General features: G+C 39.1%; 1 protein-coding gene, 1 non-coding gene and 2 pseudogenes across 8 annotated transcripts; 3 read left to right on the top strand and 1 right to left on the bottom strand.

Annotated features, from left to right (window-relative positions):
• Nucleotides 1–224,127: 224,127 nt before the first annotated feature.
• Nucleotides 224,128–224,670, top strand: LOC129402329 (high affinity copper uptake protein 1-like; annotated as a pseudogene).
• A 49,741-nt stretch (nt 224,671–274,411) lies between these two features.
• On the bottom strand, nt 274,412–290,687 carry LOC101548826 (60S ribosomal protein L23a-like; annotated as a pseudogene).
• On the top strand, nt 289,252–289,362 carry LOC129401411 (U6 spliceosomal RNA). Its single transcript, XR_008628327.1, has one exon. It is a non-coding gene; the product is annotated as a U6 spliceosomal RNA (small nuclear RNA).
• A 223,337-nt stretch (nt 290,688–514,024) lies between the features above and the next one.
• UNC5D (unc-5 netrin receptor D) lies at nt 514,025–1,109,873 on the top strand. Of its 7 annotated transcripts, none has more exons than XM_055141599.1 (17): nt 514,025–514,288; nt 839,461–839,679; nt 858,085–858,228; nt 892,244–892,347; nt 981,593–981,773; nt 982,676–982,843; nt 984,691–984,855; nt 1,005,049–1,005,081; nt 1,025,403–1,025,549; nt 1,029,143–1,029,520; nt 1,035,653–1,035,737; nt 1,058,439–1,058,607; nt 1,060,856–1,061,083; nt 1,070,937–1,071,086; nt 1,080,546–1,080,710; nt 1,088,854–1,089,032; nt 1,103,623–1,109,873. In XM_055141599.1, the coding sequence occupies exons 1-17, from the start codon at nt 514,201–514,203 to the stop codon at nt 1,103,825–1,103,827; spliced, it is 2,808 nt and encodes a 935-aa protein (XP_054997574.1). In that variant the 5' UTR covers nt 514,025–514,200; the 3' UTR covers nt 1,103,828–1,109,873. The 7 variants fall into 7 exon arrangements, with proteins under 7 accessions (XP_054997574.1, XP_054997556.1, XP_054997601.1 ...); XM_055141581.1 differs by having other exon boundaries at nt 1,025,403–1,025,588; XM_055141631.1 differs by lacking the exon at nt 514,025–514,288 and adding an exon at nt 554,585–554,689 and having other exon boundaries at nt 1,025,403–1,025,588.
• The last annotated feature ends 43,560 nt before the right edge of the window (nt 1,109,874–1,153,433 follow it).

Below are 1,153,433 nucleotides of genomic sequence, written 5' to 3'. Positions count from 1 at the left end.
ACCAGACAGAAACCATTTCCACATGAAGATGTCCAACCAATAAACCCATCTTTTCTGTCAATCTTCCATTTAAGACTAAACTTTTAACTTCTCAAATGGTATTGCACTGTTGGGCAGGAGCTACAGTACAGCAGGTAGGGTACTCGCCTTGCATGCAGCCACCCAGGGCTCCATCCCTGGCAGCACATATGGTCCCCCAGCTCAGCCAGTGATCCCTGAACTCTGCCAGGTAAGACTCCCAAACAAAAACAAAAAGGATCGAATTGTCAGTTACCTTTCCCCTTGGCACACTGAGCCTCTCAGTTCCTGTTGTTGTTGAGTATAGGACTATTGCTGATACCATTCTTTTCAATCAAGTCTTTTACCATTCTCATTTTAAAATTGAAGTGCTTTTTAAAAATCACGATTTCTATGACTCTTTCTAATCTTTTCCTTTCCTTTTTATCTCCAGTTTGAAGTTAGATTCTTCAAATTTGGAGCTGTGTATACCTAAAAGTTCATCTTACTTTCCTCCACATTTTCACGCACTAAATGAGTAAATCTCCTGTGCTACAATTGACATTTACCCTTAAAGTCTTTGGTCTTTGAGCATTATATTTTTATGGCCACTTTGTACTTCTTGAAAAAGCATTTTCTCCTTCTACTTTTAAACATACAGGATTTTATTCAAAATTGTGGTCTGGTTTATCACCTAAATTTAGAAAGTTCATAAATTTATATATCTAGCAAAGGTGTCTCCTTAAATCTCCATCATCCATTTGAGTTGGGAATGTTGCAATCCCTTAGAAAAATGTTTAACACATGTCAAATGCTTTATGAATATTGACTATTACCTTTTCTATATGCCCAATTGCACATTTAATATCTTATTACATGTGCATCATTAAACTCAGTGTGTTCAAAATGAAACATATTGACTTCCTCTGTCCATACATGGTCCTATTTCAATGTTCCTCCATAAGTAAAAGTCATCACTTATTATTTATCTAACAGGGTAACCCATCAGGTATCTGAGATTTTTTTATGATAGTTTCTAGTTGTTAGTTTAGCTGCTGAAAAATCACAAATAATAGCTATTTCTATCTCAATCATTATCCTTTCTATCCTGCCACTGCTTTCTTTGGTGTAAATCAATAAAAGTTTACTAATCACTTAACTTAAAATTATTTTCTTCTAGTTATCACTTTTCAGCTGAAATAGTATTTTGAAAATTAAAATCAATTTGTATTTCTCTCCTCCATTGCATGAATGTTTAAGATATTCTGTGGGGCCAGGGGGAGTACCCAGGCACCTAACCTGGATTAACCCCAACACCACGTGTTCGCTCAGGCTCACCATATGTATCTCTAAAGATCCCTTTGCATTGCCAACTGGAGCCCTGGAGGCCCAGAGCAGCACCAGCAGTGCCCTGATAGTCCTCAGTACCAAGGGCTCCAGGCAGCACTGAACCCTTTGGCAATCAGTCCAGTTGGTCAAGTATTTCCAAGAGGCTCTCTGACTACCTGGAGTATTATTTGGTAGCCCCACTCTCCCCCGCCCCTTTCACACACAGACAAAATCAAACAAATCAACCTCCCGAAAATATGAATTTCCTATTATGAAAATAAGAATGAGTTCCTAGTTGCCTGAAAGACCTTTGATAAGTAATTCTCCATAGGTCATTGCATGCCCTTTGCTCTTTCACGCAGTCATTCCCACCCAGTCATTTACTTTTATTTGTGGAGAGACGGTGGGGAGCATTCATCAGAGCTGTTTATGCAACATCTTGTCACAAGCCCTTGCACATACTATTTACTACACCCGTACTTTCCTGCTTAGACTTTATGCTCCTTACCAGGATTGACTTCTGCAGTTTGGACCCTGAGAGCACTAGGCACCTCTCATCATAGAGATTTTATCATTTGTTCAATTTCACATTTGTAACAAAACTTAGTGTGTATCTTTTCCCCAGACTCATAAGGTAAATTTATTTATTTTTCTACCTAGGGTTTTAGTAAAATAATTGACACCCATTTAGTTACCCATAAGTATGCACTGAAAGGGTGAAGGATGAACATATGCCTAATCTAATTTATCTCCTACAAAGTTCAGTTAGGAAATTTTTTTAAAATTATTTTTTATTGAATCACTGTGAAATACAGTTACAAAGTTTTCATATTTGATCCACCACCAAACCCCCGCATACCCCCCTCCCACTCCCCCTCTGCCTGTGTGGCAGACATTTTTCACTTTACTCTTTCCTTACTTTGATTACATTAAATTTTCAACAGGAATCTCACTATTATTATTTGGAGGTTTTCCTCCAACAGTCAGACATGCTGGATGGCATCAATAGATTGTATGTTTTCATTTTTCAGAAAAGGTCGACATGCGGCCGCCCAGTTTGGAGATGTCCCAGTCCCACATCCCGAAGCCGTGTTAGTAGCTGCTCAGTGTCGCCGGGGCTCCATCTGGAGAAGGTGTTCCGGCTGTACCTCCTCCGTCTGGCTCCCTGGTGTTGCTGGCCCAGTCTGGGGTCTGGAGCATTCTTAGGCCTGCGTGGCTTATGCCCGGATTCTTCCCAGTTAGAAAATTTTGAAATAGGAAACTGTTTTCCTTTCTTTCTATAAAACTTTCCTCTATATTCAAAATCATTTTGTTTATCTTAAAACAGAGTTTAACATTCTTCCTTTTAAAGGCATTATGTGAGAAAATATTTGATAACTCATCATTTGAATTATCTGTGTCCAGACAAACACATAATTGAAGAAATAGATTTATATTCCTTTTGCTTTCTCTTTTCCCTCTTATTTTTCTTCAATATTAATTTCAGGTCAGAGTTTCTCAAATTTATCTCACTTATTTTTGGAGTCTTTACTGTGACCTCTAATTGCTATAGTCCCTCAAGACTTTCTCCAAAACCCTATGTATGGATCTGGATGATGTCATCTATGTCTATAGATTTAAAAAACTTATCTGTATTGATTATTCTCTGATTTCTTGTTTTAGTATTGATTCCATTTTTAACATTAAGATTGAACATAGCTTTTTGCTTTTCTGCTTGGTTGGTTGGTTGGGTGGGTGGATGGTTGGTTTGTGTGTGTGTGTGTGTGAACATGGGAGGAGGTGGGGGGTGGGAGGTCCCCAAGACCAAAGCGAGGCTTCATGTGTTTAGTCAGGGTAAGTGCTCAACCATTAAGCTGAGACTAAGTTGTGATTTTGGCTTGACCAGAGTTGGAATCTTAAACCTCTCCATCAGAAAGCGCTAACCAACTTGAGTCAGATAATTGGCTTGATAATTCCTTGACACCTCTTTTAAAAAGATACGTTTTTTATTAAGACACTAGGGTTTGCAAGATTATTTATAGTTGATTTGTGGACACACAATGTTCAACACCAGTACCTTCACCAGTGCCAACCACCTAAAGGAGAATAATCTTTCAATATTCAATTCACTATTCAGCCAATTATAACTTCATTGTGCAAACTCCTTTCTGCCTATGAAAGGTCTTTTATTTTGTATATTTCGTCTTAGTGCCTTCTTAGGTGCTAAATAAGATAGCAACTGATTTTAAATTTTTATTCAAGAAAATTCTCAAAAAATGTATTAAGCCTTGGTTTATTTTTAGGTGCCACATCTAGGGCAGTGGGATGGCTATGTATGGAGAGGAGGAGACTCAGTATTTGCATGTGCTAGGCAAGTATTTACCCTTTAGCTCTCATTCCAGCCCCTCAGTTTATCTAACAATAGCCAATGGTTATCTGTACTTAATATCTTCATCAACACCTCCAATTTTATTAAAACATTTTATTACAAAATGTTTTATTCTGTCTTCTATCTGTTATGAGAAATAATCCCATTGCTAAATTTTCCATGCCAGAATTTAGAAACTAGGGAATCTCCCAAGGTTTTTGGTTTTCTATTTCCCTGTTGTATAAATTTTATGTATAGGTTATATTTTAGTGGCATCCACTTTTTTCTGTTTCCATTGTCATCTTCCTAGCCAGATACCTGCCATCATTTCTCTGAACTCTGCAATATCTGTCAATTGTTTTCTCAGTGTTTCTCATTCCTTCTCTATATCCTCCAGATATTAGCAAAAATGATACTCTTAAGAGATAAATTAAATAATGTTATTTTCCTGCATAATACCTTTCAGTGTATTTCCTTTCAACTTAGAATAAAACCCAATTTCTTTAACCATCCTAGTTCAGCACTATCTCAGAAATGATCAATAGCCCTTTTTTGTGGAGTAAAAGCCCCATATTTGTTTTTGAAGACCCTCTGCCAAAGTCTTTGTCACCTCCTAAACTTAAGAGTACTTTGTGCATGGGATGATTTTTCTCTGTTTTTCTTTCTGTAGGTATCAACATACCATGCTATTTCCTCAGAGATTTTCTTGATCATTTCAGCTAAAATTGGTCCCTTAAAGGATTTTTTTAAATATCAACTTTGCATGTGTTTTCTTATTTCACTTTCATCAAATTTAAGTGTTTTTGTTTGTTTAGATTTTTTGAAGTAGCATAACTTTAATAGTTGTCCATCACTATCAGGAACATTACTACCATGCCTAGGACATAACAGCCATTCATTATGGATACACTGACACAATGAATTGTCAAAAAGAGGTATTGTACAGGAAGAAAATTAATCAGGATACTATTACCAATAGACAAAAATATGTTTAAACAAGAAAGTTTTGATCGATGGTATTTTCTTCTGAGTAGAAAAGAATCAGACCTAAGGTCAAGATATAATCTGGAAAAGATCATTATGATGACCTTCAAGAGGTCATCCCAATCTTGTTTTCTCCATATAATTTGACATGGGCTGGGATAGCATCATCCTTTTGATCTATGTATGATTTGGTGAATAGATACCAAATAGTTACTTAGTGCCTTCTGGGTCAAAGTCTCCAGTAGTGATTGAATAAAACTGGCTATTTAAAAGATTTTCAGGGCACGGGGAAGGGGTTCAAGCAGTATAGGATATGCCCTGCAAGTAGAAGGGCACCCGCTCAACCCCCAGAACTGTATGGCCCCGAGCACCACTGAGTGTGTTCTTGTCCTCATTCCCGCATAATCAAAGTCCATGGGAGTATCAACAAAAACAAAATGTTTAGAGAATAAGATTCTTGTAGTTTTGTGACTTTGCTCAAGCTAGCTGATATGTGGACCCCTGATAATCTTTCTTTTAATCAGGTACAGATAAATAATACCACCTTTCTCATGGAGAATAAAGAATTTCATAAAGAATTTTTTTCAACGATAAAATACAGCAGAAAGTTATATTCAGGGGTAATACATAATGTGTGACAGCACAGCAGGGGGGCATTTGCCTTGAACATAGTTGACCCAGGTTTGATCCTCAGTACCCGATATGTTCCCCCAAGACTATCATGAGAGAATTCTGAGTACAAGGCCAGGAATAAGCCCCAAGTGCTTCCAACTGTGTGCCCCCATCCTCTCACCCGACAAAAAGCAGTTATGTAAATAAGAGATGGTACAGTAGATAGGCCTCTTATCTTATATCCACCAGCATCTTATCCCAGCACCCCAGACAGTCCTCTGAGCATCACTGGACTGGCCCTTGTGTAAAGAGCCAGGAGTAAACCCTTAACATCACTGAATGTGACCTAATCCCTCCCTGAGAGAGAGAGAGAGAGAGAGAGAGAGAGAGAGAGAGAAGAGAGAGAGAGAGAAGAGAGAGAGAGAGAGAAAGGGAGCCTGCTTTTTCTACCCCATAAAGTTAATATATATGCACATATAGCCATGTACACTAACATTACTTCAATACCTTTTTAAATCTATGCCTCCTGCTATGATTCAGTCTTCTACCCTTCAAGGTCACTGGCTGATATTTAGATAGATTTAATTGAGTCGCTGGGGGTGAATGTCATTTTTCTGTATCAACTTAAAAAATAATAAACTGGAGTTTATAAACATTTCCTCAATGTGTTTTGGTGCTAAAAAGTACACTCTTAATTTAAAACTAGAATAATATGATTTTACCAAGGACATGTACATGTTATACTTCTTTAGCAATGTCACATTATCTATTATCAGGAAGGTATCTGTGGGTGACACCAACGGCCCATCCCAGTCTAGCCTTGCACTTTCAATGTTAATTTCTGACATCTCTCTTGAGTTTGATAGAAATGAATGCTTTCATTTTCAGAGCAATAGAATATGCATCCTCAGAAAAGATCAGAATGTCTTTGTTCTATTTACATCAAATCTTCCCTCAATTGTTGCCATTTAGCTGCCAGTGTAATTGCAGATGATACCCTGTGTCTGGATGTCACAGTATCAAAAATGATTTATCAGAGGCAATTGCTAGCTCTCCTTACTTACCTTGCCAGAGAAAGTCAACAACAAATTGAGAAGAGGGCACTCAGGTGAAAGTACTTCAAAAAAGGTGTACTCGGAGGACTATAACCTATATTGCCCAGAGCAACTAATGTAGAATTCAAGTCCCTTAGCTATTTATTCTCAAATTATCTCCCTGGCTTTCTCACTGCCGACATTGCCTATATATCTTATAACTCAAAAATAAATAGGTGTAACCTGTTACAGAGGACTGAGTCACTGCAGCTGTTGCAATGCAATGAATCAAGGCTACAACCATATCATTGTTTATTTGATTATTTTTATTTGTTCCATTATGTTTCAAATAGTACACATATCACTATATCACGGAGAGACACAGAAGTACAAGGATGAGAAAGACATCCATGTTCACTATTGTGTAAAATTTTAGTCTAATTAAGACAAGAAACAGTTTTAAATTTAATTCTGATAGATAACATGTAGTAAATATAGAAAAAATTTAAAAAAATTAAAGTGCTGCCTACTTCAGTGGTTCAATCCAGGTATTCTGTGGACTGCTGTTGTATTATTTGGAATTTTATTTGAGGAAATAAAAAATGAAAGAATACAAATACCTCATATCTCCACTGCCAAAGTGCTCGAACCCTATCCATCATTGGCCCCCTGGCACTACAGTTCATCATTCACCCCTTGCCAACTTCCCTCACCTCTTACTCGATATTCTCAGTTCTATAACCCATAACCTCCATAGCATTGTATACTATTTATTCTGCTGCTTTTTTTATATGTCTCGGACATGTGAAATCATCTGGTATTCCTAGTGGATCAAATAGCAAATACTAACCAAGAGGAGAAACACTAGAAGACAGAACAGGTGATTGGGTGAGATTCCAAAGAAAATAACAATTTGAAAGAAGGTAGTCAAATAGAAATTTAGAAAAATAAATAAAACAAGATTGTACAAAACACATTTGTAATCTTAAAAATTACGTGATGAGGAGGATAAATGTCTGTCATAAGATTCTAAGAATTCAACAGCCTTCTAAAATAATCAGTTTATTTCCAACATATTTTTTAAGTGGAAAGATTGGGGACTCTAGGAAATAGTTCTAATTTCCAGTAAGTGACTTGTGAGATGGCTTGGGAACATTCATATAGGCCCATGTCACTTTGCATTTCTTCCTATACTTTTCACAACAATCCAGCTTTATACTCGTTGACTAAGACTGTTCCTGGTCAGATTTTGTTTATATGTTAAACTAAAATTTCAGAGACAATGAAAGAGAAAAATACATCCATTTGTAATTAGAGAACTATAATCAGGAAAAAAGAGAATCAAATAGAAAACCATGATGTCCTCATTAGGAGAAAATTCAGTTGTTTTTATAAGAGGAGAAGAGGAAGAGAAAGTGAATAAACACATAAGAGTTGACTACCTACCATTAGCAAACTTAGTCCTGCGAATAAATTAATTTGCTGCAATTTTCTCATTTCAAAAACTCAGTAAGAGAACTTACTAATTATATCTCTAATTAAAATTAAAATAAAACAGGTAGTGCAATTTCTCTGTATTGTCTTTCCTGATCTGTTTTCAAAATGCCTTCCAAAATGCCAACTTTTCACAAATGCTTGGATATTTCTTGCCAAAAAGGCAATGAATTTCATTTTTGATTTCAGTGAATCTCAGAAACTGCTCAATTGGGCTTATTTCTGTGTTCTCACTTGCTTTCTCTTGATATTCTTACATTGTTATAATCATACAAATCTTTTTTTTTTCTTTTATTTTGTTCTCGCTATCTAATTACTTATAAACTTTTAGCATTTTGAAGGTAGAAATTGAATTATTTATCTTTTTGTTTTCAATAATAACAAGTAAACATGCACAACTAATGCTTACAAGGTTACTTAATTGATGAAATAGTGACACCTGCCCTGAAAAAGCATCTTTTTTTCTCTTATGAAGGAGCAGCCCTCTTTTCAGCAAAAAAGCTTGCCTACCACATGGTTCACTTAACTACTGGCTAATATAAATTATTTTTACATTAAGTTTTCTTTAAGTATTAGATTTTAAAGAGAAAATTAGTATCTTTCAGTAGACTTTCTGCCAAGAATAGGGAGACACTAATTTATGTTCTTATGTCAACTCTGTTCAATTGGCCACCATTGCCTTCCTCTTTGAGAAGGATCTTGAACTCTACCCTGCATGACAGAAGATATTATCAACTGATTTAGGAAAAGTATCATTGGTTCAGAGTTTGGCTAAAATAGAAATTGTCCCTCAAATTTGAACAATTGCACACTCCTAATTTCAAGCTGCCTAGCATATGTAAAAGTAATAATTCCAGTGCCCTTAATAAAGACATTGGGTTACTTTAGAATTTAATGTTATATCTACAGTCTACCTGTCACTAATCTTTTCTTTATAAAACTTTTAAGAGATCGCATGATTTAAACTGAACAATCCAGGTTACTTGTCACTGTCAGAACTCTAGATTCATCTTCTTTTCCTAATTGGGTTTTAAATGTTGTGGGATCTTTTTGCCCTAGTGTCTAACCAGTCACCTCCTGAATTCAGTGGCAAGCAACAACATTTACAATTGTGCTATAGGCCATTAGAGGAGGGTCACTATAGCTATGAGCTATAGTTTTGCAGATTAGTTTAACATGTCCCCATTCACATGTGACAAGTGTTAACATTGTTTTCATAGAGTTTAAAAGAGCTGTCACAATGCATATATTGCAAGTTTTGCTTGGAGCATGCCTTAAAATGTCTTTTGATTATCAGTATCAATGACTTTGAAATAAAATCCCTGGTTAGATTCACCATCAATTAAGTATATATCAGCTGCAATAAGATAAATGGGAGTGATGAATTCCTAACTCCAAACCCCAATAAGGAATTTCTTTTTTAATTAAAGTTGTTAAACCTGCAATATTCTGGATTGACTTAAGACAACTGAGAAAGAAAATTCTGACAGATATTTGACATAGTATATATTTGTTGAGCTATTGAATTTCTTTTTCTACCCTCATGATAAATAAAATATGTGATACCCAGTTGGATTTTAGTGATTTACTAGAATTTGATCAAGTTGGAATTTTCAGATTCTATCTCTGTTTCCTTTATGACCTTGGGCAAGTTCAGAAAGCATCTCTTTATTTTATCTTGTTGCTAAGCTATAGATCTCAGACACACTATTTATTAGAGTTTGTTTGGAAATGATATGATATATATCATGAAAACTGCACAAATATTCAAAATTTTAACTTCTAAGTAGACCTTAGCAATAATTGAATAGAAAATGTCACATTTTAAATCACTAATTTATTCTTTAAATAAAACTGCCTTCTACTTAAAGTATAATTCATTTTGCAATCTTTCAGACATCAGTTGTTGTATGCAACATGTAAGAGCCTCCAACTCAAAATCTTTGGCTTTGAAGTTTCAGTTTTTTTGAAACTTTATAAATATAAATAAGTTTCCATGAAGAATTAATGCATCTTCTCTAAGTCCACAAGGAAAACAAAGTCATAACAAACAGAGATTCACAGTATTTTAAATTCCACAACAAAATAATATATTTTAAAAACAATAATCAGAAAACTAAGGTACTAATAATGCACCAATCACCCTTTCATTAGGATTTTTTTTAGGGGGGCACAGGGTTATATGATAAGTAGTCCACACACAGTAAAAGGCACAGTGTGTGACTGACGGGGGCCAGGGTCTGATTCGCATTCCCTCTGTGGGAGATTGTCTCATAGAGTTTGAATTCCTATGACCACTGAAACTTGAAGAGAAAGTTCCTGGAAGCAGAGATTTCACTATATGAAATGATGACTGTTTTAAATGGGAAAAGAAGTGTCAATAATTCTTTAAATTTTTTTTCAGCCATCTCAGAAACATTTCTGGCTCCTGTAGGCTAACTGAAGTTCACCAATTCTTCAAGGTCTAGGTTAAATCCTAACTCTAAATTATGATTTTTGCCTTCTCTGAACTCTGACATTGACGACTGATACTACAAAATGCAGCATTTGATGGCAGAAAAGCAAGACGAAGATTTCTAAATGTTTTATTGGTTTATTCTCTTGAATCTAAAAATGATTTCCTTTTCTTTCTAAAACAGAGACCTCTGCTTCTTCTTCATTGCCTATTACACATATTCAGATTAAGAACTTTTACACTTAAATTTAGTAATATCACCAGTTTTCTTAAAAATAACAGGTGGATGGTATGCGAATTCAATTTAACAGATAGGAAACAGCAGTCCTTTCTATCTGAATGTGTTTGTCCCTGCTGTTTCTTCTGGCTTTGCATATTTAAGTTATTCTTTTTTTTAACCTTTTTATTTTTATTTTATTTTATTTTATTTCTTTTATTAAGTCACCATGTGGAAAGTTACAAAGCGTTCAGGTTAAAGTCTCAGTTATACAATGCTCAAACACCCATCCCTTCACCAGTGCACATATTCCACCACGAAGAATCACGATATACCTCCCCCCTTCCCCCCACCTCCCCAGCCCCCCACCCCGCATGTGTAACTGGTAAATAATTCTTTAAATTTGTGCCTCGGGAACAGGAATATAAATCAGTGCATTGTAATGCCCTGGGTCTGATTTCTAATAGGAGCCTTACCCCAGATGAATGTATACACATATATACAAATATATACACGTGTGTATGTGTATATGTATTTGTAAATATATGTGTGTGTGTGTGTATGTGTGTGTATAGGGTATGGCGCCACCAGCAGGTCAACCTGTACCTGTGGAGTGAGTTTATCAACAGCCTGATGATTCCTTCAGACTTCCAGATACCTCAAAATTGCTGCTGTAACTTTGACCAGACCCCAGAACTTGGGGACAAGTTTACCAAGAAATTAAATGGTCAAAAGTTAGATATGGGAGAGACACACCCACAAGCCATCTCCGGCTCAGCTATATAAACTCACCTCTTGGAGAGCCTGGCAAGCTACCAAGGATGTCTCACCCATAAGGCAGAGTCTGGAAAGATACCCGTGACGTATTTGGTATGCCAAAAATGATAACAACAACTTGCTCTTCATGTTCCTGGAGTGAGAAGACGCCATTGAGCTACACTAGCATGCAACAGGGATGAATGGAGACTGTTAATGATGCCCACTCAAGCAAATCGATGAGCAACAGGCTGACAGTGATACAGTGATACATGTGTGTGTGTGTGTGTGTGTGTGTATATATATATATATATTTGTGTGTATACACATATATACATATATATATACACACACTTTATTACTTCACCAAATCAGTTGCATTTATCACATCTTTCTTGGTAAAACATGGTATATATTTATATCTTGTGCCAAAGAAAATATGTAATACTAATAGTGCACTAATTTGTATTGGTATTAAACATATTACACACTCTTTTCTATATGTATTACTAATATTTCCTAGTAATCTTCACTGTCACTGTATCACTGTCATCCCATTGTTCATCGATTTGCTAAAGTGGGCACTAGTAATGTCTCCATTGTGAGACTTATTGTTACCGTTTTTGGCATAGCAAATATGCCATGGGTAGCTTGCCAGGCTCTGCCATGAGGGTGGTATACTCTCAGTGGCTTGCCGGGCTCTACGAGGGGGGAGGAGAATAATCTTATAAATTAAATATTATTATCCGACATTTTACAGATTAAACTATTGAGATATATACCCAGGATATTGGTGGTGGGGAAAGTACACTGGTGGAGGGATGGGTGTTTGATCATTGTGAGATTGTATCCCAAACATGAAAGCTTGCAACTATTTCACGGTTATTCAATAAAATAAAAAAAATTAAAAATTCAATTATGAACAACTTTGTAAATCTCAGTTGATTTAATAAATGTTTTTAAATGCAAAAACAAAGAAAAAAACTATTGAGATATACAAAGGATGAGTAATTTACTAAGTCACAAAATAGCATCAATGAATAAGACAAAATTTCAGTTTTGCTATGTTCTAATCTATATTTCTAAAAGTTATGTAACCAAATTAATTTGTATGATTCCTAGATCTTTAGGAAGGCAACATATAACACAGCATATTAAGTTTTAGAATGAGTGGGTGTCACATAAAATATCATTTTCCTTTTCTTTCTTTCCTTCTTTCTTTTTTTTTTTTTTTTTTGCTTTTTGAGTCACACCTGGCGATGCACAGGGGTTGCTCCTGGCTCTACACTCAGGAATTACCCCTGGCGGTGCTCGGGGGACCATATGGGATGCTGGGAATCGAACCCGGGTCGGCCGCGTGCAAGGCAAACGCCCTACCCGCTGTGCTATTGCTCCAGCCCCTCCTTCTTTCTTTATCTTTCTTTCCTCCTTTCTTTATCTTTCTTTCCTCCTTTCTTTCCTTCCTTCCTTCCTTCCTTCCTTCCTTCCTTCTTCCTTCCTTCCTTCTTCCTTCCTTCCTTCCTTCCTTCCTTCCTTCCTTCCTTCCTTCCTTCCTTCCTTCCTTCCTTCCTTCCTTCCTTCTTTCTTTCTTTCTTCCTTCCTTCCTTCCTTCCTCCCACCCCACTCCCCACTCTATCTCTTTCCATTTCTTTTTCTTGGTTTTGGGGTCACACCCAGCAGTTCTCAGGAGCTATTTCTGGACCTGTGCTCACAGAGCATTTCTGGCTGTGTTCTGGGAAGCATGTGGGGTGGCAGTGATCAATCCCAGGTCAGCCATGATCAAGACAAGCCTCCCAATCCCTACTGCTCTAAAACTACAACCCTAATTCTAATCCTTAAAGCTAGAGTGCTTTTCTCAAAACCACAGGTTTCCTTTACTCTATATCAAAGAAAAATGTATGTATTTCAAAAATATTAATATGATAAAAATAGTATAGCATAACATTGGTACACAATGTAATTATTAATATTATTTACTCTAAGCACCCTGGGAAATTAATTGTTTGCCCAAGCTCGTACATATAGTTCTGAAAAAGTAGAGACTAAACTTTGGATTTCCTCGTTGATGTCCAATATAGTCTAGTAATGGCCATCTCTTAGGAATTTGATAATGTGAGTCAATGAAAAAGAAAATAAATTCCCTAACAAATTTAACACAATTTGCCTTTAAGGCACCCAGATTTCACAGGGGTGTTATAGTACCTCTATCAGCTTTTGTGCTGCTATCATGTTTTATCCAATAGATTAAAGAGAAATAACAAAATATTAGAAGCGAATTTAGATTTCCTTGATTTAAGGATTTGATTAAGTTTATGTCAATGACATGAGAATTTCCACAATAAATGCTTCTCCACTTCTCCCTATAAATCCTAAATTTTATCATCAATCACTTAAGAATGTCAACTTCTTTATATATAGATTTTTTATAATTTACCTAACTTTCAGGGTCAGAGCAATAGAATAGCAGATAGAGCGTTTGCCTAACGTGTGGCATCCTGTGTTCAACCCCTGGCACCCCCTGGAGTATGCTGAGGCTGTCAGGAGTGATCCTTGACTATAGAGGCAGAAGTAAGCTTTAAACACAACCATCTGTAGCCCAAAAACAAACAAAACAAAACAAAAAGACTCCAAAAACCAAACTTGCCTCATTTTCTGTTATATATATATATACATATATCTATATATATATATGTGTGTGTGTGAATAGTTATATAAATTTTTTGACCTTTTATAAATACAAGTAGTATTTTAAAAATATTATTTGTGAACTGGGGAAATAGTACCACAGGTTTGATCCTGGCAACACACTGGTCCTCTGAGACCCGTCAGGACTGATTCCTGAGTGCAGAGTCATGAGTACCACCGGTGGTTCAACCAAAATAAAAATAATTAATCATGTTACTTATTCTCAGACATGAAGATAGGTTTTACCATCCCAGGTTTAATTGGAGAATGAATACATAAAGCACAATCTCTTTTCCCCATAGATTGGAACTTTTTTTTTTTTTGCTCTTTTAGGTCACACCCGGCATCGCACAGGGATCATTCCTGGCTCAGCACTAGGAATTACCCCTGGCAGTGCTCAGCGGACCATATGGGATGCTGGGAATCAAACCCAGGTCGGCCACGTACAAGGCAAACGCCCTACCTGCTGTGCTATCAATCCAGCCCCACAGATTGGAACTTTTTCAAACCATACATAGACAATGCAGCATATAAACTAGCCTGTATCCTTATATATTACATTACTAAAATGTTTATTTCACATGTAATATCTAGACAATTAATGCAAGTATACTCAAAGAGTTTTATATACATTTGTGTGTTGCACAGCACTGTTGCAGAAAGACCCTAAGTGCTGTTCTTTTACGTCTTATTTTTGATGACCCTCTGACATTTTCTGCAAATATTTTCTCTACATTCTCTAGCTTTGATTTGATTTAGCCCCACAGCTTTATAAATGTCCCTGAAACACATGGGGTATAACTCTAATCGATGATTCAGCACATTTCCGTCACATAAAAATCAAATTTCCAGTGGCACCACTTATTCTTTATTGTGCTGAGATCAATAGTTGGAAGAACCCTTAACCCAGCCACGTGCCATCTGCCCAGCTTGTATTCATAATATTAGTCTATAAATTCAATAGAAATATTGGGTTACAGGGGCATTCATGCTCAGGATAGCACGATTTCCTGAGTTTGAGGAGTGAGTGTGCTTTTGACAAATGGCTCTCTAACTAACCCAAATCTTTCAGAATGAAAGTGCACCACAGAGCAAAATCCTCTGAGCCACTGCAACTGTGCATAGTACAGTGAATTCTGAGATATTTTTAGGACATGAAACTAATTCCTTTTCATTTAGTTGACCATAAGAAATAATATTCGTGGATACTCAATATAACCACCTTAATTATTTATTAAACTTTTCTAAATCAACAGTTTTCAATGATGGTTTGCAAACTCAGGAGTTTCTTGGGAAAAATCTGTAGCTGGTGTCCAAAGTGTTACCAGACCCATTTGGGCACTTGCTAATTAAAAGCCAATCAGTGGGGAAACCAAGTTGCAAAACTAATACAAAAATATTTAGGTACTAAAACACTGAGAAATTGCGGACTTGTTGATCCCCCTAAAACCCAACTTCATCTGAGGCTGTTCATAGGTTTAACCCAATGCTTTGGGAAATTAAGAATGAATAAGGAATGGGTAGCACATTATTAAAGCATGAACTTCTTCCTTTTGATCTATGTTTTGTTCTCAGCAGCAGTAGTTTTTATAAGTAAAGGTATTGACTAGGCTTGTTATGTGAATATCTCTAAGTAGATTTTCACATACTCACCTGCCATTTTTTAAATGTACATATACTTTTCAAAATTTTGTATTATTATATATAATTAAACATGTGTTTACTCATTAACCATTGTTTTTATTTGTTTACTATAATTTAGGAAATTATGATAGTGTTATATATTATGATATTGATACACAGAATTTCTCTACACCACAACAAAATGCCAACAACCTTCCACCACTGTCCCTAAGACACCTCAGTCTTTAGTCCCATCTTTACTACATTCTCTCTTTCCCCCACTTCTTGGAAATTGGTTTGTATTTCAAGATCAAAGGCTGGTCATTGTTTGGTACTATGTGTGGCTTTTTGTTTTGTCCCTGTATATTCTAGATATGAGTGAGACCATCCTATATTTTGTCCTTCTGCAATGAATTACTTTTTTTAGATAGTACCCTCTAGTTGAATCCAGTGTGTAGTGATCTATATTATTTTATCTTATCTTACGGATGCAGAGTATTCCATGTGTGTGTATGTGTGTGGTGTGTATACTAACATTTCATTATCATTCATTTTTTCTTGAACATTTGGTTTCTATCCATATTCTGACTATTGTCCTAAGTGCTTCCATAAACATAAAAATGCACAGAAATAAAGTTAATTTTAAGACATTTACAAGGTTTAATAACAAATAAAAGATGGAATGACATTGATATTTATGGTCTCAAAGTTCCATCCTTTAAATAGCAATGGTAGACAGGACAAGGTGGGGAGGGATGGCAAACCTAATCTTCCAGATTAAACAATTGAGCCAACTAGTCACGTCTCATATCTCCTTCAAATTTCAAGACAGCAGATTTCCTTTTGGGTCAGAATGTTAGTTCTCAGGCCTATTTCAAAGGGAGTTGCTACTCACTAAATTGATCACTACTGCTTGTTATTCATTTATCCCTACTTTCATTTTGCCTCTCTATTCTTTATGCATTTAGAGTAAATGCAGCTACAAATCATTTCAATGCCACATATAAGCTCTAAGAAAATATCATATTACATAAAAGACATCTAACATAATACATAAAATTTCAAAATATATAAAGTTTAGGAGCACTTTGGAACATGGTTTCTTTTTTTACTATTTATATATTTATTCCCAATGTTTTTGAAAAAAATATAATGGAAGTTGTCAAATATACATGATTTTATTTTGAGCTGTATGGCAAGAATTATTTTCTTTTTTTTCTTTTATTAATGAATCACTGCGGGGGTACAGATACAGGTTTACATATTCTTGTGCTTGTGTTTTAGTCATATACAGCTTGAGTATCTATCCCTCCACCAGTGCCTGGCTTCCGCTGATGACCCCTTCATCCCTCCCACTCACTCCCATATCATCCCCCTCCCCACTCCGCCTCTTTGGCAGAGCATTCCCCTCTGTTCCCTCTCTCCCTTTGGGCTTTGTGGTTAGTAATGGAGGTCTTGGGTGGCCAATGTGTTCGGTCTATAGTCTGCTCTGAGTAAGCCTCTCCCATCCCGAAAGGGTCCTCCCACCACATTTTTGCTTGGTATTCCCTTCTCTATCTGAGCTGCCTTTTCCCCCAGCATGTGAGGCCGGCCTCCAAGCCACAGAGCAAATCTGGTACTTATTTCTGCTATTCTTGGGTGTTAGTCCTCCATTCTGTTGTCTTATATTCCGCAGATGAGTGCAATTCTTCCATGTCTGTCTCTCTTTCTGACTCATGTCACTTAGCATGATACTTTCCATGTTGATCCACTTGTATGCAAAGTTCATGACTTCGCCTTTTCTGACAGCTGCGTAGTATTCCATTGTGTAGATGTACCAAAGTTTCTTTAGCAGTCATCTGTTCTCAGGCATTTGATTTTTTTCTAGATCTTGGCTATAATAAACAGTGCTGCGATGAACATACATGTGTAGATGTCATTTCGACTATATCTTTTTGCCTCTCCGGGATATATTCCCAGAAGTGGCATTGCTGGGTCAAATGGGAGCTCAATTTCTAATTTTTTGAGGAGCAACCATATGGTTTTTCAGAAGGGCTGAACGAGTCAGCATTCCCACCAGCAGTGTAGGAGGGTCCCTTTCTCCCCCCATCCACACCAACAGTGGTTGCTTCTATTCTTTTGGATATGTGCCAGTCTCTTTGGTGTGAGGTGGTATCTCATAGTTGTTTTGATCTGCATCTCTCTGGTGATTAGTGATGATAAGCATTGTTTCATGTGCCTTTTGGCCATTCGTATTTCTTCCTTGAGAAAGTTTCTGTTCATTTCTTTACCTCATTTTCTGATGGGGCTGGATGTTTTCTTCTTGTAGAGTTCAACCAGTGCTTTATATACCCTTTATATCAACTCTTTATCAGATGGGTATTGGGTGAATAACCTTTCCCATTCTGTAGATTGCCTTTGTTTTCTGGTCACTATGTCTTCTGCGGTGCAGAAGCTTCTTAGTTTAATATAGTCCCATTTGTTTATTTCTGTTTCTACTTGATTGTGTAGTTCCATGTCATCTTTGAAGATACCTTTGACTTCAATATGGTGGAGGGTTTTTCTGACCTTGTGCATGGTGTCAGGTCGAGGTTTAAGCCCATTTTTTGCATGTAGTTGACCAGTTATGCCAGCATCATTTGGTAAAGAGGCTTTTCTTGTTCCACTTCACATTTCTTGCTCCTTTAACAAAGATTAGGTGTTCATACAATTTGAGTAGTGTGTAGGGATATTCCACCCTGTTCCATTGGTCTGCGGCTCTGCCTTTGTTCCAGTACCATGCTGTTTTAGTTGTTACCGCTTTGTAGTAGAGTTTAAGGTTGTGGAGGGTGATGCCTCCCCTCGCCTTTTTCCCAAAAATTGCTTTAGCTATTTGTGGGCATTTGTTGTTCCATATGAATTTCAGGATTGTTTGGTCTATTTCTTTGAAGAATTATGGGGATCACATTGAATCTTTATAGTGCTTTAGGGAGTATTGCCATTTTGACAATGTTAAGTCTTCCTATCCATGAGCAGGGAATATGTTTCCATTTACTCATGTCTTCTTTTATTTCATAATCTCTCTCAATGTCAATGACCTAAATGCACCAATTAAAAGACACAGAGTGGCAAAATGTATTCAGAAACAGAACCCAACATTCTGCTACCTACAAGAAACATTTGAACAGTCAGAGCAAACACAGACTCAAAGTCAAAGGATGGAAAACAATCCTGCAAGCAAACAACTCCCTGAACAAAGCTGGGGTGGCCATATTAGTATCCAACAACATAGATTTCAGATTGAAAATAGAAGGGACAGTGAAGATCATTTTATACTCATCAAGGGATATATACAACAGGAAGAAATCACACTCTTAAACGTATACGCACTTAATTATCGACCAGCTAAATACTTAAAACAACTACTAGCAGAATTTAATGGGGACATCACTAGCACCATGATAATAGTTGGAGACTCCAACATTGCCTTATCACCACTGGATAGATCAACAAGAACAAAACTCAGCAAGGAAACAAAGGCTCTGAAGGAAGAAAAGGAGGAGACAGGGCTAATAGACCTAAACAGGGCTTTACACCCCAAAAAGAAAGAATACACTTTTTTTCCAGTGCACACGGAACATTCTCCAAAATAGACCACGTTCTGGGTCACAAATCATATCTCAATAGAATCGGGATGATAGACATTGTATCAACTATTTATTCAGACCATGATACGCTGAAGATAGAAGTTAATCATACACAGATGCAGAGAACCAAATCAAACACCTGGAAGTTAAACAACTGATTGAACAATGAGTGGGTCTCAAAGGAAATCAAGGAAGAAATCAAAAGAAACCTTGAAACAAATGAGAATGAAACACAAGCTACCAGAACCTATGGGATGCAGCTAAGGCTGTGTTAAGGGGAAAAATTATAGCCCTACAATCATTCCTCAGGAGGGAAGAAAGGGCCTACATAGATAGCTTGACTTCACAGCTCAAGATCTTGGAAAAGGATCAATAAAAGGAATCCAAACCAGAGCGAAGAAAAGAAATAATAAAACTTAGAGCAAAAATTAATGACATGGAAACCCAAAAACAATCCGAAAGATCAATGAAACAAAGAGCTGGTTCTTCAAGAAAATAAATAAGATTGATAAACCACTAGCAAGACTCACAAAGAAAGAGTGAGAACCTTAATAAACTCAATCAGAAATAAAAAGGGGGACGTCACAACAGAAACAATGAAATTCAAAAGATCATCAGAGACTACTTTGAAAGTCTGTATGCCAAAAAACAAGAGAACCTAATATAAATGGATAAATTTCTGGATTCCTACAATCTCCCCAGACTGAACCAAGAAGACTTGAAATACCTGAATAGGCCCATTAATATCAAGGAAATTGAAACTGTAATCAAAAGTCTCCCCCAAAACAAAAGCCAGGGCCCAGATGGTTTCACCAGCGAATTCTTCCAAACATTTAAAGAGGACCTGTTGCCAGTTCCCCTCAATCTTTTCCAGGAAATTGAAAAAACAGGAACTCTCCCAAACAGTTTCTATGAAGCACATATCTCCCTAATACCAAAAGCAAATAAAGACACTACTAACAAGGAAAACTTCAGGCCAATATCCCTGATGAACACAGATGTGAAGATCCTCAACAAAATACTAGCAAATAGAATCCAACAATTCATCAGAAAGATTATACATCATGACCAAGTCTGATTCATCCCTGTGATGCAAGGATGGTTTAACATACGGAAATCAATCAACATAATCCATCACATCAACAAAAGTAAAAATAAAAAACATATAATCATTTCAATAGACACAGAGAAAGCATTTGACAAGATCCAACATCCATTTATGATGAAAACTCTCACCAAAATAAGTTTTGGAGGAACTTTCCTCAAGATAGTCAAAGCCATCTATCACAAAGCCGTGGCAAGCATTATCCTCAATGGAGAAAAACTAAGGGCGTATCCTCTAAGATCAGGGACAAGACAAGGATGCCCACTCTTACCACTTCTGTTCAACATAGTACTGGAAGTACTTGCAATAGCAATTAGGCAGGAAAAAGACATTAAGGGCATCCAGATAGGAAAGGAAGAAATCAAGCTCTCACTATTCGCAGATGACATGATTCTATAACTAGAGAATCCTAAAACCTCCATTAAGAAACTCTTAGAAAGTTGTATAGTAAAGTTGCAGGCTATAAAATCAATACCCCAAAATCAATAGCCTTCCTATATGCAAACAGTGAGATAGAGGAAAATGACATTAAAAAAAAAAGTCATTCACAATTGTGCCACAGAAAATCAAGTACCTTGGAATCAGCCTAACTAAAGAGGTTAAGGATCTCTGCAAAGAAAACTACAAAACCCTACTCCATGAAACGTGGTTTCTTAAAGTAAGAACTAAATACTTTTATTTAAGTTTTCATGGTAGATTTCAGTGTTTTCTTATTTAATTGTTCTAAGTAGCAGGAAATATTTTTCTTATGCTCTACACAAGTGAACTCACTGCTAACTGAACTAAATTTAATGAATTACATACACCCCTGTCTCAGAAATTGATTGTGAATGGATATTTTACTGAATTTTATTCTTAAGATTCTATAAAAAAAGACAGCTATTTTTGAAGCCAGAGAGATAGTATGGCTCAAAGGGTGTTTGCTTCTCATGTTGCTGGCCAGCATTTAGTCTCTGGCATTCCTTATGTCCCCCAAGCTCTGTGTTTGGTATGGAAATTGGTATGAAAAGAAAACCATCTTTTTGTTTTTCAAATATCTTTGGTGAGTCATTTTGGTTTTAGATTTCAGAGACTTGACAGGTATTAGACAAAGAGAAGACTAAACTGCTATAACATTTATGTGCAATATAAAGAGCATAAGAAAATAATAAACATAATGGAGGGCTAGAGAGTTATCTCAAATGACTAGATCATGTGCTTTTATTCCCGTGCACCTCAGTGGATTTCTGCGAACATATGGTCGACCTCCCACCGACCAAAACAAAAAAAAAAGAAATTTAAATAAAATAGTCATGAACTTCTGGTTGGTGCTGGAAATGCCCAATGAAAGATCCAAACACAGAGAACAAAAGTCAAAAACCTCATATTAGAAGGTCAATTCTATAACAAGAAAACTGCAGTTTAAATGGGGAGGCAAGTGGGAGATGTGATGATGGGGATCCTTGAGAGTTGTATAAGAGCTAATATGGCATATGGATCTTCATTTTCAAGTTTACTCTACCATTATTCTATGTAGTCTCTTCATTATACCTCCCTTTCAGCAAAAAGTTGCATATGCATAGCTGTCTTATGTCAAGGGCATTGTTTTACTTTTTTTTCTACTTATTTCATTGCTGTTCTTGTTTTATTTGACCACAACCTTGGTGCTGAGGGCTTGCTCCTGGCTCTGAGCTCAGGAATCACTCCAGGTGGGTTTTAGGACCCAGGGTGCTGGGAATTGAACTACGCGCAAGGCAAGCACCCAACCCACTTCTCTATCTCTCTGGACAGATCAATGACATTGTTTTAAATTGTTTTATTTAGATGCTGTTGATTTACAATACTGTTAATGTTTTGTTTCAGGGTAAAACGTTACCGGATCACTTTTTTTTAAAAAAAAGAAAAGGAAATGGCCATAGAGTCAGGGGGAGGGGTGGGATGGGGTCGCAGAGGATACTGGGGACATTGATGGTGGAGAATGTGCACTGGTGGAAGGATGGGTGTTCAATCATTGTATGACTGAATCTCAAACATGAAAGCTTTGTAACTGTGTTTCATAGTGATTCAATAAAAAAGTAAATAAGATTTTAAAAAGATCATAGTATCTACACAAAGTATGTCTTAGAAAAGAGCTTAATGGGACAAAAGTGAGAAAATTCATTAAAATTGAAAAATAACTCATCAGAAATTGGGGAAGAAAAGGATGAGTAAAGGCTTAAATACCACAAAGATTATCTGCATTTTCGATAAAAAAGAGATTCAAGATTTCCTACTATACATGGCACCAGCATTCAAACCAACATGCTTGGCTATCAAAACAAAAATTGTGCAAATTTTACAGGACTTAGGAACATGCAAATTAATATGCTAATAGTTATTACACAAAGATGTCTATAGACCAGTCAAAATTTAAGACTGAAAATATGAAACATATAGAAATATCCCTGTTTCATTATTTATTCCATTTGTTCCCACCCCTACAAAGTCTGGCTTCTGTCTCCCTTTCAACTGCTCCTGGAAAAGAAAAGGGGATTAATCTAAAAAAGGAATATTTTAAGTGACTTTTACCAACTGGATTAAGCTTGAAATTCCATACAGTTCTCTCACTCACCTCTACACAGCCTGTCATTTCTTTAGGTATCATATTAATAAAACACACAAACAATTATTCTAGATATTCTGGCTGAGTACTTTTTTAATGTTAGAAGATTTTAAGTAGCATACTCTGGAGTAAGCCTTAACAATGGCATCAGAAAAATGAAAGCAAATTTAAAATCATTGTCTTGAACTGAAACAGAAAGCAACTCAGGAACAACAAGGTGTGATCCATGAAGATATGTGAAATTCTCTGGCCTCCCTAGATGCAGTAGGTATGAAACAAAAGAACTCGAGAGGACCTCATATATAGAGAACGCATGGGTTATTTTGGTTTCCTCAAATTTGAGAAAGGATTAGCATATAATGAGACTTTTTGGAGCAATGTAGCCTCCTTAAAATATTCTTTTATATGAAATTCCCTAACAGCAGGATCAGAATTAACCTATTCAATAAATAATGTAACCAGGAACATATTCTTTTATAAGAAATTCCTCTGCAGCGGGGTCAGAATTAGTCTATTGAATAAATAATGAAACCAGGAACGTGGAGTGATACATTTTATATATGTTAGTTTGCTTGTTTTTGTTTGAAAAACCTACTGTTAGTGTTTTTAACAATTAGCTACAACTCCGACCACCGCCACCAATAATACAACCTCAGACACACACTTTGCATGTGTGCAATGTGAGAGATGTGTGTGGGAGTAATAGAAGAAAAAAGAGGTTTCACTATTTACTCCTTCCTGTTAATATTTGGGCAAATAGCTTCATATATCTGAAATATCTTTTGCTCATATGGAAAATAACAGAATAATCATAGTCAGGAATATTTCTTCAAAGATTAAAACACTCTTTTCAGGCACATTTTTAGCAAACAAAGAGATGGTTTAGAATTCCAGTTAGGCCTTCCGGGCAAGCTCCCTCAGATTGTTCTAGTATCCCATGGCTTCTGCCATTTGTAATCAACTGCAAAGCCAAACAATCTCATAGGTTAAATACATTTTTAATGCTCAGAGTCAGGAGTCTTGCTACTGACTTCCACTGAAAGAGATTTTTGGCCTGTCTAATTGTAGCAATTGCATGCAACAAAAATGGAGAGACTGGAAGCTACTGTAGCTGCCAAACAAATGATAGAAATGCCTATCTCTTTCAGAAACTGCTAAACTGTTAAAAGCTAACTAGAATTCAGAGAGTGTGTTGTGTGTGTGTGTGTGTGTGTGTGTGTGTGCAGTTTCCTAACTAAAAGAAGCCAGAAAGTTTAGTTTCTTTCAACAAAATAGTGACAGTTTCCACTTCTATGTGATTATTCTAAATTCATGTGCATATACATGTATCACTGTATCACTGCCGCCCCATTGCTCGAACGGGCACTAGTAATGTCTCCATTGTAAGACTTGTTGTTACTGTTTTTGGCATATGGAATACGCCACAGGTAGCTTGCCAGGCTCTGCCATGCGGGTGAGATACTCTCAGTAGCTTGCCAACCTCTCCGAGAGGGATGGAGGAATTGAACCTGGCGCATGTAAGGTAAACACCCTACCCGCTGTATAAACATGTCTACAGACCATATATATACATATGTATATATATATGTGTATAGATATACACACACACACATATATATATATATAAAACACCACACCAGGAAGTTGGAGTTTTTATCATAACCAATTTATAAGTGGGGAAACTGAGGCAAGAATAGAGTAGTAAGTCACGACTCACCAATGGTCACCCTGGAATTACAAAGAGTTACAGGAACATATTAATATCCTCCAACTCGGTCTGCACAGTCTGCCCCCTACCTTGACCCCAGGGCATATAGACAGACAACCCCAGGCAGGCTGCCTGAGTGCTGAGGACTACTTCCTCCACTCTGGGAATGTGTCCACACTCTATGCTTTCCGTAAGTGTCAGTCCCTATGCCATAAATCCACCCCTTTCTCTGTGCCCCCTTGTCAAAACTCCATTTCACTGAGCTCTCAGGTCTGGTGTCCCCCTTGCCCTCCTCAGCCCATCGCCTTACCCTCGGCAGCACTTAATTATTTCCACAGTGCTATGATCAGGCTTCTGTTGTGCTAACTTGCAGTTCATGTCAGTGCTAATTGTTTACTCTTCTGCCTCTTCTTCTAGATTGTGAGTGCCTCAAAGCAAAGCTGGCATTTTATTCTTTTGTGTTCTCTAATTTCTGACAAAATGACTGGCATATGATAGATATGCATTTAATTATATGTTGAATTGAACTGGGCATAATTGCTTTATCTGTCCTTTTGATTCTGAAACTCAGTAGAGATTAGAACCAAATAAAAACAGAGATTTGCCTAGTTTTGCTCCATAGAAAGTTTTAGTAAATAAATTCACAGGTTTTGTTTTGTGAACTAATTTAAATAGTTCGATTCATGATTTTTGTTTCTAGGTGGTGATTTTCATTTAATAAAAGTACCGTTGTGTATTAGGTAATAATATCTTTGAATACTGTGAACCTGAGTTACTCTGGTTTAGTTTTACCTTCTGATATGACACTGGATCTCGTAGCCTTTCCATTAATAACTGGCCCACAGGCTTTTGATAAATTATTTGTGACTAATGGCATAATTTTCTGATTCTTCTTGAAAGTACCATGTGTTCAAACTAAGGAGCCAATTTTATTATTATTTTTTTATTTTTTAATTAGTTTATTTTTAATTAGAGAGTCATCGTGAGGGTACAGTTACAGATCCATACATCTTTGTGCTCATGCTTCCCCCATACAAAGTTCAATAACCCATCCCTTCACCAGTGCCCATTCTCCACCACCCGTAAACCCAACGTCCCTCCCCCCCTCCCCAGACACCTCTCCCCCCACCCCACCCTGCCACTATGGCAGGGAATTCCATTTTGTTCTCTCTCTCTGATTAGGTGTTGTGGTTTGCAATAGAGGTGTTGAGTGGCCATTGTGTTCAGTCTCTAGTCTGTATTCCGCCCACCTCACCCTTCCCCCACATGACCTCCAACCACATTTTACTTGGTGGTCCCTTCCCTGAGTTACCCAGAATGAGAGACCAGCCTCCAAGCCATGGAAACAATCTAAGGAGCCAATTTTAAAACCATCTTATATAAACTTTGTCTAATGCTTCTCTACGATGTTATTGTTCATTTGAGGATGTTCCCAGATTTATTCTCTGAATATTATGCTTCATTATAAGAAAGTAAAGAGACATCAAACCTGATGTTTGATGTGCAAAAATTTAACTTAACATAGCAGTCTTATAACAATCTTTCAGACTGATGTCAGAAGCTATCCCAGTTTCTTTAATGAACATGGGGTGAAAATGGAAAACCAGGTTTCTGTCCTGCTGTGGAATTTCTTTTTAAGGAAATCACTTGATGCTTTTGTTTTTTGAAGCCCTAGAATATGTGTCTGTCTGTTGTCCTGCTTCCACCTGTCTACTCTCTTTGGGAATCAGTATCTGATCACCCTTCTCAGTGTGCCTGTTACTATACTTGCTGCTTCAACATTCTTCCAAAATATTCCTCTATTTCTATTACTCAAAACTTTAGCTTTTTTTCTAATCTACCTCTTACCTCATTCTTCCACAGACTATTTAATTCTCAAGATTTATACCACTTAGATCTCTCAAAAATGATCTAGCTCAGTATGCGGGTCATTTTGTTCAGTGTCTCAAATTTAGTATATGAGAAATTACTAAAGAAATTACTTAGCACAGGAGAAATTACTATACTTGTTTCCTTAGGAATATTACTGAAATATTATAACTTGCTCTGTCCAGTTGTTTATTTGAAAGCTCTATAACCTTGAGTAAAAAAAAAAATCAATGAAAGATGCATTAGAATTATGTGTACAACTTTTTCAATATACAAATTTTTGTGCTCAATGCTGAAAGTATTGAATTGAAATCTCAAGAAACAGAATATCAGGAATGTGTGATTTTTAGATATTAAGTGATAGTAACATTCACCCTTGGGTTAAAATAACAATTCTGTTTTTGTATCTCATATTTTTCTTGGAGGAGTAGAATTTTTCCTATCAAGATATTTATCTTTTAAGAATTCTATAGAATCTGATAGCAGGCAGATTGGGTGATAGTTGCCGATGTCATGGATGTCTCTCTTCTTGTACAACAGAATGGTCCTACTGGTTTTCCACTGAGACAGAACCTTGTATTCGCATGTGAAGAGTCAGGCCAGTGTATTGATGAGTACTGGTGGCAGATTCTTCAGATGTTCGGGTCTGACCTTGTCTGGACAAGATGCTGTTCACGTCTTTACAAATAAAATGGCGTGTCGGATTTCAGAAGAGAGAACGTTGGGAAAGACATATCCATCCTGCGGAATTTGGTATGTGGGCAGGTGGACATGGCTGTCAAAGAGATTCGAGTAGAAGTCGTGAATAATCCTCTCCATTGCCTTTCTGGAAGATGTGATAGATCCATCGGGACGTCGGAGGGCAGTCATCTTGGTCTTGTAGTTGGCGAAGGACAGGCGAGCATTGCAAATACTTTTCCCAGCTTCTGCTGCACTGGCCAACACTGCTGCTCTTCTCTCTTTGAGGTTTTTATCGCATCTCTGCACAGCTTTGTGAGCTTGGACATTAGCTTGTGGTTTCCTGAGGCTCACGCCAAACCACGTTGATGAATGAGCTCAAGAGTTTCCCAAGACAGGCGTCTGTTTGTGGCTTTCTCACTCGGCATTCTTCGCACAGACATGGAGGTGCTGAACCAGTCGATCGTATTCCTTGTTGATGTTGTCAAGAATGGCATCTTCCCATGTTGCTGCAATAGTGCCAAAGAGCTCCCAGTTGGTGGTCATTCTGGGAGTTGCCTTCTTAGACTTAAATTTTGCAGACTTTTCTCCCCACTCTGTGAGGTAGAATTTTTGCACGAAGGAGACAGTGATCTGATCCCATTTGGAATTTTGGGACAACAGTGACATCAGTCAGGCAAAACCTTTGATTGAATATGATGTGGTCAATTTCACTCGTGTGGAACTGTCCACTGGGAGACTCCCATGTCCAGCATTTAGATTCGGCCTTCTGGAACTGTGAGTTATCATGGATGGTCTTGGTCTACAGTCTACATGATGAATTCAGACAGTCTCTCACCCTGATCGTTCCATTCTAGGCCATGTGTCCCAAAGTGGAGTTCTTCTGGCGACCTTCTCGGACCTATCTTGGCATTAAAATCACCAACAATGATCTTGTAGAAGGATGGTCTTCTTTATAGAACTTCTCCAGTTCCATGTAGAACCTCTCAATTTCTTCTTCATCATAATTGGAAGTTGGTGCGTAGACGATGAAGATAGAAACTGCAGGCAGTGAGCCACATCTATTCAAGTGTAATCGTCCAATTTGGGTTGTTAGGCATTCAAATAAATCGATGCTCATGGCCAGGTTTGTGTTGACAAGATAGCAATGACACCAACACCTCTGTTGTTGCATGTTCCGAGGAATAATTCTTCAGTGTCAAAAAGGGTGTGATGTCATTGATATCTCCTGGTTTTGGTCAGACTAATGATGTCATACTTGATCTTCCACGCTTGTACCATCAGGTCCTCAATGGATGTTTCTGATGCCAGTGTCCGTGCATTGAAAGTACAGACAATCATTTTAGTTTTTCTTCGTTTTGGCAGTCTAGTTCATCCAAAAGATTTTTTTTCAGCCTCTCTTTGCTCATCTTTCTTAACGCTGCTGCATAGGGGGCTCTTTTGGTGACAGGTGAATGAGGTCAATTGTTGTTACTGTTGTTGGCATATCGAATACACGACAGGTAGCTTGCTAGGCTCTGCCATGCAGGCGGGATACTCTCAGTAACTTGCCGGACTCTCTGAGAGGGACAGAGGCTTTTAGGATGGCCTCCAATCACCCTTAGAGGTGTTACCATGGTTCACCCCAAATTTGAACCCCATCAAATATGGTGCTGGAATAATGGGTATTAAGTGTTTTATGGTGTATCTGGAGCAGCCTGGAGCATGGTGGTGCCTGGGTAGTGGATGTCTGTCATCTGTTGTCTACAAGTTGTTCACTCGTGTCATCCTGAATAGAATAGGCAGAACACTAGAAGAAGGACAACCATGCAAACAAGCCAGGTTCTGAAGGGGATTCAGCATGATAGATCATATGTACACAGTGACCAAGCTCATTGAAGTTTTGCGAGAGTTCAAGATGCCACTCTGTCTATCATTCATTGACTTAAAGAAGGCCTTCGATTCTGTTGAGACTGAGGCAGTCATCGAAACCCTGGCCAAAGAGGGTGTTCAGACTCAGTATATCAAAATCCTCTACGAGCTGTATTGTGGATTCACCACCAGGATCTCACAATTCTACAAGGAAGTGATCATTGATGTAAAGAGAGTGGTGCAGCAGGGTGATACCATTTCACCGAAACTTTTCAGTGCCTCCCTTGAGAACATCATGCAACAACTGGAATGGGAAGGAATGGGAGTGAAGATAGACGGTCAGCAATTACACCACCTCCGCTGCGCTGATGACATCGTTCTTATAACACTAAACATTAGCCAAGCGGCACAAATGCTGGCTGTCGTCAACCACGAGTGTGGAAAGGTCGGATTGCAGCTGAATCTCAACAAGATGATGTTCATGAAAAAGGAACTGGTCCCTGAGGCTCCATTTGCTCTCAATGGAATGAACATATCCAAATGCAGCAGCTATGTGTACCTGGGTCAAGAAATCAACAGGAGGAACGACTTGGTGCCAGAACTGCACAGGAGGACGAGAGCAGTGTGGAATGCCTTCAAGAGCCTTGAAGAAGTGGTTAAGAGAATGAAGAACCTCCGACTCTTGGCACATCTTTTCAATTCCACCATTCTTCCTGCACTAACATATGCCTCAGAGACCTGGGCCCTACGTAAACAGGATGAGAATGCTATTAGGGTATCCTAAAGAGGAATCGAAAGAACTATGCTGGGAATATCACGTCTCACTCAAGTGAGAGAAGGAATCCAGAGTTCTGACTTCCGTAGACAGTCAAAAATCAGGGATGCTGTCTCATTTGCCAAAGCATCAAAAATCAGGTGAGCCGGTCATGTAATGTGATTCGGAGAGGACCGCTGGACTAGAGCTGTTACTGACTGGATTCCACAGGATGTCAGAAGACCTCGTGGCCGCCCACCAACTAGATGGTCAGATTTCTTTGTCAAATCCCTAAATGAACAATTTGAGGCTCTTCCTGTTCCTGGAGCAAGCAGATATCATTGGGCTGCTCTAGCACGCAACAGGGACAAATGGAGACATTACTGGCGCCCGCTCGAGCAAATCGAAGATTAATGGGACTAAAAGTGATAAAAGTGATAGAATCTGACAAAAATATTAAAAATCTGCCTTTTCTAAAGCATATTTTTCTGAAGGACATAGGAACATAGTTCTGTTTAGCATATTCTAAAATATTATGGTACAGACTGTATTTTTACTTTTTGATAAGAAATAGAATCTGAAAATTACTCTGCAAGTGTAAACAGAAAATACATATATTTTTTTCTTAGAAAAATTACATACATTTGTCAAAATATCTGCGTCTTATTATTATTTTTAAAAACTTTATTGAATCACTATGAGATAGTTACAAGATTTCATGTTTGGGTCACACAATGATCACACAATGATCAAACACCCATCCCTCCACCAGTGCATAAGGTACATAGAGGAAAATGTATGCAGAGCCCTCCATGACATTGAAGCTAAAAGCTTCTTTAAGGATGAGACAGCACTGTCCAAGCAAGTGGAAGCAAACATAAACAAATGGGTCTTATTATTAATTTCCATTAATGTCAATCTGAATAATTGACTTTCCACTTAAAGATCAGTGGGGTTGGGCATATCTTATCCATTAAGCAGCTATTGAACAGTCTATCTTGCTTACATGTTGGGGCAAAAACGTTTTGACAGAAAATATAATGACTGGTGCCAGTGGAGTTCTTTCATAGAAGTGGAGAGAAACATTACGAGTGGACAGCGAAGAATGATTTCCAACTTAGCAGAGGAAATTATAGCAAGTCTATGAGTTCTGTTTTAGGAGCATATTTTTCCTATGCTTGGTATTCAATTTGATGATTTTTTTTCTTCATACAAAAATATAGGAAAGTTTAAATAATTTCTCCAGCCACCACATGCTAAGGAAGGCAGAGTAGCAGAAGTTGTCATTCAAGGGCAACTAGTAACAGTCATTTTGTAGTGAAGAACATGAAAGAGATGGAGCTTTTTACATAAAATAGGATATCTGAAAGACAAATAAAGCTATGACAAATACCTATCTGGGAATTCTGAACTTTTGCAATTGTAAGAAAAGACTGAGGATTCTCTGTGCTTATTTTAAAAGCCACATTCACAGACATGTTGCCAATGAGCACAAGCAGCCAGAGAATGAATAACTTCCCTAGAACCAGAATAAGATCTTGATCATTCTAAAGCAAAGACAATTCATTATAGATGCCCCCAATGGTAGCAGTATTATTTGATTTGAAAGATGCAAGCTGTATAGTCTACCTTTCCTTTCTCTTTATATATCTGTGAGTTGTTTAGTAAACTTCATATTACTTGCATGTGACTTTTTAATTAAATTTTAAAATTTATATTAATTTCATTATTGTTGTACTTAAAGTAACATGTTTGTAATAGTTGATTTTTATGATTTTTTAAATTTTTTTTTGCTTTTTTGGTAACATCCAGTGATGCACAGGGGTTACTTCTGGCTCATGCACTCAGGAATTACTCCTGGCGGTGCTCGGGGGACCATATGGGATGCTGGGAATTGAACCCGGGTTGGCCACGTGCAAGGCAAACACCCTACCCGCTGTGCAATTGCTCCAGCCCTTTATGATTTCTTTTTAAAAGAACCATGATTTACAAAGTTACTGATAGTTGAGTTTTAAGCGCATAATGTTCTAGCACCAATCCAATCTGACCACAAGTGTCAACTACCTCCACCTGTCTTCCCATGTTCCTTCCTACCCTGACCGACTACCGCTGTGAGATACATTAGAAAGTTTGGTGGTGGTGGTTTGCAATTTGTATTTTCAGTGTTGTTGAGTCTATGATTATATGTTGGGTTTTATTGCAGGGAGTGACACCTGGCAGTGCTTGGGGCTTTTGCCCATGATGCTCGGTAATTCCTCCTGGTAATGCTCAGGGGACCAGATGGGGTGCTGGGGATTGAACCTGAGTTAGTGTGTGCAAGTATGAGGGCGAAACTGATGCCATGACAAGCTGCAGCCAACATTAAGTCTCAGCTAGGCCTCAGTTTCTGTTTCCCCGAATAGGACTTGCAGTTTCTGGTGAACTCCAGGTTGAGTAATTTGCAGAGATAAGAAATTGGGCAGTTGGGTCTGGCCGGTCATGAAGGGTCACTGGACCCTCCTTAGAAACTGCTACTAACCACTGTATAATACTGATCACTGTCCTAATAGGGCCAATGCTAAAAAATGACCAGTCTATAAATTGCTTCTTAACTCTGAACCCTATATAAACTGCTTGTGATTTGGAGTTAAGGTCCTTGTCAAGACACCACTGTGTTGGATGAGACTTGGACCCTAGTTTGAGCTAGTGCTGGTTTGGGCTAGTAATAAAGTCCCTTTGATTTTGCATTATCATGTGTGGAACCGGGTCTCTCCACGATTGGGGATCTGAAACTCGGGCACAACACAAGGAAACCACTCTACTGCACCACCTCTTTGGCCCTTAAATCATTTTTTTCTTATCAATGTTGTTTACCTACATACATATTGAATAATAGAAACATTTGAAGTATAGTATTATTGTACTGGGTAAGCCTAGTTAGCAATTAAGCAGAACATAAAACGTAAAAACTACAATCTTTACAAAATGCTAACTAAGCATTGTCAGATTTTATTTTGTTTCTTTCTGGAAGGATAAACATTCCAAGTCTTAAATGAGTAATAAAGTCAAGTTTCTTTCTGTAAATTTGTTCTGCCTTCTCTCATTTTCTACCATAATTCCCTCCTTTCTTTTCCTCTCTAGTTGCGTTCTTCTCATTCTTCTTTATTACTTTATGCCTCAATCCATTCCCATCACAAACCTATCAAATGCACTGCACAGGGTTTTTTTTTTTTTCCTCTGTACCTAATGAGAAATGCTAAAACAAGATCATTCTCAGTGGGTTTCTGCTACAGAGTCCAGTTTCAGCTCTGAAATGTTGTTCCATGGTGCAGAACTTTGCTGAGTTGGACACACACGGAAGCACTAAGATAACAGGATCCTCGGCTGAGATGCTGTCTGGTGAACTGAAGTGAGGCAGCTGCAAGTAAGGAGAGTGAAAAGGCACTTTAGAGAGGCACTGAAGCAGAGAGAGGAGCATCTGCATAGCAGGAACTCCTAGGTAAAAGCTAAAGCAGGCAGAAAAAAATGACTGATATTTACAAATTTAAACTAAATTTCAGTTGAACATCATTTATAGCCCGAGACTAAAGTTCTACAAGACATCTTTGCTCCTTCTTTCTTTCTTTCTTTCTTTCTTCTTTCTTTCTTTCTTTCTTTCTTTCTTTCTTCTTTCTTTCTTTCTTTCTTTCTTCTTTCTTCTTGCCTTTCTGTCTTTCTTTCTTCTCTTCTGTTCTTTCCTTCCTTCCTTCCTTCCTTCCTTCCTTCCTTCCTTCCTTCCTTCCTTCCTTCTTTCTTCCTTCCTTCCTTCTTCCTTCTTCCTTTCTTTTCTTTGTCTTTTCTTTTCTTTGCTTTCTTTCTTTCTTTCTTTCTCTTTCTTTCTTTCTTTCTTTCTTTCTTTCTTTCTTTCTTTTTCTTTCTTTCTTCTTTCTTTCTTCTTTCTTTCTCTCTTTCCTTTCTTTCGTCTTCTCTCTTTCTCTCTCTCTCCCTCCCTCCCTCCCTCCCTCCCTCCCTCCCTCCCTTCCTCCCTCCCTCCTCCCTCCTTCCCTCCCTCCCTCCCTCCTTCCCTCCCTCCTTTCCTTCCTTCCTTCCTTCCTTCCTTCCTTCCTTCCTTCCTTCCTTCCTTCCTTCCTTCCTTCCTTCCTTCCTTCCTTCCTTCCTTCCTTCTTTTTTGGGGTTGGATCACACCCACCAATGCTCAGGCTTACTCCTGGCTCTGCACTCAGGAATTACTCCTCACGGTGCTATGGGAATCAAATGGATGCTGGAGATGGAATCCATGTGGGCCGCACAAGGCAAATTCCCTCCCTGCTGAACTATTACTCTGCCAGAAACTTTTGTTTTTACTTATATGAAGTTCCTTTCTAATCACCAAACTTCTCTGTAATCATACAATGTCACCATAAGTACTGCCAGTCTTGAAAAAATTAGGCAATTTAAGATAATTGGGAAAAAAATGTCTATGCACCACAATAATTCAGAATCATTGAAAAACAAAAACTTATTTTATAAAATGTGATTTCTTCTTTGTGGGTGTGTGTTTTAAAATACTCAAGGTTGTGACTGATGCTCAAACTATTGATAATATAGAGATATGATGATGGATTAACATAGATGGAATAGAATGAGATAGACAAACATAGATAATGGGGTGAAACATACACAGAAGATAGGAAATTATGACCAAAGAGACTGGTAGAAAGATGGCATATTTATTGAGGATACAATAGTACAGAGCAGTAAGGACAACCGATGAACTTCTACTATAAAGACAGCAATTGAGAGAAACTTGGAAATAGTGCGTGGACTGAGCTGTCTTGCTTTTAAAGAAAATTTAGAGAATTTTGAGCAGGTTCATATGGCTCTCAATCAAAGAGGTGTGCAGTATTTTTCTGCTCATTAGAGTTCATGGGAAGAGTGCTCTACTATCTTTTTTGTGTACAAGTACATGACAGATGTTAGAATTGCATTTCTTAAAAACTTAAGCATAGATCTTTGGCAAATAAGAACATGTTTAATGTAGCCTCAATAATATGTTCACAGTGAAAATGATAATCCCTTAATATTGTCCATACCTGTATAAAACCTGAACCTGATTCTTTTCATTGTTTTTAAAATGTTTTTACAGTTGCAAAGTTGTTCATAATTGGGGTTCATTCATACAATGTTTAAACTGTGTATCTTACAGTGATTGGATTAAAAAAAACATTGAAATTAGTGAAAAAAGAAATGTTTTATAATATCTAGGCCAGAATCAAGATAAAACATCATATGTGGTTATAAAGTAAATGTTTTGTCTCTGGATTTAGAAGCATGGTGGACTTTTCTTGTTTTGTCTTACTACAACTTAAAGAAAATAATCCATGCCAAGCATAACCTATTCATATTCTGTATAACATCTAAATTTATATATCTGTCAATTTATTTCCTCATATGCCACTTTTCTTGATTCTTTTTCTTCTCTATTCCAGTATGATGGGAATTAGTTTTTTAAGTCTTTAAACAAAACTAAGATTTTTAAATAAAATAGTACATAGAGCATCTTCTCAAGTAAGTTTATTTTATTAATTGCCATTTTTTGTCATGATATTGATCAAACAAAAAAAATCATAGTTCTGGTCAGAGTCACCTCAGACAGGGTATATACATTCTTTTTTTTTAAATTTTTTTTATTGAGTCACCATGTGGAAAGTTACAAAGTTTTCAGGTTTAAATCTCAGTTATACAATGCTCAAATACCCATCCCTTCACCAGTGCACATATTCCACCACCAAGAATCCCAGTATAGCTCCACCCCGCACCCCCACACCCCTAACCCCCCACGCCCCTAGCCCCCCACCCTTAACCCCCCTGTGTAACTAATAATTTCAATTTACTTTCACTTTGATTGCATTCAGTATTTCAAACAAAACTCACTATTATTGTTTGGAGAGTCTCTCCCTAAAGTCAGACCTGCTGAAAAGGAAGCATTAGATAATTTGTTTTCCATTGCTGAGAATGAAGAGGTATGAGGTCGAGTGACCACACTTAGCGGCCTCTCGTTTGGGGTTTCTGTATTTTAGTATTTTAGTAACTAAGTCCAGAGAGATATCTGCCAGAAGTTGCATCATTGCCAACTTGTACTTCTCAGTTACATTATATTCCACATATGAGTGCAATCTTTCTATGTCTGTCTCTTTCTTTCTGACTCATTTCACTCAACATGATACTTTCCATGTTGATCCATTTATATGCAAATTTCATGACTTCATGTTTTCTGTTGGCTACATAGTATTCCATTGTGTAGGTGTACCAGAGTTTCTTTAACCAGTCATCTGTTGTGGGGCACTCTGGTTTTTTCCAGATTCTGGCTATTGTAAACAATGAGGGTATGTACATTCTAACCATGTCTAGTGAGTGTTCCTAGGGACCTTCCTATAATTTTCAAAAAAATAAACATGTTGAATTCCTTGGATCTCACTTGACTACCTAATGTGAGTAAGTGTAGGTATGTGAGAGTTTGCTTCTGACAAAAGGCATCTTGGAGGCTGGAGTCATAGTAACATTGGGGAGGGCATTTGCCTTGCACACAGCCAACCCGGTTCGATTCCTGGCATCAAAGATGGTCCCCTAAGCATCTCCAGGAGTAATTCCTGAGTGCATAAGTCTGGAGTAACCCCTGTGCATTGCTGGGTGTGATCCGGAAAAAAAAAGGTATCTTGTCCAGCTCTGGGGATGGGCCCTGGGATGTGTGGCAGGCTCCCACTGTCAATGACCCTCAACCTGAATTAGTGGCTTGAGAGATGAACATGTCATTTTTAATCATAGAACCATTGTTTAAAATTAGAAGTGTGTTTGGTCTTTCTATATGAGAATTTTGGTTATGTTTTTGTGTCCATAAATATGGTACAACAGTTTGACTCTTGTTTTAAATCAATTAAGCACTCATAGTCAATTAGTAATCGTCAAATTGATTTTGTCATACATCATTTCACTAAAAGTTACAGTTTCTGAGAAACTGTGTACTCTGTTTAGTCAGGACTTACACTGCACCGCATATTGCACCATATCAGAAGATATAAACTAACTCAAGGAACTTAACATCAATTCTAATTTTGATCACTGGATTAAAGTAATGACAGCTGAATTACTCATTTTTATACAAGGAATAATTAATTTAATTCAATTCTACTAATATATAATTGTATACTTTATTAAAATTCACCTGATGGATTTATTAATAAATTATAATGTTTGCTGAAATAAAAAAAATTGGATAGATATAAAAATAATAATTTCAAGGACCAGGGATGTTGTACAGATGTTGGAGGTGCATTTGCCTTGCATGTGGTCAGCTCCAATTTTATCCATGGTGCAGTACGTTTTCCCAAGCATGGCAAGGAGTGAACCCTGACCTGAGGGCAGCTGGGTATAGTCCATAAACTGAAAATTTTGTAAAAAGAAACTAATGATTTTCTATTTAACTATGCTTTTACATGACTAAACATCCATTTTAAAAATAGAAATTTTCCTCAACAGCAACAATTATTTAAGTTCCCTAAAATATAGTTAGCTATTGTAGAAACACAACATAAATTTTTAATGATTTCCCTTTACAATTTTTAAGAAAGTAGTTGGATTTAATAACTTTATATATTACTCCAAATATGACCCTACTGCAGAGCACAATGATCAAACTTGGGAGTACAAAATTATTAATTATTGCAATCCTGTAATGTCTTTGATGAGGATTTTTTCTGGCCATAAATCATAGTGAGGCTGAAATATAGAAACACAATGTACAATTTTCAGATCATCAATAAAAGGTAGCTAGTTAGGAGGACAAACCAGAATGTTTAATTACCACAGAAAACATACTTTAAAATATTTGGCTGGATAGTTACTATAGAGGTTAAAGCAATGTCTTGCATGCACCTGAACCTAGTTCCACCCCAGAACCACATGGGCCCATAAGCCTTGCCACTGGAGGTTTGGAAGTCTCTAGGTGGCCCCAGAGTGGCCCACCCTGGTGACCTTCGGCACCACAGGGGCTGACGAGAACTGAAATAATCTTGGGCCCTAATACAGAGCCTTCTAGTCTGGGTGGGTAAGAATCATTGCAAATGGCCCAGGGTCCTTGAAAACCACTATTGAGAGCCTCCACCCAACCAACAAACAAATATGCTCTGGCCACAGTCCCAGTTTATCTGACACATATATTTATAACATTTTCTTCTGTGTGCTTGTTAAGAACAACAACCTTTCTCAAGAGTATCTGCCAGAGAGACAAGCTAGAGTTAAGAGGGAAACTGGAGACATTGGTCGATGGATATGGACGCATGTGAAAGGACTGGTGTTGGAGCATTGCATACCTAAAACTAGATCATGAATAATTTTGTAACTTTGTAATTCATAATGATTCAATGAAAAAAATTAGAAGATCATTCATTGCATGATAAATTATATTGCCACTAAATATTTGCATATTTTTGCCAATTAAATCAATTATAGAATCCATACTCCATTAGATTTAGCTTAAGATAGATGTTTGTAAGTTACCAACAACATGCTTTCAAAGAAAGAAAATTTCAGGGGCTGGAGCAATAGCACAGCAGGTAGGGCGTTTGCCTTGCACACGCTGACCTGGTTTCGATTTCCAGCATCCCATATGGTCCCCTGAGCACTGCCAGGAGTGATTCCTGAGTGCAGAGCCAGGAGTAACCCCTGTGCATCGCCAGGTGTGACCCAAAAAGAAAAAAAAAACAATAAAGAAAATTTCAGCGTAAAATAAAAAATATCTTAGTTGCCACAATAATGAATAATGTATAGCAATTTTGGAAGAGGGACAGGTTAGGAAAAAATAGCAAAGATTAGCACTGTAGCACTGTCGTCCCATTGTTCATCAATTTGCTTGAGTGGGCACCAGTAATGTCTCCATTGTGAGACTTGTTGTTACTGTTTTTGGCATATCTAATATGTCATGGGTAGCTTGCCAGGTTCTGACGTGTGGGTTGGATACTCTCGGTAGCTTGATGGGCTCTCCGAGAGGGACGAAGGAATCGAAACTGGGTTGGTCACGTGCAAGGCAAACACCCTACCTGCTGTGCTATTGCTCCAGCCCATGAAGGAGATTATCATGAAAATAATTGGGAAGTTATAGAGTCCTTTTGCTTTGACTTGTCTGAATATTTCCCCAAATTTCATCAAATGTTATTGCATTATACATTTAAAAAAATATTATTTATTTATTCAGCGATTGATTAAGCTATTGAATTGGGCATGAACACCACATTACATTTTTAAAATTCTCTTCCGAATGCTAACTTAATTTTATTATTATTTCTTCCATTTTTTTTTATTCACTGTGAGATACAGCTACAAAGCTTTGAGCTTCGGTCATATACTCATAAACACCCATCCCTTCACCAGTGCACACTTTCCACCACCAAAATCCTGAGTACCCCCCCACCTCCCTTTACAACCCTCTCCCTGCTTCTGTGGCAGACAATTTCCCCTATAGTCTCTCTCTATTTTGGTTACATTCGATATTTCAACCCCATCTCAATACCACTCAAACCTGCCAAAAAGGCACTGCTAGACAATTTGTTTTGTATTGCTTGTTATGGAAAAAATATAATGTCCAGGAAATTCTGTGTCATTCTCTTCCAGAGGCTTTAGTTTATAGTCCCTGGGCCTTGGCCATTGATGAGATTACATCTCGCCAGGGCAGTTTGTGGGTGTGACTGCCAAGCTACTGGAAAAACTGGGGACCTGGATGGAGGAAGCCAAGTCCTGAACCAGGCGAGCCTGGGGCTCTCAGTCATGGGTTCCCACTACCTGTGCACTACAGACCCTAACTGCATCTTGTGATCTCTTTCGAGATTTATGGGTCTCTGAAATAAAGCCAATAAATGAGCTTATATTAGCTGAACCGGAGATGGTTTGTGGATGTGTCTCCCACATACCTAACTTTTGGCCATTTATTTCTTGATAAACTTGGCCCCAAGTTGTTGGGGTCTGGCCAAAGACACAACAGCAATTTTGGGGTTTCTGGAAGTCTGAAGGCATCATCAGGCTGCTGATGCACTTGCCTCACAGGTACAGGTTGACTGCTGGCGGCACCATACCCCGCATTATACATTCTTTCAACTAAACTCATATCAACAAAAGGATAGTCCTTCAGGGAAAAATCACTATTTGATCATTATTAACAAAAGAGAAAAATAAAATTTATATAATATCATATAATGACCAACATGTTACAAAATTATGCTTTGTATCTTTACAACACTTTGAGGCAAACATTACTTCTCCCTGTTTATATTTGAGAAAAGTATGACTTGAATAAAGTAATTTTTTACTTTATTCTCCCACAATTAATTATAGGAGTATCCCTTGATTATTAAAAAGTAGGGTTTTTTTTATAGTTTTCTTTGTACAGATTTGTTTTAATCTGTTCTGTCAAACTGACTTATAGGTACTTGATTTTCTGTGGCACAATTACGAACAGCACTTTTGAAAAATTCTCTCACCGATTTCATTATTTACATATAGAAAAACCATAGATATTTGTATATTGATTTTATAGCCTGTCACTTTAATGCTCAAGTCCTTTGTTTTTCAGAGATGTTCAGCAGTCTTTGGGAGTTTCTTAGTATCATGTCATCCACCACTCAACAGCAAGAAAAGGGAATAAAAAGTGAACAGAAATTTCTTTAAAGGAGACAGACAAAGGGCCAAAAGATAAAACAAAATTCTTGGCATCACTAATCACTAGGGAAATGCAGATAACAATGAGACATGATCTCACACTAGAGAGACTGGTGTGTACACAGACACACACACACAGACACACACAGTGTTAGTATGGATTTGAGGACAAAACAACCCTCATTCACTGCTAATGAGACTATCAAAAGATTCACTGCCTTTGAAAAACAATATGGGCACTTCTCATATATTTTTTATTGAGATTCCATGTGACCCCACAATTCTAAAATATATCCCAATGGTCTAAAACCACAATACAGAGAAAACATCTGCCCTCCTACCTTCATCATAGCACTTTGCACAATAGCCAAAATCTGGAAACAAACCAAGTGCCCAAAAAATTATGGTACATCTACACAGTGGAGTATTACCTTGACATAAGAAAAGATGAAAGTATTCCATTTGTTACATGGATGGATTGGAAAGTATCATGCTGAGTGAAGCTAGTCAGAGGGAGAGATACAGACACAGAATTATCCCTCTCATATGTGAGATATAAAGAAACACAGTAGAAGAATAACAAATGCCCAAAGGCAATAGAAATGAAGAACATGAAATCTGGTCTTCACCAGGAAGCTTACCATCTGGTTTGTTGACCGAACTTGGGAGAAAAGAATATAACTCTATGATCTTTTCATTAGCATCTTAGGAAAAATTCCAGGCTGTAATTCACCATACCTGTGTCTACTCCCAAGCATTTAACTTATTCATTAGTTCTTTATTCTTCAAAGGTACACTGCAGGAATGCGAAGGAGCAGGAGGTGGTGGAGGAGAATGGGGAAGGAGAAGGAAAGAGAGAGAAAGAAAGAAAGAAAGAAAGAAAGAAAGAAAGAAAGAAAGAAAGAAAGAAAGAAAGAAAGAAAGAAAGAAAGAAAGAAAGAAAGAAAGAAAGAAAGAAAGGAAGGAAGGAAGGAAGGAAGGAAGGAAGGAAGAAAGAAAGAAAGAAAGAAAGAAAGAAAGAAAGAAAGAAAGAAAGAAAGAAAGAAAGAAAGAAAGAAAGAAAGAAAGAAAGAAAGAAAGAAAGAAAGAAAGAAAGAAAGAAAGAAAGAAAGAAGAGAGAGAAAGAGAGAAAGAGAGAGAGAAAGAAAGAAAGAAAGAAAGAAAGAAAGAAAGAAAGAAAGAAAGAAAGAAAGAAAGAAAGAAAGAAAGAAAGAAAGAAAGAAAGAAAGAAAGAAAGAAAGAAAGAAAGAAAGAGATAGAGAGAAAGAGACAAAGGGAGAAAAGGAGGGAGGAAAGGAGGAAGGGAGGAAGGGAAAGAAAAGAGAGATAAGAGAGAGAAAGAAAGAGAGAAGGAAGAAAGGAAAGAAAAGAGAGAAAAGAGAGAAAGAAAAAGAGAAGAAAGGAAGTAAAGAAGGAAGTTTCTTCTAGTGAATTGTCTTCAGAATTTTTCAATCAAAAATGTTGAAAATGTCTGGGTATATTTATGGATTAGCTATTGTTCTTATGTTCCACACATCTATCTTTCTCCCTGAGCTGCATTATCTTGATTATTTATATGTTTTACTCTGTTTCCCAAATGCAGGTAGAATAAAGGAATTTTTTCTGTGTTTTTGTACATTCCTTTGATTACTCTAGGTCTTTAGCATCTTTATACAAATCCTATGTCAATTTTTACAAAAATATCTACTCAAATTTGTATTGAAAAATTCTGGCATTTTAACAGTCATATAAATTCCCCACAGGTAAACAAGTTTTTACTATATAAATTTTGCATGAACTCCAACTATGCTGACACACCTATTAGAGAGTATTTGACAAATGTTGGTCTTAACAGGGAGAGAGATCCGGGCTAGACTGTTAGCTTCAGCGGCAAAACCGTTGAGGCACATTTTCAACTCCTTTGAAAGCCAAGCATTCAAAGAAAGTTCTTTAAAGGAGAAAAGTGATGATACATTGGAAGTTAAGACTGTTATCGCTGCACATTAATTTTTTTTATAAATCCATTTTGGCAAGACTTTAAGAACTCAGTTTTCATAATTATTCAATAAATATAAACTGAAAGAAAAATCCCACTAGAATCCCAGAAGCAGAAATAACATTACAATGCTAATGCAGTCAGTAGGAGGCCACAGTAATCCAGATTATCATACATAACTGTCTCATGGAAACTAATTTGACTTTTATTGTGCTGCTAAATGAAATTATTACATGATCTATAGATTATTGAGCCCTGTGGCAATGCTTGAGAATAAGGCACTGAGCTGCATCTTTTACTTTGATGGTTGCAAGGTTTTAAAAGCACTTTACACATTAAAAGTGAGTAAAGAAGACTATTATATTCAGAAACAACACAGTGACTAAATAAATTACTTTCCAGAAACCATAAGTATAGCAAAAATAATGCATCAAACAAAACATTTTCTCATTAACCATGTGCATCCAATGAAGACAAGACATTGAAAAGAATTCAAAAGAATTCATATGTGAAGCTATACAATTATGAAAACAGTTATTTCTCTGACAGACATGTCTTGGATCATGCCCCCAGCTTATCTTTAAGCATTCATGGGATGCATTTCTGCTATTCAGGGGATTCAGTCATTCCCCTTGATGGTACAAGAAATAAAGCCATCGAATCATAAAAATTTGAAATTAGAAGACTATTAGAAGTAGTGTTCTCTGATTAAGGTTATTTATTAAGACAACGGGCAGAATAAAGAGAAGGCATGAGTTTGGAGACAATAAAATCTTCCTGTTATGGAATTTCATTGGCGCATATAGGAATTATATTTAAATATTTTAATGAGCATACTTCTTATTACTGAAATTGGCATTTGAATCATAATCAATAAACCAGCAATGGTCAAATGAGTAGCAGTTCAAAATTTATGCTTCTCTCTTTTTTTTTTTTTTGGCTTTTTGGGTCACACCAGGCAATGCATAGGGGTTACTCCTGGCTTTGAACTCAGGAGTTAGTCCTAGTTTTGTACTCAGGAATTACTCCTGGTGGTGTTCGGGGGACTTTATGGGATGCTGGGAATTGAACCTGGGTTGGCCGCATGCAAGGCAAACTGCCCTGCCCACTGTGCTATCGCTCCAGCCCTTCAAGCTTCTCTTTGGATCCATACAACACTATCTTATTCTCTTCTGTTAGTGATGTGACTATGCTTGAAGAAGTGAGAACTGGGAAAGTCTTGCACCAATTCTTACACAGCATGGACAACACTAAGTTTCTTCCAGTCAAATGAAGGCAACTGCCATAATACAGCTGCAGGTCACATTTGATCTTACCCATTTGATCTGCATGGCCTGGGAAAATTAATCACTGTCACATGATTTTCAGGGAGCTGTGTCTCTCGGGTGGGGAGTCTATGTCCTTCTAATAAAGGAGACATCAGCTTCAGCCTCCACCAATGACTCAGATCCCTGTGCTTTATTGCAGAAAATTATTTCAGGAGAAGATAAACAGTAAATTAGAAGGATTTTTTAAGGGGCTAGAGTGATAGTATACTTAGTATGGCATTCTCCTTGCATGCAGCTGTCCTGGATTTGATCCTTGGTACCCCATAACACCCCTGGAGCTCCAGGATTAAGCCCAGAGCACTGCCATATGTGGCCCCCAAACAAAAACAAATACCACAAACCAGTTTATTTTTATTATAAGATGAAACAAATGTCAAGACAGATAGACAGAGAGAGGGAGACAGAGAGAGAGAGAGAGAGAGAGAGAGAGAGAGAGAGAGAGAGAGAGAGAGAGAGAGAGAGGAGCCATAAAGTAAAAGTGCATACCCAAAGAGGTACTAACAACTCCAAAATGTCACACCTAAGTTGATTTGATTAGCTGAATATCATTATTATTATCATCCCCCGTTGATCTTCGAATTTCTCTAGCGGTCTCAATAACGTCTCCATTCATCCTATCCCTGAGGTTTTAGAAGCCTCTCTTTCCTGGTCCTTGCCAACTATACCACATTGGAGGCTCTTTCAGGGTCAGGGGAATGAGACCCATCATTGTTACTGGTTTTGGCATATGAATACACCATGGGGAGTTTGCCAGGCTCTCCCAGGTGGGCAGGAAGCCTGCTTGGATTGGGACTAGGCCTCTTCTGCCCAGATTCCCCATTTTCCAGTAGCTAGGTGTTCACACCCAGTGACTGCCCCGGCACCGTGTGATCCAACATCCAGAGACTATAAAACCAAGCTCCTGGAAGATATCTTATAGCCTAGCCTATATGTCAGTCTTTTTCAATCTGTCTCAGCTTGGTTTAGGTCCTGGGAAGTGTGTTAGGTAAGGAGGACATTTAGCTCAAATGCCTCTTCATTCATTCATTCTTATCAAGGACAATGTTATCATTTCAGTGGCATTGTGGCTTCTAAGCAGAAGTGTTCCTTTGCAAATAGTTTATCCTCTCCAAAGATTTGTGGGTTTTACATCTTCCTGGAATATACTCTCTATTAGACCAGAACAGATTTCCTACCTCAGTTCCATTTGATGAATGATTATATTTTATATCTTTATTGGAACACTTATTACATTTACCATATTTGAGAGTTTAATATGTGTAGGATAACATAGCCTCAGTAGTTTAGGTTTATTGGGTTACTCTAGTTACAGTGCTCCTATTCCTCTTTGTTTATTTGTAGCTTCTTTCTTAGTGTTTTGTTGACTTGTAAATAATGTTTTTCTCTTCTCCTTGAGTCCTTTGCATAGTTTATTCAGAGCAAGTCCTTTTTGTATGGACACAGGAAGACTTAACAAATGTTATGCTTTTGTAACCTGGGAGTCATTTGACTCTACATGATATTTTCCTCCAGGGCATCTGTTCTCTTGACCTAAGCCTCAGCTGCCCTTACTTCCTAGCACCCCCAAAGCACAGTCCCGACGTGGGACAAGAAGGACCCAGGGCAAGTGGTGAGTTGTGTGCTACCCTGGCATCGAGATGGGCCTGGCCAAAGTGCCTAATGCTTAACTATAAGTTAAGAGCGTGATCATGGACAAATGCTGTCATGATCCAAACAGTGATACTAGATTTGGACCCTGCTAGGGTGAGGAATGATTAATCTGGCCTGAGTGCTGTGGTCTGAGCCTGTGGCAAGATGTTGCCAGGAGAGCTGCCTTGCAAGCCTCAATGTATCCCTTGCTATGTCCATACAAAAATAACTAGTATTGAGATGTTAATAAGTTCCTGGACTAAGGAAAAGAAAAAAACCTTAAGAGTGAGGAAGGGCTTTGGAGTGTCCTGCCCTCAGGAAGGGCTTTCTTATGTTGATTTTGCTACCTGGCTGGTTGTAGCCTAGAGGGCAAGGTGGGAGAGACTAGGAGGAGGAGAGAGAGAAGCCAGAGAGAGGCAACAGTTGAGCAGTAGATCCAGAGAGAGGCCGGAGCTGGGAGTGCAGGATATGAGAAAGTTTGAAGATTGAATAAACGGTAACTAATCAGCAACCAGCTTGGTCCTTGTTCTTCCTTCGCCTGTCCTTGACCACCGGCCGTCCCGATCCAGTCCACACACTGCGGTTCCAGAGCACCGAACGCGGGTGGTGAGACAGAGCCGCCCGGAGAGCCCGCGAGTGCACTCGCCCCTCGGCGAGCTTTAGTTTTTTACAAATATGCATATCTTTCCTGCCTTCTTGAGGTAGTTCCTGGTCTGTGCTACTGTAAGATATGCCCCTTGGTCCTTCATCCAGATACACAAACTTATAAATCATTCATGCCCATTTATTAAATATTTTATTAACTACGGTACCCCAATATTGCCCCATGTTCTAATGCAGTCCTTAGTGAGTGACTTCAGTGTCATTGAATATCCATAATATCAGTTTTCTTCATTTCTAGTGGTTTAATCTTTTGCCCCATGTTGGTCACCTGGCACCATAGAAACAGCTTAGATCTGACTACCATAGCACTGCAATTCATTGTCATCCCATTGTTCATTGATTTGCTTGAGCGGGCACCAATAACTACTAGATAAAATTATTTCCTTTCTAAAAATATAGATAAAATATAACAATCTGTAGCCAAGACTGTTGCTTCTTCTAGCTTTAAAAAATTATTCTTGATACAAAACAAAAAACTAATTTCCATCATGTGAGATTACAGCACTTTACTTTTCCAAATCCCTGTCATTCAGCTAAGGTTCTGCAGTCTGTTCGGGAAATATCTTTTCCTCTTTTGTTTTGTATCAGTCTTTTCACACAAACACTAATCCTACAAGACTTGTTATCTTCCTTCTCCACAACTGCTTTCCAATAGCACAGAAGTATTTGCTAAATAGGAAATTGATTCCACGAACATTTACAATCATTTGGAGCAGATGGGCTCACAGGATATATCTAGTTAACTGACTCTACAGCAACTATTTCACACTCTTCTCTGTCCTTAAAATTCCAGTCCACTTGTAACTCTCCTCTCCATTTGAATTAATAATTATTTATAATTTACTATAGAAATAAAAAACCCAAACAAAAGTTATCACCAACAAAGTTATGACTTCCACACTGCCCATTTTGCAGTTTTATTCATCTTTGACACTATAGACATTCTATTCTTCTTACTTGAGATCAGACAATTCAGCTGCCTGTTTATTTGATGCCACCTGCCCAGTGCTTATTTAAAACTCTAAATATTGATAACCAAAGTGGTTGTACAGCAGGTAGGATGCTTGTCTTTCATGTAGCCGGCCCATTCTCAGTTCCCAACATCCTATGTGGTGTGCTGAGCACTGCCAGGAGTAATTCCTGAGTGCAGAGCTAGGAGTAATACCTGAGCATTACTGGGTATGACCAAAACAAAACAAAACAATGAACCACCAAGCTCTAAATATTTTTGTTTACTGTTACATTCATCGTATTCTCAGATTAAACCTTTCTTCTGATATTTAAACATGCTGAAATCTCTCTCTCTTTAATAAATTTCTCCCCTCCAGTCCAACATCTTTGAAAGTCAACTCCTCAGTTTCCTTTTTCACTGCAGAAGTTTTAACTTCAATTTTTCTTTTTAATCTGTTACTCCAACAGAAATCAAAACTTGAGTGTCTTTTATAATGACTGAACTGGAAAAGCTATTGCTATAGACTTCAATAAAAGCCAAATTGGTTGACTTTTCAACTTTGCCCTCCATCTAGAAGTGTTACTCTGTCAGGCATATATAAATCTCTTCCTTTAGTTTTCTCCCAACCCCCTTATTTATGCTTAAATTCTTCTTTCTTTATTATGTATTAAAGCTCTCTTCATTTATTAGATGTTGAATAGTTTGCAGTCTTAAATTGCACTCTCTTACCTTCCTTTCATTCTGCAATATTGCTTAGGAATTCTGTGTTCCTCCATACCTTTTAATTAGTATTAGCATGACAACCACCATTAGCCCTGGTTTTCAGTCTGAGCTCCAGGCCCAGATACTTTATGGCTCACCCAGTACCTCTCCTTGATAGTTCATATAGGCATTAAATATAACTGATTCCTATTTGTGATTCCTTGAGCTTATACCAGGGGAAAACGTTATTTTCAGTGGTTTTTATTTCAAGGAATCAGTGTCATCATCACTCCATTATCTAAATCAGAAATCCGTGCATGCCTGTCTATGACCCTTTATTGTGTGTCATCATCAATGGATTGGAAAAACATGAAGTTCTTATGGAACTCTGTGGTCATTTTATTAATGAATTCTAAAGTCTTCCACATAGCCTTTGCTTAGTTATTTGAGTTCTCTCCACTCTAGTGCCCTGAAATTTTTCAGATGGGTCATATTCCAGCATAGTCTTTTATATATGTGAAATAAAGAAATTTTACTCAAGCATTTTTCCTTTATCCTATGCTCTTTGTGTTGTAGGAGGCATTCATAATCAACCTGACCACTCAGCCATCACTTGTTGAGTAAAATCTTCCTGGTCTTCAGACTAGACCAGATTTCTTTGCTCCAAACACCTTCCTCATTTTCATACATGCAAAGAGACATTGATCACTTTAGTTTGTTCCAGCCTCATCTCTATAGCAACCCAAGGCTAATACTTCATGAGACTTGGACAAAGCCTGAATAGTTATGTAATAGTATATAAAAAAAATCTGAGAAAAATATAAAACATAACATAGTGTCTATTCTTTATTTTGCATTTCTTATATTCCAGGCAAAAAAAATCTGTTGGTGTGACCTTTTAATATTCTTCTAGTTAGGAAAGTCAGTCCTTTGTTGGACCTTAGTCCTTGAGCTTTTTGGTATTAATCCAATAATCTACAACAATCTTCTATTTCCCAAATCACCTACTTTTCAATTCAAAGCACAATGTAGCACAGCAGGCAAGAAACCTTATTCTTTAATCTAATAAAAATAGCTTCCTTTTATATCCAAGCGCTTAAGAATGGAATTGAGATAGAGCTGATAGCGAAAGGGCAGGCACACATGCTTTGCATGCAAGAAACCTGAGTTCCATCCCCCTTGCTGTATGATTCCCTGGGCATATCCGGGAGTAATTTCCAAGCACCATGTGTAGCCTCGGAGAACTGCCCACTCTCCCTCTCAAAAAGAGAAACTAATTGATACCATTTATTTTAATTAGCTTAAAAAAATATCATTTGCCTACCATGTGTCATAGAGATTGTGATAATAAAGAAATTAACAGGACAGATAAGTATTCTATTGAGTAGAACAAAGATAAATTACTTTATTTATAGGCATAATAATTATTTTATTGTAATGTTTAATTACTTTGTTGCATGGCTTTCCTGGACTATCCGAGGCAATTAACTCAATAAATAATATTGACCAGAATTGCCCCTTGATAGAATAATCTACAGCCATAATAATGATTTTAATAAATTAGGGAGTCCTGAACCAAAATGGACAATTTATTATACATGAACAGAGAAGAATAAACATGACTTTAATAAATATTTTTAATAATAATCTATGCTTCTTGATTAAACTTTAGCGTAAAGCCTATGTAACAGCTATACAACTAACAATAAAAAAAGACAATGATATCAAAACTCAGTAGGAGGCAAAAGAAATATAAATGATGTGCATAATATCCTAAGTGTAAAGCAGCATCTAGTTATTTCAGCAATTTTAATTTCGGCAAGAGTAACAAACTAAAGAGTGAATAGTTTAAAAATATAAAAATCAAAGGAAATATATTTGTTACCTAATGAATGAGTCTCTCTCCTACAATATGCTCCTTGAAGGAATAGCATGTCCTTTAAAGCCATAGTTTCATTTTTTCAGTCTTATTCTTATTACTATTAACTTTGGTTGAGATAACATATGCTAGAAAAATACTCAGATGAGAACTTTCTATAGGTAGTCTCAACTGACTATAAAGAAAATGCATGAGCTGGGCACACACAGTATCCCATTATAGTAGTCAAGAAAATTGAGGTGTAGATAAATTAACTTAATTAAGATAATAGTGCTAGTCTAAAGGTTTCAAATAATGCTCCATGAGACCATTTTTCTAAATACTTATCCAAAATATTTTTCTTAAAAATGAATAAAAATCCATAGGGTTTATAAGAAAGGAGGAATATACTTTACAGATCAAATAACAGCACATTGTCAAGATAAATCATCATCTTCCTCCTTCCCAATGAAATGAATATAACCATTTTGGTAAGATTAGAACAAGAGGCAACTCTGTTTTGAATGGAGGATTAAACTGTGTTTAAGTACTTTTGGTTTTCAAACATATTTCCTGTCCTCAAATTCAAAATTTGTGGAGAGATGATAACCTTTCAAGGCCTTCCCTGGTCATTTATATTAAAAAAAATTTATTTTAGATACAATGACTTACAAAGGGCTAGAGCGATAGCACAGCGGGTAGGGTATTTGCCTTGCACGCGGCCTGCCCGGGTTTGATTCCTTCACCCCTCTCAGAGAACCCAAAAAGCTACCAAGAGTATCTCGCCTGCACAGCAGAGCCTGGTAAGCTACCCATGGTGTATTCAATATGCCAAAAACAGTAACAACAAGTCTCACAATGGAGATGTTACTGATGCCCACTCAAGCAAATCCATGAGCAATGGGATGACAGTGCTACAGTGATAGGCTGACACAAAACTGTTATGGGAAGTTTCCTACAGAGTGCCTTCCAGCCCCACATTCTCCTGCAGAATGTTCCCTTCTTGCCATTGTCCCATTGGCTCCTTCACCCTGTCTTTGTGAAAAACAACTGAAGATCTGTTTTCAGTTTCTGTTGCATTTGGGTATTTGTTTTGTTTATCCCTGTACATGTTTCTTTATCTCTTGAACATAGAGAGATCAGTCTGTCTGCCCATCTCCTTCTAATTTCACTCCATATGGCATTCTCCAGATATAACCACATACTAAACAATTCATAGAGCCTAAGAGATAGCTCAAGTAGTAGAAACTTGTCAAGCATATTAAAGAACCTCCCATGGCAAGCCCAATCCAAACCCCAGTACAACCAAGTGTGGCCCTGCGCCAAACTATGAGACCTACACCACCAGCTGAGCATTTCCAGGGGTGACTCCAGACCTCCCGGCACTATGGGTGTGATCTCTATAGAAATACATAATTGATCAATTAATCAATTAAGACATAGATTCACTCTGTCATGCTGTTACTCTATTCATGTCTCCTCATCTGCTTTTCCTTCTTTCTTCATCTCTACTCTTTCAGGGACCCAGAAAAAAAAAGAAGGTGAGAAGGAAAGTAGGAAGGCAGGAAGGAAGGCGGGGTAGTCTGGCAGGCGGGAAGGTACAGGCAGGAAGGCAGGAAGGAAAGATGGAAGGAAGGAAGGGTGGAAGGTGAGAAGGAAGGCAGGGAGTTACAGGTAGAAAGGCACGAAGGAAGGGTGGAAAGCAGAAAGGAAGGCAGGCAGGAAGGAAGGGAGGCAGAGAGGGAGGAAGGAAGGCTGGAGGAAATGAGAGAAGAACTGGATGAGAATAGACAGATGAAAAATGATCAGACCTTAAATACAAATAAAAATTGACTCACAATCTATAACGAGCTATCCAGAAACAGGGATAAGAAAGAGGTAGTTAAAGACAGCATAAAGACACTGGTGGAGGATGATGTGCACTTTCGTTGTGTCAGTTGTTGGGGTGCAGTAACTTTGTACATCAATACCATAAATGTTAACACTCTGTAACCATGTTACCTGAGCAATATCATTTTCCGTAAAACCATTGACATCAATACTATTATAAATATATAAGCTGTATTAAAATAAAAGCACTAATGAGAATATAGAACATACTATTATGTAGCAATAAACCGAGCTTTATTTAAAAGCAAAGCAAAACAAACCTCAGAATATCAGCCTGATAAAAGTCAGACATCTCGAAAGTCAGATTATTATATTTGATACCAACTCAGGAAACTAAACAAAAACTTCTAGAATATGTCATCCCAACTGGGTAGGACTTAATTAATAGCTAACATAATCCCTTATCACCCCTCAATTCCTAACTCTGCTTTCAACTTAGAACCAACCATAGAAAGCCAAATAGGCGCCCATAACCAGTTACGTAGGCTCCCTCACTTCTCCCTGACGACCACCTCCAATTGCAGCCTATCAAAGACACTAGAGCTCGCCCACCCTCCTGTCTCCCTCCACAATGACTAGGGTCTAGGAAGCCCTGAAGATACAATGTTTGCTTATTCTCATTGGGTTCATATCTAATTCCTCAATTAGAAATAAAAATAAGAGGGTCTGAGAGATGGTACAGAAAATAAAACACTTACCCTTGATTATCATCATCATCATCATCATCATCATCATCATCATCATCATCATCCTGTTGATCATTCATTTTCTCCAGCAGTCTCAGTAACATCTCCATTCATCCTAGCCCTGAGATTTTAGCAGCCTCTCTTTACTCGTCCTTCCCAATGGTGCCACACTGGAGGCTCTTTCAGGGTCAGGGGAATGAAACCCACCATTGTTACTGGTTTTGGCATATGAATACCCCATAGGGAGCTTGCCAGGCTCTGCCTAGAGGGCAGGAAACTCTCAGTAGTTTGATAGACCCTTGATAAACCCTTGATAGACCATGTTTAATCTATAGCAGCACGACCCTGAGCACTGCAGAGTAGCCACTAAGCACAGAAACCCTGAGCATATCTGGTCCAAAATTACAAAGGGAAGAAAGCAAAGGGGGAAGGGGGAAAGGTGAAGGAAGAAAGATAAACTAACTAACTAACTAACTAACTAAATAAATAAATAAATAAAAGCAAAAAAGAAATGGAAGGAAACAAAAAAAATTTATAACTGGCATCTATTTAATTATTTATAGACATCTTATAGATGAACAAATAAGTTACAATTATTGAATATAGCATTTTGATTAAATGCATATATTTGGATCTATCCCTCACCAGACAGATCAGTCTCATTCCCCTGACCCTGAAAGAGCCTCCAATCATTGAGAAAGATGAGTAAGGAGAGGTGCTAAAATATCAGGGCTGGGACAAATGGGGACATTACTGGCGCCTGCTCGAGTAAATCAATGAACAATGGGATGATAGTGATACAGTTATCCCTCACCATTCCTACCAGAAGGCATGATGAATAATTTGTTTTAGTACTAAAATGTTAAAAATACCTTGGTAATGTAAAAAAGGAACTAAATACATAAATTCTGATTGAATATCTATTTTATGTTATTTATTAATTTTTTTGCTTTGTGTCCACACTTGGTGGTACTCAGGGTTAATCTTTAATCTGTGTTCAGAGATCACTACTGGCAGGGTTGGGTGACCATATGGGGAGCCAGGGATCAACACTGGATTAACTGCATACAAGAAAAGCAACCTACATGCTGTACTACCTATCCAGCTCTGAGACCCTTATTTAAATGGAGAATTGAAAAGAAAATACCTCAAGTCCATACCTCAAATAGTCAGTAACTGCAATACGCATTTACTTTGCCCCTCTGTAGCATGCGTTTCTTATACTGATAGGCCCTGACACACGTATAAATTATATTGAAGAATGTGTATATGTTTTTATATATCTTACATACATATTAAGAATTATTTTATATATTGTGGAAAATCATAGTTTACATATCAGACTTAAAAAGTAGTATTTTAGACAAGCCTCATTTAAAATGAACAAAGCATTTAGTGTTATGAGAATAAGCTCTTCCTTTACTCCAACACATACTAAACTAATAACAAAGATAACAATGGAATAATAATAATAATAATAATAATAAACTATTATGTAGTTAAGAACTATTAGAAATAAATTAAAATGTCAAAAATAGGAGGGAACTAGAATCTTGAACTGAACTTTTTTTCTTTAAAAAACTGTATTCTTGCATTGAACCACTATTATCAATCCAAGGTTTTATTTCAGGTGTCTTTTACTTATTTAAATTTTATTTTAGGCATGATGGACTACAAACTGTTACCGGTATTGTTTCACATATAAGCATTCCAGCATACACCCCTCCAGAATGTACACATCCCTCTACCATGTGGATTACAGATTTTGACCCATTTTGAAAAAACATAAAAACAAGGGATCCATGGAGGTAATTACAGAGGATACCAATGAGCCTTTTTTAAGGGAAGTTTTATTTATTTTAAGTGAAAACAATTTCATTCATTTAATAAAGATAAATTATATGAAAGACAATTTTGCTTCAAAAACTTAAAAATAGGTTTTAAGGTTTTTTTAAATTTATTTTTTATTTTTAATTAGTGAATCACCGTGAGGGTACAGTTACAGATTTATACTTTTTTGTGCTCATGTTTCCCCCATACAAAGTTCGAGAACCCATCCCTTCACCAGTGCCCATTCTCCACCACCAGTAAACCCAGCGTCCCTCCCACCCTCCCCAGTCAGTCTCCCCCCACCCCAAACTGCCACTATGGCAGGGTATTCCCTTTTGTTCTCTCTCTTTGATTAGGTGTTGTGGTTTGCAATAAAGGTGTTGAGTGGCCATTGTGTTCAGTCTCTAGTCTACATTCAGCACGCATCGCCCCTCCCCCGCATTATCTCCGACCACATTTTACTTGGTGTTCCCTTCTCTGAGTTGCCCAGAATGAGAGACCAGCCTCCAAGCCATGGAGTCAACCTCCTAGCACTTATTTCTACTATTCTTGGGTGTTAGACTCCTACTCTGTTATTCTATATTCCACAGATGAGTGCAATCTTTCTATGTCTGTCTCTCTCTTTCTGATTCGTTTCACTTAGCATGATACTTTCCATGCTGGTCCACTTATATGCAAACTTCATGACCTCATTTTTTTCTAACAGCTGCATAGTATTCCATTGTATAGATGTACCAAAGTTTCTTCAACCAGTCATCTGTTCTAGGGCACTCGGTTTTTTTCCAGATTCTGGCTATTGTAAACAGTGCTGCAATGAACATATGAGTGCAGATGTCATTTCAACTATACTTTTTTGTTCCTCTAGAATATATTCCCAGCAGTGGTATTGCTGGGTCAAATGGGAGCTCAATTTCTAATTTTTTGAGAATCGTCCATATTGTTTTCCAAAAGGGCTGAACTAGTCGGCAAGACCAATGGAACAGGGTGGAATATCCCTACACACAACCTCAAATGTACTATCATGTAATCTTTGATAAGGTTTTAAGATATTTTTACAAATTTATTTTATATTAGAATAAAGTCTTCTAATATAAATATTAGAAGTTAACTTTAATTTCCTTCTGCATTAATTTGGTTATATTTTTTAATTTAATTTATTTTTTTTTGTAATTATAACTCTCCCTTAGTTAGAAAAGCCTTCTAGAATTATCTGGAGGATATTAAGTTGTGACACAAACTTTCCAGAATCTTAATTTTCACAAAAATTTTGATTTATCATCGTCAAATAATGTTTTTTTTTTGTGACATGAGAGACTCACTTCACTTATTTTTGAAAAAAAATTCGGCCAAAACACCAAATCTGTATAAGCATTGCTTTATCATTATTGCAGAATGGTGATAAAAGGTATATTGACATTTAAAAGGAAAGAAAATAGAATACAAATGATCTGGTATAGAAGAGTGCTTGAGTTGGTATATTCAAAATGGTCCCCTAACATGATATTTACACATATGATCATCAGTTATGGCGCTGAAGAGAGAAATAGCAGAAATAATGTCTCCATAGTGACTGGAATGATAATTGGGTAAGAAGCAGAACATTTCAACTACTAATTTAATTTTTTTCTAAACTACTTGATACAAAATTTTAAAAGTATGCTCCCTGCTGGGCTTTTGAAAGATACAGTTATTTAAAACTGTAAATTAATGTAAAAGTATTAAAATGCAGGACTAGAGTTGTAACTCAGCAGTATATGGGACACCTTGTATGTGAGAGAAACTGGGTTGAAAATCTGGCAGTGCAAAACAAAGAAACAAATAGAAAGACTCCAGATACTAAAATATAATATGTAGGAAATGGAAAACTTCAAAAGTTGGAAAGAAGAAAACCAGGAGTACATAGGTCTACCTTTGGAAATACATATGTTCTCTACAAAGCTTTTTTGCAGTCAGAGTTGAAAATGAACACAAGCGATCAAATTTAAGGGCCCTGGAAGGAAACAGCTAACCCTAGTTAGCTCAGTTATGTCATCTTACTCTGACACTGCCAAGAGTCACCCCTAAGCACAGGGCCAGAAATAATTCCTGAGGGCCTCTGAACATGGCTCCAACAACAATTTCAAGAGCAAGCAAATTAATGACAGACAGGGACAGTGCTTAGTGACATAAAACACTTAGTTCTGAAACTTAGTATGAAACACAGTGACAAAAATGGGTAGATCTCTCTAACCTATCTTAGAGAGATAGGTTAATGGATAGACAGATATAAAATAAGTAAAGTGGAAAGACTAATGGTAAAACCTGGGTAGACAGTGCTGGCAGGGATGTGGTGAAAAAGGAACTCTCATTGACTATAGGTGGGAATATCTGGTTCAGCCTGTAAAAAAACATTTTGGAGATTCCTCAAGAAAGTAAGAACAGAACTCCTGTATTATTCAACTATCCGCAAAGCACAAAAACATTAATTCAAATCGACAGACCTACCTACTGTTGTTTTACCAATAAGTATAATTGCCAGAATATAGAAACAGCAAAACAAATGAACTAATAAAGAAGCTAAGCTATATATTTGCAATGGAATGTTACACAGCCACAATAAAAATAAAATCATGCAGTTTGCAGCAACTTGCATGGAATTTAAGGGTGTCGTGTTGAGCAAAATAAGAGGCAGAACTAATACTGGGTGATGTTACTTTCCTGTGGCATATAGAAAACAAATCAGTCAATTGGAAAATGTCAACTGGTAATACATTTGAACCCTAGATAACAAATATTACAACATCATGTTGTGGAGAGAGAGGGTGGGGAGTGATGAGCTATTTCATAAGCAACACTAAAGCACAGAAGAGGGTCTAGGACACATTGGTGATGGTCACTGTCACTGTCATCCCGTTTCTCATTGATTTGCTTGAGCGGGCACCAGTAATCTCTCCATTGTGAGACTTATTGTCACTGTTTTTGGCATATCAAATATGCCACAGGGAGCTTGCCAGGCTCTGCCGTGCAGGTGGGATACTCTCGTTAGCTTGCCGGGCTCTCGGAGAGGGGAGAGGGTCAGACCAATCAAACCCAGGTTGGCTGCATGCAAGGCAAACGCATGTTAAAGTGAAGTAATGGTATACATGAACCATAACTTTCAATCACCGAACAGTGAGGTTAGAGGTGGGGTGGGGAAAATCTCACAAGTGATATGAGGACAGAACCTGGCTACTTTGATGGTGATGTGCAGTAACTTTGTCTTTTAATAGTTTAAACTTAAACACTGTTACAACTACAGTACTTAAAATAAAATAACAGTAAAATAAATAAAATAAAATCTAGACAGAATACATGGCCCACCCTAATATATTTTCAATTTCCTAATGTATTTGATGTCATTTAAATTAATAAAATGTTGGAGAAATTTTTATGACACATAAATTAAAAAAATTTTAAAACAAGCTAAATTGTTGCCTCTCTCTCCTTGCTTTCAACATACCCTTTACCTGTATCAGCTGCGGACTCTTCTCTCAACAAAAGGTCCCCAAACTGGCCTTCTTGCTATTAGCAAGGAAACAGTTCCCTTTCTGAGCAAAGATCTGAAAAGCAAATAGTACTTCCAGCGGCTAATTCTCTTTTTCTGGAGTAATTTTGTTGCAGGGACTTTTTCAATATTTCCATTTTAGCAAGTTGCCTTCAAGGTTCTTACAATTTGTCTCCAAAATTGATTCTTGGTCTAAACACTACATAAAGTTCTTTAGCCTCAAGGAATAAATATTTAATTTTTCTATAAAATGTTAACATAGCTGCTTGACCTTTGTTGCTATTATTGTGGTTTTTGTCAAAAACTTTACAATTTGAGAACTGCTTATAAGAGGATTACTGAGAAGCCGCTCCGGGAGTGAGGACAGAGGCTAAAGAGAGGCAGGGGGTGGAGCTAGTAAGCAAGAGAACATGGTCTCATGAAGGAAAAAAAATCCAGATTATTCAGAAGTGCTGAAGGTCATCACATAGATTCTTCTAGTGATGTTTCCTCTGATTTTATTGCCAATTTTCACTATTAATGCTAAGGGATGTAGATCAAACTTTGCCTCCAAAAATTTATGATTTTTTCCAACTGTTATACCTAACTTTTCAAATACATAGGAAAAGAATAAATGTCACACGTTCTAAGAAACTTTCATACCTTAGGTTTAAACATTTAATAAGTCATCCTTAATACTATACTAGGGTAAGAACCGCCTGAATTTCTAAGTATCTTTCTACCCAGGAGAAATGTGGGTTTCAGATATGCCCGTTTCACTAAAGTCAGTGTTTTGTGAAACCACCATGCATGATCACAATAGAAAATCTTGTATCACTCAGTCATCTTTACTGTCCTCATGAGTAGAATAGTATGGCCAGAGTTAAGATGCTGACTTTGATTCTTATGGAATCACTGGATCTCTGTCATCCTTTGATCATCAATTTGCTCGAGCAGGAACCAGTAAAGTCTCCATTATTATGGAATATCACTCTATAATGGATCTATAGGTTTTCAAATGTGCCCTCAGTAGTCTTTGCTCAGAAATTGAAACCTAGAAGTTTTATTTATTAAAAAAAAATAAAAATAAACAAGGGAAATGCAAGAGCCGATAAAGTATTAAGAACTGGAAACTGACCAGGCCAGTTTTGCTTTAGCAATGCCAGGAGAGAGAACAGATTCTAAAAAACATAACAGGATTTTTACAGACCATTTATTTTTAATATTGTGGTTTTGGTGAAGAGTAACTGGCACTGAAATTTCTGGGAAGTAGTAAGGCCACTAGTCTAAGTTTGACCCACTTTGTGGATACAGAAGCAAGACCTGATAAGACCCATCCCAGCAGCAGACCCTAAGGAGACTGGACCCCTCCCTACAGAACAGGCCTGAAGGAAATTACTGAGAACCTTCAGTTCCTTCCTTTAATCTGATTAACCCTCAGCTGGCCCTGACCAGAGAAAGGTGGACCCACCCTCCCAGAGAAGATCCAGCAGGACCAAAGGTTAAGAAAAGGAGATCGAAAAGATGATCATAGACCGTTCCCAACTCTACCCCTTTGCACCAACCCTAGCAAAGGACTCCTACCTTACTAGAATGCCCGACTGGGGGTGACAGGAGAATCCCTACAAAAGCCACCTTGAGTTAAAGAAGGGACGCCTATGCTGCCTGAACCCATATGCTGTTTATGCCCCCATGGCCGAGCACATGTGGTGTCATGAGCATTTTCCCTGTTGCAATGTGTATTTTCATGCTTCCATATCTAATGCTAAGATACGTGTAGGGGACCTCTCCACTTTTGAAGAAGCCCGCGTTCTCTCTTGAGCACATTATACTCTCACACATTCTTTCCCTCTTTCCCTTCTTGAAAGCCTCCAAATAAAATCCGTTTTACTTCTCTGCTCATCTACTCCTAAAGTTCTTTTCTGCGAAACAAGACAAGAACCAGGCAACCCTGGGTAAGGCCTGTTATGAAGTAGGAAGGGCCTGCAGGTAGCTTATGTGAGGCTGCAAGGAGAGAGATGGATGAGGGTCACGTTCTCCTGATCCACCTTCTCCGCCCTCCCCACTCTGAACCCCCAGCCCCCACAAGGTAGCTGTCAAGCTACAAGTGAAGTCCACTTGGTCTTCTCAGCATGGGAGTTGATCCCCACCACCCAATTTCTCAGGGAGCCACAAATCAGGTCGGATTGAGGAATTGCTCTTTGCAGAAATGGAAGGGCCTTACCCAGGTTCTTGCTTTGCACAAAAAGAATTTCAGGAGTGGATAAGTAATTAGGTAAAAGAGATTTTATATGGAGGCTTTAGGAAGGGGGAGGAGGGAGAGAGAGCGCTCAGCCATGTGGGCACAAGCACCACATGGGCTCAGGCAGCACATGCGCCCTTTCTTTGCTCAAGGTTGTTTCTCCAATCACCCTCAAGTGGGGCTTTCTAGCCAGATAGGAATCCTTTGCTAGGGTTGTTGCCAAGGGGATAGAGTTGGGAGTGGTCAGTGATCATCTATGCAAACTCCTTCTCTTGACCTTTGGTCCTGTTGGATCTTCTCTGGGAAGGTGAGTTCAGCCTTCTCTGTTCTGGGCTAGCTTTAATCAGATTGATCACTTTTTGATCATTTGACATCCCGTTACTCAACTATTTGCACAAGCAGACTCCAGTAACATCTCCATTCATCCCTGTCTTGTGCTAGTGTAGCCCAATGCGTCTGCTCACTCCAAGAACAAGGAGAGCCTCAAACCGTTCGTTCAGGATCTTGATGAAGAAGTCTGATTAAAGGAAGGAATTGAAGGTTCTCCGTCTCTTCAAGGTCTGCTGCTGGAGAAGGTCTTATCAGGTATGGCTTTCTGTATCCACAGGTGGGTCAGACTTAAACTAGTGGCTTTGTTACTTCCCAAATATGTTATTTCTATCATGTGGGAGGAGAAAGGATGAGTAAAGAGAGGCTTCTAAAATCTCAGGGTTATGACAAATGGAGACGTTACTGAGACTGCTCAAGAAATTTGACAATCAATGGGATGATGATGATCATGATCAAAATCATGTGTGGAGAGGGGGAATGTGGAGGAGGGATGGAGCTGAGGTCTTCCCTAATCTACCTGCTGCTGATATCATTTACTTATTCATCTTCATTAAGAACAAAAAGTAGAGTGTAAATATATAGCACTGTAGCACTGTCATCCCTTTGTTCATTAATTTACTCTAGTGGGCACCAGTAACGTCTCCATTGTGAGACTTGTTGTTACTGTTTGGGGCATATCGAATACACTATGGGGAGCTTGCCAGGCTCTGCTATGCGAGTGAGATACTCTCAGTAGCTTGCTGGGCTCTCTGAGAGGAATCAAACCCAGGTCAGCCGCATGCAAGGCAAATGCCCTACAATTTGTGCTATTGTTACAGTTGGATTAAATAACTAGAAATTTTTTAAAAAATTATAGAGTTCATCTTACTTTCCAACTGGTACTATATCACTTTTCACAGCTTCTTGGTTTTTTGTGGCCAACAGTTGGAGACAGGCAAATGTTTTTCAGCTGAAGGTGAGCTTGCACACATTTCAAAATTCTTGGGCACAGGAGAACTAGACTTTATTTGTGATAAGCCACTCCCTTTCTTATTTGGCTTGGGTGAGTTTTAAACATTTCTGAAATCACATTTGCCAATTCTATGAATATAAAATAGTGAACTACAAAACACTGGAAAATTTGAAAAATTTTTTTCAATTTTTCAAAAATTCACACGAATCATTGAAAACTTGCTCAAGAAAAAATTGTCAAAGGGCTGAGGGAGGGTAATGTGGAGGTGATAAAGATGATAATGTTTGCTGATATCTGCTAAGCATTCACCTTATTTGATCATTATGTTCGATGTTTTTAATTTATTATTTTACCACATTTTATAGAATACTATAAACAAAAATTTTGTGTTGGAGGAAAATTGTATATTTCAGGAATTTCACAGAGTCTTTAAAGTTTTCTTTTGGCAGGGGTCACTCTGCTTGTACCTAGGGGTTTAGATCTTACTGCTGGCTCTGTGCTAATCATGTGAAGCCAGAAATCGAATTGTGGTTGTTCAAATGCAAGGAACCTTATACTACATTTTCAGCCTGAAATATTTTATTTTTATTTATCCATACTAGATTTTTTGAGATATCAAAATAAGGAGTGTATATTAACATGATTAAAATTTTGAAATTAAATGTAAGTATGAATTATTGATTATGTCAATTACAATGCACACAAAATTTGGAAGACAATACCATTGTTTCAGATAAATTTCCACCTTGATTTTATCTATTTTCTAGCTGAGTATTCCAGCAAAGGTAGGTTGATCACTCATCCCACATAAAGTCAGTCTATGACAATGAAGAGATTTTTACTAAGCAAAAGTTTATTTCCTGAAATTTTTACCCCAGAGATAAGCAGATTCTATAACAGAGAACATCAACGGACCTGGGGACAGAGTGAGGAGACTTTTTACGGGATGTGAAAGATTGTGTATTTAGGAGGACTGTGACTCTGGAGACCACGGTTTCCTCCTAAAACTTAGGTCATTTTAATTAACAATTTTTTAGAAAGATAAGATTCCCTCACTCTCCCATCGGTTCCGAGCTATGGGGGGCTCCCCTGGAACCCCTGAACTGCCTGCGCTGCAAGGATGCGCCTCTGCTCCTCTGTAATGCCAAATTCCCAATCAGGTACTGACAAACAGGATCGGGACTCCACCTACCTACCTGAGGGGCACTCTCCCACATGCCTACCCCACCCTGACCCCAAGAGTTGCAACGATGCAACTTCTGGCAGATATCTCTCTGGACTTAGTTACTAAAATACTAAATTACAGAAACCCAAAACTGAGAGGCCGCTAAGTGTGGTCACTCGACCTCATACCTCTTCATCCTCAGCAATGGAAAACAAATTATCTATCTAATGCTTCCTTTTCAGCAGGTCTGACTTTAGGGGAGAGACTTTCCAAATAATAATAGTGAGTTTTGTTGAAATATTGTATGCAATCAAAGTGAAAGTAAAGTGAAATTTATTAGTTACACAGGCGGGGGGGGGCTTAGGGTGGGGGGGCTAGGGGCGTGGGGGGGTTTGGGGTGTGAGGGGGCGGGGTGGAGCTATACTGGGATTCTTGGTGGTGGAATATGAGCACTGGTGAAGGGATGGGTATTCGAGCATTGTATAACTGAGATTTAAACCTGAAAACTTTGTAACTTTCCACAATAAAAAATTTAAAAATAAAAAAAAGAGATTACTGGGGGCGTGGTCTGTAGTGAAGGGGGCGTGGCCTCAAGAGGGGGCGTGGCCACTTGCCAGAGCAGGGACTGCTTATGCAGCCACAGTTTTAATTTTTCTTACATTACATACTCTATAACCTGTATCTTTGAAAATCACCCTGGCCATCTAAATCAATTTTCACAAAAATAGTCCTTTAGCTGAGTTGAACTTCACAAAAGTTATCAGTGGACAACAGAATCTCCACAAACTCCTCGTAAAGACAGCATAACCTTAAAACATCACTAAGGCCCTACATAAACCAAGAGGAGAGTCTGAGAATAAGGAAGTATTCTGGAACTGGAACAAAGCCTCCAACATCAACTTAGCACCAACAGAATCCCCCCCCCCAGGGAGAAAGAGCGAATAGGGATAGACAACTAAAAGGCTACAACTCTAGTCTTTCGCAACAATATGAAGAAACAGCGAAAATCCCCTCCACGAAGAGAAGATGAAGAAAAGATTCCAGAAATCTCCAAAGGGTCCACCCACACACTGGTCCTCTCAGAAAAAGAATTCAGAGAAGAAATCTTGAAGAGAGTCGATGTACTCAAAGCAACCATAGAACATACATCCAATAAATTAAGGGAGGAGATGAACGATGCTTTGGAACGGTCAACCAAGAAAATGCAAGAAGAAATAAGAACAGTAATTTCAAAGCTACAAACAGACGTCACAAAGCTACGATCAGAAGTCACACAAATAAAGGAGTCGGTAGATGAATTAAAAATCTCAGTAGGTGCCCTCAACAGTAGAATGACTACAGCCTAAGACAGAATCAGTGACCTTGAAGATGAGCTGCAGAAAGCTTACAGACAACAACAAATAATGGCAAAAGACCTCAAAATGGCTACAGAGAGAATCAGAGTCCTTGGGGATGACTTCAAGAGGAACAACATAAGAATCATTGGAGTACCAGAAGCACAGGGAAGTAACCCCAATGAAAAAAAACACAGTCAAAGACATCATTGCCAAGAACTTCCCAGAGCTGGAGAAGGCAGGCATCCAGATCCAAGGAGTCCGAAGAGTACCAGCAAAAAGAGACCCGAATAAAAAGACTCCAAGGCATATTATAGTCAAAATGATGGATGCGGTGGATAGAGACATAATTCTGCAAGCTTCAAGGTCAAAGAAGGAAACCACATACAAAGGAGCACCCCCCAGATTTACAGCAGACCTATCAGAGAAAAGCCTCTGAGCCCGAAGTCAATGGCAGGACATAGTGAAAAAACTCAACGAAATGAACGCCTCACCAAGAATACTTTATCTGGTTAACCTCTCACTTACACTCGAAGGAACCATACACTATTTCTCGGATAAACAACAGCTTAGGAACTTCATAGACTCAAAACCAAATTTAAAAAAAGGACTAAAGGGGCTATTGTAAGTCAAGAAAGAACCCCACAAGAACAACAAACCCCACAGAAAGATGACACAAAACCCCATGACAATAAACTCTCTCGATCTCAGTGGTCTAAATGCACCAATTAAGAGACATATAGTGGCAAAATGGATTCGGAAACTAAACCCAACTTTCTGCTGCCTACAAGAAACACATCTGAATAGTCAGAACAAACACAGACTCAAAATCAAAGGATGGAAAACAATCCTGCAAGCAAACAGCTCCCTCAAAAAAGTGGGGATGGCCATACTAGTATCTAACAACATAGATTTCAGGCTGAAAAAGATTTGAAGGGACAGCGAAGGTCATTTCCTATTCATCAAGGGATATGTACAACGGGAAGAAATCACACTATTAAACGTATACACACCTAATGAACGACCAGCTAAATACTTAAAAGAACTCCTAACAGAATTTAAGGAGGACATAACTAGCACCACAATAGTAGTAGGAGACTTCAACACTGCTTTATCACCTCTGGATAGATCGACAAGAACAACACTCAGCAAGGAAACAATGGCTCTGAATGGAAGAGACAGGGCTAATAGACCTATACAGTGCTATACACCCCAAAAAGAAAGAATACACATTCTTTTCCAGCGCACATGGATCATTTTCCAAAATAAACCATGTTCTGGGTCACAAATTATACCTTAATAGAATCGGGAAGATAGAAATTGTATCAACTATCTTCTCAGACCATGATGCACTGAAGATGGAAGTTAATCACGCACAGATGCAGAGAACCAAATCAAACACTTGGAAATTAAAGAACTCACTATTGAACAATGAATGGGTCAGGAAGGAAATCAAGGAAGAAATCAAGAGATACCTCTAAACAAATGAGAATGAAGACACAAGCTACCAAAACCTATGGGACGCAGCTAAAGCTGTGTTAAGGGGAAAATTTATAGCTCTGCAAGCACTCCTTAGGAAGGAAGAAAGGGCCTACATAGATAGCTTGACTTCACAGCTCAAGGCCTTAAAAAAGAACCAACAAAAGGAATCCAAACCAGACCGAAGGAAAGAAATAATAAAAATTAGAGCAGAAATTAATGACATGGAAACCCAGAAAACAATCCGAAAGGTCAATGAAACAAAGAGCTGGTTCTTTGAGAAAATAAACAAGATTGACAAACCACTAGTAAGCCTCACAAAGAAAGAGAGAGAGAGAAAACCCTAATAAATCGAATCAGGAATGAAAAGGGGGACATCATAGCAGAAACCAACGAAATTCAAAAGATTGTCAGAGACTACTTTGAAAGCCTGTATGCCACGAAACAAGAGAATCTAAAAGAAATGGATGAATTCCTTAAGTCCTACAATCTCCCAAGACTGAACAAAGAAGACTTGGAATACCTGAATAGACCCATTAATATTAAGGAAATTGAAACTGTAATCAAAAATCTCCCCCAAAAACAAAAGCCCAGGTCCAGATGGATTCACTGGCGAATTCTTCAAAACATTTAAAGAAGACCTGTTGCCAGTTCTCCTCAAGCTTTTCCAGGAAATTGAAAAAACAGGAACTTTCCCAAACAGTTTCTATGAAGCACACATCTCCCTAATACCAAAACAAACAAAGACACCACTAAGAAAGAAAATTATAGACCAATATCCCTGATGAACACTGATGCAAAGATCCTCAACAAAATATTAGCAAATCGGATCCAACAACTCATCAAGAAGATCATACACTATGACCAAGTGGGATTCATCCCAGGGATGGAAGGATAGTTTAACATTATGAAATCAATCAACATAATCCATCATATCAACAGAAGTAAAGATAAAAACCTATACGATCATATCAATAGATGCAGAGAAAGCATTTGGCAAGATCCATCAGCCGTTTATGATGAAAACCCTCACCAAAATGGGTTTTGGAGGAACTTTCCTCAAGATAGACTAAGCCATCTACCACAAGCCTACGGCAAGCATTATTCTCAATGGGGAAAAACTAAGTGCCTTTCCTCTAAGATCAGGCACAAGACAAGGATGCCCACTCTTGCCACTTCTCTTCAATGTAGTACTGGAAGTACTTGCAATAGCCATTAGACAAGAAAAAGAGATTAAGGGCATCCAGATCGGAAAGGAAGAAACCAAACTCTCACTATTTGCAGACAATATGATACTATACCTAGAGAAGCCTAAAGCCTCTACTAAGAAACTCTTAGAAACAATAGACTTATATAGTAAAGTTGCAGGCTACAAAATCAATACCCAAAAATCCATGGCCTTCCTATATACAAACAATGAGGCAAAGGAAAGTGTCATGGAAAAAGCAATCCCATTCACAATCGTGCCCCAGAAAATCAAGTACCTAGGAATCAGCTTAACCAAGGAAGTAAAAGACCTCTACAAAGAAAACTATAAAACACTACTCCATGAAATAAAAGAGGACACGAGGAAATGGAAACATATACCCTGTTTATGAATAGGGAGAATCAATATTGTCAAAATGGCAATACTCCCCAAAGCATTATACAGATTCAACACGATCCCTATAAGGATGCCCATAACATTCATGAAAGAAATGGATCAAGCAATCATAAAATTCATATGGAACTCAAACACCCACGAATAGCTAAAACAATTCTTGGGAAAAATATGATGGGAGGCATTACCCTCCCCAACCTCAAACTTTACTACAAAGCGGTAACAATTAAAACAGCATGGTACTGGAACAAAGGCAGAGCTGAAGACCAATGGAACAGGGTGGAGTATCCCTACACACAACCGCAAGTGTATGATCATCTAATCTTTGATAAGGGAGCAAGAGATGTGAAGTGGAGCAAGGAAAGCCTCTTTAACAAATGGTGCTGGCACAACTGGACAACCACATGCAAAAGAATGGGCTTAGACCTCAACCTGACACTATGCACAAAAGTCAGATCAAAATGGATTAAAGACCTCAACATCAGACCACAAACCATAAGGTACATTGAAGACAAGGTCGGCAAAACCCTCCACGATATTGAAGATAAAGGTATCTTCAATAATGACAGGGAACTAAGCAATCTAGTAAAAACAGAGATCAACAAATGGGTCTACATTAAACTAAAAAGCTTCTGCACCACAAAAGGTACAGTGACCAGAATACAAAGTCTATCTACAGAATGGGAAAGGATATTTACACAATACCCATCAGATAAGGGGTTGATATCAATGGTATATAAAGCACTGGTTGAACTCTACAAGAAGAAAACATCCAACCCCATCAGAAAATGGGGCTAAGAAATGAACAGAAACTTTCCCAAGGAAGAGATGTGAATGGCCAAAAGGCACATGATAAAGTGCTCTACATCACTAATCATCAGGGAGATGCAGATCAAAACAACCATGAGATACCACCTCATACCACAGAGACTAGCACACATCCAAAAGAACAAAAGCAACCACTGTTGGAGAGGATGTGGGCAGAAAGGGACCCTTCTATACTGCTGGTGGGAATGCCGACTGGTTCAGCCCTTTTGGAAAACAGTATGGACGATTCTCAAAAAATTAGAAATTGAACTCCTATTTGACCCAGCAATCCCACTGCTGGGAATATATCCCAGAAAAGAAAAAAAGTATAGTCAAAATGACATCTGCACTCATATGTTCATCGCAGCATTATTTACAATAGCCAGAATCTGGAAAAAACCTAGTGCCCTAGAACAGATGACTGGTTGAAGAAACGTTGGTACATCTATATAATGGAATAGAATACTATGCAGCAGTTAGAAAAGATGAGGTCATGAAGTTTGCATATAAGTCGATCGGCATGGAAAGTATCATGCTAAGTGAAATGAGTCAGAAATAGAGAGACAGACATAGAAAGATTGCACTCATCTGTGGAATATAGAATAACAGAATAGGAGACTAACACCCAGAATAGTAGAAATAAGTACCAGGAGGTTGACTCCATGGCTTGGAAGCTGGCCTCACATTATGGGAAAAAGGCAGCTCAGATAGAGAAGAGAACACCAAATAAAATGTGGTTGGAGGCCATGAGGGAGAATGGTGAAGAATGCTGAATGTAGACTAGAAACTGAATACAATGGCCACTCAACACCTTTATTGCAAATCACAACACCTTATTAGAGAGAAAGAACAAATGGGAAGACCCTGCCACAGTGTTGGGGTGGGGGAGATGGGATTGGGGGGTAGGAGGGATGCTGGGTTTATTGGTGGTGGAGAATGGGCACTGGTGAAGGGATGGGTTCTCGAACTTTGTATGAGGGAAACATGAGCATGAAAATGTATAAATATGTAACTGTACCCTTATTGTGACTCACTGATAAAAAAAAAGAAAGATAAGATTCCTGATCTTATCAGAATGAGAAGGAAGAGAGGAAGGGAGACAGGGAAGGAGGGAGTGAGGGAGGGCGAAAGGGAGGGAGTGAGGGAGGGAGAGAGGGAGGAAGGAAGGAAGGAAGGAAGGAAGGAAGGAAGGAAGGAAGGAAGGAAGGAAGGAAGGAAGGAAGGAAGGAAGGAAGGAAGGAAGGAAGGAAGGAAGGAAGGAAGGAAGGAAGGAAGGAGAATATGCTATGTGTCAGGAGATTGTGCTTAGTAAGAAATTTACCTAGTTTATGGGCAAAGGTTATGCTTTCTCTGAATTGAGTTATGTAGCAACAAAATGGTGTTGGTAATGCCAAGCCTTGTGGACACTTATTTCTGAATTCCCCCAATATTAGCATTATGGTTTTTTCTCTAATCTGGCTTCTAATTTCACGAATTCTCAAAAGATGATATGACATCATTTAAATAAAAATTTTCTCTTTTTAGTACTTTTTCCTTCCCTATGAATTAAACAAAAATGGACACACACAGATATATTTTCAGACCTGCATAAAAGTACACAATTATTTCTACTCCTGTATAATGCCTGAAGAATGACCATAAGTCCCCAGGAAAGAAGACACCAGGTTAGAGGAAGGGAGATTCTTGGGTGTGCACTTTCCCCACTCACAGAGACAGAAGCAGCCACACAAAACAGGGACGACCAATTGCTCACCTGTCTGGATTAGCATGAGGCAGCCAACTTCAGAGGGAGAAAGGAGATACCCTGGACACAAGGGTCAGGTAAAGAGTTTATGGTGAGTCTTGACCATCCAAGGTCAGCTCCCTGCAGCCAACTTCACAACTGGCTGACTTCCCGAATTCTCACCCTGAAGGTTCAGTTCCTCTGAGCTCAAGGGCCTGTCACATGAGACTATTGTCACAAGTGCAGTTTGGAGATGAGGTCTAATGTCATCAAAGCAACCATCTTTCCTGCACAGTTACAAGAAGGGATTTTTAAAGAGAAAGAAGGTGGAAGAAAGAGCATGCTGCACACAAGTGGGAGGCAAAATGGACATTATATAATCTCCTGAGCTGTTCCCTGGAGATATCTAGCATCTAATCTACAAAACTAAAGAAGTTAAGGGTTAGGCTTTGGGGGAAGAGAAATTAGACTGAGGACAAACTGGATAAACTGTCCTTATCTTCTATCTTTGGGGCAAGAACACTTGTCCTATGCTATATTAATTTTTGGTCTGGTTTACTATTTTTATCATTTTATCTACCCTTTTAATTTTTTTTTTCACAAAATTTGTAGACACTGCTTAATGATTGTTTGGTGGAAACTTGAATATTCTTACTTTCAAATTCAAAATAAACTGTAAGGAAATTATCACAAGTTATTTCTCATTGTGATGAGGTAAACCTTCCAACAACAGCAGTCAAATGGTTGACTCCTAGAATGTTCTATTGTATACAAGAGGTTTCATCGGGTGCTTCAGATTTACAGTTGTAGGAAGAAACAGTAGGAGAAAGAACTGGTAAGAAGGGGAAGTCTAACTTTAACAAAAGGATAGTAATAGTGGCAAGCCAACTCTAAAGAATCCAAAGACTGGAATTTCTGAATTTGTATGACAGGGCCACTGTTGTACCTCCACAGAGATGAGTCTTTAACGTGGTGGTGACCCCAGGAGTGGGTATGATATGGGATCCTGGCAGCAGATGCAAGGCCCAAAGTCTGATGACTTCTGAGGTCTGACTGTGTGGAGCCATCATGGCAGCTCTCGTGATAATTTTATGAAGGAAATCATCCTGTTCCGTGCTGGGTTCCTCGAGGCTATCAACTAGACAAAAGAGCAAAACAATGTCCTTTTAAAAAAAAATATATATATAAGTCAAAAGGAAGTTTAATGCCCCAATACCTCCCACAGACATAGACAGAACAAGCAAGAATAAAACCCTCACTGCATAGCTTCAGACTCTATCTGGCATAGCTTAAGCCTCAACGAAGACAAATATTGGGAAGAGACAGAGAGAAGATGAGTTTCTGGAGACTAACTGAGGGAAGGCACAGTAAGTAAAGATATAATTTATGGAGATTTAAACCATGCTTTCTCCATTGAGTAGATTAGATTAAATATTCCTGAAACAGGGAGACATCCTTATAAGGAGAGTAATTCCTTTGAACCTGTATTTTTCACAAAGGAATAATCTCCACCATCTTTTGGAGTTCATTCTTTGAAATAGAGAGAAAAACACGCCTGGGAACAGCAAAATGTTTGCTCCCTAATACAATTTCTGTTCCTAAGAAGACATCTAAACTGGTGATGCATTACAAGGTTCAATACTTAAATTTAGGAGAATATAAGAATTCCCCTTTGAGCAAAACCTTGCTTAGAGAGGATCTTTTGTGTTATGCAAATAATGTCTTCCCTTATGCAAATTGACACTTATCAGTCTTCCTCTGGCCTGGAAGTTGTCTCAGAACTCGGATGATCTGAGAAGTTTCCCTTCGCTGGTTGAGGGAAGAATGGGACACACTACACATACTCAGGGCTCACTCCCAGGTCTGAGGGGAGCCACAGGTGGTCTTTGGGATAGAACCCAGGTTGGCTCTGTGCGAGGTAAGTGCCTTGCTCATGGTACTATCTCTTCAATCCCTGGGAGGTATTTTATTAGATAAATTTTTGTGTAACAAGCTGGTCATTATATGCATCTGGTAAGATATTTCTTGAGCGAAAATGTGGAGAACCTCACCCTGTTCCTTTTTGAGATTTAATGCTGCAACAAGACCTTTTATCTCCACTGATACATTTCTTTTTCTTTTACTTTCTTTTTTTTTTTTTTTACTTTTTGGGTCACACCCAGCGATGCACAGGGGTTACTCCTGGCTCTGCACTCAGAAATTACTCCTGACGGTGCTCAGGGGACCATATGGGATGCTGGGATTCAGACCCGGGTCGGCTGCGTGCAAGGCAAATGCCCTACCACTATGCTATCACTCCAGCCCCACCACTGATACATTTCTGGTTGAAGCTGAGCTGGAAAGGGCCACCAAGAATATAAAGGGAGAAGATGCAACAGAAGTGGCAAATTGGTGTAATAGCATAAGCTTTAGTTTCTATCACACAAAAAGATTATACCAAGATTGATTTTTATTTGAGGGGCAGATAAAATGAATCATGTGGCAAAGCACTTGCCTAGAACAGAGAAAACAAACCCTGGCATTGCATGTCCCTTGGAGCGCCTTACGTGTAACCTTCATGACCCCAATCAACACTTTGACAGAGCATCAACAGTCAATAGTCATTTTTGAGCACAGACTGGCTAAGCATTTCATGTGTGTCCTTGCTCCCTCCCCAATAAAACTAGGCATGGCCTCCAAGATAAATAAATAAATAAATAAATAAATAAATAAATAAATGATGTTTTTACTCAAAATGAAACCTGCAAGTTCAGAAACTATTTTTTTTCTCTTGTTGATCTCTCATTTGTGGTAGGGGTCCAAGCTATGAACTTAGAAAAGGAAAATTACACTTTTGTCCCTACCAGAGCAGTACTTGAGAATGATTCTGGAAATAAATTGGTTGCTACTTCACACATATAAGTGTACAGTACCAATGTATACTCTAAAGGGACCTAGAATAATAAAGTCAAGCTAAAAGTAAGAAAGGGTGCTCAGAAATGGGTGAGGATTATATTTACTCATGACATTGTACGGCCTGTTCAATGCAATTCACGCATCCATTTAATAAATATTTATTAAGTAACTTCAGTGTAATGAGATCTCATCTTAGCACTGAGGATACACCAAAAAACAAAACTGTCATAATCTCTGCCTTTAAGAAGCTTAAATTCTAGTAGCAAAAGCATAAAATAAACAAACTAAGGAGTTTAAGTAGGTTATTTGCAAGAGAGTTTAAGTAGGTTATTTGCAATGAAGAGTGAGGCAGAATGGCAGTGGTAGCTAAAGTGGGCTTCACTTCTGAGGGTGATTTTCCTCTGCCCAAGTTACTAAATTCCTCAGAGTCCTCTTCCCAGGCAGGCATTGACCTTAGTCCCAGTCTGGACACACTTTCCAGTCTTAGCAAGAATGGTTGTCAATTCAAAAAGAATCTCTCAAAGTTAATAATAGAGCATAGGAGAGCATTTTTTTCTTATAGCAATGTTTATCTGGTTTTTGCTTGATTTTTTTTGTATAAGCACTTTTCTGTTTTAAAATCTAGTTACATGTATGATATTATATGTGAAAGAAATTTCCCCACAATTTCATGAGTTACAATTGACTTACAGCATCCTATTAACTTATGGTGCACAATACACTTTCTATTGATAGAAAATTTTTAGTGATCACCACAATAAGCATAATTAATATCCAACACATTACGGTAACATTTATTTTGTTGTACTAAGAAGTTTTAAATCTACTGCTCCTGTGCCAGGCTCTCTTCACTGGGGTCTCTTGAAGAGGGGTGTCTTGAGTCTCCCTCCCCACCCCAAGCAGAGCTCCGGCAGCTGAAAACCTCCAGAACCCAACCACAGCCATACTCAAGCCACTCTCCACACACTCTGATGATCCTCACCCATGAAAGAACCAGCAGAGGAACCCAGGTATGTGGGACGCATGGCTGAGATCTCCAAGCCTGCGCAAATTGGGACTGGGCCTCCTCCACCCAGATCCCCCATTTTCCAGTAGATTGGCAGTCACACCCACAAACTGCCCCTCGGTACCATGTAATTTCATCAATTGCCAAAGTCAACAGACTATAAAACAAAGTTCCCAAAAGAAAGCCATGCAGAATTTCGCACAGCAGAGCCTGGCAAGCTACCCGTGGCGTATTCAATATGCCAAAAAAGAAACAATAATGGGCCTCATTACCCTGACCCTGAATGCGACAGGGACAAATGGAGATGTTACTGGGGCCCACTTGAGCAAATCGATGATCAATAGGATGACAGTGATACAGTGAAGTTTTAAAATCGATTTTCTTAGAGATTTTCTGATAAATAATATTAATAACTATGCTATAGATAACCATTGCATCCCCAATGCTTAATTGTCTTATAAGTGTGATTTTGTATCCTCTTTACCCATTTTGCATACATGTCCAACCTTTTGCACTTCCTAGCCTATTCTATTCTTCTGAGTAGATTTTCATTTCAGTTTTTGATTCTTCACGTAAGTGTGATCACACCATGTTTGTTCCTATCTGACTCATCTATTTCATTTAGAACATCATATATGTATAACATAACTCTTTAACTTTAAATACATCCCAAAACTTTACATGATTTTACTTCCTCCTCTTAAATTTTTATATACTTTTGATGTCTCATTTTACATTTTTATACTTTATGTATCCCTTGCCTGATTGATCAAAGAATAGATTCATCCAATATATATTTTTTGCTTTTTGGGTCACATCTGGTAATGCTCAGGGGTTACTCCTGGCTTTGCATTCAGGAATCAATCCTGGCGGTGCTCAGGGGACCATATGGGATGCTGGAAATCGAACCCGGGTCAGCCATGTGCAATGCAAACTCCCTACCCACTGTGTTATCACTCCAGCCTTTCATCCAATATTTTTGATGTTTAATATTTTTACTTTTTTTATGGAGAGTTTTTCCTCTTATGTTTTCCTGTTGGTGCACTTTTTAAAATATATAAAATAAGAGAACAAAAGTTTTAGATGCTGAGGGCCTTCAAAGTATGTTGGTTCATATTCTTCTTTGTTTTTGCTTTGTTCAGAATCCTTTTGGGAAAAAAAACTTAAAAAGGATAATATTGGCTCTTATTTGCACCCCACATAGTGAGAACAATTATAGATCTTGTTCCAACAAAAAAAAGGGTGAGAGGATTTGGTTTCTTTGAAGACAATGTGATTCTCCGTTAAAAAAAATGGTTTCATCTTCCTTGCTTCTTTTCTCTTTCTAAACTTAGATTAATGTATCTTGGAGAAATAATACTGAAACCCTGAATATTTTATAGATCCGTGAAGGTTAGTCATTATATATGTTCCTGAATGTACATTTTTTCACAATCATTTGCAGATAATTATAGACAAGGCTAGGAGATATCTGTGGAGTATAAGAAGTAGGAAAATTGGAACAGCCTTTAATTGTGATAGAGATAAAATCTTAAAATATATATAAATATTTTAGAAGGTAAGATTAGTAGAAAAATTGCTATAGCTTAAACACAATCCCATAGAACATCTAGAACATTTACATCTAATAGGTGCTTCATGGCTCATATTAATGTCATGAAGACATAAAAGCAAGAACAAGCATTGGAGAACGTGGAATTTTCTACACTTTCTCTCCCCAAATTTTCCATCCAGGCAACGTATTTTCTTGACAGACATCACTTTCGGTTGTTTTCAAAATCTTTTCACATTTGGTCTTTTCATTGCTCATGGTTTAGTTCTTCCCCAGATGGCAAAAGAAAACTTGTTCCTCTTTTTCAAAGGTTGTTATAAGAAATTTAGATATAAAAAGATTGATACAATAAGATTATTTTCATCGTTGTTGTTGTCTTGTTTTAGTGATATAATATCAGGTAGTCCATCCAATCAATAGAATTTTGAGAAAATTACTTTCAAGCTGAATTAAATTTTATTCTTTTTCCAAGTAATTGCTATAAGGAAATAGATAATCTGTTATTTTAATATTACTGTGTCTTTATGTAAAAAAAAGAGATAATTTATCAAACTTTAGAAAATGAGAAGCATTTGGGTGGAAATCCTGCTTAAGGAGAACCCTCTTATAATCTGGGATTTCCCCTGCCTTTCTTTCCCTTTCCTGGCGGTGCTCGGGGGACCATATGGGATGCCGGGGATCAAACCCGGGTCGGCCGCGTGCAAGGCAAACGCCCTACCCGCTGTGCTATCGCTCCGGCCCCTCTTTTCCTTTCCTTAAATAAATATTTTTATTTTTAAAAAAGAAAGAAAGAAAAGTATCTGGGTAAGTTTTATCTTGCATTTAGAAAAAATTACTTCTTATAATGTTTCACAACTATTTTCAAACCACCTATTCCTTGTATGATATCTGACAAAAAGTTCTGGAGATTTTTTGCTGTATATTTTCTTTTCATCATTCAATTCTTCCTCCAACCTTGTTGCAATGTTCACATGATCTAGGGATTAGATATCCAACAGCAGCCTTTGGCATATTTATTGGAAAAAAGAGTTAGAAATTGTGTTTGTGATAGAGCTATGTATGTATACATATACACATATGTAGTGTATATAGATATATGCAAATATATTTTACAAAATAATATTTCAATTATTTTTATGCATGTTATTTTCTCTTAATTCTCATAGTTTATAAGATGTACATATAATATTGATGATAGTATAAAACAACAGGGGTTCCCAAGGATTCCCTCCTCCAAGATGGACAGAGCAGGCACTCCCAAGACACATCTCACTGTCCTACACATAGTTTTAAGCTAAAAATCAATCTAGACCCTGCAGACATATAAGAAACTTTTGCCATTCCATTCACTACATATTAGAAGAAAAATTGAGCTCATCAATCCCAAATTGAGATTTTAATACTAAATAATCCTACTATTGGAGAAACCTTCCTAGATGGCGCGACCAGTATGTAACTCTAGAGTATATGGTCTTTGTTGTATGGGCCACCTGCTCTTTATCTTTTGTTTATCCTGCTTGTCTTCTGAACGCTCCTGCACCAATCTGTATATCTGAGTTAGGTTTATACTATGAATATCACCAAGGCAAACAGGAAAACAATGTTTCACTTTGGGGCAGTCAAGTGCCACATTTCACTAAATGTTTTCAAAATGAAATGCTGAGGTACCTTTTCTTTCTTTTCTTTTTTCCTCTCTTTTCTTTTCTTTTCTTTTCTTTTCTTTTCTTTTCTTTTCTTTTCTTTTCTTTTCTTTTCTTTTCTTTTCTTTTCTTTCCTTTTCTTTTTGTTTCTATTCGTTTTTTTCTTTTTTTCTTGTTTTTTTTTTTTTTAAATTTTCTATTTTCTTTATTTCTCCTAGATTCTGGGCTCAAACTCAGGGTGTTACATAGACAAGGTAAGAGCTTCACCAGTAAGTTACACCCCTGGCCCTGATGCTAAAGGGATCTTTAAATCCCAAAGTATATTCTAATTTTTATTTTTATTTTTACTTAAAAATTAATTTCCTTTTATGATAAATTAAAATTAAAGAGACAGGATACAGATATAGAAATAGAGAATTTCAGTCACAGAACCAATGCATTCACTCTATAATATTTACTTTCTTTTCCAGTAAACACTACCCTACTTTTTTTTTAAGCAATGTTAATATCAATCTGCACCGCATACTACAATAAATAGGTAATCTTCTTTTGCAATAAAATTTGGTCAGTATCAAAGTTTTTAACTCTGTCCCAAGAGTTTAGTTTCCTGTTCACCCCAGGAATGAATTCAAGAATGTCAGAAAAAAATAATGTGGAGCTAGTAATTTATTAATGTGAAAGTATATTCCCAAGAATTAAAATGCAGGCATAATTTATTGAGAGAAAAATCTTCTAAGCATATTTCTAGGTCCTATAGTTATAGAAATAGGGTAATTTAATGAGAGGCAAATATGCTTGAATTTTCTGAGAAGATGAAGGTGTGCATAGATGTGATTTATCAGAGACAAAGCACCACCCATCCAGATTCCAATCATATCTGTTTTCAGAAATGTCCATGGAATTATGAACTGTTATGGCAAAAGTACATAAGTGCTTGGTCCTTTTATTTTTTCTGACTAATAACAGGCATTATTACTTCATTCTGGTGTCCAGCATCCATAATTTGTTAATTTCATTAGCTTTTGCTACCAAACTCTCATGCTTTTTGTGCAGGCTTGCAATGATGGGAACGACTTAGAAGTGGAAAGAGGAATTAGACATTAAAAGGATAGGATACAGTCACTATTGGTCCTCATATAAGTATTTAGTTATTGAGTTGGTTAAGTTTTGCAGTATCTGCACAAAGAGAGAAAGACAATGTCTTCTGAATACTTTCCTATCTAGGTACATGACATTTGCATGGGCTGTTCTCTTGTTTCACCCTGTGGGCCTCAGTTTCTACTACCTTTACATTATCTGTGAAGAGTGGCTGAGTAAAGTTTAAATGAAAAATTTCAGATGGCCAAAAAGCTTATGAGAAAATGCTCTGTATCACGTTGGCATCAGGGAAATGCAAATCAGCACAACCACATCACAGCAGAGAGATTGGTGTGAGAGACTGGTAGCAGCATAAAGAACAAAAGCAACCAATGTAGGCTTGGATGCAGTGGGGATGGGGGGTGCGATGGAACCCATTCACTGTTGCTAGAAAAGTCAACTGGACCGGCCATTCTGGAAAACAAAATGAACATTACTCATAAACCTGGGAATTGAACTTCAATATGACCCAACAAATCCACTTGAAATATGCCTGAAGGCTCCCCAAACACAGTGCAGAAAATACATTTCAACTCCATTGTTCATTGTGGCACATTCACAATAGTCAACATTTGGAAAAAAAGACAAGTACCCAATGAGGCATGAGTGGACGGAAAAACCATGGCATGTATATATATATACAATGGAATACTACTTGGCCATGAAAAAGATGAAGCCATGAAACTTGTTGTTACATGGACATGTCTCATGAGTGTAGAGCTTAGTGAAGTTAGTCAGAAGGAGAGGGGTAGACACTGAATGATCTTTCTCATGTGTGGGGTATAGAGAAGCATAGTTGGAGAACAACAAGCGCTGAAAGGCAATCTAACTGAGGAGCTTGAGAACTGGGTCTCAGCCAGCCTCTGGTGCTGGGCTGAAGGACAGGTTATAGGTCAAGGAGGGGAGCATCACAACAATGGTGCAGGGTAGGGTCACCCTGGAGGAGGACTCTTTCTGAAAAGAGCTGAAGTGATGTCCAAGATACCCTCTCAGCGCAGAAAGCCTCAGAGCTTGTAAGGAAGGGGGTGGGCAGGAAATGAAGGATAAAGTGCCCGCTGTAGATGTAAGATACGAGTGGGGCATGGGGCTGGGGGTGAGAAGAAAGTTGGGGACACTAGTGGGGGAAGTGAACACTGGTGAAGGAATTGTTGAGGGGCATTTTATGCTTGGAACTCTTGTAACTGTAATTCATGTAAATTTGATTTTTAAAAAAATTCACTATATCAAATGCTAATATGTTGGGGAACAGTTTTTCCCAATATGCCCTGACATATTGCACACTGGGTCCGGACAGAATGTGGGATGAAGGATGATGGGCACGTGGAGAAACACTCTCTGGGAGCAGCCAGTGACTGTTCACTTTATTTTTATTTTACTTTATTTTTATTTTTGCTTTTTGGGTCACACCCAGCAATGCACAGGGGTCACTCCTGGCTCTGCACTCAGGAAATACCCCTGGTGGTGCTCAGGGGACCAAATGGGATGCTGGGAATCGAACCCGGGTCGGCCGTGTGCAAGGCAAATGCCCTACCCACTGTGCTATCACTCCAGCCCCTCACTTTAGTGCCAAATAAACATATATTATATAGAGGATATCAGCTATACAGGAAAGTCTAATCACATAGAGCTTAGCATTATTGGCCTGTTACCTTTCCAACTCTACTTTGTTGAGGTCCAATCCCAACAAGGCTAGATACTGCAGATAGGATGACTTGCTAAGCATACTTGAAGTTTCTGTGTCAAGGGCTCATGTAACTAGGAGGTCAAGTGAAGCTCAAGGTCGGTCACCTGGTGCAGACACTCCATTCTTGCCAGTTTTGCCCTGATACTCGCTTCTGGACTGCTTGTCGAGGTTGGGTCTTATCTGCTCCAGTACCTCCACACTAATATGTTAAATTGACCTTATTTTTTTGCATCTTAAATAACATAAGGTTATCCCTTTAAAATCATATAGTAAGGTAAACTGAATGAAATAAGTTTATTGTAAAAACTTTACTCCCATCAATTCTAAAATCTCATGTTATAGAATGGAGAAATTATAGGTACTGAAGAGAAATCTGGTTTATCAAATGTTCGAGGTACAGAAGAAAATTTGAGGATGAACTAAGAAACGTTGCTCTGCAAAAGACAGTTTCAAAACTGTAAAAATCAAGCTGTAGCAGCTGTTTGCATTACAATATGATTGTATCTCAGAAGTCGAACTTTCTTGAGAGAAGTGTGACTGTGCAATGGGAAGCTGAGCACTCCCAGAAGATGCGCTCTCTCCTTCTAAGTGAATGCTTCCCAGGAACAGAAACAAGATCCCTTTCATGGCATCAGCCCTATTCAGACATGTCAGTAGGGAGTCATGCAAGAGGCTCTCAGCCAGAGGAGCTGTTTCTCTTCCTCAGGGATGCTACAGCTCTTTGCAGGTGATGAGAAGAAGGTGTGATTCTCACATTTAATGAAATCCCTGAAACTTGAGGCTTTCAGCTAACATCTGGCCCTGAATGAGAAATTCTGGGCAGTCTGATTTTCTGCTGCTGACAGGCTCATTGGGTCAAAGGAATTTCCTTTCCTTCTTTCAGTCAAGGTAGTAGGAGCTAAGGTTCAGTCCATTAAGCCCAGCAGGATGTTAGCATGCAGAGAAAACCCTTTCAAAGCCCAGGGGAGTCCTGAGTGCTGGCTTCTGCTCTTCTTCGTCTATACCCTCTAATCAGGTAGCTGTTCAGTGATGCCCAATGTGGCCGAGCTGGGCAATTAAAGCAGAAAACCCTTCCTGAACATAGAATGGCTAGAAAAAATAAGATAGCCTTTGCCTGTGAGCCAAGGCACAGTGTGAGCTGTCTAAATGTTACCAAGAAGCCGTGGCTTAGGGGAACTTTAAAGAGGGCTTACCTTCCCGAAAGAGAGGGGCTGAAATTGACTCAGGGAAGTGGGAAGTTCCAGAACAATCATTACTACTTTCATGCCCCACATTTTCCACTCCCAATAAAAGTGGTATATTTCTGGTAGTGATGCCAGGCATTATTGCAACTGTTCTCTAGTCACTTCTTGTGATCCATCCCCTACCAGAACACTGGTATTCTTTTGTTTCCCTTTAGAAGATGGAATTGCTTGGATTCTAGAAGTGATCAAATGAAAGGTTATTTTCTTGATCATTGCACTCACTTGAAACAATGATCAATGCTATATGGAGAAAAAAGAGCATTACTTTTCTAGAGTTTAAACTGAGGACATCCCAGAGGAAGAAAACAATAGACAGAGTTCTGATCAGCTATGCTCTCACCCTTTGTCTTGAACCCTACCACTGTCACTGTCACTGTCACTGTCACCCCATTGCTCATTGATTTGCTCAAGCGGGCACCAGTAACATCTCCACTGTGAGACTTGATGTTACTGTTTTTGGCATATCGAATACACCATGGGGAGCTTGCCAGGCTCTGCCGTGCAGGTGGGATACTCTCGGTAGCTTGCCGGGCTCTCCGAGAGGGATGGAGAAATTGAACCTGGGTGGCTGTGTACAAGGCAAATACTCTACCTGCTGTGCTATCGCTCCAGCCCTAAGGAATTCCAATTCACATGCAGTTGAAACAGGCTAATGTCATCATTTAAAATAATAAAATATTTGTATATGGAAGGCAAAAATTCATTCCTAATAGCCTGATTAAATAAGAAAAAATGTATCTTATATAGTCTGCTTTGGGGTCACATCTGTAGTGGTCACAAACACTCCTGGTGATACTCAGAGGACCAAACTATGCCAGGGACTTAACCAGCTAAAAAGCACAGGAGCAACCTAATAGAAAAGAAGGGTTTTACCAGCAAGGGAAACAATGAAGTTACAAAGTATGAACATGAGTATGGCTGGAGAATAGCATTAGAGACAAGGAAAAGTGGGTCTGGCTTAATGCCCCACAGAGATAGAATGACATAACAGTTCATATATAGTCTAGTATTTTTTTCAAAAAATTTGTATATCCTCATGAGAGATAACAGCATTAGTGCATAACTGAGAAACATGCAATAAACATACATTGGTTGCAGAAGGTGAAGAGACTTGTCTAGGGGATGTCTTTGTTTGGGTTATTTAGGGCTGGAACAATAGCACAGCAAGTAGGGCATTTGCCTTGCATGCGGGTAACCCAGGTTCAATTCCTCCATCCCTCTCAGAGAGCCCGGCAAGCTACCAAGAATATCCTGCCTGCATGGCAGAGCCTGGCAAGCTACATGTGGCATATTCAATATGCCTAAAACAGTAACAACAAGTCTCACAATGGAGACATTATGGGTACCCGCTCGAGCAAATTGATGAGCAACAGGATGACAGTGATAGTGACAGTGATGGTAATGAAGATCGAAGTGTATAGAGGTAAGGCAAGGTTCTCTGTGAAGTCTCCACCAGCTTTCACCCGGTCCCTGAGTCTCTATGAGAGCAAAAGTATTCAGAAAGTTTCATTTTAGTGCAAGTCAACAGTATGCACTGGGGCAGCTTCTCCCAGGGAAAGGTAGTGACAGCCTCCAAACTACAAGACCCCGAGTTGTGATTTTAGCTTCTCCTGACTGCACATAGTTTATTTAATTGTTTGCGTGGTGGGGTTGGAAAGGAGGGGCAAAATTCCCCAAAACTTTGCCAATATGTAACATGTTCTCTGCCCACTGAACTTTCTCTCATATATATGTGAAGTAATAGTCATCCTGTTAATCCAAGATGCAGCAATCTTTGAGACAGAAACCAATCTAGATACGATGAAATACAAACGAGGAGTCTAAGATTTTTGTTTAGTGGATGCTTGGCTCTGGTCATAGAGTTGCTCTCCTTGAATCACTTCCTGTGGTGGCAGCTGGGAAATGGACAGGCTCTTCAGAACCAAACCCAGAGAATCTATTTTATTTCATTTCCAATACGGACTGAGAAAGAAATTCATCTTTTCTGTGATGCCAAGTTGAGAACTTTCTTCTAGGATTGCCAGTTTCCTTTCACTCTTCTCTCTCCTTTTTGATATCTGGCCAACTCTCTGATTTTTCAGGATAGGAAGTTCAAAAGGAAAGAAAATGAGTCAAATAGGGAAAGACAGAAGGAGTCTTGAGCATGCCATCTTGTTACTGGCAATGGCTATGCACTGAGAAAGGAAATCATTGAAAACAACTTTTTCTACCAATATTTCTGGTAACATAATTTTTTAATTACTTTAAGTTTGTTTGGGGGGAGGAGGGGCAGAGGCACATACAGTGGCCAAGAGCTACTTCTTATGTGGTACTTTTTCTGCTCAGTGCATGGGGGTCATCCCCAGATGACCTCACTGGAACATGTAGTAGTAGGGATTGAACCGGGATACGCAAGTACAAAGCAAGCACTCAGGGCACTGAATTCCCTCTCTCCAACCATAGATAGGTAGTTTTAGAAAGAAGCGCTATTATATTGTATAGCCATGTTTAAAATAATAGTTCTGACTTAAGTGATGCATCATTCAAGACTCTATTCTTGAGAATAAAACTAATATTGTGTGCAGTGTTATTTAGCAATGGGGTACAACTTAAGTGTTAAATAAAGTGTTGGCTAAAAAAATAAAAGATATTGGTGCCATCAATTTCTAATGTAATTATAAAGAGTCATATAGACATGATACTAGTATTGAATATAATACATTACATTGAAACTGAACAGATATATTATAGAATTTTATATATTAAACATTGTAAATTATATACATATATATGTATCTAGACATGAATGTTACCCCTTGTCTATTTTATTTGAGGGTTAAACCTCTCAAGCAATGCTCAGGAGGCCTGGGGTCCCTCTGGTAATTCTCAAACCTACTGGCGCAGCAGTTCAATGTGACCCAAGGATACCAGGCTGCTCAAACTCTGTGTTGCCTGGGAACCACCATGCCCACCCCAGGTGATGCTCAAGAGGCCATGTGGAAATGGGGATCAAATCCTAGATGGGTACCCACTGCTGTGCTATATACTAGCTCCTATAGGTTTAGATGGTAAAACAATTGACAGAAGAATGAATGAAGTGGAGGGGTTTCCCCTTTTTGGGAGCCAATCCTTCTAGTTCTTTTATAGGGTCTTCATGTCCTTGGAAGGCTCTTCATTAATAATATCAATCAGAAATATCTATGTCCAAGATCCCTCCACTCTAATTTCTTACTGGAGTTATCATAGCAGGGTGGGGGAGCACGTAGAGGCAGAATACTCACTAACCATCGTACTTCTGAGCCTTCTGCTCTCATTTGTGCAGTGAAAGGGTTTAGCCAGATGATTTTTCAAAGTCTTTCTGGCTTGCAGAGTCTACAATTATCTTTGTCATAATTATTAATGAGTGACCTTGATGGAGTTTGGTTTTGTCTTTTGGTCACCAAGACAGGCATATGATTAATGTATTTTTGGTGAGTTGCTCTGTCAGCAGCCTCCAGATCACGGGAACTGGAATGAGTCTCCTCCTACCTTGTCAGCCCAGAGATGGAGCTGACCCTGACAGTGTGATGAAGTGAAGGCAGCTCAGGCAAACATGCATGAAACCCAGAGATAATTTCCCAGCAGGATGGAGATTGTCTCCTTGATAGTTCAATGACTATCATTCACCTTAAGAGATGCCCTGGGGTGCCCAAGGGGCACAGGATGTGGTGCACTGGTAGTGTATACTTGTATATTCAAGGCAATGGGTTCAATCCTCAGCACCAAGAAAAAAGTTAATAAAGGATTTCTCTCACTTGGTGATAACCCAAGAGTTTGTCTTTCTTCATATAAAACCAAATAAGGTATTAACCTATGTTCATAAAACATAAGGAATTTAGACATGTGTGTATGTGTGTATGTACGTATCTGTATATGTGTCTGTGTCTGTGTTTCTGAGAGAGAGGAAGTGATTATTATCTTATTTTTATCCAGATATACCTTTAGCCACCTCTGTTTCAAAAATTATTTGTTCTCTGGAAATCAGAGGTTGAATAAGTCCTCTCTCCCATTCTAGTAAATATGAAAATTTGTTGACTTCTTATTTGAGACATCATTGTAGACAGCATACAAAATTATCTTTTTGATCATGATGTAGTTAAAGAAAAAATGGTCATATTTAATAAAATTATTATGTGATTCTTGTTGGTTCCTGCATTAACTTCATAGTCTTACCATCACAATTTTATTTGGGGTAGAGTGAACGGATTTCTACTGAAGGCCATGTCTTAGAGATGCCATTCTTTTCTTGTCTCTGCTGTGATACTCCATCCCCTACTTATCCATATAATCATGGTGTGTTCCACAAGAAAGCAAAAACAGGATAGTGTTGGTACTACATTATAGTACTATACTCTTACTCTAAAGGTATGCCAAGAGCCCTTTAGATTGTATGGTTAGACAATAATTGTTTTAAAATGTGATGAGAATGTCTCAGATTAAACCCCAAGCTTACATGAAAGAATTCAATATTACTTGTATTCACTGAAATAAACTCCTGTGATAACGTGTGGTTTGTGATACCCACATCATGCTAGCATTTGGTCTATTGCCAAATGGCTAGAATATAATGCCTCTCCAAAAACTAGGCTTAGTCAGCGGCCTACCGTTTATCTCCCATAAGTTTCTGCATAGAAAATATCTGTTAGGCAATATCTTAGCAATAAGATTTGGTCACTCAAAAAATACGAAAGTGAGAGAAGCAAACGAGAAAAAGTACTACCCATACAGCTATGTTACATCTTAGTGACAAGAATTTGAATCATTCACATAAATTTCTCCAAATTTCTGTTTTTTAATCAAATGGAGAGTGCTATTATCTGCCTCAAAGGATGAGAGGAAGAAAAGAAATAAAGAAATACGTGTCATAAGTATCCAAGATTCATCTGGCCATGTATAATTGATGTGGCATCTGTATTTATGTAACCACTATGGTTGTGTTCCACTCACTGGAGTAATCAAGTGAGAGACCATGACAGGCCTTTATGGGAAACAAGCTGTCAGATGATGGACACATGTCCTTAAAACAACCATTTTGCCTGTACGGTCAGACATTACTTTATAGAAGAAAAATAGGGCATCTTTTAGATAGGGTGGGCTGTAGAGTCAGAGGTAGCAAAAAGAATAAGAAAATTACCCTTGATCTGGTACACCAAATCATGCTGCCTTATCTGCAAACTCTAACAAAGTAAGGGCTGCACTTTAAGGAAAAGAAAACATGAGAAAGACAGAGCTTTTCTTTGGAGGGAAAGGACAAGTCAGAAAATTGTTCCTACCTAGAGGAGTCACATCTATCTGCTGTGCCTAACTTCTCTGGACTAGTTCCATAGGTTTGTCTTCAGCAGCTAAGAGAAGAATCCTCCACACTGTGTTCCCAAACCAAGACCAGGTGCTTAGTTAACCTCCCCATGTACAAAATGCTCTTTTTGTTTCTTTCATACATCACCTGTTTCTTGCTCTCAGGCTACTAGGCCCTAAAGAAAGAGGTCAGCAAAATGATGCAAATCCAGCTATAAGTTGTAATGAATAAGTTAGTGACATGAAAGTTAGTGTACTCTCTGATATGGTTTTCTTTGAGAAAAATTTTAAGGACATAATGTTGTAAAATTAAAGGCAGCTGGGGCTCAATGAAAAAAGATATTCTTGGAGAACTCTTTCTCTGTACACTTTGAGTCTTAGTGTGTCTGTGACTCTCCACAAAGGAAGACTGAGGCACTCTCCTTGGATCTCTTGAGGAGACATTCTGACACATTTGGTTAAAGAATTAAAAACTCCCATTCTGCAGCTTGGCATACATATGTCAGAAATAAAGTAACAGGTTTTAGGAAACATAAGTTAAAAATGTTCCTCCTTATGGGGCTGGGGTGATAGTACAGTGGGTAGGGCGTTTGCCTTACATACAGCCGACCCGGATTCGATTCCCAGCATTCCATTTGGTCCCCTGAGCACCGCCAGGGGTAATTCCTGAGTGCAGAGCCAGGAGTAAGCCCTGTGCATCACCGGGTGTGACCCAAAAAGCAAAAAATTATTTTAAAAAGTTTTTCCTCCTTAAGTGTTGCAGATATATCTTTTCATTTTCTCTTACTGAATGAATCCTGGAGTGGAGTGACTTTCAAGTAGAAGTTTTCCTTTCCACTGTGGAGAAACATCTTTAACTTCCTCACAGTTTTGGACTGTCCGTTGTCAGCGTCTAAATGACAGTTTCCAACTTTCTCAACTGCTTTGTTTTTGCTAATAGAACTGGATGATAAATTAGCTTTTAGACACACAATTTGCTAAAGTTCTACCTATAAAAATGAATCATCTAAAAAAATGCTAAAAAAAATGCTAACTCTAGCTAAATATTCACTTCTCTAATTACTTCTGTATTTTATTTTAAGATCAGGGAAAGAGATTTTCCTTTTGTTTGTTTTTATTCCTTTTAAAATCACCAAATACACCCCTCTGGACTAGAGAAAATAGCAAGGAAAAAAAATAACCCTTCAAATGTTAATGACTGTATCACTGTATCACTGTCATCCCATTGATCACTGATTTGCTCGAGTGGGCACAAGTAACGTCTCCATTTGTGCTAGCCCTGAGATTTTTGGCAACCTCTTTTTACTTATTCTTCTCAGCAGTGCTGCATTGGCGGCTCTTTCAGAGTAAGGGGAATGAGACCCATCAAATATTAATACAATATTTAAATTGATATTCCTTCACATTTTACCTTATTTGAAAATAGTAATTCTAGAACATACTTCATTCATAGAAATTCTTCATAGCCTAGGAAAGTAATGAGTCTTTTTCAATATATTTCAATATTCTTGAAGTTCTCTAAGATTTGGAAGATTTATTTACTTGTTTGGAATACTTGAAATCAAAATATTTCTTCTCTAAATAAAACATATTTAATGAAGTTAAACTGTTTTATATCAAAATTATGCAGTGATTTTCTTTTTCCCATTCAGATATGTCATGCTCACAGTGGATAAATCATTCTATCATTCAGTATATTGTTTTGGATATCTGCTACCTGTCGTCTTGATCATACAGCTTAGTTAAGATATCAAAACTCAGAATAAAATATCTAAATGAGCTGATCAATGTGGTAATTCATATTACATATTACACTTAAGATAAACCATTTGTCCACATTTAAAGACTATAGCCAAAAACATAAATAAAGGATTTTTATAGCACTGCCCTTGAGAAGTTTATTAATTAAGTGAGAAAAAAGAGCAGTTTCCACTGAATATACACAAATATATAATTAATATAAAATTATTGTCTATTAATGTTATAATCAGTATTTTTAAGAATTAAAATGCATTAAATACTGTCACATTTCCCCAAAACTTCATTAACTTCTGAATAATAAATATAAAATCCATGTTCTTGATCACTAAGCCATTTTTACAGTATAATTAGGCATGACAACTAGAAGAAATGCCTATTAGATGAAGCAGGACATTGGTGAATCAGTCTTATAGCATTGAGACAAAAACTCTAAACCATGTTAAACTTTACATGAGTTTATTTGTTTTTCTCTACATGTTTATATCTATTTATATGTGTGTACCAATATATATGCAAATATGCTTATAAAATGACAACCGTATGGTATGTTTTATATACTTTTAGTATAAAAAAAATCCTACTTCCAAAGTGTGAAGCCTGTAATTTTATTAGGAATTATAGTTGCTTTCCACAAATTTTATATTATCTATGACAGCTTTTGCCATGTTTCTGACAACTTGATATCTTTAATGTATTTTTTAACAAGTTAGCATGTTATACTGTATTTCCTGAGTAGAAAAATAGTAGTAGCTTTGCTTCTGTGCTTCCCTTTATTTTGTTTGATTAGAGATGCCTGGCGACTCTCAGGGCTACTCTGTGTCTTGGCTCAGGAGTTGCTCCAACACTGCTCAGGGACCACGTTTAGCTTAAGGACCAGCCTTGGGCCACCGGCATGCAAAGCACATGTTCAGTCTGGTGAGTAATCTCTCCGACTCCTCCAGCTTACCTATTTATTTTTATGAAGATTTGGAGGACCACATCTAGTGATGCTCAGGACTTGCTCCTGGTTTTGTGATCAGAGATCTCTCCTGGTGGTATATCGGAGACTATATGCTGTACCAAGTATCAAACCTGAGATGTTTGTGTATAAGATAAGTGCCTCCACTGAATTCTCTAGTCCCCTGTTTTATGTTTTTATTCTCTAATTACTTGTATTATTCTTTACATCATTATGTTATGATAAAATCCTGAGTAATATAATCATTAATATTGTAGTATTATAATAAATGATTGTTTCTTCAACTTAGAAAGCTCTCTAAATTCTCTTAATAAGTTTACCTTATTGCTGTGGATAAAAATATGTGCTCAGCACTTCCAAGATGCTATCATTCACTGCTCTAAGGCACTCAGGAATTAGTTCTAGCGGTGCTTGGGGGACCATATAGGATGCTGGAAATCGAACCTGGGCCAGCTGCGTGCAAGGCAAATGTCTTACCCACTGTGTTATTGCTCCAGTCCCTGAAAATACTTTATGGGTAGTACAAACACCACTTTCTATCATATGAAACAGAGATCTGAAATTTTATTAGTAACTTTCCATGTGTTTTCATAACTTCTAAAGAGGAGTAAACTTTTTGAGGGTATTTAACTTTCCATTTGAAAAAGATCCAGAAAGTAATTGGTCAAAAATCAGAAGACTGACATTCCTTGGCACTCGCATATTATTATCTAGTTTCTGGGCACTGATGAACAGCATTCAAGGAGGCCAGATGCATCAATCTAGGAAAGAGGCCAGAGAGGACCATTGTTATCTGTGATCTTCATTGTTGCTGTTGATGTGATCATTATAAGAAAAAAGAAAATCTGCCGACTTGTGTTGAAATCACAAATTGTCATCTACTATAATAGAAAATGTCTTAACAAAGAAAAAGAAATTAGGACATATGCTCTGGAAAAGAACAGAAGCTCATCTAAAGACTGAACTAATCATAAAAAGTCACTGGTGGACAAAACAACATTGGTTGAAGGTTGGCAGACATACTTGGAGAAAATAATACTGACTAGGATTATAATAAATACTGACTAGGATTATAAAAGAATAGTGCTTACTTAAAATAGGCTTTTTTTCCTTTCTTAAGAAATAAAACACACATTGATAAAGCCTAAAAAATGTCTAAATCACAGATATGTTATAGTTATTCCTAGTGTCAAGAACACTTTCATTTGCTTTATCTTTCAATAATTTATGCAAATGGATAAAACACAATAATTCCTGAAGCATTATTCCTAAAAAAAAGTTAACATACAAGAAGAAGCAAATTCTGTTGACATGCCTCCCCTTTACTACCTGTATTACATGTGTTATCAAAGATTTGTATCTGGCATTGCTTTATCCTCACTGTTCTATGTTTACTTGGCAGTTTTATCATTTTCCCCATCCCCAAGGAAAATGTTTAGGTCCCCTGTTGAGCTCATTAGCATTGCCCAGTAAATTAAAATGTTGGAGACAACTTGAAAGGAACAAAAGAACGTTATTTGTTAATGAAGCATCTTACCTGAACAAGATTTTACTAATCAGACTAGGGAAAGGAAAGCTGTGTTCAGCAATGTGCCCACGCAGGATGGGAAGAAGAGGAGTTGTTGACTGTGTGAGAGAAGGGCTAGATTTAGCTCACCCACAGGGACTATTGCTCCTGGGCTACATCTGTGCAGGTATCCAGCTATCTGTGTTGGGCTCCGTCTGCCCAGAAGGATGGCTGATCTTCAATCCATTTGAATGGGGACTGCAAAAACGTAAAAGAAATTAAATTTTAAGAAAACAGTAGATTTTTAGAGCTGACAAGGGCAAAGTGAGGAATTGTGTACACTCCTCTGATCTTAGTTTAGTCTCCTCTCATTTCTTGGATGTAACCATAACTACCAGACCAATTTCTGACACATCTGACTCCAAGTGGCAGGCCCTCCAGCCTCCAGATTATCAATGTGATGATCTAAACTCAAAGTCTGAATGTGTCACTCACCTACTGGAAATCTTTCAGAGGTTCCCATAGCATAAAGGATAAAGATTAAAATCCTTAGTTAAGTGAAGGCATACCTGGCACTTGGTGACCCCTTTGTGGTGTGTCCTGATAGGCTCTGCCTTGTGCACTTGAGCATGAGCTATTTCAAACCTCCTTCAGCTCTCTGAACTTTCTACACCGTGTGATTTGCTGGGCTACTGCAACTGGTGTTTTATGAAGCATTCAGTCCTGCTCACCTCTTTTATTAATGATGAGTTCAAACTGAACCCCAATACCAAAGTTTCTCACAACATGATATATGTAGATATAGCAATATGCATAAGTAGATATAGCCAGAGGTACATGTGTATGGACAAGGACGAACACATATGCAAATATCTGTAACCATATATGTGCACATCTGTGTTTAAATTTTTGCCTGGGTGTTGATCCATGTATGTATATGTGTATATATCCATGTCTATATAATTATTAAGTTTACACTTTGGATGTGTGTAAATGCCCATATGTATACATCACATGTCTTATATGCATATATACTATATAGGTGTTTATGACTTGGTATCTATATTATATAAATAAATGTACAGACACATACATGTATATATACACATATATGCTTGTACACAGGACAAAGATGTTCTCGTTATGCATAACATTGAGTTATACTTTACTATACTATATACTATACTTATAGTATAATCATAAAATTATAGTATAAGCTAAAATCAAAGTGATTTTAGTAATCTATCACTGTATCACTGTCATCCCATTGTTCGTCAATTTACTCAAGCAGGCACCAGTAACGTCTCTATTACACTCAGCCCCAAGGTTTTAGCAGCCTCCCCTTACTTGTCTTTCCCAACAATTGGAGGCTCTTGCAGGGTCAGGGGAATGAGACCTATTGTTACTGTTTTTGGCATATGGAATACTCCACGGGTAGCTTGCCAGGCTCTGCCATGTGGTCAGGATACTCTTGGTAGCTTGCGGGGCTCTCTGAGAGGTATGTATATATCTGTTACTGTATTTGGGATATGAATATGCCATGGGGAGCTTGTAAGGCTCTCCCAAGTGGGCAATAGACTCTCAGTAGCTTGTCAGGTTCTCCAAGAGGTAGAACTAGGCTATTAGCTGTTGCTCAGCCACATTGCGGCTGCTCACTTCCAGGAGCTGGGTTTTATAGTCTCCGGATGTTGGCCCCTAATGGGATTACACAGTGCCAGGGGCAGTCTCTGGTTGTGACTGTCTAGCTACTGGAAAATGGAGGATATGGGTGGAAGAGGCCCACTCGCAATCCGAGCAGCCTCGGAGATATTGGTCTTGGGTCCCGCACACCTGGGTTCCTCCTCTGGCTCCCCTATGCGTGAGGCTCATCCAAACATGTGGAGCGTGGCCATGAGCACTTAGTAATCTATGGGAAGAATTATTTTTTTCTATAAACTTCAAGCACTTTTATAGCATTTTTCTATAAACTTCAAGTTAACTTGTGAAAATACTAAAATTTGTTAGTGTCTCAGGGTCCCTTTCCTCCACATTCACCCTAACGTGTCTTGGTTCTGTTTTTTTGTGTGTTTGCTAGTCTCATGGTTTTAATCTTAGTTTCTATTACATATTTAGCTATAAGTAATTGTGGAAAGAGCAAATTGCACTGCTAGGTCTTCCATTCACCAATTATAGAGCGACAAAGAAATAAACATGTGTATCAGAGACTAATGCTGTCTTTGAGAGTTAGCCTATGATTGCTCCTGTACACCTTTAGACACAGATCAAAGAGTATGCAATTAGGCTACGACCTTGTATTCCTACTTATAAATCCACATGCTAAGTATAAATAATTGAGAGAATTAGCTAACAAAGATGAAATCTCCACAAAAATTCACTTTCTGACTTCAAAAATTGGAAGTGAAATTAAAATGGAACTTAAATAGAATTCCAGAGTAATCTCTGACAGTGGGGATGTTGACCTTGGTGCCATTGTGAGACCCTGGTAATGCATCTAAAAGTACTGATTAAATAAAATCTTGCTAGACATAAATGAAGGAAGCAGTGGCAGTGAAAAGAATGACTGCAAGTGAATGTACCTAAGACTATTTAATGGAACAGTGCAAAGTTAAAACCCTGTGTGGGTGAATGAGCTATAAATTGTTCATAATTCTTTTTAGGGGGTTAATGCTGTCAAAACCAGGGTTATAACATACAGGGAAAATGCTTGACCATTGAGTCACATCCCAGAGCTTTACTTATCATTCTATCATTCATTTATTATTGTAAATTTTGGTTTTGGATACAGTTATGTAACACTCTTGATGCTTTTGACCATTTGATTTACTCTAACTGCTTACCAGCTAACCTCCCAAGAAAAAATCTTATACCTACCCTTATATGCTAAGATCCAGAGATTATAAAACAAAGCTCCCAGAAGAGAGTGATGCAGACTCTTGCATGGCAGAGCCTGACAAGCAACTTGTGGCATATTCAATATACCAAAAACAGTAACAATAATGGGCCTCATTCCCCTGATCCTGAACGCAACATGGATGAATGAGACGTTACTGGTGCCCACTCAAGCAAATCGATGAGCAAGTGGATGATAGTGATACAGTGATACCCTTACATGCAGATCAAGTACTTCATGCCTCCATCTCAAAATATTTTCTGTTCACATTTGTCACTTGTCACTTGTCATCCCGTTGATCTTCGATTTGCTTGAGCAGGCGCCAGTAACGTCTCCGTTTGTCCCTGTCGCGTGCTAGTGTAACCCAATGATATCTGCTTGCTCCAGGAACAGGAAGAGCCTCAAATCGTTCATTCAAGCTTTTGAGAAGAAGTCTGACCATCTCGTTGGTGGGCGGCCATGTGGGTTTTTTTGACGTCCCGTGGAATCCAGTCGGTAACAGCTCTAGTCCAGCGGTCATCTCTGAATCATACTATGTGTCTGATCCATCTGATTTTTGACGCCTTGACAAACAAAACAGTGTCCCTGATGTCCCTGATTTTGACTGTCAACGGAGGTTGGAACTCCATATTCCTTCTCTCACTTGAGTAAAACATGATACTCCAAGCATAGCTCTTTCCATTCTTTGGGATACCTGAATAGCATTCTCATCCTGTTTGCATAGGGCTCAGGTCTCTGAGGCGTTTGTTAGTGCAGGAAGAACGGTGGAGTTGAAAAGATGTGCCAGGAGCCAGAAGTTTTTTGTCCTCTTAACCACTTCTTGGATGTTCTTGAAGGCGTTCCACACTGCTCTCTTTCTCCTGCACAGTTCTGGCGCCAAGTCGTTCCTTATGTTGAGTTCTCAACCCAAGTACACATAGCTGCTGCATTCGGAGATGATTGTTCCATTGAGAGCAAATGGAACGTCAGGGACTAGTTAGTTTGTTCACACAAAGTATAAAATACCAGATAATGGAGTTAAAACCCCAGCATCATAGGTTCCAAGGAGAACACTGGCAGTGACTGAGTCAGAAGTAGCTCCTGAATACTACTGGGTGTGTCCCCAATCCCTGCTCAAAAAAAGTCTTTTGGTCCTCTTTACTCAGTTATTAAAACATATGTAGCTGGGAAACTTGAAAGGGAAAGTAAATATAACATTTCACTCTCACCTCAATAACGTCATTTCTAGAATTTTTGCTTACTAGTCTTACAAAATACCTTTTGCTCTGTTAGAGTTTCTCATTTTAAAAGTAGAAATAATTCCAAATCAGAAGGGTAAGTATTCCATTGATGTAGGATATGACACAATGTGGCTGCATTATGTTCTTGTATAAGCAGATCAATATGCAAAAGTAGTGATTAATATATTAAAGAAATAAGGAAAACAGGAAAAAATAATGTAGCACTGGAGGCAATAACCAATGTAAAAAATAAGGCATATACTTAAAACTTGGTATTTATTGAGGGATACTCCCTGATGTTTCCCTGTTTAGTTACTATAAACAATATTGGGAAGAAGATCAAATTGTAGAGTACATGACTTGCATGTACAAGACCCTGCATTCAATCCTCACCACCCACAGCCCCCAGAAAACTTCTAAGTACAAGCATGATGGCCCTAAGCATCCTAAGTCCACCAGTGGCCTCCAAAGACTGTTGGGCCAGATAACAGGTATGGCCCCAGTGGTCTCCACATACCGCCAGTCTGTGCAAGGGTAAGATATTTATCTAAGAGTATCACCAATAAATAAATAACAATAGAGGATTACTAGAGACAAGACTGAACAAAATAAAGGCAAGATGCTTAAAGGATGTGACCTTAGTCACCTACTAGCTCAGTTTATAGACCAGTCAAATCACAAAGCACTAGTAAGATGAGGTTTTTCTTTCTGAAGAACACTGAATGAAGATGATATGTTCTCAAGTCAGCTAGAAGAGTAAAGAGTATAGTATGTTTCAAACTAAATTCTAGTATTAACCTTTCAGCTATTATGCCTGGTGAGCTATTTAAACTTCTTTGAGATAGAGTTGAGAATTATACTTCTTCTTGTAAAAAATGACATCCACTGAAGCAGAGTGGTCGCCAGGTTGGTTGATTATTTTTGCTATCAGTTATGGTAACTCACTCGATGACATACCAGTTATATTGGTTGCTTCCTACCCTCTTCCATTCATTTCCCTGTATTTTTTTGGAGACTGTACTTAGGAAAAACTAGCTTTACATGAAATACTTTTCTTTCTAAAATTTATTTAATGTCGTGGTTCACAGAGTTGTACATAATACAGTTGATCCAGGTATATTCAACATTCCAACACCAGTACCAACACAGTGACCATCCCTCCACCATTTTCCCCATTTTCCCAGACCCCCTCATTATGTCCCCTTGGCAGGCAAAACAAATTAATTTATTGTATGTTGCTTCCCATGTCCCAGTAGTTAGGTGTTCACACCCAGGGACTGCCACCAGCGCTGTGTAATACCATCCATGGCCAGCATCCAGAGACTTAAAAGCAAGCTCCTAGAAGAGAGCGACACAGAGAGTCTCTTGCCAGCGTGCCTGGCTATCTTTCCTGGGGCCCTCTGGAGGGGATTGGCTCTAGCTTCCCTCCCCACCCCAAGCAGAGCTCCCGATGGCCGAAGACCTCCAGAGCCTAGCCACAGCCATGCTCAAGGCTCCTCTCCACACGTTTGGAGGATCCTCATGCATGAAGGTACTGGCAGAGGAACCCAGGTGTGTGGGACCCGGGGCTGAGACCTCCAAGCCTGCTCGGATCAGGACTGGGCCTCATTTGCCCAGATTTCCCATTTTCCAATAGCTAAGCAGTCACACCCAGGGACTACCCCTGGCACTGTGTAATCCTGTCAACGGCCAACATCCAGAGACTGAAAAGCCAGCTCTTGGAAGTAGGATATCTTATAACCTACTTTTCCCTCTGGGAGAACCTGGCAAAGTGCTGGGAGTTTCCTGCCCACATGGGAGAGCCTCACAAACTCTCCATGGTGTATTAATATGCCAAAACCAGTAACAAGCTGGGTCTTATTCCCCGGACCCTGAAAAGAGCCTCCAATGTGGCATCTTTGGAAGGATGAGGAGAGAGAGGCTTCTAAAATCTCAGGGCTTTGACGAAAGGAGATGTTACTGAGACCGCTCGAGAAATTTGACGATCAACGGGATGATGATGATGATGATGATGATGATGATGATGATGATGATGATGATGATGATGATGATGATTGCTTGCTACAACAAAATGTTAAATGAAATTACCAGAAATTAGTTCAGTTAAAAATCATGAAAATTGTTATATCTCACAATAGACTTACTAAAGTTATTGATTATTTACTGAGCTGTTTGGTTCTAGCTGAGTCTTCTGTAATATTGTTTTTACTTACTGGGATTAGTTATTTTTATGCTGCTTTTTCATCTAATTTGCTTTGTTCCTATTAGGCTGACAGTGTTGTGGAATTTGGAAGTGTCACATAGCCACAATTGTGGCCTTGAAACTCAGGAATGCCAGTATCTATAGAACTGAAAAAATTTTCAGCCTGCCTCTCTCCCAGAATCCCCAGAGTCCAAAGACAGGTGTACCTGTGATTTTCATCCGCCTCGCATCTCTTCCAAGTTTTGTTGTGATGCTGTGAAACTGGACCATTTACATGGCAGGGGGTGCAGGAGTTGCTTGTGGCTACGGAGGCTTTGGCAGTATGGAGCTTGCGGGGAGACTGCCTGCCCCACTCTGAAAATGCCCCAGAGTTTTCAATCCAAAGACTGTTGTACCTGAGAGCTTCATTGACTTGGAGTCTCTTCTGAGATTAGCCAAGAAACAGTGAAGCTGTTTACATGATTGTTTTTCACTGGGTTCTGCTTGTTAGTGAGATCTGCTTAGGAAGCCAGGAGGCCTTGGGAGGTGGGGGGTGCAGAAAATATGCTTGCTTAACTTTTCTTATTCTTTAGTATGGATTCATTAGCATGCTTATCAGGGAGCAACTGCCACATAAGATATTTAGACTATGCAAGCATAGAGAGAGAACTCCTGTCTTAAGCAACAATCCAGCATAGTTGAAAGGAGTGTGTGTGTGCTGGAAGTGGAACATAATGGCAAAAGAAGAAAAATTAGAAAGGAATATCAAAGTTTTCTTGGTATCCAATGAAAACTTAAAGAAAATTGAACTTAGTACAAATTGAAGATGACTAGAAAATTGCCAAGAAGACAGGATGCCAAAAAGTTGCCAAGAAAACCGGGTGCCAACTTTCTTTCAATTTCAACTTTCTTCTATTCCAGGCAGATAAACTAGACATACAATGCATAAAGTTATCCTAAAATTGTCATGTTTGTGGAAGGGTAATGGTCAATAATTCATAAAGACTGGATTGTGTACAGATAAAGCTGAATATTAAGAAAACACACTAGAGGGTCTTTGAGCTATGCAAAGCAGGTGAATTATCAGACAGGTTATCAGGAGCCATTTAGAAATTTTACGCAGGGAACTAACATTAAACTGATTTCTTCTGGTTGGGAAGAATGCTCAGAAAGTTGGAAGAAGTATGAATTGGAAGTAGGCACAATTAAAGACAAAAGATTTAGATAAGAGACTATATATAACATACATCTAGATAAGAGATTATATATAGCTAGTCAGTGCAATTAGGTAATTATTTGAATAGACTGTTAGCAGATAAAGAAAATACTGCTTGCTAATACTTTAGATGGTACAGGAGAGGAAAAAAAGAAGAAATAATTTACGGGCATTTTCACAGTTTCAGCTTCTGCATTACTCTGAGGTAGGTCACTGTCACTGTCACTGTCATCCCGTTACTCATTGATTTGCTCGAGCGGGCACCAGTAACATCTCCATTGTGAGACTTGTTGTTACTGTTTTTGGCATATTGAATACGCCACGGGTAGCTTGCCAGGTTCTGCCGTGCAGGCAGGATACTCTCTGTAGCTTGCCGGGCTCTCCGAGAGGGGTGGAGGAGGAGTGTATGTGTGTATGTACATATATATATATATATGTATATATATATACATGAAAACTGAGTTCTTAAAACTTGAAATTAACAGCAGTCTGAAACTGAGCTGATTTGGTATTTTAAAAGTTTATTTCCAGTGGGGACAGAGCAATAGTAGAGCAGGTGGAGCTCTTGCCTTGAGTGGTTTTATCCTCAGAATTACCACAGATCCCCCTAGCAGCACTGCAGAGTGATTGATAAGTGGAGAGCCAGAGGTAAGCCCTGAAAACTGTTGGGTGTGGCCCCCAAAACAAAGAGAAAAATTTTTTAATTAAAAACTTGCTTCCAGTTTATCGGAGTTTCTTTTTTACTACTCCCTATCTCACCAAGTCTGCAAACTGATTCCTGTTAGGAAAGTTGTCATAACTTAATATTGTTTCTTAAGAATTAATTTAAATATTTTTTTCTTAAGTATATATGTGTACATATTTTAAGTTTTGTAATAAGTAAGCAAAATGCCTTCAAATATCTAGTCCTTGGAGCTTGAGTTTCACTTTACGAGTTGAGTGCTTGGCCATCTGGATTTTCCACATGGATCCATTTGAAAAGGAAACTCCAGTGTTCTATATCGTTAAATTAACTTGTTTCTAGGGCCAAACAACAGATTTTCTTCTCCTTGTCTATGTTGACAGCTCACTTCTTTGTGCTTCATCTGTGTACACATTTGGGGATAAATGCACCTTTTTATACAATCCTGACAGCCATATTATTTAAGATTCAAAGTGTTTTTCCTCCTGAGAACTCGCCTCATTTGTTAATTTTGATTTATGGCTATTGTTTGGTTTTCTACTCCTGATTTTCCTGTAACGCACTTAATGAGTATCAGTTATCACAGTGCCTTTGATGTGGTCCAAAAATGTTACTTACAACTTCTTGATGAGGAAAATGTCACCATAAGAGCTTAAGTCTCAACACAATCAAAATAAGTAAGACTGAGATGCACTGGGATTCAGTATCTCCATGGATATGATATCAAAGGTATCCCTTATTCCGAGACAAACCTTACTATTGGCAGTGAGTGTATATTTAGCCAAATAGTTTTCTTGTGACCAAAGATTTTCAAAAAACATAAATTTTACAGCAATCCATATGCCATGCATAAGCTGTATGGATTAGAAATGAAAAAATGAAAATGTTTTTTGGCAATTGGCTATGAAAAATGAAAAAGAGAGAAATGAAAAAAATATGGTTTTTTGGCAAGTGGCTACACATTTGTCATCTCACCCTCTTTGAGCATTGAGCTTAGAGTTTTTAGCACACTCACACTATCAGTATGTTTTCAAAAGAAGTTTTGTGCTATTTGTGTTGATCACTGCAGTACTAAAGGTATTGTCATTCAACCTAATAAAGAGCATTAAGTTTAAAGAGATCCAGCAAGCAAGTGAAATACCATGAATACGTCATATGAATATGTCCACTAACATCTTCCCATACTAGCAAGCGTGACATATGACATATTCATACCATGAATATGTCACATGGTATTGTTCCACTAGCATCTTTCCATACTAGTAAGCATGTCTGCCAGCAATAGACTGACACAGCTCAACACATGGTGGAGAGTTTCCCAAGCCAAGTCGTGAATGAAGTAAAACAAGCACTTTGTGAAAATAAGGATAATTGGTGTTGCTGGTGGGTTATCTTGTAGACATGGAATTTCTGTGTAAATAGCACTTGAAGACCCCTTTGTGCCTTTTCTACAACGAGTGGATGATAGTCACCAATTAATTCCTCGGGAAATAATAAGTGCTTGTCCTCGGAACTCTAAGCATATGGACAATTAAGAATGAGAAACTTAAATCACAACAAATTGTAGTTTAAAAAACTCAAGAGGATGGGAATTTTAAATTACTTAGATGGATCTGACTAATGCACTAGTGATGCATTTGGGCTGAGTGATAAAGCAAACTCATCATGTATGAGTGGTACTAAGAATGACACATAGATAACAAGATCAATGATAGTGACACAAAATCTTCAGACAGAGATTATATTTTATAAGACCAAACTTCATGACAATGGAGTAAATATTCTCAAGGGTAATATTTTTGCATGGCAGAGCCTGGCAAGCTCCCCGTGGCATATTTGATATGCCAAATACAGTAACAATAACAGGTCTCATTCCCCTGAACCTGAAAGATCCTCCAGTATGGCACCGTTTGGAAGGATGGATGAGTAAGGAGAGGCTGCTAAAAGCTCAGAGCTGGGATGAATGGAGACATTACTGGCGCCCATTCGGGCAAATCAATGAACAACGGGATGACAGTGATACAGTGGTACAGTAATATTTTGACTATAGTGCAGTACATGAATCAAAAATACTTAGTGTGCTGTTTATTTTCCTTTTTTTTTGTTTTCATTCTGGAAAAACATTCAGCAAACTTTCACAAAGAAATGATGGGCATAATTCAGACTGTTCAGTTTTTACATATACTCAAGGCATCGTAATCTTGCACTAAAGAGAATTTAGTAATGGATTATTTGTAAGTAACACTGAAAAAAGTAAAAACTTCACATGATTGTCACATCCTGTGTTTTAGCATGTTTATTTGGGGTAAGTTCTGTGATATGTGGTGAAATATAGTGTGTAAATAAGGGTTGTCCAGATGTTTTCAAAGCAGAAAGATGGCATTCTTGATGGTTTTCTTTCAATCTTATGGTCTTTTATTCTTGCTGAAGTTACTTCTTTCCAAGGGAAGTCAGCCTTCTCCAGCTGGCATCTATCAGTATTGTAGCAGGTTCTAGATATCCCAAGGGAATCTGATCTAACTTCTACATTTCCTACCTCCAATCTGTTCAAGAAAGGTCCCACTTTCCTGCTTCAAACAGAAGAAGGTTGGCAACAGAAAAGCTCTTTTCATTAACCATATCTTGGCTCCATTCAAAACCCACTGCCAGTTATCCCCTACCCAACTGTAAGTCTGTCTCAAATTTATTTTTAATTTTAAATAAAAGATCCTGCGAGATAAAAATTTTAAAGAATAAACAAGGAGTGAGTGTGTGAAGAGTGTTGAAGAAATGGAAAAAAAATGAAAGCACTCAAAGGACAGATGACTGGTTCTGGAAATCTAAAATGTGAAGTAAGACTTAACTTACTGGGTTATATGTGACTAAGAAAACTAACTGCAAACAAAAGAGATTTGCTATGAAGGTATTGACTAAGAAAACTAACTGCAAACAAGAGATTTGCTATGAATGAAGGTAAGGCCGCATTCATCAGTCAACTCACAAAAAATAACTAGTTAATTAGCTAGCTTGATGTCCGGCTGGAGCAATAGCAAAGAGGGTAGGGTGTTTGCCTTGAATGAGGCCAACCCGGGTTCGACTCCTCCATTCCCTCTCAGAGAGTCCAACAAGCTACCGAGAGTATCCCGCCCACACAGCAGAGCCTGGCGAGCTACCCATGGAGTATTCAATATGCCAAAAACAGTAACAACAAGTCTCACAATGGAGATGTTACTGGTGCCTGCTCGAGCAAATAGATGAGCAACAGGATGACAGTGCTACGTGATAGTGATTTAATCATATATAATACCTATAAGTATCTATAGACACTTACATATCAAAATAGATATGTAAACTATTGACCATATTTCTCCCATTAATACATGTCCAGGGAATACTTACATCACCTATCTTTCCACTCATTACATATCAGATATTCAAGTCAGGATTTTTTTGTTTGTGTGATTTGAAGGTACTCATGTGACTAATACAAAACCACATATGTGGTTATGGTATAAAACATCTATGTGAGCTATATGAAACCAGAAGCAATTTTTTTTAAAGTTCTCTAAAATATACTGCCTATAAATGAAAAAGAAATCATCAAAAAAGTGCAGCAGTGGGGCTGGAGCAATAGCACAGTGGGTAGGGCGTTTGCCTTGCATGCGGCAGACCCGGGTTCGATTCCCAGCATCCCATATGGTCCCCTGAGCACCGCCAGGGGTAATTCCTGAGTGCAGAGCCAGGAGCAACCCCTGTGCATCTCCGGGTGTGACCCAAAAAGCAAAAAAAAAAAAAAAAAAAAAGGTGCAGCAGTTTTCAACAAACGAAAATTTTCTGAGTATATGAATGGATTGTAAAAATATGTACTTTAAAACTATCACTAATTAAAGCTTAGGAAATTTAATCAATCACAATAAGTTCAATGACCTATTTTTTATGAAAGTTACATTAAAAATTATTCTAAGAAAGGACATTCCAGCAGGTAGCTAAGACAATTTTTTTAAAGTTTAGAAAAACTACAGCATGATCCTTTACATTATGCTTGCTTTATAGTGATATTATAAATCAGTTCTCTTCCTGCTCTGTTAAGTAAAGGACGTACAAGATGAAATTATCTAAACAACTTTTTCTATAAAAAATACAATCGCACACGCGGAAGGGGTGGGATGTTTGTGTGTTGTTCTCTCTCTCTCTCTCTCTCTCTCTCTCTCTCTCTCTCTCTCTCTCTCTCTCTCTCTCTGCTCACATTCGGTGTTCTTGAGCCGCCGTGTATGGACTGGATTGGGATGGCTCCTCCTTTGCTCTGTTTCTGTGTGTGCTGCTATGCTCTCTTCCAATCTTTCTCTGTCTTCTCGTCTATCCTCTGGTCTCTTCCTATCTCTCTTCTTCTGATCACTCTCTCCAGACCCCTTCTGCTTCTCTCTCTGGAGCTATTCTTGCTCTCACTTCTGACTCTGACTCTTACTTCTAATTCTGACCTATTCTGACTCTGACCCTTACTTCTGACTCTGACCCTGACTTCTGACTCTGACTCTGATTCTCTTTGTGCTCTTTCTTTCCCCTGCTTCTGGCTCCAATGACTCCCTGATTCTTTTTTGCTTTATGCTCTGCTTCTGTGTCTTCTCTCTCACTTCTCCTACAGTAGTAGTTTATATAGCAATCACATAGGGTGGTGACACAAAGGTGGGTTGAACATTAACAAATCAACAAAGAGGGGTAAGACCACTCCTCCAGGAGATTAACAAAATGTCATCTAAAGACATTTATAATATAATATAATATAATCTCCAGATTATTAGGAGATTCGCTCAAGGGTGGGATCCCATCCAGGGTGTGTCGCTTTCTTCTTTCCTCAGCTAGTAATCCACTTAATTAGTTGTAATAAATCTACTTCTAGTATTTATAGCAATGCCATTCTGTATGAGCAAAGTAAGAGATATATCAAACTTAAAGTTTGGTTCTTCCTGAAGACATTCACTATATATTCCAGACCACAGTCCTCAGGCGAGGTTAGTCTTCCTAACCCCATCAGGGTCCTAGTCTCATCGTTACTTTTGGATCATGACAGCATTTGTCTATGACCATGCTCTCAACTTATAGTTGAGCATTGTGGCACTTTGGCCTGGCCCATTTAGATGCCAGGGTAGCTCACAGCTTGCCTGGGTCCATTCAGTCCCTCGTCAGGACACTGCTTTTGGGGTGCTTGGAACTAAGGGCAACTGAGTTGAGAAAGCAGATGCCCAGGAGCAAATATTATTGGAGTCAATCAGCTCTCAAGTTACAAAGCATAATATTAACTGTCTTCCTATGTCCATACAGAAAGGCCATTGCTCTAAGGTAAACTAAGGTCCCTGAGGCAAGGCTTAAAGGACAAACCCAATGTTATCCTCTTACTGCTCTGTTAAGTAAAGAACGTGCAAGATGAAATTATCTAAACAACTTTTTCAAGTCATAGAATTTGTGGCGAAGCTGAATTTGAAACCCTTCTGAATAGTTTCACCACCCATGGATTTTTCTGCCTAACCAAATCCTCAAGCATTAGAACTAGTTGTGCTGTGCATTGTAAAAAAACAAAACAAACAAAAAAAACCAACAAAAAAACCTCTGTAGCTATAGGGACACAGAAGTCCTGATGAATCATTTTATTGAAATTCAGAACCAGTAAGTTCTTGTCTTATCTGGTGGAAGTTCTCAGAGTACAGCTAGATGAGGAGGTCAGGAAAATAATCTTGAAACTGTTGAAATGGATGTGTAGGACACGCCCTTGAGAAAATCACAGAATGGCAAGTAGAGCAGTGTTAGATACACCATAGGAAAGCAAGTGTTGCATCTAGAGGGACCAGGAAGTTCAGGTCATAGTCCCAATAAGATTTTTTTGGGGGGGGCTGGAGGAAACACTCAGGATGGGGATGTGTGCCGAAAGTAGATAATGGACCAAATATGATGACCTCTCAGTGTCTGTGTTGCAAGCCACAATGCCCAAAAAGTAGAGAAAGAGTATGGGGAATATTGTTTGCCATGGAGGCAGGAGGAGGGTGGGAAAGGGGTATATACCAGGGATATTTGGGGTGGGGGGATGTGCACTGGTGGAGGGATGGGTGTTTGATCATTGTGTGATTATAATCCAAACATGAAATCTTGTAACTATCTCACAGTGATTCAATAAAATAAAATTTAAAAGTCCCAATAAGATTTAATTTCAGAAATGTTAAGTGACTTTTTATCTAGCTGTCAGAAAATTTAAGTTGTGGTAAATTAATCATTACTACTTTTTTATTTTCAAAATGTTTCCATTTGGGGGAAATGTGTTTGCTCATTTGTTTTGTTTTTTCCAAGTGAGAGAGGTCATTCCCATTATGCTAGTTATTCCAAAGTCAGCTGGTAAACTAGTAAATCTATGTAACATGACATAAAAAGCTAAAACTACTTCCTCCTCTAAACTTTCTTTGTTTTTTTTTATTTTTGAACATTTGACCCTCCACTTTATTTAAACACCATAGTTTACAAAGTTGTTCATGATTATTTGTTACAGGCATTTAATATTCCAACATCAGTCCACCACCGCTGTCACCTTATCTACACATTATCTCCATTTTCCCTACCATCCCTCAAGCCAGCCTCTGTAGCAGGTCAACAATAACCTTACAGGACTAATAGAATGATCAAAAAGTGTTTCCATAGGAGAAACTTTGTAAAAATTGTTGTTTATTTATAATTAATTTCACTATGGGGACACTAAGTCCTTGTCTGAGCTATAATAGCACTATGCTATTGTGCGAGTTTAGCCTTCCGTGTTAATGCTTTTGTTAGTGGAGATTCATTGGTTTCTATGTTACATCCCATCCATCCACTACTCTGATATCAGTGATTCAATACTCTTGAGGCATTCTGTGTGCCCTGCGCTAATCTAGGCCCCAAGAATACAAGGAAAAGAAGAGACAGAAAATATATATTTTTTTCTCAAAACTTCTTTACTCCTTTTTAGTATTTCTTTTGCAGATTCATTTTATCTTATTTTCCCAGGACCTAGCATATTATATGTACACACACGATTTGGGGGGAGGGAAATTAAAATTTTTTTTTTAATTAGTGAATCACCGTGAGGGTACAGTTACAGATTTATACATTTTTGTGCTCATGTTTCCCTCATACAAAGTTCAAGAACCTATCCCTTCACCAATGCCCATTATCCACCACCAGTAAAACAAGCATCCCTCCCACCCTCCCCAATCCCATCTCCCCCCACCCCACACTGCCACTATGGCAGGGTATTCCCTTTTGTTCTCTCTCTCTGATTAGGTGTTGTGGTTTGCAATAAAGGTGTTGAGTGGCCATTGTTTCAGTCTCTAGTCTACATTCAGCACTCTTCACCCTTCTCCCTCATGGCCTCCAACCACATTTTATTTGGTGTTCCCTACTCTGAGTTGCCCAAATGAGAAAACAGCCTCCAAGCCATGGAATCAACCTCCTGGTACTTATTTCTACTATTTTTGGGTGTTAGTCTCCTACTCTGTTATTCTATATTCCACAGATGACTGTAATCTTTCTATGTCTGTCTCTCTCTTTCTGACTCATTTCACTCAGCATGATACATTCCATGCTGATCCACTTATATGCAAACTTCATGACCTCATTTTTTTCTAACAGCTGCATAGTATTCCACTGTATAGATGTACCAAAGTTTCTTCAACCAGTCATCTGTTCTAGGGCACTCAGGTGTTTTCCAGATTCTGGCTATTGTAAACAGTGCTGCGATGAACATATGAGTGCAGATGTCATTTCAACTATACTTTTTTGCTCCTCTGGGATATATTCCCAGCAGTGGTATTGCTGGGTCAAATGGGAGCTCAGTTTCTAATTTTTTGAGAAGAATTCATATTGTTTTCCAAAAGGGCTGAACCAGTCGGCATTTCCACCAGCAGTGTAGAAGGGTCCCTTTCTCCCCACATCCTCTCCAACAGTGGTTGCTTTTTTTCTTTTGAATGTGTGCTAGTCTCTGTGGTGTGAGGTGGTATCTCATGGTTGTTTTGATCTGCATCTCCCTGATGATTAGTGATGTAGAGCACATTCTCATGTTCCATTGGTCTTCGGCTCTGCCTTTGTTCCAGTACCATGCTGTTTTAATTGTTACCGCTTCATAGTAGAGTTTAAGGTTGGGGAGGGTGATGCCTCCCACCATCTTTTTCCCAAGAATTGTTTTAGCTATCTGTGGGTGATTATTGTTTCATATAAATTTCAGGATTGCTTTATCCGTTTCTTTGAAAAATGACATGGGTATCCTTATAGGGATCGCGTTAAATCTGTATAATGCTTTGGGGAGTATTGCCATTTTGACAATGTTTATTCTCCCTATCCATGAGCAGGAGATATGTTTCCATTTCCTCATGTCCTCTTTTATTTCATGGAATAGCGTTTTATAGTTTTCTTTGTAGAGGTCCTTTACTTCTTTAGTTAAGCTGATTCCAAGGTATTTGATTTTCTGGGGCACAATTGTGAACGGGATTGCTTTTTTCATGTCCCTTTCCTCTGTCTCATTGTTTGCATATAGGAAGGCCATGGATTTTGGGGTATTGATTTTACAGCCTGTGACTTTACTGTACAGGTCAATTGTTTATAACAGTTTCTTACTAGAGCTTTTAGGTTTCTCTAGGTATAGTATCATATCGTCTGTGAATAGTGAGAGCCTGATTTCTTCCTTTCCGATCTGAATCCCCTTAATATCTTTTTCTTGCCTGATGACTATTGCTAATACTTCCAATACTATATTAAAGAGAAGTGGTGAGAGTGAGCATCCTTGTCTTGTCCCCGATCTTAGAGGGAAGGCCCTTAGTTTTTCTCCATTGATGTTAATGCTTGCCATAGATTTGTGGTAGATGGCTTTGACTATCTTGAGGAAAGTTCCTCCAAAACCCATTTTGGTGAGAGTTTTTATCATGAATGCATGTTGGATCTTGTCAAATGCTTTCTCTGCATCTATTGATATGATCATATGGCTTTTATCTTTACTTTTGTTGATATGATGGATTATGTTGATTGATTTCTGAATGTTAAACCATCCTTGCATCCCTGAGATGAATCCCACTTGGTCATGGTGTATGATCTTTTTGATGAGGTGTTGGATTCTATTTTCTAGTATTTTGTTGAGGATCTTCGCATAGGTGTTCATCAAGGATATTGGTCTATAGTTTTCTTTTTTAGTGGTGTCTTTGTTTGCTTTTGGTATTAGAGAGATAGGTGCCTCGTAGAAACTGTTCAGAAGGGTTCCTGTCTTTTCAATTTCCTGGAAAAGCTTGAGGAGAGCTGGCAACAAATCTTCTTGAAATGTTTGGAAGAATTTGCCAGTGAATCCATCTGGACCTGGGCTTTTGTTTTGGGGGAAATTTTTGATTACAGTTTCGATTTCCTTGATATTTATAGGCCTATTCAGGTATTTCAAGTCTTCTTGGTTCAGTCTTGGGAGATTGTAGGAATCAAGGAATTTGTCCATTTCTTTTAGGTTCTCTTGTTCGTGGCATATAGACTTTCAAAGTAGTCTCTGATGATCTTTTGAATCTCCTTGGTTTCTGTTGTGATGCCCCCTTTTCATTTCTGATTCAGTTTATTAGGGTTTTCTCTCTTTCTTTCTTTGTGAGTCTTGCTAGCAGTTTATCAATCTTATTTATTTTCTCGAAGAACCAGCTCTTTGTTTCATTGATCTTTTGGATTGTTTTTCGGGTTTCAATATCCTTAATTTCTGCTCTAAGTTTTATTCTTTCATTCCTTCGGACTGGTTTGGGTTCCTTTTGCTGGTCCTCTTCTAAGATCTTGAGCTGCGAAGTCAAGCTATCTATATAGGCCCTTTCTTCCTTTCTGAGGAAAGCTTGCAGAGCTATAAATTTTCCCCTTAACACAGCTTTAGCTGCATCCCATATGCTCTGGTAGCTTGTGTCTTCATTCTCATTTGTTTCGAGGTATCTCTTGATTACTTCCTTGATTTTCTTCCTGACCCACTTATTGTTCAGCATTGAGCTGTTTAATTTCCAAGTGTTTGATTTGGTTCTCCGCGTCTGTTCGTGATTAACTTCCATCTTCAGTGCATCATGGTCTGAGAAGATAGTTGTTACAATTTCTATCTTCCCGATTCTATTAAGGTATAATTTGTGACCCAGAATGTGGTCTATTTTGGAAAATGATCCATGTGCGCTGGAAAAGAATGTGTATTCTTTCTTTTTGGGGTGTATAGCACTGTATAGGTCTATTAGCCCTGTCTCTTCCATTTCTTCCTTCAGAGCCATTGTTTCCTTGCTGAGTGTTGTTCTTGTGGATCTATCCAGAGGTGATAAAGCAGTGTTGAAGTCTCCTACTACTATTGTGGTGCTAGTTATGTCCTCCTTAAATTCTGTTAGGAGTTCTTTTAAGTATTTAGCTGGTCATTCATTAGGTGTGTATACGTTTAATAGTGTGATTTCTTCCTGTTGTACATATCCCTTGATGAATAGGAAATGACCTTCGCTGTCCCTTCTAATCTTTTTCAGCCTGAAATCTATGTTGTTAGATACTAGTATGGCCACCCCCACTTTTTTGAGGGAGCTGTTTGCTTGCAGCACTGTTTTACATCCTTTGATTTTGATTCTGTGTTTGTTCTGACTATTCAGATGTGTTTCTTGTAGGCAGCAGAAAGTTGGGTTTAGTTTCCGAATCCATTTTGTCAGTCTGTGCCTCTTGATTGGTGCATTTAGACTGTTAACATTAAGAGAAATTATTGTCATGGAATTTTGTGCCATTTTTCTGTAGGGTTTTTTGTTCTTATAGGTTTTTCCTTGTCTTATAGTAGCCCTTTGAGTCTTTCTTTTAAATTTGGTCTTGAGTCTATGAAGTTCCTGAGCTGTTGTGAAATAGTGTATGGTTCCTTCAAGTTAAATTGACAGTTTACCCGGGTAAAGCATTCTTGGTGAGGCATTCATTTCATTGAGTTTTTTCACTATATCCCACCATTGTCTTCAGGCTTGGAAGGTTTCTTCTGATAGGTCTGCTGTAAATCTAAGGGGTGCACTCTTTTATATGATATCCTTCTTTGATCTTGCTGCTGGCAGTATTGTGTTTCTATCCATAGCATCCATCATTCTGACTATGATATGCCTTGGGGATTTTTTTATTTGGGTTCCTTTTTGCTGGTACCCTTCGGACTCCTTGGATCTGGATATCCATATTTTCTAGCTCTGGAAATTTCTTAGCAATGATGTCTTTAATTGTGTTTTTTTTCATTAGGATTGGTCCCCTGTGGTTCTGGTACTCCAATGATTTTTGTGTTGTTTTTCTTGAGGTCATCCCCTAGGACTCTAATTCACTCTACAGCCATTTTGGGGTCTTTTGCCATTATTTTTTGTTGCCTATATGCTTTCTGTAGCTCGTCTTCAAGATCACTGATTCTTTCTTCGGCAGTAGTCATTCTACTGTTAAGGGCTCCTATTGAGTTTTTTATTTCATCTACCGATTCTTTTAATTGTGTCATTTCTGTCCGTAGCTTTGAAATTTCTGCTCTCATTTCTTCCTGGATTATCTTGGTGGATGGTTCCAATGCTGCATCCATATCCTCCCTCAATTTATTGGATGTTCGCTCCATAGTTGCTTTGAGTTCTTCACCCATCTTCACGATTTCCTCTCTGAAATCTTTATCAGAGAGGAGACTGTATTTCTGGGGAGTCATTGCTGGGGTTGCTGAGATCCTCCCTTCCATCTCTGTTGGTGGTGGGGATATTCACTGTTTCTTCATGTTGTTATGGGTTTTACTGTTAGGCGCTCCCCTTAGATTGAGAGGAGTCTCAAGAGAAAGCGTGGGGCTATGATCTTTTTACAAAGGACTTTATGTGCAGTTTGATGTGTTCACTGACATTTTTTGTGAAATGAGGATAGGCTGGGTCAGTTGATTATTAACATATAGTGACTAAGATGACCAGGGTATTCTTCAGAGGGATAGATTCTATAGATTATGGCCAAAGCACAATGCATTGAGTGGGAAAAATATCTTCAGCTGCTCCAGGAGGCCACGCCCCTTTTGAGGCCACGCCTCCTGACATGTGGACACTAACAATCTCTTTCTGGCTTCTCATAATGAGTTTTCAATTAATAAAAATGCATTTGTTAATAGGCCATACTTTGTTATAGATTAAATTATAAATTACCTTAGAATTATTCTAGTTTTGGAAATAGACATGTAAAATTGTAAACAAGCACAATGGCAAAATAAAGGTAGTTAGGGAAGTGATACAGCTTAAAATTAGGCTACATTGAGTAGAAGTAGATAATGCTTCTGTTTTTGTTTTAAAGAAAGACAAAGAGAGGGGGCTGGAGTGATAACACAGTGGGTAGGGTTGCCTTGCACGCAGCCAACCCAGGTTCGAATCCCAGCATCCCATATGGTCCCCTGAGCACCGCCAGTAGTAATTCCTGAGTGCAGAGCCAGGAGTAACCCCTGTGCATCGCCAGGTGTGACCGAAAAAACAAACAAACAAAAAAGACAAAGAAAGACTCATAAAAGAAAGGGTAAAGTTTAAAAACAAGACATGAGGGACGACAGACAACAAACTAACTTTTTTAGCTCACTATAGACAAAGGTAAGTAGATCTAGTGTAGATTGTTTACATCAAGCTCAGAAGTCTGAATTTTGTTTAAAAAGAGAAGCACCCACAAAATTTGAAAATGATAAGTAGCTTGCTAACTTCCTGTTGTTTCAGGAAAACTGACTAGGTATTGATAAGCAGAGGTATTTGGGAAATAAAAGAGGACCAGGAGAGAAATTAAATGTAGAGAAACCCTATGTAGCACATCATAAAAGCTTCCCATTGCAATGTGGTAGGAGGTAGAAGTAAGATAGAAAGTACTAGCATTCACATTGTATAAAGATGGGAAATATGATGAGTTTCTAATCTTGTGTGTTGTGTGAAGAAAGGGAAGAACGTTTACTAAGTAGAAATTTTACTAGAACCTTCACTTGGTTCTAGGAACTACTGGAATCCTTGGATTTGAGTGGTCCCAATAAAAGGGTTGGTGGAAAGAGACAAAGAGGGAAGACAATGTAGTAATTTTCAGCATTGGCGAAAGACTATTCACTATTTCTGAAAGTAAACCAAACAATTACTAAATTTTGGAACCTGTGTGTGTGGGATATTTGAAAGGAAAACTTTAATTTCCTTTTTCTATTTCCTTTTTCTGGATCTGCACTTAGCAAATCATGTTTTGACTTCTTTATATTTAGTTACTCATTCCCATATATCAGGAAAGGACTAGGCAGAAACCACGATTACTAACTTAAGAAAGTATCATCCCTAGTAAAAACTAATCCTTGTCACTCTTGTTTATAGATAAATAACTTTTAAAATTGACTAATGTACTATGTTTTATTGAGTACAATAAGCTATAGGACATAGATAAGCAAGAGGTTCATATTTTTAAGTTCAATTAATTTTTTAATCAAAGCACTGTGCCATACACAGTTACAAAGCTTGTTCATAATTGGGTTTCAGACATACAATTTTCCAACACCTGTCCCATTCATCAGTGTTTTCCCACCACTAATGTCCCCAGTTTCTCTCCCATTCCCACCTGCCTCTATGGGAGGCATTTTTCCTCTCTGTTTCTCTCTCTCTCTCTCTCTCTCTCTCTCTCTCTCTGTCTGTCTCTCTCCCTTTCCTTTTGGGCACTATGGTTTGCAACACAGGTACTGAAAAGTCATCAGCTATATCCTTTTATCTATTTTCAATACTCAGCTTTTGCCTAAAATGGTAACTTCCAGCTATTATTGTAATACTGATCCCTTTTCTATATTAACTGCCCTTCACCCCCACCCACACACAGTCTTGTGGCATGCTTTTAAAAATCAGCCAGTCCTCCTAGCCCCTATTTTCCATGTCCTTGGATATTTGTCTCATACTATTTTTTCCCTACACATGAATGCAGTCATTCTATATCTGTCTATCCTCTTCTGACTCATTTCACTCAGGATGATACTCTCTATGTCCATCCATTTATAAAAAAATTTCATGACTTCATTCTTCCTAACTGCATCATATTTCATTGTGTAGATGTATGATAGTTTCTTTATCCATTTGTCTGTTGTTTGGCACTCTGGTTGTTTTCAGATTCTGGCTATGATGAATAGTGCTACATTGAACATAGAATGCAGATGATATTTCTGCTGTATTTTTGGGACCCCAGGGTATATTCCCAGAAGTCATATTGCTGAGTCAAATGTGAGTTTAATCTCACATTTAGAGGAATGTCCATATTGTTTTCCAAAAAAGGCTGGACCAGTTGGCATTCCCAACAATAAATGAGAGTGCTCATCTCTCAGCATCTGTGCGAGCACTGGCTGTAATTTCAAATGAGTACCGATCACTATATTGTGAGATGATATCTCATTGTTGTTTTGATTTGCATTTTCATAATTATTAGTAATAAAGGACACTTTTCATCTTCATTTTGGCCATTTGAATATCTTCTTTGAGAAAGTTTCTATTTATTGTGCCTCCCCATTATTTGATAGGGTTGTATGTGATCATATCAATAGATCACAGAGAAAGCATTGAAAAGAGACAGCACACATTCATGGTTAAAAAATGAAAGCTGAAAGAACTTTCCTCAACTATGATTAGGCACAAGCCCAGGTTGCTTACTCTCACTACTTCTATTCACTATAGTACTGAAAGTCCTTGCCATAGCAGTCAGGGGAGAAAAAGATATCAAGGACACCAAGATAGAATAGGAAGAATTAAAGTTCTCACTATTTGCAGATGACATGATACTAAGAGAATAAGAAAGACTCTATCAGAAAGCTCCTAGTAACAATAGATATGTAGTGTAGACTGACAGGTCACAGAATCAATACCCAAAAGTTCATGGCTTTTCTATGTACAAATAATAAAAGAGAAGAAAGTGATATTAATAAAACAATCCCATTCACAACTCTGGTTCAGAAAATCGAGTACCTTGGAATCAGTTTAACTAAGGAGGTAAAGGATGCATGTTAAAAAAAAACCTACGAAACACTACTTCAAGAAATAAAAGAGGGTATGAGGAAATGGAGATGTATCCCCTGCTCACGGATTGGGGAAATTAACATTGTCAAAATGTCAGTATTCCCCAAAGCATCATACAGATTCAATACAGTTTCTATAGGGATACCCATGACATTTCTCACATAAATAGACCAACATTGCTGAAATTTATACAGAACAATAAGCCCCCAGGAATAGTCAAATTGATCCTTGGGAAAAAGATGAAGGGAGACATCACCTTTCTTGACTTCAAACTGTACTACAAAACAGTAATAACTAAAACAGCACAGTATTGGAATAAAGACAGTCTCTCAGACCAATGAAATAGAGTTGAATATTTGTACACAAACCCTCAAATATATGATCATTTAATCTTTGATAAAGCAGCAAGAAGTATGAAGTGGAGCAAGGAAAAACTTTTCTAGTTAGGTTTTTATATTCAAACTTTCGTGCTTATCTGCAAGTTATACAGTCTCTTTGTGTAGCACAGATTTCATAGTGCTCTCTCTTTAAGGAATTGAAGTTCCACTTAAATTAATTTTATTATTTGATTATTTGGGAGAATATAAGTCAAACTCTTATTCAGATTATTCTTACACTTTCATTCTGCTTTAATCAGTTTTGTAAATGTTTGGGCTTTTCAAATAAAATGTCTAAGAAAGCAATTGAGTCTTATGACTTCAACTCACATGTTCTTATGTGACATCCACAGAACCACTACATTTTCTTTACCTTACAAATTGTATTGAAATTGTAAGAAGTAATCAAAAGTTTTCTATTGATTTAAGTTTTCCCTACATAAGTCACTTGTGTAAAGAACAGAACAGTTTAAGAAGAAATTTATGATAATACAATATTACTGAGTGTTCTAAATGCTTATAATTTTATGAAGTATAAATGAATTTTTTTAATATGAAAATTTTTCAAACATGCAACTGATTATAACCTGGCATGGTATTAAAAACAAATTTCTTTTCTTTCTTTTTCACTTCTTTTATATTAGAATCTGTGATCTACTGCTTCAACATTTCTATATCTTGATTACATATAAAAATAAGAAGCAGAATTCCCACATGATCCATGAATGTAGAGAAAACAAAATAGAACTGAAGTGGTGTGAATGTATGCACATATTGGTGAGATTAAAGAAAACAGAACAGTGTATCTTAGGAAAATAGGCAATATCTCAAAAACTGAAAGCCTGAAGTAATCAGGTTTCAATTCAATCTAGCATCTTCCCAATACTTTGCATCTAATAACAGCAAAAGTGGACTGTATTACATCAAAATGACATATAAAAGGGGCTCACCCAGCTGGCAGACAGAGGCTCTTCGTACTAGGGATGGTATTACATAATGTGTTTATGACTATTGCTTTAGCATGTTCAGAATTTCATAAAAGATATGAAGAGTACTTACTGTATCTCAATATAGTCACATCTGCATAAAAGGCATACGGAAAATGAATTCCCTCTGCATACGTTACCCCAAATTACCAATGTCAATAGATCCTCAGGGATTTTATTGAAAAAAAGTAAGTATTGGAAATGAAAACAAAGGTGTCGGTAGCAAAGATGCTTGCTTGGTACTCAGATTTATCAGTAAGGCATATTTAAGCCTTTATATTAATTGCAAGTTGATGACCTCATTATGAAATTTGCTTATAATCCTAGCTTATGCTACACAATATCTTTAGGGCATCAAAGTGTTATTACACCCCCTGCCAGAAAATATAGTCCTGTGGATTTCTTCAAAATAGATGTAGAGGGGGCTGGAGTGATAGCACAGCGGGTAGGGCGTTTGCCTTGCACGCGGCCAACCCGGGTTCGAATCCCAGCATCCCATATGGTCCCCTGAGCACCGCCAGGAGTCATTTCTGAGTGTAGAGCCAGGAGTAACCCCTGTGCATCGCCGGGTGTGACCCAAAAAGCAAAAAAAAAAAATAGATGTAGATCAGAGGAAATTTACAGTCTTCAGTTTAGCCAACAAAGCTAAGAAGGAACTCAAGTGCAGGCTGTATTCCAGGGGAAGTCAGAGGACCTTCTATTTCATGGAAATCTGCTGAGGGATTTGTTGAAGTGCATATAAATGCAAATAATTATCGCTTGTGTAAACGGCTGTGAGGGTGCTGTAGCCACAAGCCCCTTCAATATGTGAACATGTTTGGATATCTCAGTAGCTCTTAGCTTTTGAATTCAGGAAGTTCCCTGTTTTGCAATAACTCATACATTTATGGCAGCAATTTTCATGTTTTTATAGCACTTTTACAACCCATTGATAGGTCTCTTGGCACAAAGTTTGGCAATGTTTTACCTCAGATGCTGTCACAAAAGAATTCACAATGGTAGGGAGTTGAGCTTCATCAGGAATCCAACCTACATTTGCTTCCAGTGTAATGCATGTAAACTCCAGTTTTCCCAAATCACTAGACAACTAATGTAATTTTGCTTGGTCCCCAAACCAGTGACACTTAAGCCTCATCAGAAATCAGGAGAGCTTTTCTTATAAGTAGGTGAATTCATGACATTAAAACCCATATCTTAGGACAAATACATGAGAAACGAACTATTGTGCTCAATCCCAACTCACCTAAACTGTCCTTTTAGATAGGATCACTGGCAAATTCAGTTCTTGATTGAGACTATAAAGTTTACTATAGATCAGTCAGTTGAAAAATTGAACACCCCATTTTTTTCTCAGAAAGTTTCTAATATCCCATATTCTGGACATGAGGCTTATGGTCTTGGATGCTAAACAGAGCCCTCTATCACTGTCACTGTCATCCTGTTGCTCATCGATTTGTTCGAGCGGGCACCAGTAACATCTCTTATTGAGAGACTTGTTGTTACTGTTTTTGGCATATCCAATACACTCGGGTAGCTTGCCAGGCTCTGCCTCGCAGGCTCGATACTCTCGGTAGCTTGCCGGGCTCTCCAAGAGAAGTGAAGGAATCAAACTCGGGTCGCCTTCATAAAAGGCAAACACCCAACTGCTGTGCTAAGCAATTTTTCTATATGCTTATTAATTTGTAAATGTTTCATTGATCACACAGAGAAGTGACAATTGACTTTATTCCCTGAGAATCTTAGCATGAATTCAAATGAACATGAGAAGCCTCCTGAATGTAGCAAAAGTCAAGTCAGCACCCGTCCTGAGAATACTGAGGCAATTGTATTGTTTTACTTATCTAGATTCCTTCTTTATTTTTTTCTAAAATTAGTATTTTATCTATTTTTTTCAGATGACAGTGTGAAATATTCTTTTTATTTTAAAAGTATTCTGACAGTGCTCAGGTCTTACTCCTGGCTCTGCATGCAGGAGTACTCCTGGCAGGTTCAGGGACCATATAGGGTGACGAGGATAGAACCCAGGTCAGCTGCGTGCAAGACAAAAGTACACCCTACCTGCCGTATTATCACTGTGGCCTTGAGTTGAAATATTCTTACAACAAAAATGTTCTTATCTGAGCTCAGGTAAGATACTAATGACCTTTTTCTTATATTTGCACACAGGTTCATCCTAAATTTGACTATAAACAGGCTCATGATCCTGGCACAGATACCTTTTGCATGACTTTCTCCTATGATGGTACTGTCCTTGACTCTCGTGGAGGTAAGTTAAACACTTTCTTTTTGATGTGATTCTATTTATAAAATACAGATTCCTTCTCTTTTATGCCAATGCTTATGCCAATGCTGCACTTTAGATATTTGAAACAATTGTTTTGTTTTCCTTCATAAGAATTTATTTTTATTTGGGTCCTTTTCAAAGAAATTGTTATGTATTCCTGGAATTTACTTTGACTCTGCTTTGAAGCAAGGACTTGTCAAAGAAAATATTAAATGTCATGTCATGTCCTCTAAAAACTAGTTTCCATGACTATATTTTCATTGGCAAAGTACTTCATTTCCCCCTAGAATGTTGTACAAATTGGTGTTATTTCCCTGTGTGTAGCGGTTGTAGGCAAGTTATATCAGTGCATACGTAGATCACCCTATGATGACATAAAAACTTATAGTCTTAACTAAAGTTAAGTTTCATTGATGTTGTCTGAAACCATATCTTGTTTTAAATATTAAGTAAAACTTAGTAATCTTGCATGATCTAAATTGACATTTTGGAATGTAGTTTTAGAATATGAATGCAATGTCAGTCTTCGACTCATTTGTCATGGGGTTAAAGTCCGACAATCCTTCATGATCCCTGGGCCCGTTGTGATAAAATAAACTTCTATCCTGCTTCCAAAAAAAAACCCAAATTTATAGTCTGTAATTAAAATAAATTATGATTATGCAAATATGCAGTATAAATACAGATGAGGAATGATTGAAGGATCTTATTCAAAAGGTATTGTTAAACAAGAAATTTCCTATATGAGATTTTAATATAGTTTTACCAAAGATTTGGCTCACCTAACTTTTTTGTACTTGTCTTCTTGAATGAAGTGTGTAAGCAAAACTGCTAATGCAATGAAGAATATAAAAATAATATTTTAGGAAATGTGGACAAGATTTTTAACTTTCAGAATAGAGTCTCAGTACTCTAAAATTTCTGATGAGCTTGTAAATTGGCTGCTAGAATTCTTTTGAAAAATCTTGCTATCTATTAGATATCTATATAATATAAAATCTTTAACTCAAACAAATAAAACAAATTTATATTTTCTAATACATATTAGGAAATATAATGACAGTCTGTAGAGTCAGGAGCTTTTTCTAAGGCAGTTGTATCATTTTAGTACAAGGCCAGACAGATCCCAAGATTGAATAGGGAGATCCTATACACAGAACTTGTGCTCCAATCCAATGCATCATGGCCCTGGCCCTGATTATATCTCTATCTCTATCTCTATCTCTATATCTATCTCTGTCTCTATCTCTATCTCTATCTCTATGTGTGTGTATGTATGTATATGGGTACATATATGTATTTAAAGTTTTAATTTAAAATTATATAGTAGCACTGTTGTCTCATTGTTCATTGATTTGCTCGAGTGGGTACCAGTAATGCCTCCATTGTGAGACTTGTTACTGTTTTTGGCATATTGAATATGCCACGGGTAGCTTGCCAGGTTCTGCTGTGTGGGCCTGATAATCTGGGTAGCTTGCCGGGCTCTCCGAGAGGTATAGTGGAATCAAACCTGGGTAAACTGAGTACAAGGCAAATGCCCTACCGACTGTGCTATCACTCCAGTCTAATTTTTTAAATGGATTTTACTAGAGTTTAAAGCACATGGTTCATTTCAGCTCTTTGCAGTCAAATCTATGAAGAGTAACTGCTGCATTTTCTCTGCCTTCTTTTTGCCCAATATGACTAAGCTCTAGAGGAATCTGCCATGTCTGGCGTTACAGTTCACAGTGCCCGGATTTGCATGATATCTACAACCTTGGCATTCTTCCACCTGGCTGTAAGCAGGAGGTCCTTGATTACCTCATTTTCTTGAGGCCAGACTTCCAGGGATGAAGTTAGGAAAGGTAGTATAGTGAGCAGTAAGAAATAAGAACAGAAAACTAGGACACTTTTTAAATAAAAATCAAACATAGTGGTTCATTGTTTAATTTTATAGACATAAATGTTTGCTGCACTTTTTTTAAGTAGAAAAATTTTTATGACAGAGAGGAAACAAATGTCAATATACAATGCATATATGAAATGCCTCACCTTAAAATTCATGTAAACACTGTAATTATAAGAGAAACAATACTATGCAAATCTAAAAGATAAAACACAAATTTAAGATCATTTCAACATTCCTTTGAGTCATATTATAATTGTATATACGACATAGTTATTAATTAAAGGTACACTGGCTTTCAAAGTTAAATTTTGATGTTTCTATTTAATCACAACTTAGGGAAATACACAATTATATCCGAATTTCTGCTCCTTCCCAGCCATGAGCTCAAGATCTCTTGGTCCACAATCTAAATTTATGGAAGAATCTATTTTCATGTTTCATCACTCAAGATAAAATGTTATATCCCATTATAAATATCATTGAATACCCAAGTATTTTATGATTTTATGAACTATATTAAAGACAAATTGGGATGGGGTTATCTTTTAAATGTAGGAGTTTCATTACATGCACTTGAACGACTACAATTTCTCTTGGTATCTACGATTCCAATTACCTAATGCCACGTACTTTTATCACCTCTGCCTCATGCCTTGGTGCCAGCTACTGAGCACGTTATGCCTTAGGATCAACTTCTATACCGAAAAACAAGAACAAGTAGACACATGCAAACACACATGTGTGAGAGTATGTATTCACTTTTGTAGTTTTAATTTATTGTCAACTAATTATGTGTATTTGCAAAGATAAAAGACACAATGTAAATATATCAATATGTTAATAGAAGTTAATTCTTGGTGGCATTTTTAAAAATTTTATTGAATCACTGTGACATAGTTACAAGCTTTCATGTTAGGTTACAATCACGCAATTATCAAACACACATCCCTACACCAGTGCACATTCCCCACCAGCAGTATCCCCGGTATGCCCCTTCCTTTCCCACCCTCCCCCTGCCTCCATGGCAGACAATATTCTCCATACTCTTTCTTTACTTTGGGGCATTATGACTTGCAACAAAGACACTGAGAGGTCATCATGTTTGGTCTGTTATCTACTTTTGGCATGCATCTCCAATCCCGACTGATTTTACCAGCCATCATTTTCTCAGTGATCCCTTCTCTATTTCATCTGCCTTCTCCCCTTTACTCATAAAGCAGGCTTCCAGCTATGTGGCAATTTTCCTGGCCCTTGTATCTACTGTCATTGGGTGTCAGCCTCATGTGATGTTATTCTATACTCCACAAATGAATGCAGTCCTTCTATGTCTGTCCCTCTCTTTCTGACTCATTTCACTTAGCATGATACTCTCCATGTCTATTCATTTACAAGCAAATTTCATGACTTCATCTCTCCTAATTGCTGCATGGTATTCCATTGTGTAGATGTACCAAAGTTTCTTTAACCAGTTATCTGTTCTCGGGCATTTGGGTTGTTTCCAGATTTTGGCTATTGTGAACAGTGCTGCAAGGAACATATAGTACAGATGTCATTTCTATTGTGCTTTTTTGCATCCTTGGGTAATAGTCCCAGAAGTAGTACTGTGGGGTCATATGGAAGCTCAATTTCTAATTTTTGAAGGACTGTCCATATTGTTTTCCAGAAAGGCTGGACAAGTAGGCATTCAGGTGGCATACTTTAAAATGATTTGACTTTTAAAACTTCTTCTGTAGTTTCTAAGTTTTCAAAGATGAACAAGTGCTATTTTCTCATTGTTACAAAAAGAAAGTATTTTTAAGTAGAATTGTTTGTCTCATGATATGGTAATTCTACAAAATTAGATACTGCATCATAATTGGGGGGGCTAGTTCTAAAGTAGAGATAATGGTATAGGAGAGGCCTTCTAACTATAGAATACCATGATTTAAGGGTTGTTGTTAAGATAAATGATAAAATGAAAAGAGAGTACTTTGAAAAGTACGAATCTCCATAAAAACATGCTATTATTTTGGTGCTTTGTAGTGTAATGATAAGTACAATTGCTGATACTGAATAGAATGTAAGTTTCTAGAATTAGAATGAAACAAGTTTTAGGATAGACATATGATACAGTGGTTTACCTCCTCAAACTTATGTTTGAATAACCATCCTCTTTTCCATTTCTTTCATTCATTTATTCCTTGATTCTCTTCATATCTAACACCAGGGCAGTAGGAAGAAAAGAAAGGGCATAGAAAAGTCATCTCTTCATCATGGCAAGTCAATGAATTTCAAAGTGTAACAAACTCCATGTGCTGTTTTAGTTACACCTAGAACAATAGAGCTATGTAGCACTGCACTGTAGCACCGTCATCCCATTGCTCTGCTGTCAATTTGCTTGAGCAGAAACCAGTAACGTCTCCATTGTGAGACTTGTTACTGTTTTTGGCATATCAAATATTCCATGGGTAGCTTGCCAGGCTCTGCCATGTGGGCAGGGTACTCTTGGTAGTTTGCCAGTCTCTCTGAGAGGGACAGAGGAATGGAACCCGGGTCAGCCATGTGCAAGGCAAATGCACTACCCACTGTGCTATCGCTCTAGTCCAGAGCTATGTAGACCTCCTTTATATCTTGTGGAGTTTCCTGTTTGATCTATCAATTGTACACAGCCGTCAAAACGTGAGCTGATTCATGAATCAAATTGGAGAGTAGAGTTTATTGCTAAGAAGATTGGCAAGTATTAGGGGTTATAAAAGTAGAGGCTCTCCCCTGCACATATACTTTATCTAGAAAAAATTTGAAATCAAACAAATTCATATTCCCTACTTCTCTGCACCTGAAAATATTAGAAGTCTTTTAAATTATGATCATGTCTTATTAGACTTAGTTTATTTATTTGTTCGAAGTGTTGTCTAAGAAATTTTAAATAAGAGTTTGGATATATAAAATATAAAAGAAAAAAACTTTAATATGAGGTGCCTGTCATCATTTTTGCAGTGTCAATCCATGAATATAAAACATACTTTCAGCTCCATGAAACTTTAGCATTAAGATTATTGCACATTTTATTGGCCTTTCCTAAGCTCTGAGACTAGAAATTCATCTGCCTCTAACCTTTCCACCCAAGTCGACTTCATACATAAGTAAAGAGCAAGTTGGAATTACAGGGAGCTGTAAGGGAATGGAAGTTCTCTGCTTTCTTCTTTCAAAACCAATATTAAAATATATGAGGTGCAATTGTCAAACTAAAATATTGCAGTATGATTCATAAGGAATAAGTGGCCAGCAGGCTAGCCTGACTGCTCCCTTGCATTACCAATTTTTAATGGGTCTTTGGAAAGGAAGATGGTTATTTCCCATTCAAGTCAGACAGTCAGAACGGTGGGGTTTGTAATGCAAAGGGGCATGAGCAGGAGAAGGGCCAGATGCAGAACACAGGCAGATGCTAATACCATTCACCACAGCATGTTCTGTTGCTAAATATTTTAGTAAACAGCTTGCAAATGAATCTCCAAAGGACACCATCTTCTTGCCTCCGCTCCTCATAGTTCCTTATCTCTCCCACCTTCCCCATCTTCTTAGATCAGCTGTCAGGCATTCTTTTAACCTGTCAGAGATTTACCTGGTATTACAGGTAAGTGAATTTATATACTGGAGAGTGAATATCTGCTCTGTTCACTGAGTCATGGCATTGATGTCTAATTTGTTTCTTCCATGTCACAGCAGCATAGATTCATATAACTAGTCTCTGCAGGAGTCAGGGTTGCAGGGCGAGCATGTAATCCCATCCCACCTGATTTGGCCAGCAGGGACTGTATATCCTGGAAAAGAACTGGACTGGCATCTTCTTGATTTATGCATACAACTAGAGTAGAATACAGATGGAGATGCACCATTGTAATCATGGAACTTGAGCAAAGGGGATTTAAAATATTTTTTCTTGTTTTTAACCAAATATTAACATGGTATACAATCATGATATATTTATCATGTTTGAGAGTTTGGCTTATTGATGGTATATATTAGGAGCTACTTATTAATTTTTCTGTTTATTTACCATCTTATTGAGATTATTAAAAAATCTAACCAGGCTTTGATTCTTTTGTTCTTTGAGCATGAGAGCTAAGCTAAATATAGTCATAAGAATATATACATGTATGTATTCATACACATATATAATACACATATTCCAAGAGGACACAGAAATGGATTATTCTTCAGGAACTGATAATTGTCAAGTTGAGTTCTCATTGTCTTTGAGTATGAAGGTTCTCATTAGACAAACATCAAATAGTCCATGTGGAAGATATATAGGGTAATTTTTGGTACATAAAAAATTCCAGAATTTGAACAATAGAATAATGGATATAAATTATCCTTCAAACCCTTGGGAATTTGATTAGCTGAAAAATCATTTTAGGAAAAACCTAGTGCTTACATGGATGTTATACAGGGACAATTTACTGAATATCCTGTATAAGAAATGATTTGCGAAGAACACTGTGTTGTGTTAATTAAAGATTTTTTTGTGGCCTAGTCCTTCAGAGAAGACATACGCAATTGCTGTCTAAATAAGCTAAACAGGAAGTAGTAACAGAGAAATAATACCATGTGCAATTTAAAAAGAAATAGAAGCCCAAGCCCCCCTTGTTTGTGGTTTAAGAAGCAATTATAGCATGGAGGGAGGCAAAGCCCTTCTCCATTTCAGCAAGGGAGTTACTGAAGTGCAATCACACTTCAGTAGGTATAGACAACAGTCACTAGACAGCAATGGTGATGATCCATGGAACAGCACTAAAAAATTCCAAGTCATCCTCTGAATCAGCTAAGAGTAACATCTTACAGTAGGAAGGATATGGATTATAGAGTGTAAACCATTGGTGAGACAATTCAGGAAGGATCATCATTGATGTCAACAACATGTGCCAACCTTCTTTCTATAAAGAAATCATTCTCAATCTTGCATACATGGTAGTATCACATAGAGAATTTTCATAAAAACAAACTGATGCCTGAGGTTTACTTTCAAGGTTTCAGATTCCAGAGATCTAACATGAAATACTGAGATCAGTAATTTGCATTTTCAAGAGCTTGAATGTGAAGTCAGGATTAAGAAACTGTCATAATGAAAGTGAGGATTTTAGTGATTAGAGAAAATGAGGTAATGAATAAGCTGGTTCTAAGTACTTAGCCAATGAGTGCTAGAGGTTTTGACTTAGTGATGACCCACATCAACCTACCTGAAGGCATTTCCCTAGTTTTCAGTGGTTTGGCAAGTGTAATTTAGCACATAAGAAATCAAATAAATACATAGAGTGTATTTTCAGCCAGCATATCAACTAAAATAAACCATGTTTTGTCCTATAATCCAAATTAACTTATATGTGTATATTTCATATTCTATGAATAATAGACATGCAATATATAGTAGCACTGTAGCACTGTCATCCCATTGTTCATTGATTTGCTTGAGCGGGCACCAGTAACGTCTCCATTGTGAGACTTGTTACTATTTTTGACATATCGAATACACCACGGGTAACTTGCCAGGCTCTGCCCATGCAGGTGGAATACTCTTGGTAGCTTGCTGGGCTCTCTAAGAGGTACACACACACACACACACACACACACACACACACACATACACATACACACACAGAGCTTAATCAATGGCTGAACAAATAGCCGTACTCCTACATAATAAAACAAATTTTTAAAGAGATTTTGGGGTTCTCAAGGACAGTAGATTAAAGGCCAGAAAGATTTCTCCATGGTTGGAAGCCTGCTTCATAAGCCGGGGGAGAAGTCAGCAGGATAGAGAAGGGATCACTAAGTCAATGATGGTTGGAGGGATAGCTTGGTATGGGAGATGTGTGCTGAAAGTAGTTAAAATACAAAACATGATGGCCTCTCAGTATCTGTATTGCAAAACCACGATGCCCAAAAGAAGAGAGTAAGAAGGAAAGTGACTGCCACAGAGGCAGGGCGGGGTGGGGGAGGGGGGAGTGGCAGGAGACATGTTGGGAACATTGTTATTGTTGGTGGGAAATGTACTCTACTGGAGGAATCAGTGTCTGGTCATTGTATGACTGAAACTCAATCATGAAAGCTTTGTAACTGTATCTCACAGCCATTCATTAAAAAATAAAAAACAAAAATAAACTGATAAAACTAAAAAAAAGTTTTAGGGTTTTTTTGTTTTGTTTCTTCACATAAGAGTTAGTGAAAGAGACTAGTACATCAACATGCGATAATAAATATTCTTTCACTTTTGTCCTTTGGGACCACTCTCTGCATTACTCATGGTTTGCTCCAATCTATGTGCTGAGGGATCACTCCTGCCAGAGCTCTGGGGGCCATAGGCAGTGGCAGAGATGGAATATCACACCCGGGTCAGCTGCATGTTTTCCCTGCTGTACTATCTCTCCAGGCATGATAATGGAGATTTTAATGGTTAAAGAAAATCTTCAAAAATTTAACTGCAGCTTGGTGAAAGTAGCACATTTTCCATGGTTATTCTTTTCACTATTTACTTTAGAATCACATATGTGCTAAGAAGATGCCTTCTTTAGCATTAAAAGAGTATTTTCACTTTTAAAAAATTCCCATACTTTTCATTATTAAGAATTGAAATTTATCAAGCATTTCTTATCTAAGCACAATCAACATCAGTAAAATCAAATTCTTATGCCTCTCAAAAGATATAGTAGAAATGACATTTGCATTTCTATGTTCATTACAGCACTGTTTACAATAGCCACAATCTGGAAAAAACTGGAGTGCCCAAAAACAGATGACTGGTTAAAGAAACATTGGTACATCTACACAATGGAATACTATGCAGCTGTAGAAAACATGAAGTCATGAACTTTGCATATAAGTGGATCAACATGTAAAGTATCATGTTGAGTGAAATGAGTCAGAAAAAAGAGACAGACATAGAAAGATTGCACTCATATGTGGAATATAAAGTGGCAGAGAGGTACGAGCTTCCAATGATGCAACTACTGGCAGAAATTTCTCTGGACTTAGTTCCTAAAATACTAAAATACAGAAATCCCAAACCTCGTGGCTGCTATTGTAGCCACACGACCTCATATCTCTTCATTCTCAGCAATGGAAAACAAATTATCAAATGCTTCCTTTCCAGCAGGTCTGGGGTGGGGGGGGAACTCCAAACAATAATAGTGAGTTTTTTTTGAAATATTGAATGTAATCAAAGTAAAGAGAAAGTAAAGTGAAATTTATCAGCTACACAGGCGGGGTGGGGGGGCTGGGGAGGTGGGGGCTGGGGGAGGAGGTTTACTGTGGTTCTTGGTGGTGGAATATGTGCACTGGTGAAGGAATGGGTGTTTGAGCATTATATAACTGAGACTTAAGCCTGAAAGCTTTGTAACTTTCCACATGGTGATTCAATAAAAAATTAAAAAAAAAATTCTTATGCCTCTCTCCTGTCATTTAATCTCTAAATATGTCCCAAAGTTACACAAAAGATGATGGGTAAATCATTGAGAATTAAACTAAAGATGGGTAGTGTTAATTTTTTTTAAATTGTTATCATCTTTTATTAAAAGTCATTGTTTTGTTTTCACATATATGATTTTCTAAAATGCCCTTGATAAGCTTTACAGTTTCTTTATCAAAAAGAGATAAAGTAAAGAGAAGGAAATTATGGGTACTTCCTAAAAAGGCACAATAAAAACAAAACAGTAAATAATAATACATTAGCTCTTCTGAGTAAGTGCCTGTTGAATTTAGGTGATTATTAGCACATAGAAAAACCCATCAAGACAGTCCTCCAGATTATGACAGATCTCTAGTACTTAAAAATTACTTATTATGATTCAAGCACATCACTGAACTTCAGGTTCTTTTGTTACAGCATGGCAGTAGTACATGTTTCATAGAATTGTTATGAAGTTTTAGCGAGATGTGTTTGCAAAGTGCTGAATATAATAAGTACTTGATAAATGAGAGTCATTTTCCATCTGGATAGTTATACTTTATTATTAGCAGGACTTAGTATATTTATGGACCAGAAATAATACAACATTCTTAAAATGATACAATAGAAAAAGTTTTATTAAACTAAGGAAAGGAGAGTGTATGTGTGTATGTATGTATGTGTGTGTGTGTGTGTGTGTGTGTGTGTGTGTGGTACCGATATATGAGAAAGAGTAAATAGGTAAGATTACAAATTCACTGTCACAGGGAGAAATATTTCTGTTTCTGCGTGACCTTGGATAAAACTTGGAATGTGAGAGACAAAGAGGGAAGGTTTGACCACTGCCATCTTCAAAAATAGATGACACAGTGACTGTTGTGAATACTAGCAATCTGGGGAGAAGGGACAGAATCAGAGAGGTAATTAGTGCTAGAAATTTTCATGATGATCTCAGAGCATAGACTGTGCCTTAATTAATAGTTGAGAGCTTAAACTGAAATATTTTTCAGTGTGAAAGATGTAGCTACAACATCTGTGTTGGAGACAGGATTAGAACCCAGATTTCCAACTCTCTCATTATTCTAGCAATAAATCATCTTTTTTTATTTACAATTTTGTGCACTGTTCAATTACTTTCTATGTGTACCATTTTATCATTTTTGAGTAAGACTACTTGAATTCTTGAAGCTCTACCTTATATGCGTTACTGTTCAAAGTATTATATTACTTATCAATTCCATATAAATTAGGAATACTCCACAGGGATCACCATCATGGAGAAAGACCCCGAGATAACCAGGCCACACAAGGCTCATCATGAGAACTATGAAATGAAGAGATTATAAGGAACCTTGGTATAAAGCTTCTGGACCATTTTGATATAAAATTACAATAAAGTTACATTAATTTTTCACATAAATAAGACCTTTGATAATAACACAAATATATGTGCTTAAAAATTTCAGTATATTTATCCATGTTCCAACTTTAAGTGTTGGGGCTGGGCTGAGCGATCAGGGCGAGCCCATGTAGACTGTACCGTACAGCAGACAGGAACATAGGGACCCATGAAAATGGGCTAGAGATTTCTCATGTGTCCTGACTGGTTTGGATAAAGCTGAGTATTTTCCCCCTTCAAGTTGCCTTCAGAAAATAATTTAAGTATATTGAAAGGGGCAGTTTTCCTTTTGTGACAGAAGCCTGGCTGGTCTTTGACATGCAGATCTCAGGTGCTAGTCAGGCCTGGTCTTTGACATTGTAGATTCCAGGCTCTGGCCCAGCCTAGTCTTTGGGATGTAGATTTCAGGTGGCAGCCCAGCCTTGTCTTTGGGATCCAAGTGTTTGTAGCCCAAGAAAGATTTTGGTTTTGGTTTTGTATCTTCTTTCCAGAGGCCAAAATTACTGGCCTGCAGATGCAAGGAAACAATGCATGTTCTATTGCCTCAATGTTCTTCCTGTAACTTCTTTTGATGCCTTCGGTGATGTCACTTTATTGCACCCTTTAGAGGTACCATGATCAATAAAAGGAGATCACGGGGCTCTCTACCTTTGTCTCAGAGGCAGAGAGAACCTGGACCCTCCATGACATACATTTCTTCCACATTCCTTGTCTCAGTACTCCAACCACATGAATATTCACGCAACAATTAAGTATATAAAACATGGTAGCACTGGATCACTGTCATCCAATTGTTCATCGATTTGCTTGAGCAGGCACCAGTAACATCTCCATTCTGAGACATATTGTTACCGTTTTTGGCATATCAAATATGCCATGGGTAGCTTGCCAAGCTCAGCTGTGTGGGCGGGATACTCTCAGTAGCTTTCTGGGCTCTCTGAGAGGGACAAAGGAATCAAACCTAGCTTGGTTGCACGCAAGGCAAATGCCCTACCCACTGTGCTGTTGCTGCAACCTATGGTAATTTTGATTTAATGTGAAAATGAAAAATGGAAGAAATGGACCCATAGATCAAGTACATTAATTTAGAAGATTAAGAGCAAAGAGTTGCCATGGTATGGACATTTTAAACATTGGTATTTGAAATCTAAGATAAGTTCTTCTACCAGTTCTCTGAGGTAAGCAATGACTACCATCAACAGAGAGGCAAGTGATTCCGTAAAATATACAAAGCTCCAGCTGAGAATCCTGTGTCACAGCGTGGTTTGACCCTCAACAAGGTATTCCTTGTACCCAACGCTACCTTATTGCACCAAAGCTGTTTGGAGTGCTAAGAGTAGGTAGGGGCATTTGTCTTGCATGTGGCCCATCTGGGTTCAATCCCTGGCACCTTGTAATGATCCCCTGCACCTGCCAGGAATGAGCCTACAGCATTTAGCCCAGAGTAAGTTCTCAACACTGCTGGGTGTGGCTCAAAAAAATTGGGAGGAGGGAAATTAAACTAAATATCATGAAACAGATGTAAGACTTTGAGATTTTAAGTGTTTTTCAAGAAAAACTGTATAGATAGAGTAAAACGAGGAAATTATAACTGGAAAAAGACTTTAAAAATTTTTATTGAGTCACTGTGATATAGATACAAGCTTTCATGTTTGGGTTATAATCACACAATGATCAAACACCCATCCATCCACCAGTGCACATTCCCCACCACCAATATCCCGGGTGTACCCCCCTCCCTGCCCCAGCCCCACCGCACCTCTATGGCAGACAATATTCCCCATACTCTCTCTCTACTTTTGGGCATTATGACTTGCAACACAGACACTGAGAGGTCATCATGTTTGGTCCATTATCTACTTTTAACACACATCTCCCAATCCCAAATTATTCCTCCAGCCATCATTTTCTTAGTGATCCCTTCTCTGTTCCATCTGCCTTTTTCCCTCCACTCACAAAGAAGACTGGAAAAAGACTCTTAAAAGGTCAACTAGTTTGAGAACGTAGCCAAAGAAAGCCATCTCAGTTTTAGTATGTTCTTAATGTATGGATATAAACACAATATAGAAAGCCTGACCTAATAACTCTATGACCCAGTGTTGACCCAAATCCCATTTTAACTTGCAAAAGAAGAAAAGTTGAAGTTGAACATTTGAGACCATCTGTGTTCAACATATCTTAGATAAAAAGATCAGCACACTAACCAAAAAAACAAGTCCTGATCAACCACAAAAAAAGTCACATAGTGAATAAAAACATTTTAGGTGTGCTTTCAAAAAGATTATGAATGCAAATATAATAAAAACACATTAGTTATCATTCTTTCTATATGTCTGTAAACATATAGAGACATAAACACTAGTACAAAATTTTTGCAGCCAAGATGTACTGAAACATATCTAGAAGACCAGGTATAGGAAACATAATAAAATATTGATGAATAGCAAAAAATTTTTAGAAAAAAATCAAAAAATATAAAATTTAGTTGTGTAAGTATTAATACATTTGCCTTGCATGTATGAGACAATGGGTTTGTCCCCTGAAAATTCAAATAAATCAATGAAATAGTTTTTAAAAGGACAGAAATATAAAAATATGACTAATTGTATTAATTATTGGTCCCCAGAAAAATAGAAACAAGTATGAAAAACAGTAACAATAAGTCTCTCAATGAGAGACGTTACTGGTGCCCGCTCGAACAAATCAATGAGCAACGGGATGACAGTGACAGTGATGTATGTATATAACATCATATGTAAGTATATAATAATATAGTTTGATTTGATATATAGTATACAGCATATATTTATATATACTTCTATAGAAACATGTATATGGATATAAAACTATATACCCATAAACATATGTAAGTGGAGAGAGATTTATTAAAAGGAATTGACTTATTGGTTTCTTTCAATATGAAAAGTGGGAAAAAAAAAGTTCTGCAAGGTGAATTGACAAGCTGGAGATCTAGGATGAGCTGCAATTTAATTTAAGAGGTTGGAGAGGGGCAGGATCTTTATTCTAGTTAATCCTTCAACTGACTGGATTTTATCCTCATACATTCACTGTATTACTGTCATCCCATTGCTTATCGATTTGCTCAAGTGGGCACCAGTCACATCTCCATTGTGAGACTTGTTGTTACTGTTTTTGGCATATCAAATATGCCACAGGAAGCTTGCCAGTCTCTGCCGTGGGGGTGGGATATTCTCGGTAGTTTGCCGGGCTTCACATACATTATGAGGAGTAATCTGCTTTACTTAGCCCACACCTTAAGTGCTGATATCACTTAAAATCATCCTCAAGAAGTACACAAAGTAGTATTAGATGTATTATTTTGCTGCCCCCTGCTCTAACTAAGTTGATACATAACTTTAATTCAATCTAGTGCCAGAAAGAGACCAGTGTTATAAGAAATTCACAGAATGCATAAAGTCAAATAAATGTGGCTCTTCAATGTTATTTCCCTATGAACAAATATGCCCATTACAAGGATGTTGCAAAACATTTCTATAATGTCCTCTTAGGTCAAGAGTCCTTGTCAAAGAAAGGGAGAGAAATATAAAACTAAATTTAGATTACATGAAAGATTAGGAGAAATGTTATCCAGTAATCTTTAACTAAATGTGGGAAGGAAACAGGGTAAATTGTTCATGGATACATATAGAAGGTTTTGTATCCCCAAATAAATGTGTATGCTTGTGTATGTGTGTGTATCTATAAAAGTTGACTTGTAATTTTTTGTTATTCCTTTATGATAGAAGAGGCAAACATAAAAATAAAATTTCTCTACTTTTAGAATACTCTTGACAATTTCCATTTTCTTGAGAAAAACATTGAGTTCTAAAAGACAGGTAGAGAATGTGTCTGATTTTGTGAAAAGCATTGTATGTAATTAGCACTTTTTAAGAGAAGCTGAGCAGGTAAAAATCAAAACAAATATGTAAGACTTTGAAACTGGCTACCCAAGTGTGATTTTTCAAAAGCTTGTTTTCAAATTACTGACACACGGTACACAGGGATTTTCTGATATTTTCTTCATATTTTCTATTTCATGCAGATACTCAAGATCAAACACCAAACATAAATATTAAGATACATACTTAATTCTACAAACTTTGTTCTATTACTATATTTTATTCTTATAAAATATGCTATCTCTTATAGAATATGTATCAAATCTCCAATATACAGATTAAAAAAACTGAGGGATAGTTAAGGATATGATTTTTCTAATGTGACACAGAAATATAGAGAAAGGGCTATAAAGATAAGGTAAGGTTTCTATTTCTTATGTCATCATATTGTAAATACTTTCACGGTTTTCCCCTAATTTCAGTATAGATCATTGAAATTTTTTAAACTTTTTTTTATTATAGGAGGTCACTTTTTTCTTATTTTTTTCCATGGGCTAAATAACTCCTATATCTGAATCAGGACTGTAAGTTTGTCACAATTTGCTCTCCTGTTTCTTATACCTGCGATGAAAGCCAGAGGCATTTGCTTAGCTCTTCTTTTCTACTGTTTAAGCAATGAAGGAAACATTACTCTAATCACACAGTGTGTCCTATCTCCCAGCACAGCTGTTGTGTCGTCCTTCCAAGCTCAGCCATTAAGGAGTCTTCCCAATGACAGGGCCCAATGAGAGGTGAAATGCCAGACACTTGCCCTATAAAAACATCCATTTTTTGTTTCCACAGCTAATTCCAGGAAAAAGAGCCTGTCAGGCAAGATTTTACAGCCCATAACTTTCCCTTTATTGTCACTTCTCCTCTTCTTTCCCTGGAGGGGCAGTCTGTAACCAACCCCAAACATAGCACACGGAGCAAAAGATTAAGCATAGCTTGGAGTCAACCTTCTTATCCAGTAAGTGCACAGAGTCTGAGAAAAAGCAAACCTCAAAAAGACAGATCTGCTGTGGCACCCTGTCTACCAGAGAAGATGCCTGTAGGAAAAGCAACTGGTGACAAACACTAAAAATGGCCAACTCTTTTGGCAGCCTCCACTAATACAAAGCTTAAAGTTAGAAGAATGTGAGCGGTCCTAGGATATTGGGTTTTAAAGACCATATTATTGCCTACTAAGATAGGTTGTAATATTCTAAAAGTGAGAATGGATAAAAATAATTTCTGGTATTTATTTAAAATGTGGTTTAAAAGTAAAATAGCTTTTACTACTGTTTGGAAACATTAAGGCAAAAATATGGGTTTTTCAGTCAGAAATTTTAGTTCAAATACCTGCTCTGCTTTTTACTAGTTATGTTACAAAGAATAAATTATTTCGATACTTTTTAAACTCAGTCTTCTCTGTTTAAATTACTTTCATGTTAGTTGAATTAAAATCAATGCATAACTTAGTTATTATTTATCATTGATATGATTTTAGAATATCATTTATCTTTATAAACTGGGTCTACGACTACTTATCACAGAGCCAGGTGTTTTACTGATAGTCAATAGTTCAGCAATGAGAAATCTGAGACTCTGTTTCAGTAATTTGCACAAGACCACCTAACTTAAAGTAAAAAGTCAAAACAAAAATATATTACTCAAAATATTAACAATTATTCCAGAAACTAAAACATTAAACAAATACCGCCAAGTGTAAAGGGGTCACTACTTCGTAATCCTGATTATTTTTCTTTTTGGTTCACACCCGGCAATACACAGGGGTTACTCCTGGCTCTGCATGCAGGAATTACTCCTGGTGTTACTTGGGGGGACCATATGAAATGCTGGGAATCGAACCTGGGTTGGTCACGTGCAAAGCAAATGCCCTATCTGCTGTGCTATCACTCCAGCCCCAATCCTGACTTATTTTTCACTTATGAACTGCACGTGATTATTTTTTCTTTGTTGAGTGCACTTAGTATCTGGGAACTACTTTGGAGAATAATGATATAATTGGTCTTAGATACTTAGATTATTTCATAGAACAATTTTAATGTAAATGAACAGAAATGCGTCTCTTAGACCAGAGAAAAGAGTGTTAGGAAGTAATAAATACATCTGCCAATAGAAGGAAATATGGCATAAAAAGTTTCATCTATCTAAATTAGTAAAGGAAGGAGGTAAATTAAATAGAAAACGGTGAGTAATAGCTTTTTGCTTCAGCACCATAAAACTAACTAGCTATTTTATAGTCTTGTTACCACTGTTTGACAAGTTGATACAGGAAGGGCTGTAACAAAACATTTAGACTGTCTTAATATAATTTCTAAAAAAATTAACTGAATAGATCCTTATGGCTGGTTTTGGAGACAATCACTGAAGAATCTTAAGGTTAACAGAACCCGCTTCTTAGAATTCAACCTGAATATTTGCCTTTACTATCACGTAGCCTTGTTCCCTTGTGCCCAAGTACAAGAACCCTAACAATGTGCCAGACACCGTTTTAAGTACTTCACATCTTCACAACAATTAGAAATGGGAAATACTAATTTTATTCGCATAATGAAATGTGAAAATCAAGTGCATGAAAGTTAAACATTTTTTTCTAGTTTTATACAACTAGAAAATCGTGGATTGAATATTTAAAAACACATAGTCGAGGCTCGACTGAGAGTATGTGGGTAGTGTGCTTGCCTTGCACACTGCCAACCTTGAGTTTAATTAACCCCTGCCCACACATGGTAACAAGCACCACCAGGAGTGATCTCTGAGCACAAAGCCAAGAGTAAGCCCTGAACACAGCAGGGTGTCACCCCCAAACAAATCAAAATGAACAAACAGATGTAGTCAAACTCTAGTGCACATTCTTATATAAAAGATAGCATATCCCACACTAATTCTTTTCAATCAAATGTAAGTCAAGGGTTCATGGTTTGATTTTGTTCTATGTAATGTTGTGATCAAATATTATTCTACATAAATTACACTAAAATCAAAGAATGTAACTATCATTTACTCAATATAGAATGGGTAGTTATAATTTGAGAAATTAAGCAAGAAAAAGAAGAAAAAGGGGGTAAGGTAAGGACCCAAGTTAAAAAAGAAGTATGTGGGTAGTGTGAAGTAAAACTATCACGATTTTGTAGATGACATGTTAAAGTAGAGAAAATTCTGGTTACATTTAAAAAGCATCAAGACAATAAACCAATGAAAAGGCAGGCTACAAAACCTATATAATAATATCTTTAATTTTAGTACATTTCTTCTATATTTAGGTAATGAATCTCTAAAAGTATAAATAAAATAATCCTGTAATAATAATAATCATGTCAAAAAGAATTAATACCTAGGAATAAATTTAACAAAGTTGAAGGCAAAATATGTCTATATCAAAACCTCTAAATTAGTGCTAAATGAAATGGAAGACCAGGTGAGATGAAAAGATACTTTATGGTCATAGATTAGAAGAATTAACAATGTTAAAAATAATTGCATCCAAAGCAGTATATAGATTTAAATTCCTACCAAGATTCCAATGGCATTCTTCAGGTAAATAAAACAAAAATTGCTGAAAATTGTATGGAGTCACAAATCACCCTGAATAGACACATCAATTTCTAGAGAAATAACAGATGGGAGACACCATGTTCCTTACTTCAAACTATACTGCAAAGCAACAGTAATAAAAATAGTGTGGTATTAGAATGAAATTAGCTTTACAAATTAATGGAAAATAATGAAGAACCCAGAATTAAATTTACACACACACACACACACACACACACACACACCACATGCATACATATGTGCTCATGTATAGTATATTCAAAAGAAAAATGCTAGAGCATAAAATGGTGAAAGACATATCTCATTAGTAAGTGGTGCTGGGGAGACTGTATGGTCAGAAATTTAAGAATCACTAAGTCACATAATGAAGAAGTTAAAATGAATTAGAGATCAATTTGCTGTACATGTAAAAGAAATCATAGGCAGGTTGCTGCATGATATTTACTTTAGTGATATTTTGGGAGTATTTATATCTAATAACAAAGGAAACAAAAGCAAAATTAAATGGAATTTCTTCAAACTAAAAGTATCTTTAGATCAAAAGAAATAGTAACATTCCTATGTACATTTCAATGAACAGGAGAAAATTTCCATCGTAACACATATCTAATGAAGGGTAAATATCAAAGCTATGTACATAACTCAAAAAATCAAAAAGAGAACAAATTTACAAAATATTGGGGAAAAATTGAGCAGATACTTCTCCAAAGACAAAGATGACTTCCAGGCATATTTTAAAAAATGGCACATTACCAGGGGAATGCAATAACAATGAGATATCACCAGATATTTGTGAGATAGATCAGTATTTTAAAAAGCGTCATACACAATAAGCAGGGATGTGGAGAAAAAGACTCTTCACTCAGTTGCTGTGAACATAGACTTCAGCTTCAATGAAAAACATTACAAACATATCTCAAAGTATTAAAAATGGCTCTCCCTCAAGATAGAGCAAATTCACTCTTATGGATCTATTCCAAGAATATAAAAATGCTAATTTTAGAAAATACATGTATACTTGTATTTATCATAGCACTACCTAAAATAGGATCTAAAAGCACATGCCCCCAAACAGAGGAATGGATAAAGTTGTGATATATAAACACAATGGAATGCTACTCAGCTATACAAAAAGCTGAAATTGTGCCTTTAAAAACAATGTGGATGGAAATGGAGAGAATTATGCTATGCTAAATAAATGAGACAGAGAAAACAATTACCAAATTGTTCCAGTCCTATGTGGGATATAAAAGAAATAGAAAAGCAAATTTGATAGGAACCCTTATGCCCAGGATCAAACCCAGGCCTTCACAGGGGCAAAGCAAGAGATCAACCACCGAGCTACATGCTTGACATACCAAAAGTGTTTCAAAATCATATGGAAAATAGTGGAAATATTATAATGGAAAATACCTTAGAGATAGTACTGGGGTTAAAGCACATACCTAGCATGTGGCTTACCCCGGTTAGATACCCAGCACCAGTTCGTCCTCCAATCATCCTTAGATGCAGCTTTGGAGGTCCTTGAGCATCACTGGGGTAGCCTGGGTAATTGCAGCACCACCAGGCCTGAGTACTACCACTTCTTCAGGCCTAGCCTCCATCGAGCTTGGATAAGAATCTCCAGGAGGGGCTTTGGGCTCCAGAAGACTGTTGGGAGACCAAACAAAGTTACAATGCAATATGCTAAAATTGATCAATTGACTTATGACATTTTATAAACAGGTCAATTATGTGATACACAATTATGTGATACACAGATTATACCTCAGTTAAAAAAAAATGCGGTCTTTGATTTTTCTTTTAAACAAAACAGATGGGCACAGTCACCTCCATGTTGACTCATTCACTAGCCCTGGTCTACAGAGATGCGACTCATGCAGCTAAAATTCAAGGACACACCAATAGCCCCTGACTGAACACCCCGGGAATCCTCAGGATGGAGCATAGGCTGTTCCCTAGCCTGCCACGGCCCCAGCAGCCACCCCAACACATCACGGTTGGAGCCATACCAATGCTCAGCTCCACCACTTCACTAATGCTCTCTACAGAAAAAACAAACTATAGAAAATTTCAGGTACTTTGATGGCCAGGCTGAGAACTCTGAGGTCTTCTCAGAGTGGGGGCAGACGGCCTTCCTGTACCCCAACTCCCATACTTCTGGAAGTCTGGGCAACCATGCCTACCTCTCACAGGCACCAAGTGTCAACTCTTTGGCCCAGACCCTAGACCCTGATGTTTCTGAACTGTGTGGAGTATTCCACAACACTTAAATTTCACTAGAAGTACACCAGATTCGGTGGGAAAGTAGCATAGAGGCCAACTAAATTCAATGAAAAAAAAAAAAAAATCCAGTAACACAGAAGGCTCAACTCTCAATAAATAGCTTAGCAAATCATTAGACCAGAACAATTTTACAGAAAAAATGTTTTTAATTTCTCAACTTTAATATTAGTGCTTTGTTATCTAATCAATTTTAATGCTAGAATTTCATCAATCATTGTGGCTTTCATTTACATTAAAAATAAATAATTTTAAAATAAATAAATAAGAGACAATAGATTTTTTTTAAGTAATAAACATGATCCAAAATAAGTATAAGAAGAAAATAAACCCTTAGAATAGAAAGTGTCCTAAAGTAACAGAGATGATAATTGGTCTTCAGAACTGAACTTGTCATGGTGGGGGTTGTGCGGAAGTAAGAGGGGTACTAGGGTGGAGGGTGTGATATTGGAACATTGTATGCATGAAACCTTATCATTAATGGTATTGTAAATCACAGTGCCTAAAATAATACAGAAGAACTGAAAATATCAAAGAAATTTTTTTTTAGTTGGAAGACATAGTCAAGCTCAGGGTTTACTCCTAGCTTTGCACTCAGGAATCACTCCTGGTGGACTCAGGGTTCCATATAGTCCACTGGGAATAGAACCCTGGTGAGCTGCATGCAAGGCAAGCCCCCTGCACACTCTATGATTTCTCTTGGCCAATAAAAATAAATTTAGATAAAAAATAAAGAAGAAGTTGTAATAAAAGAAAAAATAAACCTTACACTCTGACATCATAATTGAGAGTATTGTAGGGGTAGACTGGAGAATTCAATGTCAGGGCATGATGGTAGAGGAATATTGATACTTGAATGGTGGTCATGGTATGGTAATGTATATTTTCAAGACTGTGAAATTATACCCTGAAAGCATCTGCAGATTCTTAAACTAAAAAAAATTAATTATATCCAAAATAGCACTCTTAAGATATCATTAGATTCAATATGCATAAAAATACTCTAAATTGTTTAAATATTTTAAATGCCTTCTCAATGCTTCTCTCACTTTCTTCACACACCAAGTTTCATCTGCTGTCTACCAAACATACACTGATTTATGCTTGCATAACTGACTAGGTCAGGTTACTCTATGTGTCAGAGTGAAGTTGGCTGCACTACAGCAAAATCAACACTGATACTGTGAACTCATAAGCCTGTGATGTCTGATCAACAATCAAATACTCATCTACCCTGATTGGAAAGAGAAAGAACTTCAAGCACTGAAATTAGGATTTATTCTATATCATACTAAAGAGAACTGAGTGCTCTAGTCCATTAACTTATAAAACAATTTTTGCAGAATTTATCTTTTAGAAGTGATATTCCTTCCTGAATAGCTACTTTATCTCAACATGAATTTTTTATTTCCTCCTGTCTTCTCATGACCAAAAACGTTTGGCACATTTCCTAAATAAATATGAAGTATTATGAAACTGTTTTTGATTAAAAATGTACATTTATGTCAAAAATATTGCTTGTATTAAATTTTGAAGATTGACTGACATCACAAGCCTATTTCATAAGTCTTAAATGATGAAATGATCTTTATCTGGATATTTACTGCTAAATAGAAAATATAAAAATATCTTTGTTAAAGGTTTATTTAAATGAAGTAAGGGAAAATTAAGAAGGAAAGTGTAAAATTTAAAATGTTTCCAGTCTCCCTTATTTAAAAATTCAAATATTTTATAACAGAGTGGGAGACTAACACCCAAGAACTGTAGAAATAAGTACCAGGAGGTTGACTCCATGGCTTCGAGGCTGGCCTCACGTTCCGGGGAAAGGTCAACTCAGAGAAGCGATCACCAACTACATTGTAGTCGAAGGCCATGTGGGGGAAGGGAGTTGCGGGCTGAATGAGGGCTAGAGACTGAGCACAGCGGCCACTCAACACCTTTATTGCAAACCACAACAGCTAATTAGAGAGAGAAAACAGAAGGGAATGCCTTGCCACAGTGGCAGGGTGGGGTGGGGGGGAGATGGGATTGGGGAGGGTGGGAGGGACACTGGGTTTACGGGTGGTGGAGAATGGGCACTGGTGAAGGGATGGGTTCCCAAACTTTGTATGAGGGAAGTATGAGCACAAAAGTGTATAAATCTGTAACTGTACCCTCACGGTGATTCTCTAATTAAAAATAAATAAATTTAAAAAAAATTATAAATAAAAATAAAAAAAAATTAAAAATAAACAAAAATAAAAACCTTCAAAAAAAAATTCAAATATTTTAATACTCATGCTATAAACTTAATGCTATTGTTAGTCTAACTTAGAAGCTTTAAATAGTGCATGATTGCTCACAGAATAAAAACTGTCTTCATAACAAAGTTTTGTATAAATGTTTTTAAGTCGAGTACCAAGTTTTATGTTAGTCTTCAAAACTGCAATTAGTCCTGTTTTTCCTAAGAATTCATAAATGAGTCACACATAATGAGAGCATTCAATTTGGCACATGTGTTAATCAATAAATCAACCTCAATGCCTATTAAATGCTGGAAACATGACTGGTACTACTGAATAGAAGTGGAAAGGGGATTTAAAGACTGAGATTATCTGGGGCAGAGGGATAGTACCCTGGGTAAGGTACTTGTCTTGCCTGAGCTCACCTGGGTTCAATCCTTGGTATCCCGTATGGTACCTGGAGCCAGTCAAGAGTGATGTCTGAGTGCAGAGCCAGGAATAACCTTGGGCACTTCCAGTTGTGGCCCCCAAACAAATCAAAAAATAGTAAAAAATAAAAACATTAAAATTAAGTTGTGCTCAAGAGCCATACTTTTTTAGTTGAGAATGAAATAAAAATGTATAGGCTTTCATTTAATCTCACATTACTCAATTAATTCACTTTACACAAGTTTGGGAGATCCAACATAGATCTATGTTGCATACTCTCTGTTTATCTTTCGTTTCTTATTATTAGAGTTTTAAACTTTTAAACTTGGCCTGGAGCGATAACACAGCTGGTAGAGTGTTTGCCTTGCATGCAGCTGACCCGTGTTCAATTCCTCTGTACCACTCAGAGAGCCCGGCAAGCTACCAAGATTATCCCGCCCGCACGGCAGAGCCTGGCAAGCTCCCCGTGGCATATCCAATATGCCAAAAACAGTTACAACAAGTCTCACAATGGAGACATTACTGGTGCCTGCTGGAGCAAATCGATGAACAGGATGACAGTGCTACAGCTACAGTGCTACAGAGTTTTAAACTGATCTGGAATTTTAGAGATCTCCTGTTTAACTTACATGCCAGCAAAGAAGTCTTTGAACCACTTTCTGGAAGGTAAGATACACTGGCTCTTCCTCTGTCTTTTCACTATGTTTTTTTTTTTTGCCAGAAAAATGTTATCCCTGAGGTATTGGATGTTTTAGGGTTTACAAAACATCATAGGTTAAATTACTTCTACCTGTCTCTGAGTGTGCGCATGTGTGCATGCCTGGGTTCAGTAGCATGTGCTTACACATATGCACATACACACAGGAACACTGTTTAAAATTGTAAAATTTGTTTCCTTTTGTAATTAAACTTTAATCTAGCCTCTATCAATCACAATCTTAACAATATCACCCTCATTTCTCATACGCATTGAAACAATGTTTAAAATCACATTTGATTACTTGGAACACATACGGATGTTTCTGAGCCTTTGTTTTTCCAAGTAATGTAAAGTAATATTCCTCTCTAGATTTTATTTCAGAGGGATTTATTTAGTCTTGTCTTTGCAAGAATATTCCACTACTTGGAATGGATGTCCTTGTATCGCTTCCTCTTATTTCAAGCCAAATGAAATCATCCTGTTTCTGATATTAGGATTTCTCTGGAGAAGAAGAGGGACAAAGCATGCTGTAGTGTGATGAATAAACAGAGTGAGAAAGTTACATAAACATCTGTCTTACAATACAAAGTCTTTAATGGAGCTATTCTCTGAAGAAGAGGAAAGGCACTGCTTCTGAGAAAGCACATTTGGAGGCAAATGATTCAGGGTATGCCAGCCTGTACTGTAGTGATGTGTAATAGATACTAAAATGATTTATCTCTTTGTCATGGTAAGTGTGAGAGACCTTGCAAATATTCCACCAAACAGTAACAGCATCTCTCCATTTCACCCAAGTCAGATTTTCTTAAAGTCCAGAAAGCATGTGATCTAATCATTTAAGATATCCACGAAAAGAATAGTGCAACTTCCCTCCGAGGAACCTAGACTATATCTATGAACTGTATCACATCTGAGGAGTGATTGAGGAAGTAGTCATATGAGGAATTTTACTGGGGCCTTAAATTGCTCATAAACATTCTCTATGAAAGAGTGTAATAGGGTTTGGGGGAGTCTCACACTTGATCCTTTGCACCCTAACTTCCAAGAGAAAATAATGTGGAGAAGTGTATATGGCATAGTATGATTTGATGAGAGAATAATATGAAATCTTTACCCAATTTCAATTTGCCAGTGGAAACCCTGCCATTTCTCTCGAAGTACAGGAAATGGAATCTTCCTGTGTGCCCGGAAGTAGAAGTGTTTTCTTGAGCATCAAGTCCTCCTCTGCCATAAGAGTGACTAGGTAGCATTGTCATGCCTTATGTTACTTATTTTTCCTGGTGATTCATATGATGCCAGCTATGATAGTGCATTTGAAACCATGCTACCAGTAATATCAGAAATGATAATCAGCAGTGCTACCAGTATTATCAGAAATGAAGGATAATGTCAAAACTTCTCTTCAGAAGGATGTATTCCTTGAGAGAAGTTCCTCAGGTACCATTTAGTACTTCTCTGTAGGATAGAGGTTTGTCCTCTCTGCCTTGCCACAGGGAGCTTAGATTTACTGGGTCACTCCCATCACAGTGCTCCCATTCCTCTGTGTTTATTTGTAACCTCTTTCTTTGTGTTCTGTTAACTTGTAAATATTGCTTTACTCTTCCCCTTAAGTCCTTTGCACAGTTAATTCAGATCAATGTCCTTTTTGTATGGGCACAAAAAGACAGTTTATGCTATGCTTTTGTAGTTGAGAGTTAATTGATTCTGAATGATATTTTCCTCCTGGACATCTGTTCTCTCAACTTAAGCCTCAGTTGCCCTTACTTCCTAGCACCCCAAAGCAGGGTCCCAACGAGGGACTGGATGGACCCAGGGCAAGCTGTGAGCTATGTGCTACCCTGGCATCAAAAAGTAATAACTAGATTCAGACCCTGCTAGGGTTAGAATGTTTAATCTGGCATGAGCACTGTAACCTGAATCTATAGCGAGATGTCCCTAGGAGAGCCACTCTATGAGCTCAATGTATCTCTCACTGTGTCCATACAAAAAAAAACTAATACTAAGAAGTAGAATTAAGATGTTAATTAAGATATTAATTAAGTTATTGGACTAAGGAGAGGAGAAAAGCAATATTTGAAAGTTAACGGAGCACAAAGAAAGAAGTTACAAATAAACACAGAGAGATGGGAGCACCGTGATGGGAATAACCCTAAGCTCACCATAGCAAAGCAGAAAGGACAAACCAGTGCTATCTCACACTTCTCAATAAGCAAATTCACTGGAATTTTTAGGCAGCTCAAGTAATTCTCAGTATAGAACATAGGATATGGAGGGCATGCCTCTAGGAAGGAATTATGTCACCAGGGAAAAATAATGGGAGAGCTCAAATTATTCAGTATCTGTGACAAGAAAGTTCTCAGCACAGAACTTGAAACAATGCCTTCAAGGACAGTCAGACTCCTGGGAATGTACTTGATAGGTTTAGACCAGAGAAAAAGGAAGAATGCCCCACAAGCAAATAGACTAAGTGGTGTATTCTAGAATTCCTTCTCAGGTTCTTCCTCTGCCCACTTTCCACTTTCCAGGACCTTCGGATGAAGTTTTCGTTTAGACCTTTCCAGGCAATGAAATTTCATTGACCCACTAAAATGCCTGATTCCCCAAGGGAACCTTCCCTACTAGCTTTACTGTGTTCTGCTTAACTCCCAACTCCTCAATCTCAAGTGCCAGCCATGTGCTACTAACAGGGGCCTCCCCGGGCAAGCCAGAATGGCTTTGTATTGTTTACTGCTCTTATCAACGCCAACCCTTTTCCAAAAGGGACCAAAATAAAGAAAAAAACCAACAAAAATAAAAAGGGACTCGAGCCTGGTTCAGTGGTGAAAAGCACAGGCCTTGCCCATGTGAGACTAGGGGGTCTTTGAATTCAATTCTGAGTACGGGCCCTCTGAAACCCTAGCAGCTCTAATGTTTGGGATGGCACGCAATGATGGAAGCTGGCAATCTCTGGCACACTTTAGCCAAGTGTGCATCCCCTGAAAGATAGTAACCAAAGTGTGTATACACTGCAGCCACAACTATATGTGACCCTTGTTATCTCAACAACAAAGGAAAGGGAAGAAAAATAATATCTATCTATATTTATTCTTCTCCCTCTATATGCAATATATGTATATATGTATACATATATATATATATATATATATATATATTCAATTTAAACTTAGTTTTCCAAGAGCTGGAAAAGTTTGAGACAAAAAGATCATTTTACCTTACTGTACTTATTTCACACTTTTGTTTTCCTCTGAGCATTCAAATTACTATGTGTAGTCTTGGATTCTGCAAACACTTGACAGGAGTGAATAAAGACTATGAAGGCATGCCTTATAATCCTTCTTCCTTAGAGAAAATGCACTAAATGCAACTATGAAGAGCAGACACTCTGGACACTCGTGGGTATGTTTCTGCATGGGAGACTATGGGTAGTTCGTTTCCTATGATAGCTGCAATTTCCTCAATAGACTGCTCTTCCCCTAGTCTTGAATGAAACTTCACTGATTCCCGAATCCCAAGGCAAATGCCTCTTCCACCATCTTCCCTCAGCCCTCCCAAATTTTCATCACATTAATCACCATTTTCAAGTAAATTTGAGCCCCTAACTACAGTAGGAAGCTGTCTGGAATAAGAATTGTGCCTGAGGGTCATGGAGATTGCTCAGAGGAATGAGCACATGACTTACGTCAGTAGAGTCCCAGTCTCAGGGTTCAGTCGCCAGCAGCACATGGCCCCAGTGGCCCTGGGTGGAGCATAGGCAGCCCCCAGAGCACCCCTGGGTGTGAGCCGGGCTTGGTCCCTGAACCATGAACTAAATTAAAAGGACTGAAACAAATACAAAAGTTAATTACAAAGAACTAAGGAATATAACATATTCCACATGAAGCAAATAAACAAAATGTTCAGAGGGGTCAGAGAAAGGAGAAATCACATAAATTTGGTTCAATCAGGTTAAACAAAAAAACCATTTATAGGTTTTGAGCGACATTGTATAAAGCAGAATTTAGCTGCAAAGATTAATGAATTGCTGTAGGGAACAGTTAAAAACAGGACCAGCAACAAAAATGTCAAGAAAATATGAGAAGATTTTTCATTTTGCCAAAGATGTTTTATGTCAAAGGAGCAAAGGAATCTTGTCATTTTGTTTAATATATTTAAATATGCAATCTCTCCTCAACTTTATTCAGATCTGTTTTTAATGAGCTCAGTATGAGATTGTATGAAAGGTATATGTGCAAATGTGAGTGTGTGTATCTGAGCATTCATGAGAGAGGGGAGAAAGGAGAGAGAGAGAGACAGAAAGAGAGACAAAGAGAGAGATTCACCGTGTCTTTTGCAATTTTGGTCTATGGTGTTGCCCCCAAATTACTTGGTTTTACTAAAGTTTTGGAATTTTGTTTTATTTGCCAGTTCTTATCTTTACTATCTTGCTATTGTTTGCTTTATATAATTATCTTTGCCTTTGGTTTCTCTATGATTTAAGGATTACTTTTTTTTAAATTTTGCTATCAAATTTAACTTCCTGATTTTCCGTTGAATTCGACTCTTCATTCTATTTTTTCTAATCCAGTACTATGCTAAACTGGAATTCAATAATCATAAAATCAGAAGATCAAGTACCAAATCATATGGTAAAATATAATCTTTGGAAGCTTTAAAATGTGAATTTAAAAACATTCTTAATTTAATGGAATTGGGGAGCCACACATAGGGTGTTCAAGAGTTGCTCCAAAGGGTGCTCAGGGGGTGCATATGCAGTGCCAGGGATCAAACTTGATCATATGCAAGGTAATAAAATAAATACTGTCATAATAAAAATAGATGTGTTGTACATAACCAAAACTATTCTTTACTGAATTATGTCCAAGGTGTAGAATGAAAATATGCTCATCATTAAATTTTGCCATGAAATATAAACAGTGATAGCTAATAATTATTTCCCAGTTTATTACGAGTGTCTCATCTCTGGCAGTATAAATATGAATGCATTATTCAGCCATTCCTAATAAACTGTGGTATCTTAAGTTCCTGCCAGTCCTGACTGCTATCACTGCTGTCCTGTGTAGCTTGCCCAAATAAAAGGAAATCAATATCTCTTTCATTCTTACTTTGCAACCTGAATTTAAATATTAATTAATGATGATAGAACATCGTATTCATTTTTAAGATATAGAAAACATATCAACCATTTACAGAATTCTGTTTTCTCCCCCAAAGCTCGCTCCCTTGGGCCAGATAGCCTACCACCATGCCATCTGCTATCGTCCTTTCTCTTCATTGCCTTATCCCCTTGTCCTTATTCCAGATTCCTCTGCCTTGATTCTTTGCCAGACATTTAACATGAGGCCCTCAGAAAGAAAACAAATTTAAGAGGAAAGAAACTAAATCCCACAATTTTATAAAAGTAGTGGTTGTTTTCTTCACTTAGTTAAAAAAAATTAGTTTTCTCCACACACCCACATCAATGTTGTGTGCTTTAGCAGGTAAGCGCCCTGGGAGCAGAGACTGTGTTTTTCTTAATTAGGTACAGGATTTTTAAAAGCTTTTCATCCTGGACCTAGGTCTCCAGGTCCCAATAGGTGCTCAATAAATATTAAACACAGGCAATCATTGTCTTATGGCATCTATTAAGCATCCCTGTGCACAGATCACTGTTCAGAGAAAAGTTCAAGGAAGTTCTGCCTGCTAGGAATTGATGAGGGAAAGTGCAGTACTGATGCAATGTTGCACTAAACTTATACAAGTTTGAAGATATTTTATGGCATGCTCATATCCAAAAAGTTAGCATAGTTTCCTTAAGTAGTCACAGACCCTGTTTTGTTGACTTTCCTTCACTGTAGTATGGAGTTTTCAGTCTTAGGACAAATTTAGGTAAGTATAAAGCATGCTCCTATGAGACCCCACCATTTATTTAGAATACTTATAATCTCATTTTATGGATAAGGTTACTACTTCCAGAAATTCTATGGCATGATCTGTTGCATGAAAGTTTGTGTGGTCGGAGGCGCTGAGATAAGGAACATGGAAGAAATGTATTTCATGGAGGGCCAAGATTCTCTTTGACTCTGAGACAAAGATAGAGAGCCCCTTGATCTCCTTTTATTGATTATGGTACCGCTAATGGGCGCAATACAGTGATGTCACCAAAGGCATCAAAAGAAGTTACAGGAAGAACATTGAGACAGTGAAACATACTGTTTTCCTTATACTTGCAGGCTTGTAGCTTTGGGGAGAAAGATACAAAGCCAAAACCAAAACCTTTCTTGGACTACAGGCACTTGCATTTACATCCCAAAGACAAGGCTGGGTGGCCACCTAAAATCTACACTTCAAATACAAACTGAGCCAGCACCTGAAATCCCAAAGACTAGGCTGGGGCAAAGCCTGCAATTTACAATATCAAAGATCAGGCCTGGCTAACACCTGAGATCTGCATGTCAAAGACCAACCAGGCTTCTGTGAGAAAAGAAACACTGCCCCTTACAAGATACTGGAATTATTTTCTGAAGACAGCTTGAAGAATGTACCTGTCTGTAGTTTAGTCTACTTGGGCTCGCCCTGATAGCTCAGTCCATCCCCAACAATGATCTGCCAAACAGCACACAAATAAGTGGCTTAAGTCGGTTTAAAGTCTGAGTGGTCCTATGTAAATGTTGAGCAGGTTTCTGCAACTTTTCTTTATTAGAATTAAATATGGTAGTAAAATATATAATAGTTCCTATAATCAACAGATCATCAATAAGTTAACTACCATGTCACCTATCAAATATTGCAATTAATTATGAATTTTTTCAAGGATAGAAAGTATGAATACTTTATTATTATTATTATTATTATTATTATTATTATATATTTTTTGGTCATACCCGGTGATGCACAGGGGTTACTCCTGGTTCTGCACTGAGGAATCACTCCTGGAGGTGCTCAAGGGACCATATGGGATGCTGGGAATCAAACACCGGTTGGCCGTGTGCAAGGCAAACACCCTACCTGCTGTGTTATCACTCCAGCCCCAGAAAGTATGAATTCGTAAGGCATTAGTTTCTCAGATGATTTTGGTACTTTATATAAACAGAAAAGTCATTTACTTTTTTTGTTTGTTTGTTTTATTGTTGGGCTGGAGTGATAGCACAGTGGGTGGGGCATTTGCCTTGCACTCAACCAATCCAGGTTCGATTTCTTCGCCCTTCTCAGAGAGCCTGGCAAGCTACAGAGAGTATCTCGCCCACATAGCAGAGCCTGGCAAGCTACTGTGGAGTATTTGATATGCCAAAAACAGTAATAACAAGTCTCACATGGAGTTGTTAGTGGTATCCGCTGGAGCAAATTGATGAGCAATGGGAAGACAGTGACAGTGACAGTTGTATTGTTATTGTTGGGCTTTTTCCTATATTCAGTGGTGGTCACAGCAACTCCTGGATCTGCACTCGGGGATTATTCCTGGCCATGCTCAGGGACTATATGGGGTGCCAGGGACTAGGCCCAGGTCAGAATTATACAAGACAAGCATTCTGCCTCCTGTATTATTTCTCCAGTGCCACCATATCTTTTAATCCCTTTAGTAACCAAACAGTAACCAAATAAACTAACATTGACTATCTCATTCAAAAAATATTTCCCATTGAGCTATGACTGTATGTACATATGTGTCTTAGATATTTTTCTGAAATTATTCAATATGCCCAGTGATTAGAAAAACCCTTCACTCATTTCTTTACTTTTTAAATTTATTGAACACTATCTGTATATCATGCAATATCCCTGTTCTATGTGCCCATTATTGAACAAAACACATGAACGCCTCAGTTTTACATAGTTTTTATCCTAACTGGAAAAGGGGATGGGGTATGCTGAACTCTAATTGTATTTTGATCTCTAATTGTATTGTAACTGTAAGAAGGGTGCTTAGAGAAGGCCTTAAGGAGAAACGGATATGTAAACACTGATTTGAAGAAAGTGGGAAGTCTAGCTGCAGATTATGAAAGATCAGTGCTCCAGGAAGAGGCAAATCATGAACTAAGGGACTTGGCTGGCGCAGCTGATCCCTTTGCACAGAATCATTAAGACTAGAGCTTACAAAATTAAGTGTGTACACAGTAGAAGTCAGTGGAAGAGAATAGTGAAGAGAGTGGTATAAAGGGAGAGGGGAGGGCTGGGAAAGGATAGGCAAAGGAAAGAGGTGGGATATAATCTTGGTTAACAAATGACACAATAAGGGTCTTCTCTCAAAAATAGCTTAGAAGCACAAGGTAGAAACAGAGAAGCATTAGAAGACTGCTGTAACATATGACAACTGATTTGGTCATAGACAAGCAGTAGAGGTAGCAAGAGGTAGTAACTATTATGAAAGTAGAGCTAACTGTGTGTGAGAGAAAGAGAAAGAGAGAGGGGGAAGAAAAGAGGAAAATAGAGGGAAGAAGAAGAGGGAAGAGAAAGGGGAGGAAGAGGGAAAGGGAGAGAAAAAGAACTTTAATCCACACATGAACTTTTGAGCCAAAAAGTACTAAAGAATCAAATACTATTCAATGCAACAGAAGAGAAAATGAGGGAGAATTAGCCTGTGGTGCAAAGATCAAGGTCTTCATATCTTCATTTTGTCATTTTGGAGGAGGAGGAAGAAGAAGGAGGAGGAGGAAGAAGATGGAGAGAGGAGGAAGAAGGAGGAGGTGGAGGAAGAAGAAGATGAGGAGGAGGTGGAGGATGAGGAGGAAGAGGAGGAGGAGGGAGGAGGAAGGAGGGAGGAGGGAGGTAGGGAGAGGGACGAGGGACGGGGAGGAGGAGAGGGGGGAGGGGGAGGTAGAGGAAGGGAGAGGGAGGGGGAAGTGGAGGGAGGGAAGGGGAGGAGGAGGTAGGGGGAAGGAGAGGGAGGGGGAAGTGGAGGGAGGGAGGGAGGGGGAGGAGGAGGGAAGGAGAGGGAGAGGGCGGAGGAGGGAGACAAGGAGACAGAGAATGAGGAAAATGGGGAGGAGGTGGAGAAGCAGGAGGAAGAGAAAAAGGAGGAAGAGCAAGAGGCATATATATGAATCTTGGACTCAAGGATGAGAAATATACAGTGCAGTTACATTAGCTTTTAAAGCCACAAAGCCTGACGGAGTCAGGTAACTGTGTTGAGAGAGAATAAATCAAATTAAACATTAACCTCTACACAAGATTTAGAAACACATAACACACTCTCTGAACTCAGTTTCCTCAATAGGATCTCAAGCAATCAACTTGATTTTTACAAATCCTAACATGCCACAATGTATTTTTATTGGTAATTCACTATTGAAACCATTCATATTATTATTTGGCTATATGATGAAACCATGCACTTTGCCACTGTGTGGATGGAACTGAAGGGAATCGTGCTGAGTGATGTCGCCCAACCAGAAGAATATAAAGAATGATCTCTCTCCTTGTGAGATATAAAGAAGCATAATGAGGGAATAACAGATGCCTAAAAGCACCAGAATATAAGAACTTGTCTGCAGAATACAGAGTATCATAGTCATAAAATATAGAGCTAAGGAAATGGAGTGCTTTGGGCGTGAGGGTTGAAGGAGGATATTCCGAGACTGTGATGGAGGAGCGGACACTGGTGGGTATGGTTTGGGATTGTTGCATGCACAAAACTCTACATTTAACAGCATGACAATCGTAACACATGTTGAATAAAATAAAATTTTAGAAAAAATAATAATTCACATATAAATGCCTTGGCCTTTATGACAGTTTGTTAAGAATCACTGTATCACTGTATCACTGTCATCCTGGTGTTCATCATTTGCATTTGCTTGAGTGGATGCCAGTAACATCTTCATTTGCCTTCATTTGTCCCTGTCGTGTGCTAATGTAGCCCGATGGTGTCTGCTCGCTCTAGGAACACAAAGAGCACATTGTTGTTATTGTTTTTGGCATATCAAATACGTCCCCAGGCTCTGCCATGGGGGGAAAAATAAATAAACAAACAAACAAACAAATAAATAAAAATAAAGAGGTTGCGTGGCGGCATTTGCTCCAAGAAAACCTGAGTCACTTTCTTCTGGGAGCTTTGTTTCATAATCTCTGTATCTTGGCCATTGATGAGATTACATGGAATGGTGGCAGGGGATGGAAGTTTGTGAGTGTGACTAACAAGCTACTGGAAAACTGGAAAACTGGGGATCTGAGTGGAGGAGGCCCAGTCCCGATTCGAGCAGGCTTGGAGATCTCAGCCATGGGTCCCACACACCTGAATTCCTCTGCTGGCTGCTTCATGGGTGAGGCTCGTCCAGTGTGGCTTGGAGAGTGGAGAATGGCCTTGAGCATGGCTGTGGCTGGGTTCCAGAGGTCTTTGGCTGCCAGGGCTCTGGTTGGGGCCGGAAGGGAAACAACCGGCCCCCCTCTGAGGGGGCCCCGGTGAAGACAACTTGTCACGGGGGCAGGAGATTCTGTCAGTTATACGATAAGAATGTTTAATAGAGGTACAAAGCAAAATTTCATTCTAAACCAAGGAGAGATGACCATCAATTTTCAAAGTGCACACCAAAATTTTAAATGATGCCATTCTATCCAGGAGGCAAATCATAACTTTAATCGATTGCTGTTTTTACTGTAAGTTTTCCATGTGCAATGAATACAATAATGAATAAGTAGGAGCTAGGGCTCAGGCTCAGCGGGTGAGCACCTGCCTCCATGATGAGGCCCCATCCTGGCACCACACGCCCTACTCCTCTCCACTGCCAGACGTGCTGCTCTGGGCTCGGCACGAGCATCAAGCCCTGAGCATGTCTACCAAACCATCAGCCCTGTATGCAGGAACAGCACCGCCAGGGAGTCTCCTATTTGAAAAAAGACATAGAAAGTAGGTGTATAATTAGATTCCGTAATAATAGTGAATTGAGCAAATAGTTAAATAAGGCAGCATTTAGCTAGTTGAAAGAAAAAAACTAAACTGAAAAGAACGATTCCATAAATATAGCCAGCATGTCACCCTAAATTGCTAAGGTGTCTCTGTGGAATTTTGTCTTTATTTGAATCATGCATTTCCTCTCTAGTCTTAATAGTCTTAATTAAAGACTATTGTGTTTAAGTAACTGGAGAGTGATCCCAGGAATGAAGGCAAGAAAATTAAAATTTCTTTTCCAGAAAGTGTGTTTGTGTGTGTGTGTGTATGTGTGTATGTGTGTGTGTGTGTGTGTGTTTGGGGGATGGGGCATGGGGTATATATATATATATATAGCATGTATATCTAGCACTCCCTTTTCCACACATCTAGGGTTTTTGATGATGTTGCTCTTTATTTCTTTCTTTAGAACAATAGTAGTTTAGTCATAAAAATCTCAAAGAAAATAATTGGCATCTTTAACATCCAGCTTGCTCATAACTTTTTGAGTAATTACAGTTAAATCAATTATTTTGTAGAAAATCTTACAATGCCCTGGTGATAATCACTTAGACTTATTCCCTCTCTTGCTTGGATTTCTGAAACCAAAGCTAAAACTGCTCTTCAATGAAAAAGTGTGAAGTTTTACCACAAAAGAGTTGTACACATGGTGTGAGCGCCCTTACAGTAATTATCAGGATAGTAAGCATGAGTAAGATCTTTTTCCATTTTTCCAAACTAAAAGCAAACAGATTTTTCTCTCACTGATATTGCTTTTGTGCAGAGCAACTAAAGACCACAGTAAAATCAATTACATTCTGCAAGTAGCAGTGTATGCTAGTATGAGCATAATATTTGGAAGGGGAAAGTGAAATTAAATTAAGACTTGGGGGGCTGGAGCACAGCGGGTAGAGCATTTACCTTACATGTGGCCCACCTGGGTTTGATCCCCAGCATCCCATATGGTCTCCCGAGCACTTCCAGAAGTAATTCCTGAGTGCAGAGCCAGGAGTGATCTTTGAGCATCACCGGGTGTGACCCCCCCCCTCAAAAAAATTTAAGACTTGGTCTCATACCCTGTGTGGACATTTGATGTCACCTTTATGTACAACTATGCCCTCATATGGTACCCTGACTTACTATTGTTAAGCTTAAGTAAAACAAGAAAATACTCTCTAGAGCATAGACAGTAATTGCAGTATTTTTAAATTAATACCATCCTTTATTTGAGTTTTACACTTAAAAGACATATATCATCAGAAAGTTATTTTTGTTTTTATAGACTTATCCAGGGGAACATTTCATCAATGTACCTAATTATCATCTTATCATAATAATTGAGCTAATATTACCAAAGGTTATACATTTTAGATTTAGATTTCTATGTTAAGATTCAAATGTTTGTTTAGTAAATTTGCACTAAAAGTGGTGTATTCAGAGAAGCAGGAGGATATAATCTTCTTGCTACACCATGATAAAAAAATGAACCCGACAGATAATAAAATAAAGAGTATACCCATAAGCGAACAAACCTGTATAACCTTGTCATTGAGGCATGTGAAAAACAATTTCCTTATTACATGTGAGGCAAAGCAATTAAAAACTGTAGAAAATATGAAATATTTGAAATGGGTCACAGAATTTTCAAAGTCCGGAGAGGTTAAATGAACAGATCAGGAGTCCTGAAAATTCTCACTCAGCTGCTGAACATGCTTTCCAACAGACTTTTCAAATGTTTTATTAAATTTAATAGATATTCAATTCAATATAGGCAAAAACAAAGTTGACACTGTCTTAAAATGTTTCATCAAGACACAAGGTTATATAAGAGTCAAGGAACTATGGTATTGATGTCTTTTCTTAGAGAAGGCAAAATATGATTAAAATTAACCTCAATATAGAGATAGGTAAGGGGGTGGAGAAGTTTGCAACGCTCTGTAGAAGAAAATCAACTATAATTAAATTAATAAATATGTACTATTTTTATAGCTTGACTTAAAAAATTTACAAAGCTTTTTGTCCATAAATAAAAGTTGTCAACATGCTATCAAACTTGATCATTTAAAAACAAAAAAATTTGTATAACAAAATCATTATTATTAATAATAATAAAATTTGAAATGTCAGTGTTTTTCTTATAAATAGTAAAATACTCTTAATTCAGATTGTTATTGCATTTCATTTAGAATTTTTTTGAAAGTATAGATAAGACTATATACTATATAAATCAGACATTTTATACTAGGAAGTAGACACAAAAATATTTCATGGCTTTTTCTAATATTATTATGATGTAATTATTTTAAAGGTTAATAATTTAAGACAGTAGCTTATTATCTCACTATTGTCCTGAGGGTCAAAAATTTAGGAGTGGCTTATTTACTTATTTGTTCAAATAAATTTAAGTTAAAGTATCCCTCTCAGCCATGACCAGTTCTGCAGATAAAATCTCCAGTTCCAATGACTTTGACTAGCTTTTGTTCCATTACTATGTTTCTTCCTTTTAAGAGTCCATGTCTGGCAGTGTTCAAGGTTTACTTCTCCTAGCTCTGCACTCAGACATCACACCTAGCGGGACTCAGGAAAACATACGAAGTTCTAGGGATCGACCTAGATCAGAAACATTCACAACAAAAGCCCTGCCCACTTACTATCTCTCCAGTCCCTGTGTTTGTTATTTTTTTTTAATCCCAAGTATGGGAGATCATATATTTTTTGTTTAATTTATTTTGGATAATTGAGATGAATTGTAATCAATTCATCTCATAAATAGCTATTCATCTCATAAATAGATGAATAGAGCTAAACTAAAATTTTAGAATTGTAAATAATTAATGGTTAAAATGATTTTTTCAAAAATTATATCTTTCTTTTTAACAGATAAAAATATTATGATTAATTCTGGACTAATACATTTTAAAATTTGCATAAAATAGACAAATCTTACTAATGTAAAATTAAGTAAAAGTTAAGTGAATTAATGGAATTTTAAGTGAAAAGTCTGAATTGTCCTGTAAAGGTATGAAAGTGTGCTTTATTCTAAGAAAGGGACTACTGGCTTTAAGTTAGAGAATATAGATTATGCTTCAATATCTGCATTAATAAGTAAAAGACTGCTATAAAGTCTCTCTAGGTGTAAAAATATAACACCCGATCAGACAGCACATTCAGTATAAGTACAACATTAATTAATTATTGAAAACATATTAAATCCCTTGTAAGTTAGGAGTAAACAAATCTTTCTTAATCTAGTAGAGAGCACCCATAAGTGCAATGAGCAAACGCCATACTCCATACCAAGTACAGAGACATTTATCTTGTCTTTTAAAGAAGCTCCTTTAAGGATTCTTGCAGATCCGGTTTCAAAACTATGAATTACCTACGATTCCCTGTGCTGTTACCTGACCCTGAAACTTTGTATGGTTCCTTCAAATATGAATGATAATCTAGCTGAGTAGAATATTCTTGGTGACATGTTTGTTGCACTTCATTGAGTTTTGTACTATGTTATTCTCACCTGGGTTCGATTCCTCCATCCCTCTTGGAGAGCCTAGCAAAGCTACCGAGAGTATCCAGTCTGCACAGCAGAGCCTGGCAAGCTACCTGTGGCGTATTCCTTATGCCAAAAACAGTAACAAGTGTCACAATGGAGCCAGCTCGAGCAAATTGATGAACAATGGGACAACAGTGCTACTATATTATGCCATTGTCTTTTGGCTATTGGAATTTTATTTGCTCTGAATCTCATGGGCATTTCCTTATACGGAAGTCCCTTTATGTTCAGATTTTGCTGCTTTCAATATTCTGTCTGTCTGGCTTTCATCATTCTGAATAGGACGTGTCTTAGAGTTTTCTAATTGACTCTACTTTTGCTACGACCTTCTGGACCTCTTAGATGTAGTTGCCTAGATTCTTAAACTCTGAATAACTATTATCTATGTTTGTGGGATTCACCTTTCTGTTCTTCAGGGGCTCTGATTCTTACATGGTTCTGCCTGAACTTTGAACTCTTCTTGTCCTTCTCTTGGGAAATTCTGATCAGAGTCTCTTGTGAAGTTGTAGTTTAGCAATTAACCAGGTTACAGAGTTCAGAGTTGCTCCCAAGCTCACGCATATGTGTCTACTTGCCACTTAATTTCATGTTTTCAGAAACTTCTACATAAGATCATTCTCAGTATGGAATTCCTTAAGCAAATTAAGGAGGGGAGGCAGGGAGGGGGAAGGAGATAAAGAGTAAGTAAGGGGAAAATTGGAGATGGAGAGAGAGAGAGAGGAGAGAGAGAGAGAGAGAGAGAGAGAGAGAGAGAGAGAGGACGTTGTTTACGGCACCTGCCTCACATTCAGGCAACCTAGATTCTATCCCCAGAATTTCATGTAGTCCCCATCACTGCCAGGAATGTCCTCTCAGCACTGTCTCAGCACTGACAGGAGTGATACCTGAGCACACATCTAGAATAAGCTCTGAACACCTTTGGGTGTGCTCCCCCTACCATCTCACACACACACACACACACACACACACACACACACACACACGAAAATCAACAACAAAATAATATAATTGGGAAATCTCAGAAGAGAGCCACAAGCTGCCTCCAGACCCTGTGCCAGGATGAGTCTCATCCAGGATGCCCACCCCAGAAGCTGAAACCTCCAGAACACAACTGCCCTCATGCTCACGGCTAATCCCCACATACTCAAAACAAGCCTCACACATGAGAATGAATCCGCTGAAAAATCCAGGTATGTGGGATTTGTGACCAAATGGCTCATCTGTGTGCAAGTTAAGTGCCCTACCTGTTGTACAAATAGTATTTTTGGTTCTAATAGTTAGATGATATTTTCCAGGACTTTTTCTGAAACATATTAGTGTTATTATCTATCCATGAAAAAGGAACATGAAGATGCACGTTGGAAAAAGATTATATAATGTTTTTCAATACCTGCTAAGATGAAAACATCCTTGCTAATTGCTCTAAGTCAAGTAGTGTGGAACAGACTTTTAAAAAGATAACTAGAGGTTATGGCATGGAGAATGCTAAACTGAAAAAAATCAATTTATGCCTTGTGATTTCATCAGCTCCAAACCACTTATTGCCAAGAGAAAGTTTTGGTGTAAAATTGTCTAGTTTTCAAAGAAACTATCAAAATAACATTAGTAACTGTAATTTAGACTAAAAGATCCAGTGGCTATAGTCATTGAAAATAACCATGGACTTAGTGAGATTTCTAGTGGTATGGGGTATTAAGTCACAATGCAGTTCTCATTATCCATGTCACTAGATTCTGTGACGTATCTCTGACTCCTATATTGTAGTATATTTTGCCTCAATTTTTTCATAATAAATTTCCGAAGAACCCTATGTTATACCGTAAATTGTTTTAATTAACAATCTTGCAAAGATTTCTATTCCTGAATGCTGAATGCTACTATAGTAGCATTCAGCAGTTTTATATTGGGCTAGACTACCTTATCAACCAATTCAAATTTCTTAGCTTTTAGAGCTTTGTGCAATGAGAAAACCAATGTTATATGGTTATCACAAGTAGAAGATACCCATGAATCCCTGAAATAAGTGTGTGTCTGTGTGTGTGTGTGTGTGTATTATCTCAGGTACTTTTAAGGTCCTTGTTCTCTCCCCTCATTTCAAAATACCATTGCATCAATGTTTGAAAACATTTACAGAGATATCCTTATCCAGGGCCCCTCGGAGGGGGTGGGTTGAGTCTCCCTCCTTGCCTCAAGCAGAGCCCCAGCAGCCGAAGACCTCCGGAACCCAGCACTGCCATGCTCAAGGCAACTCTCCACATGCTTGGATGAGACTCATGCATGAAGGAACCAGCAGAGCAACCCAGTTGTGCAGGACCCAGGACCGAGATCTCCAAGCCTGCTAGGATTGGTACTGGGCCTTTTCTGCCCAGATCCCCCATGTTCCAGTACCTAGGCAGTCACACCCACAAACTGCCCCAGCGCCGTGTAATCCCATCCACGGCCAACATCCAGAAACTATAAAACAAAGCTCCCGACATCTTATAGCCTAGTTCTCCCTCTAGGAGAACCTGGCAAGCTACTGAAAGCTTCCTTCCCAAATGGGAGAGTCTGGCAAACTCCCCATGGCATATTCATGTGCCAAATACAGTCACAATGATAGGTCTCATTCTCCTGACCCTGAAAGAGCCTCTAATGAGGCACCATTAGGAAGGATGAGTAAAGAGAGGCTGCTAAAATCTCAGGGCTAGGACGAATGGAGACGTTACTGAGACCACTCGAGAAAATCAATGGGATGATAGTGATAGTGTTAGTGATCTTATCTAAAATTATATCTCCTTGTGGCTACATATTTATATTATCAATTGGGTTAAAGAGAATCGAATAGGATAACACTAATAAGTTTACTATCAGTGAGGTAAGAGTGATTCTCTTTGGGATGATTAAATTCGCAAGTTATTTTCCTTCTTAAAATTCCATTGAAAGATAGAATAAATGAAAATAAAAGAGCAAATCCATGGAAATACTATGATGATTAAAGACTACCATCTTTAAAACAAAACTGTGATTTTTGAAATATATATATGTATGTATATATATATATATATATATATATATATATATATACTAATCCAGTAGAACAACAACAACAACAAAAAACACCAAAAAATGTCCCCCCCAAAAAAACCCAAACAAAATACTCAGTATTTGGACATTTTATTCAGTTGATCTATTTTAATATATTTTATTCAATCGTTTTTATGTCTCAGTTTTCTTTCATCTACAATCTGACTCTGTACTCATGAGTTTTAGGTGTCTTTGGGAACCCCTACTCTAATTCATTTGAACCAACAACGTAAGAATGATCTGGGGTCAGAGAAGTAACTCAAAGGGTGGTGCACATGCCTTGCATGATGTGAAAAGCACAGGGATATTTTGTTGTTTGTTCAGCTTTCTGGACTCTTTAATTGGTGCTTATGTTTTCCTCCTGGCCCTGTGCTCAGAGGTCCTCATGGTGTTTAGTGAATAATCTGAGTCCTGGGAATCAGACTAGGCATGGCTGTATGCAAATGCAAGGGCCGTAACCCCTGTATCCCTCCAGCCCAAAGAGGTTTTATTTGTTTATTTATTTGTTTTAAGGCCCACAGTTATACCCCAAGCAATGCATGGCCCCCTAAACAGCAGATGGGTATGACTCTGGTGGCCCCCAAACTAAAGACATGGACAGTGAATGTTCAAGTACCTAACCATAATGATATCTGAGATTTATATAGCACTCTAAAACTCAACAACAAAAAATTGAATGACCCCATTGACAAACAGGACAAGGAGATAAACAGACAGACATAAAGATATATGGGTAGTCAATTAGACATATTAAAAAGTGTTCATCAACACTCATGATTAGAGAAATTCAAATCAAAACAATTTTGAGGTATAATACCAGGCCTGCAAGAATGTCACATATCAAAAAGTCTGCAAAACAGTATTGGCAGGCTGTCGTGAGAAAGGAATGCTCATCCTCTTTTGGTTGGCAATGTTATCTGATTCAGCCTCTAAGAAAAGCAATATGGAGATCTATACAAAAATAGGAATAGAACTGGGGGCTGGAGCGATAGTACAGCGGGTAGGGCGTTTGCCTTGCATGCGGCCGACCCGGGTTCAAATCCCAGCATCCCATATGGTCCCTTGAGCACCGCCAGGGGTGATTCCTGAGTGCATGAGCCAGGAGTGACCCCTGTGCATTGCTCGGTGCGACTCAAAAAGCAAAAAAAAAAAAAAAATAGGAATAGAACTAACATATGGCCTAATACCACTTTTTCACTTCTATCCCCACAAGCATGAAAACGTTAATTTGAAATGATTCATGCACACCTATGTTCATTATGACACTTAGTACAATAGCCAAGATGTTGAAAGAACCCAAATGCACAACTGCAGATGAGTGTATCAAGACATTGTGATATATTATATATGCATATATATCTATATATGCCTATATATAGATATATATCTATATACCTATATATGCACATATAGAGATATATTTGTACAGACAATCGAATAATATGAAATACTAAGAAAGAACAAAATCATGCAATTTGCAGCAACATGGATGAAACTTAAGGATAACAAGCTGAAGAAAATCAGGAAGAAAGAAATGGATACAAAATGAGCTCTCTCATATGAGGGATGTAAACACTCACAGTAAGGTAGGAACAAAGGTCCAAAAGCAACGTAAAGGGAGAATTTATTCACACAATTGAATTGGGGAAGGGGATTGAAAAGGATGGGTATTAGGATCCTTGTGGAAGGGATGTGGGTATCCTGGTGATGGGTGTAGTGTTGGAATTATGTGCATGAGAAACCATTTTTAACATCATTGTAAACCACAAAATCTCAATCGATAAGTAAAGTTAAATGGAAATAAGATGCCAAGGGAAAACAAAAGACAAAAATGTACCTACCATAAGGCCCTACCCTGTTGAGCTAAGTTATACGGCAGAAGGTCCTGTCACACAAGCAAAGATCAGGTGGTATCAGTAGAGTTGATGATGCAATCCTCAAGTTTTGGTTAGTTCTTTTCTCTGAGGACCAAATATCTTGACTTGCATCTCACTGGCTATTTCTCACTCAAAGTTGTTCTCAGTTTTATCTTTGACTGAAACTGAGACAAACTGAATCATTCATCCCTGAATAGTAGTATTTCTGAATTTCCTCTTTCACTCCTAATTTCAAACAAGTTAATATTTTTGTTTTGCTATTAGTTAATGTCACTTTCTTGCAGAACCTTCTTAGACACTAGAAGTAACAATCAACTCAGTTATCAACCTTCTCTTCTTGCTTCATCAACCAAAGACATGAGTACTTAAAATATTTTGACAACTTGCAAGATCTCCAGTGACAGTTTAATCAATGATAATCTCTATAATAACAAAGTTTATCTTTTCCCCCCTTCCTTATATAATAATTTCCTTGCCATTATTGCCCTTCTTTGAAACATAGAGTTTAGCTTCTGCTTTTAATTTGCTCTGTTATATTTTTTAATAGTATCATTTCATTCCTGGTACCAATCCTGTATCATCTTATCATCTAACTTTGTCTCAGTAACAAACAGTTCCTAGATCTCAATGTGCTATAAATAATAAACATTTACTTCATGATCACAGATTTTTAAAAGAGGATCTACTCTAGGCTTTGAGAAGGGGTCAGACATTGGTTGTTTTCCAGGATATAGGCTAAGGAACAGAAATTACTCACGGGAGAGTCTTCTCATACTTGAAACCAGTAGTAGAAGGAAGACCCAAACAAAACCACTTAAAAGGCCTTTATGCAGGTGCTAGAGAGATAACAGGCTAAGCATATACTTTGCATACAGGAGACCCATACTCAATGCAGGCAGACATGGTTCCCCAGAACTGCAAGGAATGAATCTTAAGCAGTCAGGAATATCCCTTAAGCACAGCCCAATATGATCCCCAAATAAAGAAAATTAAATACTTCCTTGAAAATGGAGCCTACCTTCACATCAGCCAAAATAATAAATAATCACATGGTTTTGTGATGGCAATTCAATATAATACTCTCAAGGGCACTAGAAAGGTAGCCATAGATTAATATGTAATAAATAATAATATAGTATGCTATAGTTCTGTAATAATTAATTCCATTGAAAAATTGTGTTAATATATATTTCCATATAAGTAGGTGCTGATGAGCAGTTGTTTTCAGGATAAAGCGACAAGATAAGTTTTCTTCAAACATAATAATTAGAAATTCTGACATGAAAGACTCTCTAAGCAAATGCTGGTACAATGCAGTAGAAATAGGACAGTTTCCTGAATAATCTTTTGTGTCAAAAGGGACAAAAATTTTATAGCTAGCAGACAAGTTTCCTGCATACCACAAATTAATTAGGACTCATGAATGCAATAAGTGTTGTGGAAAATGTGTTCTTAATAAATACTCATTTCAGTGAAAAATAGGTGATATTTTATTTGATTAAAAAGTATATATATATATATACATATATAGAGACATGATACATTGCCTAGTTCTTTACACTAGCCAACAATACATATTATATTAAAATCCCATATGTTTTGGCTACTGCTTACCTGTTTAGCCTCTACAAGCATTGTGACCTGTGCAGAGTCTCCCTAGCATTGATCTACTGTTGTTTGAGCTCTAATATGAAAGGAGCAAGGCCCCCAAAATAGCTGTTTGTCAGGGGAATAGAGATTTTCTTCAAAGCCAAAGAAAATTTCTGGTGACCAAATGGAGAAAAAGGCGAAATTTAGAATCTTATTTCACCAAAGTGTTGAAAGACAAACATAACATGCATTTACACATGCTCATTTAAATTAATTTATACAAAGATTAAGTCAAGATATTCTTTCATATTTTCTACATAAGAGCAAAAAAGATTATTTCGGATTTTTATACTAAAAGAAATTTCAGAAGCATGAAGATTCTTTTGAACACCGAATACTACATTCAAGAGGAAAACATTTACCATGTTTGATGAACTATATAGCAAAATTATTTGAATAGCCCTAATAGTTACCATGTCAATCAGACTGTAAATCAGCCTATATACCATATTGATAATTAATGATAAATTTACCCAAAATTAATAGAAGGGCCTGAAATAGAAAATTGAGTGAAGGAAAAGGTAAATCTATGAAAAGTGCTTAGGAAATAAAATGGTGATTTATTTTTAGAAAGGAGTAAGTTGACTTCAGAAACTTACATTGCCCTAAGAGTGCTGAAGTACAGTAAATGAACACTAGTGAGAATGATACTGAGTTCTATCAACTGTAATTACTTTATACTAGGGTAGTATTACAATAATTTTTAACTAGAAATCGAATCTGGTAGCCATAAAGATTCTTCCTTATTAACTAACATCTTAACAAACTTCTACTTTACTTCCTCACATTTCTTTATATTTAAACACTGAAAATATTAAGAATTTGGGGGGCAATAAAAAAACCGTATAAGGATTAAAGAGCTTTCCTTGCCTGTGGCCAACTTCAATTCAGTCCACATGTAAGTTTTTCTGAGCACTGCCAGGAGAGACCCTTGAGTATAGAGCCAAGAGTAATCTCTGAGCACTGCCAGGTGTAATTCCTTAGCAATGCCAGGCTGAATTCAACCACCATTTCTTCGAAGGCATTTTTAAGAGGAAAAACTGTCTTTAATTATAGGTATCACTGTATCACTGTCGTCCCGTTGCTCATCGATTTGCTAGACCGGGTACCAGTAATGTCTCCATTTTGAGACTTCCTGTCTGGCACTGGATTCCGTTAGTTCATTTCATTGCTTCAGAACCTTTTACAATACTGCCCATGTCTCAGAACTTTACAATCGTTGAAGGATCCTAGGTTGAAACTTGTGAAAAAGAGAGTTTGCTTTTATTTGAGATCAGAAATCAAGGCACTTGGGCCTGAGAAACACCCCAGCACTTGCCTTGCATGTAGCAGGCGAGGGTTTGATCAGCAATACCTGATATGATCCCCAACCCCTGCCAAAATTAAGCCTCAAGCACAGACCCAGGAACAATTCCTGAACATAGTTGATGGTGCTCCAACAATCTCTAACCACCCCCCTGCAAAAATAAGAATGAAAAAAGACACTTTTTCCCTTCAAAACTTAATGTATGGCTGACAGAAGATGATCAATTAATCATATTCCAAAAAATCAGGCCATAATGTCAATTTTTCCCATTATTAAACTACTGTTCTTTCTTGGACTTCATATTGTTTATTTTGCTTTCATAATAGATGGTGTGGGAATCATTTTTTTCATAGATGAAGTTTCTCCTTTCAATCAATAAAAATGTAAATGTGAGCATGACTTTCTTCATTTATCCACTGTATAACTTGGAAATTGTATTTAATGCCTTTGAATTTTAATCTTTACATATATAAGATATGAATAACTCCCAACTTGCTGGCTTATTGAAAGAATGTATGAGAAATGCCTGGTAATTAGAAAATCACATTTGTGTCACTTTTTAAATTACTATTTTACTCTCAAACGCCTCTGGATTTTTTTCACACAATTACCATAGTTTAGAGGAAGATTTCAACAGAGAGGAATACCATTCCTATTTTGGCAGGCTGGTCAATAAAGAGATTTGTGAGCTGAGTGATGGGCCAATTTGTTGCCTGGATGAATTATATTCAAATAACTTCACTACATCTCTCCAGAGAACTGTTTATAAGGTTACAAGCTCATCAAAATACTGGCCTGTATAATAGAAACTGATTGGGTTTGAACTGTGGTAACTTAAAGCAAACACTAGATTGCCAAGGGTCTCACAAAGTTGATTGGAGTTTTGCCCTCTTTTTTGCCCTCTACCTCCTTCTATATTTGATAACTCAAGGTGGCAGGGGCCAATTCTGTGGCTGTCGAGGAAAGGGGAAAATTTTATGGCCAGCAAATTCCCTTCCTCCTTCCCGAGAAGCCTCACTTGCCTCCTGGAACCATCTCAAATATTTATAGAAATGTTAAAGACAGGCAGGAGACCACACCATCCCTTCTGTATAGTTCTGTTAACTGGTTCTAATATTAAAATTCAAAGAAGGTACTTGTCATTGCCAGTGTCTATCTTGTTGGTAAACACATGAATAAGTCAAATTTACCTACAATAAACTGCTGCATACATCATTTCATAAATATTTCCTCATTTCTTCATGAGTTAGTAAGAACCGATGACTATTGATTTTCTTTTCAGAAAAAAAGCAAACAATATACAGTGTTGCTTCTTTCTACCCCTAAAGGTGCCTTTATCTATATCACCTCCTTTGGAACCCACGTTTCTTTGTGACCTCCTGACGTAAACCGTGCGGAAAGAGGATAACAGGCAGAGACCGATCTGCACAGCAGGATTTGTCTCATTCAGTTTCAGGTTTCCAAAGGATTATTCTTCTAATCATATCTATTTCCAGTAAGCTCTTTAATCAGCCCTTAATCCTCCCTCCTTCCTTTGCTGAGACTAATTAAATCATATATGGGAGTGGGCACTCTCTCTGATCCCTGCATAAGGGACTCTTGGGAGGCGGGCTTTCTTGGTGGAGATATCAGAGTGTCCACTGCTAAAGAAGAAAAAAGTGGCTCATTGATTCCAACAGAAGAGCAGAAGTACCATGATTGTTTGAAGAAGGTGGTATTGCTCCAAAGAAAATTGCTCAGAGAGCATTCAATTCTGGGAATCACGCAAGAAGTCGGAAAGGACTCCTGGGAGATCTTTGACATCATTTCTAGTGATGAAATATGCTGATGATATTGTACCCAGGTCACAGTCACATACATCACAGCAGTAAGAAGGTGCTGAGGATGCTACTCATGGGCAGAACTATTTCATGTCTCGTCCTGAGTACTCCTCAGCCCTCTCTCATTCTCCACAATTATAATGTACCTGGAAATTATTCAACAGCATTCCTTATAGCTCTTCATAGATCAATGGTTCCAGGTGTTATATAATGGTGTGCACCTTCAATAGTTTCAGTCCATTTTCAGCGAAAGAAAAACAAGCAATACATCTTTTTCATCCTTATCTTGTTTTGCTAGCTACATGTACAATTCTCCAAGACCTCTATTGGTGGAAAGATTCCTAAGCAGAGAATCCTATTGAGTTGTAATTTGCCATTTCAGAGATATGAAGTTTTTTCTTCTGTACTGTTATGAAGGTTGGTGGCACTGTAGTACTGTCGTCCTGTTGTTCATCAATTTGTTTGAGCAGGCACCAGTAATGTCTCCATTGTGAGACTTATTGTTACTGTTTTTGGCACATCGAATATGCCACTGGAAGCTTGCCAGGCTCTGCCGTGCAGGCGGGATACTCTCGGTAGCTTGCTGGGCTCTCTGAGAGGGGAGGAGGACTCAAACTAGGATCGGCTGTGTGCAAGGCGAATGCCCTACTCGTTGTGTTATCACTCCAGTCTGAGGGTTGGTATATTTCTTTAAAATTTTCTTCCTATGTCCTAGGTAAAAGGATTCCTTTTTAAAAGAGATCTTGTGTGAAAAGATTTGACTCTTTGTTAGAATAATGCCATTTAATAGAAGTCATTTCTGTGATGGTAGAAATGTCCTATAATCTGCACTGTCCATTAGGTAACCATTGTACATATGGTGACTGAACACTTAAAATGAGGCCGTTCTGACCAAGTAACAACTTTTCTGATTTTATTTCATTAAATTTTCTTAAATCTTCTACAATCTGTTACTAGTGCCCCCTTCCAAATGAGTTACCAAATGCAGATTCATTTGCAAATAAAATAGGACCTTTTGCATTTCTCACTGGCGATTTACAATATGAAAAAGCAGGGAGCAAAGGGGCCCCAAAAGAACAGTGTTGTGGGGCTTAGAACCTGTGGGAATTCTGCTGGCAAACAACTTGCTGACAAAGGAACTGCATCTTCTGAGGGAAGCTAAGATGGAAGCACATAGATTGAGTTGTTTAATGTGTTCAGTGACATGGAGCACCTGTCCAGAAAATAACTTAACCTTTGATCATTTGCTCTGGGGAATAAGGAAGAATGAATCTTACTTTGCAAAATTGCTTTTGTATAATGGATCCCTGTGTTGAAATAGGTAAACTAGCTAGTGGCGTTTAACTAGATTGCAGATAAATGGGAATGATTATGGAAAGCCAGGCAAATTAGGCAGTAACTGTGACATCCTTGCTGACTCCCCACAGACACCTTGGAAATACATTACCATCTGAGACAGCTCTGCTCATTTAGTACCACCTTATTTGTATTCCTGTCTTTCCCGGATATGTCACACAGGATGGTTTTATCAAAAAAAGAAAGAAGGCAAAAAAAAAAAAAAAGGACAAGACAATCTGGAAGATTTTTCAACTCCTGCTGTTTGCACCATAGCACAGAACAGGCTCTGTCACTGGTGAATTTCTTGCTAACAGGTCCAGAGAAGTGAATCGTCAAGTGCCACATGAAGCAGAGAAGTTCATAGCATGAGGAGTTGTTGAAGAGAAGTGAAACGCTCTCTTGCTTGGCTTCATCATTGTTTCACTTCCGTGGTCCTGGAGTGGTCCTAGAGGAAACAAACCCGGGGCTGATGAATCAGAACCTTACATTGCACTACGAAGACTAAAGCATTAGTGGTCAAATGAACTTAAAGAATAATGCTCAGAAATTCAGGCTTAAAACTGGTGTAATAAAATTGTCCAGATTACAGAACGGGAAGTCCACATGTCTAACATAGCAATGAATTAAATGGTACAAAACTCTAACAGTTGTTCCCTGCATTAATGTGTAATGTTGAAGCTTCCCTGAGAACATCAAGAGGCACTCTTTGGGGAAATTCTACTCAGGTTTCAGTTCTCAAAAGGCAGGTAGACTATTTTGTGCTAAACCATCTAAACGTATTGTAACATAATTAGAGTTGTTCAGAGTTCTAGGGAACAGCCTGTCAATTCTTCCTGGATTTCATTTTTAATTTGCCTCGGGAGCATAGGAGTCACTTCAGATTCTATTTAAATAGAGACAATCTCGCACAGGTAGAAATGTAAATATTCCTTCCAGGCTAAGTGTCGTTGCTAAAATAAGCTGCTGTAGATATTTGCCAACTGGTTTCTGCTACACACTTGAGAAAATGTGTTCTCTAGGGAGGTCATTTTGAATTTTGTAATTGCCTAATTATTTCTCTTTCATAAATATGATCTATTTTAGTCATTTTAAAATTTGTATAATTTGGAATCTTATGACTAAGCTATTCCATTCCCAGGTATAAACTTAACAGATATATTTGCACACACTTACCAGCAGGAATATATAAGAATGTTCAAAGAAGCACCACATGAAAAAAAAAAACACAGCCAAATATCTATCAAAAGTAGAATGTAAGTATCGTGGTTTATTAATATAATGGGATGCTATAAAGCAACAGAAAGAATAATTATGACTGTGAAAGATGGATAAACATCACTACATTACTAAGATATAGTAAACAGAGTATATATATAAAGCATTTTGTATTTCTTAGTATATTATTATTAATACATAGTTTTGAAACTGGATTTTCTTTTACTAGAAGTCAAGATAGTAGAAGGAGAACAGGAACTGATTGATACTCCAATATTAGAGATGTTAGAAATATTTTCTTCCTTAATTCAGATTTAATGTGTTAATATTAGAAGATGCACGGAATTGTATAATTCAGCTGTTCACTATACTATTTGATATAACAACATAATGTAATTAAAATACAACATGCTAGTTTATAGTATAATATTTTATAAAGAGAAAATGAAATTGATTTTATCTTTTTACTGTTTTACTATATATCAGATAGTATAGAAATTTGCTTATATATTTTATAATGGTTTATGGGTATCACATACAAAAGCAAAAAAATCATAAACAGGATGCTTAATCTATTATTATTAAGTGGCTTGTCCCATGTTACCAGATCTATGCTAAAAATAAGGAGGGTCAAATCAATAGTATAGTGGTAGGACGTTTGCCTTGGACACAGCCAGGTTCCATACTGGGCACATTGGCACATCAACGGTTCCCCAAGCCTGCCAGGTGTGATCCCAGAGTGCAGAGCAAGGAGGAAGTCCAGAGCACTGCTGAGTGTGGCCCCAAAATTAAGTAAAACAAATTAATAAATTAAAATATTAAAATAAACAAATGAACAAAATGGAATGATTTTATCTTTAAAAAGAATGCCAGTAACTTCTAAAGAAATTTATTCTTGCTTAAATATTTCTCAATTGATAACTTAATAAATCAATCATTCAGGGTCATTTTTTTAACTTATTTATTGGATCAGAGACCGATTTTGGGCAATTTACTTTGTGTCTATATAAAAAGGAAATCAAATAAAAAAAGAAATGAAATGCAATTTATTTTTCTCTTTATTAATTATAAATAAATACATATGCCAACAACCAATAATGTTTTAAGAGGCTAAATTTTGTAACAGAAATATTTATTTATAGAAACTATTATGTTAACTATTGGACATTTCAATGATTCTACACATTTTACCTTATATGGTTAATTATCTTTACTAAACAAGTTTTATTTATAAGCGATTATGTCCTGTATCAAATCTGGTTGGCCATGGTATTCACTAGATCACTGTATCACTGTCTCACTGTCATCCCGTTGCTCACCTATTTGCTCGAGTGGGCACCAGTAACATCTCCATTATGAGACTTGTTGCTACTGTTTTTGGCATATCGAATACGCCACAGGGAGCTTGCCAGGCTCTGCTGTGTGGGCGGGATACTCTCGGTAGCTTGCCAGGATCTCCGAGAGGGACGGAGGAATCAAAGCCAGGTCAGCTGTGTGCAAGGCAAATGCCCTACCTGCTGTACTATCACTCCAGCCCATTCACTATATAGATGAGTTTATATATAACATAGATTTTTATATGCTTTGATTTTAAAGAAGCAAAATCACAGAATTTGAGTCATTTGAATAGGACATTATATGCCTCTATCTAACTTTTCTTCCAATAGCTAATTTACTCGACAGTTTTAATGCTTATTTTATTCTAAGTACTATGAAAATACAAAGACATATTTAACATAATAATTTCTCCCCAAGTGTTTACATGAGTTAAGAGAAAAGTAGACATACAATAAGTTATTCTAAATCAAGATTTTAAAAGCAATATATAAATGAGTTATTTAAAGAGGGGGAAATGCACAGCTTCAAAGATAGAATGTCAAACATTTTTATCTAAGGTTATTAGTTCCTTGGCAGACAAAACACTGTTAAAGCAAACATATCAAGGATTTTTCATGAATTAAATTACTCTTTAGGATTCTGTAAAGATATTTTTCTAAAATTTAATGGACCCAGTCAATACTCTTACACACGCTTATTTTATGATGATTTTATATGTTTATTTTACTTTTAATCAGCGTAAACTGGTTTAAAAGATTTTCTATATTTGGGGGTATAATTTCACACATCTTTAAAATGTATGTTAACATACTATAGCCTCCACCTAAAGGAACAATATCCCTTCACCATCGTTCATTGACCACCTTCTCGACTTCTATTTTTGCTTTCCTGGTTCCCCATAATAATCTCAGCTTCATAGTCAAGGTTTTGTTTTAGTCTGCATTTTTTTCTGTTTCCTTGCACTGCCCTGATCCGACAAATGAGTTAAACCATTTCTTGTCTTTTCCCCCAGACTCTTTTTGCTTAGAGTGACCCTGTTTAGTTTTATTCATATTGTCACATAGATTCTTGGTCTAAACAATATGCCAAAACTAAAGCAAAAATTCACTAAAAATGTTGTTTTATAAAAATGATAAATGAAGCCAATTTCAACTTGTTCTTTGACTGGCTCCAAATTGTGTTTGCCTCATGTTCTTGTACTTAATTTTTATTCAGTTATCATGATCTGGTTTGATATAACAGAAGCTATCTCAATATCTTATGAGCTAGAAAGTAATTTTCAAGGAGATTTCAATTGGTCAAATGGAATTTCCCAGGAGTAAAGAATGACCTGGAAAATAGAAAATAAAATGAGCATTGAGTCTCAGAAATTGTATATGAAATAATTACTATATAATATATAGCATTTATAAGCATAGCCTCTTGTCATGTATACTCTATCAGAACTTCTGGCTGTATAGTGCACTGCTGTTGTTGTTAAGTACTACTGGTGACACTCCTTACATCTGTGCCTCTACTGTGCAGACTAATACCACAGCTGTTAATGTTTGCATCGCCTGCTTAAGAGTCAAAGTCCTGCCACCAATGTCCTCAGTGGTGGTGGAAAATGTGTACTGGTGAGGGAATGTTAGGACATCTGATGAGTGTTAGCACATCTGACAGCTTCGATTATAATTTTTATCATGCAGCATTTTTGATTAATTTTTGCTTTAGTTTTGGCATATTGTTTAATTCAAGAATCTATGTGACAATATGAATAAAACTGAAGAGGGTCACACTAAGCAAAAAAGAGTCTGAATAGAAAAGACATTGTTCATACAAATGAACGATTCTGTATCTCCTGGTGATCCAATTAAAATGATAATTGTTTTAAAAGAGTCAGAGTCCTGGATAAGTGCATCTTCCCCCCACCCCCACCCCCATTTTTCTTCTGGTACCATGATTTACTGGAGTGATAGCACAGCAGGTAAGCCATTTGCCTTGCAGGCGGCCGACCCGAGTTCAATTCCTCCATCCCTCTCGAAGAGCTTGGCAAGCTACCAAGAGTATCCTGCCTGCACGGCAGAGCCTGGCAAGCTACCCATGGTGTATTCAATATGCCAAAAACAGTAACAACAAGTCTAACAATGGAGATGTTACTGGTGCCCGCTTGAGCAAATCAAGAGGACAAATCGAGCAAAAAAAGAGGACAACAGTGCTACCATGCGTTACAGTGCTACCAAAAAAAGAGGACAATTGTGCTACCATGCGTTACAATACTGTTCGTGAAAGTTGTGTACAGCATTGCAAAGACACACCTACCACCACTGTGCCTGCTTGTCTGCTCTGATGTCACAGGGCTCCGTCGTCCACCGCCATCTCCAGGTAAGATAAGTAGACCAGATCTCCAGTCTCTTGCCGTAGGCCTCTTGCTGCTGCATAGGTGCATCTTACCTGAATCAGATGGGTAAGTCTTAGCTGCTGACTTGGAGAGAAAAGACTGTTCTCTGCTTACTCTTGCCAAGACATCAGTGCTGTCTGCCACCGAACTAAACAAAACAAAAAATGGGAAAATCATTTCCAGGCGTGAAAGGTAAAATAGTGCTACATAGGAAAACACACTTCTATTTTGTATTAGAATTCTACATTGCACTTGTTTGTCACATTTTTCTCTGTTACTGCTCTGTGATCAATTTAACAGAGAGACGTCATCTTATTTTTGTGTTTTTGTAGCTACCAGAACATTTAAATTTAGCATATAATAGTAGTCAAATGATGTTGAAAGGTAGAGGATGAATGAAAACAATCAAGGAATAATTTCAAATCAAAGTCAGGGCTTGCATAATTTTGTTAAGCTCTCAAAATATTCCTATACCTGAATCTGAAATAAATGAGTTTTTGATTTGACCTTATAAGTCAATGAGTAAAAGATGAACATTTTAATAAAAATGGTCAGAAAACACAAAGTTCATAAATGAATAAACTTAAATATTAAATACCCTTCTTAAAAGAAAAAAATCTGTTGGCAGTTATTAAAATTCAAAATTAAGTAGCACAACCAGGAGTAATTTTGGAGTTCAGAGCCAGGAGTAAACCCTGAGCATCACTATACATGGCCCATCAACAACAACAAAAAGGAAAACAAGAAAGAAAAATTTCAAAACAAAGTGATTGTATGACTCTAATTGCTCTGAGTCTAGAGTAGATATAATAATATAATTTTGTGGTGCAATTTATTGAATAAATGAATAATGATATTAGTCTATATTACTCTATTCCCATTGATAAACTATGCAGAAAATTAATAACATCACACTTGTATTTCAAGTTTTAGGAGGGAAGACAAGAGTATACAATCTTTCTAGAAAAAAATTGAAAAATATACTGAAGATTTCTAATCAGCCTAACTCTGTACTCAACCATAAATCTATAAAATAAATACATATGAAAAATTTTTACATGTAAGAATATTATATTTGTGTTTAAATGTTTTTTAAAATAAAATTCATAGAATAATAAAATGATGAAACAATTAAGATTCATGTTCTTAAAAATATTGGTTAGATACTAATTAATAATATCATAATATTAGAATACAAAGCTTGGTATATGTATCATGATTATATAGAAACATATTAAAATTTATTAGGAACTGGGTATAGTTCAGTGGTATAGTCCATGCCTTATGTGTATGGGGGCGTAGGTTTGATCCCTGGCACCGCACCACACACACACACACACACACACACACACACACACAAAATATTTATTAGAAAAAATTGTTGAATAGTGACTATAAGGAAAAAAATTAGTTATGGTGTTATAATATTCTTTTTTTTGTTTCCATATATTTTTGTATCTTAATAATGTGTACTATTAAATTTAAGTTAATTTTTGTTTCACCTAATCCTTTCAGTTTTGAATATTCAGCTGAATTTATATTTTTCTTTTCTATCATGCCTATAACTGATATTCTACTTTTTTCCTTTTAAATCACTGTGACACAGACCCTTACAGAGCTGTTCCTGATTGGGTTTCAGTCATTAGGTTTCCAACACCCATCCTTAAACCAGTGTATCTTTCTCAGAACCAGTGACTCCAGTTTCCCTCTCATCATACCCCACTCCCCCAGCTGGCCTCTATAGCATGCACTTCTCTTTGTTCTCTCTCCATCTCTGTCTCTGTCTGTCTGTCTGTCTGTCTGTCTCTTTCCTTTTGTGCATTGTGGTTTGCAATGCAGATACTGAGAGGTTATTAACTGGTATTCTTATCTGAGTTTCTATTGTGTCATTTAAAGAGAATTGCTTAGAAAGGTGTACTGCAACATTCTAAGACAATAATACAGCCACCCATAACTCCATAGCAATTGTGCTTTTTCTATTATTCTTTACAATGGACCAATGCCCCAGATGACCTCTGACCTCTCCAGTGACCTCTCCAGTGACCGCTTCATGTCTCCAAGGGTCTTCCTCTTCACCACATTCTAATATGCGATTCCCAGAACCCTCCACTCATTACTGAAAACACCTCTGTAGTGTCAATGATAGTAAACAGTCACTCTTTCTCAGAGTTAACATATATACTCTCTAGAAATCATGTTTACCTGCTGAGATGGCTCATTCTACTGAGATTACCCTCAGCCTCTCACCCACCACGAAGGCTAGGTACAAACTCTAGAGCACAGCACCTCCTGAGGGCCTTTCTCTAACTGCTGTGGGCCCAGAACAGAGGGAACATGACTTCAGTTTTGAGAAAACTCTGAAAGAACACAATTCTTAAAATTTTGAACTTGCGTAAAGATCTGGGTAACTTGAACCTGGGTAAAAATTTGGATTTGGGTAAAGCTCAAATCATCTCTTCTCAGGTAATTACATTAGCTACAATGTAGAAACAACCGTTTTTCCCAAAGAAAGATGATAAAATAAAGAATATGCAATATATATGTGCACAATGGAATATTAGCCATTTGTTAAAAATTAAAGCTTATAATGTGATAATATAAATTAACATAAAGGTATCATATTAAGTGTGAAATAAATCAGAAGAACTAAGATCTATATTAGATAAATAAATAGAAGTAAATAAAGAAATATACAAAACAAATAAAAATAAACCCTTGGATTATGAATGTAGAACAGAAGTTATCAGGTTAGGAAGTGGTGATGAGGAACAATTTGTGGAAATATTAAGGTGTAGTACGCTTCAGACTTTGATAGTGGAGTGGTAACATTTATTGGAAGGGTAACATTAATTACACTCCTGAAATATGCATTATCGTAAATCAGCACAACTTCAATAAAATTATTTTTAAAAACAATTTTAGAATAAAAAGAGAATCTAATTCCCTTTCTCTAGGCATTTAATAATTTTCTGTGGCAATGCGTTCTATGAACCTTTAAGAAGTAACATAGCTTTAGAGGTAATAAGCTGAATCTAGCCAAAGTTCTAACACCAGCTCTGCCACCTGCTACTTAAATAGAGTCTCAAACAATTAACTTTACCATTTGGCATTCCCTTTACCTCACATTTAATAGTTATGTTATGAACAGTAACTACTTAACAGGGCAACAAATATAAAAGGATGATTATATAGAAGGCATAATAGATGTTACATATGGAATAACACAGTTCGTTATTCATCTACGGGTAAAACTTGAAAATAGAAACCCCCACTCCTATTACCAAATGCAAGGATCATTGTTTTTTAGATGAACAAATTATGAGACTATGTTTCTCCTGTTAATATTCTAACAATGCATCCTGAATCTTTAGTATAATTCTATGACTATAAATAATAAAATCTGAGCAAATAAGAAATACTCTGAATAATGTAGCATATTAAAAAAATACAACAGGAATATGCTATTTGAAGAAGTTAAGAATTCTTCATTACATGGATTTTAGGCACTTTCCAGAAAGATAAGATTAAAAAGAATTATGTGGCTGTCTAAAACAATAAACAAGGGTATTTTCTTGATCTATGTTCTCAGTCCAACCATGATAAAAACAAGTATATTCTCTCTACTACTATCTACTACCTCTCCAAGATGAAGGTCTAATTTGATTGAAAAATTAGAAACTGTATGATATACTGTAACTTTTAGGACTTTAAAATGAAAAGGCTTCCAATGCATACACCCAAGAAAGATCTATGCGCTACACCATGTTGACACCATGTGCTTTTTCCATGTGCTTATCACACAAAAAGGTGACTAAGGCTAGTGAAGTTAGTGTTCTGTAAAATAGTGATTCACATGGTTTTATTATCAGTGCAAGCACCACTTTTTAAAACACGGAATACTGAGATCATGTCACACTTTCCCTATTTTTTTATCATTCTGTATCACTGTATCACTGATCATCAATTTGCTCAAAAGTGCCCAGTAACGTCTCCATTCATCCTAGCCCTGAGATTTTAGCAGCCTGTCTTTACTCATCCTTTCCAATGGTGCCACATTAGAGGCTCTTCAGTGTCAGGAGGATGAGACCCATCATTGTTATTGTATTTGGCATATGAATACACCACGGGGAGCTTGCCAGGCTCTTCCCCGTGAGGGCACTAAACTCTCCGTAGCTTGTCAGGTTCTCCAAGAGGGAGAACTAGGCTATCAGATGTCGGAATAATATAATACAATAATATTATATAATAATAATGATATCATTATTCTGTAACATGTACATAAAGTATTTCTTCATTTCTGGCTTTCACCAAATCCACTATCCTTCCATTCAGTTTATTTTGTTCATCACCTTCCATAATGTGATTGATAATCAGTGGCAGCTTGGTTATAAAGTAATATCCCTGTGAAGATTTGACTTGGTAACATTAACTCAATTATGAACTTTTTTCTCTTAGCTTCATTTCAGTCTGTATAAAAATTGTTTTAACCCATCGAAAGGAAGAACTTAAATGAAGTCTTTGATCTCAAGAACTAAGATATCTAGTAATTCTAGCATTTTTATAAATTATAAGGACATTTTCTATTTTTAAGAAAGAAATGAAATACACTGAGAGAAATCTTTTGAATGCATAAGTCAGTGAGCACCAGGCAGAAATATGTCTAGGAACTGAAAAAAGCTAGCTATAATATGGTCAGGGAAAGCTATAAAAATACTGTTCTATACTTTCCTTCTTTTTAATTTTATTTAATAAGGAAATTAGAATAAATCGCCATATTTAGTCCCACTCCTCTACACTCACTGCTTCAAATAGACTTTTCAAAGAACATTTTATAGAAACAGCCATTCAATCACTTGACCTAAAGCCCAGACATTATGATGCAGAGATGGATCAGTATCATATATTCTCCACATACTCCAGACTTTTAGAAAACTAAATATGCATCATTACTTTAAGCCCAGCAGAGCCTGGCAAGCTACCCGTGGTATATTCGATATGCCAAGAACAGTAACAACGAGTCTCACAATGGAGACGTTACTGGTGCCTGCTCGAGCAAATCAATGAACCAACGGGACCGCAGTGCTACAGTACTACTTTAAGCCACTAGAATTTTAAGTCACTTGTTTATTATATATCAATAGACAACTGGAGCATATCAGTCTGGTTATAACCAAATTGTTCAGCCAAGAAGTATGGACCTACCTAGATCATCCTTTGCACTAGTGTCAATGACCTAAAGGGCATACACAACAATATTTTTGAAGCAATAAAGCAAAGGAATTAAAGATCTATATATGAGACATTAATGCATAAATTATCTTGAGTAAAATATAGGTAGAATACTTTTTGTTGCTGAATCTAGTGGTATTTTTAAAAATTCAATGCCATTGGCCAACTAACTGGAAGCAAAGATAAACAAATAAACAACGATAAACAAATGGGACTACATCAAACCAAGACATTTCTGAACCTCAGGGAAAAAAAATGATGACTGGAATATAAAGACACCTCACAGACTGCAGGGAAATATTTGACCATTCATTTGACAAAAGGTTAAGATCTGAAGTATATGAGAATCTGGTGGACCTTAAGAGAAAAATCCTCCAAAAATAAAGGAAAGAGGTGATCAGAATTTATCAAGAAAGGCATAAAGATAGTCAAAGGTATATTTAAAAAGTGTTCTGTATTATTATCATTTGGGAAATTAAAATCAAAACAAAAATTCAATACCATTATATACCAGTGACCAGCACATATAATAAAAAAACAAAAACAAGAGTTAGAGTGGATGCAGTGGGAAAGATTCCTTTGGTGACTTTTGTTGGAATGTCAACTGGTCCAATCTTTGTATAAACCTGCATGGATGCTTCTCAGAATACTAGGAATTGAGCTTCCATATGTCCCAGCAACTCCAATTCTTGATATATACCTCAAAGCTACACAAACTCTATTCAGAAAAGACATTTGCATTCCCGTTTTCACTGCAGCCTTATTCACAGCAGCTAAAATCTGGAAGCAAGCCAAATGTTCAAGAACAGATGATCAGTTACAGACACTCCAGTATAGATAGACAATGGTATGCTACCTGGCTATAAGAAAAGATGCAGTTATGCAATTTTATGATATCTGAATGAATTTGAGTGTCCTGCTTAGTGAAGTTAGACAGGAGAGAGACAGACACAGAATGACCTCCCTCATATCTGGAATGCAAAGAAACATAGCAAGGAAATAACAAATACCCCAAAGCAACAGAGACTGAGATCAGGTCTTCAGTAGAAATCCTACCACATTGGATTGGAGAGGACAGGATGTGAGGGTGAAACATTAAAAACATGATGGAAGAGAGTGGGTTGCTGGAATGTTCTATGCATGAAAACCTACCATTAGCAGTATACCAAACCAAAATACCTAAAATAAAGTTCACTTAGCTAAAAAAATTTCCGATGGATAGGAGCCTACGTTTGGTATGAAGCGTGGTGATAGAAAGAAAAGAGGAATGGTAGAATTCCAAATGAGTGGGTTCAAATACTCTTTATATTGAATGAAACTGTCCAAATGTATTAAAAATGACAACTTAACGTTTCCAAGATTGTGGTATATGTCAATGATGCAAATTTTAAAAATATTTTAAAGAATAAATCAAAGGGGAGCATTTGTTTGTAAAGGGAATACCCATTAATAGGGAAACTATTTATTTGGGTGAACTCCAAAAGAACAAGCGCTCCACACTTCTTGTGCCCTTTCTCCAATGTCAAACTAGATATATTTCCAGCAGGTAATCTAAAATCAGTTGTTTATTCACTAGTGTGGGATGAGGAGGTTCAGAGATGCTGTTCTCTAAACCGCAGTTAAACATTTGACGTCCACATTCTTCACATATTTATTGAGATTAAAAATAGCTTTTTCTATTTTAATAAGTTTTTCTATTTTACTTCATTTTTCACAATAAGCAGATATTCTATACCTCAAAGCCTGGCTATGCATTGTCAATTCTTAATTCTTTTCTCTCATCTTTTCCCTTCAGTAAAAAGTTTTGTTCTGCTTTTTTTTTTATTATTGTATTGACTTTTGCTTGGAATGTACTTTTCCAGCCTTTTATTCACAATCATTAACTGAAGCAAAAATCCCAGCTGCTCATAGTAAGTGCTTCGAAACAAATGACTTTTAAAATATTTTTCTTATGAAAGGTTTCACAGAATTATTTTATCAAGGTCAAAGCAATAATATCTCCTTTTCTCTTATTTAGAAATGAGATGTTCACAGATATTGGAAAATGTTGGTTAAAAAAAGCAGTTCTAACATTTTTTATTATGTACTATTCAATTCTAAACAAAATGCAATCACAGACACAGAACTATTTTTTCATATTATTATTTTTATACATTTCAAACACGAACTTAACTTTAGTATTTTCTTTTTCAAGAGATATTTTATTTTTGTTCTTGTATTGTGGTAATAGTGGTTATATATCTTCATATATAGATATGCATACATATGTACATATTTATATGGTTTTGGCTATGTAAACTAAGGGTGAGTTCAAACCTCTTCCAAATATATAATTCCACATAAATACACCACCAAAGTATAATTGTTTCTCCAATTCTTCAGACTTCTCCACATTATTATAGTTGACTTCTTTGATAATCAGAAAATATTTTTCTTCTCTTAATTTCATGTGACATGCATAAAATAATGAATAGTTGTATAAGGCTTTACAGCTTATCGAGTACTTTTATAAGGTTTTGCTAATTTAATTCTCACTACAATCCTGTAAGGTATTTGGATTTGGTTTTTCAGTTGCTTTCTTTAGCGTCATTGCATATATTTTAGATTGTCATTCACTATTTTTTTTAAACATATGACAGGAATCAGTACTTAGAAATACACTCTGAAGAACTTAGTACTTAGCAGATGTCAATTAGTATCATGTTCAAAAAGTCACTAGAATTTATAAAATTCCACTGTCAGTTTCCTGATTTTAGGCTTATTCCTGCATTCTTCAGCTCCTATTCCCTTTCAGGGCATTTCTCTCTGTCTCTCTCTGAAGTTATCAGCTTGTCCAAATCACCTTTGCTTGACTCTATATGCCTGGAGTGCCTGATTTTGACAGCATGACTGCGTCTCCATTAGTACTCAGCTCACACATTCCCCACAGCGAAGGCCAGCTCTCAGCCTGGCCCACATGTTCTCTGTACTCAGGCGACCTCCCTTGCTCGCTGAAGAACTTACTTCAACTTTGAAAGTTTTACTTTTATCACCTCCCTTGAAAATGCTGGACATAATCTCTATTATTTCCATGAAAGCTTTATGGGCACTTTACTAAAAAATTCTAAATAATTGAGGAACACCTTGTTAATTCTATATTTAGGGAGCTATAAAAAAAGTACTTTAAGTATATATTATCTGATATTTTATTTAAAACCAATAAGGCATTTAAGTCAACTAGGAAGAAGTAGCTACTTCAAATTCATGGTGTCTTGAATAAAACCATCAATTTAACAAGGTTTCATTGCGTAAGGAAATGCTATTATCACATTGCTACATACTTCGTGGAAAGGTGTATGAAATTATGATGGCAACGGGAAAATTCCCATCTGTTACATTTGCCAACCACATTTGTAGATTTTAGCGTCTCTTCACCAGCCTAGGCAGGAATCCCTTATCTGTGTGTCAGTTTTCCCTGCCTGGCTCTGCCCTGATTGTAACCCTTCAGCCTTCACAGCCCGCACACACCACAGATGACCAGGCAAATTGAAAAGACCAACTAGGAGTCACAACAGTAATCTGCTTTGAAGATAACGTTCCTGACGGGGGACTCTGCAGGTCTGAAATTGTCTAAATTCCTTTTCTTCATTAGCCCTTGTATCTTAAATTAGATGTCTTGGGTTGATTTTCCTAGAGCCTCGATATTTACTTCCTTCATACTCCAATTGATTTATACCACACTTCCTTCTTCTCCTATGTTGTCATTTGCAGTCGTGGCAATGGGAAGCTTATTTCTGTTCAATCTCCACTCTGGCACTAAGGTTTCTGATGTGTGCTGTTGGCTAATCTCCTTCCATACCCCACTCTCTGAAAGAGCACTGAGATATTTCACTTCATTTGGATGGATATGGTGGAATGCCTCCTAGTCACACATATTCTGCCCTGTGCATCTTTACTGAAAGTATTTTCATCACATCTTTACCCTATAACTGATCATAAGAAAAGTTCGAGCAAAAAAAGAGTGAAAAAGGAAAGGGCAAAGGATATCATAAAACATAGAAATATCAATAATCAAATTAAAAATTTTAAATATTCAAATACATTGCGAGCATTATAAAATATTTAAATATGTTTTAAAATTGTATAATAGATTCATGGTAATGCACAAAAGTCTTTTCTTCTGTGGATTGTGCACTTGCCTGGCAAATTTATTTATTTATTTATTTATTTATTTTTGCTTTGTGGGTCACACCTGGTGATGCATAGGGGGTAATCTTGGCTCATGCAGTCAGGATTTACTCCTGGCAGTGCTCAGGGGACCATGTGGGATGCTGGGAATCGAACCCTGGTCGGCCGTGTGCAAGGCAAATGCTCTACCCGCTATGCTATCACTCCAGCCCCGCCTGATGAATTTTTGTTTGTTCACAGTTTCACATAGTTCTAGACTTTTGTTTTGTATTTTTTTTTTAGCTAATAAAACTAAAAGTGTGCAACTAAAGAACAAAGCAAAATTACATACTTTTATACTAGAAAATACTTTCTTATAGACAAATTGCCTTACAGCAACCAATTTGTGAGGTCATAAAATGTTTGAAGCAAAAGTGCTTGCTGCAATGATACCAACAGTGAATCTATCAGACACTACATTTTGGTGCCTGGGTCCTAACATCAATAAAATTTTCCTGGGGATAATCAAATTAAAAGGGTGGTGACCAATTTTTCTCAATAAATTGGGTTTCTTTCATCATTGTATTTTATAAAAGCCTTCTATTTTTATATGAGTACATTATTCATATAAAACTCTTCTAAGTTTCATCAAAAATTTTCTGTATTTATATTGAATATATTTTTACAAATATTGGTATAATGTGGGTCTTGTTCATGATCTGTTTTATAGATTAAAAATGAATCTCTAGAGCTTGATGCCTTAAGGTAATATGGATATTTAAAGTTTAGAGTCAGACTAACTCGGCTTGAAAGCTTCTTTACAATTTCCAATGTTGCAAGCTTAGGACTGAAGTCTTAAGGTATAGGTTAGGTATGAAAGTCCTGAAACCAAGCTTCTCTGAGCAGATTTTCCTTTGAAAGGAGTTGAAAGTCAAAAATAAGGCAGAGCCACTATTTCTGCTAGCAAGTGCAAGTGCCTTTTCGGAAAAGCAAATCATGCACTGGATAAAGAACTGGTAGAGAGGCCAGTTCATCCATATGGCCACACAGGATAAGTTGAATAAATGGGAACTGAGGGTGGGAAACAGAGCCAGGCAAAATTATTAAAGCGCAGTACACTTGTATCAAAAAATGCTAAGACAGGTCTCTTAAATTTAGAATACTTTCTGTGGGTTTTCACTCTAGATACAATATCAGCAAAGTTCTTATACTGGATAACCATTGAGGCATGAAAACATTGTACATATCCCTCTTTCAAACCTCTCCATTTCTTTCTTTACTTACAATTCCATTGCTGCTTCACTCTTTGTCATTTATACATAAGTATTATGTTTTACCTTTTTACTCTGTTTTTACCACCTGAGAGTTTTGGGAGACAAACAATCAGTCAAGATTTGTAAGAACTTGACAAGTACAACAATGACAATTTTGAGTGTAAAGCATTGTTTATGGGTCCTGTTTAACTTTTCAGTGTACATGCTGCTAGAATACCACCTGACACTCCTTGAGAATGAATCTAAATCCAGGACAAAAAAGAGCCTACTAAAGTTTTGTGTGTCTGCATTTAGATATTTTATTTTGCATTTTCAAAGTTCTGTAAGTGAATAGTTATCATTCAATGTCAATTAAATTGAATGTTTAAATAGAATTCAAAGTTTCTATGGTGACTATTGGGTGCCATCATGTATTTCAGATATAATTCCATAAGTATTTGTTCTCCATTCAAATCACTAAATGGGAAACTGATATCTCTCTAGGAAAACTTTTACAAATTTTTCTGGTAAAGGCACCCCTGCATTGCAGTACAATTTTTCTGTTGAGTGAGACAAAGTGCATATAATTTTGTCAACAGAGGGCGGGAGGAGGAGGAGGGTGGTGTCAATTTCAACACAACCTCCTTACTCAAGGTTTGAATTCTTGCTTTTCCACAGAGAGTTTGTCTTTTTTTTTTCCTTTTTAAGTCACGCCCAGCGATGCAATGCACAGGGGTCACTCCTGGCTCATGCACTCAGAAATTTTCCCTGGAGGTGCTCAGGGATATGAGATATGGGATGCTGGGATTCAAACCTGGGTCGGCCGCGTGCAAGGCAAACGCCCTACCCACTGTGCTATCACTCCAGCCCCGAGAGTTTGAATTCTAAGTCATCACTTTTTACCCACTAGGTATCCGGGGTTGAGATCTCCAAGCTTGCTTGGATCGGAACTGGGCCTCTTCCACCCAGATCTCCATTTTCCAGGAGCTAGGTAGTCACACCCAGAAATTTCCCCTGGCACCATATAATTCCATCAACGGTCAACATCCAGAGACTATAAAACCAAGCTTCGGAAAGTGTGCGACATCTTATAGCCTGGTTCTCCCTCTTGGAGAAACTGGCAAGCTACCGAGAGTTTTCTGCCAACAGGGGAAAGCCTGGCAAATTCCCATGGCGTATTTATAAGCCAAAACCAGTAACAGTGATGGGTCTAATGTAGCACCATCGGAAAGGATGAGTAAGAGAAGCTGCTTAAATCTCAGGGCTAGGAAGATTGGAGATGTTACTAAGACTGCTGGAGAAAATTGACGATCAATGGGATGATGATGATGATCATGATGATCATGATCATGATCATGATGATGAGCTATACTTTTCTAGAAGCCAGTAACAAGGACAGGTACCAGTAGCTGTGATGACAAATCCCAAGTCTCACGAGACAGGGGAGGAGTGGACCCTTCTCCTTCCCCCTGGCCTAATGGGACGCTGGGATGACACCACATCCGCCGACCGCCTACTTCAGCTCCCACATGGCCACTGTCCAGAGACACACACATGAATCTCAGACCCAAGCAGCTTGCGGCAGAGATGTTCCGCGACTTTGCAATAGGCCTTTTCTGCTGGCCTGCTCCAGAGGGCGACAGGTGTTGTCCCTCCATTTGCCCTCTAAGTGCTCCAGTGGGCGCCATTTTCTAGAAGTCAGCAAGAAGTACCAGGTACGAGTTGTGATGATGGCAAATCCCAAATCCCAAGCGATTTCTTCAGACCCTAACCTTAATTATCAAAATATTAGAATTCCTAGAGCCCTCGGCCACTCTCACAGCCAGGCAACATTATATTATATCCCTAATAACTAATACAAAACACTTTGCTAATATTTCATTTTCGGCAGGTATGAGGGGTGGTAGGAGTGGTCTTGAAATATTGAAAGTAACTGAAGTAGAGAAAGAATATTTTGCAAAGTGTCTACCACACAAGCAGGGGGAGGTATGGAATGGGGGAGGGGGATACTGGGGATTTAGGTTGTAGAAAATGTGCACCAGTGAAGGTATGGGTGTTTGATGACCATATGATCGAAGTCCAAACATGAAATTTTTCTTCCTGTATCTCACGGTGAATTAATAAAAAAAATAATTAAAAAAAAACTTGTTCTTTTATACTTCCATGGCAGAAACTGGCAAGCTACCTGTGGTATACTTGATATTCCAAAAATAATAACAATGATGGTCCTCATTCCCCTGACCCTGAAAGAAACCCTGATACACCATCGGGCTACACTAGCACAAGACAGGGATAATGGAGATGTTACTGGCACCCACTCAAGAGAATCGATGAACAACGGAATGACAGTGATACAGCTATACTTTAAGGAGAGCCCTGACTCCTTTCTGAATATTTCATCAATGCGCATTGTATGATGTATAAAAATAATTTCTTTGAGGAGGCTAGAGACATAGTACAGAGGATACAGCATTTGCTTTACACCCAGTTGACACAAGTTTGATCTTCTGCACTGCATGTGGTCCAAGAAGAACTGCTTGGAATGATCCCTGAGCATAGCTTGATATGGCCCAGAAACAAATCCCAATTCATTTTAAAGTATTTTTTTAAAATTTTTATTAACGAATCCCAGGAGGTACAGCTACAGGCTTTGAACTTTCTTGTTTGCATTTCAGTCCTATAGTGATTGTTTACTCATCCCTCCACCAGTGCCCCTTCTCCTCCAACAATGTTCCCAGTATCCCTCCCACCTCATCCCCCATGGCCCCATCCTGCCTCTGTGGCAGGGCATTCCCCCTTAGTCTCTCTCCTTTTGGGTGTTGTAGTTTGCAATAGAGGTATTGAGTGTCCTTTAGGTTTGGTCTATAGTCTACTTTCAGCTCCCATCTTCCAACCTGAATGGGTCCTCCCAACATCCTCTACTTGGTGTTTACTTCTCCATCTCAGCTGCCTTTTCTCCCAGCAGGTGAGTGGCCTGGAGCAGACCTCCTGGTCTTTATCTCTACTACTCTTGGGTGTTAGTCTCCCATTCTGTTACTTTATATTCCACAGATAAATGCAATATTTCTATGTCTGTCTCTCTCTTTCTGACTCATTTCACTTAACATGATACTTTCTATGTTGATCCACTTATATGCAAATTTTATTACTTCATATTTTCTAACAGCTGCATAGTATTCCATTGTGTAGATGTACCAAAGTTTCTTTAACCAGTCATCTGTTTTTGGGCACTCTGTTTTTTTCCAGATTTTGGCTATAGTAAACAGTGCTGCAATGAACATAGAAATGCAGATGTCATTTCTACTATACCTTTTTGCCTCTCCAGGATATATTCCCAAAAGTGGTATTGCTGGGTCAAATGGAAGTTCAATTTCAAATTTTTTGAGAATCGTCCATATTATTTTCCTAAAGGACTGAACCAGTTGGCATTCCCACCAGCAGTGAAGGAGAGTCCCTTTCCACTTCCGCACTAACACCAGTTGCTTTTGTTCTTTTGAATGTGTTCTTCAGTCTTGTGGTGTGAGATGATATCTCTTTGTTGTTTTAATCTGCATCTCCCTGATGATTAGTGATGTGGAGCATTTTCTCATGTGTCTTTTTGACATTCAGATTTTTTTCTTTGAGAAAATTTCTGTTCATTTCCACCCCCCACTTTCTGATGTGGTTGGATATTTTCTTCTTGTAGAGTTCAGCCAGTGCCTTGTATATCCTTGATATCAAGCCCTTATCAGATGGGTATTGGGTGAATATCCTTTTCCATTCTGTAGACTGTCTTTGTATTCTGGTCACAGTATCTTTTGAGGTGCAGAAATTTAAAGTATTTTGTTGAGAAATTATTTCTATGTAATGTTATACTAGTTTTAAATGTACATTGTTATAAATTGATATTTGTATACATTATGAAATGTTAAATAAATCTAATCAGCAGTCATACTATACATAGATCACTTATTTGTAATAGGATGTATAATTAATAACTTCCAAAAATGCAATCAGATCAATTATTAAACATGACAATGGTGCTGCTTATATTGCCCCATGATTTATTCTTTTATAAGTGGAAAAATCTTCCTGGTGACCATATTTACCTATTTTGTTGAGATGTAAATTTTCCCCACTATAGTTTTCTCAAAAATTAAAAATAGAACTACCATAAACTTCATCAGTTTTACTTCTGTCTAATCATCCAAAGAATATGAAAAAACTCTCTCAAAAAGAGTGATCTACATCTTTGTGGCAATTTTTAACAACAGTCACAACATGGAAACAACCTGCCTCTATATCTAGACAAATGTATAAAGAAATGTGAGAATCTATGTCTTTCCTTATGTATGTACAGAAAAGCATTCAAATTGGAAAGAAAAATAAGTAAATCTTGTCATTTGTGACAAGATGGGTACATACTTTTGGCATTATGCTAAGGCAAATAAATCATAGAATGACAAATACCATATAATTTCACTAATATATGGAATCTAAAACAAGGAAAAGAAAATACTGAATTCATACATATGGATAATAAGAGATTCTTGCCAGGAATGCAGCACAGGTAAAATGAAATAAATTTTAAGCTCAGTTTCTCTCTCTTCTTTGAGGGTCAGTCATCAACTTCTTGAGGGTCTCTCATAAATCTCAGGGAATTAATCAATTTACTATTGTTATTTTGCAGCTAACTTTTTCATATGACTCAGAAGCAGTAAATGTCATGAAGTGATGCAATTTCTTGTTATTGGTTATTTTTTTTAATTCCTTCCTATCACTTTGGTGCTGCTGGCAGCAAGAAAACAAAAATCAGTTGATGATTCAGAGAAGTTAGAATGTTTTTGAAATCCTGAGTTCTCCAGTACTTCAGCCATGAATGAACAAATTTTGTTTCAATTCAAAGTATTGTAGTCAGTTTATAAATTTGTTTGGACATAGACACAACAGAATAGATAAGCTGGACTTATACATCATGCCTCAATAAGTTTTTAACCAAAAAGTTACCCAAACTCCTCTGAAAACAGTGCTCCATGATGGGATCGGTAGACTTACTCTACTCCCACAGCCTTTTTCACTTCCACGCTGTAATACAGTCACAACACTTCTAGAAAACATTTGTGTGGATTCTACTCTACTCTAGACCAAGCAAAACTATGTCTCTTACTATCTAACCAAATGTTGAGATATCTGCTGAAATTTGGTGACAGTTTCCACAGATTAGGTCATCATTGTCACAGGACTGCCATGTCCCACTCTCTTCAAAAGCCACTCAGATGTCCAAGCTATTAGTGTCTTTATTTTTCTTTAATTTTCCACTTTTTTATTTTGTCACCATAATTTACAATACTAGTAACAACAGAGGCTCAAACTAACAATGTTCTAAGACTGCACCCCCCACTGAGCATCAGCCTCACTCATCCAGGCCTCAAGGTTGCCTTGCAGCCACAGGCAATCCTGTGCTCTCGGTCAACTGTTCTGTGGGTTGACATTCAGGATCTTTGACTGTTGGCCATTTGTTATTACTTAACTTATGTCCTTTATAACCCGCATCTATCTCTCATTCTGTATTTGCCCCTCTTTCTTCTGATTGACTTCATTTACCAGGATGTCTCTTTCTGATCGGTGGGCTATGAATCAAAGGTTTCCACTACCCCTCCTCAGCAAGCTCTAGCAAAGAAGTTAGTTACTGGGTACACTTTCTTATAAAAGGATATTACAACAGATACAGATGGAGGCGTAGATGAAAGAATTGCATAGGGCAAGGTATGTGAGAAGAGAAACTAATCTCCATTACTGCACTGCACCACTCTCTTAGTATCTACACCTGTTTAGACTATTCATGTAAGAGGCACGCATTGCCTCACTTTCTGAAGAAAATGTAGTTCGTGATAAGTAGGGTGTAAATAGAATACATGGGAAATTGACAATCAATTACCCTTCAGTAAAGGAAAATAGTTGGAAGTCACATATAAAACTCCACATACTCAGCTTCACATCAGTTTATGCTATTTTTCTCCTTTTTTGCTCATTGATGCAACTGTGATCTTTGATTAGGTTAGTTTTGATTTCAATCATATATCCACAAGTATCTAATTTTCTTTCACTGATGTACTGCTGGCTTTTTTTAATTTTTGCAAACAAAATTTCTCAGATTGATTGCAGGGGTTGACTTTATTATTCTGCTCTTTGTTTCTTTATTTTTTCCATCTATACAGGCTGGTTAGAATTGGCAGCTGTTTTGCCCATTCCTGGGAGAAAATCATGCAAAGCTAATGATGTTGGTAGGGATTCCATTTATTACAGGCAAATGTCAAATAAGGTACTTAGTGGAATTGGCTAAAGAATGTGGCTGTACAATTATTATTTAGAGTAGGAGTGCAGAAAGGTAAGTCTGTCATGTTTTTTGCATTTAAAATGTCATTCTTGACTATTTCAGGGAGTTTTAAGTCAGATTGAATATAACAGTGATTCAGCTCGTATGAGTTAATGGAGCTATTTATGCTGGTAAATACCTTCCCCTCATTCCCCATCCTTGTTTTCCGAGAATATGTGAAAATATGGATAGTATGATTTTTAAAAAGTCAGATTGCTTTTAAAACACACACACATACAGACATACACACCATGTAGTCACTTAATGTCACTGTGATTTATATGGGGATCAAATCAAATAGTGGGTACTTTATAAGCACACCTGATGAATTTTCATCCATAAAATATACACTCTTTCACATCACCTTACACAGAATTAGACATTTTTTTCTGAACTCTCGTCTTCCCCTTTGTCCTCTCCCTGTTGCTTTCAAAAAATATCCCGTATCTCTGCTTGTTTTCACATCTGAAAATAATTGTTTTCTTATTTTAAATGTACTTGCAGAAGAAAGCCAGGTACAAATAGAGAGGGGGCTGCATAGTGAATAGATTAAGGTTCTTGCCTTATCTGAGGCCAATTCCTGGCACCACATATGGTCTCCTGAGCACAGCCAGGAGGGATTTCTGAGTATGGTGTTGGGAATAAGCCCAGAGCACCAAGTGGGTCCCAAATTACTACCACCTCCAAAATGAAGGAAGGCAGTCTTTTATACAAGTGAAGGAAAAATTTATTAAAAACATGTCCTGTAGTCACACTGATCTTGGACTTTAGCCTCCAGAATGCTGCAAAAATAAGTTTTATTGTTCAACGTACCCAGTATGAATGTTCTCTCTCTGCCTAAGCATGAGCATGCATCATACAAAGTATTTATGCTCCATCCTACCCTTTTATGATGATTTTCAGATGTCTTAAAATTTTCACATTTGATTTTTGAAATATGGGAGCTACATAAATTGCAAAAATAGGACACATTAGATATATCTGTATGCTCTTCACCCAGCTTACTGTAATGTTCACTTCCTATACAACCATAGTAAATTTACTGACAGCAAAAAAAATTAACCTTAAAGCAATTCTCTTTATAAAATATATAGGTGTTATTTTAGTTTTGCCAAATTTACAACCAGTATCTACTTTACAGTTCTGGATCTAATTCAAGATTTCATATTACATTTAATTTTTGTGTACTTTTGTTCCCCACGATTTGTCGATTTCAGTCTAACTCTTATTTTGATGATGTTAATTTTGAACAAACTTGAAATCCTGTTATTCTACATCTATTTTTATACCTATTTTCTCTTTACAATTAATAAGTTAGAAAATAATCTAAAATTATGCATGTGATTTTTTTCCTCACAATACATTTATATCTGATTTTTGCACCCATCAGTGACTCTTATTTGCAGCTAACACTATTGTTTTTAGTAACATTATTTCTAACATTCCTCTTGTGTTTTTCATCATTGGACTTCACCTTCTACATATTATTTATTTCTTTTCTAAATATTTTATTTATGAAGAAATATTTATTTACTTTATTCTCTCTTTATTGGTATCATATTTTGCTCTTGTTCAGATTGTGACACAGCTGGTAATTGAGAGACCCTATGAGTGGCCCTTATGTTTCAAGAATTTCCTTACTTACTGACACCACGAAATATTCTAGGATTATTTTGTATGACTTCTGCCTCAGTTCTTTAGTCATATTGAAGAATGGCATTGGAAAACCAAGATTCTGAGCAGGAGACATGTTCTCACTGCTACTGTAATTTTCTTGCTTGTGATCATTCTTTATTGTTCAGATAAATAAAAGGATAGTCACATTCATAGGGTCGTGTCCATTTTCTTATTCATATCTTATTTTCTAACAATAAACATCTGTCATTATAATATATAATAAGTAAATACTATATATTTACTTATTTACTCAATCCTAATGCATACATAAATTAGTTTTCAAATGCTAATGCTATCCCTGTGAAACCTAAATTTATTAATGACAATGTCAATGAACAGCAATTTATGCTTGTTTTTCTTGTAGCACATAATTAAAGTCTTCTTTGTAAATTATTTAATGCATTTCATATTCATTTTCTGTCTTACCCTTTCAAATATATTTAGGGGGGCACAACTTACAGCGTCAGGGTTAACTCCTGACTCTGTGCTCAGAGTTCACTCCTGATGAAAATCAGCAATCCACAAGGACTGGCTGGATTGAAGCAGAGTTAGAAAGGCACAGGCAAGGCAAATGCCTTGACCTCTGTACTACCACTAATGTATTTATTCAAGCTATGCAAACATGGTGCTGTCAGAGGCTATTCGCTATGGTTTGAATTCCAATTGGAATCCCTTAACATTTTGTGTAAATTTTAGTCCTTTTTAAAATTTTTTTGGACTGGAATGTGTAAACTTTACCAGAGATGAACAAAACACAATAAATTTCAAAATATTCACTCTTTTCATTCCCTCTAACATGTTTATCATTCTCCCATTATTTCCCACTTATTCCTGTTAAGTCAGATGTCTCTTTAGTTTCGGGTTCATTTTAACCCTTTTTATTTGTATAAATGAGCAGGCAGGTGCTTATTTTCTTATATCATTTTCTCTCTTATGCAAAAGGGTTCTCTGTACTGCAGACAATGTTTTGTAATGAAATCACATACATCTTCCATTCATATAACTTATTATAGCCTATCACACTGTAGGCTAATAATCAAGAGTTTCTGGGTTTGAATAGATGTATAGTCAAATTATAATTGTGTGATGTTGAGAAATATGACATTCTAAGAAATATGACATTTAGTTTCTTTCTCAATGCCATAGAGATATTAGTGTTTATATCACTTATTTTATCTGTAACTTATATAGTTAATAAAAAAGAAGTAAATAATTTTATATTAAAGTTCCTAGCGTAGTTGGTCAAGAATTGAATTAAAGAAATGTTAGGAATATTAGTAGTATCAAGTAGCACTGTAGCATTGTTGTTCTGTTCCTCATCAATTTTGCTTGGGTAGGTACCAGTAACATCTCCATTGTGAGACTTGTTACTGTTTTTGGCACATCGAATACACCACAGGTAGCTTGCCAGGCTCTGCCGTGCAGGCGGGATACTCTCGGTAGCTTTTCGGGCTCTCTGAGAAGGACAAAGGAATCAAACCCGGGTCGGCCATGTGCAAGGCAAACACCCAAACCACTGTGCTATTGCTCATATTCATTAATTACTACTTTGCGATTAATTGCTGTTATTAATTTTCTGTCATAGTTTCTCACTGACTAAATACATATTTTTATTATAAATAAATGTAATTGCCTCAGATAATTAGTTCTAAAAAACTGGATATTGCTATTAATTTGTCAAAAAAATTAATGTTGCCATTGACATTGCAGCTAAGTGCATATTTTCTAAAATTTCAAATTTTTGACACTAATCTTAATCTCATTCATTTAATACTACAAAAATTAAGTAAACATAAGTATGAAAAAATCTTTACATAGTTTTTGTGACAACATATTTTTCAAAAGACAAAAAATGATCTTGGTGATTAGTAAAGACTCTTTAAACTAGACAAAGTAATGATAAACATAGTTTATCCATAGATTACAGGTATGCAGTTGAACTATGAGATGCTACTTAAAAGTTTCTTATATTTAAATATGAATTTAGAGTGGATAGATCTTCAATAAACTAATTTGTATTGGTCTTATTTGCCCTATGATGCATATGCCAGATATTTTCATTAAAGCAGCAAAACTGAGATATTCCTTTTTACAAAGAACTCAATCTAGTCAAGTCCCAGAAGTTATTTGAACTGAGGGAAAGCTGTGTCCAAACTCATTTTCATATCTTGACTTTTCCACTATGTCTGAACCATTCAGAAGTAGCTGGCGCCATTCAAAAAGAGCTTATTAATTATGATCAATTGGAATAGTTTTTAATCTTAGTTTTTCCTACAAATGTGTACTGAGTCACTATTAGGTGGCAAGTGCTATTATAAACAGCCTCCACCACAGTAAATCCTTCACCTCAGGGAGATCACAAAGCAAAGGCATAAAATAATTTATCATCAAATCACTGAGGTATATGAAACTGGCAAAGCACTTGAAAAAATAAATGAATTTGATATTTTGTTTAAATTTGTGAGGAACATCTCTAGAATAGCAGCAATGTCTGAACAATGGCTTAAGAAATTGAAGAAACAAATACAAAATTTGGAGAAAGGAAATCCTCCACAATAAATACAAATTTTAAAACATGCTTGACATAGAATGAGTGAGAAAGTCAGTATAGGCAAAGAAATCTAACGAAAAAGTAAAAAAAAAAGCACAGTAAGATCAGTAGTGAAGAGCATCTTCACATGTATGGATTTTAAGAGATAAATAGCATCATGTCAGTCTTTTAAGAGATAAAAAAAAAGGGAGCAACAGATTAGAGAAGGAATCTAAAATCAAACACTGAGGTCCTGGTAGTTATTTGGAGACCATGAGGTGATGAGAAGCAAAATACATCAATTGGTAAATACTCATCGGGCATGTTTTTGTCTTAGGAACATGTGTAAGTTTATTCACATATGGGCTCTATTTAGTCATTAAAAGAAGCAAGTAAATAGGGTCCCCACAAGAACTTGATGTTGGATGTACATGGAACCTTGTCTGCACACCCACTCCAAGGCTTACCAGGCATTTAGTTTATTCAAGAAATTAAATTCCAGAGATGTTTTAGGTAAGAGAACTGAAAACATCTTGGAGTTAGACCATGGAAACATGGATTAAATGGCAAGAGTCAGAACACAGCTTTTTTTTAAAAAAATTAGTCTAGTTTTCTTTTCTTTCTTTCTTTCTTTCTTTCTTTCTTTCTTTCTTTCTTTCTTTCTTTCTTTCTTTCTTTCTTTCTTTCTTTCTTTCTTTCTTTCTTTCTTTCTCTCTTTCTTTCTTTCTTCTTTCTCTCTTTCTTTCTTCCTTTCTTTCTTTCTTTCTTTCTTTCTTTCTTTCTTTCTTTCTTTCTTTCTTTCTTTCTTCCTTTCTTTTGTGCTTTCTTTTCTTTCTCTTTCTTTCTTCCTCTTTCCCTCCCTTTCTGATTTACAAATTTTAATTACAGAGTTTGAGAATACAGTTTTTCCATCCCCAAACTTTCGCCAGCATCAGCATCCCTCCACCAATAACAAAGAGTACACTTCTTCCCACCAAGCCTCCTTGTAGTCTTTTTTTTTTTATTTTGTGTTACACGTGGCATGCTCAGGAGTTACTCCTGGCTCTGCACTCAGGAATTACTCCCCAAGGGCCTCAGAGTACCATATGGGACGCTGGTTATGGAACCCAGGTCAGCTGCGTACAAGCTATACTGTTGCTCAGGACCCTAGCAAAGTTATTTTCTAAAATAATTTTAATAAATTTTATTTTTACTTTTATTTTTAATAAAGTTTAATTTTATTAAATTTATTTTTAATAAACATATGAAGTTCAGATTACCAATTTATAACAACATTGACTTATGGTTTTAATGTGTATGTTGGATATTAGCCCTAAGTATTTTAGGTTTCATAAGTGAATTGCCCCCTTTCCTCCTCCCAGAGAAGTTACAGTGCTCTTGTGAGCATCCCTAATCCCCTGAGTTTATTTCTAACCTTTCCTTTGTTTTTTACATCTCATTGTCACAGTTCCCTAAATCAATTTTCATTACTTATAAGCCAAAACTTTCTGGTAATTCTGGATTTCATATTTGTAGTAAATTAGTTGCTTTTCTAATTCCCCTATAGCCTTTTCAGATTTTACTGTACAGCAATATTCCTTGCTTAACCACAGATAGATCTTAATGCTGTGCTCCTAATATCTGGGAGCTGGTTGATTCTGAAATATATCTACTCCTGGGAATCCATCCTAATTACTTGACTCAGGGTTAGGTTGCTGTAGTTCCTAACACCCCAAAAGGGAGGTCCCACCATGGGACTGGGATAGACCCAGGGCGAGTGGTAAAGCTACCCTGGCACTGAAATGGGACAGTCTATAAAGCATAAGAGCATGGTTTTTATGCAAGCTGTTATGACTTCAGTGACAGGACCCCCATAGGGAGGGACAAGGTGAACTGGCCTGACAACTTCCTATGGGATTTGCAGTAAAAGTCTTGCTTGCTCTCAGAGAACTAAGAACCCAGAAAAATAAGTTTGGGTTCTTTGTCTCTTAGTATGTTTATCCAAAGGAGTGCAAGTTTGGTAAGAAGTAGAGTTAAGTGTTTGACTAATTGACTTAATTGTTTGATATATATATGGATAGATAGATAGATAGATAGATAGATAGATAGATAGATAGATAGATAGATAGATAGATAGATAGATAGATAGATAGATAGATATAGATATATGACTAGAGGGGAAGAGAAAAGCAGTATAGATTTCCCTGGGAGACAGAGCATGTCCCTGAGTTTATCTCCCCCAGAGAATTGCCTCTGCTGAAAGTTTTGCCTCTGTTTTTGCTCGGTAAATCACACAGACATGCAGTCCTACACCTCTGACCCCTTCAGATGCTCTATAAATATGCTAGCAGCTCTGCATTAACTGGGCCATTTTCACCATCAGGCTGTAGTCCCCCATCTCTCTGTCTCTCTGCTGGGGAGGCTGGGGAGGCTGGGAGGTGGTTCTCGGCCATCAAATGCTCAGTCAAGCAGTACCCACATATTATTTTTTGAACTCACAGTACGCAGTTCCTTCAGCTCTGTAGCACTGTAGCACTGTAGCACTGTCTTCCCATTGTTCATCGATTTGCTGAAGTGGGCACCAGTAAGGTCTCCATTGTGAGACTTGTTACTGTTTTACGCATATCGACTATGCCACAGGTAGCTTGCCAGGCTCTGCCATGCGGGTGGGATACTCTTGGTAGCTTGCTGGGCTCTCCAAGAGGGATGGAGGAATCGAACCCAGGTCGCCCAAATGCCCTGCCCACTGTGCTGTTGCTCCACCCACTCAGCTCTAAACCACTGAAATTCCCAAGGTCCTTGATTGATGTCCTTACGTTATTGCAAATCTACTTTCTCATTGCTTCCTTTCCACTTCTGCTTCCTTGGCATTTTCATTCCTATCATCTAGAACCAAGACATAGGAGTCATTTGATACTTTTCATTCACTTGACAAATTAGCCTTTATATCACAGATAAATGAAAACATCCAATATTTGTCCTACCTTTAACTAAGATATAAAGCAGGTAAATTTTTTTAAAAACTTCCACATTTGAAATGGACATCATTATCTTTCAGAAGGCTGCCACCATTTTCTCTCTTTTTTTCTTAGTTGAATCTCCATGAGACACACAGGTACAAAGTTGTGTGTCTTTGTACATATACCTCACACAGGTATAAAACATAGAATGTTCTATACCTGTACCTTCACCAGTGCACGTTTCCTACCATCAATGTCCCAAGTTTCACCCAACCCCCAGCCTGAGTCATCGCAGACACTTTTCCTCTCTCTCTCTATCTCTATCTCTCTTCCCCTTCTATTTCTCCCCCTTTGTCTCTCTCTCCCTTTTTCTTCCTCTCTCTCTTTACCTGTCTGTCTCTTTCTGTCTCTCTTTCTTTCCATCTCTCTCTCATTTTCCTTGTAGGCACTGTGGTTCGCAATACTCTCACTGAAAGTGTATCATCTATATCTTTCAGCACTCAGGTTTTGTCCAGAATAATTATTTACAGCTATAATTGTCACAGTTTTATCACACTTTTGATGATGGGGAAACATGATTATTCACAGTCAATAATGCTCCACATACCAATGAGCACTTTTTTTTTCAATGTGAAGTAGAGATGGTTATAATGTGCCCATGGTATGTTTTAGCTCTATAAAAACAGTACCAATAAGTCTCACAATGAGAGATGTTACTGGTGCCTGCTCCAAGAAATCAATAAGCAATGGGACGATAGTGACAGTGACAGTGACAGCTTCCTACTACCTCTGCCCTATAACATGACTGAAGGCCTCTAGGAGCCCACTCCATAGCATTAACCCTGGGAGATACATTCTCTAAGGTTGTTTTTTTTTTGTTTTTATTTTTGTTTGTTTTGTTTTTTTAACCTTTTGGACCCAGAGCACAACCCTTTTTATTCTAGTCCCTAATAATTTAAAACAAGCTGTGCATCCAAATGCATTGAGTACATGTCTAAAATATTTCTGTAAACAGTGAATCTCCCAAGGGAAAAATATGAAGGGGGGAAGCTTATGTCAAATCACATAATTTAGAAATACAAAATTTCATACATAGAACCCTTATGATCCCAAGAGATTTCTTTTGCAATTTTAATCCTAAGGTTTATAGGGGTTGGGGGTGATTTCATAATTACTTAATAAATTCTTCTCAAATCCTACCTATAACTGGTGTTCATCTATTGTTAGGAAAAGCAAAAATGAAGGGTAATTGACTATTATTGTTTAACACCTAACTACATGGTAATTATTGTTCTGAGTCTTCTGCATAATTATTCATGAAACAACTATTATTATAGGCACCACAATAATAATAGGAAACACATACTGGAGCTTTCAATATGTCACATATTAAGTGGTTTAATTAATTAATTAATTAATTTTTTAGTTTTAGTTACACCTGATGGTGCTCAGGGTTAAATCCTGACTCTACACGCAGGGATCACCCCTGGCAGTGCTCAGGACACCATATGGGGTGCCAGGGAAGAACAGAGTCCCTGGGTCAGTCAGTGCAAGGCAAGAACCCTAATTGCTATACTATCACTTAGGCCCCAAGTAATTCATATATAAGAATTAGTTTAGCCTTCAACAACACCCAATAAATGCAGCATTATTGTACTGTTCACTGATGAGAACACAGGCATAAAGTTTCAAGGCCACACACAACCAGTGGTTAACCTAAGTTTGAAACTAGCTTTGTAGCTCTGTAATCTCTGACATTTACTATGCAAATAACACATGCCTATTAATTTCTTTCATCCTTATAGTATCTTAATTCAGTAGGAACGATTGTTTTTTACTTTGAAGAGACAGAGTAACACACAGTTGGTAGCTTGAATAAGGTTACATATACATTTAGTTCCTTAGCCAGATTTATATGTGTTTGATAATTTTTACCACTACTTAAATATATATATATATATTTAATTTTTTTAGTATTTTGTTTGTTTGGGTTCCTAAAATTTGATGGCTTTGGTTTCTAAATATGCATTTCTAAACAGAATTTAAAAGAGGGAGATAATGAAATCATAAAATTTTGAGAACAGAAGAGATAACAAAGGGACTAAAAACCTAGCAAGTAGAGCAAATGTCTTGTGTGTGTGAGATTTCCAGTTTGATCTCTTGTTTTTATTGCCCTATGCTACTACCATGAAGTGTTGCCCTGAGCACCAACTAATGTTGTCCTAAAATTTTTAAATAGCTAAAAAGCAAAAATAGAAAAGTTCAAGGTCATCATGGCCATGTGACTAAAAGTTTATATTCTGAAACAAGATCTCCAATGTGAATTCAATTCTATCCTGAATAAAGATGGAATCTTCTGTAACTTACATTATTTACACAACTAAATTCTAAAGATCCTTGAGTACCAGCCAAGTAAGCAATACAGAATCGCTAAAAATGGGATCCTACTATAAGAATTAGATTTTTAAAATTTATTCTCAAATCTATATTATATACTTCACACTTAACCATAAGTATGGAAAGAAAAGAAGAGATCAGAACTTATATTGTCTTGGGATTGACTGAGTCATCTTCATTTTTTAGTGGAGTTTTCTAAAATCTTCCCTAACTAAGCACATCTGAATCAAGAGTTTATAGTCAGAGATAGTTGATATCAGCATTGGTGGCCCCAACACTGAGAAGAGGGTAGAGAATAATTACAATATCTACTGTTACCCTGACATAGAGGGAAATGTGAAGTTGTCTCTCTAGCTGTGATTAGCAACGCTTCTCTTTAGGGAGTCTTGTCATTTTTTGCACGAACTTTATTCTTCTAACTAGAGAATATCTTAGGTGAATAATCAAATGTCCTTCCCCACCTTGTAAATAATCACCAAAAATGATTATTGTCTTACAAGTTCTTTCTCATAGACACCTGTTGGCAAATGGTTGAAAATGAATATCCATTAGATTTTGTGCCATACAAAGTGGAGCTCAGGGTCTACTCCTGGCTCTGTTCTCAGGGATCACTCCTGATGGTTCTCCTAGGACCACGTGGGATGCCAGGGTTAACTTTGTACTATCACTCTGGTCCTAGAAATTCATAGCTTGCTTTAACATAACTGTTAGAGATTATAGAAGATTGGGGCCCTATTAATGGTAATAACATGAATGTCAACCATTTGTTCATTTTGTGATCTTTAACTTGCTAAGAATCCTTGGAAACATTAGTGAAAATTAGATCACCAACAGCAGAAAAAAAATTAAGCTACATTCTCTTATTATCATAAAATTTTTAAATAAAAATAGTCAAGCGAGTAATAACTGCAGTTTAGTGAGTCCAACTACATTCACACATGTGATTGTGAAAGAAAAATGCAGCCAGAGAGTAGGCTTGCCTGCCACTCAAAGCAACTAACCTGCTCTCCAACCACAGGGAAGATTGGTTTTTTTTCCCTTTTCCTAACATTTTGTTTAACTTTGATAGGTTATGATTATTAAATGTGCAATGTTCAAGACAGGCCTCACTGTATCACTGTGTCACTGTCATCCCATTGTTCATCGATTTGCTCGAGTAGACACCAGTACCATATCCATTGTGAGATTTGTTACTGTTTGGAGCATATCAAATATGCCACAGGTAGCTTGCCAGGCTCTGCCATGCAGGCAGGACAGTCTCAGTAGCTTGCCAAGCTCTCTGAGAGGGGCGGAGGAATAGAACTCAGGTCTGCTGCGTGCAAGGCAAATGCCCTACCCGCTGTGCTATAGCTCCAGCCTCAGCAAGAAAAAATAAGGCCCCTATTTCCATTTCTCTGTTACAATGGTGTTCCAGAATGTTCAGGCTACCCATTAGCATTTAGCTGACCACATGCTGCTACTGAGACAGATCAGGCAGACACACACATTGGTGACCATCATGGGAACCATCTCTCAACTTAAGTAACATGACAATCAAAATGCTTGGAAGTAATGTGACTCTGACTGTTCCATCATGTTTATTGGGAGCTGAGCCCAACTCGATGTGAGAGCAACTTGGATTACCATAATAGGAGTTACAGAGTAATTAACTTCTTCCACATCACATGTTAGTATAATGTGTTAATAAAAAAGTAATCGCACCTCCATTGTTTCTGCAGGTTCAGCTTAATTACATGGCAGTTAGAACTCTCTTGCTCTCCTTATTCATACTCAGCAAGGACTCCCTTTACCATCTGCTGATATTTAATTAATATACATTAAACACACTGCTCTGTTATTAAATGTAATTTAACAACTTCCTCTGTATTCTAAATTCAGAGCAACATGAATGGAAGACATAATGAAGGAAAATAGAGCCTCCTCCCCTTATTAAAATATTATACACACATTTATCCAACATTACTTTAGTTAATCTAATTTAGAAAAAGATATTTTTTACCTCCTAAACAAGGAATCATGCTTAGAAACTTTAGGAGTTCATAGTTTAGTGAGACCTTCTTTGGGTGCGGGAGGTGGTGGTTGGTAGCAGAATGAACTCATCTGACAATAGCCCCTTATTTCAACAACCTGAGGACAGGAAGAATTGACAGATGATAGATAATTAGAAGCAAAACAGCGTGTGCTCCATTCTAACGTCTACAAGAAATATTTAACATTGAAATATTACCATGTATAGACTCCTGGGGTACAAGTGAATGAAAATACTGCTTAGCATACATAGTTGCCCTTGTTACAGAAATTTAGATGTCAAGATTTGCAACTTAACTTTCTTGAGCTTAGCATGTAAGACCTAGGCATTCTGAGACAGATTGATACATTCCTGTTGCTCAGATGTTCTAGTTCCCAGCATAGCAAAATCAGAAACCAGGCCAGGAAAGGCAGGCTGTCTTCTGGTGCTGGTACAGGTAACAAGGGCACAGATTGCTGTCCAAAGAGAAAGTCAAAACAGTTATGAAACCAGTTCAAGTAAGTGTGATGTTTATTGTTTCCCTACAGTTAAGACATAACAAAATCTTAATGATGAAATATTACTTCCCAAGGAACTACTGTACCTCTGAGCTCCTGTTCAATGATCCAATCACATTTAACAATACCATGACATCTAATCTCAACTCAATTTCTAGCAAAGGCATTATACTAACAATGCTTCAGTGGAAGTGCTTTTATAGAGACAAAATTCCATCAAAGCTAATCCACGGAATTCAGAAACCAGATTTAGCTCTATGGACTGCTGATTGGTACCTGTTTCTCTGAAAATAATAATCCTCAAAGGACTCAGTAATCACTGAGTTACTGAGATGGTGGGGTGTGGAAGGAAGTGGAGAGAGGAGTGTCACTGAAGCCTTGTTGGAGTTCCGAATTCTACAACTTTTAGAATGGATAAAGACCTTCCAAAGTTTCTGGGGCCAAGCAGGCCATTTCTCTAATAGATTTCAGTGTTCTCACAAAGGGAAATTATTGTACAGCATAACAAAGAAAGTCAGGAAACAATTTCTAAGAATGAAATTTCAGAGTGGGCTCTTACTGCCTGTGTTCTCCATTGAACACAAATCTCATTTGCTGTCTCTATTTCTTTGCTTTTTTTTTTTTTTTTCTACTCTGGACCGGACTCTTTTCCCTCTTGGATATATCCTTGTACAATCTCCGGTGGCTAGGGAAGGCCCCTGCGGCTTCCCCGTCACTGCCCCCAGCCAGGCAGCCTGTGCCACACGGATTGAGGAGGAAATGAGGGCATGATTGCTAGTCAGTTGCCTTTTATTCCATTCTCCCCATGCGCCTGTTCTAGTCTCTCTAAGTCTCACACTGCTCCTCATTCCCGTCTCCTCCTGTCTCTCTCGCTCATTTCTCCACGCTCCATCTTGCTGCTCTGTTCTTTCTCTCATCTCTCTCAAACTCTCTCCAGTCTCTCCCCAACTCCCCAGCATTGGGGGTCAATGCTACACCCTGTCCTGGTAGCAAAATCAACATAAGAAAGTCCTTCCTGACTGCCCATCAGGCTCAAGGGAGAAAAAAACACCTAGGGGTGTTCCTCTTCTCCTTAGTCCAATAACTCAATTAACATCTTAATTAACATTTTAATTCCACTTCTTGATATTAGTTGTTTTATATGAACACAGTAAGAGATAGGTTGAGCTTGTAGGGTGGCTCTCCTGGGACCATCTCGCCACAGACTCAGACTACACTGTTCAGGCCAGATTACTCTTTCCTAACCTTATCAGAATCTGAATCTAGTTATTACTTTTTAGATCACGACAGAATTTGTCCATGACCACGCTCTTAACTTATAGTCAAGTATTATGGGGCCAGGCCCATTTCAATGCCAGGGCAGCACATAGCTTGCCGATTCCATCCAGTCCCTCATTGGGACCCTGCTTTTGGGGTGCTAGGAAGTAAAGGCAACTGAGGCTTAAGTTGAGAGAACAGATGTGCAGGAGGAAAATATCATTCAGAGTCAATTAACTCCCAAGTTATGAAAGCATGTCTTTTTAACAGTCTTCCTGTTTCCATACAAATAGGACATTTTTCTGAATTTTTTTTAATTGTTTTATTTTATTGAATCACCATGAGAAAGTTACAAGCTTTCATGTTTGGATTACAATCTTACAATGATCAAACACCCATCCCTCCACCAGTGCATATTCCCCACCACCAATATCCCGGGTATACCCCCCCTTTCCCACCCTCCCCCTGCCTCCATGCAGACAATATTCCCCATACTCTCTTTCTAGTTTGGGGACATTGATCTGAATGAACTATGCAAAAGACTTAAGAAGAGAAAAACAATAATTACAAGTCAATAGAGCACAAAGAAGGAGGTTACAAGTAAACACAGAGGAATGGGAGCACTGTGATGGGAGCAGCCCAATAAACCTAAGCTCCCTGCAGCAAGGCAGAAATATTATCCTACATATCCTCTCTTTCTTTCCCCTTACATCTTTCTAAGTAAGTTAAATAAAAACCATTAAGCAAAGGAAGAAAGAAAGAAAGAAAGAAAGAAAGAAAGAAAGAAAGAAAGAAAGAAAGAAAGAAAGAAAGAAAGAAAGAAAGAAAGAAAGAAAGGAAGGAAGGAAGGAAGGAAGGAAGGAAGGAAGGAAGGAAGAAGAGGAAGAAAAAAGAAAATAAGGAACAAAAAAAGGAAGTGGGAAGGAGGAATTACAGAATGGCATTGTTTAATGAACCTTGAGGTATCGCTTCATGCATTTTTGTTTGGAGGGGCAGGAAAGGGCAGTGGGCAAATCCAGCTGTACTCAACGTTTGCTCCTGGCTATGTCCTAAGAGATCACTCCTGGTGGGGCTTAGCGACCATGAACAAAGCCAGGGGTCAAAGTACCAAATGTTGATCTAGGGTCAGCCATGTGCAAGTTAAGAGCACTCCAGGCAAGCACCTTACCCACTGTACCCTCATCCTTGACTTCATTCTCTTAAAATGAGGTAAGGAAATCACAAGACATAAGTGCTTTTCTTGAAGTTTCTTTCATTTTCAAGGAAAAGAAAGAGAATGTGACATTAAGCGTAATAATGTGTGTTGCAGAGGCAATGGAAGAGCTGTTTGTATTCTAGTCTCTGATTATTCTGGCTGAGAGATAAATAACTGATCATTTGTGAATCTGAGACAGGAGTCAAGTGTCACAGCTCCGAACCCTCTCTCCGACAGTGTCCTAAATTACCCCACCCTCAGTTACGCGCTCTCATGCTCTCCCCTCTGTCCAAAGCAGCCTAATGAACTCAACTCTGTCCACCTCCACTGACTGAAACTGCTCCAAATACAGCTTAAATTGATATTGGAAATGTCTATAGATCTTACTATTTATGTGATCGTACGTATTCCATATAACCCCCTGCTTCATTCATAGCAGAAGGGAAATTCCTTTAGGATGAATAGCTTCCAAGAAATAAGAGCCTGAAAATCTCAGTTGCCTTTGCAGATACAGTAAGGGAAATATATTCTCATCATTGTCTCTGAAGCGATATTTCCATTCTTTTTCTTTCTGGACCACAGCCATCTGTGCTCAGGGATTGCTCCTGACTGTGCCCTCTGGAATTCCTACTGGTAGTGCACAGGGGACCATATAGGATGCAAGGAATGAATCCTCATCATCCATGTGCAAGGCAGGCACGCTACCCCTGTATATGTTTCCAGACCCCATTTTAATCATCATTAAAAGATAAAAAAAAAAAGGTGGAGCAGAGCAATAATACAGTGTGTAGGGCACTTGCACTGACTGCATCAAGCCAACCCAAATATGATCACCAGAATCCCATATGGTCCCCAGAGCACTGCTAGGACTAAATCCTGAGGGCAGAACCAGGAATAATCCCTGAGCATTATCACCAGTGTGACCTCTCCCAAAAAAGCAAGCAAAAAATATAATAAAAGAAATAAAAGTCAGTCCAAGCTCTGCTCAGGAGCTGCCCACTCTTTCTGCTATTGCTCCCTGCCCTGTTGGAGATGCTCAATAAACTTCCTGCCGATCCGGTCCCAGAAGTCATACCAATGCAACCGTCAAGTACTATTTCTGTGCCTTCAACTATTTCTGGGTTGTTTTTATTATTTTATTCAGTTATTTTCTTTTTTAAAAAAATGTATAGAGGGGAGATATAAAGGGAGAGAAAACCCCAGTGGAAGCATTTGGCTGTAATTTCTGATAGTAGATAACATCTCTGGGCTGGCCCTCTTCTGTGTTTGATTTCATAAGTGTGAAATTGAATGCATTCACTTGCCCGTCCTCAGAGGGCCATCAGCAGCTCCAGCTTACTGGCTGTGCAGTGACTGTCTAAAACAGAGATGACCAGGCTCTAGCATGGCACAGCCACGTGACCTTCCACTGGGATGAGGAGAGATATTGGTTTATGTTGAAATAGCTATTAACTGCCTTATGCTTTTCTACCCCAAACATCTGACAGCTAAAGATCATGTTCTGTTATCTTCTTGACTTACCATTTTATCCTCCTTTAGCATTTTTTAATCCCTTATATACAGTAGCATTCTAAAATGTTTTGCTTTGCTTGTGAAAGATTTTTGTTTTTTTTTTGTGTGTGTGTGTGTATCTGTCTGTGCGTATATGTGTGCACGCATGTATAACTGTATGGTGCCAGGCATGGAATCCATCTACCATGCATGTGCTTTGGTACTTGGCCATAGCACTATAGCACTGTCATGCCATTGTTCATCGATTTGTCCAAGCGGGCACCAGTAATGTCTCCATTGTGAGACTTGTTGTTACTATATTTGGCATATCGAATATGCCATGGGTAGTTTGCCAGGCTCTGCCGTGCGGGCGGGATACTCTCGATAGCTTGCTGGGCTCTCCGAGAGAGATGAAGGAATAGAGCCAAGGATGGCCGTATGCAAGGCAAATGCCCTACCTGCTGTGCTATCATGCTGCCCTTCTGAGCCATATTCCTGGTCAAAATTCAATATTGTAATATGATTAAAATCAGGAAAATTTTACACTATAAGTATTTTTTTTCTTCTTTCCTTTCTTCCTCGAGAACTTATTTGGAGGTAGTAGCAGGGGGGAGTACAGCTACTCATATACCCTCGACTGAAGACCGGTTCATCCCTATTCAGGGAAGGCCGTCCTCTTCGACAGAGTGCACAGCTTCGGGAGAGACACACATGGAGAGGTGCGGGAGGAAGGGGACACACGCCTAGCCAGCCAGATCAGCAGAGTCAACCCTGGCAATCAATGGGGTGACAGATATCGCAGCTAGATTGTCCTCATACCTCCCAATCTCCAGTGACCCACGGATCACACCCATAAGCCACACCCTGCCACACCCTGCCTACTCATTTGCCATCCTCCAGATCTCAACGGCTACTCTTCCCAGACAGGAGCATAAAATGAGGCCCCCATAGCTATGCCACTATATTCCATGCTAGGCTGTTCTCACTCGGGGCACCCCAGTGGGGGGCGGGTGAGAACCCTCACCGCCCCAAGGGACCCAGCCTGGGCAGCCAACCTCCACTACCCAACCACTGCCATGCTACAGGCTGCTTTCTGGACACTTCCTACCCATTTTCCATAATTACCACACCATATTTAATGGAGTTCAGACAGTAGGCAACAAACTCTCTCTCTCTCTCTCTCTCTCTCTCTATATATATATATATAGATATAGATATATATATGTATACATATATATCAGAGAGACTGGCAAGCTACCGAGAGTATCTCACCTACATGGACAGAGCCTGGCAAGCTCCCCATGGCATATTCGATTTGCTAAAATTAGTAACAATAGATCTCATTCTTCTTACCCTGAAAGAGCCTCCAATCATTGGGAAAGATGAGTAAAGAGAGTCTGCTAAAATCTCAGGGACGGGAGGAATAGAGACATTACTGGTGCCTGCTGGAGTAAATAGATGAACAATGGGATGACAGTGATACAGTGATTCCTTTCTTCCTCTTTTTCTTTCAATATGGAATGATCAACTAATGAATATTTTTTGTTGTTTTAGAAATGTTACCTTAATTAATATTATAACACATTATAAAAATATATTTCAAAACTGCAGCTGATCATCATGTTAATAAAAATTAAACTAGATTTCATTTTAGAACATGCACTGATGACTCTTGTTGCATCTACTTGTGTGACCAAAGGAGCAATATAACTTTTAGGCCAACCAAAGATACAAAACATAAAAAATAGAAGGAAAAGTGAGTTTACAAAAAGTACTCATTAGATCACACTTGGACAAGTGTATAATTCTTGTCAAACTATCTCAAGAAAGGTAATGAAACTGAAAAGATTCCAGAAAAGGGCAAAGGGCAGGATCATGGTCTCCAGGAAACAGCAGCAGAGAGGTGAGGAATGAGGCATCTCCACAACAGAACTAGGACTTTAGGGACATCTGTCCATGACATCACTACTGTGTATTCAAAAAATAAATATGAAAGCCACAGCGCTCTCTCTCACCACCTGCATTTGGTGGTCTGGTGCCGCTTCCCCCACCTGGGGTGGCCAGTGGCGATGGGAAATGAAGGAGGAAATGAAGGCAGACTGGTTGGTCTCAATTGCAGTTTATTCCAAACTCCTCTCCATTCTCTCCTGATTCTCCTTCTGGGTTCTCCTGACTCTCCCCCGATCTTCCCCTCCCCCACCCCCCTATCCTCCTCTTGGGTCCTGCTCCTTCATACTCTCCTTCCTGCTTCTGCCTCGCCCAGCCCACTCTTACAGCCTTAATTAAATCCCAAAGCATGACGGTTGTGGTAACAACTGCATATAGATGTCGTCATATAATCAACAGATGTAAGGTCCTTCCCTCAGGGAAGTTTCTTCTAGGACAGATTCTCATCCAGCAATATGGGTGTGTTTCTCCTGTTCTTAGTCCAACAAATATATAAACATTCATGATGTTAGTCATTTTGTATGGACATAGTAAGAGATCACTTGTATCACTTGCCATCCTGTTGATCTTCAATTTGTTTGAGTGGGCGCCAGTAACATCTCCATTCGTCCCTGTCGCATGCTAGTGTAGCCCAATGATATCTGCTTGCTCCAGGAACATGAAGAGCCTCAAATCATTCATTCAGGGTCTTGATGAAGAAGTGTGACCATCTCATAGGTGGGCGGCCACAAGGTCTTTTGACGTCCTGTGGAATCCAGTTGGTAACAGTTCTAGTCCAGCAGTCATCTCTGAATTGCATTACGTGTCCGGCCCATCTGATATTTGATGCCTTGGCAAACAAGGCAGCAACCCTGATTCTTGACTGTTGATGGAGGTCAGAACTCTGGATTCCTTCTCTCTTTTGAGTGAAATGTGATACTCCAAGCATAGCTCTTTCAATTCCTCTTTGGGATACCCAAATAGCGTTCTCATCTTGTTTTTGTATGGCCCAGGTCTCTGAGGTGTATGTTAGTGCAGGAAGAATGAGGGAGTTGAAAAGATGTGCCCAGCGTGGAGGTTCTTCATCTTCTTAACCACTTCTTTGAAGCTCTTGAACCAGTTCCACACTGCTCTCTTCCTCCTGTGCAGTTCTGGCACCAAGTCATCCCTCATGTTGAGTTCTTGACCCAGGTATACATAGCTGCTACATTCGGAGATGTTCGTTCCATTGAGAGCAAATGGAGCATCAGGGACTAGTTTTTTGTTATGAACATTGTTTTGCTGAGATGCAGCTGCATTCCAACCTTTCCACACTCTCAGTCGAAGTCAGCCAGCATTTCTGCCGCTTTGCTAATGTTTGGTGTTTTAGAAGTGGTGGTGTAGTTGCCGACCATCAATCTTCACTCCCATTCCTTCCCATTCCAGTTGTTGCATGATGTTCTCGAGGATGGCACTGAAGAGTTTCGGTGAAATGGTGTCACCCTGCTGAACCCCTCTCTTTGAGTCAATGATCAATTCCTTGTAGAATGGTGAGATCCTGGTGGTGAATTTTAATACAGCTTGTGGGAGATCTTGATATACTGAGTTTGAATGCTCTGTTTGGCTAGGGCTTTGATGACCCCTTCAGTCTCAACAGAATCAAAGGCCTTCTTTAAATCGGTGAATGTTAGAAGGACAACCATGCAAGCAAGCCAGGTTCCAAAAAGGACTCAGCACGATCAACCATATACAGACAGTGACCAAACTCATTGAAGTTTCGTGAGAATTCAAGATGCTGCTCTGTCTAATATTCATAGTAAGAGATACATTAAGCTTTTAGGATGGCTCTTCTGGGGCCATCTCACTATAGATCTCAGACTACAGTGCTCAGGCCAGATTAGTCTTTCCTAACTTTAACAGGGTCCTAATTCAGTTGTTATTTTTGGATCATGACAAAATTTGTTCATCATTGTGCTCTTAACTTATAGTTAAGTATTATGGTGCTTGGCCGGCCTATTTTGATGCTAGGGTAGCTCACAGCTTGCCCTGGGTCCAATCAGTCCCTCATCGGGATCCTGCTTGGTGCTAGGAACTAAGAGCAACTGAGGCTTAAGTCGAGAAAACAGATGCCCAGGAGTGAATATTATTTAGAGTCAGTTAACTCCGAAGTAACAAAAGCATAGTATTAACTGTCTTCCTGTGTCTATACAAAAAGGACATTGCTTTAAAGTAAACTATGCAAAAGGACATAAGAGAAGGAAAAAAGCAACATTTCGTTCACAAATATAAAATCATTGATTTCTGAAGAATCTGAACTTACCAGTTAACAGAGTCTGATTCGGGCTAAAGGTGATTGACAGGTTGGGGAAGAGAGCACAGATAAACGCAGTGGAATGGGAATGCCTCAGGAGCACTGTAATAAACCTAAGGTCCCTGTAGCAAGGGAAACAGGACATACCAATGTTATCCTAAAATGTTTAGAGCTACATTCCAATAAACACAGAAGAATGGAGGTGCTTCAGGAGCACTGTGATGGGTGTTACTCAGTAAACCTAAACTCCTTGTGGTGGAGGAGAAAGCACAGAGCAACATTATCCTACACACTACCTTCCTTGTCCCTACATCCAGCAAGAATCTTGGAAGTGTGTGTGTGTGTGTTTGGTCAGGGGTGGGGAAGAGGACTGAGGGATGCACCAGAGATTGAATCCATAGCTTCCACAGGGAAAACAAGCACAGTATCACAGAACCACATCCCCAGCCCATGAGTCTGAGATTTTATTTCAAGTTGTATTTTATTGAGGTGCCTGTAAGGTTTGCTCAGGAATAAATGACAACCTTCTGATGACAGAGCGGCATTGCTAGAACAAAAGGTCATCATGCCCCCTGCATGGAAGACAGGACTTCTGGTTCATATGGCCACAGGGCACTAGCAGGCCACATTCCACGCTTTCTTACATCCCTTGCTTCAGATACCAGAAGACCAGAACAAGCACACTGGGCCCATCCATCTCTGTTCCCTTTTCCTGCCCAAGACAACTTAAAATCTGTTTAGGTTCTACCAGGGTGCAGCTCTACCTAAGCCTAGCCAGCAGCTGGCAGGGCCCACCAGAACGCACCCAAAAAAACTCCTACTTCTTCATTTTACTGTCTCTGTCCCTCTGTCTGAACTGGATAAGGTCAGTGGTCCATCAGTGCCATGATTCTGAATACCATTAATGACAGTTTTATGCTTACATCTTTCTAACACCACACTGCCACCTGCATTGCTGTCACAAGAGTAACTCTGTCCCTACTCCCTCCGTCCTCCAGAGACTCAGTTTGGCGGACCAGTTCCCGGGTTTTTTTGCCTTTGGCTTTTGGTTGCTTTCTTACTATGTATGCTCATATGCCACAAATGAGAGAGATCATTTAGTTTGTCCCTTTCCTCCAGATTCTCCACTGAGCCTGACATCTAACCTATAGCTCTATACAGTGTCAAACTGTGTGATATCATCCTTTTATAATCATTGTGTGGTATTCTATAGTGTAAATATACCACTAGGTCTTTATTCATTCATTCATTGTTGAACATTTGGATTGGTTCCACGTCTTGGCTACCTTAATAAGCACTGGACTGACATGGTCCCAACGCTTAGTAAACACAGTTCTAAGGTTCTGTTGACCAGTTCTCAGGTTCTGTTACCTTTGACCATTTGTTTTTCCCTTCCTATATTTTTCTATATCTGCCCCTATAAGAGAGCATTCTCTTTTCTCTTCTTCTAGCTTCACTCAGTGTGATACTAGCACCAGCCTTTGTAGCAATACATTGCAAGATTATGGGTGCTATCTGAGCCCTGGCAGGGGATAGTGATCTGCACTGGTTGAGATGTAGGTGCACCTTCTACCTGCAAGAGAAGAAGTTGCAGCCAGTGGGCACATTTATAAGCAGGATCCCCCCAAACCTGGACTCTAAAGGCACAGGAAAGACAGGATATTAACTGGGAAGAGCCAGTAGTGATCCTAAATAAGTTTTGCTTTCCATAACAAAATTAAACCACTGGACTCGATATTCCAACTAATAATTATCTAAGGGCACATGCCCTCCCTAAATGTTGAAATTAGTGTCTAATACAATATTATTTGTGCATAGGAAGTTACTAGGCTTATACAGGGTGAAAAGGCTGAATTAGTCTGATTTGGTTCCCATGGAGAAAAATAAGTCTGCTTATGCCTGGTTTGTCCTCAATGAAATGAACATCTCCAAATGCAGCAGTTATGTGTACCTAGGTCGAGAACTCAACATCACATATGACCTGGCACCTGAACTGGGCAGGAGGAAGAGAGCAGCATTGAATGCCTTCAAGAGCATCGAAGAAGTTGTTAAGAGGATGAAGAACCTCCAACTCCGGGCAAATAGAACATCAGGAACTAGTCTGTTTCTCATGAAGATTGTCTTCATGAGATGTGCTCTGGGCACAACTTTTGGACTCCACTGTTCTTCCTGCACTAACATATGCCTCACAGACCTGGGCCCTATGAAAACAGGATGAGAACTCTATTTGGGTCTCCCAAAGAGGAATCGAAAGCCAATAGGATCACTATTGGCTCTTCCCAGGTAATATCCTGTCTTTACTGTGCCTTTAGAGTATTACATTTCACTCAAGTGAGAGAAGAATCCGGAGTTCTGACCTCCGTCGAGTATCAAGAATCAGCAAATTACAGCACCCAAAAGGAGAGAGAACAAAAGAAAATGCCCTGCCACAGAGGCAGGGTGGGGCCATAGGGGATAGGGTGGGGGTGGTAAGAGGGATACTGGGATCATTGGTGGAAGTGAATGGGCACTGCTGGAGGGATGGGTAAAGGATCACTGAATGAGTGAAATGCAAACACAAAAGTTCATAAGTTTGTAACTGTACATCACAGTGATTCTCTAATAAAAAATTTAAAAAAAGAATCAGGGACGCTGTCTCATTTGCCAAGGCGATTTAGAGACGACTGCTGAACTAGAGCTGTTACTGACTAGATTCCAAGGGATGTCGAAAGACCACATGGCTGCCCACCTACGAGATGGTCAGACTTCTTCATCAAAACCCTGAATGAACAGTTTGAGGCTCTTTGTGTTCCTGGAGCAAGCAGATACTATTGGGCTACACTAGCATGTGACAGGGACGAATGGAGACATTACTGGTGCCCGTTTGAGCAAATCAATGAACAACAGAACGACAAGTGCAAGTGAAGTGATACAAGCCCAAAATGATTGAGACACTTGCTGTTTTAAATCATACCTGCATCTGGAGAAGAGGGACAAATCACTTCACACTCAGGAGATTGCCTTCACCCTTCTATCTCTCTCTACTCTCTGAGTCCAGACTCCAACCAACTACGTAAGCCAATCCAAACCCCTGGCTAGGAGCAGCAGTAAGGTAAGGGTGCTAGGTAAGGGTGCGAAGGGTGAAGCAGGACGAGAATCCACCCAGGTCTCTGTTGTCTCCCAGCAACTTAATCATTTTGAACCTCAGCAAACATTGAAGTGAAGGTAATTATCTTAGAATTTATTAATTGCAGAGTTAGCACGTAATTATGAGATCACACCCAGATATTCTCTGCTTCCTTTTTCCCCACTGGTACAGGTAATACAGCAACAATTTTTCATTTATATACTAATAGATTTGCCTTATCTTGTATTTCACTGGGAATTTGTTTAACCAGGACTTCACTGATATGTGCAGTTGTTTAAATTGAAAAATAGCAATGCCTTCCCCCATAACCTTGATACAAGTCTTATCTGTGGTGAAAGTGACAAAAACATATCTTTTTGTTGAGACAGGCCTGGCATAAGCTTAGCTACACAGAGATGTCATTTTTATCTAGGGTGAGAAATAAAGAGTGTCTTGGTCCTTCCTTAGAGTTCACTGATTGTGACATAAATTTGATGTGATTTGTTGACTGTCCCTTCCCTCTGAAACTGCCAGGAGTCTGCTGGGGGTAGATACTGTTATTATTAGAAGAGGTTTTAGGAATTGATATTTGGATCTAAGGAAGAAGGTAAGTAGAGAGATAGTAAAGTGTGTCAGGCATTTGCCTTCCAAATAGCCAGCCAGGGCTTGATCCCCAGTGTAGAATAACATTGCCACAGGTAACTTAGGTTTACTTGGTTTTCTCCCATCACAGTGCTCCCATTCCTGTGTTTATTTGTAACTTCTTTCTTTGTGCTCTGTTGACTGGTAAATATTGTTTTCCTTTTCTCCTTAAGTCCTTCACATAGGTTGTTCAGAGAAATGTCCTTTTGTATGGACACAGTAATAGATACATTGAGGCTTGTAGGGCAGCTCCCCTGGGAACATCTTGCCACAGACTCAGACTACAGCGCTCAGGAAAGATTAATCATTCCTAAACCTAGCAGGGTCTGAATCTAGCTATTACTTTTTGGATCATGACAGCATCTGTCCACGACCAAGGTTGTAACTTACAGTTAAGCATTAGGTACTTTGGCCAGGCCCATCTTGATACCAGGGTAGCACATAGCTCACTGCTTGCCCTTGGTCTATCCAGTCCCTTGTCAGGACCCTGCCTTTGGGGGATGCTAGGAAGTAAGGGCAGCTGAGGTTTAGGTCAAGAGGACAGATGCCCAGGACGTAAATATCACTGAGAGTCAATTAACTCCCACGTTACAAAAGCATAACATTGTCTTCCTTTGCCCATACAAAAGGACATTGCTCTGAATAAACTATGCAAAAAACTTAAGAAGAGAAAAACAATATTTTCAAGTCAGCAGAGCACAAAGAAAGAAGTTACAAATAAACACAGAATAATGGGAGCACTGTGATGGGAGTAACCCAAATAAACTTAAGCTACCTGTGGCAATGTTACCCTACATCCCAGCTCCTTCTTAAAGTCCCCTGAGCACCATCAGAAGAGATCCTGAATACGGAACCAGGAGTAAGCCATTAAGTATTGCTGGTATGGCCCTAAAACAAAACATTAGTTCATTCATTAGTTAATTAATTAGAAATAAAGTATAGTAAATTCATAAGAATTTTATGTAGATTTTATAAGAATGACTTAGTTCTAGGATTAATTAAATATTTTTATAGTGGTACTGCTAATGTATTTTTAGTAATAGATTTTATCTTCTGACAGCAATAGTGAAACAGCAAAATAATGGAAGATATATCCAGTAGATATGTTTCTGCACAAATAAATTTTATGTCAAAATCTTGTTATTCTTGCATTGTTTATTGGATATTTTGCTCTTTTTTCACTGATATACAGTTACAGATTTGTCATATGAGGCTCATATAAAGGATTGGGTTTGGTTCAAGTTTCTCTATTTTATTCCATTGGTTATTTTTCTAATTATAAGTTTTTAAATCCTACCAATTTTTTTTTTAAATTCTCATGTGTTTGTATGTGTGTGTGAAAGGTATTGGAGGTTTGGTGGAGAAAAACTCCATGTTCATATTCATTAACAGCACCCTAAACCCAGTACCTTATTAGATGTGAAAATACTAGACTATTCTTGTTGAATGCCCTCCCCTCCCCTACCATTTAATCATGTCACAAATGATTTTACAAATCCTACAAATAATCATTTGAGGGTTTGGATAGGCATGTATTGATTCTGAAAGACCTATTTGGGGACAGCTAGACCTGTACAATAATAAATTGTTGACTCAAGAATGTTTCTGTGTTCTGGGGCTGGAGCGATCGTATAGCAGGTAGAGCATTTGCTTCACATATGACCGACCTGGGTTCAATCCTTGGCATCCCATATGGTCCCCCAAGCACTACCAGAAGTAATTCCTGAGTGTCGAGCCAGGAGTAACCCCTGAACATGGCTGGGTGTCACCCCCCCAAAAAAGAAGCAAAAAAAAATAATATAATGCTTCTATGTTCTTTGTAGGATAACATAGCTTCAGGAAGTTTAGGTTTATTGGGTTACTCCCACCACAGTGCTCCCATTCCTCTGTGTTTATTTGTAACTTCTTTCTTTGTGTTCTGTTGACTTGTAAATATTGTTTTTCTCTTCTCCTTGAGTCCTTTGCATAGTTTATTCAGAGCCATGTCCTTTTGTACGGACACAGGAAGACTTAGCTAATGCCATGCTTTTGTAACCTGGGAGTCATCGTAATATTTTCCTCCTGGGCATCTGTTCTCTTGACCTAAGCCTCAGCTGCTTTTACTTCCTAGCACCCCCAAAGACAGGGTCCCGACGAGATGGACCCAGGGCAAGCAGTGAGTTGTGTGCTACCCAGGCATTGAGATGGGCCTGGCCAAAGTGCCTAATGCTTAACTATAAGTTAAGAGCTTGGTCATGGACAAATGCTGTCATGATCCAAACAGTGATAACTAGATTCGGACCATGCTAGGGTTAGGAATGATTAATCTTTCCTGAGTGCTGTAGTCTGAGTCTGTGGCAAGATGTTGCCAGGAGAGCTGCCTTGCATGCCTCAATGTATCTCTTTCTATGTCCATACGAAAATAACTAGTATTAAGATATTAATGAGCGTTTGGAGGAAGGAAAGGATAAAAACCCCTTAAGAGGTATTTTGCCTGCTAATAGTCAGGAAGGGTTTTGGAATGCCTGGCCCTCAGAAAGGGCTTTCTTACGTTGATTTTGCTAGCTGACTGTGTGTAACCTAGAGGGCAAGGTGAAGAGAGACAACTAGGGGAAGAGACTAGTGAAGAGGGTGATTCCAGAGTGAAGGTAGATCCAGAGAGATGACAGAGCTGGGAGTGCAGGAGAAGAGAAAGATGGAATACTGAATAAACGGTAACTAATCAGCAACCAGCTTGGTCCTCGTTCTTCCTTCATCTGTCCTTGGCCAACAGCTGTCCCGATCCAGTCCACACACAGAGGTTTCAGAGCACTGAACGCGGTGAGACAGAGCCTCCTGGAGAGCCCGCGAATGCACACACTCTTCAGCGTGCATTAGTTTTTTACAGTTATTTAATAATTTGTTTTATTATGACACGGGCCCCATAACCAGGCCACTGGACCCCATGCCAGGCTGTTTTCACTAGGGGCCCACCAGAGAGGGGGCGGGTGAGAGCCCTCCCTGTCCCAAGGGACCCAGCCCCGACAGCGGACCTCCACGACTCAACTGATGCCACACTCCAGGCTGCTTTCCACATGCTCGGCCGAGCTTCACATGTGAGTGAACATATTCCTAAAGCTAGAGGCCAGACACTCCCTACTCATTTTCCATAATTACCACACCATATTTGATTGGAGGCAAGATGGTACCAATGCCACCCGAACCCCACATATTCTCCTGATTCCAGTTTATCATCTCGCCTTAGACAACACGTGGCTCAACACGCCAGGCATGGAACTCTACACGTGATTCCTGATAGACATCACCAGCTGTTTTTGCAAGATTCAGACAGAATGACATCAGTGGGGCACAGAGAAACTGCAGCGGCAGCCACAGCGTTACTGCCTGCCCCACCCAGCCGAGTCACAGCGCAGTCGGACATAGAGCCGTGTCAGCAGTGTGTGCAGTGGCTCATCCACTGTGGGGTGCTGTCATCCGACAACTGGGTGACCTGGCACTTGGCACAAGTGTTCAACCTGGCACAGACCCTCTGCAATAAGGTCCTGCTCTGCCAGCTGCTCAATAACCTTCGGAAGCACTCCATCAACCTCAAGGAGGTCAACATGAGGCCACAGATGCCCCAGGTGCAGCCCGGAGACGCAGGCAGGTGCGTGTTTGTCAGTGTCCTGATCATTACAACATGCCAGTAGACCAAAAGCTTACATTTGGTAGACTGGGAACACCTGTAAAGACAATTAGAGGCTACCCCAAAAGCCTTCATCCCTCTCGGAGAGCCCGTCAAGCTGTCGCATGGCAGAGCAGACCACCCATGGCATACTTGATACCATGGCCAAAAACAGTAACAACGATGGTCCTCATTCTCCTGATTCTGAAAGAGCCCCCCAGTATGCCATCGGGATACATTAGCACATGACAGGGATAAATGGAGACGTTACCGGCGCCAGCTCCAGCAAAGCAATGAACAACCAGGATGACAGTGACAGATGGTGATTTTCTGACAGCAGTAGCAAAACAGCAAATTAATGAAAGTATATATTCAGTAGAGATGTTTCTGCACAAATAAATGGATATTTTAAGTATGGGTGAGGGGGGAAGAGTTCTTTATCCCCCCCTGTTCTTTTTTTTAGTTGCTCAGGGAGCACTCAAGGTGATGCTCCTGAGACCAGGCTGAGAGTAAACACAGGCCTTAAGTCCAGGCCTTCTGCATTCAAATATTCTCTAGCCTTCTGACTTACCTCCTTGGCCCTTAAATATTAAATATCTATTGAAAACAAATAAAACACTCTAGGCCAAAAGACATCACACTATGAATTTCATTCCTAAGTATAAGACATTACCTTGAGTTCAAAGAAATATCTAGGCTTGTCATAACATGCTAAACTTTTCTCCAATTTTCCATTACTTTTTCTTTGTTGTATATCATGTTAGAAATGGCAAGCTTTAAATGTGTGAAGGGGAGGGAAAATGTGTATGCCTATGTGCAAGAGAGAAAAAGAGGACAGAGACAGAAATAAGAAACAAATGCAGAGAAAGATTGGGGAAGGGGGAGTATTGGTCTGGTTAGATATTAAAAGTATAAATGGCTAAATCACAAGGCCATAGTAGGTTCAGAATGAGATGAGATAGATTAAAATACTCAAGTGAGAATGATAGCTGGTTCACAGGAATGACAATTGCTGATATATGTACCAGAAGTCCACATTTCTAAGTCATTTTAAAGAATCCTCTTCCCTAGGAGCACTCTTAAGAGTACATTATAGGGACTTTTTTTAAGAAAAAAATTTTAAGGGGAAAGATTATATATTGTATTTTAGCATCTTATAGTCTTTCAGCCTCATAGAGGTAAGAAAAATAAATAAAAATGATTTTATCTCCCTAAGGAAGCAATAGGGCCAAGCTTGGATACTGTACTGCATTCTTCTGAGGAGTCTCAGGACTGGAGTTAGCAAATTCACAAATTCATTATTATGAGATACTCTGAGATACTGCAATTTATTAAAAGGAAAAAATATATATAACACACACCCACACACACACGTCTACTATTGTTTTGATGCTATTCTTTTCAGCTGTTAAGGAAGCCACAAGAAAGTTGACTCACTTGTTTATTTCCATGTAGTTGAAGGAAATTTATCTCTTTATAGAAGAATATAGTTGCTGACCTTTAGATGATATAAGGAAACACTATGAATCTTACTTCCGAATCACTCACTCCTCATGGCCTTGGTAAAATTCCAGATGTAAGAAAGTGCAATTTTTTAAAAGTCAAGTAAAAAAAGAATAGTAGCTAATAATATCTGATGCCTATATGCAAAATGAAGGAATTCCATAGGTGGCTCCTGATTGTGGCAGATTAAAACTCTTTTAGAATTTCAGGATTCTGCCTAAATTTCCTTTAATAGCTTGCCCACTAGGATTCAGTGTATAACTGTCAGTCTGACATTGCTTTCAGTTATCATGAGAAATGTTTAAGCTCCTTTGAGGGGCTCAATATTAAAGAGGATTGTCTTGGTTCAGAGATAGAGATGAGGGCAAATAAATCCCACATGTCTCCCCAAGGCTTGGAACTGAAGTAGATACAGATATGAGGCCCTCCACTCAGAAGGCAATCACAATTCTCACAGTAAGTGCAAGAAATCACGGAATTAAACAACTCCTAGATGAAACACATACAAATTGATTTACTTGCATTTTCTGAAATTTATTACTAATCACTGCAGGTAAAAACTTCACAAATTTTACAATTAATTAAAGTTTAGAAATGTTCTTTTTGTTTTTAAGCATCACTTATCTTGTGGATAATGCCAGGATCAGTATTTGGACCAGATCTCATTGATTAAACATGTTACCATTACTTCATATAGCCTTTCAAACACAGTGGTAGAGGGGAGTTGTTTTCTTACAAACACTCTCAGCAACAACTCTCATCCTAGTATATGTGAATTATTTGGTCCCACCTTTGCAAACTCATTGTCATAAAAGGGAAAGAAGCAGATAAGAAGAAAATTGGGATGCACACACACACACACACATTAGGAGGAAAAAGGAAAAAAGGAAGAGAGAAAGAAGCAAATCAACAAGAAAGTGAGAAAAGAAGGAAGGAAGAAAGAAAGAAAAGAAGGATGAACAATTCAAGGGATGTATAGGGAAAAAGATTTCTGGTTTGGATGAGTAGGACAATTTATGGAAAAGGTTGAAATTTAGTTTTCTTTTAAAGAATAAAGAGAAAGAGGCCACCAAACTCTAAATTAGAGGTTTAAATAAGTTCTGATGACACGAATAAGGCAAATATGGTGCCAAGAAATGCTAAGACTTGTAAAGTTTTCATGAGTTCCTGCCTAGTCTGAACACTAAGGTCCTTCTGGCTGCAATAAAGATGTCTGTGCTTTAAGATACATGGCCTGTGTATTAATTTTACTGAAAAGCTGGAATAGAGAAGGGATCACTAAGAAAATGATGGCTGGAGGAATCAGTCGGGATGGGAGATGCGTGCTGAAAGTAGATAATGGACCAAACATGATGACCTCTCAGTGTCTGGTGCTGAAAGCCATAATGCCCAAAAGTAGAGAGAGAGTATGGGGAATATTTTCTGCCATGGCGGATATTGGTGGTGGGGAATGTGCATTGGTGGAGGGATGGGTGTTTGATCATTGTGTCATTGTAACCAAAACATGAAAGCTTGTAACTATCTCACAGTGATTCAATAAAGTTTAAATAAATAAATAAATATCTAAAAAAGAAATTAGTATGTGTTCTGAAGAGTGTGGGTCAAACCAAAGAAGACCTATTTCAAGGAGATAGGATTTAGATATTTTAAAGGGCTTCTCTAACTGCAGGATATTCACGAGGAGGTAGGACTTTTCTAACAAGTTGACCTCTTCGGTGGAGATTTCTTAATTTTGAAGATAACCCCCCCCTTCCCTTTTAATACTTTGCACTGTATCTTTGGAAGTGTCATGGCATCAGATGCATGATGAAAAGGAGGATGCTTTATGATTATTTAATGAACTGGAGCAATAGCACAGCGTGACTGAAGTGATAGCACAGTGGGTAGAGCGTTTGTCTTGCACGTGGCTGACCCGGGTTCAATTCCTCTGGGAGCCTCGAAAGCTACTGAGAGTATTCGCCCACACAGCAGAGCCTGGCAAGTTACCCATGGCGAATTCGATATGCCAAAAACAGTAACAACAAGTCTCACAATGGAGCCGTTACTGGTGCCTGCTCGAGCAACTCGATGAACAATGGGATGACAGTGCTATAGTGCATATTATAATGAAATTAAAGATCAGGATGCAGGCAAGTTCACTGCCACCTTTAGTCTTTTAAAGGTCGAAACAATTCTGCCACATGAAATGTATGGTTCTTATGGCTGAAAATGGCCAGAGGGTGGTGTCAGAGGAGTGAAAATAGATTTCAAAACTAGGTAAAGAGATTTGATTTTATTGGTTTTTATGCAGCATTAAAAGGGGGTGTTTGATATTTCCTAAAGATTAAAGTGGTATAATTGGTTTACCCATTTAAAGATAATCTCATCCCAGAGTGCAGAAAGTAGAACCTTCAAGAGAAATCTTTAGAATGGGGGTAAGGGGTAGAAGTTCGCATATATAAAGTCTGTCAGAAATTAGGATAAAAATATCCTGTCTGAAGGCACTGACTGAGATTTAAAAAGAATGGTTGAATCACCTGCAAATGTACTGGACCCTAAGTATTAAAATTTATCTCAAAGCATTATTTCAATATTGTATTTTTGTCTATGAAGTAAAAATCCTGGAATTCAAAAGATGATAGCAAATCTTCAAAGAATGAGTTGAATGTATATCCTTCAGAAAGTGACCAATAAATATTGCTCTCACCAAACAAGACTTAGGTAGACATTAAGATCAGTGAATTTCCAGGCCAGAGCAATAGAACCACAGGGTTTTGGAAACTTGCCTTGCAATCAGCCAACCTGGGTTCAATCCTTGGCACCCATATTGTTCCTTAAACTTGAGAAGAATGATCCCTGTTCAAAGAGCCAATATTAGGCTCTGAGTATATTTCTGAACAAGTATCTGGTGAGCATTAAAATGTGGAGTTTTATCACTTAATTGCTAAGATAAGCTTTGGATTGGTATCCTTTAATAAAAATTGAGAATATGGGAAAAACGCATCTAATCTGAAAAGCTTAGTCACATTCTGTCTCAATACCAAGGTCTCCTAAATATACTTGCCAAAAAAGTATGTATTATCCATAATCAGTAACTTTCAGTAATGAAAGTCAAGCCCCATACTGTATACTTGCCTCCAAAATTTGCGATTATAATAATTTAGGTCTAAATATGCCTAGATATGAGAGGCCTAAGCACTACATATAATCATCATTTAAAAAAATAATGCTCCAAAGAATCAGAGGTGTACTTACATCAAGTAAGTGAGGTTTTCTATCATAATAACCACATTTTGCAAGAATCTTCTAAGGTTCTAGAAAAGATATAGAAAATGTGAAAATCGTGGTATTTGTTGGCTTCTTGTTTTGACTTCTATTTTATTATGACTTATTCTTGTCTAAATAAGCATTCACACTTGCATATGATGTTAAGTCTATTTTCTAAGAAGTCTTTCACATGTATACAAGCCATTTATGTGTGACTTCATTACTTTGTGTAATATAAAGTTTTTGTGCACTCTTCAAGGTGATTTGGCCAAAAATGTAAGTCCACCTAACTAAATGAATGAACTCATTACGTATTGTTATTGATTTCAGGTCAGTTAAATAAGGGATCACATAAAACATTAAATAGGTTTTGTAATATTTATTTTGTGACCATTCACATTGACAATTGACAAAAGAGCCATTTGTCTATGAAGGTCAATCCTTCTTTCTGGCCAAAAAATTATATAATAGGAATATAAGAAGAGGCATTATCTTTTTGTTCTTTATGGTAAGGAGAAAACATCCATTTGATCCATGAATAATTTCAAATTATTAAGAGTAAGTTAAAGAATGGAAGTACAGAACACCTCCATTTTGAATTGCTGAAAAGTGAATTATTACCTGATATAGCTCCTCTAGTATTATGATAAAGTTTTTATGTGAGCAATAATCACTCAGTAACTGGAGCTTAAAATGAGCTTCAGATGTGTACCTGGCAAACAATTCATGTCCATAAAGACAAAGAAAGTGGAAAGGTCAGTTATAGCCACAACCTTGTGTTTTTTATTGGATGTATAAATAATGGTCCCATTAATTGGTGTAACAGCAATATACATCAAGTTTGCTTTCTCTCTGTTTGGAGTATTGGCCTTAGAATAAATAATACAATAATCAATAAGATAATTGGAAAATGTTTTATAGAGAATTTCTGATGAATAATTTGAATAAATCAACATTGACGTTCTTAAAAACTGATACTGAGCACTGAAATGCCTTGACAATTGGCCATGCATCTCAGAGAGTGGCCACTGGACCCCATGAGCAATGCTTGGAGGCGCCTATCCCCCCACCAAAAACAAAACAAACCTTATAAAGCCTATATAAGTTCTCAAAAGCCACACTATATACACGGAGTTAGTAAAGGTGAATACATTGACAAATGTGTGTCCATCGACCACTAAGAGATAAAAAGTGATATTTGGACTGATGCAAGAGCAGAAATCTACCATTTTAAAAGTTTGCTTTCTTCTTAAGGAGGTTCCCAACTAATGTTCAGGGGGCTCAGAGTGATACTCAGTCAACTTGGTGAGACCACAGTGGCACATCAAAAAAGAAAAGGGAGCATGAGGGCATGCACTAGGATTATAAACAATCAAAGCATATAGCCCCGATCCTTCTGATCTCTCCCTATTCACTCTTGCTTGTTTTCTTCAAATTAATATAAACAAATAAATGCTATCACACTTAGAAAGTGATAGGACTGGGTAAAAAAAGATAGAAAGATATCATCATCATCATCATCATCATCATCATCATCCCGTTGATCTTCGATTTTCTCCAGCGGTCTTAGTATCTTCTCCATTCGTCCTATCCCTGAGATTTTACTTTTTTTTTTGGGTCTCACCCAGCGATGCACAGGGGTTACTCCTGGCTTTGCACTCAGGAGTTACTCCTGGCGGTGCTCAGGGCACCATATGGGATGCTGGGGATCGAACTCGGGTTGGCCGCGTGCAAGGCAAACGCCCTACCCGCTGTGCTATTGCTCCAGCCCCCCTATCCCTGAGATTTTAGAAGCCTCTCTTTACTCGTCCTTCCCAATGGTGCCTCATTGGAGGCTCTTTCAGGGTCAAGGGAATGAGATCCATCATTGTTATTGGTTTTGGTATATGAATACACCATGAAGAGTTTATCAGGCTCTCCTATGTGGGCAGGAAACTCTCGGTAGCTTGCCAGGTTTTCCAAAAGGAGAACTAAGCTATAAGATGTCCTCCGGGAGCTTGGTTTTATAGTCTCTGGATGTTGGCCATTGGTGGGATTACATGACGTGGGGGGAGGGGCAATTTCTGTGTGTGACCGCCTAGTTACTGGAAAATAGGGGATCTGGGTGGAAGAGGCCCAGTCCAGATCTGAACAGGCTTGGAGATCTCAGCCCTGGGTCCCACACACCTGGATTCCTCTGCTGGTTCCTTCATGCGTGAGTCTCGTCCAAACGTGTGGAGAGTGACCTTGAACATGGCTGTGGCTGGGTTCTGGAGGTCTTCAGCTGCAGAGGCTCTGCTCAGGGCAAGGAGGGAAACTCAACCCACCCCCTCCGAGGGGGCTCCAGTGAAGACAGCGAGACATGGGGGCAAAAGACTTGATAAAATTCAGGATAATAGTCCTGTTTTGTGAAGCCCGGGAAACAGTTCATCTAAACATTAGGATCTACTGTTTTCCATCAGTCCAATGCAAGACGTCTAATTCTAACTGCTCAGAGTTTTTATAATGAGTGAAAATGATTTGCCTGTAAACAATGACAAGTTGGAAAGTTAAAGTTATTCTCCAATCCACAATATTGGTTCTTGAGTAAAAAATGACAGAGGAATCAGCTCCCGTTGACATTATCCTTTCTTTCATCTCTAGGAGAGAAGTCAGAACCTCAGAGTTGTGTGTGCTGGTGACCTATGTGTTTCTCAGGAGGTTCATACTCTGCTAGTTTCCTCCCTTGGTTATGGTAGCCTCCAGTCATGCCAAGCTTTTTTATTCTTGGTTCCCAGTTATTGTGGCTCATGGCAAATTTCTGCCAAACATGTGATAAATTATGGTGATTTTGATAGTTCAGTCGTGAACTTTCAAACTCTTTACCTCTAATATCTTTGACCTCCTCTGTCTTGATGACCTTTCTTTCCAGTCCACCTCGACTACTTACCTAAAAATTGTAGCACAGACTTTTACTTTACCAGTAAATTCCTCCATATCCTCAATTTAAAGCATCTCACTTTCTGATTTTTACCTCTTTCAGCATCTCTCCATCTATGTATCCCAACTCCTAAACTTCTTTAGTCCTACTATTTAATAAATTCATCAAAATTTTACCACAACTCACAAGCTCAGTGTCTATGCCAATATATCTCACTTTAAATTTCTAAACTCATTGTTGTGTCCAGAAATCGTATTTCTAATTCATGAAGTAAACCTTCTCCTGGAACCACTTATATCTTCTCTCTTTCTATAAGCACTTAAAAACATAATGTAAGATAAATTCTGAGTGTAATTTTTTTCTGAGGAGTTAGGAGAAAATCACATCTACCTTTATTCACCAGTCTTAATCTGTCCCTATCTTCACTGCCTTTTTTCTTGTTACTACATGTGGAAAAATTGCATTAAGGGGTTTTTCATCCCTCCCACGGTTTCTCAAGTTTAACTTGGCCTAATATCCTATTTTCAGTGGGAAAAAAATCAATTTCTACCTGGAAATCTACATGAAATTTAATAAGTAGAAAGCAGCCCCAAGTTACTGCTAGTGTTTGTTAGATCTTCCAGCGCCCTGTGTGTGTGTCGAGAGGGGGCCGTGTCTCCCACACTGAGGACCACAGCCATCTTATTTGACAGTTTCTTTCTTTGTAAGTGGTGAATTTTACAAAGTAGTGAGTATTTCCTCCCTTTTTAACTTGCAGCTTACCCTTGTGACTTGCATTGGTCAATGAGTCAAGTTGTCCATGCCAGGGTGAAGTTTAGGTCTCATGTGTCCTTATATTTTCCCACTGATCTTCAAGTGTTTTCATCAGTGCCAGGAACCCCTGGATTCCAGAACGAAGGAGGCATGTGGCATAGACAAGAGCTCACCACGGAGAGAAGCTGATTCGGAAACTTCGACAAGAGTTTCTCATTGTCCCAGATAGGTCTGGCTGTGCAGACTGCCACCAGTACAGCTGCAGGCCAGCACAACGCTCCTTGGCAAGTCACAGGTAGAGGCAGAAGGCGAGGTGGCTCTGCGGGCCTTGTGTCGCCAGCTCAGGGTTCTGAGCGAGAGGTTCTCCCAGGGCGCCCACCTTCCTTTCCAGAAACTTCTGCTGACTCGGCTGGAAAAATGGAGCATCATTTGCACCATCTGGGGATGAGCGCCCTGTACCACACCGGCACCATGCCCTCCCTCCATCCCCCCACCACCTCGTGCTCACACCAGGCGGGGCAGATATGATGATGCATATGACCTTCTGCTTCAGCTACAAGGATGTGGAAAGAGAGTTTGCTGGCTTGAAAATAAGGACACCTGGAGAAGTGGCTGGCGCTGTCATCGCAATGTTATTACCCACAATGTACTCTGAAGGACTCAAGATAGGCCGAGAGCGGTTGCTGCACAAGGCTTAGGTCAGCATCCCCGGCAATTCAGGCCTGTGCCCTGACCAAACAGCACCATCCTGATGGAGACACACAAAGCAGTTGGGCAACAGATGCTGAGCTTCCCTCACTTGCAGACAGTGCTGCACTGCAGTCATCACAGTGCACACAACCCAGGGGGTCCTCAGCTACCCCTGCTCCTCTTTGTGACCTGCAATGGGTACCTTGGCATCGCCGTGGTTTGGGGGCTGTCACCGGCTCCTTCCTCTTCAGCTGGAGGAAGACAGTGTAGTGGTCTTGGATATTAGGGAATATTGCCTTTAACAGCAAACGCCATGGTGTGGACCACTTTATTGCAGTGGGAAACAGTTCAAGGCAGGTAAACATAGCTCCTGATATCTCCCCTTCTGCTCCTTATCCTAAACGCACGCGCGCGCGCGCACTTCTCTCTCTCTCTCTCTCTCTCTCTCTCTCTCTCTCTCTCTCTCTCTCTCTCTCTCTCTCTCTCTCTCTCTCTCTCTCTCTCTCTCTCTCTCTCTCTCTCTCTCTCTCTCTCTCTCTCTCTCTCTCTCTCTCTCTCTCTCACACACACACACACACACACACACACAGCTGTTCAGTAGAGGTTTAGCTTACAGTCACTTACCTAAAGTGATCATCTCCCTTACTGTTTTCTAGTGAGCTGGCATTCCCCACTTCTCTCCATGAATCCACCTGTGAGATATTCTCTCCCTCCCTTTTAGATCCAAGTTAAACGTTCTTGACTAATCCAGGTAGCTTTCTATTAAATGACTTGATCACCTACTTCCTTATTTATTGGTTTTATTTTTATTTTTTAATAAATGGTGACTCTGTTGGGGTTGAAACAAAAGAGTCACAGAAACAAAGTTAGTGTTTGCTGCATTGTATTATTATGACCATAGAATCTAATCTTACTGCCCATGCTGTATTGTTTATGGCCACCCCTCCATTAGATTCCTTTCTCTAAACCACCACCGTCTCTCTTTATGTTACAATCAAGATTTCATTATTGTTTGAATCATTTTCATCAGAGTAAAATTATAGCTGACAATTTTAGAAAATATTCCTTTCTGACTTTCTAATTTTATCTTTCTTTCTCTCTCATGTGTGCATGCACACAAATTTTCCACAATTTTTTTACTTCTCTAACTTTCTAAAACCAACTCCAATCATACTTTAATTTTTACCACTTCACCAGAGCAACATTGCCAATGCTAACAAACCTCTCTAAAATGTGAACTGTTGAGTTCCATTTTCAATTATCTTTTAAAAACCTTATTTGCAGATTTAAAGCTATTGACAAAGAAGTTTTGTTCTTCAAAACCACTTCTTTACCAGGCCTTCAGAACATTAACTCACCTGTTTTTTCTCTCATCTTCAGTCTCTACCCTTCTATGTCTCCTGTGCTGACTTTTCCTGATTACCCAAACGCATAGAGTTTGGAGCCAAATGTTCTTAAACTTCTGGCCAATCCTCTTTTTTTATTCAAATTTTATATAAGTGATCTTATTTGGTTTTATAATTTTGATACCACATATGTCATTGGATCTCCAAATTATTTATCTAACTTAAGTATCTTCCTTAATCAATCCTAAGGAAATCTTCATCACTGAATTCCTAATGTCAAAGGCCCTTCTGAATTTTAAATTTGAACAAAACCAAATCCTTATTCTCCCATAAACCAGCTCCCCTCAAAACCTTCACCATCCATGGAGCCATTAACTAAAACACAAGTTTTGGTGGCATTCTAGGCAATTTTTCTTTACTTACATCCACCTCCAATCTATCAGCAAATTCACTTTTCTCTGCTTCAAAATATTCTCTTAGTTCTATAAATTATACATGAAATCTTTGTGTAGGTCATATTCACTCTTGTTTCAGTTTGGAAATAGCCTCCTTTCAGACTTTGATTTGTGCTCTTGCCTTCCATCCAAAAACTAATATTTAGTGAAGTGGTTAGTCCTTTAGTAATTAAGTTAGATCTTCACTGACTGTTTTTTAGTAGCTTCACATTCAGTAAATAGGTCCAAGTTACTTCAATTTCCTCCCCTTTCCCTACTGGCCCTCAGACCTCATAGACTGGTACTCTGCCCCATACACATTCCATTCCAAATACACTATCATCTTTTCGATTATCTAACATTTCAGACACAAATCGCTCAATATGAGCTCTTGTTTCTGCCAGATAATTTCCTCTAGATAGACATTTGGCTAATTTTGTCACTCTATTCACACTGTTATTCCATTACCTACTTTTTAGTGAGAGGTCATCTCATACAAATGCAACTTCCACCTAGCTATCTGTATCATTGTATCACTATATCACTGTCATCCTGTTGTTCATCAATTTGCTTGAGCTGGTGCCAGTAATGTTTCCTTTTGTCCCTGTCACTTGGTAGTGTTGCCTGATGGTATATTGGAGGCTCTTTCAGGATAAGGGGAATAAGGACCATTGTTGTTACTGTCTTCGGCATATTGAGTATGCTACTGGTAGCTTACCTGGCTCTGTCATGCCTAGTTACCGTGACTGTCACTGTCATCCTGTTGTTTGTTGATTTTGCTCGAGTGGGTACCAGTAACGTCACCATTGTGAGACTTTTTGTTACTGTTTTTGGCATATCTAATTCACCACGGGTAACTTACCAGGCTTTGCTGTGCGGGCATGATACTTTTGGTAGTTTGTCCAGCTGTCCAAGAGGGATGGAAGAATTGAACCCAGGTCGGCCATGTGCAAGGCAAATGTGCTATCCCTCCAGTCCCCTTACTAATTGGCTCACACTAGCTGTCCTCCTCCTGGAGTTTATGTGTGTGTGTGTGTGTGTGTGTGTGTGTGTGTGTGTATGTGTGTGTTCTTACCACTTTATAAAATATTTTCTTAACTTTCATACTTGTCATCTTCCTCCACTAAGCTGTAAGTGTCATAGGACAGAGATGTTTTTGTTAATTTACTGGTATTTCCTCATGTCACTGTATTCCTAAAGCTGTGTCTGGAATTTATAGTACACTCAGTGAATATTATATGAATGACTATGATAAAAGACTATCACACTAACCTCCAGCATAGAAATATTTTTAAAATTTTTTTCATATTTAACTTCTTATACCCAACACAAGTTTATCTTATTCATCATTAAAATTATAAGATATAATAAATGCAGAAAGTTCCTTGTGTTCTTTCTTCAGTTTTCCTTCCCTCATTTAAATTACACTTGTAAAACTAAAGTGTAATTCTTAAACTGAGATATTGACACAGTAAGACACAGAGCATTTCCATCACCACAGGAATCTGTCATACTCCTCTCACTAGTGTGTCCTTTATATAGCTGAGTAGTATTCCATGGCACAACTATACTGCATTTTGTTAAGTATTCACACACAAAAGGATATCTGGAGGTTTTCCAATTTGCTGCTGGTTAATACAGATCTGCTAAGGGGCTTGTATGCAGAATTTGGTACGTATCCAAGTTTTTATTTATCTCACATAAATACACCAGGGATAAATGCTAGTGGTATGGTAATTACATGTTTAGATTTTAAAAGAGACTATGAAGCTCTGATCCCCTGTGGCTGTGATCCTTTACACCACCAGCAAAGTTTAAGTGATCCAGTTTCTCCACATCCTTCAAAACATTGTGTGCTGTCACTATTTTTTTGTTTTTAACTTCAGCCATTCTGATAGCTTCAAACATATCTTGTCAAATCATAGCTTTTAGGAGATTCACCACTTCTCCACACCAATACTGAATGACTTCTAAATGAAAATTATTAGATGACTGGTGAATTATATTGATCAAACAGTAAAGGGTTATCAATGATCACACGTTTAGCAAACACCAAGATCCCTAAATGAAGAATATAACAGAAATGTAAATCTGACTTCTACATTTCTAGGAAACAATTTTAGATAATATGACATCAGAATGCCTTAGGAAGACTGCTAGGCTCACAGGCATGCTTTGATATCCAATGGGAAAGTGCATTCTAAAACTGGGAGATTTAAAATCTCATGGACACAAATTAAATTAGATTCATCGAGCGACCAATATGTCTAGATCTCATCTTTTATATCTCAATCAGTTATCAATCTAATGAGAAAAGATGGTGCAAGCTCTTGGAAGTTTCTGTGTTTTTTTTTTTTTTTTTGCTTTTTGGGTCACACCCGATGATGCACAGGGGTCACTCCTGGCTGTGCACTCAGAAATTACCCCTGGCAGTGCTCAGGGTACCATATGGGACGTTACAATCAGTATCCGTGTGCAAGGCAAACACCCTACCTGCTGTGCTATTGCTCTAGCCCCCTCTTGGAAGTTTCTTAAATTTAAAAAAAAAGAACCCTTTGGCTTTCTATGCATCTCAGCTGCAAGAAACCAGACATTTAAATAGACCTATAGCTCCATCTCAGAATACTTTTGTGCATCTGGCAAAAATCTGAAATTTTATCCTTATTTTCAGTTTTGATACTGAAAAATAATGATTATAAATTTATAGACTGGGGATAGATTTTATTTATAAGTTTGCCAAATAAAGTTTTATTCTCAATGTCCATAACTACACAAAAGCTTGTGCAAAACATTGATAGGTAAATTATACAAAATAATATTAGTCCAGTAAATTAAATATACCGACATGAAAGTAATTTCAGGTTTCATATCTTTGGATTGTTGTCTTTTGGGCATAACCGTGGGTAACAAACCCTCCAAGAAACTATTCAGACGAAAGACTCAGAGCTTTAGATCTCAGATTGTCATTTCTACCTTCTCATTCATGGCCATCATTTTCACCGTTCATTTAAACACACACACACACACACACACACACACAGAGTTAGGGGCTGGAGAGATAGTACAGTGAGTAAGGATCTTGCCTTGAGTTCGGCTGACTTGGGTTAGGTTCCAAGAACCCTATCTGCTTCCCAGGCTCAGCAGTTGTGGTGCCTGAGCACAGAGCCCGGAGTAAGTGCTCAGTATCAAATAAAGAAAAACTAAAATTGAAAAAGAAACATTAAAAAATTGATAATTACTTAAACACAGATACTTATTTATTTATTTTTTAAGGATGACTACATAGTAGGTTCTTAAATATAAATTAAAAGTAATACACCAAGACTAAAGAAAAAAGTTAAAAACAAACAAAAGATAAAATTAAACAGTTAAAATTCCATATAGTTAAAAGTGCAAAAGTGGGTCCAGAGTTATAGTAAAGCAGGCAGGGTTTTTCCTTGCACGCAGCTGACACAGGTTTGATCCCCAGTACTCCATATTCCATGTAGTAGGCCAAGCATTGCCGGGAGTAAGGACGGAGGGCAGAGCTGGAGTGACCCCTGACCATCACTCAGTTTGGCCCCCTTCGAAAAAAGTGCTAAAGTTAAAAATTACAAGCTCACAGAGCAGCGCAAGGCTGATCAGAAGACAGTGGGCTCACAAATTCTGCCCAAGGTCAAAGCTGTTCCTCAACTCCAGGGCTACCTGCACTCTGTGTTTGCACTCTCCATCGGAGTCTCTCCTCACAAATTGGTGTTCTAGCTTTCTTATAAGCACCTCATTGAATCACGGATCCATTTTCAAATAAATAAATAAAAGTTAAAAAAAATTATAAGATGAAATGAGATTTAAAATGAAAATGACAAACTGGAGCCACTGAGATAAAAAAAAATAATAACCATCCTAAAATAGAGAAAAAATTAAATTTATTTACAAGAATTTTTTGTAGTATAATTCTCAGGAGTCCTTCGGACACCCTCATCTTCCAGGGCAATTTGTGCTTTAAGCAGCAATTCTTCTCAAAAGCCCTACATGTAGAGCTTTCCAATAAAATAGACTTGGTGGTCAGCCCTGGGATTCCATTGTACAGAGTCAGGTAGAGCCCCAGGTTGTTACAATCAGTATCCAGGTTGGACTCTGGAAAATTCTAAGAAAAGCAAAAGAAGCATTTAGAATGACTTCTTATTGCATATATCCATCTATGTGTCAGTGTGGGTTGCACTATCCCATTTATTTCCTCCCAGGGTCACGGTATTGCTCTGGCTCTGAGGTGCCAGGGGTCACCAGGAAAACAATGCAGACCTCAGGGGGGATGATACGGTGCCAGAATCTAACCCCTGTAGGCCCCTGACCTCCATATAACTCCCTGCTTCCTATTTTCTTTGTTGTTCAGCCATTACAGCAATGTTATGAGATACACAGGGATGATTCGCACCTTTAAGAAGAAAAACCTTTCTTCAAGATTGAAGCTGAGAGTTGAGGAGTGTAGATTCATATGGCTTTCTCCAAAGAAGAAAGAGCCGGTTTTTGTTGGTGTTTTTTTGTTTGCTTTTTGTTGTTTTTGGCTGGGGGCTGACATTTTTTGAAAGTGCTAGCACACTCATTAAATATTAGTAGAACTTGTGGTGAATAAGAAAAAGCCTTGTGGAAAGTTTGAACCAAGACGGGTCTGTGCCACCTAGGCAGGAAAACCCCTGGGGATTGTCTCAGCAGGAAAGAAGTCTGCCTCATCGCCTCAGTGCTCATGCACTGCAATAACTTTGCTGGTTTCCGCTTGCCCTACCATATGCAATCTAGCCCACAGCCGTTTGTGCAGTCACCTAGTGACCTGGCCCCGGCGGGTAAGAAATGGGAAGTTGTGAGGATGGCTGCATTACCTGGATTTTCATGGTCTTGGCATAAAAATATTTTGTACCGGTACTTTCTGAGCAATGAACTGGCAAAGGGTTGTAGAGTGCTGTGAGCCTCGAAATCACCTTTCTGCCTGTCAGGCACTGCCCCAGCTGTAGGCCCACATTAGTCTATAAATACCGCAGCGGGAAAAGGAGAGGACTGTGTCCCGAACCATGATCAGAGAATTTCCACAGCTTTGGGACTTTTAGGCTATGCTGTTTAAAAAGCAAACAAACAAGAACAGTGTGGGCTTTGGGAGATATACTGCATTCCGAAAGGGAACACTTTGGAGATTAGAATTAACACAATTTGGGAAACAGCTTGGTTTGAAAGAAACATCACTGCTTGTTTGCTTTGTGATAAACTGGGATGTTTGGTTCGGGGAAGGTTCTGGAAGAAGCATCCAAGCATTTACTGTCTCTGCTGCCAGCGATTCTGAATTTTCTTAACACGTTCGCTTGAATTTTCTTGCTCCCAAGCTGTTAAGGATAGAAGCAACCAGGTATGAAAGGGAAAAGTTAACAAGGGCAACACAATAAAGACAGAGAGACATTAGTAACAGAGAATGACTCAGTCGACATTTTTATGGAGGAAAGTAAAAACTTTCTAAGAATATTAAGTAAGTCATGAATGTCACAAAAATATGAAAAGATTCTCCTTTTATTAGCTATGAGGCAGATTCTTGCTTCCTCTCTGTCTTGAATATACCCCCTTTCCTTCTTTTCCTTCTTTTTTATTTCCCTGTCTTTTAAAAATTTAAATTGCATCTTCCTAGCTTCTTGCCTCCAGATAGCAGTAGCATAGTATGACTTTGCATTTATCCATTTGTCTTTTATTCAAAACTATAAAATTCATGCCTCATGTACCAGGCACTGTACTGGCCACTGAGAATACTAATTAAGATAACTGGTTCTGTTAAACATATGCTCTTTGCTTCAATATAGGATATCATGCAGCAAGGAAGTTTGAGTCTTCTGAGATAAATGGTGACATAAACTCACTTCACTGACTTAACTTCTACAGCAGTGGGTAGGTTGCAAAGCCACTTCAAAGACCAAAATACTTTCTTTAATGGAAATTTTGCTTGCTTGCAGGAGGAAGTAGCTAGATTGTCCTTATACACTTCATTGTTGTTTGTTTATTTCAGTCTGGGATAGAACCCAAGATTTCACATATGCCAGCCCTCTGAGCTCTACCAGTTGAGTCACAAAACCAGCCAATTATATATTCACTGTATCACTGTCATCCCATTGTTCATCGATTTGCTCGAGCGGGCACCAGTAACATCTCCATTGTGAGACTTGTTGTTACTGTTTTTGGTATATTGAATACGCCACGGGTAGCTTGCCAGGCTTTGCCATGTGAGTAAGATACTCTCAGTAGTTTGCTGGGCTCTTTGAGAGGGACAGAGGAATCGAACCCCGGTTGACCGTGTACAAGGCAAACACCTTACCCGCTGTGCTATCAATGACTAAAATAATTTCTATCGATTTATTTATTACAGTCACGTGTATTTTTCTTCAACATAAATCTTTTTTGTATTGTTTTCCATTTTGGTATAAAATGAATCAACATTTTTCTCCACCAACTATTTCTAGAATGATAAAAACAGAATCTGTGGATGCTTGTAAGATGTGTAAGAATGCCTGAAGAGAGCACAAGACATAGAGCACTTATCTTGCAGTCACCAACCCATTGTTGATTCCCAGCACTCTGTGTGATTCTCCAAGCCAAGCTGAGATACACCCCAGAGCACAGAACCAGGACTAAGCTCTGAGCACTGCAGGGCATTGCCCCCAAACCAAACCAGACACAAAAATATTTTCCACTAGAATGTATCCATTTTCTTTGCCCCCCAAAATAAATATATATTTTTGAGAGTCAAGAAGTCTTATAATCTGACTTAATATGAAGTCATTAATTATATTTTATAAAAATTGACATTTTTCATGCATAATAACCTAAATACAGTCTAACATTGCATAACTTTGCTTCAAATTTATGAAAACATGTACATGCAAATTGTAGTCAGAGACTCCTTTGTGGTATTAGTAAGGTATTATTTGAAGAAGTCACTGACCTCCAAAAAATGTATAAGGCTTGTTATTATAAGTATCTAATTAGATAATCCAAAATCATAGAGTATCTGCCTGATTTTGAAAAGGTAATGTTTGTTCTCATCAGTCTTTATAGGTTTATGTGAACAAGATTATGGGGATCCTCCTAAGGCAAATGTAAGCTAAGAGTAGATGAGAAAGAGTCTCTAGGAAATGGAAATTTAAATATTACAAATGTGAGGAAGGGGTAAGCAAAAAAAAAAAAGAAAAGAGTAATGAAAGCAATTCTAACCTTCTTCACTTTTCCCAGTTAACAGATAGTATTATGTGTAAACATATCAAGAACAGGAGGTAAGATAGAAGGGAAAAGATTGAATTTCTTACAGGGATATAATAGTGTAGCTAGTGTTTTCCTATCTTTTTATTTATTACATTAAAATATAGTTTTCATGATCCCCAACAAATTGATTTACACTCAGAAGAAAACAATGCATTTTTGTCCTATAATTGCTTCAGTATCATAATGGAAAATAGTAGCCTCCATTTACAAAAAAGAAGGGGACTTTTCATACCTACTTTGCTAAAATTAAGCACCTTTAGTTTGTAGGGGATTATTCAATGGGGTAGCCCCATAAGGATTTATGCTCCAATTATATATGACTATGTATTAGTTTTCTATTCCCCCAAATATTGCATCCAGTGATAGAAAATCTATAGTTGGCATCCAGTCTTATCTAATGTAAAATTGTGAATTATTGCTACATTTCCAGCAGAAAACATTATTAAAAGGGGATGTCATCTGAAGCAGGTCAGAATTTACGTATAGGTCAACTATGAACCCAAAATTATGTTCTAGAATTCTTCCATTTCCGTAAGGAAACCCCACTATTGCACTCTATAACAAAGACTTGAGATTGTGTGACATTATCACACTATTAAATTATACAATTTTGACACCCCAAAATATTTCAGGGATGTTTGAGTCTAGGCTACAGAGCAGGTGGTGAAAGAAAATGAAAGACACTGGGTATGACTGCCACCCTTATGAAGACATCAGCTAGGAAACACCCGAGACACGCAGCAAGATGAGAGAGCTTCAGAAATGCCAAGGATAGTGATTGACTTGGCACTAACTGGAACACTGTTTCAGGAAGGAGACACAAAATAACAGCTTTGGTGCTTGTTGTTCTGTTAACAGAATGTTAGGAAAGAAAACAGTACAATGGAGAATGTCAACTTGGGAAGAACCAAACCTTATACCTCAAAAAGTGTTATAGCCAACGCCTTGTTGCTGCCTAGCACATGAGAGACAGGGAGAAAGGAAAAACAATCCTAGAGAGAAGAGCAATGTTCCCAGAGTAATTGAGATAAAATATTGTTGAGTCAAATACTCTCTTGTCTCAAAAAGTCTTTTCTTATCTCAGCAAATTATATATGAAAGTGATGCTCAACAAATAACTCCACTTCTATCAAAAACAAAAAAAAAGTAAAGAGTTAATCAAATGAATCAATGTGCTCTAATAAGTACAACTTTATTTCTGGTTTGAAGCAAAAGTAACCTAAGAAATGAAAGAGAAGAAAGGTTTGTAATGTTGTTTTCTTGCTGTTTTAAAAATGTAGCAGTACTTAAAATACAGTCTGGACTAATCAGGAAATTTTTGTCCTTTCATGTCCTTTCAAGTGTTCATTACAAGGAAGGGACATAATTAGGGGACAAACTCAGCATGGGAAATTTTTGTCTTTGTTGGATACAAAATCTCACCAGACTCCCAACACTGTCCCATAATAAATATTTAACAGGAAGCCACGCAGAGATAGAAGATAGTCAACTCAAAGGAAGATGCAGCACACCAGGCAATGGTTAAAGCAAATTACTGCATTTTGCAACTGAAGGCAGCGGATTTATAAACTAAATGACAGGGAAAATTGAATGGCCTCCTAAAGAGCATGGAGTCTGGAAGATGCTAATCCATCTGTAGGCATCAATGGCTTTCATTAAACCATGAATGGCATATTTTCATTTAAATATGGATCTCTTCATTTAAACACATGTAGCATTTTCATTTAAACATATTTTCATTAATATTTATATTTTATTTTAGCATGTGCACATTTCTATTTGCAAACATATTTTACTTCATATATTTACTTGGGGTATTTGGGCCACACCTGGTGGTGATCAGCTTCTGTGCGAAGGGTTCAGTCCTGCTGGTGCTCAGAGAACCATATGTAGTGTAGGAATAGAACCAGAATCAATCAGTTTCATGTAAGGCAAGGGCCTTACCTTTTATACTATCTCTCCAGGCCCCCAAATGTATACACATATTTAATTTACACTTGCATGACCATATATAATTGTACAGGAGGAAATCTAAAATTACAGATGAGAATTAGTGAAAGATGATTATAAGAATCCACTACCACAGGTAAATGGTCTTAAAATAGTTATCTACTCTGATCTATACTGTAAATTTATAAAGTAAACTCTAAGATAATAATTTTTCTCTTATTCTTTTTAAAATAATCAAGTGTTTTTACCATTTCCTTCAATATTTTTATTATTGTTCATTCAGAAGTTTAAAGCTATTGCAGTCAAACTTTAAAAGGTTTTCCAAAAGGCCTGGTTTTAATTACTAAGTAGTTAAAGAGGGTTCTGGAAATATCTGTTTGCAATATTTTCTGAGAGTTTGAGTGTTCTGAAAATACTTAAGGAAACTTCTGTATTTAAAACAGATCTGTTTTAGAGATAAATAGAAGCAGAATTTTTGTTTGTTTTGCATGCTAGTATTCTACCTGTTTAACTCCCCAAAGCACAAAAATTATAAATAAATACCAATTATAAAGCTCACTGTGAGGTTTTTAAATGATTCAAGTTCTTTTTGTTCTTCTTAGCTTTTTCTTTCTTCCTTTCATCCATTTGCCTTTTCTTTCCATACATTCTCCTTACAAAGAGATAAAGTCTAATCTCTTGGGGCTATTATTTTTTTTTCTGAAGTCAAAAGAAAAGACAGAACTATCCAACCTCCTTCCAACATATGTTCCTCACCTTCCTTTAAGTTCTTACCCCATGAGAGATCTAATTGTCTAATATGGGTCAAATACAATTATAGTAAAGGAAGATTTATGGTAGGTTGCTATTTCCACTTAAAATTCCTGAGCTATACGCATATCCTGACAGCCTTGTGAGATAGAAGAGCTTCCACTCATTTAGATTAGGATCTTTCTCTCTTTCTCCTATTTCTTAAAAAGTCACTCAATTCAATTGACATTTACCTAATAGCAGTCACATTCAGTGATTTTTTTAAACTTTGTAAGTTACTGAAATTATTTTTAGTTTCGGACACTAATCCAATGAAGGATATATATTCATTTTATATACATTGAAGGATCCAATGCTTCTTAAAGAAGTGAAATCATTTAAAGGAAAAATATTAGTAATGTTAATAATGGCGATGTTCATGGAATGTCAAAAGAAAGCCTGGCCGCGGCCTATGAGATGGTTGGACTTCTATATCAAGACCCTGAATGAACAGTTTGAGGCTCTTTGTGTTTCTGGACCGAGCAGACGCCATTGGTATACACTAGCTCACAACAGGGATGAGTGAAGATGTTACTGGCACCCACTGGAGCAAATCGATGAGCAATGGGAGGAAAAGTGATACAAGTGAAGAATAACATCACAGTGTCGGACATAGAGCCATGGCGGCAGTGTGAACAGTGGCTCATCCATTGTGGGGTGCTGTCAGCCAACCACCGGGTGACCTGGGACTCGGCAGTTGTTCGACCTGGCACAGACCCTCCGATAGGGTCCTGCTCTGCCAGCTGCTCAACAACCTCCGGGTGCACTCCATCAATCTCAAGGAGATCAACCTGAGGCCGCAGATGTCCCAGGTGCTGCCCAGAGATGCAGGTAGTGCATGTTTGTCAGTGTGCAGATCGTTATAACATGCCAAAAGCTCACATTAGGTAGACTGGGAACACCTGTAAAGGCCACTCCCAAAAGCTTCTGTCTCTCTCAGAGAGCCCAGGATACTCTTAAACTACTGAGAGTATCGTGCCCGCACGACAGAGCCTTGGAAGCTACCCATGGCATACTCAATATTCCAAAATCAGTAACAATGATGGCCCTCATTCCCCTGACCCTGAAATAGACCCTAATATGCTATCAGGCTACACTAGCATGTGACAGGGACCAATGGAGACATTACTGGTGCCCACTCAAGCAAATCGATGAACAACAGGATGACAGTGATGCAGTGATAATGTCAATAACATCTAGCATTTATTAAAATAATACTAACTGGGGCTGAACAGATAGCTCAAGTAGTAGAGCAGATGCCTAGCATGTAAAGATCCTAAATTCAATCCTTGACTTCTCTTGACTTCTCATGGTTCCCAGACACTGCTGGATTAGACTCCCGTAAGAAGATTAATACTATATACAAGGCACTATTTTAACTACCTTCATCATCATCATCATCCCATTGATCATCGAATTTCTGGAGCGGTCTCAGTAATGTCTCAATTATTCCTAGCCCTGAGATTTTAGAAGCCTCTCCTTACTCGTCCTTACCTAGGATGCCACATTGGAGGCACTTTCAGGGTCAGACGAATGAGACCCAGCATTGTTACTGGTTTTGGCATATGAATACACCATGGAGACTTTGCAAGGCTCTCCGATGTGGACAGGAAACTCTCGGTAGCTTGCCAGGTTCTCCCAGAGGGGGATAAGTAGGCTATAAGATGTCATGAGGCCGCTTTGAGGCCCCGCAGTTCTGGGAGCTTGCCTTTAAGTCTCTGGATGTTGGCCTTGGATGGGATTACACGGTGCGGGGCAGGGGGAGGGGGGAACAGTCCCTGGGTGTGACCGCCTAGGCTACTGGAAAATGGGAAATCTGGGCAGAAGAGGCCCAGTCCAGATCCGAGCAGGATTGGAGGTCTCAGCCACAGGTCCCACACACCTGGGTTCCTCTGCCGGTACCTTCATGCATGAGGCTCGTCCAAATGTGTGGAGAGGTGCCTTGAGCATGGCTGTGGCTAAGGCTCCGGAGGTCTTCGGCTGCAGGAGCTCTGCTTGGGACAGGGAGGGAAGCTGGTGCCCATCCTCTCCAAGGGGCCCTGGGGAAGACAACCACGCACACCGGCCAGAGACTTTCTGTCTTAACTACCTTATATGATTAATTCATTTAAAATTCAAAAAAATAATCATGAAATACAAGTTCCATGGAACACGAAAAGAAGCAACAGAGGCTGAGTTACTTGCCTATGGCTCTATAAGCTGGAATAATAAAATCACTATTTGAACCTTGCTGGACCTGTGACTCTCAGAATGAAGCAAGAGAATGAATAATACAAAATCTTCTTTTAAAGGAAACCAGGAAATCTATCCAGAGGTTGCAAAATAATGGAAAGATTCACAATCATCTACTTTACTAGGGAACAGATGATATAAATAAATCTCACCCAAGATACATGTTATGTCTTCAGTCCTTCCAAACCAAATTAAGGCAGCTGTAAAGAGATTCCAAAAATTTAAGGGTAAGAAAATAAATGGACAGCTAAGGAAAGCAAAATACCTTTCTGTAGTGAAAATGAGCATAGAAAGTGAGGCATCCGTTTCAACTGAGAATTAAATCTATAAGAATCCTAGCAGATTGTAGATTAAGTCTAATGTTATGGGACCTGAGATAGTCTAGAGAGAAAAATATAACACAGTTACTTTGTTTGAAAATGTGAAGAGAGTTGATTTCCGTAGGGAAAATATACCTTTTTGGATGGGGTAGAGGGGCTGGAGGAAAGCAGAATTAAGATTGAAGGATTCTTTCAGTCTGCTGAAACTAAATTGACTACTAAAGATTCAGTATCATAGACTGAATATTAGACCAGTCTCATGAGTTCCTGCCATGTTTCAGAGTAGACATCAGAGCAATCCTACTCAAATATAGTCAAATATAAATAAAAATATGTGATATCTCTGCTCAACTTCTCCAGTGGCTTCCCATCTGTTAGAATAAAACTCAAACTTTTCATGTAGCCTTTCCATACTGGTCCTCACTTACTTTTCTGTTCATCTAAGTGATCTGTCTACTCCAGGGATTTTGCACCTACATTATCATTGTCTGGAATTCTAGTTTCTGAAACACCAACAGTGTTCACTTTCTACCATCTACTCTTGGTTGAGACTCTCCTTATTTTAAAGTAAATCCCATAAGCTTTTCTATCTCTCCTGCTTACTATATTTGGTCATATAGTATACATCACTTTATATACTTGTTTGCTATGCTTTATTTATACCCTATACCATTGCCAGCCATATATTTATTTCTCATCTGTATTCGATATGCCAAAAAACAGTAACAAGTCTCACAGTGGAGACGTTACTGGTGCCCACTAGAGCAAATCGATGAGCAACGGGATGACAGTGACAGTGACAGTGTGTCTTCCTATAAGAACATCAGCTTTATGACATACATTCTATTTTACATTGCTATACTCCCAGCATTTAAATAGCACCAGACTCATAGTAAACATTAATAATAATTGCTGAAAAAATAATCATAATTGCTGAATGGGCAAATGGTGCTGCTGAGACTAGATAATGAGTAATGTGACTTTAAAAAAGGCAAAAATATTAAGATTATTTGTTCAGTGTCTCTGAAATTACTGCCTTTAGGCTAAATTCAACCTTTGGTCATGCATTATTTTACTCCCAATATTTTAACTCCATAAACTAATCCTTAAATATTAAGAGGGCTTACAGAATTCTTGATTCTTTTCAAGAAAAGCAAACATATCCTGTGTTAACTGGTATCATATTCCTATATTGCAACCATTATCAGAACTTGAGCAGCAATTGCTCTTTTAAGGACAGACGTGCATTTTGCAATAAACACTACCCCCCACAACTCTCTCCCCAGATCCAAGGCCCAGTGAGAGTTGATATGTATCATTGTTGCCTGTTATCCCTATGAAGGTAGAAATATCGATGGTGGTAGAGATGTATCTGCCAACAACAAGAAAACAAAGGACGGAGAGTGCCGTGGGATTCAAGAAAAATGGGAGAGAATGCATGTTTTTGTAGAAGTAAAGACATTCCCATATGTTTTAAATGTCAACTTTGGGCCACTTGTGCCATATGTATTATATTGTCGGGGCCCTGTAATCACTTAAGTTTGCAATACCTGGGTTCTACATTGTCAAGGAAAGACATGAATAAAATGGATGCTGGGGTTTATCCGAGTTCTTGTTTGAGCTTTGATGGTCTTAAAAGAATCTTGGCATTGTCAGACACATGTATATTTATGTGATTTACAATTACTTATTGTCTGCTCTATTTTTAGTTTACTAAAAGAGAGAAAAGTCTTATGGAAAGAGTTCTGTATGCTAAATGAAAAATTTTATGTATCTTTATTACCCAATATCCCTTTCTTCCATCAATATTGACTGTTCTTTCCATAATATCAGAAATAGTAATATAATATGGCCAGAATTTGCTTCATTGTCTTCACTCCACTATGGTGGAGTGTCACTCTCTCAATGCTGTTGACATTGAATAAGAGTAATAGGCTGTCCTATGCATTATATATTACCTAACAGCATTTTTGACTTCTACTCGTTAGATGTTAGTAACACTCTCACCCTACCTAAAACAAACATTTCTCCAGACATTGACAATGGTTTATTGGGAGCACAAAGTAGTTTTTGATTGAGAACCATGATATGAAATGAAAAGAATGTTTGTTTTGCCCTTCTTCCCTAAGCTAGGTGAAGACTCAGAGAAATCAAAATAAATGGCAGCAACGTTTAAATTAATTCAAGGAGGCTTAAAGGACTATTAGAACAGAATCTATGAAATACGTTGAGTACATAGACAGAATCTCCAGAATATTGACTTAAGAGATGTCTTCAGTGATTGAACTCCACTGGCAAAGAAAAAAATCCATAAATAACTTAGATATTTATTCACTGAGAAAGAATAAATAACTAAGGTTAAAAGGCACCATACTATATGGGAGAAAATATTCATATACCATGTATATAGTATCAAAATCTATAAAGCATTAACAAAACTCTGCAACAGTAAAAAGCCATAAAAATGGTGTAAGAAACCAAAACAACAATTGCTCAAAGAAGGCATACAGGTGGTCAATAGGTAATAAGAGGGTGTTCATAGCAACTTAATATTAAGTAAGTGTAGATCAGAATTATAGTGAGATATCACCTCACACCAGTGAAAATGACTTACATCAAATCATCAGAAATAGCCAATATTGGTAAGCTGTGAAGATAAAGGACCTTCTAATTCACTATTGATCAAATATTACCTATTTCCACTTCCTTGGAATAACATGGGGACTTCTCAAAAAATTGATAGCAAAATTACCATATGACTCAGAGATTATTTCACTTCTTGGAATATAATCCCTAGCACACAGAAACAGTAATTTAAAAAAGAGATATATTCATACCTATGTTCAGTGTTCATGAGAGTGAAATTTACAATAGCCAAGATCTAGGAACAACCCAAGTAGTACCTAATGGCAGAGGAGTGATAAATCAATATATATGCATATATGTATATATATGTGTATATATATATATATATATATATCACTGTATTGCTGTCATCCCATTGATCATTGGTTTTCTTGAGTGGGCCCAGTAATGTTCCCTTCATCCTAGCCCTGGGATTTTAGAAACCTCTCTTTACTTGTCCTTCCCAACATTGCCACATTGGAGTCTCTTTCAGGGTCAGGGGAATGAGACCCATCATTGTTACTGTATTTGACATATGAATACGCTACTCTCAGTAGCTTGCCAGGTTCTCCAAGAGGGAGAACACACACACACACACACACACACACACACACACACATATATATATATAACATACATATATATACACATATACATGTGTATGGACTATAATAAGTGTACATTGTATATATTTATATTGATATATAGATAGGTATATATATCTATATATATAGAATAGAATATAAGAAAAGACATAATCTTCCCTTTTGCTACAACTTGGATAGAAATACAGGGTATTCTGTTAAAATGTCACATGGAGGACAAATGCTGGATGACATCACTCATAACTGGTACATAAACTAACAAAGAAAGAGAATGGAAATTGGTCAATGAAAATAAACTTTTGTACTCTGACAACAGAATTGAAGTTACTGGTTGGATATAAGTTGTAATGCTAGGTAGTGATGGGTGGACTAAAGGTCAAAAAGGACAGTGGGTGAGGGTTTTTTGACACTGTGACTGTCATGGAGATACAGCAACTTGGTACACCAAATGTATAAATATTAATGCTATTATAAATCAGGTTTACACAATAGCAATAAACTTAATATATACATACATACTTTAAAAGAGCATTAAGTGAAAACTAAAAAATGAAATGGTGGTGGCAATGTTTCAGAATTAAGATTTTAGAAATTAAAAGGAATGTGTAAAAGAAAAAATTTACACACTATCCCCAAATATGGTGCATTGCAATGAATAACTCAAGAGAGGAACAAACCTCTGAACACAAATGACTGCCAACCTATTCTAATCCTGAATCTATTCTTCTTCAGCCAAAAAACTTTACTTTTTTCGGAAATAAAAGCACCCATGCTACTGATCTTGGTTGATTTCAGTGTGAGACATGGGAAAAAATGAAATTTTAAAGTTCATAGAATCCAAAGATCAGGAATACTCAAATAGTTTAAATATACACTAATCATTTCATGGCTTTACAAACCTGTATATTAATTGTAAACCTTGTTTTGATTCTTAAAGAGAATTAAAATACGTGCTATAAAACTCTGCTTTGTAGAATATTAAGTTCTTTTCTTCTATCGAAACACAAAATAGTACAACACTTAAAATTATAATATTCCTTTTCCAATTGTCCTGTGATACTACTGCTGTTCTCACTAAGTTTATCTGCTCAAAACTGTCACTATACAACACTTTTAGCTATAGAGTGAGGACACGATATTTTGGAAGTATTTATTCAGTAATCTACCGGGCAATGAGTATTATTTTAGTTTGGTAGACCAATGGTGGTTCTTCTATTTAGCATTAAGCAAAAGATTTAGATTCAATCATGCATTTATATTTCATAAAAATAAATATTCATAGAAATACCCAAAGGAAATTTCTAGCTCTAAAATAAAAATAAAGTATCTAATAGGAAATAAGTGAAATAGAGTACTTTCTATGTATATGTGCTTAGGGATTTCACTGGGCAAAGAATATTGATATGTCTATGTTTTAACAAAATAACATTTATTACTGGAAAACTGACAAGTAGCTTGTTTGCAAAGTAATGCTGATGGGAGATAAAGGTGTTTTTTAAAGAAGACCCTTGCCCTTGCTTATGTGGTCAGAAAGATAATACAACAGATTAGGCACTTACTTTCCTTGCACACACCCACCTGCTATACCCGGGTTCAATGCCTACAACCCAATATGGTCCCTGAACTCCACAAGAAGTGATCCTTGATCATTGCAGGGTGTGGCCCAAAAGTAAAAATTAAAATTAAAATTTTCGCTGGGGCCAAAGCAATAGAACAGTGGATAGGGCATTTTTCTTGCATGCAGCCAACACTGGTTTGATCCTGGCACCCCATATGGTCCTCTGTGCCCTTCAGGAATGATCGCCGAATACAGATCCAGAATAAGCACCACTGGGTGTGGTTCAAAATCAATGAACAAACAAAAAATTTAAAAATAAAAAGACCCTTGCTTACAAGTCAGAGAAACCAAGTCAACTGGCTTAATCCTAAGGGAAATTTCTTGGAAAGATTTTCAGGTGTGCACAAAGACCTAGGATATCATTAATAAAAATTAATGTAATATTGAAATAACAAACTAAAGAAAAATGGGGATGAAACATAGTGATAACGAGATGTTCTCTGCACTCCCACAAAGAAGATGCACAGATGGCCAATAAAGAATGAAAAGTGTTTGTTAGTGGCTTGAGAGATAGTTATAGCAGGTAGGGTGTTCTATCTGTATATAGCAGACCTAAACTCGATATACAGCACCCCACATGTTACTGCAAGCCTACCAGATCTGTGACCCATGAACAAAGAGCCAGGAGTAAGCCCTGAGCACCACCGGTGTGGCCCAAACACCAAAAGGAAAAGAATAAAAGATAAAGTATTCATCATCACTTATTATCAAGGAAGCATAAGTCAAAATGAAAATAAGGCAGCACCTCACACCAGTGAGAATGACAAATATCCCCAAACTGTAAGTGTTGACAGGGGTGTGGTGAAAACGGAACTATCATTCATTGCTGGTGTGACTGTTCCCCCATCCAGCCTGTATGGAAAACAATCAATATGGAAATTTCTCAAGAAAGAGTGGAATTTTCATTTTACCCAGTGATCTCACTTCTAGATGTCTACAAAATTATTTACTAAAAAATATTTGCACACCTATGCTCATTGCAGTTTTTATTACAATAGTCAGCATATGGAAGAAATGCATGTCTAACAATTGATGAAAACAGGGGTATGGTATTGCCAGCAGGTCAACCTGTACCTGCGGGGCGAGTGCATCAGCAGCCTGATGGTGCCTTCAGACTTCCTGATACCACAAAACTGCCGCTGTGTCTTTGGTGGGACCCCAACAACCTGGGGCCAAGTTTACCAAGAAATTAAATGGCCAAAAGGTATATGGGAGCCACACCCACAAACCACCTCCAGCTCAGCTATACAAGCTCATATAATGTCCCTATTTCAGAGACCCACAAATTTTGAAAGAGATCAACAGCCTGAGTGAGGGCCAGCAGGCATGCTGCAGGTGAGCAGGCTCACCATACAGGGCGTATGCCAATAATTTATTTCTCTGGGAAAGATGGAAAACAAGGGCCATGATCCTGAGACACACAAAAGAATCTCCGAACCCAGCAGCTTGCTTCAGAGATGACTCTGGGCTTTAAGCCAGGCTGACTTCACTGGGGTGCCTCAAACAGGGGCAGGCGGCAGGCATCATCCTCCACCTGACCTTGAAAAACCCCAACAGCCACCAACTTCCAGAACCCAGTGAGGTACACAGGTTCAGTGACAACAAACTCCAGACCTCAGGGGATGGGCTTGTCCCTCTCATCCCTCCTCCCCCAGGGGACCCTGAAGGTCATGCCCCAAAACTGCCTCCAGCTGCTATTAAGCTCCTAAACAGCCATGATCCAGGACCACACAAAAGAATCCCCAAACTGAGCTGCTTGCTGCAGAGATTTCTCCAGATCCTAATTATCTAAAATTTTAGAACTCCAAGAGCATGCAGCCGTGCTTGTGGCTATGCAACATTTTATACTATTCATAACAAGCAATACAAAAGAAAATATGGGGGAGATTGTCTGCCATAGAGGTAGGGGGAGGGTGGGACGGGGCAGGGGGATACTGGGTATCTTGGTGGTGGAAGATGTGCACCGGTGGAAGGTTGGGTGATCGATCATTGTATGACTGAAACTCAAACAGAAAATCTTTGTAACTATATTTTATGGTGATTAAAATAATAATTAATAATTAATAATTTATAATAATAATGATAAATAAAATAAAATTAGCATTCTGAATTTTAAAGAAGCATGTGGAGTTCATGCCCAAAATAAATCAGCTTAATCAATGGCTGAAAAATAGCAGTAATCCTACACTTAAAAAAATTGATGAATGGATAAAGAAGTTGTGGTGCATATACACAATGAAATACTGTGCAACCACAAGAGAATATAAGCCATGCAGTGTGCTGCAATTTGCATGGAAAGGAGAGTATTATACAGAGAGAAATAATCCAGAGACAGTATTGTAAAAACATGTGCCAGGGGGTGGCCAGGGGAGAGCCTGGGTTTCAGGGGGTCGGTCCTGGGCCACTCGACCAGCCGGGATGGCTCAGACCATGGGGCAGATGAAAGAGGAAACGAGGGCCACGCTGGTTGATTGATCAGATGCCGTTTATTCCATTCTCTCCACGTGCCTGTTCCAGTCTCTCTGAGCTCCTCATTTCTCCTCTCTCCTGTCTCTCCTCCAGCACTCTTCCTCCCTAGACCCTCATTCCTGCATCCCGATCTCTTGATTCTGCTCCTTTCCTTCACTAGTCTCTCCACTTACTTGAAACTCTGGGCCCTAGTCATACCCAGCATAATCAACATAAGAAAGCCCTTCCTGAGGGCCCACCAGGTTCACAAGAAACACCACCTAGAGGCAATCCAAAGCCCTTCTTAACCGCAGGCAAAATACCTTTTAAGGTGTTTTTCTCCTTTCCTCAGCCCAAAAACTCCACCAACATCTTAGTACTAGTGATTTTTATATGGACACAGTAAGAAGTACATTGAGGCTTGTAGGGCAGCTCTCATGGCTACATCTTGCCACAGACTCTGACTACAGTGCTCAGGCCAGATTAATCATTCCTAACCCTAGCAGGGTCCAAATCTAGTTATTACTTTTTGGATTATGACAGCATTTGTCCATGACCAAACTCTTAACTTATAGTTAAGCATTAGGCACTTTGGCCAGGCCCATCTCAATGCCAGGGCAGCACATAACTCACCGCTTGCCCTGAGTCGATCCAGTCCCTTGTCGGGCCCCTGCCTTTGGGGGTGCTAGGAAGTAAGGGCAGCTGAGGCTTAGGTTGAGAGAACCTATGCCCAGGAGGAAAATATCACTTAGAGTCAAATGACTCCCAGGTTACAAAAGCGTAGCATGTGCTGTAGTCTTCCTGTGCCCATACAAAAGGACACGGCTCTGAATAAACTATGCAAAGGACTCAAGGAGAAGAGAAAAACAATATTTACAAGTCAACAGAACACAAAGAAAGAAGTTACAAATAAACACAGAGGAAGGGAGCACTGTGGTAGGAGTAACCCAAATAAACCTAAACTACCTGAGACTATGTTATCCTACAAGTATAAATGCAGGATGAACTCAGTTATCTGTGATATATAGACAAAAAAAATAAGACTATTGATGACAAAATGATAATGAACCTGGGATACTGAGAAACAGCCTGCAAAGTGGCAGGTTTGTGGGGAGGGCTGGGGAGGGCACTTAATTGGTTAACTGGAAGTGACCTATAAACACAGAGGGAGGATTTATTTGGCTCCCACAGGCAGCTTTATAGGAGTGGGAGCGGGCAGGGAACATGGACACTGTGGTGGCAGTGATGGGCAGTAACTTTGGAGATCAATACCAGAAATTTGAACACTATTAAAACCTTATTACCTAAATTACAATAAAAAATAAAAATATGATCTCTGAAATTAGCCAGACTGGGTTCAAATTGTAGCTCTGCTATAGCCTACAGTGTGGATCTTAAGCAGTTACCTAAATTTCTTATGCCTCCATTTTCCATCTGTAAATGAAGGCACCGATATCTTACGGAATTTTTTTGTAAAGAATAAATAATTTGTTTGATTCATTGAAAATCATTGATAAGTGTTAGTTCATATTAAGGGAAAGATGCTTCCCAGATGTTACTGCTCTCTGCCGTGTGTATGCAGCCTTGATTCTTGTCATTGTCCAACTTTAAATCAAATCAACCGAAACACTGGGTATTCTCGCAAGAACAGTTCTTAGCGCTATCTTTATTGATAACTAGAAATTTGAATAATGGAGGGATTGAGAGAGAGAGCAAGTTCTGAAGAGAAAGCAAAAGAAATGCTTCACATCTATATCAACATTCAGTAAAATCCCAAATAGACATCTATAATCTTTTCTCAACTTCCATTTCTGCTCTGAGTTTCTTCTTTTGTCCCCTATTAAAGTTTTGAAGAGCACTTAGCATCTCCAGCACATCAGTCTGATTCCAAATATGTCAAGTTGAGGTCTTTAAAGTAACAGGCCAGTGCTGTAGAGATGGTGCACTTGCCTTACTCATAACTGACCAGGTTTGATCCTTGGTTTCCCAGATGGTTCCTGGAGCCCTGCCTTGATTGGTCCCTAAGCACTGATGAGTGTGACAAAATCCTATCCCCTCCCCCCAAAAAAGATATCCCAAACTAACAAAACTCACACTCTCCACTGAGGGATGTATTAGTGTATCCATTCACACACCTAAGCTATGTGTGCAGAGAGGTAAAAGGAAAGAAATTTAAGAGAAAGTATTTTGTTTGCTTGCTGTTGTTTTTAGGGCCATACCCCAAGTGGTGCTAGCAGTGCTCCTGGTCCTATGCTCTGTGCTTGATCCCTCAACACTCCTGATGGTGTTCAGGGACCCTGAAGTGCTGGGACCCAATCTGGTCCCCATAATGCAAATCATGAGCTCAGCCTCTAACCTATTTTAATACTAAGATAATCTACACTTTATTCATTTTTTTTTTAAATTTCCAAACTGAAGACTTAGAAATATTATTTGATGCAGGGTAGAGGAACAATAAAGAACATTTCAGTTCATCAAAGTCTAACTAAGTGCATCAGGCCTGAACAAAGGAAAGTTCCTATCAACACACCTCATTGATGGAGATATAAGCTCTAGAATTGTGAAGCTTAGAATGGATGTCGGGGACCACTGGGAAAAGGGCAAGCGGTGTCACTGCAATCAGATGTCCTGCAGTGGGTGAAAGGGATCCAGCGTTGTGTGATTGACACTCCAACTTTGAGACTCACTGAAGCTGCCATTCAGCAGCTGGAAGTCTTTGACAAATTACTTGATCCTCTTCTATTCCAGTTGTTTTTTTTTTCTTTTTTCTTTCTGCATCTGTAAAATTGGGCTAAAAATATCAACTTCTTCCCGGAGTTGTTTTGAACATTAAATGATGTAATACATGCACAGTGCCCAAATGCTGTCTGCATACCACAACAATTTTTGTTATAATTATTATGATTCATTTTTATTCAGGTGTCTTTCCATGAGACAGAAGATGTGGGCTGGGGCGTGAGTGTTGAGAATGAGAAAGCTGGTAGTTAAAATGTCTGCTAAAATTACAAAATGGTTTGCATCATTTTTATTTGAGATTTAAAGTGGTAAAATTATGTATTTTTATATAGTTATTTCTTGTGGGGTAGGGAACCAACTATGCTAAAATACTTTTTCCTCTGAAGAAAAGAAGATAAGAGGAAAGTAAAAAGGCAGAGCTCGTGTAAATGTGGCTTGAAGAACAGTCCAATCAGTTCACCTCCTTGTCAAAGAATGGCCCCAGATGTTGAGAACTTACCTCCAACTCAGACTCCCAAAGCTCATGTGAGACCTGGAGAAGATGAGTCACAGATAGTAACAGGAAATGATGTCTCCTCAGTGCAGTTATCCATCTTCATCATCATTATTCAAGTTCAGCACATGGTTCACTAAGGAATTTTTGTTTGCTAGAAGACTTGACACTGCAGTGCCATTATAGCCTTTGAGCTCAATAAAGGATTGAAGCTCAGAGCAACAGTGTCCCAGATCAGACCACTGAACTTCAAGATCTTTCATTAAACATTAACTGTGTTTCTAACCTCACTTGCATTATAATATTTTTCGACAACACTTTCCCTGTAAAAATTTAAAAAGTCAACAGAAAGGAAAACCCATTCAGTTTCATTGCATGGATGTTATTAGACTGATAGATTAACTCTTCAAAAGATCTCACACCCATCCTTCATCTTACCCATCTTACACACCCATCTCTGAGTAGCTTTTTCTGTAGCCAAAACAGATCATCCTTGCTGAGTTCCAGAAATAGCTACAGGCTTTGCCTAAGCTCTTGTTTTCACTGTCTTAGATCGATTTCTCCATGCTCCCATCTTATTCATTATTCTTTTCTGACTTTTAAACTGGAAGTAATTTCCCCCTTTATAATCAGTAGAACATGTTCTTTGTTCTTCTGTCACAATATTTTAATGTCTAAATAAAAATTACTATAGATATTAATTTTACCCCTGTAAATTTTCTAAGAGAACCTTATCTTATAAATCTCTATAATACTTTGTGCAATCTTTCAGAATCTTGAACATAACACATTCTCTATTACTTTTAACTGAGATAACAAACCTATGAGATAATCCACAGAGATGTTTTGGTAGAATGAAATGCATTTTTTGAATACCCAGTTTTAATACCATCTAAGTCACAATATTTTATAGGCCAGAATACCTCTGGGGAATGATGCAGAGCCAGCATAGAGCTAGAATGCGCATATAGAGAACTCAAGTAGAAAGTTAAAAATCGATGCTCCCCTAAGATACCAAATGAACCACTAGATTCTCTTGCTTCACTTCCTCAAAACCCTTGATCTTATTTATCTTAGTTTCTAAAACTTACAATAATATAACAGCCCCAAGACCCAGTGACAGATGAATGGATAAAGTTGTGGTATACATACGCAATGGAATACTATGCTGCTGTAAGAAAACAGGAAATCATGCAGTGTACTGGAACTTGTAATGGAACTGGAGGTTATCATATCAAGTGAAGTAACTCAAGGGAGACGAAAAAATATACTAGACAATCTCATGTATCAGTGATATATAAAATCACTAAGCAAGGAAATAGGAGATATCAAATGATGGAAAACTGTTGATCCTAAATTATAGTACTGATAATGCCATAAAGGGAAGAAATGTTTGTGGGAATTATGTGGATTAGGGTATCATAAGATCAGAATTGTGGATACTAAAATAGCTAGTGAGTTAGGGAAGGAGATGGAAAGAGGTTAAGAGGACACCTTGGGACATTGGTGGAAGGATGCTGACACTGGCAATGACTGCAGTTGGAACTGTATAAGCCTGAATTTCTACCTTTAGCAGAATGCAAATCAAAGTACCTAAATTTAAAAATTAATAAATATTTTTAAAACCAAGGTTTAGAAAAGTGAAAAATTAAGAAACAGTATTAAAATAGTAATATTTTATAAAATTTACTACATATAAAACATAAATGCATACATATATGTAAGTAAGAGGGAAGATTCTAGGTGACACATTTTGTTTTTTTGATTGACTTAAAAGTTTAGGCTGATACCTACTCACTTTGAGTTTCTCTAGCAGATACGTAAATTTGTTTTCTTTATGACTAAGTCTGTTTATCACAGGGAAGTAGTTAATATTATACAGTGGAAATAAAGGATCATGCTTAGAACCCAAGAATTTGTAGGGGAAAAACCATAGTATCCTTGTATTCCCTAGTAAAATTCAGTGGAAACTGTGAGAGTAAAATATAATCTAAGTTACTAAAAACATGAACATGCAAGAATAAGAACTGTTGGAATATTTCCCCTTTTCCAGCTGCCTTCTGGAGTTTTGTCACAGAAACCTTTTGTCATAAAAACCTAGATGATCTTTGACCCACAGATCTTAGGTGCTAATGTAGATTCCAGGCTCAGGCCCAGCCTGGTCTTTGGGATGTAAATTTCAGGTGCTGTCTAGTTTGTAATTGACATGTAGATTTCTTGCTGCAGCCCAGCCCAGTCTTTGGGATGTAAATCCGAGTGCTTTCAGCCCAATGGAGGCTTCGGTTTTGGTTTTGTATCTTCTTTGGGGGGGGGGGGGGGACTAGATTAACGGCCTGGAGATACAAGAGAATTATGTTGCCTCAATGTTCTTCCTGTAAGATCTTTTGGTGCTTTTGGTGACGTCACTGTATTGCGCCCTTTGGAAGGGCCATGATCAATAAAAGGGGTTCGGAGAGAAGGTGAGGAGTGGAAAAGTGTAGAGAGGACGGAGAGTGTATAGAGGGAAGACTGGAATAAACTGCAAGTGAGACCAACCATCATGGCTCCGTTCCTTCCTTCGCCTGCCACATCTTTGCCATCCACCTCCCCAGGGTGGGGGAGAGACAGCTGCTGCCCTAGTCCCTGTGCCTGGCTCGGTGCGGTGAGGCGTCCCTTCCCTCGCCCGCGCCTTTTCTTTTTATTTTTATACAAAGAACCATGTGGGTTTCTGGCTAACTACAAAAAATAAATAAATACAAAAAATGGAGACAGAAAGTTAAAAATTGCTTTTGTAGCCTAATGACAAATTGAAAAAATGAGAGTTGGATTTTTTTTTGCTCCTAGATGGACCATTTCTACTCACGTAAATATCTAGCAAAATATTTTGTTTACTTTTCTAGTTTATTTTCTGTTTGATGTAAAACGCGTTAGTAGTAATTAACTTGCATATCTTGAATAACATTTAGAAAACAAACTAGAGGAGAGGTCATTATTCTTTGGGAATCATTACTAGTAAATGCAATGGCTTTCATAGACTTCTCTATGAATGATTTATTTACAAAGGAAACTGAGTAAATCATGAAGATGTTTCCAAAGACTTGTATAGTTTATCACATTCCTTTTTGTTTATTTATTTATTTTTTTGTAGTAGAAGGAGACACACCCAGCTGAGCCCAGAGTTTACTCCTTGGTTCCGTAATTAGGGATCACTCATAACAACCTCAGGGCATAATACTGGGTTCTGGGTATTGAACCCAGGTCAACTACATGCAATGCAAGATATTGCCCCAGAAACATCTTTCAGGCCCTATCACAGATCACTTGAAAAGTTCCCATTTCAGTGTTCCAGTATGACTCCACAGACTTCCAAATTCCATCCTCAAGAACAGCATTGCATAAAATGTGCAAATCATAATTCCTATATTGAGCTTTACTTAAAGAATATTTGAAATATCTCCATCTTTCTAACCATACATAAATCAACAAGGTAAAAAACATGTAGAAGTTTATGTCTCTTTATGTTGTGTAAGATATATGTGTCCTCAGACTATCGCAAAATTCTGGAATGTGCTACATTATCAATAACTAGTAATTTTAAGAGTGAAGTGTGATTCCTTTCTTCAAGAAAAAAGGCATAATTATTACTTTCTAAAATTAGATATAATTCCTAACAAGTGGACATTTTAAATTTATTTACTCTTCTCGACTATCTCTACAGACCCTTTTATTTATACGCACAAGTGATCTACATCTTAAACCACCTCTGCTCCTAAAACTCCACTCTTCTCCTCTCCGCTCACCCACTTTTGAGTTACTGGCATTCTTAAGAACCCCAAGGCTGGACTGGGCCACTCCCTTCTGTTAGTTTAAGTCAGCTCTCCTCTTAGTATTTTGATTTCCATTCCATAGAAAATATAAAATATTCTCATAGGGGAGAGCATACTCTTTCCAAGCCACATGTCTGATTCTATCACGTTCCTATTTAACATGCTTTACTGTTCTTTCTGCTTTCTGAATCCAATCTGAACCCAAACATCTTCAATTTCCTTTCAACACCCTGTATGATGTTAGTTCCATTCTCATTTAAAACACTCCCACGAAGAAGGCGGAGATGTCAACGTGATTGTCAAGACCAACAAAAGATAAACAAATTTGCTCGGAATACAAGCAGGATCAGAGTTTAAGGAAGAAAGAGATGTGAAGAAGCAGCAGCTCCAGAATCTCTAAGTAAAGACACGGCGGAGGAAATCATGCTTGCCGACGAGACTGCTTCATGATTCCGTATCAAGTCGGGGACGTTTTCGTTAGCCACTCCCAGGAGGAAACACAGGACATGTTAGAAGAAGCAAAGAAAAATTTGCAAGAAGAAACCGATGCTCATGAATCCCGAGTAGAATCAATTCAGCGGGTGTGGCTGATATGAAAATAGTTAGATGCCAAATTTGGGAGCAGTGTAACTCTTGAAACTGATGCAAGTTTAACATTTTATAATAATTTTTAAATTTGTTAATAAACTTGGCTATCGTTTAAAATGGCAAATTCCCTTCTTAAATGATTTGGAGAGTAAATTTGCTTTAAAGATAGATAAACAAGTAAGTAATAAAATAAAACAGTTTCCCTCCTGCTCCTTGTTTTTATAACACCAGACTTTTTAAAAAACTGTAATGTATATCATACTTTTTATTTCAAAATATTTTACATAATTTCTCTTTCCCGGAAGTACTTCCCTTGCTATACACCATTATTCTGTGCATACACACACATTTACACATTTAAGCTCACTAATCTCACACATACTTCTGGTGAGTTAAAAACTCTCTTCACCAGAGGGAATGCCGACTGGTTCAGCCCTTCTGGAAAACAATTTGGACGACTCTCAAAAAATTAGATATTGAATTCCCATTTGACCCAGCAATACCACTGCTGGGAATATATCCCAGAGAGACAAAAAAGTACAATCGAAACAACATCTGCACATGTATGTTCATCGCAGCACTGTTTACAATAGCCAGAATCTGGAAAAAACCCGAATGCCCCAGAACGGATGACTGGTTGAGGAAACTTTGGTACATCTATACAATGGAATACTATGCAGCTGTTAGAAAAAAGGAGGTCAAGAATTTTGTAGTCAAGTGGATGGGCATGAAAAGTTTCATGCTGAGTGAAATGAGTCAGAAAGAGAGAGACAGACATAGAAAGATTGCACTCATCTATGGTATATAGAATAACAGAGTGGGAGACTAACACTCAAGAACTGTAGAAATAAGTACCAGGAGGTTGACTCCATGGCTTCGAGGCTGGCCTCACGTTCCGGGGAAAGGTCAACTCAGAGAAGCGATCACCAACTACATTGTAGTCGAAGGCCATGTGGGGGAAGGGAGTTGCGAGCTGAATGAGGGCTAGAGACTGAGCACAGCGGCCACTCAACACCTTTATTGCAAACCACAACAGCTAATTAGAGAGAGAAAACAGAAGGGAATGCCTTGCCACAGTGGCAGGGTGGGGTGGGGGGGAGATGGGATTGGGGAGGGTGGGAGGGACACTGGGTTTACGGGTGGTGGAGAATGGGCACTGGTGAAGGGATGGGTTCCAAACTTTGTATGAGGGAAGTATAAGCACAAAAGTGTATAAATCTGTAACTGTACCCTCACGGTGATTCTCTAATTAAAAATAAATAAATTAAAAAAAAAAAACTCTCTTCACCAGAAAACCCTTCCCATATGCTTTAAATAGGCTATATTTTTTTGTTTTAATTTCTCAAAAACTTTTCTCCTATAAATTATAGTTCTTTTTTCTTTGAGAGTTTATAACATTTCCACTTTTCATTAAAAATTATTGAGCAAGATGACAAGTTCTCTTGTTTTTTAGTGTATTTAGATGTTATATACTTAGTACTACTGAGAAAATACATATTCTTAATAGCAACAAGCAAATTCATAATTTGTGTTTTGTCAGTCGAGTCAGTAGAATATTCGAATTGGAGATAATGTTAATGGTATGCCATCTGTGAGTCTTATGAAACATAATAACGTATTGGCTTGTCCAGAGCCAAAATAATACAAGGCAAAATGAAAAGCATGTTTATATCCTTTGATGACTTAATCAATGTTATTTCAAAGAAAAATATAAGTCATGAAAACCAAGTTTAAAGTAAGATAAAAATAGCAATCTAATTATAAGAAAAAATTATAGATCAGGAAGGACCATGTATGGACGAGTTAGGCTAAAACAATAGTGGAAGCACTGTCCAGACTTCTATTGGAGTAGCAACCTGGTATGATCAGATGAATAAGTGTGGCCTCTCCTTGCAATCCCCAGACACACTTGCCTCCTTAATGTTTTATAAAATAAGGCAGTATGTCTGTACTTTTAGACAAGACTCTCCCAGTTCCTACTGACTTTGAAATGAACCATTTTATTCTGAGCAAAGAAAAAAAATACATCTCATTATTTATTCAAAAAAGAGATAGTGTGAGGGGAAAAAATACCAAAATACTTCTGGTCATAATGAAAATCTGAACAAGAAGACACTCACCCTTAAAACTAGTAAGTTGTTTGTATTTGTTTCATGTTTCTATCCCTTCCTGCACCCTATTAAGAAATTTTCCCAAATTATCTGGCACATTTGTCTAATCACACTCCAGTTGTTCTATGTTGTTCTTTGGGACCTTGACCTCAGAAACAAATTTTCCTTTAATCTTTTGTTTTCATTTTTTGTTTCAAAATAGGTTAATGTCAATGGAAAGTCTGTTCAGACATAAGACAGACAAAGGTCATACAGTTTTGGAAATGTACATTAAAAAGGTTCTGTACATCAACTACTTTGAATGAATAAAATCATAATTCAGAAGCCCAAGAACCTAGGAGCTACTGCATACTATCCTGTGGAAATGTTCCAAATGCCTTGTCTGTTGAGAATCCTTATTGTACTTGAAATACTGCATTCATTAATGATGTCATGCCGGGCTTTAAGGTCCCAGGATTAGGTGACTTCTGCTACATTTAACCTGCCTGTTTGTCAGGTACAAAAAGTACACACAGAGACACACACCTAGATGCATCTTAAAAGGGTGAATATAGATTGTCACCCAGGGATGCATACAATAGCCACTCAACCAAATTCCTGGCAGTTGATATGCAGATGTTGACTGAACAAAACACTTTTTTCTCAGGTGACATTCAAGGAAGATAATGAAAAACAACTTCCTTTCAGGAGGGAACTATTAAAATTCAACTTCACTATGTAGACTTAGAGATAAGTGAACTCAATCAATGTTCTGAAGAATTCTAAGACTGTGCATATCCTATTTAAATCCTATAGCAGACTACTGATTCATTACATTAAGTCTAATTTTCCTAATTATTTATTGCCATGATCATATATACCTAAATAGAAATATTAATATCAGAAGATGAAAGCTAAGGGCTGCGGAGATAATACAGCGGCTAGTATATGTGCCTGACATGTGGCTAACCCGGTTTGATCCCCAGCACCCCATGTGGTTACCCAAGCCCTGCCAGGAGTGATTCCTTAGCACAGAGTGATTCTTAAGCTTTGAACACTGCTGGGTGAAGAGGAGGGCAGGTTAAGAGTCAAGAACTGAAGGGCAGGTTAAGGGTTAACCGCTGAAGTTGCCCTTTGTAACTATGACTGCTTTGAAAGATGTCTTCAGGACCTTCCGCTGGGCAGGACTCTGTCACCAAATGGGCCAACAAACTGCCCCTAGGAACTGTAAACAAACATCTGCTCAGAACGGAAAACAAATGTTGAAATTAGCATATTAAGTGAAATAGGTGTGGTTTTCCCTTTTGTATGGTTTTCCTATTGATCCAATACCTGTGATTTTCTTTGATATGTATGATTCTCCTTTGATTCAATACATATAATTTTCCCCCAATATGTGAGATTTTCATTTGTCAACAAATGTTTAGATATGCAAATTAAGTGACCTATGTGATTCCCTTTGATATGTGAGATTTTCATTTCTCCCCCAAAAGGGTATAAAAACAGCTAGCTTTTTTTTTTTTGAGTTCGGGGCCTTCAGTTATGCCACGCTATTGAGGCACAATTGAAGGTCCCAATATAGCTATATTGGCTTAAATAAACCCCATGCATTTGCAGAAAGAGTTGTCTTGGTTTTGTTCTTTTGTCTCTCTGAGCCTCCCCCGGGCAGAGATCTGCCGCCCCTAACATGGGTATGATGCCTTCCTCCCACTGAAAAGAAAAAAAGTAAACCATAGAAAGCACAGGGTCTGCCACATTGTGGTATTTCTAATAGCACCCAAATAGTAGCACTGTATCACTGTCGTGCCATTGTTCATCTATTTGCTTGAGCGGGCACCAGTAATGTCTCCATTGTGAGACTTGTTGTTACTATTTTTGGCATATCGAATATGCCATCGGTAGCTTGCCAGGCTCTGCTGTGCAGGAGGGATACTCTTGGTAGCTTGCCGGGCTCTCCGAGAGGGGCAGAGGAATCAAACCTGGGTTGGCCGTGTGCAAAGCAAATGCCCTACCCGCCGTGCTATTGCTCCAGCCCACCCAAATAGTATTATGTCAAAATTACTCTTTCAGAGGGTGACTCAAATCTGATCCTGTAATACCAACCCAAATCAAAGAAGGACAAAATTTGGATGATGTCTTTAGATTCTAGAGACAATATATGTCATTTTGCTTGTGCTGTGCTGTCCAATATCCTGGGTGGTCTAAAATTCTCTTCGTCATAAGATCTGGGAAAAGTCACTTAGTTTGGCTTTAGATAAGCTCTCTGGGATTTTCATTTAGTAAAACAATGATTATTTCTATAGATATATCTTCTCTTGAAAAGCAGATAACTACTAGACTATGGCAGTTACCCAACCATGAAACACCTAGATACTTTGCAACCTCAACTGCTCATTAAGAAATGGTGATGTCTGATACACTGAATCCTAAAATCAGATGATTTGGTGATTTTAAACTGGAAAGGAAAATAGTGTCTATATCAGGCCAAATGGAAGATGGCCCACAAATTACAAATGAAGTTCATGAAGTAGATTGGATTCCCCATGTACGACTTCTCTTCTGTTGCCACCTCTCCCTAAACTGATAAATACCTGATCAATTCCAAAGGAGACTTCCTCGACCCACATATACTAACAAAGAACAGAGGAGGGAAAAAGCAAGGGACCATTTTATGGACAAGTATGAATAGAATGCTATTTGTATCAGAAAGAAGTAGATCTTGGTATGTTATAATTCTATGAATTTACCTCTGAAAAACAGTTCCAAAAGAAACCCTGCAGTAAGATTACATCAAAAAGAACTGACTTATCTATTTTCTTGATAAAAGTATGAACTGTGATACTGATAAGCTTTAGTTTCAGTGTTTAGGAACACTGAATAATATTTAAAAAGATATGGAAGATTTCAGGAAGTATGTATTCAAGTTTGATAAATGAAAAGCGTGTGGAGAACTTTGTAAGTACCCCATCAAAGGTATCAATTATGGGTGAAATAAACAGAAACTCATTTACTAAATGTCGGTCAGTTTCTTTTCTGAAGCATTCACAATTTTGCTCAATGCACCTATTTTTAAGTTAATATAATTACAGAGATAAAGACTTAGCTTGAGCTCAACGTAAACTCTGCTTTACTATGCTTGATTATGAGACCTCCACTAGGTAACCAAACTGTCAACTGAGGTCAATACTGAACTCTCAGTCTAAATTATTATCTTATTTTTTAAAAAAGCAACAATATGCCTATAACTAGGCAAATTACATTGGTTCTACCTCCATTACAAATAGAAGATAATTTATTCCTGATGGATTAGAATGTTGTTCTATGAGATGTAGTGTATAACTAAATTAAGTGAGCATTCTATAGTTATGTCTACTTCAATCACATAATTATTTATGGAATCAAGGCATATCAATGAAAGATGCAACTCATTAAAATATCTAGCACTTAAGAGATTTCTGCTTTTTTCCCATAAGACAGGAGGAAGTGAGGGGTCCTAATGCCAAACAAAGTTTTCCACTGAGGAAACATTATTTGTTGTTCAATTGAAAGCTGGGATAGCTACCTAGTCACTAAAACTCAGTTTCATTGTATCTAAAACAACAGGCATAAATGATAGCTACTTAGGAGAGAATTAAGTCAGGTACTTCATAAAAATTCAGAAACACCCAGTTGCTATTTGAGGTGGGGGAACGGGTTGATCAGGAATGCTCAATTGACCCAAAGATCATTGTCAGTGTAACTTAGCCAATAGGGTCTGAAGATTTTATAATAGAATATGAAAATACCTAGCAGTGTTGGGAAGTGGCATGCAATGCCAGAGATTGACCTCAGGTCTCTGCCCACTGGGCTATTTCCCAAGGGGGGTGTGAGGAAATTCCTTAAACACTCACACTAGTCAATAGGAAACTGAGATAATCCAGTGAAACCAAGACCTTCAATGACCTAACTGCTGTGAAAATTCTGAGTGGGTTCATTCTATCTGGTTAAAAGCATTATCCAAACGAATGATTAATAGAGATAAGAGGAATCATAAAATTCGTAACTTTTTACTTTGAATTCAAATTACATTTATTTTCTTATACGTTTACTTTTATTTACATTTACTTACATTTACTTTGACTCACAACTTTGTTTTATGACCTAGGCCTCATAAGTAACTATAGAAGTAGCACTGTAGCACTGTCATCCCATTGTTCATCGATTTGATAGAGTGGGCACCAGTAACATCTCCATTGTGAGACTTGTTGTTACTATTTTTGGTATATCGAATACACCACAGGGAGTTTACCAGGCTCTGCTGTGAGGGTGAGATACTCTCGGTAGTTTGCTGGGGTCTCTGAGAGGGACAGAGGAATCAAACCTGGGTTGGCCATGTGCAAGGCAAATGCCCTACCTGCTGTGCTATCGCTCCAGTCCATTACTATAGAAGTAAACATTGTTATATCCATATCTTAATGATTTGCTTTTTCAATAACTCATCTATATCCCATGATTACATAATGCAGCAGACTGCAGCGGGAGCAATGGCACAGCAGGTAGGGCATTTGCCTTGCACGTGGCCAACCCGGATTCGATTTGCTTGAGCAAATCGATGAGCAACGGGATGACAGTGACAGTGACATTGAATTTGAACTGTCCTTGTTCCATCCATTTCAGATACTTTGTTTCTTTTCAGTTTTTGTTCTCTTTTATTGTCAGTGTTCACAGAGACGTTTTTCTTGCTTGGAAGATTATCCTGTAATAAAGCTTTAAAATATGCTATAATTGTGTATCATTTACAAAACTGTAAACCCAACAAGGACAATACTTCTATTTTACCCAACTGGAAACCAACTACACCTCTCAGGGAGCTTGGCATGTAATAGGTATGACTCTAAGATCTAAAACAAATGATCCCATTCTTGCTGTTGTCCATTCAAAACCAAATTACTCTTGAAATTTTGTCTAACGAGTATTTTGCATCCTGAAAACTAAAAATTAACTCACATTACATGCTATGTTTTTATTCAGAATAATGTCAAATAACCAGAAATTGTCACATTAGTTCCAGGTATATGGCTCCTCGGCTTCTTTGACAACCGAAAATTTTCAAAAAAAAAAATGGAAAACATGATAATACATGGAATAATGATTAAATTCTAAACTTTCTGCTCTCCAAAACATACATTGAAAATGGCACTAAGTTGATTTCTTTAATTTACACACACACATATGTACATATATGTATACATATGTATAAAGATCCTGGATTCCATTTTTATAAGAATAAAATGGACAAACTATAATGATAATGATAATGATGATGATGATAATAATAATAATAATAATAATAATAATAATAATAGTTTTCTACCAACTTTGCAGGACAAATCCCCAGGGTGAAATCTCAGATACAGGCAAGGCCAGAGTCCCTTCTTACATCAGATAGAGCTCGAGAACTAGTAGTAACAAAGAAATCAGTGGGAACTGTCATCTTAGGGAACCTGCAGATATTTGTAGTGTTTATTCCTATAACTCACTCATGGCGAATAACCAAGAAAATTATCTTTTATAATTCCACTGGGGAAGTATAACTCTAAAATGTACCCAAGAATGTTCTCCATAGTAAAGAGTGAGAACATTTTACCAAACTCTTGCATAAAATGAGGGAAGACATTATTGCTAGGTAGGTCTTCATTCTTTCCTGCCTCATTTGAAGGAGGAACAAAACCAGAAGGTGGTGAAATAGTGTGTGAACATCATAATCAGAGATTCAGGTCTTTGAAAGGCTGAGATTTAACCTTAAAATTATAAAAGCATTTGCTTTCCCCTTCTTAGCATTACACTAATTTGTGAATATAAAAACAACAACAAAATTTAGCAACCTAGAAACTGAAAGGAACATCTTCAACTAATAAAAAATATTTAAATAGATAACAACATACCTAATGGTGAGATACTGCAAGCTTTCCCACTAATAATAGTAACCAGATAATTGTGCTCTCTCTAATAACTATTCAGCATAGTACTGGAAGACCATGTTACTTCAATCAGACAATTTAAAGAAATAAAATATACAGACACTGAAAAGGATAAAATAAAACTGACATTGGTCCCAGCTGATTGATCTATGTAGAAAATAAATAGAGAAATCAAAGAACACTGGTAAAACTAATAATCAAGTTGAGTGAGTATGCAGGAGTCAATGTTAATTAATTGATTAATTATACTTTATGCAAAAAATTAGACTAACTGAAATTTGAAATTTCATGCATCCACAAAGCAAAAGCAAATTAAAATTTGAAGTATAAATCTGACAACATTTGTAAAGGATTAAAAGGATTAAAAATTATAGTAATGTAATAGAGAGATATTAGAAACTGTGAATAACAAGAGATTTTATTGCTTATATATTGGAAGAGTCAATTTTATGTTTGCTTTTCTCAATTTGATATAGAGACATAATACAATTCCAATCAAAATCTCTGTAAGGGGTTTTGTGAATATTAATATAAACTTCATTTTAAATGTTCATATGAGAAGGCAAGAGTAGAATAAGGAGGAAGAGGAAGAGGAAAATAAAGTATAGGAGGAGGAGGAAAAGGAAGTAGAGAAAGGGGAGGAGGAAAATGAGAGATGTGTAAGAACAAAAACAAGAATGAAAGTACTCTTAGAGTCAAGACGAATTAAGAAGAAATGTCTAAATAAAACGTGATTATTGGGATGGAGTCCTGGAACATGAAGAGGATATTTAAAAAGACTAAATAAATATAAAGATTAGGTGTCAGAGAGATTATGCAGCAGGTAGGGCACTTGCTTTGCATTCACTGACCTGAATTTGATCCCCAGCATCCTTTGTGGTCCCCCATGCCTTCCAGAGGTGATCCCTAAGCACAAAGAGAGCCAAGATAGAGATCTGAGCACTGCCAGGTGTGGCCCATCCTAAAACAACAAAAATGAAAAGAAATATGGAGGAAACATGAACTTGGTTGATTACTACCTACAGAGCCATGATTACCAATGTCACCTGAAAACTCTCTAGTAGACTTGCTCTTCAAGCCTTGTCCTCCCTTGAACAGGAAACTCACTTGCTTGTCCATTTCTTTGCTCTCCGATTTCTCCTCTGGAGAAGCCTGTATTCTCTTCAAACATGTATCTCTCCCTTCTCTCCTTTCACTTCTTACTAAGTAGTTCTTAATATAAACTTTCCTACTTCATAAGAAATGCTATAGTAAACTCCCCTGTCAAGTCTCTATCCATGATAGTCTTCCAAGATGAAATGCAGTAGGTGCCTTATTTGATGTTAACTTATTATTTCAAGTTAAGCTGGAAACCTATCTTTTACACCAATGCTGTATTTAACTACTATGCTATTTAAAAGTGAGAGTTAATGCAGATGTAGCACCACTTAGCCTTTATATATTTTGTGACTTTTCTCTCTTTTCTTTCTATCTATGCCTTGGTTTCCTTGAATCATTTTAAGTCAAGGATTATGCCTTTGTAAATACTTTTTCATACACTATTCATACATTGCTAGACTTGGGATATGTTGTGATTAAGATGCATTAATTAATTTTCTAAAGTCAAATGCAGTCTGTCCCAAAATGCTTTTAAAGTTCAAGAGTATGTCTATCTCTGTGTATCATTTTTCTGATGTATAACACATCACTTTTGAGATTTACATGTAAAAATTAACTGAGCTTTGAAAAGATTCCTGATAATTAAAATATACAATCACACCCTTTCATCCTTTCAAAAACTAAATTTTTGAATATTTGAGATTTTATTCCCTGATATTGTTCTTTGTATACTTTGTGCTTCAAATAGAAGAAGTTAAGGGTGGCTTCACTTAGGGGTGACTATTTGTGGGCAAATGGATATGGATTCTCCTCCCCACCTCAATATATGCAAGCATATACTTCACTCTGCTTCAGTAAATCTACTCCTAAGGCTTTGGTTAGTAAGGCTTTAGGAAGCTCTTCCCTTGTTTTACATATTTTTCAAAGTACTACATTTCATTGGTTTAAAGTAACTAATACCTAAAATATTTATATAATTATGTTTACCTACCCATATTTCCGAAAGTAGTGTGAGACTCAGTAATAAAACTATATTTTCTTCACTTTTATAGTTGTTGTAATTTATAGTTGGCACTTAATGCATCTTCAAATGAGAACTTATTGAGCAAATCAATGAATGAATGACTATGAATATTGCATGGAAAGAAAGAGCAATATTCTAGCAGATAAGATTCCCCATGGCCTAAAAATCCATAAAAAGTTGGCATCATTCAAATAGTTCCGACACTATTCTAGAGAATGCAATCTCTCATACATGCCTTATGGAAACACTCTCTAACCTTCCCAATGAGATTTTAAAGCACACATTCTGTGGATGTCATGCTGTTTTATAAATTAAAATTCACCTATGCTGCTTCTATGGATCTTCTCTGACCCTTGGACCAACTATTGATCTGAAACACAGATCATCTCTTTAGGTGAGGAAGTTTTCTTTGAAAATTTTCCAAATTTTATAAGTATTTGAACTGATATAGAATATGGCCCCATCATCCACAAGCATCCAACCAAGCAAACAGGATTTGAAAAGCATATTAGTCACCTGCCTAACAGAAGTCCTAGAAGATTGTTAAGTAGGTCGTTTGACCTTTGTTTTCAAGATGTGATTGCATGATAGGATGGTAAAAGAGGAGTTAGTTTATGCTCATTCATTCATTCTGCACACATTGGGGTGTGTGTGTGTGTGTGTGTGTGTGTGTGTGTGTGTGTGTGTGTGTGTGTGTGTGTACACATTTCAAGCTCTGACTGTACGCCTCTCTTGGTCTGTCTTGAGGTAATCAGGCTGCAATACGGTCACATGGGGTAGGCGGAGCAGTTCACTAGCTCCAGGTCCGGGAACTGTTTCTGAGGTGTTGACAGAATCATCCCCATGTCGTAGCACAGACTGAACTTGAAGGGCCTGTGATCAAACCTGGGAATAGGGCAGGAACCTGCTCTTGTCTGCATGTAGGCCAAATCGTGTAGGATTCATTGAGTGACAGCTCCTGCATCACACCTGTTTCCTGACCATCTCTTCCATGGCACATGGGTGCCCAGTGCTAGAAGTCTCCAGCACATGCATGAAGTTGCCAAAAGTCCTTCTTTGGCCTCAGTGACTTGGTCTTGCAGTGGTGCCTTTGGGTTGGAGGATGAGGCTGTAGGTCAGGAACCCACCGTTGTTCAAGACCTCAGTGTGACCCTGGATGGAGCCGAGATTAATAGTGGTGCTCAGGGGCAGGACCCCTCCATGGCTGAGGCACACTGGAAGTGAACCAGGGTTGATTGGCTGGGGAGCTAAGCTCATTTCCTTGCAGGCTGTTGCACGAGTGGAGCATGCTAGGAGGGAGTCATCCAATGCCCAGGGCATTTCTCAGCCACAGGAGAAGGGCACCTGTGCTTCTACCACCTGCCCTCCTCCAGGCTGGTGAAGGCCCCCAGCTACTCTCAGCCAGCCTGGACTCGGACACAGGGCTGTCGGCTGGTGCAGTAAGGACCGGGACTTGCCAGAGTTCGTCCACCTGGATCCACCATCTCCAGTCTGTCAGTCTAGGCTGACTGCACTCATTTGGGGGCAAAGGCCCAAAGTATGCAGGGACCCGTGGCCCTGAGCGGGTGCGGATAACCAGGTAGATCTTAGCCAGGGGTCCAGAGTTGATGGTGGGGGTAGCCGATGGGTGGGCCTTGGGCAACTCTCCAGCCTGGCCAGCAAGGAGCTCCCTACAGAGCGCAAAGGGGCACCACCAACGGCCTAGGTGGATGCCTGCTGGGGCCTTGATGGCCCACCAAGTGTGGGCAAGTTGGGATGCAGACTCAGGTCCCCACAGGGCTGTAGCACTGGAGGAGTCCCCAGGGAGAGTGCCTCCCTCCCTGATCCTCTGGGCGCACATGGCCCAGGCCGTGGGCATCTCCATGGTCCACTCCCGCACCCACACCCACGGGGTGCCAGAGCTCCTAGTGAGGGAACCTGGGTGGCTTCAGGGAGGAGGCAACAGATAGGTGCAGTCTCCACAGATCTGTGCTTCCTCAGCCTTGCTTTTCCCTGTCCCCAGTAGAGCCATCATGAGACAGGCAGGAAATAAAGGGCGGCAGGGGTGGGGGGAGTGGCACAGACCAAGAGGTAGCACATATTTAAGGGGTATCAGGGACACTTACTGGGATTGCTAGCCTCCACTATACTTGGGTTTTTGTAAGTGAAGACAGCAATCCAGATGAAAAGGCACTTCTCAGGCCCCGAGGGTCAGGACTCCACGGGGGGACTCCAACAAGAGGGGAACCTTTACTGCACTTATGTATAGGCACAAAGGTTCTGGTGAAGTTCCCCCAAAGGAAAAGATACTTTCAAAGTATCCCAGTCTTGAGCTTATTCCCTCCCTTCTGACTCATCCTGTAAGAAGCTAAGACATCAGTATTAAATCGGAACCCAGCGGCTTTGGGCAGAAACGCATCTGGACTTCTCATTAGGTTACCAGTGCTGGGCCACCCCATATGGGAGAAGGTGTAGTCACTCCGTCTATTCCCTCTGGTGGCTCTGTGACTGCCATATTCCAGACGCCATTTAACAGTCAGGTATGGGCCAGCAGTGACAAGACACGTGAGGCCTCACAGGATCTGGGTGGAGCTGGCCTTTATCCTCCCCCACCCCAACAAGACCCTAAGTCTCTGCCCACGAACGCCCCTCTGGCTACTGATTAAGCTGTTTAATAGCCATGATCCCAGAGACAGATGAACAAATCTTGGAACCCAGCAGTTTTTGGCAGAAATCCCTCCAGATTTAATTGTTAAAATTTCAAAATTCCAAAACCGCAACATCATATGCTATTCATACTCAGCAATAGAAAACAAATTGCCTAATGTTTTTTTGGCAGGTCTGAATGTTGGGGGAAAGTTCCAAATAATAATGGTGGGTCTGGTGTAGAAATATTGAATATAAACAAAGTAGAGAGAGAGAGAGTAATGTGGAAATCACCTGCCACACAGGAAGAGGGAGGGTGTAGGATGGGGAGTATATTGGGGTTTTTAGATGGTGGAGAACGTGCACTGGTGAGGGGGACGTTGTTTCATCATTGTATGACTCTGACTTAAACCTGAAAGCTTTGTAACTTTCTCAAGGTGATTCAGTAAATAAATTTATATATAAAATAAAATATTAGAACCTGGCAGGAAGTAGATAATAAAAAGTGAGAGTAAAAAACCAGGAAGGAAAGAAACTCTAGGTGATGCTCTGAGGCAGACTTGCCAACTACCTCACAGCTTTGCCTCAGGCCTACAGAGCCTGTTTTCCAATGGGGTAATTAGCTTGCTGAGGTCTGAGCCCTTGGTTGGCTGTCAGGTTTCCCTGTGGTTTATAAACTTTATTCTGTATCTCTGAGTGGGTAGACAAAGTGAAAAATCTCCTCGGACACAGTTTGCTGCTGATTAACAGGGTTACTTCAGGAGTAGCCTCCTTGGAGTCAAAAGGACCGAGTTTTTAGTGTTGATTGCAGTGTTCTCCCTTATTTTGGGTCAGAGACATCAGCAGGAATAAAAGATACAGAAAAAAAGGGGGATTTTTTTTTTTTTATACTGTCAAGGCCAGAAGAAATTCTAGCAAGAACATCAGCTTTCTGAGAGCAGACAGTAAAAAATTGGCTTAGCTTAGCTGCTTGAAAATTTTACCCATAAATTGATGAGGAACACTAGATGGAGAGTGAGTGAAAGTGGAAAAGGGTCTTTCTGAACAACCCACAGGTCAAGCTTAATAGATCCATGCTGAGCTGGTGGTCAGGTGAGTGATCGACAGCATGTTCCTTAGAAAGGAATATAGAAAGGAAGGACAAGGTGGCTACATTGCATCCCCAAAATTCATTTTTTTCTCTTTCTTATAAACAGTAGCCACTGAAAGTTAGGGTCGGTCATAATGAAGACAGTTTGTGAAAGGTCCTCGGACTGTGACACCATACAGCTGCCACCGCCAGTATCTTCTACTTGAAACAGTCAGTGTCACAATGCAGTGGCACAGAAATGTCCCATGTGAGGACTCTAACGAATTGATCTCGTGTGGGCCTGGTCATCTACTCTCATCAGAGTCCCAGATTCAGCAGCAGAAGACCTCCCAAGAAAGTCTGGAAACATTAGAAGTTTCATTTTGAAGACAAAAGAAGAAAGATAGATTGGATGCCTTCTGGTGTCATTCTTCTCAGAAATGGGAACTCATCTCCCAAGGAAAGGTTGCTAGTCAAAGGGAGAGAAGCTTCCATCTTGAATTGGAGTCCTTGTTTAATGGGACTTCTCATGAGAACTATAGAACTATAAGGCCAGGCTGGAGACAGCACAGTGGGTAATGTGCATGCCTGACACGTGACTGACTCAGGTTTGATCTCCAGCTCCTCAAATGGCCCCTTAGCCAGCCAAGAGAGATCTCTGAGCACTGAGCCAGAAGGAAGACCTGAGCATGAAGCTGGGTGGGCCAAAACCAAAACCAAAATGAAACAAAAAACAAAAGAAATATAATTCTAGACAACCCTGAATTACAAACTATAAGGTGTTTGGTATTATACTAATGAGAAATCTCTACTTGATTTCTTTTGTTTGTTTCATTTCTTTCAGACCTTTAATTGTGGTAAAACTCAAACCAAATTATTTAGAAAATCATGCATATGGGTACACTGAGGTTCTTATTACTGAAATGCGAACTAGCAAATGTTTGCCAGTTTCAATTCCTCTTGTTCTTCCCTCCTTCCCTGCCCCTTCCAATATACACTTCTCTCCCTGCTTCCACTTATTTCTAAATCTCCTAACTTTTTGTTGCGGTACCTTGAGCTCTATTAAAAGTGATCCCTGAGCACAGAGCCAGCTGTAAACTCTGAGCATCTCCAGGCATGGCCAAAATTATCCCCTCCCCACAAAAAAGTGAAACTTCTGTGTCATATGGATGTTCAATTTGTAGTTTTTTGAGTAGTGTATGCATTGTTTTCTCAAAGAGCTAGACCAGTTGACATTACTACCAGAAAATGAATGGGGGTCCCATTTTTCCAACATCCATTCCAACATTGATTGTTTTAGTTCTTTGAATGTATGCTAGTCTCATTGGTGTGAGATATCTCATTCTTGTTTTGATTTGAATTTCCCTGATAGGCCGTTCAGAGTATTTTTTTCAGATATCTTTTGGCCATCTATATGACTTATCTGATGATGTTTCTGTTCATCTTTCTCTCATTTTTCAATGGGTTTGTTTGGTTTGCTTTGCTTGCTTGTTTTTGTAAAGTTCTAACAGTACTTTATATACCTTGTTCAGCAGCCCTTTATCGGATGAGTGGTGGGTTAATATTCTCTTCTAGCCCGAAGTATGTCTTACTTCACAGTGCAGAAGCATCACAGTGCAGAAGCTAAGATCAATTAGTTTATCTTAGCTTTTGTTTATTTGGCCAATGCATTGAATCATCAAAGATAACTCTACATTCAATGTCCTAAAGTGTTCGTCCTACATCTTCTTCAATAGCACTGTACTGTGATAGCACTGTAGTCTCATTGTTCATAGATTTGCTCGAGTAGGCCCAGTAACGTCTCCATTGTGAGACTTGTTGTTACTGTTTTTGGCATATCGAATATGTCACAGGTAGCTTGTCAGGCTCTGTCATGAGGGCAGGATACTCTCGGTAGCTTGCCAGGCTCTCTGAGAGGGACTGAGGAATCGAACCCAGGTTGGCCGTGTACAAGGCAATCGTCCTACTCACTGTGCTGTCGCTCCAGCCCAGTCTTCTTCAATAGAATCTATGAATTCAGGTCTGCTATTGAGCTATTGATTGCATTTTGCTTTGCCATTTTTGCATGGTGTGAACAAAGGATCTGAATTTGTGTGTGAGTGTGTGTGTGCGTGTGTGCGTATAACCAACCAATTACCAAACACACCATTTGTTGAAGAGATGTGTTGAAGAACAAGATAATTTTCCTTGTTATAATTCATGCTACTTTTCTTCTTTGTCAGAGATTAACCATCTGTATACCGGACCATTTGTTTCTGAACTCACAATTCTATACCATTGGCCCAAGAGACTCCTTATTCCAATACCACACACTTTTGATTACTAAAGATTTATAGCATAGTTCAAAGTTGGGAAAAAATAAATATCCTACTTTTTCCCCCTAGAATTTCTTTAGTTATTGAGGGTGGGAGAGTATTACTCCATATAAATTTCAACAACATTGATTTATGTCTTTTTTTAAAATGTCATGATTATTTTTATAAGGACTGTGTTGAATCTATATATCACTTTGGGTAGAATTGCAATTTTGACAATCTTAATCCTTCCAATCCATGAACAGGGGTTGTGTTTATGTTTCCTTGTACTCACTTTTGTTCCTCTTAGTAGTGCTTTATAGTTTTCTCTTTATGGTTCTTTCACATTTTTTATTAGGGTGACTCTAGGTACTTTAATGTCCAAGGCACAATTGTGATTGGAACTGTTTTTTAATTTCTCTCTCTTCATTTCATTATGTGCATATAGAAGAGACATGGATTTCTGTTTCTGTCTTATCTGAGCTTTTTTTTTTTGGAGTCTAGGATTTTCTAAGTATAGTGTCATCACATCTGCAAAAAGTCAGGGTCTCAGTTCCTCCTTTTCTGATCTAGATGTCCTGAATATCTCTCTTCTGCCAAAATTGCAATGGCAAGGACTTACAGTATGATGTTAAATTAGCAGTAGTGGTAGTGGGTACTTGTCTGGTGCCTGATTTTAGAGGAAATATTTTCATATTTTCACCATTGATTTTGATGTTTGCTTGCACTGTGGCAAATGGATTTTTGTTGAGGAAATTCCTTCAACCCTCCGTTTTATTGAGCTTTTAAAAATCATGAATGGGTGCTGGATCTTGTTAAATGCTTTTGCTGCAGTTATTGATATTATTTAATTTTTTCCTTATGTATGGTGTATATATTGATTGACTTGTATGTTAAACCATTCTTGCCTCTATGGGATGAATCCTACTTAGTCATGGGATGTGATCTTTTTGATGCACAGTTGGATTCAGTTTTCTAATATTTTGTTGAAGATCTTTACATCTGTATGAATCAGAGATATAGGCACATGGTTTTCCTTTTTTATGATGTCTCTATCTTTGGTATCAGGGTAATGTTTACATCATAGAAAATGTTTGGGATGATTTCTGTTTCTTCAACTTCCTAAAAGAAACTGAAAAAAAAAATGGGAATAGTTTTATTTAAACTCACTAGTAAACCCACCTAGGCCTGAGCTTTTGTTGGAGTAGAGAGGTGATTTTTTGATTACCACTTGTTTGTATAATATTATACAAACCATTTGTTTGTATAATGATTGGCCTTTTCAGGTGTTCTTTTTCTTCTTGATTCAACTTGGAAGATTATAGGAGTTTAAAATGTATCCATTTATATTAGGTTCTGCAGTTTTAAGATTTTCAGAGTAATTTCTGAAGAAAAAAAGTGATCAGTGTGGCAATAGAACAGTGCTCAAGAGGAAGAATAAGAGACAAGACCACAATGCAGTTTGGATCAGTCTTGAAAAGCTCTAGAGAGCTAACTAATCTATGCATTTATTTGTGTTCTCTGCCTTCACTTTGCATAATGAGGCACGCTTTCCCTCCTACTGCAAACAATTAGGAAGTACATAACACTCTGCCTGACTATGAGTTATGGACATGATGTTAGAGTTTTAATCAAGGGAATGACAAGATCTTTGCCAGCTCTTTCAAAAGGTGAAGTCATACCATTTGTGACAACATGGATGGAACTTGAGGTGATTATGCTAAGTGAAATAATTCAGGAAGCAAAATTATTTTTTCTCTTATAAAAAGAAATCAAATTAAGTAGCAAAAGTAACTCTTAGATTATGAAAAAAATAGTGGTCCCCAGAGGTAAAGGAGAATTGTGGAAAGGATTGGGCAGCAAGGTTCAATTTAATATTGGAAAATAATACTAGAAATTTGGTTTGGGTTCAGTGCATTATAAACACTTAATGTTGGGGTGTGAAGTTATCACTAATAAAATTTACACTTTTACAAGCCAATGCTAATCAATAAATGATCAATGAATAACTTCAATTTATTAATATATAAATTAAGGAATTCAAAGCCTGTGTAGTCTACATAGGTAAGTAACTACAGGGAAAGATGGTGAAAACAAAGTTCTTATTGGACTAATCTGAAAAAAAATATGATGAGTCTAATAAGATAGTGAATGTGATGGAAAACTACATTATTAGAAAAATCAAGTAAGACTCACTGATGAATCACATGGATTTTGATGTGAGGAAAGAGATTTTTGTGTTCGGGACCTGGGGCCATGAGAAGATCTCATTTGTGTTAAGGAAGTTTGAGAAAGATGTTCACTCTCAGTTTCTAGCTGACTGGCTTTCCTGCAGGTTTTTTTCTCTGTGTCAGCAGTTGATCCTCACTACTGACTCGTAGAAGTAAACAAATGTACTTAACCTTTCCCATATATCTGCTCCCTAGCCTGTCCTGGCTCTGCAAGAGCTGGTGCCTACAGGATGCATTTTCCATGCTCATGCATCAGTTGGCTTCTCGTTGACTTAGTCATGCCATAAAATGATGCTGGGAGCAAAGGAAAGAGATGATTGGGTAGCAAGAGGAATGGTAACAAGATATTTGTCTGTGTGCCTCTGCCCCAGGTAACATCTCTAGTAGAATCTAGATTAATCCCTTTGGCACTCTATGTCTAGAGTTCAGAAATATAAAAGGGTTACTAAAAATAGAGTCAAGTAACAGTGGGAAATAATATCAGCATAAACCATGTGACATAAGCCATTCTGAAGGAGAAAATAATCAACTGTGCTGAACGCTCTTGAGAAGACAATGACCAATAGTGCCTATTACTTTTTATAATTGGGTCTATAAGAAGAACAGTTTGGTAGGATTTATGTATGTGAAAGCTTGATAAGGAATGATTATGAGAATTAGAAAAAAAAGTATTGGTAAATTTTAAGGGAACCGAAACTGTGTCCTTAATTTGAGAGCAGTGTAGTGTTTGAATCAGGCATGTTCTGAATGTGGAAGATTCATTATTAAAAGTCTATCCAGTAAAACAGAAATCGCTTCAGGCATTTAGATGAGAGTAATTTAGAGCTCAGGTGAGATCTAAATCATGAGTAGGAACACTTGATGGTGCCAGGAGAATGGAGGCCCAAGGCGGAGCCCAGAGCCTATGCTCACATCCATCGAGGGCTGCCCAACTAGAAAATAGCTTGAGCCTTTGTCACTAGCACTAGACAAACAAACTATTCCAGAGGACAAATAAACATTCTTTTGTTCCAATTTCTACAAGATTAATACAGAATGCCTCTTGAGGTCATTTTCTATCATTCTTAGGCACCTCTGGCCACCATTTCCTTCAGATAATAGGGCAAAAAAAGGTGTTAAAATTTGAATTTTAGTGTTAAAATTTTTATTTTGCCTGCAAAATGCAGACAAAAAATGGCAGTCTTTCTGATTTGCAGCTGGAATCAAGAAAACATAGATTTTTTTCAGCAATATTCTACCAGTGAGACTTATCTTGCTAAACTTTGACATGGAGAATCTTACTGGGGCAATACTACTAGATAATGCCTGTACATATGAAATATCAAGCATAACATTTAAGCAAATACCAGTCACATAGCATAACCTAAACCTATAAAATCAAAGTTTTCATTTATTTCAAACCTATCCAAGTGATTCTAATGTCTATACATGATGAAGAAACACAGCTCAAAATTCTGCATTGTGAATCAGTGCTGAATCCTTGCTCCAAGGAGTTTGCAGTGCATGAATTCAGACCTAAGGTACACATCATTTCAACAAATGCTGAAAGCCCAACACCGCTCTGTACCATCAAATTAATTTCTTTAATGAAAAAGGCATCTTGAAAATTCTGTCTCTTTTATGTTGTTTTGAGGTTACGAGAGCAAAGATGAAAAGCACAGAAATATTATTCTCTGTGTTTCTTTTCACTGAAACAGAATAATTAAGTGGTGTGGTTACCCACAGAGTGCTGAGAGATACATTTCCTGGATGTTGGAGGTCACAGCTGATAATTGTAGAGGGCCAGATCCTAGCCTTGGTAGAGTAAGGAATTAACACAGAGCCTCTTTGGAGACCACTGAAATACTTTGCACAGAGTATCATAGATTTTCGAGATATGGGTAAGTTTTGTGTGAGTGCATGCCAGGATTGAAAAGTAGGATGCTCTACCACCAAGATCCATCCCAAATCCAGAGTGGCTCATTTTAATGTTTCTCTAACTTAGAATATAGTTATGCACACTATAATTAAGAGTTCTCTCTTCCCAGAGCCTAAAAAGTTGTCACTTTTAAGAAATACAGATCTTGAGTCTGTGGATCAGAAATAAGCTCCTGGTCTTTTATTGAGAATCCTACAATTCAGGTAAGTCATTTCCCCAAGCATCTGGGATTTAGTCAGTGTTCTTTGTTATAATTAAATGGCAAATCTTTGTATGGAAGGTATCAAACAGAAAATAGAACATCTTGTCATAGTGGAAGAGAGCATTGGCTATGTCTGAAAATAAGTTTACTCTGGAAAACTCTATTTTCTGGTCCGAAGCCAGATGACAAGCAGTTACTGACAAGTCTGTGGAGAGTCAATAATAGAAGATTTTTTAGTGGCTCATAATAAACTGTCCACACCCTGCATCCATGCCATTTTCTGCAAGTGATGAGTGGTTACTATGTCTGACATTTCTTTATCAGCATCAGCACCCTCATATCCAGATAAACTTAATGTTCCGCATTTATTTAGGGGCACGTTATGCGCAGCTGGTCTAGAGACACCGTCTGCTGCTCTGTATACTCTCCTGGGTACGTAGAACATTTTACTCCCAGCGGCCAGCTCCTGCTGCTCCTTCCACAGCTTTCCACTAACCAAATATTTGTTAAATTGTTTTAAAGATCTGTACTGAGCAATGTGCATACTATAACCCTGATTAGCTTGTCCTGTAGGGCAGCAGCAAGAGGTCCATTACAAAGTTTCAAGTGCGAAACTTGATGACTGAGATTGTCTTCCCACCTGAGAACGGTACAGCTCTGTTTGCACATGCACATGTATGCATGTGTTTACAAATAGAACTGTTTCGCTTTTGTAGTTCATATTGTCTTATCAAGCTGGAGCAATAGCACAGCAGATAAGGCATTTGCCTTGCATGCAGCCAACCTGAGTTCAATTCCTTCATCCTTCTCAGAGAGCCCCGAAAGCTACTGAGAGTATCCCGCCCACACGGCAGAGCCTGGCAAGCTACCCATGTCATATTCGATATGCCAAAAACAGTAACAACGATTCTCTCAATGGAGACATTACTGTGCCCGTTTGAGCAAATCGATGAGCAACGGGATGACAGTGACAGTGATTGTCTTAGCACTGTAAGTACGAACTTAAAACTTTTTGAAAGTTTTAAAGTTTTCTTTTCTTTTGGTTTTGGGCCACAGTGACTGTTGCTCAGGGTTTATTCTCGACTCTGCTTTTTAGGATCAGTTCTTGTGAGACACAAGTGACCTTATGGGGTGCCGATGACCCGACCCAGGAAGATCTCATGCAAGGCAAATGCCCTACCCACTATACTATCTAGTCAGCCACAGAATGTTTTGTTCACGGGGCATTATAGGAGTGTAATAATGGCTTATGATCATTGGAAATGCAAAATATAAAAAGTTTAGTGATAACTAATATGGATGATTGTACATAGAGCAGTGTGATAATTAATTCTCATAGAAACCCCTGGAATTATTATTATTGTTTTTAACTTTCAGATAAGAAATTGGAGATGCATTGCAATCAAGGAATCAATCCTAGTGCAGTGCACACAACTGGTAAGGAGTAGCAACAGGGCATAGACTTTGGGTTTGTGGTGTCATTGTTTCAACAAAACTACAGTGAGACAGCGTGGGAAGCCAGAGTTTAACTGATGTTAAAGTTGTTTACAGAGAAGAGCAACACAGGGTTCTGGAGATTGTTTTGTCTTGGGGTGCCTAGCTCCATGTTATCACTGTGGGTAAGTTCATGAGCATTTTTGAACTTTAATTTCTTGGTACAAATAATAAGCATTTGTAAAGAGACTCTAAAGTCAGACTAACTACCTGGTCCGTAGAAGGACTTAATCCATTTGGTCTCTCAGTTTCCCATTTGTGCAAGAGGCATTGAAGTAACCTCTTGGGGATGATGTAAAAGTAAAATGTCAATATATGTGAAATGTTTGAGATAATGCCTGAAATGATAAGTGCTATCTCAATGTCAGTATTATACTCTTAGACTTATTATTCAGTTTAACTATAGCTAAATATTATAAATATATTTATTACTTCTTAAGGTCAACGCTTGTTCTTAATAATAAAGCATATGTTCTTTCATATACCCAAGAATTCATTCTAGGAATTTCTCCCTCTTTTTCCTGTATCACCCTCTGTCTAAATCATTTCAGTCAATATTCACACATGCTGTAATTTCTCACAAGTTAACAAGGCAAACTTTCCTGATTTATTTCCATCCCAGTCATCATCCCTTGATTCTGCTCCTTGTTACAGCAACATTCTTTTAGAAAGTTGCCTAAATTTGTTGTTGCCTGCAGGAATCAACCCCAAGCACAGAGCAAAAGAGGCCCCTGAAAAACTCTAGGTATGATCGTGCCAGTCACCTTCATATTTTATTGGTTAATTATATATACACATATATTATAGATCATTTTAATCGTGAAGTTTAGTGACATTAAGTACATTTATATTGATCATTTATATCACATGCATATTATATTATTTATATAAGTACATTTATATAACAATCATATATACACATATATATATATATACTCATACATAGATATAGAACTCTTTTCATCTTGTGAAACTGAAATCTTTAACAAATTAGGAAATCCCTCCTGTTTACTACTCCTGCTATTTCCCTAGAGTCTCTATTTTACTCATTGTATTATTTAACTCTTCTAAGAGCTTTGTGTAAGTTGAATCTGATATTTGTCTCTTTCAGACTGGCTTAGAAAATAGCTTCGTTAATGTTTCTCTTAACATGTTTCCTCCAAGGTTCATTTATTAAGACTATAGATATTTGCATTTATAAATATCAGAACAGTAACAAGACTCACAATGGAGACATTACTGGCACCCGCTTAAGCAAATTGATGAAATTTTTGAACAACAGAAGGACAGTGACAGTGACAGATCTTCCTGTCATCTGGACATCTAAGTAATGAATACATAATACATTCTACCCCTTCGCAGGTCTCTGGGTTTAATTTTGGTTTCAGTTGTAAATTTTTCTAACTTATTGTTATTATAATAACATGGTTTACAGTAGTGTTAATACATTTGCTTAGTCCTGCAGTGTCCCTATACCACACCAGCCATCTCTATGCTTTCCACATACTGAAGAACAGTCTGAAATCTTAGTTCAATTTAAGGTTTTCAGGGCTTTTCTAATTTCCTCTAAATATAAAAACCTTTGCAATTGCTTATTAATCTTCCGTTTGTTTAGAATTCTATATAAGTTTAGGAGCATAGCTTCACACTTTGATGAGTATATATACATAATACAAATATATATACAAGTATATATTTATGTATACATATACATATATGTATATATATACACACATATACACATATACTGCCCCACAACCCACAAACAAGTTCTAGTGCCCTTTTCCACTATACAACTATCAAATTGATTCTCTCCTGTTACCTCCACCACTCCACCCCTCCCTCATCCCACCCTCTCTGCTTCCCCTCTGGTCACCACCATTTCATCGTTAAAGACTTGAGTTGTGTAATTTTTGTGCTTTGTTGTAGTATGGTTCCTTTCCATTCTACGTGTAAGTGAAACCATTGGTATATGGATATGTTGAACATATTTTACATAGTCTAACTATGTCAATTTCAATCATGTTACCACAAAACTTAAGATTTAACTTGTTTAATGGCCAGTGATAATGAATTGTGTATGTACATATTGCCTTTATCTCTCCCCATATATATAATATACATATACATATAATAACTTATGCTAGGTTATATATCTCTGTGTATTATCAATCCATTGTACCTTGTTTCTATGTCTTAATTACTATATTTTAGAAATAAATATTTGTAAATCATATGTCCTAGTTGATGAGTCATTGAGAACTATATATGAATAATAGATAATTTCTGCATGTGGGTTAGTTACGTGGTTTAACTAGAGTTTCCATAACTGCTTTCCCTGCCATTCCAGTCACTCTGTAATTTTTATTTCCCTAAGTTTTAATACCTTGTTAATGGCAATGGGAAAAGTGGGTGTTGGTCTTTTAAATCTCCTGGAAGTCACGTTGCCAGAAGAATAAGGGTTTGCAACCAAGACGGGAGAAAGGCAGCACTGGCTCTGGTCACCTCTTTGTCTGTACCACTGTGATCAGGAGCAGCAATCAGCAATCAGACACAGACCCCAGTACGTGGAGAACAAGGTCCTGATTGCACACTTGGCTCCCTCAAATTGTGTGGAATCTCCAGAAATATATCCAGTGCTGTCTTCACAAGGCTGAGGGCGGAGATGGGTAGCCACTAATGAACTGAGGGCTTAAGTTCGTTTAACTAAGCTGCAATTTACTGCTCATGCCTTACCTTAGAATTATAAGGCTCCAACAGAGTTCTAAAGTGGTTGCTTCAGACAGATTCTGCCAGCACAATTGTTGACTCCATTTTTATTTTGAAAAGTCAAGGTCACTGATGTACACTTTATTTATATAAAATAATAATTCTTTTAGCTGTACAGTTCTGAAAATTTGAACAGATGCATAGTTAAGTAATAAATGCCATATTAAATAGATAAAATATTTATATTACTTCAGCTTTTTCCCTGCCTGTTTTCAGTTCGTTACTTCTTACACACTTAGTCTGACATATCTCTTCTTTAATATTTCTTGACTGTTTGATTTTTCTTCTTTTAGAATCTCACATAAGTAAAAATTTATACATGCAAAGCATAGCCTTTTGAGTCTGAATCATTATTTTACTTAATGTACATTCTGATGAGTATTTATTATAATACTGCTTATAATAAATATTCTACACATGTATGTATTTACATGTAAACATGTACCATAAATTGTTTATCACTCACAAAGTCCATACACAGTTGGATTATTTCTAGTTTAGGAGTGTTATGAATAAAGCTGATATAAACTTTCACATACAGGATTTTCCACGGACAGTTTTTTTCATTTTTCTTGGAAATTAGCTGTGGGTATATTGAATAACTTTATAAGCAATGCCAAATGGATTTTTCCCAGAAGAATTCTGTTGCATTCTGCATAGCCAATGACAGCATATTTAGACCCAACAGTACTTGAAACTGTTTTTTATTTTTGTTGAACTATTCTAGGAATAAATATTGTGTATGAAATGTTTGGGAAACTGTTAATCATGTGGTTATATTATATTCTGTATTAGGAGGTGGTTCCTTTGAGAACAGTATGGACCATAGAAATAAATAACAAAATAGTAATAAGCTAAAATGTAAATTGTATCTCTATGATAAGGTCAAGGGAATAGAGAACAATGTACATTTTTACCATATGGGGTTTTTTAAGGTGTAATTTTTCACCTAAAGACAAATTATGCTAAAAGCATTGTCTTTGAAGGGTTCCCTAGAATCCTAGTGAGGTTCAAGACAGTATGGAGACATTTTTTGTAAATACCCCTTTGCCTCTCAATTGTTGTAAATTCCACGTGTGAATAACCTGTTAAAAGGAAATTAAATCAAGTATTTCTATTTATGTATCTGGATTTTCCAAAAAAACAAAAACAAAAGGACATGTGCACACACACACACACACACACACACACACATACACACATCACAGATTATGATTACGTAGGTAAATCCAAATTTGCAGCAAGTTTGCTGGGAAATAGATAAAGTCCATAGGCCATCTGCTAAAGAATTTCCTGCTACTCGTCAATCTAGTTTTCTTTTATTTACATCCTTAATCTTTTGGTCGAGTGAGGCATTCCACTGACTGGATGAGGCCCACCCATATTGTTGAGGGCAGTCTTTTTACTTAAGCTCACTAATGAAAATATTGACCTCATCTAAATACATGCTCCAGGTTGACACACTAAAGTAACTTTACAACAGGCAGTTATTAAAGGCAAATTAAATATTTAAAAATACATACAAAAGTGTCTACAGAAGTTAAATTCAGATTAGGCAAATATGGAAACTTTCTATTGTTTCATCAGTAGGGGAATGGATAATAAGCAAGTGATAAATGTATAAGATGTATACCTATAATACTCATAGTACGTATTCACAAAAGGAAGAGATTTTTTTCCTGAGAGAGGAAAGGGTGAGGCACTTGGCTTGCGTGCTGTTTCTGTCCCCTGCACTGCATCTGGTCTTCTGAGCTCCACCAGTGATGCACGGAGTACAGTCAGGTGCAAGCCCTGTGCACAGACTTGTGTAGCTCCAAACCAAAAAAAGAGAAAAGAAACAGAATATATTTATTGTATATACCAATGTAGATTAATTGTAAAAGCATCGAGCTTTCAGGACAGTTTATATAAATGGATACATAAGGTTAATTACAATTATATAGTTCTGAAACATGCAAAACTACAGTGGAAAAAAATCAGAATAATGAAGGGCAAGTGAGTAGATATTAATGAGGAAAAAACAAATGGGGTTTCCAGAGTAATGAAAATAGTATGCATCAAAAAGGTATTTTGTTTTCCCAGACATATGTAGTTGCCAAATGTACTGTATTATTCACGGAGAATTTATGCATTTAGTTATATAAATATTTTACCCTGTAATACTAAACAATGTTTTGGCCATTAAGATACTTCATCAGGAAAGGTGGTTTGCCTTTCATGTAGCTAACATGGGTTTGATCTTTGACACCCCAGAGTATCCCCATGTCCCAACAGGATTTTTGTTAAACACAGACCCTCAATAATGCATGTGTTCCCCTTATCTTTAAGTGTAAACAAATTTTTAATGCTAGTTGCTACTATGTATGATCAATAATTAAAGGTACCTAAAACTGCAGCATATTAAACAATAATGCCCAAAAGTGGGGGGGGGAGAGAGAGAGAGAGAGAGAGAGAGAGAGAGAGAGAGAGAGAGAGAGAAACGAGAGAGGGAGATAGAGAGAGGGAGAGAGAGGAAAAACCATGCCATTAAGGGTAGCATGGGGTGGGTGGGGGTTATAGTGACCTGGGGACACTGGTGCTGGGAAGTGTACACTGGTGAGGGGATGGGTGTTGGAACACTCTATGACAGAAATACAATCATGAACAGCTTTGTAAGGGTCTATCTCACAGTGATTCAATAAAATATTTCTTAAAACTTATCATGTTTATCGTTAGAATGTAGTATGTGCTTGCAGACTACAACCTACATTAAAATGTATTAGAAAAATCAGTCGGACAATTGTCAATAAACAGTGGGATATAAGATAGATACTTGAGAAAGCAAATCAGTAAATTTGAACATCAACACTACATGGTGGATATATGAGGATTTATTTTGTATGTCTGTGTTTTTCTGTGTATGAAACCTCTTATAATAAGTTGTTGGTAAAAAATAAAACATAAACAAAATTATTTTTAAAAGTATCTCCCTAACCAGTCATCTGTTCTCAGGCACTTGGGTTTTTTCCAGATTCTGGCTATTGTAAACAGTGCTACAATGAACATACAAGTGCAGATGTCATTTCGACTATACATTTTTGCCTCTCTGGGATATATTTCAAGGAGTGGTATTGCTGGGTCAAATGGGAACTCGATTTCTAAATTTTTGAGAAGCGTCCATACTGTTTTCCAAAAGGGCTGAAACAGTTGGCATTCCCACCAGCCATGTAGGAGAGTCCCTTTCTCTCCACATCCATGCCAACAGCACTTGCTTTTGTTCTTTTGAATGTGTGCCAGTCTCTGTGGTGTGAGATGATCTCATAGTTGTTTTGATCTGCATCTCTCTGATGATTAGTGATGAAGAGCATTTTTTCATGTGCCTTTTTGCCATTCATATTTCTTCCTTGAGAAAGTTTCTGTTCATTCATCCCCCATTTTTTGATGGGGTTGGATGTTTTCTTCTTGCAGATTCCAACCAGTGCCTTGTATATCCTTTATATCAACCCCTTACCAGATGGGTATTGGGTGAATATTCTTTCCCATTCTGTAGATTATCTTTGTGTTTTGGTCACTGTATCTTTTGCGGTGCAGAAGCTTCTTAGTTTAATATAGTCCCATTTGTTTATCTCTGTTTCCACTTGGTTGGTCAGTGACGTGTTATCTTTGAAGATACCATTAGCTTCAATATCACAGAGGGTTTTGCCGACCTTGTCTTCAATGTACCTTATGGATTCTTGCCTGATGTTGAGGTCTTTGATCCATTTTGATATGATTTTTGTGATGGTGTTAGGTACATCTACACAATGGAATACTATGCAGCTGTTAGAAAAGACAGTCATGACCATTGCATATAAGGGGATCAACATAGAAAGTATCATGCCAAGTGAAATGAATCAAAAAGAGAGAGACAGACATAGAAAGATTGCACTCATCTGTGGAATATAAAGTAGCAGAATAGGAGTCTAGCACCCAAGAATAGTAGAGATTGTACCAGGAGGTTGGCTCCATGGCTTGGAAGCCGGCCTCACATACTGGAGAAAAAGGCAGCTCAGATAGAGAAGGAAACAACAGGTCAAGTGTGGTTCGAGGACTCGATGGGGATGGGAGATGCGTGCTGAAAGTGGACTATAAATCAAACACGATGGCCACTCAATACCTTTATTGCAAACCACAACACCCAAAAGGAGTGAAAGAACAAAAGGGAATGCCCTGCCACAGAGGTGGGGTGGAATGGTGGGTGGGAGGGATAGTGTGGGATCATCGGTGGTGGAGAATGGGCAATGGTGGAGGGATGGGTATGGAGCACTGTATGACTGAAACACAAGCACGAAAAGTTTTAAGTGTAACTGTACCTCACGGTGAATCACTAATAAAAAAATTAACTAAAAAAAGTATCTCCCTATGCATTCAGAATTCTTGACCCCATTTTGGTAAAGAGGGAAAATCTATTTTTATAATTAATCTTCACTTAAATAGAAAACATCTGTAAGAAAAACTGCAACACAATTTTCATGTGCCTTTTTAAAGTTCATCTCACTATGAAATAGAAACAAACTATAATAGAAACTAAAGAAGTGCTTATGAGGATATACACATTATTTCTTCAGCTGGCATGTAATAAAGAATCTTTAGGGAGGGTTTCAGAGGTCTTATCTCCTAGCCTCAGGTGCATTTCTGTTGATGTCACTTACTATTAGAATTCTTGGCTTAGAAGCCAGGACACTTTATACTGACATGTTGAAAACAAAGCATCGTTTGTATCAATGCAATACTCCAATTGAAGAAGTCTGAGTACTTCAGAGAGCAGTGAAATCATCAACTCTTTAACATGATAACTGATCGCTAAACAAATGCCATAAGCTTGATTATAATCTATACGAGCTGGTCAGTGATTTTGCAAACCACGATTTGAAAAAAAAAGTGGTAAAATTTCTAAGTTCCCAGTGGCAATTTCAGATAAGAAATAAAAGTATTGCCTCTGTCAGAATAATTTGCGTCGATTACTGTGCACTAGCAGTGGTGAATGTGACCATAGACATCCCTGTTATGATCAAAGAACTCAATTATCTTCACTGAGTTGTGTGTCTTCTGCATTCCCTTACCACTGCTGCTTCTATTATCCCACTTCTGTGGTGTCCTCAGTGAAATACACACACATACACACACACCATTGCACAAAGACATAGTTCAGTAATTTTTCCAATAAAAATGCAGGGATACTCTTTTATTCATATAGTATCATGGATTTTAATGTTCTTGAAATATGTTGCCAACTAAGATTTAATAAGATGACACTGGCTACAGCTCTAGTTCCTAAGTAATTGTTCAAATGCAATTATGTAAGAATAGCCTAGGTTGCTTATTTTAAGGCCAGGTTTATAGGATTTGCTGTACAGCTAGTCAAATTGAACTCTATGAGCTGGTACTGAGAATTGCAATCATGCATTGCTTAATCACAGGGATGTGTTCTGAAAAATGAATGTGCCATTAAATGATTTCATTATTCAGTGACCATGATATAGTATAATTATACAAACCTATATGGATAGTCTGTAAGACTAAGCTATATGGTATACGCAGTTGCAAGCACCTTCATATATATGCTATACATCTTTGAGTGAAATGTCCTGAAGCAGTGTACTGTGCTAGGAAACTTGCATTGTAGAAAAAGTGAAGATTGTTAGAGACGGTAAATAATTTGAGTAATTTTTGACATGGAACTGTTTATAATATTATCTAATCCCTTCCTGCATGTTACTATTCATCTTCACCAAAATTTCCTAGGAATCTATATTTAATTGGCACCCTACTTATAGCAGTGTTGGGTCTAATATTTAGGTATATACAAATACTTTGCCTATATAACACAGAAGGCCCAAAGCTACTGACCCTTGGGCTTTGTTATATCCAGTCCTCCACTTCTTTCTTACATTTGTCTTCCTGTGTTGCTCTCTTTTTCTCTGTGACTCTCAGTGGAATAGTCACTATCAGCTAAGAATAGTGAAGTGAATGTCCTCAGGTTTCTCATGTTTTCCTGTACTATAATAAGAAACACTGTCTCTTGTCTTGAGTTTTACTTTCATGAATGTTTGAAGAGTCAGGGAGATAGTACAGCAGGTAGGGCACTTCTCTTAAATGCAGCCAACCTGGGTTCAATCCCCGACACCCCATTTATGGTCAACCCCATATCACTCTTTCCAAGAGTGATACCTTGGAAAGGTTACCCTGCATAGAGTTAAGTCCTGAAAACTCTCAGATATGACATAAAATTTTGTAAAAAATAGCAAACAACTTAGAAGTAAGACTGCCTCTTTCTCCAAGTTTGAATAATCTGACTTCATGTTTTCTCTTCTGCTATGAAGTATGTTGCATGTACAGTCATCACCTGGCTTTCTTCATACCCCTTTGTGGGAATTGGAACATTTCAAAAGAAGACGAATTTTTTGACTACTGTAATTGTCAATTTTCTCTTGCCCAGAGGTTATGTGTCTTGTGTCAGTTTCCATTATCTATGGCAAGGTAATTTATTAGTTTGAAAATAAGATAAAATCTCAAATACTTCTAGTTTTTCATGCCAAATGCAAAAAAATTTCAATTGACCTCTACTTACTAAAAGTTTGGATTAAAATCTAAGTCCTGGTTAGAGGAGTGGTATGTCTGTATATCCAAATGCAGAGTCAATAACATTGGAAGATGGAGATTCAAACCACAATAGTCAAACTTAACAATGGGCCTGGCACAGTAGAAACAAGGCCCAAGGAGACTGGCCCACAGTTGGAAGTCTGCCTCAAGTGCAGGGAAGAAGGCAGGGGAATAGAGAAGGTACCATTATGACAATAACTGGAAATGATCACTCTGGATAAGGACTACATGCTGAAAGTACATCACTGTCACTGTCACTGTCATCCTGTTGTCCATCGATTTGCTCGAGTGGGTACCAGTAATGTCTCAATGTTTGTTTGTTTGTTTGAGACTCGTTGTTACTGTTCTTGGCATATCAAATATGCCACGGGTAGCTTGCCAGGCTCTGTCATGCGGGCAAGATACTCTCAGTAGCTTGCCGGGCTCTCCAAGAGGGGCGGAGGAATCAAACCCAGGTCAGCCGCGTGCAAGGCAAATGCCCTACTGCTGTGCTATCGCTCCAGTCTGCTGAAGGTACCATAAAGGAACAAAGATGATAAACTTTCAGTGCCTGTGCTACAAACCATAATGCCAAAAAGGAGAGAGAGAGAGAGAGAGAGAGAGAGAGAGAGAGAGAGAGAGAGAGAGAGGAGGAAGGGAGAGGGAAAGAGAGAGAGAGAGGTAGAGGGAGAGGGAGAGAGGGAGAGAGGGAGAGAGAGAAGAAAAGTAGATGCCATAGAGGAAGTCTGCTGGGCATGGTAAGGGGAGGGAAATTGAGGACACTGGTTGGTGGGAAATGTACTGCAGTTTAGGAAAAGGTATTGAAATATTGTATTACTGAAACCCACCCACAAAGTGTTTAGCTGTGTATCATATTAGAATGATTCAATTAAAAAAATGTGTTTTTCAAAGAGGGAACCTGGGAACACTGGTGAACAGAAGTTGCATACTCCTTTCAGAACTGCCAGGAAGAATCCTCAAGCACTAAGCAGAGTGTAACTCCTGAGCAATGCTCAGTGTGGTCTGAACACCCCTATGCACCCTTCAAACAATGCTAGACAATTAGTTTTTTACTATTCCATCACTGTATCACTGCCATCCCATTGTTCATGGATTTGCATGAGCGGGCGCCAGTAATGTCTCTATCTGTCCCTGTCACCTCCTAGTGTAGCCAATGGTGTACTGGGGGCTGTTTCAGGGTCAGGGAAATGAGGAACTGTTGTTGTTACTTTTTGGGGCATATGAAGTAGCTTGCCAGGCTCTGAAGTGCAGGGTTTTTTACTATCGCTAACAAAAGATTAAATTAACTTATAAAGTTTTATGAGTTACAAAATTTTAACTCTGAAAATCCCACATACAGGCCATTTGTAGATCTGGGCACTAAGGCTCTATTTATCAACTCTATATTCTTACACATAAATCATGTATTTTTCTTTTTTATTTTAATTTTATTTTATTGAATTACCATGAAATACAGTTACAAACTTTCATGTTTGAGTTACAATCATAATCATGTATTTTTCTTGAGGCTCCTGATATTTACTATTCTGAAGGAAATGGTTACAATATTATTCCACTGTCATTTCTGCATCTGCATCAACTTGCAGGTTGAATACAAGCTAAATCAAGCCTTCCTGTTTGTTTCAGTTAAGAGTAATTTTCTCAATGTCTTTAATAAATCTGACCATAGCTACTTATGAAAATGAAGAGGAAGAGGGCACTCATGATACAAATTTCATCTCTGTAGCCATGGACATGAAAATATTTTTAGTCTGTTTTATGTCAACACAGACTGGAGTGATAGCACAGCGGGTAGGGCCTTTGCCTTGCACACGGTTTACCCGGTTGATTCCTCTGTCCCTCTCAGTGAGCCTGAAAAGCTACTGAGAGTATCCCACCCACATGGCAGAGCCTGGCAATCTACCCGTGGTGTATTCAATATGCCAAAAACAGTAACAAGTCTCACAATGGAGACATTACTGGTGCCCGCTCGAGAAAATCAATGAACAATGGAAGACAGTGTCACCGTGCATATGTAAAAATAGTTTCATAAACTTAAAGAATGGTATGGCTGAAAAAGTTTTAGAACTCATCTCTGCAAGGTCGCACACAAATCACATGTATGGGCTCTAAGGAGACTTTATGTGATAATCTACAATTATGAGAACTTTTGAAACTCATCGTAAAGTGTTTATATCTTTGAGTTTGATACTAATTCTCTTTTAAAGCATTTATCTAAGGACTGGAGATATCCTACATGGGGTTTATATACTTGCCTTGAATGCTGCTACCCCAGTTTGACCCACTGCGGTATTTGATTCCCCAGGCACAGGGCCTTGGCATCACCATATTACTGGTCTGCTTAACCAAGAATTGTTTGGACGGACTCCCCCCAAAAGAAATTAAATAAGTAAAAATTAAAATTAAATAAATAAAATGTGTGTTAGTTACGCTAGTCATATCCCAAGTTTAGTACTAAAACACCCTTTGGAGTCACCATCGAATTAATATAACTTTTCTCAAATATCAGAAAAAATCTTCTCCTCACACTAACCTTCATGTGGCATATTATCATTTTAGCTTTTAGTGTTATTGCTTTAAAACCTTTAATATTATGTTGCTTAATTTTCGTAATGAACAAACTTCAGATGTACTCAGCCAATAACAGATAATCACAAAACAATACTGTATTCACCTTTTGTGTGTGTTGAAAACGTGATTGTTGATTTAGTGTATTCATACGTAACTGAATAAATGAAGTGAATCCCTGACTAACTAGGTTTAGCACATGTATATTTGTGCAATTGATTTTTTTTCTTTTTTGCAATCTGAATGCACAGTGTTAAATTAGTTTGGTGAATTTTAATCCATTTTCCATCCTCCTAGATTTTTTTTTTGAGTATTATTTCTGTAATCAAAAATCTTGGTACGTTTTTAAAGTTTTGTCGTCAAAAACTCTGAAACAAATGCTTTTAAACCTTTACTTGCTATTGATTAAAACATCAGATACAATAGACTCAATAACAGAAGTCTTTGATATTGAGTGCTAGCTTTCCTTCCTGACATGATTTTAAAGACATATTTTTTGAAATTACTTAAAAGGCTTTATTTCACATTTGCCTTACTCCACGGTCAGTAGAGTTTGTTTATATATTTTATTTCCACACTTACCATGACGGGGTAATACAAGAGGTTGGATGAATGGTATTGAGTAAATATTGACTCAAGAGAAAGTCCTTGAATTATTACAACTTTTCTGTATACTGATTGTGGGTGGTGGTGGTGGTGGTGGTCTTATGGATTATGTAAGAATAAGCCTTTAGCAAGAGTTATTAAATTACATTAAAATAGTTGAATTTTACATAATCTTTGTAAATTTCCTATACCAAAAAAAATTATATCAATTAAAAACCATAAATTAAGAAAACTCTCTTGAAATTAAAGAAAACATGTATCTGCCTATTAAAAGTGCCTACTAGGTCCCAGAAAAAAATTGACTTGAAATTCTGAGCTCCATGAAATGTGCTAGAAAAGGTATGGCAATTAAAAAAATTGCCATATAAAAAAATTCATATTGGGTCCAGGCCTCTCAAAATCAAGATATAAAACAAAGCGAAAGTGGAACAACAATCTTAAGAAATGCAAGGAAACAAAGGGTGATCCAAGAATGTCACAGCCAACTCTACCAACATTTATCTAGCCAGTCAAAGAGATGAAGTAGTCATCGGAAATGGCTCCACATGCCCTATCTCACTACCATTCTAAAATGGACTACCAAGGGAGAATCTTTATCAAATCAAGATATAATGTCTTGGTGAAAGAGTGGATGGTGAGTTTTCAGTATATTTAATTTTAACATGAGACAAAAAATGAATAAGGAAAATGGTATAAGTATATGCAAAGTATTCAGCACTTAAAATGTGGAAAAAAGAGGAAATGAAAATGAGTAAAGTAAAATAAGCTCCTATTTTAATTTCTACTATTGTCACAGGAATTAAAAATAAGCAGCAAAACCTTGAAAAACAAATAACAAGAAGGAAGGTAAGAAAAAAAAAGACCTTAGGTGATGCATAGCATATAAATTAAAAGAAAGCTTTTAGAACAAATAGAAAATAAACTCATCTCAAATACTAAAAGAAACTTTAAATAAAAGATTATGTGGGAAAAAGAAAACACCAGAACACATCCATTTATTCAGACATTGAATACGAATCTAGCGTTCACTTCGGCAGCACATGTACTAAAATTGGAACTGGAATGATACAGAGAAGATTCGCATGGCCCCTGAGCAAAGGTAACACAAAAATTTGTGAAGCGTTACATGTTAAAAAAAATAAAATAAAATAATATGTATCTATAGGAGCTTTCTTGCCAAGATTGGTGGTGATAGGTCCAAAGGCTGACACATATACTTTCCCCTTCCAAGGTCCTGAGTTCTGTCCCCGTTCTGGCATGTGCTCCAGTACCATGGGATATGGCCCGAATGGCCCCAAGGGATCTCTGTGTGTGGCTCCCATGTACCCAACTTGTCTGGACTCAGCGGTGAACTACTGAGCCCAAGCACTGAAACGTCAAACCCCCAGGACAGGGTTGCATGTGACCAAGGAATGGCTCTGGAGCCCCTGAGCACTTGTGAGCACGTCCCCCAGGCCCATATCCCACATCAGCAAAGGTTAAGGCATACACTACATGTTCCAGCAGGTGGATGTGCATTCTGACCCCCTAGCAGGCAGCTATAGTGATTGTGGGTGTGATTCGTGTTAACAGCATAGAAATTGAGAGCGATGCAGTGGCACAGGTAAGGGATTTATCTCAATCTGAGACCAAGTTTAGGTCAAGTTTTGGTGTCTCAATCTGAGACGAAGCATTGGTCTAGTTTTATTCATAAGTAAATAATACGAAATGGATCCAGGAAATCATTTGATCGTATGTTTAGTTTTTCTGTCACTTCCAAAACCAGCGTCGTTTCCACCTTTACAGGAAAGCACTGACTTACAGTTATTCGTTGCTGAGTTTTTGACTTGCAGTACTGTAGCACCCATCCCACCACCAGCGTCAACCTCCTCCCACCGACTTGTCCAGGTTCGCTCCCACCTGCTCTGCCCTCAATTGCCCTCTTAGGTGTCTTTCTATTTTTTATGGTGGAAAAAAACCCTGTATTTAGGATTAGCCAGCTGGACTGTTAAGATGATCCCAATTTTGTTGGCAACATCCAGGGCGTGATAATCAGGAGCCAGACGAACATATGCCTTTTTCTCTCCATCAGGCCTAATCAGGGTGTTGACCTCGGCTACATCAATGCCATAGAGCTTCTTCACTGCCTGTTTAATCTGATGCTTGCTGGCCTTGACCTCCACAATGAACACAAGTGTGTTGTTATCTTCTATCTTCTTCATGGCTGACTCAGAAGTGAGAGGAAACTTGATGATGGCATAATGGTCAAGCTTGTTTCTCCTGGGGTCTCTCTTCCGAGGGTATGTGGATTGCCTTCTCAGCCGCAGGGTCTTGAGTCTTCAGAGGGTGGGTGACGTGCGTATCTTTTTCTTTTTCTGGCTGTGAACGCCTTTCAGCACTGCTTTCTTGGCCTTCAAAGCTTTGGCTTTGGCTTCAACTTTGGGAGGGGCAGGGGCTTCCTTCTTGGCTTCCAGCGCCATCTTCGTAAAAAGGGTTTCTTATGGCCATTCCCACGGGTTTACGTGTCCTTCTAAGTCTGGCCACTAACACGTGGTCTCTGAATTTCAGCATGGTTGACTCTGGTTTTGATGTTTGACTCCGTTATTCCTGAACTGTACCTTTCTACCTAACTTCCTTGACTTTGCCCATTTTACTAAGCATTTAAAAAATAATATTGTTTTATTTCTTTAAACAAAACAATATATTTACTTTATAATTCCAGGAGCCTTTCAGTTTTTCTAAGCCAAATAGAATCTATGTTTTTTTCTCTTAATTATGGTCCAAACCTTCCTAGTATAAAGGTGAGAGATCATCTAATTTTCCTTGTCCTCTTTGCTGGCTCTATCAGTTTTGTTATGCGCTAGAATTTTAGATTAAACTTTTATCAATAATAATGTGGGGTTGGAGTGATAGCACAGGGGGTAGGGCGTTTGCCTTGCACGCGGCCGACCCAGGTTCAATTCCCAGCAACCTATATGGTCCTCTGAGCACCACCAGGAGTAATTCCTGAGCGAAAAGCCAGGAGTAACCCCTGTGCATTGCCAGGTGTAACCCCCCCGAAAAAGCAAAAACTAATAATAATAATAATGTGCTTCTTATCATACATATATATTTTTTTGCTTTTTGGGTCACACCCAGCAATGCTCAGGGGTTACTCCTGGCTTTGCACTCAGGAATTACTCCTGGCAGTGCTTGGGGGACCATATGGGATGCCGGGGATCGAACCCGGGTCGGCCGCGTGCAAGGCAAATGCCCTACCCGCTGTGCTATCGCTCCGGCCCCCATATATTTTATTTTTAATTTGATATATTTTATAAACATTTTAATGACTTTGTGTGCAACTAGTTATATTGTCACTTTATGCTCCAACTTTCCCATCTTTTAGTTTCTTATTTGACTAATTTTTTGGTTGATTGAAAGATTTCAAATGCCCCCCCCCAAAGAAAGTGATAACCTTCTTACTACTTATATACATCTTGTTAATTGCAATTCTAAGGAAGGTAATATTTATCAATTAAAAAGTCAATTTATTAGGGGAAATTTGTTTCTGTTTTTATTTTTGTTTTTTTTTTTTTTTTGCTTTTTGGGTCACACCTGGTGATGCTCAGGGGTTATTCCTGACTCTGCACTCAGGAATTAGTACTGGCAGTGCTCAGGGGACCCTATGGGATGCTGGAAATCGAACCCAGGTCGGCCACATGCAAGGCAAACACCCTACCCGCTGTGCGATCGCTCCAGCCCCCAAAAATTGTTTTTTTAAAATGAAACAGATCATTATGAATCACTTTAAATTCCATTCATAAGGAATGAGCAGAATAGCAAACCTGTAACAAGATGGAATTAAAGATTGGTTGCTTAGGATGTGTATCAGGGACATGAGGCATAAAGTCAGAGATAGAGTGGTGGGGTTTAATTTTATGAAACTAAAATATAAAAAATGAATTATTGTGCTGGCTGTATAATGCTGCAAATGTAAATATGCCAACAGCCATTGAAATTTACCTTTAAATGGTTTAAATGGGTGAATTGTGTGGTTTTCAAATTACATCCAAATAAAGCTATAAAAAATGAATCTGATGGCCACCATGTGTGCTCCTCCTCCAAATCAAGTTATTATTTTCAATGTTGAATAGTCTACTGTTGAATAAAAGCATTTATTTTTCTGATACCAGAAGTCTAATTTGCTCCTCTCTATTTTTGACATCTCTCTTCATCATCGTGGTATAAACTCTGAATATGAACTCATTAAAAAATCACCCCAATGATAAGCATTTTATTCAGATCCAGCTGGTTCTCACATGAATTCAAATATCATCCCTAGTGTTGACTCTGAATTTTACTTTGTTTTTACCTGTGTCTGTGTTGTCCAGTCTGCCCACCCACAATTTTACCCTTTAGTCAAATACACCATTTCCTGATCAGCATGTCCCCTTAGCAGCTGCAGGCTTACAGCACTGTTCCACGGAAACTTCATCACCATAGCCAGAACCTTTCACACGAACAGGAGGCATTCGAATGATGGTGTTTAAGAGAGAGAAGAGATTGAAGAAGCATTTGGAGATATGGAAGAAAGAACCCAGAAATCAGGACCTGTGAGTCTGCCCTCCATGACTCCTGCTAAGTGTCGCTCTTAAGAGTGCTCTCGACTCGGAATTCCATCCTCTGTGTTTTAATTCTAACTCTTGGGTCTGCTGTTTCTCATGCAGTTCCCCTTTCCTCTCTCAGGAACCTAAGCATACTTTTACATATATTGTGGTATTTATATTTGCCCTCCAGGTGCCCTTTATTTCAAATTAAAAGTGGTTAATTAAGACTAATACTGTAAAGGACATAATCAATTCAACTAATTTTTATATTACTTTGTTAAAGTCCTTTATGAACTTTGGCATCTTCCCCATCTCTTTACCTAAAGTCATGCTAAAATATTTTAATTTTCAAATATTTATGAAGCGAAGAAAGAAAAAGAAAAATACACACAGAGAAAATATGGTTTTTAAAGTTTATATGTATTTGGATGGGAAATTTTCTTGGTGATCAGAGAGGGAGACCGATGAGCCATATAAAGATACATTTCAATGAACTCGGCACCACTCAACCAGCATCTGCTGATCTACATGGAACTGAAACATCCTTGGATGACGCTCCACAGTGAGCATCAGCCAAAAGGAGAGCTTTGCCTCCCTGGGAGTTGAAATGATAGAAGATGCAGTTAAGGCTTTAAAAGACTTTTCCTAGGCCCTGCCCTTCACTGACCTCCCACCTCCAGACTATAGTAACTTAATACAAGTTCTCATTGTTAAGAAACAATTCCTGGTTGGGGGGGGGGGGGAACAATTCTATACCCCAGGTAATCTGCTGCTTTTAACTCTAACACTTGAATCTTCAGCTATTGTTGGTCTCTCTTAATATACATGTGCTTCAATCTAGCTTCCTTCTCTTGTGTCCGGTGGAAATGGGATTTAGTCACCCTTCTTTGGGTTTCAGTATTCATGTGGTTCTTTCAGATGAAAGTGTATATTTTCCCATTGTCTTTGTTGAGCCTTTGTTATTTTCCACATCTTTGAAGCAGATCATCAAAAATTCTCTTTTGCTTTTTGGGTCACACCCAGCGATGCACAGGGGTTACTCCTGGCTCATGCACTCAGGAATTACTTCTGGCAGTGCTAGGCGTACCATATGGGATGCTGGGAATTGAACCCAGGTCAGCTGCATGCAAGGTAAATGCCCTACCCACTGTGCTATTGCTCCCGCCCCATGTCTGTCTCAGGTCTCGCCTTAGGGATGAATTTGTCTATTTTCCAGGGCCATGGTTTGGGGATGGGTCATCTTTGAGCACTTCTGCTATTGCTCACTATCCCTCACCCTGGGGCTGGTGCTTCTTGGGATCTCGGCATTGCTGATTCACTTTAAGCTAATGCCATCATGCTGCCAGTCTTGCTCTTCCCTATTTGAGTGTAATGCCTACAGTTTTGACAAAGTTCGCTTTGGCTTCATGAGAAGGACTTTCTCTTTGTTTCCACTGCCCTTTCGCAGCTTTTCAGGGAGGAACCGGTGTCAGCTGTTGAGGCCGTTTTTAATTATTGACTCATCAGCCTTAACTCTCCCTGGGGAAAGAGAGTCTGCTCTTTCGTATCTGTACTATAGAGGGCAATGTCTGAGATGCGATAAATAAATAACAGCATCTGATGAATGTCTGATTCTCTGTAGGCCACGAGAGAGGACTTCTGTCAGAGCAGCCACACCTCTCTCTCCCTTTAAGGAGGCCTCACCATTGACGCAGCCACGGCTTCTGGAACAATATGCAAGTGCTTAAAGCATCGTTTTTTTATGCTTTAAGCAAAAAGGTGGCAGGCTTAATAAATCCGAAGTTGTGGGACTTGTCTATTTGCATCCATTCTTCAGCAATTTTAAAGGAATTACAAATGTGAGATTTCCTCTCTGGAGACCCAGATGTGTATCCTTGCTTCATTGTTGTGGAACTTTCAGCAAACAACTGTCTCTCTCATCTTCAGACTCCTTTCCTACAGCATAGAACTATGTGACTTTGCTTTTTCTATACCCCATCACTGTCCTTATGAAAAGATATGCATAGATATTTACCATGATAAATGTTTATTGGCATCAGTTAGGAGACATTTTAACAAATGTTTAATATCTGGAAAGCTGGGCTTGGTCTTGTTCACTGCTGTGTTGGCAATATCTTAAAATAGCACATTACACATGGTGTGCCTGCATTATATGTTTGAGGAAAAAGTGGATGAAGGGAAAAAGAAATAAGTTCAGCTTCTTCCATGCAGTTACTGTGTCTTATACAAGCTACTAAAGAGATGGATGAAACTGCCATGACCTCTGCTTCTGTGGGATTTAAAGCTCCATAGAAAATATAGAGTGCGTAGAACAAAGATATGAGTTAGACAGGGGTGGGGGGGGGAAGAGAGAGATAGACAATATAACAAGTTCTTGGTCTAAAATTAGTGAACTTTTGAAGATGTCAGAGTCATCTTGAGGGTCCAACTTTCCTGTTCCATTTTCTACATGTTTTTCCTTAGTGACCATCTGTGACCTGACTCTTCTCTTTCAGATGGACACTCTAATTCTATTTTGCCCTGTTTCAAAATCATCTTATGATTTCATAATATTTATTCACTTCTCAAAGAATTTAGCAATAATTATTTCATTGTCAATGTTTGAAAAGCAGTTGATTTTTGTGTTTAATCAACCTTGGAAATATTTGGTGAAATAATTGTAAGCAGGCCAGAGCAATAATACAGCAGGTAGTGCACATGCCTTACACACAGCCAACGAGGTTTAATCTCCCATAATCCAAATGGTTCCCCAAGGCTGCCAGGGGTGAGTCCTGAGCCCAGCAAGCTACCAAGAGTATTGCGCCTGCACGGCAGAGCCTGGCAAGCTACCCGTGGAGTATTGGATATGCCAAAAACAGTAACAATAAGTCTCACAATGAGAGACATTACTGGTGCCCACTCGAACCAATCAATGAGCAACAGGATGACAGTGAATTCAGACCCAGAATACTTGTGGTTTTTTTTTTTTTTTTGCTTTTTGGGTCACACCCAGCTAGGTTACTCCTGGCTCATGCACTCAGGAATTACTCCTGGTGGTGCTCAGGGGACCATACAGGATGCTGAGAATCAAACTCAAGTTGGCCACGTGCAGGGCAAACGCCCTACCCGCTGTGCTATCACTCCAGCAACCAGAGGAATTTTTGAGCACTACTAGGTGTGATAAAGAAAAAAAAAAGCAGCAAATAGTTAAATAGGATGTAATTGAATCTACAGATGTGTTTAGTGAGAATTGACATTGTTAAATCATTGCAGTTTCTATCTAACTGTGCAGAATAAGTTGGTAGAAAGGGTATTACATATAAAATATGTTAAACATTTTCCTTTAAGATGATATTAGTTCAAGACTTTTCTTTTTTTCACTTTAAAAAAATATTAGTAAATCACCGTGAGGTACAGTTACAAACTTACAAACTTTGTGTTTGCATTTCAGTCATACAATGATCACTTACCCATCCCTCCACCAGTGCCCATTCACCTCCACCAATGGTCCCAGTATCCCTCTCCTCACCCCCACCCCATCCCCCGCCACTCCACTAGTTCAAAACTTTTCAGAGATTCCTTTCATCAAAGTGAGGAAACTTTCTTCTAATTCCAGATAGGATTCTTTGGTTTTTATTTTAAATTTTGTTTTGTCTTGGGCCAGTTACACTGTGGCATTGTACTTGGTGTAGGGGAAAGAGACAGGCAGTGATTCTTGGTAACTATGAGGGCTGGGTTGGCCATATGCAAGGCAAACATCTAAAATCCTGCACTATCTTCTGGACCTAATTTTGATTTTTGTAATTGAAAAATGTTATAGTATTCCCTATACGAGTTACTATCCAATGAGAGTGTGATGTGATTTTCTATTCTGTATATTAAATTATAATTTTTAAAAATATGTATATGTATATATATTTACACTGCTGTTGATGATAGGGCTTCATGCATGCAAATTCCAATACTGTACCCTCCACCAGAGTGACTGCTTCCTTGCACCACTACCCCATTCTGGATCTCTAGGGCTGTGTTGCCATTGTTCAACATCATTCCCTCAGTATGTTTCTTTGTTGTCATATGTGGGAGTTCACTGTCTATTTGTTCCAATTTGACTAACTTCATTCAGATGGTATTTCTTAGTTCTAGTCACATAGGATGAAATTGCTTGATTTCATCCTTTATAAAAAAATATATACTGAGTAATATTTTATTGTTTCAGCATTTCTTTATCCAGTCATCTCTTGTTGGACACTGAGATTGTCTATGATGAATAGTGCTGCAATGAACATGAGAGTACAGATGTGTTTTGGGAATAGTGGTTTGGGACCCTAGGAAACCTACGCCACAAAATAAAATGGGTTTTGTGTAAGTGTGTGTGTGTTTGTGTGTTTATGTTAAACCAATTTATTTTTCTGGAAAATATCCCATTTTATCATAATATATTTTATATATTATGACTTCAATTAAAAATATCTTTATTTTATTTATTTTTTTATTAATGAGTCACCTTGAGAGTGCAGTTACTGAGTTTCATGCCTATGTTACAGTCATACAATACTCGAGTACCCATCCCTCCACCAGTGCCCATTCTCCTCCATCGAGGATCCACTCAGGATGGGAGAGGCGGGTTGAAAGCAGACTATAGATTGAGCATGATATCTACCCAGTATCTCCATTCAAACCATAACACCCAGAAGGAGAGAAAGAACAAAAATATCTGTTTTTAAGTCATGTCTATGTTCATGAGGATTGTTTATATAAATGTGTTTATTTGGGCATTATCTCTGTTAGACTTTGATTTTACTCATTTGTTGGCCTTTAAAATAGCTTAGTATGTTTTTATGCTTTTTTTAAAATATTTTTACTTGATCGGTCATATTGTACTTTCAAATTTTTGATAAAATTTACCAGTGTGGCAGTATGGATCTGAAATTTTCTTTCTAGGAGAGTGTTTGATGAACAGTTGAATAATTTAATGGACGTAGATGTTCATATTTTGTTTTATATCACTTTTGGTAGATTTTGTTTGTTTGGGGGTCACACCCAGTGATGCTCAGGAACCACTGCTAGTGGTGTTTGGGGGACCATATGGGATGCAGGGCTCAAACATGGGACGGTCTTGTGGAAGGCAAGAGTCTTACCCACTGTAGTTTCCCTCCATCCACGAATTTTAAAGATTTTATCCATTTGTCTGAGTTGTCAAATATAGTGGCAAAGATTGTATTTGTTATTCCCTTAGTCACATTTAATATCTATATGTACTGTGATGGACTGGAGCAATAGCACAGTGGGTAGGGCATTGCACGTGGCCGACCCGGGTTCAATTCCCTCTCGAAAAGCCTAGCAAGCTACTGAGAGTATCCTTCCCTTCCCGCACAGCAGAGCCTAGGAAGCTACCTGTAGTGTATTCAATATGCCAAAAACAGTAACAACAAGTCTCACAATGGAGATGTTACTGGTGCCCACTCGAACAAATGTATGAACAAGGGGATAACCGGGATGACAGTGCTACAGTGCTATATATTGTGATGTACCATGATACTTTTCTTAATAACTCTATGTTCAATTTATGCTCTCAAAAATAAACACAGAGAGATATCAGCTTGTTAATCCTTTCAAAGGCATACTTTTTATTAGACACCATCATTTATAGTACTAAGATTAGTACTTCTGGTATACAATGTTACTGACCCATACCCTCCACAATTTTCCAATAACTTTTGGCTTCATAATATAATTTTCTCTCATTTTGAAAATATATCTGCTCCAATTTTTATTAGCCCCTCTTTTGTTTCTAATATACTTGCTTTGCTTCTCTGGCTTTCTAAGGTGATATTAGACTGTTTGATATTAGACTGTTTATGATTTCAAATATTAATGTACAACATAAAATATCCTCTGAGAGTCATCCCATTCATTTTGACCTCTTAACTTTTTATTCATATTAAGTAGAACTAATTGCGAGGATTGTGGTTTATTCTTTGGACCACTGGTCACCACTGGATGTGGCCCAACTCAGTATGACCCGATAACACCAGTCCCTTCCAACAAAAAGATATTTATTTGGGTTTTGTTCATACTGTTGGTTTTTTCTGAGGAAATTTTCTATCTGTTCATTAATTATAAACCTATAATTGTTTAACTCTTTAAGATAGCTCCACTAGTTTCCTTTAAGCTTGCATACTAATTTTAATATCTAGATTTGTTCAAAGTCCTTTCTCATTTATTGCTTTTACTTTAGAATGCTTCAAACACTCGAGTTTCTCAATATGTATGAATAATTTATTAAATATTTGGATTAAATATTTGGCTTTGATGATGATACATTTCACAAAATCTAAAATCTGAATAGTGATTATTTTCCTACCAGGCATGAAATTGCTGGTTGATCACCACTTGGTCTGTTACCTGGCTTTACACTTTGTATGTGGGTCTTTTTACGCCTTTCATATTAGGTATATTATTACCTAATGTGAAATTAGATTACTTATTACTGCATAAGGCATTACCCTCCTGGGCTTTTGTAAACCTGTTAAGAGTTTTGTTAGTCTTTATGACTTGGCAGGATAAAAACTGCTGTTTTTTTCATGTAGATGATGTCATCTAGAATTTGTGCCTGAACTTTCAGTTTATTTGTGGGCTATTTGGAATATTACATACAAATATGTAGTTTATGGGACTATAATTGAGGTGAGCTTAAATCCAAACTTGGAAACTAACTTATTATTATTATATTTTTTATATTGAATCATCATGTCGAAAGTTGCAAAGCTCTCAGGCTTCAGTCTCAGTTATACAATGCTCGAACACCAATCCCTTCACCAGTGCACATAGTCCACCACCAAGAATCACAGTATACCTCCCCCACAACCCCCAAGCCCCCAACCCTGCCTGTGTAACTGATAAAATTAACTTTTCTTTGATTACATTTAATATTTCAACAAAAAACTCACTATTATTGTTTGAAGTTCCCCCCCCTCAAAGTCGGACCTGCTGAAAAGGAAGCATTTGATAATTTGTTTTCCATTGTTGAGAATGAAGAGATATGAGGTTGCCTTTCTGGAAGAGGTGATAGATCCATCAGGACAGGATTTGGATTTCTGTAACTTAGTAACTAAGTCCAGAGAAATTTCTACCAGAAGTTGCATCATTGCAAGCTTGTACCTCTCAGCTACTTTATATTCCACATATGAGTGCAATCTTTCTATGTTTGTCTCTTTCTTTCTGACTCATTTCACTCAACATGATACTTTCCATGTTAATCCACTTATATGCAAATTTCATGACTTCATCTTTTCTGTGTGAATACGATCTATCGTGCTGAGTTCCCTTCGGAACCTGGCTTGCTCACATGGTTGTCCTTCATCTAGTGTTCTGCCTATTCTATTCAGGAAGACATGAGTGAACAACTTGTAGATGACAGACAGCAGGCAGATTGGGTGATAGTTGCCAATGTCGTGGATATCTCCCTTCTTATACAACAGAACGGTCCTTCTAGTTTTCCACTGAGACAGAACCTTGCATTCAGACAGGTAGCATGTAAAGAGCCGAGCCAGCGTATTGAAGAATACTGGCGGCAGATTCTTCAGGTGTTCGAGTCTAACCTTGTCCGGACCAGGTGCTGTACTCATCTTTACCAACGAAATGGTGTGTTGGATTCTGGAAGGGAGGACGTTGGGAATGGCATACCCATCCTGCAGAATTTGGTATGTGGGCAGGTGGACATGGCTGTTAAAGAGATCCGAGTAGAAGTTGTGAATAGCTCTCTGTGCTCTACGGCCCTGTGAGAAACTGCCGCCAAGTCGGCATCTTGCCAGCTTGGGCTCTTCTGGACCCTCCCCCCACTTTGCCGCCACTGCCAGTCAACCCCAGCGCTGCCCCAACTCACACGTCCTGCCCAGGTAACCATCGTGGAACGCCCCCCAGCGCTCCGCGGCCCGGCGAGAAACTGCGACCCCGCCAGGAAGATACTGGGGGCCTGGCCTGTATCTCATTGGGTGTGGTCTCAAAGTGGGCGTGGCCTCCCGTCGGAGTGGCCACAGTTATTATTTTTTACCTTAGTACAATAGGTATTATCTATTTTTTTGAAAATCACTTTAGTCATCTCAACCACTTATGCAAAATACCCATTAGCTTAGTCTAACTTTATAAAACCTATCAGTGAATAAAGGAAGCTTAGCACAACCAGAGGCCCTCCTTCCCACAACAAGAGGGAACAGGAATAAATAACTACAAAGTTCCAACTCTACACTTCTGTAACAATATGAAGAAGCAGCGAAAATCCCCTCCACGAAGAGAGGGAGAAGAAAAGATTCCAGAAACATCAACAGGGGCTACTCACATTTGTGACCTCTCAGATAAACAATTCAGAGAGGAAATCTGGAAGAGAGTCGACCTACTCCAAGCAACCATGGAACAGACATCCAATAAAATTAAGGGAGGATATGAATGAAGCACTGCAACGGTCTAACAAGAAAATGCAGGAAGAAATGAGAGCAGAAATTTCAAAGCTATGAACGGAAGTCACACAAATAAAGAAATCGGTAGATGAATTAAAAATCTCAGTAGATGCCCTCAACAGTAGGATGACTACAGCCAAAGACAGAATCAGCGACCTGGAAGATGAGCTGAAGAAAGCTTATAGACAACAAAAAATAATGGCGAAAGACCTCAAAATGGCTATAGAGAAAATCAGAGTCCTGGGGGATGACTTCAAGAGGAACAACATAAGAATCATTGGAGTACCAGAACCACAGGGAAGTAACCCCAATGAAAGAAACACAGTCAAAGACATCATTGCTAAGAAATTCCCAGAGCTGAAGAAGGCAGGCATCCAGATCCAAGGAGTCCGAAGAGTATCAGCAAAAAGAGACCCAAATAAAGACTCAAAGGTATATCATAGTCAGAATGATGGATGCTATGGATAGAGACACAATTGTGCAGGCAGCAAGGTCAAAGAAGGAAACCACATACAAAGGAGCACCCCTCAGATTTACAGCACACCTGTCAGAGGAAACCCTCCGAGCTTGAAGACAATGGTGGGACATAGTGAAAAAACTCAACGAAATAAATGCCTCAACAAGAATACTTTATCTGGCTAAACTCTCACTCAAACTCGAAGGAACCATACACTATTTCTCGGATAAACAACAGCTCAGGAACTTCATTGACTCAAAACCAAACTTGAAAGAAGGTCTAAAGGAACTACTGTAAGACAAGGAGGAGCCCCATAAGAACAACAAACCCCACAGAAAGATGACACAAAACCCCATCACAAAAATATCTCTCAACGTCAATGGTCTAAATGCACCTATCAAGAGACACAGAGTAGCAAAATGGATTCGGAAATTAAACCCAACATTCCGCTACCTGCAAGAAACATACCTGAACAAACAGAGTAAACATAGACTCAAAGTCAAAGGATGGAAAACAATCCTGCAAGCAAACAACTCCTTTAAAAAAGCTGGAGTGGCCATCTTAGTATCCGACAACATAGATTTCAGGCTGAAAAAGATTAAAAGGGACAGCGAAGGTCATTTTCCATTTATCAAGGGATATGTACAACAGGAAGAAATCACATTCTTAAACGTATACGTTCCTAATGAACATGAACGACCGGCTAAATATTTAAAACAACTCCTAACAGACTTCAAAGAGGACATCACTAACAGCACAATAGTAGTCGGAGACTTAAATACTGCCTTATCACCTCTAGATAGATCCACAAGAACAAAATTCAGCAAGGAAACACTGACTCTGAAAGAAGAAATTGAAGAGAGAGGCCTAATAGACCTATACAGGGCTTTACCCCCCTCAAAAAAAGAATACACATTCTTTTCCAGGGCACACAGAACATTTTCTAAAATAGACGATGTACTGGACCCCAGAACGTACCTCAATAGAATCGGAAAAATAGAAATTGTATCAACCATCTTTTCAGACCACAGTGCACTGAAGATAGAAGCTAACCACTCGCCGACACAGAAAACCAAAGCAAACACCTAGAAATTAAACAACTCAGTGATGAACAATGAGTGGGTCAGGAAGTAAATGAAGGAAGAAATCAAAAGATACTTAGAAACAAATGAGAATGAAGACACGAGCTACCAAAACCTATCGGACGCAGCTAAAGCCGTGTTAAGGGGAAAATTTATAGCTCTCCAAGCATTCCTCAGGAAGGAAGAAAGGGCCCACATAGATAGCTTGACTTCATGGCTCAAGACCTTAGAAAAGGACCGAAAAAGGAACCCAAACCAGACCGAAGGAAAGAAATAATAAAAGTTAGAGCAGAAATTAATGACATGGAAACCAAAAAAACAATCCTAAAGATCAATGAAACAAAGAGCTGGTTCTACAAGAAAATAAATAAGATTGATAAATGGCTAGCAAGACTCACAAAGAAAGAAAGAGAGAGAACACTAATAAATTGAACCAGAAATGAAAAGGGGGACATCATAACAGAAACCAGTGAGATCAAAAGATCATTAGAGACTACTTTGAAGGTCTATACGCCACAAAAAAGGAGAACCTAAAAGAAATGGATGAATTCCTTGATTCCTACAATCTCCCAAGACTGAACCAAGAAGACCTGGAATACTTGAATAGACCCATCAATGTTAAGGAAATTGAAACTCTAATCAAAAATCTCCCCAAAAACAAAAGGCCAGGCCCAGATGGTTTCACTGGTGAATTCTTCCAATCATTTAAAGAAGACCTGTTGCCAGTTCTCCTCAAGCTTTTCCAGGAAATTGCAAAAATAGAAACTCTCCCAAACAGTTTCTATGAAGCACACATCTCCCTAATACCAAAAGCAAACAAACACACCACTAAGAAAGAAAATAATAGACCAATATCCCTGATGAACACCGATGTGAAGATCCTCAACAAAATTTTAGCAAATAGGATCCAACAACTCATCCAAAAGATCATACATCATGACTAAGTGGGATTCATCCCAGGGATGCAAGGATGTTTAACATTCGGAAATCAATCAACATAATCCATCATATCAACAAAATTAAAGAAAAAAACCATATGATCATATCAATAGATGCAGAGAAAGCATTTGACAAGATCCAACATCCATTCATGGGGTTTGGGGGAACTTTCCTCAAGATAGTTGAAGCCATCCACCACAAGCCTATGGCAAGCATTATCCTCAATGGGGAAAAACTAAGGTCCTTTCCTCTAAGATCAGGCACAAGACAAGAATGCCCACTCTCACCACTCCTCTTCAATATAGTACTGGAAGTACTTGCGATAGCCATTAGACAAGAAAAAAGGATTAAGGGCATCCAGATAGGAAAGGAAGAAATCAAACTCTCACTATTTGCAGATGATATGATACTATACCTAGAGAAGCCTAAAGCCTCTACTAAGAAACTTTTATAAACAATAGACTAATACAGTAAAGTTGCAGGCTACAAAATTAATACCCAAAAATCCATGGCCTTCCTATACACAAAAAATGAGGCAGAGGAAAGGGACATGAAAAAGGCAATCCCATTCACAATCGTGCCCCAGAAAATCAAGTACCTCGGAATCAGCTTAACCAAGGAAGTAAAAGACTTCTACAAAGAAAACTATAAAACGCTACTCCATGAAATAAAAGAGTACATGAGGAAATGGAAACATACACCCTGCTCATGGATGGGGAGAATAATCATTGTCAAAATGGCAATACTCCCCAAAGCATTATACAGATTCAACGCGATCCCTATAAGGATACCCATGACATTCTTCAAAGAAACGGATCAAGCAATGCTAAATTTCATATGGAATAAAAAACGCCCACCAATAGCTAAAACAATTCTTGGGAAAAAGACGATTGGAGGCATCACCTTCCCCAATCTCAAACTTTATTACAAAGCAGTAACAATTAAAACAGTATGGTACTGGAACAAAGGCAGAGCTGAAGACCAATGGAACAGGGTGGAATATCCCTATACACAACCCCAAATGTATGATCATCTAATCTTTGATAAGGGAGCAAGAGATGTGTAGTGGAGCAAAGAAAGCCTCTTTAACAAATGGTGCTGGCACAACTGGACAACCACATGCAAAAGAATGGGCTTAGACCTCGACCTAACACCATGCACAAAAGTCAGATCAAAATGGATTAAATACCTCAACATCAGACCACAAACCATAAGGTACATTGAAGACAAGGTCAGAAAAACCCTCCATGATATTGAATATAAAGGTATCTTCAAAGATGACATGCAACTGGCCAACCAAGTGTAAACAGAGATAAACAAATGGGACTACATTAAACTAAAAAGCTTCTACACAGCAAAACATACAGTGACCAGAATACAAAGACTATCTACCGAATGGGAAAGGATATTTACACAACACCCATCAGATAAGGGGTTGATATCAATGGTATATAAAGCACTGGTTGAAATCTACAAGAAGAAAACATCCAACCCCATCAAAAATGGGGCAAAGAAATGAACAGAAACTTTCCCAAGGAAGAGATACGAATGGCCAAAAGGCACATGAAAAAGTGCTCTACATCACTGATCCTCAGGGAGATGAAGTTCAAAACAACCATGAGATACCACCTTTTGTTCTTTTGGATGTGGATTAGCACACATCCAAAAGAACAAAAACAACCGCTGTTGGAGAGGATGTGGGGAGAAAGGGACCCTTCTACACTGCTGGTGGGAATGCCGACTGGTTCAGTCCTTTTGGAAAACAATATGTACGATTCTCAAAAAATTAGAAATTGAGCTCCCATTTGACCCAGCAATACCACTGCTGGGAATATATTCCAGAGAAGCAAAAAAGTATTGTCGAAATGACATCCGCACTTATATATTTATCGCAGCACTGTTTACAATAGCCAGAATCTGGAAAAAACCCGAGTGCCCTAGAATAGATGACTGGTTGAAGAAACTTTGGTACATCTATACAATAGAATACTATGCAGCTGTTAGAAAAAAGGAGATCATGAATTTTGCATATAAGTGGATCAGCATGGAAAGTATCATGCTGAGTGAAATGAGTCAGAAAGAGAGAAACAGACATAGAAAGATTGCACTCACCTGTGGAATATAGAATAACAGAGTAGGAGACTAACACCCAAGAATAGTAGAAATAATTACCAGGAGGTTGACTCCATGGCTTGGAGGCTGGCCTCCCATTCTGGGGAAAGGGCAACTCAGAAAAGGGATCCCCAAGTATTATGCGGTCCAGTCCATGCGGGGGAAGGGTGATGCGGGCTGAATGTGGGCTAGAGACTGAACACAGTAGCCACAAAAAACGTTTATTGCAAACCACAACAGCTAATTAGAGAGAGAGAACAGAAGGGAATACCCTGCCACAATGGCAGGGTGTGTGTGGGGGAGATGGGATTGGGGAGGGTAGGAGGGATGCTGGGTTTACTGGTGGTGGAGAATGGGCACTGGTAAAGGGATGGGTTCTCGAACTTTGTATGAGGGAAACAGGAGCACAAAAATGTATAAATCTGTAATTGTACCCTCACGGTGATTCACTAATTAAAATTAAATATATTAAGATAAAATAAAATAAAAAGACATGTAATCTTAAAAAAAAGAAGTTGTGAATAATCCTCTCCACTGCCTTTCTGGAAGAGGTGATAGATCCATCAGGACATTGGAGGGCAATCATCTTAGTCCTGTAGTTGGCGAAGGATAGGCAAGCATTGCGAATACCTTTTCCGGCTTCTGCCGCATCAGCCAACACTGCTGCTGGTTCAAAATGGGATTCAGCACGATAGACCACATCCACACATTGACCAAAATCATTGAAGTTTCACGAGAGTTCAAGATACTGCTCTGTCTAACATTCATCGACTTAAAGAAGGCCTTCCAGGACATTGTAGCCAACGGTATCTTTAAAAAGGACATGCCACTGGCCAAGCAGGTGAAAACAGAGATAAATAAATGGGACTACCTTAAACTAAGAAGCTTCTGCACCTCAAAAGATACAGTGACCAAAGTACAAAGACAGCCTACAGAATGGGAAAGGATATTTACCCAATACCCATCTGATAAGGGGTTGATATCAAGAATATACAAAGCACTGGTTGAACTCCACAGGAAGAAAACTGCCGACCCGATCAAAAAATGGGGTGATAAAATGAACAGAAACTTCCCCAAAGAAGAAGTCCTAATGGCTGAGAGGCACATGAGAAAATGCTCTACGTCACTAATCATCAGGGAGATGCATATCAAAACAACAATGAGATATCATCTCACACCACAGAGACTGGCCCACATCCAGAAAAACAAAAGGAAACTAACTTCTTTATGAATCTCTGTTCGTCCAGAATCTAACCACTACTTTTTTAGTATTCTGACAGCTCTAAATTTCAGTCCTCTTGAACCTCAAGTCAAAAGTACTGCAGTTTTCAGCTTGCCAGTTTTCTTGCTTGACACTGCTGGAGAAAAAGCAACAGTCTTCATACAGACTACAAAATAAGTATTGCCACCTATGATCCCTGTCTTTCAATGACAACATATTTTGGTTATTCTCAGTGTGTTTTAATAACCTCATGTTGAATGCATGAACACATGTGTATATTTGTGTGCATGTGTGTATGTTGTACTCAGATAAATGTGTGTCTGTATATATATGTATATGGTTATGTATATATTATCTTTGTAACTCTTAAAGCTTAACTCTTTTTGAAACTGGGATTGTGAAAGTATTGAATTTTTCCTCTACATTAGATATCTACTACCAGAAATTACTTTCATCTTTTCAGAAAACACTAAAACTTCTCATCATAATACCTACAGCCACATTTCACATATTTTCAAAACTAAATCCTTTTTAATATCAATGAAAAATTAGTAGGATAGTAATTTAAGTAAATATAAACATAAGTGTGATGAATATGAGTTTGTATCTCATTGCTCTTCAAAACTGAGCATACAATAAATTTATGTAGAATAAATAATTGTTTCTTCACTAATTTCTAAAAATACATGGTATCCTTAAATCAATCAAATATTATTGAAACAATTTTTAAAACAATCTCCTCCTTTTTTATTTTAATGTTGGAGAACTGCTATTTATTCAGCCATTGATTAAACTTATTGCATTGAGCATAAACTCCACATCACTTTTTAAATTTTTTAATTTTAATTGAATATCCATGAGATAGACCATTACAAAACTGTTCATAATTGGGTTTCACTCATACAATGATCCAGCACCCATCCCTGCACCAGTGTACATTTCCCACCACCAATGTTTTCTGTTTCCCTCCCACCATCCCCCAACACCACATCCTACAGCCCACTCCCAGCCTCCTTTTAGGGGAGACACTTTCCTTCTTGCTCTCTCTCTCTCTCCTTTTCCTTTTGTGCATTATGGTTTGCAATACAGCTGCCAAGAGATCATGGTGTTTGTTTAGGGCATTCAGTATTTTTATCAGGATGGTAAGGCTGGAGTAGCTTTTCAATTGGGTGGCCGCTTTGGTGTGTGGATGTGACTGCCGACTCTTCTGGAAGTATGTGGAGGTGTGGGGAGGTAGCCCATCCCGACCCTGAGAAAGCCTTGAGATTTCAGTCACAAAACCCACATACCTGAATTTTCAGCAGATTATATCTTGGTAAGGTCTTCCCTGACACAGAGTAGTAAGGTCAGGGGTATGGTGGCGATTTTGGATTGTGGAAGCAAGTGGATGCTGGGGGCTCTGCTTGGGCAGGCACAGGCCAACCTGCATCCATCTGTTCAGCCATGTGCGGGTCTGAGAATAACTGCAGTTTTTGATCACTTTCGAGATTTATTTATAGATCTCTGAAGCAAGGCCAGGAGTAGAGCTTACAGGGTGGCACTGGAGTTGGTTCGTGGGGGTTACTGCCAGTGCTTCCAGGAATACTGAGAGGTGGCCCATTCCAAATCCGAGATAGCCTTAAGATTTCAGTCTTCTAGGAGTTCAAAAACCCGCATACCCAAATATTTAGCACAGTATATCTTGATCAGGTCCATCCTGAGACGGTGGAGTCAGGCTTGGGATATGTGGCGATTTTGGATTGTGGAAGCAAATGGTTGGCAGGGACTCTGCTTGGTTGGGAACCAAACCATACTGCCCTCTTCTGATTTACCCTGGTCTGTTCAGCAAGTACATGTTGACCTGCTGGTGGCACCATACCCCCTACCATCTCTTCTCTTGTAGATATCTAAATGTTTTTCTTTCTTTGAAGTTAGTCAGAAAAGTACTATGGAACAGACATATATGTAATTACTTGAATTTTAATGTTTTTCTTTGTTTTTTTTAAATTTACATTATTATTTTAAACCATTTTTATTTTAGAAAACATTTACTCAACTCAGACCATTTAAGTACACTTAAAACCAGTTAAAATAAATTAAAGGAAAGGAAAACCTACCTTGTTGGTGCATTATAATAAATGAACAATAAAACATAGTGTTAATAATTCCCTAATGTCCCCCCTTGATATCAAAGGTAGAATAAGCTCATGGTATTCATGGTATTTTTCTTTCTGAAGTGTTATGTTACAACAGATGTGATGATTGTAAAAAGCATCTTCTGACTCTCACAATGTTGGTGGAGCCCAGAGTTGGGTCTAGAGGGCTGTTTATAAACAAGAAAGAAGCAATGATAATCAAGCAAGTTCTCTTGTTTGACTATGGTTTGGCAGCTGCTCAAGTCCCTTCATAGTCACACATACACACTTAAGCCTCTCTAAAAATAAGGTCAGGTCTTCTTCCGCTCTAAGACATTTCAGAAACAGAAGTTTATCTTCTTATTGGCTCATGAGCTCAGAAGTAGAGGCCTAATTTCACTGGAGATTAAGTAAGCTTAACAAGTCTAATCATTTTTTGTGTATTAGTCTAGTTAGTCAGTAGAAATTTAATCTCAGAGGAATCCACATGCCATTTAGACTACTTCTCCATATCAATAGGAAAAAAATACATTAGATATTAGGAAAAAAATTATTGTAAGTTGCCTCTGCTTTATGTTTTACATCTCAAACTTCAAGATAAAATATATCAAACAGTACTTTGATCTTTTAATTTCCTAAATTAAAATGAACTTTTTTGAGATCACTAACTACTTAAGAGAATTACCACGGATCACTTGTATCACTTGTATCACTTGTTGACCTGTTCATCTTCGATTTGCTCGAGCAGGAGCCAGTAACGTCTCCATCTGTCCCTGTCACGTTTCAGTGCAGCCCAGTGATATCTGCTCACTCCAGGACCAGGAAGAGCCTCAAATTGTTCATTCAGGAATTTGACAAAGAAATCTGACCATCTAGTTGGCGGGTGGCCAAGAGGTTTTCTGACGTCCTGTGGAATCCAGTCCGTAATAGCTCTAGTCCAGCGGTCGTCTCTGAATCGCAGTACATGACCAGCCTATCTGATTTTTGATGCCTTGGAAAACAAGACAGCGTCCCTGATTCTTGACAGTCAATGGAGGTCAGAATTCCGGATTCCTTTTCTCACTTGAGTGAGACGTGATACTCCTAGCATAGCTCTTTCGATTCCTCTTAGGGATACCCGAATAGCGTTCTCATCCTGTTTGCGTAGGGCCCAGGTCTCTGAGGTGTATGTTAGTGCAGGAAGAACGGTGGAATCGAAAAGATGTGCCTGGAGTCGGAGGTCCTTCGTTCTCTTAACCACTTTTCAATGCTCTTGAAGGCATTCCACGCTGCTCTCTTCCTCCTGCTCAGTTCTGGCACCAAGTCATTCCTCATGATGATTTCTCGACCCAGATACACATAGCTGCTGCATTCGGAGATGTTCATTCCATTAAGAGCTAATGAAGCTTCAGGGACTAGTTCGTTTTTCATGAACATCGTCTTGTTGAGATTCAGCTGCAATCCAACCTTTCCACACTCGAGGTCAAAGTCGGCCAGCGTTTGTGCCACTTGGCTAATGTTTGGTGTTATGAGAACGATGCCATCAGCGAAGCAGAGGTGGTATAATTGCCGACCATCTATCTTCACTCCCATTCCTTCCCATTCCAGTCGTCGCATGATGTTCTCGAGGGTGGCACTGAAGAGTTTCAGTGAAATGGTGCCGCCCTGCCGCACCCCTCTCTTTTACATCAATGATCACTTCCTTGTAGAATGGTGAGATCCTGGTGATGAATCCACAATTCAGCTTGCGGAGGATTTTAATATACTGTTTGAACGCACTAGGCTAGGGCTTTGATGACCGCTTCAGTCTCAACAGAATCAAAGGCCTTCTTTAAGTCGATGAACGTCAGACAGAGTGGTATCTTCAGTGATTTTGGTCACTGTGAGGATATGGTCTATCGTACTGAATCCCCTTCTGAACCCGGCTTGCTCACATGGTTGTCCTTTGTCTAGTGTTCTGCCTATTCTATTCAGGATGACATGAGTGAACAACGTAGACGACAGAGAGCAGGCAGACTGGGCAATACTGCCGATGTCGTGGGTGTCTCTCTTCTTGTACAACAGAACAGTTCTACTGGTTTTCCATTGAGAAGGAACCTTGCATTCAGACAGGTAGTGTGTAAAGAGCCGAGCCAGTGTATTGATGAGTACTGGATACCACGGATACTTCTCATAAATGAGGCCTTTGGTCCAATCCTTAGCAGAGAGAGAGAGGGGACAGGAGGTTGGGAAGGAGGGCGGCATTATTTTGAACTTTGGAATTTCAAAATAAAAAGGAATCAAATTTTATCAAATTTTACATTTAACAGTTTCTTGAGTCCCAGCAAAATGATTCCCCAGAATTCATTGCTTACACAAGTATAAATATTAATTAATTTTCTCTTAAGAAGAGCACCTTGGCTGGAGTGTATAAAATCATGGTTTGATGAAGGAGCTAACTTCAGCATGAAGAATATCCTTCCAGGAAAATCCTCTCCTTTGTAAAAGCAAAACCTGGGCAAAAAACTGAATTCAGGTCTGTGACAAGAATCAGCCAACCAAACTGAGGCAAAAGGGAACTATTGATTTTAACTCAATAAGAGTTCCATAAAGTAAATATTGAGGAGGTTAGAAAGCATTTAAGTAGAAGCAAGATTGCTTTACCTTGAAAGGGGCCCGACTCCAAGATTTGATTGGATCTTTGAAAATTGACTCCATTTATTTAGTAAGTTCCAGTTTAGGAGTGAAAGCAAAACTTGCAACATCCTTTTTGCATTCCAGTTTCTCAAGCAAGCCCCGGCCTTCCTTAAACTCTGTTTTAAGACAGGCGTTTCACTGGTCCTCTTTTCCAAAAGAAGTCAACACTCCCAATCAACATTTTATTTAATCTAGTTCATTAGGCATTCAAGGCAATCAGAAGGTTAAATTGCACAGAACAAACAGCAGTGACTGGTGTTCATGTAATAGGAAGAGGAAGTGTCCCTGGAGGGCAGAGAATGGCATGCCTGGTAATTTTGTGAATTGTATCATTAATAAAATATATTTTATTCTATTTGATGCTGACTTTAGGAAGGTTCCTGTGTGATGATTACATTTTTAAGCAGGCAATTTTTTTTATGGCTTTACCCAAGGCTAAAGGGAAATCTAATACAAAATTCAACAAGACTTAGCTGAAATGCCCATTAAAATTTTAGTTGTGTCCTTTTAGGAGTTTTTAAGAGCTATAAATTCAAAGTTGCCCAAGATGGGAAAAATGTAAGTTTAACAATTGTGTGACTCATAGTGGAGACCTTCCAAAGAAAGGTATGGTGGTCCATAATTTTTAATTCAAGGACACTTTCAGAGGCTTTTATTTTTATGCTTAATAATGCATGAAGGAAATCTGTGTTTAGAGACAAGCTCTTGACAATTACATTTTAATTTAATTAACATTTATTTATTAATTTATCTTATAAATATACTATCTTATTAATATATCTAAAAACCGAAAGAGTGCTTCAGAATTAATGAATTAAGTCTGTAATCTGCATAATTATATATTTATTGACATCAATCACTTGTTGTTTTGTTAGAGTTGAAGAAAATCATACTAAGCAACATCTAGAACAAAATATACTTAGCATCATTTTGAGAAAGTATTGTCTTTAACTCCTAGCATTCAATCAATTCTAAGGATGAATGGAATTTGAAGTGTCTCTATTTTTAGTTAAAACATCATAATGCAAATGTGTTATCTTAATTTCAATCAAGGATCAAACTGCCATACATTAGCCTTAGTATATCTTAATTCAACTTTTAATATGTTCATTCCATTTGCAGATGTTTCCCCAGATAGGGATATTTAAAGATCCCTAAAATAGGGTATGTTTTTCTTAAGAGTTTGCAGTCAATTGGAGAAATAAGGAATATTTTTTAACAAATACACAAAACATCAAATGAAAAAAAACAAAGACAATGCTCAAATGTTAGTGTGGTGGTAGACAGTATAAAACAACAGAGCCTGGAGTCAAATATTAACCTTTCCAGTGTATTGTTTAGCCTAGCAGAAATTGTTAGTCTTCTCTTGCTTTCGTTTTGTCTCTTAAAAATTGAGAAGGAAAAATTATATTGTATGTCAACAGTCTGTTGTGAAGATTAAGTAGAATAGATGGTACATGTGAAATGCTTAAACTGGTATATTTTAAATCCTCAATATTGACCTTTTATTACATTATTCATATTGTAGCTAAATATTTCATTGGTTGTAAAAATGATAGGTGGTGCTTTTTAAATGTAAATAAACCAAGCAGGAAATTAGCAACAAATAGAAAAAATAGAACTCAGTGCTTGGAAGAAAAAAAATATATAATGGATAAACAAATAGAGAGGTGGAAAGTGGCATTTAAAAAATAATAATTTGGAGAAATTCAGTTATAATTAAGGTGATCATGGGAGCCCTCACTATAAATAAAATTAATTTGCAAGACCTCACTGTAAATAGTTGATCTTGGTAGACCTCACTATAAATTAGATGATAGTGGGAGCCCTTACCTATAAATAAGATGACCATGGGAGTCATCATTGATATTACATTTTAGAAACAATCTGAAGGGAAAAAGTGAACGAGCTATACAATATCTGAGAAAGGAATTCCAGGAAATGAGATTATTGTGTTAAAAAGCTCTTAGTAAGTACCTAATCTGGGGAAGAAGCAGAAGGAAGAAAAAGTAAGAAGGAGAGGAGGTGGAAGAAGTGGGGGACGAAGTGTGGAAGGAAGTGGGGGAGAAAGAAGAAAGAAGAAGAAGAAGAAGAAGAAGAAGAAGAAGAAGAAGAAGAAGAAGAAGAAGAAGAAGAAGAAGAAGAAGAAGAAGAAGAAGAAGAAGAAGAAGAAGAAGAAGAAGAAGAAGAAGAAGAAGAAGAGGAGGAGGAGGAGGAGGAGGAGGAGGAGGAGGAGGAGGAGGAGGAGGAGGAAAAGAAGTTTGAGATGTGATGGCTGAAATGACTTGGACAAAATCTTTTAAGCCTTTTTTCACATGTACTGTATGTTATGGAAGAAGCTATCTGACAGTTTGGAGTCAAATAAGTAGTGAGGTATGATCTATTTAGTTGCTTGTTGAGAGTAGATTCAAGTTTTACAAAGATAGAAAAATAGAAACAATTTAGGCCAATCTAACAATAATTCAGGGAAAAGCAAATGACTGCTTAAGCAGAGAGTTTATAATAGGGATTCTGGTAATGGAGAATTCTGAATATATATTGTAGTAAAGAAAACAAGTGTTGCTAAACAACTTTCTGACCAATTTCCCCAAGCAAGTGATCTGTGCAATTGCTATTGCAATAGGTTGACTATGTTTAGAAGGGAATATTTTATTAGTGGTTGGAGGCAGGTTAAGATTCAATTGCTCATCTTTCAGTGAATGTGCTGAGTATAAAAAATTAGGGAGTTAGATATTCAAGCCTGGAATTTGCCTATTTCTACTACAAGAACTACAACTCTGAGAGACTGTAGCATAAAGATTCTGATCAAAGATAGATTACTATCATTAAATAATAGGAGTTGGTACTGTAGATTAGTCATATGACGTCTGAGTTCTATATCAATTTAGAGGCAAGGAGATGAGAACAAAACATATGAGAAATCTGGGAAACAGAAGCAGGGACCAAGGAAGGGGAAGGAAGTGCTTTGAAGTGCAATTTACTTACTTTTCCTTTAGTCCTTTATCCTGACACTATGCTAAGAAGTCTTCATTTCTTTCGTTTTATTTCTTTTAAATATCTATTAGGTGAACGAATGAGCATGTATTCTTTTTTTTTTTGAATCATCATGTGGAAAGTTACAAAGCTTTCAGGCTTAAGTCTCAGTTACATAATGCTCGAACACCCATCCCTTCAACAGTGCATATATTCCACCACCAAGAAACATGGTAAACCTCCCCCCCACGCCGCCTGTGTAGCTGATAAATTTCACTTTACTTTCACTTTAATTTGATTACAGACAAACAAAAAACTCACTATTATTGTTTGGAGTTGCCCCGGCCCCAGAGTCCGACCTACTGAAAAGGAAGCATTTGATAATTTGTTTTCCATTGCTGAGAATGAAGAGATATGAGGTCGTGTGGCCACAATAGTGGCCTCGAGGTTCTAGATTTCTATATTTTAGCATTTTAGTGACTAAGTCCAGAGGGTTTTCTGCCAGAGGTTGCATTATTGCTAGCTCCTACCTCTCTGCTACTTTATATTCCACATATGAATGCAATCTTTCTGTGTCTGTCTCTTTCTTTCTACTCATTTCACTCAACATGATACTTCCCATGTTGATCCACTTATATGCAAATTTCATGACTTTATGCTTTCTAACAGCTGCATAGTATTCCACTGTGTAGATGTACCAAAGTTTCTTTAATCAGTCATCTGTTCTTGGGCATTCATTTTTTTTCAGATTCTGGCTATTGTAAACTGTGCTGCAATGAATATACAGGTGCAGATGTCATTTTGACTACACTTTTTTGCCTTTCCGGGGTATATTCCCAGGAGTGGTATTGCTGGGTCAAATGGGAGATTGATTTCTAATTTTTTGAGAAGCGACCATATTGTTTTCCAAAAGGGCTGAACCAGTTGGCATTTCCACCAGCAATGTAGGAGGGTTCCTTTCTCCCCACAGTCACACCAACAGCGGTTGTTTTTGTTCTTTTGGATGTGAGCCAATCTCTATTGTGTGAGGTAGTATCTCATAGTTGTTTTGATCTGCATCTCCCTGATGATTAGTGATGAAGAGCATTTTTTCATGTGCCTTTTAGCCATTAGTATTTCTTCCTTGAGAAAGTTTCTGTTCATTTCTTTGCCCCATTTTTGATGGGGTTGGATATTTTCTTTTTGTAGAGGTCAACCAGTGCCTTGTATACCCTTGATATCAACCCCTTATCGGATGGGTATTGGGTGAATATCCTTTCCCATTCTGTAGATTATCTTTGTATTCTAGTCACTGTATCTTTTGCAGTGCAGAAGCGTCTTAGTTTAATATAGTCCCATTTGTTTATCTCTGTTTCTACTTGGTTGCCGAGTTGCATGTCATCTTTGAAGATACCGTTAACTTCAATATTGTGGAGGGTTTTTCCGATCTTGTCTTCTATGTATCTTATGAATTTGTGGTCTGATATTGAGGTCTTTAATCCATTTTGATCTGACTTTTGTGCATGGTGTTAGGTCGAGGTCTAAGCCCATTTTTTTGCAGCACCATTTGTTGAAAAGGCTTTTCTTGTTCCACTTCACATTTCTTGCTCCCTTATCAAAGATCAGATGATCATATATTTGGGGTTGCATGTAGGGATATTCCACCCTGTTCCATTGATCAGCAGCTCTGCCTTTTTTCCAGTACCATAATGTTTTTATTGTTACTACTTTATAATAAAGTTTGAGATTGGGAAAGGTGATGCCTCCAATCGTCTTTTCTTCTACCTTCCCTTCCCCGTGTTGCTGCTGGGCCAGTCACCGAGTTCATATACACTTAGTTGTAATGCTTACTAGAGGTTACACCTCTCCTTGGGGGCCTCTCATTCTTAACCTCAGTGCTCCCTGGGGTTCAGGCACTTTTGTTTTGGTTATTGTGCACATAATATTGGCCCATGATTGCTGTGATGCTCACATACATTCTTGCCAGAGGTCATGTATTTAGGTGTGATGCTTTCACACATCTGGCTGTGAATTAGATTTTGCACACCCTGTTCAAAACACCAGTGGTCCAAGACATAGAATTTCTCAAGCCATGCATGCTGCATGTGTGTGGGAACAGGCATGATTTAAATGTCTCATGGTTGTCAAATAGGTGTTTTTTTTAAGTCACTGAATCAGCTTTTATATTTTCTCAGAAGAGTTGTGCTGAGTTTTCTCAGGAAAGTGGCAAAATACAAAATAAAATACACATAATCTTTGGCATTTCTATGAAAAGAATGAGCTGGGAGAAAGGGAAATTAAGAAAACAATCCCATTTACAATTACATTTAAAAAGATAAAATATCTGGGAGTTAAAGGTAACAAGGAGATAAGGCCCAAAAGACATCGCTGAAATTAATAGAAGACACATAGAAATGGAAAGACATTTCATGTTAATGATTTTTATAATAAGCATTAAAATGGCTATTTTACTTAAAGCAATATGTGAATTTAATGTAACCAACCTGAAAATATCAACAGCAGTTTTCATGGAAATTGAACAAACAATTCTAAAATGTGTAAAATACCTATAAGAACCAAAAAGATTTTGAGACTAAGAATGGAGACATCATCCTCCCTGACTTTAAACTATATTACAAAACAATAGGAATCAAAACAATACTTCATTGAGCTAAAAAGAGAGACTCACAATGATTTTCAATAAAATACATACATGAATATTAAAATACATACATGAAGACATAAGTTATGCACTGCTAGATGTTGACAACGTCCTTGTATTTGGACAGTCAACTCCATTGACAAGAGACAAAAACAAGACAAATACGTGGGTCTAAATGAAATTCAAAAAGCTTTATATAGTAAAGAAAATTATTTCAAGCAGAAAATAATAGTATTCGAGGAAGATATTTACAGAACATACATCTGACAAGAAGTTAATATCCAAAATATATAAAAACACAAATAACTCAGCAGTAAAGTAGCAAACAAAGCATTTGGGGGAAAATGACAGAAGACAAAATGGCACTCTTATGAAGAGACATTCAAAAAGGAGCTGGAGAGATAATACAGTGGGTAAGGCATTTGCCTTGCATATGCCCAAGCTGAGTTTGATGCCTAGCACTCGTATGTTCTCCTGATCTTGCCAGGAGTAATCCCTAAAAACAGTGCCAGTATTAAACCCTGAGCACCACCAGGTGTGACCCCAAAACAAAACAAAAAAGACATACAGATGAATCTCAGACACATGATAAAATGTACAATATCACTTTTAGTTTGAGGAATGAAAATCAAAATCTCAATGAGGAGAGGGACATATATAGAATGACTGCATTCATTTGTGGTCACTGTCACTGTCACTCTCATCCTGTTGTTCATCAATTTTCTCGAGCAGGTGCCAGTAACATCTCTATTAGTCTCTGTCGAGTGCTAGTGTAGCCCAATGGGCATATTGGGAGCTCTTTCAGAATCAGGGGAATGAGGACCTTCGTTGTTACTGTTTTTGGCATGTGACATATTCTCTCATTTGTTGTATATATATGTGTGTGTAAATACATATACATATAATATATAATATATAAATACATATAATATATATATATATATATATATCCAAGTCCAGGAGAAGGAGGGGCCAGGGGTTTTGTCTATTGAATCTACCACAACAGTGTGGGTGGTGGAGGGTAGGTAAGACAGAGAAGAGACCAGTATGACAATAGTTGAAAATGATCACACTGACAAGAACTGAGTATTGAAAGGTAAAAGGATATATATATATATATATATATATATATATATATATATATAGTTAACCTTTCAGTATTTGTATTGCAAACCACAAAGTCGAAAAGGGGTCGGGGAGAGAGGTAGAGAGGTAGAGAGGTAGAGAGGAGAGCATGCATGAGAGAGAGAAAGAGAGTGAAGGAGAGAAGGAGAAGTGCTAGTCTTGGGAGGTGGTAGGGTTGGGGTGGGAAAACTTGGGGACATTGGTGCTGGGGAACGTACACTTGCGAAGGGATGGGTGTTGGAACACTGTATGAAACCTAATCTTTAACAACTTTGTAAGGAATTATCTCACAATATTTTCAAAAAAAATTTTAAATATGAATTCAAGAAAAAAACTCCAACCTCAATGAGATATCATCTCACAGCTGTAAGAGCGGTCATGTGGGAACAAGTGTGGTCAAGGAGTGTGTATTCGGGGGTGGGTTGGGAAAAAACCCTCCTACTCTCTTGGTGAAAATATAAATTTGTAAGCCCCTGTGGAAAATAGTATGGAAATTCTTTTAAAATATGAAGGAGGAAGTGTCACTAATTCAACCATCCAACCCCTTTGTTTTCCAGAGATGTGTTTATAACTGTCATCTTTGCGTGCTGGCCTTTTCTGCTTGGGGAATTAGATGCTGTTTATGTTCACAGAGTGTTCTTTTTGATTTGGGGAAAGAGTTTTAGCAGAATGGGTTTTCTTTTCTCTGAAAATTTTGTAGAATTCACTTGTAAACACTTCAGCTCCTGTTTTTTTGATTTTTGTTACTGACATTGCTTTTTTTCCAAAGTGTGTATATGTATATACATATATACATTTTTTTACAGGTTCATTTTTAGAAGGTTGTATAATTCTAAAAATTTGTCTTTTACTTCTTGGATTTCCATTTTAAGATGTATCTTAGATGATCTTAAATTACCTAGATGATCAAAGAGTATCTTGTTCTTTTGTTTAATTCTATATAATTGTAATGTTTCCTCCTTAATTTATGATTATTTTTATCAGGATTTTACTTACTGGAAAGCCTAGTTAATGATATATTAGTTTATTAATTCTTTTATGCAACGAGTTCTTGGGTTTTACTCACTTTTATTATATTGTTTATTTCTGTTATATTAATTTCCACTCTATTATCTCTCCATTTTACTGATTTTGGTTCTACTACTGTTCCTCTTCTACTTCCTTCAGATAAAAGATTAGATTATTTATCTAAGACTTTATTGATTATTGATGTATTGCAATAAGACTCTTTTTAAATGGGTTTAGACCTTGACCTGACACCATGCACAAAAGTCAGATCAAAATGGATTAAAGACCTCAACATTAGACCACAAACCATAAGGTACATTGAAGACAAGGTCGGCAAAACCCTCCACGATATTGAAGATAAAGGTATCCTCAAACGTGACACGGAACTAAGCAATCTAGTAAAAACAGAGATCAACAAATGGGACTACATTAAACTAAAAAGCTTCTGCACCGCAAGATATACAGTGACCAGAATACAAAGACTATCCACAGAATGGGAAAGGATATTTACACAATACCCATCAGATAAGGGGTTGATATCAATGGTATATAAAGCACTGGTTGAACTCTACAAAAAGAAAACATCCAACCCCATCAAAAAATGGGGCGAAGAACTGAACAGAAACTTTACCAAGGAAGAAATACGAATGGCCAAAAGGCACATGAAAAAGTGCTCTGCATCACTAATCATCAGAGAGATGCAGATCAAAACAACCATGAGATACCACCTCACACCACAGAGACTGGCACACATCCAAAAGAACAAAAGCAACCGCTGTTGGAGAGGATGTGGGGAGAAAGGGACCCTTCTACACTGCTGGTGGGAATGCCGGCTAGTTCAGCCCTTTTGGAAAACAGTATGGACGATTCTCAGAAAACTAGAGGTTGAGCCCCCATTTGACCCAGCAATACCACTGCTGGGAATATATCCCAGAGAGGCAAAAAAGTACAATCGAAACAACATCTGCACATGTATGTTCATCGCAGCACTGTTTACAATAGCCAGAATCTGGAAAAAACCCGAATGCCCCAAAACGGATGACTGGCTGAGGAAACTTTGGTACATCTATACAATGGAATACTATGCAGCTGTTAGAAAAAAGGAAGTCAAGAATTTTGTAGTTAAGTGGATGGGCATGAAAAGTTTCATGCTGAGTGAAATGAGTCAGAAAGAGAGAGACAGACATAGAAAGACTGCACTCATCTATGGTATATAGAATATCAGAGTGGGAGACTAATACCCAAGAACTGTAGAAATAAGTACCAGGAGGTTGACCCCATGGCTTCGCGGCTGGCCTCACGTTCCGGGGAAAGGGCAACTCAGAGAAGCGATCACCAACTACATTGTAGTTGAAGGCCATGTGGGGGAAGGGAGTTGCGGGCTGAATGAGGGCTAGAGACTGAGCACAGAGGCCACTCAACACCTTTATTGCAAACCACAACAGCTAATTAGAGAGAGAGAACAGAAGGGAATGCCCTGCCACAGTGGCAGGGTGGGGTGGGGGGGAGATGGGATTGGGGAGGGTGGGAGGGACGCCGGGTTTACGGGTGGTGGAGAATGGGCACTGGTGAAGGGATGGGTTCCCGAACTTTGTATGAGGGAAGTATAAGCACAAAAGTGTATAAATCTGTAACTGTACCCTCACGGTGATTTTCTAATTAAAAATAAATAAATTATAAAAAAAAGACTCTTTTTAATATAGCTTTCTCTGCAATCCAAAATAGCCAAAACAAGAATTTTTTTATAGTACTCCAAGTAACTTTTATTTTTTATTTGACTTCTTCATTAGCCCAAGTATTATTCAGAAGTATATTGTTTAGTCATCACATGTATGATCTTTTAATATATCTTATTGTTATTTGATTTCTACTCTCATGTCATAGTGTTCTGAAAAGATATTTGATGTGATTTTTATCTTTCCATATTTAATATGCTTTTGCAACATGACACATGGTTAATCTTTAAATTGTTATATGTGCACTTAAAAAGAATGTTTACTATATCTTGTGTGAAGGAATTTTTAGCATATGTGTGTATGTATATATATATCAGTTGATCTAATAAATTTCTTAATTTAATGCCATTATTTTCTTGCTAACTTTTTAAGGTATGTTTAAAATGATTAAAGTCTTGCAGTCTATTTCTGAAAGAGGTGGTAGAGATTCCTTATTACTGTGCTGCTATCAGTATATCCTTTGCATTTTGTTAATAATTGTTTTGTATATTTGAGTGCCCTAGTGTTGAGTATATAACTGATTATGACTATTGTATCTTCGTACTAGATTGACCCTTCAAACATTAGATAAAAACCATTTCTGTCTATTTGCATTTTACTGTTATAATATATTTTTCCAGCTAGGAAAAGAGCAATTGTTTGCCCTGTTCTCTGAATTACTAATATAGAATACCTTGCCACATCCTGTCACTTAGAGCTTCTGTTTGTACTTCATTCTAATTTAAGACTCTTTTATGCATAATGAGTTATTTTCTCTTTTACCCATTTAGCTTTTGTATGTATTTTGGTGTGTTCATTCATGCTTTTTTCTTTTTTTTCTGGTGTTTTTTTCCCACCATTTTATGAGTCTTTCATGCAAATGAATTTTCTGTTTCTCATAATTTATTCTTAATGGTTAATTAATATTTTTAATTGATTCAATTGAATAAGTGCAATACTCAATTAAAAAGTTGTTCATGATTGGGTTTCAGTCATATAATATTCCAATATCTGTCCCCTCACCAGACTACCCCTCACCAATGTCCTCAGTTTCCCTCCTCCCCCCGCCTCTATGTCAGGCATTTTGCTTCTGTTATCTTCCCTTCCCTTCTCTTATATTCCTTCCCCTCCCTTTTTCTCCTTTCCCTTCCCTTCTCTTCTCTTCCGCTCTATCTTGACTGTCCTTCACCTACCACACACTCTTGTGGAAAGCTTCCAATCAGTCCTCCTGGCCCCAGTTTTCCCTGGCCTTGGATATTAATCTCATCACTTTTATCACTTGTTATTCTGTTGGTCATAGATTTGCTTGAGTGGGTGCCAGTAACATCTCCATTTGACCTGTTGCATTGGTTGTTCTTGTTCCTGTTAATGTGTGCCAACCTCTGTGCTGTAAGATGATACCTCATTGTTGTTTTGAATCATATCTCCCTGATAATTAGTGATGTAGAGTATTTTTTCATTGCAATACTCACCAAACCATTATACAAATTCAACACAGTCCCTATAAGGACACCTATGAAAATTTTCAAAAGAAATAGACCAAACACTCATGAAATTCATATAGAAAAATAACCTCCCATGGATAGACACAGCAATACTTGGGAAAAATAAGATGTGTGGCATCACCTTCTTGAACTTCAAACTGTACAACAAAGTGGTAGTAATTAAAACAGCATGGAATATGAATAGAGACATACCGGCAGAACAATAGAATAGAATTGAATATCCTGACACAGACCCTCGAATATGTGACCATTTGATCTTTGATAAAGGAGCAAGAAATAAGAAGTGGAGTAAGGAAATACTCTTTAACAAGTGGTGCAGGAAAAACTGGACAGATACATGTAAAAAAAAAATAATGAACTCAGAAATCTTTCTAATGCCATGCATAAAAGTCAGATGAAAATAAATTAAAGATCTCAACATCAGACCTCAATCAATAAGGCACATGGAATAAATGTAGACAAAACCCTCCATGACACCGAAGCTAAAAGAATCTTCAAAGATGAAACACTACAGATCAAGCAAGTGGAAGCAAAGCTAAACATATAGGACTATATCGAACTTAGAAACTTCTGCAGCTCAAAAGAAATGGTAACTAAGACATTCCACAGAATGTGAAAAATTATTTACCCAATATCCATCTAATCATCATCATCATCATCATCATCATCATCATCATCATCATCATCATCATCCCATTGATCGTTGAATTTCTCGAGTGGTCTCAGCACTGTCTCCATTTGTCCTAGCCCTGAGATTTTAGAAACCTCTCCTTACTCATCCTTCCCAATGGTGCCACATTGGAGGTTCTTTCAGGGTCAGGGGAATGAGAACCACCATTGTTACTGGTTTTGGCATAAGAATACACCACAGGGAGTTTGCAAAGCTCTCCCATGTTGACAGGAAATTCTCAGTAGCCTACTGGGAGCTTGCTTTTAAGTCTCTGGATGTTGGCCATTGATGGGATTACAGAGCGCCAGGCACAGTCTCTGAGTGTGACTGCCTAGCTACTGGAAAATGGGAAATCTGGGCGGAAGAGGCCCAGTCCCGATCTGAACAGGCTTGGAGGTCTCAGCCCCGGGTCCCAACACCTGGGTTCCTCTGCTGGCACCTTCATGTGTGAGGCTTGTCCAAATGTGTGGAGAGGTGCCTTGAGCATGGCTGTGTCTTGGCTCTGAAGGTCTCTGGCCTGAGCACCTGGCCCACGCTCCTGGCTGTCTTCCTCGGGGGCCCCTTGGAGGGGATAGGCTCCAGCTTCCCTCCCCACCCCAAGCAGATCTCCCTTGGCCCAAGACCTTCAGAGCCTAGCCACACCCATCTAATAGGGAGTTAATATCCAAGATATATTAGGCACTGGTAGAACTTTATAAGAAAAAAATCCAACCCCATCAAAATAAAATTGAGAAGAGATAAACAGAAATGTTCTCAAAGAAGAAATTCAAATGGCCAAGAAAGCACTGCACTGCACTGTAGCACTGTCATCCTGGTCCTGTGGTTCATCAATTTGCTGGAGCAAGCACCAGTAACATCTCCATTGTGAGACTTGTTACTATTCTTGATATATCGAATACACCACAGGTAAGCTTGCCAGGCTTTGCCGTGTGGGTGAGATACTCTTGGTAGGTTGTCAGGCTTTCTGAGAGGGACAGAGGAATTGAACCCGGGTCAGTTGTATGCAAGGCAAACGCCCTACCCACTGTGCTATCACTCCACCCAGTCAAAACATATAAAAATATTTCTTTATATTTTTATCTTCAGTGTCTCAGCTTAAAATTTTTGTGTGTTTATGTGGTTATCTTGAAATAATGTGATGACCTTATCAGTCTTTCTGTATCTATGATAGTTTGTGAGTATATGAATGTGCTGTCATTGACTAGGACACAGATTTATTTTTATTCTACATTCTCTTTGATGTTTTGTTCTTGATTCTTTTCATTCTTATTTATTTTTCTAACACTGCTTCACTTTTTAATCTCCATTCTTAATATTTACTCTTCTCTTGATTTTGCTATCCAAGAGCATTAACATGTCTTTGTAATGCAGGTTTGGCAATCGAAAACTGAATTAGCTTTTATTTATCTGAGGAATCCTTTATTTTTCCATGGCATTTGAGTGATAATTTGGTAACATAGAGTATTCTTTGTGGGAAAATTTTATCTTTTAGAATTAGTTTCTGTGTCATTCCACACTCTCTTAACTTGTAAGACTTTGGAGAATTTTTATATCCTGATGGAGTGCCTTTCTATTTTACTTTTACACTGGAAATGTTTAATATTTTTTAATGTATTGTTGATATGCATAATTTAACAATAATATGTATTGGTGTATTATTTAAGTTTAGGTACATGACTGCTCTTCCAGCTTCTTTCTGTGTGTTTAAGGAGATCTCGACTCCCATTTCTTGAATTAGATACTCAGACCCAGACACCTGCATGTACCCAGTGCCCAAATACATTCCATGCATGGCTTGCTTCCTACAGAGCAGTGGTAGGCCAATCACTGAGCCAACAATCTACCTTATAGACATATCACTGATGGCATGCAGGAAGCAGCCCCACCTGTGACACTCATAGCCAGTGCTCAGCAACCAATTACAGCACCTAGACTCAGATGGCTTACTGAGTTTCCCTTCCTCGGGGTAACACTGAATTCTTCAAGCCTTAAGTGCCCCCACATCCCAGTCCCTCACCTATGCCATGGGAAATGCTAAATATGCATTTCCCATGGCAAAGTCTCTGACCTATGTCTAGACACCAATAGGTGCGTTGGCCTCCCTATTCTTATTTTTCCGAGCACATTGGGTATTAGCAACATACCTCTAAATATATATGGTTATGGATTGATCAGAAGTCCTCTGATAATAAAGAAATGAGTAGTATTAGACTTTTAGTCCACTTCTGGTTTTCCTAGTGTGGTTTTTCCATAACATTTATTCCCCAAATCCCCAAAGTTCAGCATGTCCTCAAACTTTGTTCATAAGGAAAGAAAGGGAAATAATAGTTAAAAGGAATGTTGAATTAAGAGAGTGACAGGATATGTATGGGAAATTTTAATTCAAAAGAAAATTATGACTTCCTGTTTCTGGTTCCACATGTAAGAATTTGAATGTTCCCAGTCTATCTTAACAGCAAGTAAAATGCTGAAAGAGTAAAAATCACTTCTACTTTATTTGTAAGAGGCAAGGACAATATTAGGCTTGCCTCTAGTATTGTACACACCAATGACTACAAAGAATGATAATTTATTAAAACAAAAACTTCTGTGGAACCAAGTGCCAGAGCAGAGAAACCCAAACAATATTTGAAGAATTAGTGACCCAGCACATACACGTCTGAGAATTAATTAATCCAGAGGAATCCTGTCATGGAGGAAGAGTAGGAGGGGGACACTGTAAAACTTACTTCCAGAAGTGTAACCGGATTCCAACAGTAAAAATTAAAAATCTGCTCAGGTACTTAGCAAGAGGAAGAGAAAAGGAACTATTTTGCAATAACCACAACACTGCTCATCTTAACAAGGCCTGCCTTCCACGTAAACTAATCAGAACTTAATCTTCTGTGTCATTGTTAGACACAGACCTGGGAGAGGGAAAATGCTCAATTTTAGTAATTTCTATCCTTCCATGTGTGGAAAGAAAACAGCTTCAGTCCACTCCTGTCATCTTGATCCATCTCATATGAGAAAAAAAAAAAATCTGAGAAGTACCTTTGAAGCTCATAGTGTATGGACATAGGTTCACTAAGGGAAAACCATAGTACCAGAGCTTGCTTCTTCCCCTCCTACTACACCTTACCACCATTTTTTTGGCTTTTTTTGGGGAGTAACACGTGGTGATGCTCAGAGGTACTCTTGACCCTGTGCTCAGGTCTGAGTCATGGTGGTGCTCGGGGAACAATTTAAACTCTTCCTTTTACGCTTCATGTTTGGTTATCAAGAAATAATTACAAGACACATCAAAAAAGAAATATATGAAGGGACAGGGCAAGCACCCAGATATGGTAAGGATGGTGAATTTGAAACATCTATGACTAATATGCCAATATTTCTAATGCAAAATATGTGAAGCAGGAAGAAGAGATAGATTGCATATACAGAGAAACGAAACTCTTAAAGTAACTATTTAGAAAAATTTTAGAAGCCATAATATAAATTTAAAAAATTAGAATTATTTTATAGGTTTGTTAATACTGAACACAGAGTAAAAGTTCAGTAAAGTACAGAACCTTTGAGTTAAAGTATACAGTAGAAACCCAAAAATGAAAAGCTAAGAGAACAAAGACATAAAAAAAAAACTAGAACAATATCCAAGGAGTGAGATGACTACAAATGTTGCATATCCTCACATGAACTGGGAGGAAGAAAAAGAAAAAATGGGAAAAGAGAAAGAGGAAACAAAAAATATTTTGATGTCATAATGACTGAGAATTTCTCCCAAGGTAATTTTAAATACCAAACTATTCTCAGGAAGCTCATAAAACATCAAGCAAAATAATTTTTTTAAATCCTATACCAAGAATAATATTTTTAAATGACATGAAAAACAAAGCTAAGAAAAAAATCCTGTAAGGTGCCAGAGGATCTTTGCAGTTTCCCGAACATAATGTGGCCTACTACCTTCTTTCCAAAAAACAAAAGATTTACCCAGAGACCCCTGTGAAATCTAATTTCTTTATGCTGTCAACAGAATCCTATTACCACCAGCAGTTCCAGCTAAACCTATTCTTATCCCTCTGAGAACTTTAACTGTGTCTTTTATATAGCAAGTCTGGAATAATTGAACAAAGATACCCCTCCCAAAACAAAAATTGTAGTTAGAGGTTCAGATGAACTTATGTAAAAGTCTGTTGTTTATCACTCAGCAATGAATAACTGGATATTGAAGTGAAAAAACATTATCGTGTTTATATTTTATAAATATATATATATATTACTAAATATAAATATTATCTACATACCCCAAATTAAATGGCACCTGTAAATGTAACTAAATACATAAAAATAAGTATAAGGGAAACTTCAAATGTTTATGCTGAACGCTTTTTTCAAAAGAACCTGTAATGATACAGGGAAGGTCATACCAGTGGTGGGACTAGTATTAGAACATTATATGCTTGAAATAATTATTATGAACAACGTTGTAAATCACAGTGTTATAATAAAAAAGCAGTCAATAAATGGAGACATTCCATATTCATGGATAAGAAGACTTGATATTATGTAAATGGCATTTCTTCCCAAATGGACTAGAAATTCAATGTACTCACTGTCAAAATTCCAGCAAGACTTTCTAAGTATTGACAAGTTAAATCTAAAATTCATAGGGAGAAGCAAAAGATTAATAATATAGGAGAACAAAGTTGAAGAACTGATACACTGATACAATTCAACTACAATAATTACTGTAAAGTGACAGTAATCATGGCAGTGTGGTATTAGTGAAACAGTTGACAAATTGATCAATAGGAAACCCAGAAATACATCTATATAAATATAGCAGTTGATCATTGACAAAAGAACAAAAGTAATACACGCAGAACTAATATTTTCAACAAGTACAATGGGTTAGGACTAGAGTGATAGCACAGCGGGTAGGGCATTTGCCTTGCATGAGGCCGACCCGGGTTCGATTTCTCCATCCCTCTCAGAGAGCCTGGCAAGCTATAAGAGTATCCTGCCCGCATGGCAGAGCCTGGCAAGCTACCCATGGCATATTGGATATGCCAAAATCAGTAATAGTAAGTCTCACAATAGAGACGTTACTGGTGCTTACTCAAGCAAATTGATGAACAACGGATGACAGTGCTACAGTGGCAAAATGGGTTGAAATGGATGTGAAAATATAAAATTGTCTAGAAAGACTATACACTCTTCAAAATATGAATTGAAAATAGACTTATATGTCAAAATTATAAAATTCATAGACAATTACAAGAGAAGCCTTCATAAACTTAGGCAAAGAAATCACTTTTTAGACTTAACAAAGGAACACTCTATGAGAAAAAATTAATATGTTCACCTTTGTTAAAATTCTGCTCTATGAGATACAATGTCAAAAGAATGAGATAAATCATAGACTTGGAGAAAAGCTTCTGCAAAAGATACATTTGATAAGGCAGTGTTATTCAAAATATTCAATTAACTAAAGAGTTTAGGTTTGGGGAATGAACAGGTAGACTAGATGTAACGTAGGGACAGTGGTGCCGATTCAGTGACACTGTAAAATATTATCATAAAACTCAACACTATTATAACCATGTCACCTAAACTATAATAAAAAGAAAACTCAAGGGTAATAAAATTTGCCTCTGTTGAAAAATGTTTCAAAAAAATTAATACAGACATCTCCAGAAAAGATATTTTACTGATAGCAAATGGTATGTAAAAACATGCTCTAAGCTTTTATCATCAATAAAACGCATTTCAAAATAATATGATATACTATGAAAGTAGTTATTAGAATAGCCCAAATCTATATCACTTACTACACTAAATGTCAAGTATGTGGATCAGTAGGAACACTCATATATTGGAAAGTGAGAACTTTGTTACAGCCACTTTGGAAGAAAGTTTGGCATTTTCTTGCAAAGCTAATTATATTGTTACAATAAGAGCAGATCCCAGAGGCCGAAGATTACCAGAACATAGCTACAGTCATGCTGAAGGCCCCTCTCCACACATTGGGACCTCATGCATGAAAGTACCAGCAGAGGAACCCAGGTGTGTGTAATCCCATCAATGGCCAACATCCAGAGTGACTTAAAAGCAAGCTCTCAGAAGCTCATGCCACTCTGTGGCCGGCCGCGCTATATCGTTAGCCTACTTCTCCCTCTGGGAGAAACTGGCAAGCTTCTGAGAGTTTCCTGCCCACATGGGACAGCCTTGCAAGCTTCCCATGATGTATTCATATGCAAAATCCAGTAACAAGCTGGATATCATTCCCCTGACCCTGAAGAGCCCCCAGTGCAACATCTTTAGGAGGGCCGAGTCGAGATAGACTTCTAAGATCTCAGGGAGAGGACTAAATGAGATGTTACTGAGCCCTCCTGAGAAATCAGTGATTAACGGGATTTCATGATTTTTGTGATTAGTAGGAGATAGCAAGTAAGTTTTGGGGCCTTTACCCCAGATTTGAAACTTATGTTGAAGTTATTTCTATTCAAAACCTTGCACATTGAAGCTTAAAAACTTTGTTTATAATTTGCAAAACTTGGAAGTGACTAAATGTTCTTTAGCAGTTGAATAATAAATTAACTATGGTCCATCCACAAAACGGAATGGTAGTTAGCACTAAAAGGCAATGAGTTCTGAAGAGGCACCGGAGAATATTATATGAACATAACAAGTGAAACAAACTGTCTTAAAAATCGGTACATACTCCCTATTCTTATATGACTTTTTTTTTTTATTGAATCACTGTGATAGTTACCATGAGATACAGTTGCAAGGATGTTCACGATTGGGTTTCAGTCGAACAGTGTTCCAACACCCTTCCCTTCACTGTTTATGCCTCCCACCACCAATGTACCCAGTTTCACTCCTGCCATGCTCCCATCTCAATCTGCCTCTATAGCAAGCACTTTTCTCCTCTCTCTCTCTCTCTCTCTCTCTCTCTTTCTCAACCTCTCTCTTTATCTCTCTCGTTCTCTTTCTATCTCTTTCTTTGGGGTATTATGATTTATAATACAAGAACAGAAAGGTTATTGTGTTTATCCCTTTACCTACTTTCAACACTCAGATCTTGTCCACAGTGATTATTTCATGCTGTCACTGTCATGGAGAACTTCTCTCTCCTAGCTATCTTCTCCCCCTCCACCACGTGTAGCAAGTTTCCAAACACTGGCCATTCCTCCTTGTTTCTACTGTCTTTAGGTTTTATTCTCACACTATGTTTTGGTTTTTTGTTTTTAATATCCCACCAATGAGTGCAATCATTTTATGCCTGTCTCTTTCCTTCTGACTCTTTTCACTCAACATGGTACTCTCTAGGTCCGTCCATTAATTTCATGACCTCATTTTTCCTGGTACCTGTGTAGTATTCCATTGTATAGATGTGCCATAGTTTCTTTACCCAATCATCTGTTCTAGGGCACTTGGGTTGTTTCCAGATCTGGCTATTGTGGATAGTGGTGCTGCAGTGAACATACAAGTGCAGAAGACTTTCCTGTAGTGTGTTTCTGGGTATGTATCTCAGGGCATATTTCTAGAAATGGCACTCATGAGTCATATGGAAGCTGAATTTCTAGTTTTTTGAGGACTGTCCATATTGTTTTCTAAAAGGGCTAGTGGAGTTGGCATTCACACCAACAATATATGAGTCCCTTTCTCCCCGCATCCGCACCATCACTGGTTGTTCTTGTTCTTGGGATGTGTACCAGTCTCTGTGGTGTGAGATGATATCTCATTGTTGTTTGATTTGAATCTTCCTGATGATTAGTGATGGAGAGCATTTTTTCATGTGTGTTTTAGCCATTTATATTTCTTCTTTGAGAAAGTTTCTGTTCATTTCTTCTCCCCATTTTTTGATGAGGTTGGATTTTTTTCTTATAATGTTCTACTAGTGCCTTTTATATCTTTGATATTAAACCTTTTTCAGAGATTTCTGAAGTAAAATTGTGGAGACAGTGAAAAGATCAATGATTGTTTTCATGTATCTTTTAGTCATTTGTATTTCTTCTTTGAGAAAGTTTCTGTTCATTTCTCCTCCCCATTTTTTGATGAAGTTGGATTTTTTTCTTGTAATGTTATATCAGTGCCTTTTATATCTTTGATGTTCACCCTTTATCAGAGATTTCTGCAGTAAAACTATGGAGACACTGAAAAGATCAATGATTGCCAAATACTGAAGAGAATTGGGGATAGGAGGTGAAAAGAGAGGAATGAATAGATGTAGCACAGGTGATTTGTTTTCAAGGGAAAATACTCTGTAACTTATTATAATACAGATATTATAACTTTTGTTCACACTGGTAGAGTATTGCTCTCTCTCATTGTTTTAGTGGGTACCAAATATTTGATACATTTTTAAAAACTTTATGTAGCTAAAAACAAACCAGAAACAAGTTTCTGAACCCAAGCTTCTACCCCTCTTCAGCTAACTTCTACCCTGCTTTAGTCTGGCAAGATGTTTTGTAGATAGCCAACTAAAAAAATGAAAGGCACATATCTGGATATTTTTGCTCCCTCTCTTAAGAAAATACCAACATGCCCTGCCTTCCTTGATAGACCATAAGTTCTTAGTAGGCATGGTCCATCTTAGGCTTGATTTATGTTCACTGCGACAAACAGCACAGTGAGTACGTTGATGATTGATGGATTGGGTAGTTGCAAAAACACATTTTATAGCAGCCAGTGAACCCAGGAAGGAAGAAAGCTCTCTGTCACAGCTGGAATTTCCAATATCCCTGTGGTGGTAATCATGACTTTTTTGTTGCTTTACTTATTTGACACATCTATTCCTTATGCACCTTCACCAAGCATTACTGTTGATGTTTCGGTGTCCTTTACATTGATTTCGATTTTCTACACACACACACACACACACACACACACACACACACACATATGCACGCACATACACACACGTGCATATCTCAGAAAAGGAATCATTATGGAGACATTTTATATTCTTTTTAAAATAAAATGCCAAGTCTGTGAAATTTTTTGAATTTACATGTAGGAATGCAAAAGTTGGCATACAAATTTTGGTTCACCTGTTTTCCCCCCAACCATGTCTTTTGATCTTTGGCTTTTGTTATCATGTCCTAGTATAGAAATTTCATTTAATACCTTGGACTATCACCATTCTTCAATGTGAAGAAAATGTTAATTGCGTCAAAGGCTAAGTGTCACTTAATTACACTTTTTAAAAAAAATAGTTAAAGGCATTGAAAATATTTAACTGCCAGGTGAACTTCAGTAAAGTAGCAAGATTAGGCAGTACAGTGTTCCAACTCAATGAACAGCAGGATGGATTTAAAGAATGTAAGTGAATGGAAGAGAAAATGTGATTAAAATGTCAATCCTGCCAATGGTCAATTACTTCCCTTAAAAATATACTAATAGAGTTCTTCCAGCAGTTTATTGTGTTTCCTATCTCTGCCATCTCATTTCCTTTGGGATAGCAAAGCTTCCAATACGGTTTCCCAAATAGTCTATTCTATTGAAGCAGAGGTAAGCTTTCAAAAATTATGTACCTATTATTTGACAACCGGCACCTGTATTTAGCTTATCTTTCTAATAGGAATTTTATTCCTGGGACTTCCTTCTATATAATTCTCTGCCTCTGACTCCTAATGGACTGAAAAATTGGTGTGAGTGATTGGGTAAATAGGGTAGAAATGATTCCGACATGTTGGTGTTTTAATAGGGGGAAGGCTTGTGTGTCTGGAAAAAGTCCAAGATTCCAAGTGGAGATGCTTACCACTTATCTCTTCCTCTGAAGAAACTCCTCTGATCTCATATTTCCCAGTATCACACACACCCATCACTCCTACTCATTCTGTGCTAATTCACTAACTCTGAGTTTGTTTAGTTAAGCCTTTAGTTTTATATACTTGCTTCAACTATTCAAAAAATATAAATACCCTATTGTCTATTTATGTAAGGGAAAGGGGGTGGAATAATGAAAGTGTATATGGCTCTATTCTACACAAGTCTTCTTGCGGCACATTTTTACAATCAAACTACAGTTTGTAAGTGCAGTCCTCAATTTTCTGTTGGGAAGTCACCACAGAATCAAAGATGCACACACAAAAAGAGGGAGTAGGAAAGACACTGGATTAGAGAAAACAGCAGAAACAAATGCATAATGGCCTAAAAGGAAATGCAATTCCAATAAATTACTTCTATCTGTACATCAGCAGTTCAGAATCACAGGATAAAGACAAATATTACCACAAATGAAACTAATAAATCATATACAGAAGCATCCATTCTTGGTATAGAAGAAAATGTTCCTGATGGGGAGCTACTGAAGAAGAATTTTGTGAAGAAAATCATGTAATCATTTATTCATATGAGACAGTGAGATTTCAGTCAAGAAAACTATTTAGAAAGCCATTTCCAAAGCCAGAAGGAGTCGCTCCAAACCTTTGTGAAGGCAACTGTAATAATAGTTATGGAGAGGAGAACTGTGAGACATGTTTAGAAGTTACTTCACATAATGAGATATACTGGGAGACAAAGAAGCCTTAGAGAGATTCCCTGGTTTCTGACTTGGTCTGTAGGGTTTCTTAGTCTTCAATGAGCCCTTTAATAAAATTGGGAATATAGGAATAAAAGCAAACTTAAGTGAAGTAGATAGCACAGCAGGTAGGGTGTTTGCCTTGCATACGGCCAGCCTGAGTTCCATTCCTCCGTCCCTCTCAGAGAGCCTGGCAAGCTACCGAGAGTATCCTGCCTGCATGGCAGAGCCTGGCAAGCTCCCCGTGGATATTCTATATGCCAAAAACAGTAACAAGTCTCACAATGAAGACATTACTGGTGCTCGCTCGAGCAAATCAATGAACAACGGGACAACAGTGCTACAGTGCTGTACAATAACTGTAATAAAAAATACTTATAAATCCTCCCAACTGCCGCCACACTCCAGGCCACTTTCTGGATGCTCAAGCTGAGCCTCACTCACGTAGACTGAAGTCCCAAAACCCAGGTAACACAGAACTTTGTGACCTTAGACTCTAGGCTCAACGGGACCCAGACACAGAGACACTCTGCCTACTTTCACCAATCTTCAACGACCCAGGGGTCACACCCATAAGACCCACCCTGCTGTCACCAGATAAATTTCTCATCGGCTAATCTCCACTACCCAACTGCCTCCATGCTCTAGGCTGCTCTCCGGACACATCATAAACACTTCCTACCCATTTTCCATCATTACCGCACCATATTTGATGAGGTTCAAATATGGTGTGAATCATCAAAACACCTATAATGATGATTGGAGGCTGCCCTAAAAGCCTCCATACCTCTCGGATACCCTGGCGAGCTACCAAAAGTATCGCGCCCGCACAGCAGACACTGGCATGCTACCTGTGGTGTATTCGTTATGCCAAAAATGTAACAACAAAGGGCCTCATTCCACTGACCCTGGAAGAACCCCCAATACAGCAGCTTTAAGAAGGATGAAATAGGAGAGGCTGATAAAATCTCAATGCTAAACTAGGCTGCCAAAACGAAGGACTACAATTAATGTTTGCACTTTTAAAATAAAAAATTATTGAATCAACCTGAGATAGTTTGCCAGCTTTTACATTTGGGTTACAATCTCACAATGATCAAACATCCATCCCTCCACCAGTGCACATTCCCCACCACCACCCGGGTAATGACATATGATGGAACCATCAAGGACCGGATGGTGCAAGCATGGAAAATCAAGTACGACGTCATTTGATTGACCAAGACGAAATGGTCAATCAAATCATGCCATTTTCAACACGAAAGAAGAACTGTTCCTTGGAACATGCGACAGTACAGGTGTCAGTGGTTTCCGTGTCCTTGACAAAACAAACTTAGCCATGAGCATTTATTGGTTCGAATGCCTAACAACCTGAATCAGACACTTATATTTGAATAGATGTGGCTCATTGCTGGCAGGTTCTGTCTTCATTGTCTACACACCTACATCTAACTACGATGAAGAAGAAACTGAGAAGTACTACATGGAGCTGGAGAAGTTCTATAAAGAAGACCACACCATCTACAAGGTCATTGTTGGTGACTTTAATGCCAACATAGGACCGAGAAGTTTCCTGGAAGAACTCCATATTGGGACCCACGGCCTAGAATGGAACGAACAGGGTGAGGGACTGTCTGAGTTCATCATGTTGACCAAGACCACCCATTGTAACTTGCAGTTCCAGAAGGTCAAATCTAAATGCTGGACATGGGAGTCTCCCGGTGGACAATTCCACAACGAAATTGACCACATCATATTCAATTAACAGTTTTGCATGACCAATGTCACTGTTGTTCCAAAGTTCCAAATGGGATCAGACCACCCTTTCTTTTGTGCGAAATTCTACTTCATGGAGTGGGGAGAAAGGGCTGCAAAGTTTAAGAAGAGAACTCCCAAAACGACCAAAAACTGTGAGTTCTTTGTCACTACTACAGCAATATGGGAAGATGCCGTCATTGACAAGATTGATGAGGAATACGATCGACAAGTTCAGCACCTCCATGATTGTGCAAGGAATACACAGAGAGACAAAGACACAAAAAGTCACCTGTCTTCGGAAACTCTCAAGCACATTTGCCAATGTGGTCTGGTTTGAGCCTCGGGCAATCACAATCTAACTTCCAAGCTCGCAAAGCTGTGCAGAGAAAAGATAAAGGAACCCCTCAAAGAGAGAAGAGCAGCAGTGTTGACTGATGCAGCAGAAGCTGGGAAATGTATTCGAAACACCTGCCTGTCCTTCGCCAACTATAAGACCAAGATGACTGCCCCCCGACATCCTAAGAGATCTATCATATATTTCAGAAGAGCAATGGAAAGTGTTATCCACAACATCTACTCAGATATCCTTGATAGCCATATCCACCTGCTCACATACCAAATTCTGCAGGTTGGATATGTAGTTGCCAGTATTCTACCTTCCAAAATCCTACATGCCATTTCGTTGGTAAAGAAGTGTACAACACCCGGTCCAGACAAGGTCAAATCTGAACACCTGAAGAATCTGCCGCCAGTACTGACAATACACTGGCTTGGCTCTTCACATGCTAACTGTCTGAATGCAAGGTTATATTTCGATGGAAAACCACTAGGACCATCCTGTTGTACAAGAATGGAGACATCTACGACATTGGCAACTATTGCCCAATCTGCCTGTTAACTGTCATCTACAAGTTATTCACTCCAGTCATCCTGAATAGGATTTACAGAAGACTAGATGAAGGACAACCATGCGAGCAAGCCTGGTTCAAAAAAGGATTCAGCCTGATTGACCATATCCACACAGTGACCAAGCTCATTGAGGTTCAAGATGCCACACTGTCTAACATTCATTGATTTAAAGAAGGCCTTTGATTCTGTTGAGACTGAAGTGATTATCGAAGCACTAGCCAAACAGGGCATTCAAACTCAGTACAACAGAATCCTCCATGAGCTGAGTTAAAGATTTACCACCAGAATCTCACTCTTCTACAAGGAAGTGATCATCGATGTAAAGTGATGGGTTCATCAGGGCGACACCATTTCACTGAAACTCTTCAGTGCCACCCTTGAGAATGTCATGCATGACTGGAATGGGAAGGAATGGGAGTGAAGATTAACGATCAGCAACTACACCACCTCCACTTCACTGATGACATCGTTCTCATAACACCAAATATCAGCCAAGTGGCATGAATGCTGGCCGACTAAGACCATGAGTGTAGAAAGGTCAGACTGCAGCTGAATCTCACAAAGACAATGTTCATGAGAAACAAGCTAGTTCCTGATGTTCCACTTGCCCTCAATAGAGCGAACATCTCTGAATGGAGCAGCTATGTGTACCTAGGTTGAGAGCTCAATATAACAAATGACCTGGCACCTGAAATGCGCAGGAGGAAGAGAGCGGCGTGGAACACCTTCAAGAGCATTGAAAAAGTGGTTAAGAGGATAAAGAACCTCCACCTCTGGGCACAACTTTTCTACTCCACTGTTCTTTCTGCACTAACATATGCCTCAGAGAACTGGGCCCTACAAAAACTGGATGAGAATGCTATTCGGGTCTCCCAAAGAGGAATTGAAAGAGCTTTGCTCGCATTTTCACGTTTTACTCAAGTGAGAGAAGGAATCTGGAGTTCCAACCTCCATGGATGATCAAGAATCAGAGACACTGTTTTGTTTTGCCAAGGCATCGAAAATCAGATGGGCCAGATACATAATGCAATTTACAGAGGACCACTGGACTAGGGCTGTTACTGACTGGATTCCACGAGACGTCAAAAGACGATGTGGCCACTCACCTATGAGATGGTCAGACTTCTTCATCAAGACCCTGAATGAACGGTTTGAGGCTCTTTGTGTTCCTGGAGCAAGGAGGTGCCATTGGGCTACACTAGCATGTGACAGGGACGAATGGAGACGTTGCTGCCACCTGCTCAAACAAATTGACGAACAACAGGATGACATGTGATACAAGTGATAAGTCCTCCTTAAAAACTGTTGTGAGGGTTCAAATAACACAACACAAAAGTATACTTTGTTATTTAAGAATTTTATATATTCAGAAGAGTAATTACAACACAATAATATATAGATCATAATACCCTCTTTACACAATAAATAATTTGCATCAATTGATGATGAATTACATGCCAGTCCTTTGAAGCACTGTATGATAGCTCAGACTATTAACTTTTAGCAGTCAAACCCCTATTTTAGGATGAGGAAATATTTTCTAAGTACTAAATCAGGAGAATAAATTGAGTTTCAGGATCATATTTTTCTGGAAAATATTTAGATTATTTTTTCCTTAATTTCCCTGAATTTATTAAGTCAATTTATTAAGTATAATATATGTACACTCTTATTATATATAATAACATATATAATATAAATAAATGGTGAGCGTAAATAAATAGGTTTAAATAAGAAAAAAGTTAGGGGCTGGAGTGATAGCACAGCGGGTAGGGCGTTTGCCTTGCACGCGGCCGACCCGGCTTCGATCCCTGGCATCCCATATGGTCCCCCAGCACCGCCAGGAGTAATTCCTGAGTGCAAAGCCAGGAGTAACCCCTGAGCATCGCTGGGTGTGACCCAAAAAGCAAAAAAAAAAAAAGTTAGAAGTTTGCATTATATGATTTCTAGACTTACTATAAAATATTACTGATAAAAACATTATGTCATTGTTAAACACTGAAAAATAAGTTGTTGGGAGTGAATACACCATTCATGTGAACTTCTAGTCATATTTTCAATAATGTTTTACTAAAGTACCAAGAAAATTTACATGGACTGGAGATATAGTACAGCAGTAATAACACATGCCTTTAATGTAGTGACCCCCAATTCAATCCCTAGTGCCGTGTGATCCCCCAAACATTCTTTCACGTGGTCCTTAGAATCCTCTGAGCTTCCCTGGCACCTCAGTGCCCAAGAAGTTTCAAGTCTTTGAGTATTCACATTGAACAGTTCACCCATTTACACCAGAGTCTCTGGAAATAGCCCCATTTGAACCAGAATCTCTGTAAGATTAATGTAGCAAAAAAGACCAAAATTACATATTCAATGCAATCCCTATCAACATATTATTCCACAAGAAAATAGAATAAACATTATTAACATTTGTGTGGAACAGCATAAGAATTCAAATAACCAAAGCAATATTGCAACAAAAGAATCAAGACATCTTGCTTCCTGGCTTCAAACTGTCCTACAAAATTATAGTCATCAAAACATCATGTTATTGCAATTAAAAAGGACAAAGATCAATGGAATTGAATAGCCTAATATATAGTATAATATCCACTTTACACGATAAATAATTGTATGAAAATTTACATTAATTGATGATAAATTGTATATCATATATGTATGGACTGGAGCGATAACATAGCAGGTAGGGCATTTACCTAGGCTGCGGCTGACACAGGTTTGATTCTTCTGCCTCTCTCGGAGAGCCTGGCAAGCTACAGAGAGTATCTTGCCTGCACAGCAGAGCCTGGCAAGCTCGCCATGGCATATTAGATATGCCAAAAACAGTAACAAGTCTCACAATAGAGATGTTCCTGGTGCCCACTCGAGCAAATCTATGAACAATGGGATGACAGTGCAGTGCAGTGCATATATATATATATATATACATATATATATGTGTGTATGTATGCATACATATATACACATATAGTCCATTTTTCATTTATGATAAAGAAGCCAAAAGTAAAAAATGAAGAATGGAAAATCCCTTTAATAATTTATGTTAGATGAACTGGAGAGCCACATGCAAGAAAAGAAAACTGGGTTTGCTATTTAGAACTATGTATATGTCATTTGAGTCCCTAGTAACTCAAAATAGACTTAAAAGATTAACGGTAAACCAGATCCATGAAATATAGTAAAGAAAATTTAGGCATAACTCTCACCATATTAGTTTCAGGATGTGTTTGGAAATTTGACTTTAGTCAAGGGAAACAAAAGTAAATGGGATTACATCAAACTAAACGGTATTTGCAAAGTAAAAGAAGCAATCACTATCCAATGACATCCTACTGATGGGAGAAAATTATCAAACACAGCACATTTGACAAAGGGTTTATAAACAAAATATATAAGGATCATACAAAATAAATAAGAAAATAATGCTATTACCATATATTTTTAAATGGGGGAATAGCTAAACTTCAGTGAAGAAAACGTACAAATATGCCTTTAGGTGCACGGAGTTGGGAGGATGCTCTTTACACTTATTATCAGGGAAATGCAAATCAAAATGGCAATTATATAGCTACCAACTCATACCTATGAGAACGGCTTACATCAGAAAATCCAGGACAAATAACTATTGGTAGAGATATGGGGAAATATGAACTCTTATTCAGTTTTGGTGGGAACATAAAGTTGTCCAGACTCTTACAAAAACAAAATGAAGATTATTCAAAATAATGAAAATGGATTTAATTCATGGCCCAGTTTTATCAATTTCTAGGTGTCTATCAGAGTTTAATTTGAAGAAGTTTATATGCATACCGATGTGCACTGGAGCACTATTTACTATAAGCAATAGTAGTCATTGTTTCTATAAAACAATACAAGGTCATAACACAAAAGTGGATAATGACAATGTGTATATTCAGAATGAAACAATGCTTATCTATAAGAAAAAGTGAAGCTTTTTTCCTGTAATTACTTGAGTGGGCCTGGAGAACTTTGTGTTACATGAAATTAATTTTAATATAGGAAGATCTCATGAAGCAAAGTATTGAAACAGACAGACAACAGATACACAGATCCCTGGACTCAGACCTCAGAGTTAGCTGTGAAGGGATAGAGGGAAGGAGGAATTAAAAAAGGGAGTTCAATATATTATAAAGATGGTGATGCTGTGGAAACATATATCTTAAAAAGGCATGAAATTGTACCCCCAAAACACATTTAGTCATGGAAATTATTACAGCAAGTTTACTAGTTACTTTTTACTATTTGTTTACTGTAACCTACTATAGTAAGTTTAAGCAGGGAGAAATATTTGCAACATTTGGTTTGGCAACAATTTTTGAAATTTAAACTACAAGTATAAAACTCAATAATTTGGAGTTCATTAAAATTGGAACACATTTTTCTCTTCAAGATACTGCCATAAAAAGTGAAATGACATTCCACAAACTTTTACAAAGTATTTAAAGGATATCTGAGAAAGGCTTTGCATCTAATGAACACATGCATAAATGATTCCCTTTTTCTCTCATGTGTTCTATTTTCATACTTCATGTTGTGGTGGGTAGATGGAAGATAAAAATCAGTAACATTCTAGAAATCAGGAAGACATGACTCGAGATATTGACAAATCTGTCATGAGGACCCACAAATGGCATGATGGCTGGGTAAAATTGTGTCAATAGAACAGAGCATTTCAACAGCAATCATGTAATTTCAACAACAGTCTATTGTTTGGGACCAGATCTTTATTGCTTCACTAGAAGTCACCATCACAATAAGACACTCTTGCCCTTTTTATATAAATTCCAAATATTTTCCTGAACTTGGTAACTCCATTTTCTGGTATGTGTGTGTTCTTGCTACATCAATAGATTATAGAGATGTACATACTATAATAAGAAGGACAATTATAAATTAAAAATTATCTCAATAAGTAATCTGAGTTCAGGTTCAGTAAGATAGAATGTATTATAAATCCAAGAATGAAGTAATTCAGCTTTTTAGAGGGAAAAAATGCTTAACAAAAAGTAAACTGTGATTATTTTTCTATACCACATTATTTCTGCTGCATGTACTAGGAAGGTCACTTTACTGAACTATGAATCAATCCTGAATAAGTATAGCAGTGTATCAGGCAATATTCTTCTACCAACACAGAAAAATGGGTTTAAAAATTGCCTTTATGCAATAAATTTGGCATTAACTTTGAGTACTTGTTTAGTTTCTATATAAGTACTTGTATAGCTTCCCCCACCCACCTAAAAATCTTATCAATACCTAAGGTTTGGTTTTTTGGCTTTTATTATGATACTTCAGTTCACTTTAGTGATTATTTGCTAAATCTTACCCTATATTCAACTAGAACCCATCAACTGACTACAAAAAATTCAATACTAACATTTTTTGCTTATAAAAATACTAATTTAATAAATCTATGATTCTTGTCCTTGATGAATTAGTCTACAAACTGGTAGACTTCTTACTCTTAGTAACCTATGAGATACAGCCTCCAAGATTAATTTTCTGTTTTTGACCCCAAATTCTTGCTACCAGAGTCCTTTACATACTCCTTATTGACTGATCCACAGCACATAGCTTCTGAAAGTCTTGAGACTGTGGTCAAGATAATTGGCAATCCATCATTGTGTCATCCCTGTGGGTAATTGTTGCCATTGCCAATTTTACCTTCTTAATCTTCTTTACCAACTTGCCACTAGTTTTCTGTAAATATTTTCATCCAGTCCTCATAACCTATAAAATTCTCATCCGGTCTTTCTCAACATTCTTTTTTGTCTATAATCCACCACTATATTTTTGTTTCTGTTTCTGAAAAAAATCCCTTTCTCACTCATTGGTCACTTATTCTTGTGCCATAGTGCCTTGCTTGTGCAATTTCATCTGGGGGCCATTGGAAAATCTTGTTCCAAAAAAAGGGCCATTTGCCCTGGCTGAGAAATTCTACTATAATCATATTAGCAACTGAAATTGTGGATCACAAATAGTCAAACATTGTCCTTTTCTTACCATAAACTCAAAGAGGACATCCAGATTAAGAAAAATGTCAATGATCAACTTGACCATCAGGTAGCAGCAAAGGAGACCATAATTATATTGAAATAGAAATATATAAAAGCAAAATTTAGTCATTCTTTAGACAGAATGACCAAGGGAAAATACCATCATTTTAAACTAGTAGAGGACGACCTTGTTCTTTGACATATTAAAAGAAAGGAAATTATAGGTAAGGAAATGTTAAAAGAAAGAGTTATTTATGGAAGCTTCACCCTAACAAGAGAGATGGGGTTATGGTTGTGAACATAGGAGAAATCATATGCAAAGATTAAGTGATGTTATTCTATAGCAGAAAGTTTTATATGTATATACATATATATGTGAATATTTATATATGTATATACACATAAAACCACAGAATTAGGATAAAATACTGAAAAAACACATAATAAAATATATGAAGCATGTAACAATATATAAAATATATTAAAATTATATTAAAATACACACAGTTATCACACACAAAACCAAATAGTGATGAAGTAATGATTTATATTTCAGATATTGAGTACAATAGAGAAACTCAAGTCAGAATAATTTTATCTTTGTCTTTGTAAAAGGTATGATTAGACCTTCACATGATGTGTATAAGGATGATTACCCAAGAAACAAAGAATGTAGCATAATTCAGGAGGTATTTTCAGAAGGGGATTCAAACTTACCATAAGTAGATAAAGGATTTTTGAGTATTATGTAATATTTGACTGTGTTTAGGGTGAATCCACAGTGAATGAAACTATTTGTTTTGTTATTTTTGCCAACAGTTGACAGATTAATAGGAAAAGACAAACACTGCTTGATTGGATTATCCAGGGTAAGTGATCTGTTACGTAGACTAGAAAGAAAATTGGGAGTGGTAGTGAAGCGCTCTCTGAAGTTCATGAGGTATCACTAAACTGTCTGATTATTGGTTCCAGACTGTGTAGAGAGGCAGGTCAATTCAAGTTAAGTAGCTCAGCTATGAGATTGGGAAAGTTTCTAGATTATAGTGTAAATGAAAGCATATCAGAAAAGTAAAGAATTAAGATAAAAATTAAGAAAAAAATATATTGGTTACAGACACATATACCCCATCACCTACACACAGAGGTGTCACACACAAAACCAAATGGCAATGAAGTCTATCAGGCATTTTTCCAACTATGAATTATAAATGCAATGTAAAGATTAAAAGAATGGAAAATTAAAGTTCAGAAGAAATGGTTCAGTGTGACGCTATACTCATTAAGGAAGATTAAATTCCTGTGATGAACACTGGTGGCCACATAAAGTTAGCTTGAGTGAATGGCATGAGCTTCAAAATAAAACAAGTAAATGAATAAAATCATGTTTCAAAAATAATTATATCATTAAGGAGTTTTTAAAAATTATGATTTATCTTTCATCAAAAGTTGTCTACAGGGCCAGAAATATGTCTCAAGAGCTTAAGTGCACGGTGTGTGTGTGTGTGAGAGAGAGAGAGAGGAGAGAGAGAGAGAGAGAGAGAGAGAGAGAGAGAGAGAGAGAGAGAGAGAGACAGAGACAGAGAGAGAGACAGAGTCAGAGACAGAGAAACTGAGATTCAGTCCCCAGCCCCCATTATCTCCAGAACGCTGCTGGGAGTAGCCTCTGAGCACTGCACCAAGAATTAGAGCTCAAGCAATGCCAGGTGTGGATCCTGAACTACCAAACAGAAATCATGAAATTAAGAGAACTGAGAATATTGCAGAAAAGTAAAGCACTAGTAAAAGCCAATTTTTAGTTTAAGCTACGAGATATCCAAAACACTAACAGAAAACTTTCAAATCATAGAAAATATATTTCAATAATGCACCAGTTTCCATATAGGATAATTAATAGGAGATCAGAATGTAGGAAAGAAAAATGAGGTAGGGAGAATGTAGAAATTTTGTAAGAAGAAAGTCTAGCCTAATAACAGAAGCTAAGGAAAAGATAAAACAATACACCTTGGATGGAATCCCACCCTTGAGCGGATCTTCTGGTAATCTGGAGTGTTGAACCCTCAGATTAGATTTTGTCCAAAAGTGATCTCCCCACCCTCACTTGTCGCTTGTCACTTGTCATCCAGTTGATATTCGATTTGCTTGGGTGGGCACCAATAACGTCTCCATTCGTCCCTGTCGCATGCTAGTGTAGTCCAGTGGTATCTGTTCACTCCAGGAACAGAAAGTCTCAAACCATTTGTTCAGGGTTTTGATGAAGAAGTCTGATCATCTCATGGGTGGGTGGCCACGCGGGGTTTGTCATTCTGTGGAATCCACCCTGACTTAGAGAAATAAAATGACATCTAAAACCTTCTAAACTTTAAATAGACTTGGAGGTATAAGAGATTTTTAGAAAGTGGACTGGGGATGGAAGTCAAGGCATAAGCCCTACCTTGCATGCATAAGGTCCCGGGTTCAATGCTGAGCACCAATGAGGAATAGAACTTCACCACATATTCTATGTCATTAGCTCCAAGTTTTCTTGTTCTTCCAGAATGTGAAACTGAGTTTCTCAGGTTATAGTCCTTGCTGGAGCCTCAGCGAGAAGAGGTCACGTGACAGCAGACAAGCCGGAAACCTCCCACTCCTCTGCTGTTTCTGCGCTCACCAAGCCACACATGCTGGGTCACTGTGCTCTCCTGGCCAGCTCACACAGCTGGTGTGTGTGTTGGTGGGGGGGGGGTGTCAAACTCACTGGCTTTATACCTACAGAGGAGGCACTCCACCACTCGGCTATTCCCCTCGTCCTCAAACAAAATGAATTTTCAATCATCTAGAATCACAAAGTCACTGGAACCAGAAAAGATATCTGTAACAAGGCTTCCTGTCCTCAACACAAAAAATTAACTTAGAAAGGGCACGTCAGATGGAATGCGAGTAAGCAAAAGACACTTGCCTTCAATGTGGCTGACCCCAAAATAAAAAATTATAAAAAAAATAACTGCTTGAATTTTCCTATGTTTTTAATGTTAGGACAAATTCTATCTGGGGCCATATTTCAGCAACACTGCATGTTTTTTTTCCCTGTTTTCTCGTGTAGAATAGCTGAGTGAACCTTTGATATTTGAATTCACAACTCCTAGAATTCACTGATGGTTTGGGCATTTTGAGGGATTCTCCTCAGCGGTTCTCAGGGGGTCCAGGGCCACTCCTGGCAATATCTGTTCCTTCAGATTGAACCGAATGGTTTGGTGCTTGAATAAGCCCAGCCATGCTATTTGAGGTTACATTTGGCAATGTTTGTGGACCACAGTGTTCACAAGATCCTAGTCAGGGCCTCGGCCATCCAGGGCCTGTGCTACAACTCTGTGCACTATCTCTCTTGGCCCTCCACTGGCAATTTGGATCAAAATCTCATCTTATTAAAATTGTGAACAGATACAACGTTTTCTTTCTCGTCTGATCTTCTTTTATTTCTCATGTACTTTCCCTGTGGAATAATATGTAAAATACTAACTGACTTTGCCACTGACAAATATTTGAACTTGATCAAGTCAGTTCGCCTTTCTGAGTCTCTAAGTCATTTGTATATGAAATGAGCAAGTTGTATTACAGTTGTTCCTCAAATGATAAAAGATGTTAGAATTTGCTACAAAATTCTTCATCTTTCTTATTCTCTGTTCTATTTTCCCCACAAAAAAAAGAACACAGTGTCAGAATTTACTTCATAGTCCATGCACTCAGATGTTTGTTTAGTTCTGTAGTTTGCACTGGACAGAATCTGCCCTAAAGTCATGCTACAGCAACAAAGAGCCCCAAAATGCAATTTATACTGGTGCAAAGTGCCAGTTATGCAAGATGAATACGTTCTGGGGCTCTGTGTTCAGCTATGAAACTGTAATTCACAGTACTTTGTTGTATTTAGGCAGCCGTTCCTATCAGCGGGCCCTAGAGTGACTCAACTAACCTTGGATGAGACATATGTACATGCTACACAGTTATGCCTACAATAGATGTAATAGCTGTGTTTCTGCTGGACATGTGCAGATGTGTTTCTTTCTGTTGTTTCTTCAAAATGCAACTTAACAACTATTTGCATAATAATTATATCAGGTATTAAAACTAGAGATGTCTTGCACATACAGAAGGATGTGCAAATACTGTATCACTTTATAAAACAATAATAGCATCCTAGATTTTGTTACCCATATGGCCCTGATCCCAGTCTCCTATGAATACAAAGACACATCACTTTTGAGGTTTAGTCAGGGATTATATCTTAGTTCTTTAAAAAATGAAAGAAAAGGTAAAAGGAACATAAAAGCTAACTATGTGAGATGTTGAGTGAGTTACCTTTTGATAATGAATTTATAGTCTATTTGTAATTAAAACTTCATGTTCATTTTTAATGCATATAATTTTTATTTATTTATTAAAGGTATACCTCATTTTATTGTGCTATCCTTTATTATCCTTCCCAGATGCTGCATTTTAAAAAATTTTTATTAGTGACTCACCAAGAGGTACAGTTACAGACTTACAAATTATTGTGCTTGCATTTCAGTCATACAATGATCAAGTACCCATCTCTCCACCAGTGCCCATTTTCCACCACCAATGGACCCTTCATCTTTCCCACCACCCCAACCCCATCCCTTCCACCCCACTCCGCCTCTGTGGCAGGGCATTCCCTTTTGCTTTCTCTCCTTTTGGGTGTTGTGCATCTTTTAAAGTAAAAGTTTATGACATCCCTGTGTCAAGAAGGTCTGTGGTGCCATTTTTCAATAACAGGAGCCTCATATCTCTGTGCCTTATTTTGTGAATATTCCCTGATGATAGTGATGATGATGTTATGTTATGTTGATATGTGATTAGTAATATTTAGTTATACTTCTGTAATTGGGAAGGCCGGGAAAGCACACATATAAGATGGCAATCTCAACAAATTTTTACATCTGACTATTCCATAGATCAGCCATCCTTCCATCTTTTTTCCATTTCCTCAGACTTCCTGATTCTCTGAGATACAATATGAAAGTTGGGCCATTTATTAACCCTACCATAGTTTCTAAGTTTAATATACTTTACATTAAATCAAAAGCTTGAAATTATTAAGCTTTCTGAAGAAGGCATGTCAAAAGCCAAGGTAAGCTCAGAACCAACCAGCCAAGTTATGAGTGCCAAAGAGAAGTTCTTGGAAACAGTGAAACTGCTATTTCAGTGAACACAAGAATGAAAGTAAAACAAAGGAAACCGTCCATCTTTATCACATAAAAGTACAAGGTGAAGTAGCAAGTACTGATGCAGAAACTTCACCTAATTTTACAGATTTAATGAAGGCAGTTTATGAAGGTGGCTGCACTAGACAGCATATTTCAGGGGAACAGATGAAACAGGCCTTAGATTGCAAGATCATGTCTTGAAGGACTTTCATAACTAGAGAGAAGAAATCAACGCCTGGTTTCAAAACTTCAAAGGACAGACTGAGTCTCTTGCTAGGGGCATATGCAACAGATGATTTTAAGTTGAAGTCAATTCAATGCTCATTCTGAAAAGTCTATGACCCTTGGAAATGCTAGTAAATCTACTCTGCCTATGCTTTAAAAATGAAACACTATTGTTATCTATTTGCAACATGGTTTATTAAATATTTGAATCCCATTACTGAGACCCATTGCTTAGGAGAAAAAAATAAACCCCTTCAAATTTACTTGATGACAAATTACTTTTTCAACTAAGAATCTGATTGGGGGTCTATAATGAAATCCCTCTTTTCATGCCTGATAACAACATAAGTGCTATAGCCCGAGGATCAACAAGTAACTTTGATTTTTCAATCTCCAAGCCTGCTCGGATTGGGACTCGACCCCTTTCCGCCCAGAGCCCCCATTTTCAAGTAGCTAGGCAGTCACACCCAGAAACTGCCCCTGGCTTCATGTAATCCCATCAATGGCCAGCATCCAGAGACTATAAAACCAAGCTCCCGGAAGCGCGCAACACCTTATAGCCTAGTTCTCTCTCTTGGAGAACCTGGCAAGCTACGGAGAGTTTCCTGCCCACATGGGAGAGCCTCGTAAACTCCCCATGGCATATTCATATGCCAAAACCAGTAACAATGATGTGTCTCATTCCCCTGACCCTGAGAGAGTCTCCAATGTGGCATCACTGGGAAGGACGAGTAAAGAGAGGCTGCTAAAATCTCAGGGCTAGGACGAATGGAGATATTACTGAGACTGCTAGAGAAAATTGACAATCAATGGGATGCTGCTGCTGATGATAATGATAATTTAATGAATATATTTTTGTAAGATCATACTTACCAAAGATATTATTTTCTCTGATGGGTTTGAGAAAAGCAAAATCTTCTGCAAAGTATTCACCATTATAGATGCCACTAAGAGCTTTTTTTCTTTGCAGGAGGTCAGAAGATCTGCATTCACATTAGTTTGGAAGAAGTTTGATTACAACCCTCATTAAAGACTTGGAAGGACTTAAGGTTTTAAATACATGTGTGGTAAAGTATCTAAAGAACTAAAATTAGAATTGTAGCCTGAATATGTGAATGAATTTATTCTATAATAAACTTTGACAGACAATGAGATTTTTATGCCTGACCAACAAAGGGGATTTATTGCAGTGTAATCTTCCCCTGTTGAAGATGCTATTGACACCAATGACATCACAACAAAGAGCTTTTTGTTGGTGAGTTTCAAATTTTGGTTTTGGTTTGGGGGGCACACCGGAAGTACTCCAGGCTTACTCCTGGCTCTCAGGAATCACACCAAGGTTCTAGGAAGCACTTCTAGGTTCTATCCTTGGAGGGCCAAGGATGGAACCAAGAACCTTATCCCCTGCATTATTTCTTCAGTCCCTGAAACAAAGGTTTTGATATATGATATTGCCTAATTAAAAAATACAGCCACATTATGTGAGAAAATTGACTATAATTTTACAAGGAGTCAACAAATATTTTACCAGCATAAGGTTTGCTCCACCAGCTCAGGGAAGGCATTACTGTGAGTATCATTGATGTGTCAGATCCTACACTTCCACTGTCCTGCAGGCCCCAAGGGCAGATGGGCAAACTAAGGCTCAGGAATTGAGCCAATATCAGTCCAAGCTGTGCAAGGGCAGCCAAGCCCCATCCAGACCCTGCTCCATCTAACATTACCCTTTACATTGAGCACTCTCTGCTTGGGAAACCAGTGTGGGATTCAGGGCAGGCAGGGAAAAGGTATCAATCTCTGGAGGCAGTGAGGAAACAATAACAGCACCCACGGCCTGTGGACTTGAAAGAGATTGGGAAATGTCAAATGAAAGATCCTCATGAGAGGTCCCAAGGGGAGGGAGACCGCATGACTCATAGGCAGTAGGTGGCATCCTCACACAGATGGTGTCCCTGGGAAGGCCCACCCAGGAAGGGCCTCTCAGATGCAGAGTGAAGTGGGTCACAGAGATACAGTTAACTCTGAAAACTGCGAAAAGAGTGAAGCAAATAATAACGCACAGCATCACACACGGCGGAGAAATGTTTTGTAAAAGTAAAAATCCATTGACATGGCACATTATATTGTCTTAAGAAATCCCCAGCCACACCAGATGAAGAGCCACCACTTGGTTCGGTTAGCAGTCACCAGCATGAGGCGAGATCTTCCATGAGAACGAGTTGGGGGCCAAAAGGTTTGCCTTACATGCAGCTGGTCCAGGTTTCAACACCAGTACTCCATCTGGTCCTCTGAGCCCTGCAAGTCCCTGAGTTCAGAGCTAGGAGTAAGCGCTGAGCACCACCATGTTTGCTGCCTCCCCACCACCACCACAAACACACTGTATCACAGTATCACTATCACTCCGTTGCTCACCAATTTGCTGGAGTCAGCACCACTACAGTCTCCATTGTGAGACTTGTTACTGTTTTTGGCATATCGAATATACCATGGGTAGCTTGCCAGGCTCTGCCTTGCAGGTGGGATACTCTCGAGAGCTTGCTGGACTCTCTGAGAAGGGCGGAGGAATTGAACCCAGGTCGGCAATGTGCAAAGCAAATGCCCTACCCTAGACTGCAGCTGACTCTCACAAAGACAATGTTCATGAGAATCGAGATAGTTCCTGATGTTCCACTTTCCCTCAACGGAACAAACGTCTCTGAATGCAGCAGCTATGTGTACCTAGGTCAACAGCTCAACATGACAAACGACCTGGCACCTGAACAGCGCAGGAGGAAGAGAGTAGTGTCGAATGCCTTCAAGAGCGTCAAAAAAGTGGTTAAGAAGATAAAGAACCTCCAGCTCCGGGCACATCTTTTTGACTCCACCATTCTTCCTGTACTAACATATGCCTCAGAGACCTGGGCCCTACAAAAACAAGATGAGAATGATATTAGAGTCTCCCAAAGAGGAATGGATAGAGCTATGCTTTTAGTTTTATGTTTCAGCAAGTGAGAGAAGGAATCCGGAGTTCTGACCTCCATCAACTATCAAGAATCAGGGACATTGTTTTGTTTGCCAAGGCATAGAAAATCAGATGGGCTGGACATGTAATGCAATTTAGAGAGGACCACTGGACTAGGGCTGTTACTGACTGGATTCCACAGGACGTCAAAAGACCACGTGGCCGCCCACCTATGAGATGGTCACACTTCTTCATCAAGACCCTGAATGAATGATTTGAGGCTCTTCATGTTCCTGGAGCAAGCAGATGCCATTCGGCTACACTAGCATGTGACAGGAACAAATGGAGATGTTACTGGTGCCCGCTCATGCAAATCAACGAACAAGGGAATGACAAGTGATACAATACCAACATACATGTAAAGAAACCAAGGCACGCCTCTCCAAGTGACAGATCCAGTAAATGGCAGAGCTGGGATTCAAACAGACTCTGACAGTAGAGCATGCATATTAGGCATGACTATAAACGTCCTATTATACAATAGTTCTTGATGTCTATCAACTAAAATTTGTATTTATTAATTCTGAAAGCAGAAAATGATAGGTCTGGGAAGTTCTGAAGTTAATGACCTACAGAAAAGAAAAAAACAGGGCAATATGTGGAGTAATTCCATGGATCAAAATGCCCCATTTATCACCTGAAATGTTTACTGAAATCCTTGCTTGGAGCAATGGTGTGGAGTAGAGTAAGGACGGTATGCTTGGTGGAGGTTGAAGGAATACTTCTGATTTTGTCTTTTAGTCCTTATAGAAGGGCTGGAGCAATAGCACAGCAGTAGGGCATTTGCCTTGCATGCGGGCAACCCGGGTTTGACTCCTCTGTCCCCCTCGAAGAGCCTGGCAAGCTACTGAAAGTATCCTGCCCACATGGCAGAGCCTGGCAAGCTACCCATGGCACATCTGATATGCCAAAAACAGCAACAAGTCTCACAATGGAGACATTACTGGTGCCCACTGGAGCAAATCAATGAGCAACAGCATAACAGTGACAGTGACAGTCCTTAAAGTAACAGCTTGTATATAAAACTCAGCTAATATATGTGTATATAGGTATATGAGTGTGTGTGTGAGTACATATGAAACCAAGTGACTAGCTTCAGTGACTAGCTTATACTTTCACAAAAGACTGATTCAGATTATTTGAATACTATTCTTTTTATTGCTAATAAACTCTACAATAGTGACAGGCAGAAACTAAATAAATCATAATAATTTTATAATTAGGTAACTCCAACAATTGCATTAGTCTCCAACACTTTATTACCCAAACTAGCACAGTCTGAGGAACTTGCTACCTGAACAGATTTCCACAAAGATAATGCCACAAGTCGCACTTCAAATTTCCTCCCCCTTGACAAGAGACAGCACTTATATTGTGAAGTCTGGCTGATTTTTATCCACTGTCATAAAAAAAAATAAAAGCACCTTTGTTAGCTCAATCATATTCAATTCCTTCATGGGAAACACTCAGCATGACTCATGGTACCTGCTGGTGCTTATTACCTTGGGCTGTGTAAGAGATAAAATTAAAGAGATCAGATTTAAAGGGCCAGAAGTAATAAGGATGCAGAAATAAAATCATCCGGAATAAGTGGTTATATAAGACTATGGCAAATATCCAGTAGCTAAATATTGAACTTTTGTAGTTCTTCTATATCTAGTTTTGTTTTACTTCATGGGGCAGTAAAAATTCTTCATCCATTTAAGCAATAAAAACAAATTGGTAACCCTGCAGGGCTTGTGATCACTCTGGTATTTATGTTCAATAGTGGTAAATAGATGAGTCATAATTATTTCAGGGTATTAAAAAATCTTATCACCTGTGGACATAACTTTGGAAAAAGAAGACACTGGCAACAAATATGCCTATATACAAGTACATGAAATATTACTAAAAATATATTGCAAAATGGAAAAATGTGACTCATTTTTTATACTATAAATTATTTCTAGGGTGGAATTTTGGACAAGTTACCTGTAAAAGAATAGTTCACCCATTTGTACCTTATGGCTTTGCTCCAAGAAAATACCTGAATCTCTAATTTGAGGCTTTACTTATGCTGTGGCCCTTGTCACAAGCCTTTAGCTACTGCAATCATGAACACTTTTTAAAAATCAGCTTAGCTTTTTTTCCTGGCAGTGGTAAAGCACTATCCATAAATTTCACATATATTGTAATGTACGTGTGTGTAGTTGGTATTTTTATGCTCAATAATTTCCTTTTCTACTAGATTCTTTAATTTTAGATAATAGATAAAAGACAATAGATAGATATTCTCAAACACTAGTGAATATAACAATCATTTGGTAAGAAAAACTTTTATACAAATTACTATGATTGTACCCAATGGATCTAGTTAGGGCGTAGGAACCTGTACTTACAATGACTTGACTGTTTCCTGTGTAGGTGGCCCCAGGATCTCTCTTTAGCAGATGTTCTTGTAGATTCACCAATTTTACAGGGCCATTGTTTAGGAATAACTCTGGCATGGACTCTACTTGACACGTGTTTAAAGATGACATGAACAAGAAAAGATGTCTCAGCGGGAGAATCCAATGGATGTCCACAATGTATAATCTTGTCCTTACAATGAGAAGCAAGTTTCACTTATGAAACTTGAAACTTTAATCATAAATATTACCACGAATTCAAACCATGTGACTTCAAAAACTGAAATAGAAAAAGTTATTTGGTAGAATAATGAGATCTTTAGGGGAAAGATAGTATAGAAAGTCAACAAATAATTTGCATATATAGTTTTAAGTAAAAGTGGAAAAAAAATTGGGAAAATCCTAAAAATTATAGTTGCCTAATCCATGAAAATATGTATATTCATGGGTTAGGCAACTGTGTGTACATATAAATATGTGTGTATATATATACGTATATATATATATGCATGCTGTGCCTATATTATACTGGTTAGATAATCAAGCTTATTCTGAGAACTAAAATGACCAATATATAAACTCAAATCTGGAGGTCAAAGAATAGGCCTGCTCCTCTCTGTATGTTTATGGTTTGGAAATTCCAAAGATGACTCCATCAACACATTGTCAAGCTTTGGGGGGTTTGGGTCACTATGGAGTTCCCCAAAATCCAAAACCCCACTTTAGATGAACTCACACTCTGAATCCCAGGTGGAAACCTGTGATAGGCCAATTAAGTGTCAAAAACATTATGTCACATAAGGGGATTTGATTGAATCTGATCATACTATTTGAACTGTCATCTGAATCAATTCATACTATGCAAACAAAATTTGCATGCTTTTTAATGGAAAAAATGTGTATTTTAAAACTCAAATATAAAATTTGTGTCTATAAGTTTTTTATGACAAATTCATGAGACCTTTATTTCATATGTATTACTCTTTAAAAACAACTTTTTCCAAATCATTTAATAAATTCCTGAGTTTATATTGTCTACTAACCAAAGCCCTCAAGAATTTGAATGTGAAGCAATCAAGCCATGTATAAAACTCAGAACTATTCCAATTAAGGATTCATCTCTTTTAAGATTTCAACCTGTAATTATTTAAGTTTTTCATCTCTAACTCACTCTGAGAATTAACAAGATGCTGCTCATCTTATCAACCACCACCTCCTGTATGTTTCTTTCCTTTGGAATCTAAAATAAGGCAAAAGAGAAAATGTTTGGGGACTCCTTAATTTATTAACAATTTTGCCAACAAACATTTACACAATGTATCTGTTAGAACTCCTAGGAACAATTTCTTAAAATAAGTACTGACAAGTTGCCTCTATTTGCTTTAAAGTGTGGTGGGGTGAATGAATGTCAGAGCTATTTCTTTGATGGTCAACAATGAGCCTTACTTGAAGGACAGTCATCTCATCTATTTTAGATGACATTCCCTGGTAATACATCATGTCTGACACAACCCTTTTGCAACTCAGTGGAAATACAGGCCCCTGTTGTTTTAATGCCTTTAGGAGAATCAAATGTGCTCAGGGGGGTAATCACTCCTTGTTAAGAAGAAGTCTTAAGCTTTCAATAACTTGCGTTTTAATGTTTTTCAAAAGCTCACAGATGAGAATAGATAAACCTGTTGGTAAATTGTTAGTATTAAAGATTAACAGTATTATTTTTGCAGTATAGCAGACGGCTTCTTGCAATTGACTTTAACTTACCCAAGTTGTGAATATGAGAAGCAGAAATTAAAGAGATAAAAACCAAATATTACAATAGTAAATTATAAAAGGCATAGAGATATGATGGTATCTAATTTGTTTGTTTGTTTAATTAAAGAGCTATACTTTATGAAGTTACTGATAGTTGAGTTTAAGACCTATGATAATTCAACACTAATCCTTCCATGAGGCAACTTCTCTCCACCAATGTTCCCATTTTCCCTCTCCATCCCAACCCTCTCTCACTTCCACCTATCAACGTAACAAGCTCATCACAAAGTTTCAGTAGTCGCCACTTAGATGCCGTGTTTTCAGTTCTGTTTAATCTGTTTGGACACGTGGCTGTACCCCTCACTCATATCACTGGTATAACTGATTTGCTGATGCCTGTTAAACCACTATTAAATAAGGAATTTTAGATCTAGAGAGGAGTGTCTCTGCTCTCCAAATATATCCCAGTGACCAATCATTCTTATTTTTATACCTCAGTGTGGCAATCTCAGTTTTTCTCTTCCATCTGTCTAGCTTCCACATTCTTCAATGCCTAGTTTCACAAATTATGAGCTACATAATTGAATTTGGAGGCTCACAAAAAATTGACAGTCATAAAAAGTTTCTTGCCATGCAGTGACCCAAACTTTATTCAGAAATCAATCATATAATGGATCTGAAGAGCTCCTGGCAGTGCTTTCTCTGTTGCGTTTCTCTGTGCAAAAGAGATCACAGGTAGAAACTGTTTAAGATCTGTTTTAGAGTATGAAAGATGCAGGGTCACAACCCTTTGTTCTTATATTAAGTCTCTATATACTGTAGACTGCCAAAATTTTAATAATTAGCTGCATGTTCATTTCTTTAGGGTCAGTGTCTTAATTTTGTTTTTATTCTTAGTACCAACTAAAATACATTGTAGAGAGGAGCTGCCCAATTTGAGTGACTGTCTCAAAGTCACCTAAGTAGCTTTGAGATGAGCCACTGATTTGTTGCACTGCTTCAACTTTGTTCTGTTGACTCAGAGATAATGGGAAAATTACCTCTGTCTGTTATGCTTCTATTTTGTCAAGATATATCTGGTAAGAGGGTCAACTCTTTGACTTCTTTGGGGGGGCACTGGCAAAAAGAAATATAGCTTAATAGAATCTCACTTCACTATTAAGATAAATCATGGATTTCATCACAGCCCCTGGTTAAATTCTCTTCTTAGCTTCAACTTTCTGTAGATAATATTCTGTGGTTCCCCTCTCCAAGCTCTAGAATATAATGTAATTGGCATTGGGGAATATTCTTAGAAATATCTAGTAACATTTAAAGGAATGTAGGGAATCAAAAACTGTTCTCAATGTGATGTTTCCGAGACATCTTTTCTCTCCTTTTTTTCCCCTTTCTTTTGTCTTTGTTACAGTAAGTGAGGGTAGCAGACACACAGGTTCCCAATGCTCACCAAGGACTGGGGTCTACCCACTCTCACTGTGGCTCCACAGTTCCAAATGCCAGATCTGTTGGGACATGCTTGATATGTAGGAAGTGTAGCGGTTTGAAGTTGCAGTCTGCAAGGCAGGTGCTTTATCACTGAGCTCTCACCATATCCAGGAGCCAAATCTTTATTGTTTTTTTTTTCTCCTTTCTTATCTCTTACACACATTCACATTAGAGTAAAGGAGGGGGAAAGGCAGATATGAGAATAGTGGATTACAGGAGTTCCTTTTAGGGGGGTAAGTTCCTTATATTGGGGGAAATTTCATAAAAAGTAAGCAATGTAGAGGCATAAGTTCCCCACATAGTTTGAGTACATTACTTATTTTCCGAAAGATTTACAGAAAAATTGTGAAAATAGCACACTACTTAAAACACTCATACTCTATACCCAGTTTTTCATATTGATACTTTCATTGATATTTATCACAATTAATGAGCCAAAGGTGATATATTGCTAATAAATATTATAAGAATCATATTAACTCAGTACAAATTATTATTAAATAAAAATAATGACTAAAGTCTATATTTTATTCTGATTTATTTTTCTCCTATTGTGTTTTTGTTGTTGTTGTTTGTTTGTTTTTGAGACTTTGGGCCACACCCAGTGGTGCTCTGGGCTCACTCCTGACTTTGTCCTTAGGAATCATTCCTGGCAAGGCTTGACAGGCCACATATGGTGCCTGGGACCAAACATGGGTTAGCCAAGTACAAGACAAGTACCTTACCCATGTCCTATCTGTCTGGCCCTAGATATCTTCTTTTTATTACAGTGTCCTGTACAGGATACAGTGTCATAGTTGATAGACTTTATCTAAAATTTGTTAGATGACAAATTTTCTCAAACTTTCTTGTTTGCAACGACCTTGATCATTTGAAGGAGTGTTCGTCACTTGATTTGTATAATGTCCCTTAGAATTTTTTTAAAAATATTTTTCTCATGGAGTTATCAGTCTGGAGCATCAGGATGGACTTATGGATCTTTACACAATATATATGGGACTTCTATGATACTTACTTACTATGATACTTATCATGTAAGTACTTACTTACTTAATATGATGCTTACTATGCATCAGGATGGACTTATGGATATTTGTATCACTTGTTCCGTTGATCTTCAATTTGCTTGAGTGGGGGCCAGTAACGTCTCCATTGTGAGACTTGTTGTTACTATTCTTGGCATACTGAATACGCCATGGGTAGCTTGCCAGGCTCTGCCGTATGAGCAGGATACTCTCGGTAGCTTGTCAGGCTCTTTGAGAGGGACGGAGGAATCAAACCCGGGTCGGCCGCATGCCCTACTTGTTGTGCTATCACTCCAGCCAAAGTCGTGCCTACAGGGGTATAGAGAGAGCTCAATGGTGGGGTGGCTGGCTAGCAGACAGGAGCCAAGAGCTGATCCTCTGTATCACCTCGCCTACTAACGGCTTACCTGCTGTGCTATTGCTCCAGTTCATTTTAAATTACAAATAGAAGAAACATAATTCAACATAATAAAGTGCACAGAAGCCAAACATACAACAATATCATACTCAATTAACTGAATGTTAAGAAATTTTTCTTTAAAATAAGGAACAAGAAAGTGTATTGACTTTCACAAGTCCTTTTCAACATAGTACTAGAAGTTCTAGCTAGAGCAATTAGCAAGAAAAACAAATAAAAGACAGTCAGTTCTATAAGGAAAATTAAAATTGCTTGAGGTGCTATCTTCATTATAATATTATACATAGAAATACTGAGAAAGCTGCCAGAAGGATCTCTTATAACTAAGAAAAACATTCAGTAAAGCAGTAGAATAAAGAATCAATATACAGAAATCAGTTGAGTTTCTGTACACTAACACTCAAATAGCTAAAAGAAAGAAATGAAGCAATTTTATTATTAGCAACATCTCAAACAGAAAAATATTTAGGAGTATATTTAAGCAAGAAGTGAAATCTGATTTTTAAAATGAAGACACTAATGAAAAAAATAATTGTGCTCATGCACCTCAAGGATTTGTATTATTAATATGTCCTTATACCCTAACCTATAAATTGGTTTAATAAAATTTCTATCAATATCTCACTGTCATTTTCATAAATGACCCTAAATGTCTAAAGCAATTATAAGGACAGAAATAAAGATATCACTTTTTTTAAAAATTTAAATTTTGCTACAAATATGTAGTAATCAAAAGAGTATCAAAACAATACTGGTGTTATAATGGACATATACATCAGTGGAACATAATGATTGTCCTGAATATCTCATATACCAAAAAAATCTATGACAGAAGAAAAATATAGTCTTTTGATAAATTGTGTTGGGAAAAGTTGATAGCCATGTACAGAACAATAAATTGACTCAAAATTAATGAACAGATTAAAAATGATTCCTGAACCCATAACACCTAAGGAAAGAGTATAAAGGGAGAAAAGGAAAATAACACCTTGAAACTGATATCAAATACAATTTTCTGGGTACAGCATTTAAAATTCACTCAAAAGAAAATAAACTTCTCTAGAGGTACCACTATAAAGTAAATATCTAATAAATACTCACAAAAACTATAAATAAAATTTAAGGAATGTCATCAAGTGCTTGACATTCATTATTTTAAAATTAGAAATGCAATGTGGAATAGACAAAAAACAAAACGGTTCAGAAATATCATTTCTGTTTCCCTAAATCCAAGCATCATTGTAGGATAACATAGCCTCAGTAGTTTAGGTTTATTGGGTTACTCCCGTTACAGTGCTCCTATTCCTCTTTGTTTATTTGTAGCTTCTTTCTTAGTGTTCTGTTGACTTGTAAATAATGTTTTTCTCTTCTCCTTGAGTCCTTTGCATAGTTTATTCAGAGCAAGTCCTTTTTGTATGGACACAGGAAGACTTAACAAATGTTATGCTTTTGTAACCTGGGAGTCATTTGACTCTACATGATATTTTCCTCCAGGGCATCTGTTCTCTTGAGCACCCCCAAAGCACAGTCCCGACGTGGGACAAGAAGGACCCAGGGCAAGCGGTGAGTTGTGTGCTACCCTGGCATAGAGATGGGCCTGGCCAAAGTGCCTAATGCTTAACTATAAGTTAAGAGCTTGATCATGGACAAATGTTGTCATGATCCAAACAATGATAACTAGATTCAGACCCTGCTAGGGCTAGGAAAGACTAATCTGGCCTGAGCGCTGTAGTCTGAGATGAGGTGACCCCCGGAGAGCAATTCTAAAAGTTTTATGCATCTCTTCCTATGCCCATACAAAATGATTAATATTGTGAATGCTTATATGTTTGTTGGACAGAGAGGAGAAACAGAACCATGGGATTTCATCCTTGGATGGGTCCTGCTGAAAGAGTATCTGTCCTAGAGAATAGGTGTTCTGCTAGTGTTATTGAACTTTTTGTGCCTAGCATTTTATTTTATGGTTAAAATCTGTTCTAAACAAAAAGGGGGGAGATGTTGGAATATTTCCCCTTTTCCAGCTGCCTTCTGGAGTTTTGTCACAGAAACCTAGCTGATCTTTGACCTGCAGAACTAAGGTGCTAGCCTAGTCTTTGGGATGTAAATTTCAGGTGCTGTCTAGTTTGTAATTGACATGTAGATTTCTTGCTGCAGCCCAGCCTGGTCTTTGGGATGTAAATCCGAGTGCTTTCAGCCCAAAGAAGGCTTCGGTTTTGGTTTTGTATCTTGTTTCCGAGGGCCAGACCCACTGAGAGAGAGAGATCGGGAGACAAGGAGGAGGAGAGAGAGAAGCCAGAGAGAAGCAGAGTTGAGCAGTAGATCCAGAGAGAGGCCGGAGCTGGGAGTGCGGGAGATGAGAAAGTTTGAAGATTAAATAAACGGTAACTAATCAGCAACCAGCTTGGTCCTCGTTCTTCCTTCGCCTGTCCTTGACCACCGGCCGTCCCGATCCAGTCCACACACTGCGGTTCCAGAGCACCGAACGCGGGTGGTGAGACAGAGCCACCCGGAGAGCCCGCGAGTGCACTCGCCCCTCGGCGTTCTTTAGTTTTTTACACATCATCACCTTCTTGTCTTGCAATAGTTAGAGGCATTTATCCTTATTAAATATCAGTCCTGTTGGAGACCCTGAATGAAACCAGAATGATGCCACTGAAAGGAATTTAAGGGCCTTGGGATTAATCAGGCACTCTTCCTCTTGAACTGGAGACCTAAATTTAACATTAGAACTTCTATGAAGTTCTTAAGGCACAAAGAACAGATTTTTTTCTGCATTTTTTCTTATTTTCAATGCTGGCCCCATTTTGTTGGCTATATCTTATCTAGCAACAAAGTTTCCCCAGAAATGGATCTGTGTCAACACTCAATCTTCCGTTGAGGGATGGGTGTGGGTCTCATACCCTTTAGCTGCCCTGGCTACTCCCTTCCCAGTTACTTGTGTCTGCCCTTAGCAAGGTGATCAGACTATGTGGTGAGTTGTAGTGTTGGCCACTGGGGAAGGTGGGTATAGAGGCAGGGGGCAGGGGGCAGGGCAGTGAGGGATGTGTATGACAAGTGCCTTAACACCTGTACCATCTCTCTGGTCCCAAACAAGGTCAATCTTTAGATTTTGATATATCACTCCTGAAAAGTAGACCTGAGTCTGAGTCTTACATTACACACCTCTATGAGAGTCAGAACGAACTTATCTCTAGGATGCAAAGAAGGTTTAATATATACCAATCAATAAATGTGATAGAGCACATTAATAGAAGAAAACATAAAAATTTCTATAAAAAATTTCTAAGAGAGTCATCTGTCAGTCAGGCTAGATCCACCTATAGGAATTATTGCACAGTTCCTAGATTCCAATTTTGGATCTCAATCATCAGCTTCTACATGTTCACTGTCTCTGAAATTTTAGCTTCTGTTGACATCTTGGCTTCAGGGACCCCTAATGTACCAGCTTTTTCATAAAGCTATAAGTATTCTTCGATCTTCTATCTTCTGATCTGCACTACCCTCTTAGTCCCCTATTCTGTTTAAAACTGTGGCCTAGACCTCAAGAAATCAAGATCCTGGCTCAAACAGTTTTGCAAAATTGTGTAGAGTATTTCTGGGCCTTCAATTTACTCATCTTATCAAAATGATGCTTATAGGCTGGTTTATCTTGATGGTTTTAAATTTCTTAGCACAGTGGTTGGGCATTAGCCTTTCACGCAGCCGACCTGAGTTCGATTCCTCTGCCCTTCTCGGAGAGCCCGACAAGCTACTGAGAGTATTGAGCCTGCTCGGCAGAGCTTGGCAAGCTACCCATGCGTATTGGATATGCCAAAAACAGTAACAAGAGTAACAACAGTAAAGAGAGACGTTACTGGTGCCCGCTTGAACAAATCGATGAGCAACGAGATGACAGTGACAGTGCCCTATTGAAAAATAAGTGATAATCCTAATATATGCATCTCAAAACATAAAATATTATTTATTCATAATTAATGTGGACTTTAATCTTTCTTTGTGCTGCCTGTTTCCAGTGAAGATCTGAGAATCCACCAGGATACTAATTAGTAAAAGCAAAAATTTCCATATTTAAAAAAAGTATCATTTTATGTGAATATTGATAGTAAACAGAAGTCTTGTTCAAAATAAGTATTTTGTTGTCAAATATAGTTTATTTTCTTTGTTGTTTTCATTTAATTTCATTTCATTTTCATTTCATTTCATTTCATCCATTTAGTCTCCTACCCCCACACCTGCTGTCTTCACCGGGGCCCCTCGGAGGGGATGGGTTGCATTTCCCTCCCCATCCCGAGCAGAGCCTCGACAGTTGAAGACCTCCAGAACTCAGCCACAGCCATGCTCAAGGCCACTCTCCACACATTCGGACAAGCCTCACACATGAAGGAATGGGCAGAGGACCCAGGTATGCAGGACCCGGGGTGAGATCTCCAAGGCTGCTCAGATCGGGACTGCGCCTCTTCCACCCAGATCCCCCTTTTTCCAAGTAGCTCGCAGTCACACCCAGAAGCTGCCCCTGGCGCCATGTAATCCCATCCATGGCCAACATCCAGAGACCATAAAATTAAGCTGCCAGAAGTGTGTGGCTACATCAAGGCCACACAACATCTAATAGCCTGGTTCTCACCCTTAGAGAACCTGACAAGCTATCAAGAGTCTATTGCCCACTCGGGAGAGCCTGGCAAGCTCCCTGTGATGTATTCAGATCCCAAATACAGTCACAGATATGTACATACTTCTCGGAGAGCCCGACAAGCTACCGAGAGTATCCCGCCTGCAGAGCAGAGCCTGGCAAGCTACCAGTGGCGTATTCGATATGCCAAAAACAGTAACGATTGGTCTCATTCCCCTGACCCTGAAAGAGCCTCCAATTATTGGGAAAGACAAGTAAGGAAAGGCTGCTAAAATCTCAGGGCTGAGAGGAATAAAGACATTACTGATGCCTGCTCGAGTAAATCGACAAACAACAAAATGACAATGATATAGTGACACAGTTTTCATTTAAAGGTAAATCTTTCTCCACTTAAAGAGTAATTTGGGGTGCCTAGAAAATATCTCAGCTGGCTGAAATGCATGGTTTGCATCAAAGCTCTGGGGCCCTCCAGGAATTACAGGGGAGAAACCTTGAGCACCGTGCTGGGAATAACAACAGGTGAAGTTCCAAAACCAAAATAACAGCAGTATAATTTTAATTCTCTCACAAAATTTAAATGCAAAGTCTTTGTATCTACTAGCCAAGTATAGAGACTTTTCCAGAGAGATTGTTATATTTCCAGAACACTGATGCTCTCTTTGCCAAAAAAAAAAAAGGTGGTATTATTTTTCATCTGAAGCAATTCAAAGCCTTCATAGGACGCTGAAGTATCAATAGACCCATCCACATAGAAGAGTTTTAAAGGTCAGTCTTGATCAATAGGGAAAAAATAAGATAAAAAGCTTTAGAATGCTAAAAAAATACTCTTCATATCTATTTATTATTAGGATAATAATAAAAGGGGCTCTTTATATTGTGAATACACTTTAAATTTTGAATACTATTAGCATGTCTTTTAGATATCTAAAAACTGCGGAAATTTTGCTTTCCATCCACACAGTCATATTAGTTATTAGCAACTAGAGACAGATGATATAGCAAAAGAACATAACTTAGTAACTTCATTTTAGGCTTTCATTTTGGAGATGTCGAATGTATATGGTGGTTGTGGCATTGGAAACAGCATGGCCAGGATTTTTCCTTTCTATTTTTCTTTTACTTCCTTTCCTCTCATACTTCTACTTTCTTTTTCTGTGAAAATAAATGAAAAATTTAAAAGGCAATGCTTTTCAAGCTTGCTATAGTAGTCATTTATTATCACTTGCATTTTTGCAGACTCAAGCTGGCAAAGAAGTGGTATAGTATGTGGTGAGGGAGGGCAGTGAGGGGACACAGGTCCAGACAATGGGGGAGGGGAATTGTAACTGAGGCTGACTAGGGGCTACTTCACAGGGCAGCTTCTGCGAATGATTTGGGGTGTGCGCACTTGGCTTTCTCTAGTTGATCCTGAGTTAGAAGCAGACAAGTATCGAAAGTCAAGAAGGGGAGAGTTCTCTATCAAACCCTGGAATTGAGAGCCAATTGTTAGGAAAGATACTATTCTCCCTTCTGTGTTCTTATTCATCACCATCATCCTGTTGATTGTCGAATTTCTGGAGCGGTCTCAGTAGCATCTCCATTTGTCCTAGACCTGAGATTTTAGAAGCCACTTTTTACTCATCCTTCCCAATGATGCCACATTGGATGCTCTTTCAGGATCAGGGGAATGAGACCCAGTTATTATTAGAGATTAGAAATTTGGTTCCCTACAAATCAGTTTTCCAACAGGCTGGAGTTCAGGACTTCCTCTGTTACTAAGGCAGCTGCTTTTCTGAGCAGTTTGCTCAGGGTATGAGTCAGTTTTAACTTTTATTTTGTTTCTTTGTGTGTTTGATTTTTGCTTTTTGGGTCACACCCGGCGATGCACAGGGGTCACTCCTGGCTCATGCACTCAGGAATTACATCCAGCAGTGCTTGGGTGACCATATGGGATGCTGGGAATCGAACCCGGGTCAGCCGCAAGCAAGGCAAACACCCTCCCCACTGTGCTATTGCTCCAGCCCCAGGTTTAACTTTTAGGATAAGGCCTGGTTCTTGTCCGTGTGTATAGTCCATCATAACTTCTCTTAATTTTTTTAATCTCCTTTTTCAATGTTTTCTTTATTTTCATATTTCTTCATATTTTTGTGTCTTCTGAGTTCAGTGAGAAAGAGAAAGGGAGGAGTGAATGCTGAGATTTATTTTGTATAAACAAAATAAGAGCAAAATTAACACCAAGCTCTGTTGTATTTGTTTGTTTGTTTTGGGTCCACACCCAAGTGCAATGGAGCAAACCAGAGCCTTACACACAGCTTTAACTGCTACCACTAAGTCTCCTTCCTGGCCCCTAAAATCAAGTACGGTATGACTTCGATCTTAAATAAAGGATGGGAAATTGAGGAAAATTTTTGATCCAGAATGTGTCATAAACTTGCTTTTACAAATACTATAGGTCATGATATTATTTGTCTTATTCAAACAATATTAAAACACATGTTTGTATGTTTCCTGGAAAATATAGATTTAAAATCTAAAAAAAATATTATTCCAGTATCTTCTGGATGCTAGATTGAACTGAGCACTGAAAATGAACTGAGCATACTTCATTTCTCTACTTTAGATTTACCAACAATATAACTGTTTTGAAAGGAGGGAGCTGGAAAAAACACATCCTCCAGTATGTACCAGGATAATATTTAATCTTTTCTTTTTTATTTTAGAGACCATAAATGGATCTTAAGTGCAGCAATTCGACCTAACAGCGCTTTCTCTTTCAAGATGCATTCAAAAATTTTTTAAAAATTTAAAAAGGCTTTATAGAAAATGGATGTTTGTCTTTTTCAAATATCACCAAATGGAGCAGTAAGCCTAAGTGAGTCAGTGAGTATCAAGAGAGAGAATCTCATTTAAATTAAGAGTTAGAACTGATATTTTTATAGGACACCTGTTCTTGTGTGCTACAGATCAAAGTGTTAGGAATATAGAAATATTTCATATTCATTGCAGATTTGCTAAGATGTGGATCGCACTGCTTATGTAAAATTTATTTGTAATGGAATTCTTTCTTCTGGAATTTAAAAGTCAATTAGGCATTGATACCTTTAACTATGAACACCTGCAGCATCTTCTCGGATCCACTCCACCCAAAATGGGTCTGTCCAAGGGAAATGAATATTACTGGATGTCTCCAACACCAAGGCAGAGAGCCCCAGATCACAACAGCCTCCTACTGAACAAATGCACTCAAGAACAGCATTTTTGAAGGTGATCCAGCTGTGTGGAGTGAATCATTGCTCGCAGTAATTTTACTAATGCATCCCATCCTGAATTTTAAAAGCCAGATGAGTCACCCCGTATGGCCAACTGCTTACGTTTTTTAAACGGAACATAAAAGCATCTACATACATTGGCATAATCTATTGCTGGATCAACCAAATTAACTCAATCTTTGATAACTCTTCAAGCTATATGTGAATTAAATAAATGGTCTTTTAATCAACAAAATGTGCGGGCAAATACGAAATAAAATGTCAGTTCTTCTATTTTATCTCGTATATTAGGTCTGTGAAGGTGAACAGAAGCCCAGTTTAAGGTATATAATAACTAAGAGGCTACTTCTTGGAATGATTTACCAAACAAGTATCCTTCCATTAATTTAACAGTGGCAAGAAGTGGACTAAATTCTCTATGGATAGTGCATTATGTCTGGAAAATTTTGAGGTCATAAGAACCAGATTTATACGAGGTGTCTTAAAGTGCTCCATAAAGGGATAACACTACCATGTTTAAAAAAAGGAAGCAACTTGCGGGCAGTAACAACTATTATCTCCATTCCAATGGCCATTCTCTGCCATATGATCATCACTCATCATTTATGGTACATGGCATTTTTACTTTTCAGAACATTTGCGGCATTTTATCAAATTTTCTAAACATCACTAGGCAATACAGCCACATAGAACATCCTGGATATCACATTTTACTCTTGAAAAGTGTCTTGGGATTTTATTTACTGAGTCTTTAATGATAGGAACAGAACATCTATATTTGTCTTCATCTCTAAAGAACACAGTCAATCATTTTTTCCAATACTGAAAAGAATTTGCTTATAAAATCTCCAAAGAAATGATGTTCTTTTTTCCTTCTTTGTACTTCTTTGGTCATGCAGTGCTTTCTCATTGTGACTTTCATGTTTTCTCTCTGCCTATATCATGTTATTAAAGTATGTCATCAAACACCATCATAGTTCCTAATTATTTGACACTCACTGTGCATGAACTAATTGTCTCACAGAAACAAAAGTGACACAAAGTTATAAGATTCTTATACAATGTCCTATCAATTAAATTCACAAGATCCTGAATAAATCACTATACCCATTTCACAGATGTTTAAATATCAGATGTTTAAATATCAGGGTATCTTCTTCCTCCAGTAGCCTATGAAATGCCAGTTTCAGAAGCAGTATAGAAATGAAAAGATTAGCATGCATAAAAGGGCAAGGCAAACCTTGGTTCTTTCAAGGTCTAGAGGTAAAACTGAGGCTGTCCTTTAAAATCTGAACTTCTGTAGAGCTATACACTTTCTATATGCAAAAGTATGTAAACAAATATGTATGCACAAAGGAAAAATATCTAGACACTAAAATTGAAAGATTCACAGAAATAATTCACCATCAAACATGTCATGTTCAAGAAAAGGAAAGTTTAACATGTAGGTTCACTGATAACTCCCTGGTAGTTAGTAGAAGATTTTAACTCTTTCCATCATTCTCTCTTTTTGGATGCTGTTTTCTTTTTTTGTCATTATCTTTTTTTGATTAAATAATTCCTCTAGAATGAAATAGACAGGACTAGAGAGACATCACAGCTGGTAGAGCGCTTACCTTGCAGCCAACCTGGGATTGATCCCAGGACCCCTTGTGGCTCCCCACACCCTCCAGGAATGATTCCTCAGTGCAGAGTCAGGAGTATCTCCTGAGTTCTGCCACATATACCCTTAAAACAAGAAATTTAAAAAAATAAAAATAGGAGTTCTCTAGTTTCCTTATAGAGTTCCTAGAATAAAATATAATATAGGCAGGAAAACATGCTTTGACATAATAGTTTGATGTCGCTTCATAGCATGTCTTCTTAATTTGCACTATGCTCTTATGTGTTTCTATTATTTGATTTTTAGAGAGCAATATAAAGAGCATAGGCCAACTAAAAGCATTAAAGGTTAAACTGTACAATATCACATTCCAGTTACATTACTGAAAAGTCATCTCTCTGGGCAACCGGGTGCATCGCTAGTTTGGCCTCCTGTTTTTATCATAATTTTAAATATATATACTGTTCTTAGTACCTTTCAGGTTTGCAGGGTATTAATACCATCTGATATCTGATTGTATTAAATGTAATTTCTAATTTCATACTCTAATTTAGTGAATATTTTATGTGCGTTTTACCAAGTGGCATGTTTTATGGTTGGTTTTTAAATTATGAGAAGATACTGTTAGTTTTTAAGTTATGAGAAGATACTATTGTTAGTTTTCAAATTATGAAAATATTGGCTTTAGAGTTATTTAGTCATTAAATGTACTAAGAGGAAAAATAAAAATGGTTTTCATCTTCATTGGTTTTGCAGCAAAGTGGGTGAGAAATAACAAACAAGCAATTGAAAATTATCATGTATACTATAAATTAATCGGACTCAAGATAAGGCATAAGATCAGTGGGCAGGTGGGTAATCTTTGAATGTAGGATCATGAGTTTGATTCCCAGCACCACATGGTCCCCTGAACATTTCCAGGAGTAATCCACAGACATTTAAGTAGGAGTAGCCCCCCAAAACTGCTGGGTATGAACCTAAACCAAATGCATAAATAATAAAATATTTAAATGAACAATTGGTAGAGCATAGTAGAGAATATTAGAGAGAAAGTACATGATTTATCAAGAAGTGCAATAAGTGACCCTTCCACACCCTGACCCCCTTTCAGAATCATTTTTACTTGTTTTCTTCAACTTTCCAAGATGTTGCTTCTGCTTCCCATCTGCTTAGGCAGAAGGTAGCCCAACTTCACAGACATTGGCAGTTGTCAGTTTCCCTGGTGACACAGAAGCCTCTGGTCACTAGCTGACTACCTATTCCATCTGAATTCAAAAACCTAAAAATAATGCAACGTTCTAATTCATCCAATCACCAGACCACGAGCTGCAGGAAAGAAGCTCATTGAAAAAGTGTTTGATGGAACAATTGCATATTGGGGACAAAATGCCAGAGTTCCAGTCCTAATTCTGTCACCCTCACTCCATTATATACACAGATTATGTGCTTCCCTTGATAAATTATTCTTTTCTCCCTGGGAGGATAAAAGATCTTAGAGATGTAGTTAGATAGGTTCAGTACTACAGATAACTTAGACAAAACACATGTATACACACCAATTTCTAACCTATATATCTGTATATCGCACAGCACTGATATATAAAACTTATTTGTTCTTAGCTTTAATAATGTAAGCTAGAATTCTGAGTAATCCACATGTGTGTGTAATTTGTAAAAATATATACCCTTTTATTTTTCAGTCAAGATTAGAGTGTAAAAATGGTAACATAAGTGCTTTGATATCCCTAGAAGATCAGCTCTGTATATGCAAGAAAATGGTAATGTGTAAGTTGAAGACAAGTACCGACATTTTTTATACATCTGTGAATATCCTGCTTATGATGCAGCCAGAGAGTAACTAGGAAAATGAGATGCATAGACTATTTTCTTTTTCAAATAATGCTGAGCATCTTTCTAGTGAAGAATTAGATTTGAGTGCTAGGTAGATAGTTCAAGGGTTAAGACACTTGTCTTTTTATTTTATTTTTTTTTTAATTGAGTCGCTGTGAGAACAGTTACAAGGCTTTCAGGATCAAGTCTCAGTCATGCAATGATCAAACACCATCCCTTCACCAGTGCACATGTTACACCACCAAGAACCCCAGCATACCCCCTCCTTCTACTCCCCCTCTGCCTGTGTGGCAGATGATTTTCACTTTACTCTCTCCTTCCTTTGATTACATTCAATTTTCGACAGAAAACTCACTATCATTATTTGGAGTTTCCCCCCCAAAAGTCAGACCTGCCAGAATGGCATCATTAAATCGTATGTTTTCTGTTGTTCGTAACAAAGAGCATATGATGTTGTATGGTCTCGAAAGCGGCCGCCCAGTTTTGAGATTCTGGTATTAAGTCCAGAGGTCTTTCTGCCAGCAACCGCTGCATTCCGAGATTGGTTTGTGTGCCTCTGGGATCATGGCTGTTCAGGTGCAGAGATGCTGTTCACGGGCAGCTCCGGGTCTCATTTGGGCAGGAAGCAGGGCTGGTTCTGCTCCCCTCATCGCGAGATTCCTCATGTGACCCATCACTGCAAGCTCCTACCTCTCTGTCCAATTGGCTCTGAACAGGTCGCCATGCTGCCGCAAAGGGGAAAAGGCAGAGGGACAGAAACCTTTCCCTCCCGGGGCCTCATGGGGCTGTAGCTTAGTTCAGTCCAGGAGTTTATCTGCCAGCAACCGCTGCATTCCAAGATTGGTTTCTGTGCCTCTGGGATAATGGCTGCTCAGGGGTGGCGGAGCCGTTCCTGAGCATTTTTTTTATATCAGGAATGACCACTTGGTTTGGAGAGATATTCCAGTCCCAAATACTGGACTCATGTTAGTAGAAGCTCAGTGTCGCCAAGGCTCTATCTGGAGAAGGGGTGCTGGCTGTACCTTCTTCGTCTGGCACCCCGGTGTTGTTGGTTGTTGGTCTGGTCTGGGGTCTGGAGCATTCTCTGGCTTGCAGTGCCCGCCAGCCCCAATTCTTCACTGATAGGTGAGGCAAAATGGCGCCAAGGGTGGGTTGAGGGTGTGACTTCCGACAGCAGGGGCGGGCTGGAAGCTGGGCTGGCTTCCAATGCCCCCATGCATTTTGGAGCGATTGTCCCAGTCCCACATACCAGAGCCATGATAGTAGAAGGTCAGTGTCACCAGGACTCCATCTGGAGAAGGCGAATTTTTAAAATATTTTCAATTGAATCTCCATGCCACTGTGAGATACAGTTACAAAGCTTTCATAATTTTCAGTCATACAATGTTTCAATATCCCTCCCTCCTCTGGTGTACATTTTCCACCACCAATATCCCCCATATCCCTCCTGGCACCCCTGCAGCTGCCTCATGCTCATGGCAGGGACACTTTTATCCTCTCTCCCTTTTTCTCCCTCTCTCTCTCTCCTTCTCTCTCCTTACTTCTCTCCCTCCCTCTCTCTCCTTCTCTCTCTCCCTCTCTCTCTCCCTTTCTCACTCCCTTTCTCTCTCTCTCCCCCTCTCTCTCACTGCTTTCCCTCTCTCTCTCCTTCTCTGCCCCCCTCCTTTAGAACGTTATTGTTCGCAATATCTGTAGTGAAAGGCCATCATGTTTGGTCATTTGCCACTTTCAGCACACATCTCCAAGCCAGAGCAATCCCTTCCAACTGTTATTGTCATAATGGTCCCTTCTCTCTCCCCCAGTCTTTGAGGCAGGCTTCCAATCATGGACCATTCATCTGACCCTTGTTTCTACTGTCCTTGGGTGTTAGTCTCTTAATATGTTTTCTTAATACACACACACACACACACACACACTCACACACACACACACACATATATATATATATATATATATATATCCCACAAATGAGTCCAATCATTCAATATCTATCCTCCACCTTCTCACTTATGTACTTAGCATATTACTCTCCATTTCCATCCATTCATAAGCAAATTTCATGACTTCATTTTTCTAACAGCTGCATAACATTCCATTGTGTAGATATATCATAGTCCTTCAATCAGTTGTCTGTTCCCAGGCTCTCATGTTGTTTCCAGATTCTACTGTGAACAGTGCGACAATGAACATACAAGTGAAATGCCGACTGCTTCATCCTTTTTGAAAAACAATATGGGCATTCCTCAAAAAATTAGAAATTAAGCTTCCATATGACCCAGCAATATCACTTCTGGTAACATATCCCCGGGATGCAAAAATACACAGCAGAAATGACATCTGTACTTGTAAGACACTTATTTTGCACTTGGCTGATGCGTTTTTAATCACCAAGACAAGCAGCTCCCCAGGTATCATCAGAGCACAGACCCAGGAGTAAGTCCTGAGCAATACACCACCCCCACCTCCAAATAAAAAGAATGCCTTGACAAGAGGAAAAGCATGAGAAAGATTGCTTTGATCCAAACACGGTTAGCTTCACAGGAAGTAATAAGCATGACACACAGATAGGAATAATGACATCATCAGGACAGTATTAGGAAGGGCACTGAGAATTTAACTCAGCCACTTACTGATTTTTTGGGGTTTTTTAAATTTTTTTCATAATTAAGGTAGCTTAATATTGGTCTCAACCACCACCATCTCTGGTTGCTAGGTCACTTCATTTGACCTGCAAGCACTCCCTTATCTTTGCCAGGAGCAATATTTTCCTATGTACTCTGAAAGTTCTATTAAAATTTCAAGATGTATCTCAGGGGGATAAAAAGTTCTGTTTTAACTAAATGTGAGAAGTGTTGAATGAGACAAAGCTAAATGTACTGTGTACCTTCTTCAGAATGGAGATGTTACTAGTGCCCGCTCGAGCAAATTGATGAGCAGCAGGATGACAGTGATACAGTGATATCTTCTTCAGAACGTTTAACAAAATGAACTACCTTTCATGCATCCATCTGTACTGAAAGCACCTTTATGCATCAAGAAAGTTTGCATGATTACTTGAGACAGAACTTGGAAACGAGAACCCTAGGCACTCTAGTCAAATTGAAATATTAAACCATCAATTCCTGGAATCCCTGTGTGAAACAAAAATTATTACATTTATTTCTCTGTTCATGTTGTAAAAAGTGTTCTATGGGGTTGGAGTTAGATATCATTTGCCAATTAGAGTACAAAGCTTTGTGTTCATATAACTTTCAGAAGCAAAGAACACTTCCCCTGTTGTTCTTTTTATCTGGCTCAAAGCTTGTATTTACACCATGATTATCCAATCTAGCTTTTGGAAGGCCCAGATTTGACACTGGGGAACTAATTCTCAATATTCTTGTCTTTGTAATTCTTTTTTTTCCTCATAAGATGTATCTTTTGTGAGTAACAAATAACAAATGTAAGCTTCTTATAGAAATTCACAAAAATATTTTTTAAATAATCTGGTTTAATATTGTATTAAATTACCTTAAAATTTCTATAAAGTGATACATGCATGAAAGTATCCAAGAAAATCGTGATACAAACTCAGTTGAAATTTGTGATGTATTTGGTGAATCCTCAGAGTCCTTGAGCACTTCTAGTTGTGGCCTAGTCATCAAAAAAAATTTTGGGCACCGCCCTAGCTCCACCCTTCCCGAATAGGTGCGTGGGACCCTCTCAGCCTCGGCTAGCGACAGAGCTGTGCCAGTAGGCACAGCAACCCTGTAGCCTCTCAGGACCCCGGTTTCTAGCCCCTCAGGAACTACTTCCCCGATTGGTTACTGGGGGAGTGGCCTCTATGTCAGGGGGCGTGACCTCAACAAATGGGCATGGACTCCTGTTATTTTTCCCCTTCCCTGCTCTTCGGACTTAGGTCACAATCTGTATAAGCTATTTCTTTGAAGAACACCCTGGCCATCTCAGTCACTAAATGCCAATAGTCCATTAGCCTATTCTAATTTCACAAAAACTGTCTGTGAACACAAGAAGCTGCACAAGCCCTTTATAAAGAGAGCATAGCCTCAAGTCTTCAAGAGAGGCCCCACATAAACCAGGAGGAGCACCTGAGAGTAAGGAAGTATTGTAGAAGGAAAGGGGCTACTGTCATCTACTTAGCTCATCCAGAATCCCCTCTTGCAGAAAGAGGGAATGCGGATAGAAAACTGGAAGGTTCTACCTCTACAGTTCCATAACAATATGAAGAAACCTCGAAAATCCCCACCACGAGGAGAGGATGAAGAAAAGATTCCAGAAGCCCCAACAGAGGTTACCCACAAGTACAATCTCTTAGATAAAGAATTCAGAGAGGAAATGTTGAAGATGTTCAACGAACTCAAAGTAACCATGAAACAGACATCCAATTAATTAAAGGAGGATATAAAGGAAACAATGGAATGGTCCACCAAGAAAATACAGGAAGAAATGAGAGCAGAAATTTCAAAGCTACAAACTGAAGTCACACAAATAAAGGAATCGTGTTTAAACTTTATATGTAAAAATATAAAATAAAAATCAACATGTAAATCATTGGCTTTGGACAAAATAATGCTGTTGATAAACCAAGTGTTCATGTTTGCAATGCATAGAGTGATTCGTTTCCAAATACAACTATCTACACGATTTTCAGAACAGAAAATTCTAGCAATAAAATAATGCTAATTAGGTAAATTCACCTAAAGGATACCACAAATGACAATTTATATTATTAAGATTATAAATATATTTAAGGAACATTTATTGTTGACAGAAATAGGAAATTAAAATGTAAATTGTTACCCTGCTTATCGAATATGAAAAGAAATCTGGTAAAATAAATTAAAAGTACACAAACTCATACTATTTAAGACTGAATTCCTGCTATTGGCTGTATTTCCCAATCAAAAAAAAAATCCACAGTGCATACGAATGTATGTATAATAATGTTTATGGCAGAACTATCTGTGGTGACAAAAATATAGATGAATTTCTCTTCCACTACAAAACAGAAAGACCAAAAAGCATGGATCCAAAACTCAAAATGAGAAGAGCATGGAACATCTATAAAAAAAAAAAATGAGAAGTTTCCTTAAATACATCAGAGTAGCCAAAGTAAACAGAGGTAAATGGGTCCATGCTGTAAGAGATATGAGTGTGACACGAGCATAATGAAAGATGCTCAAAAAATTGAGCAATTTGATAGTCCACAGATAAATCCTCAGACTTATAGACAGTTCATGTACGAAATCACCATCTTGAGAAGAGATATGCAACCCCATTTCATCAGTGCTTTATTCACGACAAACAACATGAAAACAAACTGAACAATTCTGAGAAAGTCCTACCAGGATGCCCAGGCACTGAGTCTACCTAAGACCAGACTGGGCCAACATACTGAATAATAGAAACATAGTCTAGAAGTAAACAGGGACACAACTTGGAGATTGCTTCCCTCTGCACATGTCTAGACAGTCAGGAAAAGTTAGACCAAAACTCTGGTACCAAAGAAATCCCCTCCCTAACAAAGGTATGAATAAATTAACACTTGAGGCTGGGGGAATTTTTGTAGCAATTTCCTTGATTTATAGCTTATAAAAATACAGTTCAGTATAAAGTGTTTAGTTCAATGAGTTTGAGGTACATTCAGAATAGAGCAGTCATCACAATTTCAGAGCATTTTCATCATCCCAAATAGAAATTGTGCCATTTAAATACTATTCTCAATCCTTCTATCCCCACCACCTAGACATCCCTAATTTACTAATAGGCACTAATCTACTTTCTCTCACACAATATATAGATTTGCTTATCACAGGCACTTAATATAAATGGAATCATATAATCAGTGTTTGGTTGTGACTGAATTCTTTGACTTAGCCGACTTTTTTTCATTTCATCTATATTATATCACAGTGGTTTTCAACTTCCAGTACTGTAAGATAACATAGCCTCACGTAGTTTAGGTTTATTTGGTTACTCCCATTACAGTGCTCCTATTCCTCTTTGTTTATTTGTAGCTTCTTTCTTAGTGTTCTGTTGACTTGTAAATAATGTTTTTCTCTTCTCCTTGAGTCCTTTGCATAGTTTATTCAGAGCAAGTCCTTTTTGTATGGACACAGGAAGACTTAACAAATGTTATGCTTTTGTAACCTGGGAGTCATTTGACTCTACATGATATTTTCCTCCAGGGCATCTGTTCTCTTGACCTAAGCCTCAGCTGCCCTTACTTCCTAGCACCCCCAAAGCACGGTCCCAACGTGGGACAAGAAGGACCCAGGGCAAGCGGTGAGTTGTGTGCTACCCTGGCATCGAGATGGGCCTGGCCAAAGTGCCTAATGCTTAACTATAAGTTAAGAGCTTGATCATGGACAAATGCTGTCATGATCCAAACAGTGATAACTAGATTCGGACCCTGCTAGGGTGAGGAATGATTAATCTGGCCTGAGTGCTGTGGTCTGAGCCTGTGGCAAGATGTTGCCAGGAGAGCTGCCTTGCAAGCCTCAATGTATCCCTTGCTATGTCCATACAAAAACAACCGGTATTAAGATGTTAATAAGTTCCTGGACTAAGGAAAAGAAAAAAACCTTAAGAGTGAGGAAGGGCTTTGGAGTGCCCTGCCCTCAGGAAGGGCTTTCTTATGTTGATTTGGCTACCTGGCTGGGTGTAGCCTAGAGGGCAAGGTGGGAGAGACAAGAGGGAGGAGAGAGAGAAGCCAGAGAGAGGCAGGAGTTGAGAGTAGATCCAGAGAGAGGCCAGAGCTGGGAGTGCGGGAGATGAGAAAGATGGAAGATTGAATAAACAGTAACTAATCAGCAACCAGCTTGGTCCTCGTTCTTCCTTCGCCTGTCCTTGACCACTGGCCGTCCCGATCCAGCCCACACACGGCGGTTCCAGAGCACCGAACGCGGGTGGTGAGACAGAGCCGCCCGGAGAGCCCGCGAGTGCACGCGCCCCCTCGGCGAGCTTTAGTTTTTTACACAGTACCAGTAAGTCAATATAAAAAAAAGGTTGAAAACTACTGTTGTAGTAATTTTCAGTATTTCATTATTATTTATGGTTGAATAATGTATTCATTTTGTTTATTATTTCATCAGTAGATGAATAAGATTTTTCCATTTTGTACCATTACAAGTAATGCTCTTATGAATTTTGTCTGGAAATATATTCTTTCTGAAGGAAATATAAGCTTAAGTGTAGGATTTCTGGATCAAATTATATTTTTCTAACTTTTTTAAATCTACCAACCAGTTTTCTAAAGTTTCTATAATTCAATTACTTAAATGTTCTAATTTATCCATAACCTTGCAAAAATTTATGTCTTTTATTTTTTTTTTTTTTTAATTTTTATTAAATCACCATGTGGAAAGTTACAAAGTTCTCAGGTTTATATGTCAATTATACAATATTCAAACACCCATCCCTTCACCAGTGCCCAAATTCCACCACCAGAAACCCCAGTTTACCCCCCGCCCCCACCCCCTACCCCCTACTGTATAACTAATGAATTTCACTTCATTTTTTCTTTACCTTGATTACATTCCATAATTCAGCACAAAACTCACTATAGTTGACATACCTCTCTCTCTCTCTTTTTTTTCTATTTTTCCTTTTCCATTTTTTTTTTTTTTAATTTTTCCCCCTCATCCCCCTTCCTGCGCCTCATAGTATGGTGTACTCCACGCCACGTTGGCCAGCGTGGGGCTTTTGCTTAGCTCATAGTCCAGGGGTGGCTGTTACATTAAGAACCTTCAATATTTCAACAAAAACTTACTGTTATTATTTGGAGTTTCCCCCCCAAGTCTGACCTGTTCAAATGGAACCCTTTCACATTGATGACAATTATAAATGTTAAGTCGCGCGGACGCAGCAGCGTCCGCGCGGTTTTGGATTTCTGTATAAAGTCCTGGGAAAATTCTGCCAGAAATTACATATTTCCTCCGTTAGCCGGCGTGGGGCAAAGGCTTAATTCACAGTCTCCATACATGGGTGCAGGCACTTGCACCCAATTCCTAAAGCTGTCTCTGGTTCCCGCTTGTTCCACATCCACCGGCTCTGCAGGGGCATGGGCGCCTGGGCCGAAAACCCGGCCGGCCGGAGCCGAGCACGGGCCCGACTAGGGCTGGCTCTGTATCCTGCGGCTGTTTCAAGTTCAAAGCACACAAAAAAAAAATTTATGTCTTTTAGATGACAGTTATCTTACTTAATGAGAAGTGTTTTGTTATTTCCTTAATTAGCATTTTCTTAAAGACAAATGATAGTGGCTGTGTTTACAAATGATTATTATCCACTTATATCTTCAGTAAGAAAATGTCTGTATAAATCCTTTGCCCACTTGCAATTGGAATCTTTACATTTTTATTTTAAGGCAGAGTATATTTTGTAAATTTTTTAAATTATTGTCTTATCAGATATAGGATTTACAAATATTCTACTGCTATTCTATGAGTTTTATTACTTCCTTTTTCAAGTTTTATAAATAAAATGGACAAATAAGAAGAGTTTAAAAGCTTAATTATAAGATATAATCATTTTATGCAAGCATTAAAACACATATATTTATGTGTATGGTGGGTCATCTCCCAGTCAGTGGTCAAGAGGCTTGGGGCTAGTCTCATGATTCTTAGCCTATTGGCACTTAACTCAATGCCAGATCACAGGAGAGGTTGCCCAGGCCCCTCGGTGCTGGAAACTGCCTGGGCCACCCCAGTGATGCTCAGGGCCCTCGGGACCACAACCAAGAGTGCGTAAAGACGTCCAGAGATCCTACTGATAATTCTGAGGGACCCTGTGGTGCCAGAATGGGGGTGAGATTTGGCTAATACAAGGTGTATGCCTCAACTTCAATACTGTGTACCTTCCTCTGCGACAAGTATTTATTGTAATTCAGTAATGTAATACAATTACTTGATGAATCCTTTATCTTAATTGATTGCTATTTTAGTTAGTGATACTATGGTAGGAATTTTAAAGTTCAATAGACAAAATTTTCAATGTATGCAATACAGTTTATTAACATTGGTCACCAAACTGTAATTCACCTTGCTAGAACTTAACTCATTCTATAATGTAAATTTTCTGCCCCTTGACCAGTATTTCCCCACTTTTCCTACTGCATTGCTGAAAAATAACATAGAAACTCTCTTTCTATGAATTTGAGGGGTTTTGATGCTTTTGTAGATTCTACTTTTATACCTGAGATCAGTTCTTGGCATCTGTTTTATTTTAGTTACCATAGTGCCTCAAAGTCATAAAGGGCACAACTTCCTTTATATGACAGTGGTACTCATATATTATTCATATGCATTTAATATTTTCCACCCATACATTGATAGCTACTCAGTTTGTTTTCGTGTTATCTACTGAAAATAAAGCAGCAGTGAAAATGGAGTTGCATGTATCTCCTCAAGAGAGTGATTTTGTACATGACCAGTCTATAAATCTGAGGATTTATCTACAACTATCAATTTTGCTCCATTGGTCTCAGAGTCTATCTTTATTTTGGTATCACATTGTTTTTATTACTTTATCTTTACAATATTATTTAAAGTTAGGAAATGAAATACCACCATCTTCTTTTTCCAAATGACTATTCGGGGTGGGGGGTGGTTAAGATTTCATTCAGATTTTTGTAGAGTTTCCTCTAAATCCTTGAAGACTGTCATCAGAATTCAATGGGGGTTGCATTGAATTACAGTAATGTTTTAAGTTGAATGTTCATTTTGACAATGTTACTTATTCCAATCCCTGAGCATGGGGTACATTTTTATTTCCTGGTAGCCTATCATATTTCTTTCAACAGTGACATAGTTTTCAGAATACACATCTTTTATTATATAGTTTAAAATCATAGAGTAATATTTCCACTTCTAATTTATTGAAAAATATTTTTTTATTATAAGAAGATAAATCAGATTTTTTTCTTGATGACTTTTGCAACTCAGGCTATTTTATGATTCCATAGATATCTTAGCATTTATTTTTTCACTGCAGTGAAATGGTCATCAGAATATTGATAGGTATTGTCTTAAACCTATGGGTAGCCTTTGATGGTTTTAAAAACATTAACTCCTCAAGATACATAATGAAAAATTATGTTTTCATATATTTTTGCTTCTTCAGTAACTTTCACCAATGTCTCATAGTTTTCAATGTGCTGGTTCATTTCCTCAGATTCATTACTAATAATTTCTGGGTTTTCTGCTAGTTTAAAAGGAATTGTTTTCTTTATTTGTTTTTCCTCCAGTTCACTGTCACTGTACATAAATACAGATGATCCTGTATGTTTGATTTATGTCTAGAAATTTTACTAAATTAGTTTAGTAGATTTTACATTTTTTGGTGTAGTCTAGAATTTTCTTTATGCAAAATCATGTTAACAACAGATTAGATAAACTTTCTAATTAGATTAGATAATCTTAGATAATCTAATTAGATAATCTAATTAGATTAGATAATTAGATAATATTTCCTTCACAGTGCCAATACCTTTCTCTCTCTTGTTTTCTTGCCAGATATCTCTGGTTAAATATTCAACTACATGTTAAAGAAGAGTAACGAGATGATCATCATTTTCTTATTACTGATATTATAGAGAAATAATTAAATTTGCACCACTAATTATGATATTAACTGTGATTTGTCATATACCAACTTTATTAGGTTTAGTAATGCTTTGTTTATGCCTAATTTGTTTATAAATTTTCATGAAAAAATGCTTTACTTCATCAATGATTTTCTGCATCTATTGAGATGACCATAAGGTTTTTTACTTTTATGTAGTGTACCCGTGGCATATTCAAAATGCCGGAAACAGTTAACAAGTCTCACAATGGAGATGTTACTGGTGCCCACTCCGGCAAATCAATGAACAACGGGGACGACAGTGCTATAGTGCTACATTGCATTTATTTATTTACACATGTTAAGACCTCCTTGAATCCTTGTTAATAGTATATGATTCTTTTAATGTGCTGAAATTTGGCATGCTGGTACTTAAATTTGTTTTCAGTGATCATTAGTTTTATTAATAGGAGTTGTTTAGCTGTAATTTTTTTCCTATATCATCCTCATCTAACTTTGGTAATAGGATAATGCTGTCCTTTTAAAGCACTTTAAGGGTGTTCCTTTCTCTTTCCTCTTTATATATAAGAGTTTGGGAATTTCTAATTTCTCTGTAAATATGTACTTGGTAGAATTCACTGATGAAACCATATTTCCCCTTTGATGTAAACTTTTGACTACTAATTCAATATCCTTACTGGTAATTAACTTCATATTTTTTAATTTCTTCAAAATTGTAACATCACATTTGTATTTTTTAGAATTTACCCATTTCTTATAGATCATCAAATTATTGACATTTAATTATTCATTATTTCCATTTACTATATTTTATAGTAGAATATGTGTTGCTTTCTCTTTTATTTATGATCTCATTTGTTTTTAGCTATCTTTCTTTTATCTTTGTAATTATAACCAAGACATGTTATTTTTAATATTCAAAACATCCAAACTTTAAATTTTTCTCAAACTTTCTATTGTTCTTCAATATTTCTGCTTTGACCTTTATTTTCTTTTGTATTTATTTTTTTTTTTATTTTTATTATTTTTTACAATTTTTTATTGAATCACCATGTAAAAAGTTACAAAGCTTTCAGGTTCAAGTCTCAGTTACACAATGCTCAAACACCCATCCCTTCAACAGTGCACATATTCCACCACCAAGAACCACAGTAAACCTCCCCCCAGCCCCCACCTCCGCAGCCCTCCACCTTGCCTGTGCAGCTGATAAATTTCACTTTACTTTCACTTTACTTTGATTACATTCAATATTTCAACAAAAAACTCATGATTATTGTTTGGAGTTCAACCCCCAAAGTCAGACCTGCTGGAAAGGAAGCATTTGATAATTTGTTTTCCATTGCTGAGAATGAAGAGATTTGAGGTCGTGTGGCCACTATAGCGGCCACAAGGTTTTGGATTTATGCATCTTAGTATTTTAGTAACTAAGTCCAGAGAAATTTCTGCCAGAAGTTGCATCATTGCAAGCTCGTACCTCTCTGCTACTTTATATTCCACATATGAGTGCAGTCTTTCTATGTCTGTCTCTTTCTTTCTGACTCATTTCACTCTACATGATACTTTCTATGTTGATCCACATATACACAAATTTCATGACTTCATGCTTTCTAACAGCTGTATAGTATTCCATTGTGTAGATGTACCAGAGTTTCCCTAACCAGTCATCTGTTTTTGGGCACTCCGGTTCCCTCTAGATTGTGGCTACTGTAAACAGTGCTGCAATGAACATAAAAATGCAAATGTCATATCTACCATACCTTTTTGCCTCTCCAGGATATATTCCCAGGAGTGGTATTGCTGGGTCAAATGGGAGTTCAATTTCTAATTTTTTGAGAATCGTCCATATTGTTTTGCAAAAGGGCCGAACAAGTCGGCATTCCCACCAGCAGTGAAGAAGAGTCCCTTTCCCCCACAACCACACCAACAGCGGTTGCTTTTGTTTTTCTGGATGTGGGCCAGTCTCTGTGATGTAAGATGGTATCTCATTGTTCTTTTGATATGCATCTCCCCTGATGTCGAGCATTTTCTCATATGCCTCTCATCCATTCGGATTTCTTCTTTGGGGAAGTTTCTGTTCATTTCCTCACCCCACTTTTTGATGAGGTCGGCAGTTTTCTTCTTGTGGCGTTCAACCAGTGCCATGTATATCCTTGATATCAACCCCTTGTTGGATGGGTGTTGGGTAAATATCCTTTCCCATTCTGTAGACTTTCGTCGTACTTTGGTCACTGTATCTTTTGAGGTGCAGAAGCTTCTTAGTTTAAGGTAGTCCCATTTATTTATCTCTGTTTTCACTTGCTTGGCCAGTGGCATGTCAGATTTGAAGATACCGTTGGCTACAATGTTGTGGAGGGTTTTGCCAACCATGTCTTCAATGTACCTTATGGATTCTGGTCTGATGTTAAGATCTTTAATCCATTTTTATCTGACTTTTGTACAAGGTGATAGGTGGAGGTCTAAGCCCATTTTTTTTTTTTTGTAGCTGTCCAGTTTTGCCAGCACAATTTGTTAAATATGCTTACCTTGCTCCACTTCACATTTCTTGCTCCCTTATCAAAGATTAGATGAACATATATTTGGGGTAGTGTGTCAGAATATTCAACCCTATTCCATTGGTCTGCAGCTCTGCCTTTGTTCCAGTACCATGCTATTTTAATGACTACCGCATTGTAGTAGAGTTGGAAGTTGGGGAGGTTGATTCCTCCCATTTTCTTTTTCCCAGGAATTGATGTAGCTATTTGTGGGTGCTTATTGTTCCATATGAATTTCAGGACTGCTTGCTCCATTTCTCTGAAGAATGTCAAGAGTATCTTTATAGGGATAGCATTGAATTTGTACAATGCTTTGGGGAGTATTGCCATTTTGACAATATTAATTCTTCCAATCCATGAGCAGGGGATGTCTTTCCATTTCTTCGTGTCCTCTTTTATTTCCTGAAGTAGCGTTTTGTAGTTTTCATTATACAAGTCCTTTACCTCCTTAGTTAAGCTGATTCCAAGGTACTTAATTTTTTGAGGCACAATTGTAAACAGGATTGCTTTTATCATGCTGCTTTCTTCTCTCTCATTATTTGCATATAGGAAAGCCATGGACTTTTGGGTATTGATTTTATAGCCTGCAACTTTACTATACGAGTATATTGTTTCTAGGAGTTTCTTGGTAGAGGTTTTAGGGTTCTCTAAGTATAGTATCATATCATCTGCGAATAGTGAGAGCTTGATTTCTTCCTTTCCTACCTGAATGTCCTTAATATCTTTTTCTTGCCTAACCACTATTGCAAGTACTTCCAGTACTATATTGAACAGAAGTGAAGAGAGGGCATCCTGTCTCGTCTCTGATCTCAGAGAGAAGGCTTTTAGTTTTTCCCCATTGAGGATGATGCTTGCTGTAGGCTTGTGGTAGATGGCTTTAACTATATTTAGGAAAGCCCCTTCTATACCCATTTTGGCAAGAGTTTTCATCATAAATGGGTGCTGGATCTTGTCAAATGCTTTCTCTGCATCTATTGATATGATCATATGGTTCTTATCTTTTCTTTTGTTGATATGATGAATTAGGTTGATTGATTTCTGAATGTTAAACCATCCTTGCATCACCGGGATGAATCCCACTTGTTCGTGGTGCATGATCTTTTTGATGAGTTGTTGAATTCTGTTTGCTAATATTTTTTTGAGAATCTTTGCATCCATGTTCATCAGAGATATCGGCCTGTTGTTTTCTTTTTTGTGGTGTCTTTGTTTGCTTTTGGTATTTGGGAGATAAGAGCCTCGTAGAAACTGTTCGGGAGGGTTTCTGTTTCTTCAATTTCCTGGAATAGCTTGAGAAGAACTGGCAACAGGTCCTCTTTAAATGTTTGGAAGAATTCACTAGTGAATCCATCTGGAACTGGGCTTTTGTTTTGGGGAAGATTTTTTATTTCACTTTCAATTTCCTTGATATAAATAGGACTGTTCAAGTATTCTTGGTCTTCTTGGTTCAGTCTTGGGAGATTGTAGGATTCCAGGAATTTACCCATTTCTTCTAGGTTCTCTTGTTTCATGGCATACAGCTTTTCAAAGCAGTCTTTGATAATCTTTTGAATTTCCTTGGTTTCTGTTGTGATGTCCCCTTTCCATTTCTGATTCGGTTTATAAGGGTTCTCTCTCTCTTTCTTTGTGAATCTTGCTAATGGTTTATCAATCTTGTTCACTTTCTTGAAAAACCAGCTCTTAGTTTCATTGATCTTTCTGGTTGTCTTTTGGTTTTACATGTCGTTAATTTCTGCCCTAAGTTTTATTATCTCTTTTCTTCTGCCTGCTTTGGGCTCCTTTTGTTTGTCCTTTTCTAAGATCTTAAGCTGTGAAGTCAAGTTATTTATGTGGGCACTTTCTTCCTTCCTGAGGAATGTTTGCAGAGCTATAAATTTTCTCCTTAACATGGATTTAGCTGCATCCCACAGGTTTTGGTAGCTCGTGTCTTTATTGTCATTTGTTTCCAGGTACCTTTTGATTTCTTCCTTGATTTCCTTCCTGACCCACTCATTGTTCAACATCAAGTAGTTTAATTTCCAGGTGTTTGATTTGGTTTTCTGCCTCTGTGTGTGGTTAACTTCTATCTTCAGTGCATCATGGTCTGAAAAGATAGCTGATAGAGTGTCTATCTTCCTGATTCTGTTGAGGTATGTTGTGTGGCCCAGCACATGGTCTATTCTGGAAAATGTTCCATGTACACTGGAAAAGAATGTGTATTCCTTTTTAGGGGATATAAAGCCCTGTATAGATCTATCAGCCCTATCTCTTCTAATTCTTCCTTCAAAGCCAGTATTTCCTTGGTGGGTTTTAGTCTTCTTGATATATCCAGGGGTGATAGGGCAGTGTTGAACTCTCAAACTACTATTGTGTTGCTCACAATATCCTTCTTAAGGTCTCTTAGCAGTTGTTGTATGAATTTGGCTGGTCCCTCTTTGGGTGCATACACATTTAAGAGTGTGATTTCTTCCTGCTGTACATATCCCTTGATTAATAAAAAATTGCCTTCCCTATCCCTTCTAATCTTTTTCAACATGAAATGTATGTTGTCCAATACTAGTAAAGCCACCCAAGCTTTTTTGAGAGAGTTGTTTGCTTGCAGGATTGTTTTTTATCCCTTGACTTTGAGTCTGTGTTTCTTCTGGTTATTCAGATGCATTTCTTGCAGGCAGTAAAATGTTGGATTCAGTTTCTGAATCCATTTTGCCACTCTGTGTCTCTTACTTGGTAAATTTAGACCATTGACATTTAGAGAGATTATTGTTATGGGATTTTGCGCCATCTTTCTGTAAGGGTTTGTTGTGCTTGTTGGGGTTTTTCTTGTCTTACAATAGCCCCTTTAGTGCTCCTTTTAGGTTTGGTTTTGAGTCTATGAAGTTCTTGAGCTGTTGTTTATCCCCCAAATAGTGTATCATTCCTTCGAGTTTCAATGAGAGTTTAGCCAGAAAAAGTATTCTTGGTGAAGCATTCATTTCATTGAGATTTTTCACTATATCCCACCATTGCCTTTGGGCTTGGAGGGTTTCCTCTGATAGTTCTGCTGTGAATCTAAGGGGTGCTCCTTTGTATGCAATTTCCTTCTTCGATTGCTTGCAGTATTGTGTCTCTATCTATGACATCTCTATCTATGATGTCCATCATTGTAACTATGATATGTCTTGGGGTTTTTCTGTTAGGGTCTCTTTTAGCTCGCACCATTCGGGGGCCTCGAATCTGGATGTCTGCAATCTCCAGCTCTCGGAAATTTTCAGCAATGATTTGTTTGACTGTGGCTTTTTCGTTGGTGTTTGTTCCCTGTCCTTCTGGTACTCCATTGATTCTAATGTTGTTCCTCTTGAAATCATCCTCTAGAACTCTGATTCTCCCGAGAGCTATTTTGAGTTCTCTTCCCATTGTTTATTGTTGCCTGTATGTAGGCTTCTTGCAGCTGATCTTCAAGCTCACTGATTCTGTCTTCCGCTGCAGTCATTCTATTGTTGAGGGCAGCCACAGAGTTTTTGATTTCATCTACCGAATCCTTCATTTCTTTTTGTAGGTTTTTTTAATTTCTGCTCTCATTTCTTCCCGTATTTTCTCGGCTGTCTGTTGTACTGTTTCTGTCAGGTCCTCCTTTAAGTTGTCAATCTTTCCATTGAGTTCATTGAACATCTTGAGGATTTCAACGCTGAATTCTTGATCAGAGTGGTCAAGTTTGCAGGAAGTGCCTATTGAGGTTTCTGGACTCCTTTCATCATCCTCTCCTTGGGGTAGGGATTTGCGCTGTTTCTTCATTTTGTTGTGGTGGTATGGAAGAGGGACCTTCAAGATCCGTATCCCTGTTCCCTCTTGTTGTGAAAAAAGATTGTGGATGGGCTCGGTCAATGGTGCTTGCCTTTTTATTTTCCCCCTTCTAGAACATGGCCTCCTACTCAGATGTTCCTCTAATCCTTATGTGAAGTGTTGTGTTTTATTGTCCTACTTTTTACGGATATCTAGGATGGTACTCTAGGACATGACATAGGAAATGAAGGCTGAGATGAAACAATATATTGATGGGTTTTAGGAGAATATCTGTGGACGTGTTAGCGGGAGCCGGCCTGAAAAGAGGCCATGCCCATTTTTTCTTAGGCCACGCCCCTAAAGATTAGGCCACGCCCCTTTCCCAACAACAGCACACACCTGTGCCAGAAGAGAAAACTGCTGCAGCACTTGGGGCCAGCGCTGGCCACTAGGGCGGCAGTCCAGGGTGGGGGAAGGATGGCTGGGGTGCTCGAGGTCCAAGGCACAGGCTAGGACGCTTTGACCTTTATTTTCATCTCCCTGTTAACTGTAGGCTTAGTTCTTACTTTTATAATTCGTTGAGTGTAAAATTAGACTTTTTAATCTCTGATTTTTAAATATAGCATTCATAATTGTAAGAGTCCCTCTGTCTTGCTTTTGTTGTACTTCACAGTTTTTTGTATATTTTGTTACCACTTTAATTAATTTCAAGAAACTTTTATCTACCCTTCTGTGTCTTTTTTGACCAATTGGTTGTTCAGGAGTACATTGCTTAATTCAACATATTATGTGAATTTTCCAAGCTTCTACTTATTTATTCACTTCTTGTTTCAAACTGCTTGTCATATTATGCCTAATTACTTAATTTCGGGAGCTAATGGGGACGCTAGTATTTTTTATTTCAAATCACACTTGTTCAAAACTGGCTTTTATAAATTACCCTTGCATCACACAACCTTGCTGTAATAATTTGTTACTTGCTTTTTTTTTTTAGATTCTACATGCTGATGATTATATTGTCTTTGAGAAAAAAGAGACAGTTTCATTTCTTTTTTTCCCTAGTCTCTACTCTTATTGTGTCCTTCTTTGCCTAATTGCATTAGACAAGATTCCTGTGATTTGTTGAGGAATGGGGAGAGGGGGACATTATCCCTGTTCCTGATCTTAATGGTAAAATTGCACCATTCTCAGCATTAAGTGTGATTTTAGCTACAGATATTCATAAATATTTTTATGACATTATAAGTCAATAGAAACTACTTTGTCTTATGTTTTTCTTTTCATACAATATGTTTTACTGAAACATATTGTACACAGAGGAAAGATCACACTTTGTTAAACAATTAAATTGATTTCATGGAATAAGCAGTAACTTGATCAACAGAGTGTTCTCATCACCCAATAACCCCTGTTATGCACATGGCAGTTATTAATCATGCAAGAGAAAGTACTAACCTGACTTCTAACTCCAAAGATTAATGTATCCTGAGTTTTATTTATATCAATGGAAAGTAATTTATTTTCTAATATGAATGAAGCTGAGATTCTTCAAATTTTAAAAAAGGCAAGTACAAAAATATTCAATGCCAAGAATGAGAAAAGTAACATCAGTATAGATCCCGTAAAGTAAGATAATATAAGAATATTATTAAAACTTTGAATGCAATGGTATGACATATCCAACAAAAGGATAATCTTAAATTACAGTAAGGTAATGTTTTAAGGTGAATAAAATGACAGCATTCAAAAGTCGGTAAACTTTCTAGAGCTGACTCAAGAGGGAGGCAGCAAGGTCTCTGCGTAGACTTTGGAAATTACATGGAGGACTTCCTGTCTCTACAGATGTGGCTTACTTGCTAGCTCAAATGTGAGCTATATTGAGCAAGACTCTTGATAGGTCAAGAGAAAGCACTGCTGAAAATTGTCTCTCTCTCTCTCTCTGCTAGCTCAGCTCTCGGGAAGCAGTGGCCTATTCTCTCCCTTCAGGAACCTGCCCTATGGGCCTGTTGCTATAGAAACTAAGGTTGAATGTGGAATCCACCAACAAAGCTGTGAGATGTTGTCAGTATGGTATCTGCTAGGGACTCTCACCCTGTTTATATCTTATCGTTTCTTCCCTCCAGTTCCAGTATTTCAGTGTGTGATGAGTGTTTGACAAAACAGCCCCTGCCTTGAAATCTCTTCCTGTTTGCAGCTTGATGCTCCACCATGAGGTGTCTTTCTTGGCAAGGCCATCTTTCTTACCGGGTTCTCTTTCTGTCCCTCACTGTGAAATCTTTGTTCATTGGCGTTTCAGATCAATTTCTTTGTAGTTAAATACATATTTTGGTGTATATGTGTTGTGATCACTAGAGGTGATAAATACAAGTTCTCCCTATTCAACCATCTTGGCTGTAATAGCTGTTAGAGGGTGGGGAAGTCCCCGTGTATTCCTATATTTATGGAAATTTATCATGAATAAATTTTCTTTTCAAATATTATCTTGCTTCTATTTCTACTAACAAGTGATTTTTCCCTATAGACTGTTGATATTATGGGTTATATCAATGAATTATAAATGTGAACAGCTTTACATACACAGGATAAATCCTGCAAATACTACATCTTATCGTGTATCATTTTTTATATACCGTTGAATTTAATTTGCTAATGTATGTTCAGATTTCCATCTGTATTCATGGGCAGAGAGTCTCTTGCCCGCATGCCTGGCGTCTTCCGCGGGGCCCCTCGGAAGGGATGGGCTTCAGCTTCCCTCCCGACCCGGAGCAGAGCTCCTGGCAGCCAAAGACCACCGGAACCTAGCTACAGCCATGTTTGTGGCTCCTCTCCACTTGTTCAGACAGGCCTCGTGCATGAAGGTACCGACAGAGGAACCCAGGTGTGTGTAATCCCATCACCAACCAACATCCCAACAGAGGCTTAAAAGCAAGCTCTCAGAAGAGAGTGATGCAGAGAGTCTATTGCCCGCATGCCTGGCTGTCTTCCCCGAGGCCCCTCGGAGTGCATGGGCTCCAACTTCCCTCCCCACCCCAAGCAGAGCTTCCAGCAGCCGAAGACCACCAGAACCTAGCTACAGCCATGCTCAAGGCCCCTCTCCACATGTCTGGACAGGCCTCATGCATGAAGGTACCGGCAGAGGCACACAGGTGTGTGTAATTCCGTCAATGGCCAACATCCAAAGAGAGACTTAAAAGCAAGCTCTCAGAAGATATCATTATATCTTTAGCCTACTTCTCCTCTGGGAGAAACTAGCAAACTTCTGAGAGTTTCCTGCCCACATGGGACAGCCTTGCAAGCTTCCCATGGTGTATTCATATGCAAAACCAGTAACAAGCTGGATCGCATTCCCCAGACCCTGAAGAGCTCCCAGTGCAACATCTTTAGGAGGGCCAAGTCGAGATAGACTTCTAAGATCTCAGGGAAAAGATGAAATGAGATGTTACTGAGCCCGCCCAAGAAATCCATGATTAATGGGATTTCGTGATCGTGATTCATGGGTGAATTTTGCCATAGCTTATCTTACTTGTCGCATCTTTGTTTGATTTTAGTATTATGCTAATTCAACCTGCATAAAATGAGTTATAAGGATTCCCTCTGCTTCTGTCTTTAAAATGAGATTATAAAAAAATGGTACAATTTATAAAAAAAACACCTTTTATTTCAGTATAAATTACTTGTCAATCTATTTGGGCCTGATCACTTCTGTTTTGGAAGTTGATTATAGATGCAAAGAGCTTACAAGATATAGGCCTACTCTAAGTGCTATTTCTCCTTGTGAAACATTTGGTAGTGTGTCTTTCAAGAAATGGGCCCATTTCATTTAGGTTAACAGATTTATCAGTTCAGGTTTTTTATGCTTACTTTGGATTTAAGTTGCTCACTTTTTTGTTGTATCCTAAAATGAAAGTTCACATTGTGGTCTTGCTTACTCCATTTGTTGCCGGTGACTTGTGTGAGATGGGAGAGAGAAGAAGCCATCTTGAGAAGGGCGTCTGCCTCTCCTCCCTCCCCACCTCAGTCCCGAGGGAGTTGCATGGGGAGGTTGAGTACTGGAAAAGCCTGCAGTGAGTCCCCACCCTGCAGGGACGCTGGCAGCCCAGCTCCCAGAGGGAGCGGTCAAACTGCTCTGGAGCCCACTTGGCAGTCACTGGTCGTGGCCAACGAAGTTCTGGCAGAACCAAGAATTGCTTTTTTTGCAGGAAAAGGAAAGTCAGCCCAAAGCTTTGCTCAGGTTTTCTAGGAAAACCACATTCCCTCACAGAAAAAAATAATCAAAAGAGTGAAGCAAAATAGTTTTGATTTAGCACTGCCATTGTACTGTCAACGCGTTGCTCATCAATTTGCTGGAGCGGGCCCCAGTAATGTCTTTGTGAGACTTGTTTGTTACTGTTTTTGGCATATCAAATATGCCACGGGGAGCTTGCCAGGCTCGCAGGATACTCTCTGTAGCTTGCCGGGCTCTCTGAGAGGGACATTAGAATTGAACCCAGGTCAGCGGCAAGCAAGGCAAACGCCCTACCTGCTGTGCTATCGCTCCAGTCCTGTTTTTATTTAAAGTTTAGAAATCTGTGAGGGAAGAGAAAGAGAGCACAGGTAGCTGGTCAGAAGGAAACACAAATCTCTAGAAGAGCAAATGTCTCGATTGGCTTCTGGGAGGCTGTACGTGATTTCTGGACATTGCCTTGGCTTGGAGTTTTCTGCACACATGAAACTTAATCTGGGTTGATGCCAGGGAGAAAAAGCCTTGACTCTAGATGTTTCTTTCATATTATAATTATGACCTTTAGATTCCCCTGAAGCTTCTTTTCAGAAGGGCTCCATTCTTCTCTGGATGGTACCTGAGTTTTCTTATCTTTCTCCACATCCAAAGTACTCAGGATTTGCATCACAAAGGGCCATGATCTTCATGCCATTGGGCTACTTTAGGGTTAGGTAATTTCTTACTAGTTTTAATACTTTCTCAAAAACTCTATAAAGGCCCTCCTATCTCTCTGCCTGCAATGTATTTTATGATCACTTCATTAATATATATATATATATATATATACACATATATATTTCATATATTGGCAGAACCTCCTGTCCCTGCACCAGGCTGTCTTCACCGGGGGCCCCCTCGGAGGGGGTGGGTTGAGTTTCCTTCCCTACCCCAAGCAGATCCCTAGCTGAAAACTTCCAGAACCCAGCCACAGCCATGCTTAAGGCCACTCTCCACACACTTGGAGGAGCCTCACACATGAAGGAATCGACAGAGGAACCCAGGTATTTGGGACCCATGCCTGAGATCTCCAAGCCTGCTCAGATCAGGACTGGGCCTTCTCCACCCAGATTCCCCGTTTTCCAGTAGGTTGGCAGTCACATGCACAAACTGCCCCCAGCGCCATGTAATCTCATTAACCACCAAGATCCAGAGATTATAAAACAAAGCTCCCAGAAGAGAGCAATGCAGAATCTCACAGGTCAGAGCCTGGCTAGCTACCTGTGGTGTATTCCATATGCCAAAAACAGTAACAATAATGGGCCTCATTCCCTGACCCTAAATGCAACAGGGACAAATGAGACCAAATGAGACATTACTGGTGCCTGCTGGAGCAAATGGATGAGCAATAGTATGACAGTGATACAGTGATTTTTTTTTTTTGTCAGTGGGGGTGGCCATACCCTGCAGGATTCCAGGTTTACTCCTGGCTGCATTCAGGGATTCCTTAGCTAAGGGCGCCAGGGACCAAATGGGGTGACAGGGATCCAACCCAAGTAGATGAGGGAACCACCCCACCCCCACCACTACCACCACCATCACCAAACACACACACACACACACACACACACACACACACACACAGAGCCCTAAGTCTGACCATCTTATGGATACATAAAACAAGACCTGATAAGACCTTCTCCAGCAGCCAACCCTGAGGAGACTGGACCTCTCCCTACGGAATGGGCCTGACAGAAATTACTGGAGAACCCCCAATTCCTTCCTTTAACCTGATTAACCTCAGCTAGCCCTAACCAGAGAAGGCTGGACCGACCCTCTGAGAGAAGACCCAGCAGGAGTGATGGTCAAGAAAAGGAGTTTCATAGAAGACCACTCCCGAATTTACACACTTAGTAACAACCCTAGCAACGGACTCTGATCTAGCTGGAAAGCCCCATGAGGGGGTGGTTGGAATAACTGTATATAAGACACTTTGAGCAAAGGCAGGGCCCTTTGCTGTGAGAGTCCATGTGCTGTTTGTGCCCACGTGGCTGAGCACATGTGACGCCAAGCACATGTGTCACACAACTCCCCTCTTGAGATGAGTACTTTAATACTTTCATATCTAATGCTGGGGTAATTGTAGGGGCTCTCTCAACCCTTGGAGGAACCTGCATTCTCTCTTGAGCACGCTACTCTCTCTCTCTCTCTCTCACTTTCCCTCCCTCCTCTTCTGAAACCCTCCAAATAAAAACGTTTTACTTCACTGCATGTCTACTAGTGAAATTCTTTTCTGCGAGGCAGAATACCTTCCCCAGTATCCCTGGGTGGAGTCTAGGACTGACTTTCCTTTCCTGCAAAGAGCAATTCTTCATCTCACCCTGAGTCCATGGCTCCGCAAGAAATGTGTGGCAGAGGTCAACTCACATGCCGAGAAGACATCAGGTGTGGTTTGACGGCTTCTGGTGGGGCTGGCGGGGCCCTGGCCTGTGTCAAGCAGGACCTCAGCTCAGACTTTTGGGTCTCAGGTGGGCCTCAGGGGGCAGAGGCAGATCAGAAGAAAGTGACTGTCTCTTTCCTCCCCACCTCCCATAAACTACCTGTGGGGGCCACCGACATCACCATCACATCACATCACTTTCAGCTCAATGTAACCACCATCTGCACATCATCCCTAGAAACTTCCAGTTGCAACTCATTTCCCAGCTGTAGGCTTCTTTGGTCTCAAGAGAATTAGAGGAATCCCCCTGCCCCCTGCTCACCTGACCCCAGCTCCTAACCCCACACTTTAGAAACACTTTAGGGCAGCTGGTCAGGGCCACTGGGAGAAGCCACAGGAAGGTGTTGTGAGCCAGTGCTGCCGTCCAGGCTCTATTGGAGGCCTTCCTAGAAGACACAAGCAATAGCTGAAAGTCAGGCCTGCTTGAGGCTATGACTGTCAACCAGTCCAGAAAGCTCAGTGATTGTTTTTTGTTTGTTTTTTTTTATTTTTTAAAATTGAATTACTGGAGACTGGAGGGATAGCACAGTGGGTAGGGTGTTTGCCCTGCACGCAGCAGACCCGGGTTCAATTCCCAGCATCCCATATGATCCCCTGAGCAACCACCAGGAATAATTCCTGAGTGCAGAGCCAAGAGTAATGCCTGAGCATCTCCGGGTGTGACCCGAAAAGCAAAAATAAAATAAAATAAAATTGAATTACTGTGAAATACACAATTACAAAGTTGTTCATGATTGGGTTTCAGCCATACAATGTTCCAACACTAGTCATACAGTGTCCCTCCACCAGTGCACATTTCCCACCAGCAATGTCCCCAGTTTCCCTCCTGCCTTTCCATCCCTTACTCCCTAGCTCCGATGGCGGGCACTTTTTCTTAGCTTTAACATGGACACTCAGGGTCTCCTGGCTGCTGCGGGCAAGTGAGTGCCTGGCCTTGGGAGGGGCTGCTGCTGTGTCCTGGTGGCTAACCCCCCGGCTGTCGGTGATGTGCTGATACCAGCAGCTTCACAGTTTTCCCTGAGAGCCCAACACCAGCAGTGACCGTGTGTTGGGAGTGACCCGGTAGATGTGACAACTGCCTAAAAGCCACAAAAGTCCCTGATAGCAGAGTGGAGGAGGGGAGTAGAGAGAGGGGCGGGGACGGAAAGGATTTGCCTCTAATCATGGCTTTTCACTTTGTGTCTCCCAGTACCACTGCTAGCAGATAATAGAAAAACTTGAGGAGTGTCTGACATTTCTGTTCAGTGGGAGACTGTGGCTCTTTCTAGCTTCTCACAGAGGTTTTAGTTTCAACCAATTTCAATTCTTCAGTTAGATTTGTGCTGCCCTCGTCAACCTCAGTTTCCAGAACCAGAGCATTCTCCAGAGGAAACAGCCTGCTCTAGCCTGTCTGTGCTCTGCCCTTTTCCAGTGCAGTTCCCAGGAGCTGTGTACCCAGTGCCGGAGTAAGCCCTTCAGGCCTCTAGCAAGGACTGGGGAAGGACTCTCTGACCTCACACTTCTCTGAATGTTGGGGGGCCCAGTACCCAGAGATCATCCCTAGTGTGATGGTATCTCAGGATGCCCTATCTTTTCTCACGGTTTTAGCCACTTTTCCTTCGGGAGATGCTGATTCTGAATCTCTCAGTTCTTTTTGCAAAGTAATCGCTCCAACATAAGAGGTAATTTTGTTGTATTTGTAAGGGAAGAAGCAGTTTCAGGAATCTAGCTGATCTGCCATCTTGTCCCAAAAAAACAAATTCTGTTTCTTGTCCTTTAATCTCTCATAAATTTTTTCCTTGATAGCAGGCACCCTGCAATCAGTGGGAAGAATTGTTTTAGTATAAAAACCTTAGTAATGAGGAGTAAGCCTTAGAACTGGAGAACAGTTCCCAGGTATAGGCCTCAAGTTTGTAGTGGACATCTGCCTCTGGATCATGAACTTCACAAATGCTTTCCATTTTCCACTAATGAGGTGGAAGAAGATGGATAAAATGATTTGGCATTGAAACCCAACTTTTTGTTCCTTAATGGTTGGAATTTAGACAAATATTTCACCAGATAGCACATGCAGTGTGCAAAAATGAAAATGAAAAGAAATTCAGCCCTGTTAGGGAAGTATGAGTTAGAATTATGAGTCGTCACTACACATATAGGATAGTTGAAATTTTTATTTTTTTAAAATGAGGGATTGCAATGCCAAGTGCTGGTGAAGATAAACAGAGACAAAACATATTCTGCTGGTAGGACTGTAAAATAGTACACACATCCTGCATAGCATTTCGATTGTAACTGATATCATTAAGTTAAGCATTTAAACTGGATAATTGATATTTATGCAAATATTTAAATTTTATGTAAATATCAATGTAATATACATAAAACACTCAATTTTTTAAAATGTGAGGTCAAAAATTATTGTGCTGTTTATTTTCAACAGGTGAATTATATGTTGTATAAATGTATACCTAAAGATGTTTTAAAATACAAACGTGGCAAAATTATAGAGATGAGAGCAGATTGATAACTTTTAAGGGTTATTGAATAGAGGAGGGTGACTGAAGGGTGAACACGAGTGTTCTTCCTGTGGTAATGTGACAGCTCTGCACCTTGAGATAGTTGGTACATGAATCTACACATGATATATAATTGTTTCAAACTACATATGGGAACAGGTGCTCATACATACAAGTGCATGCTTATCAAACTGGTAACATATGGATTAAAGTCTCTCATTTAATTGAAAGTATCAAATCACTGTCAGGCACCCACTTCTGTTATTTTACTGCAGTTACAAACAAAATGTTACCAGTAAGGGGAGCTGAGGAAGGATGTAAAAAAGGATACAAAGAGTGCCCTTTTTATAATTTCTTGTGGGTCTATAATTATTTCTGAGGTGAAAGAGTTAAGTCATGACCTAGTGTACAAGCAAAGAAACTAAAATATCAAAAATAAGCAATAATAGAACAGAGATGAGCAAATAACCAAATGACCACAGATTCAGGGAATCATCAAATTTTGCGAATGGTTTTCTCCATCTTAAGAAAGTGATTTTTTGATGAGAATGATAATTGGAACTAGGAATACAATTAGCTGATTCACATCTCAAAGTTAAGCACTTTTCCTCCATCAGAAGCTGCTGTATTCATGGACGGCACCATCATTTCTCAACTGTGCATGGCGGCAGCCTTCCAGCTCATCTCTCCGACTCCATCTTATGCTTCACAATCATTCTTCTCACAATAGCCAGAGTAACCTTTTAAAAATGTCAATCCTAACAGGTCACTGAAGAAGTTCCTTTCCTATATTGAAATACAAAAACAAATCCCCTAGGTTATCATCCACGTTTTACAGTTTATTTTTTCTGCATAATTATTAATTTTATTTTTATGTGAGTTATAGAGTCCATTTTCTTCTAAATAGTTCACAAACAATCTACATTCAGTTATTACATAAGACTTTCTCAACATATTTATTCGTGATTCCAGTTTTATCACATAATAAATTCAACACACTCATCTAAATTATCTACCATTAAATTGGTCTCTGTTAATTCACAACCATTACCATGTTATTTTATCTTCATATTTTTATTTTAGTTCATAGTATACCATAACATCTGTAAATATAAATGATCTCTTATAACTTTCCGTATCCAAAAGTTTGAATATTGAATTTAAAAATCTGTAGTGTTCTTGACCCTTTTATTTTTACAAAATGGCTTATTCATTTCGCATATTCCCAAGGGAGACCTTTTGGGATTTTCTATTAATTTGCATTTAGACATATCTTAAACATCCTTAAATTATTCAGCTGTCTTCTGTGAGAGTAAAATGAGCTAATAGACTAATCTAAGATTATTTCAATATGAGTTGATAAAACTTCCAGTTCAAATGCTCTCACTTGCTTAACTTTCTTTATTCCAATGGGTTTGTCCTCCTCCCTACCTCTTTGCTCATTCCTACTCACATCTTACCATTCACATTGATAGTTATATTGCTTTTACATCTTCAGTTTTAAGGACCAATCTTCAGTTCTCTGCCTTTATAAGACTAGCACCAGAGGTCTTTACCTTTAGATTCTTTACAGTCTTTGGCTTTTCCTCATGCTTTTTACTTCCCAACTGTTTTCCATACACAGCTAAAATACTATATTCTCACTGTATTGATGATTATCTCATATATTCTCAACCCAGTTGCACTTTGTTTCATTGTTCTTATTGATCTGTAGAATGCTATCCCCAGTTCATGTCAGTTCTCTTCTTACTCATACCAGCACGCATGCACCAGAATGCGGTTTAGGAACAACTTATATTTCTCTTATTATCTTTATTTTGAAATTACGACCACTTTCTTTAAAGTGCTCTTACAAGTACCTCCAAATCATTTCCCTATTCCTGGTTTCTGAATGGCGACTATTGTGTGCATTTTTAGCCTCCATTCACCTTCCCCTTTCTCATTACCAACATTTTTTCTAACTTTTTCATTAAGAAAATAAACACAATTTGAATGTGTACAATGCTTTGGGGAGTATTGCCATTTTGACAATGTTAATTCTCCCAATCCATGAGCAGGGGATATCTTTCCATTTCCTCATGTCCTCTATTATTTCTTAAAGTAGCGTTTTATAGTTTTCTTTGTACAAGTCTTTTACGTCCTTGATTCCAAGGTACTTGATTTTCTGAGGCACAATTGTGAATGGGATTGTGAACAGGAAAGCCACTCAATACCTCTATTGCAAACCACAACACCCAAAAGGAGAGAGAACAAAAGAGAATGCCCTGCCAGGAGGCAGGGTAGGGTGGTGGGGGATGGGGTGGGGGTGGTGAGAGGGATACTGGGATCATTGGTGGAGGTGAATGGGCACTGGTGGAGGGATGGGTAAACAATCACTGTATGAGTAAAATGCAAACACAAAAGTTCATAAATTTGTAACTGTACATCACAGTAATTCTGTAATAATTTTTTTTTTAAAAAATAAATAAATAAACAAAAGAGTAAAAAAAGAAAAAAATAAAAGAAAGAAAAGAAACACAATTTGAAATAGGTTCTCACATGCCTCTACTGGATTGACTTCCAAATTATCTCTATTTGTACACAGATGGTCTGCTTTCCATTCTGCTTCTCAAATGTGTGTCTTTCTAATATTACACAGTGATATATAATTCAATCCTAACTCTAACTAAATTCTAACTCTAACCTTAATTCCACTCCCCCTTGTCTACACAGAGGTTGCTCGTTGCTTAAGTAATTATACCCTATCCCTCTGCAATCACAAATATTTCTCCTCTATAGAATCATTCTAATAAGTTTATAAACATGTCTCCCATATTTAAAAAAAAGTTAAGTTTATTGAGGGCAGAGTTATGATTCTTCTTCACTGCACACATTTATCAGCGACTCTTAAAATTTCTTTAAAAAGTCATGTCATGTCTTTTTCCACTCTGGCAAATCCTTTGTGTTTTCTCGAGCACCACATAGCTCTCCTTGTGGCAGCTTCACATTTCTCTAAGTAAATTTCTTTAAATAAAAAGTCCGTTGTTTAAAAATAAAAAAGTCTCTATGGGCAGTGTCTAACTGTCCAGTTTGTTTGGAACTTCTTTATTCCCGCCTTGACTAACACATTCTACCAAGAAAATATCTTACAAGTATGCAGACTTCCATATTGTTAAATTCTCAATTTACTCAAGCTATCACCAACATTTAACTCAATGATTAGATGACTACAACTTTCTTCTTCCTTTCTTCCTGTCTCTCTCTTTTCTTCCCCCTCTCTCGTTCGCTCTCCTTCTCGCTCTCTTTATTCTACTCTCTCTCTCTCTCTCCTGAATTGAACCAAGGACTTGCATAAAAAGGCCTACACTCTGACTCTGAACTACATCCAAGTACATCTGATTCATTTTTCAAACTTCACCAACAAGTTTCTTTCTTTCCACTGTAGTTTTAGCCTCCTTTGATAGTATTTCTTTTCTCTCTTCCCAAGTCCTCCTAATATAAGTCAGTATTTATCCATCCTTGATGTTATTCTTTATCTGCACTTTCAACCCTGGTGAACAATTTCGTTCCAGAGATTTTTTAATTGAATTTTATAATGAATTTAATATTACTTTTTAGTCAAAAGTTGTGAATATTGTCAATTGTGTACAGTTTTAGACTTTATCCCAGTCAGATGTGGTAATATTCAGCTCATACGTATCTCTGAAAGCCTGATAAATGTAGATCAATGCCTACTCAGGGAATCCCTTTGCTATCTCATAGGTGTCTCGATCCCTGCTGTTATGACTGAATATTTGCACAGTTCAACCAATCCTCTCCTCCTTGTAACTAGTCTATAAATATTGATGACCATTCGATCCATTCAATTGTCCAAATTAAAAATATCGAGGCATCTCTGACTGTTCTATTTTTCTTCTGCATATTCAGATTGTCCAAAAGTCCTACTCTTTCTAGCCTTCAAAATATATCCAGAATTGAACTAACTTTTCACAACACCCACTGCTGTCATTGATTTTAATCACCATCATGATTAATATCCAATATTATTTCAGTTACCTACTGAGTCTTCTTATTTCTACATCTATCCTCTATAGGAAATTCTCATCAGAAGAACCACAGTCAACTTTTTAACAGAATTCAGAGGATTTCACTTTCTTTCTCAAAACCTCTAGCAGTTCACATATCAATCTGATTATAGACTCATTCAGTGCATTCATTTCTATGACCCTACTAACCTAGATTTCATAATCCCTCCTTCACTGGACTTCAACCTTCATATTCCTTCTACCTAGAATGTTCCTCCTTCACATGGCCAAGTGATGACCTCCTATACATATTCTGAGTCCTGTTACATTCTCAATGACATACACCCAATCTCTGCAATTCTGGTAAAAACTGCCATTCTCCCAAGGCACTAATCACCCTCTAGACATTTTATTTGCCACATCATGCAATTTATTTGTTTATTATACTATTGGTTGCTTTTTTATCTGCTTGTGAAAAATACAAGCTCTGCACTGTAGACCATATGTATTAATTTTATTGATTGTAGTCTATGTACCTAGAATAGTTTCTGCTATATAATAGTAATAAATAGACATGGTCCACGCCATTAATGTATTTATTCTTAAAAACTATTACCTTAAGATTAGATGAAAGCATAAATCTTACTTTTATTATGGACTGAGATGAATGATTGCCAATACAGAATTGTTGAGGCTTTCCTTCTCTACTCAATATTACCCTAATACTCTTAGCTTAAACTCCATACAATATTCACTTTCCCCCTTATATCTATCACTTTCCATTCATGATTCCTTGCTTTTTCTTTGAACTCCAAAATCACTATTGAAAATACCATCTGTTGCCTGTGTTGACATTCAAATTTAAACAGAAATATCACCATATTTACATCATTTAAAACCTCTGTGACAATTCAAAATATAAAGTTTCCTTAATAACCACAAGTTTCTTAAACCCAGTTTTACCAGAGATGAAATTTCTTTAACTGATTTTTATCCCTCGCCTTAAACTTTTTAGCTGACACACTAAATTGATGCTGGTCATGTGATATACTGGAATATGAATCTGCCATCCATCTTGATACATCCCAATTCAATGTGTCAGCTGAATTCATTTTCAAAAGCCCTGCAGCTCCACAGAAATTCAGCTTTTGAAAGTCACATAAAAATAATAAAAGATTGTAGGTTGGATGTTAACTTTCTAAAACACCACAAGCAATAAAAAGGACTCTCAACATGAAATGCTTCATTCCCCATCCCTCACAAGGCACATACTAACAATCAGCAATGTCTAAAATGAGGTTCAGCCATCTTGATCTCTTCAAGGTTAATATTAAGCAATAAACCTAAAATCTTTATTATAAATATATCAGATTGTATGAGGGCTCTACACCTATCTTGGAGCTGGCTTGGAACATGTTATTTAAATGTAATCAGAATCTCTCATTTTCTACTTCTAATATTTTTTCTTGCATTCTTCTAACAAAACAAAATAATTGATTGGTAAGTGTACATATAAATGTAACTCTAAATGTCAGTATTTCTTTCCCACTCAAAAAAAAAAATCAGAATAGTTTTCATTGTGTGTGGATTACATTTATATGTCAACTTAACTAGGTCAAGGTACCTAGATATTTGATCAAACATGAGTATATGCTGCAGTAAAATTTTATAGTTAAATGATATTAATATTAGAATGAATAGACTTTGAATAAAATGATTACCTTCAATAATATATGTCAAACTCCACAATCATATGCCTATGTAAATATATGATATGTCTATACCGTATAAATATATTAACTCATATGATACATGATTTTATATGTACAAATATGTAAGTTCTGTTTCTCTGGAAAACCCTGATAAACAGTTAACAGCACTAGTAAAATTTTCCTAACTTGAACTTACCGAAAGAATAAATTACACTTTCAGCAATATTATATTTCATGAATTTTTACATTTATTTTTATAATAATGTTAATAAATACCTTTTTTAAGAAAGATTGTAGAGACCATAATCTTTGCTTTGACATTTGGAAACCATTTCATCATCAAAATGATCAAAATATGATATTTAAGATTTACTCTCTAACGATGTTAATTTTTAAATTTTATAGAGAAAATTTTAACTTATAATGAAATATTCTTCTTTGGGACTGACAGAAGGAAATTGCTTATTTGAATGAAATAACTTGTTTCTTAACTGTCGGATAACATTGGGTTTGTTCTTTTAGCCTTGCCGCAGGGAACTTAGTTTACCTTAAAGCAATATCCTCTCTGTATGGACACAGGAAGACAGTTAATATTATGCTTTGTAACTTAGGAGCTGATTGACTCCAATATTATTTACTCCTAGGCAGCTGCTTTCTCAACTCAGTTGCCCTTAGTTCCTAGCACCCCCAAAGCAAGGTCACAACGAGGGACGGAATGGACCCAGGGCAAGCTGTGAGCTTCACTGGCATTGAAATGGACCAGGCCAAAGCACCACAATACTCAACTATGAATTGAGAGCATGGTCATAGACAAATGCTGTCATGATCCAAAAGTAACAATGAGACTAGGACCCTGCTGGGGTTAGGAAGACTAACCTGGCCTGAGGACTGTGGTCTGGAATACATAGTGAATGTCCTCAGGAAGAACCAAACTTTAAGTCTGATATATTTTACTGTGCTCATACAGAATGACATTGCTAGAAATATTAGAAGTAAATTTACTATAACTATTTAAGTGGATTACTAGCTGAGGAAGGAAGAAAGGGACACACCCTTGTTTGGATCCTACCCTTGAGCAGTTCTCCTAGTAATCTGGAGTAATCTCCTTAGATGAGATTTTGTTAATCTCCTGGAGAAATGGTCTTACCCCTCTTTGTTGATTTGTTAATGTTCAACCCATTGTTGTGTCACTGCCCTATGTGATTGCTATATAAACTAAGACTGTAAGTGGGAGTGGAGGCAGAGGCAAGATAGATGGGGAGAGGTAAGACAGAACAAGGAGAAGAGACAGAAGCAAGAGAGAAGACACAGAGGGAAGACAGAGAGAGGTTGGAAGAGTTCAAAGGAGAAACTGCAGAGACAGAGACAGAGATAGAGAGGCAGACAGAAGAGAGCACAGAGACACACACAGAAGCAGACAACAAGGAGGTGTCATCCCAATCTGATCCATACACAGCAGCTGGAGAGCATCGACCGCGGAGAGAGAGAGAGAGAGAGACAGAGACAGAGACAGAGACAGAGAGAGACAGAGAGAGAGACAGAGAGAGAGAGAGAGGTTGTGTGCCGCCCGAGAGCCCTCAAACAACACACACATCACATCGTACCCTCCCATGCATGCGCCTTTGTATTTTTCACACTTAACACCACATCAAATTTATCTATCTCCCACATTGCCTTTGACAGAGCTATAAGACAAAAAAATGTATAAAATGTTTTTAATTTCTTTTTGAGTTCTAGATTAATATAAATTATAAGCCACAAGTTAGTGATAGGTAAGTCTGGATTTGAATTCTAACCTGAGTACTTCATAAGTATGTTATTTAGAATAAGTTTTCGTGTGCCACAAACTCTTTAGCCCTTTTGTTTTTATTATTCATAAAAGAGTATTTCCATCCTTATGTTTTTGTTTAAATGAGATAATGCATGTCAGATCCTTAGAGTTAGGCTGCAGATACAGATCAGATGGAGTGCATTAAGTCTAGTATATATGAGACCTCAAGTGTAGTGGTCAGCACTGCCCAAGTGTCAAGCAATTTGAGAACCATACCACTGGACCAGGCACTGCCCAGTGATCCTATTAAAAATCAACTCAAGAATCTGTAAAATAAATTGCAGGAAGCATAGGTAGAACTCTCCAGTATATAGACCTCAAAGATGTCTTCAATGTTTGAATACTTTGGCAGAGATAACCAAAACAAAATTAAACAAATAAAACGACATCCAATTTTAAGTTTTTCATGAAAAAACAAACTCAGGCTTAAACAAAAAGACACTCTGTTGAATATGAAGAAATATTTGCACAAAATATATTAGGTAATATCTAAGATATATAAAGCCCTCACAAGGCCCAACAATAGCAAGAAATAATAGCCTCATAAAAAAATTGGGGAGGAGATGAACAATTTCCTGAAGAAAATATACAGTCAAGTTGTAGGCCTATGAAGATGTGTTTTTACTACCACTTATTACCAAGGATATGTAAATCAAAGCAACAATGAAATGTTATCTTGCTCCAGTGAAAATGGTATCTATCAGAGAACTTTGAACAGCCAGTATTGGTGGGGATGTAGTTATAAAAAAAGAACCTTCATTCACTAGTGGTGGGAATGTCATCTGATCCAATCTCTATGAGAACCGAATAGAGATTTCTCAAAAAAAAAATAAGAGTTTATATACTGACATATGATCCAGGGGTTCTACTTCTTAGAACTTACCTCCAAAATATTCAAACATTTGTTGGAAAAGATAGGTTCACACCTATGACCATTGTATGCCTTTAGCAGTACAATAGCCAAATATCTAGCAACAAAAGACTGACAAATTTTCCAGTCATGTGTTCTAGACCAATCTAATACCACACAGTCTTAGTAAAGTATGAAATCTTGAAGTTCACTACAATTTGGAGAGCATTGTGTTAAATTCAATATGTCATAGGGAGGGCAAGCACTAGAGGATCTCATGAACACTTAGCCTTGAATTAAAAATTCAAACTGCCAGGCAGAGGGAGGAGAGCTAGGGGATAATGAAGATGTGACACTCCAGGACAGTGCAGAAGGTCGGGAAACATTCATGGTGGTGACGTGCAGTAACTTCATGCACCAAAATTATGAATGTTATATTTCTGTGGGCCTGGAGCAATAGCACAATGGGTAGAGCGTTTGCCTTGCATGCAGTCGACCCAGGTTCAATTCCTCCATCCCTCTTGGAGAGCCCGGCAGTTACCGAGAGTATCCCACCTGCAAGGCAGAGCCTGGCAAACTACCCATGGCATAATTGATATGCCAAAAACAGTAACAACAAGTCTCACAATGGAGACGTTACTGGTGCCCACTCAAGCAAATCGATGAGCAACAGAACGACAATACTATTAAAAAATATTTCATTTAGTTTCCATATATTAGAGAAGTTCTGGTTCACACATAAAACTAATTGAAATACAATTAGGGTAGGCTCTTGCCTTGCTTATGGCAGACCTAAGTTTAATCCCTGGTATCTCATAGGGTTCCCTGAGATCCCCAGGAGTGAGCTGAGAGCACAGAGCCAGGAGTGACCCCTGAGCATTGCCACCAGCTTTGCCCCCTAGCCCCCAAAAATAGTTGAGATGAAAGACTAAATTTAATTAGGAAGTAGTCATTGTTTCAAAATATCATTGATTATACATATGTGGGCATTTTGTCTAATTGAAAATGACCTTGATGCATCCCGCAAGTGGAACTCTGTATTTTATTCCTTATCTGTGGAGCAATCTCTAACAAGAGGCCTCAAATTGATAGTGACAGAAAGTAACCAGTGCTCCTGGACTTGTAAGAACCCGAGTAACTGCTTTTTCAAATTCATTTAATAATAAAATTTTCATGAGAGGCTGGAAAAATAGTACAGTGGGTAAGATGCTTACCTTGCACATGATCGACACAAGTTCATGCCCCAGCACCCTGAGTGCAGAGCCAGGAGTAACTCCTGAGCACCACAGGTTATGGCAAAGTAAACAAACATCTCCAAGAACTTGAAAAAGAAACAGTTTCTTTATTCCTCACCCTGCAATACACTTTGTGTACTGAATTACTTCTTTATTTTTAGATTACACTTTTCTTCCTGTTTTGTATTGAAATCATGATGTTCTGCAGAAGAATGCATTTTACTTTTGATTTCGCTTTACTTTTTAATATTTAATATTTTATTTTGTTTGTTTATTTAAGCAGTGCTCTGGGCTTACTACTGGAACTGCGCTCAGAGATCACTCCTGATGGTTTCAGGGATTAAACTCTGTCAGCTGTGAGCAAAGAAAATGCTTACCCGCTGTGGTATGACTCTGGCCAATTCTTTAATATTCTATAATTGTTTGTTACTCCTTTTGTCTCATGTCAAAAGGTAAAACCAAAAACCACCTGAAAATGATTTATTATGATAAAAAAGCATAAAATATCCATTAAACAATTGCCTCCTATATAAATTAATTACATTTGAGTTGTTGTTTTTAATTCACATTTTAAATTCATGAAACCAAATTAAGTTTATATCCTTCTTGAACTGCAAGGGAAAAATAAATCTTCACCTTCTTCCCCACATAATTTTATGAAATAGAGTTGATTTATCACTGTATCACTGTCATCCTGTTGTTTATCAATTTGCTCGAGCAGGCACCAGTAACACCTCCATTGTGAGACTTGTTGCTACAGTTTTTGGCATATCGAATACTCCACAGTTTCCTTGGCAGGCTCTGCCGTGCAGGCGAGATACTCCCTATAGCTTGCCGGGCTCTCCAAGAGGGGCAGAGGAATCGAACCCAGGTCAGCCACATTGAAGGCAAACACCCTACCCGCTAGGCTATCACTCCAGCCCAGAGTTGCATTATGGACATGTTAAAAATCACATCTAAAATTATACACATACAGATGTTTTACACACACAAAAATAGTTTTAGCAATATTTTTTCTAAAAATCTGAAATATCAGATATGTTCCATCTTTATTTAATGGAACAATCTAAATATAACTAAAATTATAACTTTCCCAATTGATTACGTCACTGATCAAACCAAAGCTTTTCTGGTATCTGCTAACCTACCAGCTGTTACTGGTGGTCTCGCTGACTGGGAGTCATTATGAATGGGAAAGTAGGTTTTTTGCAAGGAAACTTTTAAATGAAGAACCACTTAAAGTCTAAAGAGGAAAAACTGTTTAATAACTCTCTAGATTTGTACTCCATTACACTAGAATTTAAGCACAGAATCTGCAGTCTTCCTAGGGTTAAAAACATAGGTTGCTTTCTGACATCAATTTCAGTCTTATTTTAAGGGATGATATTTTGACTTTCTTTTAATAAAACATGTAACCCCCCAAAATAAAGCAATTATAAACCAAAGATCATGACCTAACTTTTTAACTAAAGTTTTTACCCTTATCTTGTCCAAATAAGATGTTTATATTACAATTTACACTATAGCTCTAATACCAATTCTTACTAATTCACAATGAGATTCTCTTTACTCGTATCCATATAGAATTTAAATTTTTTTCCATATACTTATCCCCATGTTGTATAAAAGAGCAAGCAAGTGAAAACAAAAGAGAGCAAGACAGTTGAAATACACACACACACACACACACGGTACGAAGAAGGGAAGAAGGTTGGATCCAAAATTATCCTTATGAAGTATGAGGTCAGAAGAAAATTGAAAGTTTTGGTGGAGAGAGCCACCTCCCACAGTGTTCAGGAGCCAAACCAAACTCTGTCCTCAGGAGCCACTCCTGGCAGTGCTGGGTGACCATGTAGAGTGCCAGGAGTCCAACTGAAAATTTGTACAATCTCTCTAGCCCAGAAAATTTAATTTCTTTTTAATGTTTGGGCCACATCCAAGAGTGCTCAGGGGTAACTCCGGACTCTGTATTCATGAATTACTCTTGGTGGTGCTCGGGGGAGTGAAGGACCTATACAGAATGTCAGAGATCAAACCCATATCAGCCATGTCCAGGCAAAGACCCTACCCACTGGTAAAATTCTTTCTAACTTCCCTAAATTCTCTTTTCATTCCTGATATTTAACATAAGCTCTACTTTTAAATAACTCTCCTCTAAAACTTTCAAAGTGATAGCAAGTTGTAAAACATTTTAGCTTTTCAATCCCATTCACATTCAAGCCCCAGAAAATCAAGTACCTTGGAATCAGCTTAACTATGGAGGGAAAGGACTTCTACAAAGAAAACTACAAAAGAAAACTACAAAACACTACTCCAAGAAATAAAAGAGGACATGAGGAAATGGAAACATATCCCCTGCTCATAGATTAGGAGAATTAACATTGTCAAAACGGCCATACTCCCCAAAGCATTATACAGATTCAATGTGATCCTTATAAGGATACCCATGAAATTCTTCAAAGAAATGAATCAAACACTCCTGAAATTCATATGGAACAACAAACTCCCACCAATAGCTAAAGCAATTCTTGGGAAAAGGAAGATGGTAGGCATCACCTTCCCCAACTTCAGACTCTACTACAAAGTGGTAATAATTAAAACAACATGGAACTGGAACAAAGGCAGAGCTGCAGACCAATGGAACAGGGTAGAATATCCTTACAAACACCCTCAAATATATAATCACCTAATATTTGATAAGGGAGCAAGAAATGTGAAGTGGAGCAAGGAAAGCGTCTTTAACAAATAGTGCTGGCACAACTGGACAACCACATGCAAAAGAATGGACTCAGGCCTCTACCTAATACCATGCACAAACATCAGATCAAAATGGATTAAGGATCTCAACATCAGACCAGAATCCATAAGGTACATTGAAGACAAGTTCAGCAAAACCCTCCACGATATTGGAGCTAAAGATATCTTCAAAGATGACACTCCACTGACCAACCAAATGGAAACAAAGATAAACAAATGGGACTATATTAAACTAAGAAGCTTCTGCACCTCAAAAGATACAGTGACCAGAATACAAAGACAATCTATGGAATGGAAAAGGATATTCACCCAATACCCATCTGGTAAGTGGTTGATATCAAGGATATACAGGGCACTGGTTGAACTCTACAGGAAGAAAACATCCAATCCCATCAGAAAATGGGGCAATGAAATGAACAGAAACTTTCTCAAGGAAGATATCGAATGGCCAAAAGGCACATGAAAAATTGTTCTTCATCACAAATCATCAGAGAGATGCAGATCAAAACAACATCGTATTGGCATGGATGTGGGGAGAAAGGGACCCTCCTTCATTGCTGGTGGGAATGCCAACTGGTTCAGCCCTTTTGGAAACGATATAGACGCTTCTCAAAAAATTAGAAATTGAGCTCCCATTGGACCCAGCAATACTACTTCTGGGAATATATCCGGAGATGCAAAAAAGTACAGTCGAAATGACACCTGCACTTGTATGTTCATCGCAGCACTGTTTACAATAGCCAGAATCTGGAAAAAACCCAAATGCCTGAGAAGAGATGACTGGTTAAAGAAACTTGGGTACATCTACACAATGGAATACTATGCAGCTGTTAGAAAATATGGAGTCATGAAATTTGAATATAAGTGGATCAACATGGAAAGTATTGTGTTAAGTGAAATGAGTCAGAAAGAGAAAGACAGACATAGAAAGACTGCACTCATCTGTGGAATATAAAACAACAGAATGGGAGACTAACACCCAAGATAGTAGAAATAAGTACCAGGAGGTTGGTTCTACAGCTTGGAAGCCGGCCTCACATGCTGGGGGGAAAGGCAGCACAGATAGAGAAGAGAACATCAAGTAAAGTGTGGTTGGAGAACCCGCTCGGTATCGGAGATGCATGATGAAAATAAACTATAGACCGAACATGATGGCCACATAATACCTTTACTGAAACCACAATACTCAAAAGTAGAGAAAGAGAGCAAAAGAGAATGCCCTACCACAGAGGCAGGGTGGTGTGGGGTAATGGGGTGGGATGGCGCGAGTCACACTGGGATCATTGGTGGTGGAGAATGGTCACTGGCGGAGGGATGGGTACTCAATCAGCATATGATTGAAATGCAACCACAAAAGTTTGTAAGTCTATAACTGTACCTCACAGGAATCCATTAAAAATTTAATTAATTAAAAAAATTGGGGGCTGGAGCAATAGCACAGAGGGTAGGGGGTTTGCCTTGCATGCAGCCGACCCGGGTTCAATTCCCATATGGTCCCCTGAGCACTGCCAGGGTTGATTCCTGAGTGCAGAACCAGGAGTAACCCCTGTGCATCACCAGGTGTGACCCAAAAAAAAGCAAAAAACAAATTTAACTTTTAAGGTCAAAGAAGAAAGGTCAATTCTTAACACAAACCAGAGTCAACTTTCTATCGGTCTATCCCAGTTATGGAGTCGCTGATGGAATTCTTGAAATTTTGACCCCTGGCTTGTTTTAGATCAGCAGGGGTTGCTTCTCTCTTTGCTTACCTGACAACTACATGGAATCCCTGTCGGGGTGAAGTCCCAGCCATGGGGAAGCAGCACTGAGCAGAGAGGAAGGCGGCGCCCTAACACCACAGCAGAGCTGCTGTATGTGCATCCTTTCAGATATTCCTACTGGACATCTCCTTTTCATCTTCGCATCCAATCCGTGATGTGAGCATTATTACATTGATTTCGTGATCGAGGGAACCAAGGCTGAGAAAGGTGACATGACCACAAGGCATGCATAATATAATGGGGAGCTGGATTTCTATCCAGGTTTTCAAGTCTCTAGGTAAAGGAGTCAGTACTTTATTCTCCAGTGTGGGGAAGCGACTCACTGAAGTGACGGTGAAAGGTCAGATAGGATCAAGCTTACAGTAGCTGCCATTTCTCCTTCCTGTAGACCACAAATTCTCAGCACAGTGTTCACAGACACAGAATGCACACTAGAATATCCTCACACACCCAGGAGCCTAAAGCAAGTAAGACGCCCCAGAGACAGTGACCTGGTTTGGGGATGATTATTTGTTTCATGTGCCCAAGGGAAATGGAGTAGTCATGATGAACCATGCCCACAAACCACCACTGGAGAAAAATGCAAAAAGCTAAAACAATTTGTGCTTGTGAGTAATCCAGATGCCAGATGGGACAATTACTGACCTTTTCCGGAGCCAGAGTGTGGAGCTGTATGCATCTGTGTTTCACCTTAGAAAATCACAATGAGAATTAATAACAGCTTTCTTGACAGTAGGAGGGGTGAAGGGACTTTGATTTTTCAGCAGGGAGTTGGCAGCCCACATTGCCATTTCCAAGTCTTTCATGCATTATGCAAGTGACACAATATTTCAGAGTTAGGAAAGCTGGTTTTGCAGGTGAAGTAATGCAGAGAAAGCTCTTCCTTTCCCAGCTAGTATGCTTCTAGGTGCACTCAAATCCCGTGGGTATGTTGTTTTCTCCTTTTCACGAGTGACCACAGACTTGAGAGCATAATAAAGGAGACCGCTTCATATCTGGTTCATCTCACCGGTGAGAACCAATAAGATTCATTTCTAGTTCAAACTTGAGCCTTGATTTACCTTCTAAATTCTATCACGTAGTTTTTTTTTTAAGAATTCTTCCAGGGGGCTGGAGCAATAGCACAGCGGGTAGGGCGTTTGCTTTGCATGCGGCTGACCCAGGTTCGATTCCCAACATCCCATATGGTCCCCTGAGCACCGCCAGGAGTAATTCCTGAGTGCACAGCCATGAGTAGCCCCTGTGCATCGCCAGATGTGACTCAAAAAGAAAAAAAAAAAGAATTCTGCCAGGTTTCCTAGAGAGTGCAGATCTAGATAGGTTCTGGAAATTCCCAGGGACTGTCTCAAGTAATTACAGACACAAAATTCAGTGCAACCCTATTATCAGCCCTCTCAAATTATTATTATTATTTTTTTTTTGCTTTTTGGGTCACACCTGGCAATGCACAGGGGTTACTCCTGGCTCTGCACTCAGGAATTACCCCTGGCTGTGCTCAGGGGACCATATGGGATGCTGGGATTTGAACCCGGGTCGGCCACGTGCAAGGCAAATGCCCTACCCGCTGTGCTATCTCTCCAGCCCCTCAAATTATTTTTTTAGCTTAATCTTAAAAAATAGACTCTAATGTGGGGTCACTAGTACACCTTGCTGCCTCTTTTTTTTCTTTTTGGGTCACACCTGACAATGCACTAGGTGTTATTCCTGGCTCTGCACTCAGGAATTACTCCTGGCGGTGCTTGGGGGACCATATGGGATGCTGGGAGGGTCAGCCGCATGCAAGGCAAACGCCCTACCCGCTGTGTTATCACTCCAGTCCCACACCTTCCTGTCTTGTGATTATAAGCTGTGGTGTCTTAATTTATCTTCAAATATCAGTATAATTAATATCAAAAAATTTATCTTCAAGCAACAGCCTTGATCTTCTTTAATTTGTTTATTGGGTATAATGCTAATTTTATACCATCCCATTGTCTACTCTGATTGGATACATTTTTGGTGGGTGAGATTTAAGCTGACCACCTAAATTCACCGAGTGCTCTACCCTTTCTTTCCCACTGTATCAGTTATATGTGTTTCCCTTAGTATACTTTAGAAAATTATTACCAGGTATCATTATGTTTTGGCCAGTGTAGCAGAAACTAACAGTGAGGATGATGCTGATATGATTAATCAGATTAATTGTTGGTTTTTAGTTCTAATTTAGTACGCTAAATTGGGCTATTTATAAATTATAAATTATTTATAAAACTGTGTGTATGTGTACTAAACTCATTGTTAAGCATGAATTTTAGCCAATAAATTCCAAAAATGTAGTACTGTAATACTGAAATACTGTATGCATTCTTCTGCAGCCATGACCATAAGGGACAGGATGTTGGCATGCGTTGCTCTTTTATAAAATGTGATAGCAATTAAACATATCCTATGAGGTCATGTGTGTATCTAGTTTGAATTTAGGTATTTGCTATTTGTAGCTTTTCAGTTTTCAAATGGGAGAGATTATTCTAGCATGTGTTAAAGTGATGGTTTTGACTGACAATTGGGTCAAGTAAATGATATATTTATTTGATTTTTGTTGAACTTTTATGCAATTTTTCTTCAAAAGAAACTAATGGAAGGATGTTTTGTATTTTCCACATTAACTAGATATCATTTATTTTGGATTGAAATACCTTTAACTAGAGAAATGTGGGGAAAGAAAATTGGCAGCAAGGGCCATCTGTGGCAGAGCCTTATCTTGCAGGCATGAGGCCACAAGTTTTGTCCTTGGCACCTATCAAGTGTTATTCAGTTGTACTGACATCTGTGACTCTTGGTCCCATAGTCCATCTCTGGCACAACACCACAAATAATGTACTTCCTTCCTGCACAATAACAACAAAAGAAAGGAAAGAGGGGGCAGATTTTGGCAATATGGATTATACTTTTTAAATCAAAGATCATTGCAATCATTTATTGTAGGGCATTTGCCTTGCACGCGGCCAACCCAGGTTCGATTCCTCCACCCCTCTCAGACAGCCTGGCAAGCTACTAAGAGTATCCCGCCCACACGGCAGAGCCTGGCAAGCTCCCCATGACATGTTTGATATGCCAATAACAGTAACAACAAGTCTCACAGTGGAGATGTTACTGGTGCCCGCTAGAGCAAATCAATGAGCAACGGGATGACAGTGCTACAGTGACAGTGCTACAATGCTAATTTTGAAATTATTGTGATTATTATAAAATTAATATATATGTGATTATTACAAAAGCAATATATATACATATAAATATAAAGTGTTTTGTTCATTACCTAGCGCATGATAGGTGTTTAACAGTAAATATACAGGCCAAATAGAAATATGTGTCTATCACCAAAAAAAAAAGAAAGATAAATCTATCTTATATGTGAAGAAAACAAGTAGAGGAATAGCAAATGCCCAAGTGCGCAGAAACTGAGAACTTTTCTCGGTAACAAGCTAATTATGTGCAAGGGGCTGTAGAGGGGTGGGGAGGACCGAAGACTATGATCGTGGGAGGGAGGAGAATGTGGTGTTGGCGTAGTCCATGTAGGAAACCCTACTAATAAAAGTTTGTAAACCATGCTGCCCTCAACTTTTTTTAAGTAACACTGGACCACTGTTGTAACACTGTCTTCCTGTTGTTCATCGATTTGCTTGAACAGGCACCAGTAATGTCTCCATTGTGAGATTTGTTACTGTTTTTAGCATGTCGAATATGCCACGGGTAGCATGCCAGGCTCTGCTGTGCGGGAGAGATACTCTTGTTCGCTTGCCAGGCTCTCCGAGAGGGAAGGAGGAATCGAATCTGGGTCGGTCTTGGGCAAGGCAAACGCTCTACTCACTGTGCTATTACTCCAATCCTTATTTTAAAATAACATTTAATAATTGAGAAAATATTTTAATTTCTAAAAATAAATAAGGGCCTAGTCAGCGAGCTAGCTCCAAGGACTCAAGAGTCTGACTTGTAGAAGCAGATCATGTTGCTCTGTCCAAGCACCTCCTGCCTCCTCTGGGGTGTGGTTCTAGTTCTCCATCCACCTCTTCCTTCCTCATGGGTCTAAACAGCACTGTCTAGCTGGGCCCTCCCATGGAACTCTCAAGTCTAGAGTGGACAGAGTTTAAAAAATTAAGACACGGGATGCCCCCTCCCCCACCTGGCACCTTCGGCCACTGCACCGACCGGCCCTGACCCCTTCCTATTCTCCAGGTAGTTAGGATTTCCCTCGGAGACCCTGCCCATTGTGGAGAAGCCCTTCCCCCGCCCCCTGCCTGACACCTTTCGGCCACCATACCTACCGACCCTGACCCCTCCCTAATCTCCAGGTTAGGGGCGTGTCCTCACCTTAGAAGGCATGGTCTCAAAGTGGGCGTGGCCTTTTTCATGGAGCGCAGTTCTTTTTTCCCATTCCATGCATTGTTCTTTGGCCACACAATCGATAGAATCCACTCCTCTGAAGAATACCCTGGTCACTATGTGTTAATAGTCAACTAACCTAGCCTATCTTAATTTCACAAAAACTGTCAATGAACACATCAAGCTGCACATAAAAGTACTTAGTAAAAAGAGCATAGCCCCACGTCTTCAGTTGAGACCCCTCCCAAGCTAAGGAGAGAGCCTAGTAGTAAAGCCCATGGCAGCATGAAGAAACAGCGAAAATCCCTACCACGAGGAGAGATCGAAGAAAGGATCTCAGTAACCTCAGCAGCGACTTCCCAGAAATACAACCTCCTCTTGGATAAAGAATTCAGAGACGAAATCGTGAAGATGGTTCATGAACTCAAAGTAACTATGGAACAAACATCCAATAAATTAAGGGAGGATATGGATGCAGCATTGGAATGGTCCACCAAGATAATCCAGGAAGAAATGAGAGCAGAAATTTCAAAGCTACGAGCAGAAGTGACACAATTAAAAGAATCTGTAGATGAAATAAAAAACTCGGTATGAGCCCTCAATAGTAGAATGACTACAGCCAAAGACAGAATCAGTGAGCTTGAAGATGAGCTGCACAAAGCATATAGGCAACAACAAATAATGGAAAAAGATCTCAAAATGGCTCTAGAGCGAATTAGAGTCCTAGGGTATGACCTCAAGAGAAATAACATAAGAATCATTTGAGTACCAGAACCACAGGGAACCAATTCCAATGAAAAAAAAACACAATTAAAGACATCATTTCTAAGAAATTCCCAGAGCTAGAGAATGCAGACATCCAGATCCAAGGAGTCCGAAGGGTACCAGCTAAAAGGGACCCAAATAAAAAATCCCCAAGGAATACTATAGTCAGAATGATGGATGCCATGGATAGAGACACAATACTGCAAGCAGCAAGATCAAAGAAGGAGATCATATACAAAGGAGAACCCCTTAGATTCACAGCAGACCTATCAGAAGAAACCCTCCAAGCTCCAATGGTGGGATATAGTGAAAAAACTAAATGAAATGAATGCCTCACCAAGAATACTTTACCCGGCTAAACTCTCAGTTAAACTTGAAGGAACCATACACTATTTCATGGAGAAGCAACACCTCAGGAACTTCATAGACTCAAGATCAAATTTTAAAGAAGGACTCAAAGGGCTACTATAAGACAAGGAAAAAACTTACAAGAACAAACCCTACAGAAAAACAGCACAAAATCCCATGACAATAATTTCTCTTAATGTTAACGGTCTAAATGCACCAATCAAGAGGCACAGAGTTGCAAGATGGATTCGGAAACTAAACGCAACTTTCTGCTGCCTACAAGAAACACATCTGAATAGTCAGAACAAACACAGACTCAAAATCAAAGCATGGAAAACAATCCTGCAAGCAAACAGCTCCCTCAAAAAAGCGGGGGTGGCCATACTATAATCCAACAACATAGATTTCAGGCTGAAAAAGATCAGAAGGGACAGTGAAGGTCATTTTCTATTCTTCAAGGGATATGTACAACAGGAAGAAATCACACTCTTAAACGAATACGCACCTAATAAACGATCAGCTAAATACTTAAAAGAACTCCTAACAGAATTTAAGGAGGACATAAATGCACCACGATAGTAGTTGGAGACTTCAACACTGCCTTATCCCCTCCGGATAGATTGACAAGAACAACACTCAGCAAGGAAACAATGGCTCTGAAGGAAGAAATGGAGGAGACAGGTCTAATAGACCTATACAGGGCTATACACCCCAAAAAGAAAGAATACACTTTCTTTTCCAGCGCACATGGAACGTTTTCCAAAATAGACCACGTTCTGGGTCACAAATTATACCTTAGTAGAAATGGGAAGATAGAAATTGTAGCAACTATCCCTTCAGACCATGATGCACGAAGATGGAAGTTAATCACACACAGATGTGGAGAACCAAATCAAACACTTGGAAATTAAACAACTCACTATTAAACATTGAGTGGGTCACGAAGGAAATCAAGGAAGAAATAAAAAAAATACCATGAAACAAATGAGAATGAAGACACAAGCTACCAGAACATATGGGACACAGCTAAAGCTGTGTTAAGGGGAAAATTTATAGCTCTGCATGCTTTCCTCAGAAAGGAAGAAAGGGCCTATATAGATAGCCTGACTTCGCAAGCTCAAGATCTTAGAAGAGGACCAGCAAAAGGAACCCAAACCAGATCGAAGGAAAGAAATAATAAAACTTAGAGCAGAAATTAATGATATGGAAACTCGAAAAACAATCCGAAAGATCAATGAAACAAAGAGCTGGTTCTTCGAGAAAATAAATAAGATTGATAAACCGCTAGCAAGACTCACAAAGAAAGAGAGAAAACCCTAATAAACCGAATCAGGAATGAAAAAGGAGACATCACAACAGAAACCAAGGAGATTCAAAAGATCATCAGAGATTACTTTGAAAGTCTGTATGCCACAAAACAAGAGAACCTAAAAGAAATGGACGAATTCCTTGATTCCTACAATCTCCCAAGACTGAACCAAGAAGATTTGAAATACATTAATAGGCCCATAAATATCAAGGAAATCAAAACTGTAATCAAAAGTCTCCCCAAAAACAACAGCCCAGGTCGAGACGGATTCACTGGTGAATTCTTCCAAACATTTAAAGAAGACTTGTTGCCAGTTCTACTCAAGCTTTTCCAGGAAATTGAAAAGACAAGAACCCTTCTGAACAGTTTCTATGAGGCGCACATATCTCCCCAATACCAAAAGCAAACAAAGACACCACTAACAAACAAAACTATAGACCAATATCCCTGATGATGCGAAGATCCTCAACAAAATACTAGCAAATAGAATCCAACAACTCATCAAAAAGATCATACACCATGGCCAAGTGGGATTCATCCTGGGGATGCAAGGATGGTTTAACATTCGGAAATCATTCAACATAATCCATCATATCAACAAAATTAAGGATAAAAACCATATGATCATATGAATAGATGCAGAGAAAGCATTTGACAAGATCCAACATTCTTCATGATAAAAACTCTCACCAAAATGGGTTTTGGAGGAACTTTCCTCAAGATAGTCAAAGCCATCTACCACGAACCTATGGCAAGCATTATCATCAATGGGGAAAAACTAAAGGCCTTTCCTCTAAGATCAGGCACAAGACAAGGATGCCCACTCTCACCACTTCTCTTTAATATAGTACTGGAAGTACTAGCAATAGCCATTAGAAAAGAAAAAGATATTAAGGGCATCCAGATAAGAAAGGAAGAAATCAAGCTCTCACTATTCACAGACGATATGATACTATATCTAGAGAAGCCTCAAAGCTCTAGTAAAAAACACTTAGAAACAATTGACCTGTACAGTAAAGTCGCAGGCTATAAAATCAATACCCAAAAATCCATGGCCTTCCTATATGCAAACAATGAGACAGAGAAAAGGTACATGAAAAAGCAATCCCATTCACAATCGTGTCCCCGAAAATCAAATACATTGGAATCAGCTTAACTAAAGAAGTAAAGGACCTCTACAAAGAAAACTATAAAACGCTACTCCATGAAATTAAAGAGGACATGAGGAAATGGAAACATATCCCCTGTCCATGGATAGGGAGAATCAACATTGTCAAAATGGCACTACTCCCCAAGGCATTATACAGATTCAACGTGATCCCTATAAGGATACCCATGACATTCTTCAAAGAAATGGATCAAGCAATCCTGAAATTCATGTGGAACAAAAAACGTTCACAGATAGCTAAAACAATTCTTGGGAAAAAGATGATGGGAGGCATCACCCTCCCTAACCTTAAGTTTTAGTACAAAGCGGTAACAATTAAAACAGCATGGTACTGGAACAAAGGCAGAGCGGCAGACCAATGGAATAGAGCGAAATATCCCTACACACAACTCCAAATGTATGATCACCTAATCTTTGATAAGGGGGCAAGAAATGTGAAGTGGTGCAAGGAAAGTCTCTTCAACAAATGGTGCTGGCATAACTAGACAACCGCATGCAAAAGAATGGAATTAGACCTTGACCTGACACCATGCAAAAAATCAGATCAAAATGGATTAAAGATCTCAACATCAGACCACAGTCCATAAGGTTCCTCGAAGACAAGGTCAGCAAAACCCTTCACGATATTGAAGCTAAAGGTATCTTCAAAGATGACACAGAACTAAGCAATCATGTAGAAACAGAGATAAACAAATGGGACTATATTAAACTAAAAAGCTTCTGAACAGCAAAAGACACAATGACTAGAATACAAAGACTATCCACAGAATTGGAAAGGATATTTACGCAATACCCATCAGATAGGGGCTTGATATCAATGGTATATAAAGCACTGGCTGAACTCTACAAGAAGAAAACATCCAATCCTATCCAAAAATGGGGCGAAGAAATGAACAGAAACTTTTCCAAGGAAGAGATACGAATGGCCAAAAGGCACATGAAAAAATGCTCTGCATCACTAATAATCAGGGAGATGCAAATCAAAACCACCATGAGATACCACCTCACACCACAGAGAACGGCACACATCCAAAAGAACAAAAGCAATGGCTGTTGGAGAGGATGTGGAGAGAAGGGAACCCTTCTCCACTGCTGGTGGGAATGCCGACTGGTCCAGCCCCTTTCGAAAACAATATGGACGCTTCTCAAAAAATTAGAAATTGAGTTTCCATCTGATCCAACAATACCACTTCTAGGGATATATCCTGGAGAAACAAAAAAGTGTAGTCGAAATGACATCTGCACTTATATGTTTATCGCAGCACTGTTTACAATAGCCAGAATCTGGAAAAAACCCGAGTGCCCGAGAACAGATGACTGGTTAAAGAAACGTTGGTACATCTATACAATGGAATACTATGCAGCAGTTAGAAAGGATGAAGTCATGAACTTTGTATATAAATGGATCAACATGGAAAGTATCGTGCTAAGTGAAATGAGCCAGAAAGAGAGGGACAGACATAGAAAGATTGCACTCATCTGTGGAATATAGAACAACAGAGTAGGAGACTAATACCCAAGAATAGTAGTATATAATACAAGGAGGTTGGCTCCATAGCTTGGAAGCTGGCCTCACACACTGGGGGAAAGTCATCCCAGATAGAGAGGGGAACACCAAGTAATATGTGATTGGAGATCCTGCGGGGAAAGGGAGATGCGTGCTGAAAGTAGACTAGAAACTGAACAGGATTACCACTCAATACGCTTATTTGGAACCACAACACCCAAAAGGAAAGATAGATATCAAATTGGAATGCCCCGCTACAGAGACAGGGTGGGGTGGGGGGATGGGACTGGGGGGGTGGGAGGGATACTGGGTTCATGGGTGGTGGAGAATGGACACTGGTGGAGGGATGGGCTCTTAAACATTGCATGAGGGAAAAACAAGCACAAAAATGTGTGAATCTGTAACTGTACCCTCACTGTGACTCACTAATTAAAAAGTAAATAAATAAGTGGGAAAAAATTAAGACACAATTGAATCCTTTAATTTTTACAGTTTTTCTGATAAAAACCTCCATCAACTATAGAAATATTGAATTTAACTATCTGTGGTAGCTATATAATACTATATTACTAGTCCAGTTTATATGTCTTTAAGTGGTTCTGTCCCCCGCCCTGACTCCAGATTAGCTCTTTTAATTGAACTTGTTAATGCTATTGACGGAGGAACAAAATAGAAACCAATCAGGAAGGGAAGGCACGCTCTCATCACATTCTTCTTTATAATTTAAAGTATTCAAATACCTTGTATGGGCCATTCAGAGCAATGTCAGATTGATTTCCCAAAGGGTGGAATTCAATATTATAACACATCACACATGTGGAATACCACTTCATATACTAGAAAAAGAGATGAAATCTGGAATGTATTCCTTGTTTAAAGTTAATTAAAGTGGCACTGAAATCGCCCATAAAACACTGTCATTGACCAACTAATTCTACCGTGGCAAGATGTTGATTTCTCTTCCTTTTGGTTCATATATTTTTCAAAGAGATTTCTCTCCTTGACTTAAGAGACAAAACAGTAGAAGTACTCAAACAAGAGTGTCCTTATGTGTGCGAAAAATTGTCAGGGTTACTTAAAAGTAGAGATTTCAAGTGCTTTCTCCTGGTCTTTTTCATAGAGCCTGCTTCAGGATATAGTAAAAGAGAACAAAACTCTCATTTTCCAGCATTGTCCCTTTACATTTCAGTAGGTCTTGACTTCTAGATGCTCATATATCATAAAAAAAGCTCATTCTCAATAATTTTAAGGCTGTCTAGGAGAAAACTAGATGCAAATTAACATTTATGGAAAACAAATGTAAGATCTAGATTTTTTATTCTTAATTTCAATGCTTCAATGATGATATTTAATAGATTGCACATTTCTGCAGGTGTTTTTTTAACAGCTACATAAATGCCCATTCTTGTTTTCTGACCTATTTATGTAATCACATATTCATCTTTGTTTAATAAATATCAACCAGTGTCCATGGTACTACAGTCTGATTCTTCTGTTTCAAATTTTTTCACACTAGGAGCATTCTCTGAATTCAACCAACACATCTATCCCTATGAACTAACACTTCTGTTTTCTCACTATAGCTCACATTTAGAATGTATATGTTATATATCTGAAATTATGCAATGTGTTTTGTTTGCATACAAATGTGATGTCAAATATATTGCACTGATGATACATATTCCTAGACATTGATGGCTAATAATATACCCAATTTTCCGAAAGTTTCTGCTTTCAAATGCCCAGTGATTTCTTTCTTTATTCTAGCTCACCATGGTTTTGTTGTTATATTTTATAGTTGTTCATTCATTTCAATGCTTTTAAGAGATTGAAATTCACAACTGTATTTTAACTTTTCTTTTATATTTTATGATATACTTCAGGCTTTTATTGGACTAAGAAGCATAAACCACTTACTCACAAAAGTACATGAGATCAAAGTAATATAACACAGAAGTATATACTTAAGAATTTAGAAAGAGTATAATATCACCAAAACATCATTTCAATTTATATATGCTTCAAAGCCAAAAGAACCTACCTTTGCTTCTTCAAACCATTAGCGACCACTCCTTTCAAAGTCATGGAACATAGTGCATCATTTATTTGCTAATTATTACTCTCTTGTCCGAACGTGTGGAGAGGGGCCTTGAGCATGACTGTGGCTAGGTTCAGGTGGTCTTTGGCCGCCGGGAGCTCTGCTCGGGGCGGGGAGAAAAGCTGGAGCCCATCCCCTCCAAAGGGCCCCGGGGAAGACAGCCAGGGGTGTGGGCAAGAGACTCTCCCATGAAGGTACCGGCAGAGGAACCCAGGTGTGTGTAATCCCATCAATGGCCAACATCCAGAGACTTAAAAGCAAGTTCCCAGAATAGAGCGATGCAGAGAGTCTCTTGCCCGCATGCCTGGCTGTCTTCCCCGAGGCCCCTCAGAGGGGTGGGCTCCAGCTACCCTCCCTGCCCTGAGCAGAGCTCCCGGCGGCCAAAGAGCACTGGAATCTAGCTACAGCCATGCTCAATGCCCCTCTCCACATGTTCGGACAGGCCTCACGCATGAAGGTACTGGCAGAGGAACCCATCAATGGCCAACATCCAGAGACTTAAAAGCAAGCTCCCAGAATCAATATCTTATAACCTACTTCTCCCTCTGGGAGAAACTAGCAAGCTTCTGAGAGTCTCCTGCCCACATGGGACAGCCTTGCAAGCTTCCCATGGTGTATTCATATGCTAAAGCCAGTAACAAGCTGGATCTCATTCCCCTGACCCTGAAAGTGCCTCCAATCTCCAATGCGGCATTGGCATCCTTGGGAAGGCTGAGTGAAGAGAGGCTTCTGAAATCTCAGGGATAGGATGAATGGAGAGGTTACTGAGCCCGCTCGAGAAATCTACGATCAATGGGATTTTGTGATTTGTGTGTATTACTCTCTTGCTTTTTGTACAAGATATTATTATCTTTATTCTATTATTTGTCTGTCATTTAATTTTAATATGCCTATGTCCTTGCTAATTAAAAAATCTCTAAGCAGTAGGGACAGAGTGATAGTACAGCATTTGCCGTGATTTGAAAGGTGATCACTTTGAAGAAACAAGTGTATGTTATTTTGGTTTTGAAGCATACATAAATTGAAATGATGCTATGGTGATATTATACTGTTTCTTAGTTCTTAAGTATATACTCATGTGGTATCTGAGTTCAATCTGCAGCATCCCATGTGTCCCCACCCCTTAAAAGACAAACAAAACTATCTTTAAGGAGGGAGAAATGGAGACATAGTATAGTAAGTAGGGTGCTCACCATGCACGCTGCTGACCCTGGTTTGATCCCCAGCATCCCAAGTGGTCCCCTGAGAACAGGAGTAATTACTGATCAGTGAGCCAGCAGTAATCCCTGAGCATCACCAGGTGTGGCCTCCCAAACAAAACAAAATAATAGAATTTTTATTCAATTCTTGTTTGTGTATCTGTGTCTCCTTTTGGTATGAGGGTGATATTTGCCTCACAGAAACTGTTTGGAAGTGTTTCTGTTTCTTCAGTTTCCTGGAAAAGCTCAAAAAGGATTGGGAGTAGGTCCTCTTTAAAGGTTTGGAAGAATTCACAGTGAATTCATCTAGGCCAGGGCTTTTGTTTTGAGGAGATCTTTAATTATCATTTCAATTTCCTTGATATGATAGGTTTGTTGAGGTATTCCAAATCTCAGTTCAGCCTTGAGAGGTGATGGAATCCAAGAATGTATCCATTTCTTTGAGGTTCTCTTGACTTGTACCATAAAAAAAAAATTACTTGTCCTCCAAGTAATCTCTGATGATCCTTTGAATTTCTGTGGTCTCTGTTATGAAGGCCCCCTTCTATTTCTGATTCTATTTATAAGGGTGTTCTCGCATCCCCTCTCTCTTTCTCTCTCTCTCTCTCTCTCTCCCTTTTTGAGTCTTGCTAGTGGTTTATCAATCATGATTTTCATGATGAACACAGATGCAAAGATCTTCAACAAAATACCAGCAAATAGAATCCAATAACTCATCAAAAATATCATACATCATCATCCTTGCTGCGCCCAGCCCTCCGCCTCAACCCCGGTCCACCACCCAAATGGAGGCACCTGCCTGAATCATCTTCCCAGGAACCACCCTCCCCGGCCTGCCATTGTCCCTAGAGTGCCGAACCCATCCACTCCTCCAACAGGTGTGTAGACCACTAGCAACACCTTCCTGCATCTACCCATCACGGCATACCTTAAAAAGCTTTAACCATAAAACCATGCAAAGAGTCCGCATGAACAAGTTGCTGTGCCTACATCCCACATATTAGGCACTAGTTAACCCAGGCCTCACATTTCTTTACCTATAAAGCCTCGGTAACACATGAAAGGTAGACCCACTACAGAGGCAAAACTATACAACAGCATGGGAAAACACTTCAAAACGCAAAGGTCACAATGGTAAAGCAACATAGAAACCCGCCAGGCTTCATGATTGAAATTGCTAGTCCAGATGAATCGAACAGTAAAAATAAACTCTATAACCTCTCAGATAATAAATTTTAAATTTATTTAAAATTTAAAATTTAAAATGGAGTTTTTAATGATGTATAAGGAGCTCAAAGAAGCAATGGAACCCACTGCTAATAAAATATAATATGAGAGTAGAAGTGAGGAAAATGCAGACAAAAATACAAGCAGAAATGACAAACCTAAAAATCTTGGTAAATAAAATGAAAAACTCAGTGGTAGGCCTCAGCAACAGAGTAACAGCTATTGAGGACAGAATCAGTGAGCTCCAAAACGAGGTGCAGAGAATATCCAGACAACAGCAGAAAATGGAAAAGAGCCTCAAAATAAACCAACAGATGTCAAGAGAGAATTGGGATGAAGCCACTAGGAATAACATAATAATTGTTGGAGTGTCAGAAGAGCAGGGAGAAAACCCTGAAAAAGAAGAAACTGTCAAAGGCATCATTGCTATGATGTTCCCTGAGCTGAAGAGCACATGCATCCTGATTCAGAAGTCCCAAGGGGTACCAGCTACAAGAAATCCAAATAAAAATATTCCAAGATACATCCTGATCAGAATAACAAAAACCATAGACAGAGAGAAAATTGTGAAAGCAGCAAGATCAAAGAATAAATTGTCTATAAAGGAGCATCCTTAAGATTTACAGCTGACTTATCTGATGAAACCCTCAGGGCTTGAAGACAGTGGTGGGATATAGTGAAGAAACACAATGAAATAAATGCCTCACCAAAAATACTTTACCCAGCTAGACTCTCAGTCTTATCAGAAGGAACAACACACAGTTTCACAAACAACAACTCAGGAACTTCATAGACTCAAAACCATGGTGGCAAGAACAACTAAACAGGATACTTCAAGATGAGACAAGCCTTTCAAATATGCCAAACTTTGGCAGAAATATGGGACAAACCCCCATAATAATAATCTCTCTCAATAAATGAGCTAAAATCACCAATTAAAAGAAACAGAGTGGCAGGATTGATCAGAAAGTTGAACCCAACATTCTGCTGCCTGCAAGAAACATTTGAACAGACAGAGTTAACACAGATTCAAAATCAAAGGCTGGAAAACAATTCTACAGGCAAAAACCTCCCTCATAAAAGCTGGGGTGTGGACTGGAGCAATAGCACAGGGGGTACAGCATTTGCCTTGCACATGGCCGACCCAGGTTCAATTCCCAGCATCCCATATGGTTCCCTGGGCACTACCAGGGGAAATTCCAAAGTGAAGAGCCGGGAATGACCCCTGTGCATCACCAGGTGTGACCCAAGAGGAACAAGAAAAAAATCTCTGGGGTGGCCATTCTGGTATAAGACCACATTGGTTTCAGACTGAAGAAGGTCACAAGGAATAGTGAAGGTCATTTCTTGTTGATGAAGTGATCTGTACAACAAAAAGAACTTACACTCTTAAATGTATATGCACCTAATGAGGGACCAACAAAATACTAAAAACACCTACTCATAGATTTGAAGAAAAACATTGATAACAACAAAATACTAGTGGGAGATTTCAACACTGCTTTATCACCTCTCCATGGATCAAGCAGACTCAGCTTAGCTTAGCAAGGACATAGTTTATCTGAGGGAAGCAATGGAAGGAATTGGTCTTGGTATGTGTAAAAAATAACTAAAGCACGTGCACACGGGTGATGTGATGTGTGTTGTGTTGTTTGATGACTCTCAGGGCGGGGCTGTCTTGCTGCTCTCATTCGGTACTCTCCAGCCGCTGTATATGGACCAGATTGGGTTGGCTCCTCCTTGTGCTCTGCTTCTGTGTGTGCCACTGTGCTTTCTTCTGTCTGTCTCTCTATCTCTGCCTCTGTCTCTGTAGTCTCTCCTCTGGTCTTTTCCGACCTCTCTCTCTCTCTCTCTCTCCCTCTCTTTGCTTCTGTGTCTTTTCTCTTGCTTCTGTGTCTTCTCTCTTCGCTTCTGTGTCTTCTCCTGTGTCTTCTGTCTTGCCTCTGTGTCTTCTCTCTGCTTCTGTCTCTTCTCCTTGATTCTGTCTTACTCTGCCTCTTCTCCCTCACTTCTGTGTCTTCTCTTCTGGTACAGTCTTAGTTCATATAGCAATCACATAGGGCGGTGACACAAAAGTGGTTTGAACATTAACAAATCAACAAAGAGGGGTAAGACCATTTCTCCAGGAGATTAACAAAATCTCATCTAAGGAGATTACTCCAGGTTACTAGGAGAACTGCTCAAGGGCGGGATCCAAACAATGGTGTGTCCCTTTCTTCCTTCCTCAGCTAGTAATCCACTTAAATAGTTATAGTAAATTTACTTCTAATATTTCTAGCAATGTCATTCTGTATGAGCACAGTAAGAGATATATCAGACTTAAAGTTTGGTTCTTCCTGAGGACATTCACTACATATTCCAGACCACAGTCCTCAGGCCAGGTTAGTCTTCCTAACCCCAGCAGGGTCCTAGTCTCATTGTTACTTTTGGATCATGACAGCATTTGTCTATGACCATGCTCTCAACTTATAGTTGAGTATTGTGGTGCTTTGCTCATTTCAATGCCAGTGAAGCTCACAGCTTGCCCTGGGTCCATTCCGTCCCTCATTGAGACCTTGCTTTTGGGGTGCTAGGAACTAAGGGCAACTGAGTTGAGAAAGCAGCTACTTAGGAGTAAATAATATTGGAGTCAATCAGCTCCTAAGTTACAAAGCATATTAACTGTCTTCCTGTGTCCATACAGAGAGGATATTGCTTTAAGGTAAATTAAGTTCCCTGCAGCAAGACTAAAAGGACAAACCCAATGTTATCCTACAGGTAGATATATATGAATATTTCATCCTGAAAAAGCTGAATACACATTCTTCTCAAGTGTGCATGGGACATTCCCCAAGAGAGACCACATGCTGTGTCACAAAACATACCTCCATAAAATTAAGAAGTGATTGTATCAATGATTTCTTCAGACCATGATGTGCTGAAAATGGAAGTGAATCACACACTTAAATAGAAAATCAAATCACTCACCTAGAAATTAAACAGCTCACTACTGAGCAATGAGTGGCTTAGAAAAGAAATCAAAGAGAAAATCAAAAGATTCCTGGAAACAAACAAAAATGAAGACACGAGTTACCAGAACTTATGGAACACAGCAAAAGCTGTGTTAATAGGAAAGTTTATGCCTCTGCAAGAATTCCTCAGGAAGAAAGAGCGAACTCAAATTAGTAACCTAACCTCAGAGTGTAAGATCTTGGAGAAAGACCAACAAAAGTAACCCAACCCAGGCAGGAGAAAGAAAATAAAAAGAGTTAGAGCTTAAATTAATGAGATGGAAGCCCCCAAAACAATCTGAAATATCAATGAAACCAAGAGCTGGTTTTTCAAGAAAATAAACAAGATAAATAAATGTCTAGCATGAAGAAACGGAGAGACAAAACACTAATAAACCGAATCAGAAATGAAAGGGGAGGCATCACAACAGAAGCTACAGAAATTCAAAAGATCCTCAGAGATTACTTTGAAAATCTTTTTGCTATGAAACAAGAAAATCTTAAGGAAGTGGATAAGCTCCTGGATTCTTATAGCCTCCCAAGGCTGAACCAAAAGACCCAGAGTACCTGAACAGATCTATCACTGTCAAGGAAATTGAAACAGTAATAAAAATTTCCCCCTCAAAAAAAAGTCCTGGCCCAGTTGGATTCACTAGTGAATTCTTCCAAATCTTTAAAGAGGACTTACTCCCAGTTCCTTTTAAGTTTTTTCAGAAAATTGAAGAATCAGAATCACTTCCAAAGAGTTTCTATGAAGCACATATCACCCTGATACTGAAAGCAGACAGAGATACCACAAAGAAATACAATTGCAGGCTGATATCTGATGAACACAGGTGCAAATATTCTCAACAAAATCCTAGCAAAATGAATCCAGCGACTCATCAAAAAGATCGTACAACATGACCAAGTAGGATTCATCCTGAGGATGCAAGGATGGTTTAACATTCACAAGCGAATCAACATAGTCCATCATATCAATAAAAGAAAAGATAAAAGCCATATTATCCTATCAATAGATGCAGAGAAAGCATTTGACAAGATCCAGCACCCATTTATGATAAGAATTCTCAGCAAAATATGCATCAAAGGAACTTTCCTCAATATAGTCAAAGCCATCTGCCACAAGCCCAAGGCAAGCATCATTCTCAATGGGCAGAAACTAAGTGTGTTCCCTCTAAGATGGGGGATAAGACTAGGTTGCCCATTCTTGCCATTTCTAATTAATATAGCACTGGAAGTTCTGGCCATGGCAGTTAGGCAAGATAAAGATACCAAGGGCATCCATATAGTAAATGAAGAAATCAAATTCTCACTATTTGCAGATGACATGGTACTAAGAGAACCCTAAAGCCTCTACCAAGAAGCTCCTAGAAACAAGAGGTGTGTATAGTAAAGTGATAAGTTACAAAATCAATACCCAAAAGTTCATGGCTTTTCTATATATAAAAAATGAAAGAGAAGAAAGAGATATTTAAAAAACAATCCATTCACTATAATGCCTCAGAAAGTCAAGTAGCTTGGAATCAGATTAACTAAAGAAGTGAAAGACCTACACAAAGAAAACTATAAAACACTACTTCAAGAAATAAAAAGAAGACGCTAGAAAAAATGGAGACACATCCCCTTCTCCTAGATCGGGATGATTAACACTGTCAAAACACTCCCTAAAGCTTTATACAGATTCAATGTGATCCCTGTCAGGATACCCATGACATTTTTCAAAGGAATATACAAAACACTCCAAAAATTCATATGGAGCAATGAAGAGTTAATGCAATCCTCAGGAAAAAGAAGATGGGTGGCCTCACCTTCCCCAACTTCAAACTCTATAAGAGTTTAATTACTACAAGAGCAGTAGTAATTAAAACAGCATGATATTGGAATAGAAACAGACATGCAGACCAATGAAACAGAATTGAGTATTCTGACACAGCCTCTCAAACATATGATCACTTAATCTTTGATAAAGGAGCAATAAATGTGAAGTGGAGCAAGGAAAATCTCTTCAACAAGTGGTGCTGGGAAAACTGGACATCTACATGCAAAAATATGAACTCAGACCTCTGTCTAATGCCACGCACAAATGTGAGATCAGATGGATCAAAGACCTCAATATCAGATATGAATCTGAAAGTTACATGGAGGTAAATGTAGGCAGAGTCCTCCATGATATTGAAACCTAAAGCATCTTCAAGAATGAAACACCATTGATCAAGCAAATGGAAACAAATACAAACGAATGGGATGACATTAAACTAAGAAGCTTCTATACCTCAAAAGAAACAATGACCAAGATGCAGAAAGTGCCCATGGAATGGAAAAAGTTATTTACCCAATATCCATCATAAAGGTGCTTAATATCCAGGATATACAAAACAGGGGCTGGAGCAATAGCACAGCGGGGAGAGCATTTGCCTTGCATAAGCCGACCCAGGTTCAATTTCCAACATCCCATATGGTCCCCCAAGCATACCATATGGTCCCCCGAGACAGGAGTAATTCCTGAGTGCAGAGCCAGGAGTGACCCCTGAGCATCGCTGGGTGTGACCCAAAAATTTAAAAAAAGGATATACAAAACACTGGTAGAACTTTACAAGGAAATAACCTCCAATCCCATCAAAAAATGGGGAAAAGAAATGAACAGAAACTTCCTCGAAAAAGAAATTCAAATGGCCAAAAGGCACATAAAATATGCTCTACATCACTAATCATCATAGAGATGCCGATGAAAACAACAATATTATCTTACACCACAGAAACTGCAACACATAAATAAGAACAAGAACAACCTATGCTAGTGCAGATGTGGAGAGACACGGACTGTCATTCATTGTTTGTGGGAATGCTGACTGGTCCACCTTTTTGGGAAACAATATGGTCATTCCTCCAAAAACTAGAAATTGAGCTCCCATATGACCCAGCAACACCACTTCTGGGAACATATCCCTAAGATGCAAAAAAATACAGTATAAATGACATCTTCACTTGTATGTTTATTGCAGCACTGTTCACAATAGCCAGAATCTGGGGGAAAAAATGAGAACAGATAACTGGTTAAAGAAACTTTGATACATCTACACAATGTAATACAATGCAGCTGTTAGAAAAGAAATTATGAAAATTTCATATAAGTTAATGAACATGGACAGTATCGTGCTAAGTGAAATTTGTCAGAAAGGGACAGGCATAGGATGACTGCTCTCATTTGTGGAATATAAATTAACATAATTTATAGGAGATTAATCTAGGAGATTAACACCTAGAACAGTAGAAATAAGTGCCAGGAGATCACACCACAGCTTGGAAAAAGGCAAATGGGATAGAAAAGGGACAACTAAATAAATGATGGTTGGAGGGATTGCTCAGGATGGCAGATGTGTGCTGAAAGTAGACTATGAACCAAACATGCTGGCCTTTTAGTGCCCATATTGCTAGCCATAACACTCAAAAAGAGAGAGAAAGAGGGAATGTGCCTGCCACAGAGGCAGGGGTGGGAAGGAGTGGGGGCTGGGAGGAATACTAGGAAGATTGGTGGTGGGGAATTGGCACTGGTGGAAGGATGGGTGCTTGATCATTGTATGACTGAAATGTAACCATGAAAGTTTGTAAGTCTGTAACTGTATCTCACGTTGATTCAATTTTTTTAAAAAAGATCATACATGGTGACCAAGTAGGATTCATGCTAGGGATGCAAGGATTTGACATTTGCAAGTCAATCAACATGATACACCATATCAATTAAAAAAGATAAAAAACCATATTATCATATCAATAGATTCAATAAAAGCACCTGACATTATCCAGCACTCGTTTATGATAAAAAATTCTCAACAAAATGGGACTTGAACTTTCCTCAGTATAATCAAAATTATCTACCACAAGCCCTACAGCAAGTATTTTTACCAATGGGGAAAAACTAAGAGACTTTCCTCTAAGATCGGGACAAGACAAGGTGGCCCACTGCTGCCACTTCTGTTCAGGATAGTACTGAAAGTACTTGTAACAGCAGTTAGGCAAGAAAAAGGTATCCAGGGCATCCAGAGAAGAAAGGAAGATTTCAAGCCGCCACTGCTTGCCAAGGACATGATACTATACTTAGAACATCCTAAACACTCTACAGAAAAGCTCCTAGAAACAATTGATTTTTATAGTAATATGGTAGGTTAAAAAATCAACACCCAAAATTCCATGACTTTCCATATATAAATAATGGAAGAGATACTTAAAATAACATTCGCAACTGTGCCTCAGGAAACCAAGTACCCTGGAATCAGCTTAATTAAAGAGGTGAAGGGCCTGTACAAAGAAAGCTAGAAAACATTACTTCAAAAAATGAAAGAGGACATAAGGAAGTGAAGACACATCCCCTGCTCATGGCTCAGAAGAAACAATACCCCCTAAAGCATTATGCAGATTCAATGCAGTCCCTATAAGGATACTCATGACATTTTTCAAAGAAATAGACCAAACAGTCTTGAAAATCATCACAGAATCACAGTATTACAGTATCCCGTTAATCACCGATTTCTCAGGCGGGCCCAGTAACATCTCATTTCGTCCTTTCCCTGAGATCTTAGAAGTCTATCTCTACTTGGCCCTCCTAAGGATGTTGCACTGGGGGCTCTTCAGGATCAGGGAAATGAGATCCCGCTTGTTACTGGATTTTGCATATGAATACACCATGGGAAGCTTGCAAGGCTGTCCCATGTGGGCAGGAAACTCTCAGAAGATTGCCAGTTTCTTCCAGAGGGAGAAGTAGGCTACAAGCTTACTTTTAACTCTCTGGATGTTGGCCGTTGATGGGATTACACACATCTGGGTTCCTCTGCCGGTACCTTCATGCATGAGGCCTGTCTGAACGTGTGGAGAGGGGCCACGAGCATGGCTGTAGCTAGGTTCCAGTGGTCTTCGGCCGCTGGGAGCTCTGCTCTGGGTGGGGAGGGAAGCTGGAGCCCATCCCTTCCGAGGGGCCCCGAGGAAGATAGCCAGGCATGCGGACAAGAGACTCTCTGCCCTGAGTTCTGAAAATCATATGGAACAATAAACCCCCACGAATACTTAAAGCTATCATTGGGGAAAAGAAGATAGGAATCATCACCTTCCCATCTTCAAACTGTAATACAAAGCAGTAGTAATTAAAATAGAGTGGTATTGGAATAGAGACAGACCCACAGACCAATGTAATAGAGTGAATATCCTGACACAGATCCTCAAATATATGGTCGCTTAACTGCTGATAAAGGAGCAAAAAAATATGAAGTGGGACAAGGAAAGCCAGATGGTGAGGGAAAAACTAGACAGATACATGCAAAAAAATGTACTCAGACCTTTCTCTAAGTCAGGCACAAAAGTCAGATCAAAATGGATTAAAGCTCAATGTCAGACCTGAATCCATAAAGTGTATCAAGGAAAACATGGGCAGAACCCTCCATAACATTGAAGCTAAAATCACCTTTAAAGATTAACACCCAAGGACAGCAGAAACAAGGAACAGGAAGATTGGTCCATGGTTGGAAGCCTGCCTCAAGTGCTGGGGGAGAGGGCAGTTGGGATAGAAAATGGACCACTATGACAATGATGGTAAGAAGGGATTGTTCTGAATGGGATATGTGTGCTGAAAGTGGGGAGAAGAACAAACATGATGGCCTCTCAGTAGAGGCCATCTGTAATGCAAATCATAATATTCAAAGGGGGAGAGAGGGAGAGAGAGAAAAACTACACAGAGGCAAGCTTTGGGAGTGGGTGAGGGAGGGATTGGGGACATTGGTGGTGGGAAATGTATGCTGGTGGAGAGATGGGTGGTGGGACATTGTATGGCTGAAACCCGACCATGAAAGATTTGTAACTGTGTATCTCAAGTGATAAAAGAATATAGAGGAAGGAAGGAAGGAAGCAAGGAAGGAAGAAGGAAGGAAGGAAGGAAGGAAGGAAGGAAGGAAGGAAGGAAGGAAGGAAGGAAGGAAGGAAGGAAGGAAGGAAGGAAGGAAGGAAGGAAGGAAGGAAGGAAGGAAGGAAGGAAGGAAGGGAGGGAGAAAGGAAGGGAGGAAGGAAGGGAGGGACGAAGGAAGGGAGAAAGGAAGGGAGGAAGGAAGGGAGGAAGGAAGGAAGGAAGGAAGGAAGGAAGGAAGGAAGGAAGGAAGGAAGGAAGGAAGGGAGGGAGGGAGGGAGGGAGGAAGAAAAGAAAGAAAGAAGAAAAGAAAGAAAGAAAGAAAGAAAGAAAGAAAGAAAGAAAGAAAGAAAGAAAGAAAGAAAGAAAGAAAGAAAGAAAGAAAGAAAGAAAGAAAGAAGGAAAGGAAGGAAGAAAGAAAGAAAGAAGGAAAAGAAAGATATTTATTTAAATAAATAACTATAAATAAATAAATAAATAAATAAATAAATAAATAAATAAAAAGAAAGAAAGAAATAGTTTGGTTACTTTAGCTCCATGTTCCATGCTCGGCTTTTGCTCTCACACTTTTGATAATGATCAAAGCATTTAATTCCTGGAAGTCTCACTTGGCTTATGTTTATTGAACAGGACTAATGTGGTGGGACAATATTAAAAAGAATCACTTTTTGATTCATATTATTTTTTCAGGAATTTAATATTTAAACAAGCGCTCATGAGTCTAGTATTGGTTCTGAGAAATGACAAAAAAAAAAGTGAACAAGATTTACCCTCTCTCTTTTTTTTTTAATTTTTATTAAATCACCATGTGGAAAGTTATAAAGTTCTCAGGTTTATAAGTCAGTTATACAATATTCAAACACCCATCCCTTCACTAGTGCCCATATTCCCCCACCAGAAACCCCAGTATACCCCCCGCCCCCACCCCCTACCCCCTACTGTATAACTAATGAATTTCACTTCATTTTTTCTTTACCTTGATTACATTCCATAATTCAACACAAAACTCACTATAGTTGACATAACTCTCTCTCTCTCTCTCTTTTTTTCTCTTTTTCCTTTTCCCTTTTTTTTTTCTTTTTCCCCCTCATCCCCCTTCCTGCGCCTCATAGTGTGGTGTACGCCACGCCACGTCGGCCAGCGTGGGGCTTTTGCTTAGTTCACAGTCCAGAGGTGGCTGCTACATTAAAAACCTTCAATATTTTCAACAAAAACTTACTGTTATTATTTGGAGTTTCCCCCCCAAGTCAGACCTGTTCAAATGGAACCGATTCACATTGCTGACAATTATAAATGTTAAGTCGGTTTTGGATTTCTGTATAAAGTCCAGGGAGAATTCTGCCAGAAATTACATAGCCCAGCTCACAGTCCCAGTGCATTGCTGTAAGAAGTCTCTGAATTCAAAGTCTTTAGGCGCAGAGGGTCCGATTCGCGCTCAGCGGCTCCGGGTTTATCTGGGCCGAGGGCGTGCCGGTTACGCCCCCTTCCCATGAGTTCCTGGGAGCCCCCAAAGTAAAATCCGAATACCTGTGGGTCTGGAATCAGAAGATGGCGCCTGCCACATGGTGCCGCCAGCCCGCCGCTTTCCATGCAGGAAGACAGGGTGGGGAGGAAAAAAAAATCCACCCCCAGCAGCACCGAGTTGTAGCCCAGTTTGGTGTCCCAATGCATTGCTCTCGGGTGCTGCGCTGGATGCCCGAATGTGTTACATCTTTGGAGTCAAAGCCTTTAGGCGCCGCAGAGGGTCAGCTATTATTTCACCTATTTAATTGTTTGCATTTCCTCTGTATACTACAAGGAAGAAATTCACTTCTTTTTTTTAATGTATAGTGTTGCTATTTATTTAGCTATTGATTAAGCTGATTGAATTGGGCATAAACTCCACATTACTTTTTTGAAAAAATTTTAAATTTTATAAGTTAGTTCACAATGTTTGATTTCCTTCAGTATTCAAACACCAATCCCACCACTATTACACCTTCCTACCACCAAATTCAGGAAGTTTCTGTCCCAGCCCTAATCCCTGTCCCGAAACACAACCTAAATAGTATATTTCATAAAAGTTCACTTCTTTCCTGGCTACGGATTCACCTTAATTTAGAGAGCATTTCAATGAGAAAGTATTGAAATCACATAAGGATATGCAGCTGGATACTTGAGGCTATTTAGCAGATAAAATACCCAATTATGGGGATTATGTTTATATGGTATTAATAAGATTTTCACAAAGTATTAAAGGAGAGCACCTAAAAGCTAAGAAATGGTCTCTGCCCTTAAAAATCAATCCTGATTAATTTCTTGTGAAATTTTAGAAGGTCCAATCTCTGATACTTTACCCCTCATTTTTAATTTGGATGAAAAGGGAGGAACTGGTTGCCCAGTAGCAGAGATGATAGTCATAGCAACCTATGAAAAAATATGAATTCCAGTTTCTCCAGATAAGCTTTTCTTTCTTTCTATTATAAACAAAAAGAGTGCAAGAGGTTTCAAGATTTCAATTACATTTGAAATATAAAGTTAATATTAGCATTTAGTGTTTTCCAGAATTTTATGCAAGTCAGCTTCCCAGCATCAACACTGTCATAAGCTACCAAGCACCCAGGCTTGAGGGTTTCTGACTGAGACTGGAAGGAGAGATGGTTCAATAGTTTGTATTTTCAACATGTAACCTGCTCACCAATGCCTCTGAATCCTGGGAATTCTTAACTGAATTTTCCAAGTTTTTTTTTTCTTTTTGGGTCACACTTGGTTATGCACATGGGCTTATTCTTGTCTCATGCACTCAGAAATTACTCCTGGCAGTGCTCAGGGGACCATATGTGATGCTGGGAATCGAACCTGGGTCAGGTCTGCCCTGTGCAAGGCAAACACCCTACCCACTGTGCTATTGCTCTAGCTCCGTGAATGTTCCAAGTTTTAAGGAGGTCCTAAATTTCTTTCCTACAAACATGACAGTTAGAAACAGGAAGAAGGCTTTATGCTACCATGCCTGAGATGAAAATCTTTGCTATTATTTGTTGGCAGCACAAAGCTTGAACTCCCCAGACAGCATTTCTCTTCATTTAATCTGCAGATCCCCCACTATTCTTTTATGTTTAATAGAGTGCATTCCCAGAGTCCATGCTAAATTAACATCTGATGGAAAGTTCCACTTTCTGATAAAAATTTCGAATTGAGCTCAGTTTAGACACCATCAATGTTCACTTCAACATCATGGTCCTGTATTCCATCATCTCTCATCCTAGCAGTGAGGTACAATCCTCTCAGATTTCACAAAATCTGTCTTAACATCAATTTACATAGTTCAGTCCCCTGTCCTTTGTTACCGATAGGTGGAGCTGCTGGAAAGCAGATTAATATATAAATGATGCCTACAGGGTTATGTTAGAAGCTGCTGAGTGAACTCAAGCAAACCTTGACGAATACCAGAAAGCCCAGCCTACAATTCTGTCAACAAAAGTTGTATACTTATTAATTTATCAGGAAACTCATCCCTAAATTAAAACAGCATAGTTTTTTGTTCATTTGTTTTTAATTTTATTGAATCACCGTGAGATAGGTTACAAGCTTTTATGTTTGGGTTACAATCTCACAATGATCAAACACCCATCCCTCCACCAGTGCACTTTCCCCACCACAAATACCTCCAGTATACCCCCATTTCCGACCCTCCCCTTGCCTCCACGGCAGACAATATTCCCCATACTCTCTCTGTACTTTTGGGCATTATGGCTTGCAACACAGACACTGAGAGGTCATCATGTTTGGTCCATTATCTACTTTTGGCACGCATCTCCCATCCCGACTGATTCCTCCAGCCATCATTTTCTTAGTGACCCCTTCTCTATTCCATCTGCCTTCTCTCCTCCGCTCATGAAGCAGGCTTCCAGATATGGGGCAATCCTCCTGGCCCTTGCATCTACAGTCCTTGGGTGTCAGTCTCGAAAACAGCATAGTGTGACCTGAATTTAAATAAATCTAGTATCCAATAATGATTAAATTTGTTTAATTATTACTCAATGATTTTTCTTAAATGACCTTAATTATAACTAACCTCATTAAAATATTTTAAGATGCTTATTTTATTACAATTTCCTCTATTGTTGCTTCTGTTAGGAACATTTTTGTCAGTTTTTTTGGTTAGGAAGAAAATTGAAGCCACACACTCTCCTTAACCCCTTATTTGACCCTGTCTTTCCTGGCTTTGAGAGAAAATGCTGTGGGAACTTTAACCTGACAGGAACAGAAGCTCAGAGTTCAGGAATCTGTAAATTAAAGACAAAGAGAAACATTAAAATGGAATCTCTCTCAACATACATACAGATGTATATATGTATATGAATCAATATTTATAGATTTGTTACATATTTATCTACCTCACCTTCAGAATACACCTGTTTTATGCATCGTGTCTTCTTGCATCTTGAAATAATATGTAGTTGTTTTACTGAGATAATGTACATAAAAATAAGGTGAGGTTAAAATAATAACAAGTTGAAAATTACTTCTAACCATCTGAAATCACTTGCTGGTTTATTAAAGTGGACTTTTGATGAATTATTTAATTCTGAATAAGGCCAATAGTTTTGTCCACTGTATGTTTCTCTGTCTTTTTGTCCACAGTTGTGAAATTATATAGCCATAGGTGATATTGGAGCTCAGTTTCTGGAATTGTCATTCCACTGAAAATGTGAAATTGAACTATTCAAACTCTTTCCAACTTACAAGACATATCTGTATTTTTAAGTGTAGTTGACCTATCTATGGGTGATAAAGTGATGTTGAAGTATCTAACTACTATTGTGATACTATCAATATCTATCTTAAAAGCTCTTTTTTATTTATTTTATTTAATCACCATGTGGAAAGTTACAAAGTTCTCAGGCTTATGTCTCAGTTATACAATACTCAAACAACCATCCCTTCACCAGTCCCCATATTCCACCACCAAAAACCCCAATATACCTCCCACCCCCGCCCCCCACCCCCACCTTCGTAACTGATAAATTTCACTTCATTTTCTCTTTACCTTGATTACATTCCATATTTCAACACAAAACTTACTATTATTGTTGGAGTTCCCCCCCAGAAAAGACAGCCCTACTGCCAAGGAAGCATTTGATAATTAGTTTTCCATTGCTGAGAATGAAGAGATATGAAGTCCTGCTGTTCCAATTACATAACTCTTTTTTTCTCCTTCCCGCCCACCAAATTTGTGCCTGCTTAGTAGACCTCATAATATGGCTGATGCCACGCCGCCCAACAAGGGAAAAAAGAAAAAATGAGAAAGAAGGATATTTCCCTTCTTCGGCTGGTGTGGGGCTATGGCTTAGTTCACAGTCTAGAGACTTGGCTGCAAGCATTTTCTGGAACCAAAAGTAGTCTAGTTGGATTCCAGATCCTGGTCGATCAACAGCAAAGGGCCGCATAAAAGTGTGGCCACCTCAATCAAATCTCAGAGCAGTGTGCGCTGGTATTGGCCCCGGCCCGAGACTGCCCAAGCGTCCCACATAATTTTTTTTCTCCTTCCCTCAACACCAAGTTCGTTCCTTCTTAATAGACCTCATAATATGGCAGACGTCACACTGCATTTCTCCCCGAAAAGGGAAAAGAACTGAGAAAGAAGGAAATTTCTTCTCCTCATCCGGTATGGGGCTATGGCTTAGTTCACAGTCTAGAGAAATGGCTGCTACTTTGATTACCTTCAATATTTCAACAAAAAATTCACTATTATTGTTTGGAGTTTCCCCCCAAAGTCAGACCTGCTAAAAAGGAACTGTTTCACATTGCTGACAATTAAGAGATATTATGTCTCTTAGGTTTTGGATTTCTGTATAAAGTCCAGGGAAAATTCTTCCAGAAATTGCATCATTGCAAGCTTTTACTTCCCTTTTGTGGTGCTCATAAAGATGGAAAAGCCTGGAGAGAGAAACCCTATCCCCCTGGCGCCGCATGGGGCAGTGGCTCAGTTCACAGTCCAGAGGCATTTCTTCGAGCTGCTCGTGTCCAGAGTAGTTCAGTTGGCCTCCGGGACCATACTCGTGCAGTAGCAGCAAGGATATATCTTGAAATCTTGATGAAGTCCGTGAGCAGTTGTTTTAAATATTTTGCTGATCACTCATTAGGTTAATAAATGTCTAGGAATGTGAGTTCCTCCTGATGTAGATTTCCCTGGATTATTAAGAAATGACCGTTGTATCCCTTAAAACCTTTTTTTACTTGAAATCTAGGCAGTCTGATATGTTTAGGCACCCTGGAGAGTTTAAAGGAGTTACTGCTCAAAATATTTTTCTAGTCTTTGACTTTGAACTTGTTTGCCCTACTGTTCAAATATGTCTTTCATAGGCATCAAAAAGTTGGTTTCTGTTTTCTGATCCATGTTGCTCATCTGTGTCTCTTAATTGGTTCCTTTATGACATTGACTTTGAGTGAGATTATTAAAATGAAGTTGTTGCCATATACTTTTACAATTTTGGTATTTTTGTGAAATTTATCTTGTCTTTAAAATTTTTCTATGGTGCTTCTTGAAATGTTGCATCTAAGGCTATGAAGTTCCTGGACAGTTGCTTGTGCATAAAATTTTATATTATTCCTTCAAATCTGAATCATGGTGTAGGATATTCTTGGTCAGCTGTTCATTCATTTTTGTTTCTGTTTTTATTTTTTACTATATCTCATCATTGTCTTCTGGGTCTCACTTGATAAATGTGCTGGGAATCTTAAGGAAATTCTTTGACATAAAATTTTCTTCTTTAATCTTTCTACTTTCAATATTTTATCTCCAGATTTGGATTTTATCATTTTGATTATGATGTATCTTGAAGCATTTTCCATTTGCTCTCTTTGGGCTAGTACTCTTTAGGTATCTTGAATCTAGGGACTTCCCAGCTAGGATTTTTGAAAATGATTCTTCATCAGAATGATCTTCCTATTTGTTAGGGTTTCTGATGAGTCTTGTGTTGTTTCTCTTGAACTCATCTCATAATTTTCTCATGTGATGTTTGGTTAATTTGAGACCTTTTTTCATCTTATGTTGTTTCCCAGTATCCAGCACCACATCATGGAACTCACTGATTTTTATCCTTAACTGCTGTTCCTCTGTTGCCAATACCTTCCACTGAGTTTTTCTATTCACCTATCAAACTCTTTAGTTTTGTCACTTCTGATTGTATTTTCCTCATTTCTGATCTCTTGCTTCTTCATACTTGTACCACTGTTTCTTTTAATTCATTAAGTCATACTCAATATGTTACTTATAAAGGTGTCTTGTAAGAGGTTATGGAGTTGGCTAGTACTGGTTGAGTCTGACTTGGCTCAATAAGCATGGTGCTCTGTATTGCTTCCCTATCGTTTCTGATACAGTCTGAGATTAAGTCAAATATACAACTTGCACCCTATCCCTAACCCTCGACAATAAATATGGTAAGGTAGCAGAAATATTTATTGTCATATGCTAAGTACACACAGTTTTAGCTGTGTCTCTTTTGGAAACCAATAAAAATGTACCCCCAAAACATTTAACATTATTATATTAAAATTAAACATGTACATAAGCAAGTAATGTTGGGGAATTCCAAATGGAATGCATACTCTGACAGAAGAATCTAATATATTAAAACATATAAGTAAATTCTAAAAACAGTGGAAATCACAAGGCTAAGGACAAAAAAGTACTCATGTCACATTTATACTGTTATATTGATGAGGTTTTTTTTGGGGGGTACAGATTAGCAATTCTGAAACTAATTTACATTTATACTTGAGTTTAACAAAGCAGTAAATGAATAAGTAATGGTCGCCAATTTTCTCTCTGCCAAAGAAGTCAAAAAACAAACAAAATGTAGATTCAAGTAAGAGATGTGTTTTGTATAAATACGTGTAGAGAGGAAGGGATGCCATGCAGACATGTCCCCTATTTGAACACAGTGAGGGCCAAAAAGATGTGGCAGACCAGTATGAACAAGCACAACTTATTATCCAAATCTTGTTTCTAAAAGCTTTTCACCAATAATAAAATCTAGAGCTCCTAGGAGAATTAATTGATACTCCATAGGGTAGTTCAGAAAAGCACAAGATATTTCTGGAGCAGCTGGTAATTATCAGAAATCACAGAAGTGCTCAAAATGACTGGAGGCATGCCAAAGACATGAGTTTCCAGTGGCCAGGGTATGACAAATAAATAAGAATGTTGGATGATAACACAAAAATAATAAAAATGTTCAGGCACGTTAAATATCAAATAAGTGGGCAAGCAGAGGAATATTCCTTCAAGAAATCCCAAATAACATAGAGAGGAGATGAATGAAATAGTAAAGCAGCATAAGACATTTGTTAAGAAATGATTCTTGCAAAATCTACAGATAAATGTTAAAATTAGTGAGTAATTGATAAGCATAGATAAGATATATGAATGCAGTCTCACAAATATCTTTTCTAACACTTATTAATTGCCATTGTTGTTTTCAATCTATTCCTAGAAATTCTTTGATATTCTTTTCCATAAATGGTGAACCTTTATTTCCTAACCCTGAAAGGTAGGCTGAACTTACTGACTCACTTTGAATGAATAACATGATTAACAGTGATGAAATCTGGCAGACACTAGTTAATAAAATACTTGAAGCTAATATCATCAGAAATAATTTTCATTTAGTATAAAATAATTAGAGCTCTTTAGAATTTCCTCCTATAATCCGAAACAATCATTTTATCATTAAAAAAAACTCAGAACAAACCTTAACTGGAGTACATTTCTCAAAATATTTTTCTAGTACCCTTCCAAAGTATCAAAGTCTCACACATACACATATATTCATAAAGGATAGAGAAATTTGCAGATTGGTAAAGATTAAGGTGAAATGAAGACAATATAGTTTGAAATCCTGGATTTGATTCTAAAAAAGAAAATGTCTGTATTTGAAAACCTGGACAAATCTAAATAGCTCTATAATTTAGGTAATGATATTACACCAATATTAATTTGTACAGTTTAGTTAAAGATACCATGACTAGGCCAGAGAGAAAGTCCAGTAACTAAGGCATTACTCTACACCACAGTTGACCTGGATTTGTTCCTCTGGTACTGCATATGATTTTCAGAGTGCTGCCAGGAGTGATTCCTGAGCACCGTCGAGTATGACACCACCCCCCAAAAATAATCAATAAAGTAAATAATAAAAATAATAAAGTATCATAAATACATATCACTGTATCACTGTCATCCTGTTGCTCATTGAATTGCTCGAGCGGGCACCAGCAACGTCTCCATTGTGAGACTTGTTGTTATTGTTTTTGTCATATCAAATATGTCACGGGTAGCTTGCTAGGCTCTGCCGTGTGGGCAGGATACTCTTGGTAACTTGACGGGCTCTCCAAGAGGAACAGAGAAATGGAACCCAGGTCAGCTGCGTGCAAGGCAAACACCCTACTCACTGGGCTATTGCTCCAGTCCCATAAATACATATAAGGATTATTTAAAATGATGACATGAGGTCAAACTAGATGTAGTTTACTTTTTTCCTCCTTTCCTTCTTTCTTTCTCTTTCTTCCTTTCTTCCTTTCTTCCTTTCTTCCTTTCTTTCTTTCTTTCTTTCTTTCTTTCTTTCTTTCTTTCTTTCTTTCTTTCTTTCTTTCTTTCTTTCTTTCTTTCTCAGCTTCCCAAGAAGTGTGTAGGATCAGCAATATTTGACCAGATGGCCTCAGGGCCTCTGGCTCAATGCTAGGGCAGAATGATTCAGGGAAAAGGCCCAGAGATCCAGTCTGCCCAGGTTCAGTGATGTCAGGAGGCCCCAGGTCCCCCTGGAAGTGCTTTCACGATCCCCAGGACCATGGTTAGAGGTACCTGGAGAGGCCATAGTATGGTCGGGAGTGGCTGAGATCTTTGGACACGCGACATACATGCTACTCAGGACTGCTAAGCTCTTTTCCTGACACCAGTTGTCTTTACAACTCTCTATAAATCTAAAATCATTTCAAAATAAAAAGTTTCATTAAACAAAACCTCATTTTCCATAATGCATGTCAAAACTAGAATAAAAGATAACAGTGTAAACATCATCAGTGTAAAGAAAGGTGAAAATGACAAATTGGATATTGGAGAGTGACCAGAATTTGGGTCTAGAAAGTAAGTGAAAGGCGCTAGATGAAATTGGAGCAGTGTAAGGCCACAGCTGGGTTAAGAAACCCATGAATGAACCTATCTGAATATCTGAATAAATCTTTGACTAGACAGCACAAGGTATTTGAATCAATTATTTGCAACATTTGTTATTCAAAATGAACGTATCTTTACCTTTTTTCTTAGGCATAAGAAAAGTGAGTTCTTTGGCCTGAGTGATAGTGTAGCAGGTAAGGAGCTTGCCTTGTATGCAGCTGATTGGGTTCGATCCCCAGCACCCCATATGGTACTCCGAACCTGGATCTGTCAGAAGAGGTTCCTGAGCACAGAGCCAGAGGATGCCCTAAGCATGCCTGATACAACCCAAAGAAAAAGGACTAAAGGGGGTAGAAAAGTGAGTTCTTGCTATAACCCAGACACATTACCTAAGCAACTTTTGTAAAGACATAGTTCTCTTTTGGTTTGGATATCATTCCGGCTGCCAACAAATCTACTACTGCCCCAAGTGGTTGATAAAATAATCTGTTCAAGTTAACATCTCAGAAGGAGATTACATGGAAAGAAATGAAGTTCTTTGACTCTTGTTTAATTCTTATTAATGGACTTGAACACCGAGGAATGATAGAGACCTTCCTGATCATTGTTTTCCAATAAACGTCAAATGTTCTTTTGAGTATTCCAGAGTCTCTGTTCTTATAGTTATATTATTCCTCCTCACAACACAGTTTTGACCCAAAGATCCTACTTCTGCCTTGTCATCCTTAGTCATGAAGTATTTAAACCCCCTTTACATGAAATCTTAATTCTGTTCCTGTATGAATTTGTAGTTATCTAAATTCAGGAGTCTATGGGAAGTAACTGTAGCAGTGTAATTCTCACCATCTAATTCCAACTACAAGGCTCTGTCTGCTCTCAAGATCCCTCTGTGGTCCTCTTTAGTGAGCATTTCTTTGACCTTTTGTGGGAGAGATAGCTAGCTAGGAAGGCGGAATGCTACTTACATGAAGTTGGAAGAAAGATAGCAAGTCCAGATGAAGCATGGAAGATACTTTCCTTGACTAACATAATCTCATTGACAACAACTAAATACCATTTAAATGCAAATAAAACCTAACCCTACTCAATGAGGAAGGTTACACACACACACAGACACACACACACACACACACACACCCTCCTTAATGGGAAATGAAGCCTGGAAATAACTAGATGCTTTTGAAAAGAAAAAATTCTGTTTTTCCTGCCTCAATAAAAGGCGTGAAAATATACCCACGAAACCTCACTCTCCTGAGAATTCATTGAACTCAAACCAAGACATAACTAGTAATAAATTACCAAGTTGGAAAGATATTTTCTAGAGCTTGAGTTGTCTTCATCACATTCAGTCTAAATCAGACAATAGGTGACAGAGTTACTGGAGAAAGAGAGTCCATTATTTTTCAACCCCCCTAAGTGATCATCTGTGGATAACTTTTCATAATTCTACTTTTGTTCTTAAAATTAATTATGGGCTAGAGCAAAGAGCACTGGAGATTAGCTCCTGCCTGACAAGAGTGTCTTATTGTAAAGGTTGGCAAGAAAGCATTTCTTAGAATTTGGACTTAATTAAACTGAAAATGTGGAATGTTAAGGTTAAAACCTTAGACTCACAGTATGGTTTTATCCAGCGGAGGCTGCAAACAAAAAGTCTTTCAATTCATACAAAAAAAAATTGGTGCATAAGAATGTGAATTTAATGCCAATGGGGGAATCCCAGTTCAAGCCTCAAAAGTCCAGAGAAAGCCCAGGTAATTGTCAGCAGGAGCTCTCACATGTCTGCCTTCCTGGCACCTTGGCCCTGGTCCCAAGGTACACCATGCTCTCTGCAGGGAAGCATAATGCCCGGTGCAGAGCTTGGCATTTCCATGGAGATTCAAACAAAGGCTTATTTTTAGAAATCACTTTCTCCTGTGGACTCATCAAATTCTAAACTGGGGGAGGGGAGGTCTGCTTATATTCTCTTGCTATGCAGACAAATTCGCCTGTGTGACTTCTCTTAGATTTCCCCATGTCCCAAATCTTTTCTCCCTGGCATATACACACAGACTCAGAATTCTTTGGAATAGAGTCTAAGACAACTGAGACACAAACTTTTTTTTTTTGTTAAACAGGAGTAGGAACTGTCTGTTCTTACTCATAAATTCTGTTTCATTTCCACAAGAAAGCATGCTCTTTCTCCTCCTTTGCCTCTATGGCGTGCACACGCACACACCCTCAGAAATGTTCTTACTTTGGGCACAGGATCAGTAGGACAGAATCCCCGGGAAAGTTTGAGCACAACTTGTGCATCTGTGAGCAATGGAAATGCGGGCCAAGCTCTTGCTGAAAGAACCATCTGAGTGATCAGTGTGAAGCCCATTTCCATCAAGCAGAAAGCAAGTGGCCAGTGGCTGACATCAGGACCCACGCAGTTACATCCCCTCGGACCTGTGACAGGGTGTTCTGACATGATCGCTGGACATTAGATCAATACATACACAAGAGAAAAACACTGATTTCTGCCAGAAAGGGACAGAGTGACATTTCTGGAACTCCAACCTTTTTTTTTTCCTTAAGAAATCACTCAGAACAAAACAGAACAAAAAAGTCTTGTATCTAGTCTTATATGGTTAAGGAATTGGATTCTCTCTAAGGAAAAGAACAATAGCCAAACAGAAATATTTAGTAGGAAAACATACTGTAGATTCTTTAACACCACAGATGAGAACATCAAAAACCAATTTACAAAGAGACATTTGCTTTTCTTGTGAAAAAGGAACTCTGCAGATGAAAAATTCCCCTCTTTCTCTTCAATTTTTGCCCCAACCTTAGAAGTATCTCAGCTGATGATCTGGAAAGTTCTTTTATTAAGTGGAGGGCATACATCTTGTAAAAAATAAAATTATCTTCTTCTACTTTATTATAACCCTTTTTATTTTACTCTCATTCATTTTAGTAAATATAAGCAAGACCAGTTTCAAGATAACCTTGTTATTTAGCTCTCTCGAGGCATCAAAGTCTAATCTAAACAAGTCAATTCATGACATAAAACAGTTTCTTTTCTCTTTTCTTTAAAACAAATCAAGCTTTGGAGTATGATAATTCTGTCATCTCAGCTCATCATAATTGCTTTAAATAATCAGCAAATACACTCTTTCAACCTTTATTTTCATCTCGAACTAAACCAAAGTCAAGGAAAGAATCTTGTAACTCTCCATGAAGCACTTTCTTCTGAAATATATCTTCCTTAGATACTTTCTCATCTTTTCTACTGACTGGCTTTCTCTTCTTTAATACTTTCATTTTTAATGAAAGATGCTTTTTTAAATGAAAAATGACTTTATGAATCAGTCACTGCCTCTTGAAAGGAACAGAAATACTCTGCATTTTATACTTCATCAGATATTACTTTGCTCTCTCTTCATAATAAGCATCTGATAGGCATCACTGACCCAAGTTACAAGTTAGCAAATTGGGGTGCACAGGGGTTATGGAATTCACGCACAACTTAGCTATGGGGGAAGACCCCATTCCATGTGGCTCATGCTCTCCTAAGGTCACCGAGCAGGTGGTGAGACTGAGCAATAAAGATCTAGGAGTTCTGAAAATGGACATTTTAAAGTTTTACTCACTTTTCAAGAGGATTTTAAATCCTTGAACACTGTGTTTGCATCTTTGAGCATTTATTTGATATGGGCTGGAGCGATAGCACAGCATGTAGGGTCTTTGCCTCTCACGCAGCCAACCTGGGTTCAATTCCTTCATCCCTCTCGGAGAGCCCGGCAAGCTACCGAGAGTACTCCACCTGCATGGCAGAGACTGGCAAGCTACCTGTGGTGTATTTGATATGCCAAATACAGTAACAACAAGTCTCACAATGGAGACGTTACTGGTGCCTGCTTGAGCAAATCGATGAACAATGGAACGGCAGTGCTACAGTGCGACAGTGCTTATTTGATATCAATGGTGTAAAGGCTTTGGTGTAAAGTATATGTACACTAGTGGAAAGCATCACTGTATCACTGTACCACTATCATCCCGTTGTTCATTGATTTACTCGAGTGGGCACCAGCCCTGAGATTTTAGCAGCCCCTCCTTACTCATCTTTCCCAACGATTGGAGGCTCTTTCAGGGTCAGGGGAATGAGACCTATCATTACTGTTTTTGGCATATCGAATACACCATGGGTAGCTTGCCAGGCTCTGCCATGTGGGCAGGATACTCTTGGTAGCTTCCCGGGCTCTCCAAGAGGGATGTATATATCTTTAACTGTATTTGGGATATGAATAGGCCATGGGGAGCTTGCAAGGCCCTCCCTTGCGGAAAATAGAATCTTAACACTTTTAAGGTTCTCCAAAAGGGAGAACAAGGCAGCTGCATGCCTCCAGGAGCTTAGTCTTATAGTCTCTGAATGTTGGTCATTGGTAGGATTACACGGAGCCGGGAGCAGTTTGTGGGTGTGGCTGCCAAGCTACTGGAAAATGGGGAATCTGGGTGGAGAAGGCCCAGTCCCAATCTGAGCAGGTTTGGAGATCTCAGCCTGGAATCCCACATGCCTGAGTTCCGCTACAGGTCCATTGATGCGTGAGGCTCGTCCGAATGTGTGGAGAGCATAGTGTAAAATAATCTTTAGAAACAAATACATGAATATATTAATACATAGAAAATGAGGATTGACTCCTCTTTAAACATCTTCTTGTTTTTTAAACAAAAAAAATTTTTAAGCAAAAAAAATGGGCTTAGACCTCGACCTGACACCATGCACAAAAGTCAGATCAAAATGGATTAAAGACCTTAATATCAGACCACAAACCATAAGGTACATTGAAGACAAGGTCGGCAAAACCCTCCACGATACTGACAATAAAGCTATCTTCAAAGATGACATGCAACTGGCTAACCAAGTGGAAACAGAGATCAACAAATGGGACTACATTAAACTAAAAAGCTTCTGCACTGCAGAAGATACAGTGACCAGAATACAAAGACTATCTATAGAATTGGAAAGGATATTTACACAATACCCATCAGATAGGGGCTTGATATCAATGGTATATAAAGCACTGGCTGAACTCTACAAGAAGAAAACATCCAGCCCCATCCAAAAATGGGGCGAAGAAATGAACAGAAACTTTTCCAAGGAAGAGATACGAATGGCCAAAAGGCACATGAAAAAGTGCTATACATCACTAATCATCAGAGAGATGCTGATCAAAACAACCATGAGATACCACCTCACACCACAGAGACTAGCACACATCCAAAAGAACAAAAGCAACCACTGTTGGAGAGGATGTGGGGAGAAAGGGACCCTTCTACACTGCTGGTGAGAATGTCGACTAGTTCAGCCCTTTTGGAAAACAATATGGACGATTCTCAAAAAACTAGAGGTTGAGCTCCCATTTGACCCAGCAATACCACTGCTGGGAATATATCCCAAAGGAGCAAAAAAGTATAGTCGAAATGACATCTGCACTTATATGTTCATCGCAGCGTTATTTACAATAGCCAGAATCTAGAAAATACCTGAGTGCCCTAGAACAGATGACTGGTTGAAGAAACTTTGGTACATCTATACAATGGAATACTATGCAGCTGTTAGAAAAAATGAGGTCATGAAGTTTGCATATAAGTGGATCGGCATGGAAAGTATAATGCTAAGTGAAATGAGTCAGAAAGAGAGAGACAGATATAGAAAGATTGCACTCATCTGTGGAATATAGAATAACAGAGTAGGAGACTAACATACAAGAATAGTATAAATAAGTACAAGGAGGTTGACTCCATGGCTTGGAGGCTGGTCTCTCATTCTGGGCAACTCAGAGAAGGGAACACCAAATAAAATGTGGTTGGAGGTCATGCGGGGGAAGGGTGATGCGTGCCAAATGTAGACTAGAGACTGAACACAATGGCCACTCAACACCTTTATTGCAAACCACAACACCTAATCAGAGAGAGAGAACAAAAGGGAATACCCTGCCATAGTGGCAGTGTGGGGTGGGGGGAGACAGGACTGGGGAGGGTGGGAGGGATGCTAGGTTTACTGGTGGTAGAGAATGGGCACTGGTGAAGGGATGGGTTCTCGAACTTTGTATGGGGGAAACATGAGCACAAAAATGTATAAATCTGTAACTGTACCCTCATGGTGATTCACTAATTAAAAATAAATAAATTATAAAATATATATGTCATAAAATTAATTAATTAATTAATTGATTGATTAAAAATATGTCAAGACATAAAAAATGGTAGCACTAAAAGCCAGAAAGCTAATAAAAAGTAATATGGACCTTTAGTTATCCAAACTAAAGAGAATTCTAAAAGCTCACCGTAAGTGATGAAAGAAACTTCCTCTTCATCTTGCAAAAAGAAATATATTTTATATTAGTAACAAGCAAAAGAAATAGTTCAAATCTTAGCTTCATATTTCTCTAAGACATCTGTAAATATACATAGATCAAAGGAAAAGAAATATCAACCACCTACAAACATAAATATAATCTCAGTATCTTAACTTTAAAAATCTAACTTCTCACAGCACTTTGCCCTCAAAACATAAATTGATCTTTATTCCCTTAAAAATTCTACTCATCTAACTAGAGGGAACATGTTGAATGAATTCAGTCAGAAATATAGGAACAAATACAGAGTGATATCTCTCAGATTGCAGCAAAAGAGGCCTATTAAGGAATAACAAATGAACAACAGCAACAGATCCTGAGAGCCAACTTACAGACCAGGTTTGCCAAGGGGTTGGATAGAGGGTGGGTAACAGGATAACAACTTTCATACATTGGTGGAAGGATCTTTGCAGTCTGCTGGTAGATGTGGCATTTTTCAGTTGCATGCTTGAAACATTTTTGTGAAAATAAGAATCCTACTAGTTCAGGTTGGGGGTATAGCTTTAAGGGGTGGAGCAGATGCCTTGTATGTTGAAGGCTCTAGCATGCAAAGCATAACCTCTGCCCCACCCCCAATACAGTCCTGCACATCATTGGTTCGGAATGACAGTCAGACCTGTATTATCAAGTGTCACCAAGAATAGCCCCCAGAATCTTCGAGCACTGCCTGTGAAATTGCTCAAAACTCCACTCAGCCAGGCCTAGCGGCGTGGCATGGTGCTAAAGCACTCACAGGGGCATGCCCCTGGGCTTGATTCCTGGTACCACAAAGAGGAAAGAAAAGTATCCTCCTCTATCCATTCAGTTTATGTATCACTGGATCACTGTCATCCCATTGTTCATCGATTTACTAAAGTGGGCACTAGTAACGTCTCTATTCCTCCCAGACCTGAGGTTTTAGCAGCCTCTCCTTACTCATCTTTGCCAACAATTGGAGGCTCTTTCAGGGTCAGGGGAATGAGACCTATCATTATTGGTTTTGGCATATTGATTACGCTATAGGTAGCATGCCAGGCTCTGCCCGTGTGGGCAGGATACTCTCGGTAGCTTGCCGGGCTCTCCGAGATATATATACATATATATAGCATGAATTAAAATGTCTATGTAGGATAAAATTGAGAATTGTATATAATAAAATTTGTATAGCAATGAATATGTATAATCTAGCTGAATATTTGATTATCATTTTTCTGATCACTATAGTCTTCATTGGAAGTTAATATCAAAGTATTATTACAAAAAAACAGAATCTTATCAATTTTGATCAATCTTATATATTCTAATAATTGAAGTTTACATATAAAAGTGGAAAATAAATAGTTATAAATCTATTTGTATTGTTGATGTGGACATGTGCTTCTGTGTGTGCTGCTTCTATGATCAGGTCTTAGCAAACAACACTGAGGGGCCAGGTCCTCCCCAACTGCCTGTTTTTGTAAATAAAGTTCTACTGGAACTCAGCCATATTCATGTGTTTCTATATCGTGCATGACTGCTTCATGTATAAGCAATGGCAGAACTGACTGCTTGCCACAGAGAAAATCTGGACTGCAAAGCCTAAAATGTTTACTGTTTGGCTCTTTAAAGAAAATTTTTCTGATTCTTGATCTACATATGACATATCTGCACACCCGCTTTTGTGAGACTTGAGTTCTGTGAAGGATCTTTCCTGAATTTATTACAGAGGCAAATTCTGGAATGAATTCTTTAAGTTTGCAAACAGACAGCTTCATATACTTGAGTAAATTGTGATGATGTGTATGTTAAACATGTTAAGACTGAGAAATGTGTACATATATAGACTTAAATGAATATGTATTTGCTACATACATAATGGAGTGTTATGTCAGCAAATATTCAAATATATAGGCAAATATTCATATGAACACTCTAGGAAGATTTAATGTTAGTGTTCACCAGCTGTGAGGAACTTTTTTTGAGACTTCAGTACCCCCATTGGTAAAGTGATGATAATAAAAGGCATACTACTGCACACTAACATAATAATATTACCACAGAGATTAAGGAAAATGAGTGCTTAGCAAAGTCTCTGACATAGATTACGTACCTAATAACTATAAGTTAATAATGCTTTTATTACTGATGTAGCTATCATTGAGTATCCATGCTCACAAGCAGGTATTTCTGTCTTTCTCAGAGTGAGGTGTTTGAACTTTCCTATAGGAGAGTTTCAAGTCATCATCATAATGTTCACTTCACCATCAGATATCCAGTATGTAGAATGAATGGATGGGCTTGATCAATGTGTGGACAATCTGGACTCCTGATTCTTGTCAGAGCTTAAATCAGACAGACTCTTCTATGACTCAAGTTAAATGAAGACAGAGTGACTGGTAGAGGTTAGGTTACATCACACATGATGTTAATCATTCACTCTTACAGGCTTTCCCAACTTTTATTTTGCATTATTTGCTAATAAAGAGAACAATCTAGAATGTATCTCATTTGACTCCCATCAATTGTCAGATTCCAGGACAAACCATTGGATACCACAAACGTCAGCTGTACCTTATAGCCTGACTCTAGATCAGTGATTGGAATGTGGAGGGTTTCAGCTGTGAGGGCTCTGTTTGGGTGGATAGTAGACTCCACCCCATTCAAGGGTGCCCCAGATATGAGTGAGACCCAGCCTGACTCATGGTACAGAAGCATCTCTGCTTTATTTGTTTTGTTTTTTCAATCCTTTCCCTAATACATGAAGGTTTAGACTCAAAAGATGTTTAGGTTCAATTCCTGTCTAAACTAATTTTAATAAGAATTTTCATTCTATTTTCTACAATCACAGATCTTTGTAAGACTTAAAAGGACTATAATATTCATAGTGAAATTTGTATAACTGTTTGTCCTTCTGCTTTATAATTCAATTGAACATAGTATTGACATTATATCTCTTAACAGACAATTACTGTTTCATGCATGTAATTAGATATATTGTTATGTATGTAATTATATGTCTAGGAAGAGAAAGCTCCCTTTGTGAAAATGCATAGAAAGAAAATCAAATGTTATGAAATTTATGTATTATTACAGAGATCCACTGATATGGCATGTTGGTGTTCTAGTTGAATTAAGATATAAAAATAACTGAGTCCAGCTGGAAATAATGGATACTGCATTAAGTAAAGTGTTAATTAAGAAAAGTCTTAATTGCAGGAGAGATGGAACAGGGTCGTGGCGCTTGTGTTTCATCCAGCTGACTCTGGTTAAAATCGTCTGCACCACATATGGTCATCCAAGCACTGCCAGAGATCACACCCCATCGCAGAGCCAGAAGTGACCCCTGAGCACTGTCAAGTGTGACCCCAAAACCAAAAATTGGTGGTAGTATATGGAAAAAATCCTAAGTGCACTCACCTAAAGGAAAGCACATCCTTTTCATGGGACCTACAACAAGATTTATTCTTTTTCTTCATGGCTGTGGAATTGAGCAAGTCCACATGGATGGTTTCACTTAGGGCCTTTCTCACCTCACCCTGGCAGCTGTATTTCAATGGAGTTGGAGACATCTGAAAGATGTGGAGTCTCGCTGGGATGTCTGGCTAGCTGGGATGGCTGGACATAGGGTTATACTTCCTCTCTGTCTCTGTCTCTTTCTCTGTCTCTGGTCTCTGTCTCTGTCTCTTTGTCTGTTTGTCTCTGTCTCTGTCTCTCTCTTTCTCTCTGTCTCTGTCTCTGTCTCTGTCTCTGTCTCTCTCTCTCTCTCTCTCTCTCTCTCTCTCTTCTCTCTCCATGCAGCCTTTCCCCTTGACTTCTGAATGGCATGGCAATCTCTGCATACTTGAATATCTCACATGGCAAGTACTTTCCTCCAAGTAGGAGTACCATGAACTTAAAATCATTCTGAGATAACATCATACCATAAAGAGCACCAATTCCCATGACGAATATTATGCATCTATTTTATTTCATTCTTATAGTAACCATGCTAAATGAGAGCCATATTTAAGATTAAGTGCCGTACTTTAATAATCAGATGAGTGCCATATTAAAGATGAAGGGGCAGGAGCAATAGCACAGTGGGTAGGGTGTTTACCTTGCACGTGGCTGACCCGGGTTCGATTCCTCTGTCCCTCTCAGAGAGCCCAGCAAGTACTGAGAATATCTAGCCCACACAGCAGAGCTTGGCAAGCTACCTGTGGCGTATTTGATATGCCAAAAACAGTAACAACAAGTCTCACAATGGCACCTTACTGGTGCCTGCTCGAGCAAATGGGGGTGACAGTGATACAGTGATTAAAGATGAAGAGCCTGAGGCCCATAACTGAATTGCATCAGTCCTCATAGCTGCAAAATGGGGACTGCAACATTCTCTCCAAGTTGTATCAATTGAAATGTAGCATATTTCCTTCCTATATTAGCATATCTTTCCCCTCTGCTGACCTTCAGTCATAAAGCATAAAAGTTGAATGACAAAACATGACATAAAAAACAGTTCATCGTATAATACCCAGGACAACATTTACCATCTGTGATTAATAACCAAATTAATGTGCAGGCAACACGTTCTCTCGGGGTACGGCAAAGACAAAGTGATTTAAGTACTACAAAATTTGTTCACAAACTGAAGATAATTCAGCTGGATAGGATTTTTATTCTATATTTTACCAAAATGCTGCTCACCTTAAAATTCTATGGGTAATATAAAGGACATGGCTCAGGAGGCAGAGAACAGATCTTTCACAAGGTCCTGATTTTGATCCCAGACACCACAATTTCCTCCAGTACCACTAGGTTGGGCCTATTGTCCTACTCCACACACAGAGCAACACCCCACAGGAGGCTGGCACCACCCGCTGGGCATCACCAGCAGTGTCCCTGAGTCCCCCAAGCAATGCTCTGGGTGGCCTCTATGAAAAAATTCCGTTGCTGTCTTTTTTCTTTACAGAAACATTAAAATTCCAGATCTGAAAAAGGCAGAGCAGATAAAGTTTTCTTTAAGTGTCTTGGCTAATATTCTTGGTCTTCTCGATATTTTTTGCTGATTTCCTTTTCACTGTATTAGATTATATGACCATTATTATTTAAGCCTAAGAGAGAGATGCAATCCACTGATTAAAGCAGGAAGGACTATTTCAATTAGAAGAGGCGGTTATACTTCCCTTTACGGGGAGAATGATGTTCATCACACTAAATTGACTGGGTCTTTTCTCTGCAGCTCCCAGACAGTGAGAAGGGCTTTGTGAAACCCTGAAATGCACTTCTAATTTTGCATTATGCCTTGCCTAATTTTTTCCACAAAGTTTAAAGCTGCATGTTTGCAGCAGCTCTTCATTCTTATGGCACCAGTTCCCCATGTACCCCTAGGAAAGCACTGGTAATGGAATTTTCAGCAAATACAGATTCCAAAGCAAGGGAGAGAAATGATGCATGCTCTTACGGGACATGCAGCAGATTCATCTTCATGCTGGTTAAATTGCCCAAATCAAGTAAAGCAGATCCATGAGAAATTGGACAGCAAAGCACAGTGATGGGTTGGAGCCCAGTCATGAGATGCTAGTTGGAGTTTCGTGGAACGCTTTCTAAAGTGGTGTCATTTGCTAGCTCTTAGGGCAGTAAAACTCTCTGGAGAAAGATTACATGGAAGTGGTGTCCATCTCTCTTTTTTTTTCTTACAGAGGTTCTTATTCCTCACTTTCCTGACAGTAAGATTTTTGTGGTAGCATCCAAAGTGTTTTGACTTGATAAAAAGATGAAGCCACTGGTACTGGAAGGCACCTACGCTGGAAAGTGCTGGAGCCAGGATGCAGGCGAGGCAGCCAGATTGGTTTGGGTATCTAAGGGAGTATCTGGCCCCATTGCAATGAATACCTTATAAATGTCCTACTGCTCTGCATTTCATACTCCAGCAGTATCTAACTCTTGCAGATGGCTTCATAACCAAGTCATGCTTTGTAACTTGTTTTTGTTCTTCTCTCTGTCATCCTTCACTTAGCTTATTCCTGCATAGCTCCCAGTTTCGGTTCAGGTATTTTCTCCTCCAGGTAACTTTCAGGTCCACCCTCTGCACTGTCTATCATATTGAAATAGTCTTTTGTTAGCATATGTACATACTGCCTGGCTCCAGAAACTCATTGAGAAGAAAGGTCATTTGTCGATTTCTCCTTGCATCTCCATCCCCACCTCTATGCCTGACTTGCAGTTCAAGTTCAGTACTAGTTGTCAAACTGAATCGAATGGGATGTGACAGGAACTCAATGAGGCAAACGAGAGAGCTGGACAACCTAGGAGCCAGCAGTGTCTCAGAGATAGGTGGCTGGTAGATTAACTGCAGGATGTGTCATAAAAACACAAGATTGTGTTTTTCAACTTCCTAAAGTTCAAGCTGCTATGGAAAACACAGTTGGAAGGTTCTAACAAGTGACTGGATCTGTCCAGCTTCTCAAGGCGTCTTGTGAAGAGCCAAGAGGAGAGAAGGAAAAGTTGCGGCTCTGAGAAGTTTCTCCGGGTCTCAGAGCTGGAGTCGGAATTTCTGATTTTCTTCAGAGGAGCATTTAGTCCAATTTGGACAGAATGGAATGATACCACACCAAAGGGTTATGTTATCCTGGCACAAAAGAAAAGGAAGCAAGCCAGAGAGGTTAAGCATAAGTGGAAAGGAATTCAAGTTAATTTCCTAGAAGACTGACATTATGTGAGACTTCCTGGGATGTGCCAGACTTCAAGCAGCCTCGGGCAGGATGGATTGTGCAGCTGGCTCTATGCCGTGCTTCCTGGAGATGGCAACCTATTCTCCTGCTCCATGGCAGACCAGAAGCCAGGAAGCCTGGGATGCTGGCTGCTCCTGTGAATGATCCCAGCACCAATCAGCAGATCACAATTGTGTTTAAGGCCAGCAGGAGACAAAGTGGGTATCAGGCCCCCTAAGGTTTTCTGATCAGTGTGGAAAGTAGGAAGGCAAATTGATACAGCAGCTAGCTCTCCCAAACCAGTGAGCCGTTATTTGCATCTCCCTGGGGAATATGAGATGGTGCCAACATGTAAGGACAGGAGGGCATTTCTGTCATTGTCATGCCTTGAAGCTGATAGGCAGAAGCCTAGTTGCAGCCTAACTTAGCCCAGCGTTATTCAAATAAGACCTTTTGTTCTGCAGGGAGGCATCCAAGTTCCCCACTGTCTTTAAAGGAAAGGAGTCAAGGAATTGCTTCATCTTCTTCAGCCTTATCATCTGTGATTGGGATTCATGACCTTGAACTCAGTGAGGTTTTGGTTTCTTCGGGTCAAATACAGTCTATCAGAGCAAGGCATGTGGCTTGCCCTGAGCTCTTGAGTGATGCTCCTGGGTGGAGGAGGACAATGAATTGCGGTTCCCAACTGCATACTGAATGTTTCCTATTAGCTCACTAGCCTTTGCAGTAAATCAACTAACTCTCCATTACAATAGATGGCAATAGTGCATTACTTGTCAGCAACATGCTGCAATAATAAGGCTCTTTCAGACAGCTTCTCAAATACAGATTGTGATGTCTGTGGAGAAATAGAACTGCTTTTCATAAAGAACCTGATCCAGAGCTCCGTAATAAGGCCAGGCCCAGTATTTTAACAAATGGGTCCCTGCATTTTCTCGCATTGTGACAAGAAATCTATTGCGAAGAGCGTGATAAAAACTCATTTTAATTGAAAGGTATATACGCCACTGAGATCATATTAATTTAGCAACATAAACAAAGACATACGCCCAAAGCCTACCAAAACTAGAACTGATCTGCTAGAGGTGGAGCCAACCGGAAAGCTTTGCTCTGAAGGCTGTCTCTGCAGCTGTGGGTGTGACCATGTGTGGGTTACTCAGATCCTATTTTTGTCTCCGATATGCAGTTAGGAGCATGATAATACCTTTGTACAGGTTCATGGGTCAAATGAGATAACATTTTTAAATGTTTCTGCAACATGTGTAACAGCTCTCTAATCAATGTTATTTATTATCTTCTATGTTTTAACATTTGCAGAATTGTAAAGGCAGGTGCTCAGCTTAATTCAGGGTTTCCAGGGGATGTCTCCTCAATATCTCTTGTTCTTCTCTCACACCAACATTATTTGAATTGTCAGAAAATATGCCAAAGGGTGGGTGGGTTGTTATGAATTTTGAGTTCCTTTCTGGATGGAATAAAGAGAACAAAGTCCACCTTTACCCCACTCCATCAGTCTTACACAAAGATTTGGCATGGCTGTGGGGCATCATGGAGAAGAACCAAGAATCCCATTGTTGGCCTGAAAGACATCAAGCTGTTTGGTGGCTTGAACTAGCCATAAGGGAGAATCCCCCACCCAGCTCAGTTCACTCAGACCCATGCTTGGCCCTGGCAGAACGGACGTGAACCACCCCATATGGCACCTCGTTTGTGGCAAGCACTTGATGGAGAAGGAATAATGATGGTGATAACTTCTCTTCAGCCACAAACAGTACTCACTTAGGCAAATCTGTCACCATTATTACCACTGACACAAATTCTGGCACTACTTTGTGCTGCAGAAAATTTGATGAAGCTTCTCACTTTATAGCTAAGATGGAAAGTATTGGACGTAGGTCAGAAACTATGAGGATCCACCCCTTAATTCCTCCATGCCCTAGTGAAAGCACCAAGTACTTGGACCCCTGCTCTTTGGGTGTGCCAGACAGGTCCACTTCAACAAAACAGGGGACAGAGAGAGAGATAGTACAGGGATTAAGTAACTTGCTTCATACAGGTTCAATATTCAGACCCCTAAACTCTCTTAGGGGTGATCCCTAAGCACTGGGTGTACTAAACAAAGAAACAAATTCCTTTTATTGGTATTTAAGTCCACTTCATGAATCAGAATCCTGTGTCAGGGGCCCAGATTCAACACCCTTCTTTTTCCTCTTGCTTGTGTGATAAATGTATTCCCGTTGCCATCTTTCTGAGGAAATTCTAATTAGGAGAGTCAGGAATGAGCTGTCCTTACTGTGCAGCTGCAAAACAAAGCAAAACAAAACTACTGCTGTAACTGTCACAGAATCCTGGAATAATTTGACATCTTAGTGACCAAGGCTGTGCAGTATTCCTGGGGTGGTGGTTTACTTTAAAAAGTGTGAAATTGCTTACACCTTGTTCATAGACTTATACTACATTGCAGATTGTTTCTCCACAGAAGGAAGGAGGTTGCTAACAGGAGGAGGTAAGGTGCTAAATCCATCAGAATTTGACAAAGGTCAGCCCAAATGGAGTGCTTTGTTTCCTCATGATTTCTGAACTGGTCTTGATATTCTGGTTAGCAAGGAGGAAATAAAATTTCCATGCCTGATTAGTCTAAAGCAATGAGCAAGTCAGAGCGTCAGAGTGCAGTGAAGTGTCTTCCATCAGGGCAAACACAAGGTGTGATGTTAAATGATAAGTGCTAAATCCTGCTTCTTGCTGCTAACATCTGGTAATACTTGGTTAGTAGACCTCTAGCTTGATACTCACATGTCTTTTCCTGCATCCTTTCCATTCCCTATAAAATACTATGTTAATAGAAAAATGTTATGAATCACATAATTAGCTGAAAAATCTTCAAATTAGATAGTTTTTACTTGTCACTAAAGATTGTTACTGTTCTTGAACCCAGTTCCATAAAAAATTTGTCTAATGCATAGGAAATAGACATCACATATATTCTAAAAGAGTCTAAGGATAATTTCCCTAAAGCCTTAAATTATAGCTGAGACCCTGATGAGTAGGTAGTCGTCACTGGCTAGTAAGTAATTGAATCTGTCCTTTGTACCGTTGTGGTTGTTGAGGCCAGACCTTCTACCCACCTCCTCAAATTACCTATTCTCTCTAAGCCTCCATTCACATCTCTAAAATGAGAAAAGTAATATCCCAATCTCATACCGTTGTCATAATGAGTAAATGAACTAATCCACAAATGACACTTAACTTTGCACCTACGGCACGTTAAGCCCTTAGTGAGCATTACCCACGATGATTCCTATTTCACTTTGCATTTCACTAAATAGTTCCATGTATCTGAGCATTTGGGATTTTTCCCCCCATTTCCCTTATTTGTTCCTCATTCTTGAAGGAAAAGGAGTCTTTGAGAAATGGGAAAACACCAGCAAGAGCAAGTTTTTATTGACTTGTAAACGTTCCACTCTAGAGGAGGTGCATGTCCAGGGCAAGAGAGTGGAGGTCTCCAGAGAAGATTTGGTAAAAATGTTGAAAAAAGTGAGGACCCTGTGCAAAAGAGTGGATCGGGAAAAGAGTAGACTCTACCACACCTGGGGGTGCACTGGGAGCCTTTCTGGAAACCCTTGAAAGCAAGCTTACGGCTGATTGAATAGAGCCCAAAGAGAAATGATAAACATGACACTGACTTATTGCCTGGGCACCCTCTCTTCCTAGCTGGCCTCCAGTAGAATAAGTTGGGTTCTAAAGGAGTTTAAATATTTCATATATTGAAGAAACAGAGCATAGACCATTTCAAAACAGAGCATAGACCATCATCATTCTCTGAGGTAGGCAGCTTTTTGTTTGTTTGCTTGGGGACCACACCCAGCAATGCTCTGGGCTTCTTCCTGGCTCTGTGTTCAGGGATCACTCCTGATGGGCTCAGGGCACCATATGGGATGCGAGGGATCGAGTCAGCCACATGCAAGCAAGTGACCTACCTACTGTACCATCAATCTGACTCTGTAGCTTTATTATATAGCAAAGACTTAAGCAGTGGTTTCATTAGAACTTTGGGGAGAGAGAAGGGACACATTCAGTGTTGCATTGTGACATAAAAAACATAATGAATACATCCAGTCCCTTCACAAAGCAGTAAGTATACAGCACACTATATGCAAAAACATATGCAAAATTCTGTTCAGTGGATCTCTAGAACTTTTTCATCTTACATAACTGGAATGTTTTATACGTGAAAAGCAACTATGTCCCTCCTGTTCTTGACAACCATCATTTGTTCTTTCTTTCTAGGAGCCTCATAATCTCTATAATTTGGGGGGGATCTTTTATAAACTCATCATCTCTTTTATCATTTCTTTACAGGACCTGTTTTTAAATACATTCTCACTGAGGCTAGGGCAGACACATTTAGTCACAACCCTCTCTATTCCACACCTAAAGGTAAATTGTGAGGGAGAAATATAGAAACATATGGGTTTCTCATTGTGCCAGTATATCAAAGACTACATTTTTATGTTACTCAACAGCTAAAAGATGTGATTGTCTGGTCAATGTTTACATGCTTAAGTAATTGATTTCCCATCCAAAGGAATTCTGTGTCAGGTTAGTGGTGTGTTCTAAATCAGTTTTTCTCAACCAGTGCCATATGGCCCCCACGGGCCCTCAGAATGCATCAAGGCTGCCACAGCAGAAGACAGTGGGCTGACTGGTAAGACGAGGGGTTATCAGGGAAGAAACAAGGTCGAAAGGATGCTAGCGTTAGAAAAAGGTTAAGAAACACAGCTGTAAATTTTCCAGTCTGTAATTTTTTTTATATCCAGTCAGCATGATGTTTCCATTTTAAGAGGTTCCTGACATACCACTAATCTATCAACATCAATATGCCATAAAGATTTCAATATTTAGGACTGTTACAGCAAGTGAAATCTTTTATATTTTGCAAGCCAGTCTTGCATATCTCTTCTGCACGAACTAGCATTCAAAGGCGGGTGCAGGACAGTCTATTCCAGTTGGACTTGAATGTAACTTTTTTTATTGCAGTAATACCCAGCTGATTCAGAGCAGTGGATGCAAGCAACCTGACCCAAAGGATTCATTGTATACCCGCCCTTCCACCATCATCTACCCAGTTATGCTTCAGTTGACAAAGAACGACATTTTCTCTTCTCTTTTCACTTAACATCTCCTGACATGCAATCTTCGTGATCATTAACACTTCAAGAGATTCTCTTCGTAAGTTCAGTGAGTCACTGTCTTGAAATTGTTATGTCTCCTTCCATGCCTCCCAGAGATGCTCTTCAGGCTGACTCCTTCCCAGGATTACTTTACTAAGAATCAGAGGGTCTCGGATTGCCTTTGCTTTTCCTAACTTTTAAAACATAAACCATAAAAATGTACTTAGTAATCCTTAAAAATATTTATTTTATTCAGTTAATACGTGTTGCCTACAATACAAAGATATTCTGAGGCTTAAGCAATTTTTAAAATAAGAAGACTTGTGAGGTGATCCTTTCATGTAAAACAGCTTAAACATCATGGTTTTGTTTGTTTGTTTTTTCAGTTGTATTAGGTATAATGGACATTTAACATTATATACTTTTAAGAGGCACAACTTGCTGTTTTGAAATATGCATATGTAGCAAAATAACTACCATACTAAATTTAATTAGCATCAATCACACGTGTAGTTACAGATTTTTCAGGGACCTACTACTCTCTTAGCAAATATACAATATCACATTATTAGCTACAAACTCTTGCATAGTTGATAAGCTAAAATATTTGAAAAATAGTCAAGAAGATTCAGTGAAGAAAAGACTATCGCTTCAATAAATGGGGCTGGGAAATTGTATATTTCTATGCAACTGAGTACAATTTGATGCCTTTCTTCTATTGCTCATATCAATGAACTCTAAGTAGACTAAAGATATAAATGGAAGACCTGAAATCATAAAACGCCTAGAGAAAACTGTTGCACTGTACCACTGTCGACTGTTCATCGATTTGCTCAAGCGGGCACCAGTAATGTCTCCATTGAGAAAACAAAAGGCAACCACCTCTGTCATATGGTAATGATATTTTGAATATGGTACCTAAAGCACAGTAATAAAAGCAAAATTTAGAAGCTGGGGAGAAAGTGCAGAAGTTAGAACACACATCTGACTGAGCTGTCATTTTTGGCACCACATAGCCCCCGGGAGCATTTCCTGGTTGATCCCCGGAAGACCCTGAGTACTACCAGGGCGACCCTGGTCGTCCCTTGAACCATAGTGCTCAAGAAGTACTGCGGGGGCCGGAGCGATAGCACAGCGGGTAGGGCGTTTGCCTTGCACGCGGCCGACCCGGGTTCGATCCCCGGCATCCCATATGGTCCTCCAAGCACTGCCAGGAGTAATTCCTGAGTGCAGAACCAGGAGTAACCCCTGAGCATCGCTGAGTGTGACCCAAAAAGCAAAAAAAAAAAGAAGTACTGCGTTGTTGGGCCTTGAATCGTTCTTTTATCCCAGTGGCCAAGAACTGCCGGGAGCGAACTTGAGGCCCGAGAGCACTGATTGAGAGACCCCCTTCGAAATAAAAAAGATAGTTAAAAAACCTAGATAATATTGTGAATAAAACATTAATATTCAATCAATTAAAACCAACTATACAAGTATGTTAGTTTGTAACATCAATGTAATCATAGCTAATATTCATTGTGCCATCACTGTATCTTAATAAATATATAATGCATTTAATATGGTTTATGATAAACAATTTTCCTAAAAACTTGACAACGAAGACACTATTGTTACCCCCATTATGTAGATGAGGAAATTGAAACTCATAGATTTTAATGGCTTGTCAAGTGAAATTCAAAGATGCTAATAAGAGAATTTGGACCAAGAGGAATCCACACTCCCCTTCCATTTATAATCACTATAGTCAGATGATACCTTATCAGATATCTTCCTTATCACATTTTCTCTCTTCCATTTACCTTTCATTTCCTATTTTTTACTGGGGGGTGGGGTTGGAGGAGGTGTTGGGCACACCTGGTTGTGTTGTTCAGGACTATTTCTGGCACTGTGCTCAGGAATGAACCTCAGTGGTGTTTGGGGTTTGAGTCAGGGTCAGTAGGATTACAAGGTAAAGGTAAGTTATGTGGTTATGATGAGGTTCCTGGGGTTTGAGACAGGGTCAGAAGGATATAAGGTAAGCATCTTAACCTTGTGTTATCTCTCTGGCTCCATTTATCTTCTTGACATTGTAACAGTGCTGGTGGCTATGAATGATTATGCCACAAGGTACTCATTTACTGAACAAATATTTATTATGGCCTTGTAAATCTGTAAAAGCAATTTTGGTTGGCAGAGAGAAAATTAAGCAAATAAATGAAGAATTATTTTCTAAATTCCCTAAGATTATTTCTTTCTCAACATATTATGTGTTAAGTAGAAATTCCTTATCCTGATTTCTACTGTAAAGGTAATGTAGCTTTTCATACTTAACAACCCCTATTTTAAACTATGCAGTACTGTGCAAAACAGCATATAAGATATTTTAAAGATCACCATGGGTAACTTTTGGTAATGTTTGAATTGAAATATTTTCCCCCAAACCCACAATTTTCCATATAGTCAAGCTGCTAAATTGCCTCTCTGAGAGGTAGAAATTACTCAGTTGATTTGATTTCCTTTGTTTTCTTAAGCAAGTATAAGATATTACCAATTTCTCTATAATCCTACCACGATTGCCACATCTCCCCCCAGTTCTAAAAGTCTGGAAATATTTCAACAGGAGGGATTTGCAGAAACACTAATTTTTAAGAAAGGGGAAAAGTTATTTTCATCAGCGGCCCTAAGTCCCTTTAAGGTTATTGTAGCCCAAGTTTACACCAAGCAGCTGAAAACAAGCACCACATGACTTACAGTCAGTGTTTCTGTCTTCTTCCTATGACTCTGCCTCGTCTATGCCGCTATCGATGCCTCTATCAGTCTACTGATTGTCAAGCAACTCTTACAAAGCAGGCTCAAAGGTCTCCTTTCAAAATCAAACACAGATTTTAAAAATTTCCATATGCTTATAAGTCAATAATGGAAAGATACAGAAAATTGTGTTGGAAAATTTGTCAAAGAAGTGGCACTCCTTTTGGAAAAGATGGATTTGGAAACTTTTTATATGTCAGAGTTGCTTAAAATTAGAATTAAACAAGTCATTTATGACTAGTTTTTCCTCTTGAACCTGGATCATGACACAATTAAGTCAAAGGAATATCAAGAAAAGGTAATTTTTCTAGTTACTGAAGAAGTGAAGTGTTGTAAGGACTTATTTCACTTTTTTAAATAACTGAATTCATTGATTCAAGAGTAGGACTTAATTTGGTTATGCAGTGTACGCACAGACTAAGGCTTTGCAACTACTGAAAACATAGCACTTCCTAAGATGTGTTATTTGGTTACAAGTTTGTTATGGAATTAAGTCAGTTTTGAGTACCTATGATTCTGTCTTTATTTTAGAATATGCTGCTTGGGGCCAGAGAAATAGTACAGTATGAAAGGTCCTTGCCCTTGACATTGTCAGGAGTGAATCCTGCGTGTAGAGCCAGGAGTGAACCCTTATCATTGCCAAGGGTCCCACCCCCCCCCAAATAAACAATATATATGTATACATGGACTGGAGTGATAGGACAGCAGGTAAGGCATTTGTTTTGCACATGGCCGACCCGGGTTCAATTCCTCCATCTCTCTCAGAGAGCCCGGAAAGCTACTGAGAGTATCCCACCCGCATGGCAAAGCCTGGCAAGCTACCCGCAGCATATTCCATATGCCAAAAACAGTAACAACAAGTCTTACGATGGAGACGTTACTGGTGCCCACTTGAGCAAATCAATGAACAGCAGGACGACAGTGCTACAGTGCTATATGTATGAATATGTTCCACTACCTCCACTTCCTCCACTACCTAGCCACTGCCAAGCTCCAAGCTGCTTTCCAGACACTCGGGCTGAACCTCACACATGAGTGAAGCCCCATAGAACCAGGTAAAGCAGAACATTGTTGCCTTGGTCTCCAGGCTCAAAGGGACCCAGAAACAGAGATCCTCTGCCTGGTTCCCCTAATCTCCGGTGACCCAGGGATCACACCCAGACAACCCCACCCTACGGGATCAGATAAATACTTCATCGGCCAATCTCCACTACCCAGCCACCGCCACACTCCAGGCCACGCTCCATAAGACACTTAATACCTATTTTCCATAATTACTGCACCATATTTGAAGAGGTTCGAATATGGTATGAACCATTGGGACACCTGTAAGCGCGATTAGAGACTGCCCTAAAAGCCTCCATTCCTCTCAGAGAGCCTGGCAAGCTACCGCGAGTATCCCACCTGCATGGCAGAACCTGGCAAGCTACCCGAGGTGTATTCAATATGCCAAAAACAGTAACAACAATAGGCCTCTTTTGCCTGACACCAAGAGAACCCCCAGTACAGCAGCGTTAAGAAGGATGAGCAAGAAGAGGCTGATAAAATCTGAGGGACGAACTAGACTGCCAAAACGAAGGACTAAAATGCTTGTCTGTACTTTCAACGCATGTATGCTGGCATCCGAAGCATCCATCAAGGACCAGATGGCACAAGCACAGAAGATCAACTACAACATCATTGGTCTGACCAAGTTGAGAAGGCATCATCACATCACGCCATTTTCGACACTGGAGAAGAACTGTTCCTCGGTGATGTCATTGTCCTTGTTAACACCAATTTGGACATGAACATTGATTCATTCGAATGCCTACTAACCTGAATCAGACGATTACGCTTGAATACTTTGTGGCTCACTGCCGGTAGTTTCTATCTTCGTCATCTACACTGCCAACATCCAACTATGATGTAGAAGAAATTGAGAAATTCTACATGGAGCTGGAGAAATTCTATAAAGACCACATCTTCTCCAAGATCATTGTTGAGGATTTCAGTGCCAAGATAGAACCGAAAAGATTGCCCGAAGAACTCTACATCAGGACCCATGGCCTAGAATGGAATGAACAGGGTGAGAGACTGTCTGAGTTCATCATGTTGACCAAGACCAGCCACGGTAACTCAGTTCCAGAAGGCCGAATCTAAACGTTGGACATGGGAGTTTCCTGGTGGACAGTTCCACAATGAAATTGACACATCATATTCAATCGACAGTTTTGCCTGATCGATGTTGCTGTTATCCAAAAATTCCAAACGAGATTGAACCACAGTGCAAAATTCTCCTTCGTGCAAAATTCTACTTCACAGAGCAGGAAGAAAGGACCCAAAGTTAGTTTAAGAAGAGAATTCCCAGAATGATCACCAAATGGGAGCTCTTTGGCACTATTGTGGCAATGTGGGAAGATGCCATCGTTGACAACATCAACGAGGAATATGATGGACTGGTTCAGCATCTACTTAGCTGCGCGAGGAATGCCCAGAGTGGGAAAGCCACAAACAGACTCCTGTCTTTGGAAACTCTCAATCATTCGCCAACGAGGTTTGGCATGAGCTTCAGGCAATCACAAGCAAACATGCGAGCTTGCAAAGCTATGCAGAAAAGCGATAAAGGAAGACCTCAAAGATAGAAGAGCAGCAGTGTTGGCCGATGTGGCAGAAGCTAGGAAAGGTATTTGCAATGCTCGCCTATTCTTCACCAACTACAAGACCAAGATGACTGCCCTCCAACGTCCTGACAGATCTATCACATCTTTCAGAAAGGCAGTGGGGAGGATTGTTCATGACTTCTACTCGGATCTCAACAGCCATGTCCACCTGCCCACATACCAAATTCTGCAGGATGGATATGTCGTTCCCAATGTCCTCATTTCCAATATCTGACACGCCATTTCATTGGTAAAGATGCGTACAGTGCCCGGTCCAGACAAGGTCTGAACACATGAAGAATCTGCTGCCAGTACCCATCAATACACTGGCTCGGCTCTTCACATGCTACCTGTCCATATGCAAGGTTCTGTCTCAATGTAAAACCAGCAGGACTGTTCTGTTGTACAAGAAGGGAGACATCCATGACATTGGCAACTATCTCCCAATCTGCCTGTTGTCCATCCTCTACAAGTTGTTCACTCGAGTCATCCTGAATAGAATAAGCAGAAAACTATATGAAGAACAACCATGCAAGCAAGCTGGGTTCTAAAAAGGATTCGGCATGATCGACCATATCCACACAGTGACCAAACTCATTGAAGTTTCTCGAGAGTTCAAGATGCTGTTCTATCTAATGTTCATCGATTTAAAGAAGGCCTTTGATTCTATTGAGACTGAAGCTGTCATCGAAGCCCTAGCCAAAAAGGGCATTCAAACTCAGTACATCAAGATCCTCCATGAGCTGGAGAAGTTCTATAAAGAAGACCAAACCTTCTACAAGATCATTGTCGGTGATTTTAATGCCAAGATTGAACCTAGAAGGTCAACCAAAGAACTCCACATCAGGACCCATGGCCAAGAATGGAACGAACAGGGTGAGAGACTGTCAGAGTTCATCATGTTAACCAAGACCATCCATGGTAACTCGAAGTTGCAGAAGGCCGAATCTAAACGTTGGACATCAGAGTCTCCCAGTGGACAGTTCACAGTGAAATTGACCACATCATATTCAATCGACAGTTTTGCCTGACCAATATCACTATTGTCCCAAAATTCCAAATGGGATCAGACCACTGTATCCTTCGTGAAAAATGTTACTTCAAGGAGTGGGGAGAAAGGGCTGCAAAGTTTAAGAGGAGAACTCCCAAAATGACCACAAACTGGGAGCTCTTTGGCACTCTTGCAGCATATGGGAAGATGCCGTTGTTGACAACATTGATGAGGAATAAGATTGACTAGATCAGCACCTCCATGATTGTGCAATGAATGCAGAGAGAGAGAAAGCCACACAAAGTTGCCTGTCTTCGGTAACACTCAAGCTCATTCACCAACGTGGTCAGGCACTAGCCTCAGGCAATCACAAGCTAATGTCCAAGCTTACAAAGCTGTGCAGAGAAGCAATAAAGGAAGACCTCAAAGAGAGAAGAGGAGCAGTGTCGGCCAACGCAGCAGAAGCCGGGAAAAGTATTCGCAATGCTCGCCTATCCTTCGCCAACTACAAGACCAAGATGACTGCCCCCCCACCGACGTCCTGATGAATCTATCACATCTTTCAGAAGGGCAATGGAAAAGGTTATCCGTGACCTCTTCTTGGATCTCTTTGATAGCCACATCCACCTGACCACATACCAAATTCCGCAGGATGAATATGTTGTTCCCAGCATTCTCCCTTCTGAAATCCGACATGCCATTTCATTGGTAAAGAAGCATACAGCACCTGGTCCAGACAAGGTCAGACCCGATCACCTGATCACCTGAAGAATCTGCCACCAGTACTCGTCAATACAATGGCTCAGCTCTTCACACACTACCTGTCTGGATGCAAGGTTCCATTCCAGTGGAAAACCAGCCGGACCATCCTGCTGTACAAGAAAGGAGACATCCATGACATTGACAACTATCGCCCAATCTGCCTGCTGTCTGTCATCTACAAGTTGTTCACTCGAGTCATCCTAAATAGGATTGGCAGAACACTAAATGAAGGACAACCATATGAGCAAGCCAGGTTCCAAAAAGGATTCAGCATGATAGACCATATCCACACAGTGACCATGCTCATTGAGGTTTTGCGAGAGTTCAAGATGCCGCTCTGTCTAACATTCATAGATTTAAAGATGGCCTTTGATTCTGTTGAGACTGAAGCGATCATCAAAGCCCTGGCCAAACAGGGCGTTCAAACTTAGTACATCAGGATCCTCCATGAGCTGTATTACAGATTCACCACCAGGATCTCACCATTCTACAAGGAAGTGATCATTAATGTAAAAAGAGGGGTTCGGCAGGGTGATATCATTTCTCTGAACCTCTTCAGTGCCACCCTCGAGAACGTCATGCAATGATGGAATGGGAAGGGATGGGAGTGATGATAGATGGTCGGCAACTACACCACCTCCGCTTCACTGATGACATCGTTCTAATAACACCAAACATTAGCCAGGCAGCACAAATGCTGGCCAACTTTGACTGCGAGTGTGGAAAGGTCGGACTGCAGCTGAATCTCACCAAGACAATGTTCATGAAAAATAAACAAGTCCTTGATGCTCCATTTGCTGTCAATGCAACGAACATCTCTGAATGCAGCAGCTATGTGTACCTGTGTCGAGAACTCAACATGAGGAATTACTTGGTGCCAGAACTGCACAGGAGAAAGAGAGCATCATGGAACACCTTCAAAAGTATAGAAGTTGTTAAGAGGATGAAGAACGTTCAGCTCTATGCACATCTTTTTGACTACACTGTTCTTTCTGCACTAACATACGCCTCAGAGTCCTGGGCCCTATGAAAACAGTACAAGAATGCTATTCAGGTATCCCAAAGAAGAATTGAAAAAGCTCTGCTTGGAGTATCACTTTTAACTCAAGTGAGAGAAAAAAATCCAGATTCTGACCTCCGTCGACAATCAAGAATTAGGAACACTCTCTTGTTTGCCAGAGCGTCAAAAATCAAATGGGCCGGACACGTAATGCAATTTAGAGATGGCTGCTGGACCAGAGCTATTACTGACTGGATTCCATGGGACGTCAAAGATCGTGTGGACGCCCTCCTACAAGATGGTCAGACTTCTTTGTCAAAACCCTGAATGAATGGTTTGAGGCTTTTCGTGTTCCTGGAACAAGCAGATACTATTGGGCCTCACTAGCACATGACAGTTATGAATGGAGACATTACTGGCACCCAATCAAACAAATCGAAGATCAACGGGATGACAAGTGATACCAGTGATGATTCTGTCTTTATTTTAAAATATGCTGCTTGGGGTCAGAGAAATAGCAGTGCGGAAACTGCTTGCCCCTGATGCTGCCAGGAGTGAATCCTGCTTGCAGAGCCAGAAGTAACCCCTTATTATTGCCAGGTGCTCCCCCTCAAATAAACTATATATATATATATATATATATATATATATATATATATATATACATACATGGACTGGAATGATAGCACAGTGGGTATGGCATTTGCCTTGCACTCGGTTCACCCGGTTTCAATTCCTCCGTCCCTCCATCCAGGCAAGCTAGTGAAAGTATCCCACCCTCATGGCAGAGGCTGACAAGTTACCCATGGTGTATGTGCCAAAAACAGTAAAAAGTCTCATAATGGAGACATTACCGGTACCCACTCGAGCAAATCGATGAACAATGGGATGACGGTGCTACAGTGCTATATGTATACATATGCTATTGTTTCACTCTCAGAGTTGGTTTGTGATTTTGGCATGCATCACAGCTATGTGCTATTGTAAGATCTCAAAGGTAATGTTTTCATGACACTTTACATGAGACATATCATAATCATTATGTGTACTTTTGTGAATGAAAACAAAGACTACTTTGAAATTTCTCATATAGATCACTTCTGTCTGCACACACAACCACAAAACCTTAAATTTGATATATAAACAAAATTGTGTCTTTCTCTCCCTCTCCTTCTCCTCCCCACCCACCCACACATGGTACCAACAATAATGGCTTTATTCAAATCAAAAGAGAACACACGAGATGGTGCTTTCTAAATCATGTGCTTCCTTTGATCCAAGATATTTTAACTGATGTTTATATTTCTGCAATAATTTTCCTATTGAGATTAAATCAAAGCACTTAACTAAGTAATGAATTGACTATTGTCAACTACAATCTCTGATGCAGAATCTTAGACTTCAGATAATGTTTATGTGGATGCTCATGACTATGAAAATAGCCAGAAGTTAATTTGATTTTACAGTCTGTAAAAGCCTTCTTTATTATTGTGTGGGTCTGTTTAAATAGAACAGTGAGCGACCTGTTGATGAACAGTGCCTTAGGTTAACACCGCCATGTCAGATCCTGTGATTACCTTCTTAGTGCAGTCACTGTTACAGAATCTCTCACTATCCTGGAACTTTTCCTTTTGCCTGCTGCACTATTTCCTTTCAACTTTCCACCTTCCCTTCCCTTATGTTGTTGATGCAACGACCAAATGTCAAACACACTTTGTGATGCTCACTGGTGGGGGCAGGGGGCGTCACACGCTTAGTTGTGGTGCCCCTGAGATCACACACTTTGTTGTGGGGCCAGAGATCATGAACCACAGTGCTCTCAGGCTGCACCCCACATGTCAGATGATGCTGGAGATCAAACCCTCAACCTCCTGCCTTACAACACTTGTGCCATCTCTGAGCACCAGCATCACCTTAACTCGAGGCTTTTATCCTTCTCCCTCCAATCTTTTAACTCCGAGCTGCTGAATCTGAGGAAGAAGGTAAAGAAAATTTGTTTTCTATCATCTTCTAACTATATCCATGCACAGACTAACTGAGCAGAAAAAGTAGTGTAAGTCGTTTGTTAAGTCCTTCTTTAATATCCCCCAGCAGGTGAGGCTAAATCTGTTCTCCGGCTTCTGATGCCCATCGTCTTCTCCATATCTCTCACTCTCATGAGGTAAACATTCTTCTGGAACTTGTAGAAAAATCTCAGCTCATCTAGCATTAACTCTTAATCTCGTTTCTTCTTCATTAGACAACAATCGCATTACATCACCCTATTACAGCGGATAACCTTGGGTGCCGCTGCACTCTATCTTCCGTCTTGGAGAACGAGTCATTTCTGAATTATTGACATTAGAGTCTGGCATTTTCTTTCTTTCATTTTAGAAGAAACAGTTTTAGTTTCTGGCTTTCTATTGACTTTCTCCCTTTTGCCTTTCCCTCTGTTCAGGTCTTCTCACTTATAAAAATAGCTAGGAACTAATAAATTAAAAAATACACTCTAGTAGGTAATGAATGACATTTAAATAGAATACAAGTAATTTAAATGCCAGTCTTTTCAATTAAAATCCTCGCCTTTCTCCTTGGAATCCAAAGAAAGAAATAAAAGGGGGGAAATAAGCATCCATCAAAAGGCCTAGGCACTTTATTTAGAATAAAACAAGAAGAGGGAAGTCGCCAGTTCTGGTCAGGCTTGTGAGGGAACTAACTTTAGCATTAAGAACTGCACTCAGGACCTGCCCTACCCTCGTCCCAGCCTGCACCTTGGACCCTGAGACCCCAGCCCGGACTGCCGCCCTAGTGGCCAGCATGCCGGCCCCAAGCGCCGCAGCCATTCTCTCTTCCTGCACAGGTGTATGCTGTTGTGGGAGAAGGGGTGTGGCCTAATCGTCAAGGGGCATGACCTAAGAAAAGTGGGCGTGGACTCTTGAGGCCCGGGGCTGCAGATATTCTCCTAAAGCCCATCAATATATTGTTTCATCTCAGCCTTCATTACCTATGTAATGTCCAAGAGTACCATCCTAGCTATCCGTAAACAGTAGGACAGTAAAACACAACACTTCACATAAGGATTAGAGGAACATCTGAGTAGGAGGCCATGTTCTAGAAGAAGAAAATAAAAGGGAAAGCATCATTGACCGAGCCCATACACAATTCTTTTTCACAACAAGAGGGAACAGGGATACGGATCTTGAAGATCCCTCTTCCAAACCACCACCACAACATGAAGAAACAGCGCAAATCCCCAATGCAAGGAGAGGACAATGAAAGGAGTCCAGATGCCTCAATAGATGTTTCCTACAAACTTGATCTCTCCGAAAAAGAATTCGGAGGTGAAATCCTGAAGCTGTTCAATGAACTCAACGGAAAGATTGACAAGTTAAAGGCGGACCTGACAGAAACAATACAGCATATAGCTGAGAAATTACGGGAAGAAATGAGATCAGAAATAAAAAACCTACAACAGGAAATGTCACAAATAAAGGACAAAACTCAGTGGGTGCCCTCAACAATAGAATGACTACAGCAGAAAACAGAATCAGTGAGTTTGAAGATGAGTTGCCTACAGGCAAAAACAATCAATGGGGAGAGACCTCAAAATAGCTCTAGGGAGAATCAGAGTCCTAGGGGATGATTTCAAGAGGAACAACTTTAGAATCATCGAAGTACCAGAAGGACAGGGAACCAACCCCAACGAAAAAGCCACAGTCAAAAAAATCATTGCTGAAAAGTTCCCAGAGCTGGAGAATGCAGACATCCAGATTCAAGGAGCCAGAAGGGTGCCAGCTAAAAGAGATCCTAACAGAAAAATACCAAGATATATCATAGTTACAATGATGGACGTAACAGATAGAGACACAATACTGCAAGCAGCAAGGTCAAAGAAGGAAATCACATTCAAAGGAACACCCCTTAGATTCACAGCAGACCTATTGGAGGAAACCCCTCAAGCAGGAAGCAGTGGTGGGATATAGTGAAAAAACTCAATGAAATGAATGCTTCACCAAGAATACTTTATCCGGCCAAACTCTCATTCAAACTCGAAAGAACAATGCACTATTTTGTGGATAAACAACAACTCAGGAACTTCATAGACTCTAAAACAAACCTAAAAGAAGTACTAAAGGGGCTACTGTAAGACAAGAAAAACCCCTACAAGCACAACAAACCCTTACAGAAAGATGACACAAAACCCCATGACAATAATCTCTCTCAATGTCAATGGTCTGAATTCACCAATTAAGAGACACAGACTGGCAAAATGGATTCAGAGACTGAACCCAACATTCTGCTGCCTGCAAGCAACACATCTGAATAGTCAGAACAAACACAGACTCAAAGTCAAAGGATGGAAAACAATCCTGCAAGCAAACAACTCCCTCAAAAAAGCTGGGGTGGCTTTACTAGTATCGAACAACATAGACTTCAGGTTGAAAAAGATTAGAAGGGATAGTGAAGGCCATTTTTTATTAACCAAGGGATATGTACAGCAGGAAGAAATCACACTCCTAAACGTGTACGCACCCAATGTGGGACCAGTTAATACCTACAACAGCTGCTAACAGACCTTAAGAAGAACATTGTGAGCAACACAATAGTAGTTGGAGCTGGACTTCAACACTGTAGTTGGACTTCAACACTGCCCTATCACCTCTGAACAGATCAAGAAGATTAAAACTCACCAAGGAAATACTGGCATTGAAGGAAGAAATAGAAGATAAAGGGCTAATAGATCTATACAGGGCTTTATATCCCCCCAAAAAAAGGACTACACATTCTTTTCCAGTGCACATGGAACAGTTTCCAGAATAGACCATGTGCTGGGCCACACAACATACCTCAACAGAATCAACAAGATAGACATTGTACCAGCTATCTTTTCTGACCATGATGCACTGAAGATAGAAGTTAATCATGGACAGATGCAGAAAACCAAATCAAACACCTGGAAATTAAACGACTTGATGTTGAAAAATGAGTGGGTCAGGAAGGAAATCAAAGAAGAAATCAAAAGGTACCTGGAAACAAATGAGAATAAAGACATGAGCTACCAAAACCTGTGGGACGCAGCTAAAGCCGTGTTAAGGGGAAAATTTATAGCTCTGCAAGAGTATTTCAGGAAGGAAAAAAGGGCCCATAACTTGACTTGACAGTTCAAGACTTTAGAAAAGGACCAACAAAAGGAGCCCAAACCAGGCAGAAGGAAAGAGATAATAAAACTTAGAGCAGAAATTAATGACATGGAAATCCAAAAGACAACCAGAAAGATCAATGAAACCAAGAGCTGGTTTTTCAAGAAAATAAACAAGATTGATAAACCACTAGCAAGAGTCACAAAGAAAGAGAGAGAGAGAACGCTTATAAGCCAATTCAGAAATGAAAAGGGGGACATCACAACAGAAACCAAAGAAATTCAAAAGATCATCAGAGACATTTTGAAAAGCTGTATGCCACAAAACAAGAGAACCTAGAAGAAATGGATAAATTCATGGATTCCTATAATCTCTCAAGGCTGAACCAAGAAGACCTGGAGTTCCTGAATAGTCCTAATAATATCAAGGAAATTTAAATGGTAATCAAAAGTGTTTACAAAAACAAAAGCCCAGTTCCAGATGGATTCACTAATAAATTCTTCCAAACATTTAAAGAGTACCAATTGCCAGTTCTTCTCAAGCTTTACCAGGAAATTGAAGAAACAGAAACCCTCCCAAACAGTTTCTATGAGGCTCATATCTCTCTAATACCAAAAGCAAACAAAGAGACCACAAAAAAAGAAAACTACAGGCCAATATCCCTGATGAACACAGGTGCGAAGATTCTCAACAAAATATTAGCAAGTAGAATTCAAAAACTCATCAAAAAGATCATACACCACGACCAAGTGGGATTCATTCTGGTGATGCAAAAATGTTTTAACATTCAGAAATCAATCAACCTAATCCATCATATCAACAAAAGAAAAGATAAGAACCATATGATCATATCAATAGATGCAGAAAAGCATTTGACAAGATCCAGCACCCATTTATGATGAAAACTCTTGCCAAAATGGGTATAGAAGGGGCTTTCCTAAATATATTTAAAGCCATCTACCACAAGCCTACAGTAAGCATCATTCTCAATAGGGAAAAACTAAGAGCCTTATCTCTGAGATCAGAGACGAGACAAGGATGCCCACTCTCTCCACTTCTGTTCAATATAGTACTGGAAGTACTTGCAATAGTGGTTAGGCAAGAAAAAGATATTAAGGGCATTCAGGTAGGAAAGGAAGAAATCAAGCTCTCAGTATTCGCAGATGATATGATACTATACTTAGAGAACCCTAAAACCTCTACCAAGAAACTCCTAGAAACAATAGACTCTTTAGTAAAGTTGCAGGCTATAAAATCAATACCCAAAAGTCCATGGTTTTCCTATATGCAAATAATGAGAGAGAAGAAAGCAGCATGATTAAAGCAATCCCGTTCACAATTGTGCCTCAAAAAATCAAGTACCTCGGAATCAGCTTAACTAAGGAGGTAAAGGACTTGTATAATGAAAACTACAAAACACTACTTCAGGAAATAAAAGAGGACACGAAGAAATGGAAAGACATCCCCTGCTCATGGATTGGAAGAATTAATATTGTCAAAATGGCAATACTCCCCAAAGCATTGTACAAATTTAAAGCGATCCCTATAAAGATACCCTTGACATTCTTCAGAGAAATGGAGCAAGCAGTCCTGAAATTCATATGGAACAATAAGCCCCCACAAATACCTAAAGCTATTCTTGGGGAAAAGAAAATGGGAAGAATCAACCTCCCCAACTTCCAACTCTACTACAAAGCGGTAGTCATTTAAACAGCATGTTACTGGAACAAAGGCAGAGCTGCAGACCAATGAAACAGGGTTGAATACTCTGACACACACTCCCAAATATATTATCATCTAATCTTTGATAAGGGAGCAAGAAATGTGAAGTGGTGCAAGGAAAGCATGTTTAACAAACTGCTGGCAAAACTGGACAGCTACATGCAAAAAAAATGGGCTTAGACCTCCACCTATCACCATGTACAAAAGTCAGATCAAAATAGATTAAAGACCTCAACATCAGACCAGAATCCTTAAGGTACATTGAAGAAAGGGTCAGAAAGACTCTCCACGACATTGAAGCCAACAGTATCTTCAAAGCTGACACGCCACTGGCCATACAAGTGAAAACAGAGATAAATACATGGGACTATCTCAAACTAAGAAGCTTCTGCACCTCAAATGAAACAGTGACTAAAATACTAAGACAATCTACAGAATGGGAAAGGATATTTACACAGTACCCATCCAATAATGGATTGATACCAAGGATATACAATGCACTGGTTGATCTCCACAAGAAGAAAACTGCCAACCCGATCAAAAATTGGGGTGATGAAATGAACAGAAATTTTCCAAAGAAGAAATCCGAATGGCTTAGAGGCACATGGGAAAATGTTCAACATCACTAATCATCAGGGAGATGCAGATCAAAACAACAATGAGATATCATCTCACACCACAGAGACTGGCCCACATCCCAAAAAACATAAGCGACCAGTGTTGGTATGGATGTGGGGAGAAAGGGACTCTCTTTCACTGCTGGTGGGAATGCTGACTGGTTCAGCCCTTTTGAGAAACAATATGGATTCTCAAAAAATTAGAAATTGAGCTTCCATTTGATCCAGCAATACCACTCCTGGGAATATATCCCAGAGTAGCAAAAAGTTATAGTAGAAATGACATCTGTATTTCTTTGTTTACTGCAGCACTATTTGCAATAGCCACAATCTGGAAAAAAACAGAGTGTTCAAAAACAGATGAGTGGTTATAGAAACCTGGTACATCTACACAATGGAATACTATATAGCTGTCAGAAAACATAAAGCCATGAAATTTGCATATAAGTGGATCAACATGGAAAGTATCATGCTGAGTGAAATGAGTCAGAAAGAAAGAGACAGACATAGAAAGGTTGCACTCATATGTGAAATATAAAGTAGCTGAGAGGTACAAGCTTGCAATGATGCAATTTCTGGCAGATATTTCTCTGGACTTAGTTACTAAAATACTAAAATACAGAAATACAAAACCGTGTGGCTGATAGTGTGGCTGCTTGACCTCATATCTCTTCATTTTCGGCAATGGAAAACAAGTTACCAAATGCTTCCTTTTCAGCAGGTCCGACTTTAGGGGGAAGACACTTCAAATAATAATAGTGAGGTTTTTTTGTTTAAACATTGAATGTAATCAAAGTAAAGTGAAAGTAAAGTGAAATTTATCAGTTACACAGGCGGGATGGGGGGCTGGGGAGGTTGGGTGGGGTGGGAGGTATACTGTCATTCTTGGTGGTGGAATATGTGCACTGGTGAAGGGATGGGTGTTCGAGCATTGTATAACTGGGACTTAAACCTGAAAACTTTGTAACTTTCCACATGGTGATTCAATAAAAAAATTTTAAAAAAGAAATGCACTCATTTGTGGAGTATAGAATAACATCACATGAGGCTAACACCCAAGGACAGTAGATACAAGGGCCAGGGGGATTGCCCCATAGCTGGAAGACTGCTTCATGAGTGGAGGGGAGAAGGCAGATGGAATAGAGAAGGGATCACTAAGAAAATGATGGCTAGAGGAATCAGTCAGGATGGGAGATGCATGCCGAAAGTAGATAATGGACCAAACATGATGACCTCTCAGTGTATGTGTTGCAAGCCATAATACCCCAAATTAGAGAGAGAGTATGGGTAATATTGTCTGCCATAGAGGCAAGGGGAGTGTTGGAGAGGAGGTTATACCGAGGATATTGGTGGCGGGGAATGTGCACTGGTGGAGGGATGGGTGTTTGATCATTGTGAGATTGTAACCCAAACATGAAAGCTTGTAAGTATCTCAATGAGATTTAATAAAATTAAAAAAAAAACAGCGGAGCTGGAGCGATAGCACAGTGAGTACGGTGTTTGCCTTGCACATGACCGACCCAGGTTTGATTCCCAGCAACTCATATGGTTCCCCGAGCATGGCCAGGAGTAATTCCAAAGTGCAGAGCCAGGAGTAACCCCTGTGCACCTGTGCATTGCCAGGTGTGACACACACACACACACACACACACACAAGAAAAGAACAGCAGCAAACTGTGAACAGAATGATGACGGATTTTTTTGTGGGAGATCCTGTTAAATACTGGCAAAAATAGACTTCCTGGGGCCACAGATATAGTAGAGGGGTCAAAGCAATTGTCTTGCATGTGACTGATTCTTAATTGAATCCCTGGTACTACATATGGTCTCCTAGGTACCAGCAGATGTGATCTCTGAGCGCAGAGCCAGAGTAAACCTTGAGTGTCACTGGGTGTTGCCCAAGCGGCACCCTGTCCACACTCACAAGAAGGTTTCTCAAAGATTAAGTCCGTATCTTAAAGTATGAAAGCTGAGTTGGAATGCTGAGAAGAGGACAGAAAGAGGACAGAGCTGCGGGTTAAAGAGGAGCCTCTGTGGGCAAAGAAGGCAAGATTAGTGCTGGAGGCCTGGGGTAGGCAGGGACTGGTAAGAGGCGCTTGTTGGTAAACTGCCCTGGAAATGAATCCCATGGAAACTTCACCCAGAGTTGGTAGAAAGTTAGTTGTGGGCCAGATTCATTTTGGAAAAGGGTGGAAACTTGTGCAGAACTCACATTGGCAAGCACACTGATATGTCGGGTGTGGAGTCAATAGTCTGTTTCTCTAACAGCAGAAGATAAACATTGTTCGTAAACTTCCTTTATTTACCCCACATATTCCCGGTCCAACCCACAATGAAAACTGCCTGTAAATGCTTCATGATTTTGCGTGGAATCAGGAAAATACGGTGACACATATTCCTTAATGACTTTAAAATTAGACCAGAATCCATACATTATATTAAGGAAAATACAGGTAGAATACTTCAGGACACTGAATCTAGAAGCATCTTCAATGATTTTTCCATTAGTCATGGTAATGGAAGCAAGTTAAACAAATAGGACTGCATCAAGTTAAGTAGCTTTCTTTCTGCACAATAAAAGAAATGATAAAATAAGACACTTCATAAACTGGGAGCGAATATTTACCCACCACTCATTTGATAAGCATTGAAATCCTAGATTTATAAAGCACTGGTAGAATTTTATAAGATAAAAGAAAGCAACCCCATCAAAAAATTAGGGAGAAGAGATAAACAGAAAGTACATCAAATAAGACATACAGATTGAAAGGTATCACTGTAGCACTGTCATCCCGTTTTCATCGATTTGCTCTACTGGGCACCAGTAACGTCTCCATTGTGAGACTTGTTGTTACTGTTTTTGGCATATCGAATATGCCACGGGAGCTTTCCAGGCTCTGCCTTGGGGGCAAGATACTCTCGGTAGCTTGCCAGGATCTCCAAGAGTGACGGAGAAATCAAACTCGGGTTGGCCACATGCAAGGTAAACGTCCTACCGCTGTGCCATCATAGCTCCAGTCCACAGATTGAAAGGTATATAAAAAAATTATCTACAACACTTATCATTCAGGAAATGCAAATCACAACGGTAATGAGATATCGTCTCACATCAGAGGACACATCACAAAGAACATGAACAATCAGTGTTGGTATTGATGAGGGAAAACTGAATTTCTATTCACTGATGGTGGGAATATCTACTGGTCTAGTCCCTTTGGAGAACAAAATGGACACCTCAAAAAAATAGGAAAAAAGTCCCTATGTGACTTGGCAATTCCACTTCATAGCATCTATCCAGTGACCCAAAAACTCTATCAGATATTTTCACTCCTATGCTATTCACAATAGTCCAAACCTGGAAATATCCAAACTGCCCAAGAACAGATGACTAGATAAAGAAATCATGGTATATATACAAAATAAACTATTATTCAACTCTAAGGAAAGATGAAATCATGCAGTTTTCTGCTATATGGATGGACTTGGACACTATCATGTGGGGTGAAGTTAGTCAGGAGAGAGATAGACACAGGATGATCTCTCTCAAAGGAAAGATACACAGAATGGTTTTCAGTCAGAGGATTACTATGAGATGAGGGAATTAAAGGGAAATAGGATAGAGGGACATGGAGAAAATGGTGAAGGGAGCAGACACTCAGTGGAGGATATGGTTCTGGAATGTTTTATGCAAGAATCGCTACATTAACAGTATTGTAAACTATGGTGCCTAAAATAAAATTGTAAAAATTTTAAAAATATAAAATGTGTGAAAAAGCAATACAAATTCTAACAGATAGTCACAAAACAAACTATATATATATGTAATATATATATATAAACTCCAAATTGCATTTCAAGATATAACCCAAAATCCCACTATTAAAATGAGTCATGAAGCAAGCAAGGATGAAGTAAGATCATAAAGTAGAGAAATAAAGTTATAAGGGGAAATGACTGCACAAGAAAGAGAAGTATGAGCTGACAAAGCTCAGAGAAAGATATGACAGTAAGATTACAGAAACTGAGATTATGGAAAGACTACAAAAGAAAAGCTATGTCTCTAACATCATTCACAAAAGGGACCAAGTGAAAATGAGAAAAGAAATGAAATAAAATGAAAAGAAAAATGGATGCAGATTTAGAAGTGTGTGGAGGAGTCAGGCATAGGGTAGGAAAACAAAAAATGTTTTAAAATGTAAACAATTTAAATGTAAAAATAAAGACTCTTGTTGTCAGTACTTTTTTCTCTAAAAAGTATACTGATAAAGTTGCTGGATATTTATGAAATACTCCTGATGCTGGAAGAAAGGAACCTCTCCAGGGTGAAGAGCTGGTCCATTGGTCTGGAGGATGTGCTTTACATGAAGGACCCTCATATTTGTGTTCAATTTATGGCACTCTGTGATCCCCCAAGTACCACCAGAAACAACTCAGAACACTGTGCTGAGTTGCCCCCAAGTTCCAGTAGGCTGACTCCAAAATAAAAAGGCAAAAAGAAAAAAGTCTCTGTAATCAAAACAATGCTGACTTTACTCTCTTCTGCAATATTTAATTTTCAGAAGATAGTGAGCACTAAAGTTGAAAAGAGTATGAGGCTAGGATTTTATATCCAGCCAAGGTATCCTTTATAAGCAAATAACACCACATATAGTCTTGGGGCAGAGATAGTACAGTGGGTAAGGCACTTGCCTTGCATACAGCCAACCTAGGTTTGATCCCCAGGACCAATATGGTGTCCCAAGCCCTGCCAGGAATGATTCCCAACCCACTGATCCAGCTGTGAACTCTGAGTACATCTGGGTATGGCACAGAACCAAAAGTGAAAAAGAGAAATTTCAAATGAACAACAAAGAGATTTAAAGTAGAAAATGTCAGAGAATAGGTTTTCCGTAATTTCTATAAGAAAAAAACAATTGGGAAACATTTAGCCAAGGCTGCTGGTGAGCAATGAATCTTTTTAGCTGCAACTAAAATTAAAGCAAATATGGAGATAAGGGGAACAGAGTCATATGGCGACACAAGATGGTTTGATAGCAGAAAAAGCAAGTGGCTAACAAAAGGGTAGAAAGTGAGAGGGTGCGAGTGAAGGAAACTCACAGATGCTTTGCTGTGAGTTCTGAGAGGCAAATACTAGCATTTAAAGTTGTAAATTTGGCCATAGAGATAGTACAGTGGGTAATGCACTTGCCTTGCACATGGCTGAACTGGGTTTGGTCCTGGTACCACCTATGGTCTTCCAAGACTGCTAGAAGAGATTCCTGAGTGCAGTCAGGTGGAAATCCTGAGCACAGCAAGGTGTGGCCCTCAAACAAAGCAAAAAGTGGTAAATTAGGGCCGGAGCGATAGCACAGCAGGTAGGGTGTTTGCCTTGCACACGGCAGACCAGGGTTCAATCCCAGGCATCCCATATGGTCCCCCAAGCATGCCAGGAATAATTCCTGAGTGCGGAGTCAGGAGTAAGCTCTGAGGATTGCTAGATGTTACCCAAAAAGAAAAAAAAAAGGTGGTAAATTATGTTGCAGAACTGTGAGCAATTTTAAGGGTCCAATAATAAACACTAACAAAAATTTTCATTAAGTAAATTTGGACTGGTGTAGAAAGAGGAGAGGAGCCTAAAAAAAGAACTTATTGAAGCCAAGCAGATAACTCAGAAAATGGGCACACATGACTGGCATGTACAGGCCCTAAGTTCTGTCCTTGGCCATGTGTGAGTCCACTCTCTTATACTCTTATGGGTGCATTTCTTGTGGCCCCCATTTTTCAAGGACCAGAAACCAAACTGGTAACACACTGCCAGGCTAGTCTCCCTGGCCATCACCTCCCCCCCCCCAGGAACATAGGCAGGGACCACCCCTACCACATATTATATATATATATATGTATATATATTAAGAGTTATATCATTTCCCATTGTTCACAAGGTAAATAGACATACAATACGTATTATACACAGTAATAGTCACTGAAATGCAGAGTTTTTAAATGGTGGAGGATGTGCATGTTTTCAAATGTCAATAGTAAGAGAGTAGTTTTCCCTTGGATGTATCTAGCTCTCCTGAACCTCTTTTGCTGGAGTATAAACCTATAGGACTTTCAGAAATGGAATTACTCCACCCCGGTAGGAAATAAACACTTAGATAGGTATGAAGCTACAAAGCTTATTGTCCAATGGCACAGACTTATTAAAAGACTGATGTCTAATCATAGGGCTATAGAATACTTACCTTCATTGTCAAATCGCCACATTATTACAACTCATCTATTATTTATCTAATTAAAGCTTTTAATTGATTGAAGCTCTGTGATTTACACTATTGTTAATAGTGGTTTCCCATGTGTAGAATTCCAACACGACACCCATCACCAGTATACCCACCCCCTCCCACAACCAGACGCTCTCTCTTTCCACTACCAGCCTGTTTCCAACAGTCTGCTGTATGAAGGATGTTGTTTTCATTTACATTTGCTCATATTTGTATAAAAAAGATTGAGGCAGGTGAATGGAGGTGTTCAGTGGCTTAGAATGTCGCACTGACAAATTTCTGATGATGAGTTCAAATCCCCAGAGTCCTCCATGTACTGAGATCCTGGCAGCTCTGTCATCTGTGATCTCCATTGTTGTAAGAAATTTAAGGCTTTACTCAGCCAGGTGTGCATGAGCACTGTTTTATAGACAAGGTACTGAGAACCTCAAAAGAATGTACAAGCATCTTGGTCAGGAAATGAGAACATTGCTCAACACCTCAATCACCCCTGAAATGTACCCGATATGACCCAAAATTGAAAAAGAACAAAAATATGATCCTAGTTTGACTTATTTTTTTACTGAAACAAATATATTACCTGTAAAAATATAGTTTTGTTATTCCAAATAAAAATGTAATGCTTTAAAAGACAATAAATTGCACAACAATGGCAAAAAGCCACAGAAAACTGTCTTTTGATCATGTTGTACATTTACCCTACCATCCTTTATAATGTACACTCAGGTTCCTTAAAAGAGTAATAAATATAATTTTAGTGAAAACATGAGTAAATTATATCAGCTTTTTCCACTTCCTCACCAGCTTCTACTTTACACATAAATATTTGCAAGTGATTTCCCAAGGTCATCAATGATCTCATGTGAAGAAAGCTATAAAATTACCACCATTAATATACTTCCAGTCACTTAACAGCTATGTATAATTCTGCAGCTAAATCAAATGATAGTAAAGTGAGAATATTAGGGAATCTTGTTATTTAAGAAATATCAGACATTAATCTTTTTATTTAGCATGTGACATTTATTTGTTACTGTGACTTTTGGTTTTCTAATCTTTAATATAACTCTATATGGAGCATAATTCTTTTAATTTTTGAAATTATATTTTAATAAAGTAATATTCTTTAGGGCTCTGGAGGTAGTGCAGTGGGTGGACAATTGCTTTGCATGTGGCTGACTCTGGTTCATCCCCAGAACCACATACGTTTCCCCAAGGGCTGTTGGAAAAAACCCTTGAGAACAGAGCCAGGAGCAAGCCCTGAGTAATGCCAGAGGCAGGCAAACTCTACCCTGCCAAAACTTCTTTTTTATTCTATTATTAAAAAACAGTTGTGTGTATAATTAGTTTTATCTAATATGTAAGATCCCACCAAATGGCCACACATTAATTCAATTAATACTTAGAGCTCAGCAACCTCAGACGCACACAACAGTGCTCATACACCTCCAGATCACTTGTCACTATGGGGCTGGAGCAATAGCACCACGGGTAGGACACTACCCGGGTCAGCCACATGCATAGATCCCTGCCATGCACTGACCAACTTGAAAAGACTTGCTGCACAATCAATACATTTATTGGCATAGTCTTACATAAAAACTCCAGTTTTGGATGCAGTGTGATAAAAAGGAATTTAATGTTACACTTTTCTGAGAAACTATATGACATACTTGGAAACAAATGTGTCTAAAATTTTTTTTAAATATACATACTGGATAATGGCCTTTGTTTTTACCTTTTTTGGTTTTTATTTGAGTGCAAGAGATATTTCATTATGTTAATTCCAAAAGAATAGCAAAATAAAAAGTGACAAACTGAAGAGTAACCCATAGTAAATTTGAATAATCTAGTTTCTCTTACTAAATACAAAAAGATATTTAATAATACTATTAAATACTGAATAGCACATTAAGTTGTACATAACCAATGTGTTTCTGAATTGCTAGTACTCTGGAAAGCCAAAATCTTCTACCATGAGGTGTGTACATAGCTTAAAGGTATACATGCAAGTAGAAATTTTACAGTCTGTTCTTTTAACAACCTGAGTAAAACTATCACACTTCAAGAGTCATCTCGAACCCTGGCGAATCAAGGACCCATTTTTATCTAGCAAAACCAGTTACACACAAATAAGAGTAAGTAAATAGCAATTAAGACTTTCATTAGGAATTCCTATTGATACAACAATACAAATATTCCCTATCCAATACAGTGGACACAGTCTTGTGTTTAAGGGACACTGCACATCTATCCAACCCCTGTCCTCACAGCATAGCAACTTCTGGCATGATAAGTTACTCATCAGTCATGTCCCAATGCTAATTAAAACACATTGTTTGAAAGTATAGAAAAGAAGCATCGTTTAGAGCCATTTATCTAAGGGGGACAAGAATACACATAATATTTGTACATGTATAAATTCATATATGTATGTGTATGCACACTTCAACTTTTAGGTTGCCTGTGGGGGCTCAAGTGGGAATAAAGGTAGAAATAAAATAAATAAGAATTAGAGCTAAATTTCTTATAATATGCCTTTTAAAAAATAAATCAGATTTCTAAATTGTGTGTGTATTATATTATTATACAACAAAATTAAATTGTAAAAAAAAATGACTCTAGTAATAAAAAGTAAAATAAAATAAATAATTTTCAGGTAATTCCATTTTAACATAGCCAGTCTGAGAGGAAATATTCAAGGGATTTTAAAGCACTGTAATTTGGCCACACATCTGTAGTGGGATAGATTCCAAGGGAAGCAAATCGCAAAATAAAACGGTAGCTGTTTTCAGTAATCATATCATTGGCCATAATGCTGTTGTTGTTATTAGACTGTTGGGTTTAGAATATGTGAAAAAAAAGAAATAAGTACTTTGGTAACTAAGATTTGGGGCACAGAATGAATTAAGTACTCAATTGAGACCAAATTAAATAAAATCTCTGTAGTCTGGATTCTTAGTTGGATGTATCAATATAAATTCATTATGTAATTTACCTTTAAATTCTTTTTTTAGATTTTGGGCCACAGCTGTAAGTGCTCAGGGCTTACTCCTGGCTCTGCACTCAGAAATTATTCCTGGTGGTCCTTGGAGACCATATGGGATGTTGGGGATTGACTGCCTGCAAGGTAGTGCCCTACCCACTGTACTATGGCGCCAGTCCCAAAATTTAACTTAAGCATATATTTGTTAACTATGTACACTGAATGGACCTAAAAATCATGAGTACCTAAGTGGAAAATCATATTTCTATTGCAGTTGTGGCCTTGACAAGTCACTGCCAGTTGAAAAGAAACAAGAATCTTTGGAAGAAATTGCTCTGACCAGATGAGACAATAATGTCTTTGTGGTAAAAACATATGGAAAAGTGATGAAGAAAAATATCTACAATTTTCTTTTTAATTAATGCATTTTTATCTAATTAAAGAGCCATGATTTACCAAGCTATTGATAAATGAGTCTTAGAAGCATACCATATTCCAATACCAATCCCACCACCAGTGTCAACTTTCTTCCACCAGAGTTTGTTCCCATGTTCCCTCCCCTGTAGCCCAACAGCCACTTCCTTCTGCCATCTTGTTAGGCATATCTCAAAGTTTGTTGGATGTAATTTAGATTCATGTTTTCAGTGTTGTTAAGTCTGTGTTTTGGATCTATAGCTGCTTTGGATCTATAACTGTACCACTCTCCCACATCACCAGCATACCCAAGGCCTCTGACACCAATTACTTCTCTTTTACATCCCTACCCTCCCTCCCCAATTAAAAAGGATGAGCTTTTCTATGAAAGAGAGCAACGAAGCTATCTGAGAACTCCAGCTGTGCTGAAAGAATTTTGAGAACTTGTTTAGAGGTTCTGTCAGAAAAGTGCATTTACTTGCACACCCTTGGTGGAAGAGCAGTGGGCCTCTGTTTGTTTCTTTGTGTTCTTTTGTTTGTTTAATTTTTGCCCAGCAGTTCTTAGGCCTTCCTCCTGGGTACATGCTCAGAGACAACTCCTAGGGATGCTCGGGGATTACATGTGGTGTCAGGGATCAAACTCAGGTTGGCTATGTGCACAGTAGCGCCCTACCCACTTTACTCTCTCTCAGGTCCTTTTCTTTGGGAAGTAAATTCTCTTTAGCTGAGGGTGCAGCACCAGGAGGGACCCTCATAGAGTGGTGAGGGAAGAAGGGGGCAACCACCTAGCCAGCAAGATCAACCAATTAGTTTTTGTGATCAACAGAGTGACAAATGTCACATTCAGATCATCCTCACTTCCTGAAAGAATTTTGGAGTGAGCACCAAAAAAGATAACCATGCAGTCATTTTTTAAAAATTGAGCTATGTAAATCCATGTTCATGATGTTACAAAAATTTAAAGCTAGTCATTATCCTGGGTAAATATTAAGACTATCTTGTTATTTTTAAAATGCATGGATAAACTAGGCATTTAACCTTTAGAGCTATGTCTTCGTGCAACCAAATAGTTGATTAAGACAAAATTCTCTTCACAGAAATATTCACACTAATAATTGAAGAAGGACTTGTAGGATTAGAATATTACTTCTCTGTACCCATTGAATGAATTTATCTAATTAATGATTTTAAATGGCTTACACTATTGTAATGAAATAAAATAGAAGAAATTGTATGCTTCCTACAGAAAAAAAACACCACCACTTCTTGAGTAATCTGACAAGAAAACAATAAAACTTGAATACCATAATTACCAATGTGCATGAAATATAAAGCAAACAGCATTTTCATATTATAAAGATGAATTTTACAATACTGTTTGAAAAGTTTTGTGGCAGAAACTATGCAATTTCATATTAACCATAATAAAAACTGCAAGAACAAAGAGAGATGAATGTATAAGGATGCAGTTGTAAGTTAGAACACATCTATTTATTAACCAATCGCCCATACCTTTGTTTGTATCCCAACTCAATTATCAAAAAATGAACATAGTATAGGATTTATGAAAATGTAATGCTATTAATTTCAATGTATGAGGACTCTATCCCAGGAACATTACATTATTCTGTCATAGAAATCAAAGGCAATAAATCTTGGGCATACATACCAGAGTCTTCTGAGGACATTTTCTGGTCTTGGGAAGATACCAAACAACCCAAGAACTGTCTCTCTGCCCCTGACATATGACAGAGGCTCAGTGCAATTTTCTTGACTTATCGTGGGTCACTTTGGACTTGTGTTCTAAACAATGTCTCAGAGTATCGTTTCTAAAGAATTGAATTTCACTTTTGTCTTTTACTATTCTTTGACTTTACCTCATTCAATTGCCTACATCTTTCCACTCATAAGAAAACTCCAACAGTAGCTTATAGCCCCATATTCCAGTTTTATCTTATAGTCTGCTATTTGGAGGAGCTGATGCTGAGGCTAGAATCTTATAATTAGATTTTTTTTTCATTTTTTAGTGTGTGATTATAGAATTGATGTTATGTATTAAAAGAGGCCCCATTTGGGAGGTTTTCTAAAACATTTCACTGTCACTGTTACTGTTATTCCGTTGCTCATTGATTTGCTCGAGCGGGTACCAGTAAAGTCTCCATTGTGAGACTTGTTGTTACTGTTTTTGGCATATCGAATACGCCACGGGGGAGCTTGCCAGGCTCTGCCGTGCAGGGATACTCTCGGTAGCTCGCCAGGCTTTCTGAGAGGGAGGAAGGAATCGAACCCGGGTCGGCCCCATGCAGGGCAAACGCCCTACCTGCTGTGGTATTGCTCCAGCCCTTCTAAATCATTTACAATTAAAATTATATATTGTCTGGGATTTGTTTCAAAATAATTTAGGGAGTTACTCACGGGAAATTGGGTAGAACTATTACTGCTGAAGATGTGCTCCAACTGGGTACTTTATGAAGTTTTGTAGTGGGCATATGGAGGTTAATTATGCTGTTGTTACTACTTGTATGGATGTTTAATATTTGACATAATATAATGTTTTATAACACTAAATCCACTCTAAATGTGTATCTACAGGGATTTGGAGGAAAAAATTGGGTATTTTCTAGTAAGGCCCAGAAACATCAACAATGGAGAATGCTGAGGAAATTTTTCTAAGGGAAATTTTCTACTGTGCAATGTTTACGAAGGTAAAGGGTTGCATTATTTTCTTTTTTTGGTTTTGGGGTCACACCCGGCAGTCCACAGGGGTTAGTCCTGGCTCCTGCACTCAGAAATTACTCCTGGCAGTGCTCAAGGGACCATATGGGATGCTGGGAATTGAACCTGGTCAACCGTGTGCAAGGCAAACGCCCTACCCGCTGTGCTATCACTCCAGCCCCAAGGGTTACATTTTTAAAAGATATATAGATCTACAGAAATGATAAATATAAACAAATATAAAGCTATAGAATTTAGAAGAGAAAGTAGAAAGCAGTATCGCTTATCACTCAAGTGTTACTTGAAACCCTTTAAATATAATGATTTGTCTTAATGGTAAATACCAAAACCCAGGGCCTGTCCTAAGGGTTCCTACCATTTCTAGTACAGGCCTATTTATCAAGTCTTTTTTTTTTTTTTTTCAATTTTTCATCCAAATAGTTTACTTTCTCTTTTGTTACTCCCTTTACCTCTTAAAAAGCTTTTGAACAATGTCCGTTTCCTTTGGGAGATAGTCTCTAAGCCCAGACTAAGTCCTCATTTTATTCTATGCTCATGGTATCCTCTATCCCCTGTGATTTTTTTCAGTCCAACAATCCATCTGTGTAATAAAATATTTTTATTTAGCATCTCTTTATTCCCATTTGAATTTTTGCTTGTTTGGTTTTTGTTTGGGGGCCACATCAGACAATGCTGAGGGGCTTACTCATGGCATTGTACTCAGGGGTCACTGGTGGCATGTTCTAAAGACCAGGTGGTGCTGGACATCCATCGAATTAGGTTGGCCATCTGCAAGGTTAGCCTTAATCTTTGTACTCTATACTCTCTTGCCAACTCCTAGAGTTTATCTTTAATAAGGCTGGGGATTCTAATCACTGTCCCACTGGAAACTCCAACACCAGTCACCACTCACTCCTTTTGGGTGGGGAACAATGAATGAAAGGAGGGGTAGATTGGTGGGTTAAAACATTGAAGACTAAATAAATAAGTGAATGAATATCTCTGTAAGCAGAATCTTTCTCATTCTGACAGTTGATTTTGTTGCCCAGATTTTAATTAACACATAGCTGATTTTTATATCGCAGGGTTTGTGAATCAATTGAAAGCCCTGATTACATTCTTTAAATGGGGATAAAAAGAAAATACTGACATTGAAGTAAATACCTCTAAGCTAAGGCTATCTAAGCCCCATCTATCAGTAATAAAGCACATCTCTTAAGACTGTAATGCAACAACTGGGATGAAGGAAACATACCTCTATACGTAGCACTGTAGCACTGTTGTCCCGTTGTTCATCGATTTGCTCAAGCGGGCACCAGTAACATCTCCCTTGTGAGACTTGTTGTTACTGTTTTTGACATATTGAATACGTCACAGGGAGCTTGCCAGGCTCTGCTGTGCAGGCAGGATACTCTCCGTAGCTTGCCAGGTTCTCCGAGAAAGAAGGGGGAATTGAACTCAGGTCAGCCATATGCAAGGCAAACACCCTACCCGCTGTGCTATCGCTCCAAGAAAATATAAAATTTCCATTCTAATATTATTGTGTGTTCTAATAACTAATACTACATGCCAAAATACTTTGTATCATAGGATTTTTAAAACTCTATGTTAGTCTGTCCATTAAACCATGCTGAATTTAGAATAAGTAGAAAAGTCACTGTTAGGTGAGAAAATGTTACAAGTAGCATAACAGTGGAAAGTCTGTGGAATGAGATCATCCTGATTGTGGTTTCCTAGTGGAGTTCAACTGGCAAATTAGTTCTTCTAGTTCATTACATTTCATCTCTTCCATTCAACCCACTGGAAATACAGTTTCCTTGAATTCAAAAACAAGATCTTCATTGTACCACCATTCCTCTTTTTTGTTTGTAGTTGATGTTCTCTGTAACCAAGCCTACATCCTTCCATATTGGCAGGAATTTGGGCTGTTCTAAGGACTTATTTGCATTATTTCTGCTTTCCTAGGGATCCAGCTTATCTACAATGGAAAGATTATGCTTGTAACTGGAAGAGGCAATTTCAGAACAAATAAAATAGGTACCTGTAGACTTCTGATCTATACAAGACTACACATAGTTAATGTGCAGCATTTCATTTTTTCCAAATTGCCCTGCAATCTCATCTGGCTGAGCTGCAGTCACTGAGAGAAGGAAAGCCACTGGCTATGCACCACTTGTTTCAGAGCAAAGCCCTCAGACCCAAGATGCTTCACATGGATTGGCGTTTCTGAGGAGGGTCTTCCTTCTGATTGTTTTTCCCTGCAAGGACAAACAAGCTCCATTATTAATCATGGGAGCCATCTACAACGAGGAGGCCGGGCTACATAGATTTGAAGGTTAGCGGATTACAGGAATTGCTTAGAAACGCCTGCTGCTCAGAGCTTGAATGCCAAGGAAGCTGACCTTTGATATAATCCCCCTGGCTTCGAGAGAGACGTCCCAGCCCAACCCGCCCCAACCAGCCTCTTGCTCAGATGGCCTGGAGGATGCCCCTGGATTCATTCATTTTCAAACACTGTTGCTTCTCATGCCACACAAAGCCGCACTAATATGTTTTACAAATTCACTTTGAGTTAGTAGAGACAGTGAACACATAAAAACTTTACCAATCAATGGAAAGAGTAAAATAAGCAGGTCTTCTCAGGTTTTCTTATCTAAGGATTCAATTACAGGACCCACTTCAAATGCCCTGGTTTCCCTCTATACCAATGTATAGTATTTTCTCAGTTGAAAGCTATTTGTATTTTTATGACATTCTCACCCCTTATTTATGTCTGGAAAAGTGAAATACTTTTTTCACAGAAATGAGGGAAGACAAAAAATATGACTCAAGAATTGGAGTCAGAGTGATAGTACAGTTGACTTGCACATGGCTGACCCAGGTTCAATTCTTGGCATCCCAGATGCTCTCCAGAGTGGCCCAGTAGTGATCCCTAAGTGCAGACCCAGGAGTAAACCCTTAATACTGCTGGTTGTGAACCCAAAGCGAAGAAATAAAAACGCAGCAAGAAAAGAAAACATCTACTTACCACTAGCAGTGGGGATCAGTTTGAAAGCAGGACTGCCCTACCTTAGGAGAATGGGCAGAGATTTTCCTGTGTCAGGGGGAGAGAGGACCCCCTGTGACATATGAAACATGATACACCTTCCTCACCAAACAGAAGGTAGGTCTGTGTCAGGTCCTGTGGTTTAGATCATGTGCAAAAAATAAAATAAAATAAAATAAGTTCTAGTCAAACAGCAACTATGAATAAATCTAACCTTTAACAGAAGCAGAAATGGTCGCAGACAAAGCATGATGATGGTGATCTGAAGCATTATCTCTGTCTGATACAGCACAACTATGAAAGATAGCTGGCTGGGGAGTTATTTAATTTCCAGACATCATCTTTCTGGTCAGTTCTTGATAGTACCGAGGTATGTGCTCATAAATACTATTTTATTCTCATGGGAGTTTACTCTTATTTTTTAACCAGCGTAGCCAAGTGCAAATTGATCCTTTCACACAAAACTGTGTTTAGGTAAACTTAAAAAAATACTCACCAAATAAATTGAATATGCCAACTCCCCCTTCAACTAGTTACAGTGACTCTCAGAATTATGCTTTTTATTTTTTCTCTCTATGACTTTAGCCTATATACCTGACTCAGCCATCACAGTGACATACTCTGGATTCATCAAGATGAATTCCATTTTAGGAAATAATCCCTGATTGCTGCAAGAAGTTCTTTTTCATTTTGGGATGTTTTCTTGGAGTGTCTCACCACACACTCTGTGCTTATAGTTTCACAAATACTTCTGCTTTGTTAGTCATATGTCTTTACTTATTAAATAAAGACCTTGATAAAAGGCTTAAAATGGCCGCTTCAAATTATATAACCATCAATGAATAAGTCCTTCATTCTTCAAGATTCAGCTAAGATTAGATATAAAAATAATGTCTGGTTTTGCTTTTGCTTTTGGTTCAATTAATTGCACAGGAAGCATAGGTGATATAAGATTGTCTTTGGAAAAAAAGTAAGAGATGCACAGTGTCACTGATATCTGGAAAGTAAAGAGTTTGCACGACATCCATTGTCATTGGATTCTACCCTTGTCAATTATACAGTGGAACAAGCTTAACTGTCAGAGTAGTTGAGCTTTTCAAGGTGAAACCATCTAGACCATGGGAGAGATTTTATTACGGGATAACTTGAAATCAAAACACTAACAAGAACATGCCAAATGAACTCACACAAGTTGTGACTACCTCATCATTTGAACACATAAGAAGTGAACCCCCACAATAGCTAAAAGGCAGAGCTTTTTAGAAGCAATGCTGCCATTTGACTGAGTTCAGATCTCCACTGAACATCGATCATTTATCATTTTGACAAATTTCGCACCGGCCATTGAGACTATTCACCGGAGAGTCATAAACACATACACACATGAATTATTTTGTCAGAGTTTTGTTCCCATATCTTGTTTGGATCATGATAATGGGATCATGAGAGAATATACACGTTCGAAATATCACTTGGCACCAAAGCAAAAAAGACAGTGCTTAATGATGACTGTCTTGACTCTCTGAACAGTTTTACATCATATAACTTTGAAATTCAAGGTGTTATTTATATACTGTATATATGTGTGTATATACATATACATGCACATATGTGTGCATATTTACATATAATGGATATAAAATCATTTATGTATAGACACCTTGTATGTGGTTGTTGATATAAACAGATTCTATGCAGCATGTGCATATATAAAATGACTTACTGATAGCCAGCCTATCAGGAGACTTGCATTTTTATGGCAGTATTTAGTTCTGTAACTGAGCACCTCAGATTGCTTTGCATCATTTAATTACATGCAGGTAATTAAATAACTACATTCCCGGAGAAAACATACCACCTAGCAGATGTCACATACACAAGAAATGTCATATTTGTTTTATAGCTGAAAACAACTGTATTAGCTTAAAGTAGATGTATATTTAGCTCAGTCTTTCCCATGCTGTGTTTGTGCTTTTTCTTAAACTGTATGTCTTCTGTGCCAGGAGTGGTTTTTTATTTGAACACAAAGCCTCTTCCAATTTGTCAGTAAAAATTGCTAGTTCTCCTTTTCTGTACCATAGTAACGGAAGGTTTAGAACAACAGGTCTCTTACAATCGCACCTAACCACTCTTCTTTCTTGTTTTGCGACTTGCAGTTCACACTTTTGTAAAACAGAATTCACTTACGCACATTTTCATACATAAAACAATTCATTTATTTCTTTTCTCAGTAGTTTTTCTCTGACTTGTTTTTCAGTATTTGAAATAATGCCTTGTTTATATTTATTTCTCTTAGTTCTCTTTGTTTGTGCCATAGTTATTATGAGAACACCTAGATGACAGGGATGCTTCCTGCCATGTGTTAAAATAATAAAAATCAATAAGGAAATTTTCTCAGGTGTTTTTTCCAATAATGCAGCAATAGCAACACTGGCGTGGGTTTTTAACATTGGCCAAATAAAATGCTAGGATGCAGAATAATCTTTATTATTTGACAGAAATGTGAAATTATTGTATAACTCAGGCAGTGTAGAATAGGTGTAAACACCTATAAATACTATGAGTGATGACCACAGTGATCTAGCAGAATAAAAACACATAAGTAGTTCCTCACTGAAATAAATTTACACATAATGCAATGTATTAAATACTGCTTCACTTAATAAACCTGATTTTACTTTGCTATATTTTTAATTTTTATTTCTGGATAGTGTGGGGACCATACCAAGCAACACTCAAGACTTACTCCTCATGCCCTCGGCCCAGATGAGATCCGGAGCAGCCACGCATGACACGGCCCCTCAGCTCCTTAAAGACTATGATCCAGGAGGCTATACTAACCTATTTTGGCACCCAGAGACTTATAGAAATGCATCTAGACTGTGAGCTGAGCTGTGACTCCATGCCGCCCGGGGAGGGGGAAGGATTTTCTCTCCCAGAGCTTTCTTTCTACGGGGAAGATGGCAGCGGCAGCAGCACCAGCGCCCACGTGGCATCTGCCATTTTCTAGGACTCACGACCCAGAGGTACTCGCTTTGTAGTGACGTGGCGCGCAAGAGATCTGGGATGGGGGTGTTACTAGCACGCCCTCGGCCCAGATGAGATCCAGAGCAGCTGCGCATGAAACAGCCTCTCTGCTCCTTAAAGACTATGATCCAGGAGGTTCTACTAACCCATTTTGGCACCCAGAGACTTATAGAAATGCATCTAGACTGTAAACTGAGCTAAAACAACAGAAGTTCAAAACCGCGCAGCAGAGACAGCTCCTATAATCTTCATTCTCAGCCATGGATAACAAACTATCAAATGATGCCTTTTCAGGAGGTTTGATTGTTGGGGTAAAATTCCAAATAATAATAGTTAGTTACCTGTTGAAATACTGTATGTATCCAAAGTATAGAAAGAATAAAGTGAAGATCATTGGCCACTCAGTTGTGGGGGTGTATTGGGGTTCTTGGTGGAGAACAGGGGCACTGGTGAAGGGATTGGGTTTTGATCATTATATGACTGAGACTTAAACCTTAAAGCTTTGTAACTTTTGTCATGGTGATTCAATAAAATAAAATTTTTAAAAAAAAAGACTTACTCCTGACTCTGTTCTGCTAAAAATATTATCTGAAGTTGGTTATGTATAGGAAAGCAACTGAACTATCTCTCTAGTTCACGTATTTTGTTTTAAATATATAGTGGATACATTGTTGTTGTTATTATTATTATTATTATTGTAAAAACCCAGATTCCCAAAATCCAGTAGGGTTTAGGGTAATTTCTGCTATTGCTAGGTCCAACAGTGACCAAAGTTTGAGTGTAGTGTTTACCCTGGTGGTGTATAGGGGCCATATGATCTATATCAAGCTATGTTCGAAGGGCCATGCCTTGCTGTGGATTGAATTTAGAGACTTGTACATGTTGAGCTAATACGTGTGTTTTAACACTTGAGCTATCTTCTTTCCCAGGTACATTATTAGATGCATAATACATACACATAAGTGCCCTTAAGATTGTCGAAAAAAGGTGAGTCTTATTGCATTACTATTTTTGCTTGTTACCTAGTCACTAGTTGTAGCAAGATTTATAAAGTAAATTATTGTTTACCTGCTAAGGAGATAGGCTTGGGGGGCAGTTGGGAAAATTTGGACAGTGGTGGAAGGAAGGTCACTCTTATTGAGGGATTATTATTGGAATATTTAAAATCCATAACAACTGTATTATGAACAACTTTATAAAGCATGGTGTTTAAATTCAAATTATTTGCTAATTTTAAAATATATATGCACTTCGGCAGAGAGTCTCTGGCCCGCACGCCTGGCTGTCTTCCCTGGGGCCCCTTGGAGGGGATGGGCTCCAGCTTAGCTCCCTTCCCCGAGCAGAGCTCCCGGTGGCCGAAGATCACCGGAACCTAGCCACAGCCATGCTGGAGGCCCCTCTCCACACGTTCGAACAGGCCTCATGCATGAAGGTACCGGCAGAGGAACCCTGGTGTGTGTAATCTCATCAATGGTCAGCACCCAGAGATCTAAAAGCAAGCTCCCAGAAGCACGCAGTCGTTTCGCGACAAGCGATGTCTTGTAGCCTACTTCTCCCTCTGGGAGAAACTGGCAAGCTTCTGGGAGTTTCCTGCCCACATGGCACAGCTTTGCAAGCTTCCCATGGTGTATTCATATGCTAAATCCAGTAACAAGCTGGATCTCATTCCCCTGACCCTGAAAGAGCCTCCAGTGCAATATCATTGGAAGGGTCGAGTAGAGAGAGACTTGTAAGATCCTAGGGAAAGGACGAATGAGAGGTTACTGAGCCCGCTAGAGAAATTGACGATTAATGGGATTTTGTGATCATGATATGCACTCCCATATCTGTTATGTAATTATTTATAATATCCCAGCACTAGAAACAACCCATGTGCTCATAAACAGGTGATTAGATAATAATGTATTACATATATTCAATGTAATATAACTTAATTTTTATGAAGATGAAATTGTGGAGCTGGGAGCAATAGCAAAGACAGCAGGGTGCTTGCTTTGCATGCATCTGACCTAGGTTTGATCCCAGAACACTACATGCTCCCCTGAATGCCCCCCCACCAGGAGTGATCCACGAGTGCAGAGCCAAGAATAAGCCCTGAGCACCACTGAATGCGGGCCAACCCCTCACCCCCCCCAAAAGATGCAATTCTGCCATTTCCAACCTCATGGATGTACCTAGAGGGTATTGTGCTACTGAAGTAAGTCAAGCAGAAAAAGATAAACACAGTATGATTTTCCTCATATATATATATAGAGGAACCAAAGAAATGAAGGAAGTAAACAAAATAAAAGTCTAATTAATAGTTACCAATAGTAGAGATATGATTGGTGGGTAAACTCAGTGAAAATGGTCATCCATTATACAGTGAAAGATGGAATAGAAATTTTAGTGGTGAACTTAATCTAGTATATACATATATTGACTTTTAATAATGTAAACCTGAAATTTATAGGTCGGTATGATGGAATTTTGCTAAAAGCAGAAAACAAAACACTGAGAAAAACTTCTTGGTTTCATCAAGATAAGAATTTCTATGAAACCCTATATTTTTGATGCCAGAGATATAGACGTTAAGGTCCTCTGAACTATGTCTCATTGCACACAGCTGACCCAGTTTTATCCCCTCCACCACATATGCCCTTGAGCAGTGCAGGGAGTGATCCCTGAGAACAGCAGGTCATTACCCAAAAACCAAAACTGAAAGCAAATCTCTATTTCTTATTCTCATAAGCATTATCAAGATCATCATCATCACATTTGCACAGACAATGCAGTATCTCATGGATAACATATGCAAGGAGAAGAAATTCTTGCAAAATTTTAACTTCTTTTATGTCAATGAGTCAGAGCATTATTTTACTGCTAATACAATGACCATTCATCCAGGGGATGGGGTAATTTACTCAATGATTCATCTTCAAAAATTAAAAAAATTATTCGGCAAGAGAATAATGTCATATTAAAATTGTAGAAAAAGAAAATATTCTTTGAAAATAGCCACTGGTCAAAATGAAAATCTGTATTAGACATATTCTTTGTGATTTGGCTGACAGTTCAAGATTTTTACAGTTTAAAATTTACCATAAACTTTAGTCATTTGACATGTACTGTGATTGATCATACTTTATAATCACGAATCACAAAATCACAAAATTCCGTTAATCACTGATTTCTCGGGCGGGCTCAGTAACATTTCATTTCATCCTTTCCCTGAGATCTTAGAAGTCTATCTCTACTCTGCCCTCCTAAACGATGTTGCACTGGGGGCTCTTCAGGGTCAGGTTCCAGCTTGTTGCTGGATTTAGCATATGAATACACCATGGGAAGCTTGCAAGGCTATCCCATGTGGGCAGGAAACTCTCAGAAGATTGCCAGTTTCTTCCAGAGGAGAAGTAGGCTATAAGCTTGCTTTTAACTCTCTGGATGTTGGCTGTTGATGGGATTACACACACCTGGGTTCCTCTGCCGGTACCTTCATGCATGAGGCCTGTTCGAACGTGTGGAGAGGGGCCTCCAGCATGGCTGTGGCTAGGTTCCGGTGATCTTCGGCCGCCAGGAGCTCTGCTCAGGGTGGGGAGGGAAGCTGGAGCCCATCCCCTCTGAGGGGCCCCAGGGAAGACAGCCAGGCATGCGGGCAAGAGAATCTCTTTATAAATACTCTGGAAATACCTAGATAAATTGATATAAAATTTTTACGCTATTTGACATCAATATTTCACTTATGCTTAATAATATGATATCCTATAATTACTTTTTGGGAACCTCCAACTTGCACATATTATTATAATACACATTTGAATTTTGAATCATTTTCACTTAATAAGAAGTACAAAGCTGTTGTGTGTTCTGAGACCAGAAGGCAAGACTGTAACTGAAGCTGAGGATTACTTGCCAAATAGTTAACAGGGTATGTTGGATAACACTGGATTGTCCTTGCTCCTCCCACAGAGAGCTTACTTTTTTTAGTTACTCCAACAGCAGTGCCCGTGAGGCACACCCAATTCCATCAAGTACTAATAATCCTATAATGCCTTTCTCTTTTTTTTAATGTCATTTGCATGACTTATTTAGCAATGTCTTTTTTGTATAGACACAGGAAGACAGTTGATGCTATGCTTTTGTAACATAGGAGTAAAATGGCTCTGAAATAATATTTATTCCTGGGCATCCATTATATTTACCTGACATTATATAAACCTCAGTTGCCCTTACTTCATGATATCACTAAAAGGAGGTTCCCGACAAAGGGACTGGCTGGACCCAAGGCAAGCTGTAAGCTACCATGGCATCGAAAGGGTTCAAGCTAAGCACTCTAAGGATAAGTTAAGAGCATGGTCATGGGCCAGACTCTGTCATCACAAGTAACTGAATAATGACCCTCCTGGAGTTAGGAAAGACTAACCCTGGCCTGAGGACTATGGTCTGGAATATATAGTGAGATATCCCCAGGAAGAACCAGCCTTTAAGCTTAATATATCTCTTACTGTCTTCATACAAACTGATTAGAAATACTATAAGAAGAAATTTTACTGTAATAGTTTAACTGGATGACTAGCTGGGGAAAGGAGAAAGCAATACACCCTGGATGGAATCCTGCCCTTGAGCAGATCTCTTAGTAATCTGGAGTGCTGAATCCTCAGATGAGATTTTGTCCTTGAGTTCATCTCCTAGAATTTCCCCTGAAGGAGTGGCTTTACATCTGTTTGTTGTTATGGCAATGTTCAACCCCACCTACGTGTACCCCCACCCCTCACGATTACAGCATATAACTATGCTGTAAGGGTAAAGAAGGGACTATTAGACTATGATGAGGCAGGAAGGAAATATAACGAGGGAGAAGACATTGAGGTCTGCGAGGAGACTAGGATGATGGAACTAGGATGACTGGGGCTATGAACAAAAATTAGAGTACGATTGTCCTGTAAGGAAAGAGATCCAACTATGATGGGGAGGACAGAGAAATAAACTGGCTAACAACCAGCCTGGGGCCCAGCCCCTATTTCTGCATTCCCCCATTACCCCGACTTTCATCAGTTCATTGCCATGGCCTTGCTAGGGGAATGGTTCTAGACCACCGAACCTGCCCACATACTTCCTTTTTAAACTCACAAGGATGGGGGGAGAATAGAGGAAAAATGCATAAAAAATCAAGCATAATGTGGAATATTTTGGGGGGGAGAAGAAGATTCACTAATATCCATGCATTAATAGGTAGTCTTTGGTCAATTTTTGAATAGTCTTGACTCTGCGATACCCAATCAAAGTTAGCTGAAACAATTCTCTATGAATGGAGTTGTTTTGTGTCTTAGTTTGATTTTAGACATATTGCTTCTCAGTTGTTTTTTTTTTTTGCAAGTTTGGGGAAGCTACATCCAACACAAACACTAACTGAACAGTTTCTGTCTGGTAATATTGGGCTGCATTGTAAGCATATGAAAAAATATGGCAATTCCTTAAATCTGTAGATTCAGTAACTTCTCTGAGAGGTATGACCTATTCATTCTCATTTGTGTCTGCTGAGCCTTTTTATATGCCATCTTATCATGTGCCATGTTTACAATTGCCTGATTGCTTTCAAAGTTATTAAAAGAACATATATTTTTATTACTGTATCACTGTCGTCCCGTTGTTCATTGATTTACTTGAGCAGGCACCAGTAACATCTCCATTCATTCCAGACCTGAGACATTTGTAGCCTCTCCTTATTTGTCTTTCCCAATGATTGGAAGCTCTTTCAGGGTCAGGGGAATGAGACCTGTTATTGTTACTGTTTTTGGCATGTCAAATATGCCACAGGGAACTTGCTAGGTTCTGCTATGTGGGTGAGATACTCTTGGTAGCTTGCCAGGCTCTCTGAGAGGCATATATATTTATTTCCTTGATGATGATGTGTCAGGAATATATTCACTCATGTGTGAGGCTCAGCTCGGGTGTGTAGAAAGCGGTCTGGAGCGTGGTGACGATTGGGTAGGGGAAGTCGGCTGCCAGGGCTGGGTCCCTTGGAGTGGGGAGGGCTCTCACCTGCCCCCTGAGGCACCCTGAGTGGAAACAGCCTGGTGCAGAGTCCAGTGGCATGGTTATGGGGGCCTCATTTTATGCTCCCTTCTGGGAGAAACAGTCATGAGTTCTGGAGGGTGGCTGATGAGAAGAGTCATATATTTTTATGAACAAAATTATGATAGATAAATTTCACAGTGATACAGTATGTAGATTGCTCCTTTTGTGATACCTTCTTCCTGAGGTTCATTTCCTGTTATTTGTCACACAGACTGAAAGTCTGAGTTTTATGTGGAAAAATCTGCATTGAAGAATTTGTTCTCAAAATTCCATTTTCAAAACTTTGCTTCCCCATCTTTCTTTGGGCATGTCTAACACGAATGTGTTTCATAGTTTCCATTTTCACCACACAGAAAATATGGTTTTGCTCTTCAAACCTATTTCAAAGAAGGCATCTTGGTTAAAAATATAGAAATTTTTGTTTTGTTTTGTTTTTGACTAAGGTCTTTGGCCAAGAAAGGCTTCTTGTGGCCTCTCTTTGTTGATATTTCTAGCCCAAATTTTCAGTGATGCTGAAGTACTCAAATATTGACGGTCTCAGGATTGTCTACGGATCCCAAGCCTAATTCTTCCTCTTCTAAAGAGCCAAGAAGCCTCATATCCGCAGCCTAAGCATTGTAATGCAAGTCTGTTCTTCAGACTCAATCAAATCCCTCAGACAACCAAACCTTCAAAGTCAACTTATCACTCTAGGTTTTAGGTCTTTATTTTTTCACTTCTACTTTCCCACTCCATTTAGAAGAAAACTTATCTAATGTTCAAATATTGTGCTCAATATTTTTAGATTACTTTCTGATGCGATGCACAAAAATCTCCATTTTCTTCATCTTTAGATTTTAGTTCTGAGATTTTTCTAACTACAAAATCATGCATATGTTATATTTGCTCACTCATTTTCTTTCAGGTACACATTATCTTAAAAATAACGTTTTGCTATGGCTGAATCATCTGAATATTGTTAACTAATTAGAGTGATACATTCTAGCTCATCCATGGTTTTAATGAGAGTGATATGTATTTTTCTTTCTAATTTGGGCTCTGCGTTTCAAATAGTTTCAAATCAATCACAAGAATACCTTATTGTATGTAGTCTAATAGATTTTAGTCAGAATATATGCAAATTTAGCAAAAGTCTTTTAGCACCTATTGAGGTGACTCCCAGACTTGAAATATTCAAACACTATAATATTTTTGTCAAGTGAGTGACAGCTATTATTCTGCACAGGAACAGCAATCCTGGAACCTCAACTCACTCCATAGATTGGAGTATCGAGACAGATATGCAGCAGCTCACAGGGGTAGGTGGCAGGTGATAGAAATAGCAGGGCAATATCAATTGGAGTCTTGGTTGCCGAAGCCAGAGGTTCTCCCATGAAAAGATTAGTTTGAGGACTGGAGAGACAATACAGGGCTGAGTTGCTTGGCATGCATGTTGCTGACCCTGGTTTGAATCCTGGCACCACATATGGTTCTTTGAGCACTACCAGAAGTGTTTCCCTGGTAACTGCTGGGTAGGGTCCCCAAACAAAGTAAATACACAGATTTTGATTATTATAGTTAAACTAATATGCTTTCTGTAGTATTAACATTTATCTTATTGATATGCAAAGTTACTACACCCACCATCACCAATAAAACTGTCAAGATCTTCCACTACTGTCCCTATATCATCTCTAAGTCACTCTTTCTTTTCTCTCCCACCCTTTCCCTCACTGCTTGGTAATCTGAGTATCATAACTTAAGGTCAAAGGTTAGTCACTGCTTGATATTGCCTGATCTCTGCTTTTGTCTCTATAACACAAGTGAGGCCATCTGGCATTTGCTCGTTCTTTGATTGTTGATGAAAATAATGATTGCTGTAAAGCAAACTCAAATTTTAATAAAATAGAAGTTTCTCAGGAAGGTTATTTATAACCAAAGGGGGCATCTACACCCAAAAATTCCTGTTAGATTTCTCCAAATGACTTAGAAGTTCTCCCTTCTAAGTTTGGTATCAGTTTGTATAGGTTAGTTACACAACAGAAACAATATATCATACTTGAAATTAAAAAAAGACATGAAATTAGTATCTAATATTTTAGTTAGTTCAAGATTGGGTTTCTAGCATTCATAGTTAACACTAAATGAGGAAAACTATTTTTGATCCCTGGATCTTATAAAGTCAAGTCATAGCTATTCAGTGATTGCAAGGAACACGTAAGGTCATTTGAATGTCTTATCCTAGTACATGCCCTTTGGGACGTGAGAGCAGGGGCAGAAATATCCTGCTCTTCCTCTCACAAACTCTTGAGCATGACAGGACTGGACCGGCACATGGACGCTCAGGAACATTTGCTTCCTTTCTATCACCGGGCACTCTTGTTTTACTGACTTCAGCTGGTGACCCTGACATGCTCACAGGGCAGAGGAGACCTTTCTAGCAGAATCCAGACTTTGTTTCGCTTTAGCCTACAAAGTGGGTTCAGGGTGAAGGTCTGATGCACCCCTGTCTTCCTACAAGCAGAGTACCAGATCTCTCCCCTGTGGCCGTGTCAAATACACAAACCTAGGAGCATGTCTGTGGGTCCAATGATGCACTTTCTTAAGCTGCAACAGAAGTACAGACAGAACCTGAACAGGAAAAAATGCTCCCAAATAGGGCAACAGGCCCAGCTGAGGATGATCAGTTTCTTATTTCTCTCTTAGGCAATGTTCTAAACCCAGGGCCACACTCAAGCAGAATGCAAGGGCCAAAAACTCACATGTGTAGGAGAGAACATAGTGGCTTTCTGATTACTTTTCCAGTACTGAACTGCTATATTCCAAAATATTCTCAATTTGGTCATATTTTCCACATGTCTTTATAAAAGTCAGATATGCAAATATACTAGTATATGGTTCTGATCTGTATTTGTTTTTTGTACAAGTGTATTTGTTTACATTTTGAGTTGTGTGTCATATTCATATGGGTTTATTTAATACATAATTCTCTGTGTCTGGTACATTATATACATCTAAATATCTGAATTATGCTAGTTTTGTAATAAGACATTGTATTTTCTTAAATGTACTTGGTTCAATTTTGAAGTTAAAAAGAAACACACGTTCTTTTAAAATAGTGAAATAATGATAAGGAGGATAACAAAGCAATCTCTCTCTCTCTCAAATTTTCCCACTTTGTTTCTATGTTTTCCTACTCTTAGATGAATGTACAAATCAGGGCTGGGTTAATACCAAAGCAGGTAAGTTATTGGCCTTGCACACAGCCATCCTGATTTTGATCCCTGGCACTCTATCTGGTCCCCCAAGTAGAGCCAGTATTAAGCCCGAGAACAACTTGGTCTGGCTTAAAACAAAAGAATATAGAAATATTTCACATATATTTCAGCGGGTAGGGCATTTGCCTTGCACACAACTGACCTGAGTTCGATTCCTCTGACTCTCTTGGAGAGCCTGGCAAGCTCCCCGTGGTGCATTCAATATGCCAAAAATAGTAACAACAAGTCTCACAGTGGAGACGTTACTGGTGTCCGCTCAAGCAAATCAATGAGCAACGGGATGAAAGTGACAATAACAGTGACATATTTCATTATGATTGTTTTACTTAATTTGGATCAATATTGCTCATGACTTACTTTCAACAATTACTGATAATATGATATTGCTATATTGGCTAGCCATTAGGTCCATATAGGAGCAGAAATTTAGCTTACTTATTTATTGGTTGTTCTTCCAAATATTACTAAGGTCACTGAGGAGTCTCCCAGTGATATTTGGCTATGCAGGTTAGTGGGATGGTCCAAAGTACATGTTTTTTAAATATAAAGTAACATTTCACAGTATGAATAAGATAAAATGTATTCATGTTTTCTGCAGTAGATGTGTATTCACATTCTATTTTAAAATACTTTGTGTTTACTTATCTGTGCAAAAATCAAGATCTTTATAAGTATGTATATGCATATATTTATACATAGTCGAATTTTGAAAATCATTTTGGTTTTGAACTGAACTATGTTTTCTTTTCTTTTAAGTGGTGGGTCAGGGAGAGTAGTGCAGCATTTGCTGTGCACATGGTGACCTTGGCCTCTTCTCTGGCCCTGAACATTGTCCTTGGCCACGACCAGGAGTTATTGCTGAGAGCAGAGCCAGGAGCATGCGCTGAGCATCACTAGGTCCCCAAACCAGAAAAATAGAAAAGTGCCTTACTTTAACTGATTGGTTGGGAAGTGCACTGTCTCTTTGGTCCAGCCTTTAGATTCTTGTAGAATAACTTTAAATACTTTCACACACGGAAACACTTCATAACAAATATGCAAACATACCTATACACGTGTATATATAGACATATAAGATAATTTACACATATTCAGACATATAAGCATAAATAAATACATTTGGGTACCAAGATAGGCAAAATCTGTGCACATATATGTATCTACACTCCAATTTGTTTTTCCTTCTCATCAGAGATTGTATATTGCAGTAATTTGAATGCAGGATAATCAACAGAATTCTACATTTATTTTCTGGTGGATCCGTTTCTTAACAAAGCACTAATAATTCATGGCCTTCTAGTGATCCCCAATATCTACTCTAGAAGTAGATTGTCTGCCTCTAGGGAAGCTGGTGCTTGAACTGGAATGAAGTCATCCTTATACCTGACAAGATGAGTGGAATGTGTGGTTGAATTAAATTGCAAATGGTACTCTCTTAAATTTTATTTTCAGTAAAATACTACTTAACATGTAAAGCAGATCTTTTCTCCTTCAAAACGCATGGCAGCCATTTACTAATGAATGCTTTTAAATCTATTGCCTGAGCCTTAAGACATAACAAATTATAAATTCGTAGTTTTATCATCTTCTGTTTTTCTTCTGTGCAATGATAGAGAAAAGAAATCAGGTAGTGAGATTTGGGCCAGCAATGTCAAATCTTTATTTGAAAATTGGAAATGATTTTATTTGTAAAGCTTTTATTTTCTCCTTGCACATCTTCAGCTGAAATCATATTAGTTATTTAAGACCTGCTTTAAAGTATCTGCTAGAGTTATCATCCTTCTCTTAGTGACAAGAACTTATTTTGAATATATTATTCCAAAAGAGAAGTCAAAAGAAATGAAGGGAAAAAGGGAAATAAGAGAAGAAAATTAAAAAATAAAATTGCATTGCATATATATTTTTTACCTTTTACAGAAGTCTCATTTTTTTAGTGTTCTCTAGATGGCCTCATATGAGTGGCTTGTTACACATGAAGGGTCATAGATAAACTCATGCTATTATGGGCCACACTCTCCTAGTGTGTACCAAGGTAAGGCCACTCATATGAGTGCTTGTTAGGTGGTCAACAGAACCTGCATCTTTATGAACTGATGTCTCACAATGTGTCATTTTTGCAGGGAGTGGGGGGTGAGGGGTGATGGGAGGGAACCTGGGGACACAGGTGCTGGGCAATGTACACTGGTGGAGGGATGGGTATTGGGATATCATATGACTGAAATCTAATCATGCACAGCTTTGTAAGGGTGTATGTCACATTGATTCAATGAAAAAGTAAAAAAAAAATGTAAAAAGTGCTCTTGCTTTAAATTTACTACCAAATCTTTGTTTCTTCTTATTATTATCATCAAACCATCCTCCTCCTCCCCCTCATTATTTGGAGCCTCCGGAGCAGTGCTCAGACCTGTGTTGGCCTCCTGGGGTGGTAGTGGCATGTGAAGGCTTGAGATTGCATTTCTGCCTTGCCCTGTGGTTCTGGGGATTGCCCAGGCTGGCCAGGTGATAGTCGGGGCACCCAGGGATGTACTTACAACAGTCAGGGGGCCATGTAGTGTTGGGGATCAAACAGGGGTCAGCAGCACGAAAAGTATACATCTTAACCCCTGTACTATGTCTCTGGCCCCTCGTTATTACTGCTAAGTTCCTTTATTCGTCTGTGTCAGTAGCTGCAGCTGAAATACCAAGATGCCTGGTTCCTGGGAGAGTTCCCAGTGCACACAATGGAGAAGGTGTAGTTGCCATGTCAGGAAAAACTTATGTAGTTCAAGTTTTATCTTGGTGCCCTCTTGCCCTTTTTTAAACAAATGTATTAGATTTTTGCTGCTTCATAGCCCAATATCTAGAATAGACTTCTCTAATTTTGTGAGAGAGTGTTTACTTAACACACGATCTTGATCCTATATTGCCTTTACCAGAAAAAAGGTTGTTAACCTGTATTATTGTACACAGAAAGAACACCACATGTCAAGTATTCCTGGTTCCACCTTTGACCATCCTCCCCCTGCCCACTCCGCTGGCCCTGCTTCTAGCAGTTTCAGAAATGGTGGATGAAAGCACACAATGGTGAATAAAAGTCAGCATGCTCAATGTAAGTCGCTTGCATTTCTGAAATGTGTTGTTCTGACTGAACAAGACCTTCCTTGGGGAATGACTGGCACAGGGGATTCCCAAAGGAAATATCTTGTGTAGAATATCACACTTAATTGCATTCCCAACTTCACCAATTGAAATTGCCAGCTGTTGCCCTTTCGTCCAATTGATTTTCAGAATTCCCCTTTTTATTATCATAATAGGACAATTAATAGAGACAGCGGCTGTTGGTCAGAAATATCCAGCAGCAGCAGAGACAAATTGTTGGGTTTATAAAAATGAGTTCACTAAAAGAGGAAACCTTCAATCTGACCATCTCAAATGAGGGAAGATTATCTTTCTAAGACCCAAGAATATGAAAGAATTTTTTTTATCACCTAAAAAAGGTAATAAAAACATTGAGAAGGAATCTTTCAAAAGTTAGAACTCCCACAACCACTTAGTCCTGAAGACTGGGGAAGGTATAGGACACACGTGCTGTGAATTCTATTTAGCTCATCTTTCCTGAAGTGGAAGTTCAGTGTTCCTCACCCAAGCCTTCTCTCTTAAAACTATAGCTGCATGTACACCAAGTGTCTTGTTCTAGCTGATTTCTGGGTTTTTAAATTTGCTTTCTTGCCTTTTTTAAATTAAAGAATTGAGTTCTTCAGATTGGGGCAATCCAAAAATGTTTTAAGGGAGTCCATTTTTCCCAGAGATTGTGAGAGAGTAGAGCAGGCAAATGTTTGCACACGGACAACCCCATTGTTCATCCCTGGCATCCTAGATAATTCCTGAAGCATGCCAGGAACCATTCCTGAGCCAGGAGTATCTGTTGAGCACCTCTGAGTGTGGTCCTCAAACCAAAGTAATCACTGTATCACTGTCATCTCGTTGTTCATTGATTTGCTTGAATGGGTGCCAGTAATGGCTCCATTTGTCCCAGCCCTGAGATTTTAGCAGCCTCTCGTTACTCATACTTCCCAACGGTGCCGCATTAGAGGCTCTTTCAGGGTCAGGGGAATGAAACCCATCATTGTTACTGGCTTGAGCATATGAATATGCCACAGGGATAATAATAAAATGATAATAATAATTTAAAAAATAATAGTAATACTACTACTAATTTTTTCCAAGACCAGGGAAATTGGATAGCATACAGGATTCTGCTTTGTACCCAGTGGGTCTGGGTTTGGTTCCCTGCATTACATATGGTCCCACAAACCCCACCAAGAGTGATTCAAGAGTTTAGAGCCAGGAGTAATACCTGAGCACCATGGGGTATTATCCCCTTCCCAAGTATTTTCCCCTAAGGCCAGAGATATTGGACCTGGGTTAAGATATTTACCTTAAGTTCCATCCACTAAGGTTTGATGTGGACAGCAAGTGGCCCCATGCACCTCCTCTGACTGTGGCACTTCAGCCTTGCTCACAGTATTTTGTAAAATCTTCCAAATATATAAGACACTGTTTCTTTCTTTTAACAAGCTGCATTCAATCTCCAGACCTTTATCATTGTTCATAAAGGTCATTCACCTCCTTAACCTTAACGATTTGGAGTTCCAGGGAGAAAGGCCACGTCTTTGTCTCAGCAACCATGACCGTTTTTAGTTAAAGTTTATTGCATCACCATGAATTACAGACTTCTTCATGATAGAGATTCAGGTCTGCCATGATATACCAATCCCGCCAAAACACTTTTCAGTTTTCCTCCCACCACTCAGCTTGCCTCTATGTCAGGGACTTTTTTCTTTTTCTTTTTCCCTGTTGGGCACTGTGGCTTGCAGGACTTTTATTGAAAGTGTGTTATTCATATCACTTTACCTCATTTCAGCACCCATTTCTCATTCAGAGTGACCACTTTTCACTAATTTATAGTTAACTGAGTGGAAGAGAAGTGACCACATGGATGGAACGGACCAAAATGTAGGAACTTTCAGTTAAAAAATAAGTAAGTCCTGAGGGTGTAATGTGCAACACATTACTGTATTGTGTATTTGAAAGATATAAAAATAAATCTTAAAATTTTTATTTTTTAAAACTAAAATATTTTATTTTTAAATTTTAAGTTTTAGTTTTAAGATTTGAAAATAAATCTTAAGCGTTCTCAACACATGAAAAAATTAAGCATGTGATGATGGATGTTGACTAAAGTAGCTATATAGTCATTTTACTATATATATTTATCGAGATCTCCAAGGTTGCTCGAATCAGGACTAGGCTTCTTCTGCCCAGATCCCTCATTTTCCAGTAGCTAGGCAGTCACACCCAGAAACTGCCCCTGGCACCGTGAAATACCATCAATGGCCAACATCCAGAGACTATAAAACCAAGCTCCCAGAAGTAGACATCAAATAGCCTACTTCTCCCTCCTGGAGAACCTGACAAGATACAGAGAGTCTATTGTCCTCTTGGGAGATCCTAGCAAGCTCCCCGTGGCTTATTCATATGCCAAATATAGTAACAGATATATACATACCTATCGGAGAGCCCGGCAACCTACCGGAGAGTATCTGTCCCGCACGGCAGAGCCTGGCAAACAACCCGTGGTGTATTTGATATACCCAAAACAGTTACAATAAGTATCATTCTCCTTATCCTGAAAGAGCCTCCGATCATTGGGGAAGATGAGTAAGGAGAGGCTGCTAAAGTCTCAGGGCTGAGTGTACTAGAGATGTTACTGGTGCCTGCTCGAGTAAATCGACGGACAATGGGATGACAGTGATACAGTGATACAGTGATATTTACCAAGGTATATGTAGTAATCTGAACTAGTATGATATTATATGTGATCTATATCTCAACATAAAGACAACAGGAATAGAATGTTCTGCCTTTTCACTTGTAGGAATTAAATGTTAGCAGATAGACATCAAACAAGCAGAATTTAAACAAAGCTTTACCAAATGTCTTCACCAAATCAATATTACCCTAGCTAGAACCAATATTGATGGGGCATTAGCCCAAAGAGCTTTTGAAAGCATTGCTTTTATTACATAATTATCCCTACTCCTGAATAGCTGGTTTTATTTCCAATTTTGTTATATTGACTATCCCAAATCATAACTTGTTTAGTTGAAAATAGTGAACCTCAATGAAGGTTGATCTCAAAATCGTATAGTCAAACACTCTCATTTAGTGATGAAGAAATTGAACAAAGAAGTTGATTTGAGTCCAGATACACAGCCAGCCCTACAGTCAGCTTCATGCCTTCCTGATTTCAGGACATTACTTCTGCTGTTGGACTGGAGCACAGCGGATAGGCATTTGCCTTGCATTCAGCCGACCAGGGTTCGATTCCTCCCTCCCTCCCTCTCGGAGAGCCCAGCAAGTATTCCGCCCACACGGCAGAGCCTGGCCTGGTCTACTTAATATGCCAACAACAGTAACAACAAGTCTCTCACAATGGAGACATTACTGGTGCCCGCTTGAGCAAATTGATGAACAACGAAAGGACAATGCAGTGCTACAGTGCTACTTCTGCTGTCCTGTACTGCTGCTCCTGGCCAGAGTTGATGATCCTGGGCAGTAACTACTTCATTCATTTTGTCAAATAAATATAGAATAAAAAATACATACGTGGGATCAGAACCATAATACAGCCTGTGGGGCATTAGCCTTGTATGCGGCCGACTAGGTTCAATTCCCAGGATCCCATATTGCCAGGAGTAATTCCCGAGTGCAGAGCCAGGAGTAACCCCTGAGCATTGCTAGGGTGTGACCCCCCAAAGGAAAAAAATGTACATAATGTTAGAAAATTTGAAGCCATGAAATTAGCAGATAAGTGGATCAACATGGAAAATATCATGTTAAGTGAAATGAGTCAGAAAGAGAGAGACAGACATAGAAAGATTCCAGTTCATCTATGGAATATAAAGTCATGAATGGGAGACTAACACTCAAGAGTAATAGAGATAAGGACCAGGAGGTTTACTCCACAGCTTGGAGGCTGACCTCAAATGCTGGGGTAAAAGGCAGCTCAGATAGAGAAGGGAACACCAAGTAAAGGGTGTTTGGAGGACACTCTCAGGTTGGGAGATGCGGCTGAAAGTAGACTATAGATTGAACACAATGGCCACTCAATGCCTCTATTGCAAAATACAACACCCAAAAGGAAAAAGAGAACAAAAGGAAATGTCCTGACACAGAGATGTGGATGGGGTCGGGATGGTGGGAGGGATACTGGGATCACTGTTGATGGAGAATGGGCACTGGTGGAGGGATGGGTATCCCATCATTGTACGACTGAAACGCAAATATGAAAGTTTGCAAGTATGTAACTGTGCCTCATATAAGGTGATTCACTAATAAAATAAATAAATAAAATTAAAAATTAAAATTAAAAATAATGTACATGTTTCTCTAGATGGAATGGGCATGATTCCCATTTAAAAATATCCAGAACTATGTTGGTATAGAATATATTATTACATGGAAATAACACATGCTGCAAAATTAATATATGGGGTGTGTGTGTGTGTGTGTGTGGTTGTTGGGGTACTGAGGATCCAATTTTTCACAAATCAGAAGGAAATAGAAGTGAGGAAGAGGAGGTAAAATGATTATTTCTAGAAAATCTGATTGAATGTTCATGACCTCAATCTTCAAACTGGGTTTAAAATCACCCAAAAGGGTGTTTTATTGTTGATGTACAGCCACTTACTTAGTTGCTCTGGGAGAGTCACATCCATACTGTTTGGGTTTTCTTCATCTGCCAACCACGGAGAGAGTACGATCTATTTAGAGGGCTTGGTTTTGTTTAAAAAATAATGGGAAAAATATATAAAAGACCAAATCCCTGAGCAGAGTAAGCGTTCAAAAGTTTTCTCTTTCTCTCTGATTTGTCATCACATTTTACTAGAATTAGTTTCCTTTATTAGTTCATCTTTTTCCCAGGTGTTTTTAAAAGTGTGGTTGTTTTTTTTTTTTCTTCCTTCTAGAAACAGTAGTAATCAATAAATACTATCTTGGAAAAGTAGAATTTTCTTTCCTTTTTAAAAAATACTCTTTGAAAAGATACTCCTTTGTGAAAGAATTTCCACATACAACTGGCAGAGAGAAGAATAAGGAAAGTCTGAGAATGAATGACTATTTTCTAGAAGACAGGGAAGGCATATTTGGCAGATTAATTCTCAATTCACCTTCTCCGAGGAAAAGGACAAAACCCTCGTTTACAACAATTCTAAAGAGATTTTCAGGCAAGTCCCCAGCTAGCCCCACATCCGTCCTTGCTTTGAAATGTTCATTCCCTGGAGCTTGGCTTTCTACACTGGGACACAGGCCTTTTTATTAAGGACTCCAGGACACAATCAGTGCCATTCCCTGACATTCTCTGTGTGGTGGCACTCAGGAGAAGGATAGCCTGTGAGCTTATCGGGGAATCAATCTTTCTGCCTGTCATCCTCCTTTTCTTCAAAGAATGCAAGTTAGCGCAATTACCTCAACCAGAACTATACTGTTTATTCTCTAGAGAAGGGTGTTTGGGCTCAGGGAGAACTTTGACAATTTTTTGTTTGTTTGTTTTTTAAGTGCCTCTATCAGTATTGAGCGTAGTCACGGGGGACCTGTTACCTAGATTGTCCTTTAAGGTCAACCTGGATTTTATTGGGGTTAGTCACAAATTCTCACCAGCAGCACTCTGGTCCAGACTTGGGGAGGGATCTTCACTTAGTGCGATGAAGTGATGTTCTGACTCAGGGCCAACTCTCCTGGTCTCTTCTTTGGTTTGAACCCGCGTGGCCTAGGGCAGTTGTCTTAAGTGAGTCCTTCTGTGGAAGGGCCCACGCGAAGCCACGTTAAGCTACTTTCAAACGCAAGTGTCTCAAAACAAATCTTGCTTTTGAGAGCCGACTTCTCGACACGAAGGTCCAGCGAGACTCTCTCCCTGATACTAAGAAAGACCATTTCCAGCGCCCACAAATAATCAAAACAGGAACCATCCGCAATGAATTTTATCAAAAAGTTGGGGAATGCTGGTGGTCCCACAGACCGCAGGGCCAGAGAGTGGAGGGAAAGGGTCAAGATCCAGATTCCCCGCATCCCTCCGCGCACCCCTCGTTCGGAATCCCCCCGCATGCACGGACGCGTGATTGTTTAGCACGGCTGCAAGGAGCGGATTTCGGCGGGCACGACTCCGCCTCCCCCTCCCCTCCCCTGCCAAGTCTCCCGCAGTCGACTCGATTTTCTCTCCAAGTTTTCTGGGAAACACGTCGGATCTCAACAAAATGGAAGCGGGGGCCGGAGACTCGCGCTAGCACCCCAAGTTGCGGGTTCGGTGGAAGGGACCGACTCAGGCAGGCTGGACCACAGCATCCCGGCCGCGGCGTCGCCTCCGAGAGCTGGCCGGCGCGGGGCACCGAAGGAGGCGGCGGTCCAGGCTGGGGCCGCGGGCTGCAGCCCGAGGGGCACCTGGGGGCGCGGGCGCGGGCGCCGCCGCCGCCGCCGCCGCCGCCCGGGGCTCACCTGCGCCCGCCCGCTGCGGCCCCGCGCGCCGCCCCGCCCCCGGCCCGCCCGGCGCCGCCCTCGCCCCCGCCCCCGCCCCGCCCCGGCGCGTTCATTGGCTGTCTCCGCGGGGGGCGGAGCCTGCGGGCGCGGGGCTCGGCGCGGTGCGGCCGGGCCGCTCCAGCCCTGGTCGGGAGCCCGGCGGCGGCGCGGGCACGGCGGCGGCTCTGGCGACTCCGGCGACTCCGGCGACTTCGGCGACTCCGGCGACTCGGGCCGCCCCGCCGCGGGGTGCCATGGGCGCGCGCACCTGCGCGGGCGCGCCGGGCCGGCTGCTGTAGGGGGCGGCGGCGAGCGGACCCGCGACCGGCCGGGGCGCTGGAGCATGGGGGGCGCGGCCGTCGGAGGGGCGCGCCCGCGGCTGGCGTGGCTCGGACTGTGCTTCTGCGCGGCGGCGGCGGCGGCGGCTCGAGGTAAGCGGGGCCGGGGGGGCCCGGGGCGACCCCCGCCTCCCACCCCAACTTTGCGACCGGCCGCGATGCTACAGGTGGCCGGGGCCGCGACCTACCCCTCCCGCCCGCCCCGACGACTGCGGGGCCGGGGTGGGCGCGCGTCCGGCCCGCAGGCCGGGCGGGGGTGGGCGCGCGTCCTGGTGCCCGGGCGAGGGAGGCGCGGGGATGCTCCCGGGGCAGTGCCCGCGCGCGGACACCCGGGGCAGCCCCGCGCGCGCCTCCCGACTCCTCCTGCCCGGCCCGGCTGTCGAGCGGCGCGGGGTCCCAGTCCCGCAGGACCGGGCCGGGAGCTGGCCCGGGGCTCCCCGCGTCTCCCCTTCCTGCCGGGCACCGACCCTGGCCGGGAAAGCGGCGCTTCTTTGCACTTGGAAGCCCGCAGCACGCTCCACGCAGCCCCGGGACCCCCGCAGAGTAGTGTCTGGCCACCGGCGTCCACCGTGAGCCAGGACCGGGAGCATCAACTTAATGATAAATCCCGCCGACTTGTTTTGGAGACGATCAGAGGCGTTTTCATGCGTAGCCGTAGGATTGGGGCTTTTACCTGTGCAATAATCCGGAGGCTTTTTCATCCCCTACCTCTTCTACCTTTCTGGCTCCCCGTTTGCCATCCATTAGGTTTAGAATATGAAAACTGCATTAAATGATTTTTCTCCCGCTGGCTTGGCGCGTGGAACTGAGCTGACCACCCCACCTTCTGCTCTGCTGCTAGCCAGAACGTATTCTGGAAGGGTGGGAACGATTGAGGACGATCAGGAAACCAACAGAATCTTATTTTTATGAAAGCTAACGGTGTGTTAAAAACAGTGGTGCTGTTTGGGATGAAGAATTAAAAAAAAATAAAGAAAAGAAATGGAAAAGAGGTGGCTAGAGGCTTTCCATTTTATGATGCTGTTCACTATTTGCATTTCATTTCCTGAAAACTTTTTTTTTTTCTTTAATGGTGTAGGCTTTTAAGAAATGCAGCAAAGGCTTGAAAATGAGCCTCAGTGGTTCCACATAGAGGGTTATGGGGAAGCACATTTCTTTCCTTTGCTGGAAGGAGCACAAGCTTCAGCCATTTAATTTACTACGGAGTCTGCCTCCTTGCAAAGTCAGCTCGGCGCTATTATTAATACACTGTTGGGGAAATGCGGGATTTTCTCAAAGGTTGATCTAGTTGTCTGAGTTCCTACATACTGTTCATGGCAGAATACCTAGCTGTAATTGACTTCATGTGTTGACCTCTTGGAATTTGGTTGGCAGAGCTCTCTTGATGCCTACTCAAAACAAGAGGTGGGGAAATGCTTGAAGACTCTTGGATGGAGTTTTGCTGGCTGTGAAACTAAGGCTAGCACCCCTTGTCTGCAAGCTGTTCTTTAAAGGTCTCCTAGAAAACATAATGTACACTCTGCAGGCTTATTTACAACAAATGCCTTGCACTGATCAGAGTAATGTTCAAGACACATGGAGTGGAGCTGTAAATCTGACTAATATTTCCCTTGTAATATTTTACTTTCTGGGGCATGAAGCCTATTACTCCTAGCATCTGTCAGAGATTCCTTAGGAGGTGAGCAGTCTGCAGGGTGGGAAGCCTGCAAACCCACCTGCACCTGACTTTGGCAGGTGGGCACAATTGGAATTTGAAAGGCAAGGGCGTGTTTCTGTTTCATAATTGCTCCCAACCAGGAAGGGGGCCCTTCCTTCACCGAAGGCAGAGGAAGTGCAGTCTTGTGGGATACTTGCTGTGCTGTCAGCGCACCAAAGTCCACTGTTGGTCTGAGGTGCTTCTTATTTCTCTCTGTATAGTTTTGGTTCTGTATGCCTTTTGATGTGATTTGAAGCCAGACATTGTGCCTTTCCTAAGCAGAAGGTGCAAAATTGTCCCATTTGCTTTAAGGATGGTAGTAGCCTTTTCAGCAGTTATTTTCTTCCCAATTAGTATTTATTTGCTTTCAAGATCAGAGGACTGTACCACCTCTTCCCCTTTTTCTCTTTTCTCTCCATGCTGGATACAACCCCCCGCACTCCCCCACTAGCCCCCTCACTGGAAGATTTCAGGGAGATTTCAGATGTTGACTTTGCATATATCCGAAGAGCAAGATACCCCAGGAAGGTGTCTGTCTGCCTGCCACTAGTAACATGACACAAGAAGCAGTGGTCTGGTTCCTCCTTCCGAGGCGACTTTTCTCTTCGAATTTATGTTCCTGACTGGTGGCATACTATAAGGAAGACACTTCAGTGCCATGATTACTGTATGCTTTAACACTTTCCAACTTAAAAGAAGGTTGTTTAAAAGTTACTTATGACCTGCCAAGTGCTAATTGAATCCACATCATGTTGTCATACTGATTGGTTTTTGTTCTTTGTGAAAAAAGAGAGTCCTACTGTTGACTTGGTTGTCATCCCTTTATTAGATACTGTATATCAGCTCGCCTAGTCTGAAGGCAGGAAGGAGATCATCTCAGATAGTCAAGGTTTCTTACAGTCCCTTCAAAAATGTTTCCTGGACACTGAAATCTCCCTTCTGATAATTATAAGATTGCATTTAGGGCTTGAGAGGTTCTATAGGCATAATGGGGTCAGATCCTTCAACCCACTCATCAGCCTACTTCACATCGTTTGAAATCTATAGTCATTTCCTCATTTAGAATATTATTTGCTGACCTTTATGAGTCCAGTTCATTTCCACGCCAAATTTGTCTCTATGACAAAAAATTCTTTTTCCCAATTCCTGCAAGTTTTTTTTCTCACTTTTGGGTTAGGTGGTTCAGTGGAGTTTTCATTTTTTCTGACTTTGTGTTCTCTCAAAGAATCTCGCAGGTTGGGTCCGGAGGGATAGTCGCTTGCCTTTCCGCGTTCTTAGCCTTGAGAATCACAGAACTAACCCAATCTCACCCCTACCTTCCTCTCTTCTGGGTCTCAGTGTTTCAGAAGAGATTTCCTTAGACGTGACCCTAAATGGCAGTACCTCTCATCCATTTTGTAGTTTAAACAAATTAATTTTGGGGGTGCAGCCAAGCAATGCTTAGGGAGCCAGGGATTCTCCTGGTGATTCTTAGCCATGCCGTCGGCCAGTGGTGCTGGGGATTATTTGGATGGGACTTCAGGGTGATGACAGCATTGCTTGGGGGTCTCCTGGGCCTTGGACAGTGGTCCTTGTGAGAAGGACACTTGGTGCTGGTAGCAAACGGGTCAGCCACATGCAAGGCGAGCACCTTAATCTTGAGATGCTCTCTTTGGCCATTCATAGCCTGACTATGAGATGTAGTAAAGTCCCACTTCATCCTTCCTCTCTCTTGGAATGAGGCAGGTGGGGTCTGTGGCTCTTTTAAGTGGTACCTTGTAGAGCAGGGAAGACTAGGGAAGGCAGAAGTCCTCCCTGTCTCTCTCAGATGAGCTACGTCCAGACTTTTTCTTGGGGATTCACTGTGCTCCCTGTCTCTTCATTGATTCCTAAACTTATCTTGTTTTATTGTTTGCCTCCAACCAGTTGTAGTACCTGGCTTCACTTATAGCCAATTTTAAAGGTTTATGAAGGAATTGGTTGTTCAGAAAATAGTAAATATTCAGTACCTTTTCCTCAGGGTTTTTTTTTTTTATGTGTAGCTTTGAGACTCAGACCACATGTATGAAATAATAACTCCAGAGACAGGTGTTTACGGATTGGTCTAGAATATCCCCTTAAGCAAAGCGGTGGTGCCCTGTTCTTGGGAGACTTGTACACAGAGAACCTTCCTTCTTTTTTTTTTTCTCAATCACTTTATTGCTTTTTTTTCTCATCAATGTTTTTAATTTTTTAATAGTTTATTTTTAATTAGTGAATCAACATGAGGGTACAGTTACAGATTTATACATTTTTGTGCTCATGTTTCCCCCATACAAAGTTCGATAGCCCATCCCTTCACCAGTGCCCATTCTCCACCACTAGTAAACCCAGGGTCCCTCCCACCCTCCCCAGTCCTGTTTCCCCCCACCCCAAACTGCCACTATGGCAGGGTATTCCCTTTCGTTCTCTCTCTCTGATTAGGTGTTGTGAGAACCTTCCTTCTTGATGGCACCTTTGCCATTAATTCTGATGCCCCATGCTCCAGGCTCGATCACTTGAGCTGGGTCATTATCTTCTTGTCTGAACTTCTTATTTGGATGCCTCCTGGAACCAAAGGCAAGAACTAACAACCCCTGAGAACTTTCCTCTGTCTTTTGCAGCCTGTAAAGACACTTCTCTCCTCGCACCCTCTTTTCCTAAATGGTCGGTCTTGCAAGAGACCCACCACTGCGTTGCCACCACTTCTTATCATGCTTTAAAAGAAAGCCTTTTTCTAGCTTTGTTTAAATATGAAATCATAATAGTAATTATTTTATTTTATATGTGGCACTCTTTATTATAGCTGCTTTATACAATCAGCTCATTTTATCCTTAAAATAACTCTATGAGGTAAGTATTAGTATTAATATTAATATTTCTGTTTTGATGAAAGGAAAGAAGGGCATAGAGAGGTTAAATAACTTGCTGAAGTCCACGGGTCTGGTATATGATGAACCCAAGTCTGAACCACACCTTTCAACTACAGAAAATTACAAGGATAATTTTGTCAACTATGCTGAAAATAAAAAGACTCTTTTAATTTGGTGACAAAAGTACTGAAATTACATCCCTATAACTATGAGAGTTATAGAGGAATTTAGAGTAGCTTATATAAATCTATAAATGCATTCAATAAATCTCAGAGATTTATGTTGTATGAAAACAACCACCCTCTCACCATTCAGCTTCATATACTTTGGAACTGGATTCACACTTAAAATTCTGAACGCCAGTTTCTGATCTGAAAGCTCTTTTTTTTTTTTCAATTTTGAATTTGAACAGAAAATATTACTCTGATTGAATACACCATCCATGGAATGGCAGATCCCAGGAGACTATTTGTTGCGTGGCTTGTATTTTTAGCCTTGTTTGCCAGGGAAATGTGGAGCATGAGATTTGAGAATAGATTGTTAACACCAGAGGCTGCTGTTTCTGCTGTTTCGGGGGCTCCTGCTGCTGCTCTTGCGAGGCAGATGGCTAGATTCATTTATAGAAAATAGATATTCGTTCTATTTTGCATTTCCACTTTGAAAAGAACTTTTAATTGTTTGTGCCACATTGCATCGTATGGCCTTATTGTGCGCATACACATGCTGTGCGTAGATGATTTTCAGAATTAGGCGGATGTTAATGTATTCAGTTTGGGCTGCCTTCGGAAGCCACTGCAAATTTTGCTGTGCTTTTGGAGGTGTTTTTTTTTTCCTTCCTTTTTTGAGAATGGGCCTGTGTGCAATATGGTGCATGCTACACGGTTTGTACTCAGCACCTCCCATCTCCCTTGACCTCAAGTTTACTGAATTGCAATGCAAGGGCAAAAATGTTAGGGGTCAAAATAGAAATGTATGACATTTCTCAGATTGCATCAGCCCACTCGAAGACAATATATGTCTTAATCTTGTTTCCAAGAGGACAGGAGTGAGGGAAGGCCTCTATTTTTCCTGTGACCAGCTCCTGACAGTTTCTCTAGAGGTGAAGATGCAGGAGTGCCAGGCTATCTTCCAAGCACCGTCAATGTCAACTGCATGCAGATGGTAACTTTCTCTTCTGCAAGTTTGGGATCATAGCGGGCAGAACCTCTTCCACCCCAGTAAGGGAGACGCCTTAGCCTGTGCATCAATACACTGTTAGAATAGGAGCACACACATAGGGAAATAGCCCACAGCAAAGTAAAACTTGAGTGATCAAGTTGACTTGACACTTGCTTTATTTTTGCCTCTCCTGAATTTTGTGATTTCTTAACCAGGTTAGTCCATGGAAGAATGGCATTGCAGATGTTCCAGAAGGTAGGTAACTGGCAGGCAAAGGAACTAGAAGATACGGGAAGATAAAGTGTAAATGCAGCCCAAATACAAAGGTTCTGCCTGCATTGTTTTGTGTGATATTCACAGATTTATGGATAACTTCCTGTAAAAGCAAAATGTATTTTCTATGCTGGACAAGGAGATATGTCTTCAGATCTGTGGCACATTGTTTAGAGTTGGCACAAGTGTTTGGTGACCTCAGCTAGCATCATACTTATGTGGTTGCTGTCTTTATTTGAATTAATTTAATAAAATTTCCTGGGATAGGTGGGAAACCAAGTGATCATGGGTTATGAAGTTAAGCTGATAATGTTTGAAACTCACAAATCAGTGCTTTTCAAATGCTAATCTGCAGTTGAATCACTGCAAATCTTGTTAAAATGAGCATAGTGACTTAGTGAATATGGGGGCAGGGGTGGGGGCAGAGGTCAATTCTGCTTTTTTGACTGACTCCCACGAAAGACTGACCACATCGTACACTTTGGGGAGTATCAGGACTATAGATGATCGCAATTCAAGTTTTGTATTTCAAGATTTTATTTTCACCTGCATGCCCACATGAAGTGAATGTCAATATGAGATTATTAAACAAATTTCAGCAGAAAACTAGGCAAACATGCATGTGAGTTTTCACACACACGGCCACTTGTAAAGGTAAAGGCACCCGGTTGCTCATAAGTCGTGTTGCAAGGATTTGTAAAGTTGGGTGCAGTATGGGTAAAGTCTGAAAATTTATATATTTTTGGAACAAGTGCCCACATTCAACTGTGATCAGGGTTTACTCCTGGCTCTGTGCTCAGGAGTCCTTCCTGGCAGTGTTCAAAAGACCGTATGTGTTCCCAGGTATCAAACTGGGTCGGCTGTGTGCGAGGTATGTGCCTAACCCCCTTGTACTATTTGCTCCAGCCCCTTTACTTTTATTTTGAAGTAATTGCAGTTCAAGTTTTCATTGGAATTAATTTCTTGTAGTAAATAGGAAATTGAGTCCCCTAGAAGTTGATTAATTTGCCTGAAGTTAGACTTTTGTTAAAGAGGCCTTACTATCATCCCTCTTCAGTGTCCTGTCATTTTCTCGTATCTCTTGGCCACAGAACTACACCGAAGAAGGGTCTGTAGTTGAGGATAATGAGAGAAGCAAGAGTATACTTAATTAAGAAGTCGAACAAAGCAGTTGGTTAAAAGAATCCAGAGCGGTGTTCACTGGGGATTCTGAGACTCCCACAGCAGCTGGATTGCTGATGTTACAATGTGGTGTGAGATCTGGCACTGGCTTCTGTCTGTCTGGACCGCAAAACAACAGTCTCTGTATGACAGGGCCTTTCATGCAAAGTTGCACACCGTTCTCTGGCTGGTTGTCCACTGGCTTCTGCTAAGTAATTGTCTTGATTCTGTAGGTTTCCAATCGTACTTGACTTGCTGCCTCCTTTTCAGAAAAAAACAAAACAAATCACTCAATGCCTCTTGGATTCCTTCCTTCCTGACTGCCTTCCTGCCTTCCACACCCAGAAGTGCTCAAAAGTAAATCACTTTTGGCTCTGTGTTCAAGATCAGATGTGGCTGGGCACTGGGATTCATCTGGCATGCTAGGGATTGAGCCCAGGTTTACCACATGCAAGGCAAGCGCCTTACTTGCTGTACTATTGCTCCGGCCCCAATAGCCAATCCCCTTAATCTTGAACATAAACCTATTCCCAACCGACCCAGTAATTCCAGTGCCTCCCACGGGCAGCAGTGTCCACTACCAGTTTTGGAAGAAATTTCTAAAACTTTAGAAAAATTGAAACATAAATAATATGAGGTTACATTTTGTAAAAGTATACAATATTGTTAAAAGTGTCTAGAAAATGTTTCTATGAAGAGAGGACAGCCCTATCAATAGATGTTACATTTTTTCAACAGATTGTAAAGTCATTATTCTTTAGAAGAACTATTTAAGATGCTTAATTATAAGATGCTTAGTTATAAGGTGGACTGGAGCGATAGCACAGAGGGTAGGGCGTTGCCTTGCATTCTGTCCACCCGGGTTGATTCCTTTGTCCCTCTTGGGGAACCTGGCAAGCTACCGAGAGTATCCCGCCCACACAGCAGAGCCTGGCAAGCTCCCCATGGTGTATTCGATATGCCAACAACAGTAACAACAGGTCTCACAATGGAGACACTGGTGCCCGCTTGAGCAAATCAATGAACAGCGGAAGACAGTGTTATAGTGCTACAATTATAAGGTACAACAGTGTCATGGTTGACTTTATTAAAGAGTAACTCGTTTGTCATTGTTATTATTCAAATTATACAGAACTTGAAAATTTTGACCTCTGCACACAATTGTGATCACTTCGTCTTTCCATTCACCTTGATTTGAACCAATTAGAAAATGGAGGTTCAGAGCCTTTCCAATCAAATGAACAGTGGTAAACAGTACCAGGACTAGATGCATCTCAATTGTTTCCCGGGTTTTTGGGGATGCCATACCCTGTGGTGCAGTTCTACTTTATTGCCAAGTAGAAAAATTGTATCTTCAGGTGGACAACATAACATTTTTCACATATAACAGGACTTAGGGCTATGGAGGTATGAATATGAGTGCCAGAGAAGAGAAAAATAATGAATACAGTTGTGAGTGATACTATGTCACCTTTTTGGACTATCCAATAAAGTTATGATTCTTGGGATAATAAACTGAAATCATTCCTCCTGGAAAAGGGGCAGATGGGAAGGTGCCGGAGATGGATGCAGTAATGTCAGATTGGGGCTGTATTAAAGATGGTACGTATGCTGTAATATCTAACTATATTGACACATTGCTATGCAATATTATAGTCTCAGAGGGATCACAAATAATTTCTGTTGTGGGCTTTTAGTTTCTGTATTTGTGTGTTGGGGGTGGGGCTGTGCCCGAGAGGGGACCCGAAGCCTCAGTGCTAGGCATGTTCTCCACTGCTGCACCATGTCCAGGCCCTTGTTCAGAAATGGTCTAGCTCTTTATCTGTACAAAGACACTAATGCTTTCTCTGTTAATTTGAGTGCATGTGCTTCATTTCTTTTTTCCACATATGCTTATAAAATCAGGTTCGACTCTTTTAATTTACATTTGAAAGTGATGTTGTGGCACATGGCAGCTGAAGTCCAATAACAGTTTTCACCAATGTGTCCTCAAGACCTATTTTCAAAGAGAGGTAGGGAAGATATCCTGACTAAAAAATGAAATTGTCTGTCAGAGAAATGTGTTAAAAGCCTTTTGAAAGGAGCTAGGAAAAGGATAACTGTGCCCCATCTAAGTAAATAACCCTTGTATCTCCTTCAGCCTTGGGATCAAAAGGTACAGCAAGGCCAGGCAGCTTACATCAGGAAATTTCCAAAGTTGTTTTCCTTAAAAAAAATGCAATCAGGAGGTTCACAGGTTTTGTTAGTGTGAGGTGTGTGGGTGGGATGTAAGTATTTGGGGTTTTGCTTTAAAGAAATAAAGTTGAATAAAAGATTTGTCTTTAGTTTTTTTTTTTAAAAACCTTGGAGCCCCCCAAAAATCCACTGGATTTTTTTCCTCCCCTCAAAGTCTTGCTGGTGGAGATGTCCCCTCCCTTGTGGGTGGGCATTATGAACACAGCTCTGCCCGCCACTCCTGCAGCTGGGAAGACCGTTGCTGGAGCAGCCAATTATCAATCATTGTCAGGGCGATCAGTGCTGTATTGTAATGTGTGGATACCTATGCATCTGTATTATATAGTAGGAGAAAGTCATATATCATCATTATAGCAAACCTGTATCATTACAGTTCTAAGCTCTTAATTTAAATTGCATTAATGGCACTTACACTTGCGATGTGGACACAGTTTTGACTTGAAGATCAACTTCATAAGGCTCCTGTGCCCATTCCTGGCCTCTGTCCCAGGTGCCTCTATCTGATCCCTACCTCCCCACCAACTCCTGCTGGCCTGCTCTTCCTCAGGATACAGGCATGTTCCTTTGAAGTAGCACTGTTCTCTGAAGGCTGAAAGGTTCAAGGTCCTGTCTTCTTCATGTCACTTCCCCGCCTTGGATTTTCTTAAAGCAAAACGGCTAAAATGAAATATATATATGTGTGTATGTATATATATGTATATATGTATACATATATATATCTATATATCGTTCGTTTGTGTTTGGAATTGGGAGTGCACCTGGCAGTGCCCAGGACCACCATATGTTGTGCTGTTTAATAAGCAGTTTACCCTTGTACGCAGCAAGTACCCCAACTACCATGTATCTCCCTGGCCCCTCAAATGGCTCTTAAAGATCCTCTTGCTTTTGCATTTTAAGATGCTGATGGTTTCCAGTACCATTTATTTACCACTATTTTTAATTTCTGGAAGCTTCCCCCCCTGCATTTTATTTAATTATGGGCGTATGCCACCCTGCATAGGAGCTAGGGCTTACTGGGGATCACTCTGGCAGTGCTCGGGAATTACCAGATGAGGTGCAGCGATCAAACCCTGGATAGCTGCAGGCTGCAGGTGTCTTCTATTAGTTTGCTTTTGGAGTCACATCTGGCGATGCTCAGGGGTTATCCGTGCACTCAGGAATTACTCCAGGCAGTGCTCAGGAGAACCATATGGGATACTGGGGATTGAACCCAGGTGGGCTCATGCAGTTGTACACCCTGTCAGCTGCACAATTAGCATTGTACTGTTTCTCTAGTGAAGCATGTTAATATGTATCAGGAGTTGTTCATATGTATGAAATGTTCAGGAAGTAAAATTTTCATGGCAAGTGGTGGGACTTTACCAACACTGATGGTAAGACTAGGCTTAAGCGTTTTCAAGAACGTACTGGCAGTAGAAGATTTTAATGTTATGCATCAATTTCTCTTAAACCGGTGGTTGTTAGTGAATACACGTGCAAGTCTGATAATAGTAGGTTGTGTAGGGACCAGAGGGATAGTTCAGCGGGCAGGACATTTGCTTGCCTTGCATCCAGCAGAACTGGATTCAGTCCCTGGCACCTACATGGTCGCCTGAGCCCCACCAGGAGTGATCTCTTAGTGCAGAGCCAGGAGTGAGCCCTGAGCACTTCTGGGTGTGGCTCAAAAGCAAACAAGCAAAAAGAAATGGGTTATGTGAATAGTGGGGTCAGTAGGGACCCTCCACGTCTGCTTCTTGTTTGGATATGTAAGCGCGCCTTTACTTAACTGAGTTGGTCTTTCTTTATTCTCTGTTTTTGTGCCACACCCGGCGGTGATTGTAGCTGCTCTGGCCCTCCTCCAGCTGTGTTCCTGGCTGTGCTCCGAGGACCGTGCAGTGCAGGGAAGTTGAACTTAGCCTTCCAGCATGCAAAACATGCACTCAGCTACTGAGCTCGCATGAACTGAGATTTTCTGTTTAAGTAAAAACGAGATAAATGAGATTTCCCGTTAAATATCAGCATTTATAGTCTTCTCAACTATTTTAACAAAATGCCTTTGACTCAAAGCAGGATAGAGCACTCAGTCTTTTCGTTCACCTCTTAATCAATTACTTTTCCTTTTGTTAAGAGATTTAAAGGGCCAGGTAGCCATTTGAGCCTCGTTCTTAGTAATTGTCTTTGAACTATGTATGCATAGAAAGCTTTTTTTTTCCCTCTCCCCTAGGTAGGTGGAGAAGTATTGCTAAAAACCAAAGATACAAAGCAATAATCGCTTTTTATTTAATATCAGATAAATCCTGAGTTGATCAGAATCTGTACTTCTGTTTTTGATTTGTAAAGAAAGTCATATACCGTATCGTAGAAATAGTGATTAAGTATTATTATGCTGAAAAGAACTGGAACGTGTCTAGATAAAGTGTTATGTCTGTCTGTAGGTGAACAACCAGGTTGAGCAGCCAGGATCTTGCCTGGTGGTCAGTGGCCAGACCCCTCCATGCTGGCCAGGAAGTTGTTTTTCACTCCCTCAGTGTTCATCTTGCAGTTTCTTTTCAGCCCTATAAAATCAAAAGTAATCAATAGAGGCACAGAGGAATTGGAAAGAATGATACCAGAAGGCCAAAGATTAGTAATCATTTTTACTCTTCTGTTTAAGGTTGCTTTCCTTTTATTTAACATGTTTCTATATTTTAAATACTTTGAAGAAGGATAGATTTTTCTCCTTGGGCTCTTTTCCTCTTAGCATGGCAGGGCTATGATTTGAGGGACTTGAGCTATTTCACTGTAGCAGAGCAAATTCATAATGTAAAAGAGATATGCATTATAGGCTTTTTGTGTTTGGATGAAATTTGTTTCAATTACTTAACTTGTGCAACCTGGGTAATAAATATGTTCAGTATGATTCCACTAGTACATCCTAAATCCTTTGTAAATATAATTATTTTAAAAATCTATACAGATGAAAGAATGTATTCCCCTTATTTCCTCTAACACTGCGTGATTTTAGAAATGTGTATTGGAATGGAGAACCTTATGCTTTACCCAGAGGAAATAGGTTTAGAATATTTGACTCACAGCTGCTAATGCCTACAGTCTTATTAAATTGCTTGAAATTTCCATTATTTTTGTCTGTGTATGTCTGAATATTCACTTGTGAAAAGAAGATAACACTTTCCAAATTGAATGGTTCTCTGATAACTTGTCAGTAAGGTGGTGTTGTCAGTAAGGTGGTGTTCCTCACCTCCGAATTGAACACTCAGCGGACACTAGGTGGAGCCGATTTTAAGCGTGTACAAGCTTTTGACTTGAGTTGCTTTGAAAAAGCTTTTGATGTTGGCAGCAGCAGACCAAGGACACCCTCAGAAAAGGCCATGCATTTACATCCAAAGTGAGTGAGTGCAAATAATTTAAAAACTTCACTTAAAAAAATACAAAAAAATAAAAACTTCACTTGCTTCTCCTCATGCATTTCCTGTTGTTCTTTATTTTAAAGTGTGTCTCCGATGGATGGCCATGAAAACTTGCAAAATAACAATGCTAGGAGTTGAGCTACTGCTTACAAACTATGGTGGCTGCATCATGATGTCTGATGTGATTATTTATTATTCATGTCAGAGCCACCTTGCTGGGAAGGTGTTAGACACCTTGGGTGTTGAAAACTTCTGATTCTTAGAGATTAGGTGTCAAAATATTCAGGTTTGCTTATTTTTAGCAGTATCAGTGAAGGCTTTTATTTATTAATTTGGCTGGAAATGGTGGTCAGATTTAAAAACCTGCAGATTCCTGGTCTTTACCCAAAGCTATTTCCCCCCCAGAATCACAAGAAGACAAACGCTGTAGTATTATCACTGATGAATGCTTTGAATGTGTGTGAGCACCAGATTTTCTTTCTTTTAAACCTAAACACTGCAGTTTAATACTTTAAAAAGTTTGTTTAAATAGTTCTCAAATACAGTAGGTTGAATGATGAGCTTTAGATGCTTAGCAGAACCATTGTTTAAAGAAATACATGTGTGTGTAACTTAAGTTCTGGGGAGAAACAGTAGGTGTGATGTTTTATTCAGCTGTTCCAGGGTCTTTATTTCAGAACAATTAATTTAAAATCTTGGGACAGGAATAGGACACACACACTTTTTAAAGTTCCTCAGGTGATTATTAGTTTAAGAACTCAGAATTGAGACTCACTGATTAAATAGTCACGCTGTGTGTAAGAATTTTCCTTTAGAGAAGATTTTTAAAAATCCCCATCATAGTAAAAAATAAAAATTAATGAAGGTCACACTCATGATTTGACCCTCACCCCTCACCCCCTTCCATTATGCCTCATCTTCTCATTTTGGATCTCAAATGACAGCGCTCAGTGAAATTGGATGCTGGCACAGAACATTTCAGCTCTTGGGAGTGAGATTTTTCTGATTAGGATGAAAGCATCGAGGCATTCATCAAAGGGATCATATTCTACTCTATGGGCGAAGACTTGGAAGAGCACAGGTAGGGGAGGGCGCTGTGTTTCTCTGCTGGACGGAGCACAGGAGTCCAGCGGAGATTTTCCTTTAGTTCTCATCTGATGTCTGCTAGGTCCAGGTTGCAAGTGATCGCATTCACGAGAGGATTCTTGCTTGATACTGGCTTTGGTTGCCAAGTCCGGCTGACCAGGCGGGCAGGGTCCTAGCACGCACTCTGGCGGCCGGCACAGCCGGGGCAGCTTTGCTTCCCTTGGAAATGGGGCGGTGAAATTCTGCAAGTGCATGTTGCTACCCTGATAGGTGCCAGTGTTTCCTTATTTGCATGTGAAATCAAATACAGACCCTGTAACAAACACTTTTATGGCTTATTGTTCTCTATGAATCTCTAGTTAAATAAGGGAATGGAAATACTTTTGAGTGAACCCTCATGTTTCAGCTGGAGAGTGCTCTCGCCACGACTCATCTGTGGTAACCCCCCTGTCTGGCTCTTCTTTGGAAGGAGCTGTCCTCCAATTTCTGTACTTCTTTTGGGTTTTAAAATAGCAAAATGTGTGTGTGCTCCTGGACATAATTTACTCTTGCTTTCTTAAAAATGATAATTTAAGTAATAGTAGGCACTTCCTTCAATTGTTTTTCATATCCAGCATTATATTTTACGTATGTTATTATAAGTACTATGTTGATTCACTTCCATCCACGATGATATTCAATTGTGTGAGTAAACTATATTTGGCTGATTAGTGGTCTGTGAAATTCGGGTTGTTTTCAGTCTCTCTATTGTGAAAAATGCTGCTAGAAACTCATGTATTATGTCTAATTTACTCATGTTCACGTGTTGTCTATATATCTGAAAGCAGGTCAGTAGGACCTAGGGCATGGTAAGTATGTTATGTTTTCCAGATAATGCCAAATCATTTGTCAGCAGTACCAGTTCGCAATACTTCACTTTGGTCAACATCTGACATTTCAAGGCCTTGGAATTTTCTGCTAATTTAGAGGGTATAACATGATTTTTTTTCTGTGTGGAATTAATTCCCTGATTACTACTGAGGTTATATGTTTCATTCCTTTTTACATTTTTTCTCTTCAAAACCTATTTAAGAGTTTTCATTTAAAAAAATTTTTGAATAACAAAATTGCGTGTATAATAATTTTTAATGTGGTATTGATTTTTATTTTAATGTGATTTGAATTTCTTCCTGATTTTTGTTTTTAGTTATTTGAACTTTGTTAAAAATTTTGTTTTGATGTGAAAGTTTTTAATGTTCTCGAGAATTGACTTGTTTAATTTTAATGTAATCAATGTTATCAATCGTTTTCTACTTAACTCTTTTGTATGGTGCTTAGATAATTCTTCCTAAATCTTATTAAAGGTATTGTATATACTAAATTTTTTAATATCGGGTCTTTCATATTTATGCTTTTAATCCACCTAGAATGGATTTTTTTCTGCAGAGTTGAGTTAGAGATTTAATTTCACTCTTTGGTGTGAATAACCAATTATCCCAGAATCATATATTGATGAGTTCCCTCCTTCCTGTAATGATCTATAACATCACATTTGTCATGTGTGACATGTATAAAAATCTTATGTTTGCAAGTTTATTTTTCATCTGGGATGAAATGATCTTTTAAACAGTTTTAGGAAAACTTTCTGGTTTTCTTCTTTTTGCTCTTTCCTCTGACCTCTGTCCAACTGGACTTCGATGTCTCAAACTGCCCCACAATTTCTTCATTTCTCTCTTTCTCTCTCTTCCCCCCCCCTTTTCTTCTTTCCTTTTTTAGCACTGTGATAATTTTATGACCCTAAATTTAAATATTTTTACTTAAGTCTCTGACTTACAAAGTTGTTCATAGTTCAGTACTGTGTTCCAATATCAGTCCCACCACCAGTGCCAATTAGCTTCCATGATTTCCTTTTCTTACGGACTCTCTGCCTCTCACTTGCTTCCCTGTGTGTTGTAGTTAATCTTTTGTTCCCTACATACTCTTGAAAACAAGCACTCTATTTTGTTCCCATAGTATCCTTGGACAGAATATGGTCTTTCAGTAGATATTTGATAAATTGTTAAACTGAATTGGAATTTGGATAGGAAGGGATCTGAGAAATTATTTAACCAGGTTTTTCTGAGCTTACTATTGTGTACATTTGTGGAGATCTGTGGAGATTAAATGAATGAATGGACAGGGTTGCAGAGTTCCATGCAACTCCGACTCATCATTTGAACTTCTTCCAGTACATGTTTTCATGACTCATGCTATGGGTAAAAGACTCCATTATCAAAGACTGCCTGAAAGTATAAAGAAATACGACCATGCTGGAAAACAGGTGACGAGATTCATATGAGGTAGGTTCAAGAATTTTAAACTGGTCCTGTCCATCGCCAACAGTGATGTCATAGCCTTCCTTACGCTGTCTCATATCTCTGTGTCTGTCCATTTCTTGTTCAGAAAAATTGTGTCTGTGGACAAGTGCCCATGAATCTTTCTCCTATTCCTAGAGCAGAATTCTGCTTGTGGAAGATACCTTCTTCCCGTATCTTAACATTACCTCTGTTACTATGCCAGTCAGGCCATGTTTTAGGTACTTGGTATAAGTGTTCCAGAATTTAACGTCAGGGAAATTGTGCTAGAATGCTTTCTTCTTGGTAGATTTCCAAACATATGTTATATATTTTTAGTGCTTAAGATAATGTGAAATATTTTTTATTTTTTAGCAACTGGCTGGAGCTTGTGGGACACTCAATATGGTGCTCCTAGACCTGCAGCAGGAGACTCTTCAGAAATGATAGTGTAGCATTTGCTGTTCACTGAAGTAACCAAATCAAGGACACTAAAATCATTTAATAGATATCTTGGTTTGTTCATTATTTATATTCAGCAGGTTTTTCTGTGGGAGGAGCGTAAGTGGGCCCAACTGGCTGTACTCAGGGGTTACTCCTGGCTCAGTGCTCAGGGGTCACTCCTGGCATTGCTAAGAAGACCATATGTGATGCTGGGATCAAACTAGGGGTGATTCCATGCAAGACAAGAATTACTCTCTGTGCTAGAGTTCCATACCCAGAAGGGTTTACTTTGTTTTAAATTGGAAAAATAAAAAAATGTATTTCCCCAGATGATTTTATAGGTTGTATATTTTCTTCTCCTGAAATGTTATCAGGTACAGATCTCTGTATCAGAATGAATCCTATTTTGGCCAATTATGTTCTTTTCTACTAGAAACTTGGATAAATAGGGATGCATTTATTTGTTTAATCCTCGTGTTTGAAGTCTGGCTTGGGTAGTAGCTGAATCTTCACCTGTAGCAAGCCAAGAACAATGACATCATCACATTTACTCAAATTATGTTTTATGCTTTTTTTTCTTTAAGTTGGATGAAAATAAACAATTGCTGGGAATTTTCATAAGCAAAATTAATTAGGATTAGAGCAATTAGTCTTTGCCAAGTTTCCTTCCCACCTTCTTATTCTTAATTTATGGATGAAATGTATCTTCAGTAATTAAGTTGTAAAAAATACAAATCTAAAGGCCATATCTTTTGCTAAGTTGTGACATAATAGGAATCCTGTTTTCACTTTGACCATCCTTCTACCACCATCCATGTTAACCAGAGTAGTTAAGAAGTGAAGGACTGTTTTAGTTCCTTATCTACAAAAGTGTTGGCACCTGCTGTGTACATACATAATGCTCTTCAGAGGGTTTTGTACTTGGTAGTTATCTGTGTAGCAAGTTGAATATGCTTTTGTTTCTGCAGAAGACATTTCAATCATGCACTTGTTTTCTGAATGTTTATGATCTTATTATATGGTACATTTTGGAAATTCAAAGAATAAATGAATCAAATGGGCAAATAGTTGCCAAACATAACAGATAGTTATAAGTTACCCAAACTCTGTTTTCGAAATATAAGTATTTTCTGTGAGCCGCTAATGCAAAGTGAGGGGTCAGGGTTGTCTTGCCTGTCTGCTATATTAGGCTGATGAAACGCTGGGATTCAGCTCTGGCACAGGATGGGACAGAACCAGGTGTCCCTTGTTTGCCATCTATGCCCTGTATTTGTGTTGTAGCCCTGTGAATGATATCATCAATATCTGACTGGTACACAAGAAAGTTTTCCCACTGTTGTGACAGATGCTTAACACACAAGTATCTACACACACAAACACACACACACACACACTTTAATTCCTCTAACAATATAATAAGGTGTGCCTTGTTGTCTGTTTTACAAATAAACTAATTCCAGCTCAGCTATAGTTTCCAAGCTCAGACTTCCAGTCACAGTAGGGTAGGGACTTAAGCACAAAAGAGCACAAAAGACAAGGGTCTCTTCTCCTAAGCATTTGAAAGCGCCTCTCAACTTTACTAGGAGGAAGATTCACATGTGTGTCTAGAGTTTGTTTTGATTTTGCTAGAGCTGGTTTTCCAAAGTGCCTTGCCTAGCTATCTGTTGGTCACAGTATGCTACCTATTCTGTGATCTGTCTTTGATTGTTGTTTCGGGGAGCAAGGGTTATTTGCTTACCGTATTTCCTCATGTGTTCTGTTCCCCATTGGTTGCCTGGACAGAGTCCAGGACAAGGAGCCAGGTTTGCTGGCAGGCCCACTGTACTGGTCTTCCATGGGCTCATGCCTGCACCATTGCTTGCATGGTCCTTGCTATTTTAGGATCTGACCAATTCCTCTCCTTTCAGAAGAAGTATCCCATGTGAGAGAATCATGTGAAGTTTGACTGACCTTGCTTCAGGCAGAGGTTGTGCATATATTAATTGTAGGAACTAATAATAGTTGTTAATACTTAGGCTAAATAGTCTCCTCAAATGAAAAATTATTGACTCAATTTTCTAATGACCTTTGCTGAGACATAGTATGAGAATTGACACAATTGGTGTTTTGATGGGAGAATCAACATGCATATAATACATCCATACACAGAGCTAGCCAGATTATTGTCCCTTAGATTGCAGAGAAGGAAATAGAATTGAAAGGCATTAAATGACTTTTCCTGGGTCATGTAGATTGTACATAATAGATGTGGATTTTAAAGGATCCATTCCAGAAAGCATTTAGCTAGTGTTTTTACTAGATAATATGTATGTTATTCAAAGTGTGAAGAATCCTGGCAGTGTAGGCAGTCTCTGGAATGGGAATATTTAAGTTGAATTTTTTTTAGCACTTCTCTGTGTGGCCATGGGAAAATTTGTGTTCTTCATCTGTAAAATGGGATAAATAATAGTGCCTAACACATAGAGTTTTTGTGAGTATTAAGTAAGTTAATTTTGGCAAAATGCCTAAAGCAAGCCCGGTTCAGCCCGCTTTATATTTGTCAACATTTCCAGTGTGGAGGAATTGGAATCTAGATGGCAAACCTACTCTGACTTCATCAGGACCTCCCAGTCTAATGAGGAAGGTGCTCAAATAGCCCCGCCACTCTGGGAAACACAGGTGTGAGACTTCTTGGGTGCTTCGTTGGCATCACCAAGAGCCTGTCCCCCTCCCTCCCAGCTGCAGTGCACATTCTTAGAAACCAAACGTGCGTCAAGGAAATGATTGAATTATGAACCTTGAATGGGAAGACTTACTCATTCAGGGCAGCACAAATAAAGGCAAGGCTCCTTCCTCTCTGAGTGCTCTTGGTTGCCTCCGTCTGGGTGTGTGCCCTTCACAGAGGACAGGCCAGTTAGTACACGCAAATGTCGGTGACGGTTGCTTTGTTCAGAAGTGTTAAATTGTGAAATACAGTTGTTTTCTAGAAAGTAATTTCTAGTGAGGATGATGAGAATATAGAGAAAAACCGGGGATGTGCTTAAAATGAAGGCTGGGAGAGCATGTGCGGCTCCAGGTTTGATCCCTAGCACCACTTAGTCCCTCCATCATCCCCCAGGCACTGCCAGCTGTCACTCCAGAAAAGGCTGTGGGCTACTGGAAGAAAGGAAAACTCATACCTGAAACAGACTCTCAGAGAAGGGAGAGCATCGGATGCTGGGAATCAGCCACTGGTGAAGGGGACTCAGGATTTAGCCACATCTCACTCTTGTCTCTGGACTAGAAGGCAGTGCTGACTGTCCTTCAGCATATGGGGAGCGGTTTGGAACAATCCGTTTCCAGTAGCAGCAAACACCATGATCGTTTGACTGGGCGGGGGGGGGGGGGGCGGTGCTGCCTTGGTTCTGTTGGCGTGCCGGCCTCACGAGTGCTTCGTCTCTACTCGAGGCCCCTAATGGTCCCTTCACGTTGGTGTTTCTTTCTACCTGTTCTAGGTGAACACTCGAGGCTGACTGATTTACTTTTTCTCCCTCCTCTCTGAAATAGAGAAGTGCTCTTTAGCACTTTTACCCTTTGAAAATATAAAATCACTCAAGGGCTTTCATATTTTCAAAGGGCAGAAGCAACTTTAGCAAGTGAGAAGAGTGCAAAAAGCTGACTGATCTTTTTTTTTTTTTAAAGTGCTATAATGAAAACATGTATAAGACATATCCTCCGGGCCTGAGCCTGTGGACGCTGGCAGTGAAGGTGGCCAAGGTAAGAAGGGTGAGAGGCAGATCTAAAAAGTGAAAGTATCTCTGGCTGGCATTTTGTTTTGTCTCCTTTTTTCTTTTCCTGGAGAAGAAATCCTAGTTTGCATAAGTGTATGCTCAGATACAAATAAGTAGTATCCCTCAAGGTTTTAATGGAGAAATGATGGCTTCCTTCTACAGCCTTGCTTGGCCACATCTCTGATCCCTGTGAATGAAGTCATACCCGTTGGGAATGTGGCAGTATCCTTCCTGAGCTCGTTTTGCCACTAGAGTGACAGGTAGAGTTATGCTTCCTCAACAATGCAGAGAGAATGGCTCACCTGTCAGGTGGGAAACAAATGGAGCCAGCAGCCGGACCCATTATCCTGGCCCCTCCCTGTACCTGCTCACAACAGCCACCTTCAGAGCGGCCCATCATTCCAAAGGACCATATTTTACCCTACGAGGTGCTTACTCTGAGCAGCTATAGGAAATCATCTACTAACAGACTGCATCGGCAGCCCTCGCTGATGGTTTTCTCTGCTCCACCCGATGTTTGCCCCCTCCTCCAGCAAATGTGACAAAGCATCATCTGTAGTCAGGATTTTCCTTATGTCTGTGTTTGAATGTACACCTGAACAATGACGTGGACTGTTGCAATTGTGATAAGTGCCTTTTGCTAGGAATGACAATGATGCTGTGGAGGTGGGATAACCTGGCTTACAGCATTAATGACAGGTGGAAGAATCATCCGTGACCACCTTCTTAGAAGATGCCCAAAGACACAAGGCACTGCTGGCTGTTTCTAGAAGGAGGTGGTTGGGGTTGTAGGTTGCAGGAAACGAAAGCTGATAGGAAACTTCCTGTGCATCTCAGTAAGGCAGGGGATCATAGCAACTTGCTTCCATCTTTCCTTCCTTTTCTCCCTGTATGTCTACATCTTCTCTTTTGTTATCTTAAATTTTATTTTACTGATCACCTTGAGATACAGTTACAGACTTAGAAAATTTCATGACTACATTTCAGTCATATAGTGTTTGACTGGGGCTGGAGTGATAGCACAGTGGTAGGACAGTCGCCTTTCATGCAGCCAACCTGTGTTCGATTCCTCCGTCCCTCTCGGAGAGCCCGGCAAGCTACCGAGTGTATCCCGCCCCACAGGGCAGAGCCTGGCAAGCTACCCATGGCTTATTCAATATGCCAAAAACAGTAACAACAAGTCTCACAATGGAGATGTTACTGGTTCCCGCTGGAGCAAATCGATGAGCAAATGGGATGACAGTGACAGTGACAGTATTCGAGTACTCATCCCTCCACCAGTGCCCATTCTCTGCCACCAGTGTTCCCAGTATCCTTCCCACCCCTGTCTTGGTGGCAGGCACATTCCCTCTTGCTCTCTCTCTCTGTCCTTTTGGTTTACAATACAGGTGCTAAGGGGTCATCATGTTTGGTCTGTAGTCTACTTTCAGCATGCATCTTTCCTTTTCTCCCTCTCTCTCTTTTCTTTATTTTTTTTAAAACCACAGACCCTGTTCTGCTCAAGAGTCCAGGAGAATCTTCTGAGTGGGAGAATTACCCTCTTCCTCAAGTTTACTGCAGAGAAGCGATTAATTGTGAAACCTTGTAAGGGTTTATGATGCTGCTTCAGATGGACTTGCCTTGCCCATCAAAGGGCCACTTAAAATTCATGCATAGTAGCAACTGTGTAGGAATACCTAAGACTCATAAATAAAGCAAACCTATCTTAATTTATTGTTCATCCCTTCTATACCCATTGAGCTATTCAGAACCCTGCACAATTGATGTTTCTTTCCTCCAGTTATTTCAGTAAAAAATGAACTCTATTTTATGCCACACAAGCATACTAATAAACCACTGTTTTGCTGCTTATAAAGGCAAACTGTCACCTGTTAAAATATGTAACTGTCATAGAAAGATAAAAAAGGATCATTTAATAATGATGAACAATGTGCATGTGGCATAAATAGAATCCAAAAGGTAAACAGCAGTTTATTATGCCAAAGCCAGCCTGAGCTATTCCTCAATGGAGGCTGCTCTCTGAACCTTTCCTTTTAAGGAAAATACAATGTGACTTAACAGTGATGTGTGTGTGTGTGTGTGTGTGTGTGTGTGTGTGTGTGTGTGTGTGTGTGTACGTGTGCTTTACGGTGGACTCTTACTGGTTCAGGATATGGTCTGTTACCATTCTCATGAAAGAAAAAATGGGTTCCAGACATATTTATCTCAATTGATGGGCACCACTTTCAGAGCTCTATTGCTGTTTTCTAGAGCTTTGTAATTGGAGTATTTAGAAGTTTGATTCTGCTGGTTCATTGGAAGCTTTATTTATTTTTTAATTGTTCTCTTCCGCTGCTTTCTCTTCAGTGTCAAAGTCAAATATATCTCTAGGAAGAGTATGTCAGATGCTACTAAAAAAAGCCTGTGCTATCAAAAAATTAAAGTCTTTATGACTTGGTGTCTTGATTTCTTTTTATTGACCTTTATGAATAATGCTTCCAGGGTACAGTATTATTTTCCTGAAGCTAATGGTGGGGACAGTGGTGGGGACAGTCCTAATTCACATGCCTGACTGCTAGTTGAACCATCACTGGGAGGGTTTCCTGATACTGGTGCAACTCAGAGGCAGTTATAAGAAAACACTTTTTTTCTTTTATTAAGGAAGAATTAAGTTCTCATTTTATTAAACTGCAGGGAATTAAAAGTTGCCACAATAAAAGCTTCTTCTAAAATCATTTCTTCCCTATGTTTCCAGTTAGCATGTGTTTACATTGATTAATGTCTTGGAAACAACAATTATGGTTGGCTGAATAAATATTGAATGTTTTAATGTTTGTGTAAATATTTGCCCAATAGGCAACCTTGGCTTCTTAAATATTTGGCCTTTTATATTAGGTTCAATTTGGAATGATTTACAAAAAACTTACTTAACTATTGAACACAGGCATACCAGCTTCAAAAAAGAAAACAGCCTGGGCAAGCGTAGTTGAATTTCAAGTATTATATTAAGTAGAACACAGATTTTTACCCAGCGCAGAAGAGCTCAGATTGTATCTGGCCTCAAGGATTGGAAATTAGAGTTTGTGTCCTAGCTAGTGCATGCCAAAATGGCCCCTCATAGTGAGGTGTTTTCATCTGAAATCTCTTTTCTCAGCGAGGTGCTTGAAATAATTGCATTGTTTGTCAAAGTGATTTATAGACAAATTCGAGATAGAGTCCTGTAATACTAGGTACTAGGCTGAGATTTGGCTCCCTTCAAATACCTTAAAGTCCAATTCATATTCAGTACCTAAAATCTGTTTCTAAAATGCTCATTTTTATTCTCCATTCCCTCCTCCCATCAATGGCAGTTTTCTAGGGCTTTTAGAAAAAAGTACAAACTCCTTATAATGTAATTTGGTCTCAGATCTCCTCTTCCAGATTATCCCTCACCATCTTTCACTATGTTCTTCGCCACTCCAGTCACAAAGAAAACTTCTCTTAGACCCAACTGGCTGGATTTTTGTAGTACCAGGTTGATCAACTCCTGCTTGGTCTTCTAAGCTCATTTCAAGGGAGCATCACTGGTGATTCTGGTAACCCCACCTATGTAGAATGAATCATTTCATTTTGTGTAAGATACGGCATTTATTGTCTTCACTGCCATCCCGTTGCTCGTTGATTTGCTCGAGCAGGCACCAGTGACGTTTCCATTGTGAAACTTGTTACTGTTTTTGGCATATCGAATATGCCACGGGTAGCTTGCCAGGCTCTGCCATGCGGACGAGATGCTCTCCAAGAGGGACAGACGAGGAATCAAACCTGGGTCGGCCGTGTGCAAGGCAAATGTCCTACCCGCTGTGCTATTGCTCCAGCCCATTGTCTTAATCTGATTTAAAAAGTAAAACTACTTTTCTAAATTTATACACTTTCGGGGGTTGTGTTTTACTCACCAATATGGAGTATATCATAGATACTTGATGAAATATTAGTTTTCTTCTTAATTAAGGATAGACTTTCTCATTCAACCTAGTAATGATGAAACACATCTGGAGGTTATAGCCAAACATATACTTTAGGCTCTAAAAGAGCCTCTGGCTATTAAGCACTGATAATGGTAGAGCAGATGTAACACTACAAATCCAGTAAGTGAACTGACTTCGAAATGAGAATTAGATGGTTGAAGTTTTAGTTCTTCACATCTTCACAGATGATCCTCATTTGACCACTGATTTGTTTTATACAAATTTATTAGCATTTCCCAACCTGTATAATTTCTCATTTGGCAAATGAGAATAAACAATGTATTTTCCTATTAGACTGGGTGTAAATTCCAGTGAAAATAATGTTTGTGTGTGTGTGTGTATGTGTGTGTGTGTGTGTTGCTATAACCAAGACCTGTATTTATTTTACTGTATATTTCTCAGGAAAAAAGTCATTTTTTTTTTCAGACTAATGCTGCATTGATCATTTTTTTTATGGGCCAGTATTTGGTCCAGTAAATTCATAATCAAACAGATCATGTGATTTATAAGATATAGTTTAGGGAGTGAAAACATGAGCTCATTTGTATCTATCTACAAAATATATTGTCCAGATTTACAGCGAAAGCTCTAGTTTATCAATTCATTGATCTATTTATTCAGGCGCTGCAGATGTTGTAAATGCAAATGGATAGAGTTATAAAATTCCTCCACAAGCCGGGGCTTAAATATGTTCTCTTAGGGGGAATGCATGAACATTTCCTCTTTTATGAAGTGTTTTACATGTATTAAAAGATACTGGGAACTGTAAGCCAAGTATCTTCTGCACCAAGTTTCACCAAATATCTACTCTGTGTCTAAAATATTAACTAAATAGCTGCTAGCTAGTTTTAAATAATACGTAATTCACAAATCATGTCTCTTTGCCATGCAGGTGAGAGGGAGAGTCACGTGTAGTCTGGAAGAAATGGGGTTGACCCCCTCCAGGGATCAACTTGTGTTAGCTCAGTGATGTTCAGTCTTAACTAAGCCTCTTCTTGTGGGCATATCACTGTATCACTGTCTTCCTGTTGCTCATTGATTTGCTTGAGTGGGCACCAGTAACATCTCCATTGTGAGACTTGTTACTTTTTTTGGCATATTGAATAGGCCATGGGTAGCTTGCCAGGCCCTGCCATGCGGACGGGATACTCTTGGTAGCTTGCCGGGCTCTCCAAGATGAATAGAGGAATCGAACTGGGGTTGGCCTTGTGTAAGGCAAACGCCCTGCTGCCGTGCTATCACTCCATCTAGTGGATATTATGGTTCACATAGGTTCCTATAAAGAAACAGAGCATTGGAAGCTGTCCTGATGAAACAAGTATAGTTGAAAATAGAAAAAGAAGGCAGAGTTGTGTTTCTCCAAGTCTCTGCATTCCTTTGCATCCATATTTTGAGGAAAAGCAGCCATCCCTAAATAAATAGGTCGTCCGGATGATTTCTAAAGTGAGTTTGTTTTCTTTCTAGTTAACAACAAATATGGCCCTTAGTTTATGTTAAGAGGTTTAAGTCATCTTAGCATACCAGCAGGCCTGGCCCAGAGACACAGCAGAGAGTCCTGGAAGACATCACAGTGTCAGAGATCTTTCTGGGCCCCATACTGAGCCAATTTCACCGGGGCACCCCAGATGGAGCAGGTGCAGCCTCCCACCTACTCCAGATGGAATCCCGGTGACCAAGAGCTTCCATCAGCAAGGCCCAGGTATGTGGGCTCCAGGACTGAATCTCCAGGCCACAAGGTGGCAGAGGACCCAGCTGTCCCTCCCTGGGTCCCCTCCTGCCCAGCTGATTGGCTGTCATGCCCACAATGTGCCTCCGGGTGCCATTTTAGCGCACCAACAGCCCTGGCCCATCGACTCCAAATTGAATCCCAAAATGGATTAGTACCATACACAGATGTCTCTGGAACCCAACAATTTACAATCTAGAAATTTATATTTACAATCGTGGCCATGCCAGCATTCATGATATTCAGAATGAGTAATGGAAAGTCAATTATCTAGCGTCTGCCTCTGGAGGGTAGGCTTGGATAGTGGTGGGAAATTTTGAGCAAAACATAATGCCCAAGATTAGAGAGACAGTATTGGGGAAATTGTCTGTCATGGAGGCAGGGTGAGGACTGGGATATGTGGGGGGTTGGGGGGATGCTTAGGACGTTGGTGGTGGACAATGTGCACTGGTGGAGAGATGAGTGTTCCATCGTTGTATGGCTGAATCTCAAATGTGTAAGTTTTGTGACCCTATCACACGGTGATACAATTAAAAAAAGGTAATGTGGAGTTCATGCCCAATTCAGTCAGCTTAATCAGTGGCTGAACAAATAACAGTACTCCTATGTCATTTTTTTAAAAAGAAGCTTTAAGTCACCATTATGTGTAGTTATTTTATTTTTAAGGTTCCTCTTTAGAGGCTTGCAAATATTTTTCTGAAACAGACATTGCCATAGCATTATGCCACAGGCACCCTCATAACCATACAAAATCTATTATAAATATCAGTTATGGATAATATGTTGATAAGTGAATATGGTTATGCTCCAATAAAACTTTATTTATGAAAGTATACAGCACACTGTTTGACCTGAAGGTTGTAATTTGCTGACCTATGCATTAGAGGTACTTACAGAAATGCTTTGGGAAATGACATGGTATTGAAAAATGGGATTGCCATCAAGTATTACTATGGGCAAAATACTATTGTATGTAGAGAAAGAGGGGACGGAAGATTGTCCATGTGTTGGAAATTGCTGAAGGTGAGTAATAGATATATTAGTGTTACTTATGTATTTCTGACTATAACTAAGATACAGAGTCAAATCTAAAACAGTAAGACACACTTGTATTTGATTTTTTTCCATGCCATTTAGAATAAACATTCATTTCAAGTAGTTTACAAAATTTTACCATTTTTGTTGATTAATATTTAGAAGCTTATTTAAGGAGTCTTTAGACCAGAACATCTAGTCATATACCATGAGATTGGAATTTTATTTCTCTTTCTGTGGCAAAAGTGACTGAAATAACATTTCCAAATATTATAGCATTCTATTTAAATGCATTTCTCTATTGACCAATATTGATTGAAAACAGGAAGTGATTATTGAAGCTTTGAGGGAACAGTTATAATAACAAACTATGCCACCTGCGGTTTAACAGATATTAGATTTGTTGCTTTCAGAGCTTATGTTCTTTTTTAGAATATGTATCATTAGTGAGATGTATAAATTTCCACTCCAGTTATTGTTATAGTATCTGAATCAATTTAGTGGTATAAGAGAACCATTTAATTTTGGTATCAGATTTTGTAGGTTCGAAATTCATTAGAGTGCAGTGGGGATTACTTGTCTCTGCTGCATGTTGTTGGGGTCTCAGCGGGGAAGGGCTGAGTGCTTAGAGGGGATGAGAACGGCTGGGGCTGGAATCACTGGGATGTACTTCCTCCACACGCCAAGTCTTATCAGCAGTGCTTCCGTGTGGCCTCTTTGTGTGGGTTAGCGCCTCACATTGTGTTGGCTCGTTTCTGAGAGAACGGAGTCTAAAGTGGAGCCTCTGGAGAACAAGTGAGCCTGAGTACCAGCCAGCAAATAGAATTGGGTAGGAAGATGATCAAAGGTCAGGAGCACATACTTTGCATACAGGGGGCCAGGGCTTTGATTTCAGGTATCTCAGGGGGCTCCCCTTAAACACTATTAGATATGATGCCAAAGAAAATAAAACAGCCCAAAGCATCTGGTTGCCAATATCACACTGTGTAGATTGAAGCCACCCCAAATCCCCTGGATTGGAAGTGGGGAGAGATCACCCTTACCTCTTAATAGGAAGGATGCCAAAGTAAAGTGCCTATACATAAAACTGCCGCAGGGACTAAATCATCCCTTTAAATGAGCATTCAAGCAGAGAAGACTATTCCAATGAACATTACATCTCTACTGTAAACAATAAATAAATCTATGGGAGTGTAAGCAAGAGTGGAGCTTCCATTTTGATAGAAATAAAACATTTTTAAGGGCAAGGTTAATGAGAAAACACCCTTCATGAATTTATTTCTCCATCATTCATTCCCAGGGTCTTTTAAGATGAAGAGCCTTGAATCAGACCAAGACTCACTTGTGGCTCTAGTCCAATGAGTTATAAAAAACAAGTTTGTTAAATTACTGTAGTATCTTGACAGTATTTAAGATAATTTGGGAAACAGTTATGAATGTATTTTGAACTAAATAGATCCAGTGGTTATCTTTGACAAGATAGTGCAGTGAGTACGGTACTTGTCTTGAGTATCACAAAATGAGTATCACATATTTTTTTCCCAAAAAGATTGTCCTAATTTGCTGGCCTCTGTGATGACAAATGAGAACCACTAGATTTCCAGCAAAGCTATGAAAAATCATATTTTAAATTCTGCATCATTATAAACATGAGAGAAAGCAGAAGTCAGTTTAAAACCCCAACTTTTGTGACTCAAAATTCATGTTACTCAAAAGCTGAGCAACATGATTCACATTTGTGAAGTCCTATGTTCCATCTTCAGGACTATCAACAAAGTAAGACAAAATCACCAATTAGAGCTGTGGATTTTAACTGTGGGTCTTCAGGCCTCGTTGAAAAAGGTTGAAAATCACCGATGTAGGGATCACTTAAAAACAAGAGTTTGTGGCTTCGGGCAGGCTCAGTGCTAGGGTGTCTGCTTCATAGCCTTCAGCTGCAGGTTGGCCCTGTGCTGCTGATTTTGGTCCTGGTGGCACTGTTCCTTGCTATCCCTGGTGCCTCAACCAACTGTGCCATCTCCGGGCCACTGTGGCCAGTTTGTCAGCACCAGGACGGAAGTGCAAAATACCTGCTGATCCCTGAAACAAACTGCAGTTACCACAGCCAAGTGTGTGTCACCTCCTCACCTCAGCACCAACAACAAAAGGAAGTGAGCAAGCTTTTATTTAAGGTTTTGAAAAATTGGGGGAGTGGAGAGATAGTGCAGTGAGTACGGTACTTGTCTTGCATGTGACCAACCCATAGTCGATGCCTACACCCTAGATGGCCCCCAGAGCCCCACCAGAAAGTAAAACAGGTGACTCCACAGCAAAAATAAAAAGCTTGGAAAGGTTTGTATTACGTTATGGTTTAATTTCCAAGTATGTTTTCACAACTCCCTGTGCGTATACATATTTATTTGGAAAGGGTAGAGGCACAATTTTATAAACCTACTTTAAAGTCTTTTATGTCATTAGATTATCAGTGACTTACAACCTATTTGTTCAAAATACATAGTTATTGTGGGGTTCCCAAGCATTGTTCAGGGATACCCAAGGGTTGATGCTTGCATTGTGGTGTGGTGCTGGAGGCCACTTGGACCACATCTGGGGCTCGGGTTTCCAGTGCTCCATGCTCTGCTTCTTGGGTTGGTGGTGTGGGGTGTATGGGGCACATTGTACCCTAACAAACTGAGGTAGCTCCCAAGGTCCTAGCTTATCATTTTTATTTATTTATGGGGACCACACCTGAGGGCTCAGGGATCCCTCCTGGTGAGGTCAAGGTACCATATGGGGTACCACGAATCAAACCCAGGTTGGTCACATGCAGAGCAAGCACCTTATCCACTCTGGTATCTCTCCTGTCCCTAGAATATATGAATTTACATGCTGGTACTCACAAAAATGCATTTCTGCTCTTTGATATCTTTATTTTCCTTGGGAATCTATTGTAACTCTAGGATAGTGGGAACAGAATTTATAAATACACCATGAATTCTTTCATCATCAAGTAAACCACGATAATCAAATATATGCAAACGTATTCAACAATTCCTTTGATAAAGTTATTAGTGACAGTTATTTTGTGACATCAAAATACAGCTCTGTTTTCTTCTCTGTTTCATGGGCAAGGAAATGAGGTAGCACTGTCTTCTGCAACTTCCTACAGCTCAGTGATGTAGCTAGTATCTAGTGAAATATTGCTACATATAAATTGTAAATAAATGGGTGGACATTAGTGAGGCTCAGATAAAACAGGTAACTAAGAAGAAGACTGCAGTGATGGCAGTTTGACTGCTGACTTAAGATGGATTTGACCTATGGGATGCAGCACAGATTCATGAACAATCTCTGGTGCTGTCCGCAGCCTGACTTCAGTTCGAGGTGCCCCTAGATTACATGGCCTGCTGAGGGACTGATGACCCCTGACCACTGTCCATCTCCCTTTGGGCATCTGCAAAGCCTGGGTGTGCTCTCAGTTCATGTCAAATTGATCTTTCTGGTCTCACCTGTGTGTAAGTGTTCACTATTCCTTGAGAACCAACCCAAGTGACTACCTCTCTATGATGGCTTCTTGGACTTTTCTACAGAATTCATGGTTTCCAGCATAACGTGACTTCACATTGTATTGGTTAGTTCCCCTCTGTATTCAATTTTTGCATTTCCTCATTTATTTTTCCCAGTAGAGTGTACATGTTCAATGCCCAAGAATTTTTGCTTATGTCATTTTTTAGATCCCCGTTGGCACAATGGCAGTCCATTCTAACCCTTCTGTGCCTCTGCTGCTACTCCTGTGGCCAGTTTGTGTCGGAAGCTACATTGAATAGATTGCAGTCAGACCCTTTACTCATGGCTTTGCTCTTGAGTTTTTTACCTACCATCAATAACAATGGGAAAATTAGAGGCAAGAGAGAGAGTCCAGTGGGTAGGGCAGTTAGCTTGTAGGTGGCCAGCCTGGGGCCACTGAGTATAGTTTCCTGAGCACCGTCAGAGGGTCACTCCTAAGCACAACAGAAAAGTTAAATTTAATGAGATAGTTCATGTAAGAGAAAGATCACAAGTTTTTTTAGTTTACTATACCATTTTGTTTTATAACTAGCTATTACTCAACTCTTCCTATGCATAGTTTATAGCTTTGGTTTCACCAGTGGGTATGCATATCTGTATAGGAAAATTCTTACCTATATTGAGTTTTAATGCATCCACAGTTTTAGTTTTCAGTAGATGGGGAGTTATGTGACTGTAGGCCCCATGAACACATTAGAGGTCATTTACTATTAATAACCAAGTGAGACATTTCTTGTGATAAACTGAGTCACAGAGGCAGAAGAGAAGGTGGCTCAAAAACAGATTGGTAACTTCGAAATGTGGGTCTTGGCCAACTGTGATTAATAAAATCCCATAGTCAGTACAGCTTTGAAGACCCCTGTCAACTACTATTTGAGAATCTTTCATGGTACAGAGTAGGATTTTGGAGTAGAAGGATAAAATATATTCCTAGTGTCTTAAGCTGTAGATTATGAACTCATTCACATAACTGAATATGCGGGTCAGGAAAATTTTTCTAAGTACTTTTCTGATTTATTATTACTAAATATTTTATTTTTTTACCTGTTTTATATACCAGAAATCGTCAGAAATTCTCAGAAGAAAAGGGGTTGCAAATGGAAAAAGTTTAAAGAACTTCTTTTTCATTAATCCCTCTAATATAGCTTTTATGGACGCAATAAGAGAATTGATGGGTTGGGTGTGGGCGTGAAGTTCAATGCAGGCAATCTAAAAGATAGAAACTTCACTCTACCCTTTCCATTCTGCCAGTCCTGGGATGGCGTGACTCTGGAATACTCAGTGTTCTTGGCCGAAGTTTCCTGCCTAAGTTGGAGCAGTCAATGACTGGGTGCTAGAGAGTGGCTGGGGAAGCCTCCTTCTGTGGTGTGAGCCCATTTCACAGGCTGGGGACATTCACAAATGACTTCAGCTCTCAGTGGAGTGTGATGCTGGACACTCTGCGGATTTCATTTTGCCAGTGTCCCTGCATCTTCCAGGGAATCATCTTTGCTCCTTTCCTCTAGAGACATGCATAATGAGCAGTTATTTTTTTCTGGTTCTGGATCTATTGAATTAATTTTAAGCAACCCTGCTTTTGCCTTTTTTTTTCTTATGGTAAGTTTTAATAATAACAGTAATATATAGGCTGTCTTAATTATTATGACAAACTGATAGATGCATGTGATTTATCATTGTGGTAGGAGTGCTGCTGTGCTGTTTAGTCTTAAGTGTAAAATCCTGTCAGATCTCAAATGACAAGGGCCACGTCAGGCTCTGCTTCTCATTTATATTTTTGTGGATCCCTTAGCTTTGTGCCTGTCTCTAAAGATGCCTGCATTATAAACATTTAAACAGTATCTCATAACATACACTGAATTTATAGGACAGTTTTTTTTTTCTTGCAGTTGCCAACCTCTGATACTGTTCAGGTGACTACCATAAAAAAAAATCACTTTGACCTTTAACATTGTGATGTGCCCCAGAGGTCCATCATGAATCTCTGACCGTATTGCTGGGGGTCATTAGCAGGACACATCTGTATGGGCAGACTTCGCTGTTGCATTACACGTGTGTGGTAGTTCTCAAAACTGAACTTTCAGGAGTTCAATGAACTCTGTCCTGTACTTACGAAGTAGGAAAGGAACCATCTTTAACAAAAGCATGGGCATTCGATTTCAGATTCTTTCAATTAAGGTACGTATCAAGGACAAATATTTCTAGGCAGTAGGGGAAAAAATGAGCAGGTGTCTTCTCACGAAGCTTCCTTTTGAATAGATGTGTGAACTAGTAGATCAGTGGAACAGACTGGTGATTACTGGATAGGAAAAATAAAGGCGATCATGAAGTATAAATTTCCAGTTACGAAGGAAATAAGTCATGGGAATATAATTCGTATGCAGTATGGGATCCACAGGCAAAAGTCTTGCATTACAAATTGGAAAAATTTTGAACAGTAGAGGGGAAATAGGTTTGTTGTGCTTATTTGGCAGTCTATGCAAATATTGAACATTTTTGTTGCACACCTGAGTTGGACATCTATTAGACTTCAACGGAAAAGAATAAAATATGACTTAATTGTAAGGATACATTTTAAAGAAGCATTCGTAGCATAGCTGTTGAAGACTGTCAAGGCAAACTCAAAACGAGCAGAGCGGGAAGCTCCTTTTAGCTGTCTGTGCAGCAGGGCTTGGGTTAGGTAGAACATATGGTCAATCTCCCCGGCGCTGAAATAAAACTCCAGAAGAACCCAGCAGCTGTGGAATGGATTTATGTTGTGCTTTTCTTGAAATAGTTGGATTTTTAGGTTGGAAAAAAAAGTGAGGTTGGATTGTTGAATATTTATGTAGCCCCAAACAAAACTGAGAACTGTTTTAAAAAATAAATATTGCTTAGAATATCATTTCAGTTGTCTTGTGGGAAATGGCTTATTTTCTTCTGTTTATAAATTTATTGTATAAGTGACCACCATCGGTTAGTTTGGGTTTCCTGGAAACTGTCCTGGGCGCAGATCACCCAAGGGACCTTTACTATATTTGTAGCACTGTAGCACTGTCGTCCCATTGTTCATCGATTTGCTTGAGCGAGCACCAGTAATGTCTCCATTGTGAAACTTATTGTTACTGTTTTTGGCATATCGAGTATGCCACGAGTACCTTGCCAGGCTCTGCTGTGCGGCAGGATACTCTCAGTAACTTGCTGGCCTCTCCGAGAGGGACAGAGGAATTGAACCCGGGTCAGCCGAGTGCAAGGTAAAAGGCCCTACCCGCTGTGCTATCGCTCCAGTCCTTTCACTATGTCACACCCCAGAAATCAGTTGGCGTAGGTGTGGGGGTGGAACAGTGCAGGAGCAGGACTGCCCAGGAAGCAGTGGAAAAGCAGGGCCTTAGACAGTACAGGGTTAATATCCCTGTTGTGTTGCCGACTTGGTTTGATCCCCAGCCTACCTACGGTCTCTGAGCACCACCATGAGTAGTCCCGGGACAGAGCTGGGCATAAGCTCTGAGCACTGCCAAGCATGCTCCATCCTCTGAGGGAAAAAACACACAACCCGAAAAAAGTGAGCAGTTGAGCAAACAAAAACACATAAAGGCCTCTACTGAAAGGTTGTCATGCATATCCTTTTACCAACTTTCACAGAGAGAAGGGAGACGGGGAGGGGGGAAAGGTGGGGGGTGGGAGGAGAGAAGATAAGAGTCTGCCATAGAAGCAGGGAGGGGGTGGGAAGGGAGACTGGGGATGGTGGTGGTGGGAAATGTACATTGCTGATGGGTTGTGGAACATGATGGGACTGGAATGAACAACTCTAATTGTAGCTCACTATGATTCAATAAAAATTATATATAAAAAAATGTCAATCTATCCATGTATGTGTGTGCATATATGAATACAGCTGCTGTCAGGCTTCTGCTGAGACCCTAGGACACTTGAAACCACGATGGTCCTTTCCAGGAGCTCTTCACGGAGGCGAGTCCCCTTGACTTTCAGTGCCACACCTTCTGTCTCATTCTGTCCTTCAGTCTCTGGCCCTGCTTGCTGGAGGGGTGGCAGGCTGGGGGTGCTACTTTGAGTGAGACCCTATGATTGCCTGGAACTGGTTTTCAAACTTTGGACCTATGTAGCACCTGTATTGTAAGGCTCTTTTGATGGGGTCAGAGGGAATTTGCTGACTCAGAAAACTTCCGTTTCCACATTGAATGGCTGTTCTTTCAAGGTCAGATCTTCAGCGGTTAATATGTGTAAAAGCAAATAGCATGTGAAATCAGTGTGTAACAGAAAACAAGGGCAGTAGTGGAAAGCCAAGGGACGGTTGAAAAGTGCCATGTCTAGGGGGTGCTCATCACTCTTGCTCCTTTTTTTTTTTTTAATTTATTTTATTGAATCACCAAGTGGAAAGTTACAAAGTTCTCAGGCTTATATCTCAGTTACACAATGCTCAAACACCCATCCCTTAACCAGTGCCCATATTCCACTACCAATAAAAACAAAAACAAAAGCAAAAACAAAACAGACAAACAAACAAAAGAAAAAAACAGATTACATCCCACCCCTCACCCCCCAACCCACCCCGTAGGTGAGTGATAATTTCACTTCCTTTTCTCTTTACCTTGATTACATTCCAGATTTCAACACATAACTCACTATTGCTCCTTAAGTGGGAGGTTTGGCATCTTGAAAGTTACCAAGAGTCATGAAAGGTTCCCAAAAGTTTGAGAAACTCTGGCCTAAAACATTGGTTGTGGGAAATGGGGTCAGCTGAGAGCTGCCAGCCAGCAGCACTCCAGCAGCTGTGGGAAGCTGTTGGCGTCTGGGAGATGGACTGTGGAGCAAACCTGGGGTGCCCGAGTCCATGTCTCAGACTTCTCTGGCCAGTTCCAGACACTGCTTCTTCAGTGAGTCCAGGCCGATCGCACCCATTGTGAAAGTGAGCCCATTCCTGCACCTTGGGATTTTCTCTGTCATGTTAACACATGCACAGGCATATATGTGGAGAAGCCTGTGGTCACTTCCAGATGGATCCAGAAGTTGAGTCCTGCCATTCTGCCCCCAGTTTTGCACATGATCTTCGAACTGGGTGTTAGCTGGATAGAGAAACCTGCCAGACTGCCTCTTGGGGTCTCTAGCAATCCGGTCCCTTTTGTGGGGTGTCTCTGAATTCTGCTGACACGAAGATAGAGCTTTTGAGATGGTGGGAAACTCCCCAGAAGGTTGGTTTCAGAAACAGTTTTTTCCTTGGGACTGAGAGAGTACAGCAGGAAGGGCGCTTGCCTTGCACGCAGCAAACCCAGGTTCCATCTCTGGCAGCCAGTATGGTTCTCAGAGCAGCCAGGAGGAACCCCTGAGCATTGCTGGGTGCGACCCCAAACCAGAGCCAAACTTTTTATTCCCCAGAGAATGTGGAGAAGAAAACACAAAAAGACATACTCAACTTAATTTTGATCTTATTTTTATATCACAACTTTTCTAAGTTGGTAACATTTGAAAATTTGCCACATAACTGATGGGTGTTAATTGCTTTGTGCAAATCCTGTTACTTCTTCATTATGTCCTTGGTCAGAAAACTATTCATCTCCACAAAGTCTGGGGGAAATTTTGTTAAATATAAATTTAACATCCTCCCAGTATATTTTATTTATAATTTGGGGAGAAGTAGAGTTTAACAATCTTATCACTCCTTTGCATTTAACTTTTTTTCTTTCCTTAATTTATTTTGTTTTGGGCTGTGTACAGGGCTTACTCCTGGCTCTGCACTCAGTCTGGGATTACTCTTGAAGGTCGGCAGAGGATCATATAGGCATTGATCTCGGCATATAGGTAGGCACAGGATCTAGGGCAGTGAACTCAGCCCTAGAACCTACCAGCTATACTATTTTTCCAACTTTATGCCCTTATCATATTTTATTTTATTTTGGGACCATACTTGGGGATGCTCAGTGTTTACTCCTGGATATGCACTCCAGAATTACTCCTGTTGGTGCTTCAGGGACCATATGGGATGCCAGAAATCAAACCTGGGTCTGCTATGCGCAAGGCAAGCTCCTTGCCTGCTGTACTATCGCTCTGGCCTCCAACACCTATCAATTGTATACCTCTTAGGAACTTCACTGAATTCATGGCGTTTTTTAAAAAACTTTTTTTAAGAATGGAAACTCATTTGTCTCCTTCACTTGACTGGGCTAATGCTTTTTTTATGCTTTGAATGGAGCTCATTTGAGAAGCTACAGTCTCGTGCAGAAAGGTTGAAAGATCTTGCCGGTTACGGCTAACATTTCAAGAGTAGAATCTTAGTCATCACAATATATAGACTTTCTCAGATTATGATGTTGAGAAATTGAATGAAGTGGGCTGAAGATTGAAAAATCCAGAATAAAATCCTTTCTTCAGATTTAACCAATCTCGAGAAAAGGATTTGTCCTAAGATCCCATTGAGTAAATCCAGCCTAGTGGCAGTCACATCCTACCATACCCAACTGCCTCAGAGTGGAAAAAGAATGATCCTCTGGCTGAACCGAAATTTTAACTTGTTTATGTAGTAAATATTGGACAAGACTCAACACCTCTGGTTACCCATGTGCTTGTGTTTGTGTGTGTCGCTTCGGTGCTAATAACAGGTGGATAACGACAACCTGAAGTAAACCTCCTTGCCCTGCCCTGCGCCCCACTTCATCCTTTGAGTGCAGTTTGTTAGCTACTTGGGCAGAACTGCTGAACAGCAACTAAACCATTTTCAAGTTTCTTAAAAAAGTTAATTGAATTTTTAATTGAATCACTGTGAGATAAAGCTGTTTATGATTGGGCTTCAGTCATCAATGTTCCAACACCCATCCTTCTACCGGTGTATGTTTCCCAGCACCAGTGTCCCGGGGTTCCCATCACCCCCCAGCCCCGCACCTGCTGCCTGCCTCTGTGACAGGCACTTTTCTTAAGGTTTTAGTTTCCTTTTGCTGTCTTGTTTTCATATCACACCCCGTGGTGCCCAGGGATTACTCCTGTTTCTCTGCACAGGAGTCACTCCCCTCAGTGCTCAGGGGAACCCTGTGGTATTGGGGCTCAAGCCCAGCCTTCTCCTTGCAAAGCCTATATTCCAGAAATGTTGGTTCTAAAAGTTTGTTTTTTCGGAACCAGTGAGCATGTATTTTTATTTTTATTTTTTTATTAATTTATTTTTTTGAGGGTACAGTTACAGATTTATACATATTTGTGCTCATGTTTCCTTCATACAAAGTTTGAGAACCCATCCCTTCACCAGTGCCCATTCTCCACCACAAATAAACCCAGCATCCCTCCCACCGTCCCCAATCCCATCTCCCCCCACCCCACCCTGCCACTGTGGCAGGGTATTCCCTTTTGTTCTCTCTCTCTAATTAGGTGTTGTGGTTTGCAGTAAAGGTGTTGAGTGGTCATTGTGTTCAGTCTCTAGTCTACATTCAGCAAGCATCACCCTTCCCCCGCATGGCCTCCAACCACATTTTACTTTGTGTTCCCTTCTCTGAGTTGCCCTCTCCCCAGAATGTGAGGCCAGCTTCCAAGCCATGGAGTCAACCTCCTGGTACTTATTTCTACTATTCTTGGGGAACACGTATTTTTAAATATAGGCAACACTAGCTAGAGAAATCACTATATTGTTAAAGTCATTTCATGTTTAGCAGTTCTAAACTTCCTTTTGATTAAAACATAATGACATGGCAAAGTAAATTTGCCACTCCTTTATTTCTCTTCCTTTCTTTCTTTCTGCACTTTGACCAGATTTTCCTTTGTTCTTTCCTCTTTTTATTTTCCGTATGGCCTCTTTATCCCAATGACCCAGTATTGAAAAAATTTATTTTGGTTTGAAAATTTTTAACATATATCACCATCTCTTATAAATTAATAAATCACTGTGCCCTAATTTTAAGTAGGTGTGTTGGAAAAAGTTTCATAAATTCAAATCAATAACATTATGACAAATCAATATGTAAAATACATACAGAGCCCAGTGATTTATTTTCCTTTGGGGTGGTAAGATTGAAAACCAATGCCCTTGCTTAAGTATGCATTTTCTTCTATACATGTGTGCACATACATCAGAAATAGTACAGAGCAATAGTGCAGTGGGGAAGGCTGATGGATCGTAAGTAAGATAATCACAGCACATGCCTGACCTGGGTTATATCACCAGCACCCTGTATGGTCCCCTGAGCAAGCCAGGAGTTAAACCCTGAGCACTGGCAAGTGTGGCCCCACCCAATATATATATAAAGTCATTTCATGTTTAGCAGTTCTAAACTTCCTTTTGATTAAAATGAAATATATATATATATATATATATATATATATATCGTTAGGGCCGTATGAGGGCCATACAAGGGGCCCTGGGTGCAGGCTGGGGGAATGGAACTCAGCCCTCCCATGCACAAGGCATGTGCTCAACTGCTTAAACTTTCTTCCTAATCCAGATATGTATTTTTCCTTTGTTCACATCTGAGCTCTGTGATTTTATGCTTATTTAATTAATTTTGGTTATTTTTGGAGGTAGGTAATATTTTGACCTAAAGTACAAGCTTTTTTAGTTTAATATTGTTTGGGTTTTAGTTTTGGATCTACTCCCCATGATGTGCTCAGGGCTTGTTCCCAGCTTTGCACTCAGTAATCTCTCCTGGTGAACTCAAGGGACTTTATCTGGTGCCAGGTATCAACCCAGGTTGGCTGTGTGCAAGGCAAACACCCTACCTGCTGTACTGTCACTCAGGCCTCTAATGTATGGGCTTTTGAGTCTGTAATATGTTAGTCTCTCATCTGCTCCCCCTCATTTATTCTGTGTGAAAGTGCCTGGCCTCAGTTATCTCTAAAATGGGTGTTCATATGTTTATGTCCTAGGGCTTGAGATAGCAAGTAAAGTGTAATTGATTTGTCTCTTACTGTAGTTTTGTGCGTGTATATATATATATATATATATATATATATATATATATATAAACTTGTTCATATCTATGTACATACTCACAGCATTCTATATATTAAAATAGTTTTTATTTGTGTTTTTGAATTGTTTTCCTCATAGTGTTAGACCCTTTCAAATTTATAAGGAACTAAAGCTGTATGGACAGAGATAGCATATTTTGCAAGTCATGCTCGTATTTTTTAGGAAGAGGGTAGAGAAAATTTAATAAGATTTCTTCTAGTATATTTAATTGGGGCTGGAGTGATAGCACAGCAGGTAGGGCATTCGCCTTGTACTTGGCCGACCCGGGTTCGATTTCTCCGTCCCTCTCAGAGAGCCCATCAAGCTACCGAGAGTATCCTGCCCGCACGGCAGAGCCTGGCAAGCTTCCCGTGGCGTATTCGATATGCCAAAAACAGTAACAAGTCTCACAATGAAGACGCTACTGGTGCCGCTCAAGCAAATCTGTGAGCAACGGGATAACAGTGACAGTGATAATTAATTGACTTTGGTTAATGCTTTACACAAATTGCCTCTAAGATTCATATTTGGGGAGATTTTAAAGGTTTCAGGGTATATCCAGCTAGTCACATTGGCCTTTGATAGATTTTAAGAATTCTTGAGTAAGGAATCAGTATAGCGCTCACACTGATTTGTTTCATAGCAGCTTAGTTGTAAGGGTAATTTTTGGTAATTTTTTCTAGTGTGAAATTAAAAATTGACATATAATGGGTGAAAGGTTAGATATGTGGATTTTTTTTTGGGGGGGTAGGGTTGGGGTGGCAGAGGTTCGAGATTGCTATGGTCCAACAAAATTTGACTTGGTTGCTGATTGATTTAATTCCTATTGCTTATAAATAACCTTTCAGTTTATCTGTCACACCAACACAGGGGCGCCCATGTGAACTGTGGCTGTTCAAGGACTGTGGAGGAAGGTGAGCTTTTTCCAGTGAATTCAAGAATTTGTGTTATTTATATAATTCCTTGTCTTTTGAAAACTACTGCTCCCATCTATTAGTACATGCTATACAATTTTTTAAAATTTTATCCATCTCCTTTCACTTGTTTTAGATATACAGTCCCACCTTGTACATGGAATCGCCAGGTGAATTTCACCTGATAATTTCTGACTTTGCTTTTAATAAATGAATTAGCAGTGAGACAGGTTGTCTGTTGGCAGTAATATACCCTTTGAACACTTTTTTTTTAAAGACTGGTAAGTGGATTGTTTCTTTTCAGAGCTCTCCCAGTTAAGAGTTTTCAATTATTTTGTCCTTTGATAATTCTTTGGCAATGTTCTCTGTCACTAGATACACACTATAATGTGTATTGACCATCCTCTACCTGCCGGCCATCATTGTCACTTAGCTTTTCTTTCTTAATCTTCATCTCTTTATCCTTCCCCTTGAGCCTTGGAGACTTTTCTCAAGCTTTTACTTGACTGGTTTGATTTTTTCCCTCAATGCTGACTGCTACTTGCTTCCTTCATTGTGGTCTCTAAATTATGTAGGCTGAGCTACATAATTCCCCCCTCACCCATTCCTAACTACTTCTTTTCATGACCATCTACTCTGTCATTTTAGAGATGTAGTATCCTTTTGATTTCTACTAAAAGGATAAATTTAAAATAAGTTCCCCCATTTTTAGTTGTAACTGGTTTTCTTCAGAAAACAATAGCTTTGCTGCTGAGATTTTTGCGTATCTAGCTGAAGAATACCTGTCCCTTTCAAAGATTGGCAGTGGTAATTTGTTCATTTAGAGATGCTTTTGAATGCTCTTCAGATTTCTCAGTATTCAGAGGAAGACAAAAGAAAAATGAAAGAGACTCAGCAGTTTGGACAAGGGTAACCAGAACCAGAGGAAGTGCCCAGGCTTGTTGACCTGTTGGCCGGTTTCTGTCTGAATACAGTAAGGTGTGCAGGAATCGTGGAAGAACTGTCTCTTTCCGGAGCTGGTCGTCTGCTTCAAACCTAGCAGCCTGCCGAGACAGTGCCCGTCTTCATGCACAGTGGAATGCAGGTTTTAATCTAGCAGTGACTTCTCTGATCAGGTTTGTGCTCAGAGTCCATTTCAGCCCCTCGTGTGTCTCAAGTGCACTGGACACAGCCCTTCTGCACCTCACATCCCGGCCACACTCTCAGCCCCTGTCACTAATAGGCATTAGAAAGGTCAGTTTTCTGGAATCGTTTCTCTATGTACTTATTTAATGTCCAAGATAGTTCTATCCAGTTCTTCATTTCTTTTTTTGGGGGAAGGGCAGTGGGGTCAGTTGGCACATTCTCATCTGTACTCAGGGCATATTCTTGGCTCTGTGCTTAGGCATCACTCCTAACAGTGTCTTGTGCATGTGTTTACGGGGTGTGTGTGACAGGGGGCAGCATAGGTCATGGATCAGGGTTAGCTGTCTGCATGTCTGCTTTACCCCTTTACTATCTGTTTGACCCTAGGTTGGGTATTTCTTAATTTTTTTCATGTTCATTATATCATTTTATCTTTACTATATCTAATAGAGTTATATTTTAGGTGTGAAAAATAAGCAGATTGTTCCTTAGAAAAATATAGTCATTGGACATTGTAGGTAGTATCTAAATTAGTTGATGGGGTTTGTATATTCAAGACTGTGTATTAGCCAGACAACCAAATTTCTTTCAAAAACAATCCACTAGTTAGTTTTTTGATCTGAGTCCCAGTTATTGCAAGGAGTGAGTGATGATCCATTCAAAGAAAGATGCAGCATTTATAGCTTTGACAAAATCCAGTGTCTGTCCCATCTTTGGCTTCCTGCTATCAGGTATCCCTCAGGTCCTGGAAGAATCCATGCAGCATCTCACTCCTGAGATGTGCTAAGGAAGGCATGACATGCTTTGGAATTCTCAACATGCCATATGCCTTCATGTCGCTTTTAAATAGTGACTGATGGGGCCTGTGTGGTGGTTCAGTAGGTAAGGTGCTTGCCTTGCATGTAGCCTAGCTGGGTTCAATTCCAGGCACCCCAGACAGTTCCCTGAACCCCATCAGTGGTCCCTGAGCACAGAGCCAGGAGTAAGCCTGAGCACTACTGGGTTTGATCCCCCAAACAAAGATAAAATTGCGATGATGCTTACTGGGCATTTCCAAAATGAGGAGTGTAAATAAACATAAAAGAAATATTTGGGACATTACACAATTTCGCACTCAATGTGTGTGTGTGTGTGTGTGTGTGTGTGTGTGTGTGTGTGTGTGTGTGTGGATAGTAGGGCAAACTGATGTGGGGAATAAGAACAAGTTGTGCCTGAGATATTGGGATGAACTTGTAAACTCTTCTGAGAGCATAAATACAGTATAAATTTTATGTGGATGGCAAATTGCCTCTGTGACTGACCCTTTGCTATGAAGAAAAAGCTTGTCAGCATTGTATTTTTGTTGTAGGTCACAGGAATGATTAGTGAACACAGATCCTGAATGTAAAACACTGTCTTCCTTGGCCAGTTAATGAGGAGGCCTGCTACCCCAGTAAATCTCATAGGACAGTTCCTTCCCACCTACATCCCTACTCCTTCCACACACACTCATAAATGCTCAATGATGAGTATTTCTGAAATAACCTTGCTCTCCTTCAGAATGACATTGTGTAGGGATAGGCTCTGGCTATAGTTGCTTTTGGCTTTCCCATAACAAAAATGTCCCCAGTTTCCAATTAGCCAGAGGAACCTGAGCCAAAACAGTAACAGAAGATAGAATCTATAGCTTGGCCTTGTTTCATGAAAAAATATTCAGGAGTCTGAGGACTATTACAGTGGAACTTGAACATAATCTTTCTGATCATGCTGTTAAGTATTCAATCATAGTGATATGATGATGAAATGCTGCCTTTTCTTTGTAGATGTTGATCTGTCATTACTCAACAAAATTCCTTTAGAAAGTGTTCGAAGGCTCTTTTGGAGAAGACAGCAGTGAAGTCATGCTATTTAATCACTTAGGGTTTAGCAAGCATCCATTGTGGCCTGTGTTGTGTGTTAAATTTATAGTGTGACCTCCCTAATAATATTTTTTTCCACTATCTCAGCACCTGCCTGTGAAATTGTGTGTGTGTGTGTGTGTGTGTGTGTGTGTGTGTGTGTGTGTGTGTGTGTATGCTCTGGGTTGAGGGAGGGATATACGCTGACTAAAAGGGAGTCTGTCTGTCCACCATTCAATAACATATTTTATTTATTTTCAGCCCAGTTTTGGTGATGAGACATTATTTGTGTGTGTGTGTGTATACACATACATATATTATTTTTTGCACGGAGGGTTGGGACACATCTTATTGTGCTCCTGGCCTACTCCAGGCCCTGGACTCAGGGATTACCAGAGAGATCAAACCTAGGTTGACCCAGAGGAAAACCAAATGTCTTATCTATTGTTCTGTCTAACTTAAAGTGTTAGTTCTTATAACCAGCATTGTCTTGGGTACTTTGCAGATTCTAGTGCTCTCCCTCTTCTTTCTCTTCTGCCCCCTTGCCTTAGGGCACTGCATTTCAGGAGACTTGGTTGTTGGTGCTTTCCACATTGATTCCATTTTGCCCTTGGTTTCCAGGTTCATCTGCCTAATAATAATCCACCCAGCTATTTTCCCCAATTTCCTTTGTTTCTGCATTGCCTCACCAATAAAGTTCTAAAGTGGTATCTATTGAGAGCATGTGTGTGTGTCTGTCTCTTGGCTCATTATATCTCTCAGCTTGATTCTTTTCATCTACCACTCCAGGCAGAAGCCTCCTTCCCGGCCCTCAAGCTGGAGCACTCGCTCTCACCAGCTCGGCCTGCCTCAGATCTTTGAGCTGTGATCCCCTTTCTGTGAATCTTCTCCCTTAGACAAACTTCCCTCTGTTCAAAGTCCTTCTTCTTTTCCTTCTGACTCCTTGCCCTGGTGAAAATTTATCTCTCCTGCCCGTCTTTCCTCATTTTCTTTTTGCTCAGTGAAGAGACCTTTGTCGGGGCATTTCTGTAGCTGTGTGGGAGCACAGAGGGGCACGTTTCTCCAAGATCCATCTCTAGCTTGTGAGCAAGTTTCTTGCCCTAAATGAGTAATTGGAATTATTCCCCTCTGATATTTGCCTCCAAACCCTTCATGTTTGGCAAACTCTGACATTACCATTCAACCTTCTCTGAAGAGACTCCTTGGAGCTACGTAAAGGATTCTTGTGGATTGTTCTCTGCAAGAAAACGCCTTGTGCCTGAGACCTCTGCTTCGCTAATCCCTGTCGCCTGCATCTTTTTACTCTGGGAGCAAAATCTGGGGTAGTAAAGATTTGTTCCATCTTTACTCTGGGCACAAAGCCAGACTGTCAACACTCGAGTGGAGAGTGGATTCTCCTCTTCCTTTCTGCTGCGGAAGGTTCGAGAATGGTGTCATGGCAGCATCCTAAATTTTGAATCCTTTTGTCACTTTTAATTTTCAGATAAATTATTTTTATATCAGCTCTTGAACAACCACATTAAATGAAGTATCCCTCCAAGGTATTCTTTTTGGTCTTAAGTACAGTATTCTTATTCATAGCTTAATATGTAAAGACCAATTCCAAATCACCAAGGACTCAGAAATATGCAGATAGAAATTTGGCATTTTTTTTTTTTTGGCAAGTAGAAATGAAACAGTCAAGTTGGTCACTGGACAGCATCTTCTATGCTCTCTTGACCAGCTCTGTTACATACTTTTCACTTCTTTGTATCGGTATGTTGTTAATAATACAATTGTTATGTATTGGAAATTACATAAATGTAATTTGGAGAGATAGCAGATAGCACAGTGGCACAGTGGCAGGGTGTTTGCCTTGCATGCAGCTGACCCGGGTTCGATTCCTCTGCTCCTCTCTGAGAGCCCGGCAAGCTACCAAGAGTATCTTGCCCGCACGGCAGAGCCTGCCAAGCTACCCCTGGCATATTCATCATGCCAAAAACAGTAACAAGTCTCACAGTGGAGACGTTACTGGTGCCTGCTCGAGCAAATAGGTGAGCAACGGGACGACAGTGACAGTGACACTACAGTAGCTTCCTTTCCTCTTAGAGAAAATAAATCAAACTTATACTGCTTACTCTGAACCATCTTAGTGCCATTGTAATCACACCAATAAATAGGTTTTCAGAAACTTTTGTCACATTTGAGGTCTCTTTGGCAGGAATTGTAAGGAAGAGGTGGGTATTATGTGTCCTATGTGGCCTTGCATAACCACATCTTTATTGTTTGCAGAACACCTCCCTACTTTCCCGTATAGCTCCGGGGGTCCAGGAGATGGTTTAACAGGTAAATTGCCTGCGTTGCAAGTGTGAGGTCACTAGTTGCATCCCTGATGCTACCAGCATGTGCTTATTTTTAGAGTAGCTGGTTGATTAGTACAATGATGATTTCAGATTTCCATATTTGCTTTCAACTTCTGCATGATAATTGAGAGCAACTCAATTTTTCTTATGGTTCTGGGTAAAAGTCTGTGACAGGTTATCAAATGTGGATTAGAATCACTTGGAGATGTTTAAAAGTATTGATGAAAGGGACTCAGCTTATCAATTATTGGTTATACAAGTATGGACCCTAGATAGGAGGATTTTATTTTAGAATTCCTCAGTTCCCCAGATTATTCTAGAAAATTTGAGGTTAAGAACTATTCAAGAAGCATTCAAAAAATTTTTTTGGGTGGCAACTTTTTAACCTAGTAATTTCTATAGCAGTAGAACCAAAGTACATGGGATACATTCATTTTAAGTTAAGAAGCGATTTGGTGAGAATAGCACTGTAGCACTTTCTTCCCATTGCTCATTGATTTGCTCAAGCAGGCACCAGTAATGTTTCCATTGTGAGACTGGTTGTTACTGTTTTTGGCATATCAAATAGGCCACGGGTAGCTTGCCAGGCTCTGCTGTGCGGGCAGGATACTCTCAGTAGCTTTCTGGGCTCTCTGAGAGGGACTGAGGAATCGAACCTGGGTTGGCTGTATGCAAGGCAAACACCTTACCCATTGTGCTATTGCTTCAGTACCAACAGAAAATATTGGCTAGTTTTATGAGACAGCATGAAGGTATATCAAACTAAATCATCCTTGTGCTTACTTTTGGCTGAAATATATCAATTTAGAATTTATATGTATAAAAATTATAGGCTCAGAGGATAAGTGGCTTTATTAAATGAAAATATATTTATTTCTTGAAAACATAAAGATGGGAAAGCCTTTTAATCTAATTAAGTTGTTAATTTTTTTTTTTTTTGTGATTCAGATTTTCTTTGTGTGAAAATGGTAGGAACATAACCTTCCCTTACTAACACTAGCTTCATCCATCTAAACCCCAGGTTTAGTGCAGTGAGTTGGAGATGTATGTTTTCCTGAGAATTTCACTTATCTCTATCAGTTATTACTGGCAAGTAAAGCACATCTACTTTCAATCTGGAAAATAATTTCAAAATATAATGTATTTTCTATAAAATGTTTTTTACTGAATTTGTCTTTCTCTCTCTATATATATCACTTTGCCTTCCTAATTTTTTTAATTGGCTTAGAGTGCACTTAAAAAAATTGACCTATACTACAATATTTTTTTTATAACACCCTAACCAGTGAATTTAAAATAGATTTTTTATTCGAGTTGGTTTTGAGAGAGCTTCTGGAAGTTTTGAGAGTTGATATTACCATGCAGTAGCACTCCTTGTATTATCATAATGCTTTCACCTCTGTGGCCTACAAACTCCAAACTGTAGCTAGATGGGCATGGAATTGTTTGCCACTCCTCCTCATTGCCAGGTAAAGAGAACCTTGCAGAATTTTCTCAGCTCATTCTCTGGATGAGACTAGTTCAATAATGCCCACTTTGCCTGGATCTCCTGAGAAGAATTAGAGCATCCATGCTAGCATCTTCTGTAGCACAGGGAAGATAACCATTATCCCAGACATTTGGCTGTAGTTTTATTTAGAAGTAAAAACTGGTTCAAGATGAAGTTTTGAGTACACTTGATTTCTTGGGCTCTAAGAATCTATAAAAGGAATAAAATTTTCTCCATAGGAAATGATAGGTAAATTTGAACATGCCTTTGGATCACATTCTGTTGCATTTGTATAAGATAAAGGTTCACCTATATTTATTTAGGGGTCTGGAGTAAGCAATTTGTTGTATCAATCTAGAGCCAAAATAGTAATGGAAATTACTGCTTTGTGTCAAGTTAGGCTTCCTAGATGTGGCGGATATTTTTCCTGGTAAGACTGGGTAAGAGTTATCTGCATGAGGAGAGGGAGAATCCATAGATGTATTCCCTGACCATGAGCATGACAGTGCGACTCTCTGCATTGCCCACCAGATTTGTGGTTTGAGAGCTTGGGGTTTGTATTCCTCTGAGAGAACATCCGCAATTGTGATGTGGATTACTGTGGATGTCAGTAACTTTTATATGACATAAACTTAAGAAAGAGCATCAGAAACAGAAACATTAGAAATATAAGTCACAATTTCGTGAGCGTGTCATTTTGGAGGAAAATATTCAAAATGATGACTATTCTGTACTTGGTTTGGCAACACATATACCAGAAAGATGACTATTCATGGGGCCCCAAAGTTTTATATAAAGATGAAAAAGCTGTTTGGGAGTTATGAATTACTGTAGCCTTCTGTTAAATCTGTCTTGACAACTGTTAAAAGGCATTATCATCAGAAATAGGGCTGCATTTCACTCTGTCTGTCAAATATAACCAACATATAGGATCTTAAGGAAGTGTGACTAGAAGGCGTGTCAAAGCAATTGGACAAAATAACCAAAGATCAGCTACTTCTGGCTTCTCTGGGGAAGAAACTTTAAAATAAAGCCCATAAACCAAGACCCAATGCCTAAAACTGAGCTACTCAGGATGATCATGTGTAATCTGAGAACAAATAGAATATAGGAATTTGAAATCATTATTGTGGTACTAGTCATCCAATCAATTCTTAGAAAATTAATATAGGGGCTGAAGTGATCGTGCAGTCGGTGTGGCATTTGACTTGCACCTGGCTGACCTGGGCTTGATCTCTGGCACCCGTATGGTCTCCTAGGGCCTGCCAGCTGTGGTGACTAAGTATCGAGCCAGGAGCAAGTCCTGAGCACCTGTGGGTGCCGCCTTGAGACCTTGCTGCCCCCAACCCCCCACCTGCAAAAGAAAAAGAAAAAACCCAAAAACCAGTGCTATGAATGGAGTTACTCCTTGAGTACACAAGATGTCTTTGATTGTTTGAACTCTGTTTGTGACTATAAGCATGCATATCCTGAGACATTTTCGAATCTAGCTAAGCCTTGATTCTGAATTCTGTTTCTTCCACTCCATTCTTTCATTTTATGTCTTGCACTGTTGGACTTCAGTTAACCAGATAGAGATGTTGCTCAGTGATATGTTTGCTAGAAGACGAGGTTCAATTCAGAGTATAACTGGCAACTCATGTGTACATATATAAACATATATGCATGCAAGTGTAATAGTAATGTTGTTATAAATAAAATTTATAATAGTTATTTTTGCATATTTATATGACACATTTAATTGTATTGTTGAATACAATATTTAAAATCTGTTATATATGGATTATATACTATATATATAAGTTTGGAGTGGGAACCTAATCAGACTTTGAACCTCATCTTTCTAGCAAATGCATAAATATGAGCTGCATCTTTATCTGGTTTGATGAAAGTCAACACAAGTGGTGTAGATTTAATAGGAAAGTAGGACTGGGTGATAATACAAGGGGTGGGATACTACTTGCACACGGTCAACTAGCTTAAATTCCTGCCCACCCACATGGTTCCCTGAGCTCGCCAGGGGTGGTCACTGTGCAGAGTCAGGAAGTAAGTCCTGAGCATGGCTGATGTTGCTCCAAAACAAACAAAAAACTGTATAAAAAATTTTTTTTTCTTCTTGAGTCACACCCAGTGATGCTCAAGGGTTACTCCTGGCTCTGCACTCAGGAATTAATCCTGGCAGTGCTTTAGGGACCATACGGGATGCTGGGGATTGAGCCAAGGTCGGCCATGTGCAAGGCAAACACCCTACCCACTGTACTATCACTCTAGCCCCATGTACAAATATTTTTTATATTACACAAAAATTGCCTCATTTCATAATATATTTATGTATTAAATATTTTATAATTATGCAATTGAATATGTGAGCATAAGTGTATAATACTATATAAATAAATCACTTAATATATATTAATACATGTAATAAACACTTATTTTTCATATTCCCCCAAAAAATGGGAGCTTGCTTGAAATTGTTACTGTTGGTTATGAAGATTTGTCTAGCCATGTCAAAAAGGTTACATTTTCTTGAATCATTCATTCACTGGTTTCTTTTAGTTCCTGAGACCATCAGTTCTTTTCCATGGTTTTGGCAACCTAACTGTAGTTAGGGTATTTCTAAGTGGAGCTATTCTAGCTTGACCAGTTTCTTGGGAGATTTTGGAGACAAAATAGCTAGGGGGAATTTGAACAACTTTCTGGTCCCACAATCTTTTGTGATTGGTACCGTTCGATTTCCGCTCACTCATTTTCTGTTGTGTTGCATTTCCTCTCTTCATTGGTTTCCCATTTCTGAAGAAGGAACTAAAGTGTCCGAATTGCATGCAGCACATTTAGAAAGAATTTGTTCTGCATCTCTAATTATCTTTATCTATTATGTTAGCATTTTACTCACTTTGCCAAATTGCATCTCTAACAAAGCCCATTAGGGGTTTTGAAAACCAGGATTAGTGCATGCTGTATGTTCAGAACTTCAGTTATTAATTCATTTCTAGCAGAACATTTTTGTTCTAATTATTATAGCATTGCAATATTGGACATTGGTCCAAGCTTTCAGGAATGATTATCAGGCAACTTGAGTTTATTTTCAAGTAAATTAGCTGACTATATTCTCGTGTATATTCTAGTGACTGTAGCCTAGTTTCTCAGAAGTAATTGAACCATACTGCATTCTCCTGCAAAAGTAAATGTTTTCAATCTGTCACTTTCATTTTCTGCTAAGGAAAAATAATCTCACAGATAATCATTAAAACACTGAAATACTTACTATGAAGGTATCCTACATTGTGACTTAACTAACTTTCCATTTACCAATTAACCATAGGCATCTCAGTATCATAACATAGCTCAGTAGTAAGGTGTAGATGCGCCTAAAATCATGGGTCTAATTTCATCGACCTTCATTGCCAGAGACTTGGGTAGCAGACTGATTGAAATAAGGGAATCACATCCTTTTAAAGACTGTTCTCTCAGTAGATTGGCTTGGGCTTCACTGGGCAGTTGCCAAGCTAGCAGGACCTATTCTCACTCCAGTGGGTCTCCTGTCTCCCTTAAGGACAGACAGCCATTCAGCCGCTTCACCCTGTCAATGTCCTCCTTAGCTCCTGGAGAGGACTTAGGGTGAAGGAAAACTGAGACATCCCATGCTTTATTGCTTTCATCTTTAATAGCTATGACATATGTGAGTCGTGTTCCCTAAGATTTCTGTTGTGAGGCTGGAGCGGTAGTATCGCTTGCATGCGACTGACCCGGTTTTAATCCCTGGCATCCCATATGGTACCCAAGCACTGCCAGGAGTAATTCCTGAGTGCAGAACCAGGAGTAGCCCCTGAGCCCGGCTGGGTGTGACCCAAAAAGCAAAAAATAAATAAGTAAATAAATAAAGAAATAAATAAAAAGATTTCTAATGGATGCTACTCCCATTAAAAAAAAATAGCCAAAAAGCTGGGTATGTGGCTTAGCATCATAGAGCCTCACATGTCATCCAGGTCTGGGGTTCTGTCGCTGGTTCTGGAATTAAAAAAATAAAAATAAAAAGCCAGGCCCCAGGATACTAAAACCACTAAAGTACCAAACTTAAGTTTGGCAGGCTCCCATGATTTCTATGGGCTGGTTATAAAACCATCGGGGGCATTTGTCACATTGAGAAGTGAGGGGGTAACACGGGCTTTGAGTCCGTGGGGCTCCCCCAGCTTGCCACTGCTGCTGCTCTTCCTTCCCGCTAGGCTCCCAGCTCTTGCCCATGGAGCTTAGGTTACGGGTCTGCAAGGTGCAGCTCTCGGGAGAGTGCTTCACTGGTCAGAGCCCTTTCCTGCCAGCCTGTGCTCGAGGTTGCCCTGTTCAGGAAGCCCACCCCATCTCCAGCGTAGCCGCAGCCCCCTGCCACTGCATTTGGACCTTCCCGGCTCCCCGACACCCGGCATGTAGGCTCCACAGCATCTGTGTAGTGTCGCCAGAACAAAGCTTTGTATCTGTTTTCAGTTGAGAAGGGAAAGGTTCCTTGCTGTCCGTTTCATGGGCTTCAGTGTTCTGTGGAAACTGCAAATGGGGGCTGGCAGGGTGCAGGAGGCAGAGGGTCCCGTGAACAGAGCAACACAAATTGAAATCTCTGACGTTATACTGTTTCCTAGATCTTTATCAGAATGCAGATTGATTGCTCAGGTTTTTAATGATGTTTCTTGTCCTAATTCCTTTATCTGTAGCTGGTACGTGAGCTGAGAGAGGCAGTCCAAGGAGAGGGAGAGAAATCCCTGCAGCGGCAGCAAGGATTGCCGAATATCCGAAGGAAATAACGAGAATCAGATCTAGGGGATGACTCTGGCTAAAGGCACTTGCTCTGCACACTTGAGGTCAGTAGATCCAGAAAGTAAGAGGGCACCACAGGTAATGGAGTGAGGCCCTCGGCGAGCACCACAGCCAAGTGTGTGGGACTCTTCAGCGCAGCAAAAATAGTATCAGGGAAAAGGGAAGGGAAGCAGAGTGGTTGGAGCAGAGGAAATAGGACTTGTTCCACTGCTGTCTGGAGGAAGGCATGCTTGGCAGTACTGGCTCCTTCGAGTGTATTTACAGCACAAGTGATACTTGATTTCCTAAAACCCCAAGACTAGAGCATGACAAGAAGGAAAGCATGCTTTTGACTAAAGAATGTCATTTGCATGTCTTCTTTATTTGTTGTTGTTTTTGAAAATGTGCATCTGCCATGCCAGTGGAGACAGTCAGTGTTGAGTGTGGTAGTGCCTTCACCGACAACTTGGGCAAAGAAGGCAGGTCTGCATGGGGTCAGCTCTCACACAGTGGGGTGGATGCGGTGAAGCTGGTGTGAGCGAGTGGTTTCTAGAATAAGGAGGAATATGTGAACCACTCTAAGAATTGGCATTTTAGTCTGAAGGGGAGTTGAGGGGTGTACTAGATAAGTGGGGGCTTGCAGCCGTGTGGAATGGCTTGGAGGAGGAAGAGTGTTAGCAAATGTGTACAACTAGGGACTAACTGGGCAATGTTTGAGGAGCAGCAAGTCCCTGAGAGAATGGTTGTCAGGAGAAGCTGCTGAAGATGAGGACGGATCACAGAGCTTTGTAGGAATTTCCAGGGGCAAGGGGATCCATTTCACAGTAATTTCTTTGCTAATGAGTCATCTTTGAGACTTCTGGCTCAGTATTTCTTGAGCTTCTTTTGTTCTTCTTGGTGACTTTTGTGCTTGCTGAGGATGTGGTACAACAAAATTATATATATATATATATGTATATACACATATATTTAATATCACTATCACAGTCATCCCGTTGATCGTTGATTTGCTCGACCGGGCACCGGTAATGTCTTCATTTGTCCTAGCCCTGAGATTTTACCAGCCTCTCTTTACTCATTCTTCTCAGCGGTGCTGCATTGGAGGCTCTTTCAGGGTAAGGGATGAGACCCATCATTGTTACTGTATTTGGCATATCGAATACTCCATGGAGAGCTTGCCAGGCTCTGCTGTGTGGGCAGGATGCTCTCTGTACCTTGTCAGGTTCTCTAAGAGGGAGAACTAGGCTATAAAAGGTCATGTGGCCAGGATATATATATATATATATAATATAATATTTTTTATTATATAATATATTTCCCTGATAGGATTGAAGACTGGAGTTCAGCCCTTCTAGAGCAAATTGTTTATTCAAGTGGAATCATGTACATATTTGCCTTTCAATTTGGGACCTACTTCTGTGTTCATTCAGAAGATATTTCTCCAAGAATATGAGCCATGTGAATGAAATTATTTCTGACAATAATATTTATAAGTGGAAAAAAAATCCTGATAACCACCTAAGTTTCCACACAGTGCAGAGAGCTCGAATAATTGTTACTCTGTTCCCAGGAAGGGCCATCATCAAAAAGTGTCTGGAAGATTTCTGGGCACTAAATTCTGTCAAGTAATGTCCAGAGCAAGCTGTTAGGCAGAAAAGCAAAGTCTTTGAATATATGTGTGTACCTGCTGCTTTAGCTTATACAAAAGAAGTATGGGATGGATCAAGTGAAAAACTGAAGAAATTAATGACCTATTAGAGGACATGAGGAAAGTGGAAAAAAGAAGGGAACAGGGATGATTAGATTATTTGTAGTAGTTTGGCATTATCTTTTAGAATCAGAATAATGTTATATATCTAAATAATTAAAATTAACCAGGATTGGATGGAACCCAGTGGAGTTGAAGCAGTGGTAATTGAAATGGTCATAAATAGATGAGCCTGTAAAGGAAGAACTAACTGAAGAATAGGATTTCGACTAGATTCTTCTGAAGATTAAAGACAAAAAGAATTGCACCTCAATGTTGTACTTTATTTAATTTATTTGTCATAGAGGGATGAGTTAACAATTATAAAACTGCTTGGATATTCAAGATAAATATTCTGTATATATTGAGATTTTGGACTGGAGCCATAACACAGCCAGTAGGGCATTTGCCTTGCATGCAGCCGACCCAGATTCTATTCCTCCATCCCTCTCCGAGATCCTGGCAAGCTACCAAGAGTTCGCATGGCAGAGCCTGGCCAGCTACCCGTGGTGTATATGACATGCCAAAAATAGTAACAAGTCTCACAATGGAGACTTACTGGTGTCAGCTCGAGCAAATTGATGAACAGTGAGATGACAGTGCTACAGTGCTACTGAGATCTATTTTTTTTTATGCCAGAAAAAAAATATAGCAAATACGAGAAGGGAAGTACAGAGTCAACCCTTTGGTGCTGGACTGGAATTGGAAGTATTGGTGACAGCCTTAGTGCTATGAAGACACTGTTTCCTGAGTCTTCAGTGAGACACTGTATTGCCTCAGAGAAATAACTAATTCCAGAACTTGTGGAGAGAAAACATAAGGTCAGTCTGAAACATGTTTTAAAGCCAAAATTGAAGTTTTTACAACAAATTAGGGATATGTTCAAAATACAGAACCAATGAGAGAACTTCCCATGGCAAAGACTAGAGTGAAGTGAACAAATAATGGCTCTGTTGCCGTATGCAGTTTATATAGCAAACATCTTGGTTTTTCAGCTAGTTCTCATTTAGGTATCATTGGCTTACATTGGAGTGAATGTTTGTTTTTTTTTAATTTTTTAAATTTATTTTTATTTTTAATTAGTGAATCACCATGAGGGTACAGTTACAGATTTATACATTTTTGTGCTCATGTTTCCCCCGTACAAAGTTTGAGAATCCATCCCTTCACCAGTGCCCATTCTCCACCACCAGTAAACCCAGCATCCCTCCCACCCTCTCCAGTCCTGTCTCCCCCCACCCCACACTGCCACTATGGCAGGCTATTCCCTTTTGTTCTCTCTCTCTGATTAGGTGTTGTGGTTTGCAATAAAGGTGTTGAGTGGCCATTGTGTTCAGTCTCTAGTCTACATTCAGCATGCCTCACCCTTCCCCCGCATGACCTCCGACCACATTTTACTTGGTGTTCCCTTCTCTGAGTTGCCCAGAATGAGAGACCAGACTCCAAGCCATGGAGTCAACCTCCTGGTACTTATTTCTACTATTCTTGGGTGTTAGACTCCTAATCTATTATTCTATATTCCACAGATGAGTGCAATCTTTCTATGTCTGTCTCTCTCTTTCTGACTCATTTCACTTAGCATGATACTTTCCATGCTGATCCACTTATATGCAAACTTCATGACCTCATTTTTTCTAACAGCTGCATAGTATTCCATTGTATAGACGTACCAAAGTTTCTTCAACCAATCATCTGTTCTAGGACTGGAGTGAATGTTTGTATGCTTCAGGGATTCAGGGTTTTTACACTAGGCCCTTCCCCACAGTGCATTGTATCTGGTTATAGCCCGCTTAATGTATTTTTGGTATCTTCAGTTCTGTGATCAGAATCTTAGTACTTATTTTCATTGGACAGTATTTTCTTATTTTGTTTCTTTGAATACTACATATGAGTGAGATCATATAGTGTCCATCTTTATCCATCTTACTATTTCGCATATCAAAACCCCCTCAAGATCCATTATTCTCATAAGAAAGGAGAAACGTTCATCATTTTTAATAGTTAAGTGGTATTCCATTGTGTATGTAGTAGTATAAAAGCCACTCAAGTTATTAGGTTATTTGGTTGATCTTGGCTACTATACATGAACTAACGTGCAATGGATGTTGGTGAGCATATTTCAGTTAGTGTTTTTGTGTTCTTGGAATGGAATTGTTAGATCATATGATAGTCTGATACATGATTTTTGGAAAATCTCCATCTTTTCCATATAGGTAAAACTAGTTTTTATTCCTATGAAGAGTGAATGGAATTCCTTTTCTTCCACCTGCACTTGTTTCTTGCTTTTGTGATATATAGTACGTTCGTCCACAATGGTGTGAGGCAGTATTTCATAGTTGTTTTGATTTTCAGATCCCTGGTAATCAGTTATGTTGAACAATTTTTCATATGCCTATTAGTTATCTATAAATACTTTAACGAATTGGGGGGGTGGACGGGCTTGTCATTAATGATTTCTGTTTAATAAATGTAGAATGAATAAGAGAAATAAAAAATCACCTTGGACAACAATACGATAATTATTGATACAGGCAATATTGGTGAAGGATAAGATTTGTGGGTCAACTTTTGAGGGAAAAAGTTTTCAAGTGTATTTAATAAGTTACTATTTTTTTTCTTTTTGGGTCACACCCAGTGATGCTCAGGGGTTACTCCTGGCTTTGCACTCAGGAATTACTCCTGGCAGTGCTTGGGGGACCATATGGGATGCAGGGGATTGAACTCGGGTCAGTTGCGTGCAAGGCAAACGCCCTACATGCTGTGCTATCGCTCCGGCCCCAGTTACTAAATTTTTGATGGAAAAAAATAGGAAACTTACAGTAAAAAAAATCCTGCTGATTCTAGTTCCACAAAGTTACTAAAGTTATTATTAGCAATAATATGGCATCAGTATGGTGTTGGCCCTTATTGGTCTTTATTTCCATACCAATGAAACTAAGTGGTATTTATTTAGAAGGGCCCACCATAATTCTTTTTTTGGTTTTTGGCAGAAATATACAGCTTAAAATTTAATACTGAGAAAAGACGAAAGCAGATTGAATGAAGTAACATTTACAAACATGCTGATTTTTTTGTTTGTTTTGGCAAAAAGTGGCAAGGCTATGCACTATAAGGAAAGATTGAAAGCTGTCATATGAAAAGGAGTCTTAAATACTCCATGCATTGTGGTTCCTGGATTGGCTTCTAGAACAATAAAGCATAAATGGGGAAGGCTGTTGAAATTCTAATAATATCTGCAGTTTTGTAAATGGCTTTGTAGAACTATTCCTTGGTCTTTATAATTATATAGGGATTTAGAGACATTTTAGGATTGGAATAAAATGGAGAGTAGTAGAACTCTTGGTATAATGTTTGCCTAAAATTATATATCTGCACATATATCCATGTATATAAATGTGTATAAACGTGTATATATACAAATCATATAACTATATATAAGCATATATATGTATTTTGTATATGTGCATATATGTACATGATGTATCTATATGTGAGTGAATGTGTATGTTTAAATGTGTGTAAAGAGAAAGCTGAGGGGCACGGGGTGGGTCTGAAGCAAGTGCTTGCACGTGGAACATAAATTGAGAAATTCAGCAGCTTTGCAAAAGTCATGGGTTAGTGACATAAAATTCTGTCCCTGCATGAATGGAGTCATGTTAGTTGCAATTATAAGAAGGGAGAAAGGGTGAAAGATTAGAATTTGACTCTTATTAGATCACTTTGGGTAAGTGCAACAACTGGTGCTTCTGTTTGCAGTAGTTAGCATTGAGCAGTGCGGTGCTGCCACTGGGTTTCAAGGGAAGAGAGAAGCTCCAAATCTCCAAATGAAGATGGGCCCAGAGCCAAATTGGGAAAATCCTTTCGTGGAAGAAATTCAATCTCCATACTATTTCCTTTTCTAGGGAATCTAGATGTTTCCTGCATTATAGGAGTGGGGAGCTAACCTAATGCAACTGAAATGTGATACAGCAAAATGACCTTATTATAAAATGGAAGAATTTCAGGACTTGCTACGTATTTTCTTTTCCTTGGATACTGTACGACAGCAGGGCTTTTATAAGATGTTCAAAGAGTGTTTTAAAGATCATTCTTTCCATGACTGGCTAGAATTGCTGGTGTGCATATATTGACACATGTGGTACAATGCAGAGAAAGGAATGTTAAAGAGATGCCATCTGAAGGCAGGGTGGAAAATTAGATAATTAACTAAAAAAATACTTCTTTGGAGGATATACCTGAAACATTCATAAATATCTTAAGGTGCAGCATATTAAAATGGAAAAAAAAATTGAGAAATTCAGATTATCTAAATTTTAAGGTTGTTAATGTATTAGATAAGTAAGCCATCCTCTGTATTGGGTAATAGAATGAATAGAAATTGCTATTTGTTACTGCCTATGCCAGACACAAGAGATTGTGCTTGGCATGTGTACATTTTAATTTTTCACAAAGCCTTTATATATATATATGTAGATAGATACACATGTGTATATATGTATGTATATATACACATATACTCATATATACACACATATATACATACACACATATATGTGTGTATATATATATATATGCTCCTATTGGATAGAGAATCTATTTGCCCCCTATAAATAAAACATAGGCAACATATATAAATCACAAATGTAATTACAGTTTTCAGTAAACTTCATGAAGTGGTAAAAGAGATGAAATTATTAACTTTAGAAATAGTTACTATTTAACATTCAAAAATATTGTCCTCTCACATGTAGGGAGGGGCTGGATAGTACAGGGCTTAGGCACCTGTTTTGTGTGAGGAGACCTGGGTTTAGTCACTGGCACCATCTGGAGGGCCCTCGCCAAGAGCTACCCCTGAGCTCAGTGTCAGGAGTAGCCCCTGAGTACGGCTGGGTGTGGCACAAAAATCTCAAAATAACAAAAACAAAAAACAGAACAGAACAAGCCGCTAGCAGTAGAGTGATATTTTAATTTTAAAATAAATCTTTGCCATTAGAAGCTTTTTTTGTTTCTTTTGTTTGGGGCCACACAAACAAAAGTGGTGCTCTGCTGCTCTGGTGCTCTGGGCTTCCATCAGGCTTAGGGATCACTGCTGGCAGCTCAGGGATGGAACATGCGTCAGTGTCACATGCAGCAAGTGCCCTACCCACTGTGTTATCTCTCTGGCCAGTGAGGAGCTTCTTCCATGCAGAACACATCTCAATTCGGATGCTGTATTTTCAGTGGCAAAACACTGGGTCTGTCTGTATTTTAATTTGCTAAAATGCACCATTGAAACCGTAGGTTTACATACCCACTCTGTTCGAACATACTTAAAAGGTTTTCCACTAATTGAATAGAGTATCTGCTTTTAAATTTTAATCTACGGAAATGAAATAAAATTAAAAATTTGCCTCCTCCATCATAATTGCCACATTTCAAGTGCTCAGGAGCAATATGTGGCTGATGACTATTTTATGGGGCTGTGCAAGTTTAGAGAATTAAAATTAATAACTCCAGGCCTGAGCGCCCTGAGAGCTCAGCTCTTTAAGCCCCAGTTAACATGACTCAGAATTTCATGATCTTCACACTGACTTCTAGCACCACTCTCATTGCTTCAGATCCTGCGTGCTAATAGGGGTTTACTTAGCGGAATGCATTTCCTCCTCTGCTTTTTCAGATAATTGTGCTTAAGCTTTTGGGCCTGAATGCCTACAATCAATTGTCCATAGAGAGGCTTCTTGTTTATAAGCAAAGGGAGGCGGTCCTTAGAGAACAGCAGCAAGCACCCTTCACTGGCAGAAATTTGGATGTATTTCTCAGTTGACCTCAGTCATTGCCTCGGTGAAACAGCAGTGCTCATGCAGCCAGTGAGCCGCAATGGCTGGCTTCTGGAATCAAGCTCTGTTTGACCACGACTTCCTCCGTGTACTTCCTCATCATAGCTGTTTGTCCTTGGCATAATGCTGAGAATTTTGTTTTCCGCATTTTGTTGCTCTTCAAGTGTTTAGAAACAGAGACTTCTCCAGGGATTCACATTGATCTTCCCAACAAGGTATTTTGGCTTTTCAAACAAAGGACATTTCGACAAAATGCCTTGATTGGCAAGAACAGTTGCCATGCTCTTGTTTTTTCTGCCATCAACACCATGCAGAATATTTGTGATGTTGCATATTTTTTATTAACATTAAAGACTGTGTTCTTTTAAGCACACTTCCTTCAATTCTTCATGCTGGACTATTACAAACATGCTTGTCAGAGAAGACCCTTCCTTGCTGGTGATTTGTGTTTCAGAGAACAGTTTTTCTTTTCCTTGAGAGTGGGAGGGGTGTTGGGTGGTATTTGTCAGTCTACGCCTGAAAAGCTCTTTCTTGATGTGGACCATTCTTTAGGTTGTAGATAATTGTTTTGTACAGAAGGAAAAAAAAGAGTAGAAGAGGAGAAATTGAATGACATGCTGGCAATTTTAGTTAATTTCATAATAAGTTAATTTATGTCAGACAAAGTAAAATGAATCACAACCTAAAAGGAAATGACTTTTTAATGAAAATTGTTCAGGCATGTCATTTACACTGTGTGTGTGTGTGTGTGTGTGTATGTGTGTGCATGCGCACATCTATTTCAGTCATAAAATTCTACTCAACAGAAAAATAAGAAGAATGAGTTTTAAAAGGCTGTAGTAATTTTCTATGTCAGTGTTTTGTTTTTCTCTTTAGTGTTCTATATGAAATGTTGGATACAAATTATATGGAATAAAATAATTGTTCTTTCCCTAAACTATAGTCACAGTGTGACCTATTGGGTTTGCTCTATTTACTATGTCTGCAGCATAATTATGAAGACTTAGCTGCTCTCCCAAATAGTTACAGATGTGGGAGAGAAATAAATTACTTTTGCATGCTAGCCCTGGAAGTCGTGCTGTTGTAATATAATGTAATCGGCCATGAACAAAAGGAAGTTATTATATTTGTTTATATTAGTTTGAAAGCCACAGAAATGTATCATTTTAGGCTGAAGAACTGAAGCCGTGCCATTGATTATTTTTTTCTTCTCTGATCTTCCAGCTTTACTCTGAAGGTCATCTTCATGAAATGTGACCATTTAAGCCTTTTCCTTTAGCTTAAGATATAAGCAAATCCTGAGTGCGGTCATCAAATACTTTGAGACATATGGTAAAAGGGTTAGGTTTGTTCATTATGGCTCCAGGTGGGGAGACATGGGATCAAAGAATGGGAATGATAGAACAATTTTAATTGAATATAAGGAGCTGGAGTGATAGCACAGTGGGTAGGGCATTTGCCTTGCATGCGGCCGACCCAAGTTTGATTCTTCCGCCCCTCTCAGAGAGCCTATAAAGCTACTTAGAGTATCTCGCCCGCACAGCAGAGGCTGACAAGCTACCTGTGGCATATTTTATATGCCAAAAACAGTAACAAGTCTCACAATGGAGATGTTACTGATGCCCGCTAGAGCAAATCCATGAGCAACAGGATGACAGTGACAGTGATAAGGAAGAAGTGATCATTGTAAGAACTATTTTGAAGTAAAATGGAATGCCCTGAGAGCTGGTGTGTTCCCAGTGTCTGTCTTTATGCCTATAAGCCCATAGCACCTCCCACATCAGCCATATACACTGAAGGCCAGGGCTCAGGAATTCAGAATTCAGCCCACTGGGTTTTTGAGCACTGTAGAGGGAATCAGGGCTTACCTCAAGCTACTGCAGTGTGGTGAACAAGCTATTTGCAAAGTATGGTGATGCTAACAGGAGATTTTCTGTCTTTATTTCTCAATTACTTATGGCTTTTGAAAAGAGGATGAGTAATAATACCTATTTCTCTTTTTTGTGTAGAAATGGAATTTAGTTAATATTATTTTCTGTATTGTGTATTGATCTGTTTGCTAAACTTTAAATAAGTAAACTTCTTCAACATAAAGGTAGCTAAATGTTTTGCGTTTTACCTGAAAAGCAAGAAGATTAGCAGTAAGTTGCTGTAAAATCCACAGAAGAGTGAATGCACATAGGTGACAGGAAAAAGAATTTTAGAACAGGTGACAGATTTCTTGTCCCCCCCCCCCCCCCGTTTAGGAGTTGGTCTCAATCTGTTCTTATTCCTGGTCCCCCTATGGCTTGTTTAAAAATAATCACTCAGTTTTCGCTTAGTTTCTCAAGGTTACCAAGCTACATTTTCAGGTTTGAAATACAATATGATAAGCATCACTTTAGTCATTTTTGAAGATGTGAGATGCTATGGCTATTTCCTAATATGTTAAATTTTCCTGTGATCTCACCTGAATACTATGAAAAAATATTTATAATGATGCCTACTCAGAGTGTGGTGAGAGTATTTTCTTTTAAAAGTATTAGAATAAGCACCTTTAACTATTTAGGTTTTTACTTGGGGTGGAAGAATGGGGTTAGGCTGCACCCAACGGTGCACAGGGCTTACTCTTGGCTCTGTGCTCAGGGATTACACATGGTGGTGCTTGGGGGACCAAATGTGGTGCCAGGAATAAGGGTTAGATCACCCAAATACAACCAACACCTTGAACCCCTATACTGTGACTCTGATGTCCTATTTAGGTGATTTAAAAAAAAATTATTAGTGAATCACCATGAGGTACAGTTACAAACTTATGAACTTCTGTTTTTGTATTTTGTTTACATCCCTTCACCAGTGCCCATTCTCCTCCACCAATGTTCCCAGTATCCCTCCCATCCCATCCCCCGCCCCCCGCCCCACCCCACCTCTGTGGCAAGGCATTCCCTTTTGTTCTCTCTCTCCTTATGGGTGTTGTAGTTTGAAATAGATGCAATGAGTGGCCATCGTGCTTGGTCTATAGTCTGTTTTCAGCGCGCATCTCCTATCCTGTGTGGGTAGTCAAACCACACTTGGTGTTCCATTCTCTGTCAGAGCTTCCCCTTCCTCCAGCGTGTGAGGCCAGCTTCCAAGCCTTGGAGCCAATCTCCTGGTAGAGCCAACCTCTACTATTCTTGGGTGTTAGTCACCTATTCTGCTATTTAGGTTTTTAAATCTTTAATGAATTATTGGTAATTACTGGTAAATAACTGCCTTGATAAATCTAATAAAATCCCTGGAAGGGCATTGCTTATTTCTTGTAGGTTAGTTAAAGGTAGAAGAACATCTATGTAAATCATCACCATAACAGGTCATCTATGAAATTTGACATCAGGGCTCTCTACATAGAACAAGTGCTTCAATTGGATTATGCTCCCAGCATATACATTTTTCAAATCTAGCCTTCTCTTATGTTTGGAATAGTTCAGAAATGTTGAGCTGGGAATTTGGAATGTTATTGATCAGATTCATTCTGTTGAGCTGTTGTTGTTTTTAGTTTGTCTTTGGAGATTTTAAGTTGAAAGACAATTTGGCAACTCTCAAATTTTTGTTTGCAAAATGTATGCACGGATGGAAAAATAAAAAATAATGCTAAATCTCCCAGTTGAGGATTCCAGCAGGAGACTTATTTATTTATTTATTTATTTTGTGGTAAATTGTGTCATTTGCCTTGACTCATTAGTACCAATTGATTACAGGTTATCTGGACAAGATTCTTTGTCTGGTTTCCTGTAATCTAGATTCTGTTCTTTCCCAAGAGATTCAGGTGAGCCAGCATCGTTAATCTATGCTCTGGTCTTATCCAGTATCCTCTGAGACAGTATTGCCCCTACCATTTGCCTAGTGCCACTTATTGATGAGACACTGGGAAGACCTAAACCATTTTCTTTTGTTAAATGAAGAAAAGATTCAAGAGACAGAGTATGGATGAGTTTCGGGAAGTGACTACCAGAATTTGGGGAAATCTTTAGATTTAAACAATGGAGTTGGGAGAGAGAATGGAAAGGGAAAAGGCATCCTTTGCAGTGAACCTGATTTAATTAACCTTGCATTTCCGTTTGTTCAGTCTTCTGGGTAGGTGAGGAAAAATGCTCTGGGATAGAATTGACCTTGCTTTCCTCCACATGCATATGGAAATGCCATGCAGGGGCTTTACAATTAATATTGATTCAATGTCAGAAGCACGACATTGATTGCAGTCAGAAAGAGTGTTGGTAGGGGGGACCTCCTGAAATTTTCATTTGGTATATATGAAAGTACAAGCCTTAATTATTGACTTGAGTGGAGATATTAGAGGTATGGGCTGAGGTCTGATAAGTCAGTTCTTGTTTTCTGTAGAGGTAGCTTTTCTTACCACTTTGATTAGGCCTTATATATTTCTTACTGAAAGAACTTGATTGTGATAGAAGCAATAATTATCTATTTTAAGTCTTCAGGGGAATCATACATATATGCATAAAAGTGTAAGGCAGCTTTTATTTTCTCACATAGAATATCATGTGTTTCTGTACAAAGGACAGTCTTGAAGCCTGTAATTGACAAAGTCATACATGGTATAGACAGAACCAAACTCTTACTGCTATATAACAATATAGTATATGTATACTGTATATATGCTATTTTGTTACCTGGGACACCACCTGGAGCCATGAATCCAGGGACATGCTTACAATGAAAGTATAGACATGCGAACATGTTTTATGACCAAGCAGTTCTGGGTTAACATCTACCCCAGGGAAGTCCAATTAACAAATTTATTCATTTGGGCCCTATTTACACTTCTGCTGTCAACTCTAATTACTTATTTTTGAAATAAAAACTTTGGCTTCACTGTGGTCTCCAGTGCCTGTCACTGAATGATAATCTGTTTGAATCTCCTTCACTTTATTAGAATTTCCCAGGTCTGCCATCTGGTAGTAGGAACTCGAGTTCAATCAATATTTATACATATGAAATGACAGTTCCTAAGAAGAGACAGTTTTGACTTGACGGCGCAGTTAGTGTTTATTCGGCAATTGCAAACATACTCCTAATTAGTGAATCAAGGGTGATTATTTCATGAGTGGATGTTTCAGTCTTCCACAGGACAGAGCCATTGTGCTATAAAATCCACAAGATGTGAGACCTGGGCACCATTGCTTGCAGGAAGGGAGAGATGGAGGGAGAGAGAGGCAGCAGGTATCGACTATAGCTTTGAACAATACTTGTGGAACCGCACGGAGACAGTCCTGTCTCCATTTGCTGTCTGTGATAGGTGCAGGCATTGCTTTCCCGCTAGACACCGGCTGGGATCCGCTTCTCTGACTTTTCTCTGGTTCCTCAACAGGGAACGATTCTAAGACCTCTAAATGCTTGTGAAATCCCTCCACAATTTTCAGATCGACTAGTGGTCAAGTCAACAAATTTGTTGATAAATGGAACTGTGTTTCAACCTCAGCATTTGGAAATGGAAATGTGACTCAAATGAATGATGTTACCTTTTCCCCAGGTGGGAGGTTCTGAAGTGAAACGCATCCTCTCTGATGTGCTGTGCAGCCTAGCTGAGCTGTCATCAATGCTTCTTTTGCTGTTAGACAGTGCCCATATCACTGTATGTCCAGTTTTGCTCAGGTATTCAGACAACATCCTGGTTCTCCGGGGATCTTTGGCTCTATCTTCTGGGGAACTTTGTGTCTGGAAAACATCACTTCCAAACAATCCTTGAAAGAGATTTAGAATACAAAGAAAGCAAATAACAGAATCCAGAGCATTATTTATAGATACTTACTACAAGTGGCCTTTAAAGAATATTTTGTTTTGGACACAGGAGAATAGTGGACTTGTGAGCCTATGGCCATGAGTGTGAATTCATGGTATTCTGCATTTCTTGAATGTGAATCCTGGCAACTCTGCTCTCTGTGGTCTTTAGAACCAGGAATTTTTCCTGGCTGCACCAGAGCCGGATGTGTATAAGCATCACAAAAGGGGGTGCAGGCCCCAGCAGACACTGCAGCTGAAAAGATGTGTGAGTGACATGACCAGGATGTACAACTCCTGATAACCCCACCTGTGAGCACTGCCATGACCCCTAGTCAGCTCCCCCTTAGAATGCACTTCTTTGGGAGACCTCATGCAAACACCTCAGGGCTCAAACCTCAGTGAGTATTGTGGCCATGGAGAGAGCACTTTAGCCTGAGGTGACTTGGTGAGCACCAGAGTTCAAATGTGTGGGCACCACAGCTGGGCCCATGCATGACCCCTGGTCATCACATTAACAACAGTGAAGGGGGGGAAAAGAATTGAAAAAATGTTTTTATTCTATTCTCAAATACCAGAATCTTTCTCTCTCTCTCCTCTCTCTCTCTCTCTCTCTCTTTGCTTTTGGGATCACACCTGGTGGTGCACTGGGGTTACCTCTGGCTCTGCAGTCAGGAATTACTCCTGGCAGTGCTCAGGGGACCATATGAGATACTGGGAATTGAACCCGGGTTGACTGCATGCAAGGGAAACACCCTACCCGCTGTGCTATTGCTCCAGCCTCTCACATACCAGAATCTTAAGAATAGTCCCTGTCATGTTTTTCCATCAGTTTTACTTAAAAGTTTTTGACTGTCTTCAAACTTGAAACTCACAAATCTCTCCTAGAGTTTTAAGATTGAAATCAAAGATATAGTTCCCTGGAAATTGCCACAGATCTGATGGGGTGTCAAGAAAATGCATCTGTAATGAACATTTGGATGATTCTGGGGAATCGGCAAACTTTAGAACACATTTTATGTTCTGGTTAATTATAATTTTAGTCTTTTTAGAAACTGAATTCCTTTTTTTTTTGATAAGTGGAATTATTGCATTGGTTTGTGTATAACATTGTTGCTATTCTAGTTTCTTCATGTCTCAGCCCCTATTCTGACAACTTGACTTTTATAATTTATCAAGGATGATCATAATACCATAGCCATTTACTTAAATTGCTATGTTTCAGTATATAATCTGGTGTGAAAGTACAATTGTTATCATATACTAAAAAATGTAATAAATAAAATTAATGAAAGTTGAGGAGTAGCAGGGGAGTTTTATATAAATTACCTGAAATTATTAGATCTTCAAGAATTTATTACTGATTTATAAATCTCTATAGAGTAAAAAGTTTTATTCAGTACAGCTCTCATCACAGAGTCATAATAATTAGGAAAAGAGGGAATATAGAACAAAGGAATAGATGAGAAAAGGAAGAAAAGGTTGAAAAAAAACAATAAATACTATTAGGGCAGTTGCATTAGTGCTCGATTCTTATTCGGTGTATGCTTTTGTTGTTGTTTTGGGCACACACAGCAGTATTTAGGGCTTAGTACTGGCTCTGGACTCTGGGATCGCTCCTGGTGGGCTCCGGCTGCCAGAAATCAAGCCCCAGTCACCTGTGTGCACGGCATTGCCCTACATGCTATTCTGTTTCTCTGACCCCTATGTCAAGGACCTTCTATGCATGGGACAGGCTACTATGGATATTTTAGTTTGTGCATATTAGTAAGATGCCATATATAACCAGAGACTAGGTCACCTAAACAGGAGAAATATGTCTTAGGATTTTATGGTATATAATGTGGTAAGTGTAGGTGAAACCAATAGAAGTTTAGCGGGGACAAAAGCTGCCACGGGATTCATTTGGGAAAGTTTTGTGGAAGAGATCCTATTTAAAATGGGTCTATGGAGCTGCGTGCAGGTTGATGACAGGAGGATGAAGTGGGGAAAAGAGGCAGGTTGCATGCACATGAGTTTCTTATCCGGGTGTCTGTGAGTAGAAAAGGCAAAAGCATGAAGGTATATAGGAACATAGTAAATCGCAAGCCTAAATATCTATTGAAGAGGATATTAGAGAAATAGAATGAATGGTCTCTTTTGTGGTATAAAACAAATAAAGTGAGACTAATACACAAAGACAGTGATTGGTCCCTTCTCAAGTGTTGGGGGGGAGGGGGAGGACAACTGGAATATAGAAGGGATCACTATGACAAAGATAGTTTGTAACAATTACTCTGGATAGGAACTGCGTGCTGAAGATAGGTAAAGGAACACAGGATAAACTCTCAGTATCTGTGTCTCAAACCATGATGCCCCAAAGGGAGGGGAGGGCACGGAGAGAAAGGGGGAGGGAGGGATGGAAAGAGAGAGGGGGAGGGGGAGGGGGGATGGAGAGGAAGAACCTGAGCCTGCCTGTCTGCTCTCAAAACAGGCTGGGGGAGGGTGGTGTGAGGGAAGCTGGGGACACTGATGGTGGAAAATGTACACCGTGGAGGGATGGTTATGGGGACACTTTATGACTGAAACCCGACCATGAACAGCTTTCTAACTCTGTGTCTCATAGTAATTCAATTAAAAGAGAGAGAAACTATCAGAAAATAATCTGTACTGTGCCAGTGAATTTGGACTTTTATGTTGTGCTAAGAAAATAGTGATAATACAGAGTTCAGATTCAGATGCTGCCCTTGTGTGATCTTAGTTGAACTAGTAGTTTGACTTAAGAAACTTCTGATACCTCCTCCCTGGAACACGGAGGGCAATTTCCCTATTTCCAGAGATTCTTGGGGGTCTTTGGGAATGAAATGACATCATGAAGGTAAGGTCTGCTTTCCCAAAAACATGTAATACACAGTAGCAGGGAGACCAGTCACTTCACTCAGCAAAGACTCTACAAATGCACAGGACGGGCACCATGGTCGCTGTGCCTTAATAATACTAAAATGGTTTGCACAGTATAGAATTTAAAGTACAGTGTCATATCAAGCATCCAAGCATCAGGAGGCAAGACAGGTGTGTGTGCAGCTGCAGGTGGAGGGCACAGGAGAGAGGTCTGGGCCTGAGAGACAGGGAAGAGATCAAGGTTATTGTCAGAGTATAAGAAATTGGTGGGTCCTCAAAAATTATTGAGTATGCTTTAATGTGTCCTATCTACATTTTTTTCTCAAAAATCTGGCTGCACATTGGCATAATATATTTCCATCTGTTTCCAGAGTAATGGGGGAAAATCCTTAAAAATCCTTGTTCATTTCAAAATTCTGGGTCTTAACTAGTGCTACGCTCCAATCAATCAGTGTTTCATCCTCAGAGGTAAAGTCATGTTTCCCAAACTAACATTGCTTTTCAATTAATTAAAATCAGTTAAGAACAATTTAATTGAATGCTGTCACCAGCACCATAAATCATCGTGATGTCTTGCTGTCATCACCCAGATACTGAAAACACCTCTTGTGGCAAGATTCAACACAGCTTATAGTCATATCCAAAATGTTTAACAGGATGACATAATTGTCAAATATGAAATTGTGCTTTTACTGCCTGTAGTATTCACTACCATTTGAAAATGTAGAAAATTTACTACTGGAGGCAAGTTGAACATTTAAATTTATGTCCAGAATACATACTCTGCTGAGATGGGGTGGGGGAATCACTTCTTGGTGTCTTTAATGCCTGGGTATCAATAAGTGTCTGTGTTTGTGATCACTGTACATTTTAAGCTAGAATACATGGTAGCCGAATTTGGTCTGTGCAACCAAAAATTATTATGTAGAGTTTGGATACAAGGGGCTTTTGAAAGGAATGAGGATGGACTTGTCATTTGGGGTAATATTTTTAAAATGAATTTTGACATGTTCAATAGGCTTCGTAAAAATGATTAGCATCTCAGAATACTTATGGAGTCCAGTGCCAACACATGTCTTCAGAGGGATGTCAGATCAGAGGAAAGTCACCATTGTTGAAGGAATTGTTGAATTTGTGTTGAATTTCCCTGTTTTAGAACTTCCTATGTTTCTACTTCGGTTGGTATTCCATAACACACATGGCACTGTCACTGAGGCTAATGTTTCTTTACTCTTTTGCTAGAGAGTTTACTATTTCTTCTTTGTTTACTCTTCACCTAAATTGTTAAATTATTATTTTCCTCCCTACTATCTCCCTACCAGTATAGGTCTAGCTTCACCGAAATGCACTGGCATGGCAATTGTAGATGAGAAGACGGTTATGTTAAATGGCTCGGTGAGCACGTTGAAATGATGGCTTAGGTCATTTAAAAGAAACAGTCAACTGAAATTCAATGGGAATTTTGTTTTAAAGGGGGTTGAAGAGTCTCCCCAAGAATTGGATTTTACTAGAGCTCTCACACCGTTTATACAAAGCATGCGGGAGGCCTGGGTTCAATTCCCGGCACCACATCTCACACATTCCAAAGCACCACCAGGTATGACACTTGAGCACTGAGCCAGGAGTAGCCCCTGAGCACTGTCTGGTGTACCACCACCAAAATTAGAGTGCATATTCATGTAAATCATAATAATGAGGCATCTCCTCAAATATTTATCTTATTTCCTTGTCATAGTGTGCTATACTGGTTTTTCATTTCATGATTCCTTGTTCTGTGGTCCTGCATTTGACTATTCTGAACTGCACTACAAAAAACATTTGAGTGCATTGTAGACTGCTCAAATTCTCTACCTCCCATGAAATGAAATAGACCATGTACCAAGTGATAGAAAATTACTATAATTATCTGATTCCACGTGGAAGTTTTGTGATTATTTGCAGAATGAAAACCCAACAACCTCTCAAGACAGATATGGGCAGAATTTCTTGATGGTTTTTCCCTGACATTTTCTTCTAAGTGGGATAAACGGGTGGGAGGCCTGGCTGATTTTACAGTAATTTATTCTGGTTGTCTATTTCACTTGTACCCACCAGACTTAACAGGATAACTGCCCCGGTCAAAATCCTGGCTCTACCATTTAGGATTTACGTAATTTGGGCAAAGTGCAGTCTTATATTCCAGTTCTTTTATGTGGTTACATGGAATAATAGTAGTATAACCCTCATGAGATTGTTTCAAACATTGAATTATTTTTTATGCTTTGTAAGCTTAAACAGTGCCTGAGACATAGAGTGCTGTAAATTTAACCATTGTTGTTATTATAATTTTTGTTAATATGGATTGATGTTTTGAACTTAAGTACTGTAAATTTTTTTGATGCTTCAGTGAACATGAGAAGGATGTCAGGAAAGTGGAAATGTTCTAATTTTCTAAATTGATGGGACATTTAGATTCTGAAAATAGATAATTTCTCCTTTGAAACATTCTAGTCAAAATTACTACACAGATGGCTTTTGAACACTCAGGAAAAAAATTGTGGTGGCCACTAACCATCATAATGTGTTAATTAAAAGCAAGTCATTACAAACTAGCCTAATCTCATTTTTGGAATGATTTACTGGATTTTGGAATAAGATATCCTTCATTTGGATTTGAGCAAGATTTATGAATTTTTTTCATTATTACATGACTTGATCAAAATGAAGAAATAAAGGGGCTGGAGCGATAGCACAGCGGGTAGGGCATTTTCCTTGCACGCAGCCGACCCGGTTTCGATTCCCAGCATCCCATATAGTCCCCCGAGCACCACCAGGAGTAATTCCTGAATGCAGAGCTAGGAGTAACCCCTGAGGATCACTGGATGTGACCCCAAAAAGCAAAAAAAAAAAATAAAGAAATAAATTACTCAAGTAGTTACTGTTTTCTAGGTAGAAAGACGTAAGTAACTGTTATGTTGGTGATCTCCCATAGCTTAAAGTGTTTCAATTATTTTTTCTGATTTAATTAATATTTGCATTTATGATCCCCATAAGAAAGCATGCACATATGTGGCTAAGAGTTTATTGGTAACAAATATGCATTTAGAAAAATTGTCAGAATAGTTTAACATATCAACTAACAAAAGAATTATATGTATGTAGAGCTATTAATTTAAAAAACACAATTGTAATGTAGGGTTAATAAAAAAACAGTTTGACTTTTTAAACAACAAATATTTTTTTTGTTAGTCAACTCTGATTCATGTTAACTTAAATGCCACAATAAAATGAATTTAGAACAAAATGAATTTAAAATAGTAATACTTAAAGAGTCATAAGCTCTGCTTTTTAAGAAGCATGGGTGATGCGAGTGTCGAATTTGTAAGAAGTAGCAGTACAACTTCCCCAATACCCATCTCATCATAAGGATTAATATCAATGATGTACAAGGCACTGTAGAACTTTACAAGAAAAAACACCCAACCCCATTAAAAAATTGGGAGAAGAAATGAACAGAAACTTCCTCAAAGAAGAAATTTGAAGGCCAAAAGACACATGAAAAAATGTTCTACACCACTAATCATCAGGAGATGCGAATCAAAACGACAATGAGATATCTCATACCATAGAGACTGGCCCGTACCCAAGTGAACAAGAACAGACAGTGCTGACGCAGATGCGGGGATAAAGGGACCCTCATTCATGCTTCTGGGACTGTTGACTGGTCCAGCCTTTTTGGAAAATAATATGGATAGTCCTCAAAAAACTAGAAATTGAGTTCCCATTTGACCCAGCAATATCACTTCTGGGAATAGTGAATTCACTTATTCATGTTGAGTGAAATGAGTAGAAGGTGAGGTACAGATATAGAATTACTGCATTTGTTTGTTATACACACACACACACACACACACACACACAGAAACTAATATCCAGGTCAGGGAAAATGGGCCAGGAGGACTGGTCAGTGGTTGGGATTTGCCACAAGGGTGTGGGGGAATGGAGGGTAGTTAAGATAGAGGAGGATAGATTATGACAACATTAGTTGGAAATGATCACTCTGGACAAGAACTGAGTGTTGAAAGCAGGTAAATGAATACACATAACCTTTCAACATCTATATTGTGAACCATAATGTCTAAATGAATAATACTTAAAATGAGAGAGAGAAAGAGAAAAGAGGTGCCTACCATAGAGGTAGGCTGGGATGGGGGGTGGCTTGAAGGGGTAGGACAGAAACTGGGGACACTGGTGCTGGAAAACTACATTGGTGGAGGGATGGGTATTGGAGCTTTGTACGACTGAAACACAATCATGACCAGTTTTGTAATTCTCTAAATCACCATGATTCAATAAAAAATTAAAGATTAAAAATGTTTATAAAAAAGTAGCAGTACAAAAGGTGACTACTACAATGAGGATAAGCAGAGAGTTGTAGAGAAATAACATAACATTGTCAGGAGGTGATATCATCATCATCATCATCATCATCATCATCATCATCATCACCCATTGATTGTCAAATTTCTTGAATGGTCTCAATAACGTCTCCATTCGTCCTAGCCCTGAGATTTAAGAAGCCTCTCATTACTCGTTCTTCCCAACAATGCCATATTGGAGGCTCTTTCAGGGCCAGGGGAATGAGACCCAGCATTATTACTATTTTTGGCATATGAATACACCATGGGGAGTTTGCGAGGCTCTTCCATGTGGGCAGAAAACTCTCAGTAGCTTGCCAGGTTATCCCAGAGGGAGAACGAGGCTATAAGATGTCGGGAGTTTGGTTTTAAGTCTTTAGATGTTGGCCATTGGTGGGATTACATGGCGCCGGGGGCAATCCCTGGGTGTGACCGCCTAGCTACTGAACATGGGGAATCTGGGCGGAAGAGGCCTAGTCCTGATCTGAGCAGGCTTGAAGGTCTCAGCCCCGGGTCCCACACACCTGGGTTCCTCTTCCGGTACCTTCATGTGTGAGGCTCATCCGAAAGTGTGGAGAGGGGCCTTGAGCATGGCTGTGGCTAGGCTCTGGAGGTCTTCGGCCATGAGAGCGCTGCTCAGGGCAGGGAGGGAAACTGGAGCCCACCCCCTTTGAGGGGCCCTGGAGAAGACAGCCAGGTACTGGGGCAAGAGACTCTCTCAAGGAGATGATATCAGAAGTGAATATTGCTAAACTAATATGATTAATTTGCCACTTAAATGCAAAGACAAAGGTGCCTTCTGTGGAAGAACTGTCTAGAAGATAAGGACATTTCCACTAGATCTTAAGTTCTTGTGCTTCAGATAAGAGTAGAAACAGCGCTTGAGACTATAGAGTCAAAATAGCTCATCTTCATATATTCTGGATACCCTTTTTATTAATTTTGTTTGGGAGGTTTTTTTAGCCACGCCTGGCTGTGTCCTGCTCTCTTCTCACAAATCACTCCTGGAGGAGCTCGGGGTACCATTCGTTTTGCTGGCAATGGTATGGGGTTGATTCTATGAAACTCAGGTCTTATTCATGCCTCTGTGTTCATGGGGTCACTCCTAGAGGTGCCCAGTATGGTCAATTCAGCCCCAGTCCGGAACTTGGTAAATGAAAAAGTACAACACTGCTTAAGACAAAAAATAAGACAAAACTCAAGCAGTTTGCAGCTATGTGGATGGCTCTGGAGATTATCAGGCTGAATTTAGAAGGAAATCGACGTAAAGAATGATCTTCCTCATATCTGGGATATAAAGAAGCATAGTAAGAAAACAACAAATACCCAAAGGCAACGGACTTGGAGAACTGGTCTTTCATAGGAAGCATATCACTGCAGGGGGGTGGGGGTGGGGAATAAGAATGTACAGGGGTACAGGGGTACTAGGGCATTGGTGGTGAGAAGCTGACGCTTGGGTGGAGGCTACTCTAATGTTGGAGCGTCTTATGAATGAAATCCTGCCGTTATCAATATTGTAAATAACGGTGGCTAAAATATTTTTCAAGATGCATTCTATGCAGTTGCTTTATGAATTGTGTCATATCCCTTAGCTTTTGCTGCATAAGGAACAAAAGTAATAGTTTAACATGACTTAAAATTCTTAATAGTAATGAGTTAAGATATGAGAAGGGTAATTCTGTTAGTATGAGCCAGGTTTGGATCATCTTGGTCCAGTTTGTTTACTCGTGGGCTCAGCTGACTGGTCATCTAGTATGCATCATCTAGAATTCTCTTCCACATATCTGACAGTTGTTTTGTTTTGGGTTTGGGCAGTGGAGATGGCTTGACTCTGTACCTCTCATTATTTATTAAATCTGTTTCCCTGACAAAGTTGAATCTCAGTGCGCAGATATGTCACCAGGCTCTGCTAATACCCGAAGCAAGTCAGGTGGTGAATTCAAATGGAAAGGTGTAAGACAGTGCGCTATCTTGAGAAGTGTGAAAGTTTCTCTTGGCAATTTTGTAAACTATTATACCTGATTACAAAGTCCAGTGGGTCTGATGTTATTATCATCAGCTCCATTATCTCTGATGTGCAGCGAGATTTGGTCAAGGTCTCGTAAGCTAGTACATAGCAAGTGTCTGATTTTACGATGAGAAAGTCTGATTCTTCCACAATGTGTTCTGCTGCCTAGTAAAGAAAGAAGATAGGGCTGAAGCATGAACATTTGTGTCAGAAATCGGGGTTGTAATATCCAAACACTGGTGACTCATTGAAGAAGGATCAGGAAATGATCAGCTCTTCAGTTTGGTTGAGCTTCATGAGGTATGTGAGTTATAGGAGGTCGATATTGGAAATTAAGTAGGTAAGTCGATAAACTTAATTGGTGTTTAAAAGAATGCAGATGAAAACCTGACTTAAGTAGTGCTACTTGAATGGTTGTATAGTTTTTTCCCCTCCTAACTTAAGAAGCTATTGTGATGGGGTCAGGGAGATAGTATAGCAGGTAAAGCACATACTTTGCACACTTTACCCAGGTTTGATCCCGAGCACCCCATATGGTCCTCTGAGCTCAACCGGAAATGAGGCTCGAAGCATAGTCAGGAGTATGCCTTTAGCATTGCCAGATGTGGCCCCCTAATCTCCAAAATCAATAAATAAGAAAGAAACTATTATAGACTTAACTGAGTTAGTAGCTTGGAAAATCTAGGATTATATGTTTGTAACACATTTCATCAGATGCACTTATTATTAGCAAATAATGAGTAATTAAGGCAGATGATTTTAGTTGATATAAATAACTGATTGGTGTTGATAATGGAGGTGTGAAAGGAACTTTTAACAAATACATTTGCTAATTGGTCTTGTAAAAAATGCCAGTCTCCATTCTGTCTCTATGAGTGAAATACATAAATAGTACTGATTCAGTGAACACAAAATTCTTCTGTGATAGTTTATCTGCCAAACTAACTAACAAGTGTGTACATATATTTTTATCTAATAGTGATTTACTCAGTGTTGTAGTTAGGTTAGATATATTGCCCTCACTCTTCAAGAATGAAATGGGATATTTTGCTATTGAGATTTAGCAATTCCCTCTTTCTTGATTTCTGGAATTGTTCATGTGAGCCTGAATGAAAATTATTACAGATTTAATGGAGAGTATAATTATTTAGGTTAAATTTTATTGCGTTTCAGTATGATGAGTAAGTAACGTCACAGATAATGCAGAGACTGGGATTAGTTTTTGCCATTGCTTATATTGCTTTGAATTTTCAGAAAATATACTGTTAGATGGGTTGGCAATATTAGGGGCTACTAGAGGACATTTATTTAATCACCTTGAGCAGCCACAACAGCCAAAGAGCCAATATTTGAAAGAAAATGAAGTCATTTCAGCACAAAATAAATGTTCTGACTTATAAAAGATAAGCTAACATCTCAGTTTATAGTGACAGAATGTTAGTGCCTTGGAAAGCCAGACTATGTTTCAATTTTTCCATTTTATAGATGGAGATATTAAGATTCAGAATAGTTGCATAACATTTTCAATCCTTTAACCTTGGAATTATCAGCAGAGTTAGGAAAATAATCTAGCTTTCTGGTTTTTTGTCCATCACATTTTCCATCATCATTTGCCGTTTTAGTGACCCATAGTAGCTATGATTAATTTATCCCTAGATATTATGAGTCAGAAGAGGATTTGTGTAACTGTTAGTAGTAAATAACTATATTTGTTGATGGGGGCAGATTTCTTCTTGAATAGTTCAGTGGGTTATGAAGATTTTCGAAAGAAGGGAGTGTAGGTTATTCTGCCCATCAGCCAAGAGTCAGATGATTTCATTGGCCACAAAGGATGTTACAATATGGTAAATTTCTCATCACCAAAGGTCCTCTTTCATCTTAAGAGTCCAAAAATTAAATAATGAACTGTCAGGTTCTGTGTAACCAAGGATGCTGAATCACATCCACAGTAATTGAATGAGAACTAAGGAATAGAAGGCATGGCATCTGCTCATTACATTATGATGAGAAATGCCACTATCAGCATCAGACTATGTATTGTCAAACTGTCCTGCTTCTACCAACCTTAGAAGCCAGGTTGCTTGATGATTCAGTTTGATAGAGTTCTGTTTTCCCTTCAGTTTATACTCTTGCTTTCCCCAATCATTTGTGTTAATCATTTTTAAATTCTTATTAAAATAGTAAGACACAGTCACTCTGAAACAGGGTGTTGCATGTGTGTCTTCCACCTTATGTTGCCACATCATCCTCAAAAGAAAATATAATCCCTGTGTTTGCCAATTCTTGGAAGATTCTTCATCCCTTTACTGACATTTTCTTGTATAACCTTCAGCACTGCCTAGGTTGGAGTTTGAATAATGCATAAATGTCAAAATACTTTGACAGGTGTTTAGATAGTCAGATATGTCAAGAGCAGTTGTCTTTGTTGCTCGGTGAAGCTCTATAAGTCCTCAACTCATTCACCTACTTTTAATAGTAACACAACGTTATATCTCTTGTAGGTAATATATAAAGTAATATATGACAAATATAGAAATGCATGTACATTTAGTATATCTCCCATATAGTGTTGTTTTTATGTGTAGCAATTGAATTTTCTTTGTCCTTTTGTCTTGTTTTTGTAGATATTGGGCCACGCTTGACTTGAAATGCTTCCCTTTAATGCTCAGGGAAAACTCCTAATAAAAACCGCAGGAATATATCTGCTGATGGAATGGCAGTAATTTAACCAACTGGTCAGCATATGCAAGAGGAGCATGTTAACACCTCTAGAATTTCTTTGCCTTGTAATTGCATTTTCTTTTTTCTGAGAACTATATATTGTTGATACTTAAGGAAGGAGAATATGATTTTTTAGTCATGTGTTTTATGGTTACAAGCTGATACTGCACTATTGGATGAAGAATGCCAGGGGAATTAATAAATTATAGGAAAAATGTAAGTCATTATCCTGCATAAAGTCAAAACAGAGCACATTTTCAGTAAAAATAATAAATTTTCACTGAAAGCTTTGGATACTTCTGTGGCTAATGTACATTTCAGAAGTAGGTCTAACTTCTCCATTCAGAGAATATCTGAGTGTATAGCCTTATATAAGAAATAATTCTCATTAGTTTCACAGAAATTCAACCCGACCCCCTCCAAGGGGCCCTGGTGAAGACAGCCAGGTGCAGGGTCAAGAGACTATTCCCATCCTGTGCAGAGCCCTGGCAGCTGAAGACTTCCAGAACCCAGCCACAGCCATGCTCAAGGCCACTCTCCCATGTTCAGAGGAGCCTCACACATGAAGAAACCAGCAGAGGAACCCAGGTGTGCAGGACCCGGGGCTGAGATCTCTAAGCCTGCTCAGATTGGGACTGGGTCCCCTCCACCAAGATCCCCCATTTTCCAGTAGCTTGGTGGTCACACCCACAAACAGCCCCCAGTGCCATGTAATCCCATCTACAGCCAACATCCAGAGACTATAAAACAAAGTTCCCGGAAGCCCAGGGCCACATTCAAGGCTGTGTGACCTCTTCTAGTCTAGTTCTCCCTCTCAGAGAACCTGGCAAGGATACTGAGAGTATCCTTCCCGCACGGCAGAGCCTGGCAAGCTCCCCATAGCGTATTCAATATGCCAAATACAGTAACAATGATGGGTCTCATTCCTCTGACCCTGAAAGAGCCTCCAGTGTAGCACCGTTGGGAAGGACGAGTTAAGAGAGGCTACTAAAATTTTAGGGCTAGGACGAATGGAGATGTTACTGGCGCCCACTCAAGCAAATAGATGAACAATGGGATAACAGTGACAGAGACAGTTTCACAGAGCCAGAAAATCTGCCCAAGTGCCTCAAATTTTAGAGAAGGATCTTATCCATAACATACCACAAAACAGCCATTTAATTTTCTTTCAGTGCTTAGAAACAGGCGTCTTTGGTGCCTCCTGTGGCATTTATACATATGCAGTATTTCAAGTTGACAGGGCATCTTTGAGTTGAGTTACATCAGTTTGATGAAAAAGTCTAGATTTTTCCCTCCCTCCCCCTGCCTTCCACTCCACATCAGATGTCCAACCATTAACTCTCTATTAAAGTATGCCCATCAGCCCAACTTAACATCTCATTTGTATAAACATTTCTCATGTAGGGATGAATGGGGGGGTGAAATCTATACTTAATCACCATACTACCACTCACAACTGCCCTGTTGATTTGCTGGGATTTGCTGGCTATATTTTTAATTTTCTCCTCTTATTAATGATAGAGAATGTTTTGTTTTTTGTTGCATATAGAGCAACCATGAACCTTTAAGTGAGGCTGAGTCTTTTGTACAATGAATAAAGATCAATTTAATCTGTATTCCTTGATAGGATTATTTATTTTCCTATGATAGAATACGTTCTTGTCTCTCTGGAACATGTGTTTTCCTTTAGACAATAGTTCTATAGCTTGCTTTTCACAAGTTCTGTGTGTATGTCTTTTAAAATGGTGGTTAGCAAAGAGAGTCAGTGGAATGAGATAAATTGATCTCAGTTTACCTAGAAGGAAAACCAGAATAGAACATGACTGTTTTGGTCAAAACTTCTGATTTGATGGAGTGGTCAGGGAGATAGTTCAGTGGGTAGGGTGCTTACCTTGCAAATGATTCCAACCAAAACTTAGATGGAAACTTTGTCAAGTAACCAAATATGTTTAATTATAAGTGTCACATGTGTCTGTTTATATGCAGTGTCATGGATCACAGACCCTTATTTATGCAAAGCCAGTGCTCTATCACTATATTATTGTCATTCTGGAAATTACCATTTGATGTTGAGTGGAAAGAATAATGGGAGCTGTCTGCTTTTGGGAGGAGAGTTCTAATGGTAGCAGATCTTTTAAATCTTATTTAGTACTCAAATGTTTGTTGAAATCAGTTCAAACTTGAAAAGGCCATTTTGTAAACTCATTAAACACAGTTTTCTGCGTAGGACTGCAGTAAACACTGGAGTGGGCAGTTAACTACATCAGATTTAGCATCATCAACATCATCATCAGCATCATCCCCTTGATCGTCGATTTTCTCAGGCGGTCTCAGTAACGTCTCCATTTGTACTAGCCCTGAGATTTTAGAAATCTCTCTTTACTCATCCTTCCCAACAGTGCAGCATTGGAGGCTCTTTCAGGGTCAGGGTAATGAGACCCATCATTGGTACTGGTTTCGGCATATGAATATGCCATGGAGAGCTTGCCAGGCTCTCCCCAGATTAAGCCATACCGTTTACATAGAAACAGTCAAATATATGGACAGAGTGGATCACAGAGGTTGCAGATTTTTGTCAAGAGGACTCCCTTATTACAAGGGAAGGCTATGAGGCATTAAGAGGCATTCTCATTTCACTACTCATATGCTAATTAACAAACACTGTGGTGAGATTTTTACGAAACCCTTTGGAGTTGCTAATAGGATATTTTTATACCATCTGTAGACAGGATACTAAAACTCAAACACTTATTTCACAGATTTTTTTTAATGAAGAATGTTATGAACATATAAGTGAAAAACTATTGCCTTAAACATAGTATATGCTAGCTTTTATTGCCTATTTAATCAAGAATTGGTTACAGGAGGAAAGTATTTTTAATGAGTACCATGAATAAAGTACATAATATCATTATGGGAGCAAATTCTGGTGTTAAGAGTTTAGCCTTATTGAAGTGAATATTTACTAACTTGCTCTGAGATTCTGTGTAAAGATAGCAATATTAATATTTATTAATATCTGCTCACTTCTTAGACTTGCTCAACTTCAAATATTTTGCAGTTTTGTTTTTTGCGTAAGGAATAAATAACAGGTTGGGGTTATCTTTCTTTTGGAAGAAGTTGATCTTTTCAATTAGAAAGCAGAGCTTCTTCTGCAGTAGGGTCTCATAGAACGAAGACAAACCAGGGGTGAATCTTCACATACTCACCTTCTCAGTGTCTTGGGATTAATTTCTGGGTCTGGTTCTTCCCTCTACCTATGGGCGCAGACTTCCTCTATCAATCTGCTGCACTCACAGAGTGGCTTTTTGGAATTCCTTTGGGAGCTGAGTGAACCCATGTGCTTTAATCTCTCCTCAGACCCTGTCTTCTCAAGAGGGCATAATCATGATGTGGATAGAGGACACGCATGGCAGTGCCCCTCATTTGCAATCATGCTGTGTCTGCCTCTTTAAATAAAGTAAAGGTTAATATGTTGATTTCCTATTTATAGGTAACTTAATGCTTCTAATTTTTCCTAATCATGGCACACAGTTTTGGCTCAGTACTCAGATTTCTTTAAATGATCTTTCTAAATCGTTATAATGATTTGATGAGTTTACTACTCTCCAAAGAGGGCGGATTGACAGGTTTAAAGAGACAAATCATGCAGTACTTTTTTTGCCACATAATATCTAATTAAAGCAGCGAGTCCTTCTATTAAGCAAGCTGTATTCCTGGATGATATATCATTAAGCTTTTTTCCTTTTAACTCAGGTATCTCTGCATTGGCAATACAATTTTAAGACTGGGGTAATATGACCTTCATATATTTCAGAAATAGTCAAAAAGTATTTAATCTAAAAGTTGAACTAATCCTATCCATTGAAAAACTAGATATTACTCCATAACATAATTTCCATTTATGATATTGGGAAAAAACACTTTGACTTCTTTTTTTTTTTTGCTTCCTTCTTTTATGGACAAATTAAACTTCGGGAAAAGCCTTTTCTCAGCCAGTACGTGACCAAGAATCATCTCGAGGAAGTTGTCAGTATTATGCTTTCCCTCAACAGACTAGTACATGTTCTCACGAGAGGAATGTGTTACTTAGTTGGTGCCTTTATATGTTGAGTCCGCTTGACCCAACCTTTCCTTGGAGCCACTTGGATTTTAAGGAAATCTCATCTTTAATGAGTTGCAAAATTACTTCTCTGCCTACTTTCCGTCTAGTGTGCTTTTTGCTGTGGTTGGGAGCATATCTATTTCTAAGTAGAATTAGGCCTAAATTTATTCAGCAAATATATTAATAGCTATTGGTGGTAAGTATTAGATTAGATATTGGAAGTATTATTACTGCAGCTCCCTTGGTATGGACAGCCTCATTCTTTTTGCTAAACAAACTTAGTTTGGTTTTTTATTTTTAGACTTTCAAATGAAGCAGGCATTTTATTATGCATATTTTTAAAAAGACAAGTTAATTGAAGTAAAGACCAATTAATTGAAGTAAAGGAAATTTAAGTTACTCAAGATGCTCCAAAGTTGAGTCTATACTCCCAGAATCTATTCTATTGAGCTCAGTGTATGTTTGAGTACTTGTTCAAAGGTAAATAGTATATTCAGAAGCTTCTAGTTTGGTGAGCTGTTCATTTTTTGTTAGGGAAAGTTCTCTTTCATTGCTGTCAAGAGCATGCCATGTGCATATGGGTTCTGGCAAAACATAAGAATAGCACTGTTAGTCCCTCAGTTAATCATAAAATGAATGTTAATTCCTTACTATATATGAAATATAAGCTTGGAGACCGAATGAGGAATAATAGAAACCTGCTTTCCGAATTTTGCATGTAATCTAAGCGATTCATTTCATTATTGTCTCTTTCTATTTTCCTACTGTTTCAGTGTATTTAAAATAGGTAACATAGATAACAAAATTTCATCATAAATTCTAAACTGCTATGCCAGTGTTCAGCTTCCTTTTTTTTTTTTCTTTTTGGGTCACACCTGGCGATGCACAGGGGTTACTCCTGGCTCTGCACTCAGGAATCACCCCTGACCATGCTCAGGGGACCATATGAGATGCTGGGATTTGAACCCGGGTCGGCCACATGCAAGGCAAACGCCCTACCCGCTGTGCTATCGCTCCAGCCCCTCAGCTTTCTTTTTACTGTGTTTGGTTTTGAACAAGTTTCTGTGTACTGTGCTCATAGGTGACTTCAGTTGTTTGTAATTTTACTTACACCCCACATTAGTGGTTCTGCTAGTTCTTGTGGTTATTGAATAAAGGACATATAGTTAAGCAAAATTTTGAAACTCATATTCAGGGGCTGGAGCCATGGTACAACAGGTAGAGAGTTTTCCTTGCATGCAGTCAACCGAGGTTCAATCCCTGGCATCCTGTGGTCTCCTGAGCCTGAATGAAGCTTGTATTCAGCATGAGATGGTCATATAGGTAAATGAAAATAACTATTATATGATGAAGTAAATCATCAATTTACTAGCTTTTAATAAAATGAAATTAGCATCTTATTTTGGTTTGGTTTTGGACTACAACTGGCAATGCGCAGGGGTAACTCCTGACTGTGCACTCAGTAATTACTCATGGTGCTGTATGGGATACTGGGGATCAAACCTCACTCAGCTTCATTCAAGGCAAGCAGCCTCCCCATTGTCCTAATGATGTTGGTGGGCCCCACGGGTGACTTATGTGAAGTGGGGAGGAGAAAGACGGTCACTTTCTCTCCAACCGCCTCAAACACCTGGGACCCAGGGGTACTGGGTTCTTGTCTTGCTCGCGGAAAAGAATTTCAGGAGTAGACAAGCACTGAAGTAACATATTTTATTTAGAGGTTTCTGAGGGAAGGAGGAAGGGATAAGTGGAAAAGAAAAACCAGTAGGAGTAACGCGCTCAAGAAAGAACGCGGGCTCCTCCGAAGATGGAGGAAGCTCTACACACATCCTAGCACTGGACACGAAAACATGAAAGTACACATCTCAAGGGGGGAGATGCGGGCAACACATGTGCTTGGGCAGCACATGTGCTCGGTCACGTGGGCACAAGCAGCACATGGGCTCAGGCAGCGTATGCACGCACTTCCTTTGTTCAAGGTGGCCTTTATAGGGTTTCTTCAACCTACCCACGTGGGGGCTTCTTCCCAGGTAAAAGTCCGTTGCTAAGGAGGTTACCAGGGAGCCTGGATCACATTTTAATCAGATTAAGGGAGAGGTAGATAGAATTGAGGAACTTCATGGGGAGGGGTCCAACCTCCTCAGGGTCTGCTGAAGGTCTGTTTTCTGTATCCACAGGGTGGGTCAGTCTCAGGATTCTCTTTCCAGGAGACTTTGTTAATCTAAGTTTCATTGTCAAGGGCCTTTCCCTATCTACCTGCCTACATCACTAACACTCTCGCCCCTGAGTTAGCCCCTTTCATGTTACAGAGGATGGATGCTAACACATTCTCCATGCTGCAGAAGACCTCTCATACCTGTCCTCAGTATTGTGCATAAGGAAGGCTTAGCCCCTTTTCCCCCCTAGCACTGGCTTGAGAAAATGGCAGGGAAAGATAATTGGCATGTGAGTTGGAGACATTGAATTCAATGATCTCACTCATTCTACCAGTTCATTATAAAACTAAATCTGAAATAGTCATGTTTCCTCCCAAAGTAGTAACAAAATTAGGTAAAAATCAGATTCCCAGTGACATCAGTTTTTCCTAGTATGTGGAAACTGATAATGGCTGTGATACAGGAAGCCTTTGGAATATGGGCTACCGCAAGTGTGTTGTAATGAAGAGGAGGGCAAGTTAAGAGTCAAGAACTGAAGGGCAGGTTAAGGGTTAACCGCTGAAGTTGCCCTTTGTAACTACTTGACTGCTTTGAAAGATGTCTTCAGGACCTTCTGCTGGGCAGGATTCTGTCACCAAATGGGCCAACAAACTGCCCCGAGGAACTGTAAACAAACATCTGCTCGGAATGGTCAACAAATGTTGAAATTAGCATATTAAGTGAAATAGGTGTGGTTTTCCCTTTTGTATGGTTTTCCTATGGTTTCCTATGGTTTTCCTATTGATCCAATACCTGTGATTTTCTTTGATATGTATGATTCTCCTTTGATTCAATACATGTAATTTTCCCCCAATACATGTAATTTTCCCCCAAAAATCCCCTTTGATATATAGATGTGATTCCCTTTGATATGTGAGATTTTCATTTGTCAACAAATGTTTAGATATGCAAATTAAGTGACCTATGTGATTCCCTTTGATATGTGAGATTTTCATTTCTCCCCCAAAAGGGTATAAATACAGCCTGCTTTTTGGAGGTCGGGGCCTTCAGTTATGCCACGCTATTGAGGCACAATTGAAGGTCCCAATATAGCTATATTGGCTTAAATAAACCCCATGCATTTGCAGAAAGAGTTGTCTTGGTTTTGTTCTTTTGTCTCTGAGCCTCCCCTGGGCAGAGATCTGCTGACCCTAACAGTAAATGGCAGTCATGCAGTCCTTCTAAGTGGATAAAGACATCTGGGCTTTGGGGCTAATGTTGAACCAACTGGCTTTCAAAATAGAGATTTAAGGCATGTCTATAAAGAGTCCAAGAATTGGGGATACACAAACACATTTTCTGGTGATTATTTTAAAAGGGGCTTAACTTGAAAAACATTTCTTAAGTGCTCCTAGATTGAAAATCCTGAAAAATCCATGAAAATTTTAAGAGGCTCATTACAGGGTTTTGTCACAAAAGGCAGATAAATACAAGTTCTAGGATTGAGAATGTTTAGAGACAGTCAGAGAAGAAAGGGCTGGAGAATGGGTGTCCATCTTAAATGATCATTGTTGCATGAACTTTCCTGTGGTTGGAGGCACTGAGACAAGGAACGCAGAAGAAATGTATTTCATGGAGGGTCTAGGTTCTTTCTGACTCTTAGACAAAGGTAGAGAGCCCTGTAGTCTCCTTTTATTGATCATGGTACCTCTAAAGGGTGCATTACAGTGACATCATCAAAGGCATCAAAAGAAGTTAGAGAAAGACCATTGAGGCAGCAAAACATGCCTTGTTTCCTTGCATCTGCAGGCCAGTAATTTTGGCCTCAGGAAAGATACAAAACCAAAATATTTCTTGGGCTGCAAGCATTTGGATTTGCATCCCAAAGACAAGGCTGGGCTGCCACCTGAAATCTACACTTCAAATACAAACTGTGCCCCCCCCACCCTGAAATCTACATCCCAAAGACTAGGCTGGGCCAGAACCTACAATTTATACAATATCAAAGGTCAGGCCTGGCTAGCACCTGAGAGCTACATGTCAAAGACCAGCCAGGCTTCTGTTAGAGAAGGGAAACTGCTCTTTTCAATATACAGAAATTATTTTCTGAAGGCAGCTTGAAGGGGAAAATGTTCCTGTCTGTAGTACAGTCTGAGTGGGCTCACCCTGATAGCTCAGTCCATTCCCCTCAGATCATATAGAGATAATCTGAATCACCAGAAGGAAAGAGGAGTGTCTTATTAGAAATACAGCATCAGATTTTACTACCTCACCCCAAACATATTAGAGGTCCTGTATTCCATGCTGGATGCCACGTTCAAGATATAATCATCTCCATTATGTTCAAGTGAGAGTCACCAGTTACTATAAGAAATTTGCTATCAAGAGACTGTTTAAGAAAGGAATGATGGCCCTTTGCACAGCTGAAAAATTGGCTGTCATGTAGAAAGGAAATAGAAAAGCAAGGAACATTTATTTAATACCCCTATGTGCTGTAGGCCCTGTTTTATATACTAAAATAAAACAATCTTCACCAAAAAAACAAAGAAACAAAGTCTTCAGAATATGGTTGAGTCCATGTACCTTGTAGAGGTTGTGTATCGTATATGAAGATTTAAGCAAATACTGTGCTGTTACCATGAGAGCCTTGATAGGATCATGTGACTTTAATAATATTTATTCTCTATTTTGTCCCATCCACAAGCATTACTAATGAATTCAGTGGGCAGAAACAGTGATTTAGATTTGAGGAAATGAATGTTTTTCTACCATTCTCTTACTGTGGAGTAGAGTTGAGTATGGGGAAGGAGGTATTCGGTCTTGAAAGGGGTGTTATAGGTGCACCTGTGGAATCATCAAAGGTCTCTTCCAACATTGAAAATGTTTTCTGATTTTAAGAATCAACATAAATTGAGCCTCCTAGTGTAATAGCACCTCAGAAGCTGAGAGTGCTGAAGGCTGTCAGGGAAGGGTGAGTTTAAGCAGATGGTCAGAAACCCAAAGATACTTGAACAATAAGGTGTGGGAGGCCCAGGGTTTCCTTTGGAGAAGGAGTCCAAGGAGCAGGACTAACGGTGAAAGAGAGAAATCAAAGAGAAGGCATAAGTCCCACAGAACATTGGCCCTGACAGTTCTGCCAAGCCAACAATCCATAGTGGGCTAGGTGGGAGTGTGGGGGTTGGGGGTTGAGATACAGCATCCCTGGAAAATAAAAAGTGTGCAGATGTGTTTGATTTCTAAGGGTTGCATTATCTTTATCTGTTTTAAGGTACAGCTCTAGTGGAATCATAATGAGCATTGCCTCGGACTGGATTGACTTGTTGGAGGCCCAATTTGTCTGAATTAGTGGGAATGGTTGCATATGTATTTCTGAGAAGGCAAAGCACCAAGGGTGCATTACCCAAGTGCCTTGGCAGGAAGATGAACAGGAAGAATTGCCTGTTGAAATTAGATGCCTACTGAGCTCTGAAACATATAGCCTTAATGATATTTTCTAAGCTGTGTTTCCCAAAGGATATTTCAGTGATGAGCATTCAGCTCATTCACTTGAAACTATGTAAATCCTATCAGATCACTTTTACATGGACCAAATGGCCTTTACAAACATTATGGTGATGCTCTTTGCTCGGGAATGTTTTTTTTTTTTTCTCTTTCTGCTTATGCTGCCCATGCAGTGTGCTTGGGACCATTTCCTGTCAACAACCTGCGCATGCCAAATCCCAAGGTCTAAGAGAATAGTCCTAACATAGTAAAAACACTCCAGAATAGTACTGACATAGGGAATAGTCCAGTATCTGTAGCAATAAGATCATTCCCTTTAATCCAAGACTTCCATGACTTCGAGGGAAGCTTGGCAGGACTCTTTTATCAGCATTGAATGTTTGAACTCTCTCTTCTGCATTTACTGTACCCATGTCGCCTTTGAACAAGAGACTTGACTGTTGTAGGGAGAACTTGGGAAGTTGACCCTTAAACTGCTTAATTGAGTGCAGCTGCTCTTTCTTGGCTTGGCAGGGACCGTGGTTGTAGAACTATGGACCCCTTTCAATTCATGATGATGGATTGAAGGTGACAGCCTGTGTTACAAGTTCTAAGCCACAAACTGGTTAGTTGGTTTCACAAGTAGAATGCTGCAGGAGTCATTTGTCAGAAGTGTGAACTCGGGAATTTGGGAATTTGGTTGCTTAAAGTGACAGGCACTCTGTAGACATACACTTAGAGAAATAACTTCTAGAATATTAGGATAACTATGTTTTTGATAGGTGATAGTGGTTAATTTTTGGTTTGTGAGCTTGGGAAATTTGAACTAAATGAAAAAATGCCATGAATATTCCTACCATTGAAATGTAGACCGATTTCTTCCTTTTGACAGGATTACCAAGAAAGATTTGGTGTGCATGTATTTTTCAAGATAGGAAATCCTAAAGAAAAGATAGTACTAGAGATACCTGTTAATGAAGATTTGCTTCTTTTATTTTTTGGTGATTAAGTCACTGTCACTGTCATCCTGTTGCTTATCAATTTGTTCGAGTGGGCACCAGTAACGTCTCTCATTGTGAGACTTATTGTTACTGTTATTGTTACTGGTTTTGGCATATCCAATACTCCACAAGTAGCTTGCTGTGCGGGAAGCGATTCTCTCAGTAGCTTGCTGGGCTCTCAGAGAGGGGCAGAGGAATGAAACAGGAATCATCTACGTGAAAGACAAATATCCTACTGCTGTGCTATCACCATACTAATGCTATATTTCCTCTGGCAAGCTACCGAGAGTATCCTGCCCGGGAGTATCCTGCCCGCATGGCAGAGCCTGGCAAGCTACCTGTGACATATTCGATATACCAAAAACAGTAACAAGTCTCAATAGAGAAGTTACTGGTGTCTGCTCTAGCAAATTGATGAACAAGGGAGGACAGTGCTACAGTACTACCTATTAGACATTTGTATGTCATTTTTGAGGAATTTTCTGTCTTTTATGTTAGTTGTTTATTCCAAGATACTGCTGAATAATTTTGTAGAGTCCCTTTAATCATAAAACATCTTTTTCTTAAGGTTATTTTCTTTTTACTTTGTGGAGTCTAGTCTTTTTCCCCTCCTTTTTGGTCTGGCTAATCTATGTGTATTACATCTTTGAATCATCACTGGCATCCATTAAGTAGATATGGTTTCTCTCATACAGGAAATTGTACTCAGTGAAGTAAAGTGACTCAACAAATTGTTCAAAGTTGAAGCCAAAGTCTGATTTTAAGTTATTTTACTGTACAAGTCATATATATTTTTAATCTTTTTCTGCAGACATTAATTCTGCCCTTTTTTTGCCATCCAGTCATATTAAAGAATTCTGTTTTTTTAAACAATGTAAAAATCTTCTGGCATATGAGAATAAATATTGGTAGGTAAGGAGATAGGATGAGTGAAAGCATTTACCCTGTATTTGGTTGAGCCCTGCTTGATGCCAGGTACCCTGTGGTCATTTGAACAACATCAGCCAAAGGCCTAGATGCTCCTGAGCACTGCAGGGGCAAAGTAGTATCACAGCCTTGGACCAGTGCCTCAACTGGAACCTAGTTGGCCTAGAATTAACCTGAGGGTCCCCTGAGGTTCCTGAACATGAATTTGGAGGCCTGCACCCCCTAAAACTTATAGGTAATGCTGGGGATGTGATTCAAATCATAGGGCACATGACTACCATATGCAAGTCTTTGAGTTTGATGCCCAGCTTTGATCCTTCCACTCTTTCATCCAACATTGCTGCGTGTAGCCTGTTATTCCTATGTAACCCAGGGCTGGAATGGTAGCACTGTGGGTAGGGTGTTTGCCTTGCATGCGGCTGACCCAGGTTCGATTCTTCTCTCCCTCTCAGAGAACCTGGCAAGCTACTGAGAATATTGTGCCCACATGGCAGAGCCTGGCAAGCTACCTGTGGAGTATTCGATATGCCAAAAACAGTAGCAACAAGTCTCACAATGGAGATGTTACTGGTGCCCAGTTGAGCAAATCAATGAACAACGGTGCAACAGTGCGGCAACAGTGCTACAGTGCTATCCTAGGGCTGAGAACCAAACTGGCAGCCTCACAATACTGGGTTGCACATGACAAGCACTGTCCTGAGCACTCCCCAGTACCCCTGAGCATGGCCTCTCATGTAGGTCGAAGCCTCATTATTTTTGTTTCTATGTTTCATTCTCCTGAATACTCCTTTTTATTTATTAGACCAGGACCAGGGTGAGTCTACAGTGAGTGAACTGGCAAAAAATGAGATAATGGAAAATTAAAGAAATTAAAAAATTGTTTCCGATTGTGCCCATCCCAGATGGCGCAAGGGTCTCTTCAGTTGCACCAGAATGATGACTTCTGTCCCCTTTTCCACAAGCCTGCAGGGTTATATCGAATGCCTCTTTGTTACTGGTCATTGTTTTCACTAGATTTGGGTTCTTGAGCAGGTGTGGTTATTGATTGTTTTCAATTTGCAGTAATAGTAATAGGTAATATTGATTGAATTCTTAATAAATTCCAGGCACTGTACCGGACACCTCAGCTGCATTTTTTCATTTTATTTGTTTTCTTAAGGAAAGAATTAATAACATTTGGAAATTGGAAACTTGTGAGAGGCTCAGTCATTTGTTAAAGTCAGATAAGTAGTTGTGAAGTCAAATTCTAATTCTTCTGACCCATTGACAAAATCCTTACCCCTTGTGCAATGCTGTTTTTCATGGACTAATGCTGTGGTAAAACATATTAATTGCCCAATAAATGCTTCCTGAATTTAAACATTGGAATAAGGATATATTCTCTTGAAACAAAGACCAGACTTAGAATGTAAAGGTTTGAATTGCATTTATGCTACTTTTAGCTTTGAGACTACAATAATTCCTATCAGATCCTCAGACTCCATTTTCTTTATCTGCTAAAATGAGGGGGAAGGGGTTAAATGAAGCCTTAGGTTCTCTTCTGAACTCTGAATAAACCATAAGTGGTAACTAAAAAAAAATAATTCAGAATAGCTAGCTGATGCGCCAGTTATTGGGCAAATAGCTATTGCATTATTCCTGTTGATCTCCAGTTCAGCCATAGTGGTATAATTCCATTTAGATCCAATCTAGATACGTTTTTGCAGGGCCTCTATCATTTTTCAGAATGTTTGAAAAACAAAATACATTTAGGCTTCTAACCCTGGGTTTGGAAATCTGAAATATACATATGATGATATGAATGAGGCCGACTTTGATTACCATATAGTGGCATAGCCGGGGGCTGCAATAAAAAATAAAAAAAAAAACACCCTATAAAATTGAACTCGATATGAACCATGACAGGCTTCCTTAATGCACGGATGCTTTAGCTTTCAAGTATATTCTTTCACTATATTATACAAAATGTGGATAAAGTGATAAGTGACTTTAAAAATGATTGTATAAGTGAAGTGCACTGTGGCACTGTAAAGTGTTTTGCCCCAGGGAGACCAAAACTGTGAGGCTGTCTTACTTCCTTTCTCTTAAGTGCTTTCTGGGTTATGTAGGGTTGCCATTGATGGACTTGTTTATTTGTTGTTGGCCAAATTAAGATAACCATTAATTGTTTTAAATACAGTTGATGTTATCCAAAGGAGAGTTTTTAAGAAGGCAAAACAGAGGTGGAGAAAAAGAAGAGCTAGAAAAAGGAAGAACCAGGGGAAAAGGAAGGAGAGAGAGAAGCTTATTAGAGGTAATGATTATTTGATATAGATTAATGGCATAGAGCAGTTATCGATTATATTGTCAAGGGAGAAAAATTCAAGCAAACCCCAAATTCAGGTACAAAAGTTGATGACTGGCAACTGTCTTCCTTAGCATTTTTATAGACCCCTAAGTAGGCATTGCCTCTCTCCCAGCCTCCGTGGTAAGGACGTCAGGTTCCCTTGTTTGCTGAGGATGGTGGATTGAATAAGCCATGTGTATAACAGTGAATCCAGACACTGGCAGTGGAGACACAAACTGTCCACTTGTCTTATTTCTTAGATCATTTGTACTGTTTGCTGTTGCTTCTGTCATTAGCCAGGAAGCCACTTGAGTTCACAGTACCAGTCATTTTCACCGTGCTTAAAATGGAGACCAACCTTTGCAATCTTATTGAATGTATGGCCAGTTTTTAAAACAATTTCTTTCGTGTTGTAGAACTAGTTGTTATCATGAAGATGGATAATGAAAGTAAAGTGAGCAGTCATTTAAATGACAGAATTAAGAATGGCTTTTACCTTTCAAGTTTTGCTTTTGTTTGGGGGCCACACAGAGTGGTGTTCAGGGCTTTTTTCTGGCTCTGCATTTGGCATCACTCTTGGTAGGCTTGGGGGGTCTGAATAGGTTCTGGGCGTCTGATCAGTGGCAGCTGCAAGCAAGATGAGTCCCTTGCATGCTGTGAGATCTCTCTGGCCCCTACACTGTCACTCTTCACTCTGGGACATGCTCAGTGCTCTTAAAAAGCGAGACTTTTCCCCTGGGCTCAAGTTTAGGAGAAGTGGCCTCAGTACACACAAAGGACAGCTCCAGCATATAATATGAGTTCAGTATTTTATGCTCTGTGATCACTATTTTCATCTTGACTATACATTTTTTTAATTAAAATTTATTTTTTTTCTTTTCTTTTTTTTATTAGTTTATTTTTAATTAGAGAGTCATCGTGAGGGTACAGTTACAGATCCATACATCTTTGTGCTCATGCTTCCCCCATACAAAGTTCAATAACCCATCCCTTCACCAGTGCCCATTCTCCACCACCCATAAACCCAACATCCCTCCCCCCTCCCCAGTCCTGTCTCCCCCCACCCCACCCTGCCACTATGGCAGGGAATTCCCTTTTGTTCTCTCTCTCTGATTAGGTGTTGTGGTTTGCAATAAAGGTGTTGAGTGGCCATTGTGTTCAGTCTCTAGTCTGTATTCTGCCCACCTCACCTTTCCCCCACATGACCTCCAACCACATTTTATTTGGTGGTCCCTTCCCCGAGTTACCCAGAATGAGAGATCAGCCTCCAAGCCATGGAAACAATCTCCTGGTACTTATTTCTAATATTCTTGGGCGTTTGACTATACATTTTCTTCCTTGAAGGTAGGAAGCTATATTTCTAATGTAATTACAATTAAAAAATGAACATATGTGGATGAGCAGACTTCAAAATGACTTGATGAGACTTCTCATTTGAGGGATAAAGTCATAGGTTTTCTGATTCAGCCTCACTGCTAAAATTCGGGGTCATGGATATGGCTTGGGTGGTAAAGCTCATGCCTTCGGTTTGATTCTCAGCACTTCATGTTGCTACCACCTTCCCCACTGAACAACTTTGCCGGTCATTTCCACTACAAACAAATAATTAAAATAAAAAATAGGTTAGATATAATGCTAGTCAGACAGTTCAAAAGATAATATCATTAGTATGAATTAATATTTCTCTCCACATCCATTAGGGACCATTGGGTTTTATAATTGAGCAGGTTTACTCAGAGCTCATTTTGAAAGTTCTTGCTCTGAAATTCCTCCAATGCATATTTTCCACGTTCTACTGAAGACAGTGGCAATAACAACCACAATAACAAGAGGAAGCAAGTGTGTTTTTCTCTTTTTGTTTTTAGTAATATCTTAGGAAGCATTATTTGGAATGAAAAAGCTTCATCTTTTATTGGCTTTAGAAAACTACTTTATTTCAGCTGATACAGTAGAAACTGTGAAAATCTCATGGTTAGAACATTGATATCCTCTGCATTTAAAACAAAAATATTGGTGATTAGCAATATATTTATTCACAAACAGCCATCAAATATATAGGAGTAGCTTATAAGAACAGTGATGGTTAAAATCCAAAAAAAGTTCTAGACACTTCTTCCTTTCTAGACAGTTTTTCCAGAAATTTAACAGTTGGTCCAAAGTGATTAGTGCTAAATCCCTGCCCTCATGCCTTAATGGAGGGACTTGATTTCAGATTTGCACAGCTGAAGTGTGGGGACTAAGAAGAAAGGTTCTGGTCCTCACTCTAGCAGTAACTGAGCTGACATAGGTACTTCTCAAGCCACAGATTTTCAGTCCTCTTTTTTATGGGATTATCTGGTATTTCCAAAAAAGTACTTATTGAGGAGCAGTGCCCCAGGTCTCTGATGCTCTGAGATCAGAAGTGATCTCAGACTTCAGATTTAACTTGTGTGGGCTCTTATAAATCCTGATTTAATTGGGCCCAATTTTTTTTTCTCTTAGAAGCTGAGGCAGTAGTATTTGTTTTGTCAGCCTCAAACAAAAGTAGTCACTATTCCAGCAAGAAAATGGGTTTAGTTTGAAACAAACAACAAAAAAAGGTGGGAGGTTGGAAATGTCACTTATTGTGGCAAGGCTTGATAACCACTGTAAGAACCTGTGTTTGACATTTTAACTAATATATCCATTACGATGGAGAAGCAGCGTCACTTCTGTCCGGAGATATGATAGATGTAGGCCCCTAGGATTTGCTGATTGTACATATCTGGAAAGTTTCTTATTGCCTCCCAGCCTCATTTAAAGCAGGTTTTTTTGTTTTGTTTTGTTTATAGTTTTCATTATGATTTGGGGTGTTATCTTTGAATATAGGGCACTTGGCTACAGTATTTAAAATTGCTGAAATAGTACTGTGATTTGTATCAGTCAATTACCAATTACTTAGTGTCAGGATCTTTGGAAGAGTCTCAGATTTAAGCTTTGAGTACTCTACGTAAGATAACATTGTGAGAAATCCATGAACAGGACATTTGACTCTAGGGATGGTGTGGCCAACGGCATTCTTCAGCAGAGAACCTTTTTTGATCATTTTAACTGAATTTCATGTGTGGTGCATTATCATCATTTTTATGCAACTTTATAACCCAAGGGTAGGCATAGTGGACAGTTGAGAAAATAGATCAAAAGGAATATGTAAAAAAAATCCTACCTAGACAAGCAAAAAGTAATGTGAAGATCAGAGGCATCTGTGAGAAGATGGATGCTCCAAAGAGAACAGTATAGCAGTTGGCGGCCGTTTAGGGGGCGAATGGATCAAAATTAATATCGTCCTTATGGATTTCAGCAACAGTGGGGTAACAAAATCACTCATTTGAACATCAGGCAGCAATTAGCTCTTTATATCTGACAGAGTAAAAAGAAAAATTACAGTATAGTGAAATTGAAGTCAATGGATTTCTTTTTCTAAGTAGAAGTCTCTGTATCTGTGACCTTTTACTCTGGTGGTTAAGGATACAAGTCTTTGGTGTTGGATTGCCTACATTTAAATTTTTATGTAAAACATGTATATATATACATACACACACATATATATACATATATATACATATACATATATATATATATATATATATATATATATGAACAGAGCCATAGCACAGCGGGTAGGGCATTTGCCTTGCACGCAGCCAACCTGGGTTCGATTCCTCTGCCCCTCTTGGAGAGCCCGGCAAGCTACCCAGAGCATCTCACCTGCAAGGCAGAGCCTGACAAGCTATCCGTCGCATATTCGATATGCCAAAAATAGTAACAACAAGTCTCACAATTGAGTTGTTACTGGTGCCCTTTTGAGCAAATCGATGAACAATAGGAAGACAGTGCTACAGTCATATATATGCAGTTTGTGTGCATATATATACATATATACACATGTATGTGTGTATATATATATAAAACCCTGCATCTTTAAAGTGCTCAGTTTGATGATGTCCTATTTAGTCATGTGGAAATAAATACAGTACCACAATATGATAATAAATATATCTCTCACTCCAAATCTTCCCCATACCTCTGAACCCCCCTTCTCTTGTTTGTTTTGAGGTTCGTCCATTTGTCTCAGCAGTTTTCTGCTTCTCATTGCTGATTAGTGTTCCATTGTCTGAGTATGTGACACTGTTGGTCTGTTCACTGACAACAGTGAACAGATAGTTAGAATGTCTCCACTGTTTGGCCATTGCAAATCTAATTGTTATGATCTTGTCCATGGCAATCTTTGCATGGAACTGCTTTCAATCTCCTGGGTTAATGTCTAGGAGTATAGTGGCTAGGTGCATCTGTACTAGATGTATATTTGCCACTGGGACTTCAGTGCCTGTTGTATTCAAAACTAGCTTATGGCATTGTGTTAGTCATTCAGGTCCTTAGTGCCTAATATACAACTTTGTTAGAAGGATTAAATGAGAGATCATTAATGTAAACTGCTTAGCCTGAGTACAGAGTCTGTAATAAGCATTTATAATTTTTAATTGAAGTGACATTGCATTGTAATATATAGTTCAAGTATACATCATTGAAAGGCAACCTATGTTCATCACCGATGGTCTAGTTCTGTCCATATTGTACTTGTCCATTTAATCTAGATTTACCCACCCTCTCATTCCTTTCCTTCTTAAAAGTAAATTGGTTGTGTAGTACAAAAGACTAGTTTTGTTTCATTTAGTTTATTTAGTTTTAAACTACATGTGAGCAAAATCATCGTTTATGGCTTTCATCTCCTCACTTCCCTTAGCTTAGTAACACAATCTAGGTCTTTATATGTTATTGCAAACGGAAAGATTTCACCTTACAATGCTGGACCCAGAGTGGTAGCACAGTGAGCAGGGCCAGGGCACTTACCTTGCACTTGGCTGACCTGAGTTTGAGCCCCAGCATCCTATAAGTCTCATGCGTATTGCCAGGAGTAATTCCTGAGTAGAGACTGGAGTACGCTCTGAGCATTGCTGACTGTGGCCCCCCAAAAAAACAGAAAATAGCAACAACAATAAGGCTGAGGGCAAGAAAAAACGAAGAGGTAAATGGCAGAGTACATGGTTTATATAAAGGAGATCCTAGTTTGATCCCTGATACCATTGGGTTCCCTGACTGCCTTTGGAAGTGATCACCAAGCACAAAACCAACAAAAACCAAACCATTAACATCTTGGCCCCAAGCTAACAAAAAAACATATCTAAGTTGTATTCTTTGTGTCATATACCATATCTTCTTTATCAGTAAATGGGTAGTAGTTTTTTTTCCCCCTCCTAGTTTTTTTTTTTTTAATTTTTAAATTTTATTGAATCACCGTGAGATAGTTACAAGCTTTCATGTTTGGGTTACAGTCCCCATCCCTCCACCAGTGCACATTCCCACCACCAATATCCTGAGTATACCCCATACCCTCCCTAGTTTTTAACCCTTATTAAATATGCTTAAAATAGCAGTATTCATAGAAATGTATATAGCTGCAAAATCATATTTGTTCTGCTTTTTCCATTAATAGAAATAGGATAACAGCATCATAAGACTTAATCTTAAGTTTCTGAGATCTTTCTCTACTGTTGTTCATAAAGGCGGACCCAGTTTTCATTCCCACCAATAGTTTATAAGTGTTTCCTCTCTCTCGATTTACTCTAACACTTGTTTCCTATCCTTTGGACAAACACTCTTCCCCCAGGCATAAGGTGATTTCTCATTATTGGTTTGATTTTCATTTTCTAAATAATAAAAGACAGTGGACATATTTAAAAAAATAGTTTTTAGACCACATCCGGCTGTGCTTAGGGCTTCTCCTGGCTCTGCTCTCAGGAGTCACTCCTGGCAGGCGCAAAGGACCATACGTGGTACTGGGAACCGAACTGTGGTTGCCCATATGGAAGAGCAGCAGTTTGCTTGATTGACCATCTCTGCAGTCCCCGGACATCTTTTTGTGTACATGGTGATTAGCTTTATGCCTTTGTGGAGACATTACTATCTATGATCCCTTTGATTTTTACTTTGGTTGTATTTTACAAAAATTGCTCTTTTATTATTTTTTACTTCATTTTCTTACTACTTAATCATTTTCAGTCTTAATGTATATGTGTTATTTAATTTTAATAATTCTAAAACTAGAAAATACTGTTGAAAATTTTTAGCTTTACTATAGGAAAATGTATTTATCTAAAAAGTGGTCATTCTGTTGTACTACATAATAGTGGCTCTAACTAAACACTCTGAGTAAGGCATACATTTATTTTAATATGAAGTATGAGCATACTTATTAGCAATCACCATTTGAAATGAGATATTTCAATTTTTAAAATACTTCATATTTTAAAAGGCATGGAATATGCAATAAGCTTAATAATAATTAGTAATGAATATTTATGTATGGAGAGTCTGTGGTAAAAGAAGTTAATAAAAATGTAACTCTGAAGCCTCGCCTTAGTAGTGGAAATTAAGAAGTGATCTCTGATACCACAGAGCCAAAGATACTTTCCTCATTATGATTCCTTGACACATATGACAAGATGTGGTTTTAGCCATACAGGCCATCCCTAATGTCAAAACATGGAGTTGCAATCATTGTTAATTATGCCCACAGAGAGTTTTGCGATTGCTTGCTGAAAAGAATGCTATTTAATACATTTGCACAAGAGGCGACCCCGGTGTTTGGATTCAGGGCTGTCATCTCTTTGGTTTGAATGTTGAACATGGAGGAGGTGCTGAGCCATGCGCCTGGGCTCTGACACCATCCCTATACACAGGGTGGGAACAGAGCAGGTGCCCTCCCTGGACCTGCTTGAAAATGAACTGGATACTGGGCTGGAGCGATAGCACAGCGGGTAGGGCATTTGCCTTGCACGCGGCTGACCTGGGTTGGATTCCTCGATCTCTCTTGGAGAGTCTGGCAAGCTACCGAGAGTATCCAGCACACAGAGCAGAGCCTCGCAAGCTACCCATGGCGTATCCGATATGCCAAAAACAGTAATAATGAGTCTGAAAATGGAGACGTTACTGGTGCTTGCTCGAGCAAATCGATGAACAACGGAACAGCCATGCTACAGTGCTACTGGTTAATGCAGAGACATTGTCCTTTCCTTCCAACTGTGCAATAGAGCTTGAAGAACAGACTTCTCAGGAGTGTGGTTTAGCAAACAGCAAGCCCAGTGAGACTCACAAGGATATGTTGGTTTCTGTTTAGTTTTTCCTTTCAGTGTTACTGTCTTGAATATTCTTTTCTTTCCAGCACTGCCTTGTAGGGAATGAACTAGAATGGGGTGTTTAAATTGACACCTGCATTCTGTCTTTGCAACCAACAGCTGGACCAGCAGATGCCACTGAGCAATTGCTCACCAATGACCCCCCAAACTGTTTTGTCAGGATGACTATTTGCATTTTTCATATGTATTTATTTATATGTAGAGCTGCTTTTTTTTCTGAGCAATATTCAGAATGCTGACCCCATCACAGGAGAGTAATGATTTAGAAATACTGCAGTGGTTATAAATTCTGATATAATACATCAAAGACTTCAACTGCTGAGGGATCTTAATGCTGTCTTTTTTCTGAGGTACACTTGAAAAGGTTTCAGTGTGTTTTATACATTGAAATCCCCTCTGCCTACCTACATACTCCTCACCCCATCTCATTATTCCTACCTTGCTGAGTTCAGGACCTTTGATCGGTGTTTGCAAAGGCGTTGCTATTATCTCTTGAATTAACGGGGTTATTTTCCTGCAGGAATGCTCAGAGGTAGGGAAGACTTCTTTGATCATGCCATATTCAGATCTTGATTTCAAACATAATATTTTGTATCTCCGCTTAAGAAGGTAAGGTTGTGGCCATTACTGGTCTTGTGTGTATGCCAGAAATGAGCATTTACATTAGCTTTAGCATCCAGTCAAGAATTCAGTCAGCCTTCCCTACAGGGTTAAGAGATTATGCTCACGCTATAAGCACTCACTCTTAGCATTCTATGTGGTATATGACATACATTGAAATTTTCTTCCTTAGTAGATGCTGGAGTGTTTCCTCTTAAACAGATTCAATTTCTGATCATCTTTGTTAGAAATATTACAAAAGTCTCATTCTGTGACAATTTGGAAAAACTATTAATCTGTTCACATTTAAGTGGGAGACAAAGAACATCAGATAGTCAAGAAGCCAAGTGTTACTTTAATTTCAACATTTTCTAAGTGTTCATTTTTAGTTATTACTATTAAAATTGTAAATGATTTAAAGTTATGCTTATGACTTTTTTACTTCTGCATTATCAAAATTGAGTGTCACATGGTAAATATTTAACTTTGCCTTTTTCTCATTGCTGTAAGATAATTTCAGAGTGCAAATTATTAGATTAAATTTTTTGTGTAGTATTTATAATCAGTGCTGAAGTAAATTCAAGATAAAATCTTAGTGTTCATTACTTTGTCTTCTTTTCTGATATAATTCTGGGAGAGTTAAATGATTATTTAACACAAAGACAGTGTACTTTTTAAAATTTTATTATTATTATTTTTTGCTTTATGGGTCACACCTGGCAATGCACAGGGGTTGCTCCTGGCTCTGTACTCAGGAATCACCCCTGGCAGTGCTCAGAGGACCATATGGGATGCTGGGAATTGAACCTGGGTTGGCCACGTGCAAGGCAAATGCCCTACCCACTGTGCTATTGCTCCAGCCCCCGACAGTGTACTTTTTAATAACGTAAATTTTACTAGGAATATTTTCACAGGATGGACTATCATAGGTCAGCACTCTTACCCCCCAAAATTATAAAGAACTTAGAATGCCCTCTTATTTAGGTTTGCCCTCTTATTCTTACGTTCAAGTATTTAGAGTTGGGAAGTGGGACTTTGTTTAAGCTTCAGTGATACCTTCAGCAGTGTTTATTTTGATCAAGTTTGACTTCTTTGGGGTGTTTTGTGTAAAGGAGGAAAGGGGGAGATCAGAAGTAAGAGAAATAAAAGAAGTAGAAAAGCTTGGGGAGGGAAAATGGAGTGGAGAGAGAAAATAGTAACAGCAAGGAGGGGGCAGGTTAGGTGATTTTAAAAGGATTCTCAAGGATGAGTTTGACAGTTAAGTTCACCTAAAAAAAGTGCACTAGTCATAGAAATCCTTGAATGTCCAGAGACAACGTAGGTCTTCTATTATGGTAGTTCATGGGGACTAGTGGGGTAGACAGAGTTCTTTTCCCATCTCTAACTTCAGTGTGCTTCTTGTCGTTCATTTTTATGTCATGCTGCAGTAGTTTCTTCGCTGCTGCCAACCCTGCTGTTTCTCCACCGTTGCCTCTGTCCTGCCCTGCATTTTCAGGACACTGGCCTGGCCCTGCTCTCCAGACACACTCCCCACATCCAAAAAGCCAGGCTGAGAGTGATTCTCCTCTCTGGTCCCTCTGATCTAGGCCTATTTGTACCTCGGGGCTGCCGCTTTTACAACTCTAAGGCACTTTACTGAATATCATTTTGCAGGGGTTAATTCATTCTATTCAATGCTTTTCTGTCTGATAAACTATATAGCTATCTGATAAACTAGGTAGAACAGAAAGAGAGCTGAGAAATGAGTCAGGAACCATCTAGTACTATAAGAGAGAGAAAGTGGATGCCTTCAGACCCCATGTCTTACTTTGAACTAGAGAGTGCTGTGCTGTGCAGAGAAATGAAGGGACACATCCACTTCTTCCTGCCCATGTCACTTCATTTTCCTCCCTGTTTTTCTTCTTTCCCTCTTCAACAGTTAATGAGAATCAACCATGGGCTTATAGATGGATTGGTAGATTAAGATGAGGACAAAAATAAAACCTTTGTTTTCTCAACCACTTGCCACCAACAAAATAGTTGAAAAAGAAAAAGTAGTAAACAAATCATTGCTCTCTGATGTGGTGAGTTTTAATCTTCAGAGCAGAGCATGGGATGGTTCTTTCAGTAATAGGAACTCTGCAGGCAACACTTTTTTCCCTCCTGTGTTTGTTCCCTGAATTAAGTGCAGTCTTCACAGAGATGATGGGAGTTGATTTGGGACTAAGGGATGATTTGATATCCTCCAGGTAATGATGGAATATATTGAAAAAATCTGGGGAGAAGGACTAGAAAATCCATAGACATGCTAAGCATGGATATAGGGGGCTTAGGAAATGGGGTAGTTGTGTAGGGTAGGTGTCAGGGGAGACTAGCGTGTTTAGATTCACAGGGTTCAGATGATGGGTAGGGAAATTTCAAATGAAACTTGCTTCTCATCTATTCCCAGACGAGCACAGAGCATCACTTTATCACAGTCAAACAGACTGCTCCCCTGTCTGATAACAGGAATAGTAGTTCTAAATGCAAATATCCTTGCATGGGCCCTAGGATGGCATGCTCTTGGTGGGATCCTGGGAAGACCCAGGAACTGTTGAATCATAGCAGTAGCTACATGTCACATAGCCTGTGTGAGGACCGAGTAGGGCTTTTATTTAGCGACTAATTATTATACTTGCAGTGTAGTCATTAGTGTGGTATGTTTCAGGATCATTAACTACAGATGAGAATAATAAGGTAGCAGATGGGGTTGGAAAAGGTGAGAGTATCTACGTGGTGAATGGGATGATTTGAGAACCTCCACTTGCAATATATAGAGAATATATTTGAATATATTTGTCTTTTTCTTTTTTGTCTACATCACTCAATCGCCAAATTTGTTACTCTCTTTTTAATACGTTTGGAAGTTTGGAACATAGAATTTGTAGAAAAAAATTAAAGATGTATATACTAGTGTTAAGGAAACTGATAACAAGTTAGGATTCTGACTGATTGACCCTAGGAATGTAAAGCTTTGTTGATTTATTAACAATTCTGATGCTCAGAGGCCAAAAAATTTCAGTCCTTTAGTAGTGGGAAATTGAAAAGTATTTTGGATGCAAATTTTTTGTGTCATCTTTCTTAATCTAGTATTAAAAGTGATGGGTTTCAAAACCTGTGTATATACACTGGCCTATGACTATTTTGTAGAAGTTATCTTTGATTGCTCATCAGATTTTTTGTCCACACAATGACGTCTCACGAAGATAGCAACTTTTAAGGGCTATAACATTCAAGGAAAACCCTGACATTTTATACCATAAAATTCCATTGGAATGATTCACGATTTTCCCATTATAATTTTAAAATAATTTTTAAGTGCTGAAAGCTAACTATGTTAAATTTAAGTTGCATCTCACCAATTTTTCATCTAGATATTTCCTTTTTATGGGAGAAAAAGGAAATGTCTACTTTAAGAGCAGTTGCCCTTGAGTAGACTTGTGTGTTAGTGCATTATCACATTCTCTTTTTTTTTTTTTTTTGCTCTTTGGGTCACACCTGGCGATGCACAGGGGTTACTCCTGGCTTTGCACTCAGGAATTACCCCTGGCCGTGCTCAGGGGACCATATGGGATGCTGGGATTTGAACCCGGGTCAGCCGCGTGCAAGGCAAACGCCCTACCCGCTGTGCTATCTCTCCAGCCCCTCACATTCTCTTTGGTATGTATTAAAATAGCCTTGCGGGTAAAAAAATGACAGCAAAATAGAGGAAAGCAAAATGGGAGTTAGGATGAAGAAACAATCTTTTATACATAAGATTTTAAGTTGATCAAGTTTGTTCGCTGACTTTGCTAATACCATTAAATCCACATTGTCTTTTTCATAGTTTCCATTAAACTTTTTTTTTTTTTTTTGTGGTCTGTAATCTTGAACTGGAGCAATAGCACAGCATGTACGGCATTTGCCTTACACTCAGCTGACATGGGTTTGATTCCTCCTTCCCTCTCAGAGAGCCCAGCAAGCTACTGAGAGTATCTCACCCACACAGAAGAACCTGGCAAGCTACCATGGCGTATTCAATATGCCATAAACAGTAACAATGAGTCTCACAATGGAAACTCTGGTGCCCACTCAAGAAAATTGATGAAAAACAGGATGACAGTGCTACAGACTAATCTTTTAATCTTTTTTTAAAAAGATTTTAAAAATCTTTTTTAAAAAGTGCTTATCTTTTTATTTTTTTAAAGGGTAGTGGGATTTTAATTGCACTTTTGCATTTAAATATCAGATAACTTCCTAATGGACCTTTACCCATCTGTACCCTTCATAGAAATCCCATACCTTCACCCACTTGAAAACAGTACTGAGATTAGAAACTGAGACAGTGCTAATCTTGATATAACTTTTACAGGTATTCAGAAGAAAGGAGAGATGCTTAATCATCATATGACTTAAGAGAATCCTATCTATGATAGGAGAAATAACTAATAGAAAAACATGTTTTTAATAAGTGGTCAGTGATGTGACAAATATTTACATGAATGGATTAGTGAAACATGCTAACATTTTTTTTCTTTTTGGGTCACACCTGGTGATGCACAGGGTCCTGGCTCTGCACTCAGGAATCACTCCTGGCAGTGCTCAGGGGACCATATGGGATGCTGAGAATTGAACCCGGGTCAGCCGAGTGCAAGGTAAACGCCCTACCCGCTGTGCTATTGCTCCAGCCCCAACATGCTAACATTTTTAAGAATGAGAAAATCATAATTCAGTTTTATGAAAATATATTTTGAATTATAAAAGAAATGCTGTTTCTTGAAAAAGAAGTGGTAATGTACTGCACAGGAGAAAATAATTGTTTAGAATATGTCAGAAAGGGTTAATATCCAAAATATAAACGAAGAGTATAGTTCTGCAATAACAACAAAACCCAATCAAAAAATATGCACAAGTCCTAAAGAGACACTTCTCCAAAGATGTGCAGATAACCTACCAGTACATAAAAGAAAATAATTTTAGTTCTTATTAGGACAAGGAGATCAAAACCACAAAAAAAATCCCCTCCTACTAGTGAGAATGACCTATGTTACACACACACACACACACACACACACACACACACACACACACACATACACACACATGCCTCACCCCCCCTTACTGAAAAACCTGGAGGAAGTATAGAGAAAATTAAACTTCTACATTTTTGGTTTCTAGGTAAATTAATTTTGCCTCATAGAAAACAGTGATGTTTCTCATGGAAAATACAGAAAATAGAGAATGCTGAAACAATTACAAAGTAGAAATATCATATAGGTCAGTAAGACTGTTGCTTGGTATTTATCTGAAGAAAGCAAACTCACCAATTAAAAACAATTGTATATATACATCCTTCTATTTACTGTACATTTAGTTGCAGTGCTGAAACATAAAATCCATCAAAATCCCCTTTAATAGATGACAGGATTAAAAAATTTTCATCTATATGCGTAGTGTGATATTAACTATAAAATGAAATCATGACTTTTGCAACAACATGGATGAAACTTGAGGTGATAATGCTGAGAAATGCGTCAGAAAATGAAGATAATTATCTACTGTTTTTTCTCATATGTGAAATGTAAATAACTAAAGCAAATGAATACAGAAAAAAATAGCATTTTTTTGAATCTTAAATATTCATTGGTTATTGGACAAAAGGCTAAAAGTATTTAATTGAATAGAGTGAATAGTACTTAGAAGAATTATGGTGACTGGTGAGGTGAAGTAGACACATTTAATAAGGTGTGAAATGCTCATAATATTATAAATCAATGTTTTATTAAAACAACAAAAAGATGTTTCAGATGGATTATGAAATAATGTAAACTTTTAAACATTTTTGTATTTGTGAGGAATTGGGAAAAACATCAAACAGCAGTGTTTTTCGAGGCTGAGTGGCACGCTTCACTGTCTAGGGTAGAATACTGTAGAATACAAGTTTTTTTTCCCCTCCCTACCTTTGTTCAAAGTTCTTGGCTATCCATCTTGTAACATTCTGAAAAATTTAGCTTACTACTGATGCATTGAAGTGATTTCTCCCCAGTGAGAGAAATCATTTATTTGTGGTATAAACAAAACCCTTCATGGAATTTTTAGGGCCCAGTGGAGCTTATAGATAGAATTGTTGTAAATAATATAAAATTGAATGATTCGGGTCTGTGAGTTTTGACCTTTGCCTGTGACCTCAAAATCCCAGGTAGATCAGATCTTGTCCTATAGAGGGAAGGATACTATTGTCCCTTAAATCTTGCTATTTATTGTGCGAGATTTGAATCTCAGTCAGATAACCATACATTATTGAGTTTATTAAATTACTTGCAATGTAATCTTCTTCATTAAATATCATCTTCTAAGGTAAAGAAACTAAGCATTGTAGGACTATTGTCACGTTGTTCATCGATTTTCTTGAGTGGACAACAGTAAAGTTTCCATTGTGAAACTTGATATGGGTAGTTTGCCAGGTTCTGCCATGCAGGTGGGATACTCTCGGTTGCTTGCTGGGCTCTCTGAGAGGGAAGGAAGAATTGAACCTGGGTCAGCTGCATGTAAGGCAAACGCCCTACCTGCTGTGCTATAGTGCCAGTCCAAAGAAACTAAGAATTAGGTAAATTGTTGGTAATAATGCTGTCTATAAAGATAGGGGTTACAGACAAGAGAACTGATCCAGCAAGCCCACCCAGAGCTTGTTTTATTTTTCCCACCTTATTCAAACTCTGTCATTTACGAGTTCATGATGATTTGTTGCAGGTGTTCAATATTCCAACACCAACCATCCAGAGTTCTGTCTTTCAAATCTATGAAATAGTTTAGCACTTCTGGGTTAGATGATGACTACTAAATCCTTCAGTTACTGAGAAATGCTGAGTATGGATATAACAGTATTCCCTGACAGGAAGACCTGGTCAAATATTTGAGGAGAGGGTGTATTATAGACTATCTGTATGTGTTCTACAGTTGTTGAGATGCCCAATTTTTTTTAATGAGTAGATAATGTCTTTCATATTCACAATGGAATAATGCTTAGTAGAGAGAAAAGATGAAATCTTGTCATTTGCAGTAACATGCAATCGGAAGGGCCTATCCTTATTAAAATAAGTCAGAAGGAGAGAAGCAAATGCTGAATTTTCCCACTGATATGTGGGATATAGAAAAGCAAAGCGAAAGAATGCTGAGCAAAGCCAAACATAAAACAATCCTTGGACTCTGACCACAGAGTTATAGTTACTGGAGGGAGAATCAGAAGGAAATGAGGGGATGGAGCAGGAATGGGGTTTGAAATTACTCTAATGGATTATGGTGTAGGGATACTGGATTTTTGATGATGTTTATAGTGAATTTTTGTTTTGAAGAGAACAAAATTGTACACTTGCAATATTGGTAATATAAAAGCAACATTACCTTAATAAAAAGTGATTAAACATTGCAAAATAATTAGGAATAGTTCCAAAGGCTTCCTAGGACACATTATCTCATGTTAGTAAATTATACCCCCCTATGCCTTTCAGAAGTTTATATACCTCAAACTTGAAGAGTTACAGAATGCCATCCTCTAAGTGGGGCAGTTACTCTTGGAGTCTTGTCCTGTAGATCCACTTTTCTCATGTGGGCAGTGCAGCCCCTAGGTGGGGGCAGGTGCACAGGAGCAGTCCAGTTTATTTGCTTTAAGCAGGTCATTTTTCAGAGGGTTGCTGAGTAATTATTGTTTTCCTAAAAAGAGGGAAGCTGGCTAGATAAGTTTGGGAACTTCTGAATAGAGCAGTTGAAGTTCTGCTCATGAACCGAGGAGTCAGAAGAAATTTCCAGAGGGTTCAGAAGAAATTTCCAGAGGCTGGGAGAGCATGCTTTTAATGAGGAAATTTTGAACTGTACAATTTCCTATGCTCCTCCAGCTGTGACCGTCGGACATGCTTGTTGTGATGCCCAAATGAACAAAGCACTTTGTAGGTGGTCAAATTGCTGAATTAGGAGTAAAATTGTAAGGCTATAAATACTATAAATATTTCAATTAGAATTAAGTAGAACTACATACATATATCCTGTAAAACTCATTAGGATGGAGAGATAGCACAGTGAGTAAGGTGTTTGCCTGAACATGCAGCCAACCCAGGTTCAGCTGTGCCGCATATGGTCTCCTGAGCCCCACAAGGAATGAGATCTGAGCACAGAGCCATGAGTAAGTCCTAGAATAGCCCTGAGCACAGTTGGGTGTGACCCCCAAATCCAAACCAAGTTAAAACAAACATAACACCCCAAATTTAGCTTTTAATTCATTCCAAGTTATGAGCTAGACACCAGTCTCTAATAAATCACTGAACATCCCAACGTTCCTCAGTTAGAGTATTTCTGTGTGAGTGAAACAAGTATCCCACATGAAGCAATAAGTGGATTTTAAATACCAGCGGTATCCCCCGAGGTCATCAAGCTGGTAAGAAGCTAAGTCAGGATTTAAACCCATCACCAAAGGCTTTTTCTGACTAACCTAATAACAGTAGTACAATTTGGTCTGCATACCTAAATTAAGCTTATAAATCCCATTAGTCATTTCTGTACAGTTAAAAGGGTGGATGAGAAGAACATCAACTGAGATCCAGTGCAGCATTACATACTGGTCTTGTTCAGGTTCTCCGGGGCCGGCAAGGAAAGCGCTTCAGACATGGGACCTCCATGTGTCTGAGATCAGTGAGGTCCCACTTTTGTTCAGTTTGATTGCTGCTATGGGTAGGGCATAGGAAGTTCCAGGAGAAATATGTCATTGTCACTGTGCATCTGACTCTTCATTACCTGCAAAGGGTAGGAGGACAAATGAAGCCTTAGTGTCGGCTCATGTGGGATTTCTCGGTCCAGTCCTGTGCTCGAGGGCAAGGATGCTAAAATGGAGATGCCAAGTGAGTCCCTAAAAAGGGGCTGATGAATCAAGTACCGGAGACAAATTCAGCTCAGAGATGCTCTGCCAGCATCTCCCTGAGGCCCAGCAGGAAGGCTGTGATCCCAGAGTTATCTGCTCAGGTGTCTACCTTGGCTGAACCCCTTTTCTTACCAGCACATCTTCGCTCACTGTATGCCTGCAGACATTGCTGTTGCCACTCGGTTCCAAGTGCTTTATGATGCCGTTGCCAAATACTGCAACTTTCTCTTTAATTTTTGTCTTTTAGATTGTTTTGGAAGAGAGGAGATAAGGCAACCTGACTTGTGGAAACTTAAATATGACTAGGAAAAGAAAACGAATTCTCCAGAAGTGTTTGCTTAACAACTCAGTTTTTCAAATAAGGCTTTGTGAATGAGATTTATTACTTTATTTGTGCCAAAATTTGTCACAGAATTAGAACACTCAGGCAATGAAGACCTGAACGATTCAATCATCTAGTGACTAGCCATAACTGTTGAGGGTAAGGTAGGGACCAGTCTACATCCCTGGCTACCATCCACAGAATCCAATCTGTCAGCACTGTGCCATGTTTGAAAAGAGTTTTATTTGGGGAGAAATTAAAAGTAACATAAAATCTATGCTTTTTAAAAATTATTTAACATTCAAGTGTCTGAAAGTTGGTGATTCACCTTTAATATAAATTTTTCTTTTCTCATCACACATATTGGATGACGCCTATTTTTTTTGTGTGTGGGGGCAGAGTGGAGGGCTTTGGGTGCTTCTGTGCGCTACTTCTGACTATGTGCTCAAGGGTTGTTCCTGGCAGTGTTTATGTTTAGGAGATCCTCTATGCTGGGGATCAAATTGGGGTTGACCATATACAATCAGACACTGCAAGCTCTGTGCTATTTTCTGAGTTGCATCTCCTCCCACCTTTTTACCTAGTTGTTCCCCAAGTAAAAGTACCACTAATTTTTAAAAATCTCATATCATATAAATGTCATTTTTCCTCAACATCGGTCCCCTTTCTTCTAAAAATATGCATGATATGAGAAATCTAGAAGAAAATTTCTTTCTAGCTGGGTCCTTCCTTGGAAGAGAAGGAGGGAGGTGATTGAACAAGCTGATTCCTACCGTGCCTCATTTGGGAGGGCAGGCAGTACGTCTGGAAACATTCATGAATGTGATTTCTATTCTGTGTGAAGAATGATTTGCCAACGAATATCTTTCACTTTGCAATGCTCTAGCTTCATATATGTTGTTATTTAATAATCATATATGCACAGTCACCATTACTGTTGAATTTCTTAGCTTCAATTATTTTTTAGCCTTTTTTTCTAAATATGAGTTGCATTTCTCTTTCTCCTATTACAAGGTTTTCTGCCTACCTATTTCTGTATTAATTTGATGATTTCTTAGATTCACTTACAGAAGTGGAGTTAGTAGGTCAGGGATGACAATTTTCTAGACAATATATGAAGCTAAGTTATCTTCTAACAATAAGGCTATCATCAAAAGCATCATGGGCATGAGTCCATTTTAAGCTTTATCAGTCTCATAGGCAGAATAAATGAATAAATAGTATTTTATAAGACATCTGCTTTGAAAAATATCATCGCCACTATTTATCCTTTGGGAGGAAAAGTGTCTGGGCCATGTATAACTGTGCTCAGGGATTTCTCCTGGCGGGACTTGGGGGATCATAGCACTGCGGAAATAGAACCAGTTGACTGCAAGTCACGCCAGCATCATATGTGATGTCTGTCTCTCCAGCCTCATACTCATTTTCATAAACCACACAGTCCTCTTTTCATTCCATGAATTGCTTGTTTCTCTTGAGTCTTAATGTTTGTTTGTTTATTTATTTATTTATTTATTTTTGCTTTTTATGTCACATCCAGTGATGCTCAGGGGTTGCTCCTGGCTCTGCACTCAGAAATCACTCCTGGCAGTGTTTGGGGGACCATATGGTATGCTGGGAATCAAACCTGGGTCGGCCCTGTGCAAGGCAAACACCCTCCCCGCTGTGCTATCGATCCAGCCCCTAGTCTTCATGTTTTAGAAGAGTACAGAATAGATTAAAGAAGCTCCTCTTTCTGGGGGAACTATCTTCCTGTTTGGCATTTTCTTTCTAACCCGTTAGACAAACATTGGCTACCTGAACAATTACAGTTTTAGTGAGCAAATGGAAAAGTCTTTTCTAAATGATTAACTTAGGAGCCCTGGCTGCTTAAGCTTCCTATCTGTTCATAGCACATATGGCCCCTCTGGGGCACTGCAGTGGTTCCTGTTTGAATATAAATGAATCGGATCAGAGCGATTGTGCAATGGGTAGTGCACTTACCTTCCATATGGCCTTCTTGCGTTTTGATCCAAATAGGACCATATATGATCCCCATTGCCCTGTCAGGTATGGTCTCAGGACAGTCAAATAAACTAACATAAATGAATTTGCTTGCAGATTCCGTGTAAGAACTACTTTTATTATTCTGTTTTAAAGTTACTGTCTTACACAAGAATACTCTGAATGCATCATCTGAAGGCAGTGCCACTCACATTGCTCATCAGAATTGGTAATACTGGACCACTGAAAGTACAGTGCGTAGGGTGCATGCCACACTGGCAACCAATTTGGGTTTGATCTCTGGAACCCGGTATGGTCCCCACGCCTTGCCAGGAGTGATCCCTGAAACCATATTTAATAGCTGGGAGTAAGCCTTGAGCTCTGCCAAGTGTGCTCGAAGACTGCCCCCCACCCCAGCCAAAAAAAAGAAAAAAGAAAGAAAACAATCTGTTGGTTGAAAACTGAATAGGTACAGATTTAGAAAAAGACAACTCTGGGCTTCTTTTTTTTTTTTTTTAATTTTCTAAGAAAGAAAGGCCTCTTCCAGCACGAGGTATAGCATCATTATAGCACTGTCTTCCCGTTGTTCATTGATTTGCTCGAGCAGGCACTAGTAACGTCTTCATTGTGAGACTTGTTACTGTTTTTGGCATATTGAATATGCCACGGGTAGCTTGCCAGGCTCTATCGTGTGGGTGGGATACTCTCGGTAGCTTGCCGGGCTTTCTGAGAGGGATGGAGGAATTGAACCTGGTCAGTCGCGTGCAAGGCAAATGCCCTACCTGCTGTGCTATCACTCCAGCCAAGGTAAATAAATAAAAATCGATGGTAACTCTAGTGTGTGGACCTGCTGCTCTTCAGCAATGGAATTGCCTCATAATATACTCCTGCATCGCAAGTGTCTGTACTGCTCTTTACACTCAAAGCATGCAGTGATCTTGGGTCAAATTTGGTACTAAAATTAACACACTCTCCATGATTCTATTTGCAGAGAATTTTGCCCTCTTCTATATCTTTATTTCAGCTTTGGCTCAGATAATCATACCGTGTAACTGTAGAAGACTGTAAATGATATTCCTTGATATGCTGAATAGCTGTGCAGGAATATAAATGATATTTATGAGGAAGTTGGGAGTGCTTTAAATATTGTGAAAATGCTGACTTTGACACATTGGGGATAATGATGCAGAAACAGTGCGCTCTTTGTAAACTGTTTAATGGCAACAATTTTCTAAATCAAAGCAATCTATACTTCTCCATTTACAATTCCATCTCCAACTACTACAGTCTCATAAAGAGGTTTACAACATGAAGCTTTTGCTTTCTGAATGAATATCCAGTACTCAGATGCTTCAACCCATGTATGCTTTATATTTCAAAGAATAAAATATAAGGAGGAGGTTGGAGGAGCATGTAGTTTTGGCTAAAACACGCTCTCATTAACAGTGGAAAATTTATTTAGGAAATAGCAGATAGACTTTTTGAGATGATTTTCTTGTTATGTCAGTATTTAATGTTAGAAAAATATTAATACTTACATTAATTGATTATATTATATATTAGATTATATTATTTGGTGCCCACTCGAGCAAATTGATGAACAACGGGGTGACAATGATACAGTGATAACTAGATTTATGGCTTGAATATAGAAATAACGTAAAGGTATTGCCTTATGCCTAGCTGACTGAGTGTTTTGTAAGGCTACATGCCAAAAGGATTACACTGTACAACTCAATTACATTGAGTGTTTCAAATAAAGCAAAGTTTAATCTATATATTAACATTTGTATTTGCTAGATCATAGAGATTTACATTAAAATACACATTTTTCCCTGTGTGAGCTAAGAATTTATAGTATAATTATATTTGATTGTAGCCACTACTGTTTACATTTCATAATACCTACATTTGTTCCTTACCTGATATATATTTTTCTTTGATGAGTTTTCCAAGTATTTTCTCATGACTGTCTTTGCATATATCAGGAGAGAAAATAAGTTAATATAAAATAGAAGAAGCATAAGAAAAAAATGCCCATTAGAAAGCATTCATAAGGGAACCTGGAAAGAAGTTTTCTACTGTGTATAGTTAATGCCCCACAAAGTGTTTCTAGAAATAAAAATTATACAGTGCTCCAGTTTAAGTCTGTTTGAATAACGCATCTTAACATTAGTAAGATTCCTCTGATTCTACTTTCATTTTCATTTTAAGAGAGAGAATTCTTTTATTCAGAGATGTAATTTTCATCATCTTATGACAGTGTAAGTTATGGAAAGAAAAGTAAACGTAGCTGTGTGCTTAGGAACACAATATGCTGGCTTTATATCTCTGGGACTTTTGCTATAAACTTTTATTTTAAATGTTCTGTGTGCTCACAAAAATTTAGAGGATGTGAAACCCATATTAGTTTTTTTTTTTTAACTTCAAACACTGGATAAAAACTCATGCATGAAAGTGCCTAATAAAATGGATAATATCCAAAGGAGGGAACAAGGATTTTATGATTTAATACCAACCTCACAGCCAAAATGAAGCTAAAAGTTGGTGCTATTGTGTGTGTGGGTGGGTTTGGGTTGGGGTGAGCTGGAGGATAGCACCCAGGTGTAAGACTGAGACTGCACATGTGCTTTTGGAAGTTTTCAGTGTCTTCCTGACCTTTTGGATCAAGATACAGACTTTCTTTGACAGAATATCAAGTCATTTTTATCATGCTGAAATCTTTACAAAGAGAAAGAAAAAAAATGCCGGAGTTCAAAAAACTTGTTGCTTTTACCTGTTAATTCTCCTTAGGACAAAGAGAAATCCACTTTGGTTGCGAATATAATTGTCAAAAGACTATTAATGGGAAACATGATAGTATTGTTATTTAGATGAATAGAAACTAGCAGAGGAACTATGCAAATAATCACTCTTTGTGTGAAAATGCAAATTAGATTAAACACTTTTATTGATAATGACTAATTAAATATATATTTTTGAGAAAGTAATGAAAACTAATTAGGACTGCAGAGATATTTTCCAGGCATATAAAACACTGATGAAGTATAGAATTTCAGGTGTATGTTCATCTTTAATCATAAATGCTGTTTTATAGCTCTTTCAGCATATGGCTGCCCAGTTAATACACAGATTGTAGTGGTACAGGCTTTACTGTGAAAGCAAATGGAAGAAAATATTGATGAGAAGAATAATAAACCTTTTCATTTAATGAATAATACAAAAGCACACGAGCCTTCTTTTGCTTTCTTCTCTCTCTACATATGTAAAAAACTAAGGCTCGCCGAGGGGCGAGTGCACTTGCGGGCTCTCCGGGTGGCTCTGTCTCACCGCCCGCGTCCGGTGCCCCGGAACCGCTGTGTGTGCGGTCGGTCGAGGGCAGGTGACGGAAGGAAGAAGGAAGAAGGCCAAAACTGGTTGCTAGATCCGTTTATTTCATTCTCTCTCTCCGCTTCTCTCCCGCTCTCCTGGATCTCGCCCCCCAACCCACTCTTACAGCCTAGTTAAATCTCCACCACATGAGGGGGTTGGGGCATACACATAGGTGTGGTCACCATCAATAGGGTAAGGTCCTTTCCCTTAGGGGATGCTTCTCCTAGGACTTAATTCTCTTTCAGCAGGAGGATCCGCCCAAGGGTGGAGTCCCATGAATGTGTTTCTCTTCTCCTCAGCCAGCAAACATATAAGAATTCATAATATTAATCATTTTGTATGGACAGAATAAGAGATGCATTAAAGCTTATGGAATTGCTCTCCTGGGGCCATCTCAATCTCAGACTACAGTGCTCAGGCCAGATCAGTCTTTCCTATCCCTGGCAGGGTCCCAGTCTCATAATTACTATTGGATCATGACAGCATTTGTCTATGATCAAGCTCTTAACTTATAGTTAAGAATTAGGCACTTTGGCCAGGCCCATCTCGATGTCAGGGTAGCACATAACTCACCGCTTGCCCTGGATCCCACGTCGGGGACCCTGCTTTGGGGTGCTAGGAACTGAAGGCAACTGAGGCTTAAGTGGAGAAAGCAGATGCCCGGGAGGGAATAATATTTGAGGCCAATTAATTCCCAAGTTATAAAAACATAATATTGTCTTCTTGTGTCTATACAAAACAGTCATAGCTTTAAAGTAAATTATTCAAAAGGCACAAGAAGAGGAGAAAGGCAATATTAACTTATATAATATAAATTCAGTATCCTAGGAAGGTCTGACCTTGCAAATTAGCAGAGTCAGATTAAGGGAAAGCCGAGGATTAACTCTTTTGGGGAAGAGAGCATGGAGAAGTGATTATAGCTAAACAAAGGGATGGGAGAGATTCAGGAACACCTTGATGGGTGTGACTGGGGTAAGCCTAAACTCTGGGTAAAACCGGGACAAGCTACTTGTGTCAAGGAGGGAAAGGACAAAGTAATGTCATCCTACATACATATACATATATTTATATATTAGAAAAGTACACATATGTCTATAATTATATATTAATTTCCTTATAATTATTTGTGCCAGTAGGATCACTAAATTAGAGATTATAATTCTTTTTTTTTTGGTTTTTGGGTCACACCCGGCGATGCACAGGGGTTACTCCTGGCTCTTCACTCAGGAATCACCCCTGGCGGTGCTCAGGGGACCATATGGGATGCTGGGATTAGAACCCAGGTTGGCCACGTGCAAGGCAAACGCCCTACCCGCTGTGCTATCGCTCCAGCCCCCGATTATAATTCTTAAGACTACTTACAATACCTTGTCAAATGATCTTTCAGCAGTTCTATGCACAGTGGCTTTGCTAGGACAAAAATTAAAGATTAAGAGGGTAATTATTCTACATTAATATTTGTCAATCAAAATAAAATAACAATATGTAAATAAGTAACAACCCCTTGATAACATGAGACTTTCTTAAAATTGATATATATATGAATGTATTTTTATATTTCACACATTGTCTTCATTTGGGAAATATGTATATTAGTATATATAAATAAACTTTTACATCTCCATATGACCTAGAATTTTTAAGCTTAAACATTCAGTATTTGGCATAAATATTTGTTGTGAAATTTTATATAGTGATCTTGAATATACAGTGGAGACACCTGTTTTGACTCTAGGTATTGTAGCATCATTATTATAAATATTGGTCTCGTAGAATTACAGTGAATGACAGGTCCTAGAGGCAATGAACAGTCACTGTTGCATCATATGCACATCTTTAAAAGAATTTTTTGTGGGGACAGAGAAGTAGTTCAGGTAAGGAGCTCGCCTGCATAGGGCCAACTGAGGTTCTGTCCCAAACACCACAAATGGTCTCCCAAGCCCACCTGGAGTGAGAGCAGAGCTAGGAGTAAGCCCCAAACACTGTGGGTGTGCCTCCCCATGCCCTCAAAACAATTTCTAGTAATAATTTTCTGTGCCAGATGTTGGCATTCATGCAAATGATTTTTTTTTCGCTTTTGGAGCACACCCAACGATGCACAGGGGTTACTCCTGGCGCTGCACTCAGGAATTACTCCTGGCGGTGCTCAAGGGACCATATAGGATGCTGGAAATTGAACCCGGGTTGGTTGCGTGCAAGACAAACACCCTACCAGCTGTGCTATCGCTCCAGCCCCTCATGCAAACAGTTTGTTTTTATTGAACCTATCTGAGTGACAAAATGCATCAGCACAGAGTATAGCAGTTTGAGTATAGCAACCATATCTCTTTTGTCTAATTGAAGCTTGCTGGAGATAAACAAAAAATTAAGCAAATATAAGAGAGAAATGGTAGATCATGAAAAATGAAGGAAAATATTTTTGCAAAATGGCAATGTGCATGTGGTCGAGGGCTTTATAACAAGTGACAAGTTAAAATCATTCACACATTTGAAGCAGAATTATATTTTTTGTGCTTCAGAACCTCAACAGATACTAGTCCCTAGCTGCAGTGGGTAGCTTATGAGATAGTAATCCACCCATGTTGTGGATTTTCTAGAGTGAATTATTAATCATTTTAATTGATTGGTTTTATAAACTAACTTTATTATATTTTATTGTAGAAGAGTGTCTTAAATGATGTGATGAAAGCTGCCTTTTTTAAAGCTGTCTTGAGTCTCTCCTTAGTTTTGCTACAGACACTTTCTTGGTCAGTTCTGGTAGAGCTGACTTATATTCTCTGGAATGAGATTATAACTGTCTTAAAATATTGATGAATTTTTGTTAAATTTTGTTAAATTCTTCACAGTTTTTCTCATTACCCCACCTCTATCTAGCTCCCACTATATTAGAAATAACTCCCAATATACATAGAAACTAATGTTGTTTAAATTGTGACATGATTTTTTAGAAAATATTTGGTCTTGCCATGCATGTATCAAACTCCAAAGCAGTCTTTCCACTCCTGTGAGCCAGGATATCATCACAGGTAGCAAACCGACAACATCTAATCTCCATGTTACTACTTTCTGCAGTTTACATAGTCTTCTTCTTTGTTATATTTGTACAATGATTTTAACTCTGTTGAATGTACTATAATTCACATTAGCTTATGATATATGCCAAAGAGGTCATATATTGGGTGAGTAGAAGGGCTCTCTGACATCCTGGAGGTCTAAGCAAAGCCACGATAAACTAATGATGGTAGATAAGTACAGAGGGAAAGTTTTGTCTTGTTTTCTTTTTCTAACTTGGAGTTATTCAGATTATAAAACTAATTGCTCTTTGACTTGTCAAAACAAGGCAAGGGAAAGAAATCCAGTGACAGTGCTTTGGTCTATTCCCTTGCCTCTGCCTATGTCTTTCTACCTTCGGATATAACTGGTACTGATTGCATGTTGGTCAATCCCTAGACTTTTCTTATTTATACAAATATATTAATTTTGATTAAATTAATATAGCATTGATGGTGGTATTTTACTAAAATAACATACTTCTATGTATATTATTCAATTTGTATATTTCATTGTAAAATATATCTCTTTGAGGCCAAAGAAAGGGAGAGTACAACAGGTAGGGTGCTTGCCTTACATGCAGCTGACCCAGATTCAATTCTGGGCACCCTACATGGTACCCCAAGTCCCATCAGGAGTAATCTCTGAGTGTAGAACGAGGAATAAGCCCTTAACCAGCTGGATATTACCCCCGCCCCCACAAAAAATTGGTCTCAAAAATATATCTTGTTCAGCAAGTTATTAGTAGAAGATCCATGGAGAGGTAAGCAAAGGGTAATTTCTTTCTACTTGAACTATATTAGGAAGAGAAACAGGTTTAATATTTATACAATCCATGGGAGGTGCAATATAAGATGGGTGTATATTAATTGTTAGGCAAGGAATCTTAAGACAGTGGTGAAATACTATTTCTCAGTGATAAGAATGCCATGGAAAATTCTGATTATTCCAAAAATTCAAGAGGAAGTTAGAGAAGTGGAACTGAGCAAATTTTGAAAAAAGTCTTTACCCTTAGTTTTTCTTGCAAATAAAATGCAAAAATAGTAAAACATTAGTTTCCCTTATATGCTGCTATAGAACTATTCTATCACCTCTACTTCAGTATGTAACAAAAGGGCTTTCTGCATGATTTCTGTTGTTAAAAAGATAAGAAGTGGTAGAGAAAATGAGAAAGTTAATGTTTTTTATGCCTCATCCAGGACCTAGAGCTGTTTCTTTTTGTTGTTGTTGTTCTGCTGTAAGTCTGTGACAGTATGATGTGTTGCTTTGTAGTAGAATTTGGTGTCACTGTTTTTCAGTGGTGTTAAATTTTTCCCATTATTGATTTTATACCCCTAGTGTAATATCAACATTGAAGAAAAACTAATTGCATTTTAGTGTAAGTATTAAATAATTTTTATGTTCGAGATTTCTGGAGCCTTGGGAACTTTAGAATTCTGTGATTCACTATTAATGGTAATTACCTTAGGAAAACTTACCTGTGTTCACCAGATTATAATATCAGAGAATATTTACAGTGCAATTGTACATAATAGAAAATTATTTGAAAGCTACAACCCCCATTTACTTGAGCATAGATAAATATATGGAAGTGTAGTTATGTAATACATCTAGGAGCTTAATACTCAAAAAAGGTGGGGGGGTGCAGGTTATTACAGCATTCTGTTGCTTTGCCATAATGTGTTGCATGTGTCTCTATTTTATGCATATTTATAAAATCCCTAAGACACATTAGGCACAAAATATTTATCTAATAATCCATATTAATGAATTAAAAAAACACACAAAATCTCCGCTTGTAGTACAAAAAACTCGTTGAAGGGCAAAAACCAAAACGAAATCCCTAATCCTTCACCTTTCCACAATGCTATTTTAAAACTGCTATTGAGTTTTAAAATTCATCCCCCAAAAATTCTTTTTAAAAAATTGTTTTTGAAATAATTGTTTACTAACAAATATATTAGTCTCTAGCTTCTAAATCTTTAAGGGTGTGAAGTTTATATTTAGTTTTATATACTGAGGGATGGGAAGGAAGATTAGAAAAATGCACAAGAACAGGCTGTCTTGGTTTTTACATTTTTTTCTTTCTAATTTGCACACTGTTTTTTCTTTACCACCAAGTGCTTGCAGATAGTAATATATGTTTCAATTTTATTTCTAGCACAGCTTTCTATATTATTAAGTCAACAGTCTTAAAATCTTATTAGGAAGGGAAAAGATTCTGAAAAATTTACTTACAAAGTCACTTTAGGTAGAAACTTGTATCTTGAGACTCCATGTTTTTCTGCTGAAGATATTTTTTCTGTTTTATAGCAGCAGTGAGTATGCATGTGTGTAATTCAACTTTATTAGTAGTTAAGTGGTAAAACTAGCATAAATATGTTTAAGTTCTTGATGGCTGAAATTTGCTGGAAGACTGTAGATGTATGCCAGTACTTGTAACAGAGGCCCCATTTCCAAGTCTCAAGACAGTTCTTTTCACTAAAGACCATTGAAAAATTCTTCTTTGTTATTGTTAATATTTTTCTCTATTTGTTTGTGGACCACACCAGATGGTGTTCAGCGCTTACTTCTGGTTCTGTGCTCAGGGACCCCTCCTAGTGGTTCATGGCAGACTCTTCTTGTGCTGGGATTTGAACTAGGGATAGTAGTGCTCAAAACCAGCACCTTAACCATTTTCTCCGCCTCTGAAAATCCTTTTTCTTTTACTCATTAACCCTATGGAACCTTTTATTATTTCATTTTTTCCCTTTGACAATTTTAAATATTTGCAGCCTTCAAAGCATTGTCATGTGGCGTATATGGGAATTTCTATAGTTTTTTTTTTTTTGTTTGTTTGTTTTTACTTTTTTAAAGTCACATCCAGTGATACTCAGGGGTTACTCCTGGCTCTGCACTCAGGAATTACTCCTGGCGGTGCTCAGGGGACCATATGGGATGCTGGGGTTGCAGCCCAGGTCGGCTGCTTGCAAGGCAAACACCCTGTCCTATCACTCGGGCCCCTCTATAGTATTTTTAACAGTGGAACTTGGAGCAAGTATGCTTGGAATGCTAAATCTATTTTTTAAATTTTTTCCTTTATGTTCCTTTGCCATTGTACCTGATGGTGGCAGTTGATATGCCCTCAGTTGTGGTGCTTGTGCACACTCTGTGGTGCTGACAAAGGCTGGCACATTTGGTCGCAATTCTTGCCTACTAGAAGTGGTGCTTCACCAGGGATCTTGTACTCACTGAGCTCCTCCTTCCACCCCACCCTCACCTGACTCTGTGTGCAGTTACTGTGTGTCAGGGATCACACACTTTGATGTCAGGAAGGGCTTACAAATAGTTCCACTAGGATTCTGTTCAACAGGTGGGACAGTGCTGGGCACTGGGGCTTGGACCTAATATCTGCAGGGTAAGAGATTTACCCCTAAGCAGGAGCTTTACCGAGCTACATCCCGTATGGTTATTTTGATTATATTTTGTAAAGGGAAGCAGGTTGACCATTGCCAGTATCTGTCACTGTCACTGTCTGTCACTGTTGTCCCCTTGTTCATCGATTTGCACGAGCAGGCACCATGAACTTCTCCATTATGAGACTTGTTACTGTTTTTGGCATATTGAATACGCCACGAGGAGCTTGCCAGGCTCTGCCGTGTGGGCGGTATATTCTCAGTAGCTTGATGGGCTCTCCGAGAGGGATGTAGGAATCAAACCCAGGTCAGCCTGCAAGGCAAACGCCCTACTTGCTGTGCTATAGCTCCAGCCCAGTCACTGCCACTGTCACTGTCTCCCGTTGCTCATCGATTTGTTCGAGCAGGCACCAGCAACGTCTCTCATTGTGAGACTTGTTACTATTTTTGGTATATTGAATACACCATGGGTAGCTTGCCAGGCTCTGCCATGCAGGTGCAATACTCTCGGTAACTTACCTGGCTCTCCAAAAAGGGCAGAGGGATCGAACATGGGTCAGCTGGTGAAAGGCGAACGCCCTACTCTGTGCTATCACTCCAGCCTCCAGCCCAGTATAAATAAATTTTTATCCAAATTTTGTTACATGTATTACAATGTGATCCATAGTTGGGTTTTTGACATATAATATTCCATCATCATCTGGTCACCAATGTTAACTTCCCTCCACTAAAACTATAAATACTTTTTAAGTCTCACATGTCACAGAAATGTTACCATTAAGATTGGATTTACACATACACGCACACATACATACACACGAGTGGGTACATGTTTCTGTTATGTTTATTTTTGTTACAGTACCATGCTGTTTTAATTGTTACCACTTTGTAGTAAAGTTTGAGGTTCGGGAGGGTGATGCCTCCCATCGTCTTTTTCTCAAGAATTGTTTTAGCTCTCTGTGGGCGTTTGTTGTTCCATATGAATTTTAGGATTGCTTGATCCATTTCTTTGAAGAATGTCATGGGTATCCTTATAGGGATCCTGTTGAATCTGTATAATGCTTTGGGGAGTATTGCCATTTTGACAATGTTGATTCTCCCTATCCATGAGCAGGGTATATGTTTCCATTTCCTCATGTCCTCTTTTATTTCATGGAGTAGCGTTTTATAGTTTTCTTTATAGAGGTCTTTTACTTCCTTGGTTAAGCTCATTCCGAGGTACTTGATTTTCTGGGGCACGATTGTGAATGGGATTGCTTTTTTCGTGTCCCTTTCCTCTGTCTCATTGTTTGCATATAGGAAGGCCATGGATTTTGGGGTATTAATTTTATAACCTGCAACTTTACTGTATAAGTCTATTGTTTCCAAGAGTTTCTTAGTAGAGGCTTTAGGCTTCTCTAGTTATAGTATCATATCATCTGCGAATAGTGAGAGTTTGATTTCTTCCTTTCCTATTTGGATGTCCTTAATCTCTTTTTCTTGCCTAACAGCTATTGCAAGTACTTCCAGTACTGTTTTGAAGAGAAATGGTGAGAGTGGGTATCCTTGTCTTGTTCCTGATCTTAGAGGGAAGTCTCTTAGTTTTTCCCCATTGAGGATAATGCTTGCCATAGGCTTATGGTAGATGGCTTTGACTATCTTGAGGAAAGTTCCTCCAAAACCCATTTTGGTGAGGGTTTTCATTATGAACGGATGTTGGATCTTGTCAAATGCTTTCTCTGCACCTATTGATATGATCATATGGTTTTCTTCTTTACTTTTGTTGATATGATGGATTATGTTGATTGATTTCCGAATGTTAAACCATCCTTGCATCCCTGGGATGAATCCCACTTGGTCCTGGTGTATGATCTTTTTGATGAGTTGTTGGATCCTATTTGCTAATATTTTGTTGAGGATCTTCACATCGGTGTTCGTCAGGGATATTGGTCTATAATTTTCTTTCTTAGTGGTGTCTTTGTTTGCTTTTGGTATTAGGGAGATGTGTCTTCATAGAAACTATTTGGGAGAGTTCCTATTTTTTCAATTTCCTGGAAAAGCTTGAGGAGAACTGGCAACAGGTCTTCTTTAAATGTTTGGAAGAATTCGCCAGTGAATCTATCTGGTCCTGGGCTTGGTTTTTGGGGAGAATTTTGATTACAGTTTCAATTTCCTTGATATTAATAGGACTGTTCAGGTATTCCAAGTATTCTTGGTTCAGTCTTGGGAGATTGTAGGAATCAAGGAATTCATCCATTTCTTTTAGGTTCTCATGTTTCGTGACATACAGACTTTCGAAATAGTCTCTGACAATCTTTTGAATTTCGTTGGTTTCTGTTGTGATATCCCCCTTTTCATTCCTGATTCAGTTTATTAGGGTTCTCTCTCTCTCTTTCTTTTTGAGTCTTGCTAGTAGTTTATCAATCTTGTTTATTTTCTCAAAAAAACAGCTCTTGGTTTCATTGACCTTTCGGCCAATCCGTTTTTTTATTCATAAATATTTTTTAGGTTTTGTTTTTATAGAAGTCAAAATTTTCAGTATATTTCTCTCACTTTAGTAAGCTACTGTTAAATGTTTTTTTCTATAATTTTGTAGTTAATAAGATTTCTTTCTTAATTTTTTTTATATAGTTCATTGTGAGTGTATAAAGGTGCAGTTCATTTTTGAGTGTTACTGTGTTTTCTTTGTCTACTAAATTTGCTTTTAGTTCTACTACTTATTGCTAGCTTTTAGAATTTTCTCTATGTAATATTACATACACAAAATACTTTTACTTTTTCTACTATTTTGATGCTTTTTTATGGTGTGTGTTGAATAGAAGAGGTAAGGGGGGATTTCTTGTCTCATATTTACTCTCAGAGGAAATCTTTGCTTTTCCTGGTTGAGTATTATGTTTAATTGGGAAAGTCAGTGACTTTCATTTCTTTTCATATACTTTGATTAAATTTAATATCATGAGATGATTTGGGTTTTGTCAATTTTTTTTCTCTATTCTTCTTACCATTTGGTTTAAATTATTGTGTTATATTTTGCCCTTTATTTTGTTAGTGTGGTATTTTACCTTTAAATCTTTTATCTTAGAGATAAATACTACTAAGTGATTTAATATAATTTATTAAAGTACTCTTAAATTTGATTTCCCAGTATTTTTTCAGTATTTTAACATCTCTATCCTTTTGGGAAATTATCATTTTTTTATCATTTTATTAAAGTACTCTTGAATTTGATTTCCTAGTATTTGGTTGAGTATTTTCACATCTCTGCACATGAAAGTAACCTCTAACTTTCTTTCCTTGTGCTGTTCTTATCTGGGTTTATTATTAGGTAATGATTCGTAAAATGAATTTGGAAGTACTCTTTCCTTCTGTGTTTCTGATTCAATCTCCTTCTTATTGGTCTTTTTGAATTTTATGTTGCATAATGATTCATTCTTGGAAACTTGAGTGTTTCTAGAAATTTATCCTTTTTTTTTCAGGTTATCTAATTTGTAGCCATGTACAAACTATATGCATAATAGTTTTTTAAATAATTATTTGCATTGTTGTATTGTAATATTTACTCCTTTTGATTTTATGTGAGTAATCAATTTTTGTTTATCTAAAACTAAAAATTCTGCTATACTTACTTTATCATTTAAACTTCCTTTGTACAAGATGACCTTTTGCTGTGTTCTCTATATGTTTTTATGTGTGTATGTGTGTATTACATATAAAATTTTAATTATTGATTCAAGATAGCTTGTATTTTCTTTATTTTATTGTGCCAAGGACTGAATCCCAGTCCTCACATATTAATTTTCTTTTTATTTCTTTGTTGTTCAAGAGTATAGTGTCTAATTTTTACATTTATTTGTTAATGTTCTATTTTTTTCTGATTTTAAGTATAATTTTATATCTTGTTAAGATACATATATGATTTTAATCTTTATTTTTGAAAAATCAAAACTTGCAAGTCAGACTTGTTTTTTAAACTGTAGCATTATATTATTTTCTTCAGAATACAATGCCACTGTACCACACATACTGGAATATCAGTATCCTTACATTTGTCCCTTTAACCACTAATGTGACTCAGTTCTGTTGGTAACTCTCAGGATGTGTTATCATTAGCTATTTTAATTCCCTTACTGTATTGATAGTCCATACATGAATGAGAGCATTTAGTATTTTTCCTTCTCCTTCAGTCTCTAGCTTAGTACCCTCTAATCACATTTAAGTTGCAATGCAAGTTCCTTCTTTTTAATATTCTGTTGTTTGTATATACACACACATATATGGATATATCACATCACAATTTTTCCCCCTTCTCCCCACACTTGGCAGTGCTTGGGGATTACTTGTGGCTGGCTAGGCTTGGAGGACCACATAGGGTGAAGGGGATTGAACTTGGGTCGGCCATGTGCCAGGCGAACACCCTATCCAGTGTTCTAGAGCTGTGGCCCTACATCAAAATTCTTTATCCATTCATCTGTTGTCTGACACTTGGTTTGTTTCCAGATCCTGATTACTATTAGTAGCACTATAGTGAAATAGGCATGCGCATATCTTTTTGAATTATTGTCTTTGTGTTCTGGAGGTAGATATGCAGGAGTGAGTTATCAGGAAGCTCAATTACCCATTTTGGTCTATAGGAGGTGTGGGCCTGAGGGGATCCCTATTTGTACCAGGTCATCTGTGTTGGTGGTCAGCACAACATCAGAGCAAAGGTTGTGTGGAACTGCCTGTGGGTAGCAGGACACAGATTTCCTGCAGAGGTGAAATTGGCGAGCTGTGCATATGTGTGTTTGTGTGTGGTTTAGCCTGAGGTGGTGGGCACAGAGGTACCACAGTGAGGTAACGGGATAGTGGTGGCTTTGCTTAGGTTCTAGCTGTGGCAGTGGCATGCTGTGGGGTTCTGGTGAGTTCTATTTCTGGCCCTGAGTGTGGGGGTCAGAGATAAATCTGTGCTGTGCATGTGTGAGTGAGTGTGTGTGTTGGGGAAGGGGAGAGGGATGGGGGTGGATGGAGGATGCTTAAAGATCAAAGGCATCACTTTGAACCCTAGGGGCTAGGAACCAAACTGCAGTAATGCAGCCTGAAGAGGGCAGTTAAAGCCTCAATTTAGGATCTGAGCAGTAGCAAATCTGCAGCCACACAGCCCTGAAGGTGGCTGCTTAGAGGCTGATGTTAATACCAGTGGACAGCACGCTGACCGTCACCCAGGGCATCCTGGAGCCAACTGGTCAAGTCTGTGTTGAACAGTTCAGGTGCATTATTACAGTTCTCTGATGGGGGTGCAGGTTGGTAGTAGTGCAGCCCCAGTGTGGTGACTTCAGAGATGCGGGACTGGGAGGTTGCCTGTGAAGAGGTTTAACTGTTGCTCCAGGAGAGACTCGATGTTACAGAACCTGCAATTCTGTCTACAGGCTCCTCCTTGGTGAAGATTATGGAATTAGCAGCAGCAAAGGCTGCAAAGAGTCATAGCAGCCAAGCTTTCTGAATTTCTCTTTTCCCTGTGGTATGAAGCCTGCCTGGTGCATCCCTCCTGTCGTGAAGTGGTCAGGTATGAGGTGGCATCAGAACAAGGTTCCCTTTGCTCTTTAATACGCACATCCCTGGTTTGGAACTCTGTGCGGCTTCTGCTAATTTATTTTTATAGCTCAGTGTTTTCCCCCAGCTCTTTTAATAAGTTCATATCATTTACTACTTCCTTTTTTTGATGAATTGGCCAGTGTTGGAACCCTCTAGCTTTCCCTCCTGTGGATGGCACCTCTAAAATTTAAAAGTAATCTGCATCATAAATGATAAGTATTACTCTTCCAAGATTTAACCAAAATATTGTCTAAAATTATGAAAAATTATGGTTCAAGTGATTTAAATGTTGCAGGCTATGAATGATTTAATAAATATATTAGAAAGATTTCTTTTTGTTCCATGAAGTTTTTTTAGTTTTTAGCATTCTGTAATACTAACACTAGCTAATGTCTATTTACTTCTTTTTAGCAGTGTGGTGAACTCATTCAAGCAAAATAATTCAACAAAAATAGGCTTTTGGACTATGGTTCTAAATGTACAAGTTAATGGGAAAGGTTTGATATATTTAAATGCATTGAAAATAATCTAGGGGCTGGAGCGATAGCACAGTGGGTAGGATGTTTGCCTTGCATGCGGCTGACCCGGGTTCGATTCTCAGCATCCCATATAGTCCCCTGAGCACCGCAAGGAGTAATTCCTGAGTACAGAACCAGGAGTAACCCTGTGCATCGCTGAGTGTGACCCAAAAATGGTGAAACCTGCATAAGAACATTTAAAAGATATGTTAAATGTTAGAGTAACTATCATAGCCAATAAATCTGATTATTTTAAAAACAATTTCTAGAAATCAATGGGAAAAAGACAAAATATTCAATGGAAAAATAGACAAAATGATTTAAATCCAATATTCACAGAATATAAATTACAGATGGCTTCTGAACAAAAAAACCCTGCACAGGAATATTACAGAATAATTATACAAATGTTTTCACTATTGAATTGGTAAAAATGGTTCACAGATATAACAGTATTGTAGTCTTATAAATAAAATTAAGAATTGTCTTAGGGATTGTAACTTTATACAATTTATTCATAGGACAAATTGTTATTGATTGCTAAATTATGATACACACATACTCTTAAACCCAGGACATTCACATTTTAGAAATAACTTAATATTTTGCAGATTTGCAAAGTTGTGTGTAAGAAGTTACTACTATACTTTGATTACAAGGTACAAAACTGTCGGCTCTCTAGTGTCCAAGAATATAATTCTGGTTAAATATAGATTACAGGTGACTGGGGATGTAACTCAGTGACAGAACATATGCTTCACATATATGATGCCCTGGGATCAACCGCAGGCACTACAAATAAAGATATGAATATTTGTATATACAGTGCATTATTATTATTCATGTAAAATAGAATACACATATGTATAATACTATAAACTATTTCTCTAACGTGAACATTGATTCCTTTCTATGCATGAGTATTAAAATATCCCAAAATACGCTGGAAATGGAAAGATTCAGAAAAAACTGTTGAGATTGTAAAAAGAGAGAAAGTATTCATACCTACAAATCCACACTCATATACATAGAATTTTTACATAAAATTGGATATATAGACAAATACAACATATGCTTAAATACCATTAAAGTGTGTTTTCTTGGATTAAATATTTCTCGACATATGCATAGGATATGATGCACTTATTGCCTCGAGGGGTGTGCCTGTAGATGGGGTTTGGAGGAGGATTTCTCTCAGCTTTCTCTTTATGGAGTTTAGAGTTTGAATAATGTAACTACGTCATCTAGCCTGGAACTGGATAAAATATATATTTATGTGTAATATAAATAAAATATGAACATGAGTACCAAAAGTTTGTTTAATATATGTTCAGTCCTAGTTTTCAAGGTTGTATTGAATGCAGGAAAACTAATTGGAATCAAGGAGCTTCATTTTTTTTTTAAGTCAGAAGCTGTTGTCAATCCACAAATTAGATTAAATAAATGATTCATTTTGTTCCTACTTTTTTTCCTTTTCTCCCTTACTCTTTCTTCTGATATATTAGGCAAAGCAGGGACTTTGCTCAGATACATGAGTGACAGGTTGTCACAGGAAAAGTTCATTCTGGGAATTTTTATGAGTTTATGACATCTTTGTTAATAAGCACTTAAAATTAACATCTTACAAGATGTTAACAGGGAGGTGTAGTGAACTCCAGTGCAACTGGAGCTGTTTCATATGCATGTGTTTTCAAGGTAGCGAAGCTTTTCTTTTGTATTATGCATAATTCATTTTATTTTGCCCAGTTGATACAATAACTGCCGTCACTTGCCAGAGTCCTTTTTAGGATGCTAAATATACCCACACAGAGATAAGGGAGAGGTGTTCTCGATGCCGGAGAAGCAGAGTTTTACTTAGAACCCCAAAACAGTATCCTTATCTTCAAAGTTTACTCAAAATTTCCTCACCATGCATGTTCATATCAGATTACCCCAATATATAGTGGCTTAAAACAACAGTGTTATGTTGTTCACAATTTTTTGCATAAGGATATCTGGACGGATATTGGTTTTGATACATAATATTTATGTATCAAAATATATTTATTTTTTAAGGTGATTCGAAATCTTGACAGAATCATTTAGGGGCCTACTCAGGGTGTCTAGAATATGCCTACCAAGACATGCTGTTTTGGCCTGTGGATTAATCAAGGTTTTGAAAACTCACAAGAAACTTTCACTGCTGGCTTAACTCTCCAAAGGACTGAAAATTGTTAATGTGACCCAGAATCAGAATTTACACTAGAAATTATCTTTGAAGCAGACTTTTGCATGTGTCAGGGCAAACATTTAATTACAGTGCAGATGGTCTTTGTCATGAGTCACCCTCTTTGTCATGTGTGTCTGCTGTTCCTTCTGCTCTTGAACTCTAGCCCCTGTCACATTCTTTACCTCATATTCTTACTTTAATTTGCACCTTTTGGCCTTTGAATTTATATCCTTTGGATGCTCCAATCATGTGTGATTACATTTGTTCTGTTCTGATACTGCTCTCTCTGGTGATACTTTGATTCCTCAGCCAGCCCCCAAAGGTGCCAGGGAAGATTTCCTTTGCCTTTAACATCTTCTCACTCAAGGGCACCACTTTAATTCTCTGTGATTCCCCTTTCCACATATTTTTCTCTAAGGTGAGTCTCGGCTAATAATGGAATTAGCTATTCTTCTATAATAGCTGGTTTCAAGAACATGTGCTTAAAGAGAGACAAAGCTGAGATCAGTGGATCTCCTTAGGGCTGGATCTGAAAAATGGCCCAAGCAGTGTCGTGAGCAGTGCTGTCACAGATGTGCCCCACAGAGCATTGCGCCTGGGCCTAAGCTCAGACAGAGTCTTGTCAAAGAATATGTGGCTGTTGCCAAAGTTATTGTTCTTTAGGTTACATGTTTGCAGTATTAACATTTATAGTTTTGATGTACCACCAAAGTCCCCAATACTATTCCACCATTTTCCTTGTGTTACTTTTAATTTTCCTCTTCATTCTTCAACTCTCTCTCTCTGCTGCTTGTAAGCTGGCTTTTATAATACAAGGTCAGGCGCTTGCTGTCACTCAATTGTCTTGCTTCTTGTTGTCTTTTTTCTCTATATGTCACATACGAGTGAGATAATCAGGTGTTTGTCCTTCTTCTGACTTATTTGCTCAACATGGTACCCTCTAGTTTTGTTGCAAATTGCAGGGAATGGTAAAGATTTTTATTATAGCTTCACAGTGTTTGATTGTACATTATATATTTTTATATACATATAGCTAATTTTTAATTTGCTACAACTTTCTCTTAGAAAAAAAGAGTTGGAAATACCCTAAGGGTTACGTTGGAGAGGTTTTAATGCTAGCACTCAGCTCATACCTCAAATGTATACCTTATTTTCTTGTTGGCAATTAATCTGTTTCTATGTCAAAGCAATATCAATTTAATTTTCTTTGCAGGACTGGAGGGATAGCACAGCATGTTGGGTGTTTGCCTTGCACGCGGCCGACCCGGATTCAATTCCTCCATCCCTCTCAGAGAGCCTGGCAAGCCACCCAGAGTATCCTGCCTACACAGCAGAGCCTGGCAAACTCCCTGTGGCGGGATGGCAGTGCTACAGTGCTACCTAATTAGGAAATACTTATCTTTCAGGAAAAAAAAAAGAAATAGCTACTAAGTTTGGTCTCTGTTCTTGATATATTTTTAGAGGAGGCTCTCAATGCTCAGAGAGAGCCCTGGGGGGCACTTTTCAGTGATCCTTGACCAAGCGGCTGATGCCATGGCTTCTGGTGCCACTCGGTGGTGTTTGGGCACCTCTAGCTCTATGCCCAGCAGTGCTGTGAGGGGCTAGAGAATGTGATTCTGGAGGTAAACTGGGGCTGTGGCCCTCTGAGCTCTCTGGCCCTAGTGTTTCTCCTTTAATCCTAGAAGTTTATCAGTACAAACTCTGTGTGACTTTATATCACAAACACATTTTAAAATTAGTGTTTTTGTTTGTACATTTGTTTTCCATCTCGGTGAAGCAGATTGAGTAGTCTCTTCAAATGGTGTGATACCGTACTACCACTAGCAACTATGGGACCTATTTCTAATTCCACAGCACTGCACTCTTATCATCACTTGTATCACTTGTCATCCCATTTCTCATCCATTTGCTCGAGTGGTGCCAGTAACATCACCATTCATCCTTGTCATGTGCTAGTATAGCCCGATGGCATATCCTTGCTCCAGGAACACAAAGAGCGTCAAACTGTTCGTTCAGGGTCTTGAGGTAGAAGTCTGACCATCCTGTAGGTGGGTGGCCACGCGGTCTTCTGACGTCCCGTGGAATCCAGTCGGTAACAGCTCTAGTCCAGCGGTCTCTCTGAATCGCATTACATGACCGGCCCATCTGATTTTCAGTGCCTTGGCAAACGAGACAGCATCTCTAACTCTTCATCGTCGATGGAGGTCGGAACTCCGGATTCCTTTTCTCACTTGAGTGAAACATGATATTTCAAGCATGGTTTGTCATATATATACATATATTATATTATATTACGTATACACACATATATGCATATACATAATATATACACACATACAAGTACATATATATTTAATACTTTATAGTTAAAATTGAATCACCATAAGATAGTGAGTTGCAAAGCTGCTCATGGTCAGGTTTAGTCATGCCCTCTTCCAACACCCATCCCTCCACTAGTGTATGTTTCCCACCTCCAATTAATGTGTTTTCAGTAATGTGAAATTCATAGTCATGATGTCCACAGTTACCTCACCACCGAGTCAGCACACATCACCTCTGCACCCTAGTCCAGGACTTTTGAGCGTTGACTTGTCAGTGCCTGGGATGATGCTTTCTTACCCCAATTCATGGAAAACTAGAGTAACATGATTTGGCTAATGGTATTTTGAGAAAATACTTCATTTCATTTTGATTGAAAACATCCTTTTTGCTGGATAGAAGCTATCCAGCTGGGCATTTTTCTTTTCTTGTTCTTTCTTACCTTCCTCCCTTTCGTTTCTTCCTTCCTTCCTTCTATCCCTTACTTATATTTTGGTAGTATTTTAATTTAGATAGTTGATGTTTCTATATGACATTCTAGAGATGAATAGACTTTTTCGGTAATTTATAAAACACCTCAGCTAATTCATGTCAAATTTGGAAACCTGGGATTTTTATTCCTCATGTGCTCAAGGACAGACTGGAGTGATGCACAGCGGGTAGGGCGTTTGCCTTGCATGCGGCCAACCCAGGTTCGATTTCTTCGTCCCTCTCAGAGAGCCCGGCAAGCTATCAAGAGTTTTCCCACACAGCAGTGCCTGGCAAGCTAGCCGTGGTGTATTTGATATGCCAAAAACAGTAACAACAAGTCTCACAATGGAGATGTTACTGGTGGACACTCGAGCAAGTTGATGAGCAACGGGATGACAGTGCTACAGTGCTGCCGTGCTCAAGGAAGCAAGTGAAGCGAGGGTTACAACTGAGATCTCCTGCATGCCGAGTACAGAGCGTGCATGCCCCTTGGGCAATTTCTCCACCCCAAGAATCTTAAGCTGTTTTAAGATGTCAAAGTCCAGAAGCTTTTGCTTCCACAGGGACTGCTTTATGGGGTAAACTCTGATAGTGTAAGTTCTATCAGATGTCTCTTTCTTGAAAGAAAGTTTTGTGAACTTCACGAAATCAAGTTTCTGAAAGAAGTGGTCTCTGATCTTGGGGTTTGCTAAACTGCTGCTTGCTTTGATATTCTGCGTGGCTATTCTCTGGGATGCTGAGTGACTTCCAGAATTCTTCAATCTATTTTGCTTTGTGTACTGGCTAGAGGTTATCAGTCATTGTTTGGAGAGAAAATTGTCCTCTCTGTTCTGTATGTCTAAAATTTTACTGCAGCTGTGTCCCAAGTCAAGTGTGTGTATCTCTGAATTCAATCTATTAACTTCTTCCCTGCGACTCTATATTTCAGCGGTTACGGAAGACTATGTGAGCATAGTGGTAGTATAAATTGTGGCTATATTCATATTATAAGAACTGATATGAAATTGACAATATATTTTTTAGAAACTTAACCACAGCTCCTGACAATGTGTAATTTAAAACTTCTACTGTGTTTTCTGGTTGGTCTCCCCAGATGGTTGAACTGTGATTGAAACACTTACTGCAGAATTGCTAGTGCTTTATATAGTTTTATTTTTATACAGTTGCTTTTAAAAAGAGTCTTAAAATATGTACCCTAAAACATCAAAAGCACATTTGGACTCATTTTTTAAAAAGCAAAATAAATTTAATGGATGCCAAAATATCTGAAAACTAGTAAGCTTGCCAGGATTATGATAATGGTATGTGGATTGAGAGGGAGTTTCAGGGTGGTTGAGAACATTAAATAACATTCAACATTCAACAAATGTGGTGGTGGGAAGAGTGCTTGGTGAAGAATGGGGAGACCAGGGTTCTGGTCTGAGTTGGGCTCGTATTCACCTGGCTTCTGTTTTTGTATGCCAGTGTTGTTACCTCTCCCTGCTTCTACTGCAGTTTGAAATATGAACTAGATTTGTTAGACTTAACTCTGAAATCACAAGGCTGCCATGATTTTAGCATTGACATTTAATAAGCTGGGAAATACATTGGATAGTTTGACCTGAAGTTGTCAGACTGTGCAACCTCCACCGAATTGCAAACATTTATGGCAAAAATTACAATACAAAGAGAGAGAGATAGAGATTCATGCATTCTAGTCTGTCCAGGATGCCTATGCTGAATGCTTAGAAATCAAGAAATAAGACTGAATTCCTTCAGCTGAAGTAGCAAGTATCAGTGATTCAGCAGAAGAACCTGTACCAGAAGTAGAACCTGTTCAGAACTGCATAACAGAGTTATGCATAACAGAGAACTGCCACCAGAGTTCATTCAGGAGGTATCTTGGATTCTCAGATATTTTTCCTTCTTAAGGTTTCCAGTATGACAAGGATTCCATTTGTGAGTGTTAACCATGACTTCAAATGATCATTTGTTTTAGTTTTTATTTTTGTTAAGTCAGACCTTGAGCTGGAGCGATAGCACAGTGGGTAGGGCATTTGCCTTGCATGCAGCCTACCCAGGTTTGATTCCTCCATCCCTCTCGGAGAGCCTGGCAAGCTACCGAGAGATCCTGCCTGCACAGCAGAGCCTGGAAAGCTACCTGTGGCATATTCGATATTCCAAAAACAGTAACAACAAGTCTCACAATGGAGCCGTTACTGGTGCCCGCTCTAGCAAATTGATGAACAGTGGGATGGCAGTGCTACAGTGCTAAGTCAGACTTTGAATATGATTCTATATAGAATAATATAAGTTAGGAAATGGAACTTCCTAAATCACAAACTCATCATATATTGAGCTTATGTTCTGTACTGTTTGTCTTTCAAAGGGACACATTTCAATATCTGTGAAATTAAAAACATTTATGTTTGATGATGTCTTTCCATTAAAATTGGTAGTCCAGATTTTTCCCAGTGATAAAATACTGATGATTCTTACGGTCAGTGATCACTGGTGTATCACCAAGCATGCTACAACTGCTCCTTCTTAGACAACTTTCATAATAAAATAGGGAAACTTATTCTCCATGTTTGGGAAGCTTGACATGGAGAAATTTTGCTAAAAATAATATTTACAAATTGAAGTTGAGTCAACTATCACATGATTTTTCTCAATAACTCTTGATTCTTTTACTATCTAGTAAAAGTGTTTTTTTTTGAATTAGGAATCTTTAAATAAATGGATTTTCTTTTTTTGCAAGTGCACTGTACAAGAAGATAGGTGTAAAGCACTCAGCCCAGAGCCTGACACAGAATAAATGGTAACCATAAAGCTCCTTCTGCTAAGAGCATTTTCTGACTAAGTGCATGGATTTTGCATTTTTGTATTTAGCCTTCTGTGAGGATAGCCATCCCTCACCAGAGGCAACGAAGGGCCAGACTTCAATGTATTAAACCAAGGAAGAATCCATCTTACAAATGACTGGACCTCTCTGACAATGGAAATAACTAAGCCCCAAGGTATACACTATTTTTGAATTTTTCATTTTGAAATATTTTCAGACTTGCAAAAGAGTTGCAAAAACAGAATTTCTATAAACTCTTCTCCATGATTTTTGAGAGTACCATTTTTAAAAACAGTGCATTGATCTGAATATTAAAATCAACATTGATTAAATACTATTTCCTAACCCAGAGACTAAGATGCTTTTTTTTTCCTATAAAGAAATAAAGAATAAGTACTTTGGATTAGCTTAATGTAAGATCTCCATGATGTAGTATAAGAACAACTGTAGAGAATATTGAAACAAATGATAGTATTCAAGTTTTAAAGGTTGAATCTTCAAAAATAGTTGGCCAACTACTCTTAACTTTGGTCAACACATGAAATCTGTCAGTTCATTCAACGGTATGACTTTAGGAGACTGATATAATTGATGTCCCATAGGAGTTTCTTTTTATCACAGACCCTATATTGCATATGATTGTTATATTCTCTCTTTTATTTTCTTTGTGGAAAAATATGGGACCATATGGGATGCTGGGAATCGAACCCGGGTTGGCCGCAAGCAAGGCAAACGCCCTACCCACTGTGCTATTGCACCAGCCCCGATTGTTGTGTTTTCTTTATCTCCTTTCATTTGGAATAGTTTCACAGTCTGTACTTACATTTAATGTACTCAGTATATATATTTTATTTTTTTTAATTGCAATGATGTTTGCAACATTGAATAGGTTTCAAAAGTAGAATTTCTCACCTCAGTAACTGTCTGCATCAAACCAACTGTCCACCATCAGCCAGCTGGCTCCCTCCATTATTCTCCCCACCACCTCACCCTCAGCTCACCGTCATTTGCTTGTCAGGGTTGTGATTGATTTTTTTTTTTGTTATGCTTGTTTCCTTGTTTGATTTTTTTTCACATTTTACAAATGAGTGAAATTATGAATCGTGTTTCTCATTCTGATGTATTTCACTTAGCATATTATCCTCAATTCTATCCATATTGTTGCAGATGACACAATTTCATTTTAATACGATAAGCAGTATTTCATTGTGTGTCTATACACCACATTTTTCATAATTTAACTATCTGTTGTCTGTGTTCAGGACTTTTGGCACATATTACTTAATTGTGTTGTAGTATGTTTGTTAATTTTGGATTTTCTGATTTTTCCTTTTGGGTACACTCAGATTTTACATTTTTTTAGTGAACCAAAGGTGCTATTGTGATCTTCTCTGCATTATATCAGGAGTTGTTTCTCTTTATCCCTTGGTTGGTCCTGTTGACATGAATCATTTGGATAACATGTTATTTACCAGGTTTTTCCAGTCTCCTGGATTATTCTTTATTGATGTGTAATTTGAAAGTTACTATTTCCCCTTTTGTACTTAACATCATTTGAGATTGTGTCATAATTTCACCCACTTATTTAATTGTCAATTGATGACAGCTTCCTTAAACAGTTAAAAACAATCCCTTATCAAATGGTAACTTTTAATTCCATCTTTCCTTTTAATTCATGATATTTTCACCTTAAGAAACTGCTGTCTCATTTTTCCTCATTTGTTTTTGATTGATATCAGTATGCGTTGATGGATTTTTATTTAGTAGCTTGGGTAAAATTCTATTACTCTCATTTTTCCCTTCCAGACTTTCCCTCTATTAGTCTAGATGCTGATTCCTTTTAATTCCATGTTACCATTTTAGTTTAAGCACTTTTCCTTTTGCCACAATGCTTTTCAGCATTTTATATTTTTTTGTCCAGTTTTGGAACAATAGCACCTGAAAAGAATTCTTGGTTCCTTTTATTAAAGAATTGTGTTGAGAAACCTGATCAATAGAATTAGGCACATCATTCTTACAGAAGGGCCTGGTCTCCAGGCCATCTCAGTGGAAAAAAGCTTGATAATATATGCACATATGTGTCCACATGCTCTGTAAGTGTAACTCTATTAAAATCCACAGGCCCATACAGATACTTCGAATTTCAACCCTATCATCCCAGAGATCTAGTTTTTTCATATTTTCTATTTGTAACTCCTCCTTTGTCAGTAGAAAGCTGACTTGCATTATCCACGATATATTTACTTATTTGCTCCATGCTAGAGCAAAACAGGGAAACCTTGAACATGTTTTTCAATGTTTTTCATCTAAACATTAGTGAAAACATTCCTTCCTGTATTCTGTACTTTTGCATTGACAGTTTTCTGACATTTTTTAGGATAAACCCGCTTTACTGTGATTAATACACATTTATAATAAATTTAAGTTCATTTATTATTAAGAGAGAGATTGAATAACCTACTCTGTGTGTGCATCTAATCTAAACAATCCAGTGCTATGGGGCTGTAGCAAAATGAACTCTAAGCGTGGATTTGGAGAGAAGCCTGGATTCTATTGTTAAATGCAAAAAAAAAACTGCCAAAGGAAAACAAAAAATAAGAGAAAGTTCTAACTGAAAGCTTCTATAGCATGTGGCTCCACATGATTCCATATTTTTTTCTTCCAAAATTCATGGTGGGATTATTGCTCTTCCTCTGTAGTTTTGATTGCAATAAGAAATGCAAAAAGATGACAAAGCAAATTGGAGAGCTAAGATAGACAGCAGTGAGAGTGAGGGAAGTGGAAGCATCCATAAACTGTCTTAGTCATTGAGAGCAAGAATTGTTCCTTATTTGGATACAGACAGTGGGGGATATGGGAGAAATAATTCTGGAAATAAGTATACTAGGCTTTTTTTTCCCCTCTAGAGGCTGATTGGTGTAAGGCTAGCCAATGCTTTGCGTGTGCTTTTCTCAGGAAGAAATGAGAGTTTAATGAGCAAGAACAAGGCAGAAACCCTGACCTAAAACTTGAGATGTTTCAACTACATTTTCACTAATTAGGCATTGAAAGAACTGTTCTCACTTCTGTGGTGAAGAATAGAAGTATAAGTCAGACATAAATCCAACCAATAACATTTCAGTTTCTAGTCATACCGAAATCAAAATTATGAATCAATTTACACCCTGCACACTACTCTCAAAATGTCAAGAATGTTGGTAGAGCAATGAAGTGAGAAAGAAGAGGTGACTCCATATGGGTTCCTGGGATATTTGGCCAAAATGTATTCATACTTGGATTTAAATCTCACTGTAATTGCCTAATTGCATATTTTTTTCCCATGAACCAGACAGATTGGAGTGTGTGAGGACACACAGATTGTTTTCTCTTCTCAATTTTGTCTCCTTTGCCTTTGTCCTTCCTTTGATAGTTACTAATAAACTTCCATCTTCCTAATGCTCTGTAGCCCCTTGCCTTGCCCTTTGATCATGCTCTTTTCTTGATCTTGGAGTCTCTGCATCCACTTCCACACAGAATGACCCTTATTTTCGCAATTTATACTCAGTCTTCAGATCTTACTTGGAGGCAATTTCTGCCCAATTCTTAGAATTGGTGACTTCTATTTTTCTAATTTTTTCAGTATTGTCTTACCTCTTTACTTTCCATTAAGGTTCTTGAATTTACAAGACCTCTGTCTGTCTATCTGTCTGTCTGTCTGTCTGTCTGTCTGTCTGTCTCTCTCACACACACACTCTCACACACACACATGCCATGCTTGCACACACATATACCCCTCTTATCATATCCACCTAGAGCTACATTCCCTAACCATTTTTAGCCAAGTGAATAAATTCAATTTGGTTGAGCAGTCTAGAAAGCTAGGCTCTATAAACCTGCATCCTTCTTCACCTGAGTAATTTAGAAGCTATAGATATAATTGGCAATGTATTGAAAACCAGTTAATAAAAGAAAACAGGATCATGAAAGCATAATTACCATAATTTACAATATATCACATAGTCTACTGTGTCTCATGGTAGACAGCAAGATAAAAGCCTAATCATCTAAGATTAATGAAAATTATTTTCCTATTTCATGTCATAATAGAGAGATCATCTGCTTAGTGCAATCTTCTTTATACAATTCCAAGTGGGATAAGATTAATAAAATAATTTGAAATGTGTAGCTATTTGACATGTCTGTAGTGGTTATAATTTCGTTATCAGAAGTAACAACAGCCTGCAGTTATCTTGACTTAAAATGGCACTGGCAATTTTGTTACTGCAGAAATTCTTAGAGCTTGTCATACCCTGTTCTTCATTGTGAAATTTGCAGAGTGTATAGTATACAACACTTCCAAAATTATTGAGCACTTTTTCTTTGTTCTCAAACCAAGTAACCTCTAGATGTAGCCCTCCCTCCTCCATTCACCTTTATATAATTGAGAAATCTTCTGACGATTCCCTTCTTTTATCCCAAATAAGGAAAGAAAGGAAAGAAAGATGTTGAACATATTCTATCTTGTTATAGTATTAGTCACCATGCTCTCCCTCGCAGGATAATGTAATCATAACATAATCACATTAGGGCCAGAATGATAGAATAGGGGGTTCCGGGTGCTGCCTTGCACACAATTGGTCTGGGTTCTATTCCCAACATTTCAGATGGTTTCTCTGAGCCCTTCATGGATGGATCTGTGAGCACAGAACCAGGAGTTAAGCCTTCAGCTCTGCTGGGGATGGCCCTCAAACCTAAATCAATAAATCATGTTAATTGGGGCTGACGGGGTGTGTCTCCACACAATATGGTGTTCAGAATATGGGAACCATAATAGAACTGCTGAGCATGCATATCTTAACTACTGCAGTTTGTATAATTATATGATGTACTGTATATGTAAATATAAAGTGAAAAATTAAAATTTAAAAAATAATGACATTAGTCAGTGATCTATAAAACCAGAGAATCAAGAAGGAATTTCTAATGCCAGTGCTTTGGCTGACACTACCTTGAAGGTTGGTTCTACAGAATAGCTCTCATCTACTTTATTCAATTAAATGAACACAAGAGTTTGCATCATTCTCTGGCAGGGACACAGCAGAAAGGTCGCAGGTCATTTGCAGAGCCCTTGACTCATACCTTTCCCTTGTCTTACTTATTTTTTCTGTCTCTCCATGTCTTTTTGCTTTTCTCTATTTTTAATTTGTTAATAAGATTTCCATTAAAGGTTGCCTGGCACACAGTCCAATCATATTTTATTTCTGATTGGAAATATTGATTTAATAATGTGACAGAGCCTATGTGGGAACTACACGCATAACACAATATCCATGAACTCATGCGCTTCTAAGTAAATGACCTAGGAAAAGAAAGAGACCCCAAGTTGGTATGACTGTAACATTAGTATTTGAAGGTCAAAACCATTGTGGTTAATTTGGTGTTTTCTCCAAATGAGTTAAAAAAATTGAAATATAAAGAAAAGTTTAAGTGACAAGTACTTTTCATATATAATTATCAGTCACCAACATGTTACTTCATTTGTTCTCCGACTTCTCACACAATATCAGTTTAGATTTATTTTAAAGAAACATTTAAATATCATCATGTTCATTCTTGAGTATTGTATACATGTATTCTTTGCTTTAAAGAAATTATGTTTTTTTACCATCATATGTATGAAATTTTATGAGCATTGTACTATTTAAATTCTCCCTGTAGAAATTAAGATGTATAATAGAAATTGAGAAAATATATAATTACAGAGTATTATAACATACATACAGCGTATACTACAAGTTATATGAACTATTGTGTATCCTCAAATTCACGTATTTCTAATGTGAACAGTATTCAGTATTACTAGATGGGACTTCGTGGACGAGCTCAGAATGGTGGGGTTCATGGAATGAATGGCCTTATCAGAGGAGACAGAAGAGGCTAGCTTAGCTCTGTTGGTGTACACCTGTTCAAGAGGAATGTGAGGGAACAATGAGAAGGTGGCCTTTGCAAACCAAGAAGAGAGCTCTCAGCAGAACCTGACTGTGATGGAAACCTCATTTTGACTCTTGTGACCCATCAGTTAGGGAATAAATTCCTATGGTTACACCACCCAGCTTATGGGAGTTAGCTAAATCAGGTTGAGTTGATAACATATTTTGAGGTTTTTTATTTATTTATTTATTTATTTTTTTATTGAATCATCATGTGGAAAGTTACAAAGCTTTCAGGTTTAAGTCTCAGCTATACAATGCTCGAACATCCATCCCTTGACCAGTGCACATATTACACCACCAAGAATCACAGTATACCTCCCCCTCCCCCCTACCTCCCCAGACCCCCGCCCCTCCTGTATAACTGGTAAATTTCACTTTACTTTCACTTTACTTTGATTACATTCAATATTTCAACAAAAAGCCTCACTATTATATTTTGAAGTTTATTATGTCTTGTAACATCAGCAATATATCAAGGATCATTTCTGGCACTTTCCAGGGACCATATGGGGTTTCTAGGATCAAATCAGAGTTGACCATGCTAAGGGCAAGTGCTCTGCCCTTTAGTGCCTCTCTGACCCCTAATAAAGTTCTGAAAAAATAACCAACAAGATTGCAGTTAATATTGAAATGGCAAGATCTGTCTTGTCCATGTTACTACACCTAGGACATGATACATGAAAAGAATTATATATCATTCAGAATTCCTTTATTATTCATTTTGTATTCTCTGCATCATGTTATATGGAGTACAACAATTAAGGTAAATGGAGCTCTATATTATGAATCAATTTTAAGTTAACAGGTAGAATATTCTTTTCGATTTGGGGACTTTTTGAATAGAATTCAGGTATACATGCACTTCAGGGGTAATGATAGGGACTTTAAATAGAGGGTTTGACAGTTGCTTGGCTCCTCTTGAATTTTCTGCCTCTCTCAAGAAGATGCTAATCCATACAGTGTTTGTGAATCTAACGCATCTAGTTTCATCTAGTGGTTCTTTAGAACAGTTTGTCCAGTTGACTCTGTCCGTATTGATGGGTTTCATGGAGTTTCTGAATTATTCTTTCTTTTTATATAGCTTCCCTAAGAATATCTATAATAGCCACACTTGGATAGTTTAGAGAAAATTTCAATTTTGCTATTTTTGTCTTCATTTTCTCTCAGAATAAACTCTAATGAGCAGGCTGTTGTCTCTTGGGCTTTTGTTTGGTAAGGGTTTCATTAGGTGTTTCTCTGCTTCTCTGTCATTCTTCCCCGGTATATTCAGTAAGCACATTATCAGGAGCACAGGGAACAGAAAATTAAACTCCTATATTTATTTTCTGGGTCACACATTTCTGTTTCCTGGCTTTACGCTTGTAGTCTGTCTTTTTATCTCCCCCCCACCACCCACCCCTTAATCTTAGGACTATTACATATATATTTTCTTTACTTCTCTATTTCTTGAAAAACAAACACAGGTTGTTTCCTTGACCTCCCATTGGTTTATCGTACTATGAAATTTGGGAATTCTGGGGTCAGGGAGATAGCAGTATGTAGTTTCCATGCCTTGTCTGTGTAAGTGTCCAGTTGGATCTCAAGAATGTGCGCCCTCCCTAGTGCCTTTGCATGTAGCTTGTGGTCCCCAAAAGGGCCTGAGCATTGTGCCATCTGGCTTAGCTGTTGAGTTGTCATTAGGAGTGATTCCCTAAGTACCCCAAGCACTTACTTGCAGTACCTCTGCTCCCCAACTTTTTTTTTTCTTTTTGGGTCACACCTGGCGATGCACAGGGGTTACTCCTGGCTCTGCACTCAGGAATTACCCCTGGCCGTGCTCAGGGGACCATATGGGATGCTGGGATTTGAACCCGGGTCGGCTGCATGCATGGCAAACGCCCTACCCACTGTGCTATCTCTCCAGCCCCTGCTCCCCAACTTATGAAGTAGAGTTTTACAACTCTGTGCTCTCTCCTCTGAAGCTCTAGTCCCAACATCAAGTGTCAAAGTGACAGCCCAGTCCCTCCAACCTTCTCCTTCCTCTTTTTTTTTTATAGTAACTACCATGTTCTTCAGAGAGTATAAACTGTGCTTCCGTGTACTTTGTCAGTTTGCTTTAGTTACTTATAACTTCCTTTCCCCTTCATTTTCCTTGCCACCATGAGAGCAATTTAGTGATGGCTTTTTTTGTTTTCTATTTTATTTTTATTTAATTTTTAATTTTTTTATAGTGAATCACCGTGTGTTTGTGTTTCAGTCATACAATGGTCGAGTACCCATCCCTCCACCCATTCTCCACCATCAGTGGTCCCAGCATCCCTCCCACCACTCCTACCCCGTCCTCCCCTCAACCCACCCCGCCTCTGTGGCAGGGCATTCCCTTTTGCTCTCTCTCCTTTTGGGTATTGTGATTTGTAGTAGAGGTATTAAGTGGCCATCATGTTCGATCTGTAGTCTACTTTGAGCACGCATCTCCCATCCCGAATGGGCCCTTTTAGCGCCCTTTACTTGGTGGTCCCTTCTCTATCTGAGCTGCCTTTTAGTGATGACTTTTTTTTCTCCAGAATTTCTAAGAAGCAAACACACCTTTAGAGGGACAGTTTTATGTAATTAAAATGTATCTATGAGCTCACCTAAGGAACCATGACTCTGTGACATCCTATAGTACAGAATAAAAGTCTTGCATAAACTATGGCTATTTTATTTCTGAGGTTTTCGAACGGAAAATTTAAGAAAAGCTTGGGTGCTCTGCCATGGCATATGGCAGTGCTAAGATAAAGAAAAAATATCATTTGTAGTAACAGATGGATTTGAACCACACTTGGATCTGTTGAATACTGTTTAATATTTAATTTACAATGAATCTTTAATATAACATTTAACTAAGTGTTCTGTCATATTCTTTTTAAATGTATGAAGCCTTTTCAATGTAATTGTGTCGAGATGATTTCATAAGAATATTGAGTGTTTAAAATTAAAACCGTCATTGAAGGAAAAAAGCCCAGTAATTTTCCTGAGATTTTTATGGTTCACTTTTATTTGTGCTGCTTAGAATGCTGTATATTTTTAACAGTCTGTCAGCCTCTCCTTTATTTCCTGTTAGCTAAAACAAAACAAAATAGTACAAACAAATAATGAAAGTAACTTTTAGCTATAGCAATGAAGCACACGTAAGCGCCTCAGTGAGACTAATGAATCCACTTGATGTTTGGAGCCAAGTGCCACTGCTTCTGTCACTGTCATAGTCAGACTTGCTAGGCTTCGAGGGTGGAGATTGACTGGGCAAACAAAGTCACTGAGAATTGATGAAGTCATTTCCCCATTCTTATCTGATGAAAACCAAGAATGATTAGTGAAATGACTTGCCATATACTTGTTAATTATTTTATACAAACTTTATTTCAAAAATCCACCTCCCCCATATTAGTAAAGTTGGAGAATGTGGCAGTTAAGATGTGTTCTGATTTATGCCTCATGTGCTGCCTTGCCTCTGGATTGCTATATTTTAGTCATGATTGTAACACCTGGCTCCCATTAATATGGAAGAGAGAAATGTAAAACAGTGTTCCTACTTCCAGACCAATACTTTCTAAACTGTTCCTTCCCTTGCATTTGATGATGTTGTCTGTTTTGGCACGTGTTGGGCTGATATTATCATTTCTAACAAATACAGGCAATGTTAAAGACATGCAAGGCTTATTGAAGATTGTTACAGGAAGTCAGACCTTTGGAAAACACCTGGATGAGAGGAAATAGCGTTGATTGAAGGTCTGCCTGTCTTAGTTTGCTAAAAGGAAGTAAAACCAAGCCACAATTTATATGTTGCATCCATCGGTTTTGAATTCTGCTAGTGGGAAAATATTGGTACATGTCCTAATTCTTGAAGACTTTTCTCTTCCCATTTACATGTATATGTGTGTGTATAATATATAATGTAATATATGATAGCACTGTCTGTAGCACTGTCGTCCTGTTGTTCATCGATTTGCTTGGGCAGGCACCAGTAATGTCTCCATTGTGATACTTGTTACTGTTTTTGACATATCAAATATGTCATGGTTAGTTTGCCAGGCTCTGCTGTGTGAATGGGATACTCTCAGTAGCTTGCCCTTCTCCGAGAGGGATGGAGGAATCGAACCTGGGTTGACCGAGTGCAAGGCAAATGCCCTACCTACTGTGCTATCCCTTCAGGCCATATAAGATTCACTAATAAAAAATTAAAATAATTAAATTACGAAAATATATTTATATATGCAAATAGAGATATGTTTGTTTTGTTTAGCTTTATTTGCTTCACTGAGTATTATAATGGGTATTTTCACACAATAGTCCGTGAAGAAGTAGATGTTTAGAATTAGGCACAGTCATGCACTATTTCTTCTTAACTAGGATTCATAGATTTACAGTTCTTTGAACAGCACAAACAAGGAGTTTGGTGGTCTGGGGAGAAGGTCTTTTGACATAATGTTGTCTGCTCTGAATCTTTCATCTGAACCTTTAATCTGAGTCTGACTTTTCCTCTCACCGCCCCAGGAACTCTTTGATAATGACATGATGAGATGCGTTGCTTGATATTCTCATCTCTAGTTTGTGGCTCTTTGATGCAGTACTAAATGTGTCTATCTTTTAGGAGTTCTGCTCCTATAGAGAAGCAGGTAGACTCTCTACTGTTTGATATTTGATGCCAAAGCTTTAGAATGAAAAGGCAATGTGCATCTAATTGTACAACAAGTCAAAGAGTCTATGTTAGTTCTTCTCTTCCATTCATAGTCCGTTCGACCAAATGGTCTCTTTATCCAACCTAGCTGATTCCTGAAGACTAAACCTAGAGCCAATGATTTGCTTTCTTTTTTGTAAGAAAAAAACAGTCTTGGTTGCCTCTGTGATATCCACCCCCACCTTCCCAAGCTGCCTGTACATTTTCAGGATAGTCTTTCTTGCAGTTCTTCAGAGGATTCTCATTCAAAGAATATCTTCGCTAGAATTCTACCTGTTCTGATTTTAAAGGACCATCAAATGGCAATGTTGCATCTCAGAAGAATTTTACTTTTTAAACAAATAAGAGTACAAAGTGAAATGAACTGTGAGTTATTTGTACCCCACTGTTCAGTGACATTACTGCACCATATGGTGCTACTTTTGAGTGATTTTAAACATACTGGGAAATGTTACCTACTCCATAGTACAACAGGCATTTTCTTTTTTTCCTTTTTCCTTTTTTTTCCCCCAAAAATCATGTAGCAATAAAACTTGAGCAGATTTAACTTTCTTATGGCGGGCATATTCTTCTAATACAGCTTTTATTTTCTAGTTAATCAACATATAATATGTGGTCATGCTTATTCTGCGCTGGGCATACATGCTATGAGCTGGCAAAGGTTTAATTATTATCTATCTCTTGTGTAATAAAGCCTATCATTTATGCAGCAGAGGGGCTTCCTGGGAAGGCAGATGATGGTAGATGATGGTGTCACTTTGAAGCTAGCTTGTCTTGAGAACATTTCAACATTGGATTAAGATTGCTTATTTTAGAAGAGAGATACATAATAAGGGAAGCAACTTGAAGCAACTCTCTCCTGATGTACATTATTTAAAAGTTTCAATCTCAGAGTGAATTCATATTTCTTATATAGTTATAGGAAAATAGTATTGCCGAAGACTATATGAGCAATATCTCTTTCTCATTTTATTCCAGTATCAAAACTTCAAAGATCTACAGATCTTTTTTTTCTCTGGTACACTTTATTTGCCAAAATGGGTTAGGACTTATTTTGTCTTAAGGGAAGGGATGATCAAGTGATTGAGTGGAAGAAATTTAGAAGGCTAGTTTTTAACACTGCAGATTGGCTTCATAAGTACTATGAACTTTAAAGAAATTATATGGTGTATTTTTTTTACATACTGGGAGCTTTATGTACATCCTAAATGGGCATTGATGATTCTGCCTTTCAATTGGATAAATTTAGCATTAAACCTTTGCTCTACTTCTGCCATAGCTGTTCCTTTGACTTTTTGTACAAGAAGTAATTCACTTACATGATGACAAAATATATGTATTTTAAAGAGACTGTATGATGTGCTCAGCAAGGTGTCCAAAGATGATGATATAATGTAGATGTTTCAAGTGGCATGGGCCAAGGGAAGCTGGAGGAAAGAAATAATGAGTATGCTTTTTTTTCAAAGGGTATTCACCTATTCCTGGTTTATATGAGGAACTACTTTAAAGCAATGTCCACTGTTTACAAGAAGGAAGTGTATTGCTTACACAGTGCACAAAGCCTTGAGTAAAAAAAAATGAACTTAATTTTGTGGAGCTCGATTGAGATTGATTGAGACTATTGGAATTAACAGCTATCTGAACCATTGACAATTTTCCCATCGGACTAGAGCCGTAGCACAGAAGGTACGGCATTTACCTTGCACATGGCCGACCTAGGTTCGATTCCTTCATCCCTCTCAGAGAGCCGGGCAAGCTACTGAGAGTATCCCGCCCACACGGCAGAGCCTGGCAAGCTACCTGTGGCATATTGGATATACCAAAAACAGTAACATCTAGTCCCACAATGGAGACATTACTGGTGCCCGCTTGAGCAAATCAATGAACAAGGGGACGACAGTGCTACAGTGCAACTAACTTATCTATGGTGAACCCCAGAGACTTTCCTAATGCTTACTACTTATTTCCAAAAGGTACCCTTAAACTATTACTTTTGTTACACTTATTTCCTCCTATTTCCAATAGATATTACAGAAGTACATTCTAGATCTTCATTGAAACATGTCTTTGTGAGGGAAGTAGAAATGGTGTTAGTTCAGGATTGTTAAATTTGAAAAAAAAAAAGAAGAGAAATAAACCTATTTCATTGTCATGAAATTCACTGAAAATTAAATACTCAGTTTTGCCTAAAATTCTTTAAGTCTCTGCTAATAAGGATGGACAATAGTTTTAATAGTTCTAGGAGATCACGTTTTTATATATAAACGATCCTTCCAGGAAGAATGAGACTATGATTTTCATTATGGGGGGCAATGTGTTATATTTCCAAAGTGATCTTACTTACTTTCATAGTTAATTTTTTAACCTTGTGCAGTATAGAGGGAAACACTCAGTTTAAGGTTGTATCCAAATTATTAGCTACTGCAATGGATAGTTGGTAGCAGTGAGATAATCTTATGGGTCTGTGTGGAAATATGCTAACTTTGATTCAGAAAATAAGTAGTTCTTATTCATAAATGAATTTATGCCACCTCTCCTGTAGTCAAAAGTATGAGATTACAGACTATAGCTTTGCTGTGTGTATGACACACAGTGGAGAAATCATGGGATTTTTTTGAAGTAAAATTGCGAACCCTTTGTTCAAAGGCCTAAGGTCATTAGTAAGAATCACTGAATTCTGCCTCCTGATAACTTCCACACTCCCTGTGTGCAGGGAAAGAAGAGAGAGGGGAAAGTCTGTGGCTAATGAGATGGTTAAGAAAACCTTAATATTATTTTATCTAACAAAACAGACAACATACACACAAACATGAACTCTAGTAACAGTGCAGACCATGCAGAATTTTGGCAAACTCATTCCATACAATAACAATAGTAACAAATAAGATTAATGATGGTGGCTGTACAATCTATATTTAATTTTAGCAGTGGGAATTCTATTTGTTAGAAATCATCAACATTTTAAAGAAAGCAATGGAATAAATAAAGGTCATTGATAATTTTCTTCTCTAATCCAAACTATTGATTCAGCTGAATTTCATGGAGTCTGCAATTCCTAAAGCTTTAGAGGAATTGCTAGACAATTAAATTTGTCCCCATTAGTTCAATTACATTTTTAAAAAGAGGAATTATATTTTTGATCCCTTCAGAGCACAGTCCAGAATGGTTTTAGAATCCCAAGGACTGACCATTTTAATAGCATTTCAACATGAAAATTCCAAGGAAGAGTATTTTTTTAATACTCCCATCTCTTGGAACTCAGAATAAAAGTGAGATATTCCTAGAAGTTGATTTATGCTACCTACATTATATGTCTAATTGAGCTTAAAAAGCTTTTTCTTGTACACCAAAAAAAAATCACATTTTTAATCACAAAATAATCACATATTTCCCTCAAATACATTTTAGGTGATTAATGTAAACCAATAATATGTTTTAAATGAGCTGAAGTAGCTACCAAGTGTCCTGAGTGTCGCCTGCTTAGATAAATCCCCCAAGCTTGGTGCTATTGCTTGTAGCAGGCACTTTCTCTTTGCTAACCTCTGCAGGAGACGAGACATGTGATTCTCCTAAGAGACATTTTTCTCTCTTGCCAACACTCCTATAGGAAAACAGAGCATTTCTATAGAAGAAAGTAACTGGGGAAGAAAAATAGCAGTGACTTAGAATTTGCATTATGTGGGAACAGCATATACTGCATAGGTCATAAAGCTATTAGAGAGTGAGTCAAACCATGTGTGTGGTGACTGGTTAGCTTCATTGGGAAGGGCTCTAGGCACAGAACGCCAGGTTCCATGAACGCAATTGAACACCTTCCCATACAGCTGTTTGAGGGGCTCTGAAGCAGTGTTTTTTTTTTTTTTTCAAATTTTATTCCATAGATAAAAGGAGTAGATGTAAGAATGTAGGAAGATATTATACAAACCCATGACTTCTTGTCTCCTCCTTGGAGGCCATTTCCTCAAATTTTAAGAATTCTTCATACTGATACTGGAATCAATCCACAGACTTCTATGCTTTGGTCTGTCTCAGTCTATCTCTACAATAGCCAATACTGCCCGTGTGTGACATCCGAAGTGTGTCGTCAGCCATCTCCTTCTGTACTGCCATCATCTCCCATCAGACAAACTGCCATCACCCTCACCCCTGTTCTCTGGAAAAGGAGAGCAGTCAGCAAACATCCCTTTCTGGTAAAAATGCCCCAAACTACTTCACCTCATAATGTTTGTTCTCTGCTTGTCCTTGGCCAATTTGGGTTGCCCTCCCTTGAGTCTGTGCCTCTTACATTTTTATTGTTTATGCAGATCCCTGTCTTCTCACTTACAGGGTTAAAGGCTTTTCCTTGTTGCTTAGCAAATCCTTTTGTGTTTGGTCAGATGGGTTAGTGCCTATTTCCATCCCCCAATTTGTTGTGGCAGTCCTACCTGTTCAGAAGTCCTCTTTCATAGAGGACACTGTCCTGACACGGGTTTGGTGTGATTCTTGCCCTGTGCCGTGGCGCCCAGGATTCTTCTCTGTTATCAATCCTCCAGGAGCCTCTGAACCAGGCTCCCAGGGAGCGTGGTGTCCTGTGGTGCACAGCAGGAATGCAAGGGCCCAGTGTGGTGAGTCTCTGCAGGTCCTGGGTTGGGGTTATTAAAGCCAAGTACTCAGTAATTGCAGCGCAGTGGGAAAGCCCCCCCCCACCCAGTCACCCTCCTGACCACTGCCCCCGTGTCCTGCTGTGCAGCCTGGGACTAGATGAATACACTGCTAAGGGTTTACAGAGACAGCTGGAGTTCCTTTCATTCATCTGCCCTTGCTCCTCCAGTTTATCTGTGTTTACATTCAAAGGTGATGCTGTGTCTATTAGAGGATTCTCCAGGTGAGCACGGGAAAGAAGCCATGTATGTGGATAGGCTGGCTCCCTGGGGGTGCTGCCCATCACTTTTCTGAAGGATTTAGCAAAAAGGGTCAGTCTGAACTTGTGTGTGTGTATGTGTCTCTGTGCGCAAGCTCTTCTGAGTCTTCCTGTTAGCTCCTGAGAGAAACTGTTAACTAAAAAAAATATATATATATACACACATCTTTTTTGTTTGTTTTCCCTTTAGGAGGTTTATCCTTTATTCACTCAGCATTTGCAGCCGTCCTGGTATTATCCATAGTGTTTCTTGTCTTGGTAATATCCTTTTTGATCTTCATGAATAATATGAGATACTCAGTGTCGGGGTGATTGCGAATCACTTCTGGCTGTCATGGTTTGAGGTCCTACTATCTGTTCAATTCTACTCGCAAACATTTCATGTTATTTTAAAACTTTACTGTGTGGATAAATACGCTGGCTTCTAAACTCTGGTCCTTTTTCTTCTTGCTTCTGTCTTTGGGCAGCCCTTCCTAGGGGGATGGCATATGATCCTTAATTACACCTTTCAGACAGAACGATCTATCTTTATCAGTGTCATTTCAAGCTCAATTTTTTTTTTCCTGCAGCACGACCCAGTGCTCTTCATGGATGCCAGGCAGAGCAAAGGGGCTTGAGAAAGTGGGGCTGGACTTTCATTTCATCTGCCAAAGTGGAAAGGACTTTGAATGTGAAGCACATTTGAATGGGAAGCTTATTTCCTTCGGAATTAAAAGTTGGGCCCTGTATGTGCTGTGTGGCTCAGGTTCACTTGCCTGCCTGCCCCAATTGCCAACACACACCACCAGTTTCAGTCAGACTCCTTGCCTTGGTCCTTGAATTCAAACCTAGTTGGTGTTTCGAAGTTCACCCCCAACTCTTTAAACAACATTCAGTTTGCACATTTTCAAATCCCTTTAGTTCAAACTCGAAAGCATCTGTCCCTCACTTCAAGTCTTGGCTTCCATATTTTCTCTGGTTTTCCCTCTTCCTGGCAAGCCCAGTGATCGCTCAGAACATGATGCTTGTGTCTGTTATTGAGGGAGCTGAAAAATCTGAAGATTTCTGGCATACACCTGGACTGCAAAGGTGCCATGGGATGATAGGGCACTGTGAAGGCAGAGTGAGGGATGGGGCAGGCGTTGGCTGGAATTGGAACAGGGAATAGGGCGCGCCCTACACGGGTTGGTTCCAGCCACCTCGCCTTCTGTGTATCAGCTGTACCACTACAAAGAGACTAAGTCCCTGGTCATGTTATGTTGTGGGTGTGGTTACTCCATTAATTCTCCTTTCTGATATCTTTGGGAGAGTCCTACAAAGAGTAGAAAAAGATATCCTCTATTTTTTTTTCTTTTTCAGAGAAACCTCTCATGTCAAGGCAAATAGCATTTCTTTTGATCTCCTTTATTGGTGATTTGGGAAAATAGGAGCAGTCACATTAGAGTGTTTTGGTCTCCAGCAGGGAAAGAATAAAAGTCATGTCATTCCCGAGCTCATTTGACAAGAGATGACTGGAGCCTGAGGCTCTTACCAGGTCGGCCAAAGTCAAAGCGGCTTGTGGAGGACGCCGGCTCTCTCTCCAGTGTTCTTACACTTGCTGTATAGACCTTGTGTTCAGTGTCTACAGGAATACACGGAAAGTGTGTGTGTGTGTGTGTGTGTGTGTGTGTGTGTGTGTATGCGCACACATGTGATTTTCCAGGAAGAATTATCGATCTACTTAAATATATATTAGTAAATTAGTATGATAATATCAGCTTCCTAAATGTTCCAATTGAGTAGATGGGAGAACTCATAGGAATGAAAATGAGGTCTCTCTGGGTTGACTAGGGTGATCGTGAAAGATTTTATGGGGTAAATGACACTTAAATTTTGCCTCCAGAGTCCAAATAATTTATCTTGTTCTTTTTTATTTCTATCTATTCCAGGCCCTGGATCTGAGGTGATTTATCACTCAGGCTTGCAGATTGGGGAGGAGCAGCTCTGCTCCTGAAACAAGGCCCTTTTAGTTCTGACCTCTCACCAGCACCCCTGGTCAGTGAGTGGGCTCAGAGCAACCCCAAACACTCACAGCCCTGTTAGTGACCCTTTTTTCAGGCTCAGGTGTGTGCTGTTACTATGATTTTTTTTTGTTTTTGTTTTTACTATTAGGTAGCACTGTAGCACTATTATCCCTTTGTTCAATTTGCTCAAGTGGGCACCAGTAACATCTCCATTGTGAGACTTGTTACTGTTTTTGGCCTATCAGATACACCACGGGTAGCTTGCCAGGCACTGCTGTGCAAGCGGGATACTCTCGGTAGCTTGCTGGGCTCTTCGAGAGGAACGGAGGAATCAAACCTGGGTCAGCCATGTGCAAGGCAAATGTCCTACCGTAGTGCTATTGCTCCAGTCCATTATTAGGTAGAGTGAAAAATTTGCTCATGGATGATCTATATTCTTTTAAGTTGCATTGAGTATTCATTAGGATGCTTAATATGATTTCTTTGTCCCAATTTGGAAGCATTACCATTGGCTTAGGTAGCACTTATTAAAGTTTTAGCTCTACCGGGCCGTGTCTGTCACAGGTGATTTTGAAGTTTTTCTCCTTTGATTCTTGCCTAAAGCATTATCACAAAGCATCTAGTTACCCTGCGCTTTGTGCACTCGCCTAGGCTTGATGTACCGGAGCTGGCGCTTCGTTTCCTCTTCATGCTTTCTTGTCACAGCTTCCCATTGCTTTTGTTTGGTGCCAGGGTTTCCACTTCATATTAAATCTTCATTAACTTCAAAGGTGAGTGGCTGCAGCACACACTCCCTGGATCACCTGCTTGTCTGAAGGTTGGGTATGATAGCAAGCGAGTGTGGCAGCCTTTTCAAAGAACTCACTTGCCTTTTGGGATTTTTCAGGTTCCTTTGTAATGATGGATTATTTCAGTAAACATCCATCTTTAAGGAATGAGTGCCTGAAAATCTTGACACAATAGAAATGGCATAGTGCAATCTCAGATAACCTTGAGGAGTGCTCCACAAATTTGCATGGGGCTAAGCTCCCTGTGGCATATTGGATATGTGAAATAGAGTAAAAATAGTGGGTCTCATTCCCCTGACCCTGAAAGAGCCTCCAATTATTGGGAAAGAGAAGTAAGGAGAGGCTGCTAATATCTCAGGGCTGAGAGGAATAGAGTCATTACTGGTGCCTGCTCAAGCAAATGGATGAACAATGGGATGACAGTGATAAGATAAATATCTGTCAAGGTGAATTGAAAGACATCTGAAAGCCTGGGATTTTAGGGTCAGTGTTTCCCCTCCAGCACTTGATGGTATGCTTTTGTTATGCATAAGAGACTGTATTTCTTACCCTTCTCTAAGCCTCTGATGTACTTACAGAGAAAGGAAAGTGACATTGGCACACCTGTGGAGAGCCAGCCAGAAGTTCCTAAAGTCACTTTTTAAGAGAAAACTACACCTGCTCATGACCCTCAGCTTACACGGGTGTGATTGGCTCTGTTTTATTGTTTTGATGTAAAAAAATTGCAAGGTTTGTTTTTGCTGATTTGGGATTTTAAGGAAATATTATTATTTTAAATATAGATTTTTTTTGGTCCACCTTAGGGTTTACTGACTACAGCACTTTATCTTTTGTATTATCTTGAGATGGGGCTTTAATATTTCATTGGTAATAAATTGCAAGAGATGAACCAAAGAGACTTTTGCTCTGTAGCTTGATAGTAACGGAGTCTGGACTGGCCCCTACTGTCACATCTGATGAAAGACACCAGCCCCTCTGTGTTTTCGCCAGATGTGATTCTGGGGCCCCAGGTGGGTATGGCATTGTGGTGATCTCTACATGGTGACCAGGCTCTGCTGTCTCTGTGGAACGTGTGTAGACGGTACCAAGACTTTTTTAAGTTTCACCATCTACTTCTGACTTGAACTACTGAGAATCCTGCACGATATCTTCATGGTCTTAATAAACTTGAGGTGATAGATAGAGTCATGCTTAGAAGTGCCCCTACTGGTAATTAAACAGAGATGAATCTAATGATTTGATGGCTCATTACAATTTAAAGAACATCTTTATATCATGATCAAACCATGTTGTGTTTTATTTCAGGGCCACACTTGGCGATGCTCAGAGCTTACCTGGGCATTGCACTTACCAGTCACTCCTGGTAGTGCTTTCTGGACCATATAGGGTGTCAGGGGATCAAACTTAGGTTACTCATGTTCAGGCAAGTGCCCTACATGCTATACAACTTCTCCAGCCCCTATGACCAGATTTTTAAAAAATTAGTAAGAGGGCAGTTGATCATTGTCCCGATTTGGGGGTAAAGGAATAATATTAAATATTTGCACCAGCAATGTTTTCTAGATTAGCCAGAGCCCAGAAATCTTGACCATTTTATCTCACGGTGATTTTTTATTAGTGTTAATTTTTTCCTTGTCTTTGCTATTTCCTGAAGCACTTGTCACACACAGTTCCCTACTTTAAATGTTAGGAAATTATCTTTGTATCTATCTCTTAGTTAAGGGTTAGGGGACGCTATATCTAAATTGTGGTAATTTGATTATGTCCCTGAAGAGCCATATGTCACACATAGGGAATGAAAATCAGAAGACTGCTTCCGAAGTGTTGTTCGATTGTGGAATTACATATCCATTCCTTCAAGTTCGTAGAGGAAAAAAAATACTGTTATCTGAAAAATTTCCAGAGAGAAGATATTTTAGTAGAGTCTTTAAGGATAAATTTATAGGAAAGGAGCATTTCAAATAGAGTATAGTTCAGGCAACTCTGTGACTGCATGCACAAGTGTGTTCTGCAGTTAAGCAGAGTAAGTGATTGAAAATTTTATGGAGCAAGTGGGGTTTAAAATGGCTTGGATTTTTAAAAATCTATTTATTTATTTTGATCACATCTGGCTGTTGTCAAGGTCTTACTCCTAGCTCTGTGCTCAGGGGTCACTCTTACCTGTGCACAGGGAGAGGGCCACATGCAGTGCCCAGGATCACACTGGGATTGGCTGGTCTATGGCAGAAGCACCATTATCCCTGTACTATCTCGCTAGCTGCAGAGTTAAAACATATTAAAACATACGGAAGACAAAAGTGTAGTTTCCAGTTTATGGCCTAGTATTGTGACCAGAATATCTTTAATATTTTAATGATACCAGTCTTCTACTACTTGTGGGTGTCACTGTAGACAAAACATTTCAAACCATATAGTTCTTAGGAAAAAAAAAAACTTGATGCATTTACAGATTAATCCTGTTTTCCACTATGCTTAGAGTAGGTTTTTTTCAAAGAGAATAGGAAATCTTTGAAAATTTGACTCATTTACACCATAAATGTCGGCACGTCCTTATCTATATTCAAGCATGCCCTTCTCCTATCTCAAGAAGTTATTTCTCTCTCCTTCCTTGTTTAATATGAAGGTGTTTCTGGATCTGAAGTTCACACTGACAAAATCAACCCTCTAAAAGTGACTGTTTATTTGGTGAAACTTTGCTCGCATGAGTCTGCTCTACTTTCCCTAAGCCTTCTTGATTGCCTACTAAAGTGCAGAGCTCTTAATCAAAGTTACAGATCGTGGCATTTGCACAAACCCAAACTGGGACGAAGAGAAGAAAGAGGTATGCAATTGACCCACATTTATAGCGTGTGCTAATTACTTAGGGGGTAGAAGTTTCAGTTTCTTTCTTTCTCAGTTTTTAACTTTGCCAGGCTACAGAAAGATATTTGGTTCCACCCTAAAAGAAGGATTGTTGGCACCAGAAGGCTACCACAATGTCATCTTGGTCTTGGCTTGAGTGAAGGAATACAGTTGTAGGTTTGTGAGTTGGCAGCAGTGGGTGACTGTCTCGGCACCCTGTAGGCATGCAGCTTAACTTTGTGGAGCCTGACTGAGCAGGAAATTAGGTGGAAGCCCTTGGGGAGAGACTCTGGGGTTGTGTCTGTGAACAGGTGTAGCTTATCCATGCTGTGGGTTTAAAGTGACCTCCAGGGGGCGTCCAGCATCAGGTCAAAGGAGACCTTGGGGGAGAGAGTTGGGTTCTCATCACATCACTTCCTGTGTGAACTTCTCATGGCTTTGCTCTGCAGTGGGGTCCTTAGAGTAGGATGGGAAAGGTCAGTTCTGTCACTTCTGCACTTCCCTCCACTGGAGCTGAGTATTTCTTTGTCTAGTCCACTTTTTAAATTATTTTAAAATCCATTTGCCATTTGTATTGGTGCTTCAGGAGTATAGCGTTGCTACACCACCCCTCCTGCCGTAATATTGGTGTATCTCCACCACTGTCTCTAGATCTCACCTTCCTCCCCCTAACAGTCTTGGTTATAGACGCAGACCCTTGGGATCTGTTGTCATTGACTACTAATTTTTGCTTGTTTGTTTTGGGTTTGGGGGCCACACCCAGCAGTGCTCAGGGATCACTCCTGGTGGTGCTCAGGGGACTGTATGGGATGCCAGGTCTTAAACCCAGATCGACCACATGCAAGGCAAGTGAATTAGCTGCTGTGCTGTTGTAATATATATATATTTAAATTTTGTTATTAATGAATCAACGTGAGAGTACAGACACAGATTTACATATTTTCATGCTTGTGTTTCAGTCATACAATGCTCGAGTACCCATCCCTCCACCAATGCCCATTCTCCACCGATGAGTCCAGCATACCTCCCACCCCACCACCCCATCGCTTCCCACCCCACCTCTGTAACAGGGTATTCCCTTTTGTTGTTTCTCTCCTTTTGGGTGTTGTGGTTTGCAATGGAGGTATTGGGTGGCCATCGTGTTCAATCTATAGTCTGCTTTCAGCACGCCTCTCTCATCCCAAGCGGGTCCTCCAAACACACTTTACTTGGTGTTCCCTTCTCTATCTGAACTGCCTTTTTCCCTAGCATGTGAGGCCGGCTTCCAAGCCATGGAGCAAACCTAGTACTTATGTCTATATTCTTGGGTGTTAGTCTCCCATTCTGTTGTTTTATATTCCACAGATGAGTGCAATTCTTTTATGTCTCTCTTTCTGACTCATTTTATTTAGCATGATAATTTTCATGTTGATCCACTTATAGTCAAAGTTCATGATTTCATCTTTTCTAACAGCTGCGTAGTATTCCATTGTGTAGATGTACCAAAGTTTCTTTAACCAGTCATCTGTTCTCGGGTACTCGGTTTTTTCCCAAATTCTGGCTATTATAAACAGTACTGCAATGAACATACAAGTGAAAATGTCATTTTGACTATACCTTTTTGCCTCTCCTGAATATATTCCCAGAAGTGGTATTGCTGGATCAAATGGGAGCTTGATTTCCAAATTTTTGAGAAGAGACCATATTGTTTTCCAAAAGGGCTGAACCAATCGCCATTCCCACCAGCAGTGTAGGAGAGTCCCTTTCTCCCCACATCCATGCCAACACCAGTTGCTTTTATTCTTTTGGTGTGTGCCAGTTTCTGTGGTGTGAGGTGGTATCTCATAGTTGTTTTGATCTGCATCTCCCTGATGATTAGTGATGAAGAGCATTTTTTCATGTGCCTTTTGGCCACTCGTATTTCTTCCTTGAGTAAGTTTCTGCTCATTTCATTGCCCCATTTTCTAATGGGGTTGGATGTTTTCTTCTTGTAGAGTTCAACCAGTGCCTTATATACCCTTGATATCAATCCCTTATCAGATGGGTATTGGGTGAATACCCTTTCCCTTTCTGTACATTGTCTTTGTATTCTGGTCACTGTATCTTTTGCGGTGCAGAAGCTTATTAGTTTAATATAGTCCCATTTGTTTATCTCTATTTCCACTTGGTTGATCAGTTGTGTGTCATCTTTGAAGGTACCTTTAGCTTCAGTATGGTTGAGGGTTTTGCCGACCTTGACTTCAATGTACCTTATGGATTGTGGTCTGATGTTGAGGTCTTTAATCCATTTTGATCTTACCTTTGTGCATGGTGCTAGGTCAAAGTCTAAGTCCATTCTTTTGCACATGGTTGTCCAGTTATGCCAACTGCTGTAGTATCTCTTTGAGCCCCATTGGCTGCTTTTTATTCTTCACTTTCCACATGTGAGATCCTTTAGTATTGGATTTCCTTTTGCTTTACTTGACTAAGTGTAGTTCTCTCCAGCTCACTGTACATAGCAGCAGACATGTGATTTTATCTTGTAGCAAAATAGTGTGTTTGTGTGTGTGTGCACAATAGTATGCACACACAATGGAATTTCTTTATCAAGTTCCTTTATCCAGTCATCTATTCTTGTGTACTTTCTTTCTTTCTAGAATTTTAGCTGTTATGAGTAGTGCTGTAATGAGGGAACATATAATCTTTTCACACTAACGTGTTTGGGGTCTTGGGATAGAAGCAAAGAAGTGGAATCTCTGGTGATATGGAGGCTGATTTTTCATTGCTTTGCACGGTCTTTATACCATTTTCATTAGAGACTAACTAGATGATATTCTTGCCAACAGTGGATGAGGGTTTCTCTTCTCCATATCTCCTCTATCACAGGCTGTTTCTTCTCTTTTCGATGTGTGCTGATCTCACTGGTGTAAAGTAATGTTGCATTGTCATTCAGATTTGCATTTCTCTGATGGGAAGTGATGAGGCAGACTTTTCATATCTCTACTGGCTCTGTGTCCTCTTTGAGGAAGTGTCTGCTTAGCTCCTCTCATCATTGCAAGTGAGAAGATATGAACCTTTGCTAGGATTGAATTTTTGTGTTGTCCTTATATACACAACCAGTAAAATCTCCTCACTAAGACTCTTCTATATGCTGAAAACTACATAACTACTCATTTTTTTATGAAATAGGAATGGTAATTGGGAAGCTTGGGGACCCCATCCTGTACTTATCAACTCAGAAACTTTATCCTGAGAATTGTATGTCAGCCGACTGTAATGCAAGTGTACAACTCACTGTACCATGACTCTGGCTCCATGTCCACCTTTATTCAACCCAGAAATTAGTAGTCACCTTCTGCAGATTTATGTCGGTACTAATAAGTATGAAAGGAAATTGTCTCTTAGTTGAAACTTTTTTTTTTTTTTGGTTTTTGGATCACACCCGGCGATGCACAGGGGTTACTCCTGGCTCTTCACTCAGGAATTAATCCTGGCGGTGCTCAGGGGACCATATGGGATGCTGGGATTAGAACCGGGGTCGGCTGCGTGCAAGGCAAACGCCCTACCCGCTGTGCTATCGCTCCAGCCCCAGTTGAAACATATTTTTACATTTCACAATGATTTCTGTATTTTTAATCATAATCAGTCAAGAGTCATATTCATTGTAGTACTTGAAATAATTTTGATTTTTGTGCTGATTGTTTGATTTTAATAATTTTATTCTTCATACATCTTGCTTTATTGCTCAAAATAATCTTATAAAGGAGACTGTTTTCTAAATGAATTGTCAGTACTTAAGACTAATTTCATGTCTCCTTTCCTACTTTTTTTCTAGTTTCTCTGTTTTTTTTCAGTAAATATTTCCAAACAGAAGAATAATTACAAATTATTGATTTTCAAGTTATTTAACCCAAACTCTATTCTGCCTTCATGTTCATTAATTATAAAGTTTACTTTCCAGAAAGAAGTTGTTAACATTGATATATAACATTGGTATATAAGAATAGAAATGCGGTTTTTCTTTAAGAAAATACTCATATACCCAAACACATGTGTGGGCACACACGTGCACGCACATGTGCGCGCACGCGCGCACACACACACACACACACACACACACTACAATTTAAATGAGGAAATCTCTCAGTCCCAAGAGCTTGCAAATCAATCGCTTGCCATTCTAACAGTTCCTCATTGTTTTTTAACTGCAAGTCTGAATGATTGCTTCTGTTAATTATTTTTTCGCAAAAAGGTGTCTCAATGCTGTGAAAGAAAAATGGACTAAAAGACCCGAAGAGGGAAAAAATGTCTGGGTTATAATTTTTGAAGATCTGTCACTGTATTGTTAACCAAGCTCTAGCTGTATCCAGTGCACTGAATCTCTGACCTATGAAAAATTGTTTGGATTTCCCCCATTTATCTTGTTTGAGCAGTAAAGAAAATATAATTGAAGAGACGGCATTGAAGAGTATCCTGGGTTATTTGTTATCAGAAACGGTATGCGGGAGGCTCACCACATGAAATTCAAACATAAGAAGTTGCAAATTCTGTGACTGTGGGTGAAGGACAGTTGGAAATTTGCGTTTCTTTTAAATGCTCAGGTAGAAACATGATATGAATTGGGCTTTTCTTATGTTCATTTCAAATTCAGACTTTTATTTTTCAGGAGGTGATGATGAGATGGAATCAAAGATCAAAACTGAGAAATTACCTGAAATGTGATTATTGTAATTTTCAAATGATGTAAGTGAAAAAGACCTACCCCCTCTCCCCTGGTAACATTCACCTTTGATAGTGGCAGAATAAGGATTGTCTCCTCCCCCCCCGCCCCCCCAAGCCACACACACCTCTTAGAAATGAAATGCTCAGGCCTTTCAGGTCAATCTGATGTACGCTGAAGTGTGAGAACCTCTGGCCTAAGCAATTTGCAAGGATAAACTCTTCCTTCTCTAGTCTCCAAATTGCTTTCTTTATCTGCTCAAAATGCTTCTTTCTGTTTGCAAATGCAGCAAAATTATTCTTTAGCATCAAATATACTTTCCGTAAATAAAGGATAATAGACAACCAAAATTAAGAGTCTCTGTGTGGACCCATGAGCCAATTCTATAATTTGCAGCCCAGACATGCCCCTTAGCCTCTGATGTTCATTGTTTTCATGTTTAGGATAAGGATGGTACATTGTATTTTGTATAGGATAATCAGTCATGTTTTCCACCTCAGCAGGTTTTGATTTTGTTATTTGGGGCCAGGCCCTGTGGTGCTCAGGGCTTACTCCTGGCCCTTCATTCAGGGATCACTCCCGGCATGCTTGGGGGGCCACGTGGGGCAGCCAGGATCATACCCACATTGGCCACAATAGGTTTTGTGTGTAGGCAATTTAGAGGCAATGTCATGGACTTAACAGGCAACAAAAAGTAGCCATTTAATTTTGATTAATAAAAATGGTTTTGGAAGAGGTGACTTATGATTTTAGTTTTACAGCCTTATTTAAGTGAATGCAATCTGATTCTGTTCTGAAGGCAGGCTTTTGTAATATCACTGTCAGTGTCACTGTCATTCCCTGGCTCATCGATTTGCTAGAGCGGGCACCAGTAACATCTCCATTCGGAGACTTGTTGTTACTCTTTTTGGCATATTGAACATGCCACAGGTAGCTTGTCAGGCTCTGCATGGGGGCGAGATACTCTCATTAGCTTGCCCGGCTCTCTGAGAGGGGCAGAGGAGTCAAACCCAGGTCAGCCGCATGCAAGGCAAACACCCTACCTACTGTGCTATCGCTCCAGCCCTTTGTAATATAATTAAGAAAATTAAGGACATCCAGTTTCCAAAAGAGCACAGCAAGGTGTGAGGAAAGAGTCAAAATTGGGTAAAAAAGTAATGCTGAAGAGGAATTTAAGTAGTTTTCAGGAGGAGCTGGAAGTGAAAGTGAATTCAGACTTCTTTTCAGTGTTGAACTCTGTCGTGAATCCACTGTACTTTGATCACATTCATTGTGGAATTATAACATTGACTGTTTCTTTGTTACAGCTTCTCTGGTTATATTAGCGCCCAAGACTTCCAGTTTGGTAAACACCAGTGAGAGTTTTTTCCCCGCTCAAGCAGTTTCAACACCAGGGAGTTAATAGAGGGGTTCATCTCACTGAAACTATTCGTGGTTGCTTCTTTGATTCTTTCATGAACTTCAGGGCTGACAGGTTGACCCAGCAATATTTGAAGAGGTGTGTGTGTGTGTGTGTGTGTGTGTGTGTGTGTGTGTGTGTGTGTGTGTGTGTGTGATTATTTTTTAACTGGGTGGAAATGAGACATTTTACACTTCACCTTCCTTTCAACACTGAATTAACAGAAGGACCACCTGCGGAATTTTCTTTAAAAATATAAAAGCTCCAGGCAGGTGCATTTCAGGAGATTCTAACTCTGGGTCATTTTCTACCTGTGTTCGGTGGTTTGGATGGAGAAACTCTGCATCCTTCTTCATTTCTGGTACTTAGGGCTTTTTCAAGTTGTGAAAACTGAGTCACTGCTGTCATTTTACTGCGAAAATAACCTAGGCATCTGTTCAATGCATTGGAGCCTGGGGCTGTATATTTGTGAGGGGTTCAGTGTGATGCAGATGCGATGGGTTCTTGAGGCCTTAGAGTACTAAAAACTGCCCTGACTGTGATTATAAGAATCCCCATGCCCACTAATTAACTGCAAAACCCTTGCCAGTGGGGCTGCAGAGATAGTACAGTCAGTAGTTCAGCTGTAGTACAGCAGGTGGTACAGCTGTGCAGGGCTGGCGGGTAGTACAGTGGGTAGGACAGCTGCAGCCCAGTGGGTGGCACAGCTGTGCAGGGCTGGCGGGTAGTACAGTGGGTAGGACAGTGTAGTGGTGGGACAGCTGTGCAGGGCTGCAGAGATAGTCCAGTGGGTGGTCCAGCTCTAGCCCGGTGGGTGGCACAGCTGTGCAGAGCTGGTGGATAGTACAGTCAGTAGGAGTGCTGTAGTACAGCGGGTAGTGCAGCAATAGTCCAGCCGGTGTACAATTGTGTAGGGTTGGGATATAGCACAGGGCTTGCCTTGCACACAAACAACCCGGGTTTACTTTTTGGAATGCCATGTGGCCCCTTGAGCCTTGCTGGGTTGATTCCTATGCATAAAACCAGGAGTAAGTACTGAGCAGTGCCAGGTATAGCCGGAAATCCTAAAAATAAATAAATAAATAAATAAAATACCTTTCAAATATTCTATGTTCTTCTCCTTTTGATTATATCACAAATAGAATCAAATGTTAGGTCTTACTAAATAACTCGCCCTTTCTTTCTTTACATGATTAAATATATATTATTAGGCCTGAAAACCACTTTGCAGTGTAGAAATGATTTCACAGCCATGGTTCACCTCCTTAATGGTATTCTAAAAGTTAATGTTCTGGCTGGCAAAAAGTCTTGTGGGGTAATATAGAGAAGTAGTTAGAAGTTCAAAGAAATGAGAAAGAATATTTATGTGGATATTTAAATAGTTATATCTACATTTTAATCATCATTAATTTTTAACAGGAGATAACTGCTTGTTATTGCTTCTTGCTCAAGAATATACAATAGGTTTGAAATTTCTGTATACATAGTAGGTCCTTTGTATGGTGTGAGCATTTTAGTTTTTTATTTTTTTTTTTTTGAGTCACACCCAGTGATGCTCAAGGGTTACTCCTTGCTCTGCACTCAGGAATTACTCCTGGTGGTGCTCGGGGGAAACATATGGGATGCTGCGGATAGAACAGGTCGGCCGTGTGCAAGGCAAACGTCCTACCCGCTGTGCTATCACTCCAGCCCTAAGCATTTTAGTTATTGCTGTTATTGTGATTATTGATGATGGTAGAATCAATGTGTTTAGATAAGATGCTCCTTTATATAATTCTTTTGCCATATTTTAGAATTATTTATGATACAAAAATATTTTGTAAAAAGCCTGAGTATCAAAATCCTGATGTACCTTGCACACAGCCAACCTGGGTTCTGTTCCTGGCAACCCACATGGTTTCCTGAGCACTTCATGAGTAATTACTGAGTGCAGAGCCAGGAGTAATCTCTAAACATTACCGGGTGTGACCTAAAAAGCCAAAAAACCCCAAACAAATACCTTTATGTATGCTGAATACATATATTATATGTATGCTGAATACATTATATTATATGTATTATATATATGTATACACATATACACACATATATATGTATATAGTGAGAAATATTGGGCCATATTTCATGGTACTCAGGGGGTGCTCTTGTCTTTGTGTTCAGAAGTGACCCCTAAACTTCTGCTTCTGGAACATTTGTGGTGCCAGGGATTAGAACTGGGGCTGGCCACATGAGAAGCAAACATCTTAGCCTGCTTATCTCTCCATTCCTGAAATTTATGTCTTTTAATGGCAGAATTGTTAATTTTGTTAAGTAAACATGAAAACAAAATGCTTTTCTTGTTCATTGGTAATACTCTGGCATTTTATTAATCCTAGCAAAGTCTCTCTCTATTTAGTGATGCATGCATTCCATTTTCAAATATCTCATTAGTTCCCCTATATGGATTAAATGCTCATGTTCACTAGTGAAAGCCCAGCTCCAATTGACAGATATAATTTGGATGTAATGGATTGTAACTCTTCCTCATTGTCATCTGAGCTGGTTAAACTAATATGCTCCAATTGACTCCTTATTGTTCTGAGAGAGTTTAAAAAACAATAAGAACGAGAACAAAAGCTAAGTCCTCCATGCTGTGAGGCAATTGGTTTTTAGCAGTAGTGTCCAAATGCATTAAGTCATCCTATGAATCATCCTGCTTCCTGTGAAGTTGAGGCTTTTCTGTGTTAAGTCCCTGTCCTTTGATCAGTGACTTACAACAGGGCATCTAGTGGAAGGAATACAACCTGGAAGATACAATCATACAGGACGTCATACGCCTTAGGCACCGGGGATCATTCTTAACAAAGATATTTTTGAAGAAACAGGACCTGCTTCTGATAGAGCAGCCTTATATTGGGGGAACCTAATGGGGGCGAAGCATCTCTTGTTTTTCCCAGGTAGATTCACAGGATTCTTTCCTGTCATCTTTAGTTGCCGGTGATCAAGATAATGACAATTTAGGGGTGGAGAAGTGATATAATTTGGCCTGCCATATGGAAGATAGGGTCTCAGGAATCAGAAAAACCTTGCCTATTGAAGTCTTTGGTTATGAGAATGAACTCAGGGTACAAATAATGCTTTGGTATTTATTGATGTTCATAAAAATTTCAGAGCTTCTCTTTCTTGGAATAACCATGAATATCAATGGGATTTATTTGTTCACATTCATACAGTTTTTTCTTTAAAAAAATTCTTTTTATTTTTTTTAAAGAAAATGACTATTTTTTTCTTTGTATGCTACTTATCCCCAAGAGAACATGGAATTCCAACTCTAGATGATTATGCAAATATATAACTAAATATCTGAATACCTATTTCCACTTCTTATCCTCTGTAATCTAATGACTCCCCTGCCACAATACTATTTCAAATTTAGTGAGAAATGACTTGCATTTAGATATTTATGCCACACTGTCGTATAGATCATTCTCAGTGATGCTGTCCATAAATTAGGACTTCTTTCTTCCAGACAAACTGCAAATACTGCTCATTGATTAAAGACACCTATGCCATAGTGTTTGCATAATTGGAAAAGCACCAAAGACATGCATTGGTCTGCGTGCCCCAATCTAGTTATAGGAAATGAGAAACATTTGTGATTCTGGGGAAACTTCCTTCTCCTTTCTTTATCAGAGGTCACTAAGCAACAAGCCACCATGTTGCTGTTTTGTAGTTGCTATGAGTTTGTGATTTAACATTGAGGAGGAACTTATTCTGTCAACAGAAGCATGTTCATGGTAGTTTAAAATTAGGTTGGAATAGCTGATTAGAGACTTAAACTAAGATGATATCAGTTTCAAACTTATGTCTAGTATCTGGCTAAAAGGAAAAAAAGTATGAATCAAAATATACTGTGAAAAAGATTGCTTTTGTTTCTTCTCTTCTCTCTCTGCCGCTCTCTGTTGTGTGTGCTCTCTCTCTGTCTCTGTCTCTATCTCTGTCTCTGTCTCTCTCTCCCTCCCCCACCCCATCTCTCTCCTTCCTCCCTCATTCCCTTTTTCCTTTGCTCCAGAAGGGGCTTCCTTACCTTCTTAGGCCAAAGAGTTTTGCAAATGTATATGTGCATATATTCTCTTTTTCTCTCCTGTGTTTTTGCAGTGACCACATTTGGACATTTGGTTGTGCTCTAGCGAAGATCACACACATCATTGTGATTCAGTGATTCCGAACACCAGGGTTGCTAAGATACTACTTAGGCATGTGTGGTATGGATGTGTGGATGGGATTGAATCTAAGGTCTTCCAGGTCAAAGCTCTGAGGCAGATGCTTTTGCCTCTGAGTTACCTCAGTGGTATCTACAATATGTATATTATAAGCAAATCACTTGAGAACTTTTTCAGAAACAAGCTTTGTGCCCTGCCATTTCTTTCCAAGTAGAAAAAAATATATATATATATAAGTAGTCATATAAAATAATTAAATGAATCCTTACATGATAAACAATTTAGTAATTATCTAAAGATTCTGGGACTGGAGAGATAGCACAGCGGGTAGGGTGTTTGCCTTGCATGCGGCCAACCCGGTTCAATTCCCAGCATCCCATATGGTCCCCTGAGCATTGCCAGGGGTGATACCTGAGTGTAGAGCCAGGAGTGACCCCTGAGCATCACCATGTGTGACCCAAAAAGCAAAAAAAAAATTACCTAAAGATCCAACAAATTATATGCTAAAAAGTTTATGAAAGTAAAGAATGTAATTTGTACTGACATAGAATATTTATGGACCAACTAGCACAGCAGGTAGGGCGTTCGCCTTGCACATGGCTGACCTGGGTTCGATTCTTCGACCCTCTCGCAGAGCCCTGCAAGCCCTGCAAGCTACCGAGAGTATCCCACCCGCATGGCAGAGCCTCGCAAGATACCCGTGGCATATTCAATATGCCAAAAACAGTAACAACAAGTCTCAAAATGCTACTGGTGCCCGCTCGAGCAAATCGATGAGCAGCGGGATGACAGTGAGAGTGATAGAGTGATGGAACATTGTAGAGGGAAGCACACCAGTTTATTTTGTATTTACGTTCTATATGAGATACATTTGCAAAACTGTAACATACAAAGAGCTTATATGCTGACGTATGAACTTTCATTTCTATGTATTTTATTTTAAATTATATTCAGCATGTTATATTCTGTGTTAACATGAACTAGAGGAAGTTAGAGGGATAGATGTAAAGATCAACAATAGCTTGGCAATGTTACTACAGTAAGGGTAATATTGGACTTTTTACTAATTATATATCTCCTACATCTGAATAATTAAAATTTATGATGAGAATTTATTTTGACTGTTTAAAGAAAGACATAAAACTTAAGGCTCCAGACTCTATGGAGGATGCAACAGCAAAGCTTTTTTAAAGCAAACAAAGAAACAAAGTCTACAAGAAGCTCATTCCACAAAAAATAAAGCACACATTAAATGAAGCACTGTTTTGTAACTTTTTGCCTGGCAGGCATATTAGAAAAATAGGTACAGAGTTATCATGTAAATACAAAAAGATTTTTTTCTTATCGCAAGAAATCTTGTCATTCTAATTGTTCAGTCACATGTAGTGAGGCAAGCAACAGGAATGGTCTTTAGTCAAGTGAAGCCTTAATCAGGGTTTCTCCTCAGAGACCCTGGCACTTGCCATTGATATGTTTGTTGGGCAAACACAGAACAAGGGCCCTGGCTTTCTTCAGCAAATATGTATTTTCCTTTTCAGGTGCATTAGATGTTTATGTATTTCATTGTCACTGTCATTTCTTTGCTCATTGATTTGGCGGAGCCGGCACCAGTAATGTCTCCATTGTGAGACTTGTTGTTACTGTTTTTGGCATATCGAATATGCCAAGGGGAGATTGCCAGGCTCTGCCATGCAGGCGGGATACTCTCAGTTGCTTGCCGGGCTCTCTGAGAGGGAAGGAGTCAAACCCGGGTTGGCTGTGTGCAAGACAAATGCCCTACCTGCTGTGCTATCACTCCAAAGGGTGATTCTTTCTTTGTGGATCTTGTAGGATGTTGTGTGTTGAGTGATTTGCGAACATTAGGGCAGAAGGGAAACCTTTTGTTCAGAGCTGGTATTTCCAGTGCTAAGATCTTGAAGAACAAGTATTATTTCTATTTCGTATTGCTTTCTGCCAATAAATGGCACTCTAAGTTGAATATTTTGACAGTCCATACTATTTATTTATGAAAAAAACAGACAAAATAATTTTTTACCTTAAAGTTTTAAAGATCAAAAATGGAGGAATTACAGTAAAAGATACTCATCTTGAAACCCCTTTTCATCATTTTTTCAAAGAAATAAACTAGAAAGACTGATTTGTGGAATGAAGTTGATGTTATAATAATGCTAAAGGTGTTTGACTCCTTTCCCTATATTTATTGAATGCCTGTATAGAAATTTTGAATTTAAACACAAGATTTGCCTCTGGGAGATTTCTGTTTAGATTTAATCTCGGAAAATAAGTCATTTCAACTGTTTGGGCCCATCATAAACAGTCAGCACACCATCACCCCAACCTGCTGAAATTCACATCTCTGTGTGCAGAATGTCAGGTCTCCGCTAGCCCAAACAGGTAGCCAGCAGCTAATTTTATATTTTCACAAGATAAGAATGTACCTCTTATCCAGGAAAAGAAAATCCCCAAGCCCTTTCTCAGCACTAACACTTTTTTCTCTTACATCAGCAGGTTGTCTTCCTTCTGTCACAATTCCCAAGCGTCTGCGTGGCTCACAGCTGCAGAATTTAAACTTGATTCTTCAGCAGGGTACAGGGCCAGGGTGCTGAAACTTAGGGCAATTCAACTTGAATGTCAGGGAAAATATTACTAGCTATAATTTCTTATCTTGGTGTGGTAACTTCATCTCCCTAGGGACCAGAAGGAAGGGCAGGCGCCCTGTGAACTTTAGTTTGGTGGGCACTCGGCGTTTGAATTTGACCTAGTAGTCCTTAAAGTCTTCATCCTGTGTTGCTCATTCTTCCTTCTTTGGTCTATTCTGATATATATTTTTTATGAAATCTATCTTAGGACACTTGATCCTTGCGGTGGAATACCTAGAACCACTTATTGTTTGGTCAATCAAATAGGATGGACAGAGATGTTGTCTGATAGAGAAAATTAAAGCATGTCCTAAAATAATGTCATTATATGCTGGTGAGGGGAAGAAGCAAAATGAAGGGATGAAGATTGTGTATGGACTCTGCACATTCTTCCCACATTTGCCTGGAGATTATTTTTTTCCTGATGTGTTGATTTCTCTCAATATTCTGAAAAATGTGCACCTCATATTCATTGGGTATCTCAGTGATCCTAGAGTGAATGCAGAGCTGATCCATATTACAAGTCATGCCATTTAAAGTAACAAGTTCTAGGAAACTCTCCAGTATTGAGGTATTATTGCTTAGAGCAAAATCAGTAAAAGAAGAATTATGGAGCAAAATTCAGGAGAAACCAGACATGAGTGTCTGTGCTTTCTTTCCCAGGGAGAAACTCACTGTCTGCCCACCGCTCCAGCAAGGAATTGTAGTAATGTGTGGTATAGTGCTTCCTCGAAGGAAGCCCATTAGAGATGTTTTTTGAGATCACTTATTGAGGACTAGACCCATTCCCTCTCTCTCTATTCCTGGCAAATCAAAATTATAGATTTACATAAGAGAGGGAATATTTGGAGCTGGAGTGATAATACAAAGGTAGGGTATTTGCCTTGCATGATGCCAAACTGGGTTTGATTTCTGGCACCCCATATGGTCCCCTGATCATCAATAGAAGTGATTCCTGAGTATAGAACCAGGAGTAGGTCCTGAGCACTGCCAGATGTGGGGCAATAAAGAACAAGTTAAGAAAAAATTAAGCACAAAAAAATATGTTCAGCCTAAATATTGTTGTTTAGATCAGCAACTAGCACAGCTGACCTTTGTTACCTGTTCTGAGAAAAATGAGAATTCTGCAAATCCTAACTACCTGAGGTTAGTTAACGGCCAACCTTGTAAACTTCGAAGTGTTACCAATATCTCTTGCTATACTCACCCTTTTCTATACCATTACATATTAATTTGCAGTTTTCTCAGTTTGCTTATCAGAGAAATTGGCACTTTACCTTGCAGCAGGCATTCTTGTATCCAGCAGCTTGCTGAACCTCCCTTAGTAATTCAGTTTTATTTGCTTCTCTGCCCTGGTTTCTATTCCAACATGCACTGCTCAATTGAATCCCCGTTCTACATCCAGGCACTTTCTCACATGTCCTCAGTTTCCTTCTCCCCCTGCTTATCAATCCATTCTGGTCTCCAGATGAGATTATTGCAGTGCCTTCAAGCTGAGTTCTCTCTTCAGCAGTTGCCTGCCATTAAAGGTAGACTGCCTGTTTCTTAAAACTGTATGACTCACTCTTTGAAGGTTTTTCTCATGACTTGACTTTGCTCTTAGAGTAAATCCCAAGGTCTATATATAATACAACATCACCTAACCCTGACCCAACCGGCCCCTCATAAAACTATTGTGTTAGTTTGCAGCTTCCCTGTCCTTTCATGCTTTTTGACATTTACTGAACTCAACTTCAAGTTTCAGAAAAGCTCACCATACACTAGGAATACTTTTATGTCTTCTGGCTAGGCTATCCATGTTTAAAACTTGTCTTAGAAGGCTTAGAAGTTTTAGAAGACAGTTACCTAAATTATCATCCAAAGTAGGGTGATTTTTAGAGTAAAAGGGCGATCTTTATAATTATTCCAAATCAACAAGTGTAACTCTGGAAATGTTATCATCTTCCTTGAAGAATTTTTTCTTAAATCCCTTATCAGTATCCTGTTATCTCTGACAAACTTAATTTTTCTTCAAACCACTCCTATCATAGTCATTGATTGCATATTAATTTTCCTTTGTTTTTAATTTTTATGACTGCTTCTTTAGCATATTTTGTATTTTCTTTGCAATACAGTTTTATAAATCTTGAGATCTTAAGAGTCAGTGTATATATAAAATCTCAAGAGTCAGTAGATATTTTGTAAATAATCCCTAAATTTGTAGTTGGATGTTAATACTTCTTTTAAACGGATATTTTTAAATCTATCTCTTTTTTATCTCTGTTTTACTTTTTCCTCACTGTTGTCATATTTGGGAAGTTCTTGATTAAATTCTTGGGCTTATCGTGTAGCTGCTGTCTTATTAGATACATAGAGAACTAATTTGATTATGTGTTGGGATGTTTCGCCTCTGCAAAATCTCTCAGGCAGTTTGACTTGCTAGTGATTTGTGATTTGTGGGCACTTTAAATTAAATGGCCATGCTCTAAACTTAATTTATTTCTCTCATTTTAAAAAACAGAAGTACTGTTCAGTAGGATGCAGTTCTTTAAGTATCAATTAATTCGGATCACTCTTGTAGGTATGAATTTGCTCTGATATCCTGGAAGTAGTCAAGTACAAAATAGATTTCTACGAACAAAGAAAAATTCTCCAAAGGACTACAAGACCCAGCTATGTTTACGACTGTGCTGCCTTCCTTTCTATCAAATGCTGTCAACTTGCTCTTTGACACTATATTCTCTGGCTAGAATGAGAGCATTAATTTTAAATTCAACCAATGTGAGGAGTTTGCATATCAATTTTTAAACCACATGTTTTGTATTATCTTTGGAAACTAGTTTATATGATGATATTTTACATCTGGACATCACAGATTTACAAGTGTGCATATGCCAGAGCTAGTATACTTGACATCTGAGTCTCTTAAAGGATAAGAAAAAGTTGAGAAATGAACTGAAGTTGTTTTAATTACAGAACAAAGACTTTTCATTGATCTTAATTCAATACCACAATTTACATTTTAATTGGGAAAGCTGAGTGTGGGCCCAGTTGATTGCCTACCCACTAGGGTTCCTCTTTGCCAGCAAAACTACCCTCAACTAGAGTGCTGAAAGATGCATTATTTACATGTGAAGACCCAACAAGAAATAGGCATGTTGCACAATAGGATCTCAGGGAAAGCATGACACTGAGCTTGGGGACTCCTGGAAATATTCTCCTTGTGATAAAAAACAGCCATGAGAAGAGAAACTGCCTTTTAGCCGGTTTTAAAATAAGCTTAACAAGGATGTGATGCCCGGAGCTTTGGCAGCCCTTTTTTGACCATGAAATCCTGATGATGGCTAAATTAAAAGAAACAAAATGTGGTTTCTAAAGACATTGTTGGGCAGTTGTATTCACCTTGGAAACCCCTGCTCTACAGAACTTTTTCATGTCTTTATAGTTTAAGCCAGAGGTTTTTAGCTTTTTTACTGATTGGTCTATGGACCGGACCAACAGTTGGATTGGAAGTTGGAACCCATAGCTCAAAGCAAGTTCATACACACACACACACACACACACACACACACACACACACACACACACATGCACGCACGCATGCATGCACTGGCAAGCTTGACTGAAATATTCACATTCTTGTATTAGGACCAAGTTGATTGCCTACCACTAGGGTTCCTCTTTCCAGAGAAAGAATGAGGGGAGGTACCTGTGGTAGTACTGAGTACTTACTCCTGGCATTTCATCCAGGGATCATGCTTAGCATTGCTTAGGGAAACTGTGTGTGGAGCCAGTGATTGAACCAGGGTCTGCTGCATGCAAGGCAAGTGCCAATTGTACTATTTCTTAGCATTAATTGTAACTTTACATGTATTTATGATGCCCTTCTTGAGTATAGCTCTGTTACAAAACCAGGCCAGTATCTGAAATTAGACATGAGACGTTTCACTAGAGCTAGACAAGTTGTTTATCATCCTAGATTATGCTGATAATTCTTAAAATATTAATAGTGTGTTTTATTTTTATATGAAATGTTGTTATAAGTGTGCTTTATACTTTATCCAGCTTTATACTGTAATTTCACCCTATTTATTTTATTGCGAATTAAAATTGTTTTATCTAAAGAAATTTATTAGAAGTATATAAGGAGTAAGAAAGATATGTATATGTGAACACATATATATGTGTTCAAGGAAGAATATAGGCTCCTCCAGAGTGGATAAAGCCAAGGTTCACATTTTATTAAAAAAAAAACAAATAATATTGGTATTCAAGATTGTTTATTTTGGGGGAGACAGTTTTCTCCTTATTCAAAATACATTCAAAAGTACTCAAATAGGTACTTTTTGAGTACCTTTGTCATGGGTTCCTTGCCATGGGTAGCTTGCCAGGATCTGCCATGTGGGCAGGATACTCTCGGTAGCTTGCTGAGCTCTCCAAGAGAGATGAAGGAATCAAACCCGGTCGGCCATGTGCAAGGCAAACGCCCGACCCGCTGTGCTATTACTGGACTGAAGACATTAGAATAGCAAAGACAAAACAAAACATAGTATGTTTTTTGCCAAACTCATACATTGTGCAGATTGTGATTAGTTGATGAAACTTTCTAGATTAGTTTATGGTAAAGGATCAGTTTTTGAAATTTTATAAATATTCCATCACCATCACCACATCCTCACACATTAAAAGTGAACAACAATTACAGACATCTAAAAAATCATTTAGAAAGCTAACGGCCATTGCAATCATTTAAAAATTCATTTCAGCTGTTGGGGGAAGATAGGAAAAGTGGGGTTAGAAATGCTCATTTTCATTTTGTCCATCCTGAGCTTTAGTGTATGTTCAGTGGAGTGGCATGTCATCTACCTATATGTGTGAACGCATATTTATAATACACACACACACATACACAAGTGATAAGTTTTTCTGCTGCATTGGCACAGGGTGTAGACCCAGGAAGTAGACAGCTCAACATCATGGTAGTTTATCACGATCACGATCACGATCACGAAATCCCTGTTAATCGTCAATTTCTCGAGCGGGCTTAGTAACCTCTCCATTTGTCCTTTCCCTGAGATCTTAGAAGTCTCTCTCAGCTCGGCCCTCTCAAAGATGTCGCACTGGAGGCTCTTTCAGGGTCAGGGGAATGAGATCCAGCTTGGTACTGGATTTAGCATATGAATACACCATAGGAAGCTTGCAAGGCTGTCCCATGTGGGCAGGAAACTCTCAGAAACTGGCCATTTTCTCCCAGAGGGAGAAGTAGGCTACAGGATATCCTGCAGCCGCTTTGCGGGATATCTGTAGCAAGCGCTTCTGGGAGCTTGCTGTTAAGTCTCTGGGTGCTGACCGTTGATGGAATTACACACATCTGGGTTCCTCTGCCTGTACCTTCATGCGTGAGGCCTGTCCGAATGTGTGGAGTGGGGCCTCAAACATGGCTGTAGCTAGGTTCCTGTGGTTTTTGGCCGCCGGGAGCTCTGCTCGAGGTGGGGAGGGAAGCTGGAGCTATCCCCTCTGGGAAGATAGCCAGGCATGCAGAAGGCAAGAGACTCTCTTGGTAGTTCATATTTATAATATTTTTAGAATAATAAGAAATAGATCCCTGAATTATGGACTATTAGAAATGCTGTGTCAGACCAACCATACCACTCATGAAAGAGTATAGCACATTCATAATAAAATGAATAGCACATTCATAATAAAATGAACAGAATCCCTTTAAACTTGATGCATTGCTTTGTTGGCAATTACTTCTATCTTAAGTAATTCTGAAAAGGTAGGATGGCCAGTGCTGAACAAGAATGGGAAAATGTATAAATAAATCCTTGTGCAATCTAAAGTTATCCCCTAGGTTCATATTCTAGAACAAATAAAAGGAAAAAAAAAACAAACGTGTTTATGGGTCTCTAAGTATGCTGCCCTGGATTAAGATGTAAAACCAAGGACTTTTCTAAAGAAACCAGCGGGGTCAGCATTATCTGTGAAATACTAACATCTTTTATGCTTACCTTCTAGTGCTGGACTTTACTCTTAGTGAAATGTGAGAAATATTGATCTTAATTTTGCCTTGTAAATAATGGATTTAACCTCGAAAGCTTTTGTTCACTTGTATTCCCAGGCACTCTGTAGTCAATCTTCATATGGTTGTTTTTCTACTCTATTATTTTTGCTCTAGGTGGGACATTGAAAGGCCCCACACTTTTGAATGTTAAAATTCAACCTTCAGGGAGTTTTGTCTGTCTCTGCTTTGCTGAGTGGCTTCCATTAAACTGAGTTCTTTTTTGATGTGTCTATTATTATCTCCCATGCTCCAAAGTTGGTGTTTGAAATTTATGTAAATTCTGTTCTCATGAGACATTAGGAAATTGCTTTTATTGGGGAATTCACCAACTTGATAATCACTTTAGCTGCATAATGAGGGCTTCTTATTTTGGCCCTGCAAATGGAGGAGGCATTAGAATTCATTAGGAGCCTGATGACCCTTCCTGTATCACACAACTTACTCTTCTGAACATCTTCACTATCCTTACCCCATCTACCTGATTAACTCCAAGGAGGGAAAGGTTGCCAACGATGGCCCATGAGGAGTCAAAGACATTTTGATGCTTCTCAAACTAACTGACTTCATCAAGAACCCTTTCATGTTTGCAACCTCTTAGGCTTTAGATCACCAGATATTCACTCCTAGTACGTGTAGTTTAAAGAAGCACTCCTAAGTTAAAATTCCCTTCCCTTCTCTGTTCTCATCCACTAGAGTAATAGGTTGCACTAGTCCTTGCAAGGCAGGCATTATTGGGTCCTACGCGTCAGGGATATGTGATCTAGTATTGACTACTTTTTGCAATTTCTGTTCCTTGTGTTTATGAGTCAGACCAGACCGTCACGTTACATTGTGTAATTCATGGAATCAAAAGCCAAAGCCATTTGTAATGTTCTCACCTTTTGCTGAGGCTTATTGGTCAGCAATCTCATTACGGCATCACATTTCTTAAACTGCTTTCAGATCACCTGAGAGATGAGGCTGTGTGTTCACCAGGCTGTGGCTCTTCCTTCTCTGGGCAGTCTGGACAGCTAGATGCCATTTCTGTCCAGCTGGGAGCCTTTTGCTTAGAACTGTTTTCTCTTTTACCACTCTAGGAGTAGTTGTGCTGCCTATATTATGTAGTTGGCTCAGTGAGGCATTCCTGAGAGACCTGTAGTAGAATGTATAAATGTAGTCATGGGTCTCTGCCAATGAAGACCACGTGGGTAATGTTGGTCTCAATAGCCTCCTCACAGAACTCAGGCGTGTGGTAGGTTGAGCCATGTAGCTTTGCACAAACACAATCTAATCTGTGCGTTTCTTCAAAATTTAGCCCTGTTGATAAGCAACATGACCCAACCTCACAGTCTTCGGTTCATCTATCATAAGAAAATAATACTGCTATGTGAAGAATTTTGAGAAAAAGGAAATTATCTCAATTGCCAGCTATCCTCAGAGGAAACAAGTCTAGTTAGCTGTTCCTACCAGGACAGAATGCCCTGGTCCTACGCTGTGTTTCCCTGACCATCTTCCTTTGTATGAATTCTCCATTCCTCCCACCAAATCTCTCATGCCAGCTTAGGATTTGTTTGGGTGCAAAGTCCAGTGTAGTCATTGGCATGTATTTCTTGCATTTGTTCTCAAACTCTGCAGATGGTTTTGTCTTCTCCATCAGTGACTCTTAGGGGCTCCCAGAGAACAGAAAGTCCTTAGAGCTACTCCTGTATTGAACGTAGAATAGTCATTCTGATAAATGACAATTTTTGGTAGGCCTATTACAAAACCCAAGTAGACGTAGAAAGTCTGTGGAAATGAGGTGAAAGAGAGGATTTGCTCTTCACGACTAGAAACTTCAGATGAATAGGACTCTTAATAACTTTGGAAGAGGCAGGGAAGCTATTGAGAATTGAGTTCCGTATATGAGCTACATACTGCCATTCCAATAGCCGTTTTGAGAAGGAAGAGGGAAAATAGTAAAGGAAGCAGGGGTCTGGAGCTCGGACATAGATTGGAGTTCAGATGTCATCTATTCTTTTCCTTCTCAACATGTCACCTGGGGAAAGTGAATTGACACCCCTTGGGAGCATCTTAACAATCAGATTATCAAAGCCTGCCCCAGAATTGCATCAAGTTAAAACTTGTATTGGTACATAATTTCCCTTATGTTACTCAAGTCTGATAAGGATCGGTCTTTAGTAGCAGCTAGAGTGATTTCCTGTATTAGGCTCTTGGTGCTTTATTATCCTAATCTACAAAACAGGGGAGGCTTAGTAACTACTTAAAAATTTTAAACTATTTTAAAATAGTAATACATATTAGGAAAACAGCTTATGTTATCAGATTGATAAGCATTGCTTGAATAATACTTACAACTAGGCATCTAGAGATGTATGATAATTTAATTTAAATCCCAGGTCAGGTGAGAATAGCTGCTCTCTTCCAGGTAGAGATTTGGAAATGATTATGAGACCGGGAGGGGTGGGAGATAAAGTGTGCAATAGAAATTAGGCAGTTCTCATTGTGTGCAACGGAAATGAGGTACTCCTAAGAGTCCTTAGTATCTAAGGGTACATTGGCTCCAGACTAGATTGTAGACTAACCGTAGTTAGTATGTCGTAGAGCTCTGAAATTGCATAAAGACAGTGGAAAGAAGTTCTGATATGTTTGTGGATTCCTGCTGATCACAGGATTCATACTGTGCTCACCTGGACCAACTGGCTTTCAATTGCACAGGATGCTGACCTGGCCATGACACTGCAGGGTTGATAATAACTAGGAATATTAAGCTAATGTTAGTTGTGAGCGTTTTTAAAAATACCCCTTCATTCTTCCTTTCCATCAGTAGCATGTTCATTTATGATGAAGGTTCTCCTAAAGTTAGACTCTCCTAAGAGTTAACATTCTTGATTCACAACTTCTTTTTACAGGTTCTAAAATCACATTATCATAGTTGATTCATTTTCTAATTTTCAACTTCATTTCTAGCTGCATTTCTGACCATCTTTTAGCACCTTTCTCCAGTAGAAAAATATTGCATGTGAATTTAAATTCCTTTTTGTGTGCTGAACTAGAGTTTGTGAAAAAATAATATCAGTAGAAATATGATTGGCTGAATATAAACTCCAAATATGTATAATGCAAAGATTTAATCATAGTCTAAGTTTACAGATTTAAATGGGTTAAACAGAATGGAAATTCAAAGGTATCTGAGCCTTCTGCATTTATGAATAATTTCATTGGATTAATTTGGGAATACAGTATGTTCGGTGAGATTTTACTTCTTTTTCATTTTTGTCACATTTCCGCCTTGATGGGGAAATGGTGCATCTGGTGGGGTAGCCTGCAGTTTGATCCTTCAGATTATAGTTTGCTTTCTTAGGAACATTGTAATTGAAATCTGTCTACTGATATATTGAGTGTCATACCAAATGATGACAGTAGTTGTTCAACCTTAATTATTTTATTATTATTATTTTGGTTTTCTGGGGTCATGCCTGTGGTGCTCCTGGCTCTTGAATCAGGAATCACTCCTGGCAGTGTTTGTGAAAAACATATGGAGGGACCCTCTGCTCCTAAAGATTTTGATTCCAGAGGCCTTTTAACCCATTTTGGCATCCAGAGCAGCTTCTTACAACAATGCACTGGGACTGTGAGCTGGGCTACAACTCCGAGCTGTCTGGGGATGGATATTTCCTCTCCACCTGTCTTTCTGCACGGAAAATGGCGGCAGCAGCAATATCCACGTGGCAGGAGCCACCTTCTAAGACTCCTAACCCAGAGGTATACAGTTTTTACACTTTGGGGCTCCTAGGCAATCATGGGAAGTGGGTGTTACTGGCAAGCCCTCGGCCCAGATAAATCCGGAGCTGCTGAGAGCGAGACAGGCCCTCTTCTCCTAAAGATTTTGATTCCAGAGGCCTTCTAACCCATTTTGGCATCCAGAGCAGCTTCTTACAGCAATGCACTGGGACTGTGAGCTGGGCTATGCAATCTCTGGCAGAATTTTCCCTGGACTTTATACAGAAATCCAAAACCATTAAGAGACTTAACATCTCTTTAATTGTCAGCAATGTGAAACGGTTCCTTTTTAGCAGGTCTGACCTTGGGGGGAAACTCCAAACAATAACCGTGAGTTTTTTGTTGAAATACTGAAGGTAATCAAAGTAGCAGCCATTTCTCTAGACTGTGAACTGAGCAATAGCCCTGCACTGGATGAGAAGAGGAAATATCCCTCTTTCCCAGTTGTTTCCCATTTTCGGGGAGAAATACAGTGTGGCATCCACCATACTATGAGGCGTGGGAAGGGGGATAATGAAAAGGAAAAATAAAAAAAAAGTTATATACTTGGAGCAGTGGGGCTACATATCTCTTCATTCTAAGCAATGGAAAACTAATTATCAAATGCTTCCTTGGTAGTAGGGCTGTCATTCTTCGGGGGAAACTCCAACAATAATAGTGAGTTTTGTGTTGAAATATGGAATATAATCAAGGTAAAGAGAAAATGAAGTGAAATTCATCGGTTATGCAGTTGGGGGTGGGGGGGTGGGGGCGGGAGGTATACTGAGGTTTATGGTGGTGGAATATGGGCACTGGTGAAGGGATGGGTGTTTGAATATTGTATAACTGAGACATAAGCCTGAGAACTTTGTAACTTTCCACATGGTGATTCAATTAAAAAAAAAAAAGAAAAACATATGGGATGCTGGGGACCAAAGCTGGGATTACTGTAAGCAAGGCAAACACCTTACCCACTGTTCTATCTTTCCATCCCCAAGAGTATTTTTGGGGGGGGCGGGTAGGGGCACACCCGGCAATGCTAAAAGATTAATTCTGGGTATTCAGTCAAGACTCACTCCTGGTGGTGCTTGGGGGACTCTATGAAATTCCAGGGATAGAACCTGGGTTAGCAAGATAAGAATCTTAACTGCTATATTATTACTTCAGCCAGCATTAATTAATTTTACTACTGTATACTGAAGCATTGATAGGATACAAACATTTCATTGGAGGGGGTTGTGTCACTCTGACTATGATCAGCTAGTCTTTCATGATTAACAGAACCTCCTCCTCCTCCTCCTCCTCCTCTTTCTTCTTCTTCCTTTTCTTCTTCTTCCTCTTCTTCTTCTTCCTCCTCCTCCTCCTCCTCCTCCTCCTCCTCCTCCTCCTCCTCCTCCTCCTCCTCCTCCTCCTCCTCCTCCTCCGTCATATCCAGCTGTGCTCAGAGCTTACTTAGGAGTCACTCCTGGCAGTGGTGTGGGACCATATATTGTATCACGGATCCATTCTTGGTTACCCATATTCAAGGTCAGTGTCCTATTTGCTGTGCGCTCTCTCTCTCTCTCTCTCTCTCTCTCTCTCTGTGTCTTTGTCTGTCTGTCTGTCTGTCACTGTCTCTCTTGCCCAAGGCATATTTTTTATTGTGGAGAGCTGATTCTCTGTTCTGGTTCACCATCTTTTTGTTCACCGATTTTTTAAAAATACCTCTGTTAGATTTTAGTTTCCTCTGGTTAATGACTGATGCTTTACTTTTCATCTTTGAGAATAAATGCATGATCTGGTTTATCCAGGGCTGGGTCAGTAAGATTCCCTGAGATCCTTCCTCTTGTCCTAATTTTTAAGAACCTTCCAGTGCAACATTCTTCAGCCTTTTTCATATCTGTGGACTACAAGTACCTGTCCCATACACCCACCCACGGAGCAATACTTATAGCCTAGCTGGTAGAATGGTGATGCTCAACCTTTCTATACAGGCAGACCAGACCATTTGAACATCATTGCTACAAGTGGCACTAGTGAAGAATTTGGTTGAATTATCTATGTTGACTAAATAGGGGTAAACTGTTCTTAGTTTGATAGTTTTGGCTCTTCTGATCTTATGCTAAAAATGTAAGCATTGTCTTAGGTAAAAACAAGTTATTTGACAAAAATTTCAGAGATGCTTCCTTAGCCTCAGGCTAAGAATGCTCTGTATTTGCATTGGATTGGTCCTTCTTTTTGTATATAGAATCAAGCTGACAGACAAAATAAGAATCACAAACCAGAAAATTCTGACTTCAACTCCCAGATACTATATGTGTTTTTGATCCCGGATAGAAAACCTTCCCTGTCCTGGTATAATTGTTTGATAAAATGATTGCCTCCTTTTGTGGATGAACATTTCAAATTGCTGCATCTGAGTGAAGATCTTCTAAAGATCTTGCAGTGAGATAATGAGATGACATCCTTGCAATGAGATAAGACTTTGCTGTACTTGTATTTCACTCATTGTTCTGATGAGTCTTTCTTAGAGTAGACATCTGGAAACCGCGCTGGCATGCTCCAGTTTATGCACACCTAGTTAGATATTTGTTCCATCAGTAATCTAGAAAGAGAATCAAACCGATTACATCTAGAACTAAAGAAAATATTTTAGAGAGGAAGGCAGAAATGCAGACAACTCACAAACATACACACAGAGAGAACTTTACAACATATGTGGAGTTCTTACATTCTGGTAGTTGTCAAGGTATTTTCCTGTTTTAATTGAACATCTACTAACATCATATAGTGGATTAATGCTAGTTACTGCATATAGAGTTTGACAGTACTGGTTTGTTTACTTCAGAGTACAGCAATGAATTAAACTGTAATCAGTGCAAAACAAATATACACCCGCTATGCTCTCTATTCCTGAATCTTATATTTAAATAAGAAATTCCTTGTAAGTTTAGATGCTATGGCTTTTTTTCCTACTCACATCTTTCAGAATTTTAGGAAAATTGGAGATGAGCAACGTAAAATCATGGTTTTAAAAGACTTTGCAAAGATGGACCATTCAACTGCTTATTTCCTCCCCCTTTAAACTCATTAAGACTATAGCCTGAAGTCTACCAAGAGTTTTTTACTGCATCATTCTAAATGTAAAAATAGCAGCAATTGCTGTGGTGCTGACAGGCATTAAATGGACTGGTGATGAGGATGATGGTGATGGTGGCAAGGGGGGTGATGATTGTCCTTTGACTTTCTGCCATCATCCTCATCTCATGACACAATGCAAAAGTAGACAATTTGATCTTGATGAAAGGGTCTCTCTACCCAGGATACTTGTAATAGTGTACAAAGCCTGAAACACTTATTTCAAATTCCTCAAATCATCTGTTCAATTTAAAGAATAGCTAAGATCTTTTCAAAATGCTATGTGAAAGTTTTAAAGATGGTCTCACAAGTCACAAAAAGTGGAAGAAAGAGGAGCTACTTTAATCCAGAACTTAAATTAGTAACAGAGTATTTTTTTCACTAGTAGGACGGTCTACAATTTTGTGAAGCATAGAATAATTCCATACAGACTGTGCATGATGTGTCCTTAATAGTGACTGCTCATTAGAATCATCTCTTGAACTCTTAGAACATTCCTATTTCTGAATGGGAGACTAATACCCAAGAACAGTATAGATACGTACCACAGCTTTGAAGGGGCCTACATGCTGGGGGAAAGGCAGCTCAGATAGAGAAGTGTCCACCAAGTAAAGGGTACTAGGAGGGCCTTCTCAGGATGGGAGATGCGGGCTGAAAAGAGACTACAGACCAAACATGATGGCCACTTAATACCTCTACTGCAAACCACAACACCCCAAAGGAGAGAGAGAGAGCAAAAGGGAATGCCCTGCCACAGAGGCAGGGTGGGGTGGAGGGGACAGGGTGGGGGTGGTGGGAGAGATGCTGGGACCATTGGTGATGGAGAATGGGCACTGGTGGAAGGATGGGTACTTGACCATTGTTTGATTGAAGTGCAAGCACGGAAGTTTGTAAGTCTGTAACTGTACCTCATGGTGATTCACTAATAAAATTTTTAAAAAAAATTCTGTTTCCTAGAGTTATCTGCAGATTCTTGATTGGCATGGGGACAACTGCCAGTGTGTTGAATGTTTGTAAATCTCTTCAGGCTCTTAAGGATAAGATTCTCCTGTTTTAACATTAATCAATTCCACTAGCTCAATTTTCCCACAGTTCTATTAATCTTACCTGAAGGTCTATGCTGAAGTTTCCAAGGTACCTAAGACTCCCTGGTGAAATTGTCATTATAAGTCCCTCAAAGGCAGGAACTCTGTCTTGTAACTGCTTCATGTCCTCTTGAATATTTTGGTTGTGTATCTAAAATGGGCTGGAGTGGTAGCACAGCGGGTAGGGTGTTTGCCTTGCACGTGGCAGAACCTGGGTTCAATTCCTCCATCCCTCTCGGAGATACTACAGAGAGTATCCCGCCCGCAAGGCAGAGTCTGGCGAGCTACCTGTGGGGTAGTTGATATGCCAAAAACAGTAACAAGTCTCACATTGGAGATGTTTCTGGTGCCTGCTCGAGCAGATAGATGAGCAACGGGATGACAGGAACACTGACAGTGACATCGAAACAGAATTTACCTGTCATTAAAGTTTACAATTTTATTATTTTGTTTATAAAGTAATAAGATGTGCTTAATTTGATAACAAATTATGCCTTATCTTCCAATGTTCTCTAACAGTAGCTTTCTTTTTATGCCTTTATTGTACATCTTGGGTGGAGGCCTACCCAATATTCTACTGCACTCGGTGTGCTTCAGAGGCCAGGTGATGCTCGCAATTGAAGCAAGACATGAAAAAAATATAGCCCAGTATTGTGAGTAATTCCCCTGGCCCTTGCAAAATTAAAATGGAGCGACATGAAGAAGTTCTAGGGAATTTTAATGTGGTGCCAGGTGTCAACATCAGGGCCTTGTATTTGCCTAGCATATGCTATAGTAGGACCCGAGTAATAGCACAGTGGTTAGGGTATTAGCCTTGCATGCGGCCAACCCGGGTTCTATTATTCCGTCCCTCTAGGAGAGCCCAGCAAGCTACTGAGAGTGTCCTGCACATGCGTGGCAGAGCTTGGCAAGCTCCCCGTGGCTTATTCAATATGCCAAAAACCATAATGACGAGTCTCAGAATGGAGACGTTACTGGTATCCACTCCAGCAAATCGATGAGCAACAGGACTACAGTACAGGGCTATAGTGCTATACTAATTGAGCATATCCAATCAATATGCTCAATTAGTTCATCATACATAGTACTTAAAATTATGATCTGTCCTGCTTATTTAAAACACCATAAAAAGTCTTATTTACTATCATAATTTTATGTTTTCAAAAGAAAGACTTAATAACTAAAATATTTAAAAGGCTCTGATTTCAGAAGAAGTTACAGAAAGTTTTAGAGAATGTTCAGCATCTTGAACAAAAAAAAACACAGTCTTGCTTCTCACACTTTGCTACTTAGTAAATCAAACGGACCTGAGCAGAGTCCATAAACTTTTCATTGAAGATATTTCCTTTCCATTTTACACTAGAAAGAGGACTCATCTCTTCCCACTTTGCCTCTAGATTTTTTAGGGTCAGCTTCCTAAGTCAAAATTAAAATTGATCTTTAAAAAGATATCTAAAGTGCCAATTCAATAGCACAGCAGGTAGGGCATCTGCCTTGCATGCAGACAACCTGGGTCTAATATCTGGCACCATCTGTGGTCCTTTGAGCCTCTGTGAGAGATTTCTCAGTTCAGAGACAGGAATAAGCCTGAGCACCACCAGATGAGTCCCAAGAATCAAGGGAAGAGAAGTAAAACAAAATCTTGTAACATGGAAGTAGATACACTGGATTTGCATAAGAAATGTCCTTGAGAGACAGGTAGGGAGGTGTGGAGGGGGAGAGAGGGTGAGGGGGATAGGGAGAGGGAGGAAAAGAGTATGGAGAATGGGGGAGGGAAACTGGTCATTGGTGGTGGTGGGAAATGTACAGTGGTGGTGGGATGGGTGTTGGAATATTCTATGACTGAAACCAACCATCAACAGCTTTGTAACTATGCATCTCATGGTGACACCAAAAGGAAAAAAAAAAAGATGACTCACTGGTCTTCTTTATCTATTGTTATTTACTAGAAAATAACAGTGGGTAAGGGGCTTGTTTCAGTCCCTGTCTTCCCATATGTTCCCTCCAGCAACTCCAGGGGAAATTCCTAAGTACAGAGCCAGGATTAACACTTGAGCACCTTCAGGTGTGTGTGTGTGTGTGTGTGTGTGTGTGTGTGTGTGTCTAGCGAGAGAGAGAGAGAGAGAGAGAGAGAGAGAGAGAGAGAGAATAATCATAAATAACACAGTACTCAGTATAACTAACTCAACTAGGATTGTGAGTCCAATTTATTTGGGGACTTTCTTCAAGGTACATACAGCTAGATCTCATTTCAGACCTACTAAATCAGAATTTTGTTTGGGTAAAGGGAGATTTGGAACCTGGGAGAATATATTAAGATGAAATTAGGAAAAATTCCGCATGCAATTTCTAACTTTCCATAGTTCATAAATTTGTTATGACCTTCCATCACTCCCTTGCTTTCTAGCACTCTCGTTACTGATGGACCACCATCAATTTTTAGTAGCTCCAGTTGTCTCAAACTTGCTTCTGACTTTGAAGGCCAGGGAGATGTCAAGTTTTCAAATGGAATTTTAGCCTCTCTTTGCGTTTAGTGTCAGTCTGCCTTCAAGTAGAAACTATAAAATGCCAAGCCCACCTCAGACTACTGTTATATGTCTTGACATTCGTCTAAAATTGGCCTCCATGTCTGTACTACCAGGTTAGTTTCAGGTAGTTGTAGTTTTGTTTATACTTTGTACTGTTCATAGTTGTTCTGCAGATGTTGGATGATCTTATTTTACCATGGAATTGGTACTCCCAAATCATATTCAAATGGCTGATTATGAGAATTTCCCTCCTTTTGGCCACCTACATTACATCATTGCTTCATTCTCTATTTGCTTATAACTCACCAACCAGGCATACATTTCAAGCTAGTTTTCCTCTTTGTCTGTTCAAGTGTGTGTGTGTGTGTGCGCGCGCGCGCGTGTGAGCACATGCACGCATGCACACATGTATGTATATTTTAACCTAGTGTATCTGATCTTAACTCTTAACTTATCTGGTAAGTCATTTTCCTTAAATTATTTTGTGTGTCAAAAATAAAAGTGAAACCAGAGCAATTTGCTTTTCCAGTATTGCTACCAAAAACTCTAGACTTTTCTGCTGTGGTTGTATAATTTGTTTTTGCTCCTAAATCTATATGTGATCTAACTAATTTTATATGTTTATCATCTGAGAAACCTCAGGATCTTGCTTAAGTGACTCCTAAATGACTCCATATGTCTATATGATACTGATAGGAACTCAAGTATAAGAAGTACATTCTCAGCCCTTCTTGGCAATGAAATTTATCTGTTATGATTTTAAGATATTAGTACTTAAATCTTGTTCAAGGTTAAAACAATACAAAACAGAAACTTATTCCCATTTGTAGAGAGCAGGGACATCTTTCTCTTGTCACCTGGCCACAGAATTTTTTATATTTTTCTAAAGCTGTCACTCTGTGCTTTCTAGAACAATCTCTTTAGAACTATTTTTTTCTTTTTGGTTTTTGGGGCATCGCTGGCAGTTGCTCAGAGCTTACTGTTGGCTGTGTGCCCAGGGATCACTTCTGGCAGTTCTTGGAGGGTCATATGTGGTGCCGGGGCTTTAATCTGGCCTGAGGTATATGCCTCACCCACTGTATTATCTTCTTGGTAGATCCTTTTCATCTAAGTAGCTATATACTAGAAGTCTTGCACACAGTGACCATAAAGGGTCCACAGAATACTCTCTCACTTTTTAATTCAGAATTAATGGACCAGATTGTTATTTTGAATTTGTAATCAGTTCTTTCTGAATACTTAGCACTTTGTGAATTTTGTAGCTTTCAGTTACACCACTTTTTGCACTATTTCAGAAGAACCTACCAGTATTTATGAAAGACTGTGCAGAAAGATTGTGCATTTTTTTCCAATTTTCCTGTTTGCAACTGCATGTGACATTAAAGTATATCTATTAAAATGGTGAACTACAGTGGAGTAGGTAAAAGAGCTTATTACTTAGATGGAAAGATTCAGATTTAAATTTTGGGGGGAGTGTGCCTTGCAAACAAAATGAAGTTTGTATTTGTTGTTTCTGCTACTACCACCTTTAAAAAATGCAAGTTTCCACAAAGATGAATTATAACTGAGAAAATGACTGAGTACTAAGTATCATCCCTTATGACTTTATTGCTAGTCCCCAACTTTGAAACGGAGATACCGATTTTTGGCACAGAAAGAAGATATGGAAAGCGAGATGAAAACAACAGTAAGGCATCTTTGAGGCCAGAAAATAGTAGTTTCATGTCATGTTGCACTGATTCTTAATTTTTTTTACTTAAAGATGACAAATAGAAGCCACATTTAAATCTGACATTAAAAATTCAAAACATTTCATTAGCATATCATTAGTTAATACTTTTGTATAATTTCAGGTGCATAGCTTTGCAGCTAGATTTATAGCTTATGCACTAACGTTCTACCATAAAGCACTCTTATTTCAAAGAATCACCAAAGTCTTAATGTCACCCCACAAAAAACCCTTTGAGTAGTTCTTTCCAACTTGCTTTTCCTCTCCTATCACTCTGGAGATCACCTAGTTTTCACAGATTCTAGAAGTTGTGCATGTGTGCTTATGTGTATGTGTGTGTATAAACACATGACATTAATTTTATTAGTATTTCAAAAATAAGTTATCTTGTAACATCCCAGGCAGTATGGACACAAAGCAGTATGGAGACCTGTCTAATTCGATAAATGTGCAAAGGACAGTGAGGTGTTGTTCTTACTTTTGCCTGTCTTCAGTACGATATGCATCTGACACAAAATGAGAATCGAGTCAGAAGTCAGTGTTGTGATTTAGGCATGAGAGAGGAGACCTTTGTCACCAAAGAGGAGACAGTTTGCCCTGAGTTGCAGACAAACTTCATCTGAAAGGCAGAAGATAAATAATGGTAATACTTGTATGGTTTTTAATGTCTGTGGTTTGGCTCCACCAGCTTGAGATGGAACTTAGAATGTTTTCCAATCGGTCATTTGAATAAGGGGTCTGCTCTCAGGAGTTAACATTCAGCACTCAGCTGAGGGAGGATGCGCAGAGTGATTTTCACATCAGAATCAGTGGGGCAAGATGAGCTTGGGTGCTTGTATTAGGATTGGGTATACATTTTAAGTAGGATTGATGTGACTAAGGAGTGGGTTGTACAGATGATTTATTTTCTCCAGCAGAGCTGTTTGAAAAAAGTTAGTGTGCAGAAAAGCAATATAACATGGAATGAATAAGCCAGTTCAACACTCCATTCTGATTTTGCATGGAGTAACAAGTCAAACATTATATATTTTTAAAAGATATAAGTATAGGTGTTAGTCAAATAAATTTCTTTTTTTTTTGAACACGATAATGTTTTCAATTTGTTTAGTTCTATGACATGTGTTCATCTTTTATTAAGTTCCGTATTTGTAATGGAAACTTCATTTTAAAAGTGATTGTCCAAGGTGATACTCTGTTCATGTTTTTTTACTCTGTTCATGTTTTTTTCTACTTCCTTCTTTCTGAGCAAGTCAACAAAACTTGATCCAAGATTCACTGATGTGAGGGATTCCAAGAAGAGTATTTCTATTTTGCAGTAAATCAGTGGGGTGAAGACAATGGGGCATTTGACTCTGATTTCTGGTTTTTAACTCTGCTCATTTTCACCTCTACTGAACAGTGCTTAGGTAGCTAGTGTAAATTAGGTGAGTGCATACATTTCCTGTTAAATGCCAGGGCTCTCTTCCTCCCAGCCCCGGAGCTCATGGCCGAGTGAATACAGACTTCTGAAAACAGATGAAGATAGAATCACCTTGGAGCCAGTTAAAGTATTATTTTTATTTAATTAACAACTATACACTCATGTGTAATATATGTTTATATGTGCTCATAAATATCGATCCTATTCATGCTTGTCTTTTTACTACCCAGGGCCATGCCAGTGGTGTTCAGAAAGCATCCAAGTGGTTTATTGTGGTAACCCCTGCTTCCCGTGGTGTGCCAACAGCTACCTCACAGCACCCAGGGAGCAGTTGTTATCACAGATTCCGCCTGTTCCCTTGCAGGGCTGGGGAGTCGCTGCCAGCATTTCATTTCATTTTCATTCCATCTGCAGGTGTCAGAAGCCTGCTTCAGATTTGATGTGTAAAGGCATTTGGGGCATATTGTTGTTAATCTCGTGTACATTAATGATGATTTAAAAACCCTTTTTGCAGCCTGCCTTTTCCCCATGCATAGACCTTTTACAGGCTGAGTGAACAGGAAATAGGTCTGTTGAATTGGGCTTCAGCATTATTGCTCTCCTGTCTTCAAAGTGTTGCTCACCATGCTCTTCAAGGGCTGGCACGATTCCTCACTGATCTAAAATAAAGCCAGGAGAAAGGAGAGACGGAATAGGAAGGGGCCGTGGAACGTGCAGCTCAGCTTTCCTCGCACACCCCGGCTTACCAACAGGATCCTGCGCTTCCAAAAACTAAAGTGGGCCCAAGTGCTGTTTGTCACCTTGGCACTTTCAACTTTATCCTCTCTGTGTCTGGAGGGTTGTGAAAGTCCTGACAAAACAGTTCACAGGTTCCTGCACCCTTCGTTGCGTCCAGGGTTTGTGTATGGAATGTTGGAAAGACGAAGCGGCAGGAGCCAGTATTTCTCTTTTTTCCCCAGATTTTGTTTGGAAACAGCCAAAGAAGCTCCAGAATGGGCGGGATGGTGACTTGCTTTGCTTGGTGTCAGGATTTTGAAATATGAAGGAACTTTCTGGTTGCAGTGGCAGTCAGACATTTTCAAAATCCATTTGTTGATAGAAGAATTGATGGCTCGGCAGGGTTTCCAGAATACAGCAGCAGGTATCACAGCATCCTGACTCATTAGTATCTACTTTTAAAATGATGTCATTCTTAAGTGGCATCACTACCTGGCATAAGCATGATATGAATCTCACAGGGCTGTCTCTGGAGTCAGAGTGCTGTGGTAGCGCCAGTTGCACCAATTAAACAGCCTGCTGAACTTCCCAAGGGAAGGAATATTTCACATTTGTGTGGGCAGCCAAGGAAGAGTCATTTGAATAACTACATTTACTTTTCCTCTCTGAAAAAAAAAAATATATATATAAGAAATCGAAAAGTCTCGGCCAAAGAGAGTGGACAGCAGTGAGGCATTTGCCTTGCATATGCTGACCTAGGTTTGATCCCTGGTACTTCTGCATCCCTTGAGCACCACCGGGAGTGGTTCCTGAACACAAAGCCAACAGTAATTCCCGAACATGGTGAGGTTTGGTCCAGAACCAAACCAAACCACCACCAACCACCACCACAAAGTTGCCTGTAGAAGATAGTTTCATTAACATGTATAGAATTTAATATCATTCACAAGGGACTCCGTTCCAGGCTTTTTTCACTTGGGGCGCCCCAGAGGGGGACGGGTGAGAGCCCTCCCTGCCCTAAGGGACCCTGCCCTGCCAGCTGAGTTCCTCTACCCAACCGCTGCTTTCCAGACACATTATAAGACACTTCCCACCCATTTACTATAATTACCACACCATATTTGATGGAGTTTAGACCATAGGTAACAAATCATTGAGAGTAATATACATATACATATATATATATGTGTGTGTGTGTGTGTGTGTGTGTTTGTGTGTGTGTGTGTACACACACAACACACACACATCCCCTCTCTTGGAGAGCCCAGCAAGCTTCCAAGAGTATCTCACCCCCGCAGACAGAGCCTGGAAAGTTACCCATGGTGTATTCAATATGCCAAAAACAGTAACGATAGATTTCAGTCCTCTGACCCTGAAAGAGCCTCTAATCATTGGGAAAGATGAGTAAGGAGAGGCTGCTAAAATCTCAGGGCTGGGAGGAATAGAAACATTTCTGGTGCTTGCTTGAGTAAATTGATGAACAATGGGATGACAGTAATACAGTGATCATTCACGAAACTGATGAATAGCACAAACATTCCTCTTGATCAGTGATTTAACTGGGTGAGTTAAGGAATGTAACTGCCTATGCAACTTTTTGAATTTCTCCTTTCTTATTTGTTTCTCCTCCTGCTGCCTTTCCGGCTATTCACACAGGTGGTCGCCAATGTGGTAGTTACGGTAAGAGCTGCCTACTGGTGTTTCTTGAACAGAGATACGAAAACGGAACTTTGGATAAAGTGTCTGTTCTTTCCATTAAGTTGAATACAATTAGTCTAGAGGCTGTAGAAGCCACAACTCAAAAATAAACTAACAGATGCAATTTTGAAGATACCAATTCCCCTTTTGGGAGCGAGATGAACTTCCTCACTTCCTTTTCTTCCTTAATAGCCTATGGTTTAGAATGCAAGTTAAAAAAAATAATATTGATGCCTTATTAATTAGATGCATTAATACCATGTTATTTTTTTTTCTTTTGAGAGAACTACTATTTCAGAATACTGGAAGGGAGTGTGTGTATTTCTCTCGTGCCTTAGTATAAAGAGGGTTGACCCAGGGGAGCTATAAAAATCACCATTATATAAAGTGTCTCACAAGCGAAGCAGGATGCAGTTCAGAGATGATGTGTGATTCCTTTGTTCTGACATTGCCAGACATTTGAGTTCAGTTTCAGCTTGGATGCAGGCCAGCTCTTTTTGTAAGGTTGAGGTCGTGACCCCCTTTTGGAAGGTGAAACTGTGTGGGTAAGAAGTATACCCCTTTTATTCTATGATGTCTCCTGCTCCTTGTGATGCTCAGGGACTACTCCTAGTCTTCTGCTCAGGAGCGGCCCCTGGTGGTGCTCAGGGGATCAAACATGGGTTGTCAGGAAGCAAGGCAAGTGGCTTACTGCCTTATCATCTCTTCAGCCTCCAAATAGAAACTTTTTTCCCCAGTAGATACTTATATCTGTGTACCTTCCCTCAAAGTTATCAGGAAAGTTCATGCATACCATTCACCCAGTATAAGTACATGTCATTCTGGGTACATAGCAACAGTGGGATTAGGCAAGGAAACTGTGACCTGGAGCCAAGCATATTTCTCAGTGCATCTGAAATAGCAAAAACTATATCACCTTCTCCTCCACTATCTGTGCTGGAGGTGAGGCATGCTCCATGCACAGTAGGTCGGCCCTGGCCTCAAGTGTCCGCAAATAACTGGGAAGGAAAGAAGATGATTATCATTTTGGAAATGCTCATGATTCAGAAGGGAAGGCATTTATATTTTTGGCAAAATTATGTATTTTATTGTTAATGAAGAGGTTCAGAGGATAAGTTAAGTTCCTATTTTTAGAGACTTTTAAATTATTCTTTAATAATGAGATTGTTTTCAATCCTCCCATTTGTTTTTTGACAGCAGTTTTGTGTACAAACTAGTTTTATAGTTTATGCTTGCCAGTATTGTTTTCTATGAGCGTGCATTTTTGTTATTATGATATATGTGCAAACACCCACAGACACAATTTGAAAACATCTCACCCTTCAATCTTTTCAGTGTTGACTTCTTTTGATTAATCTAAACTTTTTTCCTGTGTCTTCATATACTTATTAAAATTATCATCATCATCATCATCATCATCATCATCATCATCATCATCCCGTTGACTGTTGATTTTCTCAAGCAGTCTCAGTAACATCTCTGTTCGTCCTAGCCCTGAGATTTTAGCAGCCTCTCTTTACTCATCCTTCCCAACGGTGCCGCATTGGAGGCTCTTTCAGGGTCAGGGGAATGAGAACCACCATTGTTACTGTTTTGGGCTATGAATATGCCACGGGGAGTTTGCCAGGCTCTCCCATGCAGGCAGGAAACTCTTGGTAGCTTGCCAGGTTCTCCGAGAACTAGGCTATAAGATGTCATGTGGCTGTGAGCTTCTGGGAGCTTGATTTTACAGTCCCTGCATGTAGTGACCACCTAGCTACTGGAAAATGGGGGATCTAAGTGGGAGAGGCCCAGTCCCGATCTGAGCAGGCTTGGGGATCTCAGCCCTGGGTCCCACACACTTGGGTTCCTCTGCCAGTTTCTTCATGTGTCAGGCTCATCTGAATGTGTGGAGTGGGGCCTTGAGCATGACTGTGGCTGGAGGTCTTTGGCTGTGGGGGCTCTGCTCAGGATGGGGAGGGGGGAACTCAACCCACCCCCTCCGAGGATCCCTGGTGAAGACGGCCAGGCATGGGGCAAGAGACTGCGTCTCTCTCTTCCAGGAGGTTGGTTTTATACTCTCTGGATGTTGGCCATTGTTAGGATTACATGGCGCCAGGGGCAGTTTCTGGGTTTGACTGACGAGCTACTGGAAACGAGGAATCTCAGTGGAAGAGGCCCAGTCCTGATCTGAGCAGGCTTGAAATAGTTGGAAGAAATCTGAACTTTGTCATATCTTTGTATCTGCCTGGCTGTCTTTCTCTTCATTTTTCCATCCAGCCACCTCTATCCACTCACCCATCTCTCCTTTACTTCTTCATGGTGGCTTTCTCTGTACAAGTACGTCATTGACAACTCCTGAGAGATACTTACTGCAAACCAGGACATTGAATAGGGGAATATAATCTTCTGCTTTCCTATTCATTCAAAGAACAATTTTTAACAATTAGCCTCTGGTTGCTGTATCTCTGAAATAATTTTTATGTGGAGTTAACGAAATATATATTGGCACCGGGATTTTTAATGCTCTTTTTAGTATACAAAATAACCCCTGTGCTCCCGAAGTTGCTGCCAGTTGAGGCAGATCTCAGGGAGGCCCTTCCCCGCCCTCTGATGGCACAATCATGGCAACAGTTGGTTTTCTACTAATGAGGCACTATGAAAACAGCCACGCAGAAGGATGTGTTCATAAAATATGGCATGCTTAGAGAGAAGTTGGAGAGGACTGAGTTTTCACTGGGAAGCCATTCTCTCAGCTGCTTTTTTTGCATTGCTGAGCAGTGTGTATTTGAATGAGTTGTGAAGTAGGAAAGGATTTGACTGCTCTCTAAAGAAACAGCCTTTTTCTTCCCTTGTCAGTGCAGGTCTAGAAATTCAGCTGCCATGCCTAGTAGAGCACTCATTAGGTTGGAACACTAATGAATGGAAGTCTCCACGCTGTAGGGTGACAAAAGATGACATGTCTTCCCATTAATTCTGTGAGTGCATCCCCATAAATTTTACTATCATTGCACACAGAGAATGGGTTTTTTTCCCCACATTTCAGGAAAAACTTTTGTGCCAATTTTGTGTGACTGGAGATTCAGATATGGCTTGTCAGTACTTTAAATAATAAACACTCAGGGAGAGAAGCCCTATTGTTTATTGGTTCCCTAGCAGGTGGTTTGTATGAGACACCTATTTAATTTTCAAAACGATCATGTGAGACATGTTTTTTATATAATTATAACTTGTGACTGAAAAATACCAATTAAATATCCCAACTCCAAAACCTGAGCTCGAGCTCGTTCTGATTGGCCATGTTTGTGTCATAGCATATTAAAGTTGCAAAGGGTAAGAAGTGTCTCAGGAGGACTCTCAGGAGAATATTGCTCAAGGGAGGGCACAGAGACTACATGCTTGAAAGACTGCATTCAGGGTACACAGCCACTATTTAAAGAGCTGGCACTGGAATCCACATCTGCCTCTTATTCCATACCAGTCCATCCTAGGTGAAAGTTGCCATTTTGTCTTTGAGAAGTGGCTGTAGTACAACTCAGCCTGTAGTTTAGTGGCTCGTGAGCGACCTGACCTAATTTGACTTGCATAGAGAGCACAGGTTACTAGTTGGTGAGAGTAGAACATATGAGTGAATGAATTTGGCAGAGAAGCTCCTACCTGTGCGCGCGCACGCACATGCGCGGACACACACACACACACACACACACACACACACACTTGCGCCTCATAGGTTATTATATAACTTTTCTAGCACCGTGAGAGGAGTTCAGTTGGACATGTTGTATCCTCTAGGGGCCGTTCTCAGGACAGTCTCGTGTTCTTCACTCATGACATTTCTCCTCTGAAATGCTCTTTTCCACACCAACTCCACACCCATTCTTCTGTCTGTCTACAGTGGATCACCTCTTCCACCATGAGCAGGAGTTGCTGGGGAAAAAAATAAAGGAACTTTTTTCAGTTAGAAATTTCATACTTGACTGCTTTCCCCTGGGTGACTGAAACATAGTGTGCACAGAAATATACTTAGACATTTGATGATTTGAAGGACAGGATTAAATGACTGGAGTCAGCATCACTTTAGGTAGGTCATCGTTGGTTGCTAGATTTGTAATTGTGACACCATCTGTTAATGTGCACTGCTGTATGTTAAAGACAAATCCATTGGAAATTATTTCCTAGAGGTCGAAAACTAAGGGTAGCATCCTTCCCACAGAAGCATGATGAGGGACCAATAGTCATAAAATGAAACTAAAGTGATTAAAATGAACTAGAGCGAATTAGACATATTGTGGCATCAATGGAAAGAAGTTAAAATGAAGGTGTGTGAAGTGGTTTATTTGTGGTCTTTTATGTATAATAACATACATGAGACCATACAGGCATACCCTTGTAAAAATATAAAAAGCCTATATAAGTGTAGATAATAGTATCTACAGATTAATTAAATTAATTAATAAAATTAAAAATACCTATAGGTACCACAGATCAGATAGCATTTGGATTTTCTAGTTACCACGCTAAGAAAATAAAAATGAGGAAGTAACTTGATATGTTTTGTTTAAATATAGATCCAAATGACATATTTCAAATAATATCATTTCAACTAGATAATTAGTATTTTGCAGTCCCTTCTTAAGGCTAAGTTTTGGGGACTGATGTGCCTTTTAATTGACAGGACCATTTGGGTCAACCCAGCAGTGCTCAAGGTTTACTCCTGGTTCTGTTCTCAGGGATTACTCCTGGTGGTACTCAAGTGACAGTATGTGTTGAGGATCATACTCGGGTTGGTTACGTGCAAGACAAGTACCTTAAAGCCTGTGGAATTTCTCTGACCTTTTCCCAGCAATTCTGGGCCAAATGGGGAGGTAGTTTCAAAGCAAGGCTCCAGAATGCAGTGCTACTCCGACCCTGTGGCCTGTCATTAACTGGGCCACCCTGGCAGTGCTTAGGCGCTCCAGAGCTATGCCAGGCAGTGTTTGGGGGACCATATGGTGCCAGGCATGGAACAGAGCTCAGCCCTATATAAGGCATGGGCTTTAACCCCTGTGCAATCTCTCCAGCTTTAAACCTCGTGATTCCTATGTCAGCTGGCAAATCAAAAACTTACGATGTCTCAAAAAATTGGTGGTTTTCCAATATCACTCTCATCGTCTTGGAAAGCCTGGAGCATCAGTGTGAGGTTCTCTAGGTTATTTTGAGTCACTCTGAGCTAAGTAAGATCCTCACGGAGCCTCTCCAGGTGTGCAAAGGTCTCAGCCCTCTAGAAGGTGGGAAGGAACCAGGATCCCCAGAGCTTTCTTGGAGTCTCACCGCCATTTGCAACTGCTCTGCTTTTGTGAAGTAGCTCAGCAGATACTCCACCTGCTTTTATACAGACAAGGGACTGACACCTAGAAGACAAACTCACTTTTATAAGACTGTTGACTTCTCTTTGTCTTTGTCATTGGGTAGTGCTGGAAGTTCCTGTTAGTGTGCAGGTGGCCAAGTAATGTTGAAATGACTTTCTTCCAGCTGCCGTGAGCCTGTGAAGTAGGTATGACTTCCCAGTAGGGGAAGACTCAGTTAAAAGGCAGGAATCCCAGAAGCTTTGGCGTCAGCCTGTGTTTCAGTTTATCCAGCCACAAGGTGTAGTAGATACTGATGTTTTCACCCTCAGAAGCCCCAGGTTAAACCACTGCTGTGCTCTGCATTCCAAGCCACTTTAGGATTACAGTAAACTACACAGCATGTCCAGACGGCAAGACAGTGTTTATAGAAATCTTAACAAAGCTGCACTTTGGAAGGTCAAATTGACTTTCTCAAGGACAATAGCGTTTCATCAGGGCTCTGATTCTCCTTCTTCCGGACCAATAGCCTTTCTCCTCCTGACCACCCTGTAAACAACTGGTTTCTTTTCTACCAGCCTGTCCCTACTACCCTTCAGGCTCTGAGTTTTTAAGTATCAGAAAATCTCTTCTCCACTCTTCCTCAGAGTTTGAAAGAAACCACCAAATCACCTCCTTTAGTCCCAAATAAGATTTTTAAATGTCCTTTTTATTTTTAAATATGTATAGATCTTATTTTATAAAACATAACAACCTTGGGGCCAGAGTAGTAGTTAAGCAGGTAAGGCATTTGCTTTGTGTGGGGCTGACCCAGGTTTGATCCCCAGCATCCAATATGGTCCTCTGAGCACCACCTGGAGTAATTCCTGATTGCAGAATCAGGAATAACCCCTGAGTACTGCCTGGTGTAACCCAAAAAACCAAACATAAATAAATAAATAAATAAATAAATAAAAATGTAACATCCTTTGAAACATCTTGAAATTTAATTCTCTCATTCTTGTAAACTGCAATCATTGGTGTTTTATCTCCTTTAAAAATTGTCCACTTCATATATAAGCAGCACATTTTCTCCTTTATGTAACTTGAAATATTTTTCCCTGTTATCGTCTATCTCTAAAGCTGCATGTGACAGCCAAACATAACAACCCTTTAAATATTTAAAAATTAGATCTTAGTTATGACTCCTCCCACCTTGATCAATATTTTCTCCCTGCCTGGTTTTCTTTAGGTTCATTCCGAGTTCTTTCCAGTTTTTCTTAGAAAACTTATTCTGACTGAATAGACTTCAAGGACTGTGATTAATATACTTTAAACATAAGCTGACTGCACAGCTCATTAATAAATGAGTTTTTTAGAAAAGGAAAACAACAACAGGAACCTATGGGTAGGTTTTCTTTTTTCCTCTGAATAATTGCAGAGTTTATGATTTAGAAAATAATATATTCCTCTTCTAGCATTACTTGTATGAGATCAAGATGGCAATGATGGATACCTTAACTAAATATCCCTTGTCAGTACTTTATAAGAAGAGTTATTTTAAGATTAATATGAGATCATTGGTAAGCTATCATGTGATTGGGACCAGGCACATAAAGTCTTTGCCTTGCACACGGCCAAACCTGGATCTAATATGGTCTCCTGAACAGGTTTGATCCCTGACACTACATGTAATCCCCTGAGTACGGCCAGGGTTGATCCCTGAGTACAGGAGTCTGGGGTCAGCACTGAGAAGCACCAAAAATAGAAACTAACATACAATGTTAGTTGCTTTTGTATGATGTATGATGCTTTTGTAGGCATCAGCATCCCTACATGTATATTTTTTAAATTTGAAGGCCTATATCTCTTGTGCAAGTAGCAGATTTAAAACTATTAGAGAGTTAGTATTTTTAACTTAAGAGTTTTGTTTCCCCTACATGCCCCCTTTTAGTGTTTGAAATTAAACAGCAGGGAGAATTAGACTGAATGTTCCAGAACCATTGTAGTTAGCTAGACCTCTGAGTTCCATTCAGCTTTATGGAGCTAACAGAATACTTAATCTACATCATCGCCTGGACTCTAGGGTGCACGCCCAGTGGAAGGCATTTATTTACCAAATTAAAAGCACAGCAAGTAAAAGTCAAGGTATTATTTAAGCACATTTATCGACTTCTATTCTGCTACTATTTACTAAATTATCACTGATGGAAGATGATGAACGAGTTGGTTCTTGCAATCACTTGGCTCCACTAAAAGTGAAATACATCTTCTTCGATTTATTTCTCTTGCATTGACAAAACAGTTTTTGGTAAAATTGGAGGGTATTCAACATTAGCTGGATGCAGAGTGCAAGATATTGTTTTTGGTTTTGAATTTGAGTTTCAATTACTCGTCAAGGCTGCTAAATGTAGTCTTCAGGAACTAGATGGTTGGATTGCTTGAGAGTCAGTGCTAGTTTTCACCTGTACTTATCAGTGTCATATCATCCTCTTCTTCACGTGAATTGCACACAATAAACACATGCACATCAGTGAGTACACACATATGCATGGATGAACACTGAGCCTTAAACACCCACCTCTAGCTCCACTGGGTAACATTTATACAGAGGGAGCAAAAATAATAAGAAGGTCAAAAACTTTTTCAGATGGTTGCTGTAGAAAATTCTACTTGATGATCGGCCATTGTCATTAAAAAATTTAACACATGTGAAGGTTATGGGTTAAAAAGCTAGATCTTCTTGCCCACCATCTGTTGAAAGGAGTTGACACTGCTCTTTGAAAAATGAGAAAATGGTTAGGGATATTAGAGATGGTATTGATGGAAGGTGGAAAAAGTAAGAAAAAAATTACTGATTGCAGATTATTTTATGCTTTAGCTTCCCTGCTTTTTAATACCAAATATCTTTTAATCTCTGATTTTACTAGTATCCTGACCATACTGTAGTAATTTGCCCTTGAGTCTCCTAGATGCTATTGCTAACAGTGATAACCTCTTGTATGAAATCAGTTAGATCAGAGTAAGATTTTCTCTTGAACGGTCTTTAACAATTCACATCTTCTGGGATAGTATTCTTCTGAACAAATAAAGTTGCAAGGCTTTATTTGTCAAGGGTCAGTTATAACTGGACTGGAGTGGTAGCACAGCGGGTAAGGTGTTTGTCTTACACGCGGCTGACCTGGGTTAGATCCATCTGTCCCTCTCGAGAGCCCGACAAGCTACCGAGAGTATCCCGCCCACACAGCAGAGCCTGGCAAGCTACCCATGGTGTATTCGATATGCCAAAAACAGTAACAAGTCTCACAATGGAGACATTACTGGTGCCTGCTTGAGCAAATTGATGAGCAACAGGACAATAGTGCTACACTGCAGTGCTACAGTTATAACCATGCATCTAAAACTTATTGATACAGTGCATTTGGTGAGGGTACCATATACAGAATGTTAGTTTACAATTATTTTCAACAAGAAAAAATTGTTTTCCTAATTAAATTTTTTTGTGGAATCTTAGTCTTTGACACAGATAACTGATTTACTTTCATGTTGAAGATAGAGACTGCAGAGTCCCCAGGCACTAGTACACTGAGAACCTTGCTCACATGGCTTCCTTTAGGCACTAATTTAAGTCGATCAGGACTTAGAGTTATATGTCAGATCATAGTTAATCCCACTTCTCGTGCAATGGTGGTGTTCTTATTTGTTCTCGTCAGTTCCACTTAGGAGATATTTTATGTTGTGCTGGTGTTCAGAAGCGGACAGAAACACACACACACACACACACACACACACACATACACACACACATTCCTATAGTTCTTGTTGGACACCAGTGTATTTGAATGAGTACATGAGACTGCAGAATATCAACTCCTTTACTAATAAGTACACATTCTAAGAGTTTTCTAATAAGCTTAACTTGAAAAACCAAATCAACGCACAGTAATGAGGAAGGTACAGAATTAGAAGCAGTGCCAATGGGAACCAATTCAAAGTGAGGGGTTGTGACAGAATGGCACACATCCGAAAGAACAAAAGCAACCGCTGTTGGAGAGGATGTGGGGAGAAGGGGGACCTTTCTACACTGCTGGTGGGAATGCTGACTGGTCCAGCCCCTTTCGAAAACAATATGGACATTTCTCAAAAAATTAGAAATTGAGCTTCCATTTGATCCAACAATACCACTTCTGGGAATATATCCTGGAGAAACAAAAAAGTATAGTCGAAATGACATCTGCACTTATATGTTCATCGCAGCACTGTTTACAATAGCCAGAATCTGGAAAAAACCCGAGTGCCCGAGAACAGACCACTGGCTAAAGAAACTCTGGTACATCTATACAATGGAATACTATGCAGCTGTTAGAAAGGATGAAGTCATGATCTTTGCATATAAGTGGATCAACGTGGAAATTATCATGTTAAGTGAAATGAGCCAGAAAGAGAGGGACAGACATAGAAAGATTGCACTCATCTATGGAATATAGAACAGCAGAGTACCAGACTAATACCTAAGAATAGTAGTATATAACACCAGGAAGTTGGCTCCATAGCTTGGAAGCTGGCCTCACATTCTGGGGGAAAGTCATCCTAGATAGAGAGGGGAACACCAAGTAATATGTGATTGGAGATCCTGCGCGGGAAGGGAGATGCGTGCTGAAAGTTGACTAGAGACTGAACAGGATGACCACTCAATACCCCTATCTCGAACCACAACACCCCAAAGGAAAGAGAGATATCAAATTGGAATGCCCTGCCACAGAGGTGGGGTGGGATGGGGGGGATGGGACTGGGGTGGGTGGGAGGGATACTGGGTTCATAGGTGGTGGGGAATGGACACTGGTGGAGGGATGGGCTCTCAAACATTGTATGAGGGAATAACAAGAACAAAAATGTGTGAATCTGTAACTGTACCCTCACTGTGACTCACTAATTAAAAAATAAATTAAAAAAAAATTAAAAAGTCAGGGGTTGTGTCTTCTCTTGGCCATTTTACTTTTTTGTTAATGCCTTCCTTTACATTATCAGTAAGTAATTACTGCGGGGGGGGGAGGAGAAGGAAATTTATAAAGGAATCTAACATGGTAATTGATTAGTCATTGAGAGAATGGTAGATATTGCTAAGCTGGAGTAGATCCATCTCTTAAAAGCTCTGTCCTAATTTTCTAGTCAAATGGAAAATATGGTAGCAATGAAAGTGAAATCTGTTTGCTATTTTATGCTTCATTTACATGGTATAGAACACACATCACATTGATTGTCAGCATGAATATCGACTGTGTTTTCAAAAGCTGCATTTGTACCACTTCTATCCTTTTAAGATTCAAGATTCTCTCCTCTTCTCTCTCTCTCTCTCTTTCTCTCTCTATCTCTCCTCTCTCTGACTCTCTTATATGGTGGAAATTAGTGTATATAAGATTAGGAAGTGTTGTACTAGGGATTGTGATCTTAGATTTTTTTTTTAGAAAAGCAGTGGGCTGAAGTTATAAATTAAGCAATTGGTATTCATTTTTTCACCTTATGTATGTTCTTCCAATATAAATATTTAAGTGAATGACCAGGTTTTGATTAACTTACTATTTTAACTTTGTAGTAATGATACCTAAGTGAATTTGTTCAGTCCTGTTTGTCATGTAATGTTTTTAACCTTCTCCATTTTATAAGGCAGTATTATTATGACAGAGTTCTATAAATCAGAAACATTTAGAAAGTATTCTATGGGGAAAAATCTTAATTTTTTTCCCTCTTTTTATGAAATAGTTTTTTTCTTCCTGGGTCTATGGCACTGTTTAAGGTCCTGAAAAAGTCCAATATGTTTTCAGTTTGAATACTCTGTATCCTGAATGTTTCAAGCATAACTGGAATTACTTGGGTTGGAATATCCTGGGGTTAATGCATAATTCTATGAAATTAATGTTATCTGCTTGCTACTGAAAAGGATAAAATTGTTTGATGGTGGAAAAACTTAGAAAAGTGGGTCATTTGTCAGTTATATAACAAACTGCCTCACTTGCATTGAAGTCACATTTTGTATATATTTCATATTTACATGAAAGTAAATGTTAACAATTTCTCAATTCAATTTGCCTAGTAGTTGGCTTCCCTACCTGAGTATTTTTGATTTGCAATCACTTTCAAGGCCAAAGTGGTTTTCTCTAATGCCTGAAACAATTAATTTCTTGAGATTCTAATAAAAAATGTTTTATTTGATTACACAGGTAAATTGTGTGTTTTTCACCCAAACAAACAAGCAAAAAATATTCATCACTTATATATGATCTTTATGGAGGTTAGGGCACATGCTTTGCACATTATTATATCATTGGTGATGAAAGTATTATTTTTATTAGATTTTAATTTTTATGCCTTTGAATGGAATATTTAACTTATTTCCAAAAACCTCAAAAAAACTTAGATAATAAGGTTGATCTAGTGTGCCCGTCTCTCTCTAAACAACAAAGGTCAAGTGTTAAGTTGGATAATTCAGTGAGAGCTCAAGACGGGATGAATCCATCTGGTTCATTGCCTTCACATACAGGTTGGCATTTTTTCTTAAATCTCAAAATATTTATGTCCTTGGTCTATTGGTCAGTAATATAATACCGACTCTTAAGTTGTTTAATTTTATCTATGTAAATTTTTAAAAATTTGAGTGATTTTTAAAAAATTGCATAAATGTATGATGGAATAATGAAGAAAATCTTATGAGACTAAAGAAATAAAGGTTTTTGCAATTTTTTTTGGAAAGACTATTAAAAGGTTGCGTATTTTACTAATATAGAATAAGCATAAGAGAATATTCATGAGTAGTATATTTATATTTAATTTTTATGTCTTTTTAATTGGTTTATAAACCAGTGGTACTCAGAATCCATTCAAATTGAGCAAATGCTATTGTAAACATTGCAATATAAAATAAATTTGGTTTCCTGTTACTGAATATCATTTTTATTTTTAATTCCCTTATCTCCTAATTTATATGAGTGTAAATGTATCAGTGAAATATTGATATACATATCAGGATGTTTCTATTTTTGTTTTTATGATATATCAACTGTTTTAAATTAGCTAATTTTCTTTTAAAACCATCATTTTTGCATTTAGGAAAATAAATAAAATATTAAATTTTGAAATTACCTAAATTCTGGTCTGGAGCAATAGCACAGCAGGTAGGGCGTTTATTTGCCTTGCACACGGCCGACCGGAGTTCAATTTCTCTGCCCCTCTGGGAGAGCCCGGCAAGCTACTGAGAGTATCCCGCCTGCACGGCAGAGCCTGGTAAGCTACCCGTGGCATATTTTATATGCCAAAAACAGTCACAACACGTCTCACAGTGAAGATGTTACTGGTTCCCACTTGAGCAAATCGATGAACAACGGGACGACAGTGCTACAGTGCTACCTAAATTCTGTTGCTTCCTATGTAAAAGTAAGAATATTTGCATCTTTGAAGAACCTGGCAAATTTCATGATATCTGAGTAGGGAATAATGATAATCAATTTTATCAGTTTATATGGACTTTATATACTACCATAAAACTCAATAGCAAGATAAATATGACAACAATTTAGTGAAATACTACTGATTTCTATAAACAGGAATCAGTTGTTCAAATATAAATTTGAAAAGGCATCAACTGTTGCCTTAGAACTAATGAAAATGTGTTTATAGCTGGTGGTGTGTGTGGGAGGGTTGCATTACTGTTTAATGAATCCATTTCTTAACATTTTGTTCATTTTTGACCTTTATAACCTTTACTTTCAGGTTTTTAAAAAACATGGATGTTTTTGAAAAGGAATATTTCACAGAAATTATTTCACTTCTCTTCTTTCAGAACTATTCTCTAGTTGTAATATTGATTATCTACCACAGTAGCTGGAGCAATAGCACAGCAACTAGTGTATTTGCCTTGCATTTGGCCAACCCGGGTTCGATTCCTCCGTCCCTCTCGGAGAGCCTGACAAGCTACCGAGAGTATCCCGCCTGCATGGCAGAGCCTGGCAAGCTCCCTGTGGCGTATTCGATATGCCAAAAACAGTAACAACAAGTCTTACAATGGAGATGTTACTGGTGCCCGCTTGAGCAAATCAATGAGCAAGGGGATGTCAGTGCTGAGAATTATCACAGTAGCACAATTTAATTTCTTAGGAAGCATGCCTTTTTAATGTTAGATTCCATCTTAAAACAATTGCTTCCAAACTTACATAAAAGTTTTTCTTTATGAGATCAAGTTCCACAAATGAAACACACAGAAAAGCCTGTAATTTAAGTTGAGAGGACATGGTATTTTCTTTGGCAAATGATACTCCCAGAGCTATGTTGTTAATTCAAAAAAAAAAAATGGAATCAGCCTTAGGCTGATTATTGTTCAAATTGTGTATGTATTATGTGTAACTTTAATTTTGATTTCTAGTTTTTTCGTAATTATATTAACCAACACTAAGTTTTAAAGAAAATTTTAATGTTGTCTTAAACTGGATAGATAGGAATATCATTTTCCTCTCAAGTAAATTCTATGACTTGGGGTAGAAAATACTCTTCTATGTATGGAAATTTCCCCTAACCATCTTATCTTTATTCATGATGTGTCTTATTCTTAATTTTGTTTGGGAATATGTTAGCACTGGAAATAGATTTATTTAAGAATATTTATGAATAAATAACATGATTGAGCTACTCAGGCAGACATTCAGGATAACTATGGAATAGTACAATTTGGTCATTTCTTGCATGTATTTTTTAGGAAATTGGGAAATAAATTTCCAAATTAAATATGAATGACTTGATAATACATAGAAACACTCCATCTTCCATGGATCTGGAGAGTATAATGCTGAATGAACTCATCAGAAGCAAAGGGGTAGGTACAGCATAATCTCTTTCATGTGTGGTACATAAAGAAACATAGTAAGAGAGTGACAAATGGCCAAAAGCCTAGAACCCAAGAACTGAACGACAGAACTGAGTTTACCACATTGAGAGGACAGCGAAAGGAGATTCGACTCAGAGTGGGGCGGGAGGGGTCACACTCTGGTGGAAGGTATGGAGTTAGAACATTGTAAACATGGGACCCTGTTATTAACAGTGCTAACATTAAATCATTGTGCCTAAAATCAAAAATGCATTCTTTTTATTCTTCACTTTCCAAGAATTGCAGATTATATTTAGAATGGCTATAGACCAAATGGAAGAAAGAGCCTTGCAATAATCATAATTAAACAATTTGTGTTTCTAAGTATATGAATCAGTGTAAACATGCATAAAAGGGTGAAAATATTTTTTGGAAATAAAGTGAAAATGTAGCTAGGTGGATGGAGTGGTTAGGGGTTTGGGCCATACCTGATTTGCTCAGGGCTTCCTCGTTGATCTCTCTTTAGGGGTCACTTCTGGTGGGCTTTGGGGGCCAAATGCCGTGACAGGGTTCTAACCACATGTAAGCAAGCACTTTAACTCATGTATATTTTCCCTAGCCTGAAATTGTAGATTAAGGGGGCCAAAGAAATATTAAATTCACTTCACTAAACTAACTAAGGGTTGTGGATGGGGCAATATACAGTGAAACTTGAATTTCAAATATTAGAACACCCCTTTTGGGTTTAGAGCCATTCACATTGAAATTATGAATAGGATTCAGTTTCCTTAAAGGGTAATTTGTCAGGAATGCAATAAACTCTTGACTTGAATTTCTGGTCATTTGTAAGCTACAGAAAACAAAAATCAACTCCATAGTTTCACTGGGAGGTTATACAGTAGGGGCTGAGTCGTTATTTTCTTGGGAGTGAGCATTTATCAAAGTCTTAAACAATTTGAACATGATATACAGGAGGCAGTTATTACATTTTATTAATATTTATATAAAATGTAATTTTTAAAAGCTACTCACAATACTTAAGAATATTTGAATCGTTAGAAAAATAGATTAGCCTGTAACTTCAATTCTAACTTGATTATTCAGACTTAATTTGAATAATTAATGTAGAACCATTATTTTAAATTGAATCTAAGGAAGCTTGTAAACATCTGAGTACTTAAGTTATGAATTCTGAATTTATTCACATAATAGTTTAAATATACTTGATTCAAACAGTAATTTAATTACTCACTGAGACATGCCAGTGACACTATTGAAGTATTTAGTTATTAAAATATATATACATATATATGCCATTTCAACTATATGTTTTTAAATTAATAATGAAAACATTTTCAGGGCACTATTAATAAGTTTATTAGATTTATAAATAGAGCGTTAAGATTCAGTTAGTTGTTTAAAAATTTTAGAAATGTCTGTCTGGAGCTTATGATTTTTTTTTTTTTTTTTTTTTTTGCTTTTTGGGTCACACCTGGTGATTCACAGGGGTTACTCCTGGCTCTGCACTCAGGAATTACCCCTGGCCATGCTCAGGGGACCATATGGGATGCTGGGAACTGAACCCAGGTGGGCTGCGTGCAAGGCAAACGCCCTACCCGCTGTGCTATCTCTCCAGCCCCTGGAGCTTATGATTTTTAAAAGTGCATTTTTATAGATTGAAGTTCTGAGTATTTTTTTTAGTGATCACAACAAAAAGCATATATTTGTGTGGGAAACCTTTTGGTACTTTCTAAAACTGGCATTCAGTTTTGTTGATTTATTAACTCATTGAGATGTCTTTGGAACTAATATTATATGCGATTATATGAATCCTTATTCGAATCTCTATTTAGGTGTCATGCTAGGAGTGAGTCTGTAAAGTTGATCAGCAAGCGGAGGTTTCTCTTAGCACACTCAAATTCTCTAGACCATAGAGCCTGAAATAATGACTCTTTAGGTTCAGAATACTATTTAGGTTCAAAAATGATGCTTCTGTTTTGGGGGCTTTGGGAGGGATACCTTGAGCTTTATTTTGTTTCTCCAGAAATATTTGATATCAATTGGAATGTGTTTCTATAGGTTGGGTCTGGGCATCCTGAAACTATTTTATATACATACTTAACCTCTTGGGAAGCAGTATAAACTTATACAAAGAATTGAAACTAGAACTCCCTTCTGAGCAATTCATTTTATTTGCATCTATTCCAAGAACACAAGCACAATAATTTTTAAAAGATACAAACAACTGTGCACACTCATGTTTATCTCAGTGGTATCTACAGTACCCAAGATTTGGAATGAACCCAAGTGCCTAAGACAGATACGTGGATAAAGGACTAATACACAATGCAGTACTACTCAATTATAAGAAAATATAAAACCTTGACCTTTGATACAACATAGAAGGAACTGGAAGGTGTGATAGTCAGCAAGTTAAGTCAGAAGGATGTAAATATAAATATTAGATAATATAAATATGAACATATAAATATTAGATAATTATATTCATGTGAGATGTATAAAGAAACAAGCAAGAGAATATACATTTTTCAAATAAAACAAATGTTTAAACTCAAAGAACAGAACTGAGATTTAAATGCAGGGGGAAGATTAGAGGGGCCTAAGGTTTGTAGAGAATTTTTGACATTTTTGTGGTGGCTATAATATAGTAACTTTGTATAAATTTTGCCAAAAACACAGTATTATAAACCATTCCTTAATAATAAAGTTAAAATGCATGTTTACTAGCAGTGTTTTAATATTTTTTAATTTGTTGCTGTCACTATTACCAAGCCATTAAAGACCTCTAATTTTTATAACTTTTATGCCATTGTACTAAGGGATAATGTCTGTACTGCAGTTCTAAAATGAGCATTATGTATATCCTTTTACTATACAAATATGAACATATGACAAACTGCTAAATAATTTTTTTGAAAATCATCACACATTTTTCATATCATAGACTTCTTGATTTTGTTTGTTTTTCATTTGGGGGGGGCAACACCCAGCAATGCTCAGGATTTACTTCTGGCTTTGCATTTGGGCATTACTCCTGGTGGTGCTCAGAGCACCATATGGGATTCCCAGGAACTCACCTGGGTCAGCTGCATGTAAGGCAAATTAATAAGACCAGCTATACTTTCAAGTTCATGTGAAATTTTAAAAGAATTAAGATTGCTGCATGCCTTCATATGATGAGGATAGCTTTGAATTGTATCTTTCAATCTCAGACTGTTTGGAGGAGTTAAATGATAATTAAGTCAGGACAGTGGGCACGGAATCAGCCTTCTTTCAGGCAAAACTGTAAAACCTTTATATACTAAGAGGCTATTAAAAATGTATTCATGGGCTATCAGGGATCTATTATTCAGAAATTGCTGTAAGACAAGTAAGTGACTTGGTTGGAGATTGCTGTTTATCAGGGCTTTGGCAAAATGTGCAGCAGATAATACTCAAACGTTTGAAGTCTGGTCAAGGAAACAGGGGACATTGGTGGTGGGAAATGTACCCTGGTGAAGGCATGGATGTTCGAACATTGTATTCCTGAAACGCAATCACAACCAACCTTGTAAATGTGTATTTCATGGTGATTCAATTAAAAAAAATGACTTTTAAAAGTTTGAGGTCTAGGTTTAACTTCTGGTTAGTCAACAAGAAGATGAAGCACTAATGGGGAGAGACAAAGAACTTGGTATGTGTTCATCCAAAAGGAAGGAGTTTTATCATAAATCAGTTTACAAGCTTTAGGCCATTATCTTATGGTCAGTATGAGGTTATGCTGAGCGTTAAGAAGACTCCAGCCAAGCCTTCTGTGGGGAATATAGAATCTGTTTGGAAAGCTAAGTGTGGAGGCTGGACAAGTTGGACAACTATGGTTCAGTTATTGGTTTTGCCAACCTGGGTGGCCATGAGTAAGTTTATTTTTATTTCTACATTTTTTTTTACCTCACCTACCAGACTTCAGGTTTTACTCCTGGCTCTATGCTGACGCAAACCTTCTGGAAAGGATGAGGAACCAACCATATGTGATGCCGGAGGTTGAGTGCATGTGCATCTTTGACCATGTGGAAAGCAAGTGCCTTAACCACTGCCACACTATTCTTGGCCCTTTCTTTCTAAATGCTGCTATGTGAATAATCATATCTACATCCCAGAGAGCCTTAAACATTTGAGAACAATTTTTGCTGCCCCGCAGGTGGACTCTGTCATGGTGCCCTAGCACAGTGAGTGTACTCTGCAAACAGATGCTGTTTGTGGCACTGTTAATAAAACAAACGGGGAAATAACTTGCAGAAATTTAAATTGGGTTGAAGCATTCTCAATTGACAGTTTCTCTGCAATTGATGCTTTCAGCCTTTGGTGTTTACTGCTACTTGTCTGCCAGTGGGCGGCAACAGATGACAAAACAAAAGAAGGAAGTGTATCACTATTTCATATTGTTCTTCCCAAATCAACAAACTCTAAATGATTTACTACTTTGGCAACTTTCAGAACACACTCCTGATTTTATGCATATGTGACATAATGACTGTTTATTTTAAGTTTCTGAGGCCCTGGAAAAGCAATTTCCTAATTCCTCATGCTAACACTTATCCCATTTCCCTTTCCCATCCTTAGCACTACCTCTGTTCCTGTCCATGGCCATATATTACGTTTGTCTGTTGGCCCTATCCCCATTTTTCACCCTAATCTTGTCCCTGTGCTTATGCCTTTTCTCTCCCTGTTTCTAGCCCAAATACTAATCTTAACTCCGTCCTGATTGTGAACCGTAATACTAACCCCACAAACTAGGACTTCCAGCCATCTGCAAAAGACATAGGTAAAATTAGATCAGAAATCTCTGTCCATTCCAGGAAGAGTGCAGTTTTTTACACTGGGAAAGTCTTTTCTTAGGATCCGTTTCTGTCCTAGCTGAAAAGAAAAACTACAACTTTCTGAATTCCTGACTGAACCGACAGATCAAGAAATGCTCAATCTGGCACTATTATTCACTCTTTATAGGTAACCTGAAGGGAACTTAATTTTTATTTGCATAAATCTATATCCTCTGTAGAGATTGAAAGGTCTCAGAGCAACTATTGTCAGACTCAGTTATCTCCCCCACCCTCCAACCTATTCACTAGTTTGTATCCCAAATTTACTCAATAATTCTCACTATTTTCTTACCATGGTTCTTTCCTACTTCAGCATCATCACTCTGGTGACCTGTTTTGCTAAGTAGTATCATTAGGTCTCTTGGGGTACGAACTCACTTCATCCTTTTGTTTTGGAGACATGATTCTTCATAGGTATGAAAGTAAGCATCACCAACTGGGCTTATCTGAGATCCTGAAAGCCCTCTGAATGTGTGCTGATGGTCTCATTGTCAAGTCCCCGGTGCATCATTGGAGCATATCCCAGAAAACAAATCATGGTTAGTGAGAGCAGTCTTCCAAACTCAGTGAGCTGCTGTATTCAGAAAACACAGCCACTTTCAGTAGCTTTTCATAAAGCCCGCTGTATGGGAAAACTTATAAGCATGAGTTTGAAGATTTTGTGTTTCTTGTTATTTTTATTAAAATTTTTTGAGTTCACGGGCAGACAGACAAATAGAGCAGGAACTGCTTCTCTTAGTCCCTTTCTGGTGTATTCTGACCCTTTGAAAAATGAACCAGACAAATCGAACTTTTTGAGTCTGACCTTGTCTGTCCAGTCTTTCCTTGGGTGCTTTTGCCTAATTAAAGACATGGCCTCTTATTGTATATGCAAATGGCTGATGTTAGTTGCTATTGCCAAATACCGTGTTCCCAAAACAACTCTGTCACAAATTAATTTGTATATATTCTTTGGTTAATGAGTCCTGTTTTTATCTTCCTGATAATTCCCAAGTTTATGTATTGCCATCTCGTATATTATTCAGTGATTCATACCTGGTGATTTTATTGCCCTGACTGGATTATAAATGCTTAGAGATGTGGATAATGACCAGATTTTAACTAATACCCTTAACTAATACCAATTAAAAATCTGCTGTTTAGGTGTTTTCTTATATGCTGTCTGGTACAAGATTGTAGGTGTTCATAGCACAGTCTCCTATTGATGTAAATAATTCTCCACTCTCTACCTTGAAAATATATGATTTTAAACATTTATTGATGCATAACAAACCATATGGCAATATGTATATACCTAATACATACAAGTTCTTGTATATATGCACCATCACTGCCATCAAGACATAAATCTATCACTTCCTTGCATGTGTTATTATTATCTTGTGTGTGTATGTATGAGTATGTTCAAAGTGCTTAGAACAGTTTAACATAAGATCTGTTCGTATACCAAATTGCAAATTTTCTTTACAGGATTGTTAGCTGTAAGTACAGTGATATATGTATTAAGATATAGGTTTGTTTATCTTGCATGGATGAAAGCTCACATCCTTTGACTTAAATCTCCACATTTTCCTTTCCCCTGAACAATTGATAATCTTCATTGTATACTTATTTTCTGAGGGATTATTTTAGATTTCACACATAACTGAGAACACACCACATTTGTCTTTCTATCCATGGCTTCTTTCATGTAGAATACAGTCTTCCTGGTTTATCCTTCTTTTAGCAAATAACAGGCTTTTCTTTTTTAGACCAAATAATGCTCAGTTGTAAGCATAAGTCATGTATACTTTATCCGTTCATCTGTCAGTAGATGTAAAGCTTGATCACGTATCCTGCTGGAGGTAAATAGGCCAGCAAAGAACATGGGGGTGCAGATAGCTTTCACGTCTTGACTTTGCTTTCTTTGAAAATGTGCTCAAAATTGAGATTGCTAGATTGTTTAGCAGTTTTATTTTAAATTTAAAATGTTTCTGCTTTCTTACAATGGGTAAACCAAACTTCCAGTCACATCAGCAATGCACAGAGTTTCTCTTTTCTTACACCTGTTATAAGCAGTAATGCTTTCTCATTTGTTTAGTGATAGCCATTCTAAAAGGTAGGCAACACTATATCATCGTGGCTTTGATTTGCATTTTTCTGGTGATTTCTTGATGCCAAATGCCCTTTTATATGCTTTTGGCCATTTTTTGTGTCTCATGTGAAAAAAAAAAACAACATACCTATGGAGATGTCTCCCAACTCTTTTTTTTTTTTTGCCATTGAGTTGTAAAAGTTCCACTTTATAGTTTTAGAAATAAATCTGTCTGATGGATACAGTTTCCAAATATTTCCTTTATGTGAACTAAGTTTTTGAGTAAGAATAGCTTTAGATATAGAAATGTAAGAAGAGTCAGAGAAAATGTACACACAGCAAGTTGTGATGCTAGCCATCAAAAATGCACCTGCATTTTTTATTTTCTTTGTGTTGCAGAAACTCTCCAATTAAATGTAATGCAGTTTTACACCTTTGTTTGTTTGATGCCTGTCCTTTCAGTTTTATATTAAAAATATTGCCAAACCCATAACTAAGGATATTTTCACTCTGTTGTTTCTTTTCGGGAGGGGGGCACACCTGGCCATGCTCAGGCCTTACTCCTGTATCTGGACTTCCCGGATCATCCTGGATGACTCAGGGGATCATACACAGTGCCAGGAACCAAATACAAGTCAGCCACATTCAAGGCAAGTGTCCTGCTCATTGTACTATCACTCTATTCCATTAATAGTTTCCTTTAGGAATTTTATAGTTTCCAATCTTTCAATCTTAAATTCACATTGAGGTCATACTGGCATCAGCAGGGAGTCAGTAAATTTTATTGATGAGATTATCCTTATATTTTTGGCAACTTTTTAAATGCAAATTAGCCATGTGTGCCCGGGCTTATTTTACACTCTATTCTGTCCCATTGGCCACTGTGTCCATTTTTATTAAAGTAGCATATTGCAAAGGTTATTTTCTCTGTAATATATTTGGGGGATAGCATTTGGGGGCTGTTTCTAGCAGTGTCCGGTGGCTATTCCTGACTCAGTGCTGACTCTGGCAGTGCTTAGGGGACCTCTTATTGTCCTGGGATTTGAACTGAGGTTGGCCACATGTAAGGCACATAACTTAATCACTGTACTTATCTCTCCAGCCCCAGCGAAATGATTTTAAGCCAGGAATTATTACACCTCCAGTTTGGTTTCTCCTTGTTCAATATTGCTTTGGTTATTTGAGATATTTTGTTATTACATATGAATTAATTTTAAGTTTTGTAAAAATTTTATAATAATTTTTATAGGAACTGAATCAAATCTGTAAATTTTACAAATTTTAGTTGGTAGTGTTTTGTTCAGCGTGTTTTAATTTTATTATTTATTTTGTTTGGGGGGGGCATATATAATGGTACTCAGGGCTTACTCCTGGCTCTGTATTCTAGAGTAACTCCTGGAGTCCTGAAGGTGCTTGGCGATCATGTATGTTGCTCTGGATGGAAAACATGTCAGCTCTGTGCAGGCAAACAGCTTACCTGCTGTTTCATATCTCTGGCTCCAGTTTTTAATTTTTTAATTTACTTTTATTTTTTAATATTTTATGTTTTGAATGTGAATATTTTCTAACTTTATTTAAACAACATGATTTGCAAAATTGTTCATAATACTGCTGTTTTGGATATCTAATGTTCCAACACCAATCCCATTGCAAGGATGCCCTTCCCTCATTCTTGTTCCCAGTTTCTCACCTTTCCCCCTAAGTAGGCACAAAATAATTTATTTTATTTATATTTTTACAGCAAAATGGTAAAAGGAATTTTCAAAAAATAGTTCTGTAAAAGAAAATGTTTGGAAATTGTTCTGTATTGCAGTAGGGTCATTAAAGTCCTTGGGGATTTATTTAGTGTTTGCTGCTAGTTGCATCTCCTGCGTTTGCTGATTGAGCTTGGTAGGCTTCTGTGCATGTACGGGGCGGTCAGTATTGTTAATCTGAAGGTGTCACACTTGCTCTGGGTGCTCTAGATGTGGGATGATACTGTGGCTTGGCATCTCTTGCGAGTAGGAGAAAGCTGTGAAGCTGGGCTGTTTAGATGCCAGAGGCGGTGAGGGTGGGGGTGGCTGCATCTTGCTGGGACTTTAGCATGGCAGGGTCAACCCCCCCCTCACACCACGTCCCCACACACTGTCCCAGACTTTTACGTTAGTTTTAAATTGAGGTAGTGTAGTTCACAATAAGATAGGCATTATTGTTTTATACTACATCAGTCCACCAAACTTTCTACTAATGTGTCAAGGACTTTCCACAATCTCTTTTCTCTCTATATCCTGCTGCTGATCATAATAGACATTTAAACTATTTCTTCTTCTTCTATAAACACAATTCTTTCCATTTAATTGTGTTTGTTTTATGATTCTTTGAAGTTTTCAATATACAGATATTTCACCTCCTTCATTAAATTTATTTTTATCATTTATATTTTCAATTATTCATTGTATTCTTTTTCCCAGATAGTTCATTGTCTGTAAACAGACTGTACCAGTAAGATACTGAGGGCTGAAGCAATAGTACGGTAAACAGTGTTCAACATGGGTTCAATCCCTGTCACTCATATGGTCCTCTGAGAACTGTGAATATCTCTGAGTATAGAGTCAGGAGTCAGCCCTGAGTAAAGGTGGGTGCAGCCCCTAAACAAAACAAACCCAAGAAAATGAAATGTAAACTGAATTTTATACATTGGTATTTGTATCATACAACTTTATTGTTTTTATTGACTAGCTCTATGTATTTTCTATATAGTTTTTAGGCCTTTCTGCATATATTTAAAATTTACGTGATTTATAAACATCATTTTTTTTTACTTATTCCTTTTTATTCAGATGTGTTTTATTTCTCTTCTCCACTTGAGCCTCCTACACAGTGCTGAGGGACCCCACGGTGCTGCTCCCAGTGAAACTCAGTAAATCTGGTTTCAGGTGGTTCGATGCTAGGACCCAGCAATAAGTCACTGGTCATGAAGAGCAGTGCTGCAGGCCATCTGGGCCACACCTTGTGGCCTGTGGGACCAGATGTTGAAAATGCTGAAAATCATTTTTGGTTTCTTGCAAATGCTAGGCATCCAGCCCTATCTTGAGCCATTTTCCTGGCCCCTACTTTATTTTTCTTGTCTAATGGCACAGGCTAGGGCTTTCTGTACTGTGTTGATTAGAAGTAGCAAAAGGTTCATATATTGTTTGTAAATTTTGTGGAAATGCTCTCAGGTTTTCTCTTTTGAGTGTGTTGTAACCAAGGACTTGCTAGGTATACTATTGTTTTTATTTTGGAATACTTTCACTTCATACCTAATTAGTTTAGAGCTTTTATAATGTGAGTGTTGAATTTTCTAAAATGTTTTTGTTCACATATTGAACTGATAATGATTTTCTTCTTTTATTCTATTAATGTAGTGTATCAGACGTATTGATTTACATTTGTTGAATTCTCTTTCTACCTCAGAGATAAATCTCGCTTGATCATTTTGCAGAATCGTTTTAATATGCAGTTGAACTATGTATCTTAGTATTTTGCTGGGAATGTATTCGTCTATATTCTTCAGAGAAATTGGTCAGTGCTTTTCTTTTTTATAGAGTATTTGTATAATTTCGGCAACAGAATAATGTTGCCTTTATAAATTAAAAGTTTGATTTTGTTCCTCCTCTTCAAGTTTCAGAAGATTAGCTTTAATCCTTCTTTAAATGTTTTATAAAATGTACTAGTGAAGCCATATGGTGTTGGGTTATTTTGTGTAGAGAATTTTATTATTACTAGCTCCTTGCTGTTTGTTCAGATTTCCTTTCTTCATGCTGTGGTTTTGGTAAGTTGCGTACATCTAGATCATTACCTATTCTGTTATCTAATTTGTTCGTATATAACCATTCATACTGCTCTATTATCCTTTGTAAATTTCAATTGTAATTTATCTCCTTTAGTTTATAGTTATATTTACTTTATTGTTTGCTATCCCTTTTTTTGGCATCTTATTTAGTGTAATTGATATTTTGTCACTCATTGTTCCAGAGAGATACTATGGCAGGCAGGGAATTTCCTTTGCATAAAACCAACATAAGCTCGATACCTGGAGCCCTATATGGTCCCCTGAGCATGGCCAGGAGTGATTCCTGAGCACAGCTTGGTGTGCCCCCTTCCCACCAACAAAACAGACTCCTTAGTTTTGGGGTCTGAGTAATGGCACAGTGATCCACGTTGATCCCTAGTACAGCAAACGATCCCCACCCCCACCAGGAATAATTTCTGAAGGCAGAGTAAGGAGTGATTCCTGAGCACTGCTGGGTGTGCCCCCCGACCCTCCAAGAGAAAGGGAGAAGTCAGCTTTACTATATACATTCCTATACTGTTCTGTTGTTTCTTTGTCTATTTTGTTTCTTTTATGGGACAGGGAACCCACGTCTGGCAATGCTCAGGGATTACTTACTCCTGGCAATGGCACTTAGGAATTCACTGTATCACTGTCATCCCCTTGCTCATCAATTTACTCCAGCAGGCACCAGTAACGTCTCCATTGGTCCCAGCCCTGAGATTTTAGCAGCCTCTCCTTACTCTTCTTTCCCAATGATTGGAGGCTCTTTCAGGGTCAGGGGAATGAGACCTGTTATTGTTACTGTTTTTGGCATATTGGATACACCACGGGGAGCTTGCCAGGCTTTGCCATGTGAGCGTGATACTCTTGGTAGCTTGCTGTGCTCTCCGAGAGGCATATATTTACCTTTATTTATCATAAATAAATAAATAATTTATTTATTTTTAATCTATTCATTTAAAAATTTATCATAAAGGTAAATATGTATATATTATGGAAATTTTATGGAAATATTTATGGAAATTATGGAAAATTTTATTAAATGATTTTATGGAAAATGTGTAGGCAGTGTCATATGATGTTTCACGTGGCTGCCTTGCAGCCACACAGTTCAGGAATATGTTCACTCATGCTTGAGGCTTGGCCCGAGCGTGTGGAAAGCGGCCAGGAGCGTGGTGGTGGTTGGGTAGTAGAGGTCAGCTGTCGGGGCTGGGTCCCTTGGGAGGGAGGAGGGCTCTCAGGCATTCGGGAGTTACTCCTGGTGATGCTCATGGGGCCACATGAGATGCAGGGGACTGACCCCGGCTGGTCTGCATGCAAGACAAAGCCCTAGGAGTTGTGCTCTTTCTCTATTTTTCATATTTCCTGCTCTTATCTTTATACTACTTCCTTTTATTAATTTTGGGTCTGGATTGATTTGCTTTTTCTAGATCTTTGAAGTGTAAAGTTGTTTATTTAAAATCTTTCTTGAATTACAACACAGTAATATAGCTTGATAAATATGCATGTTTGTGTTGCCTTTGCATATCCCGTAAGTTTGATATGTTGCTTGTTAATTTCCATTTGTCTCAATACATTTTTCTCTTCTCATTTCTTATTGGACCTGTAGTTTGGTTATGGAGGTGTTATTTAATCTTACATGAAAATAATTTGGGGGTACCTCTCCTGCAGTGCTCAGGAAACCATATGAGGTGCTGTATCCAAACCAGTGTCAGGACTATACTGCATGCTCTACAAACACCTTAACTTTTGAACTGTCTCCAGTTCTAAACTTATGTTTATAATTTTGTTCATATAGTTTTGTTTGATCAAGTATATATACAAACATATGTGTGCATATATTTCTCTTTTAATAGAAAAATTTACATGTCCCCTTAAAGAGAAAATGGTATTCTTCCACAAATAGAAGAATATTATTTCCATTTTGCTTGTACTAAAGTTTGCATTCACTCTTTGTCCACTGTTGAAAGTGGGGTTTTGAAGTTTCCTGCTATCATTTTTGCTGATATTCTGATGATATTTGATTGATATGTTATATTAATCTGATGTTTGGTGCATACTTTTTTGAAGTATTTTATCCATTGCATTATTTATGTTAACCAACTCATCATTAATTGGTGAAACAACTTATTTGATGCCCTTCTTTGTCTTATGGCATTTGAGAACTTCAAGACTGTCTTTTCTTTGTATGCTTATCTCTCTTTTCCTTTGGTTGCCTCTTGCATGAAATGTCATTTTCCATGTTGTCACTTTGAAACCTCTGCTTTACCTTTATATCTAGCTTTTTAAATAGACAGTATATAATTGGATCTTGTGATTCATTTGTTTTAATCCATTTAACTATTTTGTCTTTTAGCAGATTGTATTTATTTATATTTTAAGTAATTATTGTCGAGATTTAATGCTGCCTTTGAGTCATTATACTTTTACTTATTTCATCTTTAGTTTTTCTCTGTTATTTATTAATATTTTTATGATGGCGTATTTTGATTTGTCTTTTTTTGGTAAAATGTTTTCTCTGTAATTATTAGGAAAATTATCTAAAACTCTTTGTAGTTTTAAATGTATCCCTTTAGGTGATAGCAACTTATTGTCATTCATGTATCTTTACACATTTCTGTTTATGGATTCCAGCTTACATTTTTATGTTGTTCACTGAAACATCATTTTAGCTGTAATTATACATTGTTGATCATTTAACATGTACTTAAGAATTAAAAGTTACGTATACAACACAAGTACAGTATTAGGGCTTATGGGGCCCCCATATTATTGCTCACGGGAACTGAAACCACTCTTTGAGATATTCAGTCAACTGGGAAAGATGGTTCTTTCTTGGGTCAGGCAGTGCAATGGTGCTTGCACCCAGTACTGCTGGTGACCATGTTCAGTGGTGCTCATGCGCCTCCATAGCTGTGTGTGAGATGTCAGGAACTGAATTTGTGCCCTTTCATAAGGAATGTGTGGATTTACGAGTTCTAAGCCATCTCCCAGATTCTGACAATTCTTGTATTGAAAGTATTTTTAATTTAGCAATATCATTGATTTTAATGAGTTTTAAATTTTTTGTGTACCATTATATTGTAAGTTGCTGTCCTATGTGGGAGATCTTTTTTGCACTTTTGAAATCTTTATTTCTGATTTTAAGTACAATCTTAACAAGGCATACTATTCTCGGTTTTGTGAGTATTTTTCATACTTTGGATATCATCTCACTCTCCCCAAGAATGCTACATTTCTATTTTAAAATACTCAGTGCTACTTGTTTGCTGTTTTCAAATTTCTATCTTTGTGAGCTGGAGAGTTGATACAGCAGGTAGGGTACTTGTTTTGCATGTGGAAAACATGAATTTGATCCTCTGGCATCACATTTGATCCTCCGAACTCTGCCAGGAGCAATCCCCAAGCACAGGCTCCTGAGTTAGCCCTGAGACCACTGGTATGTGCCTTTCCCACCAAAAAAATTCCACCTTTGAATTTGGACAGTGTCATTCTATATTTACGTGATAAAAAAAAATTCTAATTTTTTTGGGAGGTCACACCCGGTGATGCACAGGGGTTTCTCCTGGCTTTGCACTCAGGAATTACTCCTGACAGTGCTCGGGGGACCATTTGGGATGCTGGGAATCAAACCCGGGTTAACTGCGTGCAAGGAAAATGCCCTACCCACTGTACTATCCAGCCCAAAAAATCTCTAAATTTAATTTTTCTCAATAGTTTAGAGTTCATGAAACTGGACATTTAATTATAATATTTGGAAAGGTTTTTTTTTCATTTCTTTAAGGTTTTATCTCCTCTTTTCCCTGTTCTTTTGGTACTTCTTTAATGAGCACACTTAACTCTTTTGATCTTATCTCTCACATAAAATCTCTCTTTTGCATTTTATTGTCTTTATTTTGGTCCTCTGATTAGATAATTTCACACAATCTGTCTTCCAGTTCACTAAGGTGAGCTTCTGCATGATTGCATTTGCTGTGTAAACTGTTTAATTGTTTTTGTTCACTCATTATATTCTTCAGCTCCAGAATTTCTGTATAATTTTTAATGTTTTTTTCTCTCTGTTGAAATAATTTTGTTCAATATTGTTTCATTGATTTTGTTTAGTTGTCTCTATTATGTTATACTTCCGTAGACGTCTTTAAAATAAAAAAAAGTGTCAGGCAATTTATAAATCTCTATTGGCGCAAGCCATTTTAATTTAATTTTATTCCTTTGGTACTATTTGTTACCTTTTCTTGATTTTTTTTATATGTTCTATGAAGTATCTTATAATTCTTTTAGTTTTTTGATAATGGAGTAATTTCCTCCAATCCTTATGGAGAGAATTCAAGAGAGAATGCTTTCACCTATCAGCTTGATTAGATAGAGTCTAAGATCTCACTCTTGCTAGCTCATCAGATGCTCTACTACTGAACTACATCCCCAACACCTCAGACACTTTTATGGATATTCCGAGTCTCTTCCTATTCCTGTAGGAGTGATGTTGTGACGATTGAGAACCCCTGATCTTGCAAATTTACCCAGACTCCAAAAACCTCCCACTTACTTTTTCACCCAAGCCCCTTGACAAATACAACATTGTGCATCTGTTTTTAAATCCCAAAGAGTGATGCTGATATCTGTGAGTTATCTGCAGAAGCCACATGCACCATCTGTCGGGGAGTGTATGGCTCTCACATGGGGCAGGGCGTGGAGTGCTTGGGTCAGAAGGCTACAATTTATGGATGATATCCAAGTGACTTTCCCAGCTGATACTCATAGGTAAGACTATTGGTGGATCACTGTGTCATCCCATTGATCGATGATTTGCTTGAGCAGGCCCAGTAATGTCTCCATTCATCCTAGATCTGAAATTTTAGCAGCCTCTCTTTACTCATCCTTCACAACAGTGCTACATTGCAGGCTCTTCAGGGTCAGGGGAATGAGACCCATCATTGTTATTGTATTTGGCACGGGGAGCTTGGTGGCTATCTCTAACTAATTAGTTGGATTTGAGGCTAGTTACTGAGTTCTGGCACATATTACCACTACCCCCAGCGCTAGCCCATTTTTTTTGCTCCTTGATGTGCCTGGTTGATTTAACTCTGATGCATGTCCAAGTACTCTACATACATGGAACCAGAAAGAAGTAAGCATCCTGCAGTGTCCTGCAAAAATGCAAAAGCAAGGTGCTGTGTCAGCGCTCACTTTATAAAAAATTGTGGCCTAAGGAGGGGGGTGTCTCTCTAGGCACCAACTTACATCATCTTGAGAGAGTATAACACAGGTAAATCGGAACTATTTATGACCTTCTCATGATACCTGTTTTTAGATTTTTTTTTCAAGCAGTGGTTAGAATCTTTCACCTGGACTCCAGAATTCTCTTAATGATGTTTCAGACTGCACTACTATTTTGCTTCCATTCTGGCAGCTCTTGATAGAATTTCAATAAGGCTAAAATTGTTGAGTCTGTTTATTGTGATTACTTTTCATATCACATTGAATGTGGCCAGGGAACTCAATATGCCATTTATTTCATACTTTTCTACTTCCCTCTCTACTCTGGTTCCTTGAATATAAACATTCAACACATGTGCACAGACATACATGCACATATAACTGCACACAGAATTTCTGCACAAAAATATACTGAAATGTTTTATTCTGAGAGTACAAAGCATAGCATGATGACTCTCATTCAGCATTTTGCACTTCATACAAGAATGTTGCTGAGTTCATTTTAATGTTCCCATCCCATACATGCACACATGCTCCCAAAAGGTAAAGATGTAATGCGGGTCTCACTAACCTTATTGTGCAATCATTTTTCAGTATGCATGCAGTATAAGTTTATCAAATTGTACACTGTAAGCTTACCAATATTTATATGTCGATATTACCTTAATAAATCTGGGAAAAGCTGAATTACAATTCGAGTCCACTCCCTACCCATTTATATCAGAAAAGCTTGCAGGTGATGCTCAGCATTTGTTTCCTAACCAACACTCCAGGTGATCAGTGTAGATTAGGATGGAGACACAAATATTTTTTCTTTTTAAGTTGGAATCCTCTGTGTTCAACAGTTCACAATTGCTAAACCAAGCAACCAAACTCCACTTTCCTCCTCTTTTCTATTTCCACTTTCTTGTTTTTTGTCTGTCTGTTTGGGGGGCCACAACAGTGGTGCTCAGGATTATTCCTGACTCTGTCCTTAGAAATCACACCTGGGGTGCTCAGTGGAACCATATGGGCTGCTGTGGATTGAACCAGGGTCAGCTGCATGCAAGACAAAAACCTTGTCCACTATACCACAACTCAGGCCCCTTCCTTCCCCTTTGCTGTGTTACATGTCTATCTCTCTTGTTTTTGAGATTCTGTCCATTGTCCATGACTCCGTGTACATGGTTGCTTATTCAGTAAGCATCTGCTGATTCCCAAACTCCCCCTCTAACTCATTGTCTGTCCTCTTACATCCTAAATATTCCAGATGTCTTTGGTGTTTTAAATAAGTTATTTAATGACATCCATGTTGGCTCTAGATAATAAGAGAGTAAGTAAGCAAGTTAGGCTCTTGTTCTCAGGGAGCTTATGTTTTAGGCAGTTATGAAGAACTAGAAGTTTTCCTACATAACTCATCCCATGGCGTCATGTTACCATTTTCATTATTGATTACTAGCTTTTGTAGTTCATTTATTGAAGGCTCAGTATGATCATGACCATACCTTGTTTCAGCCTGCCTCCTCTGGCTCCCGAACTAACATGTGTTCCTGTAGTACTTTAGAATACTCTTGTTCCATGAAAGGCCTCTGTGCATTATAAGACCATTGACCAGTTCCTGCCATGTGTAGCTCCCTCAGCCATTGGTCTTTTCCTTACAGTTTCTGTTCCCATTTGTCTTCTTTCTCCATGCAGCTTTTATTCTTATTCTTATTCTTATTCTTATTCTTATTCTTATTCATATTCTTATTCTTATTCTTATTAAAACACTTACTGGTTTCTTTCTTGTAAAATTATCTTGTGTGACTGTTACTTTGTATTACAGAATTATTTAGTTGCCCCTTTTAGTTAAGCTTATAATACCTAATTTTTAAGCTCCTTGAGGGCTGTCATTGTCAATGTGACCTTCCTAGCACTTCCTAGTGACTATCTGTAAATGCTGAATGCTAAATGCTAAATAAATCTGGGTTGACAAAATGTACTAATGACTGACTCTAAAATCTCATCCCTGTCATTTCAGTTTGCTTGTCCTAGAAATCTTGCCTAGAGTGGGTTAAAAATTAAGAATCTAGGGGCCGGAGCGATAGCACAGCGGGTAGGACATTTGCCTTGAATGCGGCCGACCAGGGTTCGATCCCCGGCAGCCCATATGGTCCCCCAAGCACCGCCAGGAGTAATTCCTGAGTGCAAAGCCAGGAGTAACCCCTGAGCATCGCTGGGTGTTACCCAAAAAGCAAAAAAAAAAATTAAGAATCTAACTCTGTCCCTGCAAGCACTGTGCCTTTTTTCTTTACATTCAGTTTTCTCATCTCTATATTGCTTTCACCCTATATTTTCTTTGGGGAGGAAGAGGGGGTGTGTTGTCCCGCTGTGCTCAGGGGCCTCAGAAGTGACTGCTGACAGTCCTCTGGCAGTGCTGGAGATGGAACTTGGGTGAGCTGCCGCATTGAAGGTGAGCATCTTGCCTCCTATACTATCTCTGACCCTTGCATATTCTATTATTAGGAGAAAAAGCTAATATATATAATCCTTTGATATAGGAAAAGCCACTTGTCCTTCGTAATTTTTGCTATTATTAAGTCCCTAAAGCCTCTGAACATCCCTCACTCTTATTTTATGGGCAGTGAGCAGAACTTCATCATATTTGCTTGCATAAAGGGTCATACAGATGGATAGAAATTATTTCTAACTGTATGTTAAGGTGTTTACTCGCACTGTAGCACTGTTATCCTGTTGGTCATTGATTTGCTCGAGTGAGCACCAGTAATGTCTTCATTGTGAGACTTGTTACTGTTTTTGGCATATTGTATATGCCACGGGTAGCTTGCCAGGCTCTGCTGCATGGGCGGGATACTCTCGGTAGCTTGCCGGGCTCTCCAAGAGGGACAGAAGAATGGAATCCGGGTCGGGCACATGCAAGGCAAATGCCCTACCTGCTGTGCTATAGCTCCAGTCCAACATTTACTAACAAGATATTTGTTAGTGTTTGTCTAGTGTTTACTAATAAGATACTATTCATTGTCAGTGCTTAATACCTGACACATATCAAGTTCTTAATAAATATTTAATGTATTAGTATATGATGGGTGTTGTGACTCGTAAGAATACAATTTTTAAGAGTGTACACGTGTATGCCTCTGTATTGGAAAAACATTGAATTCTTTTATCAAGCACCTAGTTACCCTTTACATTATTCTACTTACTACCCAATGTTAACTAAAATGAGAGAGTAGCTGCTTTCTTTAAATTCCTTAGGATTTAAAGTACAAAAGCAGTATTGCTGATGAATTTGCACAAGACATGCAGACAGAGAAAGAAGGGCATTACACTGAAAAATAAATCATTATTACTGACTAGCAACCCATGAGCTTCAGGTAGTTATTGTCCAAATGGACTGATGTGAAAGGTTTCTAATGGAAAGATAACAGACTTAGGGCCTCTGCAGATGGAGACATTAGTATTCTGATCCAAGAGTTTCAGAGGCATTAGTTTACTTTGAATATTTTCATATCTTTTTACCACTGGGGCCTTTAGTATTGGAACAAATTGATGCCTAGAGTCCAAAAAAGCTGTTTAGTGTGTGATAGTGGAAAATTAAATAATGCATTTGTCCTGCAGGCTTCTGGCTCTCACACTTATGCAAAATCAGTAGAATATCCACAGCCTCTTCTTTGAATGCTGGATGTCTTTATTGAGAAGTGAGGGAATCTATTTAATTACTGACCTCAAATGAATGACATCAAGTTGAAGTTGATTTTATATATTGAATTTTGATTCCTGACGCTAAGCCTCTGCTAGCACAGTGAACAGTGAATAATCATCCTAAACTTCAGGAGTTCTTTAATCTTGAGTGCGCATTCTTTTCATCATCTTCCTGGACATGGTGATTTAAAACAAATGTAGTTTAAAGGACTTGGAAAATGGGTGTGTTAAAAGGAATGTAGTCCTAAAGTGCACTTGGAAGCGTTACTGATGAGGATTCAAATCCTAAAAATTGCATTCTACATTATTGTAATTTTGGAAGGATACAGGGTCACCTAAATTTAAAAAGTCCTAAAAACAGTTAAAGAAGAAAAGAACAAGGATTATACTTCTGGTGCTTTTGTTTGTTGGATTTTGCATCTATAGTTTTAAATTTCTGTCTTGGGAACAGAGAAATTCTTCTGGCATTTATTCGGTTAATTTCTTCTCCTAATTGGTGGCTGGCCTAGTTCTTTTCTGTCTGCACTCCCTCCTTGCAGGGCTCCTTGCTGCTTTGCATCTCAAGGGGGTAGCATATCCAGGGCTCCACTTTCCAAAGTGTGTTTCTAAGAGGGAGTGCAGAGCATCTGCCACCCTCCTCCCTCCACCAGGACTTCCCTCACACAACTTTAACTGGAGTTTAAATTAATCTCCTGCCCACACTCGAGAGAAGACTCTGAATATGTTTTTCTTACAGTCATTATTTCTGGTCTTCCTCGCTACTTCTCCTATGAAAACAGGATCAGAGAAATTCATGAAAACAATGAAGAAAAGTGTTAACATTGGTTGTGTTTCCATTTAAATGTGTACCACATCTTCATGATCGGGAGTCAAACCCAGGACGTCACAAATGCTGGGTAAGCACTCTACCCCAAACCACAGTGATGGTGGGCCTCATGGGCGACTTATGTGAAGGAGAGAAATGGTCCCTTTTCCCCTCATCCACCTCTGCCACCCTGGGACCCAGGGTTACTGGGTTCTTGTCTCGCCTCAAAGAAAAGAATTTCAGGAGTAGAAGAGCAAAGAAGTAAAACAGATTTTATCTAGAGGTCTTTGAAGGGGAGGAGGGAGAGAAAGTGGGGAGAGTGGAGACTAATGCAGTCAAGGGAGAACTCGGGCTTTTCCAGAGGTGGAGAGTCCCCTACACACACCCCGTTATTGGATATGGAAACATGAAAGTACACATCTCGAGAGGGGGGATGTGGGTGCCACATATGCTCGGCCACGTGGGCACAATCTGCACATGGGCCGGGGCAGCATATATGCAGCCTTCCTTAGTTCAAGGTGGTTTTTGTAGGGTTTCTCCAACCTGCCCCCATGTGTGGCTTCTGCCTAAATAAGTCTGTTTCTAGGAGGTTACCAAGGGGCGTAGGTGTAGGAGTGATCGATAACCTTAGACATTTCTTTCTTGGCCTTTGTTCCTGCTGGAGCTTTTCTGAGAGCACAGTCCAGCCTTCTCTGGGTCTGCTGCTGTCACCAGGCGAAAGTCTTACCAGGTCTTAGTTGCTGTTTTCTGCAAAGTTGGCTTTTTGCAACTTCAGGGCAATTGATATTAATATTCCTCAGGAAATTCATTGCCATTGCCTTGGGGTGGGGGGTTTCCTACTTGCCTGCCTACATCAATATCCCTGCCACACATAATACATGTTGATTGCACATTGTGCTTGAATCATGAAGCCCTAGGTTTTGACCTACCAAATCCTCTGCCAACTTTCTTTTCCCTCCTCCTTTCCTTAGGTTTGGAAAAAAAACCTGAATCCTCTTTCACCTTAATTTTCCCTTATTTTTCTTCTGTCCTCTTTCACCTTTCCACATCTTTTTCTTTTTTTTCCTCCTGCTCCTTTTCCTCCAAATATACCCTTAGCCCAATGGTCCTAATCACCTGCACAGTCAGGTCTGCAAATCTTAGAAGAAATTAGAAGCAGAAAGACACCCGAAGAAGAAAACCAGCCAAGGGACACACCTCTTCACCTAGCTCAGATATCAGAGTTTCTGGCACTGAGAATCAGCACATGGATTATTTTGAGTTGAAGGAAATCCAATAAAAGCAAACCCAACAAGAGTTCTTACCCTATCTGCTAAAAGCAGACCATGATTTTTCTTGAGTGAATTTGTTAAAAAGCAGCTTCTAGTAAAGGCAAGTTATAGAAATTTTAACTATGCCTTAGTGAAAAATACTATATAGATAGAAGATACTGTTTATAAGTCTTTTCATCATCTCTCTACTTGTATGGCCCTGCTTTTAGATATAAAATTGTGATATTATGGAAAAAGTAGCAAGTGTTTGTACCCTTATTTTGGGGGTAAATTCTAAGCTCTTAAATTGGAAGTGACCATCTAACTTTATAAAAACTGGACAATTTTGTGAAACAGATATACAAAATGGCCAAGCATTTTGGAGATTATACTTGTAGCAGTTAAGGTAAACCTCATGGTTTATTTAATTCAGATGATTTGTAATGAAGGAACAGAATCCATGTTTCAAAAGAGGCAAGTATATTTCTCATTCAAGACTTTAAAAGGGTTTCGTTTTAATATTATCTAGGATTACAGTTCAGTGGAGTTCAGGGGGTTCTTGCCTCCATTGTAGAACTGGCTTACTAGGCTGTTCTTTTTAGATCAGATCAAGGCTTCTCAAACAAATGCTAACTGGAGTCACTGGGGGGCTTGTTAAAACAGAGTTTGCTGGCTCCCATCACTAATTTCTGATTAGTGTAGGTTTGATTGGGAGCCAATAATTTTTATTCCTGGGTGCTGCTGCTGTGGCTGGGTAAAGGAACACCCTTGAGAAGCACTCAAGGACATAAGATTTCACAGGTTGGATAAACATGTGCAAAATCAGATCATCGGTGGTTGCCTAAGTGATTCATCATTTAGTCCAGAACCTCTTTTCTGTATAACTCTCAGTGTTCTGCCCTTAAAGCCCTGTTAGGTTTGGGGAATAAAGTTCTCTCCGAAATAATTGATTTAAATGTGGTCTGTAGCAGCATCACTTTAGTTAAAAGCACCTGTGGTTTGGGGCGGTACTTGGTTGAACACAGTGGCCTATGGGAGAAAGAGTTATTGACATAATTGACCTTATCTGTCAGAATTTTTTTTAGAAGCCAAAAGGTGTTAAATCCAGTAGCATCTCACTTCATTACATAGAAATGGAGAAGTTAATGCTTCACTTTTTTAGTAATGGTTTCCTGCTAGTTGGGAAAGGACAGTGGGAAATGTGATTTATGGGTTGTGTATGAGGCCATTCTCTGAGGAGTTGTAAGATCACAGCCTCAAAACATGTATCTCACTTTTAACTTTCTTAACAACTATAATTTATGCGATGCATGATATGCTTGTACCTATTTTTCTTGTAGTGCGTTTAGACAAGGTTTTGGATCTTGGCTTAGAAATTTATTAATGTATGCCCTTGGGCAGGTTTTCTTATTGTCTCCAACTGGGTCTAATTTTCCTCCTCTGTTGAGGGGATACTGATACATACACTCATTAGGATTGCTCTGAAGATTAAATTGTATACTTTATGAAATGTCTGGCATGTGATAAATGCTTCATTTTTTCCTTTTCTCTTTATATGCCCCTTGCTTATTATTATGAAAATGCTTTCAATCAGTTGATGTTTTCTGATTTCAGGCTTTTTTTTTCAAATGATTCATTACTTTTAAGAAAGTTCAGGTTTCTTCAAGACTCAGTCAGCTTTCTGTGTATGAAAATTGGGAAACTTCTTTTTTTCCCCCAGTTTTATTTTATTAAAGCACTGTGGGTTACAAAGGTATTCAGAGTTGGGTTTTTGACACATAATGTTTCATAACTGGTGCTGATGCCAGTGTTAACTTCCCTCCACCAGTGTTCCCAGGTTCAGTCTCTTATCCCCCAACTCCACCACAACTGGAAGCCCCAGTCTGCCATCTTAACAGATGTCTTTCAAGTTTGATTAAGGTTCAAGTGTTGTGATTTCAGTATTATTGATGCTTTTACTTGGATATTAACTCAGTCATTTCTTAATACCACTGAATTTCCTGAATCCCCTTGAGCCCCTGCTTCCACTGCTTCTCATCTTCCTCCTTTCCCCCTTCACTCTATTTCTTTCCTTCTCCTCCCTGTCCTGTGTGTGTGATCTAGGCATCTTCTATCATCTTTTTCTACTCTCAAAGGATAGCAGTGATGATCATCTGTCTACAAATTTCCATATTCCAGATGTCATTCCCAAGGCCACAGGTTTGACTATACTCTGTAGTTCGAATAGGCACCAGTAATTTATCAGCTCCATTGCAACAGAACCAAATATTACCCCTTTATTAATTGTGTGTTATCTGATTGTTTTCCAGTATGCATCAGTATATTTTTTTTCTTTTTTGGGTCACACCCGGCAATGTGTGTTACTCCTGGCTCTGCACTCAGGAATTACTCCTGGCGGTGCTCAGGGGACCATATGGGATGCTGGGATTCAAACCCGGGTCGGTTGCATGCAAGGCAAACACCCTACCCACTGTCCTATCACTCCAGCCCCTGCATCAGTATATTTTGAATACAATTAATGTTATATTATCATAAATGCCTGATTTCCATCCATCTTCACGAAATTAATACTCTGTCACTTGACCTCTCCCTTCTCCTATCTGCACTGTTGTCAGAATTTCAGATTCTGTTTTGCTTTGCTTTGAGAAGTGTTCAGGTCACTTATTTCAGACTGTTTTAGACTGTTGTTTCTCAGTGTGGGCCCACACACCGCCGTCCCTGCTACCCCAAGGAGTGAGAGGTAGAGGGAAACTGGGAACATTGGAGATTGATAGTCTCCTTGGCTGGAGTTGGCGGACACTTTCTGTTTGTTCCCTTAAAGAAGGTAGATTTCCATGGGGCACTGAGTAATTTTCTCTTTTCCTATAGAGGGATCGGCAGGCCAAGTAGGTCTGGGAACCTCTGCTTGGCAAATGGGAAGAAAATGCTTGAGGATTGGATTTTCTCACGTGTGCCCAGTGCCTCCCAGTACAGACTCAGTCATTGATTTTTAATGGAATTTATTAAAAGCTCCGTGCCCCCAGAATTTTTGCCCCACCCCCAGAAAGCCAAGGATCTCATAAAAAGTTGGAAGGTTATCCTTCCAAACCTGAGCACTGTAGCCTGAGCATACTTTGCAAACCAGGTTGATCAGGAACCTTTGCAGTTACTGAAGTATTGTCCCCTGCTCTGCCCCTTCACAGTGTGGTAGCAGGCGAGTCCCAGCTGTGAGCAGCTATGGCGATTGCCCGGGAAAGCCCCCTGCTTTGAGGAGGAGACTCAGTACCCTTGTGGGGAGATGACTCTTCAGTACAGAAACCCCTCCCATTACCTTCCCCTACCTTGTAACAAGTCCAGAAATTGTTCTGTAATTTAGCTCAAGTGACCATCAGGTTCTGTTCCATGGAGAGGTGCTATTAATGGTGGTTATTGACCCTGTCAGTGGCTTGCTGCTGGGACTCACCGTGATTGGTAGTTGAACACTGCTGCCATTTCCTGAGGCCACCAGCCCTGACCTATTGGTCATGGCATTCGGTCCCTCTCAGTCCAACACAGAACCTTTAATTAATGGCATTTAAAGGAAAACAAATAAGGGAGAAATGCTGACCTAGAAAGCCGGACTTATTGCATGCCACTGAGGGAAACCAAGAAGCAGATCTTAAATAACGAGAAATTTCCAGATGAATGAAGACAGGTGTACCAGGAGCAGAGCCCAGGGAGAGGGAAAATGGGTTGGTACACATCCAGGTCAGCACTGGGCTTTAAAAGGAAAGCAGTGGAATAGACCAGTAAGAGTCACATCTTTAGAGTTAAAGGGCCTCACGCCAACTCCTGTTTTTACTGGGTTTTCCTATTTCTAATTTCACAAACTAGCAGCGTTTTTATTATCTAAGTTTAAAACTCACCCCTATGTTGTTGGTTTTTTCTGTATCTTTGTGTTTACCTGCATTTGGCCTCCACTTTCATATGTGTGGTGGGTAAGCATTCTGGAAGCTCCACACATTTTCTTCGTTAAAGTCATTGAAAGTATTAGTGACTCATCTCTCTTGGCTCTTTTGCAAGGCATGCCAAAAGGAGAGGGAGGGTATTGTTGCAGATATTAATTCACTGATCTTGTAGTTTCTGCTCCCTCTGGATGGTACCCGGGTTTCTCAGTGCAGGTGAGAAACCATTGTATTTCTTCAAATGAGGTCAGACAGGCGAGCCTAGAGAATTTCAGGCAGCCGTCATAAGCTTCTTACAGGAAGTGATAGTGTTGCCAATAAGAAGGAGAAACAGGCTAATAACATTTCAATTTTTAAATTCCTGGCCCCATTTTTCTTTCAGGCTGCACCGTTATTGAAGTACAAGTGCTTGTTGAACACACATTAATTCTGGAATTTGTGGTGAATCCAATCACACAGAGCTGAATTTGCTGGGCTCACTGCACAAGCTTTTGACATTTGAGGCCAAATGTTCAAATCACAAACTAGAAGGTCGTGACATGTATTAGACAGGGAGGAATTAAGAAGATGCATAGTCCCCATCTAACTCACTCATTGCAGACCTGTCACCATCACCGATGCATTATTTATCAGATTAGGTAAAGAAATTGTGAAAAAAAAAACACACCAAAAAATAAACCCCAAACAGGGCTTAGTTATGGGGGAGCATGGTGTCCATTTGTACTGTCAAACAGGTGTGTTTCATCTTTCAGAAATGAGACCCTTCCTGTTTGCACTAATGAGCCTTCTGTTTTGATTTCCAACATGTTGTTGCATGTATTTTTAGCTCAATTTTATGCCATTGGACAGTGCTTCTATAAATGACAAACATTTGCATGAACAGGGCTCATTAAGTATTTTTAGCTCTGCCGTGGCCTTTAGAGAAGACTCACTAGACTGGAGGTTTCTGTCTTGTAGGATTCAGCTCTGTATCTTCTCAACCTTGGACGTGTTGAGAACAAATCGTGTCAGCCAGCTCATGTGATCAGGAGAAGCCTGTCCCTACGTGATGGGGAAATTAGAGTGAAGGGGAAAGAAGCTCATTTTTACATATACAGATGTCAAATTCATAGCACCTGGATTATCACATTTTATCTAATCCCAGAAAAGTTAAAAGCCTCTTAATTGGGCAGTGAGACGGCAAACAGTGACTGCAGTACTGCTTTCTGAGTCACAGAGAAGTGGGGAGGGGTACTTGCCCTTTTCGAAAACGTTCCTGAGCCTTACTTTTCCTAGTAGAGGTTATAATCTCCCTTGGGAGAATTTATTTGACAGCTTGAGAGACACCAGAGTGGAGCAGCTCCGGTGGATGCCTTATGGAAATGTAGGTTAAAGTAAAATCCACATCAGGAAATATTCCAGATGCTGCCACATGACATGCAAGACCTGAACTTGTTAACTGGAAATTATACCAGGACCACAAAACCTCTGAAATACACATGGCTTCCTCAAGTTACTCAAGATCCCCTTGGTGGGTAAGGTTTAAACCAAGGAAATGCAAGACTCCGGTGCTAAACCACAATGCCAATTAATTTTTATTCATTGATTTTTGAGGGTATGTTTTATTTATCACTCCTCCATGCATCCCCCCCCCCCTTTGGAGAGGTGTGCAGAGGCTTGCACAGGGCTTAAAGCTTATGTTTGCTTTTAGGAGGTAACTCCTTATCTGTCTCCTTTGAGCTGTTTGGCTCTCGCTTCTTGCTCTCTTCAGTGCTTATAATGCTTGAGACTAATTTGGATCACCCTGTGCTATATCGGTGCGTTCACAGGACTCATTTGTCCTGGCCACCAGCAACAGTGAATCCTTCTTTTTATGTTTTTTGAACTTCATCTACTCATTGGTCTGCTTTTTTTGGAAAGCGGAAACAGGCAGTGTAGTGAGGATGCTTTTCATTATTGCTTGATTAATGGATCTTTATTTTTATTATCATGCTCCTTTTGCATTTAGACAAATGAAGCAGATTAGATTCCAGTGCTAGGAATCGCTCTGTGCTGAACCACATTCTGAGTGTGAGTTGACTGTTGAAAAGAGATGCCAAAGTGGAGATTACAATATTGTTGTCAGGGGGAGATGACAAGGTACTTAGCAGGAAGTTGTCAGTTTCCTTTTCAGAAGGAGTGGTGTTGGAGTTGTGTAGGGAATGGACATAAAGGGTGTTTGTTGACGCATTCCATATGGCATTGTTTTCTGAAGGTGAGCTGTGACCTTCTAGTCCTAGAGCCCCTATGCCTAGATTACATGTCATGTGTCTGCATTACAATCTAAATAATCTGCTTCTGTGCCATGTGTTTATTGGGGGAAAAGAGTTGCACATTGAAAGTTTTCATGAGCAGAAAGCATGCAGAACATACAAAACTGTGTGCTATGTAGAGAATCTTATCGGTAGGAGGTAGAAGACTCCAATATACAGGGGCATTAATAGATTAGAATGCATAATAATAGCAATCTCATTCCAACATTAGAAGACATGTAGCATTCAGCCCTTAGAATGATGCTCACTCTTACTTGTTAGCATTGTAGGAGCCAACAGAACAGCGAGTTGTGGCAAACACATCCTGTCGAGATGCAGTCTCCACGATAATAAAGAAATACTGCTTCATTAGTGCTCAGAGCACCCAGTGAGCCAGTGCTAAGAATCGGCTTCCATGGAAGAGAACAGATAACAGTACTTAGAAAGCAATTTGCTTAAGGTTATATCATGAAATTAGACCTGATTGTCCTCTGTTAAGGGCTATAGAGTGTGAATAACTAATAACTAACAGAGAATAACAAACAAACTGCCCAGAGGCTGCACATGAAATTCAGGTCCTTAGGAGGGACATGGAGGGGATTTTGAAGGTTCTGACAAACTTTTCTATGAGCTTACAATAACACTTGTAACTCTCATTAATGATAAATTTAGTAGATTTCAGTTCTGAATGATGCAATATTATTTACAGTTTTGCAAAATTTTTCTTACAGCTATAAACTTTGTATTCTAAAGACCAACTAGAGAGGGGTTATTCTTAAATTTAATGAAAATAAATAATATGCTGGAACTTATTTACTGTGTTCTTTCTTAATTCAAACGTATCTTGGGATTAAATGACAATGTCAACTAATGAAAGAAAGAAAAAAAAAACATCATAAATAAGTTATGGAGCCAAAACAGTAAGATGGAGCAACTATTGTCTCCCCTAATTGATGCAATAAAGTGAAAACTTTAATTTTTTTTTTTTAAAAGGAAAGGACTTGAGGGTCTTGAGTGATAGTACAGTGTCCAGGATCTGCCTTGCAGGCAAAAAAGACAGATTTTACTTTGCCAATGCTTTTTGTCTTTTTCTTTCATTTTATTTTTTTTTTTTTGGCATGTGGGTGCTGGTGGTGAACCATGTCAGTGCACAGGAGAAATCAAGGTTCACTGCCAAGAGAAACACAGTGCCAGGAATGAAACCCAGGACTCCCACATGCAGTACTTATGCTTCGTCCCTCACAAGGCATCAGTGATATGTGCTTCCCCTTAGTTATTTACTTAGTGAGCAGAAACAGGCTGACTCCTGTCTGCCAACGAGATTCTTCCTGGCAGGGCTCAGGAGGGACCTATGTGGTGCCAAGAATTGAACCCAGACCGGTTTGCCTGCAAGGCAGAGTCCTGGACACTGTGCTATCACTCAAGCCCCTCAAGTGTTTTTTTTTTTTTTTGGACCATACTTGAAGTCCTCAGGGGTCCCTTTGTGGTACTCAAAGGACCATATAGTGCTGAGGATTGAATCCAGGTATAAACAGAAACCTATGATGTCTTCCCCTCTGTACCATCATATCCATGTGGGTAGAAATTAGATCCAGATTCTTGACAGATGTTTCCTTGTTCAAAGGATTGCAGCTGTACAGACAGATATTAAAAGCAGGTCCAGCTGGACTTGCCTCTGTCACAGTGTTCCTTGGATATGTTCCCATGAAAAGAAGTGAGGTGCCCTTTCTATGCCATGCCCCCACTCCTGTGTGGGGTGTCTCGGGTGTCCAGAGATGTATTTGCTCTACTTCAATGATAAATGATCATCTGAGTTGAAAAAGTTTAATTATGAAAGAAAAATAAGCAGTTAGGAGCATTTATACTTCTCCAGAAAGGCACCAGCGATTATTGGTAGAATAAGGGTAAATTTATAAGTCTGTTAGATATTATGTTTCCACGTTGGGTATTGATTCTACCTGGAGAGGCAGTTCTGTACTGGATTCTCTGAAGACACATTTTTTGTGTCTTACTGTATATTGCATGTCCCAATAATACCTGCTTCAGGAAGCTCACCTGGAAAACAGTGATCACAAGGTCTGCCTTACCTGGCTTCTAAGTTGGTCATGCTATGGGTCATGATCCATGTGGTATTTCTAAGTTGAACGTAGGGGTAATGTGAATTCAGATAAAAAAGACCTGTAGTGGAACTGATTTAAGAAATCCTCTAAGGACTGTTATCAGATTCATGAATATGGAATCTTCATGGAGGAAAAAAAATGTGTTTAGTTGTTAGTATAGCCTCAGTCCTTAGAATAGTTCCTGGATATTATATCTGCTCAAAAATTTGCTTTTTTTGAAATATGAAAGTAAAGTACTTAAAGCAGTGAAGAATGTGGAAAATGCCCAATAAAAGATGGTGATGTTTATGCTTTGATGACAACCACGATCACTTGAAGATCTCAGCACTGATTCATTAAGAAATAGTTGACTAATGATTCCCATGCCAGTAGTTCTTATTGGTATTTATTTGTGATATGTCTAACTGTCATCTGGGGAAGTATCTTGGCAAAGCTGTATTATTCCATCATCAAAGTTGTTTATCCTCACCCTGTTGTTTATACTTTTATGGGTTTGTAGTTCTGTATTATATTTACTATATCTGCAGAATTTTTTTTACCCATCTTTAGTTTTTCTTGTTTTCGTCCTTGACTCTCTTATCCCTTTTCCCTCTGTTTTTGTCCTTTGTTCACCCTTTAAGAAGGGAATCTTTAAAGGTCAATCCTTGACTGTTTATTTTGAAATTTTACCATGTCTTCCTGACAGTCACTCTTAGCTTTGAGTAAACCTGTTTTATCCCTATATCCGATCATTTCCTATATAATACACCTCCATCTATGTAATTTCCAGTCCAAGTTTGCTCCGATATGAAATTTGAATGGTGTCAGATTTTTATATCCCACTCCTCTGGAATCCTGGCGATTATCCAACCCACTCTCCACAGTTGACTGTCTTTCACCTCTGGCTTGCAATCACTGTATCATCTCAGACATGTAGCAGTAACCACTGAGATTACTGAACATGTGATTGGTCTTCCCGATCCACTAGATCCCTCCCTCCAAATGGAGCTGTCAGGGTTCTACTCTTCACAATAGGGTCACATCATATTTTTCCATGCTTAGGTGTCTCTGAAGAGGCTCACTACTTTTCTTTCCAATTCTATTCCTTCATGTTCTTCCCATGCAAGTGCCTTTCTTTTTTAATGTGAAACTTAATACCCTACCATTCTCTTTGGTCTCTTTCCATTGTGATTAAAGTTCTGCCATACTTCTAATTCCCAGAATTGACAGACTTCTAATTCCCAGAATGCGTGACTATGTGTGGGGTTTCTAGCACAGGTCTATGGCAGACATTAAGGAAACAGATTTGTGAGTTCTGCCCTCTCTGTACGATTTTTAGATCACCTGTTCTGCTGGGTGTGTGGGTCAAGAAGTTGAACAAACCAAATGAGGAACAATGTGTGTGTGTGTGTGTGTGTGTGTGTGTGCGTGCGCGCACGCGCGTCTGTCTGTCTGTGTGTGTCTGTGTGTCTGGGAAAAGGGGCTGGGGGGAACATTTAACATACCTTATTGGAGCCTGGAGCCACCCACAAATTCTCACTTCCCAGCATGCTCTGTTTCAACACTCTCCTAGCAGTCACCTCTCTCTGCATGCGGTTGCCTTGGCAGCTCGTTGCTCTGACTCTGCTGTCTCTATCTCTTCTCTGAGCAGGCTCTCATTCAGGAGTTGGGGCAGGGCAAGTCTTTGGCCTTCCCAATGCTCTCTGGGTGCAACTCCTAGTGGTGGAGCACTCCTTAGCAAATTGTACAGCTTCCCAAGTGCCTGTTCACTCTCTGGGTCCCCATCTTAGGTGTTAGCACTTCCAAGGGAGAGAAACAGAGCCAGCACTCTCTCAGGACTGGGCATGTGCACTGCCTTGCCAGGTCTCACTTTCTTGTCTTGCTCCTGTTCCCAAGGTTCCATTGTTTTGCCAAAGAACTCGTTCCCGTCTTGGGCTCTCAAAACATGCTGTCAGAGAGGTAGCACCTTCAAGCTGAAGGCAAAAAAAGCCTAATTCTGCTACTAAGAGTGCCACCGTTGGTGTACAGGTTGGAAAAGGTGAATGTAAATTGCAAATGGACTTGAAAATGCTAACCTGTTCAGTTCATAAGAGAGAGACTATCCTGGGTTACTCAGGTAGGCAAAATGTAATCACAGGCACCCTTAAAATAGAAGGAGGCAGAATTAGGGGTGATTTTTTTATGGAAGATGAAACATACCTTCATGACTTTGGAGAAATAACTTTATTTTCTGGCAAAGGAAGAAGCAATGAGCGAAGGTAAGTGGACAGCCAGTAGAAGAACAGGTAAGAAAAGAGATTCACCCTTCCAGCCTTTGGAAAGGATCTGACTCAGTCATTTTGATACCTTTATTTTACCCTAGGGATTTCCATATCAAGGCGCCTGCCTGTAACATGATTAATTTGTGTTATAAAATACGAAGCTTGCAAATATTCATTATAGCAGCAATGCCAAATTCATATACTACCTTTATTAGTTTATTCAAGCAGATGTAGTGTTTGGAATAATCTTGTTTCCTTTCACTACTAACTTAACTGCATCAAGAAGATAGTCTTATACATCCCTTATTATGGTTGCCCTTTCCCACGCAATATCCAATACAACACTTTGCATTCAAGCCAGTGCTTTTCCTGTATTTTAACTTATCAAAGTAAATAATGTTATAATATTATGTTTCAGGTGCGCATATATAAATCAAGGTATGTCTACACTGAATGAGGTTCAACATTATAAGTATGATTTTATCTTTCACCATGTAGTTGCCCTCTTTTATAAACTTAATCCACCTCTTATTGCCCTTATCCTCATTTACTCACTAATTTGATGTTATGCCCTAAAATTTTTAGTGTATTTGGTTTGTCTAAATGCTACATAAGAACAAACACATATGGTGTTTGTCTTTGCCCATATGATTTATGCCACTAAACATAATACCCTCTAGACCCATCCAGGTTGTGTCAGGGTTCCATCTTTCTTTTTAGTTGCTGGGTACTATCTCAGTGTATTTAATATCCAGTGTGATTTGGTACCACATTATCTTCCAGTCATATCAGTAGGCACTTCGGTTGTTTCCAGTTCTTGGCTATTGTAAATAATACTACAAAAATATGTGCTTATCTTTAAAAATGTGTCCAGGTATAAAAACCCCAAAGTAGGATAACTGCATCATGTAGAATTTGTATCTTAAGGTTTTTGAGGTATCTTCATACTGATTTCTTTAGTGGTTCTACCAATTTATATTCTCACTAATGATATACATGGGTTTAGTTTTTGTTAGAAAACAAATTGTAAAAATGGAACTTATTGCTAAACATAAGAGCCCTAAATGCCCACAAGATGGAGATATTTCCCCTGAAAAATAATTTACATTATCCCATGAGATCTTTGACCCCTTTCAAAAATAGTTTATTCTTTTTTAGTGGTAAATGGGAAGGTTGAAATTTTAATTCCGCACTTACACTTGTAGTTTGTCATTAATTGGCTGTCCAAAGTATTAGGATAAAAATCATTGCTATATAGAACTTCCATAAATAGCACAGCCATGTGATATCAAGTGACATGTAGATTAATGACATGTTGTATATTGTTGAAAATTGTATGTTTCCTGTGTTCCCTCTAGGAAGAGGTCATGAGAAAATAGACATTGTCACATTTGCTGCAATTTAATTTCACTTTGTATTGGAATATAAATTAAAGTCAAGGATAATTCCATAGATTCATTGACATGGGGTGATATAGAGGGATCTTATATGACTGTAATGAAATAAGAACATAAAGAGAATTGGGTGAAGTCTTCTCTGCACACTAAAATTTATATTTCAAATTTTAAAATTTATATGTCATCAGTTCTTCCTTTGGATTTTATTCTGTAAAAATTTTCCCAAGAAGAAAAACAAGAATAGTTACCCCTAACTTCATGGTCAAATTTTATATTGAACATTGGACGATTAGTTTCTAATGTCTGTTGTCAATTCTTGGGAACTGAACTAAAGCTGGCTGTTCTCTCCCATTTCTAATTTCTTCATGGAACTGTGTGCTGGGTAGGAAGAGGAAGTGCAGGAGTTATGTGAACATGCTGAGTTGGCTGCTTTCAAAGTGGATAGGATTGGCACTTTAGGAGCACATTTGAGGCTGTGAAGGCAGAGTGGAAAATAATTTTAAATTCAGCAGAAATGCATGAGGTTGGTGGAGCCATCCCCGTAGGTGGATAAGGTAAATGTTCAGAGTAACCTAGAACTGAACATTAGTTTATGTTTGAAGCCATTCTAGTTATGATTGGAAAAAAAAAGAAAAAGACGTTTGAATACCCTATCAGTCATCATCATCATCATCATCATCATCATCATCATCATCATCATCATCATCATCATCATCCTGTTGATAGTCGAATTTCTTGAGCGGTCTCAGTAATGTCTCCATTCGTCCTAGCCCTGAGATTTTAGCAGCCTCTCTTTACTCATCCTTCCCAAAGGTGCCACATTGGAGGCTCTTTCAGGGTTAGAGGAATGAGACCCGTCATTGTTACTGGTTTTGGTATATGAATATGCCACGGGGAGTTTGCCAGGCTCTCCCATGCAGGCAGGAAACTCTCGGTAGCTTGCCATGTTCTCCGAGAGGGAGAACTAGACTATAAGATGTCCATATTTAAACTATGGAGAGGGAAGGAAATATCTCAAATGGGGTAAGAGGTGGTTAGAAGAGAAGTTACATACAGGAGTTAAGGCATTTCCTTTGTATGTGGCTGACCGCAGCTCAATCCCAGCCCACCTATGGTCATTCCTGTACACAATACTAGATATAGGCCCTTCACTACAAAGTGTGACCTCACCCTGCCAAAACCCAAAGCAAGAGATGAAACTAACTTTATCTAGAAGCGTGTCTGTGGTATAGCTATGTCTATCTTTCAATACTATACTAATAATGATTGAAAAGGATGAAGTGAGGTCTCAGGTGAAAAAAGCATGGAGAGAGTATTGACCCTCCCCAGAATAAAAACCACCAACTCTAGTTACTAATGAGTATTTCTCTCTTATTTTTTCCTATACTATTTAGGAAACAAAAACCATCTTTCATATTGGGTAAAATAACTTATTGCAGTGCATTATGTTTTCATCTTCTTTTTTGTTCCCCTTAAAGGAAAAATGATTTGTCAAGGTTGAGTATTAAGCCCCGAGTTTTCTTTTGTACAAGTGGCCTTCTCAGGGGATAGTCTATGACCTGTCTCCTTGAGGTTTTGTTTTCTAAAGGCCAAGAGTCTCCATTCTTTCTAGGTATGTCATAACTTTGAGTGATTTGCAACACTAACTGGCTTGTCACCTTACTCATGGCAGCAGATTGCTCAGGGACATTTAATCTCACAAAGTAGCAGAAGTCATTTTTTACTCTCCTTCTTGGATAGCGGCACATGGTGTCACCTAACACCTCCCAGCAAATGAGGTGCTATGTTCATGAGATGCTGCTGATGATTCTTTAATTAGGATTCTTCTCTTCAGCTTGCTGCATTAACAGGTGTTTTAGAAGAAAATGGAGAGTGTAGGAGTATTTGGGAAATGGGTGGGTCTTTGTTAATTGGAATTAGAAATAGGAGGAAAGTGGCTAGAGAAGCTTCTGTAGGGAGAAAATAAAGGAAATATCTGTGTCGTGTGGAAAGTGGGAGTTGTAGAGGGCGGTAGTTGATGATAGGAATTAATCTATTATTACACCTTTCTCGGCAAGTTAAAAATTCTTTAGCGATATGACAGGAACTATTAGCCTCTTCTCATCAAAGAGAAAGCAAGTTTTATGGACAGCATTCATTATCGGACTGTCATTGGTAGAAATTTCTCATTAGGAGAACATATACTTGATTAAAATTTGGAGCTGACTAGGTTCAACTTAAATATAGGCAATTTATGTAAGCTCCATGAGACTCATTTACTTCATGTTTTTAAAGTGGAATATTAATACTAGCCTAAACACATTGTCTTGCAAGTTAAAATGAATGAAATAGTGCATAAAAAGCAGGCTAGCATCCATCCACGCATACGAAGCATTTAATAAGTACAGTGAAATAGATGGATTTTTCAGGATTCAAGGAAGCTATAAGTCAACAAAACACTGTCACCTTTATTTGGAAAAATATATGGAGTGCATATATTTTGGGGGAAGGAAACTGCAAAGTTGGTATAGTTCACTTCCTTTGAAATATTTGCTAAATTTAATTTGTGTACCTTAATTTCCTTACCCTTCCTTTCAGAAGACTGATAGGACTACTATCCCACAAAGAAACTAGTATGGTTGATAGTTTAAGTCTGCATAACATGTCCATTTAACTGAAGGATGACACTTGAACAGGACTATAATGCTTTTCTCCAAGAAGATATCAGTGATCAATATGAGGTTTTCAGCTCAAAATCCGATCCTCTGACCCCATAATTACATTTGTGCCTTATGTACATACGTTTTACTCTTTAAGAGTAGAAGAAATCTCAAAATATAATAGATAGGACTATGGGAAGAGGCATCTTCCTGGGATGTAAGGATGAGGAAGCAGCTCTGCGTTCTGTTGTCCTTCTTGAGTCTATGAAGGCACTACATAATCACTAGACCTCGTCGTTTTAATCACTCTGTCTTGTGGATAACACTGATGAGGGAAGTTGTAAATATAGTTTTGAACACATCACTGGTCTTAGGATACTCTTTTTGGACTTGAATTTTTAAAAATTTTCTAGCAGAACATTAAGTAAATTTATGCAGAGGTTTCAGCTAAGAACTAGGATAAAAGTCAACATATGCAACAAATAATTGAGAAGACAAAATATTCAAATCATATTAATTGACTGAGACATATACTAATGAGCTCTGTGTAAAATCCTTTAGAATAAAAAGAGTATGACATGGAATAGTTTAGAGAAAGATGTTCTTTTACATTTGTTTTTATGACAGTGACATGATAAAACTGAAATCATCAATATAGTCATTATTTTTGAGCATCATTTATAGTTGTGATATTTTGTTGGCCCATGGTAAACTCATATTAAATTCATAGATCAAGGGTTAAGTCCTGGAAAGGGGATAATAAGCATATATAATGGTGTAAAGGATTAGATTCATTGGGTTGGAATTGCTTGATGAACCATTATAGAAACTTTGGGTGAGAACCCCACTGTCAACACCACCCTCATTGCCTTTTGTTATTATTTCAAACTACTGAGAGTCAGGAATGGCATTTCTAAGTATTTCCTTAAGTGAATAAAATAAATAAATATATCTCTACTAACTTATCTATGAAGATTTGATGAAAGATTTCACAAGGATTTGAGAAGAGTGGAATTAGAGCTCCTTCTTTTTATTCCTGTTCATGTAACTGGAAATCACTGTGTGAACCTCACCAAATTTTAGCTAAAAAAAAAAAAAATATTAAAGGCTGTCAGACTTCTAGTTACTTGCAACCCCCTGCAAATCAACATAGAATCACTTGAAGAAAAATTAAGTACTTTTTTCTCATACTTCATCTCTTTAACTTCTCTAGTGAACCTTAAGGCAATTAATATCGAAATAAAAATAGTAAAAGCATTCAGTTTTTGCCTTGGCATGTTCTGTCATGCTATCTCTCTCTCTTTTTAGTGTCTTTTTAGTGTGCTTTTCTTTTCTCCTTCATGACTAAGACTTAATTAATAGCCTTTGATCTAGCAATTTTATCATGATTCAGTAGACAACAACCACTTTTTTATGTTCGTAACGAATTAAACAAACATATACTTATAGATGTATCTTTTGCCTGATGGCTATTGTAGAAGGTGGTATTTAGTGAGTGCTTAAAGATCCATTGAGATATTAAAAGAGGAAGCTGCCATTACAAGGAGATATACTGAAGCCATATTATGGGTTACTGCCAGCCAATTAATGGCTATATAAATTAAAACATAACAAGAAAGCACTTCAGTGTTTACATTGCTATTCAGTACAGGGCAAGGGGAACTGTTACATTTTCTTTGGCCCTATGTTTAAATAGTTAAGATAATAAGAGTAAAGTTACAGAAGAAAATAGGACAGACCTCAAGCACCTAGTGTCTAAATGTTTTCCAGTTGTGCAGAAACCAGAAAGCAAGTTTTATCAGAAAACAAAAGGGGTCTTGGGACTTGTATTATTTTACAAGAAGAGATACTCAAAAAGAATAGTTAACTGTCCCCTTAGGTCAGGAAAGCTTAATGATCAAGCAAAATGTATGTGTACTGTGTCAGGACATTATTAAGGGGATGATGTCCAGGCTTTGAGTAGAAGCGGTGGTAGAAAAAGGTGGTTTTGTTGAGCATGAATTATGAGAGCAATCCAAACTTAGGAAATAACAAATGAATCTTGGAGATATCTGAGGGTGGGTAGAGTGAGCAGAGAATTGGTAAGAGTAATGGAGTGGGGGAAAGTTAGAAAAGAAAGCTTTCAGGAAAAACTTGTAAACTATGAGTTCATTTTTCTTTTGTTTTTATTCTGAATATATAATGTCCTCCTTGTAAAAAACTAAGCATGCCGAAGGGCGTGTGCACTTGCGGGCTCTCCCGGCAGCTCTGTCTCACCGCCCATGATTGGTGCTCTGGAACTGCTGTGTATGGGCTGGATTGGGACGGCCGTTGGCCAAGGACAGGTGAAGGAGGAACATGGACCAAGCTGGTTGCTGATTAGTTACTGTTTATTCAATCTTCCATATTTCTCATCTCCCGCACTCCCAGCTCTGTCCTCTCTCTGGATCTACCTTCACTCTGGACTCCCCCTCTTCACTAGTCTCTCGCCCTACTTGTCTCTCTTCACCTTGCCTTCTAGGCTACACAGTCATGTAGCAAAATCAAGATAAGAAAGCCCTTCCTGAGAGTTGGGCATTCCAAAGTCCTTCCTGACTGCCAGCAGGCAAAATACCGCTTAAGGTTTTCCCTAGTCCAAGAACTTATTCACATCCTAATACTAGTTATTTTTGTATGGACATAGCAAGAGATACACTGAGGCTTGAAAGGCAGCTCTCCTGGCAACATCTTGCCACAGACTCAGACTACAGCAACCAGGCCAGATTAATCATTCCTAACCCTAGCAGGGTCTGAATCTAGTTATTACTTATTGGATCATGAAAGCATTTGTCCATGACCAAGCTCTTAACTTATTGCTAAGTATTAGGCACTTTAGCCAGGCCCTTCTCAATGCCAGGGTAGCACACAACTCAACACTTGCCCTGGGTCCATCCCGTCCCTCGTGGTTGGGACCCTGCTTTTGGGGGTGCTAGGAAGTAAGGGCAGCTGAGGCTTAGGTCGAGAGAACAGATGCCGGGGAGGAAAACATCATGTAAGGTCAAATGACTCCCAGGTTACAAAAGCATAGCATTTGCTAAGTCTTCCTGTATCTATACAAAAAGGACATTGCTCTGAATAAACTATGCAAAGGACTCAAGGAGAAGAGAAAAACAATATTTACAAGTCAACAGAACACTAAGAAAGGAGTTACAAATAAATACAGAGGAATGGGAGCACTGTGGTGGGAGTAACCCAATAAACCTAAACTACCTGAGGCTATGTTATCCTATACTAGTAAGCAGTCAGATGACCTGTAACCTTATGTTTTTTTTTTTTTTTTTTTTTGCTTTTTGGGTCACACCCAGCGATGCTCAGGGGTTACTCCTGGCTTTGCACTCAGGAATTACTCCTGGCAGTGCTTGGGGGACCATATGGGATGCCGGGGATCGAACCCGGGTCGGCCGCGTGCAAGGCAAACGCCCTACCCGCTATGCTATCGCTCCGGCCCCCATGTAACCTTATGTTTTTTATGGAAGTTTAAGCATATTCTAACATGAATGGTAACCTACTGGGGGAAGAGGGATGTGGGAATTAAGGGCATTTGGGAAATGTTAAAATTAGGTAATATGTTCATAATAAAGTTTCTTGATACATAAGAGGAGACAATTCTCTTTGCTAAGAAAATCTGAACCATGAATCTTCATGCAGCCAAAAAAAGAGAACTTAGGATTTAAAGTGGTTGCAGATGTGTTTAGTTACTGAGATAATTATGACAGTTTTCTTTCACCCTGAATCTTTCCATGGTGCCATACTTGTCTTGACATGAAGACTTATGACTACCAAGTAAGAAAGACTGATAGATAAAATTAAAGTCATTTAGATAAAATGCATGACCGAAAGGACATGTGGTAGAAGCCAACTTTGCCATAAGGTAGCCAAGAAAATGTAAAAATCATATTAAATTGTCAATTGTAGAATTTACCGTTTCTCTGAATGTGTTTGCCCTGACAGTATGTGACAGATCTTGAGAAAAATAGATGAGCCCCTGACCTCTGCTGCCGGGAGGGCCTCAGGGATGACAGTGTGGAGGAATATGAGAGGGCAAGTGTGGAAACAGACCTGTCTAGTTAAGCAAGAGGAGTGGGGAGGGGAATAAACAAGTGGAAGATATATTATAAAATAAAGAATCCACATTTATTCTGGCAAGTAAACTTCATGAAGACAGCAGATTTTATGTTTTCAGAATAGTCCCTGGGATATGACATTTAATATTTGCTAATTGGAGGCGTGACTGATGGGATGGTTGGCTGATGAATCAGTTCTTCCAGCACTTTCCCCCCAATAATGGCAGAATAGTGTATACTCACGCAGAATTAACTATACATCCTAACAATATTCTTTTCTTCTTTGGGGAGACTTCTCTTCACGAGCTCAGTAGTTCCCTACAGCTGTGAGAATGATATGAAAAGATTTCATCTTTGATATTAAGTCGGGCTGGAGCAATAGCACAGCAGGTAGGGCATTCACCTTGCATGCAGCCGACCCATGTTCGATTCTTCCATCCCTATCGGAGAGCCCAGCAAGCTACCGAGAGTATCTCACCCACATGACAAAGCCTGGCAAGCTACCCGTGGCGAATTGAATATGCCAAAAACAGTAACAACAAGTCTCATAATGGAAACGTTACTGGTGCCTGCTCGAGCAAATCAATGAACAATGGGATGACTGTGACTGACTGTGATATTAAGTCAGCACTGTAGCAATCCCATTGTTCATCAATTTGCTCGAGCGGGCATCAGTAACATCTCCATCGTGACACTTGTTGTTACTGTTTTTGGCATATTCAATACGCCACGGGTGGCTTGCCAGGCTCTGCTGTGCGGGCGGAATACTCTCAGTAGCTTGTCGGCCTCTCTGAGAGGGATGGAAGAATTGAACCCGGGTCGGCCGTGTGCAAGGCAAATGCCCTACCTGCTGTGCTATTGCTCCAGTCCATTAAGTCAGCATTGCTGACAAATGCATTGAATGGCAGAAGCTTGGAATGACCAAACTTATCTACATCTTAAATACATTAAAGTCGTATATAAGGTGTTAGTGACCTGAGCCATTTTATAGTAGTGGTAAGGAGTAAGGAGGCCCTCCAGAGGAGAGATTCAAAAATATCATCGGGGCTGTTGGAATTGATAATCGGAGCCTCACGAGAACATGAGGTCATCAGTTATGTTAATCACTGGAGTTGAGGGAATTGAATTTTGAGAAAAGTGGAACTGAGTTCAATGTTCTTCTCAGGGGGACTTTTAAGGTTTGAAGGTCGTAGGGTATAGGAAAGACTATCCAAGATTGAAAGGAAGAATATTTTGTTGGATTTTGCTGTGTTTCTACTTTTTCTGCACTTTAAATTTTTTTTTTTTCAATCAACAAGGGATGATATCTTGGAGAACACCCCTGGTGCCCTTGGTAATGGTCAAAATGAGAGTACCTTGGAGAAAGAGTGACCAAATTGACTGGCTATGCATCCACAATCACATTCAGGGTCAAAAGCTGGTACCTCAGCTTCTGTTCCTCTGGACTAGCCTCTCTAAGAATAAGGTAAATGTTAATTAGAGCTGGGTAGTGATAGCACAGCAGGTAGGGCGTCTGCCTTGCACACGGAAGACCCAGGTTTGATTCCTCTGTCCCTCTTGGAGAGGCCAGCAAGCTACTAAGAGTATCCTGCCCACACAGAAAAACCTGGCAATCTCCCTGTGGCATATTCGATATGCCAAAAACAGTAAAACAAGTCTCACAATGGAGACGTTACTAGTGCCCACTTAAGTAAATCGATGAACAACGGGATGACAGTGTGACAGGCTACAGAGCGCATGCATAACATGTGAGATTCTGACCTGGGTCTGAAGTACTGTATTCACCCCTTCTGCAGCACCTCTAGTGACCTCTGGAAAAGGTGGGGAAACAGATGCCAGAACTGGACCGGCCCCCACCTCTGTTTCCCTTCTTCCTTGATCTGAACTTCATTCTTGCCTGTGCTTGGTATGTAGGACCTGCAGCCTTCCCACATGACACAGCTTATCTTGTGAACCTAACTGTCCCCCTATTTTGGATTGATGCACCAGGGACCCAGACACAGCACAGGGTGCCTCGGCCAAGTCAAACCCACTAACAGGTCAGTTGGGGTGAAAGAAGGAGAAAGCCTATCTTTTTCCTTATTCCAAAATCCCCTGCTCCTCAATCCTGATTTTTGCATTTCCCTTTAACGAAGAGGTTTGTCTCCCAGACCAAACAGGCTGGGAAGGGAGGGACAGGGGAGAGAGATGAGCTGGAGACACTCAGCTCAGGCTTCTTACTTTCTTGTTATTGGGTTGGAGACAGTACATAGTTGCTTGGATCATTTTTAAAACACACTTCCCAAGGACTCTGCTGCAAATACAAGCTTTATGAACCAGTGTACCGGGCCCGTGGGCCTCAGAAGCATACTGGTATATACGGTAATTCCAGCCTTGACAGAAGTCTCCTGAGGCCTGTTTGTGGCTGTGCTATGAAACCACTCAGACACTCACCTTCTGCCTATTTATTCATTTCACTTCAATGGTGTCTTGTGAAATGATTGCAGTTTTCTTCAGATTCTAAAATTTGATCATTCTCAGTTGTCTTTCATTTGTATTGCCATGCCTCTAGAAATGTGATTTTTTAATTTTAACTATTTATTTGTTTGTTTGTTTGTTTGTTTATTTTAGCTTTTTGAGTCATGCCCGACAACAGTCAGGGGTTACTTCTGGCACTGCAATGGGGACCTTATGGGATTACGGGATTCCAACCTGGGGCAGCGGTGTGCATACTCACTGTATTATTGCTGTGGCCCATGATTTGTTTCTGATCTGTGGAAACAGATAAACGATATTGTATATCTTCTATCCAGTGAAAGTGTCTGTCTGCAGTACCACTGGTGATCATATTCCTTTAAAATCCAAAGCAGCTGTTGAGCCCTCCTCTTTCTTCTTTTTCTTTTTTCTCCCTTGGTTTTTATCCCATCCTCAGTGGTACTCAGCGGCCATTCCCAGCTCACTGTCATGACTGAACCCAGTGCTTCCAGCATGCAAAACATGTCCTCAGCTCTTTGAATGCTCTCCCTCACTTCCTGTTACTGTGCGCCCACCCTTTGCAAGACCATGTCTCCTAGATGAGCCTCGAGAACATTCAGATCTCTCCTAAAATTGTGACATCCTTCATTCACAGCAGTCTTTCCCTGTTTGTTTTTCTTCTCATAGCTCAGGCTGGAAAAATAAGTGAAAGATGATGCATATGTGTCTTTTCATTTCTTTCAAGCTTCACAGCCCAGGGCCTGGGTGTTGAGTTAAGTTGTGATGCTTTGATCATCTTTCCGACATTAATATTGATTTCCATTCTGTTCTTGTATTCTGCACCCCCCCCCAACCCCCTGCTCCTGGAATTAGGCCCCTGTCTCTACTGTCTGCACTGCATTCCTTCTGTGATCATTATAGCAGGGCATTCATTTGAATGTTTAGCAACATGCTCTACTTTTACCAGGCAGTCCCCTTGTGGGTCCTTTGGTACTGATGTACTGCTCTTGAAAAGGCACTCCTTCTAATCTTCTAAGGTAATTTCCTTTGTACTTTGAAAGACATTTGCCTGCTTTTGTAATTCATTTTTACTTAATTCTAAAGTTATTCCAGGGCTCGATTTTAATGTGTTCAAACCAGAGGTAGCCTTTTTCGTTCTCTCTATGCCTTTGATTAGTTTAACAATTTTCTTTTCATTTTCTATAATAATTACTCCTAGCAGACAAGTTGTTTCCATAAATCTATCCTCATATTTCGTCTTCCCTTTTGAATTTTTTATGATTTTCCTCATCTATTAATATGAGTTGCGTATTTACTTGGATAATTTCAAAGTCTACATCACATCATTGAAAATCAGGGGCTTTTTTCTTCACAGAATCACTTTTCTGTTTGCTCTTTGTTTAATGATGTTACTGTTTAAAAATACCTGTGATGCTCTGTGTGTGTAAGAAAGAATTACTCTTAGAGTTGCATTTAGTGAACTTTGAATAGAACTATTTGACACTAGATAAAGAACAACCATATTTAACTATGAAGCCACATGGGATGTTGAAAAAAAATAGTAAAAACTAAAAGTTTGCTGCATTCATTGTCCTAGCAATCAAAATCTTAATATTGCATTATAACTCTGTTTCTTCTATATGCTATTCATTCAGAGCTCATTGGATGAATATCTGGATGAACAGTATAATTCACAAAAATGACCTAATTGTACTGCATTGAATGCTGTTGGATATCATATAGTCTAAACTAATTGCTGCTTTGATTCTCTTTATACTTTTATTCATGAACTTAGTAGCATAAGAATATAATCTTTAAATATCATCATTAGTAAATAGAAGTAAATATTCGCTGCAAAAATGGAATCTCATTCCAGAGAGCTGATAACACTAATGAGAAAGTAAATAAGGTCTTATATTAATCAGCAGATAATTTCTTTTTAAAAAGCAATCCCATTCTATGTCATAATTCATGCAATTACCAGTGTCTTCCTTGTCATTGTCCTTGGATATTGTAGACCAGTATTCATTATTGTTTTTTATAAAATAAGATAAAAATCCAATCTGATACAGATGCTTATTACTTGGAAACCTATGATCTTTTGATTCGGTATATATTTTACCAACTTTGTTCTTTGACATCAGTAACTCAGCCACCTATAACCACTTCTCAGGAGTTCGAACAGTAGATGAAGCAGTGCTGTATGTGGGCGTATACAAGGGAAATCCCCTTTTTTCTTTTACAGCTCCTATGAACTGGGACTCATCATTAAGTTACAATACTGTACTTGCAGGCACCGCAAACTGTATAAGTAAATTTACCTTTCAGTACTGTTTCCACTGAGATTCTTACTTCAAAACCTGAAATCTATATGACTTCACTACATTGTAATAAAGTCATTTGTTTATAAAGTAACTGCTTTCCAAGCTGGAGACGGGGCTCACTTGCAGATGTGTATCTGTGTCTCAAAGAAGAAATCAACACGGAGGTCTGATCCTTTATTTTGGTTTTATTTTAAATGTTTGTGAATATCACATCTGAAGTGAATGGCTTTGAAATGTGTTAATAATATTAAACATTCTATGGTTTTTGATCAAGTGTGAGGTATTCGAGGAAGAAAAAAGTCAAGTACAACATTCTTTAACCTGCTTTTAATTAGCTCATTAGGGATTTAAGGCTCTATTGGCTGAATTACACTGCAGCTTTTTACTCCTAGCTATCGAGTTTATTTAAATTACATTTCAAACTAGTCATTGTAGAAGAGGATATTAGAACATTTTCTGAGTGAAATAAAAGACTGCTCTTTGGAGAGTATAATTCCTTAAAATGATAGACTTAGATAAACTTTATTTGTCTTTTGAACACAGAAATAGGAATATAGTTTATGGAAACATCTTCACTACTGGATTGTTGCATTTCTGTGTCTAAATGATGCTGCTTGCTCTGAGATCCATTTTACCCCCACCTTTTGATGATGGGTACACTCAGAAACAGTAGTCCTGTCTTGTCTCATACCAGGCATAGGAAGTCACTTATGAAAAATGGTAATAATTTATAATTATTAGCTTTTGTTAGACTTTGAGTCTTTGGGAAGGTCATCTTCCTTCCTTAGAGAAGAAGTACAAAGCAATCAAGATTTCTGTTTTCTGTATCTATTTACTGACGCTGAAGTAATTGTCATCCTGTGATTCTGGAGGCCTCCATAAACAGGAAGCAAAGTCCAAGCAAGCCACGTCCGACACTCTGACCTTTAGAAAGCTCTGTTTGAGCCCCTGTGTCTGAACGCAAGTCCTAAAAGTCTACCACCACTTCTGTAGATAACCAGTGAGTATTAAACATCCACTCTAAAGCATTATAGTTTTCAATATTTCACAATATAATAATTGGTGTTTCAGACTTTTGGCTCTTAAGGTCTTATTCATGATAAACAATAGATTTCATTATTTTTTTACTCTGAAGAGTGTATGATTATACCACTTACACTTATTCTACTGCAGGAAAAATCTAAATATGTAAATAGCAGCATACGCTTTGTCAGTAAAAATAATAAATTCCACTAAAGCAAGAGCTTTTATTATATATGGCGGATGTCATTGAATGAGATTGAGAACTCATAGTGGATGTTAAAAATTAATTTTATTCATTGCATGGATCTGACTCTGTTTCTTTGGAGGAGTTCCTGAGGAATATTGAGTTTTGATAGAGATTAAGAAAATATTTTCTACTGTTCAGTTTTTATAGGCATGCTAAAACAAAACAAAAAAAAATCATAAAACTGCATTTTTAGGGGACTAAGTACTTCTGGGACATTTTTGTAGGCTGTAGGAATACATTTAGATGAAAATTATCATCATTATCATCATCCCATTGATTGTCGATTTTCTCGAGCCATCTCAGTACTGTCTCCATTCGTCCTTGCCCTGACATTTTAGAAGCCTCTCTTAACTCGCCCTTCCCAATGGTGCCACATTGGAGACTCTCCATTGAAAATAGATGAAATATTAGATGAAAATATACATAGATATCTCTATTTCTAATATTCTAGTGAGGGTGAAAGAAATGTGCACTGGTGAAGGAAGGAGTGTTGAGACATTATATGGTTGAAATCCAATCCCGATCAACTTTATAACTGTGTGTCTCACTGTGATTCAATTAAATAATCACTGTATCACTGCATCACTGTCATCCTGTTGTTCATCGATTTGCTTGAGCAGGCACCAGTAACCTCTTCATTTGTCCCTGTCGTATGCTAGTGTGGCTCAATGGCATCTGCTCCCTTCTGGAGCACGAAGAGCAACTTGTTGTTATTGTTTTTGGCATATAAAATAGTGACAGGTAGCTTGCCAGGCTCTTCCGTGGGGGAAAAATAAATTAATTAATAAAAATTAAAATAAAGAGGTTGCATGGCTGCAAATGCAGCCACATGCTCCAGGAAAAATAGCATCCTTCTCTTCTGGGAGCTTTGTTTTATAGTCTCTGGATCTTGGCTGTTGATGAGATTACATTGCCCCCCCACCCACCCTTGGGGCAGTTTGTGGATGTGGCTGCCAAGTTACTGGAAAACTGGGGATCTGGGAGGAGGCCTAGTCCCAATCTGAGCAGACTTGGAGATCTCAGCCATGGGTCCCGCACACCTGGGTTCCTCTGCCAGTTCCTTCATGCATGAGGCTCATCCAAGCATGTGGAGAGTAGTGGCCTTGAGCATGGCTGTGTCTGGGTTCTGGAGGTTTTCGGCTGCCAGGGCTCTGCTTGGGGTGGGGAGGGAAACTCAGCACTCCCCCCTACACAATCTGAGGGGGCCCCGGTGAAGACAGACTGGCAAGAGGGCAGGAGATTCTGCATCACTCTCTTCCGGGAGCTTTGTTTTATAAAACAAAATTGAACGATAATAAAACATAACATAACTCCTCCCCCCAATAGATTAAATACTCCATAACTGAGTGAATCATAGAAAGTGATAAAATGTGACATGGGGTAAAAGCTGAGCCGGTAACTTTTGTACGGAGTAACAAGGTTAGCCCATACTGAGAAAATCTTTGAAACAAATAGAAATTAGAATGTAAATAACACATGGCACATTCCAAGTTAAAGCAAACCCCAAACCTGGCTTTTGTAATGGGAAAAATGCTGTGATTATTTAAAAAATAAATTTCATGTATTTTTGATAGATTAAAATAAAGGGGAAGAAATGTCAATTGACTATCTTGATCAGTGGTGACATTGGTCTTATCAAACACTCACTGTGGCTCCTACCAGATTGTCTACACCCAAGAAAATGGTGGGGCTAGTTCCGAAGATTTTAGAGTTTCTTATTCAAGTGAGAAATTATGAATTGAGTTAGTAACAATGGATATGGTATGTTACAGGTTCAGATATGGATATATTTTGAAGAAATGCTAATTGGATTCTTGTTACACTATGTCTGGTTTATGGGAAAAATAAAATCTCTCAACATGGATCTCTTGGTCTGACTCCCTAAAGATGATGTTACTCTTAAGTTGGACTCGGAAATGGGCTTCAGACAGGAAAATACGTGCAAAGTACGTGCAAAATCCTGGATTTGGTTCTTGTACCACAGATATCCTGCTCTGCCACTTGCCTGCTGCGGCCACTTAACTAACAAAGGCATCATATATATAATGTTCCACTGAGACTGAGATGCAAGGGAGTTCAGCGTGTTTGAATATGGGTGTGCGGCGAGAGGGGGAGAATAAGGATTTTTATTTGAAATAGGTGTACTTTGAGCTAAAGATTGAATGTCTTAAATGGAGGGCTGTCGGGTGGAATTGTGTTTCAACATCTGCACTTTGGAAAATGAGAAATGTTGAAGTTGACAGATTCCTTCAAGTATCCTTAGTGGAATGTCTGGATGAAATCATCTTTGTCGAAGCAAACTGACTTTATTTGCTTCTTTATATGTAAAGCTGTGCACATATTTTATTAGACAAACATATCTCACTCGTTGAGGGATTTGACCTTTAACACTGAATGAAGTGTTAACGGCCCATCTGAAGGTTTGAAGAGCAGAATACAAAGAAGGTTTTATCAGCCCCATTCTTACCAGAGTTGAGTCGATGTATATTTAATCTGTAGTTCCTTGGGAAAAAAAAAATAACTACAAAAGCCCTCAAAATTGAAACAAGGAACTGACCCTCTTATATAGGAGAATTTAACTGACCCTGTATTTGGCATATTCTTTCTTTTGTGCAGTATTGAGATCTAAATATCCTCTTCACTGACCCTGCACGCTTGTTTAACTCTAAATTCAGGTTTAGGGTAAGGATTAGTCTTTTGAAAAGCTCAATATTGGAAAGGCTGGGGAGATAATACAGAGGGTAAGGCACTTGCCTGGCGCATGGCTGACTCCAGTTTGATCTCTGGTAGTGCATATTGTTCTCAGAGTAGCACCAGGAGTGATCCTATAAGCCCTGCACCAGCAAGTGTAGCACAAAATGCAGACAAAAAAGTAAACCTCAGCAACACACACATACACACACATACTTTAATATTGATAAAAGCTTAAAGACGGATATTATGGCAACTTTAGCTTTATATCTCATCATACCAAGTCAGTGAATTATTAAAATTTTGTTACGTTCTGGTTACTGTCCATGACATATATTTGAATTTATGCTTCATGTGGAATTTTGCAGTTTTTGCTTTAATTTATATCTTATATTAAAGGATCTCTGTTTGGCTGTACCTTACATTTTCTTTTGTTTCTTTTGTTCTTTTGTTCTAGTTCAAATATCCCATTTGAGTATTTAAGATAACCAGTATTGCTAGCCTGATGAATACCCATTTATGTATGGTTTTGGGGATATTATATAATGAATGAAAAATGTTTATAGATTTGATTTTGAAGTGTGATGGTAGAGAGTATATATGTGAATATGACTATATGCATGTATATGTTAAATGCTGTATGCAGATTATATCAGTGTAGAGAAATTGACCCTTTTAACACCACACAATACATCTGTCTCTGAAAACTGAATAGTAAATATCTCACCAAATCTACAGACAGCTGTAATCGTTGCTTTTAATACCACACAATATTCCATGGTATTAATTTATCTTTTTTTTTCATTGTTACTCTATGAATAGACAATCAAGATTTTACTTTTTATACTAATTTCAGTGCTTATAAGAAATATTCTGTGATGGCACATATTAAGTACACAATAAGTGTTTGATGTTATTATTGATAAATTCAACACAAAATAAGTTTGTAGCCTGAATTTGAGCACATGTCTGCTTTCGAGGTCATGCTCTTTTTCAACAGGACTCTTTTTCCCCTCTCCCCCTTTTTAAAAATTGAATCACCACAAATTACAAAGTTCAAGGATATTTATGATAGATTTTGTGTCTCAGACATACATTATTCTAACACCAGTCCCTTCAACAGTGTCCGCTGTCCTGCTTTCTCTCTCCCCATCTAGTCTGCCTCTGCGACAGGCACTTTTCCCCCTCCTCACTGCCCACGTGTTTCTTTTCCTGATGTATCACCTGCACCTCTGCTCTAGGGCCAAGCTTCCTTCTGAAGATCTCTTCTCCAGCTCCTTTTTTTCTATTGCCTTTGGGGATTTGGTATTCCTCTACAAGCCTTCTTTATTTCCCACATACGAGAAAGATAATTCTGGGTCTGTCCCTCTCCCTCTGATTTCACTCAACATGAATCTTTCTAGATCATTCCATGTTGCAAGCAAATTGAATGATGCCTTAAACGATTATAAGTATAATTGATTATACTTATAATCTTTTCTTAAGGCAGAGTCATATTCCATTGTGTATATATGCCATAGTTTCTTTATCTAGTCTTCTGTTCCTGGGTATTTGGGTTGTTTTCATATTTTGTCTATTATATATTGTACTACAATGAACATAGAAGCACAAATGTCTTTTCTGCTTTCTGCTTTGGGCCTTTGGGATATATTTTTAGGAGTGAGTTTCTGGGTCGCATGAAAGCTCAATTTCTAGGGTGTTTTTTTTTTTTTTTTTTGTGGACTTTCCAAATTGTCTTCCAAAAAAACTGGACCAGTTAACAGTCCCACTGGCAGTGAATGATGGTAAATTTTTCCCTTCATCCTTGCCAATACTAGTTTTTATTCTTTTTGATGGATGCTAGTCTCTGTGGTGTGAAGTGATGGCACTTTTTTAAAGTTTGTATTTCTCTGATTAGTGGTGTAGCGAATTTTTTCATGCATTCTTGCCATTTGTATTTCTTTAAAGAAGTTCCTGTTCATCTCTTCTCCCCATTTTTTTATTTTTTTTTCCTTGTAGAAATTCTACCAGTGCTATATATATCTTGCATGTTAAGCCTTTGTCTGATTAGTGGTAGGCAAATCATTTCATTTTGTGGGCTGCCTTTGTATTCTGGTCAGCACTTCCTTAGAGTGCAGAAACTTCTTAGTTTAATGTAATCCCATTTGTTTATCTTTGCTTCTGCTTGCTTGGTCATTGGCATTTCATCCTTAAAGATTAATCTTGTAGTTTCAGTGTCATGAAGAGTTCTGCCTTTATTTTCCTCTAGGTAGTTTATGGATTCAGGTCAGATATCTAGGTCTTTAATCCATTATTATTTGATTTTTGTGTATGATGTTAGAGGTCTGAGTTCTTTTTTTTTTTTTTTTGGCATGTGGCCACCTATGTTGAATAGGCTTTCATTGCTCCAATTCATAATTTTTTTTTTCGTTTATAGAAGACTAACTTACTATTTACCTGAGTAACTGTATCTGGTTCTTCTATTTTATTCCATTAATCTTAAGGTCTATCTTTATTCCAGTACCATGCTCTTTTTATTACTACTGCTTTGTCGTACAGTTTGAAGTCAGAGGGTGTGATGCCTCCCACCTTCCTTTTCCCAAGGATTGCTTTAGTTGTTGGGAAGGGAGTTGGGATTATTGTTCCATACACATTTCAGAAGTGTTTGATCTATTTTTTTTTAATGCCTTGGACATTCTTATAGGGACTGCATTGAATCTGTTAAAGCTTTGGGAAGTATTGTATTTTGACATATAATCCCCCCAATCCATGACCAGAGGGTAGTTTTCCTATTCTTTAGTGTCATCTTTTATTTTCCGAAGCAGTGTTATGTAGTTTTCATGTATAGTTCATTCACCTCTTTAGTTAAACCAGTTTCTAGGTACTTGATTTTCTGAGACACAATCATGAATGAGCTATTTTAAAAATTAAATTTCTCTCTTCTTTCATTATCTGTGTATAGGACAGTCATGGATTTTTGTACGTTAATTTTTAGCCTGCCACTTTACTATACAAACCCAATGTTTCTCAGGGATTTTTTTGTACAATCTTTAGGATTTTCTTAATATTGTATCATGTTATCCACAAATAGTGAAAACTTGACTTCTTCCTTTCCTATCTGGATACCCTGCATATCCTTTCTTGCCTAATTGTTATGGCAAGCACTTTCAATACTATATTGATTAGAAGTGGTGAGAGTGGGCAACTTTGTCCTTTGCCTGTTCTTAAGGGGAAGGATTTTAGTTTTTCCCCATTGACTATAATGTTTGCTGTGTGCTTGTGGTAAATGACTATTTTGAGGAAAGTTCCATAGGCGTTCAATAGTTTATCTTTTCTATATTTTCTTATTTTGTGGCATGAAGATATTCAAAGTAATCTCTGATGATCCTTTGAATTTCTGTGGTATCTGTTGTGACATTCACCCTTTCATTTCTCATTCAGTTAGTTAAGCTTCTCTCTTTTCTTTGTAAGACTTGCTAGTGGTTTATCAATCTTCCTTTCTTTTTCAAAGAAACAGATCTGGATTTTGTTCATCCTCTGGATTTTTTTAATCCAATTTATTATTTTATGCTCTAAGTTTTATAATTTCTTTCCTTCTCACTTCATTGGGGTCATTTTCTTGGCCATTTTCCACTTCTGAAGCTGTGTTGTTAGGTTATTCATGTGGGCCCTCTTTTCCTGATGAGTGCTTGCATAGTTATGGATTTTCCTCTTAACTCCACTTTTGCTGTGTTCTGTAAGTTTTGATTGCTTGTGTCTTCATTCTCATGTTTCCAGGAGTGTTTTGGTTTTCTCTCCGACCCACTGATTGTTTAGTATTGACCTGCTTAATTTTCAGGTGTTTGAGTTATTTCTCCACTTCTGTTTGTGATTATCTTCTACTTTAAGACCATTATGATCTGAGCAGATAATTGATGTGGTTACTTGACTTTATGGAGGTTTGTTTTGTGGCCTACTATGTTGTGGTCTGTCACGGAGAATATTCCTGTGCACTAGAAAATAATGTTTATTCTGTTTTGGTGGGATTAAACACGTGTGTGTGTGTGTGTGTGTGTGTGTGTGTGTGTGTGTGTGTATTAAGCTTCTCTCTTCTATTTCTTCCTTCAAAGCCAATATTTCCTGGCAGAGTTTTTGAGTTTTAATCTAATTGATTTATCAAGTGGTGATAGAATGGTGTTGAATCTCCAACTGTTATTATATTGTTATCAATGTCTTCCTTCAAGTCTATTAGCAGTTGTTTCATGTACTTTGCTTGTACCTTGTTAGATGATATATCATACTACTAAGCATGTATATATATATATATATGTATATATTTTAATTTATATAATTTTCTGCTATTGTCTGGAAGGGATTCTGCATTTCATCTTGGAGTTCTCTGATTTTTTTTTCTTAGCAAGTGTTACTCTGCTGCTGAGGACATCCATTGAGTTTTTTATATCATATATATATGCATATATATATATATATATACATGTTTAGTAGTATGAGTTCTTTCCGGTACATATCCCTTCATCATTCAGAAGTGTCCTTCTCTGCCTCTTAAAACTATTTTAGTCCTGAAGTTGATGTTCTCTGATACTAGTACAGTCACACCAGCCTTTCTTTTTTTTTTTTGCTTGAAATATTCTTTTACAACTTTTTACTCTTAAGTTTGAGTTTGACCTTTCTACTTATGTTTCTTGTAAGCAGAAGGTTGGGTTCAATTTTCTAATCCATTCTGCCACTCTGTGTCTCTTAATTGGTGCAGTTAAGCCATTGACATTAAGTGAGATTTATTGTCATGGAATTCTGTGTCATCTTTCTGTATAAGTTTTGTGTGTTTGTCAGATTTATCTTGTTTTTGTTCTTAACCCTTTTAATTCTTCTTATAGAGATGGTTTGAAGTCTATGAAGTTCTTAAACTGTTTTTTATCCATGATGTGTGATGTTACTTCGGATTTGAATGAGAAGTTGGTTGTGTAAAGTATTCTTGGTGAACTATTAATTTTATTTTAAACAATATTCCATGATATCAGTCTCAGAGTTTCAGCTGTTAAATCTACTATAAACTTAATCAATACTCCTTTGTATATATATATTTTTCTACGATCTTGCTGCTTTAAGTATTACATCACTATCTATGGTTTTCATCATTCTGACTAGGATGTGTTTTGGAGTATTTTTATATGGATCTCTTTTAGCTGGTACCTTATGGGCCTATTTGATCAGGGTGCCTTCACTGACCATCACTGAGCTTTTCTCAATGATGCCTTTGTAGCTTCTTCCTTGGGGTTGCTTTCCTATACCTCTGGGACACCAATGATTCTTAGGTTGTTCCTTTTGAGTTTATCCCAGAGTTCTCTTATCTACTTTTTATTTTAAGTTTTTTCCCCTATTTTCTGCTATTGTCTGGAAGGGATTCTGCATTTCATCTTGGAGTTCTCTGATTTTTTTTTTCTTAGCAAGTGTTACTCTGCTGCTGAGCACATCCATTGAGTTTTTTATATCACCTATCAAATTCTATAGTTCTGTCATTTCTGCTTATAGTTTTCTCATTATTGTCCTCATATTCTCTTGTATTTTATTTTACTTTGGCAGTCCTTTTTATTACTTCTTTGAGCTCTGAAACATTTTCTCTAAGTGTCTTATCAGATAGGTCATATAACTGGTTGATTTTTCAAGACTTCCATCTTTATTGACTAAGCATGGTGGCTTCTTTTTTAATTTTAACTTTATTTTTATGAATCACCATGAGATACATTTACAGACTTACAAAGTTTTTTTATTATATTTCAGTCATACAATGTTCAAGTACCCATCCCTCCACCAGTGCCCATTCTCTGTCATCAATGTTCCTAGTATCTCTCCCACAACACCTCCCCTTCTCACCCCCTGTCTCTGTGGCAGGCACATTTCCTCTTTCTCTCTATCTTTTTGGGTATTACGGTTTGCAGTACAATTACAGAGCAGCCATCATGTTTGGTCCATAGTCTACTGTGAGCATGCATCTCCCATCCTGAGCGAGCCCTCCAACCATAATTTGCTATTGGTCTCTTCTCTATCCCATCTGCCTTTTCCCCCAGCACGTGAGACCAGCTTCCAAGCCATGGAGCTATCCTCCTGACCCTTATCTCTACTATCCTTAGGTGTTAGTCTCCTATCATGTTACTTTATATTCCACAAATGAGTGCAGTCATTCTTTGTCTGTCTCTCTCTTTCTGAGTCATTTCACTTAGCATGATACTCTCCATGTCCATTCACTTATAATGCAAATTTCATGAATTCGTCTTTTCTAACAGCTGCATAGCACTCCATTGTGTATATGTCCCAAAGTTTTTTTAACCAGTCATCTGTTCTTGAGTCTTGGGTTTTTTCCAGATTCTGGCTATTGTAAATAGTGGTGCAATGAACATACAAGTGCATATGTCATTTATACTGTAATTTTTTCCATCTCTGGGCTATATTCCCAGAAGTGGTATTGCTGGGTCAAATGGGAACTCAATTTCTAGTTTCTTGAGAAATGTCCGTATTGTTTTTTAAAATGGTTGAACAAATCGGCATTCCCACCAGCAGTGAAAGAGAGTTCTCTTCTCCCCACATCCATGCCAACACTGGTTGCTTTTGGGCCAGTCTCTGTGGTGTGAGATGATATCTCAATGTTGTTTTAATCTGCATCTACCTGATGATTAGTGATGAAGAGCATTTTTTCATGTGCTTTGGGCCATTGAGATTTATTCCTTAAGAAACTTTCCATTCATTGGGGCTGGAGTGATAGCACAGCGGGTAGGGCGTTTGCCTTGCAAGCAGCCGACCCAGGTTCGATTCCCAGCATCCCATATGGTCCCCTGAGCACCGCCAGGAGTGATTCCTGAGTGCATAAGCCAGGAGTAACCCCTGTGCATGACCAGGTGTGACCCCCCCAAAAAAAAAGAAACTTTCCATTCATTTTATTGCTCCATTTTCTGATGGGATTGGATGTTTTCTTCTTGCAGAGTTCAACCAATGCCTTGTACATCCTTGATATCAACCCTTTATCAGAAGGGTATTGGGTGAATATACTTTCCCATTCTGTACACTGTCTTTGTATTCTGGTCACTGTTTCTTTTGAGGTACAGAAGCTTCTTAGTTTAAGATAGTCCCATTTGTTTATATCTGTTTGCACTTGCTTGGTCAGCGGTATTTTGTCTTTGAGGATACCTTTAGCTTCTATGTCATGGGGGGGTTTGCTGACCTTTTCATTGATTGAACTTATGAATTCTGGTATGATGGTGAGGTGTTTAATCTATTTTGTGCTGACTTTTGTGCATGGTGTTAGGTAGAGGTCTGAGCCCATTTTTTTTTGCATGTAGCTGTTCAGTTTTGCCAGCACAATTTGCTAAAGAGGCTTTCCTTGTTCCACTTCATATTTCTTGCTCCCTTATCAAAGATCAGATGGTCATATATTTGAGGGTGTGTGTAAGTATGTTCAACCCTATTCTACTGGTCTGTGGATTTGTCTTTGTTCCAGAACCATGCTGTTTTAAATATTACTGCTTTGTAGTACAATTTGAGGTTGGGGAAGGTGATGCTTCCCATTATTCTTTCTCCCAAGAATTGTTTTAGCAATTGGGTTTGTTTTTCCATATTAATTTCAGGAATGTTTGATCAATTTCTTCGAAGAATGTCATGGGTATCATTATATAGTCAATCTGTACAGTGCTTTGGGGAGTATTGCCATTTTGACAATGTTAATTCTCCCAATCCTTGAGTAAGGGATGTGTTTCCATTTTCTCATGTCCTCTCTTATTTCTTGAAGTAGCATTTTGTAATTTTCTTTGTACAGGTCCTTTACCTCCTTAGGTAAGCTGATTCTGTTGTACTTGATTTTCTGAAGCATGGCTGTGAATTGGATTGCATTTTTATATAACTTTGTTCTCTCATTATCTGTGTATAGGAAAGTCATGGACTTTTGGGTATCAATTTTATAGCCTGTGACTTTACTATACAAGCCTACTGTTTCTAGGAGCTTCTTTGTAGAGGCTTTAGGGTTCTCTAAATATAGCACCATGTCCTCTGCAAATAGTGAGAGCTTGATTTCTTCCTTTCTTATTTGGATGTACTTAATGTATTTTTCTTGCGTAACTGCTATGGCAAGTTCCTCCAGTACTATATTTAATAGAAGTGATGAGAGTGGGCATCCTTGTCAACATGGCGGGTTCTATGTTGTTTTCCCATTGTGACTTTTGCACCTTGGAGATGAATTTTGTGTGTCATTGTATGGATAAGAACTAGAATTAGATTGCCAGAATATATTCTCTATGAGATATAATGAAGTGAAGAAATATGTCAGTGCATTTTAGCAGCATTGAGGTTTAGGAACTCTGACTGACTTGGGGTTGAAATGTATGTGTGGATTCTTCACTCTGAATTTGTGGCATGTAGGATGGGGTTTTCTAGGTCTGGCGGGCGTTGGGGAAGTTGGCAATTTTCTGAGACCAAGCCAGGCTGATTGGCATGCTTCGGGGGCTTCTGACCGACCTGGGGAGTGAAGGGGTTCAGTCAGTGGACTCTTCCATACCTTTTGTTGTGCCTTCTCCTTACCTCCTCCTGCCACCCTATTGTTCTCCTTTCTCCCTTTATCTCTTTCTTTTATCAAAGTTATAATACATTGTCATCTTAAACTTCTTGACTTTAGGACTAAGTCCTAGCAGTATGATGGGCATCTCCTTATATGTAAAACATACCGTATTTAATTTTTATTTCAACATCAAACTTGAGTTTTTATCCAAAACTACTCATTTCTTTGAATAAAACAATAAGATCTGTGGTTATTACTTACCAACATTGCTTTACTCATTTGTGCTTGGAACTTGATAATTACCATGTTCCTATTTTAGCACCTTCACATTCACATATAGTTAATCATAAAAAGATGTGAATTGGGTTCCTTCCATATCCGTCAGATATTTTTCTCCCCCATTTATCCTAGCTTTTATCATTTTAAATAAGCTATTTATGACTTCAGACCTAATCACATGCTTTTGTATTTTTCCCATTTCCCCATATATTCTATCATATGCCATATTAAGCTTTAGTTAAACCATACTTTATAGATGGCACTCCATCTGCAGACACAGATGCATACTTTAATGTCTAGATTAAATATCACTGGGTTCTGGCTTCCTCAGAGGAAAGGAGATAAGTCTAGCTCAGATCATCTTCTCCATTACTGCAACATGGTTGTGGTCATTGAGCTGTGGTTAGGATATAAATACATGTTAGACTGTGTTTCTTTCCAAATCAAGGTTTAATTGTTAAATAATTCAAATTATGCATATGTTCTTCTTAAATTTGAGCTAAATATTCTGTTTTGCTTTCCACTTGTTTTTCTTAATTACCTTTTGAAGTTACAGAATAAAATTAATTTCTCTAAAGCATTATTTTCAAATCCATGAACAACACTCTGTATCCCCACCTGATTCGTAGAAGCACTTGCTACCTTTGATGTTGCTAATATAGCAGACTTTCTATTTCTTTTGCCATCATGGTCAGCAAGTTATGAATACTCTAATCCTCATAAAATAAAGAGTCTTAAAATTGAAAACACTTGTTTAAATGAGGCTTGACACTGAATTCATTATTTTATCAGTATATTTAAGTACTTTCTGCAGATCCAATAGTATGTACTAGATAAACAATGAATGAAATAGACATATGTACCAAACTTATGAGTCCATAGGTGCATGCATTAAATCTAAAAATGAAAGTAAATTTGCAAATTCCAAACATCATTAAAGTGTCCCTTCTGTTTTGTTTTTTTTTTTAAACTACTGCTGCTTTTCTCACATGGATCAGGGTAAAGAGCACATCAGGGGTTTTCCGTCTTCGTGCACAGGTCTCCGAATCTCAGATTCTTGTGTTGACTGCAAATGTCCTATAATCACTGTAAGCTTAATAAGATTTCAATTTCAGAGTAACAGCTAGCCATTAGTGCTGTTACTGATGGTGGTGAAAATAGATGCATCTGTGCATCTGCTGGATTTATGTGGCATAACAATCGTCACTCACCATGTTCAATCCTCGTAAACCCCAGTTGCCAGTGGGAGCTGTGTGCTTGTAAGGGGTCAGCATAGTTTCTGTTGTTACCAGATATTCTGTGTTTCCTGAAGCAGGGGTCCGTTGGGTCACCCCTTAGTTACTCTTGCAAGAGGATTTGGCTTGAAAAGTGGGAGCTGGTTGTAGAACTTGAGCCTTTCATTTCACCTCTGCGTGTTTTGTTGGTTCCCTGCATCTCCATTATTGATCATGGTGTTGGTGCCAATCCTTTGCAGTTGGAAAACACCAGCCGAGTGTCCAAGAAATCAGCTCAGTCTGACACTGTCAACCTATTTCTACCGAAAGACAGAGTCACTTTTGTGGGCATGGGGGAGAGTAATCGCATTGCAAACACAAAACAATAAAACAAAAACTGTTGTAAACCATTTTACTTCAGTTATATTTATTTTGAAGCCAAGAAAAAGTAGAAAGAGCCGCATTCCCCAAGGTTCAGTCTTTGAAGATGGCACTCTTCTCAGATGTCAGCCACAAAACAGGGTTGACCACATGAACTCTTCCTCAGAGAGGCTGTGAATCAATATGAGAGGGAAGAGGTGGATAGGGTGAGCTTTTGTGGCCTCGCCAGCACTACTGTTCTGTAATTCAGCTCGCCATCCAAGAAGCACTCTGGACTCCTTCCCTGTTTTCTTTCTTTGGTTGGTTGGTTTTTATTTTCTTGGTAGTTGGGGCTGGGGGAGTGGTGTTGGAGCCCCATCTATTATTGCTCAGGACTAACCCCCGGTTCTGTGCTGAGGGATCAGCTACAGGAGTATCCAGGGGACCTTATGAGATGTTGGACATCTAATCTGTGTAGGCTGCATGCCAGGTGAGAATCTTAACCCTTGTAGGATCTCCCCAGCCTTCGAGTTTTATGAAGTCTCCATCACGTAGATCTGACTAAGGAAATGATTAGCCATTGGCAGCTGAACTCCATCATTTTTTCTGCTCCCATTCCAGAAAATCAGAGGGATGGTAGTTGGGGCACTGAAAGTCTTTTCTCCCACTCATTTTTTTACTAAGCAAAGGAACACCAGCTCTGGTGTTTTCTCTTCCCCAATTAAATGCAAAAGACACCTTTATCACTCATAATACTTAAGAAGTCTAAGGACTTTTGGAAACTGGTTATGCAGGAAGTAGTCTTGGATGAAGGACATATATGCATGAGAAATAGCTTTTGTTCATGAGCAAAATGTCATATATACACACATATATGTATGTATATATGTATATATATGCGTATATATATATACGCATATATATCTCAAAGATGCCCCACAACCAACTTTGTTTACTTTTGTTTGGGGCCAAATCCAGAGATGCTTGGTGTTATTGCTCTCTCTGTGCTCTGTGATCAAGTCCTATCAAGGAAAGGGGGCACTTAAGGCTGGTATTGAGTGAATGTAGGTCAGGCATATGGAAAGCTAGTGCTTATCCATGGTACTATCTCTCCAGCCCTGTCACAGCCTTTTAACACGAGTCTCTTCCTCCAAGTTTGAGTACCTCAGGTGATAGTGATCAAATTACCCGAGCATGTGTATGTCAGGGCATTTACCTCAACCTCCAAGGTTCCAAGGAGGTATTGCTCAAAAACTCTACTCATTGAAGCAGTGGATAAGTTAGTGTACTTATTAGCTTAGAATGAGTAACAATATGAGAAATGCATGTTTAGGTCATATTTTTTTAATTTATTTATTTTTTAATTAGTGAGTCATATTTTTTTAAAATTTGAGTGGGGGAGAGGATGGAACATACGCAGCCATGCTTAAGGCTTACTTCTGGATATGTGCTCAAGCATCATTCCTGGTGGACCCTGAGGACCATATGGGGTTCCCAGGATGAACCCAGGTTGGATGCCTGCAAGGCAAGCACCCTACCTGCTATCCGATCACTCTTTTCTGATAGAGGCTGGGTATTTTTGACACAAGTCTTCAGGAACAGAAACTCTAGGCTATGAACTTGTGTGGTTTCCAAATGCAGAGACTAGTATACTGGCCAATCTACAGGCTGCCCCCAGAGACCTGACTTCAGGTTCCAACATAATCATATCTAGGTAATGAACCTTAACGAAAACTAAGTTCCTTTATCTCTGTAATGAATTCAGCGTATTTATACCCAATCAGGAAGACATCAATGTCAGAAGCCTGTTAAGATGACCCGGAAGGTGGGTGGGGACAGCATTGTTAGAGGAAGGAAAGAAAAAGTAATAGAACACACCTGAATCTTCCAGCACCGTTCCTGAGAACCCAAGCTTACAGCCATTTGTGTTGGCTTCCCAGACTTCTCCAGGGTTTGCCTTTTGGCTGTTGACACCAGTGTCTCTGGGATCCTGTTGATATCAGTGTCTCTGTTTCTCACTCTGCATGATTCCAGCTCATCAGAGTGCTTCATCATATATGGTCCACAATCACTTTCTTAAAGGACCAAATAGTCATTTGTCCTGCAAAGCAGAGTTGTCCAGGTTTGACTCCTTGCACTGCAATGCTCCCATGAACATTGACGGGAGTTGAGTTGTGGGCCAGGATTATGCCCTGAGCCAGGAGTGGCCCAACCAACTACATATAACATGAATATATTTGCTTATATAATTCACTTTACATAATTATATATAAAAGATACAAAAATAATCAAATTATATATTTCCCTTTCCATAGGTTTCCCCTTCCCCACTACCTAGTTCTAGTAACTGAAACTTGTGACAGTTGTTTAGAACCTAATTCAAAATTGAAAACCAGCCAACTCTTTTGGACGGGGTCACTGGAATGTGTAGGATATTTCTCTTGTTTCACTCCTGAACCTATTACCAGCAAGATAATCTTGCTCAGAAATCTGTGTTAGGTTTGCTGATTCAGTGCCTGGTGCTTAGGGCTTAGTTCACAAGGGAATTGCTTGACCCCCTGCTGTCCACTGGTCTCAGTCTCTCTCTCTCCGAGAATGTGCTTATCTGTTCCTTGTCCTAAAAGTGCTTCTTGTGGCAATGGAAGCAAGACATTTTGTTTGAGCACTTGCATCTATCATCTTCCAGCCTACATACCTGGTGCTGAACAAAACTTCTCTGTCGTCCACATGTCTCTGAATAGACTGGCCCCTTGAGGGCAGTAGAATCAGAGCATTGGGCATGACACACCCTTTTCAGCTCTATCACCAAAGCAGTGTCCTAATCCATCTCTTGACTCTCCCTATTGTGCCTCATTCACCTATGAGAACAGAGTTTCTCAAAAGTCACATCTCTGCCCTGCCCATACCCTTAAGTGTGACGACCACTTTGGGGAAATGTGTGCTTATCTTTTAGGGTGTCCGGACACTAACAAGATCTCTTCTGGGGTCAGGCTTGTTAACCCCTCTTAGGGGTGGGGTGAGGTGTGAGGGGTTTTCCCGAGGGGCCAGGGAGCTTCTCCTGGCAATTCTGGGCCAACCTTATGATAGGTTCTATGTGAGGATCTAAGGGTTGTCTGCTACTCACACCTTCGGGTGCCAAGGATTCTGGGCAGTGCTGGGCTGGTGGGGGGGTGGGGAGAGTACACATGTGATACTGTAGATCAGTCCCAGAATGACCACAAGTTAGGTGAGCACCTCAATCCCTGTTCTGGCTCTCTGGCCCTGCTCCCTTTAGTGTTTTAGAACTGTGGACACAGATATTTCTCTCTTACTCCAGTCAGTCCCCTTTCCTCTGCTTTAAATATTGTTTCCATTTTGCATAGTAGCCTCCCCTCTCTTTCAAATTTCAGTTGAGAAGGCCATTGTTACAGGGAGCCATTCCCAAGCATAATGTTTAGAACACTTTTGAGAAATGAACGAGAAGGCGATGTAGCTCCAGTTCATTGTCAGGTTGATGCTGACTGGGCAGATGCCCCTGTCCCCTCTCCTTGCTCCATGCATGTCCCTTCTGAAGCTGTGTGCACAGATGAAGTTAATATCCCCTGATAATTTTTTAAACCCTTTTTTGCCTTTTCCTATGTAGTTTGTTGCCTTCATGCCATTTATCATCTTAGTAATATTTTTGTTTATGTACTTCAATTGGTCTTTCTCCATGACAGAAGTCTTTCATGGGATGATAAAGGACTGTTTGGGTTTCCTTCACTCTTTTCCTTAACTCCTTGCCTATTGCCTGAGCGCTGTGAAGAAATCAGTGCTTGTCGATCTTCAGTGGTAGAGATTTCCTATAGCCTTAGCTTTAAAGGGAGCAAGAGAGAAAGGGTATAGTGGCCTGTCATCTTGAAAAACTTTTTCTGTTTCATTCTTGACTCAGAATTGATGGCAAAATCATCAGAGGAGTTCTTACCTAGATGTGTGATGCTTCCAGTTTGACCTCAGCCTGTTTTCTTCTTGGGTGGTCCCTGTGGTGTGTAAGTCCAGCACGGTCAGCCCATGGCTCAGAGCGATGCCCCTTGACGTAACTTACACAGAGTTCCACATCCCAACCACAAGAGCTAAAATGTGTAGCATGTGTATTACATCCTTGACACTGTGCTGAGTGTTTGGTGCATCTCTAACATTCCTTTGGAGATGATCTTACTGTTGTCTGCATCTTCATTGGAAAAGATGCCAGAGGGTGGACAACTGGAACTTGTGAGCAGAGCCTGCTTTATAACCTAGTGCCACTCCAGGTCTCAATATCTTAGCGATTCTAATAAATGCATTATTAATACATAAGACTTACTCTCTTAAATGGTTTTATTTTTTAATGATGCATGATCTATTAGTAGTAACATTCAACACCACTAACATACTATTTTATGTAGTTTCATTGGGTCAGCCCCTCTACATTAGTGAAATCTATATTTATGAGATAATCTCTAAGAAACAAAATACACAGAAAACATGGAGATGGATTAGTATTTTAAATAATTAAAGACTGAGAGCATTTACTTTGCTCATTGCTTTCAAGTCTATTATGGTTCTAATAATGATAATAATAATTATTCCTTTATCCCCAGGATTGAGTCACTATCTACATCTAGAATATCTTTAGGATAGTTAGACTGAGATAACAAGATAAGTAATGATTATTTCTCTTAAATATTTTAGTATTTGCAGAATTAAGGTAGAATTAGAAAGAAATTTTCTGATTTATCTTTCTATATGCTGTGCACAGTGACTTATCCAAGAAGCATCTCACTCAGTGTATAGATAGTAAGATGTCTAAAATGGTCCATTATTTGGTGTAAGCTTTAGATAATAAGCTTTAGATAATTTTATTTTTCAAAGATTTATATATGCATAGACTGGAGCGATAGCACAGTGGGTTGGGTGTTTGTCTTGCACATGGCCAACCCGGGTCTGGTTCCTCCGTCCCTCTCGGAGAGCCCGGCAAGCTACCAAGAGTATCCCACTCACGTGGCAGAGCCTGGCAAGCTACCCGTGGTGTATTCCATATGCCAAAAACAGTAACAAATCTCACAATGGAGACGTTACTGGTGCCTGTTGGAGCAAATCGATGCATAAAAGGATGACAGTGCTAAAGTGCTATATATGCATATAAAGCTTTAGATAATTTTATATTTCAGAGCCTCAGTGAATTTCCATTGTATGAACACACACACACACACACACCCGTTTTATGGTACTAGCTACTAAATAACCTACTAAATTATGGTATTACCTACTAAAATAAATATAGTATATTTAGTATTCCAAGTAGCATAGACAGTGAAAGTAACATACGAAGACACTGTTACTCATCAATTTTAGTTTTTATAGTAGTAGCAGCAAGACCCAGACATAACTTGAATTTTGCTGTGGCTTAGTTTTGTAACCTGTAAAATGGAGATGATGAGAAACTGAGTTATTCCATGAATCAAGTACAGTGAATTCCATAAGACCACAGTAAACGCAAGGTGGGTAGTCAAAGGATGTTTCCTTACTATGGTGTCCCCTTTGCTGGTTTCTGTGTCTGAGGTATAATTATATGAGGCTTCCAGGCCTCTGGCCCTTCATGATGTTGATGTCACAGCTTGGTGACCACACAGGGAACAGCTAACTACTTCTCAATGCTTTAAATGTCATACTTCCTTTTTTTTCCTAGGCAGTAATTTACCTTTGACAGTGATAGATTATTATTCAGCTTTGATTCATAGCAGCATCGCCATATAAGGAGAGAGTGGCATATCAATGAGGAATGCTGCTGTTTTAAATATGGGAAATATTTTCAGTAATTTCCTAATTAGCATGAGTAGATATAAAAGCCATTTGCCAAGCTCTGTGAGGAGCATGTTCTAATTCCTGTGATGCATACGTATGGCTAAATTCCTCTGCGATAGCAATCCATCCCTGCCTCTGCTGTCTGCATGAGGCGAGCTGTCCCAGCTACACATATGTGAGGCTACACATACCCCAGCACATGAGTGAGGACAGAGAGCCAGAAGCTGGTGTGGAAACACTTCATAGTGGACCCAAGGAGACATTTGTAATCACGAGTCTTCTCAAGAGTATCCCCTTCAGAGAAATAAGAAAATGATTTTTCACTTTCCCTTCTCCATGGAAAAACTTAGAAGTAAATTTGGAGAACAAATAGCAGAAAAGCAACACAAACTACACCCCAACCACTTTATTTAGAATACATCAAATTCATTATGTCTTCTTTTAACCATCATGACTAATGAATTTTATCCTTGAGATCAGAACCAGTGATGGAATGTCTGTGAGTCAGTTAGGTAAATGTGATTAGGTAATCTATCTTTAAAAGTAGAAAAGGTGCAAAGGAAGAAGCTGTGCTAGTATTGTCATGGTCCATATGAATCCATCTCCCATTTCTAATTCCCAAGTCAAAGAAGACTCACTGAGATTATCAGATGGCTACATTTGAGTATTAACATTTACAGAGGGCAAAAACCTGGTTTTGTAATAATTTCTCTGTTTGTGTGGTTAGGGAAACCAACTTGAGATAAAGTGCTCTTATTGGAGTCATCTAGCCAAGTAGTCACAAAATAGGACACTGTTATGTGGGTCTTGCACTAGACAGTCGTTGAATTCCATGCCTTGTTCTCCAGCCTAAGTCACAATGGTAAACTATAACTTTTTAGATGATTTTGACTATGCTCAGTACCTAAGAAATTTTTATTCAGTTCTTCTTCATCTGAGAGGTTAGGGTTCATCAGTTTGTGAAAGTTGACCATTGCTGTTTACCATGTAGTAAATTGCAGCACTTCACTAGCTACATATGCCCTAAGAAGGGGGTGGGGGGGCAATACTTGGTGTCAAAAGAAATGTCATGTGTCAACCAAATGGCTGGGCCCTGGTGCCCAGATATTTGCTCAAACATTCTGGATATTTCTGTAAAATTGATCTTATTCTATATTTATTTATGGATGAGATGAACATTTAATAGGCAGTCTGAATAAATGGAATTGTCCTTTATAATGTGGGAACTGTCTAGTCAGGTGTAGACTGTGGTGAGGACTAACCTCTTCTGAGCAAGTATTTCTGCCTTTGAACTCAAACTACACCGTTTTCCAGAATCTTTTTTCTGCTGTCTGTCATTTCATATTTTAGACAATTCATGTAGTAAAGACAGCTAATACCTTTAAAAAATCTTTCTGTCTTTCTCCCTGTGTATGTCCATACAGATATCCTTGTTGGTTCTTTTTCCCTACAGAGCCCTGATCAAAATAGATCTTATTATTGGGAAGCAGGGAGCTGCTGACATGGATACCTACCTTTTTACAGGAGGAACTGGGTAATTGGTAGACCCTTGGAAAATTTTGAGATGCATGTTAGAAAATGCCCATATTGTCTCAAAGTGACTATTGATAGAAATATGTGTATTAAAATACAACAGCTGAGGTCTCAAATGGAAATGAAGAGCTTGTTGGACGTTGAAGGAAAGGTGTTCCTTCTTCAGCATAGAGTTGTGAGGAATGGCTGAATTGCACTCTAGAATTTTGTGGAAATGATGTGTTTTTTTGTGATGAAGTTGGATATTTAAGTAAATTCTAAGAAAATGTTGACGGTATGATCTGGTTTTTCCTTGGTACTTACAATAAATTCTGAGACAAATGAAAGGTGGATGACCGTGAACACCTAAACAGTTCTTCTTGTATTAAAAAAAATACACTAAAAAAATGAGAGAGCATGTTCTGGAGAGAAAGCGAGGTGTGTGTGATTGGGTAATTATTTGCTAAATAGATTATGGGTGTGACTTGTGGATTGAGTGGTCCTGACACAATCTGAGTGATGATGTTATACAGAAAGGACCATGTTTGGTCAGATACATGTTAGGGTACTAGAGATTACTCTAGCCACTGCAAAGGGTCATGGGGTCCTCCAGGGCTGAGCCTGGAGATGCTGAGAGAACCACTTGGTGCTGGCAATGAAATGGGGTTGGCTGAATGTAATAGTGCACCTTAATCCATTTACTATCTCTCTGGCCCCTAGGAATAGCACCTTGTTATGCAGCCATGGCAAATAGTTCCAACTGCATCATTCTGAGGTGCACACTTAGTAAACATCTATTCCTCTGATATCTATGTCTATAAGCATTACTCTTTGGGTTGCTACAAAAGGTCAATATTGCATCCCAGCGTGTTTGGCCTACATATGCATCATCTGAGACAGGCCCATCAAAGGCGGAAACTGAATTCTAATCACATTTTAACTTTGGTTATATTTAATTTTGTGGAAGGCATTTTTATTTTCATCATCGGTGTTTTCCATTTGAATGAGAGATCACCACTCATACAACTTTGACCTTACTTAAGTATAGCCCAGTGGAAAAGATAAGTTAGCAACTTTCTTCTCTATTGGCAGGTTTTGTGAATGTAGGGATGCCTCATTTGTTTTCTGTTATCCAACATCTTGGAGGCTTGTGGAGGAGAAATTTTGTTTGTTGGGGGATGCACCCAGCTGTGCTCAGGGATTACCCCTGGCTCTGCTCTCAAGAATCATACCTAGTGGTGTGCAGGGCACCAGAGTGCCAGGGTCCCAACCCTGGTCAGCTGCATGCAAGGCACGTGCCCTACTCTCTGTACTATCAATATGACCTGAGAAATTTCTGAAGAGCCAAATTTTTATCCTTTTTTTTGGTTATTGTTGTTTTGGGCGACAACTGGGTGTACTCAGGGCATACACCTGGCTCTGCTCAGAAGTCACTCTCTGGGGACTCAGGGAACCATACACAGTATCAAGATTGAACCAGGGTTGGCAATGTGCAAGGCAAAGGCTAACTCACTTTAGCATCCACTGTATTCCATCCCTCAAATACTTATTTACCCAAATTGAAGTAAACACCTCCATAATCTTGGATAGAAATGTCCTTAAGTACTCATACTATTAAATTGTGTGGACCTGCCCTTAAAAAACCTTGCTTGGAAAAAATGTGGGGGTATAGGGGGATATGTATTTAAGAGAGAATAGGAAATTGAAAGCAAGTTTCTGTCATTATATTTTAAAATGATAAGGGATGGGGAAAAGGAATGCTACAGATGAGAGAATAATCACTGTATCACGGGATCATTGTCATCCAGTTGCTCATCGATTTGCTCGAGTGGGCATCAGTAATGTCTCCATTGTGAGACTTGCTGTTACTGTTTTTGGCATATCAAATACGCCACGGGTAGCTTGCCAGGCTCTGCCTTGCGGGCAGGATACTCTCGGTAGGTAGCTTGCCAGGCTGTCAGAGAGGGACAGACAAATCGAACCTGGGTTGCCCTCAAGCAAGGCAAACGGCCTACCTACTGTGCTATCGCTCCAGCCCATGAGAGAATAATAAAGGAAAAGAGAGAGTCATGCAAGTAGTAGGCTTGAAGAGTTCGTAGGCTTGAAGAACCAGCCCGAATATTATGATTTAGCATTTTTATTATGAATATTATTGTTCTGCTGACCTCTGCTAGGAGGGTGATCTCAGAACATATTAAATGAGTAGGTGCCATTTCACTAATAGCCCTTTATGTTGTTCCATACTTTGATTCCTTGGAAATAAATTTGCAATTGCTTTCTCTGATATTTCAGTCTGCGTCCAGTGGTGCTTATGGGCATCCCTGCCTTGGTGTGTGTGGGGGGGGAGGCGGGGCGGGAAGGAGTCAGATGATGTTGAGGAACAAGCCCTGGCTTCTTGCATGCAAAGTTAGCTCTCTAGCATGTCGTGCTGTTTCTCCAGACACCTATCATTTTTAAAAATCACAATTCTCTTTAATTATTTTGGACGGTTTCCTTTTTTTTAATTATTATTCTCTCATGTATAGCATTTCTTTCCCCCCATGCTTTATCATTTTTCAGCATAATTCCCAGCTGAAATAATTGAACTGGCTACAGTTGTTTGTCAAAGTAAGGACAGATAGGCTGTGTATATAGGTCTAAATTTAATGCATTAATAATAGTTTTTAAGAGATGACCAGTGCTTTCCATTTGCTTCTTTACTTTCAAAGAGCGAGGCTGCTGAGTGAAGTTAGGTAAAGGAAGTCCTTTTATCATCAGCATCATCAGGCAAGGTGAAGCTTTTAGTGAAAGTGAAATATCAATTATCTGTACTCAGCTTTTGCACATATATGCTCATTTGTTTACATATATGATTTTTGAAAAATCAGATGAGGAAGATATTAACTATGAATGTGCTTATCAACATTATTGGCTTTAAAAATAGTCTATATTTAGTAAATCATATTTGACTTAGTGTGCACAAAATTTGTCCTTTAAAGATAGCTTGATAGTAGATAATTTTATCACTATGTATACCACTTCTCAGTAATTTTCAAAAGCATATGTCTTATGCATTCATTTTTATAAAATGTAGAACCCCATAATTAATATCCTCTGTAGCTAAGAATGTAACTTATACAAAATACAGTCCAAGAAGGCAACCTGTTAGAAATCGTTTTCCTGGTAAGAGAAGATCCAAAACTCAGAACCATGACAAGTTTTTTTTTTTTGCAGCAGTCTTAAGGATTAATAAAATCATAGCTGAGACACCAAATCTTTCCATCTGATGCCTTTTTTAAAAATCCAATATTCCATATGTATTTATCAGGATACCAACTTCCAACAAAGGGCCTATTTCCAACTCAGGCTACTGGTAGTTTAAGAGGCCTGTATGTGCTTCCATTGATTAAATGAGGGTTGCTACAAGTAAGACAAGTATGTGAACCCCTCTCCTGTCGCTCTGGCCTTTCTGCACATACTTTCTGCACATAAGAAACCATGCTTTCTTATTTATTGTGCACTCAGATCTTTGATTTGCCAGATACCAACTATCATACCAGCATTACTTTCATTAAATTCGATAGGAATACTTGCTAATCAGATCCCTTCTTCCTTATCTTTTAAGCTTTGAACCATTTTCTACCTGCACCACTTGTAACCATGTTAAAGGGTAAGCGTTCCATTAAATTCCTTTTGGTAGATGGTTTTGCATGAAGAAAGTACTTGAGAAATAGTAATTTGGCTGTCTCAAATATTGCACTAGCCAGTTTTCTTTGTTCTCCTTTCTGTACTTTTCTTTGTAGCTTCTTTCCTGAAATCTAATATGAGTTTATATTTTCTTGTCATTGTCTTAAGCAAATAAGTGCTTACAGTTTAGGTCAAATTAAATATATAGCTTCACCATCAGTATAGACACATTTCTTTTGTCTTTTTGTTGAGTCAGAAGAAATAAATTTAGAAGTGAAGTATTCTACTTCTACCCCTGTGCAAAAGCAAAGAAATACAAAGTTACTATCAGCATTTTCTTTCTTACTGGATAAAAGGATTGAAGCAATAGCACAGTGGGTAGGGCATTTACCTTGCACACGGCCAACATGGGTTTGATTCCTCTGTCATTCTCGGAGATCCCGGCAAACTACCGAGAGTATCCCGCCAGCACGGCAGAGGCTGGCAAGCTACCTGTGGCATATTCAATACACCAAAAACACTAACAGCTAGTCTCACAATGGAGACGTTACTGGTGCCCACTCGAGCAAATAGATGAACAAGGGAGACAGTGCTACAGTGTGCTACTGGATACATTTTTTTTTCTTTTGCTTTTTGGGTCACACCCGGCATTGCACAGGGGTTACTCCTGGCTCATGCACTCAGGAGTTACTCCTGACAGTGCTCAGGAAACCATATGAGATGCTGGGAGTCAAACCCAGGTGCAAGGCAAACGCCCTACCCGCTGTGCTGTTGCTCCAGCCCCTGGATAAAAATCTTGAGTTGGTCTTCAGTGGCTGAGACTTGGGATCCCAGACCCTGTCATATGCGGGATGACTGAAAATTTGCTCTTATCCACACACTTAAATTTTATTAACAATGAGGACTTGCTTCAATGTAGCCTGTGACAAAAAACAGTTTGCTTTGTAGTTAAGCATCTGCTCCTAGTCTTGAAAATAGGAAGTGTGTTCCAACCACTGACGGGGGTGTCTGCTTCTGTGTTATGAAATGTTGTGTCAAAGTGGGTCTGGATGCCAGTTGACTTAAAATTCTACAGCATTCCCTTATGTTGTTAGGCCTATCTTTATAATTTCTAAATTTACTTTGCTAGTTGCCAAATAATTTAAAGTTCACTTTAGGCTTCTTAGGATCATAGAACACAAAAATTAGCAAGACAGCCAAATCCAGACCATTAAATAAGTTTAAGCTCAAAAGGAGAGGTTTAGGGGCTGTAAATGGGGCAGGAAAATATCTAATTTTTAATAATTAAAAAGTTTTCATTCAAAAGAAATCTTCTGTATTATTGGTTTGTAACCTATAATGGGTTAATGTATTTTTTGTGTACCCTTTAATATATCAATTGCTATATCTCTATGCATTTTTCTAGGTTTTAGTAGTTTATATTGTAAAAATAATTGAAACTGATAAGTAGATTTTTCTCTTAAAAGGAACACACTAGGATATCAGAAATTAACTTTATTTTTACTTTGTTTTGTGTTAAAAGAGCCAATATTTAAATACACTGAAAGAATTTAAGTAACCTTTCTTGGCACATGGATCCCTTTATTAAAATGGAAGCTTACTGCAATCAAATTCTCAGTAGCCTTTCTTGTCTTCTCTCTTTTGTTCTAAAATTCTACACTGCTTTTCGTTGACTTTCTCTATCCTGAATTTGAACTAGATATACAAATTACCTTCTTTGGTAGATTATTGGCACTTAGTATTATAATTAAAGTTAAATATAAAATTATGCCATTTCTGGTCATAGTGTCTAATTAAATCTTTGGCACCTCTTCAAAATTTTTCCTAAGAATTTAATTGAAAGTTTTTCAATGGAAATGAAATAATGTATAAAATATGCCATTGTTCTATAACAATATTTGCATTGCAATGAAATTTTTGACATGTTGAGATATTTATCCTAATGAGAGAGATATTGTAATTCTGTTACTCTATCTTCTATCTTTCCTCTCATAAAACTTTTACTTATACTACAATATATGTGCTTCTCTTCAACAAATCCTATGAGAAAGCCAAGTATTATTATATTCCTTTTACAGGCAGAAAATCTATAATCTCTGGAAAGAATTGATTTCCTAAGAATTACAGATAGATAGTAGCCATGATGAAAAGCAGTATTCTTCGTTCAGCTGTTTGCTATTCAAATCTCTTGTACACACTAGAAGAATTCTAATTTTTGAAGTGTGTGCCTTGCATAAGTTGACACAAGTATTTTGAGCATTTATTCAGATGCAGTTGTCCAGAATAATTCTGACAGCTGAATTTTCTCCCCATCTACATCATAAAATATAGTGGTCATTTTTTTGCAATTTCAGTTCATCTTTTAATTGAATTTTAATTCTATTTTATAGAAATGGCTTTTCCCTGCTTCGATTTCCATTCCCTTCCTGCATATTTCTCTCCTTTCCCTTCTCTTTCATTCTCCTCCTCTTTCTCCTCCTCCCCTTTCTCCCCCTTCCCTCTTCCACCCCTTTCTCCCCCCTCCCCCCTCCTCTCCTTCTCTTCCTCTTTCTTGTTTTTTCTCTTACTTTTTTCACTTTTCTTCTTCTTTTCTTCTTTTTTTTTGTTTATTTTTTGCTTTTTGGGTCACACCTGGCAATGCACAGGATTTATTCCTGATTCATGCACTCAGGAATTACTCCTGGCAGTGCTCGGGGGACCATATGGGATGCTGGGAATCGAACCCGGGTCGGCTGTGTGCAAGGCAAACATCCTACCCGCTGTGCTATCACTCCAGTCCTGATTCTTTTCTTCTTTTTGCCTCCTTTTCCTTTTAAAAATGTTTTTCATTTTACTATTTCCTTTTTATTTTTTTAAATTTTTTATTAGTGAATCATCGTGGGGTACAGTTACAGTCTTACAAACGTTTGTGCTTGCATTTCAGTCATAGTGATCGAGTGCCCATTCTCCACCACCAATGGTGCCAGCATCCCTCCCACCACCCCTACCCCGTCCTTCCCCCACCCCACCCCACCTCTGTGGCAGGGCATTCCTTTTGCTGTCTCTCTCTCTCCTTTTGGGTGTTATGGTTTGCAGTAAAGGTACTGAGTGGCCATCATGTTGGGTTTATAGTCTTTAAGCCAACATCTCCCATCCCGAGTGGGCCCTCCAAGCACCCTTTACTTGGTGGTCCCTTCTCTATCTTAGCTGCCTTTTCCCCCAGCATTCGAGGCCCGCTTCTAAGCTGTGGAGTAATCCTCCTGGTACTTATCTCTACTGTTCTTGGGTGTTAGTGTCCTGTTCTGTTACTTTATATTCCTACAAATGAGTGCAATCTTTCTATGCTGATAGAAGAAACTTATGGGGACAGTTTTGACATTTCTTTATTTCAACAAGTTTTAGTTCCTTTTCATTTTATAGGCTTTTCGGGGCTTTAGTCTTTGGGCTGTGGAATGGGTTTCAGTGAGATTCAGGTCGATTCCCAGAATGTTAAAAGAGATGACTGCATTGGGTCTCAATACTTGACAGCTAACCTTATTACTAAGTAATGGTTGAAGCTTATTTTTAATCACAGGGGAAAAAAAGAAAGAGAATCTGAGAAACCTGGACTTGCCACAGGTGCTGTCAAACCTCCAATATAATCCCTAAAGAAGTCAGTGTGTAGAGCTAGAGGATGTCAAAACATGTTTTGTTGCTTGTGAATTTTGGAGGAGTGTGAACATTTCAATTTGCCTGGCAGACATTCTTCCCATTAAATAGGAGAATAGTTATGATGTAGCAAACAACTTTCAAAGTCATATGTTTCCAAGTAAAGGGAGGTGGTGCTTTCTTCACCTTTTATTATTATTGCTGTTTCCCTCTAGGTCTCTCAGAGATAAAGTAGCTAGCTTGTTGAATGCTTTCCTCAGTTTACCTAGGTTCAAAACCTGGTGTTTTTATTATGTTAATTCAGGAGTTTGTATGTACTTGCAAAATTGTATTCAATCAACAAAAGGTACCTATCCTTTGACTCTCATAAATAAATGAATTTATTATTTATATCAGGTCCTCAGAGCAGCAATTACAAGCAAGGGAGTTAATCTTTGAACAGTGATTTATGTTAGCTACCACTCTTGGTGCTGAGAAAGAAATGATAAACAAAAGGACAGATATTTCTGTCTTCCTTTCTGTTGCCATACAACTCACATGCCATCCCAGTGGCAGATGCTTAACTGCAAGCTGAGCTTAAATTTTGGAAGGCCAGAATTGTGTTTCTGTAAGTATAATGACCAGTGGAGCTGACTTACACTGAGGGCTCAAGGTCATTCCCCTTAAGATAATTCTTGGTCTTCCACCCAAAGTGGTGGGGTGGCAATGGAAAAAGCAGAGGTGGGGAGGGAGAATTTGAAGAAGGAAGAAACTGGAGTGAGAAGGAGCAGAAAAGGGTCATTGGGGCTAACAGGACCCAGACATTACTCCACCACTCTGGAGCACTGGTGGAGGGGCAGGGGGCATCTCTGACCACCCAGAGAGTTCAGAGGCACAGCCCTGGGCAGACTGGGACCTTTTGCCTGGATTTCAGTTCTTTCACCTGGAAGGGTGAGGGGGTGAGGATAGGGGGCACTCTGAGGCTATGCTCGGCTAACCTGACAGAGTTATGTGAGTGCCCAAGGGTGCTGCCTGGGTGTTGTGGTGCCCAGGGCTTTCCAGCGGTACTGGGCATCAGCCGCCCTGCCAGGCAAGCACCCCTAAATCTTGTACTTCCATGGAGGCCCGATGGGGTCTCTGACACGCAAAGAGAGTTGGGAGAGAGCTTCCAGCTCCCCATAAGGCTCAGTTCCTGGAGGAGAACACCAAGCAGACTCTCAGGGCTGCGGGACTGAGTGGGGAGCAGGCCTGAGAGATTGGGTCCGGGCTGGTGCTTTCTGCTGCAAGTGACAATCAGGTGGCGTCCAGGTGACTTCCAAAAAGAGCTGGAATCACAAAAATGTTAAAAATAAATAGAAAAGGTGGGGCTGGAGCGATAGCACAGCAGGTAGGGCATTTGCCTTGCACTCGGCCAACCCGGGTTCAATAGCCAGGAGTAAGCCCTGGGCATCGCCAGGTATGACCCAAAAAGCAAAAAAAAAAAAAATGTAGAAAAAGTTTAGTGGGACAGTCATTTTTGGGTCTTTTTTGGCCAGTTGAGGAGCGTGGTCTCATATAAAAGCCTTTTTTTTTTTTTTCCTGCGAGAGTACAGGAAAGGAGTGAGCAGTTGTGACCGTGACTGGCAATGCTCAGGGTTTGCAATTCTGGATCTATACTTGGGGATCACTCCTGGCAGAACTCAAAGGACCATCCATGGTGCTGGGCACTGAATACCTGTTGCCCATATGCAAAGCAGGTGCCCTCCCTCTGTTCTATTGCTCCAGTTCTGCTAATGAAAGTCTTTTAAAGAGAAAAAATCTTTCTGACTGGAGCATGGAGAACAGTTTCTTGAGGTATCAGAAGTAAGGGTACAGATGGGTGAAATAGCTATTATAATAGTTAATGAAGAGACATGCCATGAAACATGATAAAATAAAGTGAGGCATGATGAAACAAATTGAGAAATGGTTGGTATTGGTGGAACTTAGGAAAAGGTGGAAAATGGACATACAGAGAATAATTGAGGGAATCACATCTGATCTCAACCTGTGTAGTACTTTAAATCACTTCCTGAGATTCATTTTACACATCACAAAATTCGACCATTTTTAAGATTACAAGTCAATAAATGTAGTGTATTTTTAGAATTCTACTGCCGACATCACTGTCTAATTTTAAAACAGTTCTGTCACCCTAAAAAACATCTCATGATCATTTTCAGTAGCTTTCCTTTCCCATCTCGGGCCCTTGGCAACAGCTAATTTACTTTTGATCTTCACAGATTTGCATTAGGGCAGGCATTTCACATAAATAGAGTCATAAAGAGTGTGTTCTTTTTTAAATCAAGCTGCATTCACTCAGCCAAATATTTGTGGTGTGGTAGCTAGACAATTTGAAACCTGGTAGTAGAACCTTCCTTTTTGAGGGAGGGGGGGTGTACCAGAGAATTCAATGCAGGAGACAGTGGGGGAAAGAGATGATGCTTTAGGTTGGGCATGTGTCAAGCATGAAACAATGGTCTAGCCCTAGCCCATCAGTATGCTAATTTAATAAATTAACAAAAAGAATTTGAAGGGAACCAAAAGGAGCCCCTATTGATATACGGTAAAAGCAAACATATGAGAAAATTTCTAGCATGTGGGAATTGTTGAATGTCTTAAATAATATAGATATTAAAATTGGATTTGAAATTTTACATTGGAATTATTGGCATGGGACTCATTGATGTCTGTAGGTTCTTGGTGGTTAAATGAATCTGGATGGAGTTGGTTAAAGATTGGGTTAAAAAGAATTATGAAGATGAGGCCTCTTTGTATTTATTTTGCTTTAATCCCTATGAGATACTGTGATCTGGACTACTTGTTATAGGGCATCTTTTTGTGAATGAGAAGAGATAGTAGAATTTATATCTGAATCCAATTATTAATTATGTGGTAGAGATTTTAAGACAGCTAAGGTCTAGTAGAGGAAAATATTAACCGTATTGAAGAAAGGGAAGGCGATCAAATAGGTGGGAATCCTGGCAGGGTGAAAGGAAGAGAAGAGAACTCAAGTCCCACTTGAAGAAATAAGACTATGGAAGCCCTTCCAGCACACCAAGAGGAAAATGCAGCATGGGATGGAGATTATTTCAAAATTTACCCTGTAATATTGTCCTTACTTTCATTTTGATGCTCTTCTCCTGGCTAAATCCTGCTTCCAACCTTTGCTTCCTGAAATTCAGCATATTTTTGCAGCTTCCTTGCTTGAAAACAGAAACTCACCTGGTTACAAGGAAAGCAGGATGTGAATAGCACTGCAGTAAGCAACTCTACCATTTGAATCAGCAATTGGCTTCTTCAAATCCCTTCACCTTAATCATGACAATTGATCTGCAAATCAAGTTCAAGGAAAAGTGGGGGATTGGTTCAGACCAACAGCTTCAGTAAATGAAATGTTTCTCAGCCCAAGAACACCACACCACAGGTGCAATTATAATGAGTGTAGGATTCAGTTTCATGTATTGCTGTTCTCCTTGTCAGTGTACACATTTTCACATTAGCAAACAGTTCTGACCAGAGTAAGCACCTACATTAAGTCAATGATCACACTTGAAAGGAAACTTGATTTTAATCTTTCTTTGCAAAGTTTGAGTACTGGCCTTGCTGTCTTCAGTTCTCCTGCATGGGCGCTTGTCTCTCCAATTTATTTGGTCACATAAGTGACCAAAATGACAGAAGTCTTCCCAACAAACAAGCCACATGTGGTTCCGTGACTGCAGGGAGTTCAGCTGCTGGAAAACTTTGTTCTCCCGAGGGAAGGCTGTTGAGAAAATGTACATAGATTTTAATTATGTTGATTCCAGCATCATTGAGCCACGGGAAGCAATTTTTAAGAAACCTGTTTAATCTCCCTTGGAAGGTTTTGATTTTCATGTTGAAAAGCTTTGGAGAAGGATGACTTGCAGGGGAGGGCCAGCACAAGGAAAAGGCTACTGTAGCCACAAGCTGTTTATAAGCAGCAGGTGTGAGGTCCATCTTCATCCCCAAGCAGGGCATTATTAATATGTAAGAGTTAATACTCTGCATCGCTCCTCAGCTATTGCTCATGGTATTGAAAAACATTCATGAATCATGCAGCCTCAAACATCTCATTTCTCATCTCCCCTCCTCCTCCACATCTAATATTTCATTAATTCTCCTTCTAGAAATGCAAAGCATCTGATGATCTAATTGGATATATGCATGCAGAAGATCGAATTGGGACTGGGTCAGTGATATTGTACAGCACTATCATGTGTGACAGCAGTAAATAGCAGCAGCTAGAAAATTAGTATCAGATTTTTTTAAGTAACTGATTCCATGTTTGGGTTGTGTTTTGCCATGTATCTATTAATATTATTTAGTTTTCAAAGGAATTTGTTTATAAATCTCTTTTTATTGCATTATGCTTTTAAGATGTTGAATCCCCTTCCACTGGAAGTCATTGTATATATGAGAGTCACTTTGATAAACATTTCCTCTTTGACATCTTCCCTTTTTAAATGTCCCACGATATACCTTGCATCAATGTATATACATTATGTTCATGGAGAGCTTCGGCCTTGTCTGCTACACTATGAACATGAGGACTGATAGTTATCCTCCTGCTAGGCAAAGGGCATTATCTAGCATACTATTCTACCAAGGGTGGTGATTGGTTCAATGAATCGTACAAATGAATGAACTAAAACAAATGATCCTGAGTCCGAAGTTTTGAGTAATTGATCTCCACTGAAGTTAGGCCGAGATGATACTGATAAATGGGTTAGTTAAGGAGAGAGAGGACAAGGGTGTAAGGCACTTTGCTTGTATGCGTGACACAGACAAACTTTGGCACTTTCCAATCTCTGTTCAATCTCTGGTACCACATATTTTTCTCAGAGCACGTTGAGATGTGAGTCCCTAACAGAACCTGCAACAAGTCCTGAATTTCCTCAGGTGTGGCCCCAAAGACAAACTTATTAATTAGAAACGGTTAGTTGAAGATAAAACAAAAATATATAGTAGAGATTTAAAAAAATTATAATCTATAAAAGAGTTTATTTAGATTTTTGGAACATACCTGACTACTCAGGGCTTAGTCCTGGGTCATCATTTCATGGATGAGTCCTGGCAGGGCTTAGGTGACTATGGGTATTGGGGATCCAACCTGCAAGCCAAACAATTTACCTTCCGTACTATTACTCGAGTCTCATTTCTGAAAGATAATGTGGGCATGTGTTTAAAGTATTACTGTTCTTGATCCCGATGGGTGCTCTACCATCAGCACGGTTGTGAAGGGTACCAATCTGATTTGTGTGTCACATCACCTGGTATACAGTAAGTGTTCAATATATGCCTGGTGTCTAGTGACCAAAAGCACGAACAGGCATGAGAGTGCCTTTGGGATAGTTTATACAGTGCACAAAATGTGATTAGAGACATCCAAAATAAGAGAGAAGCTCAGTTTCAGAAATCAATTCTAAGAAGTCCTTCACTTCCCTTCCAGCCTGAGGAAAGTTAACAGCAAAAGCACCTTAAAAGCACAAGCTGGCCTACAGCGTGTTTGTCCCCTAGGTGTTGCGTTTGTGTTGGTAGTTGCATTCCCTTAGGTTTCGGTAGGAAAGATCACAAAGTGGTAGAATGGAATCGCCCAACTCTGGTGGCAGTGAGCCGAGCCATGAAGGGAGGTGGTAGATGTCAGGGGGGAGAAAGATTGGAGCTTTTTTGAGAGGTGGAATATCTCTGTCACTACCTAGAGCCAAAGCTTAATTGCTTCTCCTCTTGGATTTTAAAGTCTGTATGCAAAAGCAGATTGACAAATGTTATAAAACAAATATGTCAGGAATTTTCTCTAGTTCTGGATAGTTTATTTCTTAAAAATAGCAAAGACAAAAACAGGAGGAAGGAAGAAACCAATGTTTAAAATCACTGCTTTTTCCAATTCAGAATTGAGGGCTTGGATTAAGGGATTCCCTTGGCACCATCACTAGGAAGTATAGAATGAATACAGAACTCCTGGGAACCAGATAGACTTCTTGTACTGTATTTTAACTATAAACAAATATAGGCCTGTGTTTTATTTGCTGTATGAATAAAGTTTCTTGTATGTTTAAGAAATAGATTCTTGTTTATGGTATGTGGTGTTCCCTTAACCTTGATACTAACTGTGAGAGAAATTATTATATGTTACACCTTGCATTCTACTTTAACATTTGACATTTGAGTATTTCATTAAAAATACATGCAAGTAAAGGGTGAATTTAAAATATGAAAGAGACCATAATGGGATGATACATTTAGCTGGCAACAGAGACCACTCCTTGTGAGAGTATTAATCCACAGTAGTAGGTATAGATGTGTTGGGGTGCTACCTCCAATTATAAATTTGTTTTAAGGGAAATTGTCTCTTCTTAATTTCTGCAGTATCTCTGAGTGAGGACATCGTAAAGTGGCTTACTGAAGTACACGGCAGGCTCGATTCTTCATTATCCCGGGGTGATGGCAAACATCGGGGTGAGAACTGCACGGGACAGCATTCCCTCAAGCCAGCATCCCTTTATAGTATGAAAAATAGTTGGTTTCAGTCTAAGCAGAGATCTCACACATGTGTATGAAAAGCTCAAATTCTAGGGCTGTCCTTACAAGTCCAGATGAAAGTAAGAGTTTCACTGAGTTGCAGTCCTCCTCATATCTTACAGGTCATGTGATATTACTCGAGTATTTCCCCAGTGCTTTCTAAGTCTATGTGATAAGTGCTGTGTGATATGAATGATCTTATTTAATCCTCACTAAAACTCTACGTACAACTACTGTTTTTTAATAATAATAAAAAAACATGTTCTTACACATGTAAAACTCCATTATACATGGGAGAGACCCAGGTCAACTGAGTAACTTTCTATTTTCATTTTTAACACACAGGCAAGGTGTAGATGCACTTAACCAGTTTTGTTCTTTCTGTCTATTCACCATAGTCTGTGAACTGGGAGCCTCCATTATACTTCACCCTTGTTGTCACTGTTGTTCTTGGGGTTCTCTACCCACTCTCAGTGCTATTCGGGAGGGTTCCCAGTGGCGGAGTTGGGGACATGCAGTGTGAGGGATTGAATTCAGCAACTCAAATATGCAAAGATCTCTACAACTTCCAGCGCATAGTAGGTTTGCTCTAGAATTATTAGGGATACAGAATATCACATTCCGCCTGTAAAGTGACCAAATTCAAACATCTTTAGCAAGATGACTTGCATGTGACTTAGAGACCAGGTGACCTCAAGGGACTTACATCACTCTCCAAATTCACACAGCTAAGAACATGGCATGGTAGACACTCCAATATGCAGTGGCCTCTGAATCCAAGCTGAGGCGAATGGAGTTGCCCATGATCATGGAGTTGGCATATGTCCAGGAGAGGCCCCGGGCCCCCTAGCTCCAAGACTTTGGATAATTCACTCTTTGCATTATAGCTGTGTACTCCTACTGAGAAATTAAGAATAATGACTAGCATAGGTTTTTGTTAATTAAAATGCTTAAAGGCTGTGCTGGAAATTTTCTTAATAGGAAGGGAGTTAGAATTTTAATTCCCACTCCCACTCCTGGTGTTCCTCCCTCTGAATCATCATCACGGAAGAGTGTGTATTAAAAGTGCCTCCTGGTGCTATCTTAAGATCTGAGAGAGAGAATGGAACAGGGAAAAGAACAGCAAATCAAGCCACCCACTAGCTGAGTGCCGAGCCCGGTGCTTAGTGGCATTTAATATCTGTGATTGAAATTTCTCCAAAATAGGAAATAATATCTCTTGTGACTTTACCTATGAAACGGTCGCTATTTTTGATCAGACATTCATAACTGTAGGCCTTGAAGGACACATCTGAGATAAAAGAAGGTCACAGAGATATAAGGGCATTCCAGGCTGAGGAGATTAAGGGATAACATTTGAAGGAGGGAATATCAGTGATCCAGGGGACCCTGGCTGGAGCAAAGCAATAATTATCGATAATCTCTCACTTAGTACTGACCTTCCAGCCTTGTTGCTAAGGAGCACCAAATCTGGTGCCAGATGCCACGTCACTGCTTAGATCAGAGATCTGCTCTGTCCAGCTGACACTGAATAAATTATGTAGCCCCTTAGAGTCTAAGAGAAATAATAGCAGCATGGCATTGTAAGGCCGATTAAAGAGTAAGATTCAGCGTTGCCCATCACAGCTGTTGTAGAAGAGTTAGCGTGTCACTTACAGCCCCCTTTAGGAATGCCAAGAAGTATTACTCTTGCTCCTGTGCAACTATTTGGATAATGACTGAGCATTGAATAGCGGGGAAGTCTCTGATTGACTATGATGAGGTCATTGTAAGTGAACAACAGAAGAGACAGTGTGGAAGTTAGTTTCACTGGAAGCTTAAAAGCCCCCTCGAGGTCTTTAGATACTAAGAAATCCCACCTCTTGTCAGCTCTGTAGCTCTTTCTGGCTATGCTGACACTTTCCTATGCACAAGAATGATCTGTGGAATGAGCCATACTGCTTATTTCCGAGCCTGGTGTAGATACCTAGTTCCTGGTAAGTTCCTCGCATGATAGGTCTGTACTGAGTATCTAGCACAGTGCTTAGGGGTAGTGTGTGTTGTGATTTCGACAGGGAGTTGCAAACCTGTAAAGGAGAGAATGACATTTCTTGTAATATCTCCTGGTTGCTCTAGGCTGCTGCTCCTCTTAAACTAGAGAGAGCACCGTGGCCACCCCTCTCACCACTCAGAGGCTTGTCGGTATTCTCAGTCCCCAGGGAAAAGGAACAACTAGCTAGAGGCACCACACTGAGAAGAAAGACCCATTGCTCTACGTTTGTGATCCTGTGAAATTCCATGCGGTGATCTGAATCAAACTGCTTGGGGATGAGATAGAAGGATGCCAGAAATGTGAGGGGATATTTGGGAGACTGTCTGGTTGGTGGGATGCTATACAACCCAGGGACAGTAAAAAAAGAAGAAGAAAAATAAAGAAAAAGAAAAGTCAGTGATTTATGAAGTAAAGGGAGGTCTGTGGTATGTGGTTCCTGAGAGGGAATGCAAACATTGAAGCATAAGAGGGACTTATTTGAGACCAGGTTTATACTCAGAGTTAAGTCATCCAGATGCCATAGGGATATTTGTAGTGAGGATCAGTGTGGATAATAAACTCCACTCTCTCAGATACAGTGAGCTGCGTGTGAACACGTGCAGATGAGTGAGGACAGACTGTGGCAATGACACACCACTGACATATAGGATGCAAATGGAACATATCGGCTCCGCTGCAAAGTTTCTAGCATATTTGAGTTCCTCCAGCTTTGCATAAGGAACAGTGTACCTGGCTTTGTTTTTAAGCATGATCTGAGCTGCATTTTCTATATTTCTGAAACAGTTTTTTAAATTTCGCCTGATACATGACGGTGTATGTGAGCAAGCACAAGGGTTTTGCACAGTGGTTATCTCTGCACCAAACTGCCTGTGTGATGCTTACGATCACCTATTTTTACCGGGTGAATTGAGCAGGTTACTGTGGCTCTGTTCTTTTTTAACAGCCTTGGAGAATTGCTGCAGTCATTAACTGAAAATATCCTGAAGTAGTTTGAAATATTTGATATTGAGAATTCTTTTTTTCCCAGTGATGGGAATGGAATCCAGAGCTTCACCCATGCACAGTAAGTGCTGTGCTGTGCCTCCCCCTGGCCTGGGAAGTTGTTTAACGTTGGATAGTGTGATCATTTTCAATATGCTTTCTCCTAGCTTTGAATACCAGGGGGGAAGGTCCTGAAGCGGTTGTCATAAGTAATATGTATTATCTGAAGCAACATATGAGGTCCAAAAACCTGGCACTGGGTCAGGAGGGCTAGTACAGGGTTGAGGCGCTTGCTTTGCATGTGGCCAACCCTGGTTCATATTCTGGCACTGGGTAGTCCTGGAGCCCTGACAGCTCTTATCTCTGAGTGCAGATTCAGGAGTAAACCTGGAGCACAGTCATACATGGCCCCCTCAGAAGGGGGGGAGGAAGAAGGAATGAGGCATACAGACAGAGAGAAGGGAAGAGAGACCTGGTATTTCTAACCATTATATTCTAGAATGTTCAGTGGGTAAAATATATACGTAGGTCAGATTTAATAGCTAACAAGATTGCTAAAGCACTTTCATTGAGCACATCCAAACACATTTATATGACACGCTGTCTAGTATAAAAGCTTCTAAGATATGCCACTCCTTGTTGGCAGGGTGGGTGCGGGATCTCACAAGCTGTGCCCAAGAGCTCCTGATGCCACTGTCAGCTATATTTGCCTAGTAGATGGTTCAATGCTGGGATCCAATAATACTGAACTGCTTAGGCCGCGGAGTGCTGGGACCTCTAGGACTAGCTGCTAGTATCTGGGAACACTGAACTACACTTAGGACTGGGGTCTCCAAGATCAGTGATATCCAAAGGTGCCATATGATTCCAGCGATCAAACTCAGTGCTTTGCTTGCATCCCTGTGCAGTCCTATGAAAAGAGAGTCCTAGCCATGTTTTCTCTTCAAATGGTGATAGACTTTAATAAGCTGGATTCTCCACTGGAGATGTAAGTATAACCACACCAAGAATCTGCATTTCAAAGAGTTTAAGTTGACACAGGAGGAAAATGATGGGCCATTTTGAACTGCAGTGTTGGTCGTGAAAGCTCATAGTTTCAAAACTGATGGCATTCTTCCTCAGCCTGTTTGCATTAGGTGGGACCGAGTTCGGTGGTCTGAGAGCACTGGTGATGGCATTACAGGGAACATGATAGCAAGTGGCTCCAGAACAGGATAGGTATTGTTCAGCAGGTGTTGGTTGTTCTACAAGATTGAAGGATTGGAGGTTGGAAAGGAAGTGTCGGAGAGGAATGGGTATGACTTGATGAGTTAGGGCCATTAGACAAGTGCTGTTACTCTCCAGGCAGCCTGGACAGTGTCCAGGGTGCTATAGAATATGACTGTTCAGAAGCATGTGATAGATTCAGCCATTTCCTTTGAAGATACTTTTCTGGGGTGAGCCTTAGGGGCACATTTCATCAGAGCTACCTTTCCTTTTCAGCAATTGCATTGCCAAGTCCTGAGGGTGGAAGAGGTGTTGTAGTTATTGGTACAGTGGCAGGCAGTCTGTCCTTGACGCCACGTCAAGGAATGGCTTCATGAGAAGGTGCTGGAGGACAGTGACTTGGCCTCAGAGTCTAGCAGAGAGGAAGTGTCCTGAGTCTGGTTACTCAGATTAGGTGCACAGGAAGAAAGACACAGAAACTTTGCTTTGGGCACTGAGCAGGTTGCCAAGATTCTTATTTATCAGGGCAATGTAGACTGTGAAGACAAAAAAGCCCTCAGTAACTCATGGTCGCTGGTCATGTCACCTTAGTGTTCTCCCTCGGTTACATAAAGCTGAATGATGCCAAGTCCCAGGACGATTCTCAGAAGCAACTGGGTTAATCCATGTGGGGAGGCTCTGAAAGTGGGTCACTTCCTTGAAACTCTCAGCATCTGAATACTGTCACCTCATGATTCAGACTTCAGTGATTTCTCTCCCAGTGACCTTGGAGAGTCATTTGTTGGTTCTTTTTTGAAGTTAATGGTTCTTTTCACACATGGGGATGGGGGAGTTAAAACTCACCCAGGTCTAGTTGATTTCGGTGTTTTTAATTATCCTCATCTGTGAAGGACTTGACATTTTGGCTTTATTAGGGAGCGCCAGGAGTTTTCTAATGAGAAAGATTGTATTTCTCTTAAGAAGCCAGTGAACCACAGAAATGGGGATGGTTTATACTGAGTTACACCTGTGAATTTTCCCTTGCAGTTACTAAATAGACAAGTATAAGTCCTTCAAAAAATACAAATTGTGTACGTTTCAAATACCCCTGGGAAGTAAGAACAAACTTTGATTTTCTTCCAACTTCCTTCTCTTCATCCTCCTGAAAAGAAAATTTAAAAGTTCAGGGAGAGGAAATAGCAGAATGGCAGAAAACACATTCTGAGAGATTGCCAGGTGGCACCAGGGTAGGGCTTGAGCTCTCGAATGCCAGTGAAGCACTAAGCCCCTTAATTACACACACTGGTGATAAGCTTAGGAGGTGTGGAGAGAGTTCTAGAAAATAAAGATGTGAACTCCGTTTGTAATATAGGACTAAACTGTATTTTGCAGAATTTGATTGCCAGAAAATTTAATTTAGCAATGTTCATACCTAAGGTTTTATTTGGAGAACATATTTTCAAAACTTTTAAACATCATTTGAGTTTTTAAATAAATGCTCATGACTCATGAAAATGCAACATTCATTATATTCTTTGATTCTTGCTATCACACTTGAGGTGGCTATTATAAACTCCATCTTTAGAAGGTGGGCATGGGAGGCTTAATAGATGAAATTGTTCGTGTTAAGGTGAACATTTAGTACATGATGCATATTCTTTTCCAATTATTTCTACTGTGTCATGAATTAAAGGCTTATACACAGAAATCAAGTGGGCAAAGGGATATAGTATAAAGGCAGATTGCTGCTTAGGAGGGCATATCAACTTCTCAAGAGGAATATGAAACTTTAAGCATCTTCCCAGGGAAATATTGCATCAAGGCAGTTGTAATTCTAGTAAAATGCATCACTTCAGCTTTTCTTAAGCACATGGGATGTACTGGGGCCTGAATGTGAAAGGGAGTCCCAGGAAAGGGGGCCAGTTATGGCGCCCCAAGAGCCAGCCAGGCAGCCTTGCTCTCCATAAAGACTTTCAGGTAATTTGACTATCTGACTTGCTGGGGGATCAAAATGATTTTCGTTTGTTTGGTTTTTAATTAAGGCAAATGTCGTCTTTAGAGACCCTGGATATGCCTTATGCTGGCTTCTCCCCTTATTATTGACCACCTTAGGCTTGTTCCCCATTCTTTCCCACCAGATGCTATCATGGGCTGTATTTGTTTACTTGTTGACACCCTGTGTTATCAATGATCACTCTTGACTTTTTAAAAAAAATTTATTAGTGAATCACTGTGAGGTACATTTACAAACTTAAGAAGTTTCATGTTTGCATTTTGTTTACATCCCTCCACCGGTGCCATTCTCCTCCACCAATGTTCTCAGTATCCCTCCCACCACCCCCACCCCAATCCCCACCACCCCACCCTGCCTCTGCGGCAGGGCATTCCCTTTTGTTCTCTCTCCTGTTGGATGTTGTAATTTGCAATAGAGGTATTGAGTGGCCATCATGTTCGGTCTATAGTCTACTTTCGGCATGCAGCTTTCCACCGGAGTGGGTCCTCCCAACATTCTCTACTAGGTGTTGAGAATGACTACTACTTTTAGGAAGATAAAGTTTCCGTATGAGACTGTGAAAAACTTTCAAGGTTTGCCTCCAGGAGTTTGCCCTGAGGCCAACAGATTTTTTTCACAACTGTCTTAGCCTTCTGTGTGGCCAAATCTTAGGTAGGATGGCTCAGCATCTTACCTTGTCAAGACAAGTGAGGCTCACCATTTTCAGGTTGGAATCTATCTTCTTGTTTTTCAAAGACATTTATTTCACATTTTTTTTCCTTCTCTGTAGTTCAAACTAGTATAGCCAAAGTTCCTCCTGATTACCTACTCAGCTCTGGCCTCTTCCAGGATAATTGATGTTACTAATGATGACACACATATATCAATGCCTTGTATTTATTTAATGTCACATTTGAATTATTAATTCATTCTTGACAGGAACAAATGTAGAGTAAAATTTACTAATTTAGACTAATTGAGAGAAAGACCAATTATATAGCAAGACCTCCATTAACTGGACCTCAACTAACAAAACTTACATTAATCACTTTTTTTTTTTTTGTCTTCCCTCACATGTAAGATAATTCCCTTTGGAACAAGTAAGTTTTCAGGGCCTTTTCCTCTAAGATATTTCCAGTTGATACTTTAAATTTAATACAAGAAAAATGACTATTTGAAATCTGAGTTTTCCCGCTAATGGCTCTAAAAAGTGCTGTAAATCTTGAAAAACAAAGGAAATAGTGAAATGAGGCCTTATGTAATCATATTGAATGTGGTCAACACTAATAAATAATCAGTAGCCTGGAATCAATGTACAGAACAGTGCCATATTAGTAATAAAAAGAGTGGTCAATCTACCTTCAGTATCTTACTCTCTGTAATTTAATTCCTGCTTTAGAACACACTGGCTATTGGAAGCAACAGGCAGTTTTGAGAGACAGCATTTCTCTCATCTTTATATATGCTTTACCAGAGATGGAGGTAGACTAGCTGTTGATGGCAGTTCAAAAATCTAAGCCACATTGAGATACCAAGATCACGTTTCATTGTAGCTCTGAGATACTGCAGATCAAACCAGAAAACACGTCTCATTAACAATATCAGAGAATATCAGCTCATAGATAGTCACTATGGTAATACAAATTTAAAGTATCAAGTATAAATTTGGAAAAAAGATAACATAACTTTTCCAATTTACATAGCCATGCTAATCATGTGGATCCATTTGCATAGATTAATAAAGGAGATTGATGGACTCCATGGGGAGTGGAGACTTGTGAAGTCATTGAAAACTGGGACTCTTGCTTAAGTGTCTTCTCTTCCCTCCATCTTATCAGACTTCTCGATTCTGGAAATATTGGAAATATCTCTTTTGATAGAAAACAGTGAGGGATCCATAGAATCTACCCTCCAGTTCTGACTTAAGGATGTTTTCCCATCCAGAGCATTGATATATCGTGACTGTCTTTGAGGCCAGGTTAGCAGATGTATCAGTCGATGTTCGACTCAGTTCTCTGTGCAGTCCAAGGACCATTCCACAGAAACTATTTCAGAGAAATAATGAATGACAACTGAGAGTCGGAAAGAGTCATCAGACCTGCAGCCACTTCATTAGTTACCAGGGTGCATTCTCATTGGTTCTTAGAAAGCCTTGCCATTATCTTTTAGAAAACTAATTACATTTACCAAGATGAATTTAAATTGCTTTTCGTCCTTTGCAAATTATTTGCTGAGATTTCTATAATCTTACCAAGAGCACTTTATTGAATTTGGGAGGGGATTAAAATATCCAAGAGAAACACTGGCAGATCAATTATTTTTGTTTCCTGCTTCCAGAGACCTCAAGGGGAAGGGCTTTAGCTTCACTTTGTCCTTCTCTCATTCGAACAGACATGATTGGCGAATGCCATCTCTGTGCTGTTTCATTCTTATGCTTACTGGGGCTCTCATCCAAAGTGCTCAGGATCTGCTCCTGCCCTGTGATCAGGGCAGATTCTGGTGGGCTTGGGGACCCTTTAGAGGTGCGAGGGATCCAACCCAGGTCCGCCATGTATAAGACAAGCACGATATCCTCTCTACTTGTGTCCCTCCAGCACAACTTCTCTGTTCTTCCAAAACTGCACTTTCCTGTTAAAAGCATTCAATATTTTAGCATTTCAGTTTAATGTTAATAAAATAGCATTTCAGTTTAAAGCATTTTGATTTTAGGAGCTTTAAAAAAAGGGAGGCAGAGTGATAGTGCAGTGGGAAGGGCACTCATGTTGCGTGCTGCTGACCTGAGATTGATCTCTGGCATCCTATATTGTCCCCTGAGCACCTCCAGGAGTGATCTCTGAACTCAGACCTAGTAGTCAGCCCTAAGAACCACCATGTGTGGCCCCAAACCCCAAAAGATAAATAACAAAGCAGGTTAGCTGTGAGTCTTCCCAAGAACCTAATGAGTGTCAGTGTCTTTTCTGAGGGTTCAACATATAGGACACTGGGCTCTGCCGTGGTCATCTATAATTCTAGGAAAAGGGCAGAATAAATTATGTTATAAATAAGGAAAGGGGTGTTGATAGGTAGCCCGAAGGGCTGGTACACCTGGTTTGCATATGGGAGACCTGAGTTTGGTCCCTGAACTCATATGGTTTCCCAAGCCCCTCAGAAAGTAAGCCTCAAGCATCAGTAAAAGTAGCCGCTAAGCACTATTGGGTCTGCTCACCCTGCAACTCACATTTAATAATCATTGCATTTATTTATTAAATGATTTCTTTAATAAATCATTAACATGTCTCAAAAGTTAGAAGATGAGAAGCACTGTAGGAAAAGGAAAATCACATCAGTGATGGTGTGAGGAGTCCATACTAAGGAGGGACACTTGTTGCAATATTTTTTTTTTTGCTTTTTGAGTCACACCCAGTGATACTCAGGGGTTACTCCTGGCTTTGTACTCAGGAATTACTCCTGGCGGTGCTTGGGGGACCATATGGGATGGCGGGGATCGAACCAGGGTCGGCCGTGTGCAAGGCAAATGCCCTACCCGCTGTGCCATCGCTCCGGCCCCACTTGTTGCAATATTAAAATATTTTCCTAGTGGGCCTTGGAGAACAGGTAACCTCTGGACTGATAGGAAAGGGAAGATGATGACGTTTCCATTTCATATCTCTAGAGTCTCGTCACTGGGAGTCGAGTCCAGCATCTATAAAATCCTAATGTGTATTCCTTCCTCTCCTTACCTGCATTTTCCTAAGTTACGTCACTTCCTCTCAACAACCCCACACATACATACACACATTCACATACACTTGTATCTTTCCTACTCCATGCCTCATGAGATGCCCGTGCCTCATGTTTGAGAGGGACCGTCCTAAATGGCCACATGTATTTTTCATATCTCCATTATCCTTGGCCAGCCTGGGTGGCTCCTAACCTTCCTGTCAGTAAGTTGCAGCTTGACCTGTGGGATGCTTCCAGTTTCTCTCCCCTGCTCTGAGCATATTCTGTAATATGCTGCGTGTGATGAATATTTGTACATATACACTTTAAATCTATTTAAAATGACTTTTTCCAGGGTTCTGATATTCTTGTTAGGTAGTTCTGTTTCATTTGGGCGATGAGAATTTCACTCTTGTGTAATGTTTGGCACAAAGATTGTATCATAGAAATTGTGGCTTATGTTTTATATGTTTATAGTGGTTGTATGTTTATAATGGTTATCTGCTATGAATGTTATATGCATTGCATATATGATTAATATAATATATGATGGTAAACCATTATATATAATGGTTATACCTGTTAAATAGTTGCTTTTGTTGTTTTCAACTATTTCAGAGTTTTTTGGGGGGCCCACCCAGAGGTGCGCTTGTTGCAGTGACCAGGGACCCATGCAGTGCCAGGAATTGAACTCAGTCCCTCTGCATGCAAAGCATACACACAATCCATTGGGCTGTTTCTCTAGCCCTGCAAATGACATTTTAAAAAGGTCTGTGAAAACATTTTGCTTTTAAAACTAAATAATGAATTAAACTGGCAATTTTGCTTACATTGTTTACTTCACATTTTCAAACTATTGCAAAAACGCACTGCACCGATGGAGTCCATAAAATCCAAGTAAATTAGAATCTATTGGTTATCATTACAGACATAGGCCTCATAAGAAAACTATCGGCTGACATTAGTGGGAGATCTTACAAGTAAAAGGAAGTAGATTGGATGAAGTTGTTTCAGATGGTATTTTAATAGTGAAACTCCTCTATGGCTCTCCTTACTTCCTTACTCCTCAAATGCTTCATTGTGTGTCGGAAGCAGCCAGGGGACCCCTCTGGTGTGTGTGAGCCCCTCTGGGGAAGAGGTTGAGCAGTTCACATGCAAGACTAAAGCCCCAGTGCTGGGGCGCATCCCTTGCTCTCATTAACTCACTGCAAACCCTTTTAGCCTCCCCATGTCATCACATCCCCATCTGCCAAGCTCTTATACAGTTAGCGAGTGAGCAAATTAGGCCTTCAGAGAGAAACCTTTAAAAGAACCATTACCAGACCACCAGAGTGATTCTTTTCTGCATCAGGGAGTAGATGGAGTCACTGCAGCCAAGCAAGAAGCCAGGCCCAGTATGCGATTCCAGGGCACTTGTACAGGGCACTGTAACCTGTGGCAATAATCTCATGGGAGTGTGAATGAGGTCATGGTAGAAAGTGGACGTTTGGCCATTGTATCCTTACCTGAAAGGGACATTCATCAAATTCAGATATAAACTGGGCATCCCGGTTCTTTGGCTTTATAGGTCTGCAAATTTTGTTTGTTTCTTTAGTGGCAATTTAGACACAAAGAGAAATCAACATTTTAAAATTCAGATAAGCAGGAGTTAGTTTACAGTTAGAGATTTTGAGCACACTGCTTTTGTGTGATAATATTTGAAATTTATTTCCACAAGTTATTGCACATTCATTTCTGGAGTTTTCATTGCAGAAAATTGCCAGAAGGAATGGATTTTGTCTTTTTCAGCTGGCAGAACAATTTTCCACCTGTCGCCCAAATATTTGATGAGAAGGATTATGTTGCCGACTCTGAAAGTTTATACTGTGGATCCTTCAGAAGTGAGAGGGTCTAATGAAAGTACTACCCTGATATCAGAGTCCAGCTTGCTAAAGCGACTGTGAAGCTGTGGATGGATTTCTGGTGGTTAGGATGATTTCTAAAAGACAAGTCTCTCTCTCTCTGTCTCTCTCTCTCTCACTCCCCCTCCCACCCTCCTTTCTTCCCTCCCCCTTTCTCCCTCTCTTTCCTTTTCCTTCCCTCCCTCTATCCCTCCCTCCCTGTTTCTCTCTCTCCTGTCTCTCTTCTATCCCCTCCCTCTGTCCCTATCTCTATCTCTCCCTCTCCCCCCTTCCGCCCTCCCTCCCTCCCTCCTCTCTCTTTTCATACACACAACCCTTAACCTGCAGCATGACAAGGCTTTGTCATCCTTCACACTGTAATAGTATTCTTGTATTCAGCAAGAACTTGTATGGCCTTGCCAAAAATATGAATTAATTGCCTGAAATTACTGTTGTTCATCTTCCTGGTAAATGGTACCCACAAGAAGCAGTGGTGCATGGGTAGAGATGAAATTGTCATTTGATTTCAGGTTTAAGAAATGTCCTGCCTCCATTGAGTTTTATACTTGTCTCTAGTTTGTTTGTATATAGCCAGCATAGTAAGGAAAATCAACAAAAACAGATTTCAAAAATCCATGCATAATAGCAGCAACCTTTTAAACTGTCAGAATAAATATAAAACCAGTTTTCCCTTGTTTCTTCAAATGCTTTATGGATATCATAAGTAATAATAATGTTGTTGCTGTCAGATGAATTTTTCTGAAACATAAAGCTGACCGTACCATCTCAGGATCACTCAGTTGCCTTAAAGGAAGGTCTGGAAGTTCTGGGCTAGGGTTCATGCCCACAGATAATGACGCTCATCTTGGCTTTTCTACCCAATTCTTCCCTACCCCACGTACATTACAAATCAGTAACCCTAAATAGTTGTTGCACAACTGTTTCCTGCCTATTTTGTAGATTATCTAATCCCATGCTTCATGCATGCTACATCTTTTTCTGTATACTGGTCAACTTTAAATTTTGTTCAGCCAACATGGCCTAACGTAGATTTCATTAAAACAAAAAAGCTGGAGATAATATCTTATTTACATTTCATAGCCATTGTTTATGGAATGTGTTCATGTAAGGCTCTTATTCCCATGAACTGCAAACAAATCTGGAATTAGATAGACTGTCATGAAGAACATTTGTTATTCTGCTAATGTAGGCATAACTGCCTTGGTTCTCATGGGATTGTGTAATTTTCTTCTGAAAATCTGCTCTGGTTTGAACTGGATGTTTGTTCCTCCCACAGATTCCTGATGTCATCAGGCTTATCTTTGTGTGCTCTAAGATATCATGACCACTACATTGGTTGGAGGCTTTAAGAACTTTTCAGGATGACAGAGTCGATCATAGGTGATCATAGTTGATCAGCGTAGTGTTTACATAGTTTTCCTATATCACATTATCAAGGATGGAAGCAAAGTAACATTTAGACTAGGTACATCCAAGTTAAGCATTGGAATGGTTGATACAAATTCTTTAACATCTCCAACTTCTCTCCCCAACCTAGACCTTCCCTATCCCCTTCTATCTCAGCCTCATTTCATGTGCTTCCTTTATCTCACAGTTGTAGCTATTTTTACTTACTTATTTTGCACTTCTCAAGAACAATACCATCCAAGGTAGGTAGCAAACCTAAGGGTGCCAACCAATCCTAGGTTGACTATCCCCATACTTCTATTCATTTCCCTACAAAATAGGAAGCTTTTAAAAACCTAGACATTTTAATGCAAAAGCCAAAATATACCTACATATTGAGATGAAATAAATGATAGCTGCAAAACATCTTCTCTGTAGTAATGTCACTCTCACTTAAACTTAAGAGATCTGCATTCATTTTTCTCTACCGTTAAGATTGTTTCAGTGTTATAATTTAAAAATCACTGCTCTGAGATGTTTAAATTATGTAGTTCTTGTTGTAATCATTAGATTTTATTTCCTGTGTTTGTTCCCCGATGTTTGCAATGTGCCTCCCATTTAATACAACAAGAGAGCAAGAAGATGTGTTGAGCTTTTCACCATTCAACTTCATCTTGTTCAGGGAACTTGGGAACAGGGTAGATAAGGTGCAAAAGATTAGAAAGTAGGCATTAGAACTTGCTGATTAGTTGACAGGTCTGTTGCAAGGCAAGCCTTAACTTGAGGGCAGCTGAAAATAGAAAATATTTTTTATATACCCTCTTCTTCTTTGAAAGAAAGAAAGGTAAGATGGGAAAGTATCATTCACTTGTTTATGTGTAGATCTTGCGTTATTTTGGAATTGGGGGGAGTTGAGAAGCCCCCATCACAGTGATTTTAATCTGGGACCCCAGACCTATATATTTCCAGGAAATATGGGAAATAGGCAATATTATCAGTGCTTCTCAAAATGTAATAAAAGTATGCGTTTAATCTCAATGCATTTTTCTTATTTGCACTGTTGATTTGTAATTCAGTAAGGTTATATTGGCAAGAAGGATTAATCAGATTCTGATTAGTAGTTGTCTGATATTTCATATAAATTCAAAAAAAAACCCTCATAAGTCCCTATTTAACCCTGTTAATCCTTTACTAGTACATAGTGCTATTATGTATGCATTATATACTTTTAACAGGAGAGAGCAGTATAAATAAAATTTAAAGTGCTTTTTTTTTCAACATCATTTCCAGCTCCCTTTTCTTACCCATCTTCTCCAGAGTAGTCTCACTCAGTAATTTAATGTTCTTATGTTTTTTTATACTTTAGCATATATTTATGTACTTGTGAATAAATTGAGTTTTTTATGACTGTGATTTACAAAAAATATAAAAGAATCCCAGAGAGTATTATTTTGTAACATATTCCTTTTTATTCTCATGCAACATAGAGATTTTATCCACATTGGTAGATAGATCAGTAGTTTTCCCTTACTGTGGTATAGTATTCTAGTCCATGAATATATCATATTTGATTTATTAGTCCTAGTCTCAGGAGACAGTTATATTGATTTTAATTTTTCTCATGAAAAAATATAGAACAAATTTTTATGTATTTCTTCTGGCCTTTGTCTTAGTGGAAGCTTTAGCGAGTCTCTAATTATTGCTACATTTTGGGAAAATATTATTATTATTCTTTAACAAATATAATTCACTTCATTTAATCATGTGGATTCCAAAAGAAGAAGTCATTAAAAAAATTGAATTTTGTCGATGTAAAGCACCTCTCTGCCTATGAATAGGCTCAGTTTAAGTCATCTTATAAAATTTCATTCTAGTCCACCCTTTGAAAAATATTAGGGTCAGAGTCCACAAATCCCTTTGGTTACATATTTTAGTATCTCACAATACAAGAGTTTGGAGATTTTTCACTGCATTTGACCTAAATTCTTACTTCTATAATTGAAGCCTCATTCCCTCTTGCCTTCTTACGAAGTAATGAAGACCAACTACTTACCTCCACTCTCAAAATAACACATTCTATTCTGCTGTGCTGATTTTCCTTCTTTTCTCCTGTAACCCACAATGATTTCATTCCATATTCCTGTAGCTCATGAGTGTCTAGTCTCTTGAACCAGTAGGTCTTTCATTGGTCTTTTTTGTAGATATGCAATTTTTTTGTTTAATTTCTTTTAAAATTTTTATTTAAAATTTAATTAGAAATATTTCTTATTATCTACGGCAATTATACTAGCATTCTTTAACTTTTTCTTCTTCAACTATAGACCAGTACTGGCCTGTATATTAGCATACAAGCTAACAATTATAACAAAGAAGGCAGATTAGTGATTTTCAACCTTTTTACATCTGCAGACCATTACCGGTCCTTGGACAGTGGTTAAAGGCCACTGTTCTATACCATCGCATAATGACTTTGAAAAAGGGTCATTTCACAGTTTTTGATACATGACAGAGTTTTATATTTATGTACACGTATGTATATGTTGTCCTTTTATTCAGGAAATATGTTTTGCCCCTTATGGTTAGTAGTACTTGTTTATTTATAGCACACATATGCTCAAGAATATACTGGATAGCTGAATTATATTTAGCATATGGTCTATTTATTTGGTCAGTTATTTCTTTTGAGACGTTGTACAAAGAATGTTTACTGCTTAGGCATTTATTTAGTTGATCACTAAGAGGAAGGCTAGAGAATACCATAGGCGATTTAGACTAAATGTGAAGTTATATATATAATGTTCAGAATAGGACTTTTTCTTATTTTTTTTTCTTTTTTGGTCACACCTGGCAATGCACAGCTATTACTCCTGGCTCTCCACTCAGGAATTACTCCTGGTAGTGCTCAGGGGACCATATGGGATGCTGGGAATTGAACCCAGATCGGCTGCATGCAAGGCAAACATTCTACCCGCTGTGCTATCACTCCAGCCCCAGGACTTTTTTCAATAATGAAGCAAAACAAAAGTAAACAACCTAAATGGCCACTGACAAATTAAATAAATCACTGTATATTCACACAATAGAATCCTGCAATAAAAATGTGCAAATTTCAACCATCATCAATATTTTAAAAAGTACAAAAGGCAGCTACAGGACTTGGGATATTAAGTGGTAGAACAAATGCCTAGTATCTAAAGATGCTGACTTTGATTCCTAGATCAGCGTTGTGTCCTAAAACACACCAGGTGTCACCTTCTTCCCCAAGCCTCTCTTCAGTAGTGACTCCAGATACCTAAGCATCGAAGAGTATAAATAATAAACATTGGTGAAAACACAGTATTAGAATAGGAGTGGTCAATAAATATATGGTACTGTACTCCACATTATTAGCCATTAGCTAGTAGGGAACATAAAACCGTAATGGAATACTACTACATACCCTGTTTGGATGGTTGTAATTAAAAAGAGAGATAATACATGTAGCAGAAATGAAGAATTTTAACCTTTGTACATTGCTTGTGAAAATGTCAAACAGAGGGTCCAGTGATGTAGCAACACTAATGCTTTTGCCTCGCATGTATGAGCCCTTAGGTTCAGTTCTCACACCACAAAAGTCAGAGTTAAGCATAGAGGTTACATCTTACCCCTCCCCCCCCACCGTATGCCATATTTTATTCCTAAGCATGTGTCTAAAATAAAAATGCTGTCTACCTAAAAACATATTTAATAATGTTCATAGTTGTGACCAGAGTATGTAGGCTGCTTGCCTTGCATTCAGCTCATCCGGGTATATTTTTATTTCTTTAGTTTTTTAAAAAGTAGGAGTATCACCATTTATTTAGCCACCAATTAAGCTGACTGAAGCAGGCATGAAATCCACATTATTATTTTTTAATTAAATATTCATGAGATGGACCATTATAAAGCTGTTCATGGTTGAGTTTCAGTCATACAGTGATCCAACACCCTTTGCTTCAGTGCACATTCCCCACCACCAATGTCCCCTGTTCCCTCCCACCATCCTCTAGCCCAACCCCCACCTCTACCCCCAGCCTGCCTCTATGGCAGAGGTCATCATATTTGTTAAGGGAATTCAGTATTTTCATCGGAAAGGTAAAGGTGGAGTAGCTTTTTAAATGGGTGGCAGCTTTCGGGTGTAGGCTTGACTGCCGAGACTTCTGGAAGTAGAGCGAAGTATGGGGAGGTAGCCCATCCTGACCCCAAGAAGGCCTGGAGAGTTTAGAAGCTGCTGAGTGTAGCACCCTAAAATAACATAAGTAAAAATACAGATAATGCTCATAATAGTGAATATGACTCCATCAATTTATGAATGGATAAAAAAACTGGGTATTTTGACACAATGGAATTTTACTTGATAATTAAAAAAAGTAACAAAACAGTAAGATATATACTATAATAGGAGTAAAACCTTGAAACATTGTGCTAGATTGAGAAAGCCAGTTCTAATAAATCACATATTCAATTCCATTGATACAAAATGTCCAGAATAGGCAAATTCACAGGAGAGGGTGCTCTAGGGATAGGAGTATACGGGGTAGCTAATAATGTATCCTCTAAGGAAATGAGAATTTCTGTGTGCAGTGATGAAAATATTACAAACTTCAGTTGTAGCTGCAGATACACAGTGCTAAATGTACAGAACCCATTGAATGACTTACTTTAAATGTGTGAATTTTATGGTGTGGGGATTATATCAAGCAATTTTTAATAAAACTAGTTAGAAAATGTGTACATTCTACTACCTATTTTTATATCATTCTAAAACAACCAACTAAGCAATAACCAATCAAATAAGTCTAGAGTCCTGTATCTGTTAAAAATATAAACACGGGCCTGAGCACAGCGGGTAGGGCATTTGCCTTGCACGCGGCCGACCCGGGTTCGAATCCCAGCATCCCATATGGTCCCCTGAGCACCGCAAGGGGTGATTCCTGAGTGAAGAGCCAGGAGTGACCCCTGTGCATCGCCGGGTGTGACCCAAAAATAAAAAAAACAAAAAATATATATATAAACACAAAGGAAGGAATTATTGGAAAAAAAAGAAGCTAAATCCAGTTTAGAATGATGGTTGTTAAGAGTTTCAGAGAAGGACTCATATTAGAATGCATTATAAATGATGATGCTGAAAAGATTTTTTAAGTTGATTGGTGCATTCCTTCAATTATTCCTCAGTTCTGATGTTTACATCGACCAATTATTCATTGATTTTTAACCAAAAATAAGTATATGCTTCAAGCTCTTTATAATAAAAATCTGAGGGGGTAGAGAGATAGCGTAGTAGTTATGGCACTTGCCGTGTTGGTGGCCATTATGGCTGTGACTCTGGTTGAGATATCTTGACAGCACCAGAGTTGATTCTCAATTGCAGAGCCAGAAATAACCCCTGAGGATTGTTTTGTTTGGCCAACAAAAGAAAGAAAATCTTGAGTGTGAGCTCGTTTCCCTATGAGGAAAGTGATGTGCTTTATGTTAGCAGAACAAAAATGTATTCTGTTCTAGTTCTTTCAGAAAGACTGGTCAGGCAGGAGAAAGGCTGAGGGACAAAGGGTCGCATCCATTAGACATGCCCATTGCTTGGGAAATGCATCAGTGAAATCTTGGTTTTTCACTCACATTTAAATTCTTTTGCATTAGAAATTGGAGAAATGTAATTTTTCCCTGAAAGTTGTTTTCTTAGTGTGTATTTTCTTCTTCTTCCTAAAGAGTGAATAGGAAGAGGAGAAAAAGATGAGGGTAAAAGGTCAGAATAAAGTGGCAAAAGTATGATGAAGGTGACAAATTGTGTTCATGAAAATGAATGTGGTACCCATTTTAAATCACACTTCCTTTAAATGCAGTGTCTTCCTTCTTTCGGGACACTACAATCATCCTGCTGGCCAAGATTTCACATAAATAACTTGGGGATTTATTTTGTTTTTAAAGAAGTCTTGGAGATGGAACATATTTCATCCCCGATAATTGTGTCACTGCTGAGGAACAACATTAATGACAGAAGATATAGTTGTTTCACGGAACTAATTTAGAGAAGAGAAATTTTAAAAAGAACCCAAGAAAGGTTTACTGAATTAAAAATTAATCACCGGGCCAGAGATATAGCCCAGGGTTAGGTCACTTGCCATATATGTGTGAAGCCTTGAGTTTGATTTCCAGCACTGGGGGGTGGGGGGACCTGCTATGTAACCAGGAAAGGAAGAACTTCATTTTTAGAGAAGGTTGAAAGCTGCCTGCAGGAAGCAGACAAGCACGAATGAGTCATAATTAGCTACTCCCAGCCCACAGCAGTGTCAGGTACAGCTGGACACTAAGACGTTTCCTCAAAATACAAAAGGAAAGAGAGAAAGAAATCAGTAAAATAATTATTTATTTTACAGAACTGAGAACAGAACTATAAAACTGATTTTACAAGGTGGGTGGGTGTGGAGGAGAAGTGAGACAGTGACGGAGGGGCACTGACAGGAACTCCTATGGTGGGCATGGTATTAGGACACTGTATGGCACCAGAGGGATAATTCAGGAGGTGAAGTGGCCTCAAATCTGGCTCATATCGTCAGCACTGTATGTGGTCCTTTGAGTGCTGCTAGGAATGACCCCTAAGCACCTCCAGGTGAGGCCCACCCTCTCATCCCTACAAAATATTGTATACATGAAACTCGATCATTCAGGGTATTAGAAGTCATGCTGCCTCAATTAAAAATGGGGATGGTTATTTAAAAGCAACAGATTGTCTGTTTTCTGAGCATGTGGCAATCCATAACATCCAGGAAGAAGTGGAAATTGTTACTTGAACTCAGGGTATAGTTACCGGTATAGCAGATGTAGACCAAAGGCAAACTAAGAGACAAAACACACCATAGCAGTTTTTGTCTCTTAGATCCCCCTGATCTGCAGGGGATCCCCATGTTCCAACAGCAGCAGGGCTGGGATTCAGGAAGTGCGGGGCACTCCACAGCTGAACCAGAGAAAACTCAAGCGATTAGTGCAAAGGTGAGTGTATCCCTGGACGTGTAGATTCTTGAGAATTTTATGGCATACAAAACTCAGATGCTTAAAAAGATGCATTTTATTGTACAGTTTAATAAAATGGGTCCCACTCCCTCCCATCTGTCCAGGTCTCTCCTTAACACATGGAAAGTGTCACTCATTTTCCCATTTTGATTGGATGCCTTTTAAATGGTTCAGCTTTAAAATAACCAATTGAATTAGCTCATACACCTGCCATCCCACTCTTCTACTCACATCTTCCACAAAAACCTCTTTTATTTCTGTGTCCAGTTTTGACATCTTCCCCTTACAGACTTCTTGGGGAGCTGACCAGATGCTGTGATTTCCAACCCAAAGAGTCATTGGTTTGATAGGTATTTGTTGGGGACTGGAGTGATAGTACTGCTAAGTAGGGTAGGGTGTGTTTGCCTCGTCCACCACTGACCCAGGTTTGATCTCCAGCATCCCATACAGTCCCTCAAATATCACCAGGGATAAATTGAGTGCTATCCATGAGTAACCCCTGAGAATCTCCAGATGTGGTCCCCCAGACAAGCAGAATACAGGGAGTGAGGGAGCAAGGAAGGGAGGGAGGGAAAGAGGGAGGGAGGGAGGGAGGGAAGGAGGGAGGGAGAAAGCAAGGAAGGAAGGAAATAAGGAAGGATGTAGGGAGGGAAGGAGAGGAAGGAAGGAAGGAAGGAAGGAAGGAAGGAAGGAAGGAAGGAAGGAAGGAAGGAAGGAAGGAAGGAAGGAAGGAAGGAAGGGAGGGAGGGAGGGAGGGAGGGAGGGAGGGAGGGAGGGAGAGAGGAAGGGAGACAGGGAGGAAGGGAGAGAGGGAGGGAGGAAGGAAGGGAGAGAGGGAGGGAATGAGGGAGGGGGAAGGAAAAAAGGGAGGGAGGGAGGGAGGGAGGGAGGAAGGAAGGAAGGAAAGAAGGAGGGAGGAAAGGTGGGAGGGTGGCAGGGAGGGAGGGAAATCCCATTGGAATTCTTAAAAAGATTGTGCTACCCTGGATTATAAGATTATATTTCCATCTGAAGATCTCTGTTGACCTCTTTAGATGTCTTCCTATTTTCATCTGCCCACTTTTCAAATTGTAAACGTTACATGGTATTTTAAGCAGCTACTCAAAGATTGTTACATACTTATCTAAATTGGGTCTCATCAGCACCTTAATGAACAAACTATAAACTGGCTTTAATCAAAATGTTTTTAAAAATTAGAGCAGTGATTCAGCTCTTGGTCTCTACATGCTCTTTGCAGTTATTAAACTTCAGGTCCCTTGAGGAATGATTCACGTGGCTGAGTATCCAAAGCCTTCAGTTTCATGTCACCCTGTTCCCTTGCTCCCACCACTGCACACTACACCCCTCTGTAACACTAATAAATGCATACATTTGCTGCTTTTTTTTTTCAGATTTTCACTTGAAAATGTTTACTTTGCTCTGAGACTATTTTTGGAATACATTCTGTAACAATGGTGTCCTTGAATGCCAAAAATCGGATTTTCGAAAGCACACTTCTCATTTTTCTTGAGTTGTGCCCACAGTTGGGAGTTATCTGACCCAAACTCCATTCTCCTAGTCTTTGCCGAGCTCTCATGTGGAGCTGAATCCACATGCCCCCAATGAAAGATGTTTCTCTTGCCCTTTTTCTGATCAGTGGAGCCCTCACAGAACTCTTAAGAGCTTGTGAAGATGATTACAATGAGCTCTGTGATTTCAACCAATTCCTAAAATGCCTTGGGATATTTTTACCCTGCATACTATTTATGCAAAGAGAACTTTCATCCTGGAGGGGAAAAAATCATCTAAGGCAACTTGGGTTTTAAATGTTAGTCTGTTTTCTTTTTCTTTTTTCTTTTTTTAATCGAATCTTTGTGTTCTATAGTAGAAAGGTTTCCATTAAGAGATATTTCTAGTTCCCTAATCTTGAGACTCATTAACCAGCTGAGTAAACCTAGGCAAGTTACTTAGATTCCTACAGTGTTGTTGTAATACATAAGTTTAATGGAATGATATCTAAGTAACTTGTAACACTTAACATACCAAGTTACCAAAATAGCTCTGTCCCATTTTGTCTTTTATCATAGACATCTGCATGCCCATACAAAGTCTTTTGAAAGCACATTTTCCCAAAACATACAATTATTTTTAACCTTGTTCTGAAACTCTTGTAGAAACAATTAACAAATGACTTTTCTTTACTATCAACTAACTTAATACATTAAGTTGTACTAAATAAATGGGGACTTATATCAAGTTACTCACGCTTGTGATTGAAGACCTTTTATTTTTGAACACAGCAGCATTGTATTAGCAGATCTCTACCAACAATTTACAATCACCCCCAAATGAATTATGAAGAGATAATAGTGTGTCAGTTATAAATTTAAGAAACTGACAACTTTGACTATTTTTTGGGGGTCACATGAATAAAATCTAGTTGGAGTTTCAGAACCACTTGAAATTCCTTTGGTGATTCTGAAATTAAGGATGCACTCCAATGGTTTTGGTTTTAATTGAGCAGAAAAGAAATGTGTTACTTCAAAGGTACTTAGTCATAGTAAAACCAAGTTCAGCTATTAAAAAAGAATCTTTTCTCTTGCTGCCCTAGAGTATTCAGAAAGTCTACAAATATGGTCTTTTATTTTGTGTGTCCCAAATATAACTGGCATAATTATCTTCATATTTGGCTCATTAAGCATTATATTCTTCTGTGAATCACTGCAGTGTGACAATGGCCCTGCAGTGATACAGTTCCCTGTGAAATAAAGAGGGGGAGAAAAAAAACTCACAATTCTGTGCTAGTAGTTTTACTTTTAAGTCTATTGTCAATGGAGAACCATTGCTTTGATACATAATTAATCTAACTGAAGTTCAGAGTTTTGGACTTTCAAATATAAAGCCTGTTATCTGCATCTGCGACAAGCCCAGACCTTCAACCATATCCAGGGCCCACATTTATCTTGAAGTTTTGTGTTGTTCCCTGAAGTCATGGGGAGAGCAGCGCATTCTTCAGAAAGAGGCACTTTGAGTCCTTGGACATTCAAGTTATAATAAGAGCTGGAGCTGACCTCATCAATCTCGTCTGGTTCTGTAAGGCAGGCAGTCTCAAAAGCACTTTGTGCCTTGGAAGAAGTGAATTCCTAGGCCAGCATCCTGTCTGCCTGAGCTGCTATGGGGTGTCATAGTGGATCCATGTGGAGTAGAAGGCTGGGGCTGAAGGCATAAGGTAAATAAGGTAACCAGAATAATAGGGCCATCTTTTGACTTTCACAATTTTGTTATTTTAATGTTTACAATGTTGAGAGATGAAGGCTTAAAATTCCATCTGAAAAAAAAGTCTTTCTGCTTTCTACCACCCAAGTTAAGGAAATTAATAATATTTGTAATGTAGAGATTCATTTTCTATTCAAGTTTTGGTCCACACCTGACTGTGCTCTGGGCTAACTCCTGGTTTCATGCTCAGGGTTCACTCCTGGCAGGGCTCAGGGGACTGACTATATGGGGTTGACAGGAATCTAACCCAGGTCACCTGCATGCAAGGAAATAGCCTCTGGGCTATATACTATTGCGCTGGCCCTAGAGATTCCTTTGCCCCCTTTCTCACTGCTCCCAAATGACAAAATTTAGCTAGTTTACTTAGACTTCTAGAGTAGACTGTTCATTTATCTTGGAGAAAGGGGTGTGTCTATCAAAGGATGCTTGGGAAGCTTAGGAACTCTCTGGACCAGCGGCTTAATATGAAGGTGTGGAAATACAGTGATGCTGTGACTCAGCGCTGCTAGGATCACCTTGGCCAACCCAGCAGAGCTTAGAGATGCTAAGGAAGTACCCAGAGGTACTTGGAAGTGAGGGAACCATATAGAGCCAGGTACCAAACTGGGGTCTGCAACATGGAAGGCATGCACCTTCTATTGTCTCTCGAACTCTGCAGCTTTTATTGTTTATTATTGATATATTTTTCGATGACAATAGTTTTCAGTTAACTGCTTTAGTTTTTCATCCAGGAAATGTAGCAGAGTAATGAAACAGTAATATAATACAAATCTAGGTCCATAGAGATAATACACAGACTAAGATATTTGCCTTTCATGTGACCTACCTATACTACATGATCCCCTGAGTATCAGAAGGAGTGACCTCACCAAACATAGAGTATGGTTGTAGCCCTTAAGCACTATTAGTATAACCCCCAAACACAATATACATGTGTATATGTGTGTGTAAAATACATATCTAGGGTTTTTTCTAGTGAGAAACTTATGAGACTTTCTTACCAGTTTCTCTGGTATCGCTATAAATTGTGAATTATACTATCAATTTAACCATTGTCTTGACACTGAATTTTAATGTATAAATATTGTTTATAGTGTGCTTTGAGATAGCTACTAAATATACTTTTTCTCTTCTTAGTGGTTATGATGTTAAATCCTAGTCCTAATGTGAAATCAATGATACATTTATTAGCCATTTTGAAACTCTAGGCATGATGATTCTAGATTAGCTCAAAATGAATTAAAGACTTTGATATTAAATTCAAAACTTGAAAATACATAGAAGAACACATAAGTGATAATGATGGATTTAGTAGCTCAACTCTAATTGCAAGGGAGACTAAAACTGGAATAAGTAAATGGGTCTATACTAAATTAAAATGCTTTTTCATAGTAAAAGAAATACCACACAATCTAAAAGGCAGTCTACCAATTAGGAGAAGATATTTGTACATCATACATCTGTCACATATTTAAAATACACACAGAACTCATCTAACGCAACAGCAAAATAAAACAAACTGAAATAAGGCATTTAATCAAAACTGGGCAAAGATCTGAATAGGCTCTTCTCCACAGAAGTCAATTGGTTCACAAACACATGAAGAAATGTTTAACATCACCATTATGAAAATTTCAATCAAAGCCACATTGAGGTAATACTTTACATTGTTGGAAATAACCTATAGCTAAAGATAGCTATAACAAGTGTTGCTGAAGGTAGGGGAAACAGGAGCCCCGGGCTAGTGTTGGGCATATGAAATGGTGCAGCCTCTGTGGAAAACAGTGTTAATTCCTTGATTGTTAAAAAAAATGAAAACACCATATGAGCTAGAAATACCAACCCTATACATGTATTTGAAGTATAAAAAAGCACTAACTCTAGAGGACAGCTTGCACCTTTGCATGTGGCAGTGTTATTTATAATAGCCAAACATGGAATCTACCTAAGTGATACGTGACTAGATAAATCATCACACACACACACACACACACACACACACACAGTCTCTGAAATATGGTTCTTCCTTTTCAAAAGATTAAATTGTGTCCCCTTGGCTGGAGCGATAGCACAGCAGATAGGGTGTTTGCCTTGCACTCGGCCGACCCGGGTTTGATTCCTCTGTCTCTCTCAGAGAGCCTAGCAAGCTACTGAGAGTACCCCAACTGCATGGCAGAGCCTGGCATGCTTCCTGTGGCACAATCAACATGCTAAAAACAGTAACAACAAGTCTCACAATGGAGACGTTACTGGTGCCCGCTCAAGCAAATCGATGAACAATGGGACCACAATTCTACAGTGCCCTTGGAATAAAATGGATGAGTCTGAAGGTGACTATGAAATAAAAATAGAATTGATAAATAATCAGCAGATGATTTCACTCATCAGAAATATGCACAAATAAAGCAAATGAAATGGAAAATAGCAAAACTGCTAGACTTAACACTAATTATGGAAGTTACCGAGGGAAAGGGAAATGATGGTTTGAAGAAATGTAAATAGGGGTCTCGGTGGTGTTCGTGGTGGTTAACAACAGCCATATAGAATAATAAAACTTAGTCAATGAAGTAATGCATTGTAAATGTATACAATACCATATAGATATATAGATCTATCTAGTTATATCTAATGTTTTAGGTATATCTGAATGTAAGCTCTTCCATGTTTATTTATTTGGTTTACAGTCAGACCTAGTTGTGTTCGGGGCTTATTCATTGCCCTGTGCTCAAGAATCACTTTAGGCAGAGTTTCTGAGACCTTATGGGTTACCGGGAATCGAACCAGGTCAGCCACATGCAAAGAAAGTGTCCTACCCACTGAACTATCTCTCCAGCCCCCAACTCTTCTTGAATAAATATCCTAAATATTTCATCTTTGAAACCCAGCACTTTTGAATAAAAATGATAAATATTTCATTTTCTCCCAGATTCGATGTCACTGTGCCTATTTTTGAAGTAGCAATGGAAACTGTGTTGGACAAGGAGAGCATTGTAATCACACAAGTCTTGACATGTATTAGGGAAACGATTTTGAGAGGTAGAAGAAAAAGAAATGATAGTGTAATTATATCCATTTTACCATTTCTCCACTTACCTAACAAGAATATTTAAGTTCTTCTGGACTCTCCACATTTTTCCCTGAAAGCCACCTCTAAATGTTAGGGAATGTTTCATTTCTCCCAGGGCACATTGACCCATCTGATTGGTGGTTTAACATTATCCCTTTAAAGTACCAACTCGTATTGGCTGTTTCTTTTTATTTCATAGCCTGTACAGTAGTAGCACAGGTCCTTTCCCATCTCTTGATCTCTTGACCCAAACACTAGGTGTGAACAAAATTAAGGGCTAGTTCTCTAATCTTAGATGCCTTCAAGCTATCAACCTGTTGATGATAAATAGCAAGTGGAATGGCTAACAATATGCATTTGATTGTCTTATTCATATTCATTTATACATGGAGGAAGGGTGCTGAGATAGCTAAATAATTAAATCACATAATGCAATTAAAATTGCTCTATTAGAGTGCTCTTTTCCTCCCATTCTTCTTGCTGACAGAATGCATAGCAGGCTTCACCACAATGCAATTAAGCTGATTAGGTAATACTAATTTGCTCAAGTATGTAGTAGAGTTTTTTCCTGTTACTTTCTTTTTTTTGAAGTTCCATAAGTCAAATGTCAGATCCTCAAGGAACAGCTACAGGTTTTAAAATGATGTATGTATAATTCTTTATCAGACATTACAGCAAAGATGGGCTGAATCTTCCAAGAAAACTTGGCTTCCTAGAATTGTTCCCTGGACTGTTAGCTTAGATTTCTTGGGATATATGTAAAAGTTCAGGCAAATTTTGGAAGTTTTGTGGACTAGAATTGACTCTTATTCTCAGATGTCTTCCTGATAATACAGGTTAAAAATCAACTTGTTTTATCCTTTGCCTATCTGCCTGCCCCACTCCTTTAATAAGCAATAACTACCAATTTCTGTTTTATACTGCCTATTATGTTTTATATAATATCCTTGTCAAACTACATTGATCTACTTGAAGTGCACAATGGCATTATAGTACATTATTATGTTTCTCTGATTCACTTCATTGCTAGTCACAGGACGTCAAGGAGCTTTCTACCAACTTTTTTTCTTTTATGTTTTTTAATTTATTTTATTGAATCACTGTGAGATACACATTTACAAAGCTGTTCATGATTGGGTTTCAGTCATACAGAGTTCCAACATCTGTCCCTTCTTGTAAGTGTTTTTATAGAAGGAAGGCAGAGGAACATTATATTCAAAGATTAAAAATATAATTTAAGAAATGTTCTTAAAATGAAATGATTTGAATAAAAAATTGAAGACATCATACTATATTTCAAGATAAAATAACATATCAAAAATTCATATCAGATTTTTAATCATTATGATAATATTTTCATTCTAATTGGCAAGTTTAGATTTTATATTGAATTTATATTGATTTTAGATATTGAATATGATTTTAAAAAAATATAATGAATCACCATGGGGATACAGTTACAAATGTGTTTGCATTTCAGTCATACAATGATCCTTTATCCATCCCTCCACCAGTGCCCATTCTCCTCCACCAACGTTCCCATTATCCCTCCCACCACCCCCACCAATCCCCTACCACCCCACCCCAGTTTCTGCAGCAGGGCATTCCCTTTTGTTCTCTTCAAGAGGCATCTGCTGGCAGAGATGCAGACTTTGAGATGCAGAGAACCATATTCCTTGTGCTGGGTGAAAAGGGTTTGTGAGTAGCAGAGGAATGTTGGGATGTGAAGACTGTGAAGGAAAGGTTCCAGGCTTTCCTAGAAAGGGTTTCTCTGTCACCTTGATCAATGCTTTTCATTTCATCTGGGACATGAGAAATTCCAACAATGCAGGAGTTAGCATCTAGCAAAGAGTACATCCTGAACATCACTAGGTGTGACCTCAAAACACGCAGAAAAAAATTACACTTTTCTGTGATTTAATGTTTCATATAAGCCATGATTTTCAACAGAAAAATAACATGTAAAAAGTAACATAATTTTGGTTACTCAGTTTTGTTATAATGTATGCAAGTCGCAAGATGTCATAATTTTTTTGCCAGTTTTTTTTTCTTACAGTGCAGTATAGTTTTGTTATTTATTTATTTATTTTTATTGAATCACCGTGAGCTACAGTTACAAAACTTTCATCTTTGAGTTTCAGTCATACAGTGATGGAACACTCATCCCTCCACCAGTGCACATGTGCATTTTCCACTACCAATGTCCCCAGTATCTCTCCGCATACCATCCTATCCCTCCCCCTGCCTCTGGGGCAGGCAATTACACTCTTACTCTCTCTACTTATAGGTATTATGGTTTGCAATACAGATAGTGAAATGATTTCATGAAGGCAGCTGGGACAGAGAAGGGATCACTAAGTCAGTGATGCTTGGAGGATCTCTCAGGATAGGAGATGTGTGCTGAAAGTAGATAAAGAACCAAGCAAGTTTATTTTCTGGGTTAATTAAGATGCAGTTTTAATCTTTGTCCCACACAAATAAGGCAGCATAGTCTAATGAGGAAAATACTGCTCTAGATGTAACTGTGATTCCCACAGAGGTTGTTGTTCCTTAGAACTTTTGACAAGTGGTTTTAATTGAGGGCCTAGGGTAACTTCTGAAATAAATCATCTCATCTAAGAAGTCTCACCCTATTTTATTTGAGTCCATATCACTAACAAATCATTGCATTAAACCATTTTCCAGTTAATTCATATTTTGATAGTGAGATGTAGGACTAGCTGGTCATAATCTGAGATCTTTAAATGTGACCTGACATCTAACAGAAGTGAATTTCTGTCAAAGGGAATGGAGTATTTTTTATGCTTTCGTTTCCCCCCTTCTGTTTCTTTTTGTCATAAAGAGATTGAAAGTCCCTGCTGTATTAGTGTACAGAACATAAACCACAAAGCTCTTCCTGAAAGGTAATTTTCCAAGAATGAAAAATAAGAGCATGGCATTTGACTGTTTGATTTTCTGTCATTCAACGTGCATTAAAACAACCATTTTTTTTTCATAACTACGAATGGCCTCACTCTTGAAAACTGTCAATTACAAATGAAAAGCGATAACACATTGAAAGCAAAGCCCTCCCAAATCTCGCTAGATTTTCAGATGAATTTGGAAACAGTGGTAGACAAATGTATTCATTGTTTTAGAGAATTAAAGAAACAGTTTACAAATTTCATCTCATAAATTTTCAGCAAAATGTTATCATTTAAAATATTTCAAATAAATAACATTTTATAAATTTTATTATTTTCATTTTATCAGGATATATTTTTTCATGATTCCTAAGTTTTAAGTTAGGGGTATCCAGGGTAAAATATAGAGGAAGAATTTTTCACCATTTATAGAAGCATATACCTTAAATGAAAAAAGTAATTTACATATATGTATGTATGTATGTATGTATTTGTATGTGCAAATATGTGTAGTTATATATAGTGATATGTGAGGCTCAGGGTTTGATCCAGCACCACAACTAAAGCAGCAACAACGAAACACTTCACCTGCAACTTTGCAAAATATAACCATTAGTTGTCTGATAGAATAATTTTGTCCTAAGTATTAAAACAAGCATGATTTGGAGTGGGAGAGATGATATACCTCATAGGGCACTTGCTTTGCATGCTTCAGCCTGGGTTAAATTCCCATCACCCCATATGTTTCCCCAAGAACCAGAAGGGGTGTCTGAACCAGGAGTAAGCGTTGTGCTCCTCCAGGTGTGGCCCAAGAACCAATGCAATTAAAAGAAGCACGGTTTTATCCAGAGTGTATGTACAGAACTCCCTTGAACTGGCCATTGGCCTCCTGCTGAGAACAGAAACAGCTGATTTCTGTTATTTTGGTGGATCCGCTGCCGTATGTCTCAGGAAGTGTATTCGTGAAAGGTGCAGGGGTGTTAGAGCCGGTGGCTCAGCATAGCTCTCAGAGTAAATGCTTTAAAATCTGAATTCTCAGAAAGAGAGGGTGTTTAGCTGTATTTAAGTTTGTAACTTCCACTTCATGCACTCGTGGCATATTGTATATCACCCTTTTCAAACTTGTTGTGGTCGCCAGATGTCTCTAGTCCTCTACCCATGGGTGACCTTGGCCGGGGAGTTCTTTCCATTTGTGGAAATCATTTATCCATCCTGTGCTGAGATGGCACCTTCCCAGCCATGCCTTCCCATGAAGATTAGTCTCACCCTCTCCCCTTTGTGCTCCTGAGAGATTTTGTCTATACTTTTGATATACAGTATCCTGCTTGTCATCCTGTAATTATTTGTGTCTAATTTTAGTCTGTCAGTGATTTGAGGAAATTAGCTATGTCCTGGTTGTCTTTGAATCCAAAACACCTAAAATAAAATATTACCTAATACTCTTGGTAGGTACATGTATGACAGTTATTTTTAAAGAATGCATTTAGGTACATTGATAATTTGGGGACTAATGAATATGCTTTTATAAGCTCTATCAAAATCTGGAGTTTACTTTTTCAGACACTAAAAATGGCTCCTTGGATATGTTGTTGTATTGTTGGCATCATCATGTATTCTTCAGCACTTGAGCTGCTTATTAAAATTATATTTTATCCTTACAAGACAGAAGACCCTAGAAGTGAGGAGAACTATACATATGTGGTTACATGGAGCCTTTTCTGATTTTTTTAAAATTTTTTCAAATTTTTTGTTGAATCACCATGTGGAAAGTTACAAAGCTTTCAGGCTTAAGTCTCAGTTACACAATGCTCAAACACCCATCCCTTCACCAGTGCACATATTCCACCACCAAGAACCACAGTAAACCTCCCACCCACTCCCCCACTTGCTCAGTCCCCCACCCCACCTGTGTAGCTGATAAATTTCACTTTACTTTCTCTTTACTTTGACTACATTCAATATTTCAACAAAAAACTCACTATTATTGTTTGGAGTCCCCCCCACCCCCAAAGTCAGACCTGCTGGAAAGGAAGCATTTGATAATTTGTTTTCCATTGCTGAGAGTGATTTTTTATTAGAGAGTGGAAGGATAAAAATGCCTTTTTTTTTTTTTTGGGCTTTTTGGTCACACCTGGCAATGCACAGGAGTTACTTCTAGCTCTGCACTCAGGAATTAACTCCTGGCGGTGTTCAGGGTACCATATGGGATGCTGGGAATCGAACCCAGGTTGGCCGCATGCAAGGCAAATGCCCTACTATGGTGCTATTGCTCCAGCCCCAAGGATAACAATTTCGAAGGTACTTGTTTTCATTTGGGGAGCACACTGATGGTGCTCAGGATGAGTTCTCAGCTCTGGGCTGGAGATTATACAAGCCCTGGTGGGGTGCAGGGTACCATGTGTGGTGCAGGGGACTGAGCCCAACATGGCTGCATGGGAGCAAGCACCTTATCTCCTATACTATCTCTCAGTACCCTGAAGGTTTTTTCTGTTTTTCTTTGAGAATCTGTTTTGTTTGTTTTTTTCTTTGTGCGGGGTGGTATCTGGCAGTGCTCTGGGCATACTCAGGCCTCTGTGTTCAGGGATCACTTTCTTAGTGTTCAGATGTCCATCTGTGCTGCAGGGGAACAAGCTCAGGTTGGCCACATGCAAGGCAAGCATTTACCAATGGTGTTATCTCCATGGATACTTAAGAACTTTGGCTGGGCCCTTAGAGTCCGTGTCATAGATTACATTAAATATTTGGTTAATATCCCTGGATGTTCCTCTTAAGTGGGTGCAGTTTAATTAAATAACCACAAGGAAAGAAGTGACATTTGCATAAGCAAAATCAGGGAACTATTATATTCTTTGTTTGTTTTCATCATGTAATTTGGTTTCTGTGGTTTGGCTTCCTGCTCAGATGTTCTATGGACCCGTCTATTCTCGGATAGTCCATGGAATTTAAAGAACTATGTCAAGGTGTTTTTGCTTCATTAAAATATTGTAGCAAGAGGGGCTATGGGATAGTATGAAATTCCTAGTTAATTGCTGTGTTCACGTTAAAGTTAGTACGTTGGTAAGCTGACTAATGGGAGATCTACTCTGTATTACCACACTGATCTTCAAACTAACCCTGGCCCTGCTGTCTGGTGTAACCACTCTCAGGACATGCTTATTGAGCTAAAAAATGTACATCGGCAGTTTTTAAAGAATCGTTTTATGTAATAGAAATTTCCTACCTGTGTGTGTATATGCGTGTATCCAAACAACTATGCAAATTGTGGTGTCAGTGGCATCACATTATATGCAATGTCATCATTTATTGTATATTTAGGCATACTAGTTCATCTTTCATCACAAAATACCAAAACAGGATTAGTACCTACTTTTGTGGGTGGAAAAAATAGAACTTCAGAATTAAGTTTCTAATCGAAGTTCACAGAGTTAGTGGTTTCAGACTTCAAATTTGATGTGAATCTAAGGTTTGTTTGTTTCACCAGGGTTAGCCTTTGCATGATTACAGGTTCATTGGTTGCACTGTGAAAGAAATGAGAGTGTCTTGCACTAGTGAGAAGGCAGGTGTGCTTTGCTGGCTTTATTTTGTCTTGTTTCTTGGGCTACAGCCACAAGTGTTCAGGGGTAACTCCCTGCTCTGGACTCAGGGATCCCTTCTGGCAGGAATCGGACTCTTTGGAGTGCCAGGAATCAAACCCCCACCTGGTGCAAATCAAATGCTGTCTACCTGCAACACTATAGCTCTGGCTCTGGCAAGTGTTCTTTGGAGAGTGTATGTGTTTGGTGGGGTCAGGGTTGTAATTCAAATAATACTCTCTTCATAAATGTTTTTCTAAATATTCAAAATATTTTAGCTCAACTTCTTTTCTAGTTTAACCTCATGTAGCGCCAGTGTTCGTCACTGATACCCAGTGTTCTAAGAATCTCAGGGGTGGGCTGACTGGCTGCAAGAGTGCCCAGAACCACGGTGAACTTGACAGATCAGGCAGTCATGTATTGGCAGTTTTGCATGGTTGAGAGGAGTAAAATGACGGTACTTTATCACCCATTTTTGCTGAGGTCCACGGTTTCCTCTTTGACTACTGATATTTCAGTGGAAGTTTTAGTTGCTCAAAATTCCTACTTAAAAGGAAATAAAACTATTTTCAAATGAAACTTTGAAAAATATTCTCATTATTTTCATTGATGCTCATTAGTATATGTTCACATGTGTGCATGCATGCATATTTGTGTGTGCATGAATGGGAGGGGGGTAACACAGTAATGTTTAAGGAACCATGTGGTGCTGGGAATAAAACCATGACTCCCACATGCCAAGAATATGGAGACCGACCATAGAGCCATCTCCTTGCCTTTTTTTTTAAGTCTGTTTCTTAGTGAGGATACCTAATCAGTTAAATGTACTTGTGTCTTGCCATGATGCTCTCTCAAACACAGTTACTCTCTGAAGACCATCTCTATGATGTGGCCTTAGTGCACTCATTTGGACTTGGAGTCATGATCTAACTGACAGGATAAATGAGGGCTCTTTAAGATAAATCTCATATTTAATTGGGAAGTGTCATGTAGATGATGTATCATTTACATCATCTTTGCATTGTAGACTGTGTGCTATGACCATAAGTAATCACTTTTTAAATTAACAGCTCCTACTCTAAAGAGATCATCTGAACAGAGATGCAGTTGTGAGATGGTCAGATACCCACACTCAAACTCTGCTTCTCTTTACCCCGCTATATGTCCCCGTTACAAGACAAATGATATAAGCGTTTGTTCAGATGCAAATGAGATGCTCACTCCCATCTCACATTGTTGGGAAGATTCAGTGATTTTGTTTGGTACAGAGTTTAATACTAGGACCTGTAATCACTCAGTGAACAGTCCGTAGTTCCAGTTCTTTTGTCAGGGAAGGGACTGGGAATGTTTGGAAGTGCTCAGGGATTACTCCTGTCTGTGTATGCAGGAATCACGCCTGTAGGCTCAGGGGACCATCTGGGATAACAGAGATAAATCCCTGGACAGACATGTATAAGGCAAGCACCCTTAGCCCTGAACTTTCACTTCAGACCCTCTAGCGCCACTATTAAAATTCTTCAACATTGAGAGCTCAGGAATTTAATAAAATGAGGCTTGGACCTATGGCTTTATTTAAGAAGGAAGACCTTGTTGTTTCAATGAGGGATGTTTTCGGCCAAAAACAACAGAAATCTGACCTTTAGATTAAATAGATCAACTAACAAACTCCGTGGCAGTTGTGCTGCTTGGTGTCTGTTGGGCTTCTTAGTGTTGTCACAATCGGTAACTCTGTACTTCTTACACTTGTCTCCTGATCTTCCCAGGTAAGGCTGGAATGAATGACAGGGGGAAGAAATGATGTCACTTGCCTCTCTTTATTAGAAAAAAAAAATGCAGTGACATGCCGCCTAATTTTGTGGACCACATAAATTATAGTGATCTCAGTAAACTACACCTGTGTAGTTTCTTCAACCAGGGGTTGGAATCCCATCTGGGATGACATAACTGAATGTCGTGATCACACAGATTTTGTCAAAAGTTCTTATTGACTTCCAATCACCAAAATGTAATTGAAAATCGAGTAGTATGCTGATTCTGAGGTGTTTCTGGCAGGGGCTACCTAAGATATATTTCTCAGGCAAAAAGGAGTCACAAACCGGAAATATTTGAAAAGCTCTACACTAGCTAGAATTGGGTGTATGCTCTATCAAGATCATATCACCATGCATTCTAAGTATATGATCCTCCATTAAACAGGGTCTAGGTGTAAATCTTCTCGCGGATACTGCTGCTATGATCCACATGCTAGATCAGGATCACGTGACCATTTTTTCTTTTTCCTTTTTTTTTTCTCTGCAAACAAGTGAACTGTGGCTATGAGTCTTTCAGCCTTTTCTGGGAAATTGGTCTGGGAAAGGCAGTGGGCAGTGCCAATCACTAACATTTTTTACGCCAGGTCTCATTTAAGGAGTAATGGCAAATGCATTGAAATTACAAGTAAATTTGTCTCAAAGTTTAAGAATATTCCTGCAGCCTTTCCTGAAACTACTTTACCAAGCAAATAGTTTTCTTTACGTCTCCTAAAAGAATGACAGCCATCAACAACTTCTCAGCCCTTTAAAACTCTCCTATTCCTGCTTCCCTTCCATGCCGCTAACATGGGTTAGATTTCTGGCATCACCTATGGTCCTCTAAGCACCACCAGGAGTGAACTTGAAACGCAAATCCAGGAGTAAGTCCTGAGTACCACTGGGCGTAACCCCCAAGACAAGACAAAAATTTCCTTCTTAGCTTGGTGAATTCCCTGAGAATATTTTTGGCAGTTCAGTTTTTTTAGCCCAGTGGTTTGAGCCTGTGAGGCATCCCTGGGGTGAAAGAGAAGATTCTGAATCACTAGGGTAAATAAAGATTATTTTCATGGAGGGCAGCTGGCTGGAGGAATATAGTCTCCCCACATGAGAATACCATCTGCAGTAACAGCATAGCCATCCAGGAATTTAAGTTTGAAGCCATGAGAAAGAAATGGGCGTAGACATCAGTCAGAGTTGGGCAGACATCACCCCAATATTCAGTGAAGGGAAAAAAAAACTTCATTTCTTATTAGGTGTATGCAAATAAATGTTAATGTAGTAACATTACCTACTAGTTAGTAGTTACCTACTAACTGTCGCTTTTCCACTAACTCCCTTCAGTTAATTTTGTCCTTATTTTTATGAATCAGAGCCTTCTCCAAGTCACGTAACTTTAACATGGTTTTAATAATTGAGATGTTACATGATGCCTTTTTCTTTTCTCTTCTCAACATTGATTGAGTTCTTGAGATTGCCAGGACACTCAGACTTTTAAATAGTGATCAGCATCCCAGAGTTTCAGATGGAGACTGAACTTGTTATTTTGTCTAGAGGACATTTATTAAAATAGCAGGAGAATAATGTAATTGCTTTTAGGTCTCTCTGCTTTGTGAATCAGATGGTTAAAACTTGATTCATCTAATGATGTAGTGCCTTTGTCATTTTATTTATGTTAGATTAATGTGGTCTCACTAGTAAAGATTATTACTTTGGATCCCATCCCCACCTCTGGTAGGTAGTTCAGCATTCATACAACATTGTTACTGAAAGATGCATCTTTTGTTTGTGTATGCCAGTGGCTGTTCAGGCTGGAATCATGGCAGTGTGGGTTTGATTCTTTATTAGGTGACCCTTTAGTGCAACAATGAATTACTTTGGACAGGATGCAAATCCCTGATGGGAGAGTGAGCATTTGATGCCCATATAAAATCTCTTAATAACTTTGTCATTTCCTCTAATGCATGGATTTATAAAAGCCTGAGGGGACTTGGTATTTATTAAAGAATGAAATTGGCATGAGCAGTTAGTAACAAAACAAATTAATCTATAATATATTTAATGAAGCTCATTGTAAATATCATTTAAAAACATTAAAATGCCCCTGAGATTCAGTTCTGTAATTTGAATTATTCCATGTGATAGACATTTTTTTGTTTTTATTTTGAGAGTGACTTTTTGAACTTGCAAGCAATGGATTCTTTACTCTCACTACTTAGGATATTTGCTTTACAATGATGTTTTTGGTACTTTCAGGCACTGAAACAAGAGTTACCTTTTCAATTGCAAGTTTATTTTAAGGCTTATATATCTTAACTATTATGTGAGAATCCCATCTTCCCTTAAGCTGGTGTTATTTTGTGGGAAAAAAATGCATCTTTGGAAAGAATCAGTCTATTGTTATGCTTAATTTGTTGTAGTGGCACAGACAGAGATTGCTTGTTCCAATGGCAAAGTCTATGCTTTCCTAACTCAGTATCTTTTAAGTTACTTCCTTACATATGCAAAATAAAACTTTAGGCAGTCAAACTGCTTGTGTTTTCTAAAATTTAAGGACCACATAACTGCTGAGAGGGTGAATTACATTCACCTTTCACAATGCTTACTCCTTGAGGTTACTGACTTGTTGTGAGTCATAAATGGCTCTTTTTTTAAAGAGTATTTAAATCTATTCATATCTATAAGTGTGTATTAGTGCCTGTTTGAGACTTTTTCCTATATATATTTCTTATTTATTAATTCATTTTATTTTATTTTTTAATTTTTTTTTTGAATCACCGTGAGATAGTTACAAGATTTCATGTTTGGGTTACAGTCACACAAAGATCAAACACCCATCCCTCCACCAGTGCACATTCCCCACCACCAATATCCCCGGTGTACCCCCCCTTTCCCACCGTCCCCTTGCCTCTATGGCAGATAATATTTCCCATACTCTCTCTCTACTTTGGGGCATTATGGCTTGCAACACAGACACTGAGAGGTCATCATGTTTGGTCCATTATCTACTTTCGGCATGCATCTCCCATTCCGACTGATTCCTGTAGCCATCATTTTCTTAGTGATCCCTTCTATATTCCATCGGCCTTCTCCCCTCCGCTCATGAAGCAGGCTTCCAGCTATAGGGCAATCCTCCTGGCCCTTGTATCTACTGTCCTTGGGTGTCAGCCTCATGTGACGTATTTTATACTACACAAATGAGTGAAGTCCTTCTATATCTGTCCCTCTCTTTCTGACTCATTTCACTTAGCATGATACTCTCCATGTCTATCCATTTTAAGCAAATTTCATGACTTAATCTCTCCTAACAGCTGCATAGTATTCCATTGTGTAGATGTACCAAAGTTTCTTTAACCAGTCATCTGTTCTAGGGCACTTGGGTTGTTTCCAGATTTTCTCTATTGTGAACAGTGCTGCAATGAACATATAGGTATAGATGTCATTTTTACTGTGCTTTTTTGCATCCTCGGGATATATTCCCAGAAGTGGTATTGCAGGGTCATATGGAAGTTCAATTTCTAGTTTTTTAAGGACTGTCCATATTGTTTTCTGGAAAGGCTGGACCAGTCGGCATTCCCACCACCAATGAAAGAGCGACCCTTTTTCCCCAACCCCATCAAAAAATGGGGAGAAGAAATGAGCAGACATTTCCGCAAAGAAGAAATACGAACGGCCAAACGGCACATGAAAAAATGCTCCACGTCATTAGTCATCAGCGAGTTGCAAATAAGATATTAAAGCCTAGTTTTCGTTGAAGGGAGCAGCCCTTTCTTGGCTGTGGGCAGGCTTGGGATCACTCAGTTTTCTTTGTTCTTCCTCTTGAATGGTAATGGGGAGGCTTGGGATATTGTTGTTCTTCTTTCTATCCTGGTTTCTCTAAATCACTCACACTGTCCCCTTGATTCTGTGGAGTTTTCTGGACTAAAGCCATGTTAAGTGGAGGGAAGAGACAGCCAAGCAAAGGTGTTTTCTTTTACCTTATCATGTGCTTCTCTCTGCTCATCAGTTCTCTAAATTCAGAAGCAAACCCTGTTTCTGCTATTCCATTGTCACTGTATCACTGTCATCCCTTTGGTCATCGATTTACTCAAGCAAGTGCCAGTAATGTCTCCATTCATCCCAGCCCTGAGATTTTAGCAGCCTCTCCTTCCTCGTGTTTCCCAACGATTGGAGGCTCTTTCCAGGGTCAGGGGAATAAGACCTGTTATTGTTATTGTATTTAGAATATTGAATACTCCATGGGGAGCTTGCCAGGCTCTTAATGCGGGCGGGATACTCTCAGTAGCTTGCCGGGCTCTCCGAGAGGCGCATATATATATTTATGGAGGTTATGGCTCACAGAACCTTTTTCCCCCAAGGATCTGTGATTGTCTCCAAAGAAATATTCATGGGTCCTGTAAACCATTCCAGGCGCTAATGGTCCAACCTGGCCCATCGGTTCAGTTCTAGTCCCAGAGACATGGTACAGAGGCAAAGGCACTTACCTTACACTAGGCTGACCCTGATTTTAACTGGACACTATATAGTCCCCTGAGACTGAACATTTTCAGGAATGATTCCGGAGTACAGTCAGAAGTAAGATATGAGCATTGGCAGGTGGCCCCCCCCCCCCCGCACCACACACAACACACACACACACACACACACACACACACACACAAAGTCCCACAAGGCTGCCTCAGTATCTGTGGTTTGTGCAAGTCTCAGAGTTTTCGGTTTCTGGTCAGCCTCTCACACATGGACATTTATGTTAGTCCTTTTAGCAAAGGCAGCTGACTCCAAGCCCAAGTTTGAAGGGACTCTTATTCCTTTCACCTGTCCAAATCCCTAAAGGCATGCACATTTTAAGGTACTGTACTATATTTGGTCCCTAATAGACAATATATCTGCACAAACCATATAGGCATATTGGATTAATGACTTCGTGCTAGAAAGGAAAGTTTTCCAGCACAGATATTTTTGGGCTTTTTTTTCCCGAAAGCTAAGATGACAGTTTTTACTATTACTACAAAAACAAAATAAAATAATGTGAGTCACTTGAATAAAAGCTTTTCACTTTTAATTGTCTTATTCCTTTCTGCCCTCACTCCCAGCCCCATAATTTTTAGTGGAAACATTCTGCCATCTTTGGGATTAGGTTTAATAACTAAATAAATAAATAAATAAACTTGATCAGTTACCTTTAATTCTGGTTTCCTGCTGATGTTCTTTCATTCTTTGTTTTGTGCTTTTTAATGAGAGTTAGGTATTAACTGCTGTCTAATGATAACTAGTCACTATCACCCCCCGCCACTACCCCCAACTATGCGAGTCACCCCACAACCACTGTGCAGGTTCCACCTGAGTTTGATATTTTTCCTGCCAAGTTTAACTTTGTTGTAATGACCTCTTTCTTCGATTTTGCAGGAGCCGATAATGGCGAAGTCCTCCCCGATTCCATCCCCTCGGCTCCTGGGACACTGCCTCATTTCATAGAGGAGCCCGATGATGCCTACATCATCAAGAGCAACCCTATTGCACTGAGGTGCAAAGCCAGACCAGCCATGCAGATATTCTTCAAATGCAACGGCGAGTGGGTTCATCAGAATGAACACGTCTCCGAGGAGACTCTGGATGAGAGTTCCGGTAAGAAGTGTGTCGGTCAGAAGTGACAGGGGAGCGCCCCTGAACCTCGGGGTGCTGTATGCTGCAGCCTCGTATTGCAAGGCTAGGCAAGCCACTTAGCACTGCTGGATTTTTAATGAGACTGTGCTTACGACATTCTAGAATTATGCGTTGCTCTCTTAGCTTTAAATGCCTCTCCTGGTAATCTACTCCAATAAGCTAGGGGCCTTTTTTTTTCTGGCTTTATATGACATTAACTCATAATTTTGTATGGACTTACCTAGTTGTGAAACTAGGTAAGCAGTCACTGTTTGTATGTTTTCAATTCTAAATTCTTTTGAAGTCAATCATTTTACTATGTAAACACAAAAAAAGGGGCACTGGGCAGCAGCGCTCTATCCCTCCCGCCGCCTGCATTCGTTCGGTAGTCTCACTGGGCTTCCCCCACCCCAGGGAGGTTGATGATGATGGGCAGGTGAACAAAGGAACAGGAGCCAGGCTAGTTGGTCTCAGATGCAGTTTATTCCATTCCCATCTCCATTCTCCTCTAATTCTCCTCCTGCTGCATCCTCCCCCATGCTACTTCATTTTTCTCGCTATGGATCTGGATCTCAATTTGGCTTTGCCAAATCTGCCACATACCCAGCCCCCTCTTCCACCCTAGTTAAATCTACCATCATGAGGGGTTGGGGGCTTACACATTGGTGTGGACACAATCAATAGGGGGAAAGTTCTTTTCCTCAGGCGATGCTTCTCCTAGGACAGATTCTCTTTCAGCAGGACGACCCACCCAATAGCAGAATCCCATGGGTGTGTTTCTCCTCTCCTTCTCCAACTAACATATAAGCATTCATAATATCAATCATTTTGTAAGATCATTTTGTAAGACACAGTAAGAGAGATACATTAAGTTTATAGAATTGCTCTCCTTGAGGTAAATTCAAAAAATTTAAAGAAAACAATGTCAAGGACAAGGAGTCAAATGGGGCATTTTACCAAATAACTTTGTTTGTATTCCAGTAATTGGGAAGGGGGTGGGATGGAGTGGAGTGGAGTGGTATTTTCACCGGTGCTCAAGGAGTCCTCCTGGCTCTTTACTCAGAGATCATTCCTGGCAGTTCTCAGAGTAGTAGTATGTAGTGCTGGGATCAACTATGTTAGCCACATGCAAGACAGGCGTTTAGCCTCTCTGCTATCTCTCCATCCCCCAAATGCTTTTTTTGGAAAAAAAAACTTCAAATTATTTAATCTTCTTATTAGATTCTATTCTTATATATTGTATTTTCTACAGTTTATAGGTCTGAATCTTCCTCCCCTCCCCTCCCCTACTTCCCCTTCCCTTCCCCCCTCCCCCCCGTTTCCCTTCCTGTTTCCCTCCCTGCTTCCCTCCCTGCTTCCTTCCTTCCTTCCTTCCTTCCTTCCTTCCTTCCTTCCTTCCTTCCTTCCTTCCTTCCTTCCTTCCTTCCTTCCTTCCTTCCTTCCTTCTTTCCTTCCTTCCTTCCCTCCCTTTCCTTTCCCTCCCTTTCCCTTCCTTTTCTTTTCACCCTTCCTCCGTACCTTCCTCCCTACTTTCCTCCCTCCCTCCTTCCTTCCTTCCTTCCTTTCCACTATGTAATGACAGAATCCAGATTAGATTACCAACTTTCACTAGGATTTCTAACATAAAATCACATCTTCAAATTCCAGGAAGATCTTTTACTTTATTAATTGAGCTAATTTATCTGACAAATAGAGATTGTGGGAATAATAATGTAACCAGCTAATAATAATGTAACCAGCTATGTTACAACCCTTATCTAAGAATTTAGTAAATACTAATTTACAGGAGTAGTTATAGTTAGGGGCAGATGATAATATTATTGCCTGCTTATTGATGAGAAAACTCAGATTCAAATACATTAAATAAGCTGTGTTCTTAATCTAGATGCCAGGCAGTGTCATTTATTCAACAATTTCAAAAGTTAAAACTTTTTCAGTTTTATTTTGTAACAAAAATAGCATATGCACCTCAAAACACATAGAAATTTAGTTTTTCCTGAGTCTAATTTGCTCTGATTCTGGATTATTGATTTTACTGGTCACTCAATAACATATTTTAAATGTGTCAAAAGCCTATCAATCATTAGATAACTGCAAGTTAGTTTTATTTACTGACTCTATATGACTATTATTCTTTAGCTAGATTAGGCTTTTCAGAGGATTCAGAGATGGATAAACAGAAACTCATATCCATCAGGGTTCTATCTCAGTTGATACCTATCAGACTAATATATCCTTCTTAAAATTTGTTGAGTGTAGAGGGCAGCCACATGGTGTTCAAGAGCCCCCTCTCAGCAATTATTGACAACTGGGTGGGTGAGTGGTTTATTATGTGAGTCTTAGGATACATTGCTACATGAGAACTTGGAGTGCCAGAGGGGTGACCTCACGTAAGAATAGTGCCTTATCCCTGTACTATAGCTCCAACCCCCTGACCAATTTCAGTAAAAGTACAGTTATAATAAATTCCTGACAAGAGGCATATGGTGCTAATAAAGACTAAATGAAAACACACACACACACACACACACACACACACACCTATCCAGGACTAGTGGAATAGATACAGACGTGATAGTAAATGTGTTGACACTGTGATTTTGTTAGAGAGGTGTAGTTGATGCCATACTCCAGGGGGACGAGAAGTATCAGTAGTCCAGAGGTATGGTGTGGGCCTGTAAAATAAACAGTATATATGTTCAAGAAGCTTGGTTTGGTTAAAATATAAACTACATGTTGAGAGAATAGCAATAAATAGTTGGAAAAATTATTTCAGTTGATGGTATGAAAGAACGGAAAGAACGCATGAAGGAACCAGCAGAGGAACCCAGGTGTGTGGGACCCAGGGCTGAGACCTCCAAGCCTGCTCAGATTCGGACTGGGCTTTTCCACCTAGATTCCCCATTTTCCAGTAGCTAGGCGGTCACACCCAGGGACTGCCCCCAGCCAATGGCCAACATCCAGAGCCTATAAAACCAAGTTCCCTGAAGCATGAGCCACATTGCGGTTGCACGACATCTTATAGCCTACTTCTCCCTCTGGGAGAACCTGGTAAGATGCCGAGAGTTTTCTGCCCACATAGCAGAGCCTCGCAAATTCCCCATGGTGTATTCATATGCCAAAACCAGTAACAATGATGGGTCTCATTCCCCTCACCCTGAAAGAGCCTCCAATATGGCACCATTGGGAAGGACAAGTAGAGAGAGGCTTCTAAAATCTCAGGGCTAAGACAAATGGAGATGTTACTGAGACCACTCGAGAAATTCGACCATCAACAGGATGCTGATGATGATGATGAGTATGAAAGGCTGCCCATGTCATGGTGAGTCCTTTCTTTGATCATATGGATATTTTGATGCCAGTATAGATTGATTTAGACTGATATTGGGAAATGCAATGAATGCAGTTCTTCTGGGGATGACTCAGGTAGAAACGCTGGAAGTAAGGTTGTCTTTTCAAATATGATGGAGGAATAAAATTAAGGGGAGCTGTGGACATGGCTCGTTGGGTTTAAGTGTGTCTGACATGTGGGGGCACTTGGTTTGATCCTCAGCACCACACATGGGTGCACATACACAAACACACATGTGTGCATGCATACGCAATCCACTTCTCTTGTGGATGGGGTATGAGGATCCTTCTAAGCAGTATTCAGGAATCTGAAGGCAGCCTCTCCTGTGATCCTGGCCAAACTGAGCCTGCCATTGTATGTCAGGACTGGAGATGTGATGCTGCTCAGACTCTGGTGTCCAGAGTACCCAGATCACCCCTGCAGTGCAGGACCTCCAGGTCCACACCAAGTGTCACTTGGAGACACCACTTGGTGATGAGGCTGAAACCATGATTGACTGCATGCCATGGATGTGCCTTAACTGTGGCACTATAATTGTGGTCTAGCTCCCATAGTCCATCTTTTAGCAGAAGCCAAAGGTTAATTCAGTTAATACAAATAACTGCATTGGCAAGGAGATACCTGTGTGATCATTATTTGGACAAGTGAAGTGTAAATTATTTGTGGGATATAATTAATAGATTGGTATCTGCAATTTGGAAGAGCTCGCTGTAGCACTCTCACTCTATTGTTCAACGATTTGCTCAAGTGGGCACCAGTAACATCTCCATTGTGAGACTTGTTACTGTTTTTGGCGTATCCATAGTGAGCTTGCCAGGCTCTGCCGTGTGGGTGGGATACTCTCAATAGCTTGCCGGGCTCTCTTAGAGGGGTGGAGGAATGAACCCAGGTCAGCCATGTGCAAGGCTAATGCCCTACCCTATGTGCTATCACTCTAGTTCTGGAAGAGCTCATAAATAGAAAAAATTTGATTAAGTAATAATGAGGATAGAAGCCGAGGAGAGTCATCCAAAGAGAACGGACAAGGCATGGGTTGACATGCACACCTGTTAGGGCTGAAGTTCTACACCTGGAATTAAAAAAACACCAGGAACCAATATAATTTTAGTAAACATAAATGAAGCAACAAAACAAACATAATATTCCTGTAGAGAGAGACAGAGAAAGTGACATAAAAAGAAAAGCAGATCTAGAGATATACCTCCTTAGGGTTAAAAATGTATATAGTGTTTGCTATAAACCAAAGCAAAAGGCCACTATTTTAATTTCAAAAAGATCCTTAGGTGATGCCATGTATGTGCTTAGAAATCAACAGATAGGTCAAAGAACTAAACATTACATAAATATGCTAAACTTCATATATTTCTGAGTAAATTTGGAATTACAGTATGTATGCATCACTTCAAATGGGAAACATTGGAAACTTGATTGCAATTCCCTATTTATTCCAGCTTAGTATGGGAGTTACAAATGTAACAAATGTGATACATTTTTTAGGGGTGTTCACCAGACCAAAAAAAAAAATGCTTACTGTTCCACTGACTAAGATGGAAAACCAAAAGGGATCTAGTGGTAACCAGCAGCACCATCTTACACGTAAAAACTTCTTGAATCAAGAAATGTAGCTGCTCTCCCTAGAATCCAGATCTCTAGATTTTCACTTCAGATGTTATATCAACACTAAAGTCACCTTTACATCCAGGTTTCTGTGCTGGCCACCCTATGTTAACACTGATATGGAAGCACTCAACAAGAATATACTTCGACTGTTCACAATGTCCAGAATCTGGAAACAACCCGAGTGCCTGAGAACAGATGATTGGTTAAAGAAACATTGGTCCATCTGCACAATGGAATACTATGCAGATTTAGGAAAGATGAAGTCTTGAAATTTGCTTATAAGTGGATGGACATGGAAAGTATCATGCTATGTGAAATCAGTCAGAAAGAGAGGGACAGACATAGAATGACTGCACTCATTTGTGCAATATAAAATAACATATGAGACCCAAGTACAGTAGTGATAAGGGCCAGGAAGATTGTTCTGTGGTGGGAAGCCTGCCTCATGAGCTGGGGGACAAGGCAGCTGGAATAGAGAAGGGATCACTAAGTCAGTGATGGTTGGAGGGATCACTCAGGATGCAGATGTGTGCCACTGAAATTAGATAAAGGACCAAACATGATGGCCTCTCAGTATCTGTATTGCAAACCATAATGTCCCAAAGTAGAGAGAGAGTAAGATGGAAATTGTCTGCCATAGAGAAGATGGATACTGGGGGCATTGATGGTGGAAAATGTGCACTGGTGGAGGGATCCACCAGTGCTGGATCATTGTGTGACTGAAACTCAATCATGAAAGCTTTGTGACGATCTCACGGTGATTCAATTATTAAAAAATATGTGCTTAGCATTTCAGTTTTCAAATCTTGCAGTTTTTCCACCAGAATTACTTTATTTTGAACCATTTCTGCTGTCTCTTTAAGAACAAGTCCCTCGTTCTCTCTCCAGGGCCTGGCACTCTTGTATAGAAGTTTAAGGGGCCGGAGAGATTGCACAGCAGGTAGGGCACTTGCCTTGCATCCAGTCCAGACTGGTTCAATCCCCAGCATCCTGTATGGTTCCCCAACTACCACTAGTACTGATTCCTGAGTGCAAAGCCACCCTTGATACCTTAGTGCTGCTAGGAGTGGCTTGGAAATGAATAAAAAGAAAAAAAAGTAGATGTTTCTAACAACTAGATCCAGTGCGATTTCTAGAATTCCAGGTATAGTTTCTGATTGAAAGAAAAATTTGACAGTGTCAGAAAAGGACAAATTGAACTTTGAAATGAGAAAAAAAATTATGCTTCTGTGCTCACAAGTTTAGGATCTTGCACAGCCCCATGTGACTAGACCTCGTGTTGGGAGAGAAAGGATGAGAGACAATAGGATCACCAGGTACTGGACAAAAAAATTCAGCTAAAGAATCTGAAATTCAGAATTCAGTAATGTGAGCCAGTGCCTCTAAAACAATGGTAGAATAGCAAAGGTTTATATGTCTTATATTCAATTTGTCCAACTGGAACGAACTCAAATACCAGTGGCTTAACAGGGCTGGATGCTTTATCCTTACATGTCTCTGTCCTAGATTTTACCCAGTAATGAACTCAAAATAGCAGAATTCCGTGGGGTACACTGCTCCAAATGAAAGATAGGAAACAATGAAAAATGATCAACTATTTTTTTTTATCACTGCTAGAAAATCCTTTATCATTCTCATTTAAAGTCCACTTGGTAAGTATTGCGAGCCAATTTAACACTGCACCCTCTTGTAATTTCACAGCATTCCATTTTGTTATTGCTTCCCACTTTTAATTCCCTAACATTGCTAGGCAACCCCATGTCTTATAGATAGGAGCATTGATTACATTCTCTGCCGCTGTGTACATCTCCCTCTCCACTTTGAAAAAAAAGACCAATACAAGTCACAAATTTCAAAAGGCCTGTGAAGAACAAAATTCAGAAGTGACAGAATCTAAATAAATTATATGCCATTTTTAAAAAATGATGTTGAGAAAGAATTTGAGTTTTATCACATGCCTTCTTGAAAAGAATTTAATAAGCACAACCTTTTCTTCCAAGTCATTTTGATTGAATCAATAGGAAAGAAATGCCTCTCCCTAAACAGTTTTCTTCTGTGTATTTAATGAAAATCGCTGTCTACCACACACTGCAATTATGTTTCCTAACCTCTGTATTAATAGTAGAATAGTAGAAACTGGAGCAAGATGAGTGGAGATATTATACCTAAAACCAATATCTAAGTGCAATTAAGGCTGGGAAAAAATGGCCTCAGGTATTGAAAAATAGATGTATTACATCCCTTGGGTTCCTCAGCACTGAGTTTGAGCTCAAGGCTTGGCTACCTTTACAGACTTAATAGCTTTTGATTGGGAGAGTAAATGACTCCAAGAGACCAAGGACACTCAGACCACTTTTGACCAAACACAATTAGTTGTCCATATTCTTTTAAGTCCTATTGGAAACAGTTGTTTATATCTCTTTGGCCAACAGTTCATCTATTTCTTAAATCAAGACAATTTTAAAATTCTTCTTTACTTACAGATTTTCATTCATCACGTAGCTAATGAGAAATGCATAGGACCTGAGTGTGTTTGGAGTCCACACAGAATCTTTTGTATTTCCAAATTGGAAGCAGTATTTCCTTTCAGTTGTTAAAGGCTGCAAACTGCCTTTGGTCTTTTGGGTAATTTGGTCCCTTCATCTAACAGTTCAAATAAGAAAAAAAGGATCATGTGTTTTCACGCAATTTAGCTTGGAAAACCCAGAGCCTAGAGTTCTTTCCTGTAAAAGTACAATTTATTTGACATGAGTTACTGTGTTTGCACAGACCTGGCTATACCTCTTCGTAAAGCACACTTTCCCTTCTCTACACAAGTCAAGGCTTCCTCTTTCATTTGTTCTGCCTCATTTCTTTTAGAAATATGGGAAGTTTTCTTCCTAGTGATTTTCCTTTGTTAACATCTGGAGTTGAGAGGTAATCCCAACCCAGGAATCCTGTGCTTGAGAAAGGATAGAAGGTTTTGCAACAGAAACTAAAAGCATTAGTGTCTGTCTGTCTCCCTTCTCCTCCTCCTCTTTCTCCTCCTTCTCCTCCTCCCTCCTCCTCCTCCCTCTCCTCCTCTTCTTCCTCCTCCTCCCCCCTCTACCTCCTCCCTCTTCTCCTCCTCCTCTTCCTCCTCATCCTCTTCAGTCTCCTCCTCCTCTTCATCCTCCTCTCCTCCTCCTCCTCCTCCCTCCCTCCCTCCCTTCCTCCCTCTCTCTTTTGGAAGTCAGATAATATAACCTGTTGCGAGAGTGAGGTATCAATAAGCTAAACTGTTTCTTTATCATTCAATAAAAACAAGAGTTTCCTCAATAACCCCACCACTCTTAACTTATTCTACTCTGGAGATATCGAACCCTAATTAGTGAAATAATGTATATTCCAGTGTGTTATAGGAAAATTCTCAGCTCCAGTAACTACTATTTTTTTTCTTCCTAAAGAGTATCATTTCAGGGATTTCATTGTATATGATTTCCTTTTTAAACAACTGGAAGCAATGTCTGGGGATAAAAGGTTAATGGATTGAGTTGAGAACAGGGAGAACAGTGGAAATAAAAATATATTGAATCTTTAATGTTGGTATCTCAGAAATATTCCATTCTGGTGATGGGGATTTGTATTTGCATTATTTTCCCAGAAAGTCATTTATTTAATGTTAACGTCAATGATTCACAAATCACCAACGCACATTTGAGAAACATATATTTTAGGACATATCACATAGAAACAATCAATCTCTCAAATGTCCCATTGACAGTTTGTGGGCTTTAAACTCACTTACATAGAAACATTCTCCCACCTCACCCCAGATTTAACCATGTGCATCATTCTGCTGCTTAGACAGGACTGACATATTCTTAAAAGGTTTTCAGAAAATATTGTTTATTCCCTCCAGAAACCTGTGATGGAGTCTGAAGGACTTGTCTCTTATGTTTAATTTAACCTTTGATATAAAAATTCAAAAACCCTTTACTCTCCTTCTATCCTTAGGAGAGAAAGAAAGCTAGCTTACCATTTTGTTTAGTTTAAAAAACATTTCTTATATTTATCAGATATTTGTTCTAAACCCTAAGTTCTTAAGCAGTGTCTTTGGACTTTTTCAATTGCTTATTCAGGCAACATTTAAAAGTGTGCTTCTTAATTTGAAGTGGAAATTATAAGGATTGAAAATAAACTGATTTGCACTTAAGAATATAGATGCTAGTGTTAGCTCATAGCATGTTTGAAATCTGACTACATACTTTTCAGAAAACACATACAAAAAAGAAACAAAAAGCAAATGTATTTCAGAGTAGAAAATTTCTTTGGCATCCTTTCAACTCCATTTCCAAGAATGTAAATTGGCAGTTATAATGTCCACCTCATAGAACTATCGTTAATCTCAGGACTAGCTCCCGTAACGGGCTTAGCACAAAACCTGGTGTATAGAAAGTTCTCAATGACTTATAAGATTATAGATACATTTTAAATTTGCCTTTCACACTGGTAACCCAACATTAATTCTGGCATCCCGTATGGTCCTCCAAGTTCTGACAGGTGTGATCCCTCAATAGGAAGCCAAGAGTAAATCCTGAGCACTTCTGAGCATAGACCTTGAACAATAATAAGAAATTATTTTTTCTCTCATTTTATTTAATATTTGAATGGGACAATTATTCTTTACAAAACAAATACTGGAGTTGGAGTGATAGCACAGCAGGTAGGGCATTTGCCTTGCATGCAGCCAACTCGGGTTCGATTCCCAGCATCCCATATGGTGCCCCATGCACTGCCAGGAGTACTTCCTGGGTGCAGAGTCAGGTGTAACTGCTGAGCAACACCAGGTGTGACCAAAAAAAGCGAAAAAATGAGTAAATTAATTAAAATAAAATAAAAAACAAATAATTTTTATTTGTAATTTCAATAAAAGCAAAGTGGCAATATTAACAGCTTAATAATTTTCTTTTATACAATAACACTTGACATTCATATTATTCATTTTTCTACTTTTTTTTTTTTTTTTGCTTTTTGGGTCACACCTAGCGATGCACAGGGGTTACTCCTGGCTCTGACTCAGGAATTACCCTTGGCGGTGCTCAAGGGATCATATGGGATGCTCGGATTCAACCCGGGTTGACCGCATGCAAGGCAAACGCCCTACCGGCTATGCTATTGCTCCAGCCCCGTACTTTCTTTTTGGGGGTGGGGTCTCCTAAGCAGTGTTCAAGGGGTCCCGCAGATATTTAGTGATGCTCAGATCTTGTGGTGCTGGGGACCAAGAGGGCCATACCTCTTGGTGCTCAGGGAGCCATGTGGCTCAAGAGATCAAACTTAGGGCTTCAGTGTCTTAGGCCTACACTCCAGCCTCTTCAGCCATTTCCCTAAACACGTAAATTTAGCTGATGTTATTCTCAGAGTCGAGGAAAGACAGTCACGTCACATAATCCTAGTCTACCAGTCATTGTAAATCCTGTAGTTTTGACTCCTCACTGATTGGGGCAGGAGAGTTGGAGATCTTGAATAGATCTCCCTCTCAGTTGCAAAGGTGGTGTCTCAATGAGTCATTCCTCGTAATCTGTGTTCTAAATACCCTAACAAGAGTCTTCTGTCTCAGAAGGCTCCCTCCTCTCGGTTATCAGACAACACTATCAAGTTAATTTGCTTTCTTCTGCCAGACACCTCTGTGCTGATTAATTTTAATCTCTGGTGTAGAAAGGAAAAAAAAACAAAACTGAAGAGCTTGGGTGAATTTGTAGATCCGGTACTTAAGACTGAACCATGGTCCTTCTGAGGAATCCGTGGAGTGGTTATTATCAAGGGGAAGCTGAAAAGTATTCATTAGGCATAGTGCACATTCAAGGGATGACTTTTTTAAAATCAAAATACATTTTTATCTTGTTGCTAAGATGAAGTGGCAAAAGATATTTAGCCCTAATTAAGCATCTGCCAGTGAAATGAAATATGGTTCTACCTTTTAATTATCTACATTTAATTTGCTATTTTGGGTAGCATGTTGGCCTGAAGACATCTAAATTCCCCTGAGAACTGGAGACACAGTTCCATAAAATGCTTCCCTCAGTCTCAGAGTTTTGTCACATCTGTCTATTTGAAATTTCTGTCAAATATGTATCATGATTCCTGCGCCCTTACCATGGCCTTGACCCTGAAACCAAGGTAATTGTTGATGAGAACCCTCAAGACTTAGGTAGAATGGCACTTCCCTTGGAAGCTTTGGCTGATGCTAACAGAGGTCAGAAGCACTCAGGTGTGCTATTTAGTGTGTATCTTTGCCACTATAGGTATAGAAATTGTCATACTGCATTGTTGGGGCCAGTTGAAGTATCTTCAACTCCAGCCTGTAAGGTACCATGGTGTACAATATTGGTAATGCTAGTTCCATGCATTCATTATTTGATACCACACCGAATGCCACACCTATCAACAGATTGTCCGCTTCCCTCCACCAATATCCTAATCGCCCTACCCTTCCACTCCTGTCAGTTCTGTTGCATTTGGCCATTAATTGTACCGTTGCTTGTATCTTTATTTTATTTTTTTAGACTCATTTTAATGGTTTTTTTAATTCAGAAAATCCTTCGTGTAATTCGGTTTTTGTTTAATTTCCAAGTGTTTGAGGATTTTTTTGCCCTTCAAACACTTTCTGACTAATTTCCATTTTCAAAGCTTCATGGTCTGAGTGGATAGTTGATGTGATTTTGATTTTATCTTCTTGATTTTATGGAAATATATTTTGTGGCCCAGCATGTGGTCTATCTTCCAGCAAGTCTTTTAATCATCTGCTTTGTCACAGTATACTCAGCTCATAGATCAGGGTGCTGAGTTTTGTTATGAGCCTTGCACTAATTTTCTTTGAATGATCTCTGTTACAAATGTAAGGCATCTTTGATCTGCTTTCTCTGCAATGAGATCTGCAGAAAAAATAATGATAATAAAAATAACCGAAGCATGGTGTGAGGATTGCGGATGATAAAGAGGATCACATTAGTAAAGTAGCACTGTAGTACTGTCATCCATTGTCATCCATTGTTCATCGATTTGCTCGAGTGGGCACCAGTAACGTCTCCACTGTGAGACTTGTTGTTACTTGTTACTGTTTTTGGAATATTCAATACAACACAGGGAGCTTGCCAAGCTCTGCCGTGCGGGCGGGATACTCTCAGTAGCTTGTCGGGCTCTCCGAGAGGGACAGAGGAATAGAACCCGGGTCAGCTGCGTGCAAGGCAAACGCCCTACCAGCTCTGTGCTGTCGCTCCACAAGAAAAAATAATGATAATAAAAATAACCGAAGTATGGTGTGAGGTAGTGCAGATGATGCAGAGGATGACATTAATAAAGTAAAGGGCCATATAATGGTTCTATAATCATAGCAATAACGACAAAGTTTTATTCAAAATATGGAAAAAATTTTCATTGCTATGTCTTATTTTCAAGGATCTAACCCTAAACAAGTAATAGACAAATAGAAAAAAATGTTTCCTTTTACTATGAGAGGAACTCAGTTTTTCCCATTTAATGGGTTGGCTTGTTTTCTCTGGAGGAGGTGGAGTGAGGAAAGACTACTCTGGAGCCGAAGTCAACGCATCAGGCAGACGGACCCTTCACACCAGAAATAGTTACTTTTCAGAGACAGATAGAGTTTATTTATTTATTTTTTTGGCTTTCTCGGGGAATTGTCCCTATCTTGTGCTATTCACATGGTGATATTAGAAAAGTCCCTTGGCACTTGGCCGATCTAGCACTGTAAACTGTTCTCCTGGTTAATCCATGATCAGGAACCAGTGCCGTGAGGAGCCCGGGGCACAGTGTAGGCAGAACATGAGCACTAGAGTGCTCACTGGAGACAGGCACAGCGGTTACGACGGGCATTCAATTTGCCAGAATTTAGTCTTACTGATTCTGCATGGTTTTGGACATGAATGACAGAAAGAGGAGGAAGAGAGAGTCTCACATCCCGTCTTTAGTCGAGTTATCCTGTGTAGGAAATTGAGCATCCTCCAACTGAGACCTTCCACAAGAGGAAGAACATAATGCTGTGAGGAGTAGTAAGCATCGGAGAACTGTGGACGATTCTTCCCCAAACACCCATCACCAGGTGCATTTGCAAACAGGTTGCAAATAGCCACAGCTGGATTCTGCTGATGGGCTTTGTGGAAGTGTGGTAATAAGCAGTCGATAAAAAGGGGAGAGCTGGTAGTAGGACTCGGGCCATAGTTGGCACAGTGCTGAATGCAAAATGCCATTCCAGGATTCTTAGCTTGCTGCAGGACATGTTAGGATTTTAGACAAAGACTAGATTTCTTGTATTAGATGATGAAGGAAATAAAATGATTTTTCATGCATTTTTCCCCTCTTCACTTTTTCATCCCGTCTTCTATAATTCTCTTTGAAATACAAAGCATAGACCTTCGATTAGCCTGAAAATTCTCTAACCTTTAGTCTCCCAACAGGATTAGGCCTGCTAGGAGTAACTAGTGTTTTCCATCTGATAAATAAGGGGATTACAGCAATAACCGCTGTCAGCATTTTTCTCATTTAAACAAATAAAGCTGACAAATGATGAAGTCCTGTGTGCTCTGTTATGTTTTGTACATGCAGCACAATTACTCATCTGCTGCCAACATTAGTCTATCTATAACTAAAGCTTCCAATAGCGTAGAGATCTTATTAGCATATCCATCCCATAGCCATATTTTTATATTCTTTAAGACTCTTCTCCATAACAAAGGCTGATAGTTATAATTTGCACCATAATTTAAAGGGCTGGACTCATCTGTGATATCAGGTACAATGTTACTCTTATTTATGAGGTGCCATCATGTATTTGCCTGGAATATTTGCTCCCCTGTTCACGTCTATGAACAGGTTAGCATCTCTCTCTTGAAACGTATTAGTAGGTAGTGATCTCTCCAAAAATGCTAGATGAATGTTGAGGTGAGGGGTTGGATATTTTCTTAAATAGAACTAATCTTCATGAATGTTTCTAATGTGTGGATATATGGTAAATGCTTACATGTGTGTCGTATGTAGCCATTTTTTCTGTGGTGATATTTTGTTGCTTTGGGGTGGGTATCTCACAGACCATAGATCACTTGCTGTACTGAGATGATAAATTCCACCATACAATAAGCCTTTTCCTAGGAACATGACATATATATCTAAACCAACAAGTGTTAGAGTCCGGAGTTGACCACCCCTCAAGGACAGTGAACAGAGCCAATAATGCAAATCACACAGCACCGTTTATTGTTCCAGCGAATGGGGGTCCAAGTATCTGCCCGGCACAGCAGGTTTCAAGGACCCCGAGCACTAAATTCAACAAGTTCTTATACTTTTCATTTACTCAACAATTTTCATTCTAGCAGCGGTGCGGCACTAAACTATTTTCACGTGTGCATTCCTCAACTACTTTCACTGTCTATATATTTTTTCCTCTCGGCCTGTGTCATCTGGCCCACCTCCTGATAATCACATTCCAGAGATCAGACCTCATTCCAGGGACCTAATCTGGACCTAATCTTTGATGATCATCTGGTTTTCTGCTTTAACAGTTTTGCAACCCTCCACTCCTGTTAACTAAGAATGAGCTAGTTCCTCACTCCTCGAAGAGGCCTAGACCACTTGAAGGCCATAGGGCCTGTCATGGCAGTTCTTCAGCTGAGCTGGCCCCAACACAACTTCCCTTGTAGATATCTTACACTTAGTTTTCTTCCGGAGCTGGTACCAGATAATTAGGGGTGCTTCCATGCCCCAGAGTATGCTGAAATTATGTAAACTGGTGGCTGGAGTGATAGCACAGTGGTAGGGCATTCGTCTTGCATGTGGCCAACCTGTGTTCGATTCCTCCTCCCCTTTCAAAGAGCCCGGCAAGCTACCAAGAGTATCCCACTCACATAGCAGAGCCTGGCAAGCTACCCATGGTGTACTTGATATGCCAAAAACAGTAACAATAAGTCTCACAATGAGAGATGTTACTGGTGCCCGCTCGAGCAAATCGATGAGCAGTGGGATGACAGTGACAGTGACAATGCTAATTCCAAACCTCCTCACCCTGCCCTTTTCCCTTCCTTGATGCCACAGTAAAGGTCCCTGCTCACTAGCATGCACCTCACTCTACTACTTCTTAGACCTGTGGCTTCCTTGTGTGCCCTATGGGGAGTTATTTTTAGGGATTGGTGAATGTTTATTTCCTTCATCACAGCCTTTTCCTTTTCTTTGTGCTTTGCCACACCTCTTTCAAGGAAATTCTAGTGGTCTTAATGCCCTGGAGCCTGGGTTAAGTGATTGCAAGTCTTGAAGTACAGATGTAGAAGACTGCTCTATGCACTTAACAATCCCCTGAGCCACTTTCAGAGGGTGTTTGCCTTCATTTGAAACCTGCCAAACACTCATAGTTTAGATGTTATTACAGAAGATGCAACAGATAGTATCACTCTCCATGAGCTTGAAGGCCTTCTGACCTTTCAGGCTTACTAGATGTTTCTTTGGTAAGCATTCACGGACTCCCAAACCCTAGACACATTCTGTCCCAGGAGGTCCCCCTACTCTGCCACCAGGGGAGCTCTGACATATCAAAGGGACTCGCCCACCTACTGGGAGGCTTTGATTTGCTCTCCTCTCTCCTCCTCTCCTGGATTTCAAAGTATACTATCCCCACTTGCCTAAAATCAAAGAGAAGCCTGTTACACAAGTTGTCTTTTCTGTGACCTCCTTCCCCCTTAATCCTTAAATGGGCTCTGCTCTCTAGCTGTTTGGGGGCCTCACAGCCTCTTCTAATCTTGAGTCTCAGTCCTGTCACATTACTCTCCCTTTCTTTGCCTGCCCACTTCCTCTTCTTACCATTGGTCGACCTCTTCTTCCAAGTAAATGCAGAAACAAATAAACAATCCAGTAACAAGAATAAACATGCCTCTGTGATTTCTTTCTTACTTGATTGATGGATGAGAAAGGTTTGAGGGACTCTTGAATCTCAGGAAGAAAGGTGTACTTCTGCACTTTCCAGTGGAATGTGGAATTATCAGTTGTTGTCAAGATGATTTCCTATTGTGTGACAGCCTACAAATTTGGAATGTATAAGGCAAACTTTGCAGGGTGATTTTCATGGCCATAGACTTCTTTCTTGTTGCTCTAAATCCCATGTGACTGATTGGATGGAAGGGAATATTTCCCCCAGCCTGATTAATCCTTATCTCTGTTATTGTTCTTAAATCCTGTGCCTCTATTGTTTAAGTTTTACCAAAAGTCTCTGACTGATTTGGGTAATACTGGTAATCCCATCCCCTGAGTTTTTTCCCAGAGAGTTAAGGAGAGGTGTGATGGGGGGTGAGGAGGACAGACATATGTTCCTAAATTTTTTCTGTTCATCTTATTGCCATAACTTGATATGGGTACCTAAAAGGCAGAGTCTGGATTCAATTATTGAGAGGGGCCACTCATGGAGCAACCCTGGGCTCAAACCTGACTAGGCTGTAAATGGGGTGGGGGTCAGTGTCCATGGCTGTGGTTAGAAATAACATGTGGGAAGAAGTTGGAGGCATGCCCCCTTTAGTAGAATTCAGCAAGCATTTCCAAAGGTTTTGTTGTTGTTTTGTTTTCTGGCTTGGAGGCCACACCCAGCAGTACTCAGGGGTTACTCCTGACATTGCACTCAGGGATAACTCCTGGTGGGCTTAGGGGACCACCATGGGATCGAACCTGGGTAGGCTGCATGCAAGGCAGTTCACTACCCACAGTACGATTGTTCCGTCCATGGTACTGTTGCTCCATCCATGGTACTGTTGCTCCATCCATGGTACTATTGCTCCATCCTGTGTCTCCCTTTTGGCCCCATGCTGTCTCCCCTTGAGCAGTGTTTGCTGGGTAGAGGGGTGGTGACCAGAGCTGCTGCTGCCTTGCTTTGTGAGCAGAAATGGTTGCCAAAGTGTCTGTCTTCTTGAATGCCAGCAGCCTGAGCAAAGTGACTGCCCCATCCCAAGGAAAGAAAGGCAGAGAATCCTTGATCAGAGGTTGGGAAGAAACATATTCTCCAGAAAGGAAGCACTGAATGATGTTTTTATTAGAAGGAGAGCATTAATAGTACCACAGTGTGATATTATAAATACCGTGTAATAAAGGGCACAGTCTTACCATTCCTGTATTCAACAGACGCAAGTTTAGCACCTCTCCAGCTTCTACGAGATGCTCATCACAGCCTTCTGCCATTGTTATGGGATCTCCCAGGGTTTGCTTCTTGGGATCTTGGGACAAGCTTACTCAAGATGCCTCATGGGATTTGTCTTTAGAACCTTTAAAGCCAAGACACTTGCCTTCTTGGACTCCCAGCCTGTTTACCATACTATGGCGTGTGTTTGCTTGCCTCTCCCATCTGTCTCCTTCCTTCCTTCCTTCCTTCCTTCCTTCCTTCCTTCCTTCCTTCCTTCCTTCCTTCCTTCCTTCCTTCCTTCCTTCCTTCTTTCTTTCCTTCCTTCCTCCCTCCTTTGCTCCTTCCCTATCTCTCTGTCTCATGCACACACTCTCTCACTCTCACTTTCTTTTTTTTTAATTTATTTTATTCTTTAATTAGTGAATCACCATGAGGATACAAATACAGATTCACACATTTTCGAGCTTGTTTTTCCCTCATACAATGTTCACAAACACATCCCTCCACCAGTGCCCATTCTCCACCACCTATAGACCCAGTACCCCTCCCACCCCCCAATCCCATCTCCCCCCACCCCACCCTGCCTCTGTGGCAGAGCATTCCCTTTTGTTCTCTCTCTCCAATTGGGTGTTGTGGTTTGCAATATCACTCTCTCTTTCATTTGTTGTTGCTGTTGTTGATGATTTTGAGCCACATCCAGTGATGCTCAGAGCTTACTCCTTCCCTGCACTCAGGGATACTGTCAGCGTGCAGGGGACCATATAGGGTGCCGGGCACTGAACCCTGGCTGGTCGCATGCCATGCAAATGCTCTGTCACTTGTCTTCTCACTGTGACCTCGGTGCCTTCTCCCATCTTAGCCGTATGGCCGGCAGGACCCTTGCCCTCTGCCATATGCAGGGACCGTCATTTAGAGCCACTTGAACAGTGTCACTGGCATTCGTGTGTCCAAGCTCCTTTTGCTTGGGAATCTTGGGGATCAATCCCATACTCCATTCCTTACAGTGGGTTTTACAAAGAGAAAGACAAAGAAAAAGCACTCCGTCAAGGTATTGTGAAAACTGTTATATTGTATTGGAACCGCATCGGTTGGTAATCCTTCACACCCGTTCTTTCCAGCCTCCTCAGCTGTTGAAATTTAATTAGCAGTAATATATTATTGTCAAAGTAATTAAAACCTTGCCTTGATTAAAAACAGCATTGTTTAATTAACGAGAAGGGGTTGGGCCGGCCTTGGCGTTCTGCTGGAGAAGCACGCGGCCTCAGCATCTCTGCTCTGTCTTCCCCGGCAGGCCTGAAGGTCCGGGAAGTGTTCATCAACGTCACCAGGCAGCAGGTGGAGGACTTCCACGGGCCTGAGGACTACTGGTGCCAGTGCGTGGCCTGGAGCCACCTGGGGACCTCCAAGAGCAGGAAGGCCTCCGTGCGCATAGCCTGTGAGTATGCACTGCCAGACCTTCTTCCCTTGGGACACCCGCAGGGTTTCAGTCAAGCTGAAGATGGGCTGTGGGAGTGCCAGGGGCTCCTGCAGCCCCCTGGAGGGCAGCCAGGGACTGCCAGAACTGCCTCTGCCTCTACTATATTCATCCTTTTGAAATTGTATTGCAACTGTTTGCTCATCACTGCAGGAGTCCGGTCAGCAAATCAGTTTGGCTAGAGTGTCAGGGTGCAGGTGTCTCAGCAGTGCCAGGAAAAGCCATCCCTGAGAGAGAGAGAAGCCCTCGCAGATGCTATCTGATGCCCGTCGTCAATGAGAAAGTGCAGGGGACATTGATGGGAAAGGTTAAGTGGCAACTGTTTGCTTCACAGCAAATCTGCAAATTTAAGACATAAAGGGATTTTTATAGCCTACTATTAAATAGCTTTCTTCTGAATCTTAAAACATGGAAATGGATTTTAAAACAGCATCTGTTTGACCCAAGGAAGACTAGAACTATCTATACTTAGGAAACAGAAAAAGAGGGGAGGGAGAGAGGGAAGAAGGGAAGGGGGGAGGAGGTAAGAAGGGAGAAAGAGAGAGGGGTGGAAAGAGGGAAGGAGAGAGGGAAGGAGGGAAGGAAGCTGTGCAAATTTAAGATTTGTTTATTTTAGCATCAGTGCTTTGATAGTATGGAATGTTTGTAAACATGTACCCTTCCTTTATCTTCCCTTAAAATCATATTTCTCCCCTATTAACCCAGTCCTGTGTAGTTTTTCATTATGCTTCCTTTTGAATTCAGGACTGTAAAAGCACCTTCAGAAAGAAAAAAAAAGGGAGTGATGGAGGGCGAAGATGGTTATTGTTGTTTTATTCAAATGCTGCCTTCTGAAAGTGCTATAAAGAATATGGGGCATGAGGGATAGATTTGAGGACTCAGAATACTTCCCAGCATATGTCAGTGGCTTAGGGATTAGGAATAGGAGTGCATTGCTATTGGCAGAGACATTTCTGTTTCTTGGGAAATGAAACTTTCACCTTAATATATGCATTTCACCTTCACTATACTGGCCTTTCAGGAGGCCCCATCCATGGGTGTTGCCTGTGCCCTAACTGGCCAAGGACACAAGGTCATTTTATGCACTTTGTGGTTAAAGTCAGAGGCCTGGGAGCCATTTTCCATACAGTTATTTACTTCATTGTAACCAGCAAATACTCTAGGACTTTAAAGTAGCAGGTCAGCAGGAGAGGGAATATGTTTGTTTCTCCTCTTCCTCAATATCGCCGGCCCTGTGCTCATTCTTGGAATTGCCTTGGCAAGGCTGGCATAGACGTGACTGAGTCAGGTTGAAGCAGACTATTCCCTGAGCTCTGTCTGAAGAAGGGGGAGGGGGGAAGTGTGAGGATCATGGAGCTTTCCACCTGGTCCTTCCATTTCTTTCTTATCAAGACCCTACCCACCTTTGATCTCTAAATTTTTTGGGGGGTCACACCCAGCGATGCTCAGGAGTTACTCCTGGCTCTGCATTGAGGAATTAGCCTGGTGGTGCTCAGGGAACCATATGGGATGCTGGGAATTGAACCCGGGTTGGCCGCGTGCAAGGCAAACACCCTACCTGCTGTGCTATCGCTCCAGCCCTTGATTTCTAATTTCTTTTTTTTTCTTTTTTTTTTTTTGGTTTTTGGGTCACACCCGGCAATGCACAGGGGTTACTCCTGGCTCTGCACTCAGGAGTTACCCCTGGCGGTGCCCAGGGGACCATATGGGATGCTGGGAATCGAACCCGGGTCGGCCGCGTGCAAGGCGCTACCCGCTGTGCTATTGCTCCAGCCCCAATTTCTAATTTCTAATAAATGAACTAATTTCTTTAGTTCTCTAGGGAAACTAGGACTTCCGGGAAGGATTATGACTAGCATCTCTAGGCTTGGCACCTCCCTGACTGTGCTCTCTGCTTTTCTGCTAGGAACCCCCAGGGGATTCAGTTGATCCAGTTTCAACAGCTTACACAGTTCTGTAGGAAGGCTCCTTCTTGCCCTTCTTCATCTCCCATAGTGCTTGATAATGTGGAGGGAAGCACGTTACTGCGCTAGGGATCACTCTTAGGTCCCCTGCTCTGCACATGTGTCTCTGTTGACAGAGATCCAGGCAGAGGAGTCCTATTGATTCTAAGTCCCAGTGGCCCTGGAACCACTGGGTTGGTCCCAGTTGCATCTACACTATTTTGAGTTTCATGATGTTAGACCATGTCTCAGTGTCATCAAGGATGAAAGGGTATTCCTAGTTCACTGTATGAATGGGGGGTATTGATTACTCTTCAGTCCTTAAAACTATACCTGGGGTCTGGAGAGATAGTGCAATGGGTAGGGTATTTGCGTTGCATGAAGCAGACATAGATTAGATCTCCTGTATCCCATATGATCCCCTAAGTTATGCCAGGAATGATCCCTGAGTGCAGAGAACGGAATCAGCTCTGAGCACAGAAGGGTATGGCCCTCAAATAAACAAAAAGTACCAAAAAAAAATTAAGCCTGATATAGTTGGTGTTTATGATATACTTGTCTATGATATATCTGAATGTATAACACCAACATCATTCACCAGTAGGTGGTTAGAAGTGTTTGAAACTAACTCAATTAAGTTAACATTGTAGTGGTTTACTAATTTTTCTGTAGATTATAGATTAGTAGTACTTCAAAATCCATTTTACTAATTTTACTAATTTTTCTGTTGATTATAGACTAGTAGCACTTAAAAATCCATTTTACTTTAAACTCTAAGAATCCTCACTGTTCCATATAGGACAAAATAAAAAATGTAAAAATTGGAAGAATTTTCTATCATCTTTCCAGGAGTCATGGAATATTTTTGTGTAACAATCTTACAAATCTCCTCAAGTATTTTAGTTGTCATTATTAGGTGATATATAAATATGAATAGAATTAAGATGCATTTTAATTTAAGAATTTAGTATTATTAAGGCCACTAGTATGCAATTAATATAATCTATAATATTTTCAGCATATTTTAATCTTGTCCTATGTAGTAAGTGACAGATTTCTTAATTTATTTGAAACTATTTGTGGAAGCCAAGACATGGCTTGTCATTAAATACTGCATTTGACTTGGGGACCAGTGTACATTAAAATGTAAATTGAAATTTAACTATGCTTAGTAGCATCAAAAGTGGAAGGATAAAACTGCCTTTTGGACCTTGTTTGGAAATGTTTTGATTTGCCTGTTGGAAAAAAAGTCCTTTTTTCTAACTTTTATGTTTCCATGAAATAAGAGGTTTCTTCCTGCTATTTGCGAGTACTTCCCAGCAAATAACACATTGCATGTGAGAATAGTCTTTATTCCCAATAAATGAAAAAGCAAATTGGGTATAATTGTCACTGTGTTTCTTCTTTTTTTAGATTGGTTTTTGAAGTACTAAGGACATCTTAATGTGCTAAATAAGGATTTTGATAGATGAATGTAGTTTATGAATTTGATGACAATTGTCTTGAGGGGACTTTGGAAAATTAGTATCATTTTTATATTCATTAAATTATTGTAATTCAGCCTCAGAGCTGCTAGTGCTTCAACACTGAACCAATGATCCTTTAAGATTTTAACCATTTCAAAGCTGCAGCAGGAAGAATCTTCCTAGCACCTGGGCCTTCAGCTAAGGGAGTTTGGACTGAAGCTTCCTGCTGTGATCACCACGTCCACTTCGCTCTACAGAAATTCCAGGAAGTTCACTGCTTGGAATTGTTTGTTTTTTTCAAATATATATCACTATATCACTGTCATCCCATTGCTCATCAGTTTCTCGAGCAGGCACCAGTAACGTCTCCATTGTGAGACTTGTTGTTACTGTTTTTGGCATATTGAATATGCCACAGGTAGCTTGCCAGCCTCTGCCGTATGGGTGGGTTACTCTTGGTACTTTGCTGGGCTCTCTGAGAGGGGTGGAGGAATCGAACCCAGGTTGGCCTACCTGCTGTGCTATCACTCCAGTCCATCAAATATATAACATATTTAAATATACAAAACATTTATTTTATTTACATATGAGTGTATGTGAATATGAAATGCATGTGAATATGAAATCTGGAGAATTAGTTAAGTTTGGAGATTGTTGGTTTCCATCTCTGGCCTATTGAGTAAGAGCTTAGGGAGGCTGGGACAGAGACATTTTCTAAGTAGTTATCCTGGTGATTCTCTGATCAGATAACTCTGGGAGACTTACTCAGAAGAGTGCTTTGCAAAATTTAACATGCAAACAAATCGGGGGGGTTCTCTTTAAAAATTGTAGGTGAATTTGTTAAAATATTTGAGTAGTATCAAATATTTATTTGATACTAATAGTATTTATCTAATAGTATACTATTAGTATTTATACTATTAGTATAAATACTATTAGTGTTTATCTAATACTAATAGTATTTATCAAATAGTATTTATCTGCTCCACCCTGATCAGAGCCTGGACAGTTGAGGACCTCCAAAACCCAGCCGCAAACATGCTCAAGGCCACTCTCCACATGCCTCACACATGAAGGAGCCAGCAGAGGAACCCAGTGTGTGGAACCCGGGGCAGAGGTCTCTGAGGCTGCTTGAATTGAGACTGGGCCTCTTCCGCCCAGATCTCCCATTTTCCAGTTGCTAGGCAGTCATACTCAGAAACTGCCCCCGGCGCTGTATAATCCCATCCACAGCCAACATCCAGAGACTATAAAATCAAGCTCTGGAAGGACATCTAATAATAAATAAAGGACATCTAAAGAACCTTGTTCTCCCTCTTGGAAAAAGCTACTGAGAATCTATTGCCCACTTGGGAGAGCCTAGCAAGCTCCCCGTGGTGTATTCATATCCCAAATTCAGTAAAAGATATATACATATCTCTTGGAGAGCCCAGCAAGCTACTGAAAGTATCCCATCCGCTCGGCAGAGCCTGGCAAGCTACCCGTGGCATATTCGATATGCCAAAAACAGTAAAAATAGGTCTCATTCCCCTTACCCTAAAAGAGCCTCCAATCGTTGGGAAAGATGAGTAAAGAGAGGCTGCTAAAATCTCAGGGTTGAGTGTAATAGAAACGTTACTGGTGCCCACTCGAGTAAATAGGCGAACAATGGAATGACAGTGACAGTGATATTTGAGTTAATGATTTGAGATTCTCTGTTTCTAAGAGCTCCTGGATGATGCAGCTGCTGTCAGGTACTCTCTATGCCAGGCTTTCAGTAACAAGACCTCAGAGAGCCTTTAAGGGAAATATTGCCTCAACCCTGCTTTCTTCATTGTTGAAAGTGATATTCATAAAACACAGGTGATGTGAGCAGAGGTCACCCACATACTAACAGACATGAAACAAGTTCCTAGATACTTCCCTGGCTTCTATAAATGTCCATAATTCTAAGTGAAAGCTAAATTAATTCTCTACTTTTAGTGAGAATTCCAGAACCATTCTAGGAAAAAGAAAATGCCTGTGCATTTGAGTGTTTCCTTGAGGAAAATGGTAATTGCTTTTCTATTATCTGAGCAAATTGCATCCTTTCTCATGGTCAAGTTATTGCATATGTACGCATGCATGCATAATATATTTCTTTATATATATACACATATATACAGGCATATGGGATTACACATATGCTGTGTAATCCCATCAACAGCCAAATGCAGAGTCTATAATACTGAGGACCTCTTATTGTCTAGTTCTCCCTCTCAGAGCACCCTGCAAGCTACCGAGAGTATCCTGCCAGCACAGAAAAGCCTGGCAAGCTCCCCTTGGCATATTTGATATGCCAAATAAATACAGTAACAATAACAGGTCTCATTCCATTGACCCCAAAAGAGCCTCCAATCATTGGGAAAGATGAGTAAGAAGAGACTGCTAAAATCTTAGGGCTGGGACAAATGGAGACTATTACTGGTGCCCCCTGGAGCAAATCGATGAACAACAGGATGACAGTGATACAGTGATCCAGGCATATATAGAGATACACATTTATAATATGAATATCATATATAAATGTAATATATATGTGTGTATAGTATATATATATATATATATATATATATATAAAATATACACATGCGCGTTTGTTAGATATGTCTTAACACATCTAGACAGTATTATTGCCTGAGTGGTCAGAAGCCGCAGAAACAGTTTGGGCTTTGTTTTAGGAACCTGTGTGTGTCCATCACTTTAGACTATTGTCCTTTTCTCGATTTCATACTGTGTAAAAAAAAAGATGTTGGTTTCTCATCCAACTGCCTGCAGTTTTAAATGGCCAAGGCCCATAGGATCTCAGGTGATTGTAAAGGCAAAAATAAATAAAGCCGACCCACACTCACCCTCCCCACCCCCAAACTGGCAGAGACCCTCTCTCGGAGCCAGTCCCACGGGCCCTCTCTCATTCGTGTGATGCCATCAAGCTGGAGGGAGCAGCCACTGAGGCATCTGTTACTTCTGTTGCTGGATGGTTGTCAAAACTAGGAATATTCAATTATTCGTAGTTGTTTATTTTCATGGGTGAACATTTGGCTGCTCAGCCATTGCTTTTCTTTCCCATTTTTCTCCTTCAAAATGGCTTGCTTAGATCATTAACTCTTGCTTAGTCAAATCCTTCTTGCCACGAAGGTCTTTTCCACTCTGGGAGTTGGGGGGTGGAGGGGCAGGGAATATGGATAATGTGCCTGTAACTGTCACACAGCTTGGCCACTTGGAAGAAATTTCAGTAGAGAATCACCATATTGTTTATTTTTTAAGTGATCTATAAAATATGCTTCATCCCGAATAGAATTTAAGTTCACTACTTATTTGAGACACTCATAAATATCTTTGCAGTTGTGCCAAAAGTGAATGGAAAATCTCATTTAAGGGCATGGAAACCCCCTACATAGGGTTCCAGGTCCACCATGAAGACTGTATTTTTGCTTCTCGGTGGCACAGTATTTCTTTGCTAATTAGAGAAGAGAAATATACCTGATTAAATCTCAATTATGATCTCAGGTTCATGGCTTGGATGAATAATCTCACCTGTTAAAAATCATTGGTGGCCCCCATCCTGACTGCCAAATTAAATATAAAAATAATAAATATGGGCACATCTGCCTGGTATTTAAATTCATCTGTAATGTGCACTTCCAGCTTGATCTCCTCCAAGCCTGCTGGGCTCTAATTAAGCAGCACAGCTCAGAATCTCGGGCATCACTTACCCCCTCCTTCTGTGTTTACTTACTTGCTTCTCCATAGAATACATTCTCAACTGTACCTCACACTCCTCCCTCTGCTGATTTCATTTTTCCTTTCAAGTCCATCTCTACGCTTTCTCCTACATGGGACCTAATTCAGCAAAGATTTCTTTTTCATTTGTTTGTTTTAGATACTCTTAGATATCAGATGTCTTCCATAGCTACAAAACTACCAGAGAAGATACCCTTCAGTATCTTCTGATTCAAATTTTATTGAATTTGAGTTTTTGTAGAAATTTTTGCCTCATTCATGATACATACTGTGATGTTTTTCACTGAATCACATGAATTACAAAGTTACAAAGACATTTATGATTTTCAGAAACATACTGCTTCAAAACCAGCCCCTTAGGGGCTGGAGCAATAGCACAGCGGGTAGGGTGTTTGCCTTGCACACGGCCGACCCGGGTTCAATTCCCAGCATCCATATGATCCCCTGAGCATCACCAGGAGTGATTCCTGAGTACAGAGCCAGGAGTCACCCCTGTGCATCGCCGGGTGTGACTGTATTTCTGTATCATTATCATCCCGTTGCTCATCAATTTGCTCGAGCGGGCACCAGTAATGTCTCCATTGTGAGATTTGTTACTGTTTTTGGCATAACAAATATGCCACGGGTAGCTTGCCACGCTCTGCCGCATGGGCGAGGTGGGCGAGATACTCCCAGTAGCTTGCCAGGCTCTCTGAGAGGGGTGGAGAATTGAACCCATGTCGGCTGCGTGTAAGGTGAAGGCCCTACCCACTTCGCTAATGCTCCAGCCCACCGGGTATGACACAAAAAGAAAAAAAGAAACATACAACCAGTCCCTTCACTGCAGTCAACTACCCCCATCAATATCTTCAGTTTCCCTCCAAACCCTTAGACTACTTCTGTGGCATTTATCTGTATCCCACATTCTTTATCCAGAATTGTAGGTATTTTTATGTTATTGACAGAGTATTTCCCTTACCAGATTCTCACCTCTTTTATATTCAACAGTGTTATCCTCATAGGTTTGCACTGTGGGCCTAGTACCAAGCTTTTTAATTATAAATGTTTGACTTGAAAAATCAACCCTAGAAATTCAGTAAAGGCTCCATAAAAGAGCATGTGTTAACTGCATGCCCTAATTGTATGAGGAGGCTAATGTGGATCTTTTATAAGGACCATCATTGTCTGCTGTGTCTTGGGTACTGTTTTATTGCAATCCAAGAGGCAGTAGTGGAATTTGGAGGAGGAAATTGTTGTGACCATACTCTGTGATGCTGAGCGAGCACCTCTGAAGGAGCCTGAGTCTGCCAACTCTGCCTATCCTTTCAACATCTTCAGAACCTGGAATTTAATTGCAGGCAATGCAAAAGATGTGAAGACCAATTGTTAGCATTTGGGAGAAACTACTCAGAAGTTTACCGCTCCCCCTCCATAGAAAAATGTGGCAAAAATCCAGGGAAGGTATTACTCTTGTATGTCCTTTGTATAAGACTGAACTTAAAGTAGATGAATATTACTGAAGGATATGAAAGTCCAGGCCTTCAGAGGAACTTAAATTCTGCACAAGAGGATCTCACTAAGGATGGATGTAGGTATTGGGATGCAGCCTACACTGTGCCCACTGGAATATGAGATGAAGAATGTACACCAGGATGTGAATTTGCAACCATGTGAAGAAAGGGGCCTTTTGGCTTTATTATATTATTATTATTATTATTATTATTATTATTTGACAGGGGGAGTACTCCCAGCAATGTGCAGGGATTACTCCTGGATATTCACTCAGAAATTACTCCTGACGGTGCTCATATGGAATGTCAGGGATCGAAACCTGGCCAGCTGCATACAAGGCAGACATCCTACCCACTGTACTATCACTGCAGCCCCCGGTTTTCTCTTGGTCCAGAGGTAATATTTTTGAGCTCATGGCTGCCCAATTCATATACCCTAAGGGTCAGTTCCTACCTAAGCTTATGACAGCAGAACTGAACACATAATTGATGGGATCTAGTACAAAATGAAAATGTGGGACTTTTGTTAAAAAATTAAGGGTTGTGGCCATCAACATTAGAGTATTAAATCATGCATGAGCCCCCAGGCATCTCCACTGGCTTGACAGGGATGGAGGCAGCTCAGAGTGGCAGTAATGGTGATGGTTCAATAAGTGACTTCACATAGGTAATGACCATATGAAAAGGGAATGATTGGTCTAGGAGGATGAGAGGCACACTCCAGGCACTCCAGAGGGAGTCTCGGTGCTGAGTTGCTCCCAAGCCACAGGTTGAATCATAGGAAGTACGTTACACGATGTTATATTTGAGCTCAGGCTGACAGCTAGAAATACCCAGTGATGCAGCATTCCTGTGGCCACATCTTTCTAGACAATTTACATAGGCAAGCAAGAAATGCGTGTCTTGCAAGAAATGTAAGAGGTATTAGGTCACCTGAATTAGGTAAGTAAGTGAACTATGGAAAAATGAGATTTTCTTGAGAAATCTGTTTTTATTTTGACATAATTTCACTCTTAGGAAAAAAATCAAAATATAATGCAAAAAAATTCCTGCAGACATTTACTAAGAATCTTCAACTGTTAACATTTTTCCACATTTGCTTTGACATTATCTCAGTGTGTTGATCCACTTATATGTATATTTGCATATTTACAACTGTGTTTTGTTTTTATTTTTTGACATGTGTAACATGGTGCAGACACAATTCCTTCTTCCTAACTGCTTTACTGTATTTTTGTAAATGTATCTCTTTTTCTGATATAGTGTAATTATAAAATAAATCACATTGATATACTATTATCTATCTGGAAACCTTATTTATATTTCATCAATTTTCACTTAATAATAACAGAAAGTCTAAACTGTAAATTATATTCCATTGTAAGATTACGTTAGTTCTCTAAATTCTGTGTAATATCTCAATATTCATGATGACCTTGAGTTTTTCAAATGTGGTAGTCAATTATTTTCTATAGTTTTCTTCAATTTGAATTTGGAAAAAATGGAATTATTAACCTCATAGTGGAAAATTCTACCACGTTCTATTTTTAGTCAAGTGAATAGACTAGAGTTGACTAGCAGTAGGAGAGATCAACAGAATCTGTCCACTAATGTGATGGGGTAAGGAGACTTCATCACTTCAATGATACTTTTTCTAAAATTACCTAATCTATATTTAACCATGGAACAAACCTAAATTGAGGCACATTTTACATATTAGGTCATTTTTGACTATATATGTCTCTGAAAATGTCAACCACATGTGGAACACTGCTGGGATGTTCTGGGATGTGTAAGTGCCACACATAGACTCAATAAGTCTTTCTAAAGTAACAATTATGTTGCTCTTTAGGTTACTAAAAATAAACATGACAGCAGTATGGAATCCATGGCAAAAATTTATTTATTTATTTTTTGCATCGTGAAGATGCAGTTTGAAACTCCAAAGCCATTTTGTACACACCTTTTTTTTGGGGGGGGCGATTAGACGTTCCACCCATTGATGTCTTTGAGGGTATAGGGACACCTCAGTAGAAAGGGTAAGGAACACTAAACTATAAGGTTTTATTTTATTAACATTGTAGATTGATTTGTATGGAGTTGATTGATACTACACTTCTTTAACAATGGAGTATAAGAACCTGAAATATGGAAATGACTAGGAACTACTCTAATTTGCAACAGTCCTTATTAAAAGTTTCTTCATATTGTTGGCCATTATTTGACCAAGACTTGTAGTAATATGGCTACTACCTTCGTAAGGAAATCACAACTTAATTCTGTTTGCCACTCATATAATATTATACCTCATCTCCTGATTTCTTTATGCATTGCCTACCAAATGAATTCACTTGGATATCACCCATCAGCAAAGCCTGTTGATTTTTTTGTGCTTCATCAAAAGCACTTTGGTTCAGTGGCTATTTCCTCATTCACTTAGGACTCAATATTTCCTTCAGCACAGAAAGAACAGTAGTATTCTCAAACATAGATGTGGATCTATGGCTGGAGTGATAGTACAGCGGTAGGGCATTTGTCTTTCATGAAGCTGACCCGGGTTCGATTCCTCCACCCCTCTCGGACATCCTGGCAAGCTACCAAGAGTATCTCATCTGCATGGCAGAGCCTGGCAAGCTACCCTTGACATATTCGATATGCCAAAAACAGTAACAACAAGTCTCACAATGGAGATGTTACTGGTACCCACTCAAGCAAATTGATGAGCAATGGGATGACAGTGACGGTGACAGACTGTGGATCTTAGGGATGGTTTGCCTTCCTGGTTTTCCATTGGAAAATTATATAAACACAAGATGTAAGCATTGCTTTAATGTGTTCTAACACCTTCAAAACAAGGGAGCAGAGCATCATTTTTCTGTTTCTACCATTTAAGTTAGTTGTCCTTAACAATTTGCATGGCCAAATTGTTAGAACCAGTACATTGAAATTGTCTTTTATGGGACCAGGAGACAGACCATATCGAATCTGCACCTGGAATCCCAGCCATAGTTTCTTCTTGAGGGAAAGGGTGATTCCTGGTCTCTTTGCTATGTTCCGTACAAACCCATGATTCATGTCCACCACCGGAATAGACAGATTTAGCTGTTTCTGAGAAGGCTCAGGTGGAAAACTTCCCTTGAGAAGGATTAAAGTGATTATGTATGTAACCGTGCCCCTCTGCTCTCGCACTCTTACCTGCTCCAGCAAGAGAATCCATACTTGTTGGTGCCAGCTGAAAGGGAAAAACACGGAATAGAACAGTGACAGTGGTATTGGTGTCTCTAGATGTCAAGAGCCTCAGAGAGATGCAAACAGCAAAAAAAAAAAAAAAAAAAAAAAAAAAAAAAAAAAAACAGAGGTCACTGAGAGAGAATGGCGTGAGACACAATTGGTTGATTGGGGAGAAAATGACAGAAGAAACATCTGTGCCTACGGCTCTGCCATAACCCAGGTGATAGAACTAAACTACTCTGGAACTTTGCATCCCCCTGTTTGGCCACATTATATCCACATTAGACATTTGTGTCTGGTGATCTTCCCTCTTTCTTTCAAGGCTTGCTTGTGGTCTTAGGTTCTAATGGGTCCTAGATTCAAAGTTATGAGCCTTTTCTTTCAATTTCCAGTATTTCCTCAGTTTTGATGACATCTGACTGAATTTGTGTGTGTATGTGTGTTTTGGGAAACAAAAGAGGCCAAATACAATGAGATGCATTGAATTGGGAAGAGCTCAGTAGAGAGCAGGTTAAATTAGTGCTCAAATCATTTTGTAGAAGTGCAGCTGTTTCTACCCTCCATAATGTGTCCCTACTGCAGAATCCCGCCTTCGCAACCCCACTGTTGCCTGACAGACTCTGCTACTTGTTGTGCAAGGGATAATGGCACTCAGAGCTAGTTATAAAACAATTTATTGATGGCAACAATTTGCCAGCAGAGGAATTGCAAAGCACAGGGGATCTGACAAAGCCCCAAAAGTCATTCTACAACCCTGAAAAATAGTCTTGAGGGACCTCTGCCTGACAGGTCTCCTAGCATGAGCCAGATGCGTACTTGTCCCATTGCACAGAGCCTGCTCACTTCCTGGCACCAAGTTTGGGTCAAGGGCACAGGGAAAAGCTTTTGTATTTAACTATGGCCAAAGGTGCCCATCCTGGACTGTTGCTGCCAGACTTCCTCAGCATGAAATTAGACTGCTGTTTTCAGAAATCTTAAGAAAGAGCTGGTGGGGCTGCAGTGATAGCACAGCAGGGAGGGCGTTTGCCTTGCACGCAGCAGACCCGGGTTCGATTCCCAGCATCCCATATGGTCCCCAAGCACTGCCAGGAGTAATTTCTGAGCGCATGAGGAAGAAGTAACCCTTGAGCATCCCCAGGTGTGACCCAAAAAGCAAAAATTAAATAAATTTTAAAAAATGAAAGAGCTGACATCTTTATGCCTTTGACATATGGGGATCGTTATTGAATTATATTTGTGCCCATGCTTTCTTAGGTGGACATGACAGAACCAGAACTTAAAGATCCTCAACAAAGATAATAAAGGAAAGACAGAACTCTGGCAATATGGATCAATGGGTCAAAAAATTATGGAATTTATAGATCTGAACAAGGCAGAGGATTTAAGGTAGATTGGCAAGAAAAAGCATTATAATGTGCCAATTACAAGGAGATTTTCATTGAAGAAAGCTGATCTGACAGGAAGCTGTTTTATGTGATTTCTTGGGGAACTGGGATTAGTAGCTTCTCATGTCTAACCTGGAAGGACTGGAAGATAGAGGTAGAACCAACTAGGGGCACGGGGCCTTGCATTTAATTCTGGTAGCATCCATCTGTTCTGCATTAGAACCAGCCTTTTCATCTCAATAAATGATCTGCATTTGGCCAAGCTACAAACACCCTTTATGTATGACAAATGTGTTTTGTTGTTCCTTCAGCAAGATATGGGTGGGAATGAGTCAGATCTGATCTGAATGCCAGTGTAGATGGACACTAATGGGACATTGTACCATCCTTTGGCATTCTTAACAAATGACTATTTTAAAAAGTGACTCTGATTTTTCACTGGCTGATTTGGCGTGAATGAGTAAATTATTTTTATTTCATTGCATTAAGTGGCAGAACGTTGAATGAACCAATAACTCCCTGGTGTTGCTGCGCTGCAAAGAACTATTATTCGGAATTGAATTTTTATTGATTTTCTTGTGCTACAATGACTTTTCTAACATAGTAGCATGAAAGGAAAATGAGAAAAAGGCCAAGTAGGGCATGGGGCAAGGAAAGAGATCCTGCTGCTTCTCGTGACCCAGCCCCAGACGGACAACTTATTGGCAGGTTCGGTGACTCTGGCTGATCCTGTTGCTGATGATATGATTCACAGGTTAGCCAACCACCTGGCTTAATCACCTTTTCCTCCTCTTCCCTGCTGGCATCCTTGTTTCTAGTCATTTGGGGCCTCGTTGGCATTCTGCTGCAGAACTGCACAGGGCAAAGAGGTGCAGAAGGAGCACCAGTAGATAGGATAACGTCCCGATAACGTCCCAAATCGGCCAGTGTTGATGTTTGTTAGCATCTTCAACGTACACAGGAAGAAAAAAATGTTACTTTAACATGATTATAATGAGTTTTCTAGTCATCTTAACTATTGCAATATGTATATTAATGAATTCTTAATCATTCGGGTGAGTTAAAAGGAAATCTATCGACCCCTTCAGTAAGTCAGTCTTTTTTCTCAGTTCCTGGCTTTGCTTTCTTGAAAATATAATTCTGCTTCATTGCAAATTCTTTAATTTTGTAATGATATTAGGATATTCAGATTTTCAAATTTTCTCCTATAAATAGTGATAAGTTGTTTCACTTGAGAATTTTATCAACTCCTCGACTTCTCAACAAATATTAAGTGACTGTTGTATATACACTTCCAGGCAAAGAACAAAAACACTGAAGCACTTTTTTCTCTCATGCTCACAGAATGTCATAAGTAAGGTCAAGTACAGAAGACTATTTAGAATTTACTAAAGATAAAAAATATAGACCTTCTTCATAAACATTTTAATCATAAAACCAGAATTCATGGATCCTGAGGCCATGTTCATTACAGAAATTGTGGTAAATACAGAAGTAGATGAAGGTAATTAATATACCTATAAAATCTGGTAGAAAATCCTGAAAGTAATGTAGTTTTTTGTTTTAGGGATTAGCTTGTACAAACCTAAGAGCCAGTTGCTGTTTTAAAGTATTTAAACTTGGGTGGCCAGGACAAGGATCCCATGGTAGGGCCCTTGCCTTGCATGCAACCGACCTGGGTTCAATCCCCAGTGCTGGTGACTAACACACACTGTTTTCTGAATCCTTCCAGGAGTGATTCTCAGAGCATAGGACTAGGAGGAAGCTCTGAACACAGCCAGGTAGAAATAAAAAAAGATAAAATTAAATAAAAATGAATTATTTTGAATTTAAATCCTAGGGTATATGATTGCTATTTTATTTAGATTCTTGATATAAAATATTGTGAATGATTTAATTTTTCTTCCACCCATAGACCATGTGAACATAATTATAAGTGAGATCAGAAGGTAGGAGTCTATTTATGTTCCACCCTCTCAATAGATAGGAATAGAAAACTAAGTTTAGTAAAAGAATGTCCTTATGTAATGTGATGACTTATGGGAAGAGGTAGGTAGCTAAGCAAGTCATTTGCTAAGTCTTGTATAAAATTAAGAAAAAAGTGAGAGAGTATATATAAGAAAAAAATAGTTCAGTAAAAGCCTGTTTGAAAAGGGCACATCAGGTAGAATGTATATGGCGTGTCAGTTTGTGTGGTATTCCACCTCTCATCTTAGTTATGAGGAAGTTTTCTAGGATGACTAGACTAATGCCGATCCTATGGTGGTTTTTTGTATTATTTTCCCCATTTTTATTAAGGTACTGGGATTCACAGTACTACTAATGACGTGTTGGAGAATGCACCCATGTCCAGAGTCGGTGACTCCTCCCAGTCACCACCTCTTACCCCCACTCCCTCACACAGGTAAACTAAACTCTGTAAGCAAAGTCTCTTGTTCTAATGACTTTGGATTATATGTTGTTCTTATTCTTTGTTTCTTTATATTCCACATCTCAGAGAGATCATTCTGTATCTGTCCCTCTTTGTCTAACTTAACTCCATATCATACCCTCTTCTTCCATCCACATAGCAGAACACTGCATGAGTTCATATTTATTTGTAGTTGAGTAGTACTCCATTGTGTATACATAGCATAGCGTCTTCATCTAATCATCTCTTCTTGGACACTTGGATTTTATTCAGATCTTAGTTATGGTCAGCAGGGCTGCCGTGAACTTAAGAGAGAAAATGTCTTTTTAAACTAGTGATTTGGGCGCATTAGTTTTGATGCCACAAAAAGTAGAATTGCTGGGTTATATGGAAGCTTGATTCTTAGATTTTTGGTAAGTGTCTATATTGTTTCCCAACAATGTGAATACTCTGACCACTAACATTCCCATCTAATATGGATAAGGAATGCCTCTTTCTCTACACACCTATCTGTGCCTGCACAGTAATGAAGACACTATGGTCCTGGAATACAAACAAATTCTCAGGCAAATGGAATAGAATTGAGAGCCCAGAGGCAGACCCTCAGGGATATGGGCAGTTAGTCTTCCACAAAGGCATTGGGAGTATCCAAAGAGTAAGGGAATCTTCCTCAGCAAATGGTATTATAAAAATGGCTCAATCACATGTTAGAAAATGAACTCAGATCTGTACTTCACACCTTACAAAAAATTCAATCCCAAATATATTAAGACTCAATATCAAAATTTAATCCACAAATTCCATTGAGGAAAATATAGGTAGAACTTTCATGACATTGAAGTAAGAGGCATTTTCGATGATTCATAATGCCATTGGGCAAGCAAGTGGAATAAAAAAATAAACAAATGGGAGTACATAAAACTAAGAAGCTTCTGTATTGCAAAATAAACAATGACTAGAATAGAAATACACCACACAGATTGGTGAAAATATTTGCCTTTCACTCTTCTGACAAAGGGTTTAAAAGCACTTGTAAAACCGAGCACCAAAGAATACAAATGCCTCCATCAAAAATGGAAGAAGAGATAAACAGAAACACTCTGAATGAAGAAATGCACATGGCTAACAGGTCTATTAAAAGGTACTCCTCAGGGGCTGGAGTGATAGTACAGTGGCTAGGGCGTTTGCCTTCTATTCCCAGCATCCCATGTGGTCCCCCGAGCACTGCCAGAAGTAATTCCTGAGTGCAGAGCCAGGAGGAACCTCTGAGCATCGCCGGGTGTGACCCAAAAAGAAAAAAAAAAGTACTCTTCATAAGTTAAGGAGTAAAAACTGTACTTTCTCCCTCTGTGGGTTCTGGAGAGATATTTCAATGAACTGGTACATGATTTTAATGCTGATGAACTGGGTCCACCCTGTGTTACCACGTAGTCCCTTGAGTATCACTAGAAACAGCCACAAGGACAGAGTAGGCGTGTCCCTTAAAACAAAATGAAAGTGTGGATGAATAGGGACTGCCAGATGTGCCCCCTAAAACAAAATCAAAATAGTGTGAATGAATGAGGGGGCTATTTGCATCATTCATTGAAGATCTGAAGGGCTGCCTACCAAAGCAGACACCAACTGTGTTTGTTTCTGATGTTTGGGATCAAACCTGTGCCCCACACAGGTACAGAATATGCTACCACTAAGCCACATTTCCAGCACCTACAATATAGCATATATTCTACTTTTATTTAGAAATAGGTGCATTTGGGGGCTAGAGTAGTATCACAGCAGGTAGGATGTTTGCCTTGCACATGGCCAATCTTGGTTCGATTCCCAGCATGCGATGTGCTCCCCCGAGCACTGCTAGGAATAATTCCTGAGTGCAGAGCCAGAAGTAACCCCGTGCATCGCTGGATGTGACCCAGAAAAAAAATGCAAACAGAATATGCATAGACAACCAAAGAGGGACCCAAGCCCTCATCATGGCAACAACAACCGAGGAAAGTGAAGGGGAAAATTTAGATTAAAAATCACTTGTATCACTTGTATCACTTTTAGTCCCATTAATCTTCGATTTGCTCAAGAGGGCACCAGTAACGTCTCCATTTGTCCCTGTCACGAGCTAGTGTAGCCCAATGATATCTGCTCGCTCCAGGAACAGGAAGAGCCTCAAATCGTTCAAGGTGAATGAGGCCAATTGTTGTTACTGTTATTGTCATATCAAATACGTGATGGGTAGCTTGCTAGGCTCTGCCGTACGGGCTCAGTACTCTCGGTAGCTTGCCGGGCTCTCCGAGAGGGACGGAGGCTTTTAAGGCGGCCTCCAATTGCCCTTAGAGGTGTTACCATGGTTCACACCAAATTTGAACCCTATCAGATATGGTGTGGGAATAGTAGGTATTAAATGTTTTATGGTGTGTTATGTGGCCGCAAAGCGGCCGCGCGGTCCAGAGAGCAACCTAGAGGGTGGCACTGGCTGGGTAGTTGATGTAGTGGGGTTTGGCCAGTGAAGTATTTATCTTTGGTATGGTGGGGCATCTAATCAAATCTAATCAAATTTAGATTAAAAATAATAATAATAATTTGCCTATACAATATATACAATCATTTCCTTAAGTGTTCTTGAAATTTAGGTTTAGAAAAGCCTACTTACCCCAATATTCTGGATCTTATAGTGTTTGTTAAAAATAAATTTTAATAGAAGCCACTTGTAGCCGTGCTTGGATCAGGTGTTACAGTACTTGAACTCAGCTGCGCATAGGGCTGTCAACACACTCCCAGATGCCTGGGGGGCAGGTGGTGCCAGGGATTATACCCACAGCCTTATGTACGATGGCATGTGCTCTACCACTTGAGCTGTGTCCCTAACCCCTGTGTATAAAATGATTTTACTCAGATTTTATAGTATTCATATTACCATAAATTAAGAGAGACTTAACTGCATCTTTTTGTCCTTAAAGACATTAGAATGTCTTTTGCCACTTAATTTACATGTCATATTTTTTATATTTAAAATTAATCTTTTTATCTTAGTGTCTTTAAAAGAACTGGTTTATAATTAATTTGTATATCTAGTTTATGACAAAGCTGCTCAATAATCACCACTGCTTTATAATAGGATTCAGAAATGTATGTGACCTTTATTAAGTCTTATTATGTACCCAGTTCTCTTAAAAGGATTTTACACATACTAGCATTTAATCCTCACAAAAACAATTTTCATGGGAATTATGAACCTGATTTTACAGACTATAGAACTGAGGCAAAGCAAAATAAAGATGTTCATCGAGTCAAAGTGCCAGTTAGGGGCAAATTCAGAATTCAAGCAGCTACTCATATTCAGCCCCTCCTTCTTTATCCAAGTTTGCCTCTTGGAGCTCTGAGGGTACAAATCAGTGGTTTAAACCCTAATGTTGGTTGCTTTGCTTATTTATAATATGGTAGACTTTTATCTTTCCAGAGTGTTTTGCATAATTACATGACTATTTTAAATATATCATTCAAAACAGTATGTAAGGGTACACAGAGATAGTACAAATGGCCTCACACGCCGGGGAGAAAAGGCAGCTGAGATAGAGAAGGGAATACCACCTAATAGAGAATGTTGGGAGGACCCACTTGGGTTGAAAGCTGTGTGCTGAAAGTAGACTATAGACTGAACATAACACCACTCAATACCTCTTTTGCAAACTACAACAACCAAAAGAAGAGAGAACAAAAGGGAATGCCCAGCAACAGAGGCAGGGTGGGGTGGTGGGTGTTTGGGTGGGGGTGGTGGGAGGGATACTGGGAACATTGGTGGAGGAGAATGGGGACTGGTGGAGGGATATAAACGAAATGCAAACATGAAAGTTTATAAGTTTGTAACTGTACTTCACGGTGATTGACTAATAAAAAAAAAAAATGGAAGGGTGCTTGTCTTGCACTTAGCTGACCCCAGTTCGGATCACTGAACCTTTCTGGTTCCTTGAGCACACCAGGAGTGATCCTTGAGTGCAAAACCAGGAGGAAGTTTGGAAGCCCTGAGCACAAACAAAACATTAAAATTTTAAGTTTTTAATTGCCCTTTATTACCATCACTTTATTTAACACCATCACTTCCAAATATCAAATTTGTTGTTTTGAGTGTCTTTCAAAACTGCTTATTTAAACAGGTTACATACCTTTCAGGAAAGATATGTAACAGATTATAATCTCTTTTTTAATTTAAATTTAAAATTTAATTTTTTAAATTTTATTGAATCACCATGAGATAGTTACAAGCTTTCAAGTTTGGGTTACAATCTCACAATGATCAAACACCCATCCCTCCACCAGTGCACATTCCCCACCACCAATATCCCGGATATACCCCGCCTTTCCCACCCTCCCCCTGCCTCTATGGCAGACAATATTCCCCATACTCTCTTTCTACTTTGGGGCATTATGCCTTGCAACACAGACACTGAGAGGTAATCATGTTTAGTCCATTATCTACTTTCAGCATGCATCTACCATCCCAACTCCTAATATGTCCGAGACTGTATGTTGTTAGTTTCTTCATGAAAGTACTTGTGAATATAAAATTAGTATCTATTTTTTTCTCCAAGAAAACAAAACTACAGAGTTGACAATTATACTCTCATGTAGGTTAGTATAGGGGGAAATTTTGATCATAGCCTGATTTTTTTTCATTGTAAATTATTAGTTTATTTTAATTCTCTTTAATTTCTCAAGGTTATCGAGATGTAATTAACTTTAAAGTGCATGCAATTCTGTACTTTGGTATTTTTTTAATTACATGATCATGACAATGAGTTTAGTTAGCAATCCCACACAGCACTCAAGTAATTACTGTTTTTGTTTTTGTATTGAGAAATGTTAAAATGTACTCTTTAGGTAACATTCAAGTAAATAGTACAGTGCTATCAAGTGTCCCTGTCCTGCTGTAATTTAGTTCCCCAGACAAAACTAGAAGCTTATTATTTCAGTATTATCTCATATTGCTTAACTGAGTTGTTACAAATGATGTTTTGCTTCTTTATTTATATATAAATTTATATTATTATTTATATATAATATAAATAACATTTATATTATATGTTAATATATATATAGTACATATATAGCACTGGGCTGGAGCGATAGCACAGGTGGTAGGGCATTTACCTTGCATGCAGCCGACCCGGGTTCAGTTTCTCCACTCCTCTTGGAGAGCCCGAAAAGCTACCAAGAGTATCTTGCCTACACGGCAGAGCCTGGCAAGCTACCCGTGGCGTATTCGACATGCCAAAACCAGTCACAGCAAGTCTCACAGTGGAGACGTTACTGGTGCCCGCTCGAGCAAATACAGTGTACAACTGTAGCACTGTCATCCCATTGCTCATCGATTTGCTCGAGCGGGCACCAGTAATGTCTCCACTGTGAGACTTGCTGTGACTGGTTTTGGCATGTCGAATACGCCATGGGTAGCTTTCCAGGCTCTCCCGTGTGTCAGGATACTCTCGGTAGCTTGATGCGCTCTCCGAAAGGGATGGAAGAATTGAACCCAGGTCGGCTGTGTGCAAGGTAAATTCCCTACCCATTTGCTATCGCACCAGTCACGTATATAATATAAATATTATATATATTCTTAAAATATATATAAAAATGTAAATATTATATATAAATATGTTACATACCTATATTTATATATATACCACTGTCACTGTCATCCCGTTGCTCATTGATTTATGTACATATATATATGCATATATGTCTATGGAGAGAGAGAGAAAGAGAAAGAGAGAGAGAGAAAGAGAAAGAGAGAGAGAGAAAGAAGAGAATTTCCTTTGGTTTCAGGGCCACAGCCGGCAATGTGCAGTTCTTACTCCTGACTCTGTGCTCAGGCATTACTCTTGGTGTTGCTGGGGAAACGTAGGAGGTGCTAGGGATCAAACCCAGATAGACTACATGCAAGGCAAGCACCTTACCTATTGTATTTCAGCCCCAATATATAATTGATTTCTTTTTAAGACAATGAGGTTTCTGAAGGTATTCATAACTGCATTTGAGGCATGCAGTGTTCCAAATCAAGCCGCTGTCAGCTCCCCTCCACCAGTGTTCCCCGTCCCCTCCTGCTCCCTGGCCTTTCTTCTGGACAGGCACAGTAAGGTTGTTGTAGTTCTTTGCGTCTCATGCTCACAGTGTTGCCTCTGGTCTCGATATACGTACATCACTACTCTATGCCACCGATACACCCACGCCCCTAATCCCTGCAACAGTTACCCCCACCTGCCTCCTCTTACTCCACCTTTCAATTTATTTTTTTTAATATTTTATTGAATCACCATGTGGAAATTTACAAAGTTCTCAGGTTTATGTCTCAGTTATACAATGCTCAAACACCCATCCCTTCACCTGTGCCCATATTCCACCACCGAAGACCCCAGTATACCTCCCACCCCCTGACCCCCACCCCCCATCCCTGCCTGCTTAGTTGATAAATTTTACTTCATTTTCACTTTACCTTGATTACATTCCATATTTCAACACAACATTCAGTATTGTTGGAGTTTTCCCCCAAGAAAGACAGCCCTACTGCCCATGCAGCATTTGATAATTAGTTTTCCATTGCTGAAACTGGAGAGATATGAAGTCCCGTTGTTTCAAGTACATAGAGTTTTTCCCCCCTCATTCCCGTGCCACCAAGTTTGTGCCTGCTTAATGAACAGTCCTCATATTATGGCTGACACCACGCCGCCCTACGAGAAAAAAGGATATTTCCAGTCCTCTGCCGGCATGGGGCTATGGCTTATTTCAGTCTAGAGACATGGTTACAAGTAGTTTCTGGAACCAGAAGTAGTCTAGTTAGGCTCCGAGTTCTGGTTGATCAGCAACATCGCGGCCACTCAAAAGTGTGGCCACTCAGGTCGAATCTCGGCGGAGCATGCGCTGGCATTGGTCCGAGACTTCACAAGCGTCCCGCTGTTCCAAGTATATAGTTTATTTTTGTGTGTGTGTTTTTTCCCCTCCCATTCCCGCGCCTCTTAGTTTGTGCCTGCTTAATATACTTCATAATATAGTGGACACCACACCGCGTTTCTCCCAGAAAAGGGAAAAGAACCGAGAAAAAAGGATATTTCCTCACCTCAGCCGGTGTGGGGCTTTGGCTTAGTTCACAGTCTAAAGAAATAGCTGCTACTTTGATTACCTTCAATATTTCAACAACAACAAAAAAAAACTCGGTACTATTATTTGGAGTTTCCGCCCACAGTAAGATCTGCTAAAAAGGAACCTTTTCACGTTGTTGACAATCAGGAGATATTAGGTCACACGGCTGCGACAGCAGCCGCGCGGTTTGGGATTTCCATATGAGGTCCAGGGAAAATTATTTTGGTAATTGCATCACTGCAATCTTTTACTTCCCTTTTGTGGTGCTCATATGATGGAGAAGCCTGGAGAGAAGAACCATGCCCCGCTGGAGTCCCATGGGCCAGTAGCTCCAATCACACAGTTTGGAGGCATTTTTGGGGCGCTGCTGATGTCCAAAGGAGTTCAGTTGCCTCCGGGTTGAGCTCGCGCGGTGGCAGAAAAGAATGTACCCACATGGCGCTGTGCTTAAATCGGCGCAGGGCGGATCTGGAAATCCCACCCCGTCGGCTTTCCCAGACTTCCATGGGTATCTGCATACTCTAAAAACCGGCAATCACCTCGCTGCAGCTAATAAGAGAGAGTTGAGAGAGAAAAGACCGTGCCCCGCTGGAGGCCCAGGGGCCAATAGCTGTGATCACACAGTTTGGAGGCATTTTTGGGGCGCTGCTTGTGTCCAAAGGAGTTCAGTTGCCTCCGGGGTCGAGCTCGCGCGGCGGCAGAAAAAGTTCCACCTTTCAATTTAATCACTATCCTACCCTTCATATTTTTATGACATAGGTGAAGAGTAATGCAGGTAGCCTGCCTTTGATTCCTTGCATTTCTATATATCCTACTATTCTATAGACTACAGATATATGACATTATCTGGAATGTGTTCTTATCCTTCACCTAACATATTATTTAGTTCCACCCCTGTTAAAGTGAATGATTTCATTATTTCTTGCATCTGTCTAGGATTTCACTGTGTATATATACCACAGCTTCATTGTCAACTCATCTTTCACTGGACACCTATGTTGGTCTCATAGCCAAGCTATTGTGCCAAATGCTATTTTTTGCATTGGGAGTAGAAAGAACTAAGTCAACTTGTTGGGTCTTATGGCAGCCCCAATCTAACTTTTCTGGGACATCCCTACAATGTTTTTCATATGGGTTAAACCAGAAAATATTTCTATCCACTGGGGATGAGATTTTCTTTCCACCACATCCTCACCAGAGCAAAATGTTCCCAGCCTTTTGGATATGTGTCATTCTTACTAGTGTAAGATGGTATCTTACTGTCATCTTGATTTATATTTCCCTGATAATGTTATGATGAGCACTTTTTATGCACCTATATGCCATACATCTGTCTTCTTCAAGAAGTATCTGTTCGTACCATCTCCCTGTTTTAATAGGGATGCTTTAAATTTTTGTTGATTTTTGTAATTTATATTTCTTGAATATTATCCATTTATCTGATTGTTGATTCAGTTAGCTGTCTTTTAGTTTTACCTCATGTTTCTTTTGCCATGCATAAACTCTTCAATTTGATATAGTCTCCTTGGTTTATTTTCGTGTTGACTGCCTTTTGATTTGGTTCTTTTTCATAGCTTAATTGTATTCCCTTATGTATGAATGTGTGTGTATGACATCACGGTTTCTTTGTTCATTCATCTGTTGTAGATACCTATGTTATTTTCACGATTTTGTTAATGATAATGAAATAAAAGAGGAAAGAATTTAAAAGATACACATTTTCAGTTATAAGCAAGTACAAAAAATGTTCCATAATGACCTGATATTTAGAATACAGTAACATATACTTAACATAAGTCTGATATATAATATATACACATATATACGATGCTTATAAAATAGATAAGAGTAAATTGTGGCTTATAATAGGAAAGAAATTTCTATATTTTTCTTTATGTTATATACAAAATTATATGTTCTTACTAAACTTACTAAACTATATTTACTAAAATTATACTTATTAAACTATCTTAATAAAACCAAGGGCTGGAGCCATAGCACAGTGGTAGGGCATTCGCCTTTCACGCGGCCGACCCATGTTCAATTTCTCCACCCCTCTCGGAGAGCCCAACAAGCTACGGAGAGTATTGCGCTCACACGGCAGAGCCTGGCAAGCTACCCGTGGCCTGTTGGGTATGCCAAAAACAGTAACAATAAGTCTCTCAATGAGAGATGTTACTGGTGCCTGCTCAAACAAATCGATGAGCAAGGGCATGACAGTGACAGTGATGTAAACCAAACCAATATGTGTACATCTCAAACATGCATTATATTGTATATAAGTTACATCACAATCAAACTGGTGAAAATGCTGCAATGAATAAACTTAAGATATTCATGTCTTCTTGAAGATAATTATTTCATTTCCTTTGAATATATACCAGAAAGCAGGGTTTCTGGATTATGTGTTAATTCTGTTTTAATTATTTAATTTGTTTATTTATTGGGGGCCATACCTGGCAATATTCAGGGATTACTTAGAATTAAATCATGACAACTGGCAGTAGTTGGGGGAGCATATAAGATGATGGAGAATGGACCCTAGTCAGCCACATGCAATCAAATCCCCCTACCTGCTGTACAGTTGCTTCAGCCCAATTTTTGACATTTTCGATAACTGCCATGATGGTTGTTTTTTATCGTTATTGTTGCTGTTATTGAGCTACAGTTTATGTGCCCATCAATAGAGGCCATGATTATTTTCTTTTTTTGTCCCAACTTTCTGTTGTATTTTTATTTAATGTATTTATTTATTAAAGTTTAGGAACTATTAACATTTGCAATATAGATATACAAAACTGTTGCACCCACCACCACCAAAGTGTCCCTCACCTCTCCACAACTGTCCCTAAGTGTTTTCTAGCCTGGCCTTCTACCCTCCTGTCCCTTCTCAGATCCGCACTGTTAGGTCATGTCTTCACATATGTACCAACACTTGTTTTCTCTTGTATGTATGAGAATAGTAATTTTAATAGTTATGGGAGGACACTCCATTGTGGGTTTTATTACATTTTTCAGAAGTAATAAAAATGATGTCTAACTCTTTTCTCTGTATCTGTTTCTCATTTGCTTATCTCCTTCAGAGAAATATTCAGGTGTTTGCCCATGTTTAATTGGATTATTTTGAGAATTTTTCCCTCTATTTTATATATGTTTTATTCAGTTCATTATCAGATACTAAGTTTATATCATTCTCTCCCATTTCTGTCATTTCATTATAGTGATTGTTTCCATTTTTGTACAAAAGTTTTCTAATTTGATATGCTTCCTCTTGTTTAATTTTGGTTCTTGTCCTTCTGATGTCATATTTTTTAAATATATGTATATTTTAATATATTGTCAATACCTTTGCCAAAGAACTTTTACATATATTTATTATCATTTGGGGTGAGCCTCCTTAGAATTTCTTAAAGGTCACCAGAGATGCCCTTGGTTGTCTCCGAGGAGGGCATACTGGACCAGGGATTATTTTTTAAAATTTTTTTGAATCACTATGAGATAGACCCTTACAGAGCTGTTCACGATTAGGTTTCAGTCGTACAGTGTTCCAGTACCTCTACGAGTGTACGTTTCCCAGCTCAGGTTGATGGCTGTGAGTAGTAAGGATAGACAAATGCTTTCATTTTTCAATTTGCATATTTCCAGTTCTCCCATCCAATTTATTTAAGAGACATTCCCATTCAATGTTGACACCATTGTGAAATATTGATGGGTTTTCTGTACCTCTGCATTTATTTCTGAGCTCCTAATTCAATTCAGCTTCTCTCTTTGTCTAGATTTCAGTGCCATACTGCTTTTCTTTACTATAGCTTCACATTATAGTTTGAAATTGGTAAATGTAATCTCTCTAGATTTTTCTTTATCCTTGTGGTTGCTTTTACTGGTCAAGGTCCTCTGGATTTTGCTTCTTTTTCCATTTCTATGAAAAATGTCATTTGAATTCTATAAGATTTATATTTACAGAATACTTAAGATAACATCAATATTGTAATTATATTGATCCTTCCAATATAAAAAGTAACCTTATTTACTAGAAATAGTTATAAAATTACTATTATTTTAATAATTTTAGATGTCCAGATCCAAAATTTAACAATTGAATTCTGATACATAGAATCTTTTAATTGACTTTTAAATGTATTTTCTCTTGTTCTCCATGATACTTTTGCAAGCTCATCTTTTATTCAGCTTAGATAAATTCCGATTATTTCTAACATGGGATTTTTTTTCTTTCAACCTCTTGTCTCCTAAAATCTCTGTTTTACTTAATAACGTATATTTCAATGTAGTGGGATTGCTTGGAGCACATAGACTAGAGACTAGAGACCAGCGTGGGACAATGAACTTTGTATGACCTGCATTGGGGGCTTGGGAGAGTCCTGGGCAGAGGGCCTCTTGAAAGAGGGGCCTTGAAGGTAAAACCTACCAGCAAGATAAGCAGGACACATCCTGCACGTACATACTTCTTGTGCTCTAAGTAACCTTGGGAATAATTTGACTTGGTATTTTTAATGAGAACATCTTGAGACAAACACAAAATATGTCTAACCCATGAGAACATCTTTGGACTTGGCTACGTGCCTGGGCCAAGGTATGCAAATAATATAAAACTGCTTGCTTGAGAATAAACGGGGCCTTCAGCCTCGATAGCTGCTGGTCAACACATCATCTCTGAGTCGGTGGTCTTCATTCCGGAGCTGGACTCCGGCATTTCAACATGACATGCTCAAAAAACATTTTATTTTTCAGTACCATTATCAACTTATTGGCAATGATAAGACTAACAATATTATAAATCATAGTAATACCCCACCAGTGCCCATTTGCCCATTTTCCCCCACCATTGTCTGAAGGTCACTGCCATGGTGAGCTCAGTTCTGCACAGTTTTAAAATGAAATTTAACCCTTTTAAGTCACATTTATCAGTTCCCTTAGCTCAGTTTTAGTGGCAGGGGTCTTTCAACACTTATGAAGGACCTGACCTACAGCAAATGGACACCGGGTACTAAAATATAAGTGTGAACATCTCAGACATGGAATCTACCTTCACGGAATTGATGATTTTGTGAAGTAAATGGACAGAGCTAGAAACTGTAAGAACTTGACTCAGTTTCCAAGCTACCATCTTCCATTTCTAAAGCCAATTTCTTTAAGTTGTGAAGCTGAGACTGGAGATCTCTGGCCATCACTCGCATGTTTCCCTGTGAGATTCTACCAATAGGGGGAATCCGAGATAGATCTGGAAGAAGCAAAACCACTTCCTCACTTCCTTCTTCCTGTTCATTCTCTGTCCCTGTGAACATCATTCTGGCAGACTTTCTTCATATTGGTCATAGCTTTCGTTTCTAGTTTCCCAAGACTCTGGTCCTATAACTCCCATGACCCGCTTTGCTCCTTTATAGATTTGAACACCAATCTGGTGGATGCTCCGTCTTCTGAGCTCTAGGCCTTCACACCTAGTTCCCTCCTCCAAGGCGCTGAGTCCTCAGTACCCAAACCACGTGTTCTTTCCTTGAACTTTGTTTTCTCTGAATCCTGCCTCTCCTCTTTGTCTTCCATCTCCATCCCTAGGGTGTGATCTGCTTTTTGCAGTTCCCCATTGTGTAAAAACACAAAAAAAAGAAAGAAAGGGGCAAGGAGGGGAGCACCTCACCACACCGGGCACAGGGCACAGGGCAGAGGCACTCTGTCTCTGTCCCTGGTAGTCTCCAGCCACTTCCCCCACCCCGGGGAGATTGATGGCGATGATGAGGCAGGCGAAGGAAGGAACGGAGCCAGGCTGGTTGGTCTCAGTTGCAGCTTATTCCAATCTCTCTCTATATACTCCCATCTCTCTCTCTCTGCTTCTTCCCCCGGACCCCCTCATACAGCCTTAAATGCCCCCACATAGGGGCCAGGGCTTACACATAGGTGTGGTTACAATCACTAGGGGGTAAAATTATATCCCTTAGGGGATGCTTCTTTTAGGAATTCTAGATTCTCTTTCAGCAGGACACCCGCCCAAGAGCGAAATCCCATGGGTGTGTTTCTCCTCTCCTTGTCCAACTAACATATAAGTGTTCATATTATTAATAATTTTGTATGGACATAGCAAGAGATGCAGCAAACTTATAGAATTGCTCTCCTGGGGTCATCTCGATCACAGACTACAGTGCTCAGGCCAGATTAGTCTTTCCTATCCCTAGCAGAGTCCTAGTCTCGTTGTTGCTTTTGGATCATGACATGACATGTCCATGACCAAGCTCTTAACATATAGTTAAGCATTAGGCACTTTGGCCAAGCCCATCTCGATGCCAGGGTAGCACATAACTCACTGCTTGCCCTGCGTCAGTCCTGTCCCTCGTTGGGACCCAGATTTTGGGGGTGCTAGGAAGTAAGGGCAGCTGAGGCTTAAGTTGAGAAAGCAGATGCCCAGGAGTGAATAATACTTGAAGCCAATTAAATCCTATGTTACCAAAGCATATTAACAACTGTCTTACTTCCATACAAAAAGGATATTGCTTTAAAGTAAACTATTCAAAAGACATGAGGAGAGTAGAAAGGCAATATTAACTTACAATACAAGCTCACTGTCCTAGCAAGGTCTGACCTTACAAATTAACAGAGTCTGATTAGGGGAAGAGCTGATTAACCAGTAGAAATGGTTACAGATAAACAAAGGAATGGGAAGTGACTCCAGAGCACTTTGATGGGTGTGACTGATATACCTAAGCTCCTAGTGGCAAGGGGAGCAGGACATACCAATGTAGTCTAGAATTGTTTAGAGATTATTACCAGATAAGCCCAAACTCTGTGGCAAGGGAGAAAGGACAAACCAATGATATCCTACACCCACTGGCCTCCAACTCTTTTCATTCCCTTTTCTGCTAGTACTGCTGATAGGCTTTTTTTTTTTTCTGCCTGGATCCTGACTGATTCAACTGTCTCCTGTTTCACAAGTTTCTCTGTCTATAATATATTCACAGTGTTTTTCACTGTCTCTGTGACTGTGTGTATGTGTGTGTGTTGGGGGAGGCATTATTTCTAAATCAGCATTTTTGCTTTTTCCCCTGCATAGTGGCAGTTTCTTGCTCTCAGATGTCATCCTATTTATAACTCCCTACTCTAGAGTCTCAATTGTGTTTTCCCCCCTTTGACTTTAAAGAACTTAAATTAGAGTTTATCTAAAACTGCCTCTTGCTTCTTGCCTTACAGAAAGTCAAGGAATTTTACTTCTATGGTTTGTCTCCTTCATTGGTAGAATTATTTTTTCTGTGTGGCTGACTGGAGCTGCTTTCTTTCTGTACCATTAAGAATTATATGTATGGATGCTGTTTTAATTATTACTGCTTTGTAGTAGAGTTTGAGGTTGGGGAAGGTGATGCCTCCCATCTTCTTTTTCCCCAAAATTTCTTTAGATATTCATGGGGATTTGTTGTTCCATATGAATTTCTGGAGTGTTTGATCAATTTCTTTGAAGAATGCCTTGGTTATCCTTATAGGGATCGCATTGAATCTGCATAATGCTTTGGGGAATATTGCCATTTTGACAATGTTGATTCTCCAAGTCCAGGAGCAGGGAATGTGTTTCCATTTCCTCATGTCCTTTTTTATTTCTTGAAGTAGCGCTTTGTAGTTTTCTTAATACAGGTCCTTTACCTCCTTATTTTCCCTCTGAGGTACTTAATTTTCTGAGGCATCACTGTGCCTCCTCCATCCTATCAATGCCCCACACACCCTCTTAGTCCCCCGTGAGTCCCCTAACATCCTTAGTTCTTCAATATGAACATGAGTTGACTATAGATTTGTCTCTTTGCTTTCTTTATACCTCGTAAATGAGTGAAGTCATCTTGTAATTTGTCTCCTTCCAGCGTGCCAACTGACTTCACCTAGCATATCTTCCTGCTCCATATTGTCCTGCAAGATTCGGCAAGATTTCATCTTTGTATTTTTATTGATAGCATTGGTCTATCAGAGTAGAATTATTTATATGTTTTAGGGGTATCATGGAAGCACACCAAAGCTATTATCAGAGTGCACAGGACCCTCTCAGCCCACTCTCCCCAGTGTCACTGATCTCATTTTGGCGCTTATAGCCTATAGAGATTTTTTCCATTGGACACTATTGCTTGGCATTAGTTTTTTTATATACTACACAAGTAAAATCATATAGTATTTGTCTTTCTCCTGATTTCCTTCACTCAGAGTGAACCCCTCCAGTCCTATCCATGTTATGGCAAGGCTCCACCTTTTCTTGTAGCTGAATGGTAGTATTCCATTTTATGTATATATACATATATATACACATATATATACACACACACACACAATTTCTTTACTCATTTTTCATTGAGCACTTGTGTTTTTTTTCAGTGTCTTGACTATTGATAAACGTGAATAAAGGTGTTCATATATATATATATAAATATATATATATAATTGCATGGATGGGGCCAAATAGATAGTAGAGTGGGTAGGGAACCACGGCTTGCAAGCAGCTAACCCAGGTTCAATCCCCAGCACCCCATATGGTCCCCTGAGCACAAAGCCAGGAGTAAATCCTAAACACTGACACAGGTGTTGCCCATAGAATTACATGGTGCCCACCTGAATTTCTCAAGCCCTGGAAATGACATAGATAATAAAGTGATGAAAACCATATACTTGGGTATAACAGTTTAACTCCATAGTTGACAATATGACAGTATTCAGTACCAAGTATTCAATAGTTGACAGCATTCAGTACCAAGTCAGACTTTGGTATATTTTTCCCATAAAAGTCAGAGATACTAATGTGCTTATCTGTAGTAGGTGAGAATTAGTGAGATTTGGACTTTACTTAATGTGATATCTGATGCATATGTCACTGCCTGCTATCAGTTGGATTCAGATATGATACCTCAGTAATTCCTGACTCCATTACCTTTAATCTTTCATCCTGAATCTCTACCTTGAAGAATATTAATATGATTCCTGTTGGAACTCTTTCAGCAAGTTCGAAAGTCAGTTGGGAAGAGCAAGGATTAGATTGGTCCTTCTTTACTTGGATCCCGCTTGCACGAGATCTTATTACAATTGCTTCATGTTCCATGACTATAGACAATACTCTTTTTCTATATCCCAGTGTCAATTCGGGGTTTTCCAATGCAGGAGAAGCAGTGGAGTATGGAAATAATCATAAACTATTCCCTTTGTCCATTTCTATGGGGCAGAAAAAGAGAATAGAAGAAGATAACAGAAATTTCAGCGATTAGTCTTCTGTGCTTCATCTGGTTGAATACAGATTATTTGGTGTTGTCAAAACTGCAATCATCATTTAGCAGCCCTGAGTGAGACTTCCTTTAGAAAACAAAGCAATCAAGGAAAAGAATAAAATGGCAAACAAACCAAACAAAATTAGCCATCAAAGCACAGCCCTTTCTGTTAGCAAACTCCTGACTTGTGTTAGACACTCAAACTGCAATACAATAATTTTGATGTAGTGGAAGAGAGATTTTTAACTCCAAAGATCCCTGGTGATGAAAACAAAGTATTTGTGGTTCAACTCTGTAGTACATGTGAGAGTTTTTATTTGGAGGGTCCCTACAATTCCCTTAAGTCTCAATTTTATCATTTGATTATGTGACCTTTATCATATTTTGAGTTTGGCAATCTTGAAGATAAGTGATACAGTAATCTACTTACTGTAGTAGAAGGAAACTGACTTTGCAGCTTGGGAGATGGTATAGAAATGAGAGCCTGGGTCCTGCTACCTGACTGCAATGCAAATCCTTTTAAGACTCTTTGCCTCACAGACACTAATGGAGGTCTCCCAGTAGGTAGAATTCCTGACAAAACACACTGTTGCCTCTAGGAGGGAGATATTAACGGTAAAATTCAGAAGGAAGTGAATACAGAATCCTGGTGCTTGTTATTCACTGGGTGTTTTTGACTTGCTAAACGCAAGTTTAATGTATTTATACAATTTATAAAGATGTAACTGATTCTGGAGCCCTGCTCTTTACAGAGAACATATTTCATGTTATTGTAAGCACTAAGAAAATTAAATCAATAAATCCACAGCCTGTAATTTGAGATACCCAATTGAAGAAAAATACACTGTCAGGGAAGGAGGGGGAATCATTTACATCGAGGAAGCCTTGTAAACTCGTCTTGGTGCTCCCATCCCATGCATTCAATTGATGTCAGGAATTAAGCTCTTACTGTAAAATTATCAAAGTGTTGTCATGACACCTCAAAAGAAGCAAAGGCCAACTCCCTACTTCTGCTAATGAAGCAGATGCTCCTGTGGAAAGCCAGGCAGATGAAGCTATGCAAATAAAACCATGCAAATGAAGCTGCCTCTCTCTGAACTGTCCATGTGTCCTCTTCCCAGAGAAAGCTTTGCTGGTTTGCAGCCAGAGAGACAGGGTGTCAGGAAGCTTAGTGGATATTTCCCCACCACTGGCACCGATGCATTCTCTGTGACCACTGGCAAGCCAATTAACCTCTCCAAGCACCATCCCTTTGTGTGTAAAAGGTTAATAGTGCAGCTTGTTTGCTAAATGCCTTGAGCTTTCCAGGCAGGGCGGTACACAAATACCCAGCATTGTTGTTTGACTGGAGGCCGGTGTATTTTTTTAATGATATGTTTGGTTGGATAGGTTATGGATTTTGTTGTGGCTGAATGTTGCCCCTTCTCCCTGGTAACAAATAAAAGAGTAATAGGTAATCTCATTCTACTCCCATTGTCCAGAGCTCCCTTGAGGGCTAAGGGGAATGGCATAGGTTATAGATTAATAAAGCTTTCTTTTGTTAATAATAATAAAAAAAATCAAATCCTTCACAAGTGCCTAATAGCTGTGGATACCAATTTATTAGGCAAAGTAGTTCATCAGATGCTGAGCAGATAATTCTAGCAAAGATTTATGAAATGCTGAGGTTTATTTTTATTATTATTCCCCCCCCAGCTCCTATAGTAGTTCTTTTACTCTCCACATCAATCATGAACACAGGGATAGTCTCGTTAAGCTTTATTTCAGATATGCTTCTGAGTATTTGGAAAACCTTCACCTTATTTTGAAACTCCTCAAACCAATGAAGTTTATGTGTGTGTGTCCAGGTTGCGGCGTTCAATTCACCATCTCATTTGGAGAAAATGAGAAAAATCCTGGCCCTCAAGCCATATCATATATCTCACTCTTCTTTTCAGATTTGCGAAAGAACTTTGAACAAGACCCGCAGGGAAGGGAGGTGCCCATCGAAGGCATGATTGTGCTGCACTGCCGGCCCCCAGAGGGGGTTCCTGCAGCGGAGGTAAGGCTGGGGTACTGTCTTTTCAAATTCTGGTGACCAAAGTTAGCTGACAGAGCCTGGCTGGCATTGTTGCTCTGCACCCCATTTGATAAAAAAAAAAGTGAGGGAAATAAATTGGGATATGAGGCTGCCTTCGTTCCACTTTGTTATTAACAGAGTTCTTGTGGGGGCGCCCTGATAGACTTTGGTTGGTGTGACCAGATCAGCAAGCATCAATCTCGATGTCCTTGGCAGGCCACCTTGTTGCGCTGATTCCCACACTAGCTTCTGGATCCTGTTTGAACATTCACAAACCTAGTGACATTTCAAAAGGGCAGAGGGATGGAGGAAAGAGTGGGGACCCAGGTCCAAGACCCTCTATTATTTGGACTCATCATCCTTCGTCCGTTTCTGCAACAAACATGCACCACACCAGGCAGTCGGGGGTTTCCGGGAAATAAAAAGTCGCAGTGACAGGTCTACAATCGGTTCACTTTCTTTTGCAGTGAGGTGCCTAGAAACCAGAGCCACAGTTCTTGTTTTCCCATTTCGGTGTTCTAGGATTTCTACCATACTCTTATGCTGTAACTGTCAGTAACATGCCTTTCTAAATTGTCCAGTCACTTTTTTTTTTTTTTGGTTTTTTGGGTCACACCTGGGGATGCACAGGGGTTATTCCTGGCTCTACGCTCAGGAATTACTCCTGTCGGTGCTCAGGGGACTATATGGGATGCTGGGAATTGAACCCAGGTCGGTTGTGTGCAAGGCAAATGCCCTACCCGCTGTGCTATCGCTCCAGTCCCTGTCCAGTCACTTTTAAAAGTTGCTTTGCTAGGGGCTGGGAGATACTTAAGTGGGTAGGGTGCGTGCCTACCCATGTGTTCAATCTGGGTTCAATTTCAAGTGCCATAGATTCCCTCCCACACATCTCCTAAGCATTGCTGGTGTAGACTTAAGGATACTGAGCACCTTGAGGTGTGGCTCTGGAGAACCCCAGGCTACCACCAGCATGGTCCACGGGGTGTCTCACAGCCCCACAGCATCACATGCTCATCTTCATCCAATCCCTTGCATTGAGGCATCAGCCCACTGGCCAAGAATTCCCAGAGGAAATCCAGACCCCCTGGGAAATACTTGGAAGGCAAAAGAAGGGGAAAAAATAAGCTTGATAGGCTGGTGATTTATTAATACAGTTCATTGGTGGTGGTAGGATTGAAAAGTGCAAGTGATGCTTAGTATCATTATACGATGATATGTCTATAAATGCAGGCCTGAATTAAGTTGATAATCTGATGGTGGCTCTTCCATGGGAAACTTGGAAACTGATTTTCAATGAGAAATGAAGAAAGAGAGGAAAAACTCTGCCTAATATCATGGTTAAACTTGCTATGATTTTTGAAATTCAAAAGACAAAGGTGTAGAGAAAAATCAAGAGGAAAAAAAAACACAGATACTTGCATATTTCGACAAAAAACGTGCTGGGTGGACACTATTCAAAGCCCAAATGGTTCACAGAAATGAAGTAAACGGACTTGAAAATTAAAGTGAACATACCGTGCATAGTATGAGATGATTAGGAAGGAAAATGCTTATTTTTAGATTTTCATTTAATGCGAAACAAGAAAAAAAAAGGATATTTGATCTTCTTATGCTACCTTCTCAGTCTTGTGAGTTTGTGCTCTTTGTTCCTGAGTGGGCAATAGGCCACAAGACACACAGTACTCAGAGGGACACAGCATGGCCCCCCTGTGCTGTGGACTCAATCTTGGGGGGCTGCTGTTCACTACAGACTCTAGCCTTCTCTGCAAACCCCACTTTGCAGAATGCACCTGAATCACGACAGTTTGCCTGTCACTGGCTGTATTCGCTGGGAAGCTCCCTTGCAAGCCCGTGCTTGGCCCTTACTAAACGTTGCCTGCATTGGAGAGAGAAGTGTTAGGCGGAAGATCATGTTTTTATTAACTCCCTATGAGAACCTCACATTCCCTGGATTGTTAATAATCAATTTTTACAGCTGGAAGAAAGCCAAGATGTTTACCTGACTTACCCTTGATTTTTGGGGGGCCTAGGAGACATGCTCATACTCATGACCTAGTAAAGGTCTTGCTGCCATTTAAGTACTGTCTAATGTCTCCCAAAGTATCTCCAGGGTGCATACAAGGTTAAAAATCCATCTTCTTAGGGTCCCATATATTCTGAATTGCTGTTACCTCTGACACTATCTCAGGCTTCTCTGCATCTCACTTACTATTGGCACATTGATCTCCTCAAGCTTTGCAGATTCTTAAGAAATAATTTAATCCCAGGGCCTTTGCATATGATGGCTTTACAGCAAGAATACTCCTCTCCCATTATTTCATTACTCCATCCCTTCCATCAGGGCTTGATCACATGGAATCTGCTCGGTGAGACCAGTTCAGTACACTGTAGATCATGTCTGTTCTCTACCCTCTACATGGACATTTAAGCTTCCTTTGTTTCATGTTCTTTTTGCTTTACCACAAACACACCCTGTTTACTTTGATTATGTTTTGTCTTTTTCACTTGAATTTAAGCTCCATGAGAGAATATTTGTTTATATTTTTATTCATCACTGTATCCCCGGAATGTAAAATGGAGCTTCTCACATCCAGGTGCTCAGTAAATAGTCACTGAATATGAATGAAAACAAATTTCCTGCCTCTATTGATGAATATTTGGGGTTATGCCAGCCTCAGACAAACTGTGAAGTCCCTTAGATTATTTTTCTTCATTTTTTTTACATTCTGGATAAGAGCAAGTGAATAAAACATTCTCCACCTGCTCTTTGAAAACATAATTGAGAGAAAGGAGAGAAAGAAAGACAGAAAACAAAGGAGAAAAGCTGAGAGGTTGGGCAGTTGTTAAAGTGAAAATTAAAAGGGAAAATAGACGTTAGTGTGAAAACACATGCATGGATGGCTAAGGAGTACAGCATAGAACCCCAGAAATAGCTCAATGATATGCAGTACTTGCTTTCATGCAGAAGGCCCAAGTTCCATCCTCGGCATCACCTATAGTCCCCTCAAGCCCTCTCATAACAGCCAGGGGATTTATGAATTCTAAGGACTGTGAGATCCTTCAAGGCCATGTTTAGAGAGAGAATTCTTGTCAAAGAAATGGGCTACACTGTGTAAGACAAGGGGGTTCCCCTCTTCAGCTTCTTGGGAAGACTTGCTGAGGCTTGGAAGTTCCTTTCCCAACTCTCCGTCTGCTAGCTCTTACACCCTCTTCTTTTTTTTATTATTTTAATTTTTTTATTAATGAATCACCATGAGGGTACAGTTACAGATTTATATAGTTTCGTGCTTGTGTTTCAGTCATACAATGCTCGAGTACCCTCCACCAGTGCCCATTCTCCTCCACCGATGACCCCAGTATCCCTCCCACCCCCCCATCCCACCCCCTCCACCCCAGCCTGCCTCTGTGGCAGGGCATTCTCTATTTTTCTCTCTTTTTGGGTATTGTGGTTTGCAATAGAGTTATTGGGTGGCCATTGTGTTCAATCTATAGTCTATTTTCGGCACGCCTCTCCCATCCTGAGCAGGTCCTCCAACCACACTTTACTTGGTGTTTCCTTCTCTATCTGAGCTGCCTTTTCCCCCAGCATGTGAGGCAGGCTTCCAAACCATGGAGCAAACCTCCCAGTACTTATCTCTAATATTCTTGAGTGTTAGTCTCCTACTCTGTTATTTTATATTCCACAGATGAGTGCAATTCTTCTATGTCTGTCTCTGTCTTTCTGACTCATTTCACTTAGCATGATACTTTCCTTGTTGATCCACTAATATGCAATACTTCATGACTTCATCTTTTCTAACAGCTGCATAGTATTCCATTGTGTAGATGTACTAAAGTTTCTTTAACTAGTCATCTGTTCTCAGGCACTCAGGTTTTTTTCAGATTCTGGCTATTGTAAACCATGCTGCAATGAACATACAAGTGCAAATGTCATTTCAACTATACTTTTTTGCCTCTCCAGGATGTATTCCCAGAAGTGGTATTGCTGTTACACCCTCTTATTGAAGGAAAATGAGTTCTCCCTGTTGGATCAATACCTTCTCCATCTTCATTTGCCTCTGATGGTGCCTTTCAGCTATAACCACTGGAGCAGATCAAGATATGAGAACCTTTCAGTAGCATCACAAGCCAATTTCAGTGGAAACATTGAGAATTGTTGAACAAGATAGGTAGTAACATAACACAGATATATCACAAAGTACATATTTTTAGTCTACCCTCTTGGCAGATTTCCACACTGTAGATATCATTCCTGGTACATGCTTGCTCATGTTATTGCAACACATTACCATAAACTAGGAGACTTAAAGCACTGTGTTGACTGGGATGTGGTGGAAATGCCCTCAGACTCTGTTGCTAGGAATGATATCTGGTGAAGTCTTTGTGGAAATCAGCATGGAGAGTTTTCATAAAAGTAGGAATATGGCTTCCATATTTCCCAGTAATTCCACTTCTTAGTGCGTGCGCGCGCGCGCGCACACACACACACACACACACACACATACTGTCACTGTCATCCCGTTGTTCATCAATTTGCTTGAGTGGGCAACAGTATGGTCTCCATTCTGAAATGTGTTACTGTTTTTGGCATATCGAATATGCCACGGGTAGCTTGCCAGGCTCTGCCGTGCAGGTGGGATACTCTCAGTAGCTTTTCAGGCTCTCCAAGAGGGACAGAGGAATCGAACCCAGGTTGGCCACATGCTAGGCAAATGCACTACCTGCTGTACTATTGCTCCATTCCACACACACACACAAACTTATTCATTATGAAAATATTATTGCACACATATGTTCATTATAGTACTCCATATATGCACACATGTTCATCACAATATTTAGTATAATAGCTAGAATGTGGAAACAACCAAATGTCCAGCAACAGATAAATGAGGAAAGAATTTGAGATATACACACAGTAAAATACAACTCAGCAATAAGAAACAGTGAAATATTATGGTTTACAGCAATTTGGATGGAACAGGAGGGTATTGTATTAAACTAAATAAAGCAGCAGAAGGACAAATACCAGAATATCTCATCAGAGGGATAGAAATAAGGGCAGAGATAGTACCAAGTTATAATAAATGCTTGGTCTTGGGTTATAAAACCAAGACTACTAAGTCAAGGCATTTGTACGTGGGAGAGGATGATAATGTGGACACATCAAAATAACAGAAGGATATTGGCTGCAGATGTTGCGCATGTGGTGCAGGTAGGGTGAGGTGACTATGCATCATTGCCACAGACTCTCACAGTATTGTTTCCATGTTACCTAAGTCAACACATAACAGACATGCAATGTATTTGTGTGATTCTAGACTTCTAGAAGCTATGAGTGTATAACCTCGGGCTGACTCAGGGTTTCATCTTTCTGGGGTCTCGGAGGGAGAACCTATCCACGCTCTCTCTTACCTTCCAGTGACCGCAGTCAGGCACATCAGCCAGTCTCTTGCCTGTGTCTTGCCTTGTATCTCTCTGTGTCTAAATTTCCCTCTCCTTAGGTGGACACTGACTATTGCTAAAGGATCGAGATTTCCAGATCACCTCATTTTTGTATTCATGGGGCAAGCAAGAAACACCACCAACACTCCATTTCCAGTTCATGCCACACTAACATGTATGTAACACACATACAAGAACACACGAATACATACAAACACATAAAATGAACACACTCATACACACTCCACATAAAATGAATCTGGGGGGTATGGGCCCCATTATTCAACTTAATATATTTCCAATTCTCTCTTTGACGTACCACCTTTGATTTTAATCATATATTTGTACTTAGGAACACATTTTAGATCCATACTGGCCAAAGTGACTTACCCAACTGTTCAAAGCATTTCCAGGAACAGCTGGAGTTTTAGGATGGCTGAAGAAGAAATTCCTGAGCTGAGAGGGAGCAAATGCTTTGGTTTCCAAATGTTGTATTATAGATGGCTATGCAGAATGTTTCAGTCATATTGTGGGTAACTGCACTATTGTGAGTCTCTAGCAAACATTTATAGGATCTCCATGCAGGAAAGCATCCCTGTTCCAAGCACTGGATTATTTTAGAACTTCACTTCTTGGTGAGTAGGTACCACCCAGCCCTAGGCATCAATATTTATAGCTCTTTTAGTTTTTGCAATCACACAATAGTTATTACCACCAGAATCTGTGTTGCTGTAGATAGGAAGGCAGAACTGGAAGAGAAAGTTATGAGAGAACAGTGATAGGACATGCAAAATTCATGTCTTTTGACAACCCATGTCTCTGGGGTGATGACACCAGCCAGTACCTGCCCTGTGTCTTTTCTGTCTCAGGGAGTGTACTTTTCTGCTTACTGACTCTACGGCATATGGGTGTCCTCCAGTTTGTGACTTCAGTTTGTCAGTAACGGGAATCCTGCTTGTACGTTGACCACTCTTGTAAATATCATCATCATCAACATCATCATCATCATCATCATCATCTCATTGATTGTCGAAATTCTTGAGCGGTCTCAGTAATGACTTCATTCATCCTAACCCTGAGATTTTAGCAGCCTCTCTTTACTTGTCCTTCCCAACAGTGTCGCATTGGAGGCTCTTTCAGGGTCAGGGGAATGAGACCCATCATTGTTACTGGTTTTGGTATATAAATACACCATGGGGAGGTTGCAAGGCTCTGCCATGTGGGCAGAAAACTTTCAGTAGCTTGCCAGGATCTCCCAGAGGGAAAACTAGGTTATAAGATGTTTCTCTAAGATATTTTCACTCAGCTTTCTTCCTCCAGCGGGCTGTGCATCAGTGTTTCCACTTTGCCACTTTGCTCATTCCCTATCCATTCCTATAGGATTCATGGCAACTTCCTTGGAAGGGTTTTAGAGCATTGGGTGATTCCACTGGCTTTATTCTACAGGGCTACAGAAGGGTCCTCACAGGCATTTGACAGACTCTGGGAGAAGCGAGTTCAAGCCAGGTTTTCACAAAACACATATAGATGAAAGAACTTTCATACCAAGTAACTCATCTGTGTGGCCATAGAGAGTGGGTTGTTGAAGACTAGAGCAAACTGCCTGGATGGATTGTCCCCATGTACCAGCTACATGGAGGCAGTGAGTAGTATCTGTCATTTCATCCTCAGAGCATGGCTCTAAGGGGCCAACAGTGCTTTCAGATCTGTCTTCCAGTGACTTACCCAACTGTTCAGAAGCCCTTCCAAACTTAAGTTCAGATCCTTTTTTGACTCTGACTCATTTTTATTTATTTATATAGTTCACAGTAGTGGGTTTTAAACCTGGAATTGCACACATGCAAGGCAGTTTCTTTATGACAGAGCTGCATTTCCAGCCCTTACTGAATTTCTATTTTTTACTGTATTAGCTTTTTCCAAGCCCTTTCTTTTTTATTGTTGTTTTGTTTTGTTTTGCTTTTGTGGAGGGTCATACCCAGCAGTTCTCAGGGCTTACTCCTGGCTCTGCTCTCAGGGATGACTCCTGGCAGGACTTGGTAGATCATACAGGGTGCTGGGCAAGGCAAGCATCATGCCCACTGAACCATTATTTTGGCCCTTTCCGGGCTTTTTTGAAGTTTGAGAACTCCCCAGCCAGCAATATTCTGTCAGCTGCTATACGTTCAACCTTTACAAATATGGCTTTATTGATTAAAATGTCCATAGTGACAGTACAGCATGTAAGGCCCTGACCTCGCATGTAGCCAACCCAGGTTGGATCCCCAACAGCACATATGATTCCCCAAGCACTGCCAGGAGTGACCCCTGAGTACTTACAGGTATGCTCTCTGCCCACACATCTCCTCAGTGACATGAAGAAAAAGGAGTGTGAGCCAGGGAGATAACAGCAAGGACTGAGCACATGCTTTGCAAACCTTCACCCTGTGTTCGATCTCAGACCCCATACAGTTAGTTCCCTGAGATGCTCCAACAGTTATACCCAATTATTGAGCATTACCTCACCCTCAATGAGACCCCCCTCACCCAACAGAGATGAGGTCATGAGTGATCTAGGCCATCATTATAAGTTTTCTGTCTCCACCCTGCAGATCTCACCATGGAGATAATCCTCTGGTTTGCTCTGGCCCATGCTTGTTGATTTCTGTGCTCTGGGATTCTCTCTCTTTGCATCCACCAATGGGGTAGAGATGGAGCTGAGGTTTTTCAGTGTGGAAACTTTGGAGTGAGACAGACTCAAGGTCAAACCCTGATTTGCGCTGTGTGGCATTCTGACTAGAAAGGCCTACTGGCACTTTTCATTTCAGAATCCTCACCTGAAAATGGGAACAGTATTTCCCTTATAGGATTGGTAAGAGACAAAGATGTAAAATAAATGAAAAGTATGCAAACCATTTAAAATAGCCACTAATATTGTATAGAAATTATCTTTCTATGCATCTTTCTCCTCTTTCTTCCACAGAAAATTGATTTTCAGAGAAAGATCCAGGACTCCATTAAAGACGGGGGACCTATAATCAAACTGGAAATACTCACAAGATCAAACTCTCTTTATGTCCCATAAAACAGTGTTGGGGGCTCCCAGGGAGGCCCCTGCTCTTACAGGGGGAACCATGAACTCTGCCTCTCTATCTTTAAATAATAATGTGTCCTTCTGTCTTTTATTTCAAGTTCTTCAGGGGACAAAGACACTTAACAAAAAGATTCCTACTTTACCTACCAAGTATGTTATATGGAGGAAATAAAGGACTGTTGACAGAGCTGGTAGCTCTCAATGTTTTGTTTTGGTTTTTTTTTTTCACCTTACTTGATTGAAGAGTCATAAGAATTTGTATCATCGCTACTTAAAATGCATTTTGAAGAATTTATATAAAATAGAAGATTCTTACCAGACCCATTTTCTCACTGGTTTGGATGCAATAAAAAGGTCACATACTTTCCCAAAAATACCAAAAATGTGAATGGGTGATAATCAAGCTTTTCTAAAGGACATGAGCTCATCCCGTAGCTGGATGTATTAGAACACACTTGTCACAAGAGTTACTTTTAACTTTAACCTTGGGGCAGTTCTAACTAAAGATAGCAACTTTAGCATCTGACACTTGTTGTTTAGCTAAAACCAATTTGCTCTTTTCAAAACAATTCATTATCCCACACTGCACTTTTTTACACTTCCCAATTAAATGGAAAATCTATCTTTCATAAAGTTAGAAATTATGTCCAATGAAAACCCGACATTTTAATGGTTTTCTACAGATTAAAATTGTAGACTTCTCAATAAACCTTGATTTACTGATGTTGGCTGTAAAATGGTTATTGCTGTTAATAAAGCCTGTAAATCTTAACAGGTTATATTTGCCTTGGACAATAAAACTTGCCATAAAGGCATAGTATCTGAGGCTAATTCTGTTCACATCAAGGTAAACAGCCTACTCAAAATAATTCAATGTCTTAGAGAATTAAGTCTCCAAAGCTAAGCAGCTGATAGATTCTAGCCATGAGCCACTGCATGCCAGACACTCTTTCTTATTATTATCTCATCGAGGAGTCAACCCTACTGTAATTAGAAACTCAAGAAGGTAAAGGAGTTAGTCAATGCAGTATGTATAAGGAGAAGTTCCCATTCTTGCTAATCGACTTTTTCATTGACCAGTTACTCTACTGAAATACTTGCATAACCCAGGAATTTTACATTCATGACCAGGAGTTGGAAGAGCAAATGTGTTTTCTGTGTTATATAGTGTGCAAGACATAGGAATGTGAGAGAAGTCAACTTTTTTGTTGTGGGGTGCAGAGAAAGAAGATTATTTCCCTTTATAAATTCCCATCTGGAAGTCAAGGGTTGTGTGTGCGTGTTTTAATTTTTTGAGCATTTCTACTTATCTTGATACACTTGATGGATGTTATTCTTGTTATTTTACTGAATTCTTTTAACTTTATCATTTCAGAGTTCTTGATTTGGGTTTTCTTGTTAATTATTGTAATATATTATAAATATATTTGGGGGCCACACCAAGCTATTGTCAGGCCCTGTGCTCAGGGGACAATATACAGTACTAGGTAAGTTCAAGTCAAGCACCTTACATGTTGTAGTAGCCCTGTGGCCCAAAAGTTATTGATTGGTTAAGATTAAATTAGCTTCCAATATTAAAAAATAAAATAAAATAATTTAGCTTCCAAGATGGTAGCTGTTGATATATTTAAGGGTGCCATGTTACCACACCATACCCTCCACCAAAGTGCTATTATTGACTCTTCACCACTATTCACAGACCTTCCCTTGCACACCCACCCATTGGACTGTAGCACCGCTGTCCTGCTGTTCATCGATTTGCTCGAGCGGGCACCAGTAACATCTCCTTTGTGAGGCTTGTTGTTACTATTTTTGGCATATTGAATATGCCACAGGTAGCTTGCCAGGCTCTGCCATGCAGGCAGGATACTCTCTGTAGCTTGCCAGGTTCTCTGAGAGGGATTGAACCCAGGTCAGCTGCGTGCAAGGCAAACACCCTAGCTGCTGTGCTATCACTCCAACCCACCCACCTAGGGAACATCATTTCGTTGTTAGTCTATGGATTTTCTCACTGGACATTGTCTTGACATTTATGTTTTAAGTGTTTATGAAATTTTCAAAATAAATCTTTGCCTCCTAAAGTTAAGAGTCAAAAATTGGCCTTTATTCTTCTTCTTCTTCTTTTTTTTTTTTTGATCAGACACTGCATGTTAGGTGTTCTATAGGAAGAGAAGTAGGACCGCCAATAGCACGGTGTGGAAATCCTCCTCTGGAGACAGTGCAGGTGAATGTAGCCAGCTGTAAGGGGCATTTCCTCTCTGACATCTCTCCCAAGTCTCAGAGTTTTATGGATTTGTTGTTGGCATTATTTTCCCTTTTGGATGCTGTTGCTTTTCTGATGCTGGGTAGCTGTATTCTCTTGTTTGTAGGGCTTCGCACACTTTAGTTGTGGTACTTGCAAGCTCCGTTTTTTGTAAACTGAAGATCATTTATTGTGGTGCAAGGGATTCCCGAAAGCAATGCTAACCGGCTCACACTCACAGTATGCCATGTGCTACCAGAATCAAACTTACAATTTCACGGTTGCAAGACATACTTTGCAAATGAGCTATACTAGTTCCTTTTGTCATGTTCTTTGAAGTATGAGGATATTGTAACTGTCCCTTCCCCTGTCACTTGGTTAGACATCTGCCTGCCTCTTTGACCCTTCTAAAGACCTGAGTGCAACTGATAGACTTTAATAAAGTTGTTCTTGCATATGCAAGCCAATGCAGTTTCCAGTTTGCAAACCAAATATCTTGATTCTTACCAGGCTATGCCCTGTCTTACTGCTGCGCAAAAGCCTTCATCTAATATTTCACAATGGCCATTGAAGCAAATTTGTCCAGTAGGAGCTAACATTCATGGAATGTTCATCTTTTATATTTTTAAGCTATAAAAAAAGGAAGAAGAACTAGAAAGACCTTGAAGACCCCTTTCATATCTATAATTATTCTAATCAAAGCAGCAGAATCTTTATACTATTTATTACTTGACTTAGCAATTCTGCCCAGGCTGGTACCAGGCAGATTTGAAGTGAGAGACCCTTTGCCCTTCTCCCCTGTGAGGGTATTTCTGATAAAAAGGTCCATTTGCTTCGAATGTGTTCATGGGCATAAAACCCAGGAGAGAATCTTATGACACTGAACTGTTTAATACAAGAATCACTAGACTATTGTGTTTAACCTCAATCAAACAGACTATGAAATGAGGATTTTATTTAAAAAATAAGACTCTTAATAATTCACTAGAGAAATGTTAAGTGGAGTGCCCAAGTTTGGAAGCAGTGGACCTCAGGTATAAATAATTAATCTAATTTGGTGCAGCCAAAGCAGAGTGAATGTCTAATAGTCCAGATAAACCTTGCTTTGAGGAGACTGACAATGAGGACCTTTGCAGGAAGCCACATTTGATTAGAATGTATAATATTGCAATAGAAACCTAATGGACTCTTAAGGAGAGGGAATGTTGAATTGGTTAAATACTCGTAATTAAGTGTCAGTAAATTACTTCTCTAAAAACATTCCTGCAGAAGAAAAATGCTATAGTAAGAGAGATGGGAAAATGAGGTTAATATAAGTTATTTAAAAAGTGAGTGTTGAGAGCCTTAATATCATCCTCATTAATACTGGTCCTTAAGTAAATCTTATTAATGGATTGCCCTTTGCCTTATTCTTATCTGGAAGCTCTCTTTGGAATCAAGGACACCCGATTCTCCTGATTTGTATTTGTTTCCCGTTTGCTTATTGCTGTATGTTCATAGAGGAGGTGTGGTATTGAAGATGGTATGGCATTTTTTAAAAGTTTATTTTATTGAATCACCATGTGGAAAGTTACAAAGCTTTCAGGCATTTTTCAAAGCCCAGGGTAGAGAGCCAAGAGGAGATTACAGAGGATGCTTAGTTGCTGGTCCTTTTGTCTTCTGGGCTTTTCTCTGTATGTCTCTCTAGACTTGCTCTCACACTTTGTCATTCTTACCAAGCATTGCCCTCTGATCGTGTCACTTAAAATCGTCTCTCCGTGTCTTACTCCCATCTTGGTTGGAGTGCTCTTGGCAGCCACCATCTTGCTATAGTTGACAGCAGCATTTCTCAACCAGGAAATGTGTGCCCCCCTAAGTCCAAGAATACTCCAAGGGAACACCAATGAAAAATCACCTAAATGGGGTTGTGGTACAGTACAAGACTAAGCAATAACTAGTAGAACTAGGAGTGTGGGAGGTGTCCACAGGAGGGAAACAAGATCAGCAGAGAACCAGATTGGAAAAAAGTTGAGAATGGTTCACACATTCTAGAAAGATCTGTGTGACTCTTGTCAGTCTCTGCCCTCTTCCCTGGCATAAGCAAACAAGCAGCTTTTTCCTTGAAAACGCTTAATTGGGGTGGTCATCTCAAATAAGAGTAACTTGATAATTTGTTTTCCACTGCTGAGAATGAAGAGAAACTCTAAACAATAATAGTGAGTTTTTTGTTGAAATATTGAATGTAATCAAAGTAAAGAGAAAGTAAAGTGAAATTTATCAGCTACACAGGCGGGTGGTGGGCTGAGGGGTGGGGGTGTGGGGGAAGGTTTACTGTGGTTCTTGGTGGTGGAATATGTGCACTGGTGAAGGGATGGGTGTTTGAGCATTGTGTAACTGAGACTTGAGCCTGAAAGCTTTGTAACTTTCCACATGGTGATTCAACAAAAAGAAAAAAAAGTAACTTTTTCTTTTTTCCTTTAAAGATTTTTAGAGCACATTATGCTGAGTAACATTTTTATTTTTTATTTAACTTTTCCATGACTGTTTGCCATATTTCCTCTCCGAATTTTTCTCCAGCATAGGAAATACAAAATCTTCTTTCTAACTTTTAGCAGATAACCCAAGTGCAATTGCATCTGGAATAAGCTGAATATGTGCACTTAGCCAAATGGCCAAGAAGCAATCTTAGCTGAATATGTGACTTAGTGGTTTGAATATTTACAGAATAATAAACTCTTCCATTAAATATCTCCATTAACATTTATAAGGAGTTTCATGCACATTTGATCTTTTCAGCTCCTATTTGGTTCAGGCACATTCACCAATACTATTTTTATAGAATCATTCGTTCCATAAATAAATTCATTGAGAAACTACAATATATCTACAATATGTATTACATATGTCAAGCAGTATGTCAATCTCACTGAATCATCCCAGCAATTCTCTGAAGTAGGTGCAACTAAAATGCAAGTTGTACAAATTAGGAAAATGAGGCACCATAGTATTAAGCAAATCTCTTCAGGATTCAGTTACTCTGAATTGTCAGTTATTGTATATAAACAGCCTGAAGTCTGACACATTTTTTAATACTGCCCATGAGGCTTTTTTATGCATACTGAGCACAGACTGAAAAATGCACCATGTCCTCTTTGACTAGCTCCCCATCTCTCTTGGGGACCACACCCCGAAGTGCCCATAGCTAACTGTTGACTTGGTACTCAGGATAACTCCTGGCAGTGCTCAGCAAGGACCATATGCAGTACTGGGGATTGAGCCTCGGTTGACTGAGCTCCAGCCAAGTATGCCACCCACTGTACTATCTCTGCCTCTAGTCCCCCATCTTACTTTATACATAGATAATTAAAAGTGCTAAGTTAATGGCCACAATGCAACCACATGATATCTAATAGCCTAGTTCTCCCACTTGGAGAATCTCACAAGCTACTGAGAGTCTATTGCCCACTTGGGAGAGCCTGGCAAGCTCCCTGTGGCGTATTCATACTCAAAATACAGTAATAGATATATACATACCTCTCGGAGAGCCCGGCAAGCTACCAAGAGTATCCCACCCACATGGCAGAGCCTGGCAAGCTCCCCGTGGCATATTTGATATGCCAAGAACAGTAACAATAGGTCTCATTCCCCTCACCCTGAAAGAGCCTCCAATGGTTGGGAAAGACGAGTAAGGAGAAGCTGCTAAAATCTCAGGGCTGAGTGTAATAGAGATGTTACTGGTGCCCACTCGAGTAAATCGATGAACACCGGGATGACAGTGATACAGTGAATGGTCTGCATAATCATGTGCTCACACTTGCAACCTGACTGCTTTTCTCTGTTTCAGTTTTCATGCCTGACTCCAGTTCTAAGCCCTGTTGCTCCTCTAGTTCTAATTAAAGCCCCTAATTTGATGGTGCATTGGAACCTGCAATGCATCAAATGTTAGAGATGGTTTGGCAGACTTGCTCAGTGCAAGCAATGGCTTTGCAGAGGCTATGATAGAATGGAGAAATACTTTAACAAAATATTTCTTTATCCTCCCCCTCCCCAGCTGCCTTCATGTTTTTATTAATTCTGGGAGGATATTGCTTCCTTTAGTCTTTTGAATATATGTAAGTTTTACATTGTACAACTCTGGAGGAGAAAAATCAATCAATTGTAAAAAATTAAAGCCAAAGCTAGTATGAAAAGAAAATAGATGATTTCTACATTAACATAATGAAGTCGTAGAGCTATTTCTCTATCCTATGCCTTTTTACCCAGTTTAGCAGCAATAAACAGTCCTTCTATCTTGAATTATGCAGAAGTCAGAGCGGGCTGGGAGCCTCCACGTAAGGCGCTGCAGTTCTGTAATTCAGCAGTAATGCACCGTGGGCATGAATCAAGAACTCCATCCCCATCCTGCTGAGGCAGCATGGACTTTAATGCTTCTGTGAAGCACTCCGCACGCCTGATTCACTTAGCAGATGCAGACTGTCTTTCTGTTTTAAGCAGAACTTATTAAAATAGAAACAAACAACTGTAACCACTTCAATAACAACTTCTCCTGGCCATTCTTTGCCATCATTCCCAAGCCCTGATGGTCTGTAAGGTCTCTCCGAGACTTGCCATCTTCTCTATCACCTATTTTCTTTTCATGAACTACGGACAACTATATGGTACAGTCTCACCATTTGTGCTCATAACTGCCCATCACATAGAATGTGCCCATTTCTCCCGCTAGGGGGTCTTAAGTACACCAAACTGATCTTATTACAGTTTAACTTTAGGTCCAGAATTGTACTGGCTGTAAGAATTCTAGGTGGCTAGAATTCACTCATTGTAGTGAGTGAAAGTTTCTCTGCTCCGTAAAATCTTATAAAACTGCCATCTTCCTGCAGAATCTCCTTAGATTCCATGCAGTAAGTATATTGAGTGAGTGTGACTTATTGAAACTCCCAGAGCTTCCGTTTGTGTACATGGCAGTGGATAACACTACCGCTTACAGCACGCTAGCCCAGCCTAGCAGCTGCATGGAGCACATCAACACATAACTCAGATTCACTTGGTTCTATCAGTTAAGCTTCCAAGAAAAACATCCAACAGTCAGAACTGAACAGCCAATAATCCCCTGCTGTGGTGAATTTTGATTTAAATATAACTGAGTCTCTTGGCTCTGGATTAAGTGAATTGGAACTGTCCTTTTAATTGTTGATTCAGTACTGGCCTAAGGATCTGGCTGTCAGTCCTCCCAACAGATTTCTTGTTTGGATGTGTTTATTAATCATGTGTAGTACCCCTCAGCCTCAATGGACCGCCAGCACTGGCCTTTGCTAGTGACAAGTGATGGTTTAAACCTTGATTTTTGCATGCAAACAGTCAGGCAGTGTGCTGGCTCAAAGGAGCAGCTGCAGATCACCTTTGTGAGGCAGCTCTGGCTTATCCCTGCAGGAAAACAAAGGAACTGATCTGTGAAAAACCACCAGCATTTGACAGGAATGGGCACTGGTGTATCACTCCATGAAGTGAGCTTAAATCCTTCCTTTCAACAGTGTCATTTGTGAACCACAGGAAATCCCATAGTACGATATCTAAGTATGTTTAAAAGGAATAAAGCCTCCCCCCAATGTCCAGAAGGATAATGTTTCTATTTAGTAGGTTTATTTCTTTATTTGGGGGGCGGGTCTTGGAACATTCCAAACTTTTCAGATATATGGTGCCCTCATATCACCAAAATGCATTTGGCAAACCATACCAAATAGGAATATTCTACTTCCAAGATGAGAAGAGATATATGCAGTATAAATATTATACATATTTTTAGGATGAAGGATTGCCTTGATAGGCAGATAAATCATAGAGCCTTTTTATTTAACTATTGGAAAATGGACTGGAGCGATAGCAAAGTGGGTAGGGCATTTGCCTTGCACATGGCTGACCCAGGTTCTATTCCTCCATCCCTCTCCAAGAGCCTGACAAGCTACTAAAAGTATCTCACCCACATGGCAGAGCCTGGCAAGCTACCCGTGGCATATTCGATATGCAAAAAACAGTAACAACAAGTCTCACAATTACTGGAGATGTTACTGGTGCCACTGGAGCAAGTCTATGAACAAAGGGATGACAGTGCTATTGGAATAATAGATAATAAGGGTGTGGGTTGATCCCCTACCCTGCTGAGGCCCTGGCAGCCTCACCCCTACCACCACAGCTCCCACCCTGCCAGCAGCCTGACTCCATGGCCTCACGACCGAGCTCTACTGAGATGCTAAATTGCCTAAAATTTCAGTTAATGGGTCTCCAGGATGCCAAGTCTAGGGTCTTCTCAAAGTGGGAACTGACAGCCCCTTCTTTGGCCCCTGCTTTCAGAAGCCCCAGCTGCCATTCCTACATCCCACAGCTGCCACTATGTAAACTGACCGCCCACTTACACATCCCAAAGTGAGCAGCTGCATTCATGGCTGTGCCACACCTCTGAACTCTACAGTAGTGAAATCCAAGTAGGAGGAGCACACCGGTTAGGTGGGAAAGTAGCATAGAAGCCAACTTGAGCCTAATAAATAAAAGCAGTAATTCAGAAGGCTCAACTAGCAACAACAGCTTAGTGAACCTTTGGACAAGGAGTTAATGTCCCCAGGGTGAGAGATAACGTGTCATGTGTTGTTGTTTTTTTTAATGAAGTATATTTTGATAATTTTATTAGCCATTTACTTGCAACATGCAGCATAAAATAAATCATTCTGTACCTGAGAGGGGAGCAGGCTTGGGGAGTGATATAGAAAACGGGGACAGTGGTGGAGGAAAAGTGACAGAGGTGGCAGAACTGGTGTTGAAATATTGAATGCCTGTAACAAATTCATCATGAACAGCTATGTAGTCCACAGTGTTTAAATAAAGGGGAAAACATTTTTTAAAATGCAAGAAAAAAATAGGTAATATGGATTGGTATTATCAGGAGGTAATGGTAATGATAATAAAGAACATGATAAAGGACAGCAGAGTAAATGGGAAAAAACACGAGTGAGATTGTCTTGTTTATTGTAATTTCATTGAATGATGTCATCTGCCTAGATTGAATCCTCATTAATGATCATCCTTGTTAATGAACATGCATGAAGACCACATGCCACTAGAGGTTACTGGATATCAACTTATTTCATTCCCACAACTGAGTTAGGGACTGCTATCATTTACATTTAAGGATGTGAACCTTGAGACTTAGAGTAGCTTCCCAAGATGCTTAGAGAGTAAGTGGTCTAGTTCTCTTACGACAGCCTTGCTTGTAATATTTATCACCTACCTTATGGTTAGTATGGAAAGAAGTAACAATTCCAGCAGTGATTTATTTTACTCTAATATTGGATCATTGCTATCATATCACACTACCTTTCTATTAGCTCTGAGACGACGCCGTGTACCTCATATGAGAGCTTAATTGAAAGAAAACCCATGAACAGTCACTTACTTCAACTTTAATCTCCTTTTCTACTCTCTCTAAATGATGAGGATACGTTCTAAGAAGTACACAATTAGGTTATCTCATCATTGTGCAAGCTTGTAAAGCAGATCCTTGACTAATGTCTTTTATCAACATCATGTTGATAAACATTCATGAGAAAGGAAAACTTTGATCCAACTTATAATATTCAAGAATATAAAGTCAAAAATTTTGAAAACCTACAGATGGCAGTAAATGGGGATTTACTGTACTTAGTAGCCTACTGCACACCCAGGCAATATAAAGTATCTGCCATCATATATGCTGTTGTTGATGAGTATGTGTTATGTAGCATATGATTATGTTTTAATAGGCTGCTTCTTTGCCTCAGAGACCTGGCAGTAAATGAGAAACAGTCTGTATTCCTGACAAGCTGATAATCAAATAGATGATATCAATATGTAACTATGTATCTCCAATATAATATACTACCCACAATAATGAATATATTAATAATACAATAGAATGGACTGAAGCAATAGCACAGTGGGTAGGGTGTTTGCCTTTCATGCAGCTGACCCAGGTTCAATTCCTCCGTCCCTCTCGGAGAGCCCAGCAAGCTACTGAGAGTATCCCGCCCGCACAGCAGAGCCTGGCAAGCTACCCATGGCCTATTCGATATGCCAAAAACAGTAACAAGAAGTCTCACAATGGAGACATTACTGGTGCCCTCTCAAGCAAATCGATGAACAACAGGACGACAGTGCTACGGTGTTACAATAGACTAGAATGAAATCATATTTTTCTTAACAAAACATTTATTTCTTGGTGCCCCCAGTACAGTACCCACCAAAAATGAGGTTCGGGATGAGAGGGGCTCCTACATACTCTGCTGTCCTCACAGCGCCCCTGCAGGGCCACGAGGGGCAGAGGAAGGATTGATGCTGGCTGTGGGGCAGAGGACACAGCAGATGAAGTGGCGCCCAGCATAGAGATGTGAGGTCTCAGCCCTCAAACTGGACAGCACTCAGCCCTCAGAAGAAAGCACCCAAGCGAGAGACAGGAGTGAGCACCCACAGCTTCACAGGCTCACTCTCTGGTCACCTTCTGTAATTATTTTCTGTTGGCTAGGATATCAGTCAAGATTTTGGAGAATATAATTTCCATTTGGAAGGATGATTTGGAAGAATGGTTTGGAAGGATGCATAAGAGATCTTGGCTGTCAAAATTCACACATGTCTAAAGCATGCAGGTATGGAACAGCATGCTTGGCCAGGAAGTACAATTAATTTAATTTTGAGAAAGTTTCAAGAACAAGCTGAGCGAAACACTGGAATCTTCTCAGAGGAAAGCAAACAAAGAGTCTTGATTCTTGTTTGCCAATCTGACTAACGTTGATATTTTGCTCATGTGGTAGAGATCAGTGAAGAATTTGAATAAAAGATGTGAGTTGCCAGGTTTTATGAATCTGTTTTTTTTTATTGCCCATTCTGTCTATTTGGGTTCAGGGACCCAATAGGTGGATTATAACAGGAAAGCCCATAGATGTTATAGCTGTCTTCTCATCTCTATCATTGTTGGAACTCACTTTTATAAAACTTAAAAACAGTTCTAAACTTACAGGAATATTTTTGCAATGAGAATATGAAATCCACAGTTAGCACTGCTTCAGTGGAGCCTTGGAAAATGCAGTGAAGTGACTCTACCTCCCCCTCCTGCGCCAACAAGTCTCTACCCTGTATTTCTAGGTCCTTTGTTATTTCACCTGTGAGTGGTCCCTTGGAGCTGAAGGAGGATGTGTAGACTAGTGGAGACATTTCCGTTCACCAGCTTAGAGGTCACCGTGACCTCTAAGCCCAAAGACCTCCGATGTCCATTCACTGCACAGCCTTCCTAATGAGTGTGTTTTCTTCTCTTAATTTAGAATGAAAGTACCTGCCAAAGAATCTTTATGTCATTATATGCCCCTGCACCAACCTGCACAGCTGTGTCCAGCGTGGTCTTCCCTGATTCTGTGCAAACCTTGGAAGTTATCCTTTATCTCGTTGCTTCACATTTTTTTTTTGAAATGTGTTGAGATCCTTCACTTTCCCAATGAAGTTCTGCCCATTTGGAGGCGTATGTGAAGTGTCCATGTTTGGGTTTTCACTACAGCCTGGCAACAGAGCAGGCAACAAAGAGTGGCTGTCTGTCCTCATTGTTTGCAGGAGACAGGGTCTTTTGATCCAGATAATGTACATAGTGTCTCACAGGTTGTTTGGTGATGCAGCAGTGGAAGGAGCTTTTGTTTTCTCCCAGCTCATCTACATCTCTTATCTTGTGAAGTGAGTTCTCCTCACAGCTGACCCTTTTTTCCTTTTTTGAATTACCCTTTGCATTTGCGTTGACCCTCCTCACTTTGTTCAGCTCAGCTTTTGCATCCAAGTATCCCTCATGCTATTATGGCTTACCTCATCTCCTGCATGCATAGGGCTGCAGCCATGATCCTTCCATTTGCCTGCTTTAAAGTGTGTAATTTCACTCTAATTCACTTCTGTACTTGAGCATAGCACAGCAGGAAGGGCATTTGCCTTGCAAGTGGCAGACCCGGGTTCGACTCCTCCGCCCCACTCGGAGAGCCCTACAAGCTACCAAGAGTATCTTTCCCGCACGGCAGAGCCTGGCAAGCTACACATGGCATAATAGATATGCCAAAAACAGTAACAACAAGTGTCACAATGGAGACGTTATTACTGGTGCCCGCATTAGCAAATCAATGAGCAACAGGATGACAGTGATACAGTGATACCTGAGCATCGTCATGCTCTTATTATTGAGTTTCCATCCATGAGTTTCCTAATAGCTGTTGCCTCTTGGCTCCCAGAGAAACTATGGATTCATGAAACAACTAAGGAAAGTTTTAAAATGTTAATTCTTGGGGCTGAAGCAATAGCACAGCGGGTAGAGCGTTTGCCTTGCACACAGCCAACCCAAGTTCAATTCCCAGCATCCCATATGGTCCCCTGAGCACTGCCAGGAGTAATTTCTCAGTGCATGAACCAGGAGTAACCCTTGTGCATTGTGGTGTGTGACCCAAAAAGTAAAAAATAAATAAATAAAAATAAAAGCTTAATTCTTTTGGGGGTCGGGGCTAATGATCTGTCAGCACTTAAATGTAACTCCAATCAAAGGGGCCTAAGATGGAACAGGGATTTATTACTTTACTTTTTCTTGTTTTAGTTTTAGAACCACACCTGGCAGTGCTCAAAGGTTACTCCTGGAAGTGCTTAGGGAACCTTTTGTGATCTTGGGGGATCAGACAGGGGTGATGCGAGGCAAGCACCTTGCATCTGTACTAGCTCTTCTGCCCATAGTAGAGTTTCTAGATAACCTTAAAATTGTGGACAGTTCGTAGAAATGCCAGCACCCCACCCACACTGACTTCCTCTCGCATGTAAAAGGTCCAGCTCCACAACTAATCTTGAAGAGATACCAAGCAGCTGAATTATCCCAGTTCCACAGCTTCTTGAGTGTGTGGCCACTGTTGTGAAATTTAAATATCTCCAAATTTCACAGTGCTGATATTCTAGTAGGACCACAACAAATTCGATGGGAAAGTTACGTAGAAGCCCCGTAAGTTCAGTGAGTGAAAGCAATGATACCGAAAGCTCAACTAGTGCCTAACAGCTCAGTAAATCCTCAGAAAATAACTTTAGTAATACCAGTGTCAGATACATGTTGCAGTAGGCAATATAAAGTAAATTACTAAGGGGGGAAGCTTGGGGTGTGGGTGGAAAACTGCAGACATTGGTGGAGGCAAGATCGCACTGTGGTAGTACTGGTGGCCCTTATCTTACATGCGGCAGACCCCAGCTCCATGCTTGAGCACTGCCAGGACTCACTTTTGCACACAGAGTTAGAATGTCCTCTGAATACACCCAGGATCACCTATCCAAAATTAAACTAACAAACAAAAACTTTTTTTTTTTGGCGTTTTGGGCAAGCTACTCCTTTGATATTGTAGGCCCTTATCTTGTTTTGTGTAAGATATATAGCAGTAATAATGAGCTCTACCCATTAGATACTGGACACAGCTCTAATCTTACATCCCCATTTATGACAACTCAACATGTCTCCAGATATCTCCTTGATCAAATGAGATAGAGTCTTTGCCTTCGTGCAGTTCCAAATCTTGCTAAGATCTAGACCCAGCATTTAGCATTGTGGCTTTCAGTTACTTGTATTTAAAGATTTTGTGTTGACTTGAATTCAGTAGTTCTGAACATATGACCGCTGACCTCTGAGCTCATTGTCGACATTGAAAATCATGCTATCTTCATCTTTTTATAGCTAGCCTTGAGCAGAGTATCTGGCATGCAGCCGATATTTAGAAACTAGATGTTGAGGGAAAGTTTGAATAAAAAGATATTAAATTAAATAAAATATTATTTATTAAGTAATTTTTAAAAGTTTAAATAAAAAGGTATTTAAATAAAAAGGTAGTCAACAAGTTATGTGGATTAAGTGGACCTGCATAGACTGTGAAGGGTGAGATGAATTGTACTAGATGAGAGGAATAAAAAGGAAATAAGCATGAGAAACTCAGAGTCAAGGAAGAGTCTCTTCCTTAAAGAATGGTCATTGTCTCCACAGAACTTCACTATCTATGATAGTGAAGCCCAGTTTGCTTCACAAGAGAATAAAAGAAAAGAAATATGCATTGCAAAGCCATTGATCATATCCTTGGCCATGAACTCCTGGGTCCAAAATATGCATCATGAATAACTTGCTTAAGGTCCCTATCCTGCCCTGGGAGTCATCCCAAAGAGGAGAGCCTGTAAGAGCAGACAGAAGGCCCCAATGTGCCTAGTAGGGAGCACTACCTATTCCTGAGATGAGAACCTCTATCTCTGCTTGGGTCATCCCTTTCCCCGTTTGAACTGAATTTGGAATGAACTGATGGGATAATCTGCAGGCAGGATGACTGACTCCCAGCTTCTCAAGGAAGCTATAATTCCTGAGTGCATATTAAATGGAGCTCTTCTTTCATTTTAAAGAAAAAGAACTGGGTGAAAACACCTTGGGTTGACTCCTTAGAATCCAAGGAAGGCATTATTTAACAAAGGAAAATCAAGAACATGAATCTTGAACTCTTAAGTCTGACGTGTGGGGTTCAGTCCCAACCATTCCTTTCATCTCTTGTGTGATCTTGGGCTGTTTCTATAATCTTTCTCAACTTCAGAATTCTCATATATAATGAAATAACATTGTGGATAAGAACACTGGGAAAATCACTATAAATGAAATAATAGATTTGTAACATTTGCTTTAGTTGCTTTCACATTGAAACAGAAAGCAATATTTTTTTTAGTATTGCATAATAAAATCCATTAACACTTTATTTCTTTTATTGTTTTTTTTTTCATTGCACACCACTGGCAAGTTTGGGTAACTATTTCATTCTCTGTACTATTTTAACATTATATATATTTTTTTAATCTGGGGTCATGTATTGAGGCTTTTGTCCATAATCCCTTCTTCCAGACTGGAGCAATAGCACAGTGGCCTTGCATGCGGCCAACCCGGGTTCGATTCCTCCATCCCTCTTGGAGAGCCCGGCAAGCTACTGAGAGTATCCCGCCCGCACAGCAGAGCCTGGCAAGCTACCTATGGCCTATTCGATATGCCAAAAACAGTAACAAGAAGTCTCACAATGGAGACATTACTAGTGCCCACTCAAGCAAATCGATGAACAAAAGGATGACACTGATACAGTGCTATCCCTTCTTCCTAAAATCCTTTGGTCCAACTTATATCCCTTTTTCACTTATCCAGTAATCGTCCATCATATTCCAGCCGGGGATAATGCATTCATTTCAAGCCATCATGATCTCTCTCTGTTTGGGCAATGAAGCAACTGTTAGAGCCATGTTTTCTCAGTGACAAATCCATTTGCTTTCAAAGCAAAACAATGAAGAATGTGAACAAGTTGATGTTGTCATTAGAAGTACTCCGTTCCAGTCAAGGTGGAAGATCCAGAATCAATATGAATAATGGATCTAAGCTCCGAGGGATAAAGTCAGAAAAAATGGAAAAATTATCACTCCCTCCCTGACTCTTGGATGGTAATTTCATCTTGCCGCCTGCTCTGTGATACCATCTTTGTATTCACTGTAGCGGCTGTCAGACCAATCACAAACCAAACCTGGGCAGCACTTGGTCAATGATTCCAGTGCATCAAGCTTTGAGTCATTTTTATGTTTGTTTGTTCCCTTATTACTTTCTTTGGCTGAGTAAAATCTCTATTACTTTGGACTCAGGAACAGAGAATGTGCTGTGAACACCCGAGGCGTACATTTATTTTATTTTTATTATTTTTTGTGATGACTTCATTATTCCCTTATGCCTGAGTTTCCCCCCAAATTGTTTTTCTCCCTTCCTCTTTCTATAGCATCCTCTTCTTTGGCTTTTCCATTTCCTCATTCCAACATCTTGGGAGGGAACTGATATGGCTCCTTGGCCTTTTGTCCTTAATGTAGTAAGTGGCCTCTAGACTTCTGTATTTCAAAAAACAGTAAAGTAACTCCCTTTCTGTCTCTCTAAGAAGAGGGGTTGAGCAACTGCTATCAACTTTTTTTTTTTAAGAAATGCCAATCACTCGTATCATTTGTCATCCTGTTGCTCATTGATTTGCTTGAGCAGGTGCCAGTAACATCTCCATTTTTCCCTTTCACATGCTAGTGTAGCCCAGTGGTGTCTGCTCACTCCAGGAACACGAAGAGCTTCAAACCATTCATTCAGGCTCTTGATGAAGAAGTCTGAAATGCCAATAAGAATATGAATGCCAATAATAATATGAATAAGAATATGAAGAATAAAAATGCCGATAAAAAGAAATGCCAATAATATTAGCACTGTAGCACTGTCATCCCATTGTTCATCAATTTGCTCGAGCAGGCACCACTAACGTTTCCATTGTGAGACTTGTTACTGTTTTTGGCATATCGAATATGCTATGGGTAGCTTGCTAAGCTCTGCTGTGTGGACGGGATATTCTCAGTAGCTCGCCGGGCACTCTGAGAGGGATGGAGGAATCGAAACCAGGTTGGCCGTGTGCAAGGCAAACACCATACCCACTGTGCTATCGCTTCAGACCCAATAAGATTTAAAAATAAAATTCACTATTTCCATAACCACTATTTCATTTAGTAAAAGATATATGATGAATTCCCAGCATCAGATTGCAATTTTTATTTTGTTTCATATTTTTAATTTTTCTCTATTTTTTCCATTGTAGCTAAAATATCATCACTGATCATGTTTTGAATGAGTGATATATGACATTGTCTATCTTCATTCATGTAACAGTAGGTTAGAGAAAGTATACTATGAAAGAACATTTATAGTGGAATCAGCAATTGAGGTTCTCTTTTGTCAATCCTCATGTGTTATTCTCTCCATGGCATTTTTAGGAATACCTTGCATCTCATTTGTTGATACTATTTGCAGTGAAATCAGTACTGTCCTCTCAGAGAGATTATTTGACAATACTATTTAAAGCTACAACAGTAAATAAGCCATCACTGTGTATGTACATCCAGTGGATCCCATTAAAGTATCAGAGCCTGAACAATGGACACTGGTGCTAAAGGGGTGAGCATGGTTGGTCTTCAGATTGATGCCATACTGGTCCCACCCATTTATGTGGTGATTGTCTTCACTTTGCATTTGACTTGCACAGTGAAGCAAACAGGTCTGAACTTTGGAATCAGCACTCAGGAGTGCAACCCTGCCTTTTGACACCATCCTGTGCTCTTGAAGGGTGCATTATTCCTTCCTCATTGATTTCCTCACAGAAATAAAAGTGATGAGAGTGGCCCCACTGGTTAGTCCTCAGGTTTAAATGAAGGCCATGTGGAAGGTCTGCAACAATGCACAGCATGTAGGTCCCCAGGGACACACTCCCTTCTTTTTCATTTAACTGCAACTACATTTCTAAAGGGAAACAGCACCACAGTATCTCTCCAAATTAATGAATCGCTGTGGTTCTTCCCTCTGCAGTCTGCCAGCTGTTTTGAGTAACGCTCCATCTATGTATTGGATGACATAAGCCTCCTTTTTAATTTATTTTTTTAATATGGCCTTTTCATGGACAGAGATGATAATTATTATTTATCACCCCTTAATTATTATAATCTACTCCATGCTTATTTTGAATGTGGGTTCATGTGTCTGTGTGTGCACAGGCATATCTACATGCATTTTTAACCCGGCAATAGATGAACTTTAGAGTGTCGGGGAACATTTTATCTGTATCCCAATATCACTGTCTTATTTTCAGCCCTGACAGGGCGTTCTGGAGATGAGCTGTACAGCTGCTTTACTGACAAACATAAACTTCCCTTGATTTTTGAGTATTCTGCAGAGGCCGGCACAGTATTATAAAATATCTTTAAAACTCTATCACTTTAAAAAAATGTTAGAAATGTGCCTTATAGGTACTCTTTTATCAAATGTTTAACACAGGATTTGGCACTTTAATGGGCGCCCCTCGATGTTGCAGTGGATATCTACATAAACTCTGATAGTTTATTTACTACTGTAGCTTTTAATGGAAATGTAAAATAATTCCTCTTCTGGGCAGTACTGATTTCACTGCAAACACATCAACAAAATGTGAAATTCACATAAAACGCAAACTTGCAAGTATCACTAAAGCTGTGAGAGTCATTGCTGCATATTTCAGATGGGCTAGTGTATTTATGGTTCTTGTACACATACTGTAAAATGTAATGTGGCAGGATTGCTATATTGTAATAAAACAATGTGCTGCTTGCCGAGGAAAAAAAGGAGCTGGTGAATTATAGCAGTCATTGTACCTTGTTTCCCGTTATTGAAAATGGAGTATGATTATTAAATGTGTGTACTGTGCATTTTACACACTTAGTTATAGATCTTGATTTTTATATGTGCCTGGAATATCAATATTTGCTTTACTTTTAAGGAACATTAGTTACAAATACAATAAGTGTGTTTCATTTTTCATTTAAGACAGACCGACATTACTTTTTAAGTCAGAGTGTGCAATATATGCCTCAATGATTATCGATCTAAAAACCCTGTTGAAAGTAAGCAAGACGGGTTTTGTAATAAGCAAACCCGGTGCTGCCGCTGCCCTCGGAAACCCATGAAGCTGGAGTGAGTAGCAATAAATAAGAGTTTAATTAAATTGCTCCTTGACACATAGCAGAATTGTCTTTCAGCTTTGGTTTTGAACCTGGGGGGTCTTTTTTCCCTCTTGATATGTGTGTGTAGCATTCTCATTAATACTGATGGGAACTGTATGCAGAAAAGGGATGGCTGACCCCATGTTCCTCTGTGACTATAGAATACCACATGGATTCGTCTCCCATGGGCTAAGCAGAATTCTTAAAAAATTCACAGGAAGATGGGGGTTTCCTTGAATAAGAATATTGCCAGACAAAAACTTTATATGGTACATTTTGAGAACCTTCCAAATGCTATTAACAATCATGGGAGTAGCTTAGGAGCCCCAAAAATGGTCTTATGACTTTTGAGTAGGACTTAGTTTTAAATTGTAATTATAACCAAAAGATTAAAACATAGCCTCCCTTAGGAATTTAACTCTCTGATTAGCTATATGAACGTATGTGGTTGTAGTGTGTGGTAAACCATGGAAACCATGCTCTCAGGCTAAAAATGAATGAAAGTGATTAATTAGATTCTGTAAGGTGTTGCATTTAGAGTGGGACAAATGTACCCTTCAGCTCATTTGGGTTCAAAGCCATATGAAGAGGTAGGAGGGCTTGGAAAAAGATTAAAGCAGAGCTAGCAAGGTACAATTTCCACTTGCTGTGTTGCTACTACTTTCCCTAAAGCATGGACCGTGAAAACGTATCATGCAGGCATCTGAGGTGAAGAAGCAAAGAGACGTTTCATTATTCCTCTGTGTGAGTTCAAATACTTTCTGGATAATGCTATCAGGTTAACCAACACACGTTCATGCAGGGCCCAAATCTAAATGTGAACCTGCTTGGCTGCCTTGTAATTGCTTGTACCTTCTCTCAGACTTCTGACTTCTTGGCTCCAGAGATCCAGTCATATAGGGAAAAAAACTGCACCGTGGTTGTGAGTGCAGTAGTGGACCTTCTGTACTCAAATTAGTGTGTGCTCACTCCACAGCCATAGGCACTGATGCCCTCCTCCCTAAGTGTCCGTCTTCACTATCTTATTCAGAGATAGTGAAGAAGGCATCCACTTTATTCCTCTAAATCAAACACGCTTCTGAACAAAATATATTCCAGGATTTTTTTTTAAGATGAAGAGGGGATAAGTGAAAAAGGCTTTGAACAGCATCCATCATGCCAGCCTTCTCTATTCTGATTCTTCCCAAATTTCTAGAATAAACCCAATGACCTTTAAGCTAGAGTCACGAGTTCCTAACAGTAACGTTCAGACATAATTACCTGGCTTAATTAATCTAGTAATTTCTGCCTTAATTTGCTTGATTCATCATCTTGCAATGACAGGAGAAAGCGGGGGAGCCCACAGACCCTTCACATACTCAAGGCATCTTTATTGTATCAATTTGTCACCATTCCTCTCTAAGCAGCCATGCAGTCTTTTGCTCTGGTGAATAATTTATAGTATGTGGGTCATCTGTCTATGAAAGCAGCCATCATTACTTAGCAAAATTTACCCCTTTGTTTCTATAGAAAGAAACCCAACATTTTAAAATATCTAGTTAGCATTGCCAAAAAAATCAAATATCATTGCTTAGTTGATATTGCTATTATGTCAAAAGTGTGAGGTTATTGTCTGTGCATGATAGATAACATCACATGTAACATGATAACATCACATGATAACGTCACATGTGACTTCAAGATGATATCAACTGTGAGAAGAATCATGACCTTATATACTCCTTTCAAAAAGTCACTTTTAAATTTTAAGCTGTTATCAACTCCTTGATATCAGAGATGGTCCTGAGAAAAATGTAGCTGTGTATTTTAGAATCAGTGCTATGGACTATTTCTACTCTTCTTTAGGTTTTTTTTCTTTTTCTTCTCCTTATTAAATGACCTTAGAAACTTTGCAACTTAACTAACAATTTTCTTTTCAAATATACTCTTTAATGTTTTTAGAAATGGATTAGGTATTAAATTACTAAGTACTGAAAAATCCTAGATTATTAGGTTATATGGGTTCAAAAAGAAGTGAGGTTTTTGAAGAAGAAAGAGAACAGGCTGGTTATCAGGAGTACGAGGAGGAACTAATGCCACATCACAGTAGGAGACTCTCTTGATGATATAATAATTAGAGATTTCCAGCGGGATGACCCCAACCTAGAAATATCTATTTCTTGTAGAATTAATGATTGTCAAATCTGGATAGAATCAGCATAATCATTTATACTTGTCCAAATGCCTATTTATACAGATGAGGGAACCAGTCTCAGAATGCAAATATACTTAAATCTTTAGTGTCATCCTGTACTCTGTTCAGTGTCCACTGTGTGGATGTTCTTGTACTTCTCTTCCTATAGAAATGGGACCTCTTTTTTTCTAGAACTTCCAACCCTTTTATTCCTTTTATTATATGTTTGCCTTTCCCCCAAAAAATTCCAAGGACTATTTTAATATCTCTCCCAACATCCTTTTCCCAAATGATTGCAATAATGTGTTGTGTTATTTGAAATCAGATTAGAAAGCTACTTAAGCATGGGTATATTACAGTTTGTTCAGTCATGCAGCAGTTAGAAAACTGTATGCATTATTTGTACAAAAAAAAAAAACAACATGCAAACGGCTAGAGAGATAGTGCAGTAAGCAAACCATTGCCTTATCTACAACCTACCTGGTTCTATCCCTGGCATCACACACAGTTTCCTGAGCCCTGCCAGGAGTGATCCCTGAGTGCTCAGCCAGGAATAAGCCCTGAATATCACTGGGTACTCCCCGCCCCCCAAAAAATTTCATGTGAAGTTTCAAGACACAGGTAAAACCTTAAGACTCTATTGCCAGTGTATCACAATCTTAAATTGCCCTCCACATCACAAAAATAGTAATATTAAAACAATCACCTGATTCCTAGACAAAAAATTCAATTACAGTTTGAGGGTAGGACTGTATTTCCCCATCTCTATTTTTGTTTCACTGTTTTTTTTCCCCTTGTCTTGCTATGTTGGTCACACCCAGCCATGCTCAGTACTTACTCTTGGTTCTGTGACCAGTAGACTTGTAATGGATCTTTGCAGATGAAAAGAATTTTATTTTTTGGATTCAAACAGTTTAACTAATAAATAAATGTGGCAAATCCTTCCTTGGCAAAAGAAACATTCCGGATTTTTTAACAACATGTAGAAGAAATTGTCTATTATTCATTTATGTATTTATTTCTTTTTCTCTACCAGGGATTGAACTCAGGGCTTCATACATGCAAGAAAAATAATCTATTTCTTATAGAAAATGTTAAAATAGAGCTAGTTGATAACAATTACAATTGTGACTTGAACCATATACAAACATTCTTGCATTCAATGATCTGCAACTGTTTTTTTCCTTGCTGGGCATTGCTTTGTATGACAAGTATATGATTAAGGATTAGTATGTACTCTTTCCCTTTCTGAGCAGTCCTAATCTCGAAATGTAAGCTTCATGGATAGTTTACTGATCTCTTGATAGTGACTTGAGATTCCAAATATGTTTGTCTGGAATAGGGGAAAATGCAAAGTTAAATCTCAATAGTTACTAAGTAAAAAGTTGCAGCATTATGTTTTTGTGGTCCTCAGAAGCACCAGAGCCATCAGTGTGGTTGACAGTTGTCTGGCCCTCCCAGGGGACTTTTCTGTGAATTCTTCTCCTGGAATATCTAGAATTTTGGGCTGCAGTTTCCTTTCCTGATCTGATACTTCCAAAAGATGAAAAGGGGGAAGAGGGCATGAACTATTTAAATCTCCCCCCTCTAATTCAGTTTACTGATTACAGTACTTTCAGAGCTCTTCAGAGCCACAATAATTTGCTGAGAGGGGCCAGGGGGAACTCTGCCAGAATGTTGTAAACTTCACCCTTAACCTAAGTCAGGCTTCTTCAGGACTCAAAAAAACTTTATGCATGTATGTGTGTGTTCATCATCAGCGAATAAAAGTAGTTTCTCTAGATTATGGGTCTCTTGTCTCCACTGCATGGAGATTCAGAATATTCCATCCTGAGGGAGTGTTGAACTATGTGAGTCAACCACCACATTTTTTTTTCTTTTTGCATCATACCCAGCGATGCACGGGAGTTACTCCTGGATTTTGCATCCAGGAATTATTCCTGGCGGTGCTCGGGGGACCATATGGAATGCTGGGGATCGAACCAGGATCGGCTGAGTGCAAGGCAAATGCCCTATCTGCTGTGCTATCACTCCGGCCCTCAACCACCACTTTTAATGGAGGGTTAGAGGAGATCCAGAGAGGCCTGAGAATTTCTGCAGTCACCAGCTCGGTATTGTCAAGACAGCTGCCTGACATAGCTCTCCCTGCCACTGGTATAATCTCTGGACTGTACCAGGCATATGCTGGATGTGCCAACTGCCCATTGTTAGAAAGTACTTGACCTAGTTCTCTTGCATTTTTGGGTATTGTGCCTCATTTGTCTTTGTCACTAGCACATATTGTACTGGCTAGGAGAATTAGAGTGTATTGAAGCAGAAAAGTGCCTAAGATGTTCATTCCTATAGCAAATTATCTGAACACAGTAGGGGAAAAGGAACTTCTTCCAATCAGGCTAAAAGCTTGTATTCCATATATTTCACTTCCCAGAAACTCAGTTTCTTCACCAGGAATGGAAAGATACTGACTTTGATGATCCTGAGGTCTGACCCCATGTGAATATATAGAGATATTATTTACAGTTGTGAATGTATGTTGAAGTCCTCCTTCCATTATCCTTGCCCTTTCTTCATCACATGTTTTAACATGACTCTGGCTTGTTTTTAAATTAATTTTACTTTATATTAGCTAGAAAAAAATTGAGTCTTATGCATCATTTATCCAATACCTAGTGGTAAGATGAATACCTAACCCGGGTCCCTGCGGTCATTTTCTCTCTGCATGTGTCTGGCATTACTTACTGCAAGTGAAACTCATCATAAAAGCTTTGTGCTCCTTCCCAGCCTCCAGCACAAAAATCTACTGTATTCCCACAGAGCAATCAGGGCCTCCTGTGCCTGAGACCAGGACTCAACTATAACCAAACAATTTACTGTGTTATCTGCATATGTAAGCTGTAGCAGTGACTAATCTGTAACCTGCTGTCACTGGATTTGCATTTCATTTGGGCAGAAAAGTTTTCCATTTCTCTTTTGTGGAGCGAAAACCCAGTTCTCTGATCTCTTACTTCCTCATGGGAATGTGAGTGAGAAATCCACAGTATTTGGAAAATGAATGTCTTGGAGGGATCTTTGCCACACATTTGCGACTAAACAATGAGCTACTGTTACTTGTGGTGCCCACAGCAACAGTGCTGGGACTACTCCGGACAGACTGTGGTGTGCCAGGCTTAGAACCTACCCAGGGCCCCTTCGCGCACAGCAAATACTCGAGCTCTTTGAGTCATTTTGTCAGCCCCCAAACTAACTTACTTTTATGTTACTTATTGTGTGGGATCACTGGAATGATAGCTTAGCAGGTAGGGCGTTTGCCTTGCACGCAGCCGACCTGGGTTCAATTCCTCCTTCCCTCTCGGAGAGCAAGGCAAGCTACCAAGAGTATCCTGCTCACATGGCAGAGCCTGGCAAGCTACCGATTTCATATTCAATATGCCAAAAACAATAACAACAAGTCTCACAATGGGGACATTACTGGTGCCCACTTGACCAAATTGATGAACAACGGGACCACGGTGCTACAGTGCTACAGTGACCACATGGTGATGGAAGCTGAGGAAAGGGAAGCTGAGGAAAGATTTTTCTGAAATCTGAGCAACATTGGATTTCAGACCCACCCGGATGGCCTCTAGTACAGTGACCCTCTTAGGCCAGAGACGAGGAGAAGCTTCTAGGGACTGGGGCTGCAGACATACAAAAGGAAATGGATTCTCCTCTGCAGATCACGCTCTGCAAGGCACGCACTTGCCTTTCCACCCCAGAGGTCTCCACTGCAAAACTCCACACACAGTTGACTTAGGACACACCCTCTTGCCGCCTCTTGCTGCCTTTCAGGGCATCCAGCTCTTTTCACCTCTTAACACTCTACAGGCTAAGAGAAGTTGAGCTTGACTCACCGCCCTGCCCCCAGGCTGCATGTGGCCCAGCCTGTTCAAATGGCCCTTTGTCTTTCTCAGCTACTGGTTGTGGTCCCCTTACCATTTTTCCCTAGCCCAGAACTACCACTTGAAATGTTAGAACTCTGCCAACTGCCACCCTGTAAGTCAGCACCTAACTAATCACTTCCACCATATGGAAGAGAAGTGGGTTCCCAGTTGCCAAGTTGGCATCTCGGTGCCCCCCCCCAAGTCAGTGTGCCCAGGATCCACTCTGTGAGATGCAGGAAAGACACCCACAGCCAGGCTTCCTAGAGTGGGTTCATGTTCCTTGATGTTCTGTGTTTCCGTTGGGTATGAATGACTGTGCATCCATAATTTCAAAAACCGCTTTTCAGATGGTACTTAAAGTCCCATATTTTGTCCTGACTCATCAAAAGAAAAATTTTTGTGGGCTACATCCAGTAGTGTTCAGGGCTTAATCTTAATTCTGCACTCAGGGATCACTGTGTATGTGTGTGTGTTTGTGTGTGTGTGTATGTGTGTGTGTAGTGGGGGGTGGGCTGGGAGGCTGTTAGGGAACCACATGGAATAACAGGATTGAATCTAGGTTAGCTACATGCAAGTCAAATGCCTACCTGTTTCATGATTTACAGATTTTTTTTTCCCTAAACCATCGCCAATAAATTTATGGGCATGCATATTTTTAATCCCAGTGTACAACAATTTGTTTTTAGTCTCTTTTTGTTTTGTAAAATGAACAAACAGTTTTCTATTTATATTTCAGGTATTTCAACCTTTAAACTATCTGGTCACAGCCAGAGATAGTACAGGGGTTAAGTCAGTCGCATCCATGCAGTTAATTCTGGTTTGATTGCCAACACCACAAGTGTTCCGATGAACACCTCCCAGGGTCACTCCTGAGCACGGGGCCAGGAATAGCATCACTGAGTGTTGCCCAAACCATTTTCCCCAAATCATTAATAAAGTATCTGGCTAGACCCGCCAGTTACCAGTGTCCAAAGCACCTGTTAGCTGTGCAAAGGTCCAAAGCAATGGATCTAGGTAACCAGTGTGGTATTATGGTACCTGGTGAGGCAAGAGGCAGAAAGACACAGGCCCACAGATTTAAGTCCAGAGACCCACGAAAGGTAAGATGGAAGATGAAGCATGGCAAGAACTTACTTTGTACCCAGTAATTGTTTCAAATCAGTCAACCAGTAAAGTTTTGTAGCAGGAGGATTATTTGCTATTAATTCTACCCCCGATCTTTGACCTGGTAATATTAAGACTTTTGAACCCTAGACCCAAGAATCATAAGTAAGATTTTAAAATAGAAGCCATTTTGTGGTAAGATCTTGGGCATTTTTCCAAAATCACATTGACTTTCTCTTCAGTCAACGCAAGTGAACATGGCACTCATTTTCCCTAAGAACCTAAAGGCTTGGATACATTCACATCTATGTTAAACTGTAGTCTAAACAAGGTGACACCCAAAGGAGTATCAAAGGTTACTGAGTAGAAGCACTGGCACAAAGCACATCCCTACTAAAGTGACATCGAAAATGAGAGAGATTGGCAACACAAGCTCCTCAGGCTTTGACTAGATAGCTCCTGAGCGTGTGAATTCATTTCCTCTGACTCTGATGACCTATGTGGGTCTATCAGATAGAACTGAGAGCACTGAAAAAAAAAATTTAAAAAAAAAGGAAAACTGAGTTCCATGGGTTCAGCAAATACTGATTTGGGGACAAAATCGGGTAATGTAAGGATGCATATTGATTATAAAGTAAGTGTATGTTATTGTCTTTTCTATAGATGTGTGTGTATTTAGTTATAAGGTAATTCTTACAGATGTTTGTCCCCTTTGGATTTTTCTGCCTTTTTTTTTTCCTTTTTGCTTGTGGAGGCTAAACCAGTGATGTTCAGGGCTTTTCCTAACTCTGCACTCAGGAATTACTGCTGGCAATGATGAGGATCATGCGGGATGCTGGGAATTGGACCCAGGTGAGCCAGGTGCAAGGCAAATACCCTATTGACAAATACTAGGAGGCTCCAGTATATGATTGTGTCCTGTATTTGGGGAGAATCATCATCTGTATCTTCTTGTGAGAAGAGAATTCCCTCATCTCTTTCCCTTTCCTTCTCTCCTCCCATTTGGCCCTCCGGTCCATGCCTCTCTCTCAGGTGTCTTACACTGTGTCTTTACACCTTGGGGTACAATGATAATGTAGAGTAATATGTTGATCGTCTCTCAGCTTGTCCACAGAGAACAAGATTGTTTGACTTTGAGAGAGAGATGCACATTTTTCTCTTAATCTGTGAGGTTTTTTACTTCCTCTTTTCCTGTCACTCTCCCAAGGTCTACTCACCTACGAGAAAACCAGAGAGACCTCAGAGCTCTGGCTCTGAGGCAGCTCAGCTCTTAATAAGAAGTTAGGCCGAAGTTATAATAACTCATTGCCTTGCCTGCTTGGAAAACATGATAATGCTCTTTAGTTGTAAGAAATCATTTTAACAACACTGACTGGTGGCAGTTCATTGATGAAGGCTGTGTGAAACCTGCTATAAATAGCACATGATGCATGTAGTAAAGGGTTCTTCTGTGGGGCATTTATTTATTTGTAATTTATGTCCTGTCTACCTACAAAAGGACCCGAGCTGCCTAACAATAAAAGACACAGAGACTGTAAGAGTGTTAGGTATGTGAAAACGGAGGATCAAAAATCTTTTGACAGAGAGAGAAGGAAAGAATAAGTGTTTAGTTCTTCATCAAGGCAAGAGTTGTTTTTTTGTGTGTCTGATGATTGATTGCTATAGGATTTAAAAAAATGTTTTATTAGTGAATCACCGTGAGGTACAGTTACAAACTTAAGAACTTTTGTGTTTTCATTTCAGTCTTACAGTGATCATATACCCATCCCTTCACCAGTGCCCATTCTCCTCCACCAATGTTCCCAGTATCCCTCCCACCACCCCCACTCCATCTCCCACCAACCCACCCTGCCTCTGAAGCAGGACATTCTTTTTCTTTCTCTCTGCTTTTGGGTGTTGTAGTTTGCAACAGAGGTATTGAGTGGCCTTCATGTTCAGTCGATGGTCCACTTTCAGCAAGAGTTGTTTTTAGCTGTCTCTTTCCCTTGACTCATAGAAGTACACCAAAAAGGAGACACATAACCTGTCCCTCACAGAAATGCAACAGAGCAAAATCACTGTGGACATAAGGGAGAAAATGATGCTTAGAAAGAAGAGTAAATCTTAGAAGATTAATTTTGGCTGAGAAAAGACTGGGAAAAAGACCAGAGAGTAAGCAAACCTCCAGAGCAATTGTATTTCCTCTAATCATTTCAAGTTTTGATTACCTGCTGCTCTATTCTATGTTGCACTTGCCTGAGATTATGCAAGAACTATTGACTCGCTCTGTGCTCATTTGTGTAAATCAGTTTAATGAGGGGAGGGGGCCATATAGTCTAACTATGAGTTTTATACCTCTATATGACAGTTTTTACTAACTGAGCATCTGCCTCAGAGGCAACGGTGAATGACCTAAAGCAAAACAAGTAAAGGGCACATGAATGTAATTTAGGCCAGGTTTTCTGAACCTCAGCACTATTGACATTTGGATGCCTGGGAAGGGTAGGGCATTTAGTAGCATCTACCTACTTGATGCCAGTAAAATTCCAGCATCCCCAGCTCACACATAGCCTTCCACTTTTCCAATCAGGAAGGTTTCCAGACAGCAAGAGATGTTTCTCCTCCATGGGTGGGTGGGGGGCAGAATCGCCCCACTTAAGCCAGCAATTTAAGTGAAGACAGGTACACAGATTACTTCTCAGTCACACCGTAAAACCCTTCTCTGGCTCTCATGTCCACCAAGGAATTTGCAGCCATTCTCCCTGGATTCTTTAAGCTCAGAGCCTGTCCTTGAGCTCCTAAGATCTCCCATTATCCTGCTTCAGTCTCACTGACTCATTGAATGCAAACAACCCCCAAATCAACAGAATAATGCCACTGATCGTTTTGTGGCTGGAGCGATAGCACAGCAGGTAGGGCATTTGCCTTGCACGTGGCCAACCCAGGTTCGATTCCTCCGTCCCTCTTGGTGAATCCGGCAAGCTACCAAGAGTATCCCAACCTCACAGAAGAGCCTGGCAAGCTACCCGTGACATATTTGATATGCAAAAACAAGTCTTACAATGGAGATATTATTGATGAAAAACAGGATGACAGTGCTACACTGCAATAGTTTCGTATTTATTTGTTGATAGATAAATCCAGCTCCAGTTTCAGGCACATCAGCTTTAAGGTACATTCTGATAGTCATCCTTCCTTCTTCTGGAGGAAAATGTAATATGCCAACTTTCACTCAGCCTAAAAGGAAGACACATTTGAAGTCATAGAAAATGAATTGCAATGGAATCATTTCTAAAAGCATACAACAGTTGTTGAATTGGTATCAATTTTCCAAGTAGAAGCCTAATTACTAGTTTTGTAAAGTAATAGTTAGGTAATAGTAGTGTGTTGTTATGGGAGATTCATGGATAGATGTGTACTCTGAAGAGTTTGCTTCTTTGATTCCTTAACATGTATGCTTTCCTTCTGTGATGGTTCACAAACATAGTGTAGCTGATAGCAGTTTCAGTCAGAAAATAGTGTTTCATTTGGATGTCATCTGGAAGTCAGGCTTCTCGGTAGTCTGTGGTTCTACTATGTAGTTCTGTTTCATCTTCCACCTAAATCCCCAGCATGGTTCTGGAGTAATTCTTTTATCTTTGTAAAATCTCACATGGGCAATACTGAGTAGGAACGAAAATGATATCCAATTGTGGGGACAGATGTGAGAGATTTTAAACTCTGGTGGTAAACTTATGGTGATAATATCTTAACAGGAGACTACAGTCTACTCCGTGGGCATTCCCATCTCTGGGTGCTAATTAGAATTGTTCCTAGGTTTCAAATCAAAGGGGAAATCTTATCCTCCATTTTCTAAAACTTTTCTTCATTCTCGCCTGATAATGAAAATGCTTTCAAGAACCACCCTTTATTGTATTGTATTCAGTAGCTGATTTTTTTCAGTTGTATTTGGTTGCCTCTGCTCTTCATTCTTCATATACCTCATTCATATATACCATGGGGAGGCATGTTCCCTTTTTATGTTTCTGATTAGCGATCAGCTGTCACCCTCAGACCTTGCCATTGTTTTCTGTGTCCTTGAGTCATTGCTCTCTAAGTCTTGAGAAGGTTAGAAAGGAAAAATGCGAAGTGTATTCTTGCACAGACTCTTTACTTCATGATTTTCTACTAAGAACTACATGTATACCAATTAAATGTTGTAATGCTTTTTGTCTTAAGAAAAGACTTTAAAATAAAAAATCTACAGTGAACAGAGACTTTTCACCTACATTTCCTATATGTATTTTACTTTGGAAACAAATACTTGTCTTGGCAGTTGATAAGAAGTCAGAGTAGCTTAAATACTTGACTTAGAGAAAAAATGGTCATGGAAGTTAACTAACGTTTTTAAGTACAGAAAGAATTCTCTAAATGCAAGTTCAATATCTGCAATCATACCTGGCATATAAAAGGATAATCAATTTGACTTAATGAATACAACTGTAAGAATGGACTTTTATTGATTTATCACTTTATCACTCTTTTATGTTTTGTTGTCTGTCATCTAATATGGAAAGGATTAAAGTTCACAATCTTTTCTGAAACTGGCTTCAGTCACCATATCAAGAGTGGGTGAAAAGGATTAAACACTCTTAAATAACACTGGAATTTATTAAAGTTAAGACCTAATAAAAGCCATGAAGGGTATGCCTTGGGTCCTCTAACGTCTAACTAACATTGCTAAGTGTTCTGTAGAAATCAGTAAAGGCGCCATAGATAGAAGGATAAGGAACTTTGAATTATGCACCAAAGCAACCTAAGGTGGGAGGGATTGTTTTTGTTATTGTTGTTGTTGTTAGATTCTTGAACACATATTGGAAGAGAAGTAGCTGGGATTCTAAGAGTGAAATCCCAGGACCAGCTGTACTCCGTCCCTCTCAGGTAGCCCTCAGCACAAGCTACCGAAAGTATCTCACCCACACGGCAGAGCCTGGCAAGCTTGCTGTGGCATATCCGATATGCCAAAAACAGTAACAACAAGTCTCACAATGGAGACGTTACTGGTGCCCGCTCAGGCAAATTGATGAGCAACAGGATCACAGTGACAATGACCAGGGATCTAAGTGACTATTCCTAATGAGTTGAAGAGTAAGAAGAGAGCCCAGGAGAATGTCTTAAAGAAGAAAGAAGAATTTCAGTTCACCTAATTTGTACATAATGAGACATTTACCATTGTTTATATTTAGGAGGAAAGTTACCCCTATCAGAAATTAAATTAACGTGACTAGAGGGACCAGAGAGATGACACACAGGTTCTTGCTTTGCATGCAGCTCGTTCCTGGTTTTTTTTTTTTTTTTTTTAGTTCCTGTTTTTTCAACAACACTCCAGATGGTTCCCCAAGTGAGTCCAAAACTGAGCCCTCAGCACAGAGCCAGGAGTGGCCCCTGAGCCCTGCTAGGACTTTTTCACTTGAGGAGCCTTGAGGGTAAATAAAAGATGTCAAGAAATAAAGGAATCATAGCAAATTGTGCAAACAGTATTTTCTTAACATGCTAAATAATTGTATAAATGTGAATATTTTATTTGGTGGTCATTTACTATATTTGTAAGATGGTAAGGAATAAATTTCTCTGCCCTGATTCCAATAGTAAGGAAAATGCAACTGATAAAATAAAAAACTCAGTTTTTATTCATAAAAGCACACCATTTGGGCCCTGTTCTAAAGTACAGCATGGAGACTTTGTACTTGCTTTGCATGTGGAGGGCCTGGGTTCAAATTCCCACATCTCATGTAGTCCCAGGTCTGTCAGGACCTATATCTGAACAAAGAGTAAGTCCTGAGCACAGCCAGGCGTGCCCCCAAACAAACAAACAAACAAAAATAATTAAAGCACATTATTTATTGTTTTATTTAATCATTTTTTATTAAATATTTTTTTGGCTTTTTGGGTCACACTTGGCAATGCACAGGGGTTACTCCTGTCTCTGCATTCAGAAATGACTCCTGGTAGTGCTCAGGGGACCATATGGGATGCTGGGAATCAAACCCGGGTTGGCCACATGCAAAGCAAACGCCCTACCTGCCGTGCTATCACTCCATACCCTCATTTACTTTTTTAACTGAGGTACTGTGGTTTGGGCTGGAGCGATAGCACAGAGGTTGGGCATTCGCCTTTCACACAGCTGACCCAAGTTTGATTCCTCCGCCCCTCTCCGAGAGCCTGGCAAGCTACAGAGAGTATCTAGCCCGAGTGGCAGACGCTGGCAAGATACCTGTGCTTATTGGATATGCCAAAAAAAAGTAGCAATAAGTCTCTCAATGAGAGACGTTACTGGTGCCTGCTCGAACAAATCGATGAGCAACAGGATGACAGTGATAGTGACTATGGTTTACAGTACTATAATTGATGCTGTCCATGCATGTAATTCCAACACAAACACCTACCCAGTGTACCCACCTCTCTCACTTTTGGACCCCAACTTGCTATGTATCTTTATGTCCCACACATGAATGAGATTTCTGTCTGTCCCTTTTTTTTCTGACTGACTCCATTCAGCTCTTTTCCTGCTCCATCTATGTTGCTGCAAAGTGCACAATTTTATTCTGTCTTAAGGCTGCATAGTATTTTGTATATACACATCACAACTTCTTTTTCCGCTAGTCCATAATTGGGCATTTAGAATGTTTCCATGTCTTGGCTATCATTCTAAGAGTGACAGTAAACATAGGTGTGTGCATTAATTAATGTGTTTGTACTTTGGGGAGAGAGATCAAGAAGTGACATCACTGGAACATATGGTAGTTCTATTTTAACTTTTTGGAGAGATCTCCATATATTAGCATCCTAATATTTTAAAAGATATGAATACTAGAAGATATGGCACAAAAATAGAGGAGCAGTTGGTAGAATTATTCTTTTTCATCAATTAAGAAGTTTTTTTTCTCCTGTTCTTGTTGCACACTGATTGTGCTCAGGACTTACTCCCAGCTCTGTGCTCAGTATTCACTACTGGAAGGGGGCAGGGGATCAAATGTGGTACCTCAGATTGAGCCTAGTAAGCTGCATATATGGCAAATGACCTACCCTCTGTACTGTTTTTATAGATTCTGTGGAAAATACTTTGACATGTAAAAATATGTAGGCATCTAGTATTAAATTTATTTTTTGAGATATTTTAAGATGCCATACATTTGTCTTCATCATCATCATCATCATCATCATCATCCCATTGATCGTATTTTCTTGAGTGGTCTCAGTAACGTCCCCATTCGTCCTAGCCCTGAGATTTTAGAAGCCTCTCTTTACTCATCCTTCCCAATGGTGCCACATTGGAGGCTCTTTCAGGGTCAAGGGAATGAGACCCATCATTGTTATTGGTTTGGCATATGAATACGCCATGGGGAGCTTGCCAGGCTCTCCCATGTCAGCAGGAAACTCTCATTAGTTTGCCAGGTTCTCTGAAGGGGAGAAATAGGCTATAAAATGTCACACAGCTGCAAAGCTTCCGGGAGCTTGGTTTTATAGTCTCTGGATTTGGGCCATTGATGGGATTACAGGCACCAAGGGCAGTTTTTGGGTGTGACCACCTAGCTACTCGAAAATGGGGGATCCGGGCAGAAGAGAGCAGGCTTGGAGATCTCAGCCCTGGGTCCCATACACCTGGGTTCTTCTGCAGGTTCCTTCATGCGAGAGGGGCCTTGAGCGTGGCTGTGGCTGGATTCCAGAGATCTTCGGCTGCCGGGGCTCTGCTTGGGGCGGGGAGGTAAACTCAACCCACCCCCTCCAAAGGACCCCGGTGCAGACAGCCAGGCATGGGGGCAAGAGGCTCTGCCATTTGTCTTCATAAAATTTAAAAAATACATTTTAAGTGGAAATGCTGATTTGAACCTATTGCAAACATCCCGTTGACTGCTTATGCTTTCTCACCTTTGACTATAACACTTTAAAATCCAAACTCTGCCAAATATTTCTCTGTCATCAAAGTTCTTTGGCAACACAAAAATGAATACTTACTCATTTTCCTGACCTTTAGCCTTTATACCCAAGACAAATTATGATCTGTCTCTCCAGTTCTGTGCAGTGAGAGCGTGTAGCCCTTCTAAAGCTTATGTGTCCAATATAGGGTATATAGCAGTGACAGAGCACTGCCTTGAACGTGTGAGGTCTTGGGTTCTATCCCTGCCATCACGTATGCAGGGACACATGCACAAGGATTAGTTCAGGTGTCAGAAAATATATGAATCTCAAATGTAGTATGCAGTTGGTCCTAGCTACTTTACTTCTATGATCCCTGAGTAACTTGCATCCAGGGTCTGGAGTTAGCTTTTTAGAGAATGACCTACAGCAGCGTGAAGTGACTGTGCATGAGTCCTAAGTGCTCTTGTTAAACTCGAAGTTTTCTTCCATGATCAAAGGCATGCCTGGCATAGGGTATCTGAGAAAGACACTGTAGCTGGAGATAAAACTAAGAACTCTGCCCTGATTCCAAATAACTGTGTCTTCCATTGGGCCGGAGAGTCAATAAAGCAGAAAGGCACTTGCTTTGCAAGTGGCTGGCACAGTTTAATCCCCAGTATCACATATGTTCCCCAAAACCCAGCCAGGAGTGATTCCTGAGCACAGATCTAGGAGTAAGCCGTAATCTCAGCCAGGTGTGACCCCAAACAATAACAACAACAACAGAAGCAAAACCTAAAATTCCTGGAAGCTTAGAAATGTTTTTACCTTTGTCATCTTGCTATTAAATCTCTTGAATTCTGACCAATGAAATAGTTCTTATTTTTTAGATTATACTTGTCTAAAAGCCCAAGCCCCTTATAGTTGAAAAAAGAAATAGTTCATAAGAAATAGAATTCTTAGAAGGCTATTTTTATTGTTAGCTTCTTCCAATCCTTTAAGCCTCACTCCCTGTCCCCTGCCTCCATCTCTCCCTCTTTCACTCTCATCTCTTTCTTACAGTTCTCTGAAATGTTATTTCACCAGCAAAAGTCTGTGCATTCTCTTTATATATTTGCTCCTCTAAGATGACTTTTTTTTGAGATGCGAAATTGGATAACATATGAACCAATGAAAACTAGTAGTTGTTGAAGGACCAGAGAGACAGTACATTGTGTAGATAGTTTACCTTGCACAAGAGTGACACAGCCTCCACCTAGGCACCCCTCGATGGTACCCTGAGCCCCACCAGGCATGATCTCTGAGCATAAAACCAGGAATAAGCCCTAAGCACGTGAGGTATAATAAAAAAAAAAACAATAAATAAATGGGTAAATGGATAAATAGATTTTTTTTAATGTAGGATGGGGATTTGGGCCCCAAACCAGTGGTGCTTGGAGCTGATTCCTGGCTCTGTACTCAGGGATCATAAATGCTGGACTCTGGGAACCACACAGGATGCTGAAGATGAGCCATCTGCAAAGCAAGTGCCCTATCTACTGTATTCTAACTCTGCCCCCTAAAATAAGAAGTTTTAAAAACCTAGAAGTTGTGTAGCATAGATATTCACAAAACATATTTCTGGACTTAAAAAGTTTCTCTAAGAAACAAGAAACAGTCTTCTAGAATGTGATATATATATATATGTTATAGAATATATATACATGTTTATAGATGTGTATATATGTATACATATACACATATGCACATACATATAAATCATAAGCAGAATTTTCACCTGTTGCAGATTCATTTAATATGAAGCCAAAGTCTTATAAATGCAATTTTAAAGCTGCTACAAACTAGTAATACCACTCAGATTCTTTGTGGTTTTCAGCTAGCAGGATTAGGATGCTATGGTATGTTATTGCTAACCAGTGGGGTAAAGAGCACCTATATGTGGAAAGTTACATGTCACTAGAGTATGAATCTGGACTAGCGCTTTGCAGGTTTTTTAAGTCAGTGTATTACAGAGCATACTTGCCCTAGTGAGAAACACATCGCCTTCATTTTTAAGGGAATGGTAGTCTATATTAGAGGCTGAGTCATATTCTCTATAATTTTTCTAATTGCCTTAATTGTTTATTGTCTATTAGTGTATGATAGTGAGTGCAACCTTCTGTAGCTTTTCATAGACAAAAAGGAAAGGGAGAAGCTGGGACTGAAATTATTGGACTCCCTGAGAGAGCCTGTGCTAAAACCCTACAGTCTTATTTCTCAGGGGCCTCTCAGTAAGATAAACTTTGATAATAGTGCCCTTTATCTATAATGCCACTTCCCAGGTACCAATTCCAAACTCTAAGGTTTCTATAATTGACATAATTTCATAGGATTCTTTTTCCTCCATCACTTTACCTAAGTTGTTTGTGTGGCCCCATCTCCCAATTTATTTTTAAATGTATTGTTATTATTATTAATTTGTTTGGGAACCACACCAAAATGCTTCTAGGGATTACTCCTGGCTCTGTGCTCAGGGATCACTCCTGGGGTAACTGGGATTGTACCTGGGTTGGCTGTGTGCAAGACAATTGCCCATTGTACTATATCTCTGGCCTGAATCTCCCAATTTAGTGCTCTGAGCATTCTCTCCAACATTCTAAGGTGCATGATAAAGGGCATGGAGCAACAGACTTAACACACATAATTTCAAAGTACTCTTTTGTCTCCAGCTCCTTACCTAAGTGGTCCCATCTCCCAATTTATTTTTAAATGTATTGTTATTATTATTAATTTGGGGGGCCACACCCAGATATGTCTAGGGATTACTGTGACTCTGTGCTCAGGGATCACTCCTGGCAGTGCCCCAAAAACTATCTGAGGTAAAGTCTGTTGCTTCTCATCAAGTTACATTTTCATTTTGAGATGTTCACTCTCCTCTGGCTTCCTGGTATTAGGGATAATTTTGCCTCCGGACAAGCTTCTAATCCTAGTCTTAGAGTTGATTTTCCTCTTGCATATCTACAGTATTCAACATGCCAAAAACAGTAACAAGAAGTTTCCAGTGGAAACATTAGTGATGCCCACTCGAGCAAATCGATGAGCAACGGGATGACAGTGATGCACAGATATCTATGGTAATGGTTAATTTAATTACAGCTTCATGACATTGACATAATAGAATTCACAGGGGTGCAGTTTCCTTGACCCTCATTTATTGGCCTTAAATTAAGCACGTGATTTGTGGGACATGAATGAAATGTAATGAAAGCTGGTGTTTCAAACCCAATCCTGGAATCAAGATGTTTTTTTCCCTCTTGTTTTATCTTTTCTCTTTGTCCCTTTATTACAAATTGTATGCTTTATATTGTATTCTTGAATTTTTACAGGTCTTACCACAAAAGCAATAGAAACAAAATGAAACTTATTTTTTCTGAGATTTTTCAGTCTTTTCTCTTACCCCAAGTCTAACACTGAACAAACCTAATAGAGTCCCACTTACCTAAATGAGTCCATATCAGTTCAATCTGTTTGTGAAATCAGTTGGGAAAGGAGGCATATCAACAGATTGCATCCCTAGCTGGGTTCCTGGCTAATCTCAAAGCACTTGCTAAATTTAATTAGTACATACTCCAAAGATTACTAGAAAGTACTGGTTTTTGGCAGGTACAGATTTAATTTTAATGAGGCATTAAGTACCTATAAGACATTTTAATGATGCACTAAGCCCAGAGAAGATATATTTTTGCATAATTACTAATTATCACACATACCCCCTTCCAATCTGGTTCAGAGAATTATTTTCCTTTTCTCCTACCCCACTCCAAGTGAAAATGGGTATCTTTTATCAAATAGTATTAGCATCTGCTGAGTAGCTAAATATCTCAGGCTCAAGAAACTTGCTGGGATAATATTTTTGTGAATTGGAACTCAAGAACTTCTATTTATCTACTGATACTTACCTATGGGAAAATGAGAGCGATTAGCCTCCCTCATGCAGGGTTTTGAAACCTCCAGGCAGTTGACACTGGACCAGCAGGTGAGAGTAATTGGGTGTTTTAAAAGTACCCCTGGGGGCCAGAGCGATAGCACAGTGGGTAGAGTGTTTGCCTTGCATGAAGCAGACCTGTGTTTGATTCCCAGCATCCAATATGTCCCCAGAGCACTGCCAGGAGTAATTCCTAAGTGCATGAGCCAGGAGTAACCCCGGAGCATCGCTGGTGTGACCCAAAAAGCAAAAAAAAAAGTGGGGTGTACCCCTGGCCTCCATCTACTAGATGCCAGTAGTACTTTCACCAGTTGTAACAAGTAAAATCAGTAGCAAATATTTTATGGGGACTTTGTAAAATCTCCCATGATGAGAAGCATGGATCTAATTATATACTCATGCTTTGTTTTTGCTTCTTCTTTGGGGCCACACCCAGGTGTTCTCAGGTTTAATTCCTGGCTCTGAGCTCAGGGATCACTGATGACAGAGCTTAGGGAATCATGTAGGATTTTCATCAGAGATTGACCCTAGGTTGACCACACACAGGACAAGCATCCTCCTGCTGTCCTATCTATCCGGTACCCTGAACTCCTTTTCCTAATCTCCTTTGTGTGTCCATCTCTGTGTTGAAGACTTGTGTATCATGTCAGTCTTTCCATGACTACAAAATCTTTTAGCTCTTCCGGATGCATAAAACAATTTTAGAATGCTAATAGATGAGCAAGGAGAGTAAAAAGCACAATTAAATCTCATGAGGGGTTATTTTTTTCATCACTTTAATTAAGCTGTATCTAAAAAAATGAAATATGATAAAGAACACACTCCTGATCAGGTTAATCATCTGAGACCTTCATCCTTCCCGGGCTCAAGGCAGCCTGTCTCCCCTCCTTGCGCACGCAGGTCACACGTGGATAATCCTACCGTTATCCAAAGTGTCGGCCCATCAGCTTTGTTTCTTCTCAGTTAATGAGTTTCCCTGTCCATAGTTTCACAATGCATATTTCACATTTATTCCATCACAAAATTAGAAACTGTAGCATATCACAGACATCTGTAATTGCCAACATATAGTGAAAAAATAAAGACTCTACTGAATCAAAACTGAAACTTGTTAAAGAGTCAGGGTTTTTCATCTTCTGATCTTTTTAGGAAGAGCCAGATTTAGATGTAAATGGTTAACAGGCTGGGGCGAGGGATGGAGAGGTAGTTATAGGACTTCCCCTGGGACAAGTCCATGGTCATGCTTTAAATATTTAAGGAAAACCCTTATTTCTCATTAGCACTGTTGATGTCAGTAATCCATCAAAGGAGAACAAGTATCTGTCTTAATCTTTGTTGATTTATGCTGATTCAACATCTTTTCCTCCCTAGCCCTAGATACTTATAAGACCTTCAGAATTAAAGTTGATTACATATGTCAGTGAATGGAGTTTCTCATCACAGTCAATTCCTGGATCTACAACCTAACATTATGTTAAACATTTTTAAAAAGTTCTCAGTTGGTTATATGAGAATGAAAATAAACTTGAGCGACAAATGCTCATGTTATAACCCTCACTCCTATATGTATACTCACAGGTCAGTCTGTTGGGAGCTATATTGACCTCACTTATAGAGGCTCTGAGATTCTGTTTTGAGAATGCAGGACATTCTCCCTTCACGTGATCATGTTGAGGGGCTATGATTCACCACCATTGAGTCCAGTTAGTAATGAGACCACACAAAATCACTGAGAATCAGATGTTTTAGGCTTGGAATTTCCCTTAACATATATATCTGAAAGCTCAGTCTTTCAAAACTGCCGATATATCTACAATACTACCTGGGAACTCTAAATAATGGCCCTCTTGTCTCCATCCCACACATCTGTTTTGAAGAACCTGAGAATTTCAATCTAGGAAGGAATTACTGTTGGACAGAATAGTTCCCTCACCGGGTCAAATATCTCCCACTCCTGGCATTTTAAGAATCATGGGGCTGGAGTGATAGCACAGAGGGTAGGGTATTTGCCATGCATGCAGCTGACCCTGGTTTGATTCCTTCACCCCTCTCCGAGAGCCCGGCAAGCCACTGAGAGTATCCCACCTGCACAGCAGAGCCTGTCAAGATCCTAGTGGTGTATTTGACATGCCACAAACAGTAACAAGTCTCACAATGGAGACATTACTGGTGCCTGCTCAAGCAAATCGATGAACAAGGGGACGATGACAGTGCTACAGTGCGCTCACTGCAACCTGCCCATTTCCCTACCTCTTTCTCCAGAGGTCTGATTTTACTTTCTTAATATATGCACCTCTTTCACCATATTGAAGCACAAGCTTCCTCGAGTTAACCATAGAAGTATTGCCTCTGCGTTCATGACAGAGCTCTTATTGGGGCTTAATTTACTGGTTTTGAAGAAGCTGAAGCAGCAGCCTGGTCTTTCTAATTAATCAATTATTGAATTCACGAGCCATGCTCCGTGTTCTGTTAGGAAGATGCATGCATGCTGCCAGCTTTGCAGTTTTAGCCTCTAGGTGACCCTTTTGCCAAACAATGGAAGAAAAAGGAGAGAGAAGTCAAGTGCACAGTTCCTTGAACCCACTTGCAATACTTTCAAAAAAAAAAAGTTTGTCATTTTTTTTTCCTGCCTAGTATTTTATCCTCAGCATCTGGAATCTCAATGAAAGGAGGATCTTTGAACTAGGCCACTTTTAAGTCAAAGTGCGTGTCTTCAGAAAGCTCAAAAGAAAAAGAAATTAGATCATTACACTGAAGACAGAGTTTTCTCTCAGATTCTTCTAAGGATCCCCAAATTGAATCTATAACATCTTCTTCCACCTTCTACCCATTGAATTTATTAGACACTCTATACTCACAGTCATGTACACATAAGAAAACCTAAAAGATGGGGCTGGAGAAATAGCATATTGGGTAGGGCATTTGCCTTGCATGCGGCCAACCTGGGTTCAATTCCCCACATCCCATATGGTCCCCCAAGCACTGCCAGGACTAATTCCTGAGTGCAAAGCCAGGCGTAACCCCTGAGCATTGCCGGGTGTGACCCAAAAAAGCAAAAAAAAAAAAAAAAAAAAAAAAGAACAAGAAGAAACTCTAAAAGAAAAAGATTAATGTCTGTGTGTATGTTTGTGTGTGTTGGGGGGGGAGTGGAGGAGATTGTTTGCTTTTGGTTTGGGTTTTGTTTTTTCAGTGCAGGGCACTGGCTTATAATTAAGCAAATTTAGCTCTTAGCATTTACTAGATGTCAGTATGCTAGGTTTGGAAAGGTAAGTTAAATAGTCTTTGTTTTTAAACTCACAAATAGGCGATGCAGGTGAAATTGGAATACAGAGTTCTTCATTTTGACATGAGAAACCTGAGAAGAAGCACTACACTCTGCTTTCAGAGTTGATGCTCTGTCCTCCAAAGTGGTCAGACGGCACAGTCCCTTTGAATTCAGAAAGCCTGGGTTGAGCACGTATGCTGCCCAAGCCCAAGTGCTGCTTGTGTCCACATGTTTGGGCACATGTGTCACTTGCATCTCCCCTCTTGAGGTGTGCACTTTCATGCTTTCATATATGATGCTGGCATGTGTATAGGAGCTATCTCCACCTTTGGAGAAGCCCACACTCCCTCTTGAGCGCCTTACTCTTTCTCACTTTCTCTCCCTCCTTCCCCTTCCTAAAAGCCTCCTAAATAAATTCTGTTTTGCTGAGAGAGAGATAAAGAGAGAGAGAGAGAGAGAAAGAGAGAGAGAGAGAGAGAGAGAGAGAAAGGAAAAGAAAGACAGGATTGAAACAAAGCAAGAACATTGGATGATCATTAAAAAATGTTCATGAGCCAGTTCATATCAGTGCCATGTTATCTGTCTCTTGATTTTCCTGATGTCATCAGTTTAGACACTCTTAGAATGATGCTGCTTCAGCCTGGCCATGGAACTATCCACGATTGTAAAACTATGCGCACATGCCTTGGTTAATATGTGTCAGTAATGCGTAAGGGAGGGAAACCAAATGGCATTATAGTGTTTAAAAGCTATGGCTCATCTAGATTCATATACTTCTCCTGCTGCTCCAAATATGTACCTGTGTACATGTAAATCAGTTTGTGTGTCTATAGTAAAATATAGTTAGCATAGCCTCAAGTCTGTGCTTACCACTGAACGATGGGATCATTCATGAGACTCTCTCTGTGTTTTCTGTATTCTTACAAGTTTATATTTTCCAGTAAAAAAAATCAGAATTTTAAAACTATAATCCTGACTTGATAAATCTATTTAACCTAACAATATAAATGTGTATTTGCTTAGGTGAAAATGGAATTTTTCCATTGATGTACTATATTTTCTGAGCACAACAGATTCCAGGGCTTCCTTGTACTTAGTATTCATCCAGCCTTACCACCTAAATGTAACACATTTGTTAACCAATAATTGTATTTCTTCAAACACAGATACAGTGCTGAGTTCAAACACTTATTCCCACTGAAAGCAGGGGATGATTTATTAGCAGATCTTAATGATGTTTCTATCTGTCTGACTTCACCTCACTCATAAACAAACAGTGTATTATTGAAGGTAACTATTTTTATTAAGGAAAATATCATATATGTATATTCCTGATTATCTATATCTTTAAAAGACTATTGCTTTATGCATAGTGCAGAAATACACATAATCAAAGCAGAGGATATAACAGTCAGCAGTGGAAAACAATTATTTCTTTACACCTTAGCACATTTATCAAGATGTGTCTCTGTCATTACAAAACTCTGTTTTTGAGCTTCTGGGAGCACATGTGTGTATAATTGTGTGAGAGAGTAAAGAGTAGGAGAATGTATGTTTGTGTACACTAAAATGTTTTAGGAACCTCTAAAATTATAAGTGGATTATATTTTTTTTCTAAATTGCTTTGTCTTTTGAATGCTTCCCTGTGTTAAGGAATAGAAGCTACAGCAGGAGAAGTTTTCTGGTTAGTAACATTAGTTTTATGAGTTGCATGAGTTATGTTATATGTTGATGAGTGTGGGTATAGGTTACAAGAGATTAACAGAGTCTCATCCTACAAAACATGTTTTCTATTACTTAACTATATCTCCAAGCCCTCTTAGCATTAATTCTCTACTATCATTGTTCAGATTGTAATCACTGAGAGGAATGTTGTACAGACATGTGCTCTCTCAGTAAATTATATGAAAGACAATCGCCACATTCTTATCTACAGTTGTCCTTTTGCAATGTATCTATTGGCAATGTTCAAGAACTTCCTGGTTAATTATAAATGAAGACAAACTAGAAATAAGTATAGACATTGCTTTCAGACTTCTTCTATCTTTTGATCTAGATGCTCGAAGTCCACTCCCATAAGGCTAGCTACATCTTTACCTCCCAAGTCAGCATGATATGTAGTTTAGGGATCAGGGAGAGAGTGTGGCAAGCCGGGTGCTTACAAAGCACACAGCCAGCAGTCTCAGTTCTTAGTGCTCCTGAGCTCCTCCAGGAGTGATTCTTGAGCAGAAAATCAGGAGTAGACCCCGAACACTGGCAGATGAGGCCTCCAAAGCCAAAATAATAATAATAATATAATTTAATAATAATAACTAATAAGTAGTAGTAGCACTGACTGTAGCACTGTCATCTCATTGTTCATAGATTTGCTCGAGCAGACACCAGTAATGTCTTCATTGTGAGACTTGTTGTTACTGTTTTGGGTATATTGAATACGCCACAGGGAGCTTGCCAGGCTCTGCCGTGCAGGCGGGATACTCTGGTAGCTTGTCAGGCTCTCTAAGAGGGATGGAGGAATTGAACCCGGGTCAGCAGCATGCAAGGCAAAAGCCCTACCCGCTGTGCTATTGCTCCAGTCCAGTCCATAAGTAGTAGTAGTAATAGTAATAGTAATAGTAGTGTTCCAAAGACAACTCAAAAATGCTGTACCTTCATTCTCATGAACTATATCCAAGGGATCTAGAGTTCTTTTCCAGTAATTAGATCATTTATTTCTGACTAAAAGATGTTGAACTCAACCAATGCCTATATTGTGCATCACTTGAACATGTACCCCATAAGCCTAGTGATCTGTTTAGAGCCCTCCTGTCTACACCAGATCAGAGTTCAGGGTTTGATAAAAGGAAAGACTGAGTGGGTCTCCTTTTGAAATAAACAGAAACCCAAAATCTTCATGATCTTCCATTAGCTATTTTGTCTCAACTTTACAGTTAAAAAAGAAAAGAAAAGAAAAAAGAAAGTAATTCTGTGGGCTACTTCTAGAAAGTAAACCCTGTATCCTGTGATAACACTCATCTTAAGTTGTTAATAATATTAACATTTGGGACATGAGCTTCTATTCCTACAGGAGCCTCCTATGTCTGAATCCCTAAAAGTATTTAAGATCTCCCACTCTTTCTGAAGTAAATATTGAGAAAATACTGCAAAGAAATGAGGTGAAGTATTAACTCGTGTGATATTCAAGTTGAGCTCTAATAATGTAAAGTAAACAAAGGAAAATAATCTTGTCACATTTCCAAAATCACATTTGTAAATCAGATTTTTAAAATGGTTGGGAGATCATATTTTTAAAGTAAGGGAAAACATTATCAAAATAATATAGGGGAGCTATTGTAATGAACAGGCATGGTAAATTCAAAATCTTTCATCTAGAATATGAAGACAGATTAAGAAAAGCCACTGCTTAAGGCACAGCTAACAAATCCTTTTGAAGAATGGAAAATTGACAATGGAGAATGCTTGACTCTGACCTCTGTCCTGACGTCGTGTGAGCCTTAGGAAGTGTCACCACAGTTCTGTTCTGGTTCTGTTCTTCCTGCTTCCTGTTGAAGGTAATGCTAAATTACTGTGAAAGTCAGGAATCCCTACTAGCCCCAATAATGCAGTGTCTGGTCACACAGACTTTGGAAGCAGAAGTGAGTTTGCTCTTTTAGGATCAGTACCATGGACAACAGAGTAGAAACAACGTGAAAAAGGTTTCCTACTTTTTGATGCATTACTGGCCTGGCAGTTGCAACAACTAAGTCAGGGAACTCTAATTCCCATCGGTAGTACTCATGAGTATCTTTGCAAACCAGGATGATTCTTCAATGAGAATGAGATGTCATATAAAGCCATAGGCCTTTGGGAAAGAGAGAAAAAAAGGACATCTCCCTTTAAATCCATTCAAGTCTTGTATTCTCAGAAATCTGATGGGCGTGTTTGGCTCTTCAGTGCTGTGTCAGAGATACAGGGTTGTTCCTATGGTCTGTATGTGTGAGCAACAGTCAGTGTGATATAAAGTATAACCATGGTGATTTAATAACATTTAAAAATTAAAAACAAAATAAAGTATAATCTTTGTTGTGTACAAAGACATAGAACATTTCTGTATCTATGCCATATCACAGAAATGGCTCAAGCCAGATGGATTCCCTTGAAAATCATGTATGTGAATTGATACCAGGACAGCAGGGGGTTGTGTGTAAATACCTGGAGACAAAGGCAGGAAGAAAAGCACAATCCTTAGAGGAGCCAGGAGGGTATTCTAAGTCTGCCATAAGAGGTCTGTTGTAGCACTGTACCACTGTCGCACTGTGTAGCGCTGTCGTCCCCTTGTTCTTCGAATTGTTCAGGAGGGCACCAGTAACGTGGAAATGGAGAGAAAGTGAAAATAAATTCCAGTGGAAGAAGCAACAAGAGGTGTCAGAGAGACAGTGTAGCAGGTAGGATGCTTGCACACAGCTCACCCAGGTTCTGCCCCCCAGCACCCTAGATGATTCCCCCAGAAATGCTAGGAGTGATTCCTGAGTGCAGAGTTAAGAGTCAAGCCTGAGAATCAGGAGGTGTAGCAAATGTTCCTATAATCTAAAGTGTCAGCTTAAATAATAAGAAAATTCACCAGTTTAAAAATGGTGAATCCTTACATATGGCCTCCTTTAGAGCCCCGTCCTCTCCCCAGTAAAGATCATTGCTATTTTGAAATTTGGGCCAAATCTTCATTTAGTTTTTATATTTTTTGTTTTCACAGCGGGTAGGGAATTTACCTTGCATGTGGCCACTCCGGGTTCGATTCCTCCATCCCTCTCGGAGAGCCCAGCAAGCTACCAAGAATATCTCACACTCATGGTAGAGCCTGGCAAGCTACCCATGGCATATTCAACATGCCAAAAACAGTAACAACAAGTCTCAAAATGGAGACATTACTGGTGCCCGCTCGAGTAAATTGATGAGCAATAGGATGACAGTGACAGTGACAGTGACTTTTGGTTTTATCCAAATGGTACCACCCAAACAATATTATGCCTAGTTTTATATGCCATATAAGTGAATTCAGCTCTGCTGTGTGTTGCCTCCCTCGTACCATTTTATATCACTGAGACTCATCCAAGTGGACATGTTTAACTCTAGTCATTCATTGCCCGCCATTGTGCACTACTTTGCTATGTGTGCATGCCACAGTTCACATTGTCACTTTCCCACCTTGGGGTTGTGTCCAGGTTTTAGATGTTTGTAAGCAGCATTGTGATTGCCATTTTTCACATGTTTCTTCTGAAGATGTGCAGGAATTGCTGTAGGGCAGATACATGAAAATAAACTAAGAAATAGAGTTTTGTGTGTATCCACCTTGGCCATGCAAACTAAATTATTTTTAAGTATTTATATAAAAGCAAACTTTACCAGCCAGAACTTATCTTTATGGTCCTACAAACTCAACAATGCTTTTTATTTTCAAATATCCAGCTTTTTTGCCAGTAAGTATAGAAGTGAAGTAGTATTTATGAAAGTTAAATATGTTTGAATTATCAGTTTAATAATGTTTGTGAAAATGTAGTGTTTATCTTAGTCAAATACTTATAATCATTTTAGGATGTTTTTCTTGTTTCCATCTACATATATATATATATATATTTTTTTTAATTGAGGGTAGGCATTTAGGCTACACCCAATCGGGCTCAAGGCATAATTTGGACTCTCTGAGCAAAAATGTTGGGTGCTCAGGGGACTATATGCCATGCCAGAGATCATGTGGTGTTAGCCACATACAAGGCGAGCATATTTCAGGCTGTATGGACTATGTCTCCAGCCATATGTTGATATTTTAATTGCCATGTCCGATTTCTCAGATTGAGTTACTGTTTGGCTTATTACTCAGTGAAAATGAAGATTTACCTTCAAATCCTCATCCCTCAGGTACCCAGTACATTTGTGAACCCTTTCTAGACCATCATCCTTTTCTATTATACTTTTTGTTAAATTAAATCATATCAGTTTCAGTTATATTTCATATCAGTTATATTGAACTTTTTATTAAATTAAATAATATATAGAACCATTCATAGAAGAGAAAGGTTTAAGTATGAATGCTTTTATTGCACAATATTTTGTTTCCCTGGAGTTATTAGATCTTTTTCCTTGTGTTTGAGGGTGGATAGTAATTAGCCATTTAATCCCTTAAAGTTTTGCCACATGTTGTTGTGGGTAGGAGAGGTGATTCCCAACAGAAGGAGCAGGGTTCCCCAGGGATTATGTGAAGTGGGGAGAAGAGAGGTACAGCCTCAAGAAGAGTCTATAGCTTCTCTCTCTACCTATGCCAGTCGTCTAAGGAAGTGCCTGGGAAAGTCTGGATGGAGGTAAGTCTCCTGTGAGCACCTGCAGGGTATCATCTCCATGGTGCACCAGTCTCACAGGAAGTTGCCAAACCATGACTGGGTTCTACTCCTTCATTGTAGTGTAGAAAATGATCCCTGCCATCTGCATTCTCCAAGGGCTACAGAACTGAGACTGGAGCAGACTTGCTCTCTGCAGGGGGCAGGGGGAGTCAGTCCTGGATCCTACCCATTTTTAAGTTCTATCAGCTTTCCCCAAAGAAAAATATATTCAAGTGGAAATAAAGAGTAAAGGATAAGTCTATTTGGGGAATGAGGGAAAGGATAACAGAGAAAGATGTGTTCAAGAAAGAACCTGGGTCTCTCCGGTGTGGGAAAAGCAGGGTACACATTCCAACTAGATCTATAACAATATCTGTTTCCTTCCTACACATTTATCTGTCTTTGTATTTGTATTTGAGGTAGAGAGCAGTAGAGAGAGACTTCTGAAATCTCAGGGCTAGGATGAATGGAGACCTTACTGACACCGCTCGAGAAATTCGACGATCAACGGGATGATGATGATAATGATGATGATGATGATGATGATGATGATGTGTCTGCTTAAACACTTGAATCTGAGGCTGAGTATCAGTCATTAATTTTAGTAAATTTTCAGTTGCTTTCAGACATCACCACTCCATTATTTTATGTACACACTATTCGAATCAGACTAGAGAAATTTTAGGCCTTTCCTTTTCAAATTTTGCCAAAAAGTGTCTTGGAGAGCATGGTATAGCACGGATTCCCGCCACTTAGCAGATCTGTATTGTCTGTGAAAATGCTAACGCAGGTGCTGTCAGTCTGCAGGCCACACTCGGACCACACTGAGTTAGACCTCACACAGGTGTCACTAACTCAACTTGCAAAATTTTCTAAGTTTCTATAACTGCCCTACCCCCACTCTTATTTTTTTAACCATTTTATGATTGCATCAATATTTTTCTCTGTGAGTGCTTTGTATTCATATGCCAAAATCAGTCACAATGATGGGTCTCATCCCCCTGACCCTGAAAGAGCCTCTAGTGCAGCACCGTTGAAAAGAGTGAGTAAAGAGAGACTTCTAAAATCTCAGGGCTCCCATGGCTTGGAAGCTGGGCTCACATGCTGGGGAAAAAGGCAGCTCAGATAGAGAAGGGAACACCAAGTAAAATGTGGTTGGAGATCCCGCCCGGGAAGGGAGATATGTGCTGAAAGTAGACTAGAGACTGAACACAATGGCCACTTAATACCCCTATTGCAAACCACAACACCCAATTGGAGAGAGAGAGAGATCAAAAGGGAGTACCCTGCCACAGAGGCAGGGTGGGGTGGGGGGGAGATGGGATTGGGAGGGGGGAGGGATACTGGGTTTATTGGTGATGGAGAACGGGCACTGGTGGAGGGATGTGTTTGTGAACATTGTATGAGGGAAAAACAAGTTCTAACATGTGTGAATCTGTATCTGTAACATCATGGTGATTCACTAATTAAAGAACAAAATAAATCTTTTTAAAAAATTTTAAAATAAAATAAAATAAAATCTCAGGGCTAGGACGAATGGAGACGTTACTGAGACCACTCGAGAAAATCGACAGTCAATGGGATGATGATGATGATGATGATAATAATAATGTGAGTGCTTTGTACTTAATTTCTTGTCATGCCTGTCTTCAATTACTTTCTAGACCATCATCCTTTTCTATTATACTTTTTGTTAAATTAAATCATATCAGTTTCAGTTATATTTCATATCAGTTATATTGAACTTTTTATTAAATTAAATAATATATAGAACCATTCATAGAAGAGAAAGGTTTAAGTATGAGTGTTTTTATTACACAATATTTTGTTTCCCTGGAGTTATTAGATCTTTTTTTCTCAAAATGAATGCTTGATAATACCACTGTCTCACTGTCTTCTCATTGCTCATTGATTTGCTCGAGTGGGCACCAGTGACGTCTCCATTGTGAGACTTGTTGTTACTGTTCTTGACATATCCAATAGGCACGGGTAGCTTGACAGGCTCTGCCATGTGGGCAGGATACTCTCGGTAGGTTTCTGGGCTCTCCTAGAGGGACAGAGGAATTGAACCCGGGTCTGCCGCATGCAAGGCAAATAACCTACCGCTGTGCTATTGCTCCAGCCCCTTGATAGTATATTTTTAGTTTTATTCATTTTTATTTTATTCCCAAGTGGTACCCAAGAGACTCAGAGACCCCTGCTGGTCATATTCAGCCAAATGAGCTGGAGTTTTAATGTGAGAGCCAGAGGCCATGGTGCTTCAGTGCAGGAGGTTGCCAGGGTCACCCTCCTCTGATGCTGAGGAGTCCCAAGGGTGATGTTCAGAAACACTAGGCCAGGGATCAAACCAGGGTCAGCCACATGCACTTAAACCCCTACAGTATCTCTACCATCTAACTGTTTAATTATATCTTTTTCTCCTCTACTTAGTGATTTTAGTTATGATGAACTCATGTTGGTTAGAATTCATCTCTAAGAATGGAGACAGGGCCTGAGGCTAGAATGTTTTTCTCTAGGAAGCATTTGTGTATTCTTTCTGCTAGCTAGGTAGGGGAACTAATTCGATAATTTGGGGAGATGAGATTTTTTGTTTATATTAATCCTTGCCTTATTGTTTGAAAAAGGCACTTTGGGTAAAGAAGTCTCATGAGGGATTTTTCATTTTCCCTTGCTCCACTTAATACTCAAGTCAGGAGAGATGTGTTTTCTGCGGACTGTGGCTTTGTGTTTTCCGTTGCTGCCTAGTGGACACTGCACTGTCTCATGACCTCCTGTGGCACCTGGATTTCAGCCACAGCGCTAGTCTTGCGCTTTGACACCTACCCCAGAAACTATGAGGTAAAACAATAGAAAATGCTTAGCCCAAGGCTCATTTCCACAGAATATTTCTTACCCAGCACACTCCTTGAGATGTTTCTCTTCAAACTATTTATATTAGAACCCTAGCCATACTTCCAAATATCCTTCTTTAAAATGTTTATACTATTTCTACTTACATGGGTTTATCTGAATGGAAAATCTACTGTATTTAGAGAGGCATTTTGATTTTGTTGGCTGTGTGTGTGTATATGTGTGTGTGTGTATATATATATACATATATATATTATATATATCACTGTATCACTGTCATCCTGTTGTTCATCGATTTGCTCAAGTGGGTGCCAGTAATGTCTCCATTCATCCTAACCCTGAGATTTTAGCAGCCTTTCTTTACTCGTCCTTCCCAACATTGCCGCGTTGAAGGCTCTTTCAGGTCAGGTAAATAAGACCTATCATTGTTACTGTTTGGGGCATATAAAATACACCACGACTAGCTTGTCAGACTCTGCTGTGTGGGCAGAATACTATCAGTAGCTTGCCAGATTCTTGGGAGTGAGAACTGGACAATAAGAGGTTGCACAGCCGCATGCACAGTTCCGGGAGCTTTGTTTTATAGTCTCTAGATCTTGGACATTGATGGGATTACATGGCACTGGGGGAAGTTTTAGGGTGTAACTTCCTAGCTACTGGGAAAACAGGGATCTGGATGGAGGGAAAACATACCATCTGAAATCTAGAGAGACATGCTCTGCGTGGAATGGTGCATTACTCTGGCTTGGTCTCCTCTCATTTTATGCAATGCTTATTCCTAGGCCAATAACAGCCTAAACTATGGGTGATCCCTCACTACTGGGAGATGTTTAGTGGTGGCCAGAGTTTCTTCCTCAGATCAATTTACATATGTATATATATATGTGTGTGTGTGTATGTATGTGTATATATATATATACACACACATACATGTTTTGCAGAAGCTGATATATTTTTTCATAGTGTAAGTGAACAACTTTCAGTCACTATATTAGAACAAATGCTGAAAATGAATTATATGATTTCAACTAATCTATTCATTTCATTGCCCCAATTTTTCTCAAAATGAATAAATTAAGTTAAATGGATTCTAAGTCTCTTATATCCTTAGAATCCTATGATGACAGTGGTGTAATGATCACAAGTTGTACTTTCTAAGATGGGAGAAAGTGTAACTTCTAAAATACTAGAACATTCTTATAAAATATAGGGGCACATGAAGAATGCCTGTTCAAAGGCAGCTATTCAAGTTTGATTTGTTTAAAAATTAAGTAGTAATTATTTTAAATGAATTGTTTAAATGAGTTGTCTGATTGCATGGATCCCAGAAATGCCCAACCAATCTTAACATATTTAAATTTTTCATATTCTTCTGGTTTTAGTCAATTATCATAGGATTATTAGTGAAAATTTTGTCACCTTCATTTATGGAGATGAAAGTCATCAAGTTCTATAGCAAGTATTCATGGAATACATTGTTCTCTCAATTGGTGATATTTGGTGCATTTCCATTTCCTTAGGATATTAAATTGGTATCTAAGGAATCATGTATAGAAATCATAGACTTTATGACTATTGAACTACTTAATACTTTATCTGCTCTACTAGAATCCTTCCTGTGCTTATTCCTGGTTATTATTTTAATATTAACTAATGTATAATAAACATAGTTAGATATCAGATATCACCAGACATAAGGAGTTTCTCATTTAGTTAAGAACACAGAATTTTTTTAAAAGGTAATTAACACATAAGATAGAAGATACCATTTCAATTTAGTTTAAATGCTCAAGACATTCTTAGATGAAAGAGAATGTGGTTCAATAAAATAAATCAACATGTGGGAGACAGTCCTTTCAGATGACGTGACAGAACTTAGAAGAAATGAAAAATGCCAAATTATAAAGCATAGATTTCCTCTTTATGCCTTTGTTTAGAACGCATCCATTCTGTCAGGCATACTTTTAAATTGTGAATTTAAAAATTCTGGATCCAACTTTAGTAATATGCTTATATGAAACTTTAAATGAGGGGTTGAAAAGATAGATAGTGCAGTGGGTAGGGCACTTGCCTTGTATGTGTCCAACCCAAGTTCGATCACATACGGTCCCTAAAGTCCACTAAGAGGTATCCCTGCGCACAGAGCCTAGAATAAGCCTTGAGCAGCAGTGGGTGTGTCCCAAACAAATAGACAAAAAAATCTAATTTGTATTAACATACCTTTCAACTTGGTTGCTCAGTGTCCAACAGAAAGAACGTGTTACCCCTTTCAGTTATACTTACAAGATTTAACAATTAGCATTTCTCCCCCCTCTTTAAAGTTATCTTTCTCTTTACTTTGGAGACAGAGTCTGTCATGTAGACAGCCCTGACTCACAGATCTCTTGGAGTTGTCATGGGCTCCTGCATACATTCCTTTCTCCTGCATGGGTCAGTGCCTTCTTTGTCCCTGTCCTCTGGAAATACTGCAGGAAACCTGACTTCAGTCACAGAGAATGCGTGTTAGTAGATTATAGCTCATTTTGTTTTCAACTTCTGTTGAATAACCTACTAAACCTATTAAAGGAAGTGTAGCACGGTATCACTGTCATCCTGTTGTTCATCGATTTGCTGGAGTGGGTACCAGTAATGTCTCCATAGTGAGATTTGTTACTGTTTTTGGTATATCGAATGTGCCACAGTTAGCTTGCCAGGCTCTGCCGTGCAGGCAAGATACTCTGGGTAGCTTGCTGAGCTCCCCAAGAGGGATGGAAGAATTAAACCCGGGTCAGCTGCATGCAAGGTAACTACCCTACCCACTGTGCTGTCACTTATTAAATTCATTTCCCAGTATAACCCAACTAAGATATATGTAAAACAAACTTTACCAATTTTTTTGTGAATTGAGAGCACATGAAATGGGAATTACTCATAAAAATAAAAACATTAAATATGGTAGGTGAATTATTTCTTCATCATTCAAGGAAAGGGAAGGAAGAGTAAAATCCATGAGGGTGAGGCGAGAGCTGAATTGGTAAGTCTAGGATATTTGAGGCCCACATTTCAGTCCCCAGCACCAGTGTCTTAGGCCATTGGTGGGGGAACCCTGGTAGATGGCAGCTCTGGGTCTGAGTATAAACCCTTGGGTCCACACTGCTTGATTAAGCAGCACTGGGAGTCACCCTGTATCTGCCACCAGCCCCACTAGGGTGGCCCCTATACAGAGAAAAGGGGCTTCTCCTGAATACATGCTACTGTCACTGTCACTGTCATCCCATTGCTCATCAATTTGTTCGAGTGGGCACCAGTAAAGTCTCTCCTTGAGAGACTTATTGTTATGGTTTTTGGCATATCCAATACACACGGGTAACTTGCCAAGCTCTGCCGCTCGGACTCGATACTCCCAGTAGCTTGCAGGGCTCTCCGAGAGGGGTGGAGGAATCGAACTCGGTTCGGCCGCGTGAAAGGCAAACGCCCAACCCCTACATCTTGCTTTATTCCTCTCCCTTCCTATATCCGGCTCAGGCCACAGAGCCTTTGAATGCCATCCTTCAACCTCTCTGAGGAGCTCTTACTCCCATTGTAGGGTTTGGTCTTGGTCCAGAATCTTTTCACCTTTACTATTTTTTGTAATCCCAGTAACACAAGTATTAATTATAGCATATCCTCTGGGATTTAAATTACTCACTTCAGACTACACAAGGGAAAGCTTGAGCAGCACAGTTGAGAGTGGAGTTTGCTGCTATAGCTTTTCACTCTAAAAGAGCAAATATATGCACATATACCTTCCCATTCCTCTCAGCTTCCAGCAACTTTTGAATAACATAACAAACAACATTCTCTCTCTTTCTCCCTCCCTCCCCCCTTTCTCCCCACCTTCTCTGTTCCTATTTCCTGTCCTTTTCACTTCCTTCTCCTCCCCCCAAAAGAATTAATTATTAATTTTCATTTACAATAAACTGGGAGCATGTCCAGCATTTCCTCATGATTTTTTTTTAATAAAAGAACCATTTTCTCTGATGATCTTTCTCTACAGTTTAGTTAAAAGTCTGGATACTGGTGAATTTTTTACTGTTTTTTTTGTTTTTGTTTTTGCACCGTAGTCCAGATGAGACTCCTAGGTACATTATGAACTAAGCACACAAAAGAATATGCAGTATAGGTATATAAACCTCATGTGAAAAACCTGAAGGATCAAGTTCCATTTATAAATTATAATTATTTACATTCTAGTTGTTTTTATTTTTCTTTTTAGGTCACACCCAGCGATGCACAAGGGTTATTCCTGGCTCATGCACTCAGAAATTACTGCTGGCAGTGATGGGGGGGACCATATGGGATGCTGGGAATTGAATCTGTGTAGACCACATGCAAGGCAAATGCCCTACCTGCTGTGCTATCACTCCAGCCCCACACATTCTAGCATTTTACCTAACATTGTGTTTGGGGTGGGGAGGCAAGTGTGAGTATACCCAGTAGTGCTCAGAGTACATAGAACCTAGGTGGGCTGTATGCAAGACAAACACCCTACCCGCAATATACTATTTCTCTGACCCAAACATATTAACAGACATTTTTGGGGGGGCAACATATCCCCCCTAATGAAGGAACTTTTATTTTTATCTATATAGGAAATTATTGATTTAAAACTTATTCAACATAAAGCAAAATATGCTAGATTTACAATAGGTAATTTATGATTGATAAGTATTTACTATCAGTATTTCTGCATGTACATACCACATTTAGAAAGCCTTTCTAATTGGAATTTAACTCATCATTTTCTCCCCAGAAATATATTGCCTCATCTTTGAAGTCAGTGAATGTGTCTTATCCTCTTTTCCATCCCATTTAACATGGAACAAACTACAGGACATGTTGTGGATGTTCTATAAACAGAAATTGTCTGTGAGAACCCAGATGTTGCATGATGCTATTTTAAAAAAACAGAATAACTACTTTATTAGATGAGGGAAAAAGAACATGACCTTTCAGAAATAATTATAAGCAAAATCTTTTGAATACCTGATTGCGCAGAACAGTGGAACTCAGTGTGTTGGTCCATGTGCCAACGGATCTGGGATGAATCATCAATGAAATTTAGTGGAGTGGCAAGGTAGTGTGATCTAAATGGTTGATATTATGTTATGCACTTTTTTCTCACACTATGTGTTTTTTTTCTTCCTTAGGCTTAGAAGTAGAAGCTGATTTATGAGTTGAGAGTCAGTACAGAGTGTCAGATTTCTGTAATGAGATTATATATTAAATCTAATGAAGGGAAAATATGCTTACCCAAACCAAATGACAGCACCATGATTAAACGACTCAAGATCCCTCAATGGATTTGTTTAGACAATGTAGCAGGTAAAGTGACCTCCTCTTCTGTTAGGTTTGCGATCAATTCTGTGAAATGAAGATTTATGTCTTTTATTATTCTGATGACATAACAATACGGATCATGGGAGCAAACATGAACAAGATGAAACTAGTAAACCCAGGGATTCCTTGTGGATATGGTAGGGGTTTGTTGAAATTAATCACCTATGTTACATTTTATGGTGAAGGCTGACTTTCTTGTCATAATTCAGTTGCTCACTTCCTAATTTTATTTATTTATATATCGCTTTTTGAGTCACACTGGGAGATGCACAGGGCTTACTCCTGGCTCATGCACTCAGAAATTACTCCTGGCAGTGCTGGGAATTGAACCCGGGTCAGCTGTGTGTAAGGCAAATGCCTTACCCGCTGTTTTTCTGCTCAAATCCCTAAATTTATTCTTTACCTTATAATTTTACAAACTCTTCCATGTTTGTGTGCATTACACATATATTTACACATGTCCAGTGCATACATATACACAGAGATACAAGCTCATGTTTGATCTCAAAGGCATTGTCTTCATGTGCACTGCACATCAGCAATGATGGCCTCTCAGTGACACCTGAATGTCATTTAAACAATGGACAGAGCATTGCAAAAGGCCTTAGAAATAACTGGACTTTCAAAGGGTCAACATGTGAAAGACTCCACATAGCCTATCCTTCAGTCCCTTTCATTACTACCACCCACCACCTCATTCTTGAAAAATAATAGAGTTAACGTATCAGCCCTGTGAAAAATAACTTTCATGACAGAATACTTTATGGGACATGGTTTAAAGATTATACTTACCAAGACTCCCATATCTCTGCTTTCTAGCTCTCATTCACATCTGAACTTCTACTTGTTAGAGATTCATATCTTAGATTAAGCCCTTTGCTCCAATATAAATGTAAATTTCTTATTTTTTGTTTTGTTTTGTTTTGTGAGTGCTTATCACTTTATGTATTCTCTAATTCTCTTTAGATCTTATCTTTGTTGAAAGAACATAAGAGAAATTGAGTGAATAAGGAACATGAGAAAGACAGAGATGAGGTGAAAAAATGAGTCAAGGGAAGGTTTTATCTATACTGTGGTTTAGCCAAGAGCCAGCCATGTGAAGCCTGGTGAATGTGGATTTCTCTTAGTAACTTACTCCACTCACTTAGTTGCTCCACTGCTGTTTTCTTCTTTAAAATTCATGCATTTGAGGTCTGTGATCTGTAACCAAGACTTCATGGTATTTAGCATTGCCACATGCAGATACTCAAGAGAAACTGCATTAAAGATCATTTTCTCCTGGAGCATTCTGTGCTCTCTGGTGGTGTTTATCAACCCAGCGTTTAGTTCTGATCCCTGTAATGTATGCAGAACCAAAGACATCCCTTCATCACCCAGATTCTACTGGGACTTGGTTTATGTTGTAAAACATGGAAAATGGGAAAGAAGAGAGAGCAGAGTTGCATATATAATCCATTGAGACAAAATAGTACCATGGAACCAGCCAGTCTGGGAGCCGGGTGAGGAAAAAATGGATTCCTTCTCTCAGGGTTGTCTATTCTGGCTGACAACAACCAACTGCCTAGTGTCTGACTCTGCCTGGGTTTAAATTTTTCTCTTATTGCATGAAATATGCTTAGAGCAAGCCAGGATTCTTCTCCCCACACAGCATCAAGCCTAACGTGTGTATTTGGGAGCTTTGATAACTTATAAAAGTCCTAAATAAATAAGTGTCAATTAAAAAAATTGTAAATTCTTCCCATCTTTTGGGGTAAATACCAAAAAGCACAGAACTATGCCTCTAAGGTAGTGTCTCAAGGAAGAAATGTTTGTGAGATTGATAGTTATCGAGAGCGTGTTTGGAAGTTACTGGGATAGTAAAGCCTTTGCTACTATCTGGTGTTTGAAGTATTTTCTTTGCTGAGAAAAGAGACAACTCAGTACCTTGAAGCTAAGTTTTGGATTAAGCAAGTAAGTTCCAATATCTTTTTAATTGGGGATGTAAGTTCTAATGTCTTTTGGTTTTTCATTCCAGATGCAATGTTTATGTTTTAATTAAAGTTTTAATTGAAATTTTTCATTAATTTTAAAGTTTTGGTTTAATTTGTTGACATACTCTTTTATTGAGGTAGTGTTGGTTTACAGCGCTGAATATGTGTTAGGGGTACCTGTTCACACTTTGGATGTCCATGCCTCTTTAACCTCACACCTGACCTAGCCCCATATATGCTCATGTATCTCCACCTTAGCCAATTGGGTCCCCTTCCTTTGTTTCTTTTTTCTTCCCCTCTCCCTGTAACCTCAGTTCTGCAGTCATAATCCAAGGATTTGTTTTGGTTAGGTTTGCCTCTGTTTCATTACCTTTCTTCCCCCCTCTAAATTCCACATAGGGGCAGAATCTAGTATTTCTCTTCTTTTCATGATTTATTTCATTTAATATCTTCCCATTCAATCCCATCATGTTGCAGGCAAAAGACAAGATTTTATCTTTTTCTGTGGCTGAACTGCAGTCCATTCTGTCTCTCTGCCACATGCCACATCTTCTTTATTCCCTCATCTATCCTTAGGCACTCGGGTGCTCTCCAGATCTTGGCTGAACTAACTGGCCTTACAGTGAACACGGGTATACGTCTCTTCTTTTTGGATTAGCATTTTGGAGTTCTTCAGTAGATACTGAGGACTGGAATTGCTTCATCATGTAGCAATTTTCTTTTAATATTTCAAGAAGCCCCGGTGCCATGTAATCTCATCAATGGCCAAAATCCAGAGACTATAAAACCAAGCTCCCTGAAGTGCATGGCCGAGACATCTTATAGCCTAGTTCTCCCTCTCGGAGAACATGGCAAACTACCGAGAGTTTCCTGCCTGCATGGGAGAGCCTGGCAAGCTCCCCGTGGCATATTCATATGCCAAAACCAGTACTCATGATGGGTCTCATTCCCCTGACCTTGAAAGAGCCTCCAATGCGGCACCCTTAGGAAGGACAAGTAAAGAGAGGCTGCTAAAATCTCAGGGTTAAGATGAATGGAGACATTACTGAGACCACTCGAGAAAATCGACATTGACAATCAATGGGATGATGATGATGATGATGATGATGATGATGATGATGATGATGATGATGATGATGATGATGATGATGATGATTTTAAGAAGACTCAAGGCTGTTTCCACAGAGGCTGGACCAGTTTACAATACCACCAACAGTGTATGAGGGCCTGTCCCCTCTCCCCCACAACAGGATTATTCCTTGTCTTCTTGTCCTAGGCGACTCTCGAAGAAGTGCACTGGTTTCCTAGTGCACTGGTTTGGATTTATGTTTTGTTCTGAATTAATTTTTAATTTCCTAGTTTTCGGTTTCATCCTGCTTCTGAGTTTGAATGCTTGAGAGAATTTGTAGCTAACAGCTGAGATTGGCAGCATACAATAAGAAATCAACTTTGAAAGAGAGAAGCCTGCTGCTGTAACATGTTTATTTTTTTTTATTTTTTTTTTGCTTTTTGGGTCACACCCAGCGATGCTCAGGGGTTACTCTTGGCTTTGCACTCAGGAATTACTCCTGGCGGTGCTTGGGGGACCATATGGGATGCCGGGGATCGAACCCGGGTCGGCCGCGTGCAAGGCGAACGCCCTACCCGCTGTGCTATCGCTCCGGCCCCAACATGTTTATTTTTAATTAATTTATTTTTATTAGTAATCACCATGAGGATACAGTTACAAATTTACATATTTTCGTGCTTGTCTTTCAGTCATACAATGCTCGAGAACTCATCCCTCCACCAGTGCCCATTCTCCACCACCAATGATCCCAGCATCCCTTCCACCCCCAGTCATCTTGATCTACAACAGTTAGCTTTCCTTCTTGTCCTTTAACTATTTTAAACTCCATGCATGCATTTCTGAGCCTCCATTTCTAAGTTGATCCTTTTGTCAACTCCTAGCACTGAGGTGATTCCTGAGTGCAGAGCCAGGAGTAACCCCTGTGCACTGCCAAGTGTGACCCAAAAAGAAAAAAAAAATGAGGCATGGTCTTGGAGGGTTCTCTCAGGGTGGGAGATGCATGCTGAAAGTAGACTAGACTGAACATGATGGCCACTTACTACTTTTACTGCAAACCATAACACCCAAAAGGAGAGAGAGCGTAAAAGGGAATGTGCCTTCCACAGAGGTAGAGGCTGGGGGGGCAGAGAGGGTTACAGGGAACATTGGTGGTTGAGAATGGGCACTGGTGGAGGGATGGATTCTCAATACATTGTATGACTGAAACATAAGCACGAAAGTTTGTGAGTCTAGCTGTATCTCACAGTGATTTTTTTAATAAATGTAACAAAAATAAATTTTAAAAAAATCTAGCACTGACTTTACAAGATTCAGGAAACCTGAAGCATCCTGACCTCAGCATTCTAGCAGCCCAAGGAGCACTTCTGTGCAGTTCTCTGTTTCTCTCTTGCCTGTGGCAGCCCTGTCTCATAACTACTCTCATTACAAAGGAGCAACATCCTACTTAATAAACAATTAAATAAATGACTATTTAGCTCATGTATTCCCTCCATAGACAGCTGAGACTCCTGAATGGACCACCCAGTAATGCAACTGCACCTTCTACTTATTCTAGTTTCTTGTTGCCACACCCCTGGCACTCCTCAGGAGGGGGTTGAGGCCCCGGCAGCCGGCAGCCAGCATCACTCTCTCCTAGGATAAAGGACAAAAATGCGTGCAAATCACGTTCTCTATTGCCCAGAATGATTACTCTTATAAATTTCTATCAATTCTGGCACTCTGGCTATAAGCTATCTATAAGTACATTTCTTTGTATCTCACTCTCAGCAGAGTGAAAGGAAACCAAGCAAAGGACTTAACCGAAAAGAAAAGGAAAAAAAAAAAAACTTTGCTCAGTAGTTGAGACTGATTTAAGTGAAAATCAGGTTCTATAATAGGACGTGGTCTGGCAACCCCATCTGTAGTTAAAGTCCCAGACTAGACTGGGAGAGTCAAGGCAGGCCCTGTGCTTTATTGAAGTTGCAGTAGTTCATAGAGCAGACGATGCCCTCTGGTGATATTGCATTACCGCCAAAGTTGATAGAGATTGCAGATGGGTGGGTGAGAAAGTGAACAACTAGACCGGCCTGTGATTTGCAGGGGGAAAAAATATGAGCTAGTAAGAGATGAGTCTTGGTTTAAAGGAAAGTAAATACAGAGGGAGAAAAGAAAAGGGCCAGATGCCGCAGTGTCCTGGAGAAGGGGGAGATGCAGAAGCCAAAACAGGTAACTCCAAACTCTCCTTTCCACGTTTCTCACACCCCTGCTAACATTTCTGTGCAAGCATATCTAAGCTGAAAATGAGCAACTCTAAAAGAGGAAAAGAAGTCATAAGTGTTCAATCTGAAGTCACAAGTTTGCAGGAGAGGAAGTCATTCTAGCGTGTCTTTTAGATGATCATTTCTAGGATTTAGTTATGACCAACCCACATGGATAGACACAAGGACATAGAGGGTCGGTGTGTGCATAGAGCAAATAGCTGGCACATTGCTAGCCCCTAGGTGGTCTAGAACCTAGATGAAAATGGTTGATTGTTTCAGAACGTCTTAGCCAAACTTACCCCTTTCTTTATTCCTATGGATTGTCACATAAAAACAGTCCAATCTGCTCACAGTTTTGCTGGTTTTAAGCACTAAACAGATTGAAGCTATTGATTGCAATGTTAGCTCTAATGCTTTTGATGGTTCCAACCTTTGGGCTTAAAGGTAACTGAGTAGCTAAAAATCTACAGACAAGAAAGTTACCTTTCTGAAGTATTACTCAAGTGCCCTTTTTAAAGCATAACTCAACCTGGGACCTTGTGTCTCCTGTGGACCCAAAGACAGAACAGAGAGAGAGAGAGAGACAAGATTTTGAAGGAGCGAAGGAAGATCTTTCAAGAAGAGAAAGAATTTTATCATAATTTTCCCAGATATAATTCATTTCTCTCCCAGTTACCATGTGCTTTTTAAAATAATGAAAGTGACTTTGATTGCTGTTTAATTTATCAGCTTCATTCAAAAATTCAGATGAGATACAGCTTAAAAATAAAGGATTAGGGGCTGGAGCGATAGCACAGCAGAGAGTGTTTGCCTTGCACACGGCCGACCTGGGTTCAGTTCCCCGCATCCCATAAGGATGGTGCCCTGAGCACTGCCAGAAGTAATTTCTGAATGCAGAACCAGGAGTAACTTACCCCTGTGCATCGATGGTGTGACCCAAAAAGCAATAAATAATAAATACATAATACATAAATACATAAAGGATTAATAGTTGTCTAACAATTATTAACTTTATTTTACAGCAAGGGCCTATTTTACAAACTGAAAAGAACAGGCTGTAAGAAAATGAACAGGTTGTAAGAAAATAAATTGTAACTACTTGACAGATACTGACCTTTTTTAAAAAAATATAGACAACGAATTATATTTTTCTCTTATTTCAAGAAACGATCAGTCACTTCTTCTCCAAGAGATCTGTATTTTGGTTGTGATATTCCTGGTATTTGTTTGCTCTGCTTATTGATCACAATCCAAAGTCACAGATATTTAAGAAGGCAGAATAGCTACATCATATCTCAAAAGCCATGAAGCTGCATTAATCTAAAATCACCACTAACCTGAAGCCCACAAACATTGTCTTCACGATGATTATTCTAGACAGAGTCTGCCATGAAATATGCCCTACTCCCAAAGGATTTTATGTTGCTGGAATGACTGTTTCACTTGCTGGGGCCAGTTGCTTAAGTCAGTCATCAGTTCTAGAAAGTGTCTCATAACAATCCAACCTGCCCTACCCAGATTCTGAATATACGATATCCTATATCTTATACATACCAGCCGCATGGATATTTTTTCAAGGAAAATTGTGACTTATACTTCCTGAGTGGCACGCAAGGTCCCTGTTCAACTCTTGGTCTCTGCTGGTCCCTTTGAATGATGGAGTTTGCACATTAGACTACATGGAATCTGCTGCCCATTTTGTTTTTCATCTCCCCCATGTCCTAGGAGGTAGGGGACAGGAGTTGCTATTTTTTACCTTATTTCACAGAATAATGGAGGATTGACTCCACTCATTTAACAGTGAGTAGAATCAGTGATGATCAGTTTTGAATCTATGATTTATAAATTATTGGTGGATAAAATGCATATATATGCTAGATCTTTTCTCTAAATAGTTTGTCCAAGAGCATCTTAATGAACTTGATACTCATTTAAGATGCATGCATTAAAAATGTTTTATTCTAAAGTTTGTTATTAATTTCTTTTCCTACTATATTGCTGCCTTCTTGTTGATGAGTGGGTTGTTAAGGACTGATTCTCCAAACATCCTGAGAAAATCTACGATCATCACCCCTTTTCCCAACAACAATGAAAGGTAGAAATTGCCATGCAACAGTGAGTTGCATGTTAATTTAATGTTTTGCAAAATTCATGTCCACAATATAATCAGAAATATGGAAAGTTGGAATCTTTTAGGTAGATAAACTGCTCAGTATATTCTAAACCAGCAGCTGGAAAGCCTTACTGCAATGAAAGAGTGGTGAGAATTTTAAACGAATCTGTACATTGCATAGAAAACAAGTGTCTCCCCTAGTGATATTAATGGAATATTGTAAGCTCATTTTAGTACCAAAATTTAAATTAAAAAGGAAGGAGGGGGTTGTAGAATAGAGGCTGTTGAAAAAACTCATTTTCAGCAAGTTTGAAAAAAAAGTCACAAAGGCAATTTAGTTTATTTTTTAAACATTCCCTATAGTGCTGTGAAGTCCAAACAGCAGCTTTGAGCTAGTTCATAAAACCAGAATGCAAATAGGAGGAGGATAAACTGGATAGAAACAAATAGGAAACCGTCCAATTTAATTGACCAGGCTGATTAAAGTGAGGAAAAAATCATCATCCACAAACAGGAAACACTTGTTAGGTTTGTCTTGGAATCTCGGTATTCTATGAAACTACCTATGCAATTTAAAAATAAAAAATAAAAACATAAACGAAAAACCTCAGTTTTACTAGTGAAATTATGTAGTCAAATTAAGTTTTTGTGACATTTAAAAGTAATATCATTTTGCTTAAAATTTCCTTTTAAGGGTGTAGTTTTAAGTTAGTTTAACTTAAGTTAGTTTTAACATAATGACTCATTATATGTTAAAACTCTGTGTAATATTGTGCAAGGACTTGTCTGAATATCCAGGTAAAAGAGAGTGAAGGATAAAATGTGATATGGTATAGTCAGCCTGCTAGATATTAAGGAAAGATTTTGGGTGAATTTTTTTTATTATAATTTGAAAAAATCAACTCACTTCTTAGCGAGAAAATTATAAACTTTTTTGTTTAAACTTGGAGACATGTATTTCTTTTGTCAATTAAGATGGCTTTGCCCCCTATATAGAAGCATGCTGTAAAAGGTAGGAAATAGGGTAGACTAGATTATGATTAAATGGTACATCACATAGATATCTTAGTAACTTGAAGCAACAAATTTCTCTCTAATTACATCACCAAACAAAACAAGGAATCAGGGAGTACAACCCTACTTATAATGGTGAAAGCCAAAAATATTTGAATAGCTTATACTGAAAATTGTAGCAATCTGAGAATATATAAAGAAGAAAATTTCAATTACCAAAATTTCAATTACCAACCGGGGGAGTATAAGGAAGGGAACATTAGGTGAACTGCCTTCAAGAATATTTGAGTGCGTTTGAATGTAGTGATAATAAAAATACAGTTTTATGATCTGCTTTTCACATTTAATAATGTCTTATGGAAATTTTTTCCATCTTATTAAAATGGAAATGCCTCATTTGTTTTGATGTTTCTGTAGTATTCTGTGAGTAAATGGATATAATTAATTTGTTCTACTAATGAACACTAAGGTCATTTCAATTTTCTTCATTATTATAAATAAGGCTGCAATGAACATCTTAGCTAGCTCATATCTCTGAATTTTATTATTCCAGTGGACGTGGTTTAAATTTTTATTAAAATATATCAGTAGTCTCATTTTGGGTTGAAGATTCCAAGATTACCTATGAAAGGAATGTATTCATTTGTTTTGTCACTAGGAATAAATGAAAATTTACAGATCTTTACACCTTTCCTTAATTTATTTAGTTTCAATATTTCCCATGGTAATTGGCTACCTTTAATGGTTATGGGGATCATCCTTTTCTTTTCTGAGAAGGCCCAAAGAGCTCAGTATTAGACTTTCTTATTTCTGCATATGCACATGTACACATGATTCTAAATCCAATCCCACATACTGAGATCAAAGTCTCCTTATTTGTTTCTTTTTGTTCTTGTTTGAGGACTACATGCAGGGGGCCATGTGGTGATAGGGATCCACCTGGTCATGCTGCATGCAACCATTCACTTAACCTGTTGAACTACCTCGCTGACCCTCAAAAGTGGAAGAGACAATAGCTCAAAAAAAGTGAATGTGATAAAGATAATCAATTTTGTTTTCAATATATGGCCTATGGCTTTGGATAACACACAAGTCGAACAGGACAAGGTGACAAGTAGAGAAAGGTCTTACTTTGAGACCTGAGTAATATATTTCATATGCAATAAAGAAAATACTGACAACATGGACTAATATTAAAATTCAAGAATCGGCCTCATTTTTCCTGTATCTCAATTAAGAAACAATGCAGGCTACTCTGAATGGAGCCATAGCATTACCTGTGATCTTAGCAGAAGCACTTTTATTGAGTGAATTGGATAGAAATCAGGTTGAAGTATACTGAAGAGGCGTGAGGATTAGAGAAATCACTATAAAAAAGAAAAAGATTTTTTTAACTTTATTTTGTATTTGAAAAGGTAATACTTAGTGCATATTTTCATGACTAGTTATTTTTGCTTTAATTGTAAAATGTGGTGAACAGTGTCTACCCCACCAAATGGTTTAGGATGTGAATGAGACTGGAATAGTATCTGATGCTAAATAACTACATTTTCTGTCTCACTTTTGTTCTTCTGTGCTCTCTGGCTCCACAGAACCTACTAAGTTTTGCAATAGCAAAATCTGTCGGGGTTAGTACAATAGAAATATCTTTTTTTTTCTTTTAAATCAGCTTATTTTTCTTAGCTCTTTAATGTTTATTTTCTTAATTGCTGGACACATTCTAAGATAAACATAAAATCTTAGCCAATTACATGGAATTGCCTTTTCAGCACAAAAATCTGGAAATCTAATCTGTTGCCTACTCCACAAACTTATTTTCTTTTTCTCTTTCCAGGTCACAAGTAGTTAACAAGGCCTCAGGTTCTGTTTATAATGATAAGCAGAATGCAAATAGCACCAGTAACTTGAGGTTACCTTTGCAAAATAGCACTGCATTTCTGAACAAAGAACTTTTGTTTGGAGCAGACAATGATAGACTTAATTTCAGTTTTATTCCAAATCAGTATTTTAGACAAAGAAACATAAGAGTTTTTGTGAATTACTCTCTAGATTTAAAAGTGCTCCCCAAACAAGAGAAATTATCCATAACAAGGCTTAGACTCTGAAATTGGTTATTTTGTACTTGTATTATTATATTACAATTTTTATTTATTTATTTGCCTAAGAGCATGTATTTTTCCTTCTTATGACTTTGTGTTTCTCAGCTGAAAAGGAAACTTGTAGGGAATATCTCTTAATCAAAGGGATGAAAGAAAGATGAATGAGTATAGAAATTTTTTTTATGTGTTAGCGTCCTTAACTCAGTGGCATCTACCTGAAATTTAGATGTGCTTTGCTGATTTCATTTTGATAGTGCTGTAAGCTGGTCTCTGATAATTGCCTTCTGTAATTGGAACAAATTTCTGATTATGCTAATTCACTCACAGCTAACCAATATATGGAAGCTGAGCTAATTCCTATCTGTCCCTGCATTTCTTTGTAGATCATTACATGATTAGCCTTTCATTGTGGCTGATGGATACATTTTTATTCTGAACAGATTTGATTTCTCCAATGATGTGTATAGGCATAGTGTAAGTGATATGTGTTTGTGTGTCTTTATCTAATTGTATGTAACTCAGCTTTGAAAATCAGTTTATAATGTGAACAGTTAGAATTTTTAATGCTCTAATCCTTAATAAATGGACATTTTCTCTGCACTTGAGAATATATTACACAGGAGCAAGAAATAGAGAAAGGAAACTGTTCATTAATATCCCCTTACCTACCGCCACGTTAAAATCTATTTTCATACAAGAAGTCTGACTTAAAAGTCATAGATTGTTTGAGTCTCTCTGAAAAAAATATTTCTTCCTAATCTGTTGAAATAAACCTAAATCTGCTAAAATAAATCCTTAAAATGAAATGATACATTACACCAGTTTGATTTATTCTTCGGAGTATCAATTTGGGGATGCATTTACTAGGTCTATTTCATCAGATTGAAAGCCAGAATCATTCTCCCCTCTCCCTCCCAATGGCCACCTCCCCGCTTCTCCCCACCAGCAGATGGAAGCCAGCAAAGATAGAATTAATAAAGAGTAAGAGCCATTGCACTATTGAAAATACTGACGGAAGGAAATGGTGGCATCACCTTCCCTTACAAATCATGTTTGATTGCCTTTCACCCCATTCTTATGTTACGTTTCATCTGCTTAACATTGTCTTTTCCCTCAGATCATCATTCTTGAAAATGCTCTGTATTAATGTAAATATGTCTCATTCTTCACCACTGACAATCTTACAGTTCTAGTAAACAGTGGTTCTGGGTATTCATTTTCCCAAAGACCATTTACCTGTCAGAATGGATAAAAAAATAAATAACGTGAAGCTGCACCTGACTTTCATAACTGAAAAAGGGAAGTTAAAGGACACCACTGATCTGACAAGAGACACGATGTCAGAACATAAAGTCCATCATTAGAGCTCAGATTCCTGCAATGGCACTCATGTCTGTCTTTCCATTCAGCCTCAGAGTGTGATTCCATCTGTGATCATTTGGTTTCTATCTTTGCTGTTGTGGCTTCACAATTAAGCTGAATTTCTGCTTCCTTTTGTGATGCATAATCAGATAAGTTGGGTTAAATTGAAGAAACTGCTGTGTAGGTCACTTTAAAATCAATCTATACAGTCTGGAATGGAAAGGAAGACAAAAGGGAAATACGATAGTAATGTTATAAATAACTTGAAGGAAATATTATCAAGGAGAATGGAAAGAACAGGTCACAATTAATCTAAATGTGGCAAAGCAGTAATTGCCAAACTAGTGCTAAGAGATATTAGGCCCCACTGTAAGTAGAGGGGTGTCACACTAGACAAGATTTGAGTTCTGGTTAAATATGATTCAAAGGTTCTGGGAATGTGACTCACGGGTAGAGCATATTACTCACTTGGAAATCCTGGTTTTATTCCCTGGCACTGAGAAAAGAAAAATAAGAAAAGTTCTATAATCTGTTGTTTACCAATACCTTCCCTTGGGCAGATTCTGCAATCTTAAAAATGGAAGAATAAGAAATTATTGTGTACTTGTGTTAGATGGTAAAGGGTTTTTAAAAATTTTTTTGTTATTGAATCACCGTGAGGTACAGTTACAAAATTAGGAACTTTCGTGTTTGCGTTTCAGTCATACAATGAACGTTTACCCTCCACCAGTTCCCATTCTCCTCCACTATGTTCCCAGTATCCCTCCCACTATCCACACCACATCCCCACCACCCCACCCTGCTTCTATGGCAGGGCATTTCCTTTTGTTCTCTCTCCTTTGGGGTGTCTTAGTTTGCAATTAGAGGTATTCAGCTTGGTCTATAGTCTACTCTCAGCAAGCATCTTTCAACACAAATGGGTCCTCCTAACATCCTCTACTTGGTGTTCCGTTCCCTATATCAGCTGCCTGAAAAGTAATTGTTTGGTCTCACCCCAGCAGGTGAGACCAAACCTCCTGGTCCTTATCTCTACTACTCTTGGGTGTTAGTCTCCCATTCTGTTACTTTATATTCCACAGATGAGTGCAATCTTTCTATGTCTATTCCTCTCTTTCTGACTCATTTCACTTAACATGATACTTTCCATGTTGAACCACTTATATGCAAATTTCATGACTTCATCTTTTCTGACAGCTGCATAGTATTCCATTGTGTAGATGGTTAAAGTTTCTTTAACCAGTCATTTGTTTTTAGGTACTTCGGTTTTGGATTCCTATAATCTTCCAAGGTTGAATCAACAAGATCTGGAATACCTGAATAGTTCTATTAATATCAAGGAAATTGAAACTGTAATTGAGGTTTGTTTGTTTGTTTTCTTAGAAAAATGAAATGAGATAATTTTCCGGATAGCCATGTGTATACTTTGTGATGGACAATTACTAATATCTCTTTGAGTTTCTTGGCCTTTTCTTCATGGTCCCGTGATAGCTGCCATTTCTCCAGAATTACATTCACATTCAAAGTTCAGACATACCTGTCTACTTTCCAGGAGAGCAAATACCTTTCCATAAGTCACCCATCAGACTTAGGATGCCAGAGCCCTGGGTTCAATTGCTGTTACCACATAGATCCCTGAACCACAGATGAAAATAATTCCTAATTACCTCCATGTATAGGACCTGCCGATATATATATATATATATATATATATATATATGTATATATTTGTCACTGTTATCCCGTTGCTCATCAGTTGTTTGCTTGAACGGGCATCAGTGATGTCTCTATTGTGAGACTTGTTACTGTTCTTGACATACGAATACGCCGCCAGGGGTAGCTTGCCAGGCTCTGCGTGGGAGCTGGAAGGTCTCGGTAGCTTGGCAGGCTCTCCGAGAGGGGCGGAGGAATTGAACCTGGGTTGGCTGCATGCAAGGCAAATTCCCTACCCACTGTGCTATCCATCCAGCCATATATATATATATATATATATATATATATATATATATATATATCCACACACATATAAATATACGATAGCACAGCAGATAGGGCATTGGCCAACCTGCGTTTTAGGGTTCGATTCCTCCATCCCTCTCGGAGAGCCTGGCAAGCTATCAAGAGTATCCCGCCCTCATGGCAGAGCCTGGCAAGCTACCCATGGCATATTCGATATGCCCCAAATAGTAGCAAGTCTCACAATGGAAATGTTACTGGTGCCCACTTGAGCAAATCAATGAACAATGGGATGACAGTGCTACAGTGCTACAAAATTTATCTAAGATTACATCACTTGCTTTTCTCATTTGACTAACTTTTCTCAGTTTTGTTTCTTTTCAAAAAGTAAAATTAAATATCAGGTAACTATGAGAAGGCTCCCAAAACTTTTTATGAACTATACAAGTAAATAATCAGTCGGAGTATATCTCTTTGGCTTGCAGGCCACAGGCAGTGGTGTTTAAGAATTACTCTTGACTCTGCTCAGGAATCACTCCTGGTCCAGCTTGACACATGCAAGGCAATCTCCTAAACCTCTGTACTGTCTCTTCAGCACCCATTTGAGTTATTTATTTTAATGTGACAGTAATTCTGGTCAAATTCCGAAACCTGTGTTAGTCAGAATGGATTATTTCAAAGGCAATTATCTATTATTTGTATGGTTCACTGGGAGAAAACAGCAATGCTTTTATTAAAAAAAAAAAGATGGGGAGTGCCAGTGAAATGGCACAGGGGCTAAAGCCAGCCCAGGTTCGATCCTTAGAACCCTCTTTGGTCTGCGGCACAGGAAGTCGGCTGGTAGAGCCAGGATAAGCCCTGGCCACTCCTAATGGCCCCCAAACAAAAAAGGAAGTGAGGGAGGAAAGGAGGGAGGAAAGGAAAGGATGGAGGGAAGGAGGGAGGAAGGAAAGAAGGAGTTTGATTGTTAATTTCAAAATAATGTGTCTTCAAGAGTGTCTTCAATGGCAACAGTCCTCTATATTTCTGTGTAATTTTGTAAATAGCATATGGTCATTCTGTTTAAATCTGGCAAATGATATCAATGACTGAGTATAGTGGTTAAACGCAGACGTGAGCCTCAAACTTGGATTTAAAATCTGGCTCTTTCATTAAATATATATATATATATGTGTGTGTGTGTGGGGCTGGAGCGATAGCACAGCGGGTAGGGCGTTTGCCTTGCACGCGGCCGACCCGGGTTCGAATCCCAGCATCCCATATGGTCCCCTGAGCACCGCCAGGGGTGATTCCTGAGTGCATGAGCCAGGAGTGACCCCTGTGCATTGCCGGGTGTGACCCAAAAAAGAAAAAAAAAAATATGTGTGTGTGTGTACATGTATATATATGATCTTATTGCACATAACATGTTTCTTTGTAAAATTGAAGGGTAGTGATTAAAAAACTGTATTCCTACTCCTCTTATAGATTAATACATGTGTAACACTTAAAAGAGTGCATTGCACATAGTAAGCACAGGATCTGCTTGGTTCAGTGTTTGGGGCCTGTGGAAACCTATTTGATCAAATCATGATATGACGTAAAGTGAATGACTTCATTGCTGACACTAACACTCTAGGTTATGTAAGTCCAACAGCATCGCCATGAATTCTGGGGAATCTGGTCTTCCCTTCTGCTGGTTCACCTGTTCCCTAACCCCCATCTATTTGTACTATTTCAGCTCATCCTATAACTCACTGGAATACATGCATCCTCTTTGCTGTGTTCTCTAACAAAAATGCAGCCCGGCCTTTTATTTGCTAGATGGGAACTTCAGAATATGTTGAAGACACTCTCAGGGCAAAGGTGCACTCACCGCTAGCGTACAAGTACTACCCTGTGTATGTGGGTCCCTGAGCCTGAGTTTATCTCCAGTTCTCTCTCTCTCCCCACCCCTCCCACCCCACCTCTTGGGAGTTTACAAAGGGATGATCACATTGTGAGCCATTGTGGTCTTCCAGAACTATTCCCACTTGATCTTTCAAAACCTCTGGTATCCTTCCTGCTCAGTTTAACATGTTACCTTCCCAAAACTTCCTGTCATTAAAGGTAGTGGTGGAAAAAGTTAAGGGAAAAAAATAGACATTTGTTATTCTTATATAAGAGACTGTGAGCAACTATATGAAATTCAATGGAGATTTATGTGACTGTGATGCAATATTAGTGGCTCCCAGGAGATACTTAACAACCATACTAAAAATTACTCTCTTCTGGGCTGAAGCAATAGCACAGCAGTTAGGACATTTGCTTTGCATGCGGCCAACCTGGGTTTGATTTCCAGCATTCCTTATGGTCCCCCAAGCACTGCTAGGAGGAATTCCTGAGTGCAGAGCCAGGAATAACCCCTGACCATCGCTGGATGTGATCCAAAAAGGGAAAAAAAATTTTACTCTTTTCTAGAATATGTCTAAGCTCAATCCTGGGATCTAAAGCAAAACCTAAATAAAAGCACCCCTCTCCTTGGGCCCTACTTCTCAAAATGCAGTTTGGAAGCTTATTAAATGTATGTGAATCACTCTCAGCTCCAGTGTTGCATGCATGTCACTTTGGGTTAGAAAGTCTTTTCACTTGATCCCTCTAAACATTGTCAAAAATAAATCTCTGTGCATATTCAGAAGAATTTGTGAATTGTGAATAAATTGTGCAGAAAGTAATCATCACAAGCAATACATAGATGGATCAAGAATCTTCAAGAGTCAAAATCAGATGCTACAGCTGACCCTGTTGGAAGAGAATTGCCAGGGATGAACCCGGGGTTCTCTGACCAGTTTGGGGGAGCCCCCACTCAAAATATGAGGTTACATTTATATTACCTATGAACAACTCACTCATATTGAGGGCACAGAGTCTAAGAGAGAAGACTGACATCTGGAATAAAAATAGCTGGGCGGTAATACAAGCAAGTGGATTTGCAGTTTCATGGAATGTGAAGGGAGACTTCTGCGAGGATGCTGTATAGCACTCAAAGAATCAGAGACTTGGACACTGCAAGGGGAGAGGATTGTCCAACTAAAATGGTTGTCTCCCCTTTCAGTCTAGGTTTTTCATTTATAAATGGTGAAGAGATTCACGTACCTTGTCATTCATCTATAGATTATTAACAGCAAGAAAAATTATATGAGAACTCTGATATATTGTGTGATGGAGATAAACATTTAGGCTTAAGGTTTATGTATGCAGATATCTTTGTCAAAAAGGTCACATTATAAAATGGAAGGACCCTTATAGTCATATAGATACTTTCCAAAGTAACTCCAGTCTCAGAAAAATAATCTCCCTGGTATCAGCCCATCCATCTCTCAAAGGCATGTCCCTCTCTGCTTATTGCATCATGCTGCCTAATAGTGAGGAAATCTATAGGCTCCTAAGTGACATATCTTCTGTCCACAATGAACCAGGATGACTAATCAGGAACCTGCTGTCTGGTGTGAGATCTAATTGTCTTTGATGGTCTGCTTGTCCAGATTTGTTTACAAACTGGAAAAATCTACAAATTGTGGACCATCTGCACATAACACTCTGTGGATGAATGCTGGATCCCACAAATCCATAAGCTCATTACCTCCAAATAACTAGTTCCTTCCCATGCCTCTAACTGGGATTATCCATTGAAATCAAATAAATAGAAACCAAATGAAGAATTATTTCTCTGATGGGTGAATGTCTCTAAGAACCTTCTGGGAGGTTAATCCTCTCTCTCAAAAGAGATGATCTGTTAGTGTGAGGTCTTGTGGATCCATGATAAAAATGTCCCTTGGCCTCAAGATGATCAATCTATTGATCAATTCCCTGATGCTAATTTAAAATTTTGTATTGCTTTTCTTAAGAGTTTAATTAGAATGTATTGGAAAGTATTGGAAACTTCTTGCAAAATAATTTCTGAATTCAGTATACATACCTGTAGGACACATGTAGGATACTATATAACAGGCCCAGCCTTGCTTGATGCCTGCCAGTCATTTCTACAAGAAACCCTTGAGAAGGGGCACAGATAGCCATCACATTCTAGGACAATGGAGGTAAAATGAGCAAATACTGATGTCAGATAAGGGCATTGAACGTTTTTCCTTAATATTTACCAAGTACCAGAAAGCTGGTATGTTATAGTTTCTTTATTGTTTTGGGGAAGAATACACCTGACCATGCTTAGGGATTATTTCTGGCTCTGCATTAAGGGCTCACCCTCGGTGAGACTTGGGGGAGCTGACAGAATGCCAGGTATCAAACTTCTGTGTGTTGTGTGCAAAAATAGTACCCTACCCTTTGTACTCTCTCTCCACCCGCTGTGTCATAGTTTCTGTGTCAGAGTCTACGTTGAGTTCATGGAAATGTTTTGTTTGACCCTCACCACATATTATGTAAAAAATTAGCACGTGAGAATCAAGAAATACTACAATACATAGCCCTCATTTCTTGTGTAAAAATGAAAGTTCTGCTTATACAGGCAGTGGTACTCTGATTTTGCAGAAGTCCTATGTCATACGATCTACACCTCTTCATGATCACACCTCTGACACTGATGCTATGACTCCATCAACTCAAATACCCATGTTATAGATTAAAAACCAAAGAAATTTTTTAAGTAAAGTTAGCTTATTGACATTTTTCACTATTATTATTAACCTAAAATAGTCATGTCTCCTAAAGTGGCAAAGCAGGAAGGAAAAGAAGCAATGCATTTTTTTTAAGAAAAATGAGAGTAAGTTCATCCTTTCTTGAAAATAAAGAACAGCCCATTGTGTTTAATATGCAAGCAGTGCACGTGGATGTCTTGTACCCGGCACCAATTCAGTAATTTATGTTACCTCCCTGGCCCCCAAGAACATTTGAGTTTGAAGCTGCTGGTGTAGGGAATGCTTTTTTCTCTCTTATTTATTAAACTATTCTACATTAGGAGCACTTAGCTCATCAAAAATGTTTTAAAATTTCTCCAAATGACAAAAGCATAAATCCAAGAGCAATTTGTCACTTTTATAAGCCCAGAAAATACCAAAATGATTTCCTCATAAAGATCCTGCCATAAGTTAAATGGATAAACTATTAGGTTACAAATGAAAAACAGCCACACAGTTCTGAGTCTAGTAATGTACAACTTGTTTATAGACCCCATTGGATTGATGGACCACAGTCATGACACATAAGCACCAGGCATAACGATGCATTCATACCTCTGACACTGTGTATCCTCCTGATTGGTGTTTTTTACACTTTGATTCATAGTTTTAAAGAAGACCACTGAGAATGTCTGTAGTGCATATGAATTGGCAGGAGATACATTGTATGACAAAGCCAGTTTATATATTGATTGCACAATGAACATCTCTGCATCTCTGAGACATGTGATGGACATGGAAAAAGACATGGCTTATCAGCCCTGAAGTTATATAAAAACATGATGACCCCTCAGTGTCTGTGTTGCGAGCAATAATGCCCAAATGTAGAGAGAGTATGGGGAATATTGTCTGCCATGGAGGCAGGGGGAGGTTGGGAAACATGGGGTGTACCAGGGAAATTGGTGGTGGGGAATGTGCAGTGGTGGAGGGATGGGTGTTTGATCATTGTGTGATTGTAACTCAGACATGAAAGCTTGTAACTATCTCACAGTGATTTAATAAAATTTAAAAAAAAAACAAAACATGGCCCTTAATGTGGCCCAATTTATGCAGCTAAGCTTCACTCTTGTGTGTCGGGTGTTATTCCTTCTGCCTCAGTTATAATTCCTCATTGTTAACTCTTCTCCCCTGCTAGTTGCAATGTTGTCTACTCCAACCCCTATGGAAAACAGTATGGGGGGTTCTCGGTAAACTCAGAATTGAGCTGCCATATGATGCAGCAATTCCACAGTGTATCTATACCCTGGGCAATAAAAAAAAAAATCCATTCAAAAGAATGTGTGCACACCATTATTTATGTCAGCATTCAGTACACTACCTAAGATTTGGAATTAATTTAGATGTCTTACAACAAATAAGTGGTCATTAAGGGGTGTGTGTGTGTGTGTGTGTGTGTGTGTGTATGTGTGTGTGTGCGCGCGCGCACGTGTACACACTTTGGAATACTAAACACCTGTAAAGAGTGATGAAATTATGCGACCATGGCAATATGGAGAGAATTGGAAGACTTCATGTAAGAAGAAGTAAGCCAGAAGAAGGGTGCGTCAGTTATCTGTGGTATTTAGAGTGACTGAGTGAGCAAATGCAATGTTTTAATGGGGGCAGGGGAGGGAATGCCCAGGTCAGCCTTTCCCCAAAAGTGTAGGGAAGAGATGAAAAGAAAGAGAAGAGGGAAGGGAGAGAAGTGACAGCTGAGAAGTAAGGGGGACCAGGTCAGGGAATTCAGGTAGAAAGACAGTCATCAGGAGTGATAGTCAGATATCCAAATCATAGTCAACCACACTAAAATGAGATCTAAACTCTAACATCTGAACCCATAAAGGTGTCTGTCAAGAGAGGAATGCTGGAGTGGTGGGTGGGGCAGATATGGGAGGGAACCTGGGAACATTGGTGGAGGGAAGTTGACACTGATCCCACCTTATATCTAAAACTCAACTGTAAACACCTTTGTGCTTTAATAAATGCAATTTTGAATACTAGCCATCAGGAGAAGAAAAGATCTTTCATCATTGATCTATTTTTCATGTTAGATTTTCAGGTAAGCTTTAAATTGAAGTATTGAAATATCTAATCATTCTGGTTAGACATTTTATGAAAAACTGTTTTACCTGGTAAGTAAAGAACTATTTCTATAGGCTAAAATGATCTTCTATTTACTAAGTAGGTTTTCTTGAATGTGCCTCAATTAATCACCGGGATTGTCCTCCCTTAAAGTCTGTGTAAATAATCTCCTCCAAAACATTTTCAAAGCATATGTCTGTGATTATTTATTTTACAAATTAACAATAACCGTAACCATGCAATTTTGCATTTTAGCTCTTTTGTGTGTTATGAACATTTTTATGAATTTTCACTAGTTGAAATCATGAATTTTAATGCTATGTAATGAATCACAATTTAATTTCTATCATGTAGCTTTGGCATTTTTTCCTGTTTACTATCAAAAATAATTTGGTGATTAAATTCTTGTTTATAGCCCCCGTACCTTCCTTTTATAAATTTCTGGGATTATAATAACAAGAAGAAAATATATTGCAATCAATACTATAACATGGAGCAAAGTATTACAAAGAAAAGTAAAAATAGGGGTGTGCATGTGTAAGGCAAATGCTTTATTTCACGAGTGTATTATGAAAGATCTCTATAGGGGGGGTAGTGTTTGATCTGAACTTGGAGTGAAAAGTAGGGTGGAGTCCTGGGCTTACCTTCTGGGTAACGTCTTTTAGGCAGATGGATGACTCAGCAGCTATTCAGGTCCTGATGTTAGAACTTGCTTTGAGTTATCTGTGGCAGGAAGGAATTTAGCAGAGCTAAGAAGGAGTGAGAAAGGGTTACATTGAGGGTTTGAGGTGGAGAACTGACTAGAACTTAATCAAAAAGGAAGTTTTGAACTTTTATCAGAAGTGACAGTTTTGTTCTAAATAGGATTTGAGACCAAGGCTGAATTTTTAGCTAGTAAGTGAGCAGATGTTATGCCTTTGTAGAGAACAAGATGTGGAGGCAAGAATGGCAAGAGAAACAGTCTCATGAATGCAGAGACCCCTCTAGAGATCTTGGAATGAAAAAAAAAATGAAAATGGTAGAACAGGAAACACAGATATATCCGTACTCTCTATGGCCAATAAGAACCAAACATGCATATGTGTGCATATGTATATATGTGTTTATGTGGATATATGTATGTGTTTCTGTATGTAATTTGTGAGAGGTTTGTTTTGTTTGGGGAGGGAGGTGTTTGGAGGTGTCATGCCTAACTGTGCTCAGGGTTAACTCCTGGCTCTACATTTAAGGACCCCTCTTGGCAGTGCTCATATGTCTCACATGCAGTTCCTGGGGTCCAATTGCAGTCAGTGCCTTGGGCCCTAGCCCTTAACTCCCATTCTATCTCTCTGGCCTGTTTGCTTATAACTTTAGTATTTTGTTTTGGTGCAGAAAATATTCATTATATTGTTTTGCTTAGTATTGTGACTGGTGTAGAATATTTTTACAATTGTTTAGTTCCTTGTATTTATTTTTCCTTCAATGACATGTATATTCATCTTTATGGCATATTACCTAAAATGGGATTATTATAACCAATTTATCACAGTCTCTTAGATTATCATTCCCTGAATCATCATTGTGTTTTTTGTTTGTTTGTTTTGTTTTGATTTGATTTGACTTTTTGGTGCCAGGATCAAATCCAGGACCTCAAACATGCAAGACAAGTGTTCTGCTGCTAAGTGACATTGCCAGCCTAATTATCCTTCATTTATAAAATTGGTAGCAAATATCTTCCTTCCTTCCTTGATTCCTTCCTTCCTTCCTTCCTTCCTTCCTTCCTTCCTTCCTTCCTTCCTTCCTTCCTTCCTTCCTTCCTTCCTTCCTTCCTTCCTTCCTTCCTTCCTTCCTTCCTTCCTTCCTTGCTCCTTCCTTTCCCCCCCTATTTTTGGCTCATACTTGACTTTGCTCAGGACTTATTCCTGGTTCTGCACTCAGGGATCCCTCCTGGCAGTGCTGCTCAAGAGATAATATATGGCATATAATTATGCCACAAAAATAAAACCACATTGGTACTGTGAAAGTCCAGTACCTAACCTGCTATAGAATCTCTCCAGCCCATCCCATTTTTTAGAACTTATTTTTATTTATCAATTTGGGGTCATACCTCACTATGCTCAGGGTCTCTCAGTGGTACACATGGGACCATGCAATTGTAGGAATCAAAGCCATGGCTTTCTAGCACTAAATCATGTGCTCCATCCTTTGGATCCATTCCACCTGACCACTTAATTCTGTGTCTGACTTATACTTACATAAATTTTCTGTTGCTGGAAACTTGTACTTTATGGTTGTGACTTTCATGATACCTGTGCTAAGATTTTTTCAGAAAAGTTATCTTTGATTTACAGGTGCTGAATGCCTTTGGTTTCCATCTCTGGAGATACCATCCCTATGGTTCTTTCTGACTTTCCACTCACTATTAACAATTTACTTAGGGATCAGGCTGGACTTTTCTTCCTGACCAGTTATTTGGGGTGAAGCATGGGAAAGGGAGGTGGCCGTGGCCGGGGTTGAGACATTAAGGAACAGCTCTCTTGGTGCTCCTAATAGCCAGAAGAAGAAGATAACAGTGAAAACCCTGTCAATTTACACTCTCACTTTCTGAACAAGGATGAGAGTGAACAGAAGCTTCCCAGTCCCGCTTTAAGAAACCATTTTTTTTGTGGCTCTGCACTCAAGAATTATTCCTGCCGCTGCTGAGATGTGACCCCGGGGGCCGCACGCATGTGTGGCCCCTCCGCAGCTGCACGAGCATGAATCCAGACCCAGCTGAACCAAATTCAACATGGGCAGCTCCTTGCAGAATGTCTCCAGCCTGAGAACCAAGCCGCGACCCCATGCCCGCCCAGCAGGGGAAAGGTATTTCTCTCTCGCGCCTGTCCCTTCCCGGGGATGAAGGGCGTGGGGACCGCCATATTATGACGACCGCAGATGGGGTTTACAAGCTTGCAATGATCCAATATCCGGAAGAAATCTCCCTGGACTTAGTTGTTAAAATACAGAAATCCAAAACCACGCGGCTGCGGACCTCATTTCCCTTCACAACAGGTCTGACTCTAGTGGAGTGCTCCTAACAATAATGGTGAGGATTGTGTTGAAATATTGAGTGTAACCAAAGTAAATGGAAAGTAAAGTGAAATTTATCAGTTACAAGGGGGGGTGCGGGATGGGAGGCGTACTATGTTTGTGTTTTGTTTTTTTTTTCGGTGGTGGGATATGGGCACTGGTGAAGGGATGGTTGTTTCAGCATTGTATGACTAAGACTTAAGCCTGAAAGCATTGTAATTTTCCACATGGTGATTCAATAAAATAAAAAAATAAAATAAAATAAAAGAGACCATTTTTTTTTAATTTCCAGTATTTAGCAGTAGCAGTGATCTTTCAAATCCAATTTTATTGAGGGGTTTTCTGTTTGGTTGTTTAGTTTTGTTTGGGGACCATATCTAGCAGTTTATAGGACTTCTTCCTGGCTCTGCGCTCAGATATCACTCCTAGAAGTCTTGGGAAACCAAGTTTTGTGAGAGCATTTTAACCCAAGTGTTGGCACATTCAGTATATTCACCAAGTGGTAGAGCATTTATCCGAGACATGATAACTTGAAATGCGCCATGTGGGTGAGGAAAAGAGGAGTTAGCCTGGTGGTCAAATGTGTTTTAAAATTGGCCTGTGGGCCAGAGCCATTGTGCAAATATCAGCCTTGCATATGGCTGAGCCAGGCTCAATTCCCAGGAGCACGTATAGTCCCCTGGAACACCACCAGGAGTCAGCCCTGAGCACAGAACCGGGAACTAGCCTTGAGTCCCACCAGGTATGACCCAAGTAAACAAGAAATAAACAAACCAAAGAAGTGTGTTGACCACCTAAACCAGTCTATGAAACAGTGAACATGTGATATACGTGATCACCAAAGAAATGTATCTTCTGAAGTCGAAAGCAATGAGATTTGAATATATGTGTCTATGATTACCCAAATCTGTACTACTCTTTCCTTTTTGGTGTTCTCATGCCTTTATTAAAATGTATTTAAATATAAACATTGACTTCAAAGCTTATCTGGCAATATTCTCTCAGCAGAGAGCACAAGTTGTGTGTATATGTGGATTTTCTGAGCTCCAACTTAAACTAGTAGCTGAAAGATCATCATCAATATCATCATCTTCTTCTTCATCATCGGTGTTATAATTAAATAAAATAAATGAAATGACCTAATTGCAGCCACCTACTTTTTTTCTCCCTTCCATTCATTTTTAGAAAATAGGTCAAAGTCAATAGATGTTTGTATTCTGTTCCTGCTTCCAGTGATTAGTTTGAGTATTTATTGCTGGAATATGCCAGATTTACCCAGATAAGGGGGAAATTATTAATGAGTTATGCATTAAAGAAGAAAACAATTGTTACTCTCTTAGTATGACACATGTGTTTCTCTCCCAAGCACCAGATCCTATATCCAGAAAGGGATACTCTGACTGTTTTTAATGTCTTATTCATAAAAATTTGGTTTTTTTCTTTTAGGTGGAATGGCTGAAAAATGAGGAACCCATTGACTCTGCACAAGATGAGAATATTGACACGAGGGCTGACCACAACCTCATCATCAGGCAAGCGAGGCTCTCAGACTCAGGAAACTATACCTGTATGGCAGCGAATATTGTGGCCAAGAGAAGGAGCCTGTCAGCCACGGTTGTAGTTTATGGTAAGACCAGCCCAAATGCCAGGAATGGGTAGGGAGGAAGGGAAACAGGCAGAGTCAGCTGTGTTTGGTTAAAATAGTCAATATTTAGGTTTGGGGATGTGGTCCAAGTAAGACCCGAGGTTTGATTTCAGCAGTGCACGACCCACCAAGCACCACTGGGCCCATGTTCAGCCAGAAATTTCTCTGGCCCTGATGGGGTGGGGGTGGGGAAGACTCCATGTTTAGAACTCAGTGAACTTTGGAACCATCCGTAGGAGCACTCTCTCCTGCCTCTACTGCTAGTGGCATCCCATTACCATTGCTTTGGGTGTGTTTACTGCCCCATCCAATATTGTATTCCATGAGCGAGCAGGAGCATTTCCAACCTCCTTTACAATAACTTTACCCTTCTAGAGTCCCCCTCAACCCCCATCTTCTCCCAGACCTGCTCTTGGCAGTTCCTCTCTTGGCGTACAGAATGCACCAAAACCCAAACACTGCTATTTGTTAAAGATGTTACGTAGTGTACAAAATAAATAACTGGCTACTTAAGACTTTCCCTTCCACAGCAGAAAGAGCCCTGGGATTTATTTTTTAAGCACTTAATGTAATTCAAATGCTGATACAGTCTTCTTATCTGACAGATTTTAAAGTGTTTTAGAGATATGTTGTTGAGTTCTTCCCATTTTCTTTAATTTACCCACAAATTATATGTCCCTCCACTAGCACGTAAGTAGCTAAAGGCAAGGATGAGGTCAGATCCTCCGTGGCCTCATGTGGGGCGGCCTGTGGAAGTTTGCACGATCTCTTAGTCCCTGGATACCCAACTCACAACACCTGGCACAGTGGCTTGCACATAGTAGGGCAATCAGTAAAATCCTCTCTCCTCTTTTTCTCCCCTCCCCATTTTTTTTCTCTCTCAGTGAATGGAGGCTGGTCTTCCTGGACAGAGTGGTCAGCCTGCAATGTTCGCTGTGGTAGAGGATGGCAGAAACGTTCCCGGACCTGCACCAACCCAGCTCCTCTCAATGGTGGGGCGTTTTGTGAGGGAATGTCAGTGCAGAAAATAACCTGCACTTCTCTTTGTCCTGGTGAGATATACGTAGATTCCCTTTTCCCTTCTGATCCACCAACCCTATCGAGCTGGTGTGAAGCATCCCTAGACCCGTCCTCCCTAAGTTACCCTCTCTCGAGTTCTTAGAATGGAACCTTTATCCAAAGTACTAATGTGGAACTCATTGGAATCACATAAACAACATGGTGGAATAAATACCTCTGGACAATGTTTGGGGTCTTTTTACTTTTTTTTGTTTCAATACTCAGCTGTGGACACTCACCAAATGCTCCAAAGCTTTTTTTCCAGTCTCAGTGTTTGGTTAAACTGAGCCATCCCTTTCTTCCTAGGTTCTCCCACTTTGTGGCATTCCTTTGCACAATAGCTGGCTGGGACTGAGTGAGTTGTCTGTGAGTTAAAAAAAAAAAAAAAAAAGACCAACAATTTGACCCTTTGTCATCAATTTTCAACCAACTAGCCTTATCAGGTTTAGCTTTGTATATATTTACAATACAATTGCCAGAGTTTACAGTAGTCTCACAGCAGACTATATTTTGCATCTAATCTATGCTGGACCTTCTTTCTGAATAGAGAGACTTCATTTACTAAATGTAGCTTTTATGAGGTTTTTTTTGCTCATCTCTTACTGACTCTAACCCAATTTATACTATGAGAAATAGATGAGATAGAAGATGACTTTCTTCATGGAAAGCATATTTTCCCACTGAGAAATAAATTGATCCTGAGTCTAACTTGCATTATAAAACATTAGTTCCAAGGCCACTGGACTAGAGAGTATGTGTCTTAAAAATTCCAACTCGAGTTCCACTCAGAACTAAAGCAAGGCTCTTACTGACAGAACAGTCTTAGAGTATTATTCAACCTTATACTAATTAAAAATTTATTGAGTGCTTACTATGTGCCAGGTACTGTGCAAGATACTTTAACATGTGTAATGTCATTTAATTCTGTGTTGTGAGTTTTATTATCCCATTAACAGAAATGATAACGTTAAAGCTAATGACTTACCCAGGATTATCCAGGCAATATGTTATTGGGACCAAAACAAGCAAATCAAGGACTCAGACATTTTGTTTCAAATTCAAGGAAAAAAAATATATATGTATATGTATGTATATATATATATGTATATATATATACCTTGACTTATTGCTCTAGATTAAAAATTGCAATATATTAAATAACCCACATAGCATGGTTGGACTATTCCTAGGAGGTGCTGGGGCAATTTCTTCAAACAGCTGCTATAATCTCTAGGGTTGATTTTTAGTGGAATTAAATTCAGTTTATTCATTTCTACATACAGCAGCAATCCATGACCCAAGAAATTCTATTTATGTAAGTTCTGGTATCTTGGGGTTTGGCTGACCTGTTTTAGTGTAATGCTATCAATATAAATGGGTTTAACTTTTTATTGTTTAGGGGCTTTTGGAGCTTAAAGAGTTCATTCTGTTCTTTGTTCTAAACTGTCACCCCTTAAGGAAGTAGTGATTACCAGTGGTTACTGCACGTAGTTTATCTGTCTGTCTGAGCGGTACTTGGGCATGAAAGATGGGAAAGAATGGATGCTGGCATTATTAGCTAACCCAAGGGCACTGGTAATTCGAATGCTTGCTCAAATTCAGTAATTGGTCTCATCCCGAAATAGCAAGAGATCTCACACCACCGCTTTTGTTTGCCTATTTCTTTAGAGAAGGAACCTTGGAGAGAAGATAATTAGATATATGATGCTGTTTTTTATTTTTTGTGGTGGTGGTGGTGATTTCTTTAAAATCCAGTTCTAAGAACAACAGCAGTCAAGGGTGAGTCTCCAGACATCTGCATGATTGATTCTAATGATGGCTCCCTTTGTTTCCTTTCAAGTGGACGGGAGCTGGGAATTGTGGAGTGAATGGTCGGCCTGCAGCCCCGAGTGTGAGCATTTGCGCATGCGGCAGTGCACAGCACCACCCCCCCGAAATGGGGGCAAATTCTGTGAAGGTCTGAGCCAGGAATCGGAGAACTGCACAGATGGTCTCTGCATTCTAGGTAACACCTTCTGTCTAACGTCTTCATTGTGTCCCCAAGCCAAAAAAGCAGCACCACGTCTGGTCAAATAAGTTACCAGTCAGAATTATCTAGAATTAAAAGAAAAATGCGTGGCAGGCAGAGAAAAGGAGAACAGATACACTTTCCATGGAGAGGGAGTATTTTGAAACTGTGTAGCGTGTGTATGTTTATCAGTCCCAGTAAGATGTTAAGACGTTCAGAACTGTGCACTGCTCAGCATCTCTTTCAGTAGTCACCATTTTTAAAGGGTGAATTCTGAAACTGATTGCCATCTGCCGGTAGTGTGCCTGCGAATGTCACAGCACTAGAAGACTTTCATAATCATCAGAGGCCTTGTACTGGTCTAAGGGATGTGGGTTACGGCTGTTCTCCCACAGAAGACAGTAGCTGTGGAGCTGACACAGAAAAGGTGAATGAATGTGTCTCTGATTAGTTTGGAATAATAGAAATTAGTATATTCTTGCAAAATTTCAAACTATTAGTTTATTGCCATTTCCAGGTAACTGCCTGCCTGTTAATTCAGGGAGGACCAGTTATGTGGAGTCAAGTTTTAATTTGGTGTTACCCCAGACTAGTATTTTCTTTTTTTACCTTGTACAAGTCACTGAACTGCTTAACTTCTCTGACTTCTGTGAAACTGTAAAAATAGTATCTGTTTGGTTACCATTTCAATTAAAGGTAAAAGAATGTATTTGAATATTTTATTGCACTGAGTCGATGTTTAATAAACACTAATGCCATCTCCACTTGCAACATTCAGATGAACTGAGGAATATGGATTTTGGTCAGGTCCTTAAAAACCAGTATATTCAGGAAATACAAAATCTCTAGAACTAGCACTCTTGAAAAATATCCATCCAAAAATAATGTTGCACAATAGCTTGTCATCTTTTTAGAAATAGCCTCCCATTTTTTTTTGACAAAAAGAAAGAAGGGATATCCTGTTTACAATAGCCACAATCTGGAAAAAAACCTGAGTGCCCCAAACAGATGACTGGCTAAAGAAACTTTGGTACATCTACACAATGGAATACTATGCAGCTGTCAGAAAAGATGAAGTCATGAAATTTGCATATAAGTGGATCAACATGGAAACTATCATGTTGAGTGAAACGAGTCAGAAAAAAAGAGACAGACATAGAAAGATTGCACTCATATGTGGAATATAATGTAGCAGAGAGGTACGAGCTAGCAATGATGCAACTTCTGGCAGAAATTCCTCTGGACTTAGTTACTAAAATACTAAAATACAGCCTCGCAGCCGCTATTGTGGCCACACGACCTCATATCTCTTTATTCTCAGCAATGGAAAACAAATTGTCAAATGCTTCCTTTCCAGCAGGTCCGACTTTGGGGGGGGGAGGAACTCCAAACAATAATAGTGAGTTTTCTGTTGAAATATTGAAAGTAATCAAAGTAAAGAGAAAGTAAAGTGAAATTAATCAGCTATACAGGCGGGGTGGGGAACTGGGGGTTGGGGGTGTGGGGGGAGGTTTACTGTGATTCTTGGCGGTAGAATATGTGCACTGGTGAAGGGATGAGTGTTTGAGCATTGTGTAACTGAAACTTAAGCCTGAAAGCTTTGTAACTTTCCACATGGTGATTCAATAAAAAATATTTAAAAATTAAAAAAAAGAGAATGAAGGAATACCTAAGTTGGACTTCTCTGTATCAGTGTGACTGGGGAGTCTTAAAAGTAGGCACATTCAAATGTGCCTACTTTTAAGTAGGCATTTGAATCACATTCAAATTGCCTACTTTTAAGTAGGCATTTGAATCAAGTACTCTGCTACATTATCAAATGCACTCACTGTATTAAAATGGTTTGTACATTGGTTAAAATAATTAATATGTAAAGGGAACACTTACTAATAACCCTTAATATCTTTATTTGCACAATACAAATGCCAAGTTCCCTATGTGCTGCAGATATGATACAAGGTATTCTAATAGTTTTAGTGACAAATGGACCATGCTTTCCAAGAAATACATTCAAACCTTTCATATTCCTTTTTCCTAAATATAAGGAAACATAATACAAACTTAATACCATAGGTTTTAGGAAATGTGTTTGTGAATTATGCCTTGGAGGTATAAGTAGTTTTTAACATGTAGCCATAATTTTTTTAATTAATGTAATTAGTTTTGAACCTGATATGTCTTGCAAAAGACTATTGATGATGCAACCATTTTGCTACTCACAGAATTTTTACTAATCCTATTAATAACTTTCCTAGACAGTCAATGATTAGACTTATTCCTGGTAATGTGAGTGGGGTCTGTAACTATCAGGTTTTAAACTTACTTGACTATGACTTAGAGCCATTGATTGAAGGCAGAGACTGGTTAGTCTCCAAGGTGAGAGCAAATTGTTAATAAATATGTGGACAATATTTGTCTACCCTTATATTGTGATACTTGAACATTTGTCAGTTGAAAGATCTATTTTAAGGTGGGAATTGCTGGTGCTGAAAAATTACCCCCTAGAACTACATCCTCCTTTTAAAATGCAAGACACTATATTAGGCAGGGTTCTCTAGAGATGTGTGTGTGTGTGTGTAGGAAAATGTTTATTATAAGGAATTGGCTCAACTGCTTATGGAGACTGGCAGATTAAAATTGTAATACCATTGTTGCCACTTGAGTTCAAAAGCTACAGTACTAGGAAGATCGGTGCCTCAATTCAAAGACAATCTGGTTGAAGAATACTCTTGTAAGAAGGATGCTCACTCCTTCAACTGAGCGTGTGCCCTTGGTGGCTCAAGTAATAGTATAGTGAGAATGGCAATTGCCTTCCATGCAGTCAGCCTGGTTTAAATCCTGTCACCCCATATTGTTCCTAAAGACTGCTCGAAGTGATCTCTGAGCACAAAGTCAGGAGTAATCCCTGAGCACTGCTGGGCGAGACCCAAAACAAAAACAAAGCAAAAAATTGATTTTTGTGCCCTATAGGAGAGCAGTCAATATTTTCAATCTGCCAGTTTAAATGTTAGTCTCATTCGAAAGTGTCCACACAGAATAGTATACTTACATCTCAGAAGCTGATGACCCAGTAAGAATGAACAACAAAATTAATGTGTCATAGATGCATTTATACTTATGAACTTCAGCTTTCTTCTTTCCTGAGAGTCATTTTCTGACCATAGTTGAGGCAGTTGCTCTGAACAATTCATGGGTTTTCTGAATGAGCACTTCCTATAGAAATTGTCCGTGTCTGGTTCCAGTCACACATGTATAATTTAGTAAGTCATCTGTTTCCATTTGTTACCGTGGAAATAAAATAGCTAGAAGACAGTGAGGTTTGGAATATGTTTAGTACTGGTGGAAATAACTGTGAAATTCCTCTATGAGTTTAAAATGTCATTAGTTTACTCACTCCTGTATTCTATTTTCCAATTAAACATCATTGCATTCTAGCATCTAGAATGCAAACTAAGATGCCTTTCAAACATGATCACAGATTCTTGATGGTTATCATGACAAATTTTTCTGAGGGAAAAGGACTAAAATGTCTCTGAAATTACATTAATAGGACCCTGTTTATTAGAATTCCAAGCCAGGATATAGCCTACCCATTTTGACAATGTCAACAAAAATGAGTAACATATTACCATCTCTATAGGAAGCAAGGAACAACAATCTAATTAAATGATGCCAGCCTCACTTCTTGCTTCTCACTGGTGCTCTGTTGGATTGCTCTTGGTAAAACTCGCTGTGCTGTCAGGATACAGCTCCAGTGAAGTCTGGGTTTGATTAAAATAGCATTTGGCATCAGCTTTATGGAGCAGTAGCTTTGTGAAGGATCTAGGTCACGCTACAATTTGGGAATTTCCTTCATCCTAATTTTTTTTTTCAGTTCATGCCAAACATGACCCTAAAGCGATTCCTCAATTCCCAACTTCTCCTAGAGGTTTATCGTTGACATTGCTTAGCACTTGGATGACCTACAAGTTTCTGATTTTATTTCACTTTCAACAAAGCCTCTGGATTCCTTTTGTGATCCCTTAGGGCTGCATCTCTCCTGGATGTGGGGCTGCCAGCTCTGAATTATAACTTTAATATTTGGGTGTGATTGTTGCTTGGTCAGTTGTGACTAGAAACCTTTCTGCTATGTGATTGTGAATGACCACACCTAAATGTCCCCGGCAATAATATAGATTTCCCAGACTGGTGAGAGTAAGATTGAGCAAATTTTACCAATTGCAATTTTCCCAGGGATATCCAAATTGCAAACCATAGTTAAATACCCAATTCCTTCTGTGATACAGTTTCTTTTCTAGAAAATTAATTATGGGAATCTCTGTTTCCTAATCTTAAATGCAAAGCAGATGATTTTCTGTTATTATTCTTACATATTAATGTTAGCTGCTTCTGTGTTCTGAGTATCACAGTCAGAGGTGAATACCATGCACATGCTCATAGACAGGAATTGGCAGGTAAAAGTAGTGTGCCGTGCTTGTAAGGAGCACGTGGCTCTGTCTCAGCACATATGAAAAACTAAGGGCGTGGACTCAAGAAGATTAAATAGATCTGCTTCCCCGGGGGATTAGTGCCTAGATATGTAGTGAGACTGAAGCCAGAGAAATGCCATAGAGACTTGAAAGAAGAAAGCTTCAGAGCTGAGCTCCCTGATAGTAAATCTGTTCTTGTCAAGATTTAAGATAGGTCAGTTCAACATTGACAGTTTGGAAACTAAAATACAGTAAAATGGAGGTTTGTTTTCATTTCTGATGGGTAAACTGATAGGAAAGTTTGAACGGACACTTTGCAAATCACCATCATATCAAGAATAAAGACATCTGTGCAATAGCAGGTTCAAATAAATATCCCCAAGTTACAGATAATAATCTAGCCTCGCTGTCTATTGAGTAATCTACTAGAGTGACCTAAAGGAAGTGCCTGAGAAGGTGAACCTATAATCACATCAAAGTAAAGGCTGCCTCATAAAGCACTTTTCTCTTGCACTGTCCTAAAGCTTCGTTGTTACCAATTTCAGTAATTACCCAGGTCCTTCCCTGTCTTTTCTAGGGCACTGACAAAGAATCAAACCTCAAAATTAGTGGGTACATCTGAAACAACTTCTTGCATATGGTTTACAAAGTGCCTGTTTTGTCAAAAATCATTTCATGTCCTTTATCAAAACAAAAGTCATTCCTTAATTTCTTTGATCAAAAAGTCAGAAATCAGACTTGACTTATTCTTAAACTCTTTGTTGCATAAGTGTGTCCTCCAGAGTCAGCTGTACTGTCCAATAGATTAATTATAGCATAGTTAAACTCTGTGTAGCATAGTTAAACACTATACTGCAATGACCTGAAAAAGACAATTGCAAGGTAACATGCTAAGAACAATTGCTTATTAGGCTGTCTGTCATGAGGTTTCCCACTATATGCTAATAATGCCAAGTGACTTTAACATGAAAATCCATTTAGACTTTAGTTAGAGTGCATAGTAGGTGTTCCTTCTTCATAAAACATTTTCCTAGAAATATTCACTCATTGCTTTTCTACATAGCAGACGTTTCATTAATTCAGAGTTGCTTTCATGTACACTGCATAGCAAATTTGTATATAATATGGCAGACCCACAGGAGTAATAAGAATGTAAATTTGGACACATATGGTATCATTAGCTTCTTAGTAACAATCTCTCCCCATGCCCCAGTAAGCATTTTCTCATTCTGGGACTCAATAAGGCCAGTAAGTAACAAGCTTTAACGAGGAAGAGTAGAGTGGCTCACAACTAAAGTTTCCTTTGTGCTTAATTAAAAACTAGAGTGGAGGGGGCCAGATCAGTAGTACAGTGGGTAGGGCTCTTGCCTGCACACATCTAACCCTGGTTTAATCTCTGGCATTCCACATGGTCCTTCAAGCACCGCAAAGAATAATTCTTGAGTGCAGAGTCAGGAATAAGCACTGTGCATTGCTGGGTGTGGCTCCAAAACCAAAGCAAAATAAGTTTTATCTTATAATGTATTATATAAAATTATATAATTTATTTTATGAAAAGGACTGGAGCAATAGCACAGCAGGTAGGGCATTTGCCGTGCATGCGGCTGACCCGGATTCAATTCCTCTGACTCTCTTGGAGAGTCTGGCAAGCTACCGAGAGTATCCCACCTGCACAGATAGTTTACCCACAGAGCCTGGCAAGCTCCCTGTGGCATATTTGATATGCCAAAAACAGTAACAACAAGTCTCACAATGGAGGCATTACTGGTGCCCACTTGAGCAAATCGATGAACAACAGGACGACAGTGTAACAATGCTATTTTATATATTTTTTTATTTTATTGAATCACCATGAGGTAGTTATAAGCTTTCATGTTTGGGTTGCAATCACACAATGATCAGACACCCATCCCTAAAGCTGAGGTATTTCAACACATGTGTGTCTTCAGGAAGGCATTTTTTTTTAACTTCTCTACAAAGCTCACACTATCCCTTTTGAGCCTTGAAAGACAACCAACTGGGATGCTGAATCCTGAGTGGAACTGAGAATAAACCATGTACAACAATATATCATAAAATTTCTCCCTTTGGTGATCTAGCCTCTATAGATTTCATACCTTGTTAATAAAACGATGAAAACATGTGATTGTTTTTTGAACATAAGCCCTCTCCTAAATGAGAATGGGCCTTCAACTAGTGGCCCATGATTTATATGTATTTCATAAGTCATTAAAAATGTGTGATCTTATCAGTCAGCTCTGAAACACTTACAGTGCTTTTCGCTTTCTAGGAAATTTTCTTTCTGTCACTATCTTATATTTATTTCCATGGAATAGCAGCACATGTATGTAGTCATGACAGAGTAACTTAGGTGAGAATGTCTCTCTCAGCCAATAAAAATCAAAGCAAGTATTCTGCCTATCTCCCTCCTCCATCTACATTTTCTTTTTCCTATTCCTAGTTTTCTCACATCTGCCCCCAGTACACACATATTTATTTCAATATGTATTTTATACTTTGCATTGTTTTGGTGAACTGGACAGAAAGTACTATGTTATGCCTCAGAAACATGATTTTGTAAGATTGTTTATCTCAGGTACATCTTGTTAGCTTTGTTCATTTTATGAGAGGAATTGAAATAAAACACCTCCACTGTAAATAGGAAGGGCTTCAAAATTAAATTTGGGCATCTGGAGAACAGGGTGCATGGCCTCCAGATTGCATTACTTAGAGAGAGAGGAAAAAGAAAAAAAATAAAACAAAATAAAACCCAGGAACACTAAACAGACTCATAAGAACAAATCCCCATCACAGTGTACACTGGAAACAGACTAAAAATATTAGAAAGCCTAAGAATATTTCCTAAGGAAAGAAACTTTAGCTGTATAACCAGATTATTGATGGGAACGCAAATCCTTTACCAAGATTTGAGAAATATATATATATATATATATATATATATAACTTTATTTTTAATTTTTTTTATTAGTGAATCACTGTGAGGGTACAGTTACAGATTTATACATTTTTGTGCTCATGTTTCCCCCATACAAAGTTCAAGAACCCATCCCTTCACCAGTGCCCATTCTCCACCACCAGTAAACCCAGCATCCCTCCCACCCTCCCCAGTCCTGTCTCCTCCCACCCCACACTGCCACTATGGCAGGGTATTCCCTTTTGTTCTCTCTCTCTGATTAGGTGTTGTGGTTTGCAATAAAGGTGTTGAGTGGCCATTGTGTTCAGTCTCTAGTCTACATTCGGCACGTGTCACCCTTCCCCTGCATGACCTCCGACCACATTTTATTTGGTGTTCCCTTCTCTGAGTTGCCCAGAATGAGAGACCAGCCTCCAAGCCATGGAGACAGCAGCCCTTTTGGAAAACAATATGGACGATTCTCAAAAAACTAGAGGTTGAGCTTCCATTTGACCCAGCAATATCACTGCTGGGAATATATCCCAGAGGAGCAAAAAAGTATAGTCGAAATGACATCTGCACTTATATGTTCATCGCAGCACTATTTACAATAGCCAGAATCTGGAAAAAACCTGAGTGCCCTAGAAGAGATGACTGGCTGAAGAAACTTTGGTACATCTATACAATAGAATACTATGCAGCTGTTAGATTTGAGAAATATTTTGTAGAGACCGTTTGTCAGAAGCACAGGATGAAGGCAGCTCTGAACTGGGCTTTGTGGGAGGACCCAGAAACTGAGTTTCCCCGAGGGCTTCCCCAGATTGGGCTCTATTATATACATATATACTGTACTATGGACTGGAATGACAGTACAGCAGGTAGGGCGTTTGCCCTGCATGCGACTGACCCGGTTTGATTCCTCCATCTCTCTCAGAGAGCCTGGCAAGCTACCAAGAGTATCCTGCCTGTACAGCAGAGCCTGGCAAGCTACCCGTGGCATATTAGATATGCCAAAAATAGTAACAACGAGTCTCACAATATCACTATATCACTGTCATCCCATCGCTCATCGATTTGCTCAAGCAAGCAAGAGTAACGTCTCCATTGTGAGACTTGTTACTGGCAAGCTGTCCATGATGTATTCTATATGCCAAAAACAGTAACAATAAGATATATAGATATAGATATATAGATATAGTGGGGGCTTCATTCAGTGGTGTTGGGAATGAAATGCATAGATTCACACTTGCAAGATACATGGTCTCCCACCTAACTCTGAAAGATTGTCCCGAATTGATTTGTCACACAAAACAAAAACTGATTCCTTTGCAATTCTGAGTTCTAATAAGGTTTTCTCTTTGGGAAAGATTAGAAATGAACGTGATTCTAAAAGAGAAAGATGAATGGATGAGGCCAGTGGAATTTGAGTATGTCTCCCATCGATAAAGAACAGATTGAAGAATCCAGGGGAATCATTAAACAATGTGTCAAATCCAGGTTTCCATGCCTTTCATCAGAAAGTCTGAGAAGTAGCTGTCTGAATAGCTCTCGATTGACCAGTCTTGCCTTGCAGACAGGGATTGCTTCACACAAGGAGAATGTTCAGGCAACCTCATGCATGTCAACTAGTTCTACAACGCTACTATTCTAATGACCAGTCGAACACAACTCAAGGGAAAGGCTCAAGAAGCAAGCCAGAATGATCCCAAGTGAGATCAGCCCTCGCTATACTGAGGCGAGGGATTTAGCCCTAGTATTATGAAATACGTATGTATGTTTTAGCATGAAAAGATAAATGTTGGGTGGTTTTCCACATGTGCAGGAGACCCAGCAGCCTTTCCCAGCTGTCTCTCAGTCACTCACCAGGGTGGGACTTCCTAAGGATGCTGTGCTACTCAGGCCCGAGGGGAGGCTGGCCTAAGCCTGACCAGCAGTACTCGGACTTCCCAAGACAGAGCTGGACCATCTGCGTTCCAGCCAAGTGCTTTCCCTTCTATAACTCTCTCTCTTTCTGGTCCCAGAATTTAATTTTTATAAGGCAGATTCTAATTTAGCACAAATTCAAAAATTCTTTCTCATCGGAAAAAAGCAAACCAGCATATGAACTACAGTTGGCAATCAACAGATCCCAGGATTGCCCCTTCAGTTCTTATCACTGTCACTGTCACTGTCACTGTCATCCTGTTGCTCATCGATTTGCTCGAGCAGGCACCAGTAACATCTCCACTGTGAGACTTGTTGTTACTGTTTTTGGCGTGTTAGAATAATGATATCCATTCCATGTCCAGTAATTACTTTTGCTACATCCCCACATCCCTAAGTAACACTTTACCTATTTTCCTTCTTTTGTTTTTAAGAAAAACAACCCAATTTTTAAAAATTCAGGCCACACCTGGTGGTGCTCCTGGGCTGTTCCTAGCTTTGTAGTTAGAAGTCATGTCCCCTGGTGCTCAGGGAACCATATGTGATTCCAGTTATTGTACTGGCATCAGCTGCAAGCAAAGCAACTCCTTTGCCTCCTGGACTATCTCTCTGGATCTTTGCTCTTAATTGTTTGTTTGTTAGGGGGCCACCCTTGGCAGTACTCAAGGGCTACTTTGGGTTTGTTTTCAGGGGTTCTTATGGTGTTAAGGGGTCTATGTGGGGTCCGGTATGAATCCCAGGGACTCTACAGGCAAAGAATGCACTGCAGAAATTTGGACTGTCTCTCTAGTCTATTCTGTATGATTTTGTTTTGTTTTGGGGAGGAAGCATATATAGCAATGCGTAAGCTTTCACCCTAGCTATGTGCTCAGAGTTCACAGTGTTTCTCACGGGACTATCTTCAGTGCCAGGGATCAAACTAGGGTTAGTCACGTGCACAAAAGCACCAAATGCCCTATACTATCTCTCTATACCTTCTCTATCTTTTTTAAGGTTTAGTACATTTGGTAGCAATCACTGATATTCTCAGTACCCTTCTAGTCAGACTGTTTCCAGAATTTAGGTTTTCTGTCATATAAAACAAACTATCAACTCTTCATTACTTCAATGACCTCCAAACTCTGTATTTGCAGTATATTATTTCATCAGGATTCAACAGTAAAAAAAAGGTAAAAATATTGGTTTGGACTAGAGAAAGATTTAATGTATGAGATCATAGAATGTTTCAGCTGTAAAAGAAATGGCAAGAACCAAATCAAGGAGGTGATTTAAAACTGAGTCGTCTGCTCCGGTACAGAATTTAGTGGCCTCTAGGGTATGCTGAGCAAAGTGAATTAATAGAGATAGAGGAAACCTTTTTGTTTTGATTCTACTGTTTCTACTTAAGTTGCAAGTTAAATATACATGTGTCTTTAACAGAATTCTGAGAAAGGTGATACGTAAAAATAAAGATGATACTAGCATCATCAATAGACATTATCATTAACCCAATCTTCTGCTTTTTTCAGAGAAGAGTCAGTATTAGAATTTTAGAAAGCTCTGGCTTGTGTTCATGTATTTGGTAGAGGACAATGTTAGATTAGGGTAAAGTAGAAAACCGCTGTGACCATTTAGAGAAATGGTACATGTAGTTAAAGGGTTCTCACCTAGCATTCAGGGTTCTTGGTCTTAGTTGAGGAGTTTTGTTAACCATCAGGGTATGATGTTAGATAAATCATGGTTCTCTGCCTTGTGTCCATCACTGTATCACTGTATCACTGCCATCCCATTGCTCATCAATTTGCACCAAAGTCACCAGTAACGTCTCCATTGTGAGACCTGTTGTTACTGTTTTTGGCATAAAGAATATACCACTGGCAGTTTTCCAGGCTCTGCCATGCGGGCGAGATACTCTCGGTAGCTTGCTTGGATCTCTGAGAGGGATGAAGGAATCAAACCCAGGTTGGCCGCATGCAAGGCAAATGCCCTACCTGCTGTGCATTCACTCCAGTCCCCTTGTGCACATATACATTAAATTTGATCATCTCTAAGTTTCATTACAGTATAAAATTATGAATCTTTACAATTATATATTGTAAAGATAATCCACATACATTGCATGTTTTATTTGTGTATTATATATTCAACATTGAATAAATTATTAATAGTATATTATACATATGAAATAGGAAAGCAATGCCACAATGCGTACTCTCTTATCTTATAACCTGTTTTTAGAGAAATTAATTCAATCTCCCTAAAATTAAACATTTGGATGATCATTAGGCAGAGTTCAGGAGGAGTTTAGATATCAGATGAAAGGAAACCAGGTTTCTAGACTCACACTTGAACCAAATCCTCAAAGCTGGCCTCCAGCACTTCAGGCCTGTGCCGCAGTCCAAACCCTTCATCGAGAAGCCACAATGCCGGTGGGGGGGGGGGGGGGGAAGGGGGGTGGTCATTATAGAGAACACAGGAAATGTGCAGATCCTGGCTTCCCAACACTCATAACTAAAATTATACCCAAGGCTTAAAATTCACTCACAATTCACTTATTGAGAACGACTGCATATCATTTACAGTCCAGAGTGCTAGGACTAGGTAGATTCATGTACATGGAGACTGTGGGTAGTTTGGTTTATAATTGTCAGTAGGTGTGTGGCCATGTAAGAACCAGTAACAGTGAGAAACAATTACAGGCTTCGGGTTCTCGAGTTATAGTTTCTCTTTAAGTATTTATCACTGTATGACAGGCAGATACCCTGTGCAAATTAATTGCTAAATATTACCTTAGCAGTGGCCTGTCATTAAGGCAATCAGCTTCCTAAATTGTACCACCCCGGAACTCCTTATGATTCAGCAGCTGCAAGAACAGTGTGACACATCAGGAAGCCACCGTGCATCTACAAAAGGTCAAGGGTAGTACTTAGACTGGTAGGATCTTTGTAAAGCACTGGTTAAAAATCTGATAATCATGCATAGCACTGTAGCACTCTTGTCCTGTTCATTGATTTGCTCGAGTGGGCACCAGTCACATCTCCATTGTGAGACTTGTTGTTACTGTTTTTGGCATATTGAATACACCACGGGTGGCTTGCCAGGCTCTCCTGTGCGGGTGGGATACTCTCAGTAGCTTGCCGGGCTCTCTGAGAGGGGCGAAGGAATTGAACCCAGGTCAGCCTCTTGCAAGGCAAATGCCCTACCCTCTGTGCTATCACTCCAGCCCTGTATTATGGCTCCAGCCCTGACAATCACACTTGCTGTAAAATAAATTATCACTTTATTTGGGTTTTTCCCCCTTTGAGGGCCACTCCCAGATTTTACTCCTCACTCTGCACTCAGAGGTCACTTCTGGCAGGCTCCGAGGACCATATGGGACACTGGGAATCAAGCATAGCAAGTGCTCTACCCACTGTACTACCACCCTGGCCCCAAATGCTCGCTATGTTAACAAATAGATCATACCCTTAAGCTTTCATAATAGACTCTGGAGGCTTTTGTTTACTTGTGAATGTCGGTATATAAAATATATATGTACACATATTTAAATACATACACTGTGAATGGAAGAAAAGGAATCTAGCAAAATAATTCATAGGATTAAAAATAGAAGTTCCATATGCATCTTCCCTCGGAACAGAGTTGGGAACACTGCGTGTTATACTTTGATTTCAATTTCTGCTATGTCTTTGTAAACACATTCTTAAAAGTAATTGCTGCGAACCAAATAGCATATTTGATTCTTTACAGTCATCACAAAAACTAATACCAAGCATCAGTGGGGAAGAATAGAACTTTGTAACTATGGTGGTATGAACTCCAGAAAGGTAAATCATTTAACTTAAGAATGAAATATACAAAAGTCATTTGTAAGTGTCTGTTGTTATTGATATTTAATTACCTGTGTTTAGGAAATGAAAGTTTATTCCTAGGAGGATTCCCCAAATTTGAAATAAGTAAAAGAGTCTATGTCTCAAAAGGCACACCAAGCAAGTCCTCTGAGGGCAATGTGGAAGGATGTTACCATCCTGAGACATTGTCCTGGCGTCCACCAATTTCTAACAAATACATTGGGATCTTGAATAATTTGTAGGTGGAAGAAGCAATAGAGCTGTTTGATTCCCCAATGTATGTGTCAAACCTCATGAGTTTTGGTGCAAGTGGATATTTTTGTCATTCATCCCTGTACTTTTTCCTAATTACCCAGATATCTGAGACTTATGACTTAGCTAATGAATACTGCCAACTAGGAAACCCCAAGAGGAATCTCTATAAATTTCCTGCTCTCTGTACTTATCTTCTGTGGATGGGCTCAGCGATCATTTTAGTAGGAAAAACAGAAAGTTTTGCCTGTAGAGAACGGAAAGCATTGGAGAACAGGGAGGATGGATTGAATTAAACAGATAGCATATGAAATAAACATGGTCTCCAAAGAGAATTTTCTGAGCAGATCTTTGTAAAATGAGCCAGTGGGGGTGAAGGGGGAGAAGGCATAAGAAAATTTTCAAACTGAAAATAAGCTATGTAGAGCTGAGATTATTTTTTCTTGAATTTTCTGTGATTTTGATGATATAGAGTGTTATAGGGTATATTCAAGAGCTGGTGGGTATGTTCCTGATCCCCTACTGCCTAAATGAACTTTCAGCACCCAGAGGAGAATAGAATAGAATCGCAACTTGTCATCTTTAGTGTCTGCTTGACATATTAGTGACAGTGGTGTTGCCAATGCAAAGCAGACCTCATGTTTATCTAATTATCTGCCAGTGCTAATACAAGTCAGACCTGCCAGTTCCTGGGATTATCTGCAGCCTTTGAAGCATTCATAAGGCGGAACACTGGCCCTTCTTTATTTCTAGTTATGGAGGAGAAGGAAAGCAAGAATAAATGGAACGCATTGATAATCCATAACTTCAACTACTTCTCTAACAATCAGTAAATAATCAAGCAAATAGCTTTTAATTTAATTTGCCCCCTCTTGCCTTGCTGAGAATCTCTGGTTGCAGTGCCAGTTATTTGTGAGCTAATCATTTTTAAATGATTCAAATGCTAAGGACCCATAACTGGCTGTGATTACAAAAGTATAAAATAATTCAGATGAACATTCATGAAGTCATTAATTTGTTGGGGAAAAAAAGTCCTACATTGTAGTTTAATGACAAGGAAGATACACTCCAGAGAAGGGAGAAGTGCCTGTATAACAGGAATCACCAGAGATTTCATGACGGAATCAGAAATGGATCTGGAACCAGGCATTTCATGTGGGAGGCTCAGAGGCAAAAGGTCTTTGGAGGAAGGGGAAATATCTTGGGTAAAGTTACTGAGATGCGCCTGGAGAGTTTTTATTGGAATGATCAGACTAGAGCAAGGATCTGTGGTGAGGTATCGAAGAAACTAAGATATATTTGATGTGGTGGAGCCTGATAATAGAACACTGAAAATGTGGAACAGTTTCCCATGACTTCGGGGTTATGGGGAAATCATGTTAGGTTCATGTTTCCTGAGGGTTGAATTATTTCCTTGAGTAAAGAAGTAGAAATTGGACAGAGAGGGCTGATGAGTCCATAGATATCAAAGTCAGAAACTATAATTTAAAAATTCCAAGAATTTGAAAAATAAATCAATATATATCTAACACATCTTGGGGGAGTGTAAAAAATGGCTTCAAATATATACTCTTTAAAGAAGGAGATAGATTGTCAGGACTGGTGTGTGGAAATGAAAATACAGGGAATGACTGGTTGGGTGAAATGAAGGAGTGGCAGATGTAAACTACAATGGCGTGCATGAACTGCTTCCTGAGGAGAGTTGCAGTCTTGATCTTACTGTCTTTTGTCTTTATGTCAAGTTACTTTACTCCACAACCTGAAAGCACAGTTTCCTGGCATCCAACATGCAAACATTCATGATATTTAAAACCCACAGGAGCCAATATCCAAGAATAAAATCACAGTCTTTTGGGCACAGCCCCTTGCCCATCTCAGTGTGGGAGATTTAACCTACCTGTTCCTGTCCACCATTCTCAGGTCACTCTCCTGGGGGGCTGCATGTGGTTAGCCACCACATTCCCTGGCAGGTAAAAAATTATAAACTGGATGTAGAGGGGAGGGTGGTGGGAAGATAGGGTAAGGATGTTGCTATTAATAGGTCCTAGAATACTGGAGTCCATGGAGATGCTTCTGAAGTCTCACATTTAACACCAGAAGTAATAAATTATAATTTTTAAAAAATAAGCACCCCCCAAAAAAGTGCATTTTCCCTTCTCCCTCCTTATTCATTTTCATATGCCTTATGTGTGTGTGCATGTGCACACACATACACACATACAATATAATATTTGCATTATTAAGAAACAAACTATTATTTAAGACTATATAAAAGACAACTGCATTCATCTGTAGATAAAATGATCAACTACTCAAATCTCATGTAACTTCCTGCTAACATGTATAAGCATGCATGGTGTACATAATCTTATAAATATAAAATCGTGGAGAAGAGAAGCCTAGACTTGTATATATAACTCATATTCATTAAACATATAATTTATATATTTTATACTTATAAATGTGTGTATATATAATATATACTTTAAAAGCAAGAATCTCATTGAGTAGGATTATGTCTTTTTCCATTGAATTTCATGTGTAAATAATGCAAATGCTTTTTAAAAAACATAATTGAAATACTGAACAATAAAATTTTAAAAATTTACACCTTTAGTTTGTAAATACATAAAACCATTATTATTTTACAAGAATTGTTAGTGCATATCATCAATTTCTATCTGCTCAGTAGGTAAATAAAAGTAGTTGTATATAAAAGTCAAACCCTGGGAAAAAGTGCCATGATTTTCTTAGTCTATAGTTCAGTTTTCACGGTCCATAATTCCATTTTTCTGCTGATAGTAGCAGGTGTGATTCTTTCAGACCCACCCATATATCCTAGTTATCCCAGAGCTTCTTAGGATGGATGAGTATTCTACAAGAAGGCTCAGATTTGTTGCTGGAAAGTGACAGTGCCCTAAAGTAATCACAAAATAATAAAAAAAAATTCATTTAATCACGGATTCCTGGATTGAAGCTCAGGCAGTGGTATATTTTTTAAAATTTTCCCATGGTGAATGTAGTGTATATCTAAGATTAACAAACACAGGCTTAGGAGATTCATTTACTACGGGGTCATTTGAACATGGCCTTGGCAAGGTGCAAAAAAAGTGGTGAGGATTAGGTTGACCAAGGCCAAGTGGATGCTTGACCTTGAACCTGGTGAGAAAATGATGATGGGGCAGAGTAATAGAACCAGGATTCTCGGTGGCTGTTGTTGTACAGGAGGGAGGGCAGGGTCCGTGGCAGCTTTCTCTGGAGCTCAGGAAACCATCCCTGCTCAGACATTTCAAGGTGGGAAAATGCTCTCTGGCAGCCACTTGCTGTTAAGATACTGTAATTGTACAAAATGCAGCACAACCCAATGATGTTGCTTCTGCCAAGGTCAGAGCATTCTCTTGAACACACCAGCTTCCAGCCTCTGCCATGCGAGTGTATACACTGGGCACCCACCACCTGCTTGGCCTTCACCTGATAAACCTCACAGAATAATGGCAGTTCTGAAAATAGGTTTTACTTTGAGTAAACACTAAGGAATTGTCTCAAACCAATTTATGTGGCATGTTTTCAGCCTCTTTGGGTTCTTTGTCCTTTTTACATATCAGGAAGCTGAAGTCTTGACTTGATCTTGTTCAAACAAAGCAGAATCCATGACTGTTCATTTGTTTCTCAGTTCCCATTCAAGTATCCCACAATTCCCTTTAATAAAAACAAATAAATTTGCAGTCATGATGTGTCTCTAAGCATGGTGCTTAAGGAATCATGTTATTATTCTAACCAGATATTACAATGAGTATATGATTTTGTTGTAAGCGTCATCAGCCACTGCTGACTGTATCTGCTCATATGACACCTCCGCTGTGTGCCTTTACATGAACTCTGTTTGGTCCCCAGTATCAGTCTTCCACGGTGTTCTCATTCCCATTTTACTGTGTCACACTATAGAAAGAAGTCACTTGAAATCCAGTTGTGACTGTGGGACCCACACTTTCGCCACAGTGCCACACTCTCCACAGTGACAGGGCCACAACTGATGGGAGGCAGAACTCAGTATGCCCTTGAGACCGGCCTGCACCGTCTCCACATTGATCACTGGCTCTTATCCCTGAGTTTTTCAGCCTCACTCTCTCCTCTGTCAGAGCAATACCTTATAGAGCGCTCCCAACCCAAGTTTCTCATAGCCTGGCTGTATTAGATTTATTTTTCTGGAGAATACTTACATATCTCACCTGTTTGTAATAGAGTTTTATTTTGCTACCCAGCATAATTTTCATTCCTGTGGTTTAGAAGGCAGAAAATACTGTTAAGCTCAGTCAGAGTTCTAAACAGCTGTTCTGCATGTCTCTTTGTGTAGCTGTAGCAATGCATCACGTTCAGATATCTGAGCCCTGGACTGTCAGCGTTGCTGTGCCCATGCCAAATGCTTTCAGATAACATGCACTAAGCAAAAACTGAAGTTAGGTTAAAAGCACCAAAGTCATTTTATTCTAATCCTTGAGTGTATTAGCATCTGGACGTTGAGGAGTACCACCTGCTCTCGGGAAAGCTGCTGGAATTAAATCTGTGCATTAAAGAAAAGGAAAAAAATGTCTTTTTAAAGAAAGATATGTAAAAAAATCACTAGGATTATATAAATTTGAACAAATTGTCTTTGGGGATTTTTAGTTTTAAAGAGTTATTTGTCAGAAATTACCCTTTGGCAGTTAACTTTCCACTTATAGTGAGAAAAAAAAATGGTGACCCATTTGACAGGCTGTAATTTACACTCAACTTTTTAAAGCTACTTCTATGACAAATCAGATGACAAAACACATAAAAGCTGTATTTAACGCATGATGTAAGGGCTTTCTGTCAAAATGAGTGTCAAATTCAGACCTGAGTTAGGGTAAGAGAGATCCCATGAGACTGACACCCAAGGACAGTAGATACAAGGGCCAGGGGGATTGCCCCATAGCTGGAAGCCTGCTTCATAAGTGGAGAGGAGAAGGCAGATGGAATAGAGAAGGGATCACTAAGAAAATGATGGCTGGAGGAATCAGTCAGGATAGGAGATGTGTGCCCAAAGAAGATAATGGACCAAACATGATGACCTCTCAGTGTCTCTGTTGCAAGCCATAATTCCCAAAAGTAGAGAGTATGGGGAATATTGTCTGCCATGGAGGCAGGGGAAGGGTGGGAAAGGGGGATATACCAGGAATATTGGTGGTGGGGAGTATGCACTGGTGGAGAGATGGGTGTTTGATCATTGTGTGATTGTAACCCAAACATGAAAGCTTGTAACTATCTCACAGTGATTCAATAAAATGTGAAAAAAAGAGAGATTCCCATGAAGAGTTCAGAATATGACTGTTTCAGTCTGCTTGCTTGGGAAGTTACAGCACATCAGACAACATATATGAATTTCTCAAATCTGAAGTATGCTTGGTTTGATTAGTTAAAAAGAATGTAATGCAAAATGACAGCCTCTGCCTGGCTTGCCTTCGGCAAAAGAAGGACAGGCTACACAAAGCGACCTTTCAAGATTCCCCTACCAGAATATGATTTTGCAGTTGTTTAGCTTCGGGGTCTGAGTTAATAGTGTAACCACGTGCTATCTGTGCCATTAAAATGTGGAAAGAGGGGTGAGCACCCTGAAAATCTTAGAATCTTGACATAGTGTCTAAGCAGTGTCCCTGCTCTCTGCATTGGGCTAGACTTCCATTGGTGTGTTGGCCAAGAATGGAGCAGAAGGAGGTGGATTATACAAGGAAGGGGCATAGTGTAAAGCAAATGAAAATATGGAGGCAGAGTCTCAGTGGGAATGCAAGGCATTTGGTGGTGGGAGGAGTATGGGAGAAAGCTGAGCGAGGGTGTAAGGATAACAGATAAAACTATCTCATCTAAACTCTGGCTCATGTCACCCTGTTCTAGTAAGTGGCCAAGAATCTTTTCTATTTACCGACTGAACTACTCAATATTATGATTATCATATGACCTTACGCTGTAGGATTTCACTCACAGGTGATATACAAGCAAAGCAAATGAATGGACAAAATAAAACCAAAAAAAAGTTTAGAAACTAGAAGGCCAAATTAGTATTAGAAGGATAGGAGCTAAGGGATGCCTTTTCCTTAAGGTAAGAAGGTCAGTTGTGTGCTGAAGTTTAGATTGGTCTTTAAATGAAGAACTTTATGTAGTATATAGAGATGTTGATTTATAATGATGTACCCTTTAATCATGTTGTAATGTCTTGCTATTTTAATCAAAAATTAAAATGTTACCCTTTCCTTTAAGAGAAATCGACATATATTAACAGATATGAAATAAAATGATTTCTTATAAACAAACTCTGGCACCCTTGCACCCAGATCACATAAGAAGAGATAAGCAGTGTCCTTTAGGACCTTTCCCAGTCCCTGAAAATGCAGACCATGGAAGATTCCCTTTAAATATTTATTCAGAAATTCACCTTTCTATCATCACATAGAGTTAAATAGCATCCCTCACTAGTATAGCCCTTCTGACTCTATCTAGAAAGAAAACAGGTAGGTAGCTTAGTATTCTCAGCATACTGATATGAATCTATCATGCAACAGGAACTCTAGTAAGCCTGAGGGAAAAAATAATAAAAGGAATGAAGCAATCAACCTAGGAAAAGTATTTCAAAAGAGAAAAATTTTAAAATGGCGAGCAAAAATATGGACAATATCCATATTGTCAACCAAGATAAAAACATTTTTGGAGGTAGCTATAGAGTGATAGAATAAATATATCTGCTCCATGTAAATTTATTAAATGCAACTTTCTTTCTCTTTTTTTTTAGATAAAAAACCTCTTCATGAAATAAAACCCCAAAGTAAGTTATCTTTCCTCTTGTGGATATCATTTACTCTCATATTTGCTGCCTTTCTGTTTAGGAGCTGAGCAGAATTGAAGTTCACATGAAAACCAGGGTTTTTGGACTTCTCCTGGGCTTTAGCATTATATATCAGAGGTTTTACTATATATGAAATATGTATGCTCCTGCCCTCCCTCAAATTAAAAGTTTGTCTCTTCTCTTAATTCCGTCTTTCTCTTAAGTCCACTTCTCTGCAAATGTCATCTAGGAGTTTTATTTCTAAAGTGAGTTATAACATTACTGTTAATATTTGGCAGGACATGATTTTATGAGAATGCCCCGAGCAAAATCTGACCATACCATATGCCTCTCCTTCGTGGATCAGGGACACTTAAAATGCAAACTGTGAAATCCATGGCATCTGGCTATATTAGGAACCAGTTTTCTAGTGAAACTAATCATCATGAACTGAAAATATCTGTGTCTTTACGCTTTGAACCCTCTCTGTGCAGGCTGGTTGTGGAGAGGCCTTTCTATAATCTGCATCTTACGTATTCAGTAAGAGATGGGAAGAGGTGCCCATTTGGAGAGTTAGAAACTCAGCATTGGACAAGATGGGTTCTTTCTTGGCTGGACTTCAGAGCTCTCTGGAGTTCTTTCAAAAATTCTAGGTCCACAGTTGGAAAAATAACTCAAATGACTAAGCTCATGCTTTGCATGCCTAGGGCCCATGCGTGATCTGCAGCTTCATGTCCCCCCCGCTCCCCCCCACCCACAGACACTACACAAGCATCATCAGGACAGGTCCCTGAGCATTGAGTTAGGAATAGTTTCTGCATACTGATTCCCAGGATATATTCTGGAAATCAGTGTATATCCTGGGAATCAGCATATATATATGTATATATACATATATGTGTGTATAAATATATGTGTGTATAGAATGTATAGAGAGATAACAACAAGTCTCACAATGGAGACGTTACTGGTGCCCACTTGAGCCAATTGATGAGCAATGGGATGACAGTGATACAGTGACATATATATATATATATATATATATATATATATACATAGAGAGATACTGAGATATAGAAAGATACTGAATCCCAGCATATATAGTGATTTCCATACACACACACATATATACATACACTCCAGACCAAAATTGAAAATTCGGGAACTGTATTAAAGCTCAAGGATCCCTATTTTTTGGACTTTCAAACCCAGATCAAGGTACACTTTATTTATAAAAACTGTGATTGAACAGTGAAATCCTCACCATAGTGTAGGTCAAATTTTTTTTTTACCGATCCCCAAAAGTTCCAACAGGACCCCTGTTTTTTTTTTTCTTTTTGGGTCACACCCAGCAATGCACAGGGGTTACTCCTGGTTCATGCACTCAGGAATTACTCCTGGCAGTGCTCGGGGGACCATATGGGATGCTGGGAATCGAATCCAGGTCGGCCACGTTCAAGGCAAACGCCCTACCCACTGTGCTATTGCTCCAGCCCCATCCCTGTATTTTGAAGTTTCTTGGGTAATGCCAGTGTGTAACTTGGATCACAAAACCACTGTCTTAGAAAGTTGTTTCTCAAAGGGTAGATCAGAAACTGTGGCATAACAGTATGAAAGCTTGATTGGATCTAGTTAAATCTACCACACCTCAGGATCAAATGAATGAATTAGAATTCCTGACTTTGGGAGGGCCCTTGAGAATCTACATTTTAATATGTTCCTCCATAGGACTTTGAGGTACTCAGGGAGAAGTCCCAAGTGTAAGAGACACTGAGAGAGAAGAGTGTCATTAGTACAGCTCTTAGCAATAGGGTACTTAGACATCTACCCCAATAGTCTTTTTTCCAAAGCCTGTGAAAGATGTCGCGAATCAGTGTCTCTTGTCTTCTTATCAAGTGAATGATGTTTGTTTGTTTTTTTTTGCTAATACATTTTATGTTATTGAGACTGGGTTCTTAAGGTTCTTACCTTGCATGTGACCAGCTCAGTTTGATCGCCGGTACTGCATTGTCCCAAAAGCACTGCCCGGGGATGGATCACTCCTGAGCACAGAACCAGGAAAAGTGCCTGAACTCTGCTGCGTAACACACACACCACACACACACACACACACACACACACACACACACACACACACACACACACACACACACCAGACAATGGTGTTATTAAATTTGATGTTATTAAAATTCAGATTGCTTGGAAACGTTAGTCGATTTGTATTGGTCGCCCTCTGTACAAGCATAAAGACCCTTTCAGAATAGACAGAAATCACTAAATTGGGACAAGAGATAAGAGGAAAGACAGGAAGTTTGCTCTTCATTATGTTACTTCACACGGTCTTGGGATATAAAGATAGCTTTACTTTCAGGATCTGAGAACTTAGCCAAACAATAAAAGCAAACAAGCTTTCCTAATTTTTTTTCACTGCTCTCTACTGCTCATAACATATCATTGTACCCAGGTACCACCCCTGATATCTTGCATGCCTTATTCTGGATTCATGGGAGGGTTGAAGGTGGGGAGACAGGAACTTTTATGTGGCTTGTGTGTTTGAGTTAGAGAGAGAAAAATAAATGGATCCCTGCATGCATATTAAGCTTGTGCCCATGTCAAGACCTGAGGGTGACAGCTGGCATAAGTGAACATCAAGTTCCTTCCGGACACTAAGTTCCTCTGTCCACCGGCTCTGTATAACTCTCAACATGAGTTAACTCTCAACGTGAGAGTTACTTAGAAATGCTTGTGTGTTTTTTTAAAAATTAATTTCACGCTTAGTTTGTGAGTCCTGTGCCATTCTAATTTGGTTACATCTGTACTTTCAGCCATAAACCCCACAGTAGCTATTTCTCGTCCTTGGGGACTCCTGAATTCATTTTTGCTTGGGGTTCTCGCTCCTGAACACCATGTTTAATTGCTGGATACTGCAACAGAATCACTTAAACTGTTTTAATTTGTGATTTCCTAAAAATAAAACCTTAGCAGAATCAATGTGATTGCAAACAGCTCCCCGAGGAATCCGATCAGGATTCTCTAAGCTGCATGGTTAGGAGTGCGCTATAGGAATTCAGGCTTGGCAGTTTCCTGAAAGAGGGGCTTAGTTTAAGACTAGGTGAATCATCACTGATGCAAAATCAAAGTCAATTATGAAGATAATTGAGAAACAACCTGTTCCTATATATAGCTACACACATGATCTTCCGAACGGCCTGGTGAAAAGAAAACACAGGCTGGTGCCTCACGGCGGGCTTCCTGAGCAGGCAGGATGAAGAGCCAGTTTTGAGTTGTGGGGCGGTGTGTAAAGAAAGTCAAGTCTTAAGATATCTGTTGGCAAATTATAATGACAAACTGGGGAAAATATGTGCACTGCATAGCTCATGAAAGCACTTATTGTAAATGAGATAATTTAATCAATTACGTTTCCTAATGTACTAAACCGAATGTTTCATTTTCTGCTTCTGCACATCTTAAATTATCTTCAGGTGCTTTATGAGATTTAATCATAGTTAATAGAAACTTCATTACCATCAAATGTGCTTTCAATAAATGTTGTGTAACAATGTCAGGAGGTGCAGTAAAATATGGTAGGTTCTGAATGGCAAACACGCACCCCCAGAGTCACAGTGAAAAATAATATTCAGACAATGAGACTTCTTGGTGGGTTGGGGCTGAGGCTCCCTCAGAGACTGCAAGCTCCTGAGCAGTATGAGGTTCGTACATCCCCCTTCGGAATTCAAAGGAGTAAGCTTCCTCCTATAGAGTAATCTAGAGCCATGCATTCTCTCCTTACACATTGTATTTTTGTACCTAACAAAGATGAGCACTAAGCCCGAATCCAACTAGAAGTTCTAGAATAAGCTAGTAATGAGAAGTTTTCAGTTGACTATTTCATGATATCCTTAATTGCAACTTTTTCAAAGTGCAGTTTGTTTATCCCTGTTGTTAATTTAGCCCTGTCACATTTGGTCTGTTTAGAGAGAATGCCATACTACTAATTCAACTTTCTAACTCTGATATGTGGATTGCCTCCATTGCTCTTTCTTCATCCTCTCCTCTTACTCAGTAGCAATAAACCCTTAAGGTCTGACAGTCTACCATCGAAACGAATCTCAAAGTTGTACACTTCTCTTTCCATTCTACTCATATCCTTGTCTCCATCCTTTCAATAGCTAGTTGCTCTTTTCCTTATGCTAGGAAATGTTCTAGGTGGTAAAGAATCTGCACTGAACAAAACAGACAGGTTCTGCTTCCAGAGGCCGTGCGGCAATAGGAGAAGGAAAGAAAGCAAATAAATGAGGAACTCAGTGATATTCAGCGCTATGTGTGTGGTGATAAATGTTGTAAAGAAAAGACAAACAGGGTGACAAGCTTGGACAGGGCTGGAGGGATTGTTACTTGACTTGTATAGTAGTAGGTGTTATACCATAAAAGGTTTTTTATTTTAGTATAAGGTATTAGAAGCTCCATAAAAATTAAACTTAGATATGGTGGAGAGTGGGGAGCAAGGGAAAGGGGGTGAGGAGACTGTTAGGAGCACTGTAGACGCCTGCAATTACTGTGACCTCCATTCTGAGCTACATAGGAAGCCATTGAGAGTCTTTAATTCATAGCAACATGCCCAATATTTTCAAGGATATACTTTACCTACTACATTTACTATAAACAGAAAGGAACCCAGAGCAGAAGCAATGAGATGAGACCCCTAATCCTGGTCACTGTCACTGTCACTGTCATCCCGTTGCTCATCTCTTTGCTCGAGTGGGCACCAGTAACATCTCCAGTGTGAGACTTGCTGTTACTGGTTTTGGCATATCAAATACACCACGAATAGCTTGCCAGACTCTGCTGTGTGGGCAAGATACTCTTGGTAGCTTGCCAGGCTCTCCGAGAGGGGCAGAGGAATCAAACCCATGTTGGCCTCGTGCAAGGCAAATACCCTACCCGCTGTGCTATCAAATGACAGTGATATAAGTATAATTCATGTGCTACTACCAGTGCATTAATAGCCTAGATTCAAGGGGACTGTGATTTGGTCTACAGAGACAACATTAGAAACTGAAAACAAAACATAGTCTTATTCAGATAAGATACTCCAGTGGATTGGCTGATAGGTTGAATATTGAGTATGAGAGAGAAAAGTGTTCATCTGATTCTAGAATTTGGTCTTTGAAACTAGAAAGATGGTACTGCATTACTGACATGGAAAAAACTTGGTGTAGCAAATTTGAAGGTAGAATCAAGAGTTCTGTGTCAACAAATGCTGTGTTTGGGATATCTATTGAAAAAACAAAATAGAGAGAGAATCTACGGGTTCGCATGTCAGTGAAGAATGCTAGCTGGTGACATAACTCAGGAACCAGTCAGTGTTCCAATGATATGTAAACTTATTAGGTTGAATGAGCTCACCAGATGGCGGGCATGGATGGTGAGAAAAGTTGATCAGCGAGCCTTGAGAGATATCACATTTTAGAAACAGAGGTGTCAGAAGAGCCCCTTCATAGAGATAAACAGAAAAGGAATGATCGACACAGTAAGAGAAAACACAAATGGTAAGAAAATTTTGTACAAAATACAAGATGTCTGCATTGCTAACCAGGATTTTTACATTTCCTCCCTGTATCCAGTTGCCATAAATCAATCTCTCGCTATTTCTAAATGTGCATTTATAGCACCTCCCTACCTAAACCTCTATAACAGATGACCACCATTTCTGTATTTCTGAGATCAAATACAAAGGGCTCTATCAGTGTTGGTTTTGGTTCCACATTTCTTCTTCCTTAATTTTATCACTTCACTTAACACATTGACACCAACCAGTGTGTCCGCTGCTGGCCACACTTGAGTATGGTTCAATTGAACACAAATTGTATCTCCAGCATCAGTGTGTTAATCTGCTTCATCTTGGGGTATTTTCCTCCTCACCATCTATCTCCTCTCTTGTATATTTCTCAACTGAACATATCTTGGTATTGTATTTTCTATATATCTTGTGCCCATTTTAGCATATACTTCCTTAATCATTCTAGTACTTCTGCCAGAAGCTTCTTTTCCTACACTTAATTTGTGTAATTTATTATCTTCTAGGGTTCCAGCTTAACTGTCACTTTCAAAGTTTTGGTCCTCACCCACCTCCCAAGGCTTGATTAGATTGTCAGTTACTCTGAAATTTACTTTAGCAGCAAACTGTTTGCTGATTTCTTCATTGATTCTAAACTTGTCTGGATACTCTTTCTGATGGACATGTTCTTTGCCATATAGTAGGCAGTACTGAATCTTAGTCATCATTTTATCTGTTGCACTTGCAACTCTGTGTTGTGTATATTAGACATTCAGCAAATATTTATTGAGTTCTGGGTTTTAAATATTCCTGATAATCCTTCACTGAACCTCTTCTGAATAAGGCAGAAACAAAGAAGTTTGCTTCTATTATTACATAGTACATATTGTAGAATTATTTTTTGTCAGTAGTCTTGAGCAGTGAAACATGAAGGAAAATTTTCCTACAATTTCAGTACAAAGTAGAGGAAAACAAATGACTTGAAGAAGAAAACAGTTCTTTTTATGGCAGTGGTATCATGTTTCCAAGCATTACTCAGTGGTCCTGGGATCCATTTCCAGTGATACTTGGTGGTGGTTCAATGCTTATCAAGGATTTGATGTGTGCAGGACCTGCAGATCAGGGGTTAACCAGGCCATCTGGTTGGTTACTCTGGCACCAACTGTACCCTGTGATACTTAAGAGAACAGGTGGTGCCAGGAATTAAACCTGTGCTGATGTGCCCTAACCATTGTGTTATCTCACTATCTCCCATCCCAGAGAACATTTTATAGCAATCATCCACCTGTGTCAAGTACTCGGCTAAATCCTAAACTCGGTGATTCCCAGAATCAATTCTACCAAAGAATGGTAAAATATCACTTTATTGTCTGAAGACAAAATAGGTTCTTCTCCTCACTGATATACATCCTACTCTGCCTCTTACCCAAAATATACTGCCTTCATACGCAGTAGAATTCCTACTCATACATATTCAGGGGAAGGGTTGAATCACACCTGGTGGCAATTGGGATACTCTAGGCTCAGTACTCAGGGGTGAATCCAGACAGTTTTGAAGGGATCATGTACTTGACATTTGATCCATATCTCTGACCCAAAACTTTTGTTTCCCTACTCTTTTACTTCAAAGAATTCTTCTATTTTTAAATCTTCATAGGATTAGGAAACTCCTTAGAAGATAGGATATCTGATGTTGACAAGCACAGCTTGGACATTCTCTTTCATGCAGTGTAGATTGAAGAAGTACCTTGAACCAACAGAGTTGTTTATGTCTTTGGGCCATACCTTTAAATTCTCACCAGACTCTCAGGCTTCTCTAAGATATCATTAGGCTTCTGGCATCAACACTGATCTTCTACCCCTGCTTTAAAACACATTTTCCCCCTATTTTCCCATCATTTTCCTCATCTCCTGCTGATTATTTTCAATTACATAAATGCAGCATTTTCCACAAATTGCATGACTTGTTTTGTCCTTCAGAATCATTCCTACTGTGAATCAATTCAAGACATATATATGTGCAGCATTTGTGATTTCCTTAGTACTTGCAATTTTTTATGATCAAATTTTTATCTCATCATGTGTGATGTCTTTTCTTCTGACCATTTTCAGTTATACCATTCACCATATACCATAATGGATATGAGAGATTTTGTTCATTAAGTATCTCCAAACTTTGTACAAGCACAATCAGTATCTTATTTAACATCAAAAATAACATGGGTACTTGTGAGAAATAGGTAGTCAGAGCCCTCATCTCTCCACCTGTTAGTATAGTCAGTCTATAGAGTTTATATCTTCATTTCTCAAAAAAAGGAAATTAAATAAAGTAAAGTTGTTATATCAAGGACAAGAGTGTAAATATTCTGTTTTTCTATTCTCATACTTTGTCTTCCTAACTGGTAGGGAAAATCTTCCTCCCTCTGAAGTCCAAGCATACGGTTGTCAGATAAAATAGAGGATCCTTCATTGTATGAGTGAAACCCATCATAAACAGCTTTGTAATGGTCTGTCTTACAGATATTTAATATTTTTTCAAAAAAGAGGATCCTTGATAAACTTTGAATTTTAGATAAACAATGAATATACTTTTAGCATAAACATATTTCAAATATTGCATGGAACATATTTATATCAAAATTCTTCATTATTAGCCTTGAAATTAAAATGTCTTAAAACTTACTAAATTCGGCAGTCTTTCATAAAATGGAAGAAAATAATACCTGTGTACTATCATGACATATTTTATAGAATATATCACCTTAACTATTAATTTTGGTAGAATGGCTAAAATTGAAATAGGTTTTGGAGGGGAGAGATTTTAGCAAAGATTTTTTGTAAGTATTAACAAAAAGAATAATTTAAAAAGGCTGCTGAAGTATAATATCTACTTGGAAAAGATCATTAGGTTTGACACACAAATGAAAGTTAAAAGCATTTGGAAAATTGAATGGGGCCAAGCATAAAGTATCTTAACCCATAAGTTCCCACTGGACCAAATACACATAAAAGAGTCATTGAAAGTTATCAGAGTGACAGTAGCCAAATTGTGTTTGGGAAAGAACAACCCACGGGTACTTTCCTTTGCCCAGCCTGAGTTCTAGGTGAGATGATTCGTTATAATGTAGGTGTCAACTAAGGTGAAATTGAGATGTGAGAGACTCTAAAGATACCATGAGAAAGGGCCATAGTTGTTGGGATGAATTTAACAGAAATAGAATGAAAGATTTTTTTTTTCCCTCTGAGACTAGTGACTGCCAAAAGAAGAAAGAAAGAACAAAAAAAAATTCAGAATAAAAAAAAATATTTTAAGAGATAAGAATGATGAATGTGCAAGTCAGATGACAAATTGAAGATGTTAGCACAACATGTTGGTGGATTTGTCCAGTGAGCGGGAAGGACATAAGGGATGGGTTCTTTCAGTAGGAAATGAGACAGAAGATCCTGATTTGAGAGTGTTTGGCATCAAGGGAATAGTTAGCACTGTCTGTGTGTGAGTGATTATCCAATTAGATGAACATAAAGAAAGGCAAAAGGGCCACAGACTCAACTTCAGAGATTGCTTATAGAAGTAGGAGGATAAAACAATAAGAAAGGAGCAGGTAAGAGAATTGAATTTAATGGACTTATTTTTTTCTAGAAAGTCAACTGTTCTTGGCTCTTACTACTGAACAGTGATATAAAATAAGACAAAGAGTATTACTGTCAATGAAGTAATTTCAAAGGACCTTCAGGATGGATCAGTGGCTTGAACAAAAGTCAAACTTGCAATAGCATGATAGCAACCAGAGGAAATGGTAGGATAATTAAGTTATCATACAGCTATCAGTAGATTCATCAAACCCAAAAAGGGAAAAGAAATGAGGTCTGTGGGTTCTGAGAAATGTCTACAAGATATACATAGTAAAAGCAAAGTTCAGGGCCAGAGAGATAGCTCAGTGGATAAGCGCATGTTTGGCAGTAGAACCAAGGTTCACTCCCAAGCACCACATGGCCACCTGAGTAGAACAGGGCAATCACAGAGCCAAAAATATCCCTGAATTCTTCTGAGTGTGGCCCCTCGGTAAAACAAACAACAATAACAAATAGCAAAGTTCAGTAAAGTAAATACAGCATTTTAAAGATAAAGAAAAGGAGTAGATTTATATAGAGATTATCTCTATATCCATACATATATGTACATAGGTATGCATATCTATGTATACATATCTATATTAATCTATGTATGTATCTATTATATGTATCTACATTTTCTTTATTTTGTTTTATTTTTTTATAAAAAATATTTTATTGAATCACCGTGAAAAAAAATTACAAAGCTTTCAGGTTTAAGTTACAGTCATATACTGATTAAACCCCCATCCCTTCACCAGTGCACATGTTCCACCACCAAGAACCCCAATACACTTCCCTCCCACCCCACCCCCCACCTAAGTAGCTAATGATATTCCCTTTATTCTCTATATACTTTGAGTACATTCCATATTTCCATACAGAACTCACTATTATTGTTTGGAAATTTTCCCCAACAATCAGGCCTGCTGAATAGGCATCATCTAATAATTTCTCTTCATTGTTGAGAGTGAAGACTCTGAGGCTATCGCGGCCGCGTGGTTTTGAGTTTCTAATATTTTAGCTCAGTTCACAGTCAAACTGCATGGCTGCAAGAAGCCGCTCTGGTGCCAAAATGGGTTAGGATACCTCAGGATCACAGTCTTTAGGAGCGGAGGGTCTGTTTCTCGTGCCGTAGCTCCGGATCATATCTGGGCGGAAGGCGTGCCGGTAACGCCCCCCTCCCAGGACCATCTACAGGCTACGTCACTAAAGAAAGTCCTACCTCCAGGTTGAGGGGTCTTAGAGGGTGGCTCTCATCACGTGGATGCTGCGGCTGCCGCCATTTTCGCTCAGAAAAACGGGGCAGAGAGGGAAAATCCCTCCCAGGGCTGCAGGAGGCTGTAGCTCAGTTCACAGTCAAAATGCATGGCTGCAAGAAGCCACTCTGGTGCCAAAATTGGTTAGGAGACCTCAGGATCACAGTCTTTAGGAGCGAGGGTCTGTATCTGCATTTTCTTAAAGGTCCCAAAGATACTCTCAAAAGTGGTTACTATGGGATAAAAGTGTTTACTTTTCTATACAAGATATTTTTTTCTCCCAGCAGAGCAAATAATTCATGTTTCCTAAATGATTTTCTTATCTCAAACATATATTCTATTTATTCTTTTATTTTAACAAGCAGAGAGGGACAATTGAGCAGGAATATTATGAAGCAGATATACCAAAATATGCTTAATATGCTTCATACATTGCTTGCGCTGCAGTTTGTCTTCATCCACATCCACGTGTGAGCCACTTGGTATGCGTGGTTATTAACATGTTACTCTTAAAATATAAATACATGTTTTAAGCACTTTGAAACAAAAACAGTCAAAACTGTAGTGACTATTTAGAGGACCAATTCTTTTAGAGGCTGATCAAAGAGATACTTGGAGGAAGCTTGTAAGGAGAGGTGATGAGGAGGACTAGGCAGACTAGACAGCATGTGTTGGCACAGTGGAAGGCTCAGGTGTGAACTAAAGTCTCAAGATCCAAGACCAAAAGATAATAACGAATGAGACCAGTTTCCCATGGAAACAGAGAGGGATGCTATGAAGCCATTTAGACTTAGAAGAGGAACACAGAGCTCACAGCGGAAAAGAAGGAAGTGCAGAATAGAGAAACTGGGACTGTGGAGGAGACTTCTCACAAAGGAAGGCCTGTTTTCTCAACAAGAAAGAGGGACAAGGGAGAAGAAAGAGTCTTGAATTCAGGAAGCAAGCAGTGTAGTGAAAGATCAAAATGAAAAATGTTATTTGGTCATAGGACATGAATGCAATGATCAACCTTTGCCAGAAGGCCTGAGTGAAATAAGAGCATCCATTTTCATCAGATAAGTTTGATGAGACCAGTATAAGATTGTAATTTCCATCCAAGGGATGAATGCAGAGAGGAGACACAAGGTAGTGTTATGGCTAAGCAAGATGGAGCAAAAGGATATGAGTGTTTAAGTCGTGGCTTTGCCATTTTCTCATTATAAGGCCTTGAGTAAATGTCTAATGTATGTAGATCTCTGCCATTATCTGTACTAGAGATATATTTGGAAGCAAAGAATGTATCAGTCATTCTCAGAATACTGAGAACTACCTTAGGGCTCATACTAGTTATAGGGAGATTGTCAGGGAATATGATCAGAAGGGCAGAGGTTAACACTAGGCAGTCTGGAAACTTTCTATAATGTAAGTAATTTCCTTGCCTCCCTGTAGGATAACATTGGGTTTGTCCTTTTAGCCTTGCCACAGGGAACTTAGTTTACCTTAAAGCAATGTCCTTTCTATATGGACATAGGAAGACAGTTAATAAATGCTTTGTAACTTGGGAACTGATTGACTCCAATAATATTTACTCTTGGACATCTGCTTTCTCAGCTCAGTTGCCCTTATTTCCTAGTACCCCAAAAGCAGGGTCCCGATGAGGGAAGGAATGGACCCCGGGCAAGCTGTGAACTACCCTGGCATTGAAATCGGTCAGGCCAAAGCACCACAATTCTCAACTATAGGTTGAGAGCATGGTCATAGACAAATGCTGTCATGATCCAAAAGTAATGACAAGACTAGGACCCTGATGGGGTTAGGAAGACTAACCTGACTTGAGGACTGTGGTCTGGAATATATAGTGAGATGTCCTCAGGAAGGACCAAACTTTAAGTCTGATATATCTCTTACTGTGTCCATACAGAATGACAATGCAAGAAATACTAGAAGTAGATTTACTACAACTAATTAAGTGGATTACTAGCTGAGGAAAGAAGAAAGTGACACACCCTGGATGGGATTCCACCCTTAAGCAGATCTCCTAGTAATCCAGAGTAATCTTCTTAGATGAGATTTTGTCCTTGAGTTAATATCCTGGAGGAGTAGAGTAGTCTTACCCCTCTTTGTTGATTTGTTAATGTGCAACCCACCTTTGTGTCACCACCCTATGTGATTGGTATATAATCTAAGACTGTAAGAGAAGTACAGGAGAAGACACAGAAGCAGAGCATAAAGTGAAAGAGAATCAGGGAGTCATTGGAGCCAGAAGCAGGGGAAAGAAAGAACACAAAGAGAATCAGAGTCAGAGTCAGAGTCAGAAGTAAGGGACGTCAGAAGTGAGAGCGAGAGAGAATAGGGTCAGAGTCAGAAGTTAGACCGAGTGGAGCTCCAGAGAGAAGCAAACGGGCTCCAGAGAAAGAGAGAGAGAGAGATCGGAGAAAGAGAGATCAGAAGAGACTGGTAGAAAGATCAGAAGGGACCAGAAGAGAGACGACAGAGATAAAGAGACAGAAGAGAGCACAGCGGCACACACAGAAGCAGAGCACAAAGAGGAGCCATCCCAATCTGGTCCATACACAGCGGCTGTAGATCACTAGATCACCAAACGCGACGAGTGGGGAGAGAGAGAGAGAGAGAGAGAGAGAGAGAGAGAGAGACACCCCGAGACCCCACAAACACACATCACATCACCCTTCTGTGCGCCTCTATATTTTTTACATCCCTTTATAAAGAAAATAGGGAATATTTTATAAGATTGTTGGAAAGTGTAAATGAGTTAGGACGGGAGAGGTAGTATGACAGTTAAAGGATTTGCCTGGATTTGTCCAGTGCTGGCACCTCATAAGGTCTCCACAGCACCACGAGGGGACATTCCTAAGCATGAAGCCAAAAATAGCCCCTGAGCAAAGTGTGTTGTGGCCCCCAAGTTTAAAAAAATCAATAAAAGAACAGATGATTTTAGTAGGACTCAGGTGTAGGATTCAGTGGTAGAGAGCATGCCTTACATGTATGAGACCCTGGTTTCAATCCCTGAGCCACAAAGATAAATGTTAAATGTATATGCATGCATGTGTATAGATACACACACATATATATTTCATATATATACATATATATTTAATGAATATAAAATAGTAGGACAGTGTCTGACATAGTAAGTGCTACTGAAGGATTTGCTGTTATCATTAATTACAAGAGTTAAACCACCACAACCATGAGATTTTCAGGGATGGGAAAATGGAGCAGTTGCAGTTGTTGATTCTGAGTCCCAAGCAATGCAAATGCATATGGAATTGGTAACAGTGGGTGAGCAATGATCTATTAAGGAAAAAGGGATTTCTTCAATGTAGCAAGTCTGAATAACTAACTGTAACTCCCATCATATCATATCTCACCCCATGATGAAATCTTTTGGCCCATCGCTCTGTTTCATAACAGTTGTGGTGGGAATGGGCTGCCTTAGATGGTGCTTCAGTGGCCTTCTATGGAACTCCATGCAGCAGCTGGCTCTCTTCTATTTATTTTGCAACTCTTGATCTCACTATTTACTATGGGGATTCCTTTGTAATCTCCTATCTCTTTTATATGTCAATACACTTTTCTTTTTTAAATGGGAACAAGGGTGATTCCATAATACTGAATAGGACATTAAAACAGTGTATATGTGTTTTGAATGTGTTCACTGGGCTCTCGTTATTAATGTTGTGTAGCTATCTAATCTTATTAGATAGATTGTAATCTAATATACTGTTAAGCCCGTAATATGGAAATTGAATTAAATTTCCATAAGTAAGTGGCATCAGTATGTCTTTCAGATGGGAGTTATGTGAGGAAAGACAAACTAAGTAAATGGCCCAAAATTGGTTTCTATAAATGACTGTGATAATCATAAAGCCATCACTGTTATCACTGTCATCCTGTTGCTCATCAGTTTGCTTGAGCGGGCACCAATAACATCTCCATTGTGAGACTTGTTGTCACTTGTTGTTTTTGGCATATCGAATACACCACAGGCAGCTTGCCAGGTTCTGCTGTGCGGGCAGGATACTCTCGGAAACTTGCCAGGCTCTCCGAGAGGGATGGAGGAATCGAACCTGGGTTGGCCATGTGCAAAGCAAATGCCTACCCACTGTGCTATCGCTCTAGCCCTCCCAGTTAATACCTATTCATCCTTGAACTTTTAAGTTCAAAGGAGCTTTGAACATTCATTTAGCCCTTCTCACTAGTTTTGATCAAAAAAGTAAAACACTGAAGACTACTGTAAAGTTGTGCTGTCTTTTTAGAGTTTCTGTTACAGATTTTACAATCTCCCTCAGATATACACTGATTTTTAAAACAACTTTTATTATAGAAAAGGTCATTTTAATATCTCATCAGAGTCCCAATTGCTATGAAAAAAGTTCATGCCCTCCTTTTCAGTTTCATTAGAGAATGCTGAGGATTGGTAAACTAGCCTCAAAAATTTGGTCATTGAGCACCAATTGTGGGCATCTTGTCTTCTTAGAATCCCCCCACGTAAAGAAAAGATCACTAAATCACTCTAAGCTCTCTTTTTCCCACATCAAAAAAAAAATGAAAATAAGGTATTTCCTTTTTGAGATTCTGGTATTTGCGGTAAGGTGTTCACCTTTCACGTGGCCGACCCATGTTCGATTCCTCAGCCCCTCTCAGAGAGCCCAGCAAGCTACTGAGAGTATCACGCCCACACGACAGAGCCTGGCAAGCTACCCATGGCGTATTGGATATGCCAAAAACAGTAACAATAAGTCTCACAATGAGAGACGTTACTGGTGCCTGCTCAAACAAATCAATGAGCTGAGCAACGGGATGACAGTGACAGTCTTTAAAACATTTTTTATCGCATCACTGTTAGATACACAGTTACAAAGTTGTTCATGATTGGGTTTCAGCCTTACAATGTTCTAACATCCATCTCCAAATGTCCCCAGTTTCCCTTCCTCCACTCCTACCCCAGCCTAGAGTCACTGTTCCTCCCTCTCCACGCTCCCCTCCCACTCTTCTTCAACTCCACTCCCCTCCCTCTCTCCCTCTCAGTCTCTGTCTCTGTCTCTGTCTCCGTCTCCCTCTCCCTCTCCCTCTCCCTCTCATCCCTCTCTCTTTCTGAAAATATTCCACAGTCATACCAACAACAAATGATCACTCTCCTTAGTAGTTTGCAACTAGGGTGGAATACAAGCAATTGTTTGTTCACTACTTGTTTTTTCCCTGAACCTGTGAGTTATATACAGTTTGTACTCCTGGTCAGATGCAGTGATGTTCAGGGCTTGCTTCTGCCTCTGCTAATGGCTCACTTCTGTCAATGCTTTTGGGGGGACCATTTGAGATGCCAGGTCTCTTGAGGTGCTTTGGTCACTTTCAAGACTTTCAGGGTGAGTGTCTTAACCCCTTTCCTATCTCTCTGGCCCGATAGAATTATTTTTTTTCTACCACATGTTGGATTATGCCAAGTTTTGACAAAAGCTTTTCTGACTTGTGGGTAAAGTAGGAATGATCAAATACGGAAGAGATCAATAACACACTGATAGGAGAAAAAGGACCAGACCCCTGCAAAAAGCAGAGCAGCTTGATCATTCATGGTATAGCAAGATTTTGTTCTAAATCATTTCACACAAGTATGTATGTGTGAAATGTAAATTAAAAGAGAGGTCGTGTAGCAGGGCTTCTGAAATCAGCCTCAGACTGTAATTTCTTTAATACTTCATTTCCCACAGATGGAGGTCATGCTAGCAATCAATAAATAGTTTCATGCAGTGATTTATTAATTTCGGTGGGAAATTATAGGGATACTACAACTTTAGATGAGTTAAAGCAATTTGGAATCTCACATTAGCAAATTTTTTAAGGGAGAATTCAAAATGAGTTATAGGAGGCAAAAGTTAATGTAAGAATTCCAAAGATAATAGTGTAGCTAAATTGGCTTGAAAAGGCTACATTCTTTGAGGAATGGAATCATTGAGCTGGAATCTGACAGAGAGGTGAACAGGTGAACAGAGGTAGGTAGGGCCTAGAAGCCTACAGTTGTGGGGAATGTATCACAATGTACCTTTCAGGAAAGGCACACAGGCTTTTGATAGTAGTGGCACACTCATCAGGCAAATTAATTACCATGAATTTGGAGTGTACAAAAGTGCAGCAAAAATCATAGGAATGAAGGTGGGTCAGGCCCCAGAAGCACCTGTACCAGGTGGTTCTATTGGCCCATGATTTCTCTGGGAAGGAATAAGGAACAGCTATGGCTTCTAATGTTCTTCTGACGAGAGCTGAGTACGTGCTTCTGTACTTACAGCTCTGAATATACCCACAGATGATGACGGTTCTTTGGTATGAACTCTCTGAATACCCAAAAACTCACAGACATTGATCCAGATTTCTCTGTGAAAAAACTATAGAACTAAGTCTCTTGCTGTCCTGGAGTCAGGCCAATCCACTATTTTGTTTTCTTTCAAAGTTTCTGCACATGTTCCTGGGAAAGGATTCTTTCAAGTTCCATCAAACACTCAAGTTTCCATCTGAAGGCCCAAGTATCCAAGTTACAATCAATTACAAGGTTTCATCTTTTCTTAGAGCTGAGTAGTGTCCCATCATGTAAAGATAACCACAGTTTCTTAATCCTCTTATCAGTTGTGGGGCACAGGTTGTTTCCAGGTCTTGGCTGTAGTGCTGCAGTGTACATAGGTGTGCATATATTTTGGATGGCACTGGAGTGCTTCCTGGCTAGTGAAATGCATCAGGATAAAGACAACTAGTTTGTCTCACTCTTGTGTGGAGCGTAAAGAAACAAGGCTATCAGTAGACAATGGTCAATGAGACCCTGCCAGCAATGCTGAGAAAGTCAGAAAGTCAGGGAAGGGACCTGACGCCTCGGGCCTTTGACTTAGAGCCTGGTAGAGGGATGCTTCAACTCGATGGGCATGGTGTAGTAGCCATGCCAGCTTAGAACATGAATATTAGCACTAGTGTACACCATGATACCACCATAACATTTTCACTGACAAACACTGAAGCCATGCATAGTACCCTTTTCTTTCAAAAATATATATTTGTGGGACTGGAGCGATAGCACAGCCAGTATGGCTGCACAGAGCCCGACCCGGGTTCAATTTCCAGCATCCCATATGGTCCCCGAGAACCGCCAGGAGTAATTCCTGAGTGCACGATCCAGGAGTAACTCCTGTGCATCACCAGGTGAGACCCAAAATGCACATATACAATATATATATATATATATGTATATATATATATATATTGTTTGTTTGGTGGGAGAATAATGGTTCTGGTTACTTGGGTTGCAAGACAAAGTGGAAACATAGAGGACAAGATGAGAATCCAGGGAAATAAAGAGAACTTGTTCCTGCCACTCACCTTCCCCTAGCATATCCATCCATGTCCAATGATGTCCATTTGCAGTCTAGCCTTCTATTAACCACATCTTCCATGTGGCTTCTAGGCCTTCCTGCTTTAGTCCCAGGGAAATGGAGAGTGTCTTTGCTTCTCCTTTGCCAACTCAGCGGCAGAGCAGCTGCCATCAGTACGTCAGCAGGCTGTGCCTCTGTGTGTGCTCCGTTGCCGAGCAGGTGTGTTCTCCCCAGATACACCTTTTAAGATGATAGTGTCATCAGTCAGCAGTGCCCAAGGATCTGGGCGGGGGAGAGAGGGGAAAGGCTAATTGGTTCCATTCCAAAGTTCTCACACAGTTCCTAATACCCCAGCTTGCTACATCTGTTGTGTTCCGTATCCTCTCTGCTCTGTGGATAATTATTACCTCCACAGAGCATAATTGAGGAGAAGGAAGGTGAGCATAACAACAGAGAGCGTAGGCGCCCTCCTCTGCCCCCCGATATAACTATGGCAGATATTGGAACTTCAGGGTCAGCTTCTATCATCCTGTCCACGGTTCTGGGCATTTCCAGGTGGCTAGTCTATGTCTTCCTCATTACCCCTCTCCTGTTTAGAACATCAAGAAGGTGGAACTAAAGCTGAAATCACAACCTGCTTCTCAAACATTAGAGACTGAGACGTGTGATAAAAGTGCCTGATAATCATCTGACCTTTCAGAAGCTCTTAGATGATTGTGTTTCCCCTTGCAATTTATTTTTATGTGCCTACTTCCCAGTTACTGGATTGATTCTGTTTGACTTCCTTGTTCACTCTTTAATTTTGTAGGACCGTTTTTTAAGGTCCACTAATTTTGTTCAAAGCAAGTTTACTATTACTCAGAAAGTTAGCTAGTGTTACTCATTTGATAAGATAAGGACAGTAGTAGGGCACATGCATGCATAGTAAGTTCCAAGCTGTTACAAAGAAATTTATGATGTATGAGCCCTCAAAGATCTGTGCCATAGTATAGATCTTCCTTCATAAACTCTGGAGTGACTTCCTGATAAGCCCGTGGTAAGTTGAAAATATCTAAAGCTGAAAACATATTTAATGCACTAATTCTAAAATAACTTAGCCTGCTTTAAACATGCCTGGAATATTCAATTAGCCTACAATTAATGAAAATAATATAATTGAAAGCCTGTTTTATATTAAATTCTTAAGGGCTGAGGAGAGAGCTTAAAGGACTACAATGTATGCTTAGAAGCAGAGGCCTGAGTTTAATCTCTACCACATGGCCCCTAAGCACCACCAGGTGTGTCCCAAAGAAACAAAATAAACAAATAAAATAAAGCCTTCAGTATCTCATGTAATTTGTTTAACGCCCTATGGAAAATGAAAATCAGAGTGCCCTAATGTAAAATTTTGAGGTATGGTTTCTACTGAATGCATATTGTCTTTGTATCAAAGTAAAGAAAAAATTATTAACGGAATGATTGTAAGTTAGGAACTATCTGTAATTACTTTTGGACTTCTAGTATATAAGTTTCATATCAGGTAGAGGGAAGTAATGGCATAGGCAGTGCTTGACACCTTCTATCTTCATACCCTTTCGAAGATTACTCCTCTTTCAGGATAATGTGGTCCTGGATAAATCTCGTACTGAATTGCGTTAGCAATGATGAATCTCTTTAGGGATGAATCAAACCCAGTGAGCATCTAGCAAAAGAAGTTGGAAAATAATTACAACATATCTCGGGGATGGGAGACATCCACAATCGAAATTCAAACTAACGCTGTTATTTTTGCTTTGCCCATGCATTCAATAGGATGGAGTAGGAGAGGTATGGGAGAAACAGCATGTGCCCTCTTAGAAACCAATCCTCTTCCACAAAAAATAAAAAAGAAAGAAAGAAAGAAAGAAAAAGTATTAGAGTCTAGTAACTAATTGGTGCTGGAAGACATTTTCCATGGAATCAAGATCACCTAGATCCAAGACTCCATATCTCACATAATGATATCAATGTTCACTTAAACTGAATGATATGTGCCAAAGCTAAAATTCATATCTGTGAGTTCTGGTCTTCCCTCTCTTGATTCATATACCATGTGTTATATTCTCTATCCTGCTCTCTGTGAATGCATGTGCCTCAGGTCATATTTAAGCAGAGCAACTCACTCATGTCATTGTGTGTGGATCTCATGTATTCCCTCAACCGAGAAAAGTAAGATACATTTTGCAGGTAAATATGACTTCCCCAAACAAGTAAATGAATGAGTTGTCTGTTTTTACTTGGAAAAAATATTATAATCATTAAAAATTGATTCCCTCCAATGTTCTATTACATTGTAAGCTCCATTAATGCACTTATGACAGGGGAATAGTGCCCCTTTGTTTCTTGCCAGACATTTCAGGAACATGAAGATTGTGTCGAAGGGAGTACAACTTGTGGCTAGCAACTTATGCCGTGCTCTGAGTAGTTGAGTAGTAGCTCCAAACCCCTAGAGCACTTCACTGGATACCCTGGGGTGGATCTTTGTCCCTGTTGGCCATTTACAATTTCTCTTGTGTCTTTCAGGCATCGAGAATGCCAGCGACATTGCTCTGTACTCAGGCTTGGGTGCTGCCGTGGTGGCTGTGGCGGTTCTGGTCGTTGGAGTCACCCTGTATAGACGGAGCCAGAGTGACTATGGCGTGGATGTCATTGACTCATCTGCATTGACAGGTGGCTTCCAGACCTTCAACTTCAAAACAGTCCGTCAAGGTCAGCGGCATAGGTTTCCCCAGCACCTGGCCCTCAGGCCTTAGGCTGCATTCTCACAGAATGCCCGGTACTGTGGTACTGTTTGGCCTGTGGGAAGGTAGCTTTTGGAACTGGGAGCCGCTACCAAATTGTCCCCAAACATTCGGAAACCCAGTTCAGTAGAAAAATCTCTAAGTCCTTGGCAACTCTGAGGACAAATGGATCTCTTCTCACCTTTTATTACATTTTAAATGAGGCATTTCCATTTCTAGATAGGTAGTGGACCAAAGTTATTTTTATCTCACATTATCTATTTGAACTAGCCTACTTTAAAGATGTATATTTAGTGTAGTTTGTAAAAATGCTGAGTATTCAAGGCTACTATAACATCACCTCCGGGGCATATTTATGACACTTTATTAGGTGGAATAATTCTTATTATTTCTATTTTAAATGAGCAAAATATCTCTAGGATAGATGGTGGGTCAGTTAGCTATGGGGGAAAAAATGAAATTCTCTGCCTAAATGACTCTCAGGTGTTGCCAAGTTGAAGCAATCTTTTGTTGTAGAGGAAGGGAAATCTATCATGTCAAACTGTAGCAACACTCGCTTCCAAAATAGCGAGTCATTTAATTCTCTTGTATGAACCAAATCTATTCCTGATTGTGAGATGGGAATGAGACGCACATGGCTTTTATTTGAGAAAAAAAATGAAACTCTTTCTCTTCAGAATCTGAAGTTTTCTTCCTTGACCCTTATCATCAATATTTCACCTTTATTATTTTTTTTTATTGCATGTCAGTAGCACTGATAGCATAGGCCAAGACGTCGTCTCATTGCTTGGCAGAGATTGCATAGAGCTTTAAAATATAAACCTAGACATTGAGAGATTGGCCAGGTGAAACAGAACACTGCCACTCAGTTCTGGGCACTGAGGTTTCAGATCTGAGTCTGAGTTTCCTTGGCCTCAGGTGGAAGCACACTGCATATATTTGGATATGTTGTTTACAATGTATGAATTTAAAATCTAATGAAGAACAGATCTTTATACTCCATCGGAAACTAGAAATATATAACTGCCAAGTTATATACTGATAGTATCACAGACTATGACACTTGAGAATAGAGGAAATAAGGTACTGTGAGAAACAGTTCAATGCCTTAACCTAGAGCTTTGAAGGTAGATCTCAGCACAAAACTTCTATGTGAGCTAGCTAATCAATTATACTCTTGAGTCTCGATTTTTATAGTTATGAATCATGAATACAAGCCTGCTTCTCAGAAAGTTCTGTGGCGATCAAGCTGCCTGGAATCCTAGGTAATATGCATCGGCGTAGGGAGGTGTTCGATGAATGTTGTGAATCTAATTCTAGAAGCCAGGTTATTTTTCCTCCATTTGGCACCGCTGCCACTGTGCTCCACAGAGCAGCAGGTGAGAAAGATGATTTTCTGGCAACAACATTTGGGGGAATGCTGACTTGCATAAATTAATTGTATCTTACCATGGGATTTCATTGTGAATCTCTAAGTTAAAATGTTGCCTTTCCAAATGTATTTTGCTATTAAAAAAATTCGACTATGAATTGCACAAAATTATGTAAGTAAAACCCTTTGTTAAAATGCTACTCTTCTCTATATCAAGTGTGTTGCTAAAGCTGCCATTGAAAGGAGTTCTCTGTGGACGTCCATCATCACTGTTTAAAATATCCCTACTTGGTATAGCCAGAAAGGTTTTACACTGATACTTCTAAGTTGAATGTCATTCTTAGAGTAGACCAGGGACCTTAAATAGAACTTCCAAAAAGAAACAGGGAAATGTAGTGATTGTCTCATGTAAGATTTGAATCAAGTTGACAGCCAGTGTTCTTCAACTGTAACCCCCCCCCATAGATTTTATATTTTATATTTTCTTGGATTCTTCCTTTAATGCTTTCTTGGATTTGGAAGCCCTAGGAAGGTCTTTTAATGGTAACTAACAATTATACTTCAGAAAATGAGGACTTGAAAATAAAGTCAGTAAAGAAATTACTTTTCAGATCTCAGTGTAAACTTCCTGTATCAAAATTCTTGAGAGGTAATATAATTCTTTGGTACACTTTTTCCTCTGGGAGGAAAGTAAATAAGAGCAAAATGAGTACCTCTGGATTCAGTGCACTGCTATCCAAAAGCTTAGCAACTAATAAAAAAAACACTTAACTGGAAGAGTGCATGTTTCACATGTGGGATGTCTGGGTGTGAGACCTCACACCACATGGTTTCGTAAGAGCGACTAGGAGCGATCCCCAAGGACAGATTGGAAATAGCACCACCAGGTGTGGCCTGCCGCACCAATATAGCACAGCATTTTCATTGCGCGTATATCTTGGCACAAGAGAGCTTCGGGCAGGAAGAAAATGTAGCATCAAGGAGCCTTTCATTTGCTCAAGATTATTTCATCTCATTCAGAACCTCCTTTATGCTTTTGGATTCTTAAAGCATCCAAACAGAGTGTAGAAAAGTCAGTTATTGATTTCCTGCTGGCTTGCTACAGATTATGAAAATGGAAGAACAATGGAGACTAATACAATATGGCTTAGAATGGCAAGACTTTAAAAAAAAAAAACATACTTTAAACATTTTTGTCAGGCCCCAAAGGAAAATTGTTTAATATGGTTTGGGTTTCTGTTTGAGTTGTCACATTGACGGACTGATACGGGTGGGAGGTTTGGGACCCAGGGTTATTTTGTTATTTACTAATAAATGAGATTAGTTCATCACCAGAAAATATTGCTGCATTCCTTTTTAATATGTATCTTGGAAAAAATTGGTAAGCCCCAATAGATGAAAGTCCAATTGTTCTTGGTTTTGTAATGATTATTGTGATGTTTGTCATTTGTATTGGAAGAGAAAGAAAGTCAGTCTATGCTGCTTCCCCACATAGAATCCCCGTCTCTCGCTGTCTCCACATCCGGTGCCAGCTTTTCCTTTCAGGGGTACGTGTCTGTTATTAGCACAAATTGACTATTCAGACATGGGGCCATTCATGAGGTCACTGGACCTTTGTGCTCCAAAGATACATTATTTCCTCCCCCGAGTTCCTCATAGCTGCCCACAGTGCTGTGTGAAATGCACTGGCAGAAATACCACCTCGGTTACAAACATGCTCCCTAGTCACCAAGCTCTGTCATCTCTTGCCATTTCAAATGAACAGATGTTAGTTTTGCTGCAAACTGGATTGCAAAACATCTTTCTTCCTTCCCTTTGCCAGTTAAAATAATCACATAAACAATGATACCTGACTTAGTTGCTGAGGGCGTGCCAGAAATATTTAATTTGAAAAGACAGCATGCAAGGAACTCTGGAAAGGGAATGATTGGGGTCAGTGGTATTCAGAGTATCGGCCAGAAATCCAGCTTCTGAGGCTGTGTTTATGAATGACCAAACACTGGGGCTGTTTGTGATGTGGCACAGAAGGACACGTTCTTATAGGACCAGTTGGCAGGCAGAGAGGTGGGGGTGCTGCTCACCGAGGCAGTGAGACAGGGTAATGGTGAGCCTTTTTGTTTCTGAGTGACAGGTTGATGTTCTTTTACCAGGTAACTCCCTCCTCCTGAATTCCTCCATGCAACCAGACCTGACAGTGAGCCGAACATACAGTGGGCCCATCTGTCTCCAGGACCCACTGGACAAAGAACTCATGACGGAATCCTCGCTCTTTAACCCACTGTCAGACATCAAAGTCAAAGTCCAGAGCTCCTTCATGGTCTCCTTGGGAGTGTCGGAGAGAGCCGAATACCATGGCAAAAATCATTCCGGAACGTTCCCCCATGGAAACAACCGCAGCTTCAGTACCATACACCCCAGAAACAAAACACCCTATATCCAAAATCTTTCATCACTCCCCACCAGGACAGAACTGAGAACAACAGGAGTCTTTGGTCACTTAGGAGGACGCTTAGTGATGCCGAATACAGGTGGGTAGTTTGTCTTTGTGTTTCCAGAGTTAGAGAAGCATTTTATATGTGCACAATTACACATCAGATATATTTTAAAGATGTCTACAATTCCCTTGTCAAAGCAACAACCTGTGTTTGCTATCAGCTACCTATGAGAAAACAAAGACCAGTGCCAAGTTTAGGTTTTGCAGTCTTTGTCAGAGCACGGAGCAAACACTCCATTTGGTGAAGTTAGGGCTGATATTTACATTTACTGAAAAGTTTGATTCCTCCAAAGACTCTTGCGATGGATTACCTATGACCTGATCAGGAGTCACAGAAGAGGTTCTGTGAAATGACTGGCAAATATCTTTTATAACCAAGAGTGGCTTAGGCACTAGGAGCTAATTCATTCAAATAATACCCAGGAATCAAACTTTCTCAGTAACTGACCTAATGAACCCCTCCAGTGGCCATAGACCTAAGTAATGTTACTTTGGGCCAAAGAGATAGTCCAAGAGAAAGCACTTGCACTGAAAGTGACTGATGTCGGTGTGACTCCTGGCACTGTATATAGTGTCTCAACAACTTGGCACAGTAATCCCTGAGCACAGAACTTGGAATAAACCCTGAGCATGACTGATTATGACACAAAAGCAAAAAAAAAATAAATCTTATTTTTTACAAATAATGTTACATTGTGATGAGTAGTGGTTTATGTTTCAGTTGAGTCCAATTTTCAATCTGAGGGCTATGTAATTAATAAAATTTGTTCCAAAGTAGTCAGTTTTCCCGTTTGCAAGACAAATTTTAAAATTTTGCTTGTGATTATTTTTAATTTAACTTTTTGCAGGGATAGTGAATGTGTACAGCCCAAATGCCTTTTGCAATTTCATCACGCCTATGGATTTCGTCTTTAGAGTTACATCTAAGATCTAGCCAGATGGTAGAAGTGTGTAATGTCTCCTTTGATTTTTAGGCAATGAAAATTAGATGTTCTTTTGATCATGGCTTTTGGCTACTGAGAGAGAAAAGAGCCCAGATGATCATCGTGGGGACTTTCAGTTGCTAAATAGATTTTTCTCTAGGTTAGAGCTAACCAACATATCCATATTGAACAAATTTTCTTGTGAAATGAAATCTACATGGGACTAGTCTGATTACCCCATTTCTGCTGAGACTCCAGTTGACTTGAGACTGAAAAAGTGTTTCATGTTCATAAATTGATGTCTTTCCTTCTTCTGTTGCTTTCTTAGAAATTTTTGTCCAGGAGCAAGAGTGATTGTACAATTGATAGGGTTGCCTTGTATATGACTGGTAGGGGTTTGATCCTGGGTGTTTCTGTGCATGCCCACCCTCCAAAAAGTCTTAGTCTAGGGGACTGGAGTGATAGTCCAGCAGGTAGGGTGATTGTCTTATGCACGGCCAACCCGAGTTCCAGTCCCCAGCAACCCATATAGTCCCCTCAGCTACACCCCACCAGAGGTGATCCCTGTGCACCATTGAGTGTGACCCAAAAACTAAACAATTTTTTTTAGTCCAGGGCCAGAGAGATAGTACAGTGGTTAAGTTATTCGTCTTGCATGAGACCAACTCTAGTTCAATCTTTGATACCACACACAGTCTGTTAACGATCACCAGGAGTGACAAAGTAAGGTGTAGGCTCTAAGTACCTGTAGGCATCGCTCCAAAAATAGAAACATGGGCTGGAGCAATAGCACAGCAGTAGGGCATTCACCTTGCACGAAGCCGACCTGGGTTAGATTCCTCTGCCCCTCTCGGAGAGCCCAGCAAGCTGCCAAGAGTATCTTGCCCACACGGCAGAGCCTGTCAAGCTACCCATGGCGTATCAGATATGCCAAACACAGTAACAACAAATCTTACAATGGAGATGTTACTGGTGCCCGCTCGAGCAAATCAATGAGCGATAGGAAGACAGTGACAGTGACAGTGACAATAGAAACAGTAATTTCAGGCATATAACCCTAACTGCAGTTCTGAACAAGATTCTGTTTTCTGAATTTCCAGCTTTTCCCCCTTTTTGAGGTGGGGGGGTTGTTTTTTATTTGGAGAAGTGCACACTCAGCAGTGCACAGGGCTTTATCCAGGCTTTGTGCTCAGGAATCACTCCTGGTGGGCTTTGGGAACCAGATAGGGTACAAAGGATCGAGCCCAGGTCACCCACCATCCAAGGGAAGCATCTTACATGCTGTTGTTATTTCTCTGGTCCCTTTTAGCTCTATTCTCTTAATCAGTGTCTGACCCTTAGTAAGCACTTGTTAGCTATTGCTTATATAACTGGACTTGCTCTCCTTATTCTGTGTGTGTGTGCCTGTGTGTGTAAAGAATGTCAGAATAAAACCATTCATTGGCTATGTTTAATATTCATCCAAGAAGCCTAAAATCATGATGCAACTGAAAATTATGTTCTTCTGACTTGAGAAGTTCTGATCGAACTCTCTAAGATTTCCAAAGAGTCACTCTATGAAGGGGCATTTTAGAATTTATAACAAGAAGCCCTAGACAAGATTGAAGATGTATACTGGGAATGAATTTGATGAAAATAAGAGTGGGGAATTGAAACATATGCTCTGTTATTTGCAGAACATAAATGCAAAATATGCCCCAGGGAGCTAAAGAGTAAAGAAGCAAGGCACAGAAATTAGATTGTTCTAATGTCAACCATCCCAAATTGTGTGTTGCCTGGCAATGATTTCTCAAAAAAGATTTGGGTTGCTCCCACACTCTAAAAATCATTGTTATTTAAAATATGAACTACAAAATTCAGAAGATGGTTTTGTTGTCATGTCAAATAAAAGACTGTCAGGGTCGCAGGTGTAGGTTTTTTTTTGGGGGGGGTTCTTTAATCAGAGATAACTGGTGAATGGAGAATTGAAAATAGATACTTCCGTAAGAGATTAAAGACAGAAATATTTCCCATGATGCCTTTCATCTTCATGAAATATAACTTGCCACCTATATTATCACCTCTGACTGTCTTCAGTATCTACATACAATTTGCATATTTTCGCAGGAGAGAGTATGTTTTAAGGACAACCACACAATTTCTGATTGATGGAAGGTGAAATATCTTGTAGGTCTGGCTTGCATTTGCAGGTATTATGAATAATGTTTTCATCTAAGCACGGGGAGTTAAGCTGCATTAAAAGCAATAAGAGGGGCTCTATTATGTCCACAGTCCAGCAAATTGCCCTTTTTCAAAAGTCCATTTGTCCTAATTTGAGCTCAGGGTAACCATCAAGCACAGATGATCTAAAGAACATAAAATTCTCAGAAACTTTTTTAGTTTTTTTTACTTATTAAGAGTTTTTAGTTCTTTTTTATTCATACATGCATTTATGATTGTTTAATCAGTGTGTACCTGGTACCAGATGTTGTAAGACATGTTAGTGATATAATATAAGCACTATTTTGTAAAACATAGTTTTATCTCATTAATTTCAAAGTTCAGAAAACTCAAAATGCTCAACATGTCAGAAAAAAAAAATAAACCTCATCATTTGGTTAGGCAGTTGAGAAATTGTTTTTCAAAGAGCACAGAAATGTCCTATGTTGTGATGATAACGGTCACATAAAATTATTTCATTCATCATCATCATCACCATCATGATTGTCGAATTTCTCAAGCAGTCTCAGTAACATCTCCATTGGTCCCAGCCCTGAGATTTTAGAAGCCTCTCTCTGCTCATCCTTTCCAACAGTGCCACATCGGAGGATCTTTCAGGATCAGGGGAATGAGACCCATCACTGTTACTGGTTTTGGCATATGAATATGACATGTGTTTTGCGAGGCTCTCCCATGTGGGCAGGAAACTCTCAGTAGCTTGCCAGGTTCTCCAAGAGGGAGAACTAGGCTATAAGATGTCACTCGTTTAAGTCTCTGGGTGTTGACCGCTAGTGGAATTTCATGGTGCCGGGGGTAGTCCCTGGGTATGACTGCCTAGCTACTGGGAAATGGGGGATCTGGGCGAAAGAGACCCAATCCCAAACCCAGCAGGCTTGGGTTCCACACACGTGGGTTCCTCTGCCGGTACCTTCATACGTGAGGCTCGTCCAAACGTGTGTGGAGAGGGGCCTTAAGCATGGCTGTGGCTAGGTTCCAGAGGTCTTTGGCAGTGGGAGCTCTGCTCGGGGCGGGGAGGGAAGCTGGAGCCCATCCCCTCCGAGGGGCCCAGGGAAGACAGCCAGGCACATGGGCAAGAGGCTCTCTGAATAATGAAATGAAGTATTTCATGACCCATAAATAATCAATGTGTACATTTATAATGGGTATGTTTTATTACATGTGAGTCATATATCAGTTAATTTCTAAAAAATAGGAAAATAAAAAGATAAAACAACATTGAATTGGTTCCTTTAGGCTAGTACTCAAGATGGCCTTCAAGGCTGGTCATAGCTTCATGGGTTTCTGTAACTAAGGAACACGACTGAGTGCTTCTGTTGTTATAATGGTTGAACTCTGTGTTTTCCAACTTTTGGTACAGCGCTGGTCTGCAGGTGCCAGTTTGAAAACCACTGGCCTAGACAGTGTGAAAAAGAGGTAACAGACAAAGTGCTATGTCAAGCTATGCCTTGTCTGTAATGTGTATTTACAGGTTGACAACCACATACATAGCACATTCTAGCTCCTCCTTAGCAGGAGGGACAGATTTAATGAAGGCCACTTTGGTAACTGCATTTTAGAAGAACTAGGGAATAAAAGGAGGAGCTTAATCAAGCGCCTCTGCATATGGCAATTACAGATCTCTTACTATTGACATTAAGGTCCGGAATATAAATGGATACCTCTGCTGAAAAGCTGTAAGCAAGATTTAAATGGGCTTCATTCTTAGTGTGACTGAAAGATACTGATGATAAGAAGCATGTTCCTGAATAATACTCATAAATGTGAATCACAAATAACTTGTTTTGCAATGCATCTTGCATTCCTTGAATCCACAGCAGCTAACAGGTGGCTAGAAAGATATCAGAAAAACCTGCCATCTCTAGATTTAAATTATCAGAGACAACCCAAAGCTTTCTGCATGATTACATTAGCTCTAATAAAAGGAAAAGGGTGAAAGCTGCATTATTCAAGGAATAGAAATGAGGTTGCCCTGAGACTTTATTTCATAAAGATCTTAGTGTACTTTTATTTCACTTATTTTCATAAACAGGAAGCTACATTCGAGAGAATCCCTGCCCTGTCTACCTCTTTTCTCTTGGCTAGAATGAAATAAGTACTTTACAAGCCTTCAAGGAGAGAGAGGGGACGTTTGTAATGAATTGCCTCATCTTATGCTACCTTCCCTCCTTAGACTATACTATCTTCAAAATTACTGAAGTTTTTGGCAAGAAGTTGGTTAAGTAACCTCTAACCTATCCTAGTGACTGTACAACCACCTATGTATTTCCTAAGTGTGTAATGATTTTTCCCCTCCAGTTTTCTAGAGAAATGCAATACACTACATTAAGTAACTCCCAAATTTGTTTCCACATGCACAGTTTAAAAGAGTATTTCATACCATGCTTTAGCAAACTATTAGAGGATTCTCCTGTTATCCCAAATACCTTTTCAGAAAGGAACTAGAGACAAGACTAAAAGCATTTAATATTTTGAAGATTAATGCACTGATAAGCTCATACACTCTCATATATGTTTCATAGCACCAATTCTTAGGACACTCAGTCTTTTAAAATAAATTTTAAATGCCAGGAAAACTTTAAATGAAAATCTAGTTTGAGGTCCCAAAAAATTAGTATAGGAGGTGAACTGCTTGCTTTGCACTCGTGGTTCAAAACCCTGCAGCTAATTGAACCCTGGTTCAAATCCTGTACTGCTATATGGTCCCCCAAGCTCTGCCAGGGACATTTCTGAACACAATGGCAGGAATAGCCCTTTAACATCCTAAGTGTGGCCCCAAAGCCAAAATAAACCCAACATTAAAACCAACCTTAAAAGCTAATTTGAGCACACATTTAAATAATATAACCCTTTTATGTTAATTTGAGGATAATGTTTTCCCCTTATTGGATTTAATAAACTTTCAAAAGTCAGGATTTCGAATATTACTGTGAATTTCATAAACTGCTGTTATATAAGTTGAAGTGCTTCAAGACAGTTGGAAAGTCTCTGAATAATTTGGTGGTGGTTTGCTTTGTTTGTTTTAGGCGTGAGTTTACTCATACCTCATGGCGCCATCCCAGAGGAGAATTCCTGGGAGATTTATATGTCCATCAACCAAGGTGAACCCAGGTAAGATAGAAATGGTTGCTGTATTAATAATGTTTAAAATATAGACTGAAACTTCTATGGAAAAATTGTCATTAAGAAAAATCTGTATGATGTAGAGGTCAGATGCTGATCTACCTAATTGTGGAGAGGGAAAAATTAGTTGCCAAAGTATTGGCTCAAATGAAAACGCAGACAGCTCCACAGTGTAGACGGAAAACCTAAGGCACTGAAGTCTAGACATTAAATGCAAAAAAGTAGATAAGTGAGCACATCAGAAACAGCCTTTTCCATAACTACTGACTGACTCACAATCTTCCATCCAAAGATAAATAAGAAAACTAACCACTGGACGCACTCTTTGGTGCTAGATATTACCTTGTAAGATCACTAGAAGACAGAAGACATACTGTAAACTGAAAGACCATATTTTTCCTTTTCTTTCTTTTTCTTCTTTTCTTCATCTTGTTTTCCTATTTTTGGGGCACACCTGGCCATCCTCAAGGCTCTGTGCTCAGGGATTACTGCTGGTGATGTTTGCAGGACCTTATGCAGTGCTAGGGATCAAACCCAAGTCACCCTTGTTGAAGGCAAGCTAAATAACCCCATACTATCTCTCCAGCCTCGAAAGACCATTATTAGCCAGTTTCCCTTCATTTAAAAACATGGGCTACATTCAGGAGTGTGTAGGGTCTTCTGACAAATTTCAGCAGCATAGAGGATTGGAGCGATAGCACAGTGGGTAGGGTGTTAGCCTTGCATGCAACCAACCTGGGTTCGTTTCCTCAGTCCCTCTCGGAGAGCCTGGCAAGCTACTAAGGGTATCCTGCCTGCATGGCAGAGCCTGGCAAGCTACCCGTGGGGTATTCCATATGCCAAAAACAGTAACAAGTCTCACAGTGGAGACTTTACTTGTGCCCACTCAGCAAATCAGTGAACAACGGGATGACAGCGTCAGTGCTACAGTGCTAAATTTAGTTATATGAACAAATACATAACTCTTGCTGCTTACTCTTTTAATGAAAGTATTTACTTCCTTTCACAGTACAACCATAATATTTGTAGAACTAACACTGCCTTCCACACAAGATAAACCTAATCCTCTTTAGAAGTCAGTTTTTCTTATAAACTGGATATATACCTCTGGCACTTTCAGTCACAACATCTTGGTTATTTTAGAATAGATTTTCTGTTGTTAGCAAAGAACACACGAAGGGAAAATGCTGAAAGGAAAAACAGCCTGAGAAACAGATGGCTCGAACATATTTTGATAGATGTCTCCATAAAGGAATTTGTCGGTGCCCAAGTGGTTTGAACTTCCTGTCCCCCAGAGCTTGGAAGGGCTGGAAGAAAATATTCTACTGGTTGGCGGTGGTGAGGCTCTCAGAGGACCTTTGTGTAGGCTGAGCTATGGCAAGTTCTTGAGCTGTTTCCTCAGTCCTAAAGAGTTAGATCCTTTGCCTGCTGCTGCTATCACATAGCTCTTGGCCATGAGAGGACGCGGAGACTCAGAGAGCTTTGAAGTGTGCGTTCAATATTTTCATTAAGCAGATCTAGAAGTTGAGTTCTTGGATGTCACCTCTGTTTTACCTTAGAAGCCTCATTTGTTTAAAATTGAAATCACGGTCAGTGACACAAGGTTTTGGCTGCATTAGCCCACAGATATGGAGTAGAAAGCAGAAATCTAATGTGGTCTCTTGCAAACCCAGCCTTCATATTCACCTACATACCTCACAAAATCAGTAGGATTTTTCAAAACCATATGATCTACTTAAAGTGTATTTTGTTCTCGTATAGATGGCATTCTTGTTTCTTCATTCACAGTGCCCTTCCTGGGCTAATTGTCCTAGTTATTCTATTCTATTCATAGCTTCCTCTAAAATCCACCAGTGACTTCCATTTCTGTGTAAAAGAACCAGTCCAAGGCTATTTCACAGTTTATAGACACCTAATTTTCAGTACGCTCTCTCTCTCTCATCCCCCCCTTTTCTGTTCCTATTTCCTGTCTTTGTCACTTTGTCACTTCCTTCTTCTCCCCCCAAAAGATGATGACATCAGGAAAAACAGGAGACAGATAACATGGAACTAATCTGAACTGGCTCAGGGATCTTTTTCAATGATCATCCAGTGTTCTCGCTTTGTTTCAATCCTATCTCTTTCCTCTCTCCTCTCTCTCCTTCTTTCTTTCTCTCTCTCTCTCTCATGGGGAAGGGAATACCCCACAGGAACACTTCTCAGTATGCTCGGGAGTTGTTCCTAGCCATGCTGGAGGAATGGTGTAGTGCTGGAACTCACTCAGGCCTCCTATATGCCAAGTATGGCCCAGACTGTATCACTGTCATCCCATTGCTCATTGATTTGCTCAAGGGGGCACCAGTAACATCTCCATTGTGAGACTTGTAGTTACTGTTTTTGGCATATAGAATACACCACAGGTAGCTTGCCAGGCTCTGCCATGCGGGCGGGATACTCTTGGTAACTTGCCGGGCTCTCTGAGAGGAACAGAGGAATTGAACCCAGGTGGGCCACGTGCAAGGAAAACACCCTACCCACTGTGCTATTGCTCCAGCCCTAATGGATAAACTCCCTGGCTCCCCAGACCCTGCCTGTTACTAGAAGCTTCCTAGGAGGTCAGAACTAGAGTATGTCTGAGGCTTTCAAACATGCACAGACTAAAATGGCTCCAAATGTGGGGAATGGCATCAGGAGAACATGCTATTGTCAAAGAGAGAAATACATAAAAACTCAACAGCGTCTGCAGACTGAGTTTTGTGAAGTCAGTCCCAGGCACACCCCCCGGCTTTGTAAGCTCCATGTTAGCTAGTTGTTCATCCTTGTGTACTCAAGGTATGTAGAAGATTATAAAGGAACAGGAATGTCTCATTCAAGACTTCAGATCTGTAAGTTGTACTCTTCCTGATCTGTCATATGGAGGAGAAAGTAATATTTGAGGAGGGACATATTATTTTTATATTGCTTTAACTTTCCCAGCAATTCCTCTCTCCCGAGGAAATGGCTAGTCACTGGACTATAGCTCACTAACTTCTCTTGGCAATCATTACTCCCTCATAAGTAGCTCCAAAATATTTGTGAAAACAATGAGAAAAAAATCTTTCTCTTTTTTAAAAGAAGCACATGTGAATTCTTTTACATCCTGCCAACATGACTTCAATAGGAATTCTTCAGCTTTTAATCTGGTGCTGAGTCAGGAGAAGGCATTTATGCAGCCATGCATTGCCTTCTTGTTTTGTTCAAGTCCTGTGAAAACCCATTTTTGGCTTGTGCTGTCCATCTGTCATTGTGACACTTTTCGGTTTTGTGGGTTTTAGTAATGCTATGGGATAAGTCTCAGAGAAGGGCGTATACAACCTGGCTATATTTGGGGAATAAAATTGTCTTTCTTAAAGTGCAGAGGGCTAGGGCAGTGCTGTCTTCTCTTTCAAGATTGCCACTTCTCTTGGGGCTGGAGAGATAGCACAGCGGGTAGGGCGTTTGCCTTGCACGCGGCCGACCCGGGTTCAAATCCCAGCATCCCATATGGTCCCCTGAGCACAGCCAGGGGTAATTCCTGAGTACAAAGCCAGGAGTAACCCCTGTGCATCGCCAGGTGTGACCCAAAAAGAAAAAAAAAAAAAAGATTGCCACTTCTCTTTCTTTTTGCTCATTGGTTTTCTGAACCTCCTTTACCTCCACTGAGAAATATAGTGAATTCTTCCAGTCAGTGTCTTTATTTCCTTCTTAAAATCTATTTTGTCTACAGTGATACATTTGGTTTCTGATTTCTGAGTTCCATTCCTGGTCTCGCACAGTCGTGACTTGATGGATCTAGGACTGAATTCATGGATCCAGATTCTCTCCCAGATTCTCAGACTGAATGAAATGAATCATAGTCCTAAATATCTTCATGTGTTTAGCGATTCTCAGCTGGTTCTATTTAGACATTGTGGTAAGTTTTGAGTGCAACTGACCCTGATTTGAATCCCCAGCATGCTTATGGCCCTCCAAGCCCCCATATAGCCAGAGTTTTCTCCTGAGCACAGAGCCTAGAAGAACCCATGGGAGCCTCCAAGAATGACACAGCACCCCCTCCACAAAAAAAACAACCCCCCAAGTTTCTAATGATGCAATACGAATCTTGTTCCCTGTAAAGAGGCATCTTCTGGAATAGATCTATAAAATCATGAGCATTAAAGAAGACTGGAAGTAAGATAGAGTTGAACAAGTTTTCTTAGAAATTGCTCCAGATAAATTACTGTCTTTACATAGAATCAAATAGAATTGTGAGAAGTAAGGATGGAAGCAAGTTTCACACTGGTATCGAACTGTTTGAATACATTGCCTAAGTGTGAAAGCTTGTACACAGTCTTAGAGACCCTGTTTTCAGATATGACCATCACTATAAGTTAATGAAACTCATTGTGACTTGGTTATCACATGAAAAAATAATATTAGGTACATTTCTGATAGTTATCATAAAAGATAGTGATAAACCAATGTATAAGATCTCTGAATGAGAAAATCTGATACATTACTTCTGAGAAAGTACTCTACCTAAAGTATTTTGGTCTTTTCATTAATCCTGAATGGTAAATAATAGCAGTTACCTTAATTTTATAGATATGAACATTAAGACCAAGTAAAGTTTAGAGTTTTGTCTTACTTTATAGCAGGATTGGGCACCAAAAATAAGACTTACTGACAAATATATTTTTAGACTATACACACTCCCCATATACAAGGCATAATTGAGTATGTTATTCTTGAATCAAGAAAGACTTGATGATAGATCACTTTGTTTTTATTGAATTACTTGTGAGATACAGCTACAAATTTTTCATGTTTGAGTTTCAGTCATACAATGATTGTATAACCAACTCTCCACCAGTGCACATTCTCCACAACCAATGTCCCCAGGGTCCCGCCATTCCACCCCTCCCCCTGTCTCTATGGCAGACCATTTCTCTCATGCTGTCTCTCTACTTTGGGGCATTATGGTTTGCAATACACTATAGATCACTTTCTTGATGAGAGTCAGACATGTAAAATCATGAAAATGCACCGGGAGATAGATAGAGGTATTTAAATTTGGTGAAGAAACGTTAATGTTGTGATTAATTATCATTATTAATGTTGTCTTGGGTTTTACAGATGAGAATGGATAAAATAGAGGAGGATCCTTAGTCCATTCTAAGGATTGATTTAAAAAAGAAAAGACTTTATAACCAGAGTAACTAACTTCCTAAAGATGTCACTTCAACTGAGTCTTAAATACATGAATAAGAATTATTTAAGAGTTATATAACTCAATGATTTTTCAGCCCCAGATATATTTTCCAGTATTTATATAGTATAAACAGAGAGGAGGTAATAGTCTTTTGAGCAAAGCTAAATCCAGACATGACATGATTTCTGCTTTGAAGTCATCTTCAGTAACTACCTTTCAACTGGACCAATCTTGTCACTGAGGGACGGGAAAAGGTGTATCAGGCACTCAGGCACTCATTCACAAAACAGAGAACACTTAGGGATCTCAAAGAAACAGCAACCACTGTCACCTCTGGCAATGGCAAGAAATTGGAGCTGTCCACCGTATTACCCTGACCTCCCTCATCATGAGCAATTATTTGAGCAGCTAGCCCCATGCCACATCTTGTGTTCCTTGTAACTCTTTGAAAGGGAGAAACTGGAAGCGATCATTCTCCAGAAGTCTGATTCTCTTCCCAGACTTTATTTTGGAAGAGCTTGGGTCCTTTATTCTTAGGAAATATCTTTATGGAAAAAAACACGTTATTTTCCATTTATACAGTTTTGATAAAAAAAACTGCACGTTTATAAAATGAAGGTGGGGTTATTTTTATTTAAATAATTAAATGGGGATTAATTTCATTGGGGGCCACACCAAGGGGTGTTCAGGGCTTACTCCTGACTCTGCACTCAAGGATTATTCCTGGCAGGGCTCAAGGAACATGTGAGATATCAGGGATCAAACTCTGGTCAGGCAAGCTGAGCAACTTACCTATATATTGTCTCTCTAAGCCCCATATGCAGGGGATTAAAGGCCAACAAAAATGTTCCTACGTGCATTACAATAAAAAAGATTATGTAGATGTAGTGCAGTCTTCTTACCATCCCTCCTCAAGACATTTTTGCTATACCTCCCCTCCCCATAGTTAAAGAGGAGAGAACTGGACCAGAAAATTATTATACAGAGCCTTCTTCTGAGAAGCAGTAAAATGAACCCAAAGGCAAATATTCATTTCTTTTTCCAATTACACTGGCATGTGGATCTTCCTGACCCAATGCTTAGACTAGAATTGGAAATATAAGCAATCCTATGGAGGAATTTACGAAAGGACACATTTGTAAATTTGAACTTAACTTCAGTGGGATATTTTTTTCTTCATTTTGCTACCCAATGCTTTGGTCTGTGCAGGCACACACAGCTTGGTTGAGATGGTGGGCCTGATCATGTTTGGAAACATTGTGGGTTTTCGACTATAAATGGTTTAATTTATTTGGAGGAGAGAAGTTGAGCCACACCCAGTGGTTCCTGGAATTTACTCCTGGCCTTGGGCTCAGGGGATTTTCCTGGTGGGGTTTAGAGGCCCCCTGTGGCTCAGGGGTCTGCACCAGGGTAGGTCATGTGCAAGACAAGGGCCTTTACAACCCTGTGCTATCACTTCTGATATCACTTCTGCTAGACAGAAAGGTCTTAATAGAATGGCATGAAGTAAGGCCACAAAAGGCAAGGAAAATAAATCAAGTATCTCTGGATGATGATCTTGGCTGAAAGTGTATCTCAGTGTGTGAGGACCTGCACTGAGTGTATGAGACCTGGATTCAACCACCAGCATCCACCCTGCATCCCTCCCCATATACACACAAAGCTAGATACTGTTTGTTTGTGTGTGTGTGTGTGTGAGTAAATGGTTTTATAGAGAGAGCTATAAGGAGAGTCAGAGATGGAGAAAAGTAAACATCACATGTGTGATACAGGCAGCATAGGATGTCTTATAGTTTCTAGTAAAAATCACTGTATAGACTTCTCCTGTATTATGGCTCCACAGTAGCAAGAATCACAGTCATAGTACAGTCATAAGCATACACTTCCTCACTTATCATGCCCAGCAGAGCACACAGACACTCAGAAATATTTGTAGATAGCTCAAGAGGCCCTCATTTCTTGAAGCATATATAGGAAACACACATTATGATTGCCAGCTTATAAGGAAAGATGGGGTGTTCTTAGTATGAATGTTTGCTTATCAAGGCAGACATTTGCAACTATTCTAAAGCCCTCTCTTCCCAGCAAAGTCCCTACTTTCAACTCTCGTGTGCATACTCAATAATGGAGCTGATACTCTACTACGAGACTTCAGCACTTAATGTAGCAATCCCAGTGAAGACCACATGCCTTTCACACTCATTGGCACCAGGTCAGCACAGCTGCTTAGATAAGAATACCAAACCCAAACCTTCTATCTAAATTTGCATCTTACTTAACCTTTAACAACTTAGAGAATTCGTCCATGAGAGTTTGTCTCTACTGATCTCCTACTTCAATCCAGAGTCTGCACTGTCTACTGTAGAAGTTGTGAATATTTGGAATCCTTTTCACAGTTGTTACTCTAAAGTCGGCTCAGTCACTATTAAGTACAGATGAACTCAGTCCTGGGAATCAAAACAGGATCCTGTATGTATAAAGAATTCATTTCTGAAGGAGATAGGAGCTAGAAGAAGATTGTGTTCTTGCAACCAGCAGGGATTTGGTGTCATGTTGAGCTTCTTCCTGTATTTCTAGAACTAGACAAAAGAGAGCAAATTTTTAAAAAAGTACCCTGACAATCTAATTTCAGAGACTTGTCAACTGTAATTCCCAGACTACTAATTGCCTCTCAGATCTGCTGAGAAGCATCGTTTGATAAGAATGGACACTGAAAACCATTCTCTTACCCTGCCATCTCCCTTTCTGTTGATTAAAGAATATTTGAAAAGAAAAAAATCACATTTTGGAGGCAAACTGGTGTCAAACCTGGCTGACTCCCTCACCACAGCTAAAGAGACTAGCCAAAGAGTGTTCTTTATAAAGTTGGACTCATGTTGTTCCTGATACCTAGTCTTCTTATTATTTATCAGTGTCTTGAGTTGTTCAATACTACTAAGGAACAGGGTGATTATAAAGCTTTGAGAAGAAAAGACATGCTAACAGACCCCAAGTGAGAGGGTCAAGTAGCATTTTGATGATCTCCAGAAGATGGCAACAGGTAGAGAAAAATAATCCCAGCCGGGTGATGTAGTCCAGAGAGGTAAATCAAATGGAAAGCAGCTTTGACCAGTCAGTGCACGAAAATGTAAGGCAAGATAAGTGAAATGAGTCAGAAAGAGAGGGATAAACATAGAAAGATCGCACTCCTCTGTGGAATATAAAGTAACAGAATAGGATATGAACACCCAAGTATAGTAGAGATAAGTTCCAGGAGGCTCACCCCACAGCTTGGAGGCTGGCCTCACATGCTGGGGGGAAAGGCAGCTCATATAGAGAAGGGAACACCAAATAAAGGGTGTCGGGAGGCTCCACTTGGGTTGGGAGATACATGCTGAGTGTAGACTATAGACCAAATATGACGCCCACTCAGTACCTCTATAGCAAACCACAACACCCAGAAGGACAGAGGGAATTAAAGGGAATGCCCTGCCACAGGGGGGAGGGTGGGGGTGTGGGGGTGGGATGGGGGATCCTGGGAACAATGGTGGTGGAGAATGGGCACTGGTGGAGGAATGGGTACTCAATCATTATATGACCAAAATGCAAACATGGAAATTTTTAAGTCTGTAACTGTACCTTACAGTGTTTCACTAATAAAAAAAAAAAATAAAGAAATTGGAACCTGTAAGAGAGGTCAGACATAAAGGCACCTACCTTGTATGCAATGACCAACATAATTGATTTCAGGAGCACTACTACCAGGAGTGATCCCTGAGCACAGAGCAAAGAGTAAAATCTGAGAATTGTGGCTATAAAAATAAAAACAGTATCACTGTATTACTGTCATCCTGTTGTTCGTCGATTTACTCAAGCGGGCACCAGTAATGTCTCTGTTCCTCCCAGTCCTGAGATTTTAACAGCATCTCCTTATTCATCTTTCCCAACGATTGGAGGCTTTTTCGGGGTCAGGAGAATGAGACCTATTGTTACTCTTTTTAACATATCAAATATGCCATGGGTAGCTTGCCAGGCTCTGCCTGTGCAGGCAGAATATTCTGGGTAGCTTGCTGGGCTCTCTGATAAACATATACACACATATATATATATATGTACATATATATATGATTTGTTGATTTGTGTGTATATATACACATATATGTATATATATATGATTTGTTGCCTACTGTCTGAACTCCATCAGATATGGTGTGCTAATTATGGAAAATGGGTAGGAAGTATCTTATAATGTGTCCGGAAAGCGGTCTGGAGCGTGGTGGCAGTTGGGTGGTAGTGGAGATCGGCTCTCAGGGCTGTGTCTCTTGGGGCAGGGAGGGTTCTCACCAGCCCCTTTCTGGGGCACCCTGAGTGATAACCGCCTGGCACAGAGTCCAAAAAAACTCTTAAATGAACAAAAATAATTCTAAGACCTATATTAAACAAGTGTAACATGGAAGTATTACTGGAAAATTATGGAATCAAATGAAATGTCTTTAAAGAACTCTGCTACCATGGACAGATCCACAAGCAAGAATCTTAGCAATTCCTAGAGAGAATAATTCTCTCTTAACACCATAGCATTTGAAGCCCCCCAACGGAGACCCAGCTAATCTAATAAATGATGATGTCATGGTGGGGTACAGGTGGTAACAAAAATACACAAATATAAGAGGGGAGAGAAAGGATGAACCCTCTCTAAAGACTCAAGAGAGATTTAGAGAGAAAGTTGAAATTAACTTAAAGACTAAAATATTACTGGAGATAGATCTCAATAATGCTATCTCTCATTTGGATCACATGTTTTTCATGTAAAAAGCCTGGATTCACATCCCCCAAGCACTGTCAGAAGCAACCACCAAGCACCAAGGGAGGAGGAGCATCTGAGCACTGAAACTCAGCAAGCAACAGACATTCCAATTAGAAATAATAGCTGTGCAAAGGCACAAAGTTATAATGAGCATTAGATATTTCACACCCAAGCAAATTAGAGCAAATAGGAAATAGAGGTAGGGAAGAAAAGATACAGAAAGACCAAACCAGAGACTCCTCAACTTATTTGGCCTGCCACTGCTTTTCAGCAAAAACATAGCTCAGTAGCACTGTATTGATTTGCTCAAGCGAGCACCAGTAAAATCTCCACTGTGAAACTTGCCGTTACTGTTTTTGGCATATCAAATATATCATGAGTAGCTTGCCAGGCTCTGCCATGTGGGCTGAGTACTCTCGGTAGCTTGCCAGGATCTCTGAGAGGGACAGAGGAATTGAACCCGGGTCAGCTGCATGCAAGGCAAATGCCCTACCTGCTGTGCTATCGCTTGGACTGGAGCAAAAGCAGTGGACTGGACTGGAGCTCAATACCCCTTTTTAAACCTACCTTCTTTAAGTAACCAATCAAAATATGCCCAGTTTAACCCAATGGTACTACCAGTACCCACCTGCAACTGTGGCAGTTTCCCAGGGGCTGGTATTGCCCACGTAGAGGAACACTGGAATAAAGCAGATGCTGCATAGTAGAAATTGAAATTTTCTTAGCAGGTAAGGATTTGGAGGTTTAATATTAGGAAGACTTGAACCAATTAATAATTTTGCTACATAATCTGCTTCATTTCAACTGTCACTACCCAAATTCATCACAACAAGCCCCTCTTCATGAAAAGAGAAAACAAAAAAAATGTTGATTTTGCCTGATACTAGTATTAATAGTGCCCCTTTTCCCCTCAGAAGTAACTCAATTTGGACAATAAATTATAGTCACTCTACTGTTGAGTGTACTTGTCTCTAGTTGTGAACATTCAGAATCCTTTCTTTAATCCTCACACTGCTATCAGTGGGGACTTGGAGAGACCTGGGGAGTGAACAAGATGAAGTAGAGTGAAAAAGATGAAAAAGTTGGAGATAATTCCCAGTATTCTGGCTTGGGAACTGATGATTAATTAGTAGAGAAAGATTTGACAGCTGAAGGTCACCTGAGAATTTGAGATAATAGTTGCTCTGGGAGCAACTTTGGATTTATTCTCAGGGAATAAACACGGCTTTTTAATTTACAAAAGGTAGGAACAAAATTGATTCAAGAGGAATAAAAGCAAAATAATATCGATAACCAAGAAAAATTATGACTTTCAAATTAAAATCCTATGTAGGATTTTGGCTAGACTTTGTGATAGCAATATTGCTTTCCACAAGATGTCCAAAATTTGGAGTTAGACTATAATTGCCCACCCCCTGCATGGCAAAATCTGCCTTTCTCTGTTTTCTTTATTATAGTAGCTAGGTAAGAGTCTAAAGACTTTAGCATCCAATGATGTAAAGTCAGACTATTCATGTTACTTAACTATGTCAGGAAATTGTGCAGATATAGATATTGGCATTGTTTTAGGAATAAATTATAAAGACCAAGATGAGGTGGTAGAATGAAGAGAACCCAGGGATGCAAGAATCCTGAGTTGCAATCCCCGGGGCTACTAATAGACCAGGTAGCTTTCAGTATATTAATGCCTATTTCTAGGTCCCAATTTTCTCTTCTATCAATGTTTCTGTTATTAACTTCATTCTAGGATTTGGGCAATGTTAAAATTACTTCATTTATTGAGGCTGTAGAGAGATTACAACAGATAGGACTTTTGCCTTGCACCTGGCCCAGGTCAGTTCTTGGCACCCCTATGGCCCTCTGAGCCCTGCCAAGAGTAATCCCAATAGCCTAGTCAGGAATAAACCTTGAGAACCACTGAGTGTGGCTCTAAAACAAACAAAACAAAAGTTACAGTTACTTCATGTGTCGAAAATCCTGTGCCAACTAGGTAACTGGAAATTGTTACATTGTTTCTATCATGACCTTTGTCTAGTCTGTGTAGACAGTTTTGTAGAAAGTCCATGGAACGTACTATGGCTCTTTACCAGTGTTGCTGAATTCTTTGGTTTAACTGCTATCCCATTCTTAGAAGAAAGATGCATCAGCTTCAGAAATCACGTTAACTCTTCACTTAAAATTAAGAGCCACATGAAAATGTAAGGATTACCTGCCTCACTTCCTTTGAGGCTACCTCTATATCCCATAACATTCTGGTCGATGATCTAGGTTTTAAATGTGCAACTAATGGATCCTAGCAGTATACTCCAAATAGGTTGGTTCTAGAAGATCAATAGTCAGTCAGGGTGGACAGGTGACTTATGTTACCTCAGACTAGCTCTGTCCCAATTCACTCTGCCACAGTTTCCATGCTTGGTAGTGATGGAAAGTAATTAATAGATTTTTTCCTGCCAAATTTGTTGTATGAACAGTCATGGATTTGAATCCAGTTTGCTGGTTTGTGTGAAGTTTAGAAAATGTTATTGGAAGTATCAAGCTGATGGCATATATCCTGTCCCTGTGAGGAAATTTGGCATTAATTAATTCCATAACAGGCAAAAAGAACAACTGAGGAAAGGTAATTCCTGGTAACAAAGGTGCTTTTTCTGCCAGCACAAGGGGAGTAAATTGCTGCCATTTGGGAAACACATTAATTCTTCCAGGCTACCTGTGCCAGGCAATAGAATAAAAGGGCAATTTATCAAATGGTATCTTAATAGCCTAGACGGGTTAATGCACCTTTAGCTGAAGACTGTGCTCTTTCCTATAGTCCAATCATGATGGTTTCTTCACAAAGTCATTTAGCTTAGAATATAACTCCATTACCCTCAACAGCAAGAGAAGAAAAGTAGAGAAAGAGGGAAAAGAAAAATAAAAGAGAGAAGGAATTTTCACATAACCATTTTGATCTGCTTCTTAATATCAAATCTACATTTGCTATACCATGCTCTTTGCATCATTTTACCTCATACCCTCTTTTGTCCAAAATAAAGACCCATCAATAAAAATTGCCATCATTTTAATCAAAGTAAATTTAAAGCCTAGGAGAACTCACAATATGATGTGATTAGTGTGGTCCAGAATAATCTTTAATTAAAGATGCCATTGACATTAACAATGGTATGCGAATATTTTTAATGGATCAGAATAAAGGTGTACCTTCGTTCAATAACAAGAAAGTCACTGGTTCATGAGTTTGATTGCACATTGTAAAGGAATATCACATACTGCAATTATTTTTATTTGCATGTACCATTTCTTTTATTGCTCATGCTGTAAGTAGAAATTAACCTCTACAACTAAGATATTTAACATATATCATCATGTCCACTTCACTTAGTGATAGCCTAATAAAAATGCTAGAAGACACCAGCGCATACCAATAATGCCATTCTTGCTTCCTAACTGTCCTTTAAAAATTTGGACAATGCCCTCCTAACTTCCTTTGTTACAATCTTCTAAACAAAGGAAGACTCCATACAGTTCTGTACGGGTGGGGAGCTTCACTTTGGAATATAGAGTTGGGTGCCAAGAGTAGAAATAATAAAGTAGCGCAAAGGTGAACCCACACCTCATCATGATTTGGACTGTCTAGGGGACAAAGCAGAGGAGATCTCTGCGGGCTTACCCTGGAAAGTGACGAGGCTTCAGATACCCTGATGCTAGACAGTCTGGCCCTCTCCAACCTCGTCTGCATCCTAACCCCAGAACCCTTGAGTGTGTTACTTCACCTTCTAATGTTAAGGATTTTGCAAGGGAGACAGTAGCCTGCACTATGCAGATGAACCCAATATAAAGGACCTCATGAAAGCAAGCACCATATTTCAAAGTCAGAAACAGACACGAAAACACTGTACTTAGACTTCTGTTTACAGATCGAAGCTTCATTTCTCCAACTAAGGAACATGGATGGGAGGCCTCCAGATTTAAAGTTTTAAAGGAAAACTAAGAAAGGAGAGCAGGCACTCTGGTAGAGGGTGTGGTGTTGGAATGATTCACACAGAAGCCTTCCATTGACAGTACTGTAAGGCAAAATGTCTAAAATAAAATTTACAAAAGCAGAGAAACAGATCTCCCCATAGAGCCTCCAGAGAGAAAACCGTCTTACTGTCACCTTCATTTTAGCTGATGACATGTCTCACCCGCAGAACCACAAGATAGTAGATTTGTGTGTTTTTGTCAGTGACTCTGCATAAGTCTCTGTTGTGAGCACTGTGTAAGGGAGTGTTTCTCCAATGCTTAAGAGTGCAATCTTAGTAACTCTCATGCCAGCTGTTTTGACTCAGAAAAAAACTCTAGATTTGGAGAATGTCCCAAGGAACATCTTTTCCTTTGGTTCCTTCCAGTATACGCACCCAAACATTCAACCCCTAACATACCTCCACCACCCGGAACAAGACAGGAGATTCAAGATAAGCTTTGTCACCTGGAGAGTGGGACTTTGGCCATGTGACTTCGTGGACATACGCGTATCTGTATATCTGAAGATGAAATATGGGCCTGATTACTCCTTAGGCCTCTCCCAGGCTGATACCAAATGATTTTGTGAAATGGGATTCAGGTTTTCTCCCCAAAAGGCTGTTTTCTCCATTCAAAATGTAAATGAATAAACAACTGAGTAGATATGAAAGATGTCACAGCCGCATGCTGCGGAGATCCATTCTCCTCCTTTCCCCTCACATCTTTCACTTAGAAGCACTTTCAGTGAACTATCATCCCACTTCTAGTAAACAAGCTAAATGCAGGCCTGACACTGCATGAAAGATGAAGCTTAAATTGTGTCTAGGAGCTGGTGATTTACACATGATTTGTGATTCCTTTAGTATATTAATTGGTAAACACCCTATGAATGTGTGTGTAAACTAAAGCCGTTTAACATATGCAAACAGTTTAATCTCTCAGTGTGGTGATGCTCCAATTTCAGCAAATTCAGCTCCTCATTCCAGTGCGCATGCAGTTCCCCTCCCACCCAACCCTCCTCCTGCCATCTCACTTCCTATGATCCTATTTCAGAGAAAATCATGTGGGTGACCCAGATCTTTAAACCCTTTAATAACAGAACAATATGCTTCTATCTGCAGTGAATCGCACTCATTGCTTTTGCAATCCGCTGTTCTAACGGTTCCTTTCCCTGACCCAACTAATAGAATATAATAGTTGGGTGAATTATAACATTACTTCCAGTTACTGGTAATCAACACCCCCCCCCCAAACCAGACATTCTTCTTCTCTCATTAAAACACATGCAACTATAAAAAGAAAATATAGGAACAGTCGTCATGCAGTTTAATTTTCAGTCATAGTTGCCTTTATATTGAGTCTTTAAACTTCACCAGCAACCATATCCTTTTGCCTATTGTATCAGTATTTGACAGATCACTGAGCCACCTCTGCATGAAGTATCACTTGGAATATTTTCTAAAAAGCTTTGCTACTTTTTTTCAAATGTCAAGGGCTATCTTCCATGGAGGGACTACAATGAAATGAACAAATTCCTCCAATATCTCTGAAAGACTGAATCAGATTATTCATTGGTGGTATTTGGGAATATAATTTTTAAGAAGTTGTTCATGGAATTCTATACCACATTCATCTAGAAAGATGTAAAGAATAAAAGAACGTTCTCTTATGATACAAAGATTCTATTCAATATTACTCTTTTCCTTTATTCTGTTCTTCACTCTCTGTCCTCCCTTTTCAGAAATTATTTTAATAAATCTTGTGTAACCTGTATAAGAGCTAATGCCCTCAGGAGACCTTACCACATGATTGGGGTGTCTGATAAGCCCAGCAGGGTCTACATGGCTAATGGTGCCAAGATCTTTTCCAGTTTAGCCCATTTCCTGCCATCTATGGTCACTGTCACTGTCACTATCATCCTGTTGCTCATTGATTTGCTCGAGCGGACACCAGTAACGTCTCCATTGTGAGACTTGTTGTTACTGGTTTTTGTATGTCTAATATACCACAAGTAGCTTGCCAGGCTCTGCCGTGTGGGCAGGATACTCTCAGTAGCTTGCTGGGCTCTCAAAGAAGAGGGACAGAGGAATCAAACCCGTGTCGGCCGCATGCAAGGCAAATGCCCAACCTGCAGTGCTATCACTCCAGCCGTCTTTGGTCATCACTAGAACATATCAGGACTCTTACCCAAGGAAAACCTTAAGCCTTTATTTTCATCTGTGACAATGTTATCACCCAAAGTCAGTAAATGGGAGAAAAGACATATGAGTTTAAACTGTTTCTCACTGGGCAGAAATCTGTAGTTTAGAGTTACCTTGCCATGAGCTCTAATTTTAAAACTTAAGTACAGCTTCCATCTATCTGCCGTTTATATCTATGCCATTAAAATATAATTTAATTATATATCAACCCAGCGCCTGGCAGAGTGAAACTATCATTACTCTCCTGCCTGCATTCCTGACTGATACCCTCGGTAAAGGTGATCAAACCTGCATTAATCTATAATATAGACCATACGGAGGAAATGAAGAAACAATAATTATCAAGCACAGCATGGCAGACAACAACAATGAAAAATCTCCTCATGAAATATGGGGCTGGTGGTTTTGCTTAAGAAGGTGACAGATTATATATCTGGGTTCAGGTGAAGAGCAGAAGCAAAGGCTGTGAGGATACACCCTCTACTGGCTGCTAGGTCAGCTGATGCTCCCCGGCACGGTGTCCTCTTGGCACGGTGCACAGAAGGAAACCCTGTTGAATCTCCGTTACCTGTAAAGGTTTGGAGCAGGTATCTCCTCACTTCTGCCATGCGACCTGTCACACATCCGTACATGCACACATACACGCACACCCCACTCTTTGTGGTTATCACTGATCCTACTAATGTCATTGCACAAATTCTGGAAAAATTATCCTTGAGACTTGATCTCATTCATTCCATTTTTTTTACTCAATTTCAAATTGAAGGAAAAGTTTCAGGAACTGTGTAAAGAATTCTCAAGATTAGGCAGTGAATATTGCTGTGACCTTGCTATCTACTTTGCAGACATTATTCATGAATTACTTGTTAACTAAATGGGCTAGAGCGATAGTACAGCAGGTAGGGTGTTTGCCTTGCACGTGGCCGACCTGGGTTCAATTCCTATGCCCCTCTCGGAGAGCCTGGCAAGCTACCGAAAGTATCCTGCCCACAAGGCAAAACCTGGCAAGCTCCCCATGGCGTATTCGATATGCCAAAAACAGTAAGGACAAGTGTCACAATGGAGACGTTACTGGTGTCCACTCAAGCAAATCAATGAGCAACAGGATAACAGTGATACAGTGTGATACTTGTTAACTGAGTAATCTGAAAATCCAAGTCTGACCTTGTCATTCTATTGTCTTAAATCTCCTTTAATCTGAACCAATTCCTGAATATGTTTTGTATTTTATGCCACTGGCTTTCTTTTGGATGGTGGGAGATGGAGTGGGGGGGAGGGGGCAGTTTCACTATCCATCACCTTGATTTTTTTTTTCACTTAGATTCACAATATGTACTTTTGGTAATGAGGTTCTAGACATGATGCTGAATTCTTTACACTGTGTTACATCAGGAAGTATATTACGTCCATTCATTCTGTTCTTGCAGTGTTAATTTTGATAACTTGAGTCAGTCTGTGTATGCAAGGCCTCCACAGCAAAAATTCAAAAAGAAGCTTTGAAACTGTGTAAACATTTTTATATACATGGACTGGAGCCCTAGTGCAGTGGGTAGGGCATTTGCCTTGCACACAGCCGACCCAGGTTTGATTCCTCTGCCCCTCTCAGAGAGCCCGGAAAGCTACTGAGAGTATTCCACCGACAGAGCAGAGCCTGGCAAGCTTCCCATGGCGTATTCAATATGCCAAAAGCAGTAACAAGTCTCACAATGGAGACATTACTGGTGCCCGTTCGAGCAAATCAATGAACAATGGGATGACAGTGCTACAATGACAGTGCTTACCTTAATTAACATTTAAAACAAACTTTTTTTATTCTTCAAAATTTCACTGCCTGTATTAGGACTCATTCATAATTTTGTTGTTTTCATTTCTGGGAGGACCACACCCAGCAGTGCTCAGGGCTTACTCCCAACTCTGCCCTTTTGAGATCACTGGGGAAGCTACCGAGAATACCCAACCCGCATGGCAGAGCCTAGCAAGTTACCCGTGGTATATTTGATATGCCAAAAACGGTAATAACAAGTCTCACAGTGGAGACATTACTGGTGCCTGCTCGAGCAAATTGAGCAAATGAACAACAGAATGGCAGTGCTACAGTGCTATTCATGGAATAACAATGTTTTAATACATTTGTCATCCCCAAAGCATGCTTCTAACAAATACACGGCCTATAAAGAAAGGACAGGTACGAGCTCAAGGTTGAGCAAGAAGAGATCACATTATTGATCTCACCATAGGTGCATGATATTAACCTTACTACTCTTACACTATTTCCTCTCAAAGCTTCTATTCTCAGGTAGAAACAAGGGCCAGGACCTGGTCCATGGCAGAAAGCTTGCCACAAAGCGGGAGGGGGAGTGCAGTGGGAACAGAGAAGGGACCTTATGTCAGTGATATTGGAAATGATCACTCGGACAAACACTGAGTGCTGGAAGGAGGTAAGGTGATATGTTTGACACTCTTTCAGTAACAGCATTGCAGTCCACAGTGCCTAAAAGGAAAGTGAGAGAGAGAGAGAAGAGAAGTGTTGTCTGCAGAGGCAGGCTGTGAGAGCGGGAAGGGGGATATGCAGGAAACTGGGAACATTGATGATGAGAAATGCACACAGGTAAAGGGATGGTTCTTGAAACATTGTGTGACTAAGTCAATCATTAGAAGCAATGCTGTGTGGTGTATCTCAAGGTAATTCAATTAAAAAAATCTTAAAAACTGTTACTACTCTTAAAACAATCAGAGCAGGGGTTATTTGCATCTGTGCAAATAAGGCTCAGAAAGACATGATTTCCCCTTGGCCCTTCCCCCCTCTGGTTTTCATTGCAAAAAAGTGCTTGGCTGGGCTATCACACTGGGGACACTCCCTACCATGAAGAGCTGAGAAGACCAAGAACATTCTCTGCACTCCCTACCATGAAGAGCTGGGAAGACCGAGAACATTCTCTTTACCAACCTCCAGTGTTCTCTATAACTGTTTTGCAGTTCTTGGATTTCTTTCTGGCCACTAACCCACGTTAGCCATACAGGTCTTCCTGTCTTACCAAACCACCAGGGGAAATATTCCCACTGACTCTTGTGAGCGCACACTTCTGCCATGGCAGCTTTGCAGTTGGGAGATAGTAAACTAGCCAAGCTACCAGGGTTTCCCCCTCTCGAAACCTCGCTGGTCCTGTCTGAGCAAAAGGCAGTTGCTCAGCAAGCCGTCTGGTTCTACAGACCTCACTCTTCTTGTCTTTTTGTACTCAGAAGCATTCCTAAACATGACAATGTATATCTGGTAGCCAAAGCCCCAACAAACAGACCCAACAAATAGACTTTTCCATCTAGGCTGGGCATGTGATGTCCTGAATTGGTTCAAATGATGGGCCTGGGGGCTGGAGCAGTAACACAGCGGGCAGGGCCTTTGCCTTGCACGCGGCCAACTCGGGTTTGATTCCCAGCATCCCATATGGTCACCCAAGCACCGCCAGAAGTAATTCCTGAGTGGAGAGCCAGGAGTAACACCTGAGCATCACTGGGTGTGACCCAAAAAGCAAAAAAAAAGAAAAAGAAGAAAAAATCAAATGATGGTCCTGAAACCACTGCTGTTATTAGGTCGGAGTTATTTTTCATTCACCAACATTTTAGAAAAACACACTTTCTCCAACCAAGAGTGTGAGTATTTTCTTGTCACATATTATGTAATGTGGGAAAACTTAAATGCCATCCTTATTTTCTTTGTGGCTCTTCATTTTTGCCCAGGCCCAGTTAAAGAATCTTACTCTCTGCCTCGGGTGTCGTGAGTCTGTAGCCATGGCTATACTTGGGGAATAGCGCCCACCCTAATTTCCCATGAGACATTGGAAGATCCAAGAGATCTTATCAGAAATCTCAGGGAACGGAAGTGCTTTGGTCACAGAGAACAGAAGCCTGAGTCCAGCATGTCCCATTATTCCATGACCATTGCTTGATGACTCCTGCGTGACCTTTTGCTGTGAACACCTGCCTCCACAGGTGTGTCAAGAGCTTTAATTAATATTTGTAAATCTCCTTGATTGCCACCAATAGGGGGTAGAGGTAAAGGGCAAGTCTTATTAATCCTGCAGGGATGGAGAGATTAAGTCTTGTTCCTTTTGCAGAGAGAGGCCTACACTCACAGATACTATTTTCACAGCAGGAGGATTAGATATAAATCTTTATTTACTTCCTGTGCACTTATGAAAATGCCTAGTGCCTGCCTAATGCAAGGTTCTCTTTCCTGTTACCGCCAGACACTTGCTCTGCACCACCTCCATGCCTAATGCTATTTAAGTTATTACCAAGCAGAGTCTTGCTATTCACTCTGAGTGTCAGAGTTCATCTAATTAGCTGATTTCAGTTCATTTGGCATTAAATAATTCCCCAAATTCCCATATGTTTGAACAATATGTTCAACAAGGGGGATGATTTTCTGAAAGCAATTAAATAGTTCTTTTTAGGAGAGCTTGTCATCGGTCACTCATCAGCATCCCTGCTATTCCTGTCTGTGATGAATGGATCCGCAATTACGGGGAAGGCGCTCAGCCCTCCCCGCGGCCGCTGGCAGGACGCCACGCGCAGCCTGACACTTCGTGCTGCCTGTCGAGCGTGTTGGAATTTTCCCTCTTTTCTCCAAACTCCAGTTTATTGTTCCAGTCTCTCCCTATAACGTTTGTTATGGCTGATAGGCTACTTCCCCAGCTCTGCCCGCCTCACGTGCCTGCCCGGCTGAGGGTAAATTGCGGATCGATTTCCTGTGTCTACTGTGATGTTCTGATTGTAGACCTGGTAGAATCGAGTCTCCGTAAGCTGTGTGGTGATGCCGGCATTTTTTTTTTCAAGGCATCTCCAGTGCTGCTTGGGCGAGGGGGGAGCCAGGGTAATCATGCTCAGGTCTGTTTTAGGTTTCATAGTTATAAGATGCACCTGCTTAGTTATATGGCTTGACTTTCATTACAGCAGCAAATTATAGATAATGAGCTAAAGTGTGACCATTAGGAACTTGAGAGAGAGCAAGCAACTGCAAAGGGGGAAAAATCAGCTCAGAAATTAATAATATGGCCTGAAAAATCATAGGAAAACTGTTTAAACAAGAGCATGGGGAAAGATGCTGCCTTTTTTTTTTTTTTTTTGTTCCATATGAATTTCAGGATTGCTTGATCCATTAATGCTGCCTTTTTTTTTTTTTAAATTTATTTATTAGTGAGTCACAGTGAGGGTACAGATGCTGCCTTTTGATACTAAATTTCACCTTAATCTTGTTCAAAGGGTTCTTAAAAAAAACAGGAATGTCACATAAAATATAATCCTAGGCAGAGGGAAACAAGGGGTTATTATATGAGTCTTCACCCCCATGTAGCAGAGTTCATTTGACAGTCCAAAATTGCTCCATCGACGATTTTCTGAATCTCTGTACTTCTTATATGTGATAATGCAGCAAAAATATCAAATATCAAGTTCAAACATATAGGGAGTTGGTAAGAAAAAGAAAATACTGAGTTCTTCTCATTGATAGCTATCTTATAAACTACAACCCCTCCATACTGGTGGCTGAGATTTTTTTTAAAGGACAAGAAAATGAAAGAGGAAGGCATTCAATGAGATGAGATCAATTCTTTTTAAATGTTACTTTCTTTTATCTTTTCCATGATTCTGCATTCCCACTGTAAATAATTCAGAGTGCAGTAAAATCTGAACACCGGGTTTGGGTAGAATGATATAAATTTAGATCTAAACTGGGAGAGAGTTGAAAGATCTATATTTATGCTTTTGATTTATTCCCGTTTATAACTGTCTACTGTGCTATCACTATGTAACCTATATATTTGTGTCGAGCAAAAAATAAATGTCTCAAAACCAGAAGAGATCTACTCAATCTGGTTCTGCTTGGTGTTGTTTTGTTCCATTATAATTTGTTTTATTGCATATTAATATAAAAAATATTGATAGACTGTGTTGTTGGGAGAAGAGAATCTTGTGGCAAGACGGCCAGATCTGTCATTTCCATTAAGTTCTTGTCTTTAGACATTAGCAATGTGATCAACAAGAATAAAGATTCAACAGCTGGTACACACCAGCCAGGTCTTTCCTTTTCTCTGTTCTGCTCTAAATTTCTGTGGAAGTACTTTCCATTTCTTGTTTATTTGTTTTGTTTGGGGGCCACACTGCAGTATTCAGGGGTTACTCCTTCTCTCTTCACTCAGTGATCAATCCAACCAGACCCATAGGGGATGCTATGCTGGGGATTGAACCCAGGTCAGCTCTGCACAAGGCAAGTGCCTCACTCGCTGTACTCTCTCTCTGGCCCCAACATGTTCCATCTTTCCTGTCAAAACCTCCCTTTGAAATCTAGACGCACTCTCAGTCTGTGTGTGAGTCCTTCGGTTAAGAGCCTTTTCTCCAGACTGGTTCTCTGCATGGGGCTGCTATCAGGAAGTCCTGGAAAAAAGCTTTTGTTCAGCCTCACTCTCAAATGTATTCTCTCCTTTACATGTTCCTCTCTTTTATCCTCCCCAACTGTGAAGCCTCCAGTCAGATGGATGCGAGGTGCTTCTGAGTCCTGAAGTCACCTGTGGGCCACCAGACATGATTGTCACCACTCCCTTTGCCTTGACCATTCCACACTGTGCAGATGTCAGTTCTGAGCACTGGAATATCCATCTGAAGAAGAGGACACAGCAGGGAAAGTGGGAGGTGAGACCAACTTGCTCCTTGTTCTAAAGCTGGGATTTGGGATATAGACTTCCAGTCGTGAATTTTCTACAATATGCCCAGATCTGATTTGCAATGATGTATGTGTGAAGTCTATGCAGCATTATTATAAGTGCATGGTACAAAATCTCAGGGCTAGGATGAATGGAGACGTTACTGGTGCCTGCTCGAGTAAATCGATGAACAACGGGATGACAGTGATACAGTGATGGAGTGAAAATTAAAAGTAGTATTTGAGTCCCATCAGTGGAATAGATTTTACCTTATGTTCTCAATACATCAAGGCAGGTGGAAAAACAGATTTTCTTATTTTACAAAAGGTTTTCAACATCTTAAAGATATTAGCTAGTGGTTTTCTATGATAATATAAAAAGAGACAAGAGAAGATGTGGAACTTTCTAATTCCTTTTATTAGACTATAGTACTACCCACATGCCAGGTACTATCTTGGATATGTGAAATTTTGATGTTATTTCCCTCAGACCATTCCCCAGGCTGAATTTCTGGCATCTCTCTGGAGGCATGCTATGTTCATAAAATAGACTACTTTGTCCTTTTTTGTCATCATCAGGATTAACAAATCTCGCTTTAAATATTCAGGAATACACTAGTGCTAAATATATTTTTGCTGATTTAATAAATGCATTGAAAATTATGGAATATCTTTGCCTGTGTTGTGAATCTGTATAAAAGTGACCTTGTAGGCAAGAACAAGGGAGAAGTAAGAAAAGAAAATGTGGACACATCAGAGAAGGGCAACCAGGGAGAAAGCCTCAGCAAAGACAGATTGCAGTTGAAATACTATTTTAAGTGAAACCTCTGACTTATCTGTTTGATAGGGATTCCTTTTATGTCCACCTGCAGTCAGTTTGCATGAAAGCAAGTGAATTATCTTGTTGGAACACAATGACCAGGTCCACCTAGCCTTGCATCTTCGCCCCCAGGGGTGTTTAAAGCAAAAGGAGTAAAAGAAAAATCATGCAAAAAAAAAAAAATACTGCTCACTGCAGTAGATTATGTTTGCCCTGCCTGGCAATGTCTTGAAATTGGTCTGTATTCTTTGTTTGAAATGCATTCGACTGTTTATTTGGTTTACTACAACCACAGGCAAATTTCCTGGGGCATAAAGTTCCCTGGGTTTTACAAAGGGACTAGATTTTGGTCTCCTTTCCTTTATGTTTTGCTTTGCCTTGATTTTTACCGCTGCAGTTTTCCTTCTCAGCACCTCCTCACAATCTTTTACTTCCAGATGGTGTTATATTTATGCTCTCTCTAACTGGTCACAGACACCTAAATTCTTATCAGGGAAGGAGAAATGACAATACAGTTTTGAGGCATCATATTCAAGCCATTTATTTAATGTTCTCTCACAAATGATTTGGGGGCAATGAAATATTTGAAAGAAAATGTATGTTGTCTTGACATCAAAAAAAAGGGTTTTCAGTTGTTTTTTTTTTTAATATACAAGTTTGTTAACTGCAGAATAACAACAGACCTAAGACAGTTGAAACAAAGAGCATGAGAGCTGGTAATTAGTAGGAACTATGCTACTGGTGGATAAGACAGGGAGCAGGCAAGGGCTATAGTGAAGGGGAGAGTTCCACCCGGAGGAGGAGGTCCTTGCTGAAGGGTGATAAAGTATTATGGATGAGACTCTATCAGCAACAGGACTGTAAACCACAATTCAAAAAAAAAAGGTTCTAAAAAGTGAAAAAGCACCTTTGATGGGCACAAACTGGTGGGTGGGAGGCTAGCTGTGGCCGGTGAAGGGGCAGCATTGGCGCAGGGAAGTAAGCATCGGAGAGGGTATAGGTGTTGAGATGTAGTATGCCTGAAACCCAATTATGAATGGATTTGTAATTTTATGGTGCTTAAATTTTTTTAAAAAGTATTCAAGTTTGTCTAGTGATATTAATGTTCAAAACTTTTAAAAATCTCAACATCAAACAACTAGAAGAAGGAGAAATCCCAAAATTATATACTATGTCCTATCTAGGTGACTTCCAACATACTAAATATAAACATTTATGGAGTTCTTGGTGTAAATTATTTTGATAGAAATAAAACACTTAACACCAAGAAAATTAGGACAATAAAAAGTCCTGAAAAAAAACATTTATATGACTTAATTTATGGTTAGATGGATGCATTTATGTCTGTCCTTACAACGTGATTGTTAGATCACACCTTCTTTCCAACCTGAGAAAATGTAATACTCTCTTCCCAACAGGAAGTGATGTCAGTGGAAGATGAATCTACATCCTGTTACTGCCTTTTGGACCCGTTTGCATGTCATGTGCTTCTCGATAGCTTTGGGACTTATGCCCTGACAGGAGAACCAATCACAGACTGTGCCGTGAAGCAACTCAAGGTGGCGGTGTTTGGCTGCATGTCCTGTAACTCTCTGGATTACAACTTGAGAGTGTACTGTGTAGACAATACCCCTTGTGCGTTTCAGGTGAGCCTTTCTGTATGATTCTTCCTTTGGTGTCACAAAAGTATGGGGTCTCCCAAAGAGCACTATCAGTGGGAATTCTGTTGCAGAGGGCATGGCAAAACAACCCACATCACTGACTTGTTGGATTTACTGACCCCCGAAGCATGGTGCCCCTTTCTTACTGCCTGTCCACCAAAACATGAGGTACTGAAGTGAGGAGGGAAGGGTTAAATGAAGGCATAGTGAAAACAATATAAACTGAATCATAGACAGAATTCAGGGAAATTTTTTTTCTTTTTGGGTCACACCCTGCGATGCACAGGGGTTACTTCTGGCTCATGCACTCAGGAATTACTCCTGGCAGTGCTTGGGGGACCATATGGGATGCTGGGAATCAAACCCGGGTTGGCCGTGTGCAAGGCAAACACCCTACCTGCTGTGCTATCGCTCCATCCCCAGAAAAAATATTTTTTAATGAGTTTCAACTTCACTAAAGGAATTAGGGAAAAGACTTTGAAAACTTATTGTATATTTTCATGATAGTTCAGGGATAAGAAAACACTCATGACTGAGGAAAAGAAAAATAGTCTCTAGGTCAAGAAAGGAGAATATCTAGATCTCCCCAACCCCCACCAAAAAAAGGAGTTTCTTGATAGGTAGAATTCACAAAAGTTTGCTTATGATGGGTGAGAAAATTGCTTAACTCAACTGAAGGTTGTAGTTATGGAACAACAATTATAAATTAATTATAAATCATACCTATCAGCAGGCAGTTAAACAATATCCTGGACACATAGTCTATTAATTATTAGGGCTACCAGGGCATACATGGTTCAAGGTTCTTTTCCATTTTGGGTACTTTTAATCATGTAAGATGCATTTTAAATTAGCTACTCATGAAGAGTGCAAGTTTATTAATAGCAGCAAGGATAATGCAGAAGTGCCTGTGTAAGCTCTGCCCATATATAAATAGCATAGCCCTCCTGACACACCTCATTCCAAGTCTCTGCTATTCCAGTCCTGGATCATTAAGTCCATTAGACAGAGCATTTCCTCAGTAACTAGCTTTGAAGACAGTGAACTGGAAAAACTCATGTTTACCAATAGAAAAGATATGATGATCTGAATCCTGAACATAAGCTGCCAAAGGGGATACAGTGCCAAAGTGTGTTCCTGAATCTTCCCTGAATATTTCCTTAGTAATACAGGTCTTTATGAAGGACATACTTAGCACTTGGCTGCTCACAAAGGTGTTGGGGCAGGAGTTTAAAAAGTAACTTTGCAGTAGAGAAATCAAACCAACACTGCCCACCAAGTGATTGAGGGTAACCTCAATAGTGATAAGACAGGGGCTGTATGCTCTTTGATATGATGTGATGAGAGTGGCAGAAAGTCTGCTTCTATAGACTTTATCCCAACCTCATCTCACCACTGTCACTGTCATCCCATTGTTCATCGATTTGTTCAAGCAGGCACCAGTAACCTCTCCATTGTGAGATTTGTTGTTACTGTTTTGGGCATATAGAATACGCACACAAGGCAGCACACTGTCCTTGTTACTCTCTCTCCCATCTTAGATGTGAACTTGGAAGAAAACACAGAGCATTGGATTACAACAAATAAAAAACCCTAAGGAAATATAAATGAAATACAGACTTTGAGTTAATGATAGTTAATATTGGTTCATTAGTGTGAAATTCATAAGTATGCTAAGGAACCATATATATCATACTTTTTCTATAAACTAAAGCTAGTTGAAAACATAAAGTTTGTTTGAGTAAGCAAATATGAGGAGTATTTTTTACTTGGGAATCCTTTTGTAAGAACCTTAACTTATATGTCATCCTGTGATTGCCATTTTATGTTCTACCTTGTCACCCTCAATAAAAGGATTTTTCCAAATAAAATACATAACTGCCAGTGATCAAAATTTTAAATTCATTGAGCTAGTCACTACCATTTAACAGTTATAAAATATGTCATGACCATGGTTCCAGCCACCTTGATGGCAGGAATCTGAGGCCCGGTGCCAGCTGAGACACTGTCGGCAGTGATACACCTAAGACAGCTGACTCAAGGAGGAAAGATAAAAATCAGATGCAGGAACTAAATGATTACTTCCTTCCTTCAGGCCCGTGGCAGTGGATCTCAAGGGTTATGTCAGCACAGTCATCCTTTCCTATCCCGGCAATACCCAAATGCCAAAATAACTCCAATATGAGACTCTGAGTTTAGCCAGCGCAGCTACTCTGTCAGCGGGAGAGACTGACGCTGATTCCTACCAAACACTTTCCAGGGCCTAGGAACTCAGAAGGTGGTAAATCTCATGAAAAATGGGGAAACTTTTTGTTTTCACATCTGCAGAAGAGATCTTGAAGAAATGGAAAAGAAAAAAGGTAAACGTAAAAAAGAAAGCAACAAGTAGAAAATGCCTCCTCAATAAGTTATTTTATGAGTAATGATGAGGCTAATAAGTAGGATAATACTGAGATGCAGAAATTTTAAAAGTATTATAATACATTGAATATTAGTTCTAATACAGCTCTGAACATGTTATTCTGATTTTGTCACATTCCAAAGTAACTAAGTGGGAATGAAATACTTAAGATGTAGTCAGTCCCTTTCATTTTGTTAGTGGGTTTTCGATTTACAGGCATCAGGAGACTTATCAGGATCACACCATTCCAGAAGCAACTAGTACACACATCGCTTGCCTCCTAGTAGAACACGGTTTACCTTGAGTCTAAGTTAAATGATAATATTTTCACAACACTTCTAGAATTCTGGTATCACCTTCTAATCTAGTTTCCAGATAGTCTAGGAATGAAAAAATTAAAAAAAAAACTGTTGAACATTTAAAAAAATAAGAATAATCAAGACTTGCAATTTTGTATTAATTCATTTTTCAGAAGTCACTCAAAAAAAAAGTCATCTTCCTGGATGGGATGGTAGCTGAAATCATCAAATTTGGTAATTATTATGAATCCCCCAAAATTCTTAAAATAAGAAAAAAGAGGGGCCTGAGCAATAGTAACAGCAGGTACAGTGTTTGTTTTACATAAGGTTGACCTGAGTTCAATCCCTGAGACCCCATATAGGCCCCGAAGCCTGCCAGGAGGGGGTTATCTCTAAATGCAGAGCCAGGAGTGAGCCCTGAGCACCACCAGGTGTAGTCCCAATACCAAAACCAAGAAAACACTCCAGTGATGCAGTGGGGGAGCACAAGCCTTGCAGGTAGACGGCCAGGGTTCCAACCTAGCACAAAATAATAATAATAATCAAAAAGGGATGGGTATTCGAGCATTGTATAACTGAGATTTAAACCTGAAAACTTTGTAACTTTGTAACTTTCCACAATAAAAAATTAAAAAAAAAAAGAACAGAAAAAAAAAACAAAAACAAAAACAAAAATAATCAAAAAGAAAAGAAAACCTGGAAAGTAACTACTTTCCATAGTGATCGGCAAAGTCTTTCAGAAATCAAATATGTTTAAAAGCTTCTGAAGTCAATAATCAATGTCTTGGTTGAAAGAAAAAAAAATTTAAAACACCTTGACCCAAGTTGGGTGTATATTAATTCAGCCTTATTTTGAAAGGTGAGTTTAGTTGAAAAAACCAGGAGGGCCACGGAAGATTTCTGGTCCCCTCGCTCACTTGGGTACACCCCAGGCTCCGTTCATCACAGCCAGCTGGGAAGTCAGCCCCCTGCTCACCAATTTGGAACTTTCTTTGACAAATCATCCCAAGAGTTTAAGTAACTTTTAGATCCTCTATTTTCACTCCTGCTGATTGCTCCCAGATTCTACCACAGTTCCACTGTTCACAGATAAATATGAAATGCGAGTCTGGGAAATTAGGCTCTAAACGCAACATTTCACTCTTCTCCCACTCCTGTGGGTATTATGCCCTTCTCCGTCAATGTGAGGAAAAGTGATATCTTCCATTTAATGGGATTAAAATATCTTTATCTCCTCATTTAGAGATATTTCTCAAAACTATTCTACCTTCGAGAAATGTTTTCCAGTGGAACTTCCTTTGGCCCCGTGTCTCATCAGCTATTTTCATCCAGTGATGTCATCTCTCTCCTATTATGTCAAACAGAGTTGGTTTGGGTAGTGCTTGAGATAGACAGATGTATATGACAGCTGTCTGGCACAGCACAGGTCATCATTTTACAAAGGGCCTTTAAGAGATGACTGAATATGTTTTTCTGGCCAACAGAGAGATTAAATTATAGCTTGCATCTTTTTTGTGTATTTACTCTGTAGTTTGTATCTGCTTTATGTTTCTGTGAGTATCTTACTTTAGGGATCTTTACCTTTCATTTAAGCAAATATGTTCAGGACCTTCTACACAGCATCATTTAAATCGCCTTAATATCCCAAGTCATTTTTCATAGAATTTTATGTGGTATTTAATTAGAGGGTAAATTATATAGTTACTAACCCATTAAAACTGCCCCACTTTAAGAAAGCCTTACAAACTGTTCATTCCCTGCACCACTAAAACACTTTACATGTTAATATTAACTCTAAAACCTAATTGTATAGGCTGGGCATGTTTCATGTAGTGGTGACTTGTTTTCTGTAACTGCTAGAACCCTAACTTCAAAATTAATGTATAGTTTTTAACAGCTTTTCTGAAGAAATCATCTACCCTGTAATTTACCTCAGCTTCACATTGACAAAACCTTGGTTATTATTTGGAACCAGATACAAGCAGGACCGTAACAGGAACTCTGTTTATTATAGTGCATCTTTCATATAGCAAAGAAATTTTAACAAATATGGTTCCTGATTTGGTATGTGCTCTTAACCAATTAGTAGTCCTGGTTAAAGGACATAGTTGTATATTTTATTTCATTCATATTTCACTGGGAAACTATGTTTCTTATAATCCTGAAAACCCTTCCTTTATTTGAAGGTGGAAGGTCAGTTTCCAGACTCAGTTTTTGGGGGGATGGCAGGGGAAAGTGCTAGCGTAGTCAGGACATCCTGACTATTGCTGGCCAGCCAGACCAGTTGGATTGGGTATACATGGGTCCTTTCAGCACTGGGGTACCCAGGTCACCCCAGCAGTGCTCAGAGAGACTCCAGGGCCACACTCAGTGGTACTCAGATCTCTAGAGCTGTAGCTAGTGACACCCATGAGACCAGGTGGCCACAGGGAGTGATCTCAGGTCTGATCCATGCCAGGCATTCCTCCTGATCTCTGTACTAGCTCGTGACCCCTCCACACCCAATTTGCTTGTCATCATCCTATATAAAATTAAATCAGACCAGGAGGCTTTGTTTTTATCTTGTAATAATATATATATATACATATATATATATATATATATATATATATATATATATATATATATATTCTCTGCCTAAAAGTGTGAAGAGGGTAAGAAGGAGCAAACGACTTCTTGTCCTTCCTGCACCTGTATTTTCATTATGGGAGTCTCCACATTCTGTGTGTTCAACATTGCTTCTTTGATGAATTTAAGCTGAAGGTTGAGGAGTGGTCATGTGTTTTGAAAGCAGTAGCAATTTAAGATATAGGTTTTTATGAGTGTGTTCTTTCTCTCTCTCTTTCTCTCTCTGTCTCTGTCTCTTTCTCTCTCACACACACAGACACATACACACAAACAGCTCAAACAACCCTCGACATAGGGGAAAGCAAGGAATTAAGCACTTATCCCATCTTAGAAAGCAAAAACAACTCATTTTTTCCTTCGTGGCTCCCAGCACTCCTATTCAGTACCTCTCGGTACCCATTACTTACTTGGCATTAATGTGGATTTAGAATCTAATTTCAAAGGATTTCTTCCAGATGTAGTTCTTGTGTTTATCAATAATGCAACCTTGGGAAATATTGTTCACGTAAAGGCATTTAAAGGAAAACACCACAGCAACATAATTTCAATATGTGTGTGTTTGTGTGTGTGTATGTGTGTATGTATGTGCCCGCACTTCAGTTCAAACAGTTTTGTCTCATAAATATGTAAATTCAGTCTGCCTGTTTTAGTATCCCTGAAGCACACCTGAATATTGCTGCCTGTCTCATTAAATCAACATAAAGAGCTCGGTGAGGCACAAAGCACGCGTTTCTCCTGGCCACAACTCCTAGAACTGGATGACTAGTAACCCCCAAAGTGAAATGATGAAGTATAGAGACTGGGAAAAACACCAGTCAGAGCCTTTAGGTACATTTTATTACAAGAAACCAGCCAGATCCTGTTTTCCAGTTTAATTAACAATTATTATATCAGTTTAACAATAGAAGCAGAGATGGAACAGAAGGCTCTTGTCATCCAGGGGACAGAGAGAAAAATTCACCCTGGCCTCCACACCCTGCCTGGTGGTGTAGCCATGGGAGTGACTCAGAGCTCATGCAAAGGACTTGCCTGTGCTGTTCATTTTCAGACCTGAGTGGACATCAGAATCATCCACACAGGAGTTGAGAAAACACAGATGTCCAGGCCCAGCCCCTGAGAGAAATACAATAAGTTAGAGACATGGTGGGGAATCCATTGTGAAGAATAATTTTTTATACTCAAGCATTTATTTTTTAACTCTAAGTCAATTGTGCTTTTATAGCTCTTCTTAATTTTAATAATCAATTGGCTTGTTATGGAGTAGCTATAATTGTGTAATGCTTTGTGGAAGATGACAGTACACAGTTTGTGTTGTTGGTTCTATAAGTAGAGTGATCAAACTATAAAAAGAGTGAAAATGGTAGCATTTAAATCTGGGGCCCTACAGATTTTCACAATTATTTTTAAAGGGAACACTTTCCTCTATGACAATTAGTAGGTATCTGCTTTCAAAATTTCTAATATTTTCCATTCTTCCTTTGTTGAGTCAAACATATGCACTCTGTATATAGGTAAAAGCACTTGTCTCACAACGGGGGAAATTCAATGTGGTCAATCCCATTTCAAAACCAGGCACTGTGTATGGTCTCCTGGGTACTACCAGGAGGCATGATCCCTGAGCACAGAGACAGGAGTACTACCTGAGTACCACTAACTGTCTCCACCCACTAAAGACAAGGATGGTAGAAGAAAACATAGGAAAATATAATAAAACACTATACAAGGCCATGATTAAATTGTTCTGTTCAAGGCTCAGCTATGTCATTAATCATACAACTATAAGAAAAAAACTTTCTTGGAGAGTATCTATGCATCTATAAATAAAGCGCTTGGTAAATTAAAACTAATTGACCTTCTAATGTGATGGTTCTATATGAGATTTCTAAATATTAAAATATTCTAGGCTCTACAGTAAGTAATGCATGATCTTGAACAATGTTCCTTGGGTCCTGACTAGTTTAGTTTTTTTGTACATTAAGCCAATTTTGATTGAAAGAAAATAGGTCCACTTATGAGACCATAATTTTTGGAGGGCTAACACTTGTTCTCCATTATCTTGAATATGGTATAATAAGCATGTGTCTCTTTGTACCTCTCTCTAACTTTTCACTAAAATTCCAAAGGCAGGTTATTATATTGTTATGCTGATTATTTCCTGTGCTATGAATAACCCTGAGCTCAAAGACTGAGACACCCCCCATCCCCATGATAGGTAATTTACCTGGGACCTTATAGAAATGTGATATCTTGTGCTTCCATTTTTGGGGTTCATAAGATAAGTTACTCTAGTTTATGTGACCTCCCTCCCAAGAAAATTCTTATGCACATTAAAATCTGAGCAACATTACCATAAAATTAATGCAAAGTCCTTAACACAGCAAGCAAAACCTCATAATTTGGTGTTTGTCCAACCTTATCATCCCCTCCAACCACCCACTTTCACCCTAAACCTCTCTCTCACATTCCCCCTGGCTTCCATGCCTTAGTGCACCCCCTTTCCTTCTCTGGAAAGCTCTCTCCCTCCTGACCAAGGGTCAGCTCCAATCTCACTCCATCAATTCCCAGACTCCCTGGCTCTCTTCCTCCTCCTGGGTTAGGCACACTCTGTATTGTTCTACGTAGCCCCATGAGCCTACATTTATTGTAATCCATGTATACTATAATACAATCTTATATATAAATAAACATATGGAATTATAATCACTGACTCCTTGGTGTCGGAGAGCATTTCATTTCTCCATAGCCAGAACACAACACCGAAGATGCTAATTAAAGCTCCAAGGGTAGAACAGTGAGCAGCAACTATGGAAGACATCTAGTTAGCCTTTGGAGTTCATTCCTTTTCCTCCCTGCCCTGATTATTTTCTTCCATAGTTATAACCCCCATTAAACCCTTGATACTACATTATTTTAGCCCAAATCTTAGATCCACAACATCATGAATAAAGCAACACTGTCCTGTTCAATAAGAGTAGTTGCTGTTCATGTTTATTTTATATTATAAATATCTACTATTTTATATAGTAGATATTTCAACTCATGAAAATTGAAAGTTTATTTTCGAGGTCACTTGAACATTTTAAATGTGTATCTTTAAATGCCATATTTAAATTCTTTACTCCCTCTATGGCTAATGGAACTCATATTGAACAGCACAGCTATGGAACATTTTTACCATCCTAAAAACTTCAGCACTGAGAGGATAGCAGGAATATTCATCCCACTAATAAGCCCAAAGAACTAGCGAAGAGGACATGGAATTGAATGATTTAATCAAATAACTCTGCAACCTAGTAACAGTTTATGTATACATGAAGGATAAAAGCTGAACAGCTGCCTCTTAGCAGGAAATGTTTTATTAATGTTAGACTACACATATATGAGATGATATAGTAACATCTAAGCTGCTTTCATTCACTGATCATTGAAATATGTTTTGCTACATCAATCTATTTGCCTTCTTACATCTTTTGTAGAATTGGGGAAGATTATAGGACATGATTAAGGGATTTTAGTTTTCTTATTTATCTTAAGTCATTGAAAGAAAATTATGTCAATTAATGGGGATTTTAAGCGATGCGTTTAAGAAGATCTGTTATTTCCATTAAAACTCATCCTGTCAGTAGTTTAACCATTTAAGTTATTTCTCTTATACTCTCCAAAATGGTTCTAAAATCACAAATTCAGAACAAATTAAAGGGTTTATTCAGAGAAATGTTTTTGAATTGTATATTAGGTATAAAAATTTCTCAATGCAAGATACAAAACTTGTCTCAGAATTTTTTCCCCTTGAACTAAAACTAACTTGGTAAGCAACTTACTTTTTCTTTACTTTAAATAACTTTTATGAGCAGTACTGTAAATAAACATGTTAGATGTTTTCTATATCACTTCTTTTGTGCCTTCATAAACATTGGGTAATCCCTGTGTTTGTGATAAACTGTGCTAAAATGTAGCTAAAAATAGGCTAAACCCATGCATTTTATCAACTAGGAATTATCAGTTAAATTCAAATACTTTCTTTGATTATGTCAATATGAAATTAATATAAATTCATAATATTTAAGTCAGAAATTCAGTATTACAGTTGCTTGGGCTTAGGTGGTCATTTGGTTTGGAAAAAAAAATGAGTAGTATATTCAAAATGTTAAACAACACAAATAAGAAAGAACAATTTTTTTCCTGATTATTCCGCAACTCCTATTTCTTAGTAAAGAACCTTGCAAAGTTTATGAGATACAAAAGAATTGTAATGCATTATAATATATTCCTAGGAGGTGCCTGGTAATGTGTGTAGTATCTATGGAAAGAAAATATCTAAGAAGTTGGCTATTTCAACACTGGAGAAGCCCATATTCCCTCTTGAACACACACTTCGCTCACATCTTCACTTATTTCTCCATTTCCTTACTTGCATCTTTCTAAATAAGTCTCAGTTAAAACTATTTTGGTTCACATAAACAAAAATGTGAGTTGGTAACTTCATTGTTTTCTTTTTCCTTTTTTCTAGGAAGTGGTTTCAGACGAAAGGCATCAAGGTGGACAACTGCTGGAAGAACCAAAGTTGCTGCATTTCAAAGGGAATACCTTTAGTCTGCAGATCTCTGTCCTCGACATCCCTCCATTCCTCTGGAGAATCAAACCATTCACTGCATGCCAGGTACTGTCCAAATGACTTTTTAACAACATTTGCTTTGTGTTAACCAAACGGTGTTTTACAAAGGGTGGTGAAGGGTTTCATAGTTTTAGTGTTTTACAAACGATGGGGACATGATTTATCATTTCCTTCCTCCTTTTAAAAGTTTGGGTTTAATATCATGACTGTCACAGAAATGTAACAGTTTGGACCACATACAGAGAATGAAACTCTGTCATAAATTCACAGGTTTCCGAAAGGTGTGGAAAAGGTGTTGCATCTCAGTTAATGTGACATTTCTCCTTTCTCCTGTGTGAACTGTTGCTCTGAATAGGTTGGAGATGATCATTTAAAAGCTTCAAACAATGCTGATGGGGGGATATTAATTAAAATAGATTATGAAACATTCTTTTTAATCATGTTCTGCAATGAATGAACTGGATGCCAATGAGAAATCTGAGAAGGGTGATGATATTGTTATAAAAAGCTGTAAGAAGAGAGCATCTTCTTGAGTTATGAAGTTGCTGCCAAGTAAAGTAAGCATGACGGAGATTATAATGAGAGGCCAAGAAATCATATTTATGGCTTTTTGGACTCTTTCTAAATAAAGGTATTCATGTTATTGTTAATATGCCTCTTTAATAGAATATTTTAGGGGTGATGGGTTGGATTAAGTAACAGGCTTTTTTTTCCCCACAATTCTGAGGCCTTGAAGTCAGAGATCAGCATTCTGCAGTGAACTCTCTTCCTATTTGCAGACTGCCTGCACATTTGAGGAGGAGGGAAGAACTATAGACAGAGAAAGAAGCAGAGACAAAGACAGGAGAGAGAATAGAGAAAGGAAAGCACAAGGAAGAGAGAAGCCAAGGTGGGGTGAGGAGAGAGGAAGAGAGAACTCTATGATTTCTCTTTCTCTAGGGAATTTTGGTGTATACATTGCAGAATGATGTATTCCCCTGGATCTTTTTTAGAGTAATTCCTAGCATGAAGATATCAACCTGTGTCAACTTTTGATCCTGCACTGAATCCTGTGGAAATGATAATTATGCCTCTTAGAATCCATATGAATAAATATCACTGTCATAAGCAACCCAGCAGTGAACCACACTTTCGTAATCATCATTTGTGCTTTAAGGGACAGCACATTTCCTTAGCCATACGAAACCTTTTGGTGGACACTATTGATCTGGAATCACAGGAGACTTTCAGACTTCTTTGTTCTATCTGTCAGCTCAACTTGCCGAGTCCTATAGGCTTCTTTAACCTTCCCATCCCTGCAGCATTCATTCCGTACAAGGTTAGACTGCTTGGCCAGAAGGAGCAAGCCAAATCACAAAGAGAAAAGCATTTTGAAACAATTGCCCTATCCACTTCTAAAATTCAGAATTCCCCATATGGACAAGGCTGTTTTCCTACTTCCCGATCAGGCTTCTCATGACTTAGGGAATTACCCCTCTTAGATACAGTTTTAGTAGATACAAAGCAACAAGAACACTTCTTAGAGCATCAGACTTATTGTTTTGCACATACAGCACTCTCTTTCTTAGGGTGAGAAGCCATCCGTAAGTGACTGTGATGTTTGTGATGCTCCAGGCCTACCTGTCTCTGCTTCCCAGTAAACACTAACACAGTCTCTAGTTCAACCTGAGCATCAGGGTGCGATAAAGACAAGTCCTGAAACTCATGCAAATTCTACTGTATTAATCTTTATAGCTTACAAGAGTCTCACTTCACTCTATCTAAAGCAAGTGACTCAGTTCAAAATAACTATGAGATTTAATGCTTGGAGATAAAAATGTGATTTAAGAACTAATATCTCCTGGCAGTACTTAAACAATAGTTCCAATACTACGAATTCCAAAGGGAACAGAGAGAACTGAGGGGCTAATGCTGCAAGCTCAAAGGATAAAGCTTGCATGGGGCTCTCTGCTCCTTTCTTCCTTTCTTTTCACCACCCATGCGATCAATTTGCTTGCCCGTTTCGTTACTGAAATCCCCTGACTTGTAATATATTGTAATTGTGTTAGTAGTCATGCTGTTTACTCTGAGTTAGCATTTTGGGAAGGGTTTGTGCGCAGCCTACTCAACCATCATATAAAAACCATGTGTACTTACAAATTTGGCAGGGCTAGGAGAGAATAGGCTTTCCACAGGGGCTACTGGTTGGAAGCAAACAAAGGAATATCCTGGAATTAACAACACAGAAAAACTCCTCATGGTAGGTTTGTCCTTCCTAGTAAACTGTCTCTAGTGTGGAAGATCTCTAGTAAATCATCCTTATTTCTCTCTTTCTTTCCCTAACTATAGTTTAGGAATCAACACGTTCCAATTGGTGCCCAGACATTTCTCTCCCAGGAAATCTTTTATTCTGGGAAAGTGGCTTATTCCAGGAAGAGACAGACCTGGGGGTGGGACCAGGTACATAGAGCCCGTGTGATCTAAAAACTGTATGGGGAACATTGCTAGAATGGCTTGAGCTCAGATTTGGATCCAGAGCTGGATGCTGAGTGCCAGAGTGTGGGAATACCACGTGGCTTTTAAATCCTGCAGGGTTAGGTTTTAGATCATGAAAATTCATGAAATCCCTTGTTATAACCTTCATTTGCTTATGAAGCCAGGGATGAAGGATGAGTAGAAATTAAGAACTACACGAGTTCCTAGAAAATATGGACACAACACACATCCACAAATCCAGAAAAGGGAGATTCATAAGACTAGTTCTCCCCAAATAAAAACGTATCCTTTTTTTCCCAAGTTTCAGGATCAACCACACTGAATGAAACGCTCTAGCAGCCCTCCTCTAGAAGGGAAATAACACTGCTCCCATTAGGTTACAGAGACATGAGAGCTACTCAATCATGGTTTCCTGTATTCCATGCTGTCTATGGGGAGAGAACCTTTAACAGACATCAGACAATAAAATACCCATCTATTCTTTAAATCCAACAGAGTCGGACTGTCACCTCCCTAGGATAGAGGCAGCTGACTTTTCAGCACTCTGTGCATCTTGGAGAACCCAGTGTCTGTCTCCTGCTAGGATATAATTTACATTCTCTCCATCTGCTAGGAAACTAATTACAATGGGAATCAAAATGAAAATATTTCCAGAAATCTTTAAACACCCGTAAGTTTGCTACACTTTGCCCTCCCATAGAACTTTCCACATAATTTCTCTAAACTCAGTGAGCCTCTTTGTGTATCTGTGTGTGTGTGTGTGTGTGTGTGTGTACATACACGAAGTTTCTTACATAAATCATTCTGGCACCACACCTCCATCAGATGCTTCTTTTTACTATTGCCCCCATATCTAAATCCACCACCCTCACCCGTGTGAAGATAAGCTCTGAGCTTCTGTTGTTTGGATATTCAGCATTCTTCTATGTGACTTTATACCCTGTATACAAGTGAGCTCATTCTGTGTCTGTCCCTGTCCTTCTGACTAACTTCACCCAGCATGATACACTCCAAATTCCTCCATGTAGCAGCAGATTGCATTTCATCTAGTAAATTCCAATAGTATTCCACTCTGTATATGTTTCATTATCTGGTCACCAGTTATTGGAGACGCAGGTTGTTTCCAGGCTTGCTTTATTTATTTATTTATTTATTTATTTTTAATAAAGTTGTTTATGATGACTTGTTACGTTCAATCCTTCCACCACTGCACCTTCTCACCACCACCATTATTTACAGTTTTTCTAACCACCCCTCACACCTGCTTCTATAACAAGCCTTGAATAATCCATTTTATATTGTTGTAAATAATTTGATAAAAATGATCAAAAAATGGTTTCTTAGAAGAAAGTGGGTGATGATTGTGTATCTCAATCTATTTATTTTTTTTGTTTTTTTTTTTATGGAGTCACCATGTGGAAAGTTACAAAGTTTTCAGGTTTAAGTCTCAGTTATACAATGCTTGAACACCCATCCCTTCACCAGTGCACATATTCCACCACCAAGAATCACAGTATAGCTCCACCCCGCACCCCCCACACTCCTAGCCCCCCCCACACACCTGGCCCCCCACCCTGCCTGTGTAACTGATAAATTTCACTTTACTTTCTCTTTGATTATATTCAGTATTTCAACAAAACTCACTATTATTGTTTGGAGTTTCTCCCCCCTAAAGTTGGACCTGCTGAAAAGGAAGCATTTGATAATTTGTTTTCCATTGCTGAGAATGAAGAGATATGAGGTCGAGTGACCGCACTAGCAGCCTCACGGTTTTGGGTTTCTGTATTTTAGTATTTTAGTAACTAAGTCCAGAGAGATATCTGCCAGAAGTTGCATCACTCCAAACTTGTACTTCTCAGTTATATTATATTCCACATATGAGTGCAATCTTTCTATATCTGTCTCTTTCTTTCTGACTCATTTCACTCAACATGATACTTTGCATGTTGATCCACTTATATGCAAATTTCATGACTTCATGTTTTCTGACAGCTACATAGTATTCCATTGTGTATATGTACCAGAGTTTCTTTAACCAGTCATCTGTTTTGGGGCACTCTGGTTTTTTCCAGATTCTGGCTATTGTAAACAGTGCTGCAATGAACATAGAAATACATATGCCATCTCTACTATACCTTTTTTGCCTCTCTGGGATATATTCCCAGGACTGGTATTGCTGGGTCAAATGGAAGCTCAATTTCTAATTTTTTGAGAATCTTCCATATTGTTTTCCAAAATGGCAGACCAGTCGGCATTCCCACCAGCAGTGAAGAAGAGTCCCTTTTTCCCCACCTCCACGCCAACACCAGTTGTTTTTGTTTTTTGGGACATGGGCTAGTCTCTGTGGTGTGAGATGATATCTCATTGTTGTTTTGATCTGCATCTCCCTGATGATTAGTGATGTTGAACATTTTCTCATGTGCCTCTCAGCCATTCGGATTTCTTCTTTGGGAAATTTTCTGTTCATTTCATCAGCCCATTTTTTGATTGGGTTGGCAGTTTTCTTCTTGTGGAGTTCAACCAGTGCATTGTATATCCTTGTTATCAACCCTTTATTGGATGGGTACTGCGTAAATATCCTTTCCCATTCTGTAGATTGTCTTTGTACTTTGGTCACTGTTTCTCTTGAGGTGCAGAAGCTTCTTAGTTTGAGATAGTCCCATTTATTTATCTCTGTTTTCACTTGCTTGGCCAGTGAATCTATTTAAATCTCAATCTATTTAAGCCCTTGTATAAGAGATTACTAACATGTTGTTACAGGTTTAGCCTTGTATGTTTATGTCTTGTTTATCAATTTTGGTTACCTTCTACTTTACATTCCGTTCAATGTGATATACTACTCATGGTTCATCAGTGATGTAGATTTGAGATATTGCATGGCTGCAGATGTGACCATGAGCTCCAGGAATTAAAATTTTTGAATGGGCTAATATAACAGGAATTAAGTTTTTAACTGGATAGGATTTTGGGTGCCCCTTTTGGGTCTGGAAGCATCTCTTTCGAGATTTATATATAAGTCCCTGGAACATGGCCAGTTAATGAGCTTATTTGGCACCAGAGGCAGTTCATGGGCATGATCGCCAGGCTTCCTGAATGTATGTGCTTTTTTTTAAATAAGTGAAAGTAAATATATTTGCTCTGAAAGCACACTAATCACAGAGCTTCTAATTCTGTTATTTTTAAATGTTTTATTGAGCACTATTGACAGCTGTTATTCAAGCCAAAAATAAAATTTATCCTTTTGATGCTGTCTTAAAATCAGATTTTAAAAATGATTTGATAGATGTAGTAGAACAGAAAAAAGAAAGAGAAAATTGTGTGTGGTGATTCTCCTATATTTCTGTAAGGAAAGATCTCGGCGGTTGGAAATTTTCCTTTTACCTTTCTTCCAGTGTTATCAGAGGAAAACATGTAATAAATTTAGTATGTGGTACCAAGGAAGACACTTTTAATAATGGTCAATGATATTTTTTGTTAAGAAGGTAAGCATTCCTAAGGATTCAAATTCGCTACTCTTTAGCAAATCCACATGTTTTTATATGTGGATTTATGTAAGAGAGGAACCTTGAATTTAGTTTTTCATGATCCTAAGTTCCAAACACTTATAGTTTATTTAATGAGTCAAATTTCAGTTTTAGGGAACAAAAAACCCTTTGCTTAAATATATATATCACTTATACACCACAGAGTCTGCAGTTAGTTGCTTTCATTGAAGAATATGAAACTCTATAAAAAATATACTGGCTTGCAGAATAGAATTCATTTGCAGAGTATTAAAAGGAGAGTGGAAAGAGGATGTGGCAGCAGGTGACAGAGGTCTTGTCAGGGAATGGTGATCAACAAAGCAGTCCTAGGGGAATCCGTTGGTCCCCTGTGCAAAGGAACGACTAATGAAAGCAGAGTTTCTAGTCCCCACTCATGATCGCTTAAAGAGAGTCATAACTCTATTCCCTGAAGGGCACCCATCAGCTACTCTGTTTTCCTCTCTAGCCAAGCCCCAGCTTCCTCATTAACTCTATAGGGAAGAGACAGGAGGCAGGAAGGTTGAGGAGGAGGTTACTATGGTTTGTTATAATGAAGTGAAAGAAAGGGATCATTAATGGAGATAAGGGAATAAGAGAAGAAAAACCTTGAACAAGAGATGGTGATAAAAGGTAGGCCCGTTCTGGGGCTGGAGTGATATAGCACAGTGGGTAAGGCATTTGCCTTGCATGCGGCCAACCCGGGTAAGTTTCCCAGCATCCCATATGGTCCCCTGAGCACCGCCAGGAGTAATTCCTGAGGGCAGAGCCAGGAGTAACCCCTGTGCATCACTGGATATTACCTAAAAAGCCAAAAAAAGAAAAAGAGTGAGAGAGAGACTTCCTCTTTAGCTTGCTGGGAGGCTGCATGAATCAGACGTGCCCTGTGCTGCAGTGTCTCCAACCAGACTGGAGGAAGAGTACACTAGGAATTAAAGCTACCACTTAATGGCTCAGTCAAGGCATACACTGGTGCCATAAGCAAGTTAGGTCCAGTTCAAAGCCAACTTAGTGATCAGCACCAGCATGCCTTGCCCCTTGCTTTTTCCTAGAAGACAACTTCCTGGGGAACAGCGATGGCACCTTTCTGCCATTCTGTATTGTCCTGCTTCAGAGAGAATCTTTTTAATTTCCCCGGAGTTACATTCAAGATTTTCTTTTTTGGGGGGAGGGGGGGCTGGAGCAATAGCAACAGCAGTTAGGGCATTTGCCTTACGCATGGCCGACCCGGGTTCGATTCCCAGGATCCCATATGGTCCCCTGAGCACAGCCAGGAGTAATTCCTGAGTGCAAACCCAGGAGTAACCCCTGTGCATCACAGGGTGTGACACAAAAAGCAAAAAAAAAAAAATTTTTTTTTTTTGGTCAGGGATAGAGCAACTATTCAAGTTATCTCAAACAAGAAGATATTTAATCAAGAGATTTATGGGCTGACAAAACCTTTGTGAAGCCTGCAAGGTCTGAGGTCAGAGGCAACCTGTAATGATATTAGAAAAGCAGTACAAAGTTCAGGACAGCAGGAACAGGGGAACCTCTGCTCCTCTCCTGCCTTCCGAGACCAGCACCTGTGCCTCCCAGGAGTAAAACAGATGTGAACTTTCTACTGTCACAAAGTCTGGAAGTGTCACTTTCAGATTCCCGGCTCCTGCCATTATGGAGAAAGGGCATTCTAGTTTCCAGCCCTAACAGCCCACAGCTCTGTTCTGCAGGAATAAAACCAATGAGATGACTCTGCATGTCACAGACGCAGACCATCTCTGTCTTGGTCTTCTCTTGAACAAACCTTGATGGCATTTCCCTGCAATCAGAATTAAAAACAAATAAATAAGCTGAGGAAAGCTGCAGAGTTCTTGTATGTTTTAGAGAGCTGCACGGCTGAGGTGAAAGTGGGAGTGTGTTCTCTCTCATGCTCCTGCTGTCTTTCCTCTCCTCCAGTGTGCAACAGTCTATTACTTCCTTCTTGGTCTTCCCTGCAAGTAACCAGAAGTAAGATGTGTGAGGCTCTCATGGAGGAAAACTGCACTGTAGTACTATTGTCCCATTGCTCATCGACTTGCTCGAGCGGGCACCAGTAACGTCTTCATTGTGAGACTTGTTGTTACTGTTTTTGGCATATTGAATACGCCACAGGGAGCTTGCCAGGCTCTGCCGTGTGGGTGGGATACTCTTGGTAGCTTGCAAGGCTCTCTGAGAGGGACGGAGGAATCGAACCCAGGTTGGCCATGTGCAAGGCAGACACCCTACCTGCTGTGCTATCACTGGGACTGGACTGAGAAAAATTAGGGGGGGAAAGAACAAGTGCTCATTTTTGAACACAGGATTATCTAAGTAACTCACAGTTTCTCAAATTTAGTCAAATAAATTTTTATCCTGATCTTTTATAGTCGTATAACACTTGCTGGCCTTACCAGTTACACTTCAGATATCAAACTACCAGACTTGGTAAATCAAGATTAGTATTACAGGTAATTAATTACATTGAGAGCAATGTGTAAACAGGTCCACTAGTGAAATGATTTGAAAAGAGAGAGAGAAAAGGAAAGATGAAGATTAATAGAAGCTGTTCTTTCATGGCCAGGTCCCCAGCATAGTTTGAGTAGGAAGGGAAAAGGCGGGGTTTTATTGAAAATGAAAAAATATCAGTGAATATCCTCAACTTCACGTTATTATAAAGCCACATTCCTGAATATAGTCTAATTGGTGCCAACACTTGGCTGGTTTCAGGGGGAATGGGTGATCTATTTAGCTTTTTTAACCTCCACCCCTGTGCTCCCGTTTAGTAAATATTCTTTTGCTACACATTTTTAAATCTCTTGAGACTAGGAATAAAGTTAATTGTATATTGTTTCTTATGGTTTATCGAGGACAGTGTCTGGCCTTTAATAATCACCATGCACATAATGTGAAATGACTGAATTAAACAAATGCTTTGGAGCAGTATACTGTTTTGGGGGAAGCCAAGACTCTCTGTCTCTCTCTCTAGACACGTGTGCACAGTATGCCTTTGTAGCAGGTATAATTTCTTTTTTCATTTTGGATACATCAGCAGTATTTTTTTTTTTGCTATCTACACAATTGTTCATGAGTTGGTGGGGTGGGGGTAAGTCTTGGCTAGTCACCTAATTTTTGTTTGCGATTTCTTCCTACCTAAAGAAGGTAGGAAGATGAACCATGAAGTCTTCTAACAAAGAATTTTTTCCTCTGCTACAGGAAACAAAGATAAATATTTTATATTACTCTTTCTCATGGTGGAGATCACCCAGGAAGGCTGAGCTGTTGTGTGTGGCTATGGAATTCGAATATTAATTGTTGATTGAAATTAACATTAGTTTTTTCTTTTGCGTTGGTTGGCATGTGCTGGAGCATTTTAACAATTCCACCTGAGTCTTTCAGGCAACTGGCCGGACTGTCATCACCGTCATTACTGCCGCTTCATCTTCTACTGCCACACTCGGCTCAGCTGGGCTCAGTACACAGGACCCTTCTTTCCCCCCTCTCTTCCCTGCAGGAAGTCCCGTTCTCCCGCGTGTGGTGCAGTAATCGGCAGCCCCTCCACTGTGCCTTCTCCCTAGAGCGCTACACACCTACCACCACCCAACTGTCCTGCAAAATCTGTATCCGGCAGCTCAAAGGCCATGAACAGATCCTGCAGGTGCAAACATCAATCCTAGAGGTGAGTCCTTGACTGACAGCTGCTTCAATCTGGATTCAAAGAGACAGAAGAAAACTGTCCGTAGTTCATTTGTGCAAGATAGAAGATAAGGAGCTGCAAAATGCCTCTTTTAATCTTCATCATAGTAGCACTGTAGCACTGTCGCACTGTCATCTCATTGTTCATCAATTTGCTTGAGCAGGCACCAGTAACGTCTCCATTGTGAGACTTGTTACTGTTTTTGGCATATTGGATATACCACGGGTAGCTTGCCAGGCTCTGCCATGTGGGCAAGATACTCTTGGCAGCTTGCTGGGCTCTCCGAGAGGGGCGGAGGAATCTAACCCAGGTCGGCTTCGTGCAAGGTGAACGCCCTACCGCTGTGCTATCACTGCAGTCCAGTCTTCATCATTAACACTGTAAACAAAGCTTGTGCTCAGACTAAGGATTGAACTGAGGTTCCATTGGCAAGAAATTTAACCCATCAGTACTGAGGTTCTCTGGAGAAACCTTCCTTTGGGGAAGGAAATGGATCAGGGTTTTCTATACACCGAACCACAGTTTAATAGTACATTGTAGGGTTGGGTTACCAGGAGACATCCATTATTTTCTGACAGTACAGTTCCTTCTCACTGTTGCACTTTTTTGGCTGGTTCTGACTAGCTTTACAGAAGTCATTTGCCCTGTATATGTTATTACCTCTCCCTGGCTTTAGCTCCATATTGTCTTACACTTTCTCATGCCCCTAAGGCTCAGGGTTTTGAATGTTCCATTTCTATTAAACCTAGATTTATCACTACAATAAATATTAATCTCTTCCATCAAACAAGGAAATGGAAATTTAGAAAGGGAAGGACCTTTACCAAGATCATACCACTACTGATGGGAAGAATTAGGATGGGAGCCAAAGAAGAAATCCCTTGAGACCCTATGCAGAAACCACTTGATGTATGACATGACTTTAATCTGACCTAAACCAATGGGTGACTTTACAGATTTGGCGTTGAGTATAGAGACTCAACAATAATATTCTCTCTTGAATGGTTGCTGGGAGGAAGTGGGAAAAAATAGCTTACAAGTAGAATTCAAGGTATCTTATATGATACTTTCATTTATAACTTCTAAAGTAATCCCTGAGTTGCTTAGAAAAAACATTTTATAGTTCACCTATAAAATATTGCATATATTCACATTGGTATTTTAATTGGTATTCTATATATACAGTGGATTGGGCATAAGATCTAACATTTTATATACATACACCTCATTTTCAGTGTTTTTTCTCTCTGGAAACTTGTAGCTTTATATTATCACTTCTTTGTCTAGTCTCATCTCAATTCATTGTTTATGCAAAAGGAGTATTGCTAATTCCCCAAATAGTTTTCTGAAGAGCGAATGGCTTTCCACAGGATTGTGCCTCAAAATTGATAGCTGTCTTAACTGACATGTTTACACAGTATTTGCATTCATTATTGCCAATTAGCATTATGTGCTAAAGTATTTTTGATAGGAAAGGTAAAGCCAGAAGGCTAAGGTAAGATATATTTAGAATCTCTTTCTTGAGCAGTCATGGCGTAGTTAGTACAATACATTTCAAAGTCAAACAAAAACTGCAGGAACATTTCCATCTAAAAACAAAAGGAAAATGTAAGAAGTGTAAAAGAACATAAAGATGCCCGCAGTGCTCATTGCTCTAGATGTCTGTTAACATGTTAACAAAAAAGTGTAGGCTGAATGGGGTGAGAGAGAAAATTCAGGGGGGAAGGTGCTCGCCTGGTACTTAGTCAAAGTCATTTACATCCCCTCGCAGAAATAGCCCCACAGCACATCAGGAGAGGCCCTGTACACAGAGCAGGAGTGAGATCTGAGCACTCCTGGGTGTGGCCCAAACTCCCCCCCAAGCTCCCCAAAAGAATTATAATTTAACAGGGTTTTTTTGTAAAGATAAAGTATCAACTCCATTTTTCTATTACAAGATATATAAAAGAAATTTAATGTAGTTGGCATACCCTCTACCTTTGTTTCTTGCTTAAATAAATTTTCAAGTGCATACAAGGAAAATTGAGCAAATATACACAATTATCTCCTTTCATTTGTTTGGGGGCCACATCACTGTGCTCAGGACATATCCTGGCTCTGCTCTCAGGGGTCACTCCTGTTGAGGTCCCAGAGGACATACGTGTGACATGGGATTAAACTTGGGCCAACTGTGTGCAAGGCCAGCATCTTAACCTACGGTATTACTGCTCTGGCCCCTCAATCATCTTTAGTTATCCAATTCATTTTTAGTTTTTGAAGTGTCCTTTCTAAGTGGTGCTGAGAGGCAAAAGGGTCTGGGGGTGCCATCCTGCAATTCATAGTCAAAATGGGTCAGTGGGTTCGATGTGCTGCTGCTCAGGTCAGGCTATGTGGAGCAGGGAATTAACCAAGCTACCCTGAAGGTATTTAAGGGCCCAAGGCAGTGTTTCAGGTATCTTGGGGCTAATTTGCTGGCAAACTGTGATTACCTAGGGAAGAGACAGGTTACATTCTAGGTGTGACTATGTATCAGTCGGTGAATTAGGAACAATATAGCAATAATTTTAAACTATCCTACATCATAGCCACTAGGCTAGAATTTATGACATTGGGTCATTTTATTATTTCATTGGGTCCTTTTAATAATTAGTAAAATTTTGAGGCCCAAGTGATGCTATAGCAAGCCTACTCTTCCCCTCTATGTGACTACCCCGGGTTTGATCCCTGGCATCCTATATGATCACCTGAGCACAGCCAGGAGTACTTCCTGAGTACAAAGTCTGAGCTCCACCAGGTATTACCCAAAAACTAAATAAGTAAAATATCGGTCATTAAAAAAGTATATGCCACTAAAATTTCTAAAGTTGTTTCTAAAGTTGTTTCTTTGTTTTTCTTTTAATATCCCCCACATTCTGAAAAAAATTCATATTTAGACTCATAGCTCACCCTCTTCCTTTATACTTTGGGTCCCATTGTTTTATTGATTTCACAATGGGACTATATATAGGGTAAAGATGTATATATGTATATATATATAAGTATAATGTGGTTTTATGAGTGTAATATGTATAATATATTAAAAAAGTATTGAAATACATAATTTTATATGGTTTTCATCCTCTTGAAGGCATATAAGGCTTTATTTCCTGTGTCTTGTCTGTCTTTCAAGCTTCTCACCTAAGTAGTCTCCCAAATATAGTACACTCAGACAGATTATCTCACACTGAAAAGCATTTTAGTGATCAAGGTAATACATATTTTCTGTTGTTCATTACAGTGACCATTATTGTGTAAGCCTTTACAAACAGGCTCTTTCCTTCAATTTAACCCAATTCAGTAATGGTTACTATCAGTTGACATACTAATAAAACAATATCACCAATCAAAAACTGTATGTGAACTGAAGCAAAATCATTTTTCTAATATTAAAAGATGGAAAAAACCCAAGTAACTTATTTCATTATTCCCTATTAATGTAATATTATTGAAAAATCTATTTTCCTGTAAGAAAAATTTAAATGAGAATCATGCACATTACAGTTTTCTCTTCAAGCTTTTCTCTTATCTTTCTTCCAAAAATGGTGAAGGTTAGGGCATGGTTTGTGTGTTACAAAATGGACCAAATACTGGGAATTTCTCATTGATGTACAACTCCCAAGCTAGCCAGGTAGCAGCCGCTTATCTCAGATGTGCAGAGTATGAGAATCTACTGTTCCACTGCATATTAAATTTAAACAATCAGAGAATATGATGTATCTACAGAATTCTTATTACTTGACTCAAGTGTCTTTTAGAATGCATCAGAAGTTGCCTTCTTAGACCGGTTGACTAAGGATCAATCTCACCGGACGTATGATCCTGATGCACAGAAAATATTTAAATTTAGAAACTTCTGAGGAAATGAGGCCCACTTACTAATGTGTACTAAATGGGAAAAATATTTTAGGTCAATATTATGAAATATTTTTTAATATTCAAATTAAACCACTCTGTACAGATTTGGGGGAAGATATTATGTATCAGTGTGGTCTGTCTTCTGCCAACAGTAAAATCAGCAGTAAAAAAAAAAAAGTATTTTTTTTCTGCCAAGCGAGCTTAGTAGACAAGGCCAATTCATAATCATAAGAGCTTCCAGAAGCAAGTCTTCTGCCTATAGCAGTCCTCTGGCATGGATGCCTTAAGTGTTTATAGTTTTATTGTCAAGTCACTTTTCCAAAGTTAATATCTTTTTTTGTCATTTTTATCAATATCTACTATCTTATATAGAATTATTTTTCTCTCTAGTGGCTAATATCTATTTAAAGAACATTACTCTTCCCTTAAGTCAAGAAATACTTAAGCAAGCTCTTCCTTTTGATTTGCATTTTTAAAAGCTAGAAGAAATTTTATAGAGTGCTAAAAATTATGTATCTTGTAACCAATTTTATGCCTGAGTTGGTACATTTTATAACCATCTAACATATCACAAAAGAATTGTCCACTGAAATCATCTTTTAGTCAAGAGCAATGCATCCTTTTAAAGCCAACCCAAATGCCTCTTTCATGAATCACTTTCTCTTTTTAATTTCTGAAGCATATCACTCAGGGTGCATTTTTCTTGACCTCCTTATGCTGTATTTAATATGCTTGTTTTGTAGCAGTGCAATGTAGTGGTGTATATATAGATTTATATAGACATATCTATCTATCTATCTGTACATATATATACATATATATATATGCAGAAATCTACACTCAGCTACATGTCTAACTACCTCGTGACTTTTGGCTTTTACAATCTTTGTGCAGTCAAAAAAAATGCTAAATGACTGTTTAGGAAACTGAGGCTAAAGGAGGTCTTATAGTATCCAAGGTCATTGAGTCAGGAAGTATAGAGAAACTCATAGCCAAGTGTGGCCTTTCTCACCTAAAAACTGTGCTTTGTTCTATTGTACCATGATAACTAACCCTACATACGGGAAGAATTTTAGTGTGCATTGTTGTATAGTGTCCAGTGATCAGAACTAAAACAAGTATGTAGAAATGTATTTAACATGCAACCCATAATTGGAATTCCTGAGAAGATAAAATACGTGAGAACTGTCAAATGTTTTTTGTTCTGTTTTTACCATGGATTGCATTTTCTTGAAACATTGTCTGAGACATCCTTTTGGGTGTGCTGGTTTAAGGTATTGTAAGCAGTTCTCAAAATATAATTGTAGGGTTGAAGTAATAGCATAGTGGGTAGGGCGCTTGTCTTGCACACAGCCGACCCTGGTTCAATTCTTCCGCCCCTCTGGGAGAGGCCGGCAAGCTACCGAGAGTATCTAGCCCACATGGCAGAGCCTGGCAAGCTACCCGTGGCATATTCAATATGCCAAAACAAGTAACAAGTCTCACAAGGGAGATGTTACTGGTGCCCACTTGAGGAAATCGATGAGCAATGGGATGACAGTGACAGTGATTTAATGGTTACAGAAATTCAGTACATCAACCATAATTGATAAGATCTGTACCTGAACTTATCAGTGAACATATATTTAAGTATAACAAAGTCTGGAGGGTTAAAGCTCTGTGGGCTGGAAACACTAGTTGAGAAGATCTGTCATGACTTTGCTGCTCCCAGGACAATATATGGGAAGTCTAGAAATTGACATTTACCCCAAGAACACAATAACATTAACTTGAAAAAATATAAGTTCACCTCAGTTCATTGCATTGCTAAGTACAATAATAAGAATATAGAAACCACCCAAATGTTTAATGAGAAGTGACTAGATACATAAGCTGCAGTAATAAATAAATAAATAAATAAGCTTTCAGCTATTAGAAAAGATGAAATTGTTCAGTTTGTTGCAACTTGGATGGAACTGGAGTGCATCAAGTGGTGTAAGTTAGAGGAAGGATGGATACGTGATGCTTTCATTCATCTGTGGCATGTAAAACAAGGGAATGTAGCAAATAATGACAAACCCTTGGTCACTGATTATGAAACTGATTACCAAGCAGTGAGTGAAGGGACTGGGAGAGGAAGAAGCAGACTAGAAGTGACAGTGGACAGTGGCAGAGGGTCATGGGCATTTCACTGACAGTGAGGACACAGTGACTTTGCTAGTCAAAATCATAAACATTGATGATATTGAAACCATGCCACATTAACTATAATAATAAAATTTTAACATTAACAAAAAGAGAAGAAAAATGATTGGGGCAAGCTCCCAGGACCTTTTGGCAAAGGCGTCTATTGATATGAAAAAATCACCAGCGAACACAGTCTTACGATGAAGGGCAGCATTGGGGAACTTAAACAGTCCTAATGAGATCCTTCACCCAATCTCAAATTATATGTTTTCATTTTCTTTTGTATTTGTGTTCTTCAAAAAAAAAATAGCAGAAAATAAATTACATATTGTTTTTTTTTCCTTTGAAAATAGAAAGGCCAGTGTGGGCATAATCTCTCACAAGGCTGAAATCAGGGTGGTAACCAGGGACACAGTCTCATCTGGAATCCAGAGTCCTTTTCCCACTGTATTCGGGTAGATGACACAATTCTGCTAAAGCAAGACAACAGAATTGAAACCCCCCATATTCATGCTGGCTCCTTGAGAGTGGCTACTCAACTCCTGGGAAGGGTCCCCTTAGGTTCTAGCCTCAGGACCCCATCTATAGGGGACAACAAGGCAGTTGCTTTCTGATTCAGCAGGAGAGATCATTGCAGATGAAACTTGACTGTCTTTCAAGGGTCACTTAATTAGGTCAGGTCATACTGGGAAATCTCTCCTGACCAGGACATAATTAATGAATTTGACCTTAATTCCATCTGCAGAACCCTCTTTGTCTGTAAGAACATGTCATAATCAGAGGAGTGATTCAGTCAAATACTTTTCTGGCCTTAAAAGACTGTTCATCTGTATAAACAGAAGTACCCACTCTAGTCTGGTCAATATCTGTGATTTCATGCCAGATGATTATCTAATTGCTATGATGTACTGAAAGAGCAAAGCCTCATTGGACAGCTCAAATCAGAAGCATGACGAGGGAAAATAGACTGACATCTTCCTGCTTACACCTCTCTAGAATTCTGAAAGATTTTTCCCCTGACTCAGGAGTATCACTTGTATCACTTGTCATCCTGTTGATCTTCGATTTGCTCGAACGGGCGCCACTAACTCATGAGTAGCTCTTATTTTAACAAAGTAATTCAGTTCTGAAGTAAAACTATTCACTGTTGAATCACACAACTTTTGACTGCAAAAATTACATATTTTCAGATGATCGGCTTACAGTCAGTTTTCATATCTTTCATATCAAGGTCTTTCCATCAACATTTTTTTTAAATTTATTTTTTAATTGAGTTACCATGAGAACAGTTACAGAGCTTTTAGGATCAATCTCAGTCATACTATGCTCAAACACCCATCTCTTCACCAGTGCACATGTTCCACCACCAATAACCCCAGCATACTAATACATAATAATCCACTCCCCCTCTGCCTGTGTGGCAGATGATTTTCACTTTACTCTTTCCTTACTTTGATTACATTCAATTTTTGACAGGAAACTCACTATCATTATTTGGAATTTTTCCCCCAATAGTCAGACCTGTCGGAATGGCATCATTAGATTGTATGTTTTCTATTGTTGGTAACAAAGAGCATATGATGTTGCATGGTCGAGAAAGCGGCCGCCCAGATTTGGAATTCTGGTATTAAATCCAGAGGTACTTCCGCCAGTAGCCTCCCATCAACATTTTGATCAGCCCCTTCGGTTCAGTTTGATGCTAGGACAATCATTCCTCTAGTGAACTAAAAATTTCCCATTTGGTAGCTTTTTCTGACTGATTATAATAATACCCATGGGAGCTCCTTGGAAAAAAATTTAATTCTGCTCTCACCTGGCATTTCTTTGATGTAAGATGTGGTTGTCTGTTACTCCTCTGGAAAAAAGTGGCTAGTGTGAATCTCCCTTGTATGTGCAGTAGCCTGCTAGAGAAGTTATTCACTATTTTAGATTTAAGGGGAATGCATCAATATTTTTATATAGTCTGTGATAATAGGAAAACATCATACACATTTATGCTAACAGGCTTTTTCTGGGGAAAAAATAGAATTGTAGGTCAGTCTGTCTCCAGCTGGATCTGATCATGTTTTTGTGATTCTGTTTATAGAGTGAAAGAGAAACCATCACTTTCTTTGCACAAGAGGACAGCACTTTCCCTGCACAGACTGGCCCCAAAGCCTTCAAAATTCCCTACTCCATCAGACAGAGGATTTGTGCTACATTCGATACTCCCAATGCCAAAGGCAAGGACTGGCAGATGTTAGCACAGAAAAACAGCATCAACAGGTAATGGAGGAAACTCTTAAAAGAGGATCTTATTCAACTAGATTTTGAAAGCTGAGGAAACTGGGTGTATTCATGTGGTTTCAAGTGCTCATAATTTCCTAAATTCCTTGCTCATGCTTCCTGTGAAGTCTAGCTACATAAATAGGAAAAGATCAAGAGTATAACTCTATATTGGGCATTTCTTCTCACCACATGTCCTTGAGGAACAACATGGGAAAATCTTACTTTGATCCATGTCCCATCTCTAGGTTTGCTCGTTGAACCACCAAATGGAGGTGTAGCCCCTTTCAACTCACTGTTTCAAGGATCTACCTTCAGGCAGCAACACAAAGAAGCAGTGTCCTTCCCCTTCCCACTCAGCATAAACAACATCCACCATTAGTTCATCCTTTATCGGGACCAGCTTAGCCTGATGTACCTGTAAAATGGGTGCTTCCATATAATAAAGGATGAGGTCTTTCTGACCTAAAGGCAGAGGGCATTAAATAAGCAAAAGGTTGCCTAAACATCATGACAGATTGTGTTACTTAAGTTATCAGTCGCCACTACTCTGCTAACATTATGGTTGAGTGAGGAGAAGTGAGAGAGTCCTAATGGACTTTATTACTTTGGAAGAGAATAGGCAGAGGGGTGTTACCTAGCGCAACGATGATGGGTCAGGCAGTTGGGCTCAGCTTGAGGGATAACAAGCAGGGAGAAGGCATTAACAAATATCTCCTTTCTCCTTATCCACCTGCATGCCCCAGGATGAGTAAAATAGAGAGCAAGTTTTGCCAGAATCATTTTATTTCATTTTCCTATATATGTAAAAAATACATATATATATATATATATATATATATATATATATTTTCCCCCTTTGAGCTAAAGCACATTTTCTTACTGTTTGACTTATCCTGTCATTTTTGTGTTTTGTTCTCTATTTTTTACAGACATCCTACCTAACTCTTTCTTCTCTGAAGGGAGGGTTTATGTCTGCCAAGAAAGGATAGAGTGCTGCTTCCCTTTTCAAAGGGTATCCAGAATCCGAGAAAGAAGGGCCCAACTAGAAAGCAGTCAGGCTCAGAAATGAACATCAAGGGAGGAAGTACTGGAGAAAAAAAGAACTAAGAGAGGCAGGGCTGAAAAGAATAGTTAGATTCCTGAGATGGGAGATATTGAAAATGAAAGAATGCAAAAGTGAGTGCTTGTGCTGGGGGTGGAAATTAGGTTAAATATTTCCCAGCCACCTTGATGAAGGATAAGATGTCTCTTTTTTAACCCAGGAACACGATGACTATGTCAGGTTCACTTTCTAATCCATATGGGAACAAGAATCAAAAGCTAACCCAGAGCGCTGATTTTAGTTTGACAAAAATAGAGAGCACATGAGCAGAGACTCAGACGCTAGGCAAAATGACCTGGTGCTGTCACCAATTCCAGTCTACCTGACACATGACTTATCGTCTTCTCTCTGTTTTGCCACAAATGCAATTTGCAGATTTGTGATGATATAAACTCTATAATGCATTCTAGCTATGAGTTTAAGATTCATAATTTGCCATCTACAAGAAAGTCATTGTCACTGTCATCCCATTGCTCATCGATTTGTTCAAGTGGGCACCAGTAACATCTCCATTGTGAAACTTGTTGTTACTGTTTTTGGCATATCAAATACACCATAGATAGCTTGCCAGGCTCAGCTGTGTGGGCGAGATACTCTCGGTAGCTTGTTGGGCTCTCCGAGAGGGGCGGAGGAATCAAACCTGGGTTTTCCGCGTGCAAGGCAAACGCCCCACCCGCTGTGCTATTGCTCCAGACAATTGCCATAAAATCACTGTGGCCCTAAGGATGCTAGGCTTAATTTACGGAGGGAGCATGTAGATGGTCCTACCTCGCTCTATTTTATTCTCCATTTACGAGATACATAAGGGAACAACAAATGTGCCCATGAAGGCATCCGTTTTTGGCTTTGCACAATAGGGACAGTGCTTTTCAAACTAGAGAGTATGGTTGGCTCCCTTGCATATCTGGACTCGAGTAGATAGCCAGCTACTCTAGGGCCAGTGACTGCCTTCAGCCAGTATCCAGAGCTATAAAATATTGGCATTTCATGTGCCAGCTTGCTTGCTGTTATTTTCTCCTAAAACCCCTTCTCCAAGAAATCCTGCATTTCCTTGACATAAGAAATTCAAGCAGCGTGCCTCATGAAATTTCGAACATGTTGCCCACAAAATGTCGATTTTTCAATCAATGCTACTTCCTTTGAAATTTTCACAATTACTATCAAATTAGAATAACACGTGTACATGTAATCTACACCCATCTTTCAATCTTAGTTTACCTATTCTACGTAAGAGAATGGCATTTCCAACCTCCCACTTTATTGTCTAATTTAACTCTCCAATAATCTGAAGAGTGAAAATGATTTAACCTACAGGTCAACAGCCTCTTTTTCTGAACTAAAGAACCAGAGAATAAATAGTTTAGAGGCCATATGAGATTGGTTGCAACTACTAGATGATTATTCAACTTGGCTTCTGTAGCATGAAAGCAACCAGAGAAAATACATAAATAAATAAGCATGCCTGAGTTCCAATGAACTTGACTTAAATACAGGCGATGACCTGTACTGGGTTTACAATGAGCTTTGCTGACCTCTGGTTTAAACGAGCCACCTCTAATTTAGTGACACTTCCCCGGGACCCTGTGGCTGCCAGTGCTGTGACCTTCATAGGTAGATAAGGCTTATTGAGCTCTGCACTCAAGTCTTTCAGAGGATGGTGACAGGACAGGTTTCATTTTTCTGTTGTCCTTTGGCCTTTTTTGTGGTTTGGGGTGAGGAGGAGTTTCTTTGGTGGTACTTGGGCACTTTTTAGCATCTGCTCTTGGAGATACACAGCCAGTTTGGAAGTTCAGAATTGAGAGTTCAGTACTCTAACCCAGCCTCCTAGAACCCACCAAGGCCACAACAAAAGCACTGGTGGACCATTAGGCAGTGTTGGAGCAGCTGGAGGAAGTTATGCAGTATTGGAACTAATACCTGGGGCCTCAGTACACCAGACATGTCCATCAGCCCTCTGAGCTACTCCAGCCTCAGGAGTCCTGTGTTGGAAACTAGTGTGGTCACTTAGAGAAGTCACTTCAGAGCAGTAAAACAAGAGATTTTTTCCTTGCATCATGTCAGCTAAATCTCATTCTCATTGTGAGGAAATTATGAAATCCCTTTCTGTTTGTATTACTATGAAAAACTTCATAGGAGGGAGCCAAAGACAAAGATAAAAGGGATTTTCAGGCACAACTTCCTACTGCATCATACCAAGCTATTGGCTCTACTTCTCATGGTTATGAATGCTATTTGTATGGAACTGACCATCAAATGCATGTCAACACCCAGATATCGGCCAATATTATTGAGTAAGAAAACTCTTCTTGGTCTTAGATCTCATCAACTCTAGAATCATAAATAAAAGATGATCTCAAAATCACATAATCAGTACTTTGATTCAGAGAATTTGTCACCTGGACTTGGTGACAACACCAAATCCTGACTTTCCCTCCTCACTTTCCCTCCCTTTCATTTTCCAAAAATGTTAACAGGCAAGTAAAGCAATACCCCTGAAATCCTGATGAGTTGTCATATAAAGTACATGGAAATCCTGCTTTTTATTGCCAGTTGAAAACATTCTCTTATGCAAATGCCTTTGATGATCATCTGCTTTTTTGCCAAGTCAGTTTACACTGAGAGGTGAATAGGAGAGAAGAGGCACAGAATATAACATGACATTAGAGGCTTAGCAGTTGGTTAGACTATGAGAAATGTCAGAATTGTGTGCTGTTAGATGGCAACATAGGTGGTCTTGCAACTTGCCTGGTGTATGAATCCTACTAAAAAAGCTGCATTGCCTAACCAAAAAACAGGAAAATAAAGGCATCGGTAACATTTGCAATTTTAGATTCTGAGAACAAGTTTGACTATTACACATGCAGATTGAACATTTATTCTGTCACTTCAGCTGAAGTCACTCTTCCTGTCAGTGCAGGTGACACCTGTGATTGATAGTTGGATTAGGGCTGAAAAATCAACTGACCACATACAAGTTAATTTGTAGGAGCACTGCTGAGGATCAAACAAATAATACTGGAGACCAACTCCTTCATCTAGAAGTGTTATATCCTATCTTAAATTTTCCTATCACTTTATATTTTTATTTTTCTTTTAATATTTGGGGGTGGGGCTACCCCAGTGGTACTCGGAGCTTACTCCTGGCTCTGTGCTCAGGAATCACTCCTGCAGGTGCTTAGCTGACCATAGTGTGTGCTGGGGACCAAACCCAGGTCACTCACAATCAAAACAAGCATCTTTTCTGCTGTAAGCTCTGTCCTCTATCTAATGTGTTTAATTACACTTAGTACCATGTACTTAGGGGAGAACCAATAAAATTGTCTTAAAATTATGACATGATTTTTATTTTTGATGAACGCCAAAAACTCACCTTAAGATAGGTAGAATTGGTATGAGTGAGCATGAAAGGATTTTAAAAGTTGATTTCAAAAGAAAACAGTTTCCATGACTGGCGTTATGGAAGATTTCTGTTTTTTCTTTCAAGTAACACCTGAAATTCTACCATTAAGTCATTCTTCTTTAAGGCCTCATGATTTTCATATTCCAGAAACCCTTGTGAAAGCATACTCTGCTTGACCAAGTTGCTATGGAAACAGATACAGGGATAAAATGCATGAGGTATGGGAAGATGAGTAGAAAGAAAGCAGGATGAAAGAAAGGATTCAAAATGAAAAGTCAGATAAATTTGACTTTTTCCAGATTTCTACAATAATAAACTTGTTTGGAAATTTGTACGAAGTGTGAGGGAATCATATTTCCTTTTAACCAGCTGGTTAAAATAGTTCACATGTATTTTGGATACTAGTGTGCATGGGTGAAGGTGTGGAGATTGTGAACACATGGAATGGTTGAAAGCTCCTGTTTGATTACCAGTACTGTGCTAACTTGTTTTTGCAGCAAATCTTTGAATGGCCCCTCTAATGAGAAGCAGAGTCATCTCACACTGAGGTCATAGCCTTTCATTCCCCTGTGCATTCTCCTAATTGGATGAAAGGCATGGTGAAGTGGCCAGAGGCAGTGGGAAAGGACAGAGGAAGGCCACAATGCAGCTTATTAATCTATCTCTAAGTAGCACTGTAGCACTGTTGTCCCACTGTTTATCGATTTGTTCGAGCAGGCACCAGGAACGTCTCCATTGTGAGACTTGTTGTTACTGTTTTTGGCATATTGAATATGCCACAGGGAGCTCGCCAGGCTCTGCCATGCAGGAAGGATACTCTCGGTAGCTTGCTGGGCTCTCCGAGAGGGACGGAGGAATTGATCCCAGGTTGGCCACGTGCAAGGCAAACACCCTACACGCTGTACTCCAACTAGGAATTCTCCAGAAGTGGAACAGTTCCAGGGCGAGTTTTCTTTTGGGGATAGAGAAAGGGGGAGGCTACATGGAAGGAAGATGAGTGCAAACTGGCACAGGAACCATGCTTCATGAGCAGATCACAAAAAAAAACATTACCTCGTAGTCTCTGTGAATAGATATTCCTGTTCCTATTTTTGGAGATTCACAATGACTACACCAAGCTAAACTTACTTGATTCTCCAGTTTTAAAATACAAAAATAGAAGTGAAGCTGCCATACGCCACCCTCCAAAACAAACCAACAAATAAACAATTCTGCATGATCCTTCTAAGGAATGAAGAAATAGTATTGCATAGGTCCTTAGACACAAAACACAATGAGACCTGAATGAGAATTTCTGATGCTGGACCAATGGATTTAGACTAGGTCTGAAATGTGAAGATCTCAAACACTGAAGCCAGGGGGACCCGACACAGAAATATGCTTGGACATCAGCTCAAGCCAATGACTCAGGACAATTCCTACTCATGTGAAGTTGCAAACTGCCCTGGGACGAATTTAACCACAAACAAAATGTACAGGGCTTAAGGGTTTATAAATGGCAGATGTCTACCCTAATGGTGATAATGGAAAAGACGTTTTTATTTCCCTCAAAGAGAAATAGCCCCAAAGGGTAGTGATAAGGGGCATTGCTTTCCTGCTTCCCGTCTAGATACCTGAGTGCCTGTCAGCCCCTGAAGTTACCTTCAGGTAATAATTTTACCTTATAAAGGTAATAAAGTTACCTTCCTTTTTGCTGGCACAGTTCTCAGAGAAGATAGGCATGCAAACACCCCTTTTACAATCAACAAACCCTCCTCTTAAGTATTTTCTCAATTGGTACTGAAAAAGCAAGTGTCAGTCTTCTTGGATATATTTTTCTTTTCTTTACTTTTTTTTTCTTTTGGGGGTGGGGAGTGCATTCCCAGCTGTGCTCAAGGCTTACTCCTAGTTCTGTGCTCGGCAATCATTCCTGGAAAGTGCATGGGACCATGTGGGATGTCTGGGATTGAACCTGGGTTAGAAGCAAAAGACAAGGACCTTTCCTGCTATCACTCCAGCCCTGGCTTGAGTATATTTTGTTCCATAATTTGAGGAAATTCTTTTCATTACAAGAAGGATCTTCCCCAGTTCATTAGCATGTTCTCTTTCCTTTCAGTGATTTGTGGAAGGAAGCATGAACTATTTCCTCTCAGTGGTTTGTGAGGAGATGGGTTGAAATACAGTCTTGCAAAGGGCGAGGGAGAAGGATTTCACCCTCTGGTCTTTTCCTCTTGGAACAAACGGTCATCATCCTCAATCTGCTTCGCCCTCAGAAAGCTTGTGTCTTCAGTTACTGAAGAGGAAAATTTATTTGCATGAGACCTGCTTTCCCAGGCTCCCTCAATTCAAAGAAAAGCGGAGACTTGATTTGGTGGCTTTCACTCCCTTTCATTTTCAAAATTGAGGAATGACCATAGTCTTATTCTGTGAGGAATGAAATGAAAGCGTGGAAAAGGGTCTGTCACTGAGCTCATTCTCATGTGGCAACTGCGGGCATTGCTCTAGACAAGTGTTCCTTAAACATTTTCTACTAGTGATCCTTTATCACCAGAGACATTTGTATACAACTCCTTGCATATCGGTATAGAAAATAGATATACAAATTAAACACTTGCTGATAATCAATTATAAAAAAGAAACATTTACAAAAAAATGTGACTCTCAGTTTAAGAAGTTAGGCCCAGCATCATGGCCTAATAAGCTGAGTATTTGCTCTGTATGTAGAAATACCTGGTTCAGTTTCTGGTAGCACAAGGTCCACTAAGCATCCCCAAAGAGGCCTCCCAAGCACTGGGCCTGGAAACCCCCACCCCCCACACCCCTCACTCCCATGCCACCCTCCAGTACCACCAGGTATGACCCAGGAACTAAAACAAAACAAAGAGAAAAAAGAAGCAAATAGACCCCAGAGCCTTAATATTTATTTCAAAGAAGGATGAACCCTTTCAAGAACCAAGTGATAGACTGGCAAAACCATGAGAGAAATTTTATTGCCAAATTAGTCTCAAAGATTTAATGCACTGCACTACTCTTTGTGTAAGAGGGGGTGGATCTCAGTCTTGAGAGTTCTCTAAGTCAGCTAGCTTCCTTTCATTGCAAGAGGACCAATAGAGGGGCTGGAGAGATAGCACAGCGGGTAGGGCGTTTGCCTTGCACCCGGCCGACCTGGGTTCAAATCCCAGCATCCCATATGGTCCCCTGAGCATGGCCAGGGGTAATTCCTGAGCACAGAGCCAGGAGTAACCCCTATGCATCGCCAGGTGTGACCCAAAAAAACAAAAAAAAAGAGGAGCAATAGACAGGTTAGAGTCTTGGTGTACCTTTTATGCTGACTCCTCAGGAAATAAAATGTGGACTTGCTCTATCCTGAGAACTGCATTACTGGTGTTTGAGGACCCATTGAGGTTGAAGCTTCAGGATGAAAGCTTGATGAATGGGCCAAATGCTTGTGGTGTGTCCAATTACTGCTATTCAGCATAAATGGCTTTTCTCTTCTATTTGCATTTAAAGAACCATATGGAGGGCTGGTTCTGGTCACATAAGAGGCTCTCATTAACGAAGACAATTAGGATGATAGCAGGGATATTAATATGTTTCATTATGACTATGTTTCAATTCTCTCTTTGACACTGTATGATAGGATTATGCCTTGCTCTTTAATGATGTTTCTTCATTTAATATAAGCAGCTTAACTTAATTTTCACTTTTCCTGACCTCAGAAATACTCAGAATATATATATATGTATATATACATATATATATATATTGCTATATTGCTTTGGGGGGGGTGGGATCACACCCAGCAATGCACAGGGGTTACTACTCCTGGCTCTGCACTCAGGAATTACCTGTGGTGGTAGTCTGGGGACCATTTGGGATGCTGGGATTCAAACCCGGGTCGCCCGCGTGCAAGGCAAACACCCTATCCGCTGTGCTATTGCTCTAGCTTCAGAATATATTTTTTTAAATACACTTGTTAATGGCTAAAGACAATGGAGGTTTACTTCAGTGTAAACAGGCAGCTGAGTTTCCCTAGTTTATAAGTAAAGGTACTCCCTTCTGCTGGAAGTTTTTGAGAGGAATTTTCAAACTGCAAACCAGATTATGGCATCTGTCTATCTGGTATAAAGAGTCTTCTATGAGAAAGATGTTAGACTGCAGCATAAAGGTGTTTCTTAAATGTGATCTTGGGCCCAAGAGATGTAGTTTAATGGGCCGAGCACAGGCTTTGCATACAGGGGACATGGCACTGCATGGTCCCCTGATGCCCTGAGCACTACCAGGAGCAACTGCTAAGCAGTGAGTAGAGAGTCACCTCTAAGTACCACCACAGGTGACCCCAAAGAAGGAAGTGAGGGAGGGAGGGGAACAGGGGGGAAGGGATTTATTCTCATAGCATTAAGAATTTACAGCTTTGGGGGCCAGAGAGAAAGTCCAGCAGGCAGGACTCTTGCCTTGCACACAACTGACCCAGGATTTATCCCATAAGGTCCCCCAAGCTGTGCCAGGTATAACCCCTAAGTGCAGAGCCAGGAGTAAGCCCTGAGAACTGCACCAAAACCAAAAGAGAGATAGAGAAAGAGGGAAGGAGGGAACTTACAGCTTTTAAGCAGGCATAGTAGCCCCCAGGAGCAGGATTTTGAATAGCTAAAATACTTTTATCTGGAACCAAAATGGAAGGGGTTCTTCTAGGCTGCATACAATCTACTAGAAGTTAGATCTCGAGCCCAGGAGATGCCAGCTCTCTGGGCACTGAGCTTTGGTAGCTCCCCAGTGCCACCTCCCCCCCACCCCGGCCCGCCCCAAGCTAGGATAGATGCTGTGTTCACTCAAAGAAGATGCAGATGTGAGAATTCCTGAATGAGTTTGCATTTAAATACTGTTTTAACAGACATACTGAATAGACACCTAATCAATTTTGATTAAATTAGCTCTGTGTTGTGATTGCAATAAAGACATTATCCATAGTACAATCTGATCATAGTTCAGTTCTCTCCTCTGTATACTAAAAAAGAAAAGTACAGTAAACCCCCAAACCCTCAAATCTAGCCAAATGTCATTATTAGATTAACATAGTGATTTGTTTGAAGATGGATTTTGAAGGTTGAGATTCTAGGAAAATCTGGTTTTGACCCGTAAACACCATTCTAATGGTCATTGTCTACCTAGCAGAATTGCTAAGGTGTTCCCAAGTTTTTGATTTTTCCCTGGCTCTCACAGAATTCATGGTATTTTAATTGGGGAGGGCTGATGGGAATAGGGGAAAAAATGTCAAAAAGATAAAATTAAACATCACAGTAAAGCAGAACCCTCAGAAACTGAGCTGAGTCAAAACCAGGTAAGCATGCTTATTATAAGACAAAACTAATTTTTTTGGAACGATAAGACAATAAACAGGGCAGTTGTTTTGCATGTGGCTGACCTGGATTTGATCCCTGGCAACCCACATGGCCCCCTGAGTACGCCCAGGTGTAAGTCCTGAATGCAGCTGAGTGTGGCCTAAAAGCCAAAATAATTAATTTTTAACCTCAGTGATAAGAAGTTTAAAAGGTTGACAAAAGGTTTCCTGAAGGTCAGTGCATACAAAAATAATATTTTAAAGTACCTAACATTTACCTGAAGCACTGAAAAAAGCATTTCAGTTTATTTTGAGGTATCCACCTGAATATTTGAGACTATTAATTTTGCTAAAATTCCTATATCATTAAAGAAATTGAATACTCAGGTAATTATTTCTAGGAATTCTACTTTGTAATACTGGCAGTGTTCCCTAAATTGTGCGTGCATTTATCTGTTGGTATCCAAATATGCCTGCATGATTCTGAGAGAAAAGAAAGAGGTGACATAGATTGAGATAAGAATAATTTCAGAGGGATGATGTGGAGATAATCAAATGGATATGTGGTATGCCAATTTTCAAAAATTTATCTGACATATATGAAGACTATAATAATTACGCTTTGAGGGGCAACCTATTGTCATAGGATTTCAGCAGATTATTTTTAAATGTTTTTTAAATTCTAGTATAGAAATTTAAATCTACAAATCAAGGGATGCTTGTTTGTCACAAAGCTGATTATATTTTCAAAATAACACTAATAGTCTCACTAATGCCTATCAGAGACTACGGAGTAGGATCATTCGTATGTTTTCTGATGAGTGTGCGTGTAAAAAGAATAATGAACATGCTATGGGAGCCCATTTCACATATGACTGAGAGCTTTGCCAAATGCACATTACTGCTTTGTCTCTCTTGATCATTTAGCTTCCTTGCCCTGGGTACCTAATCTACAAATCAGGAAATTTTCAGAATTTTTCAGAACCCAGTGGCTGGTATGTTTCACTTTCTAGCTCGGCTCCTTTTTCTGTGTGTGTGTGTGGGGTGGGGTGGGGTGGGGTGGGGGAGTATTAAAAATACTCCCCACCTGCACAATTCATGAATATTTTAAGTGGTCAAACATTCATGACAACCTCCCTAACAGATTCATGCTTCTCTTAAGTTTTATTATTGCATTTATATAACCATGTCTTCCTGTCATATCTTGAAATGTCAAAGATTGAGAAACATTACCCAGAACAAAGCTTTCGGAGTGCTTGAGGCAGAATACATCGCCTAGAGATTCCATACTTTGACTCTCAGAGCTTATTTTCAAATGCAGCAGAAAACAAAATAAGTTCAGTGTAATCTCTCATGTAACCCCTTCCTCGAAAGCCAGTTTGGGTTCGAGAATAGCATCGGATGAGATTCAGCTCTGTGGCCTATAGGCTAAGTCTGACTCACCACCTGCTTTTCGAAAGCCCATGAACAAAAAATGTTTGGATTTTTTAATGGTGAAGGATTCGCTGGGGAGGGGCAGGGGGAGAGTATTATTATGTGACTCATGGCAATTGTACATAACATTCACATTTCATTATCTCCAAATAAAATTCTAATGAAATACATCTATGCCCATTCATTTGCATGTTGCTGAGGGCTTCATTTGTGATACTTGTGGCAAAATTCAGTAGCTGCTGTTATAACCACAAATGGCCCCAGTTCTTAGCATTTGCTGTATAATCTCTGTAGAAATAGTACTCCAACTTCTGGCATCAAATAAAATGTAACTTTTTTGTTTCAGTTTGTTTTGGGGTCTTACCCAGTAGTGCTTAGGATATATTCCTGGCCTATCCATCTACTGCTGTGAATGCTCTGGAAATCGTATATAGTGCCAGGGATTTGAACCCAGGTCAGTGGGACACAGAGCAAGGTCCTGGAGCCTAAACTCTCTTTGACTCTCTTTAGCCCTAAAATGTAACTTTCAGGGTAACAAAATCACAATGAATCTAGCATATTCCTCATCATGCAATTTTACTGCTGATCAAATTTAAATAAAAATATAACCCCCCAATAAAATGTTGATAAATCTGGGCTATTTCTATTGTCCTGACTGTTATTTTCTTTTGGAAATAACTATTAGATAAAATGCATAACTATAACATATAATTGTAATATTATTACAACATAATTGTCTTACAATTCTATATTATAATACAACATATATTACAATATAATATATGTTATATGCTAATTATAACATATAAAGACTGGAGCGATAGCACAGCGGGTAGGGCGTTTGCCTTGCATGTGGCCGACCTGGGTTTGATTCCTCTGTCCCTCTCTGAGAGCCTGGCAAGCTCCCGTTGGCGTATTCGATATGCCAAAAACAGTAACAACAAGTCTCACAATGGAGATGTTACTGGTGCCCGCTTGAGTAAATCCATGAAAAACGGGATGACAATGCAGTGTTGCAGTGCAATAGAATATAAAATATATAATATATAACGTAACTATAGAGAGCATACAGAACTGTTTATTCCCATGTGTGTTGTCCCTAGTGTTTCTAGACAATTGGGGCCCACTCAGATCTAATCTCCAGGTCACCTCTCTGCTGCTTCCGTTGGGGTTTCACCTGAAAGTTGGGTGGGGTGTAGTTATAGACCCAGAGAAACAGCAGCTTCCCCACAAAGACCACACGGCCATGAAGAAGGGGCAGTGTTCAAAACAGACGCCTTAAATAAGAGGAACTAGCTCTTCTTCAGTTGTCAGTATGGTTTTGTCCTGCTTCAGTCGCTGTAAAATAACTGACCAGGACCAAGGAGACAGGGAGGGGATGGGGACCAAACACAAGGGAATAAAGAGAAAGAGAAAAGGGGGGAGAAAAACTCCAAGGAGTGTTTTTAAACTTACCTTCTCTTTTTTCAATACAGATTGAGATGTTGTAAACATTATGCACAGTACTCTGATATTTAATTCTATTTTGCAACCAACTAGTTTTCAATGGTCTTTTAGAAACTTTGAGATGGTGGAGAGATAATATTGATAAGATAGTGATTATCTTGTATGTGGCCATTCCTGGCTCAGTCCCTGGCACCAGATATGACCCCAAGTCACTGGTAGGGGGTCTTTCTTGAGTACATAGCGAGAAGTAGCTTTTAAATATTACCTGGTGTGGCCCCAACACACCACCCTTCAAAGAATTTTGTGTAAAAAAGTGCTTGATTCACTCAGAGTTGCTGTGTCTGCATTATTTATAAATTATATTGTGTCTTTAAAAGTTTTTTCCAAATATTTTTGTTAATGAATTTAATTTGTGATTGTATATACATTATATAATTCATAATATATATTATATAATACAATGCATAGTATATGTATATATTATATATGTATTATATATTATGTACTTTACAGAATATATACATAACACATAGCATATGTATGTTATATATTTTACATAATATATACATAATACATAAATATTTTATGTAAAATACATAGTATATACATTATACAGTATGGTGGGAGAAAAGCTTACCGCTTACCATCCACAGAACTAGCAGTCCTTGACTGAATCTAGAAAATCTTTTCAAATCATCAGAATTTTACTTGTAGTGACATTTCTTTCCCTGATACAAAAGTTCCCATGAAACAAAGTGACCTTTAATCTTTTGTGTTGTCTTATTATTCATTAGAACAAAGTTATTGTCCAAAAGGTCATGATTTGTTTCTAATTAAAGACCCATATCTTCTCAAAAAAGCTATGGCAATCAATTTCTCAGTTGGCAGCTATTTAATAAACACCTGCAAAATAGTATAGTATGTACTATTATGAGAAAGATTTTAGCTATGATCCTTTTCCTTAAAACCAATGAAGTGACTTTGAGAAGATGAAATCTAGATGCATGGAATTTATAAACATTTTATCCTGAAATTTTAGATCATGTAAGCCAGTATTAATGACTCAAATGGCAAAACTCCACTAAGTAAAGATATATATGTGTACAGAAGGAATTGACCAATAATTAAAATGAAATGCAAAGTGCACTAGAGAGTTTGTAAACAAAGAATTATAAGACTTTTTCTATATTTCAAGCTAAAAATTAATTTGTAAAGAAGTATGAATGTACAGAAAGGATGAAGTTTTAAAATATAGGGAAAAGTCAAAAACACACACGTCCTCCTGTAAGAGTCAAAAAATAGTTCAATTACTGAGATACCTGATATAGTTCAAAAGGCCACCAGCATTGGTATGATATCATTTTCTGATGCACTTACTTTTAGGAGATCAAGGCAAGTCTAATATAGAGAATCCCAACGTGATGTGGAGATCTGTAACTTGCTCCCATTAACCTGTAGAACTAGAGGTGTAGATTTAGATGCTGTCCACTTGATGGTGGTTACTACTCTGATTTTTATATGAACCCACTGAAGAAGGAAAGATAAATCAACACTGACAGCTTGACTACCCTTATGTTTGCCCAGGAAGCAGAAAGAGAGGAATCAGATCTAGTTCCCGGGAAATATCACATAATCGAATGAAAGAACTTTTTGTGGTTTCCCGAGGTGAAGTGGTGGGAGGGAAAGGGATGGTTGTGGGGGTCCCGTCCTGTTCAGCAGGGGTTGGGATATAAACTAGACTGCCCTAGATCTGCCTTAATGGAACTTTTTACCCCTACTAGAATAATGTCCAATAAATCTCTTTTATTCTTTTATTGTGATTTTTATTTGTTCCTTTATTTCCAATTTCATTTTTCTTTTGTTATTCTTCTGTTTAACTCTTGTTTAGGAATTTATCTTATTTTGCTACACAAAGCAGCCCATCTGCTGTCATTTTGAACCTGTGGGAAGCTCGTCATCAGCACGATGGTGACCTTGACTCCCTGGCCTGTGCCCTCGAAGAGATTGGGAGGACACACACGAAACTCTCAAACATCACAGAATCCCAGCTCGACGAAGCCGACTTCAACTACAGCAGGCAAAATGGACTCTAGTCGACTTCCTCTCCTGAGGCAGCAGCGGCCAGCTTCAAAACATTGGCTTTAAATGGGGGAAAATGAGGGAGCTTTCTGCCTAGTGGCATTTGGGGGATTCAGCCTTCATTGCAACCAGGGGAATCCCTAGTTGAAGGAACTGAATTTTGTATTGAATATGTTCATAAGAAAATGTACAAGCTCTCTTTACTAGTGGAGGGTTCCACTGTCTCCTCTGAATCCATACTCGGGTTAAGAGTCTACAAACTCAGATTTAGAGTTCAAGAAAGAAGAGAGGGCTCTTTTAGATAAAAAGGGAACTGTGGGAAAATATGAGCTACAATGAAGCTGGGATGGCAGAGATTGAACAAATGCATGCTTTGAAACAGGTTTTTAATGATGTGCCCCAAAGAGCCAGCTGATTATGGTACCAGATTGTCCTGGTTTTCTACCAGTTGGCATCTGTAATATTGGCGCTCAGTGTGAAACTGGCTTTTAGAAGGGAAACAGGTTTGCCAACCCATTTGTATGACTTCAACTATGATAAAGAGATTGTTTCAAATTTAGAATCTGAGTGCATTGCACCAACACCAATCCCTTGTTTATTCTAGCCACTTAACATAAACAAGATTGAGATTACATAAAATCCACAGATAAGTTGCATAGTCTCTCACCTTCATCTTTGCTCCTAGAGACAAATCTACCACATTTTTTCTTTCCATCCTTTATCCTTTATTGTAGAGATTTCAAGGATACAAATTAGACTTTTCAATATAGTGTTGTATTTCTTCTATGTTAACAAAGTAAGAGCACCCTTATCCCAACAAAAATACTAAAATGGCAGGTTTATAACACAGTCTATCACATGGATTTGGAGATTAGGGGCCAAATCAGTTCTAAGGAAACACATCAATTGCTAATGTCACAGTTCTCAAAATAAGCTACATTTCAAGATGGAGGTATTAATTCAAGCCCCAAATTGTTTAATGGGTTTTGATTCTAAGTTTGAATGTAGTTTCTTGAAATTTGATAGGTGTTTGTACTAGATTAACAGAAACTATCTCTCTGTATGGCTAGACAGGTCATTTTTCTTTTGCCTCTTGGGAAATTAGCAGATAATTTTGCTCTGAATTATATCCAAGTAAGTAAATTTGAGAAATACCTCTACCACAATGTTCCAGAAGCCACAGGATTGTTCAGGGAGCCTTCTAGCTCTTATGACTCAAACTCACCAAGTATGCTTTCTCCATTGCACCATTTTCATATTGCTTTATGTTTTATAGAAGAGGTGTTGGTATTATAGAGAAATCCACAAATAAATTTATGACCCATACCACTTTCCCCTGTAAAATCATTTTCTACAAGATATTCTGATAGACTAAGGAGGAATTGATGTCTTCTTGTTCATCTCTTGCAGATATTTTAAATTAGTTTATCACAGTCAGGATCACAGAAGGATGAAAATTAACCACAAAACAAATGAACTACTGGGTTGAATGATCATAAAATTAAAATTGCCAGGGAATGGGGGAGGTGATGAGTACTTGTCAGTAGGAAGATGATCAATTTTTAAATGTTTTTATAGACCCCAGGTTTTAAAAATACTGTAAATTTCCAAGTAAGTGAAAATAATCTAAAACTAAGTTGAATTTATGATGCCATGGATGCAGCAGTGAAAACTCTTAACATTTCAGCCATTTTCTCTAATATGTGGTTTATACATGGAACCCTGCATTTGATAGAAGGCTTTGCTACATTAAATTCAAAGCATCCTGCTTTTCTCAGGAACCAAATGCATAGTATATTGAACAAATTCCAAGGAAACTGCCCACCATATTTTCAAAATATCATATCTCTATCAGAAAAGCAACCTCTTGTCTGTGCTCAAGTTGCTTATTTCTCTAGTAAGCCATAGAAACCATAAGCGCATAAATCATTTCACATCCTGATATAATTTCTAGAAGAAAAGTAAAAGTAGATGTTCAGTCATCTAAAATAAAGGTGATTGGCAGGAGTGGTATGATATGCACAAAGAAACTGTATTAACTGATAAATGACTTATAGAAATATATTTTACAATTTATATTAGTAAACACCTAATGGCTTATAACCATCCTGCTTCTTCATTCTTTCCTTGTAATTGGCTTAATAATGATTGCATTTGTCAATCTACATACTTCCTTTTGAGAATTTTGATATATTTGAAATTAATGAATAAAATGATCCCCTAGAATCAATTATAGATTATTTTAAAATGAGATTATCACTAATATCTGAATTTCAAGAATTTGATCTTATTTTTTTAGAAATTTTCTCATCATACTAACAAAGGAAACAGATTTTTATAGTTTCATCTGTGATACCAGCCAAAGGCTCAAATTCATCTTTCGGTCCATTTTTTCTCCGTCTCCTACATTTCTGTTAGTTATGCTAGATATATGAAATCCTGTAGTTACCACATGTCAGAATCATGCAGTATTTTGTAATAGAATTCCAAAGAGAGCCCATGTTTAAGAAATTTATGGAGGGGTGTGTGTGTGTGTGTGTGTGTGTGTGTGTGTGTGTGTATGAGAGAGAGAGAGAAATTTTAAATTTGATAGATTTATATTTGAAATTGTGGTGACACACCATGACTTAAACCTTGATCCATTTTAATATTCACCTGTCATTGTCACAAATTCTCCTTTGAAAGAGATTTGCTCAGCAGACCAAGCTCATACTGAAGACTCTTATTGTCCTGTTATAAAATAACCTTAAAATTGAAAGTAGCCTTTGAATCTTGATAGGTTACTCGAAACTTTTACAGAATTTTCCACCTAATGCCAAATATTTTAATAGGCATTTGTCTAATAGTTATGCTTTAAATATGACTTAAAATTATGCCACCAAAATGTTGTCCTTTATACCTTCCCCAAACTACAACATCGTAGAGTTAATTTCTAGTTTTTATAATATTGCTGTGCACTCTCACTGACTTAGATTAAGATCCTTTAAGTCAAAAGGAAATTCACTCTATGGATTTAAATGCAAGCTTCATTTACTGCCACAGAAGGTCTCTTACCACTCAGATGTACTTCTATAAAAAAAATTTCCTGGCATTTTTATAAGAGATGAATAAAAATTGACAACTCTTAAAGGAAAAATAATTCCTCTTTTAAAAAAAATCTCCAACTGCTGGTGCTATCTTTTGCAAATTTCCTATATGTTTTCTTCATTCATCTTGGGGAAGGGATATTGTCAAATCACTAATATAAGGTTTTCTTTGGATTAAAAATATTGGGCTTATTACAACTACTTTCTTTTTCTTGACAGAAGTTCTCAACATTGGCACCAAGAAGTACAGGTAGAATATTAAAATGGTATAATAGGTGTTGCTAATATTCCCCCCTTCTGGCTAACTTATCAGTTTCAGCACATATTAAAGTCCTTTGATGTGCTTGTTTTCTTTCTTACCCCTGAGTTTCTTAGCCCCTCTGTAAAGGTGTTGAACAATATTGCTATCAGACAGACTGAAGTTGAAGCCCAGAGTTCTCTGTTCTAGATCTGCGGCAGTCACAGGAGCCAGGAGAAGCTGAGAAACAGGCTTCTTGGGCCCATAGTGCGGCCCATTTCCATTCATTTTCTTCATAAAACATTGCAACGTTGGGGCTGGAGTGATAGCACAGTGGGTAGGGCGTTCGCCTTGCACGCGGCCGACCCGAGTTTGATTCCCAGCATCCCATATGGTCCCCCGAGCACTGCCAGGAGTAATTCCTGAGTGCAGAGCCAGGAGTAACCCCTGTGCATCACTGGTGTGACTCAAAAAAGCAAAAACAAAACAAAACAAAAAAACATTGCAACGTTCGGAATCCTTGTAACTTCCACCGACTGGATTTGAGGTGACATCTACAGCGAGGGAGAGAGCAAATTGTTGTCCTGCTGTAGTGACACCATGTGATTAGCCCTTTGGTGTTAGTTGCCATAGCGCTGTGTTTGAAAAATCAATGCTTTAGCTGAAAGCTGAATGGCCACCGTTTCCACAGTTTCCACTGTTTTGTCTGCATAGAATTTTCCTGAACTACGAGCAAAAATGTATTTTGTCAAATGTCACAAAGTGAAATGTTTCTAACTTAGGTGTGTTGCATATTTTTGTGTTCTTACTTTCCAAACTCTTTCAAAAGCTGCAGTTGCGATGCTGTTTGGCGGTATTGACAGCATGTGGTGTTTCTCGCAAAAGCAACTCTAGGAGCGCCAGTGTCTCCCTTGGACTCTTCCCATCCCCCGCCAGGGCGTCAGCAAGGTGGAAAGGGCGATTTGTACGCTGTGTTTTTCTAAAGGGTGACAGGGGATGGAAACCAGACCTGGCCGTTAGTCACTAGTGTGTAGTACTGTGATCTGAAGTAGGAAACTTAACTCACATTAGAATAATTGTGGTTTTTGAAGCAGCTACGTTGCTTTTTCCTTTTGCTGTGAAGATCATGGATTTGGATTGTCCTTGAGAGGTGGCCTAAGACAGTCCAGTGTCTTAGAACCCGGCCTCCACCTGAACCCAAAGACAAAAACGGCTGTAGGCTTCATGTGCTTAAACTTCAAAAGGTACCTCCCAAATCCCTAAGAATGAGTTTACTGGGGGTTACAACTTCTTTTCTAAAAATGTATCACCTTGAATTACAAAATGTGATCACTAAATTTGGTAATGTGATATCTTTTGTGAACAGAAATGTCATGAGTATTTTACAAAACATGTGATTTACTATAAAAGTGATCTTCTGCTCCAAATTTTGCAAACCCTCAAAAGTATTGCACCTCTCAGGCATTATTTATGTACAAATTCCAAAACTGGATCAATTATATACAATTTCCTGAGACAATATGATAGAGATTTAACTGTGATTTCATGAATCATAAAATACACGTGATCCCTATGTTGAGGTGAGTTTGTAAGCAAAATATCATGCCTTATGATCCCATTACTGAAACAGACATTAAAATTAGAAATACACCTAATAATGCCCATCTAATCCTGAGCTTTGCTGCTTAAAGAAAATTGGCATTTACCAGAAAAACACTCTCCAAGGCTGATACCAGATTCTGTTAGCCACTCCCATTCAAAACTTCTCTAGAAGAAGAAGGGGGAAATATGGCAATTTTTTAACAGAAAACAAGTGTCTCCTTTTTCTAAATTAAAATTAAGACTTTAAAATTTCTATTCTTGGGGCTGGAATGATAGTCCAGTGGGTAGGGCATTTTTGCCTTGCATGTAGCCCACTGGGGTTCCATCCCCAGAATCCTGTATGGTTCCCCGAGAGCTGCCAGGAGTCATTCCTGAGAGCAGACCCAGAAGTAATCCTGAGCATCTCAGTGTGCTCCCTGTCCCCCAAAAGTTTCATTCTTCATAATTGGCACATTAGTTAAGTTGACCTAAAAATACTGCAAATATAAACAAAAGAAAATGGACTTCTTCTTCTGACCCAAACTCCAAAAAACTATGAGTAATTGTTTACTTCCACTTCTGTATGGAAGACTTTTCAAACAGCTTTCATTTAGTTCTGTTTATTTTGGGAAGATGCGTGGGGGGAGAAGGTGTTCTTTCAAGTGATTCATATCTCAAGCCCATACCACTCTCAACTTTATGCGATGTGTTCAAAGCCAGAAAAAAAAAAGTAGGTCTGAACACTTAATTTGACATGAAGCTGAAGGAGGGCGTAAGCCAGAGCTGAGAGTTTGAATAAAGCATGGCCTTGGCTTCATACCACACTTTTTGTGCCTTGTATTATCAATGTAAATTCTGAATGTTGTACAGTAAATACTTGGATGGACTTCTTAGAAAAGGCTGCACTGGCTTCTTTTTCAGCACATGTACATATCTATAAATATATATACATATATATTTGGTAATGCCAAACAGCTGTGTTATATTGTATTGAACAAAATGGACAGTTTGGATGTTTTATGTAGAGTTTGCAAAAAACAAAAAAAAAACAAACAAAACTGGATGGCTACTGACTTTTCAAGATAAATGTACAGACGCAATTACTGCATATCAGTTATTTATGAATAAAGAGTCTTTTATTGACATTTTAGGATACTCCATGAGTGAAACTTTGAAATCCGAAAGAGAAGTCCCTCTTACCCTCCAGCCATATCTTAACAGGAACTGTGATGTCCAAACAGCCCTTAAGATACTGTACCTCATCTGTCCTCTGGCCTCAAGACTGAGGCAATGATGAGGCTGGTAAATGGAATTATCCTCTCACTTTCCCACTTCAACACACACACACACACACACACACACACACACACACACACACACACACACACACACTTTTTCTTGGATTATAATTTCATGAGCTCTCAGATGCTATAGTCATACCATCTTGAAGAAAGTAAACTTTTATTCATTGGAATGTTTATTATAGATAATAAAGATAAGTGTTAGGCTTCTCAACAGGAAAGGGGTAAGATATTGCAATAACAATATTGCACTCTTCAAACATATCTTGATTGGGTGAAATAGTTTTTAAATGATGGGGCTAGAGATGGAGAGGCACTACAACAGATGGTGCATTTGTCCTGCAAGTGGTCAGCCCAGGTTTGCTCCCTGCCACGACATGGTTCTTCCAACACCATCAAGCATCCCTGCACATAAGTTCTGAGCACCAACCGGGGGTGGGCCAAAAACTTTTTAAAAACTAAAGTAGAATAATGAAAGGTCACAGAAAGGTAATCCTGAATAAGAGCTAGGTGGCTAGAAGCAGTTTAAATAGAATGAGCAATTGAAAAATATTTTCTGATGCCTTTTTGTTGGTTATTATAATTTAAAAATATTAAATGGCTGTTGTAAAAGATTTTTATTTTTAAAAAATACTATTACCAATGGATGATGAAGTGTCCCCTACACACACAACACAGACAACACACACAAATTCTTTGGCAAGGTATGGAATGAAACGGAACACTTCCCTATTATAAATGTATAAATATTATTTGTATGATGGACCAAGTATATGTGGCAGATTTTCATGAGAAGAGTATATGTGACATTTACTAAAACAATTTCTCATTTTGGGAACTGTGAATTACAGTACTGTTAGTGGCAGAGAGTCGAGCATAAAACACCCCAGCACCACACCCTCCACCAGACTCTCTGCTTCCCTCCACCACGGTCCGAGTGGTCCCAGGCCCCCACCTCCCACCATCCCGAAATGGTTAGCTTAGTACTGAAGACCAGATGCCAGTTCCTGACACCTTTGTACAGTTGTTAGCTCCTTACTATTTTTCTTTGTATCATACATATAAGGAAATGCCACTGGATTCTCTTATGAATGTCAACGAGTGCTAGAACTATTCACAACGTGGCTGTGAGTAGTTCTGTTGCTCTTTCTGACCACTAAGTAGCATTTTAAATGGAGTAAAATAAACTTCAATCACTGGTACTTTGCACTAAGCAAAAGTAAGTACATGAGGTTTTTTCCACTCTGGAGAAGCCTGTGTTCCCTCTTATCTCTTCTTATTCCTCCATCTCTTATCTCTTATCTGGGTGAATGTTTTCAACAAAAAATTATTTTGCATAGAAAGATCGCATTCATCTGTGGAATATAAAGTAGCAGAAGGGGAGACTAACATCCAAGAGTAGTGGAGATAAGAACCAGAAGGTCTGCCCCACAGCTTGGAAACTGGCCTCACATGTTGGGGGAAAAAGTAGCAGAGATAGAGAAGGGAACACCTAGTAGAGAATGTTGGGAGGACCCACTCGGGTTGAAAGCTGTGTTGAAAGCCGAAAGCAGACTATAGACCAAACATGAAGGCCACTCAATACCTCTATTGCAAACTACAATATCCAACAGGAGAGAGACCAAAAGGGAATGCCCTGCTGCAGAGGCAGGGTGGGGTGGTGGGGGTTGGGGTGGGTGTGGTGGGAGGGATACTGGGAACATTAGTGGAGGAGAATGGGCACTGGTGGAGGGATGTAAACAAAATGCAAACATGGAAGTTCATAAGTTTGTAACTGTACCTTACAGTGATTCACTAATAAAAATTAAAAATACAAAGATTTTGCTTCACTAAAAAAAAGAAATTAGGTGAATCCATATGCTTAGGTATAACCTGTAGTACTGTAGCACTGTCCTGTTATTCATCGATTTGCTCGAGCGGGCACCAGTAATGTCTACATTGTGAGACTTGTTGTTACTGCTTTTGGCATATGGAATATGCCACGGGGAACTTGCCAGGCTATGCCATGCGGGCGGGATACTCTCCGTAGCTTGCCGGCTCTCCCAGAAGGACAGAGGAATCGAACCCAGGTCAGCCGCGTGCAAGGCAAACACCCTACCCACTGTGCTATTGCTCCACTCAAAACAAGAATTTCAAAATTATTTAAATCACTAGAACAAATCAATTCAGTTGAGTTGGCCAAACAAATGTTTTGTTTGGGGGCCACAGCAGGCAGTGCTGTGGTTCTCCTGGTTACTCCTGGTGTGGTGCTCAGAGGGCTCATGGGGTTCCCATGTGCAAATGCACGTGCTCCAGCCAATTCAGCCAACTCACCAACCAAAAAAACAGAAAACTGTGAATGGCATAGAGATCCAGTTCACTTGCCCATCTTGATCATTTACAGATGAATTTGAACCTATTAGATTTCAAATGCCAAATTTCTACATTTTTATTTTTAAAATTCTCAGAAACTAATTCTGAATAAATTTACCCTAGGACAATATATGTTTGTTCTAACATTTAGAGTTTAATCAAATTCTGAAAGGACTTATTCAAAACTTTTTATTAGATCTAGATAAATAAAGGGACTAAGGTGCATGCTTGCATGAAATGGCTCCAGTTTAATCCCGAGTACTGCATGGTCCTCCTGCACCATTGGGTTGATCTGACTAATACCTTGAAACCACAGCACTTAAGCATCACTGCATCCTCAGGCCCTCATGGCAAATAACAAGCCAAGTTGGCTGAAAATCGCCACTCACCATATTTTGAGCACTGTCATTTCAAATTCTGGTTTTTATTTAACATTTCTTATTTTATTTATTTTTTATTTTTTTATTAGTGAATCACCAGGAGTTACAGTTACAAACTTGCGAACTTTCATGTTTGCATTTTGTTTATATCCCTCCACCAGTGCCCAGTCCCCTCCACCAATGTTCCCAGTATCCCTCCCTCCCTCCCACCCCATCCCACCGCCCCACCCCACCTCTGTGGCAGGACATTCCCCCTTGTTTTCTCTCTCTCCTTTTGGGTGTTGTGGTTTGCAACAGAGGCACTACGTGGCCATCTGTTTGGTCTCTATTTTATTTTCAGAGTGCATCTCCCATCACGTGCAGGTTCCCAAACCACACTTTACCTGGTGTTCCCTTCTCTATGTGAACTTCCCCTTCCTCCAGCATGTGGGGCCAGCTTCCAAGACTTGGAGCCAACCTCCTGGTACTTATCTCTACTATTATTGGGTGTTAGTCTCCTATTCTGTTATTTAATTTTATATTCCACAGATGAGTGCAATCTTTCTATGTCTGTCTCTCTCTGACTCATTTCACTTAGCATGATACTTTCCATGTTGATCCACTTATATGCAAATTTCATGACTTCATCTTTTCTAACAGCAGCATAGTATTCCATTGTGTAGATATACCAAAGTTTCTTTAACCAGTCATCCGTTCTCCGGCACTCAGATTTTTTCCAGATTCTGGCTATTGTAAACAGTGCTGCAATGAACATTCCAGTGCAGATGTCATTTTTACTGTATTATTTTGCCTCTCAAGGATATATTCCCAGAAGTGGTATTGCTGGGTCAAATGGGAGCTCAATTTCTAATTTTTTGAGGAGCGACCATACTGTTTTCCAAAAGGGCTGAACCAGTCAGCATTCCCACCAGCAGTGTAGGAGGGTCCCTTTTTCCCCACATCCACGCCAACAGCAGTTGCTTTTGTTCTTTTGGATGTGTGCCAGTCTCTGTGGTGTGAAATGGTATCTCATAGTTGTTTTGATCTGCATCTCTCTCATTATTAGTGATGAAGAGCATTTTTTCATGTGCCTTTTTGCCATTTGTATTTCTTCCTTGAGAAAGTTTCTGTTCATTTCCATACCCCATTTTTTGATGGGGTTGGGAGTTTTCTTCTTGTAGATTCCAACCAGTGCCTTGTATATCCTTGATATCAGCCCCTTATCTGATGCGTATTGGGTGAATACCCTTTCCCATTCTGTAGATTGCCTTTGTATTTTGGTCACTGTATCTTTTGCAGTGCAGAAGCTTCTTAGTTTAATATAGTCCCATTTGTTTATTTCTGTTTCTACTTGATTGCTTAGTTCCATGTCATCTTTGAAGATAACTTTGGCTTCAATATCATGGAGGGTATTTCCGACCTTGTCTTCAATGTACCTTACGGATTGTGGTCTGATGTTGAGGTCTTTAATCCATTTTGATCTGACTTTTGTGCATGGTGTTAGGTTGAGGTCTAAGCCCATTTTTTTGCATGTGGTTGTCCAGTTACGCCAGCACCATTTGTTGAAGAGGCTTTCCTTGCTCCACTTCACATTTCTTGCTCCCTTATCAAAGATCAGATGATCATACATTTGGGGTTGCATGTAGGGATATTCCACCCTGTTTCCATTGATAGGAGACTCTACCTTTGTTCCTTATTTAATTAACATTTCTACTTCATAATAAAGAGATAATAAAATCTTCAACCCTTTTCAAAATAAATGAAACTATGTGTTGGGAGTGGGGTGGCAGGGGTGTGGTTGGGTGGGGCAGACTGGGGGTAAGGGGAAATAAGTGGAAAAAAAAGATATAATCCCCTTAGTGTACTTGATAGTACTGTGTAAGCAACAAATGAGTCAGGGTTTTTTGTTGTTTTTGTTTTTGTTTAGGGTGGAGAGATAGCACACGGGGTAGGGCGTTTGCCTTGCATGTGGCTGAGCCAGATTCTATTCCTCCGTCCCTCTCAGAGAGCCCGGCAAGCTACAGAGAGTATCCCGCCCGCATGGCAGAGCCTGGCAAGCTACCCGTGGCTATTCAATGTGCAAAAAGCAGTAACAAGTCTCAAAATGGACACGTTACTGGTGTCCACTCAAGCAAATCTATGAACAATGGATGACCATGCTACACAGTGTCTTATTTCGCAGAGGCAGAATGAATAATAGCTTGGGTGCTATTCACCAATCTTTCACTCTGTGAACTGACCTATAGTGGTCAAATAAATAGTACTCGGGTTAAGGAACTTTCTTTGCATTTACCTGACACCAGTTCAATGCCAGAAAACACATATATCCCTTGAGGAATACCAGTAGTCACACCTGAGTACAGACTCCAGACTCTGAGTTCTTCTGAGTATATTTTTAAAGAAGGTGAGAAGAAAGGAAACTACCTTCATTAGGACATAACCATGTCAAGCACAGTGGATGCAAATAAACTGCATCTCCAGTTAATTCTGGCTGGTTCTCATTCTGAATAGAGATGCACTATATAATGCATTATATTAATAAAGTAATAAGGTTAAACATGTATCCAACTTTAATATCCTTTTGATTACTGAAAATTATTTCAGAAAAAGGTCTTACTATCCCAGAAAAAAAAAGTGAACTGAAATTTGTTTTTCAAATAAAAGCCACCAATACTTAATACAGCGAGCCTAAACAACTATCCAAATATAGTCCCATATATTCAAGCCCAAATAATGATTTTAGGAGACAATAAATCTGGAGCAGATAATGAGACAAGTACATATTTCAAGGGTTTCATTGAAACATTTTGTTTTAAGTCATTGTAAGCTTGCCTAATAGATATATTCTCAGTGAGATCACCCATCTTCTGGTTTCCAGACAATACAAAGCATAATAATTTGCGCAAATGAAACATTAAGAGCTGTTATCTGCTATCCAGGCTCTCTGCTACCAGTTGTGCTTCATAAATAAAAGAGAGTGACTCACACTTCATGGAGCTCCCTCTTTACATCAGGATAATCATGCATCAAATGTGTTATGAGCACAGGTCAATAAAGGCCCACTGAATCCATGTTCTGTCATGTGAAAGAAAGTGTCATGGACAAGATATCACTGAATAGGACATACAGTGGATGTATTAAAATAGCTATTTCTACAGAAAGGCTTTATAATTCCTCATCATTTGTGGCTTAACATAATAGTGATTACCATTTTTATTCTCAAAATATCTGAGTCAACAAGTAGTTCATCCAGATCTGAACCTCACCTTGACTGATCTCAACTGGACACATCCATGTACCTCCAAAGTGGGAAGGGTTATTCACTAGTTTGGCTTTTCTATAAAAGTAGTCTGTCTGGGACATTGGCCAAACAACAGGGCTGGCAAACCCTGCTCCTATATTTGATGACCCACTATGTTAAACGATTAGTGTGTTCAAAGTAAAGGCAGAAAAGAAGGATGCAGTCTTTTGAAATCTAGTCTTGGAACACTATAATTTTGTGATGTTCTATTGGCCAACAAAGAATTCAAAGGACCAGCTCATTCAAGGGATGGAGATGGGGAAATAGAATCTACCTCTTTATGAAATGTGTTACAAAATCATAGTGCAAAGAAAGTAGATATAGAAAGGGAGGGGGGAGAAGAATTTAGGTTGTGGTTTCATTATCTCCATCAGAGATGAGTAAAAATTTGTCAGACAAATCACTGTATCACTGTCATCCTGTTGCTCATCAATTTGCTGGAGCGGGCAACAGTAAAGTCTCCATTGTGAGACTTGTTACAAAAATAAAATAAAATAATTCAAAAAAAGAGATCAACTCTAGGGTTGGAGAGATAGTACAGTGAGAAGAACTCTGGCCTTGCATGCAGCCCACCTAGAGCCAATTTCTGGCACCCCAGAGGGTCCCCTGAGTCCCTGTGTCCCACCAGGAGTGATCTCTAAGCACAGAGCCAGTAGTAAGCCCTGAGCATAGATGGGTTTGGCCTCTAAAACAAACAAAAACAAAAGAGATTAACACTGATAAACATATTGATAAACTTCTACTAGGAAAGGCTTCCAAAGTGCTTGTTAGGACATTCTTTTGATGACCCCAGGCACTTCTACAGTGGCACATTTTAGACTTCTGTGTTACTTGTACTGACAATATGGTGGTTGTTGAGGGAAAAGTGAGTTATTCATGTTTATAGATGTTTCTTTAATGTGACATCCCTGAAGGAGTAACATAATTGGAGTCATCACTATTTAAATAATTCACTATGCTAAAACTTCATATGAAGTCACTCATTTAGTCCCCAATCAACCAAATGGAGTTGTACTATTATTACTATTTTGTAAACAGGGAAGGTGAAGAAAAGAGAAGTTAACATTAATGTAAGTTTTTTAAATCAGTCAGCCAAGGCTAATTAAATGTTTACAACACTTTTCAAATATCTATCTACCCACTAACTCCTGTTGAATGAACATGTGGAATATTTCTCAGTTCATGTTTAGGGATTCACTTTTCCAAATATGTGTTGAACATAATTTGGTACTTCATCCAAAATTAATTTAGTGCCAGTTTTTTTCCATCATCTTTACCCTTTTCTAATAATTTCATAATACTTTGAAAATGTTCTCATTGCTAAACATAGAACAAACCATGTCACACTTTTTAACAATCTCGTGCTTTCTTATGAATGCTTACTCTAATCATATTTCTCTATAACTAATAAAAATTCACACAACACGAGTTCTTTTTCTCAACCTTATGATGACAATTTCTAAAAACTGGAGACGTCTTTACAAGCAATGAATTGCCTTACATTAAACAAGCTTGCTCTAAGCTCAGAGAAAAATTCAATGTATGCTTCCTTTTAAGGGGTGAGTATTAAGAATCCATTTATGAATAAGATACTGGATTGAGTAATTCAATGGAAAAGCCCAGAGCAGATTTATAGGCACTAACTAAAGAAGATTCTAATCTAAGCTCTCGTGCCTATCACTGGAGCCTCAGACTATTCATTTTCCTTCTTGAGTGTCAATTTCCACATCTGTAAAATCAACATCATGAATATCCTGCCCTATTTCCTATATATGTCACAGTCGGGATCCAAAAAAGAAATATATCTATATGAAAAAAATAAAACGAGTCTATTAAGTTCTATGCAGGTATTTTCAATAAGGAGAACTTCACAGTGACACTCAGCGGTGAACAAAGTATCAGAATATTTTTAGATCAAATTAATTGTCAGACAAGCAGGTTGAGAAAAGTGACCTAGAGCTGGTTCTTTTATCTCCTCTGATCCTGTGCAAGTTTCTAAAAGAAAGGGATGTGATGGGGGTTCATGGGGGACTCTAGCGTTCAGTGGCAGAGAGCTGCCTCCCCAGGCCCATCCACAGTGGCGGCAGGCAAAGGACCAGAGAAATGGAGAGACAGGAACCAGGCCCAGCAGGTTGGTGGTCGGTTTATTTCTCTATCTTCCCTGGTAGTCTGATCTCTCCTTTTACTGCACAGTCACAGTCATCGTTTTGTTGTAGTTCCAGTCATCACAGTTCCATTGTCCAAGTCTTCTCATAGACCTCAAAGTTCTCTGCTTCCAGTCATCATCATCATCATCTGGTTCTCCTTCTAGTCCCAAAGTTCCAAAGTCTCAGTTCTCCTCCTCAGTCTTCAACGTCTTGTCTTCAGCATCTAGTCCCAACACGTCTTCAAGATCCCCAACATCTCTTACCCCTTACAGCACAGTTACATAGAAATCACGAAGGATGGGGATACACAAAGGTTGAGTTGAACATTATCATAATAACAAAGAGATGTAAAACCACTCCTACAGGGGATTAACTCAAGGACAAAATCTCATCTGAGGGTTCAGCACTCCAGATTACTAGGAGATCCACTCGAGGGCAGGATTCCATCCAGGGTGTACTGCTTTCTCCCTTCTTCCTCACCTAGTGATCCATTTAAACAGTCATAGTAAATTTACTTCTTATAATATTTCTAGCAATGTCATTTTGTATAAACACAGTAAAAGATATATTAAGCTTAAAGTTTGGCTCTTCCTGGGGGACATCTCACTATGTATTTCAGACCAGAGTCCTCAGGCCAGGTTATTCTTTCCTAACCCCAGCAGGGTCCTTATTCAATTACTTCTTTTTGGGTCATGACAGAGTTTGTCAATGACCATGCTCTTAACTTATAGTTAAGTATTTTGGAGCTTGGCCTGGCCCATTTCGATGCCAGGGTAGCTCACAGCTTATTCTGGATCCATCCAGTCACCTGGGATGCTAAGGGCAACTGAGGCTTAAGTCAAGTAAATATGGATGCCCAGAAATAAATATTATTTTGGAGTCAATTAACTACTATGTTGCAAAGCATAGCATGAACTGTCTTCCTGTGTCTATACAAAAAGGACATTGCTAAATAAACCATGAAAATGACAAAGGAAAGAGAAAAAACAATATAGGATTATCAGTGCTCAGTGGAGTTGGGCATGCCTCAGTTGTACTGTTGCACTGTGAGAGTATCTCAATAAACCTTAAGTTCTGAATGGAGGGGGCCAAGGACAACCCAATCAACAATCCTAGATTGAATAAGTTGGTTAGGATTCCCAGAGAAACAGAGAAACAGAAATGGTCTCGTCTCTTCCTATCCTATTTCTCAAAATCCAAATGCTTTGAGACATATCTTAAATTTTCTTTAGTTTTTGGTTTTGGGGGCGACACCTGGCAGTGCTTGGAGACTGCTCCCTGCTCCATGACTGGGGGTTGCTTCTCTGTTCAGGAGAGCAGGCGGTGCCAGGGATGAAACATCAGGCTCCAGCAAGCAGAGCATGAAAACCAGTCTTTTTGGTTCTCCCCTTGGCTCTTAATTGTGTCCCCAACCATCTGAAATGTGAAAAGTTTTGAAATGATAATGTCAACCCTCTATTTGCTACCAATGAGAGATAGGTTAACATTTCTATTCTAGTTTTTACAGGTCTCAAGCATCATTTCTTTCTATCATCTTTTATAATCTTAGCCAAAAAAGTAAATAATATTACATTTTATCAGATATTCTACCAGGTTGCTATTTTACACAGGAGTTGTGTTAACTGAAAAAATATTTATTGATTGGACACTATTGGTAAAATACTGTTCGGCAGTTAGAGTACAGTCATGAAAAAAAAGCTAAAAACCCTATTAACACACATATTTATTCTTCTGCAGGGAGACTGAGTCAAGAATAAATAAAATCTAAATTATGTGGAACAAAACTTTATACATAAAATATAAACTAAGTAAAACATAAAGTAAATTAGACACAGCATGGAGGAATGAGGCTTCTGGAGCTATCATTCAAGTTATACTTTTCAATAGAATTCTCAGAGTTATTTTCATTGAGAAGGTGATTTTAACTGAAAATCTGAAGTAAACTCCTGGTAGAGAAAAATTCATTGCAGAGGAAAGAATAATTAAAAAGATGGTTGGGGGGTGGAGCGGGAGGCATACTCTACTTATTGAAAATCAGGAAAGTTGATTGCAAAGTCAGCCATGAGACTGGAATCTGAGAGCATGACCTAAATTCAGAAGACTAAAGTGGGACCGGGATGCTCAGGTAGGAACATAAGGATTGGGGTTATAATCTGTATAAAATGGGAAAATACTGGAGGAATCAAGCAATATTGGTGGATTGGTGACTTGAAAATATATTGTGCTGGAGAAAGGTAGAAGCAGGTAGACTTCTACCTTCTTCTAGGTAGAGAGAAGGAAGGGGTCTGAGGGAGGAGAGATTCTGAGGGTGGGATTTGGGTGGTTGCAGTAGAAGTAGTGGTGTTTGAATCATGGTTGTGTTCTAAAGGTAGAACTGACAGAACTTTTTCAGTGGGTAGATGTTGTGAAATAAAGATAAGAAAGTCAGTGATGATACCAAGATTGTGTTCTAAATAAACAAAAATGAAGAGGTTTTTTTTTTTTTTTTTGGAATGGAGTCTGAAAGGAAGAAGTTTAGAGAAGGATGGAGACAAGAAACTCTCCTGGCTTATATGTGTTAAGTTCCAAACATCCAAGTGAAAAATGTAGAATGTACAGCTAGATTACCAGTCTGAAGTTCGAGGAAGAGATATGCACTTGGTAGTTATCAAAAAATAAATGGTGTCAAACCCTGGGACCCTCAAACACAGCTAAGAATGGAGATGACTGGGAAGAAGTGAGAATTGAGATAAAAAGAAATCAGGATAATGATGGAAAAAGCAGTATAGACTATGTTACACAGAGGGGGCAAGGCTAACTGTGTCAAATGCTGCTGACAGGTCAGTAAGATGAGGATTAATTACAGACCTTTGGACTAGGCAATTGAACATTCTTTATGATTGTGTCAAGATCAGATCTGATTGAGTATTTTAGGAGAAAATCTATTTAAAGAGAAATTAAGGAAAAAAAGTGAAAAAGGAGACAGCAAGTATAATCACATTTTAAAAAATGTATTGTGGAGGTGGTGACACCTATACATATTATAGATGAATAGAGCTAAACTCATGAGATTCCACAGAACTCTAAATCGATAAATTGATGGAATAATTTTCTTCAAACACTGAGCAGCTTTCTATTTACCCGTGTATACCTTTGGAAAATTAATAATTCGAACATGAGGCCCGTTGAAACAGAGAGTAGGGCACTTCTTCTCCAGATAGCCAACCCGAGCCAATCCCCTAGCATTCCATATGGTCCCCAGCGCACCACCTGAGTAATTCCTGAGTACAGAGCCAGGAGAAAACCTTATACATCATGAAGTGTGCCACTGCCCCCAAAAGAAATATTATGAACAATTCTGTGAAAATACACTTTAAACTTTACATGAAATAGGTAAATGCTACAAATGTAAATTTTTGCAAGAGTAAGGAGAAATTAATGGAATATATGAATAGACATATCACTGTGTCATTGTCATCCCGTTGTTTATCGATTTATTTGAGTAGGTGCCAGTAACGTCTCCATAAGCCCTAGCCCTGAGATTTTAGCAGCCTCTCCCTACTCATTTTTCCCAATGATTGGAGGCTTCTTTCAGGGTCAGAAGAATGAGACCTGTTATTGTTTCTGTTTTTGGCATATCGAAAATGCCACGGGGAGCTTGCCAGGCTCTCTCGTGTGGCGGGATACTCTCAGTAGCTTGCCGGGTTCTCTGAGAGGCATATATATTTATTTCCCTCTATGATGATGTGTCCAGGGACACGTTCACTCATGTGTGAGGCTCGGCCCAAGCATGTGGAAAGCAGCCTGGAGCATGGTGGTGGGGGTTGTGGAGGTCAGCTGCTGGGGCTATGTCCCTTGGGGCGGGGAGGGCTCTCACTCGCCCCCCTCTGGGGCACCCCTGGAGTGGAGACTGGTGGCATGGTTATGGGGGCCTCATTTTATGCTCCCTTCTGGGAGAAGCAGCTGTGAGTCCTGGAGGGTGGCTGATGAGGAGATTATCTGGTACCCACAGGAGGTGGTTTATGGATGTGACCCCCGGGTCACCAGAGATTGGGGAAAGCAGACAGAGGATCTCTGCTCTCGGGTCCTGTTGAGCCCAGAGTCCAAGATCACAAAGTTCTGCATTACCTAGATTCTGTGGGACTTCACTCATGAGTGAGGCTCAGCCCGAAAATGTGGAAAGCAGCCTGGAGTGTGGCGGCGGTTGGGTAGTGGAGTTTGACTGGCCCTTGGGGCCTATAAAGGTATAAAATGTGTTTGATCCTTGCTTCCTTTTCAGCAGGTCCTACTTTAGGGGGGAGAAACTCCAAACAATAATAGTGAGGGTTTTTTTGAAGTATTGAATGCAATCAAAGTAAAGTGAAATTAAAGTGAAATTTATCAGTTACACAGGTGGGGTGGAGGGCTAGGGAGGTGAGGGGGTGGGGGGGAGGTATACTGTGATTCTTGGTGGTGGAATATGTGCACTGGTGAAGGGATGGGCGTTAGAGCATTGTATAGCTGAGATTTAAACATGAAAGCTTTGTAACTTTCCACATGGTGATTCAATAAAAGAATAAATTTAAAAAAATGTGTTTGATCCTAAGATATAATCAGTTTGGGTGAAGGGATTTTCTCTATAAAGAAGAGACTTTAAAAAGTGGTCAGGGCACCAAAGTGATAGTGTAGCGGGTTGGGCATTATACCAACCAGGGTATGACATAGCATCCCATTGGGTCTGTCAAACCCCACAGGAATGATCCCTGAGCCAGAGCCAGGAGCAGGTCCTGAACACCACTGCATGTTATTTCACCTTGCTTGCAGGTGACCTTGAACTCAATCTCCAGCACCACGTGTGGTCTCCTGAGCCTCTCCAGGAGTGATCTCTAAGCAGTGATCCCTAAGCATAGAGTTAGAAGAAAGCGCTTAGCAGAGCTGGAAATGGTCCAAGCATCAAAATAAATGAATAAATAAGTAAATAAATAACAAAGTGGTTAAAACAAAATGTTGAAACATCTTATGGTAGGGGAAATATTTTGGAAATCACAAAGCCTTTTTTTCTTACAATTTAGAAATTATGGATTTAGGTTGCACAACTCTTTGTGATGAGATGTTGGAGAATGTTTAGTAGCAGCCCCTACCTCATACATGCTAACAATACCTATGAGTAAGGACAACTCCAAACATTACTGGACATCTCCAAATATTTCTTAGGTGTCAAATTGCTCTTAATCCAGTACCGCTAGTCTATATAAGATATAGCAGGAGAGGGAAAACTACTTCTCAGAGTAAAATGGAAATTTAAAGAACTGAAAGTAGGCAAATAGAAGAATCATCTATCTGCATTTGTCATCTACAGAAAGTAAAGCAAGAATGTTTCATAAAATGACATAAAAATTATATCAGTGACTAAGAGGAACTGATTTAAACACCAGTAGATTATCACAAGCAGGAGAATGACTCACTATTACAATAATGATGCTCCAATTTTCAAAATAGGGACACGAAATCTAGAAAACATTAGAAGTTGAAGGAGATGGCCTGCAAATGGCAATGAAAAGGAGAGACCACACCATACTTCCAGTGGTAAAGAAAATAACAGAGCTGAAAACAGTCCTCTTTTAAAAAAAATGTCACCACCACCACCAAGTTTATCTCTCACTCTACATCTTACTTAAATCAGTTGTTCTCAACTGTGTGCAATATTTCTCCCTTAAAGACTTGGGAGTTGCTTAGAGACTTTTTGTTGTTGTAGAAAAGAAGGAAGAAAATAACAACAACTTCTCAAATCACAGTAAAATAAAGGAATTAAATAAAAGTAACACTTATCCACTTATACGTTTAGGCATGTATTCAGGCAAATATTACAGTTTGTGTCTAGGATCAGTCAAAAGCCCCAAGATGTCTCAAAGAGATGGATCATATGATGTTGGGGGCCTTGGTTCAGTCCCCAGTGCCACATGGTTCTCAAGCACTGCCAGGAGTGACACCAAATTACTGAGCCAGGAGTAGCTCCCAGGCACCACAAGGTATAGACCCCCAGAGAAAGAAGATTTAAAAGAAACCTTCAAAATCCTATGAAATAAATAGCAATAAAGTACTCAGCCCAAAGTTCCAAAGTCACTCAGTGGCAGTTTGTCAGATCTCCTTATAGGGAGCTATTTCTTTTTTAAAATAAGCAAACTTGGATTCTCATTTTTTTAACACCATATCTGTAATAGAAATTGAGTTCTAGAGTTTCTAACAGAAAGAACTACTCAGTGAAATAATTAAAGGGCTCAAACAGGGCCAGCTTCTTAGGTCAACAAACCTGATAGCTCTCTCACTATAGGCATCTGGAAGAGCAATACCTCTATTTTGAAGTAATATCAGCATCCAAGATCAATTTGGAAGAATCTAAATATACTATAATTGGACAATACATGTCCACACATTTTAGAGAATTCTAGGTACACCTAGAAGAACTAAATGCATAAAAAATAAAGTATTTCGGGGGATGGTGGGGTTTTGAGGGAGGTCCCTGTGACTGTGGTAGGGGGAAGAGGATACTGACACTCTGATGAAACGTTTGGGCTTGGAATATAGGCAGAAACCCTATTTTAAACAGTATTATAAATCACAGTGAGGAAGGAAGGAAGGAAGGAAGGAAGGAAGGAAGGAAGGAAGGAAGGAAGGAAGGAAGGAAGGAAGGAAGGAAGGAAGGAAGGAAGGAAGGAAGGAAGGAAGGAAGGAAGGAAGGAAGGAAGGAAGGAAGGGATAAAACTGGCCTATTTCCCTCTTTCCATCAACATCAGTAACAAGATCTGAAGACAGTTGAGGAAAAAGAAAGCTGTACAGCCGCTTCTACAATCTCCGTCTTTGCCTGTGTAAGAAATCATCAATCCTGAATTTGACTGAGGGTTGTTTTTCCTGTTACTATAAAATGGTTAGTCTGTTGGGGGTAGGAGGTGTTTAAAAAAAAATCTGTTAAATATGTGCGGTTTCATCCATCACTGACATGTTCCAATTCCCCTAGTTTTCTTTCCTTTTTATTTTTCTCCCACTTTCAGTATAATTAGACTCAAGGGAACTTAATATTTGTCTTCAATTATTTTAAAGTCTGTCATGTGAAAGATAGATTAGACCAGTTCTTCCTGGTCTCAAGCCGTGAAACTAGGACCAATTCTTCAGAAATTACAAGGTGATATTTTTATTCCTTAGAGCAAGCATAGTTTATATAGAGTTAATCAAAACTGTGATGAGCTTTGAAAGAATCTTAAATATTCTGGAAATTTTGGTTTGTGACTTTCATTGAAACATGAAAATAGTATCAAGCTCTCTTGGTCAGACATTGTTTAGTCTTGCATAAGCCCTTCCTCCTCATGTTCCCAATTAGTTTGGGGATATTGCCCTCTTTCCTTCAATTAAAGTCTTGTTTCTTCCCACTAACCAAATATTTATCCCATAAATCAGGGAAGAGCAAACTGTTTTGGTAAGACCAGAGGGTAAACATTAGGCTCTAAGTATCTCCCTGTCTGTGTAAACTACTCAACTGATAGGAAATGTAAACACACAGACTTTATGTGAATGCCAAGTGTGACCATGTTGCAATAAAACTTTACTTGTGGTCACTGAAATTTGATTCCCATATATTTTGTTTCACATATCACTCATCTTTTATGTCAAATACTTCATCTGTTTTATATATTCCTAGCTCATAATCTGGAAGCACCCTATTTTGGCTAATGGGCCATACTTTGCCCAGCCCATCCTAGTCTCTCATTGTAGGAACCAAAGAAGAGACTTTCTTCAAAGGATACAACAGATTCATTGCCAGCTCAGAGGACACCTGCCACCCTGAGAATTTGAGATTTGGGGAAGAAATAGCCTACTGTTCAATCAAGTCTTAGTGTCTTATTTTTATCTAAGTGGAAAGTCTTAAAAAGTGATTTCAGTGAAGCCATGATGATGATAGGTGTGTAAGTCTTGAACACAGCATCGGGAGTAAAGGCCAGAAACACCAATCAGGAAGTAGGGAGCAGAATTCTATTTATTACCCAAACTCTGAGACTCCTCGAAGCCCTTGAGTGGTAGTAGTTCTACATGTCAGAAAGCTCTGCAGGGATAAATTATTCTGTAGCCTGCCTCACAGTAACATTTGACTGCTCAGATACCACATTATTGCCCTGTAAAACCAGAGCTTCCCCTTCTATTATTGTCCATTTCAAGCTTAAAAAGCATAATAGATCACAATAAAGACTATTTTTATAAGATATGCTTAAAGATCATTTTTCAGTCCATTTGGTAGCACTTATGTTAATATCATCAATTCAGGTCCCCAAAAGGCACTATAAAAAATTTCAATAGAATTTTGAAGATTTCATCTAAGAGAATTTTGGTGACAGCTTTTGATTTTTTAGAAAACAGCGGAAGAGAGAGGGTCTACAATACGAAGCTCTTCTTTTATCTATTTTCTTCAATATGTGTCCACCACTGGCATGCACCAGTTCCCCTATTTTTCTTTATATTAAAGTTCTTCTCCATTTTCAGTACAATTAAGACTGGGGGGAAGGGCTGTATATTTGTCTCAAATATTTGAAACTGTTTTTCTTTCTTTATTTTAGGGGTCCTTGATGGATGCTTCTGATGCCAGTGACCTTGTGTTGAAAGTACAGACAATCATCTTAGTCTTTCTTCGTTTTGGCAGTCTAGTTCGTCCCCAAGATTTTTTCAGCCTCTCTTTGCTCATCTTTCTTGACGCTGCCATATTGGGGGCTCTTCCGGTGACAGGGGGATGAGGCCAATTGTTGTTACTGTTGTTGGCATATAGAATATGTGATGGGTAGCTTGCTAGGCTCTGCTGTGCAGGCTCAATACTCTCGGTAGCTTGCCGGGCTCTCCAAGAGGGACGGAGGCTTTCAGGGAAGCCTCCAATCGCCCTTAGAGGTGTTACCCTGGCTCACACTAAATGTGAACCCTATCAAATATGGTGTGGGAATAATAGGTATTAAGTGTTTTATGGTGTATCGCATGGCCGCGAAGCACCGGAGAGCAACCTGGAGGGTAGTGGTGTCTGGGTAGTGAATGCATTCAAGAGCATCGAAGAGGTGGTTAAGAGAAAGAAGAACCTCCAACTCCGGGCACATCTTTTCGATTCCACCATTCTTCCTGCACTAACATATGCCTCAGAGACCTGGGCCCTACGCAAGCAGGATGAGAATGCTATTAGGGTATCCCAAAGAGGAATCGAAAGAGCTATGCTGGGAATATCATGTCTCACTCAAGTGAGAGAAGGAATCCGGAGTTCTGACCTCCGTCAATGGTCAAAAATCAGGGATGCTGTCTCGTTTGCCAAGGCATCAAAAATCAGATGGGCCGGTCATGTAATTCGATTCAGAGACAACCGTTGGACTAGAGCTGTTACAGACTGGATTCCACGGGACGTCAGAAGACCTCAAGGCCGCCCTCCAACTAGATGGTCAGATTTCTTCGTCAAATCTCTGAATGAGCGATTTGAGGCTCTTTCTGTTCCTGGAGCGAGCAGGTATCATTGGGCTACACTAGCTCGAGACAGGGACAAATGGAGATGTTACTGGCGCCCACTCAAGCAAATCGAAGATCAACGGGACTACAAGTGATATAAGTGATTTTAGAGGTCTTCTCCCATACCTCTGCCCCTCACCCCTCCCTCTTTTTCTCCTCTCTTTCTATTTAGAAATAAAGCCATTTTTAAAACATCAAATATTTGAATATCAGTCTGTTGGGATATAGATTAGACTTGTCCCAAGTGGTACAATTATAGTCCCACGTGATACAATTCAAACCAATTCTGCAGAAGTTATACAGAGATGCATAATACTCACAATAATAATATCAACACTTTTACTGATTTTATAAATGATAATATCAATTAGTAAATGAAAGATTCTAGATTTTAATCTAATATAGCTAAAACGAAAGTCCAGTTTTGTTGCAGTGGGACTGTGCAGGGAGCTTTATGGATCCGATTTGTGTTCCATAGTGACTTGTAGTCTAAGATAGCTACAGAATATGGAATTCACGCAGAAAACTTTTGAAGCTAATAAAATAAATTTAACATGCCAAACATATAAAGCATCATAAAAGCATGTTCCCTGGAAAAAATATGCACAATGACATGTGGCATAAAATTTCAAATATAAAATTAACTTCATATGTGCAAAATAAGACCAAGCTACTCAGAGCTGCATATATCTAACCCCTTGATATAGCAGATAAACCTAAACCAGTGACCTCCGAGTTAAGGGAAAGAACAACATTACAAAAAGTTAAAAGATGGTTTCACTATTCATCTGAGATATTTGGGGGAGTGAGGACAAAGGAGAGAGTAGAGGGAGATAAAAGCAAGGATAGCTGAAATAGTAAGACTTCAATGTAGCTCTGTATCTATATGTTTTTTATATTTTCAATGCTTCAACTGTTTCATTGAAGTACATATGTACTATGGCTTAGCCAAAACAGAAAATCAGTGAAGTTACATGGAAGCTTAAATATATATTAGTCTCCATTTAACCCATATTTAAAAGTCTACTAGTTAACAGTTTTAAAAAAATGAAATAAACCAACAAAGATTAAAAGAACAGGAAAGGATCAGGGTATAGTAAGGATAAATCTGGGTAGAGGACTGGTAGCTAAAGTAGTATATCTGAAAAAGTTGAACCTTCAGCTCGTAGGACAGAAGTATTCAATAGAACAAATAAAAATGCTAAGCATTCAGAGTCAAAAGGTGTACATTTGAAATGCTCCAGTTCAAGAAGTATTTTTTGATTACCTATTATGTACCAACTGCTGCTAAGAGTGGGAATATAAAATAGCAAAGTTAGTCAAGTGAGCAAGGTTGGTTTAAATAGTCCTTGAAAACAGGATTTAACATTTGTAAAGAATTGTAACAATTTAAAATGACTTCCCCATCACCCGAGATGGCTGCTCCATCCAAACCACAAGAATGGTTTATATTTAAAGACGCTGAAATATGCTTTGAAGAGAGAATCCAAGTAGGAAAAAAAAGTGTATATTATCATTTATTGTGAATGTGTTGATCTGTGAAACATCTATACACACCTGGCTTATCTCCTCGAATGCTTTGAATTCATGCGTGTAGGAATATGATGGACTCCTGTGGGAAACAGCTACGTCCGTAAGAGAATAAAACATTGAATACTAACATGTGGAAGTCTTTTGCCAACCTGGTTACTCAGCTATGAAATTCAACAGATCCTGCTCATCCTAAGAACTTTTGAATAGGTAAATGTGTACGTGTACCTTATATTCAAATATGAATAGATGGCCTGTAGATACGACAAAGGCATTCATAAACTTGCCTTACATGTGACTTTGTTTTGATCTTTGGAGCCACTTCTGATCCTCTGAGCACTGCCAAGGATGATCACCGAGCACAGAGCCAAGAGTAACCCATCGTAACCATTAAGTGTGACTCCAGAACCACCCTTTGACCCCTCTAAAATGAATAGGAAGTCAAGGAATAACAGACATCTAAGGAAAGCCTCATGAATTAAAGAAATATAAGGGAGATAAGGGAGACTGTAGGGGCTCAAGTCCCAATATGCAAATTATTGTTAGTAGTAGTAATAAATTATAATGGGCTGGAGCAATAACACAGCAGGTAGGGCGTTTGCCTTGCACCTGGCCAACCCGGGTTCTTTTCAATCATTCCTCTCGGAGAGCCCGGCAAGCTACCTGTATCCCACCCACATGGCAGAGCCTGGCAAGCTACCTGTGACGTATTCAATATGCCAAAAACAGTAACAACAAGTCTCACAATGGAGATGTTACTGGTGCCCACTCGAGCAAATCAAGGAGCAACGGGATAAAGTGATACAGTGAATAAATTATAACAAAAAATATCAAATTGAAAATAATTGAGATAAAGGAAAACAATGAAGGAAAGAAGAAAACTAAGACAAGAAAAAAATGTTAAGAACTCATAATTAAAGTCTTAGATAATAAATGCAATTAAAGGCCAGGGATGTGATTCAGAAGTATAGCACGACGTTATACATATTTTGCTTGTATGAAGCTATGGTTCAATTCCCAGAAACCTTTAAAAAGAAAAAGAAACAATAATGTTTTAAAAGGGACTATACAATAGAAAAAAATTGCTCAGAGAAAAAAATTGCTCTGACTGACATGAAGGCAAAATTTGAAGTATATCCATAAAAATATTTGTAGCTTCAATTTAATGAATAGGAAAAACTTCCCCAAACAGAAAAACATATAAATAAATAAATAAAAGAAAATTATATGCGGAAATAGAACACTAAAAGAATCAAACTATCAAACTTTGAAATTAGTATTTAATTGATAGAGCTGCAGGGAGAATAGATACTATATTAAAAAAAAAAGAGAAGAAGTTGCCTAAGAAAATTTTGAATTCAAAATGGAAGAACAATATTGGAAGAACATAATTCATTGAGAGTTCTTGTGAATCTGTGTTCTTAATCTTGAAACTTTAAAAAATGAAAGATCTAGTACTAAGATAATTTATTTGTAAATTTCCAAGCACCACATGTAAAAGTTCTTACATGTTTTTGGAGTGGAAAAAAATAACATAAGGAATAATACCTTTGGGCTTATTTATTCTAAAGTAAATTAACCATATTCTGGAATTCTATACCCAGCCATCCTAGCACTAAAATAATAGATGAAAAAATATGATTTTTAGAAAGGAAAACTCTCGATTCTCTTTTCTTAGGAAACTCCAGGAAAATATGCACTTGCAAACAAAATAAAACAGTAGAAAGAGAAAAATATAGTATGAAATAGTTATCCAAACCACAATAATTCTCTGAATGATGATGAAAACCCTGGATAACTGCTATGTTTCAAGCTGAGAAACCAAATATTTAGCAATAAATTTGTATTCCAAAAGCAATATCTCCAGTGAGAAAATGAGACAAAACACCATATATGTTTGAGGATATTAAAGGAATACTTTTGAGACTACAGATAAATTTTTTATTAACAAAGAGATAACTAAGCAAAATTTAAATGTGTCAATGAAGGACCTCAGGAAGTACTTAATATTCTAAAGAATAGAAACTGTGATTGTAATATATTGCACAGCTCGGTTTGAATGATTTCATAGTCCTAGTGATGGAAACAAAATACATTGAACTAACAAAAAATATGATAAAATTATTTTGGAAGGAGAGAATGACAGTAGTGGTAAGTTGACAGATGAGAGAAGTAATAAGTGAATGTCATAATGTGCATGCCTTTGTGTATGTACTTATGAGTGTATGTACCAAGTACTTAAGGGAACCAAGTTCTTAACCACCCTACTAGGCATTATATATATGTATATATACACACATATATGTATACACACATATATATGTGTGTGTTATATGTTATACATATACATATGTATATATATTACTTAAACAAAAAGTCAAAGATTATAAGCGCTGCCTCTGCTCCAAAAAATACAGAAAGAAGCCTATATAAATATTACTTACAGTTACAAGATAAATATAAAATATATAAAATAAAATTTGAAAGGGTCAAAATGAAATGGGACCAAGAATGAAGAGTGAAATGGATAGAGAGGAAGATTACTATTTTTCAGATTAGTTTATAAGTGTCATTTAAGTTTAAATTTTGTTTTGTTTTGCTTTGGTGTCACACCTGACCTTTCTTCTGGTCTTGCTCTCAAAGATTACACATGGAAAGTCTCATGGGGCCATAAATGGTGCCAGAATCAAATCCGGGTCCACCATATATAAGGCAAGTGTCCTACCCATTGCATTACTGCTCTGTTCTCTAACTTAAATTCTTATTTAACTGCTTATGAAGAAGTGGGAGAAAGAAAAATAATATAAGTAGACAAATATACATTACAAAATGAAGATTTTCACAGAAAAGACAATTCATAGTGGAAGGAAAGAAAGTTCCTAATTGGCAGAATGCCTCTGTCATGTATTTGTTTCCTTTAAACTGGAAAATGAAAAAAAGAAACTTTAACAGTATATCAATACACAAATATCTTGATTGAGTAGAGCAGGAAGCAGCATGAGGCCAGAGGTTAACTGTGTGATCACCATTTCACTCGGTTTTCCTGGTTCTCCGTCCACATTCTCTGCCAAGCACATCTGTAGAGATGCAATTAAAATTATGATCATTCAAAATCTACGCAGTGTCCTTAGGGTTTGTTTCATCTACAGAACCTGACTGAAAATATATCATGGGGAGATGCTTTTTTCTGGATGCATAGAAGATTCAGTCAAACACCGATCAATGATGTGACATTACTTCAGGCTGTAAGAGCAGACACAAACCAGAGCTGAAGAAATAATAAGAAAGATAGATTGCTAAAATTATGTGGCATTATAAACCAGAAAGATAAATAAGAATTTTTATACATCAAACATCTATCATTCTGAGTAAAACATAAAAATATGTATCATATATATGTATATATTAACTAGAAAGTAACTACTCAGGGAAGTATGACCAAGAAATATGAGCTTATGAAGAGATACCACATCTGAGTCTTTACAGGTAGACCCAGTCTCCAAACTGAGATCTCTGGAGCCTTCTCAGGATGAGGGCAGACTGAGCATCACCCTGCTGGAAGGATCAACCCCTACCCACAACCAACCTCTTCTGGCATACAAATGTCCCAACTCCACGAGCAATTTCAGAGAGATGCCAAACTGCTTTATCGTTCCAGTTCCACAGCTCCTGGAGTTGACAATTCCAAATTTCACAGTACTGACAACCCAGTAGAAGAACAGCAAATTAGATGTGAAAGTTGTGTAGTAGCCCACTAAGCTCAATGAGCAAAACAATTACACAGAAGTCTCAACTAGCACCTAAGAGCCTTTAAATCCTTAGACAATGACTTAGTAACATCACTGTTGTAACAAGCAATATAAGTTATTTTGTGCCTGCTAAGAGGGCAGTCTTGGGGGTGGAGGCTAGGAAACAGAGACATTGGTAGAAGGAAGGTCACAAGGTGATTGGATTGGTTTTTGAATACTAAATATCTGGAACAATTGTTTTATGAACAACTGTAAGTCATGGTGTTTAAATAGCTTCAAACATTAGGGAAAAGAAAAAGAAAAGAAACAGGAGCTAGGGGCCCGAGAGATAGTACAGCCTTGCTGATAGGGCATTTGCCTTCATATGGCTGGCCAGGGTTTTATCCCCAGCATCCCATATGGTCCCCTGAGTTCATCAGGAATGATCCTGAAATGTAGGGCCAAAAGAAAATCCTGAGCACTGCTAGGTGTGTGCCCCACAAATGAAACCAAAAGATGAGCATCATCTTTTTGAATGAGGATCATTCAATTAAAGACATCTATGATCTTCCCATAGCGCAAGATGCATATGAAACACAGAAGAGATATAAAACGGGTTCTGCAGCCATGAAACATGCAGAGTGGTTTGGGAGACATATCTCGCATTATGAAATGTAAAGAAAGGTTTGGAAAGGATAGGCACAAATGGAGAAAAAGGCAGGGAAACATTAGGAATATGGCTCTATAGAAAGATTACTGACATGGAAGGTCACCAAGGTAGGCCTATGTGGTAACTAATAACCTGGATGTCCTAGGCATCCCCAGTGACCAGAGGGCAATCACTTTAATGTCCTCTGTTTCATCAGCACATCTACTTTGTAACTCAACAATGGAAGGTGATCACCCATCCACCCTTTGTTAAAGATATAAAAGAGGAGAGGTTTCCACCTTTCTCTGGAATCCTGCCTCAGGAACACCTTCCCATAATCTGGGAGTTTTCCAGCCCTTTTCCCCCCTTCCTTTCTCTTCTCTTAAATATATATTTTTTTCTTCTGAATTCAGACACTCAATCCTTGATCCCTTGCTTTCAATTTTGACTGCTTGAGAATAAGAAATCGAACACCCATGCCCTCTGTAACAGAAATGTGTGAAATGAGCAACTGAAACTGAGGCTCAAAGCAAGAAGCAGAGGGAATCCTAGAGAACATGATCTCGGATGGGGCACGAAGGAATGAGTAGGGATTGGGCCTGGGGACAGGAAGAGGTTTGAATTATTTGTAGATCCCTGAGTTGGAGACAAATGATCACTTTAGTCTGGGTTAGGGTGAAGCAATAGCACAGCCAGTAGGGCATTTGCCTTGCACGAAGCCGACCCGGGTTCGATTTCTCCATCCCTCTCAGAGAGCCCAGAAAGCTACCGAGAGTATCCTGCCCGCATGACAAAGCCTGGCAAGCTACCTGTGGCATATTTGATATGCCAAAAACAGTAACAAATCTCACAATGGAAATGTTACTGGTGCCTGCTTGAGCAAATCGAAGAACAACGGGAGGACGGTGATACAGTGAGGGTGTGGGGGAAGATAGGAAAGTAGGCAGAACTGAGCATGTTTTATGTACTTTATATTGATTCCGCCTAAACTCGATTTTCTTCTTTTATTTTTCCTTCTCTCCACTACCGTTTCTCCAGCCATCCCATGGCTTCCCCACACTTGAGGACGCAGGGTTGGTAGTCTCAGTTAGGCATGACCTTTCACAGTTTAGGTCAGGAAGGAGGGAATTATGTGTTAATGAGATTCAGGCTAGACCACTTGGCTAAAAATGGAGAGTTGTACACAAGGCTATTTTTCAAACTCATTCATAGAAATTCCAATTATTTGACTAGGACCCCTGACTCAAATTTAGTGGGGATCAAAGAATCCGGAGTAGCATGGAGACAGTGTTTCCTTATAATTTAACAGTGTCTTGTGCACAGGCAAATTCCAGCAATATAGACTGTTCAACCAAAGTTGACCATGGAGTATAATATTTAAAAATAACAGGGAAGTTATTGTACAAAGCACACAATCTACTAAATACACAAATTGTACATGTTCATAAATACGTGTGTGTGTGTGTGTGTGTGTGTAAAGTTGCACACTCTTTCCTCCTATGACATTTAGCCAGGTGAGGTTACTTTGGGATAACTACAATGTAAATGAAGAAGTATTGAGTATCTAGATAGTGACTATGGATGTTTAAAAAAAAGGAAGAAAGAAAGTGGATATTGTTAACTAAAAGCACCTGGACTTGGTTTGGTGTTGTTGATTTTGTTTTTTTTTCTTGGTTTTGTTTTTGTTTTTTCAAGGTTTTGGTAGAATGGTCATGAAGATTACTCTGTTGTGTCCCAATAAAGTCCTGAATCTTAGCCCAGAAATTCCAACAGACTTTTAGACTTAAATAGCATTTTTAATGGGGAAATTGTTTATAAAACTGGGACTGGAGTGATAGCACAGCAGGTAGGGTGTTTGCCTTGCCAGCCCAAGTTCGTTTCCTCCGTCCCTCTTGGAGAGCCCAGAAAGCTACCTAGAGTATCCCGCCCGCATGGCAGAGCCTGGAAAGCTCCCTGTGATGTACTTGATATGCCAAAAACAGTAACAACAAGTCTCACAATTTAAACGTTACTGGTGCCCACTTGAGCCAATTGATGAACACCGGGATGGCAGTGCTACAGGTAGGAAGAAACTACCTACCAAGGAACTTGAAGTTAGTTTTTCCATTGCCCTGACTCTGGATTTGGAGAAATCCAGACATCAGTTCTTTCTCCAACTTATTAGAAAGTCTGCCTCAACATTCCTGAAAGTTAAATTCCCCTTCTGTAACTTTGGGAAAAATAATAGCAAGTATATCAATAAGGTTTTATTTTATTTAAAAACTGAGTAAGAGAATGTATAGAACATACAAGTATAGTGATTGACATATAACAAATGCTCAAAAAAAATTCTGCCTAGTATTGTTATTCTACTTAGAAATTATCCAGAAATTACCCTCTGGTTGTCTTTCTCCCTCTTGGTATTTTACCACATATAATTTTTTTTTTTGCTTTTTTGGTCACACCTGGATATGCACCAGGGTTACTCCTGGCTCTGCACTCAGGAATCACTCCTTGTGTTGCTCAGGGGACCACAAGGGATGCTGGGAATAGAACCCGGGTCGACCTCCTGCAAGGCAAACACCCTACCCGCTGTGCTATTGTTCCAACCCCACATATAATTTAAGGACAGAGTTATATCTATGATGTAAAGATAGCTTTATAACAAAATTGTCTCTTTTAGTAATGGAAAATTAAACATTATTTGGAGGTGAACTGAGAGCATAATACTGATAAACTTTTTTCCTAATACAAACAAGTAAGCAATCATTCCTCCTCCTTAGACTTCATCCAGTTTTGCAATCCTAAAGGGTATTTTTGTATGTTTAATGTTGAACCAAGTCGAGTTATCAGTAGAGGGAATAGAACAAGTACCAGGCTCACCTGAGAGAGCCTTGAAAGGTGATATGTAACACCCACCCCCCCTGCATCCCTGCACCACCCCCCCACACACACACAGAGGTAGATGTTGTTTAAGGATGTTATCTCAAAGTTTTACAAGGAGCATACTACCCACTATGGCGGAATTCATTAATCACTGACTCCAACTGGAGTATCTCATCTCTGAACCCCTCTCTCCAGCTGACCTGCTATGCATTTCTGTTATACCTCCGTTTTCAAGCCAGCTCTATATAAATCACTACCTCCAAAGTGGGGGTGAAATTTTTTGGAAGCACTCGTATATCATCTTCTCAGCTTGCTAGCTCTTGGATAAGCCCGATTCTCCCTCTGTACCAACACTGGTCTGTCGACTAATTTATGTTTGAGCAGTGAGCACCTAAATTCAAGTATTCTTCACCTTGGCTCCTTTAGCAAAATAAAAATTAATTGTGTGTGTGTTTTTTAAAGAGTAACTGTGAAGTTGCAAAGTTATTCATGATTGGGTTTCAAGCATACAATATTTCAACACCATGCCCTTCACAGTGTCCATTTCCTTCCACCAATCTGGGTGACCACCCCCACTAGCCTCCCCCCTACCAGTCTGCTCCTAGGAGGAGAGCTATGTGTAGCTGGTACTGTGGTTTACAGTATCTGACAGGGCTTCATACATAACATCTCGCCACCTTTCAGCCTATCTTCTCCTCCTGGTTGTCTTCTCCCCACCAAAGGTGCTGTACCACTCCCTGCCTATTCCCCATCCCACTCTAGCGGTATGGATAGTATCCACACCACTGGCACTGAATACCAGTTCCAGGTCCTTTGTTTCCTTTGTCTTTGGGTATTCTTGTTAAACTGTGAGTAGGACATATGTGGCTAGCATAAACTGAGTGTGGTGGCGGTGGCGGGGTATGTAAAATAAAATATTTGTTTTAAAATACAGAATTAATATCAGTAAATGTTTAATTTGATGAACTAATTAATGTACCTACATCCCTGAGGTTGTGTCAAAATTTCTTAAATGACAAAGGTCAAGAATACGAAAGGTTTGGGGCCGGAGCGATAGCACAGCGGGTAGGGCATTTGCCTTGCACACGGCCGACCCGGGTTCGATCCCCGGCATCCCATATGGTCCCCCAAGCACCGCCAGGAGTAACCCCTGAGCATCGCTGGGTGTGACCCAAAAAGCAAAAAAAAAAAAAAAGTATACGAAACGTTTAAGAAGTACCATTTAACACAATGCTAAGCCTTATATAGTGTGATTACAGTTGTTCAAGAGGATCCTGGACGTAAATGACATAATTATGTCATATTGATACATGGTTTTATTCCCCTTACCCCACCATAACCACTAATTGAGCTTGAGCTTAGAGTTTTTCAATATATTTCATTATATTTCAGCATATATTGAACTGGAATGGTAACACAGCAGGTAGGGCATTTGCCTTGCATGCGGCTGACCCGGGCACGATTACTTCGTCCCTCTCGGAAAGCCCGGTAAGCTACTGAGAGTATCCTGCCTTCACGGCAGAGCCTGGCAATCTACCCGTGGCATATTCCATATGCCAAAAATAGTAACAACAATCTCACAATGAGACCTTACTGGTGCCCGCTCGAGCAAATCGATGAATAATGGGATGACAGTGCTAATTGCACCATAGATATTTTTAATGTTTTAAAGAAAGTTCTGTTTCCATGAAAGCTGCACAAACTTAACGTCCCCACCAGTAGTGCATCAAGCATTCTCTTTCCTTTCCATTCTCTCTAACACTATTAGCTCTTTTATATAAAATTCATTTCCACAAGAGTGAGATGATGTCTTATTGTTATTTTTATTTGCATTTTCATAATAAGAATAAGTATCTTTCTCATTGTATTTGATTTTATATATAATTTATAATATATATAACTTTTTTGGAGAAATTTCTCTTCAGATTTTCTGCCCAATTTTAAATTGGGCCTTTTGTTATTATTATTTTATGTAGGTACATTTATATTTTTTGGTGTTAACCCTTTATCGGATGTGTGGTATATATACCTTCTACTCAATGAGATCTTTTTGCTTTGGTGAAAGACTTTTTTGCTGTGTAGATGCTTTTTAGTGTGAGACAGTCACGTTTATTTCTTCTTGCTTTTGTTTCCCTTGTGGTTGGGATCATACACTCAAACATATCTCTAAGATTGATGTAAGGACCACATATGTGTTTGTCTTGCATCCAAGTCTTTAATATACTTCAAATTAATGTTTCTGCGACAGGATGATAGATAGGGAAGGGCTCCCATGGCAATGGAATTCCTGGAAAGTAAAAACCAACTAGCTCTAAGGCTGTCAGGACCCACCTTGTGAACACAGAAACTAAGGCCTGATCAGACCTTTACCAGGCTCAAGCACAGGCCAGAGAAGGCTGAACCACCCTTGAAGAGAAGCTCCAGCAGGAATAAAGGTTAAGAAAGAAATTTCACAGAAGACCTTGAACCTTGAACTAATCCTAGCAAGGGACTCTTACCTAAAGCTCCTTGTGGAGCAGCTTGGAAGAAACCCTATGCAAGACAACTGGAACAAAGGAAGTCCATACATATTCTGCCCTAGCCCATGTGCTGCTTGTGCCCATCTGTCATGGCCAGGCATGTATGGTGCCAGCACATCATGTGTCACCTGCATCTCCCCTCTTTAGAAGTGTACTGGGGCTGTCTCGGCCTTTGGAAAAGCCCACGTTCTCTTTCTTGGTATCTTCCTTCCTTCCTTCCTTCCTTCCTTCCTTCCTTTCTTTCTTTCTTCCTTCCTTTCTTTCTTCCTTCCTTCCTTCCTTCCTTTCTTTCTTTCTTTCTTTCTTTCTTTCTTTCTTTCTTTCTTTCTTTCTTTCTTTCTTTCTTTCTTTCTTTCTTTCTTTCTTTCTTTCTTTCTTTCTTTCTTTCTTTCTTTCTTTCTTTCTTTCTTTCTTCTTCCTCTTTCTCTCCTTCCTTCCTTCCTTCCTTCCTTCCTTCCTTCCTTCCTTCCTTCCTTCCTTCCTTCCTTCCTTCCTTCCTTCCTTCCTTCCTTCCTTCCTTCCTTCTTTCTTTCTCTTTTTCTTTCTTCTTTTCTCTCTCTCTTTCCCTCTCTCTCCCTCTCTCCCCCACTTCCCCTTCTCAAAATAACCTCCAAGTAAAATCTATTTTTATTTCACTGTTCATCTCCTGAAATTATTTTCTGTGAGAAGGAAAGGACCCAAAAGACCTGGGTAAGGTTTGGGCCTGGCTTTACTTTCCTGCAAAGAGTAACTCTTCTGTCCAGCCTGAGTCTACCGCTCCCCAAGAAATCAAGTGGTGGGGATTAACTCCCAGGCATGCCTGGCGGAACAGGTGGACATCAGGTGTGGCTTGATGGCTACCTAGTGGGGCTGGCAAGACTTGGGGCCCGTGCTATGCAGGGACTTGCCACAAACATTATCAGTCCTAGCCTTCCCAGCCAGTCCTGGGTGACAGAAGTGAATCAGGAGAAAGTGTCTGTCTCTCTCCTCAGATGGACCACCTAGTGGTCCATCAGCATTATTTGTATTGGCTCTCTCCCTCCTGTACCAGGGGTTCAAAGCAACAATCTGAGTGCAATGTTCAAGCTCTGTGGTACTGCTCATTACCAGTGCCACGCACACTTCCCAGGATGCCTAGGAGACCCTGAGAATTCACCCGTGATTCTCATAGGATAATGCTAAGGAGTGAACCAGGGCCAGCTATATGCCAGGGCTGTGACTTAGCTTCAGTACTATCTCTCCAGTCCCATCTGTATCAGTTACTCTTCTGATACTATATTGTTTCAATTAACATCACTTTTGTATTAAACTTTGATGTCAGGAAGCATAATACCTCCATGGTTTTTCCCCTCAAAAGTATTTTTACTCTTCAAGATCTTTTTTTAGTTCCAGAGAAATTTAATGATTTTTTAAAATTTCTGTGAAGAATTATATTTGAGTTAAAACAGAGATTTCGTTAAATCTGTAAATTGCTTTAGATAACAGTAATTTTAATTATCTCGTCTTCTTCTAATTCATAGGTATGAAATAGCTTTAATTCTACCTATCTTTTATTTCAAAGTTTTGATTGTGTAGGTTTTTAATTATTTGATTAGAGTTACTTCAAGACATATTGCATTTTGGACGTAATACAAATAGTGTTGTTTTCCTCACTTCTCTTTCTTCTAGTTCACATTTGCAAAGGGAATGCAAGACACAATCTGGACAAGGGTACAGTGGCCGAGCACAATTTTTCCATGCAGGAGGCTCAGATTAATCCCCACATTCCACAGGCCCCTGGAAACCACCTGGAATAATCCCTGAGCACAGTGCTAGGAAAAGCCCTCTTGAGCACCACAGATCTGGCCTCAAACCACATGCAAATATGCAAAATAGCAGTGTAGCTAAGTTGACTACTGAATGTGTAGAGTGTCACTTTCTGGTAGTAATTTATTAATTCTGATGACTCTTACTGAAGTTTGAAAGTTTTCTATCATGTGATTTGTAAATAGTTTTGCAGATGGTTTTGTTCTTCCTTGCTATTATGGGTCCTGGGACGCAGAGGTAGTTGAGAGACATCCTGTGCGTCTTTGCCTGTGGAGGTCTGAGCATCTCATGGTCCCCTGCACACCAAATGATCCTCGTTTTCTTCTGGTGTTTTCTAGTTCCTTTGCTCCGTTCTTGTTTGTGTGTTTCTTCTTGAATTTATAATTTTCTGTACAAAAAATACTTTGATTTTCTTCTCTTTATACTATATATATTTACTATAAACACTTGTTTTGTAATTACATGAAGCTTACATAAAATATATTATACATGTAACAAACCTGTATTTATTTTTTTGGGTCACACCCAGCAATGCACAGGGGTTACTCCTGGCTTTACACTCAGTAATTACTCCTGGCGGTGCTCAGGGGACCATATGGGATGCTGGGAATCGAACCTGGGTCAGCCACGTGCAAGGCAAATGCCCTACCCGCTGTACTATAGCTCCAGCCCCTCCTTTAGCATTTATTATAATAATCTAGTAGTGATGAAATGCCTCAGGAATTTCTTTGTAAACCTTTATATTATAGTTAAGTGATATACATAATCTGCATTACTGTTGATATTAGAGTATTCTGAATCTCACTATACAAGTCCTCAAATAATGTTACTTTGTACAATACCATTTTATTATAACATTAAAGTGAAAAAAATTTCTAGCCAATATCGAATAAAATGGAATTAATAAAACAGTAAACATTTCCCTCCTTGATACATGGTTTTCCTTATAGCAACAGTTACTCCCAACCTATCAATACAATTAAAGATTCACTGTACTTAACTTTTTCACCATATTCTCTATGTTTGTGTTTTCGTGTTAGTAGTTAGCCTTCTGCTTCCCTTGAAGAACTCCTTTAGCATTTTTTTTTTGGGGGGGGTCACACCCGGCAATGCTCAGGGTTACTCCTGGCTCTGCACTCAGGAATTACTCCTGGCGGTGCTCAGGGGACCATATGGGATGCTGGGAATCGAACCCGGGTCAGCCGCTGTACTATTGCTCCAGCCCCTCCTTTAGCATTTCTTATAATAATCTAGTAGTGATGAAATGCCTCAGGAATTTCTTTAGAAATCTTATTTTCTCTAAGTTTGCAACTTTACTGGGCATGCCTCTTTGGCATTTTCTTGGGGAAAATGAATGTTAAAAACCTCCATAAAAAGCTAAAAGCAAGATGCAGACCAATAAATATGTGCATAAGGGGAATAGGATAAGTGAGTCATCTAGCATATGAGAAACTAGATTGGACATTATCAATAACAATAATATATATTGGTTATTCAACATTTCTAAGTAGAACCATAAGTTTTTGCCAACTTTATTTTCTCCCAATTAGATTGCATTATTACAGAATTGCTGCCTGATTAGACTGGGAAGGACCAAGCTAGTACTCAGAGGTCTTCAGAGATGGGAATTTTATTTTGTACTAGCAGGATCAGACAGAGTAACCTCCCAAGAATCTGAGCAACTGGCACAGGCAAATCAGGGGATTATACACCTTTATTAGCTCGGAATCCTTGATTAAATAAAGGTTTCACTTGCCTGGGACCAGAAGCAAAGAAACAAAGGACTGGGCAGGCTGACATAAGCTTAGGACTAAAGGGGGGAAGGTCTTCAGGGAGTTTTTACTGGGGAGTCTTGTTGCATGCACAAAACTATAAGCAGGTGTAATTAGTAATTAGTAAGGGCTAACCAAGAGAGGAAAGCATAATCAGTAATTGACCACAAAGTTAGAAGAGCAGGTAGAGAGCTGTAGTTTTTCTCTACAGGGTGGGAAATAGGTGCTTTTTCAGAAAGCAGTATAAACCCCTTGTCCCATGTCAGGCAGTCTTGCTGAGACTTCATACTAGTTGCTAATAAAATCCCTTTGAATATTGCTACATTTTTTTCAGGCATTCTGCTGAATACTGTATGCATTCATTCACTTCATCTGGAAAGCAACACTGAAGTAAAGGGAGTGTAATAACAGCAAGCATTTATTGGGTGAGAAGTATGTGTTAGGGTTTGCAAACCTATGTTACACTAATTATATCAGCTGAGCTTTACAACAGTTCTATAAAGCTGGAATTACTATTATTTCTTTCCTCATTTTACACATTAGAAAACTGCGCCTTCGAGGATCTAATTTACTCTTTCAATAGCTATTAAGTGACTGAGTCAAGATACAGAGGTATGTATTGATCTTCCAAGATTGGAGTTACCCAAACACTAGGGTGCTCTCAAGCGTACCTTTAAGTTAGAACTCACTGGCTAAGTCTCTAAAGGTGGCCTCTATGTGAGCTACAGCCGTATGGGCTGCACATCACTTAAATTAGGCAGTGTAAGAGGCCCAGGGCCATGCAGTGCTCACATATACTGGGCAGAGAAGGGCTTTTAGGAAGTGTGGTTTCTGGCACAGCATTCTTCAAAGCGTACTTTATAAGAGCTGAGATCCACTCTCGACATGTATTAAAACACTGTAGTCTACATGCTCCTCTAACTCCTCAGGTTAATATCAATGAACTAATATTAGTCATTGTTAGAATCACAAGACTGTTTAAACCATAAACTCCGGGAGCCAATATATAACTAGGAAAAATAGATGCCTTTTATAAAACTAGATAGAAGTGAGTAACTCACAGGCATTTAGGAATAATGGCATTAGGTATGCGATCTTTTCTTTCATCTTGAATGAAAAGGCCTACGGCCTATAAACATCAAATCCTGATATGCTCACAATGATAAGGTCTCAAGTATTTCTTACACCCAGAGCCTTCTAGCATTCCTTTCACCAATTTAAAGCAAAAACAAAAAAGGAAGAGGCAATGAAAGATGGGTTTTATAAAAGCAGTTTTATGTGATACCAGGCACTTTAGATTCAACAAGAAACTATTCTGTTCTTCCTTACTGACAGAGCATCTCTTGTGTTTGGGGTTCAGGCCCCATCCTTCAAGGTACCCCTGCTTAGGTTCTGATGAGTCTTAGGTATTCATGGCACCTTATTTTCTTTGCAGTGTTTGGTTTAAGAATGGATATCTAGCCAGTCCCAGCCACCATGATTTGAGAAGAGATTTACTGAGGGCTTTCTGGGAGAGGCTTCCTTATTCCTACAAAAGAGAAACGAGGAAAATGTGTCCTTTTTCTTTCTCGATCTGAATTCTTGGAGCTAAATCCTATTTTTCAATTTGAAAATACTTATTTTTTATGTCCTAAAGCTGTTAATAAAAGGTTTTAATTTTGTATTTCTTTTTGCCAAAGTACATGTACATCACTTCAAAAAGACCGGATGATTCATAACACTGATTCCAGTGATAAAGAGCAGCTTCCTGGTACAACCATCCCCAATCATTAGTGTAGCAGAGGCAGCCACTTTTAACTCTTTTAATTTCCTTCTATTTCCTTCTATGTTTCAAAATATCTGTTGCTATTTAAATTTTAACTTTTAAACATTTTGAAATTTTGGATCTGAAATATGAGGATTTTAATCTTACACTATAACTGCCACATAACTTCTACTGCACTCTATAATCCCAATATATTAATTAAATATTTAGTGCTTTCAGCTGAGCTAAGCAAGGCTTTATGTCATATTCATTGTCCCATTGCACTGTTTATTTTCCCTGGATTTAGGGACTGAAAAAAATGACTTCCTCTTTTTATTCTTAGTGTGGTTTTAAGATCTATTTCATTGATTTATCTTCAAAGGGTCTGCCAACTGGAAAATTCTCAAGGTAGCAAAGTCACACTCTATTAGTTCCATCCTTTCCATGCTGTGCCTCAATGTTGACAAACTCTATGCATTGGAATTTCGGGGAATGACAGCATGTCTCACCATTCTCCTTTATATGTCCATCTCACTGTCTTTATTGACATTATTTTATATTTTACTTCCTACACTTTATTTCCTTCTAACCTAGTACCTATTCTGTTTTCTCCATGACCTTATTTGAAAATGTGTATATATTTAACAAAAAAACTATTCTGAGTAAGCAACATGGTGTGTGACCAGGTCATGCATGCATTATCCTCTCAGGCAGACCGAAGGAGCCTGGCATGAAAAGACTGACAGGGAGGCAGACAGGGGCAGAAAGATTTTAAGGGGCTTAAGGTGTTGCTTTGATTATAGCTGAACTGGTTGATATCCAACACTGCATGTGGTTCCCTGAGCACGGGGCAAGGAGTAAATCCTGAATACAACTGGGTATGACCCCTCACTACCCAAAAAAGGGAAAGAAAGGAAATAAAGGGGCAGACAGCAGTAGTGAAGAAGCTTGCTCTTCTTTTACTGACTCTTTTGGCCTGATATCCCAAAGATTTCTTACCGAAATGTCAAGCAGAGGAGATCACAGAAGTCAAGTTTGAGACACTAATATTTATTATCTCTTATCCCCCCAAAAAACAATAAATGGGTCTTTCCTTTAAAACCAAACCAATACTCTAGTCTATTTCTAACTATTTCTCTTCACAGGCAAATGACACCGATGCTTCCTATATATGTGCACATCCACACCTATGCACATATACATATACTTTTATGTAAAGAGTGGAAAGAGAATAAAGGTCTAGAATTGGCCTGCTGAATAAGATCTTATACGGTGTCCAAATCTTTTTCCATCTGTGGTATTGCTTTTAACAGTGATTTAGGTGAAGACGGCTGCGTGTCTCTGTGTTTATTTGCGATTCTTTAATATTTTCAAGAATGAAACTTTTGAATAACTAAGATGCTCAAACTCAGAGCTACCTTCAGACATTTAAAACAAAGACTGAACTCTAAGGCCTCTTAAACTACTTGCACTTATCTTTCCTTTTCACCAAAGAAGCACAGCAACACAGATGAAGTAAGTGTGCCCCCCCATATCACCCCCCATTCCCCTCCACACACACACACACATACACGGGTGACTTACATAAGGCAGAGAGGAGAGAGACAGCTACTTTCTTCTGACCTATCCTATTACCTCAGGACCGGCTGGGAAGGCTAGGACTGATAGAATCTGGAATTAACCCCTGTGTGGCATGGGCCAGATCCTTGTCAACCTCACTAGGTAGCTGTCAAGCCACACCTGGTGCCCACTTGGACTTCTTGCATCGAAGTAAATCCCCACCACCCAATCTCTCAGGGAGCCAGTGATTCAGGCAAGAGTGAGGAATTGATCTTTGCAGGAAGAGAAAACCAATACTAAGCTTTATTCGGGGCTTATACGTCCTTATCTTTCTCACAGAAAAGAATTTCAGAAAGAGACAAGCAGTGAAGTGAAACCAGATTTGGAGCTTTTGAGGAAAGGGAAGGAGAAAGAGAAAGGGAGAGATAGTAAGAGTAATGCACTCAAGGGAGAATGCAGGCATCTCCGGAGATGAAAAGCACCCCAGTACACATCTCAAGAGGGGAGATGAGGGTGACCCAGGTACTCAGGGACCACATGTGCTTGGCCACATGGACACAAACAGCACATGGACTCAGGCTGTGTGGGCTGTCTTTGTTTAAATTGGCTTTATAGGTTATTTCCCAAGCTGCCCTATGTGTGACTTCTAAGTAGGTAACAGTCGGTTGCTAGGGTGGTTGTCAAGGGGGTAACATTGGGATTGATTGATGGTATTTTTTGAAATTTCTTTCCTTGGTCTTTGTTCCTGCTGAAGGGTCATTTGGGGGAAGGTGGGAGAAAGGGTTCTCTAGTTTTCTCTGGGTCCGTTATCACCAAGTGAAGTCTATTGAGGAGTTAGTTCCTGTGTCTGTAAGGGGGGCTTTTTGCAGCCTTGGGGCTAGTAGTTTTGTTTCTTCCCAGGGGATTCCTATGGTGCCCTTCCCTTTCTGTCTGTCCGCATCATAGGCAAGGGCTGCCAGAACACCCCAGACTCATTATGCATTTGATTTTTAATTAATTTTTGGTCACTGAATGTTCAGAAGTATTTTCCTTTTGCCAAATTTTTTCTAAACCTTCATACTAAGTTATGTCACCTTTGTATGGATCAGAATTCATAGCTTAAGAAGCTGGACAATAGACAACTAGAGGTTTTCTTGATAATATTTTTTTTTAGTTAAATTTGACACGTATGAGAATGCAAGATCTCTCTGGTCAATTTTGACAAGACTGGGGTTTTAGTATAACACAGCTAACATTTATAATGTTTCCTTCTCTTTAGTTTGAATCATAATATAGCATTTAGTGACTGTCTGATTCAGTTACTCTAATGGTAGTTAATTCCAAACTGACTTGTTCTCCTTTATTTCTATTTTCTCCAGTCCTTTTTTTTCTGATGAGTAGTTTCAGCCAAAGACAACTTAATTCACCATATAGAGTATTAGGGTAAGAATAACTTTTAAATTTATCTCTAAGATAAATCAAATGCCAAGGTTTGCATGAGACCAAGGAGCCAATGGGTAGGAGCATAACTCAGATTCAGAATAGCACTGTAGCACTGTCGTCTGTTGTTCATCAATTTGCTTGAGCAAGCACCAGTAACGTCTCCATTGCGAGACTTTTTGTTACTATTTTTGACATATTGAACATGCCACAGGGAGCTTGCCAGACTGCCATGTGAGCAGGATACTCTCGGTACCTTGCCGGGCTCTCTGAGAGGGATGGAGGAATCAACCCAGGTCGGCTGCGTGCAAGGTAAACACCCTACTGCTGTGCTACTGCTTCAGTCCAAACTAGAGTGTATTAAGAGTACTACAGATATTTAGAAAGAATTGAGTGGAGTCTGGTAGAACCTCAATTGCAGAGAAACAGTTGGAGGGAGGATAGTAACTTAAAGAGGAATGTGGAGTTTGATCCAGCAGGAGAATCTGAGTTGGAGGGAAATGTACTTTGAACACACTGACACTTTTCAATTCAGCCATGAGTCACCTGAGAGGAACTTAGCTCCCCTGAGTAGAGTGGTCTGTATATTAAACTTCTGTTGAGCATGGTGGTGAGCAGCTCAGTGAAAGGATGCCACGCTGCCCAAATCATCCCCTTATCTCAGTACGCATTATAATACCAGGGGGAAAAAAAGAATTAAACATTAGAAATCTGTGACACTGTAGCACTGTCGTAGCACTGTTGTCTCCTTATTCATGGATTTACTTGAGCGGGCACCAGTAACATCTCCATTGTGAGGCTTGTTACTGTTTTTGACATATCGAATACTCCACGGGTAGCTTGCCAGGCTCTGCGGTGCGGGCGGGATACTCTTGGTAGCTTGCCGGGCTCTCTGAGAGGGACAGAGGAATCAAAGCCTGCTCACCTGCGTGCAAGGCAAATGCCCTACCCGCTGTGCTATTACTCCAGCCTAGAAATCTGTACAAAAGAAGAATCTTAAATGGCAAGGATGAACCCAGCAGCTTACAGGTAGGGCGTGCTTAGGAGGTGGGTGGGAAGAATGTATTGCAGGCAGATAGATAAAAGGACCCTGGTAATGAACTTTTAGAAACAAAACTTAAGAACTTTCCAGCCCTGAAGTAGCCCAAAGGCATGAAGCCAGCTCCCTTTCAGATTCAAATCCTGAGCTCTCTGATGAAACCAAGACCCTACCCAGAGAAGTGTGGCTTCCTTGGGAAAAAGAAGCTACTGGAGACTTGTATCTTGTCTTGCTAAGAATAAGGGCCATCAGGGGCTGGGTAATAGAGACTACAGTGGGCAGGACGCGCTCCCTGCACCCAGCTGACTAGGATTCCATTCCCACAGATGTCCCCGCCTCTACTCCTAGTCCATCAGGAGAGATCCCTGTATTCAGAGCCAGGAGTAAGCTCTGAGCATTGCCAGCTGTGGCCCCCGAACCAAACCAAACCAACAAAAAATAAGTACCATCAACAGCGACAGGTCTGGGACCTCAGCTAGTGCAGAAAGAGGGACAGAGACAAAGGAAGAAGCAGAAGTTTCCTGGGGTGCACTCCTGGGCGCGCCCTACAGAACCTCGGATGAGACTAGGGCAGAACTCTGTGTGCTGGGAAAGTCTGCGCAGAATTTTAAGCTGTCTTGTGTGAAAAAGAGAACTAAGACTGGTAGGAATAATAGGCTTGCTAAGGAGGCATGGAATGTTCCAGGCATAGTCTAGGGGTACCAGGCTTGGGATGGGCCATCATCCCAAGTCCTGTCCTGGGTGCTGGAGAGGGCAGGGTGATCTTTGACTTCTGAATGTCTCCTATCTCACCAGCTGGCCACCATTTAGTCCCGAGTGAGCCTTACAAATAGTTCATGGCTATCTTGGGATAACACCTCTCTCTCTCTCTCTCTCTCTCTCTCTCTCTCTCTCTCTCTCTCTTTCTCTCTCTCTCTCGCTCTCTCTCTCTTTCTCTCTCTCTCCCTTCCTTCCTTCCTTCCTTCCTTCCTTCCTCCCTCCCTCCCTCCCTCCCTCCCTCCCTCCCTCCCTTCCTTCCTTCCTTCCTCCCTCCCTCCCTCCCTCCCTCCCTCCCTCCCTCCCTCCCTCCTTCCTTCCTTCCTTCCTTTCTTTCTTTCTTTCTTTCTTTCTTTCTTTCTTTCTTTCTTTCTTTCTTTCTTTCCTTTCTTTCTTTCTTTCTTTCTTTCTTTCTTTCTTTCTTTCTTTCTTTCCTTTCTTATTTTTTGGAGGGGTGGGCAACACTAGATGCAAGGCAAATAACTTACTTGCTGGACTATTTCTCCAGCCTCCTGATAATCTTTTATGTATGTGAAGAACTCCATGCCAAGACCATTAGGAAGAGAGTAGTATATAACCTCCCAAAGACGTTTGAGGCTTGCTTGCTTTTTCAAGCCTTTGTTTTCTCCTAATCTCGAATCTTTCTGTCTCTGTCTCTGTCTGTCCTTATCTCTCTCCCTCTCTCTCTTTCTCCTTCTCTTTCTCTCTCTCTCTATTCCTCTCCCTCTCTCTCCCCTCTCCCTCTCTCCCTCTCTCTTCTCTTTCTCTGTCTCTGCTCTCTCTCTCTCTCTCTGTGCATTATCTCTTCACACTCTCTAATGCACTCAGATTGATGTGGGAAGCAGACAGGCAGACAGGGAAGGCCCCCTCCCCAGGTGATGGCAGTAAATTTCCTCTGAAGTAATAGCTCTGAATTTGCAAGGCCAACCTTGCAGAAAACAGGAACTAAGGCTTGATAAGACCCTCACCTGGCACCAGGAATGAATCCCCCTGCCCCCATGAAGGAAATTCCTCAAATAGCCTTGGACCTCTCCCTTAATCAGATTAAATTTAGTGATTCAGTTTAGAGAAGACTTCATAACATTCCAGACCAAAACATCTTGAGAAGATACTCTATAAAAGTCACCTTGAACCATGGAAGGGCATGCAGGCATATGCTGCCCGAGCCCATCTGCTGCTTGCACCCAGGTTGATGAGCACAGGTGGTGCCTGAGCATATGTGTAGCCTGTATCTCCCCTCTTGAGATGTGGACTTTCATGCTTTTGTGTCTAATGGTGGGTGTGTTTAGGGGCTCTCTACGCCCTTGGAGAAACCCGGGTTCTCTCTTGAGCACATTATACTCTACTCTCTCCCACTTTCTCTCCCTCCACGTCTTCAAAAACCCTACAAATAAAATTTGTACTCAAGAGTTTCATGAGTATACTGCTTGTATACTCATGAAACTCTTTTCTGTGAGTCAAGACAAGAACTCAGTAACCCTGAGTCCTGGGTGGCAGAGGCAGATTGGGTAAAATTGACCATCTTTCTCATCCCAACTCCACGTGATACACCTGTGGGTGCACTGACATCAAGATGACCAGAGGATGAGTATAAACGCCTCTAAAACACAGATGGGCACACCCTCATTAGCACCCCGGAGGTGTTTGAGACCTGCTCAGGAGAGCTGTCTTTCCAATATACACCATTTCAGCCTATTTTTTCCTCTAGAACACTTGTTTCTTCGGTTCCAGACCTTTCAGGAGCCATTGGAGTAAAGTCCTCCTAGAGAGGCCCAGAGACAAGATTTTGGAAGTCGTACGCTAGATTGATTATTGTGAGACAAAATAAGTGACCTCATACATGGGCAAAGGAGAGGCTTGGGCGTATAGGTAGGGAACAGGACCCATCTATTTTAACTGTACAAAAAACTCTACCTTCTTAACCTTCTGAGTTTTGTATGAAAACATTTCATATGATTCTCAAGAACTCACCACCAGGCTGCGTTATGTGTAGCCCAAGGACCAAATGAGTGTAAAATCAGGTCCATCCCTTATTTATAACTCCTCACCACCTGAAGTGATAGCACAGCGGGTAGGGAGTTTGCCATGCACCCAGCCGACCCAGGTTTGATTCCACTGCCCCTCTCAAGAGCCCAGCGAGATTACTGAGAGTATCTCACCCCCACGGCAAAGCGTGGCAAGTTCCTTGTGGAATATTCAATATTCAATGTTCCTTGTGGCTAAGAACAGTAACAACAAGTCTCACAACGGAGACATTACTGGTGCCTGCTTGAGCAAATCGATGATCAACAGGGATGACAGTGATACAGTGATACCACTTGGAGAAATGCAATGAACTTCTCTTCAGGAGAAGGAGCTTATCAAATTTTAGTCTGTTTGATTTTGTTTTGGGGCCACACTCAGTTGTGTGCTGGGGCTACTCCCAACTCTGGTGTTACTATTGGTGGAACTCAGAGGACCATGTAGTATTTGAACTCAAACCTGGGCATCTTATATGCAAAGCACCTCCAACATTTTGAACTGTCCTTCCAACCCAGACATAATCAATTCTATGGATGTAGGAATCTCTGGAAAGTCTAGAAATTAATCCGTTTAAGTTAGTAACTTGCCAGGCTCTGCAGTGCGGGTAGGATACTCTCAGTAGCTTGCCGGGTTCTCTGAGAGGGACAGAGGAGGGTTCTCTGAGAGGGACAGAGGAATAAGTTACCCATAGCATATTCCATATGACAAAAACAGTAACAGCAAGTCTCCCAATGGAGACGTTACTGGTGCCTGCTCGAGCAAATCGATGAGCAAGAGGATGACGGTGATACATTTAGTAACTATTTTTATAAATTAATAAATTATAAAACATTTAGTGTTTATCATAAATTCAATACAAATGCTCATAAATATATGCATTATGCATCATATATGAGGAAAACTACAGTTTTATATATGACTCATCTAAATCAAAAGGTAATAATGTTTACTCTAAAATTTAAAAGATGATAATGGAGTGGGGGATAAGAGATAGCACAATGGGTAAGGCACTTGTCTTGCACGCAGATGACCCGGATTCAACTGCTGGTATCCCACATGGTTCCTTGTACCCTGCCAGAACTGATAACTGAGGCAGAACAGAGCCAGGAGTAAGCCCGAGCACCACTGGGTGTGTCCCTACCATCTACCTTCACAAAAAAATTTAATAATAAATGTAGGAGAACATTGGGTTTGTCCTTTCAGCCTTGCTGCAGGGAATTTAGGTTTTTTGGGTTACACCCATCACAGTGCTCCCAAGACACTCCCATTCCTTTGTTTATCTGTAAACTCTTCTCTGTACCCTCCTTCCCAACCAGTTAATCACTTTTTCCCTAATCAGATTCTGTTATCTTGTAAGATCTGTTCCTTCTAAGGACTCTGAACTTGTATTGTAAGTTAGTGTCTTTTGCATAGTTTACCTTAAAGCAATGTCCTTTCTGTATGGACACAGGAAGACAGTTAATATTATGCTTTGTAACTTGAGTTGATTGACTCCAATAATATTTACTCCTGGGATTTCTCAACTCAGTTGCCCTTAGTTCCTACCACAGCAAAAGCAGGGTCCCGATGAGGGACGGAATGGACCCAGGGCAAGCTGTGAGCTACCCTGGCATCGAGATGGGCCAGGCCAAAGCGTCACAATACTCAACTATAAGTTGAGGGCATGATCATGGACCAAAAGTATGTCATGATCCAAAGGTAACAACAATACTAGTACCCTGCTGGGGTTAGGAAGATTAACCTGGCCTGAGGACTGTGGTCTGGAATGTATAGTGAGATGTCCTCAGGAAGAACCAAACTTTAAGGTTATATCTCTTACTATGTTCATACAGAATGACATTGCTAGAAATATTAGAAGTAGATTTACTACAACTATGTAATTGGATTACTAGTTGAGGAAAGAAGAAAGAGACACACCCTTGTTTGGATTCCATCCTTGATCAGATCTCCTAGTAATCTTCTTTGATGAGATTTTGTCCTTGAGGAGTGGTCTTACCTCTTTGTTGATGTATTAATGTTCCAACCTACCTTTGTGTTACCACCCTATGTGATTGCTATATAAACTAAGACTGTAAGAGAGAACACACAGAAGCTAGTGAGAGAGAAGCAGAACAGGAAGAGAGATTGGAATAAACTGCGATTGACACCAACCAGCCTGGCATTTGTTCCTTCCTTTGCCTGCCCATCTCCATCAGCCTCCCCGGGGTGGGGGAAGTGGCGTGAGACTACCGAATTCGGGCAGTGGAAGAGATAGAGCCCCGTGCCGCCAGCCTCTTCTGTGAACACACAATAAATATAATTGGGACTAGAGAGTTGAAAGCTTATGGCTCCACACACTGCTTGCTGTAGCCCAAGGTCCTCCACAAAATAAATGACAAATTATATTT

This window comes from Sorex araneus, chromosome 1 (assembly GCF_027595985.1).
Source record: "Sorex araneus isolate mSorAra2 chromosome 1, mSorAra2.pri, whole genome shotgun sequence".
NCBI classification, from domain to species: domain Eukaryota; kingdom Metazoa; phylum Chordata; class Mammalia; order Eulipotyphla; family Soricidae; genus Sorex; species Sorex araneus.
The sequence above is the reverse complement of the archived record's forward strand: the minus strand, read 5'-3'. Positions and strand labels throughout refer to the sequence as shown.

Coding starts and splice junctions, on each gene's coding strand:
- UNC5D (XM_055141581.1), top strand. CDS start 514,201: ATGGGGGGCGCGGCCGTCGGAGGGGCGCGCCCGCGGCTGGCGTGGCTC. Junction 1,061,084..1,070,936: donor ATACCCCTTGTGCGTTTCAG/GTGAGCCTTTCT, acceptor CCTTTTTTCTAG/GAAGTGGTTTCAGACGAAAG. Junction 1,080,711..1,088,853: donor TGCAAACATCAATCCTAGAG/GTGAGTCCTTGA, acceptor TTCTGTTTATAG/AGTGAAAGAGAAACCATCAC.